General features: G+C 46.9%; 43 protein-coding genes and 2 non-coding genes across 98 annotated transcripts; 26 read left to right on the top strand and 19 right to left on the bottom strand.

Moving 5' to 3' along the window:
- Window positions 1-195421: 195421 nt before the first annotated feature.
- Window positions 195422-213394, bottom strand: NDRG4 (NDRG family member 4). 7 transcript variants are annotated; one of them, XM_065848001.2, is made up of 17 exons: window positions 213240-213394; window positions 209667-209758; window positions 209125-209169; window positions 204034-204139; window positions 202697-202817; window positions 202374-202436; window positions 202107-202167; window positions 201717-201803; window positions 201565-201621; window positions 201093-201196; window positions 200493-200549; window positions 200346-200397; window positions 199620-199667; window positions 199351-199386; window positions 199097-199148; window positions 198460-198498; window positions 195422-197805 (listed from the first exon to the last, which is right to left on the bottom strand). In XM_065848001.2, the coding sequence occupies exons 1-17, from the start codon at window positions 213274-213276 to the stop codon at window positions 197651-197653; spliced, it is 1212 nt and encodes a 403-aa protein (XP_065704073.1). In that variant the 5' UTR covers window positions 213277-213394; the 3' UTR covers window positions 195422-197650. The 7 variants fall into 7 exon arrangements, with proteins under 7 accessions (XP_065704073.1, XP_065704072.1, XP_065704070.1 ...); XM_065848000.2 differs by lacking the exon at window positions 213240-213394 and adding an exon at window positions 213048-213156; XM_065847998.2 differs by lacking the exon at window positions 198460-198498 and having other exon boundaries at window positions 213240-213393.
- A 17228-nt stretch (window positions 213395-230622) lies between these two features.
- GINS3 (GINS complex subunit 3) lies at window positions 230623-235862 on the bottom strand. Its single transcript, XM_065848544.2, has 3 exons — window positions 235613-235862; window positions 235131-235364; window positions 230623-232514 (listed from the first exon to the last, which is right to left on the bottom strand). The coding sequence occupies exons 1-3, from the start codon at window positions 235784-235786 to the stop codon at window positions 232284-232286; spliced, it is 639 nt and encodes a 212-aa protein (XP_065704616.1). The 5' UTR covers window positions 235787-235862; the 3' UTR covers window positions 230623-232283.
- Window positions 235863-263788: 27926 nt separating this feature from the next.
- On the bottom strand, window positions 263789-270453 carry CFAP263 (cilia and flagella associated protein 263). The gene is made up of 9 exons (XM_065848669.2): window positions 270389-270453; window positions 269796-269922; window positions 268274-268435; window positions 267063-267218; window positions 266543-266623; window positions 265908-266063; window positions 265120-265227; window positions 264424-264579; window positions 263789-263962 (listed from the first exon to the last, which is right to left on the bottom strand). The coding sequence occupies exons 1-9, from the start codon at window positions 270451-270453 to the stop codon at window positions 263900-263902; spliced, it is 1074 nt and encodes a 357-aa protein (XP_065704741.1). The 3' UTR covers window positions 263789-263899.
- A 2420-nt stretch (window positions 270454-272873) lies between these two features.
- Window positions 272874-299676, top strand: CSNK2A2 (casein kinase 2 alpha 2). 4 transcript variants are annotated; one of them, XM_065848299.2, is made up of 12 exons: window positions 272879-273058; window positions 273292-273403; window positions 284129-284230; window positions 285040-285090; window positions 291188-291247; window positions 292715-292798; window positions 293942-294052; window positions 294262-294363; window positions 294689-294789; window positions 295445-295593; window positions 295796-295889; window positions 299229-299676. In XM_065848299.2, exons 1-11 carry the CDS (start codon window positions 272955-272957, stop codon window positions 295870-295872), a joined length of 1053 nt encoding a protein of 350 aa, XP_065704371.1. In that variant the 5' UTR covers window positions 272879-272954; the 3' UTR covers window positions 295873-295889; window positions 299229-299676. The 4 variants fall into 4 exon arrangements, with proteins under 4 accessions (XP_071670396.1, XP_071670397.1, XP_065704371.1 ...); XM_071814295.1 differs by lacking the exon at window positions 299229-299676 and having other exon boundaries at window positions 272874-272999; window positions 284133-284230; window positions 295796-297315; XM_065848298.2 differs by lacking the exon at window positions 299229-299676 and having other exon boundaries at window positions 272880-273058; window positions 295796-297315.
- Window positions 299677-302288: 2612 nt separating this feature from the next.
- On the top strand, window positions 302289-313369 carry CFAP20 (cilia and flagella associated protein 20). 3 transcript variants are annotated; one of them, XM_071814294.1, is made up of 7 exons: window positions 302289-302539; window positions 305476-305679; window positions 308961-309040; window positions 310111-310222; window positions 310583-310771; window positions 311906-312016; window positions 312896-313369. In XM_071814294.1, the coding sequence occupies exons 2-7, from the start codon at window positions 305659-305661 to the stop codon at window positions 312899-312901; spliced, it is 519 nt and encodes a 172-aa protein (XP_071670395.1). In that variant the 5' UTR covers window positions 302289-302539; window positions 305476-305658; the 3' UTR covers window positions 312902-313369. The 3 variants fall into 3 exon arrangements, with proteins under 3 accessions (XP_071670395.1, XP_065704620.1, XP_065704621.1); XM_065848549.2 differs by lacking the exon at window positions 305476-305679 and having other exon boundaries at window positions 302293-302539; XM_065848548.2 differs by lacking the exons at window positions 305476-305679; window positions 312896-313369 and having other exon boundaries at window positions 302290-302539; window positions 311906-312025.
- A 6471-nt stretch (window positions 313370-319840) lies between these two features.
- Window positions 319841-325300, bottom strand: MMP15 (matrix metallopeptidase 15). The gene is made up of 10 exons (XM_065848150.2): window positions 324849-325300; window positions 323604-323752; window positions 323252-323374; window positions 322839-323146; window positions 322465-322626; window positions 322120-322343; window positions 321838-321976; window positions 321446-321596; window positions 321212-321327; window positions 319841-320962 (listed from the first exon to the last, which is right to left on the bottom strand). Exons 1-10 carry the CDS (start codon window positions 324960-324962, stop codon window positions 320511-320513), a joined length of 1938 nt encoding a protein of 645 aa, XP_065704222.1. The 5' UTR covers window positions 324963-325300; the 3' UTR covers window positions 319841-320510.
- Window positions 325301-326091: 791 nt separating this feature from the next.
- Window positions 326092-331132, bottom strand: USB1 (U6 snRNA biogenesis phosphodiesterase 1). Of its 4 annotated transcripts, none has more exons than XM_065848581.2 (7): window positions 330942-331132; window positions 330685-330836; window positions 330329-330512; window positions 329807-329860; window positions 328528-328633; window positions 327574-327657; window positions 326092-327285 (listed from the first exon to the last, which is right to left on the bottom strand). In XM_065848581.2, the coding sequence occupies exons 1-7, from the start codon at window positions 331040-331042 to the stop codon at window positions 327181-327183; spliced, it is 786 nt and encodes a 261-aa protein (XP_065704653.1). In that variant the 5' UTR covers window positions 331043-331132; the 3' UTR covers window positions 326092-327180. The 4 variants fall into 4 exon arrangements, 2 of the variants coding, with proteins under 2 accessions (XP_065704653.1, XP_065704655.1); XM_065848583.2 differs by having other exon boundaries at window positions 330329-330506; XR_010652288.2 differs by lacking the exon at window positions 326092-327285 and adding an exon at window positions 328176-328308.
- Window positions 331133-331238: 106 nt separating this feature from the next.
- ZNF319 (zinc finger protein 319) lies at window positions 331239-340521 on the top strand. 2 transcript variants are annotated; one of them, XM_065848047.2, is made up of 2 exons: window positions 331239-331921; window positions 333327-340521. In XM_065848047.2, the coding sequence occupies exon 2, from the start codon at window positions 333693-333695 to the stop codon at window positions 335352-335354; it is 1662 nt and encodes a 553-aa protein (XP_065704119.1). In that variant the 5' UTR covers window positions 331239-331921; window positions 333327-333692; the 3' UTR covers window positions 335355-340521. The 2 variants fall into 2 exon arrangements, with proteins under 2 accessions (XP_065704119.1, XP_065704118.1); XM_065848046.2 differs by having other exon boundaries at window positions 331239-331931.
- A 4834-nt stretch (window positions 340522-345355) lies between these two features.
- CNGB1 (cyclic nucleotide gated channel subunit beta 1) lies at window positions 345356-371527 on the top strand. The gene is made up of 34 exons (XM_071814421.1): window positions 345356-345609; window positions 345873-345930; window positions 346063-346120; window positions 346226-346355; window positions 346603-346645; window positions 346818-346896; window positions 346988-347069; window positions 347434-347473; window positions 347810-347960; window positions 348063-348138; window positions 348697-348733; window positions 352103-352277; window positions 353403-353507; window positions 354857-354980; window positions 355317-355359; window positions 355901-355971; window positions 356119-356353; window positions 357665-357794; window positions 358767-358865; window positions 359839-359996; window positions 360146-360325; window positions 361086-361294; window positions 362185-362235; window positions 362351-362437; window positions 362768-362832; window positions 363297-363419; window positions 364364-364505; window positions 364745-364904; window positions 365523-365620; window positions 365706-365789; window positions 366200-366318; window positions 366958-367104; window positions 367594-367789; window positions 369150-371527. The coding sequence occupies exons 1-34, from the start codon at window positions 345511-345513 to the stop codon at window positions 369363-369365; spliced, it is 3870 nt and encodes a 1289-aa protein (XP_071670522.1). The 5' UTR covers window positions 345356-345510; the 3' UTR covers window positions 369366-371527.
- A 3534-nt stretch (window positions 371528-375061) lies between these two features.
- Window positions 375062-399017, top strand: KIFC3 (kinesin family member C3). Of its 5 annotated transcripts, none has more exons than XM_071814289.1 (21): window positions 375062-375772; window positions 383352-383466; window positions 385100-385245; window positions 386638-386785; window positions 388881-389077; window positions 391390-391455; window positions 391966-392112; window positions 392199-392438; window positions 392670-392843; window positions 392968-393115; window positions 393204-393334; window positions 393432-393543; window positions 393774-393955; window positions 394034-394138; window positions 394386-394516; window positions 395196-395319; window positions 395745-395874; window positions 395969-396198; window positions 396796-396930; window positions 397269-397377; window positions 397904-399017. In XM_071814289.1, the coding sequence occupies exons 1-21, from the start codon at window positions 375536-375538 to the stop codon at window positions 397927-397929; spliced, it is 3033 nt and encodes a 1010-aa protein (XP_071670390.1). In that variant the 5' UTR covers window positions 375062-375535; the 3' UTR covers window positions 397930-399017. The 5 variants fall into 5 exon arrangements, with proteins under 5 accessions (XP_071670390.1, XP_071670391.1, XP_065704177.1 ...); XM_071814290.1 differs by having other exon boundaries at window positions 375063-375772; window positions 391969-392112; XM_065848105.2 differs by lacking the exon at window positions 375062-375772 and adding an exon at window positions 382418-382486.
- A 796-nt stretch (window positions 399018-399813) lies between these two features.
- KATNB1 (katanin regulatory subunit B1) lies at window positions 399814-417992 on the bottom strand. Of its 4 annotated transcripts, none has more exons than XM_065848478.2 (20): window positions 417726-417992; window positions 417443-417594; window positions 414611-414741; window positions 412431-412548; window positions 410621-410721; window positions 410041-410082; window positions 409272-409355; window positions 408165-408280; window positions 407576-407647; window positions 407171-407321; window positions 406552-406739; window positions 406293-406426; window positions 405463-405513; window positions 405213-405289; window positions 404441-404560; window positions 403337-403486; window positions 402926-403002; window positions 402390-402464; window positions 401556-401672; window positions 399814-400936 (listed from the first exon to the last, which is right to left on the bottom strand). In XM_065848478.2, the coding sequence occupies exons 2-20, from the start codon at window positions 417480-417482 to the stop codon at window positions 400804-400806; spliced, it is 1977 nt and encodes a 658-aa protein (XP_065704550.1). In that variant the 5' UTR covers window positions 417483-417594; window positions 417726-417992; the 3' UTR covers window positions 399814-400803. The 4 variants fall into 4 exon arrangements, with proteins under 4 accessions (XP_065704550.1, XP_065704549.1, XP_071670393.1 ...); XM_065848477.2 differs by having other exon boundaries at window positions 417817-417992; XM_071814292.1 differs by having other exon boundaries at window positions 406293-406423; window positions 417817-417992.
- A 1774-nt stretch (window positions 417993-419766) lies between these two features.
- DRC7 (dynein regulatory complex subunit 7) lies at window positions 419767-436435 on the bottom strand. 6 transcript variants are annotated; one of them, XM_071814284.1, is made up of 18 exons: window positions 435753-436435; window positions 433939-434101; window positions 433350-433524; window positions 432330-432455; window positions 430943-431137; window positions 430476-430634; window positions 429945-430163; window positions 429104-429232; window positions 428098-428173; window positions 427451-427579; window positions 426469-426597; window positions 425591-425817; window positions 424515-424730; window positions 423594-423701; window positions 422378-422488; window positions 421179-421373; window positions 420506-420645; window positions 419767-420361 (listed from the first exon to the last, which is right to left on the bottom strand). In XM_071814284.1, the coding sequence occupies exons 2-18, from the start codon at window positions 434082-434084 to the stop codon at window positions 420271-420273; spliced, it is 2571 nt and encodes an 856-aa protein (XP_071670385.1). In that variant the 5' UTR covers window positions 434085-434101; window positions 435753-436435; the 3' UTR covers window positions 419767-420270. The 6 variants fall into 6 exon arrangements, with proteins under 6 accessions (XP_071670385.1, XP_065704164.1, XP_071670387.1 ...); XM_065848092.2 differs by lacking the exon at window positions 435753-436435 and adding an exon at window positions 435219-435357; XM_071814286.1 differs by lacking the exons at window positions 427451-427579; window positions 435753-436435 and adding an exon at window positions 435219-435358.
- A 32-nt stretch (window positions 436436-436467) lies between these two features.
- On the top strand, window positions 436468-442322 carry LOC136107210 (pancreatic secretory granule membrane major glycoprotein GP2-like). The gene is made up of 9 exons (XM_065848094.2): window positions 436468-436567; window positions 437046-437112; window positions 437628-437795; window positions 438568-438773; window positions 439360-439520; window positions 440021-440266; window positions 440865-441024; window positions 441368-441512; window positions 442184-442322. The coding sequence occupies exons 1-9, from the start codon at window positions 436565-436567 to the stop codon at window positions 442282-442284; spliced, it is 1257 nt and encodes a 418-aa protein (XP_065704166.1). The 5' UTR covers window positions 436468-436564; the 3' UTR covers window positions 442285-442322.
- ADGRG3 (adhesion G protein-coupled receptor G3) lies at window positions 441017-448852 on the bottom strand. Its single transcript, XM_065848093.2, has 13 exons — window positions 448708-448852; window positions 448237-448266; window positions 447988-448147; window positions 447789-447906; window positions 447003-447143; window positions 446795-446917; window positions 446672-446711; window positions 446488-446588; window positions 445873-445985; window positions 445440-445723; window positions 444790-444883; window positions 444067-444353; window positions 441017-443623 (listed from the first exon to the last, which is right to left on the bottom strand). The coding sequence occupies exons 1-13, from the start codon at window positions 448751-448753 to the stop codon at window positions 443508-443510; spliced, it is 1653 nt and encodes a 550-aa protein (XP_065704165.1). The 5' UTR covers window positions 448754-448852; the 3' UTR covers window positions 441017-443507.
- Window positions 448853-449771: 919 nt separating this feature from the next.
- ADGRG1 (adhesion G protein-coupled receptor G1) lies at window positions 449772-463671 on the bottom strand. The gene is made up of 14 exons (XM_065848091.2): window positions 463137-463671; window positions 456603-456690; window positions 455702-456127; window positions 455082-455205; window positions 454853-455000; window positions 454642-454770; window positions 454329-454445; window positions 453744-453789; window positions 453278-453378; window positions 453082-453197; window positions 452218-452492; window positions 451479-451590; window positions 450929-451197; window positions 449772-450454 (listed from the first exon to the last, which is right to left on the bottom strand). The coding sequence occupies exons 2-14, from the start codon at window positions 456640-456642 to the stop codon at window positions 450333-450335; spliced, it is 2025 nt and encodes a 674-aa protein (XP_065704163.1). The 5' UTR covers window positions 456643-456690; window positions 463137-463671; the 3' UTR covers window positions 449772-450332.
- Window positions 463672-468576: 4905 nt separating this feature from the next.
- Window positions 468577-475898, bottom strand: LOC136107421 (adhesion G-protein coupled receptor G5-like). 2 transcript variants are annotated; one of them, XM_071814410.1, is made up of 14 exons: window positions 474894-475898; window positions 474746-474813; window positions 473574-473649; window positions 473359-473467; window positions 473125-473251; window positions 472232-472369; window positions 471990-472106; window positions 471799-471841; window positions 471532-471638; window positions 471069-471187; window positions 469894-470159; window positions 469702-469801; window positions 469088-469350; window positions 468577-468952 (listed from the first exon to the last, which is right to left on the bottom strand). In XM_071814410.1, exons 2-14 carry the CDS (start codon window positions 474752-474754, stop codon window positions 468876-468878), a joined length of 1551 nt encoding a protein of 516 aa, XP_071670511.1. In that variant the 5' UTR covers window positions 474755-474813; window positions 474894-475898; the 3' UTR covers window positions 468577-468875. The 2 variants fall into 2 exon arrangements, with proteins under 2 accessions (XP_071670511.1, XP_065704540.1); XM_065848468.2 differs by having other exon boundaries at window positions 473359-473461.
- Window positions 475899-475968: 70 nt separating this feature from the next.
- Window positions 475969-482669, top strand: CCDC102A (coiled-coil domain containing 102A). 2 transcript variants are annotated; one of them, XM_065848585.2, is made up of 9 exons: window positions 475969-476053; window positions 477862-478434; window positions 479404-479606; window positions 479722-479830; window positions 480049-480165; window positions 480251-480460; window positions 480726-480896; window positions 480983-481086; window positions 482154-482669. In XM_065848585.2, the coding sequence occupies exons 2-9, from the start codon at window positions 477919-477921 to the stop codon at window positions 482278-482280; spliced, it is 1557 nt and encodes a 518-aa protein (XP_065704657.1). In that variant the 5' UTR covers window positions 475969-476053; window positions 477862-477918; the 3' UTR covers window positions 482281-482669. The 2 variants fall into 2 exon arrangements, with proteins under 2 accessions (XP_065704657.1, XP_065704656.1); XM_065848584.2 differs by lacking the exon at window positions 475969-476053 and having other exon boundaries at window positions 476441-478434.
- A 942-nt stretch (window positions 482670-483611) lies between these two features.
- On the top strand, window positions 483612-489526 carry DOK4 (docking protein 4). 2 transcript variants are annotated; one of them, XM_065848439.2, is made up of 9 exons: window positions 483612-483679; window positions 485000-485209; window positions 486084-486191; window positions 486601-486715; window positions 486812-486931; window positions 487029-487218; window positions 487520-487658; window positions 487745-487868; window positions 487960-489526. In XM_065848439.2, exons 2-9 carry the CDS (start codon window positions 485144-485146, stop codon window positions 488082-488084), a joined length of 987 nt encoding a protein of 328 aa, XP_065704511.1. In that variant the 5' UTR covers window positions 483612-483679; window positions 485000-485143; the 3' UTR covers window positions 488085-489526. The 2 variants fall into 2 exon arrangements, with proteins under 2 accessions (XP_065704511.1, XP_065704510.1); XM_065848438.2 differs by lacking the exon at window positions 483612-483679 and having other exon boundaries at window positions 484958-485209.
- A 1273-nt stretch (window positions 489527-490799) lies between these two features.
- POLR2C (RNA polymerase II subunit C) lies at window positions 490800-497801 on the bottom strand. Its single transcript, XM_065848641.2, has 9 exons — window positions 497630-497801; window positions 497388-497437; window positions 497073-497141; window positions 496856-496908; window positions 496605-496733; window positions 495514-495565; window positions 494858-495026; window positions 491918-491992; window positions 490800-491257 (listed from the first exon to the last, which is right to left on the bottom strand). The coding sequence occupies exons 1-9, from the start codon at window positions 497713-497715 to the stop codon at window positions 491113-491115; spliced, it is 828 nt and encodes a 275-aa protein (XP_065704713.1). The 5' UTR covers window positions 497716-497801; the 3' UTR covers window positions 490800-491112.
- A 101-nt stretch (window positions 497802-497902) lies between these two features.
- On the bottom strand, window positions 497903-506454 carry COQ9 (coenzyme Q9). Its single transcript, XM_065848354.2, has 9 exons — window positions 506322-506454; window positions 505107-505278; window positions 504359-504494; window positions 503862-504004; window positions 503506-503590; window positions 502231-502335; window positions 499948-500103; window positions 499485-499538; window positions 497903-498018 (listed from the first exon to the last, which is right to left on the bottom strand). The coding sequence occupies exons 1-9, from the start codon at window positions 506383-506385 to the stop codon at window positions 497983-497985; spliced, it is 951 nt and encodes a 316-aa protein (XP_065704426.1). The 5' UTR covers window positions 506386-506454; the 3' UTR covers window positions 497903-497982.
- Window positions 506455-508563: 2109 nt separating this feature from the next.
- On the top strand, window positions 508564-514274 carry CIAPIN1 (cytokine induced apoptosis inhibitor 1). Its single transcript, XM_065848355.2, has 8 exons — window positions 508564-508739; window positions 509031-509183; window positions 510574-510650; window positions 510924-511092; window positions 511298-511371; window positions 511701-511816; window positions 512331-512400; window positions 512983-514274. Exons 1-8 carry the CDS (start codon window positions 508583-508585, stop codon window positions 513091-513093), a joined length of 927 nt encoding a protein of 308 aa, XP_065704427.1. The 5' UTR covers window positions 508564-508582; the 3' UTR covers window positions 513094-514274.
- Window positions 514275-517453: 3179 nt separating this feature from the next.
- Window positions 517454-524437, bottom strand: LOC136107419 (uncharacterized). Of its 2 annotated transcripts, XM_065848467.2 has the most exons (8): window positions 524312-524437; window positions 523883-524059; window positions 520932-521267; window positions 520155-520424; window positions 519738-519791; window positions 519091-519207; window positions 518549-518595; window positions 517454-518236 (listed from the first exon to the last, which is right to left on the bottom strand). In XM_065848467.2, exons 3-8 carry the CDS (start codon window positions 521134-521136, stop codon window positions 518048-518050), a joined length of 882 nt encoding a protein of 293 aa, XP_065704539.1. In that variant the 5' UTR covers window positions 521137-521267; window positions 523883-524059; window positions 524312-524437; the 3' UTR covers window positions 517454-518047. The 2 variants fall into 2 exon arrangements, with proteins under 2 accessions (XP_065704539.1, XP_065704537.1); XM_065848465.2 differs by lacking the exons at window positions 523883-524059; window positions 524312-524437 and adding an exon at window positions 521679-522074.
- Window positions 524438-524816: 379 nt separating this feature from the next.
- On the top strand, window positions 524817-537301 carry GFOD2 (Gfo/Idh/MocA-like oxidoreductase domain containing 2). The gene is made up of 3 exons (XM_065848576.2): window positions 524817-524955; window positions 528284-528627; window positions 535020-537301. The coding sequence occupies exons 2-3, from the start codon at window positions 528369-528371 to the stop codon at window positions 535916-535918; spliced, it is 1158 nt and encodes a 385-aa protein (XP_065704648.1). The 5' UTR covers window positions 524817-524955; window positions 528284-528368; the 3' UTR covers window positions 535919-537301.
- A 7183-nt stretch (window positions 537302-544484) lies between these two features.
- Window positions 544485-558041, top strand: ENKD1 (enkurin domain containing 1). Of its 7 annotated transcripts, none has more exons than XM_071814279.1 (11): window positions 544485-544618; window positions 547035-547161; window positions 547429-547535; window positions 547908-548084; window positions 549105-549229; window positions 549527-549751; window positions 550896-551068; window positions 554460-554621; window positions 555545-555714; window positions 556629-556765; window positions 557294-558041. In XM_071814279.1, exons 5-11 carry the CDS (start codon window positions 549145-549147, stop codon window positions 557452-557454), a joined length of 1113 nt encoding a protein of 370 aa, XP_071670380.1. In that variant the 5' UTR covers window positions 544485-544618; window positions 547035-547161; window positions 547429-547535; window positions 547908-548084; window positions 549105-549144; the 3' UTR covers window positions 557455-558041. The 7 variants fall into 7 exon arrangements, with proteins under 7 accessions (XP_071670380.1, XP_071670379.1, XP_065704557.1 ...); XM_071814278.1 differs by having other exon boundaries at window positions 547035-547184; XM_065848485.2 differs by lacking the exon at window positions 547908-548084.
- A 1680-nt stretch (window positions 558042-559721) lies between these two features.
- LOC136107436 (partitioning defective 6 homolog alpha-like) lies at window positions 559722-565186 on the bottom strand. Of its 2 annotated transcripts, none has more exons than XM_065848488.2 (3): window positions 565056-565186; window positions 563620-563842; window positions 559722-560813 (listed from the first exon to the last, which is right to left on the bottom strand). In XM_065848488.2, the coding sequence occupies exons 1-3, from the start codon at window positions 565116-565118 to the stop codon at window positions 560026-560028; spliced, it is 1074 nt and encodes a 357-aa protein (XP_065704560.1). In that variant the 5' UTR covers window positions 565119-565186; the 3' UTR covers window positions 559722-560025. The 2 variants fall into 2 exon arrangements, with proteins under 2 accessions (XP_065704560.1, XP_071670384.1); XM_071814283.1 differs by having other exon boundaries at window positions 559722-560810.
- Window positions 565187-569120: 3934 nt separating this feature from the next.
- Window positions 569121-576536, top strand: HERPUD1 (homocysteine inducible ER protein with ubiquitin like domain 1). Its single transcript, XM_065848165.2, has 8 exons — window positions 569121-569280; window positions 570282-570359; window positions 570443-570517; window positions 571516-571637; window positions 571983-572105; window positions 572733-573071; window positions 574122-574227; window positions 574842-576536. The coding sequence occupies exons 1-8, from the start codon at window positions 569149-569151 to the stop codon at window positions 575007-575009; spliced, it is 1143 nt and encodes a 380-aa protein (XP_065704237.1). The 5' UTR covers window positions 569121-569148; the 3' UTR covers window positions 575010-576536.
- Window positions 576537-581689: 5153 nt separating this feature from the next.
- Window positions 581690-592043, top strand: CETP (cholesteryl ester transfer protein). The gene is made up of 16 exons (XM_065848244.2): window positions 581690-581868; window positions 582903-583017; window positions 583807-583941; window positions 584462-584532; window positions 585619-585706; window positions 585835-585904; window positions 586182-586242; window positions 586821-586912; window positions 587099-587278; window positions 587693-587743; window positions 588032-588199; window positions 589609-589676; window positions 589800-589842; window positions 589928-589997; window positions 590336-590421; window positions 590518-592043. The coding sequence occupies exons 1-16, from the start codon at window positions 581724-581726 to the stop codon at window positions 590590-590592; spliced, it is 1518 nt and encodes a 505-aa protein (XP_065704316.1). The 5' UTR covers window positions 581690-581723; the 3' UTR covers window positions 590593-592043.
- Window positions 592044-596580: 4537 nt separating this feature from the next.
- Window positions 596581-637028, top strand: NLRC5 (NLR family CARD domain containing 5). The gene is made up of 47 exons (XM_065847992.2): window positions 596581-596586; window positions 597103-597403; window positions 599157-599219; window positions 601555-601620; window positions 602715-604470; window positions 604884-604967; window positions 605341-605424; window positions 605502-605585; window positions 606467-606556; window positions 607405-607455; window positions 608326-608391; window positions 609089-609172; window positions 609592-609675; window positions 610058-610147; window positions 610753-610818; window positions 611821-611898; window positions 612155-612238; window positions 613253-613336; window positions 614586-614675; window positions 614799-614846; window positions 615337-615411; window positions 616202-616285; window positions 616983-617066; window positions 617971-618060; window positions 618170-618232; window positions 618895-618978; window positions 619463-619546; window positions 620013-620102; window positions 621049-621114; window positions 621621-621704; window positions 621781-621864; window positions 622462-622548; window positions 623002-623082; window positions 623648-623731; window positions 624126-624209; window positions 624855-624938; window positions 625596-625679; window positions 625772-625855; window positions 626893-626976; window positions 627339-627422; window positions 628233-628316; window positions 629362-629445; window positions 630417-630500; window positions 630654-630737; window positions 632477-632560; window positions 633669-633752; window positions 634863-637028. Exons 1-47 carry the CDS (start codon window positions 596581-596583, stop codon window positions 634942-634944), a joined length of 5589 nt encoding a protein of 1862 aa, XP_065704064.1. The 3' UTR covers window positions 634945-637028.
- A 2442-nt stretch (window positions 637029-639470) lies between these two features.
- On the top strand, window positions 639471-687388 carry CPNE2 (copine 2). 5 transcript variants are annotated; one of them, XM_071814271.1, is made up of 16 exons: window positions 639471-639585; window positions 651081-651277; window positions 657895-658074; window positions 660810-660884; window positions 664206-664277; window positions 667549-667632; window positions 670354-670443; window positions 670688-670786; window positions 671873-671959; window positions 672368-672427; window positions 674795-674928; window positions 675710-675764; window positions 679903-679954; window positions 681106-681239; window positions 685850-686086; window positions 686811-687388. In XM_071814271.1, exons 2-16 carry the CDS (start codon window positions 651110-651112, stop codon window positions 686916-686918), a joined length of 1635 nt encoding a protein of 544 aa, XP_071670372.1. In that variant the 5' UTR covers window positions 639471-639585; window positions 651081-651109; the 3' UTR covers window positions 686919-687388. The 5 variants fall into 5 exon arrangements, with proteins under 5 accessions (XP_071670372.1, XP_065704330.1, XP_071670374.1 ...); XM_065848258.2 differs by lacking the exon at window positions 686811-687388 and having other exon boundaries at window positions 685850-686799; XM_071814273.1 differs by lacking the exon at window positions 686811-687388 and having other exon boundaries at window positions 672368-672450; window positions 685850-686034.
- A 2832-nt stretch (window positions 687389-690220) lies between these two features.
- PSME3IP1 (proteasome activator subunit 3 interacting protein 1) lies at window positions 690221-703629 on the bottom strand. 3 transcript variants are annotated; one of them, XM_071814274.1, is made up of 8 exons: window positions 703516-703608; window positions 701763-701885; window positions 700471-700616; window positions 700181-700279; window positions 697970-698096; window positions 694151-694279; window positions 692101-692165; window positions 690221-690961 (listed from the first exon to the last, which is right to left on the bottom strand). In XM_071814274.1, the coding sequence occupies exons 2-8, from the start codon at window positions 701855-701857 to the stop codon at window positions 690744-690746; spliced, it is 879 nt and encodes a 292-aa protein (XP_071670375.1). In that variant the 5' UTR covers window positions 701858-701885; window positions 703516-703608; the 3' UTR covers window positions 690221-690743. The 3 variants fall into 3 exon arrangements, with proteins under 3 accessions (XP_071670375.1, XP_071670376.1, XP_071670377.1); XM_071814275.1 differs by lacking the exon at window positions 701763-701885 and having other exon boundaries at window positions 703516-703629; XM_071814276.1 differs by lacking the exon at window positions 692101-692165.
- A 255-nt stretch (window positions 703630-703884) lies between these two features.
- Window positions 703885-740303, top strand: RSPRY1 (ring finger and SPRY domain containing 1). Of its 4 annotated transcripts, none has more exons than XM_065848532.2 (17): window positions 703885-704000; window positions 711091-711158; window positions 715513-715698; window positions 717718-718214; window positions 721109-721161; window positions 722594-722706; window positions 725365-725491; window positions 727102-727160; window positions 727518-727584; window positions 728336-728467; window positions 729704-729819; window positions 730560-730703; window positions 732719-732830; window positions 733810-733912; window positions 735410-735562; window positions 736581-736685; window positions 737661-740303. In XM_065848532.2, exons 4-17 carry the CDS (start codon window positions 717868-717870, stop codon window positions 737755-737757), a joined length of 1728 nt encoding a protein of 575 aa, XP_065704604.1. In that variant the 5' UTR covers window positions 703885-704000; window positions 711091-711158; window positions 715513-715698; window positions 717718-717867; the 3' UTR covers window positions 737758-740303. The 4 variants fall into 4 exon arrangements, with proteins under 4 accessions (XP_065704604.1, XP_071670370.1, XP_065704602.1 ...); XM_071814269.1 differs by having other exon boundaries at window positions 703885-704005; XM_065848530.2 differs by lacking the exon at window positions 711091-711158.
- A 449-nt stretch (window positions 740304-740752) lies between these two features.
- ARL2BP (ARF like GTPase 2 binding protein) lies at window positions 740753-751687 on the top strand. The gene is made up of 7 exons (XM_065848607.2): window positions 740753-740859; window positions 741718-741838; window positions 743978-744039; window positions 745625-745731; window positions 746360-746445; window positions 747335-747431; window positions 748563-751687. Exons 2-7 carry the CDS (start codon window positions 741801-741803, stop codon window positions 748641-748643), a joined length of 471 nt encoding a protein of 156 aa, XP_065704679.1. The 5' UTR covers window positions 740753-740859; window positions 741718-741800; the 3' UTR covers window positions 748644-751687.
- Window positions 751688-752374: 687 nt separating this feature from the next.
- PLLP (plasmolipin) lies at window positions 752375-756614 on the bottom strand. Its single transcript, XM_065848623.2, has 4 exons — window positions 756492-756614; window positions 753670-753843; window positions 753127-753246; window positions 752375-753050 (listed from the first exon to the last, which is right to left on the bottom strand). The coding sequence occupies exons 1-4, from the start codon at window positions 756612-756614 to the stop codon at window positions 752937-752939; spliced, it is 531 nt and encodes a 176-aa protein (XP_065704695.1). The 3' UTR covers window positions 752375-752936.
- A 1276-nt stretch (window positions 756615-757890) lies between these two features.
- Window positions 757891-757973, top strand: TRNAL-CAG (transfer RNA leucine (anticodon CAG)). The gene has a single exon. It is a non-coding gene; the product is annotated as a tRNA-Leu (tRNA).
- A 173-nt stretch (window positions 757974-758146) lies between these two features.
- On the bottom strand, window positions 758147-758229 carry TRNAL-CAG (transfer RNA leucine (anticodon CAG)). The gene has a single exon. It is a non-coding gene; the product is annotated as a tRNA-Leu (tRNA).
- Window positions 758230-767400: 9171 nt separating this feature from the next.
- On the top strand, window positions 767401-775052 carry CX3CL1 (C-X3-C motif chemokine ligand 1). Its single transcript, XM_065848302.2, has 3 exons — window positions 767401-767588; window positions 770387-770507; window positions 771348-775052. Exons 1-3 carry the CDS (start codon window positions 767522-767524, stop codon window positions 772540-772542), a joined length of 1383 nt encoding a protein of 460 aa, XP_065704374.1. The 5' UTR covers window positions 767401-767521; the 3' UTR covers window positions 772543-775052.
- Window positions 775053-781376: 6324 nt separating this feature from the next.
- On the top strand, window positions 781377-782678 carry LOC136107153 (C-C motif chemokine 5-like). Its single transcript, XM_065847990.2, has 3 exons — window positions 781377-781547; window positions 781903-782014; window positions 782398-782678. Exons 1-3 carry the CDS (start codon window positions 781481-781483, stop codon window positions 782501-782503), a joined length of 285 nt encoding a protein of 94 aa, XP_065704062.1. The 5' UTR covers window positions 781377-781480; the 3' UTR covers window positions 782504-782678.
- A 3310-nt stretch (window positions 782679-785988) lies between these two features.
- LOC136107552 (C-C motif chemokine 3-like) lies at window positions 785989-787863 on the top strand. Its single transcript, XM_065848660.2, has 3 exons — window positions 785989-786336; window positions 787044-787149; window positions 787518-787863. Exons 1-3 carry the CDS (start codon window positions 786270-786272, stop codon window positions 787606-787608), a joined length of 264 nt encoding a protein of 87 aa, XP_065704732.1. The 5' UTR covers window positions 785989-786269; the 3' UTR covers window positions 787609-787863.
- A 1189-nt stretch (window positions 787864-789052) lies between these two features.
- Window positions 789053-856910, bottom strand: RANBP10 (RAN binding protein 10). Of its 2 annotated transcripts, none has more exons than XM_065848100.2 (14): window positions 856695-856910; window positions 855727-855838; window positions 838671-838723; window positions 819935-820102; window positions 814435-814457; window positions 810038-810222; window positions 805542-805654; window positions 802840-802948; window positions 801905-802053; window positions 799615-799810; window positions 798434-798558; window positions 797381-797526; window positions 796809-796920; window positions 789053-794796 (listed from the first exon to the last, which is right to left on the bottom strand). In XM_065848100.2, the coding sequence occupies exons 1-14, from the start codon at window positions 856891-856893 to the stop codon at window positions 794666-794668; spliced, it is 1821 nt and encodes a 606-aa protein (XP_065704172.1). In that variant the 5' UTR covers window positions 856894-856910; the 3' UTR covers window positions 789053-794665. The 2 variants fall into 2 exon arrangements, with proteins under 2 accessions (XP_065704172.1, XP_071670367.1); XM_071814266.1 differs by lacking the exon at window positions 856695-856910 and adding an exon at window positions 856160-856304.
- Window positions 856911-857334: 424 nt separating this feature from the next.
- Window positions 857335-878671, top strand: TSNAXIP1 (translin associated factor X interacting protein 1). Its single transcript, XM_065848101.2, has 16 exons — window positions 857335-857515; window positions 861238-861328; window positions 862984-863096; window positions 863473-863596; window positions 864679-864772; window positions 868111-868307; window positions 868974-869127; window positions 869862-870031; window positions 871408-871567; window positions 871842-871972; window positions 873256-873384; window positions 875004-875165; window positions 876012-876121; window positions 876956-877079; window positions 877406-877512; window positions 878310-878671. The coding sequence occupies exons 1-16, from the start codon at window positions 857451-857453 to the stop codon at window positions 878536-878538; spliced, it is 2160 nt and encodes a 719-aa protein (XP_065704173.1). The 5' UTR covers window positions 857335-857450; the 3' UTR covers window positions 878539-878671.
- Window positions 878672-879109: 438 nt separating this feature from the next.
- On the bottom strand, window positions 879110-896233 carry CENPT (centromere protein T). Its single transcript, XM_071814267.1, is given in 15 exon segments — window positions 879110-879782; window positions 880948-881052; window positions 881811-881954; window positions 883244-883412; window positions 884600-884797; window positions 885544-885720; window positions 888444-888619; window positions 888621-888645; window positions 890131-890553; window positions 890968-891110; window positions 892273-892306; window positions 893559-893692; window positions 894546-894639; window positions 895195-895321; window positions 895906-896233. Coding segments are annotated over 15 exon segments (2154 nt in total). The 5' UTR covers window positions 895987-896233; the 3' UTR covers window positions 879110-879658.
- Window positions 896234-896376: 143 nt separating this feature from the next.
- On the top strand, window positions 896377-899314 carry THAP11 (THAP domain containing 11). Its single transcript, XM_065848111.2, has one exon. The coding sequence runs from the start codon at window positions 896377-896379 to the stop codon at window positions 897112-897114; it is 738 nt and encodes a 245-aa protein (XP_065704183.1). The 3' UTR covers window positions 897115-899314.
- Window positions 899315-901868: 2554 nt separating this feature from the next.
- On the top strand, window positions 901869-925455 carry NUTF2 (nuclear transport factor 2). 6 transcript variants are annotated; one of them, XM_065848248.2, is made up of 6 exons: window positions 901878-901957; window positions 904950-905071; window positions 911260-911377; window positions 914746-914817; window positions 917341-917439; window positions 924887-925455. In XM_065848248.2, exons 3-6 carry the CDS (start codon window positions 911279-911281, stop codon window positions 924998-925000), a joined length of 384 nt encoding a protein of 127 aa, XP_065704320.1. In that variant the 5' UTR covers window positions 901878-901957; window positions 904950-905071; window positions 911260-911278; the 3' UTR covers window positions 925001-925455. The 6 variants fall into 6 exon arrangements, with proteins under 6 accessions (XP_065704318.1, XP_065704320.1, XP_065704319.1 ...); XM_065848247.2 differs by lacking the exon at window positions 901878-901957 and adding an exon at window positions 902446-902632; XM_071814263.1 differs by lacking the exon at window positions 901878-901957 and adding an exon at window positions 902985-903166.
- A 2268-nt stretch (window positions 925456-927723) lies between these two features.
- EDC4 (enhancer of mRNA decapping 4) lies at window positions 927724-962832 on the top strand. Its single transcript, XM_065848322.2, has 29 exons — window positions 927724-927888; window positions 931905-932061; window positions 932872-932983; window positions 934081-934180; window positions 935731-935920; window positions 936954-937101; window positions 937673-937777; window positions 938691-938800; window positions 939374-939457; window positions 939944-940039; window positions 941083-941185; window positions 941635-941815; window positions 943562-943634; window positions 944068-944159; window positions 944802-944998; window positions 947023-947111; window positions 947904-948057; window positions 948799-949262; window positions 950482-950583; window positions 951564-951716; window positions 953097-953133; window positions 954141-954321; window positions 956250-956405; window positions 957138-957253; window positions 957939-958104; window positions 958605-958791; window positions 959501-959720; window positions 960404-960567; window positions 961889-962832. Exons 1-29 carry the CDS (start codon window positions 927810-927812, stop codon window positions 962079-962081), a joined length of 4209 nt encoding a protein of 1402 aa, XP_065704394.1. The 5' UTR covers window positions 927724-927809; the 3' UTR covers window positions 962082-962832.
- A 428-nt stretch (window positions 962833-963260) lies between these two features.
- On the top strand, window positions 963261-966172 carry NRN1L (neuritin 1 like). The gene is made up of 3 exons (XM_065848622.2): window positions 963261-963371; window positions 965504-965663; window positions 965739-966172. Exons 1-3 carry the CDS (start codon window positions 963314-963316, stop codon window positions 966010-966012), a joined length of 492 nt encoding a protein of 163 aa, XP_065704694.1. The 5' UTR covers window positions 963261-963313; the 3' UTR covers window positions 966013-966172.
- The last annotated feature ends 532 nt before the right edge of the window (window positions 966173-966704 follow it).

The following is a 966704-nucleotide window of genomic DNA, read 5'->3' as shown; positions in this document are numbered from 1 at the left end:
CTACAATAGGATAACAGGCCTTGGAAACAGGGGGTTATCAGCAGCAGTTACCAAACTTTTAAGTAAGATTTTTACACCACCCTCATAAGACATTCTCATGTCTACTAAGAAATCTGCTCAAAGTGGAAGTATTGCAGAGGACAACTGCTTCAAAACCAGTCCTTACAGATGAACCACCAGATGTGAAAGATGTGAAACAGCATTACCTGAAGATGATGTGTAGATTGACGTGCTTTATTTTAAAGAAAATTGTGGCCCAACTGGAGTATCCAGAAGACTGCAACTATGCTGAAATTTACATATGACTGAAATGTAACTGTAGAATATTTAATAGTTAAGAATAGTTCAGGATTAGATACCTGAAGAGGGATGTGGAACGTCCACACTGGAAATTGTGAAGAACAGTCGTCAGTAGCAGCTCAGGCATAACTGATGGGGCTTTGGGGACCTTCCGAGATGGCTTCCAGCTGTGCACCTCTGTGAATGTATGAAAACAGAGAAATTAATAGTTTGCAACATTTTTAATGCCTGTTACCTTTGAAGATCAAAATCTGTGGTGATGTTATGTTAAAATTAATGGTATTCTTGATAAAGAAATAGGGTAAGATGAGGAATCTTTATGCTGAGGGACTGGACAAATTAAAAGCAAATTAAATGACCTATTACAAAACTCTCCTCTGGTCAGGAAGCTGCAAGAATGTTTGAGGGAAATATTACTCAATGCATGCTTTACTCTTGCATCCTTAGTCGCTGCTTATAGCCACTGTTAGATAGGATACTGAGCTATATGGATTTTCTGTTTGGCTCAATAGAGTTGTTTTTATATCTTTTAACATCCTGCATCAACTACGACCAGCACCTAACAAAATGCAAGAGACAAACAACAGATTACAACTCAGCTTGCTTAAAGAAATCACACAAATATCAGGGTTTATTGTCCTATAGCAATAAGCAACCAATTTGTGTCACGACTGTGGTATATTTTCTTCATGAACTATTTAGCATTACAACGTTTTAATAACCTCAGGACATTAATTATGACATTCCCTTGTTCCAGCAATGCATATATTCAAAATGTAATGTACCATATTGTCTACTACATGCACTTTTTTTTCAGCATTATCAATTTAAAATAATAAATTGTTGAATTAAACTACATTAGAAGCACGTATGTTACTTGGTTTTACAGGAGCTAGAAATGCAAGACAGGGCAGATAGTCTCTTCTGTCTATAAACAGCACTAGAATTAGTAACTTCTACATTTAACAATATTACATAGTACTGATGGCTGATGTCTTTTGTCAGACAGTTACAGAATTAGCAACTGTACAATGACTTTGTCCTCTCCCATGCCAAACAGAAGTTACACGCCCAGAGGCAGAGCTGGGATCAGAAGATAAACTGGTCTTGCTTCAGGTCTTGCCACGAGCCTGTGTTTGAGTTATCTTTGCTAAAAAACTCTATAGTAAAAATCACCAATATGCAGATACCTCTGTGCAATTTTCTGCAAGCAATCTAATAGCAGTGTCAGACAGAATTGGTTTAATCCCACCATGTGACATGGTAACAGAACTCCAAATTTTCCTCTGTGAACAGCCATATAATTTGCAAGTAATTGCAATACATGTCAGCCTCTAATTCCTATCACAAATAAAATGTGCCAGCTCCCTGCAGAGATCTATTGGTTTGTACAGCCCTAGGACAATCAAAAGAGCTATTGAGAAATGCACAATTTCTTAGCAGGTACATGTATGGAAATTTAATGGTTAAAAAAGGATACTTAAAAACATAATGTAAGCCACTTGAATATATGTCTCAAGAGGACAGGCTTTGTGTGTACAGTAATTATCCTTCCTTGTCTACATTTGAAGAAGCTAAATGAACAGCAAACAATTAGATGAGATAAGTTTTATCTGTGTTCGGACCAGGAGGAGGAGGATACCAAGCAGTTTTATTTGTAACCATGGCTGTTGTGTATAACTCATGTAGAGCTGGTGACTGATGACAGCACCCTTTAGGTAACAAAAACATGAGCTCTCCATTTGGAACGCCACAAGTGTGACAGAGCATTTCAGATGTCAGTCTGAACTGTCACCTGTAGGATGTCACCCCTACAAACAGAACAGCCCATCAGTAGTGACAGGCTACAGCTGGGTTTTTCCCCTTTATTTTCAGTTCCAACTGAACTGTAATTTTGAATTAAGTACTAAAATACCAGGAGTTTAGTAGCCTTTCTAGCAATTTGCCTGGAATTGTATATATCCCAAAGGTGAAAAGTACACTGAGGTATTGTGCAAGCTACAATTTAATACGCACAACAAGATGTGGCTCATAGATTTCCCATGAAGTACCTACAGCAGCATGCCAATTCTGACCCAGCAATTATTCTTTCCCTATAACAACATCAATTTTGACTCCCTGATAAAAAGACTGCATATTTAGGTCAATGTGATTTTCTTTTTACACTTGTAATTTGCTTTGATTTAGATGTTTTTATTTGGACTTTAATGTTTCCACAAGCAGAAGCCACTATTTACTCTTCTCTGCCATTCTTTTAATACCTCTGTTTCAGACCACAGTACAAAAGAAAGATATCTCTCTCCAAGCCACTCTACTTGACACTGATTAGAAAGATGAGTAACTGCTTCAAAACATTTGTGTTGCTTCTAACTAAACAAAATATTGGTGTTAGCTCCTAAGGCATACCTGACATTGTATGTCTGATAGACTGTTACGTTATAGTACAAGAAAAAAATCTACATATATTTTTATATACAAATGAGTATATGTCAGACTCTTAGAATGTAATAATTTAATCTTTACTAGAGTATTTTATAGATCAGCTTTTAGAAGGCTGGACATTCATCCAATAATTGTTTTTAGGCCATAATCACAGTGCCACTCAGCTTGTCCTGCTCACCTTTCTTAGCCTCCTGGAAGAGTTGTTTGTGATCATTTCATTTAAGTGAATGTGACAAAGATCTCCTCACCTTGTGCCAATCATTTTTCAGAAGCATTTGTTTTTGAAGACAGTTTCCTATTTTGACAGATAAGCTGTCCTTACTTATAATTCATATCAATAGATATAGGCTGTTCTTACATACAGTCTATAAATCACCAACATTTCCCAGCCTGAATTTCTTGTCATCCCTAAGCTGCTCTACTGAGGTCACTAAAGATTGCTATTGCCAGTGCTATTTATCTTCCAAATTTTTTTCTCCTCTCTACCTATTCAGTTCATTTCATTTCCCGGGCAAACATACTTCCACTTACACCAGCAGGTCACCAACACTGCAGCAGGTATCACATCCATCAGCTTTTCCCATAGACAGCAGTGATGCTCCACAGGCTCTGCACAGTGAGGGCCCTTACAAAATCTGGGCCTTTCAGTTGCACTCATAACCCCAGTGAAAAACACAAGGACTGATCAACTGCGTAGGTTAAAAGAAGTCTAGAAGATTAGCAAAAAAAATCATGGAGTCATGGTCTATCTTGTGCTCATGGATTAGGCGAGGCTTTACATCCAGAGCCCATCAATCTAGAAATAATTGTCTTAATTAATCCAGTGTTTTTCTATGAAGAAAGCATAAATATCTTCAAAGAGATCTACAGTCAGCATGAAATAAATTGTTCCAATCAAAGCATATAGCACACAGTAGATGTATCATCCTACCGGTGCAATGGTGCCTAAATCCATCTCATTCTATGTACTAAACTGAATGGAGCTGTGGGGCTTCAGTCTCAAACGGCAACATAAATGCACCACAAACACTAATGAGCTACAATTTCCTGATTACCAAAGCCGCTCTGCAAACAGCGTAGACAGAATCACAGCCTCTGTACCTTTGGTGGAGAAGATTTTGCAACCTGCAAATAAAAATTTCTTGAATCTGTGACTACATTTCTTCCCATCATGGTTGGCATATTTAAGCCATTTTCCCTCCCATTTACCTTCTACAAAGCTCAGATACAGCAGAAATTGCCTCATTCTGTGGTTTTAGCTGTCTTTCATTCATGTCACGTCTATCATCAGTGTGTTTCTGCCAGGTGAGATATGATCTATTAACATTTTTTGGTAGCTTCTTGTGTGCTGCTTTTTCACTGTCTTTACCCAAGTGAGCTTTAAGGGAATGTTGGTTTTTTTTTCCAGAGATTTGTATTTATTTGGACAATACAAAACAGTTCTCTCCATTTTCTTCTATAATTAGTTTTATCAGTACCAGTTTGTTCTTCATGAGAGAAAAAAAGAATCTAAACACTGCACATATGTGGTCTCTATCTTATATTCTTTAGTCTTAGTTGCAAAGCCTTTCTTGTTTTCTGTGCAGCTTTTGGAAATATCTACATTTATCTGTTGATATTTCTATTTTGAAATAAATTACAACAGTTAAATAATACTGAAGTCCTCGACTAGAACTATCTTTAGCAACTCATTTAACTAATGTTTATAAAAACACTTTCATCTAAGGATCTTAAATACTGCTATTATCATTATCTTCTAAGCTGCGTCCCAGTTGCACTGCAGCATGTATTCCTGAATGAGACCCTGCTTTGAAGTCTTTAAACTACACAAGAAAGTCATAGATTTGGGATGTTTTTGACAACTAATCGTAGTTTTTGATAAAACTCTTCCAACTCTGTAAGAACATAAGTCTCAGTGTTTTCATTATTCTTGGTTCATATTTTATTTTGGCCAAGATTAGTTTGTCACTCACTTGTCTTCAATCTCTGACTCTCCAGTAATGTCCTTCAGTGCAACCACAGAAACCCCTCTACATGCACCATAATTTATTTCTGTTTCACTTATATACTAATCTTTGATACATCCAACTCATTCTGCCAAATAGTTATACTTGTACATAATATTTTTCAGATGTGTTGGTTTAAAGTCACAATTTCTTTTGGCTGTCAAAGGTAATTTAGGTGTGACATATCTACTATTTAGGCACAACTCTGGGTACTGTAGAGAAGCTCTTGTCCTTTCCCCTGTGAAGATTTTAACCCCAGCAGAATGACACTGTTGGATAAGGAATAGTAATACTCAGAACACAATTAGTGGCTGAACAGCATGGGTAACTTGCAAAGCTAATTAAAGCAATGTAGTCCACCACTAGGCAGCTCAATATACAGGTTATAGCAGTTCATATGCTCTTCCTACTGGGCCAAAACATTTGATCAGTGATTGACCTGAATTTAAATTCTTTTAAACTCATGTTCCATGCAGTACAAATCAGAGGAGACGAGTATAGCCAGAAGAGTAATTTACAGAAATCTTAAGGACATATGTTAGAAGTAGGCTACATCTTCTGCCAGTAGTACTTCACAACCATCCCCTTTCTCAGCTTGTAAATTGTAATTGTCTCCCCACAAAGAGAAGGAGAATAAGTGGGTGGAAAGATGCTCAGAAAGCATTTTACAGCTCTGCAACTGCATAGGAACCTGATTAACACTGCTCAAAACACTGCTCTTCTAAACACATTTAAAGGAGCAGAGGGGAACTTTCTGGTTTCAGGATGAAGCATGTCTGACATAACACAGATGTTGTTCAGCTACTGGTTAAATCTTTCCAATGCACCATTTAGATCATCTCCAAAATTAACAACAAATAAAAAGGCAAAGAAAGAATAAAAAACATCCAGAGAAATCATTAAACAGCAAATGTAAAGGAAAAGAAACACCAATTACACGCAGTATAATTGCTTCAGGATGTGTGGAAGGCAGAAAAATACAGGTAATTTAACAAGTGGAATAGAAAATTCATAGAGGAAGTTCCATCTGTGGCTTTTGAACACAAGGCTTCAGGCTCAGTCTCCGGTTCAAGAGAAACCTACAGCAGATGAAGCTACAACTGCAAACCCAGAGGAAGGACAACTCTAGTCCTGCTCTTTCCAGAAGTATTCGCCACTGGTTGATGCTGTAAACAGGGTGGGTCAGCTGTGATCCCATACAGTATTTCTTATACTCTCAGGAAAGCAAGGAGCTCAGTGGCACTGGTAACTATCTTTCTCCGTAGCAATAATCTGCCCTTCATTTTATGATATCTGTGATGAAACAACAGACTTCTGCAGATTTGTTTAGTGCTCTTCATATAAAGCACCCTATATATCATGGGCAACAGTTACCGGTAATGTTATTGTTATTATTATTACTGTAGGGAAGATCTTAGCGTAAAAAACGTTTATAGAGCCAAGGCTTATACAGGCTGATTTCACATTGCAACACCTACACTGAAATACTCCACTGAGTAGAAGAACACGATAATTCTAAGATACGCCGAATACAGAGGTTTGAATAGCAACTATAATGGCTCCCTCACAGCCAAGCCAATTCCAGAGCAAATATATAGTTCACATTTCATCTCCCAAATGAGACAGGAAAAGGCCAGTAAGAACATTCATCATAAGCAAAAAGGTTTAAAACTTGAATGTAGACTTTTAAAACTTGCATATATTTTAGATTATTGGTACTTCACTGCTCTGTAATGAAAGCAATGGTCAATAAATATCTCTGGGCAAGATAAGGATGATCTCTGATATACCCAATAGCTAGGAAGAATATCAGCATAGGATACTATTTGGGTATGCATCAATTCTTCATTTTTACTGTGCTCTTTGGCTAGTGTTCTGATCCCTGTCACCCCAAGTACCACAGGTAGTAGTATCCAAAGCATCACAAACTTCTCTGAATTTTTCCAAATTTTAACTGCAGTAATGAGATCGGGTTGTACCCATCATGGTTTACGTTAACGTCTTCAAGGTACTCCTTTTTAAACAGAGGCGGTCTATAGCCAACATGCAGCCTTTAATCAAAGTAGCAAGAAAATAATGCGCTCATTTGCTTAATAACATTTGTTGTTGATGTTACATACGGATACAGCATTTCATTACAGAATTATTTAAGTTAAGTCAATACATTATAGAAGCTACTTATGAAAATTATCGAATAAACTTTGGACCAAGCCCACAGTTCAGCACTAACCTCCAGATTAAGTGGGAACAAGGCTTCATCTGGTAATACAAATTTGTAGGAACTGGTCCAGTGTTTTGAAAATATTTTGAAAGTATTTTTTTAAACCATTCATTATTTCATCAAGCCTATTTACCTTAGAACAATTATCTGCTTATTTAAATCTTCTTAATACAGTTAGCATTCTTCAAGCATTTATGAAAAAAAAAAGTAAGCTATCTGTTCCCATAAATAATATATTAATTAAATTTTCTTCACACAAAATAGTTAATTCTTAACAGTAACACTGCATTATAAAACAATTTCTAATAAAATATGCTCTAATTATAATTGCAAAGCTCACATTATTTTTGAAACTTGTGTTGGCTTTTAGATAGATTATAATAAAAGTAAATTACTGTATGTTTTAATAACAGTTGTCAAATAAAGCCATAATGCCCAACTGATGACTAAACACAATGTGTAATTCCCCATAAAAGCTAATTGACAATTGATTTTCTTAAATACCAAAAGAATACATCATGATTAACACTATTACAATTAAATCCAAAGGAATTAGAGAAGATTTCTCTCTAATTGAGCATTTCTCCAAATATTAGACCTACTGAAAAGAATAACAATGTATGTTAGAAACACAGCATCATCTTCCCTCAGAATATGAATTACAAAGATGTAATCAAGGGGCTTGGTGCTTTTTTGTAGGTGCATCATAGTTTATATGCACAGTAGCAGCACGACATGTTGCTCTCTTAGTACTCAAACTCTGTCAACACCCTTAGCTCTGGGATTATCATCTCACTGACTGTGAATCCTCTACTAGATTTGCTCTCCTAAAGAAAATTTAGGGGAAAACAAACAAACAGACAGAAGGAAATGGTAACATTGTGGAAAACAAACATGATGAAACCAACAGAAGCAGACAGATGATATAATTTTTAAAGGTAGTTGATGTGACAGCCTCAGCTGCCCTCTGCACGCAGTGGGTGGATGTTGTGGTGAAAGGGACCCAACAGGGCACATGGCCTCTGGGGCTTGGAACGAAGCTGTGGGGCTCTGCAAGTGTGCTGGTACCCAGAACAAAGCAAGGTAAATGAAATGGAAGCTAATGAGGGAGACAGCTAAAGACCCCCTCTGCCCTAAAAAGTGGATGATTGGAGCAATAAATTTTTCCATTACATATTAAATACGAAACAAGAAAGCCAGTGAGCGTGATTATCATGTATCAACTTGTCTAAGGAACTTTAAGCAGTAATTAAAATAAAAAGACATTTTCTTCCCCTGGAGAATTTTCAGCGTACAGCTCCCCGTGTTGTGGTGGTGTGCAATTCATGTCCTTCGCCACACTTCAGTAGGGTTCTCATGGGAAACTTTTGAAAGTTGTCGCTGTGGGATATATCAGAAGGTACAAGTAACACAGAGTAGAATATAATAAAAAGGTGAAAGGCTATTGCTGTATGAGCACATGGCAATTTAAATTAGTTATGGGCACTCAAGAGTGCTCTGTACAGCCCAGAGAACTTGCAGCCCAAGGGTACGGTGATAACAGCCTGGCTTTTAAGCTGCTTTAGCTTCTTTTTAATGCTTCAATACAAGAGGAGCTGCCAGTGTCATTTGGACAGCCCCTGTTCTATCCAAAATACTCAGATCATCCCTTGTATTTAAGTACAAATCTTTTGCTTTATACTTTTTTACGGTGTGCATGTCATTCCCAGCTATTGCAATGTCAAATTCTTTTCTATGGTACCAGATTTTTTTACTTTCTTGATTAAAACTAAAACTAAATAAGAAAGGATGTTGCTTGTATTACTAAAAAGAGAAAATAAAAAAAAAAAAAAAGGTAAATGAGATAGTTCTGTGCTTCCATGGCAACATAGAAATTGTAAGCTGAGTGATATAAACTAGAGCAGTTTTGAGAGAGATGTCTAAGTTCAGTGCAACTATATAAAGAGGAATATAAAGTCAGTTAACAGTCTTAACCTAATTAATCCATCTGCATTTACTATGGTTTTACCATGTACGAAGAAGTAAACTACAGTTTTAAAATAACATTTGTTTTCCTTGCACTCAGAAACAATGATATCCATTTAATAAAAGAAAAAGGTATTAACTTTTTTTTTCCCATGCTTTTCATACCTGACACATTATGAAGCAGACTAACCCTGCAGAGCTGGGTCTAGGAATTCCTGTAGTTTGTGTACTCCCAGCTCACCTGGACTGAATAACAGAAATGCTTTCACCAAAGAAGAAACACTATTCCCAGCCCACAATTCTCTTCCCTGATGTCTAGAAGACTCATACTAGAAAGCCAGGTTTCCCTAAGAAATTGGCTTAAGCTACCAATATTAAGGCAACCATCATCACAAAGCCATGATCCTTGAATCCAAACTCCAAGCCTTAATTTGATTCCCAGCGCAATGGTTTAGGCTTCCTGGCTCCCCAGCGGCTCCAGCGGATTACACTGGATCACAGAGCTAAGTCAAGCTGGTCAGAGCCTTGAAACCATATTCTACATTACTATATACAAACACACCCATCAATAAGTGATGTGTAAGAAACAAAAAAAAAAAAACAAACAAAACCCAAAACAACAACAACCCAACCACACACATAAAAGCAAAACTGATAGAATAACTCCAAAGAATCCAATCTCGGCATGCAATTTTGAGATAATAGCCTAAAATGTAACAGAAAGCACACCATTGCCTGTTCAAAAGCAAGTCTGATAGGAATGCAAAATTAACAATAACATAAATGACTAATAATCCATTTCTTGTCCAATATTCTAGAATGAACATTTAGAATGGTCAAATCCTTTGGAAAATGGTACAGAGCTTTGTACAACACGCTAACTATAAAACCATAATCCTACTTACTGTTTACCATAAAACAAGAATATGAAAGCATTCGATTAAATAGAAAGCCACACGTATTGTTGTGAGCTGTACACAAGTGGCTAATGACTGCAAGACTTCAAAGACCTCCTCTCCTGATCGGGTCTGGGGAATAAAAAAATACTAAATGATCCATATTGGTTTCTCTTCTTTGTTTAAATCTGTGGTTGATGACAACTACTGAGAAATGCTAAAAAATAAAGCAAAACCAAAACACAGCACAACATCAGAATTGCTCATAGATGTCCCTGTCATAAAACAGTAGCGAAGGGAGCAATTTATTTAGTTAAAAGGCAGCTAAACACTGAAGACAACTTCCAGCCAAGTAGAATAATATTAGCTATTTAATATACCAGTCTCCACATTTCAAATGCATTACTAGGTGAAATTGGGAGAACAATGTTTTTCTTTATTTGGCACAAGGAAAAACATTCACTAAATAGCTTGCCTAGGTAGCCTTTCTGCATCCCTTTATCGGAATCGATGCATTGGTCTTGCTAGAAGTACAGTGTGATTATCCATGGACAAAACGAGAACATCTTGGGTTTACATTAAGTTGGGTGCCAACTGGAGTTTGTGTGTGTGTTTGCATTTATGCACATGAATACAGGCAGGTAGAGAAGTCGATCACTTAATACAAGCACTGCTCATGGGAGGTGAATACATGTGCAAATAGCAATTCCTGCTTTAAGGACATAGTTGCATATATTTAGAAGAGGATTGCAACCCTCTTGGAACAAAAAAAACAGTCAGACCTGCCCTGCCACATGAATCACACACATGACAGTCCACGCTCATGCTTCCACATTTAGATTTTGTTTTCATTGTTCCCTGTAGGTTTCTTCTGGCTATAATTAGAGTTAATCACATTTCAAAGTATCAAGATAATTATCTCCATGTCAAATTAACTATTTTCAAATGAAAGACTATTTCTGCTTAATTTTTCCCATCTTGAAAGCAAACCAGTAAGCCCCAGATCTTTTATGTCATTTCTTTATGAACATCAGGTTACGATAAGCTACTTTCTGAACTACTGTTTGAATGCAATTTATTTCACATAGCTTTGCATAATAAAATGGCATTTTAGATAACTTATTCAAAGGGCAGATACTAATTCTCTGAAGACTTCATTAAGTCACTCTTTTCATGTTAAATTAATGTGCCAAGTTAATTTTAGAATAAACAAACCAAGATACTTAATTGCTTTGTGATAAATCAGTATTGCTTGCTTAGAATTTTATCATTCAACTTTATATTTTGAAAATCCATGTTTTTCTGTGTGTCTCAAGAGATTTAAGTTCATACGTTTACTGGTACACACAATAATATGTATTTAATAAACTGGTAACTCCATGTGCATATGACACAGTTTTCTCTTTAATTATTATTTTGTATCCTGTGTTTTCCTAAAAGATGAATGACAGAAAGAGAGTTTTCTTGGAAGAAGTCAGTTCTAAATAAATTGATGGGGAAAAATTGAAGGATAGTGATAAACTTTGACACACTGGAACTAACCCTAAAAAATGCAGCTGCACAAAAGCAGGACAGCAAAATTCAGAACTGAAGACTCACTTTACCTCAGATTTCACAAAACCTCTCCCTTCTTCTTTTCCCCCTTTCAGTAAATGTAAAGGTGTGCTCCAAAACTCCACCATGTAAAATACCGCTAGTTGGAAACCAGTTCAACTGATATTTGAGTTTGAGCTTCAGAAAGTGGCTGTAAGTGCATGCAGTCAACCCAAAACATTACACAACCCCTGCTCCCAGTTTCAAAAGTCCTAAGACACTTTGGGTGGTTATTCCATGACTGACCCAGCAAGTGCTGCTTTCAGCCTTCATCACCGGGTGAACAAAATCACTACCTACTAAATCTGTGGTTAGAAAGACAAGTACACACTGCTGAACAGTAATTAATGCCACATCTTTAATAAGAGGGAGATTTTGACAAGCTTTACTGGTACAAAATAAGCCAGCAGTCCAGTAATGATTATTAACTAACAGTATTAACAAGAAGAAAAATTTGACTTGAGGTTTTCATAGACAAAAGGCACCTTTGACATCCACCAGTAATTATTATTGTTGTAACAATATGGCTGGATACATATTTTACTTTATTTCTTGGTAATATTTCATATTACTTTAAAAGGATTCAAAAATCCATTGCAATACTAATATTTCACACTGATTTATGCAAGCATAATGATGGAATTAGGGCTCTTTGATGTTTTCTTCTGATAGGGTTGTAAAACATTCTTGGGAGTTACTTCAATTTTTTTTAATATCTTTTCAAGCAAGTTATACTCAGCTAGAATAAACTATATAATTTCTTCAGTTACCAATGAATAACAATCTCATTTAGGGTAGTTTTTCAGCATGTACTATAAACTGAGGAAAGAACACCCAAGTTGAACTGTCATATGTATATCAACAGCACATTTTCAACTAGAAAATTAATTATTTCTCAGCTTTGTAGCTGAAATGTTTCTAGTGGAACCTCTGTAGAGAATAAGGGTGATACTTGCTTATATTTACGGAATTATTTTTCTGTTTGGTAAACAATGGATGCTGATCAGTTGCTGGATAGATTCTTAGTAGATACAGGGTCTAGGAGAGCTTTTCCCCCTTCTGTGTCCACAACCCTCCAGCTGATCCTGCTGCAGCCTCTTGGGCCAGTTTGAGCAGCTCCAGCCCAGAAGGGGACACAAGGACATACGCCCAGTCAGGAGCACATGGAGGAAGGGAGCCAGAATCTCATCATCCTCCTGAGATTTATGTCACCTTACTTCTCCTCTGGTCTACCAGCCTCTTAGCAGCTAATGTAGTACTAAAACTACCCATTTTACTTTGCTTTTCTGTGTGATATTCGTTGTGCCCTAAGGATGCTTAGACCTCAGTACCACACACGGGAAACACCTACTTGCTGGATCATAAGCATACTTAACCATGATCTACATGCCAATCTGCTCTGCTCTGGTAGACTGGGGTATACTGAAAAGAAGAAGGAGTTTCATGACTAACCGTCCTCCATCGACAGAAGGAAGCACTCAGTGTAAGCTGCATTCACAAAAGTTCAGTGAATTTTATTAAAGGGCAGAAAAAGCATAAAGACATTTTATACTTCTTAATAGGATGCACAAACACAAAGTTCTTCAGCTCTTTCAGGACAAACACAGTTTTATGACAGATAGTAATCTCCTATGAGGAAAAAAAAATTTAAAAAAAAATCGAAACTTGCTTAACTTTAAGCACAGACTTAAGCCTCTTCAGTACCAAGAGTACTAGAGCTCAAATTCAAACAGTGAATTAACTAACAGTTCAGACTAATCTAAACATCACCAAAAGTGAAGTACCTGCCCAAGTGCTTCATTGACTCAGGCTGAAATAATGTGTATGGGGAGCTCACAACTGATATCACCTAGGCTTCTTACACACATATTTCTACTTCCACAAAAACAAAAAAGTATTTGTCAAAATACTACTTTTTCTTTCCCCCAGTGATAGAAAAGTGTGTATGCATGCTCAAAATTTGCAGATTGTGTGAAAAATCAAAACTAGCTTGTTTTCCATCCTCCACATAGAGCGCAGTCTGTTTGCTTTACTAAGTACAGCTTATTCAGGTAAGTCATCAAAGAGTTAAGCCCCCAGTCCATTTTCAATGGTTTAAAATCATCTTCTCTTCATTATAAAAAGTCATTGTTTATCTGAATGAAGAGGAAGAGTAGATGGTCAAAGCAAAAGCAGAAAGTATACATGCTAATATGTGACCAGGTCCTGATCAGCATCCAATTGTGAACACCAGCATTTCTCAATGGGATGAAAATTTGATGATAGGTTGCATGTGCAATTGAGCAACACAAATACCTTATTCTCAGCTGCACTAGGGGCCAAGGCTGCACTTCTGAAAATAATTATTTTTTTTGAATACACAATTTTGAGGGTCATTGCCCACAGATTGCTGAAAATGCTCTCTCTGGAAATCTAGACTTGTTTGTTTGACCATGAGTTTCTATTTCACAGTGCAAGATAAGGCCTATTTGCTGCTATTGCCCATCACAATGTAATCAGCTTCTGTTATTATCATCAGTTTATTCATTCTTCTATAGCACACTGTGCTGTGCTCAAGTTCAATCAGAAGAGATTTATGGTAGGAATGACTTGGTTGTTGATTTGCTTGCTTCCCCTCCTCCCAGACAGCACATATGTGGAGATATGTAGGTGGGCTACAACATTTTAATGGTTTCTATCCGAATCGATGTAGCTTCTGGAAAAAGTATTTAAACTGATGCACAACTATAGTGTCTAATTCTCATTTTTGCATAGTAGAGATTAATATCTAGTGGCTTCTACCTCTTCACATTAACAGAAATTGTTACACCGCATGGTAAACAAAGTGAGAAAACAAGGGGACTGCTGCCTACATTTGGGAAAAGGCAGCAGACCAAGGCCAAAGAGAAACTCAGTGCTGCTATACAAGCAGTTGTCCTGTGGAGAAGTTAGGCTGTAAGGCAGCCTGGCTGAGCACACTATGATCTCAGCGTAAGTGGAAATTTCTGCCTTAAGCTCTATAAAACCGTAAACCTTCTTTCTTATATTTACAGCTACCACAGCACTTTTTCCTATTACCAGAAGCACTTCAGGGGTTTGCTAATGCATTGGAAGCACCGTTTCGATAAGCCAAAACAAATAGGTACAGCAATAAATCAATAAGCATTACACTAGGTCCATGATGTCCAAGAGGATAATTTCATTATGCTGAGGAAACAAAAACCAAAACAACAAAAACAACAATGCACATTATAGTACTATAAGAAGGTGTTTTTCTTGATAGGAGAGGAAAATAATTACAGGATATGTTACTCACCAAAAGCAATCGGTGTTGCATGACAGCTTTCAGGACAGATATATTAGAGAGAGTTGCATCAGATGATAATATGCCTTATGAGGAAAATGGAGGCATTATTAAAACATAATGCACATGCACTCTGATGCATGCATTACAGTGACAAGTCAATGCTTCCAAGGAAAAATATATTGTTTTAAACAGATTTAATTATTTCATTTTCTTGTTCAAGTGTGCAAAGCTCTAAACAAGACAGCATCTCCTTACATGTCAGTTGAAACAGTACCTTTCTCCTATCTAGTCGGTAGCTCCTATTTAATCCTCTATTACCACCAGAAAAATAAAACCAAATGCATTAATAAAAAATTAATTGCATTAACAGATGTTTTGTTTTTAAATCTGTATACTAAAATGAAAATTATGCTAGAAAAGTTGGACCAACATGTTAATGGTCCTACTTTTCGTTATTTATTTGGTACATGTGTTCAATAAAATTGGCCTCTTTCTTTAATTAAACACGTTTTATACTTTTATTACCGCTGCATAAAGTCTAAAAGCCACAACAGGGAATACATTATTGAGCCATTACACACCTCCTAGATGACTCTAAGCATTTAGTTTCACCTCAAACATCACAATGCTCTAGAGAAGGATAATATGATGGTGATTATTAAGAGTCACTTAATATTGTGCTTTTACATTGACAATCTCCCAGTGACTCTCATCAGCTCTGGATTTAGCTCATCAGATCCTGCAACTCAACCTCTACTGGCAGCTTGTCCCCCTGCAGATCTCCTCTGCATGGAGAGGAATGTCCCATGTCCTGTTCTGCCAAAGCAGCTTCTCTCCAGCAATGGGGACAGAAGGCAGATTTTGGCAAGACCCAGTACCAGAGCCAGGCCTCAGCTCAGCTCCAGAGACTCCTTAATCTTGAGTGAACGAAATATTAGGGGAAAACAACACTGTACCACAGGCTTTGCACTTGATTCAACCAAACTGAACACTGAAATGCAGAAATACAGTCCCACAGAATACGAGGTCCAGAAGGGGTTTCCTGAACACTGCAGAAGGCTATTTCAAACTGCCACATCGGCAGGAAAGAGCAAGAAGAGACAAAGGGTGGAGAACATTATCCAGTTTCTGTTTAAGATGTCTAAGTCTCAAGGGCATAAAATCCCTCACAGTCTACCTAAGTCACAGAGATATTCAAAGTATTAATATTTCAGTGTGAGTTTCAGCATATAAATAAGTTTTACAGGACAGTACCATAGGTTTGTAATAGCCCATCTCAGTACTGTAACTCCCTTATTTTTGTTATCTGAAACACACAGTGCTTCCAAGATTTTTTCCTTCTCTTTGCTTTCTACACCAAAGCCTGCGCACTATCAGCATTTCTCTCAGTAACAGTCTCTACATGTGAGATGGTTAACAAAACCTTCTTACTTTGTACAGTCAAATTGTTTTGATTTGGTTTTGGTTAAAAAGAGAACCTCTGAAAATGTCTATATCAATTATTATTTAATCTTCTTTGCAATCATTTAAAATTCCATCCAATTAAGACAGTTTTTGCATATACCTCAAAAAGCTTCCTATGTGCAAAATTTCACTCTATTTATGTTCCCTGCTTCTAAATGCTGCTGCTCTATTGATTACTATAATTCAGCTCTAATTGCACTTTTACAAAGCAGAATGAATAGATTACAGTTGAGCTAGGAGGAAGCCAAACATCAATTATTAATACAACAGAGCTGGCCTTTACCATGTCTCTATTATTTACCTTGGGGAGTTCAGGAACCTGCTGAATAATATTTATTCTTGTAAATTAACCACTTCAAAATATTTGTTTCCATTAAGAAAAGCAACCAGACTAATAAAATACACTTTCAGCAAATGCTAACAAGCCCTCAGCATCTGTAAAAACCCAACACACTTTCTCAGAAGGAGATATTTCAGAAAGCAGCCCATATATTCTTCACCAAGAATAAACACAGCTGCTTGATTTCCAGATTAACTTGCAGCACAGGGTCTTTGGTTACTGCTTCAGTCATTGTTATTACTGCTATGCTATTTTAGCCTTGACAAGGATTCAAAAAGTGGACTGTTTCAGTGAGGAAAAAAAAAAAGGTAGTAGTAAAGCAACTTTTGTATTTACAAGGCAGTTATGTCAAGTCCTGTTTCCCAGCACCATTTGGGCCAGTACAGTGGCCATAACTGCCTGCCCTGCTCTCCCCACCCCATTGCTGGCTCTCCTTGTTGTCTGTGCATCTTCTGCTTCTTTGGTCCAGCAATCTGCATTTTCATTTACAGCAGTTAGTACTGACACAGTTTATGCTCTAACCTTGCAGCCTATGGCTCTGGCTGATAATCTGGACAATTATTTATTTTAAATACACATATTGCTAAGCAAGGGAAAATTTAAATTATTCCTCTGACCTTTGTCTCTTATTTTTGGATACTTCACCTGCCCAAAGAACGGAGTCACCCCTTTTGCACATATTTGGTAACCTGCAGAACAGTCTGGCTTGGTGCAGAGGCTGCCTGGCCAAAGCACAGAGGCTCACAGTTTGCAACCACATGCACAGACTCACCAAGAATTTCACCTTGGGAGTGATTTCAGAGTTCTCCACAGGCAGACAGTATCAGCCACAATTCACTAGTTAACAGCTACTTTGAAGGCAGCTCACATGGGGCACAGATTCAGTAGTTGTTCTGTAGGTAGAGGTGAATTTCCTCCAGTGAAGAAATACTACACCTAAAAGCTATTGTTCCTCCTAAAATACTTGCCAAAGCTAACGCTGTAAATTTCCACTGTATCTTAATCAAGAAGTCACTGTACAATAATTAATTAGTTAGCCATTTGCAGCCAGGGCTGGAGGCATTCATCTTCTTTCCAAAAGCATGCATATCACCATCTGTAACATCCACTCAGTATTTTGGCTCTGAATAAGATAAAATGTTTAACACATTGGCTGCTAACAGTAGATTTGTTACAGAAGCATAAAATGTGAATTCTGTTGTGCTGCTCCTTTGAGTGTACAACCCCAGTATGCGCCACTATGGTATAGGCTCTCATCAAAAAGCCTGGAGGGAATCCAATGAAATCTGTGCACAATATTCAACTGCTATTCAACTGCAAGACTGTTAATCCAGCTCTTTTCTCTGTCTGATTAGACAAAATCAGCCCTTTCTATCCATTAGGCATCTTTTATCTGCTCCTGCAATATGTCTGTTTCCATTTCTTTTCAACTCTTTGGAAATAACATTGGTGCAGCAGCAGTCTAGTAAATGTGTATCTGTGATAAAAACTTAGGGCGCAGTCCTACCTGAGAAAGAAAACAAGATGCTCCTCCTCCTCTGATTTACCCAGGAACTGATTAGAAGCCCTCTGAGCAACACAACCCTTGGATATGAGGAATCTCATCAAGGAGGAACAAGGAAGACTGATAGCTCTGGCTTGATGAGATCCCTCTCCCCAGACATCTTGTCCTGAGGAGGGTTCCTGGCACCATTGAACCTTCCAGTTTTCTCCTCCAATGTCCTGACTGCAGGGGCCAATACACCACCTACACCCCTGACCCCCTCTCTAAATGTGTTACAGGCAGATTCCTGGAGCGCAGATTCCCTTACCTCAGTTCAAAGTTAGAGCTTTTCAGCATATAACCCCTACTGTGCTGGTACAAATGCACTGCTTGTTCCCAGGTGTGTAATTCTGACTGTGGCTGTGCTAATGTCTAAGGGAACTGGCCTCCCCAGCGAGCAGCACTGCCAAGTGCTCTGCCCTTGATACATACACCTTGATCTTGGGTCACCTACGAATTTTACCACCCACAATTTTATATTTACTTCAAGATTATCTGTAAAAACGCAGAATTACATTAATTTTGATAATAATTCACTAAAACACCCACTCATTGACGCTACATTAACAAATATTTGTCATGATCTGGAGGTCTGGCTGTTCTTAAAGCACTTAAACCTGTCCTGACAATGTGGCACAGTGTTAGTTTTCCCTAAGAATCAAAACTTAAACCATCACTCCTTGTATGTAAACCAATCTCTTCAGAAATTCTTTAATTTATTGACCAATTTCACAATTGTTTCATAGTGCTAGAGACCTGAAACATGTTACAATCCTACAATTTCATGAAAATCAGTAATATAATAAGTAAGCTCTTCTAAAAAAAAACCTCTCAAAGAACAACACAATCCAAGAATGAACTCCACTCCTTAACCACCAAAGAAATCACACAAGACAAGCAGTTTGCACTGGATTGCCAGTACATCAAATTACCTGATGAACTGGAATATTGTGCAGAGCTAATTCAGTAGCTATCAACCGTATATTTAAATAACTATACAGGTACTTTGTACATAGAGAACAAGACCAGCTTTATTTGACCAAAAAACCCACCAACAATTAAGATCAGTCAACCAGAAGCTCTCACTACCAGATCCATAAGTTCTTTCTCTTGCTGTCTCATGTGAGATATCACTGACTTGATCTGGACATAAGCTTCCCCCCTGCTGCCCTGATATTTCCCATAAGCCTTGAGATATTGGACAAATGTATCTGTTCAGTGAAGACTTTCCTTTTTCTTCAAAAAATTAACATGAAATCCATTGAGATAGGAGAAAAAAAAAATGAAATACTTTAGTCTTAACCTAAACAAAAAATATTTATATTTATTAATATTATTTATTAAAAACAAACAAGAACAACCAACAAAAGGCCCCCAAAAAAACAACCAACACCAAACCCACAACAAAAACTAGGAGAGAAGTCTTTGTTTAGCTGATACTGTACAGACCCTTTAAAGACACCTGCAAATATTCACTTTTTCACATGATGCAAAGCATCTTTATTGCAATATACAAGTAGCAGCCAGTTGTATCTTGAACAGATATAATGGTTATTAATAGCAAATTTCTCTTCCCTAATGAAATCCTCCCATGAATATTTATCTACATTCAAGCAGGAATGTCTCTCATCTTTGAAAAGAATTCATGAACCTTAATAGCAACTTCAGACAACTTGATAGGTTTATATTTCCCTCAAGTAAACAGCTTTGCATTAGCATATGAATGTTATTATCTATCCTTTAAGTTCGCCAGATACTGACCACTTTGTTGCATTTTTAATAGCTTATCCATGAGTTTTTTCATTAAACATTTTTGATCTAGTGTTAGCTTTGATGTCAGCTTGAGAAAGAATTTTGCCTGTTTGCATATCAGTGAGCTAAAAGTTACCTAGAAACACTTTATACGAGCCTAAATTACAAAAAAGGCCTTACACAGCTAGACTGACTTCTGTTATAACACAGGTATCTGAGGAAAACACATTAAGTACCACGAAGGATGCAAAGATATTAGAATCTGAACTGCATGTCATATCATCTTTGTTCTTACTTACTGCAGTAGAGTTTTTTTAAAAATCAGAACGCTAATTTCACAGAAAATGGTACTTCAACGTGTATTTTCTGAATGCCAAGGAACCTGAATTGCGTGTAAAAAGGTGGACTTACATATAAGAGAGGAAAGAGATGGCGATATCCCCTTGATATCTTTGAAGACTGAGGAACATTTTTTATTTACATCTTCCCATTATCTTTGCAGATGTGTGCACAACATGTGTCTGATTCCAGAGTGATGGAAAAAAGTTTTCCTGTGTGGAGAAGACCTCAAACATGGTAATTACTAAGGTCACTGACAGATCTCTAGCGCCAGAAGAGATTCCACTCTTCAAGCTTCCTATTAAAACTACATATTAAACTCTTCTTAAAAAAGGGAAAATAAAGGGATGAAAGGACCCTTTCCTCCCAACTTGTTTAACTTTTATTTTGACCTTGGTTGACTAAGCTAGAAAGCAGCAAAGTGTTGCTTGGGGGTTTTGGAGGAGATTGTTTTTGTTTGTTTGGGTTTTTTAAATGAGAATATTTTTCTCATTAATTAAAAACAAGGCTACATAGAACATCTTGCATCTAAGTTTATGCATACGCTCGATTATAACAAGGTCTACGTTTTTACCTGTTTGAGAAAACATCTATTTTATTCAGTATTTCCATCAGTTTAAAAAGTGATTCCCACTACTGAAGGTGTATGTTCTTATATAACACACTTTGTGCTACGTTGCTTAAAGTCTCAATCTAAGAAGTTAATGAAAGGTGCTATTTCCCACAACAAGAAATCCCAAAAAGCAGACCTAGGCAAACACAGGGCTTGGAAGATTGACAATAATTAGATAATCTACCCTGATATAGGAAGGGATTTGCATGCATTTGGTTTTACACTTACTGTGACAGACATAGCCCCAGAGCTTTCTTGGATTAACTCAATTATTCATCATCATCTGTTTATCAGTCTACCTGTGCTTGAAATGAATTTCAGTGTAAAATAAAGCAACAAGGACTGAAGTTCACTTGACTGCTTCGATTCCTGATTTACACTGGGCAAATGGGAACTGCCATGTGAGTCAAGTTAATGGTCCATTCCATCCTTTTTCTTACTTTCCCCTAGAAAGGAAGAAAATGCTCTAGAGTAGGAAATGGAGAGTGACCATTTAGAGAGGCAGGTTTCCTTCCTATCCCACCCTACAATTGAGACACTGCTTCCAACTAAGAGTGAGAGTTTATACCCCTTCCAGAAGAAAGTCTGGAGTTGAACTGGGTTCATAACTCTCCAATGACTTTGGCTAAACACCAACTGTGGTCCCTCTTGAAGTTTTTCACACTTGCCAGTTTCCCCTTCTCAATATGCCTTCATTATTTTCAGTACTGGTATAGAAGTTAATCTTCCAGGATGTAGATCAGAGAGTTGATTACTGTGATTTTTTGTTGGTGGTGGTGGTTATTTAGCTGTTCCCATACTTTTAAAATGTCCTTAAAAATCAGTAAAATCAAGATAAAACCTTGACAGAAATGCTTACTGTTTTCCTAGTCAGTTCTATATATGTACCTGGAAAGATCCAGGGTTTGTTCAGCTCTCATAGCTGTCACCAGGCTGTATTAACTTTATCTTAGCAAACTGTTGCACTCTGATATGTATTGACATTAGGAGGTGCGAGGTGACTAAAAGCTGAAGGCTTCCATAGTAATTTTAATTAAGAGCCTGTCACCACCTGAATAATTATTATCGCTACTTCAGGAATTACATTGCAGCATAAATTATTAAAATGAAGAAGCCTGGCAATTGTGATCTTAGCCAAAGTGCCTGAAACAGATTTAGTTTGTGTTACGCCTTTTAGGCCACTGGGGAAAGAGAAATTCAGAGGTTGTTTCCATTTGGAAGAGGAGCTGTGACAATGCCAAATACTTCCATAATTAACTGCTGTTTAGCTATAGAGGCAATAGATGTCCTGTCCCCACCTCTGAAGCCCATGTCCTTCCCCATGGCACTCCCATGGTTCCTCACCCAAGCACTCCCTTCCTGGGGTCCATGCTCCACGCAATTATCGCTGTGTGTCCAGCTCACCCAGCTCCCCTCTTTGCTCACTCTCTCTTACAAACACATCTCAGCAGAATGAAATCCAGAGAAAGCCTCGCACTCCACTGAAAGTGGCAGATGTATAGCTAGCTTATGTTATAAAATAGGACACTTATCAACTGTTTCAAGGGGAAAAAAGCAAATATTCTCATCTCATAACTGTACTTTATCAAAACCAAAATAAAAAAATAACACGCAAAACCCAAAATAGGAGAGTCTCCAACCAAAGACTTACACATGCTCCCTCAGGAGTGATGTTAAGCCTGCAGGAGTCCGCCCTGCTTTAGGTAATACCTGTGGATGATGGCAAGCAGCTGTGGCAGGGTCGCCATCTCACAGCACTGCTTTCACATAGTCACTCCACTGTGGAGGGATGAGTAGAAGGAAGCCACCGTTCCTACCAAGCACATGGCGTACAGCACAAACAGCCAGGGGATGCTGTGACTTCAGGGGATGGGCTGGATGCATCACTGAAGAGTTGAAATGCCACCTGCTTCCAGCCTGTGATCAGCCCAGAAAGTCAGCATCCCCACTGACCTCCAACGTGCTTGAAGGATTGGATGCTCCTTTTTTCCCCACTCCTTATAGATTTTAGGGAAATATAAGCAACGGGACTAGGAGGAACTGGGTCACAGCTGTACCTAGGAACTGTTTGTGTGACTCACTGATAATGGCAGCAGCCCCAGACTCCACCTAATGCAACACTGGAAAAGTGAAGTGATGCAAGCAGAACTGCGTTGTGATCCTTAAGCTCCCCCTGTCTGCGCCTGCAGGTGGCTGGCTGCTCCCAGCTACAACAGCCAGAAACCTGCTTCATGTGAAAGCAAAACAAGGGTATTGTTTCATACTTGATTCAGATTTTCCTCATATATCTGGGTTTATATTTCTTCCCCTGTGCACCTGAAAACTCAGTTATTTAATTTACACAGAGATGTGTCTTGGCAAATTAAATGCAAACGTAGCTATTTGTTCAGCAAACAGATGCAATGTTTTGATGCAATGTTTTTACTGTACCCTGAAGGCCAACCTAAACTGCAGCAGAGAACAACTGAGCATAATATAAAATTCAAACTCTAAATAAGAGAGAAATAATCTTGGCAGTGGGTTGAGTCGAGTGACTAACAAAAATGTGGAAGATTAAATATATTTTAAGCAGAATTGAATATTTTCTTTTTCCATATCAGAGTGTGGTTATCTTTTTCACTAAGCTGTACATAATTGTACAACTTTTCTAATTCCGAGTATGAATTTTAAAGCCCATACAGGATAAGTCCTTAAAAACTGCAGTTCAAGTTACAGCATTTAATTCTAGATTGTCAGCAATGAAGCCTTCAAAAATGCAAAGCTCTTGGGTGAAAAAATGTCAGCGGATAGGGAGAGAGTTTCACTTTTGCATGAAAAATACAATAATTCACATCATTTGTTTCAAATTGATGTAACATGTAAGGATGTGTAGAGCATCAGAGTGGACTAGTTTCTTTACAAAGTTTGTGAGGATAAAAAAGTGGAATGTTACTGTATTTTTCACCAAGAAAAGAAATCTTAAATGATTTATTATTATATGCTTACCCAGGCTTCACCTCAGATCATTTACTGTCCAAAAACCAATCTGTTAACATTTCAGACACCCAGGGCCTGCCCTGCATCACTTGTGTTTTGTTCCAAAACCAGCATTACGTGTTGGTTGGAAAGAGCATGTTTGTACACCCAATGTTATTTTTCGCCAGTGTGGGTCTGCACAGTTCGTACACACCACCACCACGATCATCATCAATTCACAGCTCTCTCCACAACATGTGACTGGCAAGAAAAGCTTAACATGCATTTAGAAAAAAAAATAGAGCAAATCTTCACCTTTCACAGCTGGGTCTTGTCCAGTAGATCCCATTAACTGCTTTAGTAGCCCCTCTACCAGAAAGCCACAGGCACAGCGTACTGCAGTGCTACCCTACACCATTATCTTCATGTTCATCATGAGATCGTTTACAGATACTCAGAAAGTGATAGATATTCTTGGTCTTCAGTCCAGAATCTCTTTCAAATGAGCATTAAAATAATTGTTGTTCTGTCTTCTGCACACAGATCCAGGTGTTGCTGAGCTCTCAAGCATGAGAGTGAAATTCACACCAATGCCAGTGACCTTAATGGAGATTGTCAAATGGTGCCAAAGCTTTGTACTTCCATCAGACATTTTTTCTAAGGCACTACCTCAGTATGCAACTCCAGACTTACGCCACTGCTTAATGCTATTCTTTCAAAATCCATCTCAAAGCACATTATACACATAGACAAACTTTCTGGTTCATTCTCGTGCTTCACACAAGAGACATATATTTGAACGGTGCTTGAAATTACTCCTTTACGTGTGCTGTGTATAAAGCCATATGGCATTTTGAGTAAATCATTTTTCTGCAATCTCACATTGAAGATGTAATAAAAATAATTCTGGGGAACAGAATTCCTGCTCAGGTCTGTATGGCCCACTTTACCATCATTTACAAAAGTATTTTTTTTAAAAAAAAAAAACTCAAAGTAGACATTCATTCTTTAAAGTGTCCTGTTCTTTGTTTTCTATACGGCTCCAAAGACCTTGAAATATAAATAGCACCAGAGTAATCCAGGCACTGAAACATGCACTAACTCTTTCTGCAGGCATAAAGAAAAGTTACTCACTTATGACAGGTATATCCATTTGATCATTACCTGAAAATATTCAGAACATGCATCCCTAGGAGACAATGCATCTTGCTAGGGCTGAGGGCTGTCATATTTTATGCAACTTATGCCTTTAGTGAATCAAGATTATTACATCCAGCAATCAAAGCCTGAAAGGGGAATCATAGCAGAGAACTAGGCTTTAAATCTTCTCATTATAAGCAAGACGAGAATTTTGTTCTGGAACCAGAATCCCCCAAAGCTACAAGGCATCCACAGTAACTCCTCTAGTAAAGCAGTCTCTGCTACAAATCCATTACATGCTTCATTCTTTTTGTTCAAGAGTTTTCTGAAACTCAAGTCCTGCTACACAGGGATCATACATATTGGGGAAAATAGGAATTTGTGTCCACAATGTGAATCATGAGCATCTAGGTGGGCTTTCTCCAGGCACAGCCTGCAGGACTCACAGGTGGCTGCGCTTGCAGTTTCCTGGGACTTCCCCAGAAATCCTCATCTTCACATCCCTCACTCCACACCATGGAAGAGCGGCATGACAAGAAAGTAACTGGTTCCCAAAATGTTAGCCCTAGATGATCTCTAAGGAAGGAAAGATATTCTGCACTTAGTCTGGTGTTTAGCAGCATTTCTGTCACAGGCTCAGCAGGTATTCCTGCAATATTCAGCGCTGATTAGCTTAGCTGGACTCATGCTAAGTAGCAGAAGGGAAATGGGAGGAAGGAATGCTATCGCTGTCATGGGCCTTTCTCAGCACAGAGCTGTGCAAGAAAAACAAAAAAAAATATTCTGTTTTTACCAATCTATTTAATCTACTGTCTCCATTTGCATCTCCTACCAAATCTCATTGTTAGAGCAACTGCACCACCCACAAACCCATCAGGCCAGTTACTAAGAACCATATTATCAACCTTTCTTCTCCCAACTTGCCCAAGAATGATGCTACAGTTTCACCAAGGCTCAGCACAGCCCTCCAGCCTCGGCACTTCTGCATCTCTTTGGAGCAGTGCTAGCTCAGCCATGGTGTTTTTCCAGAAGAAACTGCCTTCTACTTGTAGGACCACTTGACATCTGGAGGAATCAGAATGGACTTGTTCATCTGTGTCTAGCCCTCTCATTCATTACTTGGCTTTATTAAACATTTTAGGAGGTAAGGGCTGGGTCTGTGCAGAGAACCACTGATTTCAAGATCCCCCTCGTAATGAGATGAGATCTGATAGCACATCTGTCCCTTCTGCCCTCAGCTCTTCCTGTGGAGTGACAAGCCAGCATATATAACTGTATATATAAACCTGTAGGTTTCATAAAAATATCCATAGACTACTTCAATTTGGGAGTTTACTTTTCTTCCCTTGCTCTGTCCAATCTCCACTCCCCCAAGTCAAATGGCAACTCCTTCAGCGGGAAAGGATTATCTCTGGCAATCATGTCCCTTTAACAACACTTAACAACACTGCATAAATGCTTGCAAAAATATGGAAGAAGAGTTTACAGTAGCTGCATATCATAAGAGAGATTTATAGACCTATTAAAAATTATTAGGCTTTACTTCTTCAGTGACAAAGTTGCTTTCATAAACTGCTCTCAGCAACTTCATACCCAGAGTCTGCAGGATGTTTATTTTCACATTTTCAAAGTGCCATATTTCCTTCACCATTACACTTTTTGTTTTCTTGTTTAAAACAGCAATTCCCTAACTCTTCTGACCTAGCAATTCAGTTTAAAAAAATATATGTCATCCTGGAAACACTTTCAAATGGACTGCGTGACTGCAGGGACTGTTGCAAGTAATGCTGTAAAGTGTTCCCAAGTGCCTGAATAACTATAATGTACATGTTGCAGATTCAAGCAGGCAATTGGGCATTGATCATTGTTTCCCATTTCAATTGCTGATACTTTGATTGGATTCAGGGACTTTATTCACAATGGGAAAGCCTGTACCTCTGAATGTGGCAAGCAATAGGACAGGATAATGAAAACATCTCACCCTTCCACTCTCTGACCCACCAAAAAATAGAAGGGTTAATATGGTCCTTTTGTACACATAACAGCCATGATTTCTTCCTTCAGCATAAATATATCAGTTTTCAGTGACTATAAGAAGGTTGAGGTCTCTCCGCTTACTACAGGATCATAATAGATATCATATAATCATAATTTTGCTCCGGTTGATTAAACTAATAAGACCATTTACAACTGTAGTTTGCACTAGAATTGAAAAACAAGGAATCACAGCTGCTCTAATACATGAGTCATAGATGATAATGCTGTGAAGAGTCAAATTCAGGAGCAGTTTCATAATTTCATTTTAATCTGCTTAAGTTAAAGAGAGGAAAAAGGTCAAAATTTTCAGAATTTTGAGCTGAAGTGATAGAATGAAATCACCCTACTCCCCAATTTCATTTGGGTTTGCCTAGGATAAAAAACGCATCAAAACTTGCTAAGCACAGAAAGACCTTTGGAATGGGCCTTTTTCTAATAACAAAGGCAGTTTTTTTGTGTGATACAGGCATTTTGAACAACAAACACAATGACATTAAAAATCTAGCTGGAATCTATTACTTGCTTCCATAAATGATAAAAAAATCACAATACAATTGCCAAAAGAAAGATTGTTTCTATTTCTCAGGAGGACAGTAAAGTTCTGTATTTGCTGTCAAGGCATTTGCAAAGATTTCTGTCCATCACATCCCTTGAGTCTTCAGTGCTGAACAGGTACTCCAAGTTCTAGACAGCAGTTACATTCAACCCATGATAATGAATTAAACACAAGGCTGTACAAAGGCATTCATCATAATTTACATGACAAAACAGTCAGGTAAAAATCTCAGTGGTAAATCATGAGAAAAAAGAATGGTTTATTCAGGTTAATCCTAGTTAAACCATATAAATTTTTCAACATATCCCAGTGGTCTTTTTTTACAGAAAAGAGGAATGTGATCTGAATAGGAGAAGACCGATTTCAAACCTAGCTGAACCCATTCACAAGAGGGGATAACATTCCAAGCCAGCAGGCAAGAGACAAAATGATTTGAAGTTTTCCTTGAGACTTTCATCTCTGTGATATATGGCCCCCCTGTGCAATCTAACCCACTAAGACTATTTGGCAACACCAGGAAATCATCACTGACCAAGAAAGTAATTGAAATTCAGCACTACCACTAACATTATCTGCTGTTTGTTATTGGCTGAAACAAGAAAGATGCTGCAAAAACCAATGCTGCAATACTCCAAAGCAGTGGAGTTCGTAACCGGGATGACAATGACTTTAAAGATATTTTGCTATTAAACAACTGCGTGGGACCAACCTGTTTGTTTTTACGGAGCTGAATACCACCTAAAACTGAATGAAGTTAGGCAACATTCTTTAATGCACCATCGTTTCCAGTGCTAATCCACTGGAAGAAAACTATCAGCCTGATATGATCTAATGTATATCCCGCTTCATGAGAAGTTCTATGTTTCCTCTAAATCCAAAGGGAAATCAACATCTCTAGAAAGATTCTCCTATGTGCAGGGAATACGAGAATGCACGTTTGCAATATTTAAACCCACACTTGTATTTTCTCTTCTTTTTTTTTTAAAAAAAAAAAGAAAAAGATACATTTTAAGCACCACAGACATAAGAGTACAGAAGTTATTCTGTGCTGTGTCCTGGGAAGTACACTGCCAACAATGAGCTAATCATTGCGAGAGTGTTACGCTTACTGGATGCTGTTAGAGCCAAAATACATACAAAGTCAGGGTAACAAAAGAAATCAATACCCAAATCAGAAACATTCATAATGGGATTTTGAGACCTGCAAAAATCTTCCCAGAATACTGTCTGAAATTTTATAGAATGGGGAAAATCATGTAGGGGGAACAAACTACTTTGATGTCAGGAATCAATTAGTAAGTTCTAAAGTAAGACCTTGAATTGGATAAATACAGGGCAAAGTGCCACTCTATGATAATACTGCCTATATGCATGGACATTAAAAATGCACATCAAAACAAACATTAGCAACTAATGCTTGATAGCAACTTCAGATATGTTCAGTTTTATTTTTCTCCCTGCTTGGAATGCATGCTCAATTATACGCACTTTTCTACACACATGCAGCAAGTTTTTTGACTTGGCATGTTGGACCTTTTAATAAAAACTTCAAATTATAGTTAGTGGCACAACTACTGGTTTGGGTTTTTTTTCAGCCAGCTAAAAGTAAAATAAAGAGAAGTAACAACTTTTGAGCTTTTAGGATTTTCACAAGCACAAAGGGTGTCCTCACAGCATTAGATACCAACAATAATGACCAAATGATCCTGAACAATAATTATCTGTGGTCAGAGCTGAAGCAGGGAATAGAATTAAACTTCCATTTCACTGAAGAAGGTAGGTGGCTAACAAAATCCCTCTGTGGGTGCAAATTATGAACTGTATAGGAAAAAGAAAATAAGGGAAAACTAACCACAACAGCCATAAAAGCAGTAACAGAATCTGCAGACAAAGATTGCAAGAAAACATGGAACAGGAGATTAGAAAATACCATTTTTCCCCATATCATGGTCAATAGGTAGTATACCAGGTCCACAAAAAAGTTCACACTTACATGGGATTGAGCTACTATAGTAAGTTCAGCAACACAAATTAATTTTAAAGTTCAACAATCCAAGCCAAGGCCAAATATAACAACATCTTGCAGATGGCACACAGCCCTGAACACTCAGCATCTGGATAACATCACTATAAACGTGCAAGTCTCAGACAGAAGCCCTACAAGCCTATGAGGAAGGGATGAGAGCGTAAAGAGAAGGCACAGTCTTTGTTTCTTTAAGCGCAGTGCGGTTTGTTTGTTATTTTCACCCCCTTTTTATCCTCAACAATTTTTTTTACCTATTCCCATTTGAGACAAGCATTCATAATCTCATACAGGACTTTGTGGGTAGCTTTTTTTACCCCTCTATTTGGCACAATTTCTCACATAAATTACAGCAACTGAAGACAAAGGGGAAATTTGTCAAATGATATATATCTTCCTTTTTATTTCTGAAAAAGTATTCTTTGCAGAATATAGTATCAGATTAATATACATATAGTATCCATAATAAATTAGATTGGGTAATTAGATCATGGATACCTTCAACAGCAGGAGAATTATTTTCACACTGTCTGCAGATAGTAGTTAGGAACAGCAGACAAGCTGTTACTAGACAAGTCTAATATGACTGTGGCTTTATTTGAGCCCAGAGATACCCTCTGTCTCTGCCAGTTGCATAAAACTCAAGACCTGACAGATATATGCATTAGAATCTTTTCATAATTCCAGTAATGAAAAATAAAGTCATTATGAAGGCAGCCAAGTGAGATATGCAATGCCAGCATTTTAAAGTAGCTTCTGAATACACCAAAGCTTTGCCACTTATCCATATCATGAGTTTCTGAAGAACCAGCAAATAGATAAATTTTCTTAATTACTCCATCTTCCGATCAAATGCCATCATGTACACTGGAAGTTTACTAGATCCAGTTTCAGTTTTCATAACGAAAATCTTTGCACTCTAACCTGTCTTCATAATTCCACACTTCAGTAACTGGACATGGTGCTGAGCCATAAGGGATACTCATGACTCTGCCAAAAGCTTGGCTCAAACACTGGATCAGCCCAGTGTAGAAGCAAGAGCAGCAAAGTGAGCAAGGCAAAGGGCTTGCCTAACCCACCCACGTGTTCAGACTGTGTTCTCTGTCCCTCCTGGGTTACTTGATCCTACTTCAATCTCTTGTATGTTACCTTTCTGTGGGGTTTTTTTGCTTGAGTTTTTTTTCAGGAGCTTCTTGTTAATTCATGCAGCCTCCTGCGACTCTTGCTTGACATCAGGATGGAGCACCCTTGAGCTTGGAGAAGGAGATCACTGAAAATCAACTACCTGTCCTGGACCCACTCTTCTCTCCAGGGTTCTATCCCATGGGATTATTCCAACCACATCCCTGAACAGGCCATAGTCTGCTCTCCTGAAGGCCAAGGTTGGAATACTGCTGTTTGCCTTTGTCCATTATATTTGGATCCTGAAGTGGATAAAGTCAAGGTCACTGCAGCCAAGTCTGCCCCCAATGTTCATATCCACAAATCAGTTCTTCCTTGTCTGTAGATATCAGGTCCAGCAGAGCTGGTTCCTCAATTCTCTGTGTTAGGAAATTATCATTGATGAACTCAAAAAACCTCCTGGTTTGCTCGTGTCCTGCTGTGCTGCCCTTCCAGCAGATATTTGGGTAATACAAGTACACCGTGTAGACAAGGGCCTGCAAGTGTGAGGCTTTTCCAGTTGTCTGAAAAAGGCCTCATCTACTACTTCTTCCTGAAGAGGCATTGTGTAGCAGACAACCACGATGTCACCCCATATTGGTCTGCCCCGACCCATAAGCTCTCAGCTGGCTCATCACCTTCCCCAGGCAGAGCAGCAACCTCTCCAGCTGATCTCTCACATGCAGGGCAACTTGCCCTTCTAACCTTCCCTTCCTCTCCTAAATTCTGTACCCATCCTTTGCAGCACAAATTTTACAACTACATAATCTTGTTAATTATAATGCCACTGCCTAAAGTGAAATGGAAAGCTAAAATTATGCATTTAGCAAATTATAATCCCGACCAACTGTTTGAAGCATCAAAGAATTATCTGAAACATCATCTAGCTAATGACTGATACAGCCTCAGTCTGACCTTGAGAGGTGGCTATGGGAATACAATAGAAGTTACAGCAGCTGAAGCAGTTACTGGAGCACTGTATAAATAAAGTTAGCTGAGTAGCATGTGAAATAAAAAGTACATTTTGCCCTTTGAATATCTGAGTAAGGCGTTTTATTAACAGTATTGCCACAAAAGCAAACAAGTGTTAAGCATGGTAGAGAAGAGCAGGAATGCTGAGTGTGCACGCACACTTATGAATATTTATGATTTGCAAAGGAAAACAAGGGAAAAAGGGGCTCCAGCAAACGGACTGTCATTATTGCTTACTAGTCACTCATTCCACTTCTTTTCTTCTGCAGTACATAAGCCATTAAAGCAGTTTGGTCACGCCTCCCAGAGCTCCTGAGTACTTGAGTGCACCACACTCATCATCTCACTTTATTTTTAAGGAAAACTCCCCCTTTCCACATGTATTCATATGACCTCCATGCTCTCTCCTAATGAGCTATGTAGAAATACAGACATTTATCCTAATTAAAGGACAAGTAAAAGAACAGAAGTATTTTCCATGCCTTAATTATAGATATCACTTTTTGCAGATATCACCGAATTTCTAATTGTGTGAATACTCACACAGCAAATTCACAAGTTCTGTAAATATATATATATATATTTTTTTTTTCCCTTCCCCAATCTGATCTTCTAAGCAGGGTCAAACTCAGAAAGGCAGGCAGAGGAATGCAAAAGCCATCCTGCTTTTCTTAGCAAGTGATAATCAAGGCAGAAAAAAAAAGTAGTAAGAGGAAACATTGCCTCTGAAAACAGTTCTTGGCAGTTTACATTCTGCTGGAAGCATTGAAGATTAAATGCCAGCTCCCATACTCATAGAAAGTCAGAGAAGCAAAGCAGCAAATCCTGCCAAGCACCACCCATCCAAAGAGCAGCCTCATAAGCAACTCACATAGCAGGTGAGAGGGGCTGAAACAGCATCTTGTGATGTGGGAGTGAGCACAAAACAAGGTATAGACTCATTTACAGTGATGATGCATGGGTTGCACTTCCCTCTGTGAATCCCAGATTGCTTAATGAAGGCTCCAGGTACTGAGCCTTCCAACTAGAGCTGGTTGAACTCTGCAATTTCTGGTGCACAGAAAATTTTGAGATGAACCAACTTAGGGATATACCCCACAAAATTAAAATCTTAAAATCGCTTTCTTCATAAAATAAAATCTACCTAAATACTTCATTCTGATGTTGTTTCCATCTCCCTTTGTATTGTAAGTTATGTCACAGTATATGTAGTGATATTTTAAAATTACAAATCAAGCATAGAGCTTGTAAAAATTCCTTAAAGTTATTAGAAAAGAATTCAAAGTCATTGCTTTATTTAGACCATTTTGGTATCAGAGAAATGGCATTTTCTAATTAAAAACAAACAAACAAACAACTTTATATTAAGAATTTAACAAAGTATTCCTCCATCACTGAAGAAAAGAATAACCCCAGGTTATAAAAGCAAGACCAGAGGAAAAACAAACAAAAACCCCCACAAACAAACAAACAAAAACACAAAGCCAAACAAAACCCCCACATATCTCCCAGTGCAGGTTCCTATGCAAGCAGTCACCACATAAACCTTCCATACAACCAGCATTGCCTACTGGTATTTCTTTCAGAATAGATAATTATTCATGCCCTAAGTACACCAAGAAGCACCCCTCTGAAAATGAGAAATTCTTTTTCATCAAGTTTTATTTCATGCACTAGAAAGAGCACAGCAGTAAATGTCTTGCACACAGAGGTCGAATGCAGAATACTGATGCTGTTATTGTTCACGTGGCACTCATCTGCTATGCCTTGCTGAGCAGCAGCATTAAACAATGATTTCAAAATTTAATTTGAAATTATCAGATTGCCAAAGTCAGTTTTCACGGGTACACATGAATCACAGATACATATCAGGAATGTATCCATGCACCATCAATTTATTTTCTTGCCTCCTTGCTACAAACCCAGCTCAGTCCAAGAGGCTGCGTCACCACACAGCTACTCAAACCCCCACCCCTCCAAGAAAGGTGACAGTGGACCCCTCTCTGCCTCTTTGGGCAGCAATGGCAACTTAAAGATTTTTTTAAATCTATAGCTGTAAACTATAACAAAAGAGACAACGATGTTGGCATAGAAGGAAAACAGGGAAGTGATAAGGGCCACAGGTTCCAGCAGCTGCTCCATGTAAGCACAAGGAGCACCCATTGTGCCACAGCACCCACCCCTCCAGTTCCTCAAGGATGCTCATGCTACCATCCCTCTTTCCCTTGGCATGCTCATGTCTGGCATCACTCACACATAACTATTCACAGAAAAAAAAAAAGAAAAATCACACTTTTGCTGAACTGAAACTGTTCCAGAGCACTGTAACATTACTCTTATTGATTTATCTATTTAAAGTAATGTCAGGATTTTGTCATTAATATTTGATTGGTGTTTTTAAACCCTTACAAGAATTGCATAGACCATAAAAAGGTGTTACAGTAAAGCACCATAGGCAGAACAGCATTATCCTAAACCACAGGGGATGTTGGTTGGCACCATCTTCTACATCTTTAAGCTCTCGCAAGGTGTCAAGACACCATTGCGTCATTGACAGGACCTGACTTCTCAGCACACATGGATTTAAAGATGAGATGAAATGAAAAAAGTGGCAGAACAAAACAAAAATCTAAAATTATAGACATTCAAAAAATAAAAAGAAGTGTGATGTGTATTAATTAGTCAAAGTAAATTCAACATAGTATGCATTGAGGATTTACACATTCTAGCAGAACCTATTACAGTGAAAGGCTGCACATAAGAATGCACTGTTATAAATTAAAACTATCTTGCTTCTTCAAATTCAAATAAAAATATCTCAGGATACTTTAAAAGGCACTCATTTCCTCAAACATATTTAGTATTCTGAAAACATAACTCACAACTACAGCAATCGTGCATTTGGAATCAAGGAGAAGATCTATGAAGAAATCTCATCAATGAATTTATGCAAAGTCTTATACACAAACAGAACGAAAATGCATTGGTTCTTCTGAGTACAAAATAAGTTAAAAATGGTATCAGGAGGATAACGCAGCCCAGAAAGTTTATGAGTAACCTATCTGCACTAGTGACCTAGAGGCAAATTCAAGCTGGCAAGATCACTGCCCAAAGAGTCAGCAAATGAGCCCAGATGCCTTTGACGGGGAAGCATCTCCCAAAGTTTGACACCTGGCACCTTGGACTGCCATCCCAGAATATGTTTGATAGAGTAGAAGGTGTTCAAACTTCTAGCTACGTCATTAAAAGCATACATGTTCTGTAAGTAAAAACTGGTGTATATACAAGAATAAATTTTTCATTAAATTTAGATAGAGGTGGTAGCGCTACCTAGATTTTAAGTAGCCTGAGTCATCCCAGTGTGACCCAACTTTATGTAGTTTGTAACTTTGGTAAAGTTTTCCACCCTGAGTATCTGCCACAGTCTTTGCTTTCTAAAAAGTTTCACATAGGAGTTTTGGAAAATTTGTGAAGTGAGTTTAAGAAAGAGATAGATTCTTTATCTATGGTAAAAATGCTCAGAGCTTGTTTGTCGAGATGTTATAGTCCAGAATACCTGTGACCTGTAGGAGGGACTTGAGTTTTAGCTATGAGTCATATCCTGGTTTCTGGGCAGTTGCTTGGTCACTCAGGTTTCTCCCAAATGGCCAAATTATAAGCCTCTGTGATTCCTCTGTTTTCACCTTCACAGCATTCAGAATACAGGAGAATGAGGAGGATACAGACTTACTGCATTTTCTAAATCAATACTACAACTTTAGCATGAATTTATGAAAATCTAATATAGAAACAAAACACTCTATTAAAAATTGAGTTATCACCAGGGATTAGAGCATGACTACAGGAATTTAAGACCAACCAATTGAGGCTCAAGTAGATCGTTCCACAAGTACTCCTGAAACACGCAACGGATCCTGCCACCTGAATAACGAATAAGGGCTGGCAGCAATACTAGAAACTCTTGCCAAGCTTATAAATTCTCATGTCTCACTGAGGTTACAAAGCATACAGCTCCCAAATGACAAGCTGCATACCCTTGGGTGCGATAAAATTTCCCATCAAAGAGAAAAGTAGATGTGGTAGTTGGAATCATTTCTCCAGTTCATGGTCCTCTCTCTCCACAGATGTTCATGGTGTGTGTGCAATGTCAATGAGAACTGAAACACAAATCCTGGAGTTGAACTGAGTTTGAAGCTGCATGAAAACATTGCATTATTGTCTATTATCATAAAGCCTGAGTCTGCTATTATATCCACAGCATAAATCAGAATCAACTCCTTTGAAGTCAGTGGAATCAAAACTCGAAACTTCAAGAATAGAATTAGGTCCCCCATTCTAGGTTCACCACCACATAGGCAGAAATGAAAGACTGATAGAATTTTATGTGTTTAAAAAATAAAAGGTCAGTTTTAAGAATTATCCAGCCAACAAAGGCATGTTAACAAAGTCATGAAAGGCTTTTCTCTAAGAATCCATTCAGCAGAGAAAGGAATAAAGACAGATACATTTATAATGCTCTGTTCCTTCATGGTCAGAAAAATGCAAAATGAAGCAGAAGAGATTCTTTGTAGGTTCATAGGAAACACAGCATCTGCCAGAAAATATGTTCCCTGGTAGGAGAGCAGTGGAAGTGTCTTTTGACAATTCTGATCAAGCAGTGCTCTAGTTAGTATTCAAGATGGCCATGATGACAGATTCGATGAATAATTTTCGTTCTTTGTCAGGACTTGGATAATATCTGCCTACAATACATCTGTATCAGTGCACTCTTAATTACTGAGTAAAGGACAGATAGAATAGCACAAAACTTTTCTACACATCCTTTATGCTCAGACAATGACAAGTTCATGTAAATTATAGTGCATTTACAAAAGCAAGCACTATGCCTCTTTTCATGATCACTCACTGTACATGTGTAGCATTCTGAAAAGTTATAGAGAGAGGATTGTTAAACAAGATTCAAGTTGAAGAGGAAGCTACGGGATCTAAAGTGATAAAGGTCTGAGGACCGGACCTTTAATTGTGCATCTTGCAGTAGTTACACAGAACAAGCTGCAAAATTTAGATTCAATCTACTTACAGATAACTGATGGAGAAAGAGGTTGAGGGATGAATAGGATGACACAAAGACATCAAATTGTTCTCTGAGTTCTTTCCTTAGGATTAAGGCTTCCTGTCTGTCCAGGCTGATGAGCTGCAGAGTACAGAGTGTACACTGGATATTAAGAGTCACATCTGCTGTGTATTTACACATCCATTTAGTCACTTAATTGTCCAGAAAAATACTTTTGGCAGACAGTTGTCATCTTAAGATCATCTCTGTTTTATTTAGTATTTTTTTCCCAGCCATTTCAGAAGCAGAACATAGGCTTTTAAGCTGTTCTCCTGTGGCACACGGTTTGGTTTTCGGTCTTTTCTCAAAAATTTTAGATTTGCTCAAATCTTGGAAGGTGGCTTTGCGGGCTGCAGCGCAGGTGAGAGCTAGAGTAGGTATTATGTGTGCTCTTTAGAGCTAAGGGTCTTATGCACAGTGTCTACAGAGAATTGGATCAGATTTTTTAAATCCTGTGCTCCTATATTCTAGATTTCTACCATTTCCAATCTCAGCATCTTGACTTGTTCCTTGCCTTATAGACTTACCTCGGAGAAAGACTGTTTCCAAGGAATTCTAGAGGATGCTATATGTTTAAAATAATTTGCCATATTTTCTGCCACTGAATATCATTTCACTTTAATGTATGCTTCTTATTAATCGAATATTGTGTATGCTCAACGCTTTACAGATTACACAGGAAAACCCAAATTAATGATTAACATATCTGATGTAACAGCCCAGATGCTTGGTACAGAAATCTGAAAAATAGAGATGAAGCAAGGAAAAAAAAAAAACAAGGTAGTTCTGAAACTGCTGTACTATGATCTCTGCTGTGCATTCGTGCAATAGGAACTGTTGCACATCTCCCAGCGTACAGTAATTGATACAGTAAACTACTGAACTAGAAAATTGCTATTGAAAACATATAATCAACCTTTTGAACTCTATAAACTCAGAGAGATGCAAGATGCAATTTTGCTCCCTCAGGTCATGTATGACTAGTCAGCTCAGACTTCAACCTCAGAAAATGGAGGTGAACAAATTGCAAACAACTGCTCTTAGAGGTAAGTTTGTTTAGACTTTTGTCATCCTATACATGTACCATAAACTCCTTCTGGTCTCTAAGTCTTTTGAAAGTATATAGACCATGTAATGACATAAAAACTGCAGTCCTGACAATTCTGTGGAGAGTTTCTGGCTGTGTGCTGTGAACAAGGCAGAGCTCGATGCGGCTGTGCTACACGGGAGGATTTCCCTGAGACACCAAAGACAGAAGGAAAGCGAACAGAAGCTGCTCTGCCCTCGACCCAGGCTGCAGGAGGGGCGTCGCCGCTGCACGTGAACAGTCTGTGAACAGTGCCCTGCAGCCAATCACCATGGGGGGGGGAATGAGTGACTGCAAGCGTAACCAATTGTAGTCTGCACTTGCCGCATGGCCTTTTGGTATAGAGTATATAAGGCTTGGAAAAACGTGGTCTCGGGGACATTGCTGTTCAGTGTTGTTAAGAGTTAATTAAAGAGTATGGATGATAAATTCATATTGAATTAGACTCCCTACTCTCGCCCGGCCCGCCCGTGCGATCAAAGAGCTTATACCGGCGTCTGCATTCATCAGATTAATTACTACTACACAATTCCATATCAGCCCAGAAGTATTAATATATATAGAGAGATTTAACAAAAAAAAAAAAAAGGTTTGGCTTTTGATTCATCTGACTTGATACAAATTCAATCTGTATCGCTTCTCTTCACTGATAGGTTATGATGCTATATTGCATAAGAACTATTAAAGCACCTACCAGGTTGAGGTGCTGCTTTGTTTCCTCTTTGTACACGCATTCTGCCAAGGGATTCTTTTGTATCAAAGGTTAAGTTATAAAAGACAATTCATTATTAGTTCTTTTTCCTATCTATGCCGAATAACATACATAATTTACTGATCCGGAAGATATTGTCCCAAAGTAACGGGTCTAAACCCTTGCCATTAAAAGGCATTCATCTTCAATATACTTCCATTGGTAAAATCCATGCACTAACAGTTGATTGTACTTTGATGTTTGAATACATTTGTGCAATGATTAAATCTACCTTTATCATTTTAGAAGATCATCAGGTTAAAATTTCTCTTTTCATGCCAAAGTTCTAAAATAGACTTGAGATATAGTTCCTAGTTGGGTTTCCAAACTGCATTCTTCAGCAATTAAAATTGATTGAAAATATTGATCAAAAAGTATAGTGGTTTAGGGTTTGCTTTTTATTGGAGTCTCCCAATGTCATCAGTAGATACTGAACCTGACCCTAGCAGAGGAACTGGCTGACCGAGGTGAGCAGCACACTTACCCACTGTAACACCTTTGCCCTTTCCAAGCACTAATTACTTCAGAATGCAATGATTGAGCCAGCATTTTCAGAATATTGAGTTAGCTTCTTGAAGTTTTTGGAAAATGTTATGGACACACAGGCCAGCAAAGGAAAGAAAAGGAACAAGCAGACCACATCACGGAAGTTTCATTTGACCATCAAATCTGTAACAAACTACATTGTGCTCCAGATCCTTACAGCTCTCACTATTAATTTATAATAGGAATGCTCAGATCACTGCATCAATAGTTCTTGGCAGCATTTGTCTACCATCTTAAAGAAAAGCTGTTTTAATACAGCTGTTCACAGAGTATGGATTTCTGGTTCCAATTTTATCTCTAGGCAGACCTACACTGAGTAGAGACAATTCTGTTTTAACCTGCATTCAACATCCTCTTAATTCTAAAGTGGTCTTCCTAAAGTATTGCACCTGGTGGCAAATTTGTGATGGGAACTAACTTTTGATGAAAATTCTTGGCAAAAGTCTTTCATTTGTGCTAAGGCTACTTTACTGCTATCAAAACCTTGCATTATCTCAACCAACCACAACTTGCTGAGTTGAAAAAGGCTTTTTATCTAAGATAGAGGTATGCTCAGTGTGACAGGTTTCTGGAGCAGTAGAGAGAGAATGAAAAGATCCTATAAAGATAAGTATTTTAAGGCAGAGTGCATTCAGTAACTCAGCATTAAAGCGTGTTCCCAAGTTAGTGTATGGGTTAAAAAACTTGTTCACTGCCTTCTGATCCAAAATTGCCCCCAAGTATTTAGAATCCTGATCTTTTGAACAGCATAACCTTCAGGCCAGATGTTTGTTGCTTGTTAAGCTCATCAACATCTCTGCTAAACAGTTAGGACATTATTGTCTAGTTATTGCCTAGTCACAGTGCTAGACAATTGTAACAACTGTGAGGTCTGTAGGTGTGCATTTGCAGATTTTAGCCTTCTTTCCATGTGTGTGTTGTAACATCTGTCCACACTTGCTTAATCTGCAGATAAAATGGCTCTTCAGACCACACCACATACTGATGTGACTGAACCAGACAGGATTTGTTCAGATGCTGCTCACGTTCTCTTGCAAGCTCTACAGATCATAACTTCAAAATGCATCATGCAGAAAGATCATATATAAAAAATTTATGCCCATGTATGAAGTTATCAGAACTTACTTATGAATAGTTGCATAATAAAATAAAAATGTTCTGGACTTTTGCTAATTTATTTAAGGGAAAGCTGTGAATTAAAATGATGAAATTTTATTGCTTTTGAGAAAGTGAGATGCATGTAAAATGAAGATAAAAAGAATCCCACCAACTCTAGAAGTTTCGGATGAGGACATCAGAACTAGGAAACTTTCAGAAACTGAGTTTACTCCTCTAATAGGATTTATACAATTTTATCCTTAAGTTTATGCCACCTCTTAATGGGTCAATATAGCAGGTGATAAAACAAAATCCAGTCCTTTTGTCCTGCCAGGGTGACTATAAGGGCTAATATGTTCTCCATCTCTCAGATGACCCACAAGCAGATTGAAAATGTAAACATGACATTGCTACATCACCTCGTGGTTGACAGAGGGTTATCCTAAAAGAGGGAGCATGACTTCCCACCAACACCTAAGGGCTGTGAACCTGACAGCCTGTGTCTGGGTCCATAAAAACATCTCCATGCATTTACTACTTCCCTGACATGAGTCCCACTACAGGCTGGTCACTGGTCAGCATATTCTCAAACTGAAGCACCAGTGAAGCAGCTGACAGATAGAGCTTTACAGTAAAATTAGATCATGTTATCTGTTTAAAAAAAAAAAAAAATTATCTGTATTTACTGTTATGCATGAGCAACATATTAAGATCAGGAAAGTTCACTCCACTGAATTAAGTTGATATAGAGGTGAATGGACAAATGAGGCTAGGTAACAAAATGCATCATCCTCTCGTTATCAGCTGAGCTTCATAATACTACTGCATCATGAGCCACGATTACCCTTTTTTTTATTCCAAGGATGCAGCTGGTTCTTTGAGCAGTAATTCATCTTGCAAGTTTGGCCATAAAGCTAGGTTTAAACACACCTTTTATAGATGAATGGTTACATGAATTTATTTTCCTTGAAGCAGACAGCAATACTTCATATCCTATCTTCTCTGCTATGGATAGTGTTAGCAGCTATACTGACTAGCAAGATAGGACACTAAGTCTATATTTAGCTTATAATGACTGCAGATTGCTGCAAGGGATTTGTAGAATGATACATGGATGAAGTATGCCATGTTTCACCAGCAATCAGCTTCTAGTACACGTACATAATTTCAAGTGAAGCATATATTTTAGTTAGAAAAAGTCAAGAAGTCAGCACACATAAGACCACCTACATCATCCTAAACTAAGTGTTCTATTTAGCACATGTATAACACCAAGCAATTTTTAAGTTGTCATTTTAAACAGTTTTTAAATCTTCTAGTCCAATGCTTAACTATAACATTCGAACTCCTTTCAAAGGATGCTTGATTTGGATCATAAGTGTTTTCAAACAAAATCCAGGCCATAATATCACTAGCTGTTTTGGTGTTTGAATTATGTTGTTTCGCTTATGTAAGAGTAAAGGAGGGTACCCCAATGAGACCTACACACCACACAAAGCAATTGAACAATTTGCTGGTCACTGTTTCGGAACAGTAGATCCCACCAAACTGTAGATGGTTTAGCCATCACAGTTCCTACAATCCGAAGGACTATGGCAAAGAATATTTGAAGTAATGTAAAATTGCACTAACTAAAAGTGGCAGGAAAAAAAGCAAAAATAATGTTAAACCCAAATCTGCCACACACAGGTAAATGTGCTATGTGTTGATAAGCAAGACTAATATTTGAGGCTCACTTCTCCATAAAAGAGCTTATAAAATGTGTTAAGAATGAACAGCGTCTTCTCTAGAAGACATAGTTTTGCCTAAAAGATTTTTTTCTCATCTTGAGGTTTATGGTTCTCAATAGGTGGAATTAATCTTTCTCAAATACCCATGTTAAAGTGGTACAGCAGGAACACTTTTCTGTGAATGCCGCAATTCAGCTGATCCCGTTGGACAGAACGCCCGTGCAGAAAGCACGGATTCAGTGATGTGACGTGTCACAACCGGGATGGCAGGCAGGTGCTGGAGCACTGCAGGGCAGCCACCCTGAGTCCAGACACACCTGACACACCAATGGTGACCAGTGCTCGTGCCCTAGGGCAGAGTCCCCACCAGCCCCAGAGCCCCCACCAGCCCCACTCCACTGCTAGCACGGCCATCAGCATTGCTGCCACGCAACAGGATGCTCTAAATCTTTAAAATTTCTAAAAGTTATCATAGCTATTTGGTACCATATTCCTCTTCAGACTTTTCAAACAAAGAAAGCAATGGAAGCCGTGCTGGAGGGTGACGATAGGTGCAGCAGCTGCAGACACACAGACTGGGTTGGCAAGGGTGGAAATTTGTCACTGTTTAGATACTAAAAAACAAAAACAAAACCCACCAAACAAACAAAAAACCCCACAAACCAAAACAAAAAAACCCCACACAAAACAAAACAAACAAATAACCACACACAAAAAAAAAAACACCTGAAACCAAAACCAACAGGAACCATTACCACAAAACCACTGTAATAGGAGAAAAAAGAACCCTTTTTTTTCCTATTTTCAACATCATCTTTTCTATAGCACATGGCTTGCACAATAAGAAATCGAGTATGTACCACTCACTGCAGACCTGTATTGGTAAAAGTAATTCCGATATCATAAGGGTTGTTTTAATATGTGATTGAATTGATGTAATGTATGGTTTAGAAGGAAATTATTTTAAATTGAGGGCAAGAAGCCAACTGAAGTCATCGCTGCACTTAACGCACATGCTGTAGACTGTAAACACTCTTGTCCTCATAAACATGCAGCAAGTTACTTTAAAACAAACTTCTCAGGTAGCATGATCATAATCATGTTTTCCTACAGCATAAAGATTAGCTTTTTTCTGTAGTCTCTGACAAGCAGTATGTGAGAATGACCCAATGTGGATCTAAATTAACTGGAGCTGAATTCCATTGATGATAATCTGTGGTCTTAATTATTCTTGTCTCTTCTCAAATAAGCTCTGTAGGTTTTCCACCCTGTTGTAATAATTTTCTTAAAGTTATAATTATAGTTTAATAAGCCTAGTAGCATAGCAGCAGTGCATAAAGCTGCCACACAAAACACCATAGTTACAAACACACCCTTGGGTTTTCATTAATGAATTTACGGCTTGAGATTTTACACTTGATGGAGGATAATATATTCTCTTCACTTTTTTTTAAAGTAATCTTGAAAATATACATACCAGAACACTGTCTTTGCCGCATATGTAGTACATAACTGCTCCTTTAGCAGCCTGGAGCCTCAATATTTTGGACTGCCAGCAGGAAAATACAGCAACTTACGGTATAAGCAACAAGCATCCTGGCAAGATATTGTCAGAATACATCATTTAAAGAAAAGCATCTCCATAGGGCATGTGAGCACACCAAAACTGAAAACATGCTTAGGGACTGTGTAAGTATTCTTTAGTGGCATTCAACCAACTTACACCTGCTGTCAGTAGCACCAACAGCAAGGCAGGTCACTTTGCGGTGGGTTTGAGCATTATATACAAAGCTGCCTCCCAGCTGCTTTTCCTGGCCTGTCCAGAGCAGGGGCCTGGGGAAGGGAGATGAGACACCAGCAAGACTGCGCTGGTCTGTGCTACAACCACAGCTCCAGCTGCCACACTAAGATCTCCCTCAATTTGGTACAAGCAGTTTTATAAAGAGAACTTGAAAACATCAGCACCTAAAGGGATTGTTAAACCTAAGGACATGTTAAGCATTTTGGTCATTCCCCCTTTTGCACCACATTGGCTTTGCTTGCTCCTGACCCCACCAGAAAATCACGTCCCACCAGCATCTGGTTGTGAAACACCAGCCTGACACCTCACTGGTTGCTGTGGGTGTGCAATAACCATAAACACGTTGTAAATCACGCGTGCTGTTGAATCCTCTTGCTGCAACCACCACCTGATACAATAACAACCAGTTACACAGAAAATAATTCACAAAGAATTACTAATATTTGTAAAAAAAGCCTCTCCTAAAACTCACCATAAGACTTGCCCATCCCATAAACGAAGTGTGCCCTCTCAAAATCCATAACCAGTCTCCACTCTACCTTTTTTTTCTATTCCTACAGAATTCTGTTACAAATGTTGTATAGATTATTAAAATATCAACGGCAAATTTTAATCTAATTTACCCTGACTTAAATTCAGTTTAACACCACTGTTGTAACTAAATAAGATGAAAATTAGCTGGCAGTTTTTACTCCTAAGTTTTTGGGAAGAAATGAACGCCACTTTGTTTTCTGTGAGAGTTCCCACAATTAATTTTCTGTGGAAGTAAAAATGTTACTATTGTCTGTCTATTTTTCAGGCAAAACTAAGGACTAATCGTGAAAAATTGAGTATCTACAGAGCTTTTTCTTAAAAAAAATAATTGTGACTTTTTTGTAGATATTACACATGTTTATAGATACGTGTATTCTCTTTAAAATTTAATCCTCATTTGCATTCAAAAAAATGGCACTGTAATTTGCTTTTCCCAGATGTATCACTCTTAATCCTAACAGCTACGCAGTTTTTACGTTTCTATTAACACTATTTAAAGTTGAGAAGAGACTTCTAATTGATCCAAATTACATATTCAAATTAGCCTTTTATGAGCTCAAATTAACATACCATAGACATTTTACTTAATTTGGTCCCCAAAAATGTCACCAAAGTAATTTACTTTTAATATATTAATTGCAAATTAACAAATTATTAAACTATAATAAATTCCTCTATCTGAATATTCCTCTTTAAATAGCACCCCAAAGTAACTTATAGCCCAATGCAGTGTTACGTATTCACAAGTCTTGCTTCCTTAGGTTCTTAACATTTATTTATGCTGATGCATTTTGGTTTGCTATCTCACAAGAACTAAGGAATTAGAAAAAGGCTTTGGGAGTCTCTGTCTAGGGGAGATAATGCCTCAAACCCAGGTGTTTGGGGGAGGGGGGTGTTGGCTTTATAAAACCAAACAAACAAACAAAAGACCATGTTATCAACATTCAGAAGGTTGACAAGATTAAAGAGAGTGCTAAATTTTTGCAAAATTGTCTTATTTTAAACATTTAACTTTGGAATTTTGTTTGGTTTTTTATTTTATAAGTTCACCTACAGTAGGAAGAACCACACCTTATTCCCTGCCTTCTCAAAGCTCCTCTATTCCCCCAACAGAACACCCAAAAGATCCCCAGTGCAGAAGGAGAACTCAAGTGGCTCTCCCTTCCCCCTGCTGCTACCCACCTATCTTGGTAGAATATAAACTTTAAAAATGTTACTTGCAAGACTAGAAATATATGCCTGTTCACTTTCTAAATTTCCTTTTTTTTTTGCCCCTCCATTCTCTATTATTGGAATTTTGCAGCCTTTCAGAACCTGCACAAGTGACCAGGCTCTGACATTAGTCTAACACACCTTTGCATTTTCCCAGGTCTATCCAACACAATTTTACCAGTTCAACGACTGGCACAGGCATTTGCCTGGGAAATGCTGGACAAGTATTCAGGTAGGATTGTTGTGCTTCATGACACTCTGCATGTTGTTGGCTGAACCTGGGCTTTCAGAGTTTCTGATGCATTTCTTTTATTTTTTTTTTTTTTTTTACACGAGAAATTATTATATAGATGTAATTGCAGTCTCTTTCCTTCTATTTCCTGGGCTATTGCTCTTTTTCTTACAATATTTAGTCTATGAACTGAATAAATATGCGCTTAATTAACATAATCCTGAATAACAATAATTTTCCTTCAATTAAAAAAAAGTGGACTTTCAATGGCAAAAATTAACACTGTGTTGCCATCAATTCAATAGTTCAACAGCCCCCTCCAGAGTTTCTGCTCATAAGATTTCTCCAACAGCTACATTAACTTACATACAAATAACACAGTGACCCTTAGAAGTTCCTCATTTGTAGTAGCAAAGCAAGTATGCATGACGCTAGCAACCTTGTATACTTTTAAAATATCTTAGCTCAAGAAAAGCTTTTCAAGTTCTCATCAAATATCTTGAGTTTTGTGACAGAATAAAAAATACAAGCAAACTATAGCAAATTTTCACATTTCTGCTGTCACTGTATCATAACAAAGAAAACTGCAGTTCTGCTGAAGCAAAGTATATCTGCTCTGTAACCGAGGTGGGGGAAGGTGTGGAATATAAAGCCCAGGATGCCACAAGTCCACAAAAATCAATAAAGAAACTACAACACAGAATGATACATAATGTCAGCCGATGTTTCTGAAGTACAATGGTAGAAAGTTATTTTTTTTATAAAAACAGCTCAAGTGGAAAAATACACTTCTCTGTCCACTTCAGGATTATAATCAAGCTTTCTTAAGCATTTTTTTTGAGGGTTGTTTTCTGTAAAATCTTACTCTTAGGACCAACTCTCAGTCTCAAGATAACCCACCTTGATTTCAACAAAGCTTCTCCTTTTTAGACTGTGTTGGGGACAACTTTTACACAGCTGAAGTGTTCAAAACTTTTGAGAAGCATGGGGGAACGCAGCACTCAAGTATAAATACTTCTCATTCACAGCCTAAAACTCATTGTTGCTTTGATTATCTATATGGTCTATATCACAAAGTAGATGAAACATAAGGTTAAAAATGAATCCATCAGGAACCTGTTCAAAAGAAACACTATCAAATATAAAACCAGTGGGTTCGAATCCATCTTTGGTTAGTGCTTGGTTACAACTCTTCGATAGTTTCATTCTGAAATGATTTGAACTGCCACAAAATTCTCTTCAGCTCCTTTGTAGACTTTTACTCTACTCACTGGTGAGGAGAATCACTCAAATAGTCCAGAAAGATGGGAAGTCCATGGTAATAATGAAGAAATCATTTTCTCATAATTGAAAAGTAATCCTTTTGCAGGACAGTAACTTAGCATGCCAAGAAGGTAAACATGGTATTACAACCTACACTGTACCGTTTCCATTATAAATATGTACTCATTCATCCATATTATCAGATTTCCATAAAAATGTAAAGTGACTTAGGAAGAAAAACCTAGCTCAAAAGGAATCTTCTCAAAAAACCTACCTTGAACTTTTCTTAGCAAGTTCACATTAAATGTTTTTATTAACTCATTATTCTCAAGCTAAAGAGCCATTAAGAAATAGCATTACTCTGACAGGCATTTAGAATAGACTATTTCAGTTGGAAGGGACATACAACGATCATTTAATCCAACTTCCTGACCAATTCAGGGCTGACCAAGTTGAAGTGCATCATTGAGGGCATTGTCCCAAAGCATTACCATAGCCTTCAGGCACCTCTATACACATATATATAGCAGCACTGAAAATATAGCACATACAGTACCAATATACTGTATATTCTTTCTAGAACAGTGCTTTTTGGAAGTCAGCTGAGCAACAATAAGCCTTTTCAACCTTGAATTTCAGCAGGTAAGTAATAGCAGTTAATCTGCATTAGCAAAGCTGACACTGATTATAAAATGATACATATCTGATGGTCGTTTTATTTCTTATTACAGTCTGTGTTTAAATTTTCCCCTAGAAACTAAACTACTTTAAGATCTTTCTCCTTGGACTACTTTTGGATCTGGTATTGCTATGGAATATTATGCAATTCACATTTAAACACATTTATCAGAAGCCACACTTGCCTGCTCCCTAGGATGAGGAGAGGCTGGGGGCAAGGAGCTTATTCTTGATCCTGAGCCCAAGCCCAGATCTCTTAATGTTTCCTCGGCTCCTGGGTTGGGAAATGAGAATCTCTGCTTTATTCAAAGAGACATATGCTCATGGGCAATACTTGACTTTGAATTTGGATAAACAAAAATTCAGAGATCTCAAACTTAAGTGGCTCTGTTGTGCTCATGTCTTTGCATATTTACTAAATTCATGATGTTCTGCACCAAAATAGCACAAGAACAAAATGTTCAAGGCATTAATTCCTTTCATTTGTAATACATTTACTGAGGGACAGAGACTGCAGCTGTTGCTTCCATATCTTATATGGCTGCACAGAGCGGATCTTCAAGGAGAGAAAGCTCACAAAGCTATGGTAGTTTAAAGTAAAAAAGGAGTAGTCTTGCCCTAGATGCATGAAGGCTGCACCTCAAATTTTAATACCGATCAAAATATTTGCCAGGTACCACAGAGCCCATCTGAAGAGTCAATTTACCTTCAGTCAGACACCTAAGAAAAATAGCATTTTCACAGCACTGACGTTACTGGAAGGTGTGTTTTGTTCTTCTTATTTCACAGGGCAAGCCAGTATGTGGTGTTTATCAATCCATTTATGCCAAATGCAGCCTACAGTAAATCTGCCAAACAAGCTCTGAACAGCAAATAAGCTAAAAATCAGCAGCTGTGAACATTAATTTTTTTTAAAGCCAAAACCTCAAAAGCTGAAATTGAACTGACTTCTTATTGCTTAAATTGCCCCAAGGTCTGAATCTCTTTCTATTTTAAAGAATCTAGACAGGAAAATAGGTTAATTCAGTATTTTGACTGAATATGAGGGCTTATATATAAATAATTCTAAAAAATCCTATCTCATTTTATTAGTTTGCTCTTCCGATACTTAAATGCATATCAAGTGAACTTTGCTTGTTATTTACTATAACAGCATATAGCCCAAATGATTTACAATAAACCGCTTCCTATCCCAATTCCCAAAACTTGGCAAAACCCCAGAACTGGCTAAAATGCTCCTTCTTCTTGCCTTGGTTTCAAGCAAGACTAATGAATTTGAGTCTGATTTATACCAATAGTCAGCTCTGAGCGTGCAGCAAACATGCATCAGTTTATCTAAAGATATTGTCAAAATAAGAAAAGCAGCTTCTGCAAACTCTTACACATGCTCTTATTCCAGCCAGGTTTACATAAGCCTAACTCACTGCAACCAGCAGTTTATGTGTGATTTCTTCTACAAACGATACAGCAGCATGTGACAAATTCATAGCTACTGCCATAAACAAACTTTGTCAATTAGATACTGCACTTGAGCTAATTAAGAGAGCTTCATTTAGTTGGGTGAGGCACTGCAGTGCTGCCAGGTCTGGAGCTGTCATCTGCACTGGGTACCACACCAATTTGGCCCAGTTGCTGTGTGCACACAAACAGGTTGACACCTCAGGGCTGATCGGAGGGGGTTTTGCTCTTCACTCATATCTGGCTATTTCTGCCCCCCAGGTCTGTGACAGTCATCTGGGAGGTTGTGAGCTGCATCAGGTAATGGGTTACAGCTAAAAGTAACCTTAGTAAGAAAGGGGGTCTTTTGTATTGAGCAGTCGCTGAGGGAAGCAGAGTGGTTCAACTAGAATGGATGGAAAGGAAAACAACTCTGCTTTTTGGAAGCACAGTGCATTTCTCAGAAAACCAGATGCAGTGCAGCTCCTGCTGCACAAGAGGCCTCTGTACGAGCTGCAGAATTCATCTCTGTTTGCCTCAGGAGCTGAACAGCAATTCTGTCCCTTCAATTTATTAAACAAAAAGGGGAGGGACAGGGGAGGGAGCGGGGGAGGTAAAGAAAAGCTTCTTAATAGTTTATATACAAACCGCACTTTTTTCCTGATCAGTTTGATTTCATATCACTGCTTTTGATTTATACAAGGTGATTTTTTTCCATTCCCATCGTGTGTCCTCTTCAGTCACAGATTTAATTAAGATTAGGAAAATGAAAAGGTACGAAGAATTAGTCAGATTTTTGAGACAACATCTGTAACAATTACTCATTCAGGACTAGCCAGAAGAGATTTTGCATGTAACAGATTTCGAGGGGAGGGAATACACACCATACAGTAATTTCTAATTTATGGAATACAATGTAATTTTGTGCTACACAAATGTCAAATGTGATTAATGACTAATTTTTGTGGAATCTTATAAGTCCCTTTTCTGGGCTCAGCTTGCAGAAGATGTAAGTCTGCAGAACTCTTTGGATCAGCTGGCTAAGACACACGAATAAATAAAACACATCTCACTTCCTTTTTTAATGGTGACTGCTCAAGACAGGTAAAGATCTCCATTTACTTCAGCATTCACTACAGTTTTCTCAACCAAACGTAACCATGAGGGTGAAAAGAAAGCAACAGGTTACAATTGCAAGCAACAAGTGACACTGCACCTCTTGCACTGATTGAGGATACAGCGAGATGCAGGCTTGGCCAGAGCAAGTTACTCGTAATTTGGGAATCCCTGTCACACAGACTCAGTGTGGACAGCCCTGGGAACAAGGAGCACTGGTAAAATAGTATCATCTGATAGTGGCACTTAGAGGCAGCATTTAGCTCACTTAACTATTGCTGTGCTCAGTGAGACCATATATAGTCACACTTTTGCTCAAAAGGGTTACTTTTTCCTCCACTCACATCATGAAATCATTATTATTCACAGATTCAATTTAGATTAGAAAGAATAAAAGATAGAAAATGTTTGCAACTGTTCTCGATTATGGCTGCAATAATTCTACATTATAATTCATTTTCATGTGGGTTTAAGTAAAGGGAAGAAGGTTGTGAAACAATAATTGTTCAGTAAAATTGCCCTTATCAAATTTTTCCTTCAGACACCCAGTTTGTGGCACAGCTCTTACATCCCTTGCAAGCTAAAATTCAGTCATCTATTAAGTTTAATAAGAGCATAGAAATTAATTGTAGGGATCATCCTGTTGAGGGCCTAAGGTAATGACAACTGATCAGTATGCATGAATGGGTACAGATACATAAGAACATGAGAGAGTAGTGAAATACAAATGTGAAAACAAAAATATAAATCTCTACAGCTTTTGCAAACGCATTCACAAAGACTTATCTTGCAAAATCTGTACCAATTTTACATGCAAATTACTCATAAGAATGTTTTCATACAACAGTGCATCTCATTGCTATTTCTCTGCTCCTCGTTCCACACCCATAATAGAAAGAACATAAAACGGAATTAAAATTCGCAGCACACATTTGAGATACTGCGTAACCTGAGGTGCAAAGCCACCAGTAAGTCATGAAAGATATCCCAAAACACTTGACAGCTGACTGAAAAAGCCTGACCTCCAGCCAACACAGATTTGTTAACATGGGGTTTTAGGCATGATGATACCACATGTGCATTACTAGCAGGTTAGAGACATTTAAATCCTTCTTAAAGCACCAAAGAGAAATACCCCCAGGACAAAAAAATATTTAATCAGAGCAGGCTGCTTAGCTGTACATTTAAATCTGAAAGAAACAAAGTCTTGCAGTAGAATTGTATAAACGAAGAGGAACTGTAGTCAAACTGCCATGGAGAAAAATGCTCATGTTGACCAGGAACTGAGAAGGGAACAGGCCCTTTGGATGGTGCAGCACTGCTGTGTTCTCCTGGGAAGCCGCTGTTCTCACAAGTAATTTGAGGTCTAGCATTTTCTTCTTAATCTAGAATATTCTGTAATATCTTCTAGACTTGAACTGTAACAAGGGTTTGTAATCTATATACTCACAGAGAAATTTTCTCCGAATCTTGTATACCAAAAATATTCCTCACTGTGAGTGATAATGATGTCAGTAATATTCTCCCAGGGAGAAATTTCAAATTGAAAAATTTCAAGTCTTCTGTGGAGGAGTAATTTGATATGTAGGCCTTACACTGTATATTCCCGTGTATCATTCCTGTGAGGCACAGAGTCACCTGCCCATTTCACAGGTGGGAATGGCAGGTCCAAACATAAAGAAAAAAAATTCAGACAGTCCTTTAGACTGACAGATACTTTCGTGAATTGGATCAGTGTCCATCCTTATGATAAGATGCCTAAATATGTTCTCTATTTGGAGTATTTTTCCCTGTCTTCCCCCAGGCAGTCTGGAGCCAAGCAAGGAGCCTGGGTCATTTGCCTGAACAAAAACAGAGCTTTAAAGCAAGAGCCTCCATGTTGACAAACAGCAAAAAGTAGGTCTGTAATTTCAAGTATCAAACCTAAATCTGCAGCCTTAAGGACTGTAGCAAACCCATATGCTCTGTGGCTAGAGCACAGAATTTAATTCATAGCACATGTTGAATAGTAAATTAACAAAAATATTTTGTGTCTTACATCTAAAAACTGCCTCCAAAGAGATATTATAAATAAATATTAGCTGTATAAATGAAGTATAGTTTAACTTCAATTTAATCTCATAAGCAGACTGTCTGAATACATACATTAACAGGTAAGAGCTGCTTATTCTGGGTACCAGTTAAATATGAAAACATTTAATACAAGAGCAAGTCTCCATATATTTGGGAAACTTATTGCTCTGTATTGTAGTGCTATGTAGTCTAAGTCCCACTCAGTGATGTTAATAAATACACAGCTGTTAATACTACAGAAAAGTGTTACAGCTTCATTTATCAAAGTGTGCCAGTTTGTTAAGATATCAGGGGCTTTGTACTCTCCAGAAGACAGAGCAAAGTAAAGATTAAAATTTAGACATGAAATGGAAACATCTGAAAAGATCTGGATAGAGAACACCAAGTTTTACAAACGGATCAGAAAAAAACAAAGGTATAAGCAGAGTCTGTAGATATCTAACTATCTGCTGAGTAACTTCATGAGCCTTTTACATTTCTACTAGCACTAGGAATATAAACAGAAAGTGTTTCACAAATATTTGGGCAAGTTAAGAGACAAGACTGATGTTCACAGCCTTCTGTATTTGCTTTTCATACAGTTTTACCTGATAATTTGTTTGCAGTCAACAGTTCGATCTGGTGTAGTGTTTCATACACAGAAGGAGATAGATTGCAAGAGTGAGGGCCAGGACAGTTCAATAAAGACACTAATCAAGAGGAGACAGTCTCACTGGTGGGCGGATTCATTTTGCAACATTTTCAGGATGTAATTCATACCTACTCTTGAAGGGGCAGATCCTGAGCTTGTTAAAACTCCAATTATATGAGTAAAGACGCATCAGTGAGATTTGTCTATTGTTCAGCATCATGACCCATATTTTTTTCCAGGCTCCCATGCTGTTTGGTAATCTCTCAGAGCTAAGAAGTCTGACAGATCCCAGTTTGCTGCCTGACGCCAACTTATCAGCACTGAACAAAACAAGCCAGTGTATAGCTCGAGCGTTTTCTTACACCAGCGCCTCTGAAACTTATCACCTCCTTTCTTTATCCTGAATAATATTAGCCTATAACCAAGCAGGCTTCTTCAACAGGGTACTGGCAATTTATTTTTATATTGACAGAGCAAAGTGATTGCAGATATATTAGATACCTCCTCCCCCCCAAAAAGGGCTCTTCAATATTTGCAGAACTATTACAGTGCTGAGTGTCACAGAGTCAATGAGAATGTCACACAACAGAAGAATCCCAAGAAAAACTGTATTTCTATTTCTGCTTTTAAACTCTTAAGATTCCCCTTCTCAGTTCTGCCAGGCAGGCTCTGTCCATTTTTGCTTCCAGATTAAATTTCTGAGATCATTTCTAAGCAATGTACACCACCATGCTCTACTGTTCATCTCACTTTCCCTTGACACAGCTGCATTCTCAGAGGCTACAACCACTGCTTCAAAGCCCCCACCGGGCTGGGGCAGGTGCACCCCGCCCCGCTCACCTCACACCCCGATGAACTTCCAGTACCGGCCAGGTTCAACAGCAGAGAACACACATGAGCAACCAGAGCACCAAGTTTAACAGACCATTTGCCCATTTCGTTTTCCTTTTAATTTCTGTTACGCAGACTCCTTTGGGGAGCTCACTGCTCCAAGTTCAATTTGTTTCTCAGTCAAGCTCCATGAAATCATCTCTTGCTTGCACTTCTCAAACTTTGTTGTCAATGCCATGGGTTTTGGATTATTCACAGCATAAACTGCACTTCCTTTTGCAATTATCATCTTTTCTATTAATCTAGTTTCAACGGCGGAAGGTCTTTGTGCAGCATACTGCTGCCAGGATGCCTTTTTTTTAAGCTGGGCAACCACATGTATTTGTCCAATGCAAATACCTTTTCCCAGGATTTCCAAATCTCTTGTGTACACAATATTTTTCCATACCCAGCCTATGGTTTCAAAAGAAATACTTCTCTCTATTCTAGTTAAATGCAATATTTGGCAATCCTCTGAGCAAGTCTTTGATGTGTCTTTGGTTTTTATTTTGGCTTAAGGCCCAGATTCAGAATGAAGCCTTGCAGGCAATCTACCATAGCAAAAGCAACAGGAAAATAGGAAAAGTGTTTAGCGGGAGTGACAGCCCGAGCAGCTGGATGCACAATCTATTTAATACTTTCGTGGAAGTTTCAGATGCAGCTCTCCCAGGGCAGAACAGAAACAGAAGGCTGTTATCACACCTCGGGGAAGGAGACAGCCAAGGTTACGGACTGAAGCAAGGTAAGTTTTTACTAGTCTCCTTAAAAAGAAGGACTCTACTCTAGCATTATGTTTATGTTACTTTAGAATTAAATATGCAAAATAATTCTTTATATATTTATAATATTTTAGCAAACCTACAAAGCAGAGACCAATATGGTATCAAGAGGGGAAAAAAGGTATCCCTTCAATAGATACAGGACCATATGACATGTAAAATAAAGAAGCGTGTCACCCAGAGGATGAACGTGTCAGGAAATGAAGGCTCCAGTCATATAACCATGCATGTGCTTTTGCTGACAAATCCAGAAATCTCTTAATTCTAAATGACACTTCTGTCACCCAAAAAAAAGCACATTTTTTTAGAGCATTGTCTATACTAGACAGCAAGAGGAAAATGGAACAGACAGCTGTTAAAGGCTTCCTTGGAACCATCATAAACACCCATTTTCACTTTTTGGTTTAATATTTCACTAGCTTTACTACCAAAAATGAATTATCTTCTTTCATTTTTCACATTATCTGTAAATAGGTTATTCCCACTAGTGTTACTGGAAGAAACATTTGTCACAACTGTAAGAGGAGGGCGCCTTGCTAGTTTCTAGATTCTGAAACCAAGATGAATAGTGTTCCTTACACCGCAAATACCGCTTAACGTCAGTCAACTCTTTTCTTCTACATTAAAATAGTTAACAGTTAATTCCACCTTGTTTCCCTATTCATATTCTGATATTTAGGATAATATGTGCCACTACATTTGCTACTAATTATGATGCACATTTTCAGAAAAGCAACGTATTTTGACAAGTATAATACTATTGAAATATGTGGATATGATACTGAAACACATCAGTATATAGTTAGAATATTAAATATATGAATATATCCTAACTATAAATGTACATCAACTATCAACTTAACAGCCCCCACCTCCATTTAGTTGATCCACCTTCCAGTGGGCAAAGACATATTTTCTTAGGCCGGTCTACCTAATTACAAACTTGTTCTAAAAGAGCATCTTTCATCTTTCCCAAATGTTATCAGGTCCCCTTTCAGCTAGAGTCACCTATGTGTATCACTATGTAGCACACACTGATGAAAAAAGACATTATATGTAAGATACAAACATTAAATTAAGGCAAAAGGAATAGAAATCTTGAAGACCTGACTACTGATGAAAACCATGCTTACCCAGTGATTTGATAATCTGCTGAGTGTCAAACCTTCGTTCAGCACTGAAAAAATGAAAACTAGATAGTCAGAAGTGATTAAAGTGAACCTTTTTAAGGCTCAACCAATTACTAATTGGTCACAACCATCCTGCAGAACTTCATTTGTGACACCAGTAGAACAGAAATGATAATGCTAGTTTAATAATCTCAAAGAACTTTGCTACTAAAAGACTGAATCATTTCTTTAATATTAAACAGTACATTTACTCTGTAAATGATGAACCAGTATTTCAGCAGAATGCAGTGTTAACCAGCCAAGACTTTTCCTTATTAAAAAAGGAAAAAGAACAGAAATCATTGAGAGCTGAATCCCACAGTTCTTTCTCCTACAAAGCTCTCTTTGAGGTCAATGAAAAATTTGGCCGTTAAAGAATGCTGAACTCTGACCTCTGGAATCACACAGCACAAATCATATTCAGTTTTGAAAATAACCTCCCATCCCAGGTCTGGAAAGATTTCAAAACAGGAGAAACAGGATGTCCTTTTTCTATTTTCCTTCGATTCACAATACCTGAAAGGTTATGACTTAGAATAGTCTGGCAGGCCATCTCAGCCTCCTCATTCATGGGCCTTCATTGTTTATTATCTGCTTATTTCTTCTTTTAGGATATATGAGAAGTAACAAAGACCATGAATCTATTTAATCAAGTGAGAGTGAAGCAGCATTTATCATTTGACACATGAAGCACAATAAAAAGGAATACTGTCAATAAGTTTAATGTGCTTTTTGAAACTGAAGCGACTGTAGGTGATTATGAACAATGAGAGAATGCAAACCAAACACCTTGCTTTTATAATTCAGGATATTTTAAGTGAGCGATGTCTAAAACTACAGTGACAACAGCTCAAAGGAAAATAACTAAAATAATATGGCAGTAATATTCTGACAGAGGAGATCAGAAAGAAACAGCAGCTGAAGTCAAGGAGCTGGGTCAGAGGTTTTGGCGAGGAGGTACTGGGTGTATTGCCTGAGAAGAAGATGAGATCTACGGTGTTTGAGAAGATATATTAGAGCTGCTAAACATACTTTCTGGGTTTTCATATTACTCAATTCTCATTTCATACTTACTAATAGCGTGTTCAAGAATACTACTTTCACACTCCAGTCATGCTTTCCTAATACTTTTGCCTCCTAATTTTCTACATCTCTTAAAACAGCAGACTCTACAACACTCTTTCATAGCTAGAAATCTGTATTTGACCACAACAGTATTCAGATGGCTCTAGAGTTGTTGTTCAGAAATATTGAATTTATGTCAGATTAAACAGCCATTCTATTTTCTCATTCAAATCAAATGTCTGATTTTTTTGTTCGTTTTCTAGAATAATTGTTTTAAGTCAATCCTCCACTCTATGTCCGATTTTACAGCTTTGGAAAACTTTCCCATGGTCTCAAACTACTTCCATTCTTCTCAAAATAATAACTTCTACTTAACGCTATATGATAGGGCAATTTAACAACTCATTGTCTTCTAACAGCTAGTTATAGATGATTAATCTTAGTCCTATCAGGTCTGAAGAGTCCCTGAGTTCATCATTCGATTCTTTCTAGACACCTAAACTAGGGCTGGGAATACATGAAGTAGATTGAAACAAGATAAAGGCTGGCCAGCACATTTTATGCTTCAAACAAATCTGAGTAGTTCACTTGTGCTTTAGAGAGAGAGATCAAGTACAGACAAAGTCAGAGCAGTCTCCTATCTTGCTTGGAAACCCATTCTATAATAAGCCATCAGATCAAGGCTGGCAGTGCTGGAGCAAAATGCCAATTGTATTACAGTAAAGTAATGGACATGGCTTGTACCCATGTCCTTCAATCCATCAGTCTCTGCTCACAGAGCTGCAGTTTCCTTGAGGCTCCCGTTGCCTTCCCAGAGGCAGGGAGGTTTTATTACTCTTTCACACCTCAGCATACAAGCATGATCTTACATCACAGATGTAAAAAAACTTCCATATTCTGTCAGATAGGATGGTTCACAAAGGGTGAAATAGGTCTTTGCCTCCCTCTTTCTTCCATAAATGTAATATTTCTTCAAAAATCACAGCCCTCAGACCAGATAATTCCTTTAGAAAATACAGTAGATTCAACCTTGGTGCTGCTCCCTTGGCAGGCATACCATACCCTGACAGCCTTTCTTCACATCAAATGAAGATTTGATCTCAACAGAGCCAGACCAGAACACATGGCAGCAAACCAGTCCCGTGAGGGGTGCTCCACCACACAGACACTCCTGATGGGAACTGCTGGGACATCCTGGGAACGTGGTGAGCAGCGGGGCTGCAGGACACTGCTCCCATGGACAGACTCACAGGCAGAACTTTACAAAAAGAAGATTTGAAAGCAAGTTGGTGTTGTTTGTGAGGTTTTTTTGTCTGCTTGTTTGTTGTTTGGTGTTTTTTTTAGTAAGATGTATTCACGACCTTTACTTCTTCCTCCCTGTGACCACTTGAGACCTTGAATAAAATGCTCTCAGAAACAAACTTTAAAGTATACCCTTAAATGTCAACTTCTAACAATAGCATTGATTATAATTCATTCGGGGTAAATTACTGCCTGAAATACAAAGAAGATACAAATATGGTCTTGTGGGACTTGTGCTTACTGCACAATGAGTTATATGCTTTGAGGAACAACAATGAAATGAGAATAGAGAGAATAACATTATTGCTGGAAGAGAAGTATACATAATTTTAGATACATTCTACTTTTTTCTCCATCTGACAGCATTTTGATCTAACTTCTGCCAGATGCTGAAGATGAAAAGTGACTTATTTTTTCATTATTAAAAAAAAGTAGACTTGTCTTTTAAATTGGAATAATCTGTGATACCATTGTTTTATATATATATATGAAATAAAGTTAACTCAACATCTCAGTTCATTCCCAAGAGAGCAGGAAAACACTGGCAGAAAATGTAGTGCACACATTTTCCAGTTACATGTAAGCCAGGACAGGATTTAGTACATTGCTCATTTTATTTCCTTAAACAAGGCCACCATTAAGTCAAAATGCTGCTGCAGCAGAGGACTTGCCCTGTGTGGTGCCAAGGCCCCCAGTCCTGCCTGACAGAGCCACGCAGCCAAGCTGCGTCCTGCACCCAGGACAAGCTGGCACCCAGGGTGATTCATCCTCTCTGCAAAGCACTGAGCTGCCTTCAGATTCACAGTGACCTTGGGGATACCAGAACTGAACACTGCAAAACACTCAGGACTTTAAAACTCCTTAGCAGTGGGTGCCCAGTGATACTACCTAACAACCCTTACGCTATTCAGAATATATGCACTAAAAGCCTGTTGTTGAATATTAAACACAAACAGTTAAAAATTATACTGCTCACATTATGCAAATATATTAACTCAGTCAACCTGAATATATAAAGTCTTTCAAATAAATATTTTTATGCTGCAGAAAGCACTGAATTTCCAGAGTAATTTATGCATTTGTTGACCCTTATTTTAAATGTTGAGCCGTAACACCGCAGCTTTGTGCTTGCCGTAATTTCCTACTCCTCCTTCAGCCACTTCTATAAAGAATTTTATTGACTATTGTGGCAGAATGCAAACCCTCGTCTCTCCCCACCCCTCCTTCAGTATGGAGGGAGTAGGCACATCTCCCTCTCTCTGCTACTTGAGGCTGACAGCTTCTTTTGTTTGGCCCAGAGCACCCTGGCCAGGGCCATTAGGAGAAGGGATTGCTGAGGCCAGTGAGCCGCTGGGCACCTGTGACCAGTGTGGGGGATGTTTGGAGGCTTCAGGGGCACCCCCACACACGGTGTGGGGGTGCAGAGAAGCTTCTAGAATGCCTACGGTCAGGTCTGATCAGCCAGTATAAAAACGGGACTCTCTCGTCGAGACTGGGCCCATTGTCGCTGGTCTCTCGGAGCACGAGCTGAAGATGCTGCCGCCGAGAGCCCCCCTCCCCGGGATGGAGACCCCGCTTGCCTTGCCGCCACGGGTGTGAGTAAAACTTCTCGCAAGATTGCGAGTATATTTATCCTTTCCGTGCACATATGCACGTGTGACTTCCCATACTTAATACAAGCACGTATAACTTTATTTCCTCGCACAATCGCGAGTGTATTTATATTCCCTGCACATTTGCACACGTACTTTAAATTATTTCCTCGCACAATAGCAAGTGTAACTTTATTTCCTTGCACAATTGCGAGTGTATTATAAATTTACCTTTGCGGAATCGCGAGCGTACGCTTTACCTGTATCTCTTTAAGAATAATCCCGCACCGTGTTCATGCGGTGTGTACTCCTCTGGGACTCGGGGGTGGTTCCGGCATTGTTTTGGGTGAAGCCACGTGCATGCGCTCTGTGGACCGCCTGTTGTACCAGTTGCTGCCCCTTAATAATTTTCCTCAACTGATACCCGAACCTATATTTAAGTCACTTTTGGAGTGCTAAAACCCTGTTTCTCACCGGTTTAATAAAAGTTGTTTTGGACCCTGTTGTCCCTTAAACTAGCCTCGGGGTGCCTCCGTGACAACTATACCAGCAAGAAATAATCTTCCTTCTAATAATCACTTTCAAATTTAAGAACATTTATTTTATGTCTCAGGCATGACTAATTTTGTTCTCTATGTATATGTATCAAATGCTCCAGTACTCCATCAGATTAGGAGGGGTGAGGAGAGCCACCCAAGTGGCTCTGCACAAAATGGCCACAGTACCAACGTGGTTTGGGCTGTTTGCAGAGCTGCTTGATTCTCCTAGCCAGTCTAAGAGCAGAATGGTTGCAATGTCTGGAAGGTGCTGTAAGTGGTCTAGTAAACTGATGAAAGTTTGAAGAGGATGTCTACAGTAAGGGTAATCCACAATTCACCGATATCCAGAGATAACTGAGCACCATAAAAAATAATAGTCTTCCTCTTGTATATAAAAAAAGATAGGGCTCAATTATCAAATGTCCTATCACAGTCAATAGACGCCAACTCAACAAATGCTGCTTTAGAAGTTATTATAATTACATTTATAGCAACTACAATTAGATGTTACCTGTAAGAAAATTCATGAGCTAACCTCAAGCCAAATAAAGTATTTCTGTGCTGCACATGGCACATCAAGACTGCTATTTGTAATATTTACTTGCACATCTAATGACACAAGAAAATAAGTTCCATCAAAGTCAATAGGATGTTATATAGATTAGTTGTTAAAAAAACTAGTCTTACTCTAAAAGCAAAAAGGCGGGGAGACTTAAATGAGTGCATTCAAAATCCAGAAGTTTTAAACTCTGTCAAGAATTATTTAGGTGTTCAGAAATCTGATTTTGGAAACCTATTTGTCTCCTGGTGTCTAGCAAGCTAAGCTGTTTTTGAAACAAGAACTATGTCAGCTTGACAATTTTGACAATGCTACTCTCTGACTCCTTTTGGCGTCTTATTCTTCTTCGTGCTTTCAGAAACTTGACAACATTAAAATCCAAAGAGAGAACAGACTTCAGCAACTGATAATATATTCACAAAATGGTAAGACAACAATGTATAAAACCAACTAACTATCCCAGGATTGCCAGGCAAGTAGCCTATAAATCACGCAGACTTCTTAATGCATCTGTTCAGTGGACACGAAAAGTAATACATTGCTCAAAGAACAGTTAACAGTATCTTACAGGACTGTAATGGTAAAGACATTATTTTCACCACCAGATTCTCTTTCACAGTTTTATGATTTTATAAGAAGAGTTCAATTATTTTAACCTGAAATAATGTCAGCTCTTATGAACATTTTCAGAGGATGAAAAGGTTTGTCGGCAGGATCAAAGACACATATGCTGAATATTCCTGCCACCTTCAGCAACAAGACACCCTCAAAACTGAGGTTTTCTTGAAAGAAAGCTCCCGATTTCTTTGCCTGTTGAATGTAACTTGTCGCTTCTGAAGCAGCCTCCTTATGTAAATTCACACCACATAGATAGTCTCCTGCACATCGGATACAATTTGCTTCCTAAAGTCAACAGGTCAAGCAAAACTTCAGGTTTTCTCAGGGTCTGCTAAGTTAGCCAAAAGTTTCCAAGAATTCTAAACAAGCCAAGCTCCAATAAGCATCAGGGCTTCATGAGCATGAGGCTGGTGTGCAGGACAGACCAGCGGTCCTTGCCATCTTACGGTATTCTTCTGAGGGACAAAACAGATGGGCAGTGCACACCTGAAATCCAAATGGCAACATCTCTCTGCTGACATCTCAACAAACAAGTTCTCACTTCTCACATTTCATAGAGATATTCAGATCTAATAAAATATATTCCAAAAAATGGAAAGAAAAGACATTTTTGTGGTTGTAAGTTGTAAAAGTATTCTTTTTCTCCTCACATGATTCCTGCATTATCATCTACCATATAAAGCCACTCAGCCAGCTATGGAAATACTGTAGAGGTACTGCTATCAAGATCCAATTTTAGTGAAGAAAGCAAGGCAGGACAAGTATATTTAAACAAACACATTACAGTAGAATGGACTACATTTAGTAACTTCTAGCCTATATGTTATAAATAACAAAAACCCAATAATGTACTACATGATTAATTAAAAATACACTGTCCAGAGTGAACGAAAACCAACATGCTACAGTCTATTAAATGAAATTATGATTCTGGATTGTAATTGCTTTATAGACCACTGGATTAGAAAGTGGGGAGAAAAGATTTATCACAGGAGACATCTGAGATCATTAGTAAAAATTTAATTTTTAAAAGGTTTTGTATCTGAAGGCTAAGTCTGTTTCTGTATATATGTGTGCTTCTATTTTTTTTCCTAAATTACTAAGAACAGCCATCACCAACCCCACCCCCACTTGAACTTGAAATATTTTATGCACTCTTAGCCACCTTAATGAGATGAATGTAATTGTCTGTGGTCTCAATTCGGGCAAACATATAACTGTATCTTAAGTCCCACTGGGACAGATCCTCAGCTGCTGTATATCACGTTTATGGAGCTTCAGCATCCACCTCAGTGGGAGTTAAATGCCTTCTCAGTACATTGCTGAACCAGGTTATTAAAAAGAAACTTAAAAAAAAATTCCCCAAAACTGTCATGCAGTATTGACAACACAGAAATTAATATTTATATGTGGAATTTCATTATAATTATTTTTATGCAATATGAACATTCAGTAAAATACCTAAATGTTACTGTGCACCAGATAGCACAGCAGCAATTTTTTTCAGTCAAAAGTAACAGAGCACTTCCTAAAAGATCATTAAAGGTCCTTGTGGTTAGGCAATCATTTAGTTGGTGATCTCATTTTGTAGCCAAAAGCCAGCAGGAAACATTAATGTGCTTTCCTGAAGCCAGTTTTGTTAATTATAAAACAGTCTAAAACAAACCAAAAGGAGAATGTTTGATTTATTCTAATTGTTTACAGGTATTGTAAAAGTGTTGTTCTTTAATTGGGTATCTTGTCTGAGGGAGACTGTAATTCTATAGGAATTGCAATAATATGGGCTTCAGACTTCTTGCTTTTAAGTAATATTCTAATACATCACAGCTTCTAGTGACAAGAACTGGTCCAAGTTTTGTGCCTGATTCTGCTTGTGTTGATGTCAACAACCTTCATTAGGTACAATACAAAAGCCACAACTTGTGACCAACAGGAAATTACAGTTTCACACCAGCTTTCACCAGCTGGTCTGTACAAACTTTTCACACGAATTAAGGGTGCAGAACCCAGTCCAAACCTTAAAAACAGACTGACATGACATCCTTTTCAATTAGTTTCCCTGTTTCTTCCTGCAGTCTACTCAATCTTCCTTGTTTTTCTTGCCTTCTTATGATATCTTTTAGACCATAACCTCCTTCGGACAGAACTATCACTCATTCTGTGTTTTCCAACTGCATGGTAAAGTGGGCTCAACCTTTTTGCAATCACAGTGTAAATGCTAGATAAATCATAAAAGCAGTCACACTGCCTTACAAACTGGATTTGTCTGTTCTTTCACAGTATGAACATAGTGATCTTTTCAGTAGAAAATGCCTTTAGGTTTTGCATTTATACATAACCTACCACAGTGGGGTCCTGGCATAAATTTGGGGCTCCTGTGCTCAGGTTTAAATCATACAATAATTTTCATCGACTTTTGCCACTCTTCTGGATTACTTCTAGGATCCTGCTTTAATGTGTACAGATACCAGTTCACATGACACACAATTACTAATTGCATCTTAGGCTGTTAAACCTCACCAGGCAGAAATAGCTATGTATTTCTTGTTGCTGCATTTCATATGCAACATGAAGCATTCCCTTATTCACAGGCTTTCATTACACTCATCAAAAGGTTTATTCTTATCACAGACAAGACCAAGCATACCTAAAGAGATACCATAGGCACCACAGTAGATTCACTACAAGTCAGGTTTGACATATTCATTACAAGAGCATCATATACTGCTAGTGGATAGCTTATAGTTTTTTTTTCTTTAATGTTCAGTTTCTGCAGGCAAACAGATTTCTGCCTTAGGCACTTAACTAAACCAGAAGTTCCAGCATGCCCCCAATCTGCAACTGCCATGAATTTTTTCATAACATCTTAAAGTCTTTTTCATAAAAAGAATTATCAATTCTTCCTTGGTTTTCTCCACTGCTTCCCCAAACTACCCCAGATCAGCATATGTTACGCAGATTCTGCCAAAACCATATAAGGTCAACAGCTTTTGGTTTCTTTTATTGGTTGTTTGTAAATACTTCAAGTTTTATTAATAATTGGGGAATATGGGAAACTTGGGGAGCTCTGAATTAAGCCAAGCAGTTGTGACACTGTAGTTGCTCCTATTGCTTGAGTCTCCCAGCAGCACAGCTCTTTATCCACTGATGTCTACTGCAGCAGTCTCAGTGCTTTAGTAGAACAGAAACATACAAAAGCCTATTTAGGTGTATGCTTGATGGCCCAGCTCTTATTACACAAAGATAATTTTTCTAAATTAATTATGGCAGAGAAGATTTATACAGCTTGTTACTATCACAATGGATGCAGATGAATACTGCACTCAGAGGCAGTGCTACTGCTCCAGTGGCAGGAGCTGGTGCCCGGTTTAGGTTCTTCTTTTGGAGATCAGGAAGAAATACTGAAGATGACTCTCAGCCCTCAACAGCTCATGTTGTTCCTGCGTGCAACAGGGTGTCGGCAGAGATATTTTCACACACTTTCTGCATTCCCCACCAGGCTGGAAATTGTCCTTGGGCACAGAGGTCTGAGGCAAGGGGAACTTGCTTGGTCTTGCTCCATCCCACAAAACAGTACTTGGGAAGTTTGAATTATCAGCTGTCTAAGGAAACTTTAATTCTTTTTTTTTTTTTTCTTTTTCCTCTTTCACAGATGGGCACGCTTGGCTCTTTTTTGGACAGAAATCATAGCAACATAGCAGGAAGGGTGGGCAATTGCCAACAATCACGTGCTCAATGTGGGCTATAAGTATGTGCTACAGCTGTTTAAAAAAAAGAGAGAAATGGGAAGAGAAATAAGAGCAAGGTTTTCTCGTCAGTTTTGTGATCAAAATATATACATCTGAACAGAATGTATTTTAATGCAAACCACTTACAAATACATTCTGGTTCCCCCATAAGCCAGTATTTTCACATTTTGGCTATATATTATTATGTTGTGGGTAAGTACATATATTTAATACAACTAGATCTTTAAACAAGAAATGTTTGATCAGGCATCTGTCCTCCATGAGGCAATCTCAAACATTATAGCAGAAAATGTGGAAGATGCAAAGGCAGTACTGTATCACTCTAGAACAGTTTGGCCATTGGAGAATATCTTTTTAAATCCATCAATTTTTGGTACCTGATGACCTATAGACAGGCATTTGTACAACTGCATGATGAAGATTCTGGCTTCTTCTAAGACATCCCATAGTCTCTATTAGTTTTTCAGCCTTGCATTTCCAATAACATTTCAGAAAATTGTGGAAACAGATCCAAGTTCTACATGCTCTCCACTCCTCCTAAACTGAAGAGCAGCTCTGGAATGCACATTATAGCAAACCAGTCTGGTGTCAGAAGTTATCTTTAGTGGTCACTGCACATTTGCATGAGCAACACATACTGGCACTTTCCTACTTCAGTTGCAATCACTTTCTGCTTCTTTCTACAGCAGAGAATGTTCACTTTCTTCCTGAAATCCTCAAAGCGTGTTTGAACTGGCTTCCCTTCCTCTAGAGTTTTTAAGAGGTGCAAATACGTTATTATGTCTGACCATTGCCAGTCATTGATCAGCACTGATTTAGCAGGTATGAAGCAAACCTGGCACAATTTAGTATCTCTGCAGGAGACAAAGGTCATAATTTCAATTATAATCCTCATTATTTAAGATTAAATTAATTTGTTAATAATGCCAAAGCTCAAGTTGTTTAACATAACTAATTAAGCAAGTAACAGACTATTCCATCCATTAGCAATGCATTGCTTCTCAGTCTTCTGGTGTTTTAAGTTACTGTTTCTATTGCAGACTTTCAGCAAGTACAAGCAAAGCAGAGGAATTAGAGTCCAACAGCATCCGAAACATCTTTCATTGGAGGTGAAAACTTACTACAGGACGTGGACACAGACCCCAAGCGACAGCAGTATTTTTCTTTTCCACCAACAAACAAAATACAAGTTACTCATGGTACAATGACAAAGCACAAGTAATTTTTAAATACTACCAGGTTCTGCTAAGTGATGCAGAGCAAAATATTTTGTACAGAGGAGGTAAAAAATGCAATCCCTACTGCCCTCTCCTGTTACTTTTGGCATGTGGATACCTTGGTATCCCAAAATTCCCTATAACTTCAAATAGTCTTACAGTATTTATTTCATAAAGGATTCACTCTGTTGTTCTGATATTACAGATCAGTTGGAATAGGAAAGCCTAAATACCCTCAAGCTCAATGACTTCTGGGCCCACAGAAACTGATTCCTGCTTAAACAGGGAACTGAGGCCAAACCCTGCCCTCCTCCCCACTCTGGACTGAGGGACACAAGGGAGACCAGACATCCCCAGGCGCCTGGAGCATCACTGTGCAGGGAAGCACAGCTGAGAGCACATGGAAGAGCTGGGGCAGCTGCTCCTCATGGCCCAGCTCCAGCCAGGCTGGCAGACCCGGGCAGGCTGAGCAAGCCCACCACAGCTGCCTGCCCCCTGGGTAGGGGGAAACTGGCAGAGCTGCTGGCAGGAGACACTGCTTGCTAAGTAGCACGATGAGGTATTGAAGTGTTTTGGAAATACTAGTCCAGGTTTATTAAACAGACTGCAAGCTCTTCAGGGCAGGGACCATCTGTTCTCTACTTAAGACGGAGGGGTCCTTCTTTTCCGCTAAGTTGTTAAGGTGCTACTGCAGCAAAGTGGGGTGATTAACCATGAAGATCGTACTTTCAGGACTTGTAAACTGCAGAACAAAATGCATGACTTAACTGCAGAGTGACAGGCAGGCATGGACTATTTCCCAGCAATGCAGGATGTTGTACCACACAGCAGACTATGGTCCCCAAGCAGATACAGTCTCTTACTGCAACTGCTGCTGTCACACTCTGCACACAAACAAGCGTTCTTCAGGACTGCAGCACACTTATGTTTAGTATATTTTTTTTTTATGCATGGAAAAGGAAATAAACAGTAAGACCTACTCCCCCTCAAGTATAAACAAGGCATTAAAACCCACCAAACCTCAGACAAAAAGTTTGACTTTTGCTAGGAATAGCTTCCTGAAGCTGTTTGTTTCCCGGGCAGTTTAATTCATTTCATATAGCTGCACTGCATATTCAAACTCTACAAAGATTATTACAGTCCATCAAGACTTTCTTCTCCAGAAGAAAATTCTAAGCCTGAAAGCCACTAAACAGAATCACAAGGTTAAGCAATTTTTTCTTTGGCTTGGAATTTCATTTGAGCTTCTATAGCCTCTAGTTTGGCAAATGATTTGATAGTAAAGCTTCTGCTGGTACATAAAGAAAGGAGGGTTGGGGGTTAGGGGTTGAGGGGTGGGGGTTAGGGGTAATGATTTGATAGTAAAGCTTTTGCTGGTACACAAAGAAAACTAACTGCATTCACAACATATCCATCTTCCTGCAGGTAGGCAGATATCGATTTATGCAGCAAACCCATCACCTCAGTCTTGCCCCAGACCTTGCTTATAAGAAGTAGTTGGATTAGTTAGAAGATGAAGAAAGTTAGAAACAAATAATTCAAATGAGAAAAATCATTAAGTTCTAATTACAGCAGGGTTTTTCAGAGTATACATTGGACCTGGTAGTTTTTCATTGATATGGCAATGAATGGTCCACATACCATAGCTATGTATTTCCCACTAATTAACTGTAATTCTAGGAAGCACCTTCAAAATATGTTTCCCCAAAGTACCCTCTGGTTCTCCAAATGAAGCCATAGCTCTATTTCGCTTAATCTGGGAATCGTATGGGGTTCTATGCACTTAAAATGGTGCTGCATGATAAGCACACAGTACATTACACCTGTGAAGATTATTACCAGTAGTTCTTATTCGTACCATCCCCCAAGCTTCTACAAATAAATATTCCAAAAACACCCTCTTGTCTTTCACAGATTTGCTAGAGGCTTCTCCTTCCTTGAAAGTTACTGGCTCATTCTCTCCCAGAAGCATCTTGACTCTACCAGCTCATGGTTGAAAGTCTTGGAGAGATATTTCCTCCCCTCCTACAAAGTTCTGCAGACAACAGCAGAAAACCAAAAACAGCTGGAAGAGCACCAAAGCCTGCAAGAGATTGTGATTGCACAGCCCATTTTGCCCTTCTCAGAAAAAAAAAAGAAAACACAATTGGTTTTCCAGCCAGAAAGGAATAAGAAGGCACAGCTGCACATGGCATCCTGTCCTTCAGTGTTCACCAACAGACCCAAAACCAGACAACTGTGACAGGATAACAATAGCAAGTAACAAGCTGCAAAACACATTGTCTTTAGCACCTCGCCTGATCAACGCACCCTGACTCTGTTCAACACAGGACAAGAACTGGATGCTGCAAACGGCCACATTCTGTCTGAGAAAAGGCTGTTCAAAATATGCCCTGAGCCCTAACTCTTTGCAGATTAATTACTTACCGCCATTAGTGATTCACAATCTTAAATCTTCCCTTTAGTTAGGCACCTCTAGCATAATTATACAGAAAACTCCAGTTCTTACTTCAATAATACCTAAATATTTACTGCAGAAGAACTGAAACCCTCCCTTCTCCTGTCAAGTGAACACCCACACTGAACAGCAGAACACTGCCCTTATTCCTGCTTGTTCTCCTTGACACAGAGAGGGTCAAAAACTACCAGACAATTTGGCAACTCCTTTGGACTGAGCAGGAATTGAACCTCCATCCTGACTGAATTCTCTGTCACTGAGCTATTCATTAAACAGTTGTCCAGTTATGTCCTGTAATGCCATAAACCAACCAAGCAAGTGATGGCACAGCTTTCGAAAAGCTGCAAAAAATATTTTGGTAAAGTTCCAGCATAATAAAGAAGGTTACAAACACACCATTTTTATCACCTGTTTATGGTTAATTTCACAAGCCCTTTGTACCCTAGGGAGAATCATAAGTGTACTACTCAAAGTCATAGATCCTTTGTGCTTCCTCTCAAAAAATTCAAGATAATGCTGAACAAGTCAATAATGAGGGAGATTAAGTAATTTTTAAAATCTGTTTCAATACGACCATGTTTACTAGTTGTGGAAAACACTGTCATAATGTGTATGTAACAACAGGATCTAATAAATGGAAGTAATTAAATATCTCATTTCTATAGCAAAGCTGTGTAATGGAAAAACCTTACCATGTTTTAACTTTATGTGACTTGATTAGAAAAGTACCCTTTACCTACTATTAATTTCTTCTCCATACAAAGGGAACTAGAGAAACCTTCAAAAGTATCTAATTGCTTTAATATATTCTACTTATTGCATAAGATCACATCACCAGGTCACTGTCTATTATATGTTTATCATAAGTGCAGAAACAGTGGGAATGGCATTGTATTCAGTAAGTTGCCTTCACATCAGTAAAGAAAGATGGTACGAGTTGCAGAGCAGTTTAGACTATTGTACCATAATTAAAAAGCAAAACAAAACAGTCTTCTCTGCTTTTATACAAATGGTATGAGGTATTCTTCAGCTCTGAAGCACATGAGACAGTAATATATTTGTTGTATATTTCTTAAAAAAAGCAAAATAATGTCAACACAAAACCAGATGTCACCGTTTCTATTTTGGCTACAATTCAAATCATAGGGTACAAGATTGCAAAGCATGGGACAGCTTATAGTATTGATTCAAGCAGTTTCCATTCTTCCCACATGACAAATTTTAAGATTTCATTTATCAGAAATTCACACCTTAGTAGCAAACAGGGGTGAAAACAGCAACTGCAGTCTAGACTTACACTTGGAAGAATGGTTTGAAACTGAACCAGGAAAAAATATGTTTAAAGACTATAGCAAGCTGATTGCCTATAAGCCAAAACGTTCAGCTGTACCTAGCAGGTAGGAAAAGTTGAAAGTCCTACTCCAGGTGCAGGACTGCAGGAATGAGAACTGCCGGGCCCTGAGTACCTGGAGCAGCTCTGACATCCAGCCCTGGATCAGGCTGCTGGGAAAAGAGCTGAGCAAGAGGCAGCAAAGCTTTGCTCCCCACATTAATTCAGGAGCTGCTATTAAAACTCAGTGCCTGAGCTTTAAAGTATATTAAGTATTGGGTCTTTTTATAATCAAATAAATATGCTTTTACCATGGTATTCCTGGGTTTGGCAGCAACTCAAATACCTGCATGAAGCTAATGCATATGTGATGGTGCAAAGGTTATTTTCATCAATTAATGTTTTAGAATATACACCTGTGACACCTCAAAAAAGAGTAGAAACTTGTTATAAAGGTGTATTTGTATTCAAAATAAGAAGTTTTACTTACACCGACATATTAAGTAGAAATGGGTGTGGGATGTTTCCGAACACATGATTATTCTAAGAAGCCACTTGTTTCAGCCTTAGCTGTTATGTCAGCCACAGAATTCTGTAATATGCTAGAATTTCAAGCTTTCCTGAAGAGTTACCTCTCCAAGTATTTCATACCTTTCAAATGTAATGTGTTGTACATTACTGTAATTTATAGCTGCTCTATTTTAATCATTCATTCTAGGCTAGATTGACAGACAAGTTTTTTTAAAAAATTTGTTTACAGATCTGCACTTTACTACTTGTGCAGACTACACAAGGTAACTCCTCTGTGTTATTTTCTAATAAGATTAAAGATATACTCTGATTATTTATTGCCCTGATATTATAGATGGAACTGTTTGAAGATGCTGGCTTCCAGCTGTAAGGGCAGAAGAATTAAATAAAATAGAAGAACATTCCATTAATCCAAGCCATCTAGAATAGACTCCTGCCTGGCTGGAGGCACATCTCTCCTACTTGCAGCATCACATGCAGCATTCTGTAAATTGGTTCAAGGGAAGCACTAAAAAACAGAAGTAGATGGTAGAGGCTTAAATCTTGCTGCACTTAATGTGAAAACTGTCAAAATTAGGCAAGGGAAGAGACAGACTTCTATATAGTGAAGGAATAAAAAGTAGAGAATTGTAGGTAGAAACTGGAATAAATGAATTCATTAATATTGGACTTAGTCCTCTTGCATCATCTCCAGCATCTGCGTACCTGGCACAAGAGTGTCAGAAAAAGGCAGTCCTGATGGACTGACACCGTTCTGTTTGCCTTTGAGGAGCACAGCCCCAGCTAAGAGAAGATGCATGAACATGAGAAATAACTTTTGAAAGGGAGAGCAAAGATATTAGAACTCAAAATAAGAAATGGAATTGTTCTGCTTCAGTTCGATCATGTTTACAGATGCGGATATCAGGGATTCAGCCATCTAGTTCTTCACCCATTCTAACTTCACATGAGAAGGATGTTTTTCTCTCTTATTTCCACTAGAACCCAAAATATCACCTTTGGTGATAAAGTGAAAGATGATAAATGATAGTGTTGGCAGAATGAATCGCTCTGTTCTCTCCACAAAAAAAGTTCCCGTAATTCTACATGGTCTTTCATTTTAGTTTATGGTGTTTGCTTGGGGTGGCATTTTCTTCTCTCCAAGGAAAATATTTTCTTCTCTCATCTTCAAACCTTCCATCATGAGAAAGGCTTCCATTTTCTACAGTCTTATAAAAAAATACCTTGAATCAAAAGAGCAAATAAAAAAGGAGTGCAGAATGACTTCCTTACACCAGCAAGATATAAACTTGAATCTTGACATATACCTTAAAAAAATGCTTTCATTGACCAAACATAACAAAACAGACCACCCCAAAACCCAACTAAGAACAGATCTTACCATTGTTACTGAGACAACTTCAGGAAAATCAAGATAACAACAACAAAAATCTCCTAAACACTAAATCAGATATTTTAAAAGTTTTTTTTTCTTTCCAGTTCCTGTTTTGTTTTGCCTACAGAAAAAGAGTGGTGGAAAGGAACAGCCCACTCTTTGGTATATTGGAGCATGAGTTTTATCTTCCTTCAGCTTTTCAACATGTCCTTGTTACCGAGATCATGAGAGCAATAGGGAAAATACCAAGCATGTTTTCAGATAAAAGCCTTGTATTTTCCATCAAGGGGCAGTGAAGTTCAAAATTAATTCTTAATTAAATTCTAGGCTATGTTGAGGGAGGTCAAGTATACAATTGCTGCTATGAACATCAGTGTTTTTGTTCAGCTAGAAAGCTACAAATCTTTAGCCATCTTTCCTTGCATTGTGCAAGCTATTAATGAATCATTTTGTCATGTGTAGAATATGAGCCATCTGAGGACAATCATATCATGAAAAGACATTAAAATGTGCTCTCATTGTGGACACAGTGATTACTATAAATCCTTATTTTCTAGTCTTGGGATAAAACTTGGTTTAGCAGATGCATTTTATTAAAACATGCAGCAGCCAAAGGTTTCTCTGGAACTAAGAAGCGTAATCATATAATGACACTACTGGTGTCTCAGAATGAAAAATTCATTTTCAGATCATTTTGCATCGCATGAAGATAAGTGTTGCCATATATTAAAGACTCTCACATATTAAAGACAGTTTGTACTTAAAGAATCATCATCTTTCATTGGGGGTATCCATTTTTTTCATGAGCCAGTGAAAGAACACTTCTTTGTGTCTCTATGGAATCACCTATTAGCATTTGAAGAGACCAACTTAACCAACACGTGTAACAGGAGGCTGCAAGTGGAGCCTTTTTCCTTCTTTGCAATCCTAGAGACACTTGTAGTGCCCACAGAATCTCTCTCAATCTTCACTGTATTTAATCCCACAACACCTTCAGAAATTAAAGAAATAATATCTTATTGATGGGCTGTGTGAAGCCAAGTGCCACGTTTACCTCATGTATCTATATAGGTAGATATAGATACATACCTTATTACCTAAAAATGTAATATGTGACATTTCACACTAACAGCCCCGATTTACTTAATCTGGTGATAACTGTATGCTCACCAGTGCAACTGCAGGGGCTGCTCGATCTGTACCAGAAAGCAAACAATAGAAGTTGACTTTGAAGGAAGAAATGTAAAAATTAAACCAATTAGCAGTATTAGTATTAGTCTGGGGTCACTGTGGGATCTAGAGTGCAGGCACCACAAAAACGCACTGAAAAAAAGACAAAAGCATGATCAGATATGAGATTTAGCAAAGCAGAGACCAGAGTGAATAAAGTTTCGTAATCCACAGAAAGCTATTTTTAACCTATCTTTTTCTTTTCCCCAAGCAGAAACTGCAACGGAATATGCGAGTCTGACTATCTCAAATCAGGGTGCTCGCAGCAAGGCCAGTCAGTTTGAACAAAGCAAACTCAGAGTTGATGCCTTTTAATCCAGTTCAGCAGCAGGCACTTCAAGGTCAGCAGCAATGTGAACCCTGTGCTTTTTCAGATCCACAGGGAGGTCTGCAAGTACAGAGGGCGCCCATGCAAATTTCCTTTTGATGCACAGATAAAAGTGGGAAATGATGTGATTATTCTTACATATAAACTACACAAAAAGCATTATTCCACCTGCTTGCCACCAAGACAAGCCTTAATTGTCTTGAGACTTAAAAATGCCTTATTTGCACAGTACAAAATATGCTCAATGTCTGAAACGAAGCATTCTGGAAGGTCTTAAACTTTTTTAAAAAAGCAGCTAATGATTTTTAACTGTTCCTGCCCTTTCCCCACCGCCTGGCTCAGTTTTTGTTCTAACAGATGAAAAATACCAGAAAGAACCAAAACAGCTCACCTGAAACCACCCTTCATAGTACCCATCACAAAAACAAAGTGAAGAGGAGATGGATCATCCCTAACCCTTTTCATCTGATAACCCCAAATCACACACATTCAGAACAGAAGACTTTGCTCGGTTTCTTTTTCGCACATTCAGTCTCCATGAGACAAGGATTTCATGGAAGGAGGAGCAGTCTCCAGAGCAAAATTCTGCCTGCCTCAGAATCTCAGAATACTTCATACTCTTCCACACTGTTTGGACAGTTGCCTGGGCAGCAGAAAAGGAAAGGCTGGGGGGGCACGCTGCAATGCTTTTGGATTCATCCAGCTACTTCTTATCGCAAATAAACTAATTGGGGAGTAAAAATTAATATCTTACAGGCCATAAGCCAGAGAATCTGTTTCAAAATATACTTTTTGTCTATTTTGTGTTTCCTTTTGTGATTTGTTCAAATGAATTCGGTGCCAGTGGTAACAAGCATTAGGAAATGTTGCTAATGGCTGAAGGTTAGTTGATAAACACGTCCCACACACCCCATCTTAATAGAAAAGTAGTTATTGACAGAAAAGCCAATAAATTTAGTATTTCAAAGTATTAGGCTCTTCCACTCATAAACAACATAGATTTGACCTTTCATACTTGAAGGAAAAAGGATCATCTTCATTAATCTGATAATTTAATATATTTCTCAAAGAACACATCTCATTATATTTAAAAGGAACATAAACTAGATGACTGTGGTTTCTACCCACCCTCAACATATCCTCATCTACTGGCATTTTGACCTCAAAATAACCAAAGTAAGTTCATTGAAAATTTACTACTGGTTATAGCAGCCATTGAATCAAACCGATTAGTAGAAAGTCAAGGCTTTTTAATATAAAGATTTATTGCTAGAGATTTCCACAGAAACAGCCACATGAAGAATTACATGCTTATTTTTGCATTCATGTTTCAGAGACTGTGACCAGTCACAGACAAACAGAATATTACCATCCTGGAAGAAATAGTTACAATCAAGCCCTTTTCTCTATGTGGAGTAAGTCTCTGAATAATACTTTTAGCTATAGAAAAATTCAACCAAGTGTAATGAATTTTATCACACAGCAGCTGTTCAAATAAAGCAAAGCAAATTTGGCTTAATAGATACTTGATGAGCGTATACTGGTCTAACAGGGAGTCCAAAGCAAAAGTGTAGCTGTGTTGTATATTCTGTCATATAGTAAGCTTTTGAAGATATATATATATATAAATAAAAACCCAAACCATCAGTTTCAATCCTTCTCAGCTATGCTGGACATTTAGATAATTATATACACATACACAGAGTTTTGTCAGCTTGAAGAACTGAACTGATGACATATAGGCACTATAGGCAATGCCCCCTATTGCTCTGGTGAGGTAAATTCTGTTCATTAAAACTGCATTTATAAGAGTAAAATTAAAATATCTGGATCCATACTACTTGTAGGCATTGATCCAGAAGTAATGTTTAAAGTACTTCTCTGAGTTATGCGATTCTTTTGTACAGCACACAATACAAAAAAGCTCACATAGGATGAAGAGAACAAAGGTGATAAAGTAATTTCCTAGCAAACTATCACTTTCATCAAAAGTAGTAATATTCTCTTTCGCTGCTCCCTCACATGGTAGATATGAAAGTTCTGTAGACCATTCTCCCTTCAAGATCAGGTTTGAAATTGTACTCTACTGTGGGCCAAATTAGCCCAAACAATTTAACCTTGAGGCATCGTGCAACAGGAATCAGGCATTTCTTATGAAAAAAATAAAGAAAAGCACTTGAACAGTTTTAGTTCTGGCTACATAGAGAGGCTTCTGGACTGAGTATATTTTGAGTGGGTTTATATGACTTCAAATCTAATATTTTAATACAGTCACAATAAATACTTAAACATACATAAATCCTCCTAACCTCTTCTCATAGAAGTGTTACAAGATTTCACTTTTCATCAGGTCAGTACTGGAGGGTGCTGTGAGGACAAAGCTTCATTATAACTAGTTGCAAATAGGAGATTTGGCTGCTTCTCTGTTAGACCATTACATCTGGACACAATCAAATGCTCTGAAAAACATCTCATCCTCATCTACTGAGCCACAGGTGAACTCTCAAAACCCACCTGTAGATCCGTGGGAGAGGCACTCACATTTAATTTCTCAATTTCCATGCCATCAAGGATGATCTGCAGGGCCTGACAGTAGCAGTTTCATTCCTCAATACTTAACAGGAAAACAAAGATTAGAATAACTGCTCACTCTATGTGGGCTATACTGCATGGAAGTCTCTTTCTCCTGTGTCTAGTACTGAAAGATGACTCTTCTCCCTTCACTCTCCTCACTTCAGATTGCATTGCAGGGCCCTGTCACCCTCCTGGAGTTCTCCCCTGCCTTCAACTCTCCACCCATTCCTTTATTTCTTAATAGAAAATACCCCTCCTATCTCCCAGCTGATCTGATAACTGAATAGGGCTGATTGAACCTGATAATATCTCTACTGTGTTGTATTAGTGACTTACAAAACACAAGAGGACAGCAATTTCTGCTATTAGTATGGAGAACAACAGTGGAACACCCTCCTCCTTTGAGAAGCAAATTGAGAGTTTTCAGCTGGAAGCTCTTACCGTTTCAATGTGTTTCTTATCAGCCTGTGTCCACAGTTGCTGATGAGAGCTAAACTCCTGCATCCATCCCAGCAAATTACATGAGTTTAATCAAGTGGCTGTGTGATATATTTGGTGACAGCAGATTTAGTTACCCTGCTGTGATAAAGGGTTGATCAATGTACTATTATTCTTTCTTTTATTGGCTTTTCTTTCTTCCCAGCAAGCATAATACTACAGTATCACAGACCAAATTTTCTACACTTGAGAACTCACCACCCACTTCTAAAGACAACATTTCCTGCTTCAGCAGTAAAGGCATTTGTTGCATCTTAAAATTCATGGTTTTCTAGCAATTCTTTTATTTTCATAAAACTAAATTGTTACTGCATTGAACTTCACATATTGGCCACCAGTATTTGGAGAGTTCTTCCTCATTTTTTCTAAATAGTTCAAAGCAACTCTTTTTTTTAAACAACAGTCAAAGAATTCCTGCTTTATGATCTTCTAACAAAGCGGAAAACAAAACAGCAGCCTTTTGTCTCATTGCTTTCCAGGCTGTATCAATCTAGTTCTTAGTCCAAGACCAGGCTAATGACTCGAAGACCAAGCTAGCTTCAGTCATACAGCCATGGCACAGTCTTTCCCAGCAAATTTGGGGTTAGATAACACGATATGGCTCCTGTTCAACAATCAGGTCAGTCAAACACATTTTGAAGGCTTCTGTAAACATATTCAAAAATATATTTTCTGTGTACATTCCCTTTTGAAAAATTGTTCCTAGAGGTTGAAGATTTTGATTCGAAAATGCCTCATGCAATGTTCACTGATCAGCCAGTAAATAACTTTGCTGCACAGCAAAAAAAATTCCTCCTACCCAGCAGCACCCCAGAGACAGCAGATGCAGCCATCTCCTGGGCAGCAAAGCCTACAGGAATCACCACCGTACTCTTGGTGTGACTTTGAAACTGCCTTTCCCAGGGAGAAGCTCACCAACCACATCAGCTTCTATGGTGTTACTTTAAATCAGACATTCCAGCTGCTGATGAACCCAGGTTTTGCTCATTGGTTACCTTGCCAATGGAGCTACACAACACATCAGAACCAAGCCTTGTGCTAAGAAGCAGCTCTAGGCTGCCCAAACAAAGTTTTAAACTGCATTACACCAACAGGACCACAAAGATCTCGTAGTTTTAGGGAATACAGCTAGAAAACAGGCTACCCAAGATAAAAGCAAAGCTGTTATCTGAGCTGCTGAAATGAAATTTAAAAAAAAACTAATGGTTCAATGTTTTGAGACATTGCTGAACATGTGTAGCAATCAGCTGAAAAGAAACAAGACATTTCTAAAGTTCCACCCAAGCTTTCTTTTTGCTCAAGGAAGTGTATTCATTGTTGGTTAAAGTTCTCTCCATAGATCTTGCATTTGGATAAAATTTGCACCTTTGGCATTTTCCTACTCTGCAGTACCATCTAGTGACGCTGCAATGAATGGGAATCGAGCTTCACTGCAGTGCTACTTTTTGGTGGTACAATTACTGGGCCAAGTCTTGCAACTCCTGCTTTAACCATGTATTTTCTGGCTTATTATAAGCCCCATAAAATAACCTGTATGATAAAAGAAGAAATAAAAACATTCATGAGCCCAGACACAAAGCAGTTTCCAGCTGCTTTCTGGCTGAGTGACATGGTTTAACCCCAGCCAGCAACTGAGCACCACACAGCCACTCACTCAGTACCCACCCCCACTGGAACAGGGGAGAGAACTGGAACAGTAAAGTGAGATAACTCATGGGTTGAGATAAGACTAGTTTAATAAACAAAATAAAATAATAACAATAATTACCAAATACACAGAACAAGTAATGCACAATGCAACTGCTCATCACACACTGACGCCCAGCCTGTACCTGAGCAGCGGTTCCACAGCTAATTTTTCCCTAGTTTATATACTGACCATGACACCATTTGGTGTGGAATATCCCTATGGCCAGTTGGGGTCAGCTCTCCTGTGCCCCTCCCAGTTCGCTGTGCATCTCCAACCTTCTTGCTGGCAGGACACAAGAAGCTGAAAAGTCCTTTGTGTAAGCACAGCTTAGCAACAACTAAAACATCAGTCCATTGTCAAAACTCTTCTCATCCTAAATCCAAAACCATAGTAATATACCAGCTACTAGAAAGTAAATTAACTCTAACCCAGTTGAAACCAGGACACTGCAGAAGAGCAGATTTCTAGGAATTTACAAGTGTGAAACCAGCTTTAAAATAAAATGCAACAATTAGTGTGGCACTTATGTTAATCTGCTATCACTACCTATCAGGTAACTCTGTAACAGTATCATAACTGGGGGGGAGAATCTAAAACTGTCACTGATGGAGGTAACAGCTTCCCTGATTCCCAGATCTCAGCTGAACCTGCTCTCAGAGGCATACTTGGGAAACCTAGGCAGGGAAAACCTAAGCACATCCCCATATTCTCTTGTGTATTGAATACAAATGTTCTTATCAAAGTGTTAAAATAGTGACTGAGAGTTAAAAGACTGTATTTGTTAAAAAAATACTTCAGATATTGTTCCTACAGAGCAAAAGAAATACTCCATTTGTAGGCTGCCTTATCTCAGCTTTGCTGAGGAGATTGAGAGTGACAAAGATAATGAGTTTTTACCATGTCACAAAAGGTAAACAAAACCTTAAACTATAAAATAAAATCCTTTGTTACAAAAAGTTTTAATGCCATTTTATACAAAACAACCACCAATCTGGAGTTAATAAGAGCTTTTTTTCCAAACATGTTGTTCCTAAGTCATCTCACAAAACAAAAGCTCACATCTCAAACCGGAGCTTTCAATACCTGTTCCTAATTACAATACCAAATACTACAACTTAAATAAAAAAGGAAAAAAAACTAACACATAAACCCACAAAAACCATCTCTGAACAGGTTTTGGATCTGCTCTATTTGTTCAGGATACAGACCATGTAGCTTAAAGACTTATTTTACACTATAATGTTTCATGCATTAGAAGCTATAATTTATATCTAGCACAGAGAGAGAATTTACGTGCAATACCTAGCTTAAAGACATAAAATGACCTGGAAAGAATATTTGAATGACAATTGATCAGCACCAAGCTGGAATTAGCAGCAGTTCTGCCTTTTTTTTTTTTTTAAATTTGCTTCATGAATATTCACATCATCCATCATCTGGCCAGATAAAAGAAGTTTTTGAAAAACTGATCATAACCAGTGCCGGACAAGCACCTATTTGGATTTCCATCAAACGACACAGGTAAAACCATTGTCTGTGTCAGTATAAGGCAACAAGAAAAAAACAAACCCTTGTGCAACTCATGACTCCGTTTGCCTTTTTCAGGAGTCTCAGGGCAGCTGCCCTGCGTGACTGCGAGCAGACGACCAAAACACCGTGGCATGGATAGGACTTGATGCTGCTTATCTTAGAAGGTGGAACCACACCACTCTCTGTGTAAGGATATGGTGTAAAACTTGCATCAGAATTACCTAATAAGGGACTGGGCCCTGAATAGGAACTTTCAGTAAATGCACATTCACAATTTTGATGTTAAATCAGGTACAAAACTAAAGCGCTGTTAGAAATTCTTGGCACTGCTTAATTATGCGGCCATTGCATTCAATAGAAGGCCTGCCATTGTCTTTCAGCAGGAGCAAAGAAACGGAGCAAAGACAAATTAAAAGCTTTTGAAAACCCTACAGGCAGTGTCGGCTGGCTGACGAATGGGTTCGGTGATTTTAAATGTCAATAACCCAAAACAAACCTGCTCTGCAGCACCATCTAGCGATGGCACACGGGTCCCACAATAAGCCGGTATTGCAAAGCAAATGTTAATTTTAATTGCACAATTTATGTGTATTAATGCGTCGCATGCAGCTCACACCCATCACTTGAGAAACATTTTATCCAGCAAGTTTAGTGTAACTAAACCAAAACCCAATACCTCCAGACCACTGTTAGAAAGAAATCTGGAGAAAGAACTTGCTTCATCATCCTTCTGTGGGCTGTTAAGCCAAAAATAACATCAGCAACATTGAAAACAGAAATTCTGAAGTCATATAGTTAAGGTGTGAATTGCCCAAAGCAAAAGCACATTGTTTTGTTGCAATATTTAATTCAAATATATGTCAAATATGTGAGAATAGTCTTAATCTAAAAAGTTTCGGATTCCAGGTTACTTATCACTGTATCAGCAACACTAGAAACCCAGAAAAAGATCCCACTCTCAAGATTTTTGCAGCTTTCTCCTTCAAGAAAGGCTCTAACTGATGTTTTAATGTGGGTACTGAGGTGGTGGGGGGGAAAGCCTCTTTCCACAATGAGTTTTTACTATAACAGTACTTGTTACTGCTGTATTAAAATCACTCAAGTCCTGCCTCAGGTTAGCGTTCTGCTGACACGATCACACTACTCCAGTGACAGATTTCTAGCAATTAAGAATAAGGAGAAGCGGCAGACTGCTTTAATAGAATTTTCGCTTTCTTCGATGACTGCTGCTGTTGCAGGAGACAGAAGTCACACAATAGGAGTTAAAGTGAATATTTCATTTTCAATGCGTATTACCTGACTAAATGAGACCTTAGGTTTTGGACTGCAAACCCAACATTGCATGTTACCTTCTGAAGAACCATTGTGAACCAGTGAGTTCTGGCAGCATTGAACCACTCTTAGGAAGTTCATTGTCTAAAGTATTATTCTAAATCTTCTTCCTTATTCACTGTTTACCTACTACATTCTTCTAATCTGATACCTCTGTTTTTTTTCCTGTTGGATGGTATACTGATTCTACTAATTTGAGACCTCAAAAAGGATCAAGAAAGGATCTGGTTAAAATAGAGTTGGTTTAAGTTGAAGCACTTCAGTTTGCTAGATAATCTCAACAACCTGCTTCAGGAGGTGGGCAGCAACTCATGGAATCCTCAGAGCCGTTCTTTGCACTGATACGGTGTGTTCTGCTGGACTTTGAGAATAAGTAAAGAAAAATTTAAAAGAAAAAAGAAAGAAAAGCAGACCACTGACCAATGCTAAGTGAAAAAAATTCTGCGATAGGTACACTACCTAACATTTTCTGTAGCTAACAAAATAGTATTAGTTTTCCCCTGCATAACCTTTCCTCCCAGAATTCTGAAAGTTAACAAATACGTGGAGCTATGACGCACAATTCATGTTACATTAGAAGCCTGCAGAAAATCTCAAACCATACAGTTTCGATGCTGTCTTGACTTTCCAAAGTGTGGAGATTCAGAAGAAATTATCATACCACACACACAAAAAAATCTTTGAACAGACCAAGGTCCAACAGCATTGCTGTCTCACCTTACTTGCTGCTGTTGAAGTTGACTCAACAATAGATACAGTCACTTTTATCCCATTTGTAATAAATGTTTTCTAACCATCATTAGCTCTGTGGTAGAAGTGTTAATACAAATTAACTTTACTTTTGTACTTAAATAGGTTTCATTGAAAGGAAAGGCTAAAAATTATTCACATTTTCTGTATTTTGAAGCAAATTGAGGCTTCAAACATTTTTCCTTGTGCCTCTAAGTTGATAGATGTCTATAAAACCAGTTATCTATGTGTGCTATCACATCATGAGATGTCGCTTTCTTCATGCTGCTTATTCTTCCTGTGCAACCAAGCGATGCAAAAAACCAGGTGGGATGTGGTGGTTTTAGGCAGAGTACAAGAGATGCTTAACCAAAATTCCCCCACCATCTCTCTGATGGCTTCTTATGACATCTCCAGAAAGTCAGTCACACACTACAGCTCTTCCAGACTTATAGTTCCCCATTACCCACACAGGTACAGCTGCTGTACCCGCGTTCTTGGCTGCTTTTGCGGGGGAGCGCTAATCCCAACCTTGCTGCTCTATCCAGCTGCCAAAAGTTGAAAAAAATCATTTTGTGGTAAATAATCAAGATCCAACAATAGGGCACAGTGCATCTTTCTGATGCTCCTGCTCATAAGACCTACTGCACAAATTGAATAAGTCAAGCATAAAGAGGATAGTTCAAAGTAAACTCACCAGAAAACCCCAACATTATACTTTTGTTGTTTTACTTTTATCCTTTAGGAACATCTTAGTACATTTTATGAACTCTGGAAAGGAAGAATTCATGGCAGGCTTAAAACACTTTGCAGGGAGAAATAGATAAACTTAATTACATTTAGACTCCTAGCATAATGGCTAAAATTACTGGAAATGCAGACCACAGACCAGTGCAGCCACACTACTAGGCTCTGTTAATTTTCATCCCAAGTGAAAAATAACAAACACAGAATAATGTCTATTTAACATACTACTTAATTATATACTGCCATATTGTATCCTACTGTAGATTAGAAACAACAGCCAAGTGCCTCTAAATGAGATGTTTTAGTGTAAATGCAGAGTGGGAGCAACATAATCACCAACTAATCCTCAGAAATTATTCAAAAAAGGCAAATTAGTGCTCTCCTTCCCTCTCACACTCTGCCTCCTCCCAGAACAGGCTGATGAAACCAGCAACTTGGGACTGAAAGAGACACTTGGTTTCCACTTTGTGCCACTGAGTTTCTAAGAACCACCTTTTTGTGTTACAATCAGCTGAAACGACTGAGGAGAAAGGCAGGAAAGTGAAGGAAAAACTCAGTTAAACTTGGTTGATTGTATGGCTGAATAGTTCAGATATTAACAAATCTAACCCAACATCTCACATATTCCATAAAATCCTGTATATGCCAATCACCCAAAAAGGGAAATAATCACATAAACCATGTACACAGGCTGTTTCAAAAAGATGGACCCAATTTGAAATCACTGCATCTCTGCAACTATGAACTGCCCATGAAATTCTTATGGTCTGTACGGCAGGTGGAGGGAACACACAGCATTTATGCAAAGGTTACTAAAATCTGATAACTCACTAAACTATAAATTTTTGTGTAACTGTAACATGCTGGGTTGATCTTTTTAAAATACCCCATATTTTATTCCATTTCACAGTGTAAATTCCAGCAACACTAAACACACCCGTGCAGACACACAAAGCTCAGAGATCCTAGCTAAGGTTATTCTCAGACGATGACCTCCTCAAGCATCAAAACAAGTCTTGTGGCCCTTTCTATCCAGTACTCAGCTGCAAGGAATATCAGTATCTCTAGAGATATAAAAAACCAGGCAGAAATTACCATAAAAAATACATCATTAGCAATGCTACAGTAAAAATGTGATGAACACTAACATAAGACTTCTGAATTTTTAGAAATCTAAACCAGTTTAGAACACAGGCTGTAAAAACTGGCTAAAAAGGGAATTTTCACTTATCTTTGTAGTATAAAATAATATTCACAAAGATTTGGCCTTTCTTTGGACACAAAAGTACCTGTGTGTATTTTTTTCTACTCCTGATACCACTTATTTAGTAGAGGTTATATTTTTCCAATAAAGAACAGAACTGCACTTCCGCAGACATTTGTAGACAAGTTATAGCATCAAGTTAAAATAATATATTAATAAAACCAAACTGCGGGACAACTTGAAGAAAATACGAAATGACAAAAGTCCTTCCCAAGGACAGAACAAAACAAACAAATAAACCAAAACCAACCAACAACAACAACAAAACACCACGTACACGAAAAACCGAACCACACACAACCCTGATTCCCTGCTGGCTCAAAGCTACATTTCCACCTCCCACTGAGCTCTTCAGTAAACCAGAATCCAGGAGAGGAACATTCTGTGTGTCTGCTGGAAAATGAGAACTGTACTGAGAGCCAGCTGTTTGGTAGGCAGATGTTTCATAGCTAGAGTTTTCAAACACTGAATCTCTTCCCTACCCCACCTGCAAAGACCCCAAATATAACTGGCTGCCATGTGTGACAAGCTGAGCTTCTCTCCACCTTTTTTCTTCCCCAGCATTGTACCCCAGCAGCCACCCCCAGGCGAGGCAGCTGAATGGGAGCCACGGCAGGACACTGAGCTCTAATCCACAGCACCCTCACTCTGCACTGCTGGTTCTCTCCACCCTGCTGTCAGTCCAGAGGACAGTATTAGTCCCGAGTTCAGCCACAGGCAGAGAGTAATTCAAAAGGGGCAGATAACAGCTTATTTGAACTAAAACATTTTTCTTCTTCATTAGGTTTCCTAAAGTGACTGAATGGTGTAGAGCAGGATATAGAGGATGCTTTAAGCTTGGAGAGGATGGGAGTGGGTGAAAAGACTGAAGAATAGCCACAGAACTGCATTTTCTCCAGGAAAACAAATCCATTGAATAATGAATTTAACAGGAAGATGACACCATCCAACTGTTGAGATCTGAACAACATCTTTAATGAATAAAATATTAGGACTAGAAAGCATATTTATACTCTCCTATAAGAAAGCTTATAAGCAAACCATAAACAAACTCTGGCAACCAAAAGGCAACATACTTGTAAATATTCATGACATTTTGCATTCCACTTTATTTTCATCCTGAAATTGCTCAAGGCCCAAATCTTTTTTCAGACAGTTGCATTAAAATAAAAAGGAGTAAAGGTACAAAGGTCAATCTCACCACACACAATCCTTCTTAATTATGAATTTATGATATGATGGTTCCTTTTATGAAAAAAGGTAATGCCAGAATTAATTAGAATCCACACACTTTAATCCACTACAAGAAATTAATTCATTGTACAAGTGCCTTTGGGATTGTCACTATCTCTAGATTTTTTTAATGTTAATGAGACAGATATTTCCATTTCATTGCAAATGATGACAGGAAATACAAGCCACCATCATGAAATAGTTTATCAGGGAAGAAGCAGGCTGCCTATAGATCATTGTAGGTACAAGCTTGTAGCACATCTAGGTACAAAGACCTGTTTAAATTCCTAACTGTTTCAGAACAAATGCTCAAACCAGCATATTGCTATGGTTGGCAACAGTCTCACCCAATACAGAACAAACACCAACTGCATCAGCTACACAGCACCTCATATACTTACTGGATATTATTATAACCTCAGTAATTTTAACAGATTTATTTGAATGGTTATTTTATATTTTATAATTTGCATACCAAGTATTTTTCTCTTGATAGTGCTTTTCCATTGAACATTACCATTTCATTGTATTACGCACACTTATAATCTCATATTATGACTCAATTTATCTTCTCTTGCCATCAGCTATCTGCAAGTAAGAATGCTAGTGATATTCAGTAAATCCACTGCTGCACTTTCATTTCATAGTTAAGCTTTTATTTCCCACAGAGGAATACAACACTGTTCTGCATCACACAGCACCTGGGAGGATGAGGGAAGCTTATGGGAAGTTAGCATTCCACAGGTTCAACTACTTTTGCTTTGGAAATCCTGCAAATTCCAGTTTGCAAGGCATAAATAGGAATAACACTAGGCATACAGCTCCCCTCCAATCTCCAGATAGTTCAATGGGTATCACCAAAAACCAAAGCAGAATGTTCTTCTGTCTGTGCAACATGCTGGACTCCCACACTACCCGTTTCTCAATACTCCATTTACACCAGCAACATCACAAAGTTAAATGGTTTCCCTAGTTTCATTAATAAAGTGAAAGAGACAGCAAGGGGATTATTTGCTATTAGGATTATTTATTTCTACTTATTTTTGATGCTTGCTTAAATACATGTAAAAAAAACCCAACAGTCTGAAGTTTTATTCAACTTACCCATCTCATCCTCTTTTTATTTTGGTAGTGTTTACCTTTCCCCAGCACCCTGTTAACTTTTCATATGTCTGGACCCATCTCCTCCCTTTGTGTAGCCTCTTCCTCCTGGCCCGTATCAGCTGCGGTGCAGGAGTTCAAAGGGGAGTAGAGGGAGCCCTAGGATGTCCTTAGGTCTCATCAACTGCGTGGGGCTCAGCTACCACGAGCTCTAACTCAGGATGACCTCACTGCAAATTGTTCTCCTGACCTCCCATGCACTCACTCTGGAATATTTTGGAACATTCAAATAGAGACTTTAGAGCACAGTAAACTGGTGGATGACTAACACATCACTGGCACAGCAGTTTGTACAAGCACAGCTACCCTCATCTCAGGCTTAAAACAACAAAAAAGCCCCACAACACCCCCCAAAATCCAAACCACTCAAACATCTCCCCCCCCACCACAAACAAAAAAACCAACTCACCCACACCAAAAAGACAAGACAACTAAACAGAACTGTTTAAGTTATCCTCGCTGATTTTCCTTGAAGCAAAGTCAGGGCTTGATCACACAAGCTGCTTCACTGCAGGTTGGACAGAATGGTCCACAGTCCACATCTGTGGTTACAGCAGTAATTGTTCTTACAATCAGGTAGTTCCATTACCATTTGAAAATTATTCTAAATGGCAGAAGATTTGCACAAACAGTATTTAGACCACAACAAATCATCTAAATAATAGGTAGCTTGCAGGTACACACAGCTCTTAAACACTCATACTGCAATATGCCCATCTTACTGTACAAGAAACTAATTTAATACAGTTGCCATCAAAACAAGGAAGGAATTCAAACAGGTTTTCTTATTTTCTCTAATACATACTCTAAGTATTTCCCAGTGGTTGAATATTCTCCAATATTTTCCTTATTTATTTACTTGCTGTTATTTATAGTGGTCCCTAAAGAGTACATTTGTTGCAGAACTTGTAATTTGTATTATTTGAACACATATTACCTAGGGAGTATTTTTAAAAAGAAAAATCAAGAAAAGCTTACAAATAATGCTACTTCCACTTACAGTCTGATTCTTTTTCTATGGTCCAAATAACTGCTCCAATATTCAGGTTACCCTAAGCTGAGCAGCTGTTGCTTTATGGCAAATGCCAGCCCTGTTCTGGAGTCTCTGAGAAGCAGGGGAAAGCCTATCGGTCAGTTTAGGCTATTTTGTTCTGTTCCCAACAGCGACTTCTGCTGAAGGTCAGTCAATCACTGTCAGGCTGCCACTTAAATTTCTTCTTGAAATTGCTGGGGATTTGGGTTTGCTTTTTGTTTGTTTAGTTGTTTTGGTTTAAAATCTACTGGTTCTTCACTAGTATGTATGTAATGCTTGCAGGAAGAACTATTGTTAGAGGTTTACCAACTTTACAAAGTGTGAGTATAAGCAAATTTGAGTTATTTATCCTCTTTTTTTATAAAAAGAAAAATTAAATTACTTGCTGGGCTACACATTCCATATCTCCTCACCTTTTCACTAATTTAAAGGGAAAAAAGGCAGGGGTGGAGGGCAGGTACAGAGAGAAAACGTCGAACACAAATACTTGCTGAAGGGGAAACAAAGCATTTTCATTAAACATTTAATTTTTGCATACAGAGGCTTGGATACGAAAAAAGATCTAACATTAGGTTGAAAGATCATGCACTTGCCATATGTACATACACCCATGCAACGCTTTCCATTTTAGTCTAGTTAAATGCTCCAAGAAAACTGTTTAACAGGCGGCTCAGCTGTTCTCTTCAGTGACAATGCCAACGGCCATTAAAGGCAGGAAAATATCTGATATTGTCATCCTATCTAAACAATGCAGCTTGGAAGAATTAAATTGCTTAGTGTATTTCAAGCCTGCAGTAATGAAAATAGAAGCATATCAAGACACACCAGGGACATGGCTTACACTGCTTTCCAATAATGCATGTTTCTGAATTATTCCATTAGAAATACATAGAGATGAAAAGTACTGACAGTCTCCAAGACATTTCAAAGCCAGGTTCTTTTTTTTTTTTTAATAAAAACCCTAATGTACTAAACAGTTCAAGAGAATAATGTAAATTATGATATAACATTAATAACATTGATAATAGAACCTTGATACTTCGTGAAGAATAGTTTTTGTTTTTCTTTAAAAAAAACTTGCTCTTTTATACATGTTTGTCTCTTCTTTACACTCTTTTGTCCATACACGGGTGAATGTTATTCAAGATCATGCAATAACAGCTCTAATTTAACTAGTTCCTAAATAAACTGTACTCCCAAAACAACCATGGGTCAGCATTCATATTCCTTCCCATCCACAACAGCTAAGAAGGTATTCTCATGATGAAATATGTGGGTTCAAGCCTTTAATGTTCCTCTTAAGCTACTAAAACATAACCAAAGTGATGACAGGATCCAGAATTCATGGAAGACTTTCTCCCCTGTCACTGCCTGCAGCTGTAACTCGACTTCAGCAGAACCACTCAATAAACAGAAAACTTCTCACCTATCAGAACCACAGAGGCAAATTTCAGAGTGCATGAACCCTACAGCACCACAATCACAAGGAGGATTAATAAGAGCAGTGCTGTTCTGAAACTCCTAACATTCCATATACGAGTTGGAAATATGGTCATCTCTCCTTCAGTTCAAGTTGTCTCTAGAAACCTTCATTCATAAGAACACTGTCAGGCACCTTCTAATTTCAAAATTGTGTGTGACAAAAGAATGGCTGCATCTTGTTTACACTGCAAGGAGACCAACAGTATAACTGCTACCTTTTGGCTACTAAACTGTAATTTAGGCAATGATGATGAAGAATATAGGTTCCTATCCAGGGAATGTTTAATCTACTTACTATGCTGTGTCAGTACATACAGGTTACTATGTAAGCTTGTAATGCATTTGAAAATGCTGACAGACAGTGCAAAATGTGTAGGCACACAGGGACCTGCATGAGAGACTTTGGGACATTTGGGAACTCCAGAACCCAGGTGGCACTTCACCTTCCCTCAGCAGACAATCCTCAGGCCGGTCTGCAACTCGCAGACCAAGCAATTCTGGAGGAAAGTTTTGCAGCAGAGCAGCGGGTTGCCCCGCTCTCCTTGGCCTAACATCTCACTCTTCCATTTTTGCAATGTGCTCTTTGCCAGAGAGCCAACTCCTTCTTGCCCAAGAGATGACTATTTTATAACAGCAAATAATTATAGTTGTGAAGAGCTGCAGAACAAGAAAGAGCATAGAAATAAATAGTATTTGGAATGGTTACATATTTCTTCCATCTGTCACACTCAAACACTGGACTTCCACCCTCCCATTCCTTTTTAAAGACATGGGCAGCAGTTTGATCTTCTGAAAGTCAACACAGTAGTTCATTTGAAAAATGCTGAATAGGCCCTTCATATATTTTGAAAAGATCAGCCGGTTGACATCCAAGTGCTTTGACTTCTGTCTCCAGGCATAATTCTACTTCCATTTTTCAACTTCTGCATTTTCTACAAAACTACCACTTCCTATGATTATTTCTTGGCATGTCCATTTTTTGAGAACCCCATCCTCTCCAAAGCTGTAATACTCCCTGCTTTCTTATCAGGAAGGAAAAAAGCTGCAGGGAAGCCAGCCTGTGCTCCACAGCCCATTATGGCATCAGACCAACTTCTTTGTATGTTTTCCAAGTCTGATTCTACCACAGGCTGAGCGGTGTTTCCTCTCCATCCTTCCTGCTACAAATGTTATAATCCATTTGATTTCCATTCAATATCCCTCCATTTTCTTGATAAGAGAACATTTTTAGCATAACTAATGTAGAATTTCGACTAGTATTTACTTTCTTTTTAAAGCAAAAAGAATATTCCTATATTCTGCCAGCATAGCATTCTTTCCAAAGAGAAAATTAGGCTTAAACATCCTTAGCAGGAACGTATCACCATCATGTCATTTCACCACTTTTCTTAGTGTAACAACTATATGGAAACAGAGAGAGCAGCTGAAGAAAATACACACATTCATTGTTACAAGAGACAACCCAGACACTTGAGGATGAAAAACTCCCCTCCCACAAAGCCAATATGAAGGTACAAACTCAGTTGTGTATCTAGGAATTAATTTTCTGTGTGACCATAGTAGAAGACAGGCATCTTCAAAAGCCAAGACAAACATCTACACTGAACTGCGGCAGTGACATGGCACACCATTCCAGGAGCTTCTCCATTCAAATCAGTGGATAGATCTGTACTCACGCCCTTCTATATACCTGTATTTCACTACCAGCTGGTGCCACCATCCACCTTAAATTTATGCCAGGTTACTTCATGTTTAGCTTGATCTTGAGGAAGTCATGGGAGAAAAATGTTCAATGTTTAGAAAGAAAAGGCACTGGCACTGTATTGTATACACAACCACCTGACGGGCCTTATTTTCATTTTAAAAATATCCAAATGAAAAAGAGTCCCCAAATTAATTAAGACTTTTTACTGCCTTTGTACATTATTATTTTCACTTCCTTTTGTACCTCGTTTATACCAACAGCAATCCCCACAAAAAATTGATTTATTCTTACATGGGAAAAAAAAAAAAGCATTTTGAGCATAGTTGTAGCTGTTGCTTGTACTTGGAATCAAACTTTACTTCAGGACAGGTAGACTGTGTACACTGAGGATTACTGAATTGCTTTGTGCGGCAAAAGGCATAAAGAAACCATTAGTTAGGAAGATATGAGGAAGGAGACAGGTTTGTTTTCTCAAACACTCAAATCCACATGGCGAGATGAATCTCTCTCTAGGATATTTAAAGTAGTGGCTGATGAAATCCTTAGAGCCACCAGCAGTTTATTTTTGAGAACTCAGGAGAGATAGCTACGGTACAAAAGACTAAACTTAAAGAATGGCAAGTGTGGCGTACGTATGGAAGAGAAAGAACTAGATAGTTACAGAGAAATAGCAGAATAAATAATGGCCGGGTTTCATTGCACAGAAGGCAACAACAAAGACAAAGAACAGCAAGTAGGATTTATCACAAAGACATATCAAGTTAATCTAATCTCCTCCTGTAGACAGGTAACACACTTTATAAAAATAAAATAGCAATAATGTTTTATCTACATCTTGACAAAAAAAGCACTAAGACATATTAGAATTACGGCATCTGAACATCTGAAAAAAAAGCAGTATGCAACAGCCTGCGTACACAACGAGCCCTTCAGTGGAGATACCAGCAATTTCCTGCCAAAGAGAAAGGTTGCGCTGGAGCGGACTCTGCAGCAACGAATCCTTGGAATCTGTCCTACCAAGTACCATAACAACACGGTTGATGAACTAAGGATTTTGATTATTCAACTTGCAAACTTTACGAGAGCTGGAGGGCCATGAAACACAGTGGGAGGCTGGAAAGAAGTCAGTGGTCTCATGCTGGAGACATGCTCTGGGAAAAGACAGACAACCAAAAGGTACAAGACTTCAGCAGAAAAACATCAGCTACTGCAGTTAATCTGATATTGTTCTGGATGTTGCAAGGTAGCACACCACAAATGGTTTAGTACAAAGAAGTGACAACTGAGGCAAAGGTCCACAATTGCACCGAGGTCCATAAAAATCTGTTGCAGAGAACATTTTGCCTTTGTGTCTATGTTGAATATGGACAATAGTGGCATTCCTATACTGTGACAAAAGTATACAGGATAAATAGGAAACAACGTAAAAGAACAACGTGGAAGTTTAATGGGGAGTACAGGGAAGTCCCTGCCAGGAACAGCACAGGCCTACTTGATGCTGTTTCAGAGAGAAGCGCAGTATCAGGGGCCCTGACAGTCCTTCCCCAGCCCTGCAATACAATGGCCTCATGTTTTCTTCCCTGCTGTCCATTTAACATCCTTTTTCATTTCCTTACATCTTTTTCTCCACCAGTAGCCTTATTTCATTTTCAGTACCAGTTTCACCACATTTGTGAATTCAAATCTTTAGCATATCATTTTCTAGAAGATCACCAATACTTTAATCTACTGCCTTCATTTATATCTCATTATAGGACCCTTAAGCACAACACCCACTGAGTTTCTAGCCTCTCAAATCCCAAGCAGGGTACAGCTGGGAAGTGCAACCTGCTGTGATCAGGTTCCCAGATGATTCCCCCACTATTAAGGGTAGGATACCAGAAAACCCACCTATCCTGATACTTCCCCCACTCACACTTTTGATATTGGAAGCAACAGAACAGTTGCTGTAAGTGTCTGAATATCAAGTACTGATCTAGCCTCAGCATCTAGCTTGAAATCCGCATTTTGTCACATGAAGAGGCTAAAATTGCAGCTTTTAATATGTGGCAAAGCTTAGAGGAGCATCAGCAGTAAAAAAAATATAGATATACACCTAAGAGTAACACCTAGAAAAATTTCAACAGCTTTCAACTGTATCTTCCTGAAAAAGGCAGATGTGACAATTTCATGTTTTCCAAATATTGTGCTCTGCTAATTTCTGTTTAGAGCCACATATTCTTTTCTGTATAAGAACATGTACAGAATTTGTGTGAAAAACCTAATTGCCAATAAAATGGTTTGAAGGAGAAAAAAGTACAACAGCTGTAAACAGTCACAATAATATTATCCTTGGACAATGCAAAGACAGAGCTGTCGTCAACTGGCATTTTATAAGGAAGAAATAAAAAAGCATCCTAAAAATTAGACTATAAGTAAAACGAAAGATTAAGGTCTTGAATATCAAAACTCCCATCAACTACAAGTCCAATTTCAACTGCATCTCAATAATCACTAATTTCTTGAGAACACTTACTAATTAAGCTATCATAACCTAAAATTGATGAAGTTGTTCAGCAATTAAAAAGTATCTTTCTTTGAGATAAGTCTTCAGCATTTCTAGCATCTCAGGAAGCTGAGATCAGTTGCACCGCAAATCAATCACCTAAAACATTAAGTAAGATAATTCAAGACAGTTTTCCTGAACCCTACTGAGCAGAGGAAATACTATAGGAGATTAGTAACACACAAGGGATTGTTTAATGCTAATAAAAGCCATCTGAATGGCAGGAGAGGAGGAAGAGCAAGGAAAAGGGCTCACCAAGAGGCATTCCTGACTGCCTAGCAAGGGCAAGTTTTGCCCAACTTGGGAAGTCCCATCATGGTCTGTGACTCCTAAAGGTTTGCACAATATGGGGTTTCCTGTTTCCACTGAAAGGATCAAGCTGGTTTTATCAAAAAGATCATGTGGCTTTGTGGCTATACAAATTACAATCCAAGTGAAGATGTGTGATGAAATACCTCTGCTTGAACACACGTCTGTTTGAAAGTTTCCCGAGTTTGATCAGACCTCAGTCATTTACTTGTATTCTATTGTGTCTCAAAACCTGACTGTAATAATTCTCTGTTCTCCTGCAGTGCGTGCCAGTAAAAATTAAGAGATAGCTGTAATCATCCAATTAAAACCATATGAGAAATTCTACAAATATATTAAAGACGCATTTCCTAAAGCTTATAATAACAAACAGGAAAAATTACGAGGAAAAAAAAAAAGGAAGCATCAAAAGATTATCATCAACTGAAGAAGATTGCTAAAGGATCTGACCAAGAGATGTGTTCTGTTTCAAAATAAAAGCTTTAGATCCAAGGATTTCCCATTTCTGATGCTGAAGTACATGGGAATTCCCCACATCTCCATTCCCCCCACCCCATTTAAATCAATTAAGTCTCTGATTCTCTTTGCTGACTTTCTAGATGTTTATAGAATGCATCCTGCAATTTTTCAAATGCTGCAGAAGCTCTGTGACTTGAAATCTTTCCCTTCCCAGTAATGGAATGGAGATTGTCATTGCACTTATCTGTAATAGAAATTAATATCTTGCCTTTATTATAAACAGATACAGGAACAGACTCTGATGCAGTTGCTTGCACACAAACAAGATCAATTTTTATCCTACTGGAGGGACAATAAGATTACACTAGGTAGTGGGAAGATTGAATTATTTAAAACAAAGGCACAGTTAAATAAATAGCAAAGACAAATGCGTGTTATTTACTAGCATACATGCATGCTAAACCTAAACGGAACAATTTCCCAGTGAATAAAATTATTATATATTTGTGGGGAAAACAACTCAAACCTCAGACAATTGTTCTTTCTCATGTTCCTCATTGAAAGTTCATACTGATAAGCAATGATTATGATATTTTAAAGAAGCAATCAGCTTACAATGAGCATTTATAGATACAGTTAAGAAAGCATTTTTCTTTGTCCTTACATGAAAATATTGTTAAAAGATATTACTAGAGATGATCTCTGCCAAAGCCCCTTCATTTTACAATAGGATTATTTATAATAATTGTTAGAAAAAACCTCTCAAAACATACACAACATACGTTAAAAACAGCATTTAAGAATTAAAATGAAAGTATTCCCTTAACAGATGAAAAGGTATTACAACTTTATTAATACACAAAGCAAAGCAAGGTGAGAAATACAATCAATTTTTAGGCAATATCCTGATTCTTCTAATATTAATTTAAGAAACAGCTGAAATTCAAAATAGGGAACATCCTTTCCTGGCTCCAGAGCCAGCTTCATTTCCCCTACACTATCCAGAATCCAAGGAGGTAAATACGGTAAGTAAAACTGGAGTTACCTGAATGCTACAGGTGCAAGGAGAAGCCAGTCATATGCCGGCATCCACAGACCCTCTGTTATCCAAATCACACAAATCACACTATGCAAAAGGGAAGTCCTTCAAATCTATCAGTAAATTATTTGTATCTTAAGTAGAGAGTTGACTGATGACTATTCAGACAAAAAAAGAAAATCCTATAAATGTAAGCAATTCAAAATTGCCTTTGGAAAGTCAATCAAAACATTTAGGACTAATATTGTACTAAAACATTAAGTTTAGGCAATATGAAGTCTGGATGATTTAAGCCAGAGTATTCCCAGAAATAAAACTGTTTCTATTACTGTCTGACAAATTTCAGAACAGCTGCCAGTTGAGCATCATGCATTTAAACTGAAAATCAGCTGGCATTGGAAGGCCATTTTCCTCTTGAAAGAGAAGTTAACACATTATGCTAGGTAGTGTGAAAATGACATTGTATGAAAGAGGTACTGGAGAGACTTAGGTCATTTTGAATAATAAAAACTTTCCTTCTCTTACAGGGACACTTCACAGCCAATTGAGAAATAGGTTTTTTTTAATCTAAGCAATTGACTGGCAAATATTTATTTTTTTATATATATATTGTAACTATATTTACAAAAGGCAATTACTTTATTTCCGTGACAAACAGGACACGTTTCAGGGAATTTTCAGCACGGTGTTTGTTCCCTAATCTATTGTGAATGTCCAACAGACAGCTGGTGGGCTTTTGTGCATTTAAAGTTAGAAGATCAGCTGCCAAGTGTCAGTTCAAAGTTCTATGCAGTAAAACTGCACAAGTTTCATAGCTTTTGAAGCAGAATGGGCATGTTTAGATATTATGCTTTTCACAGTCCTCAAAACCTTTTCCAGCAGCCAGGCAATACACCTAGAGACTGTGTTAGCTTGAGATAAAATCAAGTATGGCTGGATGTGACCAAGCCATGGCCTGAATTAGAACAGCAGTGCTTCCTCGCACAGTGTCAGTAGTCTCTGCAGTACATACCACCTATTTTTCCTCTCAGCAAGCTATATTTTTTTCCTATCCTCACAGATTTGCAGCAGAGATTAACAGGAAGACGGTCATATTAAACCTGAAAAGGATGAGCTGAATAGTTTATGGTTTTAAGCCAGCTGTGTCATCTTTTTAAGCTACTGATAAATTTAATCTATATAAATACAACTGCAATGATAAAGTCAGTCTAGTGCATTAGAAAGCATTTCCTAGCCTGTTAGGGACAAAGATGACTAAAATCAAGTTAGTGAGATGAATAATGACAGTGTCATTTTAGCTAATGCACTAGACAAAACCCTTCTGTCTATATATAAAGTCTTAAGGAAACCCCATCAACACCAGTGTGATTCACTTCGTAATCGGTTAAGACTAACAGGAACTCCAAAATCAGATCTGTGATTTTATCCTTGTCAAAATAAAATGGTCTCTGTTATCCAAAATACACATCAGGAACATTATCACTTTACAGCCATGATTCATAGCTTTGCAGTACTTAGAAATATTGCTATGGCTACATACATCCTCCAAACAAAGCAGCTTTACCTCTGATTTTCTTTACAGTTTCTTTTACCTTTACTCCAGTACATCACTCTCCTCAGTGGGAAAAAAATGAGTAGAACTAATGCAGATACACTCTGCAAGCAAAAGAAGCATCAATAAAAGTATTGCCACTTTTATTTATTCACATATGCACCCTTGCCATTGACATACCCAGCCTGCAAACACTACCAGCACGTTTGACTATTTGGTAACAATAGTTATTTCAAGGTGAAAGTTACATCAATAGCTTCCTCCTCAAACAACCCTAGGCACTGGCCTTAAGGACTAAACCCTCAAGCGCACATACTGCAAGATGAACACACTGCTCTCGACTCCTTTCCACCTGCAGGCCCTTCCATAGACCAACTAAAATTCTGAAGGCTTAAGTCGTTGGGTTTTTTTAAATTATTCTCAGACTGTTCTTCCATTCGGTTTTCACAAGCACAAGATATTCTGTGGTAGTGCCCTACATGCAGGGAAAGGCACAACACTGACCACTGCTTGCTTACCTCCAAGAGATGTCAGCTATTTTAGTTCCTTTTCTGGCCACTGGAGGAGGGAAAAGGAAAAGTTCAATTACTAACTGTAACTTTGAAGCTAAAGCAGAAGCAAAGATGGCTGAAATTTTTCAGAAGCTATGATTTACCACCTTTAACCCTACTGGGATCATATCTTTCTCTGCTGTCTTTGTAAAGCTGCCCAAGTTTTCCCTAACCTGCAAAATTATTAGAAATACCTGCTTTCCCATGAAAAGACAGGCTTTCCCTTGCCATCTGCAAGTATTAGTAATCCCATGGCCCAAAGAGACCCATGTTTCAGAGGGAGTGAAGGAAGGGTATCCTTCCTTCGCATGCACATTAAGAATGGTTAAAAGTTTTAATGGAAAGTTTTTTTAGCACTAATTAGAAATACATAAACTGACATCATGCTGCTAATTGAACATTTGTATTCCGTACAGTTTAGACTTAATTTGACTAGTTAATGTTGTAGCAGGTTATACTACAAGTCATAAGGTGTCTCTCATAATACAAAGTACATTCTCATCCTCACACTTGCCAGACTACTAACTAGATTATGCAGTAGCATAAAGCCTGACTCGTCAACCTTGGCAGCTGCATTGTTGGAAGAAAGTCCAGTTCTGAACACACCCTTCTCCCCTGGACCTTTTCCCTCTCCCAGTTTTAAACAAACAGGTCTGGCTTTTGTCTTTGAGAAGCTCAGAATCACTGAGTTCCACTAAACCACAGGCCCATCTCAAAGGGCCAGAATTTCATCCAGAACATTTAGCAAGTAAAATTGATTGGTGAAAGCAGGGGAGGGAGGAGGACATGTTGCTGAAAACCACAGCTGCATTACTGGAACTCTGGCCACGGCAAAATTAGAATTAATGGCAAGTTACCATTATTGAGTGCTTAATGCTACCCTGTAACCTCAATGAGAATGCAAAATACTAGCCAGACTCTTCACTACTTTGTGCTTAGGTAGTTATTTATTACCAATTAAAACATTATTAATCTAAGTTTAGTGACACACAATATTCAATTCCCCCAGGTTTAAACAGCTATGCAAAGACTACAATAGAGAATAAAGACCATAGCGTGCATTTTAGCAATCCCTATTACTGCACCCCCAGCTATCTACTGTTAAGATAAAATCAATTCACCACTTTTTAGAAGTCGAGACTTGTGAAGTATTGATCACTTCCACTGCCACTTCTTACTGTACATTTAAATAATGTATTCTATACTCAGGCCTCAGTAGAGGGCAGATCCTCTTGATACTTTATCATCTCTACAGCTATAGATTTTGCCATTATTGTATTTTCCTTGTGTTACACTGGACTAAGATTGTATTTTTGATTTACAGTAGTAGACAGGCAATTTATTCTGCTGTTTACTCCTTAGAGTTGTTTAGGTGGGAGTAACATATAGAAGGAGATACTTGCCTAAGTCACTAATGTCTTCTCTTGAGTAGTATATATATTTCTTTAGACAACAGAGACACCTGGCAATTTGAACCAAAAGGAAATAGTGCAAATTGTGGAAAACAACAACAGCACCATCATCTGCTGTGAGTGATCAGTTACAGTATTACACACCCGCAAAAGTCTTGATAGTACTGACTTTTCTTAGGGCAACTGTCCTGCTTCTCACAGTTTAATTAGTCCTGCTAAGGTAAAGAGTGGTTACCCATGCACACAAAGCCAGACTGAAACACATTCTGGCAGCAAGTTTAAAACCAGGGCAGGTGTTTAGTTTGACGCTGTCATCATGTGTTTGCCTGCTTTCCATCACACAAAAGAGAGAGCAGTGAATTGCCTTTGTTTCTATTTCCATTTTAGTAGAATGAGGGCCCAAGCAGGCACACAATTTGCCTGGGAAAAAACTAGAGAAATTGGCCCTGCAGAAGTAGCAGCATCAAACAAAATGCCCAGAGCTTGCAGTCCTGCTTGGACCACAGCAAAGAAGTGCCACATGCTTGAAAAACAGGTGAGAACTGGTTGTTTTCTGCTGTTTTCTAACTATGCAAATTATCACAAAGTGTTAGAGTAAGATGTTTGTATTTCCCATTAATACACTGTCTAGCTCCAAAAGACTACTGGTTTTGTTGCAAGAAAAACCTAGTCAAGCTTTTCACCTGCAGAAAACAGCAACTTCTGCTATTTTATAAACATCTTTCCTTCTAGCCAGGACAGCATTGTTGTCAGCTCTCTATTAGCTCTTCTCCTCTTGAACAGCTTTCACAAAGCATTCCACTACAGACTTCCAGCATTCAGTTGACAACACATTTGAATCCTTAAAAATACTTACAGCTTCTCCCAAACTCCTCCAAGCACAGCCTGCTCACACAGTCCCAGACGTGCTGATTTGCTCACCCCCTTCCCTTTAAACCCTCCAGTCCCACAGGTGCTGCTGGTCTCTGGTGATGGGGCAATTGGGTCCAGCTGCTCCTCCAGACAGGCCAAGCAGCTCTTTCCAGCACCCTGTGACAGGGATCTGCTCCATCCCCACCCTGAGGGATGGCAGTAACAATACAGCCTTGACATAATGCTGCTCTGATCTTTAACTTAAATCCAAACCTAATATTTATTGTCAGGTAGAATAAAGATCTAAACCCACATTCTGTATCAAATGGTTAATACTACAGAAAAACTAGAATGGAAAGCATGGAACTACATCTCATAAAAGCAAGCTCATAATTATTTTTGAACTACACTGACACAATCTCTAGTTCATCCGATGTGGAATTCAGCTATCACATAATAACAGAGTAATGTGGCGGGGTTTTTATGTTTGAATTTATTTTCAAGAGTCACTCAGCTGTGCTGTATTGGATGTCAGAAAGAAATAATTTTTCAGAAGTAAAACCTTTGCCTTCTGGAAAGCTGATGATCTTAATTGTGTTTATGATGTAAAAAAATCATGACAAAACATTCATGCATAAAAATTAAATAATACAAAAGTTTACCAGGCTCAGGAGTGCAAGCTTAAAATGTCTAACTCTGATTTCAAGAACCAATTATTCTTCCTCTGGAATTCAAGAGTTGTTACAGTGACAAATCTGCAAAATTGATGTTTTTCATCCCTCGCCAGAATTCATCATCCTCAAAAACATAAAGCCACACAGCACAGTAAAAAAAGTCCTTTTAAAATTGGTAATATATTTTAAAAAAAAAAGTATTATATGTTCTCCTTATTGTACCCAAGCACAAGATGGGAGGAGAACCATCCTCCAAAATCAACTGTAAAAGCAATTAAATTGTTATGTGGATGTAGGGCCAAAACTGCCACTCGAAACCCAGAACATGGTCTAAAGCTCACGCACACAGAAAAGCCAGAAGAGAAAATGTACTGTCCTGCTTTGCTGGATGTAACACTGCTGTCCCTGGGCCCAAAGCATGTGCTGCTGCTCCCAACCCCATCTGTAAGCCCGAAGTCGACCTGGACTTGGGCGTTGTACATCACTGTGCTCTATTCTGGCACGTCCAGAGCTGGAGGTGCACAGCCCAGGGCTTCGACTGCAAGGACCACGATGTTCCCGAGGTACTCGTGAACTTGAACATGTTTCTCCAAGAGCTCCAGCCATCAGTAGTCTGAAGTTTTCAGTTCATCTTTTGAGGCATGCATTGTTATGGAAATACTCAATGTACCCTCATAGGTTTCAAATACCATTGTTATTTACTTAAAAGAAGGAGAAGTGACAGCACATGATGCAGTAACTGCACCTGAACCACGCACTTGCCATTGGCGAGTATCAGATGATCTCTACTCAACAAGTTGGTTTGCCTACACAACAGCCAGGTCTGTAAGTGCTTTTCTTCAATTAGAAAATCACCATGGATTTAATGACCTCCCTCTTCTTAGCCCTGTATCATACCTCACATGAATTTCTAGACTTTTTTGCAGATAAAAGGAGATGAAAGATGGTTAAAAAGACAGGAGTGCAGCAAAAGTACATACGGTTCGTAATCTCACATAGAACTAAGAGGTTACAGAAAGCCATATTACCCCCAAACCACTCCTCCATATAGACAGGTTTTACTTCTGACCAGTCAATGAGAGAAGGGGGATAACGCTACCAGCTGCAATACTGACATGTAATTATACTCCCTTGAAGTATTTCCAGTATGTTTCCTTTTAAGTCACTTCACCAGGCATCAGAGTGTAAACTCCTACAACTAAGCTCTATGTATTTCAATTGAAAACCTATCTTTATCTGTTGAAGTCTGATCATATCTTTCAAACTGCTTCTATGAAACGGGAAATTAATAACAATATTTCTTCTGTCTTCACAAATACTGCTAAATAATTTTAAACATTTTTCTTATTTCAATAATTGATCTAAGAAAAATCTAAACCAATTTACCATATGGTTTTGAAAATGAAATCTGATAATTTATAGATGGCTTTCTGTTATGAAGTGAATCGTCTTTGGCAGAAAAACTACACTGAGCTATTGGCATACACAACATTCTCCACACAGCTTTCAGAATAAATCACCCTTTCATGTACGATGATATTAGAGGTCCATTTATCACTTGTGGTATTTAGTTTGAACATAATTATCATCTCTACTTTTGAACAGGAGTGAGATTTCCATTTCAATGCATGTTTGCCCACCAGGAAATGAAAGCCAAAAAACCCTTGAGTTTTTGTGAGTATTCTGCTGACTAGAAATAAACACAATGCTTGCTGCTCAAACAATTCCTAACAACGTTCATGCATTCCTCACATACATAATGAAGAAATGCAGGAATTTTGTAAAGAAAGGTTATATAGTTTGATACTCCCAAGTTTGAAAAAAATGAAATCAATACAGCTGACAGGTTAAGAATCACAGTGACTAAAAATATCTGTCACGATGTGTTGGTTCTGACATTAGGAAACCATAACTATAAAATTTGTATTTATGTGCAGCCAGAACGAACTGATTTAGAGTTTCCTTTTCTTCAAGACAATCTAATTTATATTTTAATTTGCTGGAGGTAATTGATTATCATGGAGTAAATGCATTGTACTGAAAACTCTATTAAATCACTGACTTAATGGGAGCAGACTGATTTTTTTCTCTTTTTGGAGAAAGTTTAACCTTTGTAAGCATTTTAAAACTCATGTATCAAGCTCTAAATATTTTATGGTCTGTATTAAGCACTGTTTGGGGTTCATGTCCCTTTAGACTCCAAGACAGTACATTATACTATACAAAGCAATTTGCCCAAAGTAATGAGTTCTGTAGCAGCTTCATGAAGACCAGTATTGAATTGCTGCTGCCGCAGGCAAGTGTTTGATCTGGTATAAAGTACAGTGGGGAAGAGGGTGGCAGATTGCTGCCCATCCCATTTGTATTGTCACTAGTGAAGACATGAATATTCTTTAACTAATGGGTGGTGGTTGGTACACGGCCCATAGAAACCAATCCAAATTTACCAGCTAGGGTGGATAAACTCATCTTTTTAAACACTCAATATCAATATGGCTATGAAGTGTAATCTAGTAGATAATTAGACCGAAAAATCAAGGAAAATTGATGAAGTATAAAGGAAATAGAAAAATCTATGCATTTCCAGCAACCAATACCCTCAAACTGAAGACCAGAACTAAATGAATAAAAACTGGAAAATTAATTCAGATAATATCTATGTTTTATTAACCTCATGTCTCTACGTTTCTGTAGTGTTTGCTTACACTGATCACATTTACCAAAGTAATTTTTATTTTATGAGGAGTATAATTTTTCCTTGGGAGTAGCTGCTAGCTTTTTTAGCTGCTTGGGTTTAGATATATATGATATACTCAGTTGGAAAGGTTCAGATTTTACTGAACATTAAGGTTCTTTTGGAATTCACGAGTATTATTTTTCTAGCAGATGGTCAGCTCTCTTGTGAAAAAATAACTGCTCGGGAAATGGAAAAAAAAAAAAGCTGATTCTTCTCCAGTTCTTTAAATTTACATTTGTTGTATATTCTATGCAAACATTTTGAGGGTTCTTCTACGTACAGAATAAGTTTAAACCAATTTTGAGTATGATACTGCTGACACTGGGGTTACCTGATAATTCATGCTGCTTAGGAGCAATTGCATGAGCTCACTTGTGAAACTCCATAGAGATGGGACTGAAACTCTAAAAACCTTGACCTTCATTCCTGGCCATGCCAAATGGCTCATTAACCAGTTTTGTGGCCATGTTCTAATTGAAGGGGCAGGAATCTTTCATAGCAGGCAACGTGAAGCTCTTAAGACAGTAATATAAAGGTTTCTAGTTAGTATCAGTGGAGGTGATACTATCATTTTATAGCCCTGGTGTAGCGCCAGCTATAGCATGAATTACCTGGGTTAAAGCTGTATCTTGCCTTTGTCTAACTGTGCAGCTACATGGGCCACTTTCTTTCTTATCCTGCCTGTGATCAAAAATGCTTCAAAGCGCGTTCCTCAGACACATGCCTTACCATGCCTCCTGCTGTGTCATTTTTCTCTAGTCTGAGAAGACCAAATATCTGGGCAGCTTTGAGGATACCTGCCTCTCTGGTTCTCATGTCCCCACATCTACTAAAATTCTGCTCTTTACACTACTTTCACTTTCAAAAACTGAATTCTTTTAAAGCAGATGGTAAACTTCCACTGCAAATTAAGCATGCTGCTCCTATTATTTTTTAACAGAGGTCAGAGACCTAGTTTCCTGTACACCATTCTGAATAATTTAACCTATCTAGTCCAAGTAGAGAATTATTTAGAAATGAAACCTCTTAAAATTAACTGATAGGTGCGTACCTAATGCAAGTGGTGAAGCCAAAAGATCACGAAACACAGTAAGTAAAGAGCAATGTATAAACCCATGATCTGGACTCTTACATCAATGTTTACATCTAAAATCCTGGAAAGTGCTACACATGTGGACAGCAAAATACTAAGTTTCTTATTTCTTACACTTTTTTCAATTAATTTCCACCTTCTCAGGCCTAAAGCCTCATACACAACATTATGTGCTATCAGATAACAACTGATGTAAGAGGAAACAAAACCACAGCAAAGATAATAGTCTCTCATATGCAATATAAGAGTTTCTGAAAAAATCAATACGGAATTTACTAGGGAAGATGCTTCCCCACAGCTGCTAAGGCAAATTTTTAGGATAGTCTGAAATGTTATTTTTTATTTTTATCATGCTGAAAACACCCATTGCCTATCCAACCGAAGATGGAGTTCACTGGATTAAGGGGAGCCTAAAAAATCATCTGTGAAAGAGTAAAGCATAGGTAAGAATACAGACCGTTTTGGCTTCAAACTTCTGCTCTGTATGCTCATTGTGCTGGGTAAAATAATAAAAGGTACCAGTGTGTGAAGGAGCTGTTACTGTATCACTTTCATCAGTTTATAAGTCACCCCTCCTTGAGGGCAAAACAACTTGCTTGAACAAGGGTCTGAGGGTTACAGAAAAAAACAGCCTAAGCCTTAGAAATCCAGAGCTTCTCACTGTACAAGCATTTAAACCCACTTTTGCAAAGCATCAAAGGCAACCAGGTCTGTCATCCTGAGGATGCATTAAGACCAAGAGAGACCTAAATTACTGTTTACCTTAAAACTGAGAAGACAAATACTCTAACATGCTAGTAGGCAGGAGCATCTTAGCTAACTACAACTAAGTGCCGTAAGGGATCTCACCATGGCAGAGTTCTGTGCAGGCGATCCAAACTCCTGCAGTTCATCAACATCTTCACCCCATGCTGTCTCAGTTATGTCTTGCAGCGCCGGGGTGATATCAACTGTTATGTCAGACCTCTCCAAAATGCTCCATTGTGACATCAGCGCTCTGGATGTCAGCAGTGACATATGAAGGTTCTAATGAATATTTTTTTCTGTTTCACCTTAAGCTGGGTTATAAACAAATTCACGAAGATTACTGCAGTGTCCACAACCTGCAGGCAGTCTCCAAGCACACCCAGACTTAATTCAGAAAGAGGGTTGTTTAGGGGAGAGAAGGTACAGTTCAAACCAAGCTGTCCTAAAAAAATCTCCTCTGAAAGAGAAAGAACTGAACTGACTGAACCCAGAAGACTACAAAAATTTTATATTATTATTGTTTTAAACATCCTTCAGCCCACCTTATTTTAAGGCCCAGCTCTGTTGAGCATAGCTGACAATAATAAATAGGAAAAAAAAAAACAACAAAACAGGGCAGAATTCATTTCATCCTGATAAATGTAGAACATTAGGACTTTCTGGGGCTCAGAAGTCATTAAGCCTGGAAATATATCAACTTTGCATGCACAGAAAATTCTAGTCTATGGAGAATTTGTTCACTAAATTTAAAAAACAAACACAGTAAATCTCAGTGCCAATGCCAGATTTCTACTCTGAAGTTATCAGCATTGTTCTGCATTAACATCTGTCCTGGACCCATCTAGATCCCAGACAGCTCTTCATACGTTGAAACAATGAGTGCCCTATTGTTGCTGAATTCGTGTAGTGAAATTCCTTGTTACCCCATTCATCAGTCTTGCTTTGCTGCTGTCCGAGTGCTGGAACACAAAGCACTACAAGAAGAAATTGACAAGATGTGCTAATCCAAAAATACTGTTTGCTATGACTGAAAAGATCTTTGCCAGTCATTTAACTGTTCTATGTACTAAGCCTCTTCTGTCTTGACTGGCTATTATTTGCATAGTCTCTCCCCAGTTATCAAGTGGACTAAAGTAATTAATACAATAAGAATACATGGCAATGAAGACCCTCTGAAAGAGAAAAGGGAAAAATTCATTGTGGATATTAAATGCTTTGAGAGGGGAAAACCAGACAGATGCATTAATTTTTACACACATTTGCCATGTATCGCTGCTGGTCACATTAGTTGTGTAAGTGTTCTGTGATATAAGTATGCCTCTAAAGATAGTGCTAGGAATCTTGTGCTGGTAGCTGTATTATGTAAGTTTACTGTCAGATAGAGTGACTCAGGAAGCAGCTCTTATTTTGAAAAAAAATAATAAAATACAAACAAAGGACTAAATTTATGGATTTGATTCAGAAATTCTCCCCTGGAGGCACAACAGAGTGCTTAAAATAATGAGAATCCCTCCTTGGAGGTATCTCCTACCAAGAAAGAGCTATAGTCTAAAATTGCAATGCTAGAAACACTGCCCTAGAGAAAGTTATAATACAATGATGAAAGGCTGAAATTCATCTTAGTAATGTAAGAAAAATTCTACCATGGCTCTAAACCAATGCTATTATAAATCTAGGAACATTTGTGCCCTAAAGACAGATCCTATAAGATGCTAACACTACAACTGTGGAAATCTGGACATGACAGTAGAAATATAATAACCTGGAAAGGAAGATTTCCTCCATTGAAAGCTAATGGAGATCTGTGCCATTTAGCAATGATCACTACAACCTTCCTATCATCAATGTTTTAAAGGTTGCTCTGTTCCACAGTGCGCTTAGTAACTGAGGCATTTCAACACCTACCACTTCATTCTGCAGTGAAGACTGGACTTTGAGACAATTCAGTAAGATGTGTTATCCCTTCTTTGCAGCAACTTTAGAAAACCATTCATACTGAAGGACAGCATGAGAGGCTGACTTGCTACTGGTTGCATTCGAGACTCCACTACTAGGAAGAAGCTCTCCTCTAGAAATGATGAATGCACAGGTCATGATGATTTACACTAGAAGTCAGCTGAGGAAGCTACCTTGATACCAGAACTAATGGCATCATTCCTTTTCTAAATTGAGATAGTATCTGCAGAAAGGTTTGACCGTAAGCAAGAACTTCATCATTTTACCACATCACATCAATAAGTAACACACCTTTATCGACCATCAACAGGTTCACAGAATTGAAAAGATTATTGTAGAAGAAAAGTTAGCCTTTTAACAGACTTCAATTAAGTGACTCTATATTAGAAAAATATAACAATAATGTAATAGTAATAAAATTGATAGCACACTTGTGTACCTTGATGGTGTGTCTGAAAGCCTGTCTGTTCTACTGGTGTGAGTTGGTCAAGAAAATAACAAGTATCTCTTTTCCCAACCTTATCCTGTCACATCAATTCTATGAATAAACTGGAATTATATTTTAATTTTATATTAACCCTATCTATGGTCATATATAACTCATATATAACCCATATATAACTTCTGTAGAACTCCTGACATTGGGAGATTGCTGGGGGTAACTCTGTATGTGTTGATGTGGTTACCACTGATCAATAAGGAAATAAGTCAGTGTTCTAGATGTTCTCAGCATTCCCTTCCAGTCTTCTGCTTAAAAGTTTAATTGTGATATATATTCCATCTTTCTGGTGTGTGTTTTAAACAGCAGAATCCCAGAATAGTTAATTCAGAATGTTGATTCAGTCACTTTTCAGTCCAACTAATTGTCCCAAGTCTAACATTTTAAGAAACATAGCTATCATGTGATGAGGAAAAAATATTATTTTTTTATCTTACATGCTGTAACAGATCATTCTTGCTCAGCTATCTATTTGCAATTGTGCCTTCAAGGGCAATAATTGCACCTTTAGGTGTCTAAATCTTCATTGGCTTGTACACAGTTACTTGAACTGCATCCACATGATCTCACAGAAGTTAGAAATTCTGTACATATATACATATATATATATACACACGTATATATATGAATATATACATATATATATATATATATATATATATATATATATATATATATATATATATGAAATGTGGAACCATTTTAGTAACCACTACTTTGATTCCTCCTCCAGTCCATTGCTAAATATCCATGGCTAATTTGGGCAGAATAGATATAATGCATAGTCATTCATTGTCTCAGACAGTAAAACCACTTCTCAGACACACAGTTACCTTAGCTGATCCTCATGTGGGCAAACCCAGCCAGGCCAGTATGGAGCTACACTTCCATTGTGACCTTAGTGTGCATTTGACTCCTAACTCTGTAGTATACATCTTATTTACATATTTATATTCTTTACCTTTTAATTCATTCAGACAACTCCAAGAAAATAAGAATATGCATAGGATACTAAGGATTAGTGGTGGTGCAATTAATGAGAAACTATGAAATAGATGTGGTAATTACAATGCTCTCTGGGACAAGGTGTTTAATGGGACAATTCAAAGTATATCCAGGGTATTTAATCCCTTGGAGCTCATTTTACATCTCCTTTATTACAAATGAAATGTGAAGTCTTAAGCATTGGTCTTGCTTTCATTGTTGAGGAAATAGAGCTTATAATTATCTTCGTAAAGCAGGAAAGTATTTAAATACTTTGCATTGTATATGTAGCAACAGGGTAGGGTTTACAATGAAAACCTGCGGGAGCCTAAAATACAGGCAGATCAAAAAGAAAACTGCAAAGTAATACAAACGAGGTGTGGTAAATAGTTATAGGTAAAATCTTGTGCACTTAAAAACAAATGTCACTTTCCTGCCTAGGAAATAAAAAAATTAAAAAAGAAAAGGAAGGAAGGAAGGAAGGAAGGAAGGAAGGAAGGAAGGAAGGAAGGAAGGAAGGAAGGAAGGAAGGAAGGAAGGAAGGAAGGAAGGAAGGAAGGAAGGAAGGAAGGAAGGAAGGAAGGAAGGAAGGAAGGAAGGAAGGAAGGAAGGAAGGAAGGAAGGAAGGAAGGAAGGAAGGAAGGAAGGAAGGGAAAGGAAGGAAGGAAGGGAAAGGAAGGAAGGAAGGGAAAGGAAGGAAGGAAGGGAAAGGAAGGAAGGAAGGGAAAGGAAGGAAGGAAGGGAAAGGAAGGAAGGAAGGGAAAGGAAGGAAGGAAGGGAAAGGAAGGAAGGAAGGGAAAGGAAGGAAGGAAGGGAAAGGAAGGAAGGAAGGGAAAGGAAGGAAGGAAGGGAAAGGAAGGAAGGAAGGGAAAGGAAGGAAGGAAGGGAAAGGAAGGAAGGAAGGGAAAGGAAGGAAGGAAGGGAAAGGAAGGAAGGAAGGGAAAGGAAGGAAGGAAGGGAAAGGAAGGAAGGAAGGGAAAGGAAGGAAGGAAGGGAAAGAAAGAAAGAAAGAACTGCCTCTTCAGTTTCAGGGAAACCAGCAGTCCTTGCCAGAAGAATAAATCAGACAGAAGGAGACAAAAACTATTATAGATTTGCTGTGTGAAAAAGTGACCTCACCGAAATTGGCTTTAGTATTACGGATAAATGCCCGATGGCTCGACACAGATCTAGTTTAGTCAACCGTACCTTCTTCAATGAGAGATGTTATGAAATATGCTAGTTATAAGGTCAGCACTGTAAGGTCAAAAGCATGTGTTGTCATGTCCTATGTATCGCATTTTTAAATGCAAACTAAATAACGGAGAAATAAGGTAATATGTAACCTATTGAGCAGCTAGGGACAGTTATATAAGAAAAGGTGGAGAAAAAAACCGACAAATGGATTCATGCACCTAATGTTTCACATAGCATTTTAGCTCCTGAAGCTGTGTTTTAGCCTGGTCTGCCTCTTAGAACCTTTTCAAATAACAGAAGTCATCACAGATGATTGTGTTCAGTACAGTAAAATCACTCATACTGCTTCAGTTCTTCTCCGCTGTTGTCTGGTGGACTGGCACTCTAAATTAGGCATGACCAAATTAGCTAAAGACTAATGGACCAGTTGCCAAGATACAGCCGTGTGCTTTTAGATGCTGAAGTCTGCAGAGGAAATTCTTGTTCTACTCACTGGTAGCATCTGCATCCTTATGCTAAAAGTAGCACAGTAACCCACCTAAACTAATGTCTTTCTCATCTTTAGCAATTTCCCTGCACACTGCCTACTGAGCCATAGCCCAGTGCACTATTTGGAGTATTATCAATTGCATTAAGAGAAAAGGAAAAGAGAAAAGGTAAAGTGAAAGAAAGGTCATGAATGGTATCCCTACTGCTCTAACAAAGAGCTGGAAAACCAAAAAAACACACTATGTCATCATGTTGAAGAAAAGAGGGGAGAGAAATCAAGTTACTTCAATCGTATACTGCAAAGTTTACCAAATACAACAAACGATGGCGTAACAAACATATATACTATTTGAGATAAAACTTTGCCCTTATTGACAGAAATCTGCACCCACTTTGGCATAATGAAATTCTCTTTGACAGCTATAGTGTCCTCACATTTAAACCTCCCACCATTTGGAGAAGCTGGGTGCATCTAACAGAATCTCTATTAAAAATATTTATTAGAGGAGTTTCATCTGACAAAATATGCCTTGGGCAATGTCATATGAAGCATGGTTGAAACAGTAATTTACTTTTTCCAGTTTTCCTCTAACTTGGGTGGGTATTTGCAGAAGATTGTAGAGAAGTGCCAGTTGAAGGTTCAGGGCCCAAAGGCCAGAAAATGAACACAATTTGTAAAGGATGTGGAGAATCATTGCCCAGTGCTGGTCCACTGCATGAAGGTGAAGTTCTAGTATAAACACACAATTCCATGCCTTAAATGACATGCGTATGAACATGGCTTTTCCAAAGCTCTTTCTGCCTTTCTGGAAGCTGAGCAGCTCTTGCTACCTGACATCTCATAAAAGAACTGCTGCACAAGTGCAGCTAAACTGTGCATCTTGTTCTGCAATGCCCAGTTCTGCACTGCTTGTGCTATGAGTCTCTCAGACTATACAGTGCAGCAGAATCACTTGAAAAAATATATGATTTATCTGCACAGAGGTACAAGGGTCCCTTCCATCAGAACCTTCAAGATCCTAAAGCAAACAATGTGCATGATCTCAGAGTTCCCAGGCATGAAGCTTGTGCACTTAGTTTGCTCAGAAGAGGTTACTGTCCTTTGTCTTTCTTGAAGGTTTACAAGGAGAAAGGGGTATTTGAAATTTAAGGATGGAATATGTGGAAACATGAACAGCAGACTAAAGCTGAACATGTTTCAGTGAATTTGTCATGTGCCATGTTACCTACATGACTTTCCTAGAATTCTATGCTAAGGCCTCCCCAAGGACTTGTCACTGCCTGTTACGAAGGAAAAGACAAACTGAATTACAATACAGGAGAACAGAAAAATTCTAAAAATAAACCAATCTAGCAGGAATTCAGTCAGCCATCCTCCTCTAAAAGTTACCTTTGTTGAATTCAGTGAGGCCAGACATGCACACTAGCCTCAGGCTTGGCAATCTGTCAAAAAACAATGCTAGTTTTCCATATCATTTTGCATTTGTACATCAATGAATCATGAAATGTTTTTTCAGGTCCAAAAAAAGCTATTTGTGTTCTAAAGCTTCTAAAATTATATGCAAAGTCCATTAATGATAACAATCGGCTGGGAAAAAAGCAAAAGGTTAGGTATGGGCTTTAGGAAGAATTGCATTCCAGGAACACTTAAGCACATTGGAAACTCTCCTGCACTGAGCTCTTAATGTATAATCAAAATCCTGGCTTCTCAGCTCTTGTGGTACTTTCCATCTTCAAAACAACTTATAAGAACTACCTAATCCTTACAGCATCACAGTCAAGTACCGTTATCTCCACGTCCCAATGAAATTGAGTTGCCTGACTCAGAGTCAGTTATGAGACTGTAATCCCTGGCTCGCAGTGCCTCCTTCCCACTGGCAAGAACATGCTTCTTTTGGTAAACTCGCAAACATTTGTATGTATCATGGAGAATGCCAGGTAAGCTTCACTCTCACCATTCCTGTTGCTTTCAACTGAACACATTTTTGCCTATCCATCACATGCTTCACTTCCACGAACTGACAGTTCTATGCTTTTTCAAAAGGGATCAGGTCAGACAGGCTTATTGATGTTGCAATACCTTATCAGCCCTGGGAATATGAAGATCTTATTCACCCAGAGCTAAACCTCAACAGAAGAATCAAAGAGCATCAAAATCTTACTCTGAGAAAGACAGAAACTAGAAAAAGGAGTAAGTATCATCTCCTGCATCCACCAGTCCTAGCACATCATTTCCCATTGTTCAAATGCAAGCCATAAAATAGCACATCACAAGTCCGAACAGCACCCGCGCTCCCCCTGCCCCATCCCGTGTGCCTGACACCAGGCAAGCACACAGGCCATGCAGACACGCCTGTCACTCACATACACTCTCTAGAGACTCCAGAGTCTGGATCTGCACATCAGAAGCAGATTTATTGGACTGTGACTATGTGCTCTGCACAGTAAGAACCAATGAATCTTGTGTCGGATTGATTAAAATTGTAATTGTACGATCTCTGTGATCCAAAGAACAAGGAGTCATTTTTCACAGTGAAACACTTAGCAATTGGACAGACTCAAACTGTCTGCCTCATGGCATTTGTAGCTGTTCTTTACAATGCCACATAAATCAAAAGCATGTATTTTGACCCTCTCACACATAATGCGACCAAATAGAAAAGGATATGACAAAAAGAACATTGCTGGTTGAATTTAGAAAAGCTTTTCAAAAGAGAAACAGTAGTGGATATAAAAACTTTTCACAAAATTTGACTAGATCTTCATAATAAAAAATGCAAAAAAAAATATACAATTAATAATCAGGTTGCTTAAAGTATAGCAATATTCCATTTTTACTACTATATATAAAGGGGAAGAGTGAGGGGGAAATACAGACATAGAAATAGCTAGCAAATTGATCAGGTTCATTTCAAAATTAGATGGGGGCTGGGGGAGAGACCTGAATTACTGTTCCTTATTCGTTTCAATTTGCATAAAAGCTGTTCATAAAATCAAGAGTAGAAAACCCTTGCTTTCTGTGCCGAATAAGGTTTTCAGGCAATCCAAGTCACAGCTGTTTTAAAAGAGAGTTTAGAATCTGGTTTGTCATCCATTATGCTTATAGAGAAACAGAAATCATGTAAGCAAATAACCTGTGAAACACCAAAACTTCTGCTAGATCTCTTCAGAAATTCTACTGTAGCTCATGGGCTAAGAATTGAGTGGCAATTTACATTGCTCCTGCTCAGAAAAATTCTCTGTTCTCCACTATAGTAGACAAACTGCATGTATTTATCTTTGAGTGGCACCCCACTCCCCCACCGCCCCCTTCCCCGCACCAAAAAAAAAGAGGTAAAAAGGCACAGGTGGTCTCAAGAAACAACCATATTTCCAGCACTCAGAGCGTTTTCTTAGGAGGCTGCTCAGACACCTACTGTGACATCTACAAGTCCAGGTTGATTCAGAACTGAACCCAGAGCAGAGTTCAGAGACAAAGCTCGGGACAGAACAGCTTGCCAAGGGGACTGATATTGCCTGAGACTCTTAATTCTGATTGTTCAAACTCATTGTGTTATGCAGTTAATGTTACCATAGTATCACATTGTTGATTCTGTGCTCTGAACTATCTGTTTTCAATCTAATGAGCTACACAGAGAAGAGATCAGAGACACACCAGTGGCACCTGTGGAACACAACTTCGCTGCCCACCAGCACAGCCCCACAGCATGACACAGATCACACTAAGACTCCAAATGCCAGTTTGTGCCACGAGCTATGTTAAAATGATGAAGTCAGCATACAGGCAAACAAAAATAAGGATCTTAAGATGGAAAGTATCTATGTGTTTCAAGTTCATATACACTGCTAGTAATTGCAGCTTCTGTTGCAGCTACATCTGCCTCTGAAGTGACACCTACAAACCAAGACATTGCCAACTATCCAGTTTAGTCACATTCTGTGGAACCACTTCCACCAGGCATCACAGTCCTTGATTTTGAGTTATCCTTAGAAAAGTCACTTGCATGGCTCCCCACAGCTCTTATGTGAAGTGATAAGAGAACAAATAAAAATTGTGTCCTGCTTACATCAGGTGATGCCACAGTTCTATCCAGTTTCCAATTAATGACAACAGAAACTTATTTTCCAACAGAAAACAGAGTGGCTATATTTAATCACTTCCTCTAGCTCACGTTATTTATTTAGATTTAGACACAAATAAATGGAAGTCAATAGTACTTTTCACAGCCTGATAAATTAGAAGTGCATTCACAGAGATCTGGCCATTCAGAAACACAAAACTCAGACCCAACAAAGCAAATTATTTCAGTTAATCTGCAATCTAAGATCACAAAAGACATGTTTCACCCGCCCATAATAATTTTGGGGGCACACGATCAGTGTAACTACTTGCCTGCAGCTAAGGTAGTGTCAGCCAAGTCATACAGTATGTTAGTAAGAGAAACCCATACACAGCTTCTGCCAAAGAGCTTATAGGAGTATCTGTTACCAAGTCAGACCTCAGTCTCTAATACTCCAGTTGTCAAGGTCGACATATTTTAAATTCTACAGAAATAGTAAAGGAAGGGATCATCATGGCCCACAGCATCCCAGCATATTCCTTTTTCTTTGAAATGCTGCAGAACCACTGCTTTTACTTAGAAAAGTTGTAGCAAGATGACAGGTCAGGCCTCAGAGCAAAATCAAGACTTTAAACCTGACCTTAACACCAACAGAATCTGAAGTATAAAACCCCTGTGTTCAAAAGCCTCTCCTACAAGGTTGACTGTTTTCTGCACCTGAACCCAAGTGGTTCGAAGATATGGTTCAATTTTTCACTTCTCTTAAGAGCCCTTCCATGTAGGGGAAGAACAGAGGTACTGAATTGCTAAATCACTGGATCAATGTCAAGGTCATGTGTTTACTTGATAATCTCCAATAGGTTGTAAAAAACATTTCTTGAGATAAATGTATAACTATGACTGGGGTTCTGTACCTTTTTAGCACAGACGATCCTGACTACAGAAGAAACAGAAACTAAGGCATACCTAGTTAGCGGTCTGTTTTTTCATTAGAAGCCTCCTCCGGTTAAGTTACTGAATATTAGGGTCAGAATAGTCCTACCCTCCAGGGCTGAACCAAGTTCCTTCCAGAAGATGTTGGCTCAGCTCCTGGCACTTGCTGGTAACTTTCTTTGCCAAAGTGACACAAGTCACCCTTGCTGTACATTCCTAGGAGAGTCAGGAAGAATGGACAGGGGGACTGTCAAGGACTGTAAGACACTGCAAGACAAGGACACAGTGTAATTAGAAAATAAAGCAACTGGCTGTGAAAGATTACAGCCAGCCAAACAGGCATTTGTTTTTCCTTATAAATATGTAGGAGCTGTTCTGTTTCCATTTACTGTTTCAGCTAATGGCCATAGGAATTTTGCCAATTTGCTGTGTCAGGTAAGTCAGTGCTCATTTGACTTTCCTAACCAGGCTTTTCCTAGTAATGCTCACAAGAAATATACTAAAAAGCAATTAAACAAACCCTAGATCCTTCATCATCTGTTGCAATTACACAAGTTTTCTAAGATCAGACCATTATGACAAAATGTTTATTAATGTATAAACTATTTTATAGGTGAATGATCAGTAATTCAACATACATAAATGGACCACTAGAAAAAGCTGTGATGAGTTTGTACCAGCATTCAGCTGACATTCACTGCCGCCCTTTCAAACGCTCGCTAGAGCCAACTTTTGGCTACACTTTTACCTCCTCTGAGAGCAACCTGGTAACAGAAGGGTCATTGGCGACTTTCTTTCACATCTCTATTAAAAAACCCTAGTTTAACACCAGAGGAAAAATGTTATAGTAAGAAATGCCATCTAGCACTGTCCTCTTTTGTGCAGCCCTGGAAGGCTGCAGCCTGAACAACACCCTGGGGAACAGATACCTACAGCCTTGCAGAACACCAGGTGTGGTAGCAAATCCCCCCCAGTGTCCCCTTCTAGTGAAAAGCTTTCCATGCAAGAGCACACAGGAAATCTCTCCAACATTTGGGAAACTCAGTCATGTACAGGGCACTGTGAAGTTCCAGAGGCTTATGCCAGAATGACTCCTAAACAGTTACCTGCACAAGTCCAGCCCTCTGAGTCCCATTCTCTGGAATAAGTGGTACAGATAAGAAATGTGACTTCAGCTGGGCTTTCCGTGTGAGCCTTTTCCTCTTGTGGATTTTTTTTGTTTGGTTGGTTTGGTTTGGTTTTTTGATCCCACTCAAGAGAAAGGCAAGCGAATCCTAAACTACTGGCAAGAATCTGTGAGAGGAAACAAACCACAGAGCAATTTATAGTGAGTATCAATCACTTAGTTGAACATCCAGGAAGCCAATCTGTGCTCAATCTTCTCTAATGTACACTTAAATACGATACACTAAGAGGGAGAGCAAAGCTCTGATGGCCCCTCTATACTGTGTCATTTAATTCTGCACATACCTGAACACTCTTTAAATGAGCTGCAGCTGCCAGGCCCTCAGCAGCAACCAGCTGTCTGAACACTTGTTTCTTGGTCAAATTTTGCAGCTCACCTGGAACTCTGGGTTGTTTTTCTGTATAAAGCTTAAGGTATATGTATAGATGGGGAAATGTGTACAGATGAACTGAGCGCATGTGTCCACCTATCCTGAAGAAACTTGTGTGGTGTGTCTATGTCCAGCAGGTGCTGCAGGGGGTGTCCGTGAGGAGCGGCCAGGGATGCCCAGAGCTGGTTCCAGATTGCTCTACAGCCACACCAGTGGTGGCTGGTGGCACCTCAGTGACAACATGTATGGGAAAGGGCAAAAGCAAGGGGAGTGTGTGAGGAAAAGTGAGAGGAACAGCCCTGCGAGTGCTGAGCTAGGAGGACAAGAAGTACCATCTACATGTTCTATTGTCATTTTCCATATCAACTGCTTGCAGAGGAAGTAGTAGACAATTCTCACAGCAAAAAACCCAAGCCTACAAACAAAGTCTAGATAACCGGTAATATAAATCATCAGTTTTTGTAAAACCAAATTTCCTTTTACAGGCAAATATAGTCTATGAAATGATGGTAAGTATCATCTTCTATCTAACTTACATTTAACTACTTCCAAAAGGCTGAAAAAACTTGAAGGAGGATTAGATCTCTAAAATACACTTGCTTTATAGCAGTTTCTTCAGTTAAAAAAAAAAAAAAAGAAAGGAAAAAAAACCTGTTTTCCTGCATAATATGGACATGAACATATACAAATACTCCAGGCTACAATAAAATGAAACATAAATTATTATACTCTATTATAAAGTTGTACAGAATATGCAAAAGACACATTCTGTCTCTAGCAGTTCATGAAGTTTTATTGCCAAAGTGATTTTTGCAGTAGCCTTCAAGTTTTAACACAAGAAACTGATTTTAGGTTTTCCAGATCTTGTGATACACGTGGTAGTTAAAGGTACTGCCCGTGCTTAGCGTGCGGCAGCTGAAATGTCTCTGGTCACGCAGACATCTCCCACTCACAGCACAGCCCCTCTGGGACACTGTGTCTCAAGTTTTGACTATTCTGGATCAGTGCTGGTGGCATTTCTTGGAAATTCACATTTGCCACTTCTCACTTAGGGCAAAAACAACAGCATTATTCTTCTGGCCTGCACTCCAGTGCATGATATTTTGCTTGGAATCACTGGATAACAAAAAGCAATGACTGCTTTGTTGTTTTCACAATACTATCTAATGATCTAGAGATATTATGACAAGCTGGGCCAGTATTTCCAAAAAGCTTCCCAATGCACCATGTAAATTATGAAATTATGTGCATTTGGGCAGAGAAATATATGTTTAAATCCATTAAGCAGAGGGCTGGATAAATTTGCTAAATTTCAATATGAGCATTTATTCTAATAATTTTTAACACCTGATGAAAATTCAACCTTGAATGCCTATAAAACAGGCACCACAAAACCCCTTCTCCATAAATTAAAGCACTTTGGAAAGGTACCAGAGCAAGAGCAGTGCTGGGAGGAGGAGAGCGAGCCAGAGGGATGGGTGAGGTGGCTCAGTGCAGGGCTCTGCCCTCGAGTCACCATCAATACCAACACAGACCCAGCGGCACCACCATGGTGAACCAAATGTAATCAGCAGATCGGAGCCACCAATGCATAATTATCATATATCCCACAGGCGTGGTTAACTGTACCTTTTGAAGTAGTTACATCTCATCTACTGAAAATACCTACTGGTAGTTTAAATTGGACAGAATATGCCCTCATTCTGCCCCAATAGTGTGTAATGTGGCCCCCGCCTGATTAACAAGTGTTTAATTCTGGCCAGAGGTAGCTTATTACTGTATAAAAGCAATTTTGTGAGTTAAGCCGCGTGTGTATTTCTACCCTAAAACAACAAACCACAAGAGGTTAGGAGAAAAGAGAGTGCAATCATAAAATATTTAACATATAACAAAACCACATATCTAAAAAAGTACTTGTGATGTACCAAACGGATATATACATAGAATATCATTACTATTGCGTGTAAGTAATAGAATTCAACTGTTTCACCTCTAGATGTCAAGGACAATAGTTAATTTGTACAAAGTAGATAAATGAGGTGGAAACTAATCAGAAGAGGTTTGTTTATCTGTTCTTTGATGATATATTACCCTGCAATAATAAGACAGTAACTGTGTGTTCTATCTGGCTGAGAATAACTTCCAACATCATTTCTCATTTTTACATATCAGATCTGAAAGGACCTCCCGGTCTTTGAAGTTCAACAAAATTCAAAAACAGTAATTAAGCCCAGCCAACTAGCAGCAGTGGATTATAACAAGAGAAGCAACAACATTAAATTCCACCAAGTCTGTAACACGTTACTTTCCTCAACTGACTTGTGTACATGTCAGCTCCTGTCTCCTCTGAACTTAATGGTCACAAGTACCAGATTGCATTAAAATGGTCATTTTTCTTTGTGCCGGGCAACTCCAAATGTGCACGTGGTTTTAATTACATTTTAGTTTTTTAAAAAAATGTGAAAATATTCATTGTCTTTCGTTAGTGCATTGTATTATAATGAAAGAAAATAATTGCTTCAGAACACATGCAACACTATGCTTTGATTTAAATGTCTGTATGGCTAAACATGCCGTTAACAATCCACTACAATCTGCATGCTTACAGAGAGATGGGAAGGTAGGGAAGGTTTTTAAAACAAAATATTTTATCTTATGCTGAAAATCCAGAGGTTTAGCAAACAGCTGATGTGGTTCAGCAGAAAACACAACTTCCAGATCAAAGACAACTAAGAAAACTGAGCAGTTTACAATTTCAGCTTACTTGTCCCTTCTGATACCACTGACATGAAAGTGTCACGCCTGCTTTTTTCTAGAACTCACAACAGTAGATCTGCCTTTGCCTTCCAAAGGTCAAGACCTCTAGAACTGGAGCAATGTGACAAAACACACAGTGCTTCATTTTTTTCCCAATTATAAACCACCACTATTTGGTTTCCCATAAAGGTGTCAATAACAAGCTGCGGATTAAAAAAAAATTTACAGGTTGGAGGAAGTTGATGAGAAGTTGCTACTTCTGACAGCAGATTTATCAATAGAGTAAATCATAAAATAAATGAAGAGAGAGAAGAAGTTTATTTAAGTAAGTCAATGAGACTAGATAGAAAAAAATAAATTTATGTTGTGATAAGAAATTGTAGGAATTTAGCAGAATTTATAAACCATATATATGGTCTTTCATGAGCACATAAATGCAAGTAGAGGCCCTATACAATCCTATTTGCTGCCCTGCCATCTCACTTTTATAAATGTAAAAAGCACTGACAGCCAAGTGAAAATAATGTATTAGTTCAAGAGTCTTTAAAAGAAAGGAATTGAATTATTGTTATACAGTAATGTTTATATCATCTACCACTGTGCTATATCTCCTTTTTATAAAACATACTTAAATTTTCAAAGAAGCGTATTAAGAGTCTTGCCTGCAACAGTGAGCAGCTGTTCCTGGAGTAAGTCATATAAGCAGCCATGGATTCACCTTGAGCTTTTAGGAAGGCACAGAAAGCCACCAAATTCCATCATTATAGAAATAATTTAATTCTCTCAGATTCTTGCAAAATAAGAACTGCTGGTAATTTTAGATAACCTGCAAATGTTTTGTTTTAGAATATGATGTAGTAAATGCATGGGATTCGAATAATGTTGAGAATCACCTACCCTGTGTGAACTGAGTTTTTTCATAGATGCCGATAGCCAGCTGCAACCTTAAATTGCATACAAATTAACTCCACTTACATCTTGGACTCAGCAAAGAGCATAAGTCTATTTTGGAAAATGAGATTTTTAAAAGCAGCTATATAACATACTGATAACAGACCACATGCCAAACATGAGAAACACAGAGTCCAGCTATTGGTAAAACTATCAGGGTATAAAAATTATTTTCAAGGCAACAACAGGTTATTTCTATAGGTTTATGAAGAAGTTACACAAGGCTGAACTTCTAAAAATGGTGAATCTATTTCTTATTTTGCTGAGGTTTAAAATTTATTTCTCTGCAGCACAGCTTGGCTTCCCGCACATGGGAGGCCTCCTCCTAATGTTCCAATTTCTTCTGTTTTTCCTCAGAGAACAGAATGATGGGTTGTGCTCACCTCGCAGCACTGGTGGCTGGGGTGGTTCACAGCACTGCTCTTTGCAGTCAATTTTAGCCTAAGTGGCAAGTTCTTCAGGGTGTCTTAGTCATTCACATATAACCCAAAGTGTCAGATGGGGAGGGATTCTCTCCTGCAAGACTAGAGCTATATAATGAAAATCCTGACAGTCTTTTAATTACCAGTGGCACAAGCGGGTGTTACTATAATAAATCTCTCTTTCCTAAACACAGATGAACAAAAAATCTAATTAGTAGCTTCATCAAAGCTGGTCAAAAAGATTATATGGGAAATGCTACGCCAAGAGAGTTTAAAATAAAGATAGCGACCAGGACTCCAGTTAAGATATTCCTTTGCTGTCTGGGAGCTCACAAAATATTAATGTATTCTAATAACCTACTTTTAAAAGACCATTGTAATGACGAACAGTATATATCTATGGAGATTTCAAAGTTTAGGGAAAGAGATAATATCCACTGCATCATTCTCACACTGTCACAGGACTTTAAGTTTGCTCTAAGTACAAACTGTGATTCCTCTCCCCATGTAGCTCCTATGTCTAAGTAGTGGGAGAAGATTTTAAAAGAAAAAGCTTGCAGAAAATTCTGATTGTGAGGACTTCAAACCCACATCCTGATGTGTATCCTTGTCTGACTGCTAGATAAGGAACATGACAAAACCTGAAGCTTACAAATTTTTCCAGTTTATATCCTAGATGATGTCCTGTAAAAACGGGGAAAAAAAGCTATTGTGATTTTTGTGGCTAAATCTTTAAAGAACATGGTTAACTGAATAAAATACTAAAAATAGACACCTGGATCATCTAACCTAAGCTTATACAAGAGATTAAATAGTGATGCATTACATGTAAAGTTTCCTATGGGAGGGGCAGAGCATTGAGTCTCTGCATGTTGTTGACAGTGGGATTTTAAGCAGTGTTTTTTATACTATAGTCAAACTTACAAGGTAGGGAAATTTAAGAGGATATGAAGGGCAAGTGCATAAGCATGTCTGAAGGAAAGTCATTAATAGCATAAAATATTCGTCATAATAGCCTGATAAATGAGCTTTCATGCATCCTACTCAGGATTCACTGCATTCCAAAATGCCTTTTTTAATTACCAAATGTAAATGAATTGACCTTGAGCATAACTTGAATGCTGGCTCATGATTCTTCACACGAAGACTCGGTTCATTCAACAATGTCAGTAGAATATATTTACAGTCATTTTGCTTCTAATGCACAAGTCAGCAGAGGAAGTTAAAGCATTTTTGCCCAGCACTGCTCCTGCCAGTAAGCTGAGGTTACTTTACCTTTATTTTCTATTTGTCATCTGTGCGTGACTATTCTAGATATAGACGGTCATCAGATGTGCAAATGAAAATGAATTTTATATAGAATATGAAGAGCAAAATTACAAAAAGCCTCTTTTGCCACACTAAATTTTAATGAGGTAGAATTCATTTATCTTGCTGTCTGCTGTATGTTCCTCTGTAACCAACATAGCCCAGAGGCAGAAACTGGTATCTTTTGAGACTGACCATCAGAAATTGCCGTATTACACATATAGTAATAGTCTGAGAATTCAATTCTCAAACAACTTGAAAAAGCTACTTCTGTCTTCTCAGTCCTTCTTATACTTCCACTTAAGATATATTCTAGTCATTGCATTACTGATGTCTGGACTTACAATTATTTGCAATGTATCTGTTTTCCCTCACTTCAAACTAATTCTATAAACTACGTTCACTGAGCCTGGTAAATTAATTTCTTTAGATGCAGGCAGGGTTCATCTTCATACCAGCCACACAATACTTCAGAGACAGAAAGACAAACGTCTTCTTTAAATATTATCTTAGTCATGTCAGAATTTGCTTGTCTTGAAGAAAGAAGCATCTTTGACAGCCCTTGTAGCTCAGCATACTCTGTTTCCACAAACAACTTTCTCCTGTGTAAATAATAAAACGTCTCTAGTATGGTGAAAGAAAACTGCAAAATTTTAGGGGAGGAAGTCAAGAATATTTTTTTTAATTATAGAAGTTTACAGACAAGTGTTTATAATCAAAAATTAAACAGAAAAACGAGATCATTTCAGACATGGCACTTCACATTGTTACTGTGGTCTATTGCAAGCGTTCTTGAAATACCCTCTTCTAATTTGCTGGTGGTATGAATCTAGGTTTGGAACAATGCCATCTATCTCTTCTTTATGAAGCAATTTTCTGATACTCCGCATTTATTACAGCTGTAGTCCTGACAGTTTATCCCTGACCTTGATTATAATTTGATATTTATACAATACTAAATGGAATCTTCTGCATGAAGCTGCCACAAGAATCATGCCTAACATTGCTTAATTCTGCAACAGGATTCTTGTTTATCGTCTTCATCTACCTGGAAACTTGAAAGTTACTGGAAAAAGAGAGGCAGACAGGGAGACACAGAGGAGAATCATCTGGGAAGTAAATGAGAAAAGGGACCTGTCAGTTGTAATTACGGAATAAATGAAATACAAAGCCTGTCTAGGTAATTCACTCCCCTCTTTCCCCCTCCTTTTATTTATTATAAAAAACCCTGCAGCCTTATGTGTACATTTCTTATGACAGCTATAGTTTCTTATTGAACAGTCTCCTCTTTCAATTAATAAAGAGGCAGAAAACAGAAAACTAACAATTGTCTTATAGAGATGATTTTTCTGTCTAGAGCTTTACCTCAAAATTACAGCTTTTAATGAAAGTTGTAAACACAAGTCTAATTTTTCAGCATGAGATTTGAGCATCACTGTGTTACCTCTCAAGATTCAACACTTGGGTTTGGTTATCTTTTAAATCCATTATGTAGTCTGTCATAGTTCCCGATCATCACTTGCCTACTAATTTCAAAATCTTGTGTGAAGATATGCTCTTAACTCCATTCACTTGTTCATAATTATTCGGGATTTACCAAGACAGGAATACAACCTAGAATGCACATTCTTAAAAGCTTGCTTCTGTAAATCCCATTATCTGCATTTCTTTCAATTACATTTTTGCAGAAACAGCTGAAGTACAGCAGACATGGGTGGGAAGTGAACCTAGGCAGGTAGCCAGACTTTAGAATAAACTTGGCTTTTTGCACTATTAGCAAGGATGATCTTAACCCAAGATCTATATACATGTAAGAATTTCTAACAGTATGATTGAGTAACAGCTGCTGTTCTTTAACATCAGCTGCAAAGCAGAGAATTATTTTGTTTCATTATATATGTTATCTTAAAAGAAGCCTTTACTCTGATTAAGAGGAAGAGTGTACAAACTAAAATTTCATTATTATCTTTCTCCCTGTTGCATCACATCCAAACACATCAATAAATTTTATATACAGAATATACATATTTTCCATAATTGCATACTTGCAACATACATCTAATATTATAAACACCACTTGTCTAAGTTACTGACTGTAAAATAGTCACAAGGTATATTTTACAATATAAAGACTACTACTACAAATTTTCAGATCTCTTATTGCAGAAAGTTTAACTAATTTTGCCAGAATCAAGTGTATAGCCAAAGACACATAATACGAACCTCATACTCATCCTAGGTCAACTAAACTTAATGAGAAAAGAGAATTATTACGTACCATCAACATTAGCTTGGGGAAGGGGGGGGGTGGGGAGGTGGTTGTGGGTATTTTGGTCAGTTTGTTTGTTTGTGTCTGTTCTTGTTGTTGTTTGGTTTTTTAACTTGGCCTCACCTCCACAGCTGGGCATTTTCTTCAGCCCAAAGACATATGTTTAGGAAGACATTTTGTTCATACTGTCACTCATTCCTGCTCAGAACTTCAATTTTAACTGAACGATATTAAGATTTATATAGGGGCTAAGACAAAAATGGCTGAAAGATGAGCACTGCCCAGTGCAGAAGCAGCCAACCAAGTCACTGGAATTATTTGTAATGCAATAGTGTATTGCCAGGACCTGTAAAACCATAGGAAGATGATACTAGTCCCTTGCTACACAAGAGATGAGGCCAAAAAGACATTGGATAGGGTAAATGTGCAGATGAGGAAATGCAGCAGAAAGAACTTAAGCTCTAGTTACTGTTTTTTCAGGTTGAAGATAATCAGCACGCAGTCCAGAAATATTTTTATACCATAAAATCAAAATACAGATATTCTAATAGAAGATCATGGAACATCAGGAACATTCCCAATGTATTAAAATCATGTCAGATAATCACCACAAACCTGAAGTCAGACTGTATATCTGGCTGTTAGTTCCTTTCTCAGTTGAACATTAGCACGGTGAATGGATTAAAGTGAGCTTTGCTGAGTGCTTAGAGGCTGCTTCATCACTGAGCCTTAGGGGATCAATTTTCCTAATGTGGAAATGCAATTCAGATTCCACCTATCAAGAATAGCACTCTTTTGTCAAATTAAAATTCATGTTTAATAGAAAATTACAACATTAGTCTTTAATACTCCTACGTCTTTGGCTTCAGCTCTTTAACAGAAAGACTTTAGGAAGAAGATCTGTGCTGAAATTCGGGTAGTCTAAAGTATATTAGAGATTCTGAACTGGTTGTCCAGTGAGTCAGAGATTATGATTTTCTACAGTTGTAATATTTTTTAAGCACACACTCATCTCTCTGGGGCTTTGTTAGATAGATGGAAGGAATTAAGTAACTGCCGACTGCTTAGATTACAGATGCTTTACTTTTTTCTAAAATCTGAGCAGCACATTATATCCAATAATAAATGACATTGCCAAACGTGCAAAACCAAAACAGTCGAAGAAAGTAATCCCGGAGTTGAACACGCTTCAGACAAATCAAGTAGCTTGTAAATCCAGAGCAAAAATGTAAATTTCCAAACAGTAATAGTCAAACTTCAGCTTTAAAACAAAAGCATACTAAGATTATCTGCTGAGCACCCAAATTTCCCTTGTTATAGGCAAAACTCAGAAATACATTAGCAAATGCTAATAGCTAATTACCACACAGTAGCTTTTAACTTATAAACAAGTAAATCAGCTTTACCCATAAACCACCTTAGACACTGCATAACAATTCCTACAGAGTAGTTGAAAATATTTCCACTCTGTTTTTCTTTGGCTCTTGCTTGTTTCAGTTAATGCTGCCCGAACACTTATTGCTAATATCTGGTCAGATTAAAGCCTTGTGTGAATTGAATTTAACCCACAGATTGCCCATTAGGTAACAGTTACACATTAATATACAATAAACAACTAAAACTCTTCACTACCCCCTTGCCATTTTTTTCCCTTATTCTCCTCAAAACTTGGCAAATATTTACACATATGTACAGCTGACAAATATTTATGTGTATCTTCAAATATTTACATAGATAGTCTGTAAATTCCCTTTCTGGGTGCCTTATGGCCCAATGACTGCAAAATGTACACAGTCAACTTCACGTAAAGGTCCCTAGAAACCTCATTTAGCAGTTTGCCCAATGAATTAAGATGCACTATAAGAAATCTCAGGGGACTGACATTTTTGCTTTCTGTCCTCAGAGCTGATGACAGAAAGTGGATGACACGAGTACACTTTTTGCTATACTCAATCATGACTGTCCACAGCTAGCTTGACATTAGAGATCCAGTTAATATTACTGCATTCCTATCTACAGAAATACACCTTCTCATGGACAGATGTAACAAAGTGAGAAGAGCCATAGTGAGCCTTTTCACCACAATTGTGTCTTTTTACCCTGTCTTTATTCTTACCTTTTCTTTTTTTAAATGCAGTTTTATATAGTCTCCAAATTGTGTAGCATTTAAACCCATGAATTTTTACCACCTTGCATGAATGTAGCACTTGCTGACAGGCTACAGAAGCCTTGTGACAAAGATAATCCTTCCTACGATTTGCTCTCAACTGCTAAAGGCATACCTGAAGGGGTTAGCAATCACAGACTGCCACTCAGCAGAGAAGTGCGGTTCAAATAGAAACCATTTTAAGCACGTCAGCATTGATAATTTTCTATTTAGTTGTTACATTTTCCAGCTCAATGAACAGAGACAACACACCTTTTGCTTAGAGACTCACCTTAACATGGAAGGTGGATGTCTCTGTAGCTGTAAATTGGATTACTTTTCTTCCTATCTCTCAATTAACAGAAAATGAACACGGTCTCTTTTGAGCTTCCATGTTGGCTGAGTTGTCCAGTCAGACCTCCCTGAAATATCAGAACGCCATTTGGGAACTTTGTTTAATTGAAGTAAAAAATTGGATTATCAGCATGGTCTGGATGAGTAGGCAAGTAGGTAGGTGGGTAGGGCAAGGTGTTCTGAACGCAGCCATGTGCCCTCAAATTCACCTCTTTCAAGAAAGAGTAGAGCATGTGAAGATCCAGGTGGTCAGAGAGGCTTCAGAGGAACTGTCAGAATCCCAATGTAGGTGCATAGTAATGCAACCCTATTCACTAGACAAATCAGAAACCAAATTTTCTGGTGACTGAGTGGGGTTCATACTTTCTGCTACACTGCTATATTCTGAGATTTTAAATAACTACGCATAATCTTTAGACTGAAATATGAGGTGTTTCAAAAAGATTTGAAATCACTATATCTTTGAAATTGGGTCCACCTTTTTGAAACACCCTGTACTTTTCCAGACAGTTTCAAAACCTCCAGGCAAGTGAAAACAGGTATCTCATTCACTAGAATCATGATTTGTACCACACTACAATGCATGTACACTACAATGTTCCAAATGTGCTTGGCTGTTTTTGAGATATACTTGTTGATCCATTTTCCTTTGATTATTTTCTTTCACTGTTCTGGTAAGTGACAGAGCAGTGTCCGAATACATGGACCTCTTCACTTTCCTGACACAAACTTGCTGTTTTCGTTTTCATGCTTCCTGTAAGGCGTGAAGCTTAAAACATTTACTATTTTATTTCTGCTTCCGCTACCTTCTCCTGTTCCCAAATATTTTCATTTCCATAGTTAATTTTCAGTTCCAAATCTGTTGTGTCACATCTGTTTGCATCAGCTAAAAATGTTCATTTCTGTGGTTTTTTTACTGATGATTTTTCAACATTGTTGTTCAGCCTCAATGAACATTGTCTATCGTGGGTCTGGTAGCATTTAAAAACTCAGTATAATCAAAATTGAATTATTATAATTCCCTAGTTCAGTTTCAGAGTGCTTAGTCAATATTTATCCTAACAGTTTTGGACACATGGAACATGTAATCATGTTCAGATTCCAGGACATAAATTCTGCTGTCACTGGAGCCTTGTCGTATTTACAAGCTAATAATTATTCAGAATTACTAATGTCAGCTATCCAATTCAGAAATAGTTTAATAGTCACTCTATCTAAGGACAGTTCTAGATCCGTAAACCCGTCTACTTCACCAGAAATATTTGCCTATTGGCATATATTCCCGAGTGCAATTCAGGAGAAACTCAGAGGTGTCATCCCAAAAATGACTAGCAAAGATTCATAAATCCATTTTATCCAACATTATTACTAGGCACCATCCTTTTGTTTCATCTATTTATGGTAGATCAGCACAAACTGAAATATTTATTTATATAAATGTGCATAAAGATACACTGCAGCTAGCATGTCAGGGTATAATTCCACAGGGTTTGTGTAAGTCTTTTAAAGATTATTTTAAGTGCGCATGGAAAAATGTTTATAGAACATACTAGTTTGTGTCCTCAAATAAAAGTATAGAGAAAGTCAAATCATATTTTTAATGGTTGGTTGGCCTCTGACAGCATTTCCACAAAATGACAGGATGACGGACCTATTACTCCTCTCTTGATCTAACGTCCAGCATGCAGCTGAAAATCTCCCAGGCCACAAGTGACAAGAATCGTAAGAACCATCTCTGCTGAACTGGGCTATTTTAATTTCTGCCTTTGTCAGTCTGCAGTAATGAGCCTGTCTGCTCCATCACCAAAGGAAAATGCCCTTATCTTTCTGAAGACATCTGAAGTTCCAGACTTTACGCAGAAGACTCGCAAATACAAATGGTGACCCTGCCCATGACCTTTGAGATCTTACTAAAGCTTAGATACCAAAAATTTACAACCATACTGTACCAGATGACCTACAAATGTGAACCAAACTCCAAAGAAAATTCTTATATAGGAAGGAATGTACATAGTCTTACCAGACTGAAAGGAAACCAAGCAGTGTGACAACTGAGCACTGGAGTATGCCAAGGAATGAAACCCTGGATGCTACAGCCACTAAATTTACTAAAATTCATCACCACTACAGTAACTGAAGTCACAAATATGTAGCTCCAATGCTAACTGAACTCCATAGTACCTTGATGGAAATATTGAAACTTCATGTAATCACCTAAGGTGTTTGTATTTGTACTCAATATTTTTTTGTATTGAGCACTGAGGGTTTTTTGCTGAATCATCAGATTTCCCCTCAGCAACATCAGTGATGTCAGGTATTTGGGGTTTTTTTAACGAATGGGGTTGAGCTTTATCAGCTGTTCACTGCCTTCCTCAGTGCTTATATGAACCCGTTAAAGTGAACAGAACTACCCTTGACAGTCAGCACCAAACCTGCGCCACCAACACTGACCCTGACTGGATTCATACTTTACAAAAAATTATTTGAATTCTTCTGAATGAAAGTGCAATAACACATTCATTTATAAAGGATATTGATACCAATAACTATCAATCTTGAACTGAATAGAAAAAGCTCTAATTATGTGTTAAATACCAAAGAAACATTAGATTTTGCCTTCACATTTTCTTGGTTTGTGCTGTAGTTATGTACTAAAATATTTGACCTGTTCAAGTAGCTATGACTATAAGTGAAATACCATCTGTATTTCAGGATCATTCAATAAATAACTTCTGGCAGTGCAGTAAAAAAGACTCATAAACTGTGTGATTTATTTGATAATGGAATAATGTTCTTCTTTGCAGGCCCAGACTTTAAATTTGATTTACCTGCACAGAATTTTTATAAGCTTATATACACGACATTGATTATATTTCAAACATATTCTGAAGGAAAACTGGGGTGGTGCTTTTAAGAGGAAACTTAAGTTAGAAGCTCAAATTTTAAAGGAAAAAAAATAGACAAGTATGTAATACATTAAACAGCATTTTAACTCTTTACAGAAAAAAATGATTCAACTCTTTGTATTAGGAATGACTTTTTGATTGACAGACCCTCTTTCTTCTTTGGAAGTGATTTAAGTTGGTGACATTTTGCGCACATTTTAGATCTGGTTGATCTTACAACTGTGTGAGAAGGACGTGGGGAAAGGCTGGATTAAAGTTGGATTTTTTTTCTTCCCCACAGAACACCTCGTTCTTCTGGTCCTTTGATAATAATAAACTGAGTTCGCTTGGAAAGTTTGATTTATATCACACTTCCAAAGCGTGTGCTGTGTGGAGAGAATAAATAGTCGCATTTCCTATCTTTTTTATGTTTATTAATATACATTGATTTATAAAAACAAGAGTTAGTCCGAATATTGCTCTCAGAATACAGAATTTTTATCACGTTTAGAATGAGTATTAATGCACCTTAGATCATTTCTGAATAACTAGCCTGAATACAAACCCTTGTTTAACTTTTTTTTTTTAGTTGGTTTTCACACTACCTGACTTTCTATTGTAAACATAAAACCTGCTTTTATATGCTAAATTGGTTACACTATTGTATCTCTTATATCAAAACTGAAAATTAAAGATTAATTCTTATTCTCCTTCTTATTTTTCTGGACGATTCCACCCAAACAAAGGACTATCACCTTGTGATTGCTGTCATTTTTAGCATTATTCTGAATACTATTTGCAAAGAATGAGAAATGAGACATTGGGTCTTCAAGATATTTGAATTCCTCTAGGATTTTCTTGTTTGTCTGTCTAGTGAAGAACAGCTACACAATTAATCTTGTAGTCATTCTAATAGTGTTTAAAAAAACTAACTGCATGTGGGGAATTATAGAATGTGAAATTGAAACCACAAAGCTTGGCCATACAGGCTGGTGGTTTTGGAATGGACTTCTGCATTCAGTGAAGTCTGAAAGTTTCTGAACAAGAAAAGCAAGTCATGAAAAAAAGCCAGTAAAACAGTTCTGCAAATTCAGATATGCTCACAACCCCATATCCACATAATAGCTCATACACAGAAAAATGTCACCTTTTTCTGACAGACATCATATACTATAAAGAATGTGACCACCTGAACAGTAGCTTATTGCGAATTATTGTATTATTACTATGTCTGTGTGGATCTGAGACATCTTAAATTTCTTAATCTAGTATGCAGCCATCCTATGAGATAATGTATTTACTTCCACTATGCTCTTTACTTCTCTTCAGTGCATTCCTCGTGTACTGGAAAAAACAGCTAATGCTCCAGCTCAAGCGAGCTCTGACAAATCCTACTGTTTTGAAGTATACGGGCTTTATAGTACAAAGCGGCCTTGTGACTGAAAAGACGTCACATGTCCCTACCTGTCGCTCTCAAACATGGCTCACAGGACTTTTAGGGAGACATAATAGTGTTTATGGAAAACATAGCAGTGTTTTCACTGTCAGTCCTAGACAAATTTAACCTATGCTAAACCTGTCAAGTTGGTCTAACCTACTAGCCTCACTCTTTGAACTGAATAATAAGTAAATTAATTTTTCACATAGGCTTTTGTTGTTCTTTTAATCCTGACCCATTAAAACAAAAACATTGTTAATGGCCAGCAGAACCTAAAGCAGGTGTTAGTACAAGCAACTCACGCATACACTTCTAAAGACTCGGTGTTATTTTCAAACAGAAAACAGTATGCTGACAATAGACAATTTCTTGGCAATAAAAAGATACTCTTACTGTTTTGTGTCTTTATTGAGGTACATGGACACTTTCAGTCTCAGTTTTCTCACTGTGCTAGACCTTCTCTGCCTTCATTCTTCGTCTTCTTATCGCCAATTATTTTGGCTAAAGAATTCCACTGTTATTTTCAGAAGTAGAAACTTGTAAAATCATTTGTAGCAACATCCCCCTGTCTGAACGTGAATGGACACTTCGAAAAACTTTTATTTCCAAAGGTAAATTATAACTATGTATCATGGTTGCACCATTAGTCTGACAAGAAGGAACATTTCCAAGAAGAAAACACCCTGACGTATTTCACGACAATTTGAGCATAACCCATCTACTAATAGACTATGATCTATAATATCTGCATCTTTAAACAATCTGTACAAAAAAATGTTGGTGTGATATATTAACTGAAGTACCCTAGTTGCAAACATCTACAAATTTTCTCGACATACACACATGGTTTTGACCCAGAAATGAATTCAAAACCAAAACCAAACCACATTCAATCACCACTGACAACATCTACAGATCTTGCTCATAGTCTAAAGGATTTTTTCACAGAAAAAAAACACTTCACACAGAACCCTGGACTGCCATTAACACAGTCTATTTGGTTAATTTATCTTCACCTTTAATACAGAGCAAGTTTCTGTCAGTCAAAATAAAAATAGCAACAAAGTCTAATAGCAATTTGCCAACAAGGCTTTTATTTCTAAAATACATTGTGTAGATAAGGAATACTTGAAAGCTTAATGACTTCTTACTAGATCAATGATAACACAGAAAGGTGTTTATCTTTTTAAGGGGAAAACGAAAAGTTTTCAGCTAGAGCCTCATTTTCTTTGAATATTCTTTCAAAAATTTCAAAAAAGTTAGAAAGACTTCATTTAGTTTTAACAAGGTCAACAGACGAAAGAAAAAAATAAAAATGAAAATAAACAGCTGGTACCAGAATGGATGAGGAAGCAAACCAAAAAGCAATACACACTTGAGAATCACAGGACTTTATTATTTGAAACCTCAACATTATGAAACACTTTCCCTAAAACTCACCACCCATTTTAAAATTCCATGTGTCCTGCTCCTCAACGGATTCCAAATTCAGCCATGCCCGTTGCTGTTTGACTGAGCTTGGACACACTCTCCAGTCAGTACCAATACTACCCACAGTTTAAGATCTTGCCAAAGGCTGGCTGAGTAAGGATCTTGGACTTCCATTGTTGTCACCACTTCAGCACATGAAGGATTAATGATACCATATTTTAAACAAGTGACACATTTTGAAAAAAAGGTCAGATGATCTCAGAACCACCTAGGTATCAAAATATAAATTTATTTCCATGGAGATTTTTATGATAGCCATCTTTATTTCTTAAGGGAATTGTCCCAGCTTGACCAAAATGACATTCTCTGACATACGCAGCAAAGAGTGAATGTGACAAGATCTTGTCATTGTGGGTCACCCCATCAGACTGTCTTGATAAGTAGAAAAGTCTGTCAGCAGAGGGTAGAGAAGATTTCTTTCAAATTAAGCACACCCTAGAGAATACTTTCTGTCTGGAAGATACTAAAATAGAAGATATCTTCTTCATTAATAATACTGAAAAGTTTACTGGGCAAAACAATGTTACACTTTACATGGTTATAGAGCCTGGTGCATATCTCTGAATTATACTGAAATATCATATAAATATGTGAGTTGTTCCTTCAGTTGTAGCCATTATTTTAACTCCTTGGTTAAGCACAAGAAAATATTTCTCATAAGGATTTGCTGCATTTTCAGAAGTAGTTTGTAGCTTACTGTAGATGGGCAACATTCAATTTTTCAGTAATTATTGGTAATTTCTTTTTTTAAAGGACTGAAAATACAGCTTAGTGAAACTTATGTATTAGTCTGTACTTTTTTTTCAAAAAAATTACAATACTCAAACTGAAAATTCTATTAAATCTGACACATACAACCTTATAGAATTTTAGAAGTATAAATTCAGAATTAGCATTGATCCCCACTTTGAGTGGTTTACCCCTACATTTTAGTTCAGAAATGAGGTAAGAATACACCCTAATCAATGACTCATTGAAAAATGTAAAACCCTATTGAAGCTCAATGGGCTTCTTTCATAATCATAAAATAAAACACTATCTTCTTATGGCAATTTTTCTTCTCAAGTTTAGACTTTGAAATGCCAGTATTTTTTTTCAGTATAGTTATAGGAATGAAAACCAGAATGAGAATTAGAAAGTTATTCCAAATTTGTGATTCTTAGAGCTCACCAATGGTCAGAAAGTCAGGCAGAAGTGAGACATACCCTAGAATGGAAAACAGGTTGTTTCAGTCTCTATCACTACTTTGGTTTATATCTGTGAGTAAAGATCACTTTACCGTAACATTCCACAATAACAGATCACTGCAGTAGTAACAACAGAGCTTTAGGAACATACTCATACTTTAATACACTTGGGTTAGCAAACCGAAGAAGACGACCTTTCCCCTGAGCCTGAAGGCCAGACTGCCAATTCAAGACTTGGATTATAAACCCGTCTCTTTGGTTGACTGGGAAAATTATACAGTAGCTACTTATGTTTTTTAAAAAGACACAGTCAGTCCTGTACCGAGGTCCAAACTTGTCTTTGGAGTTTATTTCACACACTTTTTGGTGCGTTATCAGGAGACCACAATTTGTGACTCTATAGATTACATCAGATAACTCTCTCCAACTATCAAGATTTGCCATGGAAAAGCACTAATAAAATGCAATAATCCAAACTACAGACAATGTGGCAGAAAGCTTGAAAGAAAAGATGTCATTGTGGTACACATTCTCCCCTCAGATACCAGTAGATCAACTGTGCAATTCCTAAGTGTTGACTTTAACAACTGGCAAATGTTCTGTGTTACTGCTGGTTTATCACTTGCAGATATTGTTTTAGACACAGTCTTTATAAATTTATTGCAGAAGCAATCCAACAAGGTTTTAATTTTCACTAGATATGCTAGTTGTAAAAGCATGAGCCTATCAGACTTCTTGACTTCTTTTAGTTCAGAAAGTCTGCATACAAACAAGATTACAAATATCAAGATAATTGACTTTACTCAGGTTAGTGTAATAATAAAGCTTTTTGCTTTATGTAAATTCCTATAAAACCAGGCAGATCAAGTAACCACTGATGATACTGCCAAATGCTCACACAGAAGCAGTGTAGTATTAATAAAGCATTTTGGAGTTGTTTCATCCTGCAAAGAACATAAGTGGAGGGTGAGTGAAATATATATCAACATTCCCTAAACTGGAATACCTAATCCTATTAAAAAAAAAAAAAATCATATTGGTAGTTCAAACTTCCATCTAAAGAAGTAGAAAAGCTATATATATAAGTAATATTCACTGTACCAAAAAAAAAAAAAAAAAAAACAAAAAAAACCAACCAACCAAACAAAAAAAAAAAAACACCAATGCATTTTTTACCCCTAATTCATATCAATTTCAGCCAAGGATAGGGGTTTTTAAAAATCTATGTGATTTTATCTAAGAGCAGACCTGCTGATTCAGTGGCAATTGTTCTCAGGATTATCTCCGATTATTATGGATCCAACAAGAAGGATGTGGACCAGAACCCACAGAAACAAATTAATCCAACAGGAACTGAAGCAGCAGCTACAGAACAAAATTCAGATACAGTATCCTCCCAGAGAATGACTTTATAAAGTATTAATGGAGTGTGTTCACTGTGGCAATACAATATGAATTTATCCTGGAGGAATATAAAAAGCAGCATCTTCCCATAATAGGGCACAGGCAGCCTTTTTTCTGTCTTCTTAGCTACAATTAAGTTGCATCCAGTGGTGAGATACCAGTCATCAGATCATTACTGTGGGAATATTGGTGGCAGTCATTGTTGCAAGATGTCTTTAATATAGTAGTAATAGAAATAATAATATAAAGGGTGGGGCAGGGGAGCAGTTTCAGAGCAGCTTTGTGTGTGTACTTGTTATTCTTACCTCTTGCTGTGAATATCACTGGGAAAGGTCACCTGAATCCAGCAGTTCACAGCATCACGAACTGCTGGCTCAGATAAAGGCATTAGACTGTGGAAGATGATGATATGTTCTTCCTCCACTTAGATATTAATCCAATCTACACCTCTTGATCCCTACACAACGCTTCTAATTTGCCCAGCAAGGACAGCATCGAACACCACCAAAATTTTTTGTTTTGAAAGTAGTGCAAAATCACAGAAAGCGTTTTGTTGACCCATTTAAATCCTACTGTTTACAGCAGACTAATGTGCCCATGCAGTGTAGCCAGGGTATAAGGATACTCACTGCGCCATAATATGCCATAAAAGTGGATGCTACCAAAAATCACTTCCATACAACTGTATCTGAAAGCTGCTTAATAGCATCACCATACTTTTCATGACTCACATCACTGACAGTTTTTGTAAGTGCAAACCAGACTAAGGATTCATCTTAAAACCTAACAGCACCATCTGATGGAGGATCATCACAATACTACCGAAAAGATTCAAAGTGTGCTAAAAATTCATTAATTTGAAAACGTTTTAATACATTTTCTTAATTTGTATAGTAAACTGTAAACATGAGTATACAGAACAGTGTTGATCTGCTAAATAAACTTAATGTAAGTTTTGACATTTTAAGTCAATAAAAGATTTGATGTAGTAGGAAGCAAATCCACTGTGATGCTAAGCCAAAACACAGAAAACCAGTTTGTTCTCACAACTCTTTCCAGACATCTCTTTCTGTAAGTCTGGAAAATAAATAAAAGCACATCTGGTATCAAAGGCAAGTCTTTATTGTTCATAGACACTTAGGTTCCAGATGTGGAATAAAGTATAAGTGAAGAATTAAATGTTTCTACTTTGTTGAAGGGTATAGAGTAGAATAATTTTTTAACACGGGGTCACTGAATATCAGAACTACAAAAGATGCAAGCAAAAACAGCAAACAAAATTACTGTATTGAAGTCATTCTTGTTATGCCTCTTTTGAAAAGTAGAATCCTAGAGTAGAATATAAAGGCAGCCAACATCAATAGAGCTGCTCCTAACAGAACTTAGAGCCGATGGCAAGCGCTTGGAACTACGCAGACCTGCTATTCAGTCAGCTCTTACATATGTTTTTGCACAACTGTACTTAAATAAATGTTTACTACTTGGCATTCACAGGACAAAGGAAAACAGGACATATTTTTGCAGTAAAAATTTTAAAGGCTTGTTACAGATTTTTTGACTACCTTTTGTGTGCATTGATGTTGATGCTTACCTGTTTATCAAAGAAAAAAGTGTACCCATAAGTAAGGGGCATTCGAAAGTCTCCAGAGGACCTTAGGATAAAAGTGTACTATTAAGGACTGCCAGGTAGGCCTAGGAAATTATTGGTATGGAAGGTCAGTAACTTGACAAAAGCAGTATCACAATGAATCCATTTTCTTATTTCATATTGACCCTAAAATAAGCTCTAAGCTGCTGAACTGTATGCCAAGCAAGTGCCAGAAAAGGATTTCAGCTACCTAGGGACTTCAATTTTGATTTAGTATATCACTGAAGTGGAAAAGGAACATCGGAAAAAGTGGTATGAGCAGCAGAGTGGGTAAGAGACAGGAGAATGAACAACAGTGCAAGACAGATCTTAAGATTCTTTAAAGCAATATATTCCATAGATAACTTTTAATGCAAACAAGTTTCTACACAATGTAGATTAAAAAAACACCAATAGTTTTTGTCTAATAATCCCTATTAGAATGGCAGTATTCACCTTTATTCACCTTTTGGTTGCTTCATGGATGTGTATAAGATACCATCATTTGTAGCTGTTCGCAGTTGCCTGTTTCTGAGGTAAAAACACTGTGTACTCAGTGTGGGAAAACCATAAAAAAAATATTGGCTATCCCTCCATAGAGGTCTATTGTCAATCATCAGAACAGCTGGAAAAATGGAATCTTTATAATCAATTTCTTCAACTCCATGAAATAATCCAAATTACCAAAAATGAAAATCATTCTCATTTTAGCCAGCATCACTAGCAGCAATTTCTCATTTTGCTGTTACTGCATAGAAACCCTTGTCAAAAGCAGAGAGCTGCAAGACCAAAGATGTAGCTGACTGTGAGAACACCTGATGGAACAAGGAGAGAATCCTGACTGCACGTGGAAAAGACCTGAAATTAATTACAAGCTCAGACCTGGGCTTGTTCCAAAGAACAGGAAACAATAGAAGTACAGAAACCAAATGTCTGTCCTTGTAATCACACACAATAATCAAGACTTCCCTTTTCTCGACTCTTTGTGTTTCATCTAATGACTTCTAATATGATAGAATATGAATACTGTGATCATTCAGAGAGCTTCCTCTCAGAAACAAATAGATGAAATAAAGTAATTTCTGACAGTTTAGCTGTATTCTTCATGATCAATTCTGTACTAATAAATTTGAAAGAGGAAGAGTTATCAACTGAAAGCAAAATTACTCTGACATTATGGCATCCAGGTGTCGTCTGGCCATGGCAGCAGGTGACACACTGAAGCAGGATTACCCATTTGCCTGGAGAAACTTAGAGAAATAGCCTCAAGACATGGCTTTTGGATGGAAAATAAGTTGCCAGTTACAAAAGCATTTTGGTGAAGCTGTAGCTAGATATCAGGCAATAGAGCAAAAGAGAAAACAAGCTAACGACATTCATTACTGCATTGTTGTACCTTTCTTTTGGCCTGAAAAGTTACCTGATGCTTAGAACCGTGTTGTGTAATTTCCCTCGGGAGAGGGAGGATTTGTCAAAGGGTCTGACATTTCTTTTGTCCAGTTTTATTCATTCCAGAAAAAGATGAAAAGACATGCTATTTCCCTGAGGAAAAAGTAGCAGAATCTATTTCCCTTACTGGCATTTTTCAAATCTGCCTGTCTCATTCTGTCTCACAGGTGGAATTACCAGTTGAAGTTTTTAAAAAACTGGTTATTAATTTTTTATGATGGCCAAACTGAACTATAAAAGTAGCTAACAATAATAAAAAGTGTCGGTTCTCACAAAACCAAAAACAACTGGAGAATTAATTTTTTTTATCAAACTAGTTAATTAATTTGACCCAAAATAATCATTTTGAAGAGATAAGGGTTGGAATTAATCAGCTTATTCAGGATAAAGGTTAAGTACTATATTTTTTAACATGACACTTTTACCCCCCTAAATTTTCCTATTCCTGAGGACTATTTCCTCTCAACATCTTCCTTTCCAGTTCCCATTATCTGGAAGTCAGCAAGCTTTTATTCCTGCTTTGTGAGTCAAAAGCATTTATTACATTTGGTCTTCCTTCAGACATATTTTTTTGGTCACTATAATTTTATTTTCTCTTTGGTTGAATCAACTATACACCTTATCTGCTCTGTTGACAGCTACATTTCTCCCTGCTTTCCCTGGCTTCCAGCTCATCATCAGCAAATGCTCCAACCCACGTGTTTGATGTATGTTCTCAGGGGAGTCTCTCATTCCTCCTGCCTTACTTTCTGCTCTGTCTTTGCTTACTCTTTGGTGATTCTTCCTGTTGCCCTTATTACACGAAAAATGGACGCATAATTTATTAACTCAGCCCAGTATCAGAACGTGAAGAAACAGATATAGCTGAGAACACCAATCCACAGCTCACAGTCCCAAAAACTTCTGACTCAGAAGAGGGAATAGTTAAAGACTGAATACTCCCTGGCATGACTTTAACACCTCATCAAGTAGAAACACATAGAGAAAGCTCTCTTCATCTTTTCCCTACAAAAAAAGTTAGCTTTCAGCACTGAGAAATCTATCTGGATAGATAACCATCAGAACGCTGCTCCAGAAGAACCTCAACAAAATCCTGCATGTGTGATACATAAAGGTTTATTGTTTAAGCACATCTTCTGATCTGAAACACATTTCACCACACTGGACTGATTTTTACAACACATCAAGAATAATACTTTTCCCTGTTTTGCTGGCTTGCTCTGATGACCTATTGATTTCCTCAGCTGGTTTCCTGAAACAGCTGGGGCACACAGATATGACACCAAACTATCTCATGGAGACGGGATTAAAGCTGAAAGTTTCAAATTGACATTTCATTCAGTAAGATCTGAAAATAATGTGTATGTTTCCTTTGACAAAGGTATCAGTGCAGCCCAGCAAAGATGAGTTGCCATGATGAATCTCAACAGGACTTGGGAGTCCCTTGTATGATTCTACCATTTACTATCTGTGCTGAATTAAAGAGTTGGTTATAAAGACAGAGTCTGTGTGAGATCTTGAACAACAACCTATGTCACAGAAGAAATGAGTGTTAAAGAGCTTGAGACCTTTATGCTCAGAGCACGCACAACTAATTTAGAAAGTAAATACTGAGACTCACCAGTGTTACCAAGTAGGCCAACGGCGAGGAGCAGCATCCTCAAGGGGAACGTTCTTCAGGAAGGAGCAGCTCCACATGCACTTTCGTTATCAGTGTACCTTCAACAGTAAGTCAGGCAAAAGCTCAGCAGGAAATACTTCCTAGACATAACTGGCACTTGCTTTAGCAATACAACATCCTATTCTAACATAATATACATATTGTCTCACGTGTCAGAACTAATCAATGCATCACAACTGCATCAACTGCAATGCTCCTAGTGCATTAAAATTGAATAAGAGAATATAAATCAAAGTTTCAGAGAAAAACATTGAAAATACGTAACAGTACTAAATACAGAATGTGAAAAAAGGCAATATATGGAAAACAGACCCTATCTAGTGGATTACAAAATACAACACAACTGCATCAGTGCTAAAAAACAACATGTTCAGCAGAAACAACTTAATAATACTTCATTCAACTGAAATAAATTACACACATGGTAAAAGAGTTTCTTTGAACCAGATAATCATTTGTCTTGAACAGTTATCAGGTTTTTGAGTCCACGCAAAGAGGTGGAGATGCTACCAAAATAGAGCGATGGTCAGTAATAACTACATTGAAATAAACTGGTATGGAAAAAAAAAAAAAAGTAGCCAAACTTAACCTGAAAGTATAATGGCCATTAACTACTTTTTCCTGGAGAACTTATTTCCCTGAAGAAAAAAAAAAAAAGTGCAATTTAACCCAAATTCAAAATAATTCCAATTATTGCAGTTTTCCAATGACCCTGTCCCTCCCAAAACAAGTTTTGAAAAGCTATAACCATACATTAAATTGATGTAAAAGGTTTCTTGTTAATCTGACTATAGATTTGTGAATATTAAGACAATACTGTAGAGAATATAATTAGAAAATTAGTGAATGTTAACAAAACCCTGTTTTTTTTCTTTTTTTTTTTTAAATTAAATAGCCTCAAAAAATGCTGAACTCCAAAATCAAGAGAGATTGGTAGGTGTATGACTTTTCAGAAGATGATTCTAGATCTGGATCATTGAAGATTTTCAGAATTTTCAAGAATTTCGGGAAGGAATTATATCTTCACTTGTAACATCAGATTTTGCCTCTCATTCACGACATTTAACTTACAGGAAAAAAAAAAAAAAAAAAGACTCAGGAGATGCGTTTGTTACCCATATATTAAGATAGCAGTTAGTTCTACAGAAAGGTACTACGGTACCACACCTTGAAGCAAAATCCCATCACACAAGGGCACATAATGTTCTTCCCTTCTAGGTCAGTTTAAACAGGTGTTAGTCCTGTAGGTCTTAAAGCAGTGACTCAGCCTATGAACTTCTAGCCTTATAAAATATCTCTGCCACTCAGAAGTGGCCACAGTGACCTCTCTTTTTGTCTTCACCAGAGAAGCTTCAGCCTCTTAGCATTTTTTAGCCACTAAGCTTTTTGTTCAGGAGCATAACATGAAGCCTTGGAGTAAAACAAAAAAAGACAAACCCCTCCTACCAGTTGGGACTTTTCTGAATAAAATCATGAAGTCTGATCCTCATTTAAGACTACTAGTAGTTTTAATTCTTGCACCTGATCCTGCAAAGAAACCTAATAACCACATCTCTCACCTTTCCACCATAGAATCACCAGAGAACAGTTGATCTGCATTTGTTCAGCACAAGGAAAATTGATAAATAATTCTAGTAGTAGGACAGGTTACTTAATGACTACTTCCCCCCAAGGTATATTCATCTGCATGAACCACCAATACCCTTCTCTCTAATTTCACTGTGCTACAGTATGTCCTTCCATTCTTACAAGATGAATAACTGCTTTATAATCTTCTAAATCACAGGGCTCCATAGTGAGGACCTTATAGCAACACTACTACAACAGGTCAGGCAGTAATTGCTTCCCTGTGATTAATTTAATATAAATGGAGTCATTTGACTTTCATTCAGAAACTGTAATCACGGGGAAGAGTCAATATTTTCTCTACACCCACATCATCATTATCACCACCCATCAGAGCTTGAATCTTAAACATGTCTCAAATTAACGTCCCATTCAGCCGCACTATTAGATTCAGAAGTAGATGCTCAAAACCATGAAATAATAAGAACTACGCGGGAAAAATAAAATAACTGGAAAATACATGACCATTTGGGAACAATCTCGCATTTGCAGACATGTGGAGAGTTGGCAAGAGACAAGAAGTCTTCTTTCAAGTTATTAACTTTGTTTTTAAAAACTGCATGAGAACTACCAGAGTTTTAATAATGAAGGACATTACTATAATCTCTGAACCACTAAAATAGAGAACATGAAGCTCTGGAAAGCGCTGTGCTAAGGCAGCTTAAAACTCCATGCTTACTCCCCAATCCAGTATGATCAGCATTCAGTGCCCTGTAGTATATGTTGGCACCTCCCAGCGCAGGAATTCTGGTTTTAAACAAGTGGTTTTTCCAAACACCTCCAATTTGACCAATATTATCTTCACCCAAATCGTAATTATCAAATACATCCGCACTTCCATAAAGTTTTAAGATCAGTGGTGCAATGTGCACTGAAATACTAAAATCAAATTATGGTACTATCATCCAGCAACATCTCTGTACCACAGTCACAAACACATTATTTAGCACATACAGTTTATTCATCGTAAATATTAAGCAGTGAGTTGCATTCTATCTTTAACAGAATGTAGCTACCCCCTGCCTAAAGCTGCATATCTAAACACTGATTCACAGATATGGTACTTGGTCTCGCCATTTTATTCCAGGAAAAAAAAAATATCTTCCTGAAATCAACAGCGATTTACCTGATTAAAAGGACAGAATAAATATATTGGGCAGAATCTGGGAATGCAACTGGTATTGTCAACTGAAAACAATTGTGAGAGAGAAATAAGTACTTTTTATTTCTTGTTTATTTTCAAGATGGCAAAAAATTTGCCCCTTACCAAGAGATAACGAGAGGCATGCACAGCATGCCTTTTCCACATAGCTAGCGGTTTCATTACTTACATGTTTCAACCATTCCATGGAAAAAAGATAAGTTGTTGGACTTCCACTACTAACATACAAATGGATATTTGTTTTTCAGCTAGTGAAGAAAAGTACAGGAAATCACTGACAAGATCTAAGCACCTCTGAAATGCCTCTGATGAAGATCTATTTCAGAACCCAGCAAGCCAGTTCAGATTTTCTTCTTGCTGCTAACTCTTCAGTCAAAAGCCTTTCATTTTTCAGTTTGCCTATGCTCCCATGTTGCTCAGGCAGATCTATTTTGGTTCAGAATGCATAAAACAACATAACTTTGCTAAAGTAATCTGGGTCTTGATCAAATAACAAATTTTAGGATGGATTATTACTCATTTACAGGTATAGATTCAAGACTGTTGTTTCAAAATTCCATTTTTCAGAATTCGAATGTTTGTGATCGTGTACAGAAATCAGCAGTGCGTTATTACATCCAATGTTTGTTATCTTTCAAATTCTTACCCTGCTCCAGGACAAGAAGTCCTGTGTTCAAATCACTCAGTTAACAGTAAATATGCACTTGGTCTCTGCCAGGGTCAGTCGCAAAGTATAAAAATGGCAGGGGATGGAACTGACTGTGTCTTCTTTAAATGTCTTGTCACTGCTAAAGAAATGTTCAGTGTGGCACCACGAAGATTACATTGCATTGTGTATGCCATGCTCTTTCCTAACTTCACTAAGATACTGGAATTAATGTCCTTACATACTAAGAAAACACGATTTTTTAAAAAGGGCAGCAAATGATGTAGTCTGCCTACCTTATGCAATAAGGATGAAAAGCTAAGTCCACGTCCTTTAACTTCTGACACTATTCGAACTTTATTATTTGTGAATTATACATAAAACCCCAAACTATCATCAGGTTCAAATTAGTCTGTTCAAACTCTGAAACCATTGATATTTCAACACTGAGTTTGCACTTGCTGCTCTCTCTGACACTATGGAGGACCATGATTACTGTAGGTACTGTTATTACTTACTTTTTCTGTGAACATGACAAACTGAAATAAAGGTCCAGCCTGGCACGGTGCTAAACCAGAAACTGAGTAACTCATACTAAACCTTTATTAACAAAGCAGTCTCTTCTTCACAAGCCAATAAAATGAGAAAAAATTATGACAAATACATATATGTCATTTTCTTTCCTAACATAAATCGGCGAGAAAACGATCTCATTTACAGCTTGTCAGAAGGAAACTTTGTAAAAAGTGGATGTGATATCAAATCCACATATAAGCTAACCTTTCCTGTCACTCAAAAAATGTTGTTTACTATTGGATGTGATGCCACATCCAAGAATATAACCAGTGTGACTGATAGCTCTGGATATGAAGTGTGAACAGAAACATTTCAAACAGACCGTAGTGCAACACTGTAATTCTCATATATTGATGCAAAAAGGAAAAAATCCCAACAGTTCAGTAACAACACTAGAATGTAAAGATCTAGTGAAAAACAATTTCCGATTTGCTTTCCTTGTTCATAAACCCAGAAGAACCACTGAGATGACTTTGTTCCATCAACTGCATTTCCTGAATTTACATGAAGCAAGAACTACCACTGCAAAAAATACCTTCGTTCTCTGTTGGGTAGCTGGTATTTTAAGACAGATGCAAATATATGGCTCTAGATGGTGCTAAGCTTGAAGCAGCAACATTATCAGTGGTCACTATCACAGATTTCATGTGACTGGTTTTTATTGATCTCTGACTCTGTTGTGAGAAATTGTATTTTGTTTAAACTTGAGTTTCCAATGAGGTACCATGATCACATAATACAAAAATTAATTCTTCCATCCTTAGCTAGCATGAATTGATGTGGCTTCACTGAGGGAAATCAACATAAGCAAATGGAAACCAGAAGAGGATCTGTTTTAAAATATATGATTCTGCTTTTCTTGCTCAAGCTAAAAGTCCTAGTGGGGGAGAGGAGGCAGATCTACACCCTTAGCAGAAATGCTAAGATGAAGGGAATAAGGCGATGCATAAATGCAGTGATGCCCCTACACTTACAGCCAGTACACAGTTCTCACATGTACACATTCATCCAGACGTACTAGAATTGCATGCCTATGCCTGTCTACACAGTACACACTTTGTCTCCTTCACAATTAAATGAATATTCTTTACCATTACAATCTGAATTACTTTCTTACAGTTCAGTTCATCTCTAAAATATTATATTGTTTTTTCTCAGAGTCACTGCACTAGCACATTTGGTGTGCACAGTACCTGTTGAATGCATTACTGGATCAGAAGGCATTGCTTGTACATTAGATTGGCTGTACCAGGATCACAAACGCAATCTCCATTCCAGTGACTGCCTAACAGTAAGCTGTCCGCTTGGACTTGGTTCTGTTATACAGAAATATGTGAGCTTTCAGTCCAGTTATGTACAAACTGAATATATTCTGTAATACAGTTCTAGGATTAGAAATGTCAGGAGTGAGTGGTACAGATATATTTAAGATTGCATAGCGAAGATGATACTAATAGTACTTCAACCATTTTCAAATTTGCTGCCTTACTGCACACTTGTCAAAAAGGATTCTCTCCTCACCTAGCCATGTCATCTTCCCCCCCTGCCCCCAAATTAAGGTACCGTACAATCCCCTTCTCATTGCTCTAGCTATCGCTTTCTACCACTTTTCCATCACATCTTGACAGACCAGAACTCTGAAATGCACACTATTTAAATTCTTTTGTATTGTCCATTTTAAATATGGCATAATCCAGACTGAAGATAATGAATACATTTTTGTTCCAAATCTTGTTTACATTTAGATGCTTAAAAAAATAAATAAATTAGCTTAGAAAATGAACCCTTTGACCTTGGAGAAGACTGAGTTGTCCCCCAACATACTCGCTGCCCCTCAACACCCTTCTGCTTGTGTATAACAACAGTGAGAGACAAAAAATGATAACGTGCCACAGTGAGTCCTAGCTATCAGTAAGACAAACAAACAAAAACAACCTGAAAGTCTTGATTGTTATGAATATATTAAAAGATACAGCAGAGATGTTAATTATTTGGACAGTTTCAGAGAAAAACAACTTGAAATTCATCTTCTAGGCTGCATATCATACATACTAACAAAGAAAAATTGGAACTAATCTGAATATTTTGCATTTTTGCTTTAAGAATCTTTTTCACTTGTAAAGTTTGCAATAAAAAAGACACTAACAAGCACCTTTTTGCCTAATCATTCAGAACAGGAGGAGGCATTTGGAGCAGAACATATTCAGTGTCTTTTTTAGTTAAGAACATCCATTTTAATAACACTTCTTTCTGTGAATTTTTTATGCATGTAGTGTTACAAAATATACTGGATTTTATTAAATTTCTGTTACACAAATCTTGTGGGAGAACACCACTAAGCCAGAGTGGAAATAAATACACACCCAACTGCATTTCTGCTTCTCCAGGCAGAATATAAAGCTGTAACCCAACCCCAACATAAACCATGTGAAAGGATATATCAGGCATAGCTCTTTGTATGTGTGTGTATATATATATATGTGTGTGTATATATATACACACACACAGAGCCACCCAGAGTTTGTACCACAAAATCCAAACACTTCAGTTCTTGTTGCAATAGAAATTTTACTTGCACAAACACACTGGTGAGACCCCAGCACTAACTTCCTCTCTATGAGGCAACATTACATAAGCTGTCTATACTCTCAATCACAAAGAAATAAAATATTTGAAACACAGGTGACTTGCCTTTTTGCCTATTTTTGGAAAAGGATGTTCCCAAATATTCCTTCCGTCTCATGAAATCCTCAAAATCCCCAGCTAGCAACAGATTTTTAAAACATAAAGCAATGAAGTGACTTTTGTTCCACTTTCAGGAACATATTAGAGATAAAATACAGACTTGTAAAAAGAAATTATGGAAAATTACACAGTAACACATCCTCAGGCACATGCAATACATTAAACATTGAGAAGATCCATGAGCATGATTACAGAACTCCAGGACAGCTGAATATCCAAGAGCCTATAAAAATCTGTATAGCTCCGTTGCCAAAATGTACAGAGAAGCTTCTAGAATGCCTACAGTCAGGTCTGATCAGCCAGTATAAAACGGGACTCTCTCGTCGAGACTGGGCCCGTTGTCGCCGGTCTCTCGGAGCACGAGCTGAAGATGCTGCCGCCGAGAGCCCCCCGCCCCGGGATGGAGACCCCGCTTGCCTTGCCGCCACGGGTGTGAGTAAAACCCCTCGCAGGATTGCGAGTATATTTATCCTTTCCGTGCACATATGCATGTGTAACTTCCCGTGCTTAATACAAGCACGTATAAAATTATTTCCTCACACAATTGCGAGTGTATTTATATTCCGTGCACATTTGCACGCGTACTTTAAATTATCTCCTCGCACAATCGCAAGTGTAACTTTATTCCGTGCACATTTGCATGCGTACTTTAAATTATTTCCTCACACAATTGCGAGTGTATTATAAATTTATCCTCGCACAATCGCAAGTGTATTTTCCTCCCGTGCTTCCACATAAGCACGTGTAGTATTCCGTGCACATTTGCACATGTAAGTAAATTAACCCTCGCAGAATTGCGGGTGTATTATAAATGTACCCTCGCGGAATCGCAAGTGTACGCTTTACCTGTATCTCTTTAAGAATAATCCCGCACCGTGTTCATGCGGTGTGTGCTCCTCTGGGACTCGGGGGTGGTTCCGGCATTGTTTTGGGTGAAGCCACGTGCATGCACTCTGTGGACCGCCTGTTGTACTATTTGCTGCCCCTTAATAATTTTCCTCAACTGACACCCGAACCTATATTTAAGTCACTTTTGGAGTGCTAAAACCCTGTTTCTCACCAGTTTAATAAAAGTTGTTTTGGACCCTGTTGTCCCTTAAATCAGCCTCGGGATGCCTCCGTGACAGCTTTAAATGTCCCAGTGGTGCTACATGAAACACAGCATAGATAAACTGGTGTTTTAAGTAGACAGTGCAATTTCCCTATCTACTATTTCAGCTGCTGCACTATCCCAATACCACTTTTCCAGAACAGGAAAATAGTAGAATTTAGAATTGAAAAAGGTGCCTGAATCTTGACATCATTTGATGTAACTCACTTTCCAAGTTACTTGGGACTAGACCTAATGTTAAAAGTGAGTTGTATGCACTGCTGACCCAGACCATAATTCTGCTCAAGTTGAAATATGAAAGATGGAGTAGTCTGGCAGCCAGTACTGTGTTCTCAATTTAGACATCATTTGTGACAGTAACTTATAAATGGTAACTGACTTAAACTTGGGAAATTTTTCGTTTAGAAAAGCTTTCCTAACGCCCTTAAGAACCCTCATCCCTAACCAGAAGATGGCTAAACACTAATAATTTCCACAATGTTTATCAAAAAGAGAAAAAATGATCTTTACCATTTGCCTTATTTTGCAGTGAGGATGCTATACTGTTTCTACAATACTGGACAGGATTGGCAGGAAAAAAAAAAAAAAAAAACACAAAACAGAAAACAGTCACTTAGTTCTAATCAATATTTATTGGGAAATGTTAGCAATAAAATTCAGTAACAGTTTAATGGTAACTCCTATGAACTTCCCCTTACAGCTTTTCAACTGCAAGGTATAACACTGGTGCTTCAGATGTTTTGGGTCCTAATAAAACTTACACAGATGCCTTCCTGCTATGGAAATATGCAAATAGCTAAGCAGCTGGAGATATTAATTAAAACCACAAGCCTCAGCACTTCGTTAGAAAGTTGTATATGTTACAGCAAGAGAATGAAAAGTTAAATGGATAATAGCCTGTAAACGGTAACATGAGACTTTTGATTTTAGTAACTAAATTCCACCTTGTATTGTGTGACTGTACTATGGGACACTGAATACAGGAGGACAGAGAATCTCCCCATGTACTCACTAGGAGGCTAAGAAAAAAATAGTGCTTAAGACCTCCACTCCATGTTAAATTACATCCTTGAATCATTTGCTTTGCAACACTTCCCAGCTGCAAAAGATCAAGGTGGATGCTTTGGTTCACCCAAGGAATAGCTACGCAACCCACTTCTCCTGTGTCACCCTGTCACCGACTTGGCTTTGTGAAGCATGTTAAGAATGGCTGCTGGCAATTTTCTCTCAAAGATCGCTCAAGCTATTCTACCTAGTGCAAGCTGTCAGGAAAAATTAAGGAAACTTAACCAATCTACTGCAAAGAGGAACGACAAATGCCAGATACACAGATCCAAGTTCTTGTTCTGCCACACAGACTTCATCTCTGGCAAGTAACCGATCCACTGTTGCATTTGTATATTGGAGAGAACTGCTTTTCTTAATCACACAGGAAAGAGAAGCTTAGTTTTTACAGTAATGGAGTCTGAGAAAAATTTATTAGACAGTTTTATTCCTTTAACTTGGCTTCAAGAAAGTGAACAAGAATCAAACTTGGTAATGTTTTAAAGCTGACAATAATGTTCTTCAAGCAGTTACCACTCTTTGAAATGGTAATACTTAAATTTATCTTCACTACATTTGAGGCTACTTGAGGTTCAAGGGCCCCTTCTAGTTGGCAAAGCAGACATGTTCAGACAGCCTGACCAGAAAAGGTAAACCAGAAATTATAAAGCAAAGAGGAAAGGTTGAACAATGAATAAAGGCTGAACAAAGCCTGATGCAATGTTAGCAATGTGTTTCAGCTACAGGTCTAAAAGTATTCTGCTTTTGTGGAATGTCTATGGTCTCACACACAAATACATTTCCTAAGGCACTGGTCTCTCTCAGTTGACCATATAATTCAATCACTAAAGCCCTGCCAAAGATGCAATCACATAACCAACCTTGAGTCCACTATTTTATTTTAAAATGTCCTTTATCTTTACTTTTAAAACTATGCATTTAAGCTTTTTCCAATGTCTAAAAATTTGATTTTTAGAACACACTGGTTTATAGCAATTTCATATTTTTACCACATCTTATAGTTTCACTGAAACTGATATGTAATACATACATTATATGGATGCATAAATACACAGCAACATGTGAAGTAGTTTGTACATGTGCATAAGTGTGAGCTTAGGATCTTAGTAGCTTTTCCATTTGCAGTTATTACTCCCTTAAGTCTAACAACAAACAGAGGGAATCAGACAAGTGTTCACCGAGTGAAGATCGTGATTTGACATTTCTGTAAGTACCTTACTGAGTTTGCCAGCCTTCAGTGGCTTTGTTACAGAATATGAAGCTAGATATGTGTTGAGCAAAGATGCTGAAACTCAAACTACAGTTTATTTCAATCAATACTTCTTTTTTTAAGCCAGGGACTCGCATGTAGTGCTCATCTGACAGACTTTGATGCGAACAGCGTTAATAAATGTTGACATTTGGGTTGATTACTCTCCCTCTACAAGCACAGACTACTCAGACACTGACTAATTCCTTCATTCTTACTATTTGTGTTGCTGTTACTGTCCCACTTGCTACTGCTCAGTTTCATCTGTAACTCTCGGTGCACCAAAAATATAGGATTAGAAAACCTGACACTAACAAAATGTGTGATGTTAGTGAGCACTGGCAGAATCCGTAAAAATCATAACCAGAATTAATGTCAGTGACACGTGTCTTTCTAATGTCTATAAATAATTCTTAAACTAGCACCATCCTGCTTTCATTTCAGTGTCAATAAGCTACACACTTCTGCAATAGATTGTTGCTTTCTCGAATGACCTGCACATATCATAGGGAACGGTGCACCCTCCTGGAAGCAGAGTAAGGAAGGAAACATACACAAAGAACACACTCCTACTGTTTTGAAGGTCCACATACCATTCAGATTGAGCCAAGTATTCTACCTGGAACACTGAAGGTGTCATTAAAGGAAAGGTTATCCTGATGCCCTCCTACGATTCCCCCCCTCCTGCACTGATTCCCTAGCTTGCTCTTCCACTTGCAAAGCCAATGACAGCTCTTAAGAGAAGACTACATCTCTTATTACACAATATGAAACACTCTCTATCACAAAACATTTCAATTCATTTGCTATTATAATTTTAAAATGCTCTATTAATAACCTATTAATGCATAAACAATTTACTCAGAAAAAAAAAAAAAGGTACATAAAAAAAAAACCACCTAGGTCTTGGGAACCCTCCTTTTAGAACAGGAACTCAGCAGAAACCCTCTCCATTAAGAGCTGTTAGCTTAGTAGACACTAGAATGTCCCTCCTGTTGAGATGAAAGTCAGTCATTCTATTTAGAATTCTAACCCAAATTCATAGCATGTTGCTATTCCAAAAATGAAACCTGGCCCTTCGCTGAGACCTTTTTGTCTGAGGGCATAAAAAAAAATAATTAATAACGAGGAGATACTTCCAAAAAATTCATTACTGAGGATGAACACTGGCAAAAGAGTAATCAGAATACAAAACTGAATGAAGTAGTAGAGAGTGTTCTGAAATGCAAACGTTCATTTACAAGGCTTAGATACCTTTCTTTTTGAGACACACTAGGGACTGCTGTCCTGGGAAAACGAAACCCTATGGTCACAAAGGCACTGCCTGCTCCTTTGTCTTGTCTTAGGCCAAGATACATATTCATATTTGGATTGAACACTGATATTATTATACAGAAAATTTTTAGAATATATTATTGCTTTTACACCAAACGTTTTGTTTGTCCAATGTAACAAATGCATTAAAGCCTTATTCAAAATTAATTATTAAAAGATTCCACTGCAGTGACACTTCTTATTTTTTTTCTTCCCCCCCAAAAAAAATTAAGGCGGAAACACAGAATGCACTGAAATGAGCAACTGTGAAACCACAGGAAAAGGTATTCGTGTTTTCAATTTTAAGTAAATATTATAACCTATAACACCAGTAGCGTCAAGTAACACTCACAGCTAGTCCTTGCTAGATTGGTACTTGTTAAAGAAAAACTATACGGAATTATCTAGACATTCTAGTTCCTGCAGCATATACAAAATCCCAAAATATGCACTACTGCATTTAGGTGGGATGAACTAAAATAGAAACCAACTGGAACTATCCCTTTCCCTGACCTGTTCTGGACTGACCATACTTTAAATAGCACAGAAAAAGACCATCAATTAGACAATACTCTCTTCTCCATTTTTTAGCACTTCCCATCATTTGGGAAAACAAAATTGTACAGAAGAGAGTCAGCCAGAGATTCTGGTCAGTCAGTTTAGCTTAATATCAAAGAACATCCACAGTTGTGTTTACAGTTATTCTGCCACATCCTAGTATGTGATGATCCCATGACGTTCCTTCATCCCATCTACTCTGTACTATCTGTCCTGTACACACTTTGCCATTCTCCAGAAATTCACAGGTCAGAAGCTTCCAGACTGAGCCAGAAATCATATATTTGTGTTTAACTGTTCTTCATGGAGCCATAATATCCTGTTGCAGGTAGTTCAAAAACTTAGTTACATCTTGTGTGAAGAAGCACTCCTTTTATTTGTTTTGACAATGCTCCCGATAACTTCATTTTGGTGCCACCAGTTGTCATATAAGAGACAGGGAACAATCATTCCCTTTCCACATTCCCTATATTGCTCACGATATCACTGACCATTTCTGTACCAGTCCCAGCCATTTCTTTTCCAAAATGAACAGTTCTAGCCTATTTAACCATTTCTCATATGGAAGCCGTTCTATTCCCTTGCACATTCTTTTTGCTTTCCTCTATACATTGCTAATTCAACTAAACATTTTTCAAATAAGGACAAGAAGTATACACTAAATTCAAAAAGAAAACTCAACGTGGATTTCTAACACCACAAAAACATTTTCTGTTATTGTTATTTTCTGTGGTTGTTATTGTTATTACTTCCCTTTCTGCCCTATTAAACTGTGTTTATCTTAACCCAAAAGGTTTACCCTTTTTCTTCCGCTTCTCTCCGCCATCCCACCAGCAGGAGGATAGTGAGTGAACAGCTGTGTGGTGTTCAGCTACCTGCTGGGTTAAACCACAACACACACACAATCAGTTTACTGAAATAGAGGAGAAACATCACCTTTCTCAGTTACATACTGAGCTGTAAATTGAGGTTGTCATCTGTCTGGTGGTAATCAAGACAGTCCTGATTTGATGAATGTACTGACCACAGAAGAGGAAAAAGCAATTGTCCTGACTCTGTACAGAATAAACAAATCTAAATTCTATCAGCAAATGGCCCACAATCTGAATAAAGACAGCAGACAAATGCAGAATATCTTGCGCCTATTCTGTTGAGTCACTTCTCCTAGTAATAAGATACAAGAGAATGTGAGGAGAGGCTCTTTTCTACCAAGAAAATACTTCATAGCACTGCTGAATCTCCCAATGTGAGATGTTAACATAGGACCTGTAGTGACACTGCTTTTCAAAGGCAGTGTGATTTATGTTATTCTCAGCTCACAAAATGACTTTTCTATTTTTTATTGCAATACAAGGAACTGCAGAGAATCTTCTACTACAAGGAAATGTCAAAAGGACTGTCACCACCTTTGTATAGTCATGATTTATTATGGTTATTGCACAGATGTTACAGAGATTAGTTCTGTTTTACTTTTCTGCTTATCTTTACTAAGAACTTGGGAATATGTGATTTAGTAGAAACACCCCTCGGAGAAATGCTTGCAAGAACAAATTGTGTCAGAAATACGAAATCACCTTTCCATCGTGATGTCATAAAAAAGGCTGCAGATGCGAATTCTCTGCCTGTTCCCCAAGATCCCATTGGAAGTTTATGTGACTTCATTGTTTCACACAAAAAATTCAGTTTATACAAACTTGATAGCATTTTCCATAATCATTTAATTCTAATTTAAATTCAGAGTAAATTTCAACTGTTTTTAAGAGCACTTCAAAACACAACCACCTTTGTTTTTCTGAGAGACTTAACCAACTCCAGCTAGAACTTAGAGTTATCTAAGGCCTCGCAAAGTTACCTATGGAGATTTTGTCCATTAGGATCAAGTAGCATCAGCAAAGAACACTGATAAGAACATACTTTCCAAACTCCCAATGAATAATGTATATCACATCACTTCTGTGGCAGATGTATTCCCAATTAAGCATGCAAAGCTGTAAAAACTTGCTTATTAACAAAATCCAGTTTCCACCGCATTTGTCCTGTGCCTATCAACATGGAAATAACAAGTCAAAGCTCACAAAGTTATACTAGTGTTAACCAGCTTCAATGAAATCATGGAGGTGCCTAACAATTTATTTTAATAGGTTTATACATGTATTCCTATTGTATTATAATATTATATAAAGAAAAAACAAATGAAAACAAACAAGAAGAAACCTACCTGTGACATTTTTAATCAAATCACACATGGTTAGTTTTTTGATTGGTTTGGGGGGTTTTTTTGATCGACGTTAAGTAAATTAAAATTATAGCATGATTTTGTCTACATTCTTTGTTTCTGGTTTTTGGACAAAAGAGTCTCTTAATCTTGAAAAAGATCTGCAGGTAAAACATGAATTATAGCTTCTGGGACATAAGGCCCCCATCTGACATTCACCAAAGAAAAAAACTCACAAGATATCCAGAGATGATACACTTCAAATCTATCAGAACGTGACAAAACCGTTACCTTGCATCAAAGTCCTTACAGAGTTCTAGTCAGCGTAATCAGGTAGAAATAGCTTGTATTGTTGGCTTGTCAATATCAATTTAGACCACCCACTGGTTCCTATTTATTTTTTATCATTGATTCTGCATCTTTCCTGCCTGAATCACACAGCTAAATTCCTTCTAATATGACAAGGCCTTAAGGATTTATAGACATTTCTGAAACTGTAACAAATGGCTGTTCTTGTTAGGGCTCCAGCTACAACCCCCACTGGAAAAATGTTACGAGATACACACTATCAAAGTGATCCCCAGCTATTGATGCAGAAATGAAGAAAAGCCATTTTTAGCTAAAATCAAAATGGACAAAATGAGTAGTAGAGTGAGGGAATTGGTATTTATCATGAAGAAAATTAATTAAGAACCCATAACAGTGTTTAAAAGTTGTGAAGGTCTGGGAATCTTTAATACTGCAGCTAAGAATCCCTATTTGTTCATTAAAAAGAAAAAAATATATGGGACCACCTTTTAAGCAATATCCATCTTTTTTCTCCAGAAATCAGGTCATATGGAATCATAACATAAACTTTATAAACCAAAACAATTTAGTATCCCAAGTTCACTTTTTTTTTTTAAATATAACAGGCTGAACTATTATGTTCAATATATGTGAGAAGCATTGATGGGCTTCCATTTATAAGGAAGATACGTGATGGGAACACAGTAATAGAGTCGATATTTAGATGCTCTAATGAAGGATGACAGAAATTTCTCCCAGTTAGGAAACTAATAACTTACTTTTGTCTGTGAAATATTAAGGAAAAGAGAGGACTGTTTTCCCTTTGTCTTTTTTTTTTTTTGTACGTTTTCACTGAAAAAAAGATACTCCTACAAATTACATAAAAATTACATCTGTTTTTAGCAACAGTTTCCTGCTGTTTCCTAAAGTCAAGAGATTAGTAAAATGTGAAAAGCTTGAAAACCTACTCTGACATGGACATGTTCAGAATTTTAAAATATTTGGCATCTGAGGGATAATTGGTATGAGTAACAAACAGAGGTTTGGGGTTTTTCAAGATACCAAAAGCTCTGTTTAGTGAGACTCAGTTGAGAGAAACATGCAGGAACTCTCCAGAGGCACCCACTGAGGACAGTTACTACAAGCATCTTCATAAAAAAAGCTGGTGTTTGACATCAGGATGAAACATCAAATAGAGCAAAACTCCACATCCACACCACGATGGCCTTCACTGTTGCTGTTATATTTCCTTTTGCACCCAATGTGCTGCCAATGCTCTTCCCTTTCAGTTCCAGTTTTTATATCATAGGAGTGGCAATAAGCTTACTTAAGGCTAAGCTTAACTTAAGGTTAAAAAGAATATATCCATGTGCCAATTACAATGGACACATGCTGTGAAATCTCATACTTCCAGCTTAATAAAGCTGGCCTCCAGAAATCTCAAAATAATTTCCTTTCTCTAACTCCGTTCCCAATTAACAAAGTGAAATTTAAGAGTTCAATAGTCTTATTGTCTTTTCTCACTTAAAACCAAGAGCAGCCAGGTTGTGAGCCAAAGTTACTGACACTGCCAAAGGATTTGAGAGAATATGCAAAACCAAGACTGCTGGACACCTGCTCCCTGCCTCTGTTTCTTTTCTGTTTCTTTACCTCCACATCTGTCCAACTCTGTTGTTCAACCGAATGGATTCTTCTTCTACCTTTTCTCTGAAACAGTTTTTCTCCCCATGCTATTTTTCAACATTTTTAATACATATTCTTTTTAATGGAAATTTTTATCAAAATTAAGATAACCATGTGAAAAGGGATGTGCCAAGTCATGAATGTTCAGGAGTGACATAAAACCACTGTTAACCTTTATTTTAATCCATAAAACCTTGGGCGGGGGAACTAGTAAATCTTCATGAGAGTAACTTCAAAATGGCAACTTCAGAATCAGTTTTCTCTTCCTGCACAACTCTGAACCAGAGTAAAATCAGTACTGACAAACACATTTACTTTACACAGCGCCATTTAATAAACATTTTTACTAATGTGTCCCCAGTGATGCCGTTGTGTTAGAACAAATGAGTAAAAAGCTTAGTGCGCACACACAATTCTCAGCGCAGTGTAAGAAAACTGAACCTCCTGCATTTCTGGTAATTTTATGCATGACTTATGATTAGTCATTGATAAAGAAGAAAAAAGTAAAGTTCTTATACAGTTTGTTAAAAAGTGTATCTTAGTCAAAATATATGTTTTGTGAATGCAAAAATGAATGGTAAAACAACAGGAAAAATAGACTAAAGTGGCAGTAGCAAGCTGAAGTAGACATGTCTTGTCAGAAGGGGGATCTTTACTACAAATTCAATAAAGTCACAAGTATCATCTTCTTTGTGCGATGAGGAAGCCACTCCACTTATTCGAGTTTTACGGACTAAAAAATTAATTTAAAGAAGATAACATTTTTGGCTACATCAAAGGGGAAAAATATGGTTCTCTGGATAACAGACTTACTTAAGTGAGATATTATGTACAGCACTCAGAGTCATTTGATAATATTTTAATGATTTTCCAGTTAACAGCTCTTTTAAAGAGTTTTAGAAAGAAAAAAGCATTTATGTGCGGTAACAGATGCTATCAAAGGCTGAAGTCATTTTTACCTAGTAAAATAACACAGATGTTATATAAACAGCTCGGAATACAATAACAATGTAGCAATAATCAGAGTACCCTCCCTATGCTGAAAAGGAGTTAGTTTAGTTAGGTTGGGCAATATATTTCTTTCCCTATCACAATTTTAAAATTAAAGATGACTGAACTACAGTGATTCACTCTGATCCTCAGAGACTTTGTAATGATTGTAATAAAGATAACAGGGTATAGTTAGCTGAAACTACTAAAACGTGAGTTTTTAATAGATAAATATTTAGTTAAGCAAGACAAATATTAGTTGCTACTGTTTCTATTGTACGTTCTTACGCTGGTTATTTTGTCAACAGGACTGAATAAAAGCACTTCGCACATGTAATGGAAGGAAATTACAAACTTGACTAAAATAAATCACATCTTTAACATAACATTTCTTTCAGCTGAGGCTCTCGCTGATACATTTGACAGCTCTGTAAGCCTTCATCCTGACATACTGTTATTTGGAACAGTTTGTAACATTCCCATTTTGCCTGTGAAAGGACATTTTAATTGAAAAATCATTTGCCCATAAAATTATCATCATCAATTTACATTCTACAAAGGGACTGCATTATGACCATAAAACAATTTGTAAGTGGATCCATTCTACCCACTAAATCACTTTACATTATTCTGTGAACAGAATGATTAAAGCAGGTTAGCATTTTGTTGGCAAAGTAATTATGTTGTTACGCATTTCAGCCGCACAGATACTTATAATAGCTAGTCCATTTATCTTGGTGACAGAACATCTATACCAAACGGACAGAATACATTTTATTTACTTGATGGAAGTCATTTAATTCACAAAATATTTTTATACTTAGTTTTTGTCATCAGAATAGCTTTAGCTATTTATTTATTTTTTAGCTTTCCTGTAGAAAAAATATATAATCTTGCCTATAAATAGTGATCAAAATTTGTGAGTTTTAAGAAAAAGTGAAAATAAAATATCTAGTAGAAATAGGTCAACTACACAGAACTTACATGTTCAGATCAGGGAAAATCTGCGCAGTATGAACTGGTGTAAGAGGTGAAAAAACATTCAAATCTCTTCCAAACTACATTAAGAGTTTGTATCACAGATGCAAACAAAGGCCACACCATACATTTGTTGACAAATATATTTTAAAGTATTACTGCCAAGAAAAATGAAGTCACAAACAGGTGATGCCAAACAATCTCTATGAACATCTTTTCAAGACAAAGTTATCTATGTTGGGTACTTACCTTATTTTATTGCTTGATTTATAGTTTTATTTATTGATTAGATAATAAACTTACACATAGCTCTGTAGCAATTTTGCATGTCCTTCTTAATAATTAAAAGAAGCATGAAAAACTAAAGATTATGGAAGTAGTTAAACAGCTGTAACATTATGATTGTTTCATAATACAATAAAACATTTCATTCTTTACAGATATCAACTATTAGTCTGCCATACATATCAATAGTCTCTAAGATTTCATTTACAGTTTACCTGATTATTAAGAACGCATTCTGTACAGTTGATCTAGTTCACTGCTTTGCAATGCACTAAGTTGATTTCTAAAACAAGTTCTTCTACTGTATAATTGAAAGGACAAAGTAAATCAAAAGAATATAATTTCTTCAGATATTGTTTCTTGGAAAAATATAAGAAAAAATACAATTCAACACAATTTATCACGGTTAATTCAGACATTTTAAGCACCTTTACTACCATATAGTGAAAGTGTTAAGTGAGCACTATGTATCCACATATATTTCACATTTTAGGCTTGTGTGTAATTTCCCGGTGCAGTTTTCTTATTCAAAATTCTGCCTTTGCCTTTTCCTTTGAATTTTGGGTGCAAATAGAGCTAAAAATGGAAAATAAAGAATACAAGATTATATAATTCATAGCTCTCACAAAATAATGACCTGGTCCTGCAATCATTACACAAGTCCTTCCATGCATAAGTTGTCCCACTGAGTTCAACTTATCACAAGACTTAAATATACATAGTACAGAGGATTGTGTATTTAACCTCTATTTCACTTAACAAAGACTTTCTGACACAATTAGATTTCAGCAGGTGGTTAAGCTAATAGTGAATTTTCCCATTATTTCAAATATAATATCCACACATTGATAACTTCAAAGGCCTATTTAAGTGACATGGTTGGTCAGGTTCATGAAGAAGCACAGGTCTTATTGTTATTTTTCTTTTCTTCTTCACAGAAAAGTTACAAGTATTAAACAGAATAGCAGCTCCCAGGGACCACTTAAAATCACAGCTGACACAAATACCAAAACTAAATAGACACAGAAGCTGAATCATTCTCTCCAGTACAGAATTTACCTCTCCTAAGGCAAACTAAAGTTCACCACTATTAACACACAGGAAAGAAACATGTCTGAATTGCATCTTGCTCCTTTATAAAGACAGGGTGTATCCATTTTCTTTTCCAATTTTTATCCAATAACATTAAAAATGCTTAATCCCTCTGAAAATACTGAAGTTAGTAATTTTTTATTCTACATGAAAACTTTACAGTATATCAACATTTCTAAAACTACATCCTTTCTTGTCAAAATTGCACCTGTTTGACAGCTACATTGCAGATAACATATGAAAAAAAACATCCATATTGCTTCCCAATGGACAAGCACAAAAGAATCCATCTCTAAATGCTTCACTTCAGTGAAGGAGAGACATAACTATGACTATGGAGATTCAAAAAAAGTTGACTCTTACATGGGAACCTTTCCATTATTCAACCAAACTTTTCATAAAAGGTTTTATTGTTTGGGTGGTTTTGTTTGTTTCTTTGGGTTTGGTTGGTTGGGGTTATTTTGTTTTGCGGGATTTTGTTTGTTTGGCCAGTTGGGGTTCTTTTGTGGGTGTTTCATTTTTTGTTTGTTTTTTGAAGCAACTGATAGGTTTAGAAGAACCAGTAGGTGGGCATAATAACATATTTTTATTTGACGCTTAACTCTTATTTTATCAGAAGAAATTGTGCTTGTAGCAATACCATTCCTGTTAAAAGAACTCACAAACTGGTTTCATTCCCCAACTGCACAGTTTTATAAACTGACAGCAGCATTACTGCTCTCCAAACACACTCCATTCTCATTAAATGACTAATCTAAAACCAATCAACCAAAACACATTGAGTAACTGCACAGAATACGAATGTTTTTCTCCCAAAGTGGAACTCAAATTAAAGTAAATCACAGTTATAGCTCAGTTCTGAGTGACCACCCTTCAATTTACTACAGAAAATAACAGATGGAAAAAATCAAGTATTTTGCTTAGTAGCATCATCAATCAATTACCCAGGTAAGTGATTAATATACTTATGAATTTCAACAAAGACATTACGTAGGCAATAATCCATAGGCAGTTAAGAAATTTCCAACGCTACTGAAATAAACAGACTTTGTTTAAAAAATTACAATATTGAATAAATAAAATTGTTTCTGCTTAGGGGGCTATCATCTGAAGTCAAATTTTATGTTTGCCTAATTTTTAATATAGTATGTATCCGCACATAAATGGAGTAATAATCCTTAGAAACTGGTTGAACACAAAACATATATTATCTTGAACACCAAATTTGACCAGACAATCATTATTTTAAGTATTGTATCTACTTGCTGTATTCCTTGACACGTATTTGAACTATTCGTTCCTTAGACCAAATATAATACATCGACCTAGGATGTTCATTAAAGTGTGCATAAATCACACCTACTCGCAAGTTCCAGCAAACCTCCAGTTTAAAACAAGTAGTTCATACACATTAATTTCCTTTGTGTGGCTGATATTTGCAGGTTACATGGCAAATTCAGAGACAGCGCAAGCAGTGACAGGGGTGGTGGTGTACAGCTTTGACAAAAAAGGTCCTGGTAATTGGAAGAAAAAGACAACGTCTACTGTTCCCTTACTGTCTCCATCACACACCAGACTGTAGAGAAGAAGGGATGAGTTAAAACAATCTTAACTGCCACTCTCCCCGGTCACCATTGACTGATTCTTTCCATTATAAAGTGTGTCCTTCTGCTCCCTGACATTTTTCCCATAAGTTAAACTGGTAAATCAGCTGAAAGATATAGTATACAATACCTTGTAATATATAAAGTATGTATATATCTATACACACTATATATATACTAAAGTATACTTGTATATAAACTATACTTGTGCATTCCTTCGTACACAAGTACAAAGCCACATAAACTGAGAAAATGAATTGATTTATAGTCTGCTGGCGATCTAAACATGAAGCATAATCTGAGGGCTGGGGAGGAAGGTGGTGGAAGTTGCTGTTTTGCTTTCAAATCAGCAGAACACGTTGATCTTGTCTGCAGCACGTACAGATTCTTCTAGTTCCATTGCTCTCAGTTCCTCCTGCCAGTGCACTGCTACATCCATCCTCTAGCTGTTCAAGGAAACTCAAATCATGAGAACATCCAGCAACTGAAAGTTAAGACATCAGAAAAACAGAATCAGAGACTGTCTAAGAACTAGAGAAAGGAAAAAGGAATATTTTCATGTAGATGCTCAAAGACCATGCTAAATCACACTCTTTACAAAAATTATTTGGAGCTTATTCATTTAATCAGGTATTTAATTACTAATACAACAAGCAGTGTTAGAGCTATGAAAAGCACAAATCTGCTTGGAGGCCTTAAAGGGTAAATATAATTATATAGTGCAATTAAACCTAGCACAGATCTTTTCAGCTAGTGCTTGAGAGCACTCAGATACGCTTTTGGAGAAGCATAAACAATGCAAAAACCTATAATTGCAATGTCAGTCATGGTGTCCATGCAGAATACCAAGTACAAAATCATATCTTACTTGATTTATCTCCATGGGTCTTTGGCAAAATAAAAAAACTACAATGTCAACAGCAGAAGCACAGTGTCCTCTGCTGGGGACACTGACTTAGATTTCTCACCTGAACATAAGTGGGGAGAAACCCATGACTCTCTTAACCAAAATCGATCTAGTCCAATCAATCATTGTTGCAAAAGTCTCATTTTTCACAACACACATAAAAATAGCAGGAGACAGAAAACCATCCTGGAGATATTCCTTCAGTGACTTCTAACAATTCCAGCTTGATTAATAGCTCAATAGCCATTATTACATAATTCACCATAAGTGAACTTAAAATACTTTACTTTTTCATGCATACTGTCATTATTGAAAATGACCAATTGAACCATTTGTCAACGCTGAGTAAAAGGACTCTGAGCACAAATGTTCTTCATCTTTTTTTTTTTTATAAGATCAGACTTCAGCTACAAAATATGTCATCTGTAATTTAGAATAGAACAAGGACTGCAGCATAAGTCAATACCTTTCTTCGATTAGTGGACGTGATCAACTCAACTATATACCTGAAGCAGCTGCAGCTTTCTCTCCTAGGAAAATAAATAATATCTCTCGTTCTAAACTGAATTAGAAAGAAAAACCCCACACCTACCCTGCGTGAATTCTCTGTCATAGCAACAGTCAACAGTGCAAGGGTGTAAACTTGTAAACTTAACTGAACGAAATAGGACGTAACTATCAGAAGCATGTCTCCAATTTGAACAGCATTTATATTTGGATGTTCAATATAGCATTTGAGGGGAAAAACAAAGAACAAATGCATGGTATAATAAAATAATAAAGCAAATAACAGAAGCATCAACCACTAACCACAACCAATAATAAACAATAGCTTTTATATAAAAATGAATCCATGGGTCACATCCCTTATACATTGCTGCTACATTTTAAGACAAGATCAGTAAGAATGAACTCTTTTTCAGACAGCAAATACCTTATTTGAACAGAAATATTCCTTTACATTTAAGGCAGCTGAAAGAGTTAAATTTTTTGCCTAGTTAACCAACATAACACTAAAGTAACCACGCAGCAGTGAAATAATGAAGTTAAATTAACTGTCTTAACGTACATAATGTATTGCTGTGTAGCAAATGTTCACCATTGTTTTAGGGCAAACATCTTAGTTTTAGTTAAAAGCCCTGACATGCACTGATAATAAAAACTAAGTACATACCCAGAGGGGAAATGAATCTCCTTGCTAAAAAAGAATAGGGACAGGAGAGAACACAGCTTGTATCGATCTGAAACCCTGCAGAACTTCGCATGGCCACCAGCGAGGTAAAAGCAGGCAAAACAAATCATCTTATTGTGTATGAGTTCTACCCCTAAAAATGCCCATCTGCCATTTATTTAAAACAGGCAAGAACCATCCCTCTTCAAGACACGCTGTCAATGGTTAAAATCTCCAATTACAGTGAAAAATCATACAAAGCTTTCATTCTAATATTGAATGACCGATGGGTGATGGAAAGAGCCCTAAAATGTGTTAATTTGGCAAATTCATCTCCCTGGCAAAAATACATTCTACTCCAGCTCTTCCATTCCATAAAATCTTGCAAGTATCTTCTGTTTTGGAGTTTTATTAAAAGGCTTGCAGCAACTATAACCCAGGTTGCTGCTTTTAGTTAAATCAGTAAGCCAGTATCTTTTTAAAACCATCCTCATTTTTTAACTGTATGTGACCAGCAACTGAAAGACCAAAAATTGTCCATAGTAGTATGATTTGGAATTGCTGACCATTAAACCAGTGTGGTGTTATCCATTTGTTTAATTCACATGGACATAATTTACAATGCTCCTTGAAAAAGATTCTGATTTAGTCCCAGGCTTGTGGCACAGTGAGAGCTTACTGATGTGGATTTTTTCACATTAGAAACTATTAACTGTCTTGAATCTGTTCTTTTAATGCATATATGATTTTCATGCACAGGTTCCTTTCATGCATCATTTCCAATGAATTCTTCTGGGCATTATGCATAGTTCAGCAGCAAATGAAGGGAAGACTCTGCTGGCATATCAAGGAGAAAATTCTAAGGCAGGTACTCATACACATCAGAAGTCCAGCCTGCTCCTAACAAAACAAAATTGCTAATCATACCACTGGAAAAAAAATGGCCCTATCGTACCTTTCTGCCTTCAACAGTATGGAGGTGTAAATGTTTTAAATATACTGTAGTTCTGAAAGAGTACTTCATCACCATTAGATGCAAGATTCAAGAAATCATATCTCCTTTATTCCGAGAGTACATTAACTTTTCTAACCCTCAAAACATGTCCTATGTCTGCCTTCACTCATGCCCATGTCTACGTCATCCAAAATTATATTAAAAATAAAGCACTTTCGATCAGAGTAGGTACCTGAGGAAGTAGAGAAAGACATGGACATTTTCTTAGCTTCTGCCTGCAAGAGGGAGCTGCAGCAAAGGAAAAAGGGGGCTCAGGCTATAATACTCAGAATATAATTTCAAGAGCTGTATCAGTTCTTACATGCTTACAGATCCAAAGTTCCCTGACACAACCACGTACAACTTCAGTAAATAGCACCAGACCATATTGACTATAGACACTAGATACTATACAGTAGATATGTTTCAACAGACATATTTCTTGTATTTAAATATTCAAATAAACACTTTATCTATAGGTTTGCGTGGAAACATAGAAAGGTCAGAGAGAAAAAAAAACAAAGCTATTCATAAGGTTATTATAAAAACCAAAACAAAAAAACAACCCCACTTTTATGAAAAAATATCCTATCTAGATAGAAGCCATTGTTGTATCTGTTCTGCTGCATGTAGGCCTTTTTAAGGCACTCCGCTGTAAAATGTTACTGGAGAATCCACTCCTATCAATTCATGGCGATCGTATTTGTACATATATATAATACACACAGTGAAGCACATCTTAACTAGATCCTAATAACATTTCACTTGCCTCCTGATCTCTTTTAAAAACCAAGTGCCTCGCACACTTTTCCTCTTTTGTCTTGCACAGGACCTTTATACCCATCTCTGCTATCACTCATCAGACACACTCCCAGGGACGTAGAGCAGCAGAATAACGTAATGCCTTTGATCTATGTGGTGTTCCTCTAGCAGTGCTCAGCTCACTAAAAATCTCATTGAAATATATCATTGCATCTCCCATGTCAGATTATCTTAGGCCAAAGTCTAGAACTATCAGTTAGTCCATCAATATATCCATTTTCTGGAATAAGAAGTGGAGAAGGGGGAGAACGAGACTTTGTGTTGCGTGGGTGATAGAGAGCATTGTTCTTTCAGCTTGAACAGATTCCACATAAGTTTTATGTTTCCACGTCTCTAATAGAGTGCCATTACTCCTGTCTGCTGGTAAAAATAAGGAAAAGCTACCACAATCATTTAGTCAAGTTCAGAGCACTGCCAGGGTGATCCTCTAAAGCTGCTTTCTGAAGTTGGAAATAAATTATTTTTCCTCTTTGTTTGCTATGCCAAGAAAAGATAACATGGCACATTCAGTTAACATTTGTCCCTGAAGCACATTATCCCTCCAGGAGAAATACATGGGAGTAGCACAGACACAGTGTTTCAAATTAATCAGGAATAGGATTAATCGTGCAAGAAATAGAAGTTAAAATGTAATATTTAAAAATAGACCAGTAGCAAAGTATAATTAAAATATTCTTCCTAGATACCATTTCTGTTGCTATCTTGAGTTTTATTTCATCAGTTACCTTCCTCTGTTTTTTAATTTCTCAGCCATAATGTGTTACAGGACAAATCAGCCATTTATTAAAGTCTAGTTAGAAATGCTGGAGTCTCTTCCCTGTTACCTCATTTTTTAGCAAAATGCAACAACTTCAAAGGGATTTTGATCTGTACGTATGACCTGAATGACTTCAGAGGAGCATGGGGGGACAGGTCGTGAAGTGAATTGTTGTTCCAGAATTTCTTTGCATCCCAGAATGAATAGTACTTAGTCTATGCATATTTTCCAGAAACTTCTGAACAACTTTTTAAGCTGCTTTAAAAACATCGAACAAACACTGTTGGTTCATTCATGTAAAAATTATATTGGGTATCATCTTGTTTTGCATCATTGCCTTTTTCTATTTACCTCTATTTAGATCTGATTTCAGTAATCACTACCTCCACCCCTTCCTTTAGATTTCAGTTCCTTGATTTTTCTCGACACTTGGCCATGGAATTCATATCTAAATCTTCTCAGAGTCTGTTGGGGAAGAAGAAATCCAGAGTAAACCAAATTCCAAACAGTAAAACAAAACCCTTCCTTCCCTTTCCTCACACAGAAAGAAATTAATCTGTAAAAGGTTTAATACATTTTGTTTCTAATATCTGCGCATTTCTAGAACTAATTACTGCTCACAGATGCATTGTAATTGCATTGTTCAGACTTATTAATGATGTCATGATTAATTACAATGCTTAATAGGCCATCTCAGGTAGAATTCCAAGAATACACCCACAAAATTACATTTAATGTGTGAAGAGGGAAATGTTAATGAAGAGGTGAAAACAAACCATGTATCAAAAATCAAGAATGAAGACAGGTGATTCAAAAATAAAATAAGTATCTGAAGAGAGAACAGATGTTGCCAACCAACTCCTGCCTCATGCAGCAAAGCTGCGCTTTCATCAGCAGCCTCAGCCCTTCTCTTTATCATAAGCTTATTCAGATGAAGAACTGGATTTGTGGGTTTTGTACCTTTTTTAGATAATCCAGTCATCATTCAGATGGTCAAAACTGCCTGCCTAGCCCAAACTGATCCACTTGGATCCACTTTTAAAGACTATAGAGAACATTTTTTTACATCATGAACCCCAGGAAGTTCTGTGGAAGGTGTCTCAAATCAGCACACGTACACACTGGCACCAGAGCAGCCCTCTTTCAGAAACTTAGGGGAGAAGCCCAACTTAAAACTTGAGTATTCCCTCATTTAGAAGATGGACTTCAGTATTTCCAACTGCTCAGTGAGATTATTGCTTGTTGCCTTTTGTCCCCCTCTCTGTTTGTCTTTAGCCCAAGATTAAGTAAGCCAGGCAAAAAAAGCATATTCGGAGAGCATGTGCCTTTCTGCATGTGGGCACATCTGTTCACCCGTGCTCCCGACAGCTCTGAATGTACCTGCCAATTTCAATGAAAGGTAACTGGATCAGCACCTCAAATATAGTTACATTCTTAGAAGTTTTATTAAAGACTGAAGTATGAACCCAACTTTTATTACATAGCAGAGAAAAGGTTATAACATCCCAACCACAGGAAGAACTTTAATCAGCGTTTGCTGATTTGCCTTTATAGATAAGAGAATCCAACCATGAATTGGAAACCAAGCCCTATTACTCCCACTGCTTTCATAATTAATTGCTTGTGAAAAAGTTAATAAGGTTTACTTTTTTAATGTAGCACAGACATGTCAGAACACTAAACATAGTCTAAGAAATGGCAATTTCCTTTTACAAACAATTCTGCTGATGATTTAGCTAGTTTTTTATTGTTAGCATACTTAAATTTCCTCTAATAGAAATGGTAAATTAGAAACTATTCATGTCCGATCATTAAAAAACCCAACATAGTTCAAAATTAATCACTAAGCCTTTGGATAACTAATAGAAAAAATCAAAGCTCAAATAATACACGGGACTTTAATGAGACAACTGAGACCATCAAGGAAAAAACAGTCAAAACAGCCAAGATAGTAATCTTTCCCTCTATTTTACTAAATTTTTAATTGGAAGCTGTTTTTCAATATTGAACATGTTATATCCAAACCATAAAAATATGTTTAATTTCAGTGAGGAAAGCTAAGGTTCCAGTCAAGACCATTTAAGACACCCAAAGGACAGAAAGTGACTTAACAAATGCAACAAACTATTTTAAAACAAAGTTTTGGGAAAACTCAGCCTTCTACGATTTCCAGTTTATGCACCAGAGATTGAAAAGGCCCATTAGTATGCAGTTTTATATATGCAGCCTTGATAATTTACCATTAATTTTATTTTTCGTTAATCATGAATTGCAAAAATCTTTCTGATTAAGAGAATCTCTTTGTACACCATCCAGTTTTTTACAATGAAGCGCTAAGACTGCACGGTGCTGTCCAATGATGCAGGACCTAGAACCACCAAACCATTCTTGCATGACAGCTCTCAATCTATAACTCAAATTATGTGTTCTCAGTGAATCATTCTTATGGTACCTGCAGCTAACTGAAAATGAAGCTGGTGAAAACAGACATTAAGTACAGCACAAAACAGTAGCACAGGCTGTCACAGGTTGTAATAAACTTGTAAAAACATGAGTTTTCAAAAACAGGCATAGTATCAATCCCTTAAGACAATATGTTAATTAAAGTAGACTCTAAAACACATGTGGAATATTCTATCAATAATACTTCCATTGTACTTCTGTATATACCATGATCTAGAAACTTTTTTAAACCTCATAAGGTCACTTGTAGCCACCTACAATTTTCCAAAGATGAGCTACACCGTACACAATTCTTTACTGCACAGGAGTAATAGTAGAAATGTTTAGTTGCTTTTCTTGTTGATACCATGGCATTTTGATGAATGCAAATTGCCTCATAGCTGAAGCTTATTGATATAAATGTTTGTTTATGACTTATTGCTCTTGTAATGGTTCATATTCAATTATATTTAATTCTCAGTTTTCATAAGTTTTCCGGGATTATAAAGGGATTAGTAGGAAATTCATTTAGACATTCTGAGCCTCTTTAATGAGAAGGAAAAAAAATACAAAAAGAATTGAAAAAATAGCAGCTTTTCTTTAATTCGCTAGTATTTAATATCTGCTAAAGATGGCCAGTTATAAACATAGCATGCCTGCTCTTCCTCACTTTGAGAGATTAATATAATACAAGGTAAAAACTGATGAAATTTTACATTATAATCTCTGTAGTTAGTGTTGGAAAAAGTTGCATTTTTTGCTTAGGAACCAAAATAGCTATTTATAAAACCTCAAATAGAAATTTTATGTTCTAAGGGTAAATCCACACTCAGGAATATATGACTAGGACACTGAAGATGACGATGTAGATCTTACAGTAGCATAAATTTTAATTAGCACTTTAATCAGTTCAGGACTACAAAGATACTTAGAGATTCCAGTTCCAAAAGATTCTCTCAGTAATAGTGGCATAAATCCAAACAATTTATTAGTTGCATGCAGTTAAATTGGATTCACGCCCATTTAACAAGCAAAAAATACACTCTGGTTTAGAAAAGAAATATCAAGGAGATTAATTTAAATGTATAGTCACACAACAAAGGACATCTTTTTTTTCAATCGGGGTTTGTGTGGCCAGTTCTTCTCTCCACTTGGTTCACAAATCCAGATAAAAACTCCCATTCAACTTTAAAATTGTCTCATTCAACTTCAAAATTGTCTCCAGGGTACATTTACTTTCTCACCTTCTGAAATACAAGACATTATTTAGCGGACAATTTCCAGAATTCACATATTCACCCCTATCTGTAAGCCAGATCACAATGCCCAGATATCTTCTAAGTTTTCCTTCAAAAAGTAAAAAAATCCTTGTAGTAAATTATACCTAGGCTGAAAACAGTTTAAATAATACTTTTATGTTGATATCGAAGGGTAGATGGCTATAGGAACAGCCACAACATAAATTAAGGCCTTTGAATAGGTACATTGTACTTTCAGAAGACTTTGTAATATAAGTATCTCTTGACTTTTTCATTGTTTGAATAAATGACTACAAGACAAGGGCTTTCAAGAGGTTGCTGATTAAAGTGCCCTTTATTGTTAAAAGCATAATTAAGTAATACTTGAATTTATAACTCTCTTCAGGGAGTCCACGCTCCTAAAGAAATTAGAAAATGACACAGCCAGAAAGTCATCTAGTTAATAATACTTTTTAATTATCACAGCTAGCCTGTGTGGCATTCACATTTGCAAGGTTTCGTTTTATTTAAAGAAATTAAAGTGCAGATCAAGCCACGAAACTCTGCTCTTATGCATTGTCCAAAGTCTATTAAACAAAATATAATTTTAAACCAGCATGTAGTTATAAATAGCCTGGTGTTTGGAATAGCCTGTCAGTCTGCTTCCAATCATATATGTTTAGCTAACAGCTCTCTAATTAGCACTCGCTTCTGACTACACAGCTCCTAAAAGGTTTACATTGGAAGGCACAAATTGCTGTCTAATTATGTTGGCTACATTATTTTGCATAAAACATAAATAAAATATTTGCCCATGCTATAAAAACAAAATGTTCTGTCATCACTGCATGACTATAAGATATATCATTGAGATTCTGAGCCTTAGAAAAAAAAGTGGTTAATTAAAACACTAAAAAGCAGGATAGCTACTTTACCACATGAAGTAAGATCACATTTACTAGGAGAGTGCATTACTTTTGAAATGTGTTTTACTTGGAAGAGCAAAGTAGAATGAAACACTCAACCAGGTTTGTTGTGCATTTTCTCTAATAATAGTCGACCTCTGCCTGTGAATTTTTCTCTCTTTAGAAAAAGAACATCAACCCAAAATAGCAGTTCCCATTGCCTCCAGGACCCTAAACTATTTTTTAATATAGCCTTTCATCTCAATACCTTAATCATTCAATTTTTCCCTCAGTTGACCTGTTTGGTGAGGTCTCCTCAACAGTACAAACCTATTTACCAACCTGCTATTTTCATGATCCTTCATGATATTAAAAATCTACTCCCTAAACACTTCCTTATCACTCAGAAAATTAGCTGTCACACATAATTCCATTAGCTTAGTTTGGCATTCAGAAAAAATGTGCATGTTATTAACAATGAAAGCAAACATATGGAGCAGGTGACCTTGCTTCTGCCAAAGAATGTACTTGGTACATTCCACATTTAATAGGAACGACCTTTACATAGAGTTAATTAGCCGACTCAACTACAGTGAGAAATAAAACATTTCCACCGATGGTAAATTTATTATGGAAAAAAATTCCCACACTTTTTTTTTCCTGTCTTCCAAAGGAGAGAGAAGTTAGGCAAGAACACAAGAAACAATGTGTTCCTACCATCCCCATCTTTTGCACAAAAAGCCACCACGTTACGTTTAGGAGTTGCAGAGGCCCACATGAACATCATCTTTGATGTTCAAATCCTAAAACATCCTACGACCAACTTGTCACACCAAGGTTTCTCCAGTACAAGGGCTTTTCAGCTCTTCAGAAGGCAACCAGAGTGCGAAGTCCCATGACTTACCTTATACCAGATAAATACAGCAGTTCCCTTTCATTGTTTTTATTTCTGAATTATTCTGTTTGTTTATTATTATTATCCTAGCCAAGAAGTAAGAAAAGAATTGGAGAATGTAAGTCCGTGATCAGAAATGCCTTCTGCTCAGAGATATTTCCTATCAGAAAATCTTCCAGTTCCAAATTCAGAAAAAAAGGATTATTTTTACCTACTTGCCCTTTGCCCCTTATCAGTCCAAGGCAATGATGGAAGGGGAAAAAAACAAACCCACACCCAACACACCACCACACCAAAACTCATCCACTCCCACAAAAAAACACCCACATCTTTACAAAGCCACAAATTTTTAAAATAATCTTGCCATAGCCATTTTACAGAACCTCAAATTCCATGAGCAAAGCAGGGTGATACAAAAATAGAACACAGAAATTCATCTCAGACCTATTGATCTGGGGAAACTTCCAGTCACCAAAGGAAAAGGAAAAAAATGCATTACTTCATTAAGCATTTCTTAATTACTTTGTGCATGTCACAGAAATCCCATTAGTTGTCTCATGCCTCGTCTGAAACTCAAAATGCCCAGTTCCTCAGTTCAAATACCACTCGAGATGCTCCGTGAGTTTAGCAGTAAATTATTTCCTTCAGTAATCTATGAGTTTAACGTAAGAGACTCTCTCAGCTGTATAACTCAATTTTGTCAACAGAAGTTCAATTGTTTGCTAAACATTCATAAAGACTTAGTATCTGTTTAACAAATATTCAGCTACAAAACTAGTACCTTTCAAAACCAGACTTTCAGTTTGTTTCTACCAATATGATAAGCCCACTTTTTTGTAACATAAACACGTTATTAGCATTGTGTTTCCTAAACTTCTACTGGAGCTGACAACAAAGTCCAAGTTCAAACCCATGATCTGGTTCATTGATTTTTTATTTCCTTCCTGCTTTTCACATGTGACTGTCAATTCTCCCTGCTCTTGTGACAGGTCTCAGTGATATATAGATGTGCCGCATCAAGAAGACAGTCTTAGAACAGCACAGTCATAAAATGAAATGTAAGCAGTTTCTCTGACGCACCTTCCTACAGCATGACTACCTTTCCATCGAGGTGCATATCTGGAGGGAACAGGAAAAAATAATGACTTCTCCCAAGCTTTGCACAAAACCTCCAGAGTGTCCCAAGCAAAGCTTTCAAAGCTGCCAGATACCCTTACAGAAAGAGACATGCCCAGCAACCCTCTAAAGGATGGGATGACTAGTGCTGTTAAAAGCCTTTTTACCCCTCATTATTGTTTCTATGATGAAAAGTTTTGTTTCAATAACTGCTTTCCCTAGTCAATAAGTGCAGGTGAAATTTGTAGGCTTATATGCATTTTCATTTTAATGGAGAGTCACTCCAATTTGCATTCAAATTGATTTTTTTAATTGTAAATACTTTATTTTAGATTAACTGTGAACAGTTTTTAATCTCATTACTATCAATACAATTCAATACTTGAGGGAGGAAAATTATGCACTTCATCTGGTTAAAAATAAAACTTCTTTTGGTTTATGGGTTATTAAATTTTACTTGAATCCAGAGCAATCACAGCTGAGTTCAATGAAATGTTAATTCCCAGTGTTAGAGGCCTGCGAGTTGATGGAAGAAGGAGAAACACAATAATATTTAGAAAAGCTTTATAATCGTCTTGCCACCTAAAAGGTGTGAAACCAATGTGCAACTCGTGATCACATAAAATAGACCCTAACCATTTCCTTTTTTTATAAGCAGCACATAATTTTTCCTCAGCTCTTACTTTTAGATGAGATTTGTATTTCACAAAAAACATCGTATAAAAAGTTATCTTTCACATATAGAACAAACTGCTAAAGGTTTTCATCAGAGCCTGCTGAGAAATATTCAAACGGGTTACAAGTCAAGCCATTCCCCCCCATCTCATACTCTAACTACAATTGTTAGTAAAGAAAATCTAAACAGTGACTTCTTTTTTGTCCATTAGCGCGTGGGCTTGGACAGCAACGTCTTAAGAAACTAAGAATAAACAAGTTTTACCATCCTTCATACTGGGAGGATTATACTCACAGCCAAAAAGCCTACAAACAAATCTAATGGAAAATGAAAACTATTTCTTGATTTTGCTCTATTTCCTTTTGTCCTTTAAAGTACTGTAAGTAATGTAAGTAAGTTAACTAATTCCATTTAGAGAACGCACTATTTAACAGAGCCTCTTTGGAGAGCAAACAATGATGAACAAGGTTTTATTTCAGAAATCTGATTGAAAATTCCAGCATTAGTTCCCATGGAGAATTTCATATGAAGAATGTACTCTAGATTAAGGTAAAAAATACATTATTTTCCTGATTTTCACAGAATTTACCTCATAAAAGGAAGCATAACAGAAAGTCATGTTTGTTTGTTTGACAGACTGGCCATCAGGAACAGTGATCTAAGTAATCTGACATCCTGTGAGGCTTAATTTCCATTAATTTAAAGAAGGTTATAAAAGGTTAAAATTTTTGTCGTTGATGATTAATGCCATAAATTAAGGATATGTTAGAGGGAGTACTACGCACAATGGCATTAGCCTGTAACAAACTTTGTTTGCTAATGTAATATTGAATCTAGTTGAGAATACAAACTCTTGAAGGTTAATGAGGTAATACTGAGTATTATTATGTTGTCCTTTGCATTTATACATTGGGAGGTCAAACAGAATCACAGAACGTTAGGAATTGGAAGGGAACTCAAAAACTCATCCAGTGCAATCCCCCCATGGAGCAGGAACACCCAGCTGAGGTTCCACAGGAAGGTGTCCAGGCGGGTTTGAATGTCTGCAGAGAAGGAGACTCCACAACCTCCCTGGGCAGCCTGGGCCAGTGCTCTGTCACCCTTACTGAGAAGAAGTTTCTTCTCAAATATAAGTGGAACCTTTTGTGCTCCAGTTTGAACCCATTAGCCCTTGTCCTATCACTGTTTGTCACCCAGAAGAGCCTGGCTCCATCCTCATGACACTCAGCCTTTATATATCTGTAAATATGAATGAGGTCACCCCTCAGTCTCCTCCAAGCTCAAGAGCCCCAGCTCCCTCAGCCTTTCCTCACACGGGAGATGCTCCACTCCCTTCAGCATCTTTGTTGCCCTGCACTGGACTCTCTCCAGCAGTTCCCTGTCCTTCTGGAACTGAGGGGCCCAGAACTGGACACAGTATTCCAGATGTGGTCTCCCCAGGGCAGAGTAGAGGGGAAGGAGAACCTCTCTCAACCTACTAACCACCCACCGCTTCTAACACACCCCAGGTACCATTGGCCTTGCTGGCCACAAGGGCCCAGCGCTGGCTCATGGTCATCCTGCTGTCCACCAGGACCCCCAGGTCCCTTTCCCCTATGCTGCTCTCTAATAGGTCATTCCTCAACTTACACTGGAACCTGGGGTTGTTCCTACCCAGATTCAAGACTCTACACTCGCCCTTGTTATATTTCATTAGATTTTTCCCTGCCCAACTCTCCAGCCTGTCCAGGTCTCTGGATGGCAGCACAGCTTCCAGTGTCAGCCACTCCTCCCAGCTTCGTGTCATCAGCAAACTTGCTGACAGTCACTCTATTCCCTCATCCAAATCATTGAATATATTGAATAATATTGGCCCCCGTACTGCCCCCTGAGGCACTGCACTAGATACTGGCCTCCAACTGGACTCCACCCCATTGACCACGACTCTCTGGCTTCTTCCCTTCAGCCAGTTCGCAGTCCACCTCACTACCCGGTCATCCAGACCGCACTCCCTCAGTTTAGTTATAAGGATGCTGTGGGAGACTGTGTCAAATGCCTTACTCAAGTCTAGGTAGATCACGTCCACCGCTCTGCCATCATCCAAAGCTAGTAATTAAAATTTAACCTTGTCTATTTAATAACAAAAAGCTACAGGGAAGAAAATACATTTTAACTAATCAATTCAGGAATGATATCAAATAGTTTCTTTTCAAATGAATCCTACAAACTTATATCTCAGCACACCTTTATGTTTTGTAATAATGCTTGTAGAATATATCACCTTAAAAATAGCATTAGTCTTATAATAATTTCTACCTGATAATTGTCAAATAAAGCCATAAAGAAAACCTTAGAATTCAACCCACATTAATTAAACGCTGGTATCAAACTTACTGCTCATAATAAATTATGCTTGTACCAGATCCTTAGTAGTTAACATTTTAAAAAGCATCACGTGAGTTGTTTCAGCAGAAAGCCAAATTCTTCAGTGTTGTTTGGATTACCCAAACCATCCAATAAATACCCAGTAATTTCTACTGTGTTTGGACAGACTGGAAGAGATTATATGATATTAACAAACAAGCAGAATTTCTAAACTGAAATATTATAAATACTTGTCTTCAATGTACAGTCATTTTCCTATTTCACAAGTCTTTATTTTAAATTAGCCATAATTCTACATGGAAGAAAATGCAGGTATTTCTCCAAGGATTTTCTTCTGTATTTTTTAATACAGAATATTTTAAATTTGAACTGTAGCTCTAGCAAACATTTGTACTATTTTACATTATGCACACATGTAATAAAGCCTTTTTCCTCAAATTTGTGTTTCTGAATATTTTTCCAGATGTCACCTACATTGATTTTTCTATGTATTTTCACACGTAGTACTAACTTCATTTCACGTCTCCCCTCCTTTCGAAAGGCAGCATTTTCTCCCAAGCAACAGATAAAGCTTTTAATCTTTTCTTCTTGTCATATCACCCACACTTTACCAGAAAAGCTTTCTGATTTAGCATTGCTTATCAGCTCTTCGGAAGTTCTTTTCCTTTTGTATCACTGACCACAGTGTAAATGAATTCCATGCTGCACAGTGTCAGACAATATTATGTGCAGTGCTTATTTATAACCATTGTACTGTGGTCAGAGCTGGACATCCTCTGCTGTGTGCCAATAACCCGGCCTCTAAGAGCCTTCAGCAATATGAGCCAGATGCCGTATGACAATCAGATTTTAATCTATTTGAACAGTATATAGTGCGTTCTCATTCAGCTCAGCCTTATGTAATTGTTTCTTTTGAACAGCTCCAAAGCAACAGGTAACTTGTTTCTTCCAGTCTAGTTCTAATGTCTGCCAGGAATCTAGTCATACAGGTAGAACAACGCTGTTTAAAAACATACAGTTCCTTGGACATAATTTTTTAAACTGCTTTTATTTTATGGTTTTGAAAAGACAATGAAAGATAAGACTAGACTATATACTTTCAGCTTGAATGACTTCTACACAGAAAAAGGGAAATGTGCAAATCACTGCAGAGTCCACAGGGGAATAAAATATGAAAGCAGCAAATAGTTTGAATGGCTATTTAAAAATAAACAAATAAATGTGCTCAGCTAAAATGGCAGTGTCATACAATAACATCATTCAGTTGCTGCGCAAACCTGCAGAAGCACAGCTCTGAATATGGCTAACACGATGGGAATAGAATTATCTGAGATGTTTGTTTCCAATGTTCCACTGACTAATACCAGGAAAGCACAAGTTATTTACTATGACTCTGCACTGAAAAGTGTCTATAATAATAGAAAGGAAGGTCTCACTTGATACTCAGAGGCTCCACAAATGATCGCTGTTTTGTTTTAGTTTAGCAGGTTTTTTGGTTAGTTGATTGGGGTTTTTTTAACTATTCAGTGTCATTAACTTGTTGAAGACAGTCCAGACACAGCAAAAAAAGGTTTTGTCCTATAGGACAATAGTGAGACAAATGTTCCCACATAAACTGTTCTCTCCATCATAACCTCTTAGGAATCAGCATCTCACTTGAATACCTTGCTCTTTGACTAAACCTCTTCCCTGGCCTTGTCTTATCCTGACTTTCAACCCAGGAGCAGAATCAATATAGAAATGGGGTCAGTGAAAAGGTTGCCGCCAAGGAGAGGCCCTTTTGTGGAGAACATCTTGGTTTCTTCACTTCCAAGGAGGACAGAGCACACCAGCGCCCTCCCTTCAGGCTCACATGGGAGCTGCTGCAAGCTCAGACGTCAATTTATTTGAAGTTTTCTGCCTGCAAGTAACTGAAATTCTGTTAAAACTATTTTCTTTTCTTTCTGAGGAGTGTAATATACAGCACTTAGTGCAGTGCAAAAGCTTAATTATCCCTTTTCAGCAGGACATCATCCTGTAAAAGAACCTTAACATTTTGTAGGTTTCAACAAGTGTTTGTATTTTGCCGAGGCAGAGATTCATTCATGCTTTTCTTAAAAAAAAAAAAATCTATATATACACATATATAGATATGTACACTTTAAAAAACACCCACACTGCTTAACTTTAGCCCACTTGCAAAAATATTCCAAATTCCCTGTTAGTAAACCCAGAAGAAAACAGGTTGAGGTTGCACTCCAAAATACACAGAACAGATCTGTTCCAGACTCTGCCCCAATTGGCTCTGAGACCACAACTATTTAGTTCCACTTGAGTTTTAAAATAAGAAATACAACAATGCTGTCGTTTAACTAGCAAACAGCCCGATGTCTCCACAAATAACCTTATCAATATTGCATGGAAGGAAGGTAATTTCCTCTCCTGTGCCAATAGAAATAAAAGTATTAGTAAGATCTAGTGTATTCATCACTAACTGAAACAAACTTAAATCACCTAAATAAACACACTTCCAAACTGCGTAGAAGATAACGCCATTTGCTATGCCTGTTTGAGAGTACACTAAGAAAAATAACACAGTCCTCACTTCATACACAGTTTACTTCAAATCTGTAACCCAGCAGTGGCACATACCATCACGTAATCTTCCTCAGTTATAAATTATTAAATAATAATTAAGTGTAAGCTGTTGTGAGTGTAATTGGACCATTAGTATGTAGTTTTTGCTCCTGTGGTTACTCAACTTCAGCTTTGGTGGAGGTCTCTGAATAATTTCCTATTACCTTATAATGACTTTCAGTAAATGCTTATCTGCATCCAACAGATTGCTCTGCTTCAATATATGGTGCTGCAAGAGAAGGAACTAACTAAGGTATCATCACGATGAACTAATTATTTATGGTTGAAAATGTCAGAGACCCTCATAACTTGCTGAAGCATAAAATTCGCCCTGCCTTTAACTCATTATATTCTAATGAGATTTCAAGTTATAACAGCACATCCCAATGCTTTCTCTGATGCTTTTTTTAATCAGATTTCTTTTTGTTTGATCGGCTTCTGAGAAAGTATTGTCTTTTGCACACATCACTTCAAAAATAGTCTCTAACTGCTAATGAACCACAGCAATGGCTTATGATTATTGTGTACCTTCCACAAGTAGCAACTATTATATAGATGCCATTTATAAGCTCTGCTAAGTGTTCAACAGACCTAGAAGGTCCTTTTCCAGAAAGTCCAAGGTTTCCTTCTAATATGACATTTTGGTTTTATGTCTTATAAGATAATAATAAAAGCTAATTTTACTAGATTCATATGTCCAAGACCAAACACACACCATAGGACAATGTAGAAAAAAAAAAGTGGAGTATAACAAAAAACCCCATGCGTATGTGTCAGAAAATTATTGTCCTACACAAAATCTTTTCACTTTTCATGCATTAACTTGTTGGAAAAATCTTGGGGCAGATCAGCTGCTTGCTCAATTCCCCACAGTTGCATGTATGAGTAAAGGATACAGCGAGCCATAGATACCATACCAGAAGGGTTTCTCTATGTTCAGTTGTCATCTCTTTTTCAGCTATGCTACAAATTCACATTGTCCAGAGTAACTGCAGCAAACCAGGAAAATATGGGTATGCAGGAAAACAGTTCTTTCAAACACACTTGATTAAAACAATGTTCCTAGATTAATCTTTTCAGTATACTTTCGATATCTGTGCAATATTGTAGAATGCTGAAAAGACCAGTAAAAACAGTGGATGTGTCAATTACTGTATCTTTGAAGAGAGCTGTTAAAAAGGAAAAATCCCCAAGTAGTGGCTGTGTTAAAGTTACCTGTATGCTGATGTTTTCTAAATGCAATACAAAACAAAATAAAGGATAGCATTTTTCCTTCTATCACTTTTATTGTTAAAAACAAAGGCAGTATGTTGCAGTTCAGATATTGATCCCAAACTGTTATTGACTGAAATTACAGAGCTCCCAGAAAATTTTAATTTATGTATGTGAAATGCACATAAACTACAATAAAACAATTACAGTAAACTACAGTACAGAATATAGGAGTACAGAGGACAGCCTTTACAGATCTTCAAAAGCTATTTACATAGTGCTGGTTTTTCCTCCCTGAGATCTTGTTCATTGCATGTGAGAGATTACTAAGTTACCTAGGCATTTCAAGCTGGCCTGAAACCCACCATGTTAAAATTTAAGGAATTACAAAGTAGATCTCTACTTTATACACAACAATCTATTCATATTTCCTTTGCTGATTAATAAATTCAGTAAGCCATTTCATAATGTAAGCTTCCCTTAGCTGTAAAGCCGGCCTACCTTGAGCATTCCTACAGCAGGTGTTTTGCCATAATTGCTCGTAGTATTCCTGCTATGGTTCAGCTGAAAGCAGAGCTAGTAAGTGGCCTCTAAGAGCAAAATGAGAGTCTATAGAACAAACCACTTATGTAAATACAATGCGTCTGGACTACTGAAACTGCCATCCAGACATCCAAAAAAATAAAGATACCATTAGAAGAACATCAGCATTGAAATGTCAAATCTTGCATTCTTCCAGGGAAAACTGGAAATGGAAATGAAGTTGAATTCCCCTCTAAACAAAAAATTCAGACTGCAGCTGTCACCTGACCAATATGTTATATATTTGTATTTTAAGTATCTTAGACCCATTTTAAGCTTCTTCAAGCAGGAAATTTTAAGAACTGAAACAGGCCACCAAATTCTACTCATAGTCTTCTTGCCCCTGCAGTTAATTTTCCTTGAATTAATAATTAAAAGATGCATCTAGTTTAAGAATAATATTAAACTTTAATATTAAAGTAACAGCTATCATACCGTAGAGAGGAAAAAATTCTTAAAAATACAGTTACATTAAATTACTATAGTTATTTTGCTTCCACCTGCTCTACTTCTTTCACTGTGTTAGTACTGCAGTAGTCACAACACAGGACATGATATTATCATATTTTATGATATTATCATATTTTTCTATCATTAGCAGGTACAGCCTGAAAAGGCACATTCCTTTACCTGAATGCCCAGACACCGCTTTCCTCTAAGTCTGGCAGTAGCACTTGAGGCTATCTAAGCTGCAATTTCTCAATCTTTTCATTTCCCACATTTCCCTTTTAAGTTGGAGTGCTGCCACCAAGGACCCAAGACACCGATACCCAGCAGTACAGAGTTTTTTATGAAATTTCTGGTAGATCAGCATTCAGAATGTACTACTTTTGGAAGCTCGAGCTTGCAAACAAGCCTGATTTATTGAGCTGGAATTGATTTACCATACCTAATATGCAACATTTTAAAAAGCTGTTCTAGGCTAATTACATACTCAGCTGATCCCCAAGTGATTAATAAAGTTCCTGACTAATTTTCTGTCTCTTCTGAGCTGCCAGATGGAGAATAGAAAACTCATCTACATCACATAATGCAGATCTTCACATTAATGAATAAAGCTTACAGCTAAAGAAAAAAGGAGAAAAAAACCCACAACAACTAGGGAAGATTTTACATCTGCTTTACTTTTGCATTCCTAAAAAAAATACAAACAAGACTCACAATTCAGACTTATCCTTTCCTCTAGTTTTCAGATTAGGTTCGAAAACCATTTGTATTGGCCTTTGTTTACACAACAATACTACTATATCAATATTTTAAGATGAATAAAAATATATCTTTCATTAAATAAGTCAGAAGCTATCACATGCCGTTATATATACATATGCCATCTAGAGCTGACATAAATCTCCCCAGTTTTTGCAGTCTCTGTTCTTTCCTAAGAACTGGTAAGCGGAGTTACTGTCACTTTCCTTTGCTCTTCTCACAAACAAAAAACATGTTGAACTTGACCTTGCTGGTCTCTCTTTTTTGTTTGTTTGCGGTTTTTTTGTCTGTTGTTTGTTTGTTTAGTTTGTAATGAATGCAAAATTCATCAGGAAAGATGGCCAGTGATTCAGTTCTTTAGAAAGTTATCTAAATTAATTTGTCTCTTATAAGAACAAGAGGGGAAAAGCACACCGTTATTAATTTAGGCAAATAAGAATACTTTGAAAGCAATAGCCAGTGCTTTAAAGAACCTCTCCCTGAAGTGCTGCTTACAGCCTATGAAAATTTGATTTTAGAGCATTTCAGGTGAAGAAAGGTCATTTCCTAGATCTGAATATTGTAATTTTTAAATGGTAAGATAAATGAGAAGTGCTTTTTGTAAATATGCAGTGAATGGTTAAGTGAATTAGAAACAAAATTAAAGGCATATATTACATTTATCATGTCATTTTAAATTAAACTACATATAACAATATAGTCTCTTCCTTGTATGTACCAAAGAATCTATGGTTTTCTTCCCTAACATTACACAGTGTGTAGTCTAAAAATAAAAGTTCTATACAAGACAAAATAGTTAACATTAAATCTTTGTAATTTCTAGGATCAATTGATAGGAATTAAAACTGAATAAAGCCCATATAGAGTGTAACTTCAGTTTTTCAGGAAAGGCAAGGGCTGGGTGGTGTTTTGCCATTCAGCATTCATTCTGACATAACTCGTGCACAATGTTCAGGAACAGAAGACAGCCCCACAAGGTATATATGATCTCAAACACCTAATCACGTTATTTTGACTTATCTCCAAGTTACCTGCCTCACTTTTGTGAAGTGCAGAAACAGATTGTCTAAGTGAAAACTTAATAGTTATGGATGGCATAATTTCTGGAATAGTACACGAAAGTGGAAGGGGAAGTACATTAAACCATGTACAACTCTCTAAAAATTATATGAAGAAACAGAGTCCATGACAGACACACTGGAGGTAGTGATGTAAATTTCCACCCTCCCAGCAAAGTCAGAGAAAGGGTAACACAATCAGAGAAAGGATAACACAGTCACCAAGGCACAGAGCTGTGATTCAAGCTTCAAATTTCATCTGCCATAGACTTTCTGTACGACCATAAACAGTGCACACCACCACATCCACATTCCTCACTGTCTCGTTTATAAAACAAAAATTAACCTTTTCCACACAAAAGTGGAATTTTATGTTACTGTTAGAAAGGATCTTCAAAAGTACAACAAATTTACTACAAAGCTGGTCCTCACAGTAGTTAACAAGTTTATGTGTGGTATCATTCTTTGGCAAATGCAATGTTAAATGCACTAGCATACCCTTGTGGAAGATAAGGTAACATTCTTCGATTTTTATACAACTATTAAAAAGGTTTTAAAATATGATGAAGTTTCATGCATGTTCATTACACCATAGAAACTAAATACTAGCACAGAATCCTTTCCAAATTGACTCACTTGCATCATGTATCTAGATTAGATAAAAAGCATGGGGTTTCTATTTATTATTCTGTTTGTCTTCAAAAAAATGCCTTAGGCCCCCCCATTTGAACCTCCCTCTCAAACAATCATGGTAACCATCAATAATAATTATAACAAAACAGTCTTCAATGCAACAGGAAAACAATACAAACTAGATATAAGAAATAAATTTTTTACACTGAGGGTGGTGAAACACTGTCCCAGGTTGCCCAGAGAGGTGGTGGATGCCCCATCCCTGGAGACATCTCAGGCCAGGCTGGACGGGGCTCTGAGCAACCTGAGCTGGTGAAGATGTCCCTGCTCATGGCAGGGGTGGCACTGGATGAGCTTTGAAGGTCTCTTCAACCCGAACTATTCTATGATTCTATGAACGGACAGAAATGCCAATAGCTCGAAATACTAACATACTCTAACCAAAATTATATTCACATGACATTAAAAAAAATTACAAGCTTGGAATAAAGCTTTGCTTCAATCAAAGGATCACAGTTACATGGTAGAGTCACCATCCCTGGAGGTGTTTAGACGGCATTTAGATGAGGTTCTTAGGGACATGGTTTAGTGCTAGAGTTAGGTTAGGTTATGGTTGGCCTCAATGATCCTGAGGGTCTCTTCCAACTGAAATGATTCTATGATTCTAGAACAAAACAGATTATCACCTTCTGTCAAACTAGAAGACAGACAAACTTCAGTTAGATAAAGCAAAAAGATTTCATTGGCCTAAATCTTACATTTCATAATAGTATATTTGTACAAAGCTGATATATTTTGTAAGAGGTAATGGTCCCAGTAAACTATATTTCCTATCTTTTCTGCCTGTACTGGGCTAATAATAGTCAATTGAGACTGTGAAAAAGCTGTATGTGCAAGTCAGAAATTTCTTCCCTCACACTCCCAGAAAGATATCAAGGATGGTTTTGAGAATGGCTAGATATTTAACAAAAGCAGTATGGACTATTCCCTAAAATTATTCCAACTTCCAGAAACTATCATTTTAAAATATACTTTTTTTTTTTTTTTTTTATTGGAGCAGTAATACTACACTATCAACACAAGCATAGATTACCACACAATGATAATGGGCTTTCTCTGGATAATATTTGTAAAAGTGTGTCTTCCTGCACTTTGGTCTTAGAATTAATTGGTTATTCACCTCTTCTTTTTTTTTTTTTTTTTTTTTTTTGTCTTTATTCTAATCTGAGACTTGATCTCAGGACTTCATCCAGAGAGCAATGTTCCCTTCCACTAAACACAGCCTGGGCAACAGCTGAAAGCCCCAGTTCATACTTAAAGGTTTTCTCTTTTCTTTTGTGACACAGCTTGCAAGATTACGCACTAAGAGTGTCTCAAAACATGTATTTGTTTTAGAAATAAGCTATTTTGCTAGCCTTTGTTGGGAGCAATCAGAAGTATTCTCTATCTTGAACAAAAGTTGAGTCAATTCTTTTATTTCATTTGGGCATTGCTAACTGCTTTATTTCTTAGGCCACTGATTACAAAACACATCATGCTTGTCTGTCCTTTGTCACTGTGGTAAGTCATTTCATTGACTGTGCTTCATTTAAAACTAAACAAACACCTTCTGTCTTTATCCTGGCTCTACTTCAGCTTAAGTACTACAACATATGTCCTCTGTTTCCCTAAACAACCTACATGAGCACAGCACTATGGGATTAGTAATTTAAGAAAATGAAAAACAAGAAGCAATTGGCACACATATACACTCATGTTTGATTTGCTTTAAGCAGACATATCAGTACAATCTTTTCCACCCAATAAACATGTCTATAATAACACTAAAAAATAACCTTGCTCCTGTAGGCACCATCTTTTCAAATACTGCAGTACACGAGGCATAGAAATCCCGAAATGAACAAAAGCCTCAAAGCTGCCCTACAGTTGGTGGAAGAAGCTTCTTTTTCAGAGCATCTGCTGGGATTGTTGCTTAATAAAGATAAACCTACTTTCTCTAAGTGCTTACTAGACATAAAAATGAGTCCGTTAACTTAAAGAAAAGGTAATTACTCCAAGTGTTGTTCTAACTTTCTTTAACCTGCAGCACACAGATCACCAACATCACCGCTTAGTTAACTGCCTTTAAATTTATATTTATCAAGAAGAGAATCAGACATTGTCACAAAATAGTCTTTATTCTTTCTTCCTCAGCATAAAGATACAGAAAAGTGTAAGAGGTAGCCTACTTGATGCAAGAGCAAAAATATTTCCATTTTTGCAGTTAAGAAAATGAACTAGAGCAGTTGTAGGGGCTTAGACTTTCACTTGTGTGCCTGCACATGGAAACACAGAATCCCAAAATGCTTACTATCATTCAGTTGATAAGTTTTATGTCTATGTTCAGAACATGATACTCTTCATCCAATTCCATTTCAGCCAGACTTCTACAAGTGAGTTGAAAACAACCTGAACTCAAGCACTTGGATAACTGAAAATCCAAACAGCAATTCTCCCAGGATGACCAAGAGGCCACTGCCTCCTATTTTTCCTTTGGTTCTTCTCAAAATAAAACTTTATTGAATGACAGAGAGGTATCTAGAATATTTACATTTCATGATGTAACAACTTAGATTTTCAAGTCTTCACTGGTAGGAAGTCAATCGTACTATTTAATGACAACTTACATTTACACAAAAACAGGGTTATCTCAAGTCTCTTCACTTCTTTCCTGAGTTTTCTACAGCCATCTATTAATCTAAAGACTCAAATCACAGTATTTTCACAATTTTTCTACATATCTAAATATCAGCTCACATATTTTTGAAATTGTCTTCTCTAAATCTCGTATTGTGAAGTTATGCGTAGGCTTAGGGACAAGCCCAATAGTTTCTCCTTCAATCATTTTGATTAGTTGTGAGTTACAAGAAATATTTCTAAAGTAGACTGCAGGCTTGCTCATAAAGAGTTGGTTTCCAAAGAGAAAACTACCCACACAAAGCAGTACAACCAGTCACAGAAGATCACAGCAGCTAATGAGCTGCACCTGCAATTTGTGATATGTTGCCTCAAACCCCACTTAGATTTTACAATATTTTAAACAGGGGCTTGAACTTGGGACTTTCAGTATAAGCTTGCTTAAAACCAAACAAAAAAATGAACAGAGCACACTTCCCTGAAGGAAGTAACTTGTAATCCTCATTAACCCCATTATGTGCAGTATCATTTCATCACCCGAACACTCCCTGCAGCTGCAGCAGTCTGGCAAGCACAAATCACAAGAAAAGCTCATTTACATAAGGCTTCTGGCCCTGTTCACTAGAAAAATTTGCTAAGACAAATTACAGTGTCAAAAGAAAGCTCATTAAATTTTTATATCAAATTGCTATGTTACCCTTAGCTCCCTGGGCGTTCATCCCTCTTTCTGTCGTTAGTTTTCAGTCCTTAAGGCTCAAATATTTTCAAGGGCAGAAGTGGACCAATTATAAAAAAGGAAGTTATTTGCTTACTAGTATAAAACGAAGCATACAATCATCACTAATTCACATTTACCAAAAATATAGCTCAATTACCATGTCACACTAGACTGCTGAATAGCATGGTATTTCCACATCCATTTAATTTAGTACCAGTATTTGTGCTGAGGCAACAACAGCAATTAAATGTACTGAAATGGGGATTAAGCACATTTTCCACCATTTGTCTGTTCATTATAGTGATGTTCTTTTTCTTTAAAAAAGGAACACCTAGCCCATTTCTCCAGTGATGATGCTAATGTTTCCAAAGATTTAAAAATCCTTTGACATCTAGAAAGGTTAAAAAGAGTTTTAAGCTTCACCTTAAGCTACAGTTATTTTGGGTGTTTTCAAGGAAAAGTCATTTAAAGATCTAAAGGACATGAAAGTATATTCTCCATACATCAACTAAGTGTTTAAAAGATAAACAATTAAGAAAGCTTTGTCTGCTTAAAAATAAGAATGGTAGACTGAATAGTGTTTCTTTGCCTCCAAAAATCCAGCTTGACTTTTTAAAAATCTGTTCTCTACTTTTTATTGTGTTTGAAATATTTATTTCAAATTTTTTAAATATTTGCAAATACTTCTAAATTGTGCACATAACCAATATTTCACTACGTATTTTAAACACTACTTTACATCTTGCTTGTTCACAAGGACAAATACGTTAAGTTTGTGATTTTATTCACCACCACTTCAAAACTTTTTGATTTTAATCGGCATCCAACAGCTGCCCCGGGTCCCATGGACAGACTCACTCCACGGTCCTATTTTCTGCATATGAACTAATTTATAAACAGCAAAGTACATTTGGGCTATTCTTTCACTGACTTACAGCAAAGTATTTGATTTAATATTGGCCTTCCTGCTCAGAACTAGGTCAAGGGCAGAGTAAATTCTAGTTATAATTCCACAGCTTTTAATGCTGGAAATAGTTTGAAACTGAAAATAATTTTAAATTTGTGCAGACCAAGACAATGTAGATGAACAAAAATAACAACAGGTCTTGCTTAAATGCCCAAAGCAGTCTTCTGAATTTCCAAACATCAGCTACAGAATTGCATTTTACTTTCTGCGCTTAGCTGAGTGAGGCAGCTCCTTTCTCCAGAACCTGTCAGTCTCCTAAATTAATTACAGACAGTTCAATGATCTGTAACCAGGGTACTTTCTACAATCATTGACAATTGATTTCCATCTAATTCACAATGGGCCAGGTTCTGGCTTTATGTACAACCCAATATTCTTTCATCACCCATGTGTTCCATGAAGGCTGAATTCACCAAAAGGATTTCTAATCAGAAATCCATCTCACTGATTCCTCAGCTTTCAACAAGCTAATTATGGTATCTGTGAACAAATCACACTTAGAGAGGATTATCTGATGTGTAGTTTTGAGGAAGTGTTATTCTGTTGGTTTGGTTTATGAAGGCTCCCTTCCAAATTTATAACATTAATGAGGCAAGGTTATCAGACACATTGTATGTCACTTGAATAATGAATATTAAGTCCATATGCACGAGTCTCATTGGCTTTAGTGAAAGTTCTACATATTGGATATACCACAGAAAACTAAAGATCAGAAGAAATAAAACTTCAGTAGAACAATGGCTTCTATTGATAAAATTTGACACAAACAAATAATTTTTCATCATTATCCCATTTGAGACTGGGATTACACTGGTGCAACAGGCTACTGAATCAAGATTTTGTTCCCTCTTGTGTTTCACAGCCTGGTAATGCCTTTTTAAACACGCTCTTTTCAAACAATCATGCTGATTTAGTGAATTGTGTGCTCTGCCATCCCAAAATGAACTGTGGTAGGAGGGGAGGAAAAAACAAAAAAAACCCACCACATACACACAGTACCTATGTCAAGCATATGTCCCAATGCTGACAGAAGCAATACGTAGTCTGAGAACCTGAAAAAGATAAGTACTCACTAGTTAGACAAACACAGGACAGAACAAAGTTCGAATAAATAATACAGAGTTTCCCTTGTATTTATAGCAGTTACAACAAGCATCTTCATGTGTACTTCTAAAGTTTGAGTTTAATTTATGAAAGCAGTGTGCACAGAATAAGGTTAAAAGTGCTAAGCTTTTGACCTAAGATTGAAGTGCTAAATTATTTTGGGGGAGCTAGATCAAGTTTAAGTTGTGAGGTACCATGTTGAAATAAAACATGTCTCAAAGTACCAGGCATCTTTGTTGCTGTGCTCAAATCAAAACCAGTTGCCATTCTTTCTGATAAAAGATGTATCAGTCTTATTTCAAATGGCTGACATGTTTCCAAAAACCTTTTAGCCTACACCAATGATTATACATAATCATTTAATCCTCAAAATGTTTAACCTGCTACAGAATCACAATATCACAGTATCACAGTATGTTTGGGATTGGAAGGGACCTCAAAAGATCATCTAGTCCAATCCCCCTGCTGGAGCAGGAACGCCTAGGTGAGGTCGCACAGGAAGGTGTCCAGGCGGGCTTTGAATGTCTCCAGGGAAGGAGACTCCACAACCTCCCTGGGCAGCCTGTTCAAGTGCTCTGTTACCCTCACTGAGAAGAAGTTCTTTCTCAAATTTAAGTGGAACCTCTTGTGTTCCAGCTTGATCCCATTGCCCCTTGTCCTATCATTGTTTGCCACTGAGAAGAGCCTGACTCCATCCTCGTGGCACTCACCCTTTATATATTTATAAACATTAATAAGGTCACCCCTCAGTCTCCTCTTCTCCAAACTAAAGAGCCCCAGCTCCCTCAGCCTTTCTTCATAAGGGAGGTGCTCCCTTATTTATAGAATGTGAGAGGCATCCGAGTTATATTTATCACTTGTGGCTTTGGAAGTTTGAGTTTTACAGATGAAGACACTATGAATATTCCTTGGAACATTAATGTATCAATGTCAGCACTGCCCAAACAGAGGCTAGCCTCATTAGATTATCGAGAACTTTTCAAGAACACTTTAATACTGTATTAAGGCTGGCAGTCCTTTCATTAAGATTAAAATGAACTATTTTATTACTGGAGCCTCATGAAACACTGAATCTGAAAACCTTCACTGTCGTAGTATAGTCAACCTTTCAAGCTATAATATATTATACTTTCAAGTATAGTAAACTTGTGCATTATCTCTTAAATTGATTGGATGCTGCAAGCTTGTACCTGTGCAGGAGTGTGCCCAGTTTAGAATTTCAACCATTTTTGTCCGAGCTGCATGTTAGGATTCACAGCACATCTACAGTTTGTCATAGGCAGCACCCTTGATACCATTTGATTTCAAAGCTGCTTGCTACAAATCCTCTGCAATCAGGTTGTGCTTGTTATTAATACTTTAGCCTGACCTCAGATAGGAAATCTAGTGCAGTCTGATTTTGCCAAACAGACTGAACAATAATCAGCAACCATATCTGATGGATTATGTTCTTTGTACACCATTTACGGTGAGCAAGGAACGCAAAAACATGTGTATGTACTTACCTGTGTGTTACTGTGCATGCAGGCACTGGAGTTCAATCCATTTGTACTCACACCATCATGTTCTTTGCATCAGGATCAGTTGAAAAGAAATAGCGTTTTGGGAAAAGGGACATACTGCCCCTCTAATGACATGAAATATTCACAGCTTTTATAGCTTAAACATAAAAGATGCTACAATTTGCACATACTATGCAATAAATAGCAAATCTGAGCACTGTTATACACATTGTTTTCTTTTGCATATTGAACTGAAAGGCCAGGGGCTTCTCGGGTCTTAGGAAAAATGAATAACAATTTCTGTTTTCCTTCTTGAAAATGTCACTCATCACTTCACTGCTACTCATGTCTTCAATTTATGCTGCTATTACAACCAATTCTGAGACCCCTGTAACCAGAAGCCACTATTGGCTACTAATTTAAGTGAATTTTCCTTTCACGGGATTCATTTTGACAGCTGTTCTTCCTTTTTTTCTTAAATGTACAGCCAAAGGCAATCTTCCATGTATACACTCCAGTCTCCTGGGCCCACGGCATCTACAAAACTCCTTCTCTTGTACACAAAGCAGCACATCACTGAGGCTCTGACAGTTCAAAAAAAACTTATCTGCTCCGGCAAATAGCACAAATGTAGCACACACACCCCAGCCCCTAAAATAATAATTTAAAAAATAATAATAATTTTTAAAAAGAAGATAAATGACATTTCATGGCATGGACTTATCAAACAATGCCAATCTGAAATATCACAGCACAATGAACTGAAATCTTGACAGGGGTAACAAAAAACCGCCCAAGATTCACTTTGAACAAACACACCTTAGATTACTTGGATTGCTTCCTCAAAATCCAGGAAATATTGGTGATGAGTGAAAACAGGGAGGCAGCTGAACAGCCACAGGGGTTTATAAAGCAGTAACTTCAGGTGAACAGACCTTATCAGTTGTGGCTTACTCGGAATCACTAATACTTGTTAATGTTGCCAAATTACTTTTCAACTTCTACTTAGAGGAAATCTTGCCAGAGACTTTTAATTCGCAGCTACATAATCTATAAATAAAGGTAGCTGAGTTAGAAGATCAGCTGTGCCCATCCTCTAGCCAGAACTCTTAGTTCAAGAACCGGATAGGGAAAGCAAAAAGAATCAATGAAATAGCACAAAGAAAACAAACAATTAGTTACTAAACAAAGCATGAGATCATGCAATGCAGAAGCTTGAGCATCAAATACCAAAATGATGCTGAGGAATTTCACTGCACAGACCTGACAGTATTGTGTATTACCCTGACTGCATTTAGTGAATAAATAACTAGATTTAATCATTCACAGAACAGACTGGAATGGGTCAGGCACATTGGTGTGATGCAGGAAATAATTATTGATAATCAGCATATCCACATCCTGAGATTAACGCAAGTAAACATGTCTCATTCTTTAAGAGATTCTTTGAAAACACCTTTTCTGAAGAAGTTTTACTTGCCAGATAATAACTCCCATCACTGACACTCACACATCTATTAGTTTGGGTCTGGTTTTTTTTAAAACAAACACAATCATTTTAATCTGCTGTCTATTGATTTTGCTCTACCACTTAAGCATAGGTCTGTGTGTTTAGCTGCATTAAAATGTTCACTTATACTGACCTCCAGAGGCCACCAAGTTGGGAGGGAAAAAGAATTGCTCTTTTACTGTGTCATGTCCATTTATTTAACAACAGGCTTTTATGTGGTTCTTCCTACTGTTTTATCTAACTCTAGTGGCTATTACAACATTTTGCAAGGAAAAAGGACATTATAAACTAGCACCAGAAAGAAGATAACATCTTGGGAAAGAGGAAGAAAAACAATAATATTCATATGCATGTAAATAAGTCTTAAAAATACATACAGCTGCAAATACTGTGTGCAGCGTGCTAATGGAACCAATAAGTACACACTGCATGGCAGAAAAGTAATAGATTTCCAGGCCTGATTTATGATAATTTAATCTAACTGCATGCATGCTTCAGACCACAGATCCTGCAATTAATTCCTGCATCTACCCTACTACTTGATCTCTACAGAACAAAGGCTCTGCACTTCCACAGTAGCACTGATTTCAACTTTATCCCACCTCAGTGAGTCAGGATCCAGATGCTTATTAGAAGTAAGCATGAGTAATTTAAGAATAAGTACTAAGTCTTTTGGAAGAGATTTTTCCCTCTGTGCTCCCACACAGAGTTTGAGCCTGGGGGGTTGTGAAGGGGCAGGGGCAGAATTTCACAAAACATCAAGTATGAGGAAGAAGAAGACAATCAGAGTTAATTAAAGTCACATGATTCAAAGTCTCCTGATTTTTTGCTGTAACCTAGTAAATTAACTACATTTTTCTAATTATTGTTTTCTTTCTCAAAATGCAAACTTCTTACTAAGACAAGAAGGGAGAACATGTACATTCTTATTCAAAATCATATAATATTTAAATGAGAAGAAAAACATTTCTGAAGATTCATATTTTGACATTCAACCTTTAGCTATACTGATTATGAAGTTTAATGCTGACATCTACTGAATTTCACTAGTCAGGTGACTTCTTCCAGTATGACTGATTTTTCTGATCAGGATGTATAGTCCTGCATATCTTCTCAGTAAATACTGTCAAGTACCAAACACATTATAAATAACTTCACAGAACACCTTTTAAAAATGTTGAGACTCGAAGTGATACAACGTTGAACTCCAGAGGTCTGGAATTTTTTTAACCCAATATGCAACATTTCAATGTATAGAAACAGAGAATTAGTCAACTACACAAGAGGAAAGAATAAAGTTATATTTTATATTATATATTATATCAGTTACTTTTAATAGTGTTTTAGCTTGAACCTATTGTTTTCTAAAGTACTCACTAAACTGGAAACATAACCTCACAAACCAAGCAACTCCCAAGTACAACTACTCGACATACAAAACAATTTAGTGTTACTATAGCAACATATTCACATTTCTAGACCTCTATGTTTATTTTTACTGTGAATCTTAACACTGCGTGTTTCACACAAGTTTAGGGTGGTGGAGTAACATCACTCACAAAAGCCAAGAGAGGGATTCAGTCCTGAAAGCAGAATCTGGCCGGTGAAAAATCCCACTTGCACGTGTCATCAATGTATTCAGTATACACATGTAGGAACCACAGCATGTGGGACATCTCAATCTCTTTCTGGTTTAAGTGCTGACAAAACAGCCACAATAATCAACACGCTGATTACAGTGCATACCCGTGCTTGCAGTACGAGTGCATTTGAGCAGAAGCTCTGGTGCAGTTGGACAAACAATAATGTGTAGGTTATCATCTCACTTAAGAGCAAACACAGCTGTCTTTAGAAAGAAATTGCTCAAAGCTAGTCTTGTTTGTTTATGTTTTGTCCTTACTCAGATGCAACTTTTGTAAGCTGTTGAAGAGGAAGTTTTATACCACAGTGCCTTCTAGTGGTTAAAGAGCTACAAATCTCAGCTTGACAGGAATCCTAACATTTACCAAACAATTATTCAGCAAATAAATCAGCACCAAAGTATATTTATAGATGGCTTACTAGAAATATTTGTTGCATGTCAGAACCACAGTTTTCCACAGTAATTCTGTTTATAAAAATATAAACAATTTAGGAATGAAAATATATTACCTCCGAAATAAATAAGAGAAGAAACAACAGATAATAAATACACTGGGAGTAAACTAGACCATGATTGCAGGTTTATGCCAGGTGGTAGAAATTAGAATTGAACAATGAAATTAACTCATGATATTGCTATTAGCAGTATTTATTCAGAATTATTTTTAGCCATACCAGCCACATATCAAAAGCTTATGCAATATTGAAAAAACAAACAAACAAACAAACAAACAACAACACAACACACACTGAAGTTTATACTTGGATCTGCTTAACAGCTTTCAGCCAGCTACTGTTACCACAGTAGCTCAACATCTAATAAACCAACACAGCATTAAGCCTAATCACCTAATTTTGTTTTTAGATCAGAAATAAAACCTCACTGGTGAGTTACGCATATAATAGCCCTTTCATGTTATCTAAATATCCACCTAAACTCCCACTTGTTTAGGTCTTTCCTAGAAAAAGTAAGCACGAAGTAGTGAATGGATACTGTTGGATACCTGTATTGAAAACATAAGACAGGTCAGGTCTTCAACTGCCTTCTACTTTGGCAACAACGGTGTGGATGGGCCTGGACTTCTGCAATGTCTTCTTGCTGGTGCTGAACTGGTTTGGTCACCCTGTTCGTTCTCCACAACTAGTCCTCTATCCTTTAAAAGCATTTCCTAGCAAATTTATAAATGCAAGAGGATTTCAGTGCATAAATATTCCTGCATCCCTTCCTGACATATGTAGTTCTGTCTATATGACAATACTTTAAAATTTTAGGTTACTTTGATTAGTATACAAAGCCAGGGAAAATTTCTAATGTATTTCCAGGAGGTTTTCTGCTAGACTCAGAAGTTTGTCTTCTATAACCTTTCTGCCCTCTTGTGAGCTCGTACTTTTCAATCTAAACATGATTGTAGTGGGCCCATTCCATTGGCTATTGTGTAGAAATGCTAATTCCTTACTAATATATGCTGTATGTGGATCATCAAGAGACATTTTTGCCCCCTTTCCTAGATTTAGTATTTTTCAGTGTTGATGTATTTCGTGTGAATAAAGACACCTTTTTACAGATATCAAGTCTTGAGGGTGGGAGTTGTTAATTTTAATAGGTAGGGTGACAGCATATTCTTGAGATTTGCTTCTGTTTGACACCTTGTTTTTATATTTCATACTTACAGCAGGTAAGTGTTACTGTAAAATGTGCAAGAACAAAGCACTATTGTGACAGATTGTGCTCTGGCACAATATCCAATTATTCTTAGTGTATGTTTATTTTAAAAAGGTACTTCACAAACCATTAAGTATAATTCATGACAAGGCACCTTCAAAAATATTCTGTGACAGTGGGCCAAATTTGCTACCGATGAATTTCTGGTACTTGATGGATTTAAAATAAATGTTAATTTAGCCCAATGTACTTTGTTGATTTGGGATATTCATAGATTATTTGGCTCCATAGTGTCCTTTTGTCAGTGTAGCAGTTTTCTGTAACACAGCCTCCTCCAACAGCCTTTCAAAATGGCTGCGTACCACTTCCAAATGCTTGTCCTAGTTAAATTTGGATAGAGGCCACAGACAATCAGACAAGCCAGGGATCCAAATAAAGTTGCCTAATCTTTTACTGCCAATTTTTCTCCTGGTTCTATGGGAAAAGCCCAGAAGCATGTGAGTCGAATGAGCACCTGATCCAAACCAAGCCTGAATTAGTGCTGTGATATGTTGGACAACTTGTCCACATGGAGATGGTCAAGGCTGAGAAATTTACAGTGGAATTTCTGCCAGCTGTAATTTCTTCCACTGAAAGCTGGAATTTGCCCTCCAATACAATAGATATTTTTTGCTCTCTTTGTTTTTCCGGTACGAGTGGAGAGAAGGATCTTTCTCCAGTCCCTCTCCACCCCAGGAGACTGACCCAAGCCCCCAGTGCCACGGAAGGACACTCAGATCATTAATGATGATGTTAACAGGACTGGACCCAGTATTGACCCCTGGGGTACACCACTGGTTACTGGTCTCCCACTAGACTTTATGCCACTGATCACCACCCTCTGGGCCCAGCCTTTTAGCCCATTTTCGAACCACCTCACTGTATGCTTATCCAGCCCATACATCAACAGTTTCTCTAGGAGGAAGATGTTATGGGAGACAGTGCCAAAGGCCCTACGAAGTCCAGATAGACAATATTCATTGCTCTTCCTTCAGTCATTTCATCATAGAAGTTTATCACGATGGTCAAGTATGATTTTGCCTTGGTGAACATGCAGCCTGGGGTCCTGGGCTCTCCTCCATGGGTATCCTGGTCCCTCTTTTCCAGCCATGCAACCCCTGATGGGTTTGGTGGCCAAGGTGTTCCCCTAGTCCTCCCTGCCTGCCAGATCTCTGCAGGCAGGCCAGGATGGACTCAGACCCATTTCCCTGCAGCATGTTGGAAAAAGCACAGCAGGTTCTTAATGTCTTTATTAGTTTGTTGGTTTTTTTCCAACACAGTAAATCCTCTCTACAGCAACAGGTTAGTTAAATCCAGTTTACATATTGCCGTCTCATGAGTGCTGCGGCCTTGATGCTGCCGTGACAAAACCGTGTTGCACTCAGACAGGAAAATGTGTTAAATTCTGTTGTGACTGAGAAAAAGGGAAAACCAACAAAAATCAAAAGAACAAACCACCAGGGAAAACCAAACCAACCAACAAAACCAAGGTGAGGAACTGAAGGCAAGCACAGCCAGACCACCTCCAGGGGAACCACACGGCACCGCTTGGATGAAAATACAAGGGGGAATGAATCCAAAAAGGTCAGGGAACAGACAAACCCTTATATATATTATGTATAGGTATTTATATATATATCACCTGGAAGGACACGCTGAGAAAACAAGAGATCGCAGCAATATCTACAGTAAAAAGGAGCTACGTAGCCTTCAAAGTCACACCGAGAAGGAAGCACACGGCAGAACAAGGTGGGGGACAAATGGGGACACTGGTGTTTTGGGGTGGCTGTTCAATATGGGAGGGGCTGGGCAGGGTGCAGGTCTCAGGGCCAAAAGCCCTTGTACACCCACTGGGAGCCCAGCGCCCCTGTGCCCCTCACTGGGGTGCGGGGATGGGGATCTGGCAGGTGAGTGTTTTTGAGGGGCTCAGTAGGACCTGCTCCCAGTGGGCTGGTTCTGCTCACCCAGATGGTGGCACCTCATGGGTCCTGTACAGCTCCTGGCTTGGGTCTCCCACGGACCACTCCCAAAGACCTGAGCACCCATGACCAGAGCCGGGTTCTCTGTTACACTGGGTGCAGGAGGAGCTGGGCTCTGCTGCCCAGGGGACAGCCCAGGGATGGCAGCAGAGGCTGGGTGGCTGACAGTGGGTTACATGATGACACAGCTCTCCATGCCAAGCGCGAGAGGCTGGATCCACCCAGAACTGGTGGCCAGATGGAAGCCCGCAGCTTGAGGGGAGCCAAGCCCTTGAGAGATGCCCCTCTCAGTGTGCACGCGAGATGCTGGGAGTGGGGGTTGTGAATTTGGGGGGCATTGTCAGTCTGGCCAGCTCTGTGGGCAAAGCCAAACATGTGGGTGCTCCCCACGTTCCACGGGTCACCTTGCGGTGATACACCCTGCGGGGCAGAGGGTGCTGAGGGCTCCCCAGCAATGGAGGGTGGGGGGGGACAGGGCAAGTGTCTCATCTTATTGCTAATGGCTCCACTGTGGTGACACCCAGAGGCTGTGGTGAAACTGGAGGGGGGATTTGCCATGTCACATCCCAAAACCTTGTGGCCTCTGAGCTCTGATGGCCCCAGTCCAAGAGCTGGGAGTGGAACTGCAGGTGTGGCAGAGACTGAGCAAGGCAGGGCACACAGCCCCCCTGCACCCCAGTGTGCTTTTGGTGGCATGTGGTGATTGTCCTTCTTGCAACAAGGAACCAAGGAAGTGCCACCATGGGTGAGGGCATAGGCAGAGGTGGGGGACCCTCATGCCATCCCTCTCCTGCCCTGATGGCTTCTGGAGCAGGGCTTAGCCATCTCCCCCTGACCCAGGGCAGCCCTCAGGGTATGTGACCAGGGAAAGGGGACAGTTTAGGGTGTCACAATTCTCAGCCAGCTCTGGGGCAGCAGGTCCTGGGTGTGCTGGGGGATCCTGCGCTACTTCTCCCCAGGAAGAGCCAGTGGGGAGAAATGGAAGCTGCATCCCCAGGAAGGGCCCAGTGACCTCCCAGTGAGCACCGCTCCCTGTCCCTGTTTCCCTCCTGGCTTGGCCAGCCATCAGTTGACCTTGGGAGATCAACCTACCTCCTGTGTCCTCTTCACATCCTGCTGTCCTACCCACAGCCTGCTGTCCTGCCCCATCCCACCATCCTGTCCCCATCTCACCACCCTGCCCCATCCCCCTGCCACCCACCCTCCCAAGCCAGGGCCAGGCTGATGCTGGGAAAGGTGAGAACTGATGCAGAACCATGAGTGACTGCTGGGCGAAGCCAGGAGCCAGAGTCAGGAGGCAGTGAAGCGAAGGCCTTCTCCTTCTCCAGTACCAGACAAGGGGATGAGGCCAATGGCAAAGACAAATCAACCCCAAAGGAGTGAGGGCCCTGGTAGAGGACATCCACAGGGCAGGTGGGTGCTGGCGGGATGTTGACGGATGGGAGATGGCTCTGGAGGAGACGTCAGCAGCAGGCGTGGACCTCAGCACGATACCTCCATGGTGTGGTTGATCTGCCCCATGGCCTCGGTGCTCTCCGAGTGGGTGCAGGCACGTGGGCGGGCGCCATCCACGGAGCTGGCGCTGGTGAGGGAGGCCGTGCGGGAGCGTGCCAGGCGGGTCATGCTGGCGGATGGCACTGCATGGGCACAGAGAGATGGCCAGGGTGCTCAGTTCCCTCCAAAAGCCAGCAGAATCTGAGCTCACATTGCCTCATGCAAGCAAAGCTGCTAGTTCTGCTCCCTGACGTAAATGACCCCAGGGACAAGCTTGCAGCATGCGGTGCTGTGACAACATGAGCAGCTCCGGTCTGGCAAGGGACAGCGGGGCAGGGACGGGACATCCTGGGACAGGCTGCAAACCAGGCACATCTCCTGGGTCTGCAACCACTGGGCATGAGGCAGTGGGGACCCCCAGCTGCCACGCTCCGGGCAAGGCATGAGCAGGGATGGGAGGGCTCCTGGCTTCCCAGGGTGTGCAGGGAAGGTGACACCCTCCCCCAGCCAGGATGCACAGTGGGCACAGCTGCTGGCCAGCTGGAGGAGGACACAGTGGACACACTGCTGAGACTGTGCCCGCATGAGTGGGGGACTTCTCTGAATACCATTTCTCAGCCTCCGGCCCTGGCTCAGGGTGCCATTTCAGGCAAAGCAGAGCAAGGCAGAGGGCACCTGGCTGGGAAGGGCCAGCCCTGCACCCAGGCTGCTCCCAAAGGTGCCTGGGCAGCTCGAGGGCACAGGCCAGGCAGGCACCATGCAGCAGCTGGCATAGGCCGAGCAGCACTGAGCGGTACCTGTGCCTCCACTCAGCCTCCGGTCCTTCAGGTGGGCAACTGGCAGGAGTGGAGCAGGAGAAGGGCAGGGAGGGCAGAGAGAGAGCGTCAGCCGTGCTGGTCGCTCCGCAGGGCCAGGAGTACCCACCCAGCCCCATGTGTGCATGCACACGGATCTGCACATGTGCACACAGAACTGCACACAGACACTCATGCCTGTGCACATGGATGTGCAAACACACACACATGTGTACGTGGACCTTCATGCATGTGCACACACAGGTACGCACATAGACTTAGACACACACACACACGCTCATGGACCTATACACACACATATGCACACACACTTGTGCACATGGAGTCTGCACGTCTGTGTCCACACACACAGCCCCTACTTGTGCATGTCCACACACACAGGAGTGGACACGCATGCACAGCGACCCTGTCCACCCACACATGTACACACAGAGCCTAAACACTCCACACCCCTACAAACACACAGGCAGACATCTTGTACACCTGCACACAGAACACCACAGAGGCACGTGCAGCTCTCCATCAGGAGATGGTGATACCAGGCTCCTCTACCACAGCAGGTTCAGCACACACACACACACAGGCACACACCAGCCCCGTGCCCAGCCCTGGCACTCACTGTAGCCCATGCCTTGCAGGAAATATTTGAAGGCTTCGGTCAGCTTGCCAGGCTGCAGGGAGAGAGCAAGAGGAGTTGAGGCAGCACCAGGGCTCAGACCCCACTCAGGGCTGAGACCCCACTCAGCCCCCAGCTGCCTCTAGCACAAGACCCCTAGGCCCACCTCAGCCCATCCCCTGCTGGGCAGGGACAGCACCAGTGCATGTCTCAGGACCCAGTATACCCAGTCAACTGGGAAAATCATGAGGGCTCACCTGTGTGACCTGGGGCAGCCCACCAGAGTCAGCCATCTGCAGAGAGAAGGTTCTGCTTAGCACTAGAGGGTGCCTTTGCAGCCCACCCTAGTACCCGTTGGCAGATGCCACTGTTTGGACCCCCCTGCTCTCCCCATCTGCCCCCAACCTCATAGCCAGAATGGACCTGAAAGGGGGAGATGGGGACACCCTGCAGACCTGGGGCAGAGGGCAATGGGGTACCTAATTGGCAGCACGGACCACCTGCCTGCTCCCTGCCACCCACCTACCTTCAGGAAGGTGGTGTTGGTGGGATCCAGCTTGGAGTTACACTCCACCTGTGGGTGAGAAGGATGATATTAGCACCCTGGGGTGCACTGAGCCTGGCGGAAATTGCCCATGGGTACCATCACCAGCTCATGGCACCCCAGCTGGCACATCCAACCCCAGTTAGGTGGAGACAGGGTGCTAGGCAAGCCCTGAGCCTGCAGAACCACCATCCCTTTGCCATGGGACAAAAGGCACTTTCCTCCTGCCAGGCAGTGCCTGGGCAAGGGTGAGAGTTGGAAAAGGAGGAGAGTGGCTGCTGAGGAATCCTGTGTGTGACACGAGTGTACAGGCACACAAGTGTGCTCATGTGCTGGAGAAGGGGGTGTGTGCACACAATTACACGTTACGTACAAATGTGGCCACCTGCACAGTACCTGTGGCTGATTGTGCAAGTGTGGACAACCATATGGATATGTGTGAGTACATGCACATGTTGGCTGCTGTCTGGGGGCATGTGAATGCATGTTGTGAGCATGTCTGGGCATATGAGGAAGGGGAGGTTTTCCAGATGTGTCAACTGTGTACAGATGCACGTACACTCATGCCCATACAGGCAGGCAGGTTTGCCCCTGAGCATGCTCCCACATATGGGAGCTCACATGTGCCTGAGTAGTCAGCGAACATGAGAATGCCCATGCGTGTGCACCATCTGCATGCCTCCCCGCAGGCACTGCTCCATCACTCACCACCCCCTCTTCAGCAGGTGCGTTGTCTCCGACCACCAGCATCACAGGGCAGCTGGAGGTGAGAGGAAGGAGGAGCACAGTCAGGGCTTGGTCTGGGTGGACTCTGCTGCCCTGGCACCCCCAATTCCATGCCAGTACGACTCTTACCGCAGTGTCTTGGCATTGGGCACAGTCCCAGGCCGGTTGATATCCAGGTCCCTGCGGCTGATGAAGGAGAAAGAGAACCAACATGAGCCCATGGGCAGGTGCTGTCACCAATGCCATAGTGCAAAAGCTGAAGTACCACCAGCTCCAGGAAGTAGCACCCGCCCACTGTCCTGGCACCCTATGGGTGGAGAACCCCACGGCCATTTCTGCCATGACCTGAGCAGAGCTCATGCCGTGGGATGAAGCACCCATCAGAGTAGCAAGGCTCCCAGCCCCCCGTATGCATGGGACAGCATCTCTGCCCCCTTCCCCAGCCTTGTACCAGCACGCAGAGCAGGAGTGGACCAGGGGATGTGCCCCCATGGCCATGAGCTCTGGGACACAGCAAGGCTCTGTCACAGGTACCACCACTCCTGCGTCTCTGGCCAGCACTGGTGGCCAGCTTTGCATCACTGATGGCCTGTGCCAGAGGGTGATGGCAGTACCCAACAGTGGTAAGGGTTCCCACACTGGCCTCGTGGCCCCACACCAGTGCTGCAGCCCCTCACTCTGGTGCAGACAGGGGGTCAGCCCACTGGCAGGGCCACCCAGGGTGCTCACCTGTTGTACATATTGAGGAAGAGCTGGAGGTTGAACTGGTTCACCACGCTGCCAATCTGCTGCCGGTAACTCTGCACGAGCTCCGTGTTGTTCACAAGTTCTTCCTGTGCCAGCAGGAGACAGAGATCAGGGCAAGCACTGCTGGGTGCTGTGGAGACACCCTGCTCCCCCAGGCCCGCCCGTGCCATGTTGGCCAGCGGGGCAGAGCAGGAGGGTGCTGGGCAATGCAGCTGGGCATGGCGGTGCTGCGGGCAGCACACCCAGGCAGAACACAGGCACAAGTCACACATTTGTCAAGGCTAAGCCCCAATCAGGCAGGAGGGATACAGGCTGGGCTTGACTAACCCCATCCCTGGACACAGGGCAGGACCAGTGGCATTGCGGCACCCAGCGCCAGGGCTGGGCACAGCCCAGGTGACCCTGCTGGGATGCAGGGTGGTGGCAGGGGGCCAGCAGGATGCACAACCCTTACCTGGCTGAAGAGGTGGGACAGGACAGTGTCTGGCAGTGTGCTGGTGAGGCCAGAGAGCTGTGGAGGGAGCACAGGGCGTTATGGTGCTGCCACAGCTGGCTCCTGCCCCAGGGAGCCACCAGCCCAAGAGGGAGGGTCAGGGCCCTGCCCACCTTGGAAGCTGCCCAATCAATCCAGCCTTTGCCATTGGGGTCGATGTTCATGAGGACCAGTCCTTCAACCAGGTCAGGGAAGATGAGCTGCAGTGAGAAAGAGGGGCAATGCTCAGCAGGAAGGAGAGATGTGCCCAGAATAGCCCTCCACCAGCACCACTGCCCACTGCACAAGCATTGCATGAGGTTGACATGGCTGCAATGGGACACCTGTGGCAAGATTGCCCAGCCACCATGGCCACAGCACTGCCATTCCAGCCCCACCATCTCTCCAGGAGCCTTCACAGTAGCAGAGCCTGCCTGGGGTGTCAGCTTCTGCTCTTCCCCATGCCCTGGGCCGACAGCAGGCACAGACAATGCAGGACCAGCCCATCCCAGACCCAGGCTCACCGCAAACTTGGCCAGCACGTAGGCTCCTGCCCCAACGCCGATCCCAATCACATACTTGAACCTGAAAAGCAAAGGCGTGTGTATGGGGGAACGGTGGATTCCAGCATGGGTTCCCTGGGGCACCCCTCCACCCGCAGTATGGAGCACAAGAAGACATGCAGGGTGCCAGCTTATAAGGACAACTCCCCCAGCCCAAAATCCTTTCCTCCAGCCCATCTCCCTGCCCAGCACACTCAGCCAGCAGATGTGTAGGAGGGGCTGACTCACCCAAAATGCTGCACCACGCTGGGTAACATGGCAGCCAGCTGGTCCATGGATGGGTACTGGTACCTGCAGCACACAGAGGCACAGGATGGCGGTTATGGGACCCATGCAGAGCAGAAAGGCTGGCACAGGGCAGCTGGGCTGCCCAAAGTGAGCAAGGAAATGCCACCCACCCACAAACCACTCCGTTGTCCACCCTGAGACAGTCAGTTGCCACAGTTCAGAGAGGCTCGCAGGCAGGGCACGAATGCCCAGGCAGCAACAACCCAGTGGGCACAGAGGTGACATCCCCATGGGCATAGCAAGCCCCCAAAGCTGGCACCTACCCCTGAGGGAACTGTGAGGCTCCTGCCTGCTGGCCCGGCGCGTCCACGTGGCACACCACAAAGTGCTTTGTGATCTCCTGCATGTCTTCATAGTTGAAGAAAGTGTTGAAGCAAAGCTTGTCTGTCAAAGGGCAGGCAGGGATCAGAGACCAAATGCCCCAGCATTGGGGCCTGGTGGGCTGGAGGAGCACGGAGAGAGGCTACCTGCCCTCCCTCTGCCCTTCAACCAGGAGCTGACATGCCACCAAAACCCTCCCATCCCCTTCCCTCCAGGTTCCTCATCCACACAGCAGAGACCACGGCCACTGTTAGCAAGGGCTGCATCCTTATTGGGAGGCACAGGGACGAACTGACACAGCCAGGGAGATGAGCAGTTTGGGGTGAGTTTTGTCTGCTTGGAAGGATGAGACTGGGGGATGCAAAGCCCAGAACAGCAGGATCACCCAGTGGGATTAGCAACTCGGCGTATTAGCAACCCATTCCAAAATCCTCAGAAGGGGGTCAAGCAAACATGGGATTTGAGAAATGGCTGCACATCTCCCTGCTTGGAAACCATCAAAGAAACAGCCCCAGCACTGCTGTGGAAAGGCCATCACCATCACAGGGGGACATAATCATTGCTGGGGCTTGGAGGGGTCCTGCCCCATGGCACAGGTGCTGGGACATCCCTTTCAAAATGTGGGGACCAGGCAGGTTGTAAGGTCCATCACAACCAACACGACGCATCCCTGAGCACGTGAGTGCTGCTGTGATGGTGAGGCAGCTCACGTAGCAGGCCGGTGACTCAGCCGCAGCCACCAGTGGAGAGGGAGATGCTTCCCCCTGCTCACAGGATGCTGGGCATCCCAGCACAGCCAGGGCAGGGGTCTGAGATGCAGGCCCAAAGCTGCAGGCTAACAGAGAGCACAGCATTCCCACACCCAGAGCCCTGGCGCATGGTCCCTCCTTCCCTGCTATTCCCTGTCTCCTGCAGCCCCCACTGTCCCCTGACACCAGCCGGGTCCATGCTGTGAATACTAAAGGGCTGGTGGCAGCAGCAAGGACCAACCTGGCATCCCCCATGTCCCATGCCTGCCTGGCATGGGCGTGTGGACAGCCAGCTCTGGGGTGGCCAAGCACTCCTGGCTATGCCTGGCTTGGGCTTTGCATTCAGCTGAGCATCCAAACCCTCCTGGTGCCTTCAGATGCCTGGGGAGACCCAACACAGTCTGGGGACCCTCCATGGGAGGAGGCAAAAGAGCTGAGCCAGAGGCTTTGGCCGATATCCCAGTGCCCCGTGCAGCCCCAAGATCACTCTGCCTGTCCCTGCACCCCATGGCCCAGAGACCAGCACTCACGGTTGAGGCCCACATCGTGGTACGTCAGGATGGCCGGGCGATTCCCCTTGGGCGAGCCCCGGATGACCACGTGCAGCAGCCCGTAGGGAGTCTCAATGTCATGTTCCTGAGGTAAGAGGAGAGATGGGGTGATGCCTGCCTGCCCCAAGACATCCTCTCCTGCCCTGCCATCCCACACCTCACTGCTGCTTCCCATGGGAGCACAAGGGAAAGAGGAGCAGCCATCCTGGGCAAACCCCCAGATATGGGCATCCTGGAGGTGGCAGAAGGCAGGAAAAATCACATACAAATGCTCCCAGCCTCCACCAACAGAAGGGAAGGGATAATAGGATTTAGGATTGGACAGGTGTGTGATGGGACGGGATCACGGGATGGGATGGGATGGGATGGGATGGGATGGGATGGGATGGGATGGGACGGGACGGGACAGGATGGGACGGGATGGGATGGTCCAAGGGGGCTTGGGAGAGAAGGATCATGGGACAGGAGAGCTGGACCACAGGATGGGACAGAAAATCTTTGAGGACCTGAGACTAAGACAATTTTGGCAACAGGGTGCCACAGCATGGCCCAGCTGGCCTGAATTCACTGTGCCTGGGACAAACAAGAAGAGGTCAGACATCAGACACCACTGTGGGAAATGCTGCAGGCTCATCTCAAAATGACAGCTACAGTAACTTTAAAATTCCTTGGTCTGAAACAGCTGTGCCCCCATAGAGAGACCACAACTGCCCTGTGCCTCAGTTTCCCTGGCTTGACAGGGTTCCAGCCTCACCTTCACAGCCATCATCTTCAGCCAGCAAGGGAAACTGAGGCTGCAAGCCCAGATGCTGGCCAAGTCATCCCCCTGGGGACAAGTGGCCAGCAGTCCTTTCCAGATGCTCATGCCTGCCAGCCAGCCCACTGGCAGTGACCTCGAAGCTGAGATCTGGTGGGTGCAGGAGCATCACGTGCAGAACAGCACTGGGGAGGGGATGCTGGCAGGGTGCCCTACGGCACGGTCCTTGCTGCAGGTACTGGCAGCCCCATGGATGTGCTGGTGGGAGGGAACCAGGTACATGGATGCTCCCATGAGTTACACACCACCAAGGACTCTGAAGGACACAGGCCTCGGGTGGGAGGAACCGCCTGAGGACGGGGTCTCCTCACTGCAGTGCCTCTCTCCTCACCAAGATCCACTGTCCCCAGGGGAACGCAGCACCCGAGGGCAGATCAAGGGCTCTGTGGACACAATGCTTGACTCCCCAAGGGCACCCTGACCCCAGCCCTCATTCAAAGCTGTCCCTCCACTCCCCAGAGCTGTATCAGGCAGCAGGCAAGGAGCAGGAACATCACCCCAAAAAAAACAGATGGGGAAACTGAGGCAGGGGAAGGGCCTGGCCCAAGGTCACAGAGCAGGAGGCTTCCATGTGGTGTGATCCTGGGCACGGGGCTGTCTCCTTGCAATCCTCATGCCCACAGTGCCCACAGCTCCAACAGCTCAGCCTACAACACCAACCCCAAATTACATGCCCAAGGTGACAGCTCCTTCCTCAGCACTGCTACCTGTCTCCCCCAACCCCCTGCCAGGTCAGACACACCCCTGCCTGTCGTGCAGCCTCTGCAGCATTGCTGGATACCATAGCCCTGCCCTTTGCCGCAGGGATGCTCACTGGCGGGGAGAGGCTAGGGATGTAGGGGATGCAGGCAGTGAGCGGGGGGCACTGCCAACCCGTGACTCCAGCGAGGAGGGATGCAGGGGTTGCAGCACCCACAGGTGCCTGAGAAAGTCCAGCTCTGTCCAGGTCACCTGCTTGCCTCTGCAGTGCTCCCACCTCACTTGTTCCCCCCACACCAGCCCGTTGCCAATCAAAGGATTGCTTCAAAACAGCAGGAGACCCTCTCCCTCTGCAGCTCCAGGGGTGAGGAAGGGGCTGCACGCCCTGCCCATCAGCAGTAAGCCCCAGCACAGCCCATAGCCACTGCAGCTGTGCTCGCTCACCCTCAGCCTCGGCACAGCATCTCCGCTGGGCTCAGCGAGGACACGCTCAAGGACAATGCGTCCCCGAAACCTGCAGCATGTCAGGGATGCGGCAGTGGGGCTGGTGGAAGGCAGGGCTCCTCAGCAGCAAGTCCCCCCCACACCAATGCCTGCCTGGCCAACACCAAGCCCTGCTGGGTGCAAAGGTCCAGCCTGGGGAAGCAGGGGATGTACTGGGGCAAAACTACCCAGAAAGGGAGGGCAGCGAGCACGGGAAACGTGGTACCTACCCCATCCCAGCACTCCGGCATGGTGAGGAACTGGGTGGACGAGGATGTGCAGGCAGGGCAGGCCAAGTATGGGGTCCCGGTGCCAGGCAAAGTGGTGCAGCAGGCTGGGGTGAAGCGGAGCTCTGCGCTGGCTCAGCCCCTCGCCTTGATTTATAGCGGAGCCCCAGCCCTGCGCTAAGCCCTCCCTCTCCCTTCCCCCTCGACGCGACGCGCAGCCCCGGCAGGTTTGGCCTCCATTGCGGGCAAGCGCTGCGATGGAGCCAGCACTCAGCCATTGGCTGCCGCGGGAATTATTCATGCTCCAATTGGCCCCAAATACCCTTGTTTATGAAGAAAAAACGCCTGGCACTGTGTGGTACCTGCTCCATCTTCCCTCCTTTGGCAGACCAAGACAGGCAGGGGTGCCTGGACAGGGTTGCACTCACACCCCTTGCAGCACACACAGCATCATCGCGGCAGAGCCCAGCAGTGCTCACCCACACCCGTCACACACAAACGCAGCTCTGGCCCCACACAAACATGCAAAGTCATGCTGGAGGCTGCAGCTGCCCAGCCCAGGGCCCTGAAGCAACGCACACGCACCAGGAAGGGCAAACACCCGCGTAAACACACATGAGTACACACGTATGCACGTGGCCGTGCACACACATGCACAGAAACATGTACCGACACAGTTACATAGGAGCCAGGCAAAACCATGTCCCCCCACATGTGTGTGCATATAAACTTTGAAAAATAAATACAATGACCCACGCTGAAGCACGTGCACCCTACAAAATGCTTGTGCATACCCCCACAGGGCTGGTCCCTGTGTGTCTGTGACAGTATGTGTTCCCATGCACGTATGTGCATGGTCACATGCATGTAAGGAGCATGCCTGCTGCATCCTTCTCCCATGTGCTTAGCGTGTATGCCATGGCCACCACTCATGCCCATGGACACGCAATGACCTGCACACACACAGAACCTTGTGCACACATGCATGAAGTGGCACATGCATGTACACACATGAACACTGCTGCTGGCTGCTAGTACACAGGAGATGTGCAGGATTTAGCCCCAACCTGGACATCACTGGTGGCAGGTAAATAAAGCAGGAGAAAAGACAACCCAGCAGCGCCAAGGGGTTGGATCCTGTCCCTGTGCCGACACATGCTGTGTGCACACACCTGTGTATTCCACACGCACATGCATGCAGGCAGATGGTTTCTGCCTTGATTCCAACAAGGCTTTGCAAGAGGACCAGTTTGTCTGCCTGCAGCTTGCACCCACAGATGGCCTCATGCAGCCACGGCCCCAGAATCCCCTGGCAGACTCTGGATGCCATTCCCCTGCACATTGCCTGCCCCTGCCCAGCTCAGCACCACTGCCCAGCTCACCACAATCAGCACCCAAGCCTCTCCAGCCAAAACTGGGTGACCATGGATAGAGAAAGAGCTCCGCAGACAAGCCAGTGCTGGACCAGGGCAGCACCCAGCAGGGACCCTCCAGCCTCCCTGCCCACCACAGGGATGCTCTGTGTCAGCTGGAGGCTGCCATCATCTCTGCATCATCCCCACCCCAGCAGCTCCCCATGGCTTGCTTCCACCATGCCCTGGCACACACATGGGCAGAGGGTGGTCCAGCTGCCCTCACCAGCACATACACAAGCTTCCCCACATAGCAAAGCCCCATGTCCTCAGCTTCACCCAGAGGGCTTGTTCCTGTGGAGTCTCTGATGCCTAATAACAGGGCTGAGGCACTTTTACCTGGGGAGAGCCCTTTCCCTGACCTGGCCAAATGATCACCCAGAGCTGGTAGCCAGTGCCCAGCATGCTGACAAAAGTCTTTGCTCCCTGCCCAGCTGCACCCTGCCACCCATACAGGTGATGAAGACTAAGCAGGCCAGGCCCAAAAGCCTGAGCACCACTTTGAGTCTGCCAAAACAAGGACCTGGGCTCCCCTGCCCCTCGTCCAGAATGAACAAAATCCAGATTTATTTTTATCCTTGCAGGTGCTGCTGTTTCAGTGCCAGACCTGGCAGGGCTCAGACAGCACCACCCAAACCCAGCCCCTCAGCAGTCTCAGATGCTGACAAAGCATCAACATACAACCTGACATCAGTCGCTGGTGTTCCCTGGGAGGAGGATGCTTTGGGAGAGGGACCAGCAATGAGCTGGGATCCAGCAGCCCCACTGCCTTCCCTCCCCATCTACCAGCACCCCGGTCTTTGCCAGAGAAGCCTGGTGCAGGATGAGCTTGGGTAGAGGTACGAGAGTGATGAAGACCAACGTGGGAGCCAGGCGCAAGCTGAGCCCCCCTGAGCCACATCACTGAGCTCCTCCAGAGAGACAAAACAGAGGTACAAAGCTGGCAGGTGCCAGCCAGGGCAGTGGAGGGGCCCTGCTCTCTGAGAGAGGTGAGTGGTACAGGGGGCAATGCCCCTGCCCTCCAAAAAAGAAAGAATCTTTCAAACATCCTTATGTAAGCAGGGAGCTGGCATTGCCTGGGAAACCATTGCCATGGCAATGGTAGAGGGGCTGGAAAAGCAGCTCGGCCCTCCTGGGAAGAAATCGCCTGTTTTAAAGAGGTTTTGTCCTCAGCCTGTTGCCAAGTGCCCACCAGCCGCATCCGAGCCCCAGCACAGAGCATGCCTGGCAGCATCCCCCCATCCTCTCCGCCTGGGGACCACGATGGACGTGCAGCCCCATGCAGAGACACCAACCAGACACTGCATCCTCATCAAAGAGGGGGACAGAAACAACCCTGGGTCCACTGAGCACCCTGCAGCCTTCCCCAGGTTCACGCTGCTGTCCCACGCAGAACCCAGGGGTGGGGGGCACCCTCCATGGCTGGTCCTACCTTCCAGTCTGTGTCCACAGCAGAGAGGAAGACATCAGAGTTCTCCTGGGGAGCAAAGGAGCTGTTAGGGACAGAGACATTCTCCCACCACTGATCACGCCCACCAAACCTCCTCTCACCCCGCTCATGAAGCCCCCTGACATCACAAGCACCCACTTCCCAGGGCAGTGCTGGCTGCAGGGGAATGTGATGCCCACATGTGTGCACATACATGCACATCTACAGTACCCACAGATCTGTGCATGCACTGCCCGTAAGTGTGCACAGACACACAGGTGTGCATTAGTATGTATGTGCAACATCTGCACACACACACATCATCAAGCCAAACCAGAACCCACAGTCACCCATGTATGTGCATAAACACATCTGCACACATGCATGCACTGAATACACACACATGCACACGTGTGCACCCATTACCACCACATCTGCACACATGTGCACCCAATAGCTACACACACACCCCAAGCTCCTACTTAAACGCCCCATCCTGGCACCCCACGTGCAGGAGCAAGAGCCAGTGCAGTCACCAGACTCACCAGCTCGGCGTCCTGGCCCCGCAACAGCGGTTTCTCCTCAGTGAAGCGCAGCTCATGCAGCCCCGCCATGGTCATCTCCTGCAGCAGCAGCCCTGCCCCGGGCGAGGGAGATGTCAGCACCCCTGAGGATCTGCCTCAGTCCTCTTTGCCCCAACCCAGCTTACAGCATCCATTGGAGGGTGAAAATCCAATGTTTTGGCTGGTTTTAGGCTGCAGACAGATATGAGTGGGACAGAGGGAGATCTCCCTGTACAGCCAGAATGAGGGGTGATGTTTCTCCACCATGCTGAGAGGCAGAGGGCTGCTCCAAGCAGCAGTAGAGCAGAGAGACAGCCTGAAGTTTGTATTGCAGTGATGGGACAAAACCAAATGTGAAGCCTTTACTCCCAAACTCTTCTCCTTGTCTGCACAGCAGGTGCTGGCCAGGCAGCAGTTTGTCCCCAGGGCTTGCAGGGACAGACTTCACCATGGAGCCATCACTCAGCAGAGATGTGAGACTGGATACTGCTGACCAGAGCACTAGGACTTTGTACTCCTAAATGCCACCATCTCCAAAAACACTTCCAGGCAAAAGCCCAGCTTAGAAAGCAGAGGGGAGCAAGGAGATGACTGCACTCCCAGCAGCTGGATGCACACAGAAGGTGACAGACATGGGGAACACGGAGGACAATCCAGGCTCCCCTGTGAACAGATGAGGTCAGTAACTAACTGGCAAGTCCCAGTGCAAGGGGATTATCTGTGCTCAGGCAGGATCCAGACCTCAGGCATTTTCTTTCGCAGCCTCAATTTCCACCCTTTCCCCAAGCCTTCAGATGAGTTGTTGTTGCTCTGAATGGGCCAGCATGGCTCCCATACCCCCTGCACTGGCTGCCACCCTCTGCAGTCTCCTGGGGACACCAGGGGTGATGTGGGGCCAAGTTAGTACCACAGCAGACACAGATCCTGCTCCATCCACAGCCTCAGCCAAGGCTGCTTCATGCTTTGTCCACCTCCAAACCTAGGTCAGCCCGAGCTGGCAATGTGGAAAGGCCAAACAATGCCACGAGGATTGCAAAACCACCAGGAATACAGGAGCTGGTCATAAACTCCCCTCCAAAGCCAGTTCTTGCTCATCTGACCGGGTTTTCCACTCAGAAACCAAGCAGGCTGTGCCACCTGGCTGCTTTCTGCAGACACGGCACTTTGCTTTGCTCCTTGGGAGTCATCCAACAAACCAGAACTCTTTGGAGGGAGAAACACCACCACCAAGCCCCCAGGAGTCCCAAGGTGCCCACCACCAGGGATGTCCACATTATCCCTTACATGGAGGGTCCCACCGGGCCAGGGGCCTCGCAAAACCCCAGCAGGGAGAGGTGCCAACAGCTCCATGGAGAGGCATGCATCTGGGGCATGCTTTTCCAGGCTGGGCTGCTGCTGAGAAAATGGCTTTGCACAAGGGGATAGCCCTCATCTGCAGGCCACCAGCACAGCTGAGACAGTGCAGCCTACAGAGCCACTGACCAAGCTACCCCATGATCTCCTGGAGCACAATCCCAGGGTTAAAAAATGGGAGGAAAATCAGCCTCACCGGTAGCTGGGTCTGGAAGAGAGCAGGAGCGTCCCACGCTGACCACGCCAACACACTGTGTGGCTGCAGCCCCAGGGTGGCTGGGAACAGCACTTAGCGCATGGTGAATGCCTTTATTAATTAAAGCCTCCAGCTAATATGGGAGGGTGGGTGGCTGAGCAATGAGGAAGGGCCCCATGACCTTGCTTGCATTGCAGAGGGGAAAGCTGGCTCATGAGGGACATGGCAGAGCCCTGCGGCAACCAGCATCCTCAGCGCAGGATGGACGGTCAGCTAAAGCGGCACTGAGCACAGGAACAGGGGAGGGATCGGTATGTCAGCGGGTCCCATGGGTGCAACGGCCAGTGAGCAGGATCACAGTCATGCTTCCTGGGGATGCTCTGCTTCCCATGCCACCCCACAGGTTCCCTCGTCCCTGCTCCTACCAGCGCAGCAGTGGGGTTGTGGGCAGTGTTTCCCAAACTAGCTGGGCCACCATCACTGCAGAGGGCTGGTGTGGAAGCCACAACTGACAATGAGCCCTTTTCTCTCCAGCTTTCCCCAATGCTCCCCAACAGCACCCACTCCCACAGTGCTGCCCTTCTCTGCTCCCACTCTGCCTTCCCAGTGCGGTGTCACCATTTCCTGGGCACAGCTGGGACAAGCTTCCTCTCTAATCCCAAATCAGTCCCAAACCCAGCATGACATCAGTGTTCTGTTTGGGACTAGTGCCCTGCCCCACCGGGGCCCTGGCACTGCCTTTATAGATGGGGATGGAAGCAGCCACGTTGGCTTACCTACCGCAGGCAACCGCAGCCCAGTGTTGGCTTATTGGAGGAGAACCAACTCGTGGTAAGGAAATACACTGTTATTGTTGTTATTATTATCATCACCATGATGAGGCTATGGGAAAGGTTTAACACTGGGCAGTGTCTGGTCAGAAGGTAGAGCTCCCTCGGACGATGCAGCAGCCTCACGGAGTCTCTGACTGACCACCTGTGTCCCTGCACTGGTGTGGACGTGGCACCCACGAGATGTCAGCACGGATTCTCTGGACTATCTGAGCAGTGCACAACAGACAAGGAGGCAAATGCGGAGGAATGAGGGCTGACCCCTGCCAGGCAGCGAAACCAAAGCAACCTCCAGTAAGGAAGGGAGAGGGAGGAAGGGAACATGCAGCCCAGTCCAGACATGGAATTGTGCCCACAGCATTGGCCCCTGAGCAAGAACACTGAAGAGCCGTGACGGGAAGGAGGAAAATACTGGTGCGACACAGCCTCGGCCACCTCCTGCCCCACTGGTGCAGGATAAATACCCACAGCCTGCCCTGACTCCATGGGGGGGCACAGGTCTGCACCCCAGCAGCCCCCACAAAGCAGCCTGACAGTGTGGTCCAACTGGGGAGCGCAGGAGCAGGCAGGCCACAGCATGAGACCCACCAGACTGGGTGGTCTGGTGCAACCCATGCAAGGGAGCACCCCAGTCTTGTGGGGCAGTGGCGGCAGCAAGGGGCTCTGCGGGGGTGCAGGCTGTCTCGCAGTGGCTGTTGCTAAGAGCAACCTCCTCCCCAGCCCCATCCTCTGGACACCCAGGCAGCGAGAAGACTCCCAGGGGAGGCTGGTGGAGGAGCGGGTGCAGCAGGGACGCTCAAGCAGTCCCATAGGCACCCCTACCTCGGGCTATCTGCTTGGTGGACCCCCATGCCAGGAGGTTGCCAACTCAGTCCCCCCCTCCCAGCAGCACCAGGCTGGGCTTCCCCCACTGCAGCCTTAGCACCTCCACAGGCATCACCTCCCGTACCCCAAAAAGCATCATTCCCTCCAGCAGCTCCATACCTGGGGGAGAAGAGGCAAGCGGCAGGAGCGGGGGGACCGGCAGCCCCATCTCCTGGGCAGGGGCTGAAGGCTCTTCGCCCCCCCCCCAGACCCCTATACCATCACCCGGCTCCTCCCAGCCTCGCCCTCTGCCCCCCCGCCGCCCCAGCACTCCCGGGGCGGCGGAGCGGGGGCGGCTGGGCCGGGCCGTACCTGTCAGCAGCTCGATCTTGTGCCGGAGAACCTTCATCCCGGGGTGGCGGGTCCCAGCGCCGCCGGCGGGCGGGGCGGGGCGGAGGGAGGGGGCGGCGGCGGCGGCCCCTGTGCGGCGAGCGGAGCCGGTGCCGATGCCGGTGCCGGAGCCGGTGCCGGTGCGAGGCGCGCAGGGCGGCGCAGGGGCGAGGCTGGGCACGGCCCCCGCGGGCCGGTTCCTCCCCTCGCCGGGGCCGGAGGGGAGGGGACGGTGCCGGGAGCGGGGCCGGCGCCGGGGAGCACCCGGAGGACAATGGGACCGGGTTGGGGTCTGGGGGAGGTGGGGATTAAATGGGAGATGGAGCGATGGGAAGAGGGTTGGGGGCTTACACGGGAGATGTAGCGACGGGCGGCGATAGGTGAAATGGGATAGCAAGGACAGGGGGTTCCAGCCTATGCCTAGAGCAAGGGCTGATTTCCACTTGCCTCCGAGCTGGGCAAGCCCATCCTGCCACTGGTCCTTCCTCTGTACTTCTTTGGTATCACTGTAATTATTTTTTTCAACAGTTAGCGATATAACAGCCTCCACTGCTAAGGTGCCTGAGGCAACTGCACAGGACACACCATTCAAAGCGCAGAACTGGCCCTTACAAAAACATCCTCGTGGGGAAACTGCTGAGGACTCCCATCACCTCCCCTCCATGGGCTTGGTTCTGCACAGAACCCAATCGCATGTGATGTTCACCTGGGAGGACTCAGGCTGCTCCCCAGGGAGAGGGCTGTGGTCTGGTCTGGTGTCCAGGCTACCACTCACTCCTCTTCCCTGGTGGGCATTTCTGCCAGGAGAGCCGAGGAAAAATATTTCATATCTCCATTGCAAGGACAACGTGCATGAGTCAGGGACTGACGCTGCCTCATCCTGCGTTTCAGTGCCGTTTATTTGTCAGCATAGGAAAGCCAAGGTTTCTTGTAGGACATGTGAGGCTCAGGTTCTCCTGCACCAAGAGGAGTCCATGCCAGATGCTACAAGAGGGTTGGGATTTGAATACTGGAATCTTGGATAAAACTTCTGCCCTGGAGGTCCCCTGGACCAGCTGGTTGCAGGCCTAGGCTGGTCCTAGAGAGAGACTTCTTGATGGTCCCTATAACCAACAGCTATGGGCCTCGAGACCAGTGCTGGCATCTCAAAGGTCTTATTAGCGCCACTGTCATCCAGAGATCAAGTTTGCCCCTAACCCTGAATTCTCAGGATGGCAGTAGGTGCCCACAGGCTGCTCCCAGCGCCTGGGTTGAATCCGGTGTCCCAGGCCTCAGCCTCATCATCTCTTGGCCAGCCACAGTGACCAACATAACCCTGTGTTTCACAGCACCTTTCACTGCTGGGCCATGGAGTATTTTGAGAGTAGCCACAGGCAGCTCATCCTACAAATGCCTGCCGAGGGGCTGGAGGAATGTCTGCTGACACAGACATTCAGCTCCATCCCTGGTACATCTCTTTTAACAGCTTGTCCCAGGCTTTTTGGATGGCAACCAGCTTTCAGCTGATTTCAGTCTCTCCCGCTGAGTCACCAGGAGCTCTGCATCCAGGCTGTGTTCACCATGTCACCGTGAAGGGAGAAAACACCTGGGGTGTCAGAGAGCACAGAGATCCTTTAATCCCTCAACTAGAAGCCAGCCCAGCACACAGCACTTCAATGGGGTCAGATCTTCCCTTCCTTCTGGGCTACCTTTCACCCTCTTCTATGAGTCCAGCAGCCAAGGGGCTTCCTCTGAACTGGTCAGGGATGAGGTAGAGTTGGATTCAGATCTTCCTGACATTGTGCAAATTTAAACATTTTCCTCCACCAATTGCCAGGGATTTCTACGGGAATAAATTATTTTTCACACTGATGATTTATCTTCTCCATATGAAGTCCAGCTTTATCAAATAACAGCTTTTAGATGGCTGCCTTGCCAAAGGCGCAGGGCCATGTGGCTGAAATAACTGCACAATTAATTAGGCTTGGGAAGAGCACAAGCTCTCCATGCTCTAAGCTGCAGAGACTGGGGTGTCCCCCAATGTAGGGGTTCAGAAATCACCGGCACATGGAGCCATCCACATCCTGAATTGCATGATTAAAGGGAAGTGAGAGAGTTTTACAGCATGGATTTTTCCACATTATTTTTCACTGCTCTTTTAATACAGGTCAATGTGGGATTTTCCACATGGCTTTCCCAGTGCTTTTAGCTCAGCCATGCAACACTAAGCCAGTCGAACCAAGATCTGGCTCCAGAGTTGGCACCAGGGAGGTCAGAGCCCTGGACAGGGACTCCCTAGGACCTTGCTAGGTGTTTGGAGATGCCGCTCACAGATTTGTGTCATCTCCTGACATTTAGTCACATACCCTTGATGATCATTTCCAGGTGGTACTGTGGCACCAGCACTTCCCGCGGACCCAAGGAGCCCTCTGCTCGGAGATATCAGTGATGATGTTGAAGCTGAGCTGCAACCGTCTGAGGGATGTTCTGTCTCTTGTGGCAAAGACAGGGGATCATGTTGGGATGTGTCAAGCACAGGGCATGTTCCCTGGTGCCCAGGGCCTGCCCCAAGAGGGGTATCCACCAAATGCTGCCACAGACAAACCCCATCTGAGCTTTACTTTGGTCTCCTGGGGCTGGGGCTAGATTCCCATCATCTTTGTGTTGCCATGTTTATCAGAGTAGTTGGGTGGTGATGGATACAGGTTCAGGGTGCCCATCAGGCCAACATCTTGAACCTCGGTCCACCAGAGCATGTGGGTCTGAGGGGACAAACCAAGCTCTAAATACACCCTGCAATGAGCCATTCCCCCATGGGCTGGGGTCTGCACCTGTGCTGACTGCCATCAGCCTCCCCAGGAGCACAGGGACTCCTGGCTGGGCTACTGCAAAGCCCAAGCAGCCTGGGAACCACCTTGTCTGTGCCACAGGGTGCTGGGCATCCAGTAGGACAGGAGCCACAAGTGGGAGGAAGAAGTTGGGTGCTGTGGGATGAGTCAGGTCACAAGAGGACTAGGAAAGGATGCCAGAAGCACAGTGACACTCACCAGACCCAAACCGGTACCCTGCCACTGTGGGCTGCAGTGTGCCATCCCAGGGCCACTCACCCTCTCGCCCCCAGCCAGCCTCCATCCTCCCTCATGGTGAGCGGAGGGGGCAGAGCCAGGCAGCAGGAGATGCTATTTTAAGCCTGCTGGCTGGAAGCTGGACCCCTCCACCCCAGCCATCTGGTGTGTTTCCCAAGGATGCACCCCAGCCAGCATCATTTTGCAGCCCACTCCTTCCCCTGGTGCACCAGTTTACTCCTTCACCGGCAGCACAGCGTAATTTTCCACAGCACTGCCAACGTCAGCAGCAGTGCAAGGAGCACAGAAGGGGCTGTCGTCACCAATGCATAAGTGGCAGCTCCTTTCTGTCCCCCAGCTGGAGCCGCTCTGAGTCACAACTCCATAGTGCAGGCACTGGGACAGACCTGGCTCACTCCACATAGTGACGAGCTGCAGATCCTCCCTGAAACCCAGGGTCATGTGCAGGGGTGGGGATGGAGTTTTACACTGTCTGCCTGTACCGAGCATCACTGCAAGCCAGAAACATCCATGTAAAGGTTTCGTGTATCTCCATGTCAGAACTCTTCTTGCAGGATTTGTTGGTAGGGAAACCGAGGCAGGGCCCAGGCAGGGACTGCCAGGCTCACAAGCCGTATCCACAGGCAGCCTTATGGCACCTCCACTCTCAGTGTGGTGTGGTAGAGAGCGGGGCAGGTAGATGGGGAGAAGGGAGCTGGGATGGGGATGCTGCTGGAGCTCCAGGGCAAAACTCCAGCAAAAGCTCAGCTCCCAGCAGTGTCCCCCTCCCTCTCCAAAAGCCACCTCTCTTGAGCAAGACCAGATTGAGAACAATGGGCTTCCCTTCTAGCCAGGATCCCCAGCACTGGAGCTGTCTCAGCAGTCACGCCTGCACATGGAGAGGCAGAGTGGCCAGAACTCCTGAACCCAGTGATGCCACTGCTGGCAGAGGGGAGGTGGCAGGACATGAGACCCTGAGACTTTTCATTTTCCCTGTCTCCAAAAGAAACCTGAAGAGCTGCTATGAGAAAGAGGGGAAAGGCCATAAAACTCTAACAAAATTGCTCCAGCACAGCCCAGTTCCTTCTCAAAGGTTCTGTTGAAAGGACCATGGTGCTGTATGGACATGGCAGAGGTGAGCTGGGACCTCCAACCCTGCTGCAGGTACATCCATACCTTTCAGCCACCCTTCCCACAGCAAAACCCAGTGCCGGCAGTGCCATGAGGGCCCATCCTGTGCAGGACAGCTCGTGACGGATGGAGCACTCAGCCACCCCTGGCAGTGAGTGACTGTAGAGATGACCAGCAAGGGAAGCAGAGGTCTGAATCCACGTTCTGAGGCAGGGCAGGGTTTGATGCAGGCTGACAGCTCCAGGGTGCATCCTGTTAGCACACAGGGCTAATTTTTGGGCAGGAAGCTTGGGGCAGATGTGCTGGCTGCCTGTGTTGGCTGGGCAGGGGATCAGCGCGGTCGATGCGCCTGTATCGAAGGGTTTCACGGGGATGAGGTACCACCCCAAGGCACATGCAGTCCAGTGACGATGCACAGAGGAGTCAGAACTAAATTTAGCCTTGGTTGTGCGTGAGTGTGATGTTTTTATTGCTGCCCTTAAATAAAGACATTGTTTGGAGCATGTGGCTGCTGGCCCTGCCTTGCTAAGCCTAGGACCTTTGAAGGGCTGTTTCAGTCAAGCTGTTCAAACGGGGGAGAAACAAGAAGAATTAGCAGTTGGTGAGACATATCCCAAGGACCTATTTCCAAAAAAGTCCATGAGCCGTTTCTCTGAAACTAGCAGTGCACGCAAAGAAGTGAGAGGGTGACCTCAGTGGCCATGAGGCTATGCTTGTGCTGAGGCAGGGGTGTCTGCCAGGCAGAGCTGCTCCACAGCCATGGGACTGCTTGCTGTGGAGCCATGGCTGTAGGAAATAGGTTACCAGGCTGGCTCAGGCTTGAGGCAGCAGGCCTGGAGCACTGGCTGCCTGTGATGGGCCACATTCTGCACCCCATGGCCTGTTTTCTCTAGGGCAGGCGCAATCTGCCCCAGTCTTGCATCCTCAGGGCAATGCAAGGCCCACAGCTTGCTGGCTGCAAAATAATCAGGGCTAGAACAACAGCAGGGCAATCAGATCTTGGACACCTCAAAAGAGACCCCTCAAACCCTGACCAGAACCCCCGAATTGGTCCCAGGACAGGTCAGGTCCCCCAGAACCGCTGGCTTCACGCAGAACAAGGGGAGGCTGCAACGTGGCTCTGCCTGTGCACGAGTTCACAGCTCGCACTGCAGGCAGCAACTGGCAGGAGCCAGCCATGCCACTCTACAGCCTAACACCATACGTCTTCTGGGAAGATGCAATCCTGCAGGGAATTCAGTATCCTCTTCCTGCAACACAGCCAGCAAGCCCGGGACGGGAAGCATTGCCTCCATGCCCTGGCACAGGGCAGAGATGTGCTGTGCCCTGTCTGCTCCCCCACCGTGGCACAAAGCATGTGCTGGGGCTGGCGAGCTGCCACCCCCACCCCCCGGCTGCCTCCTGCACTCACAACACGGGGCTACCAGTAATTTTCCATCCTGGCTGCAGGCTCTGTCCTAACAAGATGTTCTGCTCCATCCCTCTAATAGGGCTGGGCACTGTTCAAGTTTCTCTGTTCATTCAGACCCTGAGTCCCCCCTTTCACTGTCCTTGCTCAAGCCGCCCACCAGTTCTGCAAGATGGTTGCTCCTCCAAGCCCTGCTCCTCCCTGTGCTCACAGCCCCTCTGCTTCAGTGAAAAGGAAGGATTTTGTACAAAAGCCAGGGGAAAAAAAAGGCCCAGTAACCCGGCAAGAAAACTTCCCACGGCTCAGCTGCACTCTTGGACCAGGAACAAGACAGCTCGGGGGACTCTGCCGTTCCCAAAGCTGCCTCTGCATGGACACCTCTGCCTGGAATTGAAGGTCTGGGCTCTGTGCTACGGAGAGGAGCTGAGCATAGAAAAGTCTCCACCTCAAAGTCTCAGAACAACTCCAGGAGCACCAGAACCGGGATCAAAATACACAGAAACCACAGAAGGGTTCTCCCATTTCCCTTGAGTTTTGCAGGCACCAAAGTATGTGCAACCTCCACTCCCACTGCAGCATGTCCTGCCCAACACTCCTCAGAGTTGCACCAGGGATAAACAGAGAAAGGCACTCTAAGCATCCTTCATTTTGTACCTTTGCTTTATGTGGCAACAAGGTGTCTTAGAACCAACAAACATGCTTTCAATAAGAGCTGCCTCAAAACACACAGAAGCACTGGGAGAGACAGACAGCTGCAGGAACAGGCCTGGCACATGAAGAGTTCTCCCCCCACCAGCAGACACCTCTTCTGGAGGTGCTGTTTCCCAGGACCTCATCTGCAGAGCCCACCCGCAGCCCTGCTGTGACTTACTGGGTTGCCAAAGCCTTTCTGTCCATAGGCCAACATCTTGCCCATCTCTCCTGAGCAGCCCCATCCATCCACCCATCCATGCATCTATCCTTCCAGCCATTCATCCCTCCATCCACCCCTCCCTGCCTTCTCCCAGTCACACGAGCAGGCAGCAGCAGCATCCAGCCCCGCTGTGCCACTTCTGCAACAGCCCCTTTTCAGAGCCAAGCCAGGCTTTAAATAAATACCTGTCAGCAGAGCAGAGCCGAGCTGTTCAGAGAGTGACGGCATGTGTGCAGATGCTTTTAGCAAGTTGATAGGCGTGAGACAGAGCAGAGACAGCAGGGTCTCTCTCCTCGGAGGACAGAGACTGGCACATTCTCAAAGGCATCACTAATCAGCATTTTCAATTATGCAGCACCCATCGCAATGGAGCAAAGTTGCCCACTCTTACCTTCCCCTGGAGAGCTGGATAATGCCATTTCTGAGGGCTGGCTGCTCTGGTCGGGAGCTGCCACGGTAGTTTGAGGGAAGGATGATGGATTGGGAAGACTGAATTGTTCTCAGTTTCCACAGTTCCCCCATTGCCACCAACTTCATTTGGGGACATGGGGGCCAGGCATGCATTGGCTGCACTTCTCTGCTGGCTGGTTGGCCAGGAGGTGGGGAGGGGTCCCACTGCTGCCTGGGTACCAGGGAGTCTCACGGGCACATACCAAGGTTGTCTCATGGTGACACCAGGACGTGCCAGCAGTTGAGGGCACTTGGGTCTCGAAACACAGACCACTCCCCTGGGGCTGGCAGGGCAGATTTCTTAAAGTAGATTATATTGGGCTTCTAACACCTGAGACAGAGCCAGGCTTGGGCCTTGGCCCAGGCCCCTGAGAGGGTGGCAGAGCCAAGGAGGGACAGCAAAGCCTTGGGCAAAACAAGCCAGGGAGCTAATTCCCTGTGCTTGGGTGGGGAGGCTGGCAGAAGTGGAGCCAGCTGTGCCCCAAAGGCTGGGGGCTCTCTAGGGTCACAGTCAGGAAAAGAGAGGAGCTTGAAGCACAGCAACACATCTGGGGTTTTCCAGGCATCAGCTTCTCTGTTGAAATGCCTGGGTCAGGAGGGGGATGCAGCAGGGCAGAGCAGCACACATAGGAAGAGTTCCAGCACAGCCAGTACTCTCCTAGGCAGGAGAAGGCATCTGGAGGGGTCCAAGCAGCCACCCGCAGCCCCTCCTCCTTGCTCATCCCAAAAGCCTTCACAGGAGCAGTCAAACACACAGCTCCCCACCAGCTCTGCCCCTGACCTTCTCCTCGGCCTGCAGCTCATCAATACCTCTAGCTCTAGGGAAGTCCATCGATCCTAACGATTTCATCCCGTTTCTCACTAATGCACTCTTGTTGTGCTGCATTTGAGCCATGGACCTGGCAGATGCTGGGAGAGAGGCACAGGGCTGGCCAAAGGCACTACTCCAGTTGTTTCAGGACAGCTGGTTAACTCCTAGCATCAGCCCTTTGCAACACAACCCTCTCCACCACAGAGGCAGGTCCTCAGCCCCTCCTCCCATAGCTCAATGCTCACTGGAGGGCCATAAACCTTCCTCTCCCAGCTCTCCAGATCCTTTGAAAAGCACATTCAGTATGTTTGAGTGTCTCAGCCAGGATTTGGAGCTTTTAACCAAACTCCACCAATGTTTCCTTGTGATTTCTCATTGCCTCTTCACTCAGCAACTGCTTGCTTTGGAGAGTCTCCATCAAACTCCCTATACCTGTCTGGAGATGAGAACTTGAGGACACACTGACCCACCAATAATGAGAAGCAGGAGCCAACATTTCTAGAGTCCTTTTCTCAAGGTGCACAATTTTTAGTGTGGAGGAGAGTACAGGCACTTGGGTAATGGTGGGGAGTCGAACATGCTCCCCAGCTCTGCGCACAGCCTGCAGGTCCAGCCCCTCTGGCTGTCCAGCCTGCTGCCCCTCCAGCCCCTACTAGCCCAAGCTGGACGCACCAAATTTTAGCATGTTCCCGTTAGGAGCAGCCTGGACCTCACCTGGCACCAGGGGCACTGCTGGGGTGCATGTGTGGGAACACCAGCCCAGCCGTGGAGCACACACCTCCCTGCCCACCCACTCTCTCCTCTTTTTCAGCAGTGCCTCTTACAGAAGAAGCACAAGACAAAACTAAGACAAAGTCACCAAAACGGCTTCGGGAGAGCTGGACACCAGGTGCTGTCCTGGCCTGTGCATCCTTCCAGCTCAATGGGCTTTAAATCCAATCCTTGTGTCAAATAGCCCTGGAAGGAGTGGTTTCCACCAGTGGGTGCCAAACACCTGTTCAAACCCACTTCTTTTCCAGCCTCCATGTCCTCCTGTGGCAGGGTACAGCACATTCCTAGGCTAAAATCCTCGATGTTGTTGCTGGTGGCTGTGTGACTATTCACCAGTTTACAGCTGGTCCTGGCAGAGCTTCTGGAGCCCCATCCCACATCGTGGCATGGACCAAACAAGGGGCTCTGGCCCAGCCTGGCACCGACCTTCACCGTGAACCCAGTCACACGCACCCCATCAATAACTAAATGCAAGATAACAAAATAAGCTGTCACAGCTAATTAACATGCCGGGCTTGATCAGCTTGTGGGCTTTCAGAATGGAGGTGAGGGGCCAGCTCCAGGCCAGAGAGGTTGGGGACAGGCAGGGTGAGGGGTTTAGTGGGTTGCAGCCACCTCTGTCTGCTGGCTCCCTTGGTCAAGAGGCAGGAGGCCGATACGGCATCATATCACTGGTGTGTGGACACCCCAACCCCAGCCAGCAGAGAGGGACAGGCAGCTGTGGGGTAACCGGCACAGAGACACCCCACGCAGGGCTTTAGCCCCAAGGCAGACCCATTCATCAGGAGAGCAGCCAGCTACAACTGCCAAATCCAAAGGGGTTCCACTTAAAGCCAGGAGGGATCTTAATGTCTGTTGTTGAGTGCCTCTCAATTAATTAGCATCCTGCTGATTCTACGATTGAGGCGACTGCTAAGGAGATTAAATCAGTCTCTGCCACGAAGTAGATGCTGTTCCCAAGGCTTGATTCACTGTGATTTTCCTTTCCCTGTGCCATCCTGTCCTGCTGACTCAGCTGAAGCCCCAAGGTGCTGGGTGCAGCCTGGCTAGCTGGGACTCGGGGGGCTCCAGGGTGAGCAGGATCACTTCGCAGAGAAGCTCAGGAGTTCAATCCACTGCATGCCCAGGGCTACACAGGGAGGGCCTCACTTGGAGGATGTCGCTGTAAATCCAGAACAGTGCTCATCAGGGCAACAGCATGGCCATGATGAGGCCTGGCCATGCAGGGAGGCAAAGATCTGTTCATCCCGTTCTGCCTGCATCAGCATGGGACAGACACAGCCAGTCAGCTAGAGCTGCATTTGTGCACCTGAGAGCCCAAATTGAAAGGAAAAATCACAGCTCAGCCTCCAGGCAGGGCTTGGTAAATCCACTAGGACTGCAAATAAACCCCGCTGATTTGGTGCAAATTTGGAATAACTGCTCGTTTCACTGGAGCCAGCACAGATTCACAGGCACAGTACAACAGAGTACAGCCCTGCCTGGGAAAACACAACTGCACCTGGCCCAGCTGAGCTCTGCTCCACCAGCACCCCTTGGGTCTCCACCAGCGCAGGGGAGGGGGAACTCCTCTCTGAAAGCCTTTGCTAAGGGTGTGACTCCAACAGTTGTTCTGTTAATGATGACCCAGGCCTGTGCATGGCTCCCCCACAAGGCCACAAGCACTCTGCTCCCTGCATCCCAAGCATTTGGCAGCTTCTTGATCTGAAGTCAGGGAAAAATTTGCCTTTTATGTCCTGCAAAAACCTTCTGTTCATGAGGGTTTGTCATAATCCTCCTTGTGCTTCTGCTTTACCTAGGGAGAACCCAGAGCCCTCAAGGGACCAGCAGGACAGCTAGAGACAAGCTCAGCCTTGCAAGCCACACCAGCTGAGAGCACAGGTTGGGCTTTTGTGATCTCCATTTGCTTTTTGCCACGTATTTTAAATCGTAGCATCACAACAGAGATGGAACAGCACCTTCATGATCCTCAGGAGGCATCTCCTTACCACTGCCCATTTCTAGGCACACAGAAATCTGGAAGGGGGCAAGGCTGGGACTGTCTTTAGGGTTGCAGTTTCTCAAGCTCATCTGCAGGCAAACTGGGATTTCTTACAGTGAAGCTATTTTTCTCTGATATTACAGAATCCTAGCACAAACAGAAGAGGGCTTCCAAGCTTTAAAGCAGTCTTCACCTTTGGGGTCCTCTCTCCATTTCATAGGCTAATTGAAAGTAAAATGCTTTTAATGGGTAGTTGTCAAAGAGAACCTGGGGCAAAAGCAGTTTGCAATGCATTCAAGTGGCAGAACTCAAGCACAGCTCTGATATCACATCAAGCATTAAAGACACACTTAGGAGAAAATACCAGTATGAATGGGTTTGGTCCTGGAGTGCTGCTGTGCTCCTACACCCTCCAGCTGGAACTGGGGAGAAGCAGGCCCCACGGTTTGTGTTTCCAAGGGCGATGAGCTGATGAGCAAAGGAACTTCACCTTATCCAGGGAATGCCAGGTCCTTCCTCTGTGACTCCTGACACAGCAGGATGCTGCAGCTGTGGCCCTGCCCAGGAACATGCACAGAGGCAGCCACATCCCTCACCTGCTCCATCACTATGACTGTTCCGCTGAGAAGCTGTGCCTGAAACTCTGCACCTAGACCTAGGCACAGCCAGACAGCACCCTGAGGAGGTGCACACCACAGTCTGCAAACTTCATCTCTGTCCCTACATGCGCCTGGCACCCCAAACCCTGCCCAGCCTGGGTGCTGCCCATGGTGTGCCTGCACCTAAAGGAAAAGCAGCTTCTGTCCTACAACACATGATTTCTGCCTTGCCATAGGACTCGCTGGAAAACCTGAAGAAGGTACATTTCCCCCAAGGTTTGGGGGAGCATTGTGAAGAGCTGCAGCTATACAGCTTTACAGAGGCTAACGAAAGGCGAAAGACCACAGTGTGTCCTGCCAAGGCAGATAGAAAGGATACTAAGGCCACTGGCACTGCGTGGCAACCTGCCATGAAAAATAACTCTTCAAAAATAGAAGCATGCTAATCTCAGGAACCTGCTGGTATTGTCAATGACATTAATGAAGTGTTTCGAAAACCAGAACAAATGCCTTGGCTTTTGGGGGCTCTGCTGCCCCCTGTAATTTTCCACAACAGCCGAGGAGTGGCCCGGCAGCGGCAGCAGCAGCAGCGCTGCTCTGTGCTGCACAGCTCTGTGCACGCAGCCCCGGGAGCAGCAGTGCGGGGGCAGCTCTGCTGTCGGGCAGGCTCTGCTGGGCTTCCCGCAAGCTGGGCTCCTGCACACAGAACCCTGGACATAAGCCAGGGAAGGAGAGGCTCCCAGGAGCAATTTCCTCTGTGAAGCAAAACCCATTAAGCGTACTCAGTGGAAATCGTGTCCTGGGGAGGTGGAAGCACATTCTTCCTCTTCCCTCATTTTCAAGCCTTGTCTCAAGCCCTCTCTGGGTTCTTTTTCATTCCCTGAGGTCCCTCTCCAGCTCCTGGTCCTCCTTGCCTCCTTCAGCTCCCCAGACAGCTCCAGCTCTCTTCACCCCAGTCTTCAGTCTCAGACAAACCATGTGATGACGCGCAGCCTGCAAGCGATCCCGCATTTTTTTTACTGAGATGTTACACTGTTTACCATGACAAGTAGAGACACTTCGGGACCCCTTCAAATGAGGGAATACCACAGTGAATGCTGACCTGCTTCCTGAGAGCCCCCAGGTACTCCTCCTCTCCCTCACTGCTCTGCTTCCCATCACGTCTTCCCACCTCTCGTCTCCTGCCCAAGCAGGTCCAAAGGGACCACTGCAGCTGCCATCCCCTGCCTCGCTTCATACGGCTGGTGACTCCTCAGGCACGCTGCTCCCATGGCCAGACGCTTCCACAGCTACCATGGGTGGTGACTTCTCTGAGGCTGCTTTTCTTGCTCCTTGGCAGCTAGGAGAGCTCCCTCCAACAAGTGGTGAGGAGAAGAGGGTAGATGCAACTTTACGTAGAATCAGAATATTTTGGGTTCAAAAGGATCTTCAAAGCTCATCCAGTGCCACCCCTGCTATGAGCAGGGACATCTTCACCAGATCAAGTTGCTCAGAGCCCCGTCCAGCCTGGCCCGGGATGTCTCCAGGGATGGGGAACCCACCACCTCTCTGGCCAACCTGGGACAGTGTTTCACCACCCTCAGTGTAAAACATTTCTTCCTCACATCTGTTCTGAATCTCCCCTCCTTTAGTTTAAAACCATCAGTCCTTGTTCTATCACAACAGGCCCTGCTAAAAAGTCAGTCCCCATCTTTCTCATCAGCTCCTTTTAAGTACGGAAAGGCTGTAATAAGGTTTCCCTGGAGCCTTCTCTTCTCCAGGCTGAATAACCCCAACTCTCTCAGCCTGTCCTCATAGGAGAGGTGTTCCAGCCCTTCTCCCTGTCTCTCACTGTCTCTCACTGTCCCAACAAATTCATGAGGACATATTGTAGAAAAAGGAACAGCCACAGGCAGAGCACAGCTCCATCCAGTGCGGCCATTGCCCACAGGAAAGCAAATTTGTCCCTGGCAGAAGGGCTTTGAATTTCTAGTTGGTACACATCGAGCACTGGGCTCAGGCTGGCAGACAGAGAACAGACATGTGGATGACCTGCTGGCCTCTTCCCTCTCTGATCTCTGTGCATCACGGCCTTTAAACACACACACACAATCCTAAGTCCACTTCTCAGACTTTCCAGCTAAGGAGTAAGCAAGTAGCACTTTGTGAAGGAAAAGGCAGCAGAAGCCAGGATGCTGATTGCTGCAGCCCACCCATCCCCAGCCCACCACAGGGCTGTAGGACCCCTTGGGGCACCACCTGAGGCAAGTCCTGCACCCACACGGTCGTATCCAGCACAGCTCACACCAACTGAAGTGGCACAGCCAAATGTCTGCCCATCTCCTCCTCTGCTACTCTTTCTTGGCAGCTTTCTCACCACTTCCCTCCTTACACAGCCATCAGTAATATTAATACTTCATTTTCATTGCCTCTGCCAACCATGACACCCACTCTTCTTATATGCTCAAATCTAGGACAAGGTAGCACGACCTAAACCCTGGTTTGAATCTCACTTGACTTGTGTTTTCTCCTGGCAGCTACACCGGAAGGTCACTTAGACACCTAGCTTGGTCTCAGAGGCCAGAGAGGATTCTCACTACAACTTCAAACAGGTACGGTAGGACCTGCACCAAAACAATGCCTCAAACTCAGTGCCCCCTCTCCTGGCTGCTGACGAGCAGTGCACGCACAGGCCCTCCAGGCCACAGCCTTCCAGTGCTCACCAGTTCAAACTCCCCCAGATCTACTGGGAAAACCCAACGTGTGCACTTCGGCCAGCAGCAAAGAGGTTACTGCAGACTCTGGCAGAAAAGGAGCAACATGGTGTCTCTAAACTCACATAACACCAGCAGGGTATAAAGCTCCAGCTTCATTGACCCCAGTTCTTTGCAGAAGTATCTTAGAGCTGGAGATGACACTGACTGGTGCACACAGGGTCAGAGGACACAAACCACGTAAAAACTCAATATACTACTAACATGTATGTTCAGCTCCAGCCCAGCTGCAGTAGGTTGGCATCCTCTCCATAGCAATGACTGCGTGACATTAACAGGTTCACACCATCCTCAAGGTCCTGCTGACACCAGTGTCACGTTTAATTTCAGAATGAAGGCCATCAGGCTGTTCCCACACCCACACACCCCTAGACCTTGATGTAAGAAGCAGCTCTCAGCCAGCAATGTTGCAATAGAACATATAACTCAAGGCAAGTACTCAGATGGTCTTCACCCAGGAGACACATCCAAGGGAAGCCCAAACTGGCACAGCCTCATTCAAAAGCAGCATCTGCCTGCCCCAGGCTTGATCACATTGCCTCATCAACACCAAACACAGAAAACCATGTTACACCCACCAGAGCTCAGCTCCAAAAGCCAGTCTTGAAAAGCAAAACCACCAGACATAAGTTGGAAGTGTGCATGACTTTCTCCATCACTCACTCACGTGACGTGATGAAGCCAGGACAATCTGTTATCCTTCCAACAGTTTCTGCACAAAGTCCCACTGACAATTTGCTCAGCATTTTGTGTTCAGGCTGCCATCAGCTCTATAAAAGCACTTCTGAGCAGGTAAGATCAGGAAAACAGAGGAGAAACATGGGCGTAGCACTGTACGCTTGGCCACCTTCTGCAAGGCCAAGTGGCTTTTTAGGTAGTAGAGGAGGGCGGAGAACGAGAAAAGCACTTATTCTTGTGAGCTCTCAAATAAGTGGCAGTCTTGAAGAAGCTTAGCAGTAAGGGCTTAACAGGACTGATGAAGGAAACCAGAGTGATTTCAGAAAGAAGCAGCTGATACCTCTGACAATCACTTCTCAAGTAGGCATCTGAGTTCTGGCGGATGCAGCAGGGCTGGGAAAATCTGGCTGGCATATTTGCTGTAACAAAGGCGCTGCCTACAATCCAGAGGACAAAACATACTCTCAATAAGGCAGTGTTACCTTTGTTTGTCAGAAAGAAACTGAGACAAGGAACAGCTTTGAGTTGCCTCCTGCCAGGCAGAAGCAGCGCTGTATGAATAGCTGTTTTTTAAAATAAAACCACAAACTCCTGAGCCATATGCTGTGCTACCAGACAACGTGTTTTATAAAAAGCACATGTGGGGACAGAAGCAGCTCTATGTGAAGAAAGCATTCACACTGTGCCTGTACTGAATTACATCACATCTCTCTTAAGCAACTCATTAAATTAAAATTTTGAATGCAGCTCCTGTAACAGATGGTCACCAAAAATGGGTAGGAAATCACTGATCAAGATCAGAAAGTCTTGTGCTTCTGCCTCAGTTAGGTGCCACTGTTTCTGTCATAAAAATAATACATGGTGTTACGGCACGTCAGTTCTCAAAACATTTCTTCCTGCTGCTCCTCCTGGTTGCTCTGGGTCCAGATGACACCACTTATTGCTTCCAGGGTGGCAGAAGCAATCAACCGCTTCATTCTGCTGACCAAAAACAAACCAATGCCAGAGGACAAACTAAGACATTGTTTAGCCCAAAGGAGTCCAAGGAAGAAACAACAATGCTTTCTGAAAGGGTAATTTAGACAGGTGAGGAAGTGTGTGTGCACTGGTTGCAAAGTTATTTATATTTAACTGGAGGTCAACTCTCCACAGCTGCCTTGTCTGCTTGAAAAAAAAAAAAAAAAAAAAAAAAAAAACCACAACATAGAAAACAAGAGGAGTGGAGAGTTTTATGAGAACATAAAATTTAGGCGAGAAAAATTCAGTTTCACTAACCATTCCAACAGGAACTCACGGCTGGGAAGCTCAGCTGACCATGTCTTCTGCTGTGTCAGTGAATGCCCAGCTCCAGCTTTGTTCATCACCTATTGCAGCCAGGCGCGGGAACAGACTGCCCAGGCAGGCTGCCGCTCTTCCACAGAGGCAGCTTCTGAAGGCCTGGCTGGACAAACATCATCCTGAGGTGCGTTACATGGGGCTTATCATAGAATACCTCAAGCTGGAAGGGACCCATAAGGATCACTGAGTCCAACTCATCAATTTAGGGGACGGACCAGGCCATGTCAGCTCACCTTTTTTCAAAAACAGGGCATTAAAATCCAAACAATTATCATTATGTGAATGCATAACTAATCAGCATCTCAAATTCTGCCTATTTTTCTGTTTGATTGCAATGAAAACTATTGTGGCGATACTGTAAAATGTGTCTATGGACTGCTTGCTCATGAACATCAACAGTCCTCCAGTTTAAAAGCTGAGGGACATGGCAAGAAGTCTTCTCAGACCTCTTCTGTATAGTTCTGTAACGAGGATTTGTTGTGCCATTCTGAAAATACACCAGCTCAAACTCCTCCAACTTACAGCTTGCTGCAGTGCAATCATAAAGGACAGTTTGTGTTCATGAAAAATACAGTGCGTTCTTTTGTTGTATTTCTGGACAGAAAAAGGCATTCCAGCAGCAAGAAAAGAAAAAAGAAAAAAAAAAAATCAACAGACTTTCAAATCTACTAGCCAAATATTGTAATTTAAGACTACAGGATCAGATTAAGACTCTTACTGGTGGTTATTTCTAAATACTCGGGGTTACTAAAAGCAGCATTGTCTACTTAGAAAAAGCCACTGATGTTGAGGGCTACCTCAGGAATTGTTTTGTCTCCACTCTGAAAAGTAGCTGCACAAAATGCTGGCAAATGAGCAACCGTCTGCTTGGATTTTGCACCCAGCAGCAGAGAAGAAAAATGTTCTTAAAAATGTAGGAAAATGAGTTTGGGTAGTCACCAAAACCAGTCCAGAAATTGATGAACTAATGATTTTGATCATAAACCAACTAGATCTCAAAATCACCCTTCCAATTCAAAGATGCTTCTCATCACAGATGGACTTACACTTGCTTCCCTTGCAGCTGAAGCACTGAGCTCATCTCTGACACGCGACACAAAGTCTGTGCCACAGCGCTCAGCAGCAGGGTACACACGCAGAGACAGCTGATTCCCACAAAGTCAAGGTAACACTGAATCACCTCCACCCATGTTTCACAAAAATACAATTTATAAGATCAATAGCTTACTGACTGCTCAGCAGTGTCTCTCCCACGACTTGAGCGAACAGCTACTGCCCACATGGGCTAAGTCAGACAGGAGCTACTTCTACACTCGCATGGCTGCACGAGTGTAGCTCCCAACCGCTTTACTGGTAAGAGAAGAGGAGTGCTAGAAGCAGGCGTGCTAGAAGCAGGACTGCATTATTATCACAGCCAGAGTTTTGCCGAGACCTGCACTTTCCCATCAAGGACTCACCTTTCTGCTGCAAGGCAATTAACAACAGACATTTTACATTACCAGTGTCCCCTTACAAAATATTTATTCGACATAAAAACCCAGAAACAGAAAATAGACAAAAGCTTCATGAAAATGCACAGGCTATTATGTGCCATTAAGTGCAGCAGCATTTGATCTGGCACTTGAAAGACTTTGTTGGGCACAGCTTCCCATTAGTCTCCTGTGGCTGGCCCTGTGCAGCGGAGGCAGGGACACCAAGGTGTTTGTGAAGCCAGCACACTGTCCCCTCTCACCACCTCCAGAATGAAAGCTGTCTTTCCTCTGGCCAAGGAATGGCCACAAACTCTTTGTCCTTGAAATCTGCAGTTTGAAGTATCCAATATCCATGTCCATCTGCAAGTCCATTAACGACTCCAAGATTTGGATCTTCTTGTCACCTCCTGGTGGTTCCCACAGAAGAGGAAACATTCAGTGTCATTACTGTCTGGCTCCTCCACTTAGGTGCTCTGCAAGGTCCACCTTGTATAGATGCGTGGAAGCGCTCATAAGATGTCTAATACCTGCTTACAAAGGACGACCATCCTGATGACTATGGGAACTATGTCCTACAGAAATAACCATGGGACTTTGGATAATTTAGGTTTAAGGACATCCACATGGCATGATAACCACTGTGCTGTTTAGCAAGTTCCAACCCCAGTTACTCCTACTGGCAAGAATGACATTTTGTAGGATCATTTTGGTGGGTTAGAAGGAAGGAAACTCAGTTCCTTTGCTCCGTCTCTTCTATTAATCAAATCTAGTAATCAGAAGAATTTCTTATGGGAAAGCAGATGGCTCAGAAGTTGACAATGAGGCAGAGTTTCCATTAAAGTTGCTGCTAGTCTGGACTAGGTCTTTGTTGCCTTCTGCTGCCCTCCATAAAACAAGCAGAGGAGCTTAACACACATCACAGAGATGTATCCATTGCAAAAGCCACTCACCTGAAATGAGAACATTCTCCGTCTCACACAGCATCAAGCCCACATGGGCTGAAAGGCAGAGAAAGGATGAGGTGGCCTGTGATACCTGCACGGCCACTTCACTTGCTACATGGGCTAGAAGAGGTACTTTTCTACGGGGCACTAACAATGCGTACAAAAGTCAGCAAATAAAAACATTCCTCCCTCACAAACAGCACCTGTTCCACACCAATGTATAAGAAATATGAAAAATTCAATGCAGTTTGTACCACATTTTTTTTTCCACATCATTGGGACTCTCCAAAAAACATGGAAACTGGAAACAGGTGTGTTCAGGAGCTTAGAATGGGAAGGGCAAGATGAAATACAAAGAATTTCACTTTTTTTCCCAAACAGATTCAGTATTGTAAATATCAATTTGGAAGATAATCATAAATATTAATTACTCTTTTAGAAAACCCTCTTTTACCCTTTCAGCCACCTAGCAAGCACTTTAACTGTAAATCCTCAGGAGTGGTATGAGTAAGCTGTAAAGCTATCCAGTGATGAGATGTCATCTATTTTTTATAGCCTTGCCAGCTGCCTTTAAAATTTTCTCAAGTCTAATCCAAAGTTGCCATAGAGAAGAATTCCCATTAATGGACATGGAGCCTGTCCTTCCCAAAAGCTGATCCATCTTTCTCTTCTGTGACAGACGAATTGTAAATCTCTTGGTGTCCCCCACTGTAGCTGCATGTTCTCCAGGCTTTTAACCATCCACCTCTGTGAACTTTCTTTTCCCATAATTCTGGACCAGACTGGAAGCTGTGATTTGAGAAGCCTGTCCCTTTTCCCAGCACTGGAAGTCATTCAGCCCTTTCTGACCAGCTTGAAACAAGGCTCGCTCCAGTTCATCCAGTCGAGCCACGAGCACTGATGTATCTTCATTGTAGGCATTCTGAGAAGAGTCCATGATACGACGAAAACGGCTAATAAATGTCTAAAGAAGATAAGCAGAATTACTGACAGGTAACACAGAGGCTTCTTCAGCTCAAATGCCAGAGGTCTGAGCTTTCAAGACTAAAAATCTAAAGGTGTAGGCTCTAGCTCACAATTAGCCAAGGGTCTGCACACAGCGCAGCACCTATTAACCTCGGATACATAGACAAATCATTTCCTGCCTGAGCAGGGAGAGCATGATGTCAGAAAAAAGTGCATGATACACTTACTGGATGGGCAGCAAGCACACAATTACATTTTGGTTGCTTCCTAATGACAGATTTGAGCAGACCGCAGGGTATTACACAGTGACGACCTATTCCATCTCACTTCACAAGCCATTATTGCTTTGGAGCTGGTGGAATGAATCTCATGCCACAGCAGCTGCTGCAGGAACACACAAGCTGCGAGTGAAGCCAAATCACACCTGGAACCCATTCGCTGTGCTGAAAATACACTTAACCATGAAAAAAAGTAAAAAACCCCAAATCTACAACTAATAAAGAACACTTTAAAAGATAAGCAACTAGACATATTTAAGGATTTTTTATTTCCCTCCTTATCTTTGCTTTTGGGAATTAAAAAAACATCAAAACTCTTTGAAAACTGTGCTTTGTTATTTCAGAAGGAGATTTTAGAATAATCAGAACTGTAGGATTTTAAAGATTTAGTTCTGGAATACATTATAAATTAACAACTCTCTTTTTGGCTTTGTCACCAAATGGTTATATTTCATATTTATAACTCCTGAATATTTGGGAGAGGGGTTTTTTGTGTGTTTTGTTAATTAAGTCAGCACAACTCCCTTCTTGTTTGCTTTTAATGAAGTATACCTTGCATGCTTTGATTTTTCTGACAAGCCATGTGTGCTAATGCAGCTTTTTTCCTAAGATGTCCCATTAGCAGAAAAAGAAAAGACAAGGAGAGGTGTGGTCACTTCCTCAATGCGGAAAGCAAGCTTTCAGTGGACATCTCCAAGAAAGCATCAGCCTTCATTTAAAGAATAGAGAAACAAACAAACAAAAAAGCCAACAGCAATCACGCCAGATGATTTAGAGAGCTGGGTGAAGAAATCTCAGAGCTGTCAGTGGTTATCTTTAAAAGCTCAAGGAGCACAGAAGTCCGGAAACTGGCAAAGATGGGATCTGTCTTTTAAAAGAGAAAGAGGAGATGAAAATGGAGGAAGGAAGAGCCAGGGAATTAAAAATCCATCAATATCAATTCCTGCAAATATACTGGAACAAATAAGCTACACATAAACCCCTGCAAGAAAATAGAAAGCAGAGTAACAGCCACCATGGACTTGCCAAGAACAAACTCTGAGAGCACAGCCTAGTTTTCTATGCTGGCAGGATGCCAGGCTGTACAAAGGGAAGAAAAGCAGCAGGCAGGGGGCATGCCCACAAGATTTAGCTAAACCACCCATAGTGGGCTGGTAAAGACAATTATCCATAGCTCCTGTCAGGAGAACATATTGAGTGGAGTTCAACAGAGGTCTACCTGGAAACAAGTACTGTTTAATATATTAATTAATAAGCTTACTAAAGGAACAGAAGATATGTTTCTTAAATTAGCAAGCAACATGCAGGAGAAGGAGGAGGGATGACCACAATCATGTTGGGGAGTAGAACTCTTAATTCGCCATGATCCTGACAAATTAGAAGATGGTGTGAAAACAACAGGATGAAATTCAGCTGGGACTAATGTAAGGTTTTATATTAAGGCAGAAATAAGGAAGTGTAAAAACACAGGGTGAGGAACAATTGTCTGCATATGCAATCGGCACCATATTACTGTGGACTGCAAACCAAACATGTATCAGTGTCACTTTACCATGAAAACCAAGATGCTGCACCACGATGAGCAAAGAGCATCACGGCCTACATGATTACCTTGTGGTAATCTTTTTGTTTTCATTGGTGTATGTCCTGAGCAGGAGGCTGGTTGCAGTTCAGGGCACTGCACATCACAGCAGATGCATATCAACAGGAAAGATACCAGCAGTGCACAGCAAGGACAACCAGAGGTTAGAAAGCAGGACTCACAAAGAGATACCAAAGGAATTGGGACTGCTGCAGAAAGGAAGAGAATAAATTGTCGTCAGCATTTACTTTGTATGAGACAAATGGAACTGAGCTTGCATTGCTAGGAAGGAGCTTTAGTTTAGACATTAGAGGAAACCACCTAAGATTAGGATGGTGAAGCACTGAAATAGATTGCCCAGAGCAGTGTGGAACCTCATCATTACAGAGCTTTAAAAAAAAGGTAGAAAAATAGAAATAATAGCAGGTGAATTAATTCTGTCTTAGAGCACTGGCATGATTAAATAATCTTACATCTCCTCCAGCCCTTTTTACAGGATTTTATGAAACACTGTATTTACTCTGCGGAAACTCCAAACTAAAATTACACTCCTGGATGCACACATGAGGCTTCTACCACTAGACTGTGCAGCTGCCAAGAGGGTCATCCTACAGCTTGATCTGGAAATCCATACTCAATCCAGAAGCAGTTTGGACTAAAACAGAATGTTTTTTCCAGAAGACTGCTGAACAGCTAGGAAGAGGAAGATGGAAAAACATAAAACTAAATTTCAAGACTTAGTTCAGATACTTGCCTGCAGGAGAGTCTGAGCTATCTCAGGATTCTCTGGATTGTCAAAATTCAGGAGCTGGGAGCCAAATCCATAGTAGTACGGCCCCGATTTATGCAGATCAACCACAGTGGCATCAGCACTGAAGACAGTCCTCCAGGCTTCCTTGTAAATCTTTGGCAGTTCCACAGAAATTATTCTTCTTTTGCTGTCATGCAAACCTTTAGCAAGCCACAGAGGTATTTCCAGCTTCGTTCCCTGCATGAATGAGAAAAAACAAAAAAGTTGTCCTTGCCGTGGGCAGCGAGCCCAGGGGCCCCGGAGCCCACGCGGGAACGGCGGCCATCGCCGGCACCGCCGCCCAGTTCAGGGCCCCCCGGAGACACGTGGGGGTGGGCGCCTACAACTCCCAGCGCCACCCGCGCCTCCGCCCCAGCTGTCCGTCCCGCCCGCCCCGCGCGGTGGCTGCTGGGAGTTGTAGTTCTTTCCCCACCCCTGCCCGTTACCTCCGGGATGGAGTCGCCGGTGCCGGCCCCCTGGCCCAACGCGAAGGCCAGCCGCGGCAGGGAGCTCTCGGCGCGGCCCGGCAGCTTCTCCTGCGACATCAGGATGTCGTCCAGCGACAGGAAGTTCTCCTCCAGGCCCAGCCCGGGGCCCACGGGAAAATACGCCTCGGACATGACCCGACGAGCGGGCCCCGCAGCGGCCCCAACGCCTCAGAGCTCCCGCAGCGCCTCCCGCGCAGGCAATCAAGCCCCGCCCGCCGCCGCCGCGCATGCGCCGTGGCACCGCCCGGCCCGCCGGCGCTCGCGGTTCCGTGCCCGCGGGTGGGATGGGCGGGAGCGGCACTGCGCGGGTGTCCCCGGGCTTGTGCTGCCGGTGCCGGCGTTGCCTCCGTTCCCCAGGCCGGCGGACAGCTTTAGTACGTTCATCTGAACCCACCACTTAGCTGTGCGAACAGCCAAGCGAATGCTGCTCATGTTGTTGGTTACCCCCATGTTTCTTTTTGGCAATTAAGGACGTGGGTTATCTTGCAATGTACAAGATCAGACTGATGCATGTGGCTGTGCTGAACAGGCAGAAGTTGGTACTAATGAGCTGTGTATACCACAGATTCCAAAGTGAGGCTATATCTGAAATTAATTTGTACTGGCGCTATAAAATAACTAATGCAATCATATTTTGATGGCAAAATAAAATACCCTGTCCTAAATTCTGGGTTTGATTGTGTAAGCATAGAAACAGTGGTTACTCCCATTTTTATCTCAATTTTACTTCATATTAGAACCTGACTATGCTTTTTTTTTCTCTCACTGTTTCATTGTTTCAAAATCCGTTGATTTTTCATCACATTAAAGTTTTCTTGCTATTTCCTAAACTGTATATGCTGAAAACATTACTTTTTTCTCTGTATCTTGGGACACGTTATTACAGCCTTTCAGTACTTAATGGGGGCTTATAAGACACAGGAACAAACTATTTAGCAGGGTCTGTTTTGATAAGCAGGAGGGGATTATGGTTTTGAACTGAAGGAGGGGCGTTTTAGACTATATATAAGGAAAACATTTTCTGCAATGAGGGTGATGAAACACTGGCCCAGGTTGCCCAGAGAGGTGGTGGATGCCCCATCCCTGGAGACATCCCAGGGCAGGCTGGACGGGGCTCTGAGAACCTGAGCTGGTGAAGATGTCCCTGCTCATGGCAGGGGGGGCACTGGATGAGCTCTGTAGGTCCTTTCCGACCCAAACTATTCTATGGTTCTGTATACAGTGGTCTATAAAATAAAGTTTAAATAATCTAGTGAATATTTCTGTCTTTGTTTTGTTAAGGAAGAAAAACAAACAATTGAGCAGGGTTGAAACTCAAAGACCTGACAATGTCCCTGAAAAGAAATTACAGAGTTATTTATAGTGGGCTTGATTTGTTTAATGACATTTGCAGTCCATGGCTGAGGCGTAAGCAAATACCTCTTCAATTATCTTTTAATTCTTATGACTTCAGCATTCTTCATGCTACTGTTTGCTTAAGCTCAGTCCATTGTGATTTGATATTGTTTTGTCTTCATTAATTAGCATGTTGGTACTTTAATATCTTGATCAAAGTCAAACCCATGCAAAAATAATCAAATTGGAAGCCAGTTTATTAGATCTTCTGCTGTTTTATTTCCTACTTAGAATAATAAAGCACAGCAGTGGAGACTGAGACCTCAGGATGATGATGTACTTCTGTCACTTATGCATCCCTTAGATACCATGATGGTATATGCTCTAAAAATACAGCTAATAAAGAAATGGCAGGTTTTTCATAAACTGTGGCGTGCTGGATTTGTGAAAATCTAAATGCTGTTTATTTGGTAGGCAAGTATCAGAAATAGAGACCCAGGAGCTCAAGAAATACGTGCTTGTGTGTTTGCCAACGTGATGCCTGCACATTGCTGATTTTAGAACGTCCCATTTTCCCATTAGTCAGGTGCAATAAATCCTGGTAGCAGCTGTAAGGAAAATGCGTGCTCCTGGAAAGAGAGTTAATGTGAAAGGTCATGTCTTGTGAGATGCTGAATTTTTATCTATGGTACAGAAAACAGCCATTATCTTAGAGTTAGCAACATTAACTCTTGTCCTGTGTTGGTTTTGTGTTCGTTCTCTTGTTGGTTTTGGTTTGTTTGTTTTTTTTTTTAATGAGAGATTAAATCTTTCTGTTTGAAAAATAAATCCTTCTATTTATGCACATTTTCCAAATGAGTTACAGAGCGACTTCCAAAAGCTCTTTCTAAAGGGCTGTTCTGATAATTATAATTTGCTGAATTGGATTAGTAAAAATATTCCCTGCTTAATCAGGTTTATGGAACAGATCTCTGTGCTAAATATGAAAGCTTGCACTGCGAGTGAGAAGAGAGAAATGTGCAAATGGAATATTATGTTTTTGTAGGGTGCAGAGGACATCTGGAAAAACAAAAGAAAGAAAAGCACTGCTTCCCTGTGACCCAAGATGCCCCAGCGTGTAGCGTGTGATACTGAAACAAGGCACAGAGGTGCAGGAAGCCTAAGGTGCTGGTCAAAGCTGAAAGAATACAAAGGGAAAGATGTTTGTAAAAACAGTTCAGGAATTATTCTTTTGTGAGAGTTTTAGAGAATAATGGGCTTGGCAGCCAAAATTATATCACCCCTTTTTGTAGTGTGTTTGCCTTCTCATCCTGAAAGAGTCACTAGGGGGGTTCTTGTTCTTGAGCGAAGGAAAGCCACAGAGCCATGGAAAGAGCAGCAGGAATAGAAGCCAAGCCGTCCCTGTTTCCTGAGGAGGAAGAACTTGAAGAACAAGGAATGGTACTGACCACACACAAATGTGGAGGAAGAAGGAGAAGAGGCATGTGGTACCATGGAGTATATTCCAAAGTAGAACACGCATCAATGACAAGGTCATTTTTTGCCTTCCAAAACTTGCCCCGCTGTGTTTCTTGGCCAGGATTGATGGCAAGCACTCCCATGCCTGCCCTGCACTTGCGTTACACACAGGGAAAGCCCGAAAGTGGCAGCTCCAGGTGGTGCAGCGAGGCTGGAGTCCTTCCAACCAAAGGCCATTCTGCACAAGACCCCCAGGATGGAGCCTGTGGAAGGGCAGAGCTCTCTGGGGGGACATGACAGGTGTGCACACCCGTGAGAGTAGAGCTTTCTGCTTCATGCTGTCCCGCCAATGGAAGGCAACACATAGCACGTATTCTTTCCCAACATCCTCCAGCATCCCGATGCTACTCAGATCATTCCTTTCCCTCCTGGAGCTTTCACTCAACCAATTTGCATTTCCTAATCAGCTAACTTGCCTACAGCAGTGAGAGTTCTTATTTGTAAATAATGTCACACTGTATCTTTGATACAAGCTTTTGCAAGCCCTTTGTTGTGCAAATACGGGCATATAACTCAAGTAAACCAATTGGCTTCAGTAGGATTATCGTAAGAGAGTTAAGTGCTGCTTCATATGAACAAATCCTGCTCTCCAAGAGACAGATTCAGCAGTTCCAGTGCAACTTTATTTTTTGAAGGAAAAGGGGTAGCAACACAATCCAGTAGTTAAACCGAGGAGATAATCACTTTCCTCTGCAGTTTATCTGTAAATGTGAGAGATTCAGTCATAGTATTAACAGTACACCGTGTTCATGTTTACATCTCAAAGTATCTGTCCTTTCCACGTGGAGGAAGGGAGAAGGGATGTGTCACATTTTGCAACTAGGAGCATAACCACAGAAGAGGTGAAGGGATTTAGGGTAACCCAGCATCCTATGGGAAGGCTCTTCCAGCCAAGGGTCTCTTAGCCAGGAGGCAGCGTGGTCAGCAGGGACTCTGGCTGGCTTGTAGAATGAATTTCAAAATCTCTTAAGCACCTACTAAACAAGAGTATTGATAAGATAAACCACTGCTTTGGCAAACAGCATTTTTGACAATCACATTGAAAATAGGAGCATTTCTAGAACCCTTTTTCCCAGTTGAGATTCAGTGTGTGAATCTCTGTTATTATGTGGGAGTGGATTCAGCAATTTCCAATGCATTTTTAACCTCTGTGTAGTTTTGGTGGTAGATGGAAAGTCACAGTGAAATCAGTAGCAGGCATTTGATGGAGGTTTCTTGCTTTAAGGAGTGGTGCCGTGTTGCTAAAACTTTTTATAATTTAGATGGGAATACTGCCAAAATTGTTTGGTTTTCGCATTTGGAGTTCCCTAGATGGTAATTTACTACTGTTTTTGTTTAGAAGTGTGGGAAGATGGTAATTGTGATAACTGCCTTCAGCAAGAAATTAAGAAAAGTGCTGATTACTGCACAGAATTATGTATCTGCAGTGAATTCAAAAGGAGCGAGATCTCTCAAACTTGTGGTGTCTCAGGGTGACTGTGATGATGTGAGTAGAAAACTCACGTGTATTTTTATTCCATTCACATCCACTCAAATGACATGGTTAAAAGAAAAGTATTGTGTTCATTCTTAAGAGGGAGATCCTAGGGAGATGCTGGAAATGTTGCTCTTCCACTTAAACTGCATGCACTTGGACTCCATTCAGCGAAAGGCTGCTCAATGCCCAGAGACAAAAAACATCTAATGAATCAATCTTTGTGCACAGAAGAAAGCACTTTTTAAAGAAATTGTGTAAAAAAAATTTTGCTTTATATCCTGAGAATCTTTTTCTTCATTCTAGGTTCTGACTGTTCTTCATGTTAGTCTGGAGAGTTTTAATAGATGAGTGACTTACTGGGGAAAAAAAAAAAGCAACATTACTTATTTCTCAAGCTCTACAATAAGAGCTTGAATTGTGAGTTGCAGGGAGAGGATGTTCATATCAATTCACTTATGTGTAATTAATAAGTTACCAAAACATGAATACTACCAATTTCTTCGTTGCCTTTATTTAGATTTCTTGTACCTGCATTGTTTTGATTTCTATTTGTTATTGTTTTTGTTTGGTTGGTTTTGGTTTTGTGTTTGTGGTTTTGTGATCCCCAAAGAAGTTTGAGTTTGCCATTGTTGCCCACAAGTTCAGCCCAATCCGGCCTCTGAACACACGCACACACACACACACGCACACACACACACCCCCCAATGGTGTCTTCACATCAGTGTATAAAACAGTTAGTTAGTTAGTTAGTTAGTTAGTTCATTTCCTTCATTTCAGCTTCTCTTTAACTTGCACTTCCTGCAGTTTTTATAGAAAGGTATTTTTAAGAGATAGGTGAACTGATTGCTTATTAATTGTGCTTGCTTTCTATAATAATGGGTATTTCTAGCAGAATACATCTTTTTAATCCAATTCTGGGCCACATACACACGAAGGGAAACAAAATGCCTTTAAGACGTCATAGATTTGTAAAGAACATTAGTAATGCAGTGAAGTAGATCAGCTTCATATGTTCATTTGAAGATTAGGGTCTAAATTTAGATTTATTCCCCAAAGAGCAGGGTTTTGCAGCCTCAATTCCAATAGCTGTTTCCATTCAAAACTACCACAGGAGTTAGTGCAATGAGAAGGCTTTGATTTGGAGCCTGGAACTAAATGATATGTTAAAAGCTGGACATAGCAGAAGTTTCTTGCATGCCTGACTTTGGTTTCTGTCCAGCCCTTCTGTGACCTCTCAATTTCACCACATTCCCCTTGATTTATGGCATGTTACTTGTAAGGCCAAGCTGTCCCTGGGTAATGTAATAACATACCATTTATGTCCTTCAGAGGTTCGTGGTGTTGATAGCATAGGCTGGTGTCGCAGCCTCAGCTTTCACTGTAATATTCCCTGCTGTCATGCTCTGTCGAGTCAAATCCGTAACCCCAGGTGAGAGATTTGTTTTGGACTAGAAATGTTACCCTGATTTACCATCAGCCCAGTAGTATAATGGCAACGTGTCCCAGAACTGATGTGATTGTCACTGTAGAAGAGCTGCTGTGCTATCTTTAACACTCTAAATTACAAAACATTTCAAAGTATATGGGGCAGACGAGCTGAGTAATTCTTGTGTAGCTTATGAGCAGGTGTTATGCAGCATGCAGAGCATAGGGGTCAGTTCTTGAAGGCATTTTGCCTTTCTATATTAAGCATAATAATCTCTGCCCCTTGTACATGTGTGTAGCCTCCATCAGGGAAAATGGTAATGTTTGCATACCAAGGAGATATTAAATCCCACTTCCCCTTCAATAATGTAATGTCAACAGAATCCTTTGATGAATGCAGCTTCTTCTTAATTAGATGCTTGAGCAGGAGATTATTAATCTGTTTATCACAAATTCTAATTGTACCATGAACTGCTCACTGTTTTATGCTTAAGTTTATGATCACAGTTATCTTCCTAGAACCTTTAAGGAGTCATACTCATAAATGAATGTATTTCTGGGAATTTGAATTGTTGTATTACTTTTCTCAGTATGTGTGTGTAAATATTCTGAAAGTCTTGCTCCATCAGCCAGGCGTATCCTGCAACATAACGGTTCTGCAATTGTAGCTATTTTCTACTTCGATGGTAGTGATATCTGACCTTTAAAAAAAACGGATTTTGGCACCAATAAGGGGAACCAGCTCATTATCACAGCAAAGGCCAGTCTTTATGTACCCAAAATACTGAGTGGGCGTGATTTGGGGATTTGCAAGCTTTCAAATGCATGTTTAAACCCCTCCAATGGCAGGGAGGGTGGAACTAGATTATCTTAAGGTCCCTTGCAACCCAAAGCATTCTACAATTCTAAAACCATAAGCTTCGGTTGTGATACTAATGTATAATTACTGATGAACCTATAGATCTAAAAATCAGTCCTAGGAGATTTAGGGCAAGCCAATCCATTTGCTAAAAGTGCAGGTAGTTGCCTGGATGACACACGTTTGCCTGGATACAGCCAAGGATTCTTTGAAAATATCCTCATAGCAGGCAGAAGCTTTTTTTTCCTTTGAACATGCTGAAGTGGCCTAGTTGGCCGTTCATGGTGTGTATTGCAATGGCTCCATCTGCTGAAACAATTCATAAATCACTTGAAACTTCAGAAAGTTGCAGCTAATGGAATTCTTCCTCCTGTTGCCTGTGCTATTAATCCCGTCAGTGTTTCTATGTCTAGGGTGGGCTAGTTAAGAATGGGCTGTGAACATACTGCAGTTGGTGTGTATGTGTGCCCGCACACCAGAGGGATGAGAGCAACGGGCACGTGGCTGACATTCCATCAAGTGCAATAGTAAATTTTAGTGAATCAAATCACTTTCTCAGAGTGTCCCTGTTTTTACACGGGCTATTGTGTAGGGCTTGCTGTGTGCAAGGTAAGATTTAATGGCACCATCTAAATTGTACAGTGATATCTGGGAAGAGGGAAAGGTATCAGAATGAGGGGTCTTTTTCTGCTGTGCTCTGTGGTTTTAACTGTCTATACTGGCTGCTATTAAAATATAAAAATGCTACCGCAGTTACCTCCCAGATGATAGCTCTTCTGGCACCTGTGGGCTCACATGTTGCTACATGATTGCTTTTCGGTGGCGTTACTGATGTCCTAGGTGACAACATGTCCCAGTTGTCCCAGTTGTCCTTTCCAGCGCAGAGTTTCTCATTAAGGTCCCTGTATGTCACTGCTGAAAGAATTCAGACTGGGATGAGGCTGACTGATCCCATCCTTTCAGCTTTAGGAGGACCCTTCATGGCAGACGTGATATCCACGTTGACGTGCAGCTGGGCTGAGTTTAGTTCCAAGTATGTATGAAATAAAATTATACCTGCCCAGCTCAGTGTCATTGCATCTCAATTTAGACAAGACAATAATTTGTAGATGTCTATTTTGGATGCATCTGGCAGACTGTACAAACAGAGATATCTGCTGTCTGATTAGCAAACACAGAGGAGTTTCCTGTACTGTCTGCATTTGGGAAGCTATGGTAACTTGGTGTGTTAGGTCCTGCTTCACTTTAATGTTTTTTTCTCTCTTTTCTCTTAGTTGGAGGGCTGCTGACCTTGTCTGTGTATCTCATCATTCCCTGAAACTGTTCTCCTACTAGCTGAATCAATGGCATAGGGAGGGGAGCACCAAGTCTGTCAGAGGAAGTGCCGGGACACAAAGTCAGCAGATCCCAGAACGCTTCCATCTCAGTGTGATTGGCAGCAGGTATTAAAAATTATTATTTGTTTAAGCATGGTCTGAGCTCAGAACTGGGATTTCTGCACCTTACAGTTTTCTGAACCCCTCCCAGCTCTGCCCAGGATGTACTTCGTGACTCAGAGAAAGTCAGTTCAGGCTCTTTCAGTTTCCCTGTAGGTAGAGTGTGCTGTTGGGCCATGTAGACTTCTCTTGCCTCACCATGGCTGAAAGGTTTAATTAATTTCTACATTGCAAGACATAAATTTCTATGCAGAGCCAGACCCTGCATCAGTGCATCAAGGGAAGGTTTTACAATTGACTTTGAGGGGAGGACAACTGTAGTCCAAGTGCCTACGAATGCACAAACCTCACAGTGATGGGCGAGTTAATGCATAAATTCCTTCCTCTCTCTCCTCCAAACCTCTCAGTTTGCTTTTCTTATTAACTCAATAATATTCCTGCCCTGCCTTCAGGGCCAATTTACTTCTGAGCATTGTTTGTTCCCAGTGTTCTTTCTGGCAGAGCTCTTCTGCTTGAAGAAGGCACCTTGATTCATTCTGTGCTCTTGACTTGGAACTAATAAGACTCATCCGATGTGGTGAGTCAGAGTAAGTTCCTCTGCATCTCTGCCTTGTGGAGTGAGTGAAAGCAGAGGCTCCACGGAAGACAGATGTGGGATCATATAAGTAAAGATTGGGTAAAGTGTATGCACAATGTGCCAGATTCAAGCTGGAGAACTAATTCAGTGTAAAAACGTGCCTTTTTGCCACGAAGCTGTAGCCTTAATGGGGAATAACGGCTAAAATTATTTCAGTTCATCTCTGCCTTTCACAAATTCGAGAGCAGTGTTAAACTGATGCTGGGCTTTTTCTGACTGCCACACTGAATGCTTCATTTTTGTCACAGCCATAGTTATTCTGCTTTTTTTAACCTCTCTCCTCTTCTTAGAACATATTGATATTTTTTAGTGTAATACAGGATCTTACAAGAAAATCCCGCTTTCTGGTTATACTACTATTATTTGGTGAGGCACATAATCTCAAAGGGGAGATTTCTCACGACAGGATCTCCTTTTAAATTAACCTAAGAATTACCGTGTTGGATCCAGGATTCCCATGTTGTCTGCGTGTGCCACTGGAGAAGTCATCTACACCAGGAGCCAAAGTTCTACTTAAGTGCCCAATCCACAGCTAAAACCTTAGAGACAAGGGTGAGGAGGAGCTCATAGTCAAATGCCAAATCACAATTAAACAAAATTAAGAATTTGTGCAACAGTCTGGCTGTTCCTCTGTGCCCAACTTGTAAGAAGGGGACAACAGTGTTGTCCTGATTCCCAGGTGGGTTAAATAAGTGACACCAGTTAGAGACTGGGGGTGCTCAGGGTCTGGGGTGGTGGAAGGGGCCATGGAATTCCAGAAGACAGAGGCAAGGGATCCCTGAACCGGTTTGCTGGAGCCTGCCCAGGGATCAAAGCAAAAGCAGAAGGGGATAAAATAGTTCTGCCGATACCATCACCTTGACTTCACAAGAAGCTGACTGGTGCGGTATCAGCCATTCCTGGTTACGTGACATCGTTTGTGGCCTCGGATTCACCTGATCCCTGTGATACTTTTCATGCTTTTTGTTCGCAGCAGAACGTTCCAGCCATCGCTCCAGGAAGAATGAAAGAGGACAGTCAGAGCAGATCACGTACCCAGTGAACCTAAAAGTAACTAACTGTCGTTTTACAGCATTTACCTTTTCTCTGTCAGCAGAGAAGGATTTTTATAACAAATGCTACATAAGGTTGCTGAGATAGCTTAGGAAGTGGGCAGTTTATTCTTCCACCAAAGAAACAGCTATTGTTTTCATAATCTCTTAGATGTGACATTATTCCTTCAAAATCAAACCTCTGTAGGAAATTACTGTTTTTAGAAGTGACCTAAGATTGCCATCTTCAAGCTTGATCTTGTGTATTTGACAGCACCTCAGGTAGAGGAGGTACTGCTGCTTCCTCCTGTCTGGTCCTTTCTGTGTGTGTGTCCTTCACTAGACAATGGAGGCATAGAAAACAATGTTCAAATAGAAAGCATTTTTATAAAATCACAAGTGTTGGTGCATGAAGTTCCTGGAAACATTTTCAAACATGTTTTTGTATCATCCCTTTTTGGCGGCTGAAAAAATTAATTTGTGTCTTTGAAAAATCCCTTCACTTGGACTCCTTGGGTGTTGTGGAGCATTTTGTGTTCTGAAAGTCTGAGTTTCAGTTAATTTGTTAAAACGCCCAAACTCTTCAGCATGAGTTTCATGTGCGATGCTCATCTCACAGTCCTGCGAGTCAACCTGTTTTGCAGAGGACCAGCAATAGTGCCTGCTCACTGCACGGCTGTGCAGGAGTGCTCTTTGATCTACCGATGCAGAGATAAGACTCCGCTAAAAGGATGTGTTTGCCTTAGGAACTCTCTTCGATGGATTCCCAGTTCACCTCTCATTTGTGAGAGCTGAGCTCTGTGTCTGCTAAATTCCACTGAACAAATATTGTATCAGCTTTTCAGCATGAGACTTTGGGGTGCTCTACCCTTATATGTTGCAAAACGTTTTGTACTGAACATGACAAGGAAGAAAACCAGGCAGTCTGATTTACAGATGCAGTGAATTTTATCTGCCATGCAGTGAAAATCCAGGCTTATAGGGCTCTTTCAGCTCTATCATTAGATCAAGGTTATAAATTAGGTCAGTGCATGGGTACCTAGGATATGCAAAAATAGAGAACAAATTCTTTACTGGCAGTGAGAACGTGACTCTTGATGTTTGTCAAAAAGCAGGAATCTATTTCTGACATTGCAAAACTATTTTCTTAACTCTGTAGGGCCCTGGAGGAGTAAACAGGTGTCCTGCGGGCTGTATGTGCCCTCTGCCAAATATGCAGCAATCACCAGAGCTTTCCTTGTGTCCAAGTCCAATAGAGATGCAATTACACTGTGAAATAATGAAAATTTCAGACATCACACAGTGTTATTCTGCTAATCATGGGGATTTCACATAGTCCTTTCTAATCCTTCTCCTCTTTTTCAGGATATTTGAATGGAAGGTACTATTTGATCATCGTGGATTAACTTTTAAAGGGGCTCTTGAAGGGTGTGGCAATTTCATAGAGGTGATCTCAAGTGTGTGGGACTCTTAGACCCAGCTCAGCCTGCAGCTCTAGCAGCTCATCACCGACCCATTGTCCCCACCAGGCAGGGCTGAGCGTGCTCCGTTGTCATCACAGGCCACCTGCATGGTGCATGGTCTGAAGCACTGACAGCGACAGGAGTCCTTGCGCTGGGATGTTGACACGTTGTGTCAGAGTGAGTGATGTGCTGGGATGCACGCCAGCCCCCAGGACCTTCACAGGATGGCTGCGGCATAAGCAATTTCAATGTTAGTTAATTACACTTGAAGACGCTGTGGTGGTTGTGATATCTAAACACAAAATAGATGGAGATATGGAGTGATGCCTCAGGACATGGTGACTTTAGTGGAAGAGAATCAATGAAGGGCTTTGAAGTCTCTTGTTTTCTTTGCAGATATTTCTCTTTTATCTCTCGCTGATGCTATTTCAACAGGTATTGGGTTTTTGTTTAATGCTAAAGCCCTGGGATTCGGTTGTCACATATAATAAGAACTGCCAGGATGCAGTTCTTAGCATCTGACATTATAGGAAAATTATGGCTGACCTGCACCCCTTCATTCTCGTAACAAGCTCTGCAACTACCTTAATGCTTATGTACTGCAGAAACGGCTCACTTCATCATGTCTGCAGTTACTGTCCCTCATCTCCTGAATCGCAACAGCTACCCCACAGATGACAATTCCAGTGCCTATCCTGTGTAAAAGAAGAGAAGATGCTGGGATCAAGAGTGCTGCCTCTCTCATTTTATGTCCTGCTAGATGACCCTTTGCATCCCAGGGTCTAAGTTTTCTCTTCTCCGTGAAAGACTGTAACTTTTTCAGGTACTTTGTGATCTGCAGAAGAAAAGCTTTGTAGCCATGTTAGCACAAATAACTCTTTTGCCATGCTATTCCTGGCAGCCTCCCAGCGGCTGCCGCCTGGCTGGTCCAGGATTCCCTGCAGAATTTGTCCAGATGCCTTTCTGCCAGCAGTGTGGGCAGCTGAGAATAGTGAAGAAGTATTCGTTCAAAGATTTGGGGGGGGTATAAAGTATATTTTTCATGCCAGCATAAGCATGATCTAGTTCTCCAAAAGCCCTCGCTGTAACAAAGCACTTAAAATAGCTGTCCCTGCAAGCTGCTCACCCCAGCTGCCAGCCTTTTTCACACAAGAGGATGTGCTGTGAATGCTCTTCTCTCTCAATCCATCCCAACAGAACTTTTTTCTGCCTTTCTGTCCTGGGTAGAGAAGGCTGCAGACTTTGTCCTGCTGCCGTTGGCTTGTCCCGCTTGCACAAGGGGAGTTTAGCAGTGAAGGCTTTACTGTCATCCTCAGTGCGAAGGGAAGGAGCCACCCCCGGGGCATCTGCATCTCCTCAGTCTGTACGGGCTCATGTGCAGCAGAGGCTGCAGCTGTGTTTTCTCATCATAGCAGACACAAAATAATGAGTCATTTTACAGGGCCTTCCAATCAAAACTGTGTGTACCTTAATTGCTCTGTTTTTTCTTTTAGTGGATTTTACCAAATATACATGAATCAGTGAAGCGTATAAATGTAAGCAAGTAGTGCCAGTTTATTTGCTTCCAGCATATTCTACTTCATATCATTGCTAGAGGTAGTGTTCTAGTCTGGTTTATTTATTTCTACAGGAAATAGAGTCTGACTTGCTTACAGAATACATCTTGAAATTAGCAGTAAGGTCAATCTACATGTTTTCTGTTGAACAGCCAGTCTGATGTACGTTTCTTAGAGAGTTTACCTTGCAACATAAAACAAAGGAGGTCAGGCAATACAAGCATGTCAGTTCCCTTCTAAATACTGTCAAATGCCATTCACTGACCTTCACAGTACCATTACTGAAATGCCTTCATACAAAATACCGATATCAAAACCAGTTGATTTCATGGAGTCCCTGCTCCACATACCTTGTGAGAATTATTACTTTGGGTAGGGTGTTTCATCGGTTTTGACAGGTGAGTGAATAAAAGGGGCTTGAAGAGGTATCAGTACTTCACACTAGAAAGGCTTTTTGAGGGAAGAGTATTTTTGCAGTATTTCTTAAATTCTGCCCTGGAACTTAATTCCCTAGCTGGAGAGTATTTCACTTCCAGCTTTTCCCTGGCTTGTTTTTGGGCTGTTGTCTCCTGGAAGTGTAACTCTTTGGTGGCTTGAGGATCAAAACACGGTATCTGATAGAGCGGATTGTTGTGTCATGATGATCCTGAGGAGCGAGACTTTGAACGGCTCCGTGTTTGCTGGGGCGGTCAGCCCCACGTTCACAGCCAGCTTCATGCAGTGACTGGTGGGGACACAGCCAGGAGGACAGGAACACGCAGAGTCTGGGCTGAGAAGAAGAAACAGCATTTCTTAGAGCTGGAGAGAAAATTCCAGCACTATTCAGCAACCATGTCCCTTCTCCAGACACTTGTGCAGGAAGAGCCAAAGAGCCATCCTGAGGGAACTGTGTATGGTGTTCTCGCCTGGTTTTAGTGCACTCACTTCGGTCACGTCCTTTTCCCTGTGCAAAGCCTCTCAGCAGTTCCTCAGCTGCTGGTCCCACTCTCCATGGGTCTGCAACCATTACATAGTAATTTATGAACAAAGCTGCTGCTCAGGGGGGCAAGGGATCTTCTGCTGCTGCATCTCTAAGCCTTAGCGACCTTTATGGCAGCCAATTTCCCTCCTAATCGTTTGTACTATTTTAAGTGGAACTTCCTGCTAAAATTAATGGGCTGCAAGATTCATATTGACTTTAGTGGGACTTATCTTTTGTGATTCATTCATTCTTCACTCTTTTCTGGATCTGAACCTTTTCCATTCTATTGAACATGTATACAGAATGAGCACAGCTCTGCCATCCCTGCTTGTTGTGTAGTGCAGCCCTTCAGATTGTTGAATTCTGTGATATTTGTGAAAGAGTGTTAATAGTGAGGATTCTGCTCAGGGCCGAGCTTTGAAGACACACAGGATGGCATCCAGACTGCGTGCTCTGTAGGGCTGCCAGACACTGGCTTCTGATGTGGCAGCATCCCTGGACAGGCCTCCATCACCTGCTGTCCCCAGCACAATGTGGAACACTGGCCACTGGGAGGACTAATTCATAGGTGGCCCAAGTAGAGCTGTTACACATTTGTCCTGACCCTTAAAGATGTTTCCAGCTTTTACACCCACATATGGAGACAGAAATAACTGGTGCTGAAGGCTGCAGTTTGCCCTGGAGGGCTGTAGATCTTCAATGAACAAGTCTTGTTAATCTTTGGGAAGCAGCTGCCACTGTTGGCTTCTATGTTTTTGCCCCACTACCTTGTGCACCACTGTCAAGACATGAGAATTGATTTGTGTTTGCGTGCCATGATGTGCAGATGGGATTTAAAGGAGCTGGGATTCTCATTATACATATGTTTTCACATCTAGGTTTCATCCGATTTCCTTTGCTGCTGCTTGCCTTTCAAGCTGTGCATGTACAGTGAATCACAATGCCATCAAAATCCAGACCTTTTGTTGCTTGGAAGTTGAACCAGGTGCTGATGGCTGCTGAATCCATCAACAGGTTTTCTGAGAGCATAGTCAGTGACAGCGTGAGGTGAAAGAAGTGAGGGGACCTTGTTTGACACCAGTGCTTCTCTTGCAGCATCCACCCAAGTGCATGCTTAACAGTGCAAAGTGCATCTCGACATTGCACCCTGGCAGGTTTAGTTTTTGTCCTTGCCCCAACACAATACTTCAGTGTGCTCCAGAGTAGACTGTGAAAGACATCTGATGCTGTCTTTTCTGAGGGTTGCGAAGAGCAGCTTTTAGCATTTGTTGCTTTCTTGTACTATTGGACTTACAGTGAGAGTATGGCAGATATTTTCTGTCTGCAATTCACCTCTTTTTCCTTAGCTCGAGCTCAGTTTCTTCCTTTACTCTGCCTGAGGACTGCCCAGCCCCGCAAAGGGCAGCACCCTTCCCAGTGTTGCAGTTTGATTTGATTGGCATTTTCCCCTCATCTGAATGATTTTCCTGCTCCCACGTTTCTGGTGAAAAACTAAGTGGTGTTTATCACTCTTCTAATCGTGGCAATTTTTCAGTATCTCCCCTTGTTTGCTTCCTTGCAGTTTTGCAGCATTTAACCTCTTAATTACATCTTTCACTTTACTTGCTTGTGCCAGAATATCACAGGATCTAATGATGGCTGTTAAAGTCATTTTCCAAACTGGCAGTTTGTCATGGCATTATTGCCTCATGTCTTAGAAAATGCATCTTATATTAAAAGCTCCATTCCTGTCCCTCTGCTTTTTTTTTCCTAATGCTAAGATCTTTCCCTGTTTAGCCTAGGAGCATAAAATTGCAAAACCCTTCAGTGTATTCTTGGGAGATAGCAGGCATATCAACACAGCGAGGTGCAGACAGCAACGCGCCTGCCTCAACCATGCCCAAAGGCTGCCAGACATGCACCAGTTCCAGTTAATCCTGCATTACATAGAGCTGAGATCAAGCTAATGTCACCTCTTGGCTCAGACTGGCTCTAACTTCAAAGTTTGCCCTGGTTTGGGTAGGATGTCGAGCCCAGTGACCTCCAAATTATTCTGTGATTCATTGCCACACTTACATGGCTTGTTGATTCCCAACAGAAGGTGACTTGTGTACATGCTCAGATCATTATCTGAGCTCAGATCATTATCTGAGCATGGGCAGTTCTCTCAAAAGAAGGTTCAAAAAACCACCCAGGCAAGTCCTGTCTAATCCAGAGATGTGTCTGGAGAATGACTGTGAATTCCCTGGAAGCCTGAGTCTAAAGCCCAAAGGCTCCATTTGCTATTCCCTTGAAACCATTTATAAAATGGCTTTGATACTATTTCTTATATTCCCTTGCTTCTATCACCAATACTGGTATATAAATAGCACCTTTAGTCTTGTGTAACAGTGTTCATTCTAGGAGAGTGATATTGATATATTTCAGGATAATTGAGGTGTCACAACTTTTGTATGAGGTGGGGCTCAGGTTGATAATACTCACTGAAGGTAATGTTGTGCGTAATGCACTAGTATTTATATATGAGAGGTCCTGGGTAGACATGTTTGCTGTTATCCAGTTCACTAAATGAGGGCTTTTCTACTTAACATAGCAAATTGCACACACATGTACTATCACCACAGGACATCCCCCCTCGCTCATGCCTGGAACATGAGCAGAGACCAAAGTTACCTTAGTGAGCCTTGTTCCCTTAAGGGCTCTCTGTTTCTCATGCTCTCAGTTCCAAAATTATCTCATTACACACTACAGACCCATACAGCTTTGCAATTTACTCTTACTACCTTGCCCTCTATTGATCTGTAAACTTATTTGTATCTAAGTCATTTTTGTTTGTCATCTTTTATATTAATGTCATATTTATAAGCTTCTCGTGGTGCCTGGCCTGCAAATGGGTACTTTAAATCAAACAAAAGTAAATCTCTCTGTAAGACCAGTTGCTCTGGAAAGGGCACATTTATACTAGATTATATTCAAACCGTGCTGAAGGAGTGGAATTGAGCCAAGAGGGAAAGATTATTTCTGTTGCCTGTTTCTCCTATAAGTGGCAAATAATTTCATCTGGCTCTTTTTTCTTTTCTTTTTTTAATTGTTACTTTCACTCCTGCCTTTCTTGCCTTGCAGAATTGCTGTGATTTGGAGACTGGCAATTTTACCTAGACTGGTGTCTTTCTGTCTTTTTACCTCTTGTAAAAAAAAGGTGTTCTGCTGCTTCGTTTGGAGTAAGACTGCTAGGTGATGTGGTTTAGGTTTGCTCAAAACTGTAAATCAGTTTTCAAACAAGAACACTGATTCGCTGGTGCAGGTCTAATTGAACAGATCTCTAGCATGACCGAATGCTGTCTTAGAATTTAACAAGTCAAGTTCAGTGGGTAATACATGTCTGGCAAAAGCAAGATAAGGCTTTCAGGAGACAGAGTCATACACCTTGTGTATCTCACATTTAGGATTATCACTTACGTGTTGTGGAGAAGACAGTAAATATCACTGACAGGGTGACAGTGACTTCCTACCTATTGTGGTATAAAAGGCTGCTGCTAATATACATTGTTCAATCTAGGAGTAACTGTTAACGTTTGTTTTCATTACTGTTTCTCCAGAAACAGACACTTGATTTACACAAGTATGGACAAGATCCAGAAATATCAAATCCTTACCCATTTTAGCTGAGTGTATAATCTTGTACCTAACACTATTTTAGCCTCTGTTTCTTGTTTCCATTAGCATCCCCATACAAGGAGATGGATCTGTGAAAAAAGGTACCAGAAGACTCTCAATGAAGTTGACATTTTAAGCCTTTGCTGGATTTTCTATCATGTGAGCTCCTTTTTAGTGCAATTGGCTAAGAAAAGCTGGAAAAAGCCTCCTGTACTTCACACTGGGAAAAAAATGCTTTTGATTGATAGCTTAAAAAAAAATAAATAAATCACTTTCTCAAAAATTCATTTTTTTGTTTCCCTTGTTGTCTGATTTTGAATGTTCATTTAATTCTCAAATGTACAACTGTATCTTTTTTAGAGGTGGCTGAATATTTTATACTTTAGCCAGTAAAACCTCATTAATGTATGCTAAGACTATTTGTACGTATATGTATAGAGATATATTATGTACTTATGCATTATTTAGATACATATTGCCACTAATTATTCTATTAAAAAAAATTAAAAAGTTAAATGCTTGTGGCACAGAAGTTATAACATGAGTTTCCACAGAGAACAGGAACAAGTATTGGCCTAAAAGGGAAACAGGATCTCCATTGCATTAAAGGAATGGGGTTTGACCTGATATATACATATATATGGATATTTTTATAAGACATGATGTTAATAAAGATGATTTTGACCTCTCAAGTAGTGTTACATTAGTCAAGAATACAGCCCTTCGCTTTCAAGTATCCTTCAAATAAAATGTAAAATGCATTCAAACTTCTTAATACTTAATGTTGCTATTCTAGTATTACTTTATATAAAAAGTAAACCCCATCTCCGCATGCAGCAGGTGATACGCCAGGGCAGGTGCAGGTGGCAGTGGTACAGGACAGGCCCAGCACGGATCTGCCAAGGCAGCACGAGTCACTGGGATGCTGCACAGCGCACCTTGGGCTCTGTCATTGCTGTTCCCTTGTTTTCCAAGGTGCAGTGAGGAGCTTGGTGTCCTTGCCACATCCTCTAAGCCAAAAAGATATCAAGTGTTAGAGTGTCTGCTCTCTGGGGACGTTCGCTAATAAAGTGCTCTCCAGCTGGCTGCCAAGGACTGATTTTTAAAAATAACCAAAACAAAGCAGGTTACAGAATCTATTAACCCCAGGATGCGTTATTATCTCTAGGACAATAAACATTTTTATGAGCTAAATTACAACTCTGACAAAAATATATTTTAGAAAATAATATATTGGGCCCTAAAAGTCACGAACCTGGCTTAGAAGTTACAAATATTTTTTTCCAGCAGGTCCTAGATTTTTTATTTTTTTAATATTCTCCTGATGTCTAATTCTTGACAATTTTTAAGTTTTCAAAAAATACTAAGTTTTTTTTCCCCGTACCGAAAAATGGCTCCAGGGCTGGGGCTTTAAGGAAGCCAGTGAACATTGCAAGATGAAAACATGCCGCAGTCTTCCAAATCCTGACTGTTAATTATTAAGACAGTATAAATTACACATAAGTTTCTGATACAGACACAGCATCTAAGAGAACTGCAAGGTTACAGTCCCCAGAGTGTAATCAGGAGATTCTTTGTCCTTATGCCTCATCCTCTTTCACCGCTGAAAGCACCATCGGGAAGATGAAACTTTTACACTGGGGCAGAGTCAATGACAAGGCAGCATGTGCTGGTACCTCTGATCCAGCAGATGCTTCTCACCTTGACTGATCAACCATCCCGGTTCTCTAAGGCTGTCACGGCTTTGAGAGGGAAACCAGGGCTGGTGCCATTTAAATTACAGGCTCCGAAACCTTCAGCCTGAGGTTGCGTTTGCAGCGACATTGCCAAACGTGCATCCCGGGTCAGATGTGCCGTCAGGCAGGTGTGGCGGCTGCGGAGCGGCGTTTCCTTTTGTCCTCCTGGGAAACACCTACAGCTGGCAGCTCATCTCTGTAGCACTTTCCAGCACCCGATTTTGCTGAAACCTAAAGCTGCCAGATTTTAGTGGCTTTCTCTTAGTACCCAAGACTTTCATAACTAAGGCTGATACACCTTCACGGCTGACAAGGGCCAAAAATGATTTATCAGCTTTAAGTTAGGTGATTTATCACATCAGCACTGTAGCTGTTATCTTGTGTTTGAGGTCATGGTCTTTAAGCTCTAAATCTGGAAGAATATGGGATACTGCTGTGGGAACACTGACATCCGAATTGGCATGGTTTGCAAGTATTGCCTTCATTTCTGACTTTCAGGGTGGCCAGGAACCCAGCATGCTTACAGGAGGATTTCCAGCTGTGTCGTGATAACCAGCCCACAGGCAATTTGATTTTTAACACGCCTTTACCTCACCCATGGGGAAGGATGTCCATCCAGCAGGGTGGGTGTGAGTTTTCTCTGGGGCTATGTAATGAAGCCTGGTTTTACTCCTCTTCATGCAGGAATGCAGACTCACTCTTGCAGTTGTGGTCCAGAGGGAATACCCCAGCACATGAATGGGTGAAATACCACTGCTAGGAAATCAATAACATTAATGATCATAATTTGGTGGGGGGGGGGGGGGGATTAACTTGCTGCGCGTATGTCTGTCTGTCTCCGGTACGGCTCTGAAAGTTTGGCTGGCTTGAAGTTTAACTTGGAGGCACTGTAATTAAACCCTGTCATTTGAAGTAATTAATGAGGAGGCTTTTCACTTTAGCATAGTCTCAAAGGAACAGCAGAATGCTGACAGAAATGAAATAACTTTGTTAATTTAAAAGTGTCAAAGTCTCTGTAAGCATGTGGTTTGTACTGCTCGGAACAAGTTCTTCAGATATCGCACTGTAGCCCCAGTAATATAGATCTTGGCCCTTCTCTAAGGAGGGGTCAAAAAGGGGAGTCCCACTGCAGGAAGCCACAGGCAGGAGTTAGTACTCCCCATCTGGGGATACATCTTACATCACCAGCTCTGCTCTTCAACCCCAAAATCTTGGGAAGGTCCAGGAAGCCCAGGCTGTGAGCATCGCCAGGAGCGGTCTAGGAAGGAGGCAGATTCCAAACCACTGCTTAACATTTCAGTTGGGACCTGGAACTTATTTACATCTATAAATAGCCAGAATATGTTTCCTTCCCTCTGTGCCTCTGGGAGGCTGTTCATTGTCACTTGCAGATTCAGAATGGTAAAGAATGATCATGTGTTTTAGCCCAAAAGCCTTCAGGAGAGAGACACGGTCACCTGTCACTGGGTGACAGCTGGCGAGTGGTTACACAAGTCAGGATTGCTGCCGTTTCCCTGCTTGAGCAGCGCTGAAAAGGCAGCAGTGCAAATACCGAGCCTTTTAAGTGAGCAGGTCAGGACTGGCAGCATCTGTGATACTCTGAGGATGACTCACCCCCTACAAAGTCACAAGCATTTTGTGGAGTACCCTCATGTCAACCTCTTGGTGATAAGAGCTTTTGCTTAGCTTGAAAACGTAGTTCATAAAATCACACTCCTGAGGCAAGTAAATCTGAAGCCAAATAAATGACCTCAGATATTTTCATGCCATCCAGTATGTACTCAACACTCTTGAAAAACAGAAGCAAGCTGCTTGTTTTCAGTGCTCTCAGTGTGGACAGAGAGTCTAACTTAAGAACTCCACTTTTTAAGTTCTTGTCCTCCTGTATGAATAGATTTCTGATGTGTGCAGAGGTTGAGATGCAAAGGAGGGGTTAAAATGGATCTTGTATTGACGCACACAGGTCTGTGCAGTGTGTGAAGGTTTAGACTTGGTTTCAGGCAGCAGTTCAGTGCAGCCGCCTCCCCAGCACCATCACTCAATGCCTAGGTCTTAGAAATGACCCACGTTTCCACAAGTCACCTCAGCTCTTCTGCAAGATGCTCTCCTCACTCATTTTTGTGTGCGTTTGGAGCAATTCCTCTGGCTTTGGTGGGCTGATTGATCCAAACCGCGTTATCTTGCTCTGTATGATTAATCCTGGTGTTAATGACTAGCAGTGCACTGGGAACAATTCATCAAGCACCTTCCCATTTTTCTGTGCTCTGTAAACAGACACGTCTACAAGCCCTGGCTGCCCAACAGCTGTGACGAGCAGCAGGCCTGGCTGGCCGCGTTCCTTCTCTCTGCGTGTTTCTGCAAGGTAGGTCACAGAAGCAGCCGTCTTGGTCACATCCATGACCCCTCGTTCACATAAACATATGTGAAACAACTAAGATTTTGAGATTTGTTCTACAGATCCCAACCTAAGCTGGGTGCTTTGTGCTGAGACCAGCATGTAGACCAAAGGAATAAGGTGTGGGATTGCAAGTTAGCAAGCAAATGGTTTTAAATACTGATGTGAGTTCCAGTGAGAGGAGTCACATTGCAAAATAACACTCGAGCTTCATGAACTGATTAGATTAGCGCTCCAGCATGCTTGTCTTAGCAGGGCTGAGTGGCCGGGTCCCCACTGCATTAGTAGCTTGAGTGCTTGCAGTTCCTGACCTTCTGCCCATGCTGACAATCTGCTAGCTGGAGTTCAAAGTGAGCTTTGGATTAAGCTAGGAATTTCAATGGTTAGAGAAGAGACCTTTAGCTGACTTTTGAAAAAGGTTGTTAGTTTCCCAGGACCTAAGAAACAGTGTCTGGGAAGCAACATGGGGTCAGTTAAAAGGTAAGTATGCCTGGAGGAAAGTGGCGCTGCAGCAATTCAGCAAATGTGAATAGGCTATGCCAGGTGATAGAACAGCTCAGTTCCCACAGGGATTAGGGATATGTCACACAAGAAAACGTAGTGAGCTCTCGTATCCTCATATCAATGAGGCAGGATAGCTGGGTGTAGACAGGGATGAAGGCAGAAACTGGAAGAGCCATCAGTCTGCACAGCATCTTCTTCTCCTAGGACAGAAGAATCTGTAGCACAGATTACACCATCACTTAAACCAAGATCACTGATTTCTGACCTCCAGCTATTGCTCTAGGGAAGCCCTGGGAAGCCCCAACCCAAGGCAGGAAGTGGAGTGTTAAGGAGACTTCTCTGAGTATACTCTTGATCCTTGCTATTTAGACTGAGGTGATCAGACCCTCAGAAAAACAGATGAACAAAGATGGAAAAATCATACTTAGGACAGACATTGTGGCTGGCCAGCTCAGTTTCGCTCCACTCGGTGGGAGCAGTGCCATAGACTGGTGGCCTGTCAGAAACTGTGAATCTCAAGGCTTTCTTTCCCTTTTTGAATTCCTTTTAACTGAAGTTTCACTCCAGTGTGAAGAAAACCTGTCTATGAAGTCCCACTAGTACTGGGTCCTTCCTCCTTACTCAGCTACACCTCACCTGCTGTTGTACGAGCCAATACAAGACATGATCACACAGGACAGTGCATGTCAGACTCTTGATCTTGTCTTTTCCAGTATATAATTGCCATCTCACTGACGATGTTCCAATTTGGGATGTTTACTGCTATGCCGCTTCAGGTATGGGAAGACTGACATTAAAATGAAGAATCTGCCAGAAAACATAAATCCATCAGGGCACTGATCACAGAGCTCTTGCTACTGCTATTCTAATTATATTTAACAATCAAAGCACAAAGATTGCACATTTTTGGCTGGCAGTTAAGATTATCCATTTTAATTTTCTGACATGAATAAAACGGGTAAGACTGCGAAGGATCAGTTTCAGGATGGAGTGCTCCATGGCAGTGTAATCCCTGCTGTGTCGCAAAGAGCATCCTTCATTTCTGCCACAAAAAACAGCCAAGTATCTAGCATCACTTGTTCGTAAGTCCATCAGGAAGGCACCTGCTCATTCTCCGAAGGCTTTGTCTGATGTCTAGAGCCACCGGAGAGGTGAGAAAACATAAATCAGTGCTTTGAGCCATTAGTACCTGAACTTCCAGTCTCAGTGGGTGAGAGCAGAGCTGGAAGGGTTTTGTAACCAGCTCAGTGAGGGTGGACTAGGTTATCCAATCTACAACGAGCCTGCCACTAATTTGAAAGCTTTTGAGCACTGTCCCAGGGCAGATTTTCTCAGTGTAACGATTTGTCAAACAGTGATGATTTCTGAGTGCAAAACCTGTAATCACCTGTAATCCTTTCCATCTAATCTCTTCCAGACTTTAGAAATAATTTAAAACTCTTTCCATTCCCACGATGCCTGTAAATCTGGCAGCTCCTGGCTCTGTGGGAAGGGAAAGATCTAACTTACTTTCCCGTTTCTGCACTAGCCTGGTAAGATTTTAGCATTAGTGGGGTTTTTAATTGTTTTATTATGAAGCACACAGACACGGAGCCCTTTGGCAAGGGCACCCTTTAGAAATAAATTGAGTCATCATCCTTGTAATAGAAAAGCTAATTCAGTATGGATCTGTCCTCCAGTTAAGGGCATGCACATCCCTCAGAGGATGGTGTTACTGACTGACCAGACTTCTGCTAGTAACTGCTGTTTGCTTTTTCTAACAGATCCCACTGCCCTGTCTGTGGAAATGGCTTTCTTGGTGGCTCCAGTAGTAACGTGCTCGTGTGGGATCAGCCTGGACCTGGGCCCTCCTCCAGCTGTGCTGCTGTACTTCCAGGGCTACAACATCATCCACTGCTGGAAGGACTCAGCTTGGAGACTCTTTGTCCTCTGACCTGGCCAGAACTTATTTTCCCTCTACCTGCCCTCAACGGTCTCCGTGTGCACTTCGGTAAAAACAGTGAAGTTCCCATTCAGAGATGTATTCAAGCCATGGAGCTGGCTAAGCCATGCAGCAGATCTGCGCAATAGCTCTACTTGCCTGGAGTCAGTCACCACTGGCCGCACAGTCCCAGATCACCTTCTCTGCGGATGGCAAACACCATCATCTCTGGGTGTTCGATGGGTTTGCTCATATGTGCTTGCTATCTGCTGGAAAAAAATGAACCAAGAGGAACATGCTGGTGCACTCTGCCGTGTGTGCTGGTCCGTGACCCACCCAGGCTGTGCACGCCTTCACCATGGGAGCCTCCGCTGCAGCTGCTGCCACCAGCACAGAACCAAAACTGCCATCACAGCACTGGAAGTCTTACAGGATCGCTCACAGATAGTTCAAGTCTTGCCTTGGAGACAAATCCTGTAGGACTTGAAGACACCAATGGCCAAAAGTTGTTTTCTCGCAGAGTTCCTCAGCAAAGACAAGGTGCATTGGTCATGCTGGGCACCCAGCCAGAAGGGCTGTCACCAGGAGTCAGGACCCTAGTGCCAAGGCCAGCAGAATGGGCAGCAGTGTGATCTGGAAACACAAAAGGAAAAGCATTAAAAAAATTATTTATTTAAAAGCTGTGTAGATGTGGCATCAGGGATATGGTTTAGAGGTGGACTTGGCAGTGTTAGGCTAATGGCTGGACTTGATGATCTTAAAGGTCTTTTCCAACCTGAATAATTCTATGATTCTATAAAATGCCAAGGAGATGACTTAAGAGACATGTAATTGCACATCAGGAAACTGGGCTCTCAAACACCTCACTGCACTTTAGTAACACGAGTGTTAATCAAAGCCTTTGCACTGGCGGTGTTGCAAATACCATACAGCATTTGTTTTTCTAGGTGGTAAACTGAATGAACGTGTCTCAAAGGCTGCGAACGTTGTGCTATACAGACTGGGATGGCTGGGTCGGTGTTTTATTGTGGTCAGTAGATTTTTATCAGATGCTTTAACTTGTTCAATTCTCCTTGGTAGTGGGAACAATCCAGTAAATAATACAAATTATGGAGCGCCAGGAGACATGCAGCCAAGGAGCTCACTTGTTTGGCTGGATCCCCTCCTGCACAAGGGAGGCTTTGTGTGAGCTCACAGAAGCGCCGTGTTCAGCTCGCTGTGGGCAGAGCTGGCAGCGAGCTCTGGGCACTGTCTCCCTGCAGAGTCAGGCTGGCTTCGTTAACCACGGGGCTTAAAACTCATTAGTTCTGAGGTTGTGGCCAGGCTGCTGGGAGGCTGCGGTTCCTCGCAAGAGGTGCCCATCTCCAGCAGCAATGGCACAGAGGCAGCTGGTCATCTGGGCTCCGGCTGGCCTCACCGAGTGTCCTGTGCTGCCCATGAGAGCTGTCATGGGGATCACACTGCTTTGGCAATGCTGAGCTCTGAGACCTGCAAAGCAGGAAGGGACTGGTGTCACCACACTGGGCGACCCACAGCCCATGGGTCAGGGACATGGGTTGGTCATGGTTCCATCAGGACCTGGTCTCATGCAGGTTGGTTTTGACCTCTGTGGATCAAGACAAAAGGAAATAAGTCAACTTGTGCTCACAGTGAGTCAGGTGCCAGGCTCAGGCAGTGTCACTGTCAGCTGTCAGTGTCACCTTCGGAAACATTCTGTTTGCAGTGACACTGGCATCGCATTGGAAGAGCCCAGCTGTATATTGGGGACCAGCCTTGGAGTGGCATCCCCATGGGGAGGGCAGGGTGAAACCCACCTCTTAGAGATGTTTTCCTGGCTCTTGCAGGGTTAAGAGGCCCCTTTTGGCACAAATCAATTACAAACAGGCCTTGGGATCATCAGCTGCCTCCCAGCTGATGCCCATGGCATTTCAAACACAACATCACAAGAGCCAGGGATAATAAGCACGAAAGGCCCTTCTCAGTGGGACAGATAAGCGCTAACAGAGTTATTGCAGGAACAGAGGGAGACTACTGACTGTGTCACATGCAGGACTGGCTATATCTAGGGAGAAGAAGACAACCATGAAAAAGCCATCTGCGGTTTCCCTGGGATACCCCTGTAATGAACATGCCATGATGTGGACCCTGCCCTTGCTAATTCTGCATATAATAAACATGTATTCAAATGCTAGGAAGAAATCCCTGCTGATTGTGGGGGGCATGGACTAGATGACCTTAGAAAGTCCCTTCCAACCCAAACTATTCTATGATTCTAAATCAGTTCAGCTGGTGCTACCCTGGTCTGTACACAAGTTTAAACAAGCACTCTAACCTGGATTTCTCTCCAGTCCTCTCCCAGCACCATTTCCCTTCCCCTCCTCTGCCCTTATCCCCAGTACCCCCAGAGGGCACCCAAGGCGTTGGTCAGGGCATGTGCACCCTCAGCCACCACACCAGCAGAGTGGAGAGCTGCCCGCCTGCTCCCTCCTGCCAGCAGCCTCAATGGGAAGAAGGGGAACAGGGCTTGTCCTGGGAGAAAAAAGCACTCACTGGTCACCCATTCCTGGTTTTTGAAGGCATGGGGTTGCCCAGAGCCACAGGTTCCTGGTGGTCCCTTGGCCAGGCAGGGGAAAGTGCTGCAGTGACTTCCTGAGGATGCTCTCCGTGGTGGCTGTGGATCCCTGCCCACTGAAAAGGGTGGCTGCAACCACATGCTGCAGCCACAGGATGCCGACAAGGTGGCAGGCTGTTTGGTAAGGGACACAGTGCCAGCCCAGACTGGGCAGATATTTAGCCAAACCACGTCCTCCCTGTTCCGCTCGTCTCTGACTCCAGGCTGGGAGACCAGCCAAAACACCTGCTGGGCTTCTCCAGCTCAGGCCTAACAGGAAAAGATCCCTTCCATGGAGCTGGAAAATAGCAGGCGTGGGGGACTGTCTGAACGTGTGACAGCCCTCTCTGCATGAGCTGTGGGGTGACTGTCTCCCTGCAGGTCTGTGAGCACGGCTTCTGGTCCCTGGACCTCTGCCACTGTCAGAGCCTCCAAAGGACTTTGGTGTGGTCAAAGATGCTTGGGACACAAAACCAAGAGGGGTTCCTTGTGGTACATACCGAAGGATCAGGCATGGGGCTGGGCTGATGTGGGCACAGGCAGGCACAGGCAGTCACAGGCAGTGATGCTGGTCATTTCATGTGTGGCTCACAGGGCATCATCAGCTTAAAGGCATCCAGCCCCCTGATTCAGTGGTGCTTTGCTGCCAGTGATGATAAAGGACTGACCTGCTGTGATCTGCCCTGCTCTCACCCCAGTGAAGTCCACAGCTGCTACGTGCAATAGCAGGAGGGACACTGCTGAGACACAACCCTGCCTTTTTTGTCTTTCAAAAGGGTGATGCTGGCAACCCTGTCTTGTGCCAGATTAGAGAGACTGAGAAATGGGTCCTGAAAGGCATTTTCAGTGTGGGCAGCGTGAGATGCTACGGACTGTTCCTGTACACCCCAGTGTCTTACTACAGCGACTAGATCTTGGCCACCACTAAGGACAGGACCTCCCGCATTTCCCAGGGCACAAGCTGATCTGCAGGTTCCACTCAAAGAGTGGGAAGAGGCTTCCGGAGAAGCAGTGGGGATGTTTCAGGAAGTTGGTTTCAACCCCAAAAAGGGAAAGCAGAACTGAACTCATCTGAGGCTGGCCCATCTGAGATGATTTATAACTCCTGCAGTGGGACAATGCTTCCTATCTTCAAGGGACACTTACACTTGCCCCAGGTGCTTGGGAAAGGAGTAGCTGCTCCATTCTTGCTGTTCTGTTTCTTTAGGTAAATGAAGTATCCCTTTGTGATCAGAAAGCCTGCTTGGTTTGTGCATGCCATGTTGAAATTATTTGCCCTATATGCTCACACTGCTCCGGTCTCTTCTGTTGTCTGTGCACACTTGGAGATGCTGAACTCCCACGTCTCCCAGGGAACCCCCTCTGGTTCCTCCTGCACTAAGTGATCACGAGGGCTTGCCCAGAGAGAAAGGACAGTTCCTGTGAACATGTCAGATTTGATCACCAGAGAATAACTGCCTGTGGTGATGGAGGGAGGGGGAGCACCCGGAGCAGAGCTGGCTGACCTAGCAGGGCCTGCGGACAGGCCAGGCAGCAGAGCTTGATGGAAGTCAGCACATGCTGGGACAGACCAAAGAGATGGCCTCACAACAAAGCCGTGAGTTTCTTTATAATTTCAGCAGAACTCGTTTAATCTCACTGCAGCTTGCAGGGTGCTGCATTTTCCCATTTGACAGAAAAACTTCCTCACAGGGCTGGCTCCTTCTGCAGCTTCTACTGCCTGCCTTGCAGCATCAGACAAGCCCTAGCACTGGTTACCAGACATCTTGACCTGGTTCCATGCTCTGCGGTACCTTTGCAAGGACATCTGCAAGAGGAAAAAAAAGGCGGCCTTAATATGTCCAGACAGCAGTGATATGTTGTAGAGAAAGCTGCAAGGCTGGAATCTATAACAGCCTGGCCTGAGCTGCTGTATTGCTTGTCCCTTCATGCCCCCCTGCTCCCACCTGAAGTCGGTGCACACTGTGGCATGCTGAGGAGAGCTCCTGCAGGTCTACACCAGCTTTGGTTTATCCCCTGAATGCCACAGGAAGCCTGGAGACCTCACACAACAGCACTGTATAGAAACACAGCCCTTTGCATGGCAGCATAGGTGTTGGACATGCTCTGCCACAGAGGGGCCAGCAAGAACGGCAGAACTCTGACACGGCTTCCCAGCAGGTCAGGAGTGAACATCACGGTCCCCAGGGTGGCACAGACGCAGCTCCACCAGGACCCAACACCCAGCTGGCACAGATTCAGGCCCCTGCACACCCAGCCCAGTCTCACCTCAGCAACTGCCACCTTCCTCTGCCAAGTCTTGATGCTCTTTTCAAGGTCAGTAACAGACATTTTCTTCTGCACATAACTCATCACAGAGGGGACGTCGTAGTCCAAGAGCTGCTTTTGCAGCTGCCGATTCATGCTCTCAGCTTCAGCTCGTTGCTGCCAAAGGAACAGGGACAGAGAGGAAGGAGATCACAGGGAAACGTCCCTCTGTCGGCTGGTGGCCAGTCCTCCAGGGAAGCTGGCAAGCAGAATAAATTAAACCTCTGGCAGTGCAGGGGAGAAGGGGAATGCATTCACCTGCAGCAGGTGCCTCCATCCCTGCCAGGCAGCACTGCAAGGGAGCCCCTTGAACCCACTTCCCAAAGCTGTGGTATCCCTGCCAGTCTATGTGTCCCCAGACTGGCATGACAGCGGTGCCACTTCTCCTTTGGGAGCACACTGCTGATGAAAAGTTGAAGGAAACACAATTTCAAGAAGCCAGTAGCAAGTCCCTGTGGAGCTAGGGCCAAAATCCACAACATGGCCTGTTCTGCAAACCTGCTGTGGTCACTGGCACCTGCAGGAGCCCCAGGACTTGCTCAGACCCAGAAAGGCACACAGCTCATTGCTGGGCTTCAAAAGGACATCAGTAGCCAACATATCACAAAAAGTGCCTCAAAAGAGTACTCCCCAGTGAAGTCGCAGAGCTTCTGTTACCTCCTCCACCAGAGCAGCTTCTCTTTCAACTTTCCCCAGAAGCACCTTCCTCTGGGAGATATCTTTCTTCAGAGATGTGGATGTTGCCATGGCATCCTGCAGCTTCTTCTGGAACAGGAGAGCAGGACAGCATCAGTGAGCACAGTGGCAGCTCCCAGCCACTTGCAAAGCCACCCCTCTCCTTCTCCAGCTTGGTCTCAGCCAGCAGTGAGGGAGCTCTGCTTCCAAGGGAGCTCTGTGTCACCACTTGTCCCCTGCAGAAGGCAGCATCATGTCCTGGTCATGCAGCTACTGCTTCGTTATGCCCTCTGTGTCACAGCACAGCCCACAGCACAGCAGCTGCGGTTTAGGACTGACCCAGGCAGAATGGCTAATTGGAGAGAAGTAAATAAATACACCCAGCTGAGAAGCACTTTTCACTGATAAGGGCAGAGACTCAGTGATGGCTGCAGCTTGTGACATCTTTTCAAATGTCACAGGTTACGTAAAAAATTTATTTTCCCGTGCAAGTCAGCACCAAAGCTCTTTCCTACAGGAATTTTTCCCTGGGGTGTAAAATAACCATGCTGCAAACCATGAACCCCATTGTCAGGCTGCAGCCAAACACAAATGAGGGCATCGTTCCCCTTGATGTGTTGGACAAATCACCCAACCAAACTGCTAAGTCAGTGGGAAGACAGAGAGGTGTTTGGTCTCCTCTGAATGAGAAAGGGAAGGATGCAAGAGCTCGTGTGTGACCCTCAGAAACAGAAGAAAGTCAAAATGCAGGTGCTGGGACATTCACTTACTTTACAGGAATTGAGGACTTGGACAGTCTTTACTGCAGTTAGTTTTAGTTGCAGCAGATCCTCATTCTTCTCCTCGATCTTCTCGTGGTACTGGGCACTTCTAACCTGCAACTGCTGCATATGAACCTCACGGAGTGTATCTCCCATCTGCTGCTTCTGCAAACCCCAAGGAAGCAGAGCTGTAGGTTCCTGACCTGTGTTCCAAGTGAGAGGGCTTTGTTCTGTGGGGAAGGCAGACCTGAAGAACAAGGTCTTCAGCCTGACTGCAGACCTGGCTTTTGGGGAGAAATGCCTGGGCTCTGTGTCCTAGCTTATAGGGCCCAGGCAGTGCAGTTCCCAGGGAACTGCTATGATCCATCATACATCTTTTCCAGGGCACAAAGAGATCTGCCAGCTTGCACTCTGTGAGACTTCTGGTCTCATCCCATGCATGCAGACACGTGCCAGGGCTGAACCTGGGAAGACAACAGTGCCCTTTGATAAAGGCAGCAAGGCCAGGAGCACGGGAGGAAGAGGAGGAGGAAGAGGACCATGCAACTCTACACAGAGCAGGCCTTGCATCTGCACTGGGCTGTACTCCTTCCATTGTGCAAGGGGCCATCTAGTCAGTGCTTCTCTTCAATTCCCACACGTACCTGCCTGAGCTGTTGCTGCAGCTTCTTCTTGAAACCCTTGAGCAAATAATTTTTTAAGTGAAACTTCTCTTTCAGAAGATCCTGAGGAAAGACAGCAGGTTATAGTGGAACAGCAGAGCCTGGGAGGAGAAAGAACACCCAGACCCCACTCCTTACAATGCAGTTCCCATTAATCTCATCCACACTTCAGCATTCACTGCTGGCTTAGAAAGGAGCCCAGAGAGAAATGCTGCTCAGTGTCACCCTGCCCCAAATGTGAGGGCATGGCCATGCGCTTTCTCAGGCGCCACTAAGGGCCCTGCATCGTCTGTGCTCACAGTTGTGCTGCAGCTCAGCAGCCTGGTGAGCACCTCAGCTAGTCACCAACTGACAAGTGTGACAAGGGCTGTCCAAACAGACTTGCTAGGACAGTCTGAAAACATGATGGAGGCCACACCGGAGTATGGGAACCAGGATTTTCCCTAACCAACATACTTGTCAGACAACAGACCACCCTCTAAATTTGCTGTGATGCACTGACCCTCTGCCGATTCTTCTCCTCCATGTATCTCAGCAGCTTCTCGGCATCTAGGACGCGCCCTTTCTTGCCGACGGTGGTGCCGAAGATGTCTTTCTCAAAGTCAATGATGGCTTGCTTAACATCAGTACGCCAAACATCTGCTTCTTCAATGACTGCCTGTAAAAATAAAGTCGCATAACAGTCAAGAAGTGCTAACTTCCCTTATTCAAACAGCTTTGGGTATAGAGAACGCAGGTAAGGACCAGGCATGCTCTCTGCTCACATTACTAGCATTTCTCCTGTGGGAGCACTGAGTTTCATTCTGTGCAGCCCAGGGCACATGGTGCAGGCTCATGCAGTGCTGCTACTTCACTGAATCAAAAAAGAACAAGAAAAAAATGTCTCACGTGCCGGAGTTTCAACATCTGTCACTCCAGCCTGACCTACAAACATTGCCAATCTGACTAAGCCAACACAAAACAAATTACCATCCTTTGTTTACTGCATATGCCCTGTGGCCACATGAGAGAGACAGGTTGCCTGCTCCTGGCCACTGCAGGCAGCATCACTGCTCTGAACTGAATGCAGCAGTCCCCCCTTCCCCAAAAGCTCCTGAGCAGCTTGGCTAGGAGGAGGTCTTGGCAGTCAGCACAGGGAAGGCAGATATATATGGTGATGCAGCCACGAGCAACCTGTGGCAGGAACGCAGTTGTGAAGACTTGGAGCATGCTCTGAAGAAATCCCAGAGACAGCAGAAAGGCAGACCCTGGAGATGGCTGCATGGGGCCCAGACAAATCAAGAAGCTTCTGGGAGCTGCTTGAATGAAAAATATGTCTGGCACAAAGGGCACAGCTTCAAGAAGCTGACAAAAATGAGATTTTTCTCTCAAGTGTTGACTTCTGCATCTCACACGGTAGATCTGAGACTCTCTGCCTAAAAATATTCCCCTTGTCTCTATTATTATTAGTTCTTGCCATAATGAGATCCATCTTTAGAGACTGGGCACCTTTGATCTCTGTTGGAAAATTTGGCTTCAAGAAAGGTGTGAGGTGAGAGTACATTTCTGGCTCCCGCTCTCAACTCAGGACCACTCACAGCAATGCTCTGCTATGAACAGCCCTCACCAAGCAAGTCTGTCTTGCTGCCTGAGTGATGGCGTGTTGAAAGATGTGTGAAAAGTAACAAGACTGTTTGACACCTTGGTGATCATAGGTGTCCTGGAGAGCCATACCTCGAGGTTCTTCAGGGCCTGCTCCGTGTCCTCTTTCATCCTCTGGATCTCATCCTTCACGTCAGCCAGCTCCCGCTCAGCCAGCTCACATTTCTGCTCCACTGTCAGGCTTACAACAGAGTCTGATGCACTATACAACCTGGATTTGTGCCTGCCACGTGTCTGCAACAATCAAGGAACAGCACAGATGCCATTAGAAAGACAGCACTGGCCAACTGTTGCTGCATTTTCCTATATTCAAACAGAAAATAATCTCAGTGGTCCCATTAGAGGGATTCCAGCTTACAGCAAGGACAAGGAGGCCTCTCCAAAGCAGAGATAACTCAGGGCCACACCTGGGCTGACCTCATATCCTCATATCCACCCACAAAACCCTCCTACATGAGCACTTTCCGCTCAATTCAACAGGCAAATTCAGAGATAGAGGTTAAGGCCAATGTGACAGCTTCATGTGGGCAGGTAAAACACCTCTTTTTAGGGCAGACGCTAATTGTTGTTTAGGTCCGATGGGGTCTCCTACCACTGCCTGGGTCAGATGCTGTGAGGAGCTGAGCTTGCTGCAGAATGGGCAGGCTGGAGTATGTTCTCAGAAGAGCTGACACCATTCGGGAGCAGTTCCCAGTGCCATAGGGACATAGCGAAGCAGGCACTGCTCTGCACAGGCCAAGTGCCCACCTGGACAAAAGCAAAGTTTCTAAGGGCTCAGCCTGGGACTAACCAGAAAGTGGCTGCTTCGGACTCAGGCAGATGCCAAAACCCAGTGCAGGACACTGGCTGAAAGGAGTTCTATCACAAATGATCTACAGCTTCTGTTCATTGTGTCTCTGGTGTAAAGTGACATTAGGGCCAGCAGGTAAAAATCTGCACCAAAAGCTTGTTCATAGCTCAAGTAAGAAGGAAAAGAGCAGCACACTAAGCAGAGGTGCCCGAGTGTGGATGCACACAGGTCTGAGCCCATGTGAACTTCCCCAGGAGGCAGTAGAGGAGCAGAGCATCCTGCCACAGACCTGGCACGGCCTTGGGCAAGTCTGCTTACTTGGTACCAGCCTCCCTATTTAATTCTACTTCAAATTATGCTGGGGGGGGCGGGTTTATTCATTTCAGATCTGCCTGGCACTTGCCATTTAGGAGAACACAGTGCTGTCACACACAGAAGAGACAGCGTCAGCTCAAGGAGGAGAAATGAGAAGGCAGCCTGGTTTTTATGCTGCGTGCAGGAACAGCAAGGCAGCCCAAACTCTTACACCTACACGACCAGCAGCACCTTTTTGCAAGCAGGTGTTTAGGTTAAGGGCTCACCACTGCGAAGCCCAAGTGCAGAGGGCTGTTGGGGGCTTTGTTAATCAAATTTCAAACCGAGGAGCTTGCCTGCTGACCTCCCAGCAGATGAGTGCTGAGATCAGGAGGTCAGAGAGGCTGCGGAGGGAGGAAGGGTTATGACTCCACGCAGTAAGGTGGCAGTCAGACCCAAAAAAACAGTACCCATGGCCATGCAGTTGGTGCCCTGGCTCTGGAGCAGTACCTGTGAAAGCTCTGCTGGGGCACTCGGTGCCTCAGGCAGCTGCCGGAGTGACGGCTCACGCGGATCCATTTTACGGTGCCATTTCTCAAACATTTCCACCTCTATTTGGAGCAGGTCATTGGTGTGGCTGCGAGGGAGAAGGGGTTGGGCTGAGCCCTTGGCTGAGCTAAGCACCGTGTTGGGGAGCAGCAGAGCCAAAACACGGGACCGCAGGGCACAGCCGGCAACCCAAAAGGGATGGGAGGGTCTGAGGTCACCCCAGCTAGGACACAGGACCACAGCCAGACCTGATCCTTCCCGGACCCAGAGCAGCTGCCTGAGCCTGGGCCAGTGAGTCCTCCCAGGGTCTGGGGCAGGAGAGCGAGCAGCTGGTTCCAGACCCTGACCGCAGCGGGGCAGCACCCACATCCCACCCAGACCACCACCTGGGGATGGTGCCCAGAGCGGGGCAGCCAGAGGCTCCCAGGCCCGCCCAGCCCTGCCCGACCCAGCCGGTTAAGGGCCGGCGGCGCTCCCAGCCCTGGTCCGGCCCCTGCAGCTCCCAGCAGGGCCCCGCAGCCCGAGGACCCCCAGCCAGGCCCGGCTGCCGGTACCGGGCCTCCTGCAGCTGCGCCCGGAGCTGCGGCAGCGGCAGCGACACCAGCGCCCGCTCCGCCATGGCCGTCTCCTGGCAACGGCGGCGCGGGCAGGGACGCGGGGGGAGGCGTGGGGGGAACGGCGCGACGTGGGAACAGAGCGGGGATACAGGGGCACAGGGACAAGGGGCATGGGGACACGGGTGAACATGGGACACAGCATGGGACATGGGACACAGGACAGCAGGGGACATGAGGACGGAGGGAATGGGGAGACAGGGTGCACGGAATATGTGGCCGCACAGGGACACAGGAGCAGGGGGCATGGGGAGACACAGGGGCACAGCGATACACGGACATGTACAAACACACATGGGGGTCTCATGTCCACATGCATGCACATGCACACACATCGGAACACACATGCACACACACAGACACAATGTCACACACATGCACATGCAGTGCAGATGCATCTGTGGGGGCTGGCTGGAGTGACACGGAGGGGGGAATGCTGAAGGGGCAACCCCCCAGGGGTCTCCAGGGGTGTCTATCGCTCCCAGAAGCTCCTGGTTAGGTGCTGCCTTTGGGCTCCTTCTCGCCAGACACACCAGACAGGGTCTGGCCCATCAGCTGGGTGGCAAAGTCTCTGGAGGGGCACAGGCAAATACTGGGTCCTAGCTGACATTCAGGGTGCAGCTGCACCGTGGTGAGGGTTTTTTTGCATGTGAGGCTGCAGTCTGCCTCTTAGAGGCTCTGCTTTATCACAGACTGGCTGTAAAACAAGAGAACGGTAGCATCAGTCCGGAAGGCAGCTGCCTTCACGGGCATGCCTAGTTTTAGGAGCTTTGTGAGAGTGTGGAGCATCATTTCTAAGTGTCCCTGTGGCTGGATCCAGAGCATGGCACAGCCATGTGCTCTGACTTCCCTGTGCTGGATGCTCAGGACCAACGGCAGCAGGTGGCAGGTCTGTTTAAACGTGCATCTCAGCCCCAAAAGTACATGATGTGGCTGATGATGCATGTCCATGGCTTTTCTGGGATGAGGGATGCAAATCAACCTAATTATACAAACAAGAGAAAAATCAATGCCCTGGCAATGCTGGCCCTGTTTCCGGCTAGAACATGTCAAAATTTGTCTTCAAAACATGTCTTGAATTATAACTGCATCCAATTAATGGGAGGAACCATGCTTCCCAGGCTCATCAAGTGCAGGGATGAACACCCTTCATTGCAGGACCTTCATCACATGCAGAACTCGATGCCAACAATCAAGCATTTTGAGATAAGAAGGACAGGACAGCACGTATGTGACAGAGCTTGGAGGTGCTCTTTGCATTCAGGTTTGTACAGGGATCCCATTAAAAGCTTAACACGGGGTCACGGATTAAAAGTTGTGTTAAAAGCAGTGCTTGAGTGAGCTGTCTGATTAAGATTGCAGGGGTAATTGTAACACCAGACTCTCATTCTCTGCCCTGGCCCATGTTTTGTGATGCTCCAACCTGAGGCAGCCAGTATTTCATTGTTTGGTAGGATGGGGAGAGGCTGCTCAGTGGCCCAGGGGAGCAGGAATGGCGTCTCTGAAGGGTCCAGGAATGTTGTACCAGAGGTTTTGCAGCTGCAGGAATGTGGAGTGCAGATTTTAAGGAGTTTATAGTTCTGTCCAGCTGCACAAAGCTTTTCAGAAGTCAGCAGGAGATTCAGCACATCTCTGCCTCCAACCTCAGCCAGTCTGTGGTTCTGTCAAGTTCCTCCAGAAGAACAGGGAGCCCTTCCTCCATTCAAGGTCTCACCTTGGGGGTGACAAGAGGTGATAGGGTGACAGGAGGTAACAAAGGACTGTGACAGGGGCTGTGGCAGGTGATGATGGGGGTGACAGTGTAACAGGGGACTGATCAGGGGTGTGACAGGGCTGAGGTAGGGTGACAGGGGTGGCAGAGGTGACAGGGCCTGTGATAGGGTGTGAGGGAGTGACGGGGGTGTCAAGGTGTGATAGGGATGCGACAGGGTGTGACAGGGTGTGTCAGCGTGACATGTGATGGGGACAGCAGGAGGTTGGGTGCGTGACAGTAGATGGGGAGGGTTTGGGTGGCGGGGCCGTGGCGGGTGACATGTGGCGGGCTGAGGAGGGATGACGAGGGCCTGACGGGTGAGTGACGGTTGCGATGGCGGGGATGACATGACGAGCGTGACGAGGCGTGACGACATCAGCCCGGCGAGCGAGTGCCGAAGGGATGGACCTCCGCGCCGCTGGGGGGCGCTGCGCAGCGGGCGGCTGGGCGGCGGCGGGCGGGCGCCTCTCGCGGCGGCGGCGGCGCCTTTTCCGGGTTGGCTGCGCGGCGCTCGGGGCCGGCCCAGGCTGCAGCCGCTGCCGCCGGCACCGGGCCCGGGCCTCGGCACGCTCCGCGCGGGCCCCGTGCCCGCCGCCCCCGGGCCGGCCCCGCCCCCTCCTCGCCCCGTCCTGCTCCGGCCTGGCCCTGCCGCCGCCCGCCGCCGCCGCACTCCTGCGCGCCGCGCCCCGCCTCGCCGGCCTCCCGCGCCGGCCCCGCGCCCTCCTCCTCCTGCAGCCGCCGCCCGGCGCCGCCATGCCCGGCCCGGCCGCCGGCAGCCGGGCGCGGGTGTACGCCGAGGTGAACAGCCTGAGGAGCCGCGAGTACTGGGACTACGAGGCGCACGTCCCGAGCTGGGGGTAAAGCGCCCCGCGGGACTCCCCTTCCCCCGGCCGCCCCCCACCCTCCTGCGAGCCTCAGCCCACGGGGAGGGTTCCCGGTCACTCCCCCACCCCCCCCCGCCCCGTTTTGGGGTGTCCCTGGGGGCTGCGGGCGGCTGGGGTGGGGGGGCTGGGAGAGGCTCCCCCGCTCCCCGGCCCGCTGCCCTCTCAGTTATCCCCTCCCCACCCCCCTCTCCTCTTGGTGCCCGCAGCAATCAGGACGACTACCAGCTGGTTCGAAAGCTCGGGCGAGGGAAATACAGCGAGGTCTTCGAGGCCATCAACATCACCAACAACGAGAGGGTCGTCGTGAAGATCCTCAAGGTGAGTGAGTGTCCTGTTGATGGTTGTAGGGGCTTGTGGTGGTTGGAAGCAGGGTGGGTTGGCAGAACCAAAGGACTGTTGCATCTCCTCCTTCACCCCGAAACTCTTGTTTTCTCGTTAAGGACATTGGGATGGTTGGTGGGTTTGGAAATGGATTTAGTGTCCCATGTGCTGTAGTGATGTTTTGGTGTCTGCAGCTCTTCTGTCCAGCAAGGCTCTGGGCTGAGAACTCCTCTGGAGGAGAGCTGTGAGTCCTGACATTTGAACAGCGTTGCGTGTGCTGCCTGTGTTTGGTAAATCGTATCTGGCAGTGCCTGTCTGAAACAGCCCAGGGACTGCCATGTCAACAGGAATGCAAAGCCTGGAGGGAGGAATCCTTCTTTTAACCTCTTGACAGCACGCAGCCTTTTCAGAGCCAGGCTGTGGGATGCTCAGCAGTCAAAAAAGCAGGAAAAATTGTATATTCCGTCCTTTAGAGGCTCTCACATGGACAAGAACTTCACCACAGGCAGGTCAAAAATGCGATGGAAACTTGAGGAGACTGAAGGAGGCCGTCTGAAGTTTGCAGTGTAAATGATGTGTATTCTGGTGTGTTGGCCCAAGTGCAGCCATGCCATGGGGACCTTCATGCAGCTGTAACAGGTTGTAGTTTGGGATGGCTGGATGCAGGGGCTGGTGCTGAAGCAGCATGCTCACAGCGAGCTGGGGTAACTCTCCTAGTGGTAATCTGTGTTGGTGATCTGGGGCTAGACAGGGGCATTAAAAAAACAGAAATGAAAGTTTGGAGTTGAGGTGCTTTTGGTTTTGGCTTGGGCTGACAGTTGTGGTTGTTACTTGTTGGACCAGCAACACTTGTCGCTTGTTCCCCAGGAGCACGTGGGAGCTGGTGTCTGCCCATGGATGTTGTGCGAATTTTGGCACACGTTGATCTGCGGCATGCAGAGGGGTCTGAGCTTAACCTGCCCTTGCAGTCACTAAGACTAGCAGCTACCTAGGACACACATCTCTGCAGGGCTGCAGCCTTAAGGCATTTGCTCTATCCATTCCTATACTGTGTCTTGCTGTCTTGCTTTGTCTTTGCTGATATCCCCACTCGCTCATTGCGCCAGCTTCGCTGGTATCTTTCGTGGCTTCCCAGAGAACTTGTCATGGTTTGTCCAGCCACTGGTCCTAGGCAAGGTGTGATCTCGTGTCTGCCTCTGGGAGGAGGCATGCACACCCTACTTTGGCTGTGGTCAAGGTGGTGGCCAGGTGAGCTGTTTGGGAGAGCCCCTGTGGTTGAGCCTGACGTCAGGGCAGAGTGATGAGGCTCATATGGCCTTGCCAAGCTGAGTTCCTCTGACATGCTGTTTGGGCCTCCCCCTTGTTTGGATGCTTTATGTCGGTTTGGTTTTTGTGGGGTTTTGTTTGTTGTTTGTTTATTTGTAAGTAGGGGCAGGCAGGAATTTCTGCCATGAGAGAGTAGCCAAAGGTAGCCAGTACAGAGCTGGGTTTTATGGCACAATGGCTTGTGGTTAGGCTGGGGAAACTGCGCATCTGCCTGCCACTCTGGAGCCTCTGATGGTCTGTCTCTTCAGGGCTGCTGTGGTTTGTTGAGACCCTAGGTCTTGTCCCACATAGAAAGGCTGAAACTGCAATGAAAGTCATTAGAAATCTTCCTCCCGGCCTCTTCCGAGCCTAAAGAGCCTCCCGGAGTGATGCTCCTCTCCCTGTGGCAGCTGAACTCTGACGTGTCTAGGGAACCTGTCAGCATTGGACTGTGAGTCTGCTGGCAAGAGTCATCTGAGGACGACTGGGTGCTCCTTCTCCTTGAGGCCTGAATGTGTTGCCTTAATGCCCTGTGAGCAGGGGACTGGATTGTCCCAGATTTGAAGCAGATGATGTGGCCACCAGTTCCCCTGGCTCACCCCACTTGCTCGAACGTGCAGATGACATTCCTGCGAGTAAGCAAGGAAAAGCAGAATGTCCAGATAAATAAAGATGAACTTTCTTCTCAGTGGAAAGTGGGTCAATGAAAAGAGAGTTTCAGAGGACTGTGCTGTGTACATTATGAAAAAACCCATGAAATGTGGCAATAACATCACTCTGATCTGTGGAAAGTGCCTCTGGTTTCCTGTAGCTAGACTAAAACATAGTTGTAATTACATATATTTACAGTGGAGCCCTAGCAAAGAGCCTGGGTCTCTCTTTTCTTCCTAATTCAGGCTGCATCCTGTGAGGCTAGAAATACAACCAAAAGTCTTCAGGTTTTTGTGTGGCTGCAGGGGTGGGACAAAGAGGAAGACTGTTGCTGGATAATGGATGTGACTGCTTAGCACCCTTGCTCCTTTGAGGTTTTTTGAGAGGACAATATATGTTATGTGTTGAGTGATTTTTAGCAAGAGTAACTGTTTTAATATCTGTGCCTCATGGAAGGTGACTAGTGTCTCTTCCCAGCCTTGCTCTTTGAAGCAGCTTATCCTTACTGAGCTCAAGTTAGCTTTTTTCTCCCCTTTTTTGGCGTTGTGCTACTTGAACATCTTGTACCTTCCTCCAGCGAGATCAGGAAATTTTATCACCCTTTCTCTGATGCAGAACTGAGCCACAGAGATTTCCTGTGTGACTTTGGGCAAGTCCCTTGGCCTCTACAAAGCTGAGACTAGAGCACAGGTCCTGGTCTAGGGCTGCACTAATGAGATAACCGCTCTTCCTCTTCTGGCAGCCGCTTGCCTTGTTTAAGTGCCCTATGAAGACTTTAGCATTGGACAAGGCCAGGGAGCTAATGGCTCTGATTGGTATCACAGTGCCCCAGGCCTTTTGGGCTTGCATAAGCAAAATGCCCCATTTCCCTGGGCAGTACCCAGCATTGCCTTTCTGTTCTGCTACCTGAGTGCAGGACCAGGCACAATAATCCTGCAGGAAAACAGGATGTGCTTATGCACTAGTTGTGGTCATAACATGGTCAGCAAATGAACAGAATTAAGATCAAGAAGATGACTGTAACATTATCATTTCCTGGGTCAGGTGCCTTTCATTGCAAATTGATACTTTTAATGTTACTTTTCCAAGGAAAATTCTTCAGTTCTTTTTTTTTTAAAAGGCAAACAAAGCAAGCAGGTTGCTTCTCACTCCACTGCAGCAAGACATCAGGGCACGCTGTGCAGGACAGTGTGTGCGAAGCAGTGAGGCAGGAGCCCTGGTTTTCCACACAGACACCCCCTGCTAAGCATCCTCCTAAAGCTTTTATCTTGAGAAGCAAGGCAGAGAGCGTCTCCCCACATATTCAACCTGTTCAGTGAGCAAAGACTCAGGAAAAAAAAAAAGCCATGGGACTGAAGTCATCTTGGTATGTAGTGGGGAACTCTGCACTGTACTGACCTTCCTACCCCTCGCAGGTAGTAAGACATGGAGTTAACCAGCAGCTGTGCTCCCGCAGTCCCCAGCTGGTGTAGGAGGCTCTTGTGGGCTTTTTGATCTGGGTGGCGCTGGGTACAGCTGTGGGCATGCTTCCTGCTTGCTCAGGGGAGGGCTGAGCCACGAAGAGGGACTGTGCAAACATGTCCTGTACGTGCGTTTGTGTCTTGCTCAAATCTGATGCTAAGATTTGACTCCTAAGATGAGGTCTGACATTCCTTGGCATGTACAAAGGAAGCTGAAGACCTCTTTGTTTCCTGTGAGTCATGTATCGTTCTGCATCCAATGCAGGTATCTAAAGCACAGCTGTGCTCTTTCATATCTAACCACATAGATTTAGGTTTTTGGTGGACAGCTGAGGTCAGTCTCCAATCTCTGTGCTGTCTCTTTGATGAACTTCTCATTTTGCTTTTCTGCTAATGCAGCTTCAGAGTGTCTGCCAGTTTCCTTGTGTTCCTTAAAAGTGAATCCTCTGTTCAGGGGTAACAGTGTTCCTGCAGGATGTGAACAGCATTGCAAGTTGCAACTCTAAAAGCCAGAGATAAACTTTCCACATTGCTTGTAACTTTAGTGGGTGATTCTTCATGGTGAGAATGCTGCTGTTAAAGTTTCTTACAGTTCTGTCTGTCAGTGAGCTTCAGCCATACCACAGCGTCCTTCACAGCCTGTTCTCTCCTACTGATTACCTCCATCTGAGTGTCCGCTTGAAGCGGAGATCACGGGATCCATGTTGCCATCTCTGTGCAGGAGTCCTCCTGATTTCCTAGTGTGTGTGTGTGTGTATACTACTTGTCCGCAAAGCATTAAACCCGTCTCCCTGTGTGGTTACTATCTGCCTAGGCACAACAGGCAGGCAGAGGTTAGGGGAAGAAAGCAGTTCCAAGGAGAAGGACCACCGAAATGGAGGTTCTGCAACAATGATGAAATAGCGCCTTTTTCCTTTGGTGGCTTTTGTCCCTCTCTGCTGAGTCCATGAACTGGAACTTTCAACCATGTACGTGGTTTCACAAGTGCATTCTTGTTTGTTTGGCTTTGTTTTTCCCCTGTGTTCCCCCTTTGGGCTGTGTGAACCCTCCAGAGCTGCTGTTCATGCCAGGCACTGCTGCAAGGTCTTTCCAGTGTTGAACTCAAATTATCACCCTAGTAGCTGGAGAACCCTTTGGGGGGAGGTAGCCCTTTGGCTCTGGTAAATTTTCTTCTGCCCCTAAAAGCTTAATAGCCCACATGCATCAGCATGTTCTGGATGGGGACTGAAATTATGCCCATGCTAGTGTGCAGAAGGGATTGCACAGGGAAATAGCATTGGACAATGTTGGTCCCTCAGGCTGGAGCTTTTGACTGTATCGATGACCTTCCACCAAAGCAGTTCGATGCTGTTCCTGGTAGCTGTCTGTGTCTTTGCTCCCCCTGCATTTCTATGCACTGAATTAGCTCTCCCTGGCCCACTTCCTCCTCTGGCAGCCTTGAAATGAGCCCTTTTGCAAGAGAGCTGGGTACACAGCTCTTCTTTTGAACACCAGTTGCCCACACTGAGCTTGGCACAATTGGCTGCTGGAGTCCAGCCTTGTTTGGAGCTGAGACCAACTGAGCTGGTACCAGGTGTCTCGCAGAGGCCTGGAGATGCAGCTCTTAACTCTCACTGTGCTGTCCTAGCGCCAAGGAACTGATGAACTGCCAAGCAGCATCTCCTGTGAGGAGAGTGAGTTAGGGCACTGTGTCTGTTTGCAGTGGCCCAAGGCAGAGCTTGAATGAATGATTCTCATCCCTTAGAACAGTAGTGGTGGCAATCAGGGCTTGGTCCTTCTGCATCTCGCTTTTAGTTGGCTGCAGAAGTCCTGAAGCCCAAGAAGGGCTGTTTTGGGATGTGCTGTGAAGGGAGGAAGGACATTCTGAAGGAAAGAATGGCACTGCCCTCTGAGCACGTGTTGGAATATTCTACTGAACTTATATAAAAAAAAAAGCAAAAGGGCTTTAGTAGTTTCAGTGTAGGTTTTTTTACCTCTTTCCTAAAATTCAAGAGCAGCTCGGGAAAGTTTGAATTCCCATAATGGAAGTTGTAAGATGCAAACAACTGACAGAATATTAACAAAAGTGGGCTCCTTGATTTTATAGCTCTTTTGAATACGATTATTTGGTTTCCCAGCTGATGTCTGGCAAAATAAGCACTGCTGCTCTGAAGCCAATTTTCCTATTGAGCAATTGGCATCAGGCTTTATAGGCCGATTATTGTGATCCTTTTGATAATACTTGTTAGAGACAAATGAGCCTCTAGTGCCAGCTTTTAAATGTTTCAAGCCTGTCATAAGGATGCTGCTCGAGGCTTTTGCTGTTCCTGGATGTTGTGTTTTGAGATATCCCTGTTCGTTCACTGGAAGCATCGTGGTGTTTCCAGGATGTTCAGGTTGGTGAGCAAAGAACAGATCTTTTTCTTTACGGGGCAGTGGAATAAATTACTTCAGTTTCTCGCAGATTTTTATGTTTTAAGTGCTAAACCTTCTCCCCTGCTATGCTAACCCCAGCTTTTTTCAGAGCACCTGCTGGACAAAAAACAGCACCTTCCGTGACTCTTTCAGAGCAGCATGTGTGCTCTTCAGCTGGCAGTGTGTGTGTGCTGCCCGCTTTTGGCTGATGTAGAAGCATTTTTATGCTTCGGATTAAACTTGTATTTTGCATGCCTTCCTGTTTACTACTTTTTTTAGTGTGGAAATACACAGAGAACTTTGGATAACACATTTATTTTCTCTTTGCTTGGATTCAAGCAATGGGTCCCCAGGTTGTTGGGGAAGGCTGGAACTGAAGCATCTGACAGAAGAGTGCACTCCCTTTGCTTTAGAAACCAAGCAAAAAGGATGATTAACCAGGCAGCCATTTATTCGTTCAAGACAGGAAGTGATGGTTGCAGCCTTGTATTTAAAGGTTTATTTTAGCAAACAATGTTAATTCTCCCGGCTGGTGTTTGCTGCAGCTGGACTCCTTCCCTGCTTACAAGTTTACATGATCTCACAGAAAATTACCCAGGATCTGATCTCTTGGTCACAGAGGGGTGTTTTCTTCTGCATCTACCTGACTGCAAAGCAACTATTTATTCCATGCCATTTCTCACCTCTGCAGAGGGATGGCATTGCATGATGCTCTAGCACTGGCCACTATCACTGCCTTGTCTGCCTGACTTTCAAGTGGATTGAAGCTCCCTCGTGGGATCCTTTTGGCTTGTAGGGTGCAAAGCCTGCAGCAAAGGGTGGCAGGCTGGGGACAGTCGAGTGAGAGCTGCCAGGTCCAGCAGAGACCATTCTCCTGTGGCTGGAGGTCACCTTGTTTGTCCGCTCTGGCTATGAGCTGCATGTTTTGTCTCCACCATTTACGCCCACCTCACTTCCAGTTTGCTTGAGGAAGGAAGCAATTTCCTGGGAAACTGGAAAACCAACTTGTGCTAGACAGTCGTGTTGTTCTCGGGGTACTGCTGCAGTTGAAGTAATTAAACTCCTCCCAGTGTAGACACGGTTAAACTGAGACATGTCTTTTAGCCTGGTTTCCTATGGAAACGAGCCTTATGCAATCCTGCTGTCTGTCAGCCTTGTACCCCTCCTCTCCCCCAGTAGTTTTTGCACTGGTTGGCCACTTTCAACCAAATGCGACAGAAGTCTCCAAGCTGTCAAGTTTTTATGGATTTCATGGAAATAGGTGTTTGCATAGAGCAGAGGGACTCTGTCAGAGCCTGTCTTGGAGGAAAAGGCTGCAGTGAGAGTTTGACTCATACTGGTCACTAGAGAATCCCAGCATGGAGGAAAGCATTGAAATGCTTCTGCCATGGGAGCAGTTGGAGTCTGCACCTGTATAATACATTGCCTTGCAAATGCAGCCAGATCAAACTCGGGAGCGTTTTATTTTGTCTAGGTCCCTGTTCCATCCATTCCATTGCTGGAAATCCCCCTCCCAAGGCAGGGGAACTGAGCAGTGTAGGAAACACTACTTGAAATGCTGCTGTTCACAGCCTGGTTTAATAACACAGCCTTAAAGAAGTACTGTTAAAATACTCTGGCTGCAAGGGCTGGGGTTTTAGAAGCTGTCCCTGCTGGGAGAGGCAGATGGTTGGAGGCCATAATAGCTTCAGTTAGTTCACATTTAATCCATGTGTGTTTGGAGTCAACATCCTTGGGAGAGACAGATCGGGTGACTCTGAGAGACAGTTGTAGCAACCCAGACTTAATCCTGGTGCTTGGAGAATATGCTGCTGATTGCCTGTGGTTTCGTCAGTAGTGCGGTCTGGGGACAGCAGAGTTTCTGTGGTTGTGACCAGTTAGCTCCAGTGCAGTACTGGTCGTGTGCTGGAGTGGTTTGCCACTGAGGTGTTTGACTTGCCACATGAAGGAACCTGGTTACTGGACAGAAACTGAGCCCTAGAGATGTGCTCTTGTGTAGCAGATGGCGTTTGCAGTTGTGGCGGGAGCAATGGCGTGGGGCGGGAGGTGGAGTGGGGCTGGTAAGGCCAATGCTGTGCAGGGTGGGGTGGGGGCCATGGTCACTGCTGTTTTCTCCTGCAAATCTGAAATGAGGAAATCCTGTTCCCCTGCATTGCTCTCTGAGGAAACTTCCAGGCAATAGCCTTTCCTCTACGACAACATTACTTCAGCCTGTAGCATTTCTCCCCAGCTCATCTTTGTTTACCTAGCAGTGGAAAACTCTGTCCTGAGCCCTGGCTGTCAGCGGGGCAAGCACTCTGACGATGCTCTGCAGTGAGCAGGGTGTCCCAAACCCCCACCCTGCCCAGAGGCACAGCCCATGTGGAAGTTCTGTAGCTGTGTGTGGACAGCCTGGCCCTAGCTCTGCGCTATGCAGCTTACCAAGGAAATGTGCAAACAGCAAGTGACCTTTAACTCTGCCTCTTGCTGAGACAGTGTTCACTGGAGTGTCTTCACCAGTGTTGGAGATGCTGCTCTTGGTGGTTATCTGCAGGTATTTCATTAAAATAAAGAACAACTTTCTTCGATCCTTTTCTATCTGCTTGTGACTTTTGTTAAGTGTTTTGTGGGTAGAGGTAGATTTCTCATGGTCATAACACAGGGCATCATTTTCCCATCCTGAAAGAGATGGAAACATGTGGAAGTGACTGGAAGACAACATCTTCTGCCCCAGTGGGAGTGGTGGTTGCTACGGAAAGAGAAAAGGAAATCTCAGAGGGATATCCTCCCCTACCTAGCTGTTGCAAAAGGCCCTTGAAATACGTACCATGCAAAGGAAAAGATATTTCAAAGTGGGCTTTGGTTCCTCTTGGCTGTGTTCAGGCACTGTTTCAGCTCCCGATCAGGTGCACACGTTGCAGGAGGGAGGCTGTGATGCATGTCTGTCAGTAGCCAGACCATTCAGTGGGTGCTTCAGGGTGGCAGTGGCTCAGCTCCCTCTTTGAAGTTCCTTGGAAATCAGCTTGTATGTGCATCTGCCTCACTGGATGAGCAGAGTAACCGAATTACATCCTCTAATTCCATCGCGGCCTTCTGGTAAGATCAGCACACGTGGGTGACGCAAGGGTGGTGTCTGTCCCCGTGCTGTCATAAATGAAACTGGTCTAATGAAGTGTCTCCAGTTCAGAAACGTAGCCCTTGCTTCTGCTGGTCCCCCTGCTCTGGCTGCTTCTCCCACCCACTCTGGCCATCTCTGAGTGCTGCCCTGAGGATGCTGGTCCCCTCTCCCCAGTGAGCCCTGTCCTTTGTCACTCCAGCTCTGCCTGACAGCTGCGGTGGCCTTGCTGCCATTTTCCACAGTGGCTTTATGAGGTGCTGACGCTCCTTATGCTGGCACTGGTGTTATTTTTGGCACTTTGCTTCAGGCTTAGAGTCTCATCTTTTGGCTTGAAAGTCTAGCTCCTGCCTTTTAACTTGGAGGAGAAGAGCAGGATTTGAATCTGAAGGTTTTAGCCACCTGAAGAGCCTAGAAAGACAGCATATTTTATCACTTACATAAACACCATATTTTCCCACTATATAAAAAGCTTCTGTTCCTTCTCTCATCTGCTCATACGTTCCTGTGAGGGGTCTGAAACCAGGGATTGCCTTGCGCTTGCCTGTAACAGGAGTGTGAATTGCCCCACGGCACTCTGCAGCCATCATCGAAGTGGGAGGCTGTGGCAGAGGTGAGATAGCGAGCGGTTGAGCTCTGGTCCTTCACGTAGATATCTGATAACGTGTCTCACTTTGGCGAGGTGCCTCATACCTCTTTGCCGTTGCCTGTTACTCCCCTCCTCACACACCAGACTCTGTGCCGGATGGTGAATGTTTTAGAAAGCTGAATGTCTGGAGAGGAGCATTTGCATGAGGAAACCTCACAGATAGGGACTAGTAAAGCCCTCGCCTAAAAGATGTCTCTGCAGCTCTCTGCAGTGGTACCAATGGTGCAGCAGGGGATGGTCCAGCTCTGTAAGGAAGGGGCTGCCAGACTCAGTGATCTGCAACTGGTGGTGCCCACACCGGTCACTAGCCAAGGCTCATTAATGAAATCTCACCTCTTGGCTGCTCTAAGCTGCCAGGCAGGCACAGAGCTAGAGTTGTCCTGGGAGTGGATGAGTTACAGGAATGATCGTTCCTTTGCGCCGAAGTGAACTGTTGGATCAGCAGAGTGTAAAAGCCAACCCAACCTCCAAGCCCCTGCCTTGAGAGCAGCTGTTCTTTGTCACTCTCTGCAGGGCGATGGCCAGAGAAAAGCTTACTTTGCAAAAGGAGCTCCTGCGACTGCACAGATTCGAGGAGTCAAAAACTGTTTAAAATGTCTGTAGGTTTTAAAAATAATCACAGTATATGGATGTGATGGCATGCGGTGCAGTTGGGTCTGTGCTGTTGGGGTGGTTGCGAAAGACACGTGCACGTAATTGGACATAGCAGTGTCTGAGCTTACTATAAATCTTCATGTTGGAAACTCTCAGGTCATTGCTTCATTATATGAAAGTACTCATTGAGAAGTGGGTTGGGATTAATGGGTAAAAACTTGTTTTGTGTTGGTAAACAAAAGCTGAGATATGAGGTCCACCATGCTTGTCCTATGGCTTTAAAGGCATAACACAGAACAAGTGTGCCGAGATTTCCACATAGCAGTTCAAGGGGCTTCTAACCACAGTTACTGGGGTCACAGTTATGTTTGTCTGGAGTGGCTTGATTTTCCCCTGATGAGAAGGGCAATCCTAGTTCGTGCAAGGTGTCTGTGTCGTCTTTGAAGCTAAAAATGTTCCCTTGTGAGTGTGGGAACAGAGAGGGGAGGAGATGTGATCCAGTCAAAATTGGTGGCAGAAACCAGTGTTAATTTCTGAAAGGACTCTCACTTCTAATTTCTTTTTGTCTATTTAAGCCAGTGAAGAAAAAGAAGATAAAACGCGAGGTTAAGATTCTGGAAAATCTACGTGGTGGCACCAACATCATTAACCTGATTGATACCGTCAAGGATCCAGTGGTAGGTGCCAGTGTTGTGGTGTGTGGGGTGGGTTTGTCTCCTCGCTGGTTCTGCTCTCGCTCAGGTTCGGTGTTGTCTGTGCCTCCGTGCCAGCCAGAGATGAATGGCATCCAGTTCAGTAGGGTCTCTTGAGGGGGTTTGGTTTGGATGAGCTCATGTTCCTCTCCATGTTCGCCCGACTCTTCTGCACCCCTTCTGTGTCTTCTATGAGTTTCCCGTGGCTAATGGGGGAGACGTTTTGTAGCCTTACAAATTTTCTGTAAGAAAGCAGAGCGTGTAGCCTTGCAGATTCTGTCTGGCATCTGGAACATGAGTATCTGCCAGGACAATTGGATATTAAGCACTTTTCATCCTTCTGGTTCCTGCCCAGTGACCAGAGGTCATATCCTTTGTCTGCATCACCACAATTACCCCATTCCGGGGAAGTTTTCTCTGAATAGCAGCTGAGGTCTGTGACTCCCAGCCTGCTGGCAGCTGTGGACAGGAACTGACGCTGCTGTAGCATTGGCAGTCCTGACTGACCTTCCTCCTGCGATAGGACAAGAAGCCCTAGCCCCTGGTGACACCTTTCACATTGCCCAGTGGTGTGGGGAGCAGCAGCAACGACCAGAATTCCGTGTTGGTGTTTGCTGTGTGGGATGTAAGCGGAGTTTGCCTCTGCGGGTGCAGGGCTGCATTTCTCTCACTGTCCTGTTCCCACTCCCCTCTCTGCAGTGAGCATTGGGCAGGAAGGAAAAGCTTTCTGAGGTCTCTTCGAGCAAAGAAAGGTCAAGAGGGTGTTTTAAACCATGACTTTCTTTCTCTTGCAGTCAAAGACCCCTGCTCTGGTGTTTGAGTACATCAATAACACAGATTTTAAGGTGAGTCTGCCTGAGTGCGGAGCGGGGAGGCTTCCCATTTCTGTTAAGAGTACTGTGATCTTTGGTTGTTGAATGGTTCCCAAAAGTGATGGGGCAAGTTTGAAGTTTTCACGAATGTCAGCTTCGCCTTCCTTTCCTTGTGTAAATCAGAAATCTCTAAATAGGCTCTAGATGAGAAGGAATAAAAAACTTGTGTGTTGAATCTCCTTCCAACTTTGAGGAGTAAGTTTGACAGGTTAGATATGCTTACTACCCTCTCAGTTTAGTAATTAACTGCTGTGCTATATGTTCAGCCCAAGTTAATCCCTGTGCTGTGATGCTGTATTTAGAGCAGTGCAGTTGATGGAGCACCAGTTGTGGCTGGAATCCTTCAGACCTGGGGACTGTGAAATGGCAGGGGCTGGAGAGCATGTCTCCCACTGCCAGTGGGCCTGGTAGCGGATCATTGAGCAGTCTTGAACGCATCAAGAGATTTTCTGCTTGCCTGAGGCTGCTGTGGCTCTTCTGATTTCTGGGGAGCTCCAAGTGGTCTTACTCCTTCCCAAAACAAGGGTCCTTCTGACCGAGCCAGCTACAACTGCCTGTGCTAATGAAATGCTTCTGGCTGGCAGCATCGAGCTGATACACAAAAGGGTCATGTAATTAGTAGCCACACCTATTTTAATGGTATCTTTGCTTCCCCCATGTGAATCTTTACCCTAAGTCATTAAGTCAGTGCTGGAGAATTAATTGAGCAGTTGCCATTAGAAAGTCAGCAGCCATCCCCTCCTGCCCTGTTCAGAGTTCTCTTTCGTTCTGTGTTATGGGATGGTGCTTTTTTCCTTCCTGTCTGTGCTGGAGTGTTATGTAGCTACACACCTTGTAGGATGCAGCTTCAGCAGATACACCAAACACCTGGAGAAGGACCCTGGGCTGGTGGAAAGGTAGCAGCTTGTCAGCCACCCCACAGACCATTTCACCTGCAGTCCTGCACGCTGCGAGGCAGCACATGTTGTTTTATCGGTCTGGGGCTGGTCTGGCAAGCTGAATCCTGATGGGTGGGGCCCTGTGCACAACCAGAGCTGCAGTGTGCTGGCAGTGGTAGTCCTAGTGCTATTGAATCTCATATAGAGACTACTGCAGAAGCTAGAATAATAGTAACTTGCAGCGGCGTCTGCCCTAACAGCTCTGGGTGGGGAGATAAGTGTTGCCTCCATCAAATAAACAGCCAGGAGAGGAGTGCTGTGAGGTGACCTTTCAGGGATAATTAAAGCAGCCTTGGTTTGTCTGAGCTTCACTGACATCAGCTGGGCTCTGCCAGTGCCACATCTGTGTTGGGAATGTGCCCCTGTGCTTCTCCTGGTGACCCAGGGACTCTTCATAAGGCTGATCCTGGAAGGTTTTAACTTTCTCTTTTGAGATATATTTCCTTTTTTTAAAAAAAATACATTTTTTTCCTTTTAATATATAGCTTGAGATGAAATAGGTTGCTAGGGCATTGGCACACCTTGCTGGGCATCACTTTGTGTGTGTCCTAGTCAAAATCTGATTACACCACTCTGTCATGTCCTTCGAGGAAAAAATGATGAAAGATATTACCTAGTAACTGAAAGATGTTTGCAAAGTAGGGAGTTAAGTAGTAACTTGAGGCTGGTGCACAACAGGGACTCTTAACTGAAAAACGCAGGGCTTGGGGTACGTGGCAGGTCAGCCGTCCCAGCCGTGTTGGGAGCCATCGCTGGCACCACTGCTGCCAGTCGGGCAACATCGGTCTGGCTGCAGCAAAAATAACAGTGCTCAGCTCTGGCTGTTGAATTAGAAACAATGTGAGTTTTCAGCAGATCATTTCTAGGCTCCTAGGAGAAAGCCTGGCTCCTTGAGGAAGACCCAATTCACAGCTGTACAAGTCCAAGACAGACAGTATTGATGGTTTTGATGCTGATTGGTACAGGGCAGGAATAACTTGTCTTGGGAGTGCATGCATGTCCTCCAGGCTATGCAGTACGGCTGTTCATGTTCAGAGCTTGTTTGTAACCTGTATTTCACCAGCTACGTATGGGGCGTGCAGGTTATTCAAGCTACATTCCCGTGAGCTCTGCTGCCTCTTTGGGGAGATTCTTGAGCTGCAGGTAGCTGGCAGATTACAGAGCTGCTGCTCACAGGTGCCTGTGGATATCTTCATCTCTACAGAGGTCCCCAACCTGCCTGTTCCCTTGCTCTGAAGTGCCCTTGCCAAGCAGAAAGTGCACAGATCAGATGAGACCACTTGCTTTGGAGGTCTGGCCTTGTCCTGTACCTCTGCACCTGAAGCAGCTGGAGAGCACCTGGTTATTGTCCCCTCTGTTCCACAGTCCTGATCTCCGCAGGCAGACAAATTCTTCTGGACTTAAGTGCCACAGGAGCAAGTCATGGTGACAGGGACCACTTCTCTTTGCTTTGAGGTGGCTGCTGCTGATCTGCCCATCTTTGCATTGCCTTCTGGATTCAGCAGTGCTGATGAGTACCACGCATCTTGCTGGCACGTCCCTTCAGGGTGAACGGGGAGGTTCTCAGGGCAGCTCGTGTACAGTGGGCAGTTGCTGACCGCTTTATAGGACTGTGTTTTTCTCTGTCCTGTTGGCAATAGTTGCTCACAAGCTTGGATGTCTCCTAAGTTGTCTCATTTCTGGCAGTTTCTCTCCTTCAACATCATTATTTTTTTGTTTAATGTTAATACCTTTGCCCATTCAAATGGCAGTACACTGTCCGTGTGCCCATGGAAACGGCTGCTGGGTTTCCTCTGCTCTCTGTGCACCAGCAGATTTAGGTGATACCTCCCTAGAGCTGATTCCATTTTCTCAAATTACCCAGCTGGGTCCCTTCTGCAAGTGCTGGCTCTGTACTCACAGGGATGATGAGTTGGAGCTAGACTAAATCGTATTCTGCTGTGTGAGGACAGCAGCTTGTGCACAGGGCTGGCGTTTCTCTTCAGACCTGCTGTATTGTTTGTCATCTGTGAGCACTCAAGCTACCCACAGTCATCTACCTTAAATGATAGCGGCGCTGCAGAGCCATGCAGTGAATTGAGTAACCATCAGTGAAATTAAATGTCTTTTGATAATTGATTTCAAACTAGAAATGAGATGCCTATCCTTCAGCCACTGTGAGCTGTCACATACTTTGTGTATTCCATGAGCATACCTGGTACTGTGCCTTTCATTGTTCCAAAGAAGCAAATCCTTTGGGAAAGAAGGGGGCAGAGCCAGGTCTCCAGGAGCAGTGCTGGGTTGGGTTTGCTCTTTCTTTCTTAAAACACACTAGCAGGTTTTCAGTTGAAGAAGAGGAGATGAGCAACAAATGTGAGTGATGAAAGGTTGTTTCAGGATGTTCAGCCTGTTGGAATTGTGAGGACAGAGGGCTTTTGAGTCAAATCTTCTGTTTTGTTTGCACCTTAGTAAATGTTCAGGCCAAGGTGCTGTGAGGAAAGTGTGCACCTGTATTTTATCCTTTTACATCTAAGGTTAGTTTAAAAAATAGTTGTTGCCCTACATAGGTGGGGTATAAATATGAAAGATTCTCCTTCCCTTGTGTGGCTGCAGAGGCTGGGGTACTTTGAGAACTGTTTTCTTTTGCTGCTGCCTGCCCTGCACCCCAAAGCAGAGTCTCTCTCCTCCAACAGCTCTTTGCAGCCACCCTGTTGCTTTGCAGATGCTGCTTCCTGCACGTAGCCAAATGTGGTGCTCACTCAAGGGAGAGGAATAAGCGTTTAACTCCTGTCAGCCTCGTGGCGAGAGGAAGCACGTCTGTGTCTCCTTGGGCACTAACAGGATTAGTTTACAATGGGTGATGTGTGCCAAAATATCACCAAAAGCTGGAGAGGGGTGGAGGCTGCTGGTGGGTGAGTTTAGCCTTTCCTTGTGCTCTGTATGGAGAAAGGAGACCTGTCTGGGACTCCAAAGCCTTGTGTAATCCTGAGTGCTGGCAACTAGCTGAGCAGATGTTTGAGCTGGGTCTGAGTGACCCCCACAGTGATTGTTTCTGGTAGTTCTACTCTGAAGAGCCAGCTGTAAGAGCAGAGCATGGGACACGGCTGCAGAGGCGGTGTCTGGTCTCCCCTGCTTGGCTGGGCAAAGGGGATTTGGAGCCCACTGTCAAAGCCTTCTTGAGGCAGCTGCTGTGCAGGACCCACTTGCAGTGGAAACCTTGTCTTTGTTCTTCAAAACCTTTAGTGTTCACTGGCTGCCTGCAGTGGGGCTGAGCACATTCCTGCAAGGACTGTTCCCCACAGCAAGCGCAGCCTGGGTGCTGCTGGCCACACTGTTGGCATTGGCACAGCAAGGGGTGCTGCGGTTTCACAGGCAGCTCTTTTGGGGAAGCATGTTGAAAGCTGGCTGCCCAATGGCTGCCTCTGCTGAAGGCTGTGAGTTTGAGAAGTGACAGCATTGTGAGCCTGAGAAGAAAGGCATCAGTGACCTCCCCTACATCCCCTCGCTGCGTACAGGCAGCGAGAGGCAGAGGAGCCAGGCAGTAGGGAAAATGGGGTCTTGCCTTGTCTGCCGCTGCTTCTCCTGCCCTCGTCCTGCCCCAGGGGCACTGGTGTTGGCAGGTGAAGTTGAACAGGATGGTGATTCCCAGAAAGATGTTTTAAGTATCTCTGTCCTCCCGTAGTGGTTGTTACCTGAGCAAGCCTTTTAAACCAAGTCCTGAAAGGGCTCAGCTGTATGACCCTCGCCCTCGGTTGTGCATCAGAGCCATGCACAGCCGAGTTGGGAAATCTATCCCTGCTGTAGCTTGTGGCTGTGGCTTTTTTGCTCCCTGCTCACTTGTCTGCTTCAGTGGGTTGCTCCAAAGCATTAGGATCATCTCAGCTCATGAGAATACAAAGCGTCTTGTGTCCTGGAGGCTGTTAAAGCTCTGCATATGTAAGTGACACTTATACATTGTCAAGTGGTTTCTCAGAGTAGTATTGGGGCTGGTGGGGCTGTTTGGAGCTGGCCCTAAGTCAGACAGGATCCTGAGGATCTCATCGTGGGCCTGGAGAGGAACTGGGGCCAGAGCTGCCATCTTGGAATATGAATTTCAATCCCTCACTCTGGAATTTTTCCTGAAGCTGCCAAGTGGTGCCCGTGATGGGCAGCTGGCTCCAGTGCTGATGCAATCGGTGATTTGACTGAGACATGAGATGATCCTTGTTTGTTAGAAACGGCAGAGGGGTCTGGTTCTTCAGCTGCCCTGTGAATGTCCTTCCTTGCCCTGCCCTAATGTCTCAGCTTGCTTTCCTTGGACAACAACACAGCCCAACAGGGTCAGGCTGGCACTGCTGCTGCTGACAGATATAGAGCAGAAGGCTAGTTTGGGACAGTTGTGACCTGGCATGGGAGCAGCAGAGTGATGAGTTCTCCGGGGCTGGTGGCACAGTGCAGGTGAAAGTGCACCCTGGATGTTTGTCACTGCTGTGTGAGTAGCTGCAGAACTCAGAGGAGGGGAGGGTAGAGAACATATGCTGGCAACAAACGCTTCACTGAGACTCCGAGCTCTTCTTGGCCTCACAAACGTTCCTGTGCTGTTGAGTTGCATTAGCCTTTATTCTGGGATAGAGGGGAGGCTCCGCAGCTCTGAGGGCATCTCTACCCTTTGTGCTTCCCCACACCATGCTCCTTTAGGTTAATGTTTTCCTCTCCCTGCCCCACTGTGAGCACTTGGAAGCCTTGCCTGTGTGTTCCCAGCCTGCCTGCTCTGAGGGCTGTTAGCTGTGTTGTCAACTCACCGTGATGACTTTGCATGTGAACAGAGCATTGAAATCATCCATGCCAGCTCCACCATGCTCTGCAGGGGTTGTTGTCTTGTCCTTGGACAGGCAGCCTGTCTGTCTCCTGCTGGAAAGAAGTCATGACAGGTCTGAATGATGCCAGTAGCATTTCACGGGAGCTCTTACCTCCTGTCTGGATTTCCTAGCAGGTAGCCTTGGCAGGTGTGAGCCCAGGAAAGCCCTCAGGAGTGGCAGCATTCACAGGGGATGTGGAATGGGATCAGTGATTGGAGGCAGGTGGGGTGCAGGAGATTAAACGGAGCCAAAACTGGAGTACTTATTTTTGTTTCTCTTTTTTTTTCTTTTTCCTCCTCCTCAAATCTGTTTCAGCAACTGTACCAGATCCTGACAGACTTTGATATTCGATTTTATATGTATGAGCTGCTGAAGGTGAGTGGCATTGCGTGTAGCAGTCTGGATGGGGAGACCAGGGATGAGAGAGGCAGCAGCGGGGCTCATGGGGCAGTGCTACTAAGTGGTAACTTCTCTCATGTTCAATGCAGAACCCATGTCTCATAACCTGGAAAAGTTTGGGAAGAGATCAGGTTACCTGGCTTGTTGCTGTGAGGTTATTACAGCCAAACTGGGGACCTTTGGTCACCACCAAAGAGTCTCTGATTCTTTGGGGTCTGTTCTTTCTCCATGAAGCATTTGTGATTGTTAGTTGCCAGGTAGGGCTGTGTTAGGTCTCCCTGTGTCTCTAGCACCACTGGGCTGCTATGAGGAAAATCAACTCCCAGCCAGAGCCAGTAAAAACCCCGAGAGGAGTTTGCCGGGCTGGAGAGTTGGGAGCTCTGTTGCACACTAGGGAAGAGAGGGATTGGCAGCTCTGGGCTTTCTGCTGCTGCAGTGTTCAAATGCAGCCCCAGAAGATGAGGTTTAGATGATCGAGCCTTGGGAAGATCAAGACACTAGAACAGCTTCATCCCTGGAAGCAGTTTGTCCAACCTATTACCAATCTCCTGTACTGGAGATTCCAGGACCACCGTTTGCTGCAACTGCTCTTGGTTGCAAGGCCACGTGCTGTTGCAGGGATGTTCCCTGAGGCCTTGCTGTGGTGGAAGATGTTGCCTCCGATGCTTCCCACTGCGGCAGGGGCCCAAGGATGGTGTTACTTCCCTGACACTGATGTCTTGGATATTGAATGACTGCAGGCTGTACCCTCCTGTGCTGCTGGAGTTCTCACAGCATCTGATAGATGTTGATGGATGGATCTCTCTCCCCTTTGGAGATGAGAAAACATTCTCACTCCCTTGCTCAAGGGAACAGCTGCATGGGGGGGCAAGTGGTGCAAGGTCATGGAGCTGGAGAGCTTATGTGTGCTTCTGCCTTCAAGCTGTAAGCAGCATCGCCCTCCCTCCTGTGCTATCACCTGCCTTTTGCAAGTGCAGGTTTGGCTTAAATGAGCAGAGACAGAGATGACTTTCTAGCTTAAGTCTGTTTTGGGATGCAGGTGGAAAGTTGCACTGGAAGGCTGTAAAACTGCATGCATGTAAGAATCATCCCCTTCTGGGAATGAAAGTGTGACCTAGGAAGCACAGGGCCACCCAGGTTGGAGCATTGGGCTTGTCACCAGGTGGGACACCTCTCTGCATCATGTTCTTCAGAGACTGTGCAGGGAACACTGTTCTAGAACCAGTGACTACAGTAGGCCATGAGGTCAACACAGTCTTGTCCCCAGGTTGTCACTTCATCACGTGCAACGTAAGAGCTGAAGATGCCAGTTTCTTGTGCCAGGGTTGCAGCATTTCCTCAGGGTCAGGGCACTCTAACTGCTGATGGAGAACTGTCTGTTATATTGTTAATGCTGTGTCTGTGGTTACAGACATGTCTAATGTATGTGCATGTGTCTGCCAGGCCCTGGATTATTGTCACAGCATGGGGATCATGCACAGGGACGTCAAACCCCACAACGTCATGATAGATCACCAACAGAAAAAGGTACTGTGGCACCCGGGCTTACAAGCAGGGTTTTTCCAGAGATACTTGAACCTCTGCTGCCTCTGTACCTGTAGCTGGGGTGGCTGTACTTCCCCCACTAACCTTCTCTACCAGCTCCCCTCCACTTGTGCCTGTGTCGTGAGGTAGCCAAAGTCTCGCTGGGGAGCACCACAGTGGGATTCCGTGGCTTGGAGGTTGCTCTCTCCCCGAGCCAGCCACGCTGGGTTTCTTTGCAGAGAGGAGTGGGTCTGGGATGTTAATGTCTCCCTGGGGAGGTGTGGGGAGGATGCAGAGGCCGTAGGCAGAAGAAGAGTGGCCTTGCGTGAAAAACGTGGATATTTTTACGTAGGGAACATATGCTTCTGTAGTACAGCCTGCTTGTCACACGATGGCTTCCTCACTCCTGGGGTGTGCTGGTGGGATCACGGAAAACATTTGTACCCCACTCGCTGCCATGGAAATGGGGAGCACAGGGAGTTTCCCCACACCGTCATGGTACTTGTACCTCATCGGGTGCTGTGTGTACCTGTCTCCCCAGAGACCTGGAATTTTCAGCAGTAATTTAGCTGCTGATCCACATGTCCCTACCTGTCAATCAGCAGTGGCCATACAGGCAAGGCAAGGTTTACAAGGAGGGGGAAATCTCTTACTAGACCTGCTGTCCTTCAGTAAAACAGCAGGTTGTCAATCCCTGTGGCTGTGGAGGAGATGGTCTGCCTTGCAGGGTGTTGTGGGCCCCCCTTCTACCTTGTTTCCTGCTCTCAGTGCCCAGTTAAAATCAACAGTGCCTTCAGCCCAGCCCCTCTAAACAGCAGAAGACAGCTGGCTTTTGCTTGTTCCCTGGTCTGCAACAACCTGTCCACTGTGGCTGGTGGTGCTGGTAAGAAGCCAGTTGCCCAGCAGTAACAGTGTGCTTGGACTCAGGAGGCAGAGGCGCTCTCTAAGCTGGACTTTGCCCCACCAGCTGGTGACACGGGGAAGGGAAGAGCCTGACCAGAGCACTGCTGAGAGCATCTCCTCTCCTCAGAGAGCCTCCCTGTGTCCTGGGCTCCACGCTTGGATTGTGAGATCTGTCCAATGTGTCTTCACTGAACTGGCTCATACTGAGGCTCCTGTCTCTGTGTCTCTTTATTGCATGTTCAGCTGCGGCTCATAGACTGGGGTCTGGCTGAATTCTACCATCCAGCTCAGGAATACAATGTCCGTGTGGCCTCTAGGTACTTCAAAGGACCAGAGCTCCTTGTGGACTACCAAGTAAGAGTCTACCTCCTCTTTGCTAGCCAGTGATACCACTTGTGGTTGCACTTTGGCCACCGTTGGGTTGTCTGGTTTTGCCTGCCAGGGCATTGCCTGGGTTGGAAAGAGGCTGGCTGTGAAGTGTAAAGGCTGAGGCTGCCTGTGCTGTTGGGGAACTGGGCCATGGTCAACATGCCTTTTCTGACAGCTTCTCCTTTTCCCCTCAGATGTATGACTACAGCTTAGACATGTGGAGTTTAGGCTGCATGCTGGCAAGCATGATCTTCCGAAAGGAGCCCTTCTTCCATGGCCAGGACAATTACGACCAAGTAAAGACTTTTGCTACCTGGCTTATTTCATGAGAGTTTGTCACTGCTTCATTTCTACGTGTATAGTGGGGAAGCGCTCGAGATTGGACTACCGGGCTGGGAGGATGTTGCTGCGTGATTAGTTAAGCCATCTGGGGTTATGCTTCACTGCCTTGTGTAGGATACTTGTTTTCTGCACATCTGGCAAAGAGAAGTTTTGAGGTAGATATTTCTTCCATCTGGGATGTTTCCAGAAGGAGAGCTCTTAGATTTGGGCAGCTCTGCCTCTGCAAAAAGAGTGGTGGCCTGCACTTCTACTCTCTCTCAATATGTCTTTTTGTTCCAGCTGGTTCGCATCGCAAAGGTCCTGGGCACAGATGAGCTGTATGGGTATCTCAAGAAGTACCACATAGAACTGGACCCGCACTTCAATGATATCCTGGGCCAGTAAGTGGAGAAGTGAAATGCAGCCTTTTTTTTTTTTGTAACACAGAGAGGGAAATAAACTGATGTCCCCTTGAAGGATGTCCAACCTGTCCTGGGTTCACAATGCTGCTTGCAGGCCTCCCATCTTGCTTCTCATGTGATCTCAGGAGGTCACTAAAATGTAGGCTCTTTCATTTTGCCTCTCCCATGATCCACGAGCCAAGCCCTGTTTCTTCCTTCTCCCACTCATTGGCATCCTGCAAGTAGAGATGCAGACACTAGAGCTGAGTGTGGGCTGAGGGGCTCAAAATCTCCCAGCTGAGATTTCTGAAAAGGAGAAGTGGACAGCAAGGACAGCTTCTGTGAGGCCAGCTGGCAAGCCAGAGCACTTCTGACCCCGCAGGTGTCACCTGTATGCTGTTGTCGAGTCCCTGTAGACAGAAGGGAATGTGCAATATTGTGCCTTTCCCAGGTGTGGGTCAGCCACACGATTGCATACCTAAAGAAGAGGGTTTTCCCCCTTTGGCAGGTACTTGCTGAGCAGTAGCTTGTGCAAGGAAGAGCTGTAGGCAGTGTCTATCGCAGCCACCTCTTCTCAGAAGTGGATAGTGGTGGGTGATTCCCCTGGGAGCTCTGGGCACTGCTGAGCTGGGTGGTGACAGTTGTCCCTTTGCAGGCATTCCCGGAAGCGCTGGGAGAACTTCATCCACAGTGAGAACAGACACCTGGTCAGTCCTGAAGTCCTGGACCTCTTGGACAAGCTCCTGCGATATGACCATCAACAGAGGCTGACTGCCAAGGAGGCGATGGAGCACCCCTATTTCTGTGAGTCTGTGGAGAAGTGAGGGCCAGCTGGGATGGAGAAGAGTTTTGGGTTGTGGGGGCAGATTTTGGCTCCCTGCTCTGTGAAAGCATTAGCAGCCATGTGGGTTTTGAGGGCAGTTTTTCTGGAAGGGTTTGCCAAGGGTTTGTAACTTCAGCTTTATTAAACAGTTTCCCCTTCCTACCTGGTCTGTGTCTCTGGCAGATCCAGTGGTGAAGGAGCAGTCTCAGCCTAGCTCAGAAAATGCTGTGCTCTCCAGTGGCCTGACAACAGCGCGATGAAGACTGGAAAACGACGGGTAATTCAAGATGTTTACAAATAAAAGCAAAACCTTCGGTCACACAGTGAAGGGAAAACAACCAAGGACCCCCCCCACCTCCTACTTCCCTTCCCCTTTATACTCTGCAGAAATCTAACCTGTGGGGGGTCCATAAACCTCAGTTCCTCTCTGGTGGTTGTGGTTAATGTAACTCTAACCCTGTGGTACCAAAGCCCTGGGCAAATGGTCTTGCAAGAGCTAAACACGTAGTGATATCCCCAGGGCTCAACACAACTGATTCTGGTTCACATCTCTATGGATCCTTCTCTTCCTTCTCAGTCCAGCCTTCCCCACCATGCTGGTGGGGAAAAATTCGTCGTTCCACCATCAGCCCTTAGCATGCCTCTTTCTAAACATGCCTTTCTGACTTGTAGACTCTGGATGAACCAAATTCAGGCTGGGGGTCAGCAGGTGCAACTCTGTTTTGAGGTCCAAGTCCTACTGCTCACTCTGGGCTTGAATTTGGCCCTTGAATTCCAGTTTCAATTGCAAATGCCGGGGCGGCTGGGGGGAGGGGGGAGGTTCAACAAAAAGCAGCCCACAAACCCAGCAGTATCTCAGGACTGGTTTGGAGCGTTAAAACGCAGGCATAGATCTGAGTTGCTGGGGAGAGGCGAGATCCCCCTCCAGGTGTGTTTGACAAAGGCTCGCTCTGAGAAGAAACTCAATAGACCTGCTTTGGAAACTTGTGAATGTGAGAGCTGCTCTCGTGGCAGGAGCAGGGAGGGACTATCCAGACTTTCCCACTGAGCTCAGGAAAGTCAGTGTTGCAAGACTTCTTGTGATAGGTGTGCAACCACGTACCTCATGACGTGGCTCCCATGAGAATTCGTGCCAGACGCAGACTTGTGCCAGCGCACAGCTCTGGAGCGGTTCAGTCCAGCACCGCGGGATGGAGGAGTGGACAGGAGGCCGGGGAGGAGAGCACAGGGAGGGGGGAGGATCAGCAAACGGCGGCGTGGTTTGTCGGGGAGGGGGCTGTGCAGCTACTGATCCAGGACTTGGGATCCCACGTAGTGTTTTAACAAAGTCAGCCATTTGTTGAATTCTGGGGTGTCGATCCTATTGGGGGGGTGGGGGTTTCGTCTTGCGGGTTCTTTCATCAGATCCCTCGATGGCTTTATAGCCCCACAATTCACAGTTGCCTCCTCTACTTGTTCTGTGTGTAACTTCATCAAGTGGTTCTGGTGACCTAGAAGCTGGAGATAGTGTTTTCCCACCAGCACCTAAACACAGAATTTCCTTCTGCGGCATTGTTGAAATAGTTAATTTTTTATAAGGTTGCAATGTTTCTATTTGAAACATCTGTTTACATTCCATATTCCAATAAAGTTCTATTGGCATCAATAGCAGGTCAATCCATTTGTATAATTCACTGAAACCAATAAATATCTATACGTCTGAACGTCTGCCGTCTCAAATCTATGGGATAGCCAGAAAGAGTGAGAGCTGAAGGCATTGCCTCCTCAAGGAGGTCAGGCTGGCTCTTCCAGGCCCTCTTATCTGAGTATTTTTGGGATCTCTTAGTCTTTGGTTGCAGTTCTTCATGCTGCCAGCCCTGAGAGTTTCACTGTGGCAGATAGTCTGCGCTTCCCCGGGGCAATGGAGGAGGTGCAGGGTTTTGGGTGCAGTAGAGGAGTCGGCTGTTGTTGGACCTGGACAGCAGGTGCCCAAGGTAGCGATCGGTCTGTCTGGTACCGACATGTGGGTGGAAGTTGGGGGTTCTCCACGCACATACCGCCGTGCTTGTCTCCTCTCAGCCTGGGTGGATGGGTTTTTCTAAAGATGTGCTGAGCAGGGAGTTGATCTGCTTTCCTCCTACCCTGGGATGTAGCTGATGTGTGAGCTCAGTTATCAGTGTCCGGGATGAGGACCCGGATGTGGTGATCCTGGCACAGGGCCCTTGCTGCCGTGAACTCTCCTGCCGATGCTGCTGGAGGCTTTGGTGAGTGTTTCCAGCCTCTGTCCTTCCCTCTGCCCAGCCTGAGAGGTGTGGGGGTCTCATGCTCTTCAGCTCATGCTAACACGGTTTGCGGTTTTAACATCAATTCCTGAACTGATTTAAGACATGTATTGAATTGTTCCATGGAGAAGAGGCAGGAGTGGATGTTTCCCATGGCCTGTCCAAGTGGCTATGGGGAGACTTGCCCCTTTTCCAGCCCTTGTGCGTTGGCTTTCCCAGCTCCCAGAGAGCCAAGGCAGCAGAGGTGTGGGGAGAACAGGTTCAGTGTGGAAATTCTGATGGGTGAAAAATGTTGACGTATAGGAGTGCTTGAGTGTCCAAACCTGATGGTGGAGTTTGAAGGTTGTACTTTGGGAAGTACCAGTTCTGTAAATCAGTCAGGTTCTACCCTGGTACCCCCCAGCAGAGGCAGAGGTGCTCCTCCCAACAACTGAAATGAGTAAAAGGCTTTCCCTGGTTGTGGTAAGCAGAGAGGCTGGAATGACCTGCCCTGTATTTCCTCACATCCCTACCCCCGCTCTAGGGTAGGATGAGCTGGGACGGATTCATCCCGGAGGGAAAGACGGCGGCTGAGCAGGCGCAGCCTGCGAGTCAGGAGGGTGCGGAGTCTCCTGATCCCTGGGCACTGGGGGCACCTGGCTGCAGCTCCAGATAATTCATCTCCACACCCATTTGTCCTTCAGCACTCAGAGCAGGAAACCTTCTGGACCTTGGCAAGGTGTCCTTCTGCCTGTACGGACAGCTGGCAGCTGGAGAAGACGGTGCCTTGTCCTTATGAAAGAAGGAGCTTGGGGAACATGCATCTTCATGTACTTTCTCCTGGTAGAGTCCTGGTGCGTGGCCTGGCCTTTCAGCTGGCCTGGCCCCAGCTGTCTAGCAGAGGTGGAGTGCAGGTTTGGCCGAGTGCCTTGTAAAAGGAAAGGCTCAAAACCAGAACCGTGGTGGCTATTGAGGGATGTGGTAAGCAACTTGCCCAGCTTCTCTGTGCCTGTTGCAGTGTGCTGTGGTGTGATGGAAGCCTGTAGCGGGAGTAGAGGAGATGCTCAAGGCAGCAGAGGGTGACTTAACACAGAAGGCTGGGGAGAAAAAAGTCCAAACTTGTGTCTTGTTTGCCTGTGAAAGTGCTGCTTTGCTGGACTGCCTCTCTCCCTTACCTTGCTGGGCCCTGCCTTCCCCTCTCACCCTGCCACCTCAGCAGGCTGAGGGTCCCCCACTGTCCCCACATCCAGAGGGGCTGGCTGGGAGCGGGGTAGCAGTGTCCCCAGCCACCTCCTCATCCCTCGGTGCTGGAGGATCTCCATGTCAAGCTGGCAGTGCCCTGTGATGCTCACTTCCCTCCTCCCATCTCTCCTCAGGTCCGATGCTGTTGCTCCCAATTTTCCATAAGCAGAGTGAGAACCAAATCAAACGTCCTGTCGGCGCGTGTAGAGTGACGGCGGGCAGACTGCGCGGCGCGGGCAGGGCTGAGAGCGGGGCGGCACGCCTGCCTGGACAGCACTCGCTGCTTTATGACCACAGCCCTTCCCTCCGAGTGTTAAAGGTTCTACTGCCTTTGGTTCCTTGTTGAGCTCTTCCTGACCCAGAAAGCATGGAAACATGAAGGGTGTTCAAAGCAGTTGTTGGTTAGTTGTTCCTCCCTCTGTTCTGGCTGTTCCCCTCCCCAACCTCTGATGGACCACAGTTAGCCAGCTTGCACCCATCTCTGCCAAGGCATGGGGGTGGCAGGGGGTGTAGTATTATGATGGACAGTTCTATATTATAATTAAAATAATTCTATATTGTTGAATAAAAGTTTTAAAAGAAGCATATGAGGAGGAGTATTCAGTGTGGAGGGAGCTGTGGGGCAGGACCGGCCCCATTGGAGGATCTTGGCAGCGTGAGCTGTTCCGTGTGTCCTGCTAGGACAGGCTGGGCGAGGAGAGCCGGAGGAGCTTGTACAAAATCACCACAGGCAGAGGAAAAAAGCCACTTGCCATCTTTGGGATGTCCCTCCTTAGGCCCTCATACTCTTCTGGAGGTGCCTGTCTGGGTATTAATGCTGGTACCTGCTTTTCCCAGCCCGTGGGGCTTGGGCACAGCTCTGTCTCTGCACCCCAGGAGCTGCCATCTCTTCCTCTCTCGTGGGCTGGGACTTTCCTCCTCCCCAGCACCATCGCTGCAAAGCCCTGAGCTTGGAGCTCCTGCCCACGGGCTTCTGCTTCACAGGAGTTCCCCTACAGATGTGGGGCTTCGACAGCGGCCCTTAGGCCTGGCTCACACTCCTTGCAGAGGTCATTGCTTCTTGTGTTTTGCCACGCAGCGAAGGGTTTTGACTCACAAAGGTACAGGCTGAATCCAGGTCTGGTTTCAGTGGTCCGAGCACTGTCCTTTCAGCTGGGCCATGCAGCCAGCCCTGGGCATCCACTCTCCAGCAATGGCTTAAGCCAAGAGGGCAACGGTCCAGGTTTGGACTTCCCAGGCCATGAACCTGGACTGTGTTCCAAGGCAAGCACAGACTCGGTGACACTGCAGAGAGCCGCTATGTTTTTCTCTGGTAACTGCACCCAGAGATGTGAAAGTTTAGAGGAGCAACGTTTCAGGAGCTTCCTGCAGATCTCATTCCTCTGAAGGCATTGGGTTTCTGGGAGCTCTGAAGGGCAGGAAATGCTTTGGTGGACAGTTATTTCTGGAGGAGGAAACCTCTGCTCACTTCTTGGACCAGGTGATTCTCCTAGGATGGGCCTTTTCCTCCACCTGCTCCCCCAAATCCAATCCGTCTGCACCCTGAAAACTGGGAATGGGGGTGATGTAACATGCCAACATCTTCCTAGTGATCTTTCAGGTGGATAATAACATCGGAGTGTGAGTCACATTGAAATACATCTCCCAGGGGACTCCTTCCATATCCCAGTCTCTGCCATTAACGTGTTAACATCTCATTAGGCTCCTCTGTTCCTGCCCTCTCCTTTGGCCCACACATGCTTGGGGAAGGAGACAATGGGTATTATTTTTCATTAAAAATCATTGAAAATTTGGGACAATTTGAAACCACAATGTATTTCCATGTACATCACTTGCAGCAAAACATGACATTAAAATGGTAAGTGGAGAGCGTGTGAATGAGCAGGCTGTTCAGGAATGGCAGCTGGATATTTGTCCCAGTTGTCTCTTACCATCTGAGTAAGGGAAGAAGTTATTTAATCGTGGCATATAAAGTGTACTCTAACCCACTAACTAAATATAGCTGATCACTCCTAAATAATGCCTTGCTTTTTGTGTGCTCTACTTGTTTGTGCGAGGAATTGTAAATGAAGGGGAAAGTGCTGCTGACCCCGGGGCTGCGCGTTTGGGACAGTCAGAGCATTTGCAGCCCAAGGGAGGGACAAGCACAACTGGCAGACGATGTTGTGGTTGTCAGCGGGATTTGGATGGGGCGTTAATTAGCAATGAGAGCTACAGGGAGGCCTGGAGTTTAACTGCAGGACCGTAAAGCTAATGCAGGATGGTAATTTTCGTGCCGTTTAGTGTCTGTACATTGAAAATAGATGCTATGGTTGTTATTACAGCAGGAAGAAATGTAATATATTTCTGTTTAAAAATATAATTTCTAGCCCAAGCTGTTCCTGTCAAGCCTCTTCAGCTGTGCAAGGGCCAGTCTATACTCAAAAACATTTTCACACCAGTAAAACTGTACATCAGCCCCCCCCTTATATCGTCAAGGTACTGCATCTTAGCTGTTGTCCCTGTGCCAAAGATGTCCTGGACAAATAAATGGCCTTTCAGCAGCCGGGCAGCAGGGACAGGGCTCTGCCCACCGGTGCGCTTGTGTGCGAGGGGGTTTGTGAATCCCAATTTCAGGTTTTACCAACCGGTACCAGCAAGGGGCAGGGGCACCATTTTGGCTTGAGCAGTGTCGGCTGGTAAAGGGCCGGGAGGGAGGGTGTGTGCAGCCACATCATGGTTGTGGATTGCAGGGGGAGAATTGGGATGTTTTAAAAATTTAGATTTAGACAGAGCCATTTCATTAGCTACAGCGGACTGGGACTGGTGCGCGGCCTCGAATGGTCTCAGCTTCAGCAACGCGCTTTGCTGAGTGAATGAGAAAACGCAGCACGCACACTGGGCGCGGGAGGCAGAGCCGGGTGGCAGGGCCGGGTGGCAGGGCCGTGCCCAGCGCCGCTCAACGCCGTTCCCGACCCTCCGATCGCCCCGCTGCCGCCCGCATCCCCGCCCGCCGCACCGCTGTGACGCGGGAGGGGCCGGCCCCCCCCCCGCCTCCTCTGGCCCCGCCCCTGGTCCCGCCTCCGCCTCCCCGTACCCCGCCCCACCATCGTGGCCCCGCCCCTCCGTGCTGGCCCCGCCCCGTTGCCATGGCAGCGGTCTCGCCCACAACACTCGTCTCTCAGCGGCGGCCGGAAGTAGTTCCGACGGCAGCCAGGCGCCGCGGAAAGTAGTTCCCTGGTGACGGGGGCGCCGCGACCCGGAAGCGCGGGACCGTGGCGCGGAGGAATCCTTCGCGGGGCAACCGTGTTCTTGCGAGGAGCGACGGCCCCGGCGGCCGGAGAGTAGCGCCCGGCCCGGCCAGCTCCGCCGCGGCCCCGGCATGTTCAAGAACACGTTCCAGAGCGGGTTCCTCTCGGTGCTCTACAGCATCGGCAGCAAGCCGCTCCAGATCTGGGACAAGAAGGTGAGGCGGCGGCGGTGGCGGAGCGGGGGGAGCAGCGGGGACAGTCGCCTCAGCCTCCTGGGCCGGGCCCGGCGGGGCCAGACGCGGCTCACCGGGAAACAGCCGGGGGCCCCGGGCATCCGTGGGGCCGGTCTCGTCAGGCCAGGTTATCGGGACCCCGCCTCGGGGTTATTTTTTTAAAGGGAATGTGTTATAAAAATACACGGAGGGGAGCAACCCGGTGTCAGGAGCTGCCGCACTGCAAAAGGATGTAAAGAGTGTCAAACGGTGGAAACAGGCAGCAGGAAACAAAACGACCCTTGGCCACAGGCAGCGGCTTCCCCACGGTAGCTGGTGTACAGAAGATGGGGTCGTCTCTCTCATATGTGACCCATTTTTAAACAGGCTTGCTAAAGTTATTTACAGGCAGGGTATGTGGCAGATTTTGGGGTGTACAAAAAGTCATGAACAATTCATCTCTTTGTTTTTCCTTCCTGTGTTTCTGGAGTGGTTCTCTGGAGAGTCCCTTGCCTTCTCCTGGGTATCTCACCTTAGGGAGCCCGTATCGGGAGGTCTGGGTGTGCTGAGACCTGCTGCTTTCTCCCCTTCACAAACCACCCATAGTTGTGTTGTTAACTAAAAGTGATTCTGCAAAACGCCCGTTACACTCGGAGAGCAGGCTCTCCTCTCCTCTCTGAGGTGATGGTGTGAGTTCAGTTACTTGTGCTTGAACCTAACCTGGATTTCTTGTGGTTTCAGCAGGAATGAAACCCTTCAAGGCCATTCAGCAGGGAGCGGAGATGTTTGACCCCAGTGGGCTCATGTGAGCGTTTACAAGTCACAGGATGGGGGACAGACAGTGCAGACCCATCCTGTGTCCCATCTGTGCAGCTCTGTGAAGAACTGTGTTGCCTTGCATAGCGTGGCTGTGTGCATGTGCCTGCGTTATGCCTTTTGCATACATATTCATGACCTTAAAAAAGGATTTGCAGCTTATTTGCGTGGCGCGAGGATGGAACGCATTAAAGACTCTTAGACAAAGGAATATAGCGTGCCTCCAGACTGGGTAAAGCCGTGCGCAATCTGGGCAGACCCTGCTTGGAGGTGGAGGTTGGACTGGAGACCTCCTGAGGTCCCTTCCAATGCGAATTGTCCTGTGCAGGGTGATACCATTGCAATCGTGCAGCTCGTGGGGTGGCCAGCAGGACCTCTGCTTGCCGGGTGGGCGTAAGCAGCAGTCCATTCAGTTGCGATAGTCACTGGATTAGCCAGGAAAGACTGTCGAAAAGTTAGCACTGCTGTTCCCAAGGGCACCATCTGGGTGTGCAGGGTGTTTCCATCACCTGCTGTAGGGTTTCATGTGGCCAGGCTCCTCTGGTGGCAGCAGCCCCACATCCTTGGGAGCTGCAGGGCTGTGTGTGGGTGCTGCTCCTCGCTCAGAGCTCTCTCTGTGCTGAGGAAGCGCAGCCAGCTTGGGTGAGCTGCTTGTGGGGATCGCTCTGCTCACAAAGGTGTGGCATGAAACCAGAGTGGGTTTTCTGACTTCTTCGCTTGTGGATATCAGCGTGGTTCGCTCTTTCACCTCGCTTTTCCATTTAAAAGGAGCTGGGGTGGTGAGTTTGTAATAGCTTTAGCATTCCTGATCTGACACCCTTGGTGTGTTTGCAGAAGCAGGAGGTGAAGGGTGGCGCTTAGAACATCTGGCTGCCTTGGAGCTGAGAAAGAGGATTCCCTCAGGCCCTCACTCCACTGTGTGTGGGTGTCATCTTCCCTGCTCAGCTCCTTCAGAAAATGCCACTCATGCTGCTGACTCGTGTGTTGGGCAGTGCAAAGCCTGCGTGAACGTGCAACCTGGGGAAGTGCCGCTGGTGGTTTGTGTGCTGGTGGGCGGCTGCAGGCAGGGGTCTGGGCGCTGAGTTGCTGGTGAAGCCTCTCTGGCTCCGTGCAAGAACCTGCCAGGTCTGCAGCAGAACAGCAGGCTGGCGTCTGGCTTGGGCAGAGCGTTCATGAAGTGAGCAAATGTCCAGAAATGGTGAGGGATTTTTCCAGCCATTTTATTTATTTATCAATTGGAAAACACTGATCTGTCCAAGCCCAGACATCCCAGGAATGTTCCAGCTCTGGAATTGGCACAGGTAAAGGGTTGGGGTTTCTGGAAGGAGTGAAAGTAACGAAAACTTTGCAAAAAGTGATTGCTGCTCTCTTCAGGGATGCGGGAAATGCATCTGGAATTTTGGTGAGAATTAGAAACAAGGGATTTGATGGTCTCCCATGGCCTAGGTGAATGCTCTGATTGCTGGACTCATAGCTGTCCTAATGTGAACTCTCTTGTCTTGGCAAAAAGTACCAGCAGGCAGTGATTTTTGTGTTTGTTTGGTTGGTTTGGTTTTTTGTTTGTTTTGTTTTAAGATCTTGGGGAATCTCAAGCTTTGGTGACATGGGGAAAACCATTTCTTTTCCAGCCCTAGCAGGATGTCTACTGCTTGTGCTGATGGAGACAGTGTCAAGTAAAAGCTTCTTCATTTGATATAGGTGTAGAAATGGGATACTAGAAGCCTTTCCTGGTGGTGAGCATTTGTGGCCTCCCTCTAAGTAGCAGGATACAGACCTTCCCTTCTCTCCCATCTCTCTCAGGGGCTGTGGGTAAGCTCTGGGCAGGCCTTGGCAGCAAACCGTGCCAAGCACAAGCTACCCTGGCCACCAGCGTCCTGTCCCAAGGGACTCTGGCAGGGCGGAGATGTCCAGGCCTTGGGAAGAGCATGGTGACTGTCCCACTGTCCCTGCAGGCAGAGGTTCCTCCTTCAGCATCATGCACAGAGAGCTGGTAACTGCTGGGCTGTGGTCTTCTCTCCTGCCTTCCAGTGCAGCATATGCCTGGTTTGGACACATGTTTGCAAGGTATTTTCTGTTTGCCTTCCAGCACTTCATTGTTCAGAGTCCTCTGTTTATTCCTGCAGCATCCTGCCACCATGGTCCCCCCGCCGACACATGGAGACATGCTGACCAGTCTCCAGGGGACTCGCTGACGCTTTTCTGCAGAGCAAATGGGAACAGTTCGATGAAACTTGTCAAACCTATCGATCCTCTTGCTAATTTCCTTCTGCTGGTGCGTCAACGCGGAATATCGTTAGCAATTTCAAATGCTGCTGGGAGGCCGCAAGGTCAGCGAGTGTTCAATACCCGTCTGAATGTCAAACATGTGCTCTGCCACCAGGATGCAGATGGCAATTTCCCTGATGAATGTGGCCAGGATCAAGTTGCTGTGACCGCTGTGCCAGGGTCCTCTCTTCCAGCCCTTCTCCAGCTTGTTAGTTCTCTCACACAGCATCCTTGTCTGGTTTGTCCCAAATCTCTGCATCTCCAATGCAGCACTCTGCTGAGCACCCCTCCCCAAACCCATGTGCATGGCGGAGCCAGGTCGCTCTTGCTTTTGCCTCTTGTTTTACCTTTTCTCTCTTCTCAGGGAAGGGAGGTGGCACCAGGGCCCTATGCTTGTTCAGGACCCACCAGTGGCTTTGAGAAGTGCTGGCCTGCCCTGCGCCTGGGCCGTACCCATGCCTACGGTAGCCTGGGCCGTACCCATGCCTACGGTAGCCTGGGCGATGGTGCTCGCCGTGTTTCAGCTTGCTGGTGCTGGCACGAGCCTGTCACCTAACAGCCAGCAACGATGCGGGAGCAAGCCTCCAGAGGTCGGCCTCGGACCGTGGCGATGGGCGGCTGGGCCTGGGGAGGATGGTTCCTTGCCGCCTTTCCTCTGCTCTTTGTTACGTTTGACTGGTGTTGCTAGCAGCAACGGCAGCCTCAAGAAATACATATATTCAGACACAATTGTCTGTGCGGCTGCTGCTCCCTCTAAGCTGTCTGAGATTTGAGGTTTTCATCTGCAAAAAAAAAAAAAGCTTTTCCAGTTTTCTTTAGACAACAGTTAACTTCTCACTTTTGCCAATACAGAGGATATTAGGCATTTGAAGAAATTTTATTTTCTAAGAGGGCTATTGCCCTTTTTTCCAGCTTCAAAAATCCATCTTCTTAGACTTAAGATGGCTAGAAAACATTGGCTAAGTAGGAATGTGGAGTGTTTTGTTTAGATTTCTAAAATTTTATGTAATCTTCGCTTTTGGAGTTTCCGCAAGGTAGGGGAAAGCCCCTGAAAACTGGAAGCAGAGCAGGACCGTCCCTTGCCCTGCACAGCCTGGTGGAGCCAGAGGTCACCTCTCGGTCTGCATCAGCCTGTTGGAAAGGGACCCACGGAGCTGGCAGGGGAAGAAAAGTGCTCCCCTGGCTGTTATCACCACGTGTCTCCCGTCAGAGGTCCCCGAGGTGGGCTCTGCAGTGAGCCCAGGGGCTGAGCTGGGGTGTGTGGCCCCACTGAGTCCTGGAGGGCACCGCTTTGAGCCCCCGTTGGCGGTGAGCACTTCTGATGCCGTTCAGCCTTATCTAACCGAAACAGCGAGGCTGCTTGGACTTCTGCTCCAGCCAGCGTGGGATGTCATGCTCCAAACGTCCCTGTGTCTGTCTGGGCAGCGCGGGCGGCAGCCACGTGCAGACAGGCTGGCTTTTGTGCAGAAGGTCGCCTGTGTGACCAGGCCACAATCTCGCTGCAGCCGGGCTGTGGTGCAGCTCCCAAACACTTGCACCAAGGTGGGCTGGACTGGCAGGGAGGGCTCTCCCGCAGTAGGACCTGTGTTGTACTTATCTCCTCTCCTTTCTGCTGTCTTTCATCCTGTTTCTGGCAACGCTGAGGGAGAAAAGTTACTTCTTTTCATTGTCCCTGTAATCTGGGGAAGGAAAGCCTTCACAGACTAAGGAAGGGGACCTGGTTGCAGATAGAAACGCTGCTGAGTAATTGGTTTGAAGCACGTTTAGCTGTTTTCTCTGTTACTGTCCTCTCCAGAGAAGCCCAAACCTGAACCTTGTCCCCTGTGTGGAGCCATAAGCTGCCCTTGGTGAAAGCTGTCTCGTGTGGCCTGGAGGCAGGCTTTGTTGTGCACTGCTGTCACCTGCTTAGGCAGGGTTAGTTCCTGGTGTTAACTTCATATGCTGTATCCCTGTGGCTTCCAGGACTCAATTTCCCATGTGCCAGTCACTGCTTCAAATACAGAGAGCCACACAGGGTTTCTGCTGGGTTGGTGTTTTTGAAAACAAACACGCACCAAAACAAAAGAACCCCAGCAGCAACAACAACAAAGCTAACTCATCCAGACTTCATGCAGTTGATTTCTTCTGAACAGTCCTATAAATCCATGAGAGTCGCATTTAATGCAAAGGAGAGGCACAGTTATCCTGTAAGGATCCTCTCTCTGAGCTTAGTGTTTTCTGGAAGTAGTTGTGCAGGCTTGAAGCAGAGTTAGGAGCAGCCTGGCAGGGCGAGCTGCACTCGTGCTTATCAGCAGCAGCTCGATGATTCAGGCTGAGGTTTCTTTAAACCGCTTAGTGCAGAGATGGGCTGGAGGATGGGCTGCTCACAGGACTTATCTCATTCTTCCAGCAAATGTGTGTAACATCACCCAGGTAGGTCCCTCTGAAGAGACGAACGTTGAAGATGAATTACTAAACCTGTAAATCATTTTGTAGCTCATGACTAGAACCATCCCATTAGAAGCTTAATGTATCCTATATATTAGCAGCGGTGATGGGTGCTGAAGAAATTAATTCATGGAGCTGGAAAGAGCATTTCAATTTGCTGATCTAGCATTGGGGAAGAGCAGAGGGCTTAATTAGCAAAAGTGCCTTTTAAATGGAGATAGATTTGATGGGAAGTGAGCTGCTTCATTCAAAAAATAAATCCTCAGACCATGGGATTCAGCCATGTTACTTGTGGAGAAAAATGAATTTGTGTTGGCTCTTGGTCCTGGCCCTGGCCTCTCCGAGCTCTGTGGGGAGCTGGCTGCCTCCAAGTAGCCAAAACCTGTGCCCCACAGCAGAGCAAGCGGTGGCTCTGTGCATGTGTGTGCTGTAATTATGAAGAATTTTAACCACGCTTTCGTCTGGTGCTGCCCTTCCGCAGAGGCAGTGAGCCATGGCCAGCAGCAGAGACCCCTTGGAGACTGGTGGCTGGCTGGTGCCTCCATTTTCTTGCCCCTCTGTTGCTCATACTTGTTTTTACCCCTTATCCCACTCTAGTTTGATCTTGTTCTGACACTTTTATGTTTGTTTATTTGGGCCTCTAATATGAGGCTTGAGTCACTTGTGTTCACTATAGTGTATTTGGGTAGACTGAAGTCTTACTCTTGGTGTCCGTGCAGCGTACTGGGCCATAAACTCTTGCACTGGCACTATGGAGCTGTGATCAAAGCCTTGGAAACAGCAATGTCCAGGACAATAAGAGCCAAGTGACCATAGATGAGTCCTCCTGAGATCTTTTTCCCCCTCTCAATGGAGCTGTGGGTGTCTCTTATTTCTCTCTTAAGTAACACCCGTGCTGTCTGCCCCACTCTTCCAGGTGCGCAATGGCCACATCAAGCGAATCACCGACAATGACATTCAGTCGCTGGTGCTGGAGATTGAAGGAACTAATGTCAGGTAGGAGGAGGGATCTTCTGCCCTCGTGTGCCCTGGTGGCTTGGCCCTGGAGCAGAGTCAAAGATGTCAGTGTCCAGTAGAGAACTCCTTCGGACTCTACAGCAATCTCTTTGTCAGTAAATTGAAGAATATGATCTGGGGTCAGATCATTGCTAGCCCTCTATGGCACTGTACTGTACCTTTCCCTGGATGTGCTTGTAGAACTCTGTCTCTGTGGGGCTAAGGGATAAAAAATAAAGCCTCATTACTTTTCCATCACTTGGGGAAAAAAGCTATATTTGATACCCAGTCCCCAGTCAGTGCTGCCAATTACTGAGAAAGCAGCACTCTGTCTTCTGCATCTTTTATTGTCTTAGGCCTGCTCTGCTGCTCTCCCCACGTGACAGCTCCTCTCCCAGCAGCAGGAAGATCAAAGGGAGATTTATGAGGGGAATTGCTTTTGGTGCTTCACTTAGCAACCTCGTCTCCATCGACCGGGAAGAGAGACGCCAGCTCCATGAGCGGGTTCATAGTCTCCAAGGCTTCTCCAGGGGTGATTCAGAGCAGGGCGCTCCTTATAAGGGCAGCGGAGACTCCTCTCTGGCAGACAGGCTGAGCCAACGCTTCTCTTCCTCCCAAGATGTGTTGATACAGAACTTGCCAGGCGTGACGTGTACTTCTAGGGCTCCTGACCTCTGTTTTCACAGCCATATAGAGCACACAGGGCCACTTCTGTGCTTTGGAGGGCTCTACCTGTTCAGTCAAGGGGAAGGAGGAAGTTGTGTTAGGAAACAGTGCTGACGTAGCCTTGAAATTGGGGAGGTGAAGCTGTCCAGAAAGGTGTTTCATGCCCTGCACGAGGAAAGTGGGATTTGAAATGCATTCTTTGGGCCTTTTTATTTTCCCTGCAGACTACCTCTGAAACCCTCCCTCCTGTTACAGGAAGCCCTGGTTATTGCTGAGATCTTACGATCACAGCTGTCTTTTTCTGCCTATCCTCCAAGACTGTGTTAGTCCAGGGAGAGACATGGGACTTGTCCTGTGTGCTTTGTGCCATGTGAGATCCTAAGGTGTTTTTCTGTGCCTCTCAGTACCACGTACATCACGTGCCCTGCTGACCCAAAGAAGACCCTGGGCATCAAACTACCTTTCCTGGTGATGATCATCAAGAACCTGAAGAAATACTTCACTTTCGAAGTGCAGGTGAGCAGCGTGCAGCGGGGACATCCATCCAGGCACCAGTGAGGAAGGTGCCATGAGCCCACAGTATGTTCCAACTTGTCCCTGGCAGTGAGTGGTTCCCAAAACAATTTTGTTTTCTTGGCCATGTGATGCATCAGATCTTCTGCTATGTGAGCATCAGTCAGCTCACAAGCACGTCATTGCTATTCCTGAAAATGGGTCTGTTTCCTGTATTAAGAATATTTCTCCTGTGAAATGGAGGTGTGGGAGTAGGAGAACCCTGTCTCAGAGACTGGTAAACCCTGAGTGTAAAACAGCTGCTGTCTTGGGGAGCTGGGGTCCCCTGACACCTGGGTCAGCCACTTTCCTTCCTCACCGCAGGTGCTGGATGATAAGAACGTACGCCGCCGTTTCCGGGCGAGTAACTACCAGAGCACAACTCGGGTGAAGCCTTTCATCTGCACCATGCCCATGCGGCTGGACGATGGCTGGAACCAAATCCAGTTCAACCTGTCAGATTTCACACGCCGTGCTTATGGGACAAACTACATTGAGACCCTGAGAGTTCAGGTGAGAAGCAGGCATGTCCTGCCCAGGCCACAGTGGTTGGCAGTTCCTGCTGGCTGGGACAGCCTTGCTGGAGATTGGGAATCTGGGTTTAGCTCTGACTGGCTCCTTTGCCAGTCCTGCTCTTTTCAGAGCACTGTGGGAGCAAAGACCCAACTGAGGCAGCAGAGGTTTTGGTGCTGCCTCACTGGACTAGACTGGGATCAAGGAGCCCATTTCCATCTCATTTCTCTTGCTGGCTGTCAGTTAGGGTAAGAATTGCAGTCCACTTGCATCCTGCTGCGTGGAGGTCTGCCGGGAATTAGCCATGTGCTGCCTCACTGTCCAGATACACCCAATAGCAACTGGACAGGTGGGAGACTGGCTGGTAAAGACTCAGGGTGTTATGGTCCATACATATCCCCAGTCAAGCTTGTTTCCTAGTGCAGGTGGAGTGACCTTACCTTCACCGAGCCCCTTGGACCAGGGCTGACACAGTGTTTTTTCTTGCTGAGGATGTGAAACTTGCTCCACGTGCTAGGGATTCATGTTTGCTGTGTCCAGTGGCGTGTGTTATTTTGAGGAATGCCTGTGTGCAGAGCATGCCTGTTCTGTAGTATGATGGGGCTGCTGTGGTTCCTTGTGGGGTTGTCCTGAGATGGGCAGTCAGTCAGCGGGGAAATGTCTGCCTTCTCGCATACCCGTGAGGGGACTGGAGCGATTCCTTTGCTGCCAGCTGATAGTGGAGGCAGTGTAAACTGGATAGTCTCATTCCTGACCTCAGGGAGGCACTGAAGAGGGAGCATTAAACATGCAGCAAGCTGAGGCTGGGAGTATTCTGGCAAATGCTGATACCAGTGGAGAAGCAGAGGTGGGTTCATAGCAAAGAACCCTCTAAGCAACTAAGACAGATCTCAATTTGCAAAGATGCCAGAGCTCAGATCTTTTGAGCCACTTGCATCACCGGAGAGAGCATCTAATGCAAAGCCGAGGGCATGGGCCAACATTTCTTCTGTGATGCCACGTCAGATTCAGAGAGAGGCAATGAGGTCTCTTCTCCAGCTGCTGAGCCAAGGAATCCAGGCTGCTGCATGACAGCAAAACTGGATGTGGACAGAGCATATGGAAAATGGACTGACTCTTTGTTTTGACTCTCAGATCCACGCCAACTGTCGCATCCGACGGGTGTACTTCTCTGACCGCCTCTACTCAGAGGATGAGCTTCCGGCTGAGTTCAAGCTGTATCTACCTGTCCAGAACAAGGCCAAGGTGAGCTAGCCGTGGGCAAGGAGGTTGGGAGGACCAGCTGGGCCAGGCTAGCGTTCCTCTTCCCGTTCTTCTTCCCTCTGGTGCCTTCACAATCCAGCATTTCTTCTAGCGGCAGAGCTCTTGCCAGCTTTGCACACCAGCCAGGGAGCACCCTCACTGCTGCCAGGGTGAGCAGTCAGTTGGGGGTGCCTGGCTGAGCGGCTCTCCTGCCAAAACACATGGAAGTTGCTGTTCCCACCTAGGAGTAGGGTGGGCTGTGCAGCTGCTCCCCACGTCTTTCCTGCTTGTGTTGAAGGACTCTGGGCAGGGCGGCAGCCTCCCAGCATCTCTCTGCAGCTTTTACCCATGACTCAGCACAGCGGCTTTGCTCTTCAGAGCTAGCTGCAGCTCCATGCTTGTCTTCCAGGCAAGATGCTATTTGTGTCCCTCTAGCCCAAATTTACCTCCCTCTGATCTCTTCCCTGCCCAGTGCATATCGCAGTGCTATGAAGTGGGAAGGCGATAGGCAAGGTTGTGGCTGCCTGGCGGGAATAAATGCCAAACTCTGCTCTTATGGTCGTAGGAGTCGCTGGCATATTGGCAGCAGTCTTGAGGCTTGTGAGGAAGCACCTTCTTTGCCAGGGCCAGCCTATCCGAGTGCAGGTGCTTCTTTTAGCAGAGAAGATTCCTGGGCAGAATTTCAAGGAGCTGAGAGAGGATGCTGGGTGCTGACCTTAGTGGGAGGCGGAAGGCAGTGTTATCAGTAGGTAACACCTCTGGGGTGCTTGTCACTGTCTTCTGGGCTGTAGCAGCCTCCCTGGGTGTCAGGGGAATATTTGGAGCCCATGTACAGTTGCCAAGTCTAATAACTATCTCATTTCTTCTCCCTGCTCTCTCTAGCAATAACACCACATTGGGAAGAGTTGCGAGAGATGTTTGGGGTTAGTAGGAAAACAAAAGCCAGTGGAAGAGACGAAACTGCTGAGACCAAGTTTTAGACCAGCTCACCTTTCCTAGGATAACTTTGATTCATCTGGTATCCCTTTTCTGGACAGGACAGAATTAACTAAGTAACAGGTCTGGGACTGTTTTTGGTGTGTGAGTTGTACAGAATCAGAGTTTTCCTAGCTGTTCCTAAAGTGCTGAGCCTAAACACTGCAAGTGGCCTGGTACGTGATCTTTTGTTGCACAGAGGGGTTGCTCAAATTGGCCACTGTGCCTCCAAAGAGAGGATTCAGCAGGACTTTTGGGGTTAAGTGTGCCCTCTTGAAGATACCAATTTTTTTCTTTGTTTTCCATCTCTTATTTTGTATATGCTCTAAATACAAATGTAATACTCACTATTGGGAAGTTATTAAACATTTGACTCTCTAAGTCTGCTCTTGGCTTCTTTCTCCTTGATGGATCCTTTAACTTGCATGTGTTAGCGCTTCAGAAAGTGCCAAAGAATTTCTTTAGCAACCCAGATGTTAGAATTTGCCTCTGAATTTGACTTTGATTGGTAGCCTTGCTGTTTAAGGGGTAGCACAGATGTGAACAACAGCAACCTGGAGACAGGAAAAATAGTATGGTTTCTGTAGAGGAGACAGGATTTGTCTCCAGCCCATGAGGTTTGTGGTACGCTACCAATGACAAAAATTCATGCTGTTTGGTTTTAGTACCTGGAAATGGGTTTTTCATTCCCTTACTTGAAGCCATTTTCTCAGCAGTGACAAATTGGTTTCACCTGCCTGTTAGGGCACAGCTCTGTTGGCTGTGTAGTTAAACAACTCCCTCCAGCTCTCAACCAAGCCTTTAGCAGCTACTTTTAGCAAGAGACACACAATAGCCTTCCAGCTGCCAAATTGTCCCTTTCCCCAGGGATCAAAGGGGAGGTTTAGCAAAGCAGCATAACAGGAGCGGAAGTCTTTTCCTGTGCTGGAGCTGCCCTTCCCTGCCTCAAACCAATCTGCCTTTGTTGTGGAAAGGCTTGCGGAGGGGAGGCCGCAGACCTCCCCCAGTAAGGGAGCAAGTCTTGGGTAGCTGCTGCCTTTCCTCCCTGGGGCCAAGCCCGCTGGTGGGTGGGTGTCTAAGGCGGGTACCGATCCTTCCCTGGTGTTGGGCTGTGCAGTGAATTGGGAAGACCTAACTTGTCCCATCGCTGCTGTGCCATCAAACAATGCTGATCTGTCCCTGGAGGAGGAAAGCGTGTTTGGGAACATCTGCCTCAGATTCTGGGTTTAATCCTGATCACTGATGCTCCACCTGGTGTAAAAGTTTGGCATGTCTGTGTACCCTCACAGTCAGTAGGTCCTCTGTATGGATCCCACTTTACCTCTGTCACCAATTCTTGTGACACCGATAATGCAGCTGCATTATTTGCACCTTTAAAGCCAGTGGGCTTTGAACTGGAGGTGCTGACCCCATGCTGCCACGTGGTGCTGTATTGTACTTGCGGAAGGTTTTCTGGAGAAGACCTATCCAATTTTTATAGCAGCCGCATAGCTTGGGGTAGGTCTAAGGAGCCAAACCAAGGAAGCTCACATGGAAAGGCACCATCCATCTTTCTTTGACATCTGTCAAGGCTTGGCTGAACTTGAGATTTGTTAAGTGGAATCACACTGGATCTTGTGCCAAGGATCAGCCTTAATGAAGTCCATGGCGAGGCTTTCCTGCCACGTTTGCAAACCTTGCCAGGGCTGGGGGAGTCACTGAGGGAATCCATCGGACCCCGGCAGGATACAGCGTGCATCTTTTCCCACAAGCTCTTGCTCACGAGCACGTGCTTTTGGCAGCTGTTGACGGCCAAGCACTCGCCAGGAGCTGCTACTGCCCTTCCCTGCCCTGCCTGGGGCCCAAGCTGGAGCCACCCCTTGTCCTGGAAGAGTGGGAATTGCTGAGCGAGTGACCTTAATGTGTTAAGAGGGGCTGGGCTCCCCAGGGCCCTGAGCTGGCTGCCTCTGCGAAGAGATTAGATGGGCCCTGCTGCCAATTCCTGCCCGACCTCTAGGAGCTGTGCCAGCAGATTCACTGGAATAAACTCCCAGCTACAAACCCTTATATCCCTGTGGACCCTGCATCTTCCTGTTTACATGCCGCACAAAGTGGAGCATCATCAGATACTGGCTCTTTCCTTTAGGGCCAGGCAGTGGAGGATTTACAGGGTGTTCTTCAAAAATCTTCCTCTACTAATCCACCTCTCCCATCAAAACTTTAACCATCTCGCTGAGGGTGAGTGGAGCTGGGGTGCTCTCTCTGCAGGAGAAAAGGATGATACTGGCAGATAAGCCAAAATGTCACAGGCAATCCCATCAGCAGTTGTTTCTAAGAGTAAATGTGCACCAGCAACCATCCTGCAATGAAGTGCTCAGCTTCCTATTGCTTTGGTTATGGCTCTTGACCCAGCTGAGACACAGTGTCCTCTTACATGGTAAGAGTGGAGGAAGGCAGAAAGGAGGTGGGTGCAGAGAGGGGAGGCACCTGTGTGCTCCCGGGGCAGCCGCAGCTCGGTGTGAGGGGTCAGCAGACTCCTGCTTCAGTGGAGGCAGCCTGTGGAGAAAAGGTCTTAAATATCTCCTCGATCACCTTTCTGTGGGTGGCCTGCTCTTTCCTTCCTGCTTAAGTCCTTACTGCAGTTCACATCTAGTGGGAGAGAAAGGAATCTTTCCTTGCGGGGAGCCCTCGATTCAAGCCAGGGCGGAGCAGGGCCCACCCAAAGATGAGTTTTCCTTGCCTCTGCTGGCTTTTCACCTTCCTCTTCCATGGGCTAGGGCAAGATCCTGCATTTGGGCGCTTTGATCAGGACCCGAGTGCTGGCAGCCTGCTTTCTACATCAAAGGCAAAGCTTCTGTTTGAAATCTCGGCTGCTGAATGACAGCAAGTGCAGGGGCTGCAGCACCTCGGAGCAAGGGAGGGGAAAGTGACCCTCCCCACGTTGGGCCAAGGAGCAGAGATACTTGGTCGTAGCTGGAACAGCTGACAGTCACCGTGCGGTCCGAGCCAAGGCTGGGACATCCCTCAGCTCTGGTGGCTCTGCCTGGGCAGGTGGCAGCAGCTGCAGGGGAAGCAGACAGTGGGGTTGTCCTGGAAATCTTTGTGTCTGTTTGCTCTGCCACCATGGCAAAAGCGGTCCAGGTGGGAGTCCAGCCTGGCAGAGTGACAGGACGCTGGTAGAGGCTTCTGTCCCTGCCTGTGGCACTCCCCTTAGGCTTTGTCCCCTCCCTGGTAGGTGGATCCAGATACTGAGCACAGAACTCTGATCACAGAGGTGATACGCAGGAATCAAAATGTCTGGGCCAAACTCTCGGCTCCTGGCGCCCCTCTGCCTCCCATTCTGTATCTCCCTGGGTGTCTTGGGCCAAATGTTGTCATCTTTATAGAGGGATTACACTTTCAGGGTGATGCTAATCCTCTGCAGCTGCTGTCTGGTGTGGGGAGGGTGGTGCTGGGGGCGAGGGAAATACTTATTTTGAGTTTTGCCACTGGCCACTGCCCAGGAAATATGAGTGACCATACGGGGGACTTTGGCTACTTCTGCACACAGGGAGAGCTGCTCTTCCTGCCCTGCTGGTGCCTGCAGAAGAGAGGTGAGAGCTTCCCCCCAACAGGCTGCAAAATGGGACCACCCCAGCAAGATTTGGTTTGGATGAGAGAGCGACTGTGGGCCCTGAGAGCTCCCTTGGGATGGGACGGGGAAAGCCCTGGAATCCATAGAGGTGAGAAGATGATGGATGTTCAGCTGTGCTGAAGGAGACCTGCAGACCATCTGCTCCACTGTCACCTCGTGCGTTGCCCTGAGGCCCTGAAGTTACTTTTCTCCCTGTGAGATGATGGGTCCGGCACCACGGGGAGCAGCTGGTGGTTGCAGGGTGGGCACGAGGGGAGGCGATGGGCAGGAGCAGCACGGAGCCGGGTGTGCATCCCACCCACAGCAGGGCTGTGCTGGCACCCAGCCATGCCCAGGCAGCTCCCGTAGCCTCTGTCCTGCCTGCAGCGTGCACAGGCACCAGGTTCAACCCCTCCCAGGGCCCCGCGGCTCTTCCCTCTGTCCCCAGCATGGTTTCCTCTGGCCTTGAGGCCGGCTGGTCGCTGCTCAGCGTATCCCAGCCCCAGTTCTTCCTCTACGCCGAGCCCAGCTTCCTCTCTGCTTTCCGGGTCCTCTCCTCAGCAGCACACAAGGGATCGTGTCCTGGCTGGCAGAGGAAGAGGAGGAGGCAGGAGGAAGCACAGTTTCTCCTGTGATGGTGCCAAGTAGGCAGAGAGAGCCCCTGCCAACCCTGGTCATCCCCATCACCCCCACTCCAGCAGCACGTGGAGCCCCAGCCTGCAGTGGCAGGGCCTGGAGGACGCTGAGCTCCCAGGGTCTTTTCCAGGTCGGGCTTCTCCAGCCTATTTTTGGGAAGCTGGGAGCTGCCTGCTGGGGGTGGATCCTGGCAGGGCTGCCTGGTGCCTGCCAGGGCCAGGCTGAGCAGGACTCGTGCTCCCCCAGGACACCAAAAGCCCCATTCCTTGCACCAGGTGCGTTCCCTGCCCTCCTCAGGTTCTTGAGGCTGGAGGTGAGCTGACCCCACTGTGGGCAGAGCAGGAGCCTCTGGTGAAGAGCCTGGCCTCTGTTGAAATGCTGAGCTTTGTCTCTGGCGGGGTCCCTTGCTGCTATCCATGAGCGATTCCAGATGGCCCTGGGCTTCTGGCACTGGCTCCACTGCAGCATCCGGGGAAAAGCGGGAGGAGGGGTATGTGACGTCCCAGCTGGCTGAACCCGGGCAGCCTTGGCCTCTGCTCCCAGCGCCGCTCATTCCTCCTGGGGAGTTGCTTCCAGACCTAGTCCCACCCTGAATCAGCAAGGAGCCCCCTCCCTGGCCATGGCAGGGCTGCCCAGGGAAGGGGATGCCACAAGCATCTGGCCCTGGGCATCCTCCTGCGGCTCAGCTGGCTTTCCCTGCAAGCCAGGCGTCTCTCTGGGTACCAAGCTGTGGGGTCCCTAACCCCTGCATCCCACCGAGCCCTCAGAGCCCCCGGGAGAGAGGAAAAACACAGCTGCCGTGGGAAATCAATCTGTTGTCGGAAATGCATCTGCCATGGGAAGTGCATCTAGTGTGGGAAATGCATCTGCCGTGGGAAATGCATCTGCGTCTGCCTCTGGAGCCGCCTTCGTGGGGGCGGGGAGCGGCAAATCCCAGCCACACGTTCCTCCTGCCTCGCCTTTTGGCCAGGTTGGTGCCTTTTGGTAGTTCCCAGTGCTGACTTGGCCCCGGTTCAGGGCAGGCTGGGACGTCAGGCTGCCCCATGGCAGAGCTCCCACTCCAGCAGAGCTGTGGGTCCTGCTGCAGCTCTGGGGAGAACCCACGCAAGCACAAATCTGGGCGGTAGAGTCAAAACCGAAAGGATTTAGAAGCCAAGGAACGTGACCCAGCACAGCATTGCTGATGGAATATAGCAGCCTGGAGCCACTTGGAGACCTTGTACCCCACCCCCCCCCTCAATTCTTCAGGGGTTTTTCTGTCCCCGATTTTGGCTTCTTTCTTGGCTGCAGTGACGTGCTGAGCCCGAGCCAAGCATGTTTCCCAGGATATCAGCTCTTGGCTGGGAATCGCTGCCCAGTGTGGGCAGGGATGGAGACCGGGGCAGGGGATGTGTGGCCCAGGCCACAGGGTTCCCCCAGCACCAGCAGCCTCAGGAAAGCGGGGTGAGAGCCAGCATCGCTCCTTCCCTTTTAAAGTAATTAGTGGCTGATGAGTGGTGCGGTGGCTTGGGTTAATTTAGTGCTGGGAAGTAGTTGCTGAGTCTTGGGCTCTGAGCCAGCAGCTCTGAGTTTTGGGGGGGATGGTGGGAGGGCACAAAGGCTTCATCCCTACCCATGAAGGGCTGGACCCCCTCCCAGCAGGGCTGGCAGGATGGGGATGGGGGCGGAGGAGCAGCTGGAGCCCCTGAGAGGGGGGAGCAGGTTAGGGATGTGTTAATGCTCCCAGCACCAAACCCAGCAGGGCCTGGGGGGAGGAAGCCTGAGGAGGGGCGGGAAGGGGATGCTGGCTGGAGTCCAGTCCCACAGGGAGAGCCCCCGCTCCATAGGGTCATCCCCACACCACCCCCGGCAGTGTATTAACTGTGCCAGGGCTCTGCTGCCTGCCCCAAAGTTGCCCAGGTGGCAAACCTGGTCCCAGGTCCCACTCTGGTGAGCATCACCACAGAGGCAGGGAGGCCACTACCTCTGTCACCACCACATGCTGCCTCTGCGCCCACTGTGGTTTGGTTTGCCTTCCCATTAAAGGCTGAGCAACATTTTTCCCTGGATAAAGCCAATTTCCTACCTTCCTGCCCCGGGGTCTCATCTTTCCCACTCCCACGATTATTTCCCTCATCTCTGCAGTGGCCACAACTCCTCCTGCTTTCCTCTGCCAAGGCAGCAGTGAGACAGGATACAGCCACCCCTTCCCCCCCAGGAAACATGTCCTCGGGGACTGGGAGCCGGAGCACCAGGGCTCCAGGAGGGACCACGCGTGGTCTCCTGGCTGCCACAGCCACTGGCGGGGACAGGAGGTGGCCACCCCCGACCAGGGAGAACAAGGCGCGCTGTGTTCCCAGCAAGACCATCGCCGCTGCTGTGGGAGCTGCTGAAAGGCAGCTCTGTCTGTGGTCAGGAGGGGCTGCTTTTGCTGCCCCTTCCCCCCAAAATGGGAGCCCCAGGGCTGTGGGAACATGCCGGCCCCTTCTCCACATACCCCAGCATGTCACCCACCCCCTGTGGGTGCCAGGCAGGGTGGCACCACCAGGAAATACCCCCATTACCACAAAATCTGCCAAACCTGGCACAGGACAGCGCGCCTGGCTCCTGCCCCCACCCCACGGCAGAAAGGACAACACCACGGCTCTCCACACACCCGACCCATTTAATAAACGTACAAGGCGGCCGTGCTCGCTGCCCTGCCCACAGGACCTCGCACCCACAGGGCTTTTCCCCATGGTAGCGGCAGGGTCTGGGCTGAGCTGAGCCCATGCGGGGAGCTGCAAAGTTGGCATCTCCCACCTCCTGTGATCTTTAGGCACTACATCCTTGTATTCCCACAGTTCAACAGGAAACGTAGCCGCGAACTTGGCCCTCCCTTTCCCTCACACTTCCCCGCCACTGCAGGTGCCGCAGCTGAGACCTGCCAGCTTGTAGCACTTGTGAGCAGCCCCCAACCTGCTCACCACCTCATGTGGCACAGGCACAGCGTGGGAGGAGGGGACCCTGCTGGGACCCTTTAGCAGAGGCAGGCGCAACATGATGGGTGGCAACTTGAGGGTCACAGCTGGGGAAGGGGGACAGCTGCCAGGGAGCAGGCAGGACCTGGATACCCTCCAGCCCCCCCCGTGACCATCCCCCAGTTCCAGCCCTGCTGCTCTGGAGGGGCTGTGGGGGGGGCATCCCCCTTTTCTGAGACGGGAGCCACCAAGCAACAATGGGGCAAGAGGGGCCGAGGTGGTGGGGAGGGGATAGGGAGGTCAGGTCCATTGTTAGCACCATGGTGGTGGGGGCGGTTTGGGGAGGGGGCCGGGATCAGACCCACTCCTGCAAGGAGCGCTTGCAGTACAAGAGCATTCGGGGTGCGCCCTTCCTCTGCGTCTGGACGATGACGTAGATGAGGCCGAGGATGCAGAGCAGCAGCACCAGCAGCACCAGCACCATGACGACACTCATGGTGCGCGTGTACTCGTCAATCTGCACCACCACGTCCACGTCCCCGCCCGGCTGGCGGCCACCCTCGCCATAATCCTCCTCGTCTTCTTCCTCTTCCTCGTCTTCTTCCTCCTCTCCTTCGGTCCGCCCACCCTCGTTGGGGTTGAAGGGAGGTTGGTCCCCATCGGGCCAGCGGGGATGTGGGTCGGGGACCAGCTCTGTGTGACAGCCCATGAAGTCCCGTAGGATGGATTTGGGATAACCCGGCTCTGTCTTCAGCCGCTCATTGTCAAATTTCCAGTACTTTGTGCCTCTGTAGAAGTAGGTGGAGGCTGGCGGGGAGAAGATGGAGGTGAGGGATAAGTGGGCAGGTGCAGGGCACCCACTAACCTGGGCACCCCTGCAAGTGCTCAAGACAGCACGTTTGACTCCAGGACTCATGAAAAACTTCAGAAAGGGCTTCAGCGCTGACTCCTGACCACCCTCCTAGTCCCCACCCTATGTGGCCAGGCCACCAGAGGGGTGACCCCATTCTCCCTGGTCCCCCCCACCACCCAGCCCTCTTCTCCTCCTCCACTTACAGGCATCTGGGCTGAGGAAGGCACCCTTGGGTGAGGGAGGGATGCCCACCCAGACAGAGATGGGCTTCGGGTACCCAGGATCCACCGCACGGGTCTCTTCATTAAAGCGCCAGTATCTGGAGGAGAAGGTGGTGAGCAGGTGAGGAGCACGGGGATCTCCACCACCCACCATGCCCACCCCTGCCAGTGACCAGGAGATAGCAGAGCAGAGACGAGGACCCCAGAGCCACTCACCTGTCCCCACGGAAGAAGAAGGTGTGCCCTGTGGGTTCCCACCAGACAGCTGTGTCGATGCTGTCGTAGGGAATGCCCTGCCCGTAGGTGACCAGGGGCTGTGGGTACCCGGGCTCCAAGTTGGCTTCTCGGAAGAGCCAGTACCGGTCACCTGGAGGGCGAGGAGACAGAGAAAGGGGGTGAGGCAGCAACGCCCAGCCACTGCAGCAGGTGCACATGTGGATATGGATCTGGGTATGATGCCTGCAGCTGCCCCACCCCTTTGGGATCATGCAGTGGCTCTGGCTGGGGAGGTGGATCAGGATGGGACAAAGCCAATCAGTTCTCAGCAGCTTGGGAGGGCACTGGGTCCCCCCTGCACCTTGGGCCTCCCAGTCAGTTTCCCTGCTCACCTTTAAAGAAGACGAACCTCCCGTCATGCCTCTCGTAGGCGGCATCGATGTCTCCGGGGAGGCCCCGCCAGAAGTGCCCGATGGGCATGGGGTAGTTGTCCAGCACCCGGTTGTGACGGACCCTCCAGAACCACCGGCCCTGATGGGAAATGGAGTGTTGGACAGAGGATGGGGGAGACACAGGGACACCACTCCAGTGCCAGCCACCTCGCTGGAGGGGTCTTCCCACCCAGGGACCCATCACACCCACAGGGAAGGAGCAGAACGGGTCCCAGCAGGTACCTTGAACACAAACATCTCCCCACGCAGCACCGCCACCGTGTCGAAGTTCCCGTCACAGATGTCAGGGCCATACTGGTCAGGTCGGTCTGGGCTGCCAGGTTTGGGGGGTCGATCTGGTTTCCCCGGGGGGCGTGGTTTAGGGGGCCTCTGGTCTGGCCTGCCAGGTCTCCAGGGTGTCACGGTGGGCAAAGGCTTGGTGGGCTGAGGGTGTCCATCTGCAGTACCTGGATCGGGCAGGCAACAGAAGGGATGGGGTGATGCAGACCAGCAGCAGCCATGCCTCAGTTTCCACATGCACATGCCCAGCATCCCACCTTTGGGCTGATCCCTGAACCAGCTCCTCACCGTACAGCTGCTGGATGCCCTTGAGGTCATCTTCGGGCAGCTGGAAGTTCTCCGTGTCCATCCACTGGTAGAAGGGGGCCATGATAGCACTGGGGTTGCTGGAGTGCTCCAAGCCCAGCGAGTGCCCCAGCTCGTGCACAGCCACCAAGAAAAGGTTGTTCCCTGCCGGGAAAGGCACCATCAGCAAAATGGGGTGGAGGACATGACACATGGGGTGTGTCCCTGACCCCAAAACCCTGCAATGAGGGTGCTCTGGTGGGAGCTGCCTGCATCCCTCACGACAAAGCTGGTCTCCCAGCCACACCTGCCCACACAAGCGCATCTCCCTGCCCTAAGCCCCAGGGGCCCATCAGGCTCCTTGTCCCTCAACTCACCAGACACATCTGTGTTCTCCAGCGTCCAGGGCTCATCTGAGTCAAAATGCGTGTCACCCCCCATGCCAGGACCAGGAAAATAGGCGTGAGCCAAAAAACCCCCGACACCATCAAAGGGGGAACTGTCTCCGTGGAAGCCAGAGGCGAAGAGCACCATGATGTCAGCCTCCTTCTTCCGCTTCTGCCGGATGTCCTCGTAGGGCACCTCCCGGAAAACCAGCGGCGTGGCTTCCTCCCACACCCGGAAAGCTCGGCGGATGGCCTCGTATGAGTGGTACCGACCCAGTTTCTCCGTGTAGTTTTGGATACTGTGGGTACAGAGCTCACTGGGGATGGTCCGTGACAGCATTCACTCCCCAAGGGGGTCCATGGCTCACCACGGACTAGGGGGAAGCCCCAGAGATGTTGGGTACCTGAAGGTAAGATGGCTCTGGTTCCAGCGCCGCCCCGTCAGTGCGTACCGCTTCCGCCGCATGTTGGACTTCATCCGTGCCCCGATCTGGTCCGGGACCCCGCAGCGGGGACGTTTCATCCACCTGCCAGGAAGGCATCAAGCCAGGGCTCAGCCCACTGCAGCCAAGGTCCCCGAGGGAGCACAGCAGCTGCAGACAGTGAGGGAGGTGTCCTGGCTGTGGGGGTCCAGCCCCCAAAGGGGAGATGCAGCTCCTGTGGGAGACAGCACCCACATTTCCAAGTGCAAGCAGAGCTCCAGGGCTGGCAACAAAGCCAAAGAGCCCAAGAGCAAGAGGACAAGGAGAAACTCACGTCTTGGTCTCCTCGTCCAGGACGCCGGTGACAGTGATGCCGTAAAACTTTTGCATCTCGGCGAGGGCCGCGGAGAAGGTCTCTGCCGAGCGCATGGTGGACAGCTGCCGGCTGGTTTGCGGCAGGTAGCCGTAGAGCCGCAGCCATGCCTGTGCCGGGGAGAGCCGAGCGTGAGGCCGCGGGCAGGGAAATGCCTGGTGGTGGGACCTGGAGCTCGCCGGGGAGCTCCTTGAGACCCCAGCCCACTGCCAAGTGCCACCCCAGCCCTATCCCCCTCACAGGGCATCCCTGCCAGCCGCCGGGGGCGAGCGCCGCACCCAGGCAGCAGCACAGGCAGCACAGGCAAGCCGGAGCATGCGGGCAGCAGCTGGGAAGCAGGAACAGAGTTCCAGCCCTGCCCCACAAGTTGTGGGGGATCCTCCGACACCGGGGGAACCGTCATTCCGGGGAGGAGGCAGCTGGTGGGGAGACAGTCTGTCCCCCATCCTCCTGCAGAGGTGTCCCCCAGGAGCTGCAGATGGATGGACATGGGGCCAGGCCCCAGCAATCCACCCCCCCCGCCCCGGACCCCCACCCTGGCCTCCACCCACAAAGGGGCTTCTGTCCTGCGGGGTCGGCAGCCCCCCCGGGGCCCCACAGAGGCAGCGGGCAGGAGGGGGAGCTGGGGTGCGCCGGGTCTCTTCCTTCCTGCCCCAGCCACCGCCTCCTCTTGTCTTTTTTTAATTACTTCTAATTTTTATTTGTCTTGTTATTATTACTTTTTAATTTTTGCATTTTATTTTTTATCTTTTCCTTTTTATTTCTATTTCCTTTTAATTTCTTTTTTTTTAAATTTTAACAACTTCTTTTTTATTTCCTTTAAGTCCCTTTTAATTTTTTCCATTTTCTGTTTTTTTTCACTTTCGAATTTTTAAAGAATTCATGTTTTGATTTTGAAAAATTGTTAATCTTTCTTCTTTTTAACACTCCCTCCACCCCCCTACCCCCCAGGCAGGGTGGCACAGCAGAGACTTTATCAAAGGCCCTTTCACCCCCTCCCCCGCCGCGGCCTCGCGTGGGCACAAAGCGCTTCCTTTCCCCCTCCGGCCGTTGCCCGTCCCCCCCGGGGCAATGGGACCCCCGTTTCCCGCCTGCACCTGCGGCCTCAGGACAGGCAGAGCCGGCGGCCGCAGGTGCAGGCAGCACACGCAGGGTGCAGGCAGGGCACATGCAGGGTGTCCCGGGGAACCCCCCCTCCCCGCTCACCTCCGCGTTGATCTCCTCGCCCGCCGCCGCCGCCCCTACCAGCAGCACCAGAAGCACCAGGAACAGCGGGGGGCGCCCACCCGCCCGGCAGAGGGCGCCGCCTCCTCCTGCCATACCGGGCCGCGCCGCGCCCCCCTCCCGCCCCGGTTCGCGGCTGCCCCCGGGCCGCGCCGGGCCGGGCCGAGCCGAGCGCGGCGGTGTCGGAGCTACGCCGCCCTCATGGCCCGGGGCTGGGCCGCCGCCAGGGGCTGCGCACGGGGCATGGGCGGCGCTGCCAGACGCGGCCTGTCGCCTCCCGGCGCGCCTTTGTGTGCAGGCTCAGGCCGGCGGCGCACGGCACATGGGCGGCCGCCGCGGCTCGGTTCCCCTGCCCTGCCCTGCCCGCCGGGAGCAGCGACCCGGAGGGACGCGGGCGCGGCGGCAGTGGCGCGGCTCCGCTCGGCTCGGCGGGGAGAGGGCGGGGCGGGGCCGTGGAAAGGGGGCGTGGCTGCGCCGCCGAGGGGCGTGGCTGCGGTGGTGTGGGGCGGGGCTGCGGCCCCTCAGCCCGACACCTGCTGACACGCGTGTCCGCGGACAGAGGCCCCGCCCGCCACACACAGAACGGGTCCTGCCCGCCCCGGGCACCCCCTGCCCACCACACCTGCCCGCTCACACCCGCCCTTCCGGGCTGCACCAGCAGCTGCCCATCCCCGGACTTTGTTCCCATGGCCCTGCCGCTGAGCCTGGCTCTCTCCCCTGAAACCGGGAGTCGGGTCTCTGACACCTGCCAGAGTCACCAAACAGGGCAAGAGGCCAAACCGAGCTCTGCCAGGGCAGGAGCAGAGCAATGGTTGAGCATTAACCTGGCACTGCTGGACAGGGACCACAGTGAAACCAGTCGTACCAGCGCCAGTTTCACTGGAAGTCCCCATGGGCTAAATATATCTATTTCTGTTTGTTTTTCCTTCCCCAAAAGAAAACACGGGGTGTAATCACATTTCTTATCACAGAGATCCCCATCCCAGAAACTAACCACCTACAGACTTAACAGAATCTTGTCAATGATTTTGGAAACCAGCTACCACACGGGTGCTGGCAGACATCACGACCTGTGCCGAGATGCTCCCATGGCCACGAAGCCCCCAAGCTCTCTCGTGTGCAAGGACAGGTAGTGCAGCACCAAGCTCACCGGCATCCCCTCATTCAAAGCCTGCAGGAGCTGGGCATGTCAGAAAGGGAACAGATGAAATATACCACAGAAACATTTTTATGACACGAGGAGACAGACTTTTACTGTTCAGAAGTCCTGGAGTCTTTCATCAGACAGACGTGGAATAAAAGATTCAGGACAGCACGTTGGCATCCTACTCTGAATACCTGAGAGCCTGCAGCTGACCTCCCCGCAGGAACAAAAGGATTAAAAAAGAGCTTCTCCCAAGGGACAAGGTCCAGCCTGCCATCCCCAGATTCATCACAGCACTGGATTTCTGTTCTCATGGGGAAAAAGCCTGGAGCCTGGGCAGGAGCTGCCACCTCTTGACTCAGCAGTGGGTACAGCCCTCCCAGCTCAGGCAAAAGCTGACACTGCCCTCTCTTGGGCTGGCCCCCGCACGGCAGCAAGCTTCTTAGGAGAAGCAGCCCACCAAAAAAGTCCTGGGTTACGGTATGCACAGTCTTAAACCAAAGCTCTTCTTTTACACCCATCCTTGAGGACTGAAACACAAGGAGTTTCCAACTTCTTGCCTCCAGATTTCATCTTTCGCGGCTTGGCAAAAGGATTAGATGCTGGTATTTCCTTATAGAGGCAGCAGCAGCACGAGAGGGACACAGGACATGACCCAGGAACTTGTCCTGGCTCACAGCAGGGAGATGCTCTGGCATGACAGTCCAGCTCCATGTCCTTGCCTCTTGCTACCCAAAGAGTGCTCAGAGCCTCCTGACAAACAGGCTGGGCCACTTCCAGCTGTGCGAGACACTTTCCCTTTAGTAACAGCTTCCCACGCTACCTTCTTCCTCCTTCCCATAAGGCATCTATGGCTTTTATAGAGGTTTTTTGTCTTTTTTTTTTAAATCAGCAAAAACAGCGACCGTGGGATGGCTGGAACCACCAGTGCTGACTGCAGCACATACAGCAGCAAGGATGAAATCTGCTACAGACACACATTTTTTCAGCCAGAATCTGAAACCTGGAAGTAGCCCAACTTGAGGCCACAAACACGTCAGAGATGCTGAGCGGGCAAGAAGAGCATGGAAGGTGCGTGACAGCCCACATCGCTCAGAGCTGTGCTGGAGAATGGTCCTTGGTTGAACATCAGGGTCTCCAAGGCTCTGAAGTGCACAGCCCCACCAGCCCCTACCTCAAGGGGAAGGAGAAGTACTTGTTCCCCGACTTGCAGCGAATTTCCTCCCATTGGACACGCAGCAGGAGTGCCGAGTCCTCAAACCCATCCACAATGTCCTGGAAAACAGATGCAGGAGTCAACACACAGAGTGCGGATCTGCCAGAGGACAGAGTCAGCAGCTCTGTCCCTGAACCAAGTCAGAGACGAGGCCATTTGTGGCTAGAAGCCTCCGAACTTCTCTCTGGAGGGTGATTTAATGCATGCTCCCCCAAAAGCATCTCTTCTTTCAACCCAGCAAAGTTTGTCTTGCTCAGGGAATTTCCCACTCGCCACCCTCAGCAGGGAGACGTGGTTGGACACCAGCTCTGCTTTTCCCCTGCTCTCCCCATTGCGTGAGGACACACCTGGAGCTCCCGCAGACACTGCCCTTCCAGCCTGCCAGACATGTCCCCAACACACCAGGCCAAGCTGATATGGAACGACGGGTCCTGAAGGCAAAACAGGGATCAGATCGTGAGGGCTAAAGGAGGCTTTGCTCAATGTACAGAGCCACAGTGGGAGATCTGGTGTGATGCTGTCCTGCCTGGGATGGCAGACAGCTCTGCAGTCATGAGCAGCAGGATACCGAAGCTGGGAGGGTCCCCTCTGCCAGCTCAGTAGTTGCAGAGGTGACATGGACAATGCTGGAGGCGTGATGCATCCTGAGCTGCACGCACCAGTCTTTTCGGACACCAGTGGGCAAGGTTGCCTGGTTCTCAGTATCCCTGGGGTTAACTCTGCAAAAGCTTTTCCAACTGCACAAAGAAACTCTCACGGACTGTCGTGGAACAGGTAGGTGGGTCACTTCTGAACAACACACAAGAGTCCCCTGCTCAGCTCTGGAGATAACCAGGTTTTGGCCATTCAAAATCCAAAACCTGTCCCCAGAGCTAGTACCAAGCAAGGAGCCTGGACTGATGCCCCAAGGCAGAGGCATAAGCATCGCTTTCAGTCCCACAATGCTCACCCTAAGCCCGTTCTGTCCTAGCGCAACTCTGCTTCCATGCACAATTGGGCAGTGACCGTGATGTGCAGTCTGGCCCTTCGCCCCGGAAACCCGATTCTCAGTGGGCCACCAGATAGTTACCATCCTTAGTCTCCTGCACAGGACACGATACAAAAGACATAGACTTGATCTAGTCCCATTCTCAGCAAGCTCGTGTTCAGGGTATTAAGTATGAACATTACCAACCAACCCAGAGGAGACCATTTCAGTCTAACCTCCCCACTCCTGTTTATTTGGGGTGAACGCTTCATGGACCTCTCGCGGGGAACCAGCCAGCACGCCTGGATCAGCAGACAAGTGGGAAACCCCTCACCTTGTAGAAGGTGGGAAGGTCAAATTCCTCCAGAACTCTGTCCACCTCTGAGACCAGCTCCAGCAGCTGGAAATGCCCAGCAGAGACCTCCAAGCCAATAAAGGTCCTAAAGAAAGACAAGGAGAGACAGCAAGCACCCTTTCATGCTGCAGAAGGCACAGCCATCAGCATACTTAGCCCTGCATTCCTACCAGGCAAATGTCCCACCACCTCACAAAAGACAATTTGAGGAATGCTAGGTTTAAGCATTCAAGGACGCTGACTGTATTCTGAAGAATAACAGAAACAAAGATATGGCAGCAGAGAGAAGCAAGACTGGATGATATATCATGTAGGTTTAGCAGACTAACTCAGCTGCTTTTGGGACACGAAAACTCATTATTCAGGCAAAGGATGCACTCAATGGGAATTTCTGCAGAGCACCGTGCGTGCAGGAGCCGCACTCAAATGCAGAAGTTGCCAGAGGGGTTTTACAGAGGGAGAGGAAGCGGGAAGGGGAAGTATCAAGCTGGAGAGATGTGACAAAGAGGTACCTCCTCAAGGACTGTCTGGATGACGCTTTCTAGACTCCAGGAGGGGAGGGGAAGACCAAGTGTCACCCAGGACCTGCTTTGTCCTGCGCAGGACTATCATGGGCTGCCATTCCCACAAGATTCAGCAACTTTTCACAATTTTAATCACCTTTGCTTTGACATTTAAACTACTTAATTGCATTAAATTGAAATCAGGCTTCTGAGCTGACAGCCAGGAGAATTAGCACCATCTAAGCTATTTCCCTCCAGCTCTTGGAATACCTGCACTAAAATTTCAGGACTGGCACCACTGCCAAAAGAGATGGCCCCTGGCTCTGCTCACCCCAGGCTGCTCATGCTGGCACAAGGGTTTGCAAAACTGCAGAACAAAACAGATGGGAGATGGCAGTAAACATGGCTGCCTCCTGTAGCTGCTGTGAAACTGTAGCATGAATCTAACCCCTGCAGAGAGGCCTGCCTCGAGTCACGTTGTGAACAGATCTCTTCAGAAGACTGAAATCCTGCAGCTTGAGTTTCACTCACCACTAATGAGACCAATGGCTTGCAGAGAATCAGCACAGAAGCTAAAAATTTGTGCAAGTGGCTGTGGAAAGGAGTGAAGCCACTGGAGACAAGGTGATTGCATACAGCCCTGTCATATGGCTCAGTCCAATCACCCTGGGACAGGCAGGGTGATGCTTCCCATCCACCCAGCACCTTGCCCAACCTTCTCCCCAGGCAGGCAGGCTGCCCCGCTGCTCGCTCACCTGGTTTTGTTCTGGTTGGTGTAAACCTTCACTTGGTCAGCTACGCAGAAGAACCTGAAATAAGAAAGATCCTATTTCATCTAGTGGGGAAAACAAAACAAAACACAAACAAAAAGCAACAGAAGATGAGAAGAAAGGACTTCTACTGAACTGTAGAAAGATAAAGGCAAATGTGTGTCACAATTGGACCAAACCAGCGCAACCAGAATCTTTCTGGGCTTAAATGAATTGATTCCAGCCCTCCAAAGCCTGGACAGCCTGAAGCAGCTGATGCTCAGCAGATGCCTGAGCCCAATGTAGGCAATGAGAGTACCTCTGGTTTACAGGATGGGACAGCTCCGGCCTCGTCCTTTTAAAACCCAGACCTGACTTCCTGACTTGTCTGGTGCTGGGTCCTGTGCCAGAAAGGAAATCTCTCCAGGGTTTTACTGGTGCAGCATTGTCTCCCAGAGACGGTTCAGGGTGCGGATGCTGGTGAAACACCTACCCCGAGGGAGCAGCTCAGGGCTCCGCTGTCCATACCTGTGGAAGGTGGCCAGGCGCTCCCTGAGGCAGCGGACAAACGGGTCGATCCAGTGGTACCGCAGCACCACGCACTGCGAGAGGCTGAGGTGGAACTGCTCCATGGCAGCCAGCGAAGAGACGTAGGTGCGGGCACGGGACAGCAGCAGCTCCAGCAGCTCCAGGAATTCCTCCTGCACTGTATCTGCGGCGCGGCACGGTGAGAACCGGGTCCCTTCCCCGGAGCACCGGCCGAGGATCCGCACCGGAGACAGGCGGGTCCTCCAGGCCTCCCGTCCCGCCGTACACCAGCCTCACCCGGCTGGGCTCCGTCCCGCCCTCCCGTCCCGGTGCCGTCCCGGGCCGCCGTTACCTACACGGCAGGTAGACGTGGGTGGCCCAGCTGCCCCGCTCGTGGGGGAAACCGCGGATGCGGCCGCCGTGCCGGGACCTGTCGTCGCTAACGGCCTCCTCCGGATCCGGATCGCCCGGCAGGCCGGCGGGGACGGGCAGGCGGGGGCGGCCGGGGCTACGGGGGAAGAAAATGAGGAGGAGGAATCCCGGCCGCGCGTTCCTCACCCGGCCCCGCGCGTTCCGCCACCTCCGTGCGAAATCCCCATCCCGCCGCACGCACCTGGCCCGAGGAGGCTCCTGCGCGCCGTCGCCCCGGCACCTTCCTTCCTCCCCCTCGTCCTCCTCCTCCGAGCTGCTGTACCCCACCAGCGCGGCCCTCATGGCCGTCCCGGCCTCCCCTGCGCCTCCCGGGCCTTTCCGGGACGGCGCCCTCCGCTCGGCCCCCCCGGCGGCGCCGGTGTCGGCGGGCGGCAGCGGGGGGCGCTGTTGTCAGCGCGGCCCGGCAGGGGGCAGCCGCCGCGGCCCGCCCCGCCCCGCCTCCTCCTCCTCCTCCTCCTCCGCCGCCGCGGCCGGCCCGGCCCGCTCCGCTCCCGCCCGCACCCCGCGGCCGCCGCCTGCCCGCCGCCGGCACCGGCGCCCCCATCCCTTCCTCCCGGCTCCCGCCCCCACGCCAGCGTGGGGCTCGGGCGGAACGCGCAGGCCGCGGCCCCGCCAGCGGCGAGCGGGCTGACAGGGGCCTCCCGCCGCAGGTGAGGGGCCCGGCCGTCGCCGCCGCCCTTTGTGTGGGCCTCGGCGGGGCAGAGGCGGCCGCCGCCGGGCAGGGACCCCCTACCCCACTGCGGGGCCTCCCGGCGCGGCGGCGGTGAAGGCCTCGGGGCGCCGCCGCCGCGTTTGTCCGCAGGCCAGCGGGGCCGGACGAGCCCGTCCCATGGGGAGAGGCGAGCGGCGGGCCGGGCCTCGCCGCGGGCTGCGGCGGCGGCGGCTGCTCTCCCAGCTCCCCGGCCGCCCCCGCGCCCCGCGGCCCCGCCGCGCCTCTCCCTGAAGCGGCCTTGGCCCGGCTGCGGGAGGCCCGGACGGCGGGAGGCAGGAGGCGGACCGGACCATGCCGGAGCGGGCCGTGCCGAGGGCCGCTTCTCCAGTTTGAAAGTACCTCTGCTTTCCCGGCTTCTCTCCTTAAATGGTTGTCGCTTCCCACCTCCCACGGAGGGATGAGTTAGGCTCGGAGCTGGCGCCGACTTGGGTACCCGTGCAGAGCCCTCGGTAAGCTAAGGTTGGTATTTCTTATTTTTCCCGAGATTCCCCTCCTCGTTAGGCCAGATGGTCTAGGATGCCGTTACTCCGTTGCGGTTGCTCCTGCCATGGGTAACATTGGCTGCAGGGGAAGGTGGCAGCTGGGCTGTGCTCAAGTTTTGTATGCCATCGAGTTCAAGTGCTAAGTATCATAATTGTGAGTGCTCCCTTCGTGTCGACAGTCAAGGTGAGCTACTTAGGAGAAAGAGGACAGCCTGTGTTCTGCAGGGCTTTTGGGCATCTTACTACCCAGAATTGTGCTGGCGGACAAAGTAATGCAGCGTCCCTGTAGGCAGAAGCACAGTCCAGCCCTGCCTAAGCTGTGGGGCATGATCCGGTCTCAGCTGAGCGCAGGGGGAGGTAGGGATGCTGAGAAGTGGCCTTCTCTGATGCTTCTTATCACTTTGTTTTAAATACAGCGAACACCTTCCTGGAAGATCAAAGTTTTACTTACGCTGGGTGACGGCAGACAGTTTGATGCAGGAATGGGTGTGCTCTTGCAGGGTTAGGGACTCATGGCACAAGAGCATTAGCCAAGGCCTGGAATCTTCCTCTCTCTTCAGGTGTGTTGGCACTGCCCCTGTCTGCTGCTCACTGGTGGGCTTTCTCTAAGTTGAAATCAGGTTTCACTAGACTTCTTTAGAAAGACTGGAACTTTTCACTGAGCAAAACCCCTGTGATGCTCTATAGGAAGGCCAGACAGCACCTCTGGTGTAGGTTGTTTGGCTCCAGTGTACTTTTATCCCATGATTTGGTAGGAGGTTCAGCCGAGCCATCACTTTAATGCTTCTTTTATCTTCATGCAGAGTGCTGTGCACAATGCTTGTGGGTTCTGTGTTTTGTCTGCAGATAGGATAATGTTGAAGGCAAACGAGCTGCAGGAAGAGCAGAACTGCTTCGCAGGGGTGTTTCACCTGGGGTGGGATCATATTGGGATCTGCCTTGATATCTGTGAAATCTAACCTGGGAGCTTCTTGATTGCACAGCGTTTGGCGTACCTCAGCCCATGCAGAGCTGTTCTCAGTCAGTGCCCTGAGTGGGTCTGGGGGATGCAGTGACTGACGGCATACGGGGTAATGACTGGGCTGACCGGGACGTGGGTGGTTGTGCTGCCTCTGGTGAGAGCACACTGCTCAAACGTGTACCTGGCTGCGGCCAGGCAGAGCCCAGTCCTTTCTAGGCTGAGCATGCCTTGTCCCAGGCCCTTCACACAGCAGCAAGGAGGCTCCAGTTCTCGTTAGCTCCCCCACACTGGCTTCCTGGTAGTTTTACAGGGTTGCAGGAGAGTTTTCAAAGTGAGTTGTGAGGGGAGGTTGACTAGAGAGTTGCCCGTCTTTCTTCCGAGGCCTGACATGAGCTGTCTTCTTCCTTGCAGAGAGCGCTGCTCCCTCCCTCACCCTTCCCAAATGTGAGCCCATCGCAGCCAGCACAGAGAAGGTCCTCCTCTTGTCGTCAAGGCACTTGCTTCTGACTCCTGTTCTTTTGTCCAAAAAAAGAAAAAGCCAAAATAAATCAGTCTGCAAAGAACTTGTGCTGATCTAAGGAGGAGGCTGTGGAGTCTCATTTGCCTCTTTGCTTCCCAAGATCCTTGGCTGTGTGCTGGATTTTCTGTCCTCACATTCAGGGGATCAGCTACAGGAAATCAGGATCTTGGATACTTTTGATTTTTGTTTCTACTCGAACCATTTCAGTTGAGAAGCTGAAGCTGTCGCTGCTGAAATCCTGTGTTTTTTTTCCAAGCATGTCAGAAAGCTGGCAGCAGCAACAGCAGCAACCACAGCAGCCGCCGCCACCACAGCAGCACCACGCTGGGGCAGCCGCCCTCCCAGAGCACTCCATCCCGCCCAGCTCTGCTGACAACCCCTTGGGCTGTGCTGTCTACGGCATCTTGCTCCAGCCAGACCCAGGTCTGCAGCACCACCAGCACACCCCCATCCAGGCTGGAGAGCCGTCCCACAAATGTGGGGTGTGTGGCCACGACCTCGCTCACCTCTCCAACCCCCATGAGCACCAGTGCTTGCCAGGCCATGACCGCTCTTTCCAGTGCACCCAGTGCCTGAAGATCTTCCACCAGGCCACTGACCTCCTCGAACACCAGTGCATCCAGGTGGAGCAGAAGCCCTTTGTGTGCGGTGTCTGCAAAATGGGCTTCTCCCTCCTGACCTCATTGGCACAGCACCACAATGTCCACAATGGCAATGCCATGAAGTGCTCCATCTGCGAGAAGACCTACAAACCTCCTGAGGTGGAGCATTCGCAGCCTCTCGACCCCTCGGAGAAGCCCTACAGCTGCTCCATCTGTCAGAAAACCTTCAAGCACCTCTCAGAGCTGTCCCGGCATGAGCGCATCCACACAGGTGAAAAGCCCTACAAGTGCACGCTGTGCGACAAGAGCTTCAGCCAGTCGTCCCACCTGGTGCACCACAAACGGACACACAGCTCGGAGCGGCCCTACAAGTGCACGGTGTGCGAGAAGACCTTCAAGCACCGCTCCCACCTGGTGCGCCACATGTATGCGCACTCAGGGGAGCACCTCTTCAAGTGCAACGTCTGTGAGTTGCACTTCAAGGAGTCATCGGAGCTGCTGCAGCACCCCTGCACGCCCAGCGGGGAGCGGCCCTTCCGCTGCGGCGAGTGCCAGAAGGCCTTCAAGCGTCCCTCAGACCTGCGGCAGCATGAGCGCACACACAGCGAGGAGCGTCCCTTCAAGTGTGACCTCTGCCAGATGAGCTTCAAGCAGCAGTACGCACTCATGCGCCACCGCCGCACGCACAAGACCGAGGAGCCCTTCAAGTGCAACCTGTGCGAGAAGGGCTTCGTGCAGCCCTCACACTTGGTGTACCACCAGCACGTGCATGGCATAGAAAATCTCTTCAAGTGCAACGTGTGCCAGAAAGGCTTCAACCAGTCCTCAGAGCTGCTGCGGCACAAGTGCGTGCAGAATGCAGAGCGGCCCTTCAAGTGCGCGGTGTGCAACAAGTCCTACAAGCGAGCCTCAGCTCTGCAGAAGCACCAGCTGGCCCACTGCGCCGAGAAGCCACTCAAGTGCACGCTCTGCGAGAGACGTTTCTTCTCCTCCTCCGAATTCGTGCAGCATCGCTGCGACCCAGCCCGTGAGAAGCCCCTCAAGTGCCCCGACTGTGAAAAACGGTTCAAGTACGCCTCGGACCTGCAGCGGCACCGGCGCGTGCACACGGGTGAGAAGCCCTACAAGTGCCCCTCCTGCGAGAAGGCCTTCAAGCAGCGCGAGCACCTCAACAAGCACCACAGCGTGCATGCCCGGGAGCAGCAGTACAAGTGCATGTGGTGCGGGGAACGGTTCCTGGACTTGGGCCTGCTGCAGGAGCATAGCGTCCAGCACACAGCCGAGGGCGCCTACCAGGTGGCTGCCTGCTTGCCATGAGCCTCCGTCCCCTCGGCGGCTTTCAGCTTGCATGAGCCTCGGCCTCCCCTTCCCTCTCCTCAGTTGCAGGTGGCCTCCAGGGAGTTTGGGGGAAAGGGGTGGTGTGGTGGGTGGGCAGGTAAACTTTCCTCTGGCCTCTGTGGTTGATAAACCACTTGTATTGCAGAGATGACGGACGATGTGAAAAGCTCGAAGGGGTGGAGAGGAAAGGAGGGAGGTGGGGAGATGGAACAATACCTGTAGTTTCCTGGTGTCTCCTGGGCTGTAGTTCACGCTGTACCTGCAGTTTCAGTGCTGGGAGCTCAGCTGCCCACTGCAGGCACCAGCCCTTTGCCTGCAGCCTCTTTCCTCTGCCCTGCCTGGTAGAATGGTGGGGGGCTGGGTAACTCCTGGAGAGGGCTTGGGAGCAAGGCAGAGCCAGCCCTCCCTCCTCCCGGGGTGCGCTGCGTGGCAAGGAAGTAGCAAGTTTCCGCTGCTGGGATCTCCCAGCTTTCTTGGTCCAAACTCATTTGAGAGGACTGCTTCAGATCATTAGTGTTGATTGACTGCCCCAACCTCCCCTGCTCTCCTAGAGTCTAGAAAGGAAAAGCCATGGGGCTACACAGCTCCAAAAAGCACTTTGGCATTGCTGCTTTTGCAGTCGCTGGCTGTCACAGTCTGCAAGGGTTCTGGGTGAGCCTGCGCACCCCGTTCCTGCCAGCAGCATGGGGATGAGCAGCAAATGCTTCTCTGCTACCAGAGAGCATGGCGAGGAGAGCATCCATGCCCCACTCCTGGCTGAGAGCCTGGTGTTTCAGAGCTGCTTCCTGAGGGACAGAGCTCTCCTGCCAGGACTTAACCTCCAGACCCAGGCCCCTTCCCTCTTTGCACTGCTCGGGCTGTTAGCATCCCTCCAGGGGGTCAGGCAAAGGGCTGTCCCAGCAGTGTGAACACTAAAGGGTGAGGTGAACACTACTAATAACCTGCGATTTTGGAGACATTACCATTGCTGACAGAAACCCACACCATGTGCCACACTTGGCATCCCATTTGTTGGAGGGGAACCAGAGGGAGCCAGGAGAGTCTTTGCTGGCCTATGGGCTCAGCTCCACAGGGAGAGGAAGGTTAGCAGTGGGTGAAGGAGGAGTGTATTTTTTTTCTCCTCTTGCAGGAGTCCTGTTTTATCCCTTTACTCTTTCTTTACCTCTTCTGTATTTTTCAGGTTTTGCACAGTCCTTGTAAACATCACTTAAAAATAAATTTCCCCTAGCAAGGTCAACGCAGCCTGAGGTGTTTTGCTCTGCAGGATTTTTCTGGCTTCTCATGACCAAGAGACAAGCTACATGCCAGTTAGATGCCTTGGAGGTTGAAGGCATGCTTACTGGCTTGCCCACCAGCCTTCCCCCCTTTGTCTTTGGAGATAGTAAGATGTTAAATATCCATCTGTGGAGATATTCAAGCCTTGACAGGATGGGGTCCTGGACAACCTGCTGTAGCTGACCCTGCTCGAGCAGGGGTAGGACTAGATGATCTCCAGAGGTCCCTGCCAGCCTCAGCTCTTCTGTGATCTTGGCTGGCCCTTGTATGAGGTAGGACTGTTGTGACGAGCTCTAATTAGTAGACAGCAGCCAGTAAGTTGCCCGTGTGCTGCACAGGCGATTAGGACAAGTTTATTAAGTGTTGTCTACAACAACTATAGACAGATTAACTGTGCAGAGAGTTGGGCTTTGCTCATATGAAATGTGGAGAAAGGCTTTCTTTTCTTTTCCAGCACGGTGAAGGGGAATGGGGTGCGTTTGCAGGGGTTGGGACTGTTCAGTGACAAGTGTGACCCTGGGACTGAGCTTTTATGCGCAGCTTTAAGGAGGTTACAGCAGACCTTGCTCTCTACTGCCCAAGGAAGAGGGGACCGATGGTTATCTTACTTCATGCTGCCTCAAAGATGTAGAACTTCCTACCAAGTTGTCTGTCTGTATTTCTTTTTCCCTTTTTTTTTTTTTTATTTTTAAGCAGTTTGTTAGTATTCATTAAAAATACTGTATAGTTTAACTTGATGTCATACTGGATCTTTTAAAAAAAAATGTGATAACTTGGATTTTTAAAGAGCTCTTTGGTTTTAGGTAGCAATTTTTTTGCTGCTTAATATGTAGTAAGTTCAGTGTATGCTTTACTGTAGGAGTAAAAATGAGGAGTAAAACCAAGAAAGAAGGTTAATCCTATCTTTACAGAAGGGCTTAGTGGTGACAGAGACTACGAGTGTGGGACTGGGACCAGCTGGGGACAACAGCACCCATCTGAACCCTTGCTCTGTTCCTGGCTCGGGCTGTGGTTTCCTCTGCCTTTGCCCTAAGCAGCTGCTATAGGTCCCCAGAGCTGGGGGTTTAGTGGTTGCCCTGACTGCTTGGGCACAACTTCAGCAGCCAGGATCAGTGCTCAGAGCTGGGAGCTTGCAGAGAGGCTTATCTTGAGTATGAGGAGGGTGTGAAATGGAGTCTGCTGGAGCCTCCGGGGGCTTCTCTGGTTGTATTTCTTTATGGGTCAGCTGCTGGCTGGAGTAGGAGTTTGGAGAAATCATTAGTGTGGGCCCCAGATGGCTGTGCCCTGCTCTCTGCCCTCCCCCGGGGGCTGCCTGGGGAGCTGGGCAGCCTCAGGTGCTTGGGGCAGAGCAGGTGGGACCCAGACACAGCGCACTGGCCATGGAGCTGCTGGATCCTGTCCCTTTGCTACCAGCTTGGCACGGGGACTGTTGGAGGGCATATCCCTTGTGCTGAGCAGCTGGGAAAGCCCTCGGTATCCCAGCAAGGAGCTCTGGCTCTGCTTAGGCTGTGGCAACAGCCAAGCAGCACCTTGGGCAGAGAGCGCATTGCTGGGGCTGTGTGCTCGAGGGCAAGGGGATGAGCTCAGGTCCAGGTTGTCAGTAGATGCCTCCAGGTTTGAAAACATCTTGGTGTGGCATTAGAGCATCGTTAAGTAGGACTGGCCATGGGCCCCTGGTGACTCGGTCTCTTCATCGTTTGCTGCCCTGCAACAGCCCAAATCCAGCAGGAGCCTGTGGAGGCTTCAGCTGCTGGACCTCAGTGCTGGCAGGTGGAGGGGCTGCGCAGAGTGGATGGCTGAGCGACCACTGAGAGCTTCAGGTGTATTTTTATAGGGAGGTTGTCTGGTTGAAAGCAACTGTGTACAGTGGGCTGGGGGAGCAGGTCGCTCTGTTGCTGTGCCTTTGGGTCATGTTTTGTACAGTGAAGTGGGAGGGGATGGAAATAGCAGGAGGCACATGGATGTCAGGAGCTGAGTGGGGAGATAGGGACTGGCCTGGGGGGCCAATGTCCCCTGGGCATCACACTGCCAAGGGCTCTCCTAACTGCTGGTGTTTCCTTTTCAAACCAAAGAGCAGTTGTAGCCAAAGCCTCTTGGGAGTAAAATGTGTTTCTGCTCTGTACTTGTGTTGCACTTCACTTCTGACGGTTATTTCAAGAGATTTTCAGGCTTCATGCTGTGTCCGCTTAGCCTCTTGTGTCACTCACCACCCCACAGCACCCAGGAGGGTTGTTGTGCTGGAGCTGGTGTTGCATCAGCCCCATGGCAAGTGCTTGCACGTGTCTTCAGGACCTGGTTGCCAGACTGCCTGAGGTTGCTCTAGGGCTGGAGGAGGGGATGGTCTCTCCCGAATGGTTGTTCTCTTTGGCAGGCAGCTTGAGCATAGGATGCCACTGGGGAGGTGATGGAGACAATTAGACGGGCCAAAAGCAGCGTGATTATTGTCCAGGAGATAAATCCTACTCTCTAGGGCTGCTGTTCCTCTGGCTTCCTGGGTCCAGGAAGAAGACAGTCAGTTACCTTGGCTTTTTTCTGATCTTCACTTGCCCTTACCCTACCTACAAGATGCCTTCAGGTGTGTCTTGACCCCTTCCCCTCCACAGCTATTTTCCTTATACTTTTATAAAACCTTCTAGGCTTCTTTGCCCTTTGTTGAGCTCTTTATTTGTAAGCAGCAGTTTGCTTTCCATCCCTTTTTCCATGTGGATTGTGAGGCTTCTTCCCCTTCTCTTCCTACTCCTCCCTGCCCTAAATTCCTCTCCCAGGTGATACCAAACCTTTGATGATGCAGTCAGGTGTTTGGGACCCAAATTTTGCTGGATTCCATTGGGTGCTTCTGGTCCTTCCCCCCATGAGGCCATCCATCTTGCTCGGCACAGGCGATGCCGGTGGTGTGGCAGCTCAGCTCGGCTGGGTCGTGTCCATGGCTGTGGCAAGTAAGTCTAAGCCAGGACCAGGAGCCAGAACAGAGCATCTCCAAGGGTTAAGTCAGACATTCCTGGGGAAAAGTCCTGTCGATGGGGAGGGGCTGAACTGCTTGGTTCCCCCTGGAATGCCTGCAGAGCGACTGTGGCATTGAGCTGAGTTAACCCTGGCGTGGACACCCCTGGGACCATGCACATGCCCAGGTGGCCCTGCCAGCTCTCTGGTGAGCAGATGCTGTCCCTGTGACCTGGGTGGGAAGATGTGCACACTCTGGTCTTGAGGCTCATGTGCTGGAGTGAGGGGTGACGGGGAAAGCGTCCTCTGACAGTGGTTTGGGACCATTGGCTGTCAACAATAAGCAAAAAACCCTTGTTATTCTTCAGAGTTTGACTTTTCCTCTGTTGGGTGTGGAGTTTGCCCATGGAAAGGTTCCTGCACATGCAGGTGTAATGCTAAGATGCAATAAGGGCAGGCTGCAAGGCTTGGGGACAGCAGCTCCCCCCAGGGCCCCGCTGAGCCCAGCTTCTCCCCTGCTGCCCGGCTCCCGCCGCAGCATCTCCCAGCAGCTGCCTCTGCTGCTTTCTGGATGTGAAGAAGCTGCTCTCGCAGCGTGCCTGGGATGCTTGGCGGGCAGAGCAGGACTGCAGGTGGGAGCTGGACTGTGGGCTTGTCTTCGAGCTGCGGATCAGAGGGATTTCATGGCCAGTGAGGTTCTCAGGCTCCTCCAAACCTGCACTTGGGGTTCCGGCAGGTTCCCAGAGCTGTGGGAAGTTGCGGCCAAGGATGCTGAGGTTCGTGTGGCTTGCAGTGCCTTTAACACTGCTCTCCATGTGTTTCTGACATGATACTCCATGTATGTGTGTATATATATTGTATTAACACATCCCGCTCTTCTGTGTGAGTGTTAAATTGTTTTGCTTTACTAATAAATTTATAGTTATTTATACCTTCCTGTGGGTGTGTAAGATTTCTGGAGCAGAGGCCATGTGCCAGGCACCACCTAACTTGTCTGTCTTTGTGCCCTGTCTGGCTTTGCTTGAAGTTTTTTTTTTTCATATTTTCTTTCTTTCACTGAACTTTTTTGATGGAGGAATGGTGGTTTGCCTGGTAACCAGAAGTTGAGAGGCGGGGTGTGGGCAGGTTCCCAGGGGCTGAAAGCAAGAGCAGGAAGAGTGTGCGTGGTGCTCTTGCCCCTTGCTGGAGGAGGAGCGCTCCCTGCCCAGGGCACAGCTTGTACCAGGATTCTGTGCCTGCCGGAAAGCAGCGCCTGTTCAGGAGCAGAAGCTGATGCATGTTGTGCTTCAGGGACCCCAACCCCACGCACGACTGTTTCAGCTGTCCTAGACTTTTTTATTTCTTTGCATCCATCCCATCCTGTGATAGCAAGAGAGGAGCCCTCTACCTGCAGATGACCTGACTTCCACCATCCCACCCCCAGGCCAGGTGAGATGTGTGTTTTGTCTGTGGATCACTGAGAAAGTGCTTCTGGCTGAAAGTTTGGGAAGGGTTTAGGATGGTAAACCAAAGGGAGAATGGGGACGGCACTCACCTGGTATCCTGTGGCTGGGAGACAGCTCAGCGTGCCTTCTTGGCTGGCTGTTCCATTCAGAGCTCCTTAAATTCCATGGAGACATGCTCAGGAGGAAGAGGAGGGATGTCCACGACTTGGGGAAGGGACAGGACCCCCGTCCCTATTGCTGATACCAGGTCACTGGTCCCTCCATGGCAGCTGTGCTGAACCTTGGGAGGGTGTTAGTGCCACCCAACAGGATCGTGCCCAGTGGCAGAAAGGCAACACCTTTGCCAGCTGCCTTAATTTCTCATTCTTGGCTGGATGATTTCTGTGGGAGGATGAAAAGTTAAACCGCAGCTGGTAGTCCTAAACTGTGCCCATGTTTGAACTTTGCAGTTTGAGGAAATACTCCGTATCCTCAGGGCAGGCAAGGAAACTGCATCGGCACTACCGGTGCTTTACACAGGTTTCTATTTTCTTGTCTTTGATTTCCCTAAATCACAGGAAAGCTGCATAATTTTTGCACGCGTCAGAGCCCCAGGCTCAGGCTAGGGAGGACCAGGAATGGCTGGTGGGAGCAGCATCCTCTCAGCATCTTATTAAGAACCCCTGAAGGTCTGGTTTCTTTCCAGAAGACCTTACCTACTTGGCAGCTGTTTTCTGTGCAGGTATCATTACCAATTTTTCCTGCCTTACCCCATGAATGTAAAAGCAAACAAATGTACAGCAGAAATGAATGGAAAGTAGTTATCCAGCAAATGTGCCAGGAGTGCTGGCAGCATCACCCAGGTGAGGAGCTGAACCATGTCCTTCGCACTCCAGGATTCCTCCTGGGCATTTGCTTGCAGAAATAAATCAGAGACTTTTGTAGGCAGGTCTGGTTCAAAGACATGGTGTCTGCAAGAGTGTCATTGGAGGAGATGCAGGTTTCGCTATCAGCAGACATTACTTTTTTTTTTTTTAACCTCTCACTGCAGGATTTTATGAGCCTGATCATGCAAAAGTCAGCTTGAAACTGTCCCTGCGTTGCTTTGTTTTGTCAGGCAGCACCATCTTCTCAGGTGGGACCTGGGCAGCCTCCCGCCAGGGGAGACCTGGCCCTGCTGTGACCCGGAGGGTGCAGGGTCCGAGCTGTGCTGCTTCCACTGCTGATCCTACTGGGGGGACAGCAGGTTGATTTAGTGCTGCGCCTGTCCGGACCTGCTGCTGCTGACTGTAAGCAGTCCTCACTCCTCTTCAGAGTGAAAAGTATCTCAGAAATAGAGGTATGCCTTTCAGTTGGCTTCCCTGGGCCGAGTGGGTGGGGATCGAGGTGTGATTTGGGAGACTGTGCCTCAGTTTCCCTGGCTGGGAATCAAAGCTGCAGAGGCGCTGGGCTGGGGCCAGGCAGGATGGGTACTTGTTGCTTGCCAGGCTGGGGACACCCATGGGGCTGGGGAAGGAGGAATCAGGTCCAGGGCTCCAGAGCTGCTCCAGGGAGCTCTGGCCAAAGACAGAAGCTGGGGCTGGGTGTGGTGCACTGAAACCGCACCAGGACTCCAAGGTGTGACCGTGGCCGAGATTAAGGGTGATGGGAAAGGCTGGCAGTCACACAGGGCTGGAGGTAAACGGATCAAGCAGCAATTGGCAAGCTCAGCAAGGGGAGGCTTAGCTCAGCCCAGCGCAGATTTGCTGCCTTCTGCCCCAGATCCTCTGGGGTCGGGGCAGAGCTGCGGGTGGAGCATCCTCAGGCACATCCCCCTCAGCACATCACCCTTGCATTGCCCCGCGGAGTTTCAGCAGCCCCATCGCTGCTTGTCTGCACATCCCTGTGCCTGCCTGCTTCTGCGCGAGACGACAGCCTTCCCTGCGGTGCAGCTGGACTTGCACTGGCCGGTGAGTGCCTGCAGTCGCTTTGGTGACCAGGGATTTTGAGGATACTCAAATGTCTTTGATTTTGGGGTTTTCTTTGCACGGTCCTGCACCGAAACCAGGCTGACTGCTGGGAGCCGGGGCATTCGGGACAGCTGAGTGCTGGTAATCCCATTTGCAGGCAGTGCTGAGCTAATCCTTGCAGAGTCCTGAGCGGATTGGAGTGGGTTTGGGGGTCAGTGGTGAGCTGCTGTGGCCAAGGGAGCCCACGCGTCCCAGGGGTGGCTTCTTGGGGAGGTGGCGGTAAGTGTGTGGGGGTAAGTGGCAGTGATGGAGGCAAAGGACGTGGCTGGGGTTTCTGCAAGGCCACCTCTGCTCATGGTGGTGGGGTTTGGTGCTCTGAAACGGAGCTACAGATGAGCCGTGGTGGGGGCACAAGTCCAGGCTGGGGAAGTGATGGAATGGGTCTATGGGGAGTGATGCTGCAAGGACAACAGAGATGGGTAATGTGGAAGGGTTTGATATGATTCTGGAGGGAAGGGAAGGGCCATGGTGTGTCCTGCTCTGAATGGGGATGACAGGTCTGCACTCTGCTTCTTGCTCTTTGAGACTGGGACCCTGTGCCCGCTGTTGTGAGCCCAGCAGACCTGGCATGACGGCGGTGGCATGGGGGGATTGCATGTGATTGCCAGCTCTTTGGTGCCATCATAGCCAAATCCTGGCTGCTTATTCCTGTTTCTCCCAACAACTAGATTTTTGGGGACGCTGAAATGTTTCTGCCACTCTCTTGTTCGGATGTGCCAGAGGAACAGCCCTGGCCCCCCACTTTCCTTCCCAGACCAAGCACAGGCTTAAGTTCCAGGCTTTTCCAGCTGCGCAAGCTGGTATCAAGGGGGGAGGAGACCTTAGCTGTCATGGGGGCTCACTTCAGCCCCAGGGGACTTTTTCTGAGCTTGTTTGGGCTCAGCGGTGTAAATTGACTCTGACCTTCTTTGGGAGCTGTGGTGGTCCCGAAGCACAGGTGGAAATGCTGCTGTGCTGTACAGTGCCGCCACTATTTCCTTGCTGTTCCTCTGGCATTCTCAGCTTCTTAATCCCTTATACCCAGCGGGAGGTAAAAGATGATTTCTTGAATGGTTTCTGGTCATCAGGCCTCCTGGGGGCTGTTTTACGGCCACCCTGTCCCGCTTTGGGGACATGAGGGTCTCCATGAGAGCTGAGCCTTCCTATGGTGTGCGGGAGGCTGCAGGTGCTCTGTGGGGTGTTGCTTCATCCGCATCCAAACCCGCATCTTGGACTTGTACAAGGCGGGGATAAGCAAAGAGCTGAGGACACACCTCACCTTGTCGGTGAACCTCAACTCATTAATATTTAAGATGTCAGGCTTTGGGCAGCCCCCAATGAAACTCATCGAGGGGCATGAAGACATCCTTCGTGTCTGAAAGGTAAGCGGTTAATGCAAAGAGCCCAGCACTGAGCAGCTTCCAGCCTGTAACCTGCTGTGTGTGTGGGGTTGGGGCCACGTGTTAACCTGGGGTCAAAGCTCCCATGCAGGCTCCTGGCTGGGCTGGATGGAGCTCAGGGATCTGCTTTCTCTTGCCCTCTGTGGGTGCCTCCTGTGACCAACAACATGGGTGCCATGCAAGATGCTCCTGAGACTCTCATTGAGCAGAGCAGGGTGTCTTTGGAGGGGCATTTTGGGCAAAGCAGTGATCTTTAGAGGGGCAACAGCAGAAGACATCCCTAATTTGAGCCGGGCTCTTGTCCTGTACCCAAGCATGGGAACATGCAGCATCACTTGGCTCACTGGTGCTGCATCCCAGCCTGGAGTCACACCAAGAAGAGATGGGGGGGATCCAAAACCAGCAAGCAAACAGAGCCTGGAGAGTTGAATCCCTGCTTTGCCACATCTTATTTTTACCTACCCCATGAACACCACAGCGGCCAAAGCAAGTCAGTGCTGGCTGCCTCTGCCACCCTCCCCAGGGCCCCAGGTAAGTGCCTGCCCCAGTGGCCACCATGGCTGAAAGGTGATGGAGCAGAGTGGTTTCCTAAGGGCAGAACGAGTTCATACGTGTGTTGGGGTGTGAACTTGTCCATAAACAAATTCTACTCAAATTACTGTTGTTTTTCATCCCTCAAATGAAAACTGAGGGTTAACATAAAGGACTCTGAGCAGAGCATCACAGTTTCTGTGATCTATTTGCTCTGGCTTCACAAACACTTCTCCTTGTGTGAGACTAGCCATTGAGGATTGTGCAAAAAAAATCCTAAATAAACAGTTACATTTGGGAAAAGCAAGTTTAACTAAGTCTGCGTGCTTAAAATAGAGGGTGTAGTTTGCTCATGATAACAGCAAGAGGTCAGGGGCTGAGCGGGTTTGGTCTGGCTGTGCTGCAGTGCTGCATTTCCCAAGCAGGACCTGGAAACAAAAGGACACCAAGGACCTTTTGGGCTGCCCTGGGGACAGCGTGAGCGGCTGATGCACCCAGTGTTCCCCAGGGAACGTGCACCACCACTACTGGCCTCTCGCCGGCTGGAGACCCATCCTCGCTCCCTGCAGGCAGCTGGATGCTGGGCTGGTTCGAGCGGGTGGTTCCGCAGCCCCCGCTGCCCCATCTGACAGAGGAGACACCCCTGGCCCCAGTTCGGGAACCCGAGCCAGCTAAGGTGAGTGGGAAGCCAGTTTGGGAGGTACTGGGAACCCCATGAGGTTGGTTGAGAGATGTCCAGTACCTCTGCATCCAGCCCCGGCACTGCGACACTCAGCCATGCTCAACAGCATTCTCAGCAGGGATGTGGGCCAGGATACATTCCCCCCTCTGATGGCAGCAGGAAGGATGGGGAGCCCCTGGGATTCGCAGCCACCTTTGAGTGGGGGACACTGTCCCCTGCACCTCACACTCTGACACCTTCTGCTTTTTACCCCAAAGGCACCGACAGGAAAGGCTGGTGGCCCTGGGGATGCTGCTGACCATGCACACACCAAGGGTAAGCCCCTGCAGTGGGGGAACGGGTGGGCTTGGGTAGAGGGTCATTGTTCCTCTTCCAGTGGTTGCCCATCTGCACTAGCTGAGCAGTGATGGGAAAACTTCTTGGTTTGTTTTCCTGCTGCCATTGAAGAAGTGGAAAAGAAGGTGGGATTTGCGGTCTCTGAGGACCCAGGCTCTGTGTTTGAGAGGTATCACTCTTGCACCCTCCAGCGTGCAACACCATTTTGCTTTCGGTCGGGTGTTGGGTGCCTGGGATGGGGTGTCCCAGTCTGACTCGCCTCCTTCCCTGGCAGCGTGGGGAGCAGTGTGCTCTCCTGGATCTCCCAGGGACTGGAGAAGGTGATTCCCCAGCCAGTCCCAGCCCCGGGGACGCTGCAGGGGCTTGGGAAGAGCTTCGAGACAAGCATCGATGTTCCTGATCAGGTAGGTGACAGATTTGGACTATGGTCTGCTGTACTTGAGCTTCCAGCTCTTTTTACCTTTTCTTTATTATTAATTTTTTTTAATTTCTTTCTATCACTCTCCCTGTGAGAACATGGAGCACTATCCTGCACTGCATGGGCTTCTGCCTTCATCCATCCTTAGGGAAAGGGCAGGTTTCCCTCCCTGCCTGGCAGGATGAGCCCCCATGCTGGCTGCTGGGTGGATGACAGTCTGTTTGGCTTTTCAGACAGAGGTCCAGATCCTCAAGGATGAGGAAGAGGATGCTCTGGGTAAGGAGAGCCGGGAGTCTGCATCTTGCAGCATCCCAGGGGCATTTCTGGAATTCTCCCCATCCCACTTCCCTGGTCAGTGATGCTGGTGCTATTGGTCCCTTGAGCTGGGTGCTGGGGGGACCAGGAGTCCCAGCTCTCCCCCATCCCCACAGCACTGCTCCCCTTGCAGAGATAACCCCCTTCGATCAGGAGGATGAGCTGGATGGCTGTGAGTCCGAGGCTGACTTAGATACCGGCGAGAAGGAGTGGTGGGTCCCTGAGGAGGCTGGCGGGGGGATGCGGGAGGGCAGGAGAGAGGTGCAGGATGAGCTCCCTGACTGTGGCACACTGTCCCCACAGGGCAGGAGCGCGGGTGCTCAGCTGGCTGGCGCAGGGCTTCGAGAGGATGGTCCCGCAGCCGGAGGTGCTGAAAAAGCCAGAGGTGAGCACTGCCAGGCTTGGGGAAACCAGGTGGCAGAGGTGATGGAGGAGTGGGGTCCCCATCCTCCCACACACCCTGGCTGGGGCTTTGGGAAGGAAAACCCCAGGGGAATTCAGCAAAGCAAAAGACAGACCTTGAGGTTCCATCCTGGTGCTCTCTGACCTGACCGTATGCTGGAGGATCCTCCATTCGGGACCCACTGGTGCCACCAACACCAGGCTTTAGTGGTCCTCGTCAATGAAATGGGGCTGAAACCACAGTGAAGGGTGTGTGGGGCTGTCCATGTGGGCCCCCTTGGGGAGTGGGACGTGCCCACCCAGAGTGGTGTGGGGCCACATCCATCCATCCCTTTGTCCCTCTGCAGCCGGAGCCAAAGGAGCGGAAGTGTGAAGCCACGATGGGAGGTGAGCAATTCCCCTTTCCCGGGTGGCACCTTCAGAAGGGACACTGCCTTCGAGAACCTGGGTGCAGGCAGCAGCACTGGAGCTGCCCTCCATCCCTGTGCCCCATAGTATCAACGATGCTGAGACGGGTGGGCACACCATGTCCTGGCATCATGGCACTGCCCCTATACATCTGGCCCCAAACCACCTGTGTCCCCATCCCAGACTGCATCCCTGGGGGAGAAGCTGCCAGGGAGGTCCCCCTAGCCTGTCCTTGCTTGCTTCCCTTCCTCAACAATTGATAAGATCACCACTGCATTACCTGTCCACTTTCTCCTTCTGAATAAACCTGAGCAGGCACAAAAGGGACTAAAACCCGGGCAAAGGCAAAAGGCAGTGTTTCAGCCGCTCAGAGCATGCCGGGAGCGGTGGAGCCGGCAGCGGCCAAGGGGCAGCCAGAGCCGGCGGCCACCCTCATCCCTCAGTCCCTGGCTGGGGATGGCAGCAGGTAACCATGGTGGCAACTCCTGTGTGGGTACCGTGGCCGGAGTGGCTGCTGTGGGAGCAAAGGCTCCGGCAGCTAGGTCTGACGGTGGTTTCTGGTCACCAGGATGTTTGCCTGGTTTGTCCAGGGGCTGGAGAAGGTGATGCCACAGCCAGTGACCAGGGAGAAGCAGGATGCACAGGTATGCTGTCTGCTGGGCAGGCAAAGGGTGCATGAACACCATGTCCCCAGCCAGGAGGGTATCTCTTGCCATGCAGATGTCACCAAATCAGTGCCAGCATCTGCTGCACTTAGGGCTGTCACCTAGCTCCTTCAAAAAACAAATCCCCACAACCTGCTTAGCTGATGAAAACCAGGATTTGGACTCTAAACATTGAGACTGCCCATAGTGTATTTTCTTTGCTGTCTCCTTGCCTTTCTGTGCGGCATCAGGTGGTGTCCAGGCCCTGGCATCTCACCCACCTGTGGTCCAACTCTCGGGAGAAGCAGCAGCAGCAGATTTACGTGCTCTCCTGTCCTTGCCTTGCACCCAGGCGAGCTCATTGACGTGCTCCTGCCCTTTTCCATCATGTGTGGGAATGCTCACGCCCACAGCCAAGCCATCTGACGTGCCCTTAGAAATCACATGGGGTATTTAGGGTAAAAGGACCGTGTTTACTGAAAATTGGGCATTTAGGGTAAAAATTTAGGTTTACTGAAAATAGGAAACACTCTCACGTTTCCCTTTTCCTCTGCACAGGGAGTGGCTGTGGCAACCTCGAGTCCTGTGGAAGAAAGTAAGTGATTGCTCCATCTCACCATGCCAGTAAACTTGTCTGAGGTCAGACCGTGGTTATTGGGAAGAGGGGCCGCTGGTGGCTTTTATTCCCTGGTCTGCTGTGGATGCCTCGTGGGAGCCCCTGAAATTCCCCAGGGAAGCCACGAGAGGCTGTTGCAGCTTGAGAAGTGGGAGCAGATCTGGGGTCGTGGCCTGGGTTTGGTAAAACTCAACCTGTGGGAGTCTCTCTGAGTCCAGCATCCCATATCCTCAGGTCCCGGGTTTTGGGGTTAGCACTGACATCAAGGTCTGTCCTCAAGCTGTGCCGGAGGATGTTTGCCAAACTGCTGGGATTCGATCAAAGAATTACAAGGGAATTCAATCACCCCCTTTGGCACATTTGCTTTTGAGCCAAAGGGTGTTTGCTGAACGTGGTCTAGGAAGGTACTCCAGGAAAACAAAATCCTGGGATTAGGTGTGTTCAGTGTGAGTCTGTATGTTTGTAGGAGAGCATTGCAGGGTTCACACTGCTGCTTGCCTCCCTGTGGAGGGGAGCAAGCGTCGGCTTTGCAGGCAACCAGGCTTGGCTCCCCATGCCGGCCACGTTGCGGGATGCTGAGCAAAGCGGGGATCCTGGCTGGGAACCACGGCTGCTTCCACAGCTGCATGGGACAGGAGGGATGTCAGGCAGCCCCGTACATGTGCTGTCCCCAGGGAGGAGCAGTTGGTCAGGCCATGGTACCCGCCGCAGAACACAGAAGCTGTTTATTCCTCCAGGAACGTGTGGGAGGATGCTCCCGCCAAGGCAGCAGACACTTGGTGGGATCTCAGAGTGGGAAATCCTGCAGAAAGGCATTTCTCCACAAGTTTGTACAAACTGGAGACCTGAGCACTGCTGTGGACCTTGGAAAAAGGCAAAATGAGCGGGATGCTGCTGCATATGTGGGGCATTCGCAGCCTTTGTGGGCGGCTGGCTTGTGTTACAGATCTTCGGTGCTTTGAGGCATCTCAAGGTCACTTAATCTGCCCAAGGAAGGGAGCAATTGGGTTGAGCAAGAGATTTGCTCTGGCACCAAACTGCCAGCACGCTCATTAATGTTTTCCTTCTCCTTTTGTTTCAGGGGGCAAAGGGGCTTAGTGCCTCTGAAACAAATGGAAAACGAAGACCATGGTGAGCCAGCCTTTCCCACAACCAAACGAGACCAACCTGAGGAGAAAGCACAGCTGGGGAGGAAAAGCGAAGGGGAACCTGCAGATGGTCTCTAGCTGTTTCCCAGCCGGGACAACAGGGACCCCAGGCTGTGTGTCCCTGCTCCCAGGGCTGTCCCATCCCAGCTCCCTCTTGGCTCCAGGAACTGGAACTATTGGTTTTGCAGGATGATGTCCGTGAGATGAGAGCTTTTATAAGAGAGTAGAAAAGCATCACTCAGGACACCTTGGAGGCAGAAAGCCTCTTGCTGCAACCTCCCCTGGCCCTCTCAAACTCCCACTGGCATCTGAATATTCACCCCTGAGACCCCCAGCTGTATCCCACAGGCTTCTTTTAGTTGACTTCTTTCTCCCAGGTATAATGTTATAAACTTCTTTAAGCTCTTGTCAGCTTCTTATTGCTTTTCTTCCATTAACTGTTTTCTCCCAGCAAGTGGAAAGGGCTCTGGTTTGCAGCAGCAAATGCAGGGTGAGGTTATTCTCTAGGCGAATAGGTAGGAGTTAATGGTTAAAAGCTTTTGCCTGGTCTCTCCTTATAGGAGAATTTACCCCAAACTCTTCTCACCCCAAACTATGGCAGCTCCCTCACGAAGCTCACAGCTCCTGGCATGCAGCACAAGACGCAGCAGCAGGAGTGTCCTGGCAGGGAAGGGGCTCTGGGGATCTCTCCAGCCTGGAGGGTGCAGGCAGGCTGGGCTGGATGGGGTGAGAGACCCTGCACCCCAGGTTTTGATACAGATCTTAGAGCCACAGAATGGTTTGGGTTAAGTGGGACCTTCAAAGATTATCCAGTTCAACCCCTCTGCCATGGGCAGGGACACCTTCCCCTGCACCAGGTTGCTCAAAGCCCCTTCCAGCCTGGCCTTCAACACGTGCAATGACGGGGCATCCACAGCTTCTCTGAGCAGCCTGTTCCACTTTCTCATCACTCTTCTCATACAACATTTCTTCCTTATGTCCAATCTAAATATGCCTTCTTTCAGTTTAAAACCTTTGCCCCTTGTTTTATCTCTACAGGTCCTGGTAAAAAGTCTTTCTCCAGCTTTTATACAAACCTCCTTGACACATAGAAAGACCACGACAAGGTCTCCCACTGTCTTATTGCATTTCTTTAGGATGATGTAGGCAGATGTAACTACGAGTCATGAGCCAAGTAACCAGCCTGAGCCCCATCCTCTGTGTTTATAATGAAACCCACTGGTACCAGGCTACAGTTTTAGTATTTACCACATTTTCATATAATGTATCCAGAAGTTGTGATGTATTTTAAAAGCCACCTCACTGATGTCCTGCATTTTAATTAATGGAGATCTAGAGGGAGTGAGTTAAAGGCAGCGTGGGCATCATGGGTGGGTTTCCTGCCTTTCTGTAGTCAAATTTGCAAGTTTCCTACCAGCTTTGCTGTGGACATGTAAGTTTTGTTGTCAGGCAGACTTCAAAATAAACTGTTTTTACAGTAGCGCTTCCTCCTCATGTTTCTTTGGTCTGTGCCTGGAGTGGTGGGGTGGGAACCCCCGGGACACAGAGCGGGCTGGTTGTGGGTCAGACCTGCGCTCTTCACTTTGGAGCTGCTCTCCCAGCCTCCCCAGTAACCCATCAATGGGTTTTCCCCAATGATGCTGGGAAACTGGGCCACGTGGAATGCTTCCTACACTGTACCCAGTGGAGTGTTTAGAGTGGACGTGATGTCGTACTTGGGGTGTTTCAATGTGGGCTCTGCATTGAGTCTTGCTCTGCAAAGCCAAGGTCCTTGGGCTGTGCTAGTGCAGTGTTTTGCTCAGGGTTCACAAGGTGAAAGGCTTTGAGCTCTTCCCATGTCTGCTTCTGTTTGCAAGGAAAGTCAAAATGTGGCCTGGAGATGGGACACATCGTCTGTTGGTGGAGGCTGCTGTGTGTGTAGGGAAGCCAACAGATATTTGCACGCAAAGGGTTATAGTTTTCATAGGGCTTTGGACACACTTGGCACAAAATGGTGTATTTTCTCCCTTCTTGCAAAAGAGCCCAAGGCATCTGTCCGGCACAGCTCGGGGTAATGGACCTGTAGAGGTCTGAGAGGTGCTTCAGTCCCAGCATGTGGCAACACCTCTGCATCAAGCAGCTGAAACGTGGGATCTTCCCTGGCTTCTCGAAAATGTGCTGCTCTTGCTTCATCACCTCCCTTTCCCCATTTCTATTTCAGTTCACATTGTCCCCAGGGAACCTGAGGAGACCGACCTCATCCTGGAAGAGATCACTGATGAGTGGATTAACAAAGCCACCTGCGAGATGATGGCCTGGGGTCGTGAGGCTGAGCTGGTGACAGATGCTTGTCTCCTTCCCCCCATCCAGGAGGAACCTCAGGAAGAAGAAACCAGGCAGGAAAAGGGAGATGCCGTGGATGGGCAGCTCTGTAGGCTCTCCGGCCACTAGCATGGCGGCCATGGGAGGGGATGAGCACATCCCTGGGCATCCCTCCTTGATAGAGCTGGCAGCAGGCAGCCAAGGTGCCTGTTTCCGACAAAGGGGGCACCAGAAGGACCCAAAAAGTGTTTGAGCAAACAGCCTTTCCTTCTGGTGTTGAGATTTGGGTTGGGGCAGGCAGTGGCAGAGCCACGGATGCAATGCTTCACGTTGCCTGCAGAGGACAGCTGAAGGATGCTCTGCTTAGGCTTCCTGTAAGTAGATTTTTAGCCCTAAGGCAAGAGAGTTTGGACCTCATTTCCATCAACTGCACATCTGACTTTCATGATATTTGGAAATGGCAGTCTTCTCTATGCAATTCTTCTTATGTCTTCCAAAAGAAAGCCTTGCTGAGGTCCTCCTGAGGGCTGGGCAATGTGTTCAGAGCTGGAAGCAGGATGTGTTGCAGCAGGGGGATGAGAGGTGTCCATGCACACTCCCAAAGGATTTGGCAGCCCCCCAAAACACTCCCTGAGCCCAGCACATGTGCAGAGAAGGGTGTACACAGCAGTCCCCACCTCTGACATGGGTGATGCACGACTGCACTAAGCACAAACGATGCCCAGAGCCACCTTCACTCAACAGAGCTCTCTTCTGCTCAGCCAGAAAACACTCGACATGTTATAAAAATATTTTTAAGATTTTTTTTCCCCTTAGTATATGAGCCTAAGAAGCTGTGGGTGGGAAGCACATCCTATTCTGGAGGCTGGATTTCATTAACAAGGAGGTTTTGGTCAAAATCAGCAACAGTGATCCCTAAACTCCTGCTCTCCCCATGGCACAGGGGGAATTTGAAGGCTCAAGGACTCTGGTTTTGTGTTCCCAAACTTTTTCCCATTTTTCTTCTCGAGGCTGCAGACGTTAATGGGCTGTGAAACAGCGTATGCTAAATGTGCCGGAGCGTGTTCCTCCGCAAAGTGTTGGCTGGGGGATGGAGGCAGAGCACCTCTGGCCAAAGGGAATGCAGAGCCAAGATGTGCTCCTATCGCGAGGTTCAGATGTACTTTTTGGATTTCCTCTAATGAGTTTCTCCTCGCCAGGTTGTGGCTGTGCTCCCTGAGTGCTGCCGAGGAGGAGGAGGAAGAGGAAAAGGCGGAGGAGGGGGAGGAAGAGGAGGAGGAGAAGGCGGCGGAGGAGAGTACAGGGTGAGTGGGTCCTGTTGCCTTTATGGCTTTGCTGGAAACAAGCGCGAACACAGTTGTTGTTTCAGCTGCATTCACAAGCCGGAGAGGCTGAAACAGCCGTGAATGAGCGAACTCCTCCTGGCAGTGCTGGGCTGCCCAGCCTGGTGCCTGGGAGGGACGAGCTACAGAGGGATGTGTTTGGGAGGGATGTGTTCAGGAGGGACGCGCTAGGGAAGGATGCGCCAGGGAGGGTTGTGTTTGGGAGGGATGCGTTAAGGAGGGATGTGTTTGGGAGGAACACGTTAAGGAGGAATGGGTTTGGGAGCGATGCTTTCACAAACCGGTTCACCCCAGGGCTTGCTGCTGACGCGGTTCCTGGTGACAGGCGAGTGTCTCCTGGTGACACCGGCTTTATCTCCATCGCGGCCGCCCGTAGCAACCGCAGCCCCGGCCATCCCCTCCCTCAGCCGAGCAGAAGCCCCGGCTTGTGCCTTCACAGGGAGCTGCGAGCAGCCGGCTCCTGGACATGGACCACATCATTTAAAGCCATATCCATTAATTCAGGGCAGTTGGGATTGTTATGAGTATTTCAGAGCTGAATTTAAAGACAGGATTATACATTGTACCTGCAAATACCACTTAATACAAGTAGGTACAATTTTACTTTTTTTGTGTTGTAGGAAATATCCGAGTTATCGTCAGCTGGTATCCGTGGTGACTTTGGTCTAGATGGTATCAGAAAAATATTTCCGCTTGGTTTAGTGGTTTTCTCTGATATTCGACTGATAAAATTGAGCTTGTGAGCACCTTTTGTCAGAACGGCAGAGCTGGGTTCTCTGAGTGTTGCTGAAGGAAAATGAGAATTATGTATCCTGGTGATGTCTTGCAGAGGAAAACGTGGGATTCAGATGATGCTTGCGGGGCAGCCCTCCCTGGAAATTAGGCTCTTGGCTTTTTATTTGGCAAATTTTAATCATATGAGAGATTTTTATGCACAGTGGCAGAAATATACTGCCTGTGTCTTTCTGCATATGCAATTTTTGCGTATGCACATGCAATGCCCTGCATTATTTATGCACCTCTTACCTGGTCTCCCATGTAGTATTTTTTCCAAGTGCCTTCTGATCTACGGAGCAATTTCTTTTGTACTGCTGCTGTATTAAACTCAGATTTCTGTGCTATCGTTTGCCTGTAAATGTGGTTTGCAGCACAGCTGGAGGAGCAGTGCTCCCTGAAAGTGGGAGAGCCATGCATCATCCCTATTGACATGATGTCCCCCCTGTTGACATGTTGCCCCCTGTCCACAATGTGCGCAACCTCAGGAAGGGCAAAGCAAGCTCGGGCTCCTGTCTCTGATCTGTCCCATCCAGAGCCCCATCACCTTGTCTCACCGCTGACGAGGGTGTGGATGGTGTCTACTTCGCAGAGGAGGCCCTCAGGTTTGAGCAGCTGGAAGAAGCTGAGATAAGTGATCTGGAAGGTGCTTTTGTACAGGTACAGCATCGCTCCCTGCTTGGGCTCAGCTCTGCAGTGAGCTCTCACTGCCCTGTGCATGCTGGGGGGGCTCAGAGCTTGTCTGGGGGGACACAGTGCCCTGGTGAGGAGCAGGGACCGGGATGGACGCTGGGGATGTTACACACTGAGATATCCCCATCTCTGAACGTCTCCGGAGCTGTGCACCGAGGGATGCTTTTACCCCAAAATGCTGGCACTGAACAACCAGCTGAGAGGCTGATGGATAGTCAGGGAATATCAAGCTGCGAAGTCTGCTCTTTTCCTGGCACAGCAGGTATTTTTCTCCTTAAAATGGCTTTTTTTCTTGGTTTGAAGGTGGAAGAGGAAACAGCTGAAGCTGCTGAGACTGATGCTGAAGGTATGATAATATAGCAGTGTAATGTGAAATTAGGAGAAACTGAAGCAGATAACATTATGCTCTGTGAGGGCCAAGTGCAGCTTCTTCCTCCCCACTGCCCGCGGGCTGGGAGTAGGACTCTGAGATTTCTGCAGCGTGGGGCTGCGTGGGCAGTCAGGGCTTTTCACTGGCTTAAAGCATCCCGTGGGAACGGCGTGATGGCAATATTGTCATCAGCTGGAGCCAGTTCGGAAAGGCTGCTGCTTACGCAGTACTTAGTCTAGTTGATTAAGCAACCTCTAATGTGAAATAAGAGTTTCTTCTTCAGCTGAAGAATGTAGAGGGGATAAAAAGGATTTTCTTTACCGCTTTGCTCAGTTTGGGAAATAACCAGTGGCATAAAGTGCATTTTAATAAAACCTTTTAGAAGGTAACAGCTTGGTAATAAAACTTAGGTACTGAGCTCCCAATGCAGCCTGAGCGAGCAAAAGCAGGTCCTGGCGTAACTCCACTGACATCAGGGAGTTGCACAAGAGACGGTTTAACCTGCGCCCTGGTACAGGCTGGAGATTTCTCTGCTCGTGCAGCCCTGCAGAGCACCCCCGTCTTACAGAGAAGGTAGAAAAGCACACAGTAGGATGCTCACCGCTGCTGTCCTGCACTACAGACATCCGTGAGCGGCACCAAAACCCCAGCAGCGCTGACACAACCGCCCCGTCTCAAACCACTCTGTGTTTTATTGCAGCTTCCGATGCCTTGTCCTTTGCTTGAAGCACCTAGGCGCCTAGCAGCATGGCCATGCGCGCCCGGGACGTCGAGCTAGATCGGCTGGTGCATGACAAGCCGCTGGACGGCGGGGACGCCTCCCCTCCCGGCCACGGCGTGCTAGAGCAGCTCCCCAATGTCCCCAGCTACCGAGCCGCCGCTGCCTGCCGCATCCCTGTCCTTGTCACCAGCAAGCCAAAGGCTGGAGTTGTCAACCCCAATTTTTGCAATGAGGAGCAATCCCCGCTAGGTATTAGAGACGTCAGCTTTGATGATGGGCTTGCATCGCTTGGTGGTGGGGAGGCGGGGCAAGGGGTTACCCCTGAAGTAGTTGCTTTTAGGAAAAAAAAATCAATAAATAAAAGCTCGCTTCATGTTGCAGCACAGAGGCTGGAGAACAAAATTCATGTTTTTTTCTGCTTCCACCTGATCGCTATGTGCCTTTCCAGCTAACCCCTAGAGAGTGTTTGCCAATATCCCTATGTTATATGCTGTATGTTCTGACCTGTTTGGCCAAAAACTCTTCCTAAGGACCCACAGGCAGAGAGTTAAGTATCTGCTGCACACACAGTTTTCTCCTCAGCATTCATGCAATCGACTCATACTAAGAGGATGGTAAGATGAAGGTTTGCAGTTCACCATTTTCTGCCTTTTAACCCAGAAGTACAAGTTATGTCTCTGGAGCTTTGCTTTGGTTCTAACCAACAAGCCAAATTCTGCTGCTTTTTCTTGCGCGCAATGGGATTTTAATTTTGCGACCCAAACAGGCCTTTTCTTGGTGACTTGATCAAGCCACACTCTGATCCACTGGTCCTACATCAGATGTGTGAAAATCCCCCTTAGAAGAAATTCCACAGGAACTAATTCATTTGGTTATATAGCTAAGAAAAGGGATGACACTTCCCAGCCCAGCTGGTGGGGAGTATAGCCAAAATTACCCCCAGCACCCTTGGGCAACTGGCATCTTTCCTTACCCACTATACACATCCAGGCTTCCTGCTTCGAACCTGGCTTGTGCAGGAAGCAGCTGTTACCCCTGCAAAAGAGAGAAGCTGTAAGTCCTTATTTAAATAGTGCATTATTCTGCATTAAAAGCAAATGCTCCTGTAATCTGGAGATTGCACAATCCATATGTTTTTGTTCAGAAGACCCAGGAGATTTTCTAGACTCTGACAGGGAGGTCTACAGCTGGAAATCCTGGGTTCCTGCGTAATACCTGCAGCCGGTAATTAATCCTTGTCTCCATCATTTTCTAAACTACAGAGACCCAGCACTTGCAGGGAGTAGTTACAATCACTGCATGCTGGGATAGCAGAAGGGAAGCAGATGGCACTTCTTATAGTGTTAAAAACTGGGGAAAAAAAAAAAATAAAGGAGAAATAAATGCTCCAAACTGTTGAGAGAAAGAAGTGAATAGAAGGAAAAGGAAAGTCCTTCCAGCATTCTCTGGGGTTTGGGGGCAGCTCTGCAGAGGCAATGGGGCTTTTGGGGCTTGATCCCGGCTGCAGGCTGGGCCCTGCACACCTCTCACCTGCAATTATTGTCCTTCTCCATGGGCCAGGTAATTACCCCACCCTGGGCAGCAAGGATGCGGATGGCGGAGGCGATGCGGTGGAGGACGGTACCCACTTACCAGTGCCCGGCACTCCCAACGTGCTGGCAGTGCCTGGTGCGGCACCGGCAACCCCCAGGTACGGCTCTGCCCAGGCGTGGTCCCCAGCTCCCAGGGGGTCTCACCCCTCTGACCATGCTGGTACAGGAAAATGTACGCAACCAGATGGAGCAACCCCTTTTGGGAAGATTTGGACAGCAAGACAGGGTGATACCTTTAGCTTCTACTTGATTGACGTGTACTCCACTAGCTATGTGTTTCTTGGGTTGCTTCATATTGTAGGAGATACTGTTTAAAGTCTTGATGTACCAGTGGAAAAAAATCCCATTAGAGGATCCAAGTTATGTACTCACTGTTCTGCAATTCACTCTTTGTCTCAGAGGTTTAAGGTGTTACAGAGCCAGCTCAGAGCCAGGTGGTGTCCCCTGTACCTTCCCTTTTTTTTCCCAGATTTTGCTTTTTTGCTCCACCTTACTGGCACTGCATTTTCCTTGCCTGCTTCTCGAGTGCAGTGGTGTGGCGGTGCAGCCCTGAGGATAAGCACGGAGCGGTGCCCACCCTCTGTGCACCTTGCCAGGTGCCCACAACGGGTTGCAAAGTGGGCCGGGTGGCTGCATGCCTGTGCAGCCATGGGCTCAGTGGTGCCCAGGAAGAAATAGGATCAGAGAACAGTTTGGGTTGGAAGGGACCTTCAAAGCTCATCCAGTCCAACCCCTGACATGAGCAGGGACATCTTCACCAGATCAGGTTGCTCAGAGCCCCGTCCAGCCTGGCCTGGGATGTTTCCAGGGATGGGGCATCCGCCACCTCTCTGGGAAACCTGGGCCAGTATTTTACCACTCCCATTGTGAAAAATAGGGCTTTATCAGCAAATGAGCAGGGTGGGTTCCTCCCATTGACCTCAGGCAACCTCAAAAATGAGCAGAAAATCGACAGTGACAGGAGGAGGGGAAATGGAAAACTGACCTGGAAGGAGGAGCAGGAGGAGGGAGAGAAGCTGGCTGAGGATGGGAGACAAACTGAGCCTCAGTCGTTGTGTTTGTGTCCACAGGAGGAAGCTGCTGGCCCCAGCAGATGCTCTGGCCGAGGAACTGGTGATCCAGTCGCCCACCCGAGGGCTGCTGGGCTGGGACAGGGAGCAGAAGGAGAGGTGCGTGGGGGTACCATGGGCTATGGACAAGCTGAGCTCCTAGGGGTTCAGATCCTGGGGCTTGGGTGGAAATCACAAAGATCCCAGAAGTTCTGGGATAACAAATGGAGAGGGAGCCGTGCCCGCAGCAAGACTTGCGCTGTGTAATGAGTAATGCACCTCCTTTCCAGAAATAACAATCACGATGCTCCCTGGAGCAGAAATTGCTCTCTTGTTTTTCCTGTATCCATGTAGAAATATTCTCCTTACAACTAGGTTTAACCACAGAGAAGATGCACCTGAGATTTGCATATGCTATAGCATGATAGGGACACTTTGTTCTTGCTGATTATGGAGAAAACCTTTTTCTTCTACGGAGGACATGAGCAGAAGCTGTCCTCCGTGCACCCCAGGCCCTGGCTTCCCTGCAGCCCCAGGACACGGCCTCTGAGCCAGCTGTCCCCCTGGGACGCCAAGACTTAGGGAGGATCTGTACCTCCATGTGGTGCGGGATTTTGCTTTCTTCCTGGGCAGAAATCATTGTGCCAGTTATCACAATGAACCAACCTGGAGCAATGGCAAATGAGCTTGCTTTTGTTCTCAGTCATGCTAGGAAAAGCATCCTGATCTGAATCAAACCTAGATTTAATAAAGAGGCTGCAAAAAGGTGGTATAGCTTATAAATTCAGGGGCCTGGTACATATTTTCACTGCATACTTCTTCCAAAAATTTTTCTTCTCCCAAGCACATACAATCAAGCCTGGGATCTTGGTCCTTCCCACATCCCTCTGAGGGCATCTCACACCCCAGGGCAAGGGCGAGGCTCAGGCTGGCCCTGCTTGATGGTATTTTACTGAAACCACCTTAACTTGTGTTCTTCTGATTACACAATAGCCAAATAAATATGGGTAAATCCCAATTTGGGATGCTGTAGGTTAAAAAATGGGTCGTGAACCTGCCGTTGGGCTTTCCTATCTGCATGATCTCCCCACAGCCTGCCCGAGCGCATCGGGTCAGCCACGAGCGTGAGCAGCACCGTCATCAACAACCGGCTCCAGGAGCTGGTGAAGCTCTTCAAAGAGAGGACCGAGAAGGTGAAGGAGAAGCTGACTGACCCTGATGTCACCTCGGACGACGAGAGCCCTACAGCTTGTGAGTTTGAGTTGGGCTGGGAGTGTTTAACTGCTGGGTGCCCACACATGCTGTGTTTTCAGGAAGACAGCTGCTTTACTAACAATTTAAAGATCTTAAATTGAAGTGAGATTTTCTGCCCTTTAAAAGAACTGTGTGGCTTCTTCCAGCCCCGGCCAAGCCAGCGCCTGCGGCAGCACCAGTGCCTCCCCCGGCAGCAGAGCCGGAGGGGGACAAGCCAGGGGGCGATGAGCACTACTGCGAGATGCTGTGCTGCACCTTCAAGTACCAGCCCTGGCTGGACCGCCTGAAAAACTACCGGTTCCCCAGCAGCATCGACCCGCTCACCAGTGAGTGGTGGAGCACACGTGGGCTGGGGGCAAGCTGGTGGGGCTGTGGGAGAGGGGTAAGGAGGGGAGGAGGTGTAAGAGATGTGACCTTGTAGAGAAGAGAGGACAAATAAGGAAGGATCAACTTGGCTTACACCTGTCTACTGAAAAAAAACCCCAGAGTTTTAGATTTCCCTGCAGTGCACAGGCTTTCCTAAATACTTCCCGACAGCTGTGGGTGTCAGGAGCCTGACCAGGCAAGGAAAGGGTAGCCACCTACTGCTTTTCAGACTTTTAAGTGGGCAAACACTGTCTCTGTGGTGTGGACGCCCCAAATAAAAATAAAATTCACAACAGAAAAATCCACTGTCTGTTGGACACCCCACAGGAACCCAGCTCCTTCCTTAGTCCTTGTTACTTCACAGCCATTTCAAAGCCGCCAGGCTGGGGCAGCCAGCAGTGGGCTCAGCACAGCCTCAGCGGGGAGAAAAGCAAAGCAAGAAAGTCATTGTTGTGGGAGCAAAGCAAGAGCAAACCTAGTTGAGTCAGCAAAGTTAGAAGAGACTTTCTGATAAAAATCAATGTGCTCTGCAACTGATGGTATTCACTTTGCATCTAGAGCCCAGCTCACTTGCAATTAAATGCTCTCGATACGAGACGTCCTGCAGGTTTCCTCTGTGTGTCCAGGGCAGGTCAGGGGATGAGAACCCCTTTGCGTGGTGGATTCACCCAGATGAGGCACATGTGCCTGGCTGATCATGTTGCTGTTCCCTGTGCACAGACCTGATGTACGTGCTGTGGCTTTTCTTCGTTGTCATGGCCTGGAACTGGAATTGCTGGTTGATCCCCGTCCGCTGGGCTTTCCCCTACCAGACACCGGGAAACATCCACTGCTGGCTGCTCGTGGACTACCTCTGTGACCTCATCTATCTGCTGGACATCCTCGTCTTTCAGACCCGGCTGCAGTTTGTTCAGGGGGGAGACATAATAGTGAGTGGCAGCACATAACGTCCCATTGCTGGGGACCAGCTGCAGGGACCTCCTATCCCCACCACCCCGAGTGGCATGGATGGTGCTGGTCACTGAGCTCTGAATCCCACCACAGCTGTGGCCATCAGGGCTGTGTCCACTCTTGGAGGACTGCAAGCATCTCTCCTGCCATGTAGCAGATAAACCAGCAGTCTTTTTGGCTGGCCAAACATATGGATTTTCCCCTAAAATCAATGCTAACACATCTAGAAAACATTTTGTTCATGCCAGCCCTGTTCCTGGGTAGGGATGCTCAGTGGGTGCTGATCCACGGCACAATCCTGCCGGTGATGTGGTGAGGTACACACTGACCAGCCCCGGCACAGCCATACACTGCTGAACGTGAGCTGACGGTGTAATAAACTCCGGGTTTAATTTTCAGGAGCATAGGTAAGCAGAATGCATTAACAATATAACAAAAGCAATTGCAATCTGAATGCATAGATCATGCACCTGAGATAAGTGAAAACCCTTGATTTCATTTCCATATCCAATCAAGTAAGCTGTGAAAAATAAAACCTTGAGGGTACAGCCTTCCCATGGCCCATGCAAATGCTCAGATGGGGAGGTTTCTCCTGTAAGCTCTGACTTTTGTGGTGCTAGCACTGCGATGTGCTTTGTCTTGGGTGCAAAGCGAGTGCAGGATGTCCCCAGATAGGATGGGAAGATAGCATAGGGCCAGGTCTTCTCCTGCTCCTCTTGCTCTGCTCCCCTTCCCAGGCATGGAGGAACCATCTGCTCTGTTGTGGTGCGGAAGAGGAAAGCCAGGTAGGACCATGTTGGCCATGACTTTCCTTTCTGCAAGTGATGATCACTCTTCCTTTCTCTCTCCCCCTCCTATTCCCAACCAGACCGATAAAAAGGCCATGAAAGAGAACTACTTGCGATCACAGCGCTTTAAGGTTTGACATAATTTTATTTATTAATCTGAATCTTTAATCTGAACCACGGCTTGCAGCTCCACCTCACCATGCCTGCAGGTCCTCACAGAGGTTTCTCTCTTTGTGCGGGTTTCAGATGGATGTGGTCTGTCTCCTGCCCCTGGATTTCTTCTACTTCAAAGTTGGTGTCAACCCACTCCTGCGCTTTCCTCGCTGTCTGAAGGTGAGTTGGAGCTTACAGAATCAGGCAGAACACCAGTTGCAGTGGATATGAAGGGGTCCCACACTGGTCAGGGTAAGCTGTGGCTTGCCAGACTCATCAATAATGACAGGAGGATTGAAAAATGCATGGGAAGACAAAGGATTTGCAGGGCTGTTAGTCAAATACTTCATTTCAATCCTAAAACACACTCGTGTTTGAGTAAAAGGGCACTTATAGATGGAGCCAAACCTGTCTGTGGCAGGGGGGCTGCAGGAGGGACACGGAGGGGAACTGGGGGTTCATGGGAATGTCACGGGAAGCTGGAGCATGCTGCTTTCCTTCTCCTCCCAGTACATGGCCTTCTTCGAGTTCAACAACCGCCTGGAGGCCATCCTGAGCAAGGCCTACATCTACAGGTGAGCGGGAGGAAGGGAGCGGAGAGTTGCTGTTTGCTGCTGGGGAAGAGGGTTCACTTGGCTGTGCACTCGTTCTCGGTTTCTGATGTATTTTCTCACTGTCCCTGGACGGGCTGACACGGGCATTGGCCCATGCAGGTGGGATGTGGGGTCCTGGAGCCCATGTGGGTAGGATCATCCCTCTCTGATTCAGAGAGGATGGGGGTACTGGTGGTAAAGAGGGGTCACCAGTAGATAAACTGCTTTTTCAGGCGCTTGTGGAGCCGCAGGGCTGCAGGAGGGAGCAGTGGGGGCCACATTTTTGTGTTCTCTGTGGTTCCTGCATTGCCAGGACATGCATGGTCAGCACTGGGCTCATCGCTTCAAAGTGCCTTGTGATACAGGGGGGAATCTGATGTGTTTCTCCCAGCAGGCACCATATCATCTCCCTTCCCTCTCTCTCCTCTTTATTTTTTTCTCCACAGAGTGATTCGAACCACTGCCTATTTACTGTACAGCTTGCACGTGAACTCCTGCCTCTATTACTGGGCATCAGCCTACGAGGGACTGGGCTCTACCACCTGGGTCTATGATGGGGAAGGAAACAGGTACAAGCCAGGGCTTTCACATAGCGCAGCTCACTGTGATGAGCTGGAGCAAGGAGGTAGGAGTTACAGTGCAGCTGGGTTCATAAAAAACCCTGAAATAGGGACAGAAACTATGTGATGTGCAGTAATATACGGTGCTGCAGGAGGAAAGGGCTGCATCTGGTCAGAGGTGGAAGGCGATGGCAGGTTGAAGAGGCTGAAAAACTGGGAAGCTGGTGCTGGGAAACAAGGAAACAGCCCCTGTCTGAGCAGGATGACAGTGTGAGCCCTGTTTCTGTTCATGTTGACCTGCTGCCAGGTCAGGATGGAGACTCAAAGCTGTGTGTCCTGGGTGCTATGTATCAGGACCCTTGGACCAGCCCAGCACCCTCATTCCCGGGGTGTGAGATGAGGACAGTGGCCACCCCGTCCTCTCAGTCCCCTCACTGTGGCATTTCCAGGATACACGTGTCTAATGTTCATTGCACTGTCGATGATGGATGCCACAGGGGGAGCACTCAGCTCATGAGATGAATGCTGCCTCGTAGTGCCCATACCTGCACATTGTAGAACGTGGGCAAAATAAAACACTGAGTAACAATTCATTTAGCAGCCTTTTTTTTTTCCTCTGATTAATTCTTAAAGTGTAAATGTTGCTGAAAATAAATTGCTGGTTTATAGTAGTGGTTCTGAAAGAAGCAGAAAATGGGAGTAGCCAGAGCAGCTGAGTTTCCTGCATGGAGGTTCCTGGCAGGTCCCTATATCGCGCTGCTCCTGTAGCATCACCAGAAACACCTGCAAGTGTGGTGGGGACTCTGCAGCCCCTTAATTTTCACTTCATCACCCATAATTACTCTCAGCGGTCTCTGGCTTGCTGTGGCTAGGGGACGTGAGCTCAGTACTGAGGGTGAAACAGGCCTTCACACCAGAAACACCTTCAAAGCTGCCTCTGCTTTTCCTCCCAGCTACATCCGTTGCTACTACTGGGCAGTCAAAACCCTCATCACGATCGGGGGTTTACCAGATCCCAAGACTCTGTTTGAGATCGTGTTCCAGCTGCTGAACTACTTCACGGGTGTCTTCGCTTTCTCTGTCATGATTGGGCAGGTGAGTGGGAGTCATGGGGGGTTCCAGCCTCAGGTGGGGAAGGTTTTGGTGGGGTTGGTCCACAGGTTTGCATCTCCAGGTTTGTTTTCCCTGTGCAAGGACCTGCTCAGCATCAGTGGAAAACAATGTATTTGCCAGATGCTGTTAGGACTCAGTTTACCAGCTCTAGAATGCTTAATCTGTGTGATGGATAAGGGGCAGCACTTAAAACATCTCTTCCACCTCTTCTTCCCCTTCAGATGAGAGACGTGGTTGGCGCCGCTACCGCAGGGCAAACTTACTATCGGAGCTGCATGGACAGTACCATTAAATACATGAACTTCTACAAAATCCCTAAAACTGTTCAGAACCGGGTGAAAACGTGGTACGAGTACACGTGGCATTCGCAAGGCATGCTAGGTGAGATCCAACTGCTCTGAGGATCAACACTTGCATTGCGTGTATTTTACTGTGGTTGCTTTGCAGAGCTGAAACATTACTGTCAAATAGCAGTACAGTTTTGGGGTGGGAGGTGGCTTATTTTACTCTTTGCTTACACAGGCTTGTTTGCCCACCCATAGAGTATATAGGTTGCCACTGTGTCACTGCACCCTGGTGACCCAGCATCACACACAGTGCACGGAGCTCAGCATCCCACCCGCCTGTCCCTGAGAAGAGGGCAGGGATTGGCAATTGCTGGCCAGAGTGTGTCCAACAGCAAACCCACTGGCTCACCCTGCCAGTAAATCATCACCCAGGACCTCTGTGCCTTCTCTCCTGGGCAAGAAAGGTGCTCGCTTGAGCTTCACGGTCTGTCTCTGAGAGTCCCCAGGGCAGTGATAATGCAAAGGGTGGTCCTCCACCTGCTGGCTTTAAACCTGCAGGTTACTGGGTGGGCAGAGGCTGCAGGAGACCCTTCTGGGCAAGCTGGCTCCTGCCCACCGCCACCAAAACATGGGCTGCTTTCCCGCTGCCATGCTCAGGACACACACTCGGGTCAAGTGCTGCAAACAGCAAGTTTTCTGCTGTGTCTCACAGATGAGTCGGAGCTGCTGGTGCAGCTGCCGGACAAGATGAGGCTGGACATCGCCATCGACGTGAACTACAACATCGTGAGCAAAGTGGCCCTCTTCCAGGTACCCCCAGCAGCACAGGTCCTAGTCGGCAAAGCCTGGCATGCCGGCACAGACTAACGGTGCTGTTGGCTTTGTTTCGGCTCAGGGTTGCGACAGGCAGATGATCTTCGACATGCTGAAGCGGCTCAGATCAGTGGTCTACCTGCCTAATGACTATGTGTGTAAGAAGGTAATGAGACGCTCGAGTGCCCTCCCATCCCCGGTGTCACGGCCAGTCTGTTCAGGGCACTAGGAGCAATGTGCAGTGGGGAAAGCCAGGCCTGGCCCATCACCATGGCATCGAGCCACTTCAGAGGTAGGGAGTTCAGAGCAAAAACATCCTCAGTTGCAGCTGGTCTTGTGCAAAGACTGAGCTCTTCTGCTGCAGCCACCAACAGCGGGAGAGCAGGGCAGAGCCTGCTGAGCTGGAGGAGACTTTGGGATGCTTAGATGAGGACGCTCGGGAGTGAGCACCAACAGGACAAAGTGTATTGAGAGGTGGTAGTATGGTCACGGGGGTTTCCAGCAAGATGCAGGTCAGGACACCCATAAAGTCTTCCCATTTCTGGGCACCCCACACAGCATCCATCTTCACTGCAGGGAGAAATCGGCCGCGAGATGTACATCATCCAGGCGGGACAAGTGCAGGTGCTGGGGGGACCCGATGGCAAAACCGTGCTGGTGACTCTGAAAGCTGGGTCTGTGTTTGGGGAAATCAGGTGAGTGAAGCATCGCCAGGGAGCATGGAAATATGCCTCAGGGACTCTGGGCAAGGAGGGTGGGAGGTGAGGAGATCAGCAGCACTGTAGTTAATCTTTGTGATTGAGAGCCACGAACACTGAGCGACCACACAAATCTGCTGCACTGATCTGCTGCATAAATTACAGCTTTTTTTCACTATTTTTGTCATTGTGCTGTTTTCTGCCTGGGGAGCTAGTGACAGTAAGCAGAAGTATATGGAAGGATAGGAAAATGAATGAGAAAAGTTGTTTCACTACAACAGCCCCCCAGCCATCAGTCTGCCCATTTCATGGACATGTAAAGTCCTGTACCAATTCATAACACAGTGACGGAGTTTGCATCCCTACAATCCAGCAGACAGTAAACTGGTGTAAAATGCAATATTTAAACCTTCAAACAGGTAAATAAATAATTTTTTATATAGCACTCCATGTCAGCATTTCCCAGCATTATTTAAAAAATGGGCTTAGAAAATTTAATCGGGGGTGAAAATTAAACTCTGAGTCCTCTGAAAGAGAAAGATGAGGGGACAGGATGGGAAAAGAGAGATTTTAAATTACAGATGTTGTGCTGAGTCTATTGATAACAGCGTTAATGTCTTGCCGTGTCTCTCGCAGCTTGCTGGCAGCAGGAGGGGGAAATCGCCGAACAGCAAACGTCGTAGCTCATGGCTTTGCTAACCTCTTCATTTTGGATAAAAAGGACTTGAATGAGATTTTGGTGCATTATCCAGAGTCTCAGAAGCTGCTGCGTAAGAAGGCGAAGTGCGTGTCAGGCTGCTGCTTTCTAGCTTGTGGGGTTTTAAAAAAAGCCAAGAATGGATTTCAAGATCACAGGGGAGATTTCTCTCTGTGCCAAGCACTGGGAAAGCTCCTGCTGCAGTCGCCAGGCGTTGGGCATAGTCCCCAGGAGGAGAGGAGAGTGAGGCTGGAGCTGCTGCTCTTTGGCAAAGGGGGCCTGTCCCTCCCCATGGGCTGGGGGGGCCGGAGGGGCCCAACCCAGCCTCATCCTGCCGCAAAGCTGCAGCGCTGAAAGTGGATGCAAATCCGAAACAAACATGGCCAAACTGCATTCACTTAAAAATTGATTAAAATATTCACTTTAGTTTTTAGCATTACCTAGATTTGTTATTCTGTGCTTCCTAAGATGTAAAAAATCCCTGTCCTTTCAAAGTCTGCTTTTTCTATATGGTAAAATCCAGCCAATATAACATGTTCCCAGACTGAAATAATCTCTCCATTTCCTTGCTGTAGGAAAATGCTGAAAAACAACAATAAACCCAAAGATGAGAAAGGAGCACCTGGAGACACACTGATCATCCCCCCAAAAGCTGACACCCCAAAGCTCTTCCAGGCTGCCCTGGCTGCCACAGGGAGGATGGGGGGCAAGGGGCCGCTGGCGCAGCTCCGGTGGCGGCTGAAGGAGCTGAAGGCGATGCAGGAGAAACAGGTCAGTGCAGGGAGGATGGCAATTCGGCTTTACTTTGTCAGGTGCCACATCGCTGCTCTCCCCAGCCACCTCCACACACTGCTATTAAGATACCTTAAAAGAGCGAGCTCAGGTCATTGAGGTCTGACCTAGTGTGGGCAGACGGGAAGGGGCAGTCAAGCATCTTACACATGGCTTTGGGAGAATGTCATTGTCCCACAGGGGTTTGTTTTGCGACACAAAAAGGAAATACATCGACTTTTTGCCCAGTTGTGCTAAGCCCAAGTCTAGTTCCTAGCTGCCCTACAGCCACAGACAAACATCTCTTCCATGCTGCAGAGACAGAGCCACTCATAATTAATCGATGTGCTGGCAGGACAAAGGGTGATGCTGGCATCCAGCATTCACAGAGCAGTCAATACTTGCAGAGCTCTGACAGCGCGGCTGGGGCAGAGACGCTCACAGCAGACACGCTGTCCTGCCAGCTGTGCGTGCACTGCAGTCAAACCATCTTACTTTTTGTCATTAGCAACTGAAAAGGAAAGTGGCACTGCTTTTTTTGTTTTTATTTCCAAGTGTCTCTGCCGAACTCTTAAAAAATGCTTGTATCACCATGTAGACTTTGTTTTTACACTTCCCAGCGTGGAGCTATGCAGAGTATCGCATCTGTATGTGGAAAAGGAGGTGAAAGAGCAGCTGATTGGGAGCGCGCGGTGGCCTTGAGGCTGGGTGAATATCCAGGGAGACGCTGAGCGTAACTGCATTTCTACAGCCCTTCACAGAAGCATGACGAGGCTTCACACAATATGCTGCTTAACACTAACAAATATCCAGTTTAAGGCAGCAGTGAAGCTGCCTCTTGTTATCCTGTCCTTCCTAAGGTGTGCTCCATATAGTAGTGTCAACAAAACTCGTCACTGGAGGGTGCACGAGTTAGGAGGTAACCCCACTAATGGAGGTTGTTGGACTCCATTAGAGGGATGTCCCTCTCCATGGCACAGCCGTAGGTGAGGTTTCTGAGGCTCCTCTCTACAGGAGGCTTTGGGACAGGGCAATCTGGGGCTGCCCTCTCACAACAACACTTCTGCCAAGCTTTTGCCAGGATCAACCCATCCAGATGCTTCAGGAGCACGACAAGAGCTAGTGCAGGAGGTGTGAGGAAGGTTCGCTGCTCAATGCATCTCTATGCACTTCTCTCGAGATGTGTAGGGTGTAATCCAGCTGCCCTTGTCACAAGGGTCGTCTTTGGCAGCAAGCTGACATCCTGATGGTGAGGTCCGGGGTGGTGAAACTGTGAAACGCCCGCCTGCCTTGCACAGCGCGGATGTTGGGGGTAGTGGACAAGGGTCTCCTAAAGTGTTGGGGTTTTTTTTGATCGCAGGGTTCCAGTTTCAGTCCAGACCCACCCAAATCACCAGTGCACCGGAGATCTCCTGTCACCTCCCACAAAGCACGCACTCACCTGGGAGAAGAAATATTCTCAAAATCTTCTGATAGTTTAGTCACCATTCGTGTGATTTCTACGGCACAAGAGGGTGAAGAAATCCTTGCTGCTGAGATTTCAGAGAAAGAGGAAGAAGAAAAAGAAGAGAAATGAAAATCAAGCAGGTCCTGAGGCAGGAGTAGGAGTCAAGTAAACATCTGGGTTAGAAGCTTTTTGTCATTAAAGATTTTCATGCAGCGACTGTAGGCTTTGCTAGGTGCTGCGCGTAGGATCTGCCTTTCTTTTCTGCCTAGACCTTCACCCGCCGTTGGTAAAGCCCTCTGACATATGACCCAGAACCATACAAGGTTTCCATGCTCTGGAGATCTATTTTTATTGAGCGTCTTTATGAACATTCCCGCTAAATCTCAGGCCAGTCCTCTTGTTTCAAAATCCAGCCTTACGGAGAAGGAGTCCTGAAGAAATTGCTTTTTATGGCTCTGGATGGTTAATGAGTGTTCAGATAAAGCGTGAAGAGTTATTCACCTCTGACAGCTGAGTCACCACTTGGCCAGGAACAACCAGAAAAGAAAAAAAAAAGGCTTCTCTGTTGAGCTCAAGGTTGCCAGCAGCAGCTGGAGAGTGATTCATCCAAAAAAGATGTGGACTATGCTCACAAGCCTATCACAGACCAAATCCTACTGTCACGAGGAGGCCGAGGTCAGTTCTGGTGTTCACAGATGGCAAGATGTTCGAGGGTCCCTGCCCTAACCCTAACCCTAACCAAGACCATCCTGGGTTTGCTGCTGGAAAGAGCAGCTCCTGCCAGCCGCCCACCCCGGGGAGGTGGTGGGCTCTCCATCACTGGTGGCTGTTACAGAGAGATTTGATGAACATCTTTCAGTGATGGAGAAGCACAATCCTGGATGAGATGTTCCTGGAGATCCCTTCCAGCCCTCGGTTTCCACAGGTGCACCAACCTACCGCTGCTGGAGGGATAAACTGAGAGCAGGATCGGAGAAGCCGTGTTGCTTTCCAGCTGGGACAGGAAAGAAAAGTGTAGTAAGTGCTGTCCTCTTCCAACCAGCGTTTCAGAGTCAGACCAGAGCCTGTAGCGTGCAAACAAGTGTACACAAGCGTGCAGGTGGTCCCTGTGCTCATTGCTGGACTTAGTGACCTGCCACATTTCCATCCCCTTTTGGTCACTTGATTGGCTCTGGGCCTTGTTTCCATGGAGAAGTCACTCTGGTCTTGCTCATCACTGCACCAGGGTGCTTGTGAAGGTGCTCTCCCAGCCGTGCTGGGACCAGGTGCTGGATGGGAAGGTGAACCCCTGGTCAGCAGCCAACACGCCCAGCTGGTGGCTCAAGGCATCCGATCTTCCACCAACACCACCAGTTCCTCACCTTCCTCACACCTTGCGCCAGCGAGAGCTTAGTGGGTGAGATGGTGCTGGGTTTGGCTGGCCAGGTCTCCATGGCACTGCTGGCTCCATTGAGAGGAGCCAGTTTCCATCCTCTGGAGGAAAAGCTGGGGCAGGTTTTGCTGCAGGGAGCAGCCCTGGAGCTGCGGCTGAGGGATTTTTCAGGTGTTCAGCAAATCTTGTGAGCAGTGCTGCAGGTTCCACAGCTCCGGCTGTTCCTGATGGGTGTCAGCACCGGCGCCGTCCCCGGAGGTGGGTGATCCCTCTTCTCATCAGCAGCCTGGGGCTGATCTTCACCTCCTACAACGTCTTCTTATTTTATTGCATTTTTTCCTCTCTCTGGCGAAATAGGTGGTTTTCTGTGACGGAAAAAAGCTAGAATATATATTAGTGTTAATTAACAGTGGCTTTCTCTCTTTTAAACAAATTTAATGAGCTCAAATATATCACAGGAGGGTCTGAAGCCACCACTGCCCTTAACATTGCGGGGGAAAACCTGGGCTCACCCAAACCTTCCTAAAGTTTTCTTGTCCTCAGTCATTTGCAAGGAGTTCCGTGCAGGGTAGAAGATTTCAGTAGGAAGAACAAAGCATTTTTTTTTTCACTAGATAAATAGTTATATAAGCAAAGGAGGAAATGTGCAAAAGTCAAGCTAGGGTTCTGATTTGCTGCTATGATTTGACACGGTTTAGAAAAAAACGTTTAAATAAATCTTGGGCTGTAATGGCTTTCATAATTCACTACATCTACAATAAACACCACGTAGATTACCGTTTGTTTGCTGTGGACTTATTTCAAAATTCCAGTTGCTTTCTGTCTTTTTGCTCATTGCTGCACCAATGGAGCCGGTAAATCCCCACGTGTGCTTCACAGATTTTCCAATAAACTTTTTAGAGGCTCAGAGGTCACGTAATACTAGTAATAGAATTGTTACATTTTTTTAATCAGCAGAAGAAGGGAAAAAGCTTTCTTAAATAGCAAATACTTGTGTGAAGATCTTAATTTTCAAGATGCAGCATTAGATTGTGATGGATACATAACTGGTAATTCTGGAATTGCGGGAAAATGTGAAACTCTCCTCCTCTTTGATCTGTTTATGGCTTTAATTCTTTAGGGAGATTATTTTCCAGGCAATAATTAAGGTCAAGGTAGGGTTGGGTTTACGGGCTGGGTTGGAGAGTTGAGCTCAGATCTGTTTGCTGTGCAGGACTATTTAAAAATCACAAGTAGGTGAAGGAGATGGGCAGCTCGTTTAGTGCCTCTTGGTTTGGGGATTACCATAAAATGGCTTTCTGCTGAATTTTGTAATTCCATTCTTTCACCAGTTTTGCTGTATTTGCAATAGGCTTCCTTTGTACTGGGTCCTATGAAATATCTTGCAGCTCTTATCACAGGTCTGTTCTTTCCACTGCCCTTGTGATGTTCTTGATGGATTTGGTAACGCTCCATGTACCTTTACTGCATTTCTTATTAGCTTTTGCACATTCCGCTTTGATGTGTTGGATAGATCTGATATGAGATCCTCTAATAATATTAATGCAGTATTTGGGGGATCTTGCCGTGCAATTACTCATTGCCAGTCCAGCACCTTGGAAATTCTGCATTGCAGTTTTCCTCCTGACTTATATTTCTGATTAAGGGATTTCTCAGAGGTCCATAGTCATAGAAACCAGGTCTTCTTGCCTTGATATTTTAGCTGTTTCTGCTTTTGAGTGAAAAAAGTGGAATAGATAATTACTGAAGGAAGAAGCAGAGCTTGCTGTTGTTGGATCTGTATTAACACATTAGGTTTTGTCTTACTATCACAAGTAGCATCTTTACTGGAGGCTTTATATATACACTGTTTTAATATATATAAATACTTTTATATGTATATATACACTTTTTAACCTGGAAGTGTATTCATATTCCTTGTGGAATACTGAAATAAAGTTCCCTATGAAGTTGGAGAAGACAAATGTCTCTGGTAAAAAAATCCACTTACAAAAGGAATAATATCACCAACTATAAACATCTGACTGTGAAGGAAGTTGTTTTCCTCTGAATAGAAACAGGGCAGGTAGCTTCTCTGTATTTATAGTCGGAGCAATCTTTTAAAAAGATTAAATGCAATTGCAGGTTAATCACTGATAAGGCTATAATGAAAGTAAAAACAAATAAGCAGGTTTGGGGATTAGATTCAGGTCTAGAAAGAAATTGCATGATAAATGGAAAGCCCTGTTAAATGGTTTTAATTCAAAAGCTTGAAATAAAATTAAACACTTTAACCTTCAAACCTGGAGACCTTAACCAGGACATGCTCCTAATTCTGGGAATAGTCTGTAAACCACTTTTTCTGCCTATATATATTTTTTCCGTTGTATAGATCTGCTTTGAGTCATGGTTGCAATTAAATCCCGCTGAAACCCTTTTACCTTCCTCTAAAATGGAGCTGATACAAGTCTGGTTTCTCTGTCCTGAGCACACAACTCCTTTTATGTGCAACAATGGTCCCACAGGAGTTAGCACCCTCAAAAAAAAGCCAGACCACTATTTGGGAAGGGGTCACACAGAGGTACACAAGCCAACGGGTGCCCACACCAGCATTTATTAACAGCAGCTTAGGCTTAGCTCAGGCTGGATGACATTTTTCCACTTCTCATTCTTTCCTCATGTATTCATTCTTATTTGGGGACAAAACTTTCCAACTTTGGTTCATATGCTAGGGTGAATGTCTTAGGGAGATCTGAGCAATATCCAGCAAGTTGGGTTTGAGTCATCGGAAGAAGTAAAACCTAGATACTTATTTCATGCATTTTCTTCTGCTTTGAGAAGTCACTTGATGCACAAGAAGAGCTGGATGGTGAACAGGTAAAGTCTAAAAACTGTTTTCTTGGGTAAATTGGAAGTAATTTGGGAGGCATGTAAATAGCTTGAGAAGATAGATCAAGTTGTGGGGATGCTATGGGGTGGCTGGGCGACATCCCCGCCCGCTCTGGGCTGTCACATCCAGGGCACAGCATGGCCTGGTGTGCCTCACACTTTTTTACAGGTGCTGGCTTTGCAAATGTGAGCTCACCGGCATGGCCACTGCCACCTTCCCAGCTGGGTGGCTGGGCTTGCTTCCACGCAGTGGCACCACTGCTGCAGTGCACTGTGAGCATCCTTCTGCATCCTGGAACCTCCTGTGGGTCTCCCCAGGGATGGTCCAAATTCGCCCCTGGGTGAGCATCACGTGGGCCGTGCCATGCTCTTCTGTCTTAGCAATAACCCGAGGAATGAAGACCAGCCAGACTAGTTACTCATTCTAGATAAGAGGCTCTTTTGTGCTGCAGAAATACCAATATCACGTGAAAATCTCCCTGCTGCCATGGTTACCAGCTGCCGTTACAGCCGCCGGCAAGACGGAGCTTGTAGCATTGACAGGGCTTCTGGGTCTCCCTTTTGCTAGGGGAAACTAGAGCCATAAAACCAGCATTATACCCCAAAAAGGAGGGGAGATGTTTGTGAGGGCTGCGTGACCGTCCCCGTGGTGAGCTGTCTACATCTGGCATTACGATGCTCAGAGCTGCTTGTGTGCAGCGTCACTGCCCTGTCACTGGGCATTAGACTCCACGTTTCATAAATTTCTCGCCAGTAACCTGAAATATTATTTTTGGAGTGAGAAAATGGTGCTGCAGCCTGGGCGGGCAGAGATCGGCTTTGCCCTGTTTCCTGTTTTTCTGGTGTTTAGGAAAGACTTGACCTCTTGGCACTCTTGCTTTTTATACCAACGCACTTCTCATTAGACTGCTTTCCTGAGCACTAATTAGGGTGGTTTTCCTTTTGTAAATTAGCCTGATACGATCTATGTCTCTTGGCAGACACCCTCCAGAGCAGGAACCCAGGTCTTTGTGTTTGATCACTGTTTATTTTGCAAATCTCCCCAGTTATACTGTTCTTGGCTGCCTTCTAGAAATTGCTGGCAGGTGGAGGTTAATGGGAGGGAAATGGGGCTTTCCAGCTCGCCTGCCTGGAGAAACAGGAGAGTTTTTGGCACTACAGTGCCCTTAAGGCTGACTTTTGAGGCTGACAGGAGAGCTCTACTCTGACCTCCTTCCCATCCCGTCCCATCACCCTTGTGTGTGCGGTGGAAGAGCAGGTCTGCAAGGAAAGGCACTGCCTCAGCCAACGTTTTAACGGGTGATGGAAAAAAAATCCAAGTAAGGCACTTATTCTGTGCAATTAAATCACTTTTGACTATAGCAAATGCTCAGAGCAGCAGTCCCAAGTGACCCCAAACCCATCTAAATCTGCAGAGGGAGAAAGTCCACCTGTCTGCTGATGCCACCAAATAGGTTGTGTCAGCAATTTAGCTGAGACCAATGGTACTCGGGAGGTGATGGACTTTAATCGGCTCTCATTTTCTTAATGCCCTGGCAGATGGGAGTGGAGGGGACATTGCTTTCTTTGCCTCTAGTCAGGGACAGGGCAGAGCTGTCAGAGGTTTGCACAGACTGAGAAAGTCAGTGGTAAAGGCGACACTGGGTGCAGAAAGCTATCCCCTGCCTTCACTTGCGGGGAGGCTGGCAGCAAGTGGAGCATCCCTGGGGGGTCCTGCCACCCTGGCTCTGTATCCACTGCTGGGACCCTTCTGGGAGCAGGCACCATTACTGAACATCTTTACAAAAGCGTTTACTCGTCCTTAACAAGTGAAGAGGAGAACTTCTGGGGGGCTTCACTCTGAGATTTGGATGGAGCTGACCAAGCACTTTATGAAAAGGCAATGATTTTCCTGTGCCAGTGTGGCACCATGTGTGGAAAAGCATGGTGAAGCATCCCACCCCAGACTGCTGCTGCCAGCATCAGCCACGCCAGCACAGCCACCGCTTGCTCCCAGGGTGACAGGAGTCCCCACGGACCGTGCCCAGAGCTCAGCACCCTTCCCAGGCCGTGTCCAACCATGCACACCCTGTGCACGCTGGCAGGACTGTCGGTGCAGGGCTGGAGCAAGGGGAGCAGCCAGAGGAGCGGGATGCAGGCTGCGGAGAGCATCCCTGCCCGCGGCAAGGAGGGCGAGCGCCACGGCCACAGCGGGTGTTTCTGCCAACCCAGGGGCGTCGTGGGGAGACTGGTGCATGGAGGAGGATGCTTCCAAGAAATGTGCCCGGGACCAGGGTTGGCCTGGCTGGGCCCCCAGGTGAGAGCAGTGGGGTGGAGCTGGGGGCGAGCGACGTGGAGGCTGCTTCAAAAGCAAAGGCTGGGCATGAAAACTAAAAAAATGCCTCTGGATTGGAGTTGTTTTCATGAAATGTGCCTGGATGTTTGCACACAGGCTCTGTATTTCTTCTGCCACTGTTTCTGAGGGAATTAATTAAGCAGCACTTTTTGTCTGGTGGGATGAAGGCAGCTGAATAAACATTGTGAACACCAGGGAGCCTCAGTCCCACCTTGTTTGGGATGCTGAGTGTCAAGGCCATGCCTCAGTTCCACCTTGCATATAATTTCTCTCTCCATCTTATCTTTATTTTTCACCCAACACCTCTCTAGGATCCCCAAATGGACCTGAAAGCCAGGAAAGTTTGCATGAAAAAAGCAGCAAGCTGGCAGTTACTCCATGTCAGTCTGCATAAACCCTCCTGCCTGCACTGCTGAATTTTTCTTAACGTCTCCTTATTTTTCCAGCTGTAATTGATTGCTCCAGGGATCTAGTGACAGAGAGGACTTGGGGTCATCCTTTACATCCCGCACATCTCTAAGGCATGTGCATCAAGACATGGGTGTAGGTCTGCTCCTCTTTGTAAAGACAAGCTAAATCAGCTCACACTGAGCCAGGCACAGGCGGCAGAGCCAAAGCTGGTGGCTGTTTAATATTCACGGGGAGCAGACGTAAAAGTTTTCTTTTCTAAAATAGCTTTGCACAGCACCGTGCTGCTCCATTTTCCCTAAAGCTTAGCAGGAGACTGGAACTTAACATTTCCTTTGATTGTCTCCCCAACTTCCACCAGCTAAGCCAAGAAGCAGAACACACTTATTGAGTGCAAAACCTGCTTTGAGGATAGATCCTGACACTTTATTTGCAGTTTTCAGTTCTGTAGTCTGCTGCAGACAGAATGATGTCTTTGAAACACCAACACAGGAACAAGAAATTATACTTTCATGTTGAAACAGCATGAATTTTTGTGGTAGTTGTGCATCTAATTATGTATTAAGATTTAAGAGGAAAAAATAGATTTTCCTTTAGTATTTTGGCAGATAGATTCAAAGATCTCTTTGGCAACTTTTCCTATTAATTGAGCTTTGGTCCCAGTTAAGTCCACAATAATTAAATCACCACGAAATACATTTCAGTAAGTTAAAACTAGTAAGACCTCAGCCTTTTTCCTTGTTAAGTGGGAAGCTGCAATAGTACAGGGTGGGCTGGCATGCTGCAGCTCAGAGCAGATAACAGCAGGGAAGACATCACCCAGCAGTGCGTGGAGGAGGTGGGAGCATCCCCACAGTGCTGGGGAAATCTGGGGTGGGATGGAAATGGGGTCCTGGGCATGGCTGAGCCGGCACATCCTCAGGCTATGGCCAAGGGGCTCTGCTGGTGCCCACCTGGCTGCTGGCGGAGCCACCGCTGCTGCATCGCCCAGGCAAACGTAGGGACATCCATTATATATAACGGGTGTCAATAATGCATGGGAGGGTAATGTTTCCGTCCTGCTGGAGGGCTTTTGGTGACAAAGCTGCTGAACAGTGGTGGTACAGCGTCCTGTACATGCTGGTGCTGAGACATGGTGGGACAAGCAGAGCAGCTGGACCGTGCCCACTGGACATCCATGAGATATGTGAAGATCTGCAGGTGACCCAGAGTGCGCTGAGGACTCATGCTGGGCTGGTCTCACAGTGCGATTTTGCAGACAGTTCGATATTGAGCAGTCAAAACCGGTTAGCAGGAAGGCTATTTAACTCCATCAGAGAATATCCCACCTCGTTTGCATATTAATCTCTTTGTTAGATGCAGCTTTTGTGTTGCGGTTGGGATGCAACTGAGCCTGTCTCATGGATTTCCTTTAACTGGTGCATTTACTTTATCACCACAGGGGTATTTCCCTCTTCCCCGGAGAGGCTCTTATTGATTTACCTGTGCTCATGCCTAAACTAGCTGGGTATTATCAGTGAGCCCTGCATTCCTCCAGCCTCGCTGGCACAGCACAGCTACTGACATCAGCTGTAAAGCTCTATTCCCTAAATTATTCTGAATTACTGCTTTTGCTTAATTTCTTCTCCAAAGTCAAGCACACTTTGGAGGGTACTAAAAATAAATGGTTTTGCTGAGAACGGGATGCATTTTTTTAAAGAAGATCGCTCCTATCATGTGTGCCTGTGCCTGCCTTTGCACACCCTGTTACCGGTGTCACCCAGCCAGGGTGAGGAGCTCGGTGACACCACGGGGGCTTGGCTTCAAGGAGAAAATGAGCAGCAGAAGTAGTAAAACTCTGAAAAAAATATCCCAATGACCCATCTACAGCTTCTGTCTTCGTAGACTGTTTTCACTAAAAATAATTGCAGAAAGCACCCAAGGTCTGGAGCAGGAGGTCCCAAGGATGCCCCATAAGCAAGGTGGTCTCCTGCCAGACCAGGAGCTCTGAGACCTCCTGCTTGGGATGCAACGATCTTTCCACTACAGTTTTAATTTTTATGTGCTGTATAAAAGGTCCTGGATGGAATCTACTTGGTATCAAGCTGCTCCCTTACTGGATCCGCTCAAGCCAGCATGGGCATCCCTCAGCCAACCAGACAGTTTTAGCCTTGGCCAGGACACCTCGTGTTTATTCTTAGCTTTGTTTCTAAGAAGTGCTTTGTGAGCAGGAGCCCGTATTGGTTAATGCCATGAAACATTAATGCCTTAGCAGGTGAGCTGCCGTCCTCCCGCGGAGCAGCTCCCAGCGGCCGGCATGGCGCAGGGGATCCCGGCTGTGCTTTGCTCAGGGGAGGCAGGAGCATGAAAGCCAAGTGATACCTGAAGCCAGCTGAAAAATATGATGAAGAGAAAAGGTAGGTAAAAGGGAGACGTGGAGGCTGCGGCTTGAGTTCGGTGACTCTGCAACACAGTCCAAGGTAGAAAATCCGGAGGGGTGGAAGAGCGTCCCATCTGATGGCTGCTACGTCAGGCACTGCACTCCCTTGGCTGTGTGCAGAGTAGAGTTTTTCTTTGAAAAAGATGTCACTTTTATAATTTCCTCTATACAAAGGAGATTTGCATGTGAGGGACACAGGCAGAGCCGAGCCATGGGGTGCAGCAGCTCCCAGCCAGACCAGCTCCTCAGTTCTGGACCGGCCCCATGCTGCCCTGGGCAGCTGCCTCCCACCCCAGCAGCCCAAACCCGGCCTAACCAGCTGTGGGGTTTGGCCAGGGGGCTGAGCCACCATCCAAAGCTGCTGCCGAGGCCGGCAGCATCCCAGTGTGTTGGATTTAGGCAGCGATCCTTGCAACACCCCTCGCCAGCTCCTGCTCTCCACCCAGCTCAACACAACCCTATCGGAGGGATCGGAGCCTCAGGGTTAAATTAGCTCAGTTGGTGAGCTTTAAAACGAGTATTAAATTTCTCAGGAGCATGCTAAGACTTAATTAAAACTCCTGTCTTTGTGTGAAATGTAGGAATGCAGGGGGTTTGTTCCTGCTTTGGTAAGCGTTTCATGTCAGCTTGGTAAACCATGCCTCAGCAATGCCGAGAAATCCCCTCACCTCCTCAAGGAGGAGCAAAATTAGAATAATGAGCTGGGTTATAATTAATTGTGCTCTGGGGACACGTTCTCACGATGTCTGGTGCTTCTGGTGAGAATTTTCTACAGAGAGCATCCCAACATACAGGAGGTTTCAGGTATGCCCCTGACTGCATTCCTGGACTAGGTTATCGGATTGCTCAAAGGGAGGGGAGGGAGAATTAAATTTTTACTGAGATTTGGGGGATTTTTTTAGCCATCTTACAGATGTAGGTTAAACATTTGCTTGGAGCATAACAAATGCCTAATGCAAAAGGCCCCGCTCAGCTATGTGTTTTGATCGCTGGAGCTTCCCTTCATCCAAGTAAAAGGCGAATTAACCTGCCTGACTTGACAGCATCGCTTTTCGGCTATGGAAAAGGCTGGGCTAAAAGCAAAGAGCTAAACCCATGCCGAGGTCACTGCCCCCCGGCAGTGTGCCCCACGGCGCACCGGTCCCATCCGCAGAGGGCAGCTGTGTTTTAGCGCTGATGGTCATCGATCTATTGATCTTCCCGCTACCTGCTGGGCGCTGGCAGGAGGGTGCCAGGGACAGCCAGCCCCACCACTCGCTGCCTTTTCTCTGCCTGCCTGCAAAGCAGCGTTTCTAAAAATACCTTCAGCGATGTCGTCAGCCGGTGCTTGCTCAGGTCATGGAGACGTGACAGCCAAGAAAAGGAAAACCAGGCTGAGATAATCCCAGCCGGCGCAGGTGAATCCCTGCAGAGATGGCAGTAGGAGCAGGGTACCCGCTGCCTGCAGCCCCCTGACCCATCCAGCAGCAAATGAGCATCCCCTGGGATTTACAGCATTCCCTTGAGCTAAATAGCATTGCGGCCAAGGGACACGGAGCCTGGCCACCAGTGTGTATTCATGCATCCAGCCCTAAATAACCCAAATTCTGGATCCCTGGGGATCCTGTCCCTGGTGTGCTGGGGCTGCTGAAAATCAGCTCCACAGTTTGGGGAGGGGGGTTTAATGCTCACAAGTGGTTGTTTGTATATGACTGTTGGCACAAACCCCTCATCTCAAATTTTGCTCCATCTTTATTCATTAAGTTATTTTTCTAAATGGGGGAATTCACACATATGTCTGGTTAATTTAGACTTATTTGATGTAATTGATACAACTTACATGCATTGCATAATTGCAATGCCGTTAAGAACCTGAAGCATTCAAAAGCGAGGAAATTACTTACCAGTTAAAGTCATTTACATAAACATTTATTTTACCCTTACAGCTCATAAATTGAGTCAGTGATGATATGGCATTACAATTGCTATCAGAAAGCAGAAAGTAACTTTATGTGTGTCAATACTATCACCAAACCAGACGAAGAAGCTGCCCAGATACTATTAATAGGATATTTATGCAAGTCAGCACAACTGCTTAGGGTGTCTACAGGCACATATACGTATATGTGTGTGTGCACAGGCACACACACATGCATATCTATCCACACTGAGGGCTCCGTGCTGTGAATGCCAATAAACCTCGGCTGAAGCAAATGGGAGGTGCTGCTTTGCAGAGGCTGAGAGGTTTTTGTTGGTTTTTCTGCCGCGCTGGCTTGGGGGGAGGCAGCCGCAGCACAGAGGGGGAGGCAGCTGCTGGGACAGGAAGGCATTTGCGTCTCAGGGATGAGGTGCTGTGCTAGGGACGGATGGCGTGCAGACATGGAGGTGACCCCTTCCCAGCCCTCTTTCCATGGGGTGGGTGGCTGGAGAAGCTTGTTGTGTCCCCCTCTGGTGACACCCCTTCACCCCCCATCCATGGGGCTGGCTCATGGCATGGGATGGGGCAGAATGTCTTGGGGCGTCTCTGAGGATGCCCAAGAGGGAGATGTCAAGATGAAAGGACAAATCCAAATTCTGTTCCTAACCTGGCCAGAGTGAGCAAAAGGCTGTGACTGAGGGTGGAGGTGAAGGGCCCCTGGCCTGGGGGGAGCACACCCCACCAGTGAGCAGAGCCTTCTCCTCCCCAGCCCTGCAGGGCTGGCACCAAACCTGCATCTCCCAAGGCATTGTCACCCCTTCATTCCCAAATCCCCCAGGACCCATGTACCCCATGGGTCAGCCCGACGTCAGGCATGCGGACGTGAACCATCAGCATGGGGCGCCTGCTGCCGCCATGGATGCCAAATGAAGTTTTGTTGTGGGAAATATCCAGTACTGCCGGTTAATTCCCATGAGCAAGTCATGAGTAACTTGTGTCACCCAAACCAACCATTAACATAATGATTGTATATGCTATATAGACAGGTAGATACAAATCACACCCTAAAAATGCGTATAAATCATATTTAAAGCAGAACCTTTTAGTGCCTTTCTGACACCGGGACCTTTGGAGAGATCTTGGGGCACATTGTGCTGTTTTCTTCACGCCTGAGGGTTACAAACAGGTTGCTTTCCAGGTGAAATCTGGGTCCCCGAGGCCCCGGTGAGCCTGGGGCGCTGGTTGGTATGGGCGGGAGAGGGGGGCACGGTGGAGGGCGAGGGCACAGTTTGTCAGCTCTCGTCCTCAGCATACGGGTCACTAGCACTGTGGTGGCCTTCTTATTGGTGCTGGTGGCCCTGTCCCCATTGTCTCCCCGGGGAAGAGCGCTGCAGGCATGCTGGGATTTGGTGTTTGGTGGAAGGGCAGGAGCTTCCTAACGAGCCATGCCGAGAGGGGTGGATGGGCGGGATGGGGGTACAACATGGGTCCCCAGAGAGCACCAGGGTGGGAAGGATCAGGGACACACCGGAGGTACCTGGGACATATCCGCAGTGCCACGGACAAACTAGGAGCCCCCCAGTGCTCTGACAAAGGAGGGTCGGGGGAGCACAGGGGGACCGGGGCACCATAGGAAGGGCCAGGGCGACGCCAGGGCTCCGGCAAGAGGGACTGGGAGTGCACCGGGACCGCACCGGGAGCTCCCGGGGCCCTTTTCCGCCCCCAGAGCCCCCTGCCCGCCGGGGCCGCCGCCGCCCGGTGCGGGGGTGGGGGACGAGCTCCGCCTCCGCCGCCCGTCGGGGGGTTTCGGGGGTTTCCATGGCAACGAGAACGGGGCGGAGCTCAGCGTTTCCGTTACCGAAGTGCCCGGGAGGGCGGGGACGGGCATGGGGACGGGCATGGGGCCGGGGCTGGCGCCGGCTGCCCCGCCGCTGCCACTGCCCCGCGCCCGGTGAGTGGTCCCGCGAGGGTGGTACCGGCACCACTGGGGGTGGGGGCAGCAGGGCTGGACCGAACTGGACTGGGTCTCTCTTTGTCTGAGGGGCGCCCGGGTCGGAGCACCCGACACGGCGGCGAGAGCACGGTTCCCCGTTAGCCTGCAGCGGGCGGCGCCGCTGGGATCGGGATCGGGACCGGCACCGAGATCGGCACCGACAGCGGCACCGGCGGGGCGCGGGGCGTGGCGGGGCGTTACCGGGCCTCTGCGCACCGGCACCGGGGGGGCGCGGGGCGGGGCTGCGCCTCCTGCGCGCCGGGTCCAGCACCAGGACCGGGACCGGATCCGCCCCGCTCACCCGGAGCCGTCCTCCCGGGGCCGCCGGCGCCACTGCGGCCGCCGGTTGGGAGAACAAGGGCCCCCGCGGCGGGGGGGGCGGCACCCGGGACTCCGCTGGCCCTTCTCCCGCTGAGGGACCCCAGGTCCCGGAGCTGCACGGCGGGGCCCGCCCGGCTCCGGGCAGCGGGCGGGGGCTGCGGGGTGCCCGGCCCGAGCAGGGCGCTGCCCCGGGCTGCGCGCGGTCCGGGACTTAATAAGTAAATAACCCCCAACTCGCAGTTAGGAGGAGCCTGGAAAGGCTTCAGGAATGAGTAAATTAATTACAGACACGGTTTATGTCACATCCGCTGGGAGCACGGAGGGAGCCCGGGGCATTCGGTGCCCCGACCCCAGAACTGAAATCGGGATTGATGCAACTTTCCACGGGATTCGGGTGTTGAGGACGGTGTTGCCATCGCACTTTGCTCCAGCACGGTCCCCTGGGCTTTTGCAGCTGGACACCGAGGTGGGCTGAGATGTCTGTCCTTGCGCTTCTCTGCAGAGGTGTCGTTGCGCTCGGGACTGCCATGCCATGATCACATCCCACAAAACCTGGGATCTGGGATCTGTGCCCCCCGTGAGAGCCACCTGGAAGACTAAGGACCTTCCCCCGGACGGTGAGTACGCACAGTGGCTCGTCCTTTTCCCTTGGGGCTCAGCCTGCTGTGCTCACGCCCTTGCTCATGCTTGGGGAAGGAGAGACTGGGAACAGGCCAGCCCGCATTTTTCACATTTCTTTCTGGATGAAGCTCAGGATTTGAGAAACAGAGACTCAGAAGCAGGCACAGAGCAGCAGGCAGCCAGGAGGGTGAGCAGAAGGGGCTGCCTCCATCTCCCTCCTGGCCCTTCAGGGCTCGAAGCTTAGGGAGAAAGATTAAAATTTAACATGTAAGAAAGAAAACGGAGCGTTACGCATGGCAGGGAAGACGTGGGGCCCTCACTTCTCCCCAGCCCCATTCCGTGGAAGGGCTCCTTATCTCTCCCCGCTCCACAGACCGTGTAGGTGAGTTTGAGTTTTTCTCTGCAGCGGCTGAGCTGTTTTGCAGGCGGGCGGGCAGCTGCTTGCCCCAACCTGCAGCCGTTTGTCAGGAACCAGCCCTTCTCATCTCCCTCACCAATGGTGCCAGATGGGTTTCAGCAAAAGGGGAGGCTGAAAGTCCCCCTGTTCGGGCTTTTTTTGCTGTGGGTTTCAGGGTTCACCATTCCTGTGTGCTGGCAGCTTATCCAAGTGCTTCTTCTTCCCTGGTATTCAGGCCAGCCCAGCCAAACACTGGTGGGCATCAAAGCCTGCGAAAACGGGGGTTTTTCAGTGCTTCCTCTGCCCAGCGGCTGCTGCTGCTCGTGCCAGGATGAGGAACTCATTGCCTTTTATCTGGGCATCTGCCAGCACTTTGGAAACACTGGATTTTCACGATGCACGCAAAATGTTATGGCTAATTACAGGCTGGGAAGAAGTCCAGAGTGAGGGACTGACTTTGTCAGGGCACATCTCCTTCCAGATGCTGCTTCTGCCTCTGGCCCAAGTGCCTCCGGATGATTTTAGGGGAAAAAACTGCTTTAGTGGGATTTTATTTGTGGTGGTTGATATTTTCCCTGCCTGCCAGAGAAGTCATTTGGCTGCCCATGGTGGTGGCAGCGCTTGTGGTGGGTGGATGGGGAGGGATCACAGCGTCCCCGAGCAGGTCCCATTGGGACTTAGCCCTTGCTAGCTGCTTTTCCTATAGCAGAGGAGAACACAGCCACAGGGAAAAGCTCATCAAGATGCTGTTTTCCTTCCATGCAGCTCAAAACTGCTTCCCTGGCTGTTTTCAGGTTTGGCTGCATGACAAATAAAGGAAATATTTGGGGGCAGTGGAGGGAGGTGACACTGGTAGGGTCCGTCTGTCCGGTTTCGGTGATGCAAGGCGGCTTTGGCAGCTTTTCTGAGAAGGATCATGGGCAGCAGAGCGGCTTGGTAAGGAGCAGGGGCAGGATGTCCCCAGTGCGGGGGTGAATCTGGTCTTGCAGAGGACAGACAGATGCTACACCCAGAATTCTCATTATTAGTTGTTGGCAACCAGTCTCCGCCCCCCGAAGGGCTAATTTTTCTAATTAACATAATTAACATTTTTAATGAAACTCATGCACCGTCTCCGCCACACCGGTGCAGTGGTGGCAGGAGGAGGAGGTGGTGGGTTTGCTGAGCGAGGCTGAAGGCTGCGTCCATCCGGGGGTCTCAGGTTGATCTGGTGACGCTTTTCGCTGTCTCAGGCCACGGGCAGGACACGCTCATCACCGGGAGCAGAGCAGGCGCTTCTCCTCACGTTCCTCTGCTGCCTTCGTTGGTTCACCGTAAGATCCTCGGTGTGAGCTGGTCAGACGCTGCCAGCCCCCACGGGCTCTGCCGGGCTCTCCAGGTGAGGAACACTGAGCCATCCGTGGCTCGGGTGGCGAGGGTGTTTTTGGGGTGGTGGGAAGGATGCCCTGCACTCTGCCGATCCCATCCAAACTGGTATTCTCTGATTCTGGGATCTCTTGGTGGGAGCTGGTGGGTCCCCCCTGTCACTACAGTCGGTTTCTGCCTCAACCCCAGCACTGCGTGCCTCGAGCAGAGCTGCTACCGGGGTGGGGAGGGGAAGTTGCAAGGCATCAAAAAATGCCAGGGAACAGCCCAGAATAATATTTTCTGTGTCACTTCTGGGTCATGGTGGCAGAAGAGCTCAAGGCAGAAGTGTGATAAGAAAATGCAGCTCTGTGAGATGGTGTTTGCCAGCGGGAAGGAGGAGGAGGAGGAAGGTTACCATGGCCAGGGACAGTGTCAGGACATCATGTACTGGTGTTGCTGGCACCAGTTCATTCTGGGCTTCAGGCAAGTTATTTAAATTCCTCTTCTTTGAAAGAAGGAAAACATCATCTTATCTCACACCAACCTTGATGAATTCCCTCTGGCAAAACCCTCCCGGAGTCTCAAATGTGGAGGCACCGCAGACACACAGCTTCTCCAGGAGGATGCTGCCACCACCTCCTTTCAAATGCTTCTCAGAAATATTTGGCATGTACCAAGTAGTCACCCCTCTGCCAGGGTGAGACACCTTTCCCTGGCATCGCTGGCCCACAGGATGATGCCCCAGGCTCCGAGATAGGACAGAAGTAAGAAAAGGCACTTTGGAGTGGGGCAGGGAGCGATTCTGTGAGCTGGGCTGATCAGCAGCTCAGATTTCCAAAAGCATCTATGCTATAACACTTTTTAGAAGGTGATTTAGGAAAAAAAAAAAAAAGGCAGGGTGTTTTTGTTGTTGGTTTGGTTTGGTTTTGTTGTTTGTTTGATTCCCCTGCAAGCCAGTGATAGATATCATAGATGCAGAAAATTGGGACTTTTTCTATATTTCTTTACCTCCTTGCAGATTTCTTCTCTGTTTTCTTCAGAGGTCAGTTTCATCTCGCGGGGCATGGCATTACCTGAGCCACAGCTCACCAGTGAGCAGCTTCCCATTCAACCCCACGTGCAAGCCAGAGTCTTTTTATTTAAGGCCATAAAGAGAAAAATAGATAATATTCAATTTAACTGCATGGCCAAGCAGAGGGAAGGAATTTTTCACAGGGAGAACTAAAAGCACTACAATAAGTTAATCGCAGCAGCTTCCTGACACCAGGAGGGTTTCCCTGTGTCCTGCTGTCCTCTGTGACCTGCTCCCCGCTCGCTCCTCCTGCCCGGCCTGGGGACATGCCAGCTGCCAGCACCGTGTCCACCACAATGTACATGGTCGCTGCATCTCAGCTCTCCCTCATGTTTCTTCTGGTGGACACAGGCCCTGCGGGACACGGCGGGCGAGCAGCGGGAGGAGAACTGGCACCCGGCCCCAACACCGGCCACGGAGGAGCCGCTGACGTCCCCCCGCGAGCGGGCAGCTGCCACACCGGTGCCAGCAGCCTCCACCATGAACCTGGAGAAGGCAGGTAAGGGGGAGCCGGGATGCGGCAGCGGGTGCTCGGGAGGAGGGATGAGCACCCGGTACCTGCCGGTGGGTGCCAGTCAGACCTCTCCTCTTTTGGGTGCACATAGGCTGTGTTCACTGGGTGGGGATCAGGTCTCGGTAGCCAGCTGTCAGGTGATGCCAGGCAACTGATAAATTATTTAATTGGGTGAACAGAGCAGGTGAGTGCCAGCAAACCCACCACTCTCTCCTCCCTCTTAAGGAAAATGTAACATTTGTGGAAATGCTTGCAGTGTGCATGGCTGCGGCAGAGCAGCTGAATCCCCCTGGTTTCCCCTCTTTCTCCGTCAGGACCAAATATCCTGGGCTTTTTGGGACGCATCCTGGGAGCTGCATCACCACGGTCCCTGGCTGTGTTCCCAAGCAGCTCCCAGTGTGGGGCAGCTGGTGGGAAGGGGCAGGGATGCTGGAAGGATTCTGCGTGGCAATGGTAACGGGGCAGAGCTGTGGAAACACCTGCCTTTCCAAATGAATTTAAAAGGATTTTGTAAAACAGGAGGGTCAGTGTGCTGTGCCTGCCGTGCTCAGACCCCACCTCGCCACGTCTGCCTAGTAGCAGATGTAACTCAGGCCCAGCCAGCACCTCCTCTCTCAAGGATGCTCTTGCAGGAGGAAGGTTTTAGAGTAGGATGAGCACATTATCCGTGTGGGATCACTCCTGCCCAGCAGTTTGACTTGCAGACGGTGCCGTGGCTTTGAACCCAGCTCTGTCTTCAGTCCCAGCCTGGGATTAGTGTGGGTGATGTGTGCAGACATGCGGTGTTTCTGCAGGAGCCCTGGTGCCTCCTGTAATCCTGTTTTATTCCTGCACACTCCCCAGGGGGTAAGAGCTGGTGTGTCAGTTTTAGAAGTTTTGGAGTGGGTTTTGTGTGTGTTGGGTTTAAAGGGAACATCACAGTCCCCTACCTGAGCTGGGCTGAGCTTTTGGCGTGAAAAGAAAGAAAAGCTGGTGCCTCTTGACGCGCTTTCAGGGTATCCAGCCCAAGGCAGGAAGACAAAATGTGGCCATCGCTTCTGCAGACATTGCCGGATAAGTCCCATGGCACGCAGTCAACAGCAGAGCTGTGGGTTGGTCTCAGCATTTCGTTTTTTTGCCTGCTCTGCTGACTTTTAAATTCCTTTTAAAGGTAGAGAGTCTGATTCACAGACTTGTATTCAGGACTTTTCCCATAAAGCAGGCAGCATCTGCCTGCAGGCAGCGAAGCAATTCCCAGCATCACCTCCTGCCTTTAAAACCTGAGGTTTCTGGTAGCAGCGGATGAAATCCACGGCAGGCAGAAAAGGGCGCCGGGCAGCCGGGATCCTGGCCGCCGGTTCGTCCGCCACGGTGCCTCATCCCCACGCTGGGAATGAGTCAGGCCAGCTCATTTCTTCTTGGGAACAACCAACTTATTTAGGGATTCATTTGGTAGGCTCTGATGTATGGAGAGGTTGGCTTCTGTCAGCACTGGTGGCTCTATTAACAAGCAGAAGACGATGCTTAAAATAATAATAGGAAGGTTAGAAAGCCGAACGCACAAGGATTAGGCAATATGGCCATTCAGGGTACCTATATAACTTTAATTTGGTTTCCATTATATTTGTGTGTAATGATGCAGACTTTAATAACATGATCATGTACTGCTTTCGACCGGCACCTGCTCATTCAGAAAAAAGGATGTTGGGATGAATCAGAGTGCTGTTCTGAAGGCGGTTGTTATCTGAGTGAGGCAGCAGCATCTCAGTGTGTGATGGCGCTGGGTCACGGCACGGTGGTGCGGGCCGGTGCTCCATGTTACAGCCTGGGATGCTCTGCTGGCATCAGTGGATCCCTTCAGCTGCCACCCCCGACCTGGGGGCTCACCCAGCCAGATCCCCGTCTGTAGCCTGGCCGGCCACAGTTGGCACCGTGATGCTCAGCATGGACCTCCCCGCACACCACTGCTCTTTGCGGGGCTTCTGCAAGTCCCACAGCCTCATCTCCACCGCAGCCCCTGAGGACTTTTCCCATGGCTGCCATCCCGTTCCACAGCAAGGTGGCTGGATCCTGACCAGCTCCGTCTTTGCTCCCACTGCAGGAGGGAGGCTCTGCACTGGGAAACGTGCCAGCCTGCCGGTGGCCCGGCCCTTCCCGGTGATCCAGAAGGTGATGGCCTCCATGGCGCATCTGCAGGAGGAGAAGCTGCGGCTGCAGGAGGAGCTGCTGGGGCTGCAGGAGAAGCTCGCTGCCCGGGAGAACAACGAGCTCTCCCGCTCTCTCCAGCTGCAAGGCCAGGTACGAGACGACAGGGGAACACTAGGGGGTCAAGCAGGGTCTCCAGCTTCAGGCTGCGGCGTGGCTGGAGCACCACGGCTTGTAGTTATCAAGGAGCATGCTTGGAAGGAGTGTAGCACTTCCGTCATGGAGCACCTTCTCTGCTTGGGTGCATAGATTTGAGCTGGGAGCCGGATGCTCCTGAGAACTGTGGCCATCCCACTGGCTTCAGCTGTGCCTCTGGATGCTTACAGCCCCCAGTGACACCACGATAATGCTGGCAAGGGCACATGGATGTGACGTGGCTGGGAGGGCTTTGCCATTGGGTTTGGAGCCTGGCAGCAATTGTCCATCCTCCCAGCACAGGGCTGCTGCAGCAGGATAAGCTCGTTAGACCAACCCAGCAGATTCATTTTAGTGACTTTCAAGAGTCAGGAGGTGGAAAGTGAACGTGAAGGCACACAGTTGTCCACTAAAGGGGAGACTGTTTTGGCCAACATGACCAGAAACCCCCAAAAAACATCTCCTGTGCTGGTGCAGCCACATCCTCAGTACAAGGAACCTGAGTCGTCCCAGTGAGATTGGAATTCCGGGCGCTCATAAAGGGATTTGCATGTGGCTGTTGTGGAAGCTGTTACAGTCAGGTTCTGCTTGTTCCACGGGTGTCAAAAAGGTGGAGGTAATTGTCCTGCATTTGGTTGGCATAGTCTGTGTGACACAAGCGTGAGTGCCGGCAGGATCCGGCCCTGCGCCGGTCAGTTCGGCAGTGAGCGCAGCCAACGCCGGCCAGAGCCGAGCACCGACCCAAACTTCCAAAGCTCGGGGATGGCAGGGCCACGGCTTGAGCCGGATCCGGCTGCCAAGGAGTCCCTGTCACCTCTGGAGAGCAGGATGCGGCCAGGGACGCCTGAGCAGGTAGGGGCTGGAGGTGCTCGGGCATTTTCGGGTGCCGCTGGCACAGGCAGTGGTGGGCAGGCTGTGGCATGTGTGTTGGCCGGTTGGGGTGGTGACTTCCCTGTAACGTGCCTTGACTTTGTCTTCTTGGTCCCTCCCCTCTTTTAAAAACGCTTTTATAAAGTATCTTAATCTTCCTTACTGAACATGGAAATGGGATTTTCCCATTTAAGCACGAGGCTGGTGCACTCTGTGCACACTCAGTGCGCACTCAGCCCCCTGGCCGGGGCAGGGGAGCCCCACTTCAAGGGAGTGGGGGTTCCCAACTCTGGCAGGGACCAACCACCTTGCCCAGCCCATGGCTGTAAGCACATGGAGCTTCACTGGGGAACCCCGGGCAGTGCCCCCCGAGTGCACAGAGCACACAGGAGGTGCTGCCGCCGTGCTGCCTTCTCCATGCGGGCGTGGCTTAATAGCTTATTGTCGTTAATTACAGCACCATGTCAGCACATCTGCATTTGGTATTAATCAGCACTTCCGAAATTATGGTCCACAGCAGCCTGGTTGCTTAGAGAAAGCCGGTTATTGGGATGGGGCAATAGGCTGCCGTGTCCGGGTGAGGGGTTTGGTGACGCAGTGGCTTCCTGGGTATCTGGGGGGTGACAGTGGAACTCACAGCTGGGTCTGGCTCTCTCCACGGTTAGTTTTGGAAAGATGGTGATGCTCACCCAGCAGCTATCCATTTTTGGGCATGGGGGTGAGGCACGCAGCAGGTGGGCAAACCCAATAAAAACACAACCTATGAGACCACTGGCCTTGCCAAGCACTTGCTGCCGCTATCAATTTGAATAACTGTGGTGGTTTTGGGGGACTCTCACTGGTCCCTGCACAAAAAAATTGGAGTATTTGTGAAATCCACCTGGTTTTGCAGGGAGGGCAGCCTGGTCCCTGTGGAGTGGGTAGATGCCTGGATGGGGTGGCTGGGGAGCATCCTTCATTCAGACTCAGACTCATGGACTTCTTGAAGAGTTCCTGCTCCCTCTTTCTCCCAAAATAAATTTCCTAGAAGGAAAAATATAGAAGGCGAAGCCAGGCTGAGTTGCAAGGGCAGGATGAGGTACTTCTGGCTCTTTAAACACAATTATGGATAGGTTTGTTTTTTTCCTTCTCCAGAGATGATGCTATGGTTTTTTTTAATAATGGTTTGTGCTGGTGCTCAACATGGACAAATTATACCTGTGGTCGAACAAGGTCAAAGCAAGCCTTTCATTAACGCTTGTTTTAATCAGCTCGTGTGAATCAGGTCCTCAGAGCGAGGTGGAAGATTAAGGTGTAATGAAGGTGCAAGCCAGACTGGACGTCAGTGGCTGGGTGGCACCGTGGGGTCTCCTCCGAAAGCTGCTGAGGTGCCTCCTGGTTAACCCCGCCTGTGTTGACAGGTTGAAACTCTGAAGGCGAAGCTGCTGGAGCAGGCGCAGGAGATCAGCCGGCTGCGCTCGGAGCTGGTGAGCTGGCACCGGGCTCGGGCTGAGCCTCCCTTGCCCCAAGGGACACCAGAGCTGTGGGTCTCCAAGGAGGAGGGGGGCACATGGCGGGCGTGTAGGAGGATTAAAACCTCCCCAGGGCCACAGTTCAAACCCTGTGAGCCAAAAGAGATGTGGAGGGACAAAGGTTTGGGGCATTTTCTGTGCAATGCAGCGTTATGACCAGTGACCCTGGGGTGCAGACAGCAAAGGCTCTGTGGCACTGGCACCCTGCGGTGGGGAGTGAAAGCTCCTTTGGGGGCTGGAGCTTCTCAGGGGCGGTGCCAAGAGGGCTCCCTGGGCACAGTGAGGGCTCCCTGATACAGCAGATTAGAGGGTCCCTGACACAGCAGACTGAGGGATCCCCAGTACAGCAGACTGGGGGGTCCTTGGGCACAGTGGGGCCTCTCTGACATGGTAGGCTGAGGGGCTCCCCGGGGTGCAGCAGGCGGGGGTCCCTGGGTGCAGCAGGCTGCCATCCCCTGCTGTCAGCAGGGTGGCACAGACGTGGAGAAGCACCGGGACCTGCTGGCAGCCGAGAACGAGCGCTTGCGGCAGGAGATGAAGGCGTGCGAGGGGGAGCTGCGGGAGCTGCGGCAGCAGCAGCAGGCACCCTGCCGGGACTGCGTCCACCTCCAGGTGAGTTGCCAGTGGTGGCAGCGGTAGCAGCAGGGTGACAGGTACCCATGGGTGACACAGTCTTTGCTGTGCTGTTTTGGGGCCAGGAGAACGCGGGGCTGCAGGAGCGGCTGTCCCAGCTGCAGCGGGAGGCGGAGGAGACACGGGCCAAGCTGGCAGAGCTGGACCTGGAGGTGCAGCAGAAGACGAACCGCTTGGCCGAGGTGGAGCTGCGGCTCAAGGACTCCCTGGCCGAGAGGGCCGAGGAGGAGGAGCGGCTCAGCCGGCGCCTGCGGGACAGCCAGGAGACCATCGCCAGCCTCAAGTCCCAGCCCCAGCAGATAAAGGTGAGCACCGCAGGGCTCTCTGTCTATCCTGGCCAGGCAAAGGGAGCTGGGCTGGGTGCCCAGTGGGGCCCAATGGGTGCCCTGCAAGTGCCACCTGTCCCTCTGCCCTGAGCACAGCGCAGCACCATGATTTTGAAAATTAGCAGCCCCCAGGCCAACACCAGCTCTATCCAAGGCCCTTCGTGGGCTGCTTCCCCTGTATTCCTCATCTCTGGGTGCTTTTCTCCCCAGTACATCATCAAGACAGTAGAGGTGGAGTCGGCCAAGGCGAAGCAAGCCCTGTGCGAGAGCCAGTCCCGAAACCAGTACCTGCAGGAGCAGGTGGGGATGCAGAGGCAGGTGTTGAAGGAGATGGAGCAGCAGCTGCAGAGCTCCCAAAAGACGGCGGCTCAGCTCCGAGCTCAGGTCTGAGCGCAACGGGTGCAAATCAGAAATCACCCTGCCTGGCTGTACCGCGGTGCTCGCCAGGTGATGTGGTGCAGTAATGGGTGGTCACCGGCTTGGCATCACACCCTTGCTCCTCTCCCAGATCATGATGTACGAGGCTGAGCTGGAGCGAGCCCACGGGCAGATGCTGGAGGAGATGCAGGCGATGGAGGAAGAGAAGAACCACGCCATCGAAGAGGCGTTTTCCCGTGCCCAGGTGGAGATGAAGGCAGTGCACGAAAACCTGGCAGGTGAGAAGGGTGTGGGGATCTTGCAGGGTCGCCTGGCTAGTGTCAGGGGGTCATGCCACCTGTCCCTCACCCCACCTCACGCCTATAGGTGTCCGGACCAACCTGCTGACGCTGCAGCCAGCACTGCGTACCCTCACCCACGACTACAACAGCCTCAAGCGTCAGGTCCGCGACTTCCCCCTGCTCCTCCAGGAGACCCTGCAGAGCGCCAGGGCTGAGGTAAGACCCTCAGGACCCCCATGCCGGCTCCCCTCCCCATGCAGGTTGGGGATGCTGGGGGTGTCACTGAACTGCTGGTCTCCTTCCCCTGCCCCAGATCGGCCAGGCCATTGAGGAGGTGCACAACACCAACCGGGAGCTGCTGCGCAAGTACAGGCGGGAGCTACAGCTCCGCAAGAAGTGTCACAACGAGCTGGTGCGGCTGAAAGGTGTGTGAGGAGGGTGGCAGGTCACGTCATGAGAGAGTATGTCCCAGAGGGGTGCAGGAAGGATGGGGGAGCATCACCCCCCTGCACCCCAGCATCTTGGGTGGCTTGGGTGCTCCACATCCCCATAAGATGGGGTGCAGTGTTCAGCCCAGCCGGTGTTTGATAGTGACCGGGGGAGTGGCAGCAGGATATGCCAGGACTGACATGATCCCTGTGTCCTCTCCTCCAAGGAAACATCCGTGTTTTTGGGCGAGTCCGCCCCATCACGAAGGAGGATGGTGAGGGACCAGAGGCGACCAATGCGGTGACCTTTGACGCCGATGATGATGCTGTCCTGCACCTCCTACACAAGGGAAAGCAGGTGTCCTTTGAGCTGGATAAGGTCTTCCCCCCACAAGCATCCCAGGAGGAGGTGGGTGCTGCTGTCCACGCTGCTGGTGTGAGGGGGACACACAGCCACCTTCTTCTGACACTCCTTGATCCCCCCCAGGTGTTTCAGGAGGTTCAAGCCCTGGTTACCTCCTGCATCGATGGCTACAACGTCTGCATCTTCGCCTATGGGCAGACGGGGGCAGGAAAAACCTACACAATGGAGGTGACTTTGCCTGGATTTGCTTCTGTCTTGTTGTTTGGCTTCCCCTCCCGTGGTGCCCAGTCTCAGCACCCTCCCTAAACCAGGCCGGGAGCCAACTCGGACCCAGCACGCACCAGTGATGGTCACTGCTGCTGCCCAAGGGTTCGTGCAGCCCTCCACAACGCTCCCTGGCTTTGCTACTGCTTAAAAAATTTTAAAAGGCAGAATAAAATTTTTTCCCCTCCCATTTCTCACCCCAATCTGTCAGGGAACAGCTGCAAACCCTGGAATCAACCAACGGGCCCTGCAGCTCCTCTTCTCCGAGGTGCGGAGCAAAGCGGCCGACTGGGACTACGCCATCAGTGTCAGCGCCGCCGAGATTTACAACGAGGCTCTCAGGTAGGGGGAGGAGGACGAAGCTTTCTGGGGGGGGCGAGCAATGCTACCGGGGAGCTGGCATCTGTGGGCATCACCCCACACTGCTCTTCTCCCCATCCCACCGGCCGTGCCTTGGCTGCACAGCTTCTTCCCAGGGCCTTGGGCACTGGATTTGGCCATGCAAGGATTTATTTTTAATTTTTGGTGTTGCATGCCACCTTCTTAAAGCATCTCCCTTGAGCTCTGTTACTTATACAGGCTCCCAACCCTGCCACTGCTCCCGCTTCCCTCATCCCTGCTGCAGACCCCTTTCCTCCCTTCACAGATGTTATATTTGGAAATTGTTAACGGGGATCTGGGAGCATGAGAAATATTTTCCTCCCCTGCCCAGCTACAGGCAGGAGGGGCCGGGAGGAGGGTGGGAGTGCATCCGTCTGAATGATGGGGACTGGGAATGGCAAGAAAGAGCAGGGATGGGAGCGTAGTCTGGGTTGGGTGGTAGCGGGCACAAGGGACAGCCGGAGAGCTGAGGTCTATAATTAGGATGTGCAGTATCCCCAGCAGTCAGGGCTGCTCTGGCAGCCTCGGCACGCTGCCCTGAGCCGCAGCGGGGATGCCGTGCTGGGGATGCCGTGCTGGGGGGGAGCTGGTGCCCGTCATCCCCTGGGGTGGCGATGGTGACGGGTACCCCTTCGCCCAGGGACTTGCTGGGGAAGGAGCCGCAGGAGAAGCTGGAGATCAAGCTGTGCCCCGATGGCAGCGGGCAGCTCTACGTGCCCGGGCTGACCGAGTTCAGGGTGCAGAGCGTGGAGGACATCAACAAGGTGGGGGGAGATGGGGGCGGGAGCAGGGGGGTATGATGAATTGGGGGAGGGTTGTCTGATGCATGACCCTGTGGATTTGGGAGTATTTCTGAAACACTGGGGAGCGACAGACCAAAATAGGTCCCTGGGTGCAATGTGACGGTCACTGTCCCATGGGGTGAGCCACAGGGGTTTAAAAATAAAAGCAAGGGGCCCGGGCGGCTCCCAGGGGATTAGCAGGATGCCGGCTGTCACTGCAGTGCCCTGCCCATCACCCTCTGCCTTCAGCCTGAGACCTGACAGCAGCCGTCACCCTGATGGACCAGGCACCTTGTGGGGAGCTGTTGCTTGGGCTATCTCCCTGGGGTTCTCCATGTCATGGAGGGGTTGTGGTGGATTTGGGCTGAGCTCGCCTCACCCCGCCACCTTGCTGTGCTCCCCACCAGGTCTTTGAGTTCGGCTACGTCAACCGGGCGACAGAGTGCACCAACCTGAACGAGCACAGCTCGCGCTCCCATGCCCTCCTCATCGTCACTGTCCGCGGCCTCGACCGCAGCACAGGGCTCCGCACCACAGGTGGGTGCCACACGGCAGGTCTGGGCCGCAGCATCCCCGAGGTGCTGGGACTGGGCACTGATGCCAGCGGGGGTTTGGCTGTGTGTCCCCCCAGGGAAGCTGAACCTCGTGGACCTGGCGGGCTCGGAGCGGGTCGGGCGCTCGGGCGCAGAGGGCAGCCGGCTCCGCGAGGCGCAGCACATCAACAAGTCCCTCTCGGCGCTGGGGGACGTCATTTACGCCCTGCGCTCCCGGCAGGGCCACGTGCCCTTCCGCAACTCCAAGCTGACCTACCTGCTGCAGGACTCACTCAGCGGTGACAGCAAGACCCTCATGATGGTGCAGGTAGGCACTGGGCATCCGCTCACCGTCAGCATCCCTGCAGCTGGTTAGCATGGTTTTTGGGGTCCCTTGCTGTGCTGGGGCAGGCGGGAGGGATGCTGAGACCAGAGGACATGGGGTTATCCTTTAGTCTGCAACAGCGGTGCCAGGGGCAGCTCTGTCCCTATCTCTGCACCCCAGATGAGGCCAAGAGATGGAAAATTCCCTTGGAGGTCCATGATCCCACGCACACCTGCACATGGCTTCCGTATCTGTGGGCAAGGTGTCTTTGCATGTTGCCATCTCCCCATCTTTCTTGCTGAGAGGATTTTATGCTCCGGCAGGTCCTCCATCCCTGCCCTATGACCCCCCCCCCCATGCCTGTACAGAGCCCCTGTCACCTGCTGCAGCTTTTCCCTGCTGTCCCTCGTGCAAGGGCAGTTGGTGACAGGGGATCCAGCTGGCTCAGACGCTGGCCTCGATACAGATGGAGGAGGCTATCCTGGGACCAGGGGGTTAATAATAGTATCTCACCGCCCAGCACCAGCATGTTTGCTGGGGTGGGGGGAGTCCTGGGGGCTGTGCAGGCAGCTGGCAGGGTGACTTTCTGCCTGACCACAGGTCTCTCCTGCTGAGAAGAACACCAGTGAGACGCTGTGCTCCCTGAAGTTTGCCGAGAGGGTTCGCTCCGTGGAGCTGGGGCCTGTCTCCCGCAAGGCTGAGCTGGTGTCCTGGCCCAGCCAGGAGCACCTTGAGGTAACCAAGGTGCCCTTCCTCTTCACCCCAGGGGATCCCCCTGTTTTGTCCCCACACATGGTCCCCAGAGCTGTTTGCTGTTGGGTGTTCCCCGGGAGCCACCTCCCCCGGAGACCATCACTTAGCAGGACAGGGGGTGCCTCCAGGCAGCCATGCGTGGCTGTTGCTGCCACCTTGACTTTTCCAAGCCCTGTTTTGCAGCAGCCTCACAATACTTCAGAGTGTATTTGGACATTGCTGCCCAGGCAGGCGTGATCTGCCTGTGAGCCCAGCCCCGTTCTTTCACTCTGGGGACTGGCCAGGGCTTGACCCCGGGGCCGTTCTCCGTCTCCCTGCAGGGTGAGTCGCTGGGGACCGCCGCATCCCCTGGCCGGGGCCACACGTCCTCCAGCCCGGGGCAGCTCTCTGGCCGCTCCGCCTCCATCCGCAGGAAGCTCCAGACCTCAGGTGGGCATTGAGGCACCGCGGGTATACAGCTGGGGTCCCTCCATCGCAGGAGTCTCCCACTGCCAGACTCAGCCCAGCCAGATGCTGGCAGGCAAAGCCTGCGTGGAGGAGCTAGCTGATTTGCAATCATCTCATTAACTGATGTCTAATTAGCTATTGGGAGCCTGATTAGTACTTCCCCAAGCGCACCCTATTGCTAAGCTGATGCCAGTGGCTCAGGGTGCTGTGGGGCAGGGAGGTGGGGAAGTGACTAGGCAGGGTAGCGGCAGTGCCCCAGGGCTGAACCTCTTTCCCCTTCGATTTCAGCCTGAATTAGGGGCAGCCGTGGCTGCCAGGTGAGTGTCTGTGGCGGGAGCCGGTGGAGGGCTCTGCTTCAGCCCCGCTTCCCAGGCAGGGGTGCCGGGCTGTGCTGCTCATGGGGATGCTTATGGGATGCTTGAAGTACCAACACCCACTGAAATGCCATGGGGTGGGGCTGCAGTGGCCATGCCCCTGCCCACTGTGACCCACATGTGTCTCCCCCCAGGGAAGCTGAGGCCGGTCCCTGTGTGACGAGTGCCAGCACCAGCCCCAAACCTGCTGCCGGACTCGGTGCTGTGGAGAGCCGGCTGCTGGCAGACACGAAAGCTTGGGTGCCCTTGGCCACCAGGACCTGCAAACAGGTGATGGCACCTCTCACCACAAGCAGCGCTGGGCCAGGGTCTCCCACCAGCCAAGCCCCCAGCTCAGGGTGGGGGACAGTGGTGCTGGGCAGGGATCTGCCCCTCAGATGCTCAGCTCTGTGACTTTTAATTTTTGCTGGAGGGATGTTTTAGGCAGAGCAGGGAGCTGCTGGGTGCTCCCTCATTGCTCCAGCTTTGTTTTTACAACAGTAGCCATATCTGGCTGGAGGGGGCTTGGAGCCAGGTGAGCTCCCTCACACATCCTCACTACCCCACAGGGCCAGCCTGGCTGCAGCTCCCCTAAGCCTACATGCAGGCAGCGGCCCCGTGGCTTTCAGAGTAGTGGTTCCTCTATTTTAAGCCAGAAAAAAATCCCAGCAGCTCCTTTCCTCATGGGTTTCTCAAGCCCTGTTGTTGCATGAAGGCACCCGGTGCCATGCATGAGCTGAGCTGCCATTCGTGGTGGTGCCGGCTGCCCCTCTTGCCTGGCACCAAGATGAATGTATCAGTCTTGAATGAAGCTATTGTAAAGTTATTTACCAGTTGTCTTGTCCAGAGGGATCACAGTGTGGTCAAGATGAAATTGTTTGAAATATTTATACCCCGTTCCCATGGTCTTAGAATGGAAAATGAACAACAACAACAAAAAAACGAAACCTCCAGCCCAATAGCCTGTTGGCTTATGTGTCAGGACAGTGGCTGCCAGGGGGGCAGGTTGGAGAAGACCACACTTTCCCCCTGAGCACTCATGTGTACGTGTCCTCCTGCTGCAAGTACCTGACTGGATGCACTGATGGCTCCTTCCCACCACAGGCTGCTCATCTCACTCTTTCACAGCATATTCTATTTAAGAGAGGAAAAAAAAAGGGAAAAAATAAATTTAGCCTTTTGTAAGAGTAGATGTTTCTATGTATTTTAATAATTAAAATAAAATCCTGTTTTGTAACAAAACTTATTTTAAGTAAACTCTTAAAGCCAGTCCTCCTGTGCTGCTACTATTTTCTTGTGGTGGGTTTGAGCCCCATTTGAAGCAGGTACTCCCTCCCTCCCTCCCCCCCCCCCATGTAGCATCGCCCACATGGCAGGAAAAGCCCATTAAATCCCTTCTCTGGCACCCCCCCTGCCCACCCACCCCCAACCCCCCCACAGCTATTGGGCCCTCTTAATTAGCAGAAGATGGAGCTGTTAAACTAGAAGTAAGCCCCAGTGCTGTGGTGTCTCACTCCCTCTTGGCCTCTTGCTGTGTGAGACACAAGAGCCATGCAGCAGGACAGGATGCTCCCCTTTGTTCCTGAAACTCAACTGTGTTTGGATGAAGTTTTAGATTTGCTGCTGGCCCCATTACACACACCTGAAACAACCTCTTACATTCCCAACTACCAGTGCCCAGCTCAAGAGCTCACAGCAAACCATACAGACAAAGCCTTGCATGCCCATGTGCCACTAAAGCGAGATCTGCATCTGGCCAGGGGAGAGGACAAGCCACAAGTGATGACATTGCTTTTTGGGCTGGGAACTCCCCAGCAGAGCGAAACCTCCCCCAGGGTTTCAGCAGGGCAGCTGCTTGAGTGCTGGCTCCCTGTCTTGCTCATCGTCTCCCCGTTGTGCTCACTGCATCCATTTACTCACCGCAGCCTCCCAGCAGGACGGGTGAGAACAACCAGATTCCCTGTGGGACATGCAGGGAACAGCACCCTGCTTTCCCTGGACACTCCCAGCCACGAGCTGCGCCAAGATGAAGAATACTTCAAGACATTCAGGCATTTTACACAGCTTTTTTTTAAAAAAAGAGTTACAAATCTTTTAATAAAATTCATTATAAGTTACAGTTTCCCGGAGGACAGGCTCCAGTGTATAAAATGGGAGACAGGCTGGGAGGAGCAGGGGAAGCACCAAGAGGAACCTCTTTCCCCACAGGAAAGAAGAAAGAGGGACAGAAAGGTTCTGACAGACATTTATTGGGGAAAAAGAAAACCTCTAAGAATGGTCCAGTGGGCGTAGAAAGACATTAGTCCATGTCCCTCTCTTCCTCCACCCTCCCAAATCCTCACCCACAAAGGTAAACACATACGACAAGTCCTGTTTAAGTCACATATATTAACAGATCCAGGTAGAGCTCAGTTCCCCAGCAACAGTGAAGACACCAGTTTTCTGTGGCCCAGTGTGCCAGCAAGGATTTTTGAGAAGCCAAGCAACATCTTTCTCTATATACAGGTCCTGGAGATTCCACAAGGCATGCTGGCACGGGGTCCTGGCTCACCTTTGATGAAGCCAGCCAAGGGGGCTGGTCCAACAGCACAGCTGGAGAAGTTCCTCTGCAGGGAACAAGCACTGCACCCCACAGCAGGATGTTCTGGGGTGCACTCTGCAGTCCTCATCGTGCTGCACAAAAACAGCACGGCCAGGTGACAAGAACTGGCAGTACACATGGGTGAAGGAGGGGTGACAGGAGGTTCAGAGCCATCCCCATGAGGCCAGCAGAGAGACAGCAGCTGAGAGCTTGATGAAGAGCTGAAACAAAGCTGCTTCCCTACAGAGGCTTCCCACCAGCCAGGTCCCTTCACTCTGCACAGGCATCTCCACTCAAGTCCTTAATCCTGCCCATAAGGCACGAGGGCTGGGCAGGAAACCAGCCAGCAAGATTCCACTTCCCTGCCATGCTGTGGGGGGAAGATGGGACACACGGAAAGAGGTGAAATCCAGCTGGAACAATAGCAGAGGGGAGCTTGGCCACCTGGGTTTGCACGTGAGGTGGTGACAGCTGTCACTCCAGGACAGCCATGAGGAGATGCAGTTCCCGGAAGGCACTACCATGGCGGCCGCTGAGTCCAGACTTGTTCTTGACGATGTTGCTGATGTTTTTCAGCTGCTTGTAGCACAGTTTGCATTTATGGAGCCTGCAAGGAAAAAAAAAAAAAAAAATGACAGCAGACAGAGCATGGATTCTCAGCTGCTCAAGAGATGTGCTTGTTCCTAGAGCGCCAAAGATGCAACTCAAGCAGGAGAGAAAACACAAGCCCTGCAAATGGCCTGGAAGAGGCTGAAACATGAGTATGGCTCTGCAGAAACACCGTGTATTCAGCCCACAGCCTGATGACACAGGAGAATGGCATCCACACAAAGGCTCTTTCACTCCTCTTTGCCCCTTTGGCAGTAAAGTCCAGGGAGGAAGGAGGTGCTGTTTTGGGAGGGCCAATTCTCAGAGCAGAGCTGCCCTGTGAATGAACTGGAAATCCAGGGCTTGGCTGACAACTCAGGTGTCTCGTGAGGTACAGGGTGAAGCCACAGGGTGGTTTTACTCCTGACATACTCACACTTTGTTTCGGTATGACTCAAAACAGAGTGAGAGAGGGAAAAGCAGTCCTTGGTCTCTTTCTCAGAGCAGGAGGGTTTGGTGTTTGCAGACAAAAGGGAAGGCAAGCCCAGACTAGTATCAAAGCCCTGATGGTGGGAAGTAAAGCTCACCCGGGAGAAAGGCTGGTTCAAAAAGAGAAAGAGCGGAGGTAAGTGCCTCACCTTTCCTCTCTGGTGATGTCCACTCCGACAGAAGGTGGTGCAGCAAGGATGTCTGTGATCAGTGGCAGGAATCTCTGGAGAATGAGTTTCAGGGAGGTGCAGCCAGTTTGCACATAACTGAAAAACAAACAGAGAATCGGGTCTCACTTGAATTTCATTCCTTTCCTCGCAGCACACAGTCCCGACTCACACCCAGCCACTGGGGATAACCCACTCAAGTGACCCACCTCCACCACCTGGAACTGAGAGCAAGAGTCACGCACCATCACGTCTTGTTTCCAGTCATGACTGGCACACTGAGCCCTTCCTAAAGGTCCTGGCATATGCCCTGCTCAGTGGGACCCTTCTGCTCAAGAGCAGAGATGTCCTGCCAAGGGGATGAGGGGACATGGCAGGAGCCTCTCTCCCAGTAAGAAGGAAGGGAGAAACTATCTTAAAAGAGAGGTTGTATGGGTTTTTTTGCCACCTAAGGATAAGGTTCAAAGCAATCTTCCAAGTGACCCCATGGCTGTTGCAGGACTTCATTCCCGTTGTCCCATGCCAAGAGTTTTGTAGTTCTACATCAATTTGACTCAACCTGGTTGCCAGAGCTTTCAGTCCAACACCTTTCACCAAACCTCAACATCCTACTCTTCTTGCCCATGCATACTTTCAATACCCTTCCCCCGACACACTTGCCAATACTATTGTTCTTTTCCAGGTGTCGTATCAGCATTATACTCTATCTGCTGTGATTTTTAAGGACTTTCTTTCAGCTAAAAAAATACTCTGTGGAGCTCTTCTATCAATATCCACACCTTGTTCCCCAGGCACACCATGTTCTTGGGGCCTTACCTTTCATATTTGCTTTGGAGTAGTTTCTCTATCTGTGGCAGGACTATAGTACACAAATCCAGCTTCCAGAGAGACCTGAAAAGAAGACAACAGCTTCTGAGACCTGAGGCTGAGACTTTACAAGGCTGAGTTGACACAAATTATGCTTTCTGGCAAAAAAAAAAAAAAAACAAAAAAACAAAACCAAAAAACAAAACCAAACCACCACAACCAGGCACCAGCACCCAAGTTTACTAAGCAAGCTCACTGACTCCCTCTTGTGATAGAAAGTGGCAGGTTCTGATATATTTTGACTCAGCAGAATCACTTTATGAAACCCTAAGCATTCAATTTTCCTTGTGAGACACCATTCACCTACAGTAAAGGTCCCATACAACTCCAGCAGCTACTGGCACTGCAGACTTGAAGATCTGACTAGGAGCAGATGCATGTCAGGCTGCCATGGCCCCTGGGCACCAGGCAGGTACAATGCAGCTCCTGACACCCACCCAGATGGCCCTCGGGCATCCCAGGGGCTGTCCCCGCCCAGGACTCACGCTTTTTGGTTGACAATATTCAAGAGGTCCACAACAACGGACAGATCGTTGATCGCCACTGCAGAGTCCACAGAGTTCTGAGAGAGAAAAAGAAGTTGTCTGTGGCAAAGCTCAAACTGGCTTGACTAATGCAATTAATATGAAGTGCCACTTTTTAAAAACAAGGCAGAGGCAATGGGGAGTTGGCTAAGGAAGAGGAGATAACTTTCTCATGTGAGAGTTATCTCCATGTGACCATCTCTTTGACCATTCAACTGCATGTGGGACACAGTGGCACCCTGTGGTGCACACCTGGGGACAAAAGCTGCGAAAACCCTCATTTTGTGTAAGAAGCGGAATTTGGTGCCAGACGAGCCAAAGGAGCTGCTCAGCTGCCACTCTCATGAGCCTCAGGTATCTCCACACCCCTACCTTGATGTCACTGGTGCTCCAGACAGCCCGCACGGTGTCCAGATTCTTGTGGCGGCTGGTGAGTACCACACACATGGTCTCATGGCCTTTCCTGATCTGGGACATGGCTTCCTCGTCCACGAGCTCAGTCTGGCTTTGGTTTTTCACAGCCTGAAAGTACAGACACCAAAGGAAGAGCATAACAGAGTTGGACGGCGCAGAAGGGCAGGAGCTTTCTCTGGTCTAGATGAGAGCTGATTTTGGTGCACAGAATGCCAGTAAATATTGCCTTCCTTGCAGATTGTTTAATAAACATTTTGAAATTAAAATGCTCAATTTGTTCCAATTTCAGCTACTTCTCTTTTACCTCTTCTACTGCATCAATCACAAACACATTTGAAGCTTTGGAAAAACTCTCAAAATTGAAATCATTAAAAAGCTTTCAAAACCAGTATGTTTTGATGAAAGCATGTTTTCATGTAAGCCCTGTTTATGTGGAATATTTATCTGAAATCAACAGAATTTATTACAAAGCATAAATATTGCACAATTTATTAGACTCTCAATTTGATTTCTGTCAACACCATGCCAGAATCTCTCTTCCTCTGCTCACATTTAGAGTCTGGGATCATAAGGATGCTCTGATCCTTCTCCCTTTTGGGACAGAGAACACTCTCCTGAGCGAAGCCAAGAGGCCTCTTAAGACACAAGAGGGAAAGACTCTTGAAATAATTATGTGTAATGGCAGACACCAATTTTCTAAATGAATCACTGTCTAGCATGTGGAATCATTCAGTGTCCTTGTTTCATCCCTCGCTCTCTGCTTTGATAACACATTTTTCATGAGCGTGGATCAATGCTGCTGTGTTCGCATCAGCCTCCTGTCAGTCGCAATGGGGGCTGGGTCCAGCAGCCCTGAGGTGCTAATGCCACAGGAACTGCACGTGAAGGCAGTGGGGAGGCAGGAGAAGCATCAAGTGAAGAGGGAGAGCAGGAGGTAACACATTGTCATTTAGTACTGGGGCCTGCAGAAGCACCTAAGACATTTCTGCACCTCAGAGAACCCCCTTTCTGATACCATCCAACACAGACACTAGCTGGAAACTTTTGTGCAGAGACACTTACTGGTAGAAAGTCAGAAGCCTTCAGGCCAATGGGCTCATTCCTGGTTGCAGGAATCACCGACGGCTCCGTTCTGGTCAAAGGAGTTGAGGAGGCAATTGGTGGCCTCTGAACTGGATCAGGCTGCAGGAGAAATTGGGACAAAAGCTCTCACAGCAACAATCAGGCCCTGGTCTGATGTTCTTTTTTTCCTGACCTGCGTTCTTACAGCATGGTCCTAATGCAGAAGCAGTCCTCAATTTGCTAGCAGAGGGAATAAAGTATCTCTCAGGTACACATCAAGATATAATCAAGGTTTGCAAAGAACATGGAGATGCCGCAGCAGAAGTACCAAGTGCTGTTATTATCAGCATCTAAAATTACGGCAATGGGGCATGGCCAGTCTGAAGGCAAAGAAGGAATTCTAAAGACACCAGTGTAAAGTATCCTGGCCCATCAGCTGCTTGTGATTTTGGCTACAAAATGGCCTCAGTTAAAGCACTTATAGAAATCTGGCACTTCATTCTCTTCAGAGTGTCTCAATTTTGAGATACAAGGAGAAACACCCCTGCAAGTGTGAGAAGTGCACAAACACAACAGAGCCATTGCCTGTTGGAGGCTTGACCTTCAGTCCTACTGCTTAGGCAAGACGCATGGCAGGACAAAGACTGGAGCTGCACTTCCACTGCTCTTCAGTGAAAGAATCAGCTTGATCAGAAATCTTAAAATCTCCAGCACTCACGTATCTTTCAGAGCAGGTGCCTGAACAGCTATTAACAGATCATACAGTACGTACAAGTTCCTGCTTTGGCAACGGGGTCTGGACATCCAAAGCTGGGCTGGGCTTCACTGCTTCCCTTGCAGTTACAGGCTCTACCAAGATAGAAAGTAATGGGAAAGCAGAAACTGATTGTTCCATTCAGAAAGGCTGAGCGCAAAGGTTGCATATAGCTAGACTACAAGTATTTGTTTCTGCAGATATGCAGCTCTCCCCATTTTGAGGGTCATTAACCCCATTCTCATCAAGGGGTCATTTTCATACTCACCATCCTCCAGAGGGGCTGGAAAGGGCTCACTGTGTCGAGGTGGAGTTCGACCTACAGAAAGAGAGAAAAAAAATAAGTGAAGGAGCATCCAAGGCTACAGATTAGCAATAGGTCAACCTTGGAGCTGGGAGATCAACAACTCCAGAGATTAGGGCAATCAGTGATATGGCAACTAGTTATTTCCTTCAGACCTTGATGCTATCATTGAGTTTACCCAAAGGCTTTCAGCCTTCACAGATAGGAGGGACAAAACTCACCCATGTACTTCACTGCTGCTGTAGAAGTGTGAAGCACAATAAAAAGCACCATCAAACAAATTATATTAGAAAAAAAATTCACCTCCCAGTAAATTGATTTACATAAGTAAATCAAAATAATGGTTATTAATTTCTTAGAGTATCTCATTTTTCTCATTTACATACAAATGAGATACACGCATTGCACTATGCCTCCTAAACAACCATCTCTGCTTTAACAAAACATTGTGTGCTTTCTTCTTTAATGGAGGCTGCTGATTTTATACATATTTAAATTCAAAGCTGATAAAGATCCTGTAACATAGTAGTCCTTCCCAGTCAGGACACTGGATTCTGAGCCAGGTTTGAGCAGACATCGCTGCATCCTAGTAGAGGTGCCACCTTCCAGCAGTTTACCAACATGATCCATGGTTTGGTGCCCAAGCATAGATTAGTAAATACAAGTTTTCTGAACTCTCCCAGTCACAGGAAAAGCCTCTACTCTAGTAAGCCAAAGCTCACTTCTACTGAACCAGTGTAGTGCCTACAGCTCTAATCCAAACACTCAAAAGCACAATAAACCCTGGTACTGACAGATCGCATTCTTAGGCTGGAAGATCTCTTTGTAATCCTCCTGGTTCTGGATCTCAGCCCTTGATTCCTTCTCATCCCGGTCATCTTCACTGCTGGGACTGCGCCTCTCACTCTCCGAGTTGTGCTTCACTCTGCTGTGGAAAAAAAGAGATGATGTCAGGGCAAGTCATACGGAGTCTGTTAGAGAGAGCGAGAGCACCAAGTTCCTTGCATACGGCCTTAAAATCTTGAAATTCAACAAGCCAGTAGATTTCCTTACCTTTGTGGCTTGTTGCAGCTGGTGGAGGGCCTGTCATAGATGCGGCGAAGGGAGGACCCCATAGGGGTAGGCGACACAAGAGGCTCATCATCCCTGATCAGCCCATGAGGAACAGAACCTGACTTTGTGACTCGGTTGAGATCCACAACGAAGGAAGAGACTGTGCTTTGTGCAAAGGAACCTCCTATCTGCAAAGGAGAAAGGTCAAAATAATTCTCCAGGGAACAGGGTGTGCACCAGCCTTTTCAAGAGCAGGCACGACAGAGAGACCCTGAGCAACTGTGCTTGAGAATTTCTCAGTTCAGTGCTTTGGCTTTTTCAATTTGGAGCTGCCAATGTTTTATGAAAGGCTATGATAAAACTTTTGTCAATCATAGTTTCTAAATACTGGTCAAACCAAGCCCCAGTTCTTTCCTCCAGAAGCCAAAGAGAGAAAAAGCGAGCATGGTGCTGCCAAAAGCAAAAGCACCCAAGATCTCTCTAAGTGCTGGGCATATTGCAAGTCCCAGCCACTTATCATCTGAAATACTCTTGAAGTCAGAAAGCCTGCACAGAGGCAAGAGGATTTAATCTCATGTTTCACAGCCACCTTCCCCCCTCCTCAGGACCAATGGCTTACCAGCTGGTTATTGCAGATAGATAAGTCAGCGACTTTTCCCCAATTCACCAACACCACATCAAAACAGCGCTCTGGTTCCCAGCCATACACACGCAGCGAATCCTGGAAGCCACTATACAAGCAGCAGCCATCTGGGTTGAAGAGCACACACCTGGGAGGAAGGCAGGTGGAAAGGCACAGCTTTCCAACATTGCTCAGTCCCACAGGGACCCCAGGGCTGGACCCCTGACTTCAGCAAACATCTCCAGCCCCGTTTCTAACATTCGACCTACCAACCTGGCGTTCATCTGTGCAACACCTCCAGCAGCCCAAACTTCTCCCCATTCAAGTCCCTCTTTCAGGAAATCCTTCCTTCACCCCCACTTTAGTCCTTGCCCAGTACACTGCAGCAGGAATCCAAGATACCTGACAGGAGTAGCCTCCTCTTCAATACAGCTCACAACTTGAAACTTCTCCAAGTCCCAGAACCGAACAGTCCTGTACATACAACAAAACAAAAAAACACTCATCCCTCTAGAAATCTGCTGTAGGATCCAGTATTGAAATAATATGCTAACAGCTAGAATAATGCTTGCTGTTTTGCGCATATGAAGAACCTACAGAGAAGGCCAGTCTAGCTCAGATCTGTGAATCCAGCCACAGATACTTAGAGGGTCTAGATATGGATTGGCGTTTAGAGCTGACCCAGAGCTAAGAGGATTCCCTGCCACCTGAGCAGGACTGCTCACTGTTCAGACAGGTCATCAGCTGTATCAGTGAGATCCTTGAGGTTATCATGCTGTTTTCTAACACGGGAGAAGGTATTTTGGATGAGAAAGCTAGATCTCCACATTCTGTGCATCCCAGATGTGACGTGCCACTGGCCAGATGCCAGGCTCTTGCAATGGCAGGTTTGTGTTGTAAGACATTCTGATTTTCTGCATTCTAAAAGGAAGGGCATTGGGAAAGAGAACCAACGCATACAATTCCCTTCTTTCTCCCTCCCTTTATGTACCTGTCAGAGCTGCCAGAAGCCAAAAGGTATTCATTGGGATGGAATTCAACAACGTTTACTGGGCCGGTATGCCCTGTAAATTCAAACATTATCTTCCCAGCAGCCAGATCCCACAGCTGGAAGAAGGACAGAACAGAAACAGAAACAGTCTTGAAAACATTTAATGTTAGAAAATTCAAATACAAAAGGATTTCCTCACGTTGGCAACCTTCTAAAGCTTCTCTCCCTTCAAGAACAGACTCAAGTTTGTCAAAGAAAGCAATGACCAGAGAAGGAGTTCCATGCCAGTCTTTAAGGCTGTATATTTTTCTTCTTATTTTCTTTCTGGCATTCTTTTTTAAATTTTCCATGTATTTTGTACCCTAGAAGTTTCTGGTTTATATTTAGAAACACAGACAAAATACAGCAGTTTCACCTGATACCACATATTCTATCTCAAAAGCACACACACAAAAATCCAAAAGCTCTGAAGCCCTTAGCAATTCATTCTTCCTGTGCTCTAGTCTCTACTGAAAAAATCCTGAGTGATATATCTGTTTATTTCATGTGAAGATGAAAACAAAAGCCAGTCCTTCACCCCACATTCCTCCATACCTCATCTGAAACAACTGAAGTCATTGCTTCAGTCAACACTTTTCTGAATTCTTTCTCTTGCTCCACTCAGTCCTGACAGCAATTTTTAAACTGATCATCATGCACAACATATATGATAACACACTCCTACTGAATTAACTGAGCAGAGCCAGAAATTGGTATGGCAAAGGAATATGCTGTGGAAAACTCACTCTTTTAAGATTTACTGAGATGACCAATGCCGGTGTTCAGATATAACAATGCCACCACTATCAAAACTTGAACCTTTTTATGCATAGTGCCAAGGTGTCTGATGGAGAGGTGCATTTCAACACGTGCAGCTCTTTTCTGGATGTTGTGGGCCACTGGACGTGAACCTCATAAACACACTGGTCCCTGCAAAGCCACAGGGCTCAGCCAGCTGCTAATGAACTAAAGTTGTTTATGAGGGAGTGCTGGTAATGCCTGGTAAAAAGACAACCCCAGCATTCCTACATGCCACAAGTACATAAGGAGAGTGTCACAATAAATTACCTTTACAGTGTGATCATCAGCAGCAGAGGCTAACCACTTCCCATCAGGACTAAAGCGGAGACATCGAACTGCTTCTGTGTGACCCTGAAATGAGAGAAACAAGCAGTATTTTTCCCTCCTTCCTTTAGACAGAATTATCACTTTCATCTCTCAATCCTACACAATTTAATAAAATAAAATCAAGTAACTGTTTCACAGACTCCTCAGTTTGCCAGAACACTAAACACTTCCCTCAAGAGACAGACCCATCCACACTAAATGGGTGTAATAATCCTTCTCATCTAGACATTTCTGGCATCTGTTTAAGCATGCTAAATACAGATCTAGCTTAATTAATAAGAATCTATTCTAAATTACACAGATTTATGGTTGGTCAGAAGCGTTGTGCCATTAAGTTGGTTTCTAAATGAAATTATTATACAGCAAGTTCTTTGGGTAGAAAGAGGCCCCTAGAATACAATAATCTTGGTGCAGTGAGGACTTGCATGGTAATATCAGTCCCAGTACACAGAAGCACTCATGGACACGCTCCTACCCCCACTGAAGCCAACCAGACTATAGTACGTTAACTCCTATGATATTCACGTCATATTCCTGTATAGTTCACAGAGGCCTGCAGAGGTTTCCCAGGCCACTTCACAAATCATGCAGATCTCTTATGCTGAAAAACTAGGAGATTAATTGTACATAATCACTTTAAGGTTTGCTTACAAGTCCTTGACAGAAATCTTTCTCCCCTCTCCACCTGAAAACTAATGAAGCATTTTACCTTGTACCTGAAGACACAGCCTTTTCTTCTTACATCCCAGAGCTACAGGGAAGAAAAGCAAACACAAGATATACTTAGAGCATTATGTGGGGAACCCAAGAGTCCCATCAGAACAAGAGCTCTCCCTGTCATCAAGCTGATAAACACTGCAGAACAAAAACACTGAAGGGGCCACTGAACCCCTGTTTGCTTCAGGGGTGATTCCTAACCTAAATCCCCAAGTGCAAACCACTTCTGTAAGGTATTTCTTACTACAAAAGCTCAGTTCCTACAGCCAAATACCAGTCTGATGAAGCAGATGCAATCTACAGCAATCAAGACATCTGTGCTTGCTGACACCAGGTCTCGGCTGGCATCTAAAGCGGAGCCACATTCCACAACAGAGGAGTCACACTCATGAGCCACCACTGAAAACACAGCCACAAATTTCACAAGCGCTAGCGAACACACCCGCCCACGCACATGGAAACGATGGCGTACAGCATCTACCAACAGCTTGGCACAAAGCACATTCTGGTGCTCTTCAAAACAAAGATACTGCAGGTAAAGAAGGCAACCACTAGAAGAAAGTGGGTTTTACCTTAATGTTCGTGTCCAAAGAGCCAGATGCCACAAAGCTTCCAAAAGGATGGAAATCAAGGCTGCAGATATTCGCTTTGTGACCCAGTAAGGTACGAAGAACTGGGAAAAGGAGAAGAAGAGCAGGGAGAAGAAACACGGAACAAATATTCAGTGGTTCATTTCACCCAAACCACAGCCAGAAGTTTAGCCATACTATCATCAAATGGTAATACAATATATGTTAGACATGCTAACACATCATTTATTGATCTGTATACATTATTTTATGGAAATGTTTCTGACTTTACACTTGCAATGCAACAAAACAGCAACAGAGGGCCCATGTTCAATGATCCTATGGAAATTTCTGTCCTTGGGTGTGGAAACTATGAAAAAATCTCTAAGGACTCTTAAAAAGCCACATTTTGAGGCAGCTGTCAGGCAGTTACACTTGTTACAAAGAGAGCAAAATTGGGGAGGCGGTGGGGGAGTGGAAACACAGTTTTAGCCAGAAGTGAAAGGGACACTGGATTGCCTGCATGGTTCACCTTGCAGCTATCAAGACAGATCCTTTCCTGTGACTCTGCTCCCCCATCCAGGCGCAAGCCTGACATCCACCTCTTACGTTCCAGTATTCACCCTGGATCCCTGCAATTGCCCCTTGCAAGAATCATTCCAAGGATCAGGAAAGGACGCTTAGGAGGCACAAGATAAAGATATTATCACCGTGTTTCAGCAAGTCATCATCCAAATAATACCCCAGTAATTCTGGAAACCGGAAGGGACCAGTAGAACGGGTACATCATATCTCTGAGAGCACAGATGAATGTAGAACTCAAATTTGAGGAAGAAAAATTGCTCAGATAACAACAGGGGCAATTTCTCTCCATCATCTGGGACAGTCTGGTGGTTCCCCTGGCAGAAATCAGCTCTTGAGCCAGACCTGGAGTGGTCCTTTGCCCAGACGCTGGCTCATGGGTCTCCTAATACATTCAGTCAGATCAGTTTTCTTCACTGGTAGGGCAAAACTATAACTGAACTGATTCTAACTGTCTGAATGACAAAAAGTGCTTTTTATTATTCATGCCATCTGCTGTCTGCCTTCTTAGCAAGTGTAAGCCTATTTTTAATACATATTCTTTCTATGAACAAATAGCAACCTGTAAGAAGTATTCAGTCATTTCACAGTATTCCTGCTGGAATGGACTCAAGTGATTCATGATACTTTTGCAAATTTGTTCTAGGATTTCAGAAAATGTAATAAATAAAACATGACTAAACAGTTGACCTTTAAAGGAACAGCACTTTATGAGTTCATAGCTTTTAAAATTTATTAAAATTAGGTCTTTGTCTATTTATATGGTCATGCAAGAGCAGAAGAGGGGAAAATAGAACCTAAGAAGAGATCAGCAAGTGGGGGATTCCTGGACTTCTGTAGAACCTAATATACTTAAAACTTCCAATCTGATTTTGGAGTTTTAAGTTGAGACTCTGAATACAAATTCTACATACCTAGTTATTCTGTACATACATGGAAACTCATCAGAAATACAGGTTTCAACACCCTCAGGTTAAAACTCTAGAAACCAGTTCCTCATATCAATGTCTGCAACACACGTACAAATTTCTGGTCAAGCGTGCATACACAGCTCTACAGTCTCAACAGAAGTGTGGAAAAGCCCTCTAAGGGGGCTGGAAATTAAGACTACAGCAAGGCCAGGCTCCTGTTCCTTCTTAAGTTAGGAACCTTCTGGGTCTGCATAGATACTAAGCATAATTATATTCCAAAAAGCATGTATTAACAGAGATGAAAACTCGGGGAAACATACTTTTGGCAGCTTCCAGGTCCCAAACTCGAATGGACCCTGACTGGGATCCTGCAACAATGAGTTTCTCATTCATATTGATCTGCAGGCTCTCAATGGGTGTCGTGTGGCCTGTCAAGCTCTGAAAAGAAAACCATAAGTCACAATTAACAGCTACTGACACAGCCCTATCCACAACAGCATCATTCATATCCAACTGGTAACTAAAGCATTCAGCCATGAGCTGGGACCACCTGATTGTGCCACTGGTCTTTTTTCCTCATCAGTTACCCGGTACAGTAGAGCATCCTAAAGACCATCACTGCATATAGCACCGTGCAAGTATTTTCCATGTTATCCCACTTTCTGGGGCACACTGACTAATTTTTAAAGGATGTATCAACAGAGACGTGGGTAGTTAAACATGAGGTGCAGACGCCCAGACAAGATTGACACACGCTTACATTATAAAAATTATGCTGTGCAAGCGCAACGGCACCGTGTTTGCTCTAAATGGGTCACGTAAGTGTCATGAACTGGCTACAAAATCAAAGCAAGAGCAAAAGCAGGGATACTTTGAAACCCTCACACCAACAAGGAGCCATATGTTGCTGCAAGCAATGCGTGTCACAGTGATAACATGGTGCTATTACCAAAGTATTAACTTGAGGCATAAGGTAGTAATTCACATGTATACAGCTCCTTTCACCCTTAAGCATCTAAAAGCTTACAAACTACAGAAGTATTTTGAAACAGACAGTATTTAATTAAAACACAAGAATATTTAAAACTAGCTCTAGAAAACCAATACCACTATTGTAGGCTTTTTGCTTGTCAATTAAGTGATATTTTACGCTTTACTCCATCCTCAAGCAGGTTTTTTCAGACAGCTAAGCTAGCTCTGTGCCGCCCGCACACGTACAGGGGCTGGGAACGCTGGCCAAAAGCCACCTGTTCTGATGGGGCTTCCTTAGGATTTCAAATGCAGCTGAAATCCTCCACATACTCTACAGCTGCAACTGTCACTGCGTAGTGAGAAACAGAGCTCACACTTCAACCCAGTCACAATACTACTTGAAAAGCTCCTCTTCTCTGTCTTCCCCAACACATAAACATCTGGTATCCTAACAATGTAAACACTAAAGGTGAATTTCAGAGGACAAAATACATAGCATAAGCCCAAAAAACAAGATTCTTTCAATATACAAGAATTGCACAAGTCCTCAGCACCTTCAGTCAGTCCCTGCCTCTCAGAAACACCACATTCTAATGTCTGTGGGTCCCAGCAAGGACAGGAGAGCTACAGCTCTGCTCCCACAGAAAGGGAACCAAGTCATTTAGTCCTTCAGCCTTCCATCTCATGGAAGGAAATACTCTGGTTTCAAACTACTGCCATGCCACCACCAAGGGCCTAGAAAGACGCAGCTTCACCATGCTATGCAAGAAGCACAGCACTGCCAAAGGTGAACTTGTGCACCCATTTCAACCTCTTTATACTTGACCTTAGTAAATGAACACAAAAATAAAGCAGACACATTCTCCTTTTAGTCTTTTAGTCTTTTTTGGCCTTACTTTCCTGATTTCCTCCTCACATGGTTCACACTGACTAGAGAAACACCTTCCGTAACACAACATTATTGTGGTGTTAATTAAACAAGTGACACTTGCTAAAGATGGTTTTCCACAACACCCACTCAAAGCAGAAGCAATGCAGGACAGACATCTGTTAAATATATTTATGGCACACTTTGTGATCACTCCTGGGGTGACCTTGCTCTTTCTCACACACTGAGCCCAGCATTACTCTTCCACAGCCTACTGACACGTTAGCAAACTATTCTGACAAACTTCGTGCTGACAGTTAGTGACTGCGGGACAGGCAGGAGCTCATCCTGCTGGGGATGTTTCCTGCTATGAGGCCAATCTTCAGGATAAAAAACTGGCCCCTGCAGCTCACACTATAAATCTAGCTGATCCTGTACAAAACTCCACATTGCAACCCCAGATCCTCTCTGCAGCAGCGGTTTCAACAGTTACTAAATTCTGCCTTTAGCTAGAATCCAGTCACTCAGCTTTGTGTTGATAAACTCTATTCACAAGTCCCACAGGCTACCACCCAACAATCTTTCTCCTCATTCCCCACCCCCCATACCTCAGAATTAATATTCCCACCCTCCGAAAGCTGAAAACAGGCCTGTTCTTACCATGATGCAGTTGGGCTTGTTAACTGACCATATGTTGACCCGACAGTCATCTCCTCCAGTTGCCAGCAGCCGGCCTGAACTTTTTCCTAGGACTAATGAGGATACATTGCTGCTGTGAGCCGTGATCTCTTCTGCACAAAACAAAGCAAACTGTTAGTACAGGCCAGTATTAACAGTTTTCATCCCATCCCTCCCAAAGGGCCAAAAAAATATTCTTCCAGAAAACTTCGCAGTTTCCACTGGCCAAGCTGCAGCAGCCCACTGTTCAGATAAGTCGTCACACCATTATCTTGCTCAAAACAGTCCTTCTTGGCTCTGCCTGCTGTACTTCAGACATTTGCTGACCAAGCTTCACAAGGCCAGTGCTCATGTGGCTCACAAAAAGCATCTTCTCTCTCTAGCAGCAGCTCAGTGGCTTTTAAAGATTTGCTCCACTGCAGTAACCTGCTCACAGAAGCTGCTTTACCTTCGGTACCTGGGTGGGTCTCAGTGAGCTAAGCTGTCTTAGAAGCTGCAATAATATACAGCAGCCAGAGTCATCTAGCAGAAAGCCCCTTAGTCCTGCTCGAGAAAGCAGCAGCAGACTGTCTAACCTGAAAGGAACTGACAGGTTAGCAGCAGTACAGTTTGCTACCTTATACAGGGAAAAAAAGTCGGACTCAGCAGCAGGGATAGGTGGAGCTCCTTTCACTAAGCTTTGGCAGAGGTTTTGCTACGTTCCCACTATGCAACACAGGTGAAACTTCGCAATGCACAGTGCGAAACTGATAAGAGGAAGGATGAATACATATCTGAAAGGGCACTAAAGAATAAAGGCAATTGATATTAAAAGACTGTCAAAAAACTGGGGGCTGAGGGGAAGCCCTGACACTGAGAGGAGTTCACAATGCCAGAACTCCAAGGAACCCCATCATAAAGAAATAAGTTTGGGGCAAAAGAGAAGCCAAATGATAATCTTCACTTAGACATCTAATTTTCACAGTGGATTTTTAAATCCCTTCCAGTTGTCAGTGGGGGAGTTTGGCAGATGTATTTACCAATTTCTTCCTCTTCCAAGTTCACTTCTCTCAAAGTTAATGGGATTTGCATGCCTAATAGTTATGAAACTGTTTTGTAAAAAGGCTTGGTACCAATCAATTCAGCTTTATTTCAGATTGTTTTGGTGGGAGGAGCAATTTGATAATTTTACACACAACAGTAATCCAAAAGGATATTAGACAGCTGCAATAATAATTACAGGTACTTTGATGTCAAGCTCTCAGAGTGCTTTTTCAAAAGCAAAACTGCGCAACTTTCACTTTAGCTGAAGAAACACCTTTCAAATTACAAAGGTAACTGGATCATAAATTACTTGAGAAAGGCAAATCTGAAAATACGCTCGTATTGTGTTGAAAGACCTATCTTCCACATGACAATACTAAAGTATGCATATATACACAGGCTTCAAGGTAACAAACAGTACAATTAGCCTTAACAGACCAACTCACTGATGCTGAGCATTGCTGCTGAAATGAGTGCGTCAGCAGCGCCGCTTTTTTCCTCCTCTTGATTTCATTCTTAATAATATATTGTAAGTTTAAAAGTCATTGCTGCAGCATTCAGCCTTCCATTCCTAAAAGCCAGGTTATAACCTGATGCCAGCCGTGGCCAGATAGTGTCATTCTCACCCTCGGTGAAGTGCCAATTTCCTTAAACCTACAATTTTTTTTAATGGCATATTCATCACCAGATATCGCCCACTAACTCAGTAATACTAAGCTCCTAATTAGTGTTGCTGAAACATTTCTAACACTCAGAACACTTCTTGCTCTAAAGAGGATGCTAAGATGGGGCAGAGCCTAGCAAAAATTAAGATCAAGGGCTTTTCCCCACTTCAAGAGCATAGACATTGATCTACTTCCAGCTTTTCCTACAACTGGAGTTTCAAGGATGGGAAGATAACATAGCAAACTGGCTTTCTGCTCAAAAATATATGAAATTACTAATTTGATTATCTCAGCTCCCTTACTGCATCACCAGCCAAGAATACTGCATTTCTGTCATCCAATTTCTGGACCTCAAGTCACTGGTGTGAACTGTGGGGTTGTCCTGTGCAGAGACAGGAGCTGGACTCAATGATCCTTGTGGGTCCCTTCCAACTCAGGACATTCTATGGTCCTACGGTCTAAAGCTCATAGACACCTTCCCATTGCTTCTAAGCATTCCTCAACAGCCCCTATGAAATTACTCATCAGTGACCAGCGAAGCAGCTGGAAATAGACATTCAGCAACTGTGTACTGCTCCTTCTGAGGAAAAATCACGGATGTAAAAGCAGCAGATTCTCACAGCCTCTTGCAAAGTTATTTCAAGAGAATAAGACATACAGGCCCTGCCAAGGTCACCTCATCTCTCCTGCAGCAAAGAGCTCAATGCACCTTCTGTGAAAAGTGAGCAGTGATGAAGGACAACCCCAAAGCGGTTCACCTGGCACCGAGGGAACTCCCCACTGCACCCTGGGCTCTGAAGGCGGGGTCCCAACACTCCCTAGGTTGTCCCTGTGCTACATTAGAGGCATGTGGGGCTGGCTAGAAATTTAGGATAGCATTATGGCAACTAATCAGAAAAAATCCAGGCCGTGTGCTACTCCACTATTTCACTACACTACTATGTTTTCAGAAAGGATTTCTAAGCATTAAAAATTACAGTCAGCAACTTTGAAAGAGGGTCAGGGCACCCACACCCAAGGCAGGGATTAGCTGGTTCCTATCACAAACAGCCTCTGCAGCCCCGCTGCCAGCTGGGGACACTCCCCCGCCCTCCCTCGGGAGCAGAGCCCGGCGAGCGACACCTACGCAGCTTCCACGCCGTCTTGGTGGTGGCGGCCACGGCCATGTCTCAGTGCGGCGCCTTCCTGCTCCCAGCGAGGCTCCACCGCCGCGTCCTACCGCCGCCGAGCCATCCGCCCGAGCGTCCTCGGGACCTGCTCCTCACCCGCGTCCCCGCCCTGGAGGGAAAAAAACAAACGCCGGGGTTACGGTGACGCCCCCACCACGCCAGGGAGCGGGAAGGCCGCGCTGAGGGGGCAGGGGCTCAGCCCGCCGCCCGGCTCGGTAGCAGCGCGGGGCGCGGCCTCACCGCTGCCGACCATCACGGTAGCGACGGGCCAGCGGGGCGCCCTGCGGGCGGGGCCGGGAGGGAAGCGCTTCCTAGGCCGCCCCAGCCTCACCGGGCGATAAGGAGCGGCGGCCGGAGCTGCCGGGGGGGACTCTTGCACGTTGGTGGTGGCAGCGGCACTCGGCGGGGCCTGCTCGGCCGCCCCGGTTCTATCGGCGGCGGCTCCGGTAGCACCGGACCCCCCCACCCCGCCCCCCCCGGCAGCACCGCCGCCTGACAACCGGCCCCTCACGACAAACCTCGGCCAAGCCCCGCCCCCGCCCGACCGCCGCCAATGAGAGCCAGGGCCCCCGGCCAATCCTCGGCGCCACCGAGCCCCGCCGTGCACGAACTGTGCAGTTGCCCGGTTTCCACGCGCCTCTGTACCAATAGAAAGTGAGGGAGGGGCGGTTACCTTAGCGACCGCAGAGCGGCTGGCCATTCGCAACGCAGCTTCTTGGCGGAGCCTTTCAAGCACGGCCAATCAGAGGGGCGGCGCGCTGCAGCCGCGGGGCCGCCCCGAGGGGCGGTGTCGGGCAGCGGGGCCGGTGCTGCCGCTGTTCGGCGGGCGGGGAGCCGGCAGGGGCCGCTCGGCCTGGAGCTGCGGTGGGACAGCCCAGGCACCAGCACCTCTGACCCCAGCAAGTCGGGCCCGCCAGAGCTTCGGGTCATTTTTCCTCCCGGGGCCACCCGGCTGAGATAAAATCAAGCAGCTTCTGCACTTTCCTCCCCATCACTCAGGCCAATTACTCCATCAAAAGCAGCAATCAAATTAGTTTGGTGCTCGTCCTTGATAACATTATTAGTGGATTTTTTGGCAGCTGCTATGTCCCTAGTGCCTGTAAAAGGATTTTTAAATTAATTTGTTCTGATGTCTTTTTCTGATGTTGAATTAATGCTGATGAGTTCATAACCACAGGCTTAAATTGATTTCTGTTTAGATACCATGGGGTTTCCTTTCTCCCCAGTTTCCTGAGGTCATTCAGTCCTTCAGCAGTTTATGGTCCTTGTGATTTGGAAATGGTTTTGGCTAGTTCCCGAAAGCCCTGGTGTTCCTGAGCTTCCTATTCTACTGGCCTATCTATGCCAGGCCATCACATTAGCCAAGCGTTGAAAGAGGGATGCAGACCTCTTGGAAATGATGTAAAATACACTGCTACTGTGTCAAATGGCTTGGAACAGAATGTGCTGTTGTGAAACACCTCAGAGCCCCAAAACTGGGAGCTGGAGGCCTGGGCAGACTTGGGGATGTGCTGTGGTGGGTGTCAAACACCGCAACCGTCTCCACAGGACACGCTGAATTCTCTGCTCTCCATTTCTGAGCCCAAGTGACACCTAAAGTAATGGACTCTCTATAAGCATAATTTGGTATATTTTAATGACCTAGGATATTCAGATTAGCCACGATGAGTTACAGTGGCTTCTGTTTTTAACACTGTGTTCACTTCTTGAAATGCAACAGAAACAACACAAGAGAAAATTACTCTTGCAATAGAATAGGCAATTGCAAGGGGCTTCTCTGTAAAAGCCCTTTAGTGTATCTACCACACTTAAAATGGACAGATACCACAAACCAAGGAGATTAATCTGCTCTGGTTCATGCTATATTTCAAGTGTAATGTCCCTTCTGCTGTATCGCAGCAAAATAGGTTTCTGCTTTCCCCGAGCTGCAATCCATATAGTTTTTGCTGAAGATGATCATCGGAGGTTGTTCCTGGAAGACTGTAGTAGTTGGGAATTGTAGGTGGAACCACCACAGGTGTCCCTGGTGCCTCATCTACTATAGGTGACATCATAAATTGCTTCCTAGCAGGTTCAGGGACTTACAGAAACATCAATACATGGCACACACACACTGGCTTCCACTTGTGGATTTTGGGGAATTATTATTAACCAAACTACCTAATCACCTAAAATTTCTTGGATTTTGTATGCTTTTTGGATTTCTTTTGACTTTCTACCTGTTTATTTGTGAACACAGAGTGGAGATATTCAAAAAGAAAAATAAAGATGTCAAAATCCAAAGTTTGTCAGTTTGTGTATTAGTCTTTCTGGGTTTTGTGGTTCTAAATGAGGTCAAATAATTTTTGTATTTGTTATGAACTCACAAGTTCAAAATCTTTGCTGGTGCTACTTATAAAACCAAATTATAAATTTGCTAAAATATTATTATGTTGGAAAAGAACCGTTATTCCCACAGGTTTGGGGAAAAAAAGCCCTGCAACACAGCATGCATCATTTATAGCAACTTCTGAAGCAGACCTTAAAACCCAGGTCTCAATCAGACTTCAGTCTCAAACATGATGGAATTGCATGAGAAGACAATTGATGAAATTGTAGATGGGCCTTAAAACAGAAGAGAAGGAAAAGAAAAAGCAGAATTCTACAAGTTCATTAAAATCTCCATTAATCTGATCATAATAAAAGATTTGCTGCAGGAAAGTAGGTAAACCTTTCCATGCTTTTTCCAGGCTGCGTCTAACAGGCGTCTGCACCAATTTCCAGTGTCTGGTGTGAAGGAGTAAAGTCAGGCGTGACTGAGGTGCTGAGCGAAGCGAGGATCCTTGCGCAGCTTCTCTTCCAGAGCAAGGTATTTCTGTGGTGCTGTTTCCTTTTCCCTAAAACAAGAAGGGGGATGTCAGCGGAAAACTGCAGCGGGACATTGAGTAGAATGTTTTACAGAACAGCTTCGGTGCCGAGTTCCTGGGGGGTGACCTGTAGCCCTCCCCTGGACACTGTCCTCAGGCAGTTGTTCCCAATACCTCCTGAGCCTCAGCGATAGAATGTGGATAAGGAACGTGGTTTCAGAGTAACGGGTGAGGAATTCCTCCTCTTCCTCTTCGCTGAGCTTATCCTGGTTTTCCTGGAACCACTCATCTTTCTTCTGCAGCTCTTCCACCGCCTGTTAGGGGAACGAACAACCAGAAGTCAGGGTAACAGAGAGGAGAGCGAGGAGCAAGAGCACACCAAAGTGCAACTCAAAAGTTCAGGGAGCTGAGATGAAGGAAACCATAAATCAGAGCTGGCTTCTTTTCACAGGAGGCAATACGTTTGAAATAAGATCTCACAGAGTGAGAAAACAAGGGGAACCAAAATGTGGAACGGCAAAAGGCAGCAAAACCTGAATGAGTTGCCTCACTGTAGTCGAGAAGCACTGGAGAGCCAAATCAGCTCTGATTGAGACAGGAACTAAATTTCACCCTGAAGCTATTTTGAGCTTTGACCTTCACATGCTAAAGACATTAAAAAAACAACCAAACAAACAAACAAAGAAAAACCCAACCACACCACACATATACAGGCATGTTTATGGATCTCTTAAAGTAATCAAAGGAGGTTTCTCTCTTGCCTGCTGCCACAACGAGATGTGTTACCCTCCTGCCTCTGCAGAAGAGACTCCAGCAACAACACATCCCAGAGCAAGGCTGGTGATACCTTATCAAAGCGAGCCTGGATGATGTTGGCTTTATTAACGAGGCGCTGCTTCAAATCAGCCAGGCAGTCATTTCTGAGGCGCAGGGCCTGTGCCTTGGTCATTTTCTCTGTGTTTCCAGTTTGAAGAAGGAAAGGTGCCAAGTAATCCAGATCCTGTCCCTCTTGTCCCAGGAGATCATCCTCCCTGCTCTTCTTCTGGAGGGGGAAGGACAGAGAGAGTCACGGTCCCATTTACCTGCTTCCCCAAACACCCTGTGATAAGGCAAAATAAAACTCAAGGCCAAAAATATCCCCCTCCCAACCAGCAAGGAAATGATGTTTCTTTTTCCTATAGTTTGATCAAAACTACTGCTTTGCATTAGCTCTGCATACCAACCCTTCCCCAATGAGGTGTTTATTCTGTAGTTTATTTCCATCATCCTTTTTCACATTTCTCATAATTTCCTTGATTGCAGAGACATCTCTTACACAAAATGTCCTGTCCACTGAGGGTTCTACAAAATGAACTTGTATTTTAACAGAAAGAGATTAGCACAGGGTATTTTGAGTGATACCACCATCTAGGCTGGCAAATAGCTGGTTCTTGGATCTTTGCCCCTATTTGTGTTACACACCAGAAGTCTGGCCTGTAAAACCTACTATCACCTTTTATAACCTCTCTATTCAGAAAAGGTCAGTCTAAAAATCATTTGGATGAAGCATCTTTGAGATCTTGAAAAATTGCAAGTAATTATTCTTAAAGCTTTTTGCATTTGTCCAGAACATTCATAAGGTATTAATTCCTCAACAGAGATCCTGGAACAAAATTGGCTTTGCAAGTGATAATGAAAACCAAAGAAGTCCATATTTGCCTAACAAAATGAGCCCTGGCTAGAAAGATACAGCTTGGATTCCCTTATCATGCTCCCTATTATAAACTAATCCTTTATAATAATTTTATTTATTAACTAAGCAAAATAAAACAAACCAATAATATTTCTCAATGATATGAGTTTTTCCAGAAAGTCAGAAGGTCATAGCATGATCATCTTCTCATGCAAAGTCAATTGAAGCTGTGCTGATTTACACCTGTTGGGGATTTGGCTGAGTATATTTTAATGATGCTAAAAGCTCTTCCGAGATAATTCAGATAGAAAAAGCTTACTCTGGATCTCTTTGTGTATATGTAATAAAGACTGGGATTACTGAAGTCTACCTACCATGGCTTCATACTCTTGTCTTCTCTTTTCATTCCTCTCTGTATCATAAATTGAAACTAACAATTTAATGGAATTTTCTTCATTCTCACGGGTCTTCAAAATGTTTAAGACCTTCAAAAAAATCAGAAGAAAGACTCCTTAGCTTTCCCACAAAATGACAATACTTTACATGCTTGACCAGCTAACAGAGCAGATGCTGCATACAAGAACTGTAGCATAAGGTTAACTATAGAAAATCTATACAAATATGTTCATATCCTGCTGATAGATGAAGCCAATTGTGGTCTTATTTTCAGATTTCTGCTCTGTATGAAATTCTTGAACACAGTTATTGATATTATCTGTTAAGAAAGCTCCTCTGGAGTCATAGTCTTGCCACTATTTTTGAAATTGCACGGATAGCTTTAACTTATTCTTTGCCTTAACAGGATATACAGCACAAGCAATGTGAATATTTTATCTCTTGATACATCAAGATTGAGAAACTTGGAAAGGTAGTTCATGAGGTCCCAGTTAACTAGCTTCAAATTTCTGAAAAAAAAAATGTTCTTAATATTACTCATATTCTGGGCTAATATAGTTGAGCTCTTCCTCACCAGCTCCTTTAGGAGCAATTCTTCCTCACAAAAACATTTAAAAGGTAAAATCCAATAGCTTTGCCTCCATCTGCTAGAATGGTTGTATGTATCATCAAGTAATTACAAAGACTTCTGAGAACATGGATTTGTTACACTGGTCACAGTGTGATTAGCAGTACAAGCAACGTGTTTTATTAAGTATTTCCCTACAGTTGCTCTCACAAAAAGTCACTTCAATATTTCGGATAGGACTTTCAGGAAATGCCTAGCAACCAGATACAGCATGACATACAATATCCTTTCTTTTTGGTCTTGTTCCCAGGCAAAAGGCAGATATATTTCTAGATGCCCCAACTCATACACTATTACTTGCTCTGTGAAACTGTCTTCCTACTTGAGAATGAAGAGTAAGCGCAGGAGCTGGAAAGTGTGTGACTCTCCATAAATATATTAAAGCTACATCTTTACTGAATAGTGGCTGGGTTACAAGCTTGATAATTCAGCATAGAGACCAGCTTTGTGACACCAGAGTTTTATTTTTATCACAGCTTATTCTGAGGATGCTTTGGCAACCAGTCAACTGAAACCATTTCCATGCCTGACCAACTCTGACAAGAGCATGGACACCTCCCTGTTACCTCTGCTTCAGATCGCCGCACTTCTTCCTTCAGCTGCTTCTCCACCTCTATTAGCTCCTGCAACATTTTGTACAGATGGACCAGCTTTTCTTCCTTAGAGAACCCCGCCTGGAAGCAGATAAACTACTGAAAGACAGAAGTGCTCTCTGGGTGCACGGGAGCAGATACTCTGCTAACAGAAATTGGCACAATTCCGCTATCGTCAATATAGTGACATTGATTTCCACCATGGGAACATCTAACCCATTGGCAACAGTTTATTAGGCTTCATTTCCACTTTGGATCCATCAGTAACTTAAGCCAAATGGAATGTCCTGTACTTTGCCAATGCTGCTGTTATATGGTTGGAACCAGTTCTGCATTGTTAGAGATGAAAGGGTGGCACTCCAGCGATTGCAGTCTGTGTATTCTCAATGGGAGAGAGAAACTTAAAGTAACTTGCATAACATAAAAAATCCTGGATTTGCAATCTCTCTTTGATTTTCCCTCAGTGTAATTGTGTAGCACCACTCCAGAATTTACTGGTAGACTGCTGCTCCTGATTAGACTCACATCAGTGATGTTACTGGAGTAACACTCGCCCCTTCCCCAAAGCCAGAATTTGGCTTAATGACAGCACTCTACTCTGTTGTTTGGTTTTCTTTATGTATCTTTTACTTAAGGCTATCTATCTATCAGCACTGCATGAAGTCTCAGCATCTTGCTCTGCATCTGCAGGGTGAACTGGGAGATTTAAGCAATGATGTGACCTAATAGGTCCATGGCAGAACTGGAGCTAGAATCCAGGACATCTGCTTCTCTGCTGGATCTCCAAGCGAGAACAGCAGAGGACATTTCAACTTCTCTGCCACGAATCTTGCCACCTTCCTTTGTGTATTGTGATCTAGAAATCTTCAAGATGTAACTAGTTTTTCTCCATACCTGGTATGTGATACACATGTCTGGGGTCATGACGTCTTCTCTTCCTCTTATCTCCCCCTCTGGTATTTTGAAGAAATCCTTCTGTGAGGCAGTAAGGTAGTTATCCTTGAGGTGGTATGTCAGATGGATCATCTCCTCTGTGATCAGAAAGATACGTTCTGCTACATCTTCATCAGCAGGTTTTTCTGGGTTTCTGTGGAAACACTCCTTGATTTGCTAATAAGGGGGGAAAAGAAAGAGATGGAAGCAGGCCAGGCAACACAGAAAACCAGCAAGATTTGCAGAGCGGGGTAAAAACCCAAGGCAAAAATTGGCCGTCTCTGCCTGTACTACGGTGGCATCTCTTGGCCCATGGTCCTACTGTTCTGTCCTGTGCCTGAGGAAAAAAAAAAAAAAAGCACAAAACTGCTTAAAGTAATACAGAAGTCTATTTGTCAGCTTGGGACGCATCCCTCCCTAGGGAACTGCAGGAAGAAAGGTATTTTGGGGCACAGTTTCCTACATTCCCCAACATAGGGAAGGAAACAGGAGCATGTTGGGTGCTGGTCCAAAGGCAGGGCACTGCATGGCTCTGTCTTGGCAGGTAAAGTGTTTGAGCCATACTGCCAGTGTCGGATTTGCTCCATCTTCTGTTCTCTAAATCAGACCTGACTAGATGAAGAGGTAGATTACCTGCTTGTAACAAATCAGAGTGATGGGACACTTCATGAGGAACCTAAAACATTATTAGTTTGGGGTCAGAACGTGAAATAATTTCACTAGTTTTGAGTCTTGTGAATATTTCGTTTCAAAATCATAGTCAAACTTTTTTCTTTCCTCTGACACACATTTTCCAAGTCTTAGTTCCCCAGTTTCATTCTAGCTGCTCAATGCAGTTCGTGACAACTGGCCACACTGCAGCTCTCTGTCAGGCAAGCAACTGTGAGACACAGCAGCTGAACAAGGCTTGGATGCCTCATTTGGAGTTTTGCCTTGGCCATGCCCACTGAAAATGAACCTAAAGCCCTAGGCAGTATGTTTTGCATAGTATAAATATCAGAGTGACAGATATTTTTCTGTTTCTGTCCTGGCCGTACCACTATAGGCCGGGCGTTAGCGTCAGCTCTCATGCCAGCCAAGAGTACTTTCTTTCCTCTTTTGCCAAACTCCGTGTACCGGACGTGCAGGAAGTCATCCCGCCCCACAAAGTACTCTGTCATCTCCATAGCACTGCAGACACGTTTCTGGAGGCCATCAACTCGCGCCTCGTTGTAAAACTCCATTGTATTTTCAGTCTCTGGTTCCAGCCACACGTAGGTGTGAGCTAAGGACACAAAAGAGATTGCATAAATTTTCATAGTTAGCAACCACAATATGGTGAGCACAGCTGTGTCCAGAGGAAGTCTCATTTTCTTCAGCAGCCAATAAGTCAAATGCACAGAAGAGTGTAAGATGGGAATGTTACCTCCTCACTGCTGTGCACCAATGTGCCTAAAGACAGCAGGACAGTTTTGCAGGGACACTGCCTTCCTCACACAGCAAGGCAATAGTAAGCAGAGCCTGGACCCTGCTCTTCCCAAACCAGGGGTGGGTGCAGGCTCTCGAGCTGAAATGCTGCTTGAGCAACAGATCTGATGCAGGGCTTTCTCTCTCCCAGCTGCATAATACTGAGAGACCAAACACAATCCCTAGGAGAAAGTTTCTACTTCTATCACCTCTGTTGGTAGAAGTAAATGATATCAGCCTATATATGTGATAGGTATGTATTTTTCTTCTGTTATGCTGGGGGGCGAGCACCGTCCAGGTCTGGAAGCCAACAACCCAATTCACTGCTCTCCCCACGGGAGACCGTACTTATCAAGGCAATTCATCCCAGAAGTTTGCAACCCCCCCACCTTCGGGCTTTTGCCACTGCTACAGGGAATTCACATGAAGTCCCATCAACTGCAGTGGCTGCTCAGATGAGCTGAAATACCTTTAAGATGGAAGCGGTGTCCTGGGCTGAAATAGTCTGTGGTCAGCTGTGTTTGTTTATTCACTTCTCTCAAATCCAACATGTCTTCTCGGTTTGTGAACCACTCCTTCACCTCCACTACTTCAGAACCTGGCAGGAGACAAACCGTTGCACAACCTTAGGTCACACTGTTGGAGGTGGCAAGATTCATCTGATGAGTTTTCAGTGTCAGTGCAAGCACCCTGTGCTCCTGATACATCATACAGTCACTGGAATTGCCCCTGGGCATAGGGGCATTTTGTAGATGAATCCTAATCTACATTTGAGTAGATTAATTACACTTCAGGAGGGTTTATTCCTCTCCATCTACAAGAATTAAAGGAATCAGCTCAGGGAGAGGAGGTGGCACAGCAGATGGTTATGTTTAGGCGAGAGAAATTCCATGCCAAATACTTAATGATAGTGTCGAGAGTGAAGGGAAGGGAAATGAGGTGGGGGCATTGCACTACCCAGGAGGGCTGAGGACAGGACACTGTATGTCCAGTTAGGAATCTGCACAGTTTCTTGGACTAGCTGTTAAAGAATAACGCTTCAGAGTACAGAAATCTCCACAGTTCTTAGCTGCCCCTTTCTATGGCTCCTGTCGACACCAGTAGGAATAGCAATGCTATTAGATCAATTTAAACCAGCCTTCCATTTCTTTGAAGACTGAAAATCCAAGCAGGTGACCTATGACACGGAACAGCCACATCCTTGGGGTATTAAACAGATTCAAACTCTGACAGGAAACCCTAGCAGTGCTGGAAAGTTCTGGGTCTTGTCAAGACAGTGAGTGCGGTGAAGCATTTGAAGATGTGGTAGACAAGTCCCCCACAAATGTGAAAGGAGGATGAGAAAGCATTACAGAGACTCTGGCAGAAAGGGAACCACCTCCCCCTTCCCATCAGCACATCCCAGGCTGCATTTGCTCAGTGAATCGAGTGTGTTCACTCATCCCTCTTACACTCTGCATCTGCATAGATGGTGAGGCGTTTTACCAGCCCATTTTCATTAAGGTATGGTGCCCATTTCTCCAGCTTTGCTTTCTTGTACAGAGTCACCTTCGTCCCCTGGCAACAGCGGGTCTCAAACTCTGCAGTGGGTAAGAGAGGTGTCAGAAAAATTGACTCCCTTGTATTCAGCCCCAGAAAAAAAAGAATTCTAGAGTGAGAAAACCATGGTATAAGGGCATAAGGTATAAGGAAAACCAGACATTTTTTGATTGCATTCAGCTCCCAGTAAAGCTGCTCAAACCCTGTTTGTTGCACTTTAATGTTATAATAGTATAATAACTCTTTTATTTCCCAAAGCAGATATTTGATAATGCGGGGGCACTCCATTGTGCATAGCAGTAACAGCAAATCCATCCTGGGCAAAATCATTCAGCTAGCAGGAAAACACAGGGCAGGGGTGTGTGTGTGTCTGCAGAGGGGTTCCCACCCAGGACGGGACCATGTCCTGAGGGGCAGCATTCAGACCTTCACCTACTGCACTTCACTGCTGTACCTTGTCCATCCTGAAGGGAGAACTCTTGAGTGAGATAAACCAACATTTAAAATCCAGTAAAAGTTTAGTTGAGGGGCAAGCAAAAGGCAAAGGAAGAACAAATACCTCTGGGAGATATCTGAATTGGGTCTACCCATGATGGTGGCATGTCAAAACTCCTGTTTTTATCTTCTGGTTCTTGCTGAAACAGAAGCAGAGATTTGCATTTTTGAAAGCTTCTCCCAGGAGGCACTTTGGTTCTAGAGGATGCAGTGCAGCAATCAGAGTTCAGCTTTGTGCAAAGCTGCACGGGTCCTGGGGAACACGGTGGCAGAGTTATGAGAGCTGTGTCGGTCACACACAGCCCGAGGACAGAGGTAAGCAGCACACTACAGCTTACATAGAATGAGAACTTTACTACATCCCCACACTCTCACTAGCACATCCCTTCTCGAGACTAACGAAATTCTCTTCTTTTGGCTGACAGTCACGCTGGACAGGGGATGAAGGTGACAATCATCATTCAAACTAATGACCAGCTTATTTTCTGTAGACCTTGGAAAGTGCTTTGCTCCCCTGTTATGGGCACAGGCTGAGGAGAGCAGGTAACAGGAGGGAATGCCCTGTTACTGGTGTTACCCCATCCTGCTGTGCTGGTGCAATGCCTGCTTTATCACAGTGTTCTCCCACCAGGACAACATACCATTTTTGCTTCCAGTACACAACATTTTTTGCTATATAAGAGTACACACATTATTTTTACATTTGGCTGGTAACTCCATTTGGCAGTCAGGAGAACAGGGCGCTGACCAGCAGAGAAAGAGTATCCAGAAAAAGTTCAGTTTGGGTTGTATTTTTTTTAATTATTTCATCCCAAGGGTCAATGCACTGGAGGCCCACGGACATCCCTCGCCACTTAGGACACCAGAAGTACCACCTGGGGTCTTGCTTCAAAAAGCATCAGAACTATTCAAGATTGAGAAGGAATCTAAAGTGCAAACCACGACTTAGCAAGAGCAATACTGATCTGACCTGGAGAGGGCAGCAGGCAGGCAGACATGAGCAGGCCTACAAACACACCAGTTGGATTCAGCATCCCCACCGCGGGACAGCCATCATTTGGGTCACTCACCATGTCATCCATGTCATTGTCAGGCAACTCATTTTTCTGCTCTGCATCTGGGAGCAGCTGATGAGGCTTGTTGCTCCCCGAAAGCATAACCTCCCAGCGGATATTGTCACTCAAGTCGAAGACGAGATCCTAAGCCAAACAGAAGAAACCCAATTAACTACGGAGCACTCTCAAGGGCCTGACACTAAACTGAACGCTGCTCCTGCACCTCTGCAGTGCCGTGGACCCAGCTGGGTGTCAGAGAATTAAAGGACTCTAGACAGACTCTGGATCTCAGTGAGGCTGACTGGTGAGACCCTAAAGACTGCCCCTGTGCCTAGGCGGCTATAGACCCTTTTCCTCACGGTGCCTCTGCCACAGATAATAGGAAGTTGCTGGAAATGCTTCTGCCTCCTTCCTCAGGGCACGCACGGCGTCAGGGTCATCCACACAGGCCTAACACTCTGACTCAGATCCTCCCCTCCCAAACTTTACATCAGCTGGGGACTAGCTGAAGTGTGGGAAGGGCCTAATCAAGATCTTTCCTGCCTTGAGCCATGCTTGACAGGTTCAAAATATCCTCTGCCTTAAAACCTGTTGCTTGAGAGAATGGGTGTCCAGCCAGCCTTAAAAGCTGATATTCTAACACTGTCATGCTTAACAAGTGTGATACATATTTCCTAGCTCAGGATCTGGGATGTCCTGGAGTAGTTCAGGAGTCTATGTAACCAGAGCAACATGACCAGAGACAACACAGAGAATGGTAAGTGAGAACTGGGATCACCACTGATCCTGGACTTCCCCAGGACTCCTGTAAGCCCAACTGTCCCTCCCAGGCACAGGGTGCTTAAGGGCTCATTACCTTGCAGCCGTTCCAGCAGTCCTGCATGTTCACCCAGTAGTTCCTGTGGTTCCAGACGCTCTCAATCCCAAGGAATTGCTCATCCGTGGTGCCATGGCTGTGTCCCGTGAAGGGGTTGATGAAGAAGGTCTCAGGCACCTCTCTCTTCCCAGACAGAACCAAAACCCAGGCATGCACCCGTAAGCCATTCAAAGGGTCCCGCTTGGGCTTTTCCACTTCCTGTAGTGCAGAGGACAGAGCTGCAATTATTGCCATTTTATTGCCACTTTAGTCCAACCCAAAAGCAATCATATTCCCTCCTCTATCCACTTCTAAAGGTTTCCAGGCCCTCAACACTCTCCAGAAGAGTGAAGCAGTACATACCCAGTACCTATTCCTGTGCCAGCACCCTCTGTGCTCCCAGAGGCCAAGTGCACATGGCCATGATCACCCTGATGTGATGTGTGGTGACCTCCCTTCTTTGGTCACCTATTACCTGTGTCTCAGCATTTGCTCCTGAAGTTTAGAGTGAGCTGGACCTTGCTTACTCACCATGACCACCTCCTCTCCTCTTTCCTTGTCCTTTTGAGCAGCTTCAGTTTCTGCCTTCTTTGCCTTCTTGGCCTTTTGCTGAAGTTCGAACTTGCTCTGCAAGTCTGGTGGGGACTTAATTCTATATTTGTTGGACTTCTTAATCTCCTCTTTTGGTACCTGCATCCACAAAAGTGGGGTATTGCTGTGAAACCCAGCAGGGATTAAGAGAAGGGAGAAAACGTATGGCTGACAGGTACCTCCCAGTTCCCATCCCTTGGCAGTTTGCAGTATTAGGCCTGGGGAGCAGGAATTCACTGAAGCCAGAGACCTCGTAAGGAACCATGGAAGAGACCACTCAAAAGATCCCTTTGGTGAGGTCCCTGCTTGATACAGACTGAAACCCAGAGTAAGCCTGAAGTTTTTTCCCCTAGCTCAGCTGTGGAGCTCACTGGAAATGAACAGACAGAGCTCACTGCACGTCTCACCTCCTGAGGCTTCCTGAGGAGCGGACACTCCTCCAGAGTCTCGTCCAGGGTGCATATCTCACGGGTGGCATACCCGTGCACACAATAGGCATCATATCCAGCCCCGATCAGCATGGAGCACAGCAGCACGCTGAAGTCAAAGCAGTTCCCTCGCTGATATTTCAGGATGGTGGTTGGGGAATAGAGCGAACTGGGCTTGAAAGAGAGAGATTCGTGGGCTCAGAGCTTGTCTTGTGCAGCTAAAACATACACCAGGCAGAGAGCAGGAGAGCGAAAGGGCATTGCCCATATCCCTGGGCTCTACAGCCATAGGGAATCTGTTACATAAAATGCCTGTGTGAGCCACAGGCACCAAAAGTCCCCTCCAAAGTGATCTGTGGAAATTCTGCCCCCAAATCTGGTAAAAAATTTAACGATAGGGAGAGATGGGCAGAAAAATCTTATCAAACTACTGAAAATCTAATGCTAAGCACGACACTGGAGTGGAACTTACCTCACCTCTAGCTGGTCTGTCTGCAGCCTTTCAAAGCAAAAGTCCCACCAGCTAAATTATAGTTGAAAGGAAGGATCATACTCCCTTCTGGCCCTCACCAGTGACCAAGGAAAGGGATCAATACACACATACTGCATATAGAGAGGTTCTACGTAGACAATCTACTCCCAGATCTCAGACATCACCTTCGGCGGTCAAGGCAGTTTCTGTATGCTAAATGGAGATACATTCTCTGTAGCTGCAAAGTGTCAAAGTTCCTCTTGAGAGCCTTAGCTAGCATGGAGCTCATGTAGGTTGTTTGGGGCACTCTGCAGAGCATCAGCAGTCCTTGTTAGCAAAGACTGTGCTCCCTTTGCTTTAGCTGATTCACGCCAACCAAGAACTTGCTCCAACTCTGGCATCATCCCTTCTTGACAGTCCAGAAATCTTTCTTTAGCCACCGCAAAATATCCCCAAAATTGGGACAGAAGTGTTTAGAGCCTCTAAGAACTAGTCACTGAGGTCAGACATCATCCCCTGAGCTTTATATATATATACTCCTTTGTTCCAAGGCATCATGGCCTTTGGAGGGGAAGCTTGTCTGCCATTGCAACCTGCAGCAGACCAGCTGATCACTTGGGGTGACTGAGAGCAGGGCCAGGCCCACTCTTGTTGAAATGGTGCTCAATTGTTTGACAGGCACAGCATTGTACATGAACTGGGATTACAGGTCCAAACAGAGTGTAAAGGGCCTGGGAAAATTTGAGGGTTGCCTAAGTAATGAGGGGATGATGGAGGGGTCAAAGACCTTTGTAATCCCAGTCACTGGGGCTTCCACGTTGTATCCTCCCAAGAGGCCCTTCTGTCACTTCTGTTACGGGGCTGGTTCTGACGGGACTGCAACCCCTTTCTTACCGGTGTGATAGGGGACTTGAGGGGCTCCATAATGAGGTAATCAGCGACAAAGCTGGCACAGCCATCCCAGTGGTACAGCTCTGTATAAGGCAGCAGGGTTGGCCTCACTGTTGTGCTCACAAACTTCTGCAGGGCAACAAGACGACTTTGGTTAGCCAACAGAGGCCTTGGCAGAGTCTCCTGTCCAAAGCCATCCCCTCTGACCAACCCTGGATGCTGCAGCTCACGTTCAGGACCTCCCCAGAGCATACGAACAGCACCAGTAACCCTCCTTGCCTGTTCTGAGATGGAAGCTGCATGGAGTTGAGAGGCCCTCTGCTTGTCTGTGGCTAAAACTTCAAGCTCATCTCACACACATTACAGATTTGATCCAGTTCTTCTCTTCATTTTCAAGCAAGACAAACAGCTACTGCCTTTTCTAGCTTTTACATCTGCCAGCATTTTTTGCCTTGCATGTTAAGGACATAATAAATACTGGGGAAAGCTGGTCCAAAGTAGCAATTCCAGATGCTTTGGAGAGCATCAAGTCCAGAACTAGAGAACAGTTGCGCAGCTTGGGCTTAGTCTTAAAACCAGACCACAAACTTCCACTTTTACTTCCTTCCCTATAACTTCTGAGAAGTTCAGAATAAGACCTAACTCTGTTTCTAAACTCCATACCTGTGGCTAAGCCTGATCCTTATCTATTCCATGTGTTTCTTTTATGTCCCTTTATGATTCTTTTATGTCCCTTTATGGTCGTTCCTGTTTCCTAAGGGTCACTCTGCAGGGCTGCAAGCTGCCTGCAGCTGACATGGCACCACCACCATGTGCACAGTACAATGCACTTGTGGGTTTGGACAGCCGTGTTGTTCCTGGGGTGCTGTGCACTTGCTCAGGGTGCTGTGGGCACAGCAAGTGGGTTCCCATTCCCTTTGGCCAGGAGGGAGGGCAGGAAGGGCTGCTGTCCTTCCCCAGCATTCGTCACTACAGAAGCCGCGTGGCCCCCACGCTGTGGCCCAGCCCCACACCAGCTCGTACCTCCACGCCACACTCGTTGATCGGGTGTAGGAAGAGCGGCTTGCGGTCAGGGCAGATGTGAGTATACTGCTGGAGGAAATGGGCAGCTATGTGCAGCAGCTTCTCTTCATTTTGGGAATTTGTCTTGTACGAGGACGGTAACTGAGACGTATCAATGGAGCTCCAGTCGAAATCACTTCCAGGGCAGGAGGAAAAACACAGGTAATAAGCTGGGTGCAATTTGGGAAAGATGATCTGCTATCAAAACATGGCAAGGACTCCCTGTTTCCCAGGGAAAAAATGGGGATTATATCCAATGACATGATTCTGGCATAACCAAGCTTCTCTGGAGTGATGGCAACCTGCCATATTCCCAGAGGCTCAGGGGATCTTTATATAGTGTCGTGACACAGCACTGAATGAATGCATATGAAGCAAATCTTACTGACACGTGCCCACTCTCAGACAAATACACAAGGCACATGAAACTCATTCACTCTGCTCCCCATGCAAGAGGACCATATGTGCCATCCACACACGTGCAATCTCCCTGTGGACCCCAAAGGGATCGTCTCTGCTCATGCCAGTAACTGACAGACACACGACTTACGGTACATCGCTTGGGACACAGACTTGCTCCACAGACTCCTTTGTCTTCAAGTCCTCGAGTTTATCACTGATCTCCAAAGGCTTCAGCTCTTTGTCTTTTTGCTCCTCTTCTTCCTGCTCTTCTTCGTGCTCCTCCAGGACCTCCATTCTGCCTCCTCCTGTCACTACAGAAATGCACACACCAGGGTGAATTCAGGGGTGGGACCCAGATATACAGCAACACTTGCATTCTGGCCACGGTGATTTAGTACAAGAGCATGGCTCAGGCAGCCAAAAGCACAATTCCCATTTCTGCAACAGTAAAGAGTGAGCACCGAATGTGAGCTCGGGCTGGGCTTGGGAAATAAGTGGCTGCATGTTCCTGGGCAGCTCGAGCCTGGGGGATCTAAGGAGCCATTGAAGGAGTGTTGTTTTTACAACTGATCTGGCACCTGACCCCAGCGAGGGGGAAGGACTGAGAGACATCAGACTATGAATCCTTAATGTAAAACAAAGTCTCTTCAAACTAATTCCAGAATGCAAACTGATTACTGTATTTTAAAAAAGTTAATCTAGGGGGAAGGATGGCCAAAGAGCCAGGAATCCATATTTTAAATAGATTGATAAGGGGAAGGGGATTGTTAGAATTAGATAAATGAAATATGTAAACTGAGGCAGGCGTTGGGTAGTCTGTAAACCCTGATGTACCCAACAAATGGGGAACAGCGGAGGGAATTTGCGGCTGGGATTTGGGGGGCGGAGTGGATATAAGCAGGGGCTTTTCACCCTATTCCATGTGCCTGCCTTTAGGCAGCACACCCGGTCTTGCAAAATCGTTAATAAAATATGCTTTGCTGAGAGATCCTGCCCGGGACTATTAAACTGCCAAGGCAATTGTTTCCTACATGGGCACCTGCCGATGGCCCGAGCCCGCGGGCTGCACCCGGCCCGGCCGGCTGCGCAGGGGCCTTGGAAGGAGGGGATGTTTTTCAGCAGAGCCAGCAACCTCCAAGGACAGAGGGCTGTTTATATTATTTATTTACATCTCAGGGAGGCGGGGGGCTGTTTGTTTTCCCCTCCCTCCGGTCAGGCTGACCCTGTGAGGAGCGGACAGCAGGAAGGAGGCACAGACCTTGCACCGCGGTTGCGGGGCAGCGGGTGTCCCTGGCCCCAGCACCGCACCCCGGCCCCTGCACCACCCCGGCAGCCCCCCGCCCCCGCCACCCCTTCAGCCCCGCGGCTCAAGGCCGGGCCGGGTGCAGCCGCAGCTCCCCTGCCCTCCCGCCGCCTCCCCGGCCTCACCGCCTCCGCCTCGCCGTTGCTGCCGGCCCGCGCACCATGGCAACGCCCGCCGCAGGGCCGCCTGGAGCCGGGGCGGGGGCTGCGGCCTCCCCCTGCCCTACCGCCGGGGCTTACCCGCAGGGTCTCCTGCCACCCCACACACCCTGGCTGCCCCATGCCCTCGGGGGCTCCTCAGGTGCCCCAGCCCGCCACGCCCTGAGAGCTCCCGACACCCGCCCCGGAGAGAAGGCAGCCCCCTCCGTCCAAAAGATTTTTGGGCGAAATGAGGGGGAAGCAGCCAAGCCCTGCCCAGCAGGGCGGCTTCGCCACCGGCTCCTGGAGACAGAAAGGCTGCCCTTAGAAAACAAAAACAATAAAAAACCACACACACTACAAAACACATAAAAAAGCCCCCTCCCCGCCACATTCCTCATCTTTTTGTTGCTTTCTGAGCCTGTGGAGCTGCACTGCCTTTGCATCTCTAAGCAACTCTGAAAGCTTCTCTCCCCATTAATTGCTTTGTAAAATACACATTGGAAAGCGTAGCTTCCTCACCCAAGAGCTGGCAGGAGGTGATGGCAGGAGGCCTTTTTTTTCTTCTTTTTTTTTTTATTTCTTTATTGCTCGTTCATTAGGCTGTAAGCAGGGTCAGGTGCTAAACACTTTGTTTTTCTGTTTCTCATTGTGCTTAGGAAAAAAAAAATGGATGGATATACTTTCACATTTGCTCCTATGTTATGGTGACTGTAGCAATGAAAGCTCTGAGGATACACATAGTCAATATATATATCAAGAAGCATCACTTTGAGTGATTGCTGCTATTTGCAGCTGGTTACTGTTTCCCAAACAAAGCATGACAGGATCATGCCCCCATTCCTCCATCTCCCACCAGTACTTCTCACCAAATCTTAGATGCCAGAAGTCACTAAAAAAATGCCAAAGCCAATGTACCTTGTGGTTGCAAAACCACGCATGTTTAGTACAGTTATCTGGCCTTCGCGTGTGCCGCTGTGGTATCTCATTATTGCTGCGTCAAAAGCAGGTACCACGAAACCAGTCGGATGCACGAAACCCCATATTCCCGGGGATTTTGCAGATATGCCCCCTGTTTGGGAACCCATCGAGGCTGTGAATTGGGTCAGTGTTCCCAGGCCACCGGCTAATCGAAAGGGCCATCTATGCCGGAGGATGGACTTTCCTCCCCGTCCGTCACTGAAGGATGCTCAGCTGGCTCTTGTGCAATCGCGGAGGCAGCGTGTTTGCGTGGGGGAGAAGGATGAGCTGCTGGAAGGCGATATAAGGCACGAGGTGTGGAGCATGAGAGCAGCCCGGGGCAGCGGCGGGAGGAGGAGCAGAGTGGCCCGGCGATGGTAAGTGGGCTGATATGGGTTACTGGGAAAGCAAGGATGCTTTTGCAAATCCTAACTCTTCAGAAGAGCTGTAGTGGGAAGAGAGAAAAGGCTTTCTTCTTCAGGGAGCCTGGACTGATGCCTCAGCTGTGTGGTTTTGCTCAAAGTACATGTTCTTAGTGAAATGTGGCTTTATCACTGTCAGCACATCCCTGCAGGTCTGAGGTCTGGTTTCTCCCACCCCCTCTTTCTGGAATAGCTACCTAAATTCAAGACAGTATTTGACCCTTGTGTTAACCTGGAGCAGGAGAGGAGTTGCTGATCTGGTCCTTCGGGATAGGAAATGACTTTGTGCCATTAAACCTAGATTTTTTGGAGGACATACACTACAGAAATTATCACACTCGTGCTTGAGGGTCGGCTCTTTCTGAATGACTGCGAACATCTCCAACGAGCATGCTAAAAACCCAAGTTAACCAGAGCCTGCTTGTTTTTACAGGAAAGGACTGTGAGATGCTTGCTGCTGGTCTCTGCCCTCTGCCTGGCTGGCGGTGAAGGCAACAAGAGTGAGTCTCCCGGGTCACAGACAAGTAGTATGGAATGGAGAGGTCAAACCCTCACCTGATCTGTGTCCATATTCCTCATTCAGGGCACTGCTGAAGGCTGCTAAGGAAGGACAGCAAGAGGAGGGCTGGGGGGACAGGAACTGGGATGTAAGAGCTGGCAAAATAGGTGGAAACTTCAGGGTCTCCATCCCAGCCACATATGGTGTATAACCCATGGAGATGGGCACAGGTGCTGTGAGGTGCCACCACTCTCCTTGCTAGCTGCTGGGAGGCTCCATAACTCTGATCCAGATTATAGCCATGATGAGGAGGTGTCCCAGGCTCTCAGTCACGTCCTCCCAGGCAAGCCAAGGTGGCAGATTCTTCCTCAGATGTGCCTGCTCTGACTCTAGGCAAGGATCTCAGCCCCTGAGAGCTGTGCAGGACTTCATGCCATGGGCGAGTTTGCTCCCCTGTCTCTCCTAGAGGAGATATTCTTGCTGAGTTTCAGCTTACTCACCTTTCCTTTGCTGCAGGTGAGCTGGTGAGCACACATGGCCTGAGGCAAGGGGTTGCCCTCCGTCTCCAGAGGAGCCCGAACACCTGCCTGCCAAACCCCTGCCAGCACCAGGGCGGCTGCCAGGTGATGGAGGACAGACCAGTTTGCAGCTGCAAACCAGGCTTCACAGGGACGTTCTGCCAAGGTAGGGCTGGGGATGTTGGTGAGTCCTCCTCACTCTGTCCACGGGCACCAGCGGGGAGAGTGATGGGCACGGTGCACTGGTGTTGCCAGTTCTCTTCACCGCAGGCTCCAGGAGCACGTCCCAGCCCCTGGTTCAGGTGCACCCCACCACCACCACTATGTCCTGACTGCACGATGGTACAAGACCCAGCCACAGCCCATTTCCTTTCTCTCCAAAAGTCTTAATTCCTTAATTCTTTGGCTGTCAAGGTGCCATGCCATGGTGTAGCCATGACAGGGCAGCGGGGCATGCTGTGGAGCACAGTTGCCTCCCAGTCTCAGAACAGGTACACGCACTCCTGGACAGCTACCGTGAAGCCCCTTCCAGACATTGGCCAAAAACTGTCTCTTCCTGTGAAAGTGAGGATTGCTGTCCCTGGCTGGTGCCCTTGGCAGACTGCACTGATTCTGTAGACAGCCCTCCAAAGGGCCCAGACCCACGACATCTGCCTTTGATGCCTTGAGCTTAAGGACTGTGTCTGTTCAGCGTGGTGGTGGCCACAGACTTGTGCAGGTCTGAGGCAACCAGTAGAAAACGACAGACCCACGTTAACTTCTGCATGTTCCCAAAGGTTTGTCTTTTGCCCAGTGTCTCTGAAGAGCCCTCCCAGCATCCTCCAACAAGGCTGAGATGAGGACCTGTTGAGCTCAGTGGGACTGTGCCATCCCATAGCTGACCTAGGGCTCCTTCAGGCCTCTTCCTTATTGCTATTGCAGATGGCTTTTTCCTCCAGATGTGGAACTGAAGTTGGCCTGCGAGGAAGAGCACATGCAGATGATGGTGAGGAAGGAGGTGTTTGAACTCTTGAAAATCCCCCGGGAGCTTGTCCACTTGAAGAACCAGGCATGCAAGGTCTCAGAAAGAGAAGAAGAGGGTGAGCTGTTTTTTGCAGCCACCCTTACAGGTGAAAACCACACTGCCTGTGGATCAAAAATTCAGGTGAGTATCCAGCAGAGCCTCTCTGCATAGCTCCGAAGCTGTGAGAGGAGCAGACATGCTGAGTGAGGACAGCAAGGGGAAGCTCTGGAGGCTTCTCCTTTTATATCTGGGTGCTGTAAGGTTCTTGTTCCCCTTGGAAGGCTTCCCTGGAGGCTGTCAGAAAGCTCTTCTATCTCCACCTAACCCCTGCTGGCAGTACATCTTGTCTTATTCAGCAGAGCGTGGAAGTCTCAATGTGCTCTTTACTAGCTGATAACAGCCCTCAGCTTTCTGGCAGCATCCTCTGAGCTCTGCAGCCCTGGATATAGCCCCTTGGTCCCTCATTTGATTCATGGGTCAGGGTAGGTGTGGAGGAGCTGGTGCTCCAGCTCTGCATTGCACAGAAGGGGTCCCACCTGTGGTCACCATGCTGACTCCTGCCTACTCTGGGGGTGGTTGCCAGTAGCCCCTGAACATGGGGCTTGAGCAAAAACCCCAGCAGATATCCAGGAGGCCTGGAGCTGAGTTGCACATTCTGAACTGAAGCTTGGAGCTCTGTGTATGGACTTGGACATGGTCGGGAGACTTGATTTTTGTGTCATTCCAGCAAAATGGCTCCCATGTGTCATACTCCAACGTCATTGAGTCAGAGCAGGAAGCACGTGGGGGTGTCATTTCCCGGAGGTTTCAGCTGGAGGTGCATTTCTCCTGTGTCTACGCCTATGAGCAGGTGGTGAAATTGCCTTTCGCTCTCGCCCCTGTTGACAAGTGAGTGATCCCTCTTCACCTTGCTGCTGACAGGGTATGTTTGAGCTTGCGGAAAAATAGATGCCTTCAATGAGGTGATCTGCAAAGGCCCTGGGGAGCCACTAGAGAGCTCTGAGAGCAATGCCACATCAGGGTGCCTTCCTTTCTCTTCCCAACATTGATTTTCAACACAAGGTTTGGGCCTGAAACCAGGATGGGAACTGGCAGATGCCCCTACCAGGTCCCTGTGGAGGTGCAGGTTAGGACTCCCTGGGCTGCCTTTCTCGTAGCCCTCATTGGCCAGCAGGTCAGTGGGAACCCCTGGAGCTCCTTCCCTCTGTCTATACATGGCACAGACATGCCAGCCAGGATGCAGCTTGGGGCCTGGCTCTCATGAGGCTCCATCCAGGAGCAGAGGCACATCCAAAGTCAGTGCACCTGTGCCAATGGCCTGACTTGTGCTATGTCCTTCCTGCCTGCTTATTCTGCTTGTGAACTCTCCTCTCTTCCTCTCCTCTCAGGCTGGTGCAGTTCGTGGTCAGTGAAGGACACTTCAACGTCAGCATGAGGCTCTACAAGACCGCCTCCTACCTCCAGCCCTATCACCTGCCGATCACTGCCATCCCTGTCACCGACACGCTCTATGTCCTGCTGAAGATAGAGGGACAGCACCAGCTCAAGTACTTCCTGCTGAGCGTTGAGGACTGCTGGGCCACCCCAAGCGTGGATCCCTACCAGGACATGTGGCACAAGCTCATTGAGAAGGGGTGAGTGGGGTGTCCCTGCTGCATCTGGTCTCCTTGCACCATGACCACAATTGCATCTCTTTGCTGGGTGCTAAGGACAGGTTGCTGTGAGAGCAATGAGCAGTGACACCATCATTGCTCATAGGTGGAACCTATGGCAGACACTGTCATTTACTCGGTGGATCAACCCCATAGATGAACCCCTTAACTGCTCTGAAGTGGCTCCTGGCCAGCTGGGTAGGCAAAGAGCAGGGAGGGGAGTGGGGAGACCTTGCTGGGATTTGCTGAAGAGCTTGCATTAGAGGTGGCTGCAGTCAAGCTGAAGCCCATAATGTGGTTATCTGGGAAGGAGGAGTCACAGCCAGGCTCACTCGACCCATGCAGAGCAGCTGTGGCCCCAGAGAACAAGACATGAGCCAGCTCTTGTGCTGGTGGCAGTTCCTCTCTGAGCTGAGCACAATGCAGGGTGCCAAGGGGAGGTATCCCCACCAGTACCGAGACAGAAATAGTCCAGTTCAGCAAAGCTTGGGGGCTGCGCCCATCCCTCTGTGCTCTAGTGTCCCAGGCTGGGATGGTCCCACGTCATTTGCTGCCTGCTGACTGAGCCATCGTGTCCTAGGTGTCCCCATGATGAGACAGTGACATACCTGAATGCCATTGGAGAGAGCACTACTGCCAAGTTCAGCTTCCAGATGTTTCAGTTTGTTGGTTACCCCGAGGTGTTCCTGCACTGCCGTGTCCGGCTCTGTCTCCCCAACGGCCCAGAGCCCTGTGCCAAGGTGAGCTCTGTCGGTGGTCTGCACTGTGCAGGGACCTCCCAGACAGGTGGTGGATGCTCCATCCCTAGAGACATCCCAGGCCAGGCTGGACAGGGCTCTGAGCAACCTGATCTGGCAAAGATGTCCCTGCTTATGACATGGGGGTTGGACTAAATGAGCTTTGAATGTCCCTTCCAACCCAAACTGTTCTCTGATTCTATGCTCTAGGGTCTTGACAGGTCCCAGGCTGCAGCCCAGAATGTGCCTATGACAGGAGGAGACCACCAGGATGGCTCTTGCCACCCAAAGTGGGCTTCTTCCCTGCCCTCTGGTTCCATCACCTTTCCCTTTGCTTTGTTGACAGCAATGCCCCAGGCGCTGGAGGAAGAAGCGGGCGCTGGCAGATGACTACAATAAGATTGTCTCCTACGGGCCCATCCACCTCCTGTCTGCTCCTTCCTTGGCAGCAGAGACCCGCCATTCCAGAACTGTCCTACAGGACCAGGGGGGTACGTATGTCCCTCTGGGGAGGGCACGAGCTGTTCACAGACCCTTGCAACAGTGTGAGCAATGCTAGGTTACTTAAAAGGGCTGCTAAAATCACTGCCCTGCACAGAAGCATGGAGTTTTTCAGGTGTCATGGCCATGCATGGCATGCTCCAGAAGCCAAACCTGCACTGAGGGGTCAGCTCTGCGTGAGTAGCTCCATTCCAGGCACAGGTCAGGCTGAGCAGGGGAGCTGGGTGGGACAGTGTCACCGTTTATTGATGGGACCAGGAACCGGAAGGCTGTAGGTGCAGCAGCCCAGGTGAGGAAGGCTGGGTTTTCAAACTGGACCTCTGCATCAAACCAGCAAGGCAAGCTCCTTCTCAGCACTGAACTCAATCCAGGGGATCCAAGAAGGTCCAGGAGCAGGGCTGGGGGCAAGCTCCCATACAGCATAGCTCAGGCCAGGCATGAATGCCAAGCTAAATGGAGCCTCTGGGCAGTGGCTGGAGACCTCTGGTCAGGCCAGGTGGGGTGACCAAGTCCTGTTGGTGCCTTCAGAGTGCCGAAACACTCCCAGTTCCCATGGCTCTTACCCTTCAGAGGAAATTACCTCCCCCGGAGATCCTGTGCCAGGGATCAGCGTCGGCTGAGGGCACCCAGATGTATAACCAACCTTCCTCCTCTTCAGCAGGACCCAGCCTGTGGATCCCTGGGGCCATCATCCTACTGTGTGCCTTTGGTGTCCTCACCATGGCTGCTGCGGCTGTCAGTGCCAGGTGGCGAAGGGTGTAGAAAACAGCTGTTTCCAAATAAATGTGGCCGTAGCAGAGAGGCTCTCAGCTGTGTCTTTAGACTTTTTCTAGGGGGAAGGAGGTGATGATTGGATGCAAACGGTGCTTGAAGGATGAGTCACATCAGAGTGTTTCTGTTCCACGTAGCATCCCTAGAACCTTCTTATTCCCTCCTGGCCCACAATCACTGGACTTGAAACATGTACCCAGGGATGAGAAATTCATTCCTTCTGCTTTCCTCCTCCCCAGATTGTCACTCAGGCACGTGGGGAGATGGAGGTACCCACACGAGATACTTCCCTGACTTTGTGTGGTTCTGTGAGACACACATGCACCATGAGCAGAGAAAGGGCTGTTCTGTGCCTGCATGCACGTGTGTGCATACGCTTATCCATACACATTTCTTCCTTCATTCACGTCAGATCTTTCATTCATCACAAGTTGCCAGCAAGGTTTTTGCCCATCAATACATCCCTAATATAAAGCAAATAACAAACAATATTTTAAGCATCAAACACTAAACTCATAACGCTCAGACATCTGGCAGAGATTTAATACTAAGAGACAGATAAGGAGAAGACGAGTGTTTTCCCTGTGAGGCAGCTGTGTGTGTCCATTTGGCTGAAGCAGGATGTCCCCAGAACAACCATTGCTGGTCCCAGAGGGTGTTTTGCAGGAGAGACATACCGCAGGTCCCTGCCTGAAGAGCTTGGCCCCACTCCGTTCAGAGAGGACATATTGCAAATAAGTTAATGGGATTCCTCTTTTTGTGCTAATTCCCAGAGCTGAACATCCTGAGTCTAGGCTGAAGCAAGTTGATCTTCCCACCTCCAACAGCAGGAAAACCCATCACTGGGCTGGTCCAGCACCAAAGGCCATCTCCAGTGAAGAGTGAGGTGGCTCCATCCTGCCTGATGGCTCCCCGCTCACCCCTGCAAGAGCCCCTGGGGAATGAGATCAGGAGCACTTCCAGATTATGGAGGAGCTGCAGCCCAGAGGAACTTTGGCAGAGGGGTGTCTCCAGAGCTCCTTGCCCAAGACAGGCCACTAAGAACGAAAGGGCTGAAGCAAAGAGCCCTGCTAAGGTGGATCATGCACACGGAAGGGTAAACTGAGGCACAGTAGACTGAGGTCTTGTCCTCCATGGGGGAGCTGCATCCATTAGGATCAAAGCTTGCTCGCAGCAGGTGCATGCACAGGCAGGGAGGGAGGTTGAGCCAGCAGCTAGTCCTGGGAGACTGTGGTGGTTTTGTTGTGTTTGATGATGTGGATGAGGGAGCCAGTGGTCTCCTTCGTCTTTGGGTAGTAAAGAACGACCAGCCAGATGAATATGAAAATTCCTGCAGGGAAAGGAAGGCAGAGACTCAGAAGCAGCAGGAGATAGTGGGAAACATCCTGCCAGGATGCTGCTGGCACTTCCCTGCTGCTTTCAGGGAGCTCCCCCAGCTCACTCCTGCTCCTGCAGGAGGGTCTCCCCATGCTTCAGGGTGAGCTATTTGGCTGGGATATACCCTGGGTGGATCATGTCCCTGTTCCTCTACTAAGGAATGGCTTCCTTGGAAGAAAATCACCCTCATTGTAGAGGACAGGGTTGGAAGCCATGATCAGCTCCATGCTGGTGGCTGGGACCTGATGCTTGACATGCCTTGCTAAAGGAAAGGATATGACAGTGCTGGGAAGGTGATGGTGCCTTGGGACACCTGGTCAACCCACTGCCAGTCTGGCTCCTGCCTCCATCTTTCCCACCAGAGCCCAGGGAGCCCAGGTCAGAGCTGGCCCTGACCTTGGAGAGAGTTGAGGATGGTGAAGAGGTAGAGCATGAACACAGAGGAGGTGCCGTGGGTGAGGAACGCCAGGGCCCAGGTGGCTCCCAACAGGCAGAAGAGCCCCATTGCCACCAGGGTCACCTTCCAGGTCTTGCGATCCCCCTGCACTGTCCCTGTGCCCTGCAGGCAGCAGCTCTTCTGGGTGACTACCCCGAAGACAGCTGTGTTGAAGAGGAAGATGAGGCCGAAGTAGCCGCAGTTGGTGATGTAGTGGACCAGGAGATATTTGGAAGTGATCCAGCACCTGAAAAGAGACAACTGCAGTTTCTCCAGCAGCTCTGCCAGCCGTGGCAGCACCCATGGGAGCCTCCCCATGGGGATGTGTTGGGGGATGCAGGAACACCCTTGTGCTGGTGAGGTTTGCCAAGGGAAAGCAGCAGGGATAGGGGTGTGGATCCATCGCCCTAAGGTTGCTCAGCCTGGGGAAGCTCCAGGTGAGCCTTGGATGTCCTTCCATGACCTGGGGGCCCGTGGACATGACCAAGGGAGCTTGGCAGCAGAGGTGGTGGTTGCCACAGATGTAGAAAGCTTCTGTGTTGTAATCAGGATTAGGGAAGTGGAAGTATGACGTAAAACCAAGCAGGATGGGTGCAACCCCCACCACCACGCTCCAGCAGGACCAGGTTACCGCTTCCCACGCCAAAGGGCCACATAAGCACTGTGAGCAGTGGCACACGCACAGGTGGACTATGACTTGGTGGTCCATGGTCTGGATGCAGTATTCTCCATAGCTGCCAATGACTCCTACCACCCCCACCACGAGTACGGGGAAGCCTGGAAGGACAAGAGAGACACATGGAGGAGGCCAGAAAGGCAAGTGGTGAGCAAGGTGGTAAGTTTGGGGTCTCTGCATGGTCCTGGATGTGATGACCTCTGGGTAGATGGGGCTTAGGGACCTCCTGAGGTTGCACAAGGGCCACAGGGGCACAACAGTCACTGCTGGGACATGATGTGGAGGAAGTACAGTGCTGGGCAGCAGGACTCGAGGTGTCCCTTAACCTCTCTGTGGGATCATCTGCTCCAGTGTGCCCCAAGGTGCCCATGGAGGGCTGGCAATGGGGTAACAAAGACCCTGGAGGACATCACCTGCTCAATGAGCAGGAGGCTGGTCACCAGCGGGATGGAGGGTCCCTGTGGGTGCTGCCCTGAATTTGCTACACCAAGCCCATATAAGACATTTCTCAGTCCTGACCGCAGCATTTGGAAGAGTTGTGGGCAGGACAAGGGCTTGCTCGCTCTCTGCCCGTCACTGCACCACCCCGTTCCCTCTCCGCTTGTAACCCACTGTCCGCTGCTCCCCCCAGCTCTTGCCCAGGCTCATGGTGCTCACCCCAGCCCACCAGGCACAGCTTCACCAGGTAGTGGTGGATGTAGGTGCCAAGGACCTTGACAAAGAGGAGGTAGAGGTGACAGCCCTCCAGTGCCATCCAGGTGAAGCAGCAGAGCAGGCAGTAGTGGGTGAACCCCCCCAGCACCTTGCAGGTTGCTGGATGGGTCCCACCAGAGAGCCCACTGTTGAGCAGGAAGGCCAGGTTGAGGAGGAAAAGGCTGCCCACAAGGTTCATGTGCAGGCCCAGGTTGATGCGGAGAGTCTCCTCAGATCTGAACCTGCACCTGAGCATCCCCAGAGGGAGCAGAAAAGGTGTGGGTCACAGCTGAGCAGGGTCTCATGCTATATCACAGCAGGTTCATGCAGAGACACCACCATTTCCCTACATCTCTCCCAGCCTGATGAGTACCTGGGACCTTCTGGCACATCCTACCTTAAGAAGATGCAGAAGGCAATGGTGAAGATGGAGAAAGCCATGGCTACCCCGCAGCCAGTGGTGGCAACAGCCATCAAAGCTTGTGCCGTGGACCTGTCCAGAGCTGGGTTCTACCAAACAAGCACACATTGGGTTAGACAGGCTCTGGACCAACCTAGAAAACCTGACTGCAGCTACCAGAGCCATGAGGCTGACAACCCCAGTGGGCTGCTGCAGGAACCCCACACAAGCCCTCTGGTCTGTCCCCCTAGAAGGTATTTGGAGGGAGCTGGGTGGTGATGCTCAGAGGAGATGCTACCTGAGGTGGAGTGAGGGATGAGTGAAGGCTAAGATGGACCACCATGAGCACCTTCCTGGGAGCCTCTACCAGGAGATGGGACCCCAAGCCTTGCTGTTCCAGAGCCAGCACTAGCCTGGGGGCCATTTCCACCCTGTTCCCACTCTGCTGAGCTGCTGCCCTCCTGAGCTGGGACTGGGCTTGATTTTGGGACCTGGGCTCACCTGGGACCAGCTACGACTGTCCCTGTGCAGCTACTGGTGACACCTGAGGGGCCACTGAGAAGGGGCAGACAGTGGGATACGAGCAGGAGATACAGGGAATGGGTTTGTCACCAGAAGTAGGGTGAAAAAGGTGAGATGGTCACAGGAGCAGATTGTCCCCTTGTCCTCAGTCTGTGTGACACATCCGCTGCTGCTCCAGCCTCCTGCCTGCCCTGTGACAGACATGGTGACAGCCATGAGTGTTGGGCAGAGCAACTGTGCCTGGCCCCCTGCCCAGTCCTGGTGAGGACCATACCTTTGCTGGCATCCCAGAAGACACATTGTGGAGTAACACCCTGCAAGGAGGGACAGCAGCATCACCCGATGCCACAGTGAGCAGCACTGGAGGAGAGATGGAGGGAGGACATGGCTCACTTACATGTGGCAGCTGCCTGTGGGCAAAGGTGAGCTGCACAGGGTCCTGCAGCCCGGAGATGCTCATCTCTCCCACCGTGATGCCCACCACGATGTTGTCCAGGACCTGACCTCTCTGGTTGAGCTCCTGCATGGGGACAGTGCTGCCTGAGCCCAAGCGGCAGGTGGCAAGTGTCGGTGGCTGGAGGGATGCTGGAAATGCCAGCTCATACCTTGAACATGCCAAGCTGGTGGATGTTGAGGACTGTCACCACCACACGCTCTGTCTGGCTGCTCAGGGACTGGAATATCTCCTTGGGAAGCTGGATTTTGCCTGCCTTCCCCTTCTCTGTGACGTTCAGCGTCGTAGGGCCCTGTGGTGGAGAACAGCAATGAGGGGGTTGTTTGCTGGTAGAGTCACCTCTCTGCTCAGGACCCACCAGCCTTGCTCCAGGAACAAATTCAGCCTAGCCTGGGTGGGTTTTGCTCACCAACATCACCAGGGGCAGAAGGGGAGAACCTGATCCTCAGCACCCAGCAGGGAAGGGGCAGAGCTGGGAGCAGTTCCCAGGGGAGCCCAAATCCACCATCACCCCATGGGACAAGAATCATAAAATCAAAGAACAGTTTGGGTTAGAAGGGACCTTCAAACATCTTCTCATCCAACCCCCCTGCAATGAGCAATGACATCTTGCAACTAGATCAGGTTGAGTCCCCTGGGACATCCAGAGAGAGCCTGAGAGTGGGTTGGAGGTGCAAATCCCACAGATTCCTTCTTTTCCTCTTCCTCCTCCTCCCTCTGCCCCCCCACCTGCTGCTGGGACAGCTCCTGAGAGCTCTCTCCTTCCAAGCACCATTTGATATGACCAAGGGATGGTAAAGTTGACGTGGGTCCATGATGTAACCATGGAGCAAGTTGGAAGAGGAGCACGTCATGGCACACCAAGCCCTGGGGCAGGGGTCAAGGGATGCTTGGAAGGCATGGAGCTTTCCGAGCAAGGGAGAGGGCTACATCTCACCTCCGTGGGGGAAAAGGTGATGAGGACATCCTGGGTGACAGCCCTGCTGACGTTCAGGAGCAGCACCTTCAACCCGGCCAGCCCACTGTGCAACCCCAGGCCCGCCGACTGCAGCAGCCTGTGGGGCAGAAGGGCTCTGGGACAGGGGGACATGGGGGCTGAGACCCCAAACCCCGCCACAGCCACCCCTGCCCGCTACCTGAGCCAGCGCTCCCGCAGGCAGGCACACGCGGGGCTCCCGGAGCGCCCCAGCTCCTGACAGCGCTGGGGTAAATCAGGGCTGAGGGTCCCGTCACCACGCTGCTTCAGCTCCACCAAGATGTTGCAGCACCAGCGGTGCTTGTCACCCCGACTCAGGGCTGGGGAGAAGGGGACCAGGGTGACCACTGGGTGCCACGGCACTGGGTGGGCACCAGGGGCAAGGGTGGGGATGGGAGGGACCACTCACCAGCACAGCTCTCCTGTCCCCTGGCAGCATCTGGAAGAAAAGCACATGGGGAAATGGGGGGAAAGCCCCAAAATCTAGGGCCAGTCCTCCCCTTGCCCACAGGCTTGAAAGGAGCAGCCCTGAAGTCACATTGGCTTCCAAAAGCAGCTGGACAGCCATTGGGGCTGGTAAGGGCAAAGCCACCATGCCTGCATTGACATGTCGCCATGTCCAGCCCCCTCAGGGTGGCTCACAGGAGGGACCCTGGGCTGCTGGTCCAGCATTTTAAAAGAGCCCCCAGCAGCAAACAACCCCCTTGCTCCACTCACCTCTGCACATTCCAGTGGGAACACCCCCTTCTGGCCTGGCCACATTTTGGGGTGAAACCCCACCATGGTCTTTGGGTCAACCCTGTCCCAAGGGAAAACGCACCCCCAATCCCAGATACCCCCTATGCTGGGGGCGTCCGTGTTCCCCTCACCCACCACTCACCGGGCAGCACCAGGAGCAGCAGGACAGTGCCTAGAAACAGGTTCATGCTGAGTTGTGGGGTCTCCTGGCTGTCCCTGGCTGTCCCACGGTGCTCTGCTCCTCTCGTCCTGCTGGCTCTGCTCCTCTTTGTGCTCCCCCAGGGCTTGTAGCTGAGTCAACAGCTGTGTCTTCATTTCCCTTCTGCAAACCCCTCGCGCCTTCCTGTGGGTTGGCAAGTGACCTCCTGCTCCAGCTCACAGCAACGGCGACAACCGTCATAGCCACGTCGTTTCCCCCTTGGCCACTTCCCCCAGCTGACTCGGGAATATTTTCTTTCCCCTTTTTACCTCCATCATGCGAAATCCTTGGCTGATGCCCCTCACCAACTCAGTGACGTGTTGGAGCATCCCTCTCCCAAACTGGGCAAGTCACCAGGCATTGCCGCAAGCTGTTGGGGATGAAACATCCCCCTCCTGGTAAGGTCTACCTGCTCCAAACAGGACCTGGGGCTGCATGGAGGGAGATGAACTGCATCCAGAGCATCATCTGGAAGGGGAACTGGTGGGATGGCAGACATGGTGCTGCGCTTGCAAGTGGCACAAGTGAAGGTTTAGCCAGTTGACTTTATCTAAGACTAGGGACCGGGCAACCCATTTCTCATTACTTACATGGTTGCGCTGGTGGATTTGCCACCAATGGATTCACAAACAGGAATGGGGAAGGGGCTGCAGTTCGTCCAGCTGGCCAGGAAGATCAGCCAGGAGAGCCACGGTTTGCCTGGCCCCACAGCCACCGAGGGAGACGATTCCCATCCTGCGAAGCCTCTCTCTTCGTATTCCTATCCTCCCTCTTTGCTGGGTAGCGACATTCCCCTGAGACCACAGCAGTTTCCCAAGCCATGGCATCTCCCTCCGTCACCTCAACCCCCATGGCACTGGGCTGCCAGTGCTCTGCCAGGAGGTCCCAGCTCAGCAGGGTGAAACGCCAGGCTCTGACCCAGGGATGGGACAACCACGGCCAAGGGATGGATCCCACTGGAGAGTCCACCAACGCACTCAGCAGAGAGACCCCAGTGAGCCACGCTCTGAGCAGGAACAACTTTAATGGGCACAAGTCTGGTGTGCAGGCATGCTCATTAAACTTCTACACCATCCAAAAATATACATTCAACAAAATAACAAAAATAGATTATTTCAGCTGCTAGAGGAGGTTGCGGGGGCAGAGTTATTCTGTCTTCACTGGGGAAGGACCCTCTTGGTGACCACCAGCAAGGGCTGAAGATGAGGCCTTTCCCACCCATCATCCCTGACCTCGGGGCATGGGAAGGGATGTCCAGAGGCACCGGGGACCCTATCCTTGCCCCTTCTGCTTTCTGCAGCCTTCGCTGCCCAGGCGAGCATCCCACCCTCCTGCCTCAAGGATGCCAAGCCAAGGGATGCGCCGCTGCCCGGTGGGATGTGGTGGGGTAGGAAAATTGGGGAGGGGGCCAGCAGAGGTGAGGGGTTGGTGGCGGCCGGCCCCACTGTGGGTCCCCGGGCTCCGAGCAGCCCTATGAGGCGGGTGCAGTAACAAAGCAGACGGCACTGGTCCTTCCCACGGCCGTACTCTGCGCAGGGAGCCCCAGCACGGCGCGGACATGGCGAGGCTCAGCCCAGGTGGCTCTGGCTGCCGTTGGGCTGCAACTTGACGCTGTCAGAGCTGCTCTGCAAGTCAGGCGGCTTTCTCGCCTGCAACACCATGGTCCAGTACCAGAGGAAGATGAGAAAACCTGGGACAGGAGGGAGGAATCATAGAATCATCCAGGTTGGAAAAGACCCTTAAGATCATTGAGTCCAACCGTTAATTTAACACAGCCAAGTCCACCACTAAACCGCATCCCTAAGAGCCTCATCTACACACCTTTTAAACCTCTCCAGGGATGGTGACGCCAGCACTTCCCTGGGCAGCCTGTTCCAATGCTCAACAACCCTTTCTGGGAAGAAATTTTTCCTAATATTCAACCTAAACCTCCCGTGGCACAACTTCAGGCAATTCCATCTTGTCCTATCGCTTGCTGCTTGGGAACAGAGATGGACACCCAAAGGGAAGGCAGGGTGGGTGAACCCCATCTAAGGACCAACAGCGGTTCAGAGCAAGCCAGCTAGCCTGCCATGGACATCTCCTCCCATACCCTATCACCATCCCACCAATACCCCAGGAAAGTCTCAATGCCTTTCGGAGGAGGCTGGCATACCAGGCTCACCTTGGAGGGAGTTGATGATGGTGAAGATGTAGAGGGAGACAAGGCGGAAGACGCCAGAGGTGAAGGAGAAGAAGACCAGCGCCCAGGGGATGCCCAGCAGGATGCTCAGCCCAAAGAGGGCCAGGACGTGCTTGAGCTTGTGGCCTTTCTTGTTCTGCCGGAGGATCTCCCGGACCATGGCCCCTAGCATTACCGAGTTGAAGAGGAACACCAGGCTGAAGAAACCCAGGTTCACAACATTATGGATCAGGGGACTCGTGATCCAGCATCTGGAAGGAGGAGAAAGGGCAGAGGGTTATGCTATGCCACCCCACAGGGACATGCTATGTCACCCCACAGGGACGTGAGTTGGAGGGGTTGGGGGAAGCACAAAGGTGTGGTGCAAACGCAGCATCCAACTTAGTTAAACAGGAAGCAGAGATCCCCCACCACCCTGCACAAAGCCCCAGAAAAACCACAAGTGGGCTAAGAAAAGCCTGTAGGACATGGTGAAGGCTTAGCCAGTTGTATCTAAGACCAGGGACCAGGAAACCCATTTCTCACAACTTACATGGTTGCGCTGGTAGATTTGCCACCAACAGATTCATAGACAGGAATGGAGAAGGGGCCGTAGTTTGTCCAGCTGGTCAGGAAGATCAGCATCACACAGCAGAAAGGGAGTCCTGGGTGACAAGAACAGACTGAAGCAGATGCCCTAGTCCCTGGCCCTTGGTCCTTCTGGAAAGATTTGTTGCTCCTTTCTCGCCCAGTACAAACCAATATCCTCCCTCCCAATGGGCAGACAAGGATGCAGCCACAACAAGGACACCTGGAGTAAGTCCCAGCCCAGGAATGACCTGTGCTATGCTGATCTCAACCAGGGGTATCCCAGGGTCATGGAATTTTAGGCCACAAAAGGTCATGAGATCTTCCTACTGCAGCCTCCTGCCCAAAGCACAGCAGAGATGTGTGGGTGCTTCAAGCATCAAGTCCGCCTCTGGGCTGTCCTGGATGTTTCTTCCAGAAAGAGAGGATCTCATTACTATTTAAAGACCCCAAGCAAGGTCTCACATGCCTGCCTTGCTGGGTGACCCACCCTTGCTCTAGCAACAACTTCTGCTCTGTGCCAATGAGTCTCCTTCTCCACCGAATCTCTCGACAGAGGGACCCCTCTGCTCTCAGACGTCTGCTCCCCCACAGCTATGTCTCCATCCCCATCCAGGCACAGGAGACGGTGAGTAAGACCTACCCAGGTGCCTCATCCCCTGTTGCCCATGCCCTCAGGGCATCCCTGCCCTCCTCATGCTCACCCCAGCCCACCAGGCAGAGCTTGAGGAGGAAATGGTCATGGTAGGCATTGAAGACTTCGATCACAAGCCGGTAGAGGTTGTAGCCCTCAATGCCCATCCAGGTGAGGCAGCTCAGGAGGGAGAAGTGCAGGAGCAGCCCCCCAGCTCTGCAGACTGCCTCGCTGCTGCTGGAAGCCAAGTGCTCAGAGATGAGGAAGGTGACGTCCAGCAGGAAGATGGCACCCAGCAGGTTCATGTGGATGTGCATGCTCGTGATCTGGTCTCGCTGCTTGCTCCTGCAGAAGCAAGGAGGGGGAAGACTTTACCACCATGCCTGGCCAGCGTCCTTGGTGTCCCACAACACCCCACAGCTCCGCATGGGGCAACTTGCCCACACCAGAAGACCCTCTGGTGGTGTCAGTGGCTGAGAGCCCAACCCATGGGTGGGACCGCCCGTCACATGTGCAAATTCAGGTCCCTGAAGCTGACCTTGCATTCCAGGCCTAGACCATGGGGGTAGGGAGTGACATCGTTTCAGCTCTGAATCATCCACACAAGATAAGTGACATGACTCAGAAGACACTCATGTTCTCTACCAAGCCCTTGAAAAGATCTTCGCAGGCTTCTGCTTGCCTGATCCATAACAACAACCAAGCTGTTTTTCCGAAAATCTTTGAAAACAGTCAGTGTTTTTCAGTGCCCTACAGGAGACCCGACCAGGGGGGTGGTTTCTGGAGAGAAGAACTCTGCTTTCTTCAAGCATGGCTCCTTCTTCGTGTTTCTAGCCAAGCCAACAACTGTGTTTGGAGAGTTTGTGCCCACCCAGGTGTAGTGGCAATTAACAGGACAAAGACAGGGAGCGAGGGGTGACCTGTCAGACCCTACCTGAAGTAGAGGAAGAAGATGGTGCAAATGGCTGCCAAAGCTGAGATCAGGCAGCCGATGTAGGTTATGATACTCAGGTAATCCCTGTGTATGTAGGTGATCTCCGGGGAGGACACCTGAGAAAGACGAATAAGAGATGGTGAGGAAGAACTACCAGTGGGAACAATGTAGAGAGCTGAGGGAAGATGGTACCCACCATCAGCACAGCAAAGTAGGTGAGGTGGTTGCATCTGCAGTCTGTCCGGCTGACAGCTGCCACCGTTGTACAACCATAGCTGTCCCAGCTCCCAGAGCTGCCTGCACAAGAGGAAGAGAGAGCATCTGGTGAGCAGCAGGAACATCTGTTTCGGGTTTATGGATCTTCAGGGCAAGGTGTTCATGGCAGGGGGGAGGACAAAAGTGGTGGTCCCAGCTTGTCCCATGCCAAGAACACCCACTCAGGCAACAGCCTCAGCACCAGAAACCATCCCTAGGGAGGGAGAGAGCTCTGAGGTTAGCTTTGGAGAGAAAAACCTGAAATCAGCCCCATGGGGAATGAGTATGGAGCAGGAGCGATGAAGGGAGGCGCAGAGCAACTTTTACTCCTATCAGCAGCTCTGTGGTACCCTGCAAAAGGAGCAAAGGCAGCGCCTGGCTTCCCACCCAAGTGCAGGAGCACTCACCAGTGGTGTTCTCCTGCCAGAAGACGCAGAGTGGGCTCACGTTCCTCTGCAATGACAAAACCATGAGCCCTGGTCAGGATGCAGCAGTGGTTCATCACCCTGCAGCACATTTGACAGAGGAGAACATGGGGCAGGAGGGATATGGTCTCAGGAGACAAACTGTCCTATATCATGGGAGTGGACTCCAGGCAGGGACCATTCTCTTGGCAGCTTGCAGAGCAGATACCTCCTCCCAGGTCCCCTTTTTCGAACAAGGGGTTCAGCTTTGAGCAGGCACCTGACAGGGCCCTGAAGGAGCCAAGGGACTGTTAATTCAAAGTGTCCCCCAGCCGTGGATATTGTGCTGGAGGTGACGTATCTGCAAAGCAGCATTTCCTGGACAGACGCAGGCAGCTCCACCACCAGTGCTCATGGTGAAACCATGATCATAATACAGCTCCAGAAGATGTAGGAGAACCCGTACAGGCAGGCCAAGGGCACAGACCTGCTGGATTGTGACCACTTTCTAAGCTGGCAGGGCCTGAGCCCTCTTTGCCCCTCCTTTCCTGGTGGGATCAGGTTCAATGAGGCTGTTTCTCCACCTACCGGCAGCTGGTCGTGGAAGAAAGTGAGGACCACTGGATCAGAGAGGTTGGTCACCACTGTGTCCACCAGGGAGATGCCAACCACCTTGTCACCCAGGATGTGGCTGCTATTTTCATCCTGCGGAAGAGGAAGAGGAGGTGATGGCAGTGTGGGAAGTGAGAGCTGTTAAGCATGAAGCAGGTAGGAGTTCCCAAGAAGGTGGTCCCATGCCTCTTTCCCTGTCAAGATTCTAGGCCATCTTTAAAGCACCTTGTCCAAGTGAGCATCATCACCCTTGTCTGGATAGCATCCCTGCCACGTGTGTGGGCATTACCTGGAACATGGTCTGGCTGTTGATGTCCATGAGGAGCACTCTGCGCTCCATCATCTCCTCACTTTCCTCCACTGTCATGAACAGGCTGCCCGGTAGGTCCACTGCGAACCCATGGACCTCTCCACCCTCCTGCAAAGAAACACACATCAGGAGAGGCTGGTGGAGGGTGGTGGTGGGCCAAGACCACCCGGGCAGGCTACCCAGCACCCACCTCTCTTTGGGAAGCGAAGGCCAGGTTTCGAGGAGCCCGAGTGGGCTGGACCCTCAGGACAGTCGCGTGCACAGTGGCCTTCCCAAAGGTCTGGTTCTGCCCTTCGAGTTCCACCTTGGCCAGTGTCTTCTCCAGCTCCCCAAGTTTGCTGTTGGGGAAGGGGTGCAGTGAGCAGGATGCAGTGGGCACCTCGCTGGGGTGGTGGGAAAGGTGCAAGCCGAGAACTCACTGCCGAAGCATCCGCTGCTCCACGGCTCCTGTGGCTAGCACTGCGGGCTGGGCGATGAGGCTGTCCAAGGTGGTGAGCTGCTCCTCCACATCTTGCTCCCAGACAGGCATGTTCTCTGGGGAAGCTGACAGGCACATGTATGGAAATGCTGTGAGATGCATAGGCAGAGCTGGCTTGCCCATGCCCCCAACCAAGCGGACACAGTGGGAGCAGAAAGCTTCAAGGTGATCCAAGCCCCGGGAGCTGATGGAGACCCCAACTCAGAGGGCTTCTCCTGCCACCCAGAGCTCAGCTCCCACTGAGACCAGGCTGGCTGAGGCCAGCTAGGTGCCTAACAGTGCAGATGGGACCCTTGGAGACATCTGCAAAGCCCATGATTTCCCAGGATTTTAGGGGGCAAAACACTTTTGAAAATCTCCATCTTCATCTTTAGGGAGGCTGAGTACCAGGGGCTGCCTCTGGGCTGCTTCAAGCAAACCCACATCCCCTTCCATCACCCCTCAGCTATGTTTTCACATCATGCTACACCTATATCCGGGACATCATCAGTGCTCTGCTGATGACCAGAATGAGCTGGGGATGAAACAAACCCTCTATTTCATTAAAACAATTGCCTTTACCTTTGAAGAAATATTCAGAATGACTGACAAGGGAGGTGTTCTTCCCATCCTTTGAGATGCAGGACACACTGAAGATGGAGGTCCTGGTTCTTTCAGTCTTCTGACTCTCCTTCCCCCAGGTGATGCTGCTGGAGGGGTCCCCTCCCAGGAGGAAGCTCTGCTTCCCATACACCAGCCTCAGGGTCCTGTTGGCCTTGAACCAGTAGATGCAGAAGCGGTACCTGCCCAAAGCCGGGGGCAGGCTGTACCTGTAGTAAGAATTTCTCCTGTTTGGCAAAAAGGGCATTCTTATTATCAGCGCCTGGGCCGTGTTCTCAATGGAGATGAGGGCAGGGCCATGCTGATAGATGACGGAGCTGTCCTGGGTCTGGTTTCGGTCACCACAGAAGTGAAAGTCCTCTTGCCGGCAGTCGCTAGTTCCCATCCCTGTGTTGTACAAGAACACAGACATGTCGGTTTAGCTGGAGGGGCAACCAAACATAGCATCACTACAGCAGCCATCATGCGTGGCATGCCAGGCTCTCTGCCACGGGTGTCCCAACCCTGTCCAGGACAGGCTGCATCATGTCAGCCACCTCCCCGATGTCCCCACGGCTGTGCTGGGAGGGTTCACTAAGGCTCCTGGGGCAGCAAGACCTCCCGTCTCTCGGGGCCACCCTCATTCAGGTGCCACCATCCACATTAGCAGAGACCAACAGAGGAGCTCTTCATGTCCAAAAAGGACCCATCTTACCCCAGAGACGGCACCAGAGGCAAGGCCCCTGAGACATTTTGTCTCTCTGGAAGCCACAGCTGGAAACACCCCTTGGTGCCTCAGCCAATTTTTTGGGGCTGCCATTTACTTCCAGTAGCCCATACGTGTCTCATCATCCCAGGGCAGGACGCAGCTGAAGCAGCCTACCTTGGAGAGGGGAGAGAAGGAGCAGGAGAAGGACCTTCATCCCAGGCAGTTCTCTGCTTTGGTTTGGCCTCTGAGGAGAAAGCAGAGCCTGGAAGGGTACAAAGGAAAGGGGCCACATGAGTATTTGGGTATCACCTATACCATGGGGTCAGGGGATGGAGAGCAAAGGCTGTGTCAGAGGGACACTGGCCGGTGTCACAGCCACCAGGAGGAGCCACAAGTACCAGGCATCCTGCTCAGCTTTGGGGCTGGAAGGATGTGGGAGGCCAGTAGCTGGATCAGCGGGGGTCTCAGTACAGGGAGGGTGCCCCATCACCCCGGCACAGGCACCAACTGCCAACGACTCGACACGGGAATGGTCCCCTCGTCCGCTCCCTGCTTCACGTCTTGGTTTGGGCCTTCATTTCTTATCACAAGTGATAGGAACAAAAGGAAACGGTGGTTTCCTAGTTCACCAGCCCTAAAGTTATTTTCTTGGTTGCTTTTGGCTTCTGCAGATTAGCCAAGGAACCAGGCATATTGCAAACCACAACATCATTTCAGACTGGCAGAAATGGGCTCTCCCACGCTCCCCCCAGCAATGCAAACACAGCAACCGCAGCTGCCAAGAGCCCTTCTGCCCTTTGCAACCAGCAAGGCAATGTCCCTCGCATCCCTTCACCCTGCCCTCTGCTCCACCATGCTTTTCTTTGTCTCTATATGCAGTTGGGGCTCCTATGATCTGCACCCAGGCCAGCACTGAGCACCCTTAGGTGCCGCCACACCCATGCACTCCACCCGGCCACAGCCTTCGCACCCGCAGCCCTGCCCTTCACACCTTTTGCCCTCCCTGCATTGCGAACCCCATCTCCATCACTGCTGACATGCACCGAGCTTCACCGTCACCCCAGTGATGGGTCAAGGCCGGTGCAACCCATCCTGTCAGGGTCTGGCAACCAGCAGGAGCCCCCCCAGTGCAGGATGGCATCATCAGCAGCTGCTGGACCAGCCAGCAGAGCCAAACACTTGCCAATACCCAAAGCCAAGCTGGCATCTGGTTTGCCATCGCTGCATCCCACTCCTGTGCCGCTCTCACAGCACCAACCCTGAAACTCACCATGTGGCCAAATCCTCTTTTGTGTCCTGCAAGCAGGTACCTGGGTACCCACCAGCACCCCCTGCAAAGGCTCCTGAGCTGTCCCAGGCACCCAAGTGCCACCAGATGGGAAGGCTGTGGGAAAACTGCTTGCTTGAAAACTCAACGTCCTTGTTAGCAGGCTTCTCCCACCAGTACAGATTTCTCCCAGAGGTTTCTCTGGCTAGCAGGGATCCAGGGCACATCCTGCACCAGCACATCATTGCAGGCTGTGCTGGTTTGAATTAAATCGTGTTAATTCTCTTCATGCAGTTAGAAACTTCTGTTTCTCATAGCTAGCACAGTCATTGTTGGGATTTAGTTTGATAGTAATAAGATAACGCCCTGGGACAGAATTAATGTTTTTCTTCAAGTAACTTCCCAGTGATTTTGAGCTGGAACAAAGAGAATGTAAGAACTTACTGATATCTTAGCTGTTGTCTCAGAGACCAAGGTCTTTCTGGGCTCTCTATCTGCAGGTGTTAGGCAGCTGGGAAAGGAGCACGGATGCAACAGACCTTGACTGACACCAGAGTGATCAATGACAATATTCCACGCCATTAGCATCATGCTTCATATTTAATGGGAGTTGGGTGTTCCACCTTAGGGAGACCCATTCTGGTTAAACTCCATTCCAGTTGAGTCCTGTTCGGCAGTTCCTTCAGTTTGGTCTTTGGCTGTTCTCCCATTTTGCAGCGGCCTCTGGGCCTTTCTGCCTTTTTGGCCTTTTCTCTCTCCCTCCCCGACTCTTCAGGACCAGGGTGCTCTCCCTCTTTTCCTGGGACTTGCTGCTCAGCACAGATGGAGTGTGTGAGGAATTGCATTTAGTATCACTAATTTTACACTCTATTTTCCATTTCATATACATATTTGTAGTAGTATATTACTATTATTTTGTTATTTTACTAAACTATTTTTATCCCAAACCATGAGTTTTCTCCCTTCCCTTTCGATTCTCTCCCCTGTTTGGGGCTGGGGAGGGGGCAATGAGTGAGTGGTTATCACGGTTGCGATTGTTCGCTCAGGTTAAACCACGCCACAGGCACAGCTCGCTCGCTGCCCCTCCCCGTCTGCTTCTTGCAGCAATTTATCACTGGAAGATGGGGGCTTCAGGTTACTAATTAACCTACTGCCATGGGTATAATTCAGTGTGGCGCTAACGAGGTTCCCTGGTGTGGGTGTACAGCGCAGACATAACTTGGCAGCAGCAGCTGGGTGTGGATGGGGCCACATCCCAGTGCCTTGTCACACACCTGGGAATCACATGCACGTGTATCCAAAAAGCACAGATCCAGGGTGGCAAAATGCACGGGAAACACCTGAATCGATTAAAAGCAACAAAGGAGCATGTGAATGCTAACCATGGCATGATGGCACAGAGCCGACATGCTGGGAAAGCATCCCTTCTGGATGGAGAATGCTGAATCCCAATAAGGCTTCAGCTCATCCTGATTTTATTGGGTTGGCCAGAGGACAGGATCAGCCCCTTTCAGCCATTACTCAGCCGGGACCAGAAACCCCCGGGGGGATGTGGGTGGGGCAGCTGGTATTTCCCCTCCAAGCCCTATATGGTCCCACTCAACCTGACGCGGATTGCAGTTTCCTGAGACAAACAATAGCAAGAGAAAATCCCCCGAAAATGGTTTCATAGCGCGAAAACACGGTTCCCATCCACGCTGCCGATAAGCAGTGACGGAGGTAGCCGGATGCGCTGAGCCCATGCCGGGGTTGGATCTTGCCTCGTCACCTTCTCATCCCTGTGCAGCAGTGGGGATGTGCAGCATTGCCCCCCGGGGCTGCTTGTGGCAATGCCATGTGTCCCCACTGCTACCAGGGCATCTCCCCAGCATCACTGATCTTTAAGAGCCCCGCACTATCACAGTGACCAAGCAGAGACCTGCTTCTGCACCAGCCCCACCTCCATTCCATCAGCCCCAAGGCAGGATGGCTTCACCCACTGCCCCAGCCAGAGCCTGGGGGCTGAGCTCCTCCAAGAACAATAACGCATAGAAAAACTCCTGTTTGGGCCCCCAAAATCAGCCAGATAGTGTAAAAAGACATGATGGGGACACCAGAAGGGCTACGCAGTTTGAACCAGGCTCCCACACCACCAGCACAGCAGGAGGTTCAGACCTGGGCTTCACTTGTATCCTCCCATTAAGAGAAAGAGAAGCCAAGTAATAATACTGCGACCTCGAAGCCTGGAGGTGAATGGGAAAAGAAAAACTAAAAACCGCACAAAAAACAAAAATCCCGGTGTTTACTACCACCTTACTGCTCTCTGGTTGAGTTGGCAGCAGGTATTTAAGGTTTTGGAGGTAGCACGTGGCTTTTGGATGTGACGTTTTTCCCAAGAAGGGAAGATGCTCTGATGCCTCAAACAAACACCGGAAGTGGGGAAATCCAGAGGCTTTTATCTCTGTTTTCCTTCCAGGTCTGTTAGGAAAAAAATATGCCAACACTCTGTTCCTCGAGATGCTAACAACCCCACAGCTCATCACCTGCAGCCTGTTACCCACGAAAGCACTCAGGAACTGGATGGGGAAACTGACGCACGGAGAGGCAAGCCAGGATGGGCTCCCAGAGACACATACAGCTTCGTGGGGACCACAGACGATGTGCCCTGGGGCTGGAGCTGCCCGAGGAGGCAGGTACCCCAGCGGGGACCCCCTGCAGAGGGGATGCCCCAGCGTCAGTCACCCAGCTGCTTCACAAAGTACCCTTGTCCTTGGCCAGTGGCCTGTGCGCACAGGGGCCAGCCCGCATGTTATTCACGGCATCGGCATGCGAGCCTTTCCCGTCACCGGTGGGCGGCAGGGTCCGACCCGGCGCGGTTGTTAATGCCCGTGGAGCTGAGTGGCAGCTGTGCCACGCCGGCGGCCTGGCTGCACCCAGCCTGCGCGGCGGGATCGGCTTTTCCTGGGCCATGGGGTTGCACACAACACCCAGCACCCGCAAGCTGAGTTTTGCCAACAAGACAAAACCAGACCTGATAAAGATTCCCACGGGAGCGGCACAACTCCCTGCCAGATCTGTCCTTCACCAGCTGCTGGCAACCGTCCCTTCCCGAGCTGGAGCGGGGAGAGCGGAGGGGAGGCTGGCACACGCAGACCGCCTGTGTCTGCGGCTCTCGAGATGGAAGTTTTCCTTAAAGCTATGTCATAGCATTTGAAATTTAAAAACCATTCAATTTATTAAAAAACACCACAATCAGAAATATCTCAGCGAACTAAACCAGTGCTTCCTCCAGTGCCTGAGCAGCACAGCACCCAGCCCGGTGACATGCAAAGCCTGTGGCTTCTGCAGGGGCTGCAAGCGGTCTGCGAAGGACTGGGTCTGCCTGCAGTGAACTGCAGGCTGCTGTGAAGTGAGAAAAAAAGCGGTGCAAGTTGTCCTCCCCTGGCACCCTGCACAATGTCACCAGCCTCAGGGGGTTCAGAGAGCCGTCCTTACAGCACGCTCCCACCGCTCAGCCTGCTTCGGTAGAAACCTTCTGTGGGTTGGCTTGTACCTTCCCATCACCTAAACTATCTCTCTGTGTTTTAAATGGCTTCCAAAACACCCCGTCCCCTCCCAAGCCTTGTCCCCATCCACATGAGCGAGGTCCCCATTGCCTGCCCATGCTGTGGGTGCCCGGAAAGGGAGGTACAGGGCAGTGTAGAGCATCCCAGGACCACCCCAAATCAGGCTCCAAGGCATTTGGCACAGAAAGCAGCCAACCTGGAGCCTGGTGAGGGGGAATCGAGTCCCAGCAGGCTTTTCTGGCTGAAAAAAAACCAAGCACAGCCGTGGCAAAGGCTGCAGCACCTGAGGAGCCAGGTAAGAGGCCACAGGCCCCCCCAAAATCCCTGCCAAACCCCAGCTGTTGGTGACAGGAAAGGAGTTGGCAGCTTGGAGCCCTCCTGAAAAACAGGTGCCAGCAGGCTGCTGCCCAGCTGGTACCACTGGCGCTGGCACACCAGGAGCCACCCGGCCTGCCGTCTGAAAACCCCACAGCACAGCGTTCCTCTGACACCCACGGGTGCCACCACAAGGTGCAGGGACAGCCAGCCCCGGGGTCCCCATCCCGGCAGCATGCAGTTGCTTGCAAACCTGTTGTTCTGTGAATAGCAGCCCCCGGGCAGCGGGATTAAGAGCTGGACTGCAACCAAGTATGCAGCATTTTTAGGCCTTGGCTTAATTCACGTGGGAGCTGCAAACCCAGCAAGTGGCACGGCAAAACCCACTGTGACTGCGGTCCCGGGCTTAAAGGATTTGCCTAGCCCCAACTTCTCCAAAACCCTCCTGGCTCCCCGCTGGCGCTGAAGCTTGGAGGGGGGTTCCTGCAGCCGTCAGACCGTGAAACGAGCTTTGGCAGCCTTCCCTCCTCAACAGCCATTCAGAGTTGCTGGCAGGAGGTTATTCCAGGAGACTTCATTTCAATTCTCTAGCTGGCTTTGCTGGGTTTTGTTGGTCCCTCTGGAGGGGCAGTTCTGTCAGCTGGCAGACAGGGAGCACCCAGAGCATCCCGCATCCCACAACAGCGTGCCAGGAACCAGCAGCAGCAAGCTGAGATGTTGCAGGAGGAATCTCCCCAACAGGCATTTTATGGAAGGGAGATCACCCTGTTGAGACACGCCAGCATTCCCACAGGGATGCTGAACCCTCCACCAGGAGGGAGGAGGAGAAATAAGGCGCACTGGTGGTTCCCTGGGGTGGGAAGCAGCAGCCACACGCAGGGCCCAGCCCAGCGGCCGAGGTTTCATGGGGCTCAGCTGTGCCGGCGGCAGCAGCCAGGAGCAGCTGGTCCTGGGCAGCTCAGCAGCTTCGTGTCTCCATGGCCTGGGAATTCGCCTGGTTCCAGTGAATGGGCGAGGAGCAGCAGGGCAGACAAGGGTGAGCCCCATTTAGCAGGGATGGAGGCTTCACCAGACAACTTGTGCCTTGGCCAGGAGCAGAGACCCCCCGCTCTGCCCAAACACGGGTGTTGAACCCACAGCTCAGGTGCAGGAAGGCAAAATGTCCCTGTACCTACCAGAGCAGGGTGCACACCAAAGCTTCCATGGAGCACCCCTCAGCTGTTCCCTGCCCTGCTTGGCAACTGAGTATCCCAGGGTGCTGCCCAGTGACACCAGTCCCAACCACCTCAAACCCCAGTGTTCTTCCAGTCCCACTGAGTTCACCCCAGAGCATGACAGATGCTGTAGTAGTCCCCTGGCTGGGGGTACCACTTGCCCCTGTACTCAGTGGGTGTCTCCTGCCCCCATCGCCTCCACACCCACACCGAGGACCCCACAGCATCCCCCCCTAGTATCCCCAGTAAGGGCGAGTCAGGCAGCGCCCCTTACCGTGGCCTTTGGGACCCCGAAAGCAAACACGGGACCTCCCTGCTCCCCTTCCCTCCCCCGCCCAGCTCAGCCGCTCCCCGCCGCTCCCGCTACCTGGGCTCCGGATCGGGCTGGGCGCGCTGCCCCGCCTCGGCACCTTGCAGCTCGGCTCGGCTCAGCTAGACGCGGCTCGGCTGGGTTCAGCTCGGCACCTTGCAGCCTGGCTCGGCTCAGCACAGCTCGGCTGAGCACCTTGCAGCCCAGCCCACCCCGGCCCGGCTGGGCTCGGCTCAGCGCGGTGCGGCGGGACAAACGAGCCCGCCCCGCTCCGCCCCCCCAGGCAGGCGGTGACTCAGCGGGGCGGGACCGCGACGGGTCGCGCCGCACCGACCCCTTCGAGACCCCCCGGGGTCGCTGCGGGGTTCCAACCCTCGGTCACTGCACCTGCCTGGCTCTGTCCGGCACAGCCTGGCCCAGCCCGGCCCGGCTCGGCTCGGCTCGGCTCGGCTCGGCTAGGAGCACCGGGCTGGGAGCACCGGTCAGCGCCGCCCCGCCCGGCCGGTACCGGCGCCAGCACCGGGACCGGGCTCGGGAGCGGGATGAGCTGGGGGACCACGGCTGGGGCAGCCAGGAGCCGAGGGTGCCCCGTCCCACTGCCCTTCAGCTGCGGGCTGGCGGGCAGCCAGAGGAGGGAAGGAGCTGGGCGGCTGCACGCCTGGCTGCGAATGGGATTAAAAAATAACAATTAATGGGAAAGCAGCCGGGACGGAGTGTCCTTGTGAACCCTGTCCCGCTCCCCGCAGGAAATGAGGGAGGCGAGAAGCAGGGCAAGGAGCCCAGGCCCTGAACTGGAGGGAGCTGGGACAGGGTCCCCCACGTCCCCCATGGCACACCCCTGGAGGAGATGGGTTGGACTGTGGGGTGCAAAACCTGGATGCGAGCCTCCCTATCCAGGGAATGAGGCTCCCACCACCCATTCCAAGGCCAGAGATGGGCAGCCTGCCCCTCATGATTGGGACCCCCCAGTGGCAGTGGTAGCTGAGGCTGGAAGCATTGTAGCAGTGATGGGCACTGCAGGAGCGGACAAAGCCACTGCCAGGCAATACCCAAATCCAGCCGTGACAGCCCTTTGTGCACCCTGAAAAGCCACAGAATGGGAGAAAGACGGAGCTGCCAGGAGCCAGAGGGAGGGGGGAGGGTGGGAAGTGCCCTGGGTAAATAGTTGCTCTTACAGATATATTCAATGCCTTGAATGAGACTTTTCTTTCTGCTGGGGGAAGGGTGGAAACAACCTTCCGCTTCGGCAGGGAAGGCGATGGAGATAAAAGGCAGCCGCAGCAGTGGAGGTGCCACGGCTGTGCTGAGACCCCCAGAGCTGGGGACATCCCGCACGCTCCCATCACCCCCCAGCTTGGTTTAATATCCATTTCCAAGCCCTGAATTTCTCCAGTTCTCCCGTGAAGCAGTTCCCACGGGAAGCAGCTCACGCGGCTTCACGTGGCCGGACCGTGGCTAACGCAGCCGCCTTTGAAGCCCGACCATCCCCAGGCCACGGGGAGCGGGGCCGGCTCCGAAACACACACTTGTAGCAGCCGCAGCCACGGGAGCATCACAGCGAGCCAAGCCGCCCACTGCGGGTCATCCCGACCGGCTCCTTCGGGAAATACCATAAATCCGCCTCCCGGGAATAACTCTGCTAAACTGAGCAGCAGCTCCTGCAGGATCAGGCCCCCTGGAGGCAGGGATCAGGTGGGGACCCCGCATCCCCGTGACGAGAGGACATTTTAGGCCATCTTTTTGCCACTGTTTATGGAACAAAGAGCCTTTTGTCCGCACTTGACGTTATCAGGAGTTATTTTTAGTTCTGCACTTGTTGATGTTATTGGGATTATCTGTAAGTCGGCAGGCCCTGGTGCTTTCTTCAAAGACGCTGGCTGAGCAGGAGAAGGAGGAAATCCTTGTGTTGTCCCTTGCAAGGGACATTTGCCCTTGGGCTCAGGCCAGCGGCACTCACTCGGCATGATAAGGATTTATTGCTCAAGCTGGGGAGTTCCTCAAAGACCCAAAAGTTCCTGAAAACCCTACAAGTTCCTCAAAGCTGTGAAAGTTCCTAAAAACCCTCAAAGTTCCTAAAAACCCTCAAAAGCCTAAAAGCTCTTATGAGCCCTAAAAGCTCCTCAAAGACCCTAAAATCCTTGAAAGATCATCAAAACCCTTAAAGTCCCTAAATACCCTTAAATTTGTCAAAAGCCCTATAAGATCCAAACAACCCTAAAAGCTCTAAAAGCTACTAAAACATCCTAAAATGTTGAGAAGTTCCTCAAAAGCCTAAAAGATCCTAAAAACCCTAGAAGTTCCTAAAATCTCTTAAATTCCCTAAAAGCTCCTAAAAAATCCTAAAAACCCTAAAAGCTCCTAAAAACACTAAGAGGTCCTTAAAAACCTAAAAGCTCTTAAAGCCCTAAAAGTTCCTGAATAGCCTATAAGTTCCTAAAACCCCTAAAAGATCCTAAAAGCACTAAAGGATCCTAAAGCCCTCGAAGTTCCTAAAAACCCTTCAAGTTCTTAAAAGCCCTAAAAGTTAATAAAAGCCCTAAGTGTTCCTAAAACCCATAAAAGCTCCAAAGCCCTAAAAAGTTCCTAAACTCTTGAAGTCCTAAAACCCCTAAAAGATCCTAAAAGCACTAAAGGATCCTAAAACCCCTAAAAGATCCTAAAAGCACTAAAGGATCCTAAAACCCCTAAAAGTTCCTAGAAACCCCTAAAGTTCCTAATAGCCCTAAAGGATCCTAAAACCCCCCAAATTTCCTAAAGCCCTAAAAGCTCCTAGCAACCCTAAAAGCTCCTGAAAGCCCTAAAACTGCCTGAAAGCTCCTCAAGGCCGCGGTGCCGGCGCAGGCGAGCGGGAGCGTGCCGGGGCGGTGTGGTGGTGCAGCCATGGGATGGGCAGGCTCTGGCAGGCGAGGACACGTCCTGCCAGGCTCCCTGCCAGGCTGCTGCCGGCCCCGCTGAGGCAAGCCCAGGCAGGGTGTCCCGGCGCTGCCAGAATCCGAGGGTGAGGTGGTGAGTGCCAGCCCCGCTGCCAAGCGGTGCCAGTGCCAGCCCAGGGTGCTGAGACCCCTAAAAACCCCTTGGGGTGCTGCCATGGGAGGTGCCATCATGAGCAGGGCTCAGCCCAGCTCTGGTGAGCATGAGGCTGAGGATGATGAAGCAGGTGAGTGCTGGTGGGAGGGGATGCCCAGAGGTTCCCCCATCCAAATCTGGTGAGCGATGCCAGGGCAGCTTTGGGAACCTCGGAGGATGGTCATCCCAGGGGACCCCAAGGAAGCTCCGCAGCTGCTTTGAGTGGCTGTGGGTGCTGCTGCTCCCCCATCGCTGCCTCGCTACCTCCTTCAGTCTTGCACCCAAAAATATATCAAATGGGGAGGTAGGTCCCCTCCACCCCACGTCGAGGTTTTTCCACCAGTCAGCAATGATAACAACTCACCAGGTGCTAGGGCTGTAAAACCCAACTGTAGAGAGAGTCATAAACCCATTTATCTGTTCAGGCTCGGCTTTGCAAATAAACCCGCAATGATGTCAGAGAAGTCGGGGGGAAAATTGGTCGCTGAGGGTATTTGCACAAGCACCAGGTGAGGATGCTCCTGCTGGATGAGAGAATCGGGCTCATCTGCTCCCCAGCAGCCAAATAGAAATAGAGCTGAGGTCTGCCCCCCCACCCATTCCCACATGGATTTAGTTTCTTCCCTGGCTGCTTGTTTCCCCAAAATTTGGAGGATTTGCAGTATTTCCAGAGCTTTGCCCCTTAGGCTATGGCTGGCACCAGAACATGAAGGCACCATGGTGATGTCAAGCTGCCTTTCCCATGGAAAAAAGACAGCACAACCCCCCCGGCAGCCCAGCACCAGCCTCCTGCCCGATAAGGTGCAGAGTAAGGTAAATAGGATTATTTCTCCTTGGAGAAGTCAGATGGGCCAGTTCCCCATGGGAGCCGTGTTCCCGCTGCTGGGAGGCAACCGATGAAGTGATTGTTTTCCAAGCACCACCGGATACCGGAACACGGTGTATTCACACACCAGCATTGGTGCGTATGCAGATACGGGCAGCCAACGTGACTCATGCCGCAAGCCCCAAAATCTGGAGATGGGGAGGAGGGGGCACGGAAAGCACATCCCAGCAGCGACTGGAGGGATGGAGCCGCTGCAGCTGGGATGTGACTCTCCCATGGTGGGGCTCATGGGGGACAAGCCGGGCACTTGGCACCTCACCAAACCCCAAGGCTTCTTATTTAATAGTTGAAGTCAGCCACTGGAGCGGTGAGACATGCACACAGCTCATCACCACGTGGTGGGAGTGTGCCCGAAGTTGGGGGGAGCTGGTGCTGGCTTCAGTGGTGCCCAGCGGGCTGGAAGGTGGGGGGCATGGCCCCGGCGGGACGGGCTTTTGTCCTAGGGAGGGATGGAAATTCAGCAGCACTGGCTGCCCTTTGTGCACCGAACAAAGAACAAGAGCCAGAGGCCTCCTTCGCTGCCCAGAACCAGCCCCTGGGAGGCAGCCAGAAAGGGAAACGCCGCTCAGCACAGCGGCACAGGAAGGCAGAGACAGGCAGTGTGTCACCGTGTGAGCCTGCCCAGTGATGCCCGGTCCCCTGTCACAGACCAGAAATGGGCAACATCAGCAAATGGCACTTCACTGGCACACCCTGCAAGCATGGGAACACCACTGCCACTAGGGGTGGATCCGCAACCATGGCAGCATCACTGTGCTATGATGCTGTGCTGCATCCCAGCAGGCAGAGCGGGGTGTCCAGCTTCAAAATCTCAGGCACCAGGAAAGGAAAAACCAGTGCAGTTCTGGGTTAGGACAGGCGTATAGGGATGCAGCAGGGGTTCAGGGCTGACTTGCCACTTCCAGCCAATGGTTTTAGTCCTTGCAACTTGTCCTTACTGTTTATTTCCCACAGTCTAGACTGCTCAAGCCCCGATAAAGCGTTCTGTTGTGTTGAAGAGTTCTGCTCAGGGTTTGCCGTCCTAAGTGAGAGCAGGAGGAAAACTGCATTATCAGTTCATTTACTCCCTTCCCACCCTCTTCTCTGCTCTGGCACATCCAAGCCTGTTTGCCAATTTGCCTGCTAACCTGGGGCTGTGGGTAGCCCCAAATGGCTGAATGTGGGTAGCCAGGGAGCCCTTGCTTCTTCTTGTCCCATGCATGATACTGTGGTGGCAACTCGCCGAGGGGGCTTGGACATCCACTCCCAGCTGTCGAGGGCTCCTCTGCATCGCCAGCTGGCACCAGTAACTGGCACCACTAACCAGCACTGCCAGAGGCCTGTGCCACTGCCAGCCAGCCCTGCCATGTGCACATCCAGAGCTGGGACCATCTTTGAAATCCTCGTGCCACCTAGTGGGACTTTCACTAATGACAAGGCAGAGCGTGGCTGCCAGCCGTGGGGTTGGGGTGACAGGGTGGCAGCAGACAGCTGTGGGACACCAGCCAGAGCCACACGACTCCTCCAGCAGCCGAGGGAACCTGCATCGTCAATTAAATGGTGCTTTTAATTAGAAGTTTCTGCCTTCAGCAGCAGAAGTCAGTGTTGGTCACTAAAGGAGGGGCTACCCTGGGACAGCACAGGGGCAGCCATGGTCCCCAGGGTAGGGCCCTGAGCCACAGGCCCCAGCACCAGGCAGCTCCTGCTGCCCAGAAGTCCATCTTTGCAGGTCAAATGCTTCCCCTGAAGAAATCCACAGCATTTGCAAAGCTGGCTGTCGAACCCAGGGGATGCCACCATGACACATCCCCAGAGAGCAGCTCCCAAGCTCCTCTTGCAGCCCCTCAGCCTGGCATCGGGGTGTGTTATCTGGAGGTGTCGCTGATGGAGCCCATCTTGTTCCGGTAGTACACGGTGATGTACCAAAGGCAGACGAAGAGACCTGCAGGTGGGTAGCAACCTCATCACTGCCATGAGCATATCAAGCTCCTGCACAGAGCAGGAAGGTGACAAGGATCCTGCTGGTCCAAAACTATGGGGTGTCCATTCCTCCCACCACCCAGTACTCCCCACTGACCTTGCAGGGAGTTGAGGATGGTGAAGATGTAGAGCTGGGTGATGAGGAGGGTGCCGAAATGGAAGAAGACCAAGCCCCAGGTGGTGCCCAACAGGCAGGTGAGCCCCAGCACTGTCACCCAGTCCTTCCTTGCCTGCCACTTCGGCTGCTGGGTCCTTCGCAGGATCACCACCACCCGCCCCAGCACCATCGTGTTGAAGATCAGGATGAGGCCGGCATACAAGATGGTGAGGTAATGGGCCAGCCAGCTGGTAAGCCAGCACCTGGCAGAGAGGAGTCTCTTGGGGACAAGGGCCAGTAACCCTGAGAAGGAGCTGGGCACAGGAGGGGCATAGCAGTGGGTACCCTCACACACGGCAAGATGGAGGGGGGCAATTGGCAGAGCCAGGCTGACCAAAACGTGGCACCTGGCAGAGCCACTGGCCCCAGCCCTGGGACAGCTCTGTGTGCCCTGCCACGTCCAGGGTGCCCAGGCTGCATGGGGTGGTCAGGGTGCCCAAAGTGCCTCAAGTGCATGGGGTGCCTGTCACATCCAGGGTGCCTGGGCTGCATGCTGTGCCCATGTTTATGGTGTGCCAGGGGTGCCCAGGAAGCTGGCAGCCCGCTTCACTCACATAGTCGTGTTCTGGTAGCCTTCAGAGGTGTGGATAATGTAGTACCCATAGGTCTCTCTCCTGAAGATGAAAATAGCCACCACAAGCAGAGTGGGCAGACCTGCGGGGCCGGGGCCAGGCTGTGTGGGCCATGCCGGGCAGCCGTGCCACGAGCAGGCACAGGCAGACAGACCCAGGCAAGTGCCCACTCACCCCAAGCGAAGAGGCAGATCTTGAGGAGGTATTGCTGGACGTAGATGTTGTAGACCTTGACGAGGAGGCGGTTGAGGTGGAAGGCCTCAGCAGCCATCCATGCCAGGGCACAGAGAAGGCTGACATGCAGCAGGGCAGCAGCGACCTGGCACAGCTCTTTGGTGCTGGTGGCCAGCGGCGTGCTCAGCAGGAAGGTGGTGTTGAGCAGGAGCAGAGCAGCCAGGAGGTGCATGTGGATCCTGGTTGTGTTGTCCCTCAGCTGCTGCCTGCCAGAGAGGGGAGAGCAGGGGGTTCTGGTGGGTGTCCACCGGATGGCACAGCATTGCATGGCACAGTGCAGCATAGCATGGTGAAGTATGGCACAGAATGGCATGGCACAGCCTAGAGTGGTATGAGTAGCACGGTATGTCTCAGCATAGAATCATAGAATCATTCTGGTTGTAAGAGATCCTCAAGATTCACTGAGTCCAACCATTAACCCAACACTGGCACTAAACCATGTCCCTGAGCACCACATCTATGCATGTTTTAAATCCCTCCAGGGATGATGACTTCACCACTTCTCTGGGCAGCCTGTTCCAGCGCCCAACAATCATTTCTAGGAAGAATTTTTTCCTGATATCCAATCTTAATCTCCCTTGATGCAACTTGAGGCCATTTCCTCTTGTCCTATCACTTGCTTCTCAGGAGAAGAGACCAACACCCTCCATGCTACAACCTCCTTTCAGGTAGTTGTAGACAGCGAGAAGGTCTCCCCTCAGCCTCCTTTTCTCCAGGCTAAACAGCCCCAGCTCCCTCAGCTGCTCCCTGGACTTGTGCTCCAGACCCCTCACCAGCCTCATTGCCCTTCTCTGAACTTGCTCCAGCACCTCAATGTCTTTCCTGTAGTGAGGGGCCCAAAACTGAACACAGGATTTGAGGCCTGTTGAACCTCATACAATTGGCTTCAGCCCATTGATCCAGCCTGTCCAGATCCACCTGTAGAGCCTTCCCACCCTCCAGCAGATCAACACTCCCACCCAACTTGGTGTCATCTGCAAACTTACTGAGGGTGCACTCAATCGTGATCCCCTCGTCCAGATCACTGATAAAGATACTAAATACGGCATACCACAGCCCAATGTGGCATGCATGGCACAGCACAACGTGGCATGCACAGCACAGCACAGCTCTACCTGGAGAAGCAGCGGATCAGGAGGATGGAGAAGGTGGCAGCAGCTGAGAGGGAGCAGCCGATGTTGCTGATGTGGGTGAGCAGCATCAGCTGGGCCACGCTCACAGTGGTATGTGGTTCCTGACGGAGGGAGGGGGTGAGCTGGGGCAGGTCCCGCAGCACCCGTCTGCTGGGAAAGGCAAAACCACCCCCTGGCCACCCTCTCCTGCAGGACACCACCCACATACCCTGTACCCTCCCTCCCTTACATCCCATACCCCCACACAAACCCCGTACCCCCACACCCACCTACACCCAAACCTCCAGGGAAGAGGAAGAAGGGTGGAGGGGGGAAGGAAGAGGGATGTAAGGAAGGGGGCAGGAGGAAGATTAAAGGAGAGAAAGGGAAAGGGAGATGGAGTATGGAGGAAGAAGGAAGGAGGGAAGGTGGAAGAGCGGAGGAAAGGAGAAGGAAGGCTGTGGACCAGCAGGACGGCGAAGTAGGTGAGGTGGTTGCAGTGGCAGGTAACGGTGCCCTCCCTGTGCGTGGTCTTGCAGCCTGCCCTGCTCCAGCTGCCCGTGCTGTCCGCGCCTGCCAGAGAGCAGTCGTTGGAGGATGGCAGAGCAGCCAGGGGATGGGGACTTCAAGGGGATGTCGAGCCCTGCCAGGGCTTCCCAGAAGGCAGATGGGCAATGCCTTCAGGGTGGCACCGAGCTGGCATTGCTCCCATCCTGCCCACGGCCACACTTACTGGCTCCTGGCTGCCAGAAGACGCAGGTGGCATTGGTGTCATCCTGGTGGAAAGAGGACACAGGGAGAGAGCTGGGGAACCTCTCTGCTCCCTGGGGATCCCAGAAACCTTCTGGTCCCAATATAGAGGGGAGACTTTCTCTTTCCCCAGCTTCAGGGGGAAATGCTGGCACTGAGGACCCCCCTGCTCACCAGCACCATGTCATGCCAGAACTGGATCTCCACAGGATGGCTGAGCCCGACCACCTCCCCACTCTGCAGGAAGGCTCCTTGCACATCATCATTCAGCACGGAGCTGTTGTGGGCGTCCTGCAAGAGTCAGGGTGCCTGTGGGGACAGTCCCGCGTCCCCAGGACATCCCATCCACCCCAAGCATCTTGGCAGGGGGTGGGTGACGGGGCAGGCATATTGCTGGGTGAGGACCTGCGGCTCACCTGGAAGATGCAGGGGCTGTGGATGTAGATGTAGACGAGCCTCTGTTCCACCCCCTGTGCCTGGACGCCCTCCATGAGATCTGCCGGGAAGTTCATGGAGTGTTTGAACTTCTTGTCGCGACCACCTGGTTTCGTGTCCTGTGCCAGTGGGCAGGAGGGAGATGAGTTCAGCCGCCCCAGGCTTGGCTGTCTCAGGGGAGGACAGCGTGCTGTTGCAGCTTCCCTCCCAGCACAGCCACCCCAGCTACCAGCACGTCTATAGTGGCAGCACCACCTCTGCCACGGTGCCTGCAGATGCACAGATATGGCAGCCACTTCCATCTTGATGTTGGAGCCCTCCCAGCCTGTAGCACATGGAGTACCACAGGTAGGGAGTCCATCACCCATGGGTGGGCACACTTGCCTGAAGGGACCTTGGGCTGGAGCGGTCAGACCTTGCTGGCAGGGCAGCCCTGTGGCTGGGGAAGTGCCATGGTGCCACCAGGTAACCACCTTGCACCGCGACAGAGAAGGCACCCTGAGTGCTTCCCATCGCTGTTTCCCTCTCCCTTTCCCACTGTGGGGAGGTGGGGGTCAGGGCTTCCTTTTTCGTAAATCAAAAGAGCTTCAGGATGGAAATCCTAACTCTTCACTGCAGAAACCCCCCAGCTTTAGAAGTCCCTGGATGCTGGGGACCTGCAGCCACAGCTGCCTGCGACACGCCAGCAAGAGCCATATCTCAGGAGGCTTTTCTGGTGAAAAGCATCCTTGGAGGATAATGGGAACCCAGTGTGGGCAAGGGTCAGCCACCCCAGCATCTCCCTGGCACCTCCCACTGGGGACGGAAGGACTGAGGGGACCAGGGGGGTACAGACATCCCCTGGGAATAGCCCCAGCAGCTTGAGGGGACCAACCATGTTGCTGCTGAGGTTTAACCCTCCAAAGTCTTCAGTCATGAAATTGAAGACGTAGGTCTCGATCATGTCACCCGTGAAGTTGTATTTCTCACTGTGGGCCAGCTTCTCCTCCAGAAGATGTAACCTGCGTGGGGAGGATGTTCAGGGCAGAGTGCAGCAGGATCTGACCTCTGTGGATTTGGGTGGGACGTGAGGAGTCCAGGGGACAGTGGGACAGGAGCTGATACTCACATCTCCATGACATGGTGGGCACTGCCACAGCCCTGGTGCAGCTCCATCTCCAGGGTCTCCATGTCGTTCGCCACCTCCACGTCTGATGGATCCATTTCAGGAGCTGAGCCTCGGCACAGAGCACCCTGTCCACACGCTGCCCCAGTGCAGGGAGCCCCAAACAGCCCCAAGAGCACCCAGCTCAATGCTGGAATGGGAGAGGGAGACCTTCCTACCTTGAGCATGCAGGACAGAAGTAGCGAGGCAGAGGACAAGGGTGATGAGCAGGGTGGGCATGGCTGTGGTCCTCTCCTGCAAAAGACACCCAGGACCTGGCCAGCTCCCCAGAGCCCCCTCCCAGGTCCCCTGAGACCTCAGCCCTTTCCCATGTCCTGGCTGCAGGACAAGGATGGGGTCCTGGCAGCTCCCAATGCCCAGCAGCTAAGCGCCACCAAAGCCATCACAGCAGCAAAGCCTCAGCCCAGAATCAACGAGCAGCTGTGTTGGCAGTGCACACGAGTGCAGGGAGAGGGGGAGGGTGCTTGCTGCAGCAACCAGGATGCTCCTCACATCCACTTTACCATTAACATTGTAAAACTGTGGGGACAAGGCTTTTGCATTCCCCACTCCCAATCAGGACTCGGACCTTGCTGCCATTCCAGCCCATGGCTGCAAACCCGCAGCAAGCAGCCTGCAAGCCAAACGGGTCACCAGCACACTGTGCCGTGGTGCTGGGGAGGAGGAAGCGGACCCAACACAGGGTGGAGGAAGGCAGCTAGCAGCAAGATTTTTCACCCATTGCAACACAGCACCCAGTGCTGCTCACAGCAATGCCTGCTGTGGTAATGACGTTGGCATCAAAAGCAGCCGGGGAGAGGGGCTGTGAGTCCAGCAGTGCCGGGGTGCAGCTCTGATGCACAAATGGTTTTACTGCGGATGCAGTGATGGGATTGATACTGCGAGGTGCTGAGGCTGGCGACGGCCAGCGCAGCTGGAACCTCACGGGGCAGGAGCAGCAGCACAGTGGGCAGCACATTGGGCAGCCGCCTGCACAGGCTGCCTTCTGACCCCCAGCAAGGGACAGTCACCGTGTCCCTTTTAGGATGTTTTGCAATAAATAACCCTTTTACTTTTCACCAACACAACCCTCGGATCCTCGGGGTGCCCGATGCAGCTGCTTGCCCAGACCTCCCTCACCACCCAACACAGCCCAGCAATACCAAACACCGACCTCACTGCCACCAAGCCGGGGAGGGCATCGTCTCCTCGCTGCACCCTCCAGAAAAGGCAGGGTGTGGGCATCACTTTGGGTGGGTTTTAGTTTTGTGGGGAGCAGCTTAGCACCCAGCAAGCCTCCAGCACTGCACCAGTCCCCCGGACCCTCACCTCGCTCCAGCAAAACCCCTACCTTGGTCATGGGGCAGCTCTCGGCATCGACAGCACCACGGTGGGCTCACTGCTCTGCTTGTGCGGCGGCTGGGGCAGCAGAAAAGGAAGTGTTTGTATGCAGATAAGTAGATTAAATCTAAAGAGTTTTTAAATTTCTTTTTGCTTACTCTTTTTCACAGCCTAGCGAGGGACCAGGGCGGTGGAGAACATCCCCAGCACTGCCAAACCCCAAGGACACGGCAGACAGCTGCGATTTGGTGTGGCCCAAAGACAACCTGCTCCCTGGGCACGTCTCTTATAATTAACCTGCATCTAATGAGCTTCTCCCTGCCACTGGCTCACCAGCAACCCCTGTTCTCCCACAATGAGGAGTCCAGCCAGCTGCTGCGGCAGCATCGGCACCATGACGGTGCCACTGAGGCAGGAGCCAGGCTGCAAGCAGAGCATTGACACGGCACAGCTGGATAACTGTGGAAAGTCAAGCCAGCAGGGCAGAAGGTCAGTGGGGCTGAGCAGGGATCTGCTGTAGCAAAGGAAAGTGTATGGACATCAGGAGCGAGGACATGGAAAGTGGGAAGACAACAGAGATGTCCTTTGCCGATGTAGGGAGAAAATTCATGTAGCCAAAGCTCGATTAGCATCCAAGCTGGCCAGCACTGTGAAGGACAACAAAAAGGGCCCTGCTATGCACCACACTTGTGTGCAAACACCCACAAGCAAGTATGCACCAGTGCATGCCTGCAAGCACCCGTGAGCAACTGCAGCCCCAAGCAACCAGCAGCATGCAGCCTCACATGTGCAAATACTCGTGTGCAACACACTCGTGTGCAGGCATGCCTGTGTACAGCCTGTACAAACACTAGCAGCATGTTCGTGTGCAGGCATCGCTGTGCACCCCTTGGTGCAGGCATTTGTGTGCAACCCACCTGCACGTAAAAACGTGTGCAGGAACACGCAGGAGCAAGTTCCCCCGTGGGCAAACACCTACCTGCACACGTGTGCAAGCATGCCCGTGTGTGCCCACGGGTGACACGGGTGTGCATCGCTGTGCACGGCCTCCCACGTGCAAGCACCCGTGTGAAACCCCCACGAGCAAAACCGCTTGGAACCCCACGCGTACAAGCAAAAAAGCAGCGTGGCAGCCCCCACGGAGGCAGGACACGCAGCCGCAGCCACGGGTTGGGCTTCGGCGGCGGGACCGGCCCCCTCCGGGCGCGGGCGGGGGGCGGGAGCGGCGGGGGGAGGAGGAGGAGGGGGAGGAGGAGGAGACTCCTCCGGCAGCGCCCCGGCCCGCGCGGGCTGCCCGCGCCGCCGCCGCGCCGAACCGGTGAGGGAGCGGGCCGGGCCGGGCCGGCGGGCGGGATGCGGCGCCGGCCCAACGGAAAACTTGCGGAAAACTTTGGCCGGGGGTGGGAGCGGCCGCGCCGGGACGGGCTGAGCTGGGCGGTACCGGGCCAAGCCGGGCGGTACCGGGCCGAGACGCGCCGAGCCGAGCCGGGCGGTACCGGCCGTACCGGACCGTGCGGGACGGGGCGGGGCGGGCGCGGAGGAATGCGGCGGCTCCCGCGGGCCGGGGCGCGTCACCGCCGGCGGCGGAGTGGCAGCGCACACGGCCAATGGGGAAGCGCGGGGGGCGGGCGGTGCCGCCCCCGCCTGGAGCGCGCGACGGCCGGCGGGGGCGGGAGGGCGGCGGGCGCCCCGTGGCGTTCGTGGGGTCCCGCGATCCGCGCGCGCTCCTGCGGGCTCTCCGTGTCTGCCGGTGCTCCCCGTGTGTGTTCCAGGGGTGCCCGTGATCCATGCATGCCCCTCGTGGGCGCTCCATGGCTGCCGGTGCTCTACGCGTGCTCCCCGTGGGCGCTGCACGGGTGCCGGTGCTCCCGTGGGCGCTGCAGGGGTGCCACAGCTCCCATGAAAATTGCACAGGTCCCTCTGCTCCCGCATGCATTGCATGGGTGCCCGTGCTCCGTCTGTGCTCCCGTGGGCATTGCATGGATGCCAGTGCTCCCGTGGGCATTGCAGAGCAGCTGGGGCTCTCCCGGTGCCAAATCCTGCCGGGACTGGGGGTGCCTCCCTGCAACAGCAGGCCACGCAGGCAGCAAGACAGCACAGGCCAATGCTAACCTCAGAGTTTTACCAAAACGTCACTGTTTCAGCAAATATCATCAGAGAAATTAATTTATTCTGCCATGCTAAGCACATAATTGCCACCAGCTGATGCTCCTGCTGCTCTGGCACTGGCTCGCACAACCTGACTAGATTTGGTGGCAGGTCTGGGCTGCACTGTCCCGAAAACCTGCTGGGAGGCTGCGGGCTGGTCGCGGCCGGACTCTGTACTTATCCCATTAGGGCGTGCAGCAGCCTCCCATTAAGGTTTCCTGGGGCGGTTTACCCGCCTGGCCCAGCTGGAATGTGAGGTCTTTGCTGGGACGTACACGATCAGCACCGGCCCTTTGTTGCGGCGTCACCAGAGAGTGCGTCCAGCAGCTTTGGCGCTCATCCTGCTGCTGCTACCGGTTTCGTCTTCTGGAGCTGTTCCTGTCTCGCTGGCTCTGGATCCAGGATTTAACCCCCGCTGGAGCTGTTGGGGTGCAGCTGGGTCTCCCCATCACAGCATGGGGGATGGTCTTGGAGGCCCACAGCTGCTGTCGTCTGGATGACCTCACATGGGTGACATCATCCAGATTACGTGGAGACATTGTTGCCTCCAGTGGGCTGGCAGAGGTGCCCTCGGCCAGGTTGGTGCTGGCTGCAGTGCCAAACTGGGACAAGGTGCCAGTGGCTGGGCACTGCAGTCCTTCCTGGGGTCGTTCCCTGGGAACCGTGCTGGCCCCATCACCAGGGACCTCCCCAGGGTCCTTGTTGGGGACGTCATGGGGATCTTCGTGGGGGACCTGGCTGGGGCCATCACTTGGCTCTTTGCTGTGGTCATCAGCAGGGACCTCACTGGGGTCATTAGGGTCTCAGCTGGGGATATTACCTGAGTCCTCACTGGGGACCAGACCAAAGTCCATGCCAGGGACCTCATCACTCTGCACCACCTCAAAAAACAGGGGCCATGCTCCCCCTTCTCTCCAGGCCCCTCCAGCCACCTCCTGTAGCCTCCCAGGGCCCCCTGACCTGTCATCTCTCCCGCAGGTCCTTGGGTGCAAGCGCTGCCGTGATAGTGATGGCCATGCCCTAGGGTCACCCACCATGAGCCAAAGCGGGGCCTCACGCCTGGCCGGCTCCCCGCCGCTGCCGGGGGGCTCGCTGCTGGCCCTGCTGGCCCCTGAGCCCTCTCCGTCCCCACCCAGCGGGACACCCTCACCAGGCCCCCCCCCGGCATTGCTGGAAGGGGACTGGGAAGGGCGGGAGGAGCTGCGGCTGCGAGAGCTGGAGGAGGCACGAGCGCGAGCGGCCCAGATGGAGAAGACGATGCGATGGTGGTCGGACTGCACGGCCAACTGGCGGGAGAAATGGAGCAAAGTGCGGGCTGAACGCAACCGGGCCCGCGAGGAGGTGCGGCAGCTGCGGCACCGCCTGGAAGCCCTCACCAAGGAGCTGGCCGGGCTGCGCCGTGACCGTGACCGGCCGGAGGAGCGCCCGCCACCCGCCCACCCGCCGGCACGGCTGCACGGCCAGCCCGGTGCTGATGGGGCCGAGGGAGAGGCTGACTCAGAGCGGGAGCCTGTGCGGGATGTAGGGGCTGAGACGCCCCAAAAAGCCAAGGTGAGGGTGAGGGGCTGTCTGGGGTGGGCAGGGCTGGCATGGTGCCACGGGGGGCTCCTCACTCCCATGCTCCCCCAAACCACCACTGCCTGCAGGTGCCTGTGAGGTCACTCCCTGCCCCGCAAAGGTGGGAGTGGGGGGCAGACCCCTTTTGCAGCAGTGTCGTGAGGTCAGAGCCCCACGAAGCAACCTTGGGGGTCAGACCCCTCTCAGCAGCTTGGAGCAGTCCAGGAGATCTCTCTGCACTGGCACTGGTCCCCTTCTTGGGGCATTCCTTTTGGAGGTATTAGGCACAAGTTGATGTGCCAATACAGGGGACGGTGGTTTGAGCAGTGACAGTGGCATCTCCCAGCGACAGCTCTAATGCCAGCGTCTCCATACGAGCATCTGGCAGAGGTCTGTGCTGAAGGGAGGAGGAGGAGGAGGAAGGAGGGGACATCAGAGCCACGCCAGGGATGGTCCCAGCTCTTCCAGCTGTCCCCTCTCTGTTGCCATCAGCTCTGTCACGAGGCAGAAGTTACCACTTGGGGTGCCATGCCATGCCAGTTCAGTCCACCTGATGGCACAGCTGCCGGGCGGCAAATCTGAGAGTAGTGTGAACACCCCCCAGGGGCTCCTGGTTAATCCCTGGGATGTCCTGTCCCCAGAAAATCTCTGCACCCCATGTACAGTGCACTCCCAGAGCCTGGCAGAAGATCGCCCACAGGGCAGTTGCAGTGGGGTCGGTGTGATAAATCAGTATTTTCTCATCCTAAATTTCCAGTGAAGTGGGGAACCAGCAGCAGAGTGTGGTGGTGTGTGGGAGATCCCCTGGGAGGCCCAGTCCCTCTCCATCAACCCCAGGGGGGACTGCAGGGAGGGATACTCTTGGTTGTGGGGTGAAGCTTGGGTGCTGTAGGGGGTGGGAAACCAGGGCTGCCCCCTCATCCATGGGTGACTCCCTGCCCTGGCCCACCCACGGCGCTGCAGGAGCTGGAGCTGATGGAAAACATCTTGACGAGCAAGCAGGATGAGAGCTGGGAGCAGCGGGGCCCCCGGGCCTCCTTCACCCGCCAGGAACGGAGCCGTCTGCTCTGGGAAGACGTCAGCGTCATTGAGGAGGATGCCACCAAAGTCACCGCCCTGAAGCTGCGGCTGGATGAGTCCCAAAAAGTGCTGCTCAAGGAGCGAGAGTGAGTGCTTGGGGCGTCATCCTTGGGGGGTGCCAGCCGAGCCCAGCCCTGTCCCCACTGGGATGGGATGTCCCATGGGGTGCTGCCGGCTGTCACCAGTGTTGGCTCTCCCCAGGGACAAACTGGCGCTCAGTAAGAACATTGAGAAGTTGGAGGGTGAGCTCAGCCAGTGGAAGATCAAGTACGAGGAGCTCAACAAGAACAAGCAGGAGGTGATGAAGCAGGTGAGCGAGATGCCTGAGGACCAAGGGTGCCTATGGGGGTGGCCTGTCTCCTGGTGGGTGGCATCCCCCCAACTCCAGAGTGCTCATTAAGGGTCTTAATTAGTGCCTTTGAGCCAGTAGGTCTGTCTGCAGAGGGTGGGTGGATGGGTGCAGGCAGGGCTCAGGTGGAGTGAGGTGTGTGCTCACTGCCCACCTTGAGTGCTGTGTTTTCCCCACAGCTCAACATCCTGAAGGAGATCCACCAGGACGAGCTAGGCCGCATCTCCGAGGACCTGGAGGACGAGCTGGGTGCTCGCTCCAGCATGGACAAGAAGCTGGCTGAGCTGCGCGTGGAGGTGAGGCTCAACCCCAGCACGGGGGGTGAAGGGAGCTGTGAGGGGGTCCCCACTGCCCCCCGGCTACTCTATGTCCCTGTCCCAGATGGAGCGGCTGCAGGCGGAGAACGCAGCTGAGTGGGGACGGCGGGAGCGGCTGGAGACAGAGAAGCTCAACCTGGAGCGGGAGAATAAGAAGTTGCGGGCGCAGATCGAGGATCTGGAGGAGGTGCTGGCGCGCAAGCGGCGCCAGACGGCCAGTGCCCTGGACACCGACCTCAAAACCATCCAGGCCGAGCTCTTCGAGAAGAACAAGGTGCCATGCGGGTGGTCCTGTCCCTTGCCACCTCCTCCCTGGGTGACCCTGTCATTTCAGCAGTGGTTCAGCATCCCCCAGGACCTCCTCAAGCCCAAACTGTGTCACCATGCTTCATCTAGGAGATGATGGTGACCATGTCTTTGCTTTATTAGCTCCATCATGTGGTGGGGTGGTGGGAAAGGTCCCTGGGGAGGGCAAAGGGGGCACCTGGCTGTGGGGGTGGCTCTCACCCACTTAGCCCTGGACCCCATGCCCACCGCAGGAGCTGGCTGACCTGAAGCACATCCACGCCAAGCTGAAGAAGCAATATCAGGAGAAGATGGCTGAGCTGGCCCATGCCAACCGCCGCGTGGAGCAACACGAGGGCGAGGTGAAGAAGCTGCGCCTGAGGGTGGAGGAGCTGAAGAAGGAGCTGGCCCAAGCTGAAGATGAGGTGAGGAAGCTCGTGCTGGTGGAGGGGGTTGGAGTGAGCAGCACTGCTCCCTCTGCAGCTGCTGACAGCCCCATCCCATCCCACAGCTGGACGAGGCCCACAACCAGACACGGAAGCTGCAGCGGTCGCTGGACGAGCAGACGGAGCTGAGCGAGAGCTTCCAAGTGCAACTGGAGCATCTGCAGTCCCGGTGAGTGGGGAACCGGGGAGGAACACGGTGGGGACCAGTGGGACCCAAGGGTGGGATGACATTCTCCTTGCCACCATCCCTCAACCAGCATCTCCCTGGTTGAACCCTGGGCTAAGCATGGCCAAAGTTCCTTCAACACCCTTGGAGCATGTCCAGCCACGTTTGGAGCAGCCTTCACCCCACTGCAAGCTGGAGAGCATTCATCTCCTAGTTAAACCAGCACAAGGCTGCCCACAGACCAATGCAACCCAGTTTCACACTGCTTAGGGTTTCACCTGCTGGTACCCAGGACCAGGGCAGGCTCTGAGCATCTCACACCAGTTTGGGGAGTTGGGAGGTTGGTTTTATTGCCCTTAAAAACTTTCCTTGGCCTTGCTTCGCCTCTCCAGCAGTAAAGAGCTGAAATGGCCGTGAGAGATCGATGCTGTGTCTCCGGGAGGCGCTGGGGGGATTGTGTTTATAATCTTCCTTTATTTTATTGGGACATCTTCATTAAATCATGGAGGAATAATGGAGGCTCTGTCTTTCCCCTCCTCTGGCCTCCCCATGTGCTTGTCCTTAAATAATTCATGCTTTCCGGTAAAACACAGCAAACTGGTCAGATCTGAGCAGGTCCTGGGCCTCTTGATTTCAGATTTGCTTCATAAATTTTCCTTGATGAATTTTAATGTCAAGGCAAGTGAGGAGCTGAAACGACCACAGGCTCCTGTGAATGGGGACTCTTGGGTTTTTTTGCGGGGAACCCCGTTTTATGGGGACGATTCCTCCCTTCTGTGCGCTCTCGGCTGGGTCCAAGATGCCCAGCGTGGCGGTGTCCAGCCCCAGAGGGTTTTAGCTGGTGCCCCAGTTATACCAAGCATCATCCAGAGCTCCCTGGCCCCACGCTGGAGGGTTAACCCTGGGCAGAGGGGTTTGGGGGCTGCACCCAAGGCTTGGTGGGAGTTGCAGAAATGGAATCCAAGCGGGGTGAAGTCACGTTGTAGGGGTGCACGGGGACGGGCTTGGTTTCAGCATCCCCCCAGGGCTGTGTTCTGCCACCCCGCACCCCAACAGCTCTCTCTTGGCAGGCTGCGGCGACAGCAGAGCACCCCGCTTTTCGGCAAGATGCGCAGTGCCCGCTTTGGACCTGATGACGCTGGGGACGGCACCAGCGACCCCGACGAGGATGAGGACCTGCAGATCCAGGTGCCCTAGAGCCCAGAGCCAGGTGCCACCACTGCAGGGACGTCCTCTGCCTACAAGTGCCTGTCACCATGGGGCCTGGCCATGTGGTGACCCTCGGATAGATGGGGAAACTGAGGCATGGACCGTTGGGGAGGAATTTGCCCAGAGCTGCTCCAAGCCCGTTACCTCTCGGACAGTATCAGATGCCCCTCGGCCACTGGCATCTCCTGGGACACAGATGTGGCCACCAGAGCCAGCATCACTGAGCAGCCCAGGAGGAGGAAGCACAGGGCAGAGAGGGGCACCGAGCCCTGCAGCCACCCGTGGCCTCCTGCCCACATTTTTATATATATTATATATATGTATGTATTTGTATATGATTTTTTTATTATAAATACAGAGCCCAGAGGGGCCCAGGCTCTGGTGGTGGCTTCATTTCTGGTCTGTTCCGATGTGGGAGGGAGCATGGAGGGGATGGGCTGGGACAGCATCCAGGAGAAACGGTGTTTGTCTATGAGCCGCACGTGGGGCTGGATGTGTGGCTGCTGGCATCACCCCACTGCCGTCACTGCCCCCATGCCTGGGGACGGGCCTGGCTTGCGGGTAAAACCTGTCCCCAGGCCCGTGCAGTGAGAAGCAGGGGTTGTGGGGCGGCTTGTGATGCTTGTGGCCATAGATGTGCCTGTACCTGCAGGGTGGTGGCCAGGCAGGTGGGTGCTCACCCATGGGTGCAGAGGTGCACCTGTGGATGCTGACCCCCCCAGCTGACTCCCCTGCAGCCCACCCCACAGAGCAGCACCTCGCGGGGCTTTGGAGGAGTTCAGACACAACTTTATTAAAAATTAATATTTCGGTGAGCTAATTCCCCAGCTCTGCCTTTTAATTGATTGGCTAAAAGCACAGCTCTTCGCTGCTCACTTTTTTTTTTTAATGCCCTTTTATTTCCAGTGATTATTCTTTTTTTTTATGGCCCAACAGATGAGGCTGTGAGGGGTGGAGGTACCCACAGGCAGTTTTGGTGGGGGCCCTGAAAAGCAGAGGTTTGGTGAGGCACAGAAGGGGGGATGGGGATGAGGAGATGTCTGCTTGAGCCTATGGACAGCCCAGAACTGCAGCTTGGTGAGGCTGCTGCCGCCTGTCAGTCTCTACGGGTCATTCACTCTGAAGCCTACTGATGTGCAGCCAGGAAGCCTCTTCTAGGGCAACTGGTTGTGGCTGTGACTGGGCTGGGCTGGGCGAGGCGGGGCCCGGAGGGACGGAGAAGGCAGCTCATGGGGGTGGCGGGGATAACAGGCACCGGGGGCGGGGCCTGGAGGGGCGTGGTCTGGGGGGGGCAGGGGCGGGCGGGGCCGTGCGGCTCCAGGGCTCGCTGCGACGCGGAGCTGGACGCCGGGGCCGCCCGAGCCGGCGCCTGTAGCGGGGGGGCCGGGTAAGGCCGGGGGGGGCCGGCAGCGGGGAACCGGGCGGGGGTAACACAGGGCAGGGCTCGGCCGAGATTCGGGGTGACAGATGTCGGGGGAGCCCGGCCGGGGGGTGACAGCTCCAGGAGGGACGATGCCGGTGGGAGCAAGAGAGACCTGGGGGTGATGGGGGCGGTCAGAGGTGGCCGGGTTTGGGGGTGTCCGAGGTGGCAGATGGGGGGGAGTTAGTCGGGGTGGCGGTAGGAGGTGCCCCCCCCCCAGCTTTTCTGAATTCCCTTGGGGTGCTCATTTGCGAGGAGAGGGGGTGGGATGGGGTGTTGGAGAGGGGGTGATGGGATGGGGATGATGGCGCGGGGGGGGTGTACCCCTCAGAGGCAAGGGGGACAGTGGAGTGTCCCTGGGGTGCTGTCCCAGCTCCCATCACCCCCTCCCTGGTCCCAATGGGCCATGGGCCACAGGCCACCCCAGCACAGACCACGGTGCTGCAGGACTGGGGCACAGGGTCCCAGGCAGCAAGGCCAGCCTAGCTCTTGGGGACACAAACCATCCCGGTGGCACCTGGACAGGCCATGGCAGTGGTGGCAATGGCAGGAGGGGGATGCTGGGGTGTAGTTGCTGCAGGGTGGGCACTCTGGGAGGGGTGGATGGGGCTAGATCCCCCTGGATACTGGGGCTTTGGGGACCAGGGCGTCACCAGCACAGAGCAGTCTGGCTCCTGAGCATCTCTGGGGATGGCCCTATCCTGTTTCCTAGGTTACTGCCTTCTATAGGAGATTTTTCCAGCTGGAAAAGGATACTGGTCCCAGTCAGGTCCCGCTGCCCAGGGCTGGTGGGGACCTGCAGCCACAGGCAGCGGCAGCAGGCAGGGACCAGGCTGAGTGAGGACGAGCCTGAGACAGGTCTGGAGGGAGCCTGGGTTATACCAGGGGTGCGAGGTCGGGAACTGAAGTCTCTTTTGTACTTGGTGCTGGGGCCAAAACACCCCACGGCAGAACTGGCCTGGCTGGGCAGGTCATTAACACTGAACCCTACTGATGCCCAGCAGCTGGGGCCACGTTGCTGCCTGAGCGAGCAGCTTGGAGGAAGGAGGGGCAGTGTGAGAGGTGAGGAGGACCCATGGGTGAGGTCCAGCATAGGTGTCCCCTGGGACACATGTTGGGGCTGCTGTAGGGGGAACCATTCATGCGTGCTGGCCACCACTGCCATGCTGGCAGGGTTAACACTGGACTGTTCCACTCGGATGGTTCAGGCAGCGAAGGGAGGAGGAAGGGGAGGAGGAGGAGGAGGAGGAAGATGTCACCCATCGATCTGTCATTTCTCTTTTCCAGCCAGGATGGGGGGGGACACCACTAGCTCCTGGCTGGGCTGGCAGTGAGGTAGGGGGGTACAGAGGAAGAGGATGGAGGGGGGGGGGCGAAGGTGAAGGCAGCCCCCCCCTCCCAAAATATCCCCCACCTCACTGGGCCATCACCATGGCTACGAATTTTAACGACATCATCAAGCAAGGCTACGTGAGGATGAAGAGCAAGAAGCTGGGGGTGAGTGGGGGTCTCAGGGAATGGGAAGCAGGGGGAGGGCACCCATGGATTTGGGGTGCAGTTTACCACAATAAGTGATGTGGCTGGGTCCTCTAACCATGTCCCCTGGCCATATTGCCTCTCACTGCAACCTGCACCCCTGGTTTTGGGTTGAATAAACAGCATTTTGGGGGCTGTGGCCATGCAGGGGGCTGCAGACCACTTGTTGGTACCCATATCATCCAGGAGCCCCAGAGGGCCCGATCCTGCACTGCCTGGATCTTGCACCGGGTGGGGCCCCCAACCCCGTCCACGGGTCACTGCAGGTGTTTGGGGGGTGTCCCTGAGCCCCGCCCTGCCCCCCCATGACTCAGTTTCTCTCCGCACGCAGTTCTGGCACCAGGGATGCCCCACACCGCTGGGGGGGCTGCTGGGTGCAAACTGGGGAGTGTTGGAGTGCAGGACCCATAGGTGTGGGGTCGGGGCGGTTGGTTGCTCGCTCAGTCTCTCGGAGCATGCAGCAGCGAGCATGCTGGGTAATTTCACGCTAATTAAGGAGAACAAAGAGGGAGCGGGCTTGAGGTGGGGGGACATGCTTGGGGACGATTGCCCTGCCACCCCTGGGGGCTGAGGCTGTGGGAGGGGGACAGAGAGGGACCAGGATGGGGCCCCCTTGGGACCCTTGCCCATGTTTGTTAATTAAGCTCTGCAATTAGCTCTGGTGGGGGCAGGGGGGATGATGGCAGCCGTAGGATATCACTGTCCCCTCCTGTCCCCAGGCCAGGAGGATGAGCAGGACCGGTCAGGGATTCTGGGGAATAGGATGGGGACGGGGTGGGGGTGGGGACCCTCCTGCCCTGCAGGGCGGCAGCTGCCGGCGCTCTCTGTCCGGCAGATCTACCGGCGGTGCTGGCTGGTCTTCCGCAAATCCTCCAGCAAAGGGCCCCAGCGCCTGGAGAAGTACCCGGATGAGAAGTCGGCGTGTCTGCGCGGGTGCCCCAAGGTGAGGGGTGCTGGGGTGCTGCCTTGTGCCCCAGAGGGTCCCTCCTCGCCTCAGCTTGCTGGGCTGTCGCCCTGGGAACTCCAGTGGGGGATGCAGCTGTGTCTGGGTGCCACAGGGGCTGGGGTCTGGGTATAGCGATGGGCAGATTTGGGTGCAGTCCAGGAGATTGGGTTGGCGTGCTGCAGGGGCTGGGGTCTGGGTGCCACAGGGGCCAGGATGTAGTTGTAGTGGTGGTCAGATTTCGGTGCAGACCAGGGGATGGGTTCTGGATGCCGCAGCTGAGGTTTGGGTGCTGCAGGGGCCATGGTCTGGGTGCGATGGTGATTGGGGTCCAGGTGCCACTGGGCTCTGGGTGCAGTGAAGCTGGGTTTGGGTGCAGCCTCCGATGACACCCCCACCTCCTCTGCAGGTCACTGAGATCAGCAATGTCAAGTGCATCACCCGGCTGCCCAAGGAGACCAAGAGACAGGCTGTGGCCATCGTTTTCACTGACGATTCTGCCCGGACCTTCACCTGCGACTCAGGTACGGGGCAGTGGCAAGGGGAGCCAGGCTGGGGGTGCCAGGTGGGGCACCCTGGTTTGGCCGGGGTCACCCAAGGGCTGCCGTGGTGCCTTGCAGAGCTGGAGGCGGAGGAGTGGTACAAGACGCTGTCGGTGGAGTGCCTGGGCGCCCGCCTAAACGACATCAGCCTGGGGGAGCCCGACCTGCTGGCGCCCGGCGTGCAGAGCGAGCAGACAGGTGAGCACGTGGCATGAGGGAGCTCGCTTGGGGCTTGGCCTCACTACACCCCCCATGCAGTATTTTATTTTCTTTTAATTTTTTTTCCCCTCTCCAGACCGGTTTAACGTGTTCCTCCTCCCCTGCCCCAACCTGGACGTTTACGGCGAGTGCAAGCTGCAGATCACCCACGAAAACATCTACCTCTGGGACACGCACAACCCCCGGGTGAAGCTGCTCTCCTGGCCCCTCTGCTCCCTGCGCCGCTACGGCCGCGATGCCACGCGCTTCACCTTCGAGGCTGGACGGTGAGATGTCACCCTTGCTGGGATGGGGACCACCACTGTGTGCCTCCATCCTCCGGGGCACACCAGGAGGTGACACTGCTGCCATCACCCCAGGGCAAGCCTGATGCCAGGGTGATGGCCATGGCTGGGGTAGGGACCTGGGGAAGTTTGGGGCTGGAACTGATGGGGTCTCAGCACCATGGAGGGGACATGGGGACAGTACTTAAACATGGGAAGCTGGGCCAGCTGCCACCTGGGGGGATATTTTTCATCAACCCTTGGCTTAGAGACCGCAGTGACACCTTGTGTGCTGTCCCCGCAGGATGTGTGACGCGGGGGAAGGTCTCTACACCTTCCAGACACAGGAGGGCGAGCAGATCTACCAGCGCGTGCACAGTGCCACGTTGGCCATCGCCGAGCAGCACAAGAGGGTCCTGCTGGAGATGGAGAAGAATGTCAGGGTGAGCTCCAGCCCACCCTGGGGACATGGCTGGGAGGGAGCTCAGGGCACCCTGTGTCACTCTCACCCACCTCTCATCCTCTGCAGCTGCTGAACAAGGGCACCGAGCACTTCTCCTACCCCTGCACCCCCACCACCATGCTGCCCCGCAGCGCCTACTGGCACCACATCACCGGCTCCCAGAACATGGCTGAGTCCTCCAGCTACGCTGGTGAGTGTCCCTGTTCCCCACCAAGGATCTACTGCTCCTCTGGCCCATGGGGTGTCCCCCTAAGCGAGCCCACCCTCTGCTTTGTCCCTAGGGGAGGCATACGCGGGTGCCCAGGCCAGCTCGGACACCGACCTCCTCAACAGATTCATCTTGCTGAAGCCAAAGTCCTCCAAAAGCGACAAACCTGAAAGCAGGGAGCCCACATCATCCCCGTGAGCCGGCGGGGAGGGGACGGCGGTGGGGGTCCCCTTTTTCTTCCCTGAGGGGTGACAAGGACACAGGCAGCCAGCCCTCTGAGCATGCAGTGAGACTGAGCCGGGGCATCCTCCATGCCAGGGCCGCGGGGAGCCGGCACTGGATTGCACCCTGGCCTGACGTTAGCGGAGGTGATGGCTGGCTCAGCCTCAACTAACTTGAAATATATGCCGAATATCCATATTATAAGAGATTTTTTCCTTCTCACACAAATGCAAACTTCATGGCTGCCGAAGAGCCCTTGGGCAAAGTTGCTCAAAGGCTTTTGACTCTTGGGGATCTAACTGGGAGGTGAAGAAAAGAGAGGGATCAAGAAATTTGGTGTGTTTTCCGCAGAGCAGGGGATGGCTGGAGAATCACCCCGCCGTTGGGATGGAGCAGCACTGGAGGATGTGGCTGTGCCAGGCTGAAGGTGTGGGGCACCAGCATCTCACCTCCCTATGAAGAATGGGGTGCTCGTCGGAATGCCCTACCACCCCTGAGCTGATTTTTGCACTTCTTGAAGCTATTTAAACACTCGCTGTAGAATTGAGACGACTCAGGAGAAACTGGTTTTCCTTCCAGGGAGGCCAGCTGGGATGAGCAACCGGGCACAGCCAAGCGCCCCAGCTTTCCCGGGCTGCCCCCACCCCAGCATCCCTTGCTCCTCCACCTGCAGCCGCTCCCTCTGGCCATGCCCCTTGTTTATCTGCTGGTGGGCAACCCAGGGACTGTTTTTGGCCAGTAGCATCTGTCCCTTGAGGGGCAGCTTTGCAGATGTAAAAAGTCCCTGGTCACTGAAGCCTGTGCCGATGGGGGAAGAGCCGTGTTTCTCTGTGCACCCCCATTCCCATCGTCCTCACTCCCTCCTCACCTGCCGGGTGGAAGCTCTCGCCCGGGGGGGAGCTGGGCTTCATGTGCTGAACTCAAAAGCAATTGATTTTTTTCTAGTTCTCCTATTTATTGACCTCCTTTAGAAGGGCTATCTTTTTATTGCCGTGCAAACTTCGGTGTTTCTTTGGAGTCTTCTTTCAGGCTGGGTTGGGTGGTCAGTGGTTTTATTTCCACCCTTAAAGCTCCAGGTCTGTGCTTCGGGGACGGGGAGTGTCGTGATGTGGGAACTTGTGGTGTGTAAATACTGTGTCTTGGGTTTGTGTAGCTTGTGGCTGAGGCTGGGGAGCTCCTGGGGGGCAGCAGGAGGGAGAAGGGCTGCTCTCTGCAGCATGGCCAGGTGTGGCGGGGCTCATCAGCACGCCAGCAGCACGTCCTTCCCTGGGTGAGAGGTGTCACCTGCTCTCTTTTCCTGGTGACACACCTCATCTGGAAAAGATTTAACAACCAAAAATGTTTGGGTTTTCTTTTTTTCTTTTTTTTCCTGTTTTTTAAGGAGTTGCTCAATGAATAAACAACCCTTATCCACCCTTCCTGTTTGTCTGTTCCATCCATACAAGTGGGAGTAGCGCCTGCCAGAGAGAAAAATGCTGATAGGGAGATTTCCTACTGCTCCTGGCAGTGTGCTGGGCTCCCAGCTTTGTTCTGCCTTCAGCCACTGACAGGACAGTGCCAGTGAAGCCCTGAAGCCGCTGGGGAAGCGAGAAGGGTGGAGCGAGTTGCCACCCTCTATCAAACAACCCTGAGTGAAAGAGGATGCGAGCACCCACTGTCACCCCTCACCTCCAGCCGCCTGCAGCTCTGGGATGTGCCAGGGCAGTAGTGGCGCCCAGTCCACAGGCAAAGGAGTTCGAAGCCGCTCCATCTCCCAGCTCTTGCAGAATTGTGCCAGTTCCACAGCATGGCTGCCAGGAAGAGCACTGGCCTCGAGGCCAGACAGCCACACCAGCCAGGCAGCGCTCCTTCCAGGGATGGGGACAGGCCCTGGGAAGCCATGCTGCAGCCGGCTGTGCTATGGCAAGGATGCCAACGCAGCATCCCAAAGGACACCAAAGCAGCAGCCTGGCTGCAGCAGCTCTTCCCAGGAGCTGAAGGCAGCGCTGACTCAGGCTGCTCTCTCCAGCTCAGCCTGAGCACCCATCCCCACTCTCCAAGCAGCTCCCACACCCCACATCCATGTTGGGATGAGCACCGTGGCACACACACCTTCCCCTCCCTCCCAGGCACCATGGTGGGGAAGAGGAAGAGGAAGATCTCCTCAGGAACATGTCACTAAGAAGCTCATCTCAAGTCCTGCTTGGCAGTGGCAGAGGGGAGAATGGGTGACCCCTCAGCTGCTGTTACAGCAACCACAGTTTGGAACCTGCACCAAGCTCCAGCCCAGCACCAAACCCAGCCAGGGCAGTGGGCACACTGGCAGACATCAGCCAGGGCTATTAATGACAGACTCCCTGCCAGCCCAGCTCCTAACATAAAGATTATATAGTGCACAGGTAGAGTCTGCTCCAAAAGAATCTTTAAATACAGCGATGCCTGCCTGGCCCATCTGGGCCCCCTGCAGCACTGCCTTCTGCAGCATCGCGCTTACCAGCCCGGCCTCAAACATCTGCTTTAAATGCAGTGCTGGATGGGTAAGTGACAGGTCACCTGCTGGAGGGGCTGCTGGTCTCCCTAGGAGATAACGTCAAGAGCAGCAATCAGCAGCAGAGAGCAATGCTCCCTCCAAAGAAGATCTCATTAATGTCTATTGGAGAGAAGTAAATGATGCGACATCTCCTCCTGCAGCCCCAGACAAGCTTTCAGGGATGAAAGAACACAGGGGGTAAGGCTTTATTCAGCACAGTAAGGAACAGACATGCAAATAAGGTAGGATTGTGTAACTGAGGTACGTGCTCCCCAATCCCAAGCACCAGAATCCAAAACTCTGGCCTAAAACTCTGGGATCGCTCAGAGATAAAGCCTGTCCCAGTGAAGATGCTCAGTGATTTCCCTCCTGCTTTACCCCACACATCACAGTGGCTTTCCCGGGAAGGGGGGTCAGGGAAGAGGTGTCACTGAGCAGCAGTGTCGGAACCTTCTGCATCACTCACACCTGAGCGCTTTCTTGCAAGGGGCCACCTCAGTTTATAGTGAGGACATCGCTCTGAATCTCGTGGCTCAGCTGGGTCTGGAGGTCACTCAGTTTCTTCTTCAGGCCAGAGAGCGCAGAGAGAACGATGGTTTCTGGGCGCAGAGATCCACAGGACTCCACGTTGTAATAAAACCTGAGGTTACAGGTCAGAGAGATAAATCACTATCTGCCCTGCAAGCACGTGCAAAGCCAGAGAGCACCCACAGAGCGGTTCCAGCCCATCCTGACCCACCACAGGGAGATATGCAGGGAATTCCAACCAGCATCATCCCGCTCCCAACTGGGCAGCAGTCAGCGCTGCCCCTCTACAACCATCACTCATGACTCCACAGGCTGCAGGAGCACTTCTGAGATTTTCTCCGCTCAGCACTGTGATCTGTGAGCCAGCACAGAGCCCCACAACATGGAGTACAACTGGCTGCAGGCACTTCTGCAGTTAAATAACCTGGGAGAGGGGGTACCACCAGCAATGAGAGCATGAGACCCACACGGGTGAATAGATATCCTTAGCCATTTCCCCCTGCAGGCCTCTCACTTCAGCGAGTGCTGCACTGCCCTACTTGAGAACACGAACTCAGGAGAGCCATCCATTATCTCCCAGAGGGGAAAACCTGCCAAGCCTGGGCATATAATCACTTAACTGCAACTTCTGCCCTGCTTTTCAGGGAATGCCAGCTCCCCAGGCTGGCAAACTTCAGCGCAGAGTAGACGCTCCTGTATTAATGAAAGCCAAAGAGATGCACCCAGTCGGTTCCCACATTTCCCAGCTGTGGCAGCGCATTCAGCTTCCTACCTCTCTGGCTTCCCGTTGGGGTCATAGGGAGCCTGAGCATCCTCCTCGTCAATCTCCGAGTACTCACTCTTGGGCCTGGAATCAAAGAGCAGGGGAGGTCAGCACGGACCCCAGGCTCTAGCCTGGTGCCACTGTTGGGACCATCCATGTAAGAAAACCCAAAGCCTTGAGCTGTCTGAGAACCCAGCACAGACAGTCCCTCACCCACCAAGGTCTCCTGCCAGCCTTCCTTGCCCCAGAGACATCAAGAAAGGCTGATCCCAGCACCCTATCATCAGCTGCCTTAAATAAAACTGCACTTCCCAAACAAACTCTCCATCTCTAACAAATCACTGAGAGAGATAAAGCGCTAATGGAGCTGGAACTTCACGTTACTTGCAGAACCACCCATGACCATAAACAGGGCAGAGCCTTCTACCACCACAACAGCTGCCTTGAGAGTCCAGCTGCATGCCAGCGCTCCGCCAGCAGCCTCAAAACGCAATTAGCATGAAAAACCAAACCAAAAATAATAGCTAGCCTTGGATGACAGAGGCCTTTGTCTCTGTATTGTCTTCATGGGGAATCAGACGAACTCAGAAAGACAGACATATAATCAGGGAACAGGCAGCTCCAACAGCAACATTTCTTTCAGATTTCTCTGATTTTTACATTTTGTCAAGAACTTCTCAAAAACTGCCTCCAGTTACCCAGCTTGTTGTATAACATAACCAGGTTCCTGAAGACGTAGCCAACTCTGCCACTGAACAAAAGAATCCACGTTAGCAGCTGCCTTGGGCCCCCCAGCCAGGGCAGCACCTCATGGCTGAGGCTCACGTGCTCAGCCACACAGCTGGGGCTGTCCTCCACAACATCGACATCCTCAAAAGCCCAAACTCTCCTAAATTCACACTGTGACATTCTTCGTCCAAAAAGAAGGCATATCTCAGCCTCGCTGGCCTCTGTCTGTCCAACCCAAAGCAGCATTCCAAGTCTGTCACTTCATCAGTGTCAAAGATTTCCTACCCAGTGTTACAGAAATTAAACCAGAGAATTTTTACAGCACCAAAAAGAAGCTGAAAAAGACTTCACATCCCAATTTGAAATTCCACAGCACAGAGACGTTCTTGCTTCTCAAGCATCCACTCAGACAATCAACTAAACTCTGGGGCAATCTACATGCCACAAATCATTTGGGAACTTCAGAACTATCCAGTTCCACCCCTGAAACTGCTGGTGACAAAGGACAGGCTGGCCCATCAACTCTTGTGACTTGCTCCTGACCACAAAACTGCTGAGCAGCATCCTCCTCAGCTCTGCACCACCTCACCACAATCAGTGTCTCAGAGTCTTTCTCTCTCGACAGAGTGGTCTGTAGTTGGCAGTTCCCAAAGCCCAGCTTCAGTCCACATGAATAGATCACCAACACTGAGCAAAAAGCCCATTTCCAGATTTCCAGCACTCCCAGCCAGCCTGGTTCCTACTGCAGATCCCAGAGCACCGCCCTGACCAAGTGCTGCAGGAGCCGAACGCCTGGCACGTCCCGTTCTCACCCAGACTGACTGAACCGGACCCACAAACGCGCCCTACAGAGCCCATCAAAGCCAAGTAGGGTTTGCTCCTTCCATCCATAAAGCAGGGCCGGGATGGCTGCAGGCAGATCCCAGCCCATTTCATGCATGTTATGGATCCACATGCCACTCCACCCTTGGCGACAAAAGGCTTCTCAAGTCTCCTGAGCGCAAACCTGGCTGCACAGCATCTCTGTGACATCTCCCGATTGGAAGTACCTCAGTAGTATGGCTGAGGTGTGAAATCAAGGCTAATGGCACCTCTGGGAAGCTCATTTCCTGAGAGCTAACTTGGCAAGGGAGAGCGTAAGGTCACACTCTGTGATGGGTCTGAGCACCCAGGCTCAGAGTGGACAATGCAGAGATACAATAGCCCATGACCCGCCTGCTGGTGCTCGCAGCCATTTGCAGAGTCAAATTTGGCAGTGCAGAGCCTGGCAGTGACAGGAGGAAAACCTGCTGAGCCCCTTCTGCTGCTCAGCCTTCCCTCCAGCTGCAGCTCAGCTCAGGCTTTTGTTCCCGCTTGCTCAGCCCTGGCTTATGTGGTCCCTGCACCAAATCCCGCTCCTGTACACAGGTCTTCACGACCTTGAGCGCAGCTCTGGCTGCTGCCCCACTGTGATGGCAGCAGATCCACCGCTCTCAGTCCCTGCTTTCAGCCTGCCTTGGCTAAAGCACCTGGTTCCTCGCTCTGCCGCTGGCTCCGGTGTGCTCGATGATGGGATATCTGCTGAGTGGTCACTGGGATGCAGAGCCAGGAGCAGCTCAGGTATCCCCTCAGAGAAAAGTGCTGCTAGGTGAAGTCCTCGCCCTGGCCAAAGCAGACCAGCAGTTTTCCAAAAGCAAAGTCTTGTCACATTTAGATTAAATGGTGCAGAATGGTATGTCAGAGGAGAAGAAAGGGCCAGAGAGGAAAACCCTCACACTCCAGGAGTAAGGAAACATAGGGCTGAAATCAGAACCACACACTGGGTGTCTTCAAACAAACAGGGCTGCAATATCAGCCTTGCAACCTAACCTTCCGCTCCTTGCCCTCATAGAAACCTCCTCCCCTTTGCATGGATCTAATCCTTTCTCACACCTTACCCTGACCTACATGGGCAGGGAAGAAAAAGCAGGAACAAATTATGGGAAAGAAAATGAAAGCGAGATAAAAGAGCAGTAATCGTATGTGAGAAGAGGACAAGAGGTGGCCACAAACTAGTCCACCTTGCATACAGCTGCAACCAAGTGGCTGCCCCAGTGCCCCAACACAGGAGCAGAGTCTGTGCCAGGGGAAGCAACAGGCACGCTCACCATCACTTAACATCTCAAATTATTCCCAGGGCTGAAGTGTAAATGCCTGCTGGAAAATCTTTTCCAGTCCCTCCAGACAGACATTAGGACTTACCACTCCTCCGGTTTGGGGTACACTGTGTGCCTCAGTGCATTGTCCGGGTCATACTCAAAGGCTACGCCTGCTGTGGGGTTCCACTTGGCGTGCTCCTTGCCAAAGCCCTTCTTGGCATAAGCTCGGAGTCTCAGCTCCTGGCCCTTCCGCAGCTTCACAATGAGGATGTCTGTGGAAAAGCACACATCTGTTTGAGAAGGCAGCAGAAGAGAAACGTGTGTGCAGGTCACACTAGGGCAAAGGTAGGAATTTTTAGTGCCCAGGAATATGTCACCAGATGCCATGGCTCACTTGGCCTCACTACTCCCAGAGTAGCTGGGAAACATCTTACTAAGGAAAAAGGAGTTGCACACATGCCCAGAGGCACAGCTCAGGCCCCCAGGCAACAGCGGAGAGCACAGCATTTTGCATCTTTGCTGTCTCCAAGCTCTCACAAGGAGAGAAAAACACTCCGGTCTTTAATTCTGGGGATAACCTTTAAGCGGTATTAAGACAAAATGCTAAGCCCATGGACACAGCGATGCCAGCATCTCTCAACTGCCAGCTTTACAGCTGCCTTACAGTTACACATCTAGGAAAGGACGAATGAGTTCCAAGAGCCTGAAAAAAAATTCATTTCCTCTTCCAGCTCATATTGCCAGTGAAATGCCACTCACCATCCTGCTCCACATAGTCATTGGGGTCGTTGTCTCTGCTTCGAGATGTTACCTGTAGAAAAACAAAAGCAAATGAATTAATGGCAAGATCACCTTTTTTCCCCACATCAAATAGCAGTTGCCTACAAATACTAGAGACTGCACAGAGTCACTCTAGCATGACTTACAGGAACAGCTCCAGCCCACCCTGTTCAACAGAGATCGGGACAATTCAGGCAGGCTCAGTGAGGTAGGTGACACCCTGCTCCGCCAGCCCCCTCACACCCCTCACTGCTCTCCCCAACAGGACAGAGAACGCCCCAGCCCAGTGTCGCTGCATGGTTCTGCAATGCAGCCCAGTCACTCCCACAAGTGCTGGCAGACAACACGCAGCACTCACAGCATCCCAACCGAAGGAAGCAAGAAACAGCGGGCTACAGCCAGGCTCTCTCCAGGCTGACACTGTCACCAGTCACCAGGTTGCAGTAACATCTGGATGCAGCCTCAATAGCATGTTAAAATGTTCTCCATTAAGTCTTTTTGCATCTGTTCTGCTTTGGCTCCATGAACCCTCCCCAGGTCGACTGCAGAGGAGCTGTTTGTCAGCTCTGCCCAGGCCCCAGCTCCTCACACCTTGCTGCGCTGAGAGCCAACAACCAGAACAGCAGAGGCCTCCGGGTTGCTGCTGAGCCTTTGAAGAGGCTGACCCTGCCTGAGCCCCAGCAGCAAGTGGGCAGGAGATGGCAGTGACACAGCAGCAGGACACAAGTGCACACACTCCAAATGTTTGAGGTGAGATGGAAAGACTGAACTACAGACTCACAAGAGCTCGAGATGAGGGATGCCGGCTGAGGCTATAACAAGGTCATGCTGCTTTGACACACCATCAGAAAGCAAAGGACAACACGGTGAAGAAGAGGAGGGCACTGGCACACACTGCTGTTTCTGCAGATATTCCTGCTTTACTCTCCCACTATGTTTTAAGTCAGGCTTTAGGCAAAGTGAAATGTGCTCGAGAGCCTTGTTTTGTCCACATCCCATGTGTTCACCACCCCCACCTCAGCAGGAACGTAGAGAAGGGACTTGCTGACAAGCGGAGGGATCGCACTGACCGGTATGACCCGTGGGTTGTTGGAGATGAGATCGCGGGATGTGACGTGACGAGTCTGGTCTTCATTGCACCGGACGTCAAGGGTGAACTCCACAGAGCACTCCGGACAGAACTCATCACATGTGCAGTCCTGGGACAGACACAGGTCAAGAACTTTACACCACACCTCTCCCAGCAAGAAATGGTGCTTCCCATCAGATCTGGCACCCACCACCATCAAAAAAGGCACCTAAGACATTTTACTTGACTCACTCTGGAATACTGCATCTTATCCACAATGTCATCACTGGTGAGTGGGATGAGACCTGTGGGAAGAAGAAAATTGGGGGAATGTCTGAGTGAGCATGGAGCACCATGGGAGCATCAATGCTCCCACTGAGATGGGCAGTGCACCATCTCTGGACTGACTTCACCCATGACCTCTGTCTTGCCACACATCCTCATCTTCCTCCCCACGTCCGACACTCACCCAGCCTGTGCGCAATGAATTCATCGTGGAGCACAGAGGAGTTGGCATCTATCTGGACCCAGTCAATGGCTAAGGAGGGAAAAAGTCACAACCTCAGAAATATTTCCGTGGGTAAAAGCCGAACAGTGCGTGATGGTACAGAAAAAGTTACGGAGACGAGGGTGAAGCCGAGACAGCATCTGGTGATACATAATCCTGGCTAAACATGGGTAAGGTGTGCTGAAGGCAGCTTGAAGAGGGAGGGGGAAATGGACGAGTTGAGAGTAACAGGTAGAACTCAAGGGCCAGTGGCCACAGGTCAGGACAAGGCCGTACCTATGATGGGCACTTCTGCGATGAACACTCTGCGAATGGAATTTGCCACCCTGAGGGAGAGAAACACCCGCGTTTATACACGAGGGACCGCGGTGCTGTGTGAGGCACCGGCCGGCCCGCAGGGGCCAGCAACCGGGGCCGAGGCCCGGGCTTTGCCACTCCGGCCCTGCCCGCGGATCCCCGCGGCCTGTCCCGCCTCCCCCGGCGCTGCTTCCTCCCGGGCCCGCCCGCCCCGCGCTCACGCCAGGTCCGTGTTCTCGATGATGAACTTGACGTTCTCGTCCGTCAGCTCGGTGATGCGCACCGTGGGCTGGTTGGCGTACGGCATGGCCGCCCCGCTCCGGCCCCGCGACCGGCCCGGCTCCCGGCTCCCGTCCGCCCGTCCTCGCCCCCTTGCGGCCGCCGCCCGCCCGCCCTCGCCCCCTTGCGGCCGCCGCCTCCCGGAGGACCCGCCCGGTCCGTTCCCGCCCCGCTCCCCCCTCCGCCGCCGGTGCGCCCCCAAAAAGAGTCCGTGCCAGGCTAGGGTGCGGCTTTATTGGTGCCGGGGAATGGTCGTGCGCGGCCCGTTCTCGCTCCCGCGCCGTCGGCTCCGTCCTCACCGGCTCTGGTTCAGCCCCGTCAGGTTCTTGATCTGTGGGGCGGAGGCAGAAGGGCTTAAGTACCGGTGCCCCGGGGGGCGAAACCGCGCTCCCCAGGGCACGGAGGCCTTTGCCCAGGCCTGGGGGTTTCAGCGCTGCTGGGCAGCGTCGCTCCTGAAGAGGCCACGGGGATGAAGAAGGGAGGGCTGTGAGTTTGGGAGCTGAGAGATGGGGGTGAAAGGCACCATCCTTGGTCAGAGGACAGGGGTGAATGTAAATGAGTTGGGGAAAGATCATCCCAGATCCAGCCACAGGCGTTCTGCTGACCTGAACCTGCTCCCGAGGTCAGAGGGGTCCAGCTTGGTTTTATTTCTGTAGCCACACTGACCCAATAGTGAACTTAAGCCTCTGAGGCATTCAGCTTGCTCCTCCATTTTGCAGAGACCTGGAGAGCTCTGCACAGATCTGGCATGCTTGTCCCTAATAGTTAATTGTACTGGGATGATTCTGCTGTAAAACCAGCTGGCTGCAACCGACCCCCCTTCAGAATCTGTCAGTTCCTCCCGTTTATCTGCGCAGTGGATCTACTACACAGCTAAAACTCTGGTAACAGGACACATCTTGGATCCAAACTGCAGCGAGCAGTGTGTTCATGTACAAGAGCACAAACAGAGCTCAGCCATTTCTCTGGTGGAGAATCCTTCTGGCATATGCAGGTGTGAAAGAAGAGAGAGGCTGAGAAATGCTAAAGATATAAAACAATTCTACTGTAACTGCAGGGGGAAGGAGGTGGGAGAATTTATCAAGAACTGCTTCATATGGTAAAAATTATTTCTAATTTATGCTCCAGCCTGTTTGTCTTGTACAGGTAAGCACAAGCAAAATGTATTTCTGATATAAGAAGGAAAACACTTTGCTGCTAAATGCAATGGGAGTTGTCCAAAAATAGAATCACAGGGAGGTCCTAAAGCCCTTCAAAAATCATTCCTGTGTGCACAAAGTATTGTTTTGTATTGCAGATGTGCAGCTCCCCCTGCACGGACACAGAGCAGTCCAGGATGCTACCATGAAGTGAATGAATTCTTGGGAGGACGCTGCAGTCAACTGAAACAGGTCGAGGAATTCACCCTGCTGTGGCTCAGGGACAGATGCCACATCCTGTGTGTCCATGGGAGCACGGACCTTCCATCAAGATCTCCAGCACAGGGACTGCCAGAGGAAGAGATCTCATAACAAGTGACAGAAAACACTGGTATTTATTCTGATCACCTGTCTCTCATCCCTCAAGCTCACCCTGCAGCTTCAGACTTAGTGTTTTATGCTCTGTTACAAGCTCTTTCACCACAAAACAGTGCACTGACACCAAACTATCCAGAAAATCATCCTTCCATGTAGTTATGAAAGACAATCTTTTTCATGCTGTCCTCTAGATCTGGGAGGAAAACAATATGCTGACATTCAGCATGGAAGGGAACAGAAACAATTCTCATAGAGTCCTCCTGGTTTCAGCATTACTTACAGTAACTGCAGCTCCCATCAGGCCCTGGACAAGTGCTTCTCCGGTTGACTGTACCTAGGAGACATGAGGAGAACATGGCCTTTTGCTTTCTTCTGCAGTTACAGTTGTGCCCACACAAACACAGAGACGTCATGCACAACAAATACGTATTTCCCACAGAAAAGGCGCTGACAGAAGCTAAAGTACTGCAGACAATTGATAGCCAGATAAGGAACACGGAAGAGATTTCCTGGGAATACGTCTCCCAGCCATCAGGCCAGCCTGACAAAGAGGGATCCTACCTGTCATTTTACTAGAAAATACATAAGCATTTATTGATGCTGAACATTTATTGATGTTGACTGTTATACAATCACCCATCAGTACCAGGTGTGTGGTCTGCATGATCAAAAAGCCAGGTCTGCCTGCATCCAGGTTTGGGGAGAAGGGGGACACTGCACATATACCTTGCTCGTCACATTACCTGATTAGCTGTATTGCCCATGTTCATGGCGTCAGCTACTCTGTTTTCCAGGAAGCGCCAAGTGTCCTCAAAGTCAGGGGATGAATCCTGCATCATCACCAGTTCAGTGGTGTTGTAGACGCCAGTGAGCACAGCCCGGCGAGTGTACCAGTTAAACTGCAAGGGCATGAAATGACAGAGAGAGAGAGAAAGGTGTGACCCAAATGCAGATCAAGAATGCAGCTCACGAAAGCAGAAGAGAGAACAGCAAAGGAAAACAGCATAGCGACGGCACATTCCTTCCCCACTTAAACTGTGTAACTCGCCTCCGTGATGCAGTGGGCCGCCAGCCAATACCGACATTTGACAGCACAGCTGCTCCTGTGGCACCAGACAGAGGTCACAAGTACGATGTCTAAAACTGCTGAATAAAATCCCCACTGCCTGCTTCTGGTTGCAAACAGTCACCTGCAGCAGACAGCAAGGAACTCTCCCTAGCTCAGTAAGCCTGTGTGCACCATGCAAGAATTCACCTCTGCATTACAGACTGCTAGCAGGCAATGCAAAGCTCTGAGTCTATATCTGATTAGATGAGAAATGGCTATATTTAGTACTGAACTTGAGCTGCAGTTCGCACCAAATACAAGCATGAAGAAAGGGAATGAATAGAGGACAGAACTACACAGCATAGCTGATACACCGTTCCCAAATCCTGTCACTGAAGTCCCAGTACCGCCTGCTCAGTCATTAAATGCATCAGCACGCTGCTGGCAGCAATGCTGTAGGATGCATTACAACAATAGGTTACACAATGCAAAGTTGCACAAATAACTCAAACTCTTCAGTTTTTCCAGTTGCATCACTGGCAGCCAAAATAGATAAACATTTTTTTTAAAATGAGTCTTCAACTTCATTTGCTGCTATTACAGTGATTAAGCCATTTGGGTACCTGGAAAAAAATAGTGGTTGTTCCATTCATTATTACAAAGTAAGAGAGAAATGAAAACACTGGCCTCGATTTTGAAAACAACAGTTGGCTCGCAAGCTCTGCTGTCTGCACCAAGACCTGCAAGCTTTGACAAGGGGAGAAACATGAGAGATGCTGCCACTTGCAGCTGCCTCTCTCAGGTGCCTGAGACCAAACTGTTTATGTTGATTCTCCTTCTTCTCCAAAAAAAACACCTGGAGGGGTCTCTCAGGCATGGGTGCTCTGCTGAGCTCCTGGCTCTGTGAAGAGAGCTCCACTGCAAGTGACATTAAACCCCTTTACTGGGAAAGAAGGAATGGAGTCATCATCACAGCTTCCCAAGAAAACTCTTGTCACTAGTGAGAAGATGCAAACACAAGACAAACTGCAAAACCTCTTCTACTCCCTGCATTGGTGAGGAGGTTTTAGGTGCAGCTCAGCGCAGACACTCACTCTAATGTGTCAATTTGACTTTCATAACCCGTAAGGGACTTTCAGTTCCCTTCTGGTTTATTCCTTTAATTTTTCCATCACCTTATTTATTCTTCACAGCAGTAGCTTCTCTTTTATACTCAGATAAAAGCAGCTTATTAAAGTAGTTTGTTAAAACGGTTCATTTGGAACAGGCTGCCCAGGGAAGTGGAGTCAACATCCCTGGAGGTACTTAAAAGACATGTAGACGTGGCACTTAGGGACATGGTTTAGTGGTGGCCTTGACAGCGCTGGGTTTAGAGTTGGATTCAATGATCTTAAAGGTCTTTTCCAACCTAAATGATTCTATGATCTATGATTTAGCTTTTCCCATCTCTCCCTGCGTCTGTATGAATTAAATTATTAATTGCTTAAATTGAAGTTATAATTTTCTTTTATTTCCTGCCAGTAAGATGAAAGCTTTAATAAGCTACGGGTATTTTTAGGTAAGTTATGGTTTTCAAGTCAAATCTGTAAATGCTACTGCTGGTGGAAGAAACAGCTACTTTGACAGAGATGCTGCTCGCTCACTGAATACTGGATCAACTTCTTAGTCTCAAAATCTCAACAATTTTGTCTGTGTCTTCCAAAAAAAAAGTACTTAAAAGAGTCTAGGAAAGTAGGTCCTTTTTATTTTGCACTAATCCCATTGACACTAATTTGCATTTATAGTCTTACTGGCTCCTAAGTCTCTTTGGAAATTAGACTGTAGCTTATAAAGACCCTTGGGTACTTCTGAAAATGTCTTCCTCGTTCAACAAATGGTTTGTTTCAAGAGAGACACAGCCCAGCATCTACTTCAACCCGTCATTTTGCTGAAGTACCAAGGGGCAGAACCAGCCGGTCTGCAAAGCACAGAGACTTACGTCTGTAGACTGGTCTCCAGCATAGTGCCATATATCATCAATCATGCTGGAGAGGAGGTTGAGGCTGGCAGGGATGTTATGCGGGAGCAAGAGGATGCTCAGAGCCTGTGAAGGAAATGCACAGATAAATGGGAGAGTCGAAGAGAGGAGGACATAGCATTAGAGCAGACCAACAATGCTGTGTTATCTTTTTCCTGTTGCTGTTCACTTGCCTCCAGCTTCCAAGGACAAGTCTTCCCAGCTCTTTTTCAGCTAGCACTGGTCTGTCCTAGCAGCAGGATTTGTGGGGGATGCAGAGTTTGGCAGCCGAGCTCAGGACTCGGCCAGTACTGGAGCCCAAAACTCTCTGTTCAGCTCAAAGGCCACAGTGTCGTTTCTCCTGAGCTGCCTCTCCAGGCACAGAAACACAGCACAGGCTGAGCTGACTCACACTGTGCTGTGCCCCTACGGGCAGGGAGTCAAAACCTCTCATTTCTCTGAATTTGACTTTGAACTCAAAGCATCTACCAAGGGCAGAACAGCCAGACATAATGGCCCTACTGGGATCCTGAAGCCTTTGAACATAACAAGACAATACCAGGAGAGTCACAAACCAGCCACATCCTTCACAAGTTATGCTAATCTGGAACAAAAACAAGAATTCTGTCTTCTCTTTCTACAAAGAGTGCTGGATTCAGCTGCTCAAAGGCTAGAGTGATTCCGGACAATGTAGACTGACTTTGTGACGATCTTTGCAACTGAAGGTTGGGAACTCTTTGCTCATTTCTGAGGCCACAATTCAATTCCCTTCTCATCCTAGGAAGAAAGGCTTGAGACTTAAATCTGAATTTTGAAGCAGGGAGCCCCCTCAGTTCACAAATCTATCCTCAGGTTGCCACGGGTTTGCCATCTGCACACTAGGCAGGCAGTTTTTGCAAGAAAGAAGTAGTTCTGCATTTCCAGGTATCAGATGATACCAGTGTGACTGGAACAATGCTGCAAGGAGCCTGACTTGCAGTGATGCTGCCAACTGGGCTGAGCAGAGACACATGGGGATCCCAGGTGGGAGGAGAGAGCAATGGAGGTTTGCCTTTCCCAAACTGCAAGAAATAGTTGTTCTTAGGACACCTTTAATTGCTGTCATTCCTCTGGAATGGTATAAACCATGTGAAACCAGAGAGGGTTTTACAACCTTTACAACCTTGAACTAGTCTGGTGGAAGAGATTATGCTGAAGGCCACAGTGTGTTTAAAATACACACACACACACACAAACATCTCAATACTAATTTCATACCTGGGGCCATTTCTCAATATATGGAATCAGCATCCTCAGTCTGGCTTCCACAGCATCTCTCAGGAATTGATCTAAAGGCTTCTTCCTGGGTGAGGAAAACAAAATACAAATATGAAGAACATCCAAGTTACACTCCATTCTCAACTTGAGGATTGATAACTTGCCCGTCTCAGCAATAGATGCAAAGTACTATGTATCCTCATGCTTCTGGTCCAACTCCATATCTAGGAAGGTGGCTTTATTTGGGTAAATTTCATTTTTTACTTAAAGTATCTGTGTCCCAGGTGGCCTCTCTCTCTCTCTGTCCAGTCCCCAGAGTCTGCCAAGAAAGATATCTTTTCATACCCAATACTCACTCTGCTTCACCCAGCTGCACTTGTTTTTGTTCCTGCTCCAGCAGCTCAGTCAGCTTGGTGTTGCACTGAGACACAAAGTGCAGGATCAGTTCACTGCCATCATTCTGAAACATCCCTGCAGAAGCAGCAGAGAGACCCAGGGTCTGCAGGGAAGAAGGGAGAAGCACAGACTGGGTGATACACAGCTAAGCAAGATCCACCTAGGAAATAGGTTGTATTTATTTCATGAACAAAGTTATACAAATTTAAACAAAGCAACACTGCATTATAAAGTGCTTCCTGTACATGTTTTCCTCTCTTTAGAATCACTATATTGTGCCTTGGTTTAAGTCTGACTGGGTTATCCTGCAGTAGCAGGGACACATTTCTGTTCGGTGCCATTTGCTGACTAGGGTGCGTCACCCAAGAGTATGTGGGGGAAGCATGCAGCCCTGGCTGTCTTTGGACTTCAGTTCCATCCAGTTTTCAACCGGTTTGTTGCTTCTCTCCCCACATACCTTGGCTCCCTCTGCAATGGCTTCTGCAGTCCAGCCATGTTCAGGCACAAACTCCAGCGCTGCTGTGAGGATTCGATGCTGCAGCTGCTCCTCGCTCTCATAGTCCTCAGACTCCTGGCCGCCCTGGCCAGTATAACTATGAGAAGGTATTGTCACAGTGAGGGGAATGTCACCATCAAACATCAGCAACCTGGACTCTGCCACTCACTCGCTGCCACCACTCGTGCAGACATGCTTTGAGATCTGCTCAGTATAAATCTTCTCTCCTCCTGTAAAATCCTTCCCTTTCCAGAAAAAGGATTCTTAATGAACCTTTGGCATGAGAGGGGAAGAGAAAAATAAGGGAGGGCTCAATCTAGGTGCCTACCTGGAGACCAATCAGCCTCAGATTCCCCCTCCTTTAAAAAAAAAGCTAAACGAGAAGCTTTTCCAACAGGGGCTTTATAGTTATAGGCATAAGGACAACATATTGTCCATATTTTAAGTAGGTTTACACAAAAATCCAGAAGTGAAGGCTTGTGCTGTGCAGACCAGAGAGGTTCCCTCTTGAAAGCAAGTCCCATCCCATCTCCATGGCAGACAGTGGAATTTACACTGTCACAGCAAACCAGCTCTTCAGCTGCTGAAGTCTGAGCCTCCATTAACTTTGGATCTCGTTGTCTCCAAGCTTCAGATGCGAGTTTCAGGAAAGCAAAGCTTTCCAATTCCACTGTCAGCAGGACAGTGCTAGAAATAGCTAGTGAGTTACCTGGGGTGAGGGCCCTGAGATTCCTGTTCGGGCTGTTGATCAGTTGGATGTGAATCAAACTGCTGCTGAGAGGAAGATGCCAACGGCTCCTTGTGCTGCTCGTCAGAGACTCTCCTCAGCACAGCCGAGGCCCGGAGAGCACGCTGTGGTACGGAGAGATGGCACCTGAGCGCTGAAACAGAAACCAAGAGAGTCAGATGTCTCCTTCCACCAATAGGAAGCGAAGAAAATTAAGGTGAAGATGAGAGTTGCAGTAAACACAGCTGAGAAGAACAGAAATTTGTAGAGACAGTCTTTTTTTTTTTTTTTTACACTTCCAAGAAGCGCCTGTCTCAGCCGAGCTCACATCTACTTGATGAAAATAAAGTGAAAACGTTTTATGATGAAATGAACCGCACAGATGGCACATATTGCAAACAGAAGAGTTTCCCAATCTTGCACTGGAAACCAGGCCACTGGAACATGCTCTGACTCCCCTGCAGCACGCCCTCTCTCCTTTTCTGTCCCCAACAAAGAAACAAGTTAGAGGAACACACCGACCCCTGAGCTTGGGGCAAGAGGCGACTAATACTGTGGAGAGTGAGCGGTCTTAACACATACAACTTGCTGATCACAGCGTGTGTTTCCCAGATGACTCAAAGGCAATGCAGCTTCAATTACAGCTGCTCTGTGAGAATTTTTAATTTAATTGCAGTGAGGTTTGGGTTGTTTTTTTTAATAAGCTGAGGCCGCATGGCCCACACTTTGAAAATACACCACCAAACACCCCCCATCCCTAAGACCAACCCCCTTCTGGCTCCTTCACACCTCACAGTTTCAGGGCCAGGGAGCTGTGTGGGGCTGGCAGGAGGCAAAGGGGTTTCCTCACTCCAGGCCCTGCTCAGCCTACTTCACCCAGGCACTGCACTCCCCAAAGAGACCCTCATGGGCCAGGCTGCACCCTCCAGCCCCCCAGGGCCCAGAGCCACCGGTATCAGGCAGGCCTTGGCCCGGCTTCACGGCCCAAGACTGAGCCTGAGCATAACCCTAAACCTGGGCCTGCCCCGCAGCCCCGTGCCGCCCCCTAGCGGCGCTTCGCCTCTGCCCTTCACCTCACCTTCCCGCCCCGCCCGGCTCCGCCCCGCCCCGCCCGCCGCGTGCACGGCACGGGCGCGAGCACAGACACGGGCACGAGCACGCACTCCCCCCGCCCGGGCGCGCCCCCCGCCCCCTCACCCGCGCGGCCCCGCCACAGCCGCCAGCCCGCCCGCCGCAGGCTGCCCGCCGCCGCCGCCGCCATCTTGGAAGCGGGCAGAGGGCGATGACGTCACGAGGGCAGGGCGCGGCGGTGACGGCGTCAGATCGGGACGAGGCGACGCGCGGCGGACGCGTCTGAAGGTGAGTGCCGGCGGGCCGGGGGCTCGGAGTCTGTTCCTCGACCTCTGCTCGCTTCTCAACGCGGGGGCAGGCGGGCGGTGAGAGGCGCTTCCCGCCTTGGCCAACACTCTCTTTTTTTCCCTTAAAAAGGCTCTGCCGAGGCCTCATGTGAAGCGGCCGCCGCGTGGGGGCGGGGCGGGCAGGGTTTGTGTGGGAAATTCCTCCACGTGCCTTGTTCCCGGCCCCTCGGAGCCGTCCCCGGCCCGGTCACTGAGCGGTGCGTTCTGCCCGCTCTTCGGGGTGTGTTTCAGACACGGCCGGTGCACCCGCGGCCTTGGGCCGGTCCCGGACCGCCCGGAGCTGCGGGTCGCGCAGGAGGCCCGAGCTTAAAGTTGTGACATGTTACACGCGGTAGCTTTTCAATCTGTTGAAGCTGGAAACCCCCAGTATTGTTAAAGCCCCTTCCTTGTCCTGTGTTCCTCGAGGACGGTTAAGCCTGTGTGACATTAAGATAAGGTCCCCTCGCCACCCACCGCCAGGGCCCAGTCTGCCCCGGTCCAGCCCTCGGGCCTCCCTGGCAGGCTGGGGAAACGGGAGGATCCTCGGTGGGGTGGAGAAGAGAATCATAGAGTGTCCTGAGCTGGAAGGGACCCACAAGGTTCATCGAGTCCAACTCCTGCCCCTGCATATGACAACCCCGCAGCTCACGCCGTGTCTGAGGGTGTCATCCAGTTGTTTCTTGAACACTGTCAGGCTTGGGGCCGTGTCAGCTCCCTGGGGAGCCTGTTCTAGTGCTCCAGCACCCTCTGGGTGAAGAACCTTTTCGTAATGTCCAATCTAAACCTCCCCTGGCTTGCTGTCTTCACTGAGTCCTGGCCAACCCAGCGCTCAGGTGCTTGAGCAAGCCAGGTCATTGTCATCCAGGGCTGGAGATACTTAAAATGAAAGCTGGTACACCAAAACTTTCCTTTTAAATAAATTCCACCTTCTACTAGAAAATATAGAGAGTAAAAGTATCCTCAGCCCCGCCTCCAGCATCCCATTAGAGCTTGACTGTGTGTTCTTTGACAGTAACTCCCAGCCTTTACACTGGCTGAAGGCAGATGTAACGTCATGTCTTTGAGGGCTACGGTAGCTTCCTACTGCCTTTGAGTCTCAAGGGACTGATGTAGGCTGTTGTTGCTGATATAGTTTGGGCTCTGAGTGATCTTGAAATGTCACAACTTGCCTGTCCTGAGAGGAGGATGTGACTTTGGATTTATTTTTTTCCATGTTAGCCTAGCAGCTTAGGTATCTTTTGAGGTTTTCAACCTTCTTCCTGGGAAAGGTGACTCTTCAGTGGGATTAATGTGTGTGTATACTAGTGCTCCTATCTGTTGTAGTTGCTTAGCTTGCGCTGCATATGCATTCAAGGCCAGCTGTGAGGTGCTCTAGCCTGTAGTCCACATCCACGATCTTCCAGTCCGTACCTGGTTGGCGCTGTGGGCTGTGTTAGAGCCAATTCCTACCAGAGTAGCTCAGACAAGGTACAGAGTTCTCCCATTCTTCTTTTCCCTTCTTCTTTTCTTGTAATTGCTCACCCAGTGCCACCAATGATAAGAGCTGAAAGAGCCTCTATCTAGAATGCTGGAAATGCCTGAAGTTACTTTTTTTTTTTCATGTACTGCGGAAGCAAACTCTGCTAGGCCATGTCCTGAGTAGGAGAGACAGGACAGTGTTTAGTGTCAAGTATTTGTCACTAGTCTGTAAATCATGAAATCCTGTGTATGTCTTTATTCACATCTTTTAGAAAAGCAGGTGAGTTTGGGTTGGTTATTTTGTTTTGTTTTATTTTTTAAGCATGGCTTACAGTCTCCCTTCAAAACTAGTCTCTGAACTGAAGAGAAACTGAATTATGCCCTTAGGCGTAGGTATTTCTTAATGTCATGTTAACGGTCAGCTTGTGGGAACTCCGTGCTGCCTGTGTCCAGAAAATAATCCCCATTTATTAGAACAAGTCGATGCTCTATGATTAAGTCGCAATCCACAGAAGTTCATGCTGTGCTTGGCACTTACCCTGCCCCTCTGTCTGCCCTGACCCATTCCTTTCTGCCACTGTCAGGTTTGTTGCTGCTGCGGAAATGGGGGAGTTTGGAATCACACCAGGCCAGCGTGTGGCTGTCATCTGGGACAGCTCCTCACCAGTCGAAGCCTTGAAGGATTTGGTGGATAAAATTCAGACGCTGGTGGGAGCTGATAATCGTGTTGCAGTGGAGAACATTAACCAGCTGTTTCAGTGTAAGAATGAGCTTAATTTTTCAGTGTTTCTTTTAAAGGGAGAGCGTGCATCTGTTGCATGAGCTCATTTGTAAGTCAGCATTCAGAACAATAGCACCTACTGCTAACTCCTACCACTGACAGTAGAGCAAAGTGAGATACCCTGGTCATGCTTCATACGACTGGGATCTTTAATCAGTTATTGCTGTTGTAAGCAAGTGTGAGGGATGAGGAGGGAGGTGGAATTGATGTATTAAGCAAAGTTCTGCGTGTATATTGGTAAAATTGTACTATCTTCCTCTTTCTTTTCAGCGGCTCACAGGGAGTCCAGTTTTGATGTAATTCTCTCTGGTGTGGTACCAGGCAGTACTGCGCAGCACAGTGCAGAGGTACTGGCAGAAATAGCTCGGATACTTAAGCCGGGGGGCCGTATCCTCCTGAAAGAACTGGTGATTACAAAATCAGGTGAGAGAATCCACGTCACCGTTGCTTTCATGGCAACACAGCAATTCATGTGAGCATTAGGCTGAAATGGAAAGCATAGGAACCCTGACTGATGTTCAGAGATTTTAGTTCTCCTGACACACTGACCTGAATACCAAGGGTTTTGTCCTGTGTTTAAGCTGGTATCAGTCAGAAGTGTTTGCAGTCACTCTCCTACTACCAAAAGTGCTGCATAGGCCTGTTCCTAAACTATGTTGAGAAGCTCAGTGGACACTGGTCTTTTCCTAGGGCATGTAATGTTAAATAGTTACAGGTGATGTGTTTCTGAGAAGCTTCTGAAGTGATTTTAAGAACAGGTGACAAATGCTGAGAGAGGCTGTCCCAGAAGCCAGCTGAGAAATAGTTACTCAGAAAAGGTAGAAGTGTTTGGACTAAGTTTTAAGAGTAAAGCCAGAGCACCTGCCATGGGACAGCTGGAGGAACACACAAGGTGAACACATGATTATTGCTCTTTCTTATACTTGACCTTACTGGCACAGGGAGCTGGTTCAGGATGGAAGTGGGAAATAATATGCCACCAGATAAGAACAGAAGCATTTATGCTGACAGTGTTTCTGGTGGCACAATCTGCAGTGCTGAAAATGGTGGTGTAAGTGCCAGCAGAAACACTTACTTCAGGTTGGGAAGACTGGCCAATGTTTTGAAGCTGGCAGTGGCTCTGTGGTACAAGTGGTACCTTAGGGGCAGCGGGAATGCTTCTGGGTCAGAATAAAGAACATGCGAAATCTGGAGGGCAAGACATTTCTTTTTTTCTAAAGTTGCATCTGACAGGCTGGAATTTGGTGAACTTGGAATAAAGTGCAAGCAGGACTAGTGAGAGAGGATGAATGGATCCTGTTCAGCACCATTCTGTACCCAGGCAAATAAGCCTGTAATGAGTTTCTGATTAAACAGTGATTGTAATAATGTTTGCCTATGAGAACAAGGATCTTGAATGTTACGTTTCTGAATGTAATGTTCATTTAGGAGTCCACATTTTGAAAACTTCATGAGCTGTTTGTTTTAACATGTGAAAATGTTTTGGGTGATTTTGTTTGGGTTTTGGAGTGTTGTGGGGATTTTTGTTGTTGCTGTTTTTCTTTTCTTGGTGGGTGTTAATTGGGTTGAGGAAGGTTTTGGCATATATAAAACAGATCTGGAGCTAGAATGGCTTGTGATGCCAGGTTGTTATTTTAATGAACAGACCACTTACGTTCTTTGTGGTTTGTTCCTGCTGTCAACTAGAAAGGGCCCAGTTTGAAAGCAGAGTTTTTTCTTGAGTGCTTCCTTCTAAAGCTCCTGCTCTTCCAGGTTTCTGTGACCTCTGTTTTTGTTCTTCCCTCCTCCTGATTCCTGTTCTTGTGTCTTTCAGAAAACAACAGCAGAATCAAGACAGCAGCCAAACTCCCCACAGCTCTGACTCTCTCTGGGCTGGTGGAAGTGAAGGAGGTATGTACATACTAACCACTTTCAGAAACTCCCTCGTGCAGTTACCTTGGAATGTAGGTGACAATTCCTGAAGACTTCTGGGTGACAAGGTGTTTAGGTACCCTGGTTTACTGTAAGTGTCCATGGGCACTGCCTGCCACAAACTTTAGTTACCGAAGATACTGTGTTTTCTTTAAGACTGAAAATACCAGTTGTCTATGATCACTGGAATGCCGGACTGGGTGCTGAAATAAGAGATTCCGTATGAGTTTAACCTAAAATCTTCCCCTGCAGCTGCAAAAGGAAGAGTTGACACCAGAGGAGGCCCAGTCGGTCCAAGAGCATTTTGGCTACCAAGGCAATGACCTTGTCATTGTTCAGATAGAAGGCAGGAAGCCAAATTTTGAAGTGGGATCCTCAAGTCAGCTCAAACTTTCCTTTGCCAAGAAACCTGGTCCTTCAGGTAAGGAGTGGTGCGTGCTAAACATCTGGATTCCCTGCCTCTTGAGTGGCAAGTGTCCCTTGAAATAGAGAGGCAGCTCCGGGGTAGGGAGTGCTACAGTGGCCTGTGAAGTCTGACTTTCCAAAGTTGTTTGAAACCTGTTTGCTGGGAGTAGATGGGGCAAAGACTGGAATAACTACTATTTCTTCCTTTGTTTTGGCTCCAGGAAAACCCCCAGTGGACCCAGCCACTGCCAAGATGTGGACGCTGTCTGCCAATGATATGAACGATGAAGAGACGGTATCTGGTTTTATTTGTGAGGCTTTGCTGTTGTTCTTCTCTCTCCTCTCCTTTCCTACTCTAAGTAGTTTCAGTCATGCCTCTTGGGAAGCTTTACAACTCCAGAGGTAGAAACCATCCCCAGGGCAAAATAATCTCATCTACTATGTAATGTCTTGAGAGCCAGGGGTGTGGTGAGGGTGGAGAGGAGACAGGGATAAGAGGACACAGCTGCAGCACTCAAATGCTAGTGGTACTGATAGCACCATTTTGTTGAACATAACACCACAGTGTCATTCCCTACTGCCAAATCAGTTTCCTGCATGTTATCTTCCGTGGTATGTTTTCAGGATCTTCTGGACTCTGATGAGCTGCTGGATTCAGAGGATTTGAAAAAGCCAGATCCATTGTCCCTCAGAGCTCCATCCTGCAAAGAAATGGGCAAAAAGAAAGCCTGCAAGAACTGGTCAGTGCTGGGATTAGTGTCTTGGTGAACCTTTCAACTGTAACATTAAACCCTTAGAGTAGGGTGGATTTTAAAAAGATTGTAGACACTTTGCTGTTGTTCAGAGCATAATTGTCTTGGGTCATGTCCTTTGCTATCTTAACTATTTGAATGTATATCCAAATACAATGAGAATTGGCTAGCCACACCAAAACTGCTACAATGTACCACACTGTTATGATCAACTGCACAGTTTGTGCAGCCTTGACTAAAACCCTGTTTTTTCAGATTTCAAGGACAAATAGCACACAGAGCAAGTGCTGTAGAGTCATTTCCCACGTCTCAGGAGTGTGTTTCTGCACTTGTTAAACAAACCATGGTGTTGAAGGGCAAAGTGAAGAGCATGAGAATCCCAGAGACAGCTGGGTTGTGTGATACAGTGAGGGCAGTTGGGTGTGAGTAGGGCTCGCACAAGTGTTAGTGACTCATGACCTTTAAGCAGAAAGATGCAGGTGACTTCTCTATTTTTCTGCAGCACGTGTGGCCTGGCTGAAGAGCTGGAACAAGAGAAGAAGAGCTCACAGCCCAAATCTGCCTGTGGAAATGTAAATAGTCATTTTTGATTCTGTACCGTGGTTTGCAGGATATGATTTATATCTAAGAACTGTGTTCTCTAGTGATTGCTCCCTGAGCTGGTTTACTGCTTCCAAACACTGCTTGTGCAGCTTCTGCAGAGCCTCAGCCTGCTGCTTTGTGCCCATGTGCTCTGTACCAGTGCATGCTCTCTGCCCCAGCACCAGTGCCGCCCTTGTAGGAGTCAAGAGGGAAGAGCAAAACTTTGCCTCCCTGCTCATACCTAACCAGTGATCTGCTCAGACAGGATCACCCTGTGGGAGCCCCAGGGGAGCTGGTGGCAGTTACGGGGCTGCTCAAGCCCAGCTTGCAGCCATGCCCCTGTGCACTGGGTGGGGTGGAAATTAATCTCTTCCACATGAGCACAGTGCCCTGCACAGCTCTGCTAATCGCGCTAACCAGGCATGTGTTGAGAGGAGGCAGAAGGGAAGTGGTTTCTGTGCTGATAGATGCTGTGGAACATGCCATTTCTTGACCTGGAAAAAACGTATCACAGGAGGAGAGAACTGAAATTTGCCCATCATTACAGAAGGTGCTTTTCTTTCTCTTGCCAGTGCTACCTGGGGGATGCATTCCGCTGTGCCAGCTGCCCGTACCTGGGGATGCCTGCCTTCAAGCCTGGGGAGAAGATTCTCCTGAAAGAGAACCAGCTGCATGATGCATAACAAAGATGTCTCTGGATGTCCTGCAAAGGACTCCTCTGGTTTTCCATCAGCCTGAGGTTCTTCCTGTAAGCCTCCTCATCCTCTCAAACTCATGTTCTCTGGCCAATACTCCTTGTGGAGAGGGACATGGTGGGCACTGACACTGCTGTGAGCTCATCACTTGCAACCTGCCTGATCATCTTGGGTGACAAATGATCTTATATGTATTAGACTCCATGTTATGCCTTGTTTTAGGTGGCTTGACTTGATACTGGGGCACTGGCTGTCACAGCGTGTCCCACCAGCAGAGGGAAGTGGAATCAAGTGTCAGATTGATCTCTTCCATGTGGCAGGGACAGGTACTTCTCCACGCCCAGGTTGTGCAACTCTAATTTGTCTTGATTGATCAGCAGCTGTGGCTCAGCTCTCAGGGTGACACTGGGCTCCTGCTCTCTTTGAAATTTGAACCTGCAGTTCCTTACCAGGTGAAGGTGGCTCAGCAGCTCCTGTTGCAAGTCAGGAGCAGTGAGTACACCTAGCAGTATGTACTCATAGCAGCCTACATGAACTCCTTGGTCTGGTAGGCATGATGAAATTCCAAATGTTTTGGGAGTCTGCTGTTGATATCCCCTGCCCCTGTCTATTTCCATCAAAATGATAAAGATTCACTTGCACTGAGAAAACTCTTGCCCCTAAGGCAGGGAGCAGATTAAACAAGATCTGCCTTGTCCTCCCACACCTTTCTGTCCAATGAGCTGATAACACAAGGGCAATCTGAGATTGTCGCCTCTCTTGGCGGTTACCAAGTGAGTTACCTGCAGTGTCCAGTAAGTAAAAACATAGCAGTAACTTAATTTCTAGATGATCTGTGGTTGCCATCTGCTCCTGCTCTGTAAGATACTGACTGCGCTTTATTTATTTGCGTAATTGCTCTTAGTGAAGCATCTGTGCCGGGTGCAGGATGCAGGAGCTGTTCACATTCTGTGCCAGGCCTGCTTCTTACCTAGGCTGGGAGAGGAGGAAAGCCCAAAGCCGGTGTCTCAGCGGGGATTACTTTGTCTGGAGCTCTTGCTCTACAGGATGTGACTGCTTGGGTTTTTTTATGCTACCTGGGTTACACATAAAACTCATGGAGGGTGCTGGGATGAAAGGCTGTTCTGTTCTTGAAATAAAGTGACCAATAGTAAAGTGTTTAAGACTGATATTATTAGTGTTGTAAGTGCGTCTTTCCTTCTACTCAGCCTCTCAGTGATTTCTGGATCCGTTTAAATGTTGGACTACATCCTGGAGGTCTCCGTAAATTGTTCGACTGCAAACATGACCTGCATACATGATGCCCACTGGAAATAACAGAATTGAGCTGCCTAGATTAACATTGTTATTCAGTCTATCAGACAGGGGCTTTCTCTGGGTTGAGTAAGGAGCAGGAGGCTGGCAAGGAGAGAAGAGAGTAAGCCCTGGAGGTGTGCAAAGCATCCTGTGCCCTCTGCAGAGCAGGAAATAAACCTTTCCTTGTGCCTGGCCTGGACATCCCTGGAGCTTCAGAGGTGTTAAAGTCTGATGAACTTGCCAGCAGAAATACAATTAACCAATGAATTAATTGCTCATTTTCCCACAGCAAAGTGTGATCAATCCCTTCCTCAGCCTGAACTATTTTTCTCCCTCAGTGTCTTCGCTTTCTGACTCTTCTGGTCTCTCCTCTCCTTCTCTTTCTCCACTTCCTTCCACCTATCTCTTTCTGTTCTTTGCGTAATTATCTTCTGTTTTCTCTCGTCTCTCTGCTGGCCTCTCTCCTTCTCTTTTTTGCACCATCCAACTATACTACAGTCCTCCCCACGACCACCCATCCCCATCCTTTCCTGTTCTTCCTCATCTGCTCCTGGGCTTGTTTTTACTTTTGCCCTTTGCTCATTCTGGGTTTTCCCACTGTGCTCTGGGTCACGTCGTCACGTCCCTGTTCTTTCCCACATGGATTCCTGTTGCTCCCCCACTGGGTAGGAGTGTGGTGGAGGCTTGAGGGACCACATCAAGCAGCAGCTCCTGGGAAGATGCAGAGACCTCCCCAGGTGCACCTCCTTTCTTCCATGAAAGCTGAGTAGCTCCTTCATGCTCTCCTCAGGTGCTGGCTGCTAGGATTCTCTAAAATAATAATAATAATAAAAAGAAACCCCACGAAACTGGCAGAAGCAGCACTTCTGTTTCTTCACCTGACTCAGGCTTCTTCTGTGCAGTGGGCAGAGCTTGTATGGCAATAGGGACATCCCTGTGCTCCTGCTACAGAAACCCATCACAGATGTCTCACCCATCTGCCTTGAGCACACATGGGGACCTCTCTTACAGAGGTGGCACGTACACGTTTGGGGCAATGAGGGCATTGTGTTTATTATCGCTTTATCCTCATGCGCTTGTTTAACCGTTTCTGATAGCATCTTTCTGAGAACTGAAATTCAGAGGCTCAGCCTTGGCCATAGCTGCTTCATGTTCCTGAAAACAGTGGAGGGACATGCCCCCCCCTTCCTGCCTGCGATTGCAAAAACCCCCAAGGCCTTGTCTCAGCTGGTTCCCCAAACACTTGCGGCTGCTTCACCTCTTGTTCACTCATGTAGCTGCTCAAATACTCTCTCACGGCTTCTCTCCTGGTTCCTTGTTAAAAATACTATCCCTGATCTGAGCCCCACTAACCTTGGGCATAAGAGATGATGCAAAAACAGCACTATGAATGTCCCAGCTTTCTCTACGTCATCGACTAATGACTCTTTTGTGAGGAAGCAATGGGCTTTACTTCTCCTTCTCCTTCCTCTTCTTTTTAGGGCATGTAAGCAAATGCAGAGCCTTCCACAGCCCTTTTTAGTCTGACCCTTAAGATCACCAAGTTCAACCATTAACCTAACACAGCCAAGTTCATCACTAAACCAGGTCCCTAAATGCCACGAGATGGTGACTCCACCACTGCCCTGGGCAGCCTGTTCCAGTGCTCGACAACCCTTTTTGGGAAGAAATTTTCCTAATATTAAATCTGAACCTTCCCTGGTGCAACTTGAGGCCTTTTCTTCTCGTCCTATTGCTTGTGACTTGGGCAAAGAGACCAACACCCTCCACGCTACAACCTCCTTTCAGGTGGTTGCAGACAGCGATAAGGTCTCCCCTCAGCCTCCTCTTCTCCAGGCTGAACAGCCTCAGCTCCCTCAGCTGCTCCTCATCACACTTGTGCTCCAGATCCTTCATCACCCTTCTCTGAACTCACTCCAGCACCTCAATCTCTTTCCTGTACTGAGGGGCGCAAAACTGAACACAGAATTCCATGTGGGGCCTCGGCAGCACCGAGTACAGGGGGATGATCTCTGCCCTGGTCCTGCTGGCCACACTATTCCTGATACAAGCCAGGATGCTCTTGGCCTTTTTGGCCACCTTGGCACACTGCTGGCTCATGTTCAGCTGGCTGTTGACATAAAGGTGGCCAGCAGACACCCCACTGATCCCCTGTTGGATTTATGTCCCACCCCAGCCTCCCTGGCTGCCCCAGCACCATGTCAGGAGGGTGTGGGATGGCCTCCCTCACATCCCATCCAAGAGCAAGCAATGGGTTTTGTTGTCACGAGGAAGGGGTGGGAGCCATGGCTGAGCGGTGTCTGCTCTAAGACAAATGCCACGGACCTCTGGGCATGTAGTTTGGAAACAGCCCCCAAGAAGCAAAGGGCAGTGTAACATTCCAGATCTTCCATCTTGCTTCCTTTCTGCAGCCAAGAGGAGACCTCACACAACACCTTCAAACCTCAGCTCCTCCTCCAGCTCCATCAGGAGCTGCTGCTGAGGTTTTGGCTGCATTTCATACCTGTGTGTTTAACTTAAGCTTTCCCTTTCCAAGTCAGGGCAGCCTAGGGATCCTCTTCCTCCTTCCTGGTTGCAGGTATCCAGGAGGATGCTGGTAAGGATGTCCTGCAGTTTAGTGGAGCCTGGTTCTGCTTTGCATCCCTGGGCAGCACTTCCCTGGCAACCTTGATGCCTCTATGAACCTCTCCAGTTCAACAGTTTGACCCTCGCATCCCACCCCCTTTTGCACTGGTTGGTCTCCCCACATATTTGGGATTTTTTCCCAAATTTTTCCTTTTCCATAGCCCTTGCCTGTGTCCTCCTGGCCTTGTGTGACCTGAGCTCTGGTCCCAGAGCACTCCACCACCACTGATTTGGGGACATCTCCCATGGGTAGCTGCTCTGACACTGGACTGTGGAGAAACCAGAAAATCTCCATGGGTGGGTGACTATTCCTGCTGGACTTCAGCTGGGTTTCCATCAGCAGCACAGAACTGGAAACACTGAGGGCAAAAGGACAAAAGATCACTTTTCTTTTTTACTTTTTTTTCCTAAATTACAGGAAAGCTCTACATGCACAAGGACACCTGTCCAATCTTGGTACGAAGCAGAACCACATGGATCACTGCAGCAGCAGCCGTGTTGCACCTCTGCGAAGCAAATGACACTTTCCCATCCTTGCTCCTTGTGTTTCAAGCCAGTGAACCAGAGCAAGGTCAACCCACATGACAGCAGGTGCCTGCTCCAGCGAAAACCCAGAAAATTCCTCCAGGACTTTTCCAGTGCCAAGAGGACCTTCTCATGGCCACCCCACCCCGCATGTCCATGCTTTGTGGACCATGGTGGCTGCGCAGTGCACAGACATTGATGAAACACGGTGCAAGTTGCTAGAAGTGCCCATTGATGACCTGAGGCCAGAAAGGAGTTGCTGAGGCTCGGTGCTGCTTGGAGCTGTGGAAAGGCAAAGGGAAAACCATCTGGAAGAGCTCTGTCCTCACCTTGAGAGATGGCATCTTCCAGGGGAATGCAAAGCACAGTGGTGCAGCCGTTTGGGATACATAGGTGGCTTTGGTCACCAAGATTGCAGTTCCGTATGAGCTGATGCCTAGTTTTTTGGGGCTGAAGACCCAGACATACAATAAACTGCTTGTCCCTCCTTTCTCCCTCATTTGCCATCTCCCTCAGGGGAGACAGCCACTCCTGCATCAGCAGCACCAGCATCCCTGCTCTTCTGCTGTTGTTGCAATGGTTTGATTTCAGTGTAAACAATGTCACGAGAGGCGGGTTTAGTCCCCTTCTTTTCGAACTTCAGGTTGGCATAGGTCAGGTCCTCGGTCCCTGTCACCGGGGCTGCCTGCAGGGGAGAGAACAATGAGCAGAGCCCTGACTTTCCCTTCTGCATCTCTCCTGCTAATATTTTTCCACTGGCACAACTATTTGCACTTATCCAGCTTACTCAGAGGTGCAACCTATTCAGGAGCTCATAAGCCCCTACTTAATAGGAATTAGTAAGTGTTTAGGACCACGTTTTCCAAAAGCAAAGCTGGTTTTCTTCTGAAATCCTTTAAATGGGTATTCGACAGCCAGTGGTTTGTTTTTTGTTGTTTGTTTGTTTGTTTTTTGTACAGGGAGAAGGAAACTATGTGCAAAGCCCTCCCTGGCTTACCGTGCTGAGCTGATTTTCCTCTGCCACTTGTCTGCTTGTGAGCTTTCCTGAGAAAAGAAACGCACTTTAAATGGTAGTTAAAATAATTATAATTATTCTAAATGAAGAAAACATCTGCTTTGGTCCTGCTTTTGTTGGAGGAAAAGATGGAGCTCAGCAACTGGCTGGCTCTGAAGATGGCCAAGAGGCAGGAGGGGTTGGCAAGGATTTAAAAGCCTTTGGAGGGGCTGGAGAAGATCTCTGAGCTGGACACTTCTGGAAATGTGGTGATGTGCAAGACCTGTTTGACTTTCACCATGGCTTGTGCCATAACTGGACCCTGACCAGCAGCTGGCCAGAGGGAAGGGAGCGGGTGAACCTTCTCCCCACCCCGGGACAGCTTGTCCAGGAGGACAGACTCGTGCAGGGAACGCCGAGTGAGCAGGAGCAGTAGGATATCAAAGATGGACATCCCCCAAGCCCTGGCATGTCCAGACAAGGTGAGGAGGAGATGCTGACTGGCTCCCACAGGAGATAAGGGCTCGGCACAGGCTCAGCCTTACCTTTTTTGTTCCTTCTGCGCTGCCACAGCAGAAAGCAAATTATCGGCATGTAAAGAAGCGTCCCGACCACTAAGCCGAAGATGATACACAAGGGGTAGTAGAGTCCTGCACACAAAGCTATAAGAGGCACTTGTGAGCCGCCATCCGCCCGTGCAGGGACACATGCTGCCATTGCCTCTTTCAGGGGCAATAGTTCTTTTCCAAAATTAGGCTTCCAGACCCCAAATCACCCGCACAGCCCCAGGGTGCTGACAAAATCCAGTGGGGAACAGTCTCCCAAAAACTCTTCTAAACTCAACCAGAGGGTTGGTCAGAGAATCAGATTCCCCATCCCTGGAGGCACACAAGACCAGGCTGGACAAGGTTCTGAACAACCTGATCTGGTGAAGATGTCCCTGCTCATGGCAGGGGTTGGACTGGATGAGCTTTGACGGTCCTTTCTAACCCAAACTATTCTATGATTCTATGATCAGAACCCTTCCCAGTATCACAGCCTCTGATCCGCTGGTGCCCACTCCAGTTTGCCACTGGCTCCCACCCACTCACAGCAAAACATTTGGATGTGTTTCCCCCTTTGCTGCTCCTCTTTCTCCCTGAGGACACTTCCTGCCCCCCATCCTTGCAGCCATGGCACTGTGGAGACTCACCTGTCCAGGTCTCCTTCTCAGTGACATTGGTCTGAAATGCCCCAGGGCCACAGGCTGGAAGACAGAAACACAAGTGAGAAATAGCAGAGGACACCATGCTCCCTGCTCTGCTTTGGGGCAGAGACCTGGACCCCCCAGCCCTGGTCATCCTGTTCCCACCACCACAGCTCCAGCCATCTCAGCACTCAGCTGATGTGCTGCAGCTGGAGTATGTGGCAGGTCCTGTTTCAAGAACCTGATGGCCAAGCAGCTCCCTGGTGGGATGGATCTGACAAAAACGGCTGTGCTGGGTCAGTCCCTGCAGTGCCTGTGATGCTTTCAGGGGAAATGGTGTGCAGCAGTAACAGGAAACGTTCATTGTAGCATAATTATCTGCTTGTTCATCACCCCCATGAAAACGTAAGCTGTGTCACTTACTGGGAACTGCCTCTTGGGTGCCATCTCCAGTGTCTGTCGAGTTTATTCTTGTGATGAACATCCTGCACCCACAGAGTCCTGCACTGGCTACACTCTTGTAAGAACTGGTGAGTTTGCTGCAGTTTTCTCCCAGAGCCATGGTGTCAGTTTGATTGCCGCTCTCCAGACATGCAGGTTTGTACCACTTCACATGTACTATGAAATTCTCTGACCAAATCTCGAACTTGCAACACATGGGGATGTCTGACTCTACTGGCTGGCTGACTGTCCCTGGAGGAAACAAAAATATAGGTGATAAGTGAAATATAAGTCATATATATGACCTTGCAGGGGTCATATCCTACTGGCATGTGTTGCTCATGTGAAGTACCTGTCCTTTCCTCCAGCAGCTGGTGCTCTTTTCCAAATCTGGCTGCTAAATATTCCTCAACATTGAACATGGAAACATTGCACATTGATTAGTGCCGCCCAACACTGTGCAGTGCACAAGCATTGCTCTGTTTCAGAAAGGACTGAAAATGGGAGAATCGGGGGGAAGACATCTCCTCCTCCTCCTGCAACCTAGGCAGAAGGGTCTTCTGGCACCCAAGCAGGACGTGCCACCGAGGCCACAGGCTCTGGCTCCACCATTTCATGGAACATGAGGTGGGACTGAGAGGTGAGCTATGGGGAAATGGTCAGCCCCAGAGAAGCAAAGAAAACGTAGTAAACCCCATCCCATCCCCATTCTGGGGTACTTCAGAATCACTCCTGAACTTCTGAGCTGCAGTCACTTACCACCATCCCACCCTTTCTGCTTTTCCTTCTTCGGTCCTTCCTCTGTGCTCCTCTGGGCACTGGTGGGCTTGTTTGTCTTACCAGGATTCTGGTCAGAATTACTGTTCACGACCATGGGCTCTGTGCTCTTCATCCTGCATGCGTACGTTCCTGTATGTGCTTTGTTCAAATTGTGGAAGAGGAGCTGGGCAGAACGCTCTTCCATCTCACTTCCATTGTTCTGGGTGATATTGAACCACTTCACCTCCCCAGTGGTGCTGTTCTGGAGCAGGCACTGCAGGATGACATCTAACCCTACCGACACATCGATCGTAGCTGAAGTCTGGTTAGTGAGTCCTGCCGAAAAACAAAACCAAAACAATGACAATGGAGGGCTGGGTTGGTGGTAAGGAATATCCACATCCTCCACATGAAGCTGACCCCCTGTGCAGTCATCAGGCTTGTGAGCATCTATTTACTTCCCCATCCCCTGACTGTTTGCTCTCCTTGCTGCTGAAGGCAATGGTGGTTCAAAACCCCAGCCCCCGAAGCTGAGTCCCCGTGGGCAGAGCCCGCAGCCTGGGCACAGGCACTTGCAGGGGGGGGAAACTCCTCTGCAAGGCACATGGCGAGGGGCTGGTGCAGGAGTGGGGATTAAATGCTGCAAGATGGGAGGAAAATGCAGCAGCAGCCACATCCCAAACCTACTGCAGGTGAATACGAAGACGGGAAAGTTCCGAGCAGAGCTGAGGGCATGGGGGGACTCACCAGCAGGCAGCCAGGCGAGGAGCAGCAAGGGCAGCAAGCCACTGGCCAGCTGGACCTCCATCCCGTCCTCCCGACAATCTTGTGGCGATGATGCTGGGTGCCTGGTGGGATTGGCTGGAGGTTCCCGCCTCTCTCTGCAGGCTGAAGGTCGCTGCTCAGCCAGGGTGAGTCGCAGCCCTGCCTAAAGGTTCTCTCCTCGCCAGGCAGCCAGGCAGTTCCCCCTGCACTCGCACGCTTCCCCTCACTTCCCCTTCTCTTGCTTCAGTCTGATTTTTATCTCCTCTCTTCACTGTTTTGATTCCTCCAGCAGTTTCATCCTGGCCATGTGTCCTCAGTCCTGAGACAGACTCAAATCATGCAGCTGAGCACCACTGATGACCATTTCTCAGAATTTTATGTCGCAGCCCAGTAGCTCCTGTGTCACTGGCATGGGGGGCAAAAGGGAAAGGGGTTTCCCCAGTTTCCTGCAGCTCCACCTCCCTGTGCCACCCAAATCTGTTCTGTTTTACATCAGGGGACCTTGGAGAAAGCAGTGTTGCTGTTGATGGGTTGATGTCCACCAGATTCGGCATGCTGGCTGAGGCTGGGTTGGGATCTACACACTCTGCCATCCCCCAGACACTGAGGACCACTGCGGTTTGATATGGGAAGGGCTTGCTCAGAACTCTCTGGTTGCCCATACGTGGGATGTACAAGCCCCAGCCAGGCAGGGAACCCTGCAGGTCACTGATACCTTCGGCTGCAAGAATGTCCTTTCCTCCCCAGAGCTGCGTTGGCCAGGCCAGCCACAGCTTTTGTCACCCCTGCCACCGAAGGGACGTGGGCAGCACAGGCAATGGGCAGAGGCCCCTCTGTGTCCACAGCCTCCGTGGGTGTAACGTCTGCTGCCCATACCACCCCTCTGGTCTTTCGTGCTTGGAGCAAAACCTGTTCCCATTTGCCATTTCTTCCCCTTTAGTTTCCTGTCAGCATTTCCAGTAAGCGCGTCCCGTCCCCATTTTGAAGCTGGACCTGACATCCTCCCTTCTGCAAAGGCAAACTCCCACGTCTGCATGTTACATGAGTCCCCATCACCACCTGCCTCATCCCATCTTCTCTGCCCCCTTCTTCCCATCCCTATTTTCTCCATATTTCCTGAGATGATGCGGGTTGGGGGTTCATAACCACAGCCCTCCCCAAAACAATGTGGGGAGCTGTATCCTACTGAGACCATCTTCTATGACCATTGAGCATGGTCCAAACACCACCTCCAGTGCAGCATGGGGAGCAGCAGAGCCTGCCCCACAGGGATGCTCACAAGGCGAAGACCAAAGGAAGGTTGCAGAGAGCAAGTGATGGTGGAAATTTGGAAACACTGGTATGCCCCTGGGCTGATCCTATACCTCTCCACATGGCAGATGTGCTCCCAAAGTCCCATGGGCATCTATGGAGGGAGACGGCAGAGTCCTAGACACTTGGCTTTGACTACACCTCTCTGCACCCCGGGTCTCCCTCGGAGCCCCCATGCCAGACACACACAGCCCAGCCGCATGCATCTTCTGGGGGAAGAGGGTCTTTGCTGGAGCTTTTCTCCACTTGCCAGTGGAACCTCCTGGCTGAAGCACAGCTGAGGTCTCCTCTGACAGGAGGTTCATAAAATGAAACACCTGTGGTACAAGATCCACAAGAATGACAGGTGAGAGGCTCTGTGTCTCTCTTGCTCTCCTCTCTGGACTTCTTAATCTATGCTCTTTCTGCTGTTCAGTTCCTCTCTGCTCTCAAGCCTTCCTCTCCTCCTGCCTTAGGACTTCACAACAACACGTACTTGTTGCTTCCTTCCCTTTAATTTCTCTTCTAGTTCTCACGTTCACTGGCACTGAAGAAGTCAATCAGACACAAGGTGAACTCCTTCGCATCCTCCTCCCATCTCAGAGACGTTGGCATCAAGGATCCTGGAGCAGGCAGTACCTGTGGTCATCTTCCAAAGTCTCTGGTGCGGAAGATGGACAGGAACCATCCTGCTCCAGGTGCAGACATAAGGACAAATCTTACCTAGATTGTCCTTAGCGAGTTGGGTTCTCAACTCAATTAGGATAATTTTCTACTTTGCAGTTAGGAGAGGGAAGGAAACAGGAGGACCATTAACAGGGCTCAGTAAAGACATGTCAGCGATAGCAAAAATCATGAGCCCTTCCCTTTCCATGCACAACCTCTTCCTCACTCACAGAACTGCATGCATCCCACCAGGACTGGGGCCCTTCTCCAGCAGGCAGCACCTTCTCAGTCTTCTCAATCGCGATGCTGACAGAACTGGGGTTTATGTCCTGCCCATGGCTGACTCCACAGAGCTCCTCTCCTACCAGAGACCCTTCCAGCTGTGTGGCAACATTTCATGATGCTCCCTGCAAAGGAGAAAGAAAATAACAATACTGTCAACAGCACAGGGTGCCCCGTATTGTCAGGCAGCTACACCACGCACTGCACACTAAGCAATATATAAAGAAAAAGGGAGGCTGCAGAGTTTCTCAGCAGCTCCCTGCTCCCTTGCAGTGACCTGAGGACATACAAAAGGTGCTCAGGAGCACCTGCCTGATGTCCTGATCTCCTCTGAGCATCGTGCTGCTCTCCCCTCCCCAGGGCGTCTGAAAACACACCTTCGCTTGCTGAGCAGAATCCTGCCCTTGAGCAATGGAGGCTTGTGACACGTGAATCCCCCGAGTCGAAGACGACAGCGGGGAAATCTGGCTGCACAAGTTCCCTGGGTGGCTGTGATACCGAAATGTCGGCAAAAAGGCTCCTAACACTATTCGAAAGTGTTATAAAGCAAGCATTCTTTATCGCGGTGCATCAGGGCTCGTACAGAGGTTTCACTAACGAGCCGTAGTTGCTTGTCCATAAGCGACACCTCCCGACCGTTCCGAGAAACTACAAATGAGCCCAGCGCGGTCCGCGGCGGCAGGGACCACAGCATTCCTCTGAGCGGGAGCCCATCCATGTCCGGATGACGCGCCCTGCCGGCCTCCTACTGGCTGCAGGCGCTGTCCGTCGGCAGAAGGCCCGCCTCCTCACGCCTGTCTGGCCGAGTGATAGGTTATTCTCCACGCGGCAGGGGAAGCCGCTCTGGGTGCCGCCATATCCGGCGCCGCTGCCCGGCAAAGAGGCGGGGCTGCTGCGCTTGCGCGCGTCGAGCCGGGCGTAGCCGGGAACGAGCAGCCGCCGCGGGAGCGCGCCCGGCAGGAGGATGCGCGGGGGCCGAGGCGGGGCGGTGCCGGCAGCCCGCACCCTCCACCGCCGGCAGGTAACGGCAGCTCGGGACGCTGCCCGGGGCCCCCGGCGCGCCTGGCGGCGAGCGGAGCGCGGCTCTGCCTGAGGGCGCTGGGCCGGGCGCGGGAGGGGCTTGGGGGTTCTCGGCGGGACTCCCTCCGTGTGGGCCGGCGTGGGGAGTTGAGGTGATGGGGGGCCGGCCCTCTGGGGTGGGGCGGAGGCCTTCCCGCTACGGTGGGGTGAGGTGGGAGCCTGCCAGGTCCAGCCCTCTCAGGTGAGGTGGGAGAGGAGGCCCTGCCCGCTGAGGTGAGGTGCGGGCCGGCCCGTCCGGCGCTGAGGGACCCGCACACAGAGCGGCAGCCCCGGTCCCCCCCACCCCGGGCTGTGCCCGAGCCCCCTCCGGGCTGCCATGGCCCTGCCCGAGCTTTGCAGCACAGGGAGAACGTGAGGGCCCTTTGCTTTCCACGGTTTTCCCGCTCCTGCTGTCTAGGCACAGTCCTCCCCGCTGCCTCTGCACCGGGCGGTACCTGCGGGCAGCAGTGACAGAAACGGGCCCTTGCTGCTGCACGGGGAGCAGGAAGGACAGTGCTGTGCCGGCCTCTCTTGAGCTGTGGTGGGAGCTGCTTGAGGCTTTGGACTCGTGGGTTATCACACAACCTGCTTGCACTGAGCTAAAAGCATATTCAGTAAAGAAAGCACGCTGATCTCTTTGAGATTGACACATGAACGGTGTGCACCTGGACCGTTACATGCAGAGGTTCAGGTGTGTGTGTGCCAGAAGGCTGGATGAACAGTTTAACAGGAAGAAATTACTTCACGTATGAGAAGAGCTCCAGCTTCTATGGGTGAACCAGTGAGGTTCCATCCACTCTGTTCCTGCAGAGGCTTTGGTGTGTCCCAGAGCCAAGCCCGCAGTCCCCACCAGCATTTCAGTCACCTCTGCTGGGTCCTTGCAGAGCTGACAGCTCTGGGACAGCATGTGTTCTCACAGGAGGTCTCTGCAGGGCATTAATGTCACTGGTGCAAGACCCCAGTGCAAAGTGAGAATCTGAGTAGTTCCTGTGTAGATTTTGTCAAAGATTCTCATGCAACCTTAAGATCCATGGGTATGTGACAACCAGTAACAACTTTATTACTTGTCTTTTCTTTCTTGGTAAACTCAACAGCAATGACCAGCTGAATGAAAATAATGCCCCTGCTGCTGGTGTGCTCCTTCACCACATGCCTCACCTTCCTTGGAACTGAAATCAAACCTTTTAGGATTAATTGTAGAAGCATGAATTGCTTTCTCCTTCTGCAGAACCAGTGTTAACCTGACCAGCATCATTTTGGATACCAGCTGTATGGCCACCTGTAATGGTCCACAATGGCTTCTGCTCTTTTCACTGTGAGCAGTTTTTCTTCTTCCAGCCTGTAAATTGCCAAATATAGATGTGTGGGGCCTTCAACAATTATATTTACTGTCCATCCAGTTGCAAGATTTTATTTTTGCTTGTGACATTTATAGAAAACAAGCCTGAATACAAACCATCCTTCTTGCCAGGAAATGACCCTTTTATGTAGAATAGTAAATATTTTCAAGATCCTTTTGATACTGTCCTTATTTGAGTGTTCTGCTAAATGCTGGATAAAAAGAACTTAATTCAAATGTACTTTGTTTATCTTTATAAAGAATGACAATGACTGTATTACTACAAATCTAACATCACACAGAACAAACAAAAGGCATACTGAATTAGCTCAGTAAATATTTCATTAGGTGTTTTATCGTATCTGTAAATATTTGTGAATATTTATTTTGTAAAGCACACACAAGTGCTGCCATTTCTGCTTCCTAGTTTAGTGTATATACCATACAACTACCTAGAAATCCAGTTGGGGTGGCAGTTTTGTTATGCTGATCAGTGTAGGTGCCCCAAAACTAACAAAACGCTCATTGCATACAAAGCATTTGTACTGTGGGTACTTTGACTTGCATCCTTGGGCTTCCTGGTGCTGTGCTGGGATTTGCTTTCACACCTTTTAACTTAACATGAGTATTTTAGGATGGGGAGATGAGTAACCGTCTCTTCCCAAAACAGACTGCGATTCTTGTTGCTTGTGGGGATTTTTTTCCAAAGGTGTTGATCTGGTGTTCATACTGGTTCTCTTTGCAACATGGCATTTACTTCTTTATAAGCTTCTGAAAAAAACTGAATTTGTCATGTTAATAACAGTAAGAAAACTTTTTCCTTACTAAAAAAATCAGAAAAGGTCAACGGTGGGTGTAGTAGATAAGAATTCAAAAAGGCACAGAATAAAAGCCAGACCATAGGTTACTGCAGTGTCACAGATTGAGGAGACTGTTGACATCTCTCCTCGGTGTTAGTGCTCACGTGAATGCCAAAGGCAGTTCAGCCAGTTGTGGCCAGAAACAGTTCTGAGATGAACTGGCAAGTATGGATCTGAAGGGATTAATTTACCTGGGAATACTTAAAAGAAAAAAAAAAGAAGTCTGACTTAGCTAAGTGTTTGTGTGTAGGGAATATAATAATTGTGTGCAAACCCCAGCATTCCTGGAGATTAGATGGTGTGGGCAGAAGGAGATATTTTTAACTGTCCCAAGTTAAGTAGAACTTGTAACTACCCAGAGTGGACATAGAAGAGTGACCTTTTCCTTTCTGAAAACAGTTTTCGATGCATTAACATTTAACTCTTCTCATTGCCTTCTCCTCCCCAGGCTGAACAAGCTTAGTGAATCCAGGCTTTCCCTACAGGGCATATTTTCTAAACGTTCTCTGGAGTGACTTAACTATTTGCCATAAAATTCTTAAGCTCGAAGTAGTTGTTTTCAGTTTGTGTATTTAATTTGGAAGAAAGATTTATGTGCCCAGAAGCTGGCCTATTATTTCCAGCCATCTCAGTCAGTCTAATAAAAGATATTACCTCATTTTTCAAACTTTTATCTCGTTTAGAGACATCATCACAATTACAGCAGCAGTGCTTTTACTGCTGCTGTGACAGAGTCTGTGTCCTGTCCCCTTGACACTTCCTGCCGCTCCCAGTTTGGGCCATACTGTCCTGGTTTGTCCTGGTGTGCTCATGTGTGTTTCTGTGCATGTGTCCTGAGTTTTGAAGCTCAGGTGGTGCTCGTGATTTGTCAAGCTGCTCTCTTACCATTCTTCTCCAACAGGACTGTTTGACTCGTCCCTTAATGCTATTTCTTTAAGGACTGCAAGGTTTTGGAGTTATTTTTTTTTTCATGAGGCTCTTTGAAAATTTTGAATGCCGTATGAGGGCCAGAAGCTGGCATTCAGGCTAGATGAGTTTGATGTCGAAATATGCCTTTTGTTCATACTGACTTGTAACTTTTAACATTTTAGGAACTGCAGATGGAATGGAAAGCTGAGGAGCTGAACATTTTATCGAAGACCTGTGTGTAGACCCTGATGCTTGAATGAACGCAGAATGAAAATGCTTCCTGGAGTGGGTGTGTTTGGAACTGGCAGCACTGCCCGGGTACTGGTACCCTTGCTGAGAGCAGAAGGCTTCTCCGTCGAAGCACTTTGGGGGAAAACTGAAGAGGAAGCCAAACAGCTGGCAGAGGAAATGAACATCTCCTTCTACACAAGTCGGACTGACGATGTCTTGCTGCACCAAGAAGTAGATTTGGTTTGCATCCATATCCCTCCACCACTAACTCGGCAAATTGCTGTGAAGGCTCTAGGTACCTTTTTATCTTTAAGGTTGGACCAAAAATCCATAACCCATTGGCAGGTTGAAATTTGAAACCGTTATCCCGGCACGATTCTAGTTGCACCAATGTGCACATGCAATGCTAAAAATTTTGCGTGGAATTGGTAGTGCCATCTGCAAGAAAGGTTACCTAGAATTTTTTGTAAAAATACTATTTGTAATTGCTTATAACTTTGCAAATCTTAAACCAATTGGGCTAAAATATCCCATGTCTTCTTCAAACTGAACTTATGGTGGGCAAGTTTTAGTAAAAATGAGCTGTTGTCAGAGATGATGATGATGAGGGGGTAGAATGTTTTTATGCCTCTTAAAAAAAAAACCAACCAACCAAAAAAACCCAAACAACTTCAGTTGCTTAATTAATTTCATATCTTCCCACGTTTTGCGATAGGAAAGCCAGATTCGCCTGGGGTGGGGAGGTTGTTAAGCTCTGCTTTCTGTTTTCTCCACAAATAAAACCAACCTTGAAAGTTAAAATCCTTTGGAAAAAAATGTTTGCATGCACTCAGTAGGTTCTTGTGAGATAGGACCTAAATTCTCTGCAGATGCTGCTTTTGGCCAGCGTGTGGTGTCCCTGGCCACCACCTGGAGCTCTCCCTGGACACTCATGTCTGGAGGAAGTCCTTCTACCTGAGGCAGGAGGGCAGATGCTGTGGGAAGAGGAAATGTTGGGGACTGCAGGAGGAATCCAGCAAAATGGGCTGGGAGAGAAGGGACGACAGCCCAGACTGGTTGGGCAGGGAGGTGGGAGCCAACTGCCCAGGCATCCCGACACTTCTCAATTCTACAGTGTGTGGCTTTGTAGTGTTAATGTCCTCTCACACCCATGCTGTACCATGTGAGTTTGCATCTAATTCTGTAAACAATAAGTGTGATATTTTTACTGTCCTTACAGGAGTTTCACATGAGTTAATTTTAGGATGGGTAATATCGCAAACCATGTGAGCTGGGGTGGTTTGTTGTTCTTGGCCTGCTTGCTCTGCAGTAATTTGTTTTGGAAGTAAACAACTCCCGGCACAAACATTTGCAATGCCACTTAGATATGCAGAGTGAGATTTTAAGCTTGTTTTGGTTTATATTGTTAGATTTGTTATACCTTGTTAGACTACTGTCCTTTGAATCTAAGGTATTCTGATTTTTTAATATTGGTAAGTTAGAATTTCGCTCTTTAATATGCTAAAAGTTCTTTTAAACACTTGTTAGGTAATAAGTGTTTCACTAGTTCTAATGGCTCTTGATGGTCAAGTGGGCTAAAAGAAGAGGATTGAGCATTTTCTGGTGAATTATTAACTAAAAAGCTTTCTTTGAAGGCTGGAAAGCCATAAGATGGCATTACCCAGAGGAGGAAAGGGAGATAAAGCTGGTGCAGAAGTACAGAGGTGATATGGGTGCTTAACTGCAGGCATAGATATGTTGAAAAAGTTGGGGAAATCAATGGATGGAGTAGTAAAGTGCAGTTTATTCTGCACTTCTGTCTGTCCTGAAATGTTCTGATCTGCAAACCAGTGCAGGCAGCTCAGACCCAATGTGATGCTGACCTTGTCTTTCAGCTTTCTAGGTTCGTTGCAATGGTATTTATAGATCTACTACCAAGTATGTTGTAACGTATTTTAAGCCAGCGTTGGATGGCTTGTCATGACTGAGCACTCAGAAGGAACACAAAAGCAGGGTAGGGCCAAAGATGGCAAGGATGTTTTCTCTGAAAGTTCCAATTGTTACAGTGATGTTTGTAATTGGAGAATTCTTGTCCGTGAAGTGTATCTGATAGACTGGTGTTTACTAGAGAGACTGGGTGTTGGAAAAGATCAGATTGGAGCAGTGATAACGGTCTTGTGTGTTTCGTTTTGTTGAGGTGTTTTTCTTTGTTTTTAAAGTGCTTACACTTTTATTAATTAATTGTATACTTTTTAATACTTTCATTTGTATTTATTTATTTTTAATCTGCTCATATTTTTATTTCTGGCAAAGAGGAGAGCCTCAGTTTTTCCACGTGGTGCATTTTGCTTGCATAATCTTCTTGCTGACAGGCATCCATAAACAACCCTGGGTACAACTTTGGCATGATGGGGAAAAAGTAGTAACTCTGGGTTGAGTTCATGAACTAGAGAGAACAGATCAAAGCCCAGAGGATAATTTAAATTAAGATCAGGGTAATCTTATGGTTTATCTCCGCAACAGGCAAAGCAAGAAGCTATCTTAAAATTTGTGCTTCTTTTGATCTCAGAGGAACTAAATTAATTTCACAAAATGCCTGTGGTGTGGTTCCTGTCCCACAGTTAAAATGCCTCCACCTTTGCATGAGGTGAGCCCAGAGCTGAGTTACCTGCTGGGGTGGAATGTAAAACATGGGATGCTTGTGCGTGAGGTGATGTTCAGGGAGGCAGAACATGAGAAGTCCCCAGAGTAAAATTTATTTGGGATGCTAAAGGTAATGCTGCTGCTGCACGTACTGAGCCCAGCTGTCAAATGGATGGTTTGTGGAGTGGCTACAGGGAAACCTTTTACTTGCCTCTCGTGGTTTATACTGGTTGATTACATCATTTAAGACATCTTTACAACGTAGATTGACCGTCTGATTTTTTGAAGTCCCTACAAATTATAGTAGATATATGTTAATTATGAAGGAAAGAGTCAGAAAGGGCTTGATTAGTGCTTTGTGTTGAGACAAGCCCAGATTTCCTGTTCTTGAAACAGGATGAACAAGCGTGCTGCGAGTGCTCTTTGCATATTGTGCTTCCCATCTCTAACAAGTAGCATGGAAGTCTTTTCAAACCACAGGCAAACAAGAAATGAAATGCAGGAGTGTGTTTTGGAATGAGTGTTCATTCATTGGGAAACTTCCAAAGCAAGTACATTTGAAACAGCCGGTTATTTGGGAAGGCTTCTCAGATGCTCCCAGCTTCTTACGGTAGACAAAGCACTGATCTGGTGCGCTTCAACAGCACTCGTGATGGCTCTGGGCAGTGTCCACCAAGTAGGATGAGAAAGCAGCGAGTTTTCTGTGCTTGCATTTTTATTAACTAGGGCTGTAAAATACTTGTGGCATGTGGCAGGTTTTGGATGTGGTGTGGCTAACCAGCTGCAGGAGAAGCTGGTGCCTCAGTGCTGATAGGCAGTATGGATCTGACTGGAGACATAAGATGCCTTTAGGAGAAAGTTGTCTAGTTTATTTTTTGCTGTGCTGTTCAAAAAGTCTTGGCTCGCCTGTTGTTTTTTGATTGCTTCCATGGGATGTGAACATACTTTGAATCCTCTACTTCATTGAGTGATTTGGCTACATTATACTAATCAGAGTCAAAAGGCTTCTGTTTAAATGTTTAGCTTATTTACTAAGTCAGGATTTGGTTTGAAAATTCTTGGAATCGAGCAGGTTCTTATGCCCCTGAACATGGGAGCAGGTGGATGGTTTGTTTAAGGACTCCTGGCAATGGTGACCTTTTATTGTCTTTTCCCTCCCTCTTACTACAACAACCAATTGAACAGCCATAAACAGGAGGATTTCAGTGGAGTGCTGGTCTGCAGGAGCTGATGTGCTCCCCACAGACAGGGTTCACTCTAAGGTGTGCACAGAGAAGACCCTGAGGCACATTGTTGGGACAGCCTGGGATGAGCTTCACTGCAGGCAGCAGAGCTGCTGCTGTCCTCGCTCACTGCCGCCGAGGTGGGGAGATTCAAGTGCACAGCCCCATTTCCTTCCTCTCCGGTGTGCAGCCTTCTGTGGGCTTAGACCCACCTGTGAGCTGGTTTAGCCCACCCACTTGGAAAGAGGAAGCTTCCTTTTCTAAATTGGGCTCAGTTGGTGAGCTGAACTGTCTCACAGAGGGCTCTGAGGAGCACCAGAACCCCATGGTGGCTCTTATGTCTCCTAGCTGTTGGAAACTTCAACAGATTATTTTGCAGCAGTTCAGGTTATTCATTACCCAAATAATAGTGACAAGACAAGGGTTGTAAGTTGCTCTGTCTCAGAAAGCAGAAGTCATGCCCATTACGTTGATAAGGGACCTCGTAGCCATCTCTGACTTGGCCCTTGTCCTTGCTGCATGGCCACCTCTGTGAGCCTGGGGACAGCTGAGCGGCTGTCCCACTGAGGGTGACTGCAGGATTACCCCAGAGATGTTCCAGTGTACCCCATCCTGACACTCCAGCAGCGCTCAGTGTGATGTGCCGAGCTGCCCATGCACTGCTCTGCCATCCCAAAAAAAGGCATCAGCCAGTTTTAGCTCCTCAAGTGGCTCAGCATATGCTGGCCAAAAGAAAACAGCGCTGACGGGAGGATGGGTAGCAGGACAAGGACAGCCCATTGTCACTGACCGCCCAGTGTGGAACAGCTGTCCCCCATATGGCTGGCGTGGCTCAGCCCTCTCTGCTCTTGGTCCCCCACTGCAGGGACCCAGCTCGTTTTGTGCGAAGACTGTCAGGCTCCTTGAAGAAGCAGCTTGGGGCAATAACTTGCCAGAAGAAGTGCCAAGATGAGTGAATATTTCCATGCTGGGTTTGTACCCTGAGCTGGCTCCTGTGCTGCTGAATATGTGGTGAAGGTGTTGGGGTTGTGCAATGGGGAGACCCTTGCCAGCAGAGCACTGGCTGCAGCGCTGTGCCCAGTCTGTATGCAGATCCAGAGTCACTTCTATTTTCTGCAAACTCCAAGAACTGCAGTCTGCTTAAGATGCTGTGAAGATCCTTTCGCTTTTTCTTTTTGCTTGTATTTTTCTGTAACCTGGCTTAAGATAAGTGCCATTTACACAAGAAAGCAGGTAAACCAGGTGCTGAAGCATCTCAAGGTGCTTCAGCTGGCCTTGCAGAATATTGAACAGAGCATTGTGCCTCATCTCAGCTGCAGGGTTGGGGACGGGGAAGTCAGAAATGATCCCTGACTTAAGGGGTTACCAGTGGGCAGCCAGGGTGTCCCTGTGGAGTTTGACCTTACCCTTTGTTCAGCTTCTGTTGATTCATATCTCTTTAGGGGATTTCTTTGGAAGAGACTACTGAAAATTGTAGTCTTGTCATTTTCTGGCTGGATTTTGCTTGCGTATAGAAATGTAGGTTCAGAGTTTTCTTTAGCTGTAGTAGTCCCCTGGCTGAGCTGGGCACAGCGATGTGTCAAAGGGCCCTCGCACTGCTCAGGTTTCTGAAAGGCTTGTGCAGCACAGCCAGGAGGTGGGGTGCTGAGAGCAGGAGCTGCAGCAAGGGATCTGCCTTCTCCTCTTGTGCGAGAGACCAACTGAAGAGCTTGTGCTGGGATCTTCTCATTGGGGAGTGAACGAAAAGCTGCTCTGAGCAGGGAGCACAGTCAGAAGTTTTCAGAGAGGTGCTCGCCGCGATGTGCAGCGATTCCTGCAATTCTTAGGCAGAAACTGCGGTATGATGTGAGTGACCTCCAGGTCTGACATGATCAGCTAATGTCTGGAGACTTCTAGGTGTACATCGGGGTTGTTACACTGAAAAATGTTTGGATAAGTATTTTGTCATAGCAGATGTATGTGGAAAAATTAAGCCATGCCATGAGCAAAAGGTGAGGATGGGGGGGAAAGATGGAATACCAGCAGAGCACCAGATGTAGGAATTTCATTGAAGCTTGCACTGGGATGCTCTTTTGTATTACTTTATTTCTACTTTATGAATTATTGACTGCTCACGTTGATTCAGGCTGGGCACAAGTTGAAATGCATCAGTAGGAATAAAAATGCAGTGGGTCAGCTCACAAGTGCAGCTCTCATCTGTGTAACTCACAGTCACCTTTGCGGTCTAATTGTATGAGTAGGCTGGATATGCAGACCAAAATGTTTTGCTTTCCAGTTAGCGATGCTTTGGAAACAATCCACTTACCAAAACATTATTTCTAATTTGTGTATTCTATACACAGGCCTTGTATGTCCCATTTCTACTAATGTATTTAAAATAATAGTGATAGTAAATAAAATAGTGATGGTGAAATAAAAAGTGAAAATCAAATCTCCCTTTTACTCACCTCTTCCCTGCAGGGTATATGACTGGTTTTTCTTCCCCTCTGGCTGTACAGGCATTCAAATAATGTTATAGCTACAATGCACAAATAGTGTCTTGTTTGTTGCTACGTGGTGACATTTGGCTGTTTACCTTTCATGATGTAAAAATCCTCTCTTTATTTGGAGCCTCTCTCTGTGGGAGTTTATCAGCTCTGCAACCTGAGCGTCTTGGAACCAGCTTTGAGTCTTGCTGCACTTGGCATTCCTATTTTAGTTCCCAGACCATTGCCTTTGAAATTGCAGCAGGAAAGCCTGACTCTTAAAACACTATTTCTTGACAACCTTTGGGGCATCTGAGCATGTTTTGCTTGTGTGTGCTATAGTTTGTTGTTTTTTTTTTTTTTCGTTTGTGCTGCAGGAATAGGGAAGAATGTGATCTGTGAGAAAGCTGCTACCTCTGTGGATGCCTTCAGGATGGTCACAGCTGCCAGGTATTACCCCAAGCTGATGAGCATCGTTGGCAATGTTCTCCGTTTCTTGCCTGCCTTTGTGAAGATGAAGCAGTTGATAGAAGAACACTACGTGGGCAACGTGATGATCTGTGACGTACGGGTTTATGGGGGAAGCCTGCTCAGCCACAAGTACAACTGGATCTGCGACGAGCTGATGGGAGGAGGAGGTCTGCATACGATGGGAACCTACATCATCGACCTCCTAACTCACCTCATCGGCAGGAGAGCAGAGAAGGTCCACGGTTTGCTCAAGACTTTTGTGAAGCAGAACACAGCTATCAGCGGGATCCGCCACGTCACTAGCGATGACTTCTGCTTTTTCCAGATGCTAATGAGCGAGGGTGTCTGTTGCACTGTGACACTCAACTTCAACATGCCTGGATCGTTCATCCATGAAGTCATGATCGTTGGGTCTACTGGGCGACTCATAGCTCGTGGGACGGACTTGTATGGGCAGAAAAACACCGCGCTCCAAGAAGAACTACTGTTTACAGACTCTCTGACTGTCAACAAGGGCCTTTTGGATAAGGGGTTTAAAGACATCCCGCTGCTGTACCTAAAAGGGATGGTGTACATGGCGCAAGCACTGCGGCAGTCTTTCCAAGACCAGGAAGACCGTCGGACTTGGGATCATAAACCTGTCTCCATGGCAGCCTCTTTTGAAGATGGCCTGTACATGCAGAGTGTAGTAGAGGCCATCAAGAAATCCAGCAGGTCAGGGGAGTGGGAGGCTGTGGAGGTGATGACTGAGGAACCAGATGCTAATCAAAACCTCTGCGAGGCACTTCAGAGAAATAACTTATGAGCAATCCCTGCTTTGGAAGACAGGACAATTACACTTCTGGCTGTAATGTAAAAAAACTCCGTTTTTAAGATATGTAGATTATTATTTAATAACTTGAGTTCCTTGTTTTTTTAAAACACACAAAATATGTCATGTTCTAATAGCAACTGTTCTGATTTCAATTGTTTAAAGAGTTTTAAATGTTTCCATTTTTGCAAATGTTTAAGTTTTGTCTTGGAGACTGATAGGAAAACTTGAATTGCCCTTTGCACTTGCAGTAGCTGAAGTGAAGCATGGGATCTCTGCCGTTGCATGGCTTGAAGTGGGACGCAACCCCTGTGGCACAGGTTGCTTATTTTAAGAATTTTAATATGAGAACGTGTAGACCAACTTCAGGGATTATCTGTTGTGCAGATTCCTCTTCCTTCTCTCTTGGAGACTAAGTTTTATTCCTCAGTTTGTAAAATTTTATAAAAGAGTTTAGTGATGTAACAGGTCTCTAAACTCCTATAGGACAAAAAGTAGAAGGAATTAATTACTATTTGTAACATAAGGATCAGCCTTCTGGCTTCCTGTACGTGGCAAATGTCTTTCAAATTCATTTAAACTGTTTTTTTATTTAAATGATGCTATGAATTCTCTGTTGATGGTGTCTTGGCAGGAAAATCTTCAGCAAGTCTGTGATTTGTGCTATTCTTCCGTATCCATAGACATTATTCCTTCTACTCAATAGGCTGCCTGCAGCCAGCAGCTTTTTCCCATAAGCTCCATGTCCATCGGTTGTGTTTACTGCCTGGCAGCACCGGTGCCGTGACTGCGGGGCCACGTTCTCCTCCCCGTGACTGTTAATAAACACCTTCTGGGGTGATGGGGTTCCCACACTTCCATGGGTGATGAAGTTGTACAGCATTACCCTTCCAGGGACCTGAAGATGGAGGTAAGGAGGAATTTCCTACCTCTTGCAGCTCTCTTAATGTCCTGGCTGAGTAATTATCACATTATACACATCCTGATAGGCAAGAGAATGGGGGCTGAGCTGTCATGGCTAAGTTTGCTCTTCATCTCAAACACTGGATATTAACCCTCTGGCCCTGCCCGTCCTCATGCCCTTCTGCAGCTTGTGTCCAGTGGAGAGATCTGTTGGCAGGTCGTGGGTGGAAGCTCATTCCGTTTGAGATAACGTTTCTCTCTGAGGCAGATATGCGAAAGGGCTAGTCCAATTTTGCTACATTTCTTGTGTGTACTTGAAAGGTTTTTTTAATGTATTTCCCACTAAATTGTAACGTTGTGTATTTATGCATATTAACATGCAAACTGCTGTTTCATAATCTGGTCCTTCCTAAAAAAATACCTTGTTTTCTACAGAAATAAAAAGTTGTGTTTGTTGAGGGCATTCTTCATGCAGCTGTGTGCTTGTGTTTGATTTGGTCAAACTCAAACCATCCTAATAGATGTGAACAGGAGACACAGAGCAGGGGCTCAGTACCTGTTGAGTCCTTCTCTATTTCTGTGCTCTTTTGCTGCCGGCTGGGCAGCTTGGGTGCATTAAAAAAGTAGTGTTACTCATTTATCACCAAGAGAAAGTCCCACCAGAAGACCTATTTCCCACCTCTTTGCTGTTTCTCTCACGCTACAGCCGCTGAGCACCTGGTTTTGGAGATCCTCCTGCCTATCTTGGACTTCACACATCAACTTTTGTGATAACAGGATCTGTATTTTTCTGCTTGACTCACAGAAGTTGCTGGAGGACACCAACCAAGACACAAACTCCCCACAGAATTGCTGAAACTGCTTTCTTCGCTCAGCATGTAAGTCTGATATCTACCTTTGGGTATTTGCTCTCAACACATTGACACTGACAGACACAAGTCTGCCGCCATGCTGTTTTAAAGGTAGGAGTGCAGCTGCCCCTGTGCTATGTGCAATTTCATCTCCCCTGTCAGCTGGATGAAGATGGCAAATGGTTGAAATGTATTCAGTGTCCCAGCTGTGGAGCCCTGAAAGCTGCATCTCTGCAAACTTCCTCTTGCAGGTCGAGGACTGGTGTTCCTGCCATCGCTCTGGAGCATCTAATGATGTCTGTGTGCGATGTAAAGTGGGTGAGATAATGTCTGCTGAGCTCACCTGGATGTCACTGCCTTCATGCATGCAGAACAGCTCTGGCTTACTTCATGCCAGTTTGGGATCTGTTTTGAAACTGTCCTTGAACTGGGAACCTTCCTTTGTGCCTTTGTCAGCACATTTGCACTGGGCAGAACACCCTCAAGTTCAGCTTCTACAGGAGAAGAAGGAACACAAAACACCTCCAGAGAGGCCCAAATGATCCCAGTGGGGGCAGGAGGATGCTCAGACTCCTGGGTGAGCAGGAAACCTGACTGCGGAAGTGTGCAGAGAGGTGAAAGGGGCTTCTCCTGGGCTGGGCACAGCCTCCCACACGGGCCAAGTGGGGTGGTAGCCAAAGGAGCATGTGTCTGGATTTCCCCACGCAGTCCCTGTTTCCCTAATGCAGATGTGGAAGCACCTGCTGCTTAGTGCTGCTGGCAGAGGGGACCAGGCCATGCTCTGCTGTCTGATGGGCAGTGCCACATTGTCCCCTTCCATGGCCCCTGGGGGGGTTAACTCCAGCAGCTGCTCTCAAGGCTGGTCCCCATCCTCCTGCTTTTCACATGAGGAAGAAATGACAGCCCATGCATCCTAAGGACAAGTGATAAGCAGATATATTTTATAATGAAAAATTGGTTCTTTTTTTCGTTTTGTTTGTTTTTTAATTTAAGTAAATCAGGTTCTCTGCACCAAAGAGGGAGGGGAAAAAAAAAAAAAAAGGAGAAAAACAGTAACCCCACCGTTGTTTGTGTGGGCAGGTGCTGACCACTGCCCTGCAGGACGGGCTGGAGTAGCCACACAGGAGGCAGAAAGCTGCCTGGCTATTTGTATTGAGGAAAGAGCGGTGGCACCAGGTGAGCTGCGTATCTGAGCATCCTGTCGATATCAAACTGCATGGATTTGTCACCCGCTCCCAGTGCTAGGATCTCCGAAGCACAGGTATCTGCAGAAGGAGTGAGTGCATCAGCAGCCCAGCCACCTCCTCGGAGCCAGGCTGTTTGCACCAGCAGGATGCCAGGTCCCCACAGCGTGGGTGGGATGGCTGCCCTGGGTCTCCAGCCTGGTCTCCTGCTTGGAGCAGGCCTGTCACCAGCTCCAGCTCAGGCTGCCTGTCGTTTGTCCCACCAAGTCTTGGGAAAAAATTCTGGAACCTGGAGACTGTGTCCTAGGGTGACAGGTCCTGCTCTGTTTGGCTGGGCCACCTAAGAGCTTCAGGAGAAAACCCAAGGGCAGAGCTGCTGCAAACGGTGACCCAGATATATCTAACCCATGTCTCTAACAGCTAGGGGCAAGGGCACAAGAAACAACATAAGGTGAGGCAACCTGCACAGGCAAGGGCAAAGCCTCCATTTCTGGGGGGGATCAGCTACAGGGACCAGCATGTCACTGGCAGGACAGGGCCAGGTCCCTGGGAAGGAATACAGGAGCTAGGCAAACCTTGGAGCTCACCCTCCAGATGTGGATCAATTGTCCTCCTAGGGTCTGCAGGGACCTGGCTTGGCTCTGCCAGCCCTGGAACTTCATCTTCTTCTGCCGATGGGTCCATCAGCTCCGGCATGTCGAAGTTGATGTACTGGTACAAGGGTCGCAGGCGTGGCCGTTGTCCTGGTGAGGTACAGGAAGACCCTGATGCTGAAAACCACTTCCCTGCCAGGGCTTTGCTGTAGCTCACGAGCTGCAGCAGCTCTGGGAAGAGAGGACGAATATTACCCCTGCCAGGAGGGGAACCGTGCCCTTGAGCTGAGGCTGCCTGGTGGGGTAAAAGCCAGGGGTATATGGCCACATCTCAGAGACAAAACAGCAGCTGGAGGAAAAAACCATGGCAAGCCTGCCTGGCAATCAGTGCCCAGCTGAGAACTCACCAGTGGCAGAGCCTTCATCATCACCCAACCCAGGGGGATGCTGCCTGGTCTGGGAGAAGCAGAAGAGCTGGGCACCACCCTGTTGTACTATGGGTCCAGCCTTAGACCAGCATCAAATCAGCCAACGCCCTGGGGGTGCCAGCCCGTCCCAGCTTTGCTCACCGAGCATGCCCTGGGCCGCAGCCCCTCTGCGGGGGTGCAGGCTGCTCACACATCTCTTTTTCTTTGTTTTCTTCTGCTTGGCAGAGAGGTCAGAATCGCCTCCAAGGGCACCTGGCTCCTGGGCGGTGGGATGTGTCCTCTGGAAATCGGGGTGCTGCAACAGGAGCACTTGTGCGTTGAGCCTGAGGGACAGAAAACAGCTGTGGGGTAGGGCCAGTTTGGGGTCCAGCTGCAGCGGGAGATGGAGCTCTGCGGCACTTTGGGGGGCTCTGTGTTCTGGCACAGGAGCCGGGTCCAAGTGCAGCCCTTGGTCTGTGCCCGTGCTATGGTGCAGCGGTGCCTGGGGCTGGCACCGCTCTGTTCCTGCCCTGGCCGTGCTGGTTCACCTCACTGGCTGGACTTGGGCATGGCTGGTGGTCACTGGCTGTGGCTGGTGGATGGCTTGGGGCTACTGAATTGCCATAGGTACCATTTCCCTTTCCACCATAAGACTTATGGCTCTTTGGGCTTCTCCCTTTCCACGCTTCTCTGGTTTATCTGCTCTCTTAAACTCTAAGCAACTCTCAAAATTGCTACAAACTGAGCTCCTTGGTTCTCAGTGAAATAAAAACCAAAGCAGAATGATGTCCAGCCACAAATCTTGGAAGCTAATATCTTCTATCCCACACTCATCCCTTCCTCCCAACCTTATTTCACCCTCATACAATGCAGCCCACGCGGGGCGGACCCAGGCCTTGCTGGCAGCTGCTCCTTGGATGGTGATCCTGGCTGCATTGCAGCACAAAGCTGGCTCAGAAAGGAGACGTGGTGACTTACTTTGCCCCCTTGAGCTTGAAACCGTAGGCTAGCAGCCAGGCCTGCAGCGCCGCGACGCAGCCGAGATCCGCCAGCTCTGGGAACAGCTCTTTGTTCTTCCTCATCTCCTCCTCATACAGTTCGGTGTGGACAAGGACACTTTGCCCGTTCTTGGACCACTGTGGTGGACACAGGGGACAGCGCTGAGGAGTGATGCTCCTGTCAGTCCCTGCACCTGCTTTCCTTGGGCCTGGCATGGATGCCCCTGCCACCTTTGACCCTTTGCTGGCCATTGATAACCACCTGGATTTAGGGCTTTACACCTGACGTGGCCCCAAGTTCTCAGAGGCAAGCCCGGCTGGCTGGTAAGTGGGAGCAACCTATGTTGCTGCAGTGGCTGTCTATGGTGGGGGAACCATGAGGCTGGGTGGCCCCATGAGTCTTGCTGGCCCTCCCAGGGCTCTGGTTGCCACCGTGCCCTCCCATCACCTTTTTGTGGCACTGCCAGGCCCTGAGCAGCAGCTGGAGACACCCCCAAGCATGCCACTGGGGCAGAAAACTGCTCTACAAGGAGCTGGCTGGAAATTATTCAGCTGTCGTTTCATGCAGCTTAACTAGAAGCTCACAGATAATTATTTGGCGTCATTTCCTCTCAGTTTAAGACTTAGGAGTAACATCATGCCTTTTGTTTCTAGGTAGCAGACCCAGCCCCAGGGACATCTGCCCTCTGCAGAAAGGAGCTTTTTCTCATTCCTTCCACCTCCCCAAGTTTTGGCACACATTGGCACCTCCTGTTCATGCACAAGGCTCGCACAGGGCAAGTGCTATGCTCGTGGCACCAGGGATGAAGCCCGTGCTCATCACAACCCCCACGTCCCACGCGGCATCGCCCTTCACCTCCAAAGCTCTGACATTTGGGCTGTCCAGGGCTGCAGACAGCTGGGCGAGGACGTGCCCAGGCTCGTGGCCGCCATGCTGCTGCTCCTCGGGGCTCCTCACCAGGGCAGGAGGCTCTGGCACCAGAGCTGACATGGCAGATGCTCCAGGCCACCGGCGGGGGCTGCATGCAGACCAACATCTCCACGAGTGTTTGGTTTGGTGTGGGGGCTCACCCCAGCGTGCAGTGCTCTGCCAGGCCCCCGCAAGTCCCCTCCGCAGGGATGTGGGCACCGTCTGCCTCTCCCTGCCGAGCTGCAGGGGTGGTGGTTGCCCCTCTCAGCTTTGAGAGGGCTCAGCTCTGCCCAGTACAAGATCCCCATGATCTGCTCCAAAGCAGCATCCCCAGGAGCTCTCCTGGGGACACAGGGAGGTGAAAACTCCCCAACACTGAGCACAGCCATTAGCCCCCACAACCATGTTCAATAAACCTGAAACCAACCCCCTCCCCACTCTGCCCTGAGCTACCAGAAGACCCCAACTGCCCCAGCACACCTTGAACCTCTGCCTTGTACCTCCTGCAGGCCAACTGTCAACACCCAGCCCCCAGCTGAAGCATTGGCATTGCCTCCCCTTCCCCCAGGAACAAGGAGAGGCAGCCCCTACGCAGGTTTAGTATCTAATAAGAAGCATTATATTCTGATATATTAAGGACTAACCCTTTCCGACCTAACCTCCTTCCCGAATCAATTCCCAGTTTGTCTGTTAAACGGACATCCAAACAGGATTTCAGCATTTCCACTGACCGACCACAAGCCTGAGAAACTGCACCACCGATTACCTGCCCAGAGCACCTCACTGCCGATCCCCGCACGCACCTGCTTCCCTTTCCAACCACGAAACCTCCAGCAAAGTGGCCCCGCGCCCAAAGGCCGCACGAGGAGGGCTGGCACAAGCCACTGAAAACTGCAAAAGCCAACCACAAGTGTTAGAAGCCACAGTAATGGGATGAGCTCTGTCACTTTGAGCCTGTCCTTCCCCTGGCTCAGCTCCTGGGATGAGTTGGAAGGTGACAGTTGGGCAGGAGATTCCAAAAGACTGTTAAACCCCCGCAGGGGATGCCCCGGCAACGGGTCCCCCAGATCTGGGTTCCCGTGCAAGGAGGGAGGTGGAGAAACTGGAGAGGGCTCAGGGGATGCTCTCTGACACCTGGGGGACACAGTGGAGCGTGGCCAATGGGGCTGGCTGTGGTGGTGACAGAGGTTCAGGGGTCCTGGGGATGCTGCAGCTCTGGGAGGGGTCACCAGGAGGTGGGGGGTGTCCATCCTCATGGACAACAGGGCTCTGTGGGACATGGCTGTACTGATCTGGCACTGGTGACAGCCCTGCTGTGAAGGGGACAAGGGACCCTGGTGGTGGAATGCTGCTGTGGGGTCTACAAAGACCAGCAGCAAGCCCCATCCCTCAAGCCAGCCGCCTGGGAAATGCCAGGATTTTGTTTGACTTTTGCACCCTGGAACATTCAGGAGAGGTTGACTGTGAGTGAAGTAGTGGCCTCTGTCTTCATCATGCTGTGATGGGAGGAAGAGTCTCTTGCACAGGTCCTTTATAAACACAATGGCATTTTATACCCTGGAGAGAGTGATGCAGCAATCTGAGGGGTGCTTCAGCAGGTGAAGGCTGACCCAAGCACCTGGGCCTCCTTCACTCATCAATAAATGCCCTGAAATTGTTTTAACCACCCAGGTTCATAGCAATGGCAGAGAGATACTGTTATGAGGGAACAGCGTGGTTATGGGCAAACACATCCATGCACACCGTGGTCTCCTGGTGCAGCAAACTTAGGTGTCATGGTCATTATGCTGCTCCGGGATCAACCAAGCCAATGGAGTCGTCTGCGCTTGCCCAGCAAACGATGGTTTTTCAGTTTGATGATGAGCATGATACACCTTGTCAGATAGGATGAGAGGAAATGACCTCAAGTTGCGTCAGGGGAGGTTCAGATTTGATATAGGAAAAATTTCTTCCTGAAAAGGGCTGTTGGGCATTGGAACAGGCTGCCCAGGGCAGAGGTGGAGTCACCGTCCCTGGAGGGGTTTAAAAGACACATAGATGTGGTGCTCGGGGACATGGATTAGTGCCAGAGTTGGGTTAACGGGTGGACTCAATGATCTTGAGGGTCTGATCCAACCAAAATGATTCTACGATTCTGTGCTCCAAATTACATTTATTCTGGAAAATAACAGTTCAGCTGCTTGAATTGCAAAGAAAGTTACAGAAAAGAGAAATAAGCAAATATTTCAGCAAAATATACCTCAAGCCTCGTTCTGTAACTGCCCTTCAGGGTTTTCTTTCAGAACATACACATTCTCATAAGCATAACTTATGCACTTAAGTTTGGGTACCAGGGAACCCATTCCCACAACCGCAGGAGGGTTTTGCTTGGTGTGGGGGTTTCAACCCGCTGTGCCAGCCTTGTTCTGTCGGGTGAGCACATGAATAGCGACAGGTCCCAGAGACAGATCTCCCCTGGCCCCCAGGTCCCGAAGCTTCGTGCGGTTCTGCTGTGGTGGCCGCAGCCGGACAGGGAGATCGGGCGGACCCTCCGCACAGCCCCGGGGAAGCGGGAGGCTGCGGGTCGGGGATGGAACTTGGCCCCAAGCGAGCCCGACACGGGACAGCCCTGCCCGGGGCCGGCTCCCGGGGCTGCGTGCCCTGCCCCTGCGCTGCCGATCGCCCCCCGGCCGCGCTCCGGGCAGGGCCCGCCCCGACCCCCCGCCCCTCCCGGCGGAAGCGGCCGTTGCCGGGCAGCGCGGCGGGGCCGAGCCGGGCCTTGGGCTCCCGGCGGGCGGACCCACTCCAGGCCCAGGGCGAGGCCTCCTGGGCCCGCGCCGCAGCCGGGAGAGCTCCGCGGGCTCCCTCGGTGAGTGCTCGGGGGAGCCGGACAGATCCCGATCCCTCGCGGGCCGCTGTGACCCGGCCCCGGCGTTGTCCCGGGCGCGGCCGCCGGAGAGCGGGACGGCGGAGGCTGCAGCCTGCGGGGGAGCCGGGCTGGGAGCGCCCGAGCAGGGGGCTGGGGAAGCGCCTGGCCCCGTCCCACGGCCGCAGGGGCGAGGCAGAGCCCCGGTGCCAGCCCCGGGAAGGGATCGGGGGCTTCGGGCTGTGCGGGCAGCCCCAGGCCTGTGTCCTGCCCTCCCCAGGAACACGGGCAGCGAAAGGAGCCAAGAAGGGTCTTTTTCAGGAGTGCCCAGTGTTGTTCGGTGGGGTCCCGGGGCTCAGCCCGTGCCCCAGAACAGGCTTTGCGTTGATTTCCCCGGACAGCACGGCCGGGGGAGGCTGCGGGTGGCGACACAAGCTCCAGGCTCCATGGCTGGACCCGGCGTTGCACATCGGCTCCTGTAAACCCAACAGGTGGCTTGTCCCTGCATCCCGGAGGAACCCGGAGTTAAGGTGGGGCCTCTTGTGTCCTCCTCCTCCCTCGCTCTTCTGAGGGAGGACGTGGCTGCAGCTCTGCAAACCCACATGGGGCTCTGCCCACCTTGCGGGGCCTTTGGTCACCTCCTGGTCGAGGCTGCTGCTGCACGACGCGTGTTTGACCCCTGGGGCAGCCTGTAGGTGCTGGCTTTGTTCCTAAAGTGCTGTTGGTGGCACATGTCCAGCTCCTAGAGAACACGTCCCACATGTAAATGCCACTACCACGCGTGGCAGTACTTGTCCTTCTTTGTTTTCAGAGAGACAAAATAGAAAATAGGTCTTGGAGACTGGCTGGTGGGGAAGAGCTGGTGGTGTCTGAGGGGACCTGTGTGTGGAATAGCATTGAAAGGAAAATATTAATCTTTTCTATTAGTCTGCAGAGGGTGGCAAGGGGAAAGCATAGGCACAGGCTGATGTCACTGGGTAGGTTCACAGCAAATTGACTTCATTTCCTGACCTCTGATTCTGCAGGAGGTACAGCCCTGGATCCATGTGCCCTGCTGATTTGGTGCATCCCTCAGGCGCAGAGGTTATCCTCGTGCTACTTTCCATTTCAGCTGAAACTACCAAGGAAGGAAGCAAACAGCCAAGACCAGCTACATAGAGATTAGCCCTTTGATTTGCTGCAGATGACTTGCTCTGCTTATCACAGCTTATCACAGCTGTGGAAATTTTTTTCCCCCCATTTTTTTTTGCAGAGCTTGGTTCGTAAAGGCATGAAGCTGATCTTGCTTCAGCTCTGTGTGTGGTGGTGGCACAGTGAAACTGTGATCTGTGAAGAGGGAGTGTGCAGCAGGTTCAGGGCTGCGAAAAGCACCTGCTAAAGCCTTGTCCGTTCCTGTGTTTTGTAGTTTCCTTAACTACAATGCTAAAAACAAGCCACAAAAGGAAGCTGTGGTTCTTGCGGGCTCTGAAAGATCTCAGTTTACTGGAGGGCTAAGTAGCATTTTTACCAATTGTTAAGCTGGAGCAAAGGGCCCAAAGAGTTGAATTAATGGTTCTTAAAATTGCAGAGATGCTCTTCTGGGAGAGGTAGGGCTGGAACCTGTGTTGCTGGAGTGCCAGGGCAGGATTAAGCTGTGGTCCTGGCGGGGAAGTGGGCAGCCAGCCAGGCTCAGAGGGGTGAGTAAGCAACGCTGAAGTCCTTGGGTTACTCTGGCAACTGCCCTGCTCCGCTTTGTAGCTGTGCTGATTACAGGTCAGCAGGGAACAGGGCTGGTGCAGCCCTGTGGCCAGGAGCAGCCTTGCTGCTTCCCTAGCGAGTTCTGCAGTCTGGCAGGGGGTCAAGAAGAGAGAGGAGTTGCACACATGTATATCTTGTCTATCTGGACTTAACTGGCCTGTATCTGCAGAGTCTACCTGCATCTTGTAGCCTGTGAATGCTTTAAATAGCGTTTTTCTTGTGGCAAGAGGTCAGATACTGTATCTTGACGTTTCAGTTTCTGACATGGTGATAGAGAAGATGCTTTCCTGGGTGCAAACCAGGCAGAGTGGCTGAGCCAGCTGCCAGGTCGCTGCTGCAAAGGGCTGGCCCTGTTCCCTGTTCCTCCCTTCTCTGTGTTCATGACCATGTGCTCCTGCTGTGTTTCCTTTGTGCTTGCTCCAGTGCTTCTCTGATCCCCCCGGGGAGGTAACAGCCAGGTTACTTTTGGACAGAAGGGTAAACCAGCAGAAAACTAACCTTGTAAAAGAAGTGACTTGTTTCCTGCAGGGACAGCAAGGTGAATCAGCTCAGCACAGGTCCACCTGCGCTAGCGAGCTGTCACAAGAGATGAAGCAGAAGGATGGGAATGGCAGCAGAGAGGGTCTGCACGTCCCCTTTTGGCAGAAAGTGAGCTATAAGGTTCTCTTACTTCTGTCCCCAGAATGTGCTCGCGGTTGGCAGGAGCAGAGCAGCAGCTTGGGAAGTCCATACTGATCACTGGTAACCGAGGCTTGGCTGCTGCTTCTCAGGGCCGGGAGGCTGATGCTGGGGTCTTGTGTCCTGCGTCGGTGAGTTTGCTGGAGGTACCTAGGTAGGCAAGATGCTTACTGTTGAAATAAGGTTGTCTGATCTTGCAAGATCCCAATCCAGAGGCTATGTGACTTGCAAATCAGGGAGTGGGTGTCATTTGCAGATTCCCTGCAGCAGGGCAGGGTGCTGTTTGGATGTGAAATGTGACTTGTGTGAAGGTATAGAATGAGTCTTACATCCCCTGCCTCCCATCAACTTGCCCTTCCTCCTTCAATCCCCCACACTAATTGTCTGCTCTGTTACAGGTCTTGATTTCAGCCTGTCATTTTGCGTGTAGATTGCTGGGTTTGAAGGCGAGTTCAGACCAAGATCAGATGTGAATTTCAAGGCCAAGTTCTGGAGTGATCTCATGGTGAACGCTTTTTTTTTTTTTTTTCTAGAATAAAAGAGCCTGTTCTGGCTTAGTTGGATCCATTTTCAAGGAGACGAAATAATACCAGGACAGTGTCCTTTTATCTCAGGCTGACAGTCTGTGTCTGCTCTTCAGAAATAGCTTTTCCAAAGCAGCTGGGTACAGACTGTACATGCGTGCTGATGTGCAAGAGCCAGCATTGTTTACATTGCCTCTGCAGTTGTGTCTGGCAGATGAAGAACAGCGTTTTGCTAATGGGTCTCATGTCAACAGGGGCGATTTAGCAAAGAAGACTGCAGTGCATTAGTTGCTATGACTCAGGCTCACTCAGCCTTGTACTGATCGTTTATTGGTTTGTAAATTAAACTGCAGATGCTGCATCCCATCAGTGCTGGCATGCTGAGGATCCTGAAAGGGGTATTCCTGTAGAGATGTCTCGGAAATCTGCTGTCTTGCGAGTCAGGGCATGCAGGTGTAGCCGCAGCTCTTACAGTGATGACTCCAGCCGAGCTGTCCAGGCACCTGTCAAAATCACAGCGTGACTCTGAGGTATCGAGGCTCTTGTGGCATCTGCCAAAGCTCACCAGCAGTCTGTGCCTGTTGGTGCGGCATCCTGCATCCTCATTTTCTGAGTGGGGAGCATGTCCCTCGAGTTTCTTGTAGGCAATAAAATACTGTCCACAAGATCTTGGTGAGCATTGTGGGGCAATAGATGCAGGAAAGATCTGTGCTTCTCTTGTGAGGAGGAGAGAGGCAGCAGGGACCAGTTCGGGCCAGTTCAGGGGTTTGCGATTTGTGCTGGTCCCTGCTGATCTGCATTGAAAAGTTATTTAGAAATGAAGAAGATGTTTTTGTAAACAGGTAACTCCCCATTCTCCCAGAGAGCTGAGAGACAGCTGGGCTCTTTTCATCTCAGGGCTCTTGCCCAGAAATTCAGTGTCTGCTCCTGTATGGTCCTGGAGTGAAGCGTTTTGTCTTGGGTCCTTTCAAGGTTCCGCCCCAGCCTGCTCGAGAGCGGTAGTGGCTCTGGTGTGTCTCTTGTGGAGGATACAGCAGAGAGGTTTATGTCTGTGGGGCAGGGCCTTCAGCTTGCCTTGGTTAAGTTGTGTTGGAACCACAGGAGCTAAATAGAATGAGCTCAAGGTGCAAGATAATTCAAATGTAAGGCTAAAATGTGTTGGGTGATGTCCAGCTGCCTTGTGTGTCCTGTTCACTAAAGGCATACAGGGCTGTTATAGCAGCTCAGCTCCTGCTTGCATGTCTGTGTTAAATGTTCCTGTATGGGAGAGCAAAGCCAGGAGGGATTTTCCGTGCTGAAGATATCGGTATTACAGCAACTGAGGACATTTCAGGTTCAACGCTGGTAAAAATGCTGATTAGCACCACAAAAGGGACAGTGCTGCTGGATCCCTTGCCTCACCTGCATGGAGTCCAATTTGGAGTGGTTTCCTGCCTGCAGGTCATCTCTGTAGCTGGGTGTGCACTCTCTAATGAAGGTCAGAAGTTCACCTATATATATTGAATGTAGCTTTTTGGTGCTCAGTGAGCCCTGTTCCTTTCTGTTCTCAGTGGCGATTGGTTTTCGTGGCAGAGGCAGAGGGGCAGCAGGATGTGTGAAGGACCATCCAGGATTTCTGGCCCCATTCCTCCAGACCCTACGCTCTTCCCAGAATATTACAAACGCCCCTTCTCAGGTGAGTCCCTGATGCTTGTTACAGATGTGTGGTTTTGTACTTGGGCATGACACAGCTTGCCTGTTTGATGTCCTTATTCTTTGGCATCCTCAACCATCTCCACCCACACTGGTGCAGGTGTTTCTGCTTCCTCACGGATGGTGATTCGAAAGGTGGTCTGTGCGGCTGGTTGAAAGATAGAAAAGCATAAGGTAGAGGTGGAGAGGGAGTCTTCAGTGTTGTCTGTAGGCTGTGGGTGAAGAAAACAAAGAGGTAAGATTGTTTCCTGGTAATCTCCTTCTCTGTCTTTCTCTGTAGCTCGAGGGAGGCTGGAAGGGAATGCTCAGAAGCTGGATTTTACCTTTGGCTCCCTGGACCCACTTCCCAACCCAAACCCTGCTTTGGGCAGTGCCCGCCAGGTCCAGCCAGCCCCTCGCATTCGCCCCAGTGGAAAGGATTTCCTGGAGAAGGGACAGAAGGGGACACTCGGTCTCTTACTGCAGCTTGAAGGGATCTCCCTTGGCGGGGGGATGCCCATCAAGAGTAAGTACAGCTGGGTTGCTGCTGCCCTGAGTTGCATTTGGGATCAGGGGTTTGGGTGGTTTTCTTGGCTCTGCTGCCTGAGGAGACCTTGAGTTTCACACGGCTGGTCGCCCCACCTGCTGTGTTTGGCCTGGCAGTGATGTCCCCATGTGGGAGCTGGTGCTGCTGGAACAGGGAGAGAGACTGCAAAACGTCTTTATTTAATTTGGACTTGAGGAACTAATCATGGATGACAGACTGTTGAGAGATGCTGGAAATAAATCAAGCCCTTCTACTTTGCTACCTCCGAATATAGCTAGTATCTTTATAGTCAAACTTAAATAAGGATCAAGTGAAATCTTAATATATAGAGTATGTTTAACCTGGGGAATTCCTTGTTAATAAAGCCAGGCAGGATTTGAGAAGACTGTGGATATTGAGAACATCTTTCTGAAAGATGTTCCCTTCTCCAGGGAGGTCAGCTGGAGTACAGAGGTCCAGGAAGGAGAATTGCCTGGGTGTCATTTGATTTATTCCATGTGCTGGCATTGCCCCTCGCCCTGCCTGGTGCCAGCGTGGTGGATACCAGGCAGCGACTGCTACAGCTGCTGTGCCAAAGCAGGAGGGGAATGGAGGAGAGTCTGGTTGTGTCAGCTGAGATCTTCCCTGCTTTGCGGAGCCTAAGGAAGGATCATTTTTGCCTCAAAAACAAAAAATACAATCCATAGTCTTGAATGTGGCACAATGGCTGACCCGAAGCCAGGAACAGCACAGGCTTAAGGCTCTGCAGCTGCTGTTAACCAGCCCTCTCTATGCTTCAGAAACGTGCCAGAATGCTGAACCGGGAACTGGCTTTCCTCTGGAGAGGATGCTGGTGTGGCTTGTCTGACATAGTCCCAAATGGGACAAGTGAGCCCCAGTCTCTCAGAATGAGGGAGTCTGTGGACACCAGTGATTGCACAGCCTTGTGCTCATGCTTATGTGGGCACTGTCCTCTGGCAGAAAAGGGTTAGTCTGGGAATGTGCTTCTCGCATGGGAAAAATGCACAGATTATCCAGTGTGCAGGAAAGAGGAGAGCTTTGGAGACAGAGCTGTGGGCTCCAAGAGCCTGCATCCCCTGGCAGTATCTGAGGGGTGAAAGCTGCATCTGCCCTTGCTGTGCAGGAAAAGAGTCCAAGGACCACGAGAAGGAAAATGTGAGGCGAATAAAGGAGATTCAGAAGAAGTGCAAAGAGAGGGAGCGAGCCCAAGAGCACAGCCAGCCCAAGCCTGTGAAAGCTCTGTGGAAATCCCGGAAGTATGAAAACGTGGAGTCAAAGGTGAAGGCCAAACTGCAGGTCGGTACCCACTGAGCTCTTGAACTCTCCTGGCCTGGGGTGTGGGTCAGCCACGAGGTTCTGCGGGATGGTGGAGATGGAGGAGTCGCAGAACCTACGGGTCGGGGGGCAACTTGGTGCTGAAGCGTGGTGGGCAGATATGATGGTGGGGCTGTGTGTTGAGCAAGAACGTTTGGCCTGGGGCTGGAGAGTGAGTGCTGTAATAATCCCCATCCTGTCTGACCAAGTAGTGTCCTCATGCAGGGAAAACTGAGAAGAGGAAAATCTCATCACTCCATCTGTGTGGAGGCTCATACTTGCCCCTTTGATTGTGTGGGATCTAAAGGTGGTTCCTGGGGTGCAGGAGCCCTCACAGCCCTGTTCCCTGTCTGGAGGTACATCCAGCTGGCTTTGCAGCTTCCCAGTGTTTGGGGCAACGTGAGTCTGGGGTTTGTGCCAAAAGGCTGTGTTATTCTGCCCCACAGATTGCAGTCCTCAGGGGCAGGTCTTCAGGCTGTGTCAAACCTCAGTCCGAGTCCTCTTACCACTCCTGTGCGCCCACAGTGGGCTGTGTATCTCCAGAGTCCTCTCTGAGCGATGGTCCTGGTGAATAACCGCTGTGCAGTGGGGGCACACAGACATCTCCAGGCAGTCAGGGTGGAGGCCTTGGAGCTCCAGCACAACCTGCAAGGGTGTATGTACCTCCTGTCTCCTGCACGCGTGCTTGTGGGAGAAGGGATGCAGGGCTATGCCTTCTATCCTCAGGCTTTTTCAGCAGCTGAAACGTTCATGCCTTCTGTTCTGAACAGGTGTCAGGCTTTGTGAAGGTTTTGGATTGCTTTTGGCTTCTTTCTCTGGATAATCTTTTCTCCCCCAGTGGGTTCCTCGTGTTCAAATAATGTCTCTGTTGAAGAGCTTTTTAAAATGTACCAAAGTGGCTGCCTTGGTAGGGGTGTACCTGCCTGTATAGAAAGTAAAGGCTCACTAGGAGAGGAGAAGCCCATCGCTATCTTTGGATGGATCTGTTGTCATCAGTCTGGATCTGGGATCTGTCACTGTCATCCAGCTGACCTCTGTGTTCGGTTTGCCCTGTCCTTCCTCCAGAAGTAGCACTGTGGCTCTTATGGCTGGGATGGGTTCCTGCTCTATGGCAGCTAGCAGAGGGGTGTTGAACCCACCCTTATCACAGCCTCCTCCTGGAGGGGAGGCCGTGGGGGTCCCTTCCAGCCCAGCTATGAGAGAGAAGGTCTGTGGGGAAGGGGTGGCGCACGGCTGCTGCCTCGGCCAGTGAACTGCTGGATCCTGCATTCCCATCAGCCTCAGGACTGTCAGCTGCCAGGAGAGGGTTTTGTCCTTCTGCCAGACCCTGGTAGCCTTCACAGGCTCCGTCTCTGTTCTGGCTTTGCAGCCACCCAGGCTGTGTGGACAGGAGTGACCCAGCGAGCTGCTGCTTGTGCAGAAGGTGGGTGCAAGCTGGGTGACACCTTGAGCACTGTCACTGACACCAGCCTCCTCTTGGTGCTGCTGTGCTGAGTTGGATCCTTCAGGTTCCTCCTCATCTGTGTTGCTTCCCTCTGGTCTGTGGCCCTCAGGCCAACTTTTAACCCTAAAATTATGCGTATTGATAGCAACTGCAAGAATTGACAAGATGATTTCCAAGCCAGTGGCTCCAAATGCTGTGTCTGTTCTTCCCGATGTGCCACTGACCTCTCTGACGTCCCTGACCCTTCTGGCATGGGAGCAAGTCCGCGTGTGCTTTAAGAACGCAAGCCTACACTCTTGTTTGACAAATCCTCTGCCTTAGAGGAAGATTGAGATCTTTTGTTTTGGGGAAAGGGGGTGGTCTCTGTGCAGGCAGTTTCTGCGTGGTGTGTTACTTGTGCTCTGCGGATTCCTCCAGAGAGAGGTGGCAGGAGGCCCTGGTGCTGACTCACGTTGTTTAACTGGAGCTGCGGTGTTCCCTTTGGAGGATCTCCATCTTCCATGGACTTGCTGCTCAGACATTAATTTGATTCTGTCCCTGAGGCTGTTCATTGTAGCAGCTGCCTTGAAAAAAGGGCTCTGACAGTCTTGGTGCTCCCGTGGAGGCAGATGGGACACGCTGCGCTCTGCTAGCATGCTCCTAAGGTCACGGAGTTATTTTACTTTGAACCAACCACTCTAGGTAAAGGTGCTTCTCATTAATCTGCTAGAGAGATCTGCATCTTGTGGCTGCTGTTGAAGCTCTTCGGAGCACCATCAGCCTGGGCAGTGCTGAGGGCATCGCGTATGCGGGGCCTCACACCAAAATTACGGATGTTACTGTCCTGTCCCACTGTTGGTTGTCAGGTCTGCCAAGATATGAGGAATCTGCCTCGAGGGCCAACAGTTCAGCTGGGAGAGCAGCTGAGACCGTGGGTACCTGTAAGGATCTGGAGGCTGCCCCGTGTGGTTCCTGTTGCTTCCAAGAGCAAAGCTGTGCCCTGGGTGTATTTATTGCAAGGTCACCTGCTTGCCATAGTGTCACTTTGCAATTTTCAGGGTTTTTTGGGGGGTTGCCTCAGTCAGTCTGGTCGCAGCCTGCCTGTTAGATAGCAAGCAATGTAACCTTGTGCCAATGCTGACCATGGCCTTTGAAAATGTCTCCCAAATGCAACTCCACCCTCCCACACTCCCTCACTCTATGCTCCTCTTTCTTCCTGGCATAGGATAACCACAGATGTGGGGTCCTGAACAGAGCAGCACTTGAGAACAGCATCTAATTTGTGTCAGTTTCCTACCTGTGCCATTTCACTGCAGCTTGCTGCAGCAGGGCTCTGCCGCACGCTCTGCATTTGTGGAGGTGGGGCGGCTTCATCTGGGAATTCAGGTTCTCTAGTGTTGCCAACAAGGGAGACTGGCATGTGTCTCTGCACTTTCAGCACACTCAGTCCATGCTGCCATTTGCCCTTTCCATAGGAAGATTTCTGCTTTTTGAGGAGTCATTATCATGGTCAGTTTGCACTGTCCACCCATTTAGATTGTCCCTAGGCCTGGTAGATATCTCTGTGGGGTTATCTGGTATTGCTCTCCTTTCATGCCTACCAGATTAATCAGTAAAGACTAAAAATCAGTAAACTGACTCTCCAGTCAATGCATTTGATCTAAATGCAAGTTTCTGCAGATTTTTTTTCCCCCATTTTTAGTGTTTCTTTACAAAGTTCAGTTGCCAGGTCTGGATTTGTTGCTGTAGGCAGTCTGTTTGCCTTTGCTGGCTGGGTACAGATTGCCTTCCCCCGAGAGCTTCTGCCAAGTTGTGGTAGAAAGATCGTACTGTCGTTTACTGGCTGGAAATGTGTGCTTGAGCTTGTGGTTGACCACCCAAGCCTTGCTGGGTGGGTTTCTCTTCGCTCCAGCCTCCCTCCGCTAGTGGATCTTTTCTTGCCTTTCCCAGGAGAGCTCCCCACCTCCAAATCCAGAGGCTCTGAAGTTCCTGAGGGCATATTCTCGCTGTGGCCCTGGCATCAAGCCATGCGGACTGCTCTCCCCGAGACCTCCCAGAACGAGAGCTGCGCCAGACACAGCGGCTCCAGAGGTGCTCAGTGCTGAAACCAAGGTGAGTTGCATGCTGACGGGGTGTTCCCAGGGGTTTCTGGCACTTATCCTTTGCTCCTGCTTTGAACTCTTCATATGTTCTTCTAAAGTGTTGGGTCAGATATGCTATGTGAACAGGGAGATCTGTAAGTACTGTTCCTGCATGAAGGGAAGGAACAGGGCCTTAGTCCCTGTGGTGGTGAGATGGGCATGCAAGGATTGCTAGTACTACCCTCTGGCTTCATCCTTGCTCATAGTTAAAGAGATTGTGAAGTTCTTTCTGAAAATGCAACCTCCTCACTGCAGAGGTGCCAGTGAACTCAAATCTGCTCTTCCTAGGGGTTTGCAGGAGGTTTTGGGGGTTTGGAGACTGCTCCCAACTTAATCAAAGGAACTGTGGCTTTTGGACGTTAGATAAAAAAAATTGGGAAAAGGGTGTGATTTTTAGTAAGGAGAGTTAAATCAGTATTAACAATTAAATCTTTCAGAGAGCCTTGTCTGGGAGGGCCTAAACTGCCCCGTGACTCATGTCTTCTTTCCTTGGCTCGTGTGGGGTTGTTGGTTCCCAAATGCCTTGGAGTGACTTAGTTTAAACAGGGCATAAACTCACAGGGAGGAAAACCTGAAACTCAAATCCAGCGACCTTCTCCCCTGCCTTGACCATCGGAGGAGCCGTGATGGAGGGCGCTGTCTCTGGGGCAGGACCAACCAAGTTCCTGCTCTGCCAGGGCTTCTCTTGCATTGACTGGCCTGGTGAGGGCCTGACCAGTTTTTCCTCTGACCTGCCTACTCTGGTGGGCTCAAAATCCACCGGTATGAGCCACGTGGAATATGTCAAGCCTGGTTCTTTCTGTCCTTTTGACTTTGAGAACATGGGGTCAGCTTGGGGTCCTTAAAAAGGCCTTTCAGGCTTTGTGTTTGCTGCCTCCCTCTCTCTTCTTCCAGATGCAGGTGGAGGGCACGAGCATTGACTTCATTAAGCACAACGCCCGCAACGCTAAGCGGGCCCCGCTGCGGCGTTCCCAGTCCCTGCAGGCACTGGCCGAGCTGCTGGAGCAGAAGCACCGGGAGCAGGAGGAGTACAACGCCAGGCAAAAGGGCCACGTCCCCCAGTAGTACGTGTATCCCTCTCTGGTCCATGGGACTTCCTATAACAAGCAAACTCCTCTCACCACATCCCCCAGCTTCTGTGTAGATCGATGAGGGGCCAGGGACAGAGATGCTCTTGCCATATGCAAGCAGTGTGATTTATTTGGGCTGGGGGAATAAATACCATCCCTCCTGCTGTCTTGACTTAGCATACATCCTGTGGCCAGTTTGGTGGGGCTCAGAAATAATTTTGTCTCCTCCTCCCTTGCTGCTGTGCAGTGATGCTAACGTGGTGATGCTCTGCGTGCTCTGAGAAATGTGCTTCTGCCCCTCCGCAAGCCTTGCTCTGTGTGACATAGCCACGCTACTGACAGGTGTGGGTTTGGAGAGGCAGATACCTTGCTCTGCATCACAAGCGTTCGTCCTGCCTTGGACCCAAAGGCTGAGGGACATCCAGCTAGCGACTTGCGTTTTGGGGTTCCAAGTGGGTTCTGTGGCCACCAGCAGCTCCTGGGTGACCCTGTCCTGGGACTGACGGTGGTGTCAGTCCTTTGGCTCTCTGCTGTGCCTGCTGTTGCCACCAGCATCCCTGCTTGGGAGCCGTTTTGTCCAGCTTCGTTCCATCGCTGGCCCACAGATGGTTTTGAGAGGCCTCAGTGGCCTGGGCCAGAAGCAGGGACCAGAAGCCCTTGTCTCCAAGGAGTTCATGTTGGTCTCAGCTTGTCTTCTAGCTGCCCTTCAGTGCAGGTGGAGTGTATTTGCTAGTCCACGCATGTGGGCTGAACCCATGTGTATCCCTCCATGATGAGGGTGGGCAGGGTGGGTCACTGCAGTGCTTGGGTAGTGAGTGATGTGGAGCCCAGTGGGGTTTGAGGGGCTTAATTCCGGGGCGAATCCTCCTGCCCAGTGTGCTGACACCTGCCTTCGCCTGCCTTGCCAGCCTGCTGGAGAGGAAGGAGCTGTGGCGCAGACAGACGGAGGAGCGGCTGCGGAACCTGCCCGATCCCGACACGCCGCCTGGTCATACCATGATGCCGGAGAGCCAGCGGCTGGAGACCCTTGGCAATCTGAAGCAGAGTAAGAGAAAAAGAAATGGAGATTCCAGCTCAGATAAATAGGTGATCCTAGTCAGGATTAGGGAGAGGAGAGTCCTGGGACACAGGTTCCTGCCAGGTGGAGAGCTGCCTGGGACAGAGCACGTAGCTGGGATGGTGCAGGAATAGCTGCACTGGAGGTGCGTGTGTGGAATGAGCAGTTTACTTCAGGTTGGTGGGATCTGCAGGTGACAGGACTGGCTCTTTGCAGCAGGCTGATCTGGTGGCCCTGATGTAGGAGTTACTATTGCTCTTAAAATGATAGAAAGGTTTTGGTTGGAAGGGACATTCAGAGATTTCTAGTCCAACCCTTGGTTCTTCAAATCTGGAGCAGGTCACTCAGGTCCTCATCCAGCTGAATTTTGAATTTTAAGGATGACTGCTCTCTCAAAGTCCTTGTTACAGCACTGCCACCATTTTCATGGCTGAGGATGAGGTTATAGCATTAGGAAAATGATGGATTTCTTTGCTCTTCCACTTACACAGCTGCTTTCTTTTTTTAATTTTACAGGTGAGGAGCAGCTGATAAAGGAGCTGGTGATGCTGCCAGTGCGCACAGACACCCTCAGCATGCAGAAGAAGCGGGTAGATCTGGAGAGGAAGCTCTCCCAGATAGAAGAGGCCATCAAAATCTTCTCGAGGCCCAAGGTCTTCATCAAGCTGGACTCCTGAGCTGGTGGGGCTGGGTGTGTTGTGCTGCTCTGTGTGAACATCCTTCATCACTGGGAAGGAACGATCATCATTTGGGGAGGGAAGGAGAGGAAGGCAAGTTCAGGACCCTGGGCCCACAGAGGTGCTGGGACAGTGTCCAACGTGCAGACACTGTCTCTTGCTCACCCTCCAGCACTGTCTGTCCTCCAGGGAAAAGGGTGGGAGATGCCCTAATATACTCTGTAGTCTGGAGAACAGTTGTCTCTATGCTGCTTGACCTCTCAGACATCAGTTCTCTGCTTTGGATCCATGGTGTCACCTCTTTATTTTTCCATTTTTTCACCACTTCTAGAAGGTGGTAGGAGATCTCTCGTGCTGCTGCCTGTGGTGTTCCTTGTCCTCTTTCTCCTGAGCTGGGCCATGCTCATCGCTCATTCTGGGCACCTGCAGACTGGTCTGCACACAAACCTCGTGCTGTACCCCTGCTGTGTGTGCCCTGGTCCTTGCTGTTTGGGCTGGCTGTAGGGGGATCTGGCAGCATGTCTGGAGAAGCCTTCGTTGTCTGTGGGGCAGGACAGGCTCCAATAAAGCATCGTTTCCCTCCTGTCTGTGCAGGTCCTGGTGGGCTCAGCAGGGCCTGAGGAATGACAGTGGGCAGCAGGAACCAGCAGCAGTGGCACAGGGATCACTGGAGAGAGCTCTGGTCCATCTCCTGCTCAGGGCAGAGCCAACTCCACAGCTTGGGGCCTCATCCAGCTGAATTGGGGAAGTCTCCAAGGATGAGGTTGCTGCCAGCGCCTTGTGGGGCTCTGTCCCCAGGCCGTGCCACCCTCAGGGGAACACTTTTTTCCCCTGAAGTTGCATCAGAACTTCCCTTGTTGTAGCTTGTGCGTGTTGCCCCATCTCCTTTTGCTGTGCAGGATGGGGATGCTGTGCATGGTTGCCCCAAACAGGTGCCTTGTTGCAGGGGGTTACTCCATCCCGGGGTGGGATTTTGCAGGGTGGACATGTTATAGAGTGGTCCAGCCCTGCACGATGTACCTTGCAGCACCCAGAGCTGCTGAGGGACAGGGAAACTTTCAGCGCCCAACTGGAAAATCACCCCACGCTCCCCTGGGGCTGCCCTCGGGGCAAACCCCGCAGACAGGCTGGCTGGGCTGGGTGAGAGTGGTGCTGAGAGCAGCTGGGGACCGCGGGCACCAGCCCCAGTGCACCTCCCTGCCCTAAACAAGTCTGGACTAACCAGCCCTGCTGTCTGCTCTGCTCTTACCTATCTGGGCGCCGCGGCTGTCGCCCCACTCGAGAGCTGTGCCAGTGCCCTTCCTTCCTGAGCACTCGTGTCCAGCTCTGGTGAACGGGCTGGAAAAGTGCTGCCCTCAGGTGCCCCCTCCCTGCTGGACCTTGTGTGTGGGCCACTTTGCCAGCAAATCATGCTGATGGGTTGGGGCAGAAGTGTTGGTGCTGGTGCTGAAGGTTGATGCCACAGGAGATAGGGTGAGAGGAGGTGAAGAACTACAGGGATGGCCACAGCCACAGCAGCACCTCCCCATCCCTCCCTGCAGGCAGGAGGGTGCTGGGCCAGAGCTGGGTCAGGCCAGCAGCAAAGGCCAAAGCCACAGTCAGCCTGGCACTGCAGTGCTGGGAGAGGAGCTGTGTCACCCCCGGCAGTGTCCACTGGGGCTGAGTGGCAGCCAGGGAGCTGTGGCCAGCCCAGATGCCAACCCACTCCTTGCAGATGTCACCGGGGTGTCCCCTGTATAATGAAGGCACTGCAGCAGGGACAATGTAGGACTGGGTGGGGACCAGGCGAAGCTTGTGTCAGGCCACCAGGCCAGGCTCGCTGCCCAAAACAGCCTGGACACATGTTATGGGACAGGGATGTGCAGGGGGAGTGATGTGCCCCAGTGTCCCTCCAACCCCCCTCTCCTTGCAATGTGCTTTGCTGGGATCACCCAGCAGTGAAGCTACAATATTCCCCAGGTCAAGGGTGCAGCTCCCAGGACTGCCCTGTGTGCGTGGGGCTGGGATCTCGCCCCAAAGGGTCCCCACCTGCTCTCCCCCCCCGGCCCGGCCCCCTTCTCCTGGGGCCCTGCAGAGCCAGATGCAGCGTTCCTGCTGCCCCCTGCTGGGATGGGACACAGCACGTGGGATGTGTGGCGATGGTCTGGTGGGGACATGCCTGCCCCATCCCCTGTCACAGAGGCTGTTTGCTCTCCTGGGGGGCAGCTGCGCCCCGTGGCTGTTGGGGTCCAGCCCCCTGGGATGAGGTGAGGCAGGGACAAGTGGGCTGCTTTCTAGAAAAGGTTTTACTGTCCATTGCAATATATTAATTGATGATGCATATTTCAATAAAACAATTAAAAAACCCCGCTTGTTTGGAAGGAGGGGGTGGGAGGCTTGGGGGCTCGGAGGGCCAGCACCTGGTGGGCGTGGATGCTGCAGCAGGGCTCCTGGGGACATGGGCAGCAGGAGAGGGCAGCGGACAGCCCCGCTCTGCCCCTGCCAACCCACCTGTCATCGCCCCTGTGCTCAAAACCAGCCCAGCTGTGCAGAAACCCAGCCAGCTGGTCAGGGCAGCACAGGACCCCGCGGCTATAGGGTGAGCAGGGTGCCGTCCTCCCGCCCGCTGCCCCGGCCAGGGCTGCCATCGTGGCTGCCAAGGGACTGCAGGGAGCCCCGTGAGCTGTGCGGGGACAGGCTCCGCTGGAGGGGTCCGTCCGCAGGGCCCCCATTGGGGCAGCCCCCAGGGATGTAGTGGGACGCACTGTCGCTCTCGATGACCAGGTCGCCCTCCTCATCACTCTCGGCCGTGCTGTAGTTGCTCAGGTACTGCGAGGCCGGGCTGGGCGTCTGCTGGCTGGGGGTGCTGTCTGTGGACATGCCCGAGCTGCCCGAGGCCTTACTGCTGCGAATGACATTGTTGCGCTGGTTGGCCGGTTTGACGGTGATGATGAGGTTGTGGCTGTTGGCCACCATCATATCTGTCACCTGGTCCAAGGACTTGCCGGCCACATCGATGCCATTGACCTCCAGGATCTCGTCGCTCACCGCCAGCAGCCCCGTGCTCTCGGCCAAGCCACCCTTCACCAGGCGGGAGATGAAGACGCCGGGCACCTTCTCAACGCCCTGTGGGGCCACACGCACGCTAACGCCATCGCGGATGTAGAAGCCCAGCGGCTTGTCAGAGCCGTGCTTGTGGAGCCGCACGCGGCGGTGGGTCTCAGGCAGGATGTCCACGTCGATGATGGAAGAGATCTGGCGGAAGTCCTGGGGCATCCCGATGAGGAGGTGAGGCTTAGCTCGGTAGTGCGTGGGGCGCAGCAGCCCCTTCTTCTTCCGCTGCAAGGAGTTCGAGGCAAAGACGCTGGCATCAGACTCTGCTGTAGGGAGCAAGGGAGGACAAGGGTCAGGCACTGCAGCTGCCCGGGGACACAGCCACGTGTGCTTGGCCCCAGGTGTTGGGGGGGGGCAGTGGGAGAAGTGCCCTGCTCACGGCTCGCACTGGCTTTTCTTCCCCAGAGCATCAACCCGGCTTTTCCTGCAGCCTGTTTCTGCCAGGCCCATCTCCTGGGATTACCCAGCGTACATGAGGCTGGGATTAGTGGGATCGAGGCAGTGATTCAGCCTTAATCACACTTTAAGCCAAACTCTGCGGTTTAACACTAGAGCTGCCAGCCGTGATGGCCTTGGAGCCACAGCCATGCCCCAGTTTGGGGAGAGGAAAGCCCCCCCTGCATGAGCCTCCCCCTACGTGAAGACTGTTTTGGCAGCAGGCGGCTCCCTGAGGGTGAGTCCAACCCCATGAGACAGCACCAGAGTCCCTTGTCCCTGCTCAGTCGGGGCCATCACTGGCACAGGATGGGGATGGCTGCAGCTGTGTCCTGCAGAGCCACCCCCAAGGACAGAGACTCCTCAATGCCTGGAGACCCAGCCCAGGGCTGCAGCATCACTGAGGCCCCCGAACATCCCAAACTGTGATTTGTGCCACTGCCTCTTGTTCCACCATCTGGCACCACCACATAGGTTTTGACTCCATCCTCCTTGCCCCTGCCCTGGCACTGCTCTGTGGGGCCCAGCTCCAGCATGTCCCCTACTCTGCCACATCCTCCAAGAGCTGGAGAGCAGCCCCTGGGCACGCTCTGATTTCTCCCCATCCCTCTCCATGTGGGACCACAGATCTGGATGCTGCATTGCCAGCACGTTCCCTGTGGTACTCCCCACCAGCACCCGGACCCTGCTCCAGCCGCAGGGGCACTGGGGATGCCCCCAAGCCCCGGGGACGCCGGGTTTCTCCTTAGCTAAGCCAACCTGCCAGGGCTCCTGGGTTATAAATATCTCCCTGCACACACAGCCTGGTGTATTTTTAGCTTGGGGAAGGGTGGTGGAGGCTTTCCCACAGCTATTTCAGTGCACAGCTCCTCTCTGAGGGGTGCGGAATGGCTGGGCCAGTCAGGTCCAGCACCCCATGGACAAGCCCACCGGTAGCCCAGGTGATGTGCTGGGCTTTCCCCTGCCCTTCCCATGGGCCCAGCCAGCTCAGGAGGGCCAGGATCACCGTCCCTGGCCAGGCTGCCCCACAGGGATGGCTTCACCCGATGGAGTGACAGCACAGAGAGGAACCAAGCTGCAACCTTCACTGTTTGACCCCCTGAGGCAGGAGTGGCTGCCATGGAGCCCACTGAGGTGTGCACACCTACGTACACACATGTGTGCACAGCTCCCCGTGCCCGGCATGTGAGAGAGGCTCTGCAGCCACATTCCTCACCAACCCGGACTGGTTCAGCGACAGCCCAGCCCTGGGATGACCTGGATCCATTTTAAATCAGCTGTGACTCACCCAGGGCTTGCTCCTGGCCTCTCCACACACCTCCTCTATTGCTGCCGGCCCCATGGCCCCTCTCCCGCAGGCATGGCCAGGTGCTGGGGGTTGCCAGAGCTGCCTTCTTGCCCTCCTTATCGTGCTGCCCACAATGCCAGGGCTGTGACTGCCTGCTCTCCACACTGTGCCCCCTTGCCACAGTCATACATGGGCCCTGGCAGGCTTTTCCCAGCAGCAGATAGGATGGCTCTGGCAGCAGGAGCAATGCTCCCACGGCAGCTCTGGCACACCCAGCCCCGTGCTGGCTCCCTGTGCTGCAGCTCGGGCCCAGGTGTTGGTCCAGGCACAGGGGATGGTTCAGTGCTGGCAGTGGCAGCCCCTGAGCACACCACGAGCTCCAGCTCCCTCCTGCCAGCATCCTGGATCACCACTGCCAGCCCCTGTGACAGTGGCCCCAGAGGAAACATGTCCAGGGCATCCTGCATCACCTCAATGCAAGAGATCAGGAAAACTGGCACAGCAGCTGGGACCAGCCACTAGCATCGCCCCTCACCCAGGGACTTGGTACCACTAACGTGAGTTGAAAACATGGAGTCTGTCTGTGCACCACGCTGGGGAAACTGGGAGACCAGGCTCCGGCTTTGCATGCTGTTGCTTGATGGTGCTACTAAAGAGAAATTTCGATGGTACTAAACTGAGTAGAAGGGGACTAGCTCATCTTCCCAATGAAGAGGAGATGTACCCAGGGTGTTTGTCACCAGGAGGCTTTCATGCTCACTGAGACGCTGCTATCATGGTGATTTTGCACTCCTGTGCAAGGAAGCTGCTCTGCAGGAATGCACCACTAAGGTCAGGGAGAGCCCCTGGGCTGCTGGGAAGGCAGCAAGCCTCCTCCCACCACCAAAAACTCAGCAGCACCCAGCACCCCAAGAGCCCTGCCAAAATGATGGCTGCTGCTGCTGCCTCGGGGCAGGGAGCTGGATGGGGCTCCCGGCATGGTGCTTAGGGGAGCAACACGGTGTTTGCTGGGAGCCCACACAAGCCCTGCCGGAAAAACACGACTTCAAAGAGGTGAACTGCAAAGATTTGCCTTTGCTTGCTGGGGAGCATGGGGCTGGGCTGGGGTGGGTGCCCCCCACCACAGGGAAGGGCTGCCAGAGAGAGCCCGTGTGGTGCCACAGCCCTGCGGGGCTCTGGGAGCCTCCCAGTGCCACCACCCCCAGATCTGTATACCCAGCACTGGCTGGAGGGTACACGACCAGCTGTCCCCACCACAGTCACAGCTCAAACGTGGAATCGGTGATACCACGGGACATAGTTCATCTCCCTTGATGGGGAGGACAGGCCCAGTGCCCTTCCCCGCTTACCCTTCTTCTGGATGATGACCCTGAGGAGGGGGTTGGCAGAGGACAGGGCTTTGTGGTAGTTGTCATCGTTGTTGATGGGCAGGAGGTCACCATGGATGTCTGTGTAGCCCAGGAGCACATCCACCCGTGGGATCTGGTGCACCGTCTGCAGCAAGCGGTAGAAGTCCTGGAAGCTGCCCGCACCAGAGCGTTTCATGGCAAAGCGGCGAAATTCAGCATCAAACTGTGGAGGAGGAGGAAGAGGAGGAAAAGGGTGAGGCTGGGTAGGGCTGGCATGACCAACACAGGCAGGGCATCCCGCAGAGCTGGGCACTGCTGGCTCCAGAGCTCCAGCAGCACAAAGGCAGTGATGACCACCAGCCAGAGCCCCTCCCAAAAGCAAAATAAAAGGAGCACAACTGTTTTCCTGCCCAAATACCAAAGTGACAAGGCACAGAGATCCCTGTGCAGCAGAGGAACGGCCCTCTGGCTGTGCCATCAGCCACAGCAGGCACTGTGCTGCTGGGAAGCCTTTCCCTGTGACACCGGTGCTGTTGTAGCACCTGGTGAGCAACAGCGTTAATTATTGCCTCCTTCAGTCACGATGAAGGGGAAGCCAATTAAGAACAGGCTGACGAATGCTGCGAGGATCGCGCTGCCCAAGGGGGATTGCACTGATCTCAGGGCAGATGACAGCCGGTGCTCCGTGGGAAGGAGAGAACTGCACACCCACTGGGGTCCCGGGCAGGCAAGGGCACAGCTGGCCAAGGGTGCAGCAGGGGAGTGCACATCTGGATGAGCACAGAGCTGCATGGGTGGGCACAGCTGGGCAAGGGCACACTTCTGGGCAGGAGTGTGCCAGGTGAGAACACATCTGGATAAGCACAGCTATCTGGGGGAAACCATATCAGGGTAAGCACACAGCCATGTGAGCGTACATATCTGGGGACACAACAGGGTGTTCATACCCGGGGGTGCACATCTGCGTGACAGCATAGCCGGGGATGTGCATGCCATGGTGAGCATACACATCTGGGAACAAGCACATCTGGGCAAGGCGTGCACCTGGGGTGATCGCACATCCAGCACGCCCACACCGGCAGAGCCGTCCCGCACACAGGGGCTGCCAGCACTGCGCACCGGCGAGGGTGCGCATCTGGCGAACGCTCCCCGGCGACGCTCCCGCGGCCGGTGCCGGCCGCGCTGAGCGGGCCCGCGGCCCGGCGGAGCCCACGGTGGGTGGACGACGCGGCTGCCGAGCCGGGCCGGGCTCGGGGAGGCCCGCGGCAGAGCCACCGCAGCGCAGGGAAGCGGAGCGCCGGCACGGTCTGGCTCCCCCGCCGCTGCCCGGTGCGCGGTGCCACCCCACGTGTGCTGTCCGGCGCGGCGGGCGGCGCGCCCGGCCGTGACCCAGCGGTACCGACATCGGCACCAGCCCCGGCCCGGCGGGCGCTTACCTTGCTCTTGACTTCGATGACGGGCTCGGCGGAGCGCGCCGGCGTGCGGTGGTGCTTGGCCATGCTGCCGGCCGGGCCGGGCCGCACCGGGCCACGGGGCCGCGCCGCCGCCAGCGCCGCTCCCGCGGCCACGGGGGATTTTCACCGGCCATGACGTCACCGGCGAGCAGGCCGGGCGCCGCCGCGCCATTGGTCGAGGTGGGGTGGGGGGCGTGGCCGGAGGGTTGCTGACAACGTCGCCGTGGCAACGGGGGCGGGGCCAGGCGGGCGGCGAGACCCCTCAGCCCCTCTGCCCGGGCCGGGGCCGGCTCCGCTCCGCCCGGACACGGCTCCTCTGCCCAGCCAGTATGGGCGGGCGCCTGCCCCTCTTCGGGGATGTCCCCGCTCCACGAGTGTCACCGGTGGGAGACCTGGGGGGATATTTCAGCGCGGCTCGGCCCCACCGGCGGACAGTCTGGTCCTGCCCTCCCGCTGACCCGGGGCCGCCGGCTCCCTCTGCCGCGGGTTCGGTGGCCTTTTGGCAAAGCGCTGGCGGGGCCGGGACACCCCTGGCAGCAGGAGACTGCTGAATCGTGGCCTGTGACACTGCTGTGCTGCTTCTTTCCAGCCTCCTGTCACAGGTTCCCTCCGGTTCTTTTCCCCTGTCCAGCAGGAATGTTTTGTTACTGGTCCGGAGTGGCACGGGCTGGGGAGGGCTGGTCATTTTGGGGATGAGTTGCTTTGTCAAGCAGTGGAACAACTGAGCGAAAGGATGGGAACTGCCCAAGTTTGGTGGGTTTACAACAAAGTGTTGGCAGCTCTGTGCCTGTCCCAGCACCCAGCTGCCGGGACGTGTTGCCAGAGCACCTTTCCTCGGGTGCTGCTGGGTTGTGTCTGCAGGTGAAGCCCTCCAGATGTGTCTTGGGCAGAACTGGCTCTGTTCAGGAACAGAAATCCTCAGAGACACACAGGCAGCCTCTTCCCATAGACCCACCATGGCACAGCCCTGCCTGTGTGATGCTGGAGCACACTGAGAGCTCCTTGCCTGCCCGAGGTCACCAAGCCCAGCGTCGACATAAGGCTGAAGTCTTGCTCATGGGCTCTGAGGAAGCTGCCACAGCAGCACCATGAAATGCTCTTTAAAGGCAGACACCAGGCAAGCGCAGTGTTTCCTGCTGAATAAACACATTGAACCAAATCCCAAGAATCAGCCTGGCTTGTCTGGACCACGCTGTCCTCTGATCCTTGCCCTGTCCCAGCCCACGGAGTGACCTTTGGACAGCACGCAATTGCATCAGACCCCGGCATCACCACCACACCAGGCCTGCGTGAGCCGGACGGCGGCTCCTTGCAGGGTCTTCCCCTGTGTCACTGCAGCTGGGTGAGCAAAGGGAGCGCACCAGGCTGCAAGGCTGCTGGACGCCTCCTCACACACCAGCAAATTCTCCACCAGCTGCTCCTGCCGCGCTGACAAATTGCCACACGGTGAAAACAAGCCTGACCGCACACAGAGCTGTAAACTCATCAGCAATTTCCTCCCCCCTCAGTTCATTTTTTTTTTTTTAAACAGAGTAATTGTGTTGAGGTCAGAGAGATAATCCTGATTTACACCAGGGTTAATGTTTACGCAGGTACCAGTGACAAAAGAAGCTTGCAGCTCTTCATCTCCAATTTTGGTAAATCGGAGTTAATTGTTCAGCAGGATGGTGGGGGTGACAGGCTGGTCACACCTTCTGTTTTGTGCCTTGTCCCCAGATCTGCAGCTACAGAGAGAGACCTAAGCTAACCAGACAGTATCAGGGCAGGTATTTGTCTTGCCTTAGTACCAGGAGCTCTGTATCAGCCTTTGGAACTGAAGCACGTGCTACTAAATGTTGCCACATGCTCACTGACTTCAGATCCACCAGTTCTTGGATGCTTCAGGTGAGGGCAGTGAGAGCCTGGATCTCCAAGGGGGCTCAGCACCCCCTGACTTGGAGGGGCTGCCAAAGTTTAACATTCAGGTTGGTGGGTGCCTCAGGAATTTGCTCTGTCACCCCTTGCTCAAGGCTGGGTCAGCACTTGGTTAAGATAATGTTGTCCAGCACATTCCTGGTTTTCCCAGCAATGGTGAGGGCAGGAAAATGGGCAGCGAGCAGCTCAGGTGAGCTCCGCCTACGTTGCCTGTGACGGGGGCAGAAACATGGGAGTTTGAGTCTGAGGCAGGACTGGTGCTGCAGCTGCTCACTTAGACCACTGGCAAGCAACGACACAAGGAGTCCCAGCGAACTGCACATACACAGCCCGAGAACCTGGTTTGATGCCAATATTTCCACAGCTTTCGCCTGTCCCTTCCACCCACAGGAGCCCTCTGGGCACTTGGAGCGAGGGCTGCAACCAAGCAGGCAGCAAACAGTCACCTTGTCCTTAGCGGGGGACAATGACAACAGCAGCCTTGGACACTGCATTTGTCTTTCCCTCTTCTGCTGCTGTCAGGACCTGGGGGACACGGATCACAGTCCGAGCAAGAGCAGCAGATGGCTCAGACAGCATCTCCTTGGCTTGGTGAGGACGCAGAGCTGCGGTTGGGGAGGGAACAGCCCACAGAGCACTGAGCCAGGTCAGGGACAGCTGAGGGTAGAGTAGGTGGGGAGTGCGGCCTCAGTTCTGCAGCGATTCCTGCTGCTGCGATGCTCACCGTGGGGAGGGGTGCAACAGAGGAATGGGCTCCGTCGGCATTCTCCGTCCTTGCAAGGATGTGCCCTGGCAGCCACAGAGGGTTCGTAGGGCCAGGTGTAGGCTCAGTTCATTTATTTGCACTTTTATTTTGTTGCCTCCAACGGCAGTGATGCCCCGTGGCACAGCGCTTCCCTGGGAAGCTGCGAGGTGATGCATCCTCGTGGTGAAGCACCTTTTCTGGTTGCAAAATCTCTTATGGGCTGAAAACTCATTCATGCCTTTGGGCAACAGGTCTGGCTGCCAAGGAATACTGAGCAGCTAATGAAACACACACAGGGTAAATACGTGGTGCTGATGGATAGAACTGACTTCTCACATTCCTGTGATACTTTTTAAAGCACACTAAAACCCCCTCCTGGTGCATCAGGATCATTACCACCGGTTTTCCAAGCGCCCGATCACATCTTAAAGGAAGATGGGCTTGGTGATCAGGTCTCAGAAGCTGCTGTTTTACGTATTTATGTTTTTGTTGTTGTCAGTGATAATCTATTGAATTCTCACCTTTCCCCAACACCCCTGCGCACTCCTTTTGGCCCCACACAGAAGCATGGTGCGTCCCGTACACAGAGACAACTGTTGAGGTAGCTGCGCAGGTGTGGCGAAACAGCTGCATGACAAGAGGCGATGTCACACCTGGATCAGGCTGTGGATCCAGCGTGCGCAGGGCCCCACAGAACCGTGCTGCTCCTGTGGGTAAAGCGGAACAGCAACAGCAAAGCCAGGGAGCCCTGAGGCTGGTGTTGCTGCCGCAGCTGGTGCGTGGTGGAGCTTCGACCTGAGAAGGTGAACAAGGGACCGCAGTGAACAGCGCCCACCTTTGGGGCTGAGAGGAGACACAGGAGACACACAGACACCTTTCCTGCTGGCTGCTGGACGCACGTTTTGGCGGCGCGGCAGCCAGGCCGAAGCAGGCAGGTGGCAGAGGCGACGGGAGTCTGAAGGAGAAGGTTACGTGTCCTCTGAAGGAGCACCGGTTACGTGTCCTCCCGCCCTGCTCGGTGCCGAGGCTGGGCCGGGCCCGGTGAGGCCGCCGGCGCTTGTGGGGCCCACGGGCTGAGCACGCTCGGCCGCCGCGGGCGGCAGGGAGGGAATGCAGGGCCTGGGCGGCGGGGACAGCGGCACCGGACCAGCCGTGCCGGTGCGGTGAGCGGGTCACGGTAGCCACGCTGACACTGCGCTGGAGCCCCGCCCCCCTCGGGCACCGCCCAACCAGCTGCTCCGCCTCCCGCCGCCAAGGGGCTCCGTCCCATTGGCCCACGTGTCAGGCCCCGCCTCCGCTCACGTCGCTGCCAATCAGCTGCAGCCACCGCGGCCCTGGAGCAGGGCGGGGCTCGGTGTACGCACATAAAAGGCTCGGGCGGGCGGGGACGCAGCCGGTACCGGTTCTGCGTTAGAGATGGAGGAGACGCTGGCGCTGCTCGTTCGGAGCCCCACGCAGCGGCACCCGGACCTGCACCTCCGCGCCGACCCCGCATGGACCGTGCGCCGTCTCAAGTCCGAGCTGAGGCGCCTCATTCCCGATGCTCCGGTGAGTGCAGGACCCCGTTCTCCACATTTCCCCTCCCCGAGAGCCCTTTCCCGTAGCTGTTGGGGCGGAGGGCGCGACACATCCCGGCGGGACAGCGGCGGGAGCTGCCGTGGGGCTCCCGGGGCCGTCACTGATTCGCCGTGCCGAGCCCCGCTGACACCTGCTCCCCGGGGTGTCCCGCACCCGATTGCATCAGCTGCGCGGTGCTGGCGTGGGACGGGCTCCGGCCCCGCCGGGGTTATTTTAGGACTTGGTTTGTTTTCTGTTTGGAGCGCTGTTAAATATTAACGGCGCGTTCCGGGACTGCGCGTCGGGCGGGGGCAGCGGGTCCCGCGGGTGCGGGCGGACAGCGCCGGAACAGCCGGGCCCGGGGCTCCCGCCGCGTGGTGCCGCGGGCGGGGCGGGCCCGGCTGTGCGCGGCGGGGTGACGGCTTCGCAGAGCAGTTCGAGGGGAACGTGCAGAATTTGACTTCCCTTCGAGTCAGGCGTCTTGAGCGCTGCACCCGCTGACCGCGCTTCAGCAAGGGGGCTTGCTTGTGCTTTTTTTACCTTGCTTTCCCCCGGGGCAAGGAGATTGTCCAAAAGCAGGGTCAGTGTGCTTTTGCTGCCTGCTGTACTGCAGTAGCAAGATTCTGGGTGACCTGGTGTTTATCTGGTGGGGTGTAGCAGTGGTTTGATCTCCAGTCCTGATCAGATTAGATGGTGCTCCAGACCTCTGCTTGTAACAAACACAAATGTTTTTGTCTGGACTGTGGCAGAGACAGTTCTGTGCCAAAGGGGTACTTTATATCCTCCTTCTGATTTAGACCTTGTTGTTGGTGATCATGCACTTCAGTATTCAACTGTTCTGATCTTGTTAGCTGAAGATATGCACTGCACCTTGATGTGTGGAGTGCTTCCAGCTGTGTGCCTCTGTCCATCTCGTTGCAAGTTGTGTCAGTTAATGCTTTCATGTGCTTGGCAGACTGAGCCATCCTATTCTTTCTTTTCTTTCTTCAAAGCCTGAAGAGGACCAAAAGCTGATTTATTCAGGGAAGCTGTTGCTTGATCATCATTACCTGAGAGAGTTGCTGCCAAAGGTATGTATAAAAAATATTTTATGCTGTCCTGAAATATATAAAGAAAAGTGATTTATTTTAACATATCTTCATTTACATTTTAGGATGGGGAGTTGCATGCTCTTCATGTGGTATACAACTTCAGGAGTCCTGCGAATACGCAAGAAACCAGTGCAGAGGTACTTGCACTAAGTTCACATACTACTCTGAATCTTGGGGTTGTGACTACAAATGGGGAGTATTAAATGGATTTTTTTTTTTAGAGTTCATTGATACTGCAGATTTTTCCTGCTAGTGCAATGGCAGTACTACTTTGTGATAACTTGTTTAGAAATCAGAGAATGTGTTTGGTTTAAACTCAGTGAAAAATTGACTCTACAGTTCATCAGTAAAGATCCTCATGTCATCTGTTAAGAAATACTGAAACTATAATCTAGCTGTAACCTACTGGTTAGGAGAAATGCTTTCTGTTTTATTCAGTTTTACTAAATAGAATGTGACCTGTGTCTCAGGCTCTTTTGGAAGAGGCTGTGCTTGTGGGCAGGAGATGCAGTAGTTGAGTGCTCTCATTAATGACTCAGCCAGTAGAGAGGAAGCCGAAGTCTTAGTGCTTGAACTTTGTGCTTATTGGTCTTACGTGCAGATGGTGAAAACCAATTTTTGGATGTGGATGTGCTAATGTGTCTAGAGGTGTTTATAGCGCATTATAGGCAGTCTGAGCTTATCCTAACCATGTCTGGTGGCTGCTAGCTGTGAGCCAGCATTGGTCTGGATGTTATATGGATGTATTGCTACAAAATTGCTCTTAAATTATATGGGCAGCAGGTTTTGTATGCAGGTACAAACTCATCATAGCTAAAAAGTCAAATTGTCTAGAGTGCAGTTCCCTCTGTTTCCTTCTAGTTACATTGTAATAACCAGATGGGACCTGTCTGTGTGCATTAAAATTAGTACAGGTGTAAATCTGGTAAAAGTGAAGAGTAACATCAATTCAGTTTTATATGCTGGTCATTTTAAACAAGGTTTAAAATACTGATGGAGGCACTTGTGGTGTGGTGTGGTGCGTCAGGAGTGCGGGAACTGTAGCAGTTATAAAATCATTCTGTGTGGTGTGACCTTTCTGCATGCGGCTGGGGTAGGACCCTGAATAAACCTCGCGAACTGTTGCTGTCTCTAGGTTAAAGCTGATCCACCAAAGTTATTGTCAGCAGCTAGTCAAGAACCATCTGTATCTTCCTCAAATGGTGAGAGACTGAGGTGCTCTTCTGGTGGTCAGTCTTCGGCAGAAGCCAGTAATGGGTAAATATTATGTACATCACTAAGATTTTTTGTAAATGTTACCTTTGTGTTGAATGCCAGCTCCTTATGCCACACTTACTGTCTTAAGTCCATAGAACATGGGCCAATTATGATGTTATATATAAAAGCTGTAGTGGATGTGGCAGGAGCTAAATGAAAATGCACTGCTCTGTTAGTTGGAAATCGCCTTTATTCATGTGGATAAAGAGAGGTCTTTAATACACTAAAAAATAATATTGCCTTTGGATGCACAAAATAGCAGAAACTGTTTACATTGTCCTGTAATAAATGACTCTTGCAGTTTATCCAGTATTTGCTAATGAATGTGTTCAAATTTTGACCAAGGCTGGAAACAACTCGGCATCCCTTCCAAAGCGTGGCTCCTGGCCTCTCTGCGTATACAACCTACAGCATGCTTCAGATGTCCTGGTATCAGCAGATCTATGCAAGACAATACTACATGCAATAGTAAGTTTTATGTCCATAGCTACCAGTAGTAAGTAAAAACTGTAATACAAGGAAACAGAACTTCTGTCAGTTCTTCCTTTTGGTGGTGGTTGGAAGACTCTTTTTCTTTGTAACTTATACTAAATGGTGTGGGAATGTGCCTCTGTCATGTGGTGCTTGACATATTGCTTAGGCCAGTGGTTTTGAATCTTGCAAACTGCAGATCTGATTCTCTTGATTTGGGAGAGCAGGAGTCCATAGAGTAAATGTAAATCCTGCTGATGGGCTGTAGCTTCTCACCATTTTTTGACTGTTTAAAGCAGCACACAGAGCACTGGCTGGAAATCAGTGGCAAAGGTACGGCTGAGACTTGCAGCAACCTTGTAGACTGTCTTTAGATTGCTCTAAGCATTGTTTTTGGAAAGTACTGAAGTTTTTGTTCATAAAGTGGAAGGTGCCTGGCTTGACTTGCTGAAGTCACAACTGTTGTCATGGGTAGAACTAAAACTTGTTTTTAACCCTTCTGTAGTCTCTAAACTTGATACTCTACTTGGATGTGATCTGACTCTATACAATTTTCTGTGCCTGTGTTAGGTGTGAAAGGGTTTGACTGAGCCTTACTCTGTACTTTGCATTCTCTGGTTTCAGCTTGGCTTCTGCTGCTGCATCTGCTGACCCATCCCATGCACGGCGTTCTCAGGAGATACCAGTGACACCTCCAGCTCCTCTCCCAGACCCATTTCCTGCACAAAACCAGCCTGGAAACCAGAATGCTGCTGCCCAGGTTAACGTGGTGGCCAACCAGAACATGCAGATGAATGCCCAAGGGGGTCCCCTCATGGAGGAAGAAGAGGGGGGTGGCAATCGAGATTGGTTGGACTGGCTCTACTCAGCAACACTGTTCTACGTTTTTGTCAACATTATCTATTTCTACTCCAGTGTCAGCAGGTTCCTCCTGGTTATGGGTGGCACTGTTCTGATGTATCTGTAAGTGTATATATTATTTATTGTTGTATTTGGAAATATTTCAGTGAAGCACTGAGCTCTGTACTGTGGTCAGCTTTCTGGCAGTTGAGCTTCATACGACTCTTGTACCTGGAAAGGGTGAATCACTCCTCTATCCAGCTATAACTCAGGATTTAGCAAAAATACAAGTATAGCCAATGTCTGAAGTCTGGGAAGAGTGTCTTAAAGCTGCAAGTCACATACCCACATGGGTTCTTCCATGTTGCTTCTTTGGGGAACAGACCAAGCTAAACTGAATGCGGCACCCTGACTTACCTTCAGCCTTTCTGTGGGGGGAAAACTTGGGATAAATCTTAAAAGCACAATAAAAATAATGGGCCCTCAGCTGACATGATTAGGATGTCTTGTTGAGAAGGGTAATCTGTCTTCTCAAATTCTTTAATCATCAGTGAAACGCATGATGTGGGCCTCTGAATTCCTGTTGGTAGATCTAACAGTTGAAACTGGAGCAGCTCATATGATCAGCTCTTGCAACCTCTGTGCAGACTTGGAGAGTGAAAGTTAATTGCTTTTTTATGAGTCCTTAAATTTCACTGTTGAGAATTCTGAAGTGTAACTTTGAACAGCTTATTTGTGGGTTACAAGGTGCAGGTGCTATAGAGATACAGGCTTTCTCAAAGTCTGTGTTGCCTGTAATATTTTGGTAAGATAATGGTGTATTTTGCATGTTATTTGTGCCCCTTTTGTAGGGTGAGTATAGGGACATTCTCTAGGGCTGTACATAGATAGTAACCCAGCAGGTTCTTGGTACCCCTGCCAGCATGCTAGATACACATCTGGACATAGTGCTACTTATTTTGGATGTGAGCAGATGCTCAGTCTCCCCCTTTTACCTCGTGTTTTGGTGTTAACAGGAGACTTTGAAAGTACATACTGGGTCAGAGCAGAAAGAGACCTTAATATGCTGAGCTTGCTGTCTAGCTCTGAGCAGTCAGATGCTGCTCGGACTGTGGCTGTGTAACAGGAAGGGGTAACATTTAAGCTGTATTAATAAAAATCTGCCTTCCCCAGGCACCATGTTGGATGGCTTCCGTTTAGACGAAGACCAGGTCAGCCCTTGCCAGGCAATGTTCCTCCTCGAGCTGCTGAAAACCAGGACCAGAACAATAACTTACAGGTATTGTCTTACAATTTTTTTTTTTAAACCACAAGCATGAAACCCTGTTGAGGTTTTAATTTCAGTTTACTAATTACATGTAATAGCAAAAAACTTTCTCTAAACTTTTGTCAGAAACTATCTTCTATGGGGGGATAATTGCCAGCTGGAGTTCTCATTTGGTGTAGCTAATTCCTGTGTTCTACAAAATATTTCAGGCTGAGTCTTATTTTGGTTGCTCCAGTCCTTTAGGATGTTGTAAGGCAGAGTGGTGTGTCACAGGCTGACAGGTTCTGTAACTGGAGATGGGGTTTACCCTAGTACCTCAGTGGTAGGATTTGAGTGTATAAGCAATCAGTCTGGCATTTCAAGTTGATGTTAGTGAAAGGTAACTGTGAATACATAGTTCACCTGATTTGGTGCATCATGTCTGTCATAAGCAGTGTTCTTGAGCACACAGCATGAGGTAACCACTAATAGAGTGCAGCTTGGGTTTTTTGACTTTTGTTGCCTGGGGATACTTGCAGAGTTTTCATATTGGCAGTGACATTTGGGTAACAAAACATGCTGTTTGACACATGATTCTTCTAATGCATTTCTAGAATTATCTTATCAAATATCCTTTATTTTGGCAGGGGGAAAATGTGGGCAGAGCAGATGAATCTCTGGCATCTCCTGATGAGGGACAAGTTTTACAAGAACTGCATCAAGCAAACCCTTCATTTATGAGCACAGCATGGATTTTTTTCAAGACTTTCTTTGCATCCCTCCTTCCAGAAGGGCCTGGAGTGACCCGCAACTGACTTGTCACCAGCCTATTCATCTGAAACCAATGGGCTTTAGTCTACCTGACTGAACTGAGTGCCAACTGAGGAGTGAAAGTGGATGGTACTTTAACTTTCACTGACCAAGCAGACAAAGCTGCAAGAAGCCTTAAGTCATTACAGTCTAGAGACAAAGATGCTTGTCCTCATTCCAAAGAACTTTGTTCTGTAGAGTTTATTAGGTACCTATGTAGAGGCTTGGCATTGTAAACTTGTGCACTAAATGCACAGGCTCTAAGCAGGTGTGTGAAAATGTTAGAGAAGCAAATTGCTTCTGTGCAATGTGATTCCTCTTGGAATGTTTCAAATGCTATTTAAATTACACTGAGTGTAGGGTCTAAAATGCTAAATATGCATTAGCAGATTTTTAGAGATCTATTGTTAAATTGCTTCAACAATAGTTTAAATTTTCTGTGTAAATATTTTCCTGTGAAGGATGTGTGGTGCAATTTCCTTGTTGGATGAAGTGGGGGGACTGTAAGGCATTGACCTTCTGATAAGCAACTACTTCAGAGGGGTTGCAGACTGCAATTCAGACAGTTCAAACACAAAGTTTAACTTTGTCCTGCCAATCATGGGAGAAGAATGTGTTCAGCTCTGTCTAGCAAGAATTTATGCAAAGTGTAAACCTCACTGCTTTTGGATGCCAAGGCACAGCAGTCTAATGCCTATGTTCAACTTTGCATTCTCACTTTAGAGCAACTCCTTGTAGTCGTTGTGTTCCCTTTAATTTGTCATATGGTTAAGGGCTTTGATTCCAATAAAATTTGCAGGCATTTATATCCACTTGTATACACTGTACAGAAATTAGAAGACTCTGTGAAGCACAGGATGTGCTTTCACCTTGTTTTTGAGAAATCATGATAAATTAGTTGGGATGTGAGGGAAAAGATGTTCACAGAGCCATAAACTCAGCTCAGTGTATTCTTCAGCAACCTTCAGTGTTTAAAGCACCTTGGGTAGTTTGTAATTTGTTTGCTCACTGGAAGCTGCTGGTAGAGGTTGTGGACATCCCAAAGCAGGTAATTCTGCAGTTATTTGGAAAGTTTGGGGTTGACCCCTTGAGCCCACTGTGTGAATCCTGGGGGTGCTGCAATGCATCATCTTGGCTCAGGGATTTAACCTGCCTTGAAATGTGTGGTCAGGGAACAACAGCTACTGCTGAAACTTGAAATCCTTTTCCATTCTGCTACTTGGAGCTGGCAAAAACTGTCTGGGGGTGTCTTGTCAGGACTAACATGCATTAATTGGTACAAGTACTTGGAACAGCCAAACTGGTAATGGTTGATCTTGCCACTTCAGATCAGACTGTAATTAGACATGTTTTGGTGTAACCTGTGGTCAAGTTTAATCTTAGTAATTTTTTTACTTGCTTTGAACAACAGTTTCCAAGCCTCTCACCAAGTAGTTTTTTCTGCCACATCTTCAGTTTGCTGGAGACTTGGGCAAGGGTAAGTAGGACAGTGGTAAAATCTAGCAATAAAGCCTTTACACTCTTAGAGTGAAGTAATTTGAGAGGTGAGTTTTGTTGCTTTGGGTATATTCTGCATAAGCCTTTGAGGCTGTTCTTGGAGGCAGTGTCCCCTTTTTTCTTGCCTTACTAATGGTAAGACTGCCTGTGTTTGGCAGTGCATTTTGTGGATAATTTTTTCCTTCAGGGTGTATCTGATCACTTGAGCGTCTCAGCAAAGTGCCTGAAACAACTGGGATGTGCCTGGGCCCAGTCTCTGGAGCAGAGGGTACTCCTTGGCAGCCAGAAATAAATTGTTTTGGTATGATAAAGGCAACAAACACAGAGTGCTGGATTACTTGTGAAATGCCTAATGTGAGAAGTTACCAGAGACAGCAAAACATCTGTTGTCTCAAGGCTTTTCTACTCCCACAAGCAGGCAGATTGGCTTAAAATTAGCTGGGAGACTAATTAAGCATAGCTAATGCTAGTAGAGTGATGTAGTGGGGCTCCTGAGCCTTAGAGAATGTTTTCTTAATGGCTCAGTGAAATTCATACCTCTCTGGGGTGGAGGGAAGCTGTGACTACAGCAGACAGCATGGGGCAAGTAATGTGACAGTAAATACTGTGTAATTCTGCAGTGATGGCTGCTGGTGCTGCACCAGGGAGCAGAGAGCAGCGCTGGGCTGGGGCTCAGAGCCAGCCTGGGGTTTGGTGGGGCTGGGAGTGTGTTGTGGCCATGACTCCTGTCACTAATCCCTGACCAGGGAAGGTCTCAGCTTCACCTGGGAGCAGGTAGGGATGACTGAGGTGTGGGAGGAACTGGGGCAGCTCAGCCTAGAGGAAGGGCAGTGTAAATACTGAGAGGACATAAATAGTGATGAGAAGGAAGGGGGTGTAGCCTGTGGGTGAGACAGTGAGCATGAGCCTTAAATAAACTGGGGGAATTCAGGGTAGGTATTAAGAAAAATGAGTCTTGAAACTTAAGAGCAAAGCTGGTGAAAGAGCGTAGGAATCCCAGAGAGGTTTTCTGGGAATAACATGACCCTGTGCTGGGACAGAAGTTGCAGAGAACAGAAAGGGCCTCAAGGCTATAGGTTTAGGAAGCTGTGTTTGTCTTGGCTCACACTGAGCTGTGGGATTCTGCTGCCAGCTTAAATCCTCCTATGCTGCACACAAACGTGCGAGTGCTGCGCAGCAGCTGCCAGTGTGCCTGCCCAGCCATGGCTGTGCTGCACAGGCTGCTCCGAGGGCCAGTGCGTGGTGCGGGTGGCGATGGCCCACGGGGTGGCAAAGTGAGCAGCAGAATAAAACCAGCTTCTCTGCTGCTTTTTCTCCTCATGTCCTCTGGCTACTTCCCCCAGTTGAGAGCAGATCTGTCCTTGCTGGAAAACAAGTCAAGGGAGAAATGTACTGGCTATGTTATCTCAAGTATTTTTCTCCTCACTGCATAAACTTCTAATAGGTTGTTTACTTTGAGCTGAAGTCCTATTTGTCACCAAGGGTGCTATCATGTCCTCAACTGATGGAACATAAATAACATGAGAATGTGGTTGCTGCTGTGCAGATGTGTGGGGGAGCTGACTTCCCCTTTGCTCTGAAGAGCTGTTTCAGTTGTACACATGCTAGTTGTCCCTGTTCTCAGCAGCCAGGGACTTCACAAGGGCTGTGCACTTGCCCAGGAAAGCCTTAAGAGCTCCCTTCAGTCTTTGCCCTGTGAGCCACTTCTAGCTGTGAAGCTGGTGGGGTCTGCAGAGCTGTGCATCCAAAGGGTCTCTCCTCTGAGACATGTCAGGCCAGCTGGAGGCCATCCCTGGGCTGTTCCCCCATTGTGTTACCAAACATGCCAACTGTACCCTCATTGCTTCATCCCAGCCCTTTTGCTTCATAAGAACAGCTCTTGAGATGTCTGCTAGTATTTAATGTTGTCTGAATGTCAAATAGAATGATACGATGGAGGTAAAAACAGGCCTGGTGTACAGCTGGGGTTACAAACCTGCAGTGAGGGGCTTGAGCTCAGTTTGTGCTCAGCTGCTTGCCAAGGAAGGTTGGGCAAATGCTGGGTGGTGCTGCTCCTGGGCCCATATCTTGTGTCTGCTCAGTGGTCTGTGTTGCAGAAGAACCACCCAGATTTCTTATATTAGCACTGAAAGTTGTTTGCTGCTTTTTCAGTCTGGGTTTGGTGGTGCAGGCAGTGCTACAGAAACAGCTGGTTACCCTTCTAGGCTTCAACCCAGCTGCCCATGGCAGCCTCTGCTGTGAAAAGCCTGGGCTAACTGAGGGGTGCCTGTGTGTGCCAGCTTGTTTGTGTGGTTGGTTGGTTGGTTTGTTCTTTGAGGTTGTTATAGGTGATACTGGTAGGGAAGAGAAGAAATCAGGTTGGTTTCAGGATAATTTTGTAAAAAACTATGTGAAACTTCATTGTTCAAAAAAAAAATCATGGGTGGCTTACCTCCTGAGTGATAGCCTGTTAAAATAACACAATTCACCAACAGGAATTTGTGGATTTATTTGCTGCCTAACATCCAAGTCTGTCATGGTCACAATTTTTAACTCTGAGAAATAATTAATCTTCAAAGCTGAGTCTCTTTTCAGCTGCTTCTGGGGTTTGACTGCACAGCCCTGGACAGTGCAGGGCATTGGGGTCACAGTCTCCAAGGGCTGGTGCTGGGTGTGTGGGATTGACCAGGGCATTGTGCTGCCGACCCCTGGGTTGGTGTGGGGTGGAGCAGCTGTTTTGGGGCTTGCTCTCCGGCCATCCCAGGGCTGACCTGTGTAAGTGCAGCGGGTGGTGCTGGAGCCCATCCTGCTGACGGAGCAAAGTGGAGCCAGGCTACCTGGAAGGTTTATCTCGGGAAGCAGCTGCAGGGTAACATGGAATGTTTGGGTCAATGCAGCATGAAGATTAATGGCACTGTGATGTACCTCTGCTCTGGATAGTGCAGGGGGAAAAAACAACCCCAGTTACGGGACAGTCCGGCACAGCAAGGTGGTGAGCACATGTGTGTGTGCTTGGCCTTCAGATGAAGGCTTACACAGCAAATACTTATCAGAACATCTTCTAGCATCCCTTTTGTAAGCTTGGGCATTTAACCTTTCTTTGGGTTTTAAAGCCTGCCCTACTGCCTGCTAGCCAAATTTAACCTTTCTTTGAGTTTTTAAATCTGACCTGGCTCCTGCTAGCCTGACCTTGCACTGAGGAGAGGGTGGGCGGCTGTGTCCCTGCTGCCTTGGCCTCTGCCTGGTTATTCCAGGGCAGGGATGCTTGTAGCACCTCCACATTCCACATGCTTTTGCTATTGCAGGCAGAAAGTCTCCGGCCTTCCTGTTCTCACTGGAGGTCAATGCCCGGCAGTCCCCTGTCCTCCCTTCTCTCAGGTCATTTGCCAGCAGCAACCTCTGAAGTGGTGATGGGTCAGGGAGCCTGCAAATGCACTAGATCTACCAGGACCAGCACATTGGCTGTGGGTTCTGGGTCCTTCTGTCACTGACACCAGTGACACAGTGCAATGTCTACTCCAGACCTGTTCCAGTAAAACTTAAACTGCGCACAACACTCCTGAATTTGTGTCCTGTAATCAGAGGGAGTGTGTCCTTCCCCTGCTGAAAGCTGTGCTGAGGATGCAGGCAGATGTGCTCATGAGACACTCAGCAGGACTGTGCCCCTGTTGATTTAAGCACCTTGCTGCCTCCAATGTGTTTGTGGTGCCTGGGGTACCCTGTCCTGCCCTGGTTCTTGGCCACTGTGCCAGCACCATTCGAACTGTGAGCTGCTGCGAAGGGCTGTATATGTGAGAGCCATGGGCTGAAGGATAGAAACCAGAGCTGTTACCAGGTTAAAGCCACTTGAATTTAAATCCTGTACTAACATGTCTGTGCCCTTTGCAGCTTCCCTGTAAAGAGGCCTCTGAGCCAGGGCGGTGAGGATGCCAGGGCAGCTGAGAATGATGGCGCTGGGCTGCTGTGTGGGAGCTATACTGGTCCAATATCTGCTACCTTTATACACGCTGCCAACATTTAATTGTTCATTTATAATATGGTATTGGCTCACAGCAGGCATGCCGTTTGCCTGGAGAAGTCTGGAGGAAGCCCGCAGACGCTTGGTTACCCTCGGCAGGTCAGTGACCGCAAGTGCCTCCCACGGGGTATCTGAGGCCATTCACTTTCTCAACTCAGGAAGAAAACAGGGCGGCAGGGTGGGGGCTGTGGGACAGCGGGGCTCCCCGGAGGAAATGTGGTCACCCGGCACAGGGGGGACGAGGCATCTGCCAGGGAGAGGAGGAAGGCTGGCACCTTGTCTCGCTCAGGAGTTCGAGCACGCTCCTGCAGCATTGCCACAGTCTCACCTTCTGTGTCAGTCTTTGGCAAAATAGTTCACAGGAGCTGCTGTGAGCCCTGTTGCTGAAATAACCTCATTTTGTTTTGTCCTGGAGCTTGTTTTGAGATGGGCCCCAGCACCACAACAAGGGTGCAGGGACACAGTGTTGTGCAGGGCAGGTGTGCACAAGGGGTGGATGTGAACTTGGGTTTCTAATGTTTCCCAAATAGCATCTGAGAGGCTGGGTGCATGAAAAGCTCTAGCTTAGCAAGTTCTTTTGGGTCTAGAAGATGGCAAGCTAAAGGTGGTTCACAAATCCAGCCAAGAGGCAGAGAGCATCACAGTTCTGTGGTCATGGAGCTTTTTAGGGATGTGGGAGATGTGGGTTCACCCAGTGGCAGCAAGAGAGATTCCTTTCCAGGAGCATGCCTCAGTTTCCCCACAGTGTGCCTAAAATCAGTGAAAGGGGGAGCAGTTAATAACGTAGGTATCTTTCAAGTAGGGCTTTGCTGGGAAATCGCTGCAGAAATGCAAAAATATGGAATATTTCTGTGTGAACAGAAAATAATGAACTGGCTGGAGGCAGAGTGTGGGGCTGCTCCCTTGACTTCATCCCCTCTCCATTTCCATCTCCATCCCCCTCCAGCTTTCTCCACCCGCCTCGATGCGTGCGTGTCCTGAGTCAAAAGCAGTCTTGGCAGGAGCGCCAAGTTCTGCAGGCAGAGTGCCTGGGAGGAAGGCAGCGTGCGACTTGAAGAGTGTTAGGGAAACTATAGGAAGATTAGGAAGTGTGTGATGAGTTTTGATAAGTGGAGGAAGCAGGTCATGTCCTGCTTTGAATGAGGTCTGCTTGGAGGTATGAAAGCAGCCTTTGCCACGCTCGAGAGGCAGTCGGGCTTGTCGACGCTCTCTGCTCTGTCTGAGGATGCTCTGGGCTGGCAGGATGAGGCCGGGGACCTTCAGGATCTTGTTAATGCTCATCCAGGTGTCAGCAGCCTGTGAGTTTGGGCCTTTCCCTTACAGTGTCACGGGGATCGTCTGCAGGATGACCAAGCCCGCGGCATTGCTGTGTAAGTGCCTGCTGTATGGGGCTGTGTTTCCCCTCTCTTCATCAGAAGAAGTTATAGATAGATCAGCCAAGTGAGGGGGTTTCTTGCTTCCCTGGAGCTTGTGGAAACCATTTATTTAGTAAGATGTACTATTATCTGCCTGGGAGCATGGGTTAAACCGTGGACACCTGAACTGAATACACACAACTTCTCAAAGAAGCCAGAAACCAGCCCCCGACGCCTCAGCGCAGTTTTGGTGATGTTTCTTGTTGGGGGTTCGTGTGATGAAACAGCCAGAGCAAATGAGTGTTTGGTTTCTCACCTTGCTGTAATTTCATCTCTTGGGGTTGGTGTGCAGAAAGGGGAGACATGCGGTTTCTTTGCTGCTGTGGGTTTATTTGCAAGGGTTTGGGGGCTCTGTGAGTGGGGAAGAATAACTATTGCATCTGCAAAGGGTGGGAACAGCTCTGTCCCATACCCTTTGATAGTGGTACAGGCAGGCAAGGGTGCTGAACCAAACTAAGAGAGGGTATTTCTAGAAGGAAAAAGTCCTGTACAACTGTGTGCCTGAGGCTGGCATGGGCTGGATGATATTAGGAAAATGAGTACAGAAACTTGAGTCTCAGGAGTTTTCCTATGGAGACCCAACAGCTGACTGCAAGACAAGCAGCAACAGAATAAATAAAGCACTGGGGAAAATCAACAGCTTGTGCAGTGTAAGGACAAGCACAGCCTCAACCTTTCCAAAATCTGCCCCTAAGGTGCAGGTGAGGTGTGTGAAAGCTCAGCTTGACTCCCTGGGAACCATCCTGCTGGTGACTGCTGAGCCACACATGCTGCTGTCCCCAGCTGCCCTCAGCTGCTTGAAGTTAGGGATTGTTTTTTTTTTTTTTCCTTTTTTAATTTACTCTGAAGCTACTTCTAGTGCTTCCTTAATCTAATGGAAATGACTCGGATAAAACTCTTCCATAGTGCATTAATCCAGGGTGCAGACCTGACTTTGTAGGTGGGAGAGATTGCAGTTCGGTATCTTTGTCCTTTTCTCCCACTGACAGTGAACCAGGAAACAGCGCAGGTCATTCGGACGGCGTTCAGAAACGCCAAATTCCCAAATATCACCGGGGAAAGGTCCATGCGGCTCCTTGGCAAGGTGGTTTACGAGCTGACTGAGTAAGTATCTCTGTGTGTCTCTGCCAGGGAAGGTGTGGGCTGACGGAGGGGAGCAGACACTGGCCTTGAAGGGACTTTGATCCAGCAGTTCCTGGTCAAACCAAAGGTCTGGGCCAGGGCAGACATGTTTTCTGATCTCTGCCTTGCTGACAATTCGCACATTAAGGTTTAGGCTGCTGATGTATTATTTAAGAGCTCTTCCAGCTGGGTGGGCAGACAGCGAGGCAGCGTGTAGAGTGCATCTCTGACAACGGGGATGGGGAGCTCTGTCCCTGCCGGCTGGAGCTCCTGGAGCCTGTCACCAACAGATGGTGCCCATGGCACGTCGAGTGGCAGAGGGGACACAACCGGGGCTGCTGGAGCCACCCTTGTCAGCGGGATGTCACTTGACCACACTTTGTCACAATCAAGGCAGGGTTTCGCTGTGTTGCCAACTTGTACTTGGGGACAACAAATTCAACAATGCAAACGTGGGATGGATTTCCTGCTGCGGCTGACGCAGCATGCTGCAATAAAACGAGGCTGTTTCTGCAGCGCACCGCTCTGTTTCCTGCTTGAAGCATCCTCTCCTGTCTTGTATCCAGACATTGCAGGGGAGGAGCAGTGCACCAAGCCTGAGCAAAAGCACCATTGTCCTGGAGTGTGGCCCCTGGGATTTCCAAAAGCTCCTGAATTGAGTGTTGGCACAAGCCCCTTAGACACCCCATGTTCTCAGGAGCAAACCTGTCTCACCTGGTCACAAAAAACAGACCCGGGGCTGGGGACCAACTGTGTTTTTGCTGTTTCTAGCATCCAGGTCAATGACTTGTCCATAGAGCAGAGTGAGGTGGAACTCAAGGAGAACGATGCCATTCACATCGCCATTAAAAACGTGACGGCCTTCTTCAAAGGGACCCTGACCTACGGCTATGCTGGGGCCTGGTTGTAAGTACCTGGGGACTGGCTGCTGCTGAGCACCATGGCCCCAGCTCCTGCTGCTGCCCATGGGCAGGACTGGCCCCTGGTGCGAGTAGATGTGAAGGGGCTGTGCTCCTCTGGCTCTCTTGCAATGGCAGCGTCACTCATTGAGCAAGGCAAGATTCAATATGCCCCATTGCTGCTCTTCTCATCTTGCTTTCTGCCCTTATTGTCACCCCTTGCATAAGGAGACAAGATGGCCAAAGTGTACAAGTTGTCTTCTTCGCTCCCCTTTGTTGCTCTATGAGCTTTGAGTGGGGGGAAAAAAGGGGTTTAGTGGTCCCATTTTCTGAAGAGCTGCTAAGTTGCTGGTTTGCAGTGCCCTAAAGCCAGAGTATTTGAGGTGAGCTGCTGCGTGCAGGGGTTTTGCACATTGCAGTGCAAGGACCAATGTGAGAGGTGTTGTAAAACCCACCCTGCGGTGATATTCAGTCCAGAAACTTCTCCCAGCATGGATTGCTAAATGTCCTCTCTTTTGCCATTACAGTTTGCAGCTTTTTCATTCTGTCGATTTTGAAATCGCGTCTTCCATTGACCTCCAGATAAACATTAAACTGAGTAAGTACCAGCCGGGGATCACTAGCTGCGGGGGTCTGTGTGTGCATGCTTCCTGCAGAGCAGCAGGATGGATATGGTGGGGGGCAGCGAGCCCAAAGCTCACCTCTGGGAGGGTCTGACAGCATCCAGTGGCTGGAAGGGGATCTCTGCCGCCCTGTGCGCACAGGATAGGAGACAATGTGGCATCTGAAACCTTCACGGTTTTAACACACCAAGCAGAGGAAGCTGGTACAAATAATTTCAGCAAAGTAATACTGATTTGCACCAGTGGCAAATGAAGAATGGTCTGTCCCTCTGGACTGAGTTTAGGACTTGCTTTTCACTTCCTGCTGTTCAGGATGACTTGAAAAAAACATGGTGATGGTTCAAAAGAGCGAGTCAAATGGGGGCTTTGGTGAAGGGAGGTCTGAATGTCACGATAGTCCACTTTTCCAGCTGTCTCCAGGTCAGGCCCAAGGTGCGTTCTCGGAAATGAAGCCTCTTCCTTGAGAAAGTCAATAGACTTAGACTAGAAAGAGGCAGAGGCAAACTACGCTTTTCCACCTCCCATAAGGGATGAGAGGGATATGGATTATCATATGTGCTTCAAAATACATTTTCCTGCCTCAAAATGCTTTTTCCTGGTAAGCTCCTAGGGGAAGAGCAACATGCAGCTCTCAGTGATGGTATTTTGCAATTTCTAAGCTTTTTGCAATACAACTTAATTCCCTCCACACTCTAGTTTGCGGGTTGCACACATTGCCCAAGTTCTCTTGGGTCATGTCAGGGGACGACCAAGTCCCTGACAAAAGCAGCTAGTGAAGCGGGCAGGTATCTGAATGAAGCATGAAGAAAGGTGTCTGGTAAGCTAGCTTGGCTGGAGCTGCAAGCAGAAACCCTCCATCCAGACACAAGGTAATCCCATCTGCCCTGACTTTGCAGGGTCCTGAGTATCTAGGATTCATCCCCTGGGAGGTGTGGGCAGCTCTGGCTGCCCCTCTGCAGTAATGCCCTGCTCCAGGTCTGCAGTGTCTGCAAGTGCACTCGTCCTCCTCATCTTGGTAGCAAATTAGCTGGTTTTTTTCTTTATTCTTTCATCCCATGCAGTGTGCCAGAAGGACCAAGTGGCTGCTGATGCCTCAGACTGCTACCTGACTTTCCACAAACTGACACTTCACCTCCAAGGAGACAAGGAGTGAGTCTGGCCCCCTTCAAAATTGGGCTTTGCTTGCCCGGCTGCTGGTCCCTGAGCACTTCAGCCTGAGCATTGCCCACCGTGGGGATCGGTGCGTGGTTCCTGATCATTTTCCCTGTCTTGTGCAGGCCGGGCTGGCTGAAGCAGCTCTTCACAGACTTCATCTCCTTCACTTTGAAGTTTGTTCTCAAGAACGAGGTAAGATCAGCCACTGCCTGTGGACAGAGGATAGCTTGGTTTGTCTGCTCACATATGCCCACAAAATGACAGCAGTGTAATTTTAGTTCTTGTGAAAAATAAGACAATTAAATAGAATCCACAAAAATCAGCTTGGACAAGGCAAGAGGTTGGGCTGACAGTGGGATCTCTGGTGCCAGACTCGGAGCAACAGCTCCCAAGAGCTCACCAGGAGGCCCAGCTCTGCTCCACAATCTTACCCTCCACCTTCATTATTTTCTGTCTTTTCCTCTTGTAGGTGTGCAATGAAATAAATTTTCTTGCCCAGGTGCTGGCAAATTTTGTACACGATTTAGCAGGTAAGTATCCTGGGTGTTTTTCTGCTTTCTTTTTTAATGCGCAACTTTTAACATTTGAGCCCCTGCAGGGCAGTAGCCGTATCTATCAAAAACATCCTTCAGAAATGTGTATGGGATCCCAAGCCCTCAGGCAACAGTAAAATAAACCTTAGCAATGTTATGTTTTGAATTTTCTCCATCAGGTTGATTTTTAAGGGTGATTGCACTGGTTGAAAGACACTTTTCAGTTCATAAGCTAGTTCTTCTTCATTATGTAATGACCAGAGCTGCAGGATAGCTACAACAGCAGCATTGGAGTGTTGGGGCTGAGACACTACAGCATCTCCAATGGTTCCCAGTCCCAAACCTCAGGGAATGTAAAACTGAGAGTAATTCCCCCATTTCCCAGTGGAGAAACTGAGTCAGAGAGCAGTAGCAGGACCAGCACAAGCACCCAAAGGAGCAGGACCCGCCAGTCTCATCCCCGTGTCCTCTTATAACCCTCAGTCACCTTCTGCAGCAAGTCCTAAAATCAACTGTTGTGAGCTCTGCTTCAGGTCATATTTCTGGTGTGAGGTTTTTGTGTTTTCTTCCTGCAGCAAATTTTGTCCAGGATGAGACTATCAGACTTGACATCTCCCTTGCATCAGTGCCTTTAATAAAAGCAAATTACCTAGAATCTCATCACAAGGTAAAGTAACACGGGCAGCCAAAGGTACATGTGCAGCGTGGTCTGATGCCAGCCTTTCGTTTAGCCAAGCAGCTTGTTCTCTGCTCCAAGCCCAGCCAGGCTTTTGCCTTGCAATGAAAACACAGGTATTGGCATTTTTGTCTCCCTGCTGCTTGTTGTCCCCAACACACTTGTTTTCCTTTAAAGGGCCTTGTCATGTACAAGAACTACTCCGATGTCTTCAGTGACTCTGTTTTCTCCCCGTCGCTGCTGACTGAGTCCCGAATGATCTACTTCTGGCTGTCCGAACACATCCTCAACTCTCTGGCCTTGGCAGCTTTCTTAGATAAGCGCCTGGTGTTGACCATCAGAGGGGAGAAGTTGCAGGTGACTTTTTAAGGGTGGTTCCCTCCTTACCTCATACATCATATTTTGGGGAGAGAGTTAAAAAAAAATAATATAAATACTGTTTTTTGGTGAGAGTTAGTTTCTGTAGAAGATAAAGTCTATAGTCAGTCACAACATGTCATCCCAGTCAGAAATTGGTACCTTCTTAGCAAGTATGTGCTACCAGGTAGCATCATCCCTTAGAGCGATAACACCTGGCTAAGAGAAAACTTGTCTTCTGAGTTGTAAAGGGACATGGCTTTCTGTGGGATTATTGAGGAAGAAAGGGGGTGAACTTGGGAGGAACTCAGCCATGCCTCTGAGCTGGCCACAAGCCACACATCAGAAAGCTGGATGGGCCACCAAGGTTAACCACAATCTCCTCTTCCATTTTTCTGCAACCTGTTTCTGAAGGAGCTGTTTGAAATGGAAGACACAGAAACACAGAGGAAGGCGGTGCAGATGGTAACTGTATTTTGTGTCAAACGAGGAACTTTTCAAACTGATTCTCTTGCATTGTAACATCTCATGTCCTTCCCTCAATGAGAGTCTTGGGTGGGCCTGAAGGGGGAATCCAGGGACTGCTGGAGAAACCATTGTACTTCCCTGAAACCCAGATGAGTTATTGGGTTTGCGTGAATGGGAGTAGGAACTGGGGACCACAAAAGGGATGCGACTGTGTAGCAAGTTGGCTTGAAATTGGGATGTGTCATGGAAAAAGCTTGACTCTTCTGTTCTTCCTTACTTGACCAGATTTTTCAAGGCACCTCCTATAATGACTCTGTGGCCAAGGTGTGGAGTCTTGTCCATCCGCAAATCTCTCTTCAGCCTGAAGGGACAATCGTGAAGTCTTTGGTAGCAGTGGAACTCAGCATCTTTCCCCCGGGAGAAGAGCCCCTGGCGGTTCTCTACATGGAAACGGTCAGTTCTTGCTTCTCCTGAGGGTGAGGACCGTGAGCCATGCTCTGTCCTCAATCCGGACCACTCCTGGTGCTCAGGGACCATAATGGCAGGGAGCCCCTTGGGATGGGGGTGGTGGCTAAACCATGGGAGGCAGAGAAGGCCTTTTAACACTCCCACCTCTTTCCTCAGTGTTTGGGGCTGGGAATGATAATGGTGACTGTATTGGCTCAACACCTCTACTAGACCAGCCCATCACTGGTGTGCAAGCAGCAGAAAGCTCTGATGAGCTCCTGATAATCTGTATTTGACACAGTGAAACTCCTTTAGATATGAAGTATTTTAGAAGAGAATGAAGGCACCACTGGAATGTATTTATTTTGAAATCTCCTTGTTCTGAAATTCTAGCTTTGACCCCCATTTAGAGGTTGGTTGTCTCTGAAATGAAGATACAGCTCTGAAGAATGCAAAGTTCAAAATATAACCTTTTCCTCTATGTAGGAAAGTTCCTGCTTATACTGTGCTTTACCTCAAACTGCTTTATACTGAATCTAAGGAGGAAGAAGAAAAGAAATGCCAACAGCCTTGCTGTCATGGGTAACATCACAAGAAAGCAGTATGTTTGTCCAGCCTTGTAATTATGGGCTGGTACTAACACTAAATACTGCATGAGAGCAAATTCCTGCCTGAGGTATAGACCAGACTCTTTAAATTAAAGGGTTAAACTATAATTGAGAATAATTCCCTCCCACCCTCTGCAAGTATTCCACATTAGCAGGGTCTTCTGAGGAAAAATGCATGTCTGATTTTGTGCTCCAAGTGGTATGTTGAAACAAATTTCTGGGAGGACTGCAGAAGCACCGAACTAGAAGTGGTCCCTAAAAATGTGGCTCTTAGGAGCTCCTGGCCTGCCAGGCCCCTGGCTGTAACCTGCAATGGGAACACGAAATGTCCCTTTCAACAAATGTTTGCATACAAGCAAATGAGTCTAAATGGGCAGAATCTGGAGATAGTTTTCTTTTAAAATTTGGTTATAAATGAAAACACTATGGTAAGACTACTTGTGGTAGCCCTGGCCACCCTGGGGCTGGCCTCTCCACATCTGATGATCTTTCATGTTGAGACAGGTGGTCTCAACCCTACAGAACCATTTCCTTCTGTATGCAGGATTTGGTTCACAAAATGGCAAAAGCATCAGTCCTGTGGCTGAGCCAGTCTAGAACCCCACAGGCTGAGGCTGTGGGCAGCAGGTCAGAGTTGGATGTGTGCAAATGGAGAAGTAAAATGCTGACGTTGTCTAGTAGTCTGGAGGTAAAGCCAGAAAGATGTTGAACTCTGGGTCACAGAAAGTAAACCAGAATTTCCAAATGCAACTCCCTGCCAGAGGCAAGAGGACCCACATCTCACCTCTGCTGTTCCTCTCTGTGCAGGAAATCACAGTCACCATCCAAGCTGCCTATGCGGAAAAGAAACTCATTTTGCACCCTTTGGACTCCAGGTTGGTACTGTGCTCTCTTATGGGTTTTGTTGCCTCTTTTAACCCATGTCTGAGAGCAGCACTAAAAGAGGATCTCTGCAGCTCTTACTGACCTTTCATCCCCCGCTTTTTTCTTCCCTTTAGGATCGAGTTTAAAGTCTTTGAATGTGCAGCTGATCCAAGTGGAGTAAGTCCTAAGAAAGTACACTCTAGGCCATTTGTGGCTAAATGATGTCTTTAAAACCTTTTTGTATGATTTTTCTGGCTTTCAGAATGACACGTCCATAAGAAACTTCCTGCAGACAGTCATTTCGGTTGTTGGGATCCCAGAAGTCATTTCAAGTGAGTTTTCCCTTTGGGGAAGTGCCAACATACTCCACAAGGCATCTAACATCAGATCTCCTAATCCAAAGCAGTAAAAAAGCCTGCTCAATAACCCTGACAGCTGTTGGGGGGGAACCACATTACTGATGTGAATTTCTGCTGACTTCGTTCAGGGAATGGGGAACCCTTTGTCAATGGCTGGGACAGAGGAAAAGTGAGTTGTCCATCAGGCCAAAGGTCATGGGGTGTTGGGGGACAATTAGCTTTTGGCCACAGGCAGACAAGGTGGCAGTACATGGTGAGCAGCGAGCCAGGGTGGCCACAGCTGTAACTAGATGGGTTTACTGGTTCCATAGGGATTGAACCAGCTTTGACTTCACTGATGAACAGCAAAGGGCTTCATCTATTTGATATCAAAAATCCTGAGATCATCACAAGAAAGGTAAGCAAAGTTCAAACATACCTGACTCTCAAAGCCCTTCTTGGGAGTGTGGCATAAACTAATACTTTGGTTTTTTTTTTTCTTCTCCATTTTTAGGGATATGCAATTGTACAACTTGACTTTAGCTTCCCAAATCATTTGCTTCTTGATTTTCTTCAGAAAAGATTATAGAACTTGCATACAAACAGAAAGATTGTTTATGAAACAATTCAAAGATGAGCTGATTTAAATCAGCTTTGGTTTAATTTTATTTTCCTGAGAAATGCTCCAGTTTCCGTGTAATTGTGCTTCCGCAGAGCCTTTCCTCTACAAAGATCTCAAAGTCTACATCTCTATGCATGCTACTTTTTCAGGATCTTTAAAGGACTTGTGTGTTTAGGAGTAAGGGCTGGACACTTGAGGTGCATGGGTTAGCATTCCTGGGAAGTAGCAGAAATGGGCTTTGCTTACCTTTCAGCATCTCTTGTTACATTTTGGAAATGTAGCACTTTTTGTGCTGATCCTGGGTTTTTGTTTCTACCATGAGCCAAGAAGATCCTGATTTTGACAGACTTCAACGCAAATGACATTACCAAACTCAAAGTAAGCTCAGAACCAGTTAAGCTAAAAGACCTGCGTATGGCTGCAGAAAGTAAATGGGATGTGAATTTACAGTGCAGTAAAATGATGGTGAGATCTCATGCCCTGGGTCCTCCACGCATTCTCCAGACCCTGTGTAGAGCTCTAGGGAAGTTGTTATGCCCAGGTTGTTTAGACAGTGAGAGCAAACTTGAGAAAAACAATCAAAATAATAAGGAAGCCAAAGAGATTATAAGAGAAAGTGTGTCTAGTCAGACAGCAGGTTCCTGTTCCTTCCTACTAAGATACAAAACTTATCTGAAGTGGTTCAGTTATTTTCCTGTACCAATTCATGCTTCCCTTTTTTAAATTTGTCTTTTCGCTTGCATGAGATCTTGGGCAACACATCCCATACTGTAATGGTGATACCGTTAACAAAGGCAGAGGATGATGTTCTCATCCCATACAAAGCAATTTTAAAGTTGGGGCTTCCACAGAGAGCCCTGTGAGGCTGGTAGCAGGATGGACCCACCTCCTTGGGCTCCCCGGGCACGGTGGCAGCTCCCTCCCCATTGCCACAGATGTTCCCCTCACTACCCGAGGCCACCGAGCTCCCTCAGACCTTCCTGGCTCCACACAACTGCTCGGTTTAACATCTTTTCAGTGGCCATCAGGCCAAGGCTGGTGGAGAAGGTCAGGGTGCAGTGAGTGGGCCGACTAGGGGCTGCTCCATGGCTGGTCCTCAACCTGCTGGGCTCATGACACAGCAGGAGCCAAGTGGCGTGAAAGGTGTGACACCATTGTGTGGCCTTGAATAACCCCTAGTGTAGTGGGTGACTTTATACTTTCCCACCTTGTTCCCGTTGCTGCCTCTGACAGCCTGTCCCTGTTCCCTCCTGCTCTAAAAGCCACCAATGCTGAGGTGACGTTTTCTCTCCCTGTGTGGCAATGTCTGCTGAAGACCATGGGACCTCCTTCTGCCGAGCCCAGGGCCCTTTGGTCCTCTTGAATGTCATCCCACTAGAGTGATGAGCATTAATAAAAAAAGAAATAGCATAACAAAAGCCTTTTTGGTTTGTTTGTTTTTTTGTTTTCCTGCCTTGGAGGTGCCCTTCCCTGCTGCGGGCAAGCTGTCTGCTGGGGACATTTAGTGGTAAGGAGCCCCCTTGCATGGGGGAGCAGGAACTCTGCGGAAGGGGTGAAGAAGCAGGGAAGCAGCCAGAGGGCCCCCAGCCGGTCCTGAGTGGCCTCCCCCTTGGGCTTCATTGCCCACCGCAAAACAGCGGCGCAGTCCCCGCCGGGCGCTGCGCGGGGATCGCGCCTCGTCCAGGCTGGAGCGGAGCCAGCGCCGCGCACCCATGTGCTTTCCCGGAAAAGCCTCTTCCTTTCGTTTTCGAGGCGGCCGCGGGGGGGCGGGCCTGAGCAGCCGCTGCCGCCGCTGTGCTGGAGCGCCGGGACGCCGGGACGGCCGGGTGAGTGCTGCGGGCAGGTCGCCCCGGGCGAGGAGGAGGAAGGGAAGGTGTCCCCCCTTGGACCTTCTCTCTGCCCGGGGCAGGGGCGTCGTGCTGGGACACCCCACGAGGATTTAGATTTGGGAGGCACTGGGGCATCCGGCTGCACCCTTTGCATGCCCAAATTCAAGTCTATGGTTGGAGATGTTGCTGGGGGTGACTTTTGCTCCCACGTGCAGGGAGAAAACCAATATTGCAGCTTTTACAAGCTGGAGTGGTGTATGGGAGGCTGTCAAGGATGAGATGGGGGATTTTTAGGCACAGAACTGCTACTTTGACCATAAAGGGGTTGTGTTGGTAGTGCTGCAAGAGCTTCTGATCTGGTGGAAACACCGGTGGGAGGTGTGGGGAGCCAGAGCCGGCAGGGATGGTGGCAAAATGGGGCAGACAGTGGCTGTGGGTGCTGGCCGTCACCTCCTCAGCTGCTTCTTGTCGCCCACGGTCCTTCCCATTCATCTCCAGTTATCTCAGAGCTCCCCCCATCCTCTGTACAATGCTCGATGCAAGATGACCAGAGCAAGCGTTTCTACCTGGAGATGTGGGTGTCACTGTATCTAGTTATTTCTTGGTTTTTGTGATAAACTTTGAAACAGGACTGCATGCCATCTTGCCTTGTCTGGTACTCTGCTGCAGGCTGCGTCTGGTTTTCCAATGTAGCTTCTCTGGCATCTAGAGAAATGTTAACAGTACTTGTTTCTTGCACTTTATTTGGCTAGATCTGGAGATCTCTGTGCACATAGTTCTATCTAGAAACATGAGATTTTTCCTCAAGTCATTCACATCTACTACATTCTCTCTTAAACGTTGTCCCTATTCTGAAGGAAAGGCAGAGTTGCTTTTTTTTTTCTCTAAGATATAATGGAAATGCTAAATAAATATTTTGTTGTGTCCCAGAATAATCAGACATATGCATATAAATATAAATATTTGCATTGCAAGAGCCTTAACTGCAACTGCAAGTTGGGGTTCACTCCAGTGAGAGTGTTTGCCCCTCAGTCCCATTTCTTTGGACCACTCTCCAAAAGCTTTGCCTAAATTATCATCTAGCCATAGGTTTTAGAATAGGATAACACTCTTCTGCTGTTCTCATTTTTCCTTACCTCACTGTTTTTACTGCAAATGAGTTGCAGTTGGGGAATTCCTGGCTGTTTTTTGCTTTCGTTTTGCTCTTTTACTTACCAGATCCCAAAAGGCACCGAAGGGGTGTGTGCCTGGGGAGAGCCGTGGGTTAGCAAGTGAAGAAATTAAGGCAGTGGACATTGGTTTTGGTGCCCCCATTCTGTTTCTGGGCTTTCAGTAAGTAGTTTGTTCTCCTTGGAGTGTTCAAGAAGTTGGGAGGTTTGCAACAGGGAGCTTCACATTTTGGTTTTACTTTTCGTCGCTGGGAATGGCATCAATGCCAAGTTGGGGAGAGGAGACAAGTTGTATTTATGCAATGAGTTTTAGTGGTGTTTCTCTATGTGAAGGTTGAGGGCAAGGGTTAAGGCTCAAAAGGTTTTCTGGGTCTTCCTGGGAGGTTTTTGTGCTTTGTTTCATGCTCAGAGGCATGTTACTGTAGGTCACTGCCCGTTGTTTCTGGTGGTTTTATTTAGCAGAGCAGCGGTAGAACAGGAGCTGTGCAGTATTGCATCTAACAGTATTTCATCTAACTTTTCAGTGTTGTTTTCTTCTTGAATATGGGTATTTCGTTAATATGTTTGAGTCTAATATTTGCGTGAGTGGCTTTCAGTCTTTATAGGCATTCAGGTCTGGTTGTTTATTTATTTAATATGGTCTTATTAAATAGCTAGTTCTCGATTGTCAGGGCATTGCTGTCTACAAATTCCTGGGGTTTGGATGGAGAAAAGTAAAATGAAGGTCCCTAAAGGATGGCTGGTCAGGCTACTGGGAAATTATGTTTGTCTTGTATGAAGCCCTGTTATTTTGCAGTTTATTTAAATTTGAGATGTTTAAATGTTTGCTTTTAAGCTTTCTGGTAGATTGAAGCATTGTTTCCTTTGTTTTTAATGCATGTGTTTACTATTAGCATGCTTTATTTGTGTAATTGACAATATTAAATACATTTAAGAGAGCTGGGTCTGTTTAGCCTGGAGGAGATTAAGAGGGGATCTTATAAATATCTCAAGGGTGGGTGTCAAGAGAATGGACCAAACTCCTTTCAGTGGTACCCAGTGGTAGGATGAGGGACAACAGGCACGGACTGGAGCACGGGAGGTTCCATCTGAATATGAGGAGAAACTTCTTTACTGTGAAGGTTCCAGAGCTATGGAACCAGAGGAACCAGAGGCTGCCCAGAGAAGATGTGGAGTCTCCTTCTCTGGAGATGTTCAAAACTTGCCTGGACATGATCCTATGTGATCTGCTCTGGTGATCCTGCTTTAGCAGGTGGGTTGGACTGGATGATCTCCAGAGGTCCCTTCCAACCCCAAGCAGTCTGTGATTCTGTGAATTTCATAATAAAGCATTTAGAATGAAAACTTGCACATTTATTTCCATCTGAGTTTCAGTTTTTGACATCATGGAAATAGCCTGAGGAAAAACCTGAACCTGGTTAAGCCCATGTTTCACCAGGAACTTTTTTGTTGTTCTTGTTAGAATAGTGAATGAGACATATTAGAGAATTTTTATGAACTGGGGGTTTTAGCCACATTTTGTTGGATCCCAAAGTTGTCTCAGTTTGATGTACCGCATCCTGAGAGCTTGATCTGGAATGGAACCTGGGTAGAGTCTTTCTTGCAGTGATATTGTCTTAGTATTTGGTGATGCTGCATAATAACCAACTTTGACATGGTTTTGACCTGAAGAGTCAGAGATTAGTAAAACACCGTGCAGTATCACCAGCTCTTCTCTTATCACATGTCTGCTCGGCTTTTTGGGTGCAGGAACAGATTTGGTCCTTCCCATCCTGCCCTCTGCTGTAGCACGTGGTCAGGTCACATCCCTTTGCTGCATCCATTTGGCTCAGGTTCAAAACATCCAGGGCTGTTCAAAGAGGCAGTGCAGAGAGCGGTGTTGGATTATGGGAGAAGGGGTGTCCTCTGAAACATGAATAAGAAAAACATTTTGAGTGTTTTTACATCCAGTGCTCCAACCTGGGACCCGCTTTTTGTTTTGTCTTCGGCTTCTGGTGCGTGCCATGCCCAGCAGCGATGTGAGGAAGTGATGTTCTGTCCATGCAGTGTGCCCCATGGAGCGGCATGGCTCTGTGGTGAGGTCACGCCAGCACGAGCAGGACTTTCTTTTGAATTAGGAGTTGTCTGCATGCGAATGGGAAGGTCTTGGTTCTTTACAGCAGAGTGCCCTTGTGTCTTCCGCTTCCATTTTGAGTTCTTCACTCAGCTCCATAGAAATCTCCCGCTCTTGTCCTTGGCCAGGTCAAGAAGAAGGCAAAAGTAAAAAGCCTGAAGGCCTGTTGCTCACTTTACTGTAGATACCTGAATGGTCAGTGCAGAGTAGAGCATGTCTGGGGAGTGAGGGCTGAGCACAAGAGAAGGTGGGTTCCGCAGCACGACTCCCCGTCCCTCCACCCTGGTAGTGGTGGGGTGGCCGCTGCTGTTGGGTTGGGAAGGTGTTTGCTCAGGAAAGGGCAGTTACTGGGGAAGGGCACTGAGTGCACCAGCCTCGTTAGGGGATGAAACGGTTCTACCCAAGAGGATGCTTCCACTCAACAGTGTTACCAGCTTTTGACTGAACTAGGCTGGGCACTTACATCTTAGGGCACAAGGCTCAGTCTTGCATTTTTATCACACCAGCCGTGGATCCTCAAATGTCCAAACTTTGTGGTTGCTGGTGGTTTGAGTGGAGGTTGCTACCTAGAGATGAAAAGCTCCACGGCTGACTCCAGGATCAAAGGCAGAGCTTCTGGATCTTGGACCTGTGTAATTGCTTACTCCCTCTCATATCTATACCCTTACTTCATTTTTATTACCTCTAGGCATCTGCAGTGAGACAACTACATGGAGGTATGCACCATGTGTTGGGGAATTACTGTGTGCTGAAATGCTGCTGCTAGCAGTTCAGTTCTTCATCAGGGTATGGAGCAGAAGCCGCCTTTGCATTGGACAAGTGAGAGGAGGCTGAGCACACAACCATGCAGGTAAGAGACTGTGTGTGCATGGCTTTGTTGTGAGAAGGAAGCAGAAGTGGAGTGTGACATTGTCACTGAAGTAGAAATGAGATGTTCATCCCCACAAAATGAGCAACAAGAACAGCTGCCTGAGCCCTCTGTGCAGGCAAATATCTTGCTCTTAGAGTCTCACACCTCCCAGAGGTCCTGCTGCATGTGAAAGATGCCTGAGATGTTACACTTTGCAGGCAACCACTGCAGTGATGCAGACAGCAACAGAGCCTCCAGTTGTTTGCTGCTGTCCCTTGCCGTGCCACTGCATTGGGCACTGTGCAGACGAGCCCTGTGGTCCTCTTGCCCTGTAATGCCTGGGCTGGGGTTTGCCACATGACATGGTGACAGTAAGGCAGATAAGAAATGCTGGGCTGGACAAAGGGGTAGAAGAGCAGATAGAGTCATGAAGAATTGTGCTGGCTGCTTGCTTGTGTGAGTGAACAGCTCTCGCTCCTATACCCATTGCTACCCTTTCTGCTTTCATCCCTCTAGCCCCCACTTCAGAATGATGATCTGGACCTGGAAGCAGCCGTAGCAAACGCCCGGCCCCAGCTAGTGGAGTTCCTCAGTCACCGTCCCGAATGGCTGCTCACGACCTCCCGGTGCTTCCTCCCTGGAGTGGCCATGGACAGCCTGGATGGCATCACCAACGCCAAAGAAAGAGTCTCAGTGCTCCTTGACCTGCTGGAGGCGGCAGGCCCTGCCACCTGGAAGCAGTTTGCACAGTACCTCTGCATGGAGTGCGACCTCCCCCTGGATCTGGAGATACTGCTCATGAGTTCTGCGGGAGAAGGTAATGGAGATCAGGTCAGCTTCTTCTGGCTGTCTCCAAACACAGCCATTGCCTTGGCCCCCGATAGCCAGCAGACCACTGTAAGGAGTGAGACCACCTGTGTCCCCACTTGTGCGGTCAGTGAGAGGTGACAGTTTGCTTTGTGGTGTCCAGGCAGTTACAAGTGAGGCAAAGCCTCTTGGTTAAAAAATGATGTGACTTGGTTCACCCTGCCTGTCTATCACCATTGTCTCTGAAACAAGATCAGTCCCTCCAAACAGAGTGATTGCCAGCAAACAGCAATAGTTTATGTTTTCATATGCTTTTTTTCCACGGCTGCTAAGCCTTTGCTGGTGTTGGTGGGCACTTACTTCATTCTTTCGATAAGAGTTGGCCTGATTTGAGGGTGGAGGGTTCTGTGGACCTTGTGGGAACCTGTGTGGTCGTATAATCTGGATTCCTGAATAGGAAATGTCCCCAAGGGTGAAGTCACTTTGCTCAGAGAAAAAATAGTGTTCTTGAGACTCTAATTAAGTATGTTTGAAATGTGTGAAAAAAAAGGTGTGCTGTGCTGTAGGGATTCCTGATTGCTTTTTGTGGGAGTGGGGAGGAATTCCAGCCTTTTAATCCTGTGGTGTATCATGAGAGAAGACATTTCTTAAGGTTTCAGAGTTGGCTTATGCTGGTTTAACTGTAATATTAATAGTTTAGCGTAATTGATCCTTCTGAAGATGAATTGCTTTCGGTTTTGCTCTAGGGATGGCTTTCAGTTAACCCTGCCCCCCTGCACAGCCCTGTGGTTGCAGGGACTGTCCCAGGTGTGTGGGCAGGAGTTGGTGGTTTGGAGGATGACACAGGACCACACTTTAGAGTAGTGATGCAGTCTTAGGTTAGGCAGGATTAACCATTAGATCATTGTAGCTGAAGTGACTCCCAGGGAGAAGAGTTTCTGTCTGCGTGGTGAACAAGACTGGAGCACTGATGCGGGCTAAAACCAACCTGAGGGGCAGTCCAAGCAGTACTTGGGATGAGTAGTGAATAGTGGGATTGAGTGTTCCAGCACCAGAACAGGCTTATATGGCACACAGGGCAAGAGTCAGGATATCTGAGCAGTTGAAGGGATTTTATGTGAGGCTGTGGTGCACGTGTGCCCATTTGGAGCCTTGTTCTTTGTGGCTTTGTGCTGACGCTAGAGCTGGAAATTGCTGGAAATGGCAGTGAGGGGAATTAACGTATGAAGGCTTCCTATCAGATTTTGGAGAGCGATGCTTTCACGCATGAGTTTATCTGAACAGAAGAGCCCTGGTGACATGTGGACTCTGGTGAATGTTTTTTGGGGGCTGGCTGTGCTGAGAGGGGTTTTGCAGCAGCTTGAGCTGTGCAGTGAGTCAGAAAAGGCCCTTGACTGGGCTGGTAACTGACTCTACCAACGGTTTCATCACAGAAACACCTCCTTTGAAGGAATGGGGAAGAGTATGGTTTCCCTTTTTGGATGCAGTGTGGTTTTTAGATCAGCCAAAGCTGCCTACGCTCTGAGGTTGTATGTATCATAAAGTCGTTTCACTCCTCCCTTGAAAGCAGAGGTTAACTGTATTTTAGAGCAGTCTGAAAGGAAAAGATCAGATGGGGAGCGTGAAACCTGGCTGTATCGTATCAGCACTTATACTGCGTCTTGGTTTGTACCACTGTGTGTGGTGTTGGCCAGCAGCACCCCAGATTTCAAGAGGAGGACACTTTCAGTAATTGTATTTCATTTCCAATCCAGCTCCTTTAGGTAACTTAAGCCAGAAACCAGAAGCATGCACAGATGGGAGTGCCTGGTCGTCTGTGCCAAAAGGTAAGGCTGGAACAGACCCTGGGGTGCTATGCTCTTGGAGTTTATCTTCTCTGCCCATGGGCTGGACACAGCTACAAATGTCCCACATATTGGCCACAGCGCTGGCAAGCTGTGGGAAGCCACTGCAGCTCCAGGTTTGGTTTTTCTTCTCTTGGTGGTCTCCAGATGAACCTCCTCTGTTTCGTTTTCTCTCCCTGAGTTTTAGGAAAGCCTTTTTGGCCCTGACTTTGCTAAGGAACTTGCTTATTTTAGTTTCTATAGCCAAGGGAATCTCCCAGCCACTCTGCAAAATCCCCACTTTTTGCGCTTTTACAGTGGTTGGTTGCTTGGTAGACGGAGGAAGTTGGTTTGGCTTTTAGAGGAAGAGCAGAAAGACTATTCTGGAGTTGATCCAGCAGAAACCATTGCAGAGTTGTCAGAGCTAAAGAAAACATATGGCAGTAGTTCTAGGGTTTTCTTCAACGGTGAATTTGGGAGTGAAGCCTTCCTGCTCAGTACAGATCATTAAATTAGGTGTTTATTTTCAAGATCCCTCCTCTTCCCCTGGCATGTTACCATCACCCAAGTGTCAGTCAGAAGCCTTTGGTGCAATGTGAGAATCCTGAAGGTATGTGCCACCACTGAGTAATATCCCTGGACCCTCGTGTAACAGCTGCTGAAATAATTGGAAGCTGCTAATTTCCTCAGTCACCAGATATTAATTTTCCAGAAAATGAAATGCCAGCCCGGGTCCTCTGGCTTGGTGAGAAGAAAAATGGTGGAGGTAGCAGCAAAAGGAATCCAGATCATCACAGAAAGCTGCCATCAGTTTGCTGTGTCCTCTTGAAATGTGTGCTGGGGGAAAACGGAGCATCGCGCAATGCAGCTTTGTGTTCTTTGGCTGCAGCCTGGTGATAGCGCAGCAGGGTGATAGCGCAGTTCCTGTGTTCAAACAAGGCAGATGCATTGCCCAGCCTACAAAAAGCCTCACCAGTGAGGTGGTTGTGTTCAGCCTTGGTAAATGCAGGGCAGCTTGTTCCAGCAGTGCGTGTGGCTCCTTCATGCTGTGCTCCATGGACAGCTGAGCTCGTTGGAGGCTGCTCGGGCATCTGGCTGCCCTCACAAGGAGACCCTGTGGAGCTGAGATGTGTCTGGTCATTGATATTTCCTGCTCCTGCTGTCTTTCAGGTCCATCACACGGGCTTATCCTGCTTTGACTGGACTTAAATCCTGAGGAGGAGTGGAGAACAGTTGAAAGAAATTGGGCTGTGGGCTTTGCTGCAGTGTGTAGCTGGGATATGTGGTCCTGCTGTTTGGTTTATCTCTGTCTCAAATCTGCCAGGCTTCTTTCGTGTGCTCAGAACTGCTTCTTCTGTGCCTTATGCACTTTGTAGTGCTTGTGGTATAAGTCTTTGATTAGGCTGTGTGTAGCCCTTAATGCTCTCTCTACTTCTGTATGCTCCTCCAAACCCAGAACTGCACGTACCTTTTGCCTTCCAGCAACTGTATTGCCAAGAAGGTAGTTTCCTTGGATGCTTTTTGATGGGTTGTTATGATAGGTTTTTGCTAAGGTTCTGACATGGTTTAGCAGTGTGCTTCTAAGCAAATGAGATTGTGCAAAAGGATCTGAGCATCATTTGCTAAACCTAACACATTTCTTGCAAAACACACCTTTTAAATTTCATGTTGTTTCCTGCAAAGACTTTCAAAGCCAGGATTCCACCAGCATCTTGTACCTCCCGGTTTCTGATGTTCCAGCTGCTGTTGGCTGAGAACGCTAATATTTGGATATTAATAGCTCTGTGAAGCACAAAGTCATGTTCCAATATTAGATAAATGTTGAGTCCTTGTAGCTGATCGTGTGTCCTAGGGAAGAGGAAGGACCTACTTGACTTTTCTGCACAAAAACTCAAGTGGATAGGACAGGGAAGTGGCAGATCATAATGTGGCAGGCAAGACTGATGTTATCAACTTGGAAAATCTGTGTAAATAAGCTGAAGTGTTGGAAAGAATCACCTGGGGAAGTTCAGGGAGCTCTATTACTAAAGGTCTTTAAACCACCCCAAGCCCCTCGGTCACTCCTGAGAGCTGTAGCATATTTAGGGTGGGACAAGAGGATGGGTTAGCCTCATGAGGACCAGCTCAAGCTGTCTTTCTCTACCTAGATGCACCTCTGCTTTTATTCCAACATTTGCAAAAGCAGTTCTGTGGAGTCGGCCTGAATTTGCAAATACTTTTGTCTCTTTGATTTTGCCTCTTCAGCTCCCCAAATGCTTTGCTGGAGAGTCTCATCCAGCTTTGATAAGCTGTCATTCAAAATGGTCTTTTGACATGTTTCTGACTTTTCACTTTTCAGGGTTTGCTCGACGTCGCCATCGCAGCAGCTCTGTGAGTGATAGGGATGCTAAACAGCAGCGACTAGGTACGTACGTGTTCCAGAAGCAGAGCGGTGGTGTGTGTCCCTCTGAGGAAGGACCTACTTAACTTCTTTGCAGAAACACCTAAGAAATCAACCTCAGGTGTTGAGGGAAACTTTTGTTTATCTGCTGCATAACCTCTTAATGCAACAGGTTATAAAATACACAGAAAACGGGACCTGGCAAATAATAAGAAACATTCACAGCAATTTCAGAGATATATTAAATCTACCCAAGGAGACGGGATGCAAATGGCATAGGCTAAAAAGTCCCTTAAAGTGTGATATGCCAGTAAAGCATTCGGTTGTAGGTCATCCTGGTACCCGTTTATTGTTTTTAACCACATCAGGAGGCATACTGACAATTTAAAACCCAATAAAGGCTCCACAGTTTCTCTAGCACTTTAAAAGCTCTTATGATTTCAGCTCACTCTCAAGCAGAGAAGTAACTGAATAGATGAGTGATGACCAAGTTGAGCCAGAGTAATTCCAGGAAAGACAGGGCAGGCTGAGCAGTCTGGTGGAGGAGCACAGGGAGTGTGGCAGAGCCGGCAGCTGGGCTGGGCTGGAGCCAGGTTTTGGCTGCAAGTTTGTGTACAGGAAGGTTCTTGAGGAGCTGCTCCCAGGAGGCCAGATCGTGTCCATTGACAAAACTCAGCAGCAGTGAGGACAGGGTTTTTCAGAAGGTGCGGCGCGTCCTTAATTATCACCATTATTCTCTCTTCAACAAAGAGATGCTGATACCATCAGGGATCTCAAATTCTCAAAGCAAAAGATAAGTCTGTTCTGAGGTGCAGAGAGCTGAGCAAGGGTGACACAAGGCCAGGTGTCATTGAATGGGGAATTATATGCATAGTACACCAATACCTAATTCACCTCTTAAAGAGAAAATATGATTCAGTTTTTATATAAAGCTTTTTCACCTTTTCCCTGAATTTTCTTCTTCTCTATGCAAAAGTAGGAAAAATTATGGGTTATTTTCCTGTGTCCAAAATTCGTCATTTCTACCTAGCTCTGTGGAGCAGCCTTTGTTTCTATGTGTTTAAGTGTTAGTATGAACTTTTTCACCCTCATACTCACTGTGTTGTCTTCTCTCTCAGATTCAACTGAAAAGTACCGGCGTCTCCTCGTTGATTCTATCTGCCAGAGATACGGAAGCACGAGAGCAGCAGGAGCAGCAGCACAGCAACAAACACAGCCACTGCCTTTCAAACAAGCCTTTGTCAGCCTTGTCATTCGGCAGAGCAAAGCCTCCCGCTTAAAAGAGAGAACAGATAGACCCCGGAGGGATGCAGCGGGTGCTTCCGAACCAGAAGAATGTGTGGGTACAGCCGTGAAAGTGTCAGATCTGTTTCGTAGCGTTATCGCATCAGGCATGACGAAGGTGATCTTTTTGGTTGGTAAACCAGGTACAGGCAAAACCATGCTAATGCACAGGATTTGTCAGAAATGGGCAGAAGGTGTCCTACCTCAGTTTCTCTTCACTTTCCTGTTTGAGTTTCGGCAGCTGAATTTATTAAAAAGAAAATTGACCCTGAAGGAGCTTTTGTTTGACCTGTTTCTTCAGCCAGAAGACAGCCCTGATGAAGTGTTCCAGTACCTGCTGAAAAATGCCTGGCGTACACTGATCATCTTTGATGGGCTGGATGAGTTTGCAGCTAACATGGATGTGTCATCCTCTTCTAAGGGAGGCCCAGCTCTTACCTCCCCTATGTCCATATCTCAGCTCTTTGCAAACCTCTGTCATGGGAAGCTCCTGCCTGGTTGCACAGTGTTGGTCACCAGCCGACCTAAGAGATTACCAGACTTCTTATTAAACACAGTAGACCTGCTAGGAGAAATCTGGGGATTTGACCATGAGAAGGTTGAGGAGTACGTCAGCCACTATTTTAATCAGCATTCATTCAAAGAACAAGCCATTGCTCACCTGAAGAACAACACCAAGCTCCTCAGCATGTGTCAGATCCCTGCTCTGTGTTACGTTGTGTGCATCTGTTTGGAATATTTGCTCCTTAAACATCAGATGAGTGTGGAGCTTCCTCAGACTATGACACAGTTTTATATCAGAATGCTTCTCATCTTCATAAACAAACAGCAGGGACAGCGTGTGCGTGATGAGGTGACTCAGCTGAACTGTAACAAGAAGGCCATTTGGGGTCTGTGTGACCTTGCACTGAAAAGCCTGGAAGATATGAAACTTGTATTTTATGTAGGTGATATTCCAGAGCACGTGAAGGAATTTGCTTCCTTACATGGACTGCTGACTGTCTTTGAGGTGAAGACGAGTGGCACTCACCCAGAGACTGGCTATGCCTTTGTGCACTTGAGCTTGCAAGAGTTTTTTGCAGCAGTGTGTCTCATGATAAGTGACAGGGTAGACAAGAACTACCTGAAGAAGAAGTTCTCTTTGAAGTCAAGGTGGACTTTAAAGAATGTGGCGAAGACTGAGTTCATCGAGAATTTTCACATCTTTCTCTCAGGCTTGTCGTCAAAGGAGTGCAGGACATTTCTCATGCTGCTGGCTGAACAAGATGAAGCGTGGGTGCGGGACAAGCAGGATACAATCCTGCAGTCTCTCAAGAAACTGGCGGCCACTCACCTGACAGGACCTAAGGTCATCGAGCTCTGCCATTGCACCTTTGAAACACAAGACCTCAAAGTTGCCCAGCACATTGGGCGCCTGCTTAATTTCAAGTACGAGTTTAAAAACTTTAGACTGACACCTCTGGACATGTCAGCTTTGGTTTTTGTCATAAACTCAGGCCAGGATTTGACTTATTTGGATTTTGTAGGATGTCTCATGGACATTGACTGTTTGGAGGTTCTGGCTGGCTGTAAAAATATTGAGCACTTAAGGTAAATGTGCTGAGTGCTGTGAGCTGGTGGGGGGAGAGAAGGGGCCAAGGGAATGGACGGGCAAGCCTGGTATTTGTTTTAGAAGGGAAAAAATGTGTGAGAAGTTCTGATCTGAACAGCATAACTTCGATACCGAAGAAATTTATGAAATAATGAATTTATGACTGATTGAAAGATATTAAGGTGATAAATCCATTCTGACTGTATTTTTTGTAGGTTTCTTTGTTTTGATTAAAACAATCAAACAATGGAGTCATTAGTGTAGTAGGTAAGAGAGAAGATGATAGGCATTTCTTGACAAGACGAAGGCAGAGTGAATTCTGCAATCAAATGAGAAAGTTGTGATCTCAGTGAAATCACCCTAAACCAGCTGAACAGGAGTTTACATTTTTTCATTTTTCTTCATGTTTTAGCTTCCGTAGTAGGAGATGTGGTGATGACTTTGCTGCTGCCCTTTCAAAGAGCTTACAGGGAATGGAGTACCTGAAGAAACTAGAGTAAGTCTTTGCTTGTAAGGTTAGAGGTTTCTCTCTTTCTATCTGTCCTCTGTTTCTGTCTTGCAGTTTAGTTACATTGGCTCACTCAAGGCTCATCTGCTCTGTGCAGCACTGTATGGAGAGGGACGCCGTGCTATGCAGAGCAGCATGGAGACGTGTGGCTCTTGTTTTGCGCTGGTATCAAGAGAAGTGCTGCATTGCCCTGGTTAAAAAGGAGTATCGAGTTAGTTGCAGGGGGTGGAGTCCGGCCACCATCTCTCTGTGCTGCAGTGCCTGGAGTGTGGCAGGCACACATCTGAGACAGGCTTAACATGCACTGCACAGGATGCCAGTCCTGCCTCTGCTTGCTTTGAATGATCATTTCTTTTTTCAGGTTGACAGGTGGGAGCATCACAGCTGAGGGGATGACTGCCTTGCTCCAGGCTTTATCACAGTGCCTCCAGCTTGAGGAAATAAAGTGAGTGTTTTGTGGCAATGACCCTCAAATCAGCTGCTCATTCCTTGGGGTACTAACAAGAAGGAATCTGTGTGCAGCTTGCAGGACAATCGGATACGTGATCCAGATGTGAAGAGGGTGATGGACCTGTTCTCCAGAATGGAAAAGCTGAAGAAAATAGAGTGAGTGAAAATGGCTTATATCTATTAAAAGTGATAGCCACTGTGAAGCCAAGCATAGCATCAGAGTTTAAATCCTCATCAGAGCAGAGTTGCTGGATGTCTCTATAAAGGGTGACACTCGCCCTTAGAGATGCCACTCTGGGGCGTGCAGGGTGCTACGCTGAGGCACAGACATTTAAGTGCAAGCAGGGCTGTGCTCAGTTTGAGACAGACTCAGCCTCACAGGTCTTACCCAGATGTTTTAAAATAGTCTCAAGGGAGTGCTGTCACCACTGACACCTCGTTCCTTCACACATTTGTATGACACACAGACAGTGGTGTTGTCACAGTTGATTCCTTTGAGGCTCAGAGGAACAAGCAGAGGATTTGTAGAAGCAAGACTTTGTTTCATATTTAATGAGGACCAGCAAGTAGTGAAATAGGAAGAAACATGCAATTAAAGAATAAATCCTCAGAGGTTGCTAGGATTGTGTCTTTGGGGATGTTTTAAAGGTGAGAGTTTAGACTACACTGTTTTGATATGCTGTACTTGGGTTAGTTATAGCGAGAGTTTAACTGCACTGTGGGTCAGTTGTGTAGTCATACTGGTATAAAGTACATTCTCTACATAACCCCAAAACAGCTAATGACTCTTCTCTTGCGCATAGAGTCAGCGTCTCTGATTCTAAGTTCACGTGAGCTATAGCTTACAGAGGAGAACTATGATCTGATGATGCTTTTGTTGGGTCCTAAACACAAAATTCTGAAGTTTTGGAGAAATCCCTTAACTAAAAACATGTGTGCTTCAGGGTGTTGGGGTGCAGAACAGAGGACATTTGCCTAAGAAAAGCGTGTGCTGTTGGGTCTAGCAGCTGAGGTTGTGTTCTTCCTCCTGTTCACAGCCTGAGCAACAATGATCTTTCCTCGAATGCTGTTGTCCTTTTGGCAAAGGAAGTCGTCGTGTGTCAAAATGCTACTGAACTGCATGTCAGGTATCAATACATGAGCTGTTACAAAAGCAAATACGTTGTCTCTTTAGATGCTGACTTTTTAAATGGACAGTGGTTTCCAGCTTAATTGTTGGCTAATCAAAGTCAACAAAAATGAATTTTGCTTCTTTTTGTTTTCTGTTCGAAACAGAATTGGAATTCATCATATTATGGACTTCCTCTTTGTATTGTTTTAATATGTTATTTCATCCTTCATCTGTAAATTAATTTTCAGGGTGTAATATATCTTCTTATATAACATAATTTAAACTTTATTTTAAGCTCTACAATATATCAACTAGGAAATTCTTTACCAGTTACGCTAAATTTGCTCTAAATCAACTAATTTTACTGATAAGGTGTGGATTTAAGTAGCTTTATCTCTGTGTTCCTTTAAATTACAAGTTTTGGTGTTTTCATAGGTACAGGATGACAGAGAAAGGGTAGAATTTTTAAATACTAGCTCTTATGGTTGTTTTATTTTAAGTTTAACAGAACAAATTAATCCTTGATGTCACTCAAGAGTAGTCAAATTGCATACAGCTGCTTCTTATTTTTCTTATTGGAATGGAGTTTCTACTGAACCTCTTCTCAACAAACTGTTGATCTTGCAAAAAAACCAAAAATCCCGGCTCAATCTTCTTGACTGTGTTACTCCTTTGTCTGTACGGCAGCCCTAGTCCAACATGCGGGGTGTCCTGCTGCTCGATTGCTCTCCTGTGGCAATGTGCTAGCGCTGCAGATGTCCAGACCCCTTTAGCATCCAGGCATCGGTCCTTACAGAGCACCTCTACTAAAGAAACAGCATCTTTCCACCTGAGTACTAACATTGGTTTGGTTCTCTTTTTCAGGAAGGACACTGTGATTATATATTTTTCTGGCCTGGCTGGGAAAGTTGCAAGGTGAGAAACTGCACTTGGGGTGACGCTGATTCAAACCATCATTTTGGTGTCGCTATAAACCACTCCAGCAACAGAAGTGGTTGCCTGTGCCCTTGCATCTGGCAGAGCTGGATCCACCTGGGTGAGGAGAAAGATAACCAAAATACCTGGTCTTCGCACAGACCTAACAGCCAGTTCCACAAAGGCAATGCCTTACTGCCTGTGTAAGCTTGAAATGCTGTGTTCCGATTGCAAAAGTACTGATGCTGAAGCCAGTGAACAGTTGAATGTGAAGATAAATGGAGGAAAAGCCTTTCCTCCTTTCCTGGCTGGCTCCTGACTTCTCCCTTCTTGTGCATACTTTTGAAGGAGAGTGAATTAGGCCTCAAGCTACTACAAAGCAATCTCTTGTTTCCTGATAGGGAGCTCACTTTGCCCTGTGTTGTGCATTCCTCAAGGGACCTCACGATATTTGGCATGTGTGTGTGAAGGCTGAGCCAGCTGGAAATGGTTCCTGTTCAGGTGCCTGAACATCCATCTCTGCTGGTGTGGGCAGCCTGGCACATGTGGCTGTGTTTATCCCTTTCTGTCGTGGCACAATCCCATATGAAAGCAAAACGCTCTGTATCTTAGTAGCGCCCTCGAACTGAAGGTCAGTTATCAAGTTGATTCAAATATGCAGTGAAATCCTGTGTGGAGACCCGCTGTGCTCCCATCTCCTGATAGAGTCTTCTGGCTGTTGAAGATCACTTGACCTTGCATAGAATGGTTAGACAAGAACACAAACCTTGTGGTTTCTTGAGAAAGCTTCCAGAAAATACTAACCAGCTCTCCCAAGTCCTCATATTTTGTGGAGGCATATTAAATGCCAAATATTTTGCTTGCTTGCAGATCTTTGGATTTGAGGTGGGAAGAGAATATGGACCATGTAATTCCAACCAGACATGTGAAGTTATGGTAAGAGAGGTGTTGAAATTCCTGCCAGTGAATGTGATTCACAGATGACAGGTACTACAGAAGTACAAAAATAGCAGCTGTGTTGGTCCTTACGGACAGAGGAGATTTCCACGTATGATAAGGTTTGAAATACACCTGAATCAGTAAATAAAAGTAACAATAGAAAACCCTATCTGGCCCAGCCAATGGCTTTATTTATTGTGTGTTGGGCTCTACAGCCCTGGAGAGGCAGAGTTCCCTTGATAATGCCCATCTTGCCAATTGTTCTTATAGCTACCAAAGGCATGAGCCATATAATTTTCTTTCTTGCCTGGGCTCCAGAAGCGGGTAGTGGCTTTCTCAAAGTAGGAGAACTCAGACATGTTATCTGAGCATGTTAAGGTTGGGAAATGTCTCTGCTTTAGCTTCTTCTCTTTCCTGTGCTACTCTGCACAGCAGGAACCATTACATCCATCCCCTTCTTGTGGATGGCAATGCCAGGTGGTTCTGACACAAAGTGTTGTGCTTGCACAGCACTCTGCAAGTGCATCCCTCTGTGCTCCTTTTGCAGCCACAGAGAGAGTAATATGCCCAGGGCTGTGTGGTAGAGCAGAGAGTAAAACCTCAGTACCTCTGTGTGTGCTCCCTTGGAGAGAGACCCCCGAAGTGCCTGGGCCCCACTGTCCCCTCGCTGTTCACTAACCCTTCCTGTTCGCAGCTTGCAGGATTGCAGCCTGTCTCCACAACATGCCAAGGAGATGGTTGCCATTCTCCAGAGCTGTCCCTATCTCTCTGAAGTGGAGTAAGTGCCTCCTTTCCTTGCCGTTGAGTGGCTGGTGGGGAGCAGGGGATGGTACATGTAGAGGGCAGTGAGACATGGGACCTGACCTCAAAGAAGGAGCTCCAGCACTGTGTAATGTCTGGTGGGATTCTGATTGGGGATTTTTGGTGAAGTTCAGCAGGAAATGAATGCTGAGCAACCTTTGATTCCTGTGACAAGTGCAGCCTCTGGCTCCCTGAGACTGTAACCCCCATGTCCTAGGGATAATACTCTTTGTCTCAAGTTGCTCCATGCAGAGGTAAGCAGGGAAGATTGATGTGGGACAGAAGAAAAGTCCAGACAAAAAAAAGCAATTGTAGGAAAGGGAAAACAAGAAGATTTTGAGGGCTTTGTTGTTTATACTGTTTAAAACATTCCCGACTAACTGGAAAATGCCTCAGTTTATCAGGTAACAAGCTTGGAGATGAAGGCTGCAGTTGCCTGCTGGAAAGCCTCCCTTGGATATCGATTTCAAAGCAGCTGGAGTAAGTGTTACCTTGTACAAAACCAAACTGTCTTCTTTTCTTGAGCTTGGCAAGGACTGTACAGACATGCTGGGCAGGGATCTGAGTAGCAAAGGCCTCACCCAGACCAGTGCTACAGAAGCAGCTCTGAGCACCCTTAAGGAAGGATGAGACTCAGCCCCTGAGACTGTTCAGGATGCAGTTGGTCACTTGCTCAGAGCATCACGCACAGAAACTGGTCTAAATGCATCTGAAGTGTGCTTTCATTAAAACCCCTTCCTCAGGAGTAGTGGTCCTGTGCGTGCAAAATGGGTGCAGCCATGCAGCACACCGATGGCCACGTCCACTAGGACACTCCTGTGGGATTTCGGTGACCAGTAATTGCCTTTTTTCTCTTTCTTAGTCTCAGTCAAAACTGCCTCTCTGTTAATGGCATTTGCAGTCTGTTGAAGTCTGTAAATACCTGCCAGAAGATGGTGGAGGTACAAGTCAGGTATGTAGGTCTTGAATTATTCCTGAGTTAAACTCCAGTATACAAGTTTGAGAGTTACATTCTGAGATTTTTGTTGCGTCACCTCAGAAGTGGGGTGAGTGAAGAACATGTCCAAAGATTATCACTCAAACTGACACTTGGCAATACATTGCTGTAAGCTGATTTTGTCTGAGCCATCGACCAGAATTTGAGAAGGTATGGAACTGTGTGTCGTTTCATGTGTGGGGCAGTTTTTTAAACTCTTTACTGCTCTGTGCCCTGAGAAGTTTTGGAGAGAGTGTGAAGTATGAGAACAGGTGACATCTCCTGGAATGGAGCTGGAAGGTCTCTATTACTTTCCCTCAGAAACACCCTGGAGTTCAAGTTGTGACAATTTTGTCTGCACTTTCTCTGATGGTTCAGAGAGACTGGGTCATCTGCTATTTCATAGTTTGATCCAACCAGGGTTTAAAACTAATGGAGATTATTCTTTGCTTACTGTGGGAGTGTTTTAAGTGGTTGGTGTAATCAGAGAGTTTTGCAGAGCAAAATCAAGCACTCTTAAAACAAGAAGTCCTGTAAATAGCCTAAATGTAACATTGATTGATGCCTTCTCTTCTTCACAGCCTTTGTCGTGAGACTGCAGTCCTGAGGTTTGCTGAAGACAGAGAGTTTGCGTCCCGTCTTCCCAGGTAGAGCCTGTGTGCACAAATGGTGTTTTCTCAGCACCTCGTTTAGTTCTTGTATCCTGTTTAAGTACCAAGGGTAACACTTTATCTCACAACAGTTCTTGCCCCCACCCCAAATCTAAATGTGGTACTTTGTCCTCATTTTCTTAGCACTTTGGAAGTTCTCCACTGCTTGGTTATGTTTTATGTCTCTAGGGGTTATTTCAACCTACAGCATCCTAAGCAAAGGAGGCTGTTTAATGGCAGCTATGCTATCTGGTAATAGTGAAGTGTAAAAAACCAAGTGAACCACCTCCAAACCAAATTCCAAAAAGATTCACAGATCCCTGCATGTTTAAAACCATTTAGTTCACTACACTGTGTGTTCTGCTACTCCTAAATCAAATTAAATTTGGAGTTTTATTTTTTTCCCCTTAGAAAATTGTGGGTCAAACCAGCTCAGTTCAAATGTTTTGAGAAATAGCTTCGTGTTGCTTCTGGAGTTGTAGATTCATTTGTTTATTCCCTTGTTCTCCATGGGCTGAGTCCATTGTAAAATAGCATTTCCCACAGCACACGTGCATCCCATCTCTTAGCTGTGGAGGAACAGCAAGGCTGTCATGGGATGTGACCCTGTTGTTGGGGATGTGCTTGAAAGAGAGTGGCAGCCTCACATGGTCTGTGACTCCTTTAAGGCACCAGGTGACATTTCAGACTCAGATATTTTAGGATTTGGGTGTTCCATTTATTTATATATAGTCAGTTTTTTCCCACATACATGGACTCTTTTCACAAAACATGTTTAGACAAAAAAAATCTCCGTCAAACTGTAGCTTAGGAGAGAAATCTGTCTTTTCCCCTTCTTCCCAGCTGCTTGCATGCTCGAGTATTTGGTTAATCACTGAAAGAAAGAAGAGTTTGCTGTTGGCAAGATATGGGTGTGGGCTAGAGCCAGCGTAGCCCCAGAGACCTGACAAATTGCTGGAGTGTGTTTTACTTTTGTCTGATTTTGTGCTCACGTATTAGGGAAGATCCTGTGTTCTCTACTGATGGCCAACAGCATGGAGAGGAAAACCAGACACCTACTGCTTCTAAAAAAATAAGGTACCATGGCACATTTTCAGTGTATTTTGTGCATGTCCTATCTCTGGATCCTGTAACTTATGTGACCTGCATGTCCAAGGTGAATCAAGACTACCAGTTGCTGCAGACAGAAGAAAAAAACAGCAAGATATTTCAAGGGGATTTTTATTTCATTATCATCTCCTTGTTTATATTTTGGTTTTCTGAAGGAGTGAAGTTTACAATCTTGTTTGTAGTCATGCAGACCTGGACTGTTGATTTCTCTTTCCCCTCCTAGACTGACAGATGGTCATTTTCGAGCCTGTGACCTGGAGAAGCTGTGTGCAGTCCTTAAGGAATGTGATAACATCTCTGAACTGGAGTGAGTCCTTAACACTTATGGTCTTTATCTGCATTTTTTTTTATATATTGAGAAAATGCAATTTGTTTGTTCTGCAGTGTTGTATGGAGAATGTGGTAGAGAAGTAGCTTTATGAAAGACATAGCTTTACATGGGCTAATACCCTTTACCATGGAGACATACAGGTCTAGTTCTCTCTTAGGGCAAAAGTTGCAGGACATAAATCTAGAAAGGGGGTGCTTGACCACTTACCCTGACTTCAGGTATTACAAAAGCTGTAAAACCTTACACTGTCATTTTTGCCTTTGGACCATTTGGGAGCAAAGCTGCAGAACATGAAGAGTCCCACCTAAAGGGACGGTGGCAGCCTGTGTTTTCACTGGTGATCCCACACATGGTGTGCAAGGACTTCCAGCACCAAAGCACTTTCTTCTGTCAGCATGTGGGGAGTCATCCTGTTTGGTAGCACCAAGGGTGAGCAGACCCAGGCCTGAGGGAAAGGTTGGTGAATGCAACCTCACATCTGGGTTTTGAGGACAGAACGAGGACCAGCACAAATGTGTACCCTGCGTACCACCACCTGAGGACTGGCAGCCTGTGCAAGATATTTTTAGCCTTTATTCTTAAGCAATCATATCCTTTGATCTCCCATCGGCCATAGCCTATTGTAATCCTTAGGCTCTGAATCAAGCCTAATATCCTTCTCCAAGACTAACACATGGCTCCTCTCTTGGGCCTGTCCAGGTTGATAGCTTTTCAGAGCTGTGAACTTCATGTCTCTAGTAACTGCATTGAAAAGCACTGTCAGTCCAGAGGGGTCACTTGATGGACATGAGAAAAGGATGAGCCCTGAGCTAGATCTCTGACTGTCTTATGTTGGGTAATTCCAGTCTCTGGTTTCCTTGTCAGTGGAGAGAGGTAGCACGTGAGTTGTTCGGGTTAGAGTGCCTGTGTTAATAAAAGCTGATTGTGCCTATTGTTTTGTTTGTTTGTTTTTTTTTCTATGACAATTAAATGCCTTTCTTTAAATCCTAGCCTATCACATAATTTTCTGGGAGACGAGGGACTTTCACAGCTGTTTCAATTCCTCATGAATTTGAAGATGTTACGTTCTCTCAAGTGAGTCCCTCCTCTTTCCCTTACTCATGGGTTTTTGTGGGAGTGTTGGGTGTGGAGGCACTGTCCATATTTGAGAAGGGCTCTTCAGGATCAAGTGCTCTTGTATTCTGTGTCTGTTAAGGATGGATGGGCTGTGCTGTCTGGTCTGTCCCACCTCTAGTCCAGAACAGGGTGACTCCACTTGAAGCTGGATTGAGATCAGTGCCCGAGAGCCTCTGTCCTCAGTTCTCGGTGAAGGAGACAGGTGATCTCGTGTGCAGGGATGGCACCTGCTTTCTAAAACATCCTGAGATCTTTAGCAGGCTGCAGAATTTTTCCTCTCCTGGTTCCTCGTTGGGAGGGAGAGCAGTCCTGTCCTTCCTCTCCTGAGGTGGGCACCTTTGGAAGATAAATGCTGGGGAGCTACAGCTTCAGCAGTGGAGTCTGAATTGAGCTGCAATGGTTGGCTTATGTTTATCTGGGTGTTTTTCCTGGCAAGCCCATTGCAACTGCAGTGTGCAGGACTGTGACTTAAGGAGTATAGCACAATTCTGCTTTATTGAAAGATATATTTACTGTTCCAGTTTGATTAATTGAACTATTCTCGAGCCAAGGCTGTTCCAGTTACTGACAGACTTCAGCATCTCTTCACAACAATGCAGAGAAACGCACTACTGTTATTTATCTGTTAGGTTGGTTGGTTGTTTTTTTACCGCAACATCAAGTACACTGTCCACAGTCACACTAGACACTGTGATAGACCTAATAGACCTGAGCACGATCTTAGTTAGTGTGGGTTTTGTACTGCCCCAACTGCACTCACAGTCAGTGAGTTGGTTTTGCCTTGCATCGATATCTTGAAATACAAGGAATTCCATTTAACCATCAGAAAAAGCTTGTGCGGTAAGGATGGTCAATCACTAGAACAGGTTGCCCAGAGAGATTGTGGATTCTCCATCTTTGGAGATATTCAAAACCCAGTCTGCTCTAGTGTAACCCTCCTCTGAGCGGGAGAATTTATCAGTTAATCTCCAGAGCTCCATTCCAGCCTCAATTATTCTGTGATTCTCTGAACTCTAGGAGTGAGGGATGAATTTAAAAAATACTGAAGTGAGTTGTGTTTGCAGAACTGTAGTTGGAAACACAGGCAGAGGGTGGCAAAGAAGCAGTTTCTGAGAGTGTTGGACAAGGATTGCTATTATTAGGTGATGAAGTATAAATTATTAGTTGTTTTTCTTGCAGCAGCTGATGTCATGTCTTGTTCCTGTAGGTTTAATGACAACCAGATCTCCCTGAACTCGGTGTTTTTCTTAGCTCAGTCCTTATGTACATTGGAACACATTAAAACAATGAATGTCAGGTATGTCTAGAAGTACTTTTCCCATTTTTTGCTATTTAAGACCTCAAGCTCTGTTTTTTGAGGTGTTATAGAGGAGCACGTGTCTTCCAACTCCACCCTAATTATGTTCGTTTCTGCTTACAGCTTAGGACACACACAGGTGATTCACCTAACATTTTGGGAAAGGACCAGGTAAAATCATACCCACTCATCCAAGCCTTTCAGACTCGTTGCTATGAAATCTCAAATAGATGGTGATGTGTGAGTCTGTGAGATGTGCCAATTAAAGAGCCATTTGGCTCATAGCTCCAGTCAGGGTGGTGGAAGCGAGACGAGCTGTTTCGTGGCTGTTTGATTGACAGCAGCTGGAGGGTATGGAGCAGATGGCTGCATCCCACTGCTGATCGGGGCTGCAGTCGTCTCCCTTCTGGGCCAGGGCAGAGCAAATGCCCAAAGTGCTGAGTGGATGCAGACCTCTCTGAGGGCTGGAAGAGGGATAATAAGACCCTTTTTTTTCTGGGGATGAGGTGGACCTTGTTCTGGCAGGTGGTGAGAGAAGACAGACTGGAGCATGAGGCGACTGCCACCACCTCACGCTCTTTCCCAGCTGTAGCACAGGGACTCAATGACATGGGGGCAACAACATCGGCACAACTCACGGGATAAACTGTTCTTTCCCCAGGGCCAGAAGTACCAGCAGGTGGAGAAGTAGTTTCCTGGCGCATCCCAAGCACATAGCAAATGGACAGTGCTTTCGGTACGGCATCTCCAGCTTCCTTTTGTCACCCAGTGGTGTAGGGAGACTTGGTTACAAGGGAGAAGGTCTTGGCTGGTGTAATTTGACAAAGCCATAAAGAGGTTGGGCCAGCTGGCATCAACCCAGGCCAACAGGTGCTTGTGCCTTCTCGTCATTGGGGGGACACAGTGATATGCCAGAGGTGACTGGGTGAATAATACACCCTCTTGGGACAGGCTTGGGATGTCCACTGCTACAGGCATATATATGAAAATAAATAGTATGTCTTTTACTTGGCTAGGCTCGCAGGGATTGTCTTGCTTTCCTGCAGGGGAAGCTCCAACCCATAAATAATGAGATACAGATCTGGCTGGCTACTGCACTCATCCCATGGACATCTGCAAGTTTGTCACCCAGGAAGGTTTCTGCGATTTCCCTCTTTGAGAAGGAGATAGGAGGCACCATTCCTAACCTTGCTCTGGGAAAGCTGAGACAGTGCTGAGTAGGGAAAGATGCTGTCCAGTCTCCCGAGACAGTTTAAGTACCAGTGATGTGGCTTAGGGAGGCAACATCCCAAGTAACATGGCATTATATTTTGGTGAACTGGCTCTCTTGAATGGACTCAGAGCTGGTGAAGTCATCTGTTTGTCCCAGGTTTTGACTTCTCAGTCCTAGATCGTGGGTAGCAAAATATATGTAGTGGAAGTGAGAGGGTTGCTATGGGTCTTGTCTGAAGATATGAGGCTCTGGGACATGAAGGGAATGTTGCCACACTGTGGTCATGGGAAATGTTTTGCTTTGTTTGCTTCAGTCTCAGGGACTGCAGACTGGGTCCAGAGGACGTGACCAGGCTGTGCCAGATCCTGGCTCATTGTCCCCAGCTGACAGAAATTGAGTAAGTATTGAGCATTTGGCAAACCTGTCTGTCTGTCTGTCTCCACATCTCCCCAGCCTGCAGATACAGAGTTGGTGCTCAGGTTAGAAACCAAATCATCCGTTGTCCCACCAGAGCCTCCTAGAAACCCCTGCAAAACTTCCCCCAGATGCTTAGATAAACCCACACCTTCCACTGCCCTCTCTGTTTCAGTTTGGCCTCTCCAAAGTCTACCATGTCTATATGTAAATGCTCCAGAACAAATAGGTGCCCTGTGTGTTTTGTCATCTGCACCCTGGCTTGTGGTATAGATGGAGCAAGAGCACCCAGACTCCTGAATTGCTGCTCACTCCATGCAGGAGCTGGGTGCCAACAGAATTAGAATAATACCAATTGGAACAAAAACTGAGTTAATAACAAATAAAAATAACATAATACCCATATTGTATGCACAAAATAAATCAATAGCATGACTTTATAAACTTACGGTAGTAGAAAAGACACTTAAACCTGGAATGTCATTTTGCTATAGGATGTCGAGAAATATAAAGATCAGCCTATGAGGACTAAATCTTACCCAACTTTCAGGGCATTTCTGGACAGAAATTTGCCTGTAACACCCCCATGCAAATATGTGTGCATGTCTGCATGGACTTTATAGAAATACTTACAGATTGTACCAGTTTCTCTTAGAATTTTTTTCCTTCCATGTTTTTAGTCTGTGTGGAAATTCATTGAGTGACCAGAGCATTGAGAGATTGCTGAGCTTCCTGCTGTACTTCCATCATCTGACACTACTGAGGTAATGTTTGGGGTCCCTGCTTGGATTGCTGCCACGAAACATTGGTTTGGAAAGTTTTAACACCACAACATGTCTCAGGAGCATTAATCAGTACTTGCAGATTACAAAGCTAGGCAAAGAAAATGCAGAAACTCTTTCGCACCCGTTCTTGTTTTGTTTCTAGAACCAAAGCAGCACTGAATTATTTTTGCTTTAATGATGTATAGAGAAAAAAAAAAAAGACAGGAGGAAAAATACCCACCCTAGGCACAGCATCTCAGATAATCCTCACTTAGCAGGTCCCATGGAACATGACTAGCAGCATCCATAGCAGATGTGGGACTTGTTGGCTGACACACAGTGACAGCACAACAACCTTGTGCCTGGTCAGCATCTCACAGCTCTGCCCCTGCAGGGATCTGGCATCCCACCACACTCAGCACCAGAAGTGTTTCATGGCAGCAGATCAGCCATTTAGTCTGGGAATTCAGGCTGGAGAGGTGCTGTCAGGGACTAGTGCATTCCCATTATGTGGACAAAAAGCCCAGAAGCGGTGTGGCTGCCATCTTCAAGGGGCTGTAATGTGGAGGAGCTACAGTGTCTCGAGAGTTTGAATTCGCTCACTCAGGAGGTTGCTTCCAGTCTTGGGTGTCTCTAGTCCAATTGCCCACCCTTTACCACCTGGAGAGGAGTTGTTCAGTGTAAACCTTTGGTCTGTACTCCCTGTTTAGTTAAAGGGCATTAAAGGAAACTCTTCTTTAGTTAATGGAACCCTGGGTGCCAATGCTCAAAACTTTAGATCCTTGTTCACTGGAGTAGATCCAGCCTCTTGTATCTCAAAGTAAGCAACATGAAAATTCAGTTGTATGTATTGGAGCCATTCTTCTTAGGAGCTGATTTCATTGTTCTTTCCTCTCCTTTTCAGTATTAGGAATAATGCATTTTCCTCACGTTGCACTGTCTTGCTCGTCAACTCCATCAACCTCTGTGAACGGATCAGAACGGTAGAAGTCCGGTAAGACACTCAGACTGTTTGGAGCCCAGCAGCCCAGCTTTAAAGGGACTACAAAGCTTGTCATCTTTGAAGAGCATTGCTGAAGGACTCTCTTTTGTGTTTGCTTCAGGTCAAATGAAAATGCTTTTTTGCATTTCGGAACAAGCATGCGAAGCCAGAAGACATCCTGCAGGTACTGGCATACAACACTGAATTATAATTCACTTGTTTTGATTAGGTTTGAAACACTAATTCAGGTAGCCAGATCTCTTGCATGAAGAACTCATGGGCTAGTAGCTGAAGCTTTGGGGCTCAATTCAGCTGCCTAAGTGCAACTCAGTACCATTTGAGATGAGCTGGGATGGCAAGAGACCTGTGCCTTTCTTGAGTGTCCTCTGGACTACTCAATGATCAGCTTGAGTGACACCAAATTCTGCTGTAGAAGTGACTGAATTGAGCCCTAGGCACCGCATTTTCCAAAGTGTACCTCGAATTCTCTGTGATAATCTTCATATGAGCGTTAGTGTAATGTGTACGTGACACGTGTCTGCAGTCTCTCTGGGAGCGATGGTTGCTGGGTGCCCCTGTAAAGAACGCTGTAACACGTCTCCGGCACCAAGGAGATGGCAAAAACTGTGAAAAGATCTGTTTCCCCTCTATAATGTGGGATTTGTCATCACTAACCTCACGGAGATTGTTATGAGCAGTATCAAACACCAGTGGGGCTCAGGGTGTTCATCTTAGTGAATTCCACATGGATACTGGTGTAAAAACAAAACTGGTGATGGGCAGTTCCCCCTGCTCAGCCTGAGCCTGGCTGCTGGCCGGGCTTTAACTCTGCTGTCTCGTCTGCAGGGTGACGGGCTGTGCCATCGATCCGGGGCAGGTAGATGAGCTCTGCAGTGTCCTGGCACAGCGCGGGTGGCCGGCTGAAGTCAAGTAAGTGGGGCTTGGGTTGTTACCGTCACCTTCGACAGGGGTCACTGAGGGAGAGCTGGGTCGGCATGGTTCAGCATTGCTCGTGGTTTCCCACCCTGTCTGTGTGTACATGTGTGCTCATGCAGACTATGCAGAAACAAAATTGATTAGTAACCATATAGGTCCTTTATAAATAGATTTTTTAAGAGGGCTTGAGCTTGGTGGGATAAATTCCTTGGGATTTTCACTCTGTGGCTGTTTTAGGCATTTGTTGTTTCACTGGAGCTGTGCTCTGAGCTAGTGTTAGGAAGTCTTCATCTGAGCTTGCTCTGGAGCTCATGCATGAGGTGGTTTTGTAGGGCAGCAGTTTTTGTTAGACCTTTAATGGCTGAGCTGGGATTTAAGTCAGGGAAGTTTGGCTTTTTTTTTTTTAAAGCTTCTCAGAGGAGCATTGCTGCTTAAAATGAGGAGTTTTGGTTGGCCACCTTGTTCTTCTGCCTTTCAGCCTCTCCAGGAATCAGCTGGGAGATGAAGGTCTGCGGTGCCTCTTGGACCACTTGCATCAAGTGCCCATTACCTGTTCCCTCAAGTAAGAAAACAGACTGTGAATGTGAGGTGCCCGAGCAGAAAGGCATTCATGTGATCCCTCCTGAAACTCGTTGTCATTATTCTTGCCGGCTCATGCCTTAGGAGGTAAGGTCTGAGTGAGCCATGGGCACAACTCCAGACCTTTGGGCCAAGGTGACTCAGGGTCTGACCCAAACCTGCTGAAGTAAGTACAAGTCTTTGTTAGCATCAGCAGGAGATAACAAGGCCCTGAGTGGGGTGATGTGAAGCAAGTTGACGATCAGCAAGAGACAAGTTGCACTTGCTGTGTCACCCAAGTCATCCGTGCTGTGTCTTGGAGGGGTTTGGTGCATTTAGCACAGCTGAAGGGGCCCAGCACCCCACAAACAACTCTGCCTTCGGTGCCAACTTGCATTTTGCCTCTGTGGCTGAGGAGTCAGTCACCCTGACTCTTAACACCTGAAAAACCTTCTTTCTCTTCTGTGCAGTCTCAGCCATAATGGGATTTCTCAGGATGGAGTTCTGCAGCTCATAAATGCCTTTGCCACATCTGGAAATACCACTGAAGTTCAAGTCAGGTGTGTGCTTCTCCTCACTAATTTCTGATTCTTCCCTGTGTGTTTTTCTCTTCATTATTGTAAAGTTTGTGATCTTTAGGTAATAATGATGAGGGGCGCATTTTCAACTACCTTATGTAAAAGTTTGTGTCTGTTTCTGCTGGCCGAACACAGCTGCCAAGGAGGAAGCTAGCAGAACAGTTATTCCACGGGGTCAAGTTATTTTTGTGTGTAAAAACACAGGTATTCAGCTATACTAATTGTTGTCATGTATGCACCTGTAAATAAGCCTATTCAGGGCAGGAATCAGCATTTACTCTCTAAAAATGCAGTCCCTAATTCACTTCAGGATGCTGAGATTTCAGAGTGAGCCTGTTGAAAGTGATTTCCAATGTTCTTTACTTGGATTTGCATCTTCATCTCCTTTCGTCTCTGGCAAAAACAACCCACAGGTTCTGGGCTTGTTGCGCTGACATGAACTGATATTTTGTTCCTGGATTCCAGTCCCAAGGCAGGGCCATGCTGCAGATCGGCCCTTATCAGTGTTTATGCTCTTGTAGACCAGCTGGTCTGCTGTGAACCCAGTTTAACCAGGATCACTTCCAGTTAAATACGGGTGCTGGATCTTTTGGCTGGGCTATTCTAAAGCAGGTCAGTCTCCTGTTTTAGCTCTCCCTAGAGCCTGACACAGAGTGCAGGGACAGGAGGAGGCAGACAAAAGCAGGGCAGATCAGGATTGCTTCTCCAACCACCAGTGCTGCCTTATGCCAATTTAGCTTTACTGAAATGTTATTGAAGCATTTCCCTGGGCTGGTTTATTACCAGGAAGAGGTGAACTGGGCCGGTTACCTCGGTTGCTGATGCGCTGTGTTGCTTTGTGCAGATTGATGTATTGTTAAATTCTGACCACTGAGAAAAATAGTCATTTGCCCTTCAAGTCTTACACTCACATATCTTCTCTGTGCAGTTTGTGCTCCAAAGCAACTTTAATCATCAAGTTGACAAGCAGAGATGACACGAGAAAGATTTTGAGGTAACAACACAGATATTTTTTTTTTTTGGTGTGATTTCTTTGACAGAGTTGGTGTCCTTTGTCTAGGGATGAGGCAGACAAAACCTTTTGTAGCCCCTAGCTCCTGGCACGGTGATATTTTACACTAATTGATGATACATTTCCTCTGATTAACTTTCTGAGAAGAGCTTTCTCTTGTCAGAGAAAATCCCCCATGCCTTTCTCTCATTGCTTCCCCACTGACTGTTTCTCACCCAGGAACCAGTAGGTGTGCCTGCAGTCCCTGTCACAGGACAGGGTGCTACAAAAAGCTGCTCCATTACCATACACATAATCTGTATCAGAACATCTCAACAGATGCTTTTGAAGTGTTACCATAATCTTTTTTGGAAGCCCTGCAAGACATTTAGGATTTTGGTGCCATTCTTCTTGGTTTGTGGAAAAAGGTTGTAATGTGTGATATTCCTGGGTTGGAAAGCCTGAACTTTTTGTAAGAACTAATACTGTTCTCTTTCTCATCCTTTCAGACTTGCTAAGTGCAACTTTCAGCCAGAGCACTTGGAGAAGTTGTGGTTGCTCCTGGAAAAGTGCACTGGTCTGACAGAATACATGTGAGTTAATGGCTGCTTGGACCCATTTGGGTGGGCTTGTTTGTAAGCCATTGATTACAGTGACCTTTGGTTCTAGATCCTCAAATAACAACGTGACAGTCCAAGCTGCAGGAAGACTTCTCCGTTCATTGAGGAAAAATCTGGGTCCTCTGAAAATCAGGTACCGTGTCACTGAACTATTTTAAATACTGATCTCAGTCTGGTCTGACCATTTAAGATCTTTCATCAAAACAAGAGTGGACTGTGCTTCTTCAGAAGATAGATAGCATTGGCCTGAGAAATTCCCATGGGTGACTCTAAGTTACTGGTATTTTGGCTTTATCTCCTTGATTCCTACTAAGCATCATGTAAAGCTGCAGCCATAAGGTCTGCTGTCTCTGTAGGCTTCTTCCTGCCTTACAAAGAAAGTTGCTAATTCTGAGGAACACATTCCTCCTGTGTCCTCACCAGAGCATCCTGCAGTTCACCTAAGTAATTAATTTCTCATTTCTCCCAAATGTGTTGTGTTAGAGCCCACGGGCCAGGCTCCCTCATTGCTGTCAGTGGCAGGTGGGAGGGACGTTGATGTTTGTGTCCTCTGCAGGGAAGCTGGGCTGCTTCTCTGTTCTCAGTTTGCATCGTCTTCCTATGTAGACATTATTCTGATGAGCAAAGCAGCCTTTCCATGTGTGCTGGGGTGCTGAGCACTCAGCTGACAGAGGCAGAGATGGAGCTGTGCATGTAAATAAAGCAGAACTACCTGTATTCTGCTTTGCAGCGTAGAAGAGCCATGGGTATATACAGAAAGTGTCACGGACCTTCTTGACCTGGCTGTCCAGGCCTATGGAAACATTACTGAGATCGTGTAAGTAGCACTTCAAATTCTGGTATCTTTCAGGTATTTTATTTTAGCCTGATACTTTTAAGGAAATGAGATTGAAACCAGCACTTCAACTTGATCTTCTGTTCTTTATTCACTGTCTCCATTGCATTTGTAACCTATTAGCCAACTTGAAGCAAGTTTGACCCAAATGTCTGGCAGGCAGAAGTGCTTAGAAGGTTTGTTGTCAGACACCTTAGAAAGTTTAGTGGAAAGGAGACCATGTTCCTGGTCTCCCTTGGAAGAAAGGGTGCCCAGATTAGGCTGGCTTTGGAACAAGCTTAAACTGCAAATCCCTTCAGAGATGGATGGTTAGCGTCCATGCACCAGGATAGTCCAGTCCCACCTGGTCCTCCTGATTTTTCTTATGGAAAACATCATTTGCTCTCCCTCAAGAGTTCACAGGCTTATGATGTTCTCTAATCTTTACCTTTCCAGGATCTGTAAAGATAAAACACTCTTCCAATTAGGCGTGAAGTTCCCACACTGCCTGGAGAAGGTGGAATCAGTCGTTAGCAGGTGAGAAAGTGACCATTTATCATTATTTTCTACTTGTTCTGAAACTCACTATGGGATGAAAAAATACCTTTAGAGGGTCTGAGGCTCTGCTCTCCATGGGTTCAGTCTCATCAGAGTGCCTCTGTGCCACACATGGGGAAGAAATATTATTCACGTGCATGTGTTTTTTGGGCCATCCTCCTTCATGTCCATACTGGTCCTCCACAAGGTAAAAAAGATCTGCCTCGCTTCCCTGCAGGACCAGGAGTGCTCAGGAGACACAAGCACTTTGAAGACTCTTAGGACATGTTGTCTCCTGCATGAATGTGTGGAGAGAGAACAGCATTGGTGTCTTTTTCCCTTTGTGTAGCTGAAGAAGGCAGCAACTGTCTTCTTGTGCAGTTGGGGAAGGGCTGTGTTTCTCTACACTGGACTGTGCTGTAGATGGGATATAGCAGGAGAGCCAAGGGTGGGCACTTGCAAAGCTCCGAGCTGTTCCTAATCCTGACCCTAAGGGGCACCAGATGCTGCAGTGGGCATCTGCTGGTCAGCCCTGACAGTCGCGTTGTGTGTTTGTATCCTGCAGACTGAATCTGTACAAGCCAGAAATGAAGCACGCTCGCTTCTACCAAAGGGTTTGTGAAAAATGTGCTCAGCTTCAGGAATTGAGGTGAGTTGCCAGGCATTGTAGAGGATTTCTGGGGGAAGAGAGTAGCTTGTCCTGTGTGTGCAGGAGAGCGCACAGCAGGGCAGGGGAGAGGCCAGCGCAAGGTCCCAGTCCCTGCCCTCTGGGTCCCCTACTTAGAGTGTTTGAATGGAAAACAGAAAAGACCCGTAGAGCTAGTGGCTTCCTAGGGTATCCTTTGAAGACATCTGAATGTCTCCCCTGTGTCAGATAACCCGTACTCTCTTATTGTGGCTGGGAGCTCCTGTGGGACCTTGTCAAGTATCAATGTCATGACACTTCTTCCGTGTGCCAGCACTGATGTGCTTTAGTTATGGGTTTGGGGCAGACCTTTTGTCATCAGTGGACACAGCCCAGATATGTTGTTCTGTTCTTGCAGATGGTCTCATGTTGAGCTCCACAATGATGAAGCAGAAATGCTAGTCAAGATTTTGCTGCCTCTTCCAGAGCTGAAGAAGTTCATGTATGTCCCCAGCTGTGATTTTTTTCCACTTCTTTATCATTTACTCAACCCCGTGCCTCACTCTGATCCTCTCTGAAATGCTCTTTGTCTGCAATATGGTCATGGCTCTGTGATCTCTCCTGAGCCATGTGTAGGTTGCAAACTCCACATCTCTCTGCAGTTCATGCTAAAGGTGGTTATAGGGGAACCATGTGCATGCCTTGAGGTTTTTCCTATTCCCTGTTTTTTGAAGTGAAACTAATTTGAGACTGAAACCTTGGCTCTTGTTTACATTGTAGGTAAGTTTATACCACCCTACAGTGTAAAAGAGCTTTTTTTCTGATATGAATAGCATCCAGTCCTTTTTACGGCCCTCTCCAACTGGCTGTGAGTGACAGGCTGATAATGGGCATCTCTGCCAGTGAATGCTGGGGGTTGGTTGGTGCAGGCAGAGACTGTTTGGTAAATGTACATCGTGTGTTTCAGAGATCTCTCTGAACTGCTCAGTCCTTGTAGTCCTGTACCCAGGAGCTGTGGAAATATCTCCAAACCCACTGGTCCCTGATGTCTGTGCTGGCTGGGGCAGTGTGCCTGTCAGTGGAGTAAACTCCTCTTTCTCGGTGTGTTGAGACCTGACCTTCTGATTTGATCCTTGCTGTTTTGCAGGCTGACCTCTAGCAGTATTATGCCAACTGAAACTGATGCCTTAATCACGGGCTTCCAGAATTGCCAGGCCATTGAAGAGCTCAAGTGAGTGCGTTACCAGGCCATCCAGAGTCTGCCAGGTCTTTCTAGAAGCTTTAGTTAAACTGCAGCCTTGCTTCTGCCTCTACTGGGGACAGATACAGTTTTCCTGATGGCTGGAGGACTTCATGTAGGGAAGAAGCAACAATTCCTTTTTATTTGCAATGAACAATGAGTGAGAGAGACAGAGATCAGTGGTCTGTGGCAGGGAATGTCCAGTGGAGAAATGAAGTGTTTTGGGTAGCGGTTTTTGTATCATGTCCCAGCTGGGTGGCAGTGTTTCCCACGCAACCATCCCAGAGCCAGCATTTCACTCCTGGAGGGTGATCTGGTGGCCTGCAAACAGAGATGGCTTTTCCAGGCAGCTTTCTGATACAAAGTGGAGCTGGACCCTGTGTGTCGCTGTCATGAGAGCTTTGCCACCTTGTGGTCTCCTTGCTCCAAGAGGGGCTGGGTTCTTACTCCAGCGATCTATAATTCTCTTGTATTTTATTAGGATCTAAACATGTCTGGTAGAATAGCACTAGGGAACAAAATTGAAAACTATTCACAGGATTAGAATACACTCCCACTTCTCTTCCAGCGTTGTTCTGCTCTCTGCTTTGAGTGCTTGCTCGACTGCCCGTGGGTAGTTAGTTTTTCCTGTGTTATTTCATCTTTTAGCCTGGGCTACATGGAACTCGGCAGTGCTGCCATTCCCACGCTTGTGCTGGGACTTCATGAGATGCCATCTCTGAAGAGGCTTATGTGAGTATGTGACTACAACTCGCCTCTAGCCTGGCTTGTGATACTGAATAACACTAACCTAATGTCTATTTCCCTGGGGATGTTGTTTCCAGCTTGAATCATAACAGTATTGGCAATGATGGCTGCTCCAGACTCGCCGAAGCCTTGAGGAATATGCACTATGTGGAGGAAATCAAGTAAGTTTCTAATTTCTTGCAGTCTCTCATCAGCAGACAGGTGACCACTAGTGCCATCATTTGGAGAGACCAAGATGTGCTTATACACGATGTGGTAACAAAAGCAGGGAGGTTGCCAAGTGCTGAGGTACCTTGGGCTAGAGGAAATAAGAGCTTAATGCTCAGAAGAAGAGAATTTGGTTTAACCCCGCTCTGCTGCAGTCATCTAGAAAATGGATTAAACAGCCTCTGGATTTAATTCTTCTCTGGAATTCCTGGGATCCAGAACAGAGCCAGAGGCCCATTTCTCTCTTGGGAAAGCCTCAGACCCAGCACTTCCCTGCTCTGAGAAGATCTGAATTTAGAGCCAACCCTAGGCTTGCTCTTTTTTTCTTCTCTAGCCAGATTCTGTCCATTCTCCACTGCAGTAGTCTGGAAAATAATAACCAGCTGTTGCCTGTCTTGGTGTTCTGGCTGAAGTAATTTCCCACCTGTGGCAGTATTCTGACATTGGGCCTGTGAGAAATTATGAGAATCGACAATCTGGGAACAAGCATTGGTGGAAAAGTACAAGAAGCAAGGACTGTATACTGATTGATATTTTAAGGCCAGAGGGATTGATACAGGACATCAAGGACAGGGGGGTAGCTTGTGATAGATCAAAAAATGCTTTTATGGTAGCAACTTTGGTGGGAACGCAAAAAGTACTGCTTATATAATGCATAACTTAGCAATTCAGTAATGTTTGAGCAAGCATCCTAGCAAGTATAAATACAAGCCTGAATTTGTAATACATGTCTCTCATTGCACCTTATCGAGAGCCCATGCCTCAATCGCTATACTCACCCATTAACAATATCCAGTGATTTTGATTGTTCTTTGCAATTTTTTAATGCCTCATTAAGAGCTATTAGTCTTTGATGAGATAGTTGAGACAAGCAGCTCTTTGATTCTGCCGCCAAGGTCAGGTATCATCCAGCAGATGGGAGATATTAAATAAGATCTCATACTTTGCCTGACGCTTAGCGTTTTCACAGCCTTTCTTCTCTTCTTTAAAGTTTAAGTCACAACAAGATTGGAGATCCAGGCCTGATAAATCTAGCTGCTGTCCTGCCGGTGATGCAAAACCTGAAGAGAATCGAGTGAGTCCCTTAGTTTTGTTTGCAGCGATTTCAGTTATGGCCACAGTTGGTGGGGAAATCAAAAACCTGGAAATGACCTGAACAAAAAAAGCAAATTTCCAGTTCTGCCTGGGAGAGGGAAAACTGCTCCTTCCTGCAGAACTTGCAGGGGCAGGAGTGACTCGGCACTTGACAAAAATACTCTACAAATCCCCAGGCCATTTTGCAGAGACCTGTGTCTCTGGACACACCACTGCAGCCCTGCGTGGCCCATTGCTGCAGTGACCCAGGTCTCCCATCACGCCAGGCAAACAGTGAAATATCTTAAACTGGAATATTCTGGTTCTTGTTCAGTCACTGAGAGCCTTTCATGCTTATTTTAGCCTTTCAGGGAACAGTCCCAGTCCTGCTGGAGGGGAAAAGCTGATGGAAGCTCTTGCCTATTGCAAGCGCATTGAAGAGCTACTGTAAGTGTGTCACTGCCTATGTCCCTTCAGGAAGGTGGGCAAAAATTAAGGCGTAGAAACTAAATCTAATCTGGCTCCAGTAAAGCCAGAATCATTTTTACCACTGATTCTTCTGAGAACTGGGTAAAAGCTCAGAGCTACATGGGATAGGAATGTGTGGGCAGTTTGGGGATTGCTTGTTCACTGCAGTCTTCTGGAGATTCCCAAGAACCGTACAGCTGAATCTGCAGTTTAATGGCCAGTGTCACAGGTGTACGGGCTGTGCAGTGCATGTGTTGCCTATTAAATCAGCATTAATCTATACGGCTGCAAAAACAGAGGGAAAATGACAAATAGAGGTTTTACTCAGCCAGATTCATTATCAGTCATTCCATTGCAGACTAATTTATAGCACAAATGTGCCCCTGACATATTAAAGAAATAAAATTTTAAAAAAATTCTGTTACAGTTAAAGTGCTGGAGCTATTCATACAACCTTCAGATTACAGCATACTGAACTAAGGGCACATATTAAAAAGTGTGATTTTTGGTGTAATCCAGCTCAGGACAAGCCAGTCCGGAAGGGAGTTCAATGTGCTGAGAAGTGCAGGCCAGTTTTATTTCCCTGTTTAACTCCTGCTGCAAGATTACAAAACTTCCTTGTTCATTCCTCCCACTTCCAGAGTCCTTTGAATTGTGGACATTAGTTCCTTTCAGCACAGTCCCACACACGTGTGGGCGAGGAATGGGGGTCACAGATACGTGTGGGTGACACACAGGTGAGAAATGAGACTCTAGTTCACAGTGACATTTCATTTCTGCTCCTTCCAGACTGTCAAGAAATGTTTTTGGAGACAAGACAGCAGTGAAACTTGCCCTCTGTCTGCCTCACATGACCAACCTCAAGATCCTGCAGTAAGTGTCAGCCTCTGCCCCAGAAAAGCTGGATGTCCTGGGAGTATGTGGGTGGTTGGGAGAAGGCATGGAAGCAGGCATGGACTGTGGTGGTGCACTCGTCTCTCATTTAGACGTTATTTTAAGTGTTTTGGGATTGAGAAACCCTCCACAGTTATTCTGCTGCATCAAGACACATTAGCTATTCTTGTACAACTTTAGAGATGAACCAGGCATTGTATATACACTAAAATAACCATTAACATTGGTTTTCAGTGTGTGAGCTTCTAATGCTTCTGGCTGTCTTCTTGTTCTGGTCTAATGTAAGCATAAATATGAGCACGTTTTTGTGGTCCTTAACTGTTTTGTGCAGGCACCTCTGGGTCATTTTTCACCCTGAAGTCAGTGGTGTTCCATTTTTAAAACTTTTGTGGGAGTATTTCCAGGGCTCTAGCATATAGGACTTTCTCATACTGTTTTACAGTAGCAAAGTGAGAAATCGGTGAGCTAGAAGAGCTCACTAGGCTCAGCCTAAGGGTGCATTTTCCAGCCTGTGCCTAAGGTATCATCAAAAGATATCTTAGAAAAGGAATCCCAGTGGAGAGAGACTTCAGTCCTCTGTGTAGGTTCTTGTCTTCACTGGAAAGGTGTTGGCAAGTCTGAAAACACAAGGTCCCATCCACTCTTTTTCTCAAGACCATTCCTCACTCATCTCAAACCGATCCCATGTGCTCAGAGCTGGAAACAAACTCCAGTGGTGCTGTGCAGCCTTGCTTTTGCAGTGACTGTGCCGCTTGTTGTGAGTGTGGACAAATCCGCTGAACTTGCACGTCCTCAGGACTAAGTGTTGTTGACAGCCACAGGAGCTATCTGACATGCTGGCCCCCACTGTTGCCTCCCTGTTTTCCAAGCCCCTTCATTCGGATTAACCCACAAGGATCTCAGGTTATTACCAGCACCGGGCACTGATTCGAAGATGTAGCAGTTTTCTTGGCAAGTTAAATATGAGCTTTTGTTACAGCTTTATTCTAAAATAATCCCCCAGTGCTTATGTTTCTTTTGTTAGCTTGCAGAACAATAACATTGGGCCAGCAGGAGGGATGGAGCTGACCACAGCTCTGGTGGCCTGTGGGCTGCTGGAAGAGATCAGGTAAGGCCATGGCAGGTGCACTTGGGATGGTGCCAGACGTATGGGCTGGTATCACTCTGCAGGTGGGAATCATTTCGGTTTGCAGGCCCGAGACTGTCCTGTAGGCTCTGTCCATGCTCAGGGTGACTCTGCAGAGGACAATCCAGGACAGTCCCTCCACCTGTCCCCAATGCTTTTTGTAGGATGAGAGGAGACACGGTCTGAAGGCCGCTGCAGTGCACTGCCTGCAGGGCAGCTTAGATCACTTTAGATGTTGAACCTTGTCTGCGAGTGCTGTTGGCTGGGATTTGTGTAGTCACCTGCTTTTGAACTACTGTATGCGGGAACCTGTGGAGTGGCAGAATTTCTAAATAGGGAACTGAAAGAATGGAGGTGATGTGAATTAACTCTTCCTGCTGGAGCCGTGGTGCCATGGTTCTTTGTTATGTGTTTATTGTTAAATAACAAGATGAATTAGGGTGTTGGTCATTTGGGTGTGAGATATGTTAGAGTATGGGTGGTATTGCCATGGCTTGTGTTTGCTGGTAGGTGAGAACAGAGCAGCACAACCTGGTAAAGGCTGGAAGCCGCTGCCCCCTGAGCTTTTGAGAGCCGTATATTCTTCCCGCTCTCCCTTACCATCATTTCTTCTCAGTCACGCCAGCCATTAACTCCAGTATAAGTTCTCATTTCCCATTTCACATGCAACACACAATGTGCTGCAGATCTGTCCATCTTAGCCTCTGGCATAACCCCACCTTATGTCTGCAAGCAATTCACTGCTGAATGGACTTGTGAGTTAGAGCGGGCCTGTCATTCCCATTTTACCAAGCCATGTGCCAATATGGGCTGTCCCTGCTGTCCAGAGTCCTCTCTTAGTCTGGGTACTAGTTAGTGACTTGCTAGTTCGCGTAGTAGCGTTTTGGTGGTGACTTTTCTCTGACTGCACCTTCTTTTTTTGTGGCTACTCAGCTTTTCCATTGCTCTTACAGTTTATCAGAAAATGAGCTTGGAGAGGGGAGTATCCGTGCCCTGTCCGAGGGGCTGCCCTGCTTCCAGCACCTCCGGAGGATCGAGTGAGTACCAGGGCGCCAGTGGCTGCCGGGCAGAGCATGGCTGGTTTGGTTTGTGGCTTTGCCAGGGCGGCAGCACAGCAGATGGTGCTGGTGCCATGTTCCCTGCCAGTTCTGACATTGTGCTCTCTGTTTTTTCTCTCCCTGCTGCTTCAGCTTGAAACTCTGTGGAATCACTGATGATGCTTCGAAATCACTTTCTCGCAGCTTCCGACAATGCCCTTCCATGGAGGAGATAACGTGAGTGAAGGGTCTCCCCATCCATTCCTACAACACACAGGTCACTCTAGTTTCAACGTCTGCTCTTATTTTCAACTGCAGTACATTTCTGATCCTGCTAAATACTTATTGATACTTACCACTGAGTATTTTTTAGTGATAAATTTACTAGTAATTTACTAACTGATGAAATTCACTGCTAATTTTTTTTTTTTTGGTGTAACTAACAACTTAATAGAAGCTGAATATGAAGAACTGAACAGAATATGGAGGAAAACACTCATCTTCAAGCTCTGCCCATTGTCCTTGGTCTTTTAGCATGTGCTTTGCGAGGCAGGACAAATTCCCCTTCTTGTTCTCCATGGTCCAAGTCTTGCCTCCATTTTTTTACAAGGTGGCCACAGTTGGCTCTCAGAGCAGAGCAGAAGCTTCTCTGTGCAATTGTGGAGGCTGGATTGAGAACTCTGAGCAAAGTGAGTTCAGCCTGGAGATGAACAGGGTGTCCCACCAGCTGCAGTCTTGCTCTTCACACTGGAATAAAATGGGTTCCTCTGAGGTGTAGATGTTTAACATGTTTTCAATAAACAGCAGAGATAGGCTAACTACGTTCTGATGTGTCTTCACCTGCACAGGAGAATCTCAGTGAGAAACCTGCTGGCTCTTTAGTAATCTCCCCTGTGGCCAGCTGGGTGACTCTCGATTGTCCTGCTACTCTTACGTGCTTCAGTTCTGCAAAGTATGTGTGGATGGTTTGAATGAAATGATACGTGGCTCAAAAGCCCACTAGACTTTCCTTGCCTTCCTCCTGAAGGTATTTGTGTGGAGATCACAGATCTCTTAGGACTCAGGGGATTAGGTCAAAACCAGGATTTTATTCTCAGGCCCATGAGAGGTCTGGCAAGAATCCAGTGGAGGAAAGGGGTGAGTAAAGCAATATTCAGTGCACAGGTGTGTCACTTGTAGCTTGGCACTAAGAATAGTTAATCACATGAGGAGTTACTAACAGATAAGCAGGTTGTCCTTTAATAGCAGTGTTAGGAGGGGTCTTGTCTTATCAGTGGAGGCACATGTGAGCTCTGTCATTGGAAAAGCTGAGTGACACAGCGAGGAATATGCTGATACCCGTGAAATGTGGGTAGAGGGATGTCTCTGTGGGGTGGCCCTAGGATCATTTAGCTGAGTGGTGTAGTGAAGCACTGATGGTGTTGTGTTAAGTTTTTGTTTTCCAGGTGAGAGGGAAATGGCTGGGCTGTTCAGCCAGTAGGAAAGAATTTTCTGCCCTGCTAATGTGCCAGAAAGTCAAAACCCCAGCCTTCCAAGAGCCCTGTGTGCTATCCTTTGAAAGAGCTCAGGGTCAAAAGGCAGCTTTAAGAGCAGGTCAGAGAGGCATATTAGCTACTGCAATAGTTTAACACCATCAGCACAAGGAAGAGTCATCCCGGGATATAGCTGTGTGCTCAGCAGCCTTTTCCATCTCTTGCATCTCATTCCCTGGGCCTGCAAGACACTGGAAACAACCACGGTCCCCAGGCTCTGTGGGAACACTCCCTAGTGTCTTACTGTACATGAAAATACCTGGTGAAACTGAGGAAAGTCCGCAACGTTAAGTTTGTGAATTAGGGGAACATTTACCTGCCATGATAAGAGAGTGATAAGCTCTTGTAAACAGGCTAATCTGTGAGGCGGTTGTATCACAGCCCCGCTGTTCTTCCCTTGTGTTTATTGACTGACTCACAGTTGGGATTTCTTGTCTGTCTTAGACTGTCTTGGAACGCCCTTGGTGACGGAGGAGCCCGAGAGTTGGCCAGTGCTCTCCCAGAGATGGAAAAGCTGAAGATGTTAGAGTGAGTACAGCCCTGAGAGCAACCCCGGGAAGAAGATTGTTTTTCTGTCCTTGAGCCTTCAAGCACAGCACATCCAACAAGGGGAGGGATGTTAGGAACAGCAGACAGGCTTTTGCAGCTCAATCCTTGCTGAGCATTCTTGCTGCATGCACGTAGGGCCAGCCTTGCCTGGGTGATACACAGTGCAGAGGCATGCTTTTATTTAAGGTGTTTGCAGGGTGGGTATCTAAGCAGAAGCTAGTCTGTGAAGGCCTCTTGTTTGAATCAGGGAAGACAAACTGCTGTGCCTAGAACACGACTCTTATCACCAAATAACCTCAGATGAGCTGCTTCCTGCAAACTTCTCTTCACTGTCTGGGATGGTCTAGATGGGTACCATGTTCAGAGAGCCTTCCTTTGTGAAAGGCTGCAGCAAGGCAAGAAATCCATCCCCAGGATGGAGCAGCCAAATTGTGGGTGTTGAGGCGTAGGAGCCCACAGGAATCTCAGATGCAGCTGGATCTGCAGTGCAGACAGCAGCTGGGGTCAGTGTCACCAGCTCATGCACTGGCCTGGTGGCATCACAACCCAAACCTGTTCCATGAAAGACACCATCATCTTCTGCTCAGGAGCTGCTCATGGAGGTTTCCTTGGCCCTTTGGAATACACCACATGTGTCCTCCATCTCTCAGCCATGTGAAAATATTCATCTGTGAGTCGTAGGGTGAGGAACTGAATTTTGTTTGCCTTGAGCAAGGAAACTACACAGTGGAGCCTGGCTGATTTACAGGTACAAGCAGGAGGGTTGTGTCTGAGGCAGGAGAAGTTGTTACTAGTGTTTTCTGGCACCATGCTCATGGTGGGATCCATTAGAGTGCTGGAAGGGCAAGAGATGAGCTTACAAATCCTGTTGCTAGAAGGAGGTTGCAGGGAGCAGTGCACACACGCTTCTTGCGTAAATATGGCCACAGTCATAACAAGATAAGGCTGATGTAAGTTATATGGTAGTGCTGTGCTTGTACAAAGTGTAGCTCTTCCGGGGCAGGAGAAGGAGCCAGTGATTATTCAGCTGTTTTCCACTCTTAATTTGCTTATGAATTTTAAAACTCTCTCTTTGTTTTTAAAACAGTCTGGAGAAAAATCGCATTGGCGCCTGTGGGGCCACAAAGCTAGCAGAGGAACTTGCCAGGTGCCCGGAAATTCAGTCCATAAGGTGAGCAGGTATCACAGAGCTCTGTGGCTGGTATTGGCTCAGCAAGGGAAGTCAGGGTGACTAGTTTTGGGGCAGGCCTGACCAATGCTGGCCTGCTCCCATGGGTTAGCTGGCAGGGAATAGAACATTGCAGGGGATGCAGACGCAAGCCAAATAAGTTGAAGGTTTTCTAGGCCAGCTCCACCCCCTCAGAAAGTCCTGGGAAAAAGGGACAGATGAGCTTACTGGCATTAAATGAGGCAAAAATGAAAACCCAGTTGTGTAATGTTCCCATCAGGAGGTTTTTTGCTTTTCTTCCTGTAAGTTTTCTTCCATTGCATCTGGTTTCACTTTTGAGAGACATTCCTGCCCTCTCGCACTCTGTCCTGGGATCCGTATCTTGCAGATATTTGGACACCTGATTTTCCCGCTCTTCGTCACTGCTTCTCCAAACCCTGTGTATCAAACTCCACTAGAAAACTCTTGCAGGAGAGACCCATTCATCCTTCACTCATTTGAAAAGTCACTCTTCTGAGAGCATCTCTAATACCTTTCTGGTAACACAGGTCCCCGAGCCAAGTGTCTGCTCCTACCTGACCTGTCTCTTTGGCCCAAAACGGGCTCTGCCTTCCCCAGTAGTGAGAGCAGCCCAAGAGCAACCACTGAGGAATGTTTCTGGTCCTGGCTGTATCTTGAGTGTGGTTGCTCAGAGTGGGGACAGCACAGCACACAGTCCGTCTGCCTCCCTGGAGCGCTCTGCTTTACAACGTACAGGCCCAGTATGGGAAGCTTTTGGGGGGGCTCCATCAAATGAGGTAGATGAAGAAGGCTGGCTCACGTAAGTCATATTGCTTGTGTGTGACTGAGTTCTCCCTTGGCTTTCTGAGCTCCTAGTGGCCTGAGGGCTTTCCAAAGCCTTAATCTCTTTCCCAAGGCAGGTGAGTCTGTCTCGGTGGGCAGGCAGCTGCGGGGTTGCTGCTGTCTCGCTGAGGTACGGCCGTACCTCGCTCCCGTCTCACTGTTGGACCTGCTTTGGTGAAAACCCAAAGCTGCCTCTTCCGCTGTCTTCACTGTGCCACCTCCTGGCTCACTGCACCTAGTCCTACAGTAACACTTGTTCTCCCATTGTAGGTTGTGGGACAACCCGGTGCCCAAGGGCCTCGCTCAGAATTTGACAAGCCAAGACCCAAGACTCTGTTTCTCCTTCTACTAGTAAGGAAAAGCCCACTCCTGACTAGGAATTGCTCCTTGTCTCAAGCGGCCCTCAAAAATTGCACAGAAGAACCCAGGAAATCAAAGTTCCTACCATTAAAAACTGTAGCTATTTGGTCTTCCTTCGTTGCACTGATCTGCGTGAACACTTTGTGGTGGTTTGTTTCTCGTGAGCTTTTCTTGTGCAGAAAAGCAAGAGACTGTACAGAATCACTGCTGAGCAGGCAGTGTTCTTGCTATACGAACATTGAAACTCTCTCCAGGAGGATGAGATGCATCTACTCAGGCATTCAGAAAGCCAACAGAGTATTTAATTATCTTTAATCAAGATTACAACACCCACAGGGTGTTCCAATAAAAGAATTCACATCCTCTAGGAGAGGATGTAAAATTATTTATAAAATTGTAAGATGTTGACCTTGTTAGAAATGCACTCATGCTGTTTGAAAGTTGTGGATAACTGTATGTGAAATACCTCTGTGATTTTTAGGCAAGCACTGGTTATATGTATTTTTGTTTGCTTCATAGCAGGCTTCTTTTCATACAAAATTGCCTCAGTTTCATAGTAGAAACTTCAGGACTTTCGAAATCTCAAATCATTCCCCCCAAATAATATTTATATTGTGATAACATGGAAAGGCTGATGTCACCAGAAATTTCACTGAGAAACTTCAAAGCACTGAGGTTGTAAAACAATTTGTAAGAAAAATGACTACTCTCTGTGAGATGTGCACTACTGAGTATTTTCACATGGGGCTTTAGTAGACCTTTGTGAGTTTTTGGAAGATTTGATTGCACTGTTCGAGGTGAAGTGAGGCGTCACTTAGCTTGAAGCATTGACCAAGCCTCTACCATCCCCTGAATCCCAAAGCCACTCTGTTGCTGGGTGATGGATGTTGGACCTGTGAGAAGTGGAGGGAGAAGATCCCAGACACCGAGTTGGCTGCCTCAGCTGCCCTTGTATGTGTGGAATGCCAGCTTGCATCCTTCTAATTATTTATTAACTTGTTTTATCATGTTTTCCTTATGTGTAAATATTTAATCCTTGTGGTGGGTTTATTTATGGACTTTTGTTTACGGCACTGTTTGCCTGGAGAGATGTAACTGATGGAAATGAGACAGAAATGCTGGTCCAGCAAACCTTTGGGCAGAAGATGTGGAGAAATGGTGCCTCCTATTCCTGGGAGAGCCACTGTCCTTATTTAAAAATCAGCATTAGGATCTGTGGGATACTGATATTGTTGCATAGATGGAGGATGCATTTTGCAGAGACTGCACTCTGTAAAGGGTTTAAAAGCAGCAACAAATTTTAAAAGTTAGTGAAAGTCCTTATCAGACCATAATTCAATAAAGTAATCAAGTACTGGAGATTCAAACACTGGAATATAGGAAAAACTTCACCAAATGTGGCTTTTATTTTCATTATATTTTCAGATCTAGTTTGCAGATGCAAATCTTCCCAGCACCCAGTAGAGGAAGAGTGTGGCACAAAGGCAGGATGATCATGTACCAAAAGGCATCTCAGGGCCGTTGGCTCGTCACAACTTTCAAGGTGAGCGTGTTTGTCAGGTGCGCTCTTCTCTGGCCCCGCTCTCCTAGGACTTCTTTTGGGAGTACAAGAGTTTGGGCAGAGTTTGCAGTAACAGTCCGTTTGGGTCCAGGCTTTGAGCTGAAAATTAAATTTTCCTGCATTTGAAACGTCATTTTAGTAGGACTGTGTGTGGTAAATAATAGACACTGAGTTCTACTCTGTATGAAGAAGGAAAGTACTGGGAGTGGACTTTTTAGTGCACTTGGTGATGGCCACTTTGTCATCTTCGATAGCATCCAGAGCCTTTTGCTGTTACCACAGGCCCAGGTACTGGGGAAAACCAGACAATATCGCTGTCAGACAGATCTTTGTTCAGCTCCATTGTATCGTCTCCTATAGCCACCCACTCCTGCATTAGAATTTGTTCAGGTGTTGCGATAATGTATTTTGCTCCTTTACTGGTGTGAAATGTTCCTTCTTGCTTATTGTTTTTCCTCCTTTTTTGTTGAGGAATAAAATGTGCTTTAACTGAATAAATAAGAATACCGCTTTGATTAGTGCTTGACTTTTCAAGTCAGCTGTGTTTTCTGGGTCTTGGATGCTAACCCTAAATGGCTGCCTTGGGTAGAGCAGCTACTGTAGAGAGATCGCTTGGGTTTAAGTCACATTGTTGGATTGTTTTCCCTTGCAATGAAATGCACTATTTAAAAAATAGATGAGACCTGATATTTCCCCCCTGCAGCTCCCCTGACTCCTGAAGTGAGGAAGTGTACATCTGCACCATGAGGTACAGCTGCAGCGCATCAGAGAGTGCCTCCAGTCCAGATGCACACCTGCATTTCTCAGGTTCTTTCCCAAATTCAGGATTAGCTCCCAGACACACGTCTGTCTGACCTGAGAGAGCGGCCACCCCAGCACAAGCCCCAGGGAAGGGACTTGCAAGATGTCACAGCATCTTTTTGAGAACACCAGGTGTCAGCAAAACCCCAAAAATGGGAAGCAGTTGTCTGTAGTCCAGTGATTGTGGCTAAAAGCGGGCTCTGTGCTGTCTTTTGAGTGCGTGGGTTGCATTTAAAAATATATATATATATATTTGGATTGAGTTGTATGTGAAACACAAGAACACAATTGGTCCCGAGTTTGTTTCTTGCACTGAATGCCAGGGACTTTTAGGCCACCCTTGCTCATTGTGCTCCCCATTTCATTTCGTTGCTCATGTCCATATTCCAGCTTGTGTTCACGTCTGAAAGTTTCCAAGGGGAACCTGGAGGATTTGTCTAATTTTTGAGGGATTAAATGAATCTTCTGGTATGCAGGAAGACATCAGGCTGTTGGGGATTGTGTGTGAAGGCTGAATACCAGACCAATTTCCAAACAGATAATTAACGTGGTCCATTTTTAGAGCTGTTACTATTACGTTTCAGATTTATCGTGGTCCAAAAATGGAAATGTATCAGGATGCTCCGCACACCCCTATTGTTTCAGGCTGCCTGCAGTCTCTGAAGACAATGTCTGAGCTAGTCAGTACTGGTTTCATACACAGAAGGGAATTTGCCCCCTGAGACCAGATCTTTAGAAAGAAATACACTGCTGTAAATAAACACGCTGCTGGAGGGCGATGAGGAGCCTGGTTTTTGTGCTAGAACAGCCAGAGCCAGGCTGGGCCAGGCTTTTGTACGCAATGGCTGCTGTCTTGTAGAGCTGGAAACACAGCCGCTGTTTCCCCTCTGCTAAAACCAGTTCCAGCTAAACCTGCCATGACTTGGAGGCATCCTGCTGGGCAGGAAGGAAAACATAGGAAAAACTGATTTTTTGAGAAAAATGAGCACATTTGCATTCATGAAATACTGTCTGCCTCTGCCTTTTTCTCCACAAAGTGACATTTTAGGCCACGGGCATGGAGGCAAGAGGGCAGGTCTGGCACAGACCCCGGTTCTCTTGCTGAATTCCTCTTTCAGGCACAACCTCATCCTTTCCTGTGATGGTTTCTGGCCAGATTTACATGGAAAGAAGGGATTTGCTCCTAAAAATTGAGCTCAGCTATTAGGAGGATGTTGCCTTTGGTGTCACCTGTGCTGAGCAGGAGCATTTGTGACCCGTGAGCCTGTCCTGTGTCCCCAGCCCTGCTCCTGGGGTGCAGGGAAGGGAGCGGGGCTGGCAGGGGGGAACCTCATCCATGCTGAAAACTGACTGGGTGCTTTCAACCTCTTCTGGCTTAGACAGCTCAAGCTGGAGGAGAGGGGAAAGCTGGGCAGGGGCAATACACTACTTGTTTTGCCAGTGATCTTTAAAAGCACAAACAGAGCCTGTGGCAAAGGGCTCTGTACAAATACAGACAGCATATTTAAGCTGAAGCCTCAGAGGGGAGGCTTCTTGTCTTATTACCCTGTGTCCATATCAAAAAATATCTATATAAATATCCCCAATGCTTGATGATGTGGCTGCCAAGCATCGGGTGAGGATATTAATGGTATGTTGGGTGCAAACCCCAGTGCTGCCAGGCTGGGAAGGGAACCACGCCGGCTCCCCGGCCGAGCAGGGTGTCGGGGGGTGCGATGCTGGCCAGCCCCGTGGCGTGGGGTCCCCCCAGCTCTAGGGCAGCATTGGGCACTCACCTGTTTTCCTTGTTTCACCAGCTTTTTCCCACGGGAAGCAGCATCAGCCTGAGCTACCGCAAGACACAGCGTCCCGACCCGGACCCTGTGCTGGTTTTGACAGGGTGATGCCAGCACCGGGAGCACCCACAGTGCGCGGGCAGGATGGGCGCCGCTGGCATCCAGGCAGCACAAAAACCACAGGATTTGGGTTAAAAGCAAAGGGTGATGATCCAACAAAGTTATGTTTTCATTCTAACTGGCTGAATTTTTTTTTTTCCAGCCTTTCCACGCCTCGTATTTGTTTTTTGCAAAGAGCGAAGCCAAAAAGCTCGTCGGGGGAGGGGGCAGCATGGCCGCGCCCGCCCCCCGCCATCGCCGCCCACCCTCCGCCCCGTTCGGGGCGGTGATGGCGGGGGGCGGGCGGCGGGCGCGGCCGTGGGGAGACGCTGAGCCCACGGCCCCGCGGGAGCTGCTCGGCCCGGCCCGGCCCGGCCCGCGGCGGTGAGTCCCGGGGGTGAGTCCCGGCGGTCCCGGGGGGAAAGGGGGGCGCATCCAGCTTGACACGGGTGGCTGAGCCAGCCCCACGGTGGGATCGCTCAGCGTGGAGGAGTGGGTGGTGGGAGCCGTGGGGAGGTACGGGCGGTGAGCGCCGGTGTCCCGGCGGGAGGGTTGTGCCGCGTGGTCAGTGTAACCCCGGTGTCAGCCCCGGCATGGGGACCTGCGTGGCAGTGTCCCCACCGGCTTGTCGTGGGGGTGCGTGGTGTCCCTGCTGCCCTCCTTCTCCTAGGACAGACCCTCCATCCCCCGGGACAGACATCCCAGCCCCTGGATCAGACCCTCCAACCCCCAGGGACAAAACCTTCAACCCCTGGATCAGATCTTCCATCCCTGGGGACAGAGCCACCAACATCTGGATCAGCCCCTCGACCCCTGGGACTGCCCCCCCTCCCCATCATTTTACACTCCCCTTCCCCAACCTGAGCCCCTCTGTTCACGCACGGCGTAAAAGTTGTCCTACCCGTCCCCACTTCGTGCATCCACATCTGCTCCTGAAGGCGCCAACCAGATGTGAACACCCCCCCGGCCAAAAAAGAGAAAGCACCGGGGCCTGGTGACTTCACTCCCCAAGGCTGGGGATGTTTGGTTGGGGTTTTTCCTGGTAGCTGCTGCAAGCGCCTCTCCTTCTCCTCCAGCATCGAGTGGCGAGGGGGATCTGGCCAGCTGAACGCTGGGGAAGTGCAGAAGTGCTTCTTTGGGAGCTGTTTGCAGCCCGATGCTGCTCCGGTGGGTGGTGATGTCCTTTGTGCTGCACATTTAGGGGGCACCGAGAGGGTTCGCACTCACGGATGGGCTGCCCCTCTCTTCTTCCCCGTGCCCAGCAAGACGCCTCGTCCTGTGAGATAGCGACGAGCAGAGCGTTTCGCTCAGCAGCGTGAGGGTGCTCGGAGGATGGCAGGCAGGGAGGTGTTTACCCATCAGCTCCACCAGCCTGAGGACCTGATGCAATAAGTCTCCGGGTGAGTAACCCTAATTTTGGCGAGAGGCTGGATTAAAGCCAGCAGGGCTGGAGGATTTGGTGGGCAAACACACCCTTCAGAGCTGGTCACCACAAGGAGGGTGGAGCAGGAGCTGGAGAGGTGAGCTGGGAGCAGAGCGGTGGCAGAAGTGTCTCTGAAGGGCTGGGTCCTTTCTGCTGACTCCCCAAGAGCCTGAGCTGCTTTGCAGGAAGTAACTGGGAGGATCCTTGTGAACCTTGAACCCTAGGTTTGAAGCCTCCTGGAGGTGCACTTGAACCTTGCTGGAGAAGCTGGAGTCAGAATCAGGCACAGCTCAGGGACGCTCAGTTCTGATATCGCTTCCGCATCTCCGGCATCAGCCTCCTGCTGCCAGCTCGGGTATTGGAAGCTCTCATGCCACCGTGAGACGCCTCTGTGCTTTTTCTGGGTGTTGGGAAATGTTTTATTATAGTCCAGAAATCACATCCCATTGTAGCCCGTCGGGGGGCAGGGAGCAGAGCGATGGGAGGAAGAAGACTGGGAACAAAAATTCGGGGCGTGTGGAAAGGATCTGTTTTGATGAAATGAGTTGGTGGAGGATGTTTTCCTGGAGTGACCTCGGGAAAACGCTGCATTTGCTTTAGTTACAGCTGTGTTATAGCCTGGGACATACATTTTTCTTATTATGTGCATTTTTTTTCTCTGCTGTTGCCTATGGAGCATTCTGATTGGGATAGTGTGGAGGTGAGGCACCCGGTGAAGCTTCCAGGTGTCCCCAAAATTGCACCTACCCGTGGTGTAGGCAGCCCCTAGCACTTGGCTTGGGTAGACAAACAGTCCTGGAGCTGCTCTCGGAGAGCCCGGCGTCCCTCACTGCCCCGGGGAGGGGGTTTGTGGGCAGCCTGCCTGTGCCGGCACCGTCGGCGTGTGCCCCGCGGTTCCCAGGACCTGCCGGGTCAGGGTCATGGTTTGCATCTCTCAAACAGGGTGCAGACATCGCGCTGTAGCAATGTGAGGGTGAACAGCGTTGTACAACTGCTGGTATTATTTGAGATGCTGCCTGTGATGCTTCTCCCTCCCTGCTGCCTTTCTGAGCTTGATCTAAGGAGAAATGAGATCATCTAGAGCCGCATCAGCACGTCCTGCCCTGGGGACATCCTCACTCCTGGGGTCTGCGCTGGTGGGCAGCGAGGGACCCTGTGCCGGTTCCTCGCAAGCCGGTGCAGTTTGTAAAGCCTGGGGACCCTGGTGCCTGGCCACTCTGTGCTGGAGGTGAGGGGCATGGGGTTTCCAGTATGGGAGAATCCTGTTTGGGTTCCCTGCTGGGTTTTCAGCTGCATGTGAAGATTCTCTTTGCCCTGGGGGGTGGGGTCTCTGCTGTGCATCCCCTTACAGTCATCTCCGCTCATCCTTTGTCCATCCTGCTGCCTTGCTCTAAAACGGGGTGACGCAGCGCTGGAGCAGCCACCAGCTACCCCCAGGTTTACTAGTCTGCCCGCTGGTATGCTGGAGTTGCATCATCTTTGTTAGTCTTTTAGCAGTCAAAATGTGGTGTGTGAAGAGTCTGGGAGGAACAACAACTTCTTTTGCTCCCGGTACACCCAGCAGAAAGAGTTTCCCACTGACTCCAGTGGAAACCTCCGGCTGGGGAAAGCTGGCTGGAGTTGCATGTACCACCATAAATCAGGGCCTGTTCTCCAGGAGCTGTCGGTGTGCCGAGAACGTAATACCCAGCTAATTGATGAAAAAGCAACGCTTGCAGTCTCCCGTCCTGGTTTGGGGTTGCCAGCGCTCATAAGGAGCTCTTTATGTGAGAGCCTTTGCTTGTGTTCAGAGGCAGGGCAGGGGGAAAGGGGAAGAAAAGGTAAATTTTCTGAAATGGTGAAGTAGCCAGGTGTTAAAAATGGTGCTCCTGGCAGGGTGCAAAACCACAAAACAGCGTGAAAAAAAATAATGGAACTCATTCCCTCCCCAGCCCGCCGGAATCTTGCAGTTTGTCTTTTAAACCTCTGTAAAATATTTGTTGAGGGACCTGAATCATCACTTTTTGCCGCTTTGGCTCAGTTTCCTGGCGGCTGGTTTTGCGAGGATACTTGTTTGGATCACAGGAGCAGGGGAAAAAGTAATTCCCAGGAACTAAGGTGAGTTTGGAGATCATAATAATATTCTTAAAATATCAGAAAAACAAGCAAGTGTAGTATTCAGCAAGAAGGGCTCCACTTTTTGTCTGCCTGCTGCTTTTGCTGAGGCTTTGGGTCAGATTTCTCTGCCTGTAGCCAGCAGGAAAAAACTTGCATCTAGAATAGTCTCCTTCCCCCCAGCCCTGGATTTTCCGTCATCACATGGTTCCAGAAGCCGAGGATTCAGGAAGAAACATCAGCCGTCGTGAGGCTAATTTTAAAAATGAGACGAGCTAGAAATGCAACTTTTATTATTGACAGCAAGTCCAGTGCTGTGCAACCATTTAAACTGAGTTTTACATTCCCTTGAGCGGTGTCTAAAGCTGTTGGGAAGGAGTCGGGAATTTATCAGACTTAATTCTCAATGTAAACTGCTGCATTTTTTGGATCGTTGGCATACAAATCGGTTTCAGGGCAAAGTTTCTCACGTCAAGCGGCAGCACCGCTCTGCTGCAAATCGGGCCGGAAACACCCAGTTCTTTATGAAAAGCTCAGATTGTCACGACAACAGTGGCCTCTGTGCAGGGTGCAGGTGGGCTCCGGGCCCTGGGGACATCAGTGGTGCTTTCTGTAGTTTGGTGTCGCCATTGCACATAACTACTTGCTAATTAATATTTATTTACGTTACCAAGGGAATGGCTCTGAAGCTCTGGCTGCTGCGGGGATGAAATGTTGCGTGGATGGAGGGACCTGCATGTCCACCGCTGGCTTTCTGGCTGGCACGCTTGTGGTTTTAGCATGTGGTTCTGTTAGAAAGCAGTTAAAGGTATTTCTCATCAGTGCTGATTTTTCTTCCCCTCTCACGTGTGATATACGGTGTTGGCTAAAAATAGGAATTCAGTTAAAATTCAGAAAGGCAGCATTTTTGTTTTCAGTAACTTAGAAAAGCCTTTAATAAGTTAAACAGCCAGTTTACGTTCAGCGCACTTGGAGTGCAGGAGGTTCCCTCTGCACCTGCGAGGGAGCCCGCTGGCTGCGCGTCCTTTGCAGCCGTCCGCACGGCGCTGCCCTGCTCCTTTACACGTCATAGGGTCTGGCTGTAATTAAGTCAACTTCTTCCTCCAAATCTGCTTTTACTGGTTGTTGAAGCAGATGTATTTCGCCTGTCATGCGAGCAGCTTGTACGGCTGCTGTCGTATTGGAGTAGGAAAGTTTGAATGCAGTTGCTAGCAGATACAATCTGCCCAAAATCCTGAGAGAGCCTTGTCGTCCCTCGCTGCATCTCCTGATTTGCTTCTTTGTCCCACCCGGAGCACGTGTCTGACACGAGCATTGCTGCTGCGGGGAGGTAAGAGATTTGTGTTTGGCATTTGCCTCTCAGGTGAGCCTCCAGTGTGTGCTGCCTGTGCCGGGCTGCCTGCAGCGCTCGGCCTCCCGCTTGCTCCTGGCCACTGGGCAGCGTGTTTTCTGCTCCAGCATGGCGAAGGGAAGGAAACGGCAGTGCATAAACCTCTTCCTTGGGTCTGCTTTGTAGGATGGTTGTGTGCAGGGTTTGATGCGATTGCTGGGATTCACAGTGACATCACGATGTTTTCTGCCCTAAATCACAGATTTCCCTAAATTGTGCCCCAGAGGCACCTTGTGGTCAAGTGAAATCGCGCAATCTTCTCAGCACATCTGAGCCAAATACGCGCTTGCCAGCGGAGACTGGAACGGGGTCAGTCTGTGCGGCTCGGCCATCGCTGCGCTCCCTAACGGAGGACGCTGCTGCGCTCTCGTCTTGCCCTGCCCCTTGCTCGCCCTTTCTCCGTTTCTGAGCAGCAAGTACAGAGCTGCTGCTGCTCCTGAGATGACATTTGGGTTTGCAGGGCACTCAGCGGGTGCAGGGCACGCAGCAACCGTGGGGCATGCAGCAGGCACAGGGCATGCGACACGGCTGAGCTCTGCCTCCTGCAGAAGCACCCAGCGTGCAGTTGTCTGGTAGCAGCCATCAGAGCCCCTCTATTTTCTCTGGGGTTTAGAGGAAGTACTTTTTTTGTGTGGTGTTTTTTGCCACTTTCTGGTTTTCTGAGCACTCTCCCAAAATGCGCTCAGTCCCTGCAGCTCCTCCAGACCCCTGTCAGCGGTGGTGCTGCCTCCCTCCCACGTCACGCTGGGTGTGGAGAAGCAAGTTTTGCTTTCCCTTGCAGGGCCAGAGCCCTTGGCTTTCCACGGGGGGAGAACTGCGGAAGCACCGTTGCTGCTGGGAGCCTGGGGGCCTGTCCTCTACAGAGCACTCGGCTCTCCTGCTCTTCGGGGCTTGTGGTTTCTCGCCAGTAAGTGGTTTTAGATACTTGGCGGGGGGCAGTGTGATGACATTTTCAGACTTCATCTGGAGGGGGCTGGAGAACAAAAGCGGTTCCCTTTGCTCCCCCGGTGCAGGGCAGGCTCTACCACCCGCGGCTGCCGGCACACTGGTTGCACATCCTGGTGTTTGGTTTTGCTTGCACATCCCTGGCTTATGAGATCCCCAGTTTCGGTGACCCCGTGGGTGTGAGACCCTCTGTGATGATGTGGGTCCCATCCTCTGGTCCTGCAAAGGTGACGGGGCAGTGGCCGTGTCCCTACAGTGATGAAGGGACTGACCTCCACCCTGGAGAGATTGTGGCACAGGTCTGGGTCTGCTGCAGGGGCTCTCGCCTTTCCCGATGCCCTTGTCCCAGGGACAGCAGCTCCCCTGAGCTATAGGGCGGCTGTGTGGGCAGAGCAGCCCCAGGGACCTCCAGTGTCCACTCAGGCCGGGGAAACAGCCAGGGTGGCAGATTTGGGTGGTGCCATGGGAGGATGCAGAGGGACTCTTGGGGACATCATCAGGCCAGGAAGGGGGTTGCAGAGCAGGGTGGGACTGTGTCTTGCTCCTGCCCTGCGGGTCCTTCCTCATGAGCTGGTTTCTATGCTGGTGTCCAGCAGCTGTGGTGACACACATTGGGATGGCAGGGGCAGCTGGAGGTGGTGGATTTGTGCTTGAGATCTGTGGAGGCTGCCTCATCTCTGGTCTGGCCAGGGGAAGTGCTTTGGAGTGGCTTTTCAGATGATGATGTTTTCAAGATGAGATGAGCAGTGGATGGTGCTGATGAGCTCTGTGCTTCATGGGCAGCACAGGGAGACCCCCACGCTTGCTGATCGGGCAGGAGGGTTATTACTTCCATCCACCCGGCTTCTTCAGAGCCTCTTCCCTGGCTCCAGCTGCTGACAACCCTCTTCACAGTCCTAAATCCCCACAGGCAGCCCTGGATCAGACCCTCGAGTTTGAGGAGAGGGGAAGTGGCACGGAGCAGCGAGGGGCTGTGCCCAAGGAAGGGGTCTGAAGAAAGCAGAAAACAGGATGGCCCCCTCCTCTCTGGCTGTGGAGGGAGGGCTGTGTGCCACAGCCGAGGTGGGGGCCACGGTGCCCTTGGCTTCTTCTTCCATCAGGCAGGACTGTGGGACTCACAGTGTGGCAGCCTGGAAACCAGAGCCCAGCCTGGGCATCCCCTTCTGCCAGGTCTGCCACAGATCTCTAGGAATGTGAGCTCAGTCTCAGCCGTGCCATCCGTGCTGGGATGCTCAGAAGCAGTTTTCAGCCCTTCCCTGCTTTGCGTGTGGGACAAAGATCCTCTGATGGTGCGGGTACCCAAGGTACCTCCTTGCAGGGAGTTTTCATGTGCGAGCATCCCCTCTCTGCCGCCCCAGCCTGCTCACCCGCAGCAGAGGCATTTGCTGGTGGCACCAGCAACTCAGGGCTGTGTACATGACTAATTGCATGTGCATTCGGAAGGTAACGAGGCTGTTATTAAGACCAGATGCAGTCTGGCGAATCCACCGTGTTGCCTAGGCGAGACTGAAAAGCAAACATTTTTGCTTTGCAAAATAATTCTGGAGGAGACTGTATTTGTTGACGGGAGGGAGGAAAGCGGCCGGTGCGGGTTTTTAACGGCGTAAGGAGCTGCGTCGGGCATCTGTCACAGCACATCCCAGCTTTTCCTGGCATCTCCAGCTCTGTGAGTGTTGCGTTTTGGCTTTTCTGCTGCTCTGGGCAACTGATTTCTGTGTCCTTCTACTCCTCTTCTTTGCTTCAGTCTTCTGACAGCCCATTTTCACCTGCTCTTCATCCTCCCTCAGGTACCGCTGCTCTCCCGCTGTGCCTTCGCTGCCTGTGAGCTCAGATATGTGCTTTGTAGGAACCCAAATTCACCTGTTTGATACTCATCGCTCTCATTCTCCTCTTCCAGAAAGGAGATTTGCTTCTACAATTTCAGTGGGCTGTAGTGGGGTAAACTGAGTCACGGGTGACTTCTGTAGGGCATTACAGAAATCACAGGTCATCCCAAAGGAAGGAAGGGACATCCCCAGGAGGGACCCAGAGGGACTTTGCATGGCATCACTGGTGGGTATTGGTACTTCTGGGGCTGTTTCAAATATGCGTGGCATTCTCTGTGAAAATAAATCTTATTTCCTTAAGGAGAGGGGATTGCTGAAGTTTGACAGCACTAATAACATTTAAAAAGCCCCCAAAGGTTTCATTTAGAGTACAGCTTTATTTTTTTTCCTGTTAATGCTTAAAATGGGGCCATAGTGTGGCCTGAGCGACTGTTTCTCGTGGGGCTTTTCTTCTGTGGAGAGAAGGGGACCCTTCCAGGGCAGAAGTTAGTTTGCAAAACAGGTAACTCCTTCCCTTCCTCCTCCTTCAGATAAGAGAGGGACAAAAGATCCCAGGGCTTCCAACCAGCCCTTCTGCATGTGTTTTGGGGATCTGCTGTAGAGATCGGGGGGCCCATGAGGTGAGGAGGAGAAGGAGGAGAACATCTGTGTGCATTGCTCTGTGGCTCCCAGATGTTCATCTCAGATATTCTGGGTGGCGGCAGGGCTTGTGTGCCCCCCAGGCAGCAAAACCCCTCACTGTGGGACGTTGTGGACACAGAGTGACTTGGAGGTGACCAAGTCATGGAGGAAAAACCACTTGAAGGTTACAAAGTGCAAAGGTGTATCTGGATCAGGAGATCCTAGAAACCAGCGCCCAGGCAGGATTTAGGGACCATGTCCTTCCACCCTGGTCCTGCTCTTGCAGGACGTCTCTTCAGACATCTGCTGTGCCTGATGGCAGATGAGACCATGGGGCAATCAGACCTTCGTGCTTGTCCCTGAGACCTCTCGTTGTCAGCCTGGCTGTGTTTTGGCAGGAGCCCACATGTCTGTGCGATTGGAACGAAGCCGGCAGCTGGGATTGTACGTTGGGAGAATACTTGTCCGCAGATGCCAAGTGAGTCGCAGGACCTTGTTCAGGGTGGCAAATGGAGGGAGAGGAGAACAAAAAAAGGAGGAGAGACTGGAATACAGATGATGACGAGCCGGCTCTTTCAGTGCCAGCGCAATTCCCGCCCTGAATTTAAAGTGTTTGCTGAGGGGTTAAAGTGCCTTTGGCTCGCTGAAGCCTGGTGGTGTCTCAAATGCGAAGCCTCTGAGGCGTGGGGACCCGTGGCTGCTGCCAAGGCTGGAGGGGACCGACCCCGCCTGGCCCCAGGGCCGATGCTGGGTCCATGCCAGCACAGCGGGAGGGGAGGTGACTGCAGCCCTGGGGCCGTTTCCTGGGACAGGATGGTGTGTGTGGATGGGCGATGGTGGCACCTGCAGACTTGGCCATGCCCAGTTGGCATCACCACCCTCTGCTCCTGCCGCCTGTCTGAGCATTACGCTTTCCGTGGGGTTGTTCGAGGAGCCAGCCTGGCTGGGAAAATGACATTTTAATTTAAACTAATTACTTTTTGGCTGAAATCAGGATGCTTATGCTCCTTAGGGTTTTATACCAGGGCTGGAGCTGAGGGAAGGAGAGCCTGCACCATGATTCAGGATTGCTGCCCATCTCTTTGGCGTCTTTGTCCCTGGTTGGCTGGCTGGACCAGCAGCTCCTTGGTGGAAAAATCATCTTTACTGGGATAGTGGGGAAAGAGATGACAACATTTTTCCGCTGCCTTTTGCCTTCCTGTGGAGGGATAACCACAGGATTTTGTGCTTGGCACCCATGAGGTGGCATCAGGCTCTCTAGGGTGGCACCTCAGGGAGAGGCCATTGGTCCCTGATTTTGGGTGCTGGGGTGGGCAGTGTGTCCATGCAGGGGACACAAGTCCCATCAGGTCTTTGGCCTCAGGTGGCCCCGGCAGGTGCTGGCTGCGTCTCCTCTTCCCCATGCCCGTTCCAGCCGTGCGCTCCCCAGGGAGCACAGCAAGCAGAGTGCAGGGGCTGGGGCAGGGGCGATGTGCAGCGTGCCAAGAGGATGTTTTGGTGCCTGCCAGCCCTGGGAAAAAGCTTTTTCCACTGAGTCATTAGCTGTCTCTGCTTTTTGTGAGACGGCGCCGAGATTTGGGGGAAGGGGAGATGGAAAAACCCAGCCCAGCTCTCCCTGCTCTGGCAGGACCAGGTCCACACCAGCACAGCTTCCCCATGTTTGCTTTTTGGAGGGAGAGGCAGACAGGCAGTAGCATAAATAGAACAAGCCCAGCTATTTTAGGACATTGATTAGATGATTTGTGCGCTAAAGAAAAAAAAAATATATATATATTTCTTTTAGCTGCTACCGGCAACATGGGCTTGAGAGGCACAGAAGCAGCTCTGGTGGGGACGGGTGTTTCAGAGCCGTCACCCCAGCAGCTGCAGGGGCTTTGGGGCGGATGAGCCAGGAGGAGTTTTGCTTCTGCATGTGTTTCTTCCTGAAGTTGCAGTAGGTGGAGGGTTGCCTATGTGTGCCACCGTTTTGGTGTCACGCTGCTGTGAACGGGAGGTGATGGCCCAAGATGGGCTTGGTCTGGGACTGGAAACTCCAGTCTGGGAAGGGACGTAGGTACTGTTTTGGTGATGTACATGTGTGTGTGTGCAGCCAAGGATGGGGATTTTCTTCTTCTGGAGATGTTTCTGTGTTCCTGTGGAGCTGACAAGATTGCACTGCTCTTGTCCTGTGCAGCAGGCTGTGATGAATAACTTGTATTTACTGTTGCAGGTTAAAATCAGGCTTGTTTTGGGTGACTTAGTGCCAAGCAGAGATATTGACAGGTAGGAATAGAGGGCTCAACACCTTGGAAGTGGGAGCTGTTTTCTGCTCAGTATTCATTGCAGATGGGGCCAAGCGCTCAGGGCGGCTGGCAGTGAGCCCAGAGCTCCCTCTGCCACCGCCGTGCTGGGGTCACCTCATCCCAGTCCCCCATCCCTGTCCCCCATCCCTGTCCCCCATCCCAGCCTGGAGCCAGAGCAGCAGCCAGCTCCTGGCAGCGCCGGTGTTTGTAAATACTCATGCCCAGGCAAAATAAACAAATCATATTAATTGCGGCTTCAATGGCACACAGCAGCAGATGGGTTATCAAGGTGGAGGCAGGTGATGTTTGGAGTTTTCAGATAAAGTGGATGAGCCAGGAGCCACTCTGAAAAAAGAGGGCAACAGGTATTGAAGGAGATGCTGAAAAGAGCTGTCTCTTCACTAGCAACCCCAGCCGCAAAGGTTTATTAGTATAAATTAACCTTTTTTCTTCTCTTTTTTTTTTCTCTTTGTTGAACACCTTTGGTGTTTTTTGCTGAGTGCGTCACAACTGTGCATCAGAAGGCAAAACTGTTGTGTGGGATAGGGTTTTGCTCTACTAATGGTATAAAACACATTTGTCTCTGCAAAACGCCTTTGGTAGCAGACTTTTGCTAAGCTTTTCTTATGACAAAGGGGATTTTTTTCATCAGGGCCCTGTAAATCATCCCGTGCACCAGGTCATGCAGTGTTTGTCACATTTGCTTTGCTCTTTCGTGAACCAGCTGTTGCCACTTTTTAACTGTTGCCAGAGCCACTGCTTCCTGGTGAGCTGGGTGGAGATAGGGCTGGACCTGCCCTCCACCCCACTCATCCTTATGGTCTCACCCCTTTTCTTATGATGATTTGGGGGGCAGAGCTCAAGTTTGGCCCTCACGGCTCAGGTTCATGGTCCATGGCTTGGGACCAGCCAGACAACGACCAGTTTTCCTGCTGGAAGATGGTGAGGAAGTGTAGTTCCTCCCCACAAAATAGCCCCAGCATGCTGAGAGAAGAGGTTGGGACCCCCTGGGGTGAGTAGAAAATGTTACCTTGCTTTGAAAATCTGTTATTTATGGAGAAAAAACCAAGGCAGGTTGTAGGTGCTCTGCTGGGCTCCCACTCAGGACATCTGCCTAGTGTGATGGCCACGTGGGGATGGTGACTGAGCAGAGCTTTGGAGCCAGGAAAGCCTCATAACTTATTGAGTGTAACTTGCAGCACGGAGCTCTGGATGTGGCCCCTCTGCCCATGCCCAACCCACCAGTGCCAACAAAGCGTTTCGTGCCTTTCTGCTCACGCTGAGGTTTCTCTCCGTTCTCGTGTCCCACAGACTGCCTGGAGCTGCTGCCGCTGGAGCCCATGGCGTACACCGTGACTCCCACGCCGGCGGGGCCCATTGGCTCCCAGTACTGTGTCTGCAAAGTTGAGTTGTCCATCTGCGGCCAAAACCTTCTGGACAGGGATGTCACTTCCAAATCTGACCCCTTCTGCGTCCTCTTCATGGAAGTCAATGGGAAGTGGGTGGAGGTAAGTCCTGAAATTCTGTGGATTTCCTCCTGTGGTTTACCTGTGCTTGTGTCTTCTCCCTCTTTGCTTGACTACAAGGATGGTCCTTGTTCCGCCCCAAGCAAAAGGCAGAAGCTCTTCTGTTCCTCCTGAGACTGGGGCTGGTGTGTTAATTATTCTGTGTTTTGCAACTGGTCCTTTTGCTGTCTGTACTTTCTGCTTTGTGCTGGGGGTTCAACTCAACTGCAGATCTCAAAATACCAACCTCTGGCAAGGCACATGGCAGGTGTGAAAGGATCTTGTCACCTTCAGAGTGCTACCAGCCCCTTCTCAATCTGCTGTAAGCTGGGGATACTTCAGATTTGGGTACCTGAAGTGCTGATCCCATGTGACTGTTAGATGTTGTGAGGTCCTGCTTGCAATGGGGCATGTTTATAGGTGAGTCAAGATAAGTGGTTCTTGGACCCTGAGTTGCATAGGAAGCTGGTCTTTGGGTTTTTCTTGAAGAGCAGCTCTTTTTGGGACCAGGAGTGTCCTGGATGATGGCCTGGCAGGTCAGTCCAGTGGAAGAACACTGTCCAGTGCAGTTTGTGCTCTGAACACCTGTGGCATCCTTCAAGAAGGGGGCTTGTAAGAAAGACACTTTTTAACAAGGACTCTAGAGAGAGAACAAGGGGCAATGGTTTTAAGTGGTTGGACATAAAGAATTTTTTATAAGGAAGGTGGTGAGACACTGGAACAGGTTGCCCAGAGAAGCTGTGGATGCCCGTCATTGGAAGCTCAACTTGGATGGGGCTTTGAGCAACCTGACCTAGTGGCAGATGTCCCTGCCCAGGGCAGGGGGTTGGACTAGGTGATCTTCAAAGGTCCCTTCCAACCCAAATTAGTCTGTGATCCTCTGACTGTCCTTGCCAGCTTTGGTTGTCTCTGCTGCTCAGCAGAGGCTGTGGGCAGAGGAGCACCTGACACGCTGCTGCAGTTTGGGAGGCCATATTTTTATTTTCCTTATATGCGCTACAGAGCTGGGAGCTGCATGCGTTTCCTCAGTCTCCCTACCCACTCCAGCACAAGCTTACTCCAGGGCTAGACCCGGCTGATAAAGGGCTCTGTAAGGACAGGAGGACATCCCGTGGCTGTGTCATCCCTGACGGTGGGTGAACACAGACAAATCCGTCCTCTCCGAGATGCAGCCAGCACACCAGGAGCCCTCGTGTGGTGTTCCCAGCCCTCCACTTCAGCGGGACGAGGCTGCTGCCAGCCAGGCTAACGGAGCGCGAAGGAATTGACCCTCAGCAGCTGTCTGAATTATTTCACAGCATAACTAAAACCTTGGCTTGATCCCAAAAGCTTGCTTCCCAGCACTCCCACCAACTGGATGTGCATTCCTTTGAAAATACCACTCCTGCGGGGAAGGGTCACAGAGGTATGCTGTGTCAGGGACTGGGTGCGTGTGTGCTGCTGGCACCGTGGTTCACCCAGAGGTGCCCAAATTGGCTTTGAGTAGCATGACCTTGGTCATCCCCAGCAGTGCTGCTGCAATGGCAGGAGGTCTCACTTGGGGGGTCTCCCAGGCAGATGCACATCTCAGGCTGGTTTTGCAGTTGGGATGTGCACAAAGGGGATCGGAAACTCCTAAGAACGGTTTTCATGGTGCTTTCTTGACTGTTCAGCATCTCACGTGGAGAAGCTATAGTCATCATCTCCTCCGAGTCGGCCAAGGTGCTGTCTGTGATAAAATTGGTGTCATGAATTCAAACTCCAGAGTCTGTGCAAGAGCATTTAACTCTGTGACTAGGAAAAACCTTACGGATACAGTGGGAAAGACTCTGGGCTAAAATGCCTGGAGAAAAAAAATGGGGATTTAGTTTTATAATTGCAGTTGTAGATAGTGCAAGACCTCTTTTTGGTTGGTCTGGAGGGAGCAGGTAAGCAGAGCATGGGGGTGTGATGAATCGATACAAGTGCTGGTGTTGGATGCAGCACAAAATGAGAAGGCAAAGGGCATAAAGTCACATAAGCCAAACAAAAATCTTCCCAATTCCTGGGACAGTAGGGTCTCATTTCTCAGAGACTTGGACTGACCGGGCAGCCTTGAGTGCTTGGCTGAGGAGCTGGTGAATCAGTGGGCATCACCTAAAGTGTCCTGCAGCTGATCTCACTGTCAGCAGAGAGGGTGTAGGGCAAACCTCACCTTGCCATGGTCTGCAATTAGCTTTGCTCAGCAGGCTGGATGAGACTAATGAGCTTTCTCGCCTTGATAGGTGTCATCTCTTTGACCTGGTTGTACTTTTCAGGAATTTCTCTTGCTGTCAGTAGTGTCTCAGTCCAGCAGTTTTGATTCCAAAGCATCTTTTCCAATACAAATGTGTGGTCTGTGTTCTTTTTTTTTTTCTTTCCTCTGCTGTTTTTAGCTTCTTTTTAATTGGCCAGATATAAGAAAGGCACTGGGCGTCAGCCTTGAATGGCAGATCGCTCGGCGCTGCGCTGCTGTGGTTTCAGTGGAGGTGAATGTGTTGCACGCTGAGCCCTGCTCCATGCCACCAAGCTGGCCCCAGGCCACCAGCACACCGGGGGCAAAGCCAGGACCGAGATCCTCCCGCAACCACTATGTGGCAGTGGGTGTGTGGGTTTGGGCTGTGTCTGTGTGCCGGGGAGGACCAGGAGAGGTGGGCTCACCCGCGAGAGCGTCACCCTATGGGGCACTTGGTGGAACCCTTGGCAGCTCATGCCACCATGGTTCAGAGCTTCCCCAGGGGTTCCTGCATTGTCCTGCGTGGATTTTGGCTGCACAGACATGCGCCTTGGCCTAAGTTGAACTTCTTTCCTGTCCAAAAGTGGTGGCCTGAGTAACATAGCTGTAATGTAGGGGATGGATGGGGACAGCAGCAGCTCAGAGGCATCCCACCATGCTGCCCCTGCGTCCTTTGCACCAGGTCAGCAACATGTCCCTGCTGTCAGACCTGGCTTAGGAGCTGGGTCTCCTTCTCCAGGATCAGTCCCAGTCATGGTGGTGCTGGTGTCTGAGCTGGGCAGTGGGACTGAGGCACCAGCTGATGCCAGCAGGAAGGTTTCTGCTTGCTGTTCTTTCTAGCTGTCACATTTGTTCCCAAATACAATTATTTTGCCTTGCTGAGCTTAATAGGAATTAAAAAAATCTTTGTGAATCAGCCTTGGAGGGGGTGGGGGAAGAAAGGAGGGACAATAAACCACAGGCCAAGAAGTGACATGAAGATGGGTGATGTTTAAATGTTGTGTCCAATGACATCATCTCGCAGGAGCCATGAAAGCCCTGGCCTGTGATGCTGGGAGTGGGGACACATGACTCAGCCGTGCCGCTGCCTTTGTGCCACTCTGAGTCACCCGTCTGGCCCTGCGCCTTCAGCACCAGCTTGCCTTGGTGTTGGGAGAGCATCTCCCAGTGGTGGAGCATCAAGTGTCTCCATGTGCTGGGGGTGCTTGAAGGTCTCTAGCCGACCTCCCTTCCAACGCTGGAGGACTTTCTGACGGCATTCACTGAACACAAGGGCTGCATTGGAGGTGATTTCCCAGTTTCATGCTTGATTTGTGGAATCAAGAGTCTTACCTAAACAGAAATCTTCTATTAGGCTGCTTGCCTCTTAAAAAGCCTTGTGCTCTTCTGCTCTTGGGTGGCAAAGCCACCTCTGCTCTTTACAGGGCATGCAGATGGGGGAGCCTTGGGGGCGAAGGGAAGGCAGGAACTGATGGCACACGGAGGTGGTGTGGAGAGGCCTCATACGTGATGGTTGCTGGCAAGGTGACCGGTGTTGCATCAAACCAAAGACCAAACCATGGCTGGCAAGCAGCTGGGGCTCGTGATTTTGTTGTTCTTCGCACTGGCAACAGGCAGGGGATTAAATGCTTTGTTTAATGTGGGTGTTGAAGGAAGCCACATCATTGGGAGGCTTAGCTCAAGACATGTTGTCTGGATTTCTCTTCTCCTTCCCTGGGCTGCCCTTCCAGGGCAAAGCTGGAGACGGAACCTCAAGTTTTCTCCTTTTAACTGGCACCTGGGAGCGAGAGGACTGGTTTCCCTTAGTGCCCAGTTTCCCAGTAGTTCAGAGATCATGGAAAGAGCTAAAATCCATCTCTGTTGCCTGTGCAGTCTCCTAGGCTTGAAAGCAGATTTGCCTGTGTTGTGCTGCTGAAATAAGGTAGAGCTGGTGGATGCCCACTGCCCCTGGTCCACGCATCTCTGAGCAGGTGTTTGGGCTCCTTCTGTATGGGATGGCAGCAGAAAAGGAATGATCTATGTGAAGCTGCATGGCCCTGGCCAGCTTACAGCCCTCTGGTGTTGCTGTGTTTGATTCCCTGGAGTGCAGCAGGTGGCTATTCTGGGAACACAGCATTTACTTCAGTTGCTTCTTGGCACTTAATATAGACTAAGTGACCAATTTAAAAAAAACGCTGTGATAGTTGGTATATATAGCAAACTCACCACATTTCCACTCAGTCCCTCCAAAACCTGCCTCCTGTGCTGAATGGGTTTCTTTGGGACTGAGGTATGCATTTCCTTTTTTATTTTTTTGGCAGGGCGTTTTTTCTGCTCTGCTGGACTTATTTCTGAGTCCACAGCTCTGGCAGACATCCCAGTGTCCCACAGCCTGATGCTGCCCAGGGATGCCAGCACGGGGCTGCTTTCCACAGAAGTCTTGCCCGGGGACCTGGGGTGCTCAGCCTTGCCTGGGACGGGGTGTCCCAGCTGCAAGACGAGGCAGGCAGCTGGCTGAAGGCTCCTTGCTGTCCCACAGGTGGGTGGGACGGTCTCTCCAGACACCAGGAGCTTCTGATAAAATCACGCTGGTGAATGCCTGTATTTCTTTCTCTTTTAATGGTTCCTGTTACCTTATCCCAGGATAACTGGGCGATGTGGCAAAAGGCCGCCGCGACCAGCCCCTCTGCCAGCTCTGGTGGGCATATGGCTGTTTCCGCTCGGATGCTCGGAGCTGTCAGTGCTTCTCATGGGGGTGCCTGGGCAGAACACCCTTTGCCAAACCGGCTGCCACCTCTTTACACTATCTGTATGCTGTCAATAGCTGCTCTCCTGACAAAGCTCCTTTTTAGTTTGCTTGCTGGAGGGTTTTCCTCCAGGCTGCGGCTGTTCATTTCTTGTTTCTTATTCAGCACTTGGGCTGTGCTGCCATGAGGAAGAAATTTTTTACAATGAACATGGTGAAACACTGGCCCAGGTCACCCAGAGAGGTGGTGGATGCCCCATCCCTGGAGACATCCCAGGCCAGGCTGGACGGGGCTCTGAGCAACCTGATCTGTTGAAGATGTCCCTGCTCATGGCAGGGGTGGCACTGGATGAGCTTTGAAGGTCCCTTACAACGCAAGCTATTCTATGATTCAGTGATTCTGTGTTGTGTGTTGGATCCAACCTGCAAGGTTCCCACCTTTCCTGGTGCCTCTTGGGATGGATGATATCCTGGTGGGGATGATGGGTCCTGACATTAGAGATCAGACCTTCCTTGGCCATTGACTTCCAGAAGCAAATACATCAGATTTTTTTTGCCCTTGTTTTCCCATTTTCTGCCACTTTAACTAAAATTCTGGCTTGCTGTGTCCGTGTGAGCCTGCACCAGGAGCCCAGCTGGTGCTGCTGTCCTCCCAGCCCTCCTGTGGTCTGAACGATGGCCTCTGGGACCAAAGTTCCCCTACTAGAGGGCAGCGTCCCAGGATCTCCAGTGTGGATGTCCCTGGGATTCTTTTTTGAATCACACAAGACTTTCTGTCCGCCTGTGCCATGCTGCATTGTAAACCCACACTTCCCCCGGCTGCCTGCCAAGTTTCCCCTGCTCTTATCACTGCTCTTGGCTGCAGGATGCTGCAGACCGGCGGGTTCCCCACGCGCCTTCCAGCTTCCATCATCCTCTGTGCGCTTGCCCTTCCAAGCCGTCAGGGATATCATTTCTTCCAGCCTGCTTGCAAGAGCTCAGGATGACAAAGTCTATTGAAGTCTTGTCTTCTGAGTCCTTCCACATCCTCTTGTTTCTCCTGATACCTGATGAGATCTATGAAAAATGGCCTGCAGTGACATTTTTTTTTTCCATGAAAGGCCAAGAAAGAAGAAACCACATGAATGTTTTGGTTTGAGGTCTAGAGGGAAATGCCGGAGGGTTGCTGTTCTGGCTTGTGACACTTTTTCTTGTTTTATTTGTCCTTGCTGTTAGCAGCACAGCCTGAAAGAAACAGGTTGGGCATTCCAGCTGTGAGTGTCTGGTTCAGGACTGGAGGTGTGTGAGAGCATCAGGTCCTGGGAGAACAGAGCTTGGAAGCCAGAAAAGACTCTGGCTTCAGTGAACCTTGAGTCCACACCAAGCCGTGGCTGGGTGAGCGCTCCTGTCCTGGCTGTTTGCTGGGATGGGCTTGTACAGCCCCATAAACCCTGTCCTTGGGGATGCAGCTCTCTGCATGAAGTGCCGTTAGATGGGTCCCACCTTGTGGATGCTGGGTATTACAGCCTGCATTTAGGGAAAGCTCTGCTGAACACCTGGTGCGCTCACGCTCTGTCACCACAGGATTTCTGGGTGGCTCTGGCTGAAGTCAAAGGGACATGGCAGTGACAGAGATGCAAAATGCACATGCCTAAAGGCCTTTTTTATTTTTCTTCTTTGCAGCTTGACAGGACAGAGACAGCCGTGAACAACCTCAACCCAGCTTTTGCCAAGAAGTTCATTATCGACTACCACTTTGAAGAAGTGCAGAAGCTCAAGTTTGCCCTGTTTGACCAGGACAAGTCGAGCATGCAGCTGTATGAGCATGACTTCTTGGGTGAATTCTCCTGCACGCTGGGCATGGTGAGTCCCCGAGGTCCCTACAGCTCGCTGTCCTCCACCAAAAGGACCCCAAATCACATCAGCCACAGGGACATGCTGGGATTAGAGCTGCTACTCTTATTTACTGTGAAGTTTGCTGGGTCCTTCCTGGCAACACTTATTTAATTTGCTTGTCACACTTCAACTGTTGAGGTTGAACTGTTCCACATTAGGGCTGTTGGCTACTTGGCCAAGTCTGAGCTCGACATAGTGTGGACTTCTGCTGATGCCTGTAGAGAGACATCGACTGGAAGCTCTTGGAGATATCTGTATCTCACTGTGGCTTATAGTAAGAACCCTGATGACTAGCTTGGATTTAGACTTGGAAACACCCAGTTGTTTAAAGTTAGGATGGATTGTGGACTGCAGTCTACCTTTCTGTCTCTGTTTGGGGGGTGTTTTTTTGGTTTTGTGTTTTTTGATTTGTTTGCAAAGCTTTGTCCATTGCCATTGTGTAGCAAATTGTGTCTCCTACTTCAGTGTGTTGGTGCAGGAATGTGTCTTCTGCTCTTCCTGTGGAAAAGTTTTCAGGATACAATGCAATTTATAAGCCTTTGGAAGAACTTTACATTCATGAGCCCAGACCCTGTTAGAAATTGGCAGCTACGTTCTCCAGAAGTCTTTGTCCTCTGAGTTTGCTCTGACTCAGAGGCAGGGAATGAGGGGGATTTTTTTCCGTTCTTCTGCAGCATCCGGCAGCTCGGGGCTGCTGTGGTACCTGGCACAGCACAGGGGCTGGCAGAAACCACGTCTGTTGGGCTCAGTGCTGGGAAACAGGAGGAACGAGACAGCGTAGTAGGTGGGTCGGGATGGAGACCCAGCCCAAGGTGTTCAGGGAGGCTGGTGAATGTGGTTGCTTTGTTGCACAGACTGCAATATGGCACCGCACATGGCAAGGGGACCTGAGTGACCTTACCATTGCCAACTCAAGAGCTTGATGTGTTAGCAGAGCACTGACATTTACAGAGTTTGACATTTAACATCTGGGTTTTCGGAAGTTCTCTGTGATGACCTAATTCAGTTCCTGCAGAGGTTAAGAGATGGTGCAGGCAACAGCCCAAGCAGGTGTTCAGTGATTTAGACCAAACCCATCCTTTACTATTAGTTCTCCTGTTGCTGAAATGCAGCCACCCCCGCTGTGGGGCGGTTCAGCAATGCTCATTTTGAAGGTCACAGTCTTGATGGAAGCTGTAAGCAGAGAATTTATGGACATAAGGAAACAGCTGAAACTTTGCTGTTCCCAAACGTGGCTCTGTAGAAGTCCAGGGCGCTGCAGGCTCATGCTGGAAAGGAACGTTATCTGTGTGCCTGGGGAGAAAGATGGACCCTCCAGCTTGTTGGGTCTCCCAGAAGAGCCCAGCCCGTTCTGGTGCTTTGAAAGGTGGTTAGCTCAGAGCATGGGACTGGACAGGCCATCCTGGGGCTGTGGTAATGGTGGGGATGGGCAGCTGTTGGCAGGTCTCACATTGAAGGTGCTCGCTCAGAACAGTTGGTGGTTTAGCCATGGTGGCTCACAGGCATGGCATAACTATCTACCGTGTCTTTAGGCACAGCTGGTGGGCTTAGTCCGTCAGAAACTGAACTTCTGTAATCTCATGCAAGTATTTACACTTTGCAGAAGAGAACTCGGCTGATGTGTGTGCCCAGTTTTTGATGAATTTTTGCAGTGCTTCCCGTGTGAGCTGATTGTTGACCTTTAGTCCACGATAAGACACCAGCTTGGAATGGAGAGATCTTCTCATTTTCCTTTTTCGTGAAATTCTCTGTTACCCTCCTCTCCCTTGGCCAGCACCGGCTTGCAGCACAGTCCGTGAGGAAGGGGGTGAGACAGGGCGAACGGGACTTGTGGGTTCAGCCACCCTGCTGTGGGTTTTCCGATGGCTGAATTTTGTCTGGTGAGATGTTTGCGTAAGCCTGCCAGTTCTGAGGCATGTGCAGCGTTTAGAAAGGAAGGAGAGCGGCTGTGGGCAGCAATAACCGCACAGCGAGCATCTGACTTTTCAATTTGAGTTTGCATTGGAGCCCTGTCGGATTAGCCAGATCGTTTTATTGCAGCTAATTAGGTCTGTGGTAAGATTTAAAAGGATGTTTGGATCATTCATGGGCCTGTAATGACCTCTGTGGCCAAAAGAAATGTAACAGGGATCAAATTGCAGGCTGGAGGGTGTCGTGGTTTCTGCTAGCCAGGGTTGTGAGGAGATTTCACCTCCCTGTACACGGCGTGGCACAAACATCTGGTTACACTGGCTGGTGCTTCCCATGCGCTTACGGATCAACAGCTCCAGGACATGGCTGACTGGCCACAACGGGAAAGGGGTTTTGCCTCGAAATTGCAAGAATCGTAGAATGTTTTGGGTTGGAAGGGACCTTCAAAGCTCATCCAGCAGGTTGCTGGATCCCCATGCAGGCTCTGCACCTTGTGGGGAAACTTATGGGATCTGCAGGTCTGAATGTGACCAAAACTCAGTAAGCAAGGAAAATATCTCAGGGGGGTTAATTCAGCTGCTCTGTGCTGTTCAGCTGCTTCCCTGCACCCCAGGGGCTTGGGTAATGGTGATGATATTCACAGTATCATGGTCAGCCCTGAGTATGATGTCTTTCTTCTGCTGTTGTGAATGTTTAATCTGAATTAACTAACATGAGCAATGATCAGTTGCTTATGAGTCTGCTTTTGATCACTTGTACAATCATGACTTTATTTTCTTTGGCTTCTCTAGATCGTCTCCAGCAAGAAAATAACAAGGACCCTCCTTTTGGGGAATGGCAAGCCGGCAGGGAAAGGGATGATAACGGTATAGTTACTTCTTTATGTTACCTACTGTGTGTGTAAAGGCGGATAATAACCTGGGGGCGACGCAGGACACTCATCTGGGGTCCAGGAGACTGGGGTTTAACTCATGGTCATTTTTGCCTTTACTTCCCATTTTCCTGCCCACTTTGGTCTGTTTGCAGGATGATTTATATTGGGCAGGGACCGTCTTGCCCAGTGTCTGCCTGGTGCCCAGCGCTGTGAGTCTTCAACCTCTGCTTTGGTCTCTCAAGTAAGAAAAATCTCTATCTGGAGAAGTACAAAGTAAATCTGTGCTGCTGCTGTTTGTTATCTTGTACAGCACGCCTGCTCAGCCCTCCTTGGAGCAGCGGGAGGTAAAAGGGCCGATTCCTTTGCCAGGGATGGGTGTTTTTGTTTGTAGGCAGAGGATGTGCGTAGCAACAACTCTCATAGCAACAGCCGCTGCTCCCAGTGCAGACCCCTTCGGGCAGTGACCTTCCCGCTGCGGATCTCTTTAGTGATGGGTTTTTTTGAAAAAGACTAAATTTAGGTGCATTTCCCTCCTGCCACATCTCACATCCTTTTTGGATCTCTTCTGTGTTCTGGATTTTGTAAGACATGCAGCTGGGCAGGAAAGGTGTGGATGAAAAGGCCAGCAAGGAGTTAAACTTCCATCATGTTTAAAAGCATCAGAAGGGTTTAAAAGCCCAGGACCTGGTTGCTGCAAGGGCCTCTCCATCGCTGTTTGCTCTAGAGGCCGGGAAGATGCTGCCAGCTTTTCCTCTCCTAATTGCTGCAGTTAGTCTTTAAACGAAAGAAGAAAAGCCGCAGTGAAGTTCACAAGCGATGCCTGATGCCGTGTGCTGCCCCTGAGGAGCGGGTTCTCAACATCCTATCCAGTACTTGAGTGGGAAGAGCTGGACCAGATGCAAAGCTTCTAGTCAAGTTCAAAGGTTACACGCTTTAAAAAAACAAAGGTCTTAGTCTGCCACCAACATGTCATTAAAAACCAAAGGATCTGAGACATCTACTTCATTGTGTACCGTTGATGCAATTTTCTGATCTGTTTTATTTTTGCCCTGTCTTGGTGATGACAACATGGTCATGTGTGGTGCCACCTTTCCTCACTGCTTGGCACGGTGCTGGAGCACGGGCTGTGCACACCAGCCACGGAGCAGGCTTCTGCTTTGGACTCATATCAAATATGGACTTTGGACCTAAACTCTGCCTCACTCACCCCCATCTCCTTTAATTTTGCCCAAGTATCCTTTTTCTTAACTGGGATGCCAATAGGATGAACGTAACAGAAGAACCTTGGCTGGCTGGACGGGATCGTGTGTGGGCCCCTGGATTTGAAGAGATGAGGAAAATCCCGAAGTGAGCCACTGTGTTTGTAGAAATCAGTCCTGAGATCTTGCCCCCTGCCTTTGCCAGCCATAGCGATGGGGCTGTGGTTGTTGTCCATGCTGGCCAAGAGAAGATGCCACCAGCATCCTGCAGCATTGTGGCACAAGGATGTACCTGGCTTGTCTGCACGGTCTGGCTTTTACGTAGTCCCTAGTGAGCCCTAAAGTGCTGGACACCAACTGGACCTGGTTGTGTGTGAATCAGCAAAGAGCAAATTTAATCCACTTCCCTACAGCTCTCTTCCTCATGCCAGCTTTGGTGACCACGTGCACATACCAAGGTGGGAGAGAAAACTGATGCTGTGGCTTTACAACAGGGAACTTCTGACTTCACGGTTTTACAGGCCAGAGGAGAAGATTTGGTGAACACGTCCCCTGTGGACAAAAGATCACGCCCTCCATGGAGAGGCTGGGAGGTTGCTGGGAGCTGTAGCTTGTCCCCTTGCCCAGCTGCCCAGGCTGATTCCAAGGCTGTATCCCTGCCTCATCATCTCTGCAAACTCCCCGCTTGCCCAAGTGCCAATAACCCTCTGATTGCTTGTTCTGCAGAAAATTGTTCTCTTGATTTCTGCAAGTTTTTCTAAAAGCCCTGCTGTAATGAGGCTGCGTATCTGCAGTGAAGGACAGCGCCTCGTGAGAGCCGGCAAACGGCCGTGCTTGGGAGCGCCGTGCGTGAGGAAAATGTCCTCGCCGTGCTCCCGGCCGTACCGGTGCTGGCTCTGCCGGGGAGATGCTGCGGCCAGGGATGCTGGGGACGGCTCAGCCCACACCGGGGAGCGAAGGAGGGAGAGGTGGGGAACAGATGCTTGGGAAGGACACAGCCATGAGGAAAAAAAGACAAGTGATTCAGAAAAGGGCTGGTAACAGAAGTGAATAAATGTGGTGTGCTTTTTTGTTATAAACGTTCCCTTTCTTAAAATACCAAGAGACTCATTAGACCACGTTCCAGACAAAACCGGCCCACTGGTGGTTGGCAGCCGAAGCCCTTCTGGAGCGTATATGAATAAAGTTTCTTAAAATGAAGTAGTTGGGGCTGCACTCCTGCCCTCTGTAGCTCCTCAGGAACAACAGTGGAGTTTTCATCTTTGGATCTTTCTTGTCGCATGATCATGCAGACACATGGCTCAAGTCCTTGGTGCTGCTGGCATCTTCTTCAAGGGACGGGGCAGCTGCTTTTTGCTGTGCCCAGCCTGGGACATGGAGGACAAGGTAGCACATCTTGCTGGCAGGGGTTTTTGTGACTTCTGCTTCCTCTTCACTTGGTCCTTGGAGGCTTTTCCAGGTTCTGCACAAGCCTGGGTACAGAAAAGCCATGTGAGACCTGAGAAAGGGGATGAGTTTGTTACCAGAAGCATCATTTTAGACCTGATTGCATGGGGGAAGGAGGCTGCTTGCAGTGTCCTGGCAGCTCATTCTGCCCTTGGGCTCTCTGCTCAAGAGGTTTAATCAACCTGTTGACTCCCAGCCCTGCAAATGAACGTGTTTCATGTGCACCCAGCCCCAGCGATGAGGCTGTGGAGGTCAGTGGGTGCCCCAGTGGCTCTGGCTGCAGCACCAGCATCATAGCTCATGCTCTGCTAAAAAAATGGTGTCCTGTTTTGTTTTCAAACCAGTATGTTGCTGCCTCAGCACAGGGTGAACAACAATGCCCATCCAGAGGAAATGTGGGTTTTTCCTCCATCCTTCTCCATTGCATGGAGGAGCTGGGAAGTAGGCTCTGGTCCCAAATTGATCTGCAAAAGTAAAATTGGTTTAACTCCTCAATAGTGAGATATCATGTGCATTAGATCATCTGATCTCTTAGCTGGGAAATGGGTTTTGCAGGAGTTGTGCAGGTGTCTTCAGAGTGTGCGGCCACAGGGTCTGGGTTCTCCTCTGGCTTGGTGTGCATTTTCTTCTCATGCTGGAAATGAACTCAGCCCTCCCTTCTCTTTCAGATAGCTGCCCAAGAGCTCTCGGATAACAGAGTGATTACTCTGAGCATGGCTGGCAGAAAACTGGATAAAAAGGTGAGTGTCCTTGTGTTTGGGGGATGCAATATTAAACATCGGTCCTCCATAGGCTAAGGGATCCAAAGAAGTCTCTGCTTTTGGCAGAAAACAGTTCTGCTGGAGAAAGAATTAGGGTGAGACTGGAGCAGTTCAAGTCCTTGCTGTGCCACTGACTGCTGTGCCTCAGTTTCTCTGTTGTCACATGCGTTGAGGTGGAAAGATCCCATGCGGCACACGATCCGTGTGCTAGCGTGTCTTAAAGACAGCACATTCACTACTTCAGCGGCTGTCGTTTGGAAATGTCTCTTGAGGGAGCTGGCAGTTTTGATGCCACTTGAACCCGTACCTCAGAAGTGCTGAGAGCTCCTGGCTTGTCACCTTCAGCCCCTCTGCAAATGGAGCGGACATCTGCTTGTACAACAAATGGTAGGGCCCATCTTTTCTGAGGAAGAAGTGTTGACCTCAAGGAGGCAGATAATGCATGAGTTTTTGAGAGCTCTTTCTTGCTTCTGTGAGTGGTGGTGCATGGCCGTTCTTAGTTGGTGGAGCGATTTGTCTGGTTAATTGGATATGATCTGAAGGAAACCATGAACCTATCTGAACAAAACCATCTGACCTTATTTACCAGGCAACCAGAGATATTCCTCTTAAACCAGTGCTGTTGCTAAGTGATCAATGGGAATATTATTTTTTCCTTCTTCGTAGTCTCCCTGGAGCTTGTGTTATTGGCAGGATGGCCGTCAGTTTTCAAACCAGGGCAAAACAAGGATCCAGGCAGAAAGGTATTTGCTGGGGCAGAAGACAGGGTTTGTCCAGTCCCGTTGTCCGAACTAGATGGTCTGTCCAAGTGTTTTTCCCACCTGTTGGGAACAGCTGTCTTTTCACCCTCCTGCTTACCCTGCCTGCTGCAGGAAGCCAACTGTGCCATTAAGAAAACCCCAAATAACTCCGTTTCATAAATGGGCCAGATGTCCTTGAGCTGGTGGCTTCCTCTGAGATGTGGCTGATGGTCAATCCCCTGCATGTTAATGAAGACATCCCTAATGCAAAAGTTTTCTTGCAGCATTCCAAGAAAAAGCCTCTGCTGCCTTGCAAAGCAAGGGATGGGATTTTGTAGCAGGTTTGGTGCCCTTCCTTCCTGCTCAGGGTCCCTTTGCAGCTGTGGCCATCATGAAAAGCAGGGCCAAGGATGTGGATCCTCCCTGCAGTGCTGGTGCTTCAGTCTCACTACCTTGCTTTAAATGCTGAAGCTGCTCAGTGGTAGCATGTCAGCAGCAGAACCAGCCTGAGGCTCTTGTACCTTATGTCAGATCAGCTCTTGGGAGAGTAGTTGTAAGAAAAAAACACTTGCAGAAGAGGTGTTTTCACCTGGGACCAGCCTTGGTGACCAGCTTCAGCACAGCTAGGGGAGAGCAAGCAGAGCGAGCTAGGATTGGTGCTGGAAGCCATGGTTTGGGGAGCTGCATCTGGTGGAAGTGCCACCTCTGTCCCCCTTATCTGTGGTGTGTGAGAACCAATCTGGATGATATAGATGCTTGGACCGGTTTGCAGATTGATCTGGTCTGCTGAACTCCTTTGCTTGCTCAGTTGCCCTCTCCTGCCAGGCTTGCAGGGGTGAGATGTTTGTGGTTTTGATGTTTTAAAATAGCAGCCCATGATCCCGTGGCTTGGAGGCATCTCCTACCCTGCTTTGAATGGCGCAGCGCTGACCGGACTCGCAAACTGGGCTGCTCTGCATGGGACGGCAGCAGACATCCTTCACAGCCGCCTGCTGTCGCCAGAGCTGGTGTCTCCACCAGCCTACACTGGGTTGGCGCTGACGAAACCACGTTGGGCTGCAGGTTAAGCCAGCGTAGGCAGGGTCAGGTACCCACCACTGGTTCTTTAATCCATCAGTGAAGCTTGAAAGTGCCAAGTCCAGACTGTGGGTGAGCGAGAACAGAGCTGTGCCATAATCATAACCCTGCAGAAAGAATGGCTTGGTTTTCTCTCCCAGAAACATGTGAAAAAGGGTAGGAGAAAAATAGTCTCATCTCAGCAGAGACCACCCCTGCAAGCCTTTATGCTCTTTATGCTCTTCTGGCAGAAGAATTTTGACTGAAGCAGGCTATAGTTTCTCCAAGCCAGAATAGTTTGCAGTGACTAACTTTTCCAGCTGGCTTTGGAAACAGGATTTGAATAGAAATGTTAGTGAGTTTTTCTAACGAGGTCATCACCAGAGCCCATGTCTGTCCAGCAGCCGCTGCCCAGGCCGGCTGTGAACAAGGGCTCCTGGGGTGTCCATGCTTCCTCCTCCTCCACAAGCAGCTCCCTGCATCTCCACCACATCACTTGGGAGCCCAAAAAGCTCCCATTCAAACACGAAAGAAGTTCCTCCAGCTCTTTGCAGGGCTCAGACGCCCACCTCCCTCTGGGAGTAAGATTCAGCTGAAACGGCTTGAGTTCTCAGTAAATAACTTGGGATATTTTGGGCTCGATTTCTTGTTAGCCACTTCTTAGCTTTTCCTGAATGGGGAATGCAGTTCTGCTTAGAAATGCTGGAGTTTCCCTATGTTGGTGCCACCAGCACCGCCCTCCTCTCCAGGCTGTGGGTGCCCCAAAGCAGCCTCAGTGCCGGTACCCAGCAGGGATGCCTCTGTGTGTGTGTGTACACATTTCTCTTAAACCAGCAGCCTTTTATAGAGGGAATATCTGAGGAGACGCTGGCAGGAAAGGCAGCACACACTGACTCAGGGCTGCGTATCTCGGAGCGTGTTACGTGATCTCTGTCAACACCAGGGCAGCTTGTTCCTGAAAGATTTCCTCTGCTCGTGCTTTACCACTGTGTGTAGGAGGGTGTTGGTTTGGGGTTTTTTTTTCCCTTTTTCCCCCAAGATGCTCGTGCACTTCATAATTCTGTTTTGCCTTTGAAGCTTAGGATGTTTTTCCAAGCCCAAACACAGCTGCCTCTCAGCTGGGGTTGTTCTCCATGGCATCTCCATCCCGAGAGCTTGCTGGGTGGTGGTGCCCGCTGGCAGATCCCACGGGTGTGTGCCAGGGCGCCAACTCGCCTGCCCTGTCAGTGCCAAAATGTGGGGTGTACGTCAATGGGATTTGTGTCACCAGGCCACAGTGGGGTGGCAGGGCACTGCCCAGGGGTGCTGCCTGTTTGCTGGAGGGCTTGAGCCGGTCTCATGGGGACATGAGGGTGTCTGCAGGGCTGGCACTGCTGGGGAGAGGTGGGTCTGTCTTGGACTGGCTGTCGCTGCTTGCAGAGCACCACGTAACCTGTCCTGTTCTTCTCCCCCAGGACCTGTTTGGGAAGTCAGACCCTTTCTTGGAGTTTTATAAACCAGGTGACGATGGGAAATGGATGCTTGTCCACAGAACGGAGGTGAGCACGACTATAACCTGAGCTGCTGAGATACCACCATCCTTCCACCAGCTCCTCTTGCTCTTCGTGGCATTATCTTATTGATCACCCCTAAAGCAGGGTGGGATGCAGGGATTTCAAAACCGTACGGCTGTCTTCCTGGCGTCCAGCTGAGGCTGCTGGACTCCAGCAGATGTAGATTTACTGAGGCCAGCAAGGTCTTGAGGTCTTTTCTGTACTACTCACTACTGTATTTACCAAGCAAAGACAGAGACAGTCTTCTAACCCATGTTAACCTCTGGGCTTAGCCTGGGCATGGGCTGAGCCCTCGACTACTTTCCATCCGAAAATGTATCTCCCTGCCCATGGAGGAATCCCATACCGGGTGACCACTGTTGTGTTTTGAGGGCAGATATAAAGGGATAAGGTTCCCCATTCTTGCAGCTTTCGGTGCAGCAATACCCCTGACAGGAAAGACATTGAGGTGCTGGAGGGAGTTGAGAGAAGGGCCATGAAGCTGGTGAAGGGTCTGGAGCACAAGTCTGATGGGGAACGGCTGAGGGAGCTGGGGCTGTTCAGGAGAAAAGGAGGCTGCGGGGAGACCTTATCGCTGTCTACAACTACCTGAAAGGAGGTTGTAGCATGGAGGGTGTTGGTCTCTTCTCCCAAGTAGCAAGGGATAGGATGAGAGGAAATGGCCTCAGGTTGTGCCAGGGGATGTTTAGATTGGATATCAGGAAAAATTCATTCATAGAAAGGGTTGTCAGGCATTAGAACAGACTGCCCAGGGAAGTGGTTGGGTCACCATCCCTGGAGGGATTTGAAAGATGCATAGATGAGGTTCTTAGGGACACGGTTTAGTGCCAGAGTTAGGTTATGGTTGGACTCGGTGATCTTGAGGGTCTCTTCCAACCTAAATGTTTCTATGATTGTATGTTTCTAATATAACCAGCTCTCAGTCTGATGCTAGCATGTCTCATGTCACCATGGAGGTGTCTGGCGGGGAAGGATTAATGCGCTTGTTACAGCCTGTTTTTTAGCACAAGTGTGAACGCCCAGCTGGGTGCCGTGCGATGGAGACACCAGATCCTTCCCCACCCACCCTGGGGACTCGGCTGGCAGCGTGCGGGCACCATCACGGGGTGCGTGGGCTCCCCCTGCTCTTCCAGCCTCCCGGAGGAGGTGTTTACAAATTCTCCACTAAACTGTGCTCGCAGTGTCAGGGTTTCCCCTAGTCTCGCATAAGAGTCTGTCTGTAAAACAAGATGCCTGTTTTGGGTCCCACATGGCCATTTGCCTGCAGCAGCAGCCATGGACCTCTTCCTCAGTTGTCTGCACTCTTGCTGCTCCAGATCCAAAGGTCCAAGGTGCTCCATGCCAGATATCCCCCATTTACCCTGCACAGAGAAGGGTTCGTAGAATCATAGAGTGGTTTGGGTTGGAAGGGACCTTCAAAGCTCATCCAGTGCCACCCCTGCCATGAGCAGGGACATCTTCACCAGATCAGGTTGCTCAGACCCCCGTCCAGCCTGGCCTGGGATGTCTCCAGGGATGGGGCATCCACCACCTCTCTGGGTGACATGGGCCAGTGTTTCACCACCCTCAGTGGAAAAAATTTCTTCATCTGCTGCCCATGTCTGACTTACCTAATATTCACGTGAATCTCTCTTTTTGAGCACAACACCTTTGTGAAAGAGGGTCTTCACCTGCCCTGCAGGCATCTCCGATGTACACAGCGTGTGCCTGGAGCCTGCAAGTGTTTGCTAATGTTTCCACCAAGCGATTGCATCCTCTCAGGAAATGTCAAAAAGCATCAATTAATATTTCTCTCCAACTTGGGCAGCAGATGTTATGCAGATGAGGCAAGAAAGCTGGAGGTGCCCAGGGCTGTTTGGCTTTCTAGGTTGGTTGCGGCATCCCACTGCTCCATCTTCTTGGTGGTCAGACCCCAGATGGATGTGGGCTGCGCTGGGGTGCTGAGGGGGAGTAAACAATGAGTAGGATGCAAGCAATGGGGTGCAGAGGGCATAAATAGAACCATAGAATCATAGAATCAGAATAGTTTGGGTTGGAAAGGGACCTTCAAAACCTGTCTGACAGTATTCGAGAAGAGACAGCACCTTCAGACATATGGTGTGAACCATGGGGCTGCCATGTGCAGGGACAGGAGTTGGACTCAATGATCCTTGTGGGTCCTTTACAACTCAAGACATTTTGTGATTCTGTGGTCTAGTCCAACCCTTGCCATGAGCAGGGACATCTCCACCCAGATCAGGTTGCTCAGAGCGCCGTCCAGCCTGGCTTGGGGTGTCTCCAGGGATGGGGCATCCACCACCTCTCCGGGCAACCTGTGGCAGTATTTTACCTCCCTCATTGTAAAAAATAGTAGCTGCTGGCATTGAACTGTGGGGTAAGTGGTTGTGCATGCTGTAGGCATGGTTGTGCCCACGTGTGGCTGTTTCCTCAAACAGGTTTGTTTAATTGTTTAATTGACTCTGGAGGTGGCAAATGAATCTGTTGTAATTCATGTTTGCTACAGTCTGAGAAGCAGTATCTGGGGAGCTGCTCTGTCTAAGGTAAGGAGGCACAAGAGGGCTGGGTTGGGGCTTTCTGCAGCTTGCCTGGCCTGCCCCACTGAGCACCTGGTCCAGGGTGACTCTTGGAGACGTGCCTCTGCTTTGTGCCAGTCTTCCCCTGCAGATGTACCCGTCGTGATGGTGTCCCTCCCTTCTCACCCCGCAGGTGATCAAGTACACGCTGGACCCCATCTGGAAGCCGTTCACTGTGCCTTTGGTGTCACTGTGCGATGGAGATGTGGAGAAGCTGATAAAGGTAACGGTGGGCCCTTTGGCTTGTGCCGTGGTGGTCGGTCTTCAGGATCAATTGTTACATGTCTAAAACCTTATGGCTTGTTTATCAAAGAATCCCCGAACAAACTAAACCAGAACCACCCATAAAACATTACAAAAAGACCCCTGTTTGGGTTCTCCAACAGGAGAGGTTGGGAACTTTGACAGGTCTTCCCTCAGGACATAGCTGCTGCGTCTGAGGCTGGTTTGTGCTTGTTCTGCCCCAGGTGATGTGTTACGATTACGACAGTGATGGGGGACATGACTTCATCGGGGAGTTTCAGACCTCGGTGGCCAGGATGTGCGAAGCCCAAGATGCCTTTCCGGTAAGTGCTGACGTGCTTTTGGGGAAAAAACAAGGAAGGGTCTTCTCGGAGCTGGTGGTGGATTTTGGTACCTTCACTGAGACCCTCAGCCTGTGCCAAGAAGAAACCAAGTCCAACCTCCTTTATTCTCCCACCCCGACCATGAATGACCACGCTTGTAGATAAAGCATCTGAGCTAGAGATGAAGCTAAGGCAGTCTGGGCTGAAAATCAAGCTCTGCTGAATGTTTGAAGCAGCACCTGTGATTTGGGGGGTGTCCTTTGATTCTGGGGGTCAGGTGGGGCTGCATCTGCAGCAGGGGCAGCCTGGTCCCCAGGAGCACCAGTCCCTGTGCAACTCTGTACTGGTTTTGTGGCCAAAGGTGTCCCTGGCTTCCCCCTGGAGTGCTGGCCAAAATTTTGTCAAAATATCTGTGTTTTGGTTTTGTTCAGTCTGTGAAATGTAACATTTACATTCAGGAAACTTAAGGGTTTTAGTATTTAAATGTTCCCATATTTCTGCAGCTGTAAGAGTGGACACAACTTTCTCTTTGTGCTCCCCCTGTCCAGCCCAACCCACGTGTAAACTTGTTTCTTGGACAAGAGTTTTTATGCAGTTTTAGATTAAAAAAAAAAAAAAAAAAAAAAAAAAAAAAAAAAAAAACCAACCAACCACAACAAAAAACAAACAAACAAACAAACAACCCCCCAAAACTGCAGCAATTTTCTGAGTATTCAAAAGTACTTGTATTTTCCCAGAACTTTTGAGTAAAGGTGGTGGCCTGTCCTAATTGTTTGTGTATTTGACCAGTCCCATCCTGTTTGCCCCTGTCCCATCCCGTAGACCCCCATAGCCTGGTTGAGTTGTCTCAGCTGCCACACAGCAGGTCCTGGGCACGGCGAAAGCCCCTGGGAAGGAAAAGCAGCCCCTTCCCAAGCAGGTCCTGCGCCGCCATTCCCGTCACTAAATACTAGTAGCTTTCCGTGATTCATTTATATGAATCTCTTAGGAACTTTGAAACCTGTGGAGGGAGGGTGCCCGCAGGATGTGGCCGCTGGTGGCATCTGCCCAGCTCTCACACCGGTGTCTGTCTCTCATCTGTTACAGCTTGAGCTAGAGTGCATTAACCCCAAAAAGCAGAAAAAGAAAAAGAATTACAAGAACTCTGGGATCATCATTGTCAAGTCCTGCAAAGTGAGTATGATACTGGGATGTTTCCTTCTGCTCCTCATTGAGCTCAGGTCTTCCCAAGCTGCCTTGCTTTTCCAAGCGCAGGATCTGCAACGCATGGAGAGAAGTGGGATCTCCATTCTGCTTGGTTTCTCTCTACTTGGAGCATGTGACGTAGCGAATTGCTGGTGGTGGTGTTCAACATGGGCAGCATCTGCACGAAGCCCAGGCTGTGGACGCCTACCAACTGCTTGGTGTCTCCTTGGGGACACGGAGTTAGGTGCGGGTGGGAGAGGTCCTTCTTCTGACCTGAGGTGTTGGTGAAGTCCTCCCTTCATATGGCAGCAGCACAGCAGGGAGATTGCTGACAGAGCTTTTCCTGCACCACGTGATCTGATGAAACAATTTTTTGTTTGATTGTTTTTCTTTCAGATAACCAGAGATTTCTCCTTCCTGGACTACATCCTGGGAGGCTGCCAGCTGATGTTTACCGTAAGGACTTTTGACAGTAACATGTATGTAATGGTCAAAACTGGGGAGGAAGGTTCTGTGTGAGATTTGGCATCAGCTTGGGTGGGTTTTCATGGCAATGAGGAGCTGCCTTGTGCTGTTAAACCATGGGGTTTTGGGGCTTTGGTGGTCACTACAACCATGCTCAGGTGCATCCAGCAGGATGGAGGTAGCTGGCTAGACTTCAGCTGAAGGTCAGACTTCCACAAAGACCTTCTGACCCTTTACAAAATGTCACTGATGTCTCTCTCCATCGCAGGGTTTAACCACCCTCCATTTTTTTACGGAAGTTCTCCTTGTTTTGAAGCCAACTGAGAGGCTTGGGCTGTTAATGAGATGGTTTTCTGCATTTTTACTGGTATTTCCACCTTCTTTCAAGATGGACCATGTCAAGAGTAACTGAATGAGGACATTACAAGCCCAAGTGAAACCACCACAACACAGAAGTGGGGTTTTCAATTTCTGCAAACTTTTCTGGTGCAGTATCTGGAGATCTGCAGGCACTTGCAGTATTTCAGTTTGTATTTTGTTGTTTCGTCTGAAAAACATGATGGGGGGAGAGTAGGAGAAGGAGAAAGAGTTGCCATAGGAACTGGAGTGATTGGGAGAGCTTTTTGTGTGCCGATCTGCCGCTGTGTGCTAAGGTCTTGGTGCTGGTGAGTGAATAGAGGAGAAAAATCGTTAAGTTTATTCGTAGCACAGAGCTCTTGTATCAATTAGGCTTGAATGCAGAAATCTCCTCCCTCCATCTAAATATATGCTGGTTGTTGTAGGGTTCCTCCCCTGCCCAAGACTTTTTTGGTCCAAAAACCCGTGTGGGTTTGCAATGGGTGCAACACTCCACAGAAATGCCCAATCCAGGAGGAAGATACTGTTGCACTCACCCCTGCGATTTGGAAAAGCCTCTGGTGTCTTCCCCACCAACGGAATTGATGGGGAGAGAAGAGCTGAGGCTGCAGAGATGAGGAGCATCATGCCTGGATGCTTGCCTCGTGTGAGAGGCAGACCAGCTGCATCCCTCGGAAGTTTGTTGCCCGAGCGCTGCTCTTGGTGACGGTGCTTGCACGAGCCAGGCACGTGTCCAGCTGACTCCACTGAGCCCCTTCCCCGTGCCTCAGTTTCCCTCTTGCTCTCTGACTGTGCACGGGTGTGGGTGTCACAGCTGTGAACTGCAGGTTGGTGAGGCTGTAAGGTTGCTTGGTGAAGAAGCTGGATTTTCATGGAATCGTAGGATGGTTTGGTTTGGAAGGGACCTTTGAAGGTCAGCAATCCAACCCCTGTGCCAAGGGCAGGAACATCTTTTACTAGATCATGTTGCTCACTTCCAGTGATGGGGCATCCACAGCTTCTCTGAGCAACCTCTTCCAGTGTCCCACCACCTTTACTGTGCAACATTTCTCCCTTATCTCAAGTCTAAACCTACCTTCTTCCAGTTTAAAACCACATCCCCTTGTCCTGCCAAACCTGTCTTACCAGCCAGAGGATGGTGGCATTTCCTGGGCTGTGACATCTTCTTGCCCCAGCCAGGCCAAGATCCCTTCTCAGCCAAATCACAGTTCATCTTCTCCCATTACAAATGTGAAGCAAAAATCCCTCATGAATCCCGAGCTCAGTTTAGCTGGCAGAGTTATTTTGGGTTTTGCCTGTTTGCTGAGCAAACAAGGCGAGTGCAGTCACGCCGCCTGCTCACCTCTTCCCTGCTCCGCCTTCCCAGTCATTTCAAATTGGGTGGCTCCACATCTCGCCTATTCTGGCCAGATTTTACTGGGTCTGAGGTAGGCATTTCTACAAATGTCTTTAAATAGAAAGCCTAATTGAGGAGGGAGGAAACTGAGTGCCTTGCTGATGAAGTCCCCTGAGAGCTCAGCATATATTGGTCTCTAGGGAAGCCCGGTGAAGAGCAGCTGCAGGGGAAGATCTGCTCAGGGTTGTGACTCTGGTCAAAGACCTTGAGATCCAAATGCCCAGGCAGCCCTGGCTGCTTTGGCATCCATGGGGCTACTCATTTCCTGAGCTTAATGCCTGGGAGATGCGCAGTGAGGCTCCTGAGCTGGAGATGGTGGTGGATTGCCCCAGGGGCAGGGGCTGCTTTGGGACGCCTTATGTGGTGCTTGCTGGTGAAAAATGCAGGTGTAATAGTGAATGGCTTTACCTAACCTGGTATTTAATCGGCTTTTTTTTTTTAGGGAAGGTGAAGATCTGGATTTTGTTAAACTTTTTCAGGAGTTTGAGGTTTGAGTCTTGATGGGACTGTGTGTGGACCTCAAAGGCAATAGAGGCTTGGTGGCCAGGTCTGTGGTGGTGTCTGCTAACAGAGGATGGGTCTGTGCTTCTCTCTTGTCCTCTCAGGTTGGGATTGACTTCACAGCCTCCAACGGGAACCCACGAGACCCCTCCTCTTTGCACTATATCAACCCCATGGGGACAAACGAGTACTTGTCGGCCATCTGGGCTGTCGGTCAGATCATCCAGGACTATGACACGTAAGCACTGTGCCCTTCTGCCTCCACCCCCATTTTGCAGATGCCTCCCTGGCTTCCCAAGGGGCTGCTGAGATGCCTGTGCCTTGATTTTCCATCTGCAAACCCATGGCTAAATGATACTTTGCTTTTGAAAAGCTTCTTGGGAAAAAATTGCCATGCACGTTGTTGGGATGCAGGAGGAGGAGGGGGGGTAAGGATGGGGGTTCTCCTCGCCTGCCATCGCTGCTGTTGAGAGGAAGGGTGCGTTAGTGGTGGAGCAGCTGGAGAGCAGCCGCTTGGCGCAGAGGCAGATGCCCTCAGCTTGCTGGTATCTGCTCTTGGCAGCTGCACTGCCAGGCTGCCCTGCTCCCCATCACCCTGAGGTGTACCACACTGAAAAACAGCAACTTAGACATCTCACCGTGCTGGCTTTTGTTGCCAAAATGGATACTTTTTTTTTTTTTTTTTTAAATCTCCAAGGTTACATGTCTGCAAGGGACTCAGGTGTTTGGGCAAGAGGGTGCTCCTGATCCCTGTGGGTGATTAAACAAAGCTGGGCTCTTCTTTTCTCTAAAGATCAAAAACCAGAGGCGAACATCTATTCTCTCTCTGTTCAGCTCTCATTATTTTTAAAGATAGAGTGTTGTTTTTGGAGAAAGGGAGGCTAGAACCCTTTTTAGCTGGTGCTGTCACTGTAGCTGGGTGTTGGGCAGCTGGTAGCATGGTGAGGCCGTACCCAGAGCTGTGCAAGCCTGCTTTGTGTGTGTAAATACACCCATATGTTTTTCTTCCTCTCTTTTAGAGACAAGATGTTTCCTGCTCTGGGATTTGGTGCCCAGCTCCCGCCGGACTGGAAGGTGAAGTGTTGTGGCTATCTGCACATTTGAGCTGTGCTTGTCCTGATATTGCCTGGGCAGGAGCGGAGGTGCCGGGGCTTCCCGGCTGTCTTGGTTGGGAAAAAGCTGTTGGGCAGAAGGAGAATGAAGGGATATATGGGATTTCAGCTGGAGGACAGTGAGATGTGGCAGTGTGCGTAGGCAGTGAGACAGGGACGGGGCCTGGGCAGCCTGACCATCCCTGCTAAGCTGGCATGAAAGCAGCAGCTCCCTGGCATTGGTGGGCAGAGCCAAGCGTTGATTCATTTCCTTGGCAGAAGGCAGGAACAATTCTGGGCAAGGGAAAGGGCCTCTGGCTGAATGTGTCAGACAGCGGCAAAGCCTGGAAGGGGGCTGGGAGCTGGGTAGCCTCAACATGATGTTACATGGGCAGAGCCTGCAAGGATGGGAGCAGAGGGGTTTTCCCAAAAACCACCTTGATTTTTTGTTGGTATTAGCTGCTGAAAGGGTTAAAGACACCCTGGTCCTGCAAGGGTATGAGCTGGAGCTCTTCTCACAAGTAACAAGTGATAGGATGAGACAAAATGGCCTCAAATTGCACCAGGGGAGGTTTAGATTTGATATCAGGAAAAATTTCTTCCTGGAAAAGGTTGTCAGGCACTGGAGCAGGCTGCCCAGGGCAGTGGTGGAGTCACCATCCCTGGAGGGGTTTAAAAGACCCACAGATGAGGTTCTTAGGGATGTGGTTCAGTGACAGTGTTGGGTTAATGGTTGAACTCGATGATCTTGAGGGTCTCTTCCAATGAAAATAATTCTATCATTTTATGATCTTGCTCATCAGGTGGGCAGGGGTTGGGGCTGCTCCTGCAGCCCACGCTGGCTTATGGGGCACACCTTCTCAGGGCTGGGAAGATGCACTGAGACACTACCATCTTTCATGACTGGCTGCGTCTTTTGGCTGCCCTTTGCTCATGCTCTTAATGTGCATTTTCTTTCTGCTTGCTGGTTCTGAGAGGTCCCCAGCTTTGGGCTGGGGTTGAGTCTCAGTGAGCCTTTTATGTTCTTTGGGAGGGGAGCTTTGCTTTGGGCTGAGCGCAGCAGGGCACGCAAGTCATGAGCAGCCGTGAATTGGGCTGGGAAGCTCATGGCTGCCAGCCCTCGAGGCTGAGGATGTCCTGCTAGCTCCAGCTTTGTGCTTTGCTCTGCATTCCCAGCAGCCAAAATTCATGTGACTCAAGTGGGAGATCTCGCTATTTGCCAGCCACAGGAGGAGATCCCTCTGTGTGCACTTTGGAGCTGATTCATCCTCCTTGGCCAGCAAATGTCTCTGGTCTGTCACTTCACCACTTTCGGTGGGAAAATCTTGGTAGGCAGCTTCCAAGTACTAACAGCCAGCTGCCATTTTATTAACTGTGGAGAAGAACGGGAATGGAAAACACAGTGGGGATGGAAAGGGTACAAGGGCTTGGGCTGCTGGGGGAACGGGTGAATCGTCACGGCGAGCATCCTGCCCTGCTGCTGATGTGCACAGGTCAGTGCCCATGGGAAAGCATCGCTGGGCTGGAAATGGCCCTTCCTGCAAGGCCAGAGGCGGGTGCCAGGTCAAGGATGCTGCCTGGGGCTGCGGGGCAGAGAGATGATGCTCCCTCCTCTGCCCACCCCACAGCTGCCTCCTGCTGCAGAAATATTTTCTGCTGCTCCTGTGGGCCTGGGAATGCTCTGTAAGCACTACAGGGGTAAAAACACCTCGTTTTCCCCCAGAATGATGTCTAAGCCCATGTAAACCCCGGCAGAGAGCACCTCTCCTTCCCCAGATGCTTGTCTCAGAGTGACCTGTCAGTTGTCTCACGTGAGCGGTGGGGACATTCCCCGTGCACCACCCTGCACCGCTCCAGCCTGGAGCTTTGTCCCTCCCTGTCTCTCCTGGCCCGCGGGGTCTGTGCATCACTGTCTCAGCTCACTCCTTGAAGATTTTTTGGCCATCGAGGGTCGCTGGGTAATTTCAAAGCCAAAGCAGCTGTTCTTCATTGAAACCCATGCTCTGTGTTGCGGCGGGGAGCAGCGTGGCTGGTGGTACTCCCCGGGGGACATGACGAAGGGTGGCTGTTGTACCCGCAGACCGGAGTGAAAATGGGGAAGATCGTTAAGAGATAAGAATTGTATAAATGGCACTTTGTGCTCTGGTTGCCATGGCTCCCCAAACGCTTCCCAGGCGCCCATTGGAGCGAGATGTTTTGCACACAAAAGTCTCATTGGAAATGTCAAAGAACATCTTGCCATGTAACAGCTCTGTACAGAGCCTCAAGCGGTTTCCCAATAGGGAACAGGAGAGTGAAGCAGATGGGTAGTGGTTTCTGGGGGATGAGCAAAGGCAAGGCAGCAGTGGAGAGGGTGATGTGTAACATTGGAGCCCCACCAGTTGCTCTGGGTTTACGAGATAGAATCATAGATCGCAGAGTAGTTTGGGTTGAAGGGACCTTCAAAGCTCATCCAGTGCCACCCCTGCCATGAGCAGGGACATCTTCACCAGATCAGGTTGCTCAGAGCCCCGTCCAGCCTGGCCTGGGATGTCTCCAGGAATGGGGAACCCACCACCTCTCTGGGTGACATGGGCCAGTGTTTCACCATCCTCAGTGTAAAAAAATTTCTTCCTTATCTCTAGTCTGATGGTGTTGTCTCCATATACATTTAATTGGACTCCACAGAAACTGTTTTTCAAAGTACAAGCTGGAGAGGGAATTAGATTTTTTTTTGTTTTGTTATTTTGAAGCCCTCCTGTTGAATTTTCTAGCATGCATATATATATATATGTGTGTGTGTGTGTGTGTGCGTATATATATATAATCTGTAAAAACCCCAGAGGAGGTTTTGCAACACTTCTGCCACACAGGGAGTCCGCTCTGTAGACAGTGAAGAACACATCTCCAAACCATTTTGTTGCTGCTTAAAAGAAAGAGAAACCCCTCTTTTGCAGTGCAAAACATGGAATTATTTTTGCTTGCTTTGTCTATAAATACTTGTATGGCAGAATTTTTGACATCTAAAAAAAAAAAAAAAATGAACCCTTTACAACTGAAAATCGAGAAATTTGCATTTGGATATACTGCCCAAAATTGAGGCTTCTACGAGAAAGGGCGTATGCAAAACACAGTCATGTGTTTCAGCCTGGGTGTCCAATCCTGGGTTTACTGGTTGCGCTCTACAGGCACGGAGAGACCCAAGCAGGCTGTTGACGTCCGCCGGTCTGACAGCTCCTCAGCTTTGCAGCACAGGGAGGACTTTTGGTTGACCTACTTTTGTTTGGTTGCTTTTTCCCACCCCACAGCCTCTTGCAAAAATAGTTTTTGCTGCTTTCGACACAATGCCCAGTATAATTGGAAAGTCTGAATCAGATGCGTGTTGCTTTTGCAGTCTCAGGAGGACTTCTGCTTCACACAGCGTTTTAAAGGACAGTCGTTTTGCCAGCGTTATGAATACACATGTCCCGAAGCGATCCCCTGGCTGAGAAGCTCAGCAAACCACCACCCTTCTGAGAAGGAGAAAATATCCTTGTTTTGTAACTCTGACACAAACAGAGTGGAGCTTTTTGTTTCAGAGCCCTTGAGCTGGTGGCCTGAAAGCCCAGATCACCCCCTTCAACTTTCAGAGGTGCTGGAAGTGGCAGAACTGGGGCTCCCTGTGATGTTGAGTTTCCCCCCTTTATAACCTGCCACAGGATGAAGCAGTTTCTCCTGGTGACTGGTGAGGTGGCCCTGCTGCCTGAGAGCATCCCTCCTGCACGCTTTGCCTCTGGGCGGCCGGTGGGAAAGCTGTGCGGACAAATCTGCTTTGATAGCTGTAGAAGAATGTGTGATTTGATAATTTCTGGTGGCTCCATGATTGGCCATGAAATTGCTCCACTGACTATTGGAACCGGTCCATCCTCAGACACTGCTCAACCCCGACCACGTTTGCATTTGCTGCTCCTTAGTGTTTGGACAGCAGAGGGCTGGGAGGTGCTGTGGACCCAGCAGAATGGACCAGAACCTCTGCCACCACCGGCTCCTGCCCCGGGGCAGCATCAGACCCAAACCAGCTTTGCAGCATCAGCTAAACTGATAGTGAGCATCCCGCCCTGCACTGGCCCCCCGTGTTAATCTGGGTCTTTTTGTCTCCACAGGTATCCCATGAGTTTGCGATTAACTTCAATCCCACGAACCCATTCTGTTCAGGTAAGCATCTACCAAGTCTTTAACCCTGCTTAGATGCCTTCAGTGTCTTCTTTCCTTTCCTCTGCATTTCTCCAATATCTCATCTCAGGAATTTTTCAAGGTTTGTTCAGAGACAAACATGAACAGTGTAGCACAGCAAGTGCTAGGGGTGCATTCAGAAGAAAGTGGTGAAAATTCAGGAGTGTGTAGGAAGACCCAGGGTAAAATGCAGCTGGATTTAGACAGGGTAATATCTGCCTTTGTGCTGATGTGTCCAGACCAGTGTCTGCTCCTCCAGCAAGCCTACAAGAAACACCAGGCCTGGTTAGCAGATGGGGAGTTCAGGGTTCACGCTTCCTGTGGCAGCTGAGAGCTGATCCCAGTCGTGGCTGAAAAGCTGCTCAAATACTGAGTGGTATCGTCTGGCTTGACTTCTGCTTTACCCCAGCAAAACGAGGGCTCGGGCAGCCTCCAAACCTTGCTTGCTGGTTCATGAAAGGTTGCTGTGAACATCTGTTTTTCTGCTGCCTTTGCTTCGTTCAGTCCCTCTCCGGTAGCTGAAAAGGCATTTATTGCGCGTGTTACAGGGTACAGAAGCCACCGTCCTGCAGCTCTTACCAGTGATAATTCTTTCCCAAAGAATGGATTGTCAGCTGATTAATTGTGGATTTAGTCATCTTTGAATTACACACCTGTGCACCCTTTCTGGTGTAGCAGAACCAGAAGGGTCTCCAATGACCTGTGGGTCCCTAACACAGTTTGGGAGCTCTGAGAGTGCTTCTGGGATTGTTTTGCTTCTCTCTGCTCCATGTCTGTCCAGTTCTTGGCTATGCTCGGACACCAGGAGCTGCTTTTCTTCTTGCTCCTCCTCTTTGGCTGATTCTGAGATTTCTGCAGAAATGCCAGGAAAGCTGCCTTTGACTGTGGGCACTACGAGGGCTCTCTTACCCCAGAAGAGCATCCGCTATGAAGTGACTAAAAGAAAAACCCTGGTTTTAGAAAATTTGAGTTGAGGTGGATGAAACTTGTGGAGCTGGATGAGTCTGGGGGAAAAAAAATATATGTCCAACTTCAGCTCCCACGGCAGCGTTAGCCAATGATGCTTAATTGGACTTGTGGTGGGCCTGGGCTTTGGCACATTGTAATGCCTGACTCCTCTGCTTTCCTTGAAGGTGTGGAGGGCATTGTCCAAGCGTACTCAGCCTGCCTGCCCCATATCCGCTTCTATGGACCCACCAACTTCTCCCCCATCGTCAACCACGTGGCTCGCTTTGCGGCTCAGGCCACCCAACAGGAGGCTGCATCTGTAAGTCCGTAAGATCCAATGATGTGATGGCAATCCTGATGACTTTGGGCCAGGGAAGGCAAAGCCTAAGCTTGGTTTCATGTCTTTCCCTTTGCTGCGGGCAGGGTTCTCCTACCAGGACCATCCGTGGGGTCCCTGCAGCTGCGGGCTCTCAGTTGGCTGTTGTCACTTCAGACAGAGAATGTCGAGTCATCGCAGATGCTTCTTAGGAAGAAAAAATAACTCAAGAGCTTGACAACAGTCAACAAAACTGCAGCTGTGGAAAGTCAGAAATTGTTGGGGAAAGAACTGAGATGAAGGTGGGAGATGCCATGAGGTGGGCATCCCTTGGATTTATACAAAGGTTTTGAGCACTGTCTTAAATGTTGATCCTCTTATCTCAAAGAGGATTAAACAGCCCCGGTAATGGTAGTGAGAGAGTTGGCCAAGACATTCAGCATTGTGGAGCAGTTCCCGTACAAGAAGCAGAAAGGCTGGGACCTTTTGGGAACTGGAAATATCAGAGATATGTCAAATCATGACTGGTGAAAAAGTGATTGATTTCTCCCTAATTCTTATGAGGAAGGCCTGTGAGGCCCCCAGGAATGACTGGGTGACAGATATCCAGCAGAGCAGTGTGCAGTGGAATCAGGAAGCTGAGACTGCACGGGACAGTGTCCAGGGCTGGGGACTGAGGGTCCAAAGGGGGACGGGGTGTGCTTGTGGCAGACCCAACCATTGGGGCCATTCACCACTGCACCAGCGTGAGCTCGGGCTCAGGAGTCCCTGACACGTGCCAGGCAGCAGCTGACAGGAGACAGGAAAGGACAAGTTGGTTCTCTCCTGATTTTTTTCCTGCAGCATCCTCTGCTGAGGTCCAAGGGGCTTTGCTCTGAGGAGGCAACCTCTGTCCTTATGGATAAGTGGGGAATGATAGTCCTGAGGAGCGTGGTTCTTGCTGTCAGGACAGACCAGATGGTTCTGGGGTCCCTGGGGGGCACTGGGACAGTGATCCTGCTGCCATCACATGGGTGGGAAACATGAAGAGGTTGAGCATGACTTGAAACTTTGGCTTATTTCCCTTCGACACACAACAAACACTTGGAGGAAGCATCTCCCTCTCCTCCATGAAGATCTCCTGGGGAGATCTGGGCGTGCATATCCAGCCTGGCAAACAGCAGGAGTGAGTGAACCTGTGCTGTGGTGTAAAGCACGATGTGTCCAGTGTGTCTGATGGCTGAATCCAAACCTTTTGCCAGGAGAAGACCTTTCTGCTCTTCTCCTTCGGACAGCTGTTTATATTTGAGGGGGAATGGCAGAAAACCATGGGATGGTTCAATATGGTCTAGATGAAGATGTCCATGCTCATTGCAGGGGGGTTGGACTAGATGGCCTTTGAAGGTCCCTTCCAATCCAGACTGTTCTGTGATTCTGTGGTTTGGTTTGATCATTGCTTTTCACGCCACTTGGACAAGCAGCAGGCTCAGGGCCAGGCTTCGGGTTCCCATGCAGCTGCTCGGCTGTCCTGGACAGTCCCGATAATTAGTCCATCAGACCGTTCACATCCATATGTCAAAAAGCTGCTCGTTAGTGCAGGAGGCTCGTACAACTGGCTTGGGTGTGCCAGGCCATGAGGAAGCCGGTGCTTACGTGGTTTGGGGAGACAAGGCTGGTGATTGAGGGGATGCCCGTGGGTGCCAGGAGCTGCAGCTGTGGGTCCAGCCTTGCCGGTGGTGACCGAGGTGTCCTCTTAGGGCTGTAAAGTACATCTGAAGACTATGAGATGGAGCTCACTTGGCTCCCCGTGGCAGCAGGCTGCCCGCGGAGGTCACAGGTCTGGCCCCTGGGTTTTGCTGGCCAAGAGCTGCTCAGCTTGGGCATCAGCACGTGAGGCAGGAGCTGCCACGGGGGAAAAGCTTTTCTGAGTCCTGCTGGAGCAGAGCTGGGTCACACCTGGAACCTCCTCCTCAAGGAGCCCTTTTCTGGCCTTGCCTTGAGCACTGTTGCTTTTTGCAGCTGTGGGCACAAGGAAATACTGATTTTGGTTTAATTCAGCATGAATCCAGGTTGCTCCTCATTTTTCCATTTTCTCTCGGCGTCAGTGGGGGAGGGAGAAGCCCACAGGCTCCGCACTGAGCAGAGGCACTAATCATATGCAAATTGCACCCCTCCGTTGGCGCTAATAGTTTAATCAAGGGAGATTTTCAATAATGGGCACTAACAGTGCAGTCAGAAGCACTGGGTTGGCTCGGTCTTCTTTTTTCTGGAAGCACTAACTGTTATTGATGAGGGATCTTGCTCCCCCAGGGTCTTCTCCTCTTCCATCCCATCTTCAACGTATGCGGCAAAGCCACCCCTGATGCTGCCGGCTTTAGTGGCCGCCTGCACCTGCCCTCCTCCTCCTCCCGCTCTCGCTTGCTCCCAACATTTCAAACAAAAACAGAAGCCTCGTAGTTTTTCCATGGCAACGCGGATCACAAACACTGGAGCTGTTGGCTCTTAAGGGATGGGACGACTAAAATGTGTCGGGATCGGGGGAGAGACGCAGAGGGATTACACGATTTGACTCTCGGGGAAAGATTAATAAGCTTTGGGGAATTAAAACACACCTTTCCAGCAGGGTCCCTGCATCCAAACCTCCCCTTTTCTTACCACATGCTGTTTAATGCTGCTTAATCCCTTCAAGTCCTGCTCATACCGTGAGCCTAATTGCTGATATCGTTAGCAAACGATCAGGAATCATCCCCCTTCAGAGATCGGCCATTTTAACAAGAAAAAGAGGAGAAAGGGGGAAGGTGCTGCTGGGTGGGGTGGAGACCCCAGCCCGGGGAATCCGGCCGTGGGACCAGCCTGGTCCCTGCTGCAGTGGCTCTGCAGAGATGTCACCTCGGCTGGGGACTGCGGATGGAGCCCAGAGGTGCCACCAGCACCCCTGCCCCGCTGCCATTTACTGACACCACCAAAATTGTCATCGCTCCTTGGGGCATCTCCCACCGCTGCTCCCTTGCTAGGAATGATGCTCTCCATGAGCTTTTCCCCTAGAGCCCCCCAGGCTTTGAGGCTGACCCCCAGCATCGGCTCTTATTCCACTTGGCCTCTGAAACATGTAACGATAAACATTTGATGAGCTCTGCTCCCCCCTCTTTTCCTGCATTTTCCTCTGATCTCGTTATGGATTTCACAGGAAAAAGGAACAAAGGGAAATAGTCCTTTGGGGGTTTCTTCTTCTTGACCCCACAGAGAGACCAGGAGAGGAATCGGCTTAAAGTCATTCCCATTATCAGCTGCTCTACTTTGGTTTTACTGTTCTTCCCATACTGGTTCACAGCAGGGTCAGGCCCCAGTCACTTGTCCTGCTTCCAGTGACAACCGGTGCTGCACACCATGGAGGAGCATGCAGGTCTTCTCCTGGAGTTTAGTCTTACCCTCCAGACTTAGATGTTGGGGTGTGTGCCCTTCAGATCTATGTCTCTCCATGATTTGCTCTGAAAAGTTCAGATTTAGGGAAAAACTAAACCCTGGGCAGTGCTCTGTGGCAGGGCTAATGCATCGAAAGAGGTTGGGGTGGGGAAGGGGCTGGCAGCCAGCCTGGTTTGGGAAAACCTCCTCACCCGCATCCTCAGGTTGTGTTGAAGCTCGACTCAGCCTTGTTTGTACTTGGAGTTTAGCACTGGGAAGTGTGGCGGGAAGGTGATGCTTACGGAAGGCTTCAGGAGATGTGGGCTGGAGGAAGACCAAGAAAATGGGCTTAGGGCTGCACTCCCTCTCTTGCTTTTCCAGGATGGCTTTGTTAGTGGTTTTCAGAGGAAATGGAAAGAATGAGGAGAGGAACAAAGGGCTTTAATGTGCTTAAGTGCTTGTTTTCGTCATTTCTCCAACACATGCAAGCTGTGGAACTTGCAAAATGGAACCATTACTTTCCACATGCCACAGATTTGCTAAGTCCAGAAGGATGGTCTGTTTGTCTGTCCATCTGTCCTCACCCAGTTGTGCAGGACTGGTCCCATTGCTCTCCTTTCCCCAAGGGAGGGGGACTGGGTGCTAAAGCTGCTGCTCTGGCATCCCCCCAGATTGGGGTACTCTCTGCATCCCCACTTGGTGCTGCCAAGCCCCATGGCTTTGTATGGGAGACGGACAAGCCTTGAGTATGGGACAGGTCCCCCTGCCCACAGCCCAGCGCTGGGATGCGGGAGATGCTCCCCATCGGTGCAGGGACATGTTGATGGGGCCCACCCCAAAACGTGCCCCACATTTCCCAGCTGGTCTTGTATCTTGGCCCCAAACTCCTGCTGGTTGTGACACAGAAGCTCTGCACAGGTTTGGGTTTTTTATTTTTTTTTTCCATCATTAGGTACAGTAAATCAGCAAAATACTTTGGAGTGGGAGTTGGTTTGCTGTTTGGTTATGATCGTGCAAAAAACGGGGAATGGAAGCACCTGAAGTTTTTAGGTGCTGCTAAAGGGGGTTATGCCAACTGTCCCATAAAGTGGTGAACTTTGTGCTCCCAAATCCTCGGGGGACCTGCCTCCCCCTGATGTGTGGAGCATCTTGGCGGCTCACACCCCATAGGCTCTGTCTGCAGTGCGAGGGTGCCCTGGCATCCCACTGACCCTCCACCCTCCCATCCACAGCAATACTTCATCCTCCTCATCATCACGGACGGGGTAATCAGCGACATGGATGAGACGAGACACGCTGTGGTGCAGGCGTCCAAGCTGCCCATGTCCATCATCATCGTGGGAGTGGGCAATGCTGACTTCGCCGCCATGGAGTTCCTGGACGGGGACAGCCGGGTGCTGCGCTCCTACACGGGCGAGGAGGCCGTGCGCGACATCGTCCAGTTCGTGCCCTTCCGGGACTTCCGCAACGTGAGTGTGGGCAGCAGGGAGGGGATCACGGGCAGAAATGGGGTCCCAAGCCTGGGAATGACCCTGGATGTGGAGCAACCCCAGAAGAGGCAGACAGAGGCAAGAGGTAGAGGGCAGGCACCCGCCTGCTTTACCCCGTCCCTGAACTCCACATCCCTTGGTGATGCTCTGGCATGGACCTGAGCCCCCCTGGTCCCTTCCCAGTGTCTGTAGAAAGGGGCAGAGCTGGGACCAGCCATGCACATGTCCCCTCTGCAGGGTGGCTTCCTGCTGCCACTGCCTGACCCACTGCTGTGTAGTGGAAATAGTTGAGGAAGGAAGGAAGGGAAAAACAAGATGAGCTGCAGTTCTGTGCCCATGTTGATCAGCCAGGAGTCAGCCCTGGGTCAGACGCACTTGCTGGCACAGGATTTCCAGAGGATGCAGAAAATCAGCCTGTGCTTGTCTTCCCTCTTTCTGCAGCTAATCAGTGTCTTTCCATTTCACCTGCTGTTACTCAATACCTGTTTTTTTTCTAACCTAACCTACCAGTGAATTATCCCCTGGAGGGAAGGTGTAATATAGAATATAATAATCCCAGGTGTATAAAATGCTGCCTTCCAGTAGACTTGAGGGGGTATTTATTAAATGCCACAGGTTGGAGCTGGCGACAGCCCAGGCGCGTTTGCTCAGTCGCTCCACTACAGCCATTCTTAGGCCGGCATTTGCTGCTTCTCGCCCGCAGGCCCCCAAGGAAACCCTGGCCAAAGCTGTGCTGGCAGAGCTGCCCCAGCAGGTCGTGCAGTACTTCAAGCACCAAAACCTGCCGCCCATCAACTCGGAGCCCGCGTAGAGCTGTGCCAGGCTGCGCCCTCTGCATGTTGCCGAAGCCTGTCAGTCCTACCGAAAGCGCATGTTCCACATGCTTTGAAGATGCCCTCCCTGAAACACTTTGTACTTCTTAATTTAATTGCTAAGTTCTTAAAACTCATCCCAGAGAAGCATCTGGGTTGAATTTGTACAGTCCCAGCCCAAGGTAACACTAAGCAGCCAGGCCATGCCCTGGTCCTGCTCTGTTGAGTCTCTTTTCAGTATTGAATGTACTTTGTATAATTTCAGTGGAACAGGATACAATTTTTACAATCAAAACTTGCTTTTTCCAAGCAATGAAATGCTTGATATATTATTATCATTCAATGAACTGGTCATTGTATAGTTCATGTATCTGTGTTGTACCTCTGTCATGCTCTATGTTCATTTTTATACTGTGTACATGTTATATTTGTTATACTCAGGTTAATAAAGAAACTTGGACATTTAAAAGGAAGGTCTGGGAGCACATCAGTGGTGCTGGTGTTTGAGTCACCCTGACGTGGGCTGTCCTGGTGCCCCAGCCGCTCACTTGGTGCTCGGTGTTTTTGCTCGCTGTGCCCTGGGATCAGCCCCAGCCCATTACCGGCAGCGATTTAGTGAAGGTCGAGGTGAATCTGGGTGTCTGGGGGAGGGCAGTGTCCCCTCACCTCCTGTCAGCTCTTGGTGCTTCCTGGAGCCAAGTGCAGGGGCTGGTGTGTGCACACACACGTGCAGGTTTGGGAAAACACCAGTGAACCCACAGTAAAGTGGCACAGGGAGCTTCATGGTTCACTGCTGCTTCATCTCTAGACATTTTTCCAAGCGACAAAAGCTCCCTGCTGCCTGGGAGAAGGCGGGCTGGGTAATGAAATCCTGCTCTCCAGCAGCTCTTTTGTGCTGCTCATCAGCAACGTGCCATCTTCAGCGCTAATTGCTGCTTTCTTGTGTTGTTAACTAGATTAAGGCCTTTTGAAGTTGGCAGATAGAAAGCTGAATATACTGCAGGGACCACCAGTGGTTCAGCCTTATTCCAAACTCAAGTAGACTTGACTTCACTCATTAGCAGAAGCTCTTGTGGTGGGAGGTTGGTTTTGCACACGTGTGCTCCTGGCTGTGCTCATTGCCACCAACCACCAAGTCACCGGCACACAGGCTGCCCCGTGCCGTCCCACAGCTGGGCCAAACCCTGCAACCACAGGTGACAGCGAGGCCCCAAGTCAGCTCCGAGCACAGCACTGGGTGAGGCCCCATCCCTTGGGAGAGGTGGGGACTGCTGGGGACTGCTCCGTGAAATATTTGCCTTGCAAAGCCACCTGGAAGGGGAAAAAACAAACAAACAAAAAAAAACCAAACCACCACCACCCTTTTCTGAATGGAGAAGCAGCCTTTGAAGGACAGCTCATTTAAAAATCATGCTGCACGCAGCTCAGCCTCCAGATCAAAGTCTGTGGCTCTGAAAAAAATATTTTCCTTTCTTTCGTAAGAAAACCTCACACGCAGCTGCACTGGCTAGTAAGTGATTCTGCTGGTAGAGTGCTTGTGGGGGGTTGTCAGGGTTTTTTTTCAACACCTCTCTGAAGCTTTAACAACTATCACACAGACAACAAGCAGTTTATGAAGCTGTCCCTGGGGAGGGGATGAAGCATACACTGTGCAGTCGTGGCAAAGAGAGAACAGTCTTAAAAAAAAAAAATCGCAACAACAACAACAAAATCTAACTCCACCACTGAATGACAGCATTGCTGGAGCCAGCTGTTCCTCTCCAGCACATCTGTCCCAGGGCAAGGTTACTGCCACAGCTGCCATTTCCAGAAGGTTTCATTTATCCTCCATCCCCTGCACTTCTCCTGTCCCAGCGAGTCTCTCAGTGCACTTCAGTATTTTAACAACAGATGGGTTCTGACTGCAAGAAGGTAAATGGGACCAACAGCTGGAGTAATGAGCTGGGACAGCTCTGCAGTTTGCTCACATGGGCCAAGCCATGAGAACAGCAGAGGGGACTCAGACTCAAAGGCTTCTGTGAGCCAAAGGCATCCCCCAAGTGCTCTATTTTTGCTCTTTTGGCAACAAGAAGGAAGCAGGGGGCTCTCACGCCTGCTTTTACCGAATTATGTCTCCTGTCGTTGCATGGTCCAACATAACCACCAGCACCTTGTCTGGGTCTCAGCTGCAGCCGCCACGGGACCACCACAACCACCATATTTACCCGCAACTGGCTGCCAAATCCCACTACAAATTTCTGTCTAAATCAGCCATTTTGACTGCCATTATGCAAAATATCACTCAGGAAAAAATGGCCCCAGAGTACTCACAGCCAGGCCAGGCCATTCCCACTCTATAAAGAGATTACTGATCCAGCTTAATGCCAGGGAAGGACACCAACATCTCTCACTCAAACTGCTCACAGCTCTTGCAAATGCAACGTCCAAGAAAAGCAGGCATTTTTTTGTGCACTGCTTCCATTTCACTCCATAGCTAAGTATGATGGAAGTCATCAAAAGCAAAGCATTAGGGAGGCAGCAAGAGATCTAGCTATTTTCCACATGAAAGTGCCATAATTACAGTAGCTGGAGAGGAGGCAGGAGCAACTCCGGAGCAAACACAAGAGGTGCCAGGCAGCCCAGAAGAACAGGGGAGGAATTACAGTGTGTTTGTAAAGATCTGATTGTGGAATGGGCTTGTGCAAACAGACAGGCTATTTGGCTAAGGACAGCTTCAGTGTGAGCATAACTCTTCTTGCTGCCTTTGGGAAAGTTCAACACTCAAGCTGAGGCATGAATCCTACTAAAGGCTTTCAGTTTTCACTGCTCTTATCTCAGCTGCTCTCTTACAACTTGCTTAGCGTCACATTCAGATAACTGTCCTTCAGCTTTCACAGCCTGCTCCTCGCTCATGCCACCCATAATTATGCCCAGGTAAGGTTTCTTAAATCCAATACAACTTCAAAAAGCACTGACTGCCAAGGCCGGTGGAATTCTCCAGCTTCTGCACAAAAAGCTTTGGCTGAACCAGGGAATCCCACCCACTCTGGATTCATGCTCGTCAGGACACTGCTGCAGTAAAGCTGAACGACTTGTCAAGTGCTGCTCTGAGAGCAACGGCCTCTGCATGATCAGCCAACTGCAGCTCCGCTGAACTCACTCAGAACAAGAGTTTTCCATCACCATCTCTGCATTTGTAGGAGGCTGCTGGCTTGCACTTCTCCTGGGTGGTGGTTGGAGGAAGGACCTGGTCAGGTAGAGCAGAAATTGCTTAATGGAATGGGAACAATTATGAATGGCACAAGCAGAGATAAAAAAAAAATGCATTCAGAATGTCTTTAATCATGTAACACTAAAATTTCTTTACAGTGTCATGGCAATCTACACTTCACCATCTGCTTGATTCTTGTTCTGCCCCCATTTCTCCAATACAGAACAAAAATGACATTTTAAAACGGAACACATGGCTGTTTCTACAAAACTTCACTGCTTGGAGTGAGTATTTTTTGCCTGCTAGTCTTGTATAAACTTCTAAGATCACCAGAATTCTTTCTTCCTGTGAGAATTTTAAAAGATAAAGATCTCTCCTCCCTACCCTCAGACCTTCAATACATTAGCAGGTGTGCCTTCTGGTTTAGGATGGCAGCCTTTCTTGCAGGCTCATTATGCACCCCAGAAAGTTGGGGGAAAGAAAAAAAGATATGAGTTATTTTAGGAGTATCTGAGTGTATTAAAGTTGAGAGGTTAGCTAGAAAGATTATATTTGGGGCAGAAGGATGCATCAAGCATCCATCATCAGGGCTTTGGAAGATACTCTGCACTACATTACACACGGAGGGATTTTGTTATGGACCATCAAAGAAACTGTTGCTACGAAAGACAGAAGAGACGATCTTTCCAGTGGAATTAATGGTGCCTTCGCTATCCGAGCTGGACTCGGAATCGCTGCTTCCCGAGTAGGCGCCCAGGCCGGGCAGGATCCCAATGCACACGGCTGCCGAGGGACAGTGGACCGTGGAGCCTCCCATGGAGCTGCTCCCCAGGGGAACACAGGATGGTTTTTCTGCAAGAAAGGAACGTCCGTCAAAAACAAGAGTGCAGGAAAAGGCTTTTAATCAGCCCAGGAACTGCTGCGTGTCATTCACCTGCTGTTGCCACATCAGTGGTGGATGACTGCAGGATTTAATTAAAGCATAAGGCAGCTTCATGCTGCAATAAAGCTATTCTGACAGGAAGGACTTGCTACCTCAGGGGATTTTTTTTTTCTCATCACTAGTTTAAGCCCAGCTCTATGTTGGCATTACAGATTTTCATTCTAAAGTTGTCAGTTTGATGCTTGTCAAATAACAAACCCACTAAATAAGAATAAATAGCTCTGCTTTGTGTAATTGAATATTTTTTTGCAATAAAACAGCATAGTTGGGGAAAAGTTTTATTCCATCACTCTGCTAGTCAATGTCTCCCATCTTCCACGGCTAATTAATTATTTCCGGTGTTCTGAAAGTTTACTGAACAGAAGATTCAAGAAGCGTCTTGGGTTGTCATTACACAATTGGAGCTCACCCTATTCATGTCAGAATATTTGACAGCAAGTCAGTTGCAGCCCTGACAGCTAAGACTGAAATGCAACTTAATTTTTCTTTTAGTTCCCCATAATTTTCTGAAACAAATTGGTTCCAGGACGGACAAGATCGCTTCAGAGCATGAAAAGCTACAGTGAAGGTATACAAATAAATCAAACGCTGCTGTGAAGAGGAAAGGGATGATCTGTTCCCCATGTCTCCCGTTGACAGGACAAGCACTAGGCTTGAAATGCCGCTACGGAGACTCCTATTAGTTATCAGGTAAAACCCTTTAAGGGTAAAATCAGTTAAGCATTAGAATAAACTGCCTGGGGACGGTGCCCAGCCTCTATCTGTGAAGATCTAAGAGCAGCTTAGACAAACATGTGTCAGGAATGGTTTAGGCAGGGGATAGGCTGATGACCTGTAGGGGTTCACTCCAGCCCCATTTTCTGTGACGGCTGTCAGCACCTACAGTCACCATTTCTGCTGCTTTAAGAGAGAACACGCCAAGTGCAGTCTGTGCTGTCTTGCATAATGAAGGAGCAGAAACGCAAATCTTCTATCAGATTTAACACCAAGTCCGTTGCTGTTCAGGTGAGAGACAGACAGCTTCCCACATGCAAAAATCAGGACATACCTTGATTCTTTTCATCATGATCAGTATCTAGTTTCAACCTCTTCACACTGTTACCACCATCTGAACTGTTGAAAAAAATCAGAAAGTGTCTTGTTCCTCATAAGCGGCCACTTAATTACTGTGAAGTTAAAGTCACATCTTTGCTTCAAACGCTACAGTGAATGCCAGCAGGATCCCCTGATGACCATCACCACTTCTAACTGCTGTTAACTGAGGCTCCTGGGGGAACACGCAGGATCCTCGAAAGTCAACTCCTACTCTGCAAATATCACCTGTTAACTTGGGGAACAGAAACATGCTTCTGGGAGTCTGAGCAACCCAGAGCTGCCTGTTCAGCTGCAAGGAGCCCACAGGAGATCAGGAATGACAACCTGAGCTCCAGCCACCCCACATGACCACAGGCTTGCACACGTGGATGGTCACCATGCCTGCTGGTGCAACATCCGAGTCTTTTCACTTCCAGGGTTTCCTTCCCCTCCTTCAAGCACCTATAGAGCCCGTTCTAAAACATCTACAAATCCTGCAGCCAGTAAGAAGCCTGGTAGGTTTTGCAGCAATTCACACACAGCTGTAGTGTCTGACCTAAAAGAGAAAGGGTTCCTTTTGGGGTCCAAAGTGGTGTTGCAGAAAAAGAGCATTACTTGCACAGCTGACTCCTCAGAGTTGCTGTAGCTGTTGCTTGTCACTGCTCAGCTTCTTTTCCCCCCTCTTGCATGTTCCAAATCCTAAGCCAGCCGCATAAAAAAATGCTTCCCAGCTTCAGTTGTGATGAACTAAAGTGATGAAGTACGAGCATTACTATGCATTAACTCTTTTCTGTCCCTGTCAGAACATGCAGCACAGATGAAAGGTTATTCTGCGCAGGGAGGTTTTAACAGTAATACATCCTTTACAGGAAACTACAAAGCTCAGAGAGCAGATGTTGAGCTCACGATACTCTTGGTTTTGACCAGTCTGCAACAAAGATAAGATGGCAAAAATAGAAGACTGCAGAGTGAGTCTGTGATGGCACTGGCATGTCAGTTAAGATGCTCTCTTCAATAGATGCCATCTGCAGACTTTAGCTGTACCATTAAGCACATGCCAGCTCCTTCTCTACATCCTACTGGGTTAAGTACCAGTGGTTACAAGAAAAAAAAAAAACCAAAACATTGTTGGCTGCCTGTTATCAGTTCAGGGTTTTTCTTCTCTGCTTTCCAAAAACCGAAACAACTACCCAACCCCCCACATTAGGTGGTGGAAATGCTTACTTCAGTTTTCAGACATGCAATTACGGCTGTATGTACTGGGAGCTAAACATCACCCTACAAGATAAGCTTCTAAAATAATCTCTTATTCTCTGGGACAGATTCAAAACCACTGACTGAATTTCAAGACGTCAGTAATCATCTTAGGTATTAGACGACTCATCTGCGGGAAGTAAGTCTGGTCCCACATGCCTAGTTTCCCCATAACCCATAGCACACCCGCAGCTGCATTTGCAGATCAAAACAGCAAAGAGATCACAAACCCAGCTGCCATCTCCCTGGGGTGGAAAAGGTGTTGATGTATCAGTGCAGAACAAGGGAAGTTTGCCTGATGCCCTCAGGATCAAATTGGTACACAAAGCTCTTCTCTTGTAACCTATATTTTCCCCATGCTGCCCCTGGCAGCAATTCAAACAATCCATTTTAGACACAGATAAAAATCGGCTGCTAAATTATGCAAACCTGAATGAAATTACACGAGTGAGGTGACACTGATATCTACAAATAGAGATGTAAAATAGATTCCCTCTAGATCCCCAAGCAGGATTGCCCAAGCGTGGCAGTCTAGAATGAAGAGTCTACCCACTTGCTTTACACATGCTTATCTATTTGAATTGCTTCATGTTTTTCCCACAGTTTGTGAGAGCCTATAGAAACAAGGCTGGTCTTTTCTTATACCTCCCCCCTTTTTTCTTTAGGGCTAGGGTTCACACCTCACTCTCTGGAGGCAGTTTTGGCCTGCCTTCCTTTACACTGCTAACTGGGTTCCGTTCCTCACGAATTTATAGAGGTGTGAAACTAACCTTCTGTGTTTCACAGCTCCTGCCAACAGCTTTGCCTGAGAGAATTTGTTCTTGTTTTCCACTGACTTCATGGGCAATTTCTTCTCAGTTTCCTTCTTTGGGTCCATACTGACTCCCACTTTGGTGAGAGTGCTGTGAATTAAGGGTTAAGGATCAACAGGAAGGAATGCAAAGAACAGACACTTCCTCTTCGATATATTTAGCCAGCTCTGCTGACAGCAGCAACCAAAGTTCATTCACATATTCTATCAAAATAAACTTACTTGTAATGACATTTAGCTGGCATCTTCAGCCAAGACAGAAGCCACTTCACCCTCTGGGCTCAGGTTCACTTGGGTATCAATACCAGCTCTCCGGGCAGCACACTAAGAGCTGCTTTTCTGAAGTCAGAAAGGTGCAACACGGGACACAACCAGCACTCATAAACATACCCATCACCCTGCCTTCTCCTAAAGGTCCTAGAAAAAAAAACTATGCCCCTCTCCCCCACCCTCCCCCCCAAAAAAAAAAAACACACACACACCAAACCAAACAAACCACAGGAAAAAAAAAAAAAAAGAGAAAAGGCAATGCAGGACTTCCTGCTTCTACAGAGATCAACACATCTGTCATTCAAATTAACTGCTTCTTCAAACCCTAATCCTTACCCAAAAAAACCCCATGTAGCAATATGTGGGCTCACTTTCACACTTCTAACCCTCCTTTTGCTGAGACCAGCAGACTAGAGCCTAGCAAAGCAAAACAGTTCCATCTTCTGTTTTGGTATTTATTGCTCCAACTTCTCGGCTCATCTCTTTGTAACGGCCACGAGGCTGTTACTGCCGCTTCAAACACAAAACCCAAAGGGACAGACCTCGTTAAGGGTGCATGTGGTCCAATATTCACCCAAACTGACTGCGACTGCACAGAAAAACTAAGTAGCTTAAAACTGTGTTAGCAAGGTGGGATGCAGCTGAAACTTCTAACGAGGCGGAGAGGCTTAAGCAGGTTCTCAGACAGGATAAGAAGGAGCTGTGTCTGTTACCGAGGCACACTCACTGCACACACTGAGCGGGTCTCCTGTGGCAGGACCTAGTCCTGTCTCTGGTAACACTTCATGTCCCCCTGCACCTGATGAAGCGAAGTCCAGAAAAGATCCTGTTTGTTAATGAGGTGCCAATGGTGTCACAAAAGCTGCTGCAAAACTTTTAAGCCGCACACAGCAAAGACAAACCCACCTAATTTAAAAGGGTACATATTGTTTATAACCCTAAATCGAGCTTTCTACCAGCTTCTACTCTGCCTACAATTCCACTGATCAGGTGAAATAACCACAAGTTGGAGTTTCACAGGTGCCTCAGTTATTGCAGAAAAATATTGAACAGTGAATTTCACATTGATGGACCATATGTTTGAAGTCACAGGTTTTTTTCCCCACTGAACATCTGCAAATCAAAAACTCTCACACCGTCCTTTGAAGTAACAGGCTCAAGCACTTTACAATTAAGAGTGTTCAGATGCCATGCCTTATCTGATTTTCCTAGGGATACAGCACTAACCCCAACTGCTCCCCACCTCAACTGAAAGTCTTCTCAGTCCAAACCAGACTGCACAATTCTATTTATTTTTAAAGATGGCAGAGGAGTGCCATCCTGTGGCTGTCAGGAGCAACCTGAAAGCTGCTTGTGTCAAACATGGTTTGACGTTGCAACACACAATTCCACACACTGCAGTGTTCAATCTTCACATTTAGGTTCATTACCTTGTTATATTCCAATACTGCACTATAAAAGCCTGGCTGAGGAACCCAAAGACTTTTTTTAAAAATACCAAATTTCAGGCTTTTCACTTCCATCCAGGATGGCATTCTCCTAACACTCACCAACTACTGGAGATATATTTTCTACCAGCGATTTTATGTGTTCTGCTGCTATCAGCAAATGTAACACTATAAGTAGCCAGGAAGTGCCCCTTCTTGGGAAGACATTAGAAATAAAGTGTCTTACAGTAAAGTCTGCTTCTTGGAGGGGGACTTTTCCTTCATTTACACAGGATTTAAGACAAGAAGATGCTGTTCTTGAATATTTCTTGGCACTGGCTTTAAAATAATCTGTAAATCTTTAAATACTGTCAGACCAATGGCGTCTGGATAGGGTAAGGAGCAAAATCCCCCAGTTGTTGATCTGGGACGTTCACCTAGTACTCCCTGGTTTTTGTCACTGTACTGATAAACCATTAGTATCAACCTGCAGATGCAAAAAAACCTTCTGCATTTTAAAAGAATACCAGCAAAAATTTCAAACACTGATGAGTCATTTTGCAAGTTGCTCTGAGGTTGCTTGAAATATTATGTTTAAATAATAATTTTAAAACCTCAGTTTCTCCAGAGGTGAGATGACTATAAAACATTTTCCCTCCAACCCATCAGCAATTAGTTCTACAATTTACAGCAAGACTTCAGATACAGAGCCAGATGATATTAGTAAGACTGCAAAGACTGAAGTTACGTGGCCTGTCAGTCTTGAATAGGCCCTGCCCAGTAAATACAGGGATCAGTGTGTTATGTGGCTAATTCAAGATGACATAAGATTCCCTCTGGGCTGGTATGGTTCACCCCAGCTGTACGTGACCTAACGAGAGCTGTCAGCTGCTGCCACAGCACAGCCTCACACTGCACATCCCTCATCAGCCAGACCCGCGAGCAATCACCACCAAAACTAAATATATCCCATGAACATCCCATTATTAGAACAAATGAAGAAAACATTCCAAATCCATTAACCAATTACAGGCCATTTGAAGTAAAAAAACGCATCAGTATTGCTATTTCCTAAGTGCATTACTGAGATAACTTAGATGCTCCGCACAGAACACACACTCTAAGTTGTAAATCATTAACAAATACGAGGTAATACAGATCTTTGTAGCACTGGCACTATTCAGCTTTATTTGCTGACTAGTTTTGCTCACTTCCTTGTGTCCACAAACTCTTTAATTTATACTTAAACATGCTTGAGAACTTGTGCTTTGTTCACCGATGACTTAAAAGCAATGGTTTTCATTAGGAAGCAAAAAAACCACTGGGTTCTACAGAGATTCAGGAAACCTCAAAAAACATTTAGCTTAGCACAGAAATCCTCAAGGTATTCCAGACTCCCTTGACTGGCACTGATAAGAGAGTAAAAGCATGCTATATTCTTTTCTAGTACATCTTCACAAAAATTTGCCATTTAACAGCAAATTGTCTTTCTCTTAGTACTGCCTACAAGTGTGTACTACCCAAAGGAGTCAAGCCTTCATGGGCACTCACTTCCCAGAAGGAAGTCAGCACATCTGCACAGATGTATTTAATTTCTCAGCAAGGGAGAAAGTAGTTTATACTTCAAGAATAAAAACAGAGAGAGCAGTTCAAACATTCTTTTAAACAGGTATGTTGAAACAGACAATATGCAGTTAAAAAAAACCACAAAACCAAACCCACAACACTTCTCAATAAGACCAAACCAAAAGGTTAGAAGTAATATGCTGTTTTGCCTTTATGTTCTCTTTCTCTTCTTAGCTAATGTATTTCATGCCCTCAATAACAGAAAAACAAAACACCACATCTCAAACAATGGGGAGTGGGAGAAGGAAAGAAAAGTACCAAAGATGTGAGGGTTAGAGGGGGGGAAATATCAAACATTACAGTGGGAGATCCAAGCTTCAAGGAAAACACGAAAAGTCTGTAATTGTAGACGTTCTGTAAAGCAGTTTTATAGAGAGAATTTCAATGACAGAATAAAAATACAGCCCAGCCTCTTAATCCTCCTCTACATAACTGTCAGGCATTTTAATGCAAAGGATATTCTGTATTCATTTAGTTCTTTCAGCTCTTCTTCTCTTCGCTGCTTTTCTAGTAGCTCTTGCTGCCGAGAAACCTCATCAAGGAAATTAGTCTCATCTTCATCTAAGCCTCTTACCATATTTTCTGAATAAAGGAAAAGAATGCATATTGATAAGCTAAAACCACTTAGGGAGCAACCATTTATTTTGCATTACTTTGCCATTCTCTTAGAACATTTTCCAATGATTTTGAAGTGTCCACATCTCACATATGACACTTCTAATACAGCCGAGGTAGAACAATTTGCCCAAAGTCACTGGGAATGGGGGAGTCCTGGGTGAATCAGGTACCCCAGCAGTCACGCTGCTGTGTCGAGAAAAAGGTGCAAAGCAAACCGCAAATCTGCTGGATTCTGTAATTAACAAGTAAAAATACTTCCCAGTTAATAATACTGGATGCTAATGAGCCAAAACTCTTACATACTCAAGCAAACAAACTGCAACAAACTAACATGGTTTGAACACAACACCATTACGACAGAGAAAAGCAAGACACAATTCATAGGAAGCCATGAAATGTTGCTGGACTTGCTGATGAAATTAAGGAAAATTGACCAAGTTTTCACACAAGCAGCCTTTCTACAGTTCAGAAATACTATCTGGAACAGGTTACACAAAACAAGGAATAACTACATTAAGCAATGATACATTTGTCGTTTGGGCTTCAGACACTGAGTTTAAGCCTGTGTCCTCAGAATCTATTCTTAAACCAACCAAAAACTGGAAAAAAACCATGTTACTTCACCCCATAAATCTTGCCTCAAAATACAAAGCACATTTTCTTAAAGCAAACAGTTAGAAACTTAACTGAAATTAACATCTGTTTAAAAAAAGAAAGTAGAAGGAAGACAATTCCTAACTTCCAAGTAAAAATAAATTATTTCTAAACATGCTACCCTACTTTAAGGAAAGTACACGCTAGTGCAGTAGGAAGGTCTTTTATTTTCTGTTCTGCAAATGTACAACGTCTCCAAATAAAAAGATTTAGTTAGAAAGCTAATAAAACCATTTTTAGAAAGACCAAGCCTTGCTGGTTTTGTAGTCACGCTCAGAAATCTTAACCCAAATGTCACCTTTAGTCTTCATTAGAGCTTAATTCCATAAGAGGATTTTTAGGCTTTTATATGAGGTCACCATATTTTTTTTTATCTTCACCCAAGTAGTCAAGTCTTACATTAATGGCAAGCTAAGAAATCCATTTACACTGATAACTGGCAAGCTGTTGTCTTTGACTGAAAAACTCTAGAAATCAATTAATATTTGAGGTTACTTTTTAAAGGCTGAGCCCTGCTCTCGGCATTAAGGTGTCTCTCGTCCCAAGTCCCATCATCAATCCTGACTGATCAGAACTTGTTTTCTACTCCTTCAAAATTCCCATGGATAGAAAAACATATTAAAGAACCAAAAATCAGAATCCACCTTAAAATGGAGTCCCACAGGATCATCCTTACTGCTCTTTATTGAGAGCCAATAGCTCCCTTCTTCCTCAAACGGTTCACTAATAATTTCTTAGTTCTCATTATCAGCTTTGCACTCAGCAGCACATATACAGGTGATAAAATGCAAAGGATTTTTCCACAAACCCAGAAGTTCAAACACAAGTAGAAATTCAGTTTCCATTTCATTACAAGAGTTAAAAATCTACTTTTTGAAGAATCAACTCCTGTATGTTTATTTCTTCCAAATAGTTATCTTGAGCCTCAAATCACTTTTGTGTCAACTAATTATGGCTTTGAAATGTAACAGCTGCTGGAACAGGATTTCTTTTTATTGATTCAAATAGAATGGTCTTGTGTCAAAGCATGAATTCAAGAGTCACAAAACCACATTACATTTCCACTTTTCCATGGATTTGTATCAGGGTTTTTTTTCTATTTAATGTGAAAAATAAGTCTAGTATTCCACACCTTACAGGAATGCAGCTTCGTAACTGCAAGCGACTTTCGAGTTTCACTCGTGCGCAGTGCTGTCCCCGTGTTCACAACAATATGTTATCTGCAGGAACATTTATCATCTTTGAAAAATGCAAGATTTCAATAATACTGTTCTGAAGCCTCTGTTTATCTCTCAGACAGACAAACAAGACACACAGATGTTATATACAGCTGTTCCACACAATACATGCAGTTTGCTGGGTTTCAGTTCAAAATAGTAACTGCTGGTTCTTACTGAATTTAAATTGCTCCTCAAACTCCTGCTGCTTCTTTTCTCTCTGTTCCTGAAGTCTTTCATACAATGAGCGTGGGTCATAAGCCTCCTCTGGGCATTCTGAAAGGGAGGAACAAATCAGGAAATGAGACCATATGACAGAAATACTAAATCACCAACAGTTCTTAGTGCCTTCACATAAAAACCTTTTGAAATTGCAGAATACAACCTATTACCTTTTATTTCTGTTTTCCATAAAAGTGAAATATTCTTGGATCTCTCTCCTATAGTTCTTAAAATCTATCTCATACCTTTTGGATCCTCAGGTTTTCGGACCTTTTCCCATTCCTCTTGCCTTCTCTTTCGTCGCTCCTCTAGCTCCGCTTCAGACACAAACCTCTTGTTAATCACAAGGTCAGCAGTACCATCTCCCCCATCCATTGTGGAACAGCCCGTCCTAAAAAACACAATATGAAAGACATCAAGGGCCTGATTTCACTTGTCAGTGCATGAGACATCACTACATACATAGAAAAGCAGACCCACTGCACTTACCATAGCTTCAGTTCTCTAAAGACCGCTACATACTAAGTACTGACTGAGATACCTCCTCACCAAAAAACTGCTAAGACTAATAGCACCATCTATTACTCCCTCTTTACTCTTTTTCTTCATTATGTCTTCCCTGCTAGTTGTCTGCCTCAGGCTCCTTTTCTAAAAATTGTATGTTAATGGAATTTTCCCCACCCAACTTTGGATTTACCTTGCCTAAACAAATATTAAATAAAAAAAAAAAAACAGTCAAACCCCACACCTATACTCATATTCATTTATTTCAGTTCTTACACCTCTCTGATCTGGAGAAAGGATCTGACACTTTGCCCTCACTTCACCTACGTTCTTTTCTCCATCCTGTGAAAAATTGAGAAATCTTGCCTGTTTTCAATGATTTGAATACATATACTTATGAGGGATTAACAGTGAGATTTCAGAATTTAGTAACTAATCTCTCTAACTTTTAAAAGCATTCTGCACCTCTTTGCAGCTCTGTGGGGAGCAGGGCTAGATAGACAGTGCTGGGGAGGCTGTCAGGGTTACACAGAACCCAAGAGGTGAGAGAAAGAGGGAACTGCTGTGGGCTAAAACAGGGCTGGGATCAGAAAACAGGGGCAGCACTTCTGACCGACCAAGCACTGCCCATTCTCACACCCACACCTGCCCTCTCCCTCAAGAGATCCTAGTGGGGAGTCCTGGCCAGGTCCCTGTGTCAGCACTGCGTGCAAGGGTAGAGATGCTCCAAGGAGTCATTCTGAAGAAGGAAACTTGTGATCTTGACACCTGTAAGCCCAGGATGAAACAAACTGCTTCTGCAAGTTTTGGGTGGTTCCTTTCAGGATTTATTCTGCCAGCTCCATGCTACAGAATGAGGCATTAATGCCTGTTTTTGTTTCTTACATTAAGTTTGTATGGTCAAGTACAACACAAACACAACAAACGCAGCTGTTCACTTAAAAGTCATGCTAACCTCATTTTTTTTCTAGTTTCTTCTTATTTCCTTGCTAAAACATCAAGTACCTCAAGTATCTTTCATTTCAGATCTCACCTGCATTTCAGCACTGGAGGAGATGCCAGAACACTCACTGTTCCAGGGAGGGTGGGATGCAGTAACCCAAATAACGGAAGGAACCAGTTTATCATCCTTCCTTCATACCACAAGGAAACACTCCTGCAGGAAGCAGAGTCCTGAAATTCTTACAAAACCCGATACTTTTGTGAGGTATTGTTTGTAATACAAATGACAAACTTGGTCTCAGGAGAAATCCAGGTTGGAGCACTGGACAAATATTTGTTACAGCAGGATGCGTTCTTAAGGTGGGAATTATCAAAAGACGACAATATTTTCTTAAGAGCTGGGGAAAGGAAGGACAGACCAAGAGCTGGTGATTTTTTTTTCTTTTCTTTCATATATTTTCTAATGTCTAACAAAAATCCACCCTAAGACAAGTCCACTTTACAGAAAGCATGGAACACCTGCTCTTTGAGTGACACTTCTGAACATGGTTCAAGCTGGAAACCTATTGAAAAGATGAAAATTGAATCTCCCTCCTGAACACAGGTTCTGATCACAAGGGCAGCTTTCCTACCCAAGTGCTATATAAACAAGATAACCTGGTTCTCCACTTGTGTAATCTCAACCCATCCATTTACAGAGGAGATGAAAGGTTCCAATACAATAGTGACAGAAAGTCATAAAAACAAACTGAAAGAGAGGGATTTGGCAAGGCCATAATATCATCTGGGGACTAAAGTCTTCAACAGCAACCCACCTACCTTCTGGATCAGCCAGTTCACTTACACAATATATTTAAGATACCTGGGGTGGATTACAGTTTAATTATGACTTGACAAACAGCTACGGTATTTCCACTACAATCCTGGAAAGTGGCATCCGACAAGACATATTTTAGCAATAACTTTAATGACAACCACATCCTGGGGCACAAGGATGGGGGAAAAATTAAAAATCAAGCAGCATCGCATTGAAGTGCATTTGCACTTATAAAGTTTACTAATCTTGCTGTATTATTTGCCTTGCCTGATCTCAAACACACACAAATCTCCCACATGACACAAAACACACGTATCAGGTGAGGAGGGGACAGTTGCTGATGTTTTCCTCTGGTAACTATTCTAGTGAGTGATGGGCTGTCGTTGCAAATGATGGAAGTTTGTGTCACAGCTGTAAACTGTGCCAGCTGGTAACATTCCCAAGATCGAAAAAATGAAACCTCATAGCCCTTAACATCACCTGTGCTGGACCAGACCCAGAGCAGAGACACTGTCTCGGGTTCCAGCACATCCAGACCTCCCGTAAACAACGGGCCCCATTGCCCATCGCTGCAACGAACCCGCGCAGAGCTCCCGCGTCTCTGTAGCGTGTCAAAGCATGTGCTGCGCAGCGACCCTGGTGCCGGCGGTGCAGAGTCGCTCCCCATCCTGTAGCCAGGTTAAAACCGGCTCCCGGGACCCGGCCCCGCTGCTAAAGGTGCCAGAGTGCGCTCGGGGCAGGGAAGCCTCCCCGGCGCAGGCCCGGGTATGCTGGGCCGGGCCCTGCTGCCCGCAATCTCCTCTCTCCACCTTCCCTCCACCTAACTGGCTCCAGGAGCGGCCTCCCCCAGCGCTCCGGCCCGGCCCGCCGAGCTCAGCAGGCCCGGCCCCGGCCCTCTCCGCCGCTGCACCCCAAAGGCCTCGCAGCCCGGTCACGGCCGCTCTCCCCACCGCGCTCACAGAGCCCCCGAACCCCACCACCGACCCAGCCGCCCCACGGGGCTCAGGCCACCGCCGCTACCACGTACCGCGGCCACCAGCCCGTTACAGCGAGAGACACAAGCCGGCCCAGCGCGCCGCCATTGATCCCCTCTCACAGGCCCGCCCCCGTCCGCTCGCCGTCGCCGGTCGACCCGCCCCTTCCGCCCGCAAGAGCCAACCGAGTGAGGTCTTCCTTAGGCAGACCCTCCTCCCCGATAGCGAATCCCCGCTGCTCTTACGGAACCCGCGGAACTGCCGCGCACAAGGTAGGCGAGCAGGAGGGCCGGCTGACAGGTGACGTCAGGGCGGCTCCGCGCCGCGATTGGGCGAAGCGCTCGGGCTGGGGCCGAGGCCGAGGGCGGGGCGGGTCGCCCGGGAGACGGCGGGGGGCGGGGCCAGGCGGGGCGGGCGGGGCCGGGCGGTGTGTGGCCTCCGTCTTCCTGCCGTGCGCCGCAGCGGCACAAAGGAGTGGAGGGGAGCTGCCGGGCCGGGGGTGCGGACCCCACGGCGGACCCGCAATGTTGTGGCTGAGGTGAGGTAAGGGGAGGCTGGCACCGCCCTCGGGGAGCAGTGGCGGCGGCGGTGGGGCGGGCGGGTGCTGCGTGACTGAGGTGGAGCGGGGCGGTACCGGGTTGGCACTGAGGGGAAGGGGCAGTGCCGGGCTGGGCTCTGGTGGCGGCGGCGGGCCCGCCAGGGCCGGCCTGCGGTTAGCGAGGGGACGGCGCGGTGCTCACCCCCACACCGCTCTCCGCTTCCCTGGGAGCCACGCGTACCGCTGGGTGGGCCGGGGGCTCGGCCAGCGCCACCCCGCCGGGCTGAGGCAGCGGCCCGGGCGCCCCTGGTTTCTGCAGGGGCTGCGTCGCCGGGGCCACCCGCACCCCCAAGGTGGGCAACCCGCGATAAAAGGCGGTGACCACAATCTAGCCCTGCTCGCCTTGTGCTTGGCCGGGCTGCTGGCATCTGGGGCTCTTCCAGCGCTGCCACAGAGGCCCCGATGCTGGGCTCGGGTCTGAAGAGTAGAAGCTCGCAAAAGAAAGCGGCAAAACTTGAATGAAACGGGACTTTGCTGGAATGGGGCACCCCCCGCCCGCTGCTGCTCGGGGCGATGAGGCGTTACAACTTTTCCACGTCGCGGCTCGGGTGCTGGGAGATGTTCCTGGTACTTGTATGACTTGCAAAACGAGGGTTTGCTCCAGCGGTTTGGGTTTGGTGCGCAGGGGACAAAGTGACAGGCTGCTCTGGGACCTCTGGGGAGCTCAGGCACACTTAGGAGAATTCTGTTGAACCCTTGAATGTTCTTATATTAGTGTGAAATTCAGAATCGTGAAAGCTATTTACCACTCTCAATGTGAAAATATTTCTGCAGAGCAAGTTTTCTCTCTTTCACAGAGAAAAATATGAAGATGTGGAGTGATCTCTTGAATGCAATTATTTACATAGATCTTCTCTTTTGAATGCTTTGGCAATAGATTAAACAGTGGCACCTTTCCTAGTAGTGTGGTGACACCATGATACTGCTTTGCTCTCTTAGTTCAGTGCTTATAAAGCAGGTCTTTTCACTGCTTGGGTGGTGCTGATACTGAGCATGTATTTCTTTCTTAAGCACTTTGGTTATGTCCTGCTGATGACTGTTTCTATCTCACATATCTTCATTTTTTCTTTAAAAAAAAAAAATAAAAAAATCATGTATTATTTTCTGTTGTGCAGCAGCAGGTACAGTGGCTTTTCTGGGTAGAGTCTTCATGTAGGTACCAAGAATTACTGTAGTCATCTTGTTTTTCATTTTCTATTTTGTTGTTGCAAAATCTTCCTCTGGATCTCTCGGTATCCACCCCAAGCCCAGAGTTCATTTTGGTGCTCAGCCTGCGTTTATCAGTATTTTGCATGCAATGGAACTTTGGTCCGTGGAGAAGCACGGATGTAAGAGCTGCCTTTTCTCTTCTAAATTTATTCAGCCTTGTAGATACTGCACTGTCTTCTGAATGCTGCTGTGTTTGGTGTTTTTTTTTCCTTTTATGTCTGTGTCAGTATTTGTTTTCTTCAACATAAGCAAGGGATTATTTTTTCTGCTTAGCACTAGCTTTGCCTCAGGTTTTAAAATTTTCTGTCCTTTGTCTTGCAGTGAATACATTTATTTGTTTCGCTGTTTTGTGTTTGGTTTTTTGTTGTTTTTCTCATGCTGGTCCTTAGTTCAGTTCGGCTTTTCTCCTAATTTTTTGTACATCCATCAGCGCTGAGTTTATTGTCATATGGAGACCTACATATGTTAGTGTACTGTGACTCTTTCCCTGTTTACTACTCAGTATTGAAAGTTTTGCAGTTTCCCTGCTAAATTGCACCGTAACAGTGGATGCTCTAATCACTTTTGAGACATCTGAAATGTTCCTTCGCACCTTGTGTCCTCTTGGACACCTTTAGTTGACTGTGGCTTTCTGGAGGACTGTGCATCCTTATAACTGGTTGTATTATTTTAAGAGTCTAGGATGCTGTTAAATGTGTCTTCTTTTGCATTAATCCAAATACAAATAATTGATCTGTTCTTTGGTCTAAATCTGGCCCATTCTTCTGCAGGTGCTTTTACATGTGTCTTTGTTCTCTTCCAAAGCCCACTCAGCAGAAGACCTCCTTTCTCCTACTTTCTCCTCCGTTTTCCTGCTGGTATCAGTTCCTGTGTCACTTCCTTTAGTGCTGCTATCACTTTGTGCCCCAGTCTCTGCTATTTGGTCTCATTTACATGTCTGGTTGAATAGGTTGTGTATTTCTCCTGGTGTGTTCTTTTTCCGATGTGTGAGGCACATGTGATCGTGTCTGAAAGCTTTCAGCATTTGCTGTCCATCATTTGTGTAGGAAGCTTCTCCAGCTGTATTCTGCATTCTGCACAACTCTCCTCATTGCTCTTGTTATTGCTGATTGTTTGTTACCTTATTCTCAGTTATTTACCTGCTGTTAGGTTGCTGATATATCTAATTCAGGTAGTTCACACACCTCCCTTATCTTCAGCTGTGATATCAGTGTGTGCTTCCAGGTAGGTGGGGTTATTAGTTTCCTTGAAGTCTTTAATATTCCTTTTTTATACCTTCAGCCTTCTGTACATGCAGTTTCGAGTGCAATGCTTTGTGTTAGCTGCTCTGGTATCCTGCTCTATGGCCTCATAATCCAGCAGCTCCCTTAATCTCATTGTTATCTTGTTCTGTGCTTCTCTTAATGTTCTTTTTTCTCTTAGAAGGGATGTGATGGTTTTCTGCACAACTTTTCAGTTCTCTTCTGTGGTACATTTTCAGTATTTTCCCATCAGAGGTCTTGGCTCTCAGCATGTTTTGTTTGCTGTGAGCCTAATAGATGGGCTGAAATAGATTACTTAAAAAAAATTTGGTCCCCTCCTATAAATCAAGACATCTTTCACACTCTGCCCATCAGGTGATATAAAAATCCATTTTTGTCAAGGTTTTGCTGGTTTGGTAAAACTAAGGAATAGTAGGGAGATATTTAGTATCGTAAGCAGTAAGTTAGTGATAAACGTGCTGATTTGTCATGGGATGCATACTGGCTTATGTTCAAATTTCCTTCCACATCAGTACCTTCCCTGGATGATAACCTATTGTATTTTGAAATGTCTCCTATTGGTGTCTTTAAGTCACTTGGATACATGGTGTTATCCTCACAAAAGGGAGCAGAGCTCGTCATGTGCACTGTTAGGTTTCCCTCTCAAGACAGAGACCAAAAAGTTAAAATGTTATCACCTGAAGATGAGCTAATGTGGTGAAGTTTGTCCCATTCTGCTCTGTTGTCATTATGTTGTGTTCAGCATTTAAATCTGGTTTGGGGTTTTTGTTTCTTCCTCTCTTGAGCTTATGATTGCCAAGTAGAATTTGAATTTATTCCTTGCTTTAACGCAGCGCAGTAGAGGTACTGTGCTAGGATTCAGCGTTATTCAAGTATCTCATTGTAATTGTGTTGTGTCATTTTGTGCTTTGCGTTTCCCTGTGTCCTGACAATGTATTTTGTTTTCCCTTCCTGGTTTGTATGCAGTGACTGTGAAGTTGGCATGGAAGCAGCTGTGCCATGTGTGTTATTTCCTTTTCTATTCTTCATTATGTTGCTGAGGTCTAATACAAGTCAAGTGTTCACGCATGACTCATAAGGTTGTGTGATGGACAAATGCATTGTGATCCACCTTCAACTGTGCTTGTAATTACCTGATATCTTGACCTGTTACAGCTGTGCCCAAACTTGGGCTTTAGAAGCATAACTGTGCCACGGGAACTTTATGTATTTGACAGATTTTCTGTTCAGTAGGGATACCTGACAGTTCAAAGTCTGGGCTTGTCATTTATTAATACGGGTTCTGCAAGTCACTGCAATCAGTGACAAGAAATCCATCCATTTCCTAATATATCTCTTCCCTTGGAGAAGCAGTAGTTTCTAAGTGTGCAAAACATTTGCATCTGTAGTTATTTTTCTCCTTTTTTAAGGCTTTTTTGCTACAGCAAGTGCTTCACTTTTGCTTTAAGTTTCTGGATATCTGAGTGTTTTGCTGCATGTGAGGAGAAGGACAAGAGTTGTGGAGATTTTGAAGTGCTGGCGTGGCTTTTTGGATTGCTTGCTTCAGTGCATGTGCACAAATTGATATTAATATAGCTTGAATCATAGGTTAGAGGACAGTCGGTGAACTACGTGCCAGAATGGCTGTGCCATTTGTGTGTATTTTATACCTTCCGGGAGACAATGGGGTGTGCTAGGAAGTGATCCCAAAAAAGAAAATCCAGCAGATATGCTGATGTGCTTTTTTTTTTTTTCTTTTGTAAAGTAAGGCTGTCTGGTGGCATGGAGAAAACTTTAAATTCTTCACTGCTTTTAAAAGGGTTCACCTAATGGTGAATGAAGATTGATGAGAATGGTGTGTGTGTGTGTGTGTGTTCGCACTCAAACTCTGGTCAATGTATCAGTCCTGGAGCAAAAAAAAAAAAAACCCACAAAACAATGGGTGAGTTGTTCTCTCTTTAGAACTTTTACCCCTCTGGAACATTTAGTGAAGTAGTATCTAAATATAATTATCAAAACAGTTGAAACTTAATTCTCCTTAAATTCCTCACAAAGTTATGTAGGAGAAGGCTGAGATGACCGTGACTTTTTGTTCCTGATATCATTACAGCTTTTTGAAAGCATCTTAAATTGTTTTTAAGCTTTTTGCCTTTTTTGATGTACAGCCATGACAAACTAAAATGGGTATGCACTCCTGTTTGAACCATTTTTAGATTGCTTTGTGAAACATGTACACACTTGTCTTCAGCCACTTCCTAACCTGCACTGTCAGAGTCATCTCTTGGGCAGTCAACCCCCATCCTCTTCTTGGCCACACGAGGTCTGAAACCCATTGACCAACTTCCTCTAAGTTTCTTCTTGCAGGCAGAGGCCTTAAAACACTATAAAAAACCCACTAGAGTTTTGTGGTAGGAGCAGGATACCTGCGAGATCTGGAGTCTGCTCTGCTGACAGAATGACTTGTGTTACATGTGGTCAACTACTTGTCATCAGGATCTCTCCTGCAGCTTTTGTGGTAGACTTTTAGCAGGGCAGAGAGAAAAGGTTCTCAAGGCAGAACCTGAAGAGATAAACAGGGAGAAATGAAGCTGGGTTCTTGTGTGTTTTGTTTTGCTTCTTTAATACGTGAGATAAAGGATTCCAAAGACGTGCCCAAAGCTGTGCGTCAAGTTCCATAGACTTCAGCTCTGGAAGCCTCAGATCAGGGATCACGCTTCCCAGGAGTGCCTCTGAGGCAGGTTTGCTAACCTAGTGACCTATATGTTCTGTTTGACTCGGATGGCAGCATTTTGAGCAGCTGTCACTGTATCCATTTACAGGAGGAAAGAGAATCAGGACATCTACTCTGCCAGTGCAGTCTCAAACATAAGCTAGCAAAGAAAGCTGCTGGCTTTGCATGGTTGGCAAGGAAAGTCACAGATCTGTCTCTCAGCTACAGGTACTGAAAGATTGGGGCATCCTCTGGTGCTGCTTGAATTAACAAGAAGTGGAAGTTTCTTCAGCCTGTTTCCTGCTGTGCTGTTAGTTTTCTCGTGTTTGAGGAGATAACCAGTGTCAATGTGGTGAGTCTGAGAATAGGAGGGTCTAGACAGTGTCTGCTCTGTGCTCTGCTCTCCAAGGCACTTGTCAGACAGATGACAGTGCAAACTTCCAACTGAGGCGTCACTGCATTTTTCAGCAAAGTTATCAAAATCTTTCACACATCCAAAACTGTTTTCAGGATATCTTACACATTCATAATGGCATAGTCATGCCATCTAGCTGGGCTCATGTCTGTGGTCTGCAGCAGGAGACTGTTAGACTGTTCTACAGAATCATTCTGTACCTAACCTTCCTTTGAAAATGAGCCCCAGCTCTGTCTTAGGAGAAACAAAAGCACTGAGATTAGTTGACAGACAAGAAACAGCACAACTCTGCGATTTCACCATTTCAGCTGGTGGTTTGCTGACGAGAATCTGCCCTGACTTCCAGCAGTCCCTCCTTGTAGAATTTTTCTATAGCCCATGGTGTGATTTACTTACATGCTTCTGTGCAAGCCCTACATCTAGTTCCTGTGGCAGGACTACACTGTGTGACTGTTTGAGCTGCTCAGTCTCGATATGTCCCTCAAAATGCTTTTGTAGTTTATCTTTTGTTAATGTATGAAATGCTTTAAACTAAGTATATAGTATTGAAGTTTACTACAATGAGTTTATCTCCCTCTTTCATTGGTTTCTGGATAGTAATACAGGTAAAGCCTTATCCTTTCTGAAATAGACTATTATTAAATTTACTAAAAAAAAGCTTAAAATGCTTTGGGTTGTTTGTGTTGTTCCTGTGCAATGCCGTACCTCTGCTTGATACCCAAGGACTCCACACTTCCCTCCCAGCACTGTCTGTTCTGGAATTTCTTGGTCCCTTTTGAATTTTGAATCCTCATATCTTGAATGTTTCTGTCAAAGCTTAGCATATGCGTTTATTGTTGATAACGTCTGTAACTTCCAGGGCAGCAAGGAAGATTAACTTGAATTAATTGAAGGATTTATTTGTAAGCCTCTGAATGAGCGTCTGTGACAAAACTTAATATGGTATAGCTAATCAATTTTATTTAGTGTGCTTGTATCCCTTCAGTTTGTAGGATTAGTGTTCCCTGCCATCTGCAGGGTGTTATCTTTCTGCCACTTCTGAAGTGGTGCATTACACTCTGCTCCTTGGGCAGCTGCTGAGCTTGTACAGCTCTGCCACGTCAGCTTGCTGGAGGCAACTCTTGTTCAGCTTCCCCAGAGCTGTCAAATACCACTATCTCTTTTTTTTAAAGATCATTATCTCAGATGTGTATTCATCTGCCTCAAAGCATAGCTTTGTGCTGAAACGAAATGTAATGACCCTTTTAGAGTTTGGGAAGAAGGGAACCAGGAAGTCGTGTTCTGTATGATTGATGCTGGTGTTGAATAGGTGGTTGAGACATTCAGAGTGTTAAAGCTAGCTGAGATCTTCTGGAGGTACAAAGGACACTTCCACCTAAATGATTGTGAGATGAAATTGTGACCTCTGAGATGGAGGAAGCTAGGAGGTGGTAAATGCTTCAGTTTCTCTTTCAGAAAGAGCTGTAGCAGAAAAGCCTGTGATGCTCAAGGACCCTGGAGCACTGAGGTCTCTGAATCCAGAGGTAAGGGAAAACCTGGGCAGGGCTCTCTGTACCAGGCCTACTTTGGAGACACTAGTTTTAAGTGAGACAATGAAGTTCAGTTTAAATCCATGTTGCAATTTTAGTGTTCCTCTACCAGCTTTAAAAACAGATTTCAGAGAAGTAAAAATGCAAAGTAGTCCAATGTACAGGTGACTATCTGATTTTCATAGCCTACAGAAAAAGGAACTACTGTGGTGGTAGGATCTCCTTTCTCTTTTGATTGTTACCAAGTTAAAGAGGTCAGATCCCTCACTTGCTCTGTGTTTCTGACAAAGCTGGAGTTATCTAGAGAAAACTGCAGGGCTAAAGCCCAGATTTTTGTGTAAGTTCTGCACAACCCTGGGGATTTTCATTGCCAAGCACTTGGGCAGAGGCTGTAATACTTTCTGGGACACGATCAGCCTTTTTCCCTTTCTGTGAAACAGGCACACCCAAGGTCAGTGTGCTTTCGGTTTTGGGTGCTCTCACTTCAGCAAGAAGGTGAATGACTGTGGCTTTGTCTTGCGGATGGTGACACACTGCCTGCCAGTAAATGCTGTTTCCCATAGAGGCTTGATGCTAGTCTTAACCCTCTGGGATATTTTTAAAGACGATATAACTGAACTGGGGGTTGCTTCAGATTCCCCAATACAATGTTTGGTTACTACATGCATGGCATTTACGCACTACTCCTGAAGCCTGCAGTCCACTTCTTGTGTGCACTGTGTGGTAGCCACACTGGGTACAAGCCTTACAGTTGAGAGGCTGATGTCAGATCTCAATGCGATCTCCTGAGAAAGTCTCAATTTCATGTTATAATTGTATTTAGTGTACTGGAAATTCTTGGTTTTTGTCACTGCCCCTGTCATTTCAAAGCTGGTACCTTCTCCATGTTATAAAAGCTTGTAGCTGCAAACAGGCTTCTTCCCCCTCTTATTCTGTATTGAAGTTGATTATCTTGCAGCAATTCATAGCTGTGTTTCCTTCTCATGGTAATTTGAACTTCTGATCTGACTGGCATCACAAGTATTTCTCTCTCTTCCTTTTTAGGAGCATCATTTCTTTGGGAAAGAAATGCTGAGGAAATATTTCTAATTATTTTATCTCCTTAATAGGAAACTGCTGCCCAAAACTCTGTTCTACATTTGAGAATCTGTCAACTTTGCTATGTGGTTTGCTGACTGAGCTCCTGTGTTACTCTGCTCTTGAGAGGAGAAATCGCTAGTCTTACTCTTGCAACAGTGACAAAAGCTGGAAAAGTCATTCTAGTAGCTGAATCCTTCTCTTCTCATTTATGTGCATGGGGGTTTTGGTTTTTCTTTTGTTTGTTTGCTTGGCAACATGCTCCATTTCATGGAAAGGAGAGGCATTTTCCATCATGAGGCAGTATTATGGTTGGCTGTAACCAAATATTTGAGGGGATGAATCACCAGTGCTTGGGCTGCTTAGTACAGAGAAAATGAGCCTAATGTCGCTTGGAGCTGACTTCTCCATCGGCATGCTCCGTCAGATGGCGGTGAGGAGGCCTTTCCTGGGTAGGCTGAGCATCTGGGCTGCCAGGAAGGTGCAAATCCACTTAAAGAGCATTTGTTTCAATGGCTGGTTATTTCTTCTCTACCATTTGGATGGGATGGATGGTCCCGATGGTGGTGGAGCAGCGTGGGGTTCAGGGAGCTGCTGCAGGCAGTGACCAGTGGCTGGTTTTCTCTGTGCAGGTGAGGTGTTCAGCTTGAACAGTATCTGAACCTGGTGCTTTGCTTAGGGAAGAACTTGCCATGGTGGCTGTTTGGTGGGTGTTCTGCAGGTGCTCTCTGGTATAAATGAGGTGTCGGACATTGGCGCACTCTGCTCTTCCTGCAGCTTGTGTTCAGAGAGGGGTATCAATACCAGGTACTTCTTATAGAATAAAATCTTACATTTTGATCTTGCGTTTGACAACTGCGTAGTCCTGCATCCCAAAGTAACATCTCATGGTCAAAATTCAGAGTGGATAGATGGCCCAGAGAGGTGGTGGATGCTCCATCCGTGGAGACATCCCAGGCCAGGCTGGACGGGGCTCTGAGAACCTGATCTGGTGAAGATGTCCCTGCTCATGGCAGGGGTGGCACTGGATGAACTTTGATGGTCCCTTCCAACCCAAACCATTCCATGATTTTTATGAGCATCCCTGTTAAAAAGCAGGTACTGGCTGCTGCCTTTACTACTTCTTATATTTGTAAAATTGGAGTCAAGCTTTTATTAAAATAACATTTAAAAGTAAAATAACAGTGTTATCACTTCTGTAAGTCTGACTGCTGTTGCAAACTGCTTTCATAGTCTTGTTACCACTTTCTAAATTTGCCAAAGAATATTTCCAGAAAAAAATGCAAAACTGATGGGATGGAGATTTCTAGTGCTGCAGCGAGTCTGAACAACACAAAATCGAGCTGATTGCAGGGAAAGCAGTCACAGTTTTTAACATTGAGAACCTATCTTCTTTCTGTCCTGTAGCTTAGCTCTTGCTGGTATTTTCACACTCGGTTGCTTCCTCTGAAGACTTTCAGATCTACTTTGACTTGCACTAATTGTTTCAGAAAATGGTGTTTGTGTGATGTCATTGCAGCCCTGATAGGAGGCAATCAGTTTCTGTTCCAGTGGCCTTCCAGGGAAACTTGTTCTTGCTCTTGTTGCTGGTGCTTAGGTGAATCTTAGCCATTAACTCCTAATAAAGTTAGGTTAAAGAGTGTTTAATATGATATTAAAACACAAAAGGTAAGTCAGAAACCACACAAAGTTCTCCAATAGTACAATTTTTAAGAAAACTAGTACAGTTCAGTTAACAATTGGTCACAGCCTTGTAATGGAAGACTGCTAAATTTTAAAAGCAGTTGCAGAGACTCTTAGCTGTCTAACTACTGGAAAAGAATTTAAATGGATTATGAAAGATTAGTTCTCCTCCTTAGCTGTGTTTTAACAGCAAAACAAGCATGTGGCCTTTGTCTTGGGAGATGAAGCTATTGACTCCTGGGTGAGTGCACTAGGGAGGAGCCGAGTTGTCTGTTATTGTGCTTGCTGTTACACCTGGCCCTAAGCATCTGCTGCCAGGTAGGGCAGGAGGCTTATCTTGGTCTATTTGGATACTGCTGTTGTGATGATATACTTGGTTTGCTCCTTGAATTTTTTTTTCTTCTTTTAGCGATATTTTTTTTAAGACATTGTCTTTCTCTTTTATTCCCACAATATTTGCAAGTACACTGTGAAGTGTTTTGGGAATTAAAAAACCAACCAAACAACATATTTTTGTGTCCAGGTTTTGTTGAGAGCAGGAATTTGCAAAAATTAGACCTGAAGTTATATTTTAAAATTTCTTTCCATCTCTGTATGAAGAGATTGCTACTTCTTATTAAAACAATAATATATTTCATCTTTCATGATGGGCAAAATGCTTTTGTTTTTGTGTGTTGGTTCTGTCACCGACGTCTCCAAGTTTTGGACAAAAGCAGAATTGATGACTCTTATCACTTGCATCTCCTTTCTCTGTTGTATTTCCCTCTTCCATCCTGTAGCTGACCTCAAGTTTGATGTCTGTCTTTACTTCACCAGTGGGAGTGAGGCAGTCAGATGGCCGCTGGCAGCCTGATGCTAAAGTCACAGTTCATCATAACATTGTAAAGCTGTCCTGAAAAAATACACCAGCTGAAATGCAATCTAGCACATCACTGTTTTAAAATATTTTTCTTAGAAAATTTTTATTTTGCTTCAGAACCTTTCTTCATGCATTCATATTCTGTCTAGAAAAGCTGGTTTGCGAGACAGGTCTGTAGCAATCTCTACCTTATGTTCCTCATTATTCAGCCTTTCAGTTTGTATGTGGCTTGACAATGAGCTCCTTGCACACGATGATAAGCCACAGCCAAGTGAATGCTGTCAAACTTGGCTCTTTACTAAATAAGGGGGGTTTATCCTGTCATTTCTCTTTTCCCTTTATCTAATCAACTTCTATAGTGTACTTGCTTCTATTTTCTGCTGTCTCTACTCTACTTGAGAGTGATCTGGAGCAGATACTGTTGCTTCCCTTCTCCCTCCTGTAAGCAGTAATTTGAGGGGAGGAGTTGGTCACTGCTCTGCCCTTGCTATGGTGGCTGGAATAGCACGGCTGTAAAAACAGAGTTTTCTGTAGCTCTCTCTAGTCCTAAAGCTAGTAGGTGGCAAACTGTTTTTTGAAACCTTGAGAGAACTTCCCCCATAAAGGCTGAATGCAGCTGAAAATAACAGTGTGACTTGATGTCATGGCGAGTGTAGGGAGGAGGTGGAATACATCTATCTGAAGGGCAGTTTCCAAGTGAATTGTTCTGTCTTTTCCATCTGTCTTCAGGGACTCTTCAGCATAGTTCCTAGATGTGAAAGCAGTCACCCATAATGACTCACTGCCCAGGATAAAGGCTTACAAGTGCGGCTTTTCTGGATACAACCGTCCCTGTGCCCTGGAGAAGAACAGTCCACTTCTGTTACAGCACTTCATGAGCAAGCCCAACCATTCCTGAACCAAACATACCTAAGGGTGAGTTGTTCATAAAGCATGATTCAAAACAAGCAATTAAGTTGTCAACCAGAAAACTTTGCTTTCAATAATCAGTTTTAATTTTAGGTTTATTTTTTTGTTTCCTTAGGTAGGTTCTTGCTCATCGCTAATCCCTAAAACACAGCTTTTCCGTGCTGGTTTTGATGGCAGAATAGATTCACTGTGTTAACATTTCTTTAGTTAAACTGGTCTGTACCTTAACTCAGATTATAAATCTGTAGCATACTAAGAATGCAGTTTTAGTAATATAGGTTACTAAAATACTCTTAAGTGATCTGGATTCATTCCTTTCAGAAGACATGTTTTGCATTTAACATATCTAGCTCTTCTTTAAAAAACAACAACAACAACAAAAAAAAAACCACCAGCCCCCTGCCCCCAAGCTTTTAAAATTATTTGAGCCAGTTGTGATCTTGCACAACTCTGTTTAAGATCTTTGCAAGCTGTGTTGGCACCCTCACATCTACTTGCTGACAGAGAAGGTAACAGCTGTATTGACTCTGATGGAAGGACTCCTGAGCCTGGTGTTCTACCTCTTGTTGTGGTCAATGAGAGAGCATGTTGTGATGCTGAAACCTTTTTAATAATCTGTGGTTTACAAATTTCTTGAACTAGAACTCAAGATCTTGTGTTTTTTGTTTTTTGTTTTTTTTTTTTTTAAATTAATATCCCTTGAGTGTTTTTGTTTTTCCCTAGTTAGTGTTTGGGTTACTTCTCAATACTGAATTTTTCAACATGCTAAAAGAAGATAATGCACTTCAAACCTGCAGAAGTGTCTGTGAGAGCTTGTTCAGTGCTTTTCTAGTGACAGCCGTACATCCAGAGACTCGCTCATATGACCAGTGTCTGGCTTCCCAAATAATGTTATGATCTTGTCCCAAATGGCAACAAGCAATTGCACAGTTGCCCATTGGCTCCAATGGTAGGGGACTTTCATCTTTGAAAGGTGGCAACTGTCTTCTGTCTTTCTTTTAATTTTATGGTGCTCCATGTGTGCTGTTAAATAGATTATTTAATAACTGTAGAATAGTAATAACCTGTTACAGGATATTCACCATAGTTTCTAGCTTAGGTGTTAAACTTTATTTTTAAAATAATAGCATGAGTTTGGTCTTAATTACTTATTTATTCTGGCATTCATTAAATGCATTAGTGAAATGCATTCTCAGTTGAGTGATTCTGAGGGATTGCCCTGCTGTCCCAGTTACTAATGGGCCTGTATTTGATCCAAACCATTTGAATTAAGAACAAAAGAATGACTGAAACAGTCTTGGTTCCCAAGGTTCCCAAAAAGAGAAGAGTGCGTTGATGCCAGATCCTAACAAGCACCTGCACAGAAAACACCTCTTTCAAAATCCCAGTTAGATTTGCAGGTGTTGAAATGGTGTCTGTAACGTCTGGCTATCTCAGAGTCGGTATCTGATGCTTCTTTGGGTGAGAATCCAGTTGATGCACATGTGCTTACGAGCAGATGGACTGAACAGTTCACTGTTAAATCTTTTGGTTGGTGAGATAGGCCATAACTGTAAGATTAAGATAATCAAAACTGTAAAAGACTAGAGTCTGTCTGGAAATTAAGGTTCTCATTTCACATTCAGGAATAATCAAATATACAACCTTTATTTTGATGACCTAAGAAGTATGTCTCTGTAGAGGGTAAAGAACAAATGAAACTGGGTTTTCTTTGTTATGTGAAGGTTAGCAGTGTGCTAGATTTAAGGATGAAGTTGTTCCTCTGCATCCGAACGCTATGAAAAAAATGGGAAATAACAGGTAGTGAAGAAAGGAATGGTGGGTGGATGGGAGCTACTTACCCAATGAACTTCCTGCTCCTCCTCTTCCTTCCTTTCCCCCTTGCTGCAATAGATTTTGGGTACAAACCTTAAGTTTCCTAGGTGCTTTGTCCACCAAGACTGATTCTGTTTACTAAAATAGGAATTCTTCTGTTATTTATTAGAAGTAGTAACACTGACTCTTGTTTTGGGTTTACTTTTTCAGACCTTCCTCTGGATGACGGATGTGTATTATAACCGATTGTAACAGAAACTAAGTCTCCAACTTCCCATTCATTCCAGCTGGTAGCAACGTTTATAATGCAAAAAAAACACAATTCAGGATTACACAAACATTACTTTTAAAACTTTCTAGATGATTGTAGTTGCTTTGGTTGTGTTCTATGCTAGCAGAAGCCTTTTTCAAGGTTTACTGTTGACTCTAGAGCACCACATTCCCCACTTACTGGGAGCCTTGGGGACTAGCAGTATGGGAAACTCATGCGTTTGCCGTGATGACAGTGGAGCAGAAGACAACGTGGAATCTCGGAGTCGGCAAACGGAGAACAGTAGAGTACATGTACCTGAAGCAAGAAGCCACCCAAGGGACCCTGTCCGTCCACCCAGGAGGGGTCGAGGGCCTCATGAACCGAGAAGGAAAAAACAGAATGTGGATGGGCTAGTACTTGACACACTGGCTGTAATTCGGACGTTAGTAGATAAGTAAGTACCTCCTCAAGGAATAATTCAACATGAATGAAAATGTTCTTGTCTTCTCTCAAACTGTGACTCCATCCTCTCACCGATCTACACCTGACCCTCCCTGAAGCAGCTGCGTGTTTCCATCTGGAGGCTTAGGAGAGGAGCACCTTTCCTAGGTAATAGAAGTAGCTCCTGAGTGCCCAGGTACAGACTCTTCCAGGAGCTGAGAAGCTTTCTCACAGTTCCTGTATGAGCCTGCACCCAGGTGGGACAAGGAGTGTGCTCAGTATTTCTTATCTGGCATAGAGACATGGTTTAGGAAGCAATGGATATTCCAGAATTTGGGAACTTTTTGTCCTAAAAACTGGTGGTTATGAAAGTTTTCTGTTTTCAGGCTGTATTTACTTCTTTGGAAATGGTTAAGCGAAACTGAGAGCTTTGATCTTTGTTGGCTTGTATAAACAGACTGAGGTTTTCTTTCCAGTTATAAGTCTGACTACTTTTTAAAGACTTCATGTTGTGACTGTTCAACTCATGATTCCAGTATTGCATTCCTTGCATGCTCAAAGCATCCATTAAGGGTGTGTGGGGATATTTATGGATTCATCCTTATTTTTTGGCTTTGTGTTGCTTTCTACAAAGCTTTAAAAGGACCTTAAAAATGATGGGTTGAGTTAGCTCATCACCTTTTGGGTTAGATGGGGGCTAGGAATTGGAAAGGCCAAAACAGAAGGAAAAAACTACTGTAGTTTCGCAGCTGGGGGTTGAATTTAACGTGGATGAGGCTCGGGACCAGTGAGCCTTGACTCATATACCTGCATTGTTACTCTGGAATGTGCCTGCAGAGGAGGAGTTTGTCTTGCTGTTGTAAAGTGCTTTAAATGGAAATATCAGGACATTTGTTTTCTTTCTGAACATTTAAATCTAAGAAGGCTTTTTTAAAACGGATTTTACTGAGGCCTGTGTTTAAATCATTAAGTTAAAATCATGGCAAATTCTTTGGAAAGTCTCTCCCTGATTTCACATGCCTTCCCCTTTCCCCTAAGTTCAGCTCCTTAAGCTGTTTCACAACACTCTGGTGCACAGTTGATCTGTTCCTGTGGGTCTTGCAGTGAGTTTTGTAATCTTGTAAGCGCTTTCCTGTGCTACGGAAGGACAATAAGCATAATTATTTCACTGATCCTGGAGTCCTGTTTCTGACAAATTCCTGAAACTACTGGTTTTTGGTTTTGTGGGGTTTTTGTTTTTTTAAACAGACTCCAGTGAAATAGTCCCTTAGTCTCACATAATCACATTGTTTGGAAGGGACCTTTTGAAGTTCATCCACTCCAGCCTCCTGCTTAAAACCCAGGTCTGGCTGAACAGGTGGCTCATGGCCTTACCCAGTCAAGTGTTGAACATCTTCAGAATATAGAGATTCTCATGCTCTTTGGGTCCCTGTTGACCACATGTTTTAAGGAGATAGAATTTCCCATGGTCCAGCGCACCCCTGTCACTGTCTCAGGAGTTTATATGAAGTACTGCTTTATAAACGAAGAAACAAGCAAAATGTCTGGTTTATTTCCAAATTAAGAAGGTGGGGATGTTTGGAAATTAAGTGGTTAAAATGGCAAATTGGTGGGGCAGGACTCTGCTTTGCTTGGTGCCCGTACTGCTGACATCTGCTACCTGTGACAGAATCAGAAGTCTTGCTGATAAAATATCCTTTATCACAGCTTTTACTTGTACTTATGATGTTGGTTTTGTTTTTTTTTTTTTTAATCTTCTTTGAGTCTTTCTATCCTTCCTCTTGAGGTAATTCTGCTGGCAGCATTGCACTCCTTTCTCCTGGTGAGATTCATTTCCAGAAGAAAGGCAAAGAGATGCTTGGATGAAAAAAAAAATAAAAATTCAGATGTTGTGGCAACATAAAAATGAGTTTAAACTTCGCATTAGTATTTTCTTGTGGAAATATTTAAGTGTTAATTTTTTGGTAGGACAATCATGTATTTACATCATGTATTTTAGTCAAAACTGAGGTTTTTTTCCTCTTTTTATAATTAATTCCTCCAAAGTAGGGGGTTTTATTATCTGCATGATAATTCCATTTCATTTCAGAGCTGTGTGATAGGAGTGTGGCTCATATTGTTCTAAGTTAGTTTGCCGTGCCTAAGTAGCACTGAATAAAGTATTTAGAACATACTACTGCATAAGCTTTTTCTGGACCTGGAGATGCTTACTGACCAGGATTTTGAGACCTTCCTTTAGGTGCTTTCGCTGCCTGCTCAGATAAGCAAATAAGCACTGGCCATAGGTTCTGCTATTGCTCCAGCAAACCAGACTGAGGAACAGATCTGACTGAACCTTTTGTTTTTTGTGTTGGAAAGGGAATTGGGTTAAATATTTCTTGTTAAACTGCCCTAACTATTTCTTACAGCTCTTGTCAATGAGCTCAAAGTCTATGATGCTGTAAGATGGCTTGCCTTTCAGTTTTGTGGGGTTTAATTTTAATATTTATATATTTGGCAGAGAATTTCTGGGGAAAATAAATCATGTTTAAGCTGTTGTCCCTTGTGGACTGCTGGTGGTTTGCTTCATGACCCCTGACCTGTGGTCTCTGGTTACATACACCAAGGATCGATGCTAATGAATAGCACAATGGCTGAGCATTATGTTCGGCGTTTAGACACGCAGATGTGGATCACCATTTCATTTATCAGCTATTGTAAATATGCACATGTTGACTTTGCGCCACAAAAAGGCTCAAACCCCATCTGTGTTTCGTATCTGAAAACGCATTAGCAGTCTGCAGCCAGTGGAACTTCCTTCTGTTAAATACTTACTGGGTTCACTTTCTGTCTGTGTATTATCATTTTATTTGATGTATTATGTTGATGATTGTGCATAAATTTTGACCTATGTAATATCTCTTTCAGTGACCAGGAGCCTCCTTATTCAATGATCACGTTACATGAAATGGCAGAAACAGGTATCGAGGCACTGTGGTGGGCATTTCAGTTGTGACTCCATAGCAAGAAAACCCCTTTTTTGTTTGCAAGGAAAAATACGTTAGCTGTATGCATTATGACTTGCTGTAGCACTAGAGATGTAGGATCCAAAACACAGTTCTGCCATTCAGAAGCTTCAGTGAGCTCATTGCATTTGCCTGTGTTCCTTTGTTCTCCATTACACTTCCTACATGAAGTCTCCAGAAGCAGCCGACTGATGACCACAAATGCGTTGTAATGCCATTAACCATAAGCCACAAAGAATTTCTGTTTGCAGTAAGGCAGAAACTACCCATATATGCATGTAGATGTGGTTTAAACCCGTGTGCTCTAGTGTTGGTCAATCACACGTACTTTTTGTCTCAGGTTTCGCTGTCTCCTTAGACCTCTGTTTTAGTGATGCAGTTGTTCCAACCTTGTCCCTAAGTACTCCTGCAAGATAAGCCATGTTTGTTCAAGGGCTGTTTTATCTTTATCTTCCAGCTCAAGACCTCCACCAAATTTCTGGCTTAGATGAATCTTTGTGTTTCTTAGTAGAGTTGGTACTGATCTCAGGAAATGTATTTTTGTATCAAAATAAATTAATGAACCTGATTAGATACTGCAGCAGTTCAGTAAAATGTGTTTTCAGGGGAATGTGCTAACAGAACTCAAACCCCAATATGTTACTTATTTTTACTTGTCATTGTTGAAGGGACCACTAAGTCTGTTCAACCTCACTCACTCATATGCAGATACAGACTCTGTTATCACTTCGAAGGGAATTAGTTTCTTGTAAATTCAAATCCATTTTCGTTATTAGTGGTTTAACGTATGTTGATTGTTGTTTACTTGCAAGTCAAAGCCCTTGTCTAATCTTTAAACAGTGAGATGTTCATTATGAAGGCAGATTTTCTGTAGACCACCAGGCATGGGTCAAGCTAATGCAGATCCTCTGAGGTCTGTGTTACTTGAGGGAGCTCAACAAGAGTGCTCTGGTTCTGGCTAGAAGAAATATTTCTTTGCTGTCATTATGGATGCAGCATTTAACACTTAAGTGTTGACATTGGACACCGAACTCTTACGTACCACACTGGAACAAAGCGCTTGTCCATACTGGTCATGAGTATTTCTTCCTAATACTTAGTGGGAACTGAAGGATGCTCTGACCTGGGCAAGACTGTTCTCAAACTATAGAGGTGTTCGCTATTACCCAAGCTGCTGTAAATTTTTTTTTTCTCCTTGAATTTAAACTTGTAAACTACTGCAAACTAAGGCATTGGTGTAAAAAGTAAACTTTTTTCTTTTTTTGTAGTGTCTATAAACTCACTAGGCAATCTTGAGGATTTTTCGATTTACATTTATGGATGTATTTTGAACACTTCAGAATTGCTGTGTTAATTCTGAGTGTCACTTCTGTTTTGTGGTTGACAGATGAAGGCTGGTTGGAAGTTGTCCAGTCTTTAATTAGAGTTATTCCATTAGAAGATCCCCTGGGACCAGCTGTTATAACTCTACTACTTGATGAATGTCCGCTGCCAACAAAAGTGAGTCTAAAGCATATGAATTTATCTGTGGCTGAATTTCAGTTATTTGTGGTTGCCACACCCGTGATAGCTCCTGGGTGGGTTTCCCCAGTGACACAAGACTCTGTTAGCTGTTCAGAAAAATGGGTGTAACTTTGAGTAATTTGTGGTGACTTGGTATCTAATTGCTACTTAATTCTAGAAGCACTGGGGGGATGGGGGGAGGAAAAAAACCTGATCCATGGGGAAGAACAAGAGGCTTTTTGGTATTTAGCAGTTTTTATTGCTGTCCTCTGCTGCCACATGGTACAGGCCGTGCAGTGAGCATGGCAGGTGCTGCAAAAGCAGGACAAGTTCTGCCATGTTCTGAGAGCTTAGCATTTACTAGTCACTACTGAATTTGTTCCTGCCCTGCACCTGAGGAATGCAACACAAGTGGCTGTGTTAAGTTAAACAGGTGACCTTTTTTTAATCTAGATACAATTTTGTCAAATTCTAATACTGTTTTTTACTGACCACTGATCCGTTTTTTGATGGAGAGATGACCCAAAGTGTTCATAGTGATTTGGTACAGGTGTTGTAGTGAGACCTTCAAGTGTTCCAACCTGCCAACCATGGCTGAATCCCTTTAAATGTGGTGATTGCACAGACGACTTCTCTGTCTTCAAATGCTTGTTTTTATCTCATTTCATCAGAAACTGATGATGACATCATTGCAGCTTTCATTTATTAATCTACTTATGCTGCCAATTTTAGTTTTCAATTTGCATTGCTAGGGTTATAAAAAGCTGGCAGCTTTTTGTCTTAGGCAATTACATGAGCAGCTGGAGAGCCAGTCAAGCTCTCTAACTACCCAAAGTGGGTTTTTTCCTCTAGGCTATTGCTTGAAGTCATCTTAGGCTTTAGAGAAAATTAAAAGTTGTATAGACTGTCACATAGACTGCAAAATGATTTTGAAAACAAAGCTATGACTAGTAGCTTTGCCTGCTATGAAAAATGAATCAGGAAATGGAGACCACTGTGAATGCATCACACGGAGAGTGATTTTGTAGGTTTTCTTGTTCAGCGATACAATGTACTTGGCAATCAAATTATTTGTTTTTTGAAAGCCACATGACTCCTATTTAGGTACTCTAATTTTAAGGAGTTAGCTGTGAAATAGTTGACCTTAACAAAACGAAAGGAATAAGATGCCTGTTTCTGGGGTGCACAGAGGTTTTACTTCCTGAACAAGGTGCCCCAGTTGTGGGATCTGCTGGTCACACATGCAGCCTAGTAAAGTGTGTGGCACTGTTTGTGTTCTTTCTATTCAGGATAACTTTAAGTTTTTGACTTAAAACCCTAAGACCAATACCTCACTTCTGAGACAGCTGGAGAACAGTAGCAGGCTGTACTTCATTTTCTGTTAGTGTAGGCTATAAAGTCTATAAACTGCCAGTGCAGTAAACTGTTTATTCTATAAAGTCTTTATTTAACTCAAAATAGTTGATCTCTGTGTCAGTTCTAATAATGGCTAAAAGCAGTTTCAGAGTATGTCAAGAGTCTAATTTTAGTAAGGCTTTTCCATCCCAAGTCTGTGGCTCAGTGCTCTTTTCTTCTTTCTCTCTTTTTTCTTCTTTCTCTCTTCTTTCCTTTAGCATTAGTCCTGTTCATCAGTTCTGGTATTGTGGCTTTTCTTTTGGGAACAACAACTACTTTTTAGTGTTACCTCTGTACCAGCCTCAGACTCCAGTACAGTAAACTGACTTGAATGTGGCTCAGATATAATTCAAAATTACGTATATCCAACTTGAGCAGTCCTGTGGTTTTTCTCTAAATGCACTGCTGATGACTTCAATATGAGGAGTTCTGTTTTAATTAGATCCTAGCCTGAGATTGTGGTTCAATCTGAATCAGCTGAAGCTTTCTCAGATGAAACTTTAATGAAGTCTGGAAAGTTAAGGGGGATTTGAACCTTTGTGGGTTGAGGTTCTCGGTTCTCCCTGTGGGATAACTCATTTTGGCTCTAGATGAACCCCTAACTACTCTGAAAATTGAGGGTATGCTCTAGACCCATCTCGAACTTTATCCATGCCATACTGCCTGAGTGAAGCAAGTCAAAGCATGGCATTTTAGCTTTATTACCTTCATTGGTTAATTCCTAAATTAGTGTGACTACAGAAGGCCATTTATGCTCTCAAGAACACCATTTATGATGTCCTGTAAAGCTGACAGCATCCTAAATTTATGATGGGGTTATGGGATCTGTTCTCAGGGCATGTTTCTTTAGTCCTGAATTGTAAAGTCTGAAACAGACCCTTTTGTTTGGGAAGGGTGAATTTAGGACATTGGAAACAAATTACATGTGCCATATGTGCTGATTGGTTTGCCTTTGTCTACTGTTCTAGTTCCTATTGCTTTAAGTAGCTCACTCTGTATGTCCAGAAGTGTCTGGAGTTGTTGATCACAACAATGACCAACAATCTGGTGGTGATTTTAAAATTACAACTCTTGGATATGTTTCTCTTCCCATATGTTCTTTATTAACTTCTTATCTTAGAAGCTACCCATCCTGTGCTGTCTGTAACATGATCCTGATTTTAGTAATATAGTGTAAAAGTAATTCGTCATACTCTATTGAGTTAGGGGGAAAATTGTATGTCAGAGATTTTGACGTGATTTCTGATTGTTCTTTTTCAGGATGCATTGCAAAAGTTAACTGAAATATTAAACTTGAGTGGAGCTGCTGCTTGCCGGGATGCTTGTCACCCTGCCAAACATCGGAACACCACTGCAGTCCTGGGCTGCTTAGCAGAGAAGTTAGCAGGTAAAGCCATGGGGTTCTCCTGAAAACTTGCATTTGGCTTGCTGAAGCACCTTCTGCTTTAGCACTCACAATGCAGAAATGTTTTCTTATAACTGAAAAATGTTCTGCATGGAGGGCAGACCTTGTGTGACAGGTATGAGCGAATCTACTGCTTGATTAAAATGTTGAACAGTCACTAGCCTGGTTCTGAATGAGCCATTCACAATCCCAGATACTTAAAGACCAAATCCTTCTGGTGTATGGTTAGTGATTGTGGATCACTGTGTGTTTGTGGTATATTGTCTTAGCAATCGTAATTGTTTTTTTCTCTAGACCTACTGTGTGTGAATTACTGAGAAAACATAGTTCTTTAGCCAGTAGGCAGGAGAATCAAATTAGTAGTCTTGGAGGCTGTATAGAAACAAAAAAGAAAGATGTTCTTTCTGCTAAAGATGTATTGTTCTATTGTAGTTAGCTGAAAAGATTCTCTCTTCTGTATTACTTAAAATTGCTAGGATTCTATTTTAGGGTGACTTTTCTTATAGAATTTTTTATTCCCTGCTATTTCTAGTAACCTGTTGGAAACTGATTAAGTTTCCTTCCTGCTGATGGTTGGGTTTGTATCTAGTTTTTTTTTTTCCTTTTCTGAAAGCAGACAGGAAAAGGAAGAAAAGGTGATTGTCTGGTATCACCTAATGGTTATTAAGTAGTTAAAAGTAAAGAGCAAGGACTGGATGCGTTTTTGTGCTATAATAGTCTGTTATATTAAATCAGAATAAGATCCTGTATCTACTTTTGTCTTGAAACAGTTCTCATTGTATCAGCTCAGGCAGCAAATCAGTGGTGTGTTGGAACACTTTGCAATTTGTTAGAGTTTGTAGATGCCAGAGTTTGATTCCCTATATCATAGAATCACAGAATGGTTCGGGGTTGGAAAGGACCTTTAAAGATAGTCTAGTTCCAACCCCCATGCTGAGAGCAGAGGCATCTTCCGCTACAGCAGGTTGCTCAGAGCCCCGTCCAGCCTGGCCTTGAACACTCCCAGGGATGGGGCATCCACGGCTTCTCTGGGCAGCCTGTGCCAGGGCCTCACCACCCTCATGGGGAAGAATTTTTCTCATATCTAAATATCTGCTCTTCCAGTATCTTGCTCTTGATTAAGCAGACAGTATTGCAGGGCATTTTTTTCTTAATTGGCTGCTTGTCATGGTGCTGCTGCAAATTGTATAATTAACTATCAAGTAGCCCATATTTGATGCTCAGTTTTGCTTTTTTTGGGCTACTGTGAAATGGAGCTGGCCTTTGTACTTCAACTCTGGAAGTAAAGGGGAGCCAGTCTCCTTTCAAAAGTAATGAGCTTGAGAATACTAAGTGGAGGCTGATGGCATCTTAACTTGAAAAACCCATTTACAGTAGATAAACTGAATATGTTTGTAATTTGGCAGTAACTGTGTAGTTATTAAATGTGTAGCAAATACTTGGCTGGGAACAATGATAATTGATCTACATTATAGTTCTTTGCTGCGAAGTGCTTGGATGTTCCTTAATTTGTTTCGTTATCTTAAAGTTCTGTGCAATGATGAGTATACGGTAGTTCCCATGGATGGATTTAATTTTTAATGTTCTTGTAGGTCCTGCGAGCATAGGCTTACTCAGCCCAGGCATATTGGAATATTTACTTCACAGCTTGGTAAGTGTCTTTGAACTTTTTATATGTACCTATACATAGCAATTATAATGCAGGGGTTTATTATTATTATTATTTTGAAAAGTTAGGGTCATGTTTGGTAAATACTGGTAATGTATATTACAGAAAGTTGAGATTCCAGAGAGTCTGTGGAATCTCCATCCTTTGAGATAACTATAAGTCAGTAGCACAAGGCACTGAGCAGCCTGATCTACTCAAACCAGATCTCAACAGGAGAGTGGACAAGGTGACTTTTGGAGGTCCTTGTCAACCTAAAGCATCCTGTGACAGACTAACAGCTTTTCCTGTCCATCTGTGCTGGGTATTTATTAAATAACTTTTTGTACTGCCCATGTTTAGAACTTCCAGTCCCATCCGACGGTGATGCTTTTTGCACTAATAGCATTGGAGAAGTTTGCACAAACAAGTAAGTATTGGCTTTTATATATATACTTATATAGTGCTCTTAACATACCATGTTGCATACTATGTTAACGTACTATGTTGCACGATTGTCACTTGATTCATCTGATCGCACTCAGGAGTGTGAAAGAGACTGGATTGCTGAGAAGACAAATGTAGAAGAGAAATGTTTTTCCATTTACAGGCAAGAAGAAATATTTATTGCTGTAGCAACACCCCTCTACCCCTCAAAACCCTTGAGATATTTGCTGAAACTCAGTGCAGTTGTCCTCAGTTAGAAATTGCTACAAAAGGACTTAAAGATGAGGCCTTTGTCACTGAAATAAATGTGTATTAGAGATAGAGAACAGCTATGATTGGATGTATGCAGGCAGGAAAAAATATTTATTCCTTTAATGACACCCCCGCCCACAAACCTTTAGGAGATTTGCTGAAATTCCCTCCTTCTCGGCTTAGAAATTGCTACATAAAGACTGATGACATGAGACCTCTGTTACTTGAAGAGAAGTAACTCTGTGTTGGCGAGGTGGAGAACAGCCGTGATCTAATCGCCTCTTGATGCAGCTCCGTGCTGAGAAGCTGTATATCTGACTGTGAAGCTAACTCCATGTCTGCTTGGGGAAAGAATTTCATGCTGTTTCTAATACTGAGGTTTAGAGGTAGGGTGGGGGTTCTACTGCTTTTGTAGAATGTTACTATTTTTAATTGAACTTATCCCTAATATATAGCAATTTTTTTTTCCTCTTAAATTGCAGGTGAAAATAAAATGACAGTTTCTGAAACGTGCATTAGTGACCAGCTGATCTTGCTAGAGAAATGGACAGATAATCCAGACTATTTAAAGCGCCAGGTTGGATTCTGCGCCCAGTGGAGTTTAGACAATCTGTGTAGGTACAATGAAGGGATGGATCCATTTAATATTAATCACTTCTCCAAAGAGATGGAGGGCTAATTTGTGTTTGTTTTGTATAAGCACTGATTGTAAATACACCTGACTGCATTTGTAATCATTGTCCTTCCAATGCAAATCCAGTGTAATTGCATGGAAAGAAATTTTGGCAAGGAAAATGTTTGTGAAAGGAAGCACTTTGTATTCTGCAAGTTGGAGCTGCAATGAAAATTCTTCTTTGCACCATATTTGCTGTAACCTACGCTTCAGCAGCCATGCTGAGTAGCAGAGTAGTGCAGCTCTTTCTCTTCTGTAGAACAGCTGGATTACTGATATATCTCCTGGTGACAGTCACTATTGTGATTGTAACCCAGCAGTGCGGTCTGGAAGAATTATTAAATTAAAGACTTCTTAAAATAAAGATGATCTTGTGATCAAATATGAAAAGTGCTTTACAAAGCACTTTACTAGATCTATCCTTTTGGATGACTGAAAATCATCACATTTGCTTCTTTAGTTGTAATTTCAAGGGTGCAGCAGCTCTAAGGACCTTGTAGTTTGTAATACCTCTTGGATAAATGTGGGTAAAAAGGTCTTGTTGGGCATTACAGGGCTGCAGCCAGCTTCAGTTGTGTTTAGTGAACATCTGTGTAGTGTTATGGCAAGTTTGGGATACATGAAGGCTCCTATGCTAAGATCTCTGGTAAATTAACGTGCATGTGTCACCTGGCAAGATAAATGCTTCTGATCCTTCCATGTGAAAAGGGGATGAAGGGGGAAGGAGCTGCTTTGGCTCATTTCAAGTTCATTGCCTACCTGAAAATGAGAGGGTAAAAAACTTTAAATTCTTGATTTTCCCTTCTTCCTCACCCCCAAAATCTTTTCCACTGTGGTGAATCAGAAAAACTCTGCCCAATTGAATATGCTAATACAGTGGTAAATCATGAAACATTGGCATCTTGGTATGAACTTGGATGTCTTACATTTGTGGGTTTCCTGAAATTAGCAATTAAACTGTAGGAGCTCCAGTCAGAGGTGTAGGTTGTGTTCTGATGTTTAGAGGATATTTAATACGCAGTGTACTGGAGGTTCTGCAAGTTTTATGCAGGCAAAATGTCAATATTCCATTCAGTTACGCCAAAAATTAACTGGATCCTGAAGAGATTGCCACTGTAGTAGATGTTTAAAATAAAGTTTTGCTGCAGCAGTGAGTAAGACTAGTTTTATTTTGCAGTTTTAAAAGAAGGGAGGCAGTTTACATATGAAAAGGTTGACCTGACCAACATCAGGGCTATGCTGAATAGTAACGATGTCAGTGAATACCTGAAGATCTCGCCACATGGCTTAGAGGTAGGATGTCACTTCGTTATTTCAACCTAAAAAGGAGTCTGAAGAAAAAGGCAGGTTGTAAGTATCTTTCTTTGCAGCTTGCTCCTCTGTTTTCCTAGAATAAATCAAATGCTTTCTGACAGCTTTCTATAGAAAACTTGCTTTCTCAGAGGGTTATAACGTTGCTACACTGATCTCAATTGTAGAAATATTCACAATAAAGTAACACCCCTATCTGTACCCCAAAACTTCAGGAAAGTGAGGAGGATTCTTAGTCAGCTGGCTTTTCACTCATTTTGACTAAAATTACTCACAAAGTATAATCCCTATTGTTTGTCCTGTGTAGTCTTGAAAAGCCCAAAGCAGTAGGATTTTTGTCTCAGCCCTGTGTTTTCAGTCTTCCTCTGTTCCTTTTTCTAATTCATGTAACATGGAGCACCTCTCCATCCTTTGTACCAGGAGTCAGCTCACAACCTATGACTCAGGTCTTCCTGTCCAGGTTGTCTTAGTCTTTAAATTGACTCTGTAAATTCTCTACATTTTTTTTCCCCTCTGTGGCTTACCACTGAACAATTTTCAGTCTTGCCTACTCATTAGTTTGTGTGACAATTATTGCTATAAAGAGAGGTCACTTTCTGTCTGAAATGCCTCTAAAATTATCTCGATGTATTCTTATATGCAAGAAATTTGATTCAGGGAAGAAAGTGGATTATCAGAATACGAATTTTGTAGAAACTTAATTTTTTGCTTGGTTTTGATAGGCTCGATGTGATGCCTCATCCTTTGAAAGCGTTAGATGTACGTTCTGTGTTGATTCTGGAGTTTGGTACTATGAAGTTACAGTTGTTACTTCAGGAGTGATGCAGATAGGATGGGCTACCAAAGACAGCAAATTTCTCAATCACGTGAGTATGCATATGCAATGGCATCTAGCTGATGATGTCACTTCAGTATTTTCTATTTGCAACACCTTTGAAAATAGCTCTGGTTATTCTCTGGTAGTATTAGAGCACTTGTATGTTTCCTTCAATTTTTCTGTACTTTCATGAAGCTTTTTTTTGCTGAAATTAGTGGTACAAGAAAAGGCTGTATTGTCACTGCTACAGACTGACACTGTTCAGGCAAGTCACACACAGCTGCCAGCAGTGACAGTTTGTGATCTACTTGCTGTTGGCTGGAAGATACAGGGAAATGGCTCATTTCTTGTGGCTTAGTCTCTTCTTAGAAATTCTTTAGATAACAGCGGTGGTTAGTATCTGTTTATGTGAAGTAAACAGTTGCTCACTAAGAACTAGCAGATTATCTTGCACTCACTTTTACGCCGGTCACAAAGCAGCCATTTGATTACCCTCTTTAACACACTTTCCTATTAAATTAACTTTCTTAGGAAAATAGATTTTAAATGGATTTGGGGACAGCATGGTATCATTGGATATGCTGGTAGCAGTAATATGGTATGATTTGGGTATGTGACAGCTTCTTTTTAATTAAAAATAATGATTACAAGAAGATTTAACCCTCTACAAAACACCAGTGGCAAAAATCCAACAGGAATTGGAGAGTAGCTTTTCTCACCATTTAACTTAAGCCTTCCTGTGAGTTCAGTGGTTTTGGCTCCATTCTTTTCTAATTATTCATGTAAATAGCATTGTCCTCTTCTGATGTATAATATACATGTATCTTGACATCACATCCAAAGTCCAGTCACGCTTTTCTAGCATGGAGTCGCAAATGTGATTGATATTTAAAAAAAAAAGCACACACCACAACCAGACAAAAATCCCATGCAGACCTGTCCTGAGCACAGGCACTGTAGACATTGAGAGTAATGGAAACTGTTTGAAATAAAAGGCTGTGTGTCTGCCTTTAGACTGCTAAGAGGCTTAAAAGATTTTTATTTTTTTTTTCCCCCCACTTACTGTTAAGGAGATTGGTGTATATGTATTCTTCTGTCTGGGCTTCCCGTTCAGGGCATGAAAATAAGAGATGTCACAGCTCTGAGCAGGGTGATTTTCTGTTGCTGCAACTGTTTTGCTGGTGGCTAAATGTTGCTTTTTTTTTAAGTTCATTGGGTGTCTGCCTGAAATACGAGGATATTATCTTCTGGATGTATCACAGCATCAGCAGAGTAGCCATATACTTTTTATTTACAGAGTGTGTAACAAAAAGACTAGTCCTAAGTAGACATTAAACACCTGTTATCTGGGCTCAGCTTTAATTTGGGACATCTGAGGCTTGTGTAATCAGATACTGTTTAGTATTTGCACTCTAGACTAACCATGCTGAGTTTGAGGAAGTTACCTGCCATAATGCTTTGGGGTTTCATGTTTGGGCTTTCCTATGACAAATTCTTCTCCTACTGTGGAACTTTTAGTTTTGCATTTGTCTTGGGCCTTGGTAATATCACTTGATAGAACCTTTTCACAAACTGAGGGAGGCTGGCACTGCAAGGAATACAATATGCAACAAACTGAGTTGAAGGGATTATGTGTTTGTTCTCTTTCTGTGTACTGTGTGTTCTGGTGGCACTCGAATATCTTGTGGGGGAAGGTATTACAAGTCTGGTATTAGGACTTCAATATAAGAGAGTGGTTATGCCTCTGTGGTTTAAGATGTAAAAAGTTAGCTATTTGGGTACTTACTAGCTTTCTGATTTTTAACTACTTTAATAGGAGTGATTTGAGCTCACAGCAAATGAAAACCACTTTGGAGACAGTATCCCCATCTTCCCCCTTCCCCACCCCAACAAATCCTTTTTGATGTGAAAACAAAACTAAGACTAGTTTGAAAAAAATCATCTTCATGGGGGTGGGAGAACCTTTCCTGATCTTGGATGAAGCGTTTAGTTGAATGAAAATAAGCTTTACCCTTCTGTGTGGGGAATGGCTATGGACTGAACTTCTTTATTCTGTCTCTAAAGGAAGGTTATGGCATTGGGGACGATGAGTACTCCTGTGCATACGATGGATGCCGGCAGCTGATCTGGTATAATGCCAGAAGTAAACCACATTCCCATCCCTGTTGGAAAGAAGGTAGTTGGTCCATCTTCTATTGTTTATCCTAACTGTATTTCTGCACAGGACTTTTTCCTCTTGCAGGTGTCTAGAAAACAGTTTGTTAGTAGGTGCAAGCGGAGCAGTTACTGCCTAATTCTGGTGGCACTAAAGGTTTAATAATTATTGTGCCTTTACTAGCATTTGCAGGGGTTTGTATATACAGAGTGGGCACCACACTCTTGTTCCACGATATGCGAAAAGAGAATCTTGTTATTTTGGGTTTTTTTTTCTTTTCATAGGCAGAGTACAAATTGTAGCACTACCTTACATAGGTGGACATTTAATCCTGAGATTTTTTTCTAGATGTTTGTAGTCCTACAAAATGGGGTTGAAATCTTCCTTTCTGAGTTCAAAGAGTTATTTTAGAAAAGGGGGAAAAAGCTTGATCTCTGAATTAGATTATTTTTTTAAGGAGGAGTTGCATTGTCTTACTTTCAATTCTTCGATAACTACTTGGACGGCAAAGTTCTGTTCTTGATCGCAGCTTTGAAATCTTGGTAGGAGTCTGCACGTCCCACACTTGCGTGAACTGTGCTGCCTCCTATTAAAAATTTCTCCCAAGGATGGCTAAATTAAAACACCTCTTAAAAATAAACAGCAAAGCACATTAGAAACTTAGACTTTAGCAGCTGTGTGTTCTGAGGATATCTTCAACAGGTATAAAATAGCCAAGGAGACACAGAGTGCAGCTTTCTTCTGGCTTTGGCCAATATTCTGCAATACTTTCAAACTATGTAGAATTAAAGCTCTGGCATACTAAAATATCTTAATTTTTTTTTTACTGTTTTGTCCTGTTCTTTTTTTTCTTCAGTTACTGTCTATATCAATGTTTCTTCCTTTCTTTTGAAGTCAGACGACTCATAGTGAGATATATGATACTTAAAACAATAGCTCCTTCAGCTGTTGGCATTTAACAGAAGTGAAATCTTTAAATTATCTTTGTTTTGCATGTAAGGAGACACAATAGGATTTCTACTAGACTTGCACGAAAAGCAGATGATCTTCTATTTAAATGGAAACCAGCTTCCTGCTGAGAAGCAAGTATTTTCATCTGCTGTGTAAGTATTTATTCATTTGGAAAGACAGTGACCTGTATGGGTAATTGTTTTAATTATATGAAGTGTTTCCCATTTGAGATGTAAATTCATATTTGCTTACCTGAAGCCATCATTAAGCAGGTTCCCCAATTGAAAGTTGCTTAGAAAACAGTGAGAAGGATATAACATTACAGGTGGATTTCAGGGTCCAAAATACTTTGGGCCTTCCAAAGGTTGGTTCAGCTTGATGTTTGCTGCTGTTAAACCAGTGCAGCATTGAAGCAGAATGAGGCGGTAGCAAAGATGAACAAATTTCTGGTAGTGCTTGAGGACTTTGTTATATTTTAAAAAATAAAGCTTTGGTCCTGTAAATGCTGAAGAGTCTGTAATAAGTTACTGCTGCTCACTGGGGCCAGTTCCTGTAGCAGCATCTTGAATATTCATGGCAGGACACTTATTGGTAGTGTTACAGAAAAAGTGTCAGGCTTATTTTGCCAACTCTGTTACAATTAACACATGGCTAATTTCTCTGACTCTCATGGAGAAGTTCGGCCTTTTATTTCTGAAAAGATAAGCTGGTGTGATACTTGAGAGAGCAGTTATGCAGTTTAATTAAACATTACAGTACACTGTAAATGAATACTGCTGTACTACTAATTTCATTCATGTTTTCTACTGAAAATGAAGTTGAAGCAAAATAGTAGTTCAGTTTAAAGTGGTGGAGAATATCTTGTCTGTTCAGCTTGCTGTACTTTATGTGCAGTATGTCACTTTATATACTCAACAGATTCTGTTCCGTGGTTAGAACTTGGAGTATTTGTCAGTTTGGGCCCTTTCAGTAAATAAAACTGAAGGAGGTGATCGTTGTGGTGTTTTTACAAGGTGGCTGTGAAGGAAAGACAGCTGTCCTGAGGTAATCCTGCAAGGAGGAACAGATGGGTGCTGTGCTCAGAGAGCTCAGACCTGGACTCATTCTGCACAGCTTCCACACAACAAGTGCACAAGAGTTGCAAGTTCCCCAGATTTGTGCCTGCTCAAAAAGCAGCAGGAGCAGTGGACATGGCAGTGTTCCTTGCAGTTGGTGCTGCTCCTCACAACTCTACTAAATGGCAGTTGTGTGGAAGAAAAATCCTTTTTCTAGTGCTGAAGGAGATATTGGAGCTGATTGGTGTAAAGAGGATCAGACTGTGGGCTGATCACATCTATGTATCTGCTCTTAGTTTGAGTGTGACTAATCCTAGTTGTAGAGTACAGAGCCTTCCTTTATTGACTGGCTGAGTAGTAAATTCAGACGGACCCTGACAGTAAATTCAGAAGTTCAGAACTGAACAAGGGAAGTGTGTGCAGCTGGAACTGGATGTGTTAGAGGCTTTTCTCCCAATTAGCTGTGGAACACTTCTACTGCAGGAACTTGTCTCTTGGTTTCACAGTGTATTTTTGTCTGGTAACAGCAGTAACATATCTGGAAAGCTCTATTATTAAGTCTGTCTAAAATGTCTGGGTTTTATCATATTGCAGATCTGGCTTCTTTGCTGCAGCTAGCTTCATGTCCTATCAACAATGTGAGTTCAACTTTGGGGCAAAACCTTTCAAGTACCCCCCATCAATGAAGTTTAGCACCTTTAACGATTATGCCTTTCTAACAGCAGAAGAGAAAATCATTTTGCCCAGGTAAGCCTCCTGTCTAACTTGTGTGTTTGCGCACAAACAAAATGCTTCATTTCTGAGTTGCATAGTTCTGTGTTGTACTGAGCAAAGTTTTCTTCTATGGGGTCACACCTCCATAGGTCTCTTTCAGAAATTGATTAGACCATAGGTTCCTGTGCAACTTAAAGAGTAGGGCAGGAGATGTACAACTGAACTCCAAGTTTGTTTGGTTTTTTTGTAGTATTTGTAATATTAAGGTAAATTAACTAGTACTGCACAGTAAACTGTTTTTAGTGGAAGTGCTTCCTGCTGCCTTAAAATGATTTGGTTGATTGAGGAGGTACAGTCTTATTTAAAATTGACCTAATTTGTGATGTTGGCAGCATGGATGTGCTGAATGTTTTTAAGACTTCAGGTGTCCTTTCCAGATGGAAATTTCCCCATTTGTGAATGATACTACTGTCAAAGGTTATTAAATTTTGAAGTGCTTTCCCACCTAAATATAAATCAAGCCAGATAGAAGCAGGTTTGGATACATTTCTCTTACCAAATTTCTGGCAGGAATTAAAACTTAACATTTTTTCTGGTTTAGGTCATTAGTAATAAAATAATTTTCTGGAACACAAACAGTATACAGTGTAATCTGGGATATGGCATACCTCAGATTTGCAACTTCGTCTAAAGATGGGCCTGGTGGTTCTGATGATGATGAGTGGTTCTGACGTATGTGGTTGAAATAATCTTTTATTACTTTGAATTAAGGGGGTGGTGGCTTGTTTGAGCTGGGTACCTCTGGCTATAATAAAATGCAGAGACTGGTTTTGAATTATCAAGCTTCTCAATCAAGTGTATTTGAGGTACTTAAGTATCTTAGGAATTTTTTAGTTTTGTTTTTAAACACTTATTCGTGGATTAGAGTCACATGTTGGCAAAGTCTGAAGTTTGATATTGTATTTATGCAGAGAAGATCAAATACTTGGGATAGTTGTTAATCTATCAAGTCAAACTAATGTGTGCATTGTGGGGGTGTCTCTTTCTTCAGACACAGGCGCTTGGCTTTGTTGAAGCAAGTGAGTATCCGAGAGAACTGCTGCACGCTTTGCTGTGATGAGGTAGCAGACACAGAACTCAGGCCATGTGGACACAGGTAAAAGCTTTAAGGAAAAAAAAACCACATACAAAAAAACCCCCCCCCCACAAAAATGCCAAAACCCCAACACAAACAGAAAAAACTTGCATTTGACATTGAGTTTAGGTAGGGCCAGATGCAGTCCCTGCTTATCTTGGTTGACTCCCAGTGTAAAGGAAATAACCCCCTTTTTTAAGGATGCGATAGACAGAACTTAAGCATAGTATTCCCATCTTTCCTGTCACCTTACCACAAGCCGATTTAATCCCTAACTGTGTGTGTGTTTGAGGTTGGGGAAGTACTGTGACTATGTACCCCTCCTACCCCGGGCTACTAAGTCAAATACCCTCATCCCAAACTGATTATTATTGTCGATAATTACTTGTTTTGTACTGGTGCTGTGAAGTCCTCATCACATGAGGAGAGCAGAAAATGCATTGTACACTCAAATGCTCATTAAAAGTTAAATAAATATATTATCTGAAGTCACAGAATTCCTCTAAAAGCTAAAAAACGGGGCAGCAGTACAAGTAATACCATAATGGCACTTTCCTGCCTTTAAGTAGCCTGCTAGAAGATTAATCCAGTGAAGTCCAGTTCTGTAGTGTTGGTCGAGCACTTGTGGAATCAGCCTTGCCACGGGTCTTGTGTCTGGGTGCTGCAAAGTTAAAAAGTCATACCCAGTGTGGCTCAACAAGAAGTGGAGACAGGTTCACACAGGGCACTGGGACTGCTCTTCTCCAGACTAGAGCAAGTGTTAAGATTAACAAAAGCCTGCGAGTGTAATCCTGACCAACTGCTCTGGCAGTAAGATGCTGAGCAGCAGGAGCTCCCCTCAAAGCCTGTGGATCTGCAACACCCGACTTGCAATTCCTAATCTCCACACTCAAAAGACTTGAGTGTGTTTCTAAACTGCTTAGTGCTTTGATTTGTTGTTGTTGTTGTTTTCCATACTGTAAATGCAGGCTTTAACTGAATTTTCTTCTCCTTCAGTGACCTGTGCATGGAGTGTGCCTTGCAACTGGAGACCTGCCCTTTGTGTCGACAGGAAATACAAACCCGAGTCAGACAGATCTCTCACATTTCATGACACACGTGGAGAAATACCACAGACTTGTTTTTAATGAAGCCCAACCAGTACTGAAAGGGGAAGCATCTCTAACCAGTCTTCACGCACATCGAATGATAGCCACAGCCAGATTTCATGCTAAACTGTAATCTATTTATCTTAAAAAATGAAATCTTTAATAAGCTATTTCACATTGCCAGCAATGGAACCTGGTTTCAACAGTAAGGAAAGCTGGTAGGTCAGCGTGCTACGGCTATCGGTTCCTCCAGGCACCACCATAGAAGAGCGTCTCTCTTCTTTCCCCTTCTCACCTGTCGCAAGTGCTGAAATAATTTGCACTGGAAGTACATGTACAATGCATTTTAGAAAAGAGGAGGAAAAAGTAATCTCCCAAAACAGGGCTGTTCTGTCTTGTGCTCGAAAGTGTCTATTTTTGGCAGAAGTCAGTACTAAAAACAGAATGGCAATGTTTTCCTGTTTAATGTAGCCTCCTGCTGGTCAGAGACTGTGTTTTCCGACTGTGGATATTAAACTGCTCAAAGACTTAATCTGTGCACAGACTGATTTGAAAAGACAGTGTGGAGACTGTAGAGAAACTCACATGTTTTAATAACTTGGTGATTCCAAAGAATGTTCCAATTTGTTTTTAAATGTTAAAAGGTCGGCGGTATTTTCAAGTACATAATGCTACTGATGCTTTTAACTTCTGTACCCACATTTTTTTTGTGAGGTTATAGTTTTCAGGAGGTATTCTTAACTAATTATAATGCTGGACTGGAATTAATTTGATATTCTGGGTATTTTTTAAGGTATCATCAAACATCTTTTTTAATAAGTGTTGTTTTTGAAGGTTATGTTCACTTTGGAAATATTGAGCTATCTTAAAAGATGGGAGGAGAATTTTGGGCCAGTTTACTTAAAAAAATAAGTTATTTGGATAGCAAGTTCAGTCTTACTCTGTAACTCTTAAAAATGCACCTTGCTTGCCACATGTCAGTCCTGCTCTGAGCAGGTTTGGGGCCACACTTCATATTTTTGGTAGAGATTGTACAGTGGGAATCTCTGCTCCACTTTAATTACACATTTGTGATGTTTGTATGTTAAGGATGCATTTCAACGGGCAGCTTTTGACTGTTTTACTAGGTTTCTACAAGGAATCAGGGTTCATAGCTGATGTCAGTGAAGTAGCACAAAAATCAGTGGAGTTACGCTTATTTTGCACCAACTGAGAATATGACTCAGTCTCTTCCAAGACTTGTACAGGTTGTGTTTTTTGGTTCCTTTTTTTAATTATCTGGCAATATAGTAGAACTTTACTAATTCACACACAACCCTACACCAAAACCGTCCAGCTTCTTGGCAGTGATTCAACACAGAGGCTGTTGTAGTGAATCCTCATGCTGTGATGTATCTTATTTTTAAGGTACTTGATAGTACAATAAATTATTAACAAAGCAGTGCTGAGGCTGCTGCTTTGTGCTGAGCACTCTTCCTTCCTACTGACCTGAGGCAGTGGCCCAGAGCTCTGCACACAGGGCCCAGAATTAAGCTCTCCAGCAACTGCTTTCACCTGCCTTTGCTAACTCAAGGGAGCTGAATTCCATGCAGGGATAAAAAGTGTCTCTATTGAACCTCTGGAGTACAATGTGTGAATTAAGAAAGTTCTGCCCATCTTTTTCTTGATTTTATTTTTTTTTTTTCAAATATAGACTGAATCATAATAGAGCATTGGTTAGTCTTTTTGCAGAAATATGAATTCTCTTCCGCCTTGGATGCCTGTTTTAAGTTGGACTGGCAAATCCTCATTGCCAGTTGTGACTGAGTCCCTTCCTGCTCTGTGCTGAGTCAGCAAACATGAACTCCATCACTGCCACAAGGAGCTTGGAATTTCAGGATCACTTGAAGTTTTAAATGCTTCCAAATGCAATTGTAGGTTTTTATCTCTAAGGTGCAAAGATACAAACCATACTTTAGGGAGGAGGTAGGACAGAACCATTTTGAACTCTGCCTTAATAGATTCTAATAACTTTAGGGCTTTGGTTTCCCTGGCCAGGATTAACTGAGGTAAAATTTTCAGAAGTGCCTGGGATTTGTATCAACTGCTGTGTGAGATTAAGCTCTTAAGGTCCAGGTCCACAAAGGCTTCCAGGTGTCCCTGTGCCATGGAGGTGATGCAAGAGCCTTGGTGCCTTTGTGGACGTGGGACTAAGTGCCTGCATTCTTTGTTGAAAAGATGCAAACGCTTTGGAAAATTTTGCCCCAGACCGTCTTCCGTGCAGCTGGTGCTGGGCAGAGGAAGCCAATGGTGCTGGAGGAGCGAGCTGTGTTGCAGAGAACTGTCCGGGTCATTTCACAAATGGAAAGACTGTACAACTTGACTGGCTTTCTGCTCAAATCCACGCTGGGGGTGTCTTTGTGAAGCTGGATCCTCTGTGGCTGGCGGCACCCTGGGTCTCTGCACACCCCGAAGGTGCTGGGGAGGGCAGGTGCTGCTCCCCTGGCCCTCAGGGTGGGAAATGAATTGTAGCAAAGTTGTCCATTCAACAATAAAAACGTCTTGAAGGTTATTTTTGTTTTTTTTTTTTTTTTAAATTCTTTGGCTTCTGGCGGCAGCTGGGCTTACAAATGCTTTTGCACTGGCGGCTGGGGCAGGTTTAACAAGAAGTCGGCTCTGAGGCAGAAAGACGAACCCAGCGCCAGGCGGGTGTCCCTGCTCCCGTGGAACATTCGGCCGGAGGTTTGTGCCCGGACACCGGGGGCTGTGGCCTTGGGGTCCTTAATAACAGCGTGGGTGCTGCGCGCATCATAACGAAGCACATTATTTATGTCTTCTCTTCATTTTATTCCTAGCTCAGCCTTTGACACCCGGACACCAAACTCAGCCTGGGCAGCCGCTTCCACCCGCCATCACGGCCCAGCAGGGCAGCGGAAACTGCCTTCTCCCCCCACCCTGCCGCGCGCTCTCATTGGGCCTTCGAGGGTGTGGGCGGGCCCTCCAGGGCCGCCTCCGCTCTGGGATTGGCTGCGGGCGCGGCGGAAGGAAGCGTTTCCCAGGAGACGACCGGGCCGGCGGCGTGGGGGGTGCGTGCCATGGCGGCGCGGCGCTGGCTGCCGGGACCCGCGGTACGTGTGGGGCAGGGCCGGGGCCGTTCTCTGAGGCGGAGCGGAGGTGGCGCGGGCCCGATGCCCGTGTTCCTCGGGAAGGGAGGACCGATAAGAGCCGGTCTTCTCGGGGGGAAGATGGTGGCTGGGCTCTCCGGGTCCCTTTGGGCAGGGGGAGGTAGAGCGGGTGCCTGGACCTCCTAGGGAGGGACAGGGCCGGGGGCTTCGCTCTCCCCAGGAGCCAGGACCGAGGAGGAGGAGGCGAGGCTCATGCTCATCCCTCCTCCCGTGTCGTAGTGCTGCAGAGCTGGTTCCTGCCCTGGCGGGCTGTGCTGAAGGCCGGTATTGGGTGTAACCCAGCGGGGGTGGCGGGAGCTGCTTGTCCCCAGTGCACGCACAGAACCGGCCCCGGGGCCTGAGCTGCTGTGTGCCCTGGCCTGGGTGATGGGCCAGCAACTGCTTACTGCCCAGGGCTGGCCGAGCCCCCGGCAGCTGCAATCACCATCACCTGGCCTGGCAGCTCTTCCGGTGCACTGGGCCAGGGTGGCATCTTCATCTTATCTGGCTTCATTTTCCTGTGTTGTTACAATAGTCATTCATGGAACCTTCAAGAGTAAAGATATTAAAGTCAAGTAAAACCCCCTTACAGAAGTTAACTGCAAGTGTGAATGATTTTGAGCCTGTTCTCTGAGTAAGCAGATAAAGTTCCTAGAGAATTTGAGTTATTAGGGAGAAAAAGTAGCAGTAAATTTGAAAGTACGCTATTTTGAAACTCCTACATTGAAAAATTAAAAGGTTCCCTCCTGATTCGCTATTTGAGAAGTGTATGGTAATTTAACGATTGAATTTGTTTTCATTCTAAGTTATGTTATTCTTTAGCACTTTGTCTGAAAAGAAGAAATAACCACGCACAGCAGCAATACAGCAGATTGCCTCTGCTCCAGGCTGGTTATGTGGTAACGATGGAGACTTCCGATGAAGAAAACTTTGGTGTAGCCGTGTGAGTACCCTGCGTTCGGTGTCAGGCTTTCAATGAACTGTTTCCTAATTAAAATATTTTAATGGGAATATAACCACAGGAATGAATTTACACCAGACTGATTAGCAGATTCTACCTCTTAGAAGAACAAAGGCACAGAACGCAAAGCTCTAGGAGTTTCAGAGTTTAGCGAAGTCAAACTAAATAAACCTGCAGGGAGTGTAGCACCAGATACCCCTCGCTAAGTGATCAAAATAGATTACGTATATAATAGAAATCAGAGGGTTTGTGTTAATTTTAAATTTCTCCTTCCTTTTCAAGACCATACGTTGTCACAGGTTTTAAGAAGAGACTTCTCTGTGTTTGAACGCACTCCTCCTAGAATGTGAGACTTTTTACAGGTGACTTCAACCAAATTGTGCACAGGTAGATATTAGGGTGCTACTTCACCACACTTTTGTCTGGCATACTCTTCTAAAGCTTGTGGCAGAAGGGGATGTGTGCCTGTGCCTCTGTCGCTCTAGTTTGTAGATTTGGTTCATTTGTGATGCCCTGTGACCTGAGAGGCCATGTGCTCCGTAGGCTGCTCCTGCAGCACCGCTTGTTCTGGCCTAGACTAGACACGATCAGGAAAAAGGCTTAACCCAAAGATTGGTGAGCATGTGTTTTTTCAGGTGTGTTGTATAGAGAGGTGGAATTGCTTTTGCTTTGAAACAGTTAACATTTCATTATTTGCCTTACAGACCTAAACCAGGGTGTAAATACTTAAAATTTTTTGTTGGAATAAGCTATAAAATCAGCAGTAGTGCTGCTTTTGAGGGGAAAAAAAGAGTGGAAAGTATCCTTAGCAAAGTCTCCTGTCCTCGCACATAAATGGCAAGTGATGTGCCCTGTTTCGTGAAGTGGCGTGGTGCTCAGGCTACGTAATATTCAGTGCCAGATCCTCTCTCGGTGCTGTCATCCCCGCCAGTGCAACAGCACGCTTTTCCACTCCCTTGTCTTGCCTTTGCTCATCTCCCGTGGCTTAACAGATTACAGATGTTGCTACAACATTGCTTGGTGATCAGATGCCTTTTAAAATCAAAAACCTTTACATTTTTGGGGGTCAGAATGAGTCCTGTGACTTGTTGTAGTTAAACTGTCGGTTAAACTGTTGTTGGATTAATTTCACTGGATTATTATTCAATAGCAAAATAATGATTTTTTTTTTTAAACTTAGTGTGAAAGTGTTTTACTCTGTTTGCTAAAAAGAAACTTAAAGAGAAGTAGAAAGACATTTAATTTAATTAAAATGGTGCTTTCACTGATCAAAGCTAATCTTTTCTTAAAGACAAACGTTCTTTGAGACTTGTTTCCCTCATGTGTGATAAAAGCCTCTTTCGTCTGCTGGAGAATATAGGAAGAGTTAATTCCTCACTAAACATGAGTCTTGAATGCCAGGGCCCAAGAAGATTCTGTGGACTGTCTAATGTGTCTGAACAAGCTGCACAATAATAAATTTAGCAGAGGGATCCAGGGTCATGAAATGCTGGTACCAAAGGTTTCTTCCCTGGATGACTTCAGATCCATAATGGTGTTTAATATTTGCTCACAACTGAATGACATTAGGAGGTTGTGCCATTTATTTGTAGCATGCAGGGATGTCTCTTGCAAAAGAAAAAATATTTAAGTTCCTTTGGTTATATAATATTGTGTATACATGGAGTTCAGGTGGTTCCACAAGTATTGCAAAATATTCTCTAGAGTGTCCAGAACCCTGTGGTCACCAGGTGATGTTAAGCAGGGAAGAAAGTGGAAGGAAGGCCCAGGGTAACAGTTGGGTTTTGTGGGCTGGAAAATGCTTAATTTGCTGTTCTAATGACACCCTTTACATCCTTCTGCACTAAGACTGGAATTATCTTAACAGTAATGCCAGTAAAACACCATTTATAGGAACCGATCTGCAGAAAATACAGTAGAAGCCTGATGAGAATCCCCGCGAAGCAGTTGAGTCAGTGCCATGGATTGTTTTGTGGGTTGCAACTAGGAAATTATTCATTTATCTTGTAATTACTGGGCTTATTTGTGCTTAGGCTTTTGTTAACACTTCTTAATGTTAACCTTTATTTCTACTGTGGTTGAAATGTGTATTTATGCAGTACTGTCTGTCTTAATTTTCAGCTCCTCCCCTTCTGACGCAGAGTTTGATGCGGTTATTGGCTATCTGGAGGATATTATAATGGGTAAGCTCTGCAAGCAGTTATAGACAAGATGGGTGCTGAACATATTGCAAGCTGCCCTTCTGTTGGCAGACATACAGAGCCAAAACAGTCCCTGCCTGCTTCATGGAAACTTTCCTTCCTTTGTTCCTGTGACCCTGAACCTGCTAGCATGGTAAAATTATGCACAAAAGTCTCTTTTGTGCTGTTTGCACAGCAGTGGGCTTATGAGTCTTAAAAATTATTCCGTGTACTGCTGCTCCTTCGTAAATAAATAATAAAGGCACTTGTAAATCTCATGTAGAAATCAAGGCTTTCTGGAATTTTATACCAAATTGTAAAGGGGATGGAAGAGACTGGGAGAGGGCGCCTTCTGTTCCCAGCTCTGCCTGAGCCTCTCCTAATGCGTTTGTCTGGTTGTTCTAGAAGCTGCCATGATTTGTCCACGCTATTTTCTGTAGTACTGAACTGGTTTATCATATGTGATACAAGGTGCCTGTGCTGCAGTTTGGGTGTGTTGTTCCTTGTTCCGCCTCTGCACAATACAGAGAACGGTTTATTTTCCCTGTCTGCAGCAGCATTGTGTAATGGGCTAGATGTCATCGTGTCGTACCACTTTCCACTTTTTGAGACCACCCTTTGGAGTTGATTTGGCTTCACGTCACTTGGATGGATGTGCAGAATTGTAACGTGGCAGGAAGGTTGAATGGCGCCAAGCTCATCATGTGAGCCCAGCCAATAAAAGGTGCTAAATTCTGAGGACCATAATTTTAACTGCGAAGTCAGTGTGTGCAAGGAAGTAGTTTACAAGATGCCCAGACAGAATTCGTGCTAATCAGCCATCAGCTGCTTCAAAGAACAGCATATAATCTTTTTGACCACATCCTTCCCAGAGAGATCTAGATTTCTGCAGCCTCAGTTTGCCTGGTGATGTAGCTGAATCTGGAGAAACACAAACTGAACTGATTTTCACTATGTCAGGGTTTAGAAAGCAGAGACTGGTGTATTTTAACACTGTAAGTGAACTTTACATTTATACCTGCTCTGTTGAATTCAGTGGTGACCTACTGTGTTCATTTTTATTCTTGTTTCCTTCCACAACTGGAGAAAAAAAAATCTTCAACAGTTGAAAATGAGTCCTGGCGTTTCAGTAATGTTTTTTTAATTCAAGGAAAGAATAATTATTTTGAGTTATTGCAGGGAAGAGGTGCTCACTGCTGCTGACTTGAAAACCTGAACAAAATGAGGTTCAAAGTAAATAACCTCATTGATAAAATGTAAAACAGGACGGCTTTTTAGCTCATACTAAGCGTAAATGAAACTTAAAAGAAGTGATTGTGGGTATGTGCATCCTGTTCCATTGTGAACACCTTGCACCTTGGCAGCATCCCCTCGCATTGTGACAGCTGCAGTTCAATGCACACCCAAGTCCTGCTGCCCTGCGCCTCTGTCTTCTCGCTGATGGCTCAGAACGGAGGCTCCGCGGCAGCTGCGGTGCTGGTGTGACTGACTGCACGTGTCCTGCGACAGAGGACGAGTGAATGTGGGTTTGTGTTGCAAAAAGAATGACTAAACTCGTAACTCTGTGATGCGTTTTGTTGTGATCCAGATGATGATTTCCAGTTAATACAGAGGACTTTTATGGAGAAGCACTACCAGGAGTTTGATGACTCAGAAGAAAACAAGCTCATCTATACTTCTATTTTTAATGAATATGTAAGATACTTTTTCCTGGTTTTCATATGTATTGCTTTTTTATTTTTATTAAGGCCAGTGTCAGGTTCTTTGTTCCCCCCCTTTATAAAATACTGGGTTTACATGGTACAGAGCCAGCCTGCTGTTTCTTTCTGAAGCACAGTCATGATCTGCGAGCAAGAAAGATGTTTTCTGGAGCTACAGGTTCCTTTCTCTTTGTTTTACCTGATGTTTTGGAAGTTGCATATGTCTTGAATAGAAATTTAGCCTATTGCGGTAGTAAATAGTGCATTTAACCTGTGTGCATAACAGAGTTCGTTCTTCTCCAGTTGTATTATTTAGTGTATTGGAAACTTCAATTACTTTCTTCATATAAAGTATAATTATGAAACTATACCAGCCTACTAGTCAATACCATTAAATGATTTAAAAATAATTTATTACTAGTGTTTGTTCTCACCAATATTCCCAGCAAAAATGTTGAGCTCAGTGGTGATGTGAATGATTGAACCAACAACACCCAGCTGAGGCATCTGCAGCTGCTTCCCCAGTGAGGATAATAGAAGGTGTCGGTGTCAGGAAGGTGTGCTGGTTGGAAATCTCCTGAAAATTGTTATGGTGTTATAGGGATGGTTTATTTGTTTTTCAGATTTCTTTAGTAGAGAAATACATTGAAGAAAAATTGCTTGATCGGATTCCTGGTTTTAATATGACTGCTTTCACAATGTCATTGCAGTAAGTCTCTGCTTTATTTTGGGTTGGGGGGTGGCTCAAGTGCCTCTCAGTTATTTCTTTTTATCTAGTTTAGGGCTTGGGTTGGTTCTTCTTTAATTAAAAAAAAAAAGTATTCTTGCAAGCAATGACTGACCACTTTTTTTTTTGCGTTCACCATGTCCTGCTACTCTGAATTTCTGAACTGTCCTGCTGAAATGTATTGGGGTTTACAGGGTTGGAAGAGAAATCAGAATGAGAACACTGGAGGGTTTTCATAATCGTTGTCCCTTTGAAAGCAGACCCTTCAAAGGTTAAGTCTCATGCATGTCTCTCAGGCTTGTCGTTGGACACCTAAGTATCCTGGTAGTCTTTCAAGAGTCAGGTGGTGAAATGCCTTTGTTACAATTCTTGTACAGAGCGTTCAGAGAAGAGTTTGGTTTGTCTTAAGCTTTTGCATTTGGTCACTTTAGCTTAACCAGCTTCCCGAAGAGGTCACTTTTGAAAGATCATTGGTTTTGCCCTTGAATAAGAAAATCAAGTGTAATTTGGAACTGAATATCTTAAAATATTTTAATCAATTTAATTTTAAATTGAATTAAAGTAGATAAATGCCAGTGGAGTGTTAATTCTGATGACTTACAGGTCAGTTTCTTTGTCTGGTTTTCAGGGTCTGGTGTGATGTTCTTCTTGGATTTAGATAAATATAATATCTTAATGTATTTGGATTGGAAATCCTGCAAGGTGATATTTGGCTAAAGTTTCACTTTATGATAGACCCCTAATAACATTCTTGCTTGAATTTTGATATCGTTCTACTTGTCCCAATATCATTTTTTACTTCATACCGTTTAAAAATAAAGACTTTCTTTCCCACACAATTTTCTAATTCCCCAACTCTTTCTCTCCACAGACAGCACAAAGATGAAATGGCAGGTGATATATTTGATATGCTCCTCACATTCACTGACTTTCTGGCTTTCAAAGAAATGTTCTTGGATTACAGAGCTGTAAGTATGTCGCATTGTTTATTTTCATTGGCATAATGGCTGTTGGCTTTGTGTGGCTCTGCCCGAGAGCACTAGAGGCAGTGTTACTACAGCAGGCAGCAGCATTTATTCAGACATGTACAGAGTCAAAAGGAAAATAACTTTACTGAGGGGCTATTTAAACTCAAAATGCACATTTAATAATTTCTAGAAAGCAGGAACAAAGCTGGCAGGTGGAACAGTTCTTCAGAAAGATGAACTTTCTGCATCTTTAATGTTGCATTCCAACCGAACATAAGGGAACACTTTTTCATGGTGTGGGTGATGGAGCAGTGGCACAGGCTGCCCAGAGAGGTTATGGAGTCTCCATCCTTGGAGATACTCAGAAGCCACCTGGACACAGTCCCAAGTGGCCATGCATGAACGGGGGGCTTGGACCGACGACTTGCAGAGGTCTCTTTGCACCTTGGCCGTTCTGTGAGTCTATGATATGGGGTTTTGTTGTTATTTGGTTTTGGGTTTTTTCAGCCAATCCAAAATTAGCTTTTTAAGCTTGTTCTGTTTGTATTTTTCCTCCTCTCTGTCCAGGGTGGAGAAACAAAGCAACAAAAGTATTAAGGTTTTGGATGAGCCCTTTCCTAGGGAAATGAAATACATGTAAAATCTTTCCAGTCACATTTTACAAAGGAGCAAAAGAGTCAAAATTGTTGGCAGAATTGTGTCCTCTGCTATCTCCCCCCACACTGTCAGTTTTCTGAAAACATGGACAGGTTGAGGAGAACGAGACAGTCCATGTCTCAGCAGCAGGAATCATTTCAGCTGGGGTTTGCAAACCCCAGGAGCTGGATTTCACTGGTTCCTTGAGCACCGGCTGAACCTGCTGGCTGAGCATCCCTGATTGGGACCCGAGCCAGCTCCGCTCTGACCTGGGCTCTTCGTGAGGTCTGAGTTCACCTACAGATACGAACAGGAGAAAATAAATTCTCTGCTAGGCATTTTTAAGTCTCACAGCAAGCTGCATGCAATCATAGGTGCTCAGGTAATATGTAGTTTTATATTGATTTGATGTAACAGACAGAATATTAATTTTCTGTTTAATTTTTTGAACAAAACAGCATTGAGTCAAGGATCTTTTTTCTTCCCTTTTTTTAGGAAAAAGAAGGTCGAAGTCTGGATTTAAGCAGTGGATTAGTGGTGACTTCATTAAACAAATCATCAATATCCTCTTCGTAGAAGAGTTCATGCACTACTCTCCTCCAGATGAGTGCTGCTGCTTTCATTGGGACATCAGAACACTAAAGGTCATGAGAATCAAGGTGCTTTTACATGATGAAACACATTCACCCTCCAGGCTGTATCGTTAGAGACCCGACCCTAAAAACATCTGTTTGTGAATTCTGGTTGGTATTCAGTGACCACAGAATAAGACATTTCCAGCTGTACCAGTATTTGTACACCAACCCAACCATTGCGCAGACTGAGAAGCGCAGCGCGCCGAGAGGACAATAAATAGGACTTTGCCCTTGTTATTTGGGTTGACATCTTCACTGTCTTGCCGAAATATAGAACTTTTCAGAGTCAAGAAGACAATGTAAAAAGAGTATGTCCCTCTGGCTCTTGGAAGGACAGGTGCGAGTGTGTAACCTCTGAGTTCCTCCCGGTCAATGTTTTGTTGGTTTGGGTTTGGTTTTTTTAATACTTTAATATGATTGTAAGTGCTGCAACTTTCTACTGGAAGAATATGTTTTAATATGTAGATGTTCTATCGTAAGACTGTGTCTCAGCTCTGACAATTGAAATGTTAGTGTGTAAATCCGTCTGCTCTCTGGCTTTTTTAAGCCTCATCCTTAATGTGCAAAATTTTCTGTTCCACTTTTGCTCAGGCCCCAGCTATTCTACACTGGGAAAAATAACCACAATAAACTGAAATCTGGCCTATGTATGCGATTTCTTACTTTCTTTTCGGCAGTGGCACAGCTGCATTAGTTCTAGTAACATAAGCTTGATGTTAGGTTGGGCGCAGACTTGCTGACCACCGTGTCGCTCACTGCGCTAAGTGTCACGCTGATTGCAAGTCGTGGTTTTGCTGTTAAACTGTTCGCAATGTGAGTGCAGCAGTGACTTTTTCAGCAGCTTGCTGGTGGAGCTGTGGCCACAAACCCGTCACAAAAGCCCAGGCGCATCTCTTGGCAGCTGGGATTAAACTGTGTTTGGAGCTACAGGGACCCTCCGTTCTTGAGCTGCTCGGACACGTTAATCTTCTGCTTAATGAGGTGCTGAGGCAACGCGAATGCGTCTTTAAAAGCCTTAGAGCAGATGGAAACACGGGTGAGGAGCAGAGCTCTGCGCTCAGTCCCGCAGCAGATCGGTGCAGCAGGGGAGGGGAGATGTCCTTCAGCAGCAAAGGTGTTAGTTGGTGGCTGTCACCCCATGAGAACCCAGCCTAGACAGAGGAAGGTGATGGCCAGGCCATTCCACGTTGTTGTTTGTGGACAACAAATGTCCTACAAGAACAAATGAGTTGAAATCCTGTTTCTGTTGACATCCAACAGTGATTTCAACAGTACCAGGATTTTGTTCTTCAGCCAAAATAGTTTTTGAATGGCAGTCAAGACTCCTGGCCACACAGGCAAAAATAAGCCATACTTACACTATAAAATACAGCATCGTTGAACAGGTTTGTGGCCAGACCATAGCGGCTTTTTAAAAACTGGCTAGCAGTGCAAAGCGTAGCGTATTTTGACTCTGCAGTAATTAATCTCATTAAGTTTCTAATATGTTGTGCTCATGGTTGTGCAGTTTTTTTGTCTGGAATTATTCTAGTTTGTTGAAATCTCCCTCGTACATGCACAAACACAGATACACAGATACACTCACACGCTTCCTTTAACAAAACAAAATAAATATTCCTTAAGAATTTTTTAAGCTCCTTCCATAAGTTTCTGCTTGTCAGATTTGAATGATAAAAGCCAGAAGCTGAAGCAAAATTAAAATTTGCAACATGTCTTCTCTTTTTTGTCTTTTTTTAGAAAAGGGGAGAGTTAGAAATTCTTCTGTGTTCTGATCAAAAGCAGTTTTTTACGGGTTTTCCGTTCTGGTGAACACCACACAAGCTCGTTTTGATTCTCTGTTCAGCAACAGTAACCTGCTAAGGCAACATGAGTACATCCCCAAGGATGTTAAGTCACAGCACTGTGGTTGGAAATGCCTGTTCCTGATCCTCCTCATAGCAGCAAGGCCGGTGAGGCTCCATCAGGGGCTCATCCCGCTGGGATTTGCAGGTTTTTACACATCTAGCTACCACCGGTGCTGTAAAAAGCAGCTTTTCCCATGAGCGCAGAAGTGGGTGCTCAGGCCTGTGTGGGCAGGTAGCGAGCAGAGATGATGCTCCAAGATGCTTATTTCCAGAAAAAGAAAAAATGTATGAAAACATTGGGTTGTGGTTTTAATACAAACCAGGTGCAGCTCCTCTGCCAGGTGAATCCTGAGCTTAACATCAGAGAAACCGAAGACTTAAAGTCCAGTTGTTCTTCTACTGTCAGTGCAGGAACTGGGATTCTTCATTTAACTTCTCACCTGTTTATATGATGTTGACTTTTTAATGTCAGGAACAGGTTTTATCCAATTTTAAAAGAAACATGTTGAAATGTTTCGATTGTTAATTGTTGAGCTAAAATTATTATTTGCAGTTAAAACTAAATATATCCCTGCTATTTTTTTTTACTGAAAAAATTGTTCATTCTTTTCCTGTTACAATTGTTTCAATGAATTACTTAAACTAATGACGGTATAAATGAATACGTTGGGTGGTTGTCTTCTGAAGGGAGCTCTGTTGTATTTTGAGCAAGGTCTCCTTTAATTTCAGAGGCTGCAAAGGACAGTTAGGATTAATTCTTATTTTGACAGGGAATTGTATCTCTGTGTTTCCTCCAATACGTTCCTGCCCCTGTGCTGCTCTCTTCTGTGTGTTTTCTGTGGGCTGCTCTTCCCAGAACATCTCATCCCCCTGTGATGCTCCTGTCACTCATCCCTGGTTTGGTGCGTTTTCCATCAGGGAAAAGGGCTTTTTAAAGAGATTACATTTCTATAGACAATGGGTTATCTCTGTGAAAGTCTGACTAGGTATTTAAGAGTTTTATCATTGTCATAACAGTGCATGAAAGAAGCTAATTTTCATACTGTTACTGATTTATATATATATATTCATAGCTTTGGAAACTTGACCCTTCATTTAGCTCACAGAAAACCAAATAAAGGCAGACCTGCCCTGGGGCTGATGCATTTGTCCGGTCCCTTTTCAATCCACACCTTCCATTAACGCAGTTAAGTTTCCTGAGCCTGCCTCTGTAGACAAGCTGTTAAAACTTTTCCCCACAGATCATAAGGTAGATTTTGCGGTGTAGGTCACTGTGCTCCAGCTTTGCTGTGCGCAGGGATCCGGAAACAAATTGAACTCCATCTGTTTTTATTAGCTTGTACCAGGAGGGTGCGAAGGGGAAAGCTGCCGTGTCTGGCTGGGCGTCACTTCTTGTTCTGACAAACACCAGCCTGCGTGCCCAGGAAATCAAAGGTGAACGTGTTGTCTGCAGCATGGCTCCGTTCTCCTGAGGCACCGATCCTGTGAGTGTTCCCAGGGCATTTGGAAACTTAGATTTAGTTTTTGAAGACTGCGTGTAACTAACAGGCAAAATTGATTTGCTGGTTGATGGGGGGTGTGTGGTGCTGAGCCTGGAGGAGGGAGCTCCTCAAAGCCACGGTGCCTCTTTCGTGTTCTCACAGTCCTGGATGCACACTCGCTGTGCGTGCACGTACGTGTGTGTGTGCCGGTATATAAGGCAAAGCAAGGTGAACCCTGTGGACTTACAGCCTTCCCCCCTGGGGCCAGGCTGCAGTGTCCGTATGCAGAGCCGAGGGGCAGTCACCTCCGCCAGTGACATCTCTGCTTTCCACTCCATGCTGTGCTGTACGTGCTCCTGCTCACAAGACAGACTTTTTAGTCACAGACTCCAGTGCTGGATTTAGGAAGAGTTTTATTTAAAGCATAAAATTTGTGTTTCAAATTGTTAGAAATCAACACAAGAACAGTTTAGACTGCTTCTTTTGCTTAGCCTTCATCCTCCAGCTCTGCCACCATTTATGGATCATGTTAACAGCAACTACTTACACACCACAGCTGTGAATGACCAGAGACAGGAGCCTGCACTTGGTTTAGTGAATTTTAGTATTGCAGTGTGCCGAATTGGCTGAGCCCCCTCAGCGGAGCTGCTGCAGCGAGGATCTGGATGAACCCCAAGGCCAAGCAGGAGCTTCAGCCTCCAGCGAGGCTGCGAGTGACAGCACCTGGTGGGTTTGTGCTGTGGGCACATCAGCTGGAAGCATCATCAGAGGCCACAGAGCAGTGTCCACATAACCCAGTACTGACCATCACTGCCAGCACAGGTCTGAGAACAAGATGTGGTGGCACGTGAGCGCCCGGCACCAAGCCTGGCACAGGCTGACCCCAGGCTGGGCTTTGCCGACCGCTCCTCACGCGTGATCGATCACTTGGCTGGTGGCTGCGTTGCTTCCGAGCCCTTTCCAGGCACAGAAGCTGAAGAAGGTGCTGGCCCCATAGGCGATCACAGCGACACAGGCAAAGAACTGGAAGAGCAGACACCAAGCATGATCATGGCGGCTGCCCCCACCCCATGGCCCTCACCTGCCCCAAACTACTTACGGATGCCGCGGCTCTTCGGTTGTAATCCCACTGCCTCCAGGATGTGGGCTGGACGGCGGCCGCGCACGTTACAAAGGCAGAGACGTACAGGACAGTCGCTATAACGTTGAAGATCATCAGCTGGGGAAGGCAAAGAGGAGGTCGTGAGTCTGAACTCCGACTTGTGTGTGCTGGTGTGAGTGATAAGCAAAAGGCTCAGCTTCACATTCCTCTCTCTTCCCTTGGGGAAACAGCAACAGGTACCAGCCCCTCACACTGGGAAGAAGCCTCTGGTTAACACCTCATGAAATACACCCCACTGAGAGGTTTCTGGTTGACACAACTGCAGCAGTGACAGTAGCTCCAACTTTCTGGGTGATACAGGGCTACCTGTCTTGAAAATTTTCTAAGCCACTGAGAATCAGAACGAAACAGTGTCATTGCGCAAAGTGCAGGGGACTTTGCTCCATCAGCCCAGAAAAGCCCAAAGCCTTGATCTTCTTGCAGCATTTCCCCAGGATGCCTCCCACTTAGGATCCCCCTCCTTCCCTCTTGGCTACTTACCACAAGGGGCCAGGGGATCACATAGAACTTCAGCGGAAGCTGCAGGAGGTAAGTCACGAGGAAAAGGAGTGTTACTATCCAGAGGAAGATGGACACAAACATCACCCAGGCGTATGCTGCGTGCAGATAGTACGTTGTGTCGGCAATGAGAGCCCACACCAGTAAGCCGAGCACCTGTGGGGTGAAACGGGAAATGTGTTCACGTGGTGGTTCCTGCAGGTGGGAAGCAGAACATAGCCCATGAAGCTGGGCTCACTAGGCCCTCATTACTTGGGGATGGGCTCCTCCTCAGTGCTGCTGCACCAGGAGCTGGCACAGGGATGTCCTGCAAGGCAGGGTGGCTGAAACCTGGGCATCCTCAACACCAAATGTCCCTTCTCAGCCAAGAAGCCCCCCTGCCCAGGACCAGTCTCTGTGGGTGCTACTTCAGTGTTAGGGACAACTTGTGGGCTGGATGACAGCTGGACATGAGGGCTCCTCGGGTCCCAGCTCAGCGTTGACTCCATCCAGGTGCAGCATCATTTAAAAAAGAAAAAGCTTTCCTCCACTGGTTAGGTCTGGTCTGGCCTGGTCTGGTCTATACCTTCTGTTCTTACAGCTCCTAGGGCTCACCTGTCACTGCTAAGCAGGTTTAACTACACAGCTACTGCAGCTTCATGTGTCTGACAGAAAAGCAGGTGGGTAAGCCTGTGGGTGTGCTGGGGCAGAAACAGGCAGAGCCGTTCTGTCCCCTCCCTGCAGAGGCAGCAGCACAGAGCAGGTATCTGCCTGCAGGTCCCTGGCAGTCAGGGGTGGAAGAACCCAACCCAAGGTGGCATCTCATTTTTTATTTTATTTTATTTTATTTTATTTACCTTTCCTGTGCTGCGTCCACCCCTGATCTTTGGACTCTGGAGGAGATTCTGCCCTGCTTTGCTCACAGCAATGTGGCCAGGAAGCAGCTGCCTTCACTATCCCCTCCCTGGGGAAAACCCTGGAGCAGCCACAGCAGCAAGTTTGCAGGTATTTTTTTATTTCAAAGGCCTCTTAGCCCGTGATGGAACAAGGAGGGGATGGGATACCAGCACATAGTGATGGAGCTGGGAAAAAAAAGGCTGTTGCAAAGCAAACAACACTTTCTGTGGTTTGCCCTGTTTATTTTACAGCCTCAACCACAGCCCATGCACCAGGACACAGAGCTGGGGCCCCAGCAGCCAGTGGGATACTGATGGGCTTTGTCACCACCCTTCATCCCCTCCCAACTGGATCAGAGCGGAGCAGGGAGCATTTGCACCTGCTTCTCGAGGGGCAAAGAAACTCCAGACCTGCACTGCCCACATTTCCCAGCACAATCAGATGTCCCAGGGAGACCCCCATGACAAGGTGGGGTGAGAACATGCCTCAAATGCAGCTGCAGCATCTTCTGTTTCCCAGCTGGGGTTGGGATCCATTTGGGCAGAGCTGGTGAAGCCACCAGCACCCCTGCTTTGGCAGGGGAGCAGTGGGGAGGAGAAGGGCTCTTTGGAAAGCCAATCTGCCCCTGCGTAAGCCCTTATTGCTTATTGTCATGGAAGAAACACAATGGCCTTTGTCCTGCTTGAGTACAACGCCCTGGTGCTTGGCTGCCCTGACAATGTCTCGTTGTCTGTCACATCCATTTCTAGCACTCGTGATCGAAAAACACACAGCGGGGAGAAACATGTATAGGAAAAGCTTGGCGTGCTTTGGGAGCAGGAGGCAGCATGTGTGAGCTGCCCTGCTCCAGCTGCGGGGGCGAGAAAAGCAGGAGAGAGGTTTTGGGGAGCAGCAGAGCTTGGTGGACTGGAGCTGGGTGAGCACTTTTAATGATGTGGTCCGAGTAATGGGCTGGAGAGGTAGGACCAGATGTAGGGTTGAATGGCCCCTTCTGCTGATCTTGGCTCCATCTTTTCTTTCCTGATACTCCTGCAAGACACGCCCTGCAGCATCCTTCCCCAAGTGTTTATTCCCTTGTTGCAAGGAGCTCAGCTATGCCCAGGGGTCCAAATCTGGAGCAGGGATCCAGGTCTAAACTAGGTGTTTCACAGCGGCTGCTCAGGGCATGTCCCGCTGCCACTGTCCACAACCCTGCCCCGGAGAGAGGGTACAAGCAAACAGAGTCCCCGCGGCAGCAGTGGAGCACCTCGGGCAAACACCGGGGTGGATCATGCGTGGCCTCATATGCAGCTGAATGCCCACCCCTGTGCACAAACATTGCACCTGAGTGCCCAAGTACCAGGAGGGAGCAGCAGCAGTTTATTCTGCAGTTGACCCAGGTGCTGAAGAAATTAAAGAGGTGGTGCTGCTGCGAGTTTTGATGGTACAAAGACCCCTGGGCTTGTCTGAAAGTAGCTGCCAAATCCAACTGCTGAGGAGGACAACCTGGAGGGCTGGGAGAACTCGGGGAATGTGAGAGTCCTGTGGGGACCCCAGGAGTAGCCCCAACACACCTTGGTCGGGGCCAGGGGCTGTGGGTGCTGGGATGGGACGCACTAGCTCATGCCCCACGGGGATGCCCATGTGGATCAGCCCGTGCCCAGCGCTGGGAGCTGCCGGGCATCAAGCCGAGGTACAACCAGCAAAAGGGCATGAGGACAAACAGCCAAATTTTCCTTTGGCTTTAGAGACGGAAGGGGAGAGAGGGAGACTGAGGGATGTCAGAGTTAGAGGTGGATTAGGGTTAGAGAGCGAGGATGGGGTAGGGAGGGCAGCCAAAGGGAACCTGCCTGTTTCCAGCCAGGGCAATAGAGAAAAGCATCCAGAGGGGGTGATGCGGCCCCACAGAGCCGAGCCCCCCTGCCAGGTGTCCCCTCCCCGGTACTCACGATCTGGGCGACCATCAGCCCCCCGAGCGGCGAGAGCAGGAAGGCGCCGTCCAGGGCGGGCAGAGCGGCGGAGGGGCCCGGGGAGCCGCCCGAGGACCGCGCGGCACCGCGCAGCCCCGCCATGCCGCGGGCACCGGCACCGGCACGGCCCTGGGCCGCCTCCCGCCCCTCCCCGGGCGGAGCTCGGGAGCGGCCCCGCTGCCCCCCCGGGCGGCCCGGCTGGGTCCGGCCCGGCCCCGCGCGGCGGGCTGGGAGTGGGGGGCGCCGGGCTGAGCTCCCGCGGCTGCCCCAGCCCCTCCAAACCGGGGAGATGCTGCGGCCCCTCCTGTATCATCCTATACGTTCCTGTCTCCCTTGTACTGGGGATCCCGGCAGGACCCAGCACTCCGGGGGCGGCCCCACCAGTGGCAGGACTCCCCCTCAACCTCCTGGCCATGCTCTGCCTAAGGCAGCCCAGGACACCACGAGTCTTCTTTGTGTCTCATGTTCACTTTGGCCCCACCAGGGCCTTCTTGTGGTCCCCAGCATGTCCCAGTGCCGAGGCTGGTTCCTCCCCAGGGGCAGGACTTTGCACATCTCTTTGTTGAACCACAGAATCATAGAATAATTTGGGTTAGAAGGGACCTTCAAAGCCCATCCAGTCCAACTCCTGTCATAAGCAGGGACATCTTCACCAGATCAGGTTGCTCAGAGCCCCGTCCAGCCTGGCCTGGGATGTCTCCAGGGATGGGGCATCCACCACCTCTCTGGGCCACCTGGGCCAATGTTTCATCACCCTCAACTTGAGCAGATTTCTCGCCATCCCATTTCTCCAGCCTGTCCAGGTTCCTCTGGGTGGCAGCATGACCCTCCGGAGTATCAGCCACTCCTCCCACTTTGGTGTCACCTGCAAACCTGCTGAGGATGTGCCCGGCCCCACCATCCAGATCACTAATGAGGATGTTAAACAGGACTGGACCGAGTATTGACCCCTGGGTTACACCACTGGTTACTCGCTTTCTACTAGACTTTGTGCCTGGACACCAACAGCTTGTCTAGGAAGATCTTATGGGACGCGGTGTCCAAGGCCCTGCAGAAGTCCAAGTAGACAAGATCTGCTGCTCCCTCCTCGTCTGCCAGATCCATAATGTCATTGTAGGAGTTTATCTCGTTGGTCTCCTGCCCCAAAAGCCATGCTCCTGACGACCTTCACCTGCCTGGGGCTGGTTCCCGCGGTGTTCCACCACCTTTCCAGGGGTGATGACGAGGCTGACGGCTCCTTAGCTCCCCGGAGGTAGGGGGCGTGACACCCGCTTTTCCTCGGGTACCCCTCCCTGCTCACTGTGATCGCTCCGGAACGATCGTGAACGACCTGGCGGTGCCGGAGGAAGGCAGAGGCGCGGAGCGCGTGCCGCGGCAGGTCAGGATGGCCGAGCGGTCTAAGGCGCTGCGTTCAGGTCGCAGTCTCCCCTGGAGGCGTGGGTTCGAATCCCACTTCTGACAGTTCCCTTTTTGCGCCGCTCGGTGACCGCTTTTTGCTTGGAGGCGGCTGGGAAAAGAAAAAAAAGAAAAGCACCACAATCCAAACAACAACAAAGCTTCAATTCAAGCAATTTAACGAATGAATTTTAATTAAAAGCAAAACTATCGGATCGTAGTAGGAAAAGCTAACGTCTTGTCAGAAGTGGGATTCGAACCCACGCCTCCAGGGGAGACTGCGACCTGAACGCAGCGCCTTAGACCGCTCGGCCATCCTGACAACGCTGGACGCGTTTTCGCCCCCCGCGCTACACGAACTACAACCGCCGCGGTGCCGCCGCTGCCGTTATTGCCCCGGGTTCTTTGAGTCAGGGCCGTGGGTGCCGGGCACCACTGATTGGGCCCCCCGCGGCTCCCTCTCGGTGGGTTTTGGCTGTCGGGGGCCTGTACCTCCCTCCCACCAGGCCTGGGGGCCCGCAGCCCTCCTGCACGTGGGTCGTGGCCGCAGTGGTGCTGCTCAGAGGTGGTGGTCCCTCACTTTGTCTGTACCTGGCAGGCTTGTGACAAATTCTCCACAGGCAAAAAGTTTCCCAAAGGCATAAACTTGCCGTCAGTGCCCTGGTCAAGTGTCACAACCAGCATTCCCCACATACGAGAGAAACAACCGTGGCCGTGCCAGGGAAGCAGCGTGGCTGGCTGAATCGGGAGGGTGAGCTCACCCGTATCCACCTCCCGGCAGAAATACCCCGGGGAAAGTCCCGCCGGTAGGGGCAGGGGAAAGAAGGAAAGCAGGGAGTCCAGGGGGAAAAAACAGGGGGCGACCACAGCCAGACCACACAATGGCAGGAAGGGTGAGTCAGCGTCCTGGGCTTCCATGGCAGAGCGTTGGAAGTGCGAGGAGGAGAGGAGATGCAGCGACTCATCACACTGTACTCCTGCCTATTTATATGTCAAAAAAAGGAGCCAGAAATAGCCAACGGTGTCCCTCTGAGGATGTGATGGGGGACGGCTCTTTGTTACATGTGCCACTTGCAGAGAAGTCAGCGCTCGGGTTTCTCAGCACCTCTTGGCAACTCCTGCTGCTTCTCTGAGCCCCAGCGGGTGATTCCAGGCCCATGGGTGCTCCCCAGGGGCTTCATTTAAATCTTCCACAAACCGGCTTTTCCTTGAAATACTTCAGCTGGCAATTTGGAGAAAGGGCTGGACTGAGCCTGTCAGCGGCTTCCTACCCTGCCTGCCCATGGGTACGGCTCAGAGTTGTTCTTGGCCATCTTTGTATGAGCTGTTACCAAAAAAGCAAGCCGGGAGAGCAGTCAGACGAGGGAGAAGTGAATGGGGATGTGGAAAGGGAAATAACACATCCAGAGCCACATAAATAATTAGCAGAGAGCTATTTTTTGAACTTTTCAGTCAGCCCATTGTCCTGCAGTGAAAGTCCCAGCGGCAGAGCAGAGATGGTTATCTGCATCCATGTGCCGTGTCTCAATAAGCAGGAAATGATCCAACAGAGATGAAATCACCTGAAATCCCCTGAAATCCATCCCTCCACGTGGCCCCTTGAGCTATGGGTCCAGCTCCTGTGTGGGATCTGCGGGACCCTGGCACCTCCACAGGCTGGGGCTGTCCGGGAGGTCCCTATCCTGCCCGCGGGAGAGGTGTCGAGCTCTGGAGGTGCCCAGGATCGCAGGGAAGTCAGAATTTGGGAGCCTCGGTCAACTCGAAGTTACCAGCAGCCAGCAAGGGGATCTGCTGTGCAGACACTTGGGCAGGGCAGAGGGGTTTGCTAAGTAACTCTGAGACAGAAGCAGCAGTTTTTAGCATGGATGTTTCAGCCGAGGAAGCAATAACCGCCGCACGATGGCATTGTCTGCTGCAGCCAGATGCCATTCCGGCTCAGGAAACTCCACAGGACCCTTCCCAGGGCAGAGCTGGTGTGAGCTCCTCGGGGACAGTGGAACCCTTCAAAGAGCAGGAAAGGACACGTGTCCCTTCCCTGTGGCCCTCGTCGCCTTGGGGCCGGTGGGGTCAGCGAGGGGCCCTGGCAGCAGGTCAGGAGCTGAGAGCACTTTGGTTGGGTTTTTAATTTATCAGCCATCCGGTGAGTGCCCAGGGGAAGAGGCGCAGCCTTTGCAGATGGGGGTCTTTCCTCTCGGCGGATGCCTGTTAGTGGCAGACGGTGGGGGTCACAGGGTGGCTGCACCACTGCCCTGCAACCCTCGCAGAGGAAATTTTTTGCTCTAGCACTTGCCGGTGCTCCCCCATCCCCTCTGTCACAGCTCTAGGGGACCTCACAGGGTCTTGCTGCCTGCAGTTGGGCTGTTCCCTAAATTTCAGCCCACTGTCCTGGAGCAGATGAATCCATGGTACTCTGGAGGTGTGGGATGGGGCTGGACATGGAGGATGCCCATGGACAGGTCTCTGGGCTGTGGTCCAGCGCAGCAAGAAGGGGCACAGGCCCATCGTCTCTTGCAGCAGCTCTTATTTTGTTTTGGCACACAGCTGTGAGCAGGACTGCCTTCAGTCACAAGCCCTGGTTTGACATCAGCTCTGTCCTGGGGGAAAGTGTTCTGCAAATAGCATTTTGAAGCCTGGACATGCTTAATCTCTGTTGTCTTTGATTCTTTCCTGTTGCCTCCTTGGGGTTAATATGAGGAATCATAGAGCAGAAACCACCCTTTATCCTCAGCAACCCCATTTTAAACCAATCCCAGGCAACACCAAAATGCTAACAGCCAGCATCTGTAGCCTGTTGCTCTTTAGGAGATGAGACAGCTGCTTTGACCCTGAAAACACACCCCACAGCCACCACAGCTGGTCAGAAGCCCAAGGAGCTCTTGCACCAGGAGGTGGGTTGCTCCCAGAAAGGAAGTTTGGGTGGGCAAAAGTGTGTTTCTCTGCGACCAACCTGCTGGGGGCTCAGGTCACTAGTGGGGTTATAGCTGAAACCTGATGGGAACGTGGAGGCTCTGGGCAGAAGCCGAGGAGAAGGAGACACCCTGTTCCTACAACATGGGGTGCAGAAAAGCTGGCATGGGAGAGGGAAGGGGTCTGGTGACTCCCTGGTTTCTCTGCTGAGCCAGCAAGGCTTGAAAAGGGTTAAGAACCTAGGCAGAGAAAAGTGTGCCTGTGTTTGTTTTCCTGCAAGCCATGTTTATTGTGTGAGTTCATGTAAAGGCTTGTTGGGTGTTGGAAGCTCTGTGGGCTCCTGGGGCTGCTTGCTGCTGTTTGTTTGCATGTGTCCCTCGGCACTGGTGGGGAGGTCAGCAGATGCTCTGGCCAAGACTTGGCAGAAATTGCTGCTTGAACAAGCAGGTTGGCAGCTCTGGTCTGGAGGGCTGTGATGTCCCATTTCTATAAGAGACTGGCAGGGATCTGAAATGTTGTGGGACGGGAGGGCTCAGCTCTGAACGGGGGGTGCCAGTGGCCCCAGCACTGCCCTGGCAGCTCCTCTTGCCCTTTGGGGCTGCTCTGCAGGTGCCATCATCAAGGAGATACCGTTGTGGATCAGCCCCAGCTCCAGCAACACTGCTGGAGAGAGGCTTTCTGGACCTCTCCTTCATCCAGCATCGCGGCTTAACAGTAAGCTCATGTCAAACTGGTCCCGCAGCCGCTGTTGGGAGGCACGCAGCCTGCTCCTGCCCTGAGGAGATGGGAAGAGGTGAGCCTTTCCGAGAAGGCAGATAAACGGAGCTGCTGCTGGTAAACTCCTTTCTTGGAAACTGGCAGCGCTCATGTGCAAACATGTAGGACAGAGAAGCAGGAAGGGGGATGTGGAGAGATGATGATGGTGTTGGCCCATGTGTGCTGGCGGATGAGGGTCTACAGCAGGAGGGATTTCCCTGCACCCCTGAGAAGGGCTGGGGGCAGGACCTGGCCATTCCTGCCAGGAGAAGGACTTGCCCTGGGACACGGGGTTGCTGCTCCTGCTCCTACAGGAGGGATGGGTGAGAAACTGGGGCTGCTGCAGAGACACATGCCTCATCCTCTTCCTCAGCCAGGGCAGCAGGCACCAGCTTGGCCCTGTGCTCTGGCAGAGGCAAAATCTCAAAGCCACGACACTTTCCCAGCTCCTCACCTTCTGCCTGTTCCCACAGCAGCTCTGGTAGGACCCTTTTCCAGGGTCCAAAGAGGGGAGACTCCCCCTGTGCCACCCTGAGGTGAGGCACAGCCACTCCGACACCAAGGGACAGCCTGGCAGCAGCTCCTGCAGCAGCTCTGTGGAATCTCTTGTGGTGCATAGAGGTTTCTGGCATGTCCATCCTAACCAGACCTTCTGCTGCTTTCCCCTCTCTTCCCTGCAGCGTGGTGGTGAGAAACTGCCCTTTTGGGGATCATCGGGCACCCCTTCATCAAGCCAGCTCTGTGGAAATGTTCCCTTTGGGGCCTGCAGCTATGCAGAAGGATTGCAACATCAGGACATATTTCAGCTCCATAGGGACTTTGCAGGGGCCCGATGTGCTCAGACGAGCCTGTTCTGGAGGAGTCCCATAACACTCCTTCCCCGTGTCTGCAAAGCTGCCCTGATTCCATCTGTGTCATCCAGGCACATCTCCCAGAAAAGCCATCCCTGTCCACTGTCCTGGGGAAGAGCTTGTGCCCAGGGGCTGTGTTGCTCTGCAGGGGACAAGTTTAGGAAGAGCTTAACTGCATTGCAAACCAACTGACTGTGTGTTTGTTTCTTTGCACACGATATCTTCAAACAACTTAAGTGTTGTTTACTGCAGCAGCCATTGCTGTCCTTGGCAGGCTCCGTGGGACAGTTGCAGAATGACTTGTCCTCAGCTCTGGCTGCTGAAGCAAAGGCACCAATTTCGATTGCAGGTATGGACTTTTCCATGCAATGTCCCACCAGGATCAGCCACCAGCTTGTGGCTCAGACATGATGCTGCTGGCAGAAAGAGCTGCGTCCCACAGCCTGGGATACTGACCAGTAGCTGTTGGCTGCCCCACTAGGGGGAAAAATACAGCGCTGGAGCCCAAATTTGTTGTTATTCACAAGGAAGGAGGAAGCCATTGTGTTCAGAGAAGTGAAAGCCTGTGCAATGTTCTCTGCTATTTTTGAAAATGTTTTCTAAGTAAAGCAGTTTCTTAAAAACACAAGCCCTGCACTGGTTGATACTTCCCAAGTAGGAGTCACTCTGTCCCCTGTGGAGAGGCTGGCTGCAGACAGCCCCAGACATCTGCTCCTCATTTCCTGCCTTTTGCTTCGATGTGAGAAAATTCAAAGTTGTGCAGTGCCAAACAAATTTCCTGGATCCCCTGTCATTTAGTTCTCTCCCTTATTACACTAACAGCTCAAGACCTCTATGTTAAACACAGGCTGAGGACTTCTCCAAAATGAGAGGCCACCTTTGGCTGTAAGAAACCGTCTCCTGAGTCTGGCACTGGTTCCCTTGACCAGGAGACAGGAGGTTGTTGCATCACTTCTGGACTGCTTTGGGTCACCAGTGCCGTGGCATTGCAAAAGCCATCAGGTTTTCTCCACATCGAAGTCAAGGACCGGCTTCACATGCCGGCCTCCCACGTCCTGGCTCACAGCCCTCGCTGTGTGTGTGCTACTCAAGGGAGCCCAGAGGAACGTCTGGTGAGCATGGACGCTGCCTCGAGCCTGAGGTTCTTGGGCTGCAGTAAAGGGGAATTGTGTCAGAGTGGTGGTTGAGCTGCCAGCCCCACTGAGGAGAGGTGGGTCTAGGACAAGGATGAGCTGCCACGAGGCAGCTCAGAGCTGGGACCATTAGTAGGGGAAAGAGAATCTCATCATGTGTCCAGAGTTGGAGTCCTGGGTCAGCTTGTCTCCTTCGCAGCACCAGGGCTGGCTGGATCTTCCCAAAAGCTGAGTGTTCCTGCTGCTGCTATCTGCTGGCAGGGGTGCTGGGCTTCCCTGGCCTAGGAATACCACCTCCTGAGGACTTGGGAACTCCTGAACAGACCCTGCAGTGGACATCATCAGCATTCTCATCTGATCAGCTCTGTCTCTCTTCCAGGTCACATACAGCCTCCTAGGTCTCACTGGCTTCTTTTTCTTCAGTCACCACCTGATTTCCAGGAAGACAGACCTACGGTAAAAAACAGCATGTAGTCCTTCTTGCATGAGGAGCCAAGAATAGCCAAGAAGCATAAAATTCTGATGTGGAAACACCCTGTAGGAGATAAGCCATATTCTGGGGCAATTTCCTGTTTCTTCAGGACAGAGCCCTTATTGTCGTTGCATATTGTTTTGCATATTCATTTTGTAGGGTCAAGGTGCTTTTAGCATTCAAGAGCAATTCTCCTGGCATTAGTCATATGTTCCTTCCACCTGTGGGGATTTTGACCCTGTGCACAACTCGAGCACCTGCTTGTGAACAGCCCTGGCAAAGCTGCAGTGGGTGGGCAATGCTGGAGCGGCTTTCATGTCTCTCATGGGGAAGATGAGATCTGGCCCTTCGGCCAGTGGGTGTCTGTGGTTTGGAGCAATAAGCTCCTGGCTAATGGTTGCCAGTGAGCAACCAAAGGTTAAGGCTACAGCATCAGATCAGTCTGAGCATGCCTTGTGTTGTCACCAACATCTAGATTTTTTCTCCCTTTCTCCACAGTAGAGCCAGCGTTCAAGTAGCTGTGAAACTGTCCTTAGAGCAGAGGAACCAGAGCCAGACACTCACACCCCAACGTCGACACCGAACCGTCTGGCCTGAGTCACAGAGTCCTCTTGTGGGTGCTGAGATCAAACCTGGAGCTGTGTTATATGACCCAGAGATTATAGTCCAAACCCCAATGGTATGTGATTGCTCTATCCACAGTGGATAGCAGGTGCACAGATGTACATTTGCTCATGTTTTTTCCATGTTTTGGATCAGCCTAAAGGCTTTCCTCATTAAACATGACAGTTAAATGGGGAATAAAAAACAACCCTTTTTCCTAGTCTTCTGCTTTTCGTTGCTGCCACACCAGCCCTTCAGGGAGCCTTTGGGTGCTAAGGGGTAACAACCTCAAGAAGCCTCTTTCCAGTCCTCCTAAGGAAGAGTGGGGAAGGGCTACCCCAGCCTGTGGTCCTTGCTGGAAGGATGTGAGATTCATGGTGGGCTTTCTTCCTCCTCAGTCTTGGTCTGCTTGGTTTCCTTTTCATACATTTCCTCACACAGTCTATGTTCCCTGGTTCCCAGTTAATCAGATTTCTGCTCTTTGTCTCCTAGAGAGCTGGTTGTCCCTGGCTTGCAGGGTTGCACACTTCATTGCTTAGGTGCTGTGACTCATGTTTATGGACTGGGATTGCTGGTGTCCTCCTCTGCCTGCCCTCATCCACATCACAATTTAATCTGCAGTCCCAGACCCATGCTGAGTAAGTACTTGTTATTCCTAGAAACTAATGCAAAACCAAATCAGATTGACAACAGCAATTGCCTAGACAATGTCTATCATAACTGAAGAAGCTAAAACCAGCTGAAGGAAAAACAAGCCCAGAGAAGTCCTGAGATCCTCCACTGTCAGATCAATACAACGCCCTGTGGTTTATCACTAGTTACAGCAGAAATATCTCCTGGGCTACAGTGAGTCCTCTGGGTTTTTCAACACTGCAAGATCTAGAAGAAACGCAGTAGGTGGCTGGCACTGGTGTGCTGGAGGGGCAGATGTGTGATGGGATGGGGAGTGTGGTGCAGGACACGGGTTGGGACCGATGATGCCAGTTTTCTGCCAGCTGCAGCCCAGGCTTGTTGCTGCTCATCGGAGCTGATCGCTGTGCCTCTGTGTCCTGCTTTTGGTGGGAACCACAGGGATTTGCTGGTGGCTTAGACTTGTGTTGTTGCTGACACTTAAAAGTTTGCAATGTTCTGTGGAGCTGCCGTGAGGCTGCAGCTGTCCTCCAGCTGTGGGATTTCCTTGTGCAGATGCCACCTCTGAATCCAGCTGCTGAGCTCATGGGGAGCAAAGGAAGGTCTCAGAGTGTCCTGGAGGATTCCCCTACCAGGTGAAATCATCACCAGCCCAGTCTGCTTTACCCTGCCAAAGAGCTGTTTGCACCTTAAAACCAACAATGCCCGTGGCAAGTCCTGCCTTTAGCAAACACACATCCTCCCACATTATGTGCGTGTTGGAGCCTTTCCTCAGCTTTATCCATGGCTGGCAGTAAACCCTTTGCAGAAGAAGCAAAACCTGTTTCTTTAGGGGAGATATGAATATGTGTGGGCTACGACACCAGTTCCAGCAGCCAAGGTGCCTGGTGGCCTCAGGCAATGGCAGTTCCTGGAATCAAAATTTATTGTAAGGCTCTGCCCAGCCTGAGAAAACACTGTTAGGGAAGAGACCAGAAAACAGGCCAACAGATGCAGCAGGTTCTGTTCTGGCTGGATCAAAGAGGCTAGTTTGAGGTCTTCATTTATATTTTATTTCCTTGAATTATCTTCTATTACAATATAAGCAAAAGGCTGAAGTCACAGGCTGGGAGTTTCACCAAATGTTTTTTAAATGCACCATATGGAAACTTGGGGAGTTTTCACTCTTAAGAATAAAATCCTAACTGGAACTGTTGGAATTTCCCACAGCCCAGAGAAGCCAGGTTTCCACCAGCCTTAAAAAAATTCTGGGGAAAAAAAAGATTTCAGGGGCAGCCACACTGTCTCAGTCCTAATCTTATCTTCATCTTTCAGTTGAGGGAGTCAGTAGGGGAAATATATTGTGTTCTACTGGGATGAAAGAGAAAGTAAAGGTGCAGGACGTGAGTGCTGTGTTGCTATGTCTGCTTTAGGCCTGGCTTTGTGCTGTTGCCAGTAAGCCACCCAGCTGGCCTGGGTGCTGCAGATCTGGGGACCTCATACTCCTGCTCTCAGCATCAGCAGGACCCCAATGGCTCAGTCCCTGAAAGCTGGGACTGCAGTAACAAGCACACATCTCAGAAAACATGCCCAGGGAACAAGGAGCTGCGTGGGGACACTAGTGGGTCCCTGCTTACCCCTTGCTTTGGTGATGCTCCCATCTCCTAAGAGGCAGCCTGGCCTAAGCTCACCAGTCTGGCTGAGGAACTTGCGATCCTGATTTTGGCCTAAGACAAGTGCTGCTGTTATAAGATGGCTGCCAGAAAGGAAGGGAATAGATACTTTTGCATTTGGGGTAAATAGTGAGCTTAATGTGCATGGGGGAGCTGGGGATTTGAGGTGGGGAGAGCATCACAAGCCTGAGGACAGAGGCGCCTTAGAAGGGGCTGTCTGGCCATGAGACACATCAGTGGGAGAGGAAGAAGGAGCAGCTGACTCCCGAAAGTCTGTGCCTGAATGGATAATTTGCCAAAGAGGCTGGAGGTGACCTGCCTGCACTAAGAAAAGCTGATGTAAGTGCAGCCGGGGAATTCCAGGAGCTCTCTAGCTCTGGAGCGGACGATATTCCCTCCCCATCCCTCTCTTCCCTCCTCCTCCTGTCGTCACCCCGGGACGCATGCGGGGGAAGCTGAATAACAGCTTAAACCCTATCGCGGGGCTTCATAATCCTGGAATGAGCTGCAGCAGCTGTGTTGCTCCAGAGGATGCAATAAGCAGTCAGGAGAGGGAAATACTGCCCGTAATCCTTCCCTGCATGTCTTTCCTGCTGCCGACCACAGGAACATGAAGGCTCTTTCTTTTCAGGTCCTCTTTGTGCTGTGGGTCTTGTGCCTGGTGACCCTGGCTGGAGGTGAGTCCCAGCTCTGCTTGCCACCCCTGAGCTCCCCAGGGGAGCTGCCGGGTTCAGGAGGGGCTGGTGAAGGGGAGGGGGGAGTAGGTGACATGGGATGGGGCTACGGGCACCAAGGGACCTTCTTGGGCTGTGAAGGGTCTCACGGCTGGATCGGGCTGAGCTTGGGAAGTGGTGCGGGGAGCCTACAGCAGTGATCGGGCAACAGGGAAGTCTGAGCAGCCCCGTGGTGGCTTTTGTCGTTCCTGAGGGTGGGTGGTGAGAATGTCCGAGAGACTTTTGGATCACTGAAAATAAGTGTAATGCACTTCTTTTCCCCATTTTCTCATGTCCGCTAGGGACATGCCATGGGGGCAGATGGCAGCCTGTCCAAGGATGGGTGGCTGTCCACACAGGTACCCTGAGCTCCCCTCACTGCAAGGGGTGGATGCTGTCACCTGCAGCCCCAGTGCCTGTGCAGGGTGTTTGTGTGTGTGTGCGGATGTGCACAGGGGAAAAACACTCCCCTGTTCACTGAATAAAGATCTTTATGTGCTCCATAGTAGTGCTAAGTGAGGCTGGGGGACCGGGAGGAGGTGGGCACACGTCTCCTCAGGTGGTCTCAGTTTAAGTCATCTATGGCACAGAGCAGTGACTGCTGCCCAAGGCAGCAATTAAACCAGGTGGGCTGCCAAGCTGGCAGCTGGATTCTCATCGGTGCAGGCAAAGCTGGACTTTGCCCAGGACAAAAGGGTGATCTATTCTGAACGTGGGGAGAGGGGCAAAGAGGCTTTAGGAGCTGTGCCCTGCTGCCACCAGATGGGAGGAGTGAAGACAGCAAGAAGGGCAGCTGGGGATGGAGCTGCTGCTTGTCCTCACACCTCTGGGCAGGTGGATAAAGCGAGCAATGAGGACACCGGGCAAAGGGGACACATGGCAACAGGGACACAGGGCAGCTTACCCTGCCCTGAGAAGCTGCTGCCTGCTTCGGCACTGCCTGGCTGTGCTTGCCTGTAGCCAAGTGACCATCTTCTCTAAAGTGCTGAAATCAGACTGGCTCTGCAGAGAAAAAGGCTGGTGGTGCTCCCTGGCCAGGGTCTCTTGAGGAACCATGCTGAGAAGCAGGAACCAATGGTTCCCAGGAGCAGTACTCCCAGGTGGATAAACAGCTGGATCCCAGGTGTCCCTGAGGTCCCTTTGACAAAAATTCAGATGCAGCTTGGAGAATTGGGTTGTGTGTCCTGGGAGACAGGGACCAGCAGGACTGGGTCTGTGCTCCCTCTGACACCACTGCCTCCTTAGAAGGTGCTTTCCGAGCTCCTCCACTCAGGGAAAAACACACCAGCCGTTCAGCTCATTCCAAACCATTTGTGCTGGTGTCAATAATTGGAAAATCAATTAATGGTTATCAGAGGAGAATGGCATTTGGGAGCAGTCCATGCCATGCACCTCCCTGACTGTCCACAGAGAAGGATCAACTCTCTTGTTGCTGTGGCTGTTGTGCTGAACAGTGCTGCTGAGAGTGGAGGACACCAGCAGTATGTCCTGTGGCTAATTTGGAAGCTGATAATTCCTGAGTGGGTATTCTTGACCCTAGAGTTCCACATAAAACATATTGTGTTAACAGAGTTTTGCTTTAAAATTACAGAGACCTAGAGATTGGCATGTGCTTCTGTGGAGGGGCCACAGGAGTGTTTGCTTTGGATTTTTTTGCAGTCATGGGTTTTCCCAGTAAATGAATCAAAAGAGCTGAGGGTGCTGCTATGACACTCATTCTTGCTCCCAACGGCTGGATCATTCCCAGCTGAACTGCTTCAGATTCACCAAATTCATCTGGGAATCTGAGAAAACATTTTGTAGAGACTGCCTGATCTGAACTAGACTACAGTTTCTTTCTTCACGGGGGGCCTTGGATAAGTCAGGGCTTGTTTTTCTAAGTCTTGTCCTCTGGGACGTCAGAAACCAATTTCGAGGCTGCGTTGTGCAACCTCCCCTCATTTGGCAAAAGCCTGTTGTTGGAGCAGGAATGGAGGGTCCCCTGTGGTGTGACTGGCTTTGCCCCTTGAGGGAGTCAAGTGGGGTTTTATTTTTACACTTTGCAAAATGAAAACCACATTTGCTGGTAGGGATGGAAAAGAGTTGTTTTATGAGAAACTGCTGTGAAACTGGGCAGTTGAGATATCTCTGGGAGCAATGTATTGTTCACCAAAAGGTTCTTTCTCTGCACCTTTTCTCTGAGTACAAGTGGTGTTCAGACATCACATACCAGCAAACAAAGAGGCAGGATGCTCACCTAGAGAGAAACTCCTGCAGAAGAAAGAGACATGACTGCTCCAGATGAGAGGTTGAGCGTGCTGCCCTGTGATCTGCACCAAGAGCTCATTGGTGATGATTGTAGCAGGTCTTTTTGGGATGAAGCAATGTGTCTTCTGGACACCGTGCTGAGAGCAGTCCTGTGACCCAAAGGGGAGAGGACCTGCTGGTCCATGTGCTTGCACAAAGGACGTCCAGCCAGTGCTTGCACATCCTATAGAGCAATGTGCAACTGTGTCTCAAGAGCCCCACAATTTTATATATTATTGCTTTATATAAATATATATAATTAATATTTTTCAGTTTTCTGGGTATCTTACCACCTGTTTGGGTGATACAAACAATCCTGGCCCTGATGGGATTTGTCTTCTTGTCATTTTAGCAGGGATTGGAAACATTCATAGCAATCTTTGGATTCCTTTTCCCCAGAGAAACAGAAAAAGAAACTGTGCTGATTTTTATAGTACCTATAGCCAGCGTGTAATATGTTGAAAACTTTATTTCAGGGCAACCCAAAGCACCTCTGAAGTGCTCAAGAGAGTGCAGCCATTTCACATCTCCGATAGCAGCGAAGCGGATAAGGAGCTACCGCAGGACCGAGCCCCGCTGCAGCAGACAAGCCGTCATGTAAGCTCTGCCCCACCGCCCCTCCGTGCCCTGCACCCCCCAACACCAACAACACATTAAACTGTCAGCAAATGCCCTTGCTTTGGAGCAAGGAGCTGCCTGGAAATCAAGCGAACGCTGGTATTTATTTGAAGGGTGGGTGGGTTTTTTCCTTATTTCTGCCTCCAGCAGAGATCAGGGGCTCATGCACAGAGAGAGACAGGCGGAAAGAGGGGGGAAGAGGGACAGACTGACGTACTTGTCGGCAGAACGGGGCAGTGAGCATGCAGGACAAGAGCTTGCGCGTTTCTGTGAAAGCAGGTATTTTCTCTGCTGACAAATTCAGACTTGTGAGCATGTCTGGAGATGTGAAAAGCTACTTTTTTTTTTTCCCCCAGGATAATTGTTGTTTTCAACTTAGACTAAAGATGGGGCACCATGGAGATCACTTTATGGCAGCCCAGGGGGTTGCTCCAAAGTGACCCTGCTGGGATGACCATGGGAAGCCTCATCTTGCTCAGTAAATCAGGGGTTTTTATGTTCATGGATGCTTGCCCCTGGGCAGCTGGTGCCTGCAGAGCTTCCTGCTCTGAGCACTGGTGCCAAACACTGTGCCCAGACACCAGGAAAAAGCTCTCAATAGATAAAATCTTCTTAGGGGAAAACCTTCACCCATGAGTCATGTTCAGCTACTCCTCATTCAGTCAGATCTCAGAGGCACCTGCCCTTCCTGAAATAATCTATACAACATGGTGATGTTTACTATCAGCTTGAGAGTCAGCATGCCTTGTCTTCCCCATCATGCTGATAATCTAAACCAGTGTTTCCTTTATCCAGTAAGTGATGCCTTTTTATTTTCAGATTTACTACTCTGAAGTCCATGGAGATTTGTGCAGATCCAGAGGCAGAGTGGGTGAAGAAGATCGTAGAGAAACTGGACCAGAAAAAGGACGCAGCCTCCCCACTTTCCCAGGATGCCACCCCAGCAGCGGCACCAGAAGGGCCTGGTGTCTTCCAGAAACACGTTGGTCTTACAGTAACAGCTCCATCACAAGCCACTGCTCCAACTAGTTTCTTCCAAGGGACCAGCACAACAGTTTTGGGGAGAATACATGTTCCTGCTGCCAGGACAGAGGCGTCCAGCAAGTCCCCGCCAGCCACACAGGACACCACCCAGCTCCCTGTAGGATTGTCCCCTGTGATCTGGGAAGGTGCTGCCCGCTCTGAAGTCACTCCAGAAGCAAACAGAGATTCCTTAAAATCTTCTGCACCTTCAACAGCTTTTGCAGCAGGCATGGTTTTCAGCCAGACCACCCCATATCCCACGGCTCTTGTGCATGGCTTTGACAAGGCTGTAGGATCTACAGAAGAACCTGTAGGACACACTGCAAATGCTATGTCTGATGTTCGAGATTTGACCTCTCCTACTGCAAATTCAGACCCCATGGCCATTACTGAAGGACCAGAACATCCTGTACTTCCTTCAAATGAATCCCTGGACCCTGAAAGTGCAAGAGCCAACACATCACATACTGTGTCTAACAGTTTTAGTTCAGATCTCCACTCCATCCTAGACAGCACGGAGATTGCCACAGTCCCAGCCACACCAGTTCCACCAGCGACTACTTCAGTTTCTACTCTAAACCGCACAACTGCCACAGGCAAAGATCCTTCTGTCCATATCAACAAGGTTTCCAGTTCCTCTGCAGATGCTTTTGGTACTAGAATAGTTGATTATTCATCATCCATAGGAAAGCAAGGTCCTTCAGACATGCTAGTTTTTACTAGCCAAACATTCTCAGGCCAAGCCAGAACACAGATGACTACAGAAAGACCAAGCAATCTGCCTCTTTCCCGCTTCTTGTCAGGATCTCAAATGCATTTTGTCATCCCAGTTTCTCTGGTAGGTGGTCTGATGGCTTGCAGTGTTGCTGCTGTAGGGCTGTATCTAAAATTTGGAATCAGAAGAGAAGAAACGTCCAGGGAAATGATACAGGGCTTGCTCTACCAGAAGGCGGCACATGAAAACAATCTCTTTCCAATGGAAGTAATCTGAGTGCTTTATGGTATAAACATTTTTGGCCTAAACTATATGTGTGTTGCTGCAGGTGACCAGTAGGAAGCACAAAAGGGAACAAAAGCACCAGTGAAAACTGTGTTTTTTGCAGAGCAGAATGTCCAGAAATATATCTAAGTCATCATTGACCAATTATGGTATTTTGGAAATAAATGAGATGCTGCTTTTTTCTTTCTGGCACTGTTAGGTACAAAGGCTGTCGCTGTTCCAGAGCGGCTTGCTGGCTCTCTGCCAGGTGGTGAGCAGAACTGAATTTCCAAATTCCTGCTGGGAATTTTTCTGCGTTTCACCACAGCCCAGCCAAGCAGCCACCCACTCACCTCCACTGCTGGACTCAGATTCAACCACCTTGAGCAATCTTAACACCAAAACCATGCAATTTGCACTTAACAAGTTCTCTGCTGCTTCGTTCTTTGCACTTCAGGTTGCTGCTTTGTCAGACCAAGACCGATGCTGGCGGTCAGCGGGGTGCTGGCACTCCATGGGCTGACCAAATACCACATTTACTCTTGCCAGAGACATGAAGGGTGGTCTAACTTGTCATACAGAGGCGACAAAAACTGTATCTGGTTAGGAAACTGCAGGTCAGTGCTAACTGTTTCACATTCAGAGTAACTGGCAACCCGTAATTGATCTCCTCTTTGAAATCCAGCCACCTTTCTCTGCAACATCTGTCGGCACAGAGTTATATTCTTCGTCACTCAATTTTGTTATTCCTGTGATAACACTGGGGGGCTTTTGCTGTTCTCTGCAAACACAAAATTCAGGAAATACTCTTTTGGAAGAGCTAACTGCAACTCTGGATTTAGTCATATAGGAATTACTCTACTGTAGCAGACGTGCTGTCATTCTGGTCCCATATTCTCTCTAGAAAGAAGCACGTTTGCCGATCAACAAAAGATTACAAAATGCCTGTTCATGGTCCTACACTTCAGTCACATTTTAGTTTTTCTTTTATGTTCAGCACTGATCACCAGGTTATTCAATCTGTAACAGTACCAGGCTTTTTTTAACTCAAGTTGGTTTTGCTTTTTTACACATCTAGACATTGCTGTATCTCTTGTTTGTGGTCAGTTCCTCAAAGCCCTTATTGGACATGGACTCCAGCATGATTTTTGCTGGAGCATGAAAAGGTCTTCACAATAAGATACTTCACAGGTAGAGATACATATCAAGAGTCAGAACTTCCTCTAGCCAAACTCAGTGGATCAGATCCCAAAGTATGAATATGCACGTAAAAAAATGAAAGCAAAACCACATAACAAGCAAGGCAGTAAAAGCAAAAATGGTGTGCCAGTTGCAAAGCAGACCTAGAGGAAGATGGTGTGTTAGATTCATCAGATTGCACCTCCAGGGCATCCATCTGTCCATCCTTGGAGGATGAAGATGGACTGCGATGGTATTTGATTTCTTCCTTCGTTCAGTCCTTTACTTCTACATATTGTTGTCTTAAAAGAAATGAGCTAGGAATTAATCTTGAGCTTTGCAAGTACAGAATGCAATCACATTAACTGTAATTAGGAATTTTGGGTGAAACCACTCCTTGTGCGGCAGCACTCCCGTGCAGCCCAGTTGTGTAACACTGGTTGTGATTGATTTACCTGGAGGGTAAATCAGGAGCTGTCAGCACCACCTCCCCATCTGCCCTGCTCCTGTACGATGGGGGTTCGTGGCACCATACTTTGTGAGGTGGTGTACTATGGCATTTTTTTATATATGAAACACTAGAGATGTTATTTTATTAAATTTTTCTAGCCATTTTGATGTATGTAATGTTCTGTCCTTGCTACTGGAATGTTGCAGAGTTGAGACCTTTCTGGGAACATTGGAAAACATTGTGCCTTGTCTGTTTTCTTGCTGGTCTTGGATGGCTTGGGCATGTCCATGGAAGCTGGGTTGCTCTCCAGGAATTACAGCAAATGGAGTGGGCACGTGTCTTGTCTGGCTATCGGTTAAGTCCTCAGCCTGGAGCAATGCTGGGGAGATGAATGTTCACCATGCAGATCTGACCACTTCGATTCTTGCCGTGGTGTTTGTAAGGATGCTGGTTTGGCTCCATGGATGGCTCCCACCACCTTCCAGCTGTATGGTCATGCAGCTCCTCACCAGGAGGAGCTTCTCCTCCAGCTTGGACCAGTCCTTGTCCTCGCCTTGCCCCTCTCTCCTGTTCCCGGGGCTGGCAGCAGGCGGGGTGCTGTCAGCCCTCATGGGGGGCAGCCAAAACTGGGGGTAGGAGGGGACCGCTGCTCCTCTCTGCCTGATGCTGTGCAACAGGCAGTTTGGAAGGGCAGAAGGTGAATGATGCCTCAGGAGGAAAGAGCCTGCAGGTGTCACTGGTTCCTAGGGCTTAAAATGTCATTTGTTGTAGAGCACAGTGGCTGTTACTAGCTCGGATTCATTTGTGTATTGAGTATATATGAGTGTGTGCTCAAGATTTATGTTCTGTACCTTTTTTTAGACGTAAAAGTAATAAAGTCTTTATGTTAAAATCTCTTGTCCTTGGGTGATTCAGCTCAGGGCTGGATGACCAGGCCTGGTTCCTGCAGAGATAAATTCATGTGATTAAACACCGCGAGGGGAATCCGAGCATCACCGAGATGGCAAAGCTGGTGCAGGTGATGTGGACAGGCTATTGCTCCACCTTCTCACTGTTTATCGGCTTCAGTCTCACAAAAAGTTTTCGGGGAATATATTTTCTCACAGGGAGTCACATTTCCCATCCTGCTAAGGAAATACTGAAAAAACCAGAATCATAGAACACTAGATTGGAAAGGACCACAAGGATCATCTGGTCCAACCTCTCTTGGCAGAAGCACAGTCTAGACAAGATGGCCCAGCACCCTGGGCTGAATCTTAAAAGTGTCCAATGCTGGGAAATCCACCACTTCCCTGTGAGAACATGGGTTTTGCTTTGTTTCAGCCAAGCCACAACTAAACAGGAGCCTACAGAAAACAAACATTATGTTCCAGGTCGGTTCTGTAGCAGGGCAAGAGGCCAAGGGCTGAGCTAGGACCTCTTCCACCCCAGCCAGGCTTTGGGCTGCTCTTGTGTGCTCCTCTAGTGCCGGGGGGGAGAGCTGGGAATGGCGATGCAATGAAGGAGCCAGTGCCCAGGGTCCTGCCTGGAGTGGGGAGCTGGACGGAGCAAGAGGGCGAAGGATGAGCATCTCCCCTGCATCCCAGGAGCCCTCATCCCACCACGCCCAGCCCCATGACCACCAGCACACTGGGGTGATGGTGTGGTCTGTGAAAACTTCCCCTAATTGAATCACCAGGACAGAAAGGTCATGTTGGGGATAAGGAGCTCTGTAGAAAGACAAGCAGTTCCTTTTTCTTTTCTCCTCTCTGTTACAGGGAGAGGGCAGGCGAGGGAAGGGGAGGCTGTGTAAACAAGTCAGCCCTGACAGCAATGAATCATTTCCGACAGGCAGAGTGATTACCGGTGCCAGCGTGGGGACATTCGGGGCTGTGTCTTGAGGTTCTAAAGGAGTTTTTGGACATCTAGTCCCTCAGCCAGCTGGTGGCACACACTCACAGGCTTTGCTGCTGCTCCCTGGCTTCACTACCTCAGACAGTGCAAAGAAAGACCTTGTGTACAGGATGTCCAGCTGTGCACTTCCCATGCTTCTCCTGGAGGTCCCGGGTGTAGAATTTGGCCCAGGACACGACTAATGCCAAGTCTGTCATGCTCAGGTGGGACAAGGTTTGTCTTCTGCATGTACCTAATGTGCAAGACATGTGCTTCTGCCTTGAGGTTTTGTCACAGCCCACAGGGACAGGGGTTGCATGGTCATGGTGTGCTCTGCTCCCTTGCTGACACACATCTTTGGTTTCCAACTCCACTTCAGTGCAAACCCTCTCCACCACTTCATTAGCTAGTTGTTTTGATTGACCTAATGAGGAGGGGAGTCACTGGGACTCCACACAGGCTCACCTCCATGCCTTCACATCCCCACAGGATCCACCAGATGGGAAAATAGCAGGCCTTGAGGACCCTAATTGGTCTTAATCACCCTGACCAGCCTCACCTGTGGATGGACTCACCCTCACACACACACACTCCCACCCTCTTCCCAAGGCCCAGGAGATCCACTTAATCTCAGGCTTGAGGCTTTAGTCCCTGCTTTGAGTGTGTTATAAGAGTTCTGGTCTGATGTCCTGGCTCTGGACCTTTCTTTTGCATAGATCTTGGACCTATTCTGTAAGTATTTTGTCTCCTAGCTGGATAGATCCCTTTGGTGTTGTAGCCCTCTCTCTGTCCCCATCTCCTGCTCATGCTCCCTAACCCTCACAAATGATCCTGGATCTGGTTCCTCACTTTGGTGTATCTGGAACCACCGATGGACTCTGTTACCAGCACCCAGCTCTGTTCCCCATGCTCAGACCCTGTGCGACCTTATCTTGCTGGTGAAGGCACTGCCTGTGCTGGGGTCACCCTTGGGTCCTGGCTTGTCTCCTCTCACTGATCCCTGCAACCTGGACCTGGCAATGAGACACCTCCGATACTGTCTTCTCCAACCCTGACCTCACTCCAGGGTGAAGTGTGAGGGACATGGTAATTCTTGTGAAGCAGAGACCCTGGAGTTTCTATCCTCCTTGGATTGTGACTTATGAGATGTCTGTCCCTGCTTGGAGTGGTGGTTTTTCCATGAAGTGCTGATCATGCTTAGGGCAGCCTCTGGTCAAGCTGATGCACCACCACTTTCATAATGCTGGCTCAGCAGAATGCAGATGTCCCCTTTGCTGCTTGGGCTTTCTGGTTGCACAGCCGCAGTTAAGCTGTGTGGCTGTGGTTCTTCCATGCTTTGATTTTGCTTAAACTCCACCTTTATGAAGGCTGTGTCACTGCAAGGGCTGCTCTCGTAGCTGCAGTCCTCCTTGAGTAAACACAGAGGTTGTCAGGGCTCTCCAGTCATGCCTCTTCAGTGGCCATCTCAGGTGACAGAGGAAGCTTCATTTCTGAAGCACCCTTGAATTCTGACAGGGGAGCTACCAGGCCACAAAGTAAATAATTTAAAAATATAATATAAAGAAGAGAGAGGAGCCATCCAAGGAGGTATGTGATGTCAACTTGCCATCTCAGACCATAGTTGGCACAAATACTTTTTAATTGCAATATCTAGGGATATTCTTTCAACGGAATCTATTTTTCCAATTCCTGGGGTTTATCCTAATGAAAAACTAAGGAGCAAGTGAATTCTTAACTTGTTCTACTGCCTCCTTGGAGTTATCAGGACTAATTCTGCTCAGAATTAAATTGCCAAAAATTAGGATGACATTGCTTCCACATCTTATTCTTTTTCTGTTATCATAAAAGCTGAGCTGAAGCAGCTCTCCACAGCCGTCTGTATCTCTAGGAGCTCAAAAAAGGTCAAGGTTGAAAAAACGAGGCTGAAGTCCTCACCAAGCATCGTTTACCCTCATTGCTACCTGACACAGAAGCCTCTACAGTGCAGATTCTCCCTTGGGAGCAGCAGCTCCTCCTGAAACCCCAGATCTCTCCTTCACTTAACCTCGATGCAGCTGATTAACCTCACTGACCTCAGTGGAGGAAAAAATGGGAAGATGTTCTCCTTTTCGTGCATTTGAGGAAACTGGCGTCACATACTTTTTTTTCCCTCTTCCTCGGCAAAGGGAACACTTCCAGTTTCTGGTCCAGGCGTATCCACCCCTGCATCTCTGCTTGATTATGGTGGTGAGGGCTCCCTGCCTGGCTGTGCCGAATTTCCACTCCATCCCCTGTGCCGGTGGGCGTGCTTGCCCAAGGACTCGGTGCAGATAATCCCCCAGGGAAGGTCTGCTGGACACGTCCTTCCTGCAGCCTCCCTGTCTCATGACACTGGGCAGAACTTACCACATAGGATGCGGCTTGGGTCACCGGCTTCCAGTACTTGGTGGTCCCCAGTGTCCAGCTGTAGGAAGCAGGCGTTGGAAGACACTCTCGTTTTCCTTTTTAAGCGTCTTTCTGGGCTGTAGGTGCTGGCATGGTCATACCTGGAGTCGCAGTGTGAGTGCTGGCTCCAGGGAGGAATGAGAGCATCATCTTTGGTTTGTGAATGTATCCTGAGTCAACCAGAGCTTCAAAATGGAGCTGGGGACACCCTTGAGTGGGCACCCCAAAGAAATGTGGAGAGGCTTTGTGCTCAGAAAGCTGAAGTTTTAATAGGAAAACTAGAATGATTCCTATTGGAAATGGAAAAGACTCAATGTGACTGGGTAGAACAGAAGATAATGGGGAAATTTCTGTTCCTGGAGGTTGGGATTAGATGATCTTTGAAAGCCCCTTCTAATCTAAACTACTCTATTATTCCTAACCCTCCCACCGCCTCCTTGGAGGAGGTTTCAGGCACTCACTGATGCTCAGGTGATGCTCAGCCACCTCTCTCCTGCCTTGGCAGCCCAGCTGCTTTTGTGGCACAGAGCCTGTGCTCACCCCAGCAGCCCGGTGACTGTCTGGCTGTTTCCCAGCAGAGGTGGGTGTGCTTACTTATCTGCAGAGACCTCATCTCCAACTGTGGGTCTTGTTCTGCCCGGCTCCTTCCTCCCCACACTGGCATCTTTTCTGGGAAATGCTGCACCTGAAGTGGCTCCAAGCTCCCTTCCTCCTCTTGCAAAATCAAGAGAATGCTGTTTGTCTTTTATCTAAACAAGTAAATTCTCCAGAGCCCATTAAAATGAAAAGGGAATGTGGGCCAGCAGTGGGGCTTTCCAGGGCTCCTAAGTTAATGACTGCACATCAGCATTTGCCTTCCCCAAAATAGAAGGATAAACATCAAAGATTCTCCAGGGAATTGTGAATTATTTGGCTGTGGTAGCCGTGTCTCAAAAACCTGAGAAAGGGGAAGCAGAGCAGCCAGGCCAGATCTCCTGCCAGAGAAGCAAGCACAATTCTTCAGAAGTGGCTCCCCGCTAACATTTGTACTTCTCAAAATTCTCTCTATCCGGAGCAGTCTCTTCCCTTTTCCCTGTCTGCTGGCTGTCCCCGTGCTTGTACAGCCACCAGCACTACATGCTGTCCTGGCCGCTCACCCAAAGCATCCCCTATAGCTGAGGAGGGGTTGGGTGAAGCCCCAGGCCAGGGGAAGACATGCCATGGGGTTGCAGCAAGACCATGCCTATCATCCCCCAAATGCTTCTGTGTTGCTCAGGGTCCAGCTGCTGGATGGCAGGCTCTGTGCTCCCTTGGTCTGTGGCTGCAGGGGAGCCTCTGTTCCCCCAGCTTAAGGACACCTGCCACACGTATGACAGCATCGTGCCACCTGTGCTTGCTGATCCTGTTCCTGTGTGTATCACAGGCAAGACAAAAAATGCATCAGGAGCAGAAATATGGCCTGCATCCCCAGCTTGGTGTTATGGATTTGATGCAGCTTATAGAGTGCTGTGGTCTCCAAAAGGTTGTCTGCTGGGACAATCTCCATGGGTGGGAGGCTGCTCTGGTCCCAGTAGCCATGGCCCATATATGGGCTCCTGGAGAGGCAGGTGAGTCTGCAAGAAGGGAGCCTGGGGCAGAGCAGAGGTGGGGAGGTGGCCAAGAAGGGAAGGGAGCACCTGCAAAGCTGTGGGAGAAAGTTGTCTTTTAGGGTCAGCAGGAGGGCATGGGGAATTCATTACAGCTCAGGGTTGAAGACACACAGGAAGGACCAGCACTGTCCTTAGGGGCTGTGGGACCTGTTTAGATGTGCTTTATTTTTAGTCCTCTGTCAGCTGCACAGCCTGGGTGGCCTCATGGCAGCTCCTCCTGGGCCAAATCATGCTTTTGAGATGTAGAGACTCCATCTCTCCACAGAAGTTGAGCCAAAGCACAACAGCTACAGGGGCTGAGTACGTACTTTAATCACGTCTACAATGTTGGGAATGGCCTTGCATACCCTGCCTGGGCTCCTTCTTGAGCCATCATCATCATCAGGGAGATGTCTCCTACTGCAGCTGGGGTTGAGGAGACCCAGGTGTGACCAAAGCAGCTCTCACCACTGGGTGTTTTTCTCCCAGGTTTTATAAAAGGTACCCAGTGATGACACAGTCCCAAGCATAATGTCCTGCTTCAAAGGGGCAGAGGGTGCCTGGAGAATGCCAGTGTGAAGAAGGGTTTGAGGTGGCCCCTTGGGTAGCTCACAGTGGATGAGGGGAATTTGTGGTGTCCCAGGGACCTGTGTGGGACCCTGCTGCTCCATGCAGACTTATAGCCTGGGGAAAATTAAAAAAAGAAAAAAAAACCAAAGAGAATGGGAAAAGGATAAGCTTCAGGGCAGCAGCTGTGCATGGGCTCTGCTGCACCCCCTTCTCCTTTCACCACATGCTTCCCAGCTATGAACAGGCATTTTTTGGTGGGAAACATGTGTTCCTCTCCACAAGAACAGCCTGGAATGTGATGCAGTTTCTGGCAGTATTTGACATCTTGCAGCTTTCACACTGCAGAGGGCTGGTGGCAGCAGCAGTCACCGTGTTTCTACTTAATGGTCCCCAGATTGTTCACAAGTCACCCACCCCTCTCCAGAACATTTGTGTTGGCTTTGGGGCTGAAAAGTGACTTTGCACAGAAAGCGGAGGCTTTGCCTCTCCTGTCACCACCAGTCCCCTCCTGGTGGGTTTGGGAGCCTTTGGGTTTATGGTTCTGCAGAGGAGGATTTCACTTCCCTTGTGCACGCTGCGGCTTTTCCGCAGACCCGTCTCGATGAATGTGTAAGTTGCTAAAGGCTGTTTGGTCTTTCTAGGTATCATCTCAGTCGGTAATGTTCCCAAGTGACATGGAAATCCCCTTAGCTTTCACTTGAATTTGGTCAAAATTCTTTGGAAAAGGGCTAATGTGGGGAGGGTTTGGAGAGGATAAATTGAGCATGTCCCTGCCTGAGCTCACAGTTGAGCTCCTCCGAAGTGGCAGAACAGCAGCCTGTCCAAGAAGAGCCCTCACGCAGCCACCATGCCCACTGCAAGGACAGCCCTGGTGGTCACGGTGCTGCTTACCCTGTCCCTATGCTGCGATGCAGGTAAGTCACCTCCTGGGCCACTGCTGCTGGGGAGGTCAGGCAAGAAACTCTGGGTGGAGCGGGGATGGTGCTGCTGGCAGGAGGAGCAACCCCCTGGCTGGGGCAGGGCTGCATGTCCTGGGGTGCAGGGAAGGGTCCCAGGGCCGGGTGGCTTTGGCAAAGCTGAGTGCAGGCCTGTTGGTGCTGGGTGATAACTGGGAGCATCCTCCTGCCCCGGGAAGGAAGGAGCTGGGGCTCGTCATGGCAGCACCTGCAAAGCTTGGGGGATGTTCCATGCATCAGCCTTGTCACGGAGGAAGGGCTTAAAGACTGCTTTCCAAAGCCAGTGTTCACCGTCTCTCTTTGTTTTCTCCAGCCCTTTCCTCACCAAGCGAGTGCTGCTATGATTACAGAAATTCCCGTCTCCCGCTGGTTAAACTGAAGGGATACTACATAGCTCCCCCGGAATGTTTTAACCCAGCAATTGTGTAAGTCCTGGTGGTTTCCCCACCACTGTGCTGTCTCTTGGGACACCATGGGTTCAGTTCATCTATCCCATCTGAGGACAGGACTAGGCCAGGTGTGTGTGGCCTCCACGAGTGGCCATCTTCCAGCATGAAAATGGGAGGACATGACTGTCTGGCCATTTCTACAGGGCCAAGTTAAGGACATGAGTCCATCACAGCTCCTGAAGGTTCTGCACAGGCTCTAGAAGCACTGGGCTGCAGGATGAGCTGCTTGTAGGACACCAAGTACCCAGGGGCAGTGTGCAGGGTCAAAGGGAAAGGAGGGCAGGGAAGGGAGGGTGGCATGGACACAAGTGGGATTAGAGCTGTAGTTTCTCACCAAGCTTCACCTTTCATCTCATCAGGTTTGTGGTCGGGAACGGGATCACGGTTTGTGCACACCCAGAGGCTGACTGGGTGAAGAAAGCAATCAGGTATCTTGAAAAAAAGAAAGGACATCGTGCCTCGTGATGTAGAGCCAGGCTACCCAACATCCTGGTGGGAAGGAAGGTTTATACTCATCCTCCTGGAAAGGCCTGCGGAGGTCCCTGATGCTGAGGGATGTCACTGAGTCCCCAGAGCATGGCACCACATTGACCAGCTGGGCACCGGTTCCTGGGGCACTGCCAGCCCTGCCAGCTCCTATCACTGAACACAGCCATGAAATAAAGATTTTCTTCATGTGGCATTGGAGAGTGGTGTCCTTTCTCTCAGCCCCAGCAACAGTGCTCCTGCTGGCTGGTCACGGCATGGAGCTGGTCATGAGGCTAGGGTGGCATGGGGGCTCTTCTCACTACCTCCCAAAACCCCGTGGGTCTCACTGGGGCAGGTGGGGAGGGGGAGAGGACAGTCCCATGAGGACAGCATGGATGCTCTGGGCATTTGGGTACTTGCTTCAAGGGGATCCAAAAGGGACTGAAGGCTCCTCTCAGGGGTTTTAGGTACAAAACTGCCATCTGTTTAGGGCTTAGAGCTCTCAGATTGTCCCTTGCTTTGTGCCATGCATGAGCACAGCCTGGTTGCCACATCTTCCCCAGACTTCATTGTGTCTGAGGTGCAGAGGAAGGATTCATCTGCAGCGGTCCCAGTGCAGGTAGAACACATAGAACGGACAGGGAATGAATGCTGAAGCAGACTTCACCGACGTGCAGCCATGGAAAGCCCCTCTGTGCCAGGGGGAGCTCACCAGTGATTCCTGCCAGGTTTGGGGATGAGGAGAACTAGAAGGGCAAAGCTGGGAAAACTCATGTGTTGAGATAAAGACAGTATAATAGGAAAAGCAAAAGCTGCACACATAAGCAAAGCAAAATAAGAGATTCATTCACTCCTTCCCACCAGCGGGCAGATGCTCATCCATTCTGAGCAGAGAAAGGCTCCATCACACCCAACGGTGACTTGGAAAGACAAATGTTTTAACTCTGAATGTCCCCACACTTCTTCCTTCTCTCCCAAAACAGCTTAATAAGGAGGGGGGGGGAAGAAAACCACCAAAAGAAATCTCATCAAGAGATGCAAAAGCCATCACTTAGCAGCAGCCAGATGATGCCCAGCCAGTACCCAAGCAACAGCCATGCTGACAGCCCTGTTCCTGGTGCTCCCAGCTCCTGGGGAACGGGATTTCGGCTGCAGCACCTCCAGGGAGGCTTTCATGGCAGAGGAAAAACCCATCCAGTGCTGACAGCCTGTGAGTCTGGGAAACAGAGGTCTCATGGGCACCAAGAGGCAGGTGGACCAGGAGGTGTTTCGGTCTGGGGAAAAGTTTTAAACTCATGCCTTTACTCTTCAGCATGTTTCAGACCATGGAGGCACCTGTTTGCTCGGTCTCAGTGCTTCTCCTGACAGCTGTGGCTTTGGTGCAGCTGGATGGGGAGTCCCAGCCCAGCACTGTGCTGGGGATGAAGGCAGCGTGCCTAGGAGCCCAGAGCTGAGCAAGGAGGAGCATCCCATCACCTGGAGGAGCTGGTAAGGGGCTGAGTAGGGCCTCACCTCCATCCTGGTCCTTCATTCACCTTCCCCGTCAGCTCCTTGTAGAGACCTGTTGGCACAGCAGCAGCATCACCATGATCTTGGCCCCAGCTGAGCCCATCAAGAGGCTTCTTGCCCCATCCCACAGTGCGTGTGGGTCCTGCCAGCCCTGGTCATGGATAATCCCACTGAGCAGGAGCAGGTCCCCACAGGGTCGTGTCTGCCAGGCTCCCTCCTACCTGGCGGTGTGCTGGTGGTGCAGGGTGGCCCAGGCCACCAGGAGCTGGAGGAAGCTCGGGCCAAGGAACAGAAAGGAGCTGGAGCCTTGAGCAGGGTGAGTATTGAATGAGTCAGAGAATATTTCCTATCTTAGAATAACAGAACTCTTTAGGTTGGAAAAAAACCTTTAAAATCACCAAGACCCACAACCCAGCACTGCCAAGTCCACCACCAAACCACACCCCTAAGAACCTCATCTACATGACTTTTAAACCCCTCCAGGGATGGTGACTCCACCACTGCCCTGGGCAGCCTGTTCCAATGCCCGATAACCCCTTCTGGGAATAAATTTTTCCTAATATCCAATCTTAACCTCCCCTGACAACTTGAAGCCACTTCCTCTCGTCCTAACACTTGTTACTTGTGAGAAGAGAACAACTCCCTCCATGGTACAACCTCCTTGCAGGTAGTTGTAGAGAGTGATAAGATCACTACATTTTTTGTTGTTGTTGTTTGTGTCTACCCATTTTAATTTCTAACCCTCAATTTCCACTTAATTGCAACCTTTGACTTTTAGCAGACGTCTAGGAGATGGTGTGACACTGGTGGCTTGTTGGGCTCAAGGGTCTGTACATGAGGAAGGTGGTAGGAGCTGGAAAGGGGAAGGTGGGAGAGCTGGGGGATGCAGAGTCTGCAAAAGGCAGCTCAGGGGTTGTACCTCAGGTGTTTTCTTCCTGCAGAGCACTTACCTGGGGAAAGTGGCATTAGAAACCAGCGGTGCCTTGCCCAGCTCGCCTCATGGCCACCAAATCCGATGTCCTGTAGACCGCATCTTCCAAAACAGCGCTGTCAGCACATTTGTCTCCTTCTCCTTTCTCCTTCCAGAGAAGCAGCACAAACATGAGATAATCTTCACGGAAGTCTCTTTCTACCTTTATTCTCCTCTGAGAAGCCCTGGCTTGCCCCATCACCAAACCGCAGCCAGGCCCCTTCTCATGCCCCTGCTCACCATCATGCCACGTGGGTTCCCACCAGGTCCTCACCACCCCTCACACAGACCACAGCTGCATCTCACCCGCCCAGGAGCAGGTCTCTGCACAGAGGCTGGGCTGCCGGACACCCTGCGGTGCTGCCGGTGTGTGTGTCACCTGTCCCGCCTGCCCTTGGGGACCTCTTGGGGGTCCAGGATAACTCTCTTGGGGTTTTGGCAGGGTTTGTCCCATCTCCCTGCCCTCCCCACAGAAGTGACCCATCAGTACACTGATCACAACAAGCCCCCATCTCTCTGACACACTCATTTCAGTCACAGCACTGGTGTGGGAGGCAAAGGCAATGCTTAGGATCAGGTTTAGGACCAGATCCAGACTGTCCTCAGACGCCCTCATGCCATTGTCCCTTCTATAAAGTCTCCTGAACCCACCAAAATCACCTGCCACCCCCTCCTGGTTTGGTCCAGTGTGTCTTTTTCTGCTTAACAACATCCCATCTCATCCCATCTCATCCCATTCCATCTCATCCCATATCCCATCCCATCCTATCCCACGTTGAGTGCTTCACTGCTGCTTGGGGTAGGGACTCACTAGTCACTTGTTTTTGATGACTTAGGCAAACTAACTAAACCCACCAATGGCCTTTTCCTGCTCAGAGATTTTGGGCTTATTGCTCCTCCTAGAAATAAACAGGAAAGCATTAGATGTGATGTTTCACCCTCACAGAAAGTTGGTTTTAATCTCCTTTCTTGGGTAAGTTTCAGTTCCCCCAAAGCCTCCTGGAAGCCCCTCACAGCCTCATGGCCCTTCCGCAGAAAGCAGAAGTGACTGCCCTACTGCTTGGCCTCTTCCACCCACCGCTGGACATGCCTCCAAGATAAACAATGACATAAATCCCCTCATCCCTGGGAAGAGGCTTCATAGAAGAGGTCCGAAATTTTTGGAAAAGCAGTTAAAGTAGGCGGCATACAGAGGATAAATTATGGTGCAGCAAGAGCCAAAGCCAGAGACACCAGGCAGGACAGCACAAAGCAGGACAGAGGAAGAGCCCTCGCACAGACACCATGCTCACTGCAAGGACAGTCCTGCTGCTCGCCATGCTCCTCACCTTCTCCCTGCACCGTGCTGCAGGTAAGGCACCTCCTGTGCCACCACAGTGGGTCAGGGTCCCCAAGGGGGATGTCCCATTGCGGAGGTCAGGCAGGAAACACCGGCATGGAGTGGGGATGGTGTTGCTGGCAGGAGGATCGACACCCTGGTTGGGGCAGGGTGGCATGTTCTGGGGTGCAGGGAAGGATGGAGAGGGTGGAGAGGGTGCTGGGCGGCCTCAGTAAAGCTGGATGCACAGCTGCTGGTGCAAAATAGAGAAGTTCCTCTGCAGAGGAGTCCTCAGGGGCTTGGGGAGATGCTGCAGAAGCTTGAAGGAGACTCTGGCAGCCACTCCCCGTCTCAGGTGGATGAGCAAGTGGGTTGGGGGGAAGCCCCTGCAGCTGTTTAGACCTTCCCAAACCACCTTGCAAGTTGTGCCATTGCAGTGGAAACTCACAAAACTTCATCCCCAGACCAAGCACCCCAACCTCACCGTGCACTCTGGCAGCTGCCATGTTGCAGGCTGTGTGGGGTGCCAGGTCCCACGCTGTTTCCCGCCTTGCTGTGGTCAATGTTTCCCCAATCCTGTCCTTGCTGCCATGAAGGGAAACAAACCCCCACTCCGGGAGCTGCTGTGAAGCTCCACGTCCTCTGTCCTGTGATTCACGTTGTGCAGTGTCGCTGTCTGGCGATGCAGTTTGCTGCAAAACGCTATCAAGGGAATTCACATCTCTCCCTTCCCTTTGCAGCCTACGACTCGCCCAACGAATGCTGCTATAACCATGCGGAGAAACCCATCCGACGCATAAAGTACTTGTATGAGACACCCAACGCCTGCTCCTTGCCTTCAGTTGTGTGAGTACCCCTGGGGTTTCCTCCCAACCCGCACGGCTGGGAGCCACTCCCCCCACCTCGTCCTGCCCCACAGACAGCACGGTTCCCTCTGGGAGCACGTCTAGGGGGTGCTTCAGTAGGAAGTTAGCTCTCCGGGATAGGCAGAGGGGGAAAAAAATGGGTTTGGGTGCTTTCTGCTAATGCCAGTGGTGTGGGAAGACTCAGACACGCACCATCAGCCCTGTATGAGGAGGGCCCAGGCTGCTGGACATCATTTCCAAACCTCCATCCAGGACAGGGTTGCACATACCGAGGGGAGAAGTGGCGTGCAGGAGGGGAACAGCTCACAGTTCACGTTTTCACTCTCTTTCCTCATTTTCTCACTGCAGGATTGTGACTCTAGACGGTGCCATGATCTGCGCCGACCCCAAGAAGCGCTGGGTGATGAGAGCCATGAAAAGGTTTCAAAGGAAAAAATGAAACCATCCTCTGCCAACCACCATCCGACCCACCCATCCAGCCCTCCTGTTCCAGATGGAGCAGAGGGCACTTGCAGCACTTTTCCAAGGGTCCCATGGTGGTGAGCACCATCACCGCAGGCGGGGCCTGCCCGAAACCCGGCAGGACCGGGTGTCACAGCAGCATGGACCAGCCACCAAGTCCCTTTGGCAGTCACTGCCCTACCAGGATGTGCCCCATGGAGCAAATATTTATAATAAAGACTCATTTCCACAAGCTGCTCTTTGAATTTTTCCTGATTCTTCAGCCCAAGGAGCAGATCCTACCAGCCCAGGGCATGGTGTGGCCAAAAAACCCCTTTGCCACAGGCACATTTCTCCAGGTTTGGAGCAAGCTATGCCTGTTCACGGCATGCACTTCATGGGGAACCTGATAGTGGGGCCAGATCTTGACCCATAGGTGAGGTTACAAATACCCATACCCATGGTTATACATCCTTAGGGCATGCTCTCAACCCCACCCACTCTGCAGGAGCTCCAAAATTAGGTGGTTGAGAGTGGAGGGTTCAGGGCGAAGACATTGATCTGCCAAACCCCGAATACCTTGTCAACCTCCCAGTGTACTGGTGGCCAGTGCTAAACAGGTGAGGGAGGATTTTACTGCCCCAATAGCCTGTTTTGGGTGACAGGGAAGGGAGTTGTGGTGACGTTCAGAATTCATCCAGACCCCAAGGACCCAAGGACCTCCTGTTCCAGATGAGAACGTCACCCAGTGCATGGCACCAGGACCCAAGATGCAGAAGGTGATTCATGACAAAAGGGCATCAATTAATAATTTCTATGGGTTTGACCGCAAGTGTGCGCTGGAAGCGTCCCTTGTCCATTATTTCTGGCAGAGCTCAGCAACTGTGGGAGAAGCTGTTTTGTACAAGTTTTGTAGAACAGCCATCATGTGCTTTCTGCTGAGAAAATCTTATAGCAAAAACACATATAGGTGCCATCGGCTGCTGCATTGTGAACTGCTCCATAAACACCTGCTACCAAAGCTGGGTAGGGCTTACCTGAAAGTCTCAACCATAATTCGTTTCCCTCTAATAATGAGGCAGCAATGGCTGAGCTAAGAGCCTGCCCTGACCACCAAGGACCTGTGCAATGACAGGGACACACTTTTGCTGGCATCTGCTCAGCTCTGGAGGGGAAAAACTCACCCTGAAGCCAGCTCATCCTTGCTGGGCAGAGTCCAGCTCATCCTTGTTGGGCAGAGCCCAGCTCCTTCCAGCCAGAGGTGGGTCCCAGGGCTGATGTCTCCCGAGCCGCAGGACATCATTGCACCACCTGCCCCAACCACTCGTAGGCAGGCAGCCCCGTCCCCTCTCGGAGGGGACACGAGCTGCCACCTGCACCGGCTCCGCCGCTCGCCTTCCCCGGCGAGCAGAGATCAACAAAGCACACAGCTCCGTGCCAGCTCTTGCACATGGATGTGTATTTTAATAAAAATAATTCTGTCAATATACAGCAGAACGTTGATTTCTTTACCATATTTCCAGTATATTTTCATAGGCTTTTTCTCAGTTAAAATCCCCCACCCTCCCCTTTTTGAAGTTTTCATGCGAAGCATCAGATAACTTAATTCACAAATACTAAGCTTAGACTGAACCACTGTGCACAATTTGTGTAATGTCCATTGAGCTGATGTTGCACCAAAGAGGAGAAAACCCCCCTCCAAAGGCGATGAGAAGCCTGGAGCGGTGCAGGGAGACCTGCTCTGTCGCAGGCCAATGGTGGCCGCTGCTCCAGGGCTGGTTGGAAACCTGCAAAGACCTCGCACCCCATGCTCCAGCTGAGCATTTCATACCTGAGTTTTGAGCAACCAGCAGAAGAGAGTTCACCGTGAGTCGGGCAGGTCCTGGGGCTTGCACCGCTGAACAGGTCGCGTGCAAGAGCTTCAGGTGCTGGCAGCCTCCTCCTGCCTCCCCGGGCTGGAGAGCCGCGAAGAGCGTGCACAGGTGGGACCAAGAGAGAAAAATCCCAATCAAATGCCTGCGCAGAGTCCTTGGTCTGGAAGAGTCACCACACTTGTAGTTTTGAAATTTTCTTTAAAATCCTGATTATTGCCAGAGCTACTGTTCCTCCTTTCTCCAAGTTTGAGTTGATGAGGAGCCCCGCCTGCCAAATCCCCTGTGCTCCCACCCAGAGGGAGGATGCAGCTAAAGCCCTGCTGAGCAAAGGGGGCAGAGCGTGTGCCTGGACCCAAGCGGAGTGATCAGAGAAAAGGCGTCTGCCTGGCTGGGGTAGGTTCAACAAGGAGCAGAGGTCTGCGTGGCCTCCAGGAATGTTTCTCTGAGTGTAAATCTCACACAGGACTCGGCTTCGTGCCTGCAGGAGGGAGTTAAGCCTCCCTCTTGGAAATAGAACAGCTGGTGGGATATGTGCTCCTCAAGCCTGGGCTTGCTGGGCACTGCTGCAGCTCAAGGCTGGAAGCTCTGAGCTCTGGTGTGGCACAGACACGCCACGTTCACTCATCCATCACCTGCCACCTCTTGCTGCATGGCAGGCTGGTGAGCAGCTAGTGCTTCCTCTGGAAGAAGCCTCCAGGCTCTCAACTGCTCCCCTTTCCTCCCCAAATCTGGTGTAGCTCCCCCCCATGCTCACCCCACCGACAGTTCCTCCAGCTCTCTGACCTCCACTGCAGACAGGACATGGCTCACAGCCAGCTTTTGGCTTGGGGCAAGAGCTGCTGAACCGCAGCTCCCTCCATCACTCATTGTTCTGGGACAGCAGAAAGGTCCCAGCAGCTCACAGCATATGTCCCATTATGTTCCCCCGCAGCCCTTTTGCGGAAACATCTCAGGACAGATGTGTACAGCTGGAGTCCCCACACCAGCTCTCTACAAGAGACCTGCTCCCCTCTGGATCCACCACTCGGGCTGCTCTAACACAGGCATGGTTTGAAGGAAGCTGCTCCTTCTGCAAAGGGGACTCCTGGGTGGACCAGGACCACCCTGCCAAAGCACATGTCCCCTCTCCCATGTTGTGACCAGCTTCACGGGGCCTCACTGTGCACAGGACTTGAAGGATGACGGACCTCTCTGCCTGCAGCCCTCTGTGGACAGAACTTCCTGACGCCGTGCTGCGTACTGCACAGCTTCATGGCACTTACACGCTGCTACGTAGCCTGGCTGTCATGGTTCACCTTCTCCATCAGCCCCATGATGGCAGGAGGAACTCTGAAACCAGCACCTGAACCACACGTGCTACACAAGTATTGAGGTACCACAGCACAGCAGCATCACCGCAATCCAACAAGGTTTGCTTTGCTGGAGGAGATGGTTCATCATGCCTGGTGCTAAGGAAGAAAATGATAAATTCGATCCCCAGAGCTAGTTACACCAGTTCCACTTGTTCTAGTTGTTCAAGGGAGCCTCAAGAACAAAGCTATTTAAAGAATGGTAAAGGTGCCTTGATAAGACTACATGAAAAATAAGGACACAAGTTGAGGACAGGTAGAGATGTCACTGCTAAAAAAAACCCAAACCATAAGGAATAAGGAAGCAGATGGGAAAAACTCAGGTGTGCAGAACTGTGCACCACTGTGGGCAGCACAAACTCTCATCTGTGGGAGACAAGTCTGGTGATGTTTCAGCCTCACATGAGGGAAGTCCTATATTCAATGTCATCAGCGTTGTAATGCTGGGCCACAGCTGATACCCTGACACCCTCATCGAGAACTGGGAAGCCAGCAGTTTCTGCTACGGGCTACACAAACATCTACCTGGCTTCACTGGTGGGCTGGTGGGAGAACTGACACTGTGAGGGACTGCCCGGACGGAGCAGTCTCAGCTGCAGTGTTCTTAGATTATCTGTCTCTGAGCAAAGTGGGAGGCATCTGGAATAAAAAACACCAAATCACTTCTATAAAAGTAATTTTTAAATTGCATGAAGCCTGTGGTTAGGTGTACAACCACATTCAAAGACCTCGGTTCAGTTCTGTTCACTTTGTCAAATGACCACAACAATTCAAACCAACTCTCAACTGACACAAACCACCAAGGAGCAGCCAGGGACACTTAAAGACCGAGAGGTTTTGAAAAACAACCTGGGAAATCCAAATCAGAAATCTCATCTAGGAATCACACACCGCAAACACATTTCTCTTCCCCACACTGAGTCATGACCACGTTGGTCAGAATCTGAACACAACACACAGTAGTGAAACCACAAGAACGCTTGAAATAAAACAAAACCAAACCAAAAAGCAACAGGTATGGGATGGATAAGTCACAGCAGAAAAGCCTTTGCCCTTCCCCAAACACCAGAATCAGGACACCAGGTCCAAGAGCTTGTGAGAAGCCGGAGCAGCGATGGGTGCCGGTTACAGCTGTGAGGCCAGTCGGTCACTGGGTCAAGTGGAAAGGGAAAAACAGCTCAACCCAGCAGTATTGCTTTGAGTGCACCACTGCTGCTTGTCTACAGGGATCTACTGCCACTACGTGCTGCACATCGTCAGCAGCGGGAAGAGTGACGCAGCCCTGCCACATGCAATTAATCCTCATTAAGAATGTGGCCTCTCAGCACTAACCAGGACATAACAGGAAGACAGTTTCCACCACAGGGAGCGTTCTCCATGAGAAGACAGACAGATTATCCCATCACACATTTCTTGTCAGCAGAATAAGCAGGTATCTAGGAGCATTTCTTGCTTCTTGGTAGTGAAAGGGAAACCAAAACAAAAAAATGCTCCAGGATAGTCAGTAGAGCTGTGCTGAGAGACCACATGGGGCATTAATACGTTGTCTTAAATCATCACAAAGAGAAGGAACAAAGAAAACTAAGAGATAAAGCCGGTGTTGCTACAAAGGAGAGGTCTGACTGCAGCCAGACAGCAGCAAGTTAAACTGTGACCAACAGCTGAAGAAGTCACTGAATGTGAAAGGCAACACCAGGTATTACATTATTCCCAACCCAAGCAGCCACGATCAGCCCTAAGCCTTGGTCTAAGAAGTGGCGAGCCTGCAGAAAACCGCCTCACCAGCCCGAGTTCGTGTGCTGCCTCCGGTGCAGCAGCAGCACTGGGGCAGGCTGGCAGGTCCAGAAGCAGAGGCTCCACAGAAGAATCCTGCTCACCAAAAGCATCTCTGTGACCGCAGCAAGGTAAAAACTGTGGGCTGGGGTAATGCCCATCACTAGGACAATAAGCAGAGCTGAAAATCAACAGATGAGCTTTCAGGCACATGAGTTGTTCCTCAGAACTGAAACATAAGACCCAGATTTGCAAGTTAAATTCTCCTGCTTGGTGCAGTCCTCTGCGCCTGTCTGCCCAGAACAGCTTCAGTAGGCAGAGCTCCCTCTGCCTTTTTTCAACTATGAGTTGATCCAGTAAAAACACCTCCTCCATCTCTAAACCTCATTTTGCCCGTTTTCTTAGACCAGCACGGCTCCAGCACTGCTGCAAAACCTTCACCAAAAGACAGCAACAGGCATTCCCAACCACCTCCAACAGCACCTGAACAGCAGTAAAATACATGTTGTGTCTGAGCTTTCCCTGGGCCCTTCTGAGAGCTACTAACCTAAAATTCATTTAGTGCAGAATTACAATTCCCCCTGTGCAGCCGGACTGAACCTGAAGTCTCGCAGCAGTATATCAGAGGATGGAAAGGACGCGGTCCTGCGGCACAGCCTCAGTGGTTACAAGTGCACGCTCAGAAACACAGGCAGAAGGTTTGAATGCCAAAAGCTTCTTAGCACTTTAAGTCCCTGGGCCTCATACATACTGCAGCAAGGACATATTAGTCCATCATACTTGGAGGTTATTCATCCACAGATCCCTGCTGGTCACTTTTGGGCCTGAAACTAAAATAATTTTCTCAGTAATCTGTAAAGAAACATTACTGCTCCCTTCTGAGCAGCTCAGACCTTAAAAAGCTGGTACTGACTCCAACCCTCAACCTGATCTTGGCATGGGTCACCTGCAAGGGTAAGCACAGCTCACGGTAGTGTTCTCAAGAAACTTCCAAAATTTAGAAGTGCTTGTTTAGATCAGTGTTATGTGGAGGGGTCAGTAAATACTATTATTATTCTTAGTGACAGAGTCCTCCCATATGGAGAAAAAGAAGGATTTGTGATTTAACACAAAAACCGACAGCCCAACCGGGCAGCACCCATGGATGTTTCTTGCAGGCTGACGTGGCCTGCTCCTACCAGCACAGTGGTAGATGACTTCAAATCTGCCACTCCTGTCCCACCAGCTGCTGTGAGAGCTGGATCCACCTGTTTCTCAGGGCTGTGAGAGGCTCCTGCAGCGTAGCCACTAACATAGGCAACATCAAGTCTTCTACTCTTCCCACTCACAAAGACAAGCATTTGGGAGCCTCGTGCTCTTTGAGAGGTGTGCACCATGAAGGACCAAGCTCCTCCAATTCCCATCTCTCATGTGTGATAAGACCTACCTCACCAGGTCTCCTGCAGGGCTGTATGATGTGTGTGGCTGGAATTGAGTCTGTGGGCAATAAATACATCAGTGACGTTGTGGAGGTGGAAGAGACCTTTTTAATAAACAGGATTCAAATAAAATTAAAAAAAAATCCCTCTGAACTGCCACTGCGAGAAGAGTTCAGATAACTAGCACAGAAGATGATGCTGTATGTGCACGATGGAGGGAGAAGGGAAAAAAAGAACAAGTTGTCACCAGCTTGATGAGATTCCTCAGTAAATCAGTAGAAACCAGCTCAGCAAATCTCTCCAGATAAAATACTGTTGGATCCATGAGAAACAACTCAAATCAAAATAAAGAGAAATCCCTACATCGGAAAGCGCTACATTAGAATAACCAGCGAAATACTGAGTGCCGCTGGGGCTGCAGCAATGGCAAGGAGACAGGTAAGATCTGCCGGTTGTTCCTGGGGTCAGGAATAGCCACGCGGTGAGGGACGCACTCAGTCCTGTCACAGGCAGCGTGTGTGCGTGCTAGAGGGGGTGTTGGTGGCAGGGAGGTCAGGCTATCGAACGAGGTGGTGGTGTCAAGTGGCAGCAACGGAGGGTGAAGGGCAGCACTCGATGTCAGCTCCATCTTGCTCTGGTGGCTAGTGCAAATAGTCGTCTACTCTGGCAAAGGAGCAGGAGCCCAAGCCCACGCGAGCCATGAGCCGCAAACACTCTGAGGCCTGGCCCAGGGCAAGCATCAGCGGGGGCTGCTTTGGCAGGTTCTGAGATTCTGTGGGGGCAAAAAAAGACATGTTTAGAAGAGGCGTCCTGGCTGCGTGCCGGCTCACCTGCACTTGGGTCCCTCTCCGTCCCACCTGGGCACCGTCACGGCAGCCCTGGCAGAAGGTGCTGGCTCGGGAAGGAAGCTACTCCCGAGTCCTGCTGCTCCGCATCGCTGCTCCTCCGCACACCCCACCCCAGGACATGTCCCACCATGGGATCCCAGCTCAATGGGGCCTTTGAGAAAGAGCTGCTGTGGTGGCCAGAGCAAGAAAAAGGCAGCGGAGCTCCTGCTGCCTCAGAGTCTGCCAAAAAACCCTCAAAGCATGAGATCAAACCATGGAAGCACAAGGAAAGGCAGGAGAAACTGGCCCCAAGTGAAAGGCAACCTCTCCATCCCTCCCACTTGTGCAAGTCTCCACAGCAGCCCAGGCCCCAGACAAACCCTCTCACTGGTCACTGCTTCTTTTCAACTTCACGTTTGGTATATATGTCGGAGGCAATCCTCAGCTGAACTAGTCAAGGTGTCTTGTGACCTGTGTGACAAAGCATGTCCAGACACCATCTTCCATGTTGCCCTTGTGACAACCCTCAGCAACTTGTCCATGCTTCTCAAGCACCGGACAAACAACAGCTAGAAGTGAGCCGCGCTGCCGGACACCTGCCCATGCTGACTGTCAGCAGGACTCTCCTTCCCAAACCGTATAATTTCTGTTCTTTTACTCAGACAGGAGCCCTCACGGGTTTGTCCATAAAGCTGTTCCTTCCTCCAGAAGACAATCTCTAAATCTCCTTCTGGCACACTCAATGTGAGGTCCACAGACCCACCAGGAAATGTGTCTGGACACAGTGCGGAGTCTGGTGACAGGATCAAGGGCCCTGCCTAGAATGAAACAATCCCTTTCTCGCAGATGGTGGCAGGCCAGAACCTCGTTATCACCATACCCATTTCTTCACTATGGGATTTTCTGTAGCTGAAGATGCCAGGAGGGTCAGCAATGACATGGCAACTCACTGACTGCAAGCACAAGACTTCCACCAGAGAAAGCTACTGCATTTACTATACCAGGTTCAAGATAAGAGAGGAAACGACAACAAGCTGTTGGACCAAGGAACATTCTTGTCTAAGGAAAATGGGAGAACAGGCATAAACATTCACCTCTGAGGACACAGAGGAGGGCAAGAGACTGCTCGTACCTGGATCTAACCATGATCCATCCTGCTGACACAAAGAGCAAAGCTCATCAGAAAAAGGGGAGCTTGTCTTGCTAGCTGAAGAAAATCAACCTGTAACCAGATCAACCTGTAACAGAGGGGTGTCCTCCCTGCATGGTTATGACCAGAAGGGAAAGAACACAGGGCTGGACCACTACCACAGCCCTGATTCCAGCACTGAACTGCAGGCAGCCAGATTCCCAGCACATGATGAACATGCAGAGGCAATGCTCAAAGGGAGACAGACCCATTTCACTCTGCATGTCCCATGTGAGAGGAAAGGTAACTGGATTTATGGCCCACTATGCTTTAGAGTCAACACTATGGAAACCTGCTTCACTTACAAGCCGCTGCAACAAAGCAAGTGCATTCCCTACCAGAAAGCAGGATGATACCAGGACAAAACTATACCAACAACATGGAAAAGGCCCTTGCTAATGCGAGTGAACTAATTCAGATGGGTTTGAAGCAAGACGGAAGAGGGGCAGGAAATACATCAAAGAGATCTTGGCTTCCTCAGTGAGTAGGGGAGGAAAATCTCGAGGAGCAACCTTGGCAGCAGCATTGAGGAAGACCCAAGGAAGGGAGCCAAAAGAAGATTAGTTCAGGTGGATCTGGTCTCTGCAGGTTTCCCTCCCGCCTGCCTTCCTATGTCACTGCCCTGTCAATCCCCCACAACAGAAAGCGAGGCAAGAGCTAAACACAAGCATTTCTGAACTTTTCCTAAGACGGGCTTGCCTGCTACAGGACAGCCCTTGAGAGCAGGTATGTCCTGTGGGTAGCACCCACAGAGGAACCAGACCTTACCCAATATAGCACTATTAAGAGCAGCACACACAGGTTCCCTCTGGATGGGGTCCAGCTGTTGACCGACGGGGCAGTTCCAAGGGTCTGAGTACGCTAACAAGCTAAATGCATCCTGCATGAAAGAACAGAAAGGCACAATAAGGTCATACGTGGCTGTAAATACACAGAAAAACCACCAAGTCCATCAGCCACAGCACATTCTGCTGTCACCAAGCTGATAGGTGCCCACCCCCTGAAAATAAATGGCCCTTTTCTTCTTGGCAGCAAGGGATCACACTGGGCTATCATGATAGTACATTAAGGAGAGTGAGCCCTCCACCTGGCAGGGGAGCCAGCATGGGAAGGCACATAGAGTGTTACCTGGAGAGGAGAAGAGTGAAGGCAGGCAGGAGCTGTGTTTCTTCTCCCCTGTGCAAGAACTGGGTCTAGATGCGCTACATTCACCGAGTTTCGAGCTCTGATCCCCATACAGGCCTCCTGAAGTGGGGGCCACCCAGAACTCTGCGAGAGAACCCACAACCCCAGTCCTGGCCCAGAGAACTGCTGCGGCACAGCACAAGGCCCAGGCTTACCTGAAGCATTTTTTTGTGCATTGTGTTCTTCCCATACTCTCTGCAAAGCTGCTCGCTCAGCATCTGCAGCTCCCGTCCAAACTGGATCATTCGCTCCGTGGCAGCGTGGTTCCCTCCGCAGAGCTGCCTCTGGGGGCAGCTGTCTTCTACAGGAAAGGCAGTGGAGAAATAACAATCACCTCTCATTCCTTGGCACTGCCCACTCTGTGTCATGCTACCCATAAACTCCTTCCCCTTCTGGAGCAGGGAGCTGCTTCCTGCTCTAAATTTATCCCAGCGGAAGCTTTTCGGATCCCTGCCCTACAACAGCCAGTAGTGTTTTTCCCAATAGTGTTTTTTTCATAGCACCTGTTAGGCACAGGGAAAACTTGAGCTCAGTTTGTTCAGTACTATCTACAAACCAAGTCTTCTGCTAAAATCATAGGAACCTGCAACTCCAGCTATGGTACCCTTTCATGTGTGTAGTACAGCACACACAACATGGAAACCCCTGGTCTAACAAACCCTGGACTTAAGAAAACTTTCAGTCAGAGATGCCAACACCACCCAATTCCCAGTAATAGGTGGTCACAACATCCATTATAACTGTAGGAATCCTCAATTTCAGAGGTGGAAAGCTAATTCTTCCTCTCCCTCCTGGCTAAAGCACCCACCAAAAAACAGTTACAGCTGACCACGCTGTGCTGAGGACACTGTGCAGCTGGGCACCAGCCAGCCTTTCACCGCTCGGTTCAGCTCCTCAGTTGGAAGAAGTGTCTCGACTGCTCTGAGCTGGGATTCATCACCACCACTGAAAAAATCTTTGACTACTATTTGCTTTCCCAGCTCCACAACATCACCAGCACTGCTGCAAGACTGTGAAAAGCCAGACCTACTTTTAGTTTCAGGACAGATTCATTTTCCCCGTGAAATGGGCATCTTGAGAACTTTATTCGCTGAGGTGGGGAAAGAATCCCAAAGTAGATGTGTTTTCCCCACAATCCAATCACAATATTAACTCCTGATACCAGCTCCTTCTATTTCCCTTTACCCCTCCTGCCTCTGAGGCCCTACCCATGCTGGACTCATCCGTCTGCAGGATCTCTTCATGTTTGTAGGTGCCATTCATTATCCTGGTGGATGAATTTTCCAGGACTCCATTGGGGTAATGCTCAGCCTCCATTTCCATCTCACTGTCACTGAGGTGAAAGGAGGAAAGAAAAGTCAGATGTCTAAATTAGAAAGGAAAGAAATGAAGAGCTCTGATGCCAAAAGGTTCCCTGTGATGGCCAGTAAAACAGGAAAGGTACCAGTTGGACTACAGGGGCCAGATGGTCTAATTCAGTATAGCAAAAATTGTTGCAGGCTTCTGAAGATAATTTATGAAACAGTTTTCTGTTCTGAAAGCACCTGTTATAATTACAGGTGCAGAGCACTTCTCATTTCCCCTTCAGGAAGCTGTCATCTCTGGGACAGCCAACAACAGCCAGACAGCAGGTAACATACTAACATACTAAACAGGAGGGAAATCTTGGCTGCAGTAAACCACCAACCCTTGCAAAAAGTGCACTGCAGAACACAAGGGCTCTGGGCTTTAACATTCAACACAGCAGACTGAATTAACTGCAACAGTGAGAAAATCTTGCTTGAACCTGTGCTCTACATTAAAAAAAAAATCATAAATCCAGCATTATCAAATTATTCTGGAGGGTGGTAAATTGAGTCTGAACAAGTGTTTGACACTCAGTTACGTGCTGTATGGCTCTCAAGAGGTCATGACAGAGACTACAAACTCTGCTCAGCACAGTACTCTGAGAATGAGTGGACACCGGACACTTTTAAGATTGTGCTGGGCCATCTTGTCTAGACTGTGCTTTTGACAAGAAAGGTTGGACCCTTCCAAGCTGGTGTTCTATGATTCTATCACTGGCTGAGGCAGCAGTAACAAAACCAGGCTCAATGGGAGAGCTTCTCTGCAAACTATCATGTTGGGCTCTGACGGCATCAGTTTAATGGGACAGCTTGGTGTTTGAAACAAGAGCATCATAATATTCCTTATGAGATGGGGCTCCAAGCCAGAGCAGGGGAACTGGAACACGCTTGTGTCTGCTGGGAATAGTAGTGACCTTGCAGATAGTGAAGTTGCTCTGTTGTTCAAAAGAGCAGGACAGATGCCCTCTGGCTCCTCAGAAAGCAGACTGAGCCCTCTCCATTATCGCACCCTCCCCAGGCATCTACAAAGGAAAAAAAAATACCTGGTTTCTTGGTTACTCGTACTACTGTGCTGCTGAGATTTGGTAGAATCTGTAGAATTGGACTCAGAGTAGTTCACAGATGAGGGGGAGGAGGAGGAGGAAGATGAAGACGATGAACTCAGTGTTGGGTATTTACTGTGACTCTGTTTGCTTTTTGTGGACATGACTCCATTGCTACAGGTTGGACTATCTGCCCCTGAAAGTCACGAAGAAAGAGAAAAATGAGACCAGACTGACAATATCACTCTATTGTGAAGTCAACAATTTAGCAAGAGAGCAGACTCCAAAGGAGGAAAGCAAAATAAGACAGCAGATATTAAATTATTACTCATTGTTCTTAAATTCAATGGAGTTTAGAGAAAACACAAATTAACATGGAAGGAACTCAATGCTCATCAGCAACATCTGAGCTTAAGGAAGTTCCAAATATGGACTGTAAAGAAGAGATCAGTAGAACCAGTATACACATACACAAGACATTACTGTGGAAATATGAAGCATCTATGGTTTCTAAATAAGTTTACAAACTCTCTTCTCACAAGCCCAAATATTTCTCAGAAAACCTCTATATGAGAAAACTATGAAAGCACAGGTGAAACCTGGGCCACATGGAGAACTCTTGGGCAGCAGAACTTCACAGGCTTACATTACTTGTATTACACTACTGTCTTACATTATTTGATTCACACAACACTCAGCAAACAATAACAATCCTCTTAAAAATCATGAGCTGACCTTCCTTGTTCAGGAAGACAGACATCACTGAGAGCCAGGCTTGAAATCTCGTCCTCCCCACAAGAAGTGCCTATCAAGCTGTGGAACTCACTGACACAGGACACAAACCATTGGTCACTACTGCAAATTTTATATTAAAAATGTCTGGTTAAACTTACAGGGGCTATTAAATACCAAGACAATGGCAAATCACTAGGGGCTCAAATAGTATTTTGGCAAAAACTCACGATGGGCTTGCCTTCTTCCTATATTCCTCCCTAGGCAACCAATATTGACTGCGGATCTTGGCTAGATGATGTGACCTGGCACAGCTGTTCCTCCAGACATGATGGTGACACACCAAAATTCATCAGCTGATTGCACAATTATATTTATATCTAGGGAATTCATTTATATTTTTTCACAACAATACAAAGATTCAAACAAAAGGCCATGTTGTGCATTTTCACGACAAAGAAGCAGCAGACTGTGCGCTATGGTTCTGCTTAATCTTTAACACGCACTGATGAAATTATCACAGTTTTGAAAGCACAAGAGCTGAGACAGAGAACTGTGGAAGGTGGTATCCCATGCACAGAGACAAATACACGTGAATGCTGCCTTGTGTTGCAGGTTTTTTAATGTAGGTACGTCCTGGCTGAAAACAGGTATTAAAAAGAGCTTTTATGGACTGATGGGAGCATTCTGGTTACCTAGTCAGAGAAACATACCCAGAGTTTCTCGCAGCATCCTATAGGAAAACAAAGATATTGGCTTAGGAAGGTAACAGCTCATAGACGCTCGGGTAATTGTCTTTCTTCCCTTAAATGTTTGCTTGTCCACAGTTTGTCACATGCAGCAGCAGGAATACAGAAACAGAACACCCTCAGATGGTTGGAAGTAGCTCAGACTGTTTTTGAGGGCTCTGCAGGTCGCACTCCTTGGCCCACTCCATCTTCAAAGCCATTACCTAGGGAAGATATCTTTGCCATCCTGGTTTATTTTGTTCTTTCTGCTTCAAATTCTGAAGTTTCACTTCCCAAAACTCCAACAAGTTGATGCTTCAGAGATAGGTTTTGCAGGCACAGAACTGTTCCCTTCTCTCATTTTAGGGCAATAGAGTCCATGGGCGAAGGAGAAGCTCTGATACAAGACACCCCTTAAAACCTTTCTCTCAGTTGGCCAGACCAGTGCATCTTCTGCTTGGTCCTTACTGGAAAACAATTCTTTTGCAGACTCCAAGGTACGAGAAACAGGGTTTGTTTTCCAGACCTCCTCTTACAGCTCGGTCAGTGGAACACTGAGTCAGTGGTGGCTGCGCTAGAAGGCCACATTAAAAAGCTTCTTTATTCTGAAAAAAAATGTGCTCAGCAGACATTTGTCTGTGGAAAATAATTGATGAAAACCCCATTCTGTGACAGTAGAGACACTCATGGCAACAGTATGTTCTCTCAGCTGGTTATCGCAAAGGAAAGCAGCATTTCATAGAATAACATGCAGAAAATAGCAGGTAAGGGACAGTAGTTGACCTTTAACATTTGCTCTTCTCACCAGAAGATAAAAACCCCATACTTACCGGTACTATGAACGTGTGAGTTGCTTGATCCATGTCTAGGACTTAAGCTGGGGGAGCCGGGGTAACTGTCCTGGGATCTGGGGCTGCGGGCACTGAAACAACGTACTTCACTGTCTGTCCCATTCACCATCTCCACAAACTGCCGACACCTGATTTCATAGGAGGGAAGAGGGAGAAAAGGATGCGTGACAGCCAGGATGCTCTGCAGCAAGGTTTTTTGAGTTAAATTTCTAGGCTTCGAAAAATACATTTCAGACTCCTGGTACCTTTGTATTGCAAGTGCTCTGATAATACCATGAGAGGAAGGAGTTCAGAAAATGCAACTTTGATGCTAATGAATGTTGAGACATTCCCAAAAAGCAATTTCCATTGTGCTAAGAAGAAACTGTTCCTTTACAGCATGCTCCCGTTTCCACCACCTTTGCAGGTACTCTGAAATTCAACTGTGGTTTTGTTTCATTGTTTTTGGTTGGTTTGTTTGTTTTCTTTTTGTTGTTGTTTGTTTGTTTGGGGGTTTTCATGTTTTGTTTTGTTTTGTTTCAAGGAGAAGATACTAAATCTGCCAAACCAATGGCATATAGGCAAGGGTAAAAGAAATACAATACTCACAGTGACCGTGAGGAGAGTTCTCCATCAAGCTTAACTAGGAACTGTCCTTATACGTCTCAGGAGGCTGCGAAGACCTACTTCTGCCTGACCTCATGAGGCAAAGCCATAGTGGGTCTGAGCAGCAACAGAGGGGCTACGTCTACATTGCTACAGGCACTGTGCAAAGGACTGAACTTAAGTGCTCTTCCACCTGCTCCCAAAGGGATCTCACACAGTTTGAACCCAGAGCAAGCTCTACAGCCAAACTGCATGGCTGGACAGCCTCTTTCTTCTCTCCTTCATCTACACATTTCAGCATTAGGGAGTATAAAACTATTCATACTTACTTTAACATGAAGAGCAGGTTGGGGTTATGTTCTAGGAGGCCAGGATAGAGCTGCTGTGTGGCTTCTATAGCCTCTCCCACTCTGCCTGCTAATACGAGCTTCTGTATTCCTGAAAGCAAAAGGGAGACCGATTTACACACAGGAATGACCAACAAGAATGGCCAGAAGAGTTGTCTCATAAATGCCACACAGCTCCCCATTCCCACCTCGCACAAGGGCCAGGGAGAACTGGGGACCACATTCGGTTTATTATGTTTTAGGATGAGGAAAAGCCTGTGAAAATGAGACAGAATCTGTTAGTAGCTCAGAAATGCCAACAGCAGAAGGATTTGAAAGATGAAGTGGGTGCTCTGGGACTTTAGTCCTTTGGTCACAGAGCTCTGCAGCAATGGAGAGGAAAGCAGGACACAGCAGCTGGATGGAGCTGGGAAATGACGATTTCAGAGCGGAACCCCCTAGGCCACCCCTACATTACATCCTTTGACTGGTCCATGCCTGGGTGATTACTGTATGGCTGACCACCAGAGGAGCAGAGTATTCTTAGAGTCCAGGGGCTTAAGCCACAGCACAGTGCTGCTTCCCTGCTGCCCGCACCTCTAAGTAGAAGGAATTATACCAACAAAACTGAGTTCCTGCACATCCCACCTCAATCTATTCCCAGAAAAGTAGCCTGAGCTGTAAGGAGGATGTGACACCTGCCAGCAAGCTCCAGGAATCAGCTACTGACTAAACTAGACACAGCTCAACAAGTTATACCCTTGTAGGATGTGCAAAGATACAAGGCAGAAGCCATTTATCACCCAGGTGATGAGCAGGTCAGAGTGGGTCAGAAGACACGAGTGTTAAGACTCAGTGCAGTCACTGATCAATCCCACAACACTCAGAAGCTGCTGATCCACAGTTGTTCACATTTTATTTTTAAGTGTATTTAAACTAAAACTAAATGTACTTAAAAGTAAACATGTATTGCACTTTCTCTTTTTCCAGGACAAACATCAGAGAGGAGGTTTTGAATTGCCTGTGAGGTGCTTTGCAAGCAGAGGCTGCAACTTTCACAAGTCATGAGCAGCTGGAAGCCCAGCCCAGTGATCCTTATTAGTAACTCCCAGTAACAATCTGCAATGACTTGTCTTGGCTCCCACCTCTCAGTGTCTATTGCTTGTTATCATAGCTGAAAGATAAACCCCAAGACGTGGCTCTCACACTGTGTGTTGCACTTTCCTTCATTTCACTCTGTTTCTTCTGCTGACTTGCACATCCGTTTTCACGTCTCGCTGCTTTTGACAGCTCTCTCCTTTGCCTCCTTTGGCAGTTCTCACACATGTCGCTGCCTTTTATATTTTCCCCTCTTTGTTTTCCCATCTGTGTTTTCCTCGCACTTTTTATTTAAGCCCCAACTTCGGAGCTCTCTATTCCTTCCCTCCCATCCGCCTTGTCCAATGTCCTCAGACAAGCAGGACTGCACCGTCTCGCACGCCTCCTGTAAGGCTTTGTCAAGTAAAACCGCACCAGCTGTGGTCAGGGCTGTGTAATGCATGACCTGAAAGCACAGAGTCCACCAGCACTAATGGGCAGCAACTACAAGTTATTTTGGGTACTAAGCAGAGTCCCCACATGAACTTGAATGCATGTAATGTATGGAGAGTGAGCCACAAAGGGGCACGATGCTCCTGATACAGAACAGTCACATGAGAAATGGTTCACAAAGGGAAGGGAAATGCACAGAATGGGACACAGCCTGTATTCAACAGCCAGGAGAATGCAGAAAACACACCAACGTTCTGTGACTCTGCTGTCTGAGCCTGTGAATAGAAAAGCTAAAAACAAGAAGAGTACAGCAGGAAAAAGCTGCAAGTCTTATTCTGCAGGAACCAAAAGCACTAAGAGTCTTAGCAACTGAGAGATGAGTTGCTTTGGAGGAAATAGCAGTAATCAAAACAGACACCGAATACAAATTCTTCACTAGTGTGAGCTAAACACATAGGCTGTGAATCTGCAAAACCCTCAACATGCAAAAAATCTACCTGAAGACAAAGTGTGCAAAGGGACTGGAAGACTGGTTAACTCTGGGATATACCGTACTAACAGACTGATGTGTTTGGGTCTCTATGATCATGCTAACGAAGCTGCCCCTGCTGCAACAGACTGCACTGAAGAGCCCAAATCTAAATGGATCTCTGGTGCATGGTGACCTCAGCTCAGGTAAAGTCCAAGGTAAGAATTCTATTCACCAATTTGGCACTACCTCCAAGAAAGCACCTTCTGCCCTAGATATTACGTTTAGCCTGATGTGTCAAATTGCTGGACTCCAAGCTGAGTCACCTCATCTCTTCCAGGATTCAGCTATTGATTTTCAACAAGGCTGAGGGAAATTAACCAAGTTGATGAGGAAAACTTAGCACATTCAACACCATCAAGCATGCAGGTAATTTCTCAGAGCAGACAGGCAAAGGAAAGAATAGGGCAGTTCTTCAGGCAAAGATGGCAGAGGGGACACACTGATGATGGCAAAAGTCCTCCCAGCAGTGGTCCCCAAGCTCTACAGGCCCACAGGCAGCAAAGCAAAGTCAGCAGTGTGGTGCAGACCCCTTTGTACACTCCTGGAATAACTTTTCTACTTCTACAGCACTTAATTCCAGAGTCCCGAAGGTAACATGTGGCCAACGTTCCACGCTTTGGGAATGACCCCCCAAGAGACTTACTTTGTCTGTTCTTTATTGAGGTCTGTTCTTCCTGGATTGTGGTGTCCGTGACTCTGGCAAAGGCGGTCGCTGTTGAACAGTACCCATGATGAACCAAATACGATGAAACCATACTAGAAAATAAGAAAATACAAACAGGCAAGGAAGCATTGGTAAAACGGGGTAATCACAGTGAAGAAAAAAACCAACACAACAGAAGTAGCAATTTCAGTGACCAAACTCAACTTGCTTAAGACATAACTATGGTCGTACTTTTGGGTCCATACAATGTAAATTTACAAGACAGGCACCTCATCCCCAGCAAACAGGAGGGAGGCTCTAAATTCACCTTATGGGAAAAAAAATACTCCAAATGCATACAAGGTATTTATGTATTTGATGACTACTGTCCAAGGGTCACTTGTAAGAGCTTAATACTGCATTACTGCCAGTGACATCCTATACAGATACAAAATACGAACCTCAGAGAGGCTCATGGCTTTCAAGTAGATCTCAAAAAAAAAGATTCTGGTCCTGCATTTCTTCCATCATTTATTTTGCCAGTGATTATATCTTTGGTAGTCAATTCTCCTTATGAATTTACACATTCACAGATACTTTTATTTGCTGATTTACAAAGAGTACACTGTCAGTATTGATTTTACAAACAATAACACACTTTTAAAGTTGTATTTTCAAAAAGTGTTGGGAAGGGGTGATAGTATCATTGCCAGAAAACAAACACAACAAAAATGCCTTTCAGAACAGACCATTTCTAAAGCACTTGTGCCTTCCCAGGATATGGAGGGTAAATGTTGAAGCTCACTGGATTTTTAACAAAACCTAAAAAGCCAGGAAAGGATTTCAAAGCTTCTAGCGATGAATCTCAAAACAGCCTTCTCATCATGAATCTGGTATGGATCCAGTCAAGTCACAGCTCAAACGCACCACTGACTTGCTACTTTCAGTAAAAGAAAGAAGCATTTTATGAGTCAGCAGTAATTTTCAGGTGTAATATTGTAAGCAGGCGTGTAATTTTTAAAACTTGTTTTAAAACAAAGTGCTCCTGACCACTGTTGGTACACGACGTGCCCCTGCCCTTGGCATGGCACAGAAGGCGTAAGCAAGTGCATCCCTCTGCCGAACACAGCAGGCAGGTCACCCTGGCTCAGCCAGGCTGAAACACTGAACACAGCCATCCAGGCGGGCAGAACAGAGAGGAAAACAGTCCTGGGGGAACATTATCACAGTCCAGTGTGACCTGTGCAACATGTTCATGCGGACAACATAAATCTTTCAGAATCCCAGGAATCCAAAGGAATAGCTTTTACCACTTGGGAGTCACGGGTGAAACTTGTTGAGAGCAAAAGTGCTCAAACCACAGGAGCAGTCATCTCTGGGCTGCATCTGGGGGTGCTTCTCCCACCTAGAGCGACCACAGTGGTGGTAGGTTTGTACCATTTGTGTCTCTTCTTCTTCAAAACAGTCTGACTGCAGGCTTCTCTGTACAAGTAACATGAAGTTCTCCTCCTTTTGTATGGTACCACACTTTATCAGAAATAAGGATCTACACCATTCTTCCTCCCGTTATCAATCACATCAGGTGACCTCAAGTCTCAGATAATTCCTATTCAGATTCTTCATGGCATAAACTAAAAAGATTAGCAATCCTATAAAACTAACAACACACAAAGACGACGAGTTACCCATGTTGGTCCCCCTTTCAGGTTTCAAGCGCTTGAAAAACCTTGTCAGATCAGCCTCTCTGGTGACAGCACATCCAGGAGTGTAACACCGGTGTAAAATTCTGCCAGGTTATTTTTTCCCCTGCTCTCCAGGAGACATTCCCTACAGCAAACCTTCCCAGTGACACCTCTCAGGATCTGTCAGGAAGGAAAGCTTCTGAAGGGACAAAAATGCTTAGCTGCACGGTTAGAGATTAAATAAGATACTACGAATCCTAACAAAGCCACAGGACAAGAAAACATTGTCCTGAGAGCTTGGAACTCCAACCTGAAAGAGTTGAACTACTAACATAAGGTACAAGCCCAGACTAAACCTGGAGGATGATGGGAAACATGATGCCGATTCTTAAAAAGAAGTCCAAAGCAGACACAAGGAACTCCAGAGCGGTGACCCTGACACCTCCACCATGCATGTCAGAAGAAACAATTCTGGAGAACACAAGCAACAAACACAGGGATGAACTGGTCCTACTGCAGAAGAATGAACACCTTCTATAAAGGGAAGTCATGGTTGTCTAATGTGGTGTCATTTTTGGAGGGAGTCTGGAAGCAGGCAGAAAAAAGATACTTCTGCAGTCCACTTGGTTGTCCAATGATATTTCACAGAGTCTTTCATCAAAGCCTCTCCAACAAATTGAGTTACCATGTGACAAAAGGAAAGGTCCAACATAGCTAATTATTCAGTTAAACAACGGAGTGGCAAAAAAAAGTCACCTTCACCAGGGAAAGGAAAAAACTCCCCAGTGGTACAGGAACCTGTGCTATTAACATATTCATAAAACTAAGCTTGACAGACCAGTGCTCTCATCCAGTGCAGGTGACAACTCATAACCCAAAGATCTCATTCCTTCCCTGTGGGTCCCTTCTTCCCAGCCATTTCTGAACATGCTCAACACCACAGGTGCTACCAGCACACATCCAAGTCTCTCTAAGAGTCTCCTCCTCCCAAGGTGACAATCCCTTACCCACACCTTCCCTCTCGTCTCTTTTAAACAACTCACAGCCCACATGGGACATGTGCCCTCTGCCTCTGGCTGCACGGTGTCCCCTTAGTTTGCAGCACGGGAACTTCTCAAAAGCCTTTTGGACTTCCAAGACAAAGACAGCAACCCAAGAACTATATTCACATGTCTGCTGGCTCCTCATTGCCAAACCCACATCCTATTTCTCCACGTGCCAAATGCATCTACCCTTCAGTAGTGTTTCTATGGATTTGTCCAAGCTAGACATGAAGGTTTTTTCTGCCCATCGCTGCCTCACTCTCTTGTGAAACTCTTCATGACATGTGGCACCATCCACACCATGCTCCCTTCTCTTGACCTCAGGCAGTTTGGAGAGAAACCCTGTTCCACAGCCACAAGTTCACCTCTTTTCTCCTTGGGTTCTGTTAGGACTCTGGGTAAATATCTGATCCCAGAGATTTTCTCCACTTCCCCTCACTTATTTCTTCCAGTGCTTCTTTGACAGACGCTTAAATCCCAGACACAGCCTCTGACAAGTCCCTCACAAATAAGTGTCCCAGCATAACAACATACCTGATTTCTGGACATACAGGCAAATAATTCAACTAGATGTGGTCTTATCTTCCCCAAGGTGTCTTTTTATGCTGCAATCCTCTACAGGCCCTACGAACTCTCTGGCAGGTCTCCTACTCCTTATTTTCTTGAAGAAAAACATTATTATTTTCAATAGCTTCTGCAAGTTGCTTTTCAAGGGCTTTGCTGGCTGCCCTGAATTATCTGCAAATAGCTAAATACAAGACTAGCAGGAAACAAGAATGATCACACGGATGCAATCATTGCTGCATCTAAATCTGGATGACAGAGACCAGCATCAGGTGTTTAGGGAAAGAACATAATAAAAACATGAAATATAGAGTTATCTGTAATCACAAATAAAAGCAATCAGAGATAGAAGCAACAGCCAAAGACTTCAGGGTTTAAAATACAGCTATGGAATTGGCCTCTGTGAATCACTGTGAATATTTAAATGTGCATCTTTTAAAATCCACTTAAACCATGACAATTTCTTGCAGCAGCAAGTCCCACATTTTCATACATTTAGTGATTATTTTTTTTTTAAGCCAGAAGAGGTTTTTCCTCTAGTTCTTGTGTTTTGAGAAACAGTGAACAATCACTTTCTAGTCATGCTTTTCATGGTGTAAATGATTGAGAGAGAACTGCAGTGCACCTCCCTCAATTACCTGTTTCCAAGCTGTGGAGCCTTAGGCACCTCTGTCTTCAAGCAGAAGATGCTCCTGACCTCTGACAACTCTTGTCAATTGTTCTCATCAAGTTCCACTCAATCCTTTTTGCAATGGGAAATGCATTCAACATTCATAAATGTATAAAGTGCCATAACTGCATTTTCAGCCAGGCTGGGTTTGGAAGCCTTTGGTTTAAGCTATTTCTTGCTCTTTCATTTCTGAATTCAGCTGACTTACATACTGGCTTTTTTGCCATGTTAGAGTTTTTATTATGTCCTCTCCACTCCCCTCCCCGCCATATGTCACCTCCAAGTCTAGGTTCTTCCATTCCTACAAGCTTTCATGCAGTCTTCGGCTGAAAGCTTCTCCCATAACTTTTACATTTGAAAGAGCAGCAATCTACACAGTGAAGACTATTAAACAACAAAACAGAGGGTAAAACCAACTTGAGCAAAATGCACTGACTGGCAATTTTTGTCTAAGAAAGCACAAATTAGCATTAAAAAAAAAAAAGAATGTAAAGCCTCGCAGAACAAAAGAAGCTGAACACCAGAACAGTGACTTACTTCTGCAGCATGGCTTGCCACTCGCCTAGTCTGTCTCCTATGGGAAAGCGCTTAATGGTGCTCTGAATCTTCGCTCGCCACTCCCTCATGTAGTCCTCAATGTCGAACACAAATGGCTGCTGCCCAAAGTTGGCATCGACTATCTCTCCTGGAGTCTGGAGACCCACTGTAGGGTAGAGATTTGACTGGGAAGGAAGAAAAAGACACCTGTATTAAACCCAGCTTTCTCCTTCTGGTTCCAGCTACATTGTTTAGCGAGATAAAAATCCTGCTCTTTAAACTGAAAGATGCAATGGAATAGGTAGGGGCAACAACCCTTTAGGCGCATCTCAAAGAACCTCATGACTTATTGTGCAGTTATTGAAAACTATTGTATAAAACCAGGACAGTGGGTTCAATCCCCCAGCAGTCTGTGATCGATGCCATGACTGCTGGCTATGGCGTGTCCACTTCCTGGTGCAATTTCTACCAAAGTTCAAAAGCCAGAAAATAATAATTTAAAAAATGAAAGAGGCATCCTCTCAATCAACAGATCTATGTGTTCTCCACAGTTTCAGCTGAACTCTCTTATTTCTTGGAAGCTGCTGTCTAAATACTTTCCATCTCTGATGAGAAGGGAATGGATGGTACTGGAGCTCTGAGGTTAGGGCTTTGATGATCCCAAGACAGCAAGAAATTCCACCACTGACAGACAAATTTCATTTTAAGAGCAAGCATATGGATCCAAATAGAAGCTTTGACCTGCCACCATAATATGGAGAAAAGAGAAAGGTTATCACTGTGAAATCACCTCTAAAATTCAGCCAATAATTCAGCTTCTAAAGATGATCTAATTGAAAAGAGGTGGTCAAAGTCTATCTAGAAGTTGTCTGAATTCAGGCTATTTTAAGGATAAGATTATGGATATGAATCAAATCCCTGAGCCTACTTAAATGTGAGGAAAAGAGAAATGGCATCAGAAAAGGTACAGGGGTGTCTGGTTCTCACTGCTCTGGATGACATTATTTAAGCGCGTGTTCCATTCACTGTCATATTACTTTTCCCCAGCACAAATCACTTCTCTGTTTGCAACACAAACTCCACTAATCCTCTACTTCAGAGCATCTGCTGACAGGTGGTACAGCATAGGAAGAGTCTCTCTCATGCCACTCATGCACTTTCGGCTGTTGAGTTCTAACACAAGACTGATAGAGCCAGAAACCAGACACAGGGTAAGGCCCGCGGATGCACGTAGGGAAACTGAGGTCTGGAAGGTGCCTGGTTGTGGTGTCTTGCTTATGGTTGAACACAGTTCAGATGTTTGATCAGCGGAGGAGCAGACCTCTCGCTATAGGTCAAATCAGCAAGAACTACTAGTGGAGGTTAGATTGTCATCCTAAAGAAAGCCAAGGTGATTCTCTCCTCCTCTATAGCAACGGGCATGGGCTTTCCAACAATCATCTAGAAAATGTATTCAACTAATTGTTCACTACTGCGAAGACCTGAGACATTGGCAATGTCATTGATCTCCCACTGAGACCTACTGTAGTTGTGGATTTTACTTTTTACTAACGCTATTAGATTGTCACAAGGTCGAACTCAGCAGAATCCTGATCGCGTTAGCAAATATGGAGCCAGCATGCTGTGGGAAGTGATTATGTCCCTCTGCTTTCCCCTACATCTGCAGGACTTATTTGGTTCAGCCCCAGGGCAAGAAAGACATTCACAAAGGCGGCCCTGCAGAGTTCTGCTAAGACGGTCAGAAGGCTGGGGCACCTGGCAGACAAGGAGAGGCTGAGGGAATTAGCTTGGAGAAGGCAGAAGGGAAAATGTAACTGCAAACCTTCCGCTCCCAAAAGGGAGGTGATAAAAAAGATGGAGACAGATTCTTCTCAAGGGTGCTCAGTGAAAGAAGCTGCACGAGCTGCAGCCCTGGAAATTTTGATGGGACATAAGGAAGACGTTTTTCCTTCTGAGGATGATTAAGGACTAGAACGGGTTCCCAGAGAGACTGCAGCATCGCTGTCCTCAGAGATCTTCAAAACTCAACTGGGTAAGGTCCTGACCAACCTGGTCTACCTTTGAAATTAGAAAACCTCAAAAAACAAAGGAAAAAATGAATCGATAAACACAGGCTGGAAACTGAAATCAGTGACTGCGTCACTGCTGACTCAGCACACCTCCTCCTTTTCTATTCTCACATCAAGGATTCACTGGGGTACAGAGGTGTGCGAAGAAACCACAGCATGATGCAGGAGGAGCTACCAGAGGAAAACACCATTTTAAAATCAGTCTCTCAAACTCAGGATGTATCTCTAATGAGGGATCGGATCTTTTCCACAGTCTGTACTTTAGACTTTTTTATTAACTTAACTTTTTAGTATTATGAACCCAAGGACTTACAAAGTCAGGAATCAGAAACCCAAAATACTTCAAAGTTAGAAGTAAAAAACCCCCAAGTTACAACACGTCACATATTTTTCAGCCGCTTTGGGTATGTTCATCTTCGAGGGGAAGCTGCCTACCCCCGATACCTCTCAAAACATCTCTGACTTAAAATTCTGTTTTTCACATGTGATCTGTCCTCTCTGTTATAGCAACTGTTGGGAACCACCCGTATCTCCACCACCCTGCTGGACACAGGGAGACATCATCCCAGAGCCCACTGCGCAGGGAGATGCTTCTCCTGCCAAGTTCTTCAGGCACACTGTCCCTGGCACATTCGGACCACCTCTTGCCTCTGATGTTGTGGTGAGTTGCTCACAACCCCCTAGTTCATCTTGACTTGTTTTTTAACCCCCTTGTCCCTTTGCACCCCTGCAATCCCACCCTGGACTCTTCCATATTCTGCTTTTTTACATTTCCTACTGCTCTCATCTCAGAAAGAGAAGCAGGTTAGCCAAATGAGATGATAAAGCGGTGAAAAAATTAGAAGGAATATGGTAAAACTGTGACTCCTAATGTAACCTATATCCAGAGGGAAAAGAGCACCTAAAACTAAAGGGTATATCGCAGAAGCGTCTTCTTGCTATGGATGTAAGGTTGTCACAAGACCTCACTCCAAAAGGTTGATATTCATGGACAAGCAAAATATTATTTTACTTTAATAAACTGTATTTGGATCAAGTGAATAAACTACCGTGAAACCACCCACACAAAGAGAGTTTCTGGTTTAGAATATACTGCAACTTTACCAAGTTCAAAGAGCCCAGGAATCAAAAAACCCTGTATTGGCAGTTGATGTGAAAAGGCAAATTAAGCAACTGGAATGTCCTTCAGCGCAAACGCTGGCTGGGATATGGGAGAGATCTGTAAAGCCATAAATCCCATTGGCAAGGTGAACGGGGACTGCTAGTCGTTATTTCTCACAACACAAAAATTAGAGGAACAAAATAAATTTTTTGACAGGAGGTGCAAAACAAAGACAAGCAAGTGCTCTCCCACACAATGTGGAAGCCAAGAAAATCAATCACTTTGGAGGCCTAAACAAGTTATGGAAACTAAGAAATTCCTCAGAGGAAATTCGTTTGGGGTTATTAAGTACAAAGACAGGAGTGCAACCTGAGGAACAAGGAGTTCTGTGTGTGAGAGAAATGGGTGCAGTGATGCACCAGTGTATTCCTGACCTGGTTTTACCTCCTTTTCCTAAACACCTGCTCCTTGCCCAGGAACACTTGAGTCTGAAAATGAGCAACCATTTTTTTGTTCATGAACTATTGTGGAAGTTGTGCTTTTGTAACACCCAACCAGATGTTACTGCCTGGTTTAACTGAGCTGGTGTCACTGCACTCAAGAGAACTCAGTATCAGGGCTGGTGAATCACTATCAACCCCATGGGGGTGTCAGACACATTCTCCAGCAATTCCACCAGCTGGTCACTCAGACCGGCCGGAGGCTCCTCAGAAACCTGTGCAGTGAGACACACACTACAGCCAGTTAGGTCTGACCTTCATTCTCAGAAATACCTTTCCCTAACCACATAGTGGAAAGGGAACAACATCACAGCTGCAAGACTTGGACAAGAGTAGAAAAAGCTGAGTATAGTACCATTAGGCGTTTTTGTGCTCTCGGATGATGGGACACGAGAGGCCACTCAATGACTTTGTACACCCACCCCCCACAGCTGAAGCTGCATTTGGAACACAGCGACGTGTAATGAAGTTTGAATCTTCGCTTTAATGCCAGAAGGAGTAACATATTCTTTGAGATGGTGAGAGATGAGAGGAAGCATGTGAGTAGCCCACAAACCCAGCCACAGGACTATGAAGTTTCAGAAAAGGGAGCACCCACATCATTCAGTAATGTGCGTTACCATTTTTTACCAGGGCATCAAACAGAAAAAAAATCACATCCCCACACTCTTCCCCCTCCCTTCTGTTTGTATCCTTAGTTAAAATACTGAAAATAGGTGTACTTACAGGGAGGTCTGTAAAGGCTATACCTGTGGGGGGAAAAACAGTAGAATTAAAAAGACAAAGGATTTTTTTCCCTGCTTGGCTACATTTTTAACATGCTGCAAAAGGTTACTGCATTTCAGTAAATCCCACCTCTGACCTTGCATTTCACCACTTGTTGTATTTAGTAACTTCCCGCCCCCAGGCCCCTCCTCTGCAAGGTTTTGCATCTGGAGAAAGATTCATGGAAAAACCTAAATATTTCAGACATCTCTCCCAAAAATCTGATTTGCTAAAAAGCCACTCCTCTTTTCTTTGCTTCTCCCTCTGTTACTATGAAGAAGTTAGTTTTCAAGACTCACTTTGGTTTGAAAAACAAAGTTTTACCACAATGTTGCTTTGGTTTGGGCTATAACTAGTTCTTCTTATCAGCCAGCGAGACGGGAACGAACATTCAACACTTTGCACTACAGCTGGGGAACAGCAACAGGACCAAGCTGCAGCCAGGAGCACCTGAGAAACACTGTGCAAAGAACAGCTTCATCCTCAAGTACGCTGCTACAGTTCCAAATACAAGAGATGCGGAAAAAGCATATGTGTTTTTTTTTTTTTCCTTTTACATTTGGCACGCCAGAAAAGAAAGTACCTACTTAAGCAGAGCCAGCCACCGCCTACGATCACTCACAGAGTTGTGGTCAGAGCTATGAGACAACGTTCAGCTACAGAGCCAGGCTACTCCCCGCACGGCTCTGTGATGCTCTGCACGTGGTCTAGATGTGATTTACCACTCAGGAAGGTGCCTGTCCTCCCTCTCCCCAGTGCGTGTCCCTGCATCCGCCGTGGTGGGATCCAGCAGCACGGTGAGATGAATCATCCAGCGACAGCAGCTCTAACCCGCTGGTTTTGGGTCACCCTCACCAAGAGCACAGGGGAACAGCTGTCATGCCCTGTTCACCTCATCAGGCTGAAGTTAATTCATGTCTTAAGCTAACGTTTCAGGAGTCGATCTGGAAGCTGCGGTCTTGCTCCACACATGCCCCTAGCGATGCTTTCTGTCCCCAGGTAGAGCAAAGCTTGTACCCACACCAGCGTGCCCAGTTCTCACACACGTCCCACCTCTCACCCACCCTTCTGGGTGGCAGTGAAACAGCTGCAAAGCAGCAAGAGCACAGCGTTCTCCATTTGTAATGTCAGGACTATTTTAACCAAGAGCTGCAATGTAATGTTACCAGATCAGCCTGAAATGGTAATTTAAAACAATTTTAGGAGTCAATGTAAGAAATAAATAATTACTATTCGAAATAGCACAGATTCAAAATCTAATACCTGGGGAAAAAAAAAATCCAGAATATTTTACTAAACCAATAGCCAATAAGGTTTAAATATAATCCTGGTAGATAAATAATATGGTTTAATTAACATCATGGCAGACCTTGTCTGTTGAGTACTCTCTCTACAACCAAATCAAAAATTGTCTATAAAAGTGGTACTGAATACCTGACTGAGGAAAATGTTCACTAAGCTCTCTCACCTCAGCACTTTGCCCAAATAATTTTTCCTCACTCAAACCTTTCACTTGTTTTGCTCAGCTGGATGAAGGCTTATTTCTACCCTTACACCCTTGGCCAACCTCCTGGAGCCTGCAGTCCCTGGAGTCGCCCTCTGCCACCCAGGACCACCCAGAGCCAAAGGCGACCCAGCTCTGCCATGGCAACTCCATGCCAGTCACTGTTTTAGGAGGCTAGTGCCTTATCCATTAGGCCACCTGTTCTGGCCCTAATCCTATTAATCGTTAAATGGGATGAGAATGGGTATTTTACTTTACAGGTTAACTTGGTCTTACCAAGTGCCTGTGCTAGAACTCAGACTACAGGAAGTTTTCTCTGGGGTTGCACATTCTTTTTATATCCCTGCTGCTCCATTTACCTTGGTCCGCTGTCAAATTTTGAGATCTGAAGCACTCCTGCATTAGTCCCTGAGTGAACTCACCCACTTAATCCCAGAGACCTATAGCAGTCACGTTGCTTCATCATGTCCTGCGTCCAAGACTCTCTGCTTAATGGCCCCAAAGTCTCTCACATTTATCCCTCTTACTCTCCTAATTCACCCTCACCACACTTCTAGCCACATCTCATCATGTTTTTAACTACCAGGACTCCACTCAGAACCTGTCAAAAGCATTCCATCAGCAGCCAGAAGACATTCAAGACATTGTCCAGAATAGAGAATTAAGACTACATACATTAAGTCAAACAGTTTTCATGTGACGTCTCCAAACAAAGTTCAAGACTTAGCTCCAACCAGAGCATCCAGAATTTGTGATGGTCAAGAAAACAGTTCTTATACAGTGCTCCTGATGGATCTGATTAAACGGAAAAGCATGGAGACAATGGAAGATCACAGTTAAGCAACGGGTGAAATTGCAAGAAAAACAACAGGGAGTGTGTCTAATTAACAGATGAAAAGGAGAGGAGAAATGGTGAAGAGATAATATAATCTCTAGGGAACAACAAAGCTACAGTAATTCCATTAAAAGCGAGACAAATTCAAATGCCCAGAGGCAAGGCCCTGAAACCCTGCTGTCAAGCTAACTGGCATCACAAAGGGGCTGATTAGTCTCATTAATATTTTTTCATGTCTGCAGCAGGATTACATAATGACCTAATTTCCTACGAGGAGAGATAGACAACTTCTGCGACTTTGTGTCAGGGAACATCAAGGAAAAGCACATCCATCCTCTTCCAGGTAAATCTTGGGTTTACACAACACAGAAATGAGATTCTCAGGTTAGCAGAAGTATCAGGAAAGGTTCAAGATCTTCATGGAGATGCTTCCACTAGGGCAGAAGGTGTTCTGACTCCCTCCATGCGGTCTGGGTTCCCCTGCTCAGACCTGCCTCGCCCCCTCCCTCACATCTGCAACCTGAGGTCTTCTCGGGCTCAGACACACTCTCCTCAGCATTCAACAGGAAGCACTTCTCTTGAACGTTGTTTCTTTATCAATCACACAAATAGACACTACTGGCCATTAACAAGAGTCTTCCTGGCTGAGGTTTTCATTCTGCTTTTGTAAAAACACAACAGGATGTTCCAGCAGCTTTTGAGGGCAGTGAGCCCAGCAATGACTGATGGTCTGTGACTCCCTAGTACTTCCATCACTGCCTCCTCTAAGCACATCCCCTCTCCTCTCTGAGTCCAGCCACGACACCACCACAGCTGAAAGAGGAGCTGCTACACAAATGAGCCAGTTTTGAATGCTCAGGACAGTCTCCTACCTATAATTTTCTCATACATCTTATGTCTTGTACCATAAATCACAAGAGGAAGACACCCAGGAGACAGCAATGCTTATAATCTATTGTTGTTCTCTAATCTAAGCACAGTAAAACTTAATTCCCTTCCTTTCCTGTTTCTTCCCACTGGCACTGTTCACCACTGGGGCAGGCTGCTCCCCAAGGGATCATTCCATATCAGATTAGAAAACACAAGCTTTCCATCCAAGACCCCCATGTTTGAAGGAAAGGCAGCACTAAAAATCAAGAAAGGAAAACCCGGTAACTTCATTACTCTAAAGACCTCCAAATGTCCCAAACAAAACAAATCTCCGAGCACGACATAGGGCAAAGAACCAGAGGATGGCAATGACAAAATGTGACACAGAAGTTACTGAACTCCTTATCTGGCTTCATCTGCCCAGACAAGCAGGTACAACACGGCCCTGGGAACAGAACGGAGGATGGAGCAATGGGTGACTTTTCAACTGACACCTCGTCTACTCTGCAGGCTCCTGGTCGCTAAAAACGAATTAAATTTCAAATGAACAAATTTGTATTCATTAAATAAAAGATCTGGCCCCTTCCTGAGTGTTACACTTTCATTGTGATGAAAAGTAACAGCATTGCCAGGCTAAAAAACTGTGAAGCTGGAAAACCACCCACTCAAAGGAAAACACCCAGAGGAGCACAGCACAAACTACTATACTACTTGTGTGTAAACACACACACAAAAATCGAGGACAGCAATTAAAAGGAGAGATTTTGTGAAATCTTTTAAACTATTTCAGCACCTTAGTCGCTGTGTATGTTGAACCTGTCTCATTCCTAAGCAATAGCTCCTGCTCTACACCATCAACTGCTGCTTTCATACCTCCATTTGTCTTCTCAGTACAGGACTGACAAGGGTAATGTCCACAGATTATGAGTTAAATTTAGAATATCCAGCTATTAGAAGAAGTCTGGGCAATCAACTAATACTTACAGACTACAAATGACCTGTAGTGTCCCTACTAGTGACTGGTCTCGCTAGGTAGTAAGCCACAAGCCTTCACTACGAGTCCCTCAGCATCTCACGTGGTATGGCTGATAAACAGTTATAATTTCAAAAAGGAAGACAGATTAGACACTCAACTTCGAACAGCTCCCCAGTGGGCTTCTGATGGAGGCTCCGTTTATAGAATTAGAATGTTAAAAACAAGTCTTAAAGGGTGCTCTAAGATTTTTTTCCATTCAGGTCTGGAGAACTCTTGATATGTTGCAAAGGATCAGGACTAGTTGGTGAATGCAGCGTCATTCATCTAGAATGCTTCTCAGAAGGCATGTGGCTCATTTCTAGGCAACTTCTGGTCCTGGCACTGGGCACTACTGAGAAGAGCCTGGTTCTGCCTGCTTTGTCCCCTTCCTTCAGGTATTTATACAGATTGATGATTTATACATATTGATGAGAACCCCCTGAGCCATTGCTTCACCAGGCTGAACAGCCCCAGCTCTCTCAGCCTGCACAACTGACACAGCAAGGAGAAGCAAACGAAAGGAGTGCTTGTCCCTGCCAAACCAAATGAATTTCAGCACAAGAAGTGAGATGAACTTATCAACATTTACAGCATGTCTTATGCAGCCAAAAAAAAAAAAAAAAAAGAATTTATCCATGGTGGAGAATATGTCATCCAAGGAAAAGACATTTTAGGTGTAAATGGCCACAACTTTCTACTTCAGACAAATCAGATATGATGCATCCATGAGATGCAAAATTTTGAAGTTCTTAACTTTAGGGGAACTTCTGAAACAACTGTGGGATGAGCCAAATTATAGGTCAGTGCTTAAGTAAGGCTTCTTATGCTTAATTAACGTCTAGCTTTTGGAATATTTGGACTAACGCATTATGGGTTACAGATGGAAAAGTCACTTTAAAAATTATTAATATACTAACTAAATTTCCCACTTCCCTGTTGCCCAGCCACTCGCTATCTTATCCAACCTCCCACCGGCTGTGCAGAAGCAGAGGAAAGGAGCAGAAGCTGGAGATGCAATCCTAACCCACTTAAATTGAACAGCACAGAAACCCCTTTACATACTGGAAGTATTTATGTCTCGGAGCCAATTTACATCTCCTGACTGATGCTCAGTGCTCTTTTTCTCTCCCGTTTCTTAAATCTTACCCACAAATGTGGAACAAGAGTTAACAACACATGCAAAGTATTAAACAGCAGCAGGAGCACCCGTCTCCCCAGAGAACCTTTCTTTACTTACCTAAACTGTGGCCATTTTTTGTGTAAAAGCAGGTATTGTTGATAAGGTTGACACAGCAGCCGATGACATCTCCAGTGGTGAACGTAGGGCCATAGGGCTGTCCTGTCCCCGAAGAACAGAAGGAGTGTCCGTCGTCACCATGGTACCCATAAGAATGTTTATCCCACCCTGCGAAAGACAAGGCAAAAGAGTCGGTCAGGCATGAAGCCAGTTTGGCAGAACAACACAGCAACCACAGCTCTCAGGACACAATTTTCTGGTAGGAAATTCAAAATTTTGATTCCCACTCCTGATTCATCCCAACATGAATTTTCCTGTACCAGTAACTGAAAAGAAATGAAGAGTCATCAACCATAATACACTCATTTCGGTTTCAACCTCATTTGTCACTTATGAGAAATAAGAAAATGAACAGATTGCCAAAAGTTATTTTGACAAAGACTTTTTTGGTTTTTTAAAAAAATTAGAACCCAGTTTCCGTTTTATCTTGCCTGTGGTGAAACACGCTCCTCTTTGTAAAACATTTGTGTTTCCCACTAACACAATCTTCCAGAAAAGCATTTAATAATTCTCTGCCAATTGCAGCTTTGTCTGCTCACAGATATAACCAAATGGCTACGGGCAATTTTTGCATTCTCACATTTACATTTCCCTTCTAGCAGTTTATAAGGATTTTTGTGTTCCCCTTGAGCAACAACATTTCCCACTCTGTGGACATCTTAAAACACAACCCTTAACGTCAATGGGCAATTTTCAAAGTGGTCAGTTCTAACATTAATATCCTTTATTTCTTCTGCCAGTAGCACTGTCCCGAGGGTTAAAGCTGGGCTCAGGGTTTGCACCCTGCCCACCTGCTCTCTTCTACATCTTACAGTAATTCCATTATTCTGATTTTGTTCTGGGCTACTTCAATTCTGTTGCAACTTCTGTGAATTTCTTACATGTAGAAATGCCAGATATAACTGGTAAATATTGCAAAGAAGAGAGATTAATCCATCCTTTAAAAGTGTTCTTCAGGCAACACACCAGTCTTCTCTTTTCGGGACTCTCATGTCCTTGCAGAGGACAGTGCTCCCATGGCTGTGGCCACAGAATGGTTCAGCGAATGCCACCTCAATCTACTAACCCTTCCCTGCCGACTTTGGTTGCTCAGCATGACTTCTCCTTTCCTCTCTTAGGAGACCAGCTATGGCAGGTGGGGAATCACGGAACAGGCCTCTTCCCAGACAGTTTAAAGAAAGCGCAACACGCTCTGTCTTGTTTTAAGACTTCAGAAGAATCAGGATCTTATCCAGCTCTTTAGAGCATTCCTATGAATTACACAATCAAAACCATGTCTCACAGAGAGATGTACTGCTATCAAAAAGCCCGAGATAGACACAACATTAATAGCAACCACCTGTGTTTTAAACAGAGACAGCTGGACTGTGCCACCTGAAGCAGAAGAGGATGCTTTGACCATCTACTGACCTAATACAACCTAAGGGTAGTGCAGAATCTGTCAAACGTGGAGCAACGGTTTTGGTAAAAGGACTACAGAAGAAAAGCAAAGACCATGAGGGAAGAAGGGTTAAAAAGCAGAACGTGCACATCCTATGATAAGGCAGAAAAAGACTGAGCACACTGCAAACCCCAGAGAGGAGCCCTGTGAAGGTGAGCTGGAGCACTTCTGTGAGCCATCATTTTCCTACAAAGACAACACCAACATGAGGGTACTAGAAATCTAATCCTGTAAAATGGTGCTCAGCTACATGTACTCAGGTATCTTATCATCAGCAGGACCCACATACTCAGGGTTTCTCAGAAAAGCATAAAATACTCGGTGCATGCCCCAGGCCCTCCAGTTATTGCACTAAATGAACAGCAATGGGAAAGTCAGGGAATGGAGCAAGACTGGGACATGCCAAGGTCCAAGATTTTGTGCCTCATGGCAATGTGGGGGAGTGAAAGGTGTGAAGGACTCATAACAAATCCTGGTCTAGAAATGGGGAATGATTTCCTCTGCTAAATCCCCCACATCCACAAGAACAGAATGAGATGTCCCAACAGTCAGCTTCATCTTCCCTCGGACCAGCTCCAAACAAGCTGTTGACAGTAGCACCGGTTCCATTTAATATCTTCATAAAAGACAGAGACAGCAGCACAGACAGCTCAGTGAGCTCAAAAACAATGCCAAATTGGCTTGCCAAAAACAAAGGAGGGAGTGATATGGGCTCTAGAGTCTGTTGTCAAACTTCCACTGCCAAGACTCCATCCAGTAAAAATATTATTGAAATATTGAGTTTTTAACACTATGGCTCCTTTCCACTATCCCTTTTATTTTCTCTGCTGCTGGCCTGTGAAAGGCTGCCATCACTTATCTATTATTTTAGTCTCCACAAAAACTGACCTGTTAGATGTTTGTCAGTTCAGAACTTCTCTAATGAAGCTGTTGGCAACTTCAGACAGTAAGTCCAAGCAATTTATCTCCTAGGCTACTTAATAATACAATCTAAATACAAACTTCTATCTCTTCTGCATAGAAAACACTCCTGGCATTACAAAACACTTAATAAGAACTTGTAATCATTTACATCTAAGCTGCCAGATGCTTACACATCACACATCAGGTAAGGTTACCATGAGAAATGCAACAGCGTGCCCAACCACAAGGGTAATTCCACAAACAACTTGTGCCAATGCAGACACTACAGGTTCTGCAGTATAAGAAAAATTCGTAAAAAAGGTTTCGTTGCCTACCACAACCGAGCCTACTGAAATAAACCTCCTCCTGCAAGACTTGTGCTTCACAGTGTCAGGACTTGCTGTACCACCAAACCTGGCAATAACTCATTGGTGAGGTGAACTCCAACAAGAAGTGACTGAATAAAGACTTTGAGGACAATGGTAAATTTAGCATGTATTGCAGCAGGGCCTGGAAAAAGCTTGATTTGAATCATATTCTCCACAAACAACCACTAATACAACCAATTAAGGAAATCTTGCTCGCACAGCATTTTGCTAACAATATACAGAGTTAACTTTTTCAACTCAAATGTTGCGTAATGCTGAATCTGGACCCAACACACCACTAAGTGTTTTAAATCTAGGCTGTCAGCCTTAACAAATCATCATGGTCACCTGAAGAAAACAAGCCAGATTTGTGTGAGAGAACTTACTGTACTTGCCATAAATATAAGCTGAGTGGTGTTAATTATATGCCTAACCTTTAGTTAGTTATTAATCAAATAATGTATCAGTACTTCTAAAATTCTGCCCAAAATAAACATGAGAATAATGGCATACAGGTTATTCCAGCACTGGCAAACTTCATCCAGTCTTCCGAAATTTCCTAGTAATCTAAATTAAAAATAATAATCATTACTTCTAATACTACCAGGTCAAAGTTATCTCGGCCTGTTGATTTAAGTAGCGCATCCCTATCAGAACATGTTTGGCATTATTTCTGCTTAGTAGCAGAAGAGAGAATGACTCATCGCATGCATTTTTCAAATACAGCCTCCAACCTCTCTCCAAACACAAAAATATTTGCTGAAAACTTAGGACTTTTCTGCATCATTAACAATTTACTATCGCCACCTAGTAATAAGTCTATGATATTGCAACCTTTGACTCCTATGACTCCACTCATGCCTCCAGTTAATAACTTCCTTCCTGTACAAAATCTAACAGTTTTAATAAGGGCTGAATCAGATTTCTCATATGCCTTCCCCATACTTATATTTGCAAATTCTCTGGACAGTTTAACCTTCATACCCCTTGTACGCAAGTACTTCCAGAAGCCAATGTTGTGACCCGGAATGCAGAGGTGAAATATTATGTGCATGTTCTTAAAAAGGTTGGCCATATAGGATATGGAATCAACCCAGGTCAGGATCCTCTTCAAGAAGTGAGACAGCACAAGTATAAGACACACACAACCCTTGCTCCTTCCAAACAGCGTTACCACCGCCCAGCCGCTCACAGCACAGAGATACACTGAGCCTGATGGAGATTCTGCTCACTCCATGCTCCTCAAAGCATTTTCTTGCCATTAAATTGTCCAATTCTCATTTAAGTGCATGTAGATACTGACACCATCCATTGTATCCTGTGACATGCAAATACAAAAGGAGAACCACTCTGCAGGTGGGACCCCAGCAATTAGTGAACACTTCAACCTCCAGACCCAAAATATACGTGTAGTATTTATTAACAGTCAGACAGATGCAGAATAGCTCAGACCATATGATCAATCAGAGAACAGGAAAAAAGAAAAACAGAAACCATTAGAAGGGCTTGGGAGATATTTTTATATATCCAGCACCAAACCAAAGTTCTGTTTGGCCCGCTAACAAGAAAAAGAAGGTATGTTGATCTTCTTGGCAGACAATCTCGATCCCAACGCGCTGTGAAAATAAAGGGCCAGCAAGCTCCATTGCTGCTGCTTGATAAAGAGGCCAGAATTATGCAACGCCGGATCACGTGGCACAAAAGACTTGAGTAACTTCAGGACACAGTTGCAGGATCAACTCAAATGTTCACTCCTATGCGAGCACTGGAGCCAGATGAAGTGTGCTGTCTATTACCCCTAACTACCCTACACCCATCCTTGCTCAGTCCCACTTCAACGATTCAATGTCAGTCCTGTTTTACTCTTAACTTTTTGGGCAGATTCTAAAATGAGCCTATGTTCTGTTTCTGAGATCAGGCTCTGCCTCACAAAGCAACAACTGGAACGTGGTACTGCTGGGACACCATTCACCTCTCAGCACTTGGGAAATTACACATCATTTTAGCTTTTAATTTCAAGAGTGTCAGCAATGTGCGCTGAACTGCTTCTGGTAGGCACTGGGTAAAACTGGCATCACATATCTAGGAACACTGGGACCCGGATATACTGCTCAACTTCAAAAGCATGTAACACCAGGCCATGTACAGGGGCAATGCAGTGCAGCATGCTCTGGTGGAAATCACCAGGAGCAACAGGTCTTTTCTGGCCTGCTGTTCCTTTCACAGTGTGAAGAATGCAAATGGATGACATTCCCCCCATGCATCAAGGTTCAAGCATGCTAGACTTTTCAGAGAGCACAAGAGAACTGGGAAGGCAACATTCATAAGGATCATGGAAAACATGGTTGTTCAGTAATTTACTGCCTAACACCACAGATTCTTCCTGGTCTGCCACTTGCCAGGCTTAAAAACATGGCAGACAGTTGGACTTTACCACTGACTCGTGGATGATTCCCTATTCACGTAAATTCCAGGAGAGAAACATGTTCCACTGCAGCTCGGCCCATACATTCAAGGAAACTGGTACCTGGTGCGGAAGCTGCTGCAAAGGGCAGGACCCTGTTCACAATATAAATTCACTGGTAACCTGATCTGTGATCGGGAAGAGTTATGTCAGTGAAGTATATATTTGACCATATAAAGATGGAAGAGCATCAGAAAGAATCTGTAGCAAGATTTGTAAATAGTGGGTTTGGCTCTGTTATATCCCAAGTAACGTGGAAGTCTGGAGGCTTATTCTTCAGAACAGACTCCAGTGACTGCTCTGCAGTCTTCGCAGTGTCTGCATCTTTCCAACTTTTAACTGTACCTTCTTTACCTACTTTCTCTCTTTGTATTTTGAAACACTTTCCATTTTTCTCCCCCCAGCTCTTGTCCAGTATCTTGCCTGTGGCGTTCCTCTTCCCTCTCCTCTGCCAGCAACCTGAGTTTCCCACAGCTGCCCAGGCCAGGGCAAGCAGTGCACAAGCATTAGCCACCGAGTGACAAGAACTTGTGTCAACACACTGAAATAAGCCAAACCAAATAATTTTAATAAGATTTATTGAATCCAAAGTCCAGCAGAAACAGATGTACATGCTTGTACAGTGCTTGGGGAAGGGGATGTTGAGGTTGGAGCCAGCTACAGAGCCCAAAGTCACTGTTGGACCATGTTCAGAGCCAGCTCCATGCACTGCGCTCTGCAGCCTGATGATGCTCACCCAGTTCTGGGTCTTTAGTAGCAGCAGAGCATCAAGTCAGTGGAGGGGAAAGTACATTAAACAGAGGCTGAACAGATGAACGTGGTGTGGGAGAAGGAGGATGTTGCTGTTCGGAGCTCCTTCTACACTGTTCCGGGCACAGCAGGCCCAGGTAGGGAGTGGTGTCTGAGGGGGACAGGACAAAACCAAATACGGGGCAGAAGCTGTTACCACAACAAAAGACTAACCACCCTCTATTGATGGCTTGACCACCTTGTAGTGGATTTGGCTCTGGCAGTGGATGTGTCCTCAGTGTACATTAGCCCAAAGCAGTGAAAGCACACCTTTGTCCCTATGGACAAAGCTGAGCAGGTGCTGGTGCTCCTACAGCCTTAGAAGCTAAATGTCTGAAAAGGTCAAGAAAGGTCAAGAAAAGCCTGTTACCCCAGGAAGCATCTGGGATGCTGCAGCATCTTAGCTGTAGTCCAGTTTTATAACATCTATGCCAAACCATGTGAAGTTGCATAAACACCAGGTGAGAGCAAGGAGGTAGCACTGTTGTTCTTCATTCCCCCATGTTTCAGAATCAGATCAACTATTAATGTTGAAACACATCTTTCTATTTCCATAATCTGCCTACAAAATAGCTGCTCAATGGCTACAGGAACCCATGCTATAGGTCTGGGTTGGTGGGAATAGGGGGCACAGTCCTGGCATGGAACAACTGTCTAGCTATAGTCACACCAGGAGCTGCAGGACAGGAGTAGGCCCAGGAACAGTGTGCTTAGTGTATTACAGCATCTTCCTGGCAGAACTTCAAGGGCCTGGACACCTGCCCAAAAAAAGTCAAGGAAAAAAACTAAGTCCCTAAAACCCATTTACCTAGGGGCACCAGGAAATGAAGTCCTAACTAATAACATCTCACTTTTTATCTGTGCACCCTTCTTCTCATAACAGCTTCTGCTTCTTCTGCAAGGTGGCAAAATTGCTTCAGATGCAGAAGAGGCCCAAACACTGCACTGCAGCATCAATGGATATACAGAAAATAAAACCACTTAACCTCACAGAGGTCAAACTTCTTAAAGCAGGGATTGGACATGCTCAGTTCTCATAGTCTTTGTAGTATCACACTGAATCATGTACAAGGTAATGGTGAACGCACCATTGCACACATCCCAGGGAGGGACTGCTGCTCCAAAGCCTCCCTCTCACCCCAGATCCCAGTAGATCAAGTAGATCCATCCAAGGCCAGTTTGGCCCCTACAAAGCAACGCCAGCTGATGTTAATCAGAGTGCAGGACTCTTGGCAGCTCTGGCTGTAGGTTTGGCTCAGAGGTTATTCCATGTTTTTTGAATAAAGTACTTACACTTGCAATTGTAAAAAAAGACTAAGCCCAGACAAAATCCTCACAGCAGAAGGACTTAAAAATCTGGCAAGCATCCAAAGGAAAAAAACAATCCCATCATCTCTCTCACACTATCAGAGAGCAGGAACAAAAGGACACACTGACCCAAAAATCAAAGAGACTCCAAGAAAGCAAGCTAAAAAGGCCTGCAAGAGTTTGGGAGATCCAGCAGAATGTGGGTGCTAACAAGCATTGCCTGATCCTCCATGAAGGCTAGAAGCAGAAAGTAACACCGTAAAATCTCTTTTAACAATACTGATCTGGCATGGCGGTTTTTAGACCAGATCAACAACTCCTACCATTTGACAGCAACCGCATGTTAGGCTTCAAAATAACAAACCACAGTCTACACTTAATTATCTAAAGTGACACTACCCATTGACTCATAAAGAGGAAACACAAAAGCAGAAGGCTCTGGACGGCTGCAACATGGGCAATACCTCATCAACAGGAATGGTCTGCTCCACCTGCCTCAGAGAATTGTTAATGAACCTGTTTCACTATTATTTAGCATGCACCTCACCACAGAGCAATCAAGATTAAAATCCTACTTCTCTGAGTGAATAAACATGGCAAGCCCTCCTAACTTACAAGCTTGATGGGTCATCTTCTGCCACAGACAGAACATGAACTGGTCTTCCCTATACCAAAGAGGTCAAGACAAGCTATTATACAAACCATTTATAGCCCTGCGAAGAACACAACATGGTTAAAGCACAACTACAAAGCAGGTTTGTTCTATCTACAAAGGCAAGGTTCAGAAAGAGCTCTAGCATGATCAGGTCACCACTGTATTATTACACCTATTATATTCCCTGACACACCACACTGGAGGGGGTGGGGGGAAGTGAAGGGGTGCAAATCAATGCAGGACAGGGATAAAAAAGAAAAAAGTCAGATGAGGAGTTTTCCCATTTTTCTTTTAAGTGTCAGGGGCAAAGAACAAGCTGGATACAAAAGCTTATCATATACACGGGTTTCAAATCTCATGATACTAAATAATTCACACTTTCATCTACAGGCCAACTTTTCAACTTCTAGCTGATGGGCAAGAACACCTCTATAAAATATTAAGACACCTTCAGGAAAATCTTGCAAGGTAATGGGCAAAAGCCATTTTACAGACACACTAAGGCGGGGCAGTTAAATGACTCAGCCAAAAGCAATGCTAGAGCTCAGTGCAGAATACAGGGGCCTAGCATCCAGAGACTATTAAAAACAATCCCTAAAATGGTTTTTAATGAGGTAAGAAAATTACGAACAAAAGCCATTTCTATAAACACAAGACCTTATGGAGAAAGAAGTATTTCGGAAGAAGCACATCTCATGATGTTAAGGGGTTGCAACAAGGCCTTCTAGATTCTAAATGGAGGTTTCTTAAATACTTGGCCACACCAATTAAGGTAGAGCAACAGGGTTTTCTGAAAAGGATCATATTTATCCATCAGTAAAAATAGCTGCTATCCAACAGTTTGAGTTGTAGTGAAATTTAGCTTTCTGTAGATGTTACCTTTTATCTGAAAGGCTGAAATATTAGGTACAGCCACTATAAAGAATTTTTTTAATCTGAAAAACAAATCAGTGCTGATTACAACTCTCATTGACAGCTAAATTGCTGTCTCTAAATTGCTAGTTGACTGTTGGCTGTCACCAAGATTACCTGGATTGTCCATTATCTGTGCTACAGCTGGAGTAGCACCCTGGGATATTGGTGAAGTCCAAAACACAAACTCCACTAAGCTGTTTCCCTGCTCTGCTTTGGAAACCCTGTTTTCCCATGGCGCAAAACTAACACAAGGCGCTGGATAAGAGAGCACTCCATGCACAGGCAGGCTCCAGCACAGCCGTACCACGTCTCTGAGGACATGTTGCATGAGGCAAGAGTGCAGAACCTCTGTGAGGAGACCGGCCATCTCCAAGGGACGGCAGCACAGAAACCAGGGCATGGAAAAGTGTGGGACAGCCATACCCCTGAGCCATCACCCACCATGACCTCTGAGCATTTAACTGCAGCAGTTTCTCTGGCTGCAGAGAGGGCAACCAACACAAGCAAACACATGAACGTAAGTGGGTGTGAAAGGGAAGAGGGCAGTAACTTTTACTGTATACAATCCTAATTCTCACATAAATAGCCATAAATAAAACATGATATTAAGGTGAATTTGGAAGGTTATTCATTGCAATTCTGTGGTTCAGGAACTGTTTTTGTTACTCTCCAGCTCTGAACACACCTGATGGTGTCAGGTCTGGCCACATTTGAGGAGTGTCACGTCTGACCTCATTTGAGGACTTGATCATGACCACTCTGTCACTCTTTGGCGAGAGTCGTGCAGTGTCCCTACGATATCTGTCCAACTCCCCAGGCCATGCCAACTCCTTCAGTATCAGCTCTCAGCAGAAGGCTCATGTTTTAAAACATGTCCCACCTAAACAACTTGTATCCAGCAACATGCGAGATAACCTAATTAGGGGAGGTACACCTAATGAGCAGAGCACAGGACACATGGCAACAGAGGCTTTGGCAGCCATGAGGGTCAAGAAACTGCACATGTCTCCAGGTACAAATACAACTGCCAGTTTGGAATTTCTTATTTTGCTTATTCTCAACAGTTTATAAAAACCAGGTGAGTCCACCCACTATAAATGACAGACCCGACTCAGCACACTGCTGCACCACGACTTCAAAAAACAAGACCTGTTGGGAAGAAGGGAATGGTACTAAATTAACATACACATTTGTGCATTTCTTGCAGTACCTGCAGAGCATGTCCATAGTGAAGGTTGGTTAGAGATGTACCCACCAGGATGGCTCAGGGTCCCTAAGCTGGACTCCTCTGTGCCCCTACAACTTCCCTTCTGCAGCCCTGGAGATGTCAAGCTCCTTTTCCAGGGCTAATTACAGGTAAACAAGACATGAGCTGACCACCTTTGCCTGGGTCCATGGGAGCTGTTACCCCACACAACACCAGCCACGTGCAGGACACCATGCCCAGATAAAGAAGCGGCAGGAAAGATAAATGCTACTGCGCCCATCAAGACCAAAACCCTTGCAAACTACTGCTTTCAACGGAATATACACATTTTTAAAAGAATGGTTGACCTGAACTGAGGTCATTCAAACACACTAACAACACAATGTAATCTAAAATATCAATTCACGTAACTCAATGTGTCTTTTATAAAAAAACCCATCATAACCGTCCTTGTAGTCCACAAACTTTCCCTTCCATACCTCAATCCACCCACACACAGTACACCCAGTTAACTCTTAATCATGTACCGGCTGAGTTTTAACTTTGGATGCCTCCAAAATTTAGATCTTGTAATTCTAAACTTTGTCAGAAAGTCCACTATTGATATGTGAAAAACTGAAGAATGTAGAAGAATGATCGTTCAGTTCTTGTAGGAGCTGAAGATGTATTACTTAGCCTTGTCCAGTGGACTGAATAGTAATTAGTGGCTGAAGTGCACTAACTGTGATTCTGGAGCGTGTTTGCTAGTTTAGTTTAAATGAAACGAGTAGAAAAACTGAGGGTGTAAATAAAAGTACAGCAAGTGGTAACAACCAGAAGATTCACTTAAAAAAATACACCCCATTTCCAAAGTAAGGGACTCATGCAGACAAATATGAAAGGTTCTGGCTTACAAAGGCCAGATATCCCAAATCTATTGTAAAGTACAAATTTTTCTTAATAGCATGTGTTTATTACCCAACACTGTTCTACGCTCCACAATAAGCTTCATCAATCCAGACGTGCTCTCAAGTGGTGCAGAATCCCTCTAAAACTCCATTCTGCACAAATGGATCACTAACTCCGGAGCTGAATCAACACACTGACCCACTTTGTTCTCATTTATTCCATGACGTAGCACCAAAACCTGCAATTTCTAAACATACCAATAACCTCTTAGGACATTGGAGACAGATACAAATTACTTTTTCAGGCCAAAACCTAGTTAAGTTGGCAGCAACAAGGGTACCCAAGGGAAATTTCTGGAGCATTTCTCAGGCTGCTTTTCCCCCTCAGCTCCTATTGAGCCTCAGATTTTTGGCATTGCTGACTGCTCCCAAGTAAGCTGCATTTAAGCAACAGGACACTTTCCTAGATGCTCCAGTGCATCTTGCTAAAAATACATTTTTAATGTTTGTTCAGCATGGGGAGGCAGAGCCAGCAGCGGTTGGATCACAGCCCTCCATTCTACAGCCTCCGCAGGTCAGAGGATCTGTCGCTTTGATCTTCCACACCTCTGGAGTGATTAACAGCATCCCCCTTGATTTATTGTGAATGAACTTGTGGTGGCCCCTGCTTCAGGCTCCCACTGCAACAGGCTTTCTGCACAAGAAGTTATTGTCCTTTCATTTCAGATCACTTCACCAGCACCACGAGGATTTCTGTAGGTGCTCTCACCCCATTGTACGCTGGGGCACTAATAACCCTGGTGCACTCATCACAGCCTCTTTAACGTGAACCAGACACAGGCAGAAGGCATTTGGTCCAGAAATGTCCCAAGAGAAGATTCTCTTCCATCACCCACCCACCCTTCCACAGCCCAGGCATTGTCACTACGAGCACACAGCCCTTCGCAGAATAGCTAATAGCCCTTCTAAGCTCAGTAGCTTCACAAGTCTTCGATCCCTTGATCATCTGGACTATAAAGTATCAAACAGACAACAGCAAAACAAGCATATTCTTTCATTGACATTTGTTTTCAATGCTTTACTCTGTGGCTGAATGAAACAAAGCTCAGTGCAAACAAAAACCCAATCAAGTTCAAATATTGGCTGACTGATCACTGAAATAAAGGGTATCCAGCCACCACCTTCAAACAACTTGAAAAAAGGCCGAGAGAGATTAAAAAAACTCGAGAGACGCAGGCAGCCAAGCTGGCTTCAGCCCAGCCTGCCCAGCAAGATGCTCCTTCAGAAAAAGTCTCCATGATCAGCAGTAACTTAATTGGAGGGCACACTCAGCCTTTAATTAAGGTTTTCAGCACACATCTCAGGTGAGGGCAATATTTGTTTCTATCAAAAATAATCTCAGACCACTGTGACCCACACTTTCAAATTTCACAGAAGAGTTGTTTCAACCTGCACTGCCATCGACTGGGCCAGAGAACAGACCCAAGTTAACAACAACTCCAAAAATCAAGCAATACCCCTCCCGCCCCCATTATTATTAACTCAATTACATGATCCAGTCCACACAGCCCCACAAACTGGTTTGCTGGGATAAATGAGAGGGTACCAGCAGCATAAGCAAGTTTGTGGGCAGGAACTGGCACAGCCAGCTGAAGAGCTGCACGTGTAACTAAGTCCTGGAGGTGTTTCCATAAGTAGTTCCGTCAAAATGCACATCTATTTATTATGTCTTTTAAAAAGATATATTTATATATATCAACCCTATATTTTCCTTAAGCCGACATACAACAATTAATTGCCATCTTCTAGGATTTATGCGGGTACTAAGTAAGTGATGTCTTTCTGAAGTTCCTTACGGGTACAACAGTTATCTGTATGCAAATCACACACCAAAATGAAGATTTGGGTACTATTCAATGTGGGCTATACTTACTGCCCAAATAAAATAAAATTCCTGACAAGTCCAATCTCCTCCTGGCTGGCCAAGGGAAAGGTTTCAACATCGAGTGGCAAGCAGAGTTGGGTTATATACACTAATTCTTCACTGAATTGCTCCAGCAGGACACAGTATAGATGGTATTGGTATTGCCAATCTATCAAAGTAACATTAACAGATCCAAGTTGCCATTATAAGTATTAAATGTTGAACCAGCTTATTCATCAGGAAAAGTTTCCAACACAAGGCAAGTGTTGGAAGAAGTTGCCAGAAAGATAATGAAAGACTGGTTTAGACACACACCTGTCAGGCAGGACTGATGCGTAATTCAATTAGCTTCAGATCAGACGATTTGGTGAGGTCTCATCTTCTATAATTATTATATTTATCACTGGGACTAAGTCCTTTAGCACAGGTCCTTCAATTGTCATTGGAGCCACACAAAGTGACAACCCAATGTGTAAGATGATAGATGGAAACGAAGTTCTTTAAACACATCTGAAGTAGGAAGATCCCCTGGCAATCACAAAAACCACCACACCAAACACACAACAACCAAAAATTAGCTAGAAGGAACATCTGGAGGTCTCTAGCCAAACTTGTCACTCATGGTAGGTTTAACTTCAGAGACAGACCAGATTGCCTAGAGCCTTGTCCAATTGAGGTTTGAAAATCTGAGGCTAGAGTCCCTCTAGTAACCCATCCACAAGTCTGATGATTAATAATGTCTTACACCCCATGAGAACTTTCTTTGTTGCAAATGGTGCCCATTGCCTTTCTGTACCGTGCACCCCGAGAAGAGTCTGGGTCCATGTTCTCTGCAAGCTCCTTTAGACAGCTAAAGGCCAGATCCCTCCTCTACCTCTTTTTCTCCAGGCTGAAGAAATCTTGTTCCTTTAGTTTCTCACTGTCCTACAATATATCATCTCTGGTCCCTCCCTTGAAGAGAGCACACCTTCTCAAAAAACCCTTATGAACCTACCTAACAGAAAAACCAGTATCTTTTTCCTCTCAAAGGAAGGAAGACAGATTCCCCAATAGCCTTGCTCCCCTGATTGTGTCTCCTCTGATAACACACAAGATATGGCAAGAAGAAACAGTCATATCTACAAATATCAACAGAAACCTATTATTAAGAGGAGAATGCAACGGAAAGGAAGGGATCTCCAAACAAAGCTAAAATGGAAAGCCCATTCATCATGCTGGTGGCTTATGGAAGAGGATGGATGGCTTCCACAGACCATGGGGGAATCTTCACTCCCAAGTGCTCATTTCTGTTTTAGCTACATGTCTACAGAAATAGATTTCTCACAAGGACCCTTTGCTGAAGAAAGGCACAGGACAGTTGGTTAAACTGTTTCTGGTTTTGCTGACCTGGCTTAAGTCGTTACAGTCCCAGAAGCCAAACTCCAATACACAGCAGGTTTCCGTACACCAAATTCTGCTGGCTTCCGTACACCAAATTCTGCTGGGAGTCTGAAGCAGGCAGATAGTGAATAAGCCAAGCAGTATCTTTTCATTTGAAAAGGTGAAAAAAATAATCAAAGTTCCATAAAACAAAACAATGGTGAGCGGAAGCTGGCACTCCCTTTCACATGTGCAATGTTGCATAGCAGGGCAAGTCAGTTATTAACCAGAGGGTGTTTAAAGTCTCTAGAAGTGATTGGTCAGATCCTATCTGTGCTGTTTCAGAATGTGAAGCAGGGTATGCCTAAGGGTATGGTTTCACAACATTTTAGGCTGAACTGAGACCTTGCTGCTATCACAGAGAATCATCCCTCCTTCCTTCTCTGCCTGTCTGGGTTCTCCTCAATGACCTGGAATAAATGAAATGTTATCTCTCAACAACCACCGATGTATTTTCAGCTGGATTCAGAAACATTTACCGGATTAAGGGCTAAATAATTTTTAAAAGGTTTTTTTTTTTTCAGATGTTACGTTCAGGATGCAAAGGTAAGCGCATTGCTCCGTGAGTTCTGAAGGAAGCAGTTTGCCACAACCCCAACACTGCCGAAAAGCGGGCAGGTCCCTGCCAGGCCTGACCAAGGAGGGGACAAGTGCCAGAGCCAGGGGCTTGCACAAGGGGACAGGAGGAAGGGTCGGGTTTGATGACAGTCAGTTAGATCAGTTCAGCTGTAACATGTAATTTCATCCTCAGATACCAAAATGCAGAGCACACGTGAAAAAAAGTTGTATCTGGGGAAAGAAGTGAACATTTTTCAAGAGAAGCCATGAGGTTAAAGCAGAATGTTTATTAGTGAATGTTCCAAATGGCTTCAAAAATTTTAAAAAATAGCAAAAAAAAAATCACAAAGACATGTCAGAGTCACAAAAGTCGGCACTTCAATAAAAATCCCACAAAAATTTCACATCTGCTGATTGAATTTCAAAGCACAGGTCACAAAAACCTTGCGTCGAACAGGAACAGGCACTTTCTCTTTAAAAGCCGTCTCTGTTCACAACACAGAGAGGTGTAGCTTAAGAAAACACTCAGGTTGCTCAGACCACACTTCCAAGCTTCAGAGAAAGCTCAGCACTACCCTCACCAGCACCAAGCTGAGCTCAGGCCAAAATAAATTGGGCATAAAGCATAAATGCCCTGACTTGGAACTGGATATGGCCAAAGTGTTTGTTCAGGAGGGGGAAAAGGAGTCCAAGACTGAACCCAGCAGCAAGGCTGTTTGAATTACAGCTGACAGGGTGTGAGGATCCTCACTGAAAGCAGGAACAAAAAAGGGACCAACTTTGGCTCCCACACCAGGCTTTGTGCTCCCAAACTTGCAGTGGGTCATATACTGTCCTGCCAGCATACCAAGCAAAAACTGATCTGTGAAAGCACAGTGAGGTAGAAAGGGTCTAAGGAGACCAACCTGGCAGGGCCTCAGGTCACAAAAAGTTAAAATTACACTTTGACATGAAGCCAAGTCAAGATTCCGAAGTCTGTCACTTCTTTGTGAGCTCTCACTTACTCTGTGCTGTGAAGGACCTGATAACAGTTAAGCCTGATGCATGTTTCTCACTTCAGTTACTTGAGCAATATGTTATAAAAGAAAATAAATCAGACTCGCTCTCCAAATGCCAGGAAGATAATTATTGAGCTGCAATACAGAGCCATGCAGTTCATTTTATACAGATGATGGGAGATCGACCTAACTATGCCCACAGAGTCACCCCTGGCAGCATAATCTGCATGTGATCAAACAAACAACTGGTTCATAGGATCAAATTTGTGCAATTCGTTGCTAAATACATGTTATCTGAAGTCTCAAGTTCACTTTATTTTTTATTTCACTCAAAGAATTTGACATTTGCCACATACACACTAGAAATAATAGCAGTGTAGGTGCTTTGATTCAAACCGGCCACAAAACACTGCCCATGTAGCTCTTGGGCTTTAAAGCCATTTATCACAAGCAGTTTGGCTAATTTTTAGTCTCTAACTGGGGGGGGGAGATTATTTTGGCTGTTGAATTTCAGGCCCGCACACCTATGACATTCAGTACATATCATCTCAGGTTAGTATTCAACTGCGTTTATATATAAACTATGTCATAATCCCAGGAGAACCCTCAGTTAAGCATAATCTAACCAGCAGTCACCAGGCCAAGTCTACAAGACAATCCCACCCATCTTTCCATTGCAGAAGCCAGAGAGCCATTTCTGCAACAGAACATGTTCCCTTAGCAGCCAAACAACTCCTCTTCCAAGCAGCCAAGCACTTCAGCCATGGAAAGAGATGATGGGATTCACACTTAGCCTTGTACACACACATAACTCACTTGGGTCAGGAGGACGGGGGGCAGAAGGAGTGCAGAATCTGAAAACTGAGACTTCTATACCTGTTGACACCAGAGCATCTTGATATAGACATTCCCTACTTTTTTTGCAACCAATTATCGCTTGAGAAAACTGGCAGTGTCCTGCATTCCTCCTTCACACTGGTCTAGTTCTGAGAGGATGAAGACCTGTGACCTTATTTCTCTCTCCAATGGGTACATGCTGTAGTTGTCATAATAATTAACAAATACAGTTTCCAGTAAGATGCAAATTCTTTAATAAATGGGTGTAACCATTTTCCCAAATACAGTTATCCTAGAAGTGTAAAACAACTAAGAAGGGAAGGGAAATCCAGAAGTCACTTAGTCCAAGCCCTGCTCAAAGGTCTAATTACATCAGGTCCGTCAAGGCCATAACCAGCTGAGTCCTAAATATCTCAAAAGTCAGAGGTTCCACAAGCTCTCTGGGCAGATATGAAATTACCAGAGAAAAGCACATGCACAGAAGGTTGTGCCCAAGTCAGACCAACAGATCTCAGGACACGCCTCTGACTTCTCAAGGTTGATCAACATGATCGAGGTGGTACCTGGAGAAGGAAAGGCCTGTCTGCAACTGTCAGCCATGGTTGTAGTTTATGAAAGGCCCACATGCTGCCCTGACATTTGTCACTAAAACAGTACTTACAGTTTCACTGGTGAAATTTTAATTGAACTTATTAACTAATGCAATTAGCCTACAGTTCCAAATCCCTTCTTTATCAATGGAAAAGGTCCCAAATACTCCCTCATTCATTCCAAGATCTCCAGGCTTCTCTCCATAACAAGACAAGGCAGCTGTTCCACTGCAAAATTCAGCAGCAGATTTACAATTAAAAGAACAGACACCAGAAAGCTGGTGGTTTTCTGAAATCATCCACCTGCAGTCTCAGCAGAATTTCAGAAACATAGCTACAGAAGTATGCATTTCAGAAATTTATAACAGAGATACAAAATCACATGTTTTGCTAGCAGAATCGTCAGGGATTTTGCTCCAATGTTGCAACTTTTTGAATCGGAGGTTTTAAGGAAAAAACCAAGCGTATTCTGCTTTCTGAATACACAAGTTACCAGTTAAGGTGAAAGCCAAATCCTCACTCAGAAGACACCTCACAGAGGGCTGAACTGCAAACCCTACAAAGCTCTTCCTTTTGTTAGGACGTTAATAAAACATTCTCCTTTGCAGATACCAAGGTGCATAATAAGGGCTGAACATAGATTCCAGCTTTAAAACAACTCCACCAGACGTAAATCACACCTAAGACAAAAAAAGCCCCCACCAATGGGAACCAGCTGCCATTCATTCTGGCACTTGAAGAACATTTACTTGCTACCAAATAGAGAAAACTTCTAGTTTCAAACCCAGCTGAACTTCTGCTACAGAAATCATTGTGTTGATCAAAATCTATAAATTATAATTTTACTTAATAAATTGGATATTGTTAAAGAAAGATCAGCAATTATTTCTTTTTAAAACCAAGCTACTTAACCAACTCAGAGGGTAACACAAAACCAAACATTTCAAACAAAAAAAACAACAGTATTAACTGGAAATGCCGCTCTATCACATTGTTCTAGTTTTTCAGTGGGACGAGGGAGAGAAAAGAGGGGAGACAATACGACAGGCCAACTGTCCTGTCATTTTCAGAATCTTTCATGTAAATTTGTCAAGTAAGATATATAAAATAAATGTCTAATTATTCTGCTACTTATTTTCTCAGATTCAAAGAAGAGCTTTCACGTGCGAAAGCTCATAATCTTACCTATTACTTATTAGTTTAATATTAAGTTCTATTATCTGTTAAAATCATGATGGCTACTAGAAACTCAGTTTAGAATAACACTCAATATGTTGAAACTTCCATACATTAATATTCATGATATTTTATTAATAGAAACATATTTGCTAGTTCACATACATAAGTTACAAATATTTCAAAGGAACATTTAACACAGATTGCAAGCCAAACCAAATTTTAACAGTGACTTACCAGGGAGCCTGTTCATGTTGACCCCTTGAGCAGAAAGTCCTATTCCCATGTACCTTCAAAAAAAGCCAAACAAAATATCAGTCAAGCACTGAATGGTCAAGCCACAAGATTTCCTGCAGAGAAAATGCAAAAGAATAAAAATCCGCATATCATTTAAGGTAAGAATGTTGAAATCACTAAAGATTTTTCATTCCTTTTTTAGTCCTTTCTTGAATCAAAGATAATATGCCCACTTGCTTTAGTGACTGACAGCTTTCTCATACACAATTACAGCTACTCTTTAGTTCCCAATCGGTAGGAAAAGGACTGGAAAACAATAAGCAATCACAATTCTGAAGTCTGGGGGGAGGGGTTGGTAAAATGCAGTAGGACAGATATGGTCTACGAGAACAAATGTCTATTTGGCCCCATGTGTCGCCTCCAGGAACAGCTGGTAGTAGATGCACAGGAGAGAGCAAACAGTTGTACATTCCAAGAACATTCTTTCATTGTCCAACAGATATTTTACACCATTTCCTAAACAAAAGGTGGTCTTCCTGTATTTCACACCACAATAGACTTTCCTCCATTAATCTGATCGCTTTCTGAACCTTTGTAAGCTCTTTGGAAAAACACCATCCTGCAGCTCCACCAGTTACTGCCCAAGCTCGTTTTCCTTCATACTTGCATTTTCAGAATTGGAAGAGAGGAACAGCATTTCTGTGAGAACTTTCTCAGGGAATTTCAAGTCCCCATTCACACTCCACTCCCCAGCAGTCTCTTCTCAACGTTGACTACTCTCAATCTACTCCATGGTTCCTCATAGACAGCTCATCTGTACCTCTCCATACTCTTGCTGCACTTCCAGTTCTGTGTCTTCTTGGAGAAGTAGGGGGAAACCAGAACCACAAGCATTTTTCACAACACAAACACATGGTGATTATTCCAGGCATCAGTATAATGATGTTCCCTGTTTTGGTTTCTATTGCTCCCCCTCTTGCTCTCTATTATTTCATTTATTTTTTGACAGCAGATGAGAACTGAGCTGGTTTTTCCATGGAACTGAGACACAAAGAACTTGTTCCTGCATTGCAAGAGGGAGCTCAGAGCCCACTTTTTGTGTCAAGATTGGATTGTTTATTCTCCACCTGTGAGAATCATTTTGCATCTATCCAGCCTGAAATGCATCGTTCATTTTATTGTCCAGTCACCCAGCACCATCAGACCATTCTACAGTTCTTCATAGTCACCCCTTTATTTTACAACTCTGGTTTACCTCTCTTCAGAACCAAATCATGCATGATCATAAGAACCTACTGCTGACCTTCCCTTCACCCAGCTCAGTGTTTTCCTGCCACAAGACTAAGGCTCTTCAAAGTCTCTTGGGGTGAACACTGACAAACAGGGTTGTGCCAACATAATGGCCACCTACAACCAAGACAGGTCAGCCCAGGTCCTTCAGCTCTCACCACGAATAAATTATGGCATTACGAAACACCAGGAAAGTGTTAGTGCTTGATAAAGGAAATAGAAGACCACTGAATTTAGAAGAATACCCAAAAGAAGCTTTGGTAGCAGCCAGTTCAGGAGCAGAAAACTGAACCTCCTGACGGCATTAAGGGCAAACAAGTTTATCTCGGAAACTCCCCAGTCACAGAGGACAGATTCCGGGACATTTGGCTGGATTTCCCATTTCTCATTTAGAAGGATAAAAAGAGATTTGTGAGGGTTTCCAAAATACCTAGGATATGCATTATTACGTAGCAAATCTGATATTCTGCAGAAATGCTGAAAGCCTGCAGCCTGTCTATGAATAGAAGAGCTTGTTGAGACAGGACAGGGGACACGACAGGCAGATCCAGCTGGGACACAGCGTGTGCAGGAACACAACCCAGAGCTGAAGGGCTCATGAGCCTTGAGGCCACTTAAAAAAAGCAACAAGGAAGGCTGTGCTCTGATGTAAAGACCTCAAGGACAGAAGACACTTTAAGAGGAAGCACTATGTGAGCTCTTTCCTTTGGATCCCTTCCAAAAAGATAAAAAGCACCAGGTATACCTCTGCTTCACCTCTGTAATCAAGACTTGTTAAACGTCACACTCCACAGTTAATGGCTCAGCTTCGTTCTTTAGAACCCTTGAATGAAGACCAGATAACCCCTAATGATTTGTTCCTGAGCTTTATGGACAGTTAACACTGTTTTATTAACCCTTGAACAGGAGCCAGATAACAATTTAAAAACAAAGATTTGCATGCTTTTTATTGACAAATGACACTGTATTAACTCTTTGACTTGAGCCAGATAATCCTTCAACAGCAAGCACTGGCATTTCGGAGCCTCTCAATATTCCTGCTTTTGCAGAGCCCTTCATGTTCTCCTGAAACATCTCTTGCTTTTACAGATGTTACAGCTTGCATCCCATCCTCAATGTTTTGGGAGGGAGAAATACTCCTTTAATGTTTCAGAGCTTGAACCAGATGTCCCTCAAGTCATTTTGGTCAACCTTACTGCTTTTTTAGAATTAAAGTTCGTTCTTTCCGTTTTTCTCATCTAACAAAATGTCAACTTTTGGCAAGGTGTAACCCTATCCTCTTTCACCCTCGTGTCTGATTATGTCAACTACCGAGTTATTTTGAGTCTCTCCAGTAGTTCACACACATTTACACTGACGCTCCAACATGATGTGTCTCTCCTTACTCTCCACATCATTTGGAAGCATTTTACCCTTATGATTGCATCTTTAATAACTCTTCTTAAACAAGCTTCTTCAATTTAGATAGGTTTGTTTTTTGGCTTTTTTTTTTTTTATTTATGAACATTGAAATGGCAGCCTTTGTATAGTGCTTCTCAAAGGACATTAAACATGAGTACTTATGGTCGGTGTTGCAGAGCAACTTATAAACACACAGTTTTTGTAAACATTTTCTGCACTGCTCAGAGCATGACTCAGAAGTGACATCCTTTCTCATGAGCTCCTGACCAGGCTTTCCAAAGCAGTCATTTATGGCATCTAAAAATTTAGTCTCACACAGTCACGCGATACACCCACATTTATAAAGAATAAACTGAATTTTAAGGACATGTTTACAGCCTGCCAGGCACAATATTGAAGATTTCTCCTCCTCATATCTGCACAGAGTGCTCTGGCTCTTCCTCACCACCTTCTTAGCACATTGGCAGATAAGTCAGCATGCTCATTATTATTTCAGTTTTCTTACTCCTGCTGAGTCTGGAACCCCCTCCTGCTACTGAGTTCTTCTGGCTACATGGTAATTCTGCTGTTCTGATTTATTTTCAACTACATGCATGAGCAGTCGGGATCACAGGCCACAGCTAGAGCTACATTCCAGGTCTGCATTGCTTCAGAGCAGTAGATCAGAAGTATCACCTCTGCCAATTGTTCGAGCCTCAAGGGAGCTGTGATTCAAGGTCCCAAATTGTTTGAACACACAACAAAGGCATCATCTAAGCCTGGTGCAACAACACCAGAGTGCTTGGTCCTGACTCCGGCAGACCTGAAAACACCCCGCAAAAATCTGTCGAGGAGCAAATCACTCTAATTACTCTGGCAGAACAATCCCCACCACCTTCCCCTGCTCACATCAGCGAGACAAAGACCTCGGGTTTACTGGTAGCTGCCAAATTTTGTTTAACACACATCCCAGCATAAGGAATGTTTCTTATGTCCTGATCTTTTTGGCTGAGCTGAGGGTGAAACTCGGTAAAACCGCAGCCACTTTGTCTGCTCTGCCGCAGCCTTGTCATGCGGTGCTGTCAGGTTCCTCAGGTCCAGTATCACACAGCACAGCTCCCCTGGGCAACTCCATCCCTGCAGACGGCCAGAGGGCACTTGCCTGTTCCTCTGCCCCTACTTCTGCTGATGTTAGCACATCTGGAATTGAACGGAGAGAGCGGACACCACTTCTGCACACCTTGGTGCAGTTTTATGAGAATGCTGGCTGCAGCACTTTGATGGCTTCCCCTCCGTCCCCATCCCTCGCTGGGTCCTCGCACTGCATTGACACCACAAGGGTGGCAATACTGAAAACACTTGGAAATTTCAAGAAATAACATAATTGTTGAACTCGGATAAAATAGGTCATCTCCCACTTCAGCTTATCCTGCTTAACTTTATTATTTTCTATGCAGATTCATCCTCCCTCCTTTGTGTATTGCAGCAAATCCCACGCACATAACCAAGGGCAAAAATGCACAGAACAGCATCTTTCTGTTTTCAGACAACACAGTTTCAAATTAGGGCTAGAAGCTTGTATTTTCATAAAAAAGAAAGTACTACTACAAATCCAGAAATTCTAAATTTAAGATTACATTTTAATCTAGACACACACTGCCATGGAAATGTGCCACTGGGAAAAGAAAAAAAAAAATGGAACATGACCACAAGGCTTCCTGGTTCACAAAATTTTGCTCTTCAACTTATGCTCCCATGTAAAGCTTGAGACAAACTTTAAAAATAAGATCATAATGACCATAGAATTATACGTAGAATTTGCAGACAACCTAAAATAAAATAAGACTCTCTCACCATGCTGAGTTTCAACTCCACAGCCGACATTCACATCCTGAACTTCAAAATGTCACACACTTGAGTGCTGGTTATTGTTTCAGAAGATGCTAGCTACTTTTTTTTTCCCAGCTACTATCAATTAAGATATCAGAAGTGTCACATGAAATGAGCTTTGAGATCTACAAAGTCTCAGATTTAAATTAAAATAAAATTGCTCTATTCTCTTGAAAACTGAGAAAAAAAAAAATTCCTGTTCAACTCCTCCACCACGAAAAGCATCAGCTGCTTTCTGAACGTCTTGGTGCAGAACGGCTCCTCACTTCCTTGATTCCAAATGCTCCAAACCAGTTTTGCACATACAACAAATTCAAAACTAGTTAAACAATACTGGTGTGCATCATCAAGCACAACCTACTGCCTGGGGTTTTTAAAAGAAAAAAAGTTATAATATTCAATATTATTCAACATAAATCTCTATATTCTGCGTCATCCCTGGTTCTGGAGGTTTCAGGTGATGATGAATTCCATGTGGGGTGCCCATTAGCTGAGGCCCTTTTTGAAGGACTCAAAGAGCCTCTTAGAAGACGACGGACATCAAGTGAAGCACTGATACAGCGGTACACAAGAAATGTAAGAAACATCAGCACCCACTTCCCAACGGGGGGAACAAAAAAGAAAAAAATTTTTTGAGGATTTTGGGTAATGATCCATTTAAATCCATTATCCTTCATACCTAAGATATATACCTTGATTAATGCCAGGCAAAAGTGACCTCCTAAAACCATCTTCTCAGCAGTGAGCACTGAATACTTGGGAACTGCCCCCCACTCCAGATCAGAAGCTTCAAAAATGCTGCATCAGTAGATCAACTCCAAATAGAGCAGACAGACAAAAATAAACGCAGACACATGCCAGTGATTCAATCCCAAGTCATTTCCACTCACCAGCAGCCTCGGCAGTTACCATAGCACCAGATTTTTCCAGGACTATTGCACCTCCGTCCTGCCCAGTCAGTACTGACTGCTTTTTCACATCTGAATGGGCTGAATCAGCCACACTTACCACCTGTCACAACATCAGCTCTGCCTCTTCTATCCACACACCAGCTCTCCCCGACCACCGCAGATGAAGGACGGACCTTGGCTGCAAACCCTCATGCCAGAAGATGCTCCACGCACGCCTCTGCCCAGCACACAACCAGCAGGACTGCCAACATTCTTCTCTCTAGATCTTACAGCACCGTGACCGTGGTAAGGTTAAGTTCTAAGAGAAAAAGCTTTTTGTTTCCCTCCCCCCAGTTCCCAAGCACTTCAGCAAACACCAGCACGTGTGCTTCCCCAGCACAGGGATATTTCAATAGGACAGAATTCACTTCTGCCTCCTGAGAGAACTCATGCGGCTGATTGTGCAGTGCAGATATTTCCAATGTTGCAATTTAAATTTGTATATGTAATTTTTTTTTTGCTTCTGCCAATAAAAGACTTTCCCTGGAAGACAGACAGAAGGAGCCAAAACAATGACTGTACTTCTGAATTAAAGTTTAACTCATTAAGATACAAAAGTCTCAGATGCACTGACTGCCAAAAAGCATTTCAAAAAAGACAGACCCAATGTGACTGTCACTGGGCAGAAATTATCCAAAAAAGCTACAAGAAAAGTTATTTCAGAGGAGTAGCAGTATTTGACTAAACTAAATTCAAACCAAGGGATCTCTTGAAGAGGTTGTTTTAAGCATCACAGTCATACAAGTAGGAGAACACAGTGATGGCTGCGTTTAGTTTGTCCCCAGAAGGCAAATCCACCCATGTGACAAGCAATTCTTCCAGTCAAATATGTTTCTTCAGAACGAACATGACACCCAGAGATCCTGCCAAAAAGTCAACCTAAATTTTTTGGCTAGTCTAAAGCTACTTTTTGTGAGCAACCCACAAAAATCCTCATGAATCCAGCAGAAAAACTTAAGAACAGACCTGCCCTTTGACAGCAAGTAGCTAATGCTGAAATTCCAGTACTTAAATCTATTTGGCTTTTCAAGGGCCGGAATGAAGGACTGGTTGGGTAGAACAGAACTCATGTATACCTGTACTTTATATTCTGCAGTTTTAGGGATCCCAGGAGCAAAGAACATCTCCCTTTGAATGCCGGGAAAGCACCGAGCACGTGGGAAGCATTGCTATACACAAAATAAATAAAGGTGAGGCAGAAGGAGGGAGAAAGCAATTAGTCCGTGGTCATAACTGGACCTGGGCAGTACACTTGAAACAAAGAAGTATTTCTTTACCCAAAAAGTTACAAGACTTTCTCCAAGAAACTTAAAAAGTGTACTTATCTCAAATGCCAGTTCTGACAATTAGCAGAGCAGATTTATTAAGGCTCTGTCATGATGAGAAAGATATTACAGTTGCCCTAATTATTTCTTAACCTGTTGAAAGATCAGGATGGTGAAACACTCCATACCACTCTGCTTCCAGGTGCCTGTGAAGTTTGCCTAGAGAGCACAGAAAATCCACCCCATCTGAAAGCTGAGGAAATGAAGGTGGAAAACCACATTGGTTTAGCATTGGTTGGCTACCTAATGGTCCCAAGGCCCAGAACTCTTCTTTACGGTGCCACACCTGACGCTGCGTCTCTCCTTCCCACATGCTGAGAGACACTGAGGCCCAAACTTAAAGAGTTAAAAACAGAGACACTAAATCATTTGTTCGGTAGGCCATGACTTCCAATGAATCAGTCATTTCCTGCTCAGTTGGTGAACCAACAATATCACCAACATGTGGCAGAAATTCCTGGGATTGGCGTTTTATTATGTGGCTGAGCCAAGATCAAAGCACCCAGCTCAGCCATGAGCAAAACATGGGATGCTCCTCTCATCCAGAGAGGAGTTTGTGATTCAAAGCCTTACTGCATCCTGCCATTTTTTCCTAATAACCACACCTATCTGGTAAGAATCCTGTCGTCCCAGCTATCATGCACCCCACTCCTCCAACACACACAGTTCAGTCTAAAATAATCAAGCTAGATTACTGAAATAGAGATTAATAATACACCTCATCACACTGGTGGCATTTCAGAGACTTTCAGAGTCTCTTGTGCAAAGCCCTGAACTATCACTCTTCTTGTCTGTGGAGGGCCCTGACTTCATGCCAGGTTTTAAGAGTGGAGAGAAGTGATAACCCATATCAATTTACCACCTGAAACCACATTGTTGCAGTTAAGGTGGGGGAAGGGGCATGTTATTTTAAAGCAGTGAAAAAACAAGTTATCTCTGTCTAAAATAAATTGCCTACGGTACATGAAATACTGGATTCCAACTGTCTCTGACTCCTCAGTCTAACAATATTTATTTTCAAACTACTTAATAATGGAATATAATGAATCTCTAAAGTGGAAGCAGCTCTGGGTTTATTCGTGGGTATTGTGCTGTCCTGTAACAGTGCTTCAGAAATAGCACTGACAGGCTCCAGAAAGAATCCCAATTCCCCAAGCAGAGGTCAGTAAAGACAAATAATGCAAGGCTGAAAAGAAGTAGATAAAGGCAAGAAAATAAAATTTGTAAGAGCTCACTAAAAAGAGCTATAAGTATCCTGAGGCAGGGAGGAGCCCACTGCACATCAGCCCTTAGAGGGGCTCTAAAAGCCAAAGAGCACAGAAGAGAAGGTGAGTGAGCAGAACAAAACCGAGAGGCACTAATCTGGTAACTTAACACATGTTCTCAGTCTCTCTGTGAGTAAATGCTGACAAAACTGCAAAGGAAGAATAAAAACTCTTTTTGCTAGATGAAGGTGTCAGCTTCCCATCTCCACATTTTAGAATCACATTTAACTGGTATCTGGCAGCCACAAAATGGTCAAGTCTGTCCCTTTTCTGGGCCGCATTTGGGAAGGGAAAAGTTGATGATGTATTTTAGCAATATATGGAGGAATGCTGAAAGACAGAAAACACTAATCAGAGATTGAAGACTTGAGCACTATTTAGGAGAGAAAAGGCATAATGCAAGCCTATAAAATCACTGCTAGGATCCGGCCACAATAACCAACTTCTCCACCTGGCACAAGCACCATCACATCCAACAGGACCAACTGCACCCAATGCCTGGTGTCCCGCCAAGTTAGTTTTCCAACTTCAGATTTTTCGCTCTTGACAGCTGACTTGGTCTCTAGGTCAGCTGGTATGCAACAAAGTTGACATAAACCATGTCAGTGGCAAATGGTGCGTTCACTCTGGGAACAGCATAAAGCATTACTGACATTAATTCTCTGATTATTTATTCTGGCTATACCCAACCGAACTAGTAGGAATTTTGTTCAGTTCGTCCTGCCGATTAACGAACCTCACTTCCAAATGCATCGGTCAGAGTTGCTGAAAATTTTTATACAACATACTAGAGAAGTTGAAAAGGTTTCCACAACTGAATGGGCTTAAGATTGTTTGACTGCCAGTCTAAGCAACAGGCCATTTTTCCAGGCATGAACAAAGCCTAGAAATCAGCAAAGACAGACACTAGAGGCTCTGGAAATATCTAATGGAAAAGCATCGAAAACAGGGCAAGTAAAAACTGCAAGTTCCACACTGTAGCCTAATTTTGCATTTTGATCCATCACAACAGTCAGCTTCAAACAGCAGCTCAGGTTCTGGTTTTCTCCACTAAAACACAGGGGGAACAATACAAAGGCAAGACCCAAACCAGAAGAAAACACTCTGCTGCCAGGTGGCCGGTTCTCTTAAGAGGTATTCTCTCACCTTAACAGGCTAATTTGCTCTGGTTTAGGCTTCAATCGGGAAACTGGTAGTAACTGTTCTTATGCAAGGAGGATTTACCTGCTAACACAAGTTTTCATTAAATGACAGAAAAAAAATAACAGCAATATTTACACAAGAACTATTTTGTAATGTGGAAAACACATTACAGAAAAAGTAACACACAGAAAGTTTTGACAGATGTACTTATGAAACAAGAATACTTTCTCTTTAAAGCAATACCAAATAGCCAGAGAGCTGGGGAGAGCACTGGGGAAGCAACACGTGCTGAATTCGCAGATCTACACCTGGGACATTTTCACAAGAAGGAACAAAACCAGATGTGGAGAGCATCGACACAAAGAAGTGGTCAACAAGAAGATTGTATCTCTAGGTTTGAAAGTGTCCTGAGGAAACAGAGATCCAGTCTTATACCACAGGTACAGTGTAAACCCCGTTCCTGGAACAGCAGTTCAGAAAAGGAATCTGGCAGCGCAGTCAACATAACACGGTTAATTCAGCTTCACAGGGGCAGGGGCAGAGCTGAAATAAAGGAGTCAAGCTTCACCGTAAGGATAAATTCTTTAGCAGCTCATCATCCCAGAGCTCCACAAGTGAAGGAAAAAAAGTTTCTGCTCTATAAAAGCTACGCAACTCACACAATTTAATTATTAAACAGAGAATTGCTTAGATCTATAAGCCTGGCACACTTAAATAATTAGTTCTCATTATTCTATTATTCAAGTTATTAACTGTAAACATATTCTGAAAAGCTGAAGCATAATTATGTTTTAAATACATTCTAAAGATGTTCAGGTGATTTTGCAGGAGTTGACATTTGCTATGTTCCTACCTTTTCTATAACAGATATTCAGAAATAGCAAATAGGGAGGGAGGAGTAGAAAAAAAAAACCCACACAATTTTTGCTGAAACTTTTCTTCTTTACTGTTCAAAATCTCCCAACTCTAACTGGGAGAAAACAAAAGAAAACCACAAACACACACAAAAAACACAGATAAAAAGAAGTTATCACAGACTGAAACCTAGGAGATCGCAGACTTCAGACACACCTAAATGCCCACATCAGAAGCAAAAAAGTCACACATCGCCACCAAAACTTCAATTTTGTTTCCTAATTTCACAAATTATTTTAATTAAACATTTATATTCTACTATTACAATGGATGGGCCCATGACACTGCTATAAAGCACCGAGTTTCACTTTCCACTGCATTGATTTACAAAATAAGAAAGCAATTAAAAAAAGAGTTATCAACTGCAAGTCAGATATTCCAACCTCACAACTTGTCTTACACTGAAAAAGCTGCCCTCAATATTAATCCCTTTCGCAAGATTTTAGGAGAACAACTACACAAAAATAACAACTCATGAGATGTCATCAACTGAAGAGAAACCTCCACAGAAATGAGAGCGCCTCTACACTTCGGAGCACAGAAGCTCAGTCAGTCAGTGGCTGAGCAGGCGAGACTTGCCCGGGCTAAACTGTTTGCAAATGGGAACAAGGTGCGAACTGTTTAATGAACCTACTCAGGGGGATTTATTTGTGTATTGGTTTGTTTAAATGAATGTCTGTGGAACAGCATAAATTCAAGTATGCAGACATACCTGCAAACAGAAGAACAACCCGCTCTCTGTGCTTGTTTGGGATTCTTGGAAACCAGGATGGAAAAAATAAAAAGGGGGAGGAAATCAATTATTTACAGGCTTATCAGATACAAATAAGGGATCACACAGCACGTGCAGACACTAGAAATCCTCAGTTGCCCCAGAATATACCTTGTCCTTCCCCACAGCCACATCCAGACACGCATGACACTGTAAGGTGTTCGCAGTGTAACCAGCCGATGGACACACACAGAGAACGTGCCCCTAAAGCCACTGACATCAGAGCACTTCATGGACACGCTTCTATCAGCACCTGGAAACCATTAGAGCACATGAGTGAAAGGCTTTTCAAAGAGCAATCACACCATATACTGAAGTGAAATGGAAAGTTGGCAAGGAGAAACATAAGCAAGGAAGAGAGGGGGAGATTACTTGTTCCTAATGTAAAGACTGCTGAACAACCAATACGTCTGACCTTTATTTTTCCTTTTCACTAAGAGATACACTAAGCTATTTTTAAGTCTAGGATATGGTGCACTTGTGTAAGAAAGCTAAAGGAAGATTTTATTATAAATAAACTATGGTGTGGACTAAGCTAGATTAGCTCTTTGGCTGCTCTCCTCCAAGGAGTCTTTCCTTCCTCTCTCAGAAAAATGCCCACAACCTATGCTAGTGCTGACCCACAGCTCTGGACAACAGGCTGCACATCTCAAAGCAACCATCAAACAGTTCAAGCCAGTTGTGTGAAGTTACCAAAACATCCTTGCCCATGTCTTCCCACCCTCCTTCTTCTGCCCACCTGGGTCTCCCCTTCCTCACTACACTCACAGAAAGCACCGTATCAAGGACTGATCCAGCAAAAGGAACAGTTAACATGATCCAGCTCATCACAGAGTCACTAGTGCTGGCACAAAGGAAAAAAAGTCATGGCAAGAAGAAACTTTAGACTGGCTCTTTCAGCAGCCTTCCCGAGACAGCTCAAAGTCCTCATGAAATCACCTGGCTCCCCTGGCACCGAGGGCTGAGCCACTTGGCACCTCTCTGCCTGCAGACCACATGTGCTCCGTTTGCACAGAACACGCGGAGCCGCCGTGGACGGGCAGCGAGAGGTCAGAGCTGCTGCAGAACGCCAGAGTATCCATGAGTAAGACACTGCCCAAAACCAAACAGTTACCAGGAAAGACAGCTGCTGACAGCAAACTGCCATTGCCAAGGCAATGCGCAGGCTGCTTCACTGTCTTTCTAGGAGCAGCTCAGAAATGGAGAAGGGGCTGCAGGACAGGTGACTTTTTCTAGAATCAGTAATCCACACACAGTCAGGGTTGGCCTCCGGGATGTGCTCCCCAGTCACACTCCATCACAACTCACTGCACAGCTGAGGGAGGTAAAACAGGCCAGGAAACTGAAACAGCAGTCAGGAGCAAGCAGTGCCACCCATGAGACAATCCACCTTGCCCCAGCGTAATGAGGACAATGAAAATGACCTGTCCTCCTGAGTCACAGCAGCCTGTAAGTTGTGGGTTGACTGCCCTGCCCCAATGAGTCTTATGCTGTTCCTGTTTACCAAGCAGAGAACATCTAATGGGGAAACAGAAGCTGTGAGATGTGCTGACAAATCAACAGCAAACAGCAACATGTATTTCAGAGAGAGGATAAGAGCCCAGTGCTTCAAATATAGTTAAGGTTGAACTGTTACGAACACCATGGTGATAAAAGCAGGAGTTATTTGTGGCAGCTCAGGAACCTAGGAGTCACACACACTTCTGAGGGCCTGCTCATCTGAGGAATGCTGGAACCAAGCCATGCAGAGAACCATGGAAAGACTTGGACTGGAAGGGATCTTGGGACCTTCCTTCTTCTTCCTTCTGCCCAAAGCATAAGTAACTCTGGAAGTCATACCAGGCCTTGTCCAGGAAAATTTGAAGACAGAGGTGTCATAGCTTCTCCAGGCATCCTGTTCTGGTGCTTAACCATTTTCACAAGGAAAATTCTTTCCTATGTCCAACTGGCACTTCCCTTGCCACAGCTTGTGACCCATTGCCTCTTGTCCTTTTGTTCCAGTTGACAACACTCAGGAGACATGCACACAATGGCTCAGGAATTAATTACTCAGCAAGTCTTAAGACAAAACTGTCCAAGAACACTTTGAATGGAACCAAATGAGGGTTGTTGCAATCCCACCCTTCCCTCTCCCAGCTCAGCTCATCCCTTTATTGACTCTCCTTTGACACACATCAGGAAGCAGAACCCTGAAAAGTGTCCTCAATTAAAACAAAAAAAAAAAAAGACAGCAATTTCTGACAGTGACATCAACAGATGAAATCATCATAATTATTTTGATGTGGCCAGTTTTCAGACAGTTATCTCCTTCAACCAGCTCACCACAGGACTGGGTTACAGATTGTCAGCATGAGGGAAGGCACAGAAACACAAGGCAAAGGGAAGGGCAGAATCCCACAATCTGAACTTGTACCATCTTAAAGTGTTGTGGAACCACTCCCTGTGTGTTCAACACAGACAAGGAGGTGAGAAGAGGACTGGAACTAGAGACACCAAACTAAATTCTCCCCTACTTGCTGAGAATAAGGACCATCTTCCCAAACAAATATTAGCACAAACAACTGATCAATCTACTGACAGATCTGGTTTGTTATATGTTACTCAACCTCCCTCTCCCAGAACAAAACAAAAAAATACCTCAGTAAATAAACATGACCTCTTATCAATTGAAAACTAAAACCACCAGGATAAGAAATGACCACCATTCAGCTAAAAGTCTCAATCATCCTTCTTTAACTCAAAGGATTGTGGTTATATCTCAGTGCATGAGCAGTGGAAGATCCAAAGTTAAGAAATGCTGATAAATCTGAACAGTTTCTTAAGTGCACCAAATGGACTCCTCGCATGCTGTACTTCCTTTGAAATATTCACCAGCAAAATAAGCTACATTTTACCATTGACGAGGCAGAAAAGTCTTACAATGGTAAAGGGAGAGTTTTCAAACTCATTTCATTTGCTTCTTTAACAAAAGCACCTTTATGGAGCAGTTGCATTAAAGAGCTGGTGAGAAAGACAACGCAGAAGAGGAAGGTTTTCAGCCAACTGCAGATGCCGTGTTGTGGCCGCCTAAACCAACTCATGTCTCGTGCTGCTGCAGTCCCTCCGTCTTCCCTCACGCTGGGCTTTGCAAAACCGAGCCGAGAGGTAACCTGCCTGAAAAATGGGGCGAGGGGAGGGTGTCTGTTTTTACTGCTAGGATACAATATGGTGGGAGGAAACAAAGGAGAATACCATAGCGTACTGAATTTAAATCACCTCCCTTCTGTTACTTTCATAGGGCTGAGGAGGTAAAAAGGTGATGCTGATCCCTCAGTTGTCTCAACAGCTCAGATTTCTCTACCAAAGAGACACCATCAAGCCAGAACTCGCACTGTCCAACGCCAATTCAAGAACCATCTTACCACAGCACATCACATATGGGCAACATCTCTGCCAGGCTGCAAAAAGTCTTTGTGTGAGCTTCAGAATTCTTACATCTCCAGTAAAAGCACTGGGAGCTTCCATCCCACTTCTTACCTGCAACCTTAGATTCTGTTGTTTATTAGCAACTGTCAGCACCTAACCAGAGCATGGAGCGCTAGACTAACAATTTATTAGCACAGAAAGGTAATACCTTTGAGTTATTGAAACAAAGATATCAATCAGAACTCCTCAAATTTGTTCCTAAGTATTTTATCATGTTCTGTGAGTCACTCACATTTTAAACTCAGATGTGAAAAGCTATCACAAACTCCAGTGAGAGAGACATAGTAAATAGTATCACCTGACCCTTACCTCACCAATCTGTACAGCATAAATAAAACAACCAGCTACAGAGCAGAGACTTTACACCTGAAGTACTGATTCTGGAAATTAGCTCAGAAAGATTCTTCCTCTCCCCTTGCTGAAGAGCTTCCAGTTGCATTCCTAGGGAGATGCTTTACCACTTACACCACTTGAAAACTCCCTTTCATTCCCTCCAATCCTTTCTTTAGACTTCTGGACTTCGATTCCTCTAAGCTGAAGCCACCATGGTGTCATAAACACTGGAAAGCTTCCTAAGACAAAAATGTATCTGCCACTATTCACTATTACAACATACTAAGCCTCCAACGGGCTGACTGCAAGCTATCAAAGATGAGACACATAAGAGTATCTTTTTCAGTGACAGACAGGCAGCAGCTACAATATTAATTCACAATTACAAATCCCCAGCACCACAGCGTGCAAGGTAAAAACCAGAGCTCTCTCTACCAGGAAAAGACAAGGCAAGGGAGTGGCTGAGTACCAGAGAGGCTCCCAAAGGCTCCCCGGTGCCCTGACTGCAGATGGCAGCCATCAACATCGTGTGTTCATGTTGCTGTGATAATACACATGGTTCCATATCTTTGAAAGTGCTCCTGGAAACAGTAATTATAGAATAGAGTAAAAACAAAAACGGCCTACTAATATAGAAAATTGATCTTGGGAAACAAGCAGTAAATTCTATTACGTCCCTGTAAGATTCACCTAGAACGTAGTAAGGATTAAGTGCTGTTCAGTGACCTTTCATAATGTAATTTCTTTGGAAAATGGTCTTGAAGTTCACTGTAAATTACTTTAATTTTAGTAGTTACATAAACTAATCAAGTGCAGGGTTTTAAAACAGAGACAAGCAGTTAATCACCACATCAGTGTACTGAAAGAATAAGGATGGTCTTTTCCCTGCATTTGTAAAGCATTCAGCCCAGTATCCACCTCTGCACAGATAACGCAATCGTTATCACAGGTCTAAATGCAGAAAAAATCTGAGATATTTTGAAAGTCCCTTAAAAACAGGTCACCTCTGATCTCAACGACGACAGCAGAACATTTCAACAGTTAGAAATTATTAACTTGATTTCCGGTAGGAATGTTTGCTGCATTTCCCTAAGACCCCTAAACTGGCCAGAGTTCAAATGTTATTCTTGAAGGACTGGATGTATTAATTCCACTCAATACCTTCTCCTGTGCTGCTTTCCCTTCCGGACAGTTGTATCTATGATATTCATCCTTTAGCAACGAAAAATGCCAAACACATACATACAGCAGGCTGGTAATACCTTTAAGATGATTAAAACCAAAATCTACATTAGCAGTAGAAACCCAGACTTTGTTAGCAATGCCCTTTTATTGCTTTCCTGCATTTCCCAACACCGTGAATATGGTTTTTAAGGAACGCCACATACATCCTTGTTCAGTTACATTTTTGATCCAAATAATGCCCAATAAGGTGACCACAAGACTGGATGAGATTCAAAACCTGCTGCCAGTTCAGTTCACTGCGGTGCTGCCCAGACAAGGGCAGCTGCACCAAATGCTACCAACAGGATTTGCTGCTTCTGCAGCTCCCCCACTTGCTGCTGTTCATGGTATTGACTGACAGGGCAAACGCAGCCTCCACAACAGCCTACGGTATTAAATATTACCACTGGCTGGAAAAAACCTTCTCATATTTAGCATTCTGGTGGCAGCAGTCTCCCAAGCTTCCACAGTTGCTTTCTGTCACAAAACTCTGTGGTGCAACCTATCTTGACATAATGACACAAGTCCAAATTCAGGTCCTAGACTAGAGATGACAGAAATAGCACAGATTCTAGTTTATATTCACAATCACCTCGTTTCCTTTTCTTTCAATATCTTTTCCTTGATCATGCATACAGGGTTTCAGAAACACACTCTCAGAAGTTCTCCTTCCAGTGCTCAAGCACTAGGACTACTCCGCTCCGCACAAACATCTCTCTAACAGTCCAAAATTAAGTTCAGGGTTCCTCCTTTCTATTTCACTCCACTTCTGAGGCCTCATAATTCCAGAAATCAGAGTGACCAGACCTAGCTAGCAAGAGGAAAAACTACTTTAATTTAAATTGCACCAGAGACCAAATTTTTCCTAAATTTTTAAAACTGCCCACATCAAACAGCACAGAGAGCAGCTGTGTAAGTGCCTCCACTTCCAGTGCGTTCTACCACATGTACCTCTATTAACCAAGAGAATATAATTCCCCTGTGATGGACCCGCCTGTTCCACCTGACAGCCACGGGACCTCTAACCCTTCCGGAAAGGAGGCCAGAGCAGAGCAGAACTGCTTAATCACATCACCAATCGCTGAACAGGAATAAGGCACTTACCCATCTCTACCTTTACTGACGATCTTCACCTCAAAATAATAAATGCCGCAGGCCGCAGGGATGGGGTGTGTAGCCCGGACTGAGGCAGCATCTTTGTGATTTTTACCGTGACCTGGGAAAGAAGAGAAATGCAAGTCCGGAAGGGATTTGAACACTCACACGTTTTGCTCCTGAAGACAGTGGGGATTTCTACATATGCAACAATTTAGAACACATATTTCAGAGAACTAGAACATACAGTCCTGCACTGCCACCGTGACCATTCCCCACGCTACAAGCACTGGAGTTTTTCTTTGTTTCCACTATCAAGTCGTTGATAAGGACCCACAGCACTACCTCTCCCCCTCCCCACATACATAATTTGAAAACTAATGCACACAAACAGAAGACAAAACGATTACACAAGAGGGGAATGACATCAGTGTTTACTAACCAGGCAGGAAAAGGAATGATCGGTTCTCCGCGGGGTGGGGAGGGAGAACAGCCTCCAATAGCGAGCAAGAAAAACACCAGTGTGATTCCCCAAGTCCTACGGGTCTGCGAGCAGCTATTTTGTGTAAACTCAAGGAGCCAAAGCCCCTGTTACACAGCATGGCGGTGCCATCTGAGCCCTGGGCCGGGTTTTAAACGGGATGACAGAGTAAACGGACCATCTGGCTGCACAGAGGCGCTCAGGCCCGGGCTGGTGACACTGCGAAGTGTTACACAAGGCAGCAGCTCCGCCGGGCTCCAGACCAGCTCTGCCTCCGCCTGCCCGGCCCTGCGGAACCCGCGCCGGGCTGGAGGCCCCGGCCCAGCAGCACCCAGGCCCAAGACCGGGGCTCCCCGCGCTACTCCCGGCCCTGCCGCCGCTTCCCCCGGGGCTGTCAGGCCGTCCTGGCCCAGCCCGCCGTGCGGCCGGACCCGGGGCCGCCCCGCTCCAGGCCGAGGCCGAAGCCGAACCCAGCGCCGCCGCCCCAGCCCGGCACCTTTGTAGTGGACGCGCAGATTGCCCTGCGAGAGGCCGATGTAGTTGTACTTGTCCTTGGGGCTCCAGGAGCGCGGCAGCGGCGTCTCCTCCTGGTTGACGGCGGGGTAGAGGCGGCGGAGGCGCTGGCTCAGCTCCTGCTCCTCGGGCGGGCCCGGCAGCGCCGCGTCCCCCCCGTGCAGGCTGCCCGCGTCCGCCATCTTGGATTCGCTTTGTGTCACCGGGCGGGGAGAGAGGCCCGGCTCCGGCCGCCAGCCAATGGCGTGCGAGCGTGGCCACAATGGAGCCGCGCTGCCCGACGGGAGGCGGAGTCCGCGCTGCGCCTGCCTTCCAGCCTCTCGCGCTCCCCAGGACTACATGTCCCGAAAGGCCTTGCGCTCGAGGCCGCGCCCCTCCCGTCGGGGCGGTTGCACGCTGGGAAACGTGTCTCCCCTCCGCCCGGCTCCGGTGAGCGCAGCGGGGTGCGAGACTCCCCTTCCCGGCGTGCTCCGCGGCAGCGCCGTGCCGAGGGCCCTCCTCGCGCCTGCCGGCTACCTCCTCGCAGAGGCCGATTTTAGCCGCTCCGCCACGGGGGAGGGCAGCACCGTTTCGGCGGCCTCCCCCCGGGCCCGGCCGCTCCTCAGAGCCCGCCTCCCGCCGGGGCAGGGCTGGGCCGCGCCGCGGCTGCCGCTGCTGGAAAACGGCACCAGCGCGTCAGGCGCTGCTGGGACAGCTATGGCGGCACGCGAGGGGGCCCCGGGGCGGGGGGGCGGTCTCCATGGCGACGGGTGTAAACAGCGCGGGCGGCCGGGCCATGGCGGCGCGTCGGGCTCCGCCGGGCGGGTAAGGGCCGGGCCGGGCCGGGAGCGGGGTGTCGGTGTCCGGGCCCTGCAGGGAGACCTGAGCGGAGCGCTTCCCTTCCCGCGGGGCTGTAGTGCCTCCCTGGACGCTGTCATCCCGCCCGCCAAGCGCCGTCCTCAGAGCTGAGCGGGGGCGGCAGGACGCGGGTCACGGCACCGGCCTGACTGGAAGGGTAAATAACCGGGGAAGTAGTTCAGGAGCTGCCCTCGGGACTTCAGGACACGGCATTTCTGGAACAAGGGCCGCACTCACTCACAGCGGGGCAAGGAACTTGCTGAGTGGTGTTTACCTGGCCATTGTCACCATTTCCTGTTTACAGTTACTTTATCCTTTGGAAATCAGTGCCCATCCCTACTAGTTGTTTTCTGTACCATTCCTTTATCAAAGAATCTGTCTCTACCATCAATACCTTGTTCTAGTTAGTCTGAATAGTTCAGAACAGTTATAAAAGCAGCAAAGTCTCCTCTCACATAGGGTCTGAGATTGAGGAGAGACCTTCTCGCAGTCTACAACTACCAGAAAGGAGGTTGTAGCATGGAGCGTGTTGGTCTCGTCTCCCAAGTAGTAAGTGATAGGACAAGAGGAAACAGCCTCAAGTTCCACCAGGGAAGGTTCAGATTGGATATTAGGAAAAATTTCTTCCCAGAAAGGGTTGTCGGGCATTGGAACAGGCTGCCCAGGGCAGTGGTGGAGTCACCATCCCTGGAGGGGTTTAAAAGACATATAGATGAGGTTCTGAGGGACATGGTTTAGTGCTAGACTTACGTTATGGTTGGACTCAGTGATGTTAAGGATCTCTTCCAACCAAAATAATTCTATGATTCAGAGACACAAGTCTCTGTTCTGCTGCTCACCCTTTCCCTGCCTTCTGGGAGCGCATGGCTGCTCCCCAGGGGAGGGTGAGACATCACCAAAGGTGACAGCAGCAGAGGGAAAGCCCTTCCCAACAGCACCCACCACACAACAGTACCCACCTCAAGGCGAAGGGATGGATCCAGTCCAGAGTGAGCAGCTCAGAGACAGGACTGGAGACAAAGCTACGGTGTAGGTCTAAGGCACACTCAGGGCTCAAGATGGTTACACCTACAAAGCAGCTCAGGCAGGGCTCAGAACTGAGCTTAAATGCAAGAGGGTCCATGGGTAGTGGGCTCAGCTGAGGCTGGTTAGGGTAATTAAGGCTGACTGGAGGCTCTGACAACTGCTTGGGCTGTCTCAAAATGAAAATTCTGGTGTGTTTGTGGCCAAGCCTACTTTTCTTTGTATGTCTTGAGCCTCCCTTTGGCACAGTGAAGGCCTAATTTATACCCACAGACAGGCTTTTATCTTCAGATCTCAGACTTGGTTGATGCAGGTGGTCTAAAAGCACACTGTCACTGCTTTTTCTACTGGAGAGCTCCAATACGGACAGCCAGGTCCACATCCATTCAATAAAATTTACATATGGTAAAAGAATCTTTGCTTATATTGAAGCTGAATGTTTTGCACTCCTGGGAAGTACCTTTCATCAAACAAGCAGGTTTTCCGTGCTTCAGTTTTGCTGGCTTGCACAGTGCTGAAATAGCCATTGGTTCCAAAGCCAGGCTGTCTGTACCGCAGTCCAAGTAACAACCATTTTCACTCATGGGAGAAGTGATAGGTATATATATATGTGTGTGTATATATATATATTTATGTGTGTGTATATATATATATATTTATTTATTTATATATTTATATATGTTTTGTTTTTTTCACTCACTGTGGGTGCCTGGGAACAGGCACCTTTTGATTTCCAAACCCAGGATGTTGTAGTCAGACACCCTGCTTCTGTCAGGTGAGTGAAGAGCTGTCCCGGCAGGTCATGCACTGACTGATGGGGTTGTAAAGATTGCCCTTAGCTTAAAATCCCATCCTGCAAGAAGAAAACAGACACGTGTCTTGGGTGGTAAGTGCACTTGGTTTTTATGAAAGAAAATGGAAGTAGAGGCTGCTCAGTATTAAAATGCTAGCAAGTTTAGCTGCAGATAAGAAGAAGAAATATTTCTGGATAGTGAGGAAACTTATTTCATCTAAATGCATGAAAATTACCCTTTGGATTCTAAAACAAGACTTACTGTGTGTTTAATGGTCTGTTGCATACTGGAGACTTCGAAAACACTCTGCAGTTCTGACCAGAGGCCACTTCATGCTCATCCTGCTCCTGGAGTGTCCCTGGCCAGCAGAGTTTGATCTTCTCAGGCCTGGCTCCCAGGCACATGGCACGAGCTTCCATGGCTTCTTCATGCTGGTGCAACTGTGCCACAAAAGCACATTGTGCCAGCTACCATCTCCTCATGAGAATGAAGTGTCTTCTGTGTGCCTGTAATCACTAAGCAAAATTAAAAGATGGGTTAGTTATCTGCTGAGGTGACACCCCAAAGCAGCTCACAAAGGAGTCTGATGAGCAGTGGCAGCAGCACGAGGTGCAGAGCTCACAGGAGGAGATGGTTTGGCTCTTTGGGAGTAGCAATCTGCTGGATCAGCTCGCGGTGTGCCAGGGAGTCTCACCCACAGGAGCAGTTCCTTGGTCTGGCTGACCCACTGCTGGGGGTTTCTGTCTCCATCCTCACTGCCAGCTGCAGAAATACTCCCTCACTGAGGGGTGAACGTACATATTATGTTTTTAATCAGTCTAAACTGGGTAACTGCAAGCTTTCCCTTGGATTAGCAAACTAGAGCAGCTCAGAGAGCTGCCCAGCACACAGCAGAGGTGACACCTCCTGGACACCAGGAGCCTGGTGTGGTAGGGGCAGAAACAGGGCCCCCCTTTCAGCAGAGCTGAGCTGTTCCCAGGTTTTACGGAGCTACAGCTTGAGGCTGCTGGTTTATACGCTGGAGTGGGAGATCCAACAGCCCACCAGGTACCATCTCCCACTCCAGCGCTGGGCCAGCCCTTGTTGGGCTCCTGAGAGCCAGTCCAGCTCATCCCCTGCTCACCTGCCCGGGGCAGGGGGTAGTTTAAGAGTCAGATCTGCTGAAGGTGCGAGAGCGATGTGTCTCCCCAGCATGGGACCACACTGGCAGCTGCAGTCGGTGCTCAGATACCAGCCAAACGTGTGGTCGTGTTGTGCCAGTACAGCGCCTGCAAGTTCACAGGGATCTCTGGATTGCTTTAGTGTATTGTGCCCACTCTAATTTTTTCCTAAAATACACATGCAACTCCATGCTTACTTCTTAAAAGGCCTTTTAGCCAGACATGCCAGTTTCTAGCCTAGAACATAGAGTTCCAGGTTGTATTTGTTCCATGTTTGCTGGTTCTACTGGCTGTCAGGCCATCTGTGCCATGGCATTGCTGCCGTCCCAGAAAACGGGCTTTGCAGGCAAATCCCAGTTCTTGACCACTGGGTACCAGGTTTTCTAGCTCTTTTTCTGACCTCTCCTCTCCAGAAGACCAATGCGTCCCAGCTCACCCAGCCGCAGGGTTCAGCCCGGGTGCTCTCACTGGGACAGGGAGGAAAGTACCGAACGTTGTGCCAGGTATCAAACAGCAAATCTCGGAGTTCAGCTGCAGCACAAATGTTTCCATCGGTCCCTCCCTGTACATTATCCCATTGGATATTTTCATTCGTCAGGCACTTCATAACTGGTTGTTTACCTTGGGTCTACATGAGCCAGACTCTCAATCTCCACAGTAAATTTAGTTAATTCTGTATATTTTGAAAAGTTTCTTTCTTGCCATTGCACAGGGCTGGTCCTGAATCTCCCTCTGAGACTCCAGATTGCCAAACACGTATCAACAGTCTGAAACATGTCCTGTCCAAGAAACAGAAGACTCCGGTGAGTTGAAGAATTCCAGTGAAACATCCAAAATTTAGTTAATGCAGTCAGCTTTGAATCTTGCTGGAAGCCCAGGGACTATCCCAGACTATTACGAAGTCAAGCAAGTTCTAATAATTTCAATGTTTCTTTTATATATATATATATGTTACTGCTAAGTCTTGACTTTCAGATAGAGATGTCATCTTTGTGAATTAATTACTGCATTTCTATGGGTGGAGGAAAGAGGAGAGGAATCTAAATATTGTTCTTGGCTGCAGCCTTCTGAGTGGACACACATGACAAATCCTGAAGCCAAAATTTGACCCATATGGTTTTAAAAAAAAGAAACCACATGACCACATGCTGTTTAATCGTAGGATAAGAGCATCCTGCAGGAACATCTGCTCCCTAGTATTTATCAGTCTTAGTAAATAAAATAAACAAGTATAGGAAAAATCAATATCCAAATGATGCAAAAATAAATTGCAGGAAAATGTATACCAAACAAAATAATGGGAGGTCAAAGTCTATAAAAGGCATATGTATTTTTGGTTTTGCATTAGCATTTTGGTTATATTTCAGGAATGTGCCACTTCTATGACAAGCTGTATATGCTACATTAGCACAAGAACTTCAAGTAATATTTTGTCTCTAGAGCTGCGACATTCTGTAAGCCATTTCCTCATTGTATGGAAGATTTTCAACTCTCAGTAAATGGGAATCGGACTGTTTCTCCAATGTCATCTTCCTGCTTCTTGCACTGAAATGAGGACATTTAAACTTCTGTTTCAAGGCTTCATCTGCCTGAAGTTTGGGTTTTGAAAGCCAAACCCTCCAGTTTGCCCATAATTATTTTTTTTTGTAAATTTTACAGACTGAATAGGAAGGACTGAATTGGACAATTGCATACTAATAACTTGGTTTTAATAGTGAAGATAAAGTAGAGCAATCCAGCAGAGCTAGCTTTTTCCCCTAAAGATACACTGAGAAAGTTTCAAGATAGAAATTATAGTCTTAAAGTTAACAACAGCTTTCAGAAGAGCTTGCAGCTTCTGAAGGAAAATTCACGCATCATATTCTTTTCTACTGTTCCTCAGACCTTATTTTCATTATGTTCTACACTGATGCAAATTCAGCTCTTTCACGTAGGGTCACCAGCCTGCATTTAAAGCCCATGGTCTATGTGAGTGACTGTAGCTCAGTGTGCGCTCACCAGGGCACAGCCCAGTGCAAAACTCCCCAGTGGAAACAAGACCTAAGTCAAACCTGTCATTTGGGATTTCACCTGCATTAATGCAAAATTCTGATTTGTCTGTGTGATGCTTTATTTTCTAGTGGCCCCAGTGTAGACCAAGAAACCGTTTTTCACCCCAAAATGCGAACACTTTCCCACAACCATCTAATCTAGGCAGCATGTACAACAGCTACCAGGAGAGCGTTCAGCAGTGTTCAACATATAGTACTAGTCGGGGAAGATGATTTCTTCAAAGAACAAAACAAGCCTATTTGGTTTTTAGGTGTGGTCAAGTCCTGTCTGAGAAGAGTTTTAGGGTACGACCCTTGTCTTTCTGTTTGACTGTACTTGTAGGCACTTGTATTGGTTCTGGATTTGGCTCTTTGTTGTCAGTTTGTAGTGTTCTGATACAGCAAATGGATTTGTTTTTCCTTTTCAGTCTCTTCAGCTCTCTGCTAGAGGCCACTGGTCCATGTGGCCTGCGTTTGTAGCTAGGCAGACTGTCCTAAAGAATCATAAACCCTGCTGTGCCCTGGAGGAAAGACAGCCTAGGTAAGCTCAGCCTGTCCTGTTAAACCACCAGGATTGCTGGAAGCAGATTGTGAAAACCAAGACCTTACAGAGCAGAACCTCTTCCATTGTTGGTGAGAACAATGTTGGGTCACCCCATGAGAGTTCAGCACAACAGAGAAGACATTGCTGGTTCTGACTAGCAGCTCTATAGGAGATGTCAAGTATTTATGTAGTAGCCAGTTGTATTCAGTATAAACATTACCATAAAATGCTATCGTTACATGATTCATTGACTGACAGTGTATAGGGCAATAGAAAGGAAACCAAAATCCTTGAGCTGATTTATGATGAGTTCATTCTAATAGGTATGACACACATAAGTCCACACATTCATTCTTTTCCTGTGTCTCTGCAGCAATAAACAGGCCATTCTTGCCGTTCCAAAGCCACGATACTTGGAGCAACTGGAATCCTACCTAAGGAAAGAGCTGCAGTCTCTTGATCTGACTAAGGAGAACTCCCAGGAACTGAAGTTACAGGTCTGATACAAGGTTCTCTTGCCTTGAAACTAAGTGCTGAGATGGATCACTTAAATTTGCCTTCCAAAGGAAAAAGTAGATGAGAAGAGTAGCCACCTATGGGTAGTATTGGATAAGCGGGTTTGCAGCTCATGTTGGAGAAATTGCACAGAAAGCAGCTTATTTATATGTTGTGTTGCTGTTGTTTGCGTGTTGTTGGCTTGTTCACATCTTCTTCTGTACTCTGCACCTTCTAGAACTGTTTCCATTTTCAAAACAAAACCCAGGTCTTTAAAAAGACACAGTAATCTAAAGTGGATGTGAAACAGAATTTAGTCACTGAGCTCCTGAAGATTCTTGCATAAACCCATAGAGAAGAAAGCACGTAGCTTTACACATTTTCACTGCAAAACCTCTCATTTCTGAAGTTATGTTTTTGCATGTGACAAGAAAGGGCTTTCTCATTTCTCTCTTGCCGGAGCCTAATCAGGATCCCCAAAATTCACAGCTTCTAATGAGTCTGATCCTGGAAGGTTTGTTGTATTTGAGGACACACCTCATGGAGATACTGAGAACCACCACTTTAGTTTAAAACTCAGAGCAGGAGTGGGTGCTCCTGTTTTTGTAATATCCTGCAATTAGAGCATTTATGTAGACCATGGGAAGTCCGGATTAGATTTTCTCTGCACAAACTAATTCAAATTCTTATTCTCAAATGAATCCTCTAGTCACAGGGAAAGAAAGTGGTAGATGGAAGAGAGTGGAGGGAAACAAACACTGACTAATGGCAAGAGAAAACTGAGGTTTCATAAATGTGTTTCTGCTTTGAAAAATCTTGTTACTGTCTTAGGTAACATGTTTAATTGTATTTGATAGTGTGAACATTCTTTATTGTGAAGCCAACAGGGGAGAGAACTCCACCTTCGTATGAGGTGTTTGGGATGGTGGACCAAAAATTGAGGGACAAAATACATTGTGGTAACAGTATTTTTATACTTGTTCTCACTGTCACTAGATGCCATTTGTGTTGCATAAAACAACTATCTCTGAATTCTGAAAAATCTGCCACTAGATGTTTTCTCAAGTTTTCTTTCTTCTCTCAGCCCTACAGAGTGATCTTTGACTTCTTCATAGACAGCTTCAAGACCTACAAGCCCTTGCTGGCAGCTATAAAGAGTGAATATGAAGCTACTTTGGGTAAGCTCTTCAACTTTGACCGGTGGGGAAAAAACACTAATGTAGACATGTTCTTATGGAGCTTAGTTGTGTTGGACACATACAGGGCACAAACAGCCTAAATAGATGATGCTGGTAAAACCATCTTTCTGGTCTGTTAGGCCTGTTTCCTTCATATATAAGATTAAGTTGTTGGAGTTTGGTTTTTGTTTTTTTTTTTTTTCTTTGGTATTTTAGATTTTTATATTTAAAGATTTTTAGATTTTTATAAAACCTTCATCACATACACAGTTTAGGCAACAGCAATGTCTCAAGGTTTTCCTGGGACAACCATATTTATAGTGGAGTGTATTGGACTTATCTATTTGGATGCACTTGCTCTGGTAACTTGAAGCTTGAATTACTGCTGCAGCAAGGCAGGGCGAGAGCTGAACGAGCTGTTCCCTGGCCATTCCTGGTGTGCTTTAAACTCTGCCTGGCATCCAGATGCCACAGTGATACCAGTACTTTGTAAACAGTCACAGAGAGCCAGAAATAGCCTGTAACCCAGAGCTCATTTCATGCTGGGCACCGAGCAGCTATCAAATGTCAACAGTTTTCTACAGGGACAGTCTCTTAAAGGATAGATGTTGTTTATCCCAGTACCCGTTACCTGGACTACCTAATCATAGACCCTCATTATGGACAAAAATCTTTCTTTGCACAGTATCCTCCAACCAGGTGAACAAGTCAATTTTAGTCAATATATAAAAACATCTTTTAAAAAATCAGTTTCCTTGCAGAACTCCTTAGTGCACGTCTCTTCGCTTCAGCTCCCAGAGAGATCACTGGTGTCTGTGCTGCAGCTGATATTGCACTGCTTCCTGAAGCTTTTTTTCTTTTCCTTAAGCACTTATTTACTGACTCCTCAGTATTGCTTGGCTGTGATATTCCCTTTTTTTCCTTTGACATTACTGGAGACCCAGCAAAACATCTCTTTTGTGATAACTTTATTTTTGGACCTCAGCTGAATGGAGTGAAATGCTATGCCATGGTAGCAAGTGTACTTGATACTCTAAGAATAAAAAAAATAATGTTGTGTGGTTTAAAAATTTTTTTTCAGTATACTTTTCTGTATATTGAGGGTTCATTTTCCTAATTACAGATTTTACTTTGCTAATGAGGGCTACATGACATCCATCCCCTTTTAGCTCGAGGAACTGGCTGGGGCCCAGCGCTGCCTCTTGGTGGACACCTCTGTGAGCTGAGTCAACTCACCCAGCAGGACAAACAGACACCAAGAGCTGCAAAGTTTCCTGTTGGTTTAGTGAGTTGACTTGCTGATCAAAGTGTCTGAGCTAGAGAAGAGACAAAGGCAAGTGTCTGAGAGCAGAAATAGCACAAAAGAAAGAGAAAAGGAAGAAAATGTACCAATTTGTAGAACTGCTCTCTTAAATGTTTACCTTTAAATTATGTCTGACTGTGCTTAACAAAAACAACTTCTTTAAAACCTGTGAGAGGTGGCCATTCTGAGGGCTCCTAACATTAGAATTTTATATCCCATTTATAGTCCCTCACTACAGTGCTTGCAGGCTTAAGGTGCAGCTTTGGAGCAGATAAATGGGACACTTTGCTTAGAGAGATGCACATGCATACTCCACCTGTGGCATTTCAGCTCCCTGTGAAACTGAAACTAAACCTCCTTTACACCACAGCATTGTATTTCTCATCTTGCTGAACCAGCACTGAGGCTTTACAGCCATTGTTTCTGGAGTTAATCCACATGAACATGAAGGTACAAAGCCGAATTTGGAACACAGACCTCTGGAGGGGTATGTCTTCGTGGGGATGTTATCCACAGCTGGATCCATTTCTTTATTAAAATAATACTCAGGTTGCTATGTCCACAGGGCCTTCACATTCACTCCTTTGTGGTGCTAAGACTTATCGGTCCATCCAGCAATTCTGTACGTGCAATGAGCTGAGCCACAGCCTGAATTCTTTTCAAGTGGGAGAATGTCTGTCTTTTCTTGGCATAGGGAGAGTTACGAGAGGTCGTTAGAGAGCTGAACTTCCCCGATGGCTCTGGCCAGTGTCCACACCACAAAATAATAATTTTGGCTGACAGCAAGTTGTACTCTAACTTCTGACATATAGGCAGCTACAATTAAAAATACCATTGCACTTAATTTAAAGGGGTTTGCCTGTGGTCAGGAGTCAGTTGTGAGACACTCAAACTGTGCATCGAAGCAAGTTTGCTGAAGTTTTAATAAGGTCACACTGAGCAACCAAACAAGACAGCAGCAGAACCTCTGTGCTGATGCTCTAATTTTTGCCGTCTCTTCTCATGATACAAGTATCACAGCAAGAGAGCTTTGCAAAACCTTTGGTACAGTTTTAGCATGGGAAGGAAATTCACACCCTAGTATAATAAAAAAAGTAGTTCCTGTTCTTAGATTTTTGCATGCATTTTAACTCTTAAAATGCAAAATCCATTGCATAGTATTTGTACATAAATACTAATACTGGTTTTTACTGAGGAGGAAAAAAAAAAAGCTCCAAGTCAGATTATTCAGCATCCACCAGCATTTCTATCAAGAGATAGAAATGTTCAAGAGAAGGAGCAACAGTTTTGATTGCTGAATAATGCAGTTATTCACAAACAAAATGAGGCTTGCCTCATTTGAATCACCGTATCCTGTCTTCTATCATTTTATTCTCTTGATGGAATTTTATGTAGTCATAAAAACAAGCCTGCACACCAGGGAGGTGACATCAGACCAAACTCCACCATGTAACTGTCACTGGGATGTGGGACCCAAGTCAAGTACTGTCACTAGGTTCCTTAGGTAATTACCTTTAAGATAAATTTTCAAGGTAAAGGGGAAATAACTGAGGGTGAAAAGCACATGTTACAGCAGTTAAAGCCAAGAGAAATATATGAGTTCTTTACTAGATGTAAGAAAGCGAAAGGCAAAAGAAGAGAGGTCAAGGCATTCCTAAAAAGAGGGGAGAGTGGTTAGACAACAAATTTGTATACAAAAGGCTGCATGAGGCCATGCATTTGGGGACAAGAAAGCAGATCAAAGTTCATGAAGAACATGCCTCTACAAGAGGGTAAATAAATGACATGAGCTGAAATCATAAATCCTTATGTAACAATCCTATGAAGTTCATATGCACAGCTGGATAAACAACGTGATATAATCCCAGAAGGCACTACCCCCAGTCCTTAGGAACTCACCAGGCCAAGGAGTAGAAGCTCCATGTTCAGCCTCGCTTCCCACCAGCGCTGTTTTAGCTTTGAATATTCAACAGCCCAGCTGAGTAAAATTCAGGCATTGTTGCTCATTGTGAGACCCCACCTCTGCTTTCTGTAGCTCACCAGCAGAAGACAATTCGTGCCCTAGAGCCTCTGAAGGCCATGGTGGCAACTGTCTCCGAGGAGTGCACCCAGCAGATACTGGCACTGCAGGAGAAGGAGAGAGATGAAATAAATATGTTAAAGCAAGAGAAAAAGCATTTGTTAAAGTTCATTGACAACATGAAGGAAGAAAATAATTCTCTTCAGACTCAGGTAAACTATACAATGATGAGTCAAACATTTCCCAACTGCAGTTGGATGCATTTTGCACACCTGATCTCTAACCTGCTGGCCTCTCATCCTTTGGTGCCAGGAGAAGTTCTGGAGCAGGCACTGAATATCTGGCACGGTAGCAATGCTGGATCTTGGCCAGCCCCAGAGAATATCCTGTTCCCTTGGGACAAGCCGTGCTGCTGCTGTCAGATGTCTTCACTTGTAGCTCTTGTCCCTTCTGGCTCTTCCAGTGTCACATTTGAAGGAGAGAGGAAATAAACATTTTCCTAGTACTAATGTTTTAAGTTAGTATGTAAAAGTACACGCACTCTTTTACAACATAATACCCTTAGCATCTTTAAATATGTATCATTCATCTTAAATGGTGTAACTCAGATCACGATATGTATGTAATTCACTCTCTAGAAGGCTAAAAATCAGATGGAGAAGCTTTTTGCATACTACTTCCAGGTTTGAACCCATCATAGTTCTATCTGATACATCCTTTTCTACAGTGTTATCACTTCTCCGCCCTCCTGCTCCAGTTTTTCCCATTTTGCCTCCCTTATCCTACTCTCTGCTCCTTAGTTTCTGCTTTAGACCCACCAGACCAGTCCAAGTTCCCACTGATAGATCCTGATCGATTCAAGCCTCTGTTTCCTGCAGGTCAAGCATCTGCAGGACAGTGTCACAGAGGAGTACGCTCGCTATCTCAACGAGCACGCTGCCCGCAAACTGCTCCTAGCAAAACTGAATGATATGCACAATGAGCAGCTGGAGATGACACAGCAAGCCCAGCGCAGGGAGAGCACAGATCTCTGTAAGAACCCGTCCTGCACAGAGACCCAAATACACACCCATGGGTGCAGCTTTGCAGAAGAAATTCAGAGTATTTCTGAACTATCTTCAGATATGCTTTCTTAAAAGAAGTTAGACAAATGCACAGCTAAAAAGTCCATAAATGAGTAAGAAAGAAAATAGGCAGGGATGTACCTACCAGTCTGATCCGATTCAATCACTGTGTATATTCTTGTACACGCTTGCTTAGCACAGCAGGTAAATTGAAAGCAGGAGCTCCCCAGTGCAAAGGTTCGTTATGGATTTTGACTCCAGTGCCAACTGTCAGCACGTCTTACCCAGGCACAGCTGGCAGCTGTGTGCTTGTCTACAGGGATGGACAAAATTGCTGAAATCCAGGTGGCACAGAGACCTGGCACAGAGGTTACTCACGGTGGTTGGGACCCTGTCAGGAGATCGTCTCTGTTGATCCACAGCCGGGTTAGGGGCACCCATCAAGCCACTGTTGCTGTGCCATGGCCTCTGCCTAAGGGTTTGCCCACTCATGAACCTTTCTGTTAAATGCAAGGAGTCAAGAATGGGAACACTACAATATAATTCTGGACTTGCAGTTCTTTAACAATAATACAGTCACATTCATTCAGCTCTTGCCAATGCTTTGCAGTATTATGTAGTCTAAAAGCTTAATAGATGATTCAGAAAATTATTACTGCAACTTTACTGTCATGAGTTTTCATCAATGGCTGTTGTTTAAAGATACCAAGGGTGAAGATACAGTGAAGCTAAGTTTGGCATTGAAGGTAGCCCGGCAGGACCTCACCAAAGCCCAGGAGAAGCTGAACCTCATGATAGCACACTATGCAGATGTTGTCCCCAGGAGAGATTTTGAATCACTGGAGAAAAAAACCTCAGATTTACTTCAAGAGGTGAGAATAAGCTCCTAATTTTCAAACTATACTACATAAATACAAACATAACATGATGCTTCAGTATTCAGGTTGGGATAAGGACTCAGTAAACCTAGAGCTCACAAAAGGCATTTCTTTATTCTTTATACATGAAATACATTAAAAGCCACTGCCCCCAAATCTCCCTACCTATTGGAATCTCAGACTGTCAGAGCACTCAAAATTAATATGTTGTCACAAACCCTTAATGTCAGGTTTAACTGAGTTAACACTGTAAAACACAGACCACCAAGAGCCCACAGATTGCAGCTTGAGAGCTGCTGTGTGAAGTAATATATATAAATAAATGAACTAGATTCCCCTCATATACATTGCACAGTTTTGCCCAAATCATGGCTAACTGAAACTACTACTGGGCTACTAATGCTTTGCTGTATAGCTGGGATTTTGCATTTTCCAGGAGTATTAAGTGGCTTTTTTATCCTGCTGGAACTCCAGGATCATCAACCCAGCTATGGGGCTGATCAATACATTTTCCAGCTGTGAAAGAACTGGACTGGGCTCCTGTTTGCTGCCTTTTCAGAATAAATGTTTGCTTGGCTTGCACTGGAGATGCACAGGAGCAATGTCACAGCACATGCAGGACAGGGAAGGGATCACAAACACCAGGGCTGGGATGGGGTCCGCTTCCAACCCCACAGTGACCTGGTCTCTAAAGGAGGATGAAAAACAGGACACATTAGATCCCACCGTGATGTTAGTGCACAGCTGAGAAGAGGGATGGATGAAAATCTCCAGGAAGGCAAAAAACCAGCACCACCTGTTTTTGTGCTTCAGGAAAGCAGCGCTGGGTTGTCCAAGATACACGTGGGCTGTTGGCAGCTCCATTCCAGCCCTGACCACCAGCACAGCTTGGTCCACCGTTCATGTCCCTGTGTCGTGGCATAATAAATACAGACACAGCCCTCAAAACCCGGGACTAGAGCTGTGGTTACATCTGAATCACAATGTACCTTTGTAGTAGTAGAGCAAAGATAAATCATATAAAAAAGAAACACTTTCCAAATGCAGTATAGTAGATCTGAAGGGGATGCACGTAAAAATTTCTGGAACCAAATCTTATGTTTCTCCTGCTCTCTCCTAGTGGATTAAGATCTAATTTTAAACACAAAAAACAGGTATAAGAGAGTCACTGATATGTTTTGTCAGAATATTTTGTAAATGAGATCAATGAAATTTAATTATTTTTCTTCTAATCTAGAAGCAAATAGCCAGGGACAGCTCTCTGTAAGTCCATGGACTATACTGACTGCTCACCTGAGCTGTCTGACAACAACAGAAAAATTCTGTTACACTTGTTCATTTATTACAATCCTCCTTTCTGTATCGTTCAGATAAAGACACTGCCGAAGGATTTTGATCATCTCCATCAGGAATATGAAACACTGCTGGATATCCAAAGAGAGACTGCAGAAGAGCGAGACAAGTTCTGCGCTGAACTGCAGCGAGTCCAGCACAACTGCACGCCCCGGCCAAACTGGGCCAGGTGTTCAGGTGCCAAATGTATTCTATGGTGGTTTGCTTAAGCCAGCTCATCTTTAAACACTTTACTATGGTGCATTTCTTACCTGCAACACCCCATTTTCTCCTAAGCTGTGACAGCGGCCTGAGAGAGAAGAGCTTGCAGGCTATCACATTCCATAGATATCTCAGGAGACAAAGTGGATGTCTGGAGATCTATCACAAGGCTCCCAGTGGGGTTCACACGAACCCAGTCTGTGGGTGCATCCTACTCTTGTAGCAGCTCCATGTCTTTTTGCTGTTGCAGAGGTGATTCCTGGTGGAGCTGACCGGTGGGACTGGCTGGCTGAGGGGAAGACCAGTGACCAGTTAGTGGATGTGCTTCTGGAAGAAATAGGAACACGAGTGCTAAAAGAGATAAATGCCTTCCATGGAAAGGTGTGTGCAAGCTTTCTTTGCTGCTTGTTTCCACTGAGATTAATTGGTAATAAATATCCATTAGGAAGGTGGGAGAATAGCTTTTATGGCTGGTGTCTTCGATATTCACCTTCCCATTAGCAGAACTACCAAAAACTTTAAAGCTAGGAAAACTCAGGTTAAATGGAAAAGCTGAAACTGAGAACAAGCAGAATGAAAACTGAGCTAAAGTAGCCACACTTTGCAATGATGCCACATGAATCATCAGACATGCAGGTATTACTTGTGGCCCTTTCTAATGCTGAACTATATGGGTGAGCCAAATTAACAGCTTCCTCCTGCCGAAAGCCTTGTCCTCTCTCCTGTCCCTGCCCGGGTACTGGCTGCGGCAACAGGGAATTGTCCAGCAAAGCAGTATTTGTTTTTTTCCCTGTTTAGTTCTCTGCTGAGATGAATTCAGACAAGCACTAGAATAAGTAGAAAGACTACATAGCGGGGAATTACTCTTTTTCATGGCATCAGGAAGTTAATGTAACTCACACTGTCCCACTGCACTGCACCCCAGCACATGGGGGAATCAGGAAATGATACAGGGACAAGGAAATGTTATAAGGATTCTTCACATTATACCAAGCATAACTGCACTGGTTTTCTCAGGGACAGAGTAGCATTGCTTTGGTCCTTCAACAACTCTTCCTCAGTCTTTCCAGAAGCTTCAACTGTTTGCCCTGCTATTCCTGGAAGATATTTCCAAGGAAGATCTTTCCTCTTCTATTTTTGCTAGGCAGAACCTCTCACACAGTCCCATTTTGTTTAAGGACAAGGTCTTTCAGCTCAGTGCCACCAAGAGAAGGTCCCACACCCTCCTCCTCTCCAGCTACAGTTCCAGCCAAACACTGCACACTGACCACAGGGTTTCCAGTACAACACAGAGCTCTTTAGCATCACTCTGCTGTAATCAACAACTTACTGACTGCAAATATATTGCACTAGCAATAAGATATGCTCACAGCTGCCTGGACACAACAGGGACACATTCAAAAATCACTCATTAAGTTTTAAGTAGTGTAAACACAGGGAACAGGTGGTGTGGCTACTGTGGCCCTCAACTTAAGCAGGTCCACCCTGGAGCAGTTGAGATGCTGCAGAGGTGCTGACAGATGTGTTTTATAGTACTGGGAATGAGACCCACACAAGTGACTCATTTTAATGGCTTTAGATGCTGAGAAGATGGATTTGGTGCTGCATCAGCACCAGGGAGGCAAATACCTTACCTGTATCGGTGTTTCTTTTCCATTACTCAGGGCAAAAGTGACAAGGTGCCTGTGTACTTGAGGCATGAAGGTAAAATCAAGAACAAAAAACCAACTAAGAAGGATGTGGTGAACATTCTAAAGGATATCTGGAAGGAGAAAATTGCACTAGACCAGCAGGTTTGTCCCATTTTCCTTCTCCACAAACAGCATTTGCTATGACAGCCAGTCCAGCTTGGGAAGCCAGGGTCTCACCCACATCCTGCCCGGTGCTTCATCTGAATCGAGCTGCATAAAACATTGTACATGAACAAACCACCTCAGCTGGCAGCAGCCCCGTGCCTGGCAGGGCTCCCCGGGGGTGTGACTCATGAATTAGGACACTGTCACATGGATAACCAGAGCGGCTCCATCTCAGCTCTAAGAGGCTTCTTCTGCAGCTCCTGCTTCCAGAACAGCTGACTCTCTGTGAAGCAGCAGATGCTCAGCCACCACTGCAAATTCAGAGGCATTCAGGAAACCAGAAGTCCGCACTGGTTGCTTTAATGTCCAGGGCTGTAAACTGCAGTGGTCCAGCAGCTGCGCTGCTCAGAGCGGCTGAGCTGTCAGTGAAGACTCCCCCACCATGCAGGGTGCCCACAGAAGGAACCACCTGAGCTAAATCAGCCACATGGACTGCTGCTATTCTGGGATGCGATAGTGCTCTGTAGACTGCAATGCCATCATGACTACGCAGTGTCTGTTCTTAAGTGGTGGAAACCTTGGCAACATCTGTGCAGCCAAAGAATGGCCAGGTTTTTCTGCTCGGTTGATTTTAACCCATGCTAATCCATTATTAAGCCCCATAGTGTTTGTGTCTATGTGAGGGAAGAACAGGTGGCACTGCAGGAAAAACAAGGAGCAGGGGCAAAAAGTAATTTACATTAATTAGTTTATCAATATAAAAGCACTTTGGTTTTATTACACAAAACCCAAAGAATTTGCCCTTCTTTGTGGACAAGGAAGACTGAGTCGGAGTGACAACTCAAGAGCAAAGGGGTGAGGTGTGTGTTCTCTGCCAAGGTAGACATTACGGATTGCCTGTCTGGGGCAATGCAAGACTCAAAAAGAGAATAAAAGTGGCTGTTTAATTCTTCCAATGTTAGGGATAAGTATGATATTATCTCCCCAGACACTGGACAAGGCCTGTTACTGTGCCTCAGTCAGATGACAGTGACCCTGAGAGAGAGGCAGAGCCACTTTACAGATTTCTTCTCTTGAGCTAGAAACCTAGAAACATCTCTGAGATCAGCCCTAAATGGTTTAACATTTCCTATAGCAGCTTTACTTCCAGCTTGTTTTCCTGGGGAATTAGGGTTGCTGCAATCACTGTCTGTCTCTACTGTTCTCCAATAACTGCTTCAATTTCTCAACCCATGAGCCAAGCTCAGCTAAATCTGACAGAGGCAGTGCCTCAAAGGTAGCAAGCTCCCATGTATTTCACAAAAATAGGTAGGAAAACAGAGACATGGTCTCAATGACAGAAGAGCTTCATTGGAAAATTACCCACATTTAGAGAACAAACCTGGGATAAAGATTTTGGATGACCTAATAACAGGGAAGACTCCCGCGAGCACTAGCACTGTGTGAGATTGCTAGAAGACAGACATCTCTATGCAGAATCACAGAACGTTAGGGATTGGAAGGGACCTCGAAAGATCATCTAGTCCAATCAATCCCCTACACAAACAGCTACAATTAAATAAGCAAATTTGATTTAGTTCTGCTGCATATGTGAGTTACTTACTTGTTATCCACAGACAGAGAAGCGATCCAGTCTTCCTGAGTTCTTCCTCAGCTACCTCCAGAAGAAGTATGGAAACGCCGCTGCCATGGAATGGTCTTACAGCCTCTACGAGAACATGCGGCTCTGTCGATCAAACCATGTCCTGAGCTCCTTCTACAACATACTCACTGGGAAGGTAGGTGACCCGCAACCCAGCACCGCACCTCTGCCCAGACACCCCCAGATTGACAGGCAGGGGAAGCAAAGCAGCTTCACCTCCTGTTCCTCCCCATGGGAGCTGCACCTTCTCATGAGAATACAAGTAAACACTGACACACACTAGAGAAGAGAATCCTGTCCATGCAAGACATGGCAGGCTCTTACTGCTCCCAACAGAGCTTCTAGAAGACCCCATTTCTTTCAAGTGCTTTAGTCATATCGTATCTGCTCTCTCTGACAAGAGGCTTCTGTTTGCAAGCTGTACATCCATGCCTCTTTCTCTCAGGAAGCCTTTCCTGAATGAGCTCATGGTCTGTCCCTGTGCAGGGTTTGTGAAGATCAGGACGCAAATTGCAGCACCATGTGGGCCCCAGCCGCCTTGTTCCCCAGCACCGCATCAGAGCTACAGAGCTCTAGCTACGTAGCCACATCTTTCCACCTCCCGTAACACAAAGACGTGCAGCCCCCCCCAGGCCCTCTTCTACTTGCCCATCTTGTATCTTGCCTGGAAATGAAAAAGCAGCCAGGACCAAGTGCCACAGTCTGGTTAGGGAGGCAGCTGCCATTCTGGGGGACCCAGGATGCACATCTGCACCCCAGGGCTGAGCAGTTTAAGCAAGCTGTTCACCAAGAAGCTCCTGTGAACAGCCACCCTGAAAGCCACTGTGTTGCTTGCTTAATTATTCGTAAATCACTAAAAGCCACTCACTCAAAAGTTGCTTTAAAAGCAAGGACAGTCCTTTCACACTTTTGCTTCCCTCTCAAAGGCAGACCAAGGAACAAATGGGCACTTACTGATCTGGGAAACTTCCCTGTTTCACAGGTGAGCGAAGAAGAGTTCCATGGCCAGAATCAGGTGATTTCTGACCTGCAAAAGAAGCTGGCTGCCTGCGACAGCTCAGACAGTGGATCTCTGACCAGCGAGCAGTTCAGGCAAGAGGCTGACCATTGCCCACTGAGCTCTGCCCACGTCTGGCACACATCAGATTTGTGATATGCTGAGTCTGTCTGTTTTGCTTATCCCCAGTGCAGCCAGGAGAGGAGGCTTTTTCTCTCTCTTAAATCCCTGTGTGGATGGTTGTAGCAAGTCCATACTTGTTAACCACTGCATTCGATTTAGAATAATGTGAATATTCCAGGTTTTGAGCAGCACAGCTGAAGAGGCCTGAGAGCAGACATGGGTGCTTCACATGTACAGCGGGATGTGCTAGCAGCCCCCACACCCTTCCCTGCTCCCTGAGGGGACACAGAACCCCACACAGAGCTCCCACCAGCTCTGATAGCTTACAAAGCATTGCTGTGAATTTTGCTACAGGTGCAAGGTTTGTCATTCTTCTCCTGGTCAGTCAATAAGCTGTGCCTTCTTAAGTGAAGCTCTGAACACAGTACTTCCTTGAGCCACAGCACAGTAAGAGAAGAAACAGCAGTTTCCAGCAGTTGGCTGGGAAGGCAGCTCTGGTACAGACACACTAACCGGTTGGGTCTGGGCTACCAGCTAACCCACACAGCTGCATTCAGAGTCTTCCACATTGCTCAGCATCCAACACTCAGATGAGTCCTAAGCTCTGCTGAAAGCTTTGCCCGTGTTTTGGTGTCCAAAGGTGCACGTGCTTCTTGACACATATTTCTGGTTGAAAGCAATGTGTTTTTGAAGATCTGGCCTATGGAATACATGCACACACTGGTAGCCTGAAAACTAGACAGCCACACAAGCAGTTGTTAAGTGCTCGGACTGTAACAGCACACACACTTCTGTCTCCAATACAGCATGGCTGTGAGGGAAGCTTTTCCCCTGAAAAAGAAAGAGTCAATCCAAGAACTAGTGGATGCAAGCAGGTCCAAACTGGACAGCACTGAAGACCTCATTGACTACATGTCCTTATTCAAAGAAGTAAGCTGATGTTACTTTTCTCTTTTGATTCAGATTAAGCCTAATTTAGGGCTTAAATTAACTTTATCAGACCAAATAAGTTTATCAGACTAACAACATTGCAGTGCCCACCACAGGCTCTAATACCCAAAATTTATCTGCAGACAGTGGCAATGCAAGATTGTGCCTTTCCTGTGGCACAGTTTTTTTTATTTCTATTTATTTCCACTTTTCACATGGAAATTCCATTTCTAGGAGAACTGAGTTATTTTAACACACATTGAGGGGTAGCTCTTACCCAGTCTGGAACACACATTTAGGGCTGACACACCTGTAACTTCTTTCAGGATGAAGAGGGAAACCCTGACCCTTTTGTTGCCAAGCTCAGGAGCCAGTATGTCAGGGAGAAGCAGCAGTATCTGAGGCAGCTGAAGAACAAGCTGAGAGATTTAACGTAAGTCTGGAGGGAAAGGGCTGATGGGGACAGAAGACTGGGACAGTGCACGGCAGAGGGAACCCCGCTGTGGACACAGCACTATCAGGGGGCTCCAGCTGTGAATATTGAAGAAAAAGCAAAACCTGGCTGAGCACCACTCTGCAAAATGCTGAACAGTGTCAGTTTCTGACCCAAAGAACTTGGATATGGCAGGCATCAAGTAGAGGGGATTGGTTGTACCAGTAATCCCCTTCAGGACTTGAAGTCTCATATCTCAACACCCCTCAGGTCTCCAAAACCAGCAGTAAAATCCTGTATATCCTCAGAGTTTGGTTCTGAGGAGCGGGAAGAGCCAACAGGACTGACAACTGCAGATTTAAATAAATAATTCTACCTCAAAACAAGATAAGAGGCAGTTACTGCCTGGTGCCAGGCACAAGTACTGAGGAGGATACTGGAGGTGGGTAGATGCCCACTGAGTTATGTACTGTCCAACATGGGCACTGAATTAGCAAAGGAAAACATAGTTCTATAACAAAAAATATCACAATGCACAACAGATGGAAGGTTGTCCCAGCTTATCACAAATCTAACATTTCCTAACTTTTGTTCAGTTTGGAATTTAGTACTTAGCAGTCTTTATTACAGATGTATTTAAAAAAAAAAAAAAAAGAGATGCTAGTGATGGCAGAGATAACATCAAAAGGCATCCTTGCTCTGCAATTCAAGCAGCACAGGTTCTCAATGTGGCACAAATATTTTAAAATTTCTTTCACATACCACAGCAAAGCAGTGACCAAGTTGTTTTTGAACAGAGAGGTGAACGTGGATGATCTGAAGACTGCTTTCCGGGCGATCAACCCCGATATCGATGATCAGACACTAGATACATACATTGGCCTGGCTTTTCAGGCCCAAAGAGAACGGCCAGCCCAAGAAGTTGTCCCTGTGGAAACCGCACTGGAGAGACTACTCACTGGAGATGTGAGACGAGTAGGGCCCTTGCACAGGGAGGAAGGCACAACAGGTGTTGAAGGAGTGTAAGGAGACATTCACTATTAAGAATAAATTGATTGTTTGATCTACAGGTTTGGTATGAAGCTGAGAGTCAAAGTTAGTGAACTAAATACTTCTTGCCACATGTGCAGAGGCACAGCTAGGAGCTAACAGCTGAGAGGACAGGCTAGCTTGAGCTATCAAAAACACTTCCAGCTTAAGCAGAAAAGCTCTCCTGTAAAATTTTGCAGCCTAAGCAGAGTCATTTCAGCTCAGCAAGACTTGCAAGGGGGGGTTGCCTGATCCCCAAATAGAGGCTTCACACCCCCACAGTGCTGGGGCACCCCAGGGTACTGGGCTCTCTGCTTGGTGACAAAACAACTACACTCCAACAGTCACTACTAGAACCTGAGAAGCCACCAAACTCCAGGCTGCAATGTGGCTGCTTGAACCCTTGGGCCTGGTGGTTCGTTCCACTACAAAAACCTTCCCACATAAACCAAATACACACAATTAACTCCATCTGAATCACTCTTAGTCCTTCATCCATCATGTGTGCCCAGAAAATTTCATCTCTCAAATGGTCTTAAGTTATTGCTTACTCATTTCCCATGAGAGATACAATGTAAACAAAGTATATTTTCCTGTTTCAATTTACATCAGTAAGCAGCTGTGGTCACAGACAGGATTATGATCTACTCTTGACACAGGGGACTACACTTGCAAACGGGGACAAACTCCAAGTTCGAAAGCCCCTGCTCTAGAAAAAACACACAGCTGCATGAGGCAGTCCGTAACTTTTCTCCTTTAAGCAAACAACTCATTAGTAGGAAGAGCATCAGCACATCTAAATGTCTATAAGGAACATTTTGAATGACACAGTGCAGCAGCCTTTCAGCTCACTGGAATAAGCAGCATTTGTATAATGCAGAATACACATAATATTTTATTTATCAGAACTGTATAAGTATTCAAGGTATCAAAAAAAATTCATAACAGTAAAATTATTTGTAATAAGGGTAAGATCCAGCAGGCTGGCACAATAGCCACAGCACAACCTGCATCAGTTCTAGAGAACAGTGACCATTCAGTGCCCCACTGGTCACTGGTGGAAAACAACACACAGAGCAACCTGCAGCCAGACGTCTTCACAGCCAGGAGGGCACAGTCATTTGCAGGGGATCACTTTGTTTCCACTCACAGCCACCGGAATCAGGAGCTTCCTGTACTCCAGAGGGAGGTAACGTTCTATCAGCACATGCAACGGCATCTTGTCTGTCACCAGCCCTTGTCTTTGTTCAAAAAGAGGAGAGCAGAGAAGAAAAAGTTATTAGTGAAAAGTGTTTCCACTTTAAAAACTTAAGTTTTCTCACAGAGACATTTTTACATTTAATCGCTGAAATGCTGTGGCTGCTTGTGACAAAGAAGCTACAGACTTGTATTTGCAGGCAGCTGTGTCAGGCAATACACCAGATCCTGCACAGAGTGCAGGCACCAGGCCTCAGGTACACAGAAGCAGAGCAAGAGGAGTGGTTACTGCAGAGCAGCTCCATACATGCTTTCCTTGTGGAAAGAACAGAAATACTGTTCTTATTTATAGACCAACAACAATTCCTGGTCCTTGTATGAGGCAGTGGAAAGGCATAAAGACATCTAGAAAAAGGTAAAGTAACAAGTGTACAGAATCCTCAAACCTGGCCAACCAAACCATCACACCTCTCAGCCTGTTCATATTAATTTCAGGTGAGAAAATGAAAATTTCTGAACCAGAATAGCAACAGATTATTCTTTTTAAGCAGCAGCACCACCTCCATCTACACAGGCCCACATAAAATCAAAGCCTTTAATCAGATGAAATGAAACTCTTCCAGTGGAGATAAGCAATAATGACATGTAATAATAACTTTAAATGAGGAGTGATTAATTTGTTTCAGTCCCCACAGAAATTTACAGAGGGATCCCAAGCCAAGAACAAATCCCTTGTGTTTCGCTCACAGAACAAAGTAAATTCAGGCATGAGATTGGGCAGCTGAAGGAGCCTCCAGGGAAGAGCAGCAGTGGAGAGGCTCTGAGAACAGTTAATCCAGCAAACAGCGCAGCCCAGCCTCTCACTTACTCTGCTTTTTCTACTCACACGACTCGTTTCCAAGCCATAACTGCTTCACCCTTGCACACATCCCCCTCCTCTTGCTACTTGTTCCTCAGATGACTTCTGTGCTGACAACCCCTTGCTACTTCCTGTTGCCCCTCCACCACCTTCATCGTGGAGTATAAAACCCCATGTCTACAAAGGCCCTCCTGGGACAGGAGGCCCAGTGGCATCACACAGTGTAAATCACAAGACACCACACTTGCTGTGGAAATACTGCTAGTGCACATCCCGGCAACAACAGTATTGCCAGGCTATCAAAGCACCACCAAACACTCCTACGAGTGGAATAATAACCTTCCCTTTACCTTCTCATGAGGATTTCCAGGTCAGCCATCTCCACGGTCTTCCTCCCTGCATGGCTGCTGTAAACTTCCAGATCATCGCTTAGCTGCTTGAAGTATCTCTGGGAGCTAAAGGAGGATTGAGAAGAGAAATAAAATCAGGCTGTGGAGTGTGTGAACACCAGCTACTCAGCCGCTTCTCTGGGGCAAGTTGAACAAGAGCTGCTCGCTGCGCGGGTCACAGCCTGCCGGGGAAAACTGGGGGAGAAAACTCCCTGGCCCATGAACAAAGTCTGGCTTCTCATCAGAGGCTCCCCTGGAACTTCACAGCCAAGACAGCTGTGAAACAGCTGCACATCTTACAAGATCTTTCCCAAACTTCCCACACGTGCAAGAACAGGGGTTAAGACCAGTGAAAAATCAGCACCAAGGATTAGGCCATCAGCTCTTCCAGTGGCACTGTTCAAACAATCCACAGATTTTACTCATGAAGGTAACATGGTCTACAGATTCAAAAAGCTGACAAACCTGGATTCAGATGTAACACTGCACAGCTGGAACACCTTCACCTTGCCCAGCAAAATAACTGTTCTCCAGAGCCCCCTGCTCACAGAGAATTCTAACAACGGAGACATCGTGAATGGTGCAATTTGTACTGGCTGAGATAAAACTCAGATGCTCCTTCAAGGTCACATTGGTCACAGATACCCACACTGCTGCCAAAAGTGCCTAGCATATCTCTGTCCTCATTTTAATCAAACATCCCGTGACTCTCCCCAGCTGAACACGGAGGGCTGTCAGCTTGAGGCTTCATATTTCAGGAGAGAAAAGAAAGAAAACAAGACTGAAAAAAAGCAGGAAGAGGGGCATTTTTTTTTGCTGCTTACCATTTTTCAACAATTTTGTAGGCATCTCTGGCCACTGGCATTTTCACATAATGGCTAAATATCTGCTTTATCAAACTGCTTGATACTTCAGCCTCACTTGTTTTCCTCCTCACTGGCTTGGCCCGCAGTGGCTGCAAGGGAGACCTTTGAGGGAAATTGAAAATTCACACATCAAATGAACAAATACAGGGGAGAAGAAGAGAACACCAGGCTGAGTTTGGGCCAACCTTATGGCGAACTGGAAGGGGTAAGAACTACCTCGAGCTCTTAATTCTTTCTCCCTCCCAATTCTTCAAAACCCTCATGCCCACAACATCCAGTTTAATAGTCAAACTATAGTTCCCTCCAACACAGAAATACAGTTTTCACTGTATCCCTGTAGTTTTCACTCTTCAGGAGTGCACAAAGTTTGAAGCATCCACAGCCCACCTCTCCCAGGTACACTTTTACACTACTCCAAACATTTTGTTTAGTGGCGTTTTGTGTGACTGTTTGTTTTGTTTTTTCTCCTCCTCAAACAAAGACCATAAGACCCAAAGGAAATAACAACTGGTTTCCATTCTATAAAGGAAAAACTGTAACATGAAAAAGTGAATCCCTGGATACACTCAGTACACAAGTAGAAAACAACAGTAAAGACCTGGAATCTCCATCTAACACGTGAAAAACTCACAGAGAGACTGCATGTACCATTTGATTCTCTCTCTAGCCCACCTGCATGTTTCTCTGTCAGAAACTCAGAGGCTGGAGGAGATCAGCCCCAGAAATGAAGTACACGTAGTAGTGGGACAAATATCCAGTTGTGATTTATGTCATCTTGGTTACTGTTTGTGTGCCTCAGTTTATCCATTTGTAAATTATTATATATGAATGTTCAGTTCACAGGATCAGGTCAACAACTCAAGTTTAGTGACTCTGAGACTTTGGTGTTTCTAAATGAATAGCTCTGTGGCTTTAATATAGTTGACCACAATAGAATCACACAGGTATTAAGACATTATTTTATAGCAGAATGCCTTAACTGTGGCTTTCACATAGATATTGCTCCACTACATACTCTAGAGTACTCCTCAGGCTTTTCACCTGAGCATTGCTATCTCAGGAGGCAAACAGACACTCAACCAGACACTATTGCACACGGTACAAACAACCCAATGCACTTCTTGTGCAACAACTTCCTGTAATCAAGGCTCTGAACCTGTAATTATGATAATCTGTTAGCACAGCTCGAAAGCCTGAAAATCTGTGAATCTATTAATGTCGAGAAATTCCTATGAAGAACATGCATCCAAATACCAGGACCTCTTTTGCCAACGAGGACCAGCACTCTCTACAGAGCAATTAGTATTCAGACATTCCCCTCTCTCTCCCTGGTACTTAAAGCCCCCAGGCACTCCCCTACCAGGCCACTGCTGAAGGTGCCTTATACTTACTTGGGAGCAGCACATTTTGCAGAACGTGGAGTTGTCCCCTTAGGAGTAGCAGGTTTTGCAGAACATGGAGTTGCCCCCTTGAGAGCAGCAGGTTTTGCAGAACATGGAATTGACAGCACTGGCTTATCAGCTGCAGCATGGACAAACACAGGTGTCTTCATGGAAACCTCTGGGGGAAAACAGTGCCTGAGGAACAGAACTCTCTTTTCAGAGTTCCTGCAGCCAGCAGGGCTGCTGCAGCAGACAGAAGCCTGGCCAGCTGTCCACACATCTGGTCCAGAGCTACACTGCCTGTGCTTGGGCTGAGGCTCCGTGACACCCTGAACCAGCACATCTGCTGCCTACGGCATTTCCATCCACCCCACCTCCTGCAACACAGGCTGGCAGCTTTCCTCCTGTCACTCCCCTGCTTAATTTTCTAAGATGCTACTCTCACTGTTCCACCCCATCAGATCTTTTTGTCAAGGTTTTTCCATCTCTTCATACAGTCGCGTTAAAGATAAGCATATTGACAGTATTGTAGACAGCCTAAAACCACCTACAGCTCTCCTTGTAGCAAAAGTGTACCAGTTCAACCGTAGCCTTCGTGCCTTCCACACAGGTACTGATATTCTCATTACGGCTGTATTTCCCCACAACGCCTCAAATCCTGGCAACTGGATTCTTTCAGGATGTCCTTTGCTTAGTTTTTGATTTCAGGGTGTATTGTATTTCAAAAGATTTTAGACCAGTTCCAAAAGACATCACTAATAAACACTCCAGGCATTCTCAAATGTGGCCTTGACTGAAGAGAACTCTGATGCGTGTTCTTCCAAAAGGCAACAGAGGGACAACAGAGCCAACTGATGCAGTGTCTGAAAAACTGTTTAGAAATGGACACTTCCTCTCAGCTTTCTGGAAAGCCAACTTACCCTTTTAGTTAAATGGAAAGGAAATTTGTAACTATACGTACAAAATACAGGGTTCTAAAGTAGGTTTGAAGTCTGGAGTCACATAAATGGCTGTGGAAATAGCAGTCCAATGCTAAGACATTAAAAGTCAGCATGAAGTTAGGAGTCAGGAAGGAAAGAAGAATAAAATGGAAGATATCCTTATGTCAGTGTATAAAACTACTCTGCACTCAGTTCTGTCTGTGCACTTCCATTACCTTCATCTCAAAAAGTAAAGATGATCTAGGTCCCTGAAACACCAGATAAGCCTGTAACAATCTTGTCTTAGGAACAGCAGCCAACAGCTTCCCCTGGACTATCTGATGGACTAAACTGTTAATCACGTTATTAACCTATGTTGTTCCTTAATCTATTGAGAAACAGCAGGGAAAAATACCTCCTGCTACTGCTGCAATAGTTTTCTTACCTTCACTCTCAGGGTCTTCAGCTTCATACTCGGTAGGCTCTTTTTCTGGATCATCCCATTCTGCCATGACAGCCTGGTCTTCATCTGCTTGTTCAACAGCTGCTTTTAACAGCTTCATGCCAGATTTTTCAGGGGAGGAAATAGCATGGAAACGCCTGCCCAGACTTTCAGCTTCAACACCTCTGGTAATATCATGTTCTAGATTACCAAAACAGGAAAAATACATCACTGGAACAAGTAGGAAAGTAAAAATTTCAGAGCATTCGTAAGAATGAAACCCAACTTTCCACTCCTGACCATGTTGCCACCTATTATATTACTGCCTTCAAGAATTAGGGCATCAACACACTAAGCTACACAAGCTAACATACTGATGAATCCTCAGCTTCTCCCTGTGCTCCATCTAGGTGTGCAGAGGTCACACAAAAAAAAAAACCAAACAAACAAACAGCACTTGGTCAGGTAGAAAAGACCCTGATATTTGAATGAAATTTTTATTTGAGCTCCTTATAAATGAGCTTCCTTCCATGAGAACTTTTATTGCAAAAGTCTTACCAAAGCCTTAGTGCAGCATGTTGAACACAGCAGACCCAGCAATTCAGGAAAAGTAACTTGGGAGATCCTGACTTGCCAAGACACTCAGAAGTCTCCAAAGTCTCTCAATCATGGCCCAACTCTAGAACTTTCACTAGTGAATTTTAATTAGAGATACCTTCTACAATTATTTGTAAACACCGTTGTCAATGCAGTTTTGGTTTGCATTTGAGCAGAATGCAGTCTTCCAGCTTAAAATGCCAAAATTAGTCCAATACTTCCCCAGAATCAGCCCAGATTCCAGAATACAAAGAGAGTTAACAGGTCTCTCCCCCAGCAATGATGCCAATAACGCAGCTTGAGAGGTTCTGGCATTACAGATAGTTTTCAGTACTGGGGATTGTCCTCACCAGCTTCAGGAGAGCCTTGGTGTCCAACGCTGCCTTCTGCTATGCCATCATCTTCCGACAGGGCCATTTCTGTTTCCACTCTTGCATCCTGTGCCGTAGTTATCTGTGATTCTGCTTTTTCAGTCAGTTTCTTCTTCAAATGTTCAGAATATCCACTATTTTCAAGATGTTCTGCAGCTGAAATAGGAAATTCTGTCATCAATCTTACCTACAAAAAACCCCCAATTGACCACCAGCATACAGTTAAACAACTGCTAAAATTTATTCCTGGTAAGTAAATTCAGCAATGGCCATAAGGGAAGCAGATGCAGTTCTCTTCCAAAAGTTTACAGCTAAGAAACGCACAGTTTTTCTGGTGTTTGCTCTACAGCAACCTAATTAGGGTGCAGGTCAAATCCCAATTACGGAAGGAAATCAACCTACAGAAAGCAGAGCTCTCCCAGCTCTGCCATCTCTACCTCTGCTCTCACTTAGTGATCATGTGAAAGACCAATTTTTTTTTCCTTTAAGCCTAACAAGGCTTGGAGTTTGTGCTCAGATTCTGCTCCTCCCCATCTCCTCAGTTTTTCCTGAATAAACTATCTTGGAAGAGATACATCGCACTACAAAGAGGAGAGCACCTAGCAGTGGTTTTAACCACCACAGACAAGCCTCTAAAGAGTATTTAAGTGCTCCTTTTTGCTACATAGTCCACATCTGTTACCATATATCTCTGAAACCCACATAGGTAATTATTTGGAGAAATCTTACTGCAAACTCTACTAGTACTGTCACTCGCTGAAGTGTTTGGAAACCTCAGCTGAACCCAGAAATAGAAGCCGCAGAAGTGGATTTTTACTACCCAGTCCAGTGACTGAGAGTTTTCACACTCAAGAGTACAAGCGTCACAGCCTTGGTAGCCCAATTTCTCAGTGAAGGAGACAAGGAATTCTGGCCAAAGGTGGTACAAAAAGCAGTAATATCAACCTCACTAACCAGAATGCTGGGCTCCCTACACCAACACAGGGCAAAATCTTGCCTAAAGTTAAGGGAAATATTAAATAGCTACGCGGGGAGAAGGCAAAAGCTCAGTTCTACCTAAAGACTGGCTAAGGCAGGCAGGCATCAGTGAATCTCCCACCACCACTGGATCCCTGCTGGGATACAGTGCTTTAACAGTGAATTACCAGACGCTATTGATACATCCAAGTCTTAATTTTTACTGATTTCATCACCTGTTGCCAGCAGCAGTACCTCCTGCAGTTTGATACAACCTGCCAGCTGTCAGTGCCAGTTGCTCCTCCCCAGTTTCCACACTGACAAATCAGGGAGTTGTTTGTTTCAATTTGTTTGCCGAATCATCTCCTCCATGCTGCTCAAGGCTTTTCTTTTTAAACTTATCTTTCACTTCCACAGCAATCGCCTTTTCTCCAGGCTGAGCAGTCCTTATATTTAGTCATTCACCATACAGAAACTGCGCAATATATTTGATTATTGTTAATGGTAAAACTTTTTCTCTGCATCTTCTCTAGTTCTGTTAAATCTATTTAGAGATGGAGAGGTTAGAACTACACACAATATTCAAAAAGTGAGCATGACAATTTCTGTAGTGGCACAATGATGATTGTCATCTCTTTCTTTCATATTAATTTTTACACATTATTTGTTTTTCTGACCATCCCCCAAGCTTTGAGCTGGTGTTCACAGAACTGTAACAATTCTGAGGTGATTTTCATCAGTCTCAAGAATCACATCCCATTTAGACCTCATGCTCCCCAGGCACACTCCAGTGACAATATAACAGGATAAAAGTATCAAGAAAGATAAAAGGTTGCCAACCTTATGTAACTGTAAATTTGGAGGCGCAGAATATCTGCTACCTTAATTAACTACTCTGAAAGAACTGTTCAAAACAAAAGGCTGTATTATTATGCTAAAAAGGCAACATAACTAATTTTGCTGATATACCTGGTATGTGCAAGCAATTACTTATGGGCACTACAAGGATTCAGTTTAAAATTCTAATAACAGAACTGTTGGTGTTATAGACTGTTCAGTTTCCATACTGCTGTAAGGCAATTCATATGGAACTTCAGACAGGTAATTAAGCCCAGAGAAAGCTAAATGCATGGCCACGGTCTTCTGTCATTTCCTGACACTGTCAAAGGAACAATAGGAAAGACTTAAAACTGATCCTAAACTGTACTCTGAAAGATGCAATTCAACAAAAGAGAAGAATTTGCGTCCACTCATACCCAGAGCTTTATGTAACAACTGGATAGCTCTTGCCAACCTCAGTATTTGTGCAGAGTTTTTACGGTCTTATTCGAAGGCAAAACGATTTCAGAGAAAAGCAAGAATGTGCTTGTGAAAGCAGGTAACTTGCATTACTTGCTCTCTTCCAAGAACAAGGAGGTAGTATTATGGCCCAGCCTTCTAGTAACAATCCTTATTATTTAAGGGAGGGCAGTCTTCAGGTCCTTGTCTTAAAAGATGCTGGTTTATACTGGAGAAAGATAATGGCCAAGATGGCTTAAATATAGTAAAATATTAAAAAGTACACAAGCAAAAAAAAAAAAAGATTAGCCAAGCATATCACTCACCAAGATGGAACTATTCATCTTTACTATGGGAAGATGGGCAGTACTACGAACCTGTGAAAACTATAAAAATTTATTCTATTTGCATTCACTGTGAATAAGACAAAGACTGACAAGAAAGCACATGAGCAAGTCGCAGCCTGCTTTTAGAAAGCTTGTCTGGAAATGCTCACAGTGTCTCTGATTCGACTTGAATTAAATTATCTCCAGTATCTACTGCACAATGAAGTCTTATTTTGCTCTGTAAGTCACCTGAAACACTCTTGGTTTTCATCAGATCTGAGTACTCCATTTCCTTGCCACACTAAAAGCACTTCTTACCCTCTCTGTAAATCTCCTGCTCCACTTTGTTCACTGCATCAGCTCTCTCTTCTTCTGTCTTGCCTACATCTAGGTCTTCAATTATATGGGACACAGCTTCTCTCAAAGACATACTGACAGATCTCTCAGGCTTTAAAGTGACAGGGGATGCCAAACATTTGCTTAAACTTCTGGATGACAGAGGAGCTCCATCTATTAACAACTAGAAATTGAGAGCATTAATGTACCTCCAGTATCTTTTTAAACTTTCTTTTAGCTTATGGATAAGTGAAGAACCAGCCAAACAGAGAGGATTGCCCAGAAGAAAATGCTCTTCCTTTACTGAAAACAGTTCACACTGCACCTTGGGAACCAGTTGGAGAAGTCCTTGCAAGTATTTTTCAGTTCACACTGAGGAGCAACACTGGCATCAGGTACCTTTGGTAAAACAGCATAACTACTGAACCATTAACTTTTTACATCAATGTCTCCCAAACTCCAGCATCTTTTAAGATATGCTCTCACTCCCTCTCCTCTTCCTTTCTCTTGATTCAATCCCAAGTCTGCCACAGACAAGCCTCCAGAAGAAGAGTACGGTACAACAGTCCACAAGGCAACAATTAATTTCTAAGTATTCCATGGCAAGAACTTCTCTTCTGGTTTGAGCAGTACTGAATATACCACCCATTCTTTAAATACCATTTCTGTGGTCCTTTTGACAAAGGATCGTAAAACAGACTAAATGTAAAAGAAACATCAGCTGTGCATACTTCAGTCAAAACTCCCTACACTTCCCATGAAGAACTGCACAAAGCTATTTACTACAGCATGTCATGTCCTGGCTAGCTGCCCCTGGGTTGCTAAGCAGAAAATTTTTGGGTTACAACCATGCCCTGGGGCCCAGTCTATGCAACATGAAGAAAATGTGTTCCCATTTAGAAAACCAGGACAAGGTATTCACAGGGAAATGAAAGCAGAAGAGATACCAGCACCACAGAAGCACTGGCAAGGGACAAGACTTGTGAAGCATCGGTACAGAGAGACCAGAGAGGTGACCACATCTGTCCAAGGGATTTTTAAGACCCTGGAGACAGGAAAATGCTTAGCTGTGACCTTACCAGGGTAAAGCTCTGGACTGGTAACCTTCTGAGACTCCTAACTCATTCTGTCCTGATCTTGCCACATTTGAGACCAACTTACAGTGTCCACTTCTGGGCTTCCCAGGACAACAGAGGTGGACATACAGTCCTGCAAAGGGCCACCAGGACAACTAAGGGACTGGAGCATTTTTCCTAGGAAGAAAGGCTGAAAAAGCTGGGATGGTTCAGCTTGGAAAAGGGAAGACTCAGGGGGTTCTCATCAATATTTGCAAAGCAGACAGAGCTAAGGTAAAGACTAAAGAGTACCACCAGTGTCAGCACATAAGGTGACAGGTACAGACTACAACACAGGAGGCTCTGCCTTAACATTGGGAGACACTTTTCCACTGCGAGAGTGATTGAGCACTAGAACAGGTTGCCCAGAGTTTGCAGTCTCTGTCCTTGGAGACAACTAAAAGCTGCTTGGACACAGCCACCTAGAACAGTTTGTCCTGCGTGAGCAGGGGGGTTGGAGAAAATGACCTCTAGAGGTGTCTCCAACCCCAACCATGACATGATTTCTGATAATACCTGCTATGACCCAAGTCCTAACCCATAGTACTCACCACCAACCACCACCTCTTCTGAATCAAAAAGCTGTTCCATTGGGTTACTCTGCTGGGAATGATCTTGCTTATCTTCTTGCTGGTTTGCAGGTGGTTTTGGAGATACATGAGTTGTTCTGTCAACATGCTCACGATCAAGAATTAAGTCTTTCTCAGAGTATTCTTCAGTCCTTCCCTCATTTGTGCCCACACTGGATACCAGGCCCACTGGCCTTGCTTCCTCCTGAGCTGCAGAGATCTCACTTCTCTGTGCTGAAGTTTTCGAATTTGATAGCTGTAGTTCAAGAGCAGAAAGCTTATTTTGGTTCTGTTCAAACTGAGGCTGAACAAAGAGCTCTGTGTTACTCAGCATGATTTCTGCATCACTTGTCTGCATGGCTGTTCCAATCCCAGATGCTGTTGGTGAGTCCACAAGATAGTTTTCTGCTGTTTAAGAGTTTCAAAACGAGGTTTATGTGAAAAACCGTTCAAGGTCATAGGGATACACATTTATTACCAGGACTTATATAATTCAAAATTTAAGTAATTCAACCAAATTTTATTCACCCTCCACAGATCAAACACTGAAACTGTATCACCACACTTCAGTATCCTTAATTTTCTCTCCTAAACCATCTCCCCAGTACCCACAGTTCTGAACATGATCCCAGATGATTCCTGTGATATAAGTCACTAAACTTGGTGGAGCACATATTTAAGTATATAGAATCAAAGCACCTACAGATGTACAGCTTCATTCTAATCTTGCTCCCCAAGTTACACTGGATTTCTGTGAATGCGCTACTAGCCTTTAAATCCTAAAATACAGACCACACTTCAGTAACTGCTTCTAAAACCCACCTTTTCTGTTGAGCATGTTCTGTTCCACTCCGCCTTCAAAAGCTTCCATATCAATAGGTTTGTGATTCTTTGGCCTCCGGAGTAAGCCTCTCTTTTCAACACTGTCTGGTAGGACCAGGGAACCAAGAGACATACGAAGAGATCTGTAAAAAGAGGAGGGAAAAAATAATTTTGCAAATTTACACACTCCCCTTTTACCATCAGATTACAAATGTGGTGCCACTAACAGCAAGACATTTCCCAAATCCCTTAGTTGGGAGGAATTTCCCTCAAAAAAACAAGATTACATGCCAGTCTACTTTAAACACACAGTTTAATTTCATGATATCACCTAACATCAGGATATGTACCAAAAAGATCAGGAAACAGACAGTTTTACAGCCTTCTACCTCAAGATGGCTGCAACTATACATTTCATAAAAAGTTCACAAATTAAAAAAAAAAAAAAAAAAAAAACAAAAAACCAAAAGGGGAAAAAACGTTTGAGAGTAAAGACGTCCTCTAGATAACAGCAGGGTGGCAGGAGGACTTCAAGGCAAGTCTGAGAAGCCGGTTATAGTATCAGTATTCACAGCAAAGTACAGCTACCAACACACTGTAACTTTTTGAAATCGGAGCCAAGGCAGAAACATGGAAAGTATGAGAAAAGATGTACCTCAATGTACATATTTCACACCCTAAAGAGATTGGCCATGCTCAGCTACCTCCATCCCTCTCTCTAGGCAGGTAAATCAAAAAGCGGGTTCAGAGATAGGAAGTACAGCATGCAGCCCTATGAATCACCTTCACATGGGATCACAGGCAAGGTCTGCAGAGAGAAAGGTGAAATAAATTGCTATCCATGGCCAGGATCATTAGCAAAGTACATGGGCAACACAGGAAAAGAAGTCCTTTGACTAGCAGAAAAGCTTTTAAAGTCCAGGAAAGTTGCACTAAAGACTGCATAGATGCAACTGATGTCATGAGTCAGTTAAGAGGCAGAGATAAATAGGTACACAATATACCTTAGATATTGTTGAAAGCATGAGAACAGAGGGAAAAACAGAATGATCCTGATAAGCAAAAAGAGGAGCAATAGTAGCAATACAACCTAGATCAACCAAGGCATAAAGTGCAGAGCAACAATTTCTGAAAATCACAAGGTATGTGATTCCACCAGCAGAATAGGAGATGATTGTGTTACTACTAACACAGGTCCTAATAATGAACCAGGGTATCTGCACAGTTCTTCACAACTGCAGGTGATGAAACAAGGCAGCTATAGTTAGGACAGCCAGAAGTTAAGACATTTTAGTTCAAACTCACCGAGCCAAAATAGTGTTGTCCAACGTTGACTGAGCTAGAAAAAGTTGATCACATATTAGCTGTGAAATTACACTAGCTGAAAAATTACCCTCTACACAACAGGCTATGGGAACACTCCAATGGATCATCCATCTGTGTCCCAGAACTGCCTGTTAGAATTCTAGTAAGAAATTTCTCAAAGGGTTATAAAACAGTTATTCCAAGGGTAATTTAAATATAGCACAGGCCCTCACACACTCAATAATATTTACCTTACCACATTAACAGGAAGATAGGCTAGGGCCTCAGTCATGACCACCCTTCAGCAGCCCTTTGCCTCGTAAACACTAAAGCATCTGGAAGCTCTAGAAATGCATATAGCTACTCCACAGATTGCTGGTGAAACTGTAACTCAAACCTGTTCTACTCAGTCCTAAAATTCCAAAAGCAGATCTAGAGAACAGTGACATAATCACGCTCATACTAGAAAACACTAGAACATGTCCCCTCTGCTTTGACAGAGCTGCTCACATCTTATCAGAACACGTCAGAAAAATCTACTTGTCCTTCCTCGAGCCTAATACCCAGTCTGAACAACAGATGAGTCAGGGTGGGATTCAGCTCCAGGTTAAAATACCCAAACAGAGGTGTCTATGTTCCCCCATTATTGTCAAAGACAATTAATCAAATGTAGGTATCTCCTTCAGTTTGAGCTGAGTCACCCTCCAGACTGCACAGACTGCATCTCCCCTAAAATCTAGGAGGACTTCAATTACCTGCCGTACACACAGGCACAGAGCATCTGTAATTTGGAGCTGAGCTACATGTGTCTGTAATTCAGGGCTGAATCCCACCCCTGAATTCTACCCTAGCTGCTACTGCCAATAGGGCATGTAAACCAAGGTGAAAACTGCAACTCCAACAGGAGCTTTGTAACTTATTTGATACAATTGCAACAAAATGTATGCCGCTTGTTCTATCTTCAAGTTTCTGGAACTGAGGGCAAGACAAGGATTGCTTCCTTTGGAGACACTTAAAAACTCAAAGGGCAGCAAGATGGAAAAGTACTCAACAAGTCACATATAGTCAGGACAGAGGCTGTAAGTTGACTCAAAAAGGCTTGTTTTAAATTTGATCGTGGGGGCTTTTATCTTCTCCACTATCCCCTTTGCACAAGGTACTGCAGCCTTACTGACAAATGTACAACTGCCCAGCTGAGAAGTTACAAAAAACTAAACTGCAGCAGATGGAAATCAATTGACAGCAAATGGAGGGCTGAACAAGGCAATTTTTGACTGCAGCCTTACCTTGGTTCTGGGGAAGTCGTCTGTCTGCTGCTCTCTCAAATTCAGAAATGCTGAGTTTCTTTCTCTTCTTAGTCATATGGAATGTGGCAACAGATGTGCTCTCAGGAACAAGGTTTGGCAGTTGCAACTCCCCCCTACCAACACAAACCAGGCCTTTAACAAAGGACTTTAGCTTCTCAGCTACCTTAGAAAGATCTCTAACATCGGTTCAGAAGTTTTCCTAATATTTTAGATGACCTGTTTAAGGTTGCTTATAGTCAATACAAAAAGTTCAGCTATAAAGACAAAATGAAGGAAACCAACATTCTTTAGAAGAGTATCTTTTGCAGTAAGCAAAAATATACACAGGTGTTGTGACAAAACTGGCAAAAGCAAATTTAGACTTGCCACCACTACTGGTTTTCCTCTGTTTCATATCAAAGCGGAAGGAAACAAACAATTCAGCCTCTCAGTCAGACCCATTAACTTAAAATACTAATGAAAGCTAAACATGAATAAAAGCAACTGAGCCTCAAGCAAACCTCACCTCCAAACCACTCTACACCAACCAAGAAGCAATTACACCATAAAAAGCCACAGCAGCAGCAGAGCAGTCACTCATCACACCTCAGCATCATCAGTACACAGCCTGCAGCCTTGGGGAGATGCAAGAACTTCTATTTTAGTGCCTGTCAGAGACAACTAAGAAAAGTAGTTTTCCACCAAGAGACTTAATTGTATCCAGCAGTTCCATTGCAAAAAGATACTAAAAGTCTGCATTTAAGAAAGGGGACTAAGCACAAACCTGCAGTATTTACTGTTCAGTCCCCCAGTCCCAACAATTCTCATGCAACCCTTAATGCTGAAGAAGTATTTCTGAAAATCTCATCTGACAGAACACAATTCTGATCACTGAAACAGAAGTAAAGAAATCCTGCTCCCCAACCCCATAGTAGGAACTGCAGCTGTACCTGGTTGTGTTAAAAAAAACCCACAAATATTGCTTACATGCTTGAAGGCCTCTTAGATGGGAGTTCCGGTTGAGCTTCTTCTGCTGCTTCATGTTGAGATATCTGAGGCACCAGAGGTGAAACTTGTGGTTCTGCCAACAGACCAAACATTTCCTTTCCACAATTCAATCCAACAAGAATGCCAAATGCAGCAGAGTATCAAAGCTATACTACATTCTGTAAATTATATTTATTGACGGGTTAAAATAAAGATCTGGTGAAAACTATTTGGGTTCTACTCTTAGGAAAGCTGCACATACACTGACAAAGCCAACAGCGGTAAATAGCAACATCAGGGTTGCACAGACTGCGGCTGAGCTGAGGGTGGCAACAGCACCCGCGTCTGTAATTTACACATGATCCTACAGCTAAAGGCAGCACAAAAATGACACTTGCTCACCAGGATGAAGAAGAGAAGAAGATTTTCAATAACATGTTTTCATCAATGTAAGGCCTGGTCTGTATTGCATGACCTTACTCAGCTGCCACCGCAGCGACCTCCTCCTCTTTTACATAACTTGGTTATACAATGGTCTGGATTTCTGTTTCACATAACAGCATAACATGCTACAAAACACGTCCTGCCATGAACTACACCAAAATATTGTCCTAAAGGTTTGTTTTCATGAGAAAAAAAAGACACTTACGTGTCCGAATGATTCTCTTGAGCATAAGCCGTGGTGTATCATTGCCATGATCAGGGCACGCAGTCGGTCTCTGTTTCAGTAAGGTGCTTCTGCCAGAATTATTCCCTTTTCCTGAATCAGCTACAGTCTAAAGAAAGAAATCAGAGACATACCATTAAAAAAATGTATTTTCATCATTAAAGATTAACCTTAGCACCAAAAACATTAATCATCTGTCTTCTAATAAAACTCTAAGGTAGCTAACATGAAACACTTCACAAGTTCCCAAAAAGAAATTGTGTATATCTGCTTTCTAAGAATGCTGGCACTTCATTTCTGGGTGGAAGGCAATTCACAACGGTGTATCATCGAGGTGGGTTTCAAAGAACAACTCTCAACACGGACAAAAGCCTGAGGGACTTGAAATCACAGCCCTTCTTCCTTCATAGCCCTGACCTAAAATAACTCAAAAAGGGAAAACAACAGAAAAAGACAACCCAGGTGATGTAAGGCTGTAAGAGCCATGGCTATTGGGTAAGCACGAAATTGAGGGGTTTCAGCCCGTTTTCCACGTTTGAAGGCGAACGAGGTAGCGTCCTTCAGTCCCCAGTCCCTGCTCCGAGGGTCTCGCTTCCTCACACCGAGTGGGAAGACAGCGCCAGGGGAGCGCCAGGGGACGGCTGATCTCCACAGCAGTTCTCCCATTCCCCACCCCACCCCACCCGCCCTCACCCGGCCCTTGGCCGCAGCCAGCACTCGGAGGCTGTCGCTGCGCCGGGCCCTTCGGCGGTCCCGCCGGCCGCTGTCGGCCATGACGAGGTAACGGTCGCGCCTCGCGACAGCACCACTTATCGCGAGATCGCCGCGCAGTGCTTCACGGGAGGGGAGGCAGGCGGGACCCGCCTGCCGAGGGGGCGTGGTCTGCGGAGGGGGCGGGGCGCCGCGGCGGCCCCTGGGAGCGGTAGTCGGTGGGGCGGGGGCGCAGCGCAGTGTGGGGCGGGTAGTTCCGGCGCGGCGCCGTTGCCGCGGTGCATCGTGGGCCGCGTAGTTCCGGTGCGGCCGCGGCGGGCGGCGTTGGCGGGCGGCGAGAGGCCGCGGTTGGCCTTGTGGGAGCTGTAGTTCGGTGGGGGCCCCCCGCGCCCGCTCTCCCCGCCGCCGGGGCCGCCCAGGGGTGTCCCTCCCCGCCGGGGAGGCCGCCCCGCCATGCCGGGCTTCACCTGCTGCGTGCCGGGCTGCTACAACAATTCGCACCGCGACAAGGCGCTGCACTTCTACACGTTCCCCAAGGACGAGGAGCTGCGGCGGCTCTGGCTGAAGAACGTCTCCCGGGCGGGCGTCAGCGGCTGCTTCAGCACCTTCCAGCCCACCACAGGCCACCGCGTCTGCAGCGAGCACTTCCAGGGCGGCCGCAAGTCCTACCTGGTGCGGGTCCCCACTATCTTCCCTCTGCGCGGCGTTAACGAGCGCAAGGCGCAGCGCGCCGCCCGCCGCCCTCGTTCCGCTGCTGCTGCTGCCGCCGCCGCCGCCGCCTCTGCCGCCGCGCAGGGCCCCGGTGCCGCCGCCGAGGCCCCGGCAGGGGGCGCGGCCGAGGACGTGAAGCCGATCGACCTGACGGTGCAGGTGGAGCTCGGGGCCGGGGCAACCGCTGCGCCTGGCCCCGGGAGGGTACCGGCGGCGGCGGTGGGGGAGGAGGTGCCGGTGGAGGGCGGCCCCCCGGACCACTCGTACTCGCTGTCGTCGGGCACCACGTCGGAGGAGCTGCTGAGGAAGCTGAACGAGCAGCGCGACATCATCGCGCTGCTGGAGGTGAAGATGAAGGAGATGAAGGGCAGCATCCGCCGCCTGCGCCTGGCCGAGGCCCAGCTCCGGGAGGAGATCCGCGAGAAGGACCGGCTGCTTCACGCTGCCACCGCCGGGACCCGCAAGCGCCACGGCCTCTGAGGGCCACCGGGGCCTGGCCCGGCCCGGCCCGGGGGGATTCCCGGCACACCAGGGCACAGGGCTCTCCACCCCAGAGGCTCTGCTGCCCTCGCTGAGGTGCCAGGACAGAGCAGAGATGGGATGGACTGCAGCCCCACAGCCCCTTGTCTCTGGCTGCCTGGACCCTTCTGCCCCCACCGAACCAGCCCCCAGCTGGACAAGCCATCACCATTGGATTCTCCTGCCTAGATGGGGCGACCGCTGCCAACTCAATGCCAAGCCCCATTACCAATCCAGCATTATCCCAGAGCTAGCACTGTGGGCGCCCACCAGCATCCCATCCATGCTGGGCCCATCAGACCCCTCTCTGTGCCTGCAGCGGCAGAAAGCGCTTCTCTTGGTGTATGTGGGACCCATGTCACCACGAAGTGGACGCAGAATATCAGTTTTCAGCAAATAAACTCTCTCTGTGTGAAGTGAGGTAGCAGCAACACTACCCCCTGGAGAAGGCGTGTCTGACAGCGTGGTTGGCACTGTACCCTTCGTAGGAATGAACGTCGATGTCATGGTTGGCCTCACTTAGCAGAGGCACAAGGAAAGCTTTAGAAACCCTCTCAGGGTGATGTGTTTCTTCAGTAAATTACTGATGCCATAAAAGACTGCTGTTTCTAGTGTGAAAGAATCCCCAGATTAAAGAGTGCTCTTGTACTATGTAGTTTTTGCTTTCTCTGCAGTATGTATTTGTTACAGATGTCTCTGCTCTCAACACTAGTAAGGATTACAATCTGGTACAAAGAACCCAGTGGCATTTGACGGTTGTAGTTTATCTCATTGGCTTAAGAACTCCCTCTAATGAAACGGAGGCTTTGTAACACATAGGAATTTAAATCTTTGGCTTTCGTTCAGAGAACTGGGACAAAACAGAAGCAAAGCAAGTTTATCTGCAGTGGTTGCAAACTCTTGCTGTTTAATCCTAAACTAGTTGGCATGACTAATAATCTGTACATTAGGCAAGACCTTACTGAAACGTGCTTGCGTCTTCTAAACTGAGATTTAAGACTCTTGTAACCAATCTGTGTGAATGATTGTGTAGTTTCTGTTTCTAGCCAGCATTAGGCCCCTCACTGTCAGGAACAGGAAACCAAATCAGCGTTGGCTAGAAAGATGGTGGAGCGAGGGTAGCAAGGCTGGCCTGAGCATGTACTTCAGCTTAGCCGGTGGAACAGATACCTCAGCACTGAGGAGGAAGAGGAAGGTATCTGGTGCTCCTGCGTCTCTCTGGTGATGTGTACTTGGGAGGGATAAAGCTTCAATAGCGACGGACGTTGGGAACAAGAGGCAGTTCACCACAGTGTGCCCGTAACGACGTGCGAGGGAGGAGTGCCTGGCTGTCCGCTGGGTCTGTGAGATCTTCCTCCTGTAACCAGAGCGCGTTACACTCGGGAGATCGGGATGTCTGTTTTACTAAATTTTATAGAAGTATTTTCTAAATGTAAAAAGTATCTTTAGTTTGAAAATATTGTAATCTTTGTAACACTGGCTAACGTAGCTTTACAATTGTCTGTTTTGATGCTCTGTATGACCGAACAAAAGGGCACAGTCGGATTTGGTAGCTGGAGGTTTATCTATTGATCATGTAGCCCATTCAGCTAACGGCAGTGGTTGTCGCAGCCTGCTATGTGATGCATGGGTCATTTTTCTATTAATGTGTGTGCTGAGTTGGATGGTCGACCGTAAGGATAATACAGGTCTACTCATGTACTAAGTATTTCCCATTATTTCATTTTAATTTATTTTCTCCAACCTGATACGTAGCTGTTAACTTCAGCTTCGTGGTATACTGATTTTCCTGCGAGTCAAGTAAGCTGCAGTTTGTGGGTTGGTTTGTTTGTGTGTTTTCTTTTTGTAGGGAAAGCAGATACCTGCTACACCATCTGATTTAACATATATAATTGGTCCAGCAGATCTATATAGGCAATAGACAATAGGCAGCACAACGTCTCTCCTCACGGATAGACCGGTTGCATGCCCTAGCTTCTTGAGAACGTGCGTGTCCTCATAGTCGTGGTACTTTTTCTACCATTGGAATGCACTTCAGGACGTTCAGCCATTCGGCCTGCTGGACTGGTTAACTGCTGGACTCTTCCACTTCTCCAGGTTACACTGAGGTGCTAACATGCTTAATTTTAATAAAGTATATTTTGTTTTGTTATGTTTCCCATTTCTGTGCTGTAAATGTATTTCTAAAAGGTTGGTGGCTGTAGCTTGACTTCTTTTGCGACAGCTTTTTACTCCTCATGACCTCCACAGCTGCAGATGTGTGAATCTCATTATGTTCACATAGGGTGACAAAGAGGAGTTAGAGGTCTGGTCACTGTACTACTTGCCTGCCTGTTGTGTGTCCTGCCTCCAGGTTTGGAAAGTGCCTCCTCTTACAGTCCTTCCCACTGTTCCTACCTCTGCCCCATGAGCAGGGCCCTGATGTGGCAGGGCAGAAGTTATTGTGCCAGTGAGAGTCGTTATGGAGAGGCTGGAGACTCCTCGGGGAACTGGTGTGCCAGAAGGCACAGACCAACAGGCGGGATGGTCGATATCTCTCCGATACAACTTCAGACTTCCCTACTCTCTATACAGGCAGCAGAAATGTTAACATTCTAGGCTAAAACAGGGCTAAATTAGAGAGAGACTGTGCCAACAACTCTAACCTTCTGCTTCTCCCTCAAATTCTTACTGCATCTCTCCTTCAAAAATGAAAAAATGTACTGTACAGAGCAGACGTGTTGCTATAGCTGGGTAGTCACACCATAAAAGATACTTATTCACAGAAAGGAGCTACTACAGCTGGGTAGACACATCCTAAAAAGATACTTATCCCACTACAGTAGCTACTACAGGAACAGCAGAAGGAAAATCAACACCATTTTTTCCTAAAACCTGCAAGTTCCAGGCTTGGGACCCATATTTGGAATGGACTCCACAACACATCAGCTAGAACAAGGGACCCCAGGTGGTTTGTGTCATGCAAATCCCTCTCCTTTGTCTTTCAATATGAAAAACAAATGAGAAGTAGCTTTTTCTGTATATTCACAGCTTCGCATTGGTGTATAATCAACCCAGTTCCTACATGTTCCCAGATAAATCTGACAGGTCGGGGTTGCTGTGCACAAACTGTTTACCATTGTAAGTGTCTCACAGGCTTCACCATTTAAAAAACAGGTTTTGTTCATGACACAAATCCTTACGACAAGTCCACAAAGAACCGTGGCCAGGATGGTGCCAGTAGTTCCACTGGCATCTTTCCCCTTGTGGGACAGATATCAGTAGGTGCAGAGCACAAGAACATGTCTCAGGCTGGCAGATGGAGATCTGAGAGCGTCATGATAAAGGCAGTGAAAAAGCTCGTAATTTTCTGCCAGCCATGAACCAGCACTTCAATCAGAAAACAAGGGAGAGAGAGGGGTAAACAAACAAATCACCTCTTTATTGTTCATCTACTCTTCACTTGGACTCAGTGGTATATCAGCTGCCTGCAGTCTCCATTTCCAGTTAAGAAGCTATGCAAGAGTGACCGGCACAGCACTGGCACTCAGGCTGGCCTTTTCAGGTAGGAGAAACCTGCTGGAACACACTGTTAGTGCCACATTAGAGGAATTCTAGAGAACCTCAGTGTCAGCCACCTCCATCTCCTTTTCCTAGTGCTGCCTTCAGCAGCAAGCCCGGCTGAGCAGATACATCTCTTCCCAGGGTTGTTCAATCCCATCTCTCCAAGAAGCAAACAGATAACGTTCGGATTTACCAGCAGACACCTGCGAACCTTCAGAGCCGAGCTCAAAAGTGCCACTTGCTACAGGACAACTGCAGAGCTGTCTTTCAGGCTCAGCGCTATGGTCTAACTACCCAATAACAAAGACTTTGCAACTTATAAGCCCTCTCTGCTGCTGCAGTGGCTGTGGCGCTGGTCTGAGACCAAACTCAGGGTTTCTAGGCCACTCATCTGTTTTGCAAGTATTTGTTTGAAGGCGGCTTCTCTACCACCCCATACCTTCTGTGTGAACTTCTTCCACTGCAAGCAAGCTGCGCAATTCATTTAGTAAATAAATAAAATCACCGTATAGCTCATGCTAGGGGAGGTAAAGTGAGTGTTAGGCTCTGCAGTTCTGGCTGCAGCTCGTTGCCAAGCCCTCTGCCCAGGGCTGGCAGCGCTCTGAGGGTGGGCCTGGCCGGCCTTCGTGAACACTTTTCACCTCCCTCTTCGGGGTGAAATCCTGCACTGTTACGGCTGGGAGACAGTCGTTGCCAGAACAGGCGACATGGGCCCAGGGTGGGCTGAGCTTCCCCTCAGGTACCAGGGCCATGACTGCCCTTCTGAGGGGGTGACAGGGCCCGGTGGAGCCTCCCTCCCGGGGTCGGCTTAAGCGGCCCCTAGACAGGCAGGGCAGTGGGGTTTGGCAGGGCAGTGGGGTTTGGCAGGGAGGGCCCTGGCAGAGAGCACTGGGCAGCGGCCCTGACGCTGAAGGGTCCCGCGGAGACAGAAAGTGAGCCCTATCCCCTCCTCCGCCCTTTCACGCTCCGCCACTATCCCACAGTGCTCCGGGGCACCGCCTGCGGGGCCAGCGATGCGCGGTCCGCTCCCCTTCATTCAAATGAGCCACGGCGGGCGGCGGCGCGGGGCACTTCGGGAGTTGTAGTCCTCCGCGCCCCTCCCAGTGCGGCTCCGGCGGCCAGCGGGACTCGCTGTCCCGGCGTGCCGCGGGGCGGGACCGCCGGGGCGGGGCGAGGCGGGGCGGGGAGCGCGGGCGAGAGAGGCTGAGGGGGTTCGCGCCGCGCACGGTGCTGCCGCCGCCGCCATAGTGGGAGCCGTGGGGTGAGTGTGGGGGGCGGGGCGGCGGCGGCGAGACTCCGGCGGGGCGGCGGGAGCGGGCCCAGCCGCCCGCGGGCCGGCACATGGCGCCGCCCCGCTCCGCGGCCCCGTGGTCCGGCCTTGGCCCCCGCCGCGGGGCGCTGGCGACAGCCGTGGGCCGGGCTGGGCGGGAGTCGGCGGCTGGAGCCACCCTGACCTTCCCCATCTTTGAAGTGCCGGCAGCGCGGTCCCCGAGGGGCGGCGGCCGGGGCCTAGCGCCCGCGCTTACCGGCTGAGGGAGCCGAGCCGCCGCCGGCTTTGCCCGGGGCTGGGCGGGGGGAGGGCCGGGTGGGGCCCTGCATGTGCGCGGGCGGGTTGGTGGGCTGAGCGGGCGGAGGGTCCCCGGCGCAGCTCCGCCGGCTGAGGGAGCTGATCCCTCCCTCTGGCGGGTCCCCGGCGGTAACGGGGTGGCGAGCGCTGCTCCGGGCACCGGCGTTCCCGGCCCCTCCCAGGAGGACCGTCCCCGCTCCGCCGTACTCGAGGCTTTGCCGGCCCGGCGGGCTGAGGCACCGGGACTTCGCGGCCCCGAGCCCGGTGCGACCGCCGCTTCTGCCGCGCGGTGCGAAGGTCGGGACGGCAGGTGGAGGGGACGGAGCCTCGGAGCTGCCGGGCGGTGGTTTGTGCGTTGTGGAGGCGTAGGTGAGTGTGCCTGGGCTGTTCTTGGTGTTCGTGCTGTGTTATTGTCCCACCAGGGGGTTGTGCGAGGACCGGAGTTAATCTGGTGTGGTTCAATCACTTTGTCACGTAGAAAATGAAAGGTGTGTGTTCTGTGGGGTAATAGTAAAAGTGCTCGTGCTGGGTGATCTGCAGCAGGCGCCCGGTATTTCCATTGAGTTACCGGTGTCCAGTGTGATTCTACAAGACGCAATTTTTTTTTTTTCCTTCCACCTCTATAGCTGTTGTCACTTTTTAGCTCTAAAAACAATAAAAACCTACAGAAATTTACATTATCAATTTACAGTTGCATTTTGTTAATAGCAGATAGCTTTCTGAAGATACTAAATCCCAAAGATGCTGTTATTGGAATTCAAAGAACTGCCTGTCTGAGGCAGGCTGTGATTCTTCTGCTGTTGGTTCTCATTTGAAGTCCCTCACTTCCAGTGTAAGGGTGCATTTTAGAGTTGGATTTGAGGCACACGCATCGCATTGCAGTCAAACTGGAACAAAACCCAGGTAAATGCTGGAGTAGGAACCAGTTGCAGATCTGTTACTTGAAAGTTAAATCTGATTGTTTAATTACCTGCCTTCTCAAGTTTTATTTTTCGATTTATTTTTTTTTCTGAGAGGAATTGTGTTCAAGCAATGCTTCCTGTGTTTGTCTGTGGTGACTTCAAGTTTTCTTTTAGCAGCACCAAGAAAGAAAAGGCATTTCACAGATCTCCACGTAGATCAGAGAAATGACTGTATATAGTATCGTTACCAGTGAAACACATCATGTAGTTGAACGTGGAATGACGTTTTATCTCACTTTTGGACTATTTGACTGTTTTCCCACTAGGGTCCTAATTATTATTTCATATTCCTGCCTAAAGATTGCAGGTTATTCGGTAGATGTTTTGAAATATATTTGCATTAACATCTGTGTTTGTTCTGTTCTTTAGAAAAATGCAAGTAACAACTTTCTGCAGTTCTCTCTGCTGGGGTTTGTTTTGTCTCTGTCGTTAAAAGCAGGATTGTCGAGTTATTGGTGGTGTGAAGTATGTTTCATGTAAGGATTGCAGTATATACTGATAGCTAGTAACATTTGTAAGCATTATTTCTTTCAAGTGTTTTAAAACTCCAAATTATGTAGCTTAACAGACAGTTTTGATGTTCTTATTTGTGCGTGACCAACTAGTGTGCCTACATACCGTGGAAGTGGGGCTACTGAAAGAAGCAAAACAGGAGAGAAAATGTGTGATTTTGGAAGTGTAAGATGGTGAGGTAGATACCATAGCAAATATTTTGGTGACCCTTTTTTTAGGCGTATTTTGGAAATATGTAGCTCAAGCCAAGACCCGATGCCAGTTGTATGAAGGTAATATGTAACAAGCCTTACTTACACATGTGAAAAGCTTCCAGATCATAAAGCAAGTTGGAGAGAATTTTACCTATTTTGAATGTTGCCAGCCAATAATAGAGGAATGGTGTGGCTAAACATAAAATCATGGGGTAATATAACACAAAATAGCAAGGTTATCTGGGTCCTCTTGCATTTAGTGCTGCACCAAGGTGCCTAGGATTATGTTTTTAGGGGTGCCTCAGTGCTATCTCATTTATGGCTGTTATTTCACAGCTGGCTGCTTTAAACAAACCTAAAGCAGGGATTGTTTTCAAATGTGGCAAACTTCAGTTGGGACCACAAGAAAAATTGCAAGGATTAAATTGCAGTATTTGATAGAAGTTCTATTTAGAATAAAAATTAACACTGAGTATTATTTTGCTGCTGAGCTCATGAACAAACCTGTTTAATTTTTAAGTAATAATTTGGTAGAGGAAAAAAAAAAAAGGATTATGATTGTAGTATGATGTCTTTGCTTCTTTAACTTAAAAATCAGTTCCTAATTTTCTCTTAACCTGAAACAGCTGTCATGGTAGAGAAGGATAGATATAAATATCTTATATTCTGCTATTTCTTGGAGATTAAATGTTCCGTTACTGTGTCTACAAGGTAAAGAAGAATATGGCTCAGCAGTTTCCCCCTTTTTGCCCCCGATTGCCTCCTCTGTTACTTTAAAACTGGGCATTTTGGGGTTCATCCTGGGGAAAAGAGAAGTGGCTTCAGCCTTGTAAACTCAAATTCGCTCTTTGGATTGCAGCAAGAATAGTTTGGGAGTAATGACAAATGTGTAGCGTTATCCCTGTTGCTTAACAACAAAACATTATGTCTTCATAGCCAATTATATGTAATATACTATATGTCTATATATTTGAAAATCATCTTGGCTGACTCTCTGTGACTCTTTTGGGTTATCAGGTTGCAGACAGGATGAACATCAAGCTGTAGGCACAGTGGCAGCTTTTTCAGAGTCCTTCCCATGGATTTTTACCAGTGGCCGTGTACTTGCTGACATCAATAACCAGAAAAACATACTTCAGGTTGGCATAATTCCTGCATTAATTTGTTTTAATGAAATTGGAGGAGAGGGATAAAAAGAATGAGAAGGGGAAAGTCAATTTATATTCCATATTTTTCAGAAGGAAACACACTGTGCCTTGTCACTCTTCCTCTTTCTCCCTTTCCATCCTTCCACGGTTCACATACCTAGACTTAATTATTTTTAGATCTGAAAGCGTGTTTAGAATAATGTAATTTCTTGCACAGCCCAGCCCATAGCAATTACTAGATGGAGGTCTGTGTTGAAATCAATAATTTCTGATTGTCCTGGAGCAGTAATTTCCAGATTGTTAACCTCCACGGATCAGTCAGCTACTGTGGAGAAGATAGCACCGCTACTCAAGAGAAGCACTTCTTTTAGTCTCTGAATGCGTGAAATTGCTCCTCAACTGGAAATTTTGTAGGTTTTTGAATGTAGAAAGGTTGACCACTGGTTTGGAATTTCACAGAAGAGGTACAGTGTGTTTAAGATAAATGACTGATGATATATTATGTCCCTGAGTAAGTTCCAGTATTTCATCATCGCTGTGTTAATGTGCATTCAGCCTGGCCTGGGCTTGTTTAGCCTAGAGAGGGCTTGAGCGGGGCTTAATCCTGACCTGGGCTTGTTTAGCCTAGAGAGGGCTTGAGCGGGGCTTAATCCTGACCTGCAGTATCTGTCAGACAGTGATCAGGAAAATGGAGCCAGACTTTTAACAGGGGCACTTAGTGGGAGGACAGGAGACAAGGGGCATAAATTGGAACAGAGGGGCTTGTGGTTGGAGGTGGAGAGCTGCCCTCAGCATGGGGGCAGTCAAAGATTGGAACAGGTTGCCCACAGAGGTAACGGAGTGTCCAGCATCAGAGCTTTTGGGGATCAAAGTGGGTAAAGGCGGCGGCAGCCTAGTCTGATCTGGCTGACCCTGCTTTGAGCTGGACAAAGTCCCTTGCAACCTAAATTGTTCTGTGATTCTATGATAATTTGCATAGCTTTTTCTGCAGGGAGATGATCTGTTATCGAGTGATTCTTGGTGTAGGTGATGAGATGATCTGTTTGTGAGAAGATTAACTGGTCCTGTGATGCCAGTTCCATTGTGTTCCTAGAAAGTGTGCACAGGAGAAACAGAAAAGAGGTTGAAGGAAAAATAGTTTAAAAACTGTTTGGTTTACTTTTTTACTGCAGTCTAAAGACTGTTGACTCTTTTAATCTGAGTGGTTGAAAATAAATGCATGGTAAAAACTGTATGAACAATAGGAACTGAAAAAACTGAGATGTCTTTCATTGTCCTTATTTGCTCTTGTTAATCAGAAGTGAAGGGTGCAGCAACTGGTGGTCTAAATTGTGTTTGCCATGGATTCACATGTGCACCTGGACCAACAGCACCGATTTAATCAGAGCATTGTAGCTCCCTTGTTGCACTGATTTTCAAATCTTCCAGAAAACAAGCTTGAATTCAGTCTTAAGAGAGTTTAACTTTGGTGCAGTGTTGCGTAGGGACAGCTTTAATATCCAGGGAGCTTGATTTACTTATGTTCTGGTTACTTATGGAATAAGTGTATTCATAACTAGACAATAGATGGCTTTTTTTTTCTCTGCTAGCATGTTAGGATATATTAGTTTGAGATTTTTCCTCTTTAAGTTCGGTGTTTTCTTTCTTTGTGTTCTGCAGATCAGAAAGTCTTTACCAAGATTATTTGCCTGTGATGGTTGTTCATTGATTCTTTGAAGGAAGGCAGCTTGCTTTTCAAATATTGCAGTCCCTGGGAGACCACCTTCATTTTCTTTAGCAATTTACATTAAACTCTACTGTTGTTCATGTGAGTTTTTGTTGACATTTTCAGAAAATGTAGGATTCATAGAGAAGTGCAGGTCTGCCATGCTTGAGATCAAAAAGGCTTAATTTTCTAAATTGATAGCAGGCAGCTTACATATGTCCAGGTCTGATAATGCAGTAAATGCAGCTGTTGGTTGAAATGTTATTTGGTCTTTGTCCATAGTGCTGAGATGTGACAATAGCCCACTTGCTCCGAATGTCACTGGTGCTTACATATTTGAGGAAAAGTGATTTCTTTGTTGTTTGACAGGTGACTTTTTCTACTTTTGTCAAGTAAAATGGTGACATTTCCTCAAATTACACCTCCGAGTAGCTCTGGTGATGCTGCTGCTTGAGCAGAAGGATGGACTTTGTGCTTCAATACACTGACAGAACCATCTCCAGGTGGTTTTGTGGTTTGTTGAAGGAAGTAGCAGGAAGAGTTTTCATCCAGACCGTTTGCAGAAATGGGTCTTTTAAGGCCTGTGTTCCCCATAGGAGTTATGGGCCATCTTGGTGTGTTCGTGCTGGTCTCTCATCCCCAGAGTTAAGGCAGAGAAGGAAGAGGGATGAGTGTAGATAGCTACATCTAAGCTGTGACAGGTCATGGGAAAGATCCTGCATTTCTGAATTTTTTGTGGACAGTAAATCTATTGCCTGAGACCAGTATGACCCTAGTCTAATTCAAGGTCACTTGTGGTCTGTGTGAGAGTTCTTTCTCTTCCAGTCCTCCTCTGTCTCATACTTTTTTCTCTCCTTGGTGCTCTTACTGTTTGGGCTGTGCAGCTTCACATCATATTGGTTCCATCTGCCATATGCCAAAGCAGATGAGGGGGAGTTTAATTCAGACAGTTGTCTCCTTCCTGGGCCTGCGTGGCTGGTGATACAGGACACAACAAGCTGGAGGAGCCTGTGGGGAAAGGAGGACGAGAGGTTTTTGGGTGTAGCACAGCCTTGGACATTTTGGCAAGGTCAAGCAGCAACAGAAGCACTGGGCAGGCTGGGCTGTCAGGATTGTGGGGCCCTGGGGAAGTCCAGCTGATGGGGGGGGGGGGTGTTTTTGTAGGAAAGCCTGGTGTTGTGGGGAACTGGAAGTTCTGCATAGTTGAGGATGTGGATTCCCTCGCCTGTGCTGTGGGATGATGGACATGGGAGCTTCACTGTGTGCTCAGGGTTGCTCTGTTTCCAAGGCTTTGTGCAGCAGCGGCAGCCCCAGGCAGAGGGGTGAAGGTACTGGGGACACCTTGGTACCTTGTAGGATGATGTTTGTAGGAAGCGTGATGAGAGATGTGTAGAGTGCAAGAGTTTACTCTTGAGGATGTGTCAGTGTGCAGCTTGGCAAAGGTATTGGAAAATTCGATTTAGATATCGCTGAGGAAAACTCCCCTGTGGAGCAGTGATCCCATTTCTGCAGTGTCAGCATATACCTGTTGAAGAGGGAGCTGCTGGCAGCTGCAGGTTTTGTGCTCTGTATTGGACTTCAGCTTGAGCACTGGCTGCTGGGTGGTACTTGAGGGGGGAATAAATTCTGTGATATAAACAGATTCCAGGAAATTGAGTAATGTGAGTGAAAGTATTATGCTCCAAGTTGGTGGCTCAGCTTTGCTGCTGTTAATCAAATGGGCTGTGATGTTCTTAAGTGGATGTGATGAGGTAGGTTTGGTTTGAAGTAACAAAGAAAATTAATTAGCTTAAGGAAACTCTCCTTTTCCATGCGGGATTAAGGTAGAATATCCAATAACATACTTCTGCAGTGATAACTTTCAGCAGGTGCACTTAAAAGGACAGGTGTGCCACAACTTATGTGCTTTCTACCTTATCGAAACTTCTTTTATCTGGCTTAATACTAACCGAATATTCTTACATCTAACCAAACTTTGAGTGAACCATGGATAGATTTGCCTGGATGTCTCTGAGGCACATCAGTGTTGTTCTGTTGTGTGGGAACATCAGAACATGTGCATTCTTCCTAGTTTTGCAATAGATCTTAAGAGCCTTTTATATTACATTTATGTAATTAAATCAGCCTAATATGTAGATACAATCTTATGTGGATTGTATCTTACTGAAAGGGACTGGGCTGGATGACACAGAAGATCATTCCCATCTTGTTCTTTCTTTAGGTACATCTCTAAGCTTCTTACATCTATGATTACAGGCAGAAAATGCCAGCATGGATGAAAAGGCGGCAAATCAGAAAAGGAAAATAAGAAAACCTTTTCAGGAAGAATGTGTTCAGCAACTTTTTCTCATGTAAAAAAAAAAAAAAAGTAGGTTTGAGTTGTTCAGGGTGTGCGTTTGTTTTGGTTTTTTAAGCCTGCTGTACTTGGATGGATTTTTAATTTGTGATCTGTGTTCGTAGAGGAGTGACCACACTGGGTAAAACTTCTTCAGACTGAGTCATGTACTGCAAGTGTTTGTGGAGCACATGTGATGGTGACTGATGCCAGATCATTGGGCTTTTTGGAGAAGCTCAGATATTAGTAATGTGGCAACAAGTCTTTGAATTTTTAGTCTATGTTAGTGTGCAAGTTTACTGAGTTTGACCATATTGCCTAGGTGGCTGATACCGAAATAAGGATGTTTAAAAATAGGCTATGTATGTTTCTATATTAAGTTCATTTTTTACCTCATCCTTGAATAAAATAATTTTCTGAGGCATACTTGAGAGCTCTCATGCAGCCAGCATCAGTTGGATGTTAAAAACCGTGGAGTCTGTGTTGTGCTTTTGTGGTGCAGTCACAACCACAGCTCCTCCAGCTGAACCTTTCTTCACAGGCTATAAAACGTCCCTTTCTCAGCAGGGAGAACCACCTTGCCAGCTCTGTGCTGTCACCTTTTCTGCTCTGTGGATACCAACTATTTTCTTCCTCAAGTAGTCTAGGTATCTAAGCTCTGGCAGTTGTTCTTGGTTTGTGTTTTACTTTGGCAGTTGAATTTACCGCCCCAAAAACTTGTACGCTGCCTCCTGTTATACCATTGATCTAATAGAAGATATTTCCTTTCCTGTAAGTCTGGTCAAATTTGTGTAACCTACAAACTTTTGGCCTAGGGTTTGAACGCATTTCAGTTCCTATTTGTATGAGTAAATCTCAACCAGGCGAAGGCCTGAAACACAAGAAGAGCTTTCTTGTCTGATAGAAAGCTGGGCCTGGGAACACTGAATCTGGAGGTCTTATGGTTTTTGCTTCTCTTAGGAATTTGACAAACAAGTGTGTGAGTAATTCACAACTAAGGGAAGCCAAAATAACTGTCATGTCCTGTGTACTGAAACTGAATTTTCACACCTTAGGTGTTCTTCAGACTCACAGTGAAATACAGATCTGTATGTCAAGGGTTCCTGGTCTGGGATTGCAGAAAGGGACGATGGCTGGCAGATCTTGATGTTTGACAAGTGTAACTTAGCTTGCTTAAAGTGAACTCTTAAAATGTAATGTAGTGGGTTTTTAGTGCAGCAGCATCATTGTGTTTTGACTTTTAGCACAATCCTTCAGTCATTTAGGGAGATACCAGGATAAAGAAAAAATTAATTTGCTTTCTTGAAAGAATTAATAGGATGGTAAAGCAGATGTCTGTACTGACGGTGTGTGATAGTTTCTAGACTGGGTCTGGCTGGATTGCTGCACGTGCTGGGTGTTTAATCCCTCTAAAGTAGAGGGACTCATATTCAGAGTGTGTGATGCCACTGAGCTTCCAGTACATTCACTGGGAACTGTAGATTCACACTACTGTGAAAAATTGTGGTTTGCATCTTGAAATTACTACAGGCTCAAAGATAAACGTTGAATATACTTCAGCCATAGCGACAAAGGAGTCTTAAAAAGTAAGCTTGTGTTAAGCAAAGAGCTAGTGAATTAATTCCTGTTGTGTACCATTGTAAGGACAGTCTTCCTTAAAATGGCTTGTGGATGGTGAAATACCAGAAGAGCTGGACAGGTAAATCAGTTGGTATAAGCTGCTTGCAGACAATCCATATTAACACGTCAGTTGTTTACAGTAAATGAGATCAAGTCAAAATAGCAAGTGCTAGCCAACTTTTTCAGATGGTGTCATTTTTAAAATATGTGAATATAGGATGCTAGTGTTTATTCATTTTTCTTCTTGTTCTCTACTTTTACATGTGAGTTGTGACCTCCCACTGAAATAGCTCTAGAAATCAGCAAATACTATAATAAGAAATCAAACCATTTGGTATCCAAGATTTTTTTTTCACAGAAGCCTAGGATACAGTGACGAGATTTGTCCCTACTTCTTGCAAAGAAAATTTCTGGCCAGCTGAGAGGATCTGTGTTTATTGGTGCTTAATACACAAGCCAAGTGCTATGCTTATTTGTGTGAATGTCCTTTCTGATGATTTGTGTGTGTTTGTTTTACAGCTTTAGGTGAGGATTCAGAATGGGAGACAAGCCTATCTGGGAGCAGATTGGATCCAGCTTTGTACAACATTACTACCAGATTTTTGATGCAGACAGGACTCAGTTAGGAGCAATATATGTAAGTATGCACAAAAAGGGGGCTGGGGCGCTCTCCAGTTGTCTGTCTAGGTTTCCCTATTTTGATGTGCAGGAATATGCTGGGTGGGACAGTGGGTTTTATCCTGAATCCAGAATATCAGTCAGTGCAATCACACTTACTCAACTTTTATTTATTGCGTTTCTTTTACAGTTCATTTCTATTTTGAGCTTTATATGCCTTATCTATAGACAGTCAGAGTCATGAAAGCCCCAGATGGCTGTAGACAGTAGCTTGGAGTGGAGGGGGCTAGCGATGATGCTGTGATTAAATTATTTGTAAAAAAGCCTTAGTTCGCCGTTAATTTACAGGTGTGGATTTGCTTGGGTCCCTTGTGAAGTAGGATGTGATTTAAGTCCTACTCTGTGTTTAGAGTTCTTGCAGATGTTTATTGGATCTCATGCTGTATTAATCCTCAGAACATTAAAATAGATACAAAATTTTGAATCCAGTTTAAACATTTAGACTTTATTAAAGGAATGTAATTTAAATTGAAATTTCTTCAAAAACTGGATTCTTATTTTTGGTCCTTATTTGGGGCAAAATAGATTTGGTTTCCAAAATTTAGGACTCTAACTATCAAACCCAAGGAACATAGAATCACAGCTCTTTCTTTTGAGGGAAGACTCCTCCAGAACATGCAAAGTGCTCTGTGTATGGAGTTGATTACTGGTAGTGCGGAATGTTGCTGGGTGACTGAGATGTTTCAGCAAGGTGCTCAAGTCCTGCAAGTCTTCCAGTAGCATATCCTGTTTTTCTGACCTGTTTTAAACTGCCGGAAGAATTGTATGAAGCTTCACCAAGCTCTTGAGGATTGAAACTGTTGCATGAACATCATCAGACACCTCTCTTTACACCTCAGTAGTATCCACCTGCACTGATAGCATTTGCTCTTTGGATTGTGGTATGTTTGCTATCTGCTAGATTGTTGCCCTATTTTGGCCAAGAAGCTGTGTGCAGAGAACCTATAAAGCAAAAAACAACCCCAACTAGCCTCCGTTCAATCTACAGCTCTAAAAAGGACGGCTCTTAGCAGTTTCTGTCCATGTTATTACCAAAATACATTCAGAAAACTGGTGATAAGTACAGGCTAATTTAAATTCCTAGAAATGTAGCCTTCCACACAACAAACTGCTGAGCTTTTTTACACCCTTTGGGTCTTTTTGCCTTTTATTATTCAGTGGAGATACCTATGCAGATGTAGTTGGGAGAGCTGCTCTGCAGGTCACTGGTGTGTGTTGTTTTTTTTGGAGTTCCTGAACTATGGAGGATGGGACCCTGTTTTGTGTGACTAAAATGCACCAGGGCCACAAACTGTCTAAATTAGAGGAGATTCTGCAGAAATGCACTGATGAACTTTTTGCCTTCTGAGATCCTGGACAAGCAAATGAATTTTACAGTATGCAGGAACACAGCAGGGAGCTCTGGGATTTGTTTTGCATTCCTGTATCGATGCTTCCATCGTAAGGTCCAGTTTTCTCCTTTAGTTGTATAATCCAAGTCACTTGAGCTTTTGTCACCCATTCCAGGTGGGGACCTGGGCCAGTCACTTTTGCTGTGAATTGCTTGAGTTATGGCAGTTGGGGCACTAAGTCGAAGACTTGTTTTGCAGGAAAATGCTGTAGCCACTTCTTTTCTCTGCTTTGGGTGTGTGGCTACTTACAATGAAATATTATTTTTATGCTGCCTTCTCATCTGTAGGGCTTTTGGGATAGAGGAGGGGATGCTTTTTGTTCTTGAAGCAGTTGCTCCCAGATTGATGCAGCATGTGGCTATGGAGATAACCCATGGCAGAGAGTCAGGTGAACACTCATTAGGTACAGTGTGAAGTTGTAGTGTGTTTCAGGAACAGCATGTTTCCTCACCAACTTAATATATGTCCTGAGTTGCTCTTTGAAACATCAGGAGGGCCCTGTACCACTGTGTGCTCATGTGCTGATTGCTGAAGTGGGTTCAGTAAGGCAGGTTCTGGGTCCTGTCTGCTTTTGTGGCTTTCCATGCTTGAAGGCTGTAATTGGAATGCTTGAGAGGATGGCCCTGTTCCCTGGTACTCGTCACCTTGCTTCTCAAGTGATGAGCATCAGGCATTGATGTCATGTAAGGTGCAGGTGGTGTCAGCCAGATGGCTTGCTGTGTAATTTAGATTACACAGTCTAAGTCCATTTACTCCTTCTAAGTCCATTTACTCCTAAAAGGAACATGTCTGAACTCAAGAGGAGGATCTGTTCAGGGCCTCTTCACCATGCTGCTTTTGGTTACATTAGTGACCCTAAAATGCTTTGTACTGTTGCCCCTGGTCCCCTTCTTTGTCCTGGCTCCTGCTGTATAGTACCTTGTGATGATACATGGAGGACCAGAAGCTTTTTTTAGAGCAATTGTGACTACTGTGCAGGTCCAGCACAGCATGTGTGGCTGAAAGAACTGGCTTTTTGATATGATGTGGGTCAAAAGCAGATCCTGGAAAATCTAGCAGAGAGCAGACAAATGGAACTCTTTGGCATCTCTCACTTTCTGCTGACATGTTTGGAACTTCAGGGACAGTTGAATATTGGATGAGGAAGAGCCAGGAATCATGTTCTTGGGGATACTTAAACTCAAAAGAGTGGAATTAATAGCAGTCTGTGACAGGGTGCACAAGAACTCGGGCTGACACATTTGGGGGACAGACTGAGCTCAGTGGAAACCAATTTAAATTTGTCTGTTTGCCAAGGTTTAAAATTGGATTTCAGAAGGCAGAGCTATGTCAACAATAGGATTTTGTGGCTGTTTTAAACAGTGTCTTAAGAAGAACAGAAAGTTTCTTCCTGCCTGTTGCTGTTGCCCCTGACACAGCACGCTCAGAGCCCCGTCCCTCATATACTGGAAGAGGTTGTAGGCTGAAGCACTTGGATCATGTCATGTTACACTGGTCTGTCAGAAAACCTTAGAGGCACATTCTGCTTCTTTGGGTGTGAGTAGGGTATTCAAATCCATACCTGAGAGGTGAAGACAAACTGGTGGTGCAACTCATCTTGTCAGATTTCTTCTTATATTTTTGTCTGTTTACATGCTTGACTTTATGTCCGTAGAATTTTTTTGTGTCCTTTAGATTTTCTTTTGAAAGCTAACTTTGATCCAAAGGCAGGACCTTTTTGCTGGTAGAATGATGGTAATGAAATTTAATGTACTTAATTTCTAGTTGATTATTCAATGCTTTTTCAGTGGCTCTTTGTGGTTTCTTTCCATTTCTCTTTGAGGTAGTTTGCAAAAAGCTGGATTCTAATGATATATGCCAAGTAAATGAAGTCTTCTACCAGGATTGCTTAAGGGTGACCTAAGCAGGTTGACGAATTTTTTTCTTTTCCCCTCAGATTGATGCATCATGCCTTACGTGGGAAGGACAGCAGTTCCAGGGCAAAGCAGCTATTGTTGAAAAACTCTCTGTAAGTCTGTAATCTTATGAAATATTTTGGGAAATAGTTCTGAAGACTATAAATTAATTGCTTCTGAAAAATTGATTTTGACTTCAGCAATTTAAAACTCTCAAACATGGGACTTTTGCTTCCAACTGTTGGTCAGAAAATGCTACCTGTGATTTAATTCTGTGTTCCATTGGTGTCTCTAGTGGTGGAATGTTAATTGACTTTGTTAGTTTGCGAGGTCATTTTGTCACTGCACTTGCATATGACATTATAGATTTATTGTATTGAAAGTATAGCTCATAAGCTGGCCCCAGGATCTAAAGGAATGAAAGCTGGGGTTTTGTTCTTTGAAAGCGTGCCAAGGAAGTAGCAATAGCAAATACTTTCTTCAGATCTGGCTGTGATAAAAGGCTCAACATGTTACAGCAAGGAACAATTTATTTTCTGATACATAAACTGCAAATAAGTTCTATAGTGGAGAGCCTGACTTATCCTCAGTGCAGCATTTGTCAGCTGTTCAGTGATGGGCAGTTACAGTTCAGGACTTTGAAACCAGTGTTCCTGCTTTATCAAGTGAGAGGAAAGTATTTCTTACTGTGTAGAGACTAAAGCTTTCCCTCCATGTCCATTTAGTTAAACCTGAAGAAGTTTTATCTTTATGAGTCAGTCTGTGCTTCTGTTACAAAACAAGGTGCACTTGTGAGCTGTGAGACTAGAAAGTTTGTTTCTCTCGCAAGATACATCCTTCAAGTCCTCAGACATCCTGCTCAGAGCATGGTATAGCTGTCTGATATACCATTTTTAATACACATTGAGAAGAAAAATGTTTGTAACTTGGAGGCTTGTCCTGTTGTACAGCTGCTGCTCCTGTGCTTTGGAATTGCTGCTTTCATCCAGGACAATCTTTACTGTGAGGGCAGAGGTTTGTTCTTGGATCTGTTTTTGGTGCCTGCATTGCCTTAGAGAAAACCACACACCTCAGAATAGCACAGTTTGCAACTGCTCGCTTCCAGATGAGATACTCAAACTCCAGAGTTGCTTGTTTGTTTACTCAGTGTTCTTTAGACCTCTGGGCTAGCAGCCACTTAGATACCATGGCCAAGCAAATGCTTAGCTGGTTGGGTGTCTCCGACTGCTGCCTTGGACCTGGCCCAGTGCAGATTGGCCCTTTTTCCACCACGGTGTTACTCATCTTTACCTGCCCTGTCTGTGGTCCAAGTTGGATTTTCTGGATTCTTGTGCCTGCTGCACAGTCTTGCCTGGTGAGCGAAGGCTTTGCTTCGGGAGTTTCTCTGACTTGTGTCCATCTGCTTAAAGTAAGGAGGAAATCTTCCACTGCCATGGCTTGTTATGGGGATGTATCAACTTACCATGACTCTAACATCTTTCAGCGTACCACTGTCAGCACTGAGCTACTTGGGCTCTCTTTGCTGTTTCCATTTAATGTGCTCATCTGCTCTGTACTTCTGGAGCTCCTTAGTTGAGCAGATCACTGAAAGTTTGACACTGGAATTCTTTTGCATTTCTGCAGTTTTGTGTTCTTCAGTGCCTGGCTGATTAATTAGTGTAAGCACCAAGAGGCAGGATTTTCTTTTACAACAAGTTCTCTGCTGTGTATCAGCAACGCTGTGGCACCTTTTCAACTTGCTCTGTTGGATGACGCTAAGACAGTAGCGTGAGGTTGTAAAGACATCGCTTTGCCAGCACTGGGGCACCTGGACCGTGCGACAGAGTGAGAGTTGACGCTTGTTCCTTTTTTCTTAACTGGTGCTGAACTTAGGAGTTGTTTTAAATAGAGTGCCTGTCCTAATCAGAAGGCAGACTGACTTATGCTGAATATTTGAGATAATCTTGTAGTTCTTCAAATGTCCTGGACCAAGGAGGAAGCTGGGACATGTAGCTTTGTTGCTAGGTTTTTAAGCCACTTGACTTCATTCTTGTGGAATTTTTCTTACCTGACTTCAAGGATACCACAGTTTTGATAGTGGAAGTCAAGGCATTTTAGTATCGAAGGACACTAAAAGCCTTGGTTGTTGTGTGGCTTCTCACTTTTTAGTTGCTTGCATTGTACTCTTCATATCAAGAAGTGCTTCTCTCCAGTACAGATGGATGTCTATAAACAACCTTACTTTGAGGTAGCTTCTCTCCATCCTAAAAATCAGTGGTTGTTCTTGGTCAACCATCTTTCCTTTGTATTCATAGCAACTTTAACGAAGTTTGGAATTTTCTCTGTTCAGTGCAGAGGAACTTTGTGCCTCCATCATGTGAACTTGCAGCTTGTAGATGAACTGAAGCTCTTTGGGCAGTGTAATTAGACTTGGAAAAGATACTTCTTAATGTACATGATGACATTTTATGTCTTGATGCTTGAAAAACACAACTGTTAGTATCAACCCAGCCTGAGTAGTGTCGAGTTCCGACAACTTTCAACGCAGTATTACCAAAATAGTCTTAACACTCATAATGTTGGATTTGCTCAACTTTTGTTAAGTTAAATAGTGCAATGACTGTGCATTTCCTTATTTTGCTTTCTTTTCATTGCAGAGCCTCCCTTTCCAAAAAATACAACACAGCATCACAGCACAAGATCACCAACCTACACCTGACAGCTGTATACTCAGTATGGTAGTGGGACAGCTTAAGGTAAACTCCTTCCATTACAGGTTAACAAATACTTATGCCTTAAATTTTTGCAAGATTCTAAATCATCCAGTATCTCTAAATATTAAAATGCTCTCTTGGGTGGGGAAGGAACACTGCTAAGCTCTCATTGGGATGTTATTCTTCTACTCTTCAAGACTCAAACTGCTCATCCCTTCAGATAACTAGCACTAGGTAAAATAACTGTAATTTTACAGCCGTATGTTCCTGCCAAGCAAAGTACTTTGGCTTTACTGTGAATACAAATATCCTATAGACTCTAGAAGCACCAATACTTCCCTTCCTCAGTTGCACTTAAAAGAATCATTACAGTGCTCTTGGGCAACATAAGCATTTCTGGTTTAATGTGCTCTTTGATGTAACGTATGCGTCAAGCTGTGATTTAGCAGACTTTCTGCTAGCTGGCAGCCCTTCAGTAAGACTGTGCTTTTTCTTTGCTGACACAGGACACAAGAATACAGGGTTGGTGGAAATGCAGTCTAGTACCTCCAGACAAAACTGATTTGGTGATGGCAATATAGCTTCTGAGCACTGTTGAAACAGCTCCTTCTTATAAAGAAAGTGGATTATTTTTCAGACTGAATTATGATGACATTGCTGTTATACTACTGAGCTGTGTAAACTTAACCAGCCTCCTGTTCTTTTGAGGAAATGTGCTACAGACTTGTAATTTAATGAGACTACTTATTACTGAAATAAGTTGTCCTGGAATCTGCAAAAAATATCCTGTATGTAAAGTCAGCTGTAGGTGCAACTTGCTCACAGTGGGCAGTGTTTATTTTAAAAAGTGTGAAATTACATAGCAATAGTTAAAATTGTCAGTCTTGTCAGGGTTTGGCCCAGCCATGCTGTCATGTCAGGACTCTAAAGCCATCCAATTTTTAGAGTTAACCTGAACCCAGTTTCTTTTAAAACAGCTATTTGGGTTTCCTTTTCCTGTTAACTCTGAATTGCACCTCTGGCATCAAAACATTCAAACTTCACTGGCTGTACTGTTAACTAAGCAAACACAGGACTGAAAGTTTGAATCTGCTTGCTTAGCTACTCTCCTTAATCATTTTGGGCTGGGCAGTTGAGCAGTTCCCAGTGTATTGCATCCACTTTGAAGCCTAACACAGGTGGCTTTGGCTCTGAATAAAGTTGCTCCTGCTTCCAGCTGCCGGTTGGACTCCAGCTTTCTTGTTACTCAATCCTGCCTGCACACATTCTGAGGAAAAACAGACACATGCGGCCCCAGAAAGCACTGAATTGCAGGACAGGTATGAAGTCAGACATGCTGATCTCATCCGTCTTACTCTTGGGTATGCACAAAACTCAATGATGTCACCAAGACGTTTTGACTCTGTATCTTGGGCCAGTCACATCTGCACCTGGTTTTGCACAGTCATGTTTTTAAGGTTATTGCATTAAATACATCACAGCTTGCAACACTGATTGTGTTGAATCCTGTGACAAGAAACCAAGTTCTTAAAGATTCTGTAAGGCCTTTGAGTTTTCTCATCCTTTAGTATGGTCATTAAGGTTATAGATGCAGTCCAGGAGCTTTCCATAAATACCACGACTTGGAGTAGTATTTACTATACTGTTTTTATTCTCTGAATAATTTCAGCAAGCTAAAATTATTCAGAATAATCAGGGATCACATAATAGTGCATCTAGGTACTTGGAAAGAACATACTGGATTAAAGTGTGCCTGTTGTCATGACCAAATACAATTTATTTGTGAATTTTTAGGAGAGGCAACATTCTTCTGCTTTTCACATGTATGTGTCTCCAATCCTAGCTTTAAAAATCACATTTTAATGGCTGGGAATGCTATTCCGCACTGAGGAAGTGTCCAGAAAGTCAGAGTCAACTTAGAACTTCTGGCTTCTGTCCTGTGTGATGCTTATATAGGTAGACAAATGAAATGATCACTAACAGCCTGTAGCGTGACACAAATGTGAACCTGCCAGTATGTGAACATGGTTGTCAGATATAGAGAATATTTCTTTATTATGCTAATGCTTATGTGTTGACAACCATTTTAATGCATTTCACTGCTGTTCTCGATACAGCACAGTAACTGAGAACAACTGGGTTCTGTTTGTGCACCTTAACAAGTGGCTGCAGTTAAACGGGACACACTTGAACACGCAAATCTGGAGCTGCACACTGAGCTTTATTTAAAGGCTGCTTTCTTAATTGTGTGGCTGTTCTGCACAGCTCACATCTGTTGGTCTTGAGAAAAAAAGTAGAGAAATTTACACAAGGAATGGCTCTTTCACACCATCAGTAGCAGGGTTGGAAGGGAAAAGCTGTGCTTCCTGCTTTGCTGTCCAGTTTTCTTTTTTGTGGGACTGTGAGCCGAATTCTTAAAAGCCCAGTACAATTAATGCATCTGCTTTTGAGTCCTCTGCAGTTTTTCAAAACTTGTGTTGTTTTATGTAATGGAGCGTGCATAATGCTTTTAATAGAGTAATCCAAGGAAATAATAATGGCAAAATACCTCCAGAATGCCCCAAGAGGTCATTCTTGCCATGATATTTAAATGAATTTTCTGAGGCTTTAGTGGCTTGCATTGCCAGTCCCAAAAATTCAGTGGAAAATCATTCTTAAGTGAGCTGGGTACATCTTGTATTTCTTCCTTAAACCGTTATATTTTGATCTTGTTTGATTTTTAGGGAGGAAAAAAAAAAAGGCAGGAAAAACCTTCCACTCTTCCTGCATATACTGTGGGGTGAACTACTGAATTGTCACAAAGCCTGAGCTCTCCTCTTAACTGTACAAGAAATAGTTCTGAAGAAATAATGGGGCCAAGGACTATTACTGTCAGCCTCTGGTTTTTCTTTACCAGGTTATTATGCCTCAAGTAAACCTGCAGGTGTGGGTTGTTCTGAGCCTTTGGCCTCCCCTGCTGGGGATTTAACTGGGGTCAGTTGAAATCATTGCAGCCCTGTGAACACGTCATGTTGTGTATCTGCCTCTGCGCTGCTCCAGTCTACAGCCCAGCATGCTAATACCAATCTGAGCTGTAAATTAAAAAAAAAAAAAGCAACATGTTTTGCAGCAGAATAATCATCTGCACCAAGGGGACTGGACAAAACAGTTTCTTGGAGAAGTTGTTGGAGAGTAATAGAGCATGTAAGTAGGGTGAATGGCAACTAGTGAGGATCTAACGTGCTGGCAGAAACAGTACAGTACTTGCTTTCATTTAAAAGCATATTTTCAAGTAAACATATGAAAGATCCTCTTTAATGGATGTTGGGATAGATAGTAATTTTTTTAGCCTTTTGTAGAGGTATAATAAACATATAAACATGCCTCCACTTATTCCAATTCTGTTATCTTTTTATTGTTATTACTATTGATTGTCTGGGTGCATGCTTGCTTCAACTAGGAAGAGTAAGCATCAGCTCAAGCCTTTTAGGAGTGAGTCTTGTTTGGTGTGACACTACCTTTGCAAATGTTCATCCACAATGTCACCCAGTATTCTCAGTGTACTTCACCTAGTAACGTATTTCTCCTGTCCTGCTCAGGCAGACGATGACCAGGTTCTAGGCTTCCACCAAACGTTTTTGTTGAAAAATTTTGAAGGTGCCTGGGTGTGCACCAACGAAATCTTCAGGCTAGCCCTCCACAACGTTTAACCCTCTGCCTTACCTCTCTTCCACGCAGTCCTCGCTGCCCTGGCTGAGTAAGGAGTGCTCTCTCTTCTCGCTCTTCTCTCCCTTGAGCTCGGCTCAGAAGCATGGCTGTGGCTTGTGCCTTCTCAGAGCCACATGGCAGATCTGTGGCTCTCCCCTAGAGTGTGAATTTTGAAGTCATTGTTGCAGAATTAATTTGGAATAACTAATTGTTGTGCTGTGTTTCCTCGTTTTAAAAGGGAAAGGAATTTTGCAATTAAAAGCACTGGGTGTTTTTGTAATGCATGCTGAACGCTTAAAGCATTGATTGAAGCCTGTTAAGTGAGGCTTAACATCTGACAGAACCTCCTATCTTAAGTCATTAGATTTTCCTTTGAGATGAGGAGAGCTGCAAGCCTGCATTTCAGTCAACAGTTGCTGTGGGGTGCTGGTGAAAAAGTAAAATCATCTCTGACCAGACAAGAGGAGAAAAGTTGTGCAGCCAAACTTGGATTGCAAAGTGATGTTGCATCTAATACTCTGGCATGAGCCCCAGCTCTGTGAGCTGACGACTTTCTCCAGTTTTGGGCCTCCGGGTCAGAAAGGAGGTAGAAAAACTAGCAAAGGTCAAAAGCAGCCAAAATTGCCATTGTTGGAGAGCTTGTGGAGCAGGGAGATGAAGCAGCTAAGGGCGATCTGCCTGAAATGGGGGTGCAAAGTCATTGAGTACTTCCAATGACCTGAAAGCAAACTGTTCTTAGTGGTGCCGGACAGTGTAACAAGGGACTGTGGTTGCAAACCAGAACTTGGGAGGTTCAGATTGGACGCAAGGGAAGGATTTTCACTGGAAACCAGAGGATCCTTCCAATCTGATTCTGTGACTTTTTAATTTTAGTTCAAGGATGTCACAAAAGAATTTGATCTACATAAAGGAAAGCTTTGTAGGAAAAATAAAGCCCTCATGTTTCAAGCCTGGGCTCACATCTGGAATGCAAATTTTGAGTTGGACATAGCTGAATTTAGAATGGAAAGTAAGGATGAAGACTTTCAGTGAGGTTATGTGAACTGTGATGAAGATCCAAAATAAAATGGGATAGGAGCTATTCAGAACTTTGGGAACAGACTATAAATTATTTCATTCACCCTAAATATAGTCTAGGATTTTCCTTGTTTTAAAAGTATACTGCCTGTGTGCTATGAAGGCATAACATGAAAGGAATAAATAAGCAGTAAGATGTGACTTTGTTGTGGAGATTTGCTATACATACAACAGCAAGTGTTTGGAGAAGAATTCCCTTCTCTTTTAATTTTCATGTGTCCAGTCCTGAACTTTGTAAGAAAGGAGGAAATTCTCCTCAGGCCAAAGCACCGAGAGCTGCAGTGTAACTGGGCTTATCAGAAATGGAGGAAACCTACACTAAAACTAGTCTGGTGGTGGTATGTCTTTTTCCAGAGGCGTATTTTCAAAATGTATTTGTGTCAGTAATGACACACTCAAATTTCACGTGAAAGTTCCTTCTGCATCTTGTAATAGATGCCTCAGTGACCTAAGAAGTGGAGACCATAGAGCAACTGAGAGTATACCAAATGCTTATTAATCGTGTTGATTGTGGTTCGAGCTGAAATGATTCTGCCTGGCTAGTTTAAACTAAGCCACTAGAAAGGTGCTTTATAAAGCTGTATGTCAGAACTTAAAGTACAGTGCCCTGATGCTACTGAGGTTTTTTAAAATTCCTTCATGTCCATGAACCTACCAACTACCAAGTATTAGGGAGACTATACGAGGATGTTATATTAGATATCTAGGAAAAGCTACAAAAGGCATAAACCTGTGGATTTTGGTGCACAGGTCACCTCTCCAGGATGGATAAGCAAGTATCTTTTCTGGGCAGATCTAATAATAATACTTGCCCTGAAATAATTGGCACAACTGCTGTCATTTGTGCTAATGAAATAAATAGCTGGCTGGTGTAATCCAGCATAATTGCTTGTGTTCACACTGTGCGGATTGTTGCAGAGCCTCTGCCTAATGCAAAAGGAAGCGAGATCAATGGTAATAAAAGCAGCCCAGTTCATCAGCCTGTTGAACAGTGACTTTATTGGCACTTCTCTTGCCTGAGGATTTTTCTTTCATCTGTCTGCTGAACACTTGACTTGCTTGTACTTCTGGCCTTGTTGCCATCCTAATTTCTGGTTGTAGTAGCTTCCTCATTCACTTTTTCCTTCATGGTTTTATAGTAATTTGATATCTTGCCTCTCCTCCCCACCCTGATAACGCTTTGGTAAGCTAGAGAGTCATACTCAGTTTGCTTTCTTGAGTAGGAAACTGTCCTGTAGCTGGATCATCTTTCTTGTCCTTCTCTGGCCTTTCCTTATTGTATCATTTGATTTTTTTAAAACAATAAGAAATGCATGCAGGATTTGATATGTGAGTGCTCTCTGTGCATTTATGCAGTTACTTATTTATAGATTTTGGTTACCTGCTCCTTTCCTAATAACTGTTAAAACTGTGCTTGCCTTGATAGCTTTTGGGCTTTGGGCTGGTTAAGAGAAAAAAGAATAAAATTGTACATCGTTATTTCGATTTCAGTATCGCTTTGCTGAGATGCAATAGCTAATCTATGGCCCTTTTTGGTTTTCCTCTACGGATAAGCATATGCTTACTGAAACTACGCTTCATCTACACCTTCTTATTTCCTGGGCAGTTGTCACTGTGAAACCCCTGCAGTGGTTTTAGATTTGAGTTCTGCATTTACATGCGCTTGACCCTACTAGCACTCTGGCAGACTTGCTGGTTTATGATAACTGGTGTCCTTTCACATTCATTTTATCACTCATATGAATATTACTTTTTTAAGTAAAGATTTTTTTTTTTGTTTGCCTATTTTGTGATCTGCTTTGCTCTTCAACCTTTTCACTTGCTTTTTGTGGTGGACAGCAGCAAAGCATTGAGAGTAAACATTCAGCATTTTGACAGTCTGTCTCATGTGCACTGTTCAGATTAAATCCTATTGTGTGATTTCCAGCTGATTGGGAATAATTTCTGTTGTTTTGAGGCTTTTATTCCTGCCTGATGTCTCTGAGGGGACCAGTAAACATTAGGTGGGAGAACTAGTCTCCCTCTAATGCTATTTTCAACTTTTATAGTAATATAATAAATATAGTGCAGACACTATAACCTGCCTAGATGAATTGTCAAAGGCAGCAGTTGATGCCCGGCTGCAGAGACCTCTGTGCTTAGAACATCTCATTGCAGCTCTTGCAGATACTTCACTCCCTCTGAGCTGTTCCTGGGCAGTGGAAGTGGCAAGTGCCATGTCCTTGGGCAGCTGGACCTGCTCTGGGAGAGCTGTCAAAAGCCTCAGTCATTCCCTAGATGATCTGGGCAATACTGTTGATAGTGACTTCTACAGAAACTCCCTTCGGTCATCAATCCAAAGTACAGCAGCTAAAAAATAACTTTAAAACACTTTGGTTTGTAGTTGATTCCTGGTCAAGGCCCAAATAAAGTTTTGGTTCAGCACTGAGGCAGGCACGCTCTTACCTGTGTTGTGAAGCCGCTGGAATGGGATATCTGCAAGTCTTGCAGAAAACCCCAATTTCAGATGCCATTGCAGGATTTCTATGTCCTTTGGCCCCAGGTTTTTGTCTGCAAAGCACCTTGGAACAGAACCTCTGATTGTATTTGTGTCTCTTGAGGTACCAGGCATCTCACAGCATGTGACACCACTGTTAACGTCAGCTTTTAAGTTGTCTTATGAGTTTCAGAATATATTTCTCAAAAAAGAGCTTTTTGAACTTTTTTTTCTCCTCTCTTTCTACAGGCTGATGAAGACCCTATCATGGGATTCCACCAGATGTTTCTATTAAAGAACATCAACGATGCCTGGGTTTGCACCAATGACATGTTCAGGCTAGCACTGCACAACTTTGGCTGAGCTGGCAATCCTGAGGCACCCATGCTTTTTTGGTTTGATTTTTTTTTCTTTTTTTTCTTTTTTTTTTTTTGTTTTTGTTTTTCTCTTACTGGTATTATTCACACTCACGGAACATTCCAAATATCATACACAAACCTGCAACCCTGCAGAGCGTGAGCGAGCAAGACCTGAGACCTGCCCTTCTGCTGAGTTTACATTGTCACTAGATGAGTTCTTGTGCATGATGTTTGGAAGTTTGACTACTTAGCTGCATTTGACAAGAGAAATTTGTGTTGTACCAGCATGCCTCGGAAAGAATTTATAATGCAAAAGGTTGTTGTTTATGTACTGACAAGATGCTCTATAACCCAAAGAAATGAAAGAACAGCAGCCTGTACAGCCCAGATATTGATTTGTTCAGATGTTTCAATGCTACATTACACAATAAAACCATAAGATTTTCTTAACAGTTTAAATTGTTTTACTGAGTTGGATATGGAGTACATGGTACTGCTTGCTTTTGGTACCCTCTCTCTGTCTGGTTGGGATATGTTTACAAACCTAAAACTCAAACAGAAGAGCCCTTGATACTTTTACCAATGGAGGCAGTTCAGGTGTGCTCTTGCCATACAATTTCTTTTTCCCTCCCTCCCTCTCAGCAGCTTTTAAACTTGCTCAGTTTTTAATGCTGACAAGTTAGTTCTCAGCTGTTGTATTTTACCAAGGCTAAAGCCTCAAATAATACACAAGGATGACAACAGTCATAGCAGCCTGTAGTTAATCTTCATGACACCTGTTACCTTCACCCTCAAAGCTAAACAGGGTGTTGCATTTTCTTCCTAGGCAGGCACATGGGATGTCAATCCAGCGCTGCCCTCTTGGAGTTTGTATCCAGGTGTGTGTCCTCTTTCTAGTGTCCATTTGTTATAATTTGGCTAGTTCTGTGTTTGCCATGCAAGTTTTTATGACATGGCTGTCATGTGTCTGCCACCCTGGAGGTGGCAATGTTCCATCAGTGAAGGGATTTATTAAATTTTTCCAGCATATGGGATGGCACAGGAGCAGAATAACATTTGCTTTACCTTCAGACTTAAGTCATTATGTCCAGGTTTTCAAGTGCTTAGCACATCTCGTTGAGCTTGCTTTCAAAGTGTATGAATTTAGCACTTCCCTTTTTGAGACTTGTGAGGAAAGCCTGGGCTGGGTGTGCTCAAGCTGGTAATTTCTCAAATCTGCTGACTTTGGCCTTTGTTAGGGCCTTCCTGTTTGGTGTGGCAGCATAGGATCATTTTGCTTGGAAGAGGCCCTTAAAATCATCAAGTCCAACCATAACCTAAATGTAGCACTAAGCCATGTCCCTAAGAACCTCATAATCTTTTAAACCACTCCAGGGATGGTGACTCCACCACTGCCCTGGGCAGCCTGTTCCAATGCCCAACAACCCTTTCTGCGAAGAAACTTTTCCTAATATCCAATCTGAACTTTACATGGCACAACTTGAGGCCATTTGCTTTTGTCCTGTCACTTGCTACTTGGGAGAAGAGACCAACACCCTCCACGCTACAACCTCCTTTCAGGTAGTCATAGACAGCGATAAGGTCTCCCCTCAGCCTCCTCTTCTCCAGCTGAACAGCCCCAGGTCCTTCAGCTGCTCATCAGACTTGTGCTCCAGACCCCTCACCAGCCTCATGTATTATTCCATGTTTCAAACGCAGGACTGTTCTCCTGTCGCTGCTTCTATGCTATGAAAGTCACGCTCAAAATTAATCTCTGGAAGAGACAAGCTCTTTGAGCAGGAGGCATTTTGTACGGTCACTGCCAGGCAAGGATCCTCATGTTTTAGCTCAAGATCTAAATGAAGCCTGGCAGAGAAGGGAGGATCTAAGAATAGGTCTGGCTTATGAACCTTGCCCTGCAGATCTGCTCTGAAATCAGGGTCGTCCTTTGAATAATGAGCTCAATGAGCCAAGAGAGAGCTTGCCTGAAAGTCAGGATCGAGAATGATACACATGGCATGTGTTAGTTTAAAAACTAAACAAAATGAAATTCACTTAGGCCACTAAAGGTTCAAAGCAGTTATCTTCCAAAATTGCTCTTGCCGATCCTTCTGTAGCTCTTTCTCCTGCCTTTCTCTATGTGTTCACTTCTTATTCCTTACCTGGGAAAGACAACCACCAGTGTTGCGAAATCAGTATTGCTTAATATTTTTGGACACCCGGAGGTCACTTTTGGGGCCTGGTATATCCAAACAGATTTGCTGTCTCGTGTTTCACGCCCATGTTTACTGCACTGAGGAGCCTGAGCCCCCATAGTCACCTCATGAGCCAGAGGCCTGTGGGGAGAGAGGCCAAGTCTGCCGCTGGTCAGTGGGTGAGGGCAGCAGTTTGGGGTTATGTTCCCGCCCTAAACAACCTGTCTTCATCCTTTACGTGTGAGACTTCAGGTATCGCTCACGGCGCTGCACGCAGCCCATGGGAATGGTACCGGGCGCGCTGACACAGTGCCCGAGGGGCCGGTGTGACCCCTGAGGCCCGCGGCAGCCGCGCCTCCCAGCGAGCCGCCGGCCCCACGGGCAGGAAGGAGGAAGGAAGGTGACGGCGGGAGAGCGCCCGAGCCGCTCCCGCCGCTCGGGGCCGCCGGGTGGGATCCGCCGCCGATCCCGCCCCGCCCAGGGCCGGGCTGGCTCCGCCCCTGCCGCGCCCGGAACGCGCCAACCCGGCGGCGGTTTCTGCCCGGCGCACCAAGCCCGGACCGGAGGCGGAAGCGTGGGCGGCGGGGCCGGGGCAGCGCGCTGGCGGTTGTGCGGGCGGCGGGAAGCGGGCCGGGCCCCATGGCCTCCTCCTCCAGCATCGACATCGAGGACGCGACCCAGCACCTGCGGGACATCCTCAAGCTGGACCGGCCGGGAGGTGAGGGGCTGGGACCGGGGGTGCGCCGGAGGCCGCGGGCCTGGCCGGGGCGGGGCCACCGCACAGGGCTGGGGACCGCGCTGCCCTGTCCCGGGACGGGGCTGCGGGACCCTCCTCAGCCAGTTGCCGCGACCCCGCCGTCTGTGAGACGGCTGCACGCCGGACCCGTTCCCCGCTCCGGGCACCAGTGGCATCTCCCCCCGCCGGCTCCGTCCCGCCCGGGCCGGGGGGTCCCTCTCGGCGCTGCCGCTCCCGGGGAGCCCCGGGCGGCAACGGGGGCTGTGGAGCAGCGGTGGGGGGAGAGGAGCCGGTGGCCCAGCCGGAACATCGCATGTGGGAGAAGATCGTTCTGCTGGGACCCGAGCTCGCTGTGCTGCGGGACTCGGGGCTCGTTTTATCCGAGAGGTATCGCTGCTGGGAACCGAACTGCACTGTCCTCCCACACCCGGATTTGCCCCCTGTTTTGAGAATACTTTGAGTTTTTCCCAGAGTGTCTTGCTGGGCTCTGTGGACAGGGCTATCTGACCTCTCTGATCAGTGCCATGTTCAAGCCTGATGAGAAAATGACCTGGAGAAGACTGAGACCATAAATATTTTGTAAAAAACCTCCCTAGCCTTTGTGTAGAATTTATACTCGTGCTGTTTTGGGGGAGAAGGTAGGAGTAACGTAGCTTCCAAGTGTCCTGAGTGTCCGTACGAATGTGCCACCTCCAAAGAAACTGCCATGTGTGTTGCCTTTTGCTTGGCCAAAAGGTTGAGCGGTTGGACGCAGGACTGTTGTGGGAGGCGTGTAGAGACACATGAGGTGATGGGGCAAACCTGCAGGAGCTTCCTTAGTTTTGCTACCCATAGAGAAACTTCTCCCTGCTTGAAGCAGTTTCTGTTATTTCTGGAGCACTTGGGTGTTCTTGGATTATAATTCTTGTAAGAAAATATGTTTTTCCTTCAGAGCATAGTGCTCTGTACTTGAAAGACTGAAAGGAAAACACAGTGTAGGGATGGGGAGCACTTGCTTCACAAGCAATTGCTGAAATGAAAGGATCTGCCATGGTTGGAGATGTTTCTCTCAAGATGACTTGACTTTCCCCTGAAGCAGCTTCTCTCGCTGAATGAAGAAAAGGAGTAATTTACTGAGTATGACTTCTTTTAATTCTTCTTCTTTCGTATGCATTCTCTTTATACCTTTTATGTCAGCTCCAGTGCACAAGCAGGCAGTTGAGAGGAAAAGGAGCAAATACACAGTAAATTAAGCAATGAGGGACCTGTGATTGTTCTCAGCAGAAATCACTGCCTGGGTAGTGGCAAATAGACTTGAAAGAAGAACAAAGAACTGGACATAACAAAATGAAGAACAAGAGTAGTTGTTTGTTAACTGAAAGCCTCTGAAAATCCTGTTAGGAAGTCAAAGGAAAGGGAAACTGGGGGATACATCAAGGCTTCTGAATGAGAATAGAAACAGCCTCATGAATTGCCATGTGTAGGGCCAGCCTTGTCTGGCATAATGTTGCTGTGGCCAAGGTCCTCTCTAGATCTGGTTTCTGTTATGCCCGGGGTTTCACTTTCAGATTTTAATACCCAGCAGGGACCAGTGTAGCTGCTTTCCAAGGTTACCGCCACAAAGAAGTTTTTACAGTAGTAGGTGCATGTAGGTTTGAGTAACATTTTGTTATTCTGCATGCTGTATAGGCAGGTGACAAGAAATACTACAGAGTTTACAACTGTTACAACAGTTTTTTAGTTCTTCTGGTTCTGGTGACAATGAAAATGTAATCCAGCCCCTCAGTCTCTCTTGACATAGTTTTCTCCCCGTTTTGGCAAACATCACCTGTTGCTGCAGTTGTCCTTGCCCTTTTTTGACGCTGTGCCCTCAGCACAGGGGAGCTGCATGACCAGACCATGGACCTCCCCGCGGGGACACGCAGACAGGCTGCCAGTGCCAGATGCTTCAATCCATGCTGCAATCTCTGCTGATAACCAGATGTTACATTGGCTCACTCTACTTGTGTGGCGTTTGTCAGGGAAGTCACCGTTTAGAACAAAGTAGTGTCAGCAATGCAGAGGGGGAGCAGAAAAAGTTCAGTGTCTTGGTTCTGATTGCTCCAGCTTTCCTGCTCTTTAAAAAGTTAATGAAAACAAATGCACTTCCTTCACTTTGAAGGTGTAAATCTACTCGTCTAGGTTAACACTTTGATTTTGTTCCTGTACCTACTAAACGCTGAGCCTTTTCCCTTCTTTTGTGGCTTCAGGACTGTGTGCAGGCAGCGCCTGTGCTTGTCTGACTCCCATTAAGACAGTGAAGGGCTCAGTCCATTCCTGAGCTTAAGTGCACTGTTGTTGTGCCCATCAGCCTCTGTGGAGTGTTTCCTCCTTCCCTTTCCCATGGAACAAACATCACAGTCCACTGTCCATAAAAGAGCAGAGATACTTTTGTGTGCCATTCTGTTGCTGCAAATAGAGCAAAGTATCATCTTTCACTGGCAGCCTGGATGCTTTTTCTGTGGTGGATATTTTCCTGCTTTTGGTTGCAAAGGGTAAATTGTGGTCGATGGAAGTTGCTACAACTGGACAAGCACCCACCATATGATGTAGGAATAAGGGACACAACTCCTCTTGCAACAGCTAGGACAGCACAGGTGTGTGAGGTGGTTACGGGGTCTCATTCCCTGGCCTGAAGTTTCCTCGTGCCATGTAAGTGTCACTGCTGTTTTCTTCACACGGTGCGGGTCAGCTGAGGAGAGCACCCAAACACTCTCTGCGTTGGGATACCCTGTCACTGCACAGCCTCTGTGTGCTCATAGTGTCATTGCTGATTTAATAACTTTGTTCATAGGCAAGTTTCAAATATTCTTCTGGCAAATATGAAATAGTTACAGTTATTTCTGTAGGCAGCAGCACTCGTCCTGATATGTTAAAGCCTGTTTGGTGACTGAAAGCTTGTCTTGCTTTCAAAGGACATACCTCTGGCCCACGGTTATGTTTAAGTTTGTTACGTATGCCAGTAACTGTGGAGCTTCTGGTGCTGGGAGCAGCCATTTTGCAAGAGCTCAGCAGCAGTTGTTACCTGGCAACAGTATACGAAATTTCAGTTTCCAAACCCAGAGAAAATTTCAGGCGAGGATTTTGCTGCGAGAGGAGGCTTTGACTTCGGTGTAGTGATGTGTAAGTGCAGATGGACAGGGCTTGCTCTCCTGTGGGGATCGTCAACTATTCACCTTGCTGGTGAAATAAAAGGATGGATCTCCTTCACCCCCTGTTTCATCTGTCTCCTTCTAAAGGCCTTCAGAAGGCACCGAGGCCACTAGGCAGCTTGTGCTGGCCCAGATATCTGAAGGCAGGGCACTTGCAGTCTTCAAAGCACAGCTGAAACTCTGAACAAATGGTGGCTTTACACAGAACTCGAGTGTTGTAAACTTCTGTGTGACTCGTCGACCAAGGGAAAAATATGGGAATCCCATAGGTGCAGCTGCACAGTTTCATAGAGAAGTTACCTGAACACCAGGACTTTGAGATCAAGTCTCAGTAAGAAGCTGGTTTTGGAAAGTAACAGTTGTATTATATCCAACCAACCCCAAATGGTGCAGCCAACCACTGTGTTGCTGGACTTCGGAGATATCTCTGCAGGCATGAAGATTAGGAACGACCTTTCAAAAACTCCTTGGTCTGGCACCTGGTTCAGTAAATCTGAATTAATAACTTAGTCTTTCTGATCCAAGAATATTTGCTCCTTGAATCTGTTAAGTTCCTGGTACCTGTTCTTTGGTGTTTTTCTGATCTGCTGGGATTGCTTGTGTGATGAAAGAGCTATGACTTCACTTGTTTATTTGGAGATCAGTTTCTTATATGGAAGGTCTCTTAGACATCCTTTTTGGAGAAGAAAACTTTTCCCAGCCAATTCAGCGTATTCTACCTGATAGACTAGTAGAACCTGATAAAAGCTATCTGGAGGCAATGTATTTCATGCAGTGCTATTTCTTTTAAATGAATATCGTGCACTGTTGGTCTTTTTTTCCTCTTAGGTTCAGTGAATGAGAACCAGAGACCGTCCAATTCGTATAACGGAGACCTGAATGGACTGCTGGTGCCTGATCCCATCGTGGCTGGAGATGGACCTTCTTTGGCTAAGCCAGTCCATCGCAGCATCTCTCTGGGAGCCCTGCAGGAGAAGCAAGTCATGTAAGTTTTGTCGAAGAAAGGCTGAGAATGAGTAGAAAATGATTACAAATTCGTTCTGGTGAGCCTGGACAAACATGCGAGGAATCCGACAGTGAGTTTTACATTGAGTTCAGGTGACAGTTTGGAGTCCATGCTGTTGATCAGAGCTTTTGTAGGTTTTGTGAGGCTGATGCACGGAGCTGGCCATCCTTTCCGCTCAGGAACTCAAGAATATCAGCAGAACTGTTTAGAGAGGAAGGGAGCAGGACTGGCCACATGGCGGACATTGCAAGTTGGAATGGAGGTAAATTAGCAGGGCTTTAAGTGAAGCTTAGTGTACTTATGGAGACCTCCAGCTGCACTCCTTCTGGGACCCAGGTTGCCTGAGGGATAACTTACACTAGTTCACAATACGGTCTACCTTCTGCTTGCAGAAGTGTTTCTCTCCGTGTAACTTAAAGCAGGACAAATGGTTCTGAGCTGGATTTCTACCCAGCTCTCTGCTGGTGTTGATGAGGTTCAACTGGTTGACTTTGGTCTCTTTGTACTTTCCAATGCTGAGTAGTAGTCAAGGCTACTTTAACCAGATGTAAGTCTGTGCTCAGGTCAAATAGGCTGGAGGTTTTTAAGCTGAACAAACCAGATGTTTGACGCCCTCAAACCTGTGGCATGTGGGGAAGGGAGACTCTTCAATGAAAGTAGTTTCTGTTCTCAGTTGTTCAATTCAAACATCCTAGATGCACAGATATTTATGAATAGCAAATATCTGACCTCTCTTCCTGTCAATCCTGTCTGATTTTTTTTTTTTTTCCCCTTTGTTTTTCTTAAAAGCTGCCTTTCTGGTGATGACAGCTCCACTTGCATAGTGATATCAGCAAAAGATGTGGAGATAGTGGCCAGCAGTGATTCCAGCATCACCAGTAAGGCCAGAGGGAGTAACAAGGTAAGGAACAAGAGAAAGCATAGTTTTGTCTCTTATTTTTAGTCACATCAGCTCATGCTTGAACACATTAAACAGAAATGGATATCTTCTTTTCTGTGTTGTGTGAGCTTGTAATTGCATGGAAGTTTGTCAAAAAGCTTAACAAAGGGAGAAAGGTCTTTTGTAACTGTTTGTTACTGTTATTCCAGAGTCTGACCAAGTTCATGATCTAAGCTGTAGGTTCTTAGGAAGGTGCCCTTCCTTCACAAACAAGATTTTCCTTCTGATAGTTTCTTCACTGGAAGGTCTTCACTATGGAGGGAGGGTTGCTTTTGATAGTTTGCTGGCCTTGGTCCTGCTGAGAGCTCCCCCCAGCACATCAGGGCTGCAGAAGAACCCAAATGCTGAGACTAGAACTGGTGCTGTACCAGACTGCTAAGACGTGCTCAGAACCAGTGCTAGTAGTTGGGAGAGAGAACTGTGGTCTTGATCCTCTCAGTGCTTTTCCATATTATATAATTTTGTTCTTTGATGTGCAACGAATTAAGGGACCTCAGAGCTTGTAAATAAATACTGTACCATGTTATCAATGTTTTTCATAGATGATACTGAAGAGAAAAGTGAAAGGGAAGGATCGCTGCCATAACTTCCACAGTATTGAATTCTTTGCTTGCAGAGACAACGCTTATAAAATAAAAACAGGACCCTCAGTTTCTTGGAAAGCAGCATTGAAACAAAAAAAGCAAGTGCCCATGCAGCAAATGTATTTCTGTATTTCAAAAAGTTTCTAAGAACTGGGCATCCAGACACAGTGCTAACAAAGAGGTAAAGGCTGCTTTGCTGTACTTGCAGGGCCAAGTGTTGTTCTGCAGAATGATAAATTCAGCGAGTTTCGTTCTTTCTTGCAATAGAAGAAAATATTCATCAGCCTCCAGAACTTTTAATGTTCAGGGCTCTGCTACCTGGTACTCAATATGCAATTCTTCCTACCAGCTGCTAACAGTTCCTATTAAGCATTACAGATCTTCTCTGGAGGAAATAATATATTTTGCAAGTTTGTTCCAGGAAAATGTTAATTTGAGACACTTCTCATGCTTTATTTTCTTTCTCTTGAGCAGGTGAAAATACAGCCTGTTGCTAGATATGACTGGGAGCAGAAATACTATTATGGCAATCTGATAGCTGTTTCAAACTCTTACCTGGCTTATGCCATTAGAGGTGAGATACCTTCTTGTCTTGGATGTGATTTGTATTCTTTTGCTCTGTGTATTTCTAAAAGAGGCAAAGTTTACATCAGAAGAAGGTAACTGGCAATAATTTAAACACTCTTGAAATACCAATATCAGGGTGCTGTTGTAATATGAATATAAGTGGGGCTGGAGCTACAAGGGAGGGAAAAGTTGATGCTGTAGGAGAGTTTCCATGGAGAAGGAAAACTTTTCTGATGTGTGAAATAAAAGAAAGAGAAGGACTCAATGGGGATGGAGGAAAAGGTAAAGGATTGTATCAGTTTCATTGGATAGCAAGCTGATGTTCAGATTACTCCTCTAATTAAATACTTATGCAGTAAACGAGCTTCTGTGTAGCTAAGCTGAGAAACAGCTCTGTGGTAATTTGAGCAGTTTGGGATGGATTTGCCTGCATAAATTTAGAGTTGAGTTTAAAGCTAAATTTAGAGGAACCAAAGAGCAATGCAAATGCAGTGTGTTCTGCAGTAGGAAGGGAAAGGCAGAGCAACGCAGGGGAAGATTGTTTCACAACATACCTGAAACAAATGAACGCTTTGCTCTCTGCAACGTCTCTGCTTTCATAGAACCATACAGTGTACAGGGCTCCATTGGCTCTCCCCTTCTTAGTTCTGGCACGAGTCGGTTTGTTTGGCCTTTTATGAAATCCATTACTCTGCTTCTGTGTTTTTTCCTAACTGAGGTTATTTTAGAGGAACCTTAGGGCATCTCAGCCTTTTTTTTGATGTATCAAAGCTTGGGTGCAGTAACACTACGGAGGGCTGAGTGGTCTGCTAGGGCTGGCTTGGGCATCAAGAAGTGGAAACAATATGGTCTTCATAAGACTGCCTGCATTGTAGCCATGTTTGTCTGAAATGAGGAAGCTGGAAACCTTGTTTGGTGTGTGCATGCTCTAAAACATGTTCTTTTCAGTTACATAAGCCAAAAAGTAGTGCTCTTTGCCAAGTGACTTTTTATGCTTTTTAAATTCCCCTTACAGAAGATGTATTTGAGCTACCTGCCTCTCAGGGATTCCTTTGCTCCAGTTACTGAAAATGAAATTGCAGTTAAAATTGATTCACTGTTACTGGAGGTCAGTCTTGGAGGTTTGGTAGCTTTGTCATGAGCTCAGGATAAAGATTTAGGCCTTGCATTTAATGAAGGCATCTTTTATGAGAATAATCCTGAGAATCACAAGAAGTCAACTTATATTGACTTTTTAAGTAAAGCAACTTAGAATTTGAAGTGCTCAAGAAATTGTAGAAGATACGGGGAATTAAGCTGCCCTTGCAGGTTAGATGAAGTACTTCTGGATGCTGCCATTCCAGTCTTCTGCACCAAAGCTGAAGAGTGCAGTGGATATTTGTATGTGTACCTTGGATCCTGAAAAGGCTTATCATGTTGGTACCTGTTGATGCGGGTTTTCAGTGTGCTGTCAGTGACAGCTGATGGGTGCTGGAAGTGCTGATGCCTGGAAGCAAAGGGGTCCTGTGGGGAAACCACATGGATAAATGGTGACTTCTCCCTCTCTCTTTTCTGCAGCTGCCACTAATGGCTCCGCTATGGTGCGGGTGTTGAGCGTCAGCACTGCTGAGCGGACCTTGCTGAAAGGATTCACAGGCGGTGTGGCAGACCTGGCTTTTGCTCATCTCAACTCCAACCAACTGGCCTGCCTGGATGAGGCAGGCAACCTTTTTGTCTGGCGCCTGGCCATGGATAAAGAAAAAATCCAGTATCTTGTCAAAATACACCTCATATCAGTCTTTGTGTAACGGTTAGAGGTGAATACAACCTCAAAATTGTGACTTATTTCCTAGCCTTTCCAGAATAGCAGCTTGCAGGGGAAAGGTCGATGGTTCTGCCTCATGTAGAGTATCAAATCAGTCAGCCTGTACCTGTGTTCAGCACAACCGTTACTTGAAATCACAAGTAACTTCAAAATCTAGGAGTAACAACTCAGTGTTCCTTCTGATCCAGGCAAAAATAGTCAGTGAGGAGTGTCAGTTTGTCCTAGCTGGCATTACACATTGACAGTGTCACCTTGACAATGTGACAAGGCTTTTTACTCATGTTTGGTTCTAACTCTTACTTTTCTGGGAAAGAGGATGTAATACTTTTTTTCCTGCTCACTAACTTCCTTCCAAACCTGTCACCACTTTTCTTTTGGTGGTCCTGAAATTTATTTTTAGTGTTGGATTCATTGCTGCAAGTCTTTTAATTTCTAGGAGTGACTGCTTGATGCTTTTGGGAAGCATGTCAGTCTATGGAATTGTGTCATGTTAGGTTGTGACTTCTTAATTTCAATTGTATACCATAATTTAAAGCACCTGGAGCAAAGGTGGTTGTAGTTTGTTGAGATCTGATTTGTATGGGTGGACCAGGGCACTCAGCCTGGGGCAGTGTGGTGACTGTTCTGTCTTTCTATGGTAGTGTTGTTGCAATGCTAGCTGAAATAACTTAATCTGTCCACCAGCAGTCACACGGATTGCACATTCAGATGTGACTGTGCACTCCTGTTCTGCTTATGCTGTCCCTGTCTGCAGCCTGCAAGAGAAAATGATGAGAATCTTTTACCTATTGTAAGCTTAACCTCTTCTGCCAGTGATGAAATGATAGCTTGTCTGCTTTCTTTGCAGAATCCTTTTACCCGATTTCTTTTTGCATCTCAGTGATCTGAAAAAAACTTGAAGTTTAATAGTATTTACCAGAGGACCAAGCCTGAGTAGTGTCCATAGTGTGTTATGTTCCTTAACGATGGTGATCAGAGAGGAGATCTTGGTTAACATCAAGCGACCTGACAATACCCCCTTGAACACCTCTCGAAGAATCATCTGGTGCCCTTTCATCCCAGATGATAATGAGGAGAGTGGTGAAGAGGGAAGTCAGACGCTGGCATTGTTGCATGAGGACAGGGTAAGGAAACTTTGCTTTAGAAATGTTGTCCCTTATTACCTTTAGAGGGAGAGAATCTAATGAAGGAAGGAGCTGATATGGTTACAGCTCTAAAGACTCCTGTCTAGGAAGCCAATATGGTTACAGCTCCAAAGACTCCTGTCTAGTTTGTGCTGGGAATCCTCCTGTAATATGAGATGTGAGGATTCCTCTCTTCCCAGGAGAGGTCCTGCTGATCTTTCTCTGGAGCTCAGGAGGAAGGAAAGAAATGACTTCTGCTCACTGTCAAATAGCAAAACCACTAGAAAATGTGGAGAGCCAGAGGCATCACTCATCTGTTCAGGCTGAACCAGTTCCCAGGGGAGTGGGCTTGGTGAGCAGCAACCACAACTGCCAAGAGCAGTTCCCATACTTATGTAAGACTGAGTGCCAGAAAAGCATCTAATGGCCAAATTGGGTGGAGATGGGAAGGGTTACGTCACATACTTGCTATTGGGCTGGTATGCAAGGATATAAAATAAAATAAATTCTCCACTAGATCAGACCAGTAGTTGTAGAAATAAACCTGTGTGCCCACCTGTTTATTTTCCAGGCAGAGGTGTGGGATTTGGACATAATCCGAGCAAACAACAGCTCCTGGCCAGTGGAAGTGCCCAGCATCAAAGAAGGCTTCATCGTAGTGAAAGGCCACAGCACGGTATAAACCTGTTTTGCTTTCTTTATTGCCATCCTGTAGCTGACTGCTACAAATCACTTTGGTTTTCTGTAGGTCGTAGTGTCTCAAGAGCTGCAGTTCTTAGAACAGTTGGCTGTAAAAAGCAAACAAAATAGTCAAAACTCTTTCTTACCCATCCACACTGTCACCTACAATCTACTGGCCACATGCACACACACTTGGTAAGGAACCTTAGTTTAAAGAGCCAAGATGAATGTGTAGCTTTGAAAATGGCTCTTGAAAAAAACTCATCTATATTTCCAAGGGCCTGATTGACAATCTGGGCTGTATTTCAACTATTTTGTTATATCTCCTGGTAAATGGAACGCTGCTGTGGTTTACTGCTGGAAGAGAAGGGCAAATTTAAGCCCGATGTAATCTTTATTCTTCTGTGATCCCCCTAATGAATATAGTTACATCTGTGAGTACAGTGGACCGGGACTGCAGCTGGGTATCCAGTAGGTGATATTTTGAACCTAAAAGAAACAATTGGAAAGAGTCAAATTCCACTTTTTGAACAGGATGATGATAAAGTAATTCTATCAGTTAGATGAAAAAATTACAATTGTGAAACAGTAATGACTGTGAAAAACCAGAAGATGGCAAAACAAAATGAGCTCTCTTCATAACATGAGTAACGGTGAGAACAGTAGCAGCACAATCCATTGTATTTGAGTTTGCTGTCTGGAAAAGGCAACTGGTAATTATTATTACAAATTTTAAAAAAAGAGTCCTGTCAATTTTTCGGTGAAGGGTTCAGTGTTGATGTCTATTAGAAATCACTCTGACCTCCTTTGCTACAGACTCTTTGTCAAATTCCTGTTTGACGAGGGTACTCTTTCTCCATAGAAAGCTATAAAATCAGTTTTCTGTGTCTTTTCCTCTCTCTGTTTAGTGCCTGAGCGAGGGAGCGCTTTCTCCAGATGGAACTGTGTTGGCCACAGCAAGCCACGATGGTTTTGTCAAATTCTGGCAGATCTATATTGAGGGGCAAGATGAGCCAAGGTAACTGGAGAGTTAGAAAATGAAGAATCTTGGAACAGAGAACAGTGTTTGCTCTGTGAGAATTGCCTTGTTACCTGCAATGGTCATTCTCGGGGCATAATAACGATAGAGGGTGAATATTTGTGAAGTAATTTGTTGCAGAGGAGTTGTAACCACTGAGTATCATGGATCCTCAAGGTTTGGTGAGCTTAGGAAAAAAGCAAAGAGCTGTGTCTGGAGCCAGGACTTCTGTGCTGTGCACAGGCTGTAGTCAAACGCTTTTGCAATGTCCATGTAAATGCAGAAAGCTTCTCTGAGAGGTTCTTCTCAATCTTGACTTTTATGTATTGTGCCCTTGTTAAGACATCAAACCAAATACCATCACTTGATTTTATTTTTTGGTCACAATCTATGGCTGCATGGGCTGTGATCTCCTTATTTTATACAGGGCTGTAAACAGCTGCAAGCTGATAGCCCTTGGAGGCTGCTGACTTACTGCTGCCTTTGGGCAAGGGGTAATGGGTTCAGCACCCACTTTATATATTTTTTATTTACTACTTGCTGCAGAAACACTCTTTTCTGATTCTTTCTTAGGTGTCTTCATGAGTGGAAACCCCATGATGGTAGGCCTCTCTCCTGCCTGCTCTTCTGTGATAACCATAAAAAACAAGACCCAGAGTAAGTCCCTAATCTAGTATTTGGATCATCAAACTTTAGTAGTGTCTTCTAACTCTACCTTGTAACCACATTGTACTTGTAAAAAACCAGCATCAATTCCATGAAAGTAATGAGAATTCTAAGTTGATGAGTCCTTTCAGGTTTGCGGTATGTCCAGTTCTAACTGGCCTATTATCCTCCACATTTCTACTGCAGTTGATGAAAATGTAGATGGAGTGGAGTGGATTTTTTGGTTGGGGTGGGGGGGAGGGCGTTAATTATTTTTTTTTAATTTTTTTTTTTGTTTCTTCAGTCAGTTGTGGCCTTAAGGTTCTTGGGAGCTATGATGGTTTCTAATCTGCTTCAAAACCAGAGACTTTCTGGAAACTTAAAGACACGGTTGGGCAAAATCAGCTATGGGCAGCTTGTGAGGAAGTTTTCAGTGAAACATCCTCATGAGAAGGAGCAGACCTTCTCTAAGAGAACTTAATTCTGTTGTGCTTACAGGGTTCCCTTCTGGAGATTTCTCATCACAGGTGCAGATCAGAATAGAGAGCTGAAGATGTGGTGCACCGTGTCTTGGACCTGTCTGCAGACTGTCCGGTAGGTGTTGATATAACTCAGCTCCCCTGAAGAGCTGGATTGACTTTGAGCAGTGAGTTGTAACAAAACCCTCAGTTTCCAGGAATACTTTGCAAAGGTGATTCCTGATCTGTGATGGAGTCTTCTCTAGCCCCAGTCAGAGCCACCTCCTTTGTCAATCTGACCTGTCGGTTGGAAGCTCTCAGGGCTGTGACAGACTCTCAGGTCAAGCTTGGGCAAGGCAGGGGAGATTGATCCTTCTGTGCAGTCTCCTTGGTGTTACCAAGGCCTGTTGTCTTCACTTCGATCTGTAGAGCATAGACATACCTGTAGCATGAGGAGAGGCATCCCAAATTGCACTCCTTGAGAGCTTCCTTCTGTAAAAATACTAGATATTCAATAACCAGTCTAGCATCTCTTCCTCTTACTGCTTTTTCTGATTTAAATAATGAGAGGCGGCTACACTGACAGAGCTTAACCTGTAGTTATACAATGTTTATTTGCCGAGCCATATAGGTCCAGAAGTTCAAATTCCACTTTAATCACTCAACTTATGTTCCTTAGTTTTACTTTTCTGCTGTTGGATCGTGGCCTCTCTGATCACATGCATGTGTATGTATGCAATTCACTTCTGAATTGCCCTCTTAAAAAGAGAAGAAACAGCATACAGCTTAGTGCTGCTTTTTCCACCTCATACTACAGAGGGTCCAGAACCTATGGAAGGATTATTTTGGTTTGGTGGATTTTTGGTTTTAAATCTGTAGTATTGGCTCTTGTCCTGCTATGAATGTGGAACATGTTAAGTAATGGCAAACTGTCATCTTTCGCTTAAGTGTTCAGAATCTATATCTAGATCCTGTTGTGTGATCTCCTTGCTGATCTTTTAGCTGAAGTCAGCACTGATTTCCACAGTAATGTTTTTGTTCTAGTGGGTGGTTGCACTGTAATATGGCTGTAAACTCCTTAAGATTTTTTTTGTAACAGTGCGGTTTCATGGCAGTCGTTCTGGTTGTGCTAATCTGCCTTGCTTTCTGCACCCCCTCATCTCTCGTTTGTGGATATAGCTTTTCTCCTGACATCTTCAGCTCCATGAGTATTCTTCCCAGCCTGAAAGTCTGCCTGGACCTCTCTGCTGAATATCTGATACTGAGCGATGTGCAAAGAAAAGTAGGTGATTCATTTTATTGCTGCCTGTGTGAGTAATGGTGATAGAAGGAGAAATTAACCATCTGTGTGACTGTTTCTGCTACCTAGGTCTGGGATTTGCACTTTAATAGCTAAAAATGCAGAACTTTGCCTTGGCTGTTTTACTATAAGATGACAAATGGTAAAAATTCACCTGATTAATTGTGAGGAGGCTTCAGGATGATTTCTCACCCTAAAGTAAAACTCCCATTTGGAGACATCTGTACCTGGCACAGTAGGATTGTGTTCCTCACCAACTTCAACTGGGATAGTATGTGTGCTTACTGTGGTTCCCCTGGGTGTTTTGTTTCAAATTTAAATGGCCCAGGCTTTATTTCTCACATTATTTCAGTTGTTCCAGATCTCGTTCCATTGCTGAGCTTTGTAGTCCACACAGTTGCTCAGTGACTTACTGTTTCTGATTCTTCCAGGTCTTGTATGTGATGGAGCTGATGCAGAACCAAGAGGAGGGAAAAGCTTATTTCAGCTCCATCTCCGAGTTCCTCCTTACCCACCCAGTGCTCAGCTTTGGCATCCAGGCAGTGAGCCGCTGCCGGTTAAGGCACACCGAAGTGCTCCCAGCAGAAGAGGAAAATGACAACTTATGTGTAGGTAGGTGATGAAAATAAATTTGCTGCTGTGACTTGAAGATTTCTTTCCTAACTGGTTTTGGCTTTCTCATGAAAGTCTGGCTCTTTTCTCTTAGTCCATATGAAATACATCCTTTGCAGCTGGAGTACCGCAGGGGAACACAGTAGAGTTGGTTATAAGGGATCTCTGGATGTTTCTGGTCCAGCCTGCTGCTTGATGCAGGGCTATTGCTGGTGGCTGATCGAGTCACCTGTGGCTTCATCTAGTTGCATGTTGAAGACCCCCAAGACATGACAGTTCTGTCTCTGCTCAGGTGCCCTGTTTCAGGGCTGCACCCCTTCCTAAAGAAAATATTCCTCAATGTCAAACCTGAACCTCCTAATCCAGGTTGTAGCCATTGCCTCTTAGCACACAAAAACTCTTCTGAGGTGTTTCTGTTATTAAAAAGGTATTCCAGGGCTGTATGAACTTCACTGCCCGCAAGTGACACTTTGGTTAAGGTACAAGATTAGCTGCTCCGTACCTGAGCTGCAGTGCTTTTGTGATCGTATAGTGTCATTGTCCCAGCAGAACACAGACGACGACTTCCTCTGGCAGCAGAGGACCCTGTCTCCCTCCAGCACAGTTTGATGCAGGCTCACAGAAGCAAAAGGAATAACTGGCAGAATATATTTGTGTGACTGCTTGTCTGAGTATACTGTGTAATTAAACATCAGAGGTGTGAGCACGTGGTCTGAGGAAACCAGTTGGTTGCTTCTGAATCATGCCGACAGAGCTGTGACAGATGTGAGGACAGTATGCAGTCTGAGTTGAGCAAAATGGTGGGATTCTTCTTCATCACATCTGGAAGGCATATTCCCAAGCCACAGAGCTTCTTGCAGTGGAAGTGAATAACTAGCTCTCTTTTTAGAGGAGAAACACATGAGATGTCTTCTTCTGACTGTTACTACACTAAATATGACAGTGAATCCTGTGGAGAGCTGTCACATGTAGACATTCCTTGATTGCTGCCTCTCTTCAAGTGTTGGTTTGCTCCCACTCTCCTACGTGTCCGCTGGTAAAATTTGAAAAGATCTTTGAATGATGTTAATGTATTTCCTGTTAGAAAGATACAGCTGTAGTGGTAGTCCAGGAATTATGTGCTCCCCTATACTCCTTCTTGTACATAATTATAATTAATTCATGTTGTCTGTATTAGTGGCAATGCTCTGAAATGGCAGAAGCAAAAATGGCAGCTATGTGTAGCAAGTCAGGAGCAGACTGGGACTGGAGCTTCAGGTCTCCAATTGTTGCTCAGATATTTAGGACAATTCACATAGAAATGGCTAATATATATTTTTTTGCGGGGAGTTAGGTTTATCTTTTCTACTCAGCCTCCTTAACTTTGTTGGCAGTGAGACTGATACAGGTGGTGAACTTCTGTATGATGTAAGCTGGTGTTTCTCTCTTAAAATGTATCTAACTAGTCACTTCAACAGTCAGAACAAATCCATGGCAGCTTCCTCCTCTTTACTTAGTGAGATATCTTTCTTCTCCCCTCTTTCTTGAGGCTTATTTGACTGGATTAGAGCAAATGTGGTTGCCCTCATTGCAAAGTAAAGGAAGTGGAGGATACACTTGCCCTTAATAGGGTGAATCTGTCTGAGAATTGGAGAAGTGATGAAGCTGTATCGTGATGGTTCTCTGGTTCATCTACTGTGATGTTTTTCTAGTAGTTTGTCTGCAGTTTCTATCCAACTTCATATTTTCCTTTTGCCTCATTTACAGAAGGTGCTCAGGGAGCCGGGGCTGTTGAATCAGCAGCAGGCGTGCTGATAAAACTCTTCTGTGTGCACACCAAGTGAGTATGCAGAATAGGTGTCTGTGGTCATCCTAATCCTGCACTGACCTATAGAAATTTAACTTACAGATTCCTTTTGCTCATAACAAAAACTGCTTGATCCCGTAAAAATCTCTAGCTGTAGTGTGTTCAGTATGGCCTTATCAGGCAGTAGTCCTGAACAGTGCTGTGGCAAGCTGGTATTTTTGTCACCATGAGTAAGCAGTGACTTAAACAGTTGTGCTCATAAGTGCTGGGAAACATCTCTGAAATGCATTGTGTGCCAGAAGTGGATGACACGGCTGAATGAGGATCAGCTTCTGCTTCTTCCGTCATGGGCAGAAAACTAAAGCATATTCCAATGGAATCAGTTTAATGAAAAGGAATCTTCTAAGTGTTAGACTTCTCTTGGTGATTCATAAACTCATCAAAGATGCCTGTTTCTTTTTTTCAGGGCTCTACAGGATGTGCAGATTAGATTTCAGCCTCTTCATAGCCCTGACATGAGTGCATCCATGCCTTCCCATGGCTCTCATGACGAATTTGGTGAGCATTTGCAATAAATTGATTTTCAGCATCTCTGAGCCTTTAAAAGTTGTTGCAAGGGGGCAGCAGGAGAGCAGCTTTGGGCGTCTCTTTGTAATAGAGTGGTGTCTTTGCATAAAAGGGGTCTGAATATGGACTGGCTGTGAAACAGGACACTTGATTAGAGCCCAGTGTGAGTGTGGAGCATGGGGACATGTTAGGCAAGGAGCACTAATGCTTTGTGCACGCTCGAGTTCACCTTTCTAGGTGATTTGGCACTTGTGTCAGAAACTTGACGTTTGTCTCTTGTTAGGTGGAAGAGATTAGAGTGACACCAGAGCTTTGGGAGTGGAGGGGACTGGGCTGTGTGTAGATTGGTCCTTTAGTTCGTTCCCGTTCTGGGATGTGGCTCTTAAACTGGCTTTGCGTTTAGAGAAGAAAGCAAGCTTGGATCTCTTGTTATCAAGGCCTGATAACATGCACTGTTTAGCCTGCAAAGAGTAAGTGCAACACAAGATTTGCCTTACTCTTAGCTCTGGTTAGCAGGGTTTTTGCTTGTCCTTTTGGAATCCAGTGTGGGAGGCAATGGCATAAATTCATAGCTTAAACTCTTAGCTTTTGGGGGAACTTCCTATAAATGGATTTGTTTTTCTCCCTTGGAAGCCTTTCCAGATCACATGGCTGATCTAAGCACAGAAGGGTTGGGATCTGAAAAAGGATCCGTGCACGGCTCTCAACCAGACCTGCGGCGTATCGCTGATCTGCCTGTACCAGCAGATTTTCTCTCTCTCTCAAATGATGCCAAACCTAAGTTGATGACTCCGGATGCATTCATGACACCGAGTGCATCTCTCCAACAGGTAACCAGAGAGCAGCACTGTTGGTGGTGCAAGAAGTGGGCTTGGATTTTGGTACTTTTGGGAACTTTTTCTAGGCGGTAATGACTCTCATAGGCTGAAGAAGCTGAATGCAGAGAACACAGGAAGCTCTGTGCAAGTAGCCAAAGTGAATAAAGACAAGCTGGCACATCCAGAAAGCTAAGCTGGCCTAAGCTTGTGTTGTGAGTGCTGTGTTTAGCTGCCAAACTGTTGATGTAGCTGTGTTGTGTAGAAATGTGGGTTTGCTAACTAACTGTATCTAAGCTGGGAGACTGTTTTACACATGTTGTTTGGGGTTGTGATCTAACTATAATAGAAGAAAATATGCCATCTCTGCGTATCCAGTCTGATGGGATCCTGTTGGGAACGTGTGTCTGAAATGATCAGGTGGGTAGATGGGACTGTAACATTTTCTGCATGAGATCTGCAAATCATCAGTCCAGTAGCTTGGTGGGGTTTTGTAATCTAACACAACAGGCCTTGACTTGTACAGAAAGCAACTCTTCTGTGCTTGTGCCAGGAATTTTGGTATCAGGAAGCATGTGAAACATTCCTCAGGATTTGGTGAATTTCTGTGAAGGACAGCAAAGTGTCTTGGTGAAGAGCCATAACAAGCTTTTATTCCTTGGTGGAGCTCTGAAAACATAGAATTCCTCTCAATGCTTTATCGTGTGTGGCCAGCAGTGCTGCACCACACACCTCTGGGTCCTGCCGGGCATTTCTGGAGGCTGTCTGGCACTGGCAACTGCATCCGTCTAAGTCAGTGCAGGTGTCTGCTGCCCCTTCCTGGGGATGCCAACCAGCAGAAGTTCAGGACCTCACTGTTTCTTGGCCATTCTGCATTCAAGTGTCATGTTAGTTTTTCTTAAATCCGTTCAGATATTCTTGCTTTATAGACTGCTTCTGTGGCTGAGTACCGAATTTGACTGTGTAGCTTTCTCCATGTGCTTTTAGGATGGGAGTAGACATAAATTTAAAAGCATTTTTAAAAGCCCGTGCTTTAAATACAGTGATCTGCAGTAAGAGCACAAGGTATGGATTCCCCTTGTGAGAATCTGTGGTGTTTGTGTTTTCTCCGCCTTGCTGTGCAGAATGGGCTGTCAGCAGTTATTTGCCATGCTCATACGGTTTGCACAGGAGGAGAGTGCTTGTGAGCAGTGTTCCACCTGCACATCCTGAGGCAGAAACGTCTGGTTGTCACCACAGCTTGAACGTGTGCTGGAGGAGCCTGCATGCAGGTGGGCAGCACAGAAATGGAGTTAGTACTGACCAGACTGATGAGATAGCGCCACTCCAGCAACAACTTGAGGAGCAAAGGAAAAATTAAACTCCTTCTAAAGGTTTTGGTGTTGCTAGTGAAGTTGCTGAGTGCAGAATTTTGTGCCTGAAGATGGGTAGCAAAGTTGTCCCAAGGCAGTAGAGAGAAGTTGTTCAGCTCAGTGTCTGCTCTCTGCCATAAACAGTGTCAAGTGTAAGAAGCTTGGCCAGACTGGCTTTCCCAGTGGAGTACTTGTGTGCTTAAGTTGGTGGTCTTGATCTCTGTAGGTGTTTCTTGGTGGGGGGCAGTGTATCTGCTGGTGCTCGCCACTGCCAGCCAGCTAGCTGATGAGCAATACCTCTTCTTGTGTGTTGGAGCATTTTACTTCCAGCTGTCAGCAGTGCAGGACTAAACCTTCTACAGACTCTGGCCTCGCTAGTGCTAGCAGACCTTGACAAGAGCACTAGCTTGAAGAACAAAATGGGGATCTGGTGCCCAACCCTGCAGAATGTCATTTTTTGGGTGAAAGCAATTGCTTAGTAGAAGTGGTTGTGGTTCACATAATGAGGATGTATTGGGGCTTGACTTCAACCAAGAGCCAAGCACTCTAGCAATACAACTCGACCTGGTTTTTTTCTGTTCCCTCTTTGCCAAAGACTCCTTAGGAATTCTGGAGCCAGCATTCTCAGGTCTAGTTCTGCTGTTGAAATTTTCTGTCACATCCTAACCAGTGTGTATTTTCTTGTAGATCGCTGTGTCTCCAGGCAGCAGTGTCAGCTCCCTGACTGCAGTCACAGCCATGAGTAGCACTTCTGTCACAGATGCCTCTATGCCCAGGTAAATAGATCATTAATTAAATAATATATTAATTTCTGCAGCTGAACTGATACTGTCCTTCAGTGTGGCGCAGAGCTGTAGCGTATCTTGTAGGAGAGGAGATTGTAACCAGAATTAGAAACTGGCCTGAGCCCTGGAGTCCCTATATGGGCAGCTGTTTGCGTCTCTAATGCAGCTTGGAGCATGCCTGTTGTCATCCAAGGAGCCAACAACAGTGTTTCCTTTGTGCCTCATAGGGATTCTCTTATTGCATCTCAGTTTTGTTGCTTTACATGCTTCTCCCAAAGGGCTGCCGTTGTTTACAGGTAAGAGAACACTGCAGCCACCAAAGACAGGGAGGTAATTGGGACTGTTAGGGAAATCTTGCTAGTGTCGCGGTGGGCTGGGCTGCATAACAGATGGAAACTTTGGTTTTGGGGGCTGGTAAAAGGACAAAGACCTATCTCGTAGTGTCCCGTTTCTCCCTAAACTCTCTACAGTGTGAACTGAATACATAAGAAGTCCCTTTTCTCATTGACACCTTGAATTCTAAGATAATGTGGTGCCCCTCTGGGTTTTTTTTGTTTCCGCTTGGTCTCTTTTTGTACTGTATGGACACGAGGAGATGCAGGTACTAGTTGTTGGGGTGGATGACCATAATGGAAAGAGCTAAGAGCTTGGAGAACGCTAGTGAAGTTCGGGTTGTGCTCCTCCATTGAGCTGAGGATCCTCTCCCCTCACTTTGAGTGTTTGATGCAAATCTGTATAATTAGATTGCCCTGCTTGATTTGCTTTTGTCTCCATTTTCTTCAGGCCATCAGAAGACTTGACTGTGAGTCCCAAGATGCAGCTGGACACCAGCCTCACGCTGAGTAGCAGCAGCAGCAGTCTCCAGACTAGTCCTAGAAGCCACTCAGTTCTTATCCCAGGCCTCCCTGACAAGCTAGCACCAAAGGCACCTGTTCCAGTAAGGCTCCAAATGCTGCTCACTTCCTTCTCCTCACGGGGCAAGGAACCTTTCTCTATGGGCCTACACAAGCTGAAATTACACTTATTTGGATAATAACAGGGCCAGCATCTGCCCTTTGAAAAACGCAGCTGCTGGCCCAGATCTGCAGCCAGGTTTACCAGTGTTAAGGGAGCTTGACCTCAGCATAAGCCAGTGTGTCTCTGAAAACTAGAGGCAGCTCTAGCCTGTGCTCTCACTGTCACAATGGTTGGAAACTGTCAACCTTAGTGCTAGTAGATGGTGCTACCTGGAAATGTTTCTTCTTCCTTGGTGGTCTTATGGGTCAGAAACAATCATTTGCTATTCCTAAATTTTTCTTTCCAGGTGTGATGTAAAACAGATTATGATCAAAGCTTGAAAGTGAAGTAAACATCAGTCTAGGAGATATTAAATGTTAAAACTCACTTTTTCCCTCAAAGAGAAGGGATCCTGGAGCAGAGCAGGGAGGTAGAACTGGTGTTATATTTTCTTTTGAACGTGTGTCCAGACTAGCACTGGTTTAAGTGTGTTGTTAGCCCAGCTAAGAGTCCATTACAAGTCTTGGGGCCTTCTCCATCTGCTGAACAGAGAAGGAGCACAGGGATCACATCAGGAAAGGATACAGCCATCTGTTTCCAGAGGTGGTTGGTGTAAGGTACCAGGGGTCCTTGGGGCATCTTCACATTACCTTGAAGGCTCTTGTTTGATTTTTGTATTTAGGTCACACCAGGAAACTCCTCTCTAGCACTGGAACTGCAGGAAGTGGAACCTTTGGTGGTGCCCCAGGCTTCTCCCACCCGTGAGCGCTCGCCAGACGTCATTTCCTCTGCTTCCACAGCCATGTCCAAAGACATCCCGGAGATTGCTTCCGAGACCTTGCAACGCAGCTTTGCAGCAGCTCCGTCTGGGCTCCCTGCGGAGGTGCTGGAGCCCAATCATCACGCAGACAGTATGGCATCCGCTGCCTCGGCCTTGCATTTGCTGTCTCCGAGGAACCGGCACAATTCAGAGCACAGCCACCACTCTTTGGACATGCCTCCAGTGGAGGTGGACAGACTGAATGCTCCATCATTACTGGAGACTGCTTTAACTCAGGAAAATGCATCTTCTGACAGTGTTGTGAGTCAGCCATGGCCAGCAGCTCCTGACATAACCAGAGAAACCAGGAACAGCATGGCAGACAGGTAATCGCTTGGGTTTGTCTTGCTCAGGGTGATTTCTTTGCACTTGTCAAATTGCTGGCAAGCTCTTACATTGCAATTAAACCGGAATAGTTGTCTGTCCATCCTTTTCTGTAAAGGATCTGATGATTCAACCTTCCTATGTGCCTGGTCTTTGTATGCTGTGTCCTGGACTTCTTAGGCCAGTTCTAACAATTGGTGCTCTGTCATACCCCTTGCAGCATAAAGCTTCTCTGTTAAGAAGGTGAAAAGTCTACTTTACTTCATGTTCGCCTTGGAGTGGAGACTTGAAATGGGATTTTTTTTTTTCTGTAGTTTGGAAACAAAACCAGTGCAAGCTCAATTGTGCCTCAGGTGATGCATTCCTGCATGCTCTTATTGAAAGACTTGATTAGCACTTAATTGACAGGTTTGATTATAGGTTAATTGTGTATCTCTCTCTTTAGTGACTGGCTTTGTGCAGCTAGCATTATAAATAAAGTCAGGAAATGAATGGCAGTGTCTCTGTGGAGCTGACGTGCAAAAGGGAGCAACATCCCACACGCCTTCTTCCGAGAAGCAAACCATTATGCTGGGAGCCATTCTAGGATTCATCACAGAATTAGTGTGATTAGTGGTTTGTAGTGAGATGGGAACAGCAAGATGGAGCTGGCACCTCCAGAGTCCACCTAGGCCAGGGCTGCGTGCACCACGAGAGCCTGCAAACACCTTCCTTTAGAGCAAGACTAGCTAGTTTAAAGTTTAGAATTGTATGCAATTTGCTTTCAAAATCTTTATGAAACTCTGACTGTCTGGTGGAGCCAACCCATCAAATTGGCACACCTTCGCTGTTTGTGCTCCTCAGATGCTTGGAGGAACTGAGAAGCGCTGTGTTTTTCAAGGAAAACCAAAGCCGAGATGATGGTATCCACTGGAGTGTGCTGTACTACCCATTCTGAGTAGGGACTTCCCAGTCTTGCATGTCTGTTGAGGGATTATGTCCTTGGTTAGTGCCTGAAGCATAGCTTCTCCTTTCCTAAGGTCTCCAGAAAAACACATGGAGAAATTTTAAGTGTTTAGTACCTCTCAACAACACCTGCTACTCTCTGAATCTGTGCACACAGGTGTGGGGTTTTTGTTTGATTTAGACCTTCTATCAGGATCTCCCATGAGGAGTGGAGTGAGCAAATACCCAAGCTGAAGAGACTTTCATTGTGATATTTTCTTTTTTTGCCTCCTTTAGCCCAAGGGATGAGGTTGAAGAGAAGCACAAGAGCTCCTCCTATCATCGACACAGCTACCACCTGCTGCAGCACGACAGCCAGGATGCTAGTGCCGAACAAAGGTACCTGAGTGCTCAGCCCCCTCTCTCGCCCTGCATGGACTCAGTTCAGGCTGCATTCGCGCTTCTGTCCCCAGCAAGCCATCACGCGTGGGGTGAATGTCTTTGCTTTGTCTCCTGACTTAATGCTTTTGCAGTGTTCTGATGACTTTAGCTGATTGCAAGATTGGCCTCTGGGCATTGTCCAGTTTACTCTCTGCAGGGAATGGTTTGACTCTTCTGTTTCTTAGAGCGTGGACAAGCTTGGTTTAATTACCAGTGAAAACCTATTATGGGACCAGTTTCCAAATACCTTAATATGCCTTAAATAAGGTAGTGAGAGTATCTCAGGAGTTAGTGTCTTGCTTTTGATGTCTTTGCTCGTTCATGCGACACCCTAAAGTTCCATGGGCACGTTCTGTGTGCCTGGCAACTCAGCCCTGCATGACTGCTGAGTGTTCATTCATAATCCACACTTAATTCAGATTAAAACATGCAGCCTGTATCGGATGGCTGGTCAGCAGCTGAAAGACTCCAAGGTACTGAGGATCACACACTTCCTAGGCTCTGATTCTCCTCTGTTCCTGCAATACTCACTGTGTTATGTGCTTTTCTGTCTGTAAAACTCTAAGGATATACTGAGCTTGTGTCCCCTGCGTGGTCAGCGTCACGTCCTGGGGCTTATGTGCTCGTGTGCTTATGCAGCAAGAACAGGCATCATCCCGCCACACTGCCTGGATCACAGTTGTACCTAATACAGAGACCCTTCAGCTCTTGCTGTGCAGTGCTTGAGCTCAGCCTGAGCAGATCAGGATGAAAATAGAGCAGCATGTGCTGAGCTCTGTAGAGGTCTCTGTGTTAGGGATCATGGTGGCAGGTGACCTCAGCTGCGTGACTCTACTGGTGTGTGGATGAAGAGCAGAGTGTTAATCCCATCCTATTAGTGTAGGCTGATGCTGTCCAGTATTGCAAGTGATGTCCTCTCCCCTGCTGTTCCTTTGCAGTGACCATGATGATGAAGTTGCGAGCTTGGCATCTACGTCAGGTGGATTCAGTGCCAAAGCGTCTACGCAGAGGCTACCTGTGAAGGACTGGAAAACCAAGGTGTCCCCTCGGGCTTCCCCAAAGCTGAAGCGGAAGGGCAAGAAAGATGACGGGTACGCTGGGCTTGCCAAGATCCAGGTGGCTGTGGGGCCAACCCATCAAATTGGCACACCTTCCCTCTCCAGGGCCATAACTTGATATTGCTGTTAGCAGCAAAACCAGGGTCTGAGCTGGGCTGTGGTCAGGTGCTCCCAACACTCACCCCATTTTGCAAATGACAGTAACACCACAGAAAACGTTGCTGGGTACCAGATGCTGCCTGCCATGCAGGGGTCGGGGAGTAGGTTCTGTACTACCTTTCCAGCTGGGACTCAAAACCCAGAATGTAACCTGGGCATCAGAAGAATGTGTGGGAGGTAAATTTCACATTGTGGGGGGGACATTGGTTCCATTTGCCAGTTTCACTGAACGTTTCTTTGGAACTGTAATGCTTGGGTACTGCTTACCATAGTCTCCATTTCTAATGGGCTTCTGAACACTGACACAGTGCCCTTGTTCAACGATATCCATCGTTTGTTACCCACTTGCTGCTTTTGTGTCTTTCTAATCATGCCCATATGTCTTGTAAGTGAAAAGTGATGACTGGAAAGGTCTGTCCATGGCAAATTAGACTAATCTGTCTGCATTAATGTGAGGAGAGCAGCACAAGTTCTGAACAGGGCTCTTTGTCCCTTTCTCATGTTCCCATAACTCCATGATTTGGATCTCTAGCTGTGCAGATTACAACAAAGATGGGCTATGGCATTAGGTTTCTGGCTGTGGTCCAGAAACTCTTAACCTCAGAAAAACCTTTCATTTTTTCCTGCCTCAGACCTTTTAAAGTTGCTGAATGGATGCTCTCTGGGAATGTCAAATGTATATTTTCCTTCTGACAGTGTTTGAATATTCATAAATTTGTGACTTTGATGAACACATGCAATATTAGTGGATCAGTTCAGTGATTTTTCTTAAGTCTGCTGTATATGCTGGAATGCATTGCTAGTTTGTTCACCTTGAGAGCTGGAATCATTCTAGATTCTGTATTTAACAAATGGGTAGTTGTTTTTCCTTTGTAAAATATCAGGACACCTTTGAAAGTGGTTTAGCAAAACTGTCCCTGCCTTTGAATTTGGACAAAGCTGAATAATCAGTGCGCATTGATCTTTGTACCAGTCCTTATTAAGACTTGGTTCAAATCTCCTGTTTTCGAAGGGATGAGGGTGTAAGGAGCTTGGGGCCTGCGGATAGTGCAGATGATGGAGTCACAGTGCTGCAAGGACTGGGATTTCATCACCTTCCCCTCACCCTTTGTGTTCTATTAGGCAAAACAGACGTATGAGCTGGAGTGTAAAACCTAAAGCAAACATAAAATATGTGATCTGTTTTGGCAGAAGACTTGGATAATAAGAGCAATTAATTGACATAATTGGATTACTACGTTTTTTTATTTCCAGAGACGTGAACCAGTCACCAAGATCATCTAACAACCAGGTGAGTCAGAGCTGCTCTGCAGTCTGTCCCAAGGGTGTGATGCTTCAGCTCTATTTACTGTCTTACTGAAGACCTGAGAGAAAGTTCACCCCAGTTCTTGGAGTGCCATGGGCCCCTGTTGTGCCCAAGCAGGCTGAGACGAGGCTGTGCTTGAGCTCAGCTTTGCTCTGTTCTCTGACTTATGTAGCAGAGAAGGAGCTGCTCGGTGCTGTTCAGACTGGTGGCTTCCTTCTCGCCTTTGCATATCGTTGTACATTTCTGGGTTTTCACAAGCCCTGGGTCAGCCAAGACGCTACTGCTCATTTCCTCTTCCCTGCTGAGATGACTCATGTGTGTCTGCAGCAGAATAGGGTGTTCCCAGCAAAGTAAGGGTCACAGTGGGACTGGCCTGTTGGAATTTCTTATCCCTGTTGATTGTACCTTTTTATCTGGCAGAAAATGCTCTCAAGCCGAGTTTCATACACTTCTTAAAGTGCCCTTGAGTCTGTTCCTCCTTTAGATATTTTCAGCAGGTGAAGAGACAATGAACTATAGATGTATATTTCTCCAGTTGTTTGGTTATTCATAAATAAGTGAAAGATCTGAAAAAGTGCTCTAGGGAACCTCCTTCTTACTCTGTGGATGGCACAGCTCTTTTCATACTTGTTTGAGGTCAATATTTTCATTCAGAGGCCTAAACGTTCCCTCTCAGTACCTGGCCAAAAGTGAGTAGGATCTGTTATCTTGTTTTCTTTTAGATACCAGAACTTTGAAGAGGGTTTTGAATGTAAACAGTTGAGGATATTCTAAGCAACCATTTATGAATTCCATGTGGGAACTTCATGTACCTTACTTTGTCAGTTTATTCCTTGGGGTGGATGTCTTAGAAAATGGGTATCAAGCTGGCCCTGTTTTCTGCTTCATGTTATGCTTCAGTCCTAGGCAGAGGGATTGACTTAAAATCTAGCAGAAAGCTTGAGTGACCTCCAGTCCTGTTAGAAATTAAAGCTTGTCCTCTCCTCGCACAGATGACACCAGAGTTCCAGGATGAGCTGATGTGCATGTTGAGGAGCCAACAGCGGGAGCTCTCTGAGCTGCGTCAGAACCAGATGGAGCTGCTGCAGAGACTCACGGATCACCTGGATGCCATCCAGAGCTCCCTGATGGGCCACGTGGAGAGGGTGATCGACTCCCAGCAGGAGCAGGAGCGTATCCTTGTTTGCAAATGTTACATGGGAGCAAAGGGGTGGAAGGCTGTGAGGCAGACTAGAGGTGTGAGGAAAGCTGAGAAAGTTCAGGGACCTTGGTGGCATGTGCCATCGGTACAGTGAAATTGCCTGGCTTCAATGTGACTGTTTCACTTCCTCTTGGTGCCTTTCTAAGGGCAAGAAATACAGAAATAAAACAGAACAACTGATACTTTCTCCATGCCACTGTATCTTCTAGTTGACCATTAAGACCATAAGTGCTGCAGTGCTGGAGTAGACTAGAGGTGCACCGAACGCTTTATCCTATGTCAGGCAGTGGTCAGTTGCACAGGAGTAATTGTGGGACAGTCCTTTCCTGCTGTTGCTCCATAAGGCAAGTGGGTACTTGCACCAGGAATAGCATCTGGCTGCCATACTGCATGGCTGAACAGAGAATTATCTTGTCTGTACCCATATACACATCTGGAGGTCGTCAGGTCCTTTATGTGTTGTCTGAAAAGTACTTTATTTTGGTGCTTTCAAACCTGGTATCCAGTTATTTTTATTGTAGTGTTAGTAGTCAGTTCCTGTCCATTTTTTGCTGCGCTGAATTTGGTGATGTTCCCCTAACTGAGTAGCTCTCTCCTGTTTCACGTCTGAAACCACTCTTCTGAGATGACAATTATTTGTGTTTTCTCTGTTAATTAGTCTTGGATTTTTCTTTTTGACTGATATTTTCATGCATAATTCAGGTAACTTTCTACTGAAGTTCAGGGTCTAGAGCTATGTTGTAGTATTAGTATAAATTTCCCTACCTGCACAACTTCATATCTGCATTGAATTTTGTCAGCAGTTGAATTGTCTTTTCACTGTTTTGTTGGGCTTTTTTTGTTGTTGTTTTTGTTTTCTAAGATGCACGTGCATCTCAGTGTTTGTGTGTTGGCTCCTTGAGACAGCTTGGTTGCTTCATGAGGTATGACAAGCTTTTATTAAGCCTGGGTTTGCTCCCATGCTCTATATCTTATATGCCCACCAAATCCATCCTCTAGAAATGTTTTTACCAATTTGCTTTTTATGGCTGTTAGGCTGTTATGTAGTAGTTTTGGCTGGGATAGAGTTAATTTTCTTCACAGCAGCTCCTATGGTGGTATGTTTTGGATTTGTGACCGAAACAAGGTTGATAACTCCGATGGTTTTGCTATTGCTAAACCCTGTCAAGGCCGCCTCTGCGTCTCGTGCTGTTCACCAGCGAGTGGGCTGGGAGTGGGCAAGAAGTAAGGAAGAGACACAGCTGGGACAGCTGACCCTGACTGACCAAAGGGATGTCCCACACTGTGTGATGTTTGGCTTGGCAGTAGCAGCTGAGGGAAAGGAGGAGGAAGGGGATGTTCGTAGTGATGCCAGATTTTTCCCCGAGTCACCATTAGGTGTGATGGAGCCCTGCTCTCTTGGGAACCGCAGAACACATGCTTGCCGGTGGGAAGTAGGAAATTAATTCCTTGTTTTGCTTGGCTCACACGTGCAGCTTTTGCTTTACCTGTTAGGCTGTCTTTGTCTCAACCTGTGAGCTTTCTCACTTTTACCTTTCCTGTTCTCTCCCGCATCCTGCTGCGGAGGAACAAGTGAGCAGCTGTGTGGGGCTGAGCTGCCTACGGGGCAGCTAAGTTAACCCAAAATATGCAGGGAGCACTATTGCCGAGCTTCTTTTAGCTGTTTGACTTTTCTGTCGTGCCCTCCAGAGCTCTCCTCTCACCCTCATTGTTTGTTTAAGAGCACGCTGTTGTTTACAGAAACACATCAGCAATGCTATATAGACCTCTCTTTCACCAGAGCTGCAGATTTGCTCTCACTGAGCCTCTGGCAGTGAGGCTAGTGTCCATCTTTGTGGACAGGAGTGTTGAGAGTAGAGAGGAAATGCATTATTTGTGCTCCTTAACATGTTCTCATTAGAGAGGAGGCTAGACCGAGCGCTGACGGAAGGGCAGCAGCGCAACGGGCAGCTCCAGGAGCATCTGTCTCAGCAGCTCTCTCAGTCCCTTTCCACTGCTGTGTGTAACCGCCTGGAGAGGACCGTTCGGGAGGAGATGAAGAAGACCGTACCCCAGTGTGAGTGGTGCTGCCTTGGTTTTGAAGGTGGATCCCTACAGTTATCCCTGTGGGGATCGAAAGCATCCTGCCTCAAAGTGTTGGCGCTGTATGAAGTAGGAGTTAGGTTATGTGAAGACTACTCATTGCACTTTAAACTGCTGAGGGCCTCACTGTAGGGTGAGGAGTTGTGACTGGGAAGGAGTGTGAGGCTCCCAGAGGGGATGCCTGTCCAGAGAGTGTGGTCTGACCTCCCATCGTAATCCATAAAGCTCCTGAGGTATGTTTGGTGGATAAAGGCAGAAGATGCTAATGAGTTTGGAAATATTTAGACCTGACTGGAGCAAACTTAAACTTGTCTTTGCCTGTCCTTGCTGCACGGGTACCATCCACGTAAGGAAATTTTCAAATAAATGCTGGTGGGAAAGCCTTGTGCAGCTATTAGTGTCCACCATTCTGCTTGAAGCAGGGCTATCCAGTATTCTAGATCAGTTCAGGTATGACTTTGGGCAAGTCCTGAAAACGTTCAAAGCCGAGATTCCACAGCCTCTCTGGTGACTTCCGGAGCTGTATCACCTTCCTGGCAAAAAGTTTCTCCTAATGTCCAGCCTTACCTTTCCAAGCCAGAGCTTGTGACTGTTGTCCCTCGCTGTGTCCTATCCAAGAAGAGCTTGACTCCATCTCCTTTTTTGGCTTTTAAAATGTGACTCCAGGCTTAAAGCTGCAACTTTGACACGTTTGTGTTGTGCCTAGGCATTTCCAAGAGCATGGACCCTGTCGCTGGCCAGCTAAGTAACACTATTACTGCCAAGCTCACTGCTGTTGAGGGGACACTGAAAGAGAGTATCACCAAGCTAGTGAAATCAAAGGTAAGGAGAACCAGCCTGTAGCTTTTCCTGGGGACACTGAGTTGTCACCTGCTTGAGTAGTGGCTCCTCATACCTCCTCCTCTGACCTATATCTCCATGTAAGGTCAGTTTAGCTGCCAACAGTTAAAGCTCTTTTCTGATTTCATCAGGAGAGTGAGCTTGTTGTGTACTCCCCTGCCTGCTTTGCCTCATTAGCCCTTTCTTTCATTTACCAAGTTGTTAATTTTCTATTAGAGCAGAGATTCTCACTACAGCAGTGGTTTTTAGGGCCCGCTCAATCAGCCAAGTGGTGAAAGTTTAACTGGTTCTTCCGTGCTCTACTCTGTTCTCCATTTCTACATTGTTTAGGAGGGAGAAGCTTGTTACCTTGGCAGGAGGCACGGTGGGTTGTGGGAGGGAAGCTGGGGAAGGGGAAAGGAGCTTTGCTTGTCTGTGCTGCCTTCCCTTGCTCTGCAGCTGAACTCCAAGGCAATGGTGAAGCTCTCGGGCAGCCCTTCACCAAGCAGGTGCTCTGACCCCTGGAGTCACGGTGCAGCCTGGTCAGCCGAAAGACTTGGGCTTCTAACACTGGGCTGTCCTTATCTGGTGTGGGTGTGTTGCAGGGACCTACAGTGTTTGTTCACATCTTTATCCTGCAGCAGGCTGTTGTTAATTTTCTGGAATCTGTTCTGTGTGTGCTTGGAAGAACCTTACAGATAGTGTTGTGAGAGCAACGGCCGATACCCTGCAAGGGCCGATCCAGTCAGCTTACAGGGAAGCATTTCAGAGCGTCGTGTTGCCGGCCTTCGAGAAGAGCTGCCAGTCCATGTTCCAGCAAATCAATGACACCTTCAAGCAGGGCACACAGGAATGTGAGTAGGTTTTCTCCAAGTTTTCTCTGCATTAGTGGCTGACAACAAGTGGACCTTTTCTTAGGTTCATAAAATATTTTTAAATACAGATTTTTGACCTCTGCAGACTTTTTTTTTTCCCTAGACATCTTCCTTGTGTTTCTGCATTGGCATTGAATTCCATCACTAATGCAGATCACAACTGACACTGTTTATGAAATAAAGTACCCTCACTCTCACCTTTATCTTGCCCTGAACAAACCGCGCCTGTAAAGGTCTGTTGCAAGAGAGCTCATGGTTTTGTTGCTGTGTCATGTAATCCTGCGTGATGGGGAGGCTGAAAGCAGGGTTCCTAGGTTAGTGTAACACAGTCAAAGCAAGGCTAGTGTATTCTTCGCTTTCTCCTGCACTCGTACGCTGGCTCAGTAAGCTATTCTGCTGGAGAACATGTAGAGCCTGTCAGCTGAATTTCTCTCTGTGGGTACCAATGGCACAAACATCCTCCTTTCTCATTGTTGCAGATATCCAGCAGCTTGAGAATCACTTGAAGAACAAGAAGGTACGAGAACAGGAGGCCCGGGACCCGCTGCTGAATCAGCTTCGACAGCTCATCAGCACCTTCCAGAGCACCACCGAGCAGCTGGCTTCCACCATCGCAGCCAGCGTCCATGCTGAGGTGCAGCACCAGCTGCATATTATCGTGGGCAAGTAAGTTGGCAGCTGGGCTTGTGGAGAGAGATGTAAGAGCCCATTAGGGTCTTTGATGCAGAGCAGACTTGCCAGGAATGCTACCAGTCTAAATTCTGGTCTCATCGCATGGGCCGTGTGCACTCCCAGGGAAGTCCTGCTGTTCCGCCTGTGGTAGAGCAAGTTGGATGCTTTTTATCCTTTATAAACGGGGAAGATCCATCCCATGGGGGGAAAAGGTGTGACACACAGCAGCAGAGCCTATGCTATGAACTGATCTTGTGTGGAGAAGTCAGCAGCTCAGTGGAAGCTTGTTCTCATACTAAAGGTGTCGTCTGCAGGCAAGGGAACTGCATCTAACAGATCCGATGTAGAAAACTGGGCCCATTGAGGGCTGAACCTCAAGCTCAGTACCCATGATTGTAAGCCAGAGACATTAAAGACTTAGAGTGCTGTACAACGAGAGACTTAGTTCCTGCACAGAAACCCAACATCTTCCACATGCACCCTGGGACATGTTGGTGTTGGCCACAGAGCTACCTCACGCAGCATATTTCTCATGCCTGTGTCTCAGAGCAATTTGTATTAACTCTTTGTATTAACACAGTGCAATAAGCAAGCAAGCCTGTGCGTTCTCACTAGTACAAGCTTTGTGCAATGTTTTTCTTCAGCTCCTGATTTTCAGAGATGCCCATTTGTTGTGCTTTTTATTTTTTTTTCCTTTTTTTAGCTTGCAGGAGTCTATTTTGGCTCAGGTGCAGAGAGTCATTAAAGGAGAAGTGAGCCTGGCCATGAAGGAGCAGCAAGCAGCTGTCACCTCGAGCATCGTCCAGGCAATGCGCTCTGCAGCCGGGACTCCAATCCCCTCTGCTCACTTGGATTTCCAGTCACAGCAAACTCACATCCTTCAGCTGCTCCAGCAGGGACACCTCAACCAAGCTTTCCAGCAGGTACCGAGGCTGCCTGGTAGTGTGCAGCGCTGCTTGTTGGGGAGTGGAGTGGGGGGAAAAGGTGCTCTTTGAGCTGGGGACATAATCCTACAACTCACACAGGAGTTGCCTGAGAAGACCTGTGGCAGCTCACTGCTCCCGGGGTGCAGCTGGACTCTCATGCAGGTCGAGCCAGAGCTGTGCAAGTCCCATGATTTCCTTGCTGGTGCCCTGTCAGGACAGTGTCACCGCTCCAGTAAACCAGAGCGTTTTGCCATCAGTGGTGGCACATGGTGCACCCCCAAAGAGCAACAGCTTCATAAGCCTCTCCAGGCAGATCTACCAGCTGGGGCCTGACCTTGCCTTTGTCTTTGAATACATAGGCAGATCCATTTGAGCTGCTGCAAACTCCTCTGGGAATAACAACAGTCTCCCAGTGGGCTGGCAGGGGATGCAAACACAGCCATGCTCCGTGCTGCCACCTGTAACCTGCTCCCCTCTGTCTGGTTGTGGTCTGTTCAGCTTAGAAAAGGTGTCCTGTGAGCATAGACTGAGCCTAAACACAGTCCTGCTTGCAGGCACAGCAGGGTTTGCAGAGACGTTGACTCCCAGAGGAGGCTGTTGAGCTGCCCCAAGGCAGCTCTGTCCCGTGTCCCTCACCTGCTGTTGTGTCATCTGCATTTCTGGATCTATCTTTTTTGCAGGCTCTAACAGCAGCTGATCTCAACCTGGTCCTGTATGTCTGCGAGACCGTGGATACTCAGCAAGTATTTGGGCAGCATCCGTGCCCGCTGTCCCAGCCTGTGCTGCTCTCTCTCATTCAACAGCTCTCCTCGGATCTGGGTACTCGTACAGAACTGAAGTTGAAGTGAGTATGATCAGAGCACCAGGTCTGAAAGTGTGCAGACCTCTTCCAAGCTCTGGCTTTAAATTCACTGCCTGGAAGTGGAATGTGGCGCTTTGATGAAGGTTGGAGCTTCTGTAGCCTGTTACTGGCTTGCAAACAACCGCTAGTGACTTGAAAAAGGATGTAGGCATTGCCATGGTAAGCTTTGCTGCCCAGAGGTTGTAATAGAATGGGTACCCAGCTGTAGGTGCTGTTTCTCCTGGATTGTAGTCTGTAAATGTTTGTGGTCTGTGCAGCAGTTTCCTTAAGCCAAGGAACAATTCCCCTGTGGAGGCAGAAGGAGGGACAGTGCCATGTTTCCCGAGCAGCTCAGTATCTGGAGCAAATGCACTCTGTCCTCTGTTCTTAACTCGTCACTGGACTTTGTTTCGGCAATTTCTCATCGTGACTACCAGACAGGTTCAGTGGGAAGTGGCAGCAGGAGCTGCTGGAAGTAATGGGTTCGATGTTCTGAGCAAAGCTCCTGTGACAAAATAGTGACTGTACTGATAGTTGCCATGAACATTTTTAGTAAGTGAGTCAAAACCCTTTATTTGTCCTAAAAACTAACTTGTTAGGTACCTGCAGGTTTTGACTGTGGCTTGGATGGAAAATTACTTAAATTGAGTTTTTAACTCAACAGTAGGGATAAAACAAGATAGCAAAACTGAAAAAGAGCTTTAAGTTACAGACGAGCTGCTAACCTGAGTTAAAGTTGCCGCTATTAAGTTCAAGCTGGTCTGTCAGTGAAAACCATTTGCAGTGAGCATGTTGCAGTGCTCAGGCTGCGGTTTGAAAGTCTATGGATGGTCTGAATTTCAGAACAGCTTGTTGGTAAAATTCTTCTTCTTCCCCCACCCCTTCCTGCATAGGTGAGAGGAGATCTTAAATACATCCCTATGTGAAATAAGCCTCACTGCTGAGCGTTTTTACTGTCTAATAAGTAACTAATTCTGCTTATGCTAAAAAGGCATCAAAGAAAATATCTACAGAGCTGTGACCAGGCGTGGCCCGTGGCCAAATGCCACCTCCAGCTCTGCAGGGAGCTCTGGCTGGTTGTTGGGCCTCTTGCTCCATGCAGCCAGACTGTGTTGCACAGGTTGGGGGCTGCCCTTATGTGTTGAAGAAGGGAGCGGTGGGCTCTGCTGTGAGTCAGTAACATTTATTTTTTGATGGTTGAACATACTGCAGTGAGTTTGGGTGGGTGGGGGAGCAGAATCGTGCACTTTCGGTGCTAAAATGAACTGAATCAGATTGGGATTGCAGGCTGGGTTTGGTTCTAACCCTGGTCTCTCTCCTTCAGTTACTTGGAGGAAGCAGTGATGCACCTGGACCACAGTGACCCCATCACCCGAGACCACATGGGGTCAGTCATGAACCAGGTGCGGCAGAAGCTCTTCCAGTTCCTCCAGGTGGAACCCCACAACACGCTGAGCAAGCCTGCCCGTCGCCTCATGATCATGCTCCAGGGCCTGGTCACCCCCGGCATGTCCTAGGAGGACCTGGCTATCTTCTGGGTTGCTCCGTGGAAGCCTACCCAGCAGATCCAGTAGTTACTAACCACGTATGGCTTGTGTTAAGAGCTCTTGCCAGGAATTCTATCAACATATGTGTGATGTCTCTAAGGCAAACGCCGTCTGTGTATAGTTCCAAATAGTCACTGAACGCTCACTTGGCTTATTTTTCCTAAATAGCCTCTTTTTGAGAGAGTTAAGTCTCTTCTTCACCTGCCCATCCGTCCCTGAGGCCTGGCTGGCAGTCCAGGCTGCATTCAGCAGAAGCTGGTGGATTTCTTACCCCTTTAATTCAGATTCTGCTGCTGTGAGCAGAGGAGAAGGGAGGTGTGTGCTGAGCCCTGAGCAAGGGGGCTACTGGGGACACATGCTCCTTGTTGACCAGAAACTAGTACCTGTATTTTAGTCAAGGACTCACGGTCACCACTGGTGGGGTGAGTAGCTGGGAGGATGTTGGCTGAGCAGGGAGAAGGGGGTTCATTAACTTCAAATCCGCTCTGCACGATGCCCAGCCTGTTCTACAGGGTGCAGGCAGGGGGGGAGTGTGTAGGTGCCACTGGAGTGACCCGAGGAGGGGCTCTGGGTGGGGATGGTCAGGCAACACGAGCTGTGCCAGCCCCTGGGGCCATCGGTTCTGTTGTGTATCAGAGCATGCCCATGGTTCAGATGTTAGTTTTGATTTTACACCAGGGTTTTTCTTTTTATCTAAATTTTGAACTTTTTTTTTTTTTTTTTGAAATAACATTGAGAACAATTCAATAAACTTTTTGAGAAAAAACATAGGGACTTGTGTCTGTTGTACCATGGAGGGAAGACTATGTAGCCTTTGGAACCAGACCTGGAATGCTCTGTGGGTTGGAGCCTCAGGCAAGGGGCTGGGATCCTCTTTCTTTTCCCAGATCTTCCCCCGAGTCTCTGCTGGAGCTTTCCTGGGTGAGTCCGAGCAAGTGTATCGCTTTTCCATCCTGGGAGAGCCGGGGGGCTTTGCTCTAATTCTTTTCACAGCAAAGGCATCTTCTGCTGCTGCTCCCGCCGGCGCGGCGCGGTTAGGGGTTCCGCTCCGTGGCTCCTCCAGCAGCCGCGGGGGCGGGCAGGGAGGGCTTAGCCGGGGCTGGGAGTGGCGGGGGCCGGGGTGGGGCTGGGGGCGGCGCGGCGGGGCCGGGGCTGCCGCTGGCGGCGGAGCACACGGAGCACACGGCGGCGGGGTCCGCATCATGGACTGCGGCTGCTGGCGGCTGCTGGGCGTCGTGTGGCCGCTGCTCCTGCACCTCGGTGAGTGTCATCGGGGAAACGGGACCCCGGGAGCCGCTCCGTGCCGGGGGCTGCGGGTCGGACATCCCCGGACTGTCCCTGCGGGGAGTGGGGGAGGTTGGCGGGTGGGAGCGGGACCTCCGGCTTCATCGCTCTCTAGCTGCGGGGAGCGGGGTGCCCGGTTGCTCCGAGGCTCAGCGATCCATCATCACCCCGTCCTGCAGTGCTGGGCAAGGAGGAAAGAGGATTTGCAGCACTGCCCACGGGTCCCTCTGCCCCGGCTGGGTTGGTCCTCGGGTCCGGCTCTCCAGCTCGGAGCGCTGTCCCGAGTCAGCCCTGCCCACCGACCCCCTGCCTGCCCTTCCTCACTTGAGGCTCGGAGGGTTCCCGCTGGGGAACGCTCGATCCTGCATCTTGTCACCACCGATGTGCCACCTCCACGTTCTGCTCCTCCCGGAGCCAAGAGAAGACACCGTCCGGTTCCGGGCACAGTGCTGTCCAGCGACATCCCAAAGAGGGATGCAGGAGCCTGGGGGCTAATCTGGTCTGGTGCTGCACAGAGGGTGGAGGACAGAGACCACCAGCCTGGGGTAGTTTTCAGGCTTTGAGGGTGGGTGGTTCAGGCTCTTCCCCAGAAGCAGGATGGCTGCATCAGTGCTCACTTGGAGCCAGCCATGCTGTGCAGCACCCTGGAAACTCCCTCCATGCGTTTTCCTCGGGGCTCTTGCTCTGCCAGAGCCAGGGACAGGCTTTTCCCACCTCACCAGAGGTGATTTGCTCTCCTGACTTCTCCTCCCTGCCTGCCCTGCTCAGCCTCGCACCAAGGGAGCTGGGTGGAGGGGAGGGCTCACACTGGGCGCTGGAGCAGCCCCGGGGGTGGAAAATCAGCCTGTGGCAAGGACCAGCCAGCTGAGGGAAGGCATCTGCTGCTGTGACCAGTGAACGTGTCCATGGGCTGACTGGACATGTGCTTGTTGCCTGGCTGGGTCAAAAGAGGTGCAACAGATCCAGCTTTCTCCATTGATACCTGCGGTATTTGTGACCCACGTGGCTGACACCAATCCAAGACTTTCCTCAGTGATATGGTAAAGGTGTTTCTTGCAACGAACACCCACCATGCTCCACGATGGGCTGAGGTTTGAGGCTTGTCCTGCTGTTAGTCTTGGCCAAAGCCACTTTACTCAAGGCCTTGTTCCAGGGGCACAGGCATGGGATGCCAGTGGCATGGCACACAGCTCCCTGGAGACATCCTGGCTGCCTCGGCAACTGCTTCTGAGGGCTTCTTCCTGCAGGGGACCCCTCCAGGACAGTCCTCATGCTTTTTTAGCATCCCAAAAATCTTGCAGCTCCTGTGACATGGCCCTGCAGGACCCCTGGGGCTGAGCCCAGTCAACCACACAGTGTTTCCTTGTGATCCAGCCACACACCAGCTCTTTCTGGGCTTCCCCCTGGCCATGACCCATGTAGTGATCCCTAACACACCCTGTCACCCATCGTCTCATGGCCAGCACTGGGGTTCAGCCAGTCCTGGTGGCGCATCCCTTGTGGAGCAGAGCAGGGAACTGGGGATTCCCAGGGTGAAGCAGCTGGAGTTGCACTTGTGCCTCTTCTTTTTCTGCTTTTCCGTCCCCTTCTCCTTTTCCTTCGCCTTCCCTTTTTCCTTTCCTTTTCCCTTCCCTTTTCCCCTTCATCTTCCTCCTTCCCCCTTTCCCCTTCCTCCTTCCCCTTCCCTCGCACTGCAGGGCCTCCAGTTTGTCGAGTCTTTGCTTTTGTTTGGATTTTTTTGTTTGTTTCTGTTGTAGTCACAAATTAATCTTTGCTGTTAGGGGATAAAAGCCGAGACAGATGGCTCCGGGGAGCGCCCGGGAGGCTCAAGGCGAAGCGGCCGGCAACCGCTTGTCCCCTGTGGCTAAGGGCAGCATCGCTTGCGGGGTCATCACATTGTGCCGTGTTGGACTCCCGGGCCAGGAGCTCACTCTGAGTGCCTGGGGAGAGGATGTTGGGGGCTCTGGTGGGATGTGGAAGGGGGTGTCAACCACTTGCCACATTTTGGAACCCAGTGTCTCTCCTGCCTGGTGACATCTGCCCCTGAGCCAGGCAGGTGGTGGCTGTCAGGGGGTCCGTGAGGGCTCAGCTCTGTTTCTCCCCCGCAGCCGCGAGCCAGGAGCCCGTCAGCATGGCATGGCAGTGTGACACCATCTACAAGGGCTTTGCCAGCTGCCTCATCAGCCTGGGGGACAGCATGGCCGAGAGTGTCGGGCAGCAGCGGGAGGAGGGCGGCGAGGAGGCGCAGGAGCTGGACACCATCTGCAAGTGAGTGTCCCCGTCCCTGGGGGAGCTGCCGGGACGGCCACCAGCGGTCCCCCTCACCCCTACCCTTCTCCCCAGGTCCTGGGACGACTTCCACGCCTGCGCCACCGAGGTGCTGTCGAACTGCCCCGAGGAAGCAGCCACCATCTGGGAATCGCTGCGCCAGGAATCCCGCAAGATCCAGTTCCAGGGGAACCTGCAGGAGCTGTGCAGCGCCCGGGGACGCCTGGCCAGCGCCCGCGGCTCGCCGGCCGCCGAAACCAACCAGGCTACGCTGCGCGGCTCGGCCGCCCCCCCACGGCCCCGGCTGCTGGCCCTGCTGGCCCTGCCACTGCTGCTGCCGCGGCTCTAGCCCTGCCCGCCTGTGGGGTGCCCGGCCGATGCCCCATGGTCCCCAGGCACTGACACCCATGGTCCCCATCGAGCCCACTGGGCATCCCTGGCAGGGCACAGTCCCCTCCTGGAGCCCTTCAGATGGATTTATATTTATATTAAAAGACGCTTTTACATTTCTCCTGCCTCTCTGCTGTGCGATGCCCTTCATGCCCTTCCCAAGCTCCAGGTTTGCTCCGGGGACTGGAGGAGAGATGCTGCCTGGACCAGCCCCCAGGGAGGGTCACCGGGGGGGTCTGCAGCTCTGCGACCCCGGTGCATCCGCTGCAGCCACACCAGGCAGCCCATGGGACCCCAATGGCATCAGGGAGGGCTATACTGGGGATTCCCACCGCTCTGCCATCACCTGACAGCTGCTTTTCAAGGCCAGGCATAAAGGACATTTCCTTTAGACATGGCTCAAATGGTTTATTTAAGAAAACACAGATAGCTTGTCCACTGATTAGCAACTCCTGCAGCATCAGACAATTTTCTGAGTGAAATCCTATTTTCCATCACTTGTATTTTGATCCTGCTATGTTCGGTCCTATTAATGGTAATGAAGGAAATTGCTGTTTGCAGGGAAGAGATGGGTGTTTTAGCTGAGATGATATAGGTGAAAAAACAGGGAAATGAAGCTCTCATCCAGGTCCGAGTGGGACTTGTTGAAAT

This window comes from Patagioenas fasciata, chromosome 13 (genome assembly GCF_037038585.1).
Source record: "Patagioenas fasciata isolate bPatFas1 chromosome 13, bPatFas1.hap1, whole genome shotgun sequence".
In the NCBI taxonomy this organism is placed as follows: Eukaryota; Metazoa; Chordata; class Aves; order Columbiformes; family Columbidae; genus Patagioenas; species Patagioenas fasciata.
The sequence above is the reverse complement of the archived record's forward strand: the minus strand, read 5'-3'. Positions and strand labels throughout refer to the sequence as shown.

Coding starts and splice junctions, on each gene's coding strand:
- NDRG4 (XM_065848000.2), bottom strand. CDS start 213,096: ATGGGGCTGCCGGTCCCCCCGCTCCTGCCGCTTGCCTCTTCTCCCCCA. Junction 202,818..204,033: donor CCACGATGTGGGCCTCAACC/GTGAGTGCTGGT, acceptor GCCCTTTGACAG/ACAAGCTTTGCTTCAACACT. Junction 197,806..198,459: donor GAGGCTGAGTGGAGGCACAG/GTACCGCTCAGT, acceptor GTGCCCATGCAG/TGCCATCCGCCAGCATGACC.
- GINS3 (XM_065848544.2), bottom strand. CDS start 235,786: ATGTCCGAGGCGTATTTTCCCGTGGGCCCCGGGCTGGGCCTGGAGGAG. Junction 235,365..235,612: donor CCGGCGACTCCATCCCGGAG/GTAACGGGCAGG, acceptor TCATTCATGCAG/GGAACGAAGCTGGAAATACC. Junction 232,515..235,130: donor TAGCTCAGACTCTCCTGCAG/GCAAGTATCTGA, acceptor TATCTTCTTTAG/ACATTTATTAGCCGTTTTCG.
- CFAP263 (XM_065848669.2), bottom strand. CDS start 270,453: ATGGCGGAGCGGGCGCTGGTGTCGCTGCCGCTGCCGCAGCTCCGGGCG. Junction 264,580..265,119: donor AAGCTGCTCTGGTGGAGGAG/GTAACAGAAGCT, acceptor TTCCTTTGGCAG/CAACGAGCTGAAGCTGAGAG. Junction 263,963..264,423: donor GGAAGGTGGCAGTTGCTGAG/GTGAGACTGGGC, acceptor TTCCTCTTGCAG/ATGTCCTTGCAAAGGTACCG.
- CSNK2A2 (XM_065848299.2), top strand. CDS start 272,955: ATGCCCGGCCCGGCCGCCGGCAGCCGGGCGCGGGTGTACGCCGAGGTG. Junction 285,091..291,187: donor TCAATAACACAGATTTTAAG/GTGAGTCTGCCT, acceptor AATCTGTTTCAG/CAACTGTACCAGATCCTGAC. Junction 291,248..292,714: donor ATATGTATGAGCTGCTGAAG/GTGAGTGGCATT, acceptor TGTGTCTGCCAG/GCCCTGGATTATTGTCACAG.
- CFAP20 (XM_065848548.2), top strand. CDS start 302,456: ATGTTCAAGAACACGTTCCAGAGCGGGTTCCTCTCGGTGCTCTACAGC. Junction 302,540..308,960: donor TCCAGATCTGGGACAAGAAG/GTGAGGCGGCGG, acceptor CCACTCTTCCAG/GTGCGCAATGGCCACATCAA. Junction 310,772..311,905: donor TTGAGACCCTGAGAGTTCAG/GTGAGAAGCAGG, acceptor TTTGACTCTCAG/ATCCACGCCAACTGTCGCAT.
- MMP15 (XM_065848150.2), bottom strand. CDS start 324,962: ATGGCAGGAGGAGGCGGCGCCCTCTGCCGGGCGGGTGGGCGCCCCCCG. Junction 322,344..322,464: donor GGGCATCCAGCAGCTGTACG/GTGAGGAGCTGG, acceptor TGCCCGATCCAG/GTACTGCAGATGGACACCCT. Junction 320,963..321,211: donor CTTCCTCAGCCCAGATGCCT/GTAAGTGGAGGA, acceptor TCTCCCCGCCAG/CCTCCACCTACTTCTACAGA.
- USB1 (XM_065848581.2), bottom strand. CDS start 331,042: ATGAGGGCCGCGCTGGTGGGGTACAGCAGCTCGGAGGAGGAGGACGAG. Junction 329,861..330,328: donor CGCCTGGCCACCTTCCACAG/GTATGGACAGCG, acceptor TTCTTATTTCAG/GTTCTTCTGCGTAGCTGACC. Junction 327,658..328,527: donor ACCTTCCCACCTTCTACAAG/GTGAGGGGTTTC, acceptor TTTTGCCTTCAG/GACCCGTCGTTCCATATCAG.
- ZNF319 (XM_065848047.2), top strand. CDS start 333,693: ATGTCAGAAAGCTGGCAGCAGCAACAGCAGCAACCACAGCAGCCGCCG.
- CNGB1 (XM_071814421.1), top strand. CDS start 345,511: ATGCTGGGCTGGTTCGAGCGGGTGGTTCCGCAGCCCCCGCTGCCCCAT. Junction 348,139..348,696: donor GGGAGAAGCAGGATGCACAG/GTATGCTGTCTG, acceptor TCCTCTGCACAG/GGAGTGGCTGTGGCAACCTC. Junction 367,105..367,593: donor CTGCTGCGTAAGAAGGCGAA/GTGCGTGTCAGG, acceptor TCCTTGCTGTAG/GAAAATGCTGAAAAACAACA.
- KIFC3 (XM_071814289.1), top strand. CDS start 375,536: ATGCACACCCTGTGCACGCTGGCAGGACTGTCGGTGCAGGGCTGGAGC. Junction 393,544..393,773: donor CGAGCTGGTGCGGCTGAAAG/GTGTGTGAGGAG, acceptor CTCTCCTCCAAG/GAAACATCCGTGTTTTTGGG. Junction 393,956..394,033: donor CACAAGCATCCCAGGAGGAG/GTGGGTGCTGCT, acceptor GATCCCCCCCAG/GTGTTTCAGGAGGTTCAAGC.
- KATNB1 (XM_065848478.2), bottom strand. CDS start 417,482: ATGGCCGTGGCCGCCACCACCAAGACGGCGTGGAAGCTGC. Junction 412,549..414,610: donor ACAAGCCCAACTGCATCATG/GTAAGAACAGGC, acceptor TTTTCTTTTCAG/AGCTTGACAGGCCACACGAC. Junction 400,937..401,555: donor GACATCACCAGAGAGGAAAG/GTGAGGCACTTA, acceptor TTTTCCTTGCAG/GCTCCATAAATGCAAACTGT.
- DRC7 (XM_071814284.1), bottom strand. CDS start 434,084: ATGGAGGTCCTGGAGGAGCACGAAGAAGAGCAGGAAGAAGAGGAGCAA. Junction 432,456..433,349: donor TCAACGAGTGTGGCGTGGAG/GTACGAGCTGGT, acceptor GTTGCCCTGCAG/AAGTTTGTGAGCACAACAGT. Junction 431,138..432,329: donor TCAAGTCCCCTATCACACCG/GTAAGAAAGGGG, acceptor CTCTCTTTCAAG/CCCAGTTCGCTCTATTCCCC.
- LOC136107210 (XM_065848094.2), top strand. Junction 441,025..441,367: donor GCCCAGAGCCCTGTGCCAAG/GTGAGCTCTGTC, acceptor CTTTGTTGACAG/CAATGCCCCAGGCGCTGGAG. Junction 441,513..442,183: donor TGTCCTACAGGACCAGGGGG/GTACGTATGTCC, acceptor CCTCTTCAGCAG/GACCCAGCCTGTGGATCCCT.
- ADGRG3 (XM_065848093.2), bottom strand. CDS start 448,753: ATGAACCTGTTTCTAGGCACTGTCCTGCTGCTCCTGGTGCTGCCCG. Junction 446,918..447,002: donor ACCAGCTTGGCATGTTCAAG/GTATGAGCTGGC, acceptor GTCCCCATGCAG/GAGCTCAACCAGAGAGGTCA. Junction 446,712..446,794: donor CCCACAGGCAGCTGCCACAT/GTAAGTGAGCCA, acceptor CCCTCCTTGCAG/GGTGTTACTCCACAATGTGT.
- ADGRG1 (XM_065848091.2), bottom strand. CDS start 456,642: ATGAAGGTCCTTCTCCTGCTCCTTCTCTCCCCTCTCCAAG. Junction 454,771..454,852: donor CCTTCGCTTCCCAAAGAGAG/GTGGGTGCTGGG, acceptor GTTTCTTTGCAG/GAGGGTGGAGAGGTCCATGG. Junction 450,455..450,928: donor CATCATCAACTCCCTCCAAG/GTGAGCCTGGTA, acceptor CTCCTGTCCCAG/GTTTTCTCATCTTCCTCTGG.
- LOC136107421 (XM_071814410.1), bottom strand. Junction 472,370..473,124: donor TAAACCTCAGCAGCAACATG/GTTGGTCCCCTC, acceptor CCACTGGCACAG/GACACGAAACCAGGTGGTCG. Junction 471,188..471,531: donor CCTACTTCGCCGTCCTGCTG/GTCCACAGCCTT, acceptor TCCCTCCGTCAG/GAACCACATACCACTGTGAG.
- CCDC102A (XM_065848584.2), top strand. CDS start 477,346: ATGGTCTTGGAGGCCCACAGCTGCTGTCGTCTGGATGACCTCACATGG. Junction 480,461..480,725: donor AGCTCTTCGAGAAGAACAAG/GTGCCATGCGGG, acceptor TGCCCACCGCAG/GAGCTGGCTGACCTGAAGCA. Junction 481,087..482,153: donor CTGGAGCATCTGCAGTCCCG/GTGAGTGGGGAA, acceptor CTCTCTTGGCAG/GCTGCGGCGACAGCAGAGCA.
- DOK4 (XM_065848439.2), top strand. CDS start 485,144: ATGGCTACGAATTTTAACGACATCATCAAGCAAGGCTACGTGAGGATG. Junction 486,716..486,811: donor GACCTTCACCTGCGACTCAG/GTACGGGGCAGT, acceptor GGTGCCTTGCAG/AGCTGGAGGCGGAGGAGTGG. Junction 486,932..487,028: donor CGTGCAGAGCGAGCAGACAG/GTGAGCACGTGG, acceptor TCCCCTCTCCAG/ACCGGTTTAACGTGTTCCTC.
- POLR2C (XM_065848641.2), bottom strand. CDS start 497,715: ATGCCGTACGCCAACCAGCCCACGGTGCGCATCACCGAGCTGACGGAC. Junction 496,734..496,855: donor ATAAGATGCAGTATTCCAGA/GTGAGTCAAGTA, acceptor TGTCTGTCCCAG/GACTGCACATGTGATGAGTT. Junction 491,993..494,857: donor TACCCCAAACCGGAGGAGTG/GTAAGTCCTAAT, acceptor CTTTGATTCCAG/GCCCAAGAGTGAGTACTCGG.
- COQ9 (XM_065848354.2), bottom strand. CDS start 506,385: ATGGCGGCGGCGGCGGCGGGCAGCCTGCGGCGGGCGGGCTGGCGGCTG. Junction 503,591..503,861: donor GTGCAGCTGGGTGAAGCAGA/GTGAGTATTGGG, acceptor TTCCTCACCCAG/GAAGAAGCCTTTAGATCAAT. Junction 498,019..499,484: donor TGATGGGAGCTGCAGTTACT/GTAAGTAATGCT, acceptor TCCGCCCCACAG/ATCAAGAACCTGACGGGGCT.
- CIAPIN1 (XM_065848355.2), top strand. CDS start 508,583: ATGGGGGAGTTTGGAATCACACCAGGCCAGCGTGTGGCTGTCATCTGG. Junction 509,184..510,573: donor ACTGGTGATTACAAAATCAG/GTGAGAGAATCC, acceptor TGTGTCTTTCAG/AAAACAACAGCAGAATCAAG. Junction 511,372..511,700: donor ATATGAACGATGAAGAGACG/GTATCTGGTTTT, acceptor GTATGTTTTCAG/GATCTTCTGGACTCTGATGA.
- LOC136107419 (XM_065848465.2), bottom strand. CDS start 521,739: ATGGAGGTCCAGCTGGCCAGTGGCTTGCTGCCCTTGCTGCTCCTCGCC. Junction 519,792..520,154: donor CACCCAAGAGGCAGTTCCCA/GTAAGTGACACA, acceptor TCTGTCTTCCAG/CCTGTGGCCCTGGGGCATTT. Junction 519,208..519,737: donor TGAGAAGGAGACCTGGACAG/GTGAGTCTCCAC, acceptor TGCCTCTTATAG/CTTTGTGTGCAGGACTCTAC.
- GFOD2 (XM_065848576.2), top strand. CDS start 528,369: ATGAAAATGCTTCCTGGAGTGGGTGTGTTTGGAACTGGCAGCACTGCC. Junction 528,628..535,019: donor AATTGCTGTGAAGGCTCTAG/GTACCTTTTTAT, acceptor TTTGTGCTGCAG/GAATAGGGAAGAATGTGATC.
- ENKD1 (XM_065848485.2), top strand. CDS start 549,145: ATGTGTGAAGGACCATCCAGGATTTCTGGCCCCATTCCTCCAGACCCT. Junction 549,752..550,895: donor CGGGGGGATGCCCATCAAGA/GTAAGTACAGCT, acceptor CTTGCTGTGCAG/GAAAAGAGTCCAAGGACCAC. Junction 556,766..557,293: donor CCTTGGCAATCTGAAGCAGA/GTAAGAGAAAAA, acceptor TTAATTTTACAG/GTGAGGAGCAGCTGATAAAG.
- LOC136107436 (XM_065848488.2), bottom strand. CDS start 565,118: ATGGCCAAGCACCACCGCACGCCGGCGCGCTCCGCCGAGCCCGTCATC. Junction 563,843..565,055: donor TCATCGAAGTCAAGAGCAAG/GTAAGCGCCCGC, acceptor CCTCCTCCACAG/TTTGATGCTGAATTTCGCCG. Junction 560,814..563,619: donor GGTCATCATCCAGAAGAAGG/GTAAGCGGGGAA, acceptor TGCTCCCTACAG/CAGAGTCTGATGCCAGCGTC.
- HERPUD1 (XM_065848165.2), top strand. CDS start 569,149: ATGGAGGAGACGCTGGCGCTGCTCGTTCGGAGCCCCACGCAGCGGCAC. Junction 570,360..570,442: donor TGAGAGAGTTGCTGCCAAAG/GTATGTATAAAA, acceptor TTTACATTTTAG/GATGGGGAGTTGCATGCTCT. Junction 572,106..572,732: donor AGACAATACTACATGCAATA/GTAAGTTTTATG, acceptor CTCTGGTTTCAG/CTTGGCTTCTGCTGCTGCAT.
- CETP (XM_065848244.2), top strand. CDS start 581,724: ATGCTCTGGGCTGGCAGGATGAGGCCGGGGACCTTCAGGATCTTGTTA. Junction 581,869..582,902: donor CAAGCCCGCGGCATTGCTGT/GTAAGTGCCTGC, acceptor TCCCACTGACAG/TGAACCAGGAAACAGCGCAG. Junction 584,533..585,618: donor CCAGATAAACATTAAACTGA/GTAAGTACCAGC, acceptor CATCCCATGCAG/TGTGCCAGAAGGACCAAGTG.
- NLRC5 (XM_065847992.2), top strand. Junction 625,680..625,771: donor CCATCTCTGAAGAGGCTTAT/GTGAGTATGTGA, acceptor TGTTGTTTCCAG/CTTGAATCATAACAGTATTG. Junction 630,738..632,476: donor CCTTCCATGGAGGAGATAAC/GTGAGTGAAGGG, acceptor TGTCTGTCTTAG/ACTGTCTTGGAACGCCCTTG.
- CPNE2 (XM_065848258.2), top strand. CDS start 651,110: ATGGCGTACACCGTGACTCCCACGCCGGCGGGGCCCATTGGCTCCCAG. Junction 658,075..660,809: donor TCTCCTGCACGCTGGGCATG/GTGAGTCCCCGA, acceptor TGGCTTCTCTAG/ATCGTCTCCAGCAAGAAAAT. Junction 679,955..681,105: donor CACGAACCCATTCTGTTCAG/GTAAGCATCTAC, acceptor CTTTCCTTGAAG/GTGTGGAGGGCATTGTCCAA.
- PSME3IP1 (XM_071814274.1), bottom strand. CDS start 701,857: ATGATAAACTGGTTCCTTCCGTTATTTGGGTTACTGCATCCCACCCTC. Junction 700,280..700,470: donor AAAACCTGAGGATCCAAAAG/GTATGAGATAGA, acceptor CCTCCCTTTCAG/AATGCCCAGAGGAGGCTTAT. Junction 698,097..700,180: donor TGAGGAGCAATTTAAATTCA/GTAAGAACCAGC, acceptor TCCTTTATTCAG/AAAATATGGTAAGAGGCTTA.
- RSPRY1 (XM_065848530.2), top strand. CDS start 717,868: ATGATTGTAGTTGCTTTGGTTGTGTTCTATGCTAGCAGAAGCCTTTTT. Junction 728,468..729,703: donor GTGGAGTTTAGACAATCTGT/GTAGGTACAATG, acceptor TTTATTTTGCAG/TTTTAAAAGAAGGGAGGCAG. Junction 729,820..730,559: donor TCTCGCCACATGGCTTAGAG/GTAGGATGTCAC, acceptor TGGTTTTGATAG/GCTCGATGTGATGCCTCATC.
- ARL2BP (XM_065848607.2), top strand. CDS start 741,801: ATGGAGACTTCCGATGAAGAAAACTTTGGTGTAGCCGT. Junction 741,839..743,977: donor GAAAACTTTGGTGTAGCCGT/GTGAGTACCCTG, acceptor CTTAATTTTCAG/CTCCTCCCCTTCTGACGCAG. Junction 746,446..747,334: donor GCTTTCACAATGTCATTGCA/GTAAGTCTCTGC, acceptor TTCTCTCCACAG/ACAGCACAAAGATGAAATGG.
- PLLP (XM_065848623.2), bottom strand. CDS start 756,614: ATGGCGGGGCTGCGCGGTGCCGCGCGGTCCTCGGGCGGCTCCCCGGGC. Junction 753,247..753,669: donor TGATCCCCTGGCCCCTTGTG/GTAAGTAGCCAA, acceptor TGCCTTCCCCAG/CTGATGATCTTCAACGTTAT. Junction 753,051..753,126: donor ACCGAAGAGCCGCGGCATCC/GTAAGTAGTTTG, acceptor CTGCTCTTCCAG/TTCTTTGCCTGTGTCGCTGT.
- CX3CL1 (XM_065848302.2), top strand. CDS start 767,522: ATGAAGGCTCTTTCTTTTCAGGTCCTCTTTGTGCTGTGGGTCTTGTGC. Junction 767,589..770,386: donor CCTGGTGACCCTGGCTGGAG/GTGAGTCCCAGC, acceptor ACTTTATTTCAG/GGCAACCCAAAGCACCTCTG. Junction 770,508..771,347: donor TGCAGCAGACAAGCCGTCAT/GTAAGCTCTGCC, acceptor TTTTATTTTCAG/ATTTACTACTCTGAAGTCCA.
- LOC136107153 (XM_065847990.2), top strand. CDS start 781,481: ATGCCCACTGCAAGGACAGCCCTGGTGGTCACGGTGCTGCTTACCCTG. Junction 781,548..781,902: donor GTCCCTATGCTGCGATGCAG/GTAAGTCACCTC, acceptor TGTTTTCTCCAG/CCCTTTCCTCACCAAGCGAG. Junction 782,015..782,397: donor TGTTTTAACCCAGCAATTGT/GTAAGTCCTGGT, acceptor TCATCTCATCAG/GTTTGTGGTCGGGAACGGGA.
- LOC136107552 (XM_065848660.2), top strand. CDS start 786,270: ATGCTCACTGCAAGGACAGTCCTGCTGCTCGCCATGCTCCTCACCTTC. Junction 786,337..787,043: donor CTCCCTGCACCGTGCTGCAG/GTAAGGCACCTC, acceptor TTCCCTTTGCAG/CCTACGACTCGCCCAACGAA. Junction 787,150..787,517: donor TGCTCCTTGCCTTCAGTTGT/GTGAGTACCCCT, acceptor TTCTCACTGCAG/GATTGTGACTCTAGACGGTG.
- RANBP10 (XM_065848100.2), bottom strand. CDS start 856,893: ATGGCGGACGCGGGCAGCCTGCACGGGGGGGACGCGGCGCTGCCGGGC. Junction 799,811..801,904: donor CTCACACGTTCATAGTACCG/GTAAGTATGGGG, acceptor CGTGACTTTCAG/GGGCAGATAGTCCAACCTGT. Junction 798,559..799,614: donor ACGAGTAACCAAGAAACCAG/GTATTTTTTTTT, acceptor CTTTCACCTCAG/TGACAGTGAGATGGAAATGG.
- TSNAXIP1 (XM_065848101.2), top strand. CDS start 857,451: ATGGCGACGGGTGTAAACAGCGCGGGCGGCCGGGCCATGGCGGCGCGT. Junction 864,773..868,110: donor TGAATATGAAGCTACTTTGG/GTAAGCTCTTCA, acceptor TGCTTTCTGTAG/CTCACCAGCAGAAGACAATT. Junction 871,568..871,841: donor AAACTGGGCCAGGTGTTCAG/GTGCCAAATGTA, acceptor TTGCTGTTGCAG/AGGTGATTCCTGGTGGAGCT.
- THAP11 (XM_065848111.2), top strand. CDS start 896,377: ATGCCGGGCTTCACCTGCTGCGTGCCGGGCTGCTACAACAATTCGCAC.
- NUTF2 (XM_065848246.2), top strand. CDS start 911,279: ATGGGAGACAAGCCTATCTGGGAGCAGATTGGATCCAGCTTTGTACAA. Junction 911,378..914,745: donor CTCAGTTAGGAGCAATATAT/GTAAGTATGCAC, acceptor TTTTCCCCTCAG/ATTGATGCATCATGCCTTAC. Junction 914,818..917,340: donor CTATTGTTGAAAAACTCTCT/GTAAGTCTGTAA, acceptor TTTTCATTGCAG/AGCCTCCCTTTCCAAAAAAT.
- EDC4 (XM_065848322.2), top strand. CDS start 927,810: ATGGCCTCCTCCTCCAGCATCGACATCGAGGACGCGACCCAGCACCTG. Junction 940,040..941,082: donor ACCTGTCTGCAGACTGTCCG/GTAGGTGTTGAT, acceptor TTGTGGATATAG/CTTTTCTCCTGACATCTTCA. Junction 943,635..944,067: donor CTCTTCTGTGTGCACACCAA/GTGAGTATGCAG, acceptor TCTTTTTTTCAG/GGCTCTACAGGATGTGCAGA.
- NRN1L (XM_065848622.2), top strand. CDS start 963,314: ATGGACTGCGGCTGCTGGCGGCTGCTGGGCGTCGTGTGGCCGCTGCTC. Junction 963,372..965,503: donor GCCGCTGCTCCTGCACCTCG/GTGAGTGTCATC, acceptor TCTCCCCCGCAG/CCGCGAGCCAGGAGCCCGTC. Junction 965,664..965,738: donor GAGCTGGACACCATCTGCAA/GTGAGTGTCCCC, acceptor CCTTCTCCCCAG/GTCCTGGGACGACTTCCACG.